Source organism: Aphelocoma coerulescens (assembly GCF_041296385.1).
Source record: "Aphelocoma coerulescens isolate FSJ_1873_10779 chromosome Z unlocalized genomic scaffold, UR_Acoe_1.0 ChrZ, whole genome shotgun sequence".
Taxonomy (NCBI): Eukaryota; Metazoa; Chordata; class Aves; order Passeriformes; family Corvidae; genus Aphelocoma; species Aphelocoma coerulescens.
In genome coordinates, this window is record NW_027184085.1 from 7,191,309 (window position 1) to 8,344,741 (window position 1,153,433).

Consider the following 1,153,433-nt stretch of genomic DNA (forward strand, 5'->3'; position numbering starts at 1 on the left):
GCCACCACACAGTGACTCAGGCCAACACAGTGGTAGCTTGAGCTATTAAACACCAACATGGGTGTCCGTCCTCTCCTCTGTACATAGTAGCCAGGTCTGTCCCACCAGATTACTGCTACAAGAAAGATTCCCTGACTGTGTTTTAGTACAAAGATGTCATGGTGGGAACTGGAAAAAAAACAGGGAGAACTTTCCTGAATAATCTTTTCCTGAATAACCTGACCAACTGTCTGAGCAGAGCTGCACAATGCAATCAAGGAAGTGTCTCTTCATCCCATGATGCCATGTGTTTTGGTTCCTAGTACACCAGACAGGCATGTTGCACACTGGTGCAGAAGTCTATGGATGTAGATTAAACAGAATTTTAGTAATCAGGGGATTTTTATATTGTTCCTCTCTTGCCCAGAGACCTGCTGTGGCTCCTGGAACAAATATCTTCTTTACATTTGTGAAAGGCGTCCCTGCCCATGGCAGGGAGATTGGAACTAGATAATATTTAAGGTCCCTTTCAACCCAAACAATCTTGTTATTTCTTATTGTCCCTCCCACCTTACCTTTGACCTGCCTATTTATATAACCAGTTCTTCAGGAGAGTCTGTTTTGTTCCATACTGACATCGAATGGACCCCCATCTCATCTGAACTGTCCAGAAATGGTAGTAGCCTGTAATCACAATAATCACCCTGAAAACAAAATACCAACATTTTTGTGGCAATGTGAGGGCTGTTTTGGATTCCTCTGGCTTTGTTCCCTACATTAATGATGCTTAGTGGCAAAACAAAAAGCTGATCATCTTACCACCATTAAACGTTATCAATGACTTTTAAACAATTGTCAGTGAACTTAAGTGCTTGTGTGAGGAATTAGTAGTCCTGGCTTAATAAATGTCTCAGGCACTGGCACACCACTTATGGGCAAAATGTCAGTGATGCCTGGCTCCAAAAGTCTCCATCTGGAGAAGCAGCCAAGCAGCACACAATGACACTGCTGTCTGAGCCACCCTCCTCACTCCCGCCCAGGAGCCACAGCTCACTTCACCACTCAGCCAGTCTACTGTCTAATCCAGCCTTCTCTCCTCCCCCATTCCTACTAGTGGTATTCCCCTGGTTGCCTCATACCCCACCCAAAATATTCCATGCGCATCCTTCCTAACACCTATCCCATTTTCTCCTTTTTCTTCCATCAGATAATGCACTGCACTGTGCATCTAGAACAAAAAAGATCTACAGAAACAGTATGATGCGGTCAAGGAACACATCATGCCCAGCTGCAGTCCTGGAAGAAAAGCTGTGTCTCTTTGTGGGTTCCTCAGCACAAGGAGTTACTGGAGAGGGTCCAGCAGAGGCCATAAAGATCTGGAGCATAAGGAATCTGGAGCCTCACTCTTATGAGAAGAGATGGGAGAGCTGGGCCAGTTTAGTCCAGAGAAGAGAACACTGGGAGGGGATCTCATGAGTGTGTATAAGTATCTCAAAGGCAGGTGTCAAAGGATGGTGCCAGACTCTTTTCAGTGGTGCCCAGTGACAGGACGAGGAGCAGTGGTCATAAATTAAGACACAAAAGGTTTCACCTCACCATGAGGAAAATCTTCTTTCCACTGAGGGTGGCAGAGCACTGAAAAAGCTGCCCGGGGCGGTCATGGAGTCTCTCTCTCTGGAGACATTCACACCCCACCTGGATGTGTTCCTGGATGTATCACCTGCTCCAGGTGACTCTGCCTTGGCAAGGAGTTGAACTGGGTGATGTCCAGAGGTCCCTTCCAACCCCAACACTTCTGTGATTCTGTGAAATAGAAACCAGTGTGAGCTTATGACAAAATCTGTGACCCAGCATAAAAAGATAATGATGTCACTAAAAACGATGCCAATATATTAGATTATTCACATTTGTGTGCCCCTTCCAAGCTCTGGAAAGGTAAATAAGTGTTGTTATGTCTATTTTACCTGTGAAACTTCAGTTTAGAAAGGTTACTTTGTCCAGATTTATAAAAGATGCTTTATGGAAGAATAGAAACATTAATTCAGTTCTTTTTACATCTTGATCACTGCTCCTTATTTCCTCTCTCACTGTGATTTCCAGTCTCTAAATTTTCATTAATTCCTAGGAGGTAAGATTTTTTGTGAGAAAAAAAAAGAGCTGTGTCTTTACTGGCTGCATGAGGAACACGGTTTAATCAAATGATTTTCAAAACAAATCCCAAATGCCTTCCAGAGACTTATTACCTTCCCTATGGTCTTATTTCTGAGTATTTAACTCAGGAAAAAAAAAATCCCCTCATTTGCTCCTCTCACCAGTCTCTTCAGTTCTTGCCCCATGCTGCCCCTTCTGCTTGGACCACATCCCTGAAACTGTTCTATTGTCCCTTAACTAACTACCCATACAAACATCTGCATTACCCCCAAGGAACAAAATTTCCTTCCTTATAAGCTCAGCAAGAAATAAAACCCAAATCTGAACAAAAACAATGGCCCTTTCCTACTGTGATGTGTGAAATACTTTCCTGAGGCTGGTATCAACTCTCTCAGTTTAAGTGAAGCTCATTTGCAGTCACTTGCCTATTCATAGTGGTTGGGTAGAGAGCAGAGCCAGGGCTGCCTGTCACCAAGATGAATAGACAGATGGCACAGACAAAAGTGGTCACATTTGGTCCGAGCCAGGGGTGCCATTTTTAAGGTCAGGTCTTCATCTTGTAGTGGTCAGGAGGAGGCCTGTGATGATGATGATGACAGTACATTTGGAATGATACTGCTATTTGTTTATCATGGCTTTTGCACAGGAGGTACCAATTTTAGCAAACACAGGAGGAAAGCAATTGAGTTAGCCCTGCAGCAGCATCTGAGGATCTTATCTGCATGGATGCCTCTCTTTTTACCCACTGCATATCAGAATTTAGGTACAGAAACAAAAGCTGTTTTCTGTCCTGGGGCAACAGTGAGTACTTCCTAGACCTTGCTGAATTTCTTCCCATCTCTTGTTGGAAAGAACTAGCCATAACTTCATCAGAGATTTACTTACCAGTTTGAACCACACATTAATCAGAATGGCTGGATCCTTCACTGGTGCTTATCCCCGTGTCATGGATCTATGAACATGGATTTATGTGGAAGTTTTCCACTGATCTCAAATGGCTGGTCATAGTTTTCCCTTGTTAAACTGAACACATCGCAAAAATGGCTTCCTCCCTCTTCTTCCCCACCTGCATCCCTGTGTAGACAGATGCTAGACCACAAAAATATTCTTCAGTCAGTGAAAGTAGATGTAGGTTCTCAAAACACAAACATGATGTGTCAGTTTACCTTTAGTCAAGACTCTAAGTATAAACAAATCCTGAATATCTCCAGCAAGTGCAAAGACCAGAATATAATTAGATTTTACTTTACCAACAACCCTAGAAGAGGGCATTGATGTCTAATGCATTTTCCTCATTAATTGGAGACTAAAATTTGACCTGAACTAGAAAAAGCCTATTTATTTACAAGCTGGAGACATGCTTTAAATAGGAAATTAAAGCAGATAGCCGTATAATCTTATAAGAATAAATGAGGAGGAAGACTGATAAAAAAAACAAAGAAAAATAAAATTTCTTGCAGCTGTGTTTCACATATGACCTCTTCAGAATGTGATTAAGAAATAAAAACAAACAAACAAGAATCTTCCTTCTGGTATATGTAATGTACTTATGAATAAAGAGTAGTTTGGATTAGTGCTATGTTAACCCACTGCAAAACATGGATCTCTCTATATTTTTTAATGTTAGAAATCAAGTTCTGCAATGTGATGGCGGGAAAAGAGTCTCTTTCCAGGATGGGAAGTAATTCAGGATATGGCACTTCTGACATGATCCTGGTGTTCTGACAGCATAGAGTTGGAGTCTGGAAATAGGCAAAATGTTGTATATATATACTTTACAGCACCGGGTAAGGAAGGGAAAATAAAACCTACTGCCTCTCCCTCTTTGTGTGGTGCATATCCATCCCAAGGACTTGTTTTGGTGGACAGGTACCTACAGTCTCTCTGTCTGACTGTTAGGACCAGAAAAGGAACACCTGCCTGCCCAGCTAACCTCTTACTCTTCCAGGGATCACTTCTGGAGTTCATTGGAAGTGAAATAAAAGCAAGAATATATTTAGTGTCTTTACAGATGATCTGGAATTAATTTCCTTGCTCTTCTGCAGACACAAAGCGTAAACTTTACAGTGGGCTGAGTCTATCTCTGCCTCCTTCATGCAGAGCAGCAAAATGCATTTTCTATCTTCTATCACAGGTCCATTCCCTTAGGCTGTGAGCTGCTTTCCATGAGAACTCCCTTTACCTGCGCCATACTCTCTGTAGCCCCAGTAGGTACACACCACCAAAAACTTGGAGTGACAGAATTGTCAATTCCCAATTTGTTAGAGGTTGCGTTTCCTTCTCTTCATCCCTCCTTTCTGGTGAATGGCTTCTGTCAGTGATCTCCACAACAGATCTCTGTTCTTGGGCTGCTCTGGGCAGCACAACAGCTTCTCCAAGGCAGGCTGAGACCCTCTGGTTATGTGTTGTCACGACAATGTGAGAAACAACTCGAGGAGGCCATTGCCCCTGCCCCAGCTGCTAAGGGAAGGATGGTGTCACCAGTGAGGTCAGCCTCACTTGATGCCTGGTGGCACTCGTCCCCATGTGCATCTTGGCTACCACCTCCTGGTGGGAAAGTGTTTTTATATGGAGCAAAAACCACTTCCTGGGGAGAGCATTATTGTCTCCTTGGAGAGAGTCCAGTACCGGAGGAGGCGGCAGTTTATCAGTTCTGTCCTCACCACTCCACTCAAAGTGTCTATGCCGTCAGGGGGATTGATGGAGTTGGGAAAGCCCCCAAAACCATATAACTTGACATTAAAGAGAGGCTGTGAAGCTCTCACAACCAAGAGCACCTTTCAGGGAGACATGCAGAGAAAACTGCTCTGTCTCTTTGGTGGATGACTTTTATCGTGAAGCTGCACAAAGCCATTACTAAGAAAGGCACAAATTTGCTGGAGCTGGTAGGGGGGAGGAAAGGGGAAAGAACCAACAACAATAAAAATAAGACACATGCTGCTCTCTTTTCTCTTCAGAGGCTTTGGGAGAATCTCCTGAGGACCAGAGGCAGCTGCAGAGATGTCGTAAGGAGGGAATAGTGCACACAACCCACCTGTAATTTGACACAGCGTGAGCACTGCAGTGGACAGGACTCCTGGGGTAGCACTACACATGCCACCCCAATTAATTTGCCTGGATAATACCTCTAAGAGTCCCTATGTTACAAATCAGTTTATTCTGTCAGACTTATTCTGGCAGACAGTAAGGAGTGAGGGCAGCAGGGACCTCATGGCAGCTCAGCAAGTGACTTTCAACATGGACTCTGAAATCATAAGCAGAGGCTGATACTTGGTGAGGTTGGTGGTGCTGTGTCTGGCTTGCTATGCATGTAAGAGCTCTCAGGCTGCCCAGGTGTATCCACACAGGAGTTCTGGCACTTCAGCAGGTGGATCTTGTGGCTTTTTGCAGCACCCTGCACCATGGGCAGCCTCACATGGAGACACTCACTGTCAATAACATTGTGGTGCAGTGGTGTAGGTGAGAAAGGGAGACGAGAGGATCTTTTTTTTTTTTCCTTAACTTACTGCATAAATAGAATCAAGGAAAATATAATGTAATATAAATAAAAACAAATGGCTCAGTCAACTCATCTTTAATGCTTTGCTGCGTGACATCTATTTTGTCTAATGGAATACGACTTTCATACACCAACTGGATATTTAACCTTGGCCAAAAGTTATGATGTACATTACAATACACTTTTATTATGTTACAATCTATTGTTGTTGTTTTTTTAATCTATTGCTAGGCCCCTAACAGTATGTCTGTGTCGATGAAACCCATCTGTCAAAAGCACAGTAGGGACATTATTATGTAAATGTAGTTGGGTCTTCCTTTTGTGGAATTGGGGGCAGGAATTTAATATACTGTCCTAATATTCCAGCCAGAGGGGAAAAATATTTATGAAAAAATCTTCTTTTTTTTTTTTCTTTAAGTGAGGAAAAAAAGTCTAGCTGAATTTGGCTTTTAAAAAGTCAGATCTTTCTCTTCACCCTTCCCAGGAAGATCTTTAGAGCTAATGATACAGTTTCTAATAAAAAATAAAATAAAATACATGAGAGACTTTTTAAGTGCACCAGGAGACAGATAGGTCATTAATATCAGCACTGCTATCTTTTCTATATTACACTCATATTTCAATAACCTACATTTTGGGGTTATTCTTTTTTTTTTTTTTTTTTTTTTTCTTTTTTAACAGGTGCCATTTTGGATTATTTCTTTATTAGGGTTTGTTATAATATATGCACAAAGGTATGTAGATTTCTAGGAGAGGCGTGGGTGAGGAGGAGATTATTTATTACAGTTCTTAAATATCAGCCAAAATCCATCCATCTAAATTGTCTTGCCCTAGACGCGTTCTGCCATTATTTGTAAAATTAAGACATTTGTCCCTGCTCAGAAAAGGGGCTAAAATTGAAATAGCCACTGTAGGAAATGGAATATCTACACAGCCCTCCCCTGGGCAAGCTCCCAACCTGAGGAACAGGCTCCAGGAGGTTTGTCCCAATGTGATGCATGAAATGAAGTGTATGTAGCTCTCTAAATCCAGATTACCAGCTGATTTCCTCCTCTAAATTCAAAGGCACCATCTGTTGAAATCACGACAGCCTCCACTATGAGGATCTCTGAGGTGGGAAAGTGTTGTCATCTCCTTCTCTGCAGATGGGGTGCTGAGGAGCAGAACAGCTGAGTGTGTGTTTGCACAAAATTAAGGTATATTCACAGCATAAGGAAAGGCACACGCATGCTGGCTGCGTTTCCTTAGCACAGGTAATGGAAACAAGGAGCATATGACAACGGAAGGGTTATCATGGACAACAAGTATTTATGGCCCACTCACAGTCTGGATCATCCTTTGGCTCCTGAGACTTGCCTCCTGTTCAGTGAGTTTTGGTGAAGGCTCCTCCTGTTTGGGAATCCTTTCTAATTTCTTTGCAAGGGAAACTGTGAGAACAGCCCAATTTGGTTGAGAGACCTTACCAAAGCACACAGACAGCACTGTGAGACAGGAGGCTTCTAAGGAATTAGTAGCCAGCACCAATAATGAGGCTGTGCATGCCCCACAGGAGTTAACCAGCAATTTAAATGTCTAATTCCAAGACCAAAACCAAAAAAGGCATGACTTCATGATATCTTTCTTGTGCCGTTTCCTTGCTTGATAAAAAAGCTTTTAAAGTATGCTGTAAAAAAACATTTTTTTGGTGGATTCACACAGGCATGGGAAAGACCAAATTTTTATCATCCATGGTAGACTCAAGCCCTCAGCTACCACCTAAGACAAAAGCACCCTTATTCCCAGGCAAGCTCCAGGAGATGACATTCATCCCTCGTCCCAGATGGGCCACTGCACAAAAAGGAGTGTAACAAACGCAAATGATGACAGTACCTACAACTATTTTTGGCAGAAAATGGACAACATTTAACTTTGGACACACATCTCTCTGTACAGAGCTTTTGAGCTCTTGGTAGAATCCTGTTTGCTAATATAAAGTGCCACAGGATGTCCACATGTATTCCTAGACTTGACGAGGTCCTGGGGATGCTAAACCATTGAGTGCTTGTTTCACATCTAAGTCATGTTCAATAAACATCCTAAAGCATTTGACAAATTCTTCCGCTAGAAAAAGCTCTCTTTTATCCAGAAGTACAGAAAAGAAAGTGTTCACACAGGAATACAGTAACTTTTCAATCCTCAGTCTTTTTGAAGTGATTTGAAGCAAAATCTTTTCCTTTCCTGAAGTCTGGACTAAGGTAACCGGAGATAGGTGGGATGCCTGGTGTCCATGGTGGAAATATTCTGTACCCTAAAGACTGAGAAAATCATTGTCAAAAATGGAAACCTTTCACTACACTGTAGATTTTTCCCCTGTTTATTAAGTTGTTGTGGGGGCAGGGATTTTATCTCAATATTTGCGTATTATGGTACACAGAAACACCCAAATAATTATGTTTGTCTGGCTGGGCCCAGGTCTCAGATCTTGAGTCTTTTTCTCATTTGAAACACATTATGTTGAAGCAGAGCCCCTGTGTGAGGGACTGTGTCTGACAGTGAGCACCGAGGTTCCGGTTTAGACTGACGAGCTCCTAGAATCACCAAGAGGTTTGTGTTGGAAGGACCCTTAAAAATGTCATGTAGTCCAACCACACGCCAGCAAGATGTTGCCTATGAAGCAACCTTTCAAAGCATTTTCAGCCTGTCCTTTCTCCTCCATGCTGCTGCTGCGTGTCCTCCTCTTTGCCAAGGGAAGGTGAAGCTCGGTGCTCAATGAGGATAAACATAATGACTGGGCTTAATTGGGCAGCATACAGTGGAGACAAACACAGTGACTTTTCCTCATCCATAACTAAGTCTCACTGCACTCAGCCACTAACATGCTGAACCTGATCAGCAGAGCTAATTTTCATTAGCTAATTGAGCAGACTCACAGCATTCTCCAGCTCCTACTGCTCCCAGCTGCCTGCTGAAGGAGGTGCACTGAGTGCAGGTCCCATCTCAGAAAGGTCAGCTCAGGGGGAGCTGTCTCAAGAGAGGAAAGATAACCAGTGTTGTTCCTTTTGCATGCCTTCCCCTCCTGCTTTCCACAGACACCTGCTTCTTCAGATATTTCTTAATTTAAAGTTTAATCAATTTTTCTTTTAACATCTAAGCCCTTATGCGACATTATATCTCTAAAGACTAAAATCCAGATCTATAGATATCTCCAAGTCTAAAAATACTTATCCACTGTTAGTCCAAAATGTTAAATACCTATTAATTCCCCTTCAGGGCTAGGTATTAAACCAGGCTGTAGAGATGCATTGTGTGAAGGAGGATGTGAAACACTGTCTCGTACCACTCATGGCACAGCACAAGGCAGGAAGATAAAGTGTACTATTTAGTAGTTGGAAGAATCTGAACACTGGCTTGTGAATTTTTTAGAACTCCAAGCTAATTGGCTAGGACCCATTTGGCAGGCTACAGTGGAAGAAATGGCAAGGATGACAGGATCTGCTTAGTACTACTGAAGCTGGTAAGAAAAATGGATTACATGCTGGACTTTGTGGTTTTGCTTTGTAGATTTCTTTTTTTTCTTAATTTTTTTTTTACAAATTTTTGAAAATAAAGATCTGAAAAGTTTTTATTCAGAATGTCACCTAGGTGTTTCATAGGAGTCACAGGTTCCACAGGTTTTGTGAGATTTTTAGTGTGTTCATTCCCCTTAATTGGCTGAATTGTCTGGTTAAACTACATTTCCCATTGCACCCCAGAGCTTCTACATGCTATGAGAGTAGATATGAAGGCAAACAGTCCAAGAGCCAGATCTGTGAATTAAGATATTTGTGTTTGCTCATAAGTGGGGGGGGAAGGAGAGGTGGAGGGATAGTTGTTCCACAAAATTATTATTAGTGAAAGAAAATTCAATGTTTTATTTACAAAAAAGACTTTTTTTGCAAAATATTACATTGTGATACTGCATTAATAATGGTCATTTACTATTATTATTACTACTATTATTATTATTGTTATGTATATATATGTATTGCATATGTGTATTTTTATATGTATACTACTTTTTCTAAACCATTAGCAAACAGCAGTTTTCTGCTGCTCCTGCATCTCAGGTGGGAGATCTTATGGAAGACAATAGAGATCTAGTGAAAAAAATTACTTGGCTTCCCATCTAAACTTTTCTGTGGGTGTTTTCTCCACCTAAGTGCCTTTTTCTTGTCAAAGTGTCCTCATCCACAGGCTGGAATGTGGTACTGTCATGAGGAGCCCAGGGGTGCCTCAGCAGCAGCAATCAGCAAGGAGGGGTGGCAGGGAGGCTTTACCCTACAGTTTGTGAACTTTCCCAGACTGTGGAGGGTGCCTTGAACACTTCTGTGTTTACATGTGAAAGGATGGTGCTGCCTCAATCTGGGGAGAGGGGGCAGCTGCTCTGGGCTGGCAGCAGGTAAGTGGCAGATTGGGAGGCAGTCGGGGGAAGGAGCCCATCTCCAGTAGTCCTGCCTTCCGTGCCTTTGTAGATTTTTCCATACCTGAGTGAGCTGCAGCAGGCAGCCGCTGCTGGGTGTCCCAAAAGCCTCCTGTCAGAGCACATCTTGATGACCACATCCTCACATCTTTTAAGCACTTCTGAGGCACACAGGCCATAAGGAGGTGGTACGGGGACAGCGCTAGAAGCAGACACCAGCTTTCATAAGGTCAGCGCTGCTCCGTGATTGGCAGGGCGGCAGCTTCTGATCAATAACTGCAAGGGGTTATTGATCCAGCCACCAATCTGAACTCTTAATTACTGATATTAAATGTCAGAAACTTTCAGAGTTTAAGCCACATGACTGTAATCTCTTATTCCAGAAGCTCTGTGGTGGCAAGCTCTCATCAAATTTTGTGTGGCAAGGGTGTGCTCTCAGCTCAGCTGCTGAACACTGGGAATGATGTGGCTGCCTTTGGTATGGCTGCTCTCGGCTTGCTCGGTGGGAGGGAGGTTGCTGTCTGGCCCATTGCATCTTTCTCCTGCATATCATTCAAAACTAAAGGAGAATAAAAAAGAAGAGCCCTTCTCTCCCTCTAGCAGAAACTGGAGTCCTCAACCCACTGAAATCCTTGCTTTGAGTACCTCAGAAGGCCAGGAGCTGAAGCTTTCCTTGTTAGCCCATATTAATATAGGCCTGTATAAAGAGAAACACAGCAGGTGAACATTTCATAGATATATATTTTTCTTATCTATGTACTACAAACTTTTTGTGCGGAAAGGAAAATAAGTCATCCTCATACTTTTTATCTACGGGTACATGTCTGTTTGCATGAGTTAAATGCACACAAGTGCTCTGGGGATACCTGCTACAATCTCTAACAACTCCTTAATTGTCATTCTGATACTTAGTAAAAGTTTGAGTCTCTTTCCTGATCCTATAATATCTTGCTCACTATGTCCAGTACTCTCATTTGTTACCTTTGTAGAATCATAGATCCATTTGGGCTGGAAAAGACCTTTCAGAACAATCCCAACTGAAAATCCAGCACTGCCAAGCACATCCCAGCACAGTGTCTCTGTAATTAGGGATTTTCTCCCCCTTTTTAATTACTTTGCATTTATCAGCATTGAATTTCACCTGCCATTTTTTTTCCCTATCATTCAGCATCATAAGATCAGTGCTTCTAGCTGTCAGATTTATTTTAGGTTCCGTGGATATCTCAATCCCATCAACAGATTTTTTTGTCCCTGCTGCAACAGAAAGGATCCCTGTGGGACTCCTTTGGTCACCTGCCTCCAATAAAATTTGGCCATTTATTACTGCACTACACGCCTACTTCTTTAAGCAGTTATTAACCCAAGAAAAGCATTTCCTATTTCTTCCTGCAGTACCCTGGTTTCTTTACAAGCCATTGGTAAGAGACTTTTCAAAAATCCAAGTGTGCTTTTATCCATCCATATGCTTACTGACTCTTTAAAAGCACTGTAATAAATTTTGTAAGGGATAACTACCTCCTATAAACGTTGTGTTGCCTCTTTCACATTACGTTATATCCATCTACTTGCCTGCCAGTTCTGTTCTTGATTATAGTTCCTTCCAATTAGCTTGATACTGTGGCACACTTGCTGGTTTGCAGTTCCCCATTTCTTAAACTGAAAAAAAAAATCCCTGATAAAAAGGTTTCCTCTTTAGCAAGAACTAATAATCAAATTAAAGATGACCATGGAGTACTCTTGATTGCTAATAACACTTGTGAGTTTAGAAGGAGGAGTTATTTCAAGTTACTGAGCATAACTTCATTTTATTTAAAATTTTTCAGGCTATTCATAATCTGAAGAAATCATTAAAGGTAGAAACTAAATCTTAATATCTGTCTCTCTGGATGGTGAATCAGGGTTGATTCCCTTCATTTAGTCTCTTGAACTGGGTTGTTTATCATGTCATAATTAAAGAAAAAAAAAAGGAAAAATTGATGATTTTTTGCTATGATCATTTCATTCCCAGAAAAAGGGAATTACACTAAAAGGAGAGCAATCCACAAACAGTGGTTACCTCTGTCTCCTGCCTATTTATTTATAAAGGGTTTTTGAAAGATATTACACCTTGGAGGGTCAGCTGATTCTTGAGGGAACCGAGTACTCTATTATAAAAATTAGTAGCAAGCAAGTAATACTGTATCACAGGTAATTAAAAAAATTTATAGATGGGCAAAATGCATTAAAGGGTTGGGGTATCCTATTCGGTGTATCATGGAGAACCTAAACAATCTATAAATGGGCAAATGTAACTAATCTTAAATAAATCCTATGAAACCAAAGAAAGCCTTTAAGTCAGTTAATCAAAAGAAGCCAGTCAAGCAGTTGTCTTGAGGTAGGTGAATCAATGAATATCAAGAACCTTAAATCTGTATTAAATCCCATTACTTATCTTTGTTTACCAAATTTTAGCCTCAGTGCCCTCTCCAGGAATATATATTCCAAAAAAGAAGTTAAAACCCCTCAGCCTGGCATGGCAATAGCACTTCCACATCCTGTTCAAAAAGAATCTAAATTAAGTTCTGTGGCAAAACTTTCCAGTTGCACATCACCTCTTCAAATGTCACCTCAGTGATGTCATCACATGGTAGGAATAACGCTGAGTTATTGAATACTGCTGTTTTATTTTGAGTTGTACTATCTTTTGTTCTCAGTCCTTCTTCTTAGGCCTCTGGTTGCTGAAAACTCCCAGGAGTGAACTGGAAAAGCTCTTGGCCATACTATAAAGCTGAGCAGTAGGAGAGCTGCCTCTTTATTTCAGAGGATTTTATAACCTTCTCTCTTACTTTAGGCAGGGGAAAATGTGCATCTCTTTCAGGTTTCACTGGATTCAAAATCAGCTCTTTTCATCTGCTCCTTAACACCTCCATGGCTTTAGAAACATAGCTCAGGACTATGTAGTCAATTTAATACGTATGTAGGACACTTCTAACTGGCTTTTGTATGTATGTGTATCTGGAAAGGATGACTCAGAGTTCCTTTCAAGGCAAGGTTTTAATTTTTTTGCATTTATTGAGCACTTAGTTACATGAGGCTCAGTACAAGCTGAAATTCTGCTTCAAGTAAATTGCAGTTAACTTCCCTTTTATAAAAGAATAAGAGAACACTCTAACACTTCTCATAAAAGTCTTTTAAGACTTTGTTTTCAAGAGGGCTTTCCAAATTGAATGACCATGAAAAAATATTGCTGTTTACCTTATTAACCTGTGTGGACAAGCTTGAGCTCTTTTTTTGTCCTTTGATTTCCCATTTGGTAAGGAAGGCTATAGCTATATCACCAGTTGCAGGCAAGAACAATGGTTCAACTTTTCTGCTAAATTGGTTAGAACATGTAAGGATTTGTGTAAAACACACTAAGCCTAAATGAATAAGCAGAACCAGGAAGGAACACTACGTTCTCTTCAGTAGAGCAGACTTCTGCTCTGCCCGAACAATGGGCAAAACAAGCTCTCTCCTTTTTCAGCCTAATCTTCAGCATAGATATACCTTAATTAGTACATCCAGTACTAAACAACAAATACGTAGTCTTACTGAAATACTAATCTGATATTGTACACACTACAGAACAGGACACAGTCTTATATTTGAAAGGTTTCCTGATAATAACCAGTCGTTTCACAAGTGCACTTCTTCTCTGTCCATGAGGCCGAGTAAGGTTTCTATAAGATTTGTAAGCAAAGGTAAGGCAAGTTTTTATGGTCCTAAGTTGTTTGCCTCCCAAAACCACGTACTGAACAGTCTCTCATTTCTCTGGGAGAAATAAATAAGCCTTTAAACGCTGTTAAATAAAGACAAAGTCTATGCAAGTTAGGTGTTTAAGGTATCTGGACCCAATGTCCCCTTGGAAAGAACCCTATGAAGATACACACCTTTTCTTATTGACCTGCAGGAAAGTTCATCTCACTTGTCTTCAACAGTGTGGATTTAGCATCTCACTGGATTGGTCAGTTAAGATGTCCCCTGTGTCAGACAGGCAGCTGCAGGAGATTGTGCTTTGGTTGGCTTCATGTCATGTGTCAAAGAAATGACATATGTCACAAGGGATGAACACATCCTGTATTCACTACAGGGGGAGCCTGTGAGGCTAGTTTAGATTAGACTTCTTTCTCTTAGGTAAAATTAATCACAATTTTATTTTACAATAACTGCCTCAGTTACTGTTAAAGGTTAGGCTCATATCATGTACAAACTAAAATGTAATATTTATAGACATATGTCTCAGAAGAATTTTACTATTTCATGGTTATCAGGAGATCAAAACAAAGAAGCATCTATAAGAATAAGAGAAAATACATTTACTATAGAAGTAATTGCCTTCTCCTCTAAAGCGTTTTTGAGTTATAAATATACGCTTCTGAAGGTTCAAAAGTTTAGAGCATTTTTAGAAGAAAACATGTTCAATAAGAAATCATCAGGAAGAGTTGATTTTATTTCAACAAGAAGTTTTTTTTAGACTGTAGAATGAGAGTTGTTTATGATATATTCTGTTAACATATCCCTACATTACTCTTTGCTCTTTACGTTTTTGAAAGTCAGGATTCTTTCTAAAGCATATTTTATAAAAATCTGTTTTTGCGAGATTATGATAATGTCTCTACCAGCTGGATGTCTAGTACAAGGAGTCTTGTTCTTTGAGGAGACATTCATGTTAGTAGCTTGATTCTTGACCAAATGGCTCCTGGTTTTTACAACTGCATTGCATTTGCAACTTCATAATTATGGGCTTTTATTTAATATTCTATACAAAGTAAAAAATATAGTGCTTATATCAATTCGAGTTTAAGCTCTAGTTTAAATCTACTAAAAAGATGTTAATGATTTTCTTTTTGAAAGTGGTTTTTTTTCCATAAGTGCTATAAAATATTCAATGTTTATAAATATATTGCCAAGAATAGCTGAAGACAGTGAAAGCTAAAACATGTTATAATTATACGAGCTGATTTTCAGACTTCATATAATACTGGCTGTTCTATAGCCTGTGGTATTATCCTCCTTTAACATGTACAGCTGATTCCTGGATGAAAGAAATAGGATCAGAATGGACTATTTTTAATTAGCCTGCATATTTGAATAGCCTAAATATTTTAGTAAAATACACACCCAGATACTTTTAAACCTATTTTAAACATACGAGATTTAAAACAATTACAAAGCTATCTTAAAATTTTCTGGCAAGCTACTAACCACCCAGAGTAAATTCTGCTAATAATATGTTCCAGTGCTATCTACAGGTACTCAAGGATCAGCACTGATTGCACACCCCTTTTAGAATTCTGCTCTCCTTTGGGGAAGTGCTACAGAAATAAACCAATGTCTCCCAGAGTATAAGATCTAGTCATTTTACTTATTTAGATATCTATTCAAAAACAAGGAAAAAATTACATTTTTTGTTTTCTGACATTTGAAAATTTTCATGCATTCTCCCTTTGGATGAAATTAAACATATAGTAAAAGGAATAGAATAGCTTGGAGATCTAAAGGTGATGATTTTCTTCATGGGTATAAAGATGGAACAGAGTAGCTACAGGAGAGGAAGAATACTAAAACTTTGTGTTTCTTTGTTTGTATGTATAAAGAAGACTGCTATTTCAAAAAGTCAAATGCCTTTTTTTTTTTTTTAATGTTTTTAAAGTCTGACTCAAAAATAGAGCCACCAGTGCATATGGGAACTAAAACAGATATGCCACCAATAATGATATTCCTAGAAATACCTTTTCCTCTTGTATATGTGTACCTGATGTTATCTGAAGCATTTGAAAATGTGTTTGTGTACACCAGCACTATAATAGGATTTTGTGAATTGTTCTTATCTAAGCGTTATATATGCATCCAGAGGGAAAACTTTACTTTAACCACGTACATTATCAGAAAATAACAATCTGGGGCATAAGCATCCCAAGTGTGCACCTTTTTCATGATGTCAAACAAAGCAAACAATACACATATTTTCCCATTATTTTATGTTTGATTTTTTTTCATTATTATTATTATGTTAAGCCAACTGTGTTGGATTTGTAAATGGGCTGTGACTGTTACTCTATAACATCTGCTTATCCAAACAAGTCTTTCCTGATAATGGTGCCCAGCAATGCAGGCCAGGAAGTGGCAGTGGGAAACAAAGGGTATGTCTCTGACAGTGGCCACAGGTTTCACCTTGGGCTGATTTACATGAGTGCAATAAGCAATTCAACACAAAAGAGTTGTTTTCAAAAAGCTATTTCCAACAGGAGAGCATGAACACAATCCCCCAAGCTATCCAGAAATTAAGATCAGGGAGGCAATGGTTGTTTCTGTTAGAAGTCACGTTCCTGTGAGAACAATGCACTGGAAACTAGAAGAAACAGACATCAGCAATGCATGTAGGCAAAGGTAGCAAACATTCTTCCTATCTTTGTTATGTACAAGAAACTTGTTTTCTTTAACTTCAGCACTTCTTCACTGCAGTGTTATGTGTATATTCCCAGCAGTAGAAGACAAGCTGAGCAAGTTTTCATCAAAAGAAAGTTTGCAGGGCTGCAGTGCAAAGGAAAGAAAAATTGATCTAACTACTACGATGAGAGAAAACCACATTTTTTGCAGAGTTTATGGATAGACAGTTACCATTTTCTTAGTGACAATATCTGTGTTAATCGGTTTTGCATCTGAACTTGGAATAGAGGCAAAGCAGATTTATTAGAGTCAACCCTTTAAGTGAGTGACTTCTGTGAGTTCCAGTAACCAGATGCTAGAATTTTCTTAATCCAGATGGTGACCAAAAAGAGATATAGAGAGGTGTGGATGATCAAAAGTGGAAAAGATTCCATCAAGATCATGATAAATATTACTTTTCACTTAACACTCTTGCTACACAAAATCTTACGCTTGACTTGAACTGCAGCTGTCAGAGCCTCACTGTGGCATTTCTTTTCATTAGTTGTAGGGGTAAGTTTTCCACTTTTCAAACACAGGGCAGGTTGAACCCTTCTTCAACCCAACAGGTAAATTTAGTGTTAGAAGTAAAACAAATATAAGGTTCTCCATGTTCAGTAAAGCATCTTTTTTTTTTTCCAGACATCCGAAGCAAGGAAAGTAGAGATTCCACATCACACTTTCAAGAAGTACCTATTTCACTGCATGATACGAGTGTTTGTACTCCCTCATTCTTTACACTCATGAAAATTAACAAGATTCACGGAAGCTTCAGTGGTGAAAGCCATACATTTTCCAGACCGAATGACTTCCTACTTTAGTCTCTTAGTCGGTGTGGCTGTAACTGATATTTTACTTTTTGGATAGTCTTTCAGATTTCACTTGGCATGGTAAGTTCCTGGTAAACTCGCAACATTACCACAGCAGTTCCCATGCAAAAGTCCTCACTTAGTAGAAAATGCTTAATATTCCTCCTCTCCCTTGGCAGTGAAACATTTGGGAACCACCATAAAGCAGCTGTGCATGGGCTGTTAAGAAGTAATTTGACACCTTTACACCATGCAGAAACAGGAGTAATTGGAGCCTGGTTTTTCAAGCTCCCATGATGTCTCAGTCCTGAGGTTGGGAAAAAAATATGCAGGTAATTTCTTACTTTTCATTTCTTGCTTTTTCTTGAAGGGGAACTTTTAGGTTGTAGGTACTGACCACATCTGCCTGTCCAAACGAGGAGTTAAAACTTTTATGGTGCTATCCAGAATTTAAATTCTTTGTATGTGATTAGATGGACTGCAGTCGAACAGCCCTCAAAACATGATGATGGCATGAATCACTGGCTCTAGAGAGTAGAACCACCTTGAGAGCTTCCAATGCATGTTAATAAGTCTCCTGGAGTCTGTAAGGCAGTTTGGCTACCACAGGTTTTGATTCCATGACCCACATTCATAGCACGGCAGCACCAATGTCTCTGTCCATTGACTTCAGCAACACTGCTTTCCCAAGTAATTGTTATCCAAGCTGAATAAAACCTGAAGAGTGTGATCAGTGGTTTGTGGAGCTACTAAGTGCTTTGCAGTGGAGTTTTAATATAGCTAAGACAAATGATGTAACAAAGATATCTATTTATATTTAAAAGTGATACTGTAAATAGTTAGGATTCCATTTAATGCATTGCAAAGTTAGGTAACATGATAAACTACCTGATAACAGTCAGGCTTTAAAATCCATTAAGTGTGTTTGAATATTGCATCCTAAATGTCCATCACTATTACAGGATTTTATGTGAAAGTACAAATATATAGGGCTTAAAAAAATCTACACTGAATAAAAAGACAGTAATAAAATAGAAGCTTACTGAGTTTCTTCTTCGACTATTCTTTCTTCTTCCTTTTAATTTGACACTTTATTAAAAGTCCAGAGCTCAGAATTTCAACCCCTGGTTAATCACCACTTAATCATTTGGCATAAGTTAAAGACACATCTCTGCAGCAATGGTTTTCTCCCTGTAACACTCTCCTGATTAAGCATCAGGCATTGCTGCCTTTTCCCAAACATATCTCTAATTTAGATGTGGTCAATCCACCTTCTAAAATACTGCCAAGTGTACATACTATAGATGCTAAAAAAAATTACATGAAAATATGTGTCATCCTTGGAACAGATGCCACCCTAAACTGTGCTGCAAGCTCCAGAGAAAGGATACAGGAATGGACTGTGAGTAATTCAGTGTTTTATCACGCTCACATATCTAAAAGCCTAAACTTTAGGGAGCTTCTTTGTACTAGGATCCATCTGGTGACTAAGCTGGACAAACTGGGAAGCTGTGTGAGACTGTGTGATGTTTCAAAATTGCGCAATTACACCTTGGAGTAATTGTTCACAGATACCTATTTGGTGCTGACCACAAATAATAATAGATGGGTGTCAGGAATTATGTTTCCCCACAGCACTGCAGAAGTAGGGCTGGAACCAGTTTTCCTTCCACCTAACTTTTGTTGCCTTCTCTGCACGGCACTTCTCCCTCCTGTGAAGTGCAGAATTAATTTCAGCAGCGATATGGGATCAGGAATGTAGGAAATCTTTGAGCCAAGATGGATGCTTGACATAATGAGTCGTACAGCGACACCATGGAATTTGTCAACTGTGATCATCACCAGGGCGCTGAGAGTTTGGGATATTTTCTGTAAACACACACATCTTTATTTTTCCATGTGTTTTGCAAACCCGTATGGTGGAAGGCTTTTCACACTTTTAGCCTGCAGACTTTTATTGAGTGTGGAAGCAGAGTTTATAAATAGGACTTCTCTTTTTTCTTTTAATGCCATTTAGATCTCATTTTTAGCAGAGTTTATAAACAAGCTACATTTGTTCTTTTTATTGGCTCAAGAGAACAGCTGTCTATCAAGCATTCCTGTTTACATGATCTCCTTTGGTAAGCCATGCTTAGAGACCTTCTGTGGGTTATCAGTAGCTGTTATATAAATAACAGCATATTGGATGAAATCTGTGATATTATTTCATGTGCATTTTCTTCCCTTACACTGAAGTTCTCTTGTAGGCAGTGGCCCAGAACCAGATCCATTCACCTCTGAAATGTCTCCAAAGTCTTTACAGGCCCTGTGTTAGATGCTGGCAGACAATGCCCCAGGGTTGCACAGATCATATGCTGGCTATCTGTAGAGGACTGCATTTCAGCCATGATGAATTAAGTGATTTCTTTCCTCAAAAAGCAGGAGATGTTTGACAGAAAAGCTAAAAACACAGTGCCAAAGTGGGAGGTCTGTGCTGTCAAGAGGTGTCAAACTGACAGAACTGGAGACCTAAACCTTCTGTTCCCCTACAGCGAAAAACAGATTTCGAACCACGTCACATACTAGAAGCACTGGCAATGGAAGCATTCATGTATGTTAGCCACGATATAGAGGCACCAGATGTAGAGACGTGAGATTTTAGTTGCCATCTCAATTCCAGTCTCAACTTTAGAGATCTAGAATTTAGTTCCCCAGAACTTTGTCCAATACTGCACCTTTTATTTCCATAACACTCTCCAACGCTTATCCCCAGTGCTCATTCAAATACAAGATTTTGGATCCAAAGTGGTTGAAGATTCTATTTTTCATTGCCCAAACATTCCCCAATTATACAAGTTAAGTAAAACTTTCAGCAAATGTTTAACTCCATCTTTTAGAAGCAGTAAATGTTCAAATTCCTAAAGGGCACAGCCCAACTTAAGCATATGTTTAACCAGCATCCTGACTCAGTTGTTGCCCTGCATGTGGGGGCTCAGTGAAAAATAAAAAAAGAAATCCTAATTGTAATCCTGACTTTGGGCCAGGATTTTATTGAAATATTTATAAATAAAGACACGGTGGTATTTAATTATTTAAGAAACAAACTGGTTGTGGAAATTTCACAGAGATGTAAGGTCCTTGGACTTGTGCAAGAGATAAACTTGGCCCACTTTCCTGTGACTAATATATACAGTACAGAAAGAGAGAAAGGGGAAGGAAAAGCCATTTTCTTTCGCAACAGGAACATACGACATTAAGGAAACCGAAAACTACATTTCTAAAATTGTTTCCATTTCAGAGTTCTTCTGCCTATGGAGAATCAATACGCCAGAAGAGCATAGCCTTAAACATTAATACTACAGCATAAAATTTGTTTTTGATGGATTGATAGGCACATTTTCTTAAGGCCAAGAAATAATGAATACAACCTTTTTTTCCAGATAGTCTATCTTTATCCTCTCCCTGCACAGAGGATGTAGAGAATAATATGGTACCACTTGCCTGTATATAGAAACATCTGTTACCAGGCACCAAGAGGTTTCACTGCGATGCATGTCCTCAACCCCATATATCCAATTGTAACGGCAAGGGGAAATCAGAATACAGGAAAATGCTGTTGTTTGCTCTGCTTCAGCTTTAGAAAGCCAGTCAATCAAGAAAATCTTGGCTGATGTGATGGTGGCTAATAATTCCCAGGGGATTTTACTCTGCCCTAACTACACAGTCCCTAAGCAGGCTGAGCTTAAAAGCAAATCCATGTACACCCTGATTTCAACACGTAGTTTTACATCATGTCACACTTGCTTTTCTTTCTGAATCAGCAATAACTAGCAAGTGCTTCCCTAGTAATTCTGATCTTACATATGGACAGAGTAAAAATAATAACTTAGGTATTGTCCTGACATTTGGTGATTCTTTGCAGGGAGGAAGCATGGGCCCGCATTTGTGGGGCATCTCTAAATTCCTACGGCTCCAAGAGATGCTTCCAAGATCACTGGGTATGCAGTTGAATTTCAAATTGTGTGTCTTTCACTGTCAGACACATTTTTATTCACTTTTACACTTACAGAAGAGGCAATTCTGATTCCATAAATCCCCTCTTTTTCTTGGTGTCTCTTTCCCACTTAACAATGATGTATTTGATACCCAAAGTCAAATCTGAGCATCCTTCAGAGGAAGAAGAAACCGCTGGACCCAAGTAAAAAGAGTTTTTTGCAAGGTTGTTTTCCTATTCAAATATATTTGTACAGAGGAGGGTGGTAGTGTGGAAAAAGCAATTCTGCTCTCTTTTGGGTAAGTCAAATAGGAAAAAGACATGATGTTAGGACATTATCATATGTAGTTTTACTCTGTCATGACACAGTTTAGGCAGAATTCAGGGAAAAGGCTGACCTTTCATTGAATGTCACCTTGTAACAACTCAGAGTTAAGTCTAATCATATTTTTAAATAAGGGTAGGGAAGAGTATTCTTAAGTCTGCCTCAGTGGAAGACCATGGGGGCTCTTCAGCATCCTTAGTTTTATCCAGCTGCTCTGACAAAGGCAAAATCAGCGGAAGAAAAATAAAATGGAAGGAAAAAGCCTTAAAACGAAAGTTAAAGTCAGTGTAACAGTTCAGTTAGAAATCAGAATTGTGCGAAGTCCAGAGCAACTTTTCCATCCTCTGAGATTCTTGGCAGCTTATCTAGTATCTCCCAGGATTTCTGCTTGCAAGAACAGAGCATAATATTGTAGTCATTGATTGCATTTTATTATTGTACTCTGAGTGCTGTCTGAGGGACTGCATTAGTGGAGCAGACAATGGAACCTGACTCACCCAAAACTTGTAATTGTCTTGGATGAGGCTAAAGATACCACCACAAAACTGTTTGTGCTATGTTACTGCTGAAAAACCCCAGGCCTTTGGCAAACTCTGGAGCACTGTCTTGTGCTTGGAACAGAGAAGGAACTTACCCTTAAGTCCCAAAAGAGCTTACGAAGTAAAGCTTCCTTAAGAAGACTACAAGCTAAAACTTAATGCTGCAGTATTATGTGTTGCTTCGCAATAATATCAGCATTTGCACATTGTAATATGACTTAGGGATACGTTATTGATTTTCTTTCCTAACCACCCAGTAATCAGCATCTTGGCTAAGGTTCCTCTATCCTTCCAAGTCACTGTACCGCCATAGAACCGATCCTTTCCTATTTCTTTTTAGATTGTTGCAGACCCCAGCCTGTGCCAGGTGCTTCCCAAAGAACAAAGCTTAGGAAGTAGCTTTGAGATCTATGTAAAAACTCATTATAGTGATATTTTTTTCCTTCTTCTTTATATTGAACTGCACCTTTCAACTAATGAATTCAGCAGAGTTAGCAACTTACACCAAAAATTGGTCCTTTGTTAAACTTTTCCAAGCTTTCTTTTCTCCCCGCTTTGCATGGAGGGAGATACAGGTTCATCGGTTGGTTGTTTGATGAAATTCTCTTAATTCTTTTTTGCTTTTCTTTTTCCTCAAGAATAAACAGATGGCTTTGTAGCTAAAAATATTATATAACACACCTCTGGTCAAAGTCTTCTGAAGCATATATGTTCTTATTTATTTTTCTCTGCAACCATAAATGTCTCAAATACTTTACAGAAATCATACCTGACTCTTCACCTGAAATGAGGAATGAGATTTTTAGTAGATTTCTTTGTAGTCCTTCCCACTCCTATCGATTTTGATAGAAGTTTGGAAACTCACAACTAAAATGTCTCCTACTGTAAACTCCTCCTTTTGAGCCCTTTGTGGACATATCTTTTAGCTAAATGGCTATTTATGTTTTGCTTTCAATCTGTCTCAGACCAAAGAATTTATCGTCATTTGTTCATTTTCCTTGCAGCCCATAATGCGTTTTCTGTATCCTGGTTTTGTCTGGGATAACCTGGTTTCAGATGGGACAACCCCATAGGCCCATCAGACATTGAAATGCAGATACTCCAAGTGGACTTTCTTGTGACCTTGGAAATTAACTGAAAAGTAGATTATTACCTTCTTCCTTCTTAGCCAAAAACACACAGGCGCAGAGTACATTTGAATTGGTAATTCTTAACAGCCAAGTGCATTCCTACTGGGAGCCAGTTAGTGTGGATGGAGTTAAAGCAAGAGAGAAGTTTCTGCTTTGGAAACCCCAAGATCTCACATACCTATACATGCAGTCATTTATTAATTTACTTATTTATTATTGTATTTCTAAGAATCTTTGCACGCACATGAATTTCATATGATGGGAAATGTTAATCTTACGTTAAAGAAAATGGCTGGAAAGCTTTTCATCTAGCTTCTGCAACCAGGATTTATTCTATGACCTTTAATAAATCAATTCTGGATGTGTCAGTTTTCCCACTGGTTAGATTTTGATTAATAATGACCCTTAATACAATTTCTGCAGTTCAGAATAGGGTGATGAAAGTGAAGGCCCAGTCCTGACAACTTTTACTTCATCAGGTAGCACTTACTCCTGAGAATGGTTTTATGAACCTCAGTAGAAACTGCTCAGCTGAGAAGTTTACATGAATAAGTATGACTTGTTTAATATCTGTCAACTTTTTTCAATTTTTGAAGTTTAATGTGGCATTTAAGTGAAAATTGTTTTTTCTTTATGAAGGTCTTTTTTTAGCCCATCAGGCCTTATGACAACCCAGATAATTTAGCACCCTTTTTGATGATGGAAGAGCTGTGATAGTTTGATGCCACTTGGCTACAGTTTAGGTATTTTTTATTTGGAGGTGGGGTGGGGAAGAACTTGTTGTCTATGTGTAATTTTTGCCAGCATGGGTTTACACCTTCAGACAAAGGATCAAGTTGACTGATGATATTCCCATCCAAGGTAGACAGCAAAACTCTTTCCAAAATCTAGCTGCTATGCAGTTATACACATGCAAAATGACTCATTCTTTATTGCAGCGGCATCCAAGATTGTTACAACAGATATGACAGTGCCCAAAACAAAGGATGCACTCCAAATCAATTTACTGGTGAGGGAAAAAATGGCAGAAATTAGAAGTCTAAGAAAGATTCTTACCATCTCCTGGCTATATTCAGGATTTCAGAAGGTCTTCATTTTCATAACAGGACGCCAACACTTTATTCTTTAACATCTGAACAATGATAAAACTCAGAAATTGTGATACACTTCTCTGTTTCAAAAAATACATGTTTCAACAGCTTTATCAAAATGCATAGCAGAGGAATTTTGATGTAGGTTCTTCCCACAGCTTCAGGACACCTTCTGTGAATGGCTCTATAGGCGTTTCAGGGAAAACTCTTTGCTTACTAGTGGGACAATCTGTTTTTCTCTGTCTTTGCATAGACATTGGAATCTGTATTAGGTGTGATGTAGTGATGAGTCAAGTTATGAGTCTCAAGCTTTTAATTTAATAAACTCACAGTGCTAATTGTGCTCACAAAATTATTCAGAAATTCTGTAATTTTTATTTTGCAGGACTAAACCCATTATTTCAGTGCAGTTTTCAGCTGGGCCTAGAAGGTGATAACTACCATGATTCTTTTTCTTTTTTTTTTAATTTCAAAAAATCAATATTATAGTCATTTTCCACCCTTTCTGTTACCTCTCCAGATTTTCAATTACTTTTCCAAAGTATTTTTCTTGGATAAAATTAAACCAATTACTGCTGATCTTGACAAATAATGACACATGCCCTATGAACTAGTAGCCCTTTCTGTGCTCTGAAAGCAGTGCTTCATGAAGAAAAGGTGTTTATTTCTTCTTTTAATACTTCTTTTGCCAGAAAATAGTAGACTTAACTACCATGCTTCTTGATATACCAGAAATTTCTTCTGCTGAACTTCCAGTATTACTTTCTATCAGGTTGTGCCCATTATTAGTAGATTATGCTACTAGATACTTTTAATTTTTACAAAATTTGTAAATTAGTTCCCCTAAAATTCGTCACCAAGCAAAGATCTTGAGCACCTTCTTAACTTAAATCATATAAATGCATTACCAGGCAGGACCCTGGGGACAGGATGGGACCTCAGCCCATGGCCTGAGATGTTGCAGTACAAGAACTATTTACACATTGAGTCATAATGGAGGAAATTAATTCCCTGCCTCCAGAAAGGGACAAGTTATGTTATTTCCTTTCTGTATTTTCAAACCAAAATACAACTTAATTTTTTTTAAAAATTGCTTTGGTCATTTCAAAGAAGTTAAGGGAAAAGAAAAAATTGGTCTTCTGTTTCTCTCCAAGGTTTTTTGGGGGTTTTCTTCAGTGACAAAAAGAAAAAAATCTTTTTGGGTCTATCAGCCAAGTGAAAAATCAATTAGTTACACGGGTCTGGCTATTTGTTAGGATTAGCTATCAGGCAATGCATGTTTTTTGTTATTTTTTCCCCACAGTAGGACATATCATGGAACACAATAGCATTGAATTTTTGTTTACATCTTTACTGACAAAGTAGCATTTTCAGCACCATTCTTCAAGGTGCAGACAAAAAAAATGTAATAAAAGAGAAGGAGGAGAAGCAACTCCATCTGTATTTTAAAAGGTATGTATAGCTTTTGGGGAAAAAAAAAAAAAAAAGTGATTTAAAGATAATCCTAGAATGTTCAACACTCATTCTTTTTACATGAAATCCCAAAGTGAAACTCCATTTGACCCTCTCATTTAGCAAGAGTCTGCTTGGCCACCATCAAATTGAACTTCTCACACCTTAACTGGACTTGCTTTGTTTGTCTTTCCCTGATAAGAAGATATTTAGAGGCTAAAGAATATCCTACTGACTTCAGACTGGACTTGCACGAACATTCTGTATGATCTTTTTCTGTCCCTCTTTTTCCAGTAGCTACAAATTCCTTCTCAAAACCTCTTTTTGTCCTGGAATATTTCTACATTGCGACCTATTAAGCATCTTAGTGTCAATCTGCTCAAATAACCACAAAACACGTAATTAATCCCAGTTAGGTACATGAGTTTGCCAGGTGAAGAGGTAATAACAGGGGGGCAAACCATCAGCTGCTATGAAGCAGTCCAGCTCCGCTGGGTTCGGCATAACAATTTCTTGTTGTAACAGAGAAGACCACAGTACAAAATCTTCTCAGCTGGGAGACACTCAGTAACAGGCACCTGAGAATGAAATGCATATTTAAGAGTAGACTGAGGAAGGCAGCTTACAGGCAAAGGATCAGATAAAAAAAAAAAAAATTAAAAAAAGTCATCTCTCTGCTGCCACCTGAGCTGTTCACTATGGAAGAATAACAACTGATGCACAGGGAAGTTGCCAAGGAATACAAGGAAGCACAACTTCTTGTGTGCTGCCTTGGACTAGTTAATATTCATCAGCAAAGGTCAAGGCCTTAAACAGAAAGGTTATTTCAGGTAATTGTATGGAATAACAAGAATCAGTACAGCCCAGAAGTGCTGAACTTGGAATTCAAGGGTCGAGGTTTCCTGAAATTTCACATGTGACTGGATGTTCAGATGCTGGATTGTTTTCTAATTACTACAAATCTTGTGAGGTTTTTAAGCTGTGCACATAATCTGCATTTCTGAAAAACACAGTTATTAGTTACCAGAAACCCAATGTATTATTAATTTATTTAATGCTGATGGACTGAATTGTGTAAGGGGTAAAGACAGTCAAGAAGCAGTGATTGGCAGGAATAAACCGGTTTCACTGAATGGGGACAGGGAGGATTTTATTCAAGGAAATGGCAGTGAAACCTATCCTAATAAATAACCAGGCTGAGTTGACTCAAGCACTTATAATGCCAGTGTCTGTGATAAGCAATGGAAACATTAATATAAAATGCTTCACCATAAGCGAATACGGTAGAGTTCAGAATGATATATTGCAGCACAGCCATCCCTAGCATGGCATGCTTTTAAAGTGATGCTTATAATCATTTTTATTTTGGTAACAATAGGGGAAAAAGAAAGAACAGAACAGCAAAAATTGTTATCTGCTAAAAAGGAACTGCAATAGCAAAATTTCCTGATAAGAACCTACATAAGGATTTAGCCACAGTGAGAGACTGTGCTCAGATACAAATGCAGTAACTAGGAACGTGGTTGTAGCTTGTTCATTTCTAATCCTAGCTGTATGTTACAGTCAGATGGTGAAAGCAGTCATTTCATGAAATAACTGAAATTTTCAGATATTTCATGAAATGACCAGCATTATGGCTGTTCTACTACACTCTTAGACTGTTTCACTCCATCATTAAATTAAATGACTGGTGTTATTGTGAAAGTCACATTGGTGGGATTTTTATCACTTATATTTAGGGACCTGAACCTAGATGTACAGGTCAATTTAGGCTCTCAGAGTCATTGAAGAAAAGGTGGCATGTCCAGCTGGTAACCCAGCTGATCTAATTTAGCCACCTGGTTTTGGATTAAATAAAACATCCTTTTGCATATACTAGTACTTTCACTTAATTATAAAAGAAGTCAAATGTGATAGGTTTGAACAAAGATGCTTACCCATTGGTTGATCTTTGTGACTCCTATTCACTGTGTTGCTTAATACTATAAATGCTCACAACTGCTGTGAAAAGTATTTCTGTTATGACACACTCTTAGAGATTCACTTTTTACACCCTGTGCTCTTTGCCACAGGATATCTGATTGCACTGGATCCATTTGCTCCCTCTTTGTAGCTTACATTTCCCTTTCCCAGGGAAATGTGGGCTACAGGATAGAATTAGTATTATATTCAGGGGCTTTTTTTTGTTTTCTTTTGATCAGAACAAATAACATGACACATCTTTCTTTACCCAGTCTGGGACATTTATTAAACCTCTCCACAGTCACGGCTTTCCTACAGTCCCTAGACTTAAAAATTTGCCCCTGTTGTGACAGTCAAATTCTAGTGACAGATGAGCATGTTAAATGCCTTTACTGCCTTGAAGAAATTCTGTCTCATATTCCTAGTAAATGCAGCATTTTTTGGTCCTTCCCCTTGCAGGCCAGAAAAGACTAAGAGCCTGTCTTTCTAACTGCTTCCCTGGGAAGTGAAAAGTTCTATCTTCAGACAGCCATGATGAAGTGGTACCATTCATGGGGAAGACAATATTAGTTGAAGTATGGATGTGGTGAATGTCCGTGAAGTTATATGACAGGTTCACTCTTTTCTAATGAGAATCTGAGTGGAGCCAAGGGATTCTGCACATCAGATTGGAAATGTCCAATAGGGTTCTGATAGAACTGATTGGCTGGAAACTACATCTCAAAGCAAGTTTCCCGGCTGTGGATGCACAGTAGGGGAGGTGCAGTTCTGGGGTTTTCTGGGCCCTAGAAGGAGGGAAAAGCAAGCACCTGCAACACAAAGGAGAGCCTGATTCTCCAAGAGACTTACCAGATTTCCTGAAACTGTTAAAAAAGCTGTCCTTATCCCAGGGAAAAGGCTAATTGAAATGAATAGGGGTTTAAGTTTTGCATGAGGTCAAAGACTACCTGCCAGTTTGAGTCTCTCAGTCTAGGTTGGAATATGGTAGGGTAAATATTAGTTCCTAATTCATCTGCATATAAAACCCAGAGCACGTCACAAGGCACTGACCTTCACATCTGTTCACACAACTGGGTGCTCTGAATTCCTTAGAAGAAGGTTTTTTTTTAGTATGTACTCTTATAAGTTCTTTTGGTTATGGGGTATTCCACAGAAGAACAGTTGAGAAGGTAAGCAGGATTCAGTTGTTGAGATCTACTGCACTTCCTGCGTACAACTTCACCACAAATTCATACTCCAGAAGAGAGCGGGGAAGACTTATAATGGGGTAACGAGAGACAAAATGAGACATGTCACAAGTCTTAAATGGAAACTGGACAGTGAGATCTGGGAAATACTGGTCACAGAGGGGTAATATTTCTTACTTACCATACATCATGCTGTTTTATCAGATACAGGTTGTTATCATGAATATGTGCAGCCACCTCAGAACATTTTTGATCTGCTGAAATGCGTGTTCATGTCAGCAAATGTTATACAAGCAGTAGAGCTTGATAGTTGTGTATCCCACTGAACCCACTGCCCACTAGAAGGTACAAAACCAGCTCAAAGTCATCTGACAGAAGTCAAGTATTTCTGAGACAAATACTTTATGCTCTTTCCTGGTCATGGCCCCATAAATCCTAGAGGTTTCCCCTTTCCACATCAAAAATTTAAAAAGAAATTGCCTTCTGATTTGTGTCCTTTTTTTCTTTTACAGTCTGCCTTGAGAGATAAATGATCAGTTGAAACATCCTTTACAGACTTCATGGCTATCAAAGAGTAGAGAGACTTGTCCTGAACTTTTGTAAAGCTAGACATTTCAGAAAAGCTGAAATGTTGGACAAGAAATGGGAATGTAATCAGACAAGAAACATAAATTTTCTTCCTAGGGTTGCTGCTATGGAAATGAGAAACATTAGTGATTTCGGCTGGCTTTTGCTCTTTTCGTATGTCATCTAGATATTTCAAAAAAATGTTTGCCTTCCAAGTCTGTTTTTTACACTTGAGTTTTCTGGATTTTTTTTTTTTTTTAAAGGCTCAACTAAGTTATTTACAAATTAGCTCATTTAAGGATAAAACTGTAATTCACAGCACTTGTTTTTTATTTATTTAATGCAATATTTTGAGCTTCCTGAGAGGCAGATTTGTTGCATTTATTTTGCGTTTTTTTAGGTTAAAAGTTTGGGGTTTTTTCATCTTATTTATTTGACTAGGACTTTAATTTTATTTTGATATGGACAGATTTCAAACATACGAGTTTATGCTTATTTCTACAGTTATTATGGTTTTCAGTAAACATATACAGTTAGGCCTTTGAGTCACTACCCATGAGGCCAGATAACCTGATTTCTGAGCTCCAGCTTCACATATTTAAGATCAAGGAATCATAGAGTAATTTCAGTTGTAAGGAGCACCTGAAGGGTCAGGATGGCTCAAAGCTGGGCCAATTTAAAAGTCATACCATTTGACATAGGCCCTTGTCAGCCAAGTTTTGAGTGTCTCCAGGAATGGGTATTTCACCTCTTGTCTGGGCTTCTGCTTTAATGTTTGACCACCCTGATCGTATGGTGGTTTTTTTCCCTAATTTCTAATCAGAATTCCACTCTCTGTAACCTGTGTCCATTGCCTCCTGTCCTTTACATGTCTACCTTCCAAAAGAGCCTGGCTCACTTCCTCTTTAACATCCTAACTCATATTTAATGACATTTACTTACTCTGCTTTTCTGAAGACTGAGTAAGCCCAGCTCCCTCAATTTCTTTTTTGTATTTCTTACGGTCTGGACATCTCGCACCATGCAGATGCCTGTCAGAGAAACTTGAGTATCTTGAAGATGCAGGGGACATGTAGCACTACTCCAGGTTTGGTTTCACTAGTGCTGAATGGAACGTAATAATCACTTCCTTCAGCCTCCCGTCAAAGGTCTCGCTACTGTGTCCCAGTCTGTGGTTAGCCATTACCTCTGCAAGGATGCATTGTGGCTCATGCTCAACTCAGTGTCCACCAGGGCCCCCCCAAGTTCTTCTCTGCACAGCTGTTTCCAAGGCCAGCTGGTGGGACAGGGCAGAAGCTCTTGACCAGCATAAAACAACTCCAGTCTTGACCACATTCAGTGGCTCCACACAGCACCTGAAACTGTGGCACTCCAGAAACACCCTGCAAAGGAAATGGCTGCACCTCTTTCAGCCTGATGAGCAGTTGTAGTGGTTTGGTTCAAAATATCCATCACTTACTTATTTTGCTTCTGTGAGGTAAGAATTAGGAGAAAGCAAAGCAGGCACAAAACCTAAAAGAATATAAAGAAGTTTATTAACAGACCTAAAAGAAGGAAAGAAAAAATCAGACTAAACCTTCAGAACACTTCTCCTCCCCCCACCTTTCTCCCTTCTCCCACTGACAATGTAAAAAGACAACCCATGAGATTTTCAGTTTACCACTTCTATAACAATCTTTTTTTCAGTTCACTTAGGGAGAAGAGTCATCTCCACAAGAAGAGACATCTCCACAAGAAACCATTCTCTCATGGCTTCAGTATCACAATGCGACAGCTGCCCGGGTTTGTTCTCTTCTCACATGTGAAAGTCCCTTCCCTCGATTTACAGGTTTTCCCACAAATGTTTTTGAGGGTCCAATCTGTAGCTACTGGGGTACCATTTTAAGGACGAGCCGTTCAGAAGCAAAGGTTCTCTTCACTCATCTCTGGGAGCATCTTCAGCTCCAGGAACAGAGGCCCTCCTCCTCCCCTGGGAGCAAAAGGGTCCTCATCACTTTCATCTGTAGGAACAGAGGTCTTCTCCTTCCCTGGGAGCAAGGGTCCTCATCAAATTACAGCTACTGTCATTTGCTTATTTCAACACAAGTATTTTTGCTCACAATTGCAGTTTGAACGCTCCACCTCCCATGCTTTCATGAAATTACAGCGGGTACTCTGATGTATCACAGTCCATCACCACCATAGCTTCATAACAGAACTTCAGCTTCTAAGCTTGAAGCATGTCCTCTTTCTCCTCCCTCAGGGTTTCAGCTCTTCCTTCTTTACTGACTTTGGTGTCTCTTTTTTTTCACATGCCTTCACCTTCCCTCTTCCTCTGACTCAGGAGGGGATTGATGTCTGCAGGCTTCATCTGTTTTGGAGGAAACTTACATCACTAAAAAAGTGTTAATCTCACCCAGGCCGTGCAGCTGGAGTTCACTTATCGCTGTTGGCCACACGATCTTTGCCAGGCAGGGCAGCTTCAGCTGAATCTTTGGCCGCACTGGAGGGAGGGATGGGGAGCCGGGCCGCGCTGCCTGCACGGAGCAGGGCTGTGGGGGGGCTGCGGATGGAACAGGGCCGCCCCACAGCCGACCCGGCCGGGCCGCGCTCGGCCACCTGCAGGCCCCCCGCCCCACCCCGCCACCTGTCCGAAAGCCAGAAAACAAGAGAGCTTTCCCGGGCTCTGTTTGTTCTTAAATGTGGATCACAGAGGCCTGTCAAGCTTCTTAAGTGGCTTAAAAATTTGCCAATATTCAAACTAGCCAGTTGATAGGTTCTGTTAGGTCATAGAAGAAGCTGTAAGCACCTCTCTGCAAGAGAATCACTTCCGTGGCTATGCTAAATCATGACAGCAATGCACATGCCAAGACAAAGCAGTGGATAGTGCATTCCTTCAAGGTACAGCTGCTTCAGAGTGAAATGAACTGAGGCTGACAGTTTTCTTCATAAGAATTCAAAGTTTTAATACCAAGCTTCACTCACAATGGTAGAGAGAGAGATTCATCGAACTGAGATTGTGAGAATGAATTGTCTGAAAATAAACTGAAAATGGGGCAAAACAGTTGGGCATTTCTAGATGGTAATGAGATGCAATTATATATCTGAACTAAACAAATGTATCACATAGCAATTGTTTTTAAACTATTAGAAATTGCTCAAGACAGTGAGTGTGTCTGCTCATTTGTCCCAAGCTCACAAAAACCTCAGATCTCCTCAACTGGTAGAAGAATAAAGCTTCTCTAGTGGGTAGTTAAATATTGCTGACTAATAATTCCAAAGGCAGGTTATAATAATTTAATGATTAGTGAATGTGGGTGTAATCTTGCTAATTTTCAAGTAACCCAGAAGTTACATGGTAACACTTCCTGCAACCGAATACGTGACTTCCAGAACTGATACAAAACCAAAATGAATCACTGGAAATCTTTAAAACATGAGATAAGGATCTTATATGCTTCTTGCCAAAGCTTATAGTCTAAATAACATTTTAAATTAGGGGACAAGATTGTTTAATCTCCACCTAGAGTCAACAAAGAGGGATGTGACCCTCTCCAGAGGGATATCGTGAATTGCTGAATGATAGTCACAGTATGTCCAGTGAGATGGCAAGAGTGGGTGACAGAGCCTGTAATTAAGACATATCATTCATATGCAGTAGTATCAGACAAAGAACAATCTTCTCTCCTATTGGTGGCAGAAACAGGACATATTTAGTATGTTTTATGACTTCATCTGGTCATAAATAAAGAATCATAGAATGTTTTGGGTTGGGAGGGACCTGTAAAGGTCATCTTATCCAAAACCCTGCAGTGAGCAGGGACATCTTCATCTGGATCATTTTGTTCAGAGCCATCTCCAGCTTGACCTTGAATGTTTCTAGGGATGAGGCATTGACCAGGTCTTTGGGTAACTCGTGGCAGTGTTTTACTGCTCATGGTAAATATCTTCTTTCTTATATCTAAACTAAATCTTACCCTCTTAGTTTAAAACTACGACCCTTTCGCCCTTTTGCTGTAGGTCCTGCTGATAAGTCTGTCCCCATCTTTCTTATAAGCTTCTTTGAGTACTGTAAGGCTGCTCAACGCAGAATCTTCTCTTTTCCAGGCTGACCAATCCCAACTCAATCAGTCTTTACTCTTATGAGAGGTGGTCCCACCCTCCAATCATCTGTGTGGTCTCCTCTGAAGCCGTTCCAATATGTCCATGTCCTTCCTGTGCTGGGGTTATAAATTGACAAATTGCATAAAATTAAGTTTTAGAGAAGAAGATTGATTTAATTTACAGTTTAATTTAAACTAATATAGGAAGATTTCTTAGGGTATTGTAACATCCCTTTTCAGTATTGGCAGAACAAAAACTTGGTATTTGTGTTCCAATATGATTTTTATAATATGATAACATTTTGTCTTAGATGCTGACAGGATTTTAGTGACTTAACTAGAGGTAGAACTTCATTATTTTGTTAAAGAAAAATTTCTGAGATATTATTTTTTGCTAATGCACTTTTTTGGTGTATTTTATACAATTCAGAAAAAAAAATAACTTCATCAACTCAGAAATTGTTGATGAAATGAAATTTGCTTCTTTTTCACACCTCTGGGTTATTTATTACACTATTCTTCATTCAACATCTGGTACTTATTTTCAGTTGAAACTTTCATTGTTGCGATGGTTGATTACTCATACCAATTATTGCTGCTCTTCTGGTTGTACTCTATTTGAAAGAATAGGCACAGCAAGCAAATGCATTATTACCTATTATGACATTTATTATGATTATTAATATGTGTAGGGAATATATGCAGAGTATTATTCATATGGTAGTTAGACAGTTCCACACTCTTGATATTTGCGATCTTTGATATCAGGCTATAACAGTTTCCCCATTTTATATATTAGAGATGGAAGGAAATAATAATTAAAAATCTTGCCCACGGTTAAGGAGAGAAAATGAGTTGGAGCAGGGACTCACAGTCTTCTGGTTTTAATTGCTTCTAGAACAATATGTTTCACTGTATTATTGAGACCAAACAGAACTAAAAGTGATAGATGAAAAAAGTCCCAGTGGTAGGTATCTGGCTTACTTCTGCAGCCATATCACCAAAATGGATTGATTTTCACATCAACAGAGTCAGTTTAGAAAACATTTGTCTGAAATCCAGGAAGGCTGAATGCATCCATAAATGCAGAATATCCAGTTCTCAGACAAGTCAACAGGGGCTTTCCAAAAAATTATTTTGGGTCGGAGGTTTGGTAGGTTTGTTTCTCTTCAACTAAACTGAAGTTGTTGACTCTGAGGGTAATGAAAGAGACTTGCCAGTATTGAAGATGAGGGAAAGACTGTGTAACCTGCATAGTTTTCAGAAAATCTTCTCATATTTTCATAATAATCTGGAATCCACATTACCACAATGAAAGCACGGTGGATTGATGGACTAATCTTGCCATTATATGTTAAATATTGCACTGAAGTAAGGAGTACATGCAACTGGTGCCAAAAGAAGGGCATAGAACTCTCAGAGCGTAAGAAAGACAAGTGCCTCCAGTATGTAATTAATTCCATACATTTTAGGCTCCTTTTTGGTCATTTGAAAGTGCTCTGTCATTCTCCTTAATGGAAGACTGGGTCTAACTTAAAAGGTTAAGTTAGGAGAAAGGAATCCTGCTCTACAGGTTAGTTCTGGTCAGGTCATCAGTGGTAAAAGAAATGAAGTCTTGGAGCTGGGTGAAATTAAGTTTAAGGGCAACAAAGACATCAAAGACCAGATATCTAATATATATAGAACACACTAGGTGTAGTAAACTGGGATGTAACATGGGGGTGCAAACAAGGAAGAAAGAGCAAGGAGTATAAGGATGTTAGAAAATATAAAAATAGCCCATGCCAATTTCCCCAAAAAGGAGTAATAATGAAGAAAATCAATTAACATCTCATTTTTCCCATTTGTGAATTTGGAACACTGATGGCCAGATCCAAATGTTCCCTTGCTTGAGCAAGATGTGTGGTAGAGGATCCAGAGGGACAGTGGAAGGGTGACCATAATGTTCATGAAAGGGATAGGTACCATTGTGTATGTAACAATGATAACTGCTTTGTTATAGTGCTGAGACCTTTTTCTGGGCACAGATATTCTTTATTTTCTTTTCCTGTAATAAATAAATCTGAACCAGTAACACTTGTCTGGCTTTGCCATTAAGATTTCATTTTTATTAATAATAAGTTCTTGACTTCATGTATTCACTGCATTTCCCTTTAGCACAAAACAAGATTTTAAGTGTAATAAAAAGCTTAAAGTTTTAACAGACAAACAAGTTCCCATTTGACTAGCTTTCATAAAGCAGCTTCAAGAAGCAGCTAGGACAAACAGTTATGCTTGTTTTTGTCTCATCTCATTTTTATTTCTTTGTGGAATTTGCTGCTAGCGAGCAAAAAGAGTTTCTGATCATAGTCAGTTACTCTGAAAAATATATTTTATTACTTTCAAAAAACCCCACTTAAATGAAGGGAATTATAAAATCATTTTTACAGGAGTCTTTGGATAATAAATTGTCAAGTCTTAAATATCATCAGATTCTTTCATCTGAGTTTATCTTGTCGAGATGGATCAGAATGCTGTAATCAATCACTCAGCCATAAAATGGCTTCATCATACATGTGCATTCTCTTCAAAATCAAGTTGTAACATTTACACATAATAACTTACTGGTTGCAAGGTTAGTCCGAGCCTGTGTTCAATATTATCTGACATTTTATTGGCTACTACACAAACTTTTGCCTAATACAGTCATTTTACTTAGAAATTTAATTGAAAGGTTGCCTGTAACAAAGCACTTTTTTAATGTAGGAAGAGTAATGTAAAACTACTTGATGCATGGGAGGAAGAAGGGAGACAGTAAAATGTGGGAGAAAATGAAGAAGAAAAAGAAAACACTCATTCTAATGAGAAATGGAGTTTGAAGAGGAAGTTTCATAAGGATGAATTCATTCCCTAAGGGAGCTTAGTCTGCATTTGGTGCCTGGATCAGCACACCTTCATAGATGAAAAGTATAAATCACACAGTTATGTGATGGATGATGTTTATTTAGAACAAGGCTTGTTAAAGAGGTGCTTAGCAGGGAATGGGCGTCTTCTTTCAAGGAACGAGGTCTTGGTGCAGGCATTTAGAGAGCAGAGAAAGGAAGGCAGGAAGGCATGGGCTTGTAGGGGAAAACACCAGCAGAGGATAAAAAAGGGCCATCCTCAGTTTGTGACAATCTGGACTTTGTCAGAGGAATATGACAGATGAAAAAAGGCCTCTACTGGGGGTTTCAGGCAGGCAATGGATGTTTACATGTGAAACTTACAGTGGTCTATTTCATTTCAGAGGAATGAGGCTTTACAAAAGGTGAAATAAAAGCCTGCTTAAAAACTAATTGATGTATGGGATGATGAACATGCAAGAGGCAACAATAAAAATAGAAATATAATATTAACCAAACCCTATGTTTTCTCATGTAGGTGTCATTTTTTTTTCTTTCTTCCCATATCTTAGAGGCCTGTAACTCTGTTGAAGAAAACATTATTAAGTCTTATTTTTAGAAAGCTTTTTCTATCTCTTCCCAGCTACACCTCTAGCACAGAAGGGAGTCACACTCACTTCCCTGTTCTGAAAAACAAAAAAAAACCCAAAATAACCCCCAAAAAATTATTTTTTTTAATTCACCTTATATCTGACATTGAATAAATATGCTAATACAAGTACATGATAGCAAAGTGTATTGGAAAACAAACTAAAGAATGAGTAAGTGTGGAAAATATTATTGAAGCTGGATCTGTGGCCCCTAGATTTATGTATAAGCACTTAACATAGAATAACAGTAAAATTTAAAAACAAACAAACCAACAAACAACAAAACTTCTAGAAGTGCTTTATCCTCATTATTGTTTAGTAGAAAGTTCCTGAATAATACTACTATTCCCTCAGGAGGTGATAATTTATAAAATAAAAATTCATAACATATGAATGTCTTATGACAGCTGTTGAATGCTGATAGAGCTGTGTTGGAATCTAAGACTGGGTTCCATTAGAAAAGGTTGTTTTCTCTTTGGTCATTGTTTCTCTCAATTTTTTCCATTCGTTGGTTATGGGGATTGCCAGGATCCCACTGTGCCTCTTCACATGGAAGGGAAGATGAAAACTTGGGAGCTATTGGATCTTCAGTTCCTGAATACTTTGGCCCCTCCTCACCTTGCTACATATCGAAGTGGCTTCCCATTTCAAATGTGTAGGATAAGAGAAACACAAAACTTGTGGAGCCTCTGTACAGCCACCCTCCCAGGAGCTTGCAGTGTTCATACCTTCAGGATGGCTCTTCTGGTGGGTTTCCTGAAGACCGTGACATTTTTTATTTTACACAAAGAATTTGAAATGTGAGGTTCTCCTTCAGTTCATAACAAAGTCAGCTATTCTGAAATATCAAAGCCCTTTGTGAATTGGAATGACCTTTCCCTGGTTAGCTCCTGCCCTTTAGCCATGGGTGTTGCTGGTTGCTCGAAATTCACATACATGGCCACTTTTTGCAAAAAAAGGCTGTGAGAGGGCAAACTTTCTCCAAAAGGTCTTTAACTTAAAAAAGTCAACCCAAGGCATGAAAAAAAGAGAACCAGTTCTGCAGGCTATTCACCTCTTGGCCTCTTTACTGAAATTGCCAACAAGGAGAGGAGCTGCGATGAAGACTATTCATTTATCTCTGAAAATAATGTTGAATATCTGTCACTGCTTTGGGAAATGATTGACCTGATAATGATAGGTTTTATATCAGCAGGTCCTCGAGTGCCATTCTCAAAGTCACTATATGGGGTTTGAAAATTGACTTCTTAATGGTGACGGTCCTGTGAAACAGAAAGGAATTGCATTGCAGATGAATTTTCTGATGCAAGTGCATTGTCTTTTCTCGACCCAGATTGATGCCCATGCAAAAAGTATGTTGCCCAGAGCAAAACTTAAGGGAATTACAGTGCAATGGCATTACACTGAGCCATATACCTTTAATGTCATACAATAATTTAGTCTTAAACTTTTTCTTATGAGGGTGAAATGGTTCTCACTTAAAAAAAAAAAAAAACCAAATATACTTACAGGAGAGTTATATTTGAATTTGAGTATATAGTTTAGCCTTAAGAAAAAAATATCTTCATTTGCCTCTTGTTTTTAAGGTTCATTAGAGTTAAAGTTTCCTTCCAGAGAAGCATCTCACAAAGGTCAGTAGAAACTATTGGGGATTAAGGATGGAATTTTCAAAAGTAATTACTGCTGGCCTAAGTCTGATCTCACTGGTTTCAATGAACTACCGTTAACTTTATTGTGAATAGAGGTAGTCAAATGTCAGGAGCTTTTTGGAAATCCAGTATGACTGATGTGTCATTCACTTGACAGTGAGACAAGAGTAGAGTACAGGACCCTCAAAGTGGATTCTCTCTCTCTTTTCTATGAAGTGTGGATATTAATTTCTTGGAAACATACAAATGCTATCATAAAAAACAAATATGCAAATATAGAAAGAGGAAAAAAAACATAGTGAATGAAATTGAATGGCTGGGAGAAAAGGGGTTAACAAGGACAAATATAGATAAAAGTAAACAAATACAAATCCAATGAGATATTGCTTTGGAAAATTGCTACCTAATTTATTTCCTCATTAGCATTTTTGAAACTTAACTAGGCCCAATTTCCCAGTAAACAAGAAAAATGAATTGCAGATCCCAACTCTGTTTATGTTCAATTTCTATGCTGTGTTTTGTTCCCCCTGAATTAAAGAAAAAAATCTGTCTTGTTTGCTCTTGAATTAATATTATAATCAATGCAACTTTCCATGGTGTTTGCAGTTTGTCACTACTATTTATTAGATACAGTATGTTAACACCCAAAGAATAACCAACAGAGGTGTTTCGTTGTGATAGGCAAGACTGAAACACTACCCATTCCCAACTTTGCCTATTTAAATGATTCATTTTTAATGAGTAAAGAAGGGAACACTTTTAGGGGAAGGAGAGAAGAATACACAAAACACACAAGTTAAGAAAATAATATTTTGATTTGTAATCTTCAAATTATTCTTACCATTTCAGGCAACTTTGAGGAATAGCTGCTTTCCAGCAATTTTCTAAGGAGATTGAGTACTTACAGAAGGAAAAATTAGCAAATGGTAAAAGTTAGATTTTCAATCCATGCACTAGGTTGGCAGTTGTGCAGTTGTCTTTGCACAGTGAGCCAGGACAAGGAATGGCTGCACCTTTATGCAACAGGAAGAAAGAACCCACTCAGCAATCCTAACTGGAAAAGTAAAGCTGCGCTCTCTACACTGAATCATAGAATGTCAAAATCATAGAATAGCCAGGGTTAGAATTGACCTTAAAGATCATCTTGTTCCAACCTTACCAGTGTTCTTTCCAATCAGGTTGCTCAGAGCCCCACCCAGCCTGTCCTTGAACACTTCCAGGGGTGGGGCATCCACAACTTCTCTGGGCAACCTGTCCCAGTGCTTCATCACCATCACAGGGAAGAATTTCTTCCTAATATATAAACTAAACCTCCTCTCTTTCAGTCTGAAGCCATTCCCCCTCAGCCTATCAGTACATACCCTTGTAAAAAATTCCTCTCCATCTTTCTTGTAGACTCTCTTGGAAGATGGAAGGCTGCAATTAGGTCACTCTGAAGTCTTTTCTATTCCAGGCTGAACAATCCCAACTCTCTCAGCCTTTCCTCATAACATATCCTGGGTTTTTTTCAGATCAGTCATATATATTTTTTTATTTATCTGGATACTTCACTTACGGACTACCAGATACAAACTGAAGTTTGTACAGCGAAGATGACCCTTCAATAGTTAAGACAGTACGTGAGTAGGAACCTGTTCTTAAACAGGTGCTGGAATCTATCATGCTTGCTTTATGTTGTAGCTTTAGGTCACAGTTCAGCATAGGTGAGTGTGTATGCGTGCATCCAACTTAGTAAATTAAAGCATATTGTCCAATTAAATAAGCTACATCAGCTTCTGATGCACAAAACCTGGTCTTTTTAGCATCAAATCTTAGGGCTGAAATTCATCTAGGCTGCAAAAAATTCTCAATATGTGTTCTCTGATAGCTGTGGATGTTGCCTAGGATAACTGCACATGGGTGCCTTAGCACCTAGTGCATGACAGCATGGCACTGTTCTAGAGAGAAGGTTGTGTGTTAAATTGGTCTGGACTTCTGTGTGTGTTTGGCTTGTTTGCTTTAGCCCAACATACATTCCCTCTCCTGTACAGGTAATCTGTTTCTCCTGTCATGATATATTTTTTCTCCAATCAAATCCACTAGACTACACTTACTATAGGCGCTGCAAAAATATGTTTCTTGTAGAAAAAAAAAATCAAAATAGTTTCATAATCCTTTGCTGAACTGTTGCACATGAAATGTAAAGCAATTCATTTCCATAACAATGAATTTTACTAAATGTAAATGGAATTCTATTCCAAGTATTTCAAAGCAAATATGGGGGGAGGGGGGGTTGAGTTGTTTTTTGGAGTTTTTTTCTTGGTTTTTTTTTGGCATAACACAAACAGTTATCCTCCCAAATATAGCAAGTCTGCTTACAAACTCTCATCCCCCATATGATTCACTTACACTGGCATTAGCCTGTCTAGAGACTTTCATCCAAACATGTAAAAACACTGAAAAATATCAGGTAATGACTTATAATTGCTACTTCTGATGGACTATGGATTTTGTATGATTAATTTTGTTCCTTCTTACCAACCTCACATCTTTATTAGGACACTTTTGTTGCATTTTTTTTCAGGCTCCAAATTCTGTGGAATAGAAATTGTGTCATTTGATTTATTTTTACAGCATCTAACATAATGTGATACTAAATACATCTGTATATAATCAGTGCTGTATCAGTGTTAATAATAAATAATAAAATCCCTCTAAGATTGTTATTCATTGCTCAGTTAAAGAAACATTGAAATAAGTAGGAAACTGCCCTAGGCTCCTATCAAATCAAGGGCAGAAACAACCTTCCAAACCAAAGCAGACTAAGATTGAGACTCACTTTCAAGGCATGACAAAATGACGTGTTTCTCTAAAAGCACTATTAAAGGATTGACATCATCTGCCATGAGTATCCAAGGGTGAGCTTCACTGCGGACCACCTCAGCTGACTTAAAATTTAGGCACATAATTTTCCTGTACAGAAAAGGGTGAGGAATACCCACCTCCCAAAACAAAGTCCTCCCAGCTCTCTCTCCTTGCTGGCTCCAGAGGGAACCACGACAGCTCAGAAATTCCCAGACATTCATGAGCTCACTTGCAGGTACTGACATCTGATGATCCAAGGCATCCAGGCTGGGCTGGTGGACAGCACGCAGAACATTCCAGGTGCCTCCTGTCCTGCAATATGAACCTCGTGCTCAGGATCCTTTTCCAGGGAGAGCCAATGTATTCTGGTGAATAATCAAGCTCTGCCTGAAGTAGGCACGGCATTTAATCAGAGGAATCCCTCTGAGGAGTCACACAATTTTAGCAACTGGAGTTCAGAAAACCAGCTCTTATGTAGACACTTACCCTGCAGTTAACTAAAATTAGGTGAAATGAATCCCAAATTCATAATTTTTAAATAGCTATAGTTATATTAAATGCAAATGAGCCACTGAGCTGGGATCTGCAGTAATTTCTGATCAAAGATTCTGGAGTTGGGCTGAAAGATGATGGCTGCTAAAGTTCAGGAACAAGCTATAAGAGGAAACTGGGGACCTCACACAGGACTTAAAATGGTGCAAGACAGACACTTCCAATAGACTTGCCTCAAATCTATCTGAAGGAAGGTATTTGGGGAGTATAAAACCTTAATGCTAGCACCAGGATTATGAGAAGAGGACTGGCTGATATTTTGCATACTTCTGTCTTTTTTGAGAACTGTGTATCAGATTTCACCCTTGAAAATGGTTTAGTTGTAGAAGGAACTCTTTGTACTTAAAAATCAGATATGCTCCCTGCACCAAAGAGCATAAGGCAGAGATCTAGATCAAGAAATACTGAAAGAGATTATTTTTAAAGAAGACTGAGAGAGACTGTCAGGCTGACAGGCCCTTGAATGTGTTCCATCCGTATGGAATAGACTATTTAGCAGCAAAAAATATAATATGCATACGCAAGAAAAAAAAAACGTACATAACTAAATGACATAATGAGGAGCATTAAGAAGAGCCATGATGCCATTCTGAATGCTAGACTGATGCAATCAAATGAAGTGGAGAAGAAGACAGCATGTGCGTCAAGGAAGAAAGATTCTGCTTTAGGCCAGTTGCCTATCAGCAAAAATATATTTTCAGTTAATACTGGATGAAAAAAATAAGTAAACACTGTTCACAATCAATTTAAAAATTTGGGAGTGGGTTTATTTTCTACAGTTTGCCTGTAAGCCTAATCAAGATAAAAAAGTTCAGTGTACACTTGCAGGTATGGGTTTCAGCAAATTGAAAATGAAAAAAAAAAAAAAAACCAAAAGAAAAATCCCAATTAAAAAAACAAACCACAAAAAAAAAAAATCCAATCAAACAACAACAACAAAAAAACCACCAAGAAAAAAACCCCACAAAACAATAAAATAATGAGCATTTCTGGAAAACCAAAAATAAAAATTGGAGGTCATTTTCATTCCAAAAGATGTGTGGGGTTTTGTTCATGTTTTCAAATAAAACTTTCCCAAAATTCCTAAGCACAAGAAATGGTGACTACTTGTAAGTGACCCAGATTTGTGATTTCAACAGAAACAATGAGTACTCCTGACTTCCTCCTGTATTACTCACTCTGACTATGAATATCTTGAAAAGGAGCATCTTTCAAGAAAGCCACAAAAACTACAGGTGTAGTTGTCTTTCTCATGTAAAGCACTGTGACACTTTCTGACTTTAGTGTAATTATGACAATCAACATCAGTGGAAGATTTGGCTAAACTGGATCTGAAGTATTTCTGTCTGGTAATCCAACGTTGTGACTGTCTTTCTGTGCATGTAAGGTTAAACAGCTTTGTGCTAAAAAGGATCACCAGAGGCTCTGACACCTAGTCCAAATCTGGAGAACCAAATATTTGAATGCCTGGCCTACTGGAGACGTCTGTTGCTGCTGTTCAACATCAGTAAAGTAGTTGCCTGTAACTGCAAAACCAACTAAAGGCTCACCTTTGGGTTACAGAGGAAATACACATCTATAGATGAATGTCTACGAATATTCCCAAGATGCAGACAGCAGGGAACATGCAATAACTACTACACTTGGCCCCATGTACTGCTGTGACTGCTGCTATACAAACTTAAAAAAGGCGAATGAGAAGTGAAGTCATAAGAACAGATGTAGCAGGAAAAAAAAAAAAAAGACATTTCACAAGCCTTAATTGCAGTTAAAAATATTTCTGTCCTTCCTGAGTGAAGAATTTCTGCATCACTAAGATATAATTTTAGTCTTCTTATACCTACACTAACAGAACAGCAGTTCCTGACTATCTAAAGGTAGCAGAAGCCATGTTTTCCTAATCCTGGGGTTGTTTTTTCCCCCAACAAATGCAGTTGAAATAATAACAAAGCAGCCTCATTCCACCTCTACAGCCCAGCAGCAAATATAAATCCATCAGGGTGACAATAGGATTAAACTGTGGGCACTGCTTGCTTGTTAGTCTTCTCCCTTAAATAACTTCCATGTGAGATGGGAAATTAATGTTGCAATAAGTTGGTTCCTGTTGTGGCCCCAACAATAGAGCCAGCAATCCTCTTACTGTGGAGCATTACTTTTGCCTGTATGTCAGCTGGCTAAACTGTTCAGTCACCTTTTGTCTCCATAGGAGTACAATGTGCTTGTTGATTTGCCAAGTCCCAAATCCTATATTTAATACAATGCCTTGGTGTAATTTGAAAAATAAAAGTATGACTCTCCCTGAATACCATTAAGAAAATTGAAGGGGAGGGGAGAAAAACAGGGGCACAAGCTCGCATATAGATATTTTCACATTCACACCCCAGACAAAGATTCAAGCTGTGTCTTCAGGTGGAAAGAGGAATAGATAAAAGAAAATGTATTAATTGGACCACCTCAGGACCAGGTCTTAAGTTATCATGGCTCATCTTCTTCCACTGCTTTTTCCTTGCTTTAATGCAAGGCCATTTATTTGCTGCAGAGCTACATCAGCTCTGAAGGCCACTGGAGAAAGAGGACAGAGCCAAGCCTATTTTTTTTCCTAACTAAACAGATATTCCTACACCTAAACCCAGCTGTATTGGGTTTTGTTTGTTCCTTGCTGTTGAATCCAAGCCTGGGTACATCCAACATATTTAAGTCTATGACTAAGGACTGTCTAGCCTAAGTCTTCATGAGGAAAAGGGCCACACTGCCTCAGCAGTTTGGAGTCTCTCTCTGCACTCCTACCTTAGATGCCTTAAGCTGGGCAGAGCATTTCAGAGCCACAGTCATTGCCATTTAAAGCTGTTCGAAACACTGCTGTCAGAATGCCTGCCTGGTGAGGAAAATTTTATTTTTCAAAATGCCTAAAAAAGTATTGTTTTCAAGAAAATTTCACGTGAGGAGGAAAACAAATGAAACACAGTGACGGTGACAAACTGTACTGTGGCAAAAGCTTCCACATGGGATATTTCTTTTAAAATTTCAAAATAGCTTAGAAAAAAATCATTGGTTTAGTGCATTAAAAAAAATCATATAGTTTTACTGTGAATTAAATGCTCTGAATTTAGTACAGCAAGGTATTTGGACTGACTCACCTCCCTTTTTTCCCTCCAGGGAATTTTATTTTGAAGCAAGATGTTTGTATGTTTGTTGTCAAGGAGTTTTTTTGTATTTTATGAATGAACAAATGAAAATCATGGGGTTAGACTTTCCCATCATACAGGGAAATCTCTGTGTCCTCTCCCCCCAGGTCTCCCACCATCTCACCACTTTTCAGTAGAAAATTAATCTGTGCCCTCAGTTTGCCTCCCATGGGGCAAAAGTAATGCTCAGAACTGTCCCAGCACACAAAAAGGAGGAGGGAGGGCATTTTCAGCTGTAAAACTGTGGGCATAATTTGTGTTCCAATACACTCCTTGAAAACTCACTGCCCAGAACTGGGCATGCTATTGCTCACACAGGTGACAAAAATTCTCCTGAATTTACGGTCAGGATACAGAAGGAGACAGATGAGAAAAGAGCAGGGCAGGTAGGCAAGGCAGGAGCAAGGGTACAAGAGAAAAGAGTCACGCTTCAGCTGGAAAATGGTGAGCTTTTATTTCTGATTGCATGACCAGCAGAGTTACACATCCTACATACTCATCTGAGGCCATCCCTTCAAGTTAGACCTCATGGGACAGGAGGGAATCTTGGGCTGTCTCTGCCCCATGCTAAAGGTAAATAGGTGAGTACCACAATCAATTTACTTTAATGAGAGAAACAGATGCATGCAATTTATTATACTGAGGGATGACGAATGCAAGCAGCATTGCCGTGGTTTAAACACAATTCAGCCCCACACAGCCACTCATTCACTACCTGACCGTGGTGGGATGGGGAGAGAATCAGAAGTGAAGGAACACATGGGTTTTTCATGAGGACAGTTTAACAGGTGAAAGAAATCCATGCTCACAAGCAAAGCTAAACAAGGAATGTTTCCAGCACTTCCCATCAGCAGGCAGGTGCTGAACAATCCCCAGGAAAACAGGGGATCCATCACACACAACAGTGACTTGGGAGGACAAGTGCTATCACTCCAAACTCCCCACACACACTTTCTTCTTCTCTCAGTTTTGTATGCTGAGAATGATACCTACAATAATATCCCTGTGATCATCTGGGGTCAGCTGTCTTGCCTCTGTCCCCTCCCAATTCCCTGTGCACCCACTCATTGCTGAGATGAGATGAGATGAGAAGGAAAGTGCTTGACTCTCTGCAAGCCCTGCTCAGCAATAATGACAGCATCTCTGTATTATCAACACTGTTTCAGCAAAAATCCAATACACAGCCCCATGGTAGATCCTTGAGAAGGAAATTAACTCTACTCCAGATAAAACCATCACTTGCATGAATTTCCACCCAAAACACAGGAGACAATTCCCAATGAGAATAAACAGAGGGTCTCTGGAGCAGAGCTGCATTCTCAAAGTGACTTTATAAAAGCTTTCTCCTCATTCCAGTCTTCTCCCCCACTCAGCAGCCTCCTTGAGATCTCATGTATCATTGTTTTGTGCACACCGCTTTCCATGAGATGAGTTTAATAGCATTATAAAAGTCACATTGTGCACAAATTGGGAACTTCAGTGCCTCAGTAACTGCTCTGATGCATACACACTTGCAAAGTTTTCAAAGCAGAAATGTTGAAGGCACTTCAAGGCACAAAAACATCCTTGGGTAAATTACTTCCTATTAGTATGTCACATATATCTTATATATGACTCTGGTTTCATGAAGTGACAGCCGCACTTGACAATAAAACTTTGCACTCTTTTTTATTTATATTTTTCCTGATTTTTTTTATTTCTTCCAAGTATATAATGTCTGATGCTAAACCACTTATCTTCCTGCTACCAGTGAGACCAGCACTGCTTACTTTGCTTACCAATAAGCTAGAGCATTTCCACCCCACACCTCTCCCTGAAATATCAAGCCATTCTAATCACTGCTGGTTAAGTCAGACAAGAGGAGGAAGCATGGATAGTTTTAAAAGGTGGGTAGGGTGTAAGTCCTGTGACCCATTTAACATTAACGGGTAAAAACATGAAAGAAAAGCTGAGTATCTTAAAAAGAGATGTTTCCTTGTCTGGATAAATTCCACCTTCGATCACAGAATATCACCCTTTTTTCAGTATCTTGAAGGTATATAGCAAGAACAAAAAGTACCAAGCCTTCTCTCTCACCTATAAAAAAGGAAAATAGAGGCATAGCTTCTACCCACAGGAATGCCCCAAACTGTCTGCAACCATAGGAATCCCCCAAATTGTCTGCAACCCTCCCCCTTTCCAGATAGTGATTCCAGAGTGAGTAATTTGGTTCTCAATTTTTTAATGAAGAATCTGATCTCCTTTTTTTGTTGTTGTGTTTTATGCTTCCACATAATGGGACACTGAAATTGAAAAATCAGTTTAAGTTCAGGTTTACAATCTATTTCACTTCCTCATTTCCAATTACAATTTTGGAATATTTTGTTGTTTGCGTTTAAGGCATCATATGGAGATATTTAACACTTCCTATCTAGTAGGTTAAGTGACAGTTTTAACGGACTGTTAGGAAAGTTTAGAAATACATAAAAACTAGGAAAAAATAACTCCAATTTTCTACTTTTCTGCCCCATACACCTTATGCATCACTTTGAAACAGAGAAATGACATCTCCTTTACAAGTTCTGATCATTTTGATAGCCCATGTTTAATTTCCTCTAGAGTATATTTCTGAAATTTTATGGCTGAGAGAAAGATGGAGTAGATATAGCTAAATTACAGAAAATAGAAGTGTATTAAACCTACATATTAATCCTCAACTAAATTTACAGTGTCCATTTAACTGAGCTATGAACTCTGTGTTTACAACTATGGGAAATGTTTCCTAAATAGTTCTCTTTCCATTTAAATTCCTAAAAGTGGTCACATCTGGCCAGAGCAAAGTAGGGGAGGGGAAGCTCAGTAATTAATAAGTTATTTGAAAATTCAGTTGAAAAATCTTATCTTTCAGACCTTCCAAAAAACAATCAAATTTGAATCTAGGATTGAACTTCATGATTATGTTCACTTGAAAATGTACTTTTTCTGTAAAATCCTGTAATTTAGTCCACATTAAAAAACTTACACTAATTCATAGGAATCCTAAAAAAAAAAAAAAAAAACCAAATAAAAAGCAGTCACCACATCAATACCATCATAAGGAGTAACTGCAGGGAGATTTATTTTAGACACACATTCTCCATGATTATGCTGGCTGAAAAATATATTATTTATAGAATGACATTTTATATTTTAAAATACGAAAAAAACATGAAGATCATTACTACTCCTTCAAATAAAGAATTCTATTTAGAATTAATGAGTTATGGTGGTTTTAACTATTAGTTTATTTTATTTTTAGGTTTTTTCTTCTTTTTTTTTTTTTTAATCTTAGGAAGCAGACAGCTATTCAACCCCAGATCTTGACCTGTTGGATTTTTATTTTTTCAACATTATATGACATCATAAATCATATATAAAGCAAATATCTGAAGCATAAATCTCCCATTAGACATACTAGACAATGTAATTTCCTTCATTTAAGCTTCAAAGATTTAATCATGACTCTTTACCTGAATTTTAGTTCTGATTTAGGTAGTGGCTGTCTAAATAAATCTCCCACAAATTGTTGGGAAAATCTTCGTTTGAAGGAGGTAGAAAAACAGGGAAAGAAGATAAGGAGTAGTGAAAGAAAAAAAGGAAGGAATTCGGAAGGAGGGAAGGAATTTGGAAGGAAGGAATTCGGAAGGAATTCGGAAGGAATTCGGAAGGAAGGAATTCGGAAGGAATTCGGAAGGAAGGAAGGAAGGAAGGAAGAAGGAAGGAAGGAATTCGGAAAGAAGAAATTCGGAAGGAAGGAATTTGGAAGGAATTTGGAAGGAATTCGGAAGGAATTCGGAAGGAAGGAATTCAGAAGGAAGGAATTCGGAAGGAAGAAAGGAATTCAGAAGGAATTTGGAAGGAAGGAAGGAAGGAATTCAGAAGGAAGGAATTCGGAAGGAAGAAAGGAATTCAGAAGGAATTTGGAAGGAAGGAAGGAAGGAATTCAGAAGGAAGGAAGGAAGGAAGGAATTTGGAAGGAAGGAAGGAAGGAAGGAAGGAAGGAATTCGGAAGGAAGGAAGGAATTCGGAAGGAAGGAATTCGGAAGGAAGGAATTCGGAAGGAAGGAATTCGGAAGGAAGGAATTCGGAAGGAAGGAAGGAAGGAAGGAAGGAAGGAAGGAAGGAAGGAAGGAAGGAAGGAATTCGGAAGGAAGGAAGGAATTCGGAAGGAAGGAAGGAATTCGGAAGGAATTCGGAAGGAAGGAATTCGGAAGGAATTCGGAAGGAATTTGGAAGGAATTCGGAAGGAAGGAAGGAAGGAAGGAAGGAAGGAAGGAAGGAAGGAAGGAAGGAAGGAAGGAAGGAAGGAAGGAAGGAAGGAATTCGGAAGGAAGGAAGGAAGGAAAGAATCTCAGAGTCCAGGCTGAATCCAGGGGGATTGCAGTGGACTATAAAGCTAAACCTCATCAGAGAAAGCTTTATTCCCGAAGGGAGTTGCACTGAGAGGGAATAATTGACTACAGAACAGAAAGAACCGATTCATATTCTTTGAAGTCAAATCAAATTCCTCATCCTGAAAACTTCCTTTCACAGATTAAGGGCCAAGTTTTCTTCTGCATTCTGTGAAGCACAATAAATTAGACTGCTATGAGTGAGACGAAAACCCATCTACAGGCATTTGATTCTTAGATCAAGGAAGCAGAATATTTTTGTATGCACTGATTATTCTGCTCAGCATTTCACTGTAGGAAATCTCTATATGACAATTCCTAATCTCTGTTTTCAGCATATTTAATCTTATATTCTTAAAAAAGCGTTTTTGCCCATTCCAGTAACACCTCGAGGAATGTGGCCACCAGGGTTAGTTAGGTCCTGGTCATTCTTACTCCGTCTTCTGATAAGAAAATTGTAATTTTTTTAAATTACTCTTTTATATCAAGGCAGTGTGAGCTGTCTCTAGGACCAGCAGAAGGAATGCAGAAGTGCACTTGACACCCAGAGTGGAAAGCATTATGATTTATACAATGGCTCTTTCTTATTTCAGAAAAACTGAGGACAGTTCCTTCTTTCACAAGAAGTCTTTGCACTAATAGGCTCAGGGTGTTTATCAGTCACAGGTTTGCCTTTCCATAATCTATAAAGTGAGGTTCAAGACTCTGAGCTTGATGTATGAAAGCAGAGTAAGGAAGAGAGGACATAAATGTTTTCCTTCTGGGAGCAAAGGGTAGATGGGATGGTGGTGGTAACCTTTCTTTAGGAGCACAGATAGGTACATATAGATGATAATTATCAAAAAGCAGTTGGTTATATATTCTTGAAACAAGGCAAATTCTTACCCACTTTTAACCTTGTACAATTTCCTGCACTGGGCTCCACTGAGCCTCCAATGGTACAGGACCTCTTAGGGGAAAGCTCTCCATTCAAGCACGTCAGAATCTGGGCCAACACACCACAAGGAAAGAAAGGGGAGACAGCTGTCTTGAGTAAAGCCAGAACAACATTACCAAGCTCTGGTCTTTGGGAAATTCAGTCCTCTTCCTACTGTTTGTGTGGCCTTTGATGATACAGGTTCACCTTTGCAAAAGACATTTTGCGGCAGACAGTTCAGATCGCTGTCCTTTAAATCCAGACATTACAACCAGCTGGAAGTCTGCAATGACCTCTTCCATGGCAGAGCAGAATAAATCAGTGACAAAGTGCTAGAATCATTGCAAGAACAAAAGAGATCCCTCCCTCCTGGAGCCTGTATCTTAACCTCTTTAGATGAGATTCTTGTTACCTCACATGATCCTCTGAAAGTTAGACATCTAAGTCTAAGGTAGCCATTTATGATTCCTTAAGAGTCAACTGAAAGAAACACAAACCTCCAAAAGGGCAGTTCACCTCATCCTAAAATAGCCCTTGGGAATGAGTCAGCAGTACTGCCCTCTGCATTACCCATATCTGTCCTCTGACTATAATGGATGGTGAGGGCAGTCCATACCTGTAAACTTCAGACTGAATTTATGTATGAGGACTCACACTTTCTTTAGGGTATTCCAGATTTCATTCCTGCAGAATCAAACACAGGAAACTATGAAGTCCACATATTCAAGTCTTGCCTCTTATAAGTACTTGGATAGGTAACATAATCACAATATGAGTTGAGGACTGATTTGAATGGAGAAAAGACTTATGTTGGTCACCTTAGTTATTATGGAAAAAATGTAGTAAACATAAAGCAATAATATCAATCTCACTTTTATGTCCACACACACACACACAAAGAAAAGGAAACAAGGTAAATTTGGTCTCAATTTACGTAGATGGATAATAAGACTTTCAATTATTGTTGCATTATTTGTTAGTATGTGGATGAAAGATTAGGTGACAATATGCAAAATATATTTTCTGCATATTATAATATTTAGTAATGTCATTTGATTTTTTATATGTTTCATTAAATTGTTTTGTGGCTTTATTATCTACCCAGATGCACAGCTCAGAAATACAATTATTCAGATTTAGAAGCAATAAAATTTGGCATGCATTTACTTGTATTCAGAATTCCTGCACGCTAAAGAGAAATTACTGCATTCTCCCAACATAGCTCGGTTCTCATGCCTTTGCTGAACCATTCATTAGAAGGAGCACATTACAGAAAATACACCATTTATGTTAAGAAACCCTCTGATAACAGATGTATTTGTACAAAGCAAATATTTCAATATATCATAGCCTTTTGATCATGACTATAATAGAAGCAAAACCTATACACATTTTCTGTAATGCATATCTCCGTTATATGATTATTGGGGGGGGGGGGGAGGGAAATGAGTGTTATAGATTATATGTTGTAAGAAAAGGCACCTGCAGACAGAGGTTGACAGTCCTTTGAAAACATTATTGAATACGATACAAATTGTTCCATTTTATAATAAATGTTTTGAGGTTGCATTAAAAGGCATGTCTCCTAGCTGAAGCACAGGGAGATTTCCTATAGACAAGTCATTCCAGCTTTGTTTTGCCTCCGCTATGTTTCATAAATCAAGCACTCAAATATACGACACAATGTCCTGAAGTCGTCCCCTGTCCCCTGTAGTTGCGACTGAGTCTGTTCCTGATGGATAGCAGGGTAGGGAGTAAGTCAGCAGTCGTGTCCTAGCAGGGGAGGTTTCAGCAGTGGTGTCTGCTGTGCTCTGTGAGGCTGCACACAGCACCTTGGAGCCCTGCTTGGACCTCAAGTGATGATGCTGGGTAGAAGCACCCCAGAAGCTTTAGTGTGCATTTTTTGTAGAAGCATCCAAGATGCACACTGTCTGTAGTACAGACCTGCTGGGCTGAAATGAGCTGTAACTGCTTATCAATATACAAGTAAATACGGTTGAAGGGAAGGTGATACTGCTCGGTGTTCCTTCCACTGTACCTTCCAGCAGGAATTGTAATTCCACCACCAAGTAAGTGCTTTCTTTCACCATTGTGTTGCTTCTCACACCACCTCCACAAAAAGAGCATCCCCTGGCAGAAGAGCACTAATGAACTTCCATTTGCTGCCCAGGAGTAAATGGGAGGATGTTCAACCCCAGGATGTTCTCTCCATTCTGACAGTCCCGGGTAAGGAACACTGCCTGGTCTCTGTTCACTCTCAGTGTCAGTGCCATTCTGAGGCAATAGTTTGCATTTTAGGGAGTCCCCCAGGGCACTGCCATGTGCTACACTGGGGAGCCCCAGGTCTTTAGTCCTTCTTTTGTGCTATCAGAACTGTACCATAATTGGTGTTGCTGTAGATGGATACCTTGAAGTTTCATGTCTCTCATGAACTCAGCTGTCTCCCATTTCTGCCCACCCATCACACAGGCAAACTTTATCTTGTAAGCCTGTGTAAGAGAAGAGACAAGGACAATCTGAGCAGCTGTGATTTAAGATTTGGATAACCGAGGCACAACATGGGGCAATTGCCAAGGGGCCAATCCCTAGTGATGTAGGAGATTTATGGACTACCAGAAACTGTGCCTTTTTTTCTATTATTTCCTTCTAAAAGCAGCAATATTGGTCTGAATATCTCTGCTCTGCAAAAGACACAGATCTCGTCCTCTTCTTTTTCTGCTGGAATTATTAAAATGTAGAATAGCATTTTATTTTTTAAATTAATAACTTCTGCTTCAATGTCTCTGATTAGGGTATAAGAGCTTTATTACATGAATGAAATCAGTATAATCTTTTTTGCCTAAATTTACACACATAATACAGATAACTTTAGTTCCCATTTCTGCAGAGGTATAGAATTTTTATTCTTTTATCCTAATGGATGGAATTTCAGGCAATTATGTTGTTTATATTTTAGAGACCAAACTATTTTTTTATGTTAATTTCAAATAACTCTCTTGACTTCAACAGAGTTACACTGGATTTACACTACTATAAATGGTAGTACATGTTGGTCCTTAAATGACTATGGGGAGTTTGGATTACCCAATGGATTTGGCAAACCACACTCAATAATTTTGCTAAAAATGTCTTTATTCCTGGGGTCATTTAATATTTATGCACTTGTTTCTAAAGAGTACAATGATTTATTATGAACCAACACTTGCACAATAAGCTATAATAAAACAGCTATTTAGGTTTGCTTGTGTTTACCACAAAATCAGTTCAAGGCATCTGAGAATTTTCTTTGGTTAAAATAAAGTATATCCAATATAATGGAGAAATTTGACTTGATGTAACTCACAGGCTTGTAGGACAGACAGCAAACTGCCCTGGTTTGACAGATGACAGTGGATATTCTTTGCCCACCACATTTTCCCCTCTTAGGGCTTCCCTGTTCCCATTCTCCCTCCAAATACACCCAATTTCAAAAGATAATGTAAGTCTTACCAACAGTGAAGAAGCAGCAATCTCTTTCTGTGTTTCTTGGCACATAGCTGAGTTATTTAACTTGAGGGGTAATGTTCTGGGAGTTTCTAAATTGTAAGACAAACAGATGGCTGTCATTTATGTATGGTTTTCAATTTGTACATTATAATCTTTCCATTATTATTTGGAAAAAAAGTCTGAACAGCTTACAGCTTCTTCAAACCATGAATCACCTCTTTCAAGATCTTGGCAGTTTCCTTGGACATTGCCTCAAGGGAGAAGAAGCCTTGCTCTTCATGCATGAGTTGACCCTACACTGAGGTCATTGAACATTCTCCACTTACACTGGATAACTGAGTGAGGGCTAAATGAGACTCTTGACAGGGTCAGGGTCAGTGAACAGAAAGGTTTAGAAATTATATTTTATTTTAATTTAATTTACCTTATTTTAAAGACTCAGAATCTAAATTCTGTAGACTCAGAAAAATACCATGTTGATGACTGACATTTAAACCAAAGGCAAAAATCTAAGAGATCCCAGATTTTCAATCTCTTTTCCTTCTGTCGAATGGTGCTTTTTAGTAACCACAGATGCCTTTGATTTAATTTTTCACTGTTCTATCCACCCTATTTTGTTGTCCATCAAGAAAGAAACGTTAGTCATCACTCTGACAACAACAGAAAAAAATTGGCTAAAATAGAGGTCTGATATATATCAGCTGCTTTTATTCTTGTTGCAAGTCAAAAGAATACAATTCCCACAATTTGCTTAGACTCATAAAGTATCATGCTCAGAGATACAGCTGGGGCTTTCAAAGCCACATCACAGCACAAGCAAGCCCTGTCATTGCCACAAGAGGAGAAACATTGCTCGAATCGTCAGCACCCACATTATGTATACCCACTTCCTTCCCTTTGACGACATCAATGAGATCAAAACAGGTTTAGCTTTCAGAAAGTGCTGTGGCTCAGTCATAGGTGTTCGGGACAGAGAGAAGTTGTGGGGAGGAACTCTCCACCTTCAGGCTATGCAGTAAGGTCACCAAAGCATTGCATCATCCTCTCTTCCAAGTTTTCTGCTTTCCACAATGTCACACAAGCAAAAGATGCTTCATTTATCAGAAATGCTTGCTATGTGGCAATTGTCACATCCTTGGGGAAAAGAAAAGAAAGAAAAGAAAAAAAAAAATAAACAACCTAGAGGACTGGAACAATTTTGGAAATCCATGAAGAGAGAAAGAGAAGTTCTCAGGACACAGGTGAACTTTGTGGCCATTGCAACTATCAGGAAACAAAGCTTCTTGTTAAAAAGGAGGCTAAAAAGAAAAGATTATGTAGTCTAATTGCCATGACACTGCTCAAGGGAGTAAAGGACAAATGGGGATAGTGGGGAGAAGGAAATACCTCCCACTCACAGGTGTTTCCAAACTGCACAAAAATGAAATGTGTCCTGTCATCCTTAAAGAGAAAAATAAGACTGAAAACAGGGAAAAGAAAGGTTAGGGTTCATGCAAAATATTTTCTGTTTAATGAGTTAGAACTTTGGCATGTGCTTCTACAAATGCCATAAATCTCTGCATATCCATGAGGCATCATTTCCCCACTCTGGTGTTTCAATTGGTTTCAACCCCTGACCCAGCTCCCTACAAACAAGCCACACTGTGGACAGCAGAGAGGTCTGCAGACCTAGTTGTGATGGCTCTGTCATGAGACACTAGAACTCCAAAACTGATGGCTTTGGGCAGCCTCAAACAATTGAGAGCATGAAAACAAATACGCAATTTAATCTGATGTGTTTAAGTCAATTGTGTAAGTCATTGCTAGTCATTCTGCTGCAAAAAAAAGGGAAATTGCACAGTTGACCAATCTAGAAAACCGACCACCAGTCTAACTATCCACACCAGTGACAGGCAGAGAAGCCACCTGGATGTTAATGTGATCAAGTCTCAGTAAAGAACTGCAGACAGAACACATTCATTTACAACAGCCCAGCCATAAGTTGCTTGAAGTGTGAAAGGCAGCATGTACTTATTTAGTAAGAGGCAACTACTTTCCACTTTGACCATAAACCACATGTACCCATCTCATGACTTCCTATCGTCATGCTGGAAATACATATTTTTGGTTCTGATATGATTTGCGAGGTAAAACTAAACTCTGCAGACAGCTAAAACTTCAGTCCCTGTCTCTGGAGCATCTGCTGGAAGTGTGAAGGAACACAGCGCAGAGGTTTCCTCTCAGCTTATTCTTTGATTTAAGACAAACAAAATGCCTGAAAAAAATCATACTGTACTTGCTAAACAACAACTCTGAAAGAGAAACTGCAGATGTTGGGAAGTAAAAAGTAATATCCCAGCCCTGGTGAGATAACACCAGGGTGACCAAGCTGACTGTGCTGCCTGGTGACAAGCATGTAGGGTAAAAGTAACTTGTCCAGACCATCTCCATTTGTCCTACATCATGGCTGCACCCAGACATTGCAACTAATTCTGGGAATCCACTAGGGCCAGCTAAGAATTGAAAAGCCTAACAAAAAGTTAAAAGATGTATTAAAAACAAACGAACAAAACAACAAACAGCTAGACAAATATAAATTGACATTTAAGAAGTTGTCAAGACTTGCTATACATGCCACAAATATAAGTCCAGTCCAAGTCAAAAAAATCCAATGTCAATGACTGAGGGAGAATGTTGGGGTTCCTCCCCCCTGGCGTGGGGTCCGGGGGGAGGGGACCCTGGAGTACAGGCAGGGCCTAGGGGGTTTCCCTACTCCCTGGTCAATCCCATTCCCCATTGGTTGTTTTGTGTTCCCCTGCCCGGGGGAGGACCCTGGTGGTCCCTTGATTGCTCAGTTCTTCAGCAGTCCCCCAGCCATGTGGCTGGAAAATAAACATCTCTAAAATATCTATCAAGAATCGGCTCCTATTTCTTTCCACAGGCCTCGCTGTCTAATGCATGTTGCAGGACTCCCCACTGCAATGGGAGAAAAAACAAAAAGGCTCTCTGGAGCAAAGCTGACATAGGTCTGATTATGCTGACAGAGGAAAATAAAGTACTTGTTCTAGAATATTATTCTAACTTCCCTGAGAGCTTACTAGGAGCCATTACGGCTAAACAGGTAATCAGATATGCCAAATCTATTTTTGCTAAATATAGTACACCTGCGATCAAAAAGTCTGACAGTGGGCTACAGTTTTGTAATTTACTGATGGGAATTAGATATATTAAACAGTAAAGAGGCCCCAAGCATCCATCCTGTGGTTTAATGAAGTTGTCTCCTTAGAACCATAGAATCATATAATTGTTTATATTGAAAAAACACCTTTAAGGACATGGAGTCCAATCATTAACCCAGCACAGTCACATCCACCACAAAACCATGTTCCTAACAGCCACAGCTACATGCCTTTTAAATAGTTACAAGATGACACAACCACATGCCTGGGCAGCCTATTCCAAATCTTAACCACCCTTTCCATTAAGAAATTTTTCCTAATATCCAATCTAAACTTCCCCTGGCACGGATTGAAGCTGTTTCCTCTTATCTTGTTGCTGTGACTTGGTAGGAGAGAATAAACACCACTTCTTTTTAGGTACTTTCAGAGAGCAGTAAGTTCTCCTTTTCTCCAGACTAAACAACCCCAGGTCTCTCCACTGCCCCACATCAGATTTATGCTCCGGATCCTTTCCCAGCCTTTCTCTGGAGACCCTCCAGCACCTCAATATCTTTCTTTTTGTGAGGAGCCAAGCCTCTTAAGCAGGACATTCTTCCCTCCAGAAGCCCCAAGTGTCAGTGTTGCTAACCCCATCCTCCTTACTTCTCCAAGAATCAAAACCTCTATTATTCCATGATTGCTATGACTGGGGCAGCCTCTGACCATCACATCACTGACCAGCTGTAGCTGCCTGACCAACCCAGTGGCCTTTGATGATGGGTGACTACATCAGTGGACAAGGGAAGGGATATAGATGTCATTCATCTGGACTTCTTTAAAGCCTTTGACATGGTGGCCCTGAACATCTTTTTCTCCAAATTGAGATGGATTCAACAAGTGAACTGCTAGATGGATATGGAATTGGTTGAATGGTTGTCCCGTTGCCCCAAGATGAGCTCAAAGCTTTGGCTCAGTCCCAGAGATTTGACATTGCCAGTTTAAGTGAAACCTGGTAAGACTGGAGTGCCCGGTTGGGTGGTTACAGGTGCTTCCGGGGGAGATAGGGCAGGAGAGGTGGAGGGGTGGTACTGCACGGAACGGAAGGAGCTCACAGCTGGCCACAGCACAGTTGAGAGCCTCTGAGTAAGTGGCCAGGGACAAACAGATAATGCAGATGCCATAGTGGGAGTCTGCTACAGGCCTCCCAGCCAGGATGATGTCCGTGGGATCCTCGGGAGGTTTAACAAGGCCAAGTGCAAGGTGTCCCTCTACTCTGCTCTGGTGACACCCCACCTGGAGTACTGCCTCCAGCTCTGGCCAAGCTGGGCAAGTGGGAGGTGTCCCTGCTCATGGCAAGGAGATTGGAACTGGGGGGTTTTTAACATCCCTTCCAAACCAGTCCGTTCTGTGACCCCATTATCACCCACCAGTCCTAGCTGTTACCTGCCTTGGCCTTCCCCTTGATCCCTACCCATAAATTATCAGCTATCATTAAGGTCTAGACAGTTAAAACACTCCCTAAACATACATGGCTGCCCCACCACCTCTCCTTCCTTGCCTTCCAAAGAGCTTAAAGCCATCCATTGCAGCACGCCAGTGGTTCAAGAAGCCAAACCATGTGTCTTCCTGTTTATTCCCTCATTATTCCTGGCAGGAAGGATAGAGGAGCACACTGTTTGTGCTCCTGTTCCCTTAGCCACTCATACCAAGGCCCTGAAGTCTCTCCTGGTAGCCATCGGATTTCCTGTTGTAACTTCATGAGTGCCCACTGGGAAAATTAACAGTGAATAATGATCTAAGGGCCCTACCAGAGCTGGGCTTTCTCTTTGTGTTAACTGGGCCTAAGGGCAGCAGCAGCATTCCCTACGGAATGGGCCTGGTCTGTAGTCATGGACACACCAGCTCTGCTGGGCAGGAGTTCAGCCCATTCCCTCTGCCCCTTCAGTCACTGTGTTCAGTCAGGTGCAGAGAGGATAGGGATACGTGTCATGTCTGTCAGTCTGTCAGGCCTGTCTCAGGGAAGGCAGGGCTCAATTCCAGTCTGTCTCACATTCCCTAACACTTCTCAAACTACTCCTCTCCTCCTGGAGCATTGTCACTAAACACAGGAGCTTCTCTGCCTGGATGCCCTCCCACTGGCATGAGACCAGGACTTACCCTGCAGCTGGCCCTGGGTGTTCCCCCAGAGCTCTGCCTGGGTGACTGCCTCAGTCATGGCTTTCTGCCCTGCGGACACCACTGCTCCCTGGTAGAGCTGGCAGGGCTTCAGTGCCCTTCTTGCATGCCATTCTCCAGGAACTGCCACCCAAACTTCCAAGCCATGCCCTGATGGCTCTGTCTTGCCCTCTTTTCCCACCTTGCTGGTGTCACTTCTGGCTGCAAGCCTCTACAGAGGCTTGGCTACCATTGCCACTGGCCCCACCTGGGTCCTGTCATCCAAAGTCAGGTGATCTGTGGGCTTCCAGCAGCTGTCCCAGCTCCTCCTGAGCTTCCTCCAATTCTGGAAGCTCTGTTGTGCACTGACCAGGGTGCTCTGCTGCCAATCCTGCCAGGACCAGAGCTGCTCACCTCAGCAACCTCAGGAAGACTGAGCAGGAGACATGTGCAGACAAAATGGACAGGGCACAGAGGCAAAATAAAAGGGACATTTTGCCAAAGAAACCATCAAACAAGCACCAAAGAGCAAAGCAAGGAAAACCCAAAAAGATAGCTGTCCCAGGACAGCTGGATCTGGTACTTCAGAGCAGCAATGGCACTGGTTAAAGAAGTCAGTCCTGGCAAAAATCACAGGAGTGAACAAGCACAGATTCTAAGTACTGATGAAAGTCCCAGTACCACTGATATCTCAGGAGAAACTCAGTAATTTAAGCAACTAGAGAGGCCTAAATTAATTTTAAATTTAAAATTTTAATTTAAAAATAAAGAAAATGTGATGTTTGCAAATATATGTAACAGGATGTCATTTGCCTACATACTATAAAGTAGGTTTTGTTTGTTTTTTTCCTTTTGCCTAGGACAGTAAAGCAGAACAAATGTTGAGAACTGCACCTTTCAATGGCAAACACAGGCATTGATTTATACCACCTTAGACACTTAACATCAGAATCAAAATCTAAGCGAGTAAAACAAGATCCATTTCTCTCTCATGGAGAAAAACAGACACCTTCATAGGATGCTTTTCCACACCTCAAGACAGGAATCTAAACTGGGAAAGGTTTTCTCTCTCTCTGTTCCTCTGTCTCCCCATGAACTATACAGGGAACGCAGATGGAAAGTCAGGCTTAAGTGTCTTACTGTGTGACATTTAGAATCAGGGGCACTGAATCCTGTACTCAGCCTCAAGGATGATGCTTTACTAACAGTATCCCTAGTAGACAGCTGTTTTCCATGACCTTTTCAGTGACCTTAGGCCAGGCCTTCAATAAGAAAGCTTTTTATCACTTCACCAAGGACTCCTACATGCTACAGGAGTCTGCTCTATCACCCTTTTGCAACATTGGATCGATTTTCCTGAGAGTCTCTACTACAGTTAGTTTCAAGGTCCCAAGTTAATTTTCTTGCTATTTTCATTTCCACACCCCTTGGAGTCCTCCTTTGCAGCAAACCAAAACCCAGGGAACAAACCCAGGGACAGGACATCTGCATTTCCCTTGGGTTTCATCTGTTCCCTCATGCATGGGGCTATTGGCTACAACTCTGTGCATATAAGATCAGATTGCTTTGCATAGTGTCTACCTCAGCATTAGCACTCGGGTCTGCAGCTTTCCGTGTCCTCCGAAATGCAAACAACCAGGGCACTCTCAAAAGGCAGCTGGGTGGCTGCTGGGGCTGGAGGTAATGCCTGGGCTTCTGCGTCCCATTTTGAATCTAGCCCATGGTAGATAGCAAACAAGCATTGCTACCATCTGATGGTTGCTTGGGGAAGTGAGTTTTGATGCTGCAAACGTTCGTCTCGGAAAAACCACCACTCCCGGTTGCATCAAGGAGCACTGTGCTGGCAGCTTCCTGGCTTGCAACAGGAAAGATTCACAGACTTATGTTTTATTTTGAGCTCCTCTCACATAACTCTGAGGAAAACAGGCAGCATAGATGAGTAGAACTGAAAATTGAAGTCTTTTATGTAATGAAATACTCATGTGAAGGATGGAGGTGTATTTTTAACTTAGTCAGATATTTTGCTCCCGGGGAATTTAAAAAAAACCCATTATATTAAAAAGTTGTTTTATTAACAAAGTGAAAGGGTAATTATTTTCATAATACACCTTAATTGCGGGGGGGGGGGGGGGGGGGAAGAAGGAGGAAAAGCACTGAAAGGGCTCTTTTATTTCTTTTAAAAAGCTTTTTTAAAAAATTGCCTTCCTTTTCAGTGTACGGATAGATCAGAGATTACTTTACATTCTTGCTTTGACAGCATATCCTACATAGTGGGAAACTGAGGCACTGAGATATTAAAGGTTAAAATCACAGATACTCTATGAAAATGGCCAGTACCTGACCTTACAGTGTGGTCCACTTTGTACTCCCTTCTGCACGTTCAAAATTCAGTTGTGGTGAATTCACCTGTCACTGAAGACTCAGCATTTTCATCAATTAAGATAACTGCCCTTCTTGCATATATTGTCTACCCACAGTGGTTTTTGCCCCCAGCATAGCATCCATCCTCAGACCCTTCTTGCCTTTTTGTCCCACATCCCAATAATTCTTAATTAGATGCATCAACTGTCCTGTCCATTTTCCCTCCTTTCCTTCTCATCAGGACCTAATTCCAATTTATTTTTCATTACTTCTCCTCCTTTTTCCTGCCATATATATTTCTTGTCCTGAGCTGTTTCCAACATTCTCAAGACAGATTTCTCTTTTTCATATGTGCAGCAAGCAATTTCCTGATCTTTTCCTGCAAGACTCACTCAAGAAGAGGAGAAAGGATGTATACCAAGGAAAGCACAGGAGAGTCATTGCATTCAGGTACTGAAATGCTGAGTTTCACAGCCCACCACCCAAACTGCAATTGGAGCTGAAATTGAATTTAGTGGCTGAAATTTAAAATATCTCAAAGAGCTCAATGTGCTTGTCGGTTTTAGAGGCCTGTACATCAGTCAAGTGCTGGTCACAACAAGTGACCCACTCACATCTTGAATCTTTACTGCAGCTTATCAGAGCTTTAGAACTTAATTAACAAAACACTACCAGAAATCTGTAGTAGATATGCAATATATCTTTCTCTAGTCTTTTTATCTGAAAAAAAAAACCTAGTGATTTTGGGCTTTTTGAGGGTTGGATGGGTTTAATTTTTTTGGTTTTGCTTGTTTGTTTGTTTGTTTTTTTGGGTGGGGGGAGCTGAGTTTGCTGGTTGGTTTTCATTGGTTTTTGTTTTTCTTTTGCTTGGTTGCTTTTTTTTTTTTGGACAAGCAAATACCCAAGATGTCAAGAGCTGTAGGGAACTGGATTTAGGGCCAAATAATGTGTCATGAACCTTAGGAAGAAACGGGAAAACCACAGCTGCTTATCTGAGAGAAAATGGCCTATTTTTTCGAGGTGACAAGACCCAACAACATCTAATGAATCCATTATCTGAACTATTATCTGCTTTACAAAATGCCAAACTCTCCACTTAAGGAATAATTACAGTTGCAAATTGCCATCGTTTGCATAGTTTACAAATCACACAGTTTAAAAATCTTACCTATTGAAAGCACTGAGTCTTCCACATTGCCCACAAAATAGACAAATTCACAAGTCATATAAGTTATCAAGAAATGGACATTTAAAGTGGTGCTGTGCTAAGAAACCAATTTTTATATTTATTTTTCATCCTGATTTTGGTATCTAAGTATACCCTGCAAAATAAGAAATGCGTACAGTATAAATTCTTGGTAAAATTAATATGTATGGAAAATCTCATTTGAGGTAAACTGGCATGTATTTTTTATACATATTATGATTTACTCCTGGAGCAAATGCATTTGTTTATGAGTTAAACAGTAAAAGGCTTTTGTGTACCTAGATCTTTGTGCATCATCTGAACAGTGTCAGTTCTTCAGAGTTTGCTACAGAGCAGTTGTTCTTTCCATAATGGTGCTTATGCATCTTATCATTTGTTTAGTACAGTTATGCAGTTTTAAATTCTTTTCTCCCTATGAGGTCTGGAAATCTCCTTCTCCATCTTAAAGTGAGAGAAAGCTTAGCCAAGAGAAAGCTTAATGATTTAGCCACAGTCATACAGGTAGCAAAAAGGCAGCTGAACAGGGTTTTCTGCGTAATCTGCAGTGAGGACAATACTTGCTCTCACTCCATAAGTCCTAGAAATAAAGTATTAGCCCCCTGGCAGGGCTCACCATTTTTCAGGGTAGTCCTCACTTACTGGGTGGCATAGCATGGAGTCTTAGATGGAAAAACTGCAGTCACTGTGCTGAAACCTACAGTTATTACACAGACAAAAGCAGAGCTCCTGAAATCCTTGCACCTGATAGTACCAGAGCTACAGTGCCATAGCACCTTCTCTAAACTGCTGTCAGAGGGCAAAGGGTGAGATGCAGAGTTACAGGCAACCAGGGCCAAATACAAAATAATTTCTATTTACATTGTTGTATGAGACAAGAATTAACACCAACAACAAAAACCCTACTGCAAAAAGAACAGAATGGAATACTATGGACATAAATATGGTGTTACATGGATAAGCTACACCTGTCCTCCAAACGAAAAGTTGAAGAACTGGGCTACTTTGTCCGAAAACACGGGTGGCAAAATAATGGTTTTTCAGTTCAAGAGCTGCCAAGGCAAGTGTGATGAATTATTTTTCAGAAGCACCACAACCAAGAAAAGAAGGCATGGACTTAAATTACAGCAAAGATTTAAAGTAGACACCAGTAATATATTCTCCTGATATGGAATAGTTAAGTATCTGAGTAAACTGTTTGGGAAGCTTGTAACATCTCCATTTCTGGCGGTTCTTTAAAACATAATGCCAGGCTTTAAACAGGCATAAAATCAGCCTTAGAAGGACAAAGGAATAGATTACTTCATGATTCTACATTCTAACCCCGAGTTATCTGTCACGTCGCGCTCAAAGAGAAGCCTGGAGGTTTAGCTGTTCCTCACCTGAGGGAGCTATTTCTGAGCAGTGTGTGAGGGCACGCAGGTGGAGGTGAAGAAGAAGAGAGAAGGGACTCCTCGTATAGAATCCCACCCACCTTTAGGGAATCCCCAATTTGGACATATATTTCTCTCCGCTGCAGCAAGAGTTTAAGAGGGCTGCACCCTACTTCACCCCCAGCAGCAGGAAAATGAAAAACTTAAAATATACCACCCCGGGAACCCCACAAAAAATTTGAGACTCACCACACAAAAATAGGTCCCGGGAATGAAAACCTGCTGCCGAAGTCCTCCACCAAAGGTCTCGAGCTGAGACTGTTGACTCCTGGAGCACCACTGACCAAAAAGCAGTGTGCTGCAACAGGAGGGAAGCGGCTTTCCCAAGGCACGTGTCCTGGGTGTTTCTGAGCTGCTGTACGTAGGTCAGGGAATCCTCCTAGAAGAGTCCCTATCCCTGTTTGGGTGCCATTTATCATGTCACGTGCTAGCTCAAAGAGAAGACTGGAGGTCTTCTCTTTGAGCTAGCAAAGAGAAGCCAACTGGTTTATGGTGGCTTCTCACAAGAAGTCCAGAAAGGAACGAGCTCCTCACCCAAGGGAGCTGTCTCTGAGTAGGGTGTGAGGGCATGCAGGTGGAGACGAGGAAGCAGAGAGAAGGGACTCCTGGAACAGGTTCCACACAGAAGGCTTATTCAGGTGAAAGGGTAGGGACAAAGAGCCGAGGGTCTGAGGGTTTCCAGGGACTTTATAGTGGGGATAGGAAAGGCAGGGATAAGGGATACAGCCAATAGGATACAGGATAGGAGGCGGGGTTGAGAGCAAGGGAACCAATGAGATTGACACATAGGAGGGACTAAGGGAAGGAGCCAGTGGGGTGTCGAGTATTGCAGAACTTTCTAGAACTTATACATATTAACTTGAGGGAAATGAATATGCATACACTTATACCTAAAATAGGGAGGGGAAAATAAGGACCAATCATACAAAAATATGTAAGCTGTGGAACTGGGGGATTATGGGCTCTCACCCTAACCAAGAGCAGGGCATTAAGCTTTGGTGCCTGACCACCACAGTTTGGTGTCGGTTGATCCTCAGGGGTCAGGGTGGCCGCAGCCACTTGCACCGCCACATCTCCCCCTTTTTTTTGTTTTAAAACCGACTAGGTCGCTGCAGAAATAAGAAAGTTTTTTAAAGCAACTTAAAACAAATATGATAAGGAAGAAAATTAATATAAACCAAATAATGGATTTAATAATAGAAGCCCCCCACCCTGATAACCCAAAGTTTGAAAATAAACTGTCCATCCAGTCCTTTGTCTCCTGTTGGATCTTATGCAACTGGTCTCAGATCTCCTGGAGGGAGGCGTGGATCGACTGCCCATTTGATGACAAATCAAAGCAGCACAGCCCCTCATGGTCTTGGCACCCATGGCCATGTGACAATAAACAGAGGTCAATGGCGGTGGTTTGTCTGGCAATGTCTTCATCTTCAAGGAGGCCAGCCAATGTTTGGGATGTTGAATGGACGTGCCTTTCAAGCCAGCGCCCAGTATTTTCAATACTCCCAGGTACTTTCACTGCCACTACCCAAGGCAGGGAGAGGGAGTTTGTTGTTTCCTTTTTGTGTAGCCAACTAATGATTTCAAGATCACAATTTGGATCGGATTGTTGGGTGGTCAGTTCTGTTTCGTTCTGCCAATTGAAAATTTGAGATTTGTTCAGTACGAGCACGGACACACGACCCAGTGTGCATGCCTCTCCTTGAATATGAGAGGGGATTTCTGCCCACACTTGGTCCCCACAAATGAGGAGATTGCCCAGCTGGAGCCTAATGGATTTATCCATGGACACGGACAGTGTTCTGGTGGTATGATTGCACCAGTGTTCAGAGTGATATTCAATACGAGATGGTCTAATAATGATATTGACTCGTCTAGCCCCCTGGTAATAGAAATTAATGCAATAGGGGGCTGGAGAGAACCCCAGCAGCACCAGTTCCTGGGGCTCCTCTGGTGTATGTGGACAAGTCCTTGTCCACACGTCCCACTGGTCCAGCGGGCTAGGTGGGGGTGGCTTCCTCTTAGGAGCAGGATAGATGGATGGGGCAGGAGGAATCCCAACCAGACAGGCCGAAAGGCGGTTGTCCATGTCTGCCATCGGGAGGCACAGATGGTCCGATTTTGATGCTTTGGCCAGGGTGACCCAGATGTTTCTTCGGGGCCGCAGCGCGATCCACACCAAAGCTGGTATCAGCATCCAGGAGATCACGAAGTTCAAGAGCAGCAGGAGCAGAAAGTAACAGGACAGGCTGGACATGGTGGGCACAAGGTGTTTGGGGTACCTTCTCGGAGAAACATATAAGCTTAACATTTCTAAAGTGTATAACAAAGGAAAATCAAGAAACCCATAAAACCAGAAAAACCCGACTTTCCAAAATCCTCCCATAGGTTCCCCCCTTTCTATAAAATGTTCAACTAAAAAATAGGGTAGGGTAGAAGGGACCAGGGAAATGCAGAAACTTGAGGATCTGTGGCCTCGTCATCAACAGGGCATCTTTTCCTTCTCCATGCAGCCATGGCGACATTTTTGGGCTCGCTGTTGGCTGAAGGGCTTTGATGTTTGCTGGGGCTGGCTTCGACTACCTTGGCTGGTATATATGGTTTTACCCACTTCTTGGGGATCCAGCAGGGCCCTACTGGGATGATGATGCAGGCATATCCCTGTCCCCAAGTTATTAAGTCAAAAGGTCCCTGTACCTCTTTAGTTTCTGGGTCCCAGACGAGCACAGGTGCCTTCTCCTTTAGTTTGGCTTGGGTTTCATTGGAGAAGTGCCTCAGGACAGGCAGATCGGGCTCCTCGAATGAACCGTTGAGAAAGTTCATGGTGAAAAGGGCTTGGTTCAGTCTTATGAGGGGTGTGCTCACCTCAAAGCCTCCCTTCTGCTTCTCAAGGAGTCCTTTTAGTGTCTGGTGAGTCCTCTCAATGGTCGCCTGTCCTGTTGGAGAGTGTAGGATGCTATAGTGGTTTGGTCTAAAATACTCATTACTGTTTATCTTCTGTGAGATAAGAATTAGGAGAAATGCAAAGCAGGCACCAAACTTGAAAGAATATAAAGAAGTTTATTAACAGACCTAAAAGAAGAAAAAAAAAATCATGCCACACCTTCAGAACACTTCTCCTCCCCCTCACCTTTCTCCCTTCTGCCATTGACATTGTAAAAGACAACCCTTGAGATGTTCAGTCTGTTTACCACTTCCATAATAACCTTGTTCAGTCCATTTAGGAAGAGGAGTCTCTCTTGCCCATGCTATGAAAACATTATCACAATGAGCCAGCCACCCGGGTTGGTTCTCTGCTCGCAGTGTGAGTCCCTTCCCCCTGACTTGCAGCTTTTCCCACAACTGCTTTCGAGGGTCCACTCCTGAATTACTGGGGTACAATTTTAAGGTTGAGCCATTCAGAAACAAAAGTTCTCTTCACCCATCTCTAGGAGCATTTCATCTCTAAGAACAGAGGCCCTCCTCCTTCCCTGGGAGCAAAGGGTCCTCCTCATCTTCATCTCTAGGACTATCTCTGGGAGCATCTTCAGGAACTGAGGTTTTCTCCTTTTCCATTTGGAGCAAAAGTCCTCATCGTTTCCATCTCTCCCTGTTCAAATTTCTCATGAAATTACAGCTGCTTCAGAATCTGCCTATCTCAGCACAGGTGCTTTTTGCTCACCAGTACAAGTTGAACGCTCCACCCCCCATGCCTTCATGAAATTACAACGGGTACTCTGATACATCATAGCTTTACAACAGAATTTCAGCTTTAAGCATCTCCTCTTTCTTCTCCCTCAGGTTTTCAGCTCTTCATAGCACTAAAAGGGTTAATTTCACCTAGGCCTTGCAGCTGGAATTTTGATTATTGCTGTTGATCACATGGTCTCTGCTGGACAGTGGTGCAACTTCAGCTGAATCTTGGCCGCACTGGAGAGGGGGAGCTGGGCTGCTCTGGCTGCCCACAGCCTCAGACCCTTAGACCCTTGGCTCTTCGTCCCTACCCTTTCACCTGAATAAACCTTCTGTGTGGAACCTGTTCCAGGAGTCCCTTCTCTCTGCTTCCTCATCTCCACCTGCATGCCCTCACACCCTACTCAGAGACAGCTCCCTTGGGTGAGGAGCTCGTTCCTTTCTGGCCTTTTTGCCTGAAGCCGCCATAAGCCAGTCGAGTCACAGCTAGACCTCCAGGCTTCTCTTTGAGCTAGCATGCGACGTGACTGTTATCTTCCATGTCTTACTAACCAGAGTCGACTCTTGTTTCTTCTTAAACAGAAACTCTCTGTAACATACAGAACCAGGAGACAAGCATATGATCTAGTAAACTGAAGACCTAATTTGGAAAATATTCATGAGATTTCGAGGCTAGGATATTTGAGGCAAAAATAGAACCATTCTCTTCAATGATTTATAAGATTGCTTTAGAGAGACAGGGTAGAACATGCACAGTGATGTAGTGAGTGAAAACAAAAGTAATTGTTAACATGTTGCATTTTGAAGAGTAGTGGCACCATTTGCCCTCCTGAATTTTGTATCAGTACTTCCATGAGCTCTCCTGATCAGCGCAGATGTGACTTTGGTAGGCCTGGGAAAGACATGACCTCGGTTATTCCCTTGACCTAGAAATGTCAGGGTTAATCTGTTCTTCCAATTTATATCTAGGTTGCCTGCCCTCCTTCCTGGGAGTGTTTCAAGACAAACACTGAGCAACCGTTCAAAACTCTCAGCTGCTGTCTTATCCTCTATTTGACAACTCATGAGTTTTTTATAAATGTAAGTCTTACTTTGATTTTTGCCTGCTGCATCAAGCCCCTCAAATTAAGGGTTACTATTTCATGAGACTAAAATAGCCTCACAGGGCCTATGTCTCCAGTAGCACAGCACAAACAAAATGGTAACTCTCTTCCACTTGCTTAATAGTAGAAATAAAGTTGCCTGGGCAATTGTCACTGTAAGATAATTATGAACTACCAGGAAATACAACTAGATGATGCCTCACTCTACCTAAACCAGTTTAAAAAGCTTGTTTTGTTTTTTTTTTACCTTAAACTACTGGTCTGAATTTCCACCTAAGTGGCTTCTCTGTCACCTGTACTGTAATTTGGTAGTATCCCAAGTGAGAACACATGTCTCTGGAAGTCACTGCCAGGTGTTTTGAAAATAACTGGAACCATCTGAATATTCAGATAACTAGCAGTTAAATTTCTTCAGTGTAGATGAACAGAAAGAACCTCTGCGAAGTCTGAAACTTTGCTAAAAGGCCTTCAGCTTTTTGGAAGAACATAGGGCCAGCAGTAATATGTGTGAACACCTCTACTATAGCTCCCAGCAACTTTACAAATAGCCATAAAATCCCTGTTTCAAGTCTGGGATTGAAACAGGTCTTCCGTCAAATGTTGTTTCCACTGGTTTGAAAAGCAAGGCTGGAAGAACATGATTTCTGCTGGTCCTGTCCCCTAGCATTTCACATATTTTTTATTGAGCCTATTTTCTCTACAAAAATCTATGACTTTCTAAGAGTCAGAATAGGCAAAAAATGCACCTATTAGAGCGTTTCAAATAATTCTTGGTAACGGCTAGAAAGGAATGGATTACTGGGGGATGTTTAGTTGCTTTGTTGTACATGCTAAATCTCAGTGCCAGTTGTGATGCTGCAGCACTCAGCCTCATGTCTTTGTCTCATATTCTTCTTCAGAGATCACTTAGCTGAATTGCCCCTTTAACCTTCCTTATCTTTACCGGAATTTTCTCCCTTGCCCTACGTGAGTCCTGCCATAGAATCCAGAACCTCAGATGGATCAGGTACTTTGGAAACCCTGTCTCCTTCTCCCCCACTGCTCTCAGACATCTGGCTTTGGCCAACAGTTCTCCACCATTGAGTTCCATCTCATCTCATTCTACAGCCTTGTAACACATCAAACATTATTTATTCATTTCACTGTTGTGGTAGGGTTAGGCCTAGAGAAGAACTTCAGTGAGGTGTATGAACAATGTAGGAGAGATTCTGTTGCTGAAAAATTTATAGTCAAAAGAATCAAATAGTGAAGGAAACACAGTATTTTTGTCATATTTTTCTGAGGTTGAGTGGGAACATCAAACTATTGCCTTCTGTTCACACAAGAAATCTCTGATGTTTTAAAATACACTGCTTCCCTGCCTAGACTACAAAATCACCTTCCATTTCATCAAGGTTTTGTATTATGCAAATGTGAGAAGACACTCATATTTTAGAAGTTCCGATTCGTTCCCAACCTTCAACTTTAAACAGATTTATTTGTTGGGTGGTTTGGTTTGTTTTTTTTTTTTTTTTTTCCACTTTCCAAAATTGCTTGCTTTGATTTCATGTTGTTAAAAATAAAATCTGTGATCACCTTCACATAAAATTTTGTCTGTGCTCCTAATTTGGCTGTTTTCTCTGTGCTTTGGCCACTAGAGGGTAGCACAAACAGCCTCCTGGAGCGAAGGTCCAAGGACCCCCAGGAAGACCAGGGGGGACAGGAGAGGTGGAGCAGGGTGGTGAAGCAGCAGCAAGGGGCTGTGGACAGAGCTCCTTGCCTCTGCTTAACTCAGCAGTGAAGTCACCCCTGGACCAGCTGGATCTAGACATGGATGAACTTTCCCATTAACCAAGCCTAGGTATGGCTTTGGAGAGATAAAGAAGGGTATTTATGCATATATGTTAATGATTTGAGGGAGAGGTTGGTTTTGTTTTAACAAGACTCTGTTTGTGTTTAACCCTTTGGGCAGCATTCATATGGATCTGACTGAGGGTGCACGAGACACTAATTGTGATATTTACAGGAACAAACTGGATAAACTCAACAGTGGTAGAATTAATGAGTGCAATACTGGAAAAAAAAAGTAACCAAAAGACATTAAAGAAGTGGGAATAGCGATAGCATGCCTCTGTAAATTCACGTGTACAGTAGGCAGGATTCTCTGAATTGTTTAGAAATTTTGCTCCCACAAATCACCCTTTGGCTTTTAAGTCTCATCACAACCTCCTGACTTTGCCTTGAGAAATTTTTATATTTCAATCCAAAGTTTTCACAGGATGAAAGGTTTACTAGCCTACATACCCCAAGCCTGAAGCATAGCCCAAGACTGAGAAGAAAGACGGGAGACAGAAGCTCTGAGAGAGAGTAAATGTCATGTGGAGATACTAAGAAACAGGTCAAACCTGGTGTAAAAATTTTCTCCCTCCTAATGAAAATGAAAAGCAATAAAATGCAATATCAATCTAGGATTCTGTGCACCTTGGCTGTCCAGATCAGAAAAGAGGGTGAAGAAGCCAAGTCAAAGAGAGTGAAAACACAACTGTTGTGTATACTGACCTCCAGGTAGCCTGTAAACTTTAACTGCTGTACAGAAATGCAAAATGCAGCAGCAAAAAACTTTAGGAATGATCCAGTACAAAACATGATGCAACAGCTGAGCAAGGCCTATTATAAAGCAATTTTCATAAAGTCTCTACAGTAGGCAGTTGCAAAAAGAAAAGGGATAAGAACAACAGACGGAAAAATTATATAACAGGTTGTAGATCATCAGTGTTTTTTTTTTCCTTCTCAGCAGCAATGAATCTTCTAGTAAAATCAGCAGAAAAGCAGTGTATGGGTCCACTGATGGCAGGAATAAAGCAGACCCAGGGGAAAGCCTAAATGGACAATAATTGCAGGTTATTATATACTGTGCTACAGTACAGTGGAAAGCTGGTCAGCTATTAGCAAGTTTGGAAGGAATAATCAAGAGGACGGAGAAGAGAGTTTATAATCTTTCACATTCAGCAAGTCAGAGGCAGGTCTCCAGAGCTGAGAGATGGGAAAAGAAACCAGCATTGTGATGCACCAGGGTTGCATCTCCACTGCTGAGGAAGGAATTTGTCAGAGCTTCTAAATATGATTTTTTAAACCCCTGTGGCCTGCAAAGATGTAATTTAGCTGGGTTTCCTAGGCTGGGTGCAGAAGTGTCCTAGGCCGATGGAGATAGCACCTCAGGAAAGGAATTCAGTCATTTATTAAGGCTGTAGGCATTTATTTACCTATGTTAAACACTTTGTCAAAATTCAGTTTTTTCAACATAGACATCCACTGTCACAGGAAGAGCAGTGGGACATCCACTCTGTCCTGGGAGTCCAGTGTCATTATCTATCTGCCCCAAGCACGTGTCTTAGCTTTTGTAGGGCATTTGAGAGATCACTGGATACCAGTGTTCAGACAACTGCAGCCCCTCCCCAGGTACATGGTGTTGGGAATCCAATGGAAAATGATAAGCAGCTCTTGATCCACCTGCAGACGTCCTTCCTTCTCCCTCTAATTTATATATCCTTGAATAACCAAACTTCTTGGTTTACTCAGAAGGGTGTCACAGCTAAGTGGGATGAGTCTGGACCTGAGTGCCTCCCAGTCCTCAATGTATTTATCCTACCAACGTTCCTGTGAAGGAAAGAGATGCTATAATTCCTCCCTGACATATGGGCAACAGAAACAGTCATGCAGAGAGTTTGTGCTCAAGAAGGAAATTGAGTCTCCAGCTCCTAGTTTGTAGCTGTTGAATTGTTCCCTCTTATGTTTTTAGAACTGATTGCCTGCCCAACAGGCAAAGGTTTAAAAACAATATTACTATTAATTAGATTCTGCTGCATTCATTTAGTTTAACACTGTAGATTATTTATAGCTTTTTTTTTTTAATGCACCTTTGTCAAGTCCTTAGTTTTTCTTTGACATATCTCAATTCAGTTATGGCATTAGGAAAAAAGAAAAGGGAGACAAGAGCCCAACTTTTCTGCTGATTATTTCAACTCCCACTACACAGCAGATGACTGAGAAATCCTAAAGATGAGTCAGAGGGTGAAATAGGAAGTGTGGAGAGATTGTTTTAAATTAATGGATGTGCTGAAAAAATATTGGAAAAAAAACCAACTAAAAAGCAAAACAAAAAAAAAAGAAAACCCAAACCAAACAAAAGAAAGGTATTCACATTTCTAGAGAAGTTGTCTTTAAAGGTTTTCTAAGTCAGTAAAGGCATCAGTGTGTCTTCATATCAAAGAGAAAATAAATGTTGGAAAATATACTTTTCTTGATTAATTTTAGTCAAAGATTGGAGAAAGAATTAAATCACTGAAGTGTAATGCAAGAGAAATTTGCATTGTAAGGTATCACAACTCGTTTTTAACTATGGTATTGCCACTAATGCAAGCTTAGAATAATAGTTAGCTGTGACTCTGCAAGGGAAACCCAAGTGGCTCAGGAAATGGAATGAGTCAATATAAGACCTCTTTCCTTTTCCGTTTCATTCCACTTACCAAGGAGGGCTTTGCTGAGGCCATGAAGGATATTGTGATCTTGCAGATGCCTTCCTTCAAATGAGATATCAAATCAAGTCCTGACTGCTGATACAGAGCCTGTCCTATCCAAAGTTCAAAAGCAATAATCACAGTTACTCTCCATGTACTGATCCTGCATTATCAGTCAAGAAGTTTTTCCTTGACTCCCAGATCTAAAACTTTGCCTGGTTGCTAGCTGCTGTTAAACAAGCACTGTTCTTTACAATCTCTGTCCTCTTAGGACCACAATTTTGCATCTCATCTGTGAAAGCCATTGCAGTACACTTCTGGGCTATTGGTTCAACACAGAGAACTATGGGGCGGATTTTCCAAGGGATATGAAATGTGAAAGTTGGTGTTTTACATACAAAATTCAAACATTTCAAGACATGTCTTTTAGACAATCAGAAGTAATAGTTTAGTAAAAAAACATTAGCCCAGACTCAAATACACATAAGAGTGGATGAGAAATACTGTTATTCACGGGAAATAAGGATACACTGTGTGGATTGCCAAAATGTTCTTTGCCAGGAAAGTGCTTTTCATCAGTGAGTACCTGGAAGATTCTGTGAGAGACTAGAAAGTGGGCAACTATAGAAATGCACTGCTGCCAGCTGTGGGAGAAGTGGAGGGGTTTGTTGGCTATGTAGCGTGATGTTATAAAGCAAAATCTTGGAGATCTTGCTCCCACATGATTGCTTGCAGCATGGCTTGGGTGGAATCATTTAGCCTACCTGGCCTCTGAGGAGAATCCCTGAGATATTTTGCATGGATGTTGATTCCAAGTCTTCCTTCAGATCTGCTTTGTCACATGCTGTGAGTTTTTGAATTATCCATTCCAAAGAGGACAGGAGCACCTTTGCCTTTGCCTTCTACTGCATTCAAAGGAGTTTTGCTTTTGTGTGGGCTGATAAAATAAGCTGATAAAAAGACTAGATAACTAGATTAGGGCAAATAGGATATAACTGATAATGACAGTGAGTGAGAAGGCTGGCAACTAGGCAAAGATAATAGGATTTATTGGGGAAATCAAACGTGAATTGAAATGTTTTTTGGCTACCAAATGAGTTAAAACAATAAAACAAGGGACACCAAACTAGACCTTAAGAAAACCAAACTCCTGGGTCCAGTATAACGGAAGAGAGGAGAAAGAGAACAAATGACTGTTAACAGAGAAAAAAGAAAGCAATCATACAAAAACCAACTCACACCTTAGCAGGAGAGCAGGAGGATGAGATGAAATGATGAATGCTGAGCAGGAAAGGGAGTGGAGCAAATCCTCTTGCTTGGGTTTGAGGCCAGGCTGTGGGAAACAGGTAAATAACATATTGTTTAAACGTGAACTAGCCATGATTGATTATCTGCATTTTTTCTTGACCTCAGTCATGCTAAGAGACATGTATGAGAATATTGTTCATGTATTTGTTTAATGAGAAACACAAAGAATAAAATCTAATTTCCTTCTTCTCTGCATCTTGCAGGTCACCTGAGTCCATCCATTAGAGAGCAAGAACAGTTGTTTTCAGGTTCCTCAGCACACGGGGAAGATGGCAGGCTGCAACATGTGCTTTGTATGCTTGCCTTTTTTTAGGTGGAGAAAAGTCTGTTCCCTTGTAGACTGTTTTACACAGGTGAGTATGGCTCGGTTTTGTCTTCCAGAGGTGCAATATGTGATGTTGGCACTGGTTTTGCAGTGAGAATTAATTAAGTATAAGAATAAGGTGAGTTAGATTAATTTTATTAATCCAGCCATATTGTTAAGGTAAACAAAACAAAACAAAAACCTAACAATAAATACTTCCTTACCCATCAGATTTCTCCATGGTCTTCTTCAAGCTCTTGTAACTGAGTTTTTTGGGGTTTGGGCTTTGGTGGCTGACCTGTGTGGTTTTTTCCTGTTTCACCTGTTGGTCTAATATAACTTCCTTTGCTTCTAGTGTTACAGGGAAGACCACGAAACTGGAATCCAAAATGAGTCACCACATACATTTAGAGGGATGTTTTTCATAGGCTGGGGGTGGTGGGCATAGGATCACAGCCAGGAGACGAACAGTGATATTCCAAGTGTGAGAATTTGACCTTAAAAAAGACAATGGTTTTATATTGTTTCCTTGAAAGACTATGTGGGGGGGAGTGAGGTAAGGGAGAAATAAAGCCATTTCCATTTTAGAGCTCATGAAACATAAAACAAAGTGGCCCACAGCCACCTCAGAGATCAGAACCAAGGAGTCAGTCCAAATCATCAGACTCCAGGTGTGAGAAAGCAAACAATATTGCCTTGTCCTTTTATTGAGACTGCTTCTCTGGCTTCTCTCACCAGTGCTAAACACATAAGGAGAAGAATAACAAAGATTCTAAGTGGAGAGAAATAATGAAGACTTGTGATGTTTTGTTCAGTTGCAGCAATCTCACATGTTTATTAATAGAAGGTCGCCATGTGTAAATATATAATTTTGGCTGGATATGGGCAGCATCTCTTTAATTATCTGAAGAAAGAGGGTATTCATTATGTAGATAGTAAAGGAACATCATTCAGCAGAAAAGCAACAGAAAATTTCAAGCAAAGGAAAGCATGAACTGATATTTTTCCCTGTCTCTTGCTTGTCATTATGAGTCATCTCTACAGAGTCTCTCTGTGTTTGTGTAAGCGTGCATATATTTTTACACATAAAACCGTAATATCTGTATGACTTATATAAAATCATGTGTGTGCTTCCTTGGTAACTCTGAAGGCAGGCAGGAGCTGGAAATTCTGGAAAAAAAAAAAAAGTTAAATGAATGTAGAGCTGACCTGGCTCAGTGTGCAGTGACTGAGGGTAAAATAGAATTTGGTGTTACAAATTGAACTTCCTTTCATAGCTAATGTGTCCTAAAGTGCTTTACATACAGTACAATGAGGGTGATGCCAGGAGTAGAGGCAAACACAGAAGTCATTGTAGGCACAAAAATAGCTCACATGTAGCCTTCTATATTAGAATCTGTTTCAGCAGGAGAATGGTCTTGGGAACATTATTAACTCTATATTCTTCTGTTTCCTTATTGCCAAGGAATGTTGAACTTCTCCTTGGACAACCTCTGAGAGGATGGCTGCAAGAGCATCACAGTTTCCATTCTCTTTAAAAAACCCTGGCATTATCATTTCCAAGTACTCACATTTCACAGCGCAGTTATGACTGTACTGGTCTTTTCTTCATTTTCTTCCATCTTGGACCTTGTCTGATTGAGTGTGTACTGGATATCAGACTGTTGTTCAATCAGATGACTGGATAAGGGCCAACAACAGCATTATACTCAGCCCTTTCCATTCATTGTATGCATTGAGTCATGTTGCAAAAGAGTGTTTCATCATTGCTAAGATTCCCAGGAATCTCAGTCTACCATCATGCAAATTATCTCCCAGGAAATTATTGTGTCCAAAGGAACTGCTGTTTGTCATATGGTATTTATGTACCATAGTCACCATTCTTATGTGCATTCACGGACCACTTACAAACTTGGAACTGAAATTCTCCCACCTACTTTCAGGAATTCACTCAAGCTAGTGACTAGTTGTGAGTCTTTCTGTGTCACGCTCTGTGTTTATTGAATCGATAAAAGCATCTCCACCAGCCAATTTTGATTAGTCAGGAATAAAATGGCATCTGGAGATTCAGTTGGATGTTCACCTCCTGTTGTCTGGGGTCTTGTGTGGGCAAAAATCTAAATTCCTCACTTTTGAAAAAACAGAGTGTCTCTTCATTACTGTCTGTTAACTCAGATCAAATGGAAAGCTGGAGGTCAGCACAGATAGATGATGTCCCTACTGTGAGCAGCATTAAAGTCAGGAATGAGATTCCATCCTTATCATTCACATCCTTCACTTCTAGCACAATGTAAACTTTGTATCAGAACTTTTGAAAGTCTACTGAGTGCTTTAGGGTTCAGTTTAAGCCAACATGTTTAAAAACTGTATCCAAACTGATGACCAAATACTTATTTATTTTTTTCATTTTATTAAATCACCTTTGTTCTAACTCCCTGATTGCTCAGACCGGGGAGGCTCTGAAAAACCATACAATTCCCATCCAGACTGCATGTCTCACATTTCTTTGCATGGAAACCATGGCACGGGAGCCTTGATTCAGTCCTGAAACTCATCCTTATATGAGCTCAGGGACACAAAAACACTGTTGGGTCTACAAGATGTTCTGTGCTCAGTTAAGTTTGGGAACTAATACTGCTCAGCCTGACTCCAACTCACGTCTAAATCAGTTCATAGCAGTGTCTTCCAGTTTACACAAGCTTAAGTGCAAGAAGAACATGGTCCTACTAATGTCACAACAGTACTTAAAACCACTGAAAGCTGTATGTGGAGAAATGTGTCAGAATACTAAGGTCAATATTAGGGTGCACATTGAGATTGTTCAGCTGATGTATTGATTTATCAGAAGGCTCATTTCTCTCCCAAGCCCACCTGACTTTATTGAGTTCTATATTAGAATCCGTGATTTTCAAACCTTCAATACATTCTATGGCAAGTATAGCAAAATCAATGAGGTATGATGACTGGGGATGATTTGGTATTTAATCTGCTGCTGACCAAGATGACTGCTTTGAAAGAAAGGAAAGGGGATATGGCAGCCAAAAGAGTTCTTTGAAATGCATACTTATACATTTGATGCATATATTTGGGAGGTAATAATAAAGAATTTTTTGCAGCTTTCAACCCTAAGAAACACTTGAGATGAGTTTTAGTGCTTTGAAATTGAGGGGCATGGTGGGGGTCCATACAGTGTCTTTGAGTCTTATGTGCTTAGGCAGAGGTTTCGACCCCACAGTTCTTATTTTCATTTTAAAAAGTAGAACAAAGGATTTGAACAGCAGCAAGGTTTCTTATTTAATTGTTTGGCATGAAAGAGCAGATCCTTACCTGATATGGACTAAGACATTTTATACCAATCATTTAAACAGAACTCACATTTGCATAAAAGAGCTCTTCCTTTTAGATGGAAAAGCTGTGGGGTTTTTTGGGATGGGCTGTGAAATCCAGTCTAAATTTTCTGTAAAGTTTGGGAGGCGTAGATATAGAGGAAACTGTTGTCCTTTGGGCAGCCACACTTGCTCCCTTGGGAAGCAAATTTCCTGTAGAACACAGACACCAAATCTATATCCTACATCTTCAGTTAAACACAAAATACTGTGGGTTCTGAAATCCAGACCAGCCCACTTTATGTAATGGAAACTCACAAGCAACCAGCAGGGCTTTTGTCATAATTTGACCCCTTGAGGTGACTGTGGAAGACAACCAAGCTTTCAGGCTCCAACCGCCTGATTGGAGTACATGTCAGTAGGACAAGCTTCCCCAGGCCTGAGGTTCACAGGCTATATGGAGTTACAGAAATTCAACTGATTCAGCTGTGTGGATGCAAAAAAAGATCACCTAGAGATAGATAATCCCTTTGCTGAAAATGTTCAATTTCAGAACAAGTGAACCCCAAAGACACGGAATGTGTTATTATGTGCAGGGTTCTAATCTCATTACATAATGTTTATCAGCCATGTAAATTTATTGAAAGTAGCCAATTTTTCCCATAGCCTGATCCTGGCTCTTCAAGGGATCAGAATTCTCTCTCACAGGCATTACTAAGAAAGCCTCTCTCCCCACTGATTTCATAGGCAAGAGTAATAATACACGTGGCTGGCATTTGCTGTATATCTCTGATAAAAGCCTGGTATAACCTCGCCCTTATGTCCCATTCTGTGGAGTCTTGGTTCTGTTCAAGTTGCACTGCAAGCGAGGAGACACCATGCTCTCCTTTGGCCAGTTAGTTGGACACTTCCTACAGTTAAACCCAAGAAAAAATACAGTATTTCCTTTCCTCTGCACAGACTGGGAAGACGACCAGGCCTTTTCTATTCAAAATCAATTGCCCCTGGAAAGCAAGGGCTGATTCTGTCAGTGTGGGACCTAGCAGGGCTCTCCTCAGTCTCTTCTTAGTGCTTCTCTGGCTGTTTGCCAGCACATAGAAGCAGAACTCCTGGACAGAAACTCTCCCGTTTTGCCTCTGAGTCTCCAGCTAATCCTGCTTTGGATACCTGTGTTTCATTTGACTTGTTCCATGTGCTTAGATGACTTGCTGTTTATTCTGATAACAGACCTTCCAACCAGTCCAGTGAGTGGAAGTTTAAACTAATATTTAAGCTTGCCCCATTATTTCACACAAAAAAAAGCTGGCTTTCAACTGTGTGTGAAGCTGGTGCTGGCGTATCCAAAGTTTTAATGTCAAAATACACATGGAAATACATGTGCAAACTTCTCTGCTCATCTTCTGCCCTTTTTTGTTGTACGTAAATTCACAAAGGTCATGATATCTTTACACTCGTTCCATCATTTCCTGTCACAACGTAATAGGTGGTAGTGATAGAAGGTTTCCATGAGGAGCCACTGTAGATGGAGCTGGAACATTTTGTTCAGACTCTTAGATTAATTCAGAGCAATGGAATTATGGCAAGGTTCAGAGGCCTGTTACTCCATTACAGACTCTGGAAGTGCCTATGTGTTTTTTGCCATTTCTCCCCATGCATGACCTCTTTGATTTTATGCTTTTACCCCTCCAGGCTCTTGCATCTAGTTTCCTTAAGTGTTGTTCAGACCTTCCTCAAAAGACCTCAGTAGCCTCACCTACCCAGTTCTTTTCTGATAAACTCTGCATTTTTTTATCCCAATAAATATCCTCACCAAGACTTTACTAGTTCTTCCAGGAAATGTAGTTTTTTTACCTTCTTCTGCCTCCACTGTGACTTCCCCCCTGCATTTCCTCTCAATTTCCCCTCTCTACCTCCCTTTCCCAGTCCCTCTTTTGACCTTCTTTAAGCATTTTTCTCATCTGCTGCCTCCTAGAGATCTGGCACTTCTGCTTTCTGAATTATAATCTACCATTTCCTCTTCAGCTAAAGGTCTGGAGAGATGAACAGCCCTCAATAACACCTATCTTTTAGCATGAACTGCAGATGTAACTGGGGCTCCTAAATTAAATGGATACATGCGGAAAGCACAAAGGATGAAAAATTGTCTGTTCTAATTTCAGGCCCAGAGCAACCCACCAGCTGGAAATACAGGAAAAGACCTCTTCACCCTCTTATTTCAGTCAATGGAACAAACAGAGTCTGAATCTTTGTATTATGCTGTCACTTGTACTACAACTATTACTTTCAGATCACGGGGAGGTACATGAAACATGCAGTTTTCCTGAGATGCTGGAAGGCTGTCTGAGAGAAAACCAGCATCCAGGTGGAAAAGTCAATTTGAAGTGACCAAGACCCTACACTTTTCTAGAGAATGCTCACTTGAGTGCACACACAGCAGACAGAAGACCTCTTGTATTTGTTCCACAAGCTTATCAATGTGGGCTTGGCCCCACAGTTAACCAGAACCATGAGTGTTCTCTCCACTGCTCTTGAAGCCATGGACAGTTTGAATACCCTGCCTATTTCCTTTACTGTCTCCACCTGCATGTCTGGCCTTCAAAAGACAGCTCACTGTACAGGTGATTTACTATTCTGGACAGAAACAGACAAAAAAGAAATAATCAATAGGAGTTTAAAAAGATGTAAGAACAGATCTACATTTTATTACATTCATAAATTCTAGGACGGATTTATAAATTTGACCATTAAGGAAACTGAGCATATTTGCAACACCAGTAACAAATAATGCAGGTAGAGATATCATCTATCAGACAGTAAACAACTGATATATTTGTAGGTATGTAGACAAACAGAAAGGGAGTGAAATAGACAGAGAGACTGGCAGAGAGAGGAAAACAAATCTTTAAGGGCTCTGTGAAATTCTAGCAGAAAACTGATGAGGAGTATTTTTGCACATTTGGCTGTAGAGTACCCTTCTTCTCTGTCTACAGTATTTCTACACGTGTGCATGTGTGGATGCACACCTAAATGGACTCACAAAAAACACACATACACAGAGACACACGCACACACACACACACACACACATGCTGTCAGCACTTCATCATCTGCCATGCATCTGTGTTAGAATGAGGCACGTGAAATCAGCAGCATTAATGCTGGACCCTGACTGTCATTCCCTCTGGGCACTTGGAGAATAAAATAGGAGCAGGAGTGGGTTTTATAAAACAAGTATTCACTCATGCAAACAAATACAGCATTGAGACTGTGCCTACAACATGTGTTGTTCAAAGCAAGGCTGGGCATAGCTTCAGAAGTAAAACGTGCCACAGGATGTCAGGGCGTTCTGAATCTGAGCTCTGACTTTGCCATTTTTTTCCTCTGAGGCTGTAAAGGTCCATGTGAAAAGGAACCAGTGATTTCAGATACTAACGTCACACACCTAATCTCCACGCTTCATTCTCTCTAAAGTTCAGCAAGCAGCTGGGTGCCCAAATATGAATTAGCTGCTTAAAGTCTTTTTTCAGAGTTAGGCCTGATTTTCAAGAGTACACACTGGCTGTGACTACAACACTGGGAGGACAGCACTCTCCAAAAGCTGGCTTAAAATCCATCTTTAACCTTGTTAAATTGAGTTAAAGTCCCCAAATCCCAAACTGGATATTAAAAAAAAAAAAAAAAAAAAAGAGTTTTGTTGTTTTTTTTTTTTCTTGCACACAAGCCCTAATTAAAAGAAAATTATTCTGGTTGCAAAGACAAGCACTTAAATATTAAGAGCTCCAAGAATTGAGGTTACTTGCACAACCTGGATTTTCCTTTGTTGTACAGATGCATTCTAATTCAGACTTTAATTACATGATCATGCACAGAGTAGATGGCATGTGTAGTGCTGTTTGTTGACTGTAGAGGACTGAGGGACTCTGCCTTACATTTCAAGTACACAGAAGAGTGGACTCTTAGGGGGAAATATTCTGTCGGGCAAGACCTCCTGTTCTTTAAGTCATCCCCATCTCCGATCCACCCCTTCTCACTCTGTATTTCTTTTCCCTGTTCCAGTCCTGTATCCAATTTCACTTTTTGGCTCTTTCTCGATTTGTCTCTTTTATCTTGCCTCAGTCTTTCAGTGCCTTACCCCTTAGTTTACCAGTCCCAGAGATTTCAGATCCTCTGTGCTTTACCAGAGGTTTTTTTTTCTGATGTTTTCTTGTATCACATATTGTATATTAACCTCTCTCTTTTCCCTATTTTTGTGCCACAGATGGTTGCCCTTAGAATTATGTCCCCTCCCATTTCTCTCCATTTTCCCATATTCTTCCTACTGAGAAGCAGACTGCTGTGTCTCAGCACAACCCTTCCTCCAAAGCTCTCTGTGGCTAACTGGGTCAATACAAATAAATAACAGGAGAATTCTTTAACCCTGGGTCCAAGTGGCATGGCACCAACTATCCATATGGCTAAATGCTCTTTTCCATTAAAAAAACCCCATGTTATCCTTATCTGTAGCACCTATTGAAAACACCACATTGGTCTGTGATCACCTCCAAGCTGCACCCAGAAGGTACCTGGGAGGCAGGTAAGGACCAAACCTGTCTAAGACTGTGCGAAGATTAAGGAAATTAATACTTTTCTTAAACTTGTACTCTGAACCTGGTCATTCATTTCCTGGTACACATACTATCTTTGAATCTGAATCTCAGCCTATTTCCCATTTGAGTCTTTTCCGAATCCAACCCAATGATACTCCAATCTCCTTGTCTTTCCAAATTACCTGAATTTCCCCACAGCTGTTTCTCTTTAGTTTAGTGCTCCAGTCTCACTGTTGGATCTCCCTGTCAGCCCCTGAAAGCAAAGGGAAGACACACTCCCTACTTTTGTTTCAGGTATCCAGACTTCATTTTTTCCTCGCCTGTCCTGGCCCCGAGCTGCAATGACAGGAATAACTCTTGTCTACTGTAGCAAGCCCGGTGAGAGCCGAGTCACTGGGGAATCTGGTTTTGGAAATCTGCATCTCTAGTGAGCGTCCGAGAAATGCCATTCTCCCCAGGCTTTTAATTGGCCACTTTGGGGCAGATTTTCCCAGAGATGGCAAAAAAACTTGAGAAAGAGCTTCACCTCCTGACAGCTTTTAGTATCATGCTGTAAAGCATGGGGACAGGAGAGCTTTACAAAGCATCTCGTTTTACTCAAATCAAACCAACCCAGTTCTCCTATGGGTTGTTCTCAGGGACTGACAAATATATCCCCAGACAAAATTTTTGAGAAATAATTAAAGAATCTGAACTGAATGCTGGTGCCCAACTTAGAGTTTCAGCCCAAAAACGTGCAGTTTATCAAAGCTGAACAGGATTTTAGTAGACTGAGGCAACCTTTGTGATTGGTGGTGCTACCAGATCCTATTAAAGTGAAATCTCCCTTCCTCACAGGGGCGCTGTAAGCATTAATTTGTTAATGACTGCACAATGACTTGATGATGGAAAGGACTGTATTAACATGAAGCATTATTGTCCCTACAATATAGGCTTGCCTGCTTTCATTACTCATTAGGTACAGGGACATACCTATTATGAAAAGGGATGTGAAGATAATAAACTTGATACTCTTTTCAAAGGACTAATCCAACATGTTTACAGTGTGTGCAGCACAGGCAATAGGAATATTCTGGAGAGCTCTGTTTAAATGGCAGAATCCATTGTGTGGAATGTAATGATGTGCATGTATGTGTCTGCACAAATCCTGTGTCTAAACATACGTGCAAACATGTGCATGCACACTCTCTTCTACTTTTCTGCCTGCTGTTAACCATGGGTTTCTTTGCAGCCCTCCCTCTGCTGCTTCAAACTCACCAGTGCTCCTTTAATAACAAACTGCCTCCATAAACAAACACTTTTGTTTTATAACAATGATACCTTTTTTTGCCTACAATCCTGTGCTAAGCTTCTTTGGATACAAATAATTTTTCATTTCTCTCCTCAATCAACCTTCTTGATTCTAAGACAGAGGAAAAAAAAGAAACAAACCAAAACAAAACCAAAAAAATCCCACCAACCCACACTGACTTATGCATTAAATCAGGGACCAATTTTGCAAATGTTCACATGGGTAATCCTTCTTCAGATGAATAATCCCTCTGACCACAGCAGAGTGATTAACAACAATGCAGATTAAGGTTTTCAGGATCGGGCCCATGCCCTGATGCTTGGATTCTCCCCCAAAGTTTAGTGGATAATGTCCCTCTTCTTTTGTTAGATATTATTAGAGGCCCACATGCAGCTCTCAATTATTTCATTTGATTACGTAGTTAATATGCCCTGATCCTGTCAGCACTCCCCGCAAAGCCTAACAAGCTGAAGTAAACAATTCCAGCAGAGTTAGAAGACTTGGCAGGATTGGGCCCTTTAATAGCAGCTGTGAACTGTGTCTGATTTGTGATCAGAATGTCTTTGCTATTAACAGTCTCATGTTTCATTTAGAAATAGTCTTAATAAAAAAAGAGAGCAGAAAATCTGTGAGTATATGAGCTGATATAGCTAACTAGATCTAAAGAAGGAGAAATTGCTATTTAAAAACAAAAGTCACATGTATTTTTATTTCTTTGGAGCAAAAGTTTCGTGCTACTTAGCTTATCTATTTAAAAATAAAATTCACATATATTGCCTATTTATTTGGAACAAAACTTGCCTGCAATTCTTTTTACATCATACAGTGACTGACGGTTTTGTGTGCTATGGGTCCAGGGGTTTGAAGTTCAGCAGAAGAATCCCCCTCCAGCAACCTTTCGGCCTATTCCTGCCTTTCTTCTTTACTTGCTCGTTTCCTGGAGAATGAAGACAGTCAGGACTGATGTATCGCTGTGTCCCCCTTGCCTGCACCACACGGTGTTCATTAAAAACTTGCTGCTAGCAAGGGCCTGATCCAGCCCTCTTGGAAGTCATTGGAAAGTTGTCTATTGACGTCATGGGGATGAGGAGCATACTAATGCATGCAAGTACCTTTACTAATGCGGCCAGTCCTGTTAACAACACCGAAGTTGTTCACAGGATTAACAGCAATCAATCAAGCCCTTTGAAAGGCACATTAAAAGCCAAAGCCTGGTCGGCAAGGCCTTTCTCACAGGAGGTGTGTATATACCTGTGGCTAGTCCTGCCCGTTTCGGTGCCTTTTTCCAGTCATGCTGATTTGGGGTAACATTCCTTCTGAGGAGGTAAAAACTGATGGCCATCTACACCCAAAATAAATGATGTTTGTGTTCTTAAAAAAAAAAAAAAATAAAAAAAAAATAAAAAAGACACACTAACCAGAGTGAGAAGCAGGAGAAAATAGGGCTGCAAGTAGTTGTGGGAGGGGGCTGCTTTTTCCCTGCAAGTACAAGGAAAAAAAAAAAAAAAAAACAAACCCGAAGTGCTTTATTTTGGTCCCAAGCAGATAAATAATTTTTACTCTCCTGGAGAAACTGAAGCCTGTTACAAAAGACCTTATCCTTACAAAATTCCTGTGGACTTCTTCTGGATTGCAGAACTGGACCCACTGTGATTACACTGGGAACATTTCTCGCTGGGGAGCTGTTCAGAAAAGCTGGTTTATAGATAACAATTTCACTCCTGCTTTGCCTGTATCTGTTTAAAATCTGCTACAGCCCCTTGTACATGTGTAAAGGTGCTTATGGGGTATAGCTTATTTCCACCCACAGCAGCAGCTGTGTTCATCTTGGAGCCCTTGTAGCAATATTTGTGTCCGTATTATTTCATCCTGCCACCCCTCACAGCTGTGCCTGTGCACCAGGGGGCTGTACTTGAACAGCATCCATTTCTAAATGACTATACTTACGGCTCTGTGAAAACGGGGCGTGGACCAGCTTAAAGTTTTAAAAAATAGAGATTGTTATAAAAGGGACACCCGCACTGAGCAGCAAAATGACTCTTTTTACTGCCCTGTTCCTTTTAATTGGCTTTCATTTGGGATAAGCTGTGATTGCAGGCAGAGTGGCCTGCTCGTGGACAAGGTGTTAACAGAGCTATCCCTGGGATGGATCAGTGCCGGGTGGTGGACATTCCTTCTTTAAAAAAAAATGGGTTTAGGTCTTCTTTCAATGAGTCCTCCTAGTTCTATCACGGGTGTGGTTTTAGGGATCAGAAAGAGCGGATATTAGGATTTGTAAGGGGCGGGGGGGAGGGCTGAAAGATTTTGTTTCATGCGGGTTTTGTTGTTGTTGTCATTCTTTTAACACAGTCCAAGGCACAAGGCAGGATTTGAAAACAGGTGAGTCACGGGGCTGGGAATTTGGGAGTGGGGCTGTCTGAGGGTTTTACCCTCCCCGCAGCTCCTGGGCTGTCAGATCTCCGTGTCTGTAGCCTTTAAATGTTGTAGGAGGGTGCCCAGGAAGGGAAGACGGGCAGACCACCCCCCACACCCCCCCGGCTTGGACCCCAGCACACGGCACGCCTGGTCAGACGGCAGACAATGCGCGCCGCCTGCCACCAGCCCGGCACCAGGCGGCTGACAGCCGCTGCTACCCATCAGCGCCCGGAGATATTTAAAGAGCCGTAAAAGGCTGCGAAGGCTGCCGGGGGCTTCGCACGGGTGTCGCCCCCAGGTGCGGGCCCCCGGAGGGTGGGATAGGGAGGCTCCTCGGGGCCGGCCCCGTCCCGCCCCCGCCCGCAGCGCTCCCCTCGCCGGGATCGGCGGTGGCCCCGGGGAGGGGCGCAGTCCTGCTCCCCCCCGATCCACCCCCGCTCCTCTGCTGGCAGGACACGGGAGCACTTTCAGACACAGGAGTAGTTGGAATAGCCGAGCCACCTGCAATGGGGTGATTTTCTTTTTTTAAGCTTTTTTTTTTTTTTTTTTAAAGGGAGGCGGAGGGGACGGGGGACGGGGGAGGGGTGAGGGGGGGGATTTGGCAGGACACTGCCTTCCTTCTCTGTTATTAAAACAAAAGCCAAATAAAGTGGAAAGGCTGTTAAGCTTGTTCCTTTCTTTTGTTTGTTCGCTTGTTTGTTTGTTTTTAAAACAGAAATAAAAACCAAATCCCGGTCAGTAAAGCAGGCAGGAAGGTTGAAATTTTAAACTAATAACCTCTTTTCTCCGCGGCTGCCCCTTCCGTCGGCAGTCACACGTGTTACCTGCGCTCCCGGGGGACGGGCGGCAGGGGAGGGGGGGGAGGGTCCCGCTCCCAGCGCGCTCCCCCTTCCCCAACTCCCCGGGGCTGCCGCCGCCTCCGCCGCGGGGATCAGCCGGCGGCGCCGGGAACAATGGCCGGGGGCCCCGCGGGGCCGGGGGCGGCGGGGGCGCGGCGGGGGCCGCGGACACCCCCGGGGCAAGCGGGGAGGGCCGGGCGCCGAGCGGCTGCAGCCCGGCCGGGAGGCGAGCGGGGGTTCAGGCCAGGTAACTCGCGGGCTGCTTCGAGCTCGCCTGGTGGTGTTTCTCCGAGCTTCATTCCCGCACAGCTTGCACGGGAAGCGGGAGAACACGAGAAAAGGGAAAGGGGGGGGGAAAAAAACAACCAGGGGAAAATTGCTCTGAGCGCACGCAGAGCCTTGTTTTGTTGCTGTCCGGATTACTGTTATTATTATTTGGGGGACAAGGGGGAGTTGTGTCCTTAATCCGAGGCTCCCTGCCCTCCCCACCCCCAGATGCTATGAAAGAAGAGCTGATTTCGTCTCCACCATACAGTACACTTTGTCTAGAGAGCATTGTTCGGACAAGCAACTCCCGATCACTGATGACTACAAAATACGATTTATGTTTCCATCAGAGACAGACAGAATATCCTGATGGCTTGAAAGTCGGGCAAGAAAATCTTACCTAATCAATCCCTTTCCAATAGACACACTCGCATACACACACACACACACACACACGCACAGCCGGTAGAGGAGATAACGCCCGCACTGACTGTACATAAAATAAATATCGGCAGCACGAAAATTAACGACAGCAATTTCGATATTTTTTGTCTCTCTCCAAAGCTCTACAATAATATAGTTTGCGCTTTCCTAGTTTGATGTCATCAGTAACATAATTTATATATATATATATATATAAAAGAGCTTAAAGAGCATGCATTTTTTTTTAGATGCAACATGAACAGATATAGTAAAGAGAGCTTGTAACATCACAATCACAACAACAACAGCAAAAGCAACCTCTGAGCCGGGGGGTTCATCCGTATCTGAATTGCTTTTTATTATCATTTGCGAAATTATAATAAGAGTAAATAATAAGTAAGAGACATCATCATAAGAGAAAGAAGTCAGAACACCTTGGGTTTGGGGTTTTTTCCCTCTCAAATAAAAAGGTAGATTTCCCGATGATCACTGAAATTATAACGACAGCGATTGATCGGAGGGCTTGCAAAGGAAAAGGAAAAAAAAAATCATCATCATTGGTCCTAAAAACGCAACCGTTCCCCTTTGCTCACTTGGCACAATAGAAATTGACTGTCTCTCAAAGAGCCATGCGCCTAGTGCTATTTATAGCCAGGGGCTGTGTTGGAAGATACCATTAAGCTTCTGCCGGGCAGACAGACAGGGGGGTGGTTGGATGGGAGGAGGGGGTTTAGCCAGAGTAGAGGCAAAAGCAATCCCCCACCCCTAGCCTCCCTTCCCCGTACACACACACATCCACACACTCACACCCCACCCCCTAGTCTGGCTGGGAATTTGAACCGATCCAGCCTGTTTAAACGGAAAGGACACAGATCTTCAATGTAAAAAAAAAATCAGATCAGACCCAGAGAGAGAGAGAGAGAGAGAGAGAGAGAGAGAGACAGAGAGGGAGGAGTGTGTGTGTGTGTGAGTGTGTGTGTGTGTGTGTGTGAAAGAGGGAGAGGGAGCGAGAGAGCGAGAGAGAGGGAGAGAGAGAGGGAGAGAGAGGGAGGGAGAGAGAAAAGAAGAGGGGGAAAAAAAGGAAAGAAGATTTTCTCTATGTATATAAAGATGGCCACGTTAGCAAACGGACAACCAGACAATACCAGCCTGAGTAGCAATCACAGCAACCCCAGCACCAACGGGCATATGAACGGATTAAACCATAGTCCCGGAAACCCATCCACCATCCCAATGAAGGACCACGATGCCATTAAGCTCTTTATTGGGCAGATCCCCCGTAACCTGGACGAGAAAGACCTCAAACCGCTCTTCGAGGAGTTCGGGAAGATCTATGAACTGACGGTGCTGAAGGACAGGTTCACTGGCATGCACAAAGGTGAGTTACCTCCTGAACTTTCCCGGGAGAGATCGGAAGAGAAAGGCAGGCTCCTTCTCCCTCCGTGGCTCTCTCTTTCTCTCTCTCTTTCCTTTCGATTTCATTTCATTTTATTTCATTTTTGGTTGGCCCGGGGGCGGAGGCGGCAGGCTGGGGGGGCAGGGAAAGAAATAATAGACCCATCCTGGGAAGAGAAGAGCGAGAGTCAGGGCAGGGAGTCAGCTCCGTTTGGCTTATTTATTAGTATTTTTATTTCTTTCCCCGCTTTTTTGAGGGGTGAGAGACAGCTCCCGGGGAGCGCCGGGCGAGCGGCGGCGCGGGCGCGGGGCCGGCGGCAGCTGTCCGCGGTGCTGAAGCGGGAGCGGGTGCTCTGTATTTACCTTCGGGAGCCGCTCATCGTCAGCCCAGGGGTGTGTGTGTCCGTCTGTCTGTCCCTGGGTTTGCTGGCAACCCCCTATTTTACAACTGTTCTGTATCTGGCACCGGCGGCTTTCTTTTTCTTTTTCTTTTCTTTCTTTATTTTTCTTTTTTTAATCTTTTTTTTTTTGACAATTTTTATTTTTACTGCTGTCACAATTATTATTTGTAGTCCTCTACAAAACAAGAAGTGGAGGAGAGTGAGTTGCTCCGGGGGGCTATTTCATTTTAGTTCTATTCAACACGGGAACAGGGATATAAACAACAATAAAGAAGCCCATCTCAAGCGGGGCAGGGGTGTGTGCACAAAATCACGATATGTGTGAGTGTGTGGGAGAAGGCAAGACAGAAGGGACAGGTGGCAGCTTAGTTCCAGAGGGAAGAAGTCCCTGACCAGGCAGATTCCAAGCACTACTTTAATGTGCCCAAAGTCCATGCCGGGAACTTTTTAGGTTTTCTCTAAAGGTAGTGGAGATGTACTCCTCACACGATGCCTCACTTGCTCCATCTCTGCCCGCTCATTTCCCTGCTCATCTTAGGCTGTCTGGAGGTGCCTCTCAGATTAGATGGTGCTCCGTTTTGGGGGTGGGGGAGGGTGTGTGTAGTGGGGGAGAGATGCTCAGCTCCTCGGGTAGGAAAGTAGGACTCGCAGGGAGAAGTTGAAGGTAATTTGCATGGTAGCCCCGCTTAGGAGTAGGAGAGAAGCAGGAGATATATGAGCCGCCTTATTAACTCAGATTCTGTATACGTGTGTGTGTGTCTATGTGTGTGTTTATATTTATTTTTAAAAAAGAAAAGGGAAAAGAAAAAGACTGGGTTGGAAGTGATTGGGGTGTGACTCCAGATTTAGTGCAGGAGGAGAAAGCGTTTTGCATGGGGCCACGGGGAGAGTGGAAGTTGTATCTTTTACAGGACAGCTTCAGTACCAGTGTCTAGTCCGGTTTGGTGGACTCCTGGCAGTGACAGTCACCGGTAATGGCATTACTGGCTTCCTAGCTTTCCAGATGCCTTGGCGAGTTGTAAATCTTGAACTTAACGGCATGTTTAGCAGGCATCTCTTCCCCCTTCCCACTCACTCCCCTCCTTGCTTCCACTCTCAGGAAACGCGAATGAAAATATACCCTGACAGTGCAAAGTGCCAGTTTTACACAGGCTAGGGAAAATGTTCAGGGCTCAGGGACTAGGGACTCAGTCCAAGTTATAGGATATTTCTTCCATCCTTTCTTGCCGGTCGCTTCAAACACCCTTCTCATTTTTAAAATGATCAGTGTAGCTCTTTCGAACCTTGCTTTCTTTTCAGACTGGCTTCCTAGAAGCCACATCAAGGTCTGATTGGCATCACTTAAACATGACATCTGTACTATAATAATTATTAATAATAGCAATAAAAATAATAGTAAGAAGTGCAGGGAAGGAAAGGTCCTGGGAGATTTTGTCTAATAGTGAGAGTAGACACTGAGCTCGTGTGTGTGCATGTGTTTGCAAAAAATTACCTAAGGTTTCTGTAAAAGAAAAATAACAGCAGTAAAAGCTACACTGAAGAGAATCACTCAACACAGTGTAGAGGAAATCTTTGAGCTAACACTTCGATGAAGTATTTTTTTTGTACTGGGAGTTTACTGTGATTTGTTGATGAGATTTTATTCTTTTGTTATGTTTTATCTTAAACTGGAAATTAGTCAATCTATGCACTAACTTTAATTTCTATTTCAGAGATTTGAGTTCTCCCTCTTTAAGTTCAGTTTTGCTTTTACTGTATGACTGTATTCACAGAGACAAACTCAGGAAGGGGGAGAGAGAGAGAGAGAGAGAGAGGGAGAGAGAGAGAGAGAGGGGGAGAGAGAGACAGAGAGAAGAGAGAGAGAGGGATCATTTATCTTGCTTGGATGTGTTTAACACATATCCCTGAATTAAGCAAGATACTAACTTCATTTCCCTTCATTTCATTTCTGTTGTAAAGCTGCAACCTAGGAAAAAAGCCAGGTGGGGAATCTTGTCACCTCATCAAACCAAATTGCATGAGTTCATCTCAAAACAGTCATTTTTAACCTGCTATAAGTTTTGGACTTTGGAAAGAAAATTTATGATGATGATTGTTATTTTGCAGGCTAGGGTTTGAGCGAAGCTTCAGTAGACACCGAGTTGCCAGAATTTTAGAGATCGGTTTTATTTAGTACATCCAAGAAGAGTTTGAACTCCTTTCTAGCGATGCCGCTGATTTATTAGCTAATCCTGATAAAAATATGCCTCTGGCTACCTGGAAAAAAATTACTTTCTTGCCAGTAGTGATTAATTACTATTAAGTCAAAAAGGGTGATGGGGCTTTGAAGGATGAGGGTTGTGTTTGCCTTTTTGTTTTTATTATTTTATTAATTTTATTTCATTTTTAATCTATTTTTTTCTCTTTTCCCTTCTCTAAATGCAGTCATGTGAAGCATTGTATTCACTCAGATGTCCTTATTTTGGCTTTGCTTTGCAGGCATAGGTGAAGAATTGCATAAAGATAGTCCAACTTGGCTCACAGGGGTAGGTTGGCAATACAAAACCCCAAGATGCTTTCCATAAGAGATGCATAATGCTTATACATTAATTGATCCATCACTCTCAGTTGATTTCATTCCTAATTCAGAGGATGAGGCTGTGGCAGGGGTATACCCTGAAGGGTTAATAGTAGGCTGTAGTTTATTTAAGTGTACGGAGAGCAAACCTTGGGTGTGGAGGGGAGAAGGTGGGATTGTTCTGGGAGGAGGGAAGAGACAGGAATTAGCTTAAAGTAAAAAACCGGCAACCAGAGTAATTTCAGGTGTAAATCCATTGAAATGAGATCAAAGGATGTGTATTCTTGAAAATGTTATGAAGATATCCAATTGCGGTGCCCCTGCATAGCAGGAGGAAATTGAAAATTAAGAACCTAAAGTACATTACTATGCCCTCCTCCGAGAAAAACTATCACAAAAGGAGAGTGAAGTCCCAGGTTCTCTCACCAGCATCTCTGGCTGATACCAGTACAGATACCAGCAAAGAGGCAGGGGATTATGATTCTCTTACAGATACACAAAGAGAGAAAGGGTATGGGGGAAGCAGCATGTGGGGGAAGGCGGGAAAGGCTTGCCAGATCCCCGAGAAAACAAGCTTTCATGGCACGAGCGTAGCTGCTGCATATTTCCCCCATCCTCACTTCTCTCCACACGGGGCAGGAACAGGCTCCTGCTCTGGTACTTTGCTGTAGGGTTGGGAAGAGGCTGTGTGCTGAGATCCACGGGTAGAAATCTACCGGGGCTGAGCTGACCCACCCACACGCTCACAAATACACTCACACACATGCACGGAGTTAACTAATCACACTTTAACAATTTAGCAAGATATTCATTCATAACTTCCCCCCATCTTATCTAGCAGTGGAGTATGCTTAAAGGCTGAGTTACTGGGAGATATAAAGGTTAGTGCTCTCAGGACAGCCATATTATAATGCATTATCTTTGAAGTCATTTAAGGCCAATTTAAGTGGTATTTAGTATAATATTTATGAATTAATGTAATCTAAATATAGGACTGTCCCCATAGGTTTAAACAGCCTTTTCTACTGAAGCTTGCTTGTACCCACGGCCTGGGAAATGTTTTAATTTAAAACACCCAGGTCTCCATAATATTCTATTTAGGAAGTCAGAAGAAATCAGCATTCCACACTTAACTGAGATTTACTGAAACACATGCGGGCAAATGCACTTAAAGTGTGGAGATAGTGTGCACTGGGAAAGCAGGAGTCTTGTATAGACTTGAGACCAACAACACTCTTCAAACCCTTATTTAGGGGCGGAAAAAGCAGAAACCCCCCAAAACCTCCTTGAAATCCACCGCTGCAGTCCCATGATTAGGGTGTTTTTCCTACCTGACCCGAACCTCACTCTATAAGTATTCAATGCAGATAGAAAAACACAGTATGAAGAGAATAGTTTAGTTCTTTCACAGCTTTACCTTCTGAAAAGTATAAATAATTTTAAAATTTAAGACACCTCTGGGGTAGGGAAACAAGGCTTCCATTCATTGTATTCTGTTCTGTTTGATTACAAAGATAGATGATAGAAAAATTAGAACCTTGTTAAGTTTAAGGATGTTTATGAAGGTTGTGGATATGTCAGAAATTCAAAGGCGTGATGAAAATGAGCATTCAATTAAGATGATGTATTTATTTATATGTAGAAATGTATAGGTTTGTGTGTATGTATACATACAGAAAAAGAGATGTATACACATTCATGTGTATAGCCTTTGGGAAATGGAAATTTAGTTGAAAAGAAGCACAACGCAATACAGGTGCTGAATAAACTCCTCCATAATTGAAACATAAGACTTGCCTGGCTGAAAGCAACACATACAGCATTTAGTATGGTAGTAAACCAAACAAGTTTTAGGGAGGTAAATGCGCAAATAAACTGGAATAAAACAGAGGAGACTTTATGCCTTAGGTCTAAAGAACAACCCCTTAAAACAATCACAATGCAATTGGATAGCTTGATGGAAGAGAGGAAAAAAGCAACCCCCTCTACATTAAAATCTCCTGTACAGATGAGCGTCTATGTGTTTTGGTAATGTCAAACAGATAGCCCAGATTGCTTCATAAATTAGAAGGATATATGTTAACTCTTTTTTTTCAGGGGTCTGGGCATGGATTCTGGTTTCTAAAAGCAGCTGCAGCCAGTTATGATGCTGTTGTTACAGTTGTGTCAGCATTTCCAATACAAACTCCAATTTTCTGGGATCTCTTGCTTGCCTGTCAAGTTTTGCACTGAAAGCTGTTCCTCAGCTAGTCCCACTATTATATGAACTAATCATCCTTACAAGATGGATTTGTTTAAAAGTTACATTAATGCAGAAAATAGAAAGAAATTAAAGTTTGTGTGTCCACAGCTTTTGTTTCTTCTTTTACGTTTCTCCAGGTTAGACTTACGTTTCCTACACTTTTACAGGTTACGATTACTTCTGTCTCTCAATATCTACATATACTGGTGCCTTTGGGCATTTTATGAAATAAAAAAGGGTACTTATTATTTTCTTTAAAAAAAAAACTAATTAGCAACAACAACCAAATTTCATAGTATTTACTTGTCCCTACCAAGGTTTTAATTAAGGGGTGTATCAGAAACTCATTCATTTCTGCAAAAAAACAATAGGAACAGGGGACTGTTTGGTTTAGTTTTATGTATTTTTTTTCCTGTATTGAGCCAGAAAAGATCCGAAATTTCAGCACTGAAGTAGAGGGAAAAATTGAGGATCCTTGTCACCTTGCATGAAAAGCGTGGTTCATCTGGTCCTGGATCCCGCATCGGCTAGTGGCCAGTGCCACCGACAGGGCTTTCTTTAGCAGAGGATTCAAACTGCACAGCATAATAAAAGCCAGACAGCTGATGGAGTAGTCTTTTGAAGGAGATTGTCAGAAACTACCTGGAAATTTTGTCTGGATAAAGAGTGAGCGAGATTGCGGAAAGTGTCTTGTGCTCAACCAAAAAGCGTACTGTACCAGTCAGGGAGGGCAGGCAGAGAACTCTCTGTTCATGGTGGTCAAGAGCAAGGGACAGATGGGGTTGAATGATGAAGGAGGGTCTCCTCCAGCCCTAAGAGCTGGAAGTATGCAGCCACATTTTTCAGCAAGACATCAGGGTGTTTTTTTATCATGCATACCCTGTGCGCATGCATACCAGCCGCACTGACCCGACAGACCATAACGACACTAAAGGAGCTGTTACTGTCCCTCCCGTCAATCAAGTGTGAACCGAGGCGGGTTTATGCGACAGGCAGTAATGGTTCCAAGGGAGAAAAAGTGGGGAAGATGATCTAGGCTGTCGGACCGCTTACCTGCATTTAAAATAGAGAGAAAGCATCAGAAACCCAAAGACCCATGTAGGTGTTGGCTATAGCCTCAAAGTAATATTCCAAAAAAGCAGGGGGCTGCAGAGCTCAATGTGACCTGTCCATCAAGTACTGTGTGGTTCCTGCCCCATAAGAGTTTGCACTAAGCAGGTGAGGTGTTAAAGGAACTAAGCTGAATCATTAATCCCTGCGTCACCTTTACTTCGGGAGCAAAGGCCTGTTGCCTCCTTGCTGGGCAGAACTCAGTGAGGTTTCTGCCATCACTTCGGTGGCTTCACATTTGGAAATCCTGCTGCAGGTTTGCATTTACTGAGTGTTTCAGATTCCCTTTAAAATTCTGGATTATGGGTTTACATAGCAAACCTCAACACTTGCAGCTAATGCTACTAATTTCTGCAAATGCTGGCTTGTGCCTTAACTTAGCTTTACTTCTGTAAGTGAAACTAAAACTAAAACAAATGTGAGGAACTGACAAAAGCCTGATCTTTGCCACATTTCTCACTCACTTAAACATTCCACCGATGCTTGTATGACTGTTGCCAGGGTTTGTCATGGTGGACTGACCCTTATGCATTAAAATCTGCTGTAGAAAAAGGGAAAAGTATAAACCATGGTGAGTAAAAGTTATGGTTTTCTATCACCATTGCTCCATTTACTGAGTTGGGGTATATATTACAATTGTCTCTCTTTCCCTCTACCTCTGGGAGAGCCATCATCACATTTTGGGGATCTCAGGATCTACTGAGTCACTTTGTCTGCACTGCATCTCTTGGTGTGGTCTGGAGTCAGGATGTTACCACAGAGATTGCATTTGTTTGCTTTTTTCACAGTGAGCCACAGCCTGAATGCACATACAGGTGAATGCAGCTTTTAATGTGCATTCATTATATCCAACTGACATCCCCTTGAAGGAAGAGAGGGCTTATTATTGTCGCTCCTTAAAATAAAGATGGATGAGAGCTCTAAACCTCTCAAATAAAGTGCCTGACCATATGTAGTAGCTAAAAATAAATCATATACGGCCATCTATTCCATGTAAATGAATGGCAAGACATATAGATATAGACATTGTGTTAAGTTTGTCAAGCAGAAGCAGCCAAAAATATTGATCAAGGCAAGGGGGAAAAATTGATAATGAACTGGACTCCAAGAAGACTTTAATTGACAGTGACTTCTATGAACCAGCTTTGGACAGTATATATAAACTGACCACGATGTAACTTTATTGCAATGCACTCTCCTGTAATTAATTGTCACCTTTGTTAAGACTGGCTACAGATCAAAGGTTTAAAGATACTTAACAGATTCTTAGTAACAAACCCTTCAGATGCATTAGAAATATCCGACAGCTCAGCCAATGAGGCATGCAGATTTCGATCTACCTCACCCTTATCTGTTTATTTCTCCCTCCTTTGTTGAACACGGAAAGTCATTGTTTAACATTAGCTATTTAGTAGATGACTTTGTTGGCAATTTTGATGCCTCCAGGGACATATGGTTGTGGTGACGGGGACCTTCACTGTAAGGTCTTTCAAAGTATTTTGCCAACAGAAAGTTGCATATGGTTTGGTAGACCAAGGTGTAGTGCAGACTCAATTTGCAGTGCAGAATATTCTTACCCCTTTATGTGTCTGAGCTGTTTAATTTCCTTATTTAAACCCCTGAAAACATGAAAAGAATGTAAGAACCTTAAAAAAACATACACAAAAGTGTAGTTGAGAACGAACTTTTATATGAAAACTGTGTATGCAGTGAGATACAGGTGTACCTGACATGTTTGTATATCACACACATGCAACTGTTTATTTTATGTGCATGTTAATGAAAACATACATTCAGTACAGACAGGATAATATAGGTCTCTAAATAATTCCTTTCTGAAAGACAGTGTAGAGAACACACTCTTATGTGAAAGTGGCAGGTGACTTAACAGGGTATTCCTGGAATTTTATGCAGAGTTTAATATGATACTTAACCATTTGCTCATTATCCTATTTTAATGATACAGTCACAATTAATTAATCTCTGGTTTATTTCTACATTGTGTCTGAGTCTCCAAAATATTTTAGAGGCTACCAGGCTGCCTTCCCTATGCACTGGGGCAGATAACTCTGGACATGAAGCTTCTTCAAACAGAATAAAAACGGAGCTTTGCAGACAGAGTTGGTCTGATGAGATCTGACTGCATATTTGGCCTGTTTCTAATTCAAATGCCTGTGTATATACTACACAGGGACTGTGTACGCATGCATGTACGGAAAGGACAGACTTACATTTGCACATAGTTCCTCTCCTTCCCAGTCCCTAAGGATAGATTCGCATCACATAATATGCATCACTCACTGCAAACGCACACAAATATCTTTGTCGGACTCGGTAGCTTCTTGCAGGTAGAGTATAAAGCAGCATCAGCCTAATAATATCCCTATAAAACAGCTCTTCCTTCCTAGGATCGAGAGGGATGAAGGTTGTCAGAAGATCAAAAGATATATCACAGTGTGCTTGTAGAAATCCCCTGATTATGTTTCCTCTCTATAATGCTCTAATTCACTATTTGATCAATTGTAAAAGGGCCAATGCTTTAGGAGAGAAAAAAAAGTATTAGGTTACTAGATGCTTCAGGGTGAGTGAAAATCACACCTAAAATTATATGTAGCAATACAGTAATAAGCTTATCAATACTTCTTTAAGGAATCTGACAGCCCTATACGAGAGATTCAGTTCTGTGAGCAAAGGTCACAATGCAGGTATTGCTTATTAAGACTATCGATAGCCTAGTTGACCAATCTAACCAGAGACTGTGTAATGTACCTGCTGTTAACAGGCGGGGAGGAGAACTATGAAGAATTTACAGAATTGCCCACATGTAATATTAATAATATTGATTGATTCTAATAATATAATAAGGTAAAGACACATTTCTTTGAAATAGTGCGTGGAAGCAGAGCGAGAGTGAGATACATTTGCCGAGCAGATTGAATTGGTTTGCACCTCTCTGAAAGTTAACAGAGAGAAAATTCTGTTTTCTTGCCTATGATCTGTTTCTTGCCCATTTTTTCACCCATTTCAGACAGAAACAAGATTTGTTTTTCTCTATGATTGGGTCTTGGCCCGGCAGGTGCACAAAAGCCAGGGACCTGAGAAACTTCTTTTAGCGAGGAGCATTTTGGTCAACAACTTCAGCCCTCCTCAAAATAGGATTAATCCTAGAGAGCTCTTTTTCAACATAGAATTGCAATGAAAGTATTTCTTCTTTTTTTTTTTTGCCCACACCTTTATCAGCATTTAAGGGATGGGGGGAAAAACATGGTGGAAATAACGTATGTCCTACACTGTGTAAAATTTAAATTGACAAGAAAGGACTTTGCAGCGCAGCCACACACCTGCTCCAAAGGCTGCTGAAGTCCAGGAAAACTCTACCTTGCCTGCAACAGTGTTTGGATTGGGCCTGAAGTTACGGGCAGTTCTGTGAGATGCCGCTGGTTGAAGCAGGAGCGGCCGATAACACGCGATGTGACTGACTTAAGGTGGTTACTCACCTAAGCCCAGACACACAGACCTGGCTCCATCCGAATTTCTTAACTACTCCCTCTGCAACAATAAGCTGCCTTATCTAGGTAAGCTAGTTCACTGCTTCTGCTATACCATTCAGCTTCAACCATCTCATTCCAGTGTCCGTATGGTGGTTTCAAGAAGGTTTACATTTCATTACGCCTTTTTTTTTTTTTTTTTTTTCAGTTTACAGGGCAAGTGTTTTTCTTTTGTGAGCATTTAATTGGTTTTAAACGTGATTTATTTGATCATATTCCACCTTCAATAATACATGGATGAGGATGCAATTTTTCACCCTCTTTTATAAAGATATATTGTTTCTCAATTATGCTATTCTGTGGGATTTGTTCTGTTTTGTGCATTCAGAGGGAGCTTGCTCATTTTTTTACTTTGTTTTCCTTCTTCCTATCTTCTTTTTATTATTATTTATATGGATTTTTTTTTTCTTTTTAGAAAAAGAAATCTCATTCAAGATACTGGCAATAAATGAGAAAAGTAGGAGTGGAAGTGAGGAATGGGCAAGACAACCAACAAAAATCCTTTGGCAAAGCCTTTAAAAGCATACCATTGCTTCATGTTTATTTGCAAGAGGGGATACAGCCAATTTTGATACAAAAAAAAAAAAGAGTATCTTAGAAATTATTTAACTCCAAGTTTAGTCATTGACAGAGAAAGGAAAAAAAAGAAGTGAGTCAACCCGTAGGAACACTGGCAGAAAATGCACCTAAAGATTTCACAGCAGACAAGGTTACTAGAGTGGTGTTGGTTTCTACATTCTGCTAGGGATTTGGAAAAGTTAACAGCAAATTAAACAAACAAATAAGTAAACAAGAAACACAAGCACTGCCATTCCTTCTGAATTATTTGTAATAGCTAATACACCTCAGAGCTGCTCCGTTTAAATTGCTGCCTGTGCCTGCAGCTTCATTCAAAGGAAGGGCATTATCTGGTGGGTGAGGGCGGGCGGTGAGGATGCCTAGGTTCTAATCACAGCGTGGATAATTACTCACCAACACTCTCTGATGGAGTCACTTAAGCTCGGTGCCTTCAGGCCTGAACTGAAACCTGTTGAATCAATGGAAAGATTCCCATTGGCTCTAGTGAGCTATTGATCTTTCATTTCCCCAACTGCAATATTAGGCTAGCTGGAATTTATTTTTTTTATTCTTTTTTTTTTTTTTTTGAGGGAGAAGGTAATGGCATAAATTTGGCATTTACTTATTTCTGTGTAAAGTTTTGGTGTATCTCTGATGGTAAATGTATTACATCAGAGCCCCTTTCAGTGTAGATCCGGAAAACATGCTTTCAAAAAACACTCTGTGGGGGCATGGAAAATTAGCTTTGCTCATTTCACTTGTAAATGCATATTTGTCCCTGCTTTGCTAGGAAAGGGTCAATGACAATTTTACCAGTTTTCTTTGTGTGAGTAGGATTCAGCCTTTGTAATTTCTCTGTCTGCAGGAATGTCATCATTCACTGATTCAGGATCTTGATTTATATTTTTTTTTCCTTCTTTTAGTGAATCACATACATACTCTTCATTGTTATGGCAACTGAGGGAGCTGCAAAGCAAGGATTTGATGAAGGGCTGCATCCCACCTTTCTCCTTTAAGGGCCTGATCCAAACCTAATGTTTGCAACACAGTTTGGATCAAACTGAAGGTATCTGCCTTCACAGGGTCAGTAAAAAGAGCAAGTTCCCTCTAGACAAGTGTACTCCTGCCCTCAGTACAGGCAGATGGAATTGGCAGTCGTCACCCATTTGCCGAGCACCGACCCAACACTCTCTGAAGTCAATAGTTAGACTCTGACCCAGCCTCACAAACAACAGACAGACACTGTGTGAATCTTTAAACAGGGATGTGAATATCCCTGACTTTGTCAGAACAAGGGAGTCCAGAAGGGAGTTTTCATTGCTGATACCCAAGGTGTAGGTTGTGGAGGTTAAACAACATCCCAGTGTCCTTAGTTATCTGGCCACAAAAAATTTAATTTAGTAATGTTTTCATCAGAGAGGACAGTTTCAGGTGATCTCCTATAGGAAAAGTCTGGCAAACAAATGAAGCAGGCTTCCTGCTTTTTTTAAAATTATTTATGTTGTAGTTTTAGTTCGTTCATCAATAGCAATGTATGTGGGATTCTTTTGTTTGTTTGGGGTCTTTTCTGGTGTCCCCATCCCATCTCTGCTCATGTCTTTTATGAAATAAATGAAGGATCCGGAGTGTGCATGCAGTTATGTGTGTGTGTGTAGAGTCGATTATCTAACCCCTAGTCTATTTGAAATCATCACAGTGCACTCAAGTCAATGATATTCTGTCAAAGGTGGAGAGGAAGCGTGCGTGCAGTGTAAGTGCGTGAACGCGATGCTGTTTGATTGCCTGAAATCCAACTAAGTCTCAGTTTCAAAGGCCTGGAGGCAGCAGAGAAAGTATTTGTTTGTTTAATTATTTATATATTTACTCAGCTTTACTGACAGTGTTTGCAGATGGGGAAAAAAAAATTGAGGAAGGAATGTTGGGTTCTTCTTTGGAGGGGAACATGCGTTATAGCCTCAATCTGTTCTCCCATATAATGGCTGTTTTGTGCTCATTGATCATTTGTTACTGACCAGCTCATTGAAAAAGTTCAAAAAGGTGTTGGTAGAATTAGATTTCACGAGTTTATTCGTAAAATGAGTTGCACAGTAGGTGTGTCATTCCCCTGTCTTTTCCGCTGCACCGATCCAGGGACAGGACTTCTGGCAGCAGCTTCTTAATTCAAGAAGAAATAGCGGAGCCACCAGCAAACTAGATGACTCTTGCTGTGACAAAAGATACAGGTCCAACTGCTGGGCTATCAGCTCACTTCCCCAGCTCGGGCCTCTATCCTTGGCCTCTGCTTTTGCTCTTCAAGTGCAGCACCCAGGCTTTCACTGGCTGGGCTTGCATCCAGGACCAGCTCTTCATCCTGGCTTCCCAGCCTTCCTTGCCTGGTTGCAGGTACAGGTGTGGGTGTGTAGACCACAGGCTTAGATCTGCTCTGGGATCAGGATCCTTCCCCAGGTGCCACTCCAGGCTTGCTGCCCATTCCCACTTATCAGCTTACTGTGCCCATGAGTTGTTTATTTTCCATAGACAAGCTACAGATCTGTTTCCCCAGCTCTCACCATTGCTGTTCACATTCCTCTTCCCTTGGTTCAGCTCTGCACAGACATTCTGCCCTCACGCTGTCCCTTGCAGAAAGCACTTCACCGGTTCCTGCCGCGAGCCACCACTTGGATCCTCTCAGACCACGCTAGCTGTCTCTCCTCTCCTTTCTCATCTCCTTCCCTAGCAAGTTTTGGGAAATGGAAGCCATGCTGTCCATATTTTCAGAAAGCAAAACAGCCATGGGTAGTAGCAGAAAGACCCACACTCACGAAGTATGCATGAACACAGACACACCAACAGACGCATTTCTGTACATAAACTACTGAGAGAGTAAACATAAAAAGTTGTTGTTTTTTTTTTTTCCTTTTGAGGTTCAAAACTCAGTATCCTCTTTAAATTTAAAGATTTAAAAAAAAAGAACTAATGCAGTAAACCTGTAATTTCACCAAGGCAATTGCACCTTTTTATTTTTTAACATTTCTTTTTTCATTAAATCAGCAGCTTGTTTCTCACACCTGAACAAAGATCCTGCATACATTTCCCTTTGAATTCTTAAAATTGTGATCTTATTCTTAATTATCCCTGGCAGTCCATTCTAGGACTATACTTCAGCATCTTGCAAAAATATTTTTCCCTGCTGTTTTGAAACATAACTACCCTTCACTTCCAGAACCTCTCTCTAGCAATCCCAGATAATTGCGAGAAGGCAAAATAAGCATTTGATGTGGTGTTGCATCAGAGTCCTCTTCATTCAGAGGTAGGTAGGAAGGAGCCTATTTCTAGCCCAGTCCTCTTACTAACCTTCTGTATCCTACCTGATCCTGTTCCTGGACCTTGTTCTTCCTTAGTTTGCTGTGTGTAAAGAGGAATTTATGATATCCAGCTTTGCAAAGAGCTTTGTGTGTATTTAAGGCAGAAGTCATGCTGTAGCTTTAGCAGTGATGGTCTAAGGTTATAAATGAGACCACATTTGTAAGGAGAGGTAATATCTTTTATTAGTCCAGCTGATATAGCTGGGGAAAAAAAAGACAGACTTCCTTGTGTGCCTGAAAGCTTGTCTATTTTTTTCCAACTGTATCACTTGGTCTAATAAAAGATATTACCTCTCCCAGCAAGGCTTGTCTCATTTGAGGTGTAAAGCATGTAGGCTGGTAATTTAGGCCTGGTTTTTGTGTGTGTTGAGGGATTAGACTTTTCCTCACCTAGGTGGATAGGGAAAAAGCACCCCGGGTTGGTGTCCCTGTCTCTCACTTTCTGTGATCAGCGGCGGTGGTCATCTCACAGGCATTGAGAGGTGCAGAGAAGCTCTGACAGCCCCTGTTTTCTGATCCTGGAGATGTCCTTCCTTTTTTACTGTTCTGCTCCCTTCCAATGCACCACATGCCCTCTCCTCACCCCTGTGACTGTGATGTATTTATAAAATTGCTGCGTGTATGTGTGTGTGCGTATGTGTGTGGGCAACCACACAAACATCCCCAAGCTGCCGAGCAAGCTGATGAGCATTTTCTAATGTATTTAGCAAGTAATAATGCAAACCACAGGCAAAAAGTACGACAAGGAGAACAGGTAAAATGCTTAAGCCCGGGAAGACATTGGAAGGAAGGGTTTATTTCCGTACCTGTAAATAAATTACAGCCCCCTCCATGGCTGGGAGAAGCATTTTGGTGGGTTTCTTTTTTTTGTTTGTTTGTTTTTTTGTTTGATTTCATAAAGTATATCTGAAAATACTGAGCAGCAGAAAAGAATCCAGAAGCAGATAGCAGGTTTTCAGACACAGCAAAATCTGACTCGTACGCATAAGGCAGCAGTAGTCAGAGGACAGCTATTACTTATGCTTGGCTTTACTACCAGGGAAAGCGTCGGATCATCTATTCAGATCAGGATAGTCAGCTATGCCAAAGGTTTAATCAAATATTAAACATGGTCAGTAAAATTAAACCAACGTTAGATGTGCAGGAGTTCTGTTCCTTTTCAAGTAAGCACTCTGAGAGGGGAAAGTTCTCTCCTGTCTCTCTCTGATGGAGACCTTTTGCAGCTGGAGGGATTCTTTTTTCAGACAGGGATCCACATGGGTGTATGTCTGGATAAATAGATGTGCATGTGGATCTTCGAATGCATGTCTCTTACCCTATCAAGTAAACACTGACTTGATTTTTCCCCACAAGTTCATATATTTCTCACTCAGATAATTTCCTGTATGCTGTTAACTGTTCATCCCATCCATTTCTCTGTCCATCTGTCCCTTTCCAAACACAACGTTTTCTCTCTTGCACTCCCTCTCATCATCTCTTCAACAGAGTTAGAAAGGTACGTGCATGTAGATATGTGTATGTGTGTATTTGCAAACCCATTCAGGTAAATGTGCGTGTCTGGCTGCTTATTGATAAATAATACACTTACAAAGCCACATCTGCCTCCTTCTTCTGTACATTTGGGCTGTATTTACACCCTCCAGCTCTTATTTATTCTGACTGAGGACAGTCAAAGGTAGAACATTTTGCAGGGAGTTATGGTTTACAATGTTACCTCTCCCTTCTATTATTCATTCTCTCTGATTTTTATCTAATCTCTCTTTGATTGTCCTGGTGCAGCTTAAGAGACAAAGTGAATTTTTATTGCATCATCAATATAATCTCCAGCTAATCAGCATCTGTGTGCATTACCATGCCCCCTTTGGCTTTTCATCTGTGTCCATAAATAATAAGAATAAGGGCCGGTTTTTGTGTGCGTGCGTGTGTTTGTGTGTTGGTATCAGGAAGAGAGTCACAGCTGCACTTTTTCATTTCAGCCAGCTTGTTTTAGCAACATTGGACCCAGCTTTCTGCAGATTGTCTTGACTATTGCCCAGATTAATTTCCTGGTGCCTAATGCTTAAATCATGGAAACAATTAAAGCGGATGAATCCATACGCATCTTCTCGCAGCAACTGAACTTTGCTGTTAATTGTATACACATTTCCGTGGCATTGCAGGCAACATGCCCAGTGCCAGTGGAGTGTAAGGTAGTCAACATATCCCCCTACATGGGTATTTAACCTCAAAATTTTTAGTGCACACTTGCCACTCTTTCTTGGGTAGGAGGATAGTACATCACATGTCTTTGAACAGGAAGCTCGGAGACCAGATTTTTGGCTTTTGATTGCTGATATTTTTCCACAGCTTGCTGTGTAGCTCTTAGCCTGCCACTCAGGTCCACAAATTTTGCAGAGTTGAGCTCCTATACATTTTCTTCTCCTCCCTTCCCAGCTCTGGAAGAACAATGAGAATAATACCTCCCCATAAAGTAAGACTTCTGCTGTACTTTGAAATTCTCATCCCCTGTACAGATGCATTGTGAATTTTAAACAGAATCACTCTGCTTTCTCTTTAAAATACCCTGATTTGGCAGAGCAAGGCAGTGGCAGTGCCTCTCTGTTAAGCAGGCAGATTTCAGATTGGCTTCCCAGTGGCTTAGGGTGATACTCGCATCCGATACACAAACTGTAACACTTCTGTCCCGTTCTGAAGTGCCAGAATCAGTCCTTTCCAAGTTGTCCAAGACTCATCACAAGCACCGTGCGAGGGTTCGATTAAATGTGACAAAATCTTCAATTAAAAAAGGCACATACATTTATGGAAAAAATTTAGACTGATACATTAAACAGCAGCGAACCCTTTGGGAAAGAGTATGGCTCTCTTCCAGATGTAATGTAGTTATGGTATAGAGCTGTCCATCCAGCAAAGTGTGTGCTTAATTCACATTGTGGAAAGCCTCCCAGAACGCAATAGGTTCTTAAAGTTGAGCAGGTGCTTAAATGCTTTGCTGGATCTGTGGAAATCTGTAGTTCAGATGAAATAATTAAGCGTAGGGGTGTTACAGAAGCCAAGTGAAAAGCATAATTCTGTGACTCAGAAATAACACTCCTTCATAGCTGTGACAGAACAGTGAAATAATGAAAGAAACACTGTGTACCTTGAACACCTTGCAGGGTGGATCAGGCTGAGACCACCTCTATATTTCAAAATATTTCCTTTCTGAATTCTTTCTTCACGGACAGATTCTGATTAGATTTGGCTTGGGAATGGGATTTGCTTCGAGCAAACAGAAACACAGAATATTTTCAGTTCTCATCTTCTGTTTTCTTTTTTTATAGCAAATCCTTTTCCCTGGCCCCTCCAGTTCCACTCCCTGTTTTGACAAACCAGCTCATTTATCAGATGGGAAAAGAGGATGGGGGGAATAGGAATATTTTTGGTTGCTTCTGTTTTGCATGATATAATCCCCCTCTCCACTTAGCACCTCCGTAAATAGGAGCTCCAATCTGAAATTGGTCACAGTTTATCGAACTCAGGATGAGACCAGATTGGGTCCTGAGTCTCTGTCAACCATGTAATAAAGAAAACAGAGTTTTACACTTCAGACAGATAAATCTGACACTTCATGTAATGTCTTCTGATTTTCCTGGATCTTTTATTCTTTTCTATTTTTTTCCTTTTTTTTAAAATTTCAAATATTTATTTGAATGTGTACTACTAGGTCTCTCTTTATTGTTTCACTATTTACTTATGCTTCCTTCCACCTTTTTACACTCTTTCTTGCCCAGCTTCCCCAAACCCAGTGGCTAAATCCCTTGGGCAGGTATGAAACCACAATAATTCCTGGATAAAAATCTACCTTGAAAGATGAAGAGCATCCCCCATTTGGAGCTGGAAGCCATGAAAAAGAACACATCACTTATCTGAATTTGCTGTTCATCCAAGCACTGTTTATGGAGATTTACAGTTCCTTGCCTGTGCAAAGAGCTCTATTGCATGGTGTCTGCTGGAGGATTTTAGGTGGCGGTATTAGCTGCGGTATTAAAAATGCATCGGAAGGCACGGGGTGGGAGATTAGTTGGATAGAAGGACCCATGAATGAAGGGTTAATTGCATTCAAAGAGGCCATCGTATGGAGCAGAAGAGGCAATAGGTTTCTTTTCTTTAAAATTTACTAAATAGCTGGAAACACGGTTTAATGAATTTTAATGGGATCTTTCTGAATCCTATGCATATTGCATCTGCTGACTGTAGGAAGTCAAAGTATTGTTGAAAGGGAGGGTATTGCCCTACTTTAGGTTTCACAGTTCTGTATTTAAAAAAAAATATTCTGCAACAAGCACTTTATTCAATATTTTTTTTTCTCCTTATTTAATTCCTGCCCCCCCCCATTACAAGTGGAAAAGACTTTCAGAATCTGTGAGCCCTCAATACCATAGATTATTCTACTGTTATGTAACATGTGCTTTACATTTATTGAGCCATCTTGTGCTGTCAAGATAAAGGAGGCCTTAGTATTTTCCTTGCTTATGAACCATCGATGAAGACGTGGTGATGAATTCTCCTCTTGGTTACATCCATGTAAATCTAGAGGAACTGACTCTCGTGATTTTCTTCTGGGATTACTGTGATATAAATGGGACTGAGATTTGGCCCAGTCTGGTGGGAGAAAGAAAGAAGGGAAAGAGTTGGTGTTCACTTTCTCCCTTCCAAGTGTGTATGGGCTGGGCTGGGATCTCACTGCACAATTCATTTCCATGGAAGCTCCAGCAGAGGCAGCAGAAAAAACAATCTATTCGACTTCGATGCCATGCAAACCAGATACCCATTCACACTTTAGAGAGAGCGGGTTTAAAGGAAGCTTTTTCCTAAGGGAAACTGAGGCAAGGCATGCAGTGCATTTGTTTCAGAGCAGTTATGTGGATCCAGCACATATTTTTTACATCTATCTTCACTATGTTGAGGTTTCCCATTGCCTTGGTAACTTGAATTTTCTCTGTCGCTCTTCCTCAAAATGCCAGGCACCCTCTCAGCTGATAGGATAAGTCTGCCCTATTTTTTATTAACCTGGGGCCCAGTTCTCCTTTGGGGTGCAGAAAGAATTGCTGAGACCCTCAGGAAAGAAGCTTTGTGGTTCCCTTGAAGCCAGCAGGAACTGACAGGGCTTGACATGTTACAGGATTGTGTTTAGGTCTGTGGAAGGAGAAAACGGCACTGTTTTAACTGCAGCAGCAAGATCAGGATGACAAAACTTCTGTGTTACAAACATTGTAGTATCTACATAGAAATGGTTACACTTGCATATAAGTACACAGACATACACACAAATATAGAAAATGTGAAAGGAAAGTAAAAGCAGGCTGGCATTAGGCATTTTTAAACCAATATGACCGTGGCCACTCCACTGGGATAATATTTTCCGTGACCACTTGGTGTTACACTGGCTCTGCAGATCCAGAGGGTGTCCCAGTACAGGAACCAGGGCTTCCTAAGAGCAGAGAAAACCTTAGATCTGGATTTGGAGTGAGACTTTCCAGACTGAGAACAGCAGGAGGACTTTGCACCCAGACTTTTTTAAGGAAGAAAGACAGGAATTTAAGCACTCTTCTGCAGGACTCCAGACAGTACATCTTCCCAGAATGGCACTGGTGTTGCTCTTCCCCCTTGTTTCCCAACCCTCCCTCATGTGTTTCAGATCTTTCTCTGCTTACAAGCAGGTAATGTGATGCCTGCTTTAATGGCACAGATAAGTTAGCCATGCAACTCGGAGAGCCAGCCCTAAACCACCTATCCTCCTCCCTTTGATCTGGAATCAAAACAAAAGACGCCGGCATCAAAACGATCCTTTGCCAGGTAATGGTTACTTTGTGCGCGCTGCCTTAATTCAGCTGCAAGGAGCTCTCATCTCTTTGTATCCTGCCCAGATCTGTGCTCGTCTTAATACTTTATCAATGTGCCAGCAAGCTGCTTCTATCGTGGATACAGCTGTGCAGAAGCTGTCAGCGTTTTTAAGTAAAGCATTAAACAATACTTTGGGAGACAGCAAATTGTTATTTCCTTACCCCTCCTCCAATTCTTCCCTCTTCCCCTCCCTCGCCAAGCCCAAATGATGAAGCCCTTATTTTTATGTCAGCTTCGTGCTCAAATTATACAACCCAAATGCATTTTCTATCCCCCCCCACCGCCCCAATGGGACACATTCTCTCTCTAAGGGGTGGAGAAAGAGAGGCACAGGAGTCCTTCTGAGGAGCTGCAGACTAAATGACGCTCATGAGCAAGCAGGCTATTTCGGTGGCTCATTCCCCCTCTGTTCCAGGTGAGCTGCTGGAGTGAACCCAGAAAAGCCACCCACCTCACCCAGGTCCTTCCGCAGGCATGGCCTGTGTTTCACAGCCCTTTCTAGACCTTTAACACACGGTGTTGTTGAGAGCTGAGAGTTAGGAGACATAGTTGTTTTGTTTTTTTCCTAGCTCAGCTGTTGGTTTACTCTGTAGACGCTGAGCTAGTAATTTCTAGAGAAAAATTAAAACTGTCTGTCACTTTTTTTAGTGCCTACTTGTTTTGTATGCTTGTTACGTACATGCTTTGGGGAAGGGGGGTCCCTAGCACAATTGGTGTTTCAAGCTGGACGCTGTAAATTTGAGATTGGTTTAAAAATCTCAAGATACTTAACTTGTTGGCATTGCCTTTCTGATTCTTGCTTTACAAAAATGGATAAATAAAATTTCCCTATAAAAACTTTGAGATTTTCCAAAAAGTTAGCAATTGACAGTCACTTGAAGTATCAGGAATCAGACCTTGTTGGACTTGCACATACTGTGTAAACAGATATTTCCTAACAGAAATACTTTGCCAGATTCTTGCTTAAGGGAATCCAGCTTGTTTGGGTGCATAATAATCAAGCCACCCCAATTTCTTTTTTTTTTTTTTTTCTTTTTTTTTTTCCCTTTTCTCCAGAGAGGGGCAGTTCTGAGGCACCAGTACCCGAGAACAAAGTTTACTCCTCCTATGCCGCCTTCGCCACTGACCCTCTCCCAACAAGTCAGGTCGAATTTGATACAGGCAGGACCAAGGTCAGGCTGGCTTGACTCTGGCTGTCTCTTCCACACACCAGATACAATGCTGCCACTTTGTGGTTCCTTCCTATCTGTTCTGCTGCACACACTCACCCAGAGCTCTCATCCTGCCAGAGCGCATCCCAGCTTTCTCTCCAGGGAGGACTAGTGACACTCCAACTTTAACACTGCCTGGTCAGGGATGCCATCCAGCCCCACCGGCCTCCACAATAGCCTGAGACCAAAAAAAAGACCCCTCTGACAGTGGTCATCTATTACAAGCCCCTTGTGCACTCCCATAGCTTGTCTTGCATGGCAGCTAGTGCTTCTAGCCAAGACCCTCTGAGCTGGAAGGGAGGGTGTAGGTATGCCAAACTTAATTTCTCAGACAGACACCACCTGTTTTACTCTCCTCTCCAGATCCTTACAGAGGTGGCTGATGATTTTGGTGCAAGAAAAATGCACTTAGGCCACTCTTTTCCTAAAAATCTTTTCTCTTTTTTGTCTGTCAGGTTCTTGATCCTCTTTATTTTTTCTACCATTCCTTTTTTCTTATTTCCTTCCCTCCTTTGAGGAAAAGAAGAACATATGCACACAAAAACACGGCAGGACAGGAAATTAAACCTTTGCACAAAGATGATTTGGTAAGATGATGTCTTTTCACTTGTTTGTTTTGCACTGATTATTTTTTATAGGGGAGAAAGGAAAGAGTGAGAGCAAAAAGATGTGACAAGGAAGGTGACTAAGTAGAGGAAAGAAAGTCCTTTAATTTATTTGGAGAGTTCAGACATTGGCTGTTACTTTTTCCCTATACACATGAGAAAACCAAAAGAGCTTTAAGCCCACCAGCAACACTCACATGAATGAAACGCCAGGTGGAACTGCTCCCATTTTCCTGGATATGATAAGGATAATGGCTTCCTCCTGGCGAGATTCTCCCCACATCATCCTGGTTAAGCAAGTCTTAGCTGTATTGCGACACCACTTAGGCATTCCAAGGCTCATTTTAATTTAACAAATTAATCCATTGCTTTGTACCGGAAGGTTGTTTCAAAATAAGGCCATAGTAGTTCCTTCAAATCTCTCTTGCTATTTTAGGAGAATATGAACATTACAGCCAGAAAGCACTGGATGTCTCTGGCTCCCTGTTCATCCTCAGTGCTCCACAGACAGCATGGTTTGCCTCCATGCAGTGAATCCTCAGAGAGGATCTGCCCCTTGGAGATACTGAAATCCAAAGAGCAGGAGGGAACTGCCACAAGTTCAGAAATTTGCACTTCAAAAAAATGGAAGTATATCAAAGATAGTTGCTATTTCTGAGGAAGATGTGCCCCAGACAGGAAGATGCCAGTGCTTATCCATGGAAGTGGCTTACGCTTCCTGGAAACATGTTCAAGTGTGATAAGAAACAGCTGTGACAGAGTCCCAGCAAACCCCAACCTTCAACTGCAGGCTGGGAATTTCCCCACACCTCCTGTGCAGGGCAGAGTAGCCCAAGGGAATGAGAACAGAGAAAACTCTCCTGCCCCGTCCGTCCCTGGCGGCTGTTATCAAAGGATACACCGGCAGTCCTCTGCCACACACCCGACGGTGTATCTGCCACAAGGTTTAAACTGTTGCTTATTCACACACCCTACAAACCCAGAAAACACTGTGTTCTCTGTGGTTGCTTCATTCTGTGTTCCCACTGGCAGGAAGGACCCCCACTACCTGCTCTTACCAGGGGAGAGGGACAGCTTTAGGGTGCAGAGCGCTATTAGAGAAACAAACCTGGGGAGGAGCAGACAGAGGTGGTATAAAGGAGTGGTTCAGTAGCCAGAGGAGTGGAACATGACTCTCATCTCAGGGTACCTTTTTAAAATTGGGATACTTGTAAATCTGACCGAAACAAGAGGCACCAGGACAGCATTTTTGGGGTGTTTTGCTGTTTCAAGACCTAAGTGCTTATATGTGCATCCTTTGTCTGGGGCAAAGTTCTGTGACTCAGTTTCCTGGACTGAAAAGTAAGCAAGGCAATAACCCCATGTCCAGGAGAGCAGGATACAAAGCCTAGTTCACACCTGTAAAATAATTGAGATGTTTTGAGGAAGGGTCAGTAGAAGGGCTGAATAATTGAAAAGGCCACAGGAGATCAATGCACAGCAAAATACATGGTGTTTGCTGATAATTTTCAAAGCACAAGAGAACATTAACAAATAGACTGTAATATTAAGGTCCTTAGATTTTTTTCTTTCAGTTTAGCTCTCAGCATGTGTTGGGGGTTTGGGTTGGGTTTTTTTAGCAATTGTAATCACATTTGTATAATACTTTTTCAGCAACAGCTGAGATAAAGAGCGCACTGTGCTAGACGTGTACAGGAATTTACAGACCTGCCATATTCCAAATGGACACAAACAAGCACACATCCAGTAGGAGAAAAGAAGCACCAGATCATGATCAAACATGTTTGGTTCCTAACCCTGAGTTGCACTGAGATTAAGACTCAGATCCTTAAAGACACTTAGAGCCCAACTCCCATTGAAATAAATGGGTGTTAGATACCTAAATAGCTTTATGGATCTGAGCATAAATAACTTATCCAAGGGCAGAGCAGCAATCTACAGCTGGGTTGGGAATTAAACACAGATTATACAAGTCCCAGTCTGATTTCTTAATCACAAAATCATCTTTCCTCTCCATATTTTGTGCAATAAATCCCCAGCATTCACATCACAACATGGATACACAATCTCCACCCCATCAAATCACTGGAAACCTGCAGTGACAAAAATAGTTTTCCTCAAACCGAGCCCAGCTACAGACACACACCAGTACACTTCTTCCGTGCTTGGGGTTGGCTTCTGCTCTTCTTTACACCATAGAAACTTCCATGGTCTTCAGAGTTTCCTCCCTAGGTTTGCACCCAGGTGACAGAGCAGAATCCAACCCCAGCACTACAAGTTCAAACATTTTTCACCCAGCTCTAGGGAGGGGATAGATGAGACAAACTGAACTTTCTGAAAAGATCAATATGGAACATCTCTTTCAATTACTCTCCAAGGCACTAAGCCTGTGAATTCGGTTATGATGCATTTATAAATCTTTCCAGGAGGGGCTGTCTGACATTCTCCTCTTCCACCTTTACTTCCTGAAAATAATTCCCTGTTGCCTGGGATGGGCTGGCAGGGCAATGCTACTCAGGGAAGGATCAGGCTTGAGTTTCTCAGAAACAGGACAGATGGGGACCATTTCCATCTCCCTTCCCTAGACACTAAAATTCACATAATTAGAGAGGCAGATACAGAACAACACGAGGGGCCAGGTACAAACCTTCTGACAGCCACTGCAAAGTCACTGGGACCAGAAGATGTTGCACAGGTTGAATGTGTGTGTTACACTCTCCAAAAAGATCACAGCCCTGATGGATTACTGGCGTGGATGCAATTATATAGGGGAGTGGGGTGGGGGAGCCCTTATGCCGATATAGTTCCTTTGATTCACAGAACAGGTTTAAAGCCTACCCAAAAAATTATGCTGAAGGTGTTGATTTAAGTTCAGTCATCTCCTACCAGCCTGCTGGCTCTAATACTGCAGGGTTGAAGTGAGGATTTGGAGCATGCAGGGAGAGTTTTCTAGACGACCATGAGTCACTACACCGTGGCTATGCTTTTCTGTGCACTTACCTGCCAGGACAACAGGAAACCTGCCAGTTAAAAGAGCATCAGGATCACTTGAGATGCAATCTGTGTCCCTAATTCTCCCTCTCCAAAAATTCTTGCTTAAGATCAGGCTGTCTGAAGTTTTATTTTGTGTTCTGTCTTGGTGCCTGGTTAGGACTTTCTCTAGAGGCATTAGCTGAAAGGCAGTAACAGGCTCAGGCAGCCAGGGCTGCAAGCGTTTAATACATATAAGCTATTTAGACATTGCTTCAACAAGGCTGCAGGATTAATGCATATTAATTCCCATCTTTCAAATCCAACTCCAGACCAGGCCTAATGACAGTACTGCTGGCCAAACTGTCTCCTCTCCTGTGTGGGTGTTTCCTCCTTAGAGGGTGCAGTGAGGCAGCTTTTGGGGTGCACACAGGATGAGCCTGTCTTTCCACTTAGGGTGTAATAAAATCCACATGATGGTGCATAGAGAGGAAAGAGATGCAGGGCAGTTTAGCCTCCTCTCTGCATTAAATGCACCCACCTGCTTCAAGTGGCATGGTCACACCTTGGGGTTGCCTTGACTCTGGGCATGAGTCTGTCACCTCTGCTGGGGCTGAGAGCCCCACTGCTGGGTGCTGCACAGATGGGGGACAAAGAGAACCTCCAGCCTCAAGGTGCTGGCATGCCATGCAGGGGACAGGAGACAGCAGATGGATACCCGCAGACAGGGGAAGTGTGAGTAGGTGCTGAGATGTTTTTCAGCAGCATGGCTGGCAGCCATCCCACCACCCTGCAGCTTTGGGTTCCCGGGCAAGAGCCAGGGGTGAGAAGGGGCTCAGCAGCAGCTGGTCTTTGGCTAATTCACCCAGAAAATGTGACAGCCATCCTGGGATGTCGCCCACCAGGTCCCTTCTTGCCCTTCCCGTTCTTCTTTACCGCAACTTGAGAAATGCCAGGAGGGAGATATGTCCTTGGGTCTTGCCTGCTCTGACTGCAGCACTGGGGTGATTCCTGGCCTGAAAAGGTCCCCTTTGCTGTTATATCTTCACTTAGTAGAGACATCTGCAGCCCTTCACCCTGCTTTTAAGGAATCAGGAGTTGCAGATGTGGGTAGGGAATAAGGGGGAGCTGGCTGCAAAAGAAAGGCTGCAAGTACAGCTGGGGAAAATGTTCTCCTCCATTTCTTTCCTTTGAGATGACCGAACCCTCAGCAGCTACAAGGGTCAATCTCTTGATCTTTCACTCACTGGGGAGGGTGAGACTTGTGAGGATAGCCAGGAGGGACTTTTAGGGGCCAGTGTGACATCTTTTGCCCACCAAGCCTGTGAAAGCCGTGGCAGTCCAGAAGATGCCCTCCCTGCTGCCAGGTGGGAATAACACTGCAGGGCAGCAGCGGGGAAAGTGCTTCAGGAGCAGCTGCAGATTACGGCGAGTAAAACTGTCCATAACCTGATCCCAACTGCAGGATTGGGCTGCAGGGAGGTTGAAAAGGACCTGCCATCCTCGGTGACAGCATTCGGTGTAAGTGCCAGCCTTATTTTAACCCAGTTGATGCTGTTAATGAGCGGATGTAAAGGCACCAAGGAAAATTTGCATGCAGTGACTGCGCAAGGATTGAATCTTTCGGAGTGAAATTTCTAGTGTGAGACAGACTTGGTAGATGTTATGAAGAATTAATATTTATAGACCATCTTAGCTGGGAATTTCTACACAGAGGTACATTTGCATTCTTGGAAAAGAACTTTTTATGAACTTTTTTTTTTCTTTATTACTAAATAGAAATAACTTGTTGATCTACGGCGTATAATTTGAAAGCGTGATTACTGTCACATTTACAGATAATTGAGCAAAGTGCATATAATAGATATATATTTTACATTGTAGTGGTTTCATTATCTAGAAAAAACAGGGAACATGCACATGACTACATTAAAGATTTAGGGCTCTATCCTGCCCCATTTAAGTCAACAGGAGTTTGTCACTGATTTTAATGGAAGTTAGATAGGGGCTTACAAGCCGAGGTAATGCAGCTGCTAAGGAACAAATATTGACACGAGTGGGTCAATATATTGGTGTCTTTTAAGTGCTAAAATTGTACTTTGAGATACCTATTGCAATTCTTTTTTTTTTTTTTTTGCATATTCATTGTAGCTGCAGTGCAGCCATCCTGCTGCTAAAGAGCAGGACATGGTGGGTACCAGTATTCATTGTGTAGTAGTGACACCTTCAGGTTACTACCAAAACCAGTCCCCTCTGTGCAAGGCACTGCACACACATGTGAGGAGAAAGAAATCTTTAGTGAGAGATTTGGTGACTTGACCAAGGACGTGGGGCACATTAGTGACAGAGGGTGCAGTGAAAGCCAGGGACTGCAGCTCCAGGGAGAAATCAGAACTGCACACACTTAATCAAGTCTTGCTTGGAAGGTTTGGGATATATTTCACCTGTGGGGATAAAAAAAAAATTAAAAAAGAAGACAAAAGAAGTTTGGGTTAAGCTTGAAAGTTAATTTGCTATTTTTCTATGAAAAAAACCCCAAACCCTGAGGTATTTTTTTTTTTAACACATCTATGTTGGGACATCTTTTATACTTTTCATAAAATATAATAACAAAACCAGGTCACAATCATTTAAGAAAAAAAAATTATTTCCACAGATAAACTTTTTTTTTAGGTATTGAAAAAAGTTTTGAATTTATCCTTTTTATGTCCTGCTTGAAACAACTTGCCAAATTTCCTCCAAATCTGTGAACAGATTTCCTTCTTGCTAAGCTATTTTTCCTCTACAAATATCAGCTGACAAAAAAAACTGTGCAAGTCTAGTCATCAAGCTAACAGTCTGCTCTCAGTCTCTTCAAACTAAGCAAACAGTATACAAAATAGAAAAGAAATTAGGAAAGAGCCAAAGAGACCAGAACAAAAGCAAAAAGGATTTATTCTCTTAAAGCATCAGCCTGGAGTACGGGGATATTACTCTAAGATGCACAAGAACCACTAGAAACAGCCACCTCCATATGAACAGAAAGAGTGCTGTACTCTGCCTCCATCTAATACGTGAGATTTATAAGTGCTTCAGCTCCCCAGAGGCACTCAGGCATATTGCTATATATAGGACTGTTCCCAGATTACAGAATGCCTTCCCTTGACTGTAGCATTTTCAGTCCACAGGGATTTTTTTGCTTCTTTTTATTTTCTTTTAAAACCAGCTCACTCCAAGCTGCTTCTCTTTGTTTGCTCCACCACCAGTGTTAATCATTGCATGGAAACGGGTTCAATGTCCGGTTCAAAAGCAATCCTAGGCAAATATAGATAAACAGCCTCTCCCAGGAAGCGACAATATTTGTGCGGCACATAATGTGGACAATAGATTTGTTTTCTGAATGAGTTAGATGGAAAATCAGTTAGGGCTCTGCCTCACATTGAGCTGTGCCTCCACTGAGGCCAGGGCTGGGGGCTGTGGATACTGTGCTCGAGGCTGGTGAAGGTCCACAGGGTAACCAGAACCACCCATGGGTTGGGGCATGCTGCCTGCATTCCATCCACACCAGACCCATGGAGGATGCTATTCTGTCCCTGCTCACACTCAGGCTTTTTAGCTCAGGAAGTCTTTGCTTTAATCTGGAGCATGCACAGGGACAGCAACCCTCACCCTTGCAGGAACAGTGAAGAGGGGAATTGGACTGTGACAGCTGCTGTTCTCACATAGGATGTGATTTTACATGGTTTTGGGGAAGACATGGACAGATCCTGCTAGGGTGCTGAGTTCCCTCTGTGCAGAGCTGATTTCTCTCTCTCTTTGACCTATAGGGAAATTATTCTCTTTGCCCTCCTTCACTCTGAAACTGGTGTGTGATTTCATACATCTCTGCTTCTGCAATCACTGGCCCCTCCTCCATTTCTTACCCTTTTTTTTTTATGCTTTCCTTCCCTGTCATTATTTTTGTCCAACAGCTATTTGTTCAGTAATCTCCCCCAAGAGATTAGCACACTAATAGGCAGTCAACAAAACAAGAAAGAAAGAAAGACACAGTACTTAAAGGATGAATACTTGGGAGAGAGCATCAGTCTTTTGATGTCCTGATTCCAGTCGGGTTTATTTGCTATATATATGTCTATAATAACTATACATCTTCGTACAGCTGTCCTACTGCTGAAACGGAGATTTCTGACTGCCTGGCAAACCTTATGTCTCTCCTTCACTTGCAGAGAGGAGGAAAACGATGGCATTCCCAGTACCCAAAGGGGTACCCTGGCACAGAGCAACTCACATATTCAGGGCAGCAGGGCGGCTTAGCTGCAGAGTCAGTCCACCTTACACACGATTTCCTGCCCTCTGTAGCAGCAGCCCATGTCCTGAAAACATCTCCACACCTTTCACTTTAACCCCATGGTTGTTCCTGTCCCTGTTTGAGGAATCCGTGCCTCCTGATGGGGCGCAACCAGGGTTCCATCTCTAAATGCAGATGCTGGATTTCGCTCAGTCATGGCTGACGAGAAGAATATCACCCGATCTTTGGTGACCCTGCTACGCTGAGTGGATAATAGCCAGGCATTTAATACAGACACAGAAAAAGGCAGGGGCACTCAGGAGGGAAAAGATGGCTGCAACTGCGTCACATTCTGCAGCATGGTCTGACAAAAGCTGCAAGGACACTTTTCAAAGAAAGTTTGGTTTTTCAGGCATGCTCCATCTTTGGTGGTTGCTCTTGCTTTGTTTTTCCTCAGACAAATTCTTCTTTTAAACTGGCAGTGAAGACTTACTTAGGACTGCATTAGGGCCTCTTGAAAACGCCCTGGAAATTGATACCACACACTTGGGCGATTTTATTTTTTTTAACAGATTGGTAGGCATTCTTTTAATTTCCCCCTTGTGATTTTATACAGAACACTTTTTCAGGCAGATCTTTTTGCACCCCTCCAAAGCAGTCAATGAAACCATTTACATGCATACAATTAAGCACAAGGGAGGGGGGGGGAAGCAGGAAAAAGCTACAGCTACAACAGCCTAATAATTTCATCTGAAAAAATCCTCCAGACATCCAATATTGTAAAGCAACAAGTCCTTTTGAGCAGAATTTTAAAAAATTATGCATGCCTCTTACAATAATTTTGCATACCAACAAATCTGGGAACATATGAAAGCTAGTAATTTCAAAGCTGGAGTAATGCCATACATTCTGCCCCCAATTTGCCCCTGATCCTGCACAGTTGAGGATGGTGGGAGCTTTATTATTGACTTTGTTGAGCATATGATGAAGTAGGTGATGTGGTGCAGCCTTCCTCAAGGCAAATGAACTGCACAGGTGTAGCAGAATTTGCCCCCACATTTCTGATAATATGTAACATAAAACCCCCCACTTAACACAATCCAATACCCAGAAATCAGAGAGGGGCAACAGGGGGACCTGTATCTGGGGAGTGACAGTGTAAGAAGCTGGATCAGCAGGAATAAATCTCAAATCTTCAAAGTAATATAGGTATCTTCGGTATCCAACAATCCTCGGCCTCCTCCCAAAAGATCAGAGCAACACAGTTATACCCTGTGATTCCCAGTGTACACAGAAGAGGGAGTTACTATTAGAGTATGGAAGGCCACGAAGTTGTTACTTTTGATTTCAAAGAAAACAAACTGAAGTTTTAAGGTTAACAGGGCTTTATTTTCAGCTCTGATGCATTCAAAAGTATGGAAGAGATCATCCAAAATTATAATGCTGGACTGAAAATCTCTAGACAAAATACATTCAATCATTTTAGCTCAAAACAGTGCATTCTGAGGTTCATAATTGTTGTTTTGCAATATTTCAATCTATAAGATTCAGATTTTCTCAGTTAACACACAGGCTGAAAAATGTACATTAAAAAAAAAAAAGTTGAGATTCTCATATATTCTCACACATTCTGGAGCTGATTGTAAGGAAGCAGAGCAAAGCACACCAGACTTGGAGGAACTAGAAGAGAGAGCAAAACCAAAAAAAGAACAGGAATATTTTTCTTTGAGTATGCACATGGTGCATTTAGTTATTTTCAGGGTCAGATCTCAAAATTATCCTTTAAATTTTGCTTTGCTTGCTATTCATTCCCATTCATCTTCTCCTGGAGTCCAGTGAACACGGATGTCAGATTTATAAACAAAGTTGACACCTTTGAGGGTTGCTTAGAAAACCATTTCAGCATTAAGGGTATAATGGGAAAAATAAATAAAAAGAAATGAAAGACACTGCTTCCTTAAGAATGTAAGTACAGCCCCCCGACTCAGACATATGGAGCTCACAACGCCATTCTGCCACCAGCAGGGGCCATAAACACGAGCCCAGAGAAAACGAAGAACAGGGCAAGTGTATGCAACACCTCCCTCAGACATTCTCCCAGGCTCTCACCATTTTCAGCCCAAGGGATTTCCAAAGCCTGATGCTGCTCACTTCTTTCTGCAGTGAGCCATAATGAGCTATTTCATCATCATGCAGCTCCAACCCACTACTCTTGAAGGCCTCGTACCACAGGTGCATGATATATTCCATCTATGTCTGTGCATCTGGTCAGTAGAGAGAAGAAAAGTAATTCAGAGGGCACAACAAAACCTTGAGCAGAGTCTTCTAGAAGCACCTGAGAGGAAATACCAGTCAAGAAACCTGCCTGGAGAAGGCAAGGTTTGCCTTTTAGGACTGGCATTTTAGGAATATATACCACTAATATAAGAAAAAGACCTATCATATAATTCCTTGGAGAAACAGTACGTCTGGAACCAGATCAAATGTCTGCAAAAAAGCTGAATACATGTAAAATTCACTCCCATTTAATGTTTCACTCCAAGCTTCAGGGTCAGCTAGACTAGAATTAAAGTCTATCCAATCTTCCAGATGAGCCTGAAGTTTGAGAGAAACAGGAAGGACTTTTGTTTTTGTGACAGTAATCTGTAGATGAAACACTGGTGAGCTTTTCACTTGGAACCAACTACCAGTGCCCAAAAAAACTTGAAAAAGTGTGACTTGGGAGAACAGAAAAGGTTATATTCTGTTCCTATTTTTATCATGCCTTTACAACATTTCCCAAATGAAAGGTTGGGGTAATAAAAGTGGTGACCAAATTTACCAGCACTTTTGTAACAAAACCCTTAGACTATTCAACATCCTACAAGGAAAAATTAATTTCTATCATCACCTTACACAAAATGCTGGTTTAAAAGTTTAGTTCCCACTTTGTGCCTCTGAACAATACAATAACATCCTCTTGTGTTTTCTGGCCCAGGCCAACATCGAAGTCAGCAGTACAAAATTAAGGAGTGCTTTGGATTTCTATTCAAACCACTCTGTATTCCAAACCCAAGCCTTGGCCTCCCCTCATCCCAGGTACACATTTGCATCCTTTAAATGATCTTGTTTATTCTCTGTGTTGGAATACAGTTATCTGAATATTAATTATGGTTTTAGTGAAGTTCATCGGTTGAGTGCAGGAATTGAGAATTCTTCCTTCGGTTGCAGCCACCTGCTTAGATTTCTGTGTTTATCTGCTTCACTGAGTTTAAATCAGTTTCTGTAAGTGAAAGTCTGTTGCTTTGAGCAGATGTTAATGCTCAGAAATAGTGTACAGTCTGCCATTAGCATATGTAGCATAACGCTAATAAATAGAGGCATGTACCACCCTTGAAGGTGATTCTGATTTCAATAGAGAAATCTTCCCCCCCATCCTGCCAGCCTCTTTCCTTAGGGAAGCCTCCGGCACATACAGCTGTTAAAAGTGAGGGATCTTCCTCCCACCCCTGGAAAGACCTTAGCAAATGGTCCATTCTGTTTATGCTACATTTGGATGATTAATGATATTGTATAGTGTAACTAAATTGTACTGCTATTATCATCAGGTCACTGCTGACAATTAGATATATCATCTCTGGGGTTCATATACAGATAACAATTTTAACTATGTGGATAAGTAAAGGTTTGATGGTGTCCTAATGTTAATGCAAATATTACCACATATTGGAAATCAGTAATGCACCGCATACGGGGATCGCGTTACACAGCGGTGGCCGTCGGGTATCTGGAGCTGGTGAGATGGTTGCAGCAGTGGTTTCCTCCTTTATCCACCTTGTTAATTTTTGTCCCTTCCCTAAGGATTTGGAACAATCCATCTGTAAAACATGACAACCGTTTAGGCTCTAAGGGACCCAGCAGCTTTCAAGCAAAGCTGTAATCAAACTGATTTGGGATGTCTTGGGTTTTGGGAGGGGGGAGGTTCAATTACCTCGGTGCTCTCCTGGCTCCCTGCTCAATGCAGGGCTTAGAGGTCCAGTACCAAAGCAGAGTCACTGGAAGAAAAGTTGTTGTTTGACCATGGCCAGCTTAGCCACGAGAATGAGAAAATCTGAGAAAATCAGGTCCTGAAAGGATCTTCATGTTTTGTCTCAAGAACAGATCAGTGCTCCTAATCCTGACAGCTGCAAGTAACCATTTGAGAGAGAGGTCGTATTAAGTCAAGATGAAAAATTTGAGAAAGGACTTATTGCAGAAATGCAACATTACAGCTCCTGGCTAAAGCTGAAAGTATATTGGAAAGGTTTGGAGGAGCAAGAATTCAAAATGAGCAAAGCCTCTGCCCCTTTTACTATTCATCCATCAATAACTGGCACATGTCATGTTAGGGCACAGATAGAAATTAATTTTCTCACTAATATTAAGAAACTTTATTGCACCAACCCTTATCTTCATAAATCCTGATATATACCAAGAGCAAAGAACACGGAAGTCACTGCAATAATATCAGCAGAAAACTGGAGCATGATAAAAATCAGCTTTACAGGCCTTGCATTTCCATGAGTCTAATTCCCATTTCATAGGGAGGAAAACATAGCAATCTGCACTCAAAAAGAGAAGAGAATCACTGGATCAGAGCCCACAACTGATTTATACTCACAATTTCCTTCTGAGATAGCAGCAGCGGATGTGAAAAGCAAAGAGTACCAATAATTCTGTTCTCCTCCCGGCATGAGAAGGGAAAGATTTTCCTAAACTCAAGAAATTACTGGAGTCAGATTCATTGGACAGTGGTTATTCTTAAGTGGTTTGAGCTACCCACTTCCATCATTTCAGGTGGGTGATATATCCCATTATCCACAGAGGAAGACATTAAAAAGGAGAAAGTTTTTGCACAGAAATAAAGATACAAGCTGAGTTCACACTTCAGTGATTATTGGACACCTTGTCTAATTAAATAATGGGGTTAAAATTTAAAAAATAAAAGCAAAAAACAAAACCAAAGAAGAAACAATTAAAAATGCAAGACAATGGTTGCTCATCTTCTTAGAGAGCTGAGTTCATGCTGCAGGAGCATATCGTCTGTTGGTAAATTTGTACAGATACCCAGAAATTGACAAAACAGGAAAAAAAACCCAAACAAAGCAGATCCCAGAGCACCCAGGGTTGTGCAATAGGAAAAGAGAGATGGTGGCAAGTAGATACTAACTCCCTACTAATCACAGATCAGAGCATCATTTCACTTGACATCCTGCACCTCTTGGGCAAGGGATTCATCTTGAAAAGGGTGTTAGGGTCTCTGGGCAGAGGTACGCAATTTCTGTGGGTCTCAGAGCAAAAAGGCAAACTGCCCCCTCTGCTCCAAGCACACCTCTGCTGTAAAATCAGTCTGCTCAACAATTTAAGAGGGAGAAAATAAGGAATGAATGGTATCAATTCATTTTTATTCCATTGATGTTCCCTTGCCCACTATTTGCACTTATTGATCTGCAACTAAGGGAGAAGGCCAGAAACAGTAAAGGATAAAGGCAAACCCAAAAAGTGCTGCAGTTCTAGAAGCTGGAGGGCAGAGGAGAGACAAGGAAGAAGAGCAGCAAGAGAAAGGGAGAACAGAGAAAGGAAGAGAGAATTAGAGACAGAGCAAACAAGATTAAGTTTCATCTGACTTATTGGATGTACACTTGGAAAGCAAAAGGCAGAGAGTGAGGGCAGGGGGAGAGAACATGAACTGCAGCAAGTTCTGTCCTGAGGCTCCATGCAATGGTTTTGTCAGAGACTCTCCGAGGCTGGTGCCACTTCGCATGATGTGTAGCTTTAATGAAACAAGGAGGGGGGCAGGCAGGAGGGAAGGGAAAAAGAAAAAGTGACTGAGACTCTCTGTCTCTTGCTCGGTCTCTGTTCCAGAGACCTATTGGCCATAACTCTTGCAGGGCAAATAACAAGCATTCCCCATCCAAATGTAAGCACATTGGCACTTAATCCTATTTTATAAAGGTTATAGTTTTACATAAATCACTCCCTGTAAATGCACTTTAGTCATCCTCCTCATGTTAAGTTTCCCTTTAAGCCTAACTAGGCAAGGAGGATTTCTCCCACTGGCCCTCTGGACATGACGCCACCAAGATTGAACTATGCTCTCCATCTTTAATATCCCTGGAGGGATTCGTCTGTAATGATGTCAGGGGCTAAGCATATTCCCTTGCCAGGGCGGGGGAATTAAATCTGTCCTTCCCCTGTCTCACTCTGGCCCAGCACAGCTAAAAACAAGTTGTTTGGAGAGCAGAGAAAGCTGGTGATGTTTCACTTTTGATGCCTTGCTCTCCATGCAGGTTCGTTAATGTCTACTAAAGGGTGAGCTTAGTAGCCTTTTCTTCAGTGATTTCACTATCAGTCATCCCATTAATGAAGTTTATAACAGTCACTGAGACCTCTCCTCTCTATCATATCATGTTGAATTTGCCCAGTGATTTTCAGGGTTACATTGGAAGGACAGACTGAAAGTCAGAGCCAGGCCTAGGTAGGCAGACAGCAGAGTGCTTGAAAAAAAACACATTTCACTAAGAAATCAGCTTAAAAGTGCCACTGACATAAATGCTGCCAGTCATCTTTTGCGTGTTCTCATACAGACGCATCCCTGATGAGGAAGGCACACTCCAGCTCCTGCACATTTTCCTAATGAGTTCTGTGTTTGTTTCATAGCAGGGTACACAGGCTGTTGAATCATCAAGTACTCAGGGAAACTTCATGAGCCTAGACCAAGTTAGGTACAATAATTTTAGCAACCTCAGAGCAGAAGTACACTACTCCAGCTGCTGCCTTTATTTTTTTAATAAAAAGTTAGTTAGTCCAGCAGGATGAAGTGTTCTGCCACAGACACGGAGCTTCATGTGGCCAAAATAGAACTTGAATTATTTCAGTTAACATAGTTGAGCCATCTCTGTGGTCTCTCACTAAGGCACCTTTAATTTAAATCTCTCCTCTCTACTCAGATACCCATTTTCATAGCAATTCTTCCAGTTCAGTCAGTCAGATTTTTGACCTAGTCAAGTTTTCTGAGGTTGAATAGATTTTCAGAAGTCATTGGAGTGAAGTAGGGGAGAGTCAGAGACAGTAACAGCACCATCAGTAGCCTTGTCTTCTGAAAACCAATCTAAAAATACACCCTCTTTCCAAGGAGAGAAGATAGGTAAGTAACATTAGCTGGCAGGAAGGTTGCCCCTCAAGCTGTCTTTATCCCTCTCCACAGATGAGTTCCTGGTAATCTGCAAGGACACCCTGAATTTCTGGTGAGCAATCCAGAAACCTTTTTCAGTTTTCCACTAGCACAGACTTTATCTAGCCTTTGTGTTTAAGAAATGATTCATGAGGTCCAGGTTTAAATGAGTGTCTCTGTCTAGCATTAGAAAAGAAGCTGATGCAACAGGAAGCAGCTCTTTTGTTCTTTCTGGCCTTACATCAGGCAAGAGACAGTTTATGTGACTTCCAGTCAACCGATGCAAAGCCACGAGTCATTGAACTAAATTCCCAGTGTCTGATTCAGAACACGACTGTAAATAGATGACGCTCCACTGAAATCATTGTTTAACTCTCCCCACCAACTCTTTGACTCTTCACAGCAACTCTGATTCTAGCTCCAAATTAACATTAACAGCACATAATCCGTCTTAACAGAAAACTAAGGACAGATAGGAGATGAAAAGCTTGAACTCCTCTGCAGAGAGCAATCTCACACCTATGAAATCCTTAAGCCCTCTATGTCAGCCTCAGCCTTAAATGACTGTATAAGCCTAAACAGGAATGAATTTCACCCACAAACAACATGAAGAAAAATTCTACTTGCCAGTCAGTGACGATTCGAGCATTAGCAAATTCACAGGAAGTTCAAAGCTGCCTAGTTCTGTCACCAGCTTTGCACAGCTGGGAGAAACTCCATTTCCTTGCAATAGTAATGACATTCTACTACAAGAGTAAGAATAAATTTGTTTTCTATCAGACAACCAACAGAAATAATTCATAAGTTTGCCTTATGCAATATGGTTGCGTTTGGAAAGCTCAGCTGCAATCAGTGCCCCACAGTGCAAGGTGCTGTTCATTCTTTAACAAAAACACAAGCCAAAAGAAACAGAAGAGAGGAAGTCATACACTCAAGGCCGTGCAGCAACTCAGCAGCCAAGGGAAAAAATGAACTTAAGGTTTTTGACCACCAGCCCAGTGTTCCTTATGCTGCACCATTCTCTGTGCCATCAGTGAGGTCAGAAAGAGTTTTATATTTACGCACTTTACACCATCATCGTGCAAGAGCCCCTTACAGCCTATATCCTTATTTTGCCCCTAGAAGGTAAAAGCTGCTTCTGTTCCCAGTTACATAAGAGAAATTGAGATATAGGAAAAAGCTGGAGCTACAGCCATAAATAAATAAATAAATAAATAAATAAACACTTCTAGACCATAATTTGTGGTGCTTATGTCCCAACCTCAAAGGCCCTGCTCAGTTTCTACTCAACCCCAAAAGCACCTATTCCATCAGCATAAATACTGCTTCTCTAACGAATCCATACCTTGGAACAGGGCCCAGATCTGAGGTCTCCTCTGAGTCGCATAAATGCCCTTACCAGAGCATCATTTTCTCAAATCTCTGGTCCAGAATTAAGACAGAAGAAGCAGCAAAACATTTTTATCTCCTCCTATTGCAGCATCCAAAGCACCACCTTGATTCTTTTCAGTGCACACTGTTTGTTTTGGGAACAGTAGTAGCTGTCACGTCAAATCCCTGCCATGTGCTTGGTGGGGCACTCACTCACCTGCACTGGTCCAGAGAGCCACCATCCAGCACCAGCATCCCCCAGCTGTGCTCAGCACACCCAGATCAGCTGCCTGAGATCCCCAACCAAAACCTCTCTCTCTCGACACAAATATACAAGACAAATATTTATCTGAAATGTTTAGGGCACTGGGTTTTCTGAGGATTTTCTGTTAAAATCTCCTTGGCACTAAAAACCAGGCTAGGTCACGGAAACACAAAGCTTCTAGTTTCTCTAACAGTTGACGGAAAAAAAAACAACATTGCTTTTTTGCAGAGGAAAACCAGCTGGGGCCAAGGACAAAGAATCAAGTTGCTGTTTTCTAAAACATTGATTTGAACCTGCCTTACACTTAAAGCAAAACAGAAAGACAATAAATCCTAAGAAAGAATCAGCAAAAAACCCAAAGATATCAAAACTTACAGAGTTCTATAGTAAATCTAAACTGCTCACATTAAAGTCTTCCTGCTGAAACATCCTAGGAGGACTTTTCTCCTCAAGGGGATGCCAGAGTCACCAAGGTTATCTTATCCCCCTCCTGCAAACATCTTTGGAAAGTATCACAGCTGGAAGGCTGACGTAGATTTGAGACAGACACACACGCTGGACTGCTCATGCAAGAGACCCCACGCAGTTACAGTGACAGTCACACCTGCTCCAGCTTTGCATTTGCAAGTCCCAGACTGCATCTGAACAACGTGGAATTGCTGCCATTTTCTGCTCCCCTGTTTGGCTGCACAGAGCCACAACACAGGGCAGAGCAGCATATATGCTGTTCGGAAAACAAACCAACAAACACACAATGTCATCAGTGAAAGCAGGAGATTCTTCAGCACTACTGAAAGGTGAGTGACAAGAGAGTCTTCTTGTTTTGAAAGCACCACGACAACATTGGTGGTTCTCTCAGCTGCCACCACAGCAACCTCTGAACAGGGAATATCAATTTTATGCAGTCACAAAATAAACAACAGGTTTAGAAGACACTGTCCACATGCTGTCAACAGATATTTCATGTCTGTGCTCCTTAACACCTTCATATGCCTTTCCATTACATAATTCCTCTAGTGCAGGTGTACCCAAACCTTTGAGTTAATGGTTTTCTTTTTGCTTGCTTGCTTGCTTATTTTTTTTTTCTCTCTTACTGTTTCTTATTCTCCTGGCAACCCCACTTCATTTCTGGGAAAGTATCAGACAGGCAATTGATGTCTTAGCCCTTTCTATTGTTTCCCCTAAACCCCACCAAATTAGTTCCTGAAAATTGCTCTTCTTGTTCTTAGGATTACCTAGAGAATGTGCAACAATACCGGATTAGGACAAAAAGGGGTTCTTTTGCATAGTTTGGAGAGGGGATACACTTTTTTTTGCTCAGAAAGGAAGATGGACTTTGGCAGGCTCCTCTGCAAAGCTCTGCTCCTGTTCCTGACAGCTCTCCAGGCTGAAGTGATTTCACATGGAGGCAGGAGCTCCTTGAAAGATCAGACCTGGTTCCCACTCACTACATTTGTCATGCAGGTTCCAGCTGCTACAAACTCACATTACTTTGCCAAAGTCAATAAAGCAGCAGCGCAAGTGTTAGCTGTAAAGCCATTTTCTTGTTTCTTTAACTTTTTCCTTTTTAGAGCTATTCTGTGTGAATTAATGGTCCATCCACAGAGAGGGTGATGTAGAGCTGCATCTAAAATGTTTACATAGCAGATTTGTTGAAATCCCTTTGAAGGTATACACCTGACTCTAGTTTTGAATTGAGTTCCTTAGTCACAAAAAAGGAAGTACTTCCTTGTTTCTTCATTTATGAGCATAAGTTCATATGCTGCCCACCTAGGATGTGGTAGTCTAACTCTTTTCTTTCAGGAAGAATAGAAATGGAACTTGGCAAGTTGGAGCTATAGGGTAGTAACTCCTTCACTGCTAAGGAATGTATAAGCTCTGAAATTCACTTTCAACAGAAGCAAACACCACATCAGAGAAGTTAGGAAGTGGGAAAAGTATTTGGTATTCTACAGGCAGTTGTGTTTAAAAAAGCTTAGCTCCTGAGGTACCCCCTTCCTGTCCACAACCCTTTACATAACCCTTTACATTTCTCTCTACATAAGAAGTTAGGAGGGGTTTTATACAACTGTACCAAAAAAAATTTTTGCAGCAAGCCCTCCTTAAAAGCTTAACTGACTTGCTTGCCCTTTGAGTCTTTCTTAGTTTTGTCACTACTGAACAATCTATTTGTATTTCATGGGCGGAGTTATCAAAACCCAATTAGGAAAAAATACCAAAATGAAACAAAACCAGAAGAAACCTCAAAACCTTTTCACTAAGTTATTTTATTAAAAATAATAGCAATCATAGCAAATGCTCCTGAGAACACTTAAAAATAGTCTTTCCAATACTTATTAATTGTTTATATTTAATTTCCCCTGAAGACACTTGGAAAAGCAATTTACTCAAGAAGTAGGAGGATACAAGTTCAGGACAGCACCAGAAGCATCACATAATAGCATCTAAACAAGTCCCAATGTCCTCTCTTTTTATCATTTCCTTCCCACAAGCTGTATCTTGTCAAGGTTTCCCCTCTACGAGAGCACTTTCCAGCCTACCTTTTGGAGGGATGACTTCTTAACACAAGGGGTAGAAGCATAGCAAAGGCCCTAAAGAGTCTATTTTCCAGTAGGTAGCAGACCGCTAAATTGCTCTGTTTCATATTGGGAGTATCCTTATTTCTTGTTTGTGAGCTTTGCGTTGGACCGTGTCTCCTCAAACAAACCTAGTTATGCCTTCGCCCCCCACTTAAAGGCTAGTACTTATGTTTTTCTTTCCTAGATGATCATTGTTCTCCTGAAAATTGTTCCAACCTGTCCCCCTAAAAAATCATCTCTAAGCAGAGGGTTGTTTTTTTTTGTTTTTGGTTGTTGTTTTCTGAAAGCTATGGATAGACCCAGTCTTGCACAGTTCCTTGGAAGTAATTCTCGTTAATACAATATGTTTAATCCCAGTCTCAAGAAGACTTTGATGTGTAGGCTTAGGAGATGCTCAGGATGGGATCTGTCCATTAAGAAGGGCTTGCCTGGGACAATGAGTTTGTGCATTAGGGCCTAGAGCTGTTAGTTTAAACACAAGTAATAAGATGAGGCTATTCCTGGATGTATGGCCATATATAGCACCACCTGTGCCGGCTTATGTGTTTCCCTGTGCAACTGTCTTACTCCTAAATCCCTATGCCACATTTCTGCACTGTTCTGGGACGCTGTTTTATCCCTCTAGGATGTTAATAAACCTCACTGGCAAGGAAGAAAGCATTAGTCTTTGATGGGTAGGTAGATTAAATATGCACGCATAATAGTAAATATTTATTTAGGTACCTGAGCTATTCTGATTAATGGCTGCATTTTTCTTTTAAACGATTTGAGTACTTTTTAATGGCAATTAATTAGTATTTATGGCATGATTATTTAATTTATTTCACTCTTCTGCTGCTAGTACTGTCAGGGAAGCTGGAAACTCCAGGTTTTTACAGTTTTTTCAGGTTGGTAAATATTAGAGTTTGCTTCTGTCTTCTGTGTGCCTGGGGATGCACAAACCAGCATGTCTCTGCTCTATTTCCTGGCACTTATTTACCAGCAGCAGAACTACCATCCAGGGAAATAGGACTCTGATCCTGCAAGCACTTCATGAAGTTTTTTAACTTTAAGTACACAAATAAACTTGTTGTGGTCAGCAGTGGCACAAGGATTACATGCATAAGTTTCCAGAACTGGGACCTCTAGGTCTCTCTAGTGACCTGCTTAGCTTGCAGTAATAACAGGGCAGCTCTCAAAGGACTATGCACATAGATACCCGGTGCCATAATCTGGCTTTGTAGGTCCAATGTAAGTAGTGGCAATATGATTTATTTTTGGCCCTGATTGCTTGAAGTTCAAGGAAAATAAATGAGGGTTTCAAGAAAAAGAACAAAAAAGCCCTTCTGTATCAGGGGTGTGCACTGCAGAAGCTATGAGCAAAGAGGGCATAGCAATATGTGTCTCCTTTCTCTGGGCTGTCAGGTGAGCTGTGAGGGCTGCAGGTATCCATCTCTTGCTCCTGTCATCATTGTATGGGGACCTTGTCTTGACTGAACCTGGGAAGAATCTCCAGTGTTAACCTCACAAAAAACTACTGACTTCAAAAAACATTATAATTTCTTCTTTGGGTGAAGCCCTAGAAGTTGTACGGGCTTTGCTGTTGGTCACTTAAGCAGTTTGAGTTCTCCCTTGGCTTGATGCATGCTTTGGAAGTTGGATTTCTTTTTTTTTTTTCTGAGGCATGTGGGTTTGTAAATGAGACCAATACTGTATTAAGTCAAAACTTTTTTGAGTGCCCAGTTCTATTCCAGATTTTTCTGAGACAATTTCAGAGATGCAGGGCTTCTGAGCTGATCTGGATACAGAAACTGCTGGAAGGCTTGAGAAAACATTGTCTCCCTACAAAGACTAAGGAGAGGATCAGCACCTGGCCTGGATCAGGCAGAGTTGGAGGCTACCAACAGGGGATAAGTTGATGGGAGAGGTCCTAATGAAGCAGAGGGTGAGACAATTAGTGCCAAGGGATAAATCTTACACAGACGGTTCTCTTATTCGCTCATCCCCTACACTCTCCTCCCTCGACAGCCCTGAGTCAAGGCAAAGCAAACAGATGGGGAAAAATACAATTAGTTGCAGAGACACCAGAAATCCAAACAATATTCCATCACAGGTTCTAGGCCAGCACACTAATTTATCGAGTGCGCAGTGCCATTGGAAGTGGCCCGGTGTGCTAACTCGGCAATAGATCATGATAAAAAATGTAAGTGATCAGTTATCGCCAGGTTAATGCGCTTTACTATGCAGTTCTGCTAGCTCAACAGAAACATCATTACATAATGATAATGATGCTCTGCAAACAGAAGCTGGAGGAGGGGGAGGAGGGAATGAGACTTCAGGCTCCAGGATTTTGCAGAAATTCCTGGCCAAAAAGGGCTGGATTTCCAATTCATTTAAAAATAAATATAGGAAACGGAAGAGAGTCAAGTCTCAAAAAGCAAAGATGTTCAGGAATCATTAGTTCAAAGTAATGAATGCTCTTTTTTTACAGTTCATCTGCCTGATTAGGAGTGTTGATAACCATGAAATTCACCAGATATTTGCTATTGTTTCATTTCTCAAGAGCTGACAGGGCTGTTCAGATCTGGATGCACTTTGCTGATAATGTGGATGAATCAAAAAACTGCCTTCCCACCTGGCACATGGGCTTTTGCAAGCTTGAAAGGGAGACTGGAGAGAGGAGGCAGGAGGAAGGGAGAGGAAGCACAAATCACTCTCAGTGCCTGGGACATGGATGCAGAGAGAGTGGGACAAGTGGGAGAGGCTGAGCTGGGCAGGGTAATAGGAATGGGGAGAAAGGCAAAAATAAAGCACAGCAGCGTGGTACTGGTGGACTGTATGTGAAGTGAGCTGAGGGAGTACACACAGACAGTGCCCTGGGTGAGGAGTCCCCTGAGAGTGAGAAGAAGTACGTGTGTGATGGAAAGAGAGCACTCTGCCTGCTCTGAAGGCGTGGTGTAGTGAGTGACATGGGTGATACTTGTGACACAGCCATGATTTCGGGGGATGGGAGTGTGAGAAATCGCTGCACTAGCAGGGGCAAAGAGGGAAATTCTCCTGCCTTTGATACCTCATTGGATCCTGGGCGCAGGACAGAGACCTGGTCTCTCATAAGCTTCACTGCTTTACCCCCATCTTGCTCTGCATCTTCTGGGTGTGACATGTTTGTCTCTGATGCTGTGGAAAGCTCTTGCAGTTGGTGTGCTTGCCTGGGTATTTTTAGCAGATACTTTGCATTATAAATCCTGCTGGCTTTAACATTGCTGGGTAGACTTGGTATAATTTACCTTTGGTTTAGCAAGAAATAGGAGCTGACTCAGGGATTAAGGTGTGTCAAGTCAACACAAATAAAAAATAATGCAGGGGAGGATTAGTCAGAGATGAATGCAACACGGGAGCTGAGTGTTAATTGTGGGAACAGTGCAGGAAAAGAATAAATAAAACCTCCTTTATTTACCCCCTACTTCTCTGCCGACACAGCCTGTCTTGGGGTCAGTATTGACATCCTGTTGACATGACTCTAGTTTGCAGAGGTTGCATCCCTTCCTGTGGAACTCGTTGTCTTTATAGCCCAGGTTTTGGAGTTGCACCTTTTAGAGTAGGAAGTTCCTGCTTGGCCTCCTACACAGCAGGCAGGGTGGCAGCCCTCAGCCACATCTCGTGGCTTGCAGCTGCTGTGTGATGTGGCTGTGAGCAGAGGCTGGCTGCTGACAGGATGAATTGGGAGATGCCTGCTTTGACACAGATTTCATTCTCTGGCAGAAGGATTTCCCTTGCAGGCTCCAAACAACCATACTGGGAAGTGGAAATTTCTGAAGCATTAAAACTCTGCATGCAAACCCGTTGTGGGAGGGAGGATGCTGCTGAGTAAAGCTAGCTGCTATTAAATACAGGGTCCTGTGACTTTGGTGAAAGGTGAGGGGTGATTTGGCAACATTGAAAAGTCCATGGAAAAACGTGCTGGTCTTCCCTGGCCATTCTCTATTTCTTTTTTGAAAATAAAAGACCCTGAAGGTTTCAGGACCTGAACAAATTATAAAACTTCTGTCTTCCCTGAAGGTCAGGGGTCCTATTCTTTCCAAACTGCTGGGGTTCGTTTTTGCCATATGGTAATGGCTCAGCATTGAATCCTTCAATGACTGTAGGGTAAACTACCTTCCATTATTATTCTCATTCAGCACAACTGTCCATACACACATATGGACTCTACAGTGAAGCCTTTATCACAGGCTTCTGGCTTATCTGTTGCCCTGCTCATATTCCACATTTCATGGCCAGCATTAGGCTGTGACCAGAAGACAAAAGAAGTAAAAATGGCTCAGTGTTCTTTGATCTTTTTGTTCCTGTTCTACCTGTGCCCTGCCCTTGCCAGAAATAAATGGTTATAACAGACCTCGAAACAATAAATTTCATTGCCTTGGGTTGGTTTCTTATGAATTATTGTCCTCATTGAAAATCTCCTTATATTTCCTTTCAATTCTTTTTCTACAAGAATATGCGAGGACTAATTTGGAAGGAGAGGGTGAGATCTGTTGCATGTGTACACGGACATGTACACACTCTCTCTAAAAGTAGTGTAAAATTTGTGATTAATTGTTTAGATCAGTTATGCTTCAAATTCCTAATCAAAAATAGATGGTTTCTTTGCTGGTCACACCAATTTCACAGCACCCACACCTCTTCTCCCAGAATTCCTGACGCTGTTGTCTGGCAGCATCCTCTGATAAGGATTGATGGAGGTAGGAGAAGGCTGAGGGCTCCAAAATGCATAAAAGTCAGCATAGGACAGTTGGTTTGGATCTCTTTCCCTGCCAGTGCTGTGGCCCAGGAGTGACATCCTCTCACACTGCATGTGCAAAGTCCCACCAAGCAACAGGCTGAAAACTCAAATCTTGCTGCCAGCCTTCTGAACTCCTGCGAATACAGGAGCATGACGTGCACATACCAGGTGATGTGATGGAGCGAGCATCCGTGGGTTGGGGTTGTGTGAATATTGGACTGGAACAGGCAGGGTGCTACTCCAAAATACTGCCTTCACCAGGTCTGGGCTTCTAAACCCTCTGTGGGAGTGGGGTGGCACTGCACAGTCTGAGGTAGACTCACAGGGTTAAGGACAGCTGGCATCCTGTCTATTAAGTCATTTAATCTTTCTCCTGGGCTAGATACAACCCTCCTGTGTTGAATCACCACCTTTCTGGTAGTATCTGTGAGCCTAAGGGAAGACATTTCTAAGATTCTTTAAGAGAGCACATTTTTTAAAATTTGTTTTCTGTAAGGAGTGCAGAGAAAGAGTAGAAACACTTGAAATTTTTCCCCACCTTGGTGTCATGAAGAGGAGACAGGAAGGAGGGATAATGCTGGTACCAATGGAATATGAAGCCCCTATCATTGTACTCGAGGACCAAGCCAATGAAAATCTCAGTTATACAAAATGTTTTATATCTGATCTTTCACTGTAAATGTCATATAAAGAAAGGATCTCTCTGATATTTCAAGGAGCAGCAAAGTCTGTGATGACATGCTGGTATCAAGATTTGCATATTTATTATAGATAAGCTGTCAAAATGTATGTTGTCAATTTCACCTTATACTCAGAATTTAATGATGCACATAAAGGACAGAAAATCTTTAATATTAATATTAATATGATTTTAGATTATAAGACTTCATTGTGGATATCAATCACCTAACCCTTAAGGACATGCCACTCAACTTGATAGAGTTTATAGAAAATTAATGTGATCCATTCTGTATGATCTATTGCAGGGTGGGGGGCTCAGGGGGTGGTAAGAGGGGTGGGAGGGGGGGTGGCCATTCTGAGTTTGCATTACTTTCTTGGGTATGTTCAGCCCTTTGAGTAGATTAACTCTGCCTGACCTGGGACTCGATTGCTGTCTTTCTTTTCGAGTGCTGTTGAGGAGCTGTGCAACCTGTAACCTGAGGGAGAGTTTGCAGCTCTGCTGATGGCCCCGTGTTGGGTCAGTGCCTGCATAAGGAGCTTGTATTTCATCAGCAAGAGGTGCTCTTGGAGAAATATTTCACTTCCACTCTCTACTTAATATCTTTAGAGGGGATGGGTATTACAGCTTCCAAGAATCTAAAGGGGAAGGGAACACAGGAAAGGAGTCGAGAAGGCAAGCTACTCCTAAGATTGATGTCCCTGGATGGGAGCTATAAGAAGAGTGTTGAGGTTGACAGGTTTCTTAAACTTGATTGTACCAATATTCCGGTAAAATCACCCTGATATTTAGAGAATGGCTTTGAAAAGCAGTTACAAGCCTTGGTTGAGGTTATTTTTGGTATCTTCTTTCTCATGTTAGAAAAGATTAATTCATTTAAGGCATTACTAAATCAACATTTTTGCCCCTTCATTTCATGGGCAGTAGCTTCCAGATAGAATTCAGAGAGGAATTTGGAGGTTTAGATCTTTTACTGCAGTATCTGCTGCTGTGGTTCGTTACCTACTGCAGCTCCAGTCACTCTCAGATGCAGGACCCTTAAGAGAAGACAAAACTTGGACCAGGCTGCAACAACTAAACCTGTTTTCCTTCGAGGAGCAGGGAGTGAACAAGACCACTGCCAGCTCTCCCTAACAACTCTTGTATGACAAGATGAAATATTTTTTGTGTGAACAGAATTAGGATCAAGCTCAGTCACAGGTGGGGAAAAATCTAAATACCATAGCAATGGTGATCCTCCTTGTGTGCAGCTCTGCTGTCCTGTCCTTCCTTTGCAAGCCTTGTGTTGCTGGTTCAGGGCTTTCATCACAAGTACACACAACACATGGGTGTAGCCTTATTTTAAATTGCTAGTGATGCTGAAGCATGTCTGATTATTTCCCCAACCCTCATCTCCCTTGACATTGGTTCCCAGGGAGGAGAGTGTTAAGATTGCTGATAAAACCATGCCTTCAGCTTGCTGTGGTGTTTCTGGGTCAATTTTTCTATGGGCCAAGAAGAAGTCATCCAACTTTAGAAATCATCTGTTTTGTTTCAGTCCTATTTTGAATTAAGTAGCTGACACTAGTTGTATTTGGGACTTTAGGGAGCAAAACACCTTTTGTGTTATCTCCTAAGCTGTGAGTTCTGAGGGACACTTAAATTTGTGGGGAGAACCTGGGCTCTGACACCACAGTGGGATGGGGGAGAAGGAACTGGAAACCACCTTGCTAATAATATTTCCACCAGCAGTGAATCATAATGTGAAAGTTCAAGCATGAAATGAAGCCAACATGAACCTGTTTCCTTTATCCACTTCATAATACCTGCAGAAAACAGGTAGGGGAGCTCTTATATTTGGCACGTGAAGGTACCATGGAGCACTGGCAACACGGACTGGATCGATGTAGTTAGTCACTGCTGGGGTTTATACACATACATGCTCCTCTTATCTCTGAAAAAGACAGTATGCACAGGCTCAATAAATCAAAAAAAAAAAAAAAAAAAAGGCATGTGGGAATAAGAAGGGGGACAAAAAAGGCCTGAAATATCTGTAGCAGCTTTAAAAACACCTTTCCTTCATCATGGTTTTTAATGGAGCTGAGTTCCTACAGATCTTGTGTTAGCAACTTGGTTTCTGTCCCATATTCGGGTGGGGAAGGAGAGATTACATTGCATCTTGATTGTATAAATTAATGGGTGAACACCCTGCACATGTTTTCTCATCTTAAATAGTACCAAAGATTCACTAGTACAACTTTCTCTGCATGCTGGCAAAATGCTGAATTGGGAGATCTTTCTCAACATGTTTATGCCTCTAGAGCAACTGTGAAAATGATAAATTCCAAAATCTGTCCTATTTTGACTGCTTTTTATCTCCTTTTTTTTTTTCTTCTTCTCCTTCTTCTCCCCCCTGCCCCCCTCCCCAGCTCTCTTCTTCTGCTTGCATATTTAGGACACTTACTCATCTGTGCAACTGTCTCATCTATTTCCTGTAGGCCTCCTGCATAGTAGTATAAGCAATGAAATAACCTAATCAGCCGAACACGTGTGCTCTTTCTTGCCTTGTGCATTTTCTCCTGGTTGTATCTGTTTATCTCCGTGTCTCCAATATCTGCTTTTATCTATTAGTATGTCTTCTTTCCCATGTTTTATCCATTAATACCTCTTGTTCAGCTGAGGATAAACTCAGTAATAATTGCACTATAAAATGAAGAGTACACTACATGTCTCGTATTGCTCAGGGGTCTGTTAATTGGAATTTATAAAGTTCAATAAACAGTAATCCAATAAGACCTTAAACTCTTATTCATTTATCTTAGAGGTAATATCCAGGCTGCCAGCAGCAAGCTGGAAGTGGCTGAGCCACAAGCCTTGGTCACAGGTGCAGAATGGATTTGTCTTTTTACATCTCTGTAGCAGGTACCTGCAACTGTGAGTGTCCCAGCATGCATGTCACTCCCAACAGTGGGAGATGTTTTCCCCTGTATGGGAGACTTTGGAGGAATGTGGCAATAATCAACTCATGCAAAGCAGAAAGTAATATGTTTTTCCCTTATGTCATGGCCTGTCTAGAAGATCCAGCTAGAGATACTCAGTCCTGTGACTGGGTGGTTTTCCTTTTTTTTTTTCCAGCTGGACACTACTAATTTAGAGCTAATTTAAAAGACTGTTCCCCCCCCCACCCCTTTGAATTCTGCCTTTTGAACTTTAGCCCTGTACCAGAGGTGAGAGCAGAGGTGCTCTGCTCTCCTCCTTCCCTCTGGCCTAAAGCACTGCTTATGAATCACACTGGACACCACAGGCTCATTTTCAACACAGCCTATGTTTTAATGGAGGGCGAGAGCATGAAGCAGCGCTGTGATAATTTCCAGTGCAGTGCAGAGAGATCTGTGCATACAAGTACTACGTTTTCTGCAGTCCACTGCAGTGGCAACCAGCAGTGGAGTCCACAAGACATAGATCAGGTCCTGCCCCTCCAGCAGTCCGGGAAAGCAATGCAGGTATGGGTGAGACAGGGTCATGTTTTGAGGTCTCTTGTTGACTAGCACAGGGCCGATTGAATAGCCCTGCATTTGGCTATGCAACCTATTAAGTGTTCTGTAATGCAATCTCTGCAGATGTTGTACCAAATATATCTCGGTGATAATGCAACTTAAATAGCAATGTATTGACTGGACAGACTAAACAGATAACATGATACCTGATTACTGGATCAGTTTGGGAGTAAAAAGCAGTAGAACCTGAAAGTGATTTACATGCCTTTTGAAGAGTGCTACAACTGTGTGTATGCGCCTAGCTTAAAAAAAAAAAGGTGTAAAAAATTTGTCAAACAATAGACTTTCTGTCTATTTTCAGTCTTTTTAACCCTATAATAAATTTGGGGCTTTAAACTGAGTTTGATAAAGCTAAATATATTGCTTAGAAACCATCTTTGAAAACAGCATTTCAGTATCTCAGTTTCCCAGGAAGCCCCACAGAAACCTCTCTTGCATGCAGCAGTGGTTTTGCTCCTGTTAAGTAGTTGCTGTAGATCTGAGAGGAGATGTCTGGACTGCGTCCCAGTCCCTGGACTGGGTTTTACACAGCTGAGCTGAGGGTCTCACTGTTTTCTAACTCTTTGCACCTTGAAGGAAGACACCCTGTCAGCCCCTCACAAGCAAAACACGATGAATACTGTTGGCTCCTCTTATCAGAAGTGCCCATAGTGCTTCTGCATTTTACTTGGATGCTCAAAAAGTAGTTTGATCTTGGCTCTATGGCCTTTTTACCTCTGCTCCCAGAGGCTGGAGTGTCCCTGGAGGTTTTTTACTGATACCTACTCATATCCTGCCATCTGATATGAGCACCCTGCTAAGATTTTGAAGCAATGATATTATGGCAGCAGTTTCTACATCATTGCCTATGCACTGGTTTCTACATCACTGCCTATCTTTGCAGCATGATGTAGTTGGAAGTTTCCTATCTCAAAGTGACTAGGCAAATGTTCAGATAACTCCACTCGAGTGTTTTGCTTTTTTTTTTAATCTAAGGTTGCTGCTTTGGAGTCAGCATATCTTTGAGATGCGGATAGCAGAGGTTAAGAGAGTATACTAGGAAGAGAGCATACATATTTGTCCTGTTCTTGTGCTTTTTCACTTAATAGCCATTACTGACCACTGCCAGAGACGGGGTACTGGGATAAATAGGTATTGGGCCTGACCCAGCAGGCTGTGGTTACAAACAGCCCTCCTGAGACCCTTCTCTCAGCATTCACTGGCTGCATAAATAGCTTTGAACCATCACAGTCTGTTCCGAGAGCCTAAGCCATGTATCTAAAGTGAAGTAGAAGGAATCTCTGTCTCCAGGTCTACTCTTGTTGAGTAAAAACTAAAACCATAATTGTGAATGACAAATACTCTCCAAACCCCAGAAGTGATGTTGGGCAAGGCAGTATATTTGCTTTGCCCCCTTTCGGTGATGCAAAGCTGTTTACTGAAGAAAACTGAATGAGTATAAACCCTTAGTTCATCAGTGGGGCAACTGCAACAATATATTTGATCCTTTCATACTTCACTGTTGTAACAGCTTAATATTAGAGTTTAGAACAACATACGTCCCTGTTTTGAGAGTATTCACTTTTTTTAGAACTGTAGAAAAAAACACAAGCTCTGTAGTAAGGGGAGGAAAAGGACCTCAATTTTAGCAGCTTTGGTACAAAAATAGACAAAAATCCTACCCTTGATTCAAAGCTTCAAAAGTGTAAAGTGAAGGCTCGTTATGACCTGTTCTGTCAAATGAAGTACAGTGGTTGTTCAGAGGTAATACCCTCATATATTATCATGCTTAAAAACAGGCAATGTCATAAACTTTTTGAAGCACCTAACATACTACAGAAGCTGTGCAGGCTGGTAAAGTCACTAGTTAACATCTCTAAATCACATAAAGCTGGAAGTGCCATATTCTTTCCTGATGTGTTCAAGGTGACCTGCCATTCTCACTATAAACTAGACTTTTAATTTATTTTTTATTTAAGAAGGGAAATGCATCCACTCCGGGGTGGTGGGTAACAGCTTTTAAACCGTGCTGGGGCACTGTTCCTTAGGTGGTAGCTAAGGACGTGTGGCCTCACCACAATAAAGAACTGAAGACTTTGGTGGTGACCATGACCCCAATATTGACATATTTCTCAGTAATAGAGGCGGGTGCCTTTGTTTCCTCATTCATTCATAACCATGATGCATTTGTTTAGCCTAAACCAAGGCAAGCCCATGGTGCCTTCCTACAGTCTGTACAGGAGCAGCAACAGAATGTTACTTTTTTGAGGGGGGCAATAGGATTTGTAAAGACAGTGAAAGTGCTGGCCTCCAGTGGGTTCCAAATCTTTCCTCAAAGGAGGGAAGAGATGTTCAAATCTCTGTAGCTTATTTTTAAATATGTTCTGAAAGTTAGACTTGCAGTGCTCTATATAGGAACCAAAGCATGCAGCCTGGCTTCCAGAGATACCAAACACACAGAAGATCCCACCAAAAATCAGTGGTGGCATCTTTGTGCTCAGAAGCTCTGAAATAATACCTTCAGAGAGAGTGCTAATTTCTTCCTCCCATAATATGTTATGGCAAGATATACCTAGACCAGGACCATATGGAGCTCAGTGTTTTGAACAGGAGCTTCTGTCTTGTTTGATTTACTCTCGCCGTGGTGTGGTTTGCACCAATCCATCCCTCAAACCCTCCTCCCTCTCTAAATCGCAGTACTGCTTCACTGACCATGTCAAAGGTTCACTTTGCTCCTGTAAAAGTCTCTTCCAGCCTGGTTAATGTCACTTAACGTTTGGCTGCAGTGTTTGTTTTGAATCAGATTAATTAGGTTTCCCATGACTGGTGTGTTAAGAGCTTCTTGATTCATGTGTTCTGAATATTGTCTCTGGACGTGTTTTGTGGACAGTCTTTAGAAATGTTTGTGCTGTGGTGATGTTTGTTGCTAATTGCTGTGATTTGTTGAGACATGGAACAGTTGACTGATATCACTGTTAGCAAGGGCAGGCAGAAAAATAGATTTTATTCTGAGGTCAGAAAAAAGTAGGAAACAAATTCATTGCAAGTTCTAATGAAATTGTCTCTGTGTAGCAAATAATCACTTTGAAAAGCATCTAAACAAAAGAAACATTTTGAAACCCAAACAAAAGTCAGTTATGTTTTGGAAATAATAAACAAACTTACCAAAGAAGCACATCTGTTCCCTGCAGCTATGTTAATGGTGAAAGGTGCCTCTAAGCACCTACTAAAACAGGGGTGTCCAGTACTTGACACTGTTATTGTTTTCCAAGCTCCCTCCCAAAAATGAATTGTCAGCAAGTTTAAGTACAACATCCTTTCTAGAAACTCCAGTGACTCCTAATGACTTCTAAAACTGTGTAGCTAAAGATGCAGATTATGGCTGCCATCTCTCCTAAACTGAAATGAACCTGCAAGAAGTTGCCTATTGCCTCTCCTTCTAGGAATGCCTTCCCTTAAAGATGCTGAGTGGTTTTAGTAGCAACTTTGCCTTATACTGATCAGATGGTCAAAAATGTGTCCAAAGCTGAGGTTTATCTCCAAAAATATGTTTATCAGTGAGAGGAATCTGGTTCTCTGGTAGGTTTTCTCTCCATGGATCAGTAATCTCCTTAATATCTAAAAGCCAGTGGCTTCTGATTGAAGGTTTGGGATATAATCTTGGTTATACGAAGACAGTATGGTGGGAAAAGTGTTGTTTATGAAGCACTGGGATAAAGAGTGAGGCTGTCTTCCAAATACCAAGAAAAACAAACCTATTATATTCCAGCTGCTGATAGTCACAGGGAATATGTTCATAATATAACAGATACAGACATGGAGTTGGATATCCAAAGAGTCCAGAATTTCAATTTAGAAGATTACTATGCATTAGTAGCTTTCTAATTTTGGTCATATTGTTGTCTTCTTGATGTATGTAAATTTGATAGTGTGCATCGTTCACACTCTCTGCTTGCCCATGGCTTCTGCCAGGGTGGTCAGAGTGACAGACTGCCATGACGTTCTAGGATAGATGCTATTGTGGAATTAGTGCTTTTCTAACCTGTCAGCAATTCCTGGGGTTCCTGGTCTTGGCATCTTGACTAAGTTCTGTCTTTTTTACTGTAAAAATATTACCTTTGTTCAGAGATGTGTGCATACACCATCCATTGTCTGGAGACTGTTTTGTCAGAACTGTGTTGTTTGAGGGCTGTTCAATTTTGAGCAAGCCAGAATTGTTTTATAGGTGTCCCTTCTCACAATATGAAAGAGGCTTTTCTCCTCCCTTTGGTTGGAAGAACACAAAATGTTTGATGTTTCGGCACTTTCATACCAGATACAGAGAAAGAGAAGAAATCATAGAATAACAGAATATTTTGAGTTGGGAGGAACATTTAAAGTTCATCTATTCTAGTAGCTCTGCAATGAGCAGGGACTTCTTCAACTGGTTCAGCTTGCTCAGAGACCTGTCCAACCCTATCTCATATGTTTGCAGGGAGGAGGGACCTTCCACCTCTTTAAAAAAGATTTTTAAAAACTTTTTCCTTATGCCTCATCTAAATCTTCCCTTGTTTAGTTTGAAACCATGACCCCTTGCCCTACTGCAATAGGCCCTACAAGTTTATCTCCATCTTTCTTATAGGCCCCCTTCAAGTACTGAAAGGCCATAATAAAGTCTGGAAAGCCATAATCCTGCCCTTTCCTTGAATATATATTTTTTTACATACTCTAAAAGTTAGGCTAGCTTCACAATTTACCATAACTGTTCTTCCTCCTCCTTCTACACGTTCCCTATAATGCCATCAGGTACATATGGCCACTGCTCAGATAAGGGCTGTTACACTGGAACCTAGTGCTTTGTGATTTTTTTTTCTCTGGAAGAAATTCGAATGGCAGGATTTGCAAATGTGCTGGGAATGTAGGGCCAGCCCCCTTTCCCTTGCCTTTGCCGCACACCTGCATGAGACTTACCCTACCAGAACCCAGATAATCTGCAACTCAAACATCTTCTCTAGATCTGAAACAAATTGTGCTGGCTGTTTGCCATGCAGTGAAATCACACAGTTTTTCATTACACTCTCAGAAGCCTTAATTAGTGAATAAGGCAGCTGTATGCTCTCAAAAATACATCTATCAGTACAAACTGCTGCCTGATGGTCCAAAATAAAACATGCCAACATTTCTTTCATGCTTTCTCTTCTCTTAGAGCTCATGGGCAGGTAATTGGGGAGACAGGGACCACTGATGATTTTGTTACCTTTGTTATTTATGTTCATCCCCAATTAAGAAGAAGAGACAAAACGCATCTTTAAATTGTCTGATTATCTGTCTATGTATGGAATTACATTCCTTTCTGTCTCGTCTAGGTGTTCAACTGGTACCTTGTAACTCCTGATTTTGTGGGCCCTGCATGCTTAGAGGAAAAGTTCTCTGATCTTCACCCATTAGTTCCACATTGCTGTTTGTCAGCATAGAGAAAAAAGAATGCTTGTTTTGACATATCTTAAAGAGAGAAAGGCTCTTACCTGTCTTAGGGAATGACCAGAATCCACTGTTTTTCTAAAAAGGGACAAGAATTTTATTAAAAAAATTATCTTCAAATGGCTCTAAGTATTTTTGTTGAATAAATTGGCCCTGGGGACATGCATAGGTGAAGTTTCTTTGCCTGCAACTTTTTCTGGAATTTCTTATTCATTTTTACAGAAAACTTAGAAATGAGCTTGTAGAGATTTTTTTTTACTAGCATGGCAGATAAATAGCTCCCATCACCCAGTTCCAAAGTATTTCTAATAGAAGACTTCCACCAGCTTTGAACTGGAGCTGCTGAAGCATCGTTGGGGTTTTATGCTCTCGAGTTTCCAGTGCGGAAGTGAAATTAAATGCTTGTTTTAGAGGGGGAGAGGAAAACCCACCTGCCACCTAGAAAGATTTTGGTGAAGATGGGACCTGAACCCACACCTTTCACATCAGCAGGCGGCTGGCGTTGATGTCACAAATGATTGGCACAACTTCAAGGAGGAAGAGGGTTGGTTTAGGGTGGTGTCAAGGGAATACAAACCCACATTGATTCCTCTCATCTCCCTGAGCTAGGAAACTGTCTAATGATGCAAACTTGCAGAAAGTCACAGAAAACCCAAGAGAAAGGTATGGAAATGGTACAACTGTTTCAAAATTTTATATAAAGAACAGGAAGGGTGGTGAGACACCAGTCCCATTGCATTTTGTCTTGTTTGTACTGTTTTCCATAGTGGTTGTTGAAACATACTGCTTGAGAGGCAGGGGGAGAAAACTCTTTTTTCTGAGTCAGGGGTTCATGTGTGGGGGAACAATGGAGTCTGATCCTTCTGCCTGTCTACATCTAAAATGTACTTGTCCACTGCCTTTCTTTCTCCCACTTGAACTCTCAGAAGATCCAAGTACCTCTGCTTCACTTCTCATCCAGATCACTTCTGAACCTTCTTCAACAAAATTCTAGTACAAGTCTTGGTCTCCTGTGTCTGTCTCAATACCAGATTCAAGTGTGAATCAGAGATTCTTCTGGACAATCTCTGGGTCTTCTGCAGAAGACTCAAGGATCGACATATGAGTCTCACTAGCCTCAGCTGGTGGAATGTCTCTTAGCTAGCTTAGACCTCAGGTTTTCTGCTCCTTTGGGAGATTTGTAGTTGGAAAAATTTTGCTGAAAAAGTGCTACTAAAAAAGGAAAGATCAGCCTTTTTAATTTCTTAACCAGTATTAAGTGTGTACCCCTAGCAACTTCTGACTCACAGTTGCAGATCCTGGGAAATCTAACATTTTTTGCAGTACAGTGCAGATAGAAAGATATCAAGTGACTTTAGGTGAACAAAACATATCAAACGAGACTAGATTTAGACTTAATTTCCCCTCCCTCACCCCCTTAAATTTTCATATTTCTGATTTTTGGACTGTATTGTGGGGTTTTAGCTGTGGTTAGGATAAGAACAAAGAGCTTTGGTAGTCAACAGGACTCATAAATAGAAGACACTGTTACTTGTAAAGCTTTTACCATTGAATTAAATAGCGAAACAAATTCTTCACATCTGAACTTCCCAAAAAAGATAATATTTAACCTTTACATTAAAAAACACAATTTCTCATAAAATCATAGTCCAAGCTGAATTTTATCATTCAGCAAACAGTTGGAAGGCAAACAAGCAAAAGTTGCTTCCCAAAAAAAATGAAAGTGTCCCTCAGCAAACTGGTAACATCTCCCTGATGATATGTTCTTACTCAGAGGTCTTCAGTGGTGCTGGGAGGAGATATGCAAGTAGACTTTTCAGACTTCTATTTTGCCTGCACATTTGACCCTCCTCGTGCCTGAAAAAGAGGTAATATATAAAATCAGGGTTATTCGTGATGGCAGTAATACCATTAACTGCTGCCTTAATAGCCTGCAGGAAATGAGTGGGAGTATGTCTCTTACTATTTATGGTGAGCAGAGGGACACCATGAAGAAGCCTTTGACAGCTCCAGCGGTTTCTGTGGTTCGTGTTGTCCATAGTGTGTTTATCTGACCTCAAAATGCACTTTGGCTGGGGCAAGAGATGAAGGTAACGTGTTGCCTTCTGCAAAGGGGGGATTGTGGGAGGGGGCAGCTGGACAGGGAGCTGACCCTGAGGAAGGTGGATTCCTTACACAGCTTTGTTACCCCTCTCCTGGTTAAATTTGGCCAAGTCACTTCATATTTCTCCAACTATCTGTCTTCTCATTAGCAAATGGAATAAAGATGCTGACCTTATGTGCTTTGAGACCTACTCAGGTAAGATAATTTCTAAGACCATGGTGGGATTAACATGGTAGGTTGAGAGCTTTACCCTTTTCTGGGTAAATAGGATGCAGTTCTCTCAGGCTGTCAATCCAGTAGCTGTCACTTGTCAGAAGCACTAAATTCAGATGCAAAATGTATAATTACAGACAAAGTTAAATGTACCAGGGTCAAAAGAAGGGGGTGGTGGGAAAACGAGATAAGTTGTTTATGTGGAGAGGGAAGGTATGCATGTGGGGGGAAGTGTTTGCTGAACTTCATAGACCACATCTTCTGAAGGATGGAATCGCGTTGTGTGAAGGTTCCAACTGCTAGTTTCTGGCAAAAAAGCATTAGCTGCAGGAGAAGCAAAACCATACATCATGGAGCAGTACTTTCTGCAAATTTTTTTTGAAACACACATTTGTAAACACATCTAAAATTAGAGTTCAGCATCAGAACAATGAGTACTAGCTCTTCATATTCTTTGCTCTCAAATTTTGATATTTTTTTCCCCTCTCCAGATCATAATATAAGTAGTGCATGTGTATATAATTTATTTATATTTTTAAAAGGAACTTTCTATATTTCCATCTGTTCCAATTAGACTGAATGGAACAGCTTTTGTAAGTAAATGGAGAGAGGGGGAGGAAGAGAAGGGAGTAAAAAGAACAAAAAGGCTTAAAACACAAACCTTGAATGGAAAAAGATAAAACATTTGTTGCTTAGCACCAAGATGAAAAATATCTTAAAAAATCAGGAAGCAAAATTCTTATTCCTCCCCCTCCATCTTCCTTTCTCCCTTAAAGAACTTCCAGCGACTTGCAAGGAATATGGATTGAGAGACTTGAGGACACAGGGTCACATAGGACCTGGACATAGAATTGCTCCTGTGGCAGATGGCTTTTCCTAAATAGAGAATGTCTTTGGAGTCAGAACAGACCCAACATCACCTCTGCAGGTTTTTAGTAAGTTTATACAATCCAAGGAGAGGGAAGATCTTGGTCATCTTGGACAACAAGATCTCCAGAATCCCCTCCCAGTATCAGCAATTCTATCAGTCAAGATGGTCATCAACGTGCACACTGTTACAATACAGTTTAAACCCATAAAAAGCAAAGCAAGCTGAGTCTCTGTGAGTAAACCGGAAGGAACTTAGAAGGTTCAAAATATTCCCAGAAACAAGATTTAAACCAAATGAGGTTAGATGTTGATGCCAAAAAATTGATGTATTTTATTTAATAGTAAAAGAGGCAAAGAGAAGGAAAGAGAAAAGAAAGAAAGAAAGAAAGAAAGAAAGAAAGAAAGAAAGAAAGAAAGAAAGAAAGAAAGAAAGAAAGAAAGAAAGAAAGAAAGAAAGAAAGAAAGAAAGAAAGAAAGAAAGAAAGAAAGAAAGAAAGAAAGAAAGAAAGAAAGAAAGAAAGAAAGAAAGAAAGAAAGAAAGAAAGAAAGAAAGAAAGAAAGAAAGAAAGAAAGAAAGAAAGAAAGAAAGAAAGAAAGAAAGAAAGAAAGAAAGAAAGAAAGAAAGAAAGAAAGAAAGAAAGAAAGAAAGAAAGAAAGAAAGAAAGAAAGAAAGAAAGAAAGAAAGAAAGAAAGAAAGAAAGAAAGAAAGAAAGAAAGAAAGAAAGAAAGAAAGAAGGAAAGAAGGAAGGAAGGAATTCGGTAGGAATTCAGAAGGAAGGAATTTGGAAGGAATTCGGTAGGAATTTGGAAGGAAGGAATTTGGAAGGAAGGAAGGAATTTGGAAGGAATTCGGAAGGAAGGAAGGAAGGAATTCGGAAGGAAGGAATTCGGAAGGAAGGAAGGAATTCGGAAGGAAGGAATTCGGAAGGAATTCGGAAGGAAGGAAGGAAGGAATTCGGAAGGAAGGAAGGAAGGAATTCGGAAGGAAGGAATTCGGAAGGAAGGAAGGAAGGAATTCGGAAGGAATTCGGAAGGAAGGAAGGAAGGAAGGAAGGAAGGAAGGAAGGAAGGAAGGAAGGAAGGAAGGAAGGAAGGAAGGAAGGAAGGGAGGGAGGGAGGGAGGAAGGAAGGAAGGAAGGAAGGAAGGAAGGAAGGAAGGAATTCGGAAGGAAGGAAGGAAGGAAGGAAGGAAGGGAGGGAGGAAGGAAGGAAGGAAGGAAGGGAGGAAGGGAAAGAAAAAAACAAAGAAAAAGAAAGAAAGAAAAAGAAAGAAAGAAGTGTGCATGGGGGGTGTGGGGACAGGGAGAGGTGACAGGGGTTAGGTGGAAGCACATCACCCATCCAAGGGTCCCAACAATGTCTTGTTGCTCCCCTCCATCTGGTCTGCCGGTAGTGAGGGTCCCCCGTCGCCGCCATGACCACCACCACATACCACGCCACACCACCACGCGCCACGCGCCACGCGCCACGCGCCACCACACACCACACACCACACACCGAAGAGTGCAGAATCCCGTGGATTAATACACACTTCGGGCCAGGTGGGAACGCCAACGCGTCTCCCCTTGCAGGGGCTTGCTTGACACTGTCCCTTGCAACTCTCAGGGTCTGCTGCATCATCTCTGGTGCAGAGTCTGGGGACCCATTCTGGGGGCCCCTGTGATGGGCCATGTCACCGCCTCCTGCTGTGGATGAGCTTTCCCCCGCCCCAGTGAGCACCCCTCAGCCGGGCTCCTCTGCACAGTTGGAGGATGGGCAGTCACTGCACCTCTGACCAGAGGCTTTTCCAAGATACCCAGAGCCTCTCCTCCCTCCCGCCCTTTGGTTTGAGGGTCTGTTTGAGCCTGGCAGCTGATAGCCCTGAGGCTGTGGTCTCCAGCTTGGAGGTGTTAAGCCTGTGCTCTGTGAATGTTCTCAGCCCTGAGTTGTTACTTTATCTTATCTTCATCAGTGAGCGGTGTAAGGCCTCAGTCAGGGCCCCATCCAGGGTGCAGGATTCTTCTCTACAGCTTTTATAATACAGTTTTTAAAGTCCTTTAAGAAAATGTTTAAGCCATAGACTATAATATTTCAGTCTCTGACTCACAATTCCTTGGTTTTGAGAGGGTGTAGTTTTGATTTCTGTCCTGGTGACTTGGCCTGTGGAAATTCTCTGCCAGGAACTCTAATGTATGGTAAAGCATTTAAAACTCAGTTAGTCCGGTTGGCTTGTTAAGCAATGATAAGAACAGGACAAAAGTACTCTGAAAGAATGTTTTGCTACCTTTTTCTTCTGCTTGGTTTTGGTTATTTTGTAGTTTTTGTATGTTTGGTTGGTTGGTTGGTTGGTTTGGTTTTTGTTTGGGTTTTTTTCTCTGAATTGAATGCTTTTCAGTACTTCTGATTAAAAACTTGTACTTATTTGTCTCCTGGCTTTTTGGCTGCTTTGTACCTCCACTTCTGGATGAACTGAGGTTCCTAGAGCTGGTAGAATCTTCTCTGAATTTGTCCTTCTTCAACATTTGTTTGAGGGTCTCAGCAGAAAGCTGAGATATGAGCAAGGGTGGAAGCCGTTTCTCTCCTGGGACCCTGCTTTGAAGTGTGGCACTTGGAAGGTCCATCCATGTTAGATCCTTCCCTCAACCAAGTGGGAAACCCAACCAGGCTGCCTAAGCCCTTTCCGCTCCAGAAGAGTGAACAGGCCTTCTTTAATGTCTGGAAGTCATATGGAGAAGGGAACCCATGCAGTTTTTAGGTTCATAACCCCCTCCTTCCTCTTCCTTCTCTTCCCATGTCAGTGTTTTGTTGCTATGGAGACAGTGATTACTCTGGGAGATTTCTAGACTCTACTGAAGCTCCCATCAGTCTCACCTCCCACCTGGGGAGCTTCTGACATTGAGTTAAAGGTCAAGTCCTCATGTAAATGTTTTCCTTTCCAAAATGAAATATTTTACCTATTTTGGGTGACTGTGGTGGCAGCACAGAAAACAGTTTGTCAAATCACTTACAAAGCCAGAGCTGGGACACTTAAATTCTATTCCCATCAGGTACATGGGAGTATGGGTGGAAATCAACAGCCTCATAATTCATATTTAAGTCCAAGTTGAATGCTTGATTTTTCCTTACCTAATATTGCACATGTGCTTTGCCATTCCCTTCCATCCCCCTCCTTCCAGCTTTTCTGAGCTTCTTGTTCTCATTAATTTGTTGTTTGCTCTCCTGCCTACACGTAAAAGCTGGGATGAAATCATTTTTATTGACGTTAGTCATAAGCTGACACAGTCCTAGAAAGGATCCCCTGGGTCACTGAGTCTGCCCCCCTGCTATTGCAGCAGGCAACCACATAATTTAATTCCTTTCATAAACTACCTGTTAAAAGCCAGAATAATCCCTTTTTAAGTGACTGTGAGGGAGGTGGGGGAGGGAAAAAAAGCCCTCATCCCCTGGTGTTTCTTGCATAGAGGGCAAAGAAATTGAGATGTGTTGTTAGAGCACTTAGAATAAGAAGCAGGAAGATGTGGCTCTCTTGGTTTCTTTTCCCCAATTAACCCATGCAGTCATCTGCTTGGAGATGTTACCCATGTGTGTCAGATTCAGACATCAGTGAAATGATGGTGCTGATACACTAGTCCTCTCTGAAGAGAAGGACAGTGTAGCAGTTTCAGATGCTGCACTGAGATTCATGTGACTGAGTTCTGCTTCTGTCTTTGTCCTGGAGTCTTACTAAGCAACTCCAGACAAACAATTTCCTTGACAAGGTCTTCACTGTCGATCCATCCATGCTGCAGATCACTTGCAGCTTTCCAGAGATGCCAAGGCAGGAGGAGGAGTGTTTGTGATGGCTCCTCCAGAAGGAGTAGCTCTGCTGAGCAGTCCTCCATCCAAGCTGTGCCTGTGCTCTGCGCCGCTGGCACGAGTGACACGGAGGTCAACTGTGCTCTTGTCAGAGGCAGACTGGAAAGCAGCAAGTGTAATTTATGGAGGCTTGGCATGCAGTTAAGTGTAAAGTGATGGAAAGTGTGGTGGATCACTGCACTGGTGCACTTGACTTGTGCATCAGGCACATATCTATGCAAGTTCACGTTCAGTTCAAAGACAGTCCTGAAAGCATAAAAAATGGCAGCACTCCCAGCTACAGCATTGTCAGTGTCAGAGGATGCCATGGGGTTTTGCTCTTGATACCTTTCTGAGCTTCTCAGCAAAGCACACAACTGTAATTAGTTGACAAGCTGGCTGTGAGGAAACTCTGGGCTTTTATAATATCCTTGTGTTTCACTGACACCTTTGATCCTGAAGTGCTTTGCAAAACTCTGCATGTGTACAGAGGAGACCTTTAGCTTTGGCATTGACAATCAGCCACTGCTGGGGTGATTTGCAGCAGGTGGTAAACAAACAGCAGCTGCAGCTGCAGTGGGTGCTGGAGAAAGAAGGAGTAATGCACTGAAGTGCTTGAGGAGTTTTGGGCAGGCAACTTGGGTGAGGTTGAGAACAGGCCTCAGTGAATGCCATTAGCTCAGAAAAAAAAATTGAAGGGGCTTTCAAAGTATGGTAGTGCATTGTTTCTAAACCAATGTGTTGAGCTAGGAAGCTTGCAATGGGGGAAATTAATTCTGGAGGATCAAGTGTACTTGGCAATTTTCTTTGAAAGAGGGACTCAAAGAACAGAGGGCTTTTTTTAACAGCTAAAACTCAGGATACAGGCTAGGCTCAGCCAGTGAAGTTGAGCTGATGGAGAAAACAACATCCTGCAAGCAGATCAAAGCTGGACTATATAGACAGCAACTTTAGCATTGGTTGAGTATAAAATGTACAGGACTGGACCCCCAAAAGGATATCTATTTAAGTAGACTGATTTTTACAGTGAGACAAGTGCCAGATTTGCTGTCTCTTTTAGCCTCCTCATTGTGGGACTGTTTGCCCTGGAACATAGGGACTTTCAGAATGGTTGTGAGCAGGTCATACCCCTGTCCACATCTACAAAGCCACACGTTGTATCTATTTGTTCTGCTCACAAGTAGATGCTGCAATACAATGTGAAAGAGAATGCAAATGTCTGTCTTAAAGTGATAATGTGGTCTGGCCTACTGGTAACCTGCTATTAAGTTTTGTTGCCTAAGGTCAGAGCTTGCTAGTCCAGTCAAGTAGGTGTCATGCTTAGCAGTCAGGGACAAATGATGACCTCAAGCTGTCTGTCTTTCTCCCTGGTTTTTGAAGACCTTTGATCTGTCAAGGTAGGACATGGGTGCAGTAACTACTGATTTGTATGCCCACAACCTCAACCACTTGTGTGATTTTCAGTGAGTTTTCCAGTCACCACCGCACCTTGGTTTCCCCATTTAGCAAGTGAAATGCTTGTACCAGCAAGCACAGAGCACCAGCATGCTCTGAGGAAAGGAAGAGGACCTTAGATATGTCTCCATTGACTTGTGTCATTGATGGAGAGTATTCTTTAGTTCAGCTGGGGAGGCAGGAAGATGAATTTAACCCCTGGAGTTTTAGCCACAGCATTAGTTAAAAAGCCTGAGCAGTGCTGCTGAGGAGTAATGCTGCATCTTGATGTGTGAATCTAACACTTAGGGGCAGTGGGCATTGAGGTAGATTGCAACTTGCCCAGATTTAGAGGATGTAATCAGCAGCATTTCCGGCTTGGAGATTTTGGGTTCCCAGAGCTGCACTCTGAAACCTTGGTCTCTCCCAAACCACAATGTAAAGTCATTGGACTGGACACAATATTAAACTTTCCTGCTTCACAAACCGTGATCTTCTCTGTGGTGTGTAGCCACAGTGCAGCACAGCAGCAGGCTGCTGTGTAGTAAATTCATTGTGTATTGTGCAAGGGACCATTAGTTAGCTTATTATTAATACATGTGTGGGCTTTAATATACTGGTACTGTATCTGTCAGCATCTCTACCAGGTTTGCTTTTGTCCTTTGTGTTTTCCCAAAACAAGCTTATACAATTAGTTTCTTCTTGTTTCCTAAATTATTTTTGCTGTTCCTAATTATTTCACACTCCATATAAAAGAATTATTGGGGTGGGTAATGGGAGGCAAGGGATCACCTCGCCATTGCACTGCAGGCAATGTGACGTTAAGGCAATTTGGATTTGTTTTTGTACTTGTTTATGTTTGGCTGCTTAAGAAATAGGAGGTATTTGGGATCTGACTTTGGAGGTTAGGGTGTGACTTTCCAGTAGAGGAAAAGAGGTCTATCAGGTTGGCCTTTATGCCCAAGTAAAATGTTTGCTGAAATAGACTAAATCACTGTCAATTCATTCAGAGAATAGTGTTCTTGCCTGAACATGCAGATTTATTGGTTATTTCCCTGATTTCTATTCCTCTATAGACAATCCTTCTTTCTTCCCATCCTTAGATACATTTAAGTAGCATCTCCAAACATCCATAACTATTTACATCATGGCCAGAAGACAGGATTCTGTTGAAGATTGTCTTCCCAGTTTCAAGCAGATAGTGGAGAAGAAATGTGTGAGAAGGGTGTGAGTAGAATGAAGTTTACAGCTGGGCAGTTAAAACACATTTACATTTCTGATTGCTGAGAAAGCAAGCTCCTTAAATACTGGTTGACTGAGTGTGTACAGGCCAAATATCACTTATTTCTTAAATATCAATTAAACAGCTATCTCAGTTAGGATTAGAATGCAGACCAGCAATGGAGAGAGCCTGGAGAGATTGTGTACGGAGTGTGCTGCTGACTTGGAGACAGTGCCTCTTGCCCGTCCAGGATAGTGATCCATGTCCCTCACAAAGCATACCTGTGCTTGAAAATTTCGACCAGAACTGGAGTAGCAGCTGCGCTGTCCAAAGCTCTAGGGTAAACAGGGCCTCGAGTATGCTCACTGCCAAGTCATGCTTGGATTGCGGTGGTTAAATGCTCAAACACCATCTGCTTATATACTTTTGCTGCCTTCCACAGAGCAACACCCCTGCTAACGTTTGCTTTCTGGTAGAGATGAAGCATGTTTGCCTGTTCTTCCCAGGTTGAACTAGAGCAAACACATCCATTTATTTTCCAACACAAAGTTCCCTGCTTAAAATTTGAGGGGTTCTTTCCTCAAAGGACCCTTCCCTTCCAGTGATCACATCCTGCCTTCCTCCAGCCTAACCTAATGCAGCAAGACCTTTGAAAAAATGTAGTTAAATGGGAGGTGGGTTCTGAACTGGGGCTCATGAAGAGATGGGGATGAAACTAAACAGCAGGAAACACTGTGGGGAATATTATAGAGGTCAGGGAGAACATACTAATTAAATCTGATAAATATGTTTCTCATGGGGAAAAAAAAGCACGGCAGTTTGTTGGTTGGGGATTTTTTGTTACTGTTGTTGGTTGGTTTTTGTTTATTTGTTGTTGGGGTTTTCTTTGTTTGTTGGCTTGGTTTGGTTTTTTTCTTTTTGTATGGTGAGTGGGGAGGTCTTGAAAATGGGAAGCGTCGTTTACCTAATTATTTATTCCACAACTGAAGGCTATGAACAACAGTTGTCCATTAGCAGGGGGTGGTCTGGGCTAGGTGGCAGGGCCCTTCCACTGCAAATATCACTAAAATTTTCATATCCTCAATGTGAATGAGTCCTTGCTATGGGGGAAGGGAATGCCACTGGAAAAACAGGGGTGTAAGCAGCCAAAACCTCTCTAAATGGAATATTTGTTAGTTTTCCATGAGACACTAGTGGGTTTTTAAGCTCTTCCAAGCTTTGAACAAATTAAGACTGAGTGTAAAGTGTAGATATATTTATATTTGTTCCATCTCTTTTGGGTAAGTTGAGGATCTAGAGGAAGACTCATCAATTCAATGCATGTTCCATTAGAAACTTCTTGGGATTAGATCAGGTTAATGAAAGGAATAAATAGGGCTTTGACATGTTGTTTGGTTTTACAGGACTGTATTGTTTTATGATGTTTTATGAGAAGCACTTATACTACTCTTCAGTAGAGAGATTATTGCACCTTTTATAAAAAGTAAAAGAAAACCCACTTCTCTTTCTTTTTCTCTCTGTTGCTAAGTAGATGCTATGTTTGTTTGTAGTCGTCATTTCCCAGCAGAAATGCTGCGTTCTGGAGCACTGCCTAGAAATGGCTTCAGAGCACAGATTTCACAAGCAAAAGTGGTGGTGTGGTGGGAGGCTCCCAAATCATGAACACCCAAAAAAATCTTGGAGTAAGTAAGTTGTCTTGAAGAGAAGATGAATGAGCACAGTCCCAGATGAGTACACCCAAAGTCCACAAAAGCCCACTTGGGCTCCATTCTGAAATATTGGTCTTGTAACACTTTTTTTAGAATGTTTCTTTAGAAGTCTAATATCTCAACAAATAATTGAAAACATTATTCTGACACCAAACCTCTGGCTGTGCAGAGAACATCTGAGGTGATGTCAGTGTTCAATTTGAATAGGTTAAGCTCAAGCTCTGAAAGTTTATAACGCCTACATTCAGAGCTGGTCCTTTAGTCTTTCAGCACCCTGGTTAAAATGGGACAGTTGATCTTTTGATTTGCTTTAAGGGTTTGGAGATTGTCATGCCAAATCAACAGGGAGCACTTGTTAAGCTGCTTTGTCTCTGACTTCACACTATTCTGTTAGGGTTTTAATCTTTTCTGTAGGATTTTAAACAAAAACACAGTAAAAGTGTAAAACTGCATCCTAAGCTCCATCCTGTCTTGCTGCTTTACTCTCCAGCTCAGCTGCTACATCCCAGTTTTCATATAGGGTGACATCATTATTCTAAATAGTGCCATTTCCACTTTTAATATCCTCTCCCTTCCCCTATGATGACAATCCCTAAGCACTTGGTTTAACTTTCTAACTCTTCCAGCACTATGGAGATGCACTGCAGTTACTATCCCCTTGAAGATGGGAGGCAGAGCTAAAGAAAGAAAGCAGTGTGCTCAGATCCACACACAGCTTGGGGGATGTGCAGACTTGAACAGGGTCCTCTTGTAACCTTGGCTTTGTAGGAGGCTCTAGGTTGTACTTGCAGACCATCACTGGTTTTGTGATATGGACAAATGTCTGTTAGACCAGTGTGACCCACTTATGCATGTAACCTAATGAAGCTTTGAGTACAGACCTTTCCTCAGAGGCATAAGGCCAATGCACTCACCTATGAAGTCTCTTCTCATTCACCTTTAATATTTTGGTGTTAATGGATCATGCTAAAAAGGATTAGGCATTTCAATTTACATTCTGCTGCTTTCTGCATTTAACATTCTAGCTGTAAGTGATGAATTATTGACTATTTAAATGTGACTACAAACAGTCTGAAAGAGAAGGCCTGCTTTACCATTTGTAATGCTGAATTCATACGGCACAGGTGAAGGTGTCCCTTCCTTTTTTTAGTTACCCATCGGTGGCCTGCCTTCCTGGCTTTCACCTGCTGTCCCAGTAGCCCAGGCTGGTGTCCTGTCTGGTGTTCAACAGCCCAAGAAGAGGCCCCAGGGTTAAATATTGTTAAGCATGTGAAATTTAACCTATATTATTGATATTGGGTTCAGACCAAAGTGTCTGCAAAGTGGCTTAAAAGGAAGAGTTCATTATAGAATAAAGCACTTTGGCAGAAGACCAAATCCACATGCCCTTAAAATTGCTCTTGATTCCCCCCTTCATATTTAAATGTACATAATTACAGAATCGGCCACTGTTCAGAAACCAAGATCTGTCCTTTGAAAATAAGTCAGAAGAGATCTAGAAGCAAGATGGGGTAGCATCACTTAAAACTTGAAGCGCAGTCTCCTGAACAGCTGTAGCAATGCACTGAGGCTGAGGGATCAGTGTTTTTCTGGGCCTGAAATAGTTTTATTATGGCACAGAGTATACCTATGAAAGCAACAGTGAGTGCAGAGGCTTCAGGAAAGAGTTTTTACAGACTGCAGTGAGGTTTCAGATTTCCCCATGAGAAATGAAAGATTCATCCTTACCTTGCTCCCTGCAAATCTCCTGCAAGTCAGCTGTCCTTGGCCACCTCAGAGCTTAGGAGTGAATCATGCAGCTCCAAGGTGGAAACAAGATACTTGTTTCTACCCTTGTATGTTGGATTTCTTTGGGGTGGGAAGGGATTCAAGAGACCCGGCACTGGTTTCTAGGTTATTCATTCCAAGGAAAAGTAGAACTTCTTGATAAATGTCCAGTTCTTACTTGTAGATGATAACGGTGGAGGAACGTGGAAGTCTTCTCTTGTTGTGGATATGTATTGTGTCTAACATGTGATAGATGTGATAGTTTTTGTAACTTTGACATGAGTAGTAGGTCTGTGGCAAGTTTCTTCAGCTGGAGATGGGTAGAGAAGAGGGACAACCTCTCAAGCAATCAGATTGAGAAAGTTCTAACCTCTTTTCTATCAAGACACTTTAATTTTTTTTCCATTTCTCAGTTCTGCTTCCATAATTGCTCTGTAGGCTCTGCACCATGAAGGACTGTCCATATCTGGAAAGCAGCCCCCAAGGGGAAACCAACAAAACTCCAATTCACATGTGAAAACAGAAGTGCTTCTATAAATTAGGCTGTAGAAACCCCCAGATAAAAGTGAGAGACAGGCATGTATTGGTGGTGTAGGCAAGATTTTACCCTTGAATGTATCTAGCCACTTGAAAATAAAACAACTTTCCCAGAGCAGTTAGTCAGAAGAGTACAAAATGGGTAGGTATTTGGTGAACTCTAAACAAACTCAGCCTTGTCTGATCTCTTTTTCACATGTGTGCGTGAGAAACACAAACTCCTGGTTAGAGGAGAAGGTGGAGTTAACACAACCATACCTCATCAGATAGCAGTTGGCACCAAGCATGGAACTTCTGGCTCCTCTTTCTGTCATAATTATGATCTGAATCTTCCATCAGCTACAGGAAGTTTTTAATTTTTTTTAATTTATTATTTTTTTAAAATTTCTTTTTATTATTAGAAGGCACTACTTTATTTCTAAGTATTACTGTTTTGGTACAATACTGTGTATCCTTGTTTCTCCATGAATTTCTATGCCTGGAGTGTCTATGCATATAAATCCACAGGCACGCAATATTGCATGGTACTGTCAATAATATTTATGCAGATTTGTTCAGGGCCTTTTGTAAAGGAGAACAATACACTTAGAGCTTCTCTTGTGCTTTAAAACCTGATATAGGAAGTTAGAAAAGTGTTGACAGAGTTTTGAAACAACTCTATTCCATCTCTGGCAAGGTTTCTTTCAAGTTAAAGGAATCATCTCCAGTGAAGGCTAATAATGTTTCTTGAAACTCACTTCAATCAGGTGTTCTACACACAACAAAATACAGTGGAGTATTTGAGAAAATGCACTTTTATGTTCAGATTTCATTAACGTTTTAACCTACCATTTTGAAGTGGTGGAGGACCACCTGAAATCAGTGAACATATTGTACTAGTTACTAAACAAAATGAATTCTGAAATATTGGTAAACGGAAGAGACAGTGAAGAACTAGTCAGAGACATTGCTCAAAGTGTAAAGTGATATGAGAGTGCGTATTGAAACATAAATAGCAGAAACTGCTCCCATTGCTGCATGTTTGTGTTTATTCCCAACTGTAACAAGCAGCAGTTAAAAATGAAGGTGAGAATTATCTATGTGAATGCACTTTTTTCCAAGAAGAGGAATTGGATCTTCTGGAGGAGGAACATTATTAATTTCAAGAGACATACTGAAAGAAATTACTCAGCTGTGCAAATTTCCCTTTATTTTCTTGTTTTTAGTTTTGTTTTTTTTGGTTGTTTTTTTTTTTTAATGTATGTTCTTTTGGTAATCGAGGTCTTATTTAAAGAATTTTTACAGCTGTGAGAAAGGACAAATGACAGACCTTCAAATCGTTTTGGGCCTTTCAGACTATGAAGTGTGATGTCTTAGCATATGGCTAGAGGAAGAGGGTCTGAATGTGCTCTGGAAAATAATTTTCCACAAGCAATTGCCAACTCTGCAAAAGAATTTCCTGAACAGAGACTGAAAAGACGCTTCTGATTCCACTCAGGGTGTTCTCTTTAATGGAAATGTCTAACTTGCTGCAGTAAACCTTGAAGTCCCCATGAAAAATTCATGGAGGAGAGGAAAAAAAGCTGAAGGACTTGCATAGTGCTGCAAGAAGAGGCTGGCACTGAGGCTAGGTGACATGAGAAGTCCTGCGGCTCTGCCAGGTGGTGCCCTGGAAATAGAGAGGAGTCCAACTCCCGTCATGCTCATGAGCACCGCTGAGCTGGGAGAGAGGTACTGCAGATGAACCCAACCACACCTTGTAATTTAACTGCTTTCCCTCTCTTTTAGCCTTGCTTTCTATCTTGGGGAAGTCCAGCCATGAGTAGAACTCTGGCAGTGGATGTGAATAGCTTCTTCTCCCTTTGGAAGGAATATGTACCAAAGTAGTTCCTAGCCTCCAAACACATACAGTCCTTGTGCCTGGGAAAGAAAACTGTCTTGCTTCTCTTCTGGGCAAAATCTCTGTTCTGGATTCAGTTCAGTTCATTCAGTGTGAACTTAGTGAATTGAATTCCGTTCATTCAGTGTGAATCCAATTCAGATTATTTCACTCCTGGTGTGAATGGAAGAAAGACCTTTCTAGTGTGGAATATGACAGGCAGTCGTTGAATTTGGCTGTCCTTGTCCTTATGAGGAGTGACTATAACTTGTTCTTTCCTGAGAGATGGAGACTTCAAAGCGAACTAATGATGCTTCAAGGCCCACTGGGTAATGGCAGGCAAATGGCAATAAGGCAGTAAAATTGCTGTAGTAGCAATTTGAGCAGTATAACCCTTGTCATAGAGAATTTGCTTACAAAATTAAATCTAAATAAAATAAACATAATTGTCAGAGGAGGTGTGGAGTGAGATTTGAAAGTAAGTTTAAAATAAGTAAAATATTTGCATTCCTTCTTCATTTACAGGCAGTTGTGGGGCCTGCGTTGGGCTTGTTTGGCAACAACATGTTTGGTGTGGACAATGACATCCAGAAAAGGAGAAAAGTTTTCTATGTGGTGTTATGGCACATAAGAAGTTAAGAATATCCCAGAGGTCCAGTGATTGACATCATCAAATGCACTTACTGTTCCAAAGCTCTTGTCTGTCTCAGGCCTATTTGGCATCAGAGGCAAAGGTCAGAGAGAAATTAATCTGCTGTAAATGAAACTAAATGGATTTCAGGGTGCTGTTTGTGACAAGAGTAAGTGGTGGAAGACTTCAGCATCCAAAAGGCTGCAATTTAGACCTTGCTGGTGAACTGGGTCATTCATCTTTCCCATGCAAAATGAGGTGAACCTAATCTTTCCAACAAAATAAGGATAACAAGCAAGATGGGTGTTTTTAGCAGTTTAACCCCAGGGCAGCTACTATCTAAATAACTAACTATTAATGTGCCTCTCCTGGCCCTTATCAAAAGGAATAAAAAGAATAATGCTCATATGAAAATAGAAAATAGTTAATTGCAGTCATGCTAGATATCTCAGCTCTAACTCAACCCCTGGTAATATGTTCCTTGTTCTCTAAAATTAGTGATGCTTGAGTGGCAATTATATCTGATGGGTACTCTGGACTGGTTCTGGGTGACAAAAAAATTCTGATCCTGCTCCCAGATGGGTGATTTTGGGTGAGGAAATGTTTCTGCCATAGCATTATGGGACTTGGTGCAGGGATCCCTCAACTCTTTGGCCATTGACTGGGGTCATACCCTGCTTGATTCATTCCTCCTGGAGTTCTGAGTGCTTCTTATTCACTCTCTCCCTCCAGTATTTTATTTAGTCCTCTGAATAACAATCAAGACACATTGATTTAAGAAAAATCTTTGTGTTGAACCTATCTGAATGTGGTCCCAGGTATGCATGTGCCTCTTAACACGAAGGAAGTACTGATTCTGGTTGAGATTTCTAGGTATTAGAAGGTATAAATAATCTCCTCTTGAAATGAAGTGAAATAAATGGGTGTACTTGTAGGGGAGCTAGCTTTCTATTGAGAAATGTATAATGATCCCAGCTTCTGAGGCATCTGAGCCAAAATGTGTGTGTATATAAATGAATGTATATCTCAGTGCTTAGGTCCCAGAGTGATGGATGCTTTGGGAGAAGATAAAGTAGCCAGAGAGGTATGAATAAATGTCTCACCAGTGCCTATCAATAGGCAGCGACTGCTGCTGACATGCTGTGTCTCAGTGGGCAAACTGTAAGGGCTTTAAGTAAAAACAATTATTGAATGTATGATGTCTAAGTCTATTAGTTGTATACTATTATTGACTGACGTTAGATTAAAAAGCATGTCCTTATTACTCCCTCCTGTCATTAACTTGCCAGAAAAGGTCAGTCAAGAAGTGTATTATTACTAAATTGTAGACTCACACATTTGTAGCTGCAGCAGGAATAAAGCCATGGAGGACTAGAGCCAAACTTTGGTCAGTCCCAGAGCCTAGTTTTGTTCTCACTCCCCACACTATAACAGGGCCAACTGCTCCCCATCCAGATAATCTGTCGCTTTGTCTATATTCTGTGCTGAAAACAAGCGGATTTGTCTTACTGTAGCTTTTCCCCAAATGCCTCAGGGTACCTCTGCACTGTGTAAGGAACCTGGATCTAAGCCTGCATTCGAGTTCCAACCTGCTGGCCATCAATGCAAGGCATGTGCAATCCCATGGTGTGCTTGATCTAAGGGACAGAGGGAAAAGAGACGGAAAAAAGGCTTTGTGCTCAAAGTATGTATTTATGAGTGTCATGGACAGACCAGTCTGCTGTGTTCAGCCTCTCTTTCTGTTATTTAATGTTTCCTGCAGCCATGGTGGTAGATCCACACCAAACAGTGGAGAAGATGCTGCCAAATCCTTCCTGAAAGAGCCCGACATCTGCTGCTGCAAAGCAGATGGGATCTGTAAGCAACCTGTCCTAAATCAACTCTCTGTCAGTAGACATCAGGAATCAAAGCCTCAAGCCAGAACATGGAAGGGTGGATAGCGGGCAGGAAAGGAATTGCCCATCAACCTTTTTGCTGACCTAAGCATTATAAGGGCAAGTACATAGTTTCAGTGGCAGAGCATCCTTGCATCTCCACTAATTTCAGCGGTAGTTAGTCTGAAATGCCTGAACTTAAGTGCATGAACTCCTTTCTCAGAAATAGCATTGAGCTAAATAGAATGCCACTTTGCAGTGACTTCAATATTTTGTAAGTCTTTACTTTTGGTTTAGTGTCATTGACATAAAATTGCAAGATTGGGGGTGGATTGGACTCCACTTATTCCTTTTCCAGAGATTTCTTAGAATGATCCTTCAGCTGCTCGAAACTTAACACTAAGATTTCAGAACAAATCAAGTTCAGAGGTGAAAACAGAAATTATTCTTTGTCTACAAGGTGGACTCACAGATGCAGCAGTAGGTTACTGACACAGACAGAGAAACAACTTGCACAAAAATGAAGCTTTGTTTTGAGATTTTTTGGTCCCTTTGCCTCTTTCCTTGGACAGAAAGATTCATCACAGTCTTTTGATTTAGAACAAAGCTCCTTACAAACACCAAATTTGTGACTTTTCTTTCAGGAATAATGCCACTGTTTTGGCCTTGCACCTTCTTCCCTCTCTTTCCCAAGTAACCTCCTTGAAATCATCTGGGTTAGTGTATGTTTTTATTCTTGGACTGTTGCATGCCTAAGGGAATTGAGTCACAAATGGCTTGTGTTCACAAAATTGGTGGAATAAAGCCCAAGCTTTAAAGATGCAGCTTGGCAGCTTTTAAAAGGGCATAAGTAAAGGCATAAAACATTGGGTGAAGTTTCCAGAGTGATTTGAGAAAGCAATTCCTAAGTGAGTTTGAGAATTTAAAGAAGATTCTGACATTCATTTTTTGTCTCATAAAGATACAGAATGATGAGCCATTACACATACATTTAAACATCTTTAAGCGTGCTTCAGAATATATGTTATTCTGTTCCTGCAAGAATGAGGAGGGTGTGTGTGTGTGATTCCAGAACAGGCTCATCTTTAAAGTAAAACTCGGGAATGTCATGTGGCAGAAGTAAGAGGGAGTTAGGAAAAGAGTTTGACATTGTAGTGGGAGGGAAGGAAGGAGCTATTTGCTCTTTGTGGAGGAGTTCAAAGGTTCAAGAACTGTTTAGGCATTTGAAAATATCAGTCCTGTTCCACAGACCAAAATCAGGGAGATGTGGCTAATCTGTTGACTGAGAGCTGGTCGTGGATACTGAAAGTGAGCTGGAGGACAGGTTTTACAGAGGAACCCATTTCTGTTTCTTAACATGTAAAACGAAAGCAAGAGGGACAAGGTGTGCAGACATTAATGTTTGCTGCAGGATTATCCTGACTCCTTTACATCCATCGTACTCTCTGCACTTCTCTCCAACATATCTGTATCCCTTTAGGTCTCAAATCTTCTCTTCCTGGCAACTTCAGAAAAAGTTAAGTTTTTGAAGCTAATCTTAAGGATTTTTATCTCTTTTAAATATCCTATCTCTAGTCTGCTGTGTTTCAGAAGTGTCACACCAAATCCTGAAGCTAAGAGTGAGAACACCAAGCTCTGCATAATGCAGGTGCCCAGGAGAGCAGTAGGCAGGCTGGTTGCTATAACAGCTTGTAGCTGTAGAACATCTTCCATTTCAGAAAAGATCCCAAATCTCTTTATGGACTCAGTTGAGAGAAGGTAAAATGCACTATGGACAAGTTGGGAAAAGCTGAAAGAGGCAAAATACTGGATTTAACTTGGTATCTAGGATAAACAGTCCTGACCTACTAAGTACTCTGTATGTATAGATGAGAAAGGTAGTCAGAGTTCAGCTTTTTTCCAGACATTCTTCCAACATCTATGAAATAGGGATAACAATTTCTCTCTTTTCAGTGGCACTGGTACAGAAGAGGAATCATGCAATGTGGCTAGAAAACATTACATCTTAGGAAGTTTAATACACTGTACTCATCAGCTATTGTGTTTCTGTATAGCATACAGTTTCATTAGGTGAAGGCTGAGATGAGACTCGACACCCTGGACTGTGTCTGTGCAGCCTGTTTTTCTTTTAGAAATGGTAGACATGGGGAGGTTCTTCCCTTTGGCTTTAACAGCCACAACTGAAGTGATCTGATTTGAGAAACATGGATGGGAGATGTTGTTGGAGTGGTCAGCCATAAACCCACTGTGAACTGTGTGGTGAGTCTCTGACACCCTTAAGATCTCTCAAGACCCTAGAGGTACTTGCTCTATATTCTTATCAGAAAATAATTTCCCTTGCAGTGTGAAACTGCTTTGCATATCAAGACTGATCTTTCCTGGGAACTTTATCTGTTATCTTAAGGAAAAAATAGTGGCTAATATCAGGACTGCTGTTGGGGTAATCCTGGGACAGCTTTAACTTTGCAGAAATGTACCATAAGGCTTCTTTATTGAAAAAGGAGGAGTAGTTATATTCTAAATCTTCTTCACCTGCCACTCTAATATTTAATAAGATTCAGACTTAAGCAATTTATATTGCACTATGATTCCAAAATGTAGATTCTTCTTTTTTTCTGGAGGTTTCTAGGAAAGGATTGGACAAAAAATGCTAAATGCTTTACGTATGCCATGCATTTTGGTAGCTGGTTGGATGAGCTGACCTCACACGTTCCATTTCATAGTAATTGGTGTGAATTGACAGTTCTGTGATTCACCTGAAACTGCTAGGTAGCCAAGAGTGCTGCTCTCAGTATTCAGAGTTGAATAGAAAATATGGTTTGCATGACTAATATTCTTATCTAGACCTTTTGCAACAAAACTTACAAATTCATGGACTGATTTTTATTAAATATCAGAATGGTTTCCTGTGTATATGTTTGTTTATCAAAGTAATCGAGTACTTTGCCCAAGTTTCCAATAGAAACAATCTTTCCTTTCTTCCCCCCACCTTTATTTCAATTACAAATGTCTAAGTTCCTCATTTCCCACCATCTAGAAAGATTTCTAGGGGCTTTTTCTTGTTCTTTTTTTTCTCTCTTTTTTTCTTGCATTACCAGTAGTAGATGTTCCCTTTCAATGTAAGTTGAAATGTATGATCTTTGGAAAAAAGGACGCCAGTCCTGTTTTAGAATCGGGTGGTCTCTGAGACGCCTGGTAAATCACTGCACTGCAGAGGAGGATTTAGGTTGACAGGATGCAGCCTGGAACACAGGACTGGGGGGAAATCCTGGCTCATCAGGATCCGTTCCCTACTACTGCAGACAACCACATCACATAATCCCTTTCATAAGTTTATCGAGCCTCATCTTTAAACTAATTAGGTCGTTTGCTCTCACTATCCTTGTTGGAAAGCAGTTCCAGAGCATCGCTCCTCTGATGGTTAGAAACCTTTTTCTAATTCCCAAATCAAATTTATTCATGGTCAATTTATACTTATTTGTCCTTGTGCAACATTGTCCTTTATTTTAAATGCTACTTTTCTCCTTGATATTTACTGTGGGGATGTAGCTAGCAATCCTATCTATGTGGAGTTTTTTTCCATTTTTCCAGCCAAACAGAACAAGCTCTTATTTCTTGCATAATACAGGAATTTGGTAACATCTCTCTGGCTCCAGGTTTTGTATTCCACCTCTTGGAGTACATGTATGGGGAATGGTACACCCCCCTTCATGCTGAGGCTTCCCAACAGCCTCGTTAATGGCAGTGGTACCATTTTCCTGATTTTTGAACACCCTTCTTGACGCATGCCTTGTTTCTTACTACTGGAAACAGCATTAGAGCAACACACTGAGATAATACACTCTCCTTTCCTTTTCACACCTGAAGAAAGGGACGTAATCATACCTTAAGCAAACAGTTTGGAACACGGACACTCCTGGATGTGCATTTCAAAGTGTCACAACATGTCCTGTCACACGAGGCTTACCTCCTCTACCGCCTTTCCAAGCGCTCTCCAAATCTGCAAAGACCTACACATGAATCTTGAATGCTGACCAAAACCAGGACAAACAGCAGCTGCAAGCAGCTCTGTCTTTGTCCTTCCATTCACAACGCGATACACAGCACAAAACCATGTGTAAGGAGAAAGACCGGTGTCGCGTAGTCCTTCCTGGTGTGGGACGTGAGCTGCAAGTAAAGCCTTCACAAGTGGAGTTCTTCTGGGGACACAAAGTTCCATGAGTTTGCAGGAATCATAGCCAAAGGGGCAGTGATATGGCTGCAGGGCATCCGCTCAAAAACTGTGAAAGTCTTAGACATGGAAATGCAGAGCGGATGAAAGACTTTGTGGATACCTGGCTGTACTCCACGGAGGGCAAAGACAAGAGGTAGAGTAACACAGCCATTAGCTAGTCCAGCGTGTCAGCGGGTTGTCGCTGAGGAGGGTTTTTCAGCAGTCGGACAGACCTGACCATGAGCCATCAAAGGTCGTGTTAACACACTGTGACGTTAAATCGCGTGAGCGGTTGATGCTAAATTTTATCTGTTTAGCTCTCAAGCTTAGTAAGGCAACTTCAAGCTGCAGCATGCATCCACAAAACATGTCCTCATCATCTTTGGGCATGGAATTCTTGCGGCATGAATCCTGGTGAGAAGCAATTCTGAAATCTTTTTGTGGAGAGACCAGAGGGAAAAAAGTACTGAACAATTAGAGTCTGAGTGGCGTGAGGAAGGGTTGTATGCCTGTCAGGGGTTGGGAGGAAGATGTGGGCCTCTCAGAGACATCCAGCACCTGGGCTGCCTAATAATAAATAGCTGGATAAAAAGTTTCTGGTTTTGCCGCTTTTGTCCCTTTCCTAAGGTAAGAATTCCTGCTGCCTTAGTTGTAACATAACATTCTGCATATCCTGATAAACCTAATCTGTTGCAATTAAATCATATGGTGATGGTATCACACATTTCAATTCAGATGGAGAATTACTCCAGTTATATTGGAGAAAGTGGCTGCATGGACTTATTTTGATGAGGATGCTGATCTGTTGGGATCTGTACAAGAGTGGGATAAAGACTGTCCGGTGAGAGAAGCTAAAGTACAAGTAAAGGAAAAATAGTGTGCAATCATATAACTGACATCTTCTATAAAGCATACATATATTAATATAGTTTTGCTATAAGCTGCTGTTTCCTGGCTTCTAATTTCCATTTATAAAAAATTACCTCAAAATCTTGTATTTTCACTTTTGAAAATGTAAGAACCTTACAGAGATTTTATAGTCCTTGGCCAGGGGAGGCTGGGATGAGGTGAAAGGAGTATATGTAAGCTTTCTTTTTTTCTGGGGTCAGAGAAATTCGAATAGCATTCCTGTGGGTATTATCCCATTATCATGCAGAATGTATTATCATGAGAAATTTGGTTTATCAGCAGAGGTAGATTAGAGAAGAAATTCTGTGATAAATTAGTTCCCTATTGAGCAATGTTGTTTTACAGGAACCAAAATATTTGAGAAATGCTTCACCTCAAAGTTTCTGCCAGCTGATGTACTTGGATCTTGAATACTTGGGTCTGTAAATGGGTTGGTAAGATACTGGGAGCCCTGTAGGACAATTCTAAATCTATAACCTCTTGATTCACCTTTTGGACTGCTCAATAAAATCAGATTATTGGTGGAAGTAGGCTTTTATAATGAATGTTTTTAAGATGGAAGGTTACTAGGCAGGGGTCTACTACTTTTCCTGGAAAACTTACGCATTATAAATCATAAGAAAACCTGCAAAACAAACAAGCAAGCACCCTTAAATCTGTTTACAGGGAAAAAGAAAAAAAAAAAAAAACAAAAAAACAAAAAACCAACACAAATGGAAATACTAAAACACAACAAATGGCTGTGGAAAATGAGAGATTCGGTTTCATCAAGTGATTACTGAATATGCAGAGATCACATTTGGACCAGAAGTCCCTGAGCCACAAGGCTGAAATCTGAGAAGAATACCCAGAGGAGGCATGATGCACATCCTCTGCCTATAATCTTTTCAGTGTATCTGCTTCTGGCCACCATTGGAGAGAGGATATTGACTGAGGTGGACTTTGTCTGATCTAGTACCATCATCCTTATATAATGTTCTAGTCCAATACTTTTGAAGGCAAAAGTAGTTGTTTGGGATTTTTAAACTCATTAAAGTCTACTCTCCTACATTCTGACATCAGCAGGGATTCTCCAGTGAGTTTTAGCCTCCCAGAGATGCTCAGCAGCTGGCTCACTATTTTTAGCTTTCCTGATAGAAAAAAAATAGTAAAATGTAACCACGTCTTTGATGTGTGTCTGCTTTCAGGCATCCACTATCCACTGATTCATTGACTGGTAACAGGGAAAGTTTTGGTAGGTCATTGTATTCATGAGGTAGCCTAGAAAGTTTCTTTCATCCATCTTTTAATGTCTTGGTCAAAATGGCTTCCAACAGTCTCTTTTGAGGAGACTGCTCTGCAGTCTGAATACTTCCCCACTGTGAACTCTTTGCTGGTACTGTGTTGGTACAGACATGTCTTTCTGTTCATTTCTGCCCTCAAACTTCTCAATCTATATTAAATCGGTGGCTAAATAAATACCAAGAAAGATGTCATATTAAACTTTTATTTAAAAACAATATCTAGTAAAATTATAAAAGATCGTGTGTGTGTGTGAGAGAGAGAGATTGATTCTCAGTTTTTTCCCTCATTATACTACTCAGAAAAACTTGGTGACTGGCTGGCTGCTCAGCTCTGTCCAACCCGTTGAAAATTACTTGCAATTGCCCAGCTGACCATGGATGGAATTGTGTTTTAATGCAAATTTTATCACAGTCAGTTCACATTCTTTTTTGTTTTTACCGGGAAAGGCTATTGAAACTGTTTTCTTAAAAAATGGGCTATTTCTTGGGTTAGAAAATATGTTAAACTTCTGGATAGAATCATTAAAGTTAGAAATAGGGAGAAGGAGGAAAATCGAGGCTCTCTGAATGCATTTGCTCTTGGATCAGTATTAGCTTTTGTTTATGGTTTCAAGTCACTTAAGTAATAAAAGTTCCATGAAGGACTGATTTGCTCTAATGGCTGGGAGAGACAGTTAGTAATGTTTACTTTTACCTTCTGTAGGGTCATAAACTTCCATCTTATAGCTTGCAATTGTCCTAAATGGCATAAGAATCTGTGGTTGTGATTCTGTTCCAGGGATGCAAGAATTTCTCTCTCCTTATGCCTCTTAGCAGATTAAGGAGACAAAAACCTTACAGAACAGTCAGATGGAACAGTGACAAAGAAAGGTGTTGGAAAATTACTGAGTTAAAAGTTTGCATTGAGAAGCACCCTCTGCCCTTCCATGTTTATTTAACACTTCTGCTTTTTGCCTCCCTGCCTTTTCTCCATCTCTGCCTCCAACACACACAGACATAGACATTTTCAATCACGCTTAAGAGATTATTCCACTATTTCCCTTGAACTTGTATGATCTGGAAAACCCTAGGTTATGTGGTCATGCACTAAACTAATGCAAATAAATGCCAATAAAAATTAAATTAAATATATTTCCAACTAGCAAATTATTTATGCGCAAAAGCCACTCTGAGGCTGTTCAGGAGGAACAAACAGTTAGGAAACATTCTTAAAGCTCAGGCTAAATGTTCTGATGTTGAATTTCCTGTTGTTACTACCAGTTATTGCTCCCTGGTATCACCACAAACAACTTTTCTCCAATCTTTGTGCTTATACCTTCAAAACTTGCAGCCAGTTATCACATATCCCCTTGAGTCATCATTTACCCAAATTATACACATTTAGTTAATCTTCTCTCCTAAGTCAGTCCTTCCAGTCCATTACAAATTTCTCTAACTCACCTCTGAAATTCATCTTTTCTTTTCTTTTTTTTTTTTTCCTTCCATGTGTTTCTGAACACTTTTAGGTGATTAGAGCTGACAGGATCATTTTAGATGTGGGTTTTCAATTGACACCAGAGGAAGAAGGTGTCTTTGATCTGGAGGAGGCATACACACTATTATATGTGATATTGTCCACTGTCATTTGAAAATGTCTTTTGACAGTACTGTCTTTCAGCTTCATTTTCCTGTTGAGCACTTGCCTCTGTGGCTATTTGTTACCTGCATTTCCAGAGCTGAACCATGCAAGGTTCTAGGCATGGCTAATCCTGTCCAGCAGGGATTCAGATGACCAACCGTGGTATTAAGGAGCTCAGCACCCTCTAGGATCTGTTGCAACTTATTCCCCATTCTTCTTGATGTGTGAAGTCTTCTTTGCTGTGCTGTTTAAATTTAATATCAGAACTCCTGCTTTCCTAGATAGTTCTTCTACAACTGACATTTATCATGCACGTTCCTCCTGGCAGCCCTCAGAGTTTTGTGGTCTACACTGTTCATCATCTAATAGGAGTTCAGTTCTCAACGCAAAAAAATTTCTGCTATAAGCTGTTTCAAATGTTTGACTGAAACAATTTACTATATACTCAGCGTTCACTAATTTTTAAGTTGATCAACAAAAAATGTGATCAAAATATGTCTCTGATGGTTGATTACTGCACACTTTTCCTTCTGTTCTCTACAGAAATTGTACCTGTCAGGAAATTGTACCTCCTTTACTTCAGCCTGACAAGAACCGTTTTAAAACCCAGTGCACTGAAGCTTTGTAAATTGCACAGATCTTGTTTTAATTAAATTCACTGTTTCTTTTTCAGTTCAAAGATTACATCCTTATACCTTTTGTAAAAATCTGAAGTTTTAGGCTTAAATTCACTCCATTTGTTTTAAACTTGTTACCCAGGAACTTAGTCCCACAGTAGCAGATGGGAAAATACACCTGGATACAAGGGACAATAATGTTTTCCCAGTTTGCTGTTTTGAGATAATGTACTGGGAATGTAATGTATTTGTGAGTCTGCATAAGAATGTGTCCATGCTCAAGAAAAATGGACTGATAGGCCTTCATAGCTCTAGGTAGAGTCTTGGGAGATTTTTGGGTTCAAGTTTGACTTTTACTACAAACTCTTTGTGTGGCTTTGAAAAGGTGGTTAAATCTTCTTTCAGTCTCTGCTTGCCTTGTCTAGTTCCTAAGTACCTTATGCATGAGCCAGGCTCTTAAAGGAAGATTGTACCATGCAGTGATGGCTTAGCTTAGAAGTTTTTGCCAGAGAGGCAGTGGAGGCCCTTGCCCTTGGCACAAACCTTGCTTCCTTTGTGTTATAATTGATTGATAGGGCCTTTGAGAAGCCCTTTCCATCTTTCTCCTGCCATGCTCCCAGAGCACCTCATTTCACCTTCCTTTCTCTCTCATGCACGCACACAGATTATGCCTCATGGTTCTCAGCCCTGAGTAGATAGAGGTCTGTTGGTTAAGAAGATTACTTCATCACTGGCATCTTGCAGAAGAACTGGATCCTACTTCATACCATTCCGCTACCTATACTTAAAGAACAAGCTAAATTGATAAAGAATAAGGAGAAAGATATAGGTGATAAGAGACAACACTTATTTGCTCCCAACATCTCTTAGAGGATAGAAGAAGCTATTCAAAGTCAAAACATATGGAAAACAGCATCTGGTTATGGGAGCTTGGATGTTAATTGTTCTGACAGCTGAAATTTGTCTCCAGAAATCTCACGAAGCCAGCTGGTATTGTAGAGTTTTCTCTGGCTCATATTGTGACTCTTACAAGTTTCTGTAGACTTCTAGTCTCAGGGTGATCATCTTGTAGGAGCAGCTGCTGCCTAAAGATTTTCATTTCTATATCAGCTGGAATCAGGAAATACATTCTTTGTGGGTTTGGGTTAGCTTTTGTAACATAAAAAACCTAAGGTGGCTTTGGATGCTCTTCCCTGAATTCCAACTCAACAAAACCTTGTGGAACTTAGTAAAGAGGTTCTAATGTTGTCCTGTTTATAGTTCTTGTGTACATGGTGTGGAGAAAAATTCGGTAACTATGAGTAGTAAGGTTGCTTTTGAGAGGTGTTCTGAGGTTCCATTTTGAATCTGAATTTCCTTAATCAGAAAAATGTGGGCTGGAAAACTCAGTAAAAGCAATAACTCTAGAGAGATAATTACAAGAGTTTGTTTCTGAATGGGCTAGGAGTTATCTAATAATAGCTCTTTTCTGCAGTTGTTTTAGTGCCTTTTGCTTTCAACCTTGAGCTGGAAATGTCAGAAATCTATATTGACACTTGTGCCCTGTCAGAGAGAATAAAGAATATGAGGTTGTTTAGAGAGCATACGAGTCTGTATTTAGAACAAGCTACTTACATGTTTCTGAGACAAAAGCATAAATAACTAATCATTTGATGATGCTATCAACAAGATGTTTTCTGCATGGCCCTGACATTTTTTTAAGGGTGAAAATACCAACTTTTCTTATGCAAAACTACAAACACATTTCCCGCACATAGACTTGATGTTATTTTCCAAGAAATGTCTGTTCCTTACCCCTGTGAAATATAATGAGCAGTAAAAGAAAAAAAAAAGGAAAAAAGAAAACAACCCAAACTCACTCTATATAAATGTAGAAAAGAAAGGCTTGGACAAAGCTGTAAGTAGCAGAGCAGTCTAATTAGTTTAGAGATGGTTTTGCTTTAGATTTATTTTGCTAAGATTCAAGGTATTCAAAGTGATTGTTGTTAACAGTAGCATAACCTCTGGAGACTAGTTGAGCATTCTTGAAGAAGTCTCCCCAAAAGAAGTGAATCCAAAAATCAAAACAAAATGAAAAAGAGGAAAAGTTTCTGAAACAGGGAATGTTTTAGAAAATCCACTGAGTTATTCATATGCTGCTAACAATAGAAAGAACTCAAAAGGCAGGACCCAGAACAGCAGGTACAGAGTCTAATTAATGCACGTACTCTAAGGAGGTTTAACCCATAATATTCTGAATGTAAGTGGTACTGTTTCAACAGCAGGATTGTTTCCAGCTATATACCTGACTTTCACTAGTGAATCACAAGATACAAAAAAATCCCAACTTCTATATTTTTTCTTGCAAACAAGAAATCTTGAAGATTTCAAGCTATTTTTTTTTCCTGAGGCTGCAATGTAAAATGGGTAACATAATTATGTTGGATTTTTCTTTGAAGTAATAGGTAGGTTGAAGTGAGTCAAGCTTAGAGATTATCAGGATTTTAACTCAAACTTGATGTATCCTTATGGAGTAGAAGCTGGAACCTACTTATTCTCATTCTCACTTGAGTGATCTCTAGAGCTTGTTCATGATTTTCTCATCAGTGACAGAGTTCTGAAACACTGGGAACACTTGCTTGGTCCAGAAAACCACTTGATTATCATTTTCACTTTAATGTTTTTCTTTTTATATTTTAAAATCAAAAGTGTGACCTAATTGTTTGATGAATATGGCCTGAAGGCATACACCTCTCCTTACAACATGAAGTCCAAAGGTATTAGGCAACAAATGAGAAATTGAAGGGAGGCTGGTCTGTTTAAATGTAAGTTTTCTACTGTAACTCAAAGCATTAAATATTTGCAGGCTTTATTACACACACCAGCACTCTCTGTGGTAGACAACTATCTTAACCAGTAATCTAAATTCTGATTTCTTTAATGAGGAGTCTATTCATTGGCCATTTCTTGTGTGTATGGAAATTAGACACCTGTTCTGGGGAGAAAATGCTCTGGGTAGTTAGAATTGCAGAAACTTGACCAGTGAGTCTTCTGTTGACTTGGACTGGGATGATCAAAATTATCTCAGAAGTTTCAGGATGAGATTTAAAGCTGAAACATTGGCAGTTGAGAGAGAACAAGACCTGGTACATGCTATGTCAAATCAATGGTTCATTCTGCACCTTGAGTGTACCAGTCAGCAAAGGATTGTTCAAAGAAACTTTGCAAGGAACTTTCAGGACCCCAGGAAAAAAAAACATCTATGTGTGAATCAGAGCCAGAAACTGTTCCTCCATCCTGGGGAAGAAAGTTTGACAGATCAAAAGCTTTCCAGTTTTGCAGTGGTGTGGAGCGAGGTAACTGGGGTGTTACTCAAAAAATAGACATGAAGCCTTGGGGGTCTGCCAGTGACAATGTGCTCTCCCGTGTCAAATCTCTGCACTCAAGACCCTGTTTGCCTGATCCAGATTACAGCCCAGACTACTGGCAGTCCTGGAATAAATTACTCTTGCTGTAGGCTCTTGTCAGAAATGGTATCATGGGGCTGGGAAACTTGGTGAACTATTTCATTAAAAATTTCTATGAGAAATTCTGACTTTTAAAAACTGATGCCCTCATTAAAAAACTACTAGTTATCAAAAATCAGGATGAAACCATTGCCTGTGTTGTTGAAATGCTCTCATATGCCGACAGATGCTCAAGTCTCTGCTGTCTGCCTGGACACTGCTAAATATAATTAAACACTGCTGAGTACTGACTCTGATTTGGACTGTGAATATCAATGTCTCATTTTGAACTATCATAAATGCATTTTAAGCAAGCTAATATTCTGTAAATATGGTTAACTTCTGCATTTGCATATTTGGCCTCTTAATTTATTTTTTACTATTGGTTCATGGGTGTCTATGAGTGGGTCTTCTGTATGATTTTAACACACAGAACCCTATCAAGTTATCTATAGCAGGAATATTACAGCATCATAATAGTTAATGGAAAATAGCATAAGAGGAAAAAGAAAATTAGCATTCCACACAGCAGGGCATTTCGGATGTTAATCTGCCTTGCAATATAATTGACAGGGAAGCTGATATCTGGGAAGATTTTTATTCCTATCTTTTTCTCTAAACAGTTAGTGTTCAGTTGTTGTGCAGCAGGGGAGATGGAGAAAAAGAAAGTTCTAGCCAAGTGAATGTTCTTTACCAGCAAAGATGTTAACTTTTGTCAGAAGGTAGTTAATCACTGAGAGAGAAACAGATGAAGAAATTGGATAAAACATTTCCAGTTCCAAAAGTCTTTATTGATTGTGTCTCCCTCAAGAAAATTCAGCTCAATCTTTGAAACCCTCAAGTGATTAAACCTTGGGCAGTCCACTGTAGACAGAGCAAATGAGAATTGTTTCAAAACCAGACATGTAGAGCTAGGATACTTAAAGCGAAAAAAGATTTCTTTTTCACTTTGAAATCGTAGCTGGGAGACGTAACCTGAGACGTTGATTTTAAGGCAAGAGTTTTCTTAAGAACCATGATCTTTCTCTATATAACAGATCTCAGAATTTAGAAGCAATGAACTTTTTTATTTCCAGAGAAGGAGCTCTCTTAAAACACAAACCAGGAGACTGGAAAATGGGGCACAGATCTCTGGTCCACCACAGATAACTTGTATATCTTGGTCTAATTTTTTCAAAGGTAATTAAGGCACAGAGAAACTGAGGCATCACTAAATGTGATGCTTAGACCTGTGACCAGTTGAGAGCTCCTATTTTTTTACCAGTGATGTGAGCTTTTTGCTCTCAAATCAGCTCCTCTAGAAGACTGTTGCTCCTCTTAAGTTGGAGCATGACCACTAGCCCGTGACCCAAGGTATGCAGCATTACTAGAGCCTCCTCCATTTTCAGTATACAGCCTGAAGCTCTTGTAGAGCTGTGCTTGGGTTGCAGTTTGCTTGCTGAAAGTCCATTGTGGTCTGCTGGAGCAAAGAGCTTGATTTCTCTGCTTTGGAGTTTTAGGGTGTGAGGTACAGTAAAGATGGTAGTGGAAAAGGTCCCACAGTAGTAGACACCGTGAGCTGATCCGTGTTCTTTCTTCTGTTACAGAACACCATCTTGTTCATTAGTTCATGTGCTGTGCAGAATTCTAACATAAAACAGCACAGGAAGGCTAGTTAAGGAAATCCTTTCTGCTAGCTAATATATTTGTAACCAAAAGCAAGAAGGTATTTGACTCCAAGAAGAAAAACCAACAAAAACCTGACAGCCTTGTGAAAGTTTTATCTTTTTTTGGGCAACGATTCTGATTTTAGTTACACTCACAAGTATTGGAAGGGCTGTAGTTTCAGAAGTTATCACCTGTCAGCTGAGCTGTGATAACTCGTTGAGTGCATACGCTACAGTCACAAAAGTTTGTGAATCAAAAATTGGCTTAGATCACTCGAGCCAGCCTTCTCAATGCCTAGGGTTATCCCAAGTGTTCTGGAGTATTGTGGCTGAGATGAGCAACTGAGCCAAGGATTCTTCCAAGAGAGGCAATGGATTATGATTCAAATCATCAGTGTAATTTCACCACTGTGTTCCAACTCCCCTAGCATGGACAGGGTCTGTCAGACCAAGGCGCCAAGCCGCGTCCAACCTGGCCTTGAACACTTCCAAAGCTAAGGCATCAACAACTTCTTTGGGCAACCTGTTACAGTGCCTCATCACCTTCACACTAAAAAATTTCTTCCTAATATCTGATCCAAATCTACCCTCTTCAAGTTTTAAGCCATCTTCTTCCTTGTTCTATCATTTCATGGCCATGTAAAAGGTTCCTCTCCAACCTTCTTGCAGCTCCTTAGGTTAGCTGTCCCCAGAGCTGTCTTTTCTCCAAGCTGAACAAGCTCAACTCTCTCAACTTTTCTCCACAAGAGAGGTGCCCCAAGCCCTCTAATCATCTTTATGTTCTCCTCTGGACTCTCTCCAACAGCTCCCTATCCTTCTTAGTTTCATGACTCCAGAGATGAAAGCAGTACTCCAAGTGCGCTCTCACAAGAGTGATCTAGAGGGGAAAATCAGCTCCCTCAACCTGCTGGCCACAGTCCTTTTTCTGCAGCCCAGGACACAGTTGGCTTTCTGGGCTGTCAGTGTGCATTGCTGACATCAAACAACATTTCCAAGTCCTTCTCGGCAGGGCTTCTCTCAATGCATTCTCTGCCCAGTCTGTATTTGTGCTTAGGTTAGTCCCAAAATGGATAAAAGACTTTGCACTTGGTCTGGTTGGATTTCACAAGTTTTGCACAGGGCCACCTCTCAGCCTGTCAAGATCCCTCTGGATGTAATCCCTTCCCTCTGGAGTGTCAACTGCACCACAAACCAAGTTTCTTGTTGGTAAACCTGTTGAAGGCGCACTCAAACCCAGTACCCATGTTGCCAGCAAAAACGTTTAACAGCAACAGTCCAAATATCAGATCCTGAGGAGCAGGAACACCACTTGTCATTGTTCTCCACTTGGACATTGAGCCATTGGCAGCAAACCTTTGAGCGTGGCCCTCCAGCCAATTCCACTGACCCATCCCTGAAATCCATTTTAGAGAAAAGGATGTTGTGTGAGATGGTGCCATATGCTTTGTACAAATCCAGGTAGATGGTGTCAGTTGCTTTTTCCTTTTCCACCAGTGCTGCAACCCTGTTGTAGAAAACCACAAGTTTGTTAGGCACCATTTGCCATTTGTGAAGCTGTGTTGACTGTCACCCAGCACATCCTGATTTTCCATGTAGCATGTTGTCCAGGAGGGTCTGCTCCATGATCTTGCCCAACATGGCCTGCAGCTCCCTGAGGGTATCTGTTTTAAAAATAGGGAATTTTTTCCTCTTTTCCTCTTTTCCAGACAGTAGGTACTTTGCCAGTCTGTCAATCCCAAATACGAAGGACAGTGGCTTAACTACTTCACCTGCCTGTTCCCTCTGGACCCATGGATTCATCTCGTCAGGTTCCATGGACTTGTGCATCTTCGGGTTCCTTAGATGGTCTCAAACCTGATCTTCTGCTAAAGTGGGTTGTTCTTCATTCTGCCAGTCCCTGCCTTTGCCTTCTTCAACTCAAGCTGTGTGACTGGCTCTGAGTTTTCAGAATCATTGTGTTCAGTTCACAGTGTGTCTCCTGATAGTTTTGCCTCCTAGGCTTCTGCAAAATCTTCTGGAGACTTACTGTGGAGTTGAAGTTGTCGTAACCACAATCATTATCCATCTGTATCTCATACAATTATTATTTACACTATTGAATTCTCTGGAGATAAAATTAAAATAGATCTTTTGTAATTTTTTTTCCATCTTAAACTTTTGTTTTTGTTTCCCACCATCTCTTTAACAATCCTGTTTCCCAGGAGACAACTTGGTATGTCCTCATGCTTCCAAGAGACTGCAGTTCAATAGGTTAGAGTTAATTGGCAGGTGGGAGTTTCCAGATGTTTACGTGCTTGCCCAAAAAGCTGTCCACTGGTAGTAAATGAACAGCTGGAAAGATGCGATCCAAACAAAGCATCTTTTAGTTGATTGCCATATGTCTGGAATGCATAGCATGTTTGAGAGAAATGGAATTGAAATTAGGAACAGTTTGGAGTGAGTCCTTCATTATCAATAATTAGTCAATTAGAATTTTTGTTCCAATTCAGATATAATTCACAAGCACTGTACTGACTCAGTCATTACCACCCATAGAAGTGGAGGACAGAAAAAATGCATTGCCCTCACACTATCTTTACTTAAGAGATGTGTTGAGAAATGTTCATTATACTGCTGAGAGTGGACAATTAAAAGGGGATGGATGGTGCAAATGATTTGTAATGGAATATGAAGCCTTTCACCAAGAAATCCTGCTCACATCTGGACCAAACAGTTGATGGCAAGTGAGCAGTTAAGTGGAGCTACTTAAGAGTTTGCTATGAAAAACTTTTAATTTTTTTCTCAGTGAAATAAGTGGTTCTGTACACAATCATAAGGTTCAGCAGGGAAAATTGATTGTTCTGAAATTGAGTTCCATCTGGCAAATCGAAATGAAAAAAAAAAAACAAGCAAACCAAAACACAATTTTTTTTTGCCATTTTCTTTTCTCTGCAAAAAACCCAACATAGCTAATCATATGACATTATTTCAAGATTCAGTGGTTTAGGGTGCTGTACTCCATAGTGTTGAGTGTTCAACATAGTGTCCTGTGTTCTCCAGGAAGGAAGAGCCCTTTGGAGGGGTCATATAGAGGCACATGGAAAGAGGTAGCCTTGGAAAAGTAACACCTGAAAGAGGTTTTACAGTTTTCATCCATTAAACACCATAGTACAAAGTAGAGATCAATTTTGATGTTTTAGGGAGGCAGGAGGGGTGGTGCAAGAAAGAGTACTGCCTTTTATCCTAATGCACAAGGAGATGAAATATAGAAATTCTTGCAGGATGGAATAATGGATACGTATCATCTTATAAGAGGCCGCATGTTTTTGAAAAATACTATTTTAGCTGACGGCTAATGCTGCATATGTGCCTTACAGAGCAATCTTGTGGTAAGGAAAGGGAAGACAAAAAAAAAAACCTGAACTGTCCTTTTCAAGTTCAGGTTTGAGGCCTGCTCTGAACAGGAATCTCTATTTCATTTGGCCACTGCTGGGATGGAACTTCTTAGTGTCTCTAAGCAACTATGTCTTATTTAAAATAAATGAGATTTTTTTTTCATAAATATATTACTTTTTGCCCAACACATGTGGGCTAGATTGTAATTTGTGTGCATGATATATGAATGAAAAGGGAAAAAGAAACACTTCCACAGAGCATTTTTTTTGTCCCTGGAAAACAGGAGGGTTTTTTTTGTCTGATCATATGAGAGAGTAGTTTTATTTTCCACTTCAAAATCTTTTTTGTCCGTAACACTGTGTTTGGTATGTCAGGGATAATTCGATTCATTCTAAGTACTGTTTTGGGGAGTTTGGCACTTCTACCACTTTTTACAACAGATTTGGAGAGGACTTAATGGAGGTTTCTCCCTGGTGAGAACTTGCCTCCACACACACACTTATTGTGGATCTTGGATGGAAAATTTGCACCTTCAGAGAAGAGTCGTCTTCTGCCTACTCTGCCTGAATTACAGTCATAGTACAGTAGGAGCTGCAGGACATTGTTACCCTGAACTGTCATCATGGCAATCACAATGAGGAGAAAAATATAGCTATCATTATGAGAGCTTTACACTGCATAGTTTATCTCTATAACAGTGTGCTATGATGTGCCTAATTAGACTGTATCAGCTGCTCCACGTCTGCTACTAAAGGGAGACTTTCTTATTGTGTCTAGTAAACAGAGAGCTCTCAGCCTGTGATTTAGCACTGAAATTAAATTTAAGCATGGTTTCCCATTTGATTGTCAGGCTATGGGTGACTTTTAAGGATCCTTTTCAATCCATTAATTCTGCTAGCTGTAAACTCTCTGCCATGATTTCTTCCTCTTCTTTGGTAGATACAGACTAACTGAAACTCATCCATTTAAAGTTAGAGGGGAACAAATCAAAATAATTCCAAGTACGCAAACTTTTGATGATGTTCAGTCTCCTGTTTTGATTGTCACCTTCTGCTTCTGAGTCTCAATTATGGAGACACAATAAATTGGCTTGAATAAGACCTCCAGAAAGTAACACAGGATAAGAGATAGTGAAAAAATTGCTCTTTTTCTTCTTTTTCATGCCATATCATAGTTTCATTGTGAGAGGGGTAAAGTGACTTTCACAAGACAATCCTTGAGAAAAAAATGCATATTTATAAAAAAAAAAAACTATTTTATTTGCTATATTAATCTATTAAAAGCATGTAAAAATAAAAGTGTGTATTTCTTCAGTAATACTATCTAAGGAAATAATTTGGAAAAAATAGTGAACATTGCATGGACAAAATGCTCACAGTGGCTATCAAAGTTGTAAAAAAGTTTACAGCTTACTGTTTACTCACCTGTTACGTACTTTATATATGCTTGGGGAGAGGGTGGGTGGGTCAAGATGAGGTTATGGGACATGTTTGTTTCTTAGGTAGTCTCTCTGTACTTGTGCTGCTCTTGAAAGACACTCTCAGTTTGAGGCACATGCTGCCTGAACCTTGAAATCTATGATACCTCCATTTCAAGGAGCTGGAGACATTCTGTAGTAATTTCAGAGGAAATGTCTTCTGCATAACAAGCACCTTTTTTTTTGCTGCAGGAACTGGCAGGTTTTCAGTATACTGCAGTAAGAAGAAATAATTTGATCACATCAGACGCACAACTGATATTGCAACATCAACCAGTTTTACCAGAAGGGAAGCATGGAGGTGGGGAAAGAAGGAAAAGCAGGACTCTACCTTGACAGGGCTTTAGCCTTTGTAGTGGATAAGACAACTTTTTGAAAGAATCAAAGATATAACCCATTGGTGTATCCCTGAAGTTCAAATGATTTGTGGGCCAGGGATGTTTTGGAGTGGTTGTTTGGGCTTTGGCATGATTGTGTGGCATGATATATGACTGGAAGCCAGTGAGTCCTTGCAGCAGCCGATGCAGGGTCGTGCCTTTCTGGTGTGATGCAAAAAGAGCAGCGAGTTTTTGGTGCAGGTCAGGCTAAACAATAGAAATATTCCTCTGCAGTAGGAAGTTCCAAGTCCTTGTATGCCCTTTTCTTAAAGTACTTGGTACAAAAGAAAGACATGAGACCTTTCAGCATATGGCAGCACTTGTTCCCAGTGCTGCTGCTGGAGCAGGACTGGGATCTCATGCCCCACCTTGCCACCATGTGGAACCTTTGCGATCCTTAATCCTGTGCAGCCTTCTGTATCTGACACTTAAGCATGTGTTGAAGGAAAAATAAGCACTCACAGGTACACTGTTGCTCACTTTCCACCAGGGCTCAGAGGAAGCTATGATAGCTTCATTTCTTGACTCTTTACTAGTGACATACTAAGGAGGGAATTTTATGATTGATTTACTGGGAACGGGATGATGACAGAAAAGTGGTTTGCTCTATGTCTCAATTTCAGGAGGATCTTCTCTGAAATACCAGTGTTACTGAGGTTTTTCTTTTTCTTTGCAGGCTGTGCCTTCCTAACATACTGCGAAAGGGAGTCTGCTCTAAAGGCCCAGAGTGCACTGCATGAACAGAAGACACTGCCAGGGGTGAGTCCAGACTGATAACTTTTTTTTTTCCTTTTAAATCCAAAATGGGTTACATATGGTGTTCTCATCTCAGATTTGGAAGTATAAAGTCTCCATTTTTTTGGATGATTCACTATTTGCATTGTGATAATAAAATCAAGACACCACCAACCCACCCAAACGGTTTCCATGCACAAAACTAAAAACTTTTCACCCTTGTGGGAAGTCAGGAAAACAGTAATCAGCTGGTTGTGGACTGGGTTCTACCAGTCTTACCTAGCTGAGGATGTGCTTTAGGATTCTGACCACAACAACGAAATGTTAGAAGTCCTCACCATGTGCTTCCTCTCACTGTTTTTCTTCTCTGAAGCAAGTTTTGGCAGCAAGAAATCAAGAAACAGATCACATTATTGAGTTATCACAGAATGAAAACATATTCCTGATGACAAAGTGGTTTGACTCAGTTACTTTAGTATTCAAGCAGCTGTAGCAGATTGGAAAGGCGGTGAGACAAGGAGAAAAGAGAGAGAGGAAAGACGCACATGAGATAATGAGGAAAATTATTCACATGAGCAAGATCTAAGGTTCAGACAACACAAGCAGAACTAAAAATAGAATCAGCATTATGTGGGGAAGACCTGCCCTGCTGGATGGGTTTCTAGTTAAGCAGTTACCCAGAGGAGGGGGAGACGCTGTTTAGATTCAGCCAGAGTAAGGTGGATTGGGAACAGCCAACTGCTCCTGTAGCTGGAATGGGGCCAGTTTTACAATGACCTGGAGTCAGTGACCACTTAACTAAGACCGGGCTTCTGAAGGTTCCAGGTTGCATCTAAACTGAGAGGAAATCTATCTAAAAATGTGTCTTTATTAGCTGGTGTTGGGTGATTGATTCCTGTGTTGCTTAACCTACCTTTCCACAGATCTAAGACACATCCCTTGCTCTGTGTTCTGAGGAAAGTGTTGGTTCTGCTCTGCCTGTTTCCATCATCCTGGGTCTATTTACCTATCTCTAAGCCACCTTGCCAGTATGGAGATGCCCACGCACTTGCTCATCTACATCTATCTTTGCTTAAAAGGCCATACCTTATGCAAATATATACATACTTCATTCCCTAAAAATATTTCTGTCAGCTGACAACTCCCTCTGAATTATTTTTTTTTCTAGAATCTCCTTAGCAGCAGATTGAAAGTAACTTCAGTCCTGTGGGGGGTTTAACTTTTTCTGCCCCCTCCCCCTTCCAATGTTTTCTTTTTGCTTCTCTCTTTCCTGAATGATAAAACTGGATGTAAAAAGAATGAGGATATGTTGAGTAAGGGTGTTTCAGGTAACATTTTAACTGATTTTTTTCTGAAATATGCTAGAAATAAAACATCTATTTATCAAAACTAGATATGTGATGAATAGGGTGTTTTGTATTTAAAAAAGACTAATTGAAATTCCAGATTTTCCACTGAGACTGTTTGTTCTTCTCTTTGGGAGCCAGACCATTCACTTGCACATGGAATTCTATCTTCTCTATGAGGTTAAAAATCTCATCCTGTAATTGTATGATGGTGTTATCTTCAAGAAGACAGTGGGTCAGTGAAATTTAGGACTCAGAGTTGGAGAGGGAGGGCAAGTGATGATTTAAGATTTTATTTTTTTTTCCAAGTTCTTTCCAAGTCCACCATTCTGAATCTCAACTTCTGTTTTAGAGACTTCAAACCACGAAACTCTTAAAGTCAAAACTGTTTTCTTGGACAGTGGCAAAATTCAACCAGTGTTTGATCTAGGATCAAGACTTCCTTCAAAGGCTGCACTGACTCATTCTAGACTACAGGGAAACAATTTCTTCTTTGTTTTGTGTAATTTCTGTTACATATACTCCAAACTGGACACACTGGCTCTAGAAGCTCTAGAAGGCTTTTTTTTTTTCCCTTTTACAATTTCGGGAGACATATCAGGATCTGATTCAACTGGGAACAGTGAATCCTCTTTCTAAAAGAGCAGCCAGGTTTCTTAGAGTTCTGAACACTGATTTTCCCATTCCTTTCCTTTCCTGTTCTACTTGTCTCAGGACAAAGGTTTACTTTCCACCAGCAAACCCTCTGCAGGCAGCTTTCTGCCAAGTTTCTGAACTCATCCTCTGAATGATGTCACTGTAGTTTATTTAAGGAAACCAGTTTTGTCTCTTGATAAACTATCATGCCTGGATACTGTTTTATGGTTCCTATCTGAGTAGAAGAGAATTATTTATGACTTACCTGACTGTTCTTGATAACATGCACCAAAAATATCAACCATAGTTCATCACCATAAAATAAGAAGCATTTTTAAGGTCAGGGGTCTAAGTCTTCATTCATATAATTTCACAAATGACACGTATATAACATCTTCTCTTGACACTCCACTGTCTGTGACACAAACAGCGTGACTGAGGAGGCATCAAAAGCAATTAACAGGCACGATACAGGAAAAAATAAATAGTACTAGACTAAGCCATTCTTTCCCATTCCCCAGTAAACTGCACATTTTCCTGCTCTCGCAATATTGCTGTTTATGTTCTTTTTATTATAAAACACAGAACTGCCTAATTTTTAATATTATGCACATGAATGTTAATGTATGGAAATGGTGAGGCATGCAGAGGTTTTGTCCAGATTCAGATGCCTTGCCTCTCAGCTATGTATCACTTTGTTTTTAGTGGAGTGGCTACATGCACATATTTTACAGTAATTACTTTCTGGATGTGCTTTGTAAGATGACAGAAATATGTTTCACATATTTCTATGTTATATGTAGGACATAAACTCATCTTGTGGAATAATCAAAAGACTTCCAAGCAGGTATGTGTTGATTAATAAAGTCTTTACGGCACTTTGTTTTTGGGTGGGAAGGAATCATGATAGATATTTTGAAGCAAGTAGAATGGAATGTAAAACATAAAACTATCAGTTGGATCCTCTTCATCTGAATGAGTAAATTAGGTTCTTTTGGAGAGTTTGGAATTGTTTTGCCTGAAATGGAAGGTTAATGTAGCAGAGTGCATATGTATGTGTAAAGAGCACTTTGTGATTGTTGGACAATTCAAATTCTAGTGTTTACTTGTGATTGTTTATTTTACATATAATAGAGTGGCTGGATGATGAAGTATATTAGTTCTTTAATAATTTATAGAAATGCTTTGATGTTGCAGTAATTACATTAAAGGTCACATATCAAAGGTAATTTGGTTGAGCAGCTGTGATGGTTTCTCAGAAGCAATCAATATTGCTGTCCATGGCGCTGATTTCACCAAGGGGACTGCCAGATTAAAGGAGGCTTATTACCAGACAGACAGACACGGGGGAAATCAAGAACAGATTGGAGAGATGCACTATTCTTTTTCCTCACCTATAATTAACACTGTTCACCATAATCTGTGCTAATCCTTCATAGTGGGAAACCACCTTTTTTTTTCCTTTTTTTTTTTACATAGCATTATAAAAAGTGAATGAAGGCAAGGAAGAGTAATTTGGGGGAGCAGGAGAGAGAAAGTAGAGAAAGTAAAAGTTGATTCACCCCTGGGATATCTGATGCTGATATACCCCGCAATGATAAAATGCAAAATCAAAAATACAGGCCATGATCCTGAGGAAAGCAAGGCAAGGGGGAAAAAGTGATCTAGACAATGACAGTGCAACGTATGGGAGAATTATCTGCCTGTAGATTTTGTATAATATTATCTATTTGCCCCACAAAGCTCCACAGGAAATGAAATCGGGGAAATAAAATTATGTTTTAAGTGTAGTCATTTTGATTACAAATTATAGTGAAGCGAACATTTTCTCCCCTTTCTTTTTTCTTTCTGAAGTGAATGGCAGAGGATAATGCTGAGAAATGTAATTACGCTATCAAGATCTACTTTTATTTATAGCACAAATAAACTGAGCTCTTGTATGATAAGCACAGCAGCATTTTTCTTCCCCTAGTTCTTTGTGGCTCTCTCAGGCAACGGGAGTGAACAGTCCATGTATACGTGGTTGGAGGCACTGTCTCTTTGCATAACGTTAAAACCTTCCTGTAAGTCTTGCAAAGAATAACTATGAAATTAAGTATGTACGAAACTGTTAACCTCAGCAATCTGCAGGGCTTGTTCAGTCTGGGAAATAGGCTGGGTTTTCTTACTGTGTCTCTTCGTCTTGAAAGAGACAGTGGTACTACTGGTATGTTAAATTTCTCAGTGCGTAACATAATTAGTTTTCTCCCTAACTGTTCTGATATTCTTTGTCTCTTCTTGCCATCTAGAAAAAATGCATTCTGTTTTATTCATCATATGCAAAAATATGCATCTTTAACATTAGAAGACAGGTGAGCTCATAAAACTCAGATTAAACCCATTTTTTAAAGAAGCAAAAAACCCCTATCTAACTACAGTTGCCCACAGTTAAAAAAAAAAAAAAAAAAAAAAAAAGGTTTTTCCAGCATTATTGGCCATACCTGACTTAAATTCGTACATATATGTAAGGAAAGATATTTGAGCACAGGAGAGAGGAGGGCGGGTATCTTGCAAGGTCTCGCCTCTCTTAAATCCTTGTAATAAGGCTTAAATGAGACATAAGTGTCATGTGGACTTCAGAAGTCCTGCACATATAGCATCGATTTCACTGTTTAAGCAGACCTTGAAATTTTACTGTCTTCTTATCTTTTTCTTTCTTGTGTTTCAAAGCTTTTTCCAAAAGCCTGTTAGAAAACCATTAAACCACATATCACACTGCATGCTGTGTTGTGCCAAAAATGGTATTATATTCCCACAACTTCCCATTTCAAAACTTTTTCTCTACTGATGTAAATTGCAATTTGGTCAGCAGTGGTAGGCTGGATGGGTTCCATTGATTAAAGTAGCCTGCTGAACACACAGCCTGCTCACCATGCCCTTTAGATTTTGAAAGAAAACACATTTAATTGTTCCCTTAGGAGAAACATGTCTGTTTTCTGAAGTTAAAAATGAAGATGAAAAGGAATAAAACCAGATTTGAGGTAAGAGACTTGGAAAAAAACAATAAAGAAAAACAAAAAAGAAAAAAACCCAGTCCTTCAGAAATTCTCCAGAAATTCTCTGTTTAAATCTTTGGACGTCAATGTCATGCTTAAAGAGATTTTTTTTTTTTTTTTTTTAAACTCCTTGTTTCTTCCTTCAGAGTGACCAGCCAGTAAAAGGACTTTTGGATCTTGCTTTGGGTAAAGCAGGGGAGAGGAGAGAAAGAGGAAGCTATATGCACTTTCGATTTGCTAAAAACGCCTGTAGTTTGACAGTGCTGTTCTGTTCACCAGATGAGATGAAACACCTGGGTCCTATCTGCTTGGTAAACATTAAAGTTCCATTTCACTAGTTAAAGATTGGCTTCTGTATCCCTATAAGGCAGCCTCTAGAATACAAAGTAAACTCCCTCTCTGCTACCCAGTCCAAAGAGCTTTGCAGAGAAAGAACACAGTGCCAGCATCCTGACAGAACCAGTGTGTTGGATGCATACTGTTATCTCAGCTGAGACTGGTGTATTCATCACCTTTGTGGTGGCTAACCAAGCTCAGCCTGAGATGTAAAATGGGAAAAAGGCTCCTCAGTAGTGCCTGAGATTTGGTGGCAATTGAAAAATGATGTGCAAAAAATTAAATTATAAAGGTACAGTTGTCTTGTCTTTTTAATTTGACACCTTCTAGATCTCAAAGGATGATTTCCAAGTTATTCAACAAAAGCTTTTGCTGGACCTTCATTTGCTTTATGTGTTATTCAATGACAACTTTTCTCTCTGACGTGTCTGCCATAGGAGGATCAATCTAATTTTATGTACAACTGTAAAGATGAATGATAAGTAGAAAGGATTCAGGCAAGTACAAGCTGAATAAATTATAAAGGGCAAATGATGACAGGACTGGGGGTCCCAAGAGACAGTGATATGATAACAGAAACTAAAGACGAATTTATGATGGATGTAGTTAGCATGTACTGAGGCTGTTAATTCTTCAGGGTAGTTTTACAACTTCTTGTGATTGGAGCAATCAAAGTATTTCATTTTAAAGAGATGCTGTATATTTTCGCTTGTCTGTTCTGCATATTTGTATGTACGTCCTCATTTACATGCATAGCAGTAAACTCCCATAGGCTAGTCGAGCTTACCTCCCATCAAAGGACCCCTGTTCTCCAAACCATAATGCCACTGTTTATGCATAAATAAATAGATAATGTGTAATGATTTGAGGGCAAAGCTGGATATCAGGGAAAAAAAAAAGTTTCCATTTTCATAGAACATGGCAATCAAATTTTTTTAAACCCTGCAAGTAGCTGAGCACCTCCAGCTACCTTCAAAGCCAAGCCTAGGGATTGAGTTAGCTCACAGATCCCTGATGAAAAATTATATATAACAAGTTTCAGGTAGGTCAAATTTTGGGCTTAAGCTGCTTTAGGAGCAGCTGATGCAGCATCATAAAGTTAGAAGCAAATCTGATCTCAGAGCAGTTCTTGATTGCATTTCATTCATACTCTTATTTCTAACTCTTGTTCCTTATTATTAAGGATATTTGCATGAAAATGATCTTTTTTCCTTCCTCTGAAGGGTTGTCTCTTGTCTGTGAGTAATGCTTACTCTGGCCTACATTTGTGAATACCATGGGCTGGATTCTGACTTCATTTACACAAGTGTAAATCAGCAATGATCTGATTGAGGTCAAGGGATTTATATGGCGTAGGAAAGAGCAGACTCAGCTATATTTGTCACTGCTGAAATGATGTCATCGTGAAAAGTACCATAGCTCTAAATGGGGAAACATATTTTTACCAAGAATCTTTACATGCGAATACGTGATCTCACAAAACACTGAGCATCCCTGACACCTGCTGGGCCATTCCATAGCTCCCATGGCCTTTTTGCTAGAGAGAGGTCCCAGCTCCAAACTGTAGGAATTAAAGATGGTTGGTGTCTTGGTGTTTCAACAGCGTTAGCTGTTAGATACTGATCTATCCTAAGCGTTTGGATTGCCAGTTGCATCACCCTACTGATTCAGCAGTGATGGGATACACCCAGGAATAACTCGCAAGCAGTAAACCTTCATTCCTCATCCCATGTTCCCAGTCACAGAGAGACAGAGGAAAAGAGCAGGCACCCTTTACCTTTTCGTTTTTTCAGTCACGTGGATGATTGTGCGTGACATTATGTAGCCCAGGAGTCATCGTTCATAGGCTAACCTTTCCCATATTTGCACTACAAAGTATGTGGTGCTTGTGATCTGCAAGGCCAGTGTAAGTTCCTAGTAAAGCACTTAGTAGAATATCCTGTATAGTTATGTGATTTGGATTTCTCCCTGGGGTAATATGCCCACCTGTATTATAGCTTTACCAGCTGTACTACCCATAGCCTACCCTGGTGCAAGCTGTCTGCCCAATGTTTTTCATGCTGTGTATACACCCCTTAAAACCCTTCAGATATTCAGTGACAATGAGTTTTTTGTTTTTTTTTTTTTTTTTAAATACAAAGGTTGAAGACCATGCACAAGAGGGATGGATCAGATATGTATGTCTGCCACCAAAATCATTATCTCTGAAACTCACAGGCCTGTGTCTTGATCTAATTTAATTTGAATAGTCTATATAATAACAACAATGAAAACATTAAACCATGGACTTGGATGTTGTGGAGCAACTGCATTCCATGCCTGTAATTCGTGGTGGGCAATCCTACAATAAGGACTTGAATCTTGCCTGAAACATTATTTCTGGTAGTGCTACTTATGCTATGTAGGTTAAGAACATCTATGCTTGTTGAAAACATTTCAGTTGCAGAGTAGACAGGCTGCCAGCCTTACCATGTGAAATCCATCCACTGGCTGCAGATCTTTTAAGAAAAGCTGTGTTTCCTGCGTTAAATAGTCTAAGAGCATGATTCGTGCATTAGACTTAAAACTGCTCTTTAAGTTAAGAACACCTTTTAAAGAACTATCTGAGCTGGAATGCTTTCGGGAGTGACAGAAACTGTCCCGTCTCTCCACTTACGGATAACTTCTGATAGAACTTGACATGATGTAACCCATTTAGCTCCCGTGTTTCCCTTCTGCTGCGCTCTGTCTCTGGCAGGGAGAAAGTGGTGAGGAGCGACTGACCATGAGATTGCACTATCAGTTGAGGCGAGCAGGTATCTGAAGTGACTTTGCTCTGTTGAGTAGCTGCAGTGAGAGACTTACAGTGGCACCGCATGTATGAGTTGCTGCGCTTGGCAGGTTCCCAGCAATGTCAAATCTCTCTGATTAGTTTCTGTAAGTACAAGGACAAAATTAAGCTTAACCTATTTTTCAAAGAAGAAATGTGCATTTCCCATTTTTCTCTTTAATGGGAACTTCTTATATCTTGTGTCCCATACTTTTTCCTCCCCTCCCCTTCCCACCATGTCACTCCTTTAAAAAGAAAAGCTTCTTAAAGTAAAATTTCTTGTAAAAACATGTGCCTTCAAATTTCTTTGATTTCTGTAACATTTTTGACCTTGATATGCATTCATTTTCAGCACCAAATGAATCCTATGGTGCTAGAATGAAGTTGTTCTCTTACTTTCCCCTTAGGTATGGTAAACTACAATCCTAAAATCCTCTGCTACTTTCTAGTGCATATTTTCTTTGACATATTGCAAAAAATGAGTGTTTTGATCACTGCCTTTGTAGGCAGGTTTTGGCAGAGCAAGTTTTGTCCAGCTATAACTAATCCATTCCAAGCTCAGTTTGTTCCTTCAAACAGATGGAGAAAATTTATTTTTCTCTTGTTCTTAGAATGGCTCGTAATTTCTATGCTACTATGTTGACTTTGCACGGTAAATATGTAACTGATAAGACATGCTGGCGTGAGTTTCTGATTTCATTTACAGCTTTGATCAGTGGAAGAGCACTTTGTTTTCAAGGTGGTAAAACTGGAATCAGTTTTTCTTGGTCTTTTTATTTATGGCTAGCTTTCTGTCAAGATCTTCCCTGGTAAACATTTGAGATGTTGCTTCTGTCTTTCAGGTCATTTTGTAGTGTCCTTTCTCAATGAAGTCACACTAATGTCTCCTGTCTGGCCAAGCATCATTTTCTCCTTTTCTCCTACATCCCATCTCATCCTGCACGTCTGTCCTTGCCATTTCTTATCTCCTTTGTAGATTTGCTGGAAACATTACCCTGTGTTCCCGTAATGCCTGCTTGGTGAAATGAGTTGAGATTACAGCTGCTGAAGAGGAACACCGTGCTTCCCAACTACTTCTGCCTGGGAGAGCACATATTTTCTCCAGACAAAAGGAGAGACTCAGCTTAGTGAATGTTTCCACATTTTGTGGCACCACACGTATACAGATTTCAGAGCTGGCTTGTCCTAAATCTGATGTCTCTTGAAATTATGAGGCTTAGTGTGTATGAGCTTTTCAGTGTATATTCATGTTGCCCAAGAGAAACAAGGCAGCCAGGAGAGAGTTGTACATGCTGCGTTCTCTTGTCTGTTCTTCCTCAGAGCAACTGGGGAATGCCTGGGGATTGATTTCTGTGTCTGTGCTTGTCCTGCACAGGGAAAGGGGGTGGAGCGCACAGGGGGTGAACCATTCGAAGCTTTCAGGGTTTTGTTGGTAGCAGCCTGCTGCTCCCACCTTGTTATTTTTTCTACCACTGTATTTTCACATTGCTTGACATGACTCACACTTTCACCTGGGCTGGTAGAGGCTAAGACACTCCTGGGAAAGTTGGGCATGTGTTGCTAGCATTCAACAAGCACAGAACTTCTGACAGGAGCCTGAGAAAATGCTGATATTTGAAGGCTTTGTATGGCTTTTTTTGGAAGTACAGGCTCTACAAATGTGGATACACTACAAAGAGTACAGATGTGACTCCCTTCAAAGACAGCGTCTCATGTCCCAGTGGAGGTCCCAAATTTATGAATATTGATATGTGTTTCTCTTTCATTTTTAGTCTATTAAGCCTTAAACCTTTTTCACCAGTTCTCTGAACCCAACCTGCAACAGCACAATGATAATGCCTCTAAAGTGATCTTGTCCAAACTAATTTCATTGTCCTTGTTGAGCAAAGTGCAACAATTAAGCAGACAGCACAAATGGGTCCAGATAAATTGAATATTTACAATTATTTCAGTTTGGATAATCTAATGTGATATTCATTGTTCAGCTAAGAATTATGTTTCCAGTGAGGAGGAGCTGTCAACCAGTACTCTTGTTGGCTGGATGTAAATTCAGAGTAACTCCATGGGCTCTTGCAGAGTTTAATCTTCTTTACATCAGTGCAGCTCAAATGAGAATCTCATCCTCTTTCCATACATGCCCTATAAAGCTGAGTCCCTTCAGCTGCGCTTGCACTTTAGAAATACAGCCAGGAGAGCTGGAAGGTCTTTTTTTCCCTTTTTTTTTTTTTTTTTTTTCTCCTGGGCTGGGGTTGTATTGTTGAACTCTCTCACTTTAGGGAATCCAGCTTTTTCTGAGCATCTCTTCCCTTCCAACACTGAAATACTGACTGAAAACTTGAGTTACCATCCAGATCTGGCATTGCTGCTGACTTTCTGAATAGCACTGCAATCAGATCTCCTCATTACCAGTGTCTCACTTCCTTGTATTAACACCTTGTGTCTGTGCCCTGCCTTTCCACTGATCCCAGCTGAAAACTCGTAACAATCCCAGTCGAAAGGCAAGGGATTTATACCAGCATATCTATGCTAAAAGGAAGATTGCCGCTACTTTCTGCTTCATTTCTTTGCAGGATACATTGCTTCTCATTCCCTCCTCCCAGTCCCCCCCTCTGCTCAAGCAGAGCACACTGTGTTGCTGGGCAATTTTCACCAACTTAATCACATTTGGGCCCAGTGTTTTTCCTGCAGACCCTGGAGTGTGCAATGCTTAGGCCTTGGTTATTAGTTTACACAATAAATGAAGCCCATTAGAAGAGGATAATCAGGGCTTGGAGAAGGCCACCTCACTCGTTATCTGAGGAGGTTATGTTAAGCCTCTGTAGTTATTAATCATACTTTCCTATGCAGATAGCTGAAGATTAAGAGTCACATTTATCCTCTTTGCTCCTCATTCTTTCGCACTGATGTGCAAACGCTCTTTATAATCGTTGTTATTATGGTTATTCATAGCCCATCCAGTCAGCCAGAACTGCTCCTGAGATGTTGCTTGAAGTCTTGCACCTATCCGTGGTGGCCTGATGATACAGATCAGAGCCACTGGAGGTCTCTCCATTTGAAACTCGGAAAACATCCTTGAGAGTCCTAGAAAGTCTCTGCTAGCTGTTATTGAATTGCAGTATCTTGTCCAGAGGCCAAGAGAATTCTGAACAGAAGCCGACACCCTTATAAGAGCCAAGTTTAACAGCAACCCTCTTGATTTCACTTGCTTTGCTCTTTAATACCATCTCTAACCTTGAACTTTGACTAAGATGATATGCTACCTTGTGGCTTTTTGAAATCTAGCCTAATGCCCTTTTAATCGAAGTGAATGGTCCTTTTTCCCTACTTCATTTTTAAGCACTTAAATCAACTTGGATAAAATCAGAGCTGTACCAAGCGGACTCAACATTGTTAAAAAGGAGAAAAAAAAAAAAAGTTTAAAAATGAAAGCTATTACTCCATCACAGAATTTTTTTTCCCTTAGAAATACGTTTGGGTTTTTGTCACTCTCTTTCTGATATCCTGTGCACACATGCACACACACTCACATACACACACAAAACAACTCCCCAGAAAAACTTGTTTAAAACCCAAGTGGTTGGAGCATTTTCTCCAATGACTCTACTCATGAAGCACTTGCTTCAATAAGATTAAATTTAAGACAGCAGTTAACAATTAACACCATTCAGCATTTAGAGCTTGCACAACCATCCAGTCATAGATCACATCAACGTACAACTACTTCCAACTGCTTGCACACCTATTTCTTTCCTTTGTGACCCCTACCAGTTTTACAGAAGCTGTCCTCCAAACTTTTTCTTGTTCCACTTAAAGAAAACTGTTTTTCTGTGAGTGGGCTTAGTTTCTGAAGCAGTAGCCATGTCCGTGACACACAGAAATCCTAAAGCAGCGAGACCATAGTATTAATCATGCAAATTTAAAATCACCCATTTGTCCAGTTTCTAAAACCTGGATTTGCTCTTTGAACCTGGAATGTGAGTTGCCATATATGTTTTTCCATCCTAAAATTATTTCTCAACCTGTGAGGAAAGGCTAATTTCCAGAATGAACACTTCATAACATTTCTCCTTTGACTGAAGGATATAAAACTCCAAACCCTGATTTCTCCATAAGAAGTCCATCTCTTCCCCAAATGCTCTGCTTATATACCAATTTTGCACATCTAGAGGAAATCAGCACTGCTGTATTGACTTAGAGGTCCACTAGCTTCTCTCATCTCATGATCTGGCTTCTCCTTTTTTCCCTTTTTTTTTCTTTTGTATTTTTGTCTTCATGAGGTGCTTGATAATGCGTAAGACCCTTGCTAGGGCCTTATGTTTTGTTTTTTTTTCTGGTTGGCTTCGGGTTTCGGGAGAGGCTTGTTTGTTTGTGGGGTGGATTTTTTATTATTATATATATATGTTGGGGTTTTTTAAATGAAAGTATTTTCTCTAGAAAATGTCAATTCGAGACCTTTTCATTTGAGGGATCATAGTGGATTTGGTCATGCATTTATGTGAGACTGAGTTTTGGATCTGATAGAAAATTCTTGCTTAAATGAAAAGGCCAGAAAAGCAGAAATCAACCCAAACAGGCAGGCATGACATTTGCTTGACATACGTAGCTTCCCTGATACAAATCCCTGCATTACCTAATTCAAACTAAGAAGTGAACAGACTCTGGCTTTTCTCTGCCCTCCTCAGCTAAATTTCCTACTCACCTGATCCTTGGCTATTTGAAGATATTTGCGTAGGTGCTTCCTTTATTTTCTCCTCTTCGCCCTCTATTTTTACAGAAATTGCTAAGTAATTTTCTAGAAATGCTAAGGATGTTTTTGAGTGCATGAATATTTTGGTAAGGGTCGTTGAGGGACAACACCAGACCTGGTTGATTTTAAGCTGAATATATAGGTTATTGACTTGCAGTGATGAGAGGGGACCAGGCACACAGACGAGGTTTGCTGCACATGACCTCAGGTTTCACTAAGATGTCAGCAGTTCCTCAGGTGTCTCTGGTCTCCTTTGTCCTCCATGAGGTGGGAAAGTGAAGCTGTGAGAAAGTGAAGAGAGAAAATACCTATGATAAAGAGAAGTTTTAAGGGTTGAACCAGAACCAGGGTTTCCAAACTCTAGATTCAATAACTGCCTACGTAACAGAAGTCAACAAATGCACCTTTGCCTTGATATCCTACCTACAAAAGGGAGCTAATTAACCTTCCCCCAGTGTTATCTCTTTGATTAGCAGACATTTAGAGTCCTCCAAAGGATTTTTCCTTTCATATGCATCTGTATTTGTGTACAGTGCTTAGCAGTGACAGCTCCTGCTTTTGACTACGGTGTCCTAGACACTCCTGTGATGCTGACAAAGGATGATGACTGTTGGGAGGGAAAAGCTTTCCTCCAATAAAAGTCGATGGCTCAGGATGATTCTTGCCTTTCAGAAGGGGGTTGCCCTTCTCTTTCTCTTCCATTTCTCATGATTGACTTGAAAATAAATAAGGAAGGAATGACATTCTTGCTATTGCATTATTTTTATATATTTTTTTTTAAAGAAAGGAGAATTTCCCTTAGACTCATGCTGTACTTTTTCATACTGTATTTGACATCTTTAATAAAATTTGGGTCAGATACAGTTGTCGATAAAAAGAGGCATCCTACAAACAGCCCTGTGCTTGCATTAGGGTCATGTCAAGAATAATAGAGACTATTGTCACTGCAGCGAACCTCTGCATCGTATTAAGTATTCCTCACTTCTCTCCTCTCTGCTTCTCTCCAAGACATAATACAAGATGCCTATCATGTTCCACCACATCTCACCAAAGGGCATGGAAAGGGGAGATGGCTAGCAGGCAGCAAAACTTCTCCAAGTTGCTCCAGCATCAATGAGCACAGAGAAAAGTGGAGCATCCACTGTCTTGTGTGATCATATGTCTCCTCTCCACTTTTGTGGGTGAGAATTGCAGGGAAAAGGGGAATTTCAGGTACTTCTTTTGTCAAGGGGAATTTCAGGTACTTCTTGTTATTCTTAAGCAGAGGGGGTATGTTGGGTTGTTTCTCTTTTGTGTGAATGAATAGTATGCTGTGGACAGATGAGGGAACCACACATTGGCATATGAAAGAAATGATCCTAGGAAACTTCCCTTCAGTGTTTTTTGCTTAAGGTCTCCCATGCTGCTTACTTGTGCACAAACTTCAGACACTTGTATGTAAAAAATCTTCTATCTGCTTTGTCTTAGCAATGAGATTTCTTGCTACAGCTCTACACTGTCCACCAGCACCAGAAAAATTCATGTGCGATCACAGACCTGCACCCACCTTTGACCTGTTCACATCCAGAGATGGCCCTTGGCCTTAAGTGCTTCATACATCTTGCCCTAATAGTTCTGGAGCAGCACCCACAGCACTGTGGTGGCTCAGGAGTACCTTTGTATAACCATCTTTTTGTTTATCAGCACATTTGTGGTGGTCAAGAATATTTTCAACACTGAGCCTCAGTCAAACCTCTTCCAATGCTAGTGAGACAATGTGAAACAAGGAGGGGAGACTGATTTCATTTCACTCATACCTCATAACAGACTTAGAAGACAAGTCATGTAGGCAAAGGAATTATTTGCTCTGAATTTAATGCCCAAAGTTGCTCTGTTGTGCTTTGGCTGGACCTTTTCTGTTCCGGAATAGGGTCTTCTGGAGTAAACAGTGAAATCTAATTTTGCCCAGAAGTGCAACACCCAGCTCTCCTCTGTACAAACCCACTTTCACTTGACCAATACCTCAATAATTCAGTGTTACCTGTTTTGGCACCTCACAACTGCACTTTCCCTCACTTTCTGTCTCTCCTTCACCTTCTTTTTCCAAAGCCTAGTGACATCCTTTGCTATACTTTAGATGCTAGCATAGATCAAAGTCCTCTCAGGATCAAACAATGTGCTGCATACAATCCTTACAGTTACAAACAAGGTCTTTCACTGACAGAAACACGTTTCTGTGCTGAATTTTCAGCAGCCCATCAGACTTGATTCAAGGGTAGCTTTTGATTTCACAAGGAAACCTCCACTGCCCTTCCCCCCAGTTCTTCAGACAGAGGGGGAGGGGAAAAAAACCCACTCAGTTTACCTGGAAGAAAAGGGAGAAGGGCTTTCTTGAAACTTTGGAGAGAGATTTAATATTCCAGTGCTGTATGCTTTATTTGTTGTATCAAGTAGCAGACAGAAACCTTTAATGAAGGATGAATGTGTCTTATGTAAAAAGCAAGAAAGAGGACTGAGACACTTGCCTGAGTGTTTCTTACATAATTCTGATGGTATTTTTTTAATATCTTGTGGTCCTCACTTCCCAGTAAGGTTCTTCCTGTGCAAATATCCCTTCAATACAACCTCTGATGTTTGAAGTGACATGTGGGTCCAGAGCATGTTTTGAAAGTTGGCTAAATGGCTTTCAATACAGGATACTAGTTACTATGGGCAAATATTTCCTATGAGTCCTGTCTTTGTACAGCTTCAAGAAAACCTTCAAAGAAGATGAAGTGAAAATATAAGTATTAATGTACAGTTTTCTGACTAGCTTTTATCTTTTGTATTGTATCTCTTGGGGCTTCTGAAAAGCTTTCTAAAAATTTAAGTGACGTAGATGCTGTAAATTGAATACAAATACTAATTTTGTAAATCCCATTTGCAGAGGTTCACTTCAGTCTCCAGTACTCCGAGAACACTCTTTGCTGCACAACTCAGGTTTTTGTTGTGTTTTATTTTTTGGACCATTTGGTAAAAATCCCCTTTAAATTATTTTCAAAAGACAATTTTGATTGGACCTTGGAAAAAAATCCCAACAACATATTTTCTTTGCCACTTTCTATACAGTCAGAAAAATGGACAAGTAAGGAATGTAAACAGTAAGTAATACCCCTCTCCACATTAATGGAAGAAAAATCTATATTTTTTGCTAGGGAAAATAATTGCTGATTAATATTTCTGAACAAATAATCCTCGTACTCCATAATTCACATTCTATTATTAAATAATCAATCAGTATAAAGCTCTTTTTAATAATTAAGTTCAGGAATGTTACTGTTTACTCATAGTGTTACTGGGTTTGGAACTGTTCTGGTTCATCCTGAATCACAGAGATGGAAAAAAGCACTTATTTATAAGTGGCATGATGAAACATATTGCCTTCAAGAAGAAAATTAGAAATCCTCCCTTGATGCCCACTTCATCAGGGTCTGTTTATTTGCTGGTAGAGTCTTAGTTTCATTCCTAGCTGGTATTTCTTCTCTAATTTTGAACATGCACTCTTCTTAGGGTACAAGTAGCTGGCTCACAGGTCCTCAGAAGATGTGAAAAATGTAGATGATAGGCTCTGAAAAACTGTTTGTCAGGAAGCAAGAACACGAACCCACATCAGCTTGTGATTACCCATTATGGGATCACACACTTGCTGGCTTGCCTCAATGGCCTCTCTTCTGGAGTGCATGCAGGGTAAATAGCTGTTAATTTCTTTGCTACATAGAGAGCATTTTCTGTCTTGTCTGAAGAGAGGAGGTGCTGGTTTCCCCCTGAAGAGTTTCTTTGTTTATTGGTTTGGATGAGACAATCAGGAAAGAAAGTCCTCTATCACCGCAGTGTGCCTTTCTCTCCCATGATCAACTCCTTCAAATTCTTTCCTCACAAAGTAAAGTAATGTCCAAGTTTCTTTCCTAAGAAATATCCCTCTGGGTCATTACAGACAGCTGATGTGGTAACTCAGAGTAATTCAGATGCATGTGCAGCATCACAGACTAAAAAAAATCAGCAAAATAATTATGAATTCACAAATTGGAGTGACAGTTCAAACCTCCACAAGGAATGAAATGGTTACACAAAACAAATCATAATGTGTATGTGTGCACTTTAATATGAGGAAATGTGAGTAATACATGGGAAGCATAGAGAAAATTGATGTGGACTCCAACAGGTTCATTGAAAATCTAAAAAAATTTTCAAATCCATTCCAAATGTGGCTCTCCACATCTGGATTGTATTTTCACCTCCTTGCCTACCTTCAAAGAAATAAATTCAGAAGGAAACCTAGGAAAACAGTTTTATGGGAAATATGGTATGGTTAAATGGATTTAAAATTTTACCTTTTTTGAAAGGAATGCATTCATAGTTTTTCAGATTCTCTATGAAAATGAGCATTGTAGAAACCTCCTTCAAAAGTACACTGAAGCAATTCCATGCAATGAAAACAGCTTCATTTAAATGAAAATACTGATGTATTCTCATTAAGATTTAAATTTAAGAAAGATCACCAAAATAATGATCTTGAAGGGATTTAAAAGAAGAGAGGACCCTTGCTAAACTGGAAAGCACCAAGAGGGGCTGAAACAACTCTCAGTGAGGAAGGGGAAGACATTAACAGGAAGAGATTGGTAACACCCTATTACATTAAGCTCTCTAGATGAGGACCCAGACTGTGTGGACCAGCTCAGCCCTCAAAGGGCTAGAGCAGGAGGCATTGACAATTTTTCTCTACACCTTTATTCATTACCACAGGCAAGTCTTTCCAGGCCAAAACCTGCTCTGCACAACTGAATCTTTCTTACCAGTTGCCAATTTCCATGCTGAAGCTCAGGGTGCTGGGCTGGGTGAGCTATTCCATAATGCTTGGCTCTTTGGGCATTCAGCCAGGCCTTCAGGTGATCCAGGGCTACAATATCTGTGCCCACATTGGGTACCAGTGCTGTGATCTGAGGGACTGCTTCTCTCTGTGGTAGGCAGGGAGCAGCAGGCACGTGTTGGAGCCTGTGGGATCTACTACAGAAGGATGAGACATCCAGTAGCATATGGCCTGTGTGTGCACGTCACATTCCTGCTCGTGCTGACTCACCGGTGCCTCCGCAACCCGCGCTCACGTGTCTGCAAGAGGTTGCCTCTCTGTGTGGTGAAGCCCCACTGGTGTTTATTTGATGTCATCCTGGGAGTCCACAGTTGTGTGGGAAAACTAGAGGCTTTCTGAAGTTGGAATTAAAGCACAGTTTTACTATTCCAAAGGGAAGACAATGAGGAGGCTCTTCAGGCTTTGTCTGTTGCTGGTTTTGATCTCTCTCTGCGAATTAGTCAATTACAAATGACTCATTTCAGTGCAGAGAACCCAAGTTAGTACTGGGGGAAGGGGATGAAGTCGATTGGATTTTCTGTCAGTATGTGGGTAGGTTTTTCTTATATATGTATTCAGTATCTGTTTTGTTCTGCTCTCAGTTAGAACCAGTGAAAAATCTTCATCTGGATTCCCAGAAAGCAGAGCCAAGTCAAGGACACCATAAACCCCTCTTTTCATGTGAGCTATCCATTATGCCCATTCCCAGTATGTGTGGGAGGAGGTGGAACAGGGCTTAGTAAGCTGATGGTAGAGCTCTTTTATTTCCAAGGATGTTGTTTTTCTTATACTGGGAAGCTGGTGGGAGTTGTGCAGTGAGTAGGTGAATACAATTCTCAGAGGCTGGCTTGGTAGTGGCAGACGTGCAAGTTAAACTGGAAAATGCAGTCATGTGATTTGACTTTCAGATTAAGCTAAAGTGGGAGCAATATTCTGGTATCTCAGTGTTTTTGTGTGAGCTCACTGATCTCAGCCTCTTTATCCAGATGTTAACCCTTCCCTACCTCAAAAAATCTCTCCCTGGGATTTGGTATTTTGGGTTAGCTGTAGGCATCCTTACAGACATCCAAGGCCATCCTGCAGTTTCCTAAGTGTATTCTTACAGTCTTTTCCCCATGGTTCCTTGACCTATTTATAATGTAGGGAGACCTGATGCACAATCCTGCATGGTGTGGGCAGTTGTCCTCAAGGAAAGCAGAGTGGACAGGGTGAAGGAGATTATCACCCATTTGCAGTCTCACCTGAATATTCCCAAACTGTCAATCTGCACAAGCAGCTGGGTGGTTGAAGTTATTTGAATTCCTGATTTGTACAAACCTGATTAATCTGAGCCTGAAACTAAGATTACTTCCTCCCTGTAGTGCAGAGAGATGCCCAGGTGACTGTGGCACTGCTCTCATGAGCTGGGTAGGTCTTTGTAGCTCATCTGTAGCCTGACTGGCTAGAAGCTGCTCACCTTAGGTACCACATATACCAAGATAAGCTTTCACTATTCATTAGAGCAGTCATTAACACTTTGAACTCTAGTTCCCACACCTAATAGCTCACCTTGACAGATGACATGGTTTCTTTTGTCAATGGTCGTCTGTAAGTCCCAGGGGGCCTTCTGTGGGGAGGGAAAAGCAGGGAGAAACGTGGACATAGTATTTATTTCAAGCACCTCTACATAGGATGGTGTATATCTGGACAGGAAAGATTCAAGCCAGACTTTCAGGAAAGCAATCCATGGGAGATGGAAATAAAGCACTGGGACTTCAGCATTTCTTCTGGTGCTTGGCAACATAAGGCTGACCATTCTTGTTCTGAAGTAAAGAGAAATGGAAAACCTATCCACTAATTTGGTTCCCAGCGATCCTGGGAGGAAATGCCAACCACAGGCTGGGACTTGAGATTTCAAATTTGTTCCCAAATTAACTATTAGAAATATAGATTATATTGGGCAAATTACTTTGCCTCTCTGAGACTTGGGCTTTCACCCATAAAATGAAGACAAAGCTCTTGAACCCTTTTGCAAAATGGCATAAAAAGATCACGTTTTTATTGCCCAGTCACCTGCTCCCCCTGCACAGGAGAAATCTCATTTTTTTCCTTAACCATTTCACTATTGTCAGATGCTGGCAAGAACTGCTAAAACACCAACTGTTTTCCCACCTCTTGGCTTTTAAAAACTGTAAGCCCTTAAAATAAATTTGAAAAACACCAACCAAGCAAAAACCTGAATTTATCATCACCTGGTGGGTCTGGATAGGGCTATTCATGAGAACAATCCAAAGGCTTTCACCTTGACTTCCCAACATAGTTTGATGTGATTTTAATCTGATTATTAGACTCTCGATACATCTTGCAAGCTTGTAAAAGATTCATTGCTGGCAGAAACATTTTCGTTACTGGGGAAACTTTTTGTTGTTGTTGATGTATGTGTTGCCTGCCATAAATACTCATCCAAGAGCCAAAGGTCATTTGGTAGCTGCTTAGCAGCTTCACTTTCTGAAATGAAACTTGAGTGTGTTGGATCTGCAGCAGAAAGTCGGGGGTGTAAAATAGACGAGGGAAGAGCTGTTCCGTAGCATTGAAGCAGCCAGATTACTTTCCAGCTTTTTTGTTTGGTTTGGTTTTTTGGTTTGGTTTTTTTTGTGTTTGTTTTGTTTGTTTTGTTTTATTTTGAGGTTGAGTTTTCTTGGTTTTTACTTTGTTCTATATTATTCTTCTTAATGTTCAAGTTACAGTGCAAAATGCAAAAGAGATAGTCTTGCTAACCAAACCTTGTATTTATTTACAGGGTTTATTTACAGGGCTTCATAGTACAGCCCGTGGCATTAAGGGATGCACTCCCAATGCCATGACCTTCTCCTGTGCTAGCCCAGGGGATTTATCTGCAGAGCAGCAGATGCAAATTTGGGCTTGTTTTCTAGGCTAACCAGAACAATTTGGTAACCAAGGGCAGTGGGTAATCAAGCCTTGAGTTAGAAATTTCATTATGTGTACAGAAACAAGACTGAAGAAAAAACTGAGAGTCTGGCTTATTCTTGGTGTGCAACCTAAATGCACCGTGAACAACAAAAAAAAATCAGTTTAGCCCCATGTCCATTCAGTTCTCAGTTTACTTCTGTAAAGTCTACTTTTGTAGGTTCCAATTTCTGCTAGGGCTTGCAATATCTTTAAAAAACCTCTGTGACCCACATGACACAGCACATCAGATTAGGTGATACAGCAGCAAGTGTTCAGTCCAAACTTAATTTATTTTGTTTGGGGCACCACCTTATATCTCTGTAGCTCTCTGAACTAGCCTCACGTAGGGTCTTGTTTCTGAATCTTCAACAGTCCTGATTTGGTGTCAATACTGAGGCAAAAATATTGGCATTGTTGTAGCCAGAAGACCTGTTTGTTTCTGGTGCTTGAATGGTATTCACTGCAACTCTTTCTATTAGATATGTGTGTGTGTGTGTGTGTGTGTGTGTGTGTGTGTATAAACAAAAACCAAAACCAGAAAAGCCTTAAAATTGTCATGGAAAGCAGGTTTTCACCAAACATTTTTGAGAATTTAGCAGTTTTGGTCATGTAAAATGGGTGCCATCCACAGCAGTGGCAGAACTGCCAGAATAATAGCAGCTCCTGTCTGCAGGACCAACACCTATCATCTACCAGCAGAGAGGAGCAACTGGCCTGTGATGAGGAGCTACCTGTGTGCAGGACCTGAAGTGCAGTTAAGTTCACTGTTAAAATGTAGGCTGCATCCTTGCTTATTTAAAAAACAAGACACTGACAAATTCAATGAGCAGAGATAATGGAAAAATTAGCAGACAAAAGTTATTCTCCTGGAAAGCACTGAAATGTTTTCTGAAACAATATTGCTTTCAGCATATTTCTTACTGGGATGGTATCTCAGATTCAGAACATTAGTTTGACCAAAAACTTCCCTTTATCCTGTTTTGATGACATGTGGGGTTACAAACCAGTAAGTAAATCTACTCTGAAACTGGTAAAAAATTCTCCTCTAATTTGCATCTAATCACTGGATAATATGCAGTGACATTTCTCTTCTTAAAATATCAGTTCTCTCTTCACAGGAGTGAAATAAATTCTATAGCCTTGAAGTGTGCATTAAATGGAGTAATGTTTTTCTGGCCAACCATGGTGGTACTTTGTGATCATGGTTATATTTCACCCTTCCTAACTTCAGCCTAATGAAGGTAAAATATTTGGTTTTCTTCTTACAGCCATTGCAGAGTAGTAGTTGAGTGTGGCCAGTCATCCCATCTTTTCTTTTGCCTTAATGGAGAGTGACATGAGGCTAAGGCTGCCCGAGTGATGTTAGGGAAAACTGCTCTGACAGCATGGCTCGTGAATTAATCCCCTGGTCCCAGGCAAATCAGTAGCCAGGTCTCCAAAATGAAGCTAGTCAGAAAGTGGTTTTCATCCTATTAGCCCCCATGCTTAGAAGATTTAGCATTATGCAGCTTGTTATAAGCTCTTCACTGTCTTTATTAAACTATTTATCTGAGGTAACTTCATATTTTCTTTTAGGATAAACTGGAGATAATGCAATGTGCTTGTTTTAATTTGCAAGGTTAACTGATCTAATTATCTGTGTGTGTTTATTTAAATCCTTTTGAGCACTAGGCCCTTGCAGGTGGCTGCTTTGTTTTCCACCAACAGGAAATCTTTTAAAATGAGATGATATAGCTCAGTGGGTCTTCTTGTATAAAGGATTTTCTAATAATGTATGAATTTATTAAAGACAAATAGAAGGCTTATTTACATTAAACAAATTCACAAGGAACTAGTTTTTCCTCAACTGGGAAGAAAAAATGACACCTACTTCTTTTCCTACATTTAAGGATTATACATTTTCTACAAAGATATTGGGCATCAGTATTTTGGGTGAGGCCTTTGGCAGACATTTCCATTCTCATATCAGGCAAGTTTTTCAGTGTTTGTGAGTCAATGTGCTTGCAAAGTCTTTGAATTCTGAAGATTTGGAGACTTCAGTGGTGCAGAAAGCAGCACCACGGTTCTAAACTTCTGCTTCAGGTTGAATGAGTGCAACCTATATGCTCAGTAATTTAAAGAGAAGAAACATGCTCCTACAGATGTCTAGATAATATTTCAGCAAAATTTAAAGGAGGGGAATATTTTTTTTCTCTTGCATTCCTTATGCTCATAGCCATATCCTCTTCTAGCCACATGGCCACCTGAAACCTAGGTGTTCTACTCCCAAATGCTGATTTACTATTTGCTTTATCTAGTGATGGAGTTAAGCTACAAACAGTGCCATCTGGGGAAGCTTGTCAGCAGAGGTGCTGCATGAATGTGGCCAGACTGCCCCAAACCAGAGAGGGCTCTGCCCTGGCATTCCCTAATCAGGGATTACCTTGAATAGAGCCACCTTGTGCCAGCCTGCTCCTTATGTTGTACAGTCACCAAGGTCCCCAGGTTTTGCAGGACCAGTAGATTTCTTTTGTTTGTGCTGCAGAAGGCTTTCTCCTAGTAACTGTTCATCGACTCTGAATACTCCCATATTAATGAATTACCATGTTCCTCCTATCAGCTCACAAAGCCACCTTTGATAAACAGACTCATTTGCTCTCTTTCCTGACCAAGCATTAGCTTAGTGGCCCAGCACATCCATCTTATCTTTTGGGAGCTTTGTTCGCTATAGCAGAGCCGATATCTTGCTTCAGTTAAGCACCTGCCAGTGATAAACAGAGGAGAGACAGGTGCTAATCTCCCTGGGCCTGCCACTCCCCAGGGAAAGAGCCCATTTGGTCATAGACATGAATCGCTGATGGATCATTCTACTGATGACACATCTCACCATAAAGGGAATTGGCTGAAGCCCTTTCTCGATTTTGGGTGTTTTTAAATCTTGGCTGGCTGGGGCACTGCAGAATGTGCTGCAGTGAACAGTCATGTTTTGGCTAGCATGTAAAACAGCACTGGTTTCAGACAGAGTTTTGTATGAGGAAGGTCTTACTTTTGCTGATCCTGCTTATGCTCCAGCCGGTCTTTTATAGGCTGTCAAAACACAGAGCCAAGCCTTTCCTTGGATTATATGTGGCCTTTACTTGAGCAGAGCCTGCACTAAGTGAGCAAAATCTAAATAAGGCTGTCAAGGCTTTGACCTAGAGTATTTACTCACACGAGTCCCAGTGAGAATTGCAGACTTTATACATCGGTGCAAATGTAAGCGTTTCAGCGCATTCTCCTGTGCTCTGACAAAGTTAATTGTCTAATCTTGACACCAAGTGCCCTGTACTTTTTAAAGTGCTTTATGCACGAGACTAATTATGTGCTGTTAATTTGGCTGCTAGCAGCTTTCTGCTTTTAACATCCATTTGATTTGGGAACCTTACAGGGTGGAATTTGCATGTAACTAGTGCAAGGGCTGTGAACTGGATGCTGAAAGACAAAGGCAGCATATACTTGTGGAGCCCTCAGAAAGAGGAGGAAAGTCCTGATTCCTTTGTCCTGGTGTCCAGAAATGCTAGGATGCATGATCCACAAGTACACTGCACAGACAAATTTTGCCAGTGTATATATACTCTTTTCATGTAGATAGAGTGTACAAGGAGCATTAACATTTTTCATAACTATGTTCAAGAGCAAGAAGAAAGAACTTAGGTTACAATGGCAGGGCAGGGAGTCGTAGGTTAGTACAGGCTAGTTCCATCAGCATACTTAAAATATCAGTTGTCTCTACTGCATTGGAAGCATCTTTAAACTTAGTAGTATCTTGGCATTCAAGCTTTGAAATAAGACAGACTTGTGAGTTATTTAAATTCTTGAGGACATGCTAGTCTGTCATAGCTAAAGGTGTCAAAATTTGAGCAAAGCCCTTGCACAATTTCTGGAAATGTTCAGCCCTATTTTTCAACCTTCTAGTTTTCATCAGCTCTTCCAGTGCCTGCAAACTGAAAGAGAGAAAAGCAGACTGTGCTATTTGTTCTGCCTCTAGAAAGTGCTGTGGAAAGCTAATCAACTTTGTACCACAGGACATTTACTGCACTGTGTTCCCAAAGTAGTTTCTCAATGGTATAATGAAGCAATGGCAGGGCACTTACAAAATTGCATAAATTAAAAAAAAAAAAAAAAAGTGGGGGAGGCAAGCCATTGTGGGAATCAGATTAATATGACAGCAATTTGTAGGTGTTTGGGGAGGGGGATGGTCTGAGCTCCTACTGTGTTACAATCATGTTTCTCATGTCATTTCTATCTGAAATGAAACATGATGCCAAAGATCTTAAGACAACGTTGAATTAATACAATGCTTCAGGAGTGGAGAAAGTTGGTTGTTCGGATGTTTCTGCTTCAAAAGTTTGAGTAGATCAGAGCATCTGTAACTGGTTTGGATTATGAGCCACATAAATATATATTAAGTTTCTGCCAGGGCAGTCTCTGATTTGTAGTTTGGGAACCGGCAGACTGCAGGTTGTCCCATCAGGTCACACTGATGGGATGTTTAATTTTGGGTTTGGGAATGATGAAACATTGATCTTGGGTTTCCAGCTGAAGTTCCCTGGGACTCTAAGCTCAGCTCCAAAGCCAGCGTTGATCTCAGCATGAGGTAGCTCTGAGGCAGCTGGTCTTTGTTATCAACCTCAGACCTTCAGACTGCAGGCCAAGACCTTTCTGAAACCCAAAGCAACCAAAAGGAAGCTGACTACTCTGAGAAGAAAATGGTATAACAAGTTTCTTAGGAGCTCCTCTGACATTATAGGCCTGATTCTGAAGAGGGTCTGTGACTGGAGTCTCTGAAATGACTGCTCTTTATATGGCAATTTCCCATCTGGTATAGAAATCAGGCTGTCAACAGACCTATTTTGATTAGAACAATAAAAAAAAAAAGAAGAAATCCAGGTGTCGTTAGTAAGGCATTAGGATCCCAAATTTTGGTTTAAATCTAGAGGCTGGGAGGTGAATATTTTTTCCCCTGAGATATTATAATGTCTTAAGGCTAAAAAGTTATCACCACATACATATGAACACTTTCGAGCCCATAGGTGCATTTTACCTGAGCAGGGGGATAAAATAAACACCAAAGTTGATGGATGCAGAGCCAGTGAGTTTTTTTTAAAGGAGCAGGTGTTGCATGAAGCTGGAAAGCAACAAAATAAGGGGACTTGGTTTCTGAAGGCAGCTGGGCTGGGCAGGAGAAAAGCAAAAGCACTGGGGCAGCTGGTAACCTGTGTTAAGAGGAAGAATAAAGAGGAGTCTCTGTTGAGGACAGGGGAGAGTGAGCCTGCTCAAGCCAAGTGGGAGGCAGCAGGAGGAGAAAAGTTCACTGCCTGCTTAATTGCAGGGGGTGCCACAGTCCCACTGTGTACACAAAACCCTGTCAATAGCACTGAGGTGCCAGCCTGTTAATTAATGATTTACTTACACTGACCCTTAACCCTGAGGCAAATAAGGGGGATTTGTTTTGCTTCTATTAACTCCTCAGCTTGCTGAGCAGAAGCCCTGTAGTCACCAGAATCACACTGCCACACAGGAGCTACGTGTCCTTTATCGTGCAAGGATCCAGCTTGTGACAGAGGGGAGGGACTTTTCATAGGGCTCAGTAAAAGAACAGGGGGCTCTGGGCCTCCTTTTCCCCATTCTCATCCTAAAAGTGCATATTGTTGTGGGTGGTGGTAAGGGAAATATGCATACCAGCCTCTTCAGAACCGGATGTGATTTCCTAGTGGTATAAATGGAAATATAAGTCCCAGTACCTCTTCAGGGACATCTGCTGTAATTATCACAGTCAGTTTGACCGAATGGCTCCCAGCAGAGCCCGGGGGTCTGACCTGTGACTGGTGTCAAAGCCAGATTTCTGACACAGCACTGTCTTCCTGCATGACCACGGCCAAGCCTCAAGCCCACACCAAGATTCAGGTCTCCATCTCCAATGCCACAGGAAATGAAGATCTGAGAAAGCACTGGGAAAGCAGAAGGAGCAGCAATGATCTCTCCTTCCCCTGAGTAGTAGGAGGATAAATACATTTCAGAATGTAAAGAGATTGATACTATGGAAATAGGAACTCTATAAGTTACTTAGTTCACACACGTGCAACTCCCCGAGGGTGTAACTAGGGTTGTTCTGGTTTTTTAGTATTATTGCTTCAGGCATTACACCTGAAAATGCCAGATGTACTTAAATCAAGTGTGATGGTGTCACTGCATAGTAATAGTGTTTTATCAGGGGGATGAACTAGTCTACTTTCTCTCTCAAGAGTGTTTGGAAGAGTATGATGCAGAGTGGATTGGAAGGCAGATGGGTTCCTCTCTACTGGAGAATTACATTTTTATTAAAGTAGCTGGTTGTTGCTTCAGTGGAGGGCCAGTGGCGGCTGCTGTGATCAATAGAACTGTGCTTTTTATGTAAGATTTACTCTTGCTTGTCCCAGTTTTGCCAAGAATGTTCAGCTTGCAATCGATAACAAGCTGTGATGACAAAGTAGCTAGTTTCAATTGAATTTGATATAATTAAAAATGTTAAAAAACTATTGTCTCTTCCACCTTTTTTTAGAGAAAAGCTTTTCAATGAGAAACTTTGGTGCTGTCCTAGTAACCCAACAGAGTGAGAATAACCAACCATCTGTCTCAGCCTTGCCAATGCTTGTCTAGGATTATCATGGCTGAATCCAGCATCTTGTAGCACTGTGCTTAGACTGGGTTGTGGCTGCAATTTCCCAGGACCTGGTACATCCCAAGTACTGACTTGTGCAGCAGCTTCCCAGCACTGCTCAATTTTCCTTCCCAGAAGAAAAAAGTATTTTATTTTCAAATGTAAAATATTTCTAGAAAAGAGAGGGAAAATAAAAATCCCTCCTTGATTTCAGATGTTCTTCCCCTGTTCATACAGATTTTGTAGCTGAAACTTACTTCCTATAAGTTTTAAAAATACTCTATAAACTAAAAGAGGTGCCCATCGGTAAGGGGAGAAGATTCCTGATGGTGGGCTGTGATTTGATACCAGCTTCCAAAGTAATGTTAGTTGATACTGCTCTTACCTCTGGAATCAGGCTCCTTTTGGCCCTTTGGTATTAAGAGTCCGATTTGTAATTAGAAGAATGACATTATGATAACTTTAAGCTCTGGAAGGTAACTGTTGCCATGTATCTCATAATTTTCCATTTCCAAAGTCAGAACACATTAAGTAAATATCCCTCTTGTGCCCAGAATGGGTGATTATCTTCTGTTCTGACTTGAAGAAACCCTGATGCAGGGACTAACTTGCTCCAAATTTTGGAGGGCAGCCACTTCTTCTGACTCTGACTGGAGCACAATTGCATTTACCGGGCTTGTCTTGCACATTTCAGCGTGTTTAATTTCCTAATAAGTTCTTCTTCTTGGGCAGGGGAGTGAAATGACTTCTTACTCTTCCAGGAAGTCCAATCGTCCCTGGCTCAGGTGGTTCAGGTCAGAGTGACACAACATGGGGGGGATCCCAGCAGCAACTTTCTGCAGCAAAATAAATGGTTGCTGAATTTAATTCAGCTGGGAAGTGTTCTGAGCTGTAGATTTGACTTTTCCTCTCCAATCTGCAGAATTGTTTCTGCATTTAAAGAACCTGATATATGTTAGGGAAAGCAGAATAGAAACTTAGAAATCAAATTCCAGCTGTTGTGGGATTTTGGTTGAGTTTCGTGTTCTACTTGTTGGCGGGTTTTTTGCTTTGTTCCACATCCTGCTTTAAAGCATCCTTGCACCTAAAATGTTCCCATCAGCAGAAACAGGTATTTTAACATCACAGCCAGGCAGAGAAAGAGATGTGTGGCTGCAGAACTGCCTAATCCTTTCCCCTAGGTGAGTATGTTGGGTTAACTATCTCCTCAGAGCAGGTGGTCCCTCCTCTGAGAGCTTCCCAATGAGGGGTTGCAACAGCAGAATAACATGAAGGGGAAGGGGATGAAATACACAAAGGTCCAAACCATCTTGCTACCTGCAGTGTGTACAGGAGAACACTTTCTTTAGATGGACTTAGAGGTGGATGGAGCTGAAGTCTGACAAATGAGCTCGGAGACCCTGCTCTGTGCTTGGAGCAGGGGGAAGGCAGGATGAAGTGACTGTAGACCAGGCTGACAGACGGACTTTGTGCTGGTTGCTAGGCAAAGGAAACTCCTGCCTGAGCCAGCAATCCCCAACCTCTCCTGAGGAGCACCAGAGCTGGAGACGAAGGTTGCTGCTATTCCAGTGCCAAGGAACACTTTCTTTTGTTAAGAGCACGGTCCTGCTTTATTTCTTTCCCCTCCAGCTGCTGGGCATCAGTGGCAAACTTAACTCTGCCATGGGTGGGGAGAATTCTTCGCTGTGCCCTGCTTCACGTCTTTTGTTTTGTTCTGTAATAATTTCATAACCTCAGCAACAAACTTCTCCCCCTCCTCCCTCCTTATTCCCCCTCTCTCCTCCTCCCCTTACTCCAATGGTTTATGAGTTTTGTGCACTGTGGCCTATTAAGGTTCAGTTCCCAGCCAGTAAAAATGAGGAATTGGTTCCTGCCATTCCACGCAAGGAGTTTTAATGCACTCGGTCTCCTGGAAGCCTAAATGCAATAGTTTTGTATCGGTGATAGTTGTGTAACATAAAGCCTTAATAAAGGTTTATAAGGGAAGGGATATGAAATGGAGCGTATGGAGTTCAGCTGTCTGTGGCTCTGCTGGGGAGTTAAACCAGGGAGAATGTGTTTCTAGAAGAGCTGGGGGTCAGTGATGTGTTCAAACACCCACTGCTGTGACCCCCCAACCTTGTGTTGCAGCATTGCCTCCTCCCCAAGACAACAAACTCCCCAGCCTCTGAACCCTGCATGGAAACTGTGAAAAACTGGCCTGGAGAGACATGGTTGAGTCTGAGCTGTGGGTCCCCAGGGAGAACTCCTGTGTGTCTCATCTGCTGTCCTCTGCTGCCCATTTCTCCAGAATCCTTGGAGAAGCACTACCCTCCACAAGTTCTCCCCAAACTTGTGTGTGCAGGGAAGGTGCCTGTATGTAGAGGTAGCAGCTAGACAGGCACTATCTCTCTATACAACTTACTCAACTTTGGGCTGAAAACTCGGATTTTGCTTCCACTTCATCTTTTGCTTGATCTTTTTGAAGCGATCCTTGAAAAGCAGCTTGTTGTCACCTCCTTTTGCTGTCACCTCCATTTGCTGTCTCACCTTTTTGGGTTGTAAGCTCTTCAAGATGCTGTCTGTCCCTGTGCAGTGCCTAGCACAATCTTTCTTCAGTGGTCAGTGAGGCATCTAACACACATATTTAATATTTAATAGTCTTGTGGGACTCAGATGGGAAATACAGAACCAGTCTCATACCTACCCCTCGTCTTTTCCTCAGTTTCAGGAGTGGTGGCACATGCAGTTACAATTAGCCTGCCCCATCAATTGATAAAACACAAGCTTTTTATGAGCTTTCCCATCAAAAGTCTTGAAAGTAGGTACATGGGAATGCATTTAGTAGGGTTTGAGGGGTGCCCTTTAGCTGCCTTATGGTATGTAAACATGAAGGTATTTTTTGTGGCTTTGTTCTTTAGCAAAGCAGCAAATCTTTTCCTCTTCATTTTACTGAAATGCCTCATAAACATGAGCTTTTAAAGGGATAGGGATGGCAGGTTTTTGACATATAAGGAGTTTAATTTTTTCCCTCCCAGATCTTTGAAGAAATGGAAGCAGAAACATGAGAATATATTTCCTTCTCAGTCGGTCTTGTCTTCTCAATATTTTAAATTTTAAGTTTCCAGAAGTCTTAATGAGGGTGGAGAAGGCACTAAATTTTATTTTGCTGTTGTTGCTATTTTCTGTGTTCTGATCTCTAAACCCCATCTCATTCCTAGTCACCTCAAATTCAGATCTCTGTACGGTTACTATTTTTATGAAAAGGACTTGAAAGACACACATAAAATTTTGACAACTTTGGAGAAATTTTGTTATCTGATCCTAAGGTTTGTTTCTTATTTCTTCAAAATTGCTCTTGCAATCATTTCACAACTTCAGAAATTTAAATTCAGATCTAATTACCATTGTCAATTTTTAAAATACACATTTTCAGGCTTAGATTTCAAAACCAATGTTTAAATATGTGTATGGTGTTTTTGTTTTGTTTGTTTTTTTGTTTTAATAGGGTGGACAAAATAAATATGTGAAAATGGTACATAAGGGATCAGTGATCTGGTTCTTAATATTGCAAGAAAAATGCAGGAAGAGTTTAAGACAGCGAACTGTCCTAAGTGATTAGAAATGGTGCTTCTGTAAGGTGTAAATTCCCTATAAATGTATTAAAGGATATTAACCATAAAGCCTAAAAATGATGGATGAATATTGCAATGAACTTTTTCATTGCTGATCAGGTTAATAGATGGGGTGAAGAAGAAGGCTAGTATGAGGCCTTCTAAAGGTCCTCAGGAGTTATTGCAGAGGACAAAAAGCAGAGAGATGAAATAGAGAAAGTAGATATGGATAATAACTGTGCTTCTGAACAGGTGCAGTTTTCTCCTGTGCAACAGAGGTGACAGAGTAATAGCAAGTGATAACTAAATTGGTGTTTCAGTAATTGCAAAGTCTTGGTCCATGCCTTAGCATCCTGCTGCTGTCCTTGGGTTACTCTGATGAGAGGACAAAGTAGTCTTAATTGAATATACTTGTCTAATGATCCAACCCACAAAAAGAACATGGTGTTTTTAGAATGCTGATAGGCCGCCTCACATACTGCTCACCTGCAACCAGCATAGGACAGCTGTAGCTCACTTAGTTTTGTCTCTGGAGCCGTCTTAAATGACACAATTTTCTGTACTGTGTTTATCACTATGAAAGTTGATGTCTAAAAAAATTTCAACCATTCATTGACTGATTTTCTCTGATGGATATGTTTCTTTGTCTTGACATAAACAATGTTTCCAGGGACATCATACCACAGATTGGTGTGGGGTACCCATTGAAAGGATGGTGACCTTAATATCATGCCCAAGTTCACTTCCACTCCTTCAGAAAATTTCCTGTTCAGCCTAGACTAAAGCACTTTGAATTACACTCAAAAGAGTATTTGGGATAGGTGACTCATATTGAAATCAACATGGATCCATTGCAGATACCAGCTCAGGTTCTCTCTTTACTTCGTTTCCATGTATGTAAAATGGTGAGAGTGACAGCCTCTACCTCACAGAGCAGGAGTTTAATTTAATACTGAGAGCAGCTCAAACGCTCTGGTGATGGGAAGGCACACAAGCACCAAGTTGCAAATGGTTCAGACTAAAATGCCAGCAGGAAGAACAACATCAGCATTGGAAGTAAGTCATCAGGGTATCTGCAAAGGGGAAAAAAAAAAAAAGTGCTTGAAAGAATCCCCTGAACAAATTAAATCTTGAGGCCTAAAGACAAAGGGAGAGAGAATTAATTTTTCTACAGATATGAAATGTTCTGAATCAGATAAGTCTTGTCATTAGAAAAGGCACTAAGCAGCAAATGTCTGGATAATACCGCCAGCTCCAAGCTTCTCTTGGAACCTCTAAATACATTAAATCCATAAAACTAAATGAAAGCAGCTGCAGTTTTATAGAAATAAAAGGCTCTCATATTAAAAAGCTAAGAGCTTATGAAATGAAAGAAAAAAATAATAATAAAATTAAAGTGGGGGAGGTGGAGAGAGAGAGGAGTGAAAGATAGAAACATAGGTTCCTCAGAAAGGTTGATGCAAAAAGCTCTAAGTTAATATGTGAGAATCCTTCAGAGACAAAATAACATACATCCAGTGCTCTGTATAAAAGAATAATAATTTTTTTAAAAATATTTTTTGGCTTTAAAGATAGGTTTTAGTGTAAAAATGCCATTTTGCAATAAAACTATTTAGAGCATTGTGCCCTCTGAAATTTTGGGGAAGGCCCAGAGGGTTTATCCCTTTTCTCATTTCTGCTTCAGTTTTCTGAACTGAAGCATTTTGACTTTCCACTTTGAAATGCTATTCTTCCACCTTTTTAAGTTACAGAAAAAAGATAAATCTTTTTGTCCCCCTCTTCTTTTTCCTTAAACGCATCAGTGCATAGACACAGCCAAGCACATTTTGTGAGAAATTCTGCTGTTTCTTCTCTTTGTGGGAAACAAGGTTTCTGTCCAGCAGTAATTCCTTGTGTCTTATGCATCCTTGAGGTTCTGAGAAAAGAATGAAACTGGAGGTGGGGGAATAGTGCGTGCAAAAATAACTTTCATTTGTATGCAAATTTGCTTTCATTAGGATTTTCAGTTCTTCTTTCTTAGATGTATTACAGCAGTGTTTGGAGGCCTGCTGTACAAACACATGAATTCTGCATTGTTAACATCCCTTTGTGCAAGAGCTGTTGAGCCACATCTCCGTGATTTAAGCAGAGCTGCCACTTGTTGTGTCTTGGCTTTTGCAGAGCTGTTAAAGGAGATTCATCTTGCCCAGTCTACAGCACTTGAAAGTCAACTGTCCATGCATGATTGGGCTGTCTTAGACCCATTTTATAGCCAGGAAAGGGACAGGAACCTTCAGAGACACATTGACCTCTGTCTGTTGGTCTGCATTGCCCATAAAAGAAGTCTAGGTTGAATAACTCGAACTTGGAGTTCAGATCACTGAATCCCACTCTGTGATTCCTGAACTTGCTGGAACCACTCTCACCAGATGGATGCTTTCTGCTGAAGTTGTGCACCACAGGACTGCTATTTTGCCAGCCATTGAGGAAAACGTGTGTGGGCCAGATGGATTAAAGTAGCCTTGATGTGTGGTGATTTAAGTATGCCTTCTCCTGTTTGGCTTGTTTTTTTCAGGTTTTAAGACATGGAAAGGCTGAAGAGGGGGAAGCTATTTGAACACCCTATTCATAGGAATAATTATTTTCTAAGGCATTTGAGGGGAAACAAAGAATTGATTCCCACAAAGAGAAAGGCAAAAGCTGAGACAAGGAGACATCAACAAATACATATTACACCAGCTGCCCTTAAGTAGAGTATAGACTCATAGTTAGAACTGCCCTAAGTTCCCTTCCTGACTGTGTCACTGGTTTGATACAAGATGATGGGTGAAATGGGTAACATCCTTCCCCATTAGTCATCTTATCTGAATAAAAGAAACAAAAGTTCAGATGTTACACTGACGATTTCATGTACCAGACTTATCGGCATTAATGAGGCCTTATAAATGTTAAAAAATAATGATGATAACGCTTTGAAATCTTAACTGGATGCTAGTTCTCAGCAAAACAAAATATTTTAAGTGCCATTATCCTTTAAACTCCTGTACCATTTTGCTTTTTGCTTCGTTCTGATGTGTCAAGCCTGTGGAGCAATATTCTTTCCTACTCCTCTGTCCTCGGCAGGAAGACACAAAGGCCAGGGAAAGTTGTGTGATTTATTCTAATTTTCCTTAGAACCTCTCTCTTGGTATGTTGAAACTCCAAGAGGGCAAACGCTCCCATCCAGGAAGGCAAAGCTTGTCAGATGTTACCATGACAACCTGAGTGTAATTAAGGCCCGTTTCAGCTGCTAACAGCTGTGTGCATTTTATCTGTCTTGAAGATTTTATATATACACACACACACACACACACACACACATAGATAAATATATATCTACAATGCGAGTTTACTGTGATGATATCTGCATCTATCTAGCTGTACATAAACCCACACCTAAATTGCTGCCCCTGTGCACTTCCATATTAATTGAGCTGAATAAAGAAATTTGAAAAGATCTTGCTGTTCTTAAGGATGCTGAAGCACCAGAGTTTCTCTATTGCCTTTCCTTTTACAACCACCCATCTGTAATGAAGTGTGGAAAAAAAAATATTCATAGCCAAGAAAAAGAAACCCTGCTCTAGGGTTAGAGTTTCCAGCATCTTTTCAGGTTATTGATAGAGACTGTAATTTTTGTTCCTATTAAGGAGTAAATAGGAGCTGTTTCCTAGAGTTAAGTGTCTCCTGCAAATGCAACAGGTTCTGAAATGAGTCACTTAACCTTTAGGCAACTCTTCCTGTCTTCCTACAGGAAGCCACACTCACGTGCATTGCTTCTGCACTCAGAATGGTAAGTGTGTGCTGCGCCGTGCCTCGACACTGTGCTCCTCGGAGTGCGGTGTCTCCGGGCTGGGTGTGGACCCTCTGCATCCCAGAGCAGTCAGTGCTGCTCTGACTGCGTCCTTGGGGCAGTGGACACCAGAGGTCAGGAGCTGCTGCAGGCAGTCCCCTTGATGCCTTGACATGGCTACCTGAAAACAGAGGCTAGGCAAGATTAAGAGACTAAAAACAGGTATTTATTTGAAGGGCCTTCAAAGACACATGCTGGGCAGCCAAAAGCCTCCAAGGGGCTCCACACAAGACAGACCCTGGGTCACAAGTTCTTCACACTTTTAAAAGTTTGGTCCATTTGCATGTCAGGGTTAATTCTCTAATTATAATTTCAGGTAATGATGTCATTACCCCAAGTTTGCTCCTCCTGTAGGAGGCTTTAGTTTACATATTCTGGGGCCTCGGATAACAAGGTGTCCTTGAGTTCAAACCCAGAGAGGGTTTGTTATGTCTAACCAGCATGAGAGAAGTATCTAACAGGCTGTATGAAGTTTCACATTAAGCAGTACAGGATTTGAAAAATATAGAAGTTAAAGCCTAAGGCATCACTCTCACTGGAGAGGGAATGGGAGCAGCAGGAATGGATACTCGGACACTCAAAAATAGGTGCCAGACTGATGTCCCTCAGTAGCCAACAGGGACAAGAACCTTTTGAGAGCTACCTACAGCAGGTATGTTCACTGTCACCCACGAGACCACCCTCCTGAGCTCACTGGCTTTTCCTGCCTGTGCAAGAGGCTGCATTGGGCCTACTTGGATGACGTGAAGACCTTTCATTGTGTCACAGTGGGTTACAGAATTGTCACCTAATAAACAGTGGTTCAGTTGGTTGTGTTGAAGGTAAACGTGTCTGCTGTGAGTGTGGCTCTTGAAGAATGTGGGGTTTTGTGAGATGCCACACGTAACTTGTCTGAGGCTGTGAATATATTAGACTCCCACACAAGTTTAGATACACATCTTTCCAGCAGAGGAGTTTAACTCTTCATGGAGCCCATAGGGATACAGTAAAGCATAGGGAACTTCATAAATAATAAAGTTCTTCTCTAGTATCTGTATAAATTGCCAGAGATGACACCAGTTTCAGCGGGAAGTGATGGTCAAGGGCCCAAGTAAACCATTTGTGGGAAAAGAAAAAAGAAAAGATGAGGAGGTAAAAACGTGAAGAACTGTTTTTGGGAAAGATGATTCATAGAGTAAATACAGTGTAATGAAGGCAACAATATTATTTAAAAGACAAGCTCTGGACATATTTTCTAAGACCTAGATGTTTTGTTGTTGTTTTTTTTAATGTCCTCTAGGTTTGCACCTGCTGTAAACCATACAAATGTGGATGTCCAGACTGTGTTTGGCTGGCCTTTGGGTTTTGTTTTGCTTTTTTTTTTAATTATAATAATCTGAGCTGGTGAATACAGCTGTGTTCTCCTGCTCTTTGCCTTTGCATGTGTGAAATTATAAGTGCCAAGGGATCCTGTGAACTTTCTGGTTTGGGAAGGAATCTCATTGGGATCTGCATTTTGGGAATGCAGAATTTCCCCTGAGTAAGTGAATGGGGTTATGTCCCTGCATGCTTTTTGCCCGGGGGACAAGGTAGAGGGAGGCTGCAGGCAGAGAAGCCAGCAGTGTGTGATTATATCCAGAAGGTCATGTGTCAAAGGCACAGTTCTCAGAGGTCAGGTAAGTCTCTGCAGCTCTGTTTTGAGTGCCCAGCTGCAGAAAGGCAAGTGATCTGGCATCACTTTCCCCGAAATTCTTTGACTCAATCCCACACTCCCTTCTGGTCTCTTTGCTCATAGTGTTCCTGTTTCCACTGCAAGAGATTGTGTCAGGACATTTAATTTTTTTTTTCTTTTTCCATAGGAGGTGATTGCATAGAAGGAGTTAGGTGGTTGGATGAAGAGACGCTTAAAAATCCCCTGAGAATGTGTTTCACATGTGTGTGATGCCCACAGGTGTGTGCAACTTGGAATGTGCTCAGGCTTGGATACAATAATGGCCACGTCCTAGGTACAGGTGTCCTGCACTGGGCACTGGTAAGGGTTTAGCTACAGCTGCAAGATAAAGTGGGAGTGGTGTGCTACAAGTTAGCCTGAATCCAGAGGATTTAGAACAACTTGAATGCCAGGCTGTACCTTTAGCAGTGGTCTAAATGATTCCTCAGAGGAAAAAATACATTCAGTATTTTGTGGTATTTATGTGAGGGAAGTCCTGCTCAGGGAGAGGCGTGAGTTTAAGGTTTTAAACAAAATAAATGAAATTTCATGAAGACATTGAAAGGGGGAAAAAAAGTTGGAATGGTGGGAAGATTGGGGTGACAGGGAGTAGGAGACCTTTGCAGAGTAGGGAGCTCTTTGTTAGAGGAATTTGTATTGGTTTTGATTTGAAGAATTCTGTGAATGATCAAAACATATTCTCCCTCCACCTGCACCCGATCTCTTTCCCCAGAAAATCCCCACCAAACCAAACAGAAACTGATTATGAAGACTTATTACTGCAGTCCTAGGCCTAGGGTAGGTACATCACCGTGTCCCGCAGCCATAGGGAGGAGGAGGAGAGAAGATCCAGCAGGCAGGAATTGTGCAGCAAGATTGAATTATTTAATTATTTTACAAACTCTTTTATAGACTTTTTTCTTCATAGCCTAATTGGACAAAGGACCAGCCACCCCTTGGGGCTGATTGGCTAAAATCCTAAAGCATCCATTGTCAAAATATTTTTCCACTATACCATAAACGAGACTTTCAAGGTTGCAGGTGGCTTGGTTGTTTACATTCCCTGCTACCTCTTCTGTGAGAGAGAAAAGTCTCTCATGGACTTAGAAAATAGCAAGAAAATCCTTGCTAGCATCATTTTTGTATCCACACAGACTGTTCATTTTTGCTGAAATAATTCCAAACTCTGGATGTCAAAGAATGATTTTCAGGTCCAACTCTTACACATGAATAGCTCCAGCACCTAATTTCAAGTTGGCATATGCTTTATCAGACTGGAAAATCCATCTCTGAATGGAAGCGGAAGAAATAATAAACTGGTAATTGGGATAATACGATACCAAGATTAGCTTCCTTCAGAGCTGCAATGCCTCAAGTAATTTTCTTGGGACTGTGATATACCCAGTTATATCCAAGATTATTTTGTCTTGGTATATATATATATATATATATATATATATATATATATATACTTAAATCCCCCACTGATGTTTTATAGCTGGGTAGCCATTTTGTGAAGTGCAAAGTGAATATGCTCAGGGGAAAACATCAGCATCACTACTTTTTGTGTGCCAGTTTTGGGTTTGTGCTGCCCTTTTCCTACCCCACGAGAGATGACGCCATGAGGAAAGTGTTTCACCGGCAGTTTGTATGGAGAGATGGAGGAAGGTGAGGATGGGATGTGCAAGGGATGGAGAGGTCAAATATTTACAGAACTAGGTCACATTTTCCAAGCTCAACTTCTGGATAGCAATCACAAAGAAAAAACTCATTCCTTCAGAAACCAAGATGTGCCCTGAATAAGGAGGAGTCAGTAAGAAAATGAAAAACACTCTTATCACACAGTCAAAGGATCTACTTGGAGCAGGGAGATTCAACAGTTTAAATGTGCCTTTGGACTGTAAATAGACCCAAACCCCTATCTACCAGTCAAACAGACTCCAGTCCTTTTTAACATAAGATTTGCTTTAATTACAAAAGCATATTACCATTTATCACAGCACTCTAATCCCTAACCATACACCTCCTTAGCCTCTCTTATCCAGTAACTTTACTTAGCCTACCCTAACTGATATAAATCTACATCTACACATCAAACATATTCATGAACCTCTGTCAAAAAAAAAAAAAAGCAAACACCCCCTTCCCCCTCAAGTGCAGGATTAAGCCAGTAGAGGTGTGCCTGTGCTAAGTCTGGCTTTGCTTCTGCTGAAGCTGTAGCTCACCAGAGGTGCCTCCATCCCACAAAGAGGGACAAAATCCCTGCCAGTCTTGCACGCTAGCCCATAAATCCCTTTTTTTCAGTGTGTAGGTGTTTGGTGTCACGGTGCTTTACGCATCTCCTCAGTTGCTGCCGAATCTGCCTGAGGTCTGTGGCGATGGATCAGGGTTTTGATGTTGGTTTGCCTGTCTGTACACTTCGCTAATTAGAATAACAAAACTGGTAGCAAATCTTCAGGCATCAGCCATGCATTGCATCAATTAAAAACATCAAAAAACAAAGTCTCTCCTGGTTCCTCTCCTTTCCACTTGATCTCTTACTCCATGGGATGATGCAACTGTTTCCCTAAGTCCTTCTCCTAATTACTGTGTTCCTTCTTTTCTCTGTGAGCTTTCTTGCAGCCCCAATTCTCTTCTGACATTTTATTTGCTTGCCCTTTCTTTTGCTGCTAGGGGACACCACTACTCTAATAGGGGAAAACAAGCATTTACCGAGCTTACATACTCTAGCAGAAATGTTAGCATATGATTTTTAACTAAATTTTTCTTCTCATTCAATTTGAAGCTCACTTTTAAAATTTTCTTTAAAGCACCAATTTTTTCAGCATTTCTTCCAAAGGATAGATAAGTATTGTTATCTCAATTGCATGTGGGGTATTCAAGATGCACAAGTTTGAATTAGATGAGCTCATATGTTCTATTGGATAGATTCTAAGCCACTGAGCAGGTAGGTTGATACCTTAAGATACTGACAAAACATGATTGTATGGAATTTAGATAAAACACCCTGAACATTAATTTTGACAGAGCTTGGGTTTCCAACCCTTCACATTTAAACTCACTTTTCATGTTTAACTGATGCAGGATTATAAAAGACTTGGAGGAAGACGGAGACACTGCCCTAAATTTTTTCTTAGGCAGTTTAGTATGTACAAAACAAAGCAAAGAGAGATGCCTCACTCTATAGATAATTCTTTGTGCAGAGTCTGAAGAATGAGATCATGGTATAGAGGCTACTTCTGCACTGATGTAATTTCCTTATAGGCTTCTAATATAATTGTTTATTTTTCTTAGAATAATGTAAAAATAGAAAGAGTGCACTGAATATTTCAAGTGATCCATAAATCATTCTGGGGCTATTTTGGTCTTGTCATCTCACTTTGTCCAGCTTGAATTATATTGTGACACGTGGTGGAAAATAAACACTGCTCAGTGGAATTCAACAGCCAGTGTGCAGGCATGAATGTAATCCCACACACACACAGATATTAGATGTCCCAAAATTCAGACCATCAATATTTTACCTTCTTTTCCCTCCTATTTAATCTTTCTTTTGTTTTTGATTTTGTGTATGAGTTTTTACTCTTGTCAATGAAAACTAGGATGGAAAATCTCATGACAGAGGCCAGTGCCTCCCCATCATCTTCTCCCTTTTGCTGACTCAGGCAGTTGAGAGAAGCATCTCAAATACAGGAATGTTTCTGAGCCTGAACTCTCAGCCTTTCATGCCTCACTTTTCAGTCTCCTTGCTCTGCTTTCACAGTATTTGTTTGCTTGGCATCACAATAAAACCTACCTTCAATGGGAGTTCTTTTGAAATCTCCCTATCCAACCACAGCAATGCCCCTCTTTCCCTTTCCTCCTCACTCCTCCTACTTCCTTTCCCTTCTCAGTCTCTTCATCTGTGAATACTCAGAGCTGCTGTTGGGGGAGTGACTTGTACCAGGGCAAACTGCATTTAATTCAAGTCACTCCTTACACCTACAGAGCTGCCTTCCTGCTGTTCAGCATATGTTATGCATCCCCTCTCCGTGCCTGGTCCGTCCGCCTTGGCAATTTAATTCAAGTTTCACAGCATCATGCTTAGAGTCTCCAGTTTGCTCTCAAGTGTCAGCCAAGATGGCTGCTGTCATATTCACTTAAACATCCCATGTAGATGAGCCCTTTGTATGACAGGAGAAGTGATTTGGTGAGTCAAAACCAGCACAAACCAGGAGACACAGCATCTCCTATTGCTAGCTGAGCTATCCTGATATTTCTGACCAGACTTCACATGCCACAAAGGACTGACTGCAACCACACTTTCCTGACGAGCTTCTTCTTAATTAATTATTTCTCTTCAAAGAATTTGGGGGGAGTTGACATATTGATCCAGGTTACTTGCACTCAGCCCAAAAGTAGACATCTGTTTTGAAAATTTTGGAGAATGCTTTATTAAAAAAAATTGGAAGCAAAACAAAAGCCCCAAAAGAGTGCAGGCCTTATAAACAAAGCACCAGGGACCAGAAAAGGCAAAAAGTGAGTAGTGTTAGTGCATCTGACAACGTGAAACAGGATGCCTGTTCTTGCATCCTTTGGTTAAATCAACTCAAAGTTACTGTCTAGGAGGAGGATAAAAGAAGGGGGGAGTGGAGGAGATAGAGGATAAAGGTGGATGGGGAACAGGGGGAAAGAAAGAAAAGAAAAATCAATCGAAGCTGAGTGAGATTTTGTTTGCCAAGTTTCCAGCTGCTGCTCAGAGTGAATTTTTATGGCCAAGTTATAAACCTTTGAAAATAGGAGTTTCTAATGGAAATGCTGACAGACCCTTTATATGGTGACATTAACACTGGCCGCTCTGCAATTGTCCTTGCCTTCTTTTATTTATTTTCCTCTCTTTGTCCTTAAGGTCCTATCACACTTACAGTGATCCTGGTGAAGAAACAAAGAGAGAGAGGTCAAAATCCCTTAGAAACAGGAACTCTTTGTAAGCTGATGAAGCAGGTTGGGGAAGGGCGATTTCACTCTGTGGGGACAGAAATGCTTCAAGTTATTGTACCCTCTTGTGATGCAAAGTAGTGTTCAATCTCTCAATATATATTGTTTTATCTGTCTTCTTTTTATTCCTACTCTCAGTAGCTAAATGTCTTGTGAATGGTGTTCCTCGCCACAGCCAATTAATAAGGTAAATCATTAAGCTAATAACAAAAGTGAGCTTGAGAGTAAAAGGAAAAAAAAAGGGAATTGTACGCTGTGTTTTCCTTTTGGTATTTTGTGTGTGTTTCAAATATTCAGGTCTCTTTCTCAGCTGAAATGAAAGTGGTCTTGTAGGGGAAAATCAGTCTTTCCTACCCACTTATTGAGAACCTTGTTTATATTCTTACAGGCTTTTGATTTACTTGAGAAAGTTTAAATTTCCTTGTGTCTGAATGGCCTTAAAATGAGTCTCAAGCTGTATTTCTGAAGGAAGCAGTCACCTCTGGGTTGCTGAAAAGAAAATGGTCAGGAATACGACCTCTTCCATGTTTGCTGCCACAAGCTTTTCCTTCACTTGTGCAGGCTGGGATGTGGAGCATCCAGTGACCTGCAGAAAACAGGCTCTGTGTGGAGCCAGAAAAAGGGTTAACAACTCTGAGGGCACTTGGGGACTCTGCAAAAGATGTGAAACTCTCCTGAAGGAAAGGGAGGAGGGGATGTGCAAGGAGGGAAATGAGGACATCAGCCTTAGCCCTCTCATTTCCTTCTGCAGCCCCTTTGACTTGCCAGACAAAAAAGAAAAGTGTCTGCATCACCTGAGATTTAGCTTAGTCTTATCATTCTTGGAGACATAAAGCATAAAGAAGGTCTTTAATTAGAGATGAGAAAAAAAAATGTCTCTGATCTTTCAAATCCTGTTACTCACCATTTCTGGGCCTTGCTGATTCGACTTTCCATCAGCAAGCTCTTGTGTGCACCAGTGCCCTGGTGGCTGTGAGGAAGTGGGATGTCACATTTGTTAGGAGAGGTTTCTTATAAACTGTCCTGCTTGCAAAGGCACCTCCTGCCATGGTAGGTGGGTCCCAGGCTGGTCCCAGAGTGAGAGAGGCAAGTGCTGGGTCGCAGGATGAGCACATGTAGCACCTCTAAGCATCCTCAGAGAGCAAAGGTGATGGCACCGTCTCCCAAGAGATGACGGATCCTCCTCTCCAGCGAGGCACCCTGTTTGCCTCTCTAAAATCTGTGTGTCTGTACTTCAAGGTTTGTGCCCTGACTGGAGCCATATGCACCTGTGGAGCATTTGGCCATCATTGGGTTTAATAGATCTCAGTCATGCCTCCCTGCACGCCCCAGAAGGTGGAAGTCAAATACATGCCGCATGCTTCAGTGCTCTTCAAACACATGCTTAGCATCTTAACTTTATTTCTTGGTTTCCATTTTGATGGTACACAAAGGGTTTGATGTTTTCATTGTTATACACAGTAGCTTAATTTTTTTCCTTGTAGCCTCTGGGCTGTTGCACCACTGTTATGAGATTCCTCCTAGGAACAGCAGGGCAGAAATGTTCTTTATTATGTGCTTGAATTTAACTTTTTTTCCCTCTCCTCCATTCACTCCCCCCACAGTTTCGTTTGCTTCTCTGGTTTTAATTAGCCTTGCTTTTCCAATTAACATCCTGGTCTGCTGCAGTGAGGCCAAAGGAGGGAACCAGAAAGGCATGGCAAGAACCCCCTTTTCTGAGAAAGACTCGTGGCTGAGGCTTGGAGACTGAATTTTCCCAAGGTGGAGCTGCATTGACTGATTCTTAATAAAAGGAGAATTTGGGGCCCAGCGGCACTGTGGGTTTGTAACAGGCATTGTTCCTTGAAAATATTAAGCTCAGTAGGAAGCACGTTCCCCCTTGGCCTCTTCTAGTCTCAGGTAGTGATATGGAAACTATCATCACATTTGAACCCCTTGCAACCTGTCCCTAGGTGGTAATGCTTTATGAATACCACTGAGCAAGCAAAAAGAAGAAAGGAAACAGGAAAATAAAAGATTAAAAGCAAAACCTTTTGGCTTGTCCCCCAGCACAATCATCTTGGTATTTTCAATAAACTAAAACAAAACAAAACAAAAAATTTGGGGCTGAGCAAATCCCTTAATTGGGACTTAAAGGTTTTTTCAGACATTTGCCAGAAGTGTCAGACTGCTGTCAGTGCATCACCTAATGTGATACTTTTATCCTCTCTAGCTTGGCCCTTGCTTTGGATTGAGTGAGTCTGGATTTACCTCCCTGATTTTCCTTCTCCTGCACATGTCCAGCAGAGGGTGGGGCATGGGCATTGTTGCAGTGTGGTCCCCTTGTCCAGCAGGTGTTCCACTGGTCCCAGACCTCCCATAATGGTCCATCCTTCCATAAAGGGTCACAGCATGTGAGAGCCAGGGAAAAAGGGACCTGGATCAGCCTCGTTCCCTGGGGTGCAGTGTAGGGAGAGATGGTGATGGTGAACTCCTGACAGTGATGCTCTGTCCAGCCTTCCTTTCTCTGTCTAGGCTGTGTTCCCTGGCTGGGGACTGATCTGCAGTCACAGAGCCCTTGATCCTAGTGTGCCTTAGCAGGAATCAAAGCCTTCCAGGAAAGAATTGTAGGCACAAATGATATACATGCATATTTGTACTTAGATTGGGTATGTTTGCATGACATTTCTAGATAAATATCATCTTGTAAGAATATCCCTTTCTAGAGAATAACTTTGGTCGGATACAGCCAATATCTACTTATTGGCACAACCAAAGTTCGAAAAATGGCTTTGATCAGGACAGAGAATCTACTTAAATAAGAACAAATTAACATTCTAGAGAACACTTTTCTACTGGTATTCTTGAACAGACCAAACTATCAGAGCTTTAATTTTTTCTCTCTGTCCCTCTTCCTGTCTCTGCTCATTTTTCTAGCTGTGATCATGCATCCTTAATTCCATTCAGATTTCTTTCCTTTGAGAAGATGGTATTAAATTAATAGCTTTGCTGGAAATACAAAAAAAGAATGTAGCCAATATGTAAAGTACCTGGAGATTTATCACTTTGCTGAAGAAATTAATAATTACAACAATATGAATCTCATTGCTTTGCCCAGCCCACCAAAAAATTAACAAGTCTCTTCCCCTCTAGAGATAAAAATCTTATTTAGATCTGTCAGGAATATACTTTTGTAGCCTTTGCAATATCATTGTCAGAGTGGGGAGAGGGGGAGGGGAAAAGGATTCTATGTAATATAATGGATTTTAAATCTAAATATTTGATCACATCATTCTCTGCTGAGATTTTATTTTTCTTTATCTTACTTCTAACATTTTATTTTACCCTCTTCCCACTAGGATGGTCTAGCTTTAGTCACACTTCCAAAACAGCTCTTTGTTAGACCCTGGATTCAGCCCTGGAAGGGTTATTATTAATAGTGATGTTTCTCAGTAAACTTGCCTCCCAAGGTTGCTCTAGCCAAGATTGTTTAGAAAACTCCACTGGGATACTTGTAAGGGACACCTTGGGTCTAATGTACTAGCATTTAATGGACAAATCTATTTAGGTCCCTGTGTTAATATAAAACGGTTTTGTTAGTTGTGAAGCAGGCACAAAGCACTACTAATAACAGCTGTGAAACAGAGCTAATTTGAGCATCAGTGGCCACCTGAATACTGGAAATTCAGGGCACTCTCAAAGCCTCTCTGTTCTTGATGAGTAAAATTGGATTGATGAAAATTTCATTATTAAACCAGAAATGCTTACCTCCCGTGGAATATATTTTTCACTTCTTTGAAAGCAAAAATTACATTTTGCTTGAGAGAAGAGCACAATTTGACAGCTAGGGGAAGTTTATTCCCTGCTTTTCCATTACTTGTTTTGGAAGGTTGATCCCAGGCTGGACTTGTAATTCAAAAGGATTTGGAGTCTGTGCTAATGTGATAATGGCAATATTGGTGCTATTAATATTGTGTTTCACTCTGCCTTGTCCTGCCAGGTTGTAGTTTTAGGACCACTCAGACTTGTCTCCTGTTCTGTGGGGAGGAGATGTCAGCCAGATGATCTCCCTAGCCCAGGGTGATACTTATTTTCCCTGGTAAAGTGCTGCAGTAACCAGGGCTGCCACAGGAGTGGGGAGTCAATGGAGATTTCTGAGTAAAGAGAGGTGTTTTGTAGCTTCAGCATTGCAGGTCCTAGAGTGGGACGAAATTGTCTCAAATTCCAGCCAGGTACCCAGTTTGCCTTGGTGTGACAGAGAGAAAGGAGGTTACTGGGGGCAGGGAGGAAGAGGCAAAGAGAGACACCAAACCATGACACAGCTACTTCCTTCCTATCCCCAGTTTCCCTTCATCTGGCTCTTTTTGAAATCACATTTTCCACAGCAGGTCACAAAAGTGCTCTTTCTGTCTGTCCTTTTCTTGCCACGCTGAATAATACAGTGGTTCTAGGTTTCCTTCTTGCATGACTGAATCCTCACATGCTTGGTTCTGGTTTAGAATCTGGCCTAACAACCAATTTGTGCTCACTGTGGGAGGGGAAGTAATGACTCTATTTGGAGAAAGAGTGAGGGAAAGAAACAGAGGGCATTTTTTCTGAAATATTTCTGAAAGGAACCTTGTGGAAGGCATAAAGTTACAGATGATTTAGCATTTTTTCTCTGGGACAACTGGGTGGAGGAAAGTTTTTGGACAGCAGGGAACTAGTGGCACGTGATGCTGTGCAGGTGTTGGATAGCAACACAGCAAGAAACAACACGAGAAGCAAAAGGTCAGTTGGCCAGAGCATCTCCTGTGTGTGCACCGCTGTGCTTTTAAAAGATGCATTGCTTTGTTTTTTGTTTCTGGGGCTTGTGGTGGATAATACCAACAGTTTTTGTGCTGCCTTGGTATCCTGTGTGCACCAGTGTAGCTCATTCCTGCCATGACCCTGTGAATATCACTTTCAGTGGCACAGATCCGTCCTGTTGCTCTTGACTCTGCGATGCCATGCAGGCTCTCCTGTAACTGACAGGTGCATTTCTCAGGGGACTTATTTGTCAACCTGGAATTCCCCTTCCTCTGCTTTAGCAAAAACCTGTCGACACGATTAGCATGGGGACTGCTGATTCACCAAGTGGGAAACAAGAGGAGATTGTTTATTTGCTAATGTCAGACGTCAGTTCAAGGTAATCTCTGACCCTTGGTCAGGCCTCAGGAAATGAAGCTAAGTGATACCTTGGCCAGTTTACTTTGACAGAAGAAGCAAAAAATTATTATAAACTATATAGAGATTAAAAAAAAAATATAGAAAAATCCCTCCACCTAGGAACATTTGGCAGCAAGGAATCCCCAGCATATTGGCTCTTGGAAAGTATCTTCATCCATCTTTGTGACTTTTTACTTTAAAAAACTAACTTAATCCTAACCTAATTCCCTTCAATTTTCAAGGAGAGTTGGAAGAGGATATAGAAAAAAAAAAAAAAATACACCAAAACAATGGAAAGCCTAAGTGCTAACAGATGGGTAAAAAGTATGTATAAATTACATTGCCAAAAGACCTTACTGATGGAAAGTTGGTATCTCCCTAATAAAATGATATGAAAGGTGTTTAATTTGTGGGATAAATTAATGGTTGACAGCATGAAAAATCCATACTGTATACAGTATCCACCAACCCTCTCCTCTGTTGGATTTCATATACCATCTTGATAATGAACAAAAGTATTCTGGGCTTTTAACAGTGGCTAATACTAAGATTTTACAGAGCTGATTATATTTTTCATGATGCCTGCTCTTTACATAAACTGGATGAGACTGGATATATTTTTCAGTCTGAGCCAGAAGATGACTGAAGCATCTCCCTAAAACCCCTCTGATTTTAAATTGTAGCCCAAAGTAGGGTCTTAATCAGTCATTGGTGCAAATGACTGGTGAGCAGCTGCCAGCCTGATCCTAACCTCACTGATGTTAGCAGGAATCCTTAGCACCATGTGAATGGTCCATGAAAGCAAGTAGCCTGAGATTTTCCTTCCAACTTAAAACTCACACAAAGGGACTAGGAAAAAACATCTCAGGGTCAGTTTTCAGTGGAGGACAGTGTTATTTTCTTAAAAAGTGTTACTCACAATTCGTTTTTTGTGTCTCTGGCCATTCACATACACTCCTTTCTCACTGCCTTCCTATGATACCCATGAATTTGCAGTCCCTAAATGGGAGCTCGGTCATGAGAACAGAATCCCCCACCACAGGTGGGAATAGAAGAAGTCTTGGGCAGACACACAGTGGCGGAATTTGAGATAAATGAATCCTTGTCTGCTACAGTTCCCTCTTAAATATCCTTACTAGCATCCTGGTGAGATGAGTCTCCATTCCTGGTCTGATGATAGAAACAGATGATCTTTTAATAGTTCCAGTGGTAGGAATGCTGTTCCCTCATCTTCCGATGAGGAGTTTAGAAACCGACAGGTAATTAGCAGGAGCAGCTGTTCATATGAATAGGCCTATGTCCAGCTTTCCCCTCTTCAACTGTTATGCTCTGTGGAAACAAGGAAAAATGATATATCAGTGCAAGGGCAACTTCATTTCATGTTCTTTTTCATCTCCTCCATCATTTACAGCAGTTCCAACAATACTGCTGTGGTAGCAGGTACCACTTAAAGCTGAGACCTGCAAAAGAATGAGACCCTTGACATTTGTGTTAATGGATGCAGTATTTATCCTTTTTGTTATACTATGTGGCACCTAAGAGGTTTTTTTTAATCTATTTCTTGAAATTTACAAAATATCAGTTTTCAAGGGTGGTTTTGTTCAGAAAATGCTACTAAGTGGGTGAAAACAATCTGTTGCATAGACAGCTTCAAATAGAAGAAGATAAAAAGTAAATTTTTTAGAGTTCTTTGGGGGGATTTTCTGCTTTGTTGTGTTCTATGTCAACATTTTGTGAGGCGGGTGGGAAAGAAAAGAAATACACTAGAGGCTTCAGTATGAATTAAGACGTGCTTTCCAAATCATTAAAGGGAACTGTTAATATTCACAGACACTTCCAGGGGTCAGTTCAGCCTACCTAGGATCTGAATTGCCATCTGGCTATGCCAATCTCTGCTCATTCAATACATAGTGAACTTAGGGACTAGACTCCTAATACCAAGATGCTGTTTCCAATTTTGTATTAATATTCTACTCAGATGTGGAAGATTGTACTTCCATTAGAATCATCTAATTCAGAGGGTGGTTTTTTTTAAATGTGAGCTGTTGCCTTGTCAAAAGGAGTTCTGCTGGTGATGTAGTAATTCAGATTGTAAAGTTATGCATCAATAATTGCTTGTTGGGCTCAGTGAGAGGCAGGACCCTGCAGGGTTAAGTGTCTCATGAATGTGCAGAGATGAGCTTTGCCTTTGGGAGTTTTCCAGTGTGGGGAAGGAGTGGGGAGGGGTGGCAGAGAAATGGGGTAGAGGAAGTCTTGTTCACCAGCAGCCAGCAGTACAACTGTGAAGAGAACTGGTGGTTCAGCCTTGTGCCTTTGACTGCTGGTCCCTGATTCTCTCCAGCTGAGGTGTCAAGTTAGGAGCTAATCTCCTTCAGCTCACTCTGCAGTCAATGAAATCTCTTGAAGCGTTTCTGAAGGACAGGTTACTTAAGAGCTTGAAGTTAATGAGATAAATTGAACAATTGGTGCCCCTTTAAGTTGCTGTCACTTCTGCCCATTGAAATCTCCAATGTGCATTTGGTATGGCAGCATGACAAACCCTAAGCAATGGTAATGATGACTTCAGCCTCTCCAACACCAGTTAGCCAATATAATATGAAAGTGTTAGTAGTATAGGTTGTATTTTTGGTTAGATATGCTATTTCTCTAGCTGGGAGAAGTGCTCCATGCAGAGCCCCATCAATAGCTCTGGAAACTATACTCAGTGTTGCTAATTGGATCCTCTGCATTTTCTAAATTGAGGGAGAAATGCTGGAGCTGAGAAAGAGGCTGGAGCACCTCTTCTCTCTATTCACTCTTCAGCACTTCTGCAGCTGCAACCATTGTTTTTCCAAGTAATTTCCAGGAACCCAGACAAAGGAGATTACATGATCGCTACAGTGGCCTCTCTGAAGAGACAGTGTGATTAAATGTGTTGATTAGAAATTTGCTGCACATGTCTGATAGCAGTGGCATGGATCAAAAAGTCAGCCATAGGTGAAAAAAAAGCTGCCTTTTAAGAAGAACTGTGAGTACAGTGCTGTCAAATACTTACAAGAGTATAGCATAACTAACAAGTGAGCAGTGAGTTGAAAAGTTTTCCAGGTAAGTCATTTACCATATAAAAAACACATGTATGAACTTAGATGTTCTGTGTCTACCCTGTGCATAGACATTGTGGTAGCCACAGCCTACTCTGCTTCTGACTACAGATACTCAAGTACATCATCCCTCCTAGCCCTGAGCAAGTGGTTTTGACCTTCATCTCTTCTGCCCCACCTGGCAGGATGTCACTCTGGCACACTGTAAGGTAGCTTAGTTTCCCCTTGAAGAGGAAAGTCTTTTTTACACTAAAGTGTATCTTCAGGGTTTCATGCTGCCTGCTGCAGGAACATGGCTTATGTGGGACAGAGAACTGAGATGAAGAATGCAGGGTTCCTGTAGAACCTGCAGAACACAAGAATTAGATGTCCAACACAGGAAAGCTTCTTCCTTCTTCAGCATTTAAGGAATGGCAGAGTAGAGAAGACTGGCTGGTGCATGTTTGCTCTTACAAAGCACAATGCTTTGTGTGTTTTCCAAAATTTGTAAAATCTAGAAACAGGTGCATATTTTCAAAGGTCTCATTGGCAAGAGCTGAGACTATTCATGTTGCTTAGGCATTGTGATCTGTTGTGCTTGTGGTACTGTGAGCATTCAATAATGCTATTCAATGTCTATTCTGGTGTTTTGGGTGTTTTTTAAAATATGTAGACAAAATCTACAGCAGCATGGGGAGGAGAATGTTTTATACATAATATAATTTTTTGGCATTGTCTCATTTTTTCCTTCTTGTTTGTCGTCTCCTGATTTTGCACCTTGGACTCAAATTTCAAGGTGCTGAGGCGTTGCAAGTGTTTTTGCATGGTGGGGTTCCAGAATGATCCAGAGGGGTGTGCAAGCTAACATATGATGCACATTAAATTTCCTCATATAATTTACAGGTTTTACAGAAAACCTGGGATGAAACCAAGATTTCAAACCTGATTTTCCTGTGTCGCAGTGATTTAAGAGCATAGTTGGACATTTTAGTTAATTTTTTTAGCTTATCAAGTGTATGTGGGCTTAAGTAATTAGGGTTAGATTTTATAGCCATTTTGGAGAATAAGAAGATGTGAAATGTGATACTAGGATGTTTATCTCTCCAGAATATTGCACTTTTTTTGGCCCTAGGAGGCCTCTGTTTCAAGAGAAACTTTGCCATTCAGCTACCTGTGAATAAAAGATTCTTCTCTAGGTCACCAGAGCAGACCATGAGCTTTTGAACTAGAACAGACTAAGTTTGGTCCCTTTGGCCACTGAATAATTGAGCAGACAGGAGATGTCACAGAAAGTGACAAAACAAAACTTTTGAGGCTGCTGTCATTTTTGTTACACTGCACAGGGAAACAGCGTTTTACTTGAAGAGTTTTATAGAGAGAAGAGAGGAACAGAATTTTTTATTTCTCCACATGCTCCTTAGCAACAGTACTTTTTGCTTCCAGTTTGGTGCCACACCTGTAGGCTCAATCCCTCCTCAGTGTGACCCCACTGAAACCGGGGATGAAGCTGCCCTCCAAAAGATAAGCTCCGTTCGTCATGGCAATGTGACAGTGAGTGTGGCACTTTGAACTCACTGTGTATGGCCAGAGGCTCTTCTGCCTTGAAAGGAGCTGGATTTCCATCTCAGGCATACAGAGATATTTTTCATCCTAGACAGGACTCAGCCCTCCTTGCGTTAGTGATGCCATGACTTTTCCTGTTGCTCTGTGTCTGCACTCCTGGCACTGCTTCCTGGTGCTTCACAGACAAGGGCAGAAGAGCCATGGTTATGTACAATGCTGACACTGGTTGCAAATGAGGCTCAAGAGCTTCAGAAGTGTTTAGAGAGTGTGCCAGACCTAGAAGATCAGTGTGTGCAATAACAAAAGGAATCAATAAATACACAAGAGTGTGTATAGGAGTCAGAAGACTACAGTGTCAGGATTCAGGAGCTGCCAATGTATGCAGCTTAACCAGCTGACCAGTGTAACCAGTTATTTTGTTTTAAACTGTCATCCATTTTTCTTACTCATATTTTTAATATATTTGCTTTCTATATTTTTCATTTTTTAAAACAAGTGAGTAAAATGAGAGTAAATATTATTATAGTGTAGAGGTCAAGAAGCTACATCTTTGAAATCACCACAATACCTTTTGATTCTCTTAAGCTTGGGTTTCTGAGAACATGAGTCTTAAACATTTTTACTGTAGCTCTATTTTTCATTCTTGCTTTTTTTCAGTCTGTTGAAGTGACTAGCCAAGTCCCTCTCCCTCTCTCTCTCTGTCTCTTTTCCTCTCTCTCCCGCCTTTTCTGGAATAAGCCCTCTCAAATGTATTCATTTCCCACAAACCTAATAAAAATAAGGCTGTGGATAGAGGAGGGAAAGCCTGATTCCCACTGAGGGAAAAACCTTAGTTAAGATTAAGCACATTACTTTGACAGTAGAGAATCCAAACTGGGAGGAAGCCTGGAAAAAATTAATGTTCAGTAGTTCCACCATTTGTGCACCTACATGCAGATTTCCTGGCTATCTGCTCCTTCAGAAAGGTAATATTAGATAAGTAAACAATTTTAAAAAATTTTAAAAAGGTATAAGAATAAGAACTGTATCCTAATTTTTAACAAAATGTCACTCTTTTCACCTGGATGACCAGTCTGGCTTAGCTATTATCACAAGCCAATTCTAAACCAGGAATTTTATGTAAGCACTTATACTAGGGCAAATCACTGCACCTTTCGTCAAACCTCCCTGGGGCCCATGGGATGGAGAGCAGCAACAAGCAATTTACTGGCACAGAAAAATACTGTTGGAACTGCATATGAAATTCTTTCCTTCTTTTTAAACAAATGGGGATTGGTGTCACTGACCTGAGAGTGCTGCAGAAGTGGTTCCCATGGGAGCTGACCCTGCGATGGGGTGTGGCAGGTGTGAGAGCAGCACCCAGCAGTTCTGCACAGAGCTGTGGGACAGGAGCCCACCCAAGGGTGAGGGACTTTTGGAGACCCTCAAAAGGGTCAAACTTGTACATGTAACTTGAGCACAGTCCAGTGAGGTCCCATCCACCCAAAATGTCCTTCTCAACCTACCCCCATCCAAACAAATTAGCTTTTCTGTAGGATCTGCTGGGTCCTTTTGCACCCCAAACCTTCACAGAGAGCAGATCTGATGATCTGACCTGAGTGGAAGATACCCTTCACTGCTGCTGCAGTAGGCTGCCAGGATATTCCTGCCATCAACAGAGCCATCCATCCAATCCTTACTGGTAAATTGGAGCACAGATCACATGCTTTTTCAGGCTAATGATGATATAAAGGAGTACAGCCAATTGCCACTGCAGCAGCTCCAGGCAAGCACAACCTCTACTATTCAAACAAGAGGGAGGAAGGAAGCTTCCAAAATGCACCTAGTCTTTGCCCATCATGAATGATCTTTCTCCTCCTGGCTTCAGGCTTCCTTGGTAATATCAGAGCCAAGTGCTGCTGCCATTGAGACTTGGTAAACCTGGTGTAGCACAGCTCAGTTTTCACTTCATTATGTTTGACTCTCACAGGTATGGTCAAAGATGGGAAAAGAGATCATGTTATTCTGAAAGTCTGTGTCCCTCAGCTGTCTGCCCAAGCAATGTGGCACCAGCCTGCCTGGCAGGGAAGATGGTGCAGGATTTTGTGATGGGTTGAGAGAGACAATATATCATGAATTCAAGTCTGCCTTGTGCTTCTGTGTAAGCAAATGGGAGCTTTGCCTCTAATTTTGTGGAGAGCAGAAGCAGGGCCCTGGTCAACAGAAAATAAATCTTTTAAACAGAAGGGAGTAAAATGTGAAGACGGATTTCTTTTTATCAAAGTTAAAAAGTACTTACTACTTGGAGGAAAAGTATTTGTCTGAATTATGGCACTGAAAGTCAACTTTTCAAAGAGCTCTCTAAATAGATTTGTGCTTTCCTTTCAAAAGTTCACTTCTGAAAGTTAAGAAATCCCGAATAAGCATTAAAATTTATTTACAAAGTTATAGGTGTGAATATGAAGCATAAAATGAATATTTAACATATAAGAGCTCTTGCTTAATATGTGATTGATGTTGTATAATATCTTAATATACATATTGTATAATATATTAATATATATAATTGATTCATTTTTTTATTATCCCTGTCATAATGATCATTGCTTATTTCCCACTGAAATCTGTTTCTGATGGTTAGTTCTAAGCAGATAATTTTTCTGCGATTAACATCATTGGACATCTCATTACAGACAATCAAAGATTTTGATCCTAAATACTTTTTGATAATTAATCTGATGTTTTATTGAGTGTTTTTGGCAACATGATAGATTCAGGAGACAAATTCTGCATTGTATGACACCATGAAAAACTTGGACTAAATAACTTATCACAAAGAATATTTACCATTTGGAAAAAAAAAAAACAGGTATATTTAGAGTAAAGTCTCTCTAACTGGTTCTTCTGTAATGTGCAATTTAAGATTGACATGCCATCTAATCTATAACAGTGGATTACAGCACTTTCCTTACTGCTGCATTCAAATATTGAGCCTAGTTTGAAGTATTGATTCAGCTGTCTTCAGCCACTAGAAATATGACAGTTTATACCAGCTATCTGGTTAGTAATGTCTCCATAAAGTGATACATTTGAAAAATACATGCTTAAAAATAATACTTTAATTTTTGCTTGCTTCTTAAAAAGACCATCATGGTTGTCATTAAATGAAAATAAAATGCTCTAGTTCTAAAGGACAAGGTTTATAATTTTTTTTACTACAGTCGATCAGGTCAGATGTGCAGCCCTTGTGCAGCTGATACTCCTTTTACAACCAATGTTGTGGACATCTTCATTTTATTTTTATTTTTAAACCATTTTGCTCAAGGAAGCTTTGCATAATTGGACATTTATTCCATCAGTGTGCTGGTTCAGATATGAGCTCTCACATAGGAGGGGCTGGTCTGTTTAAAAGCTCCTGTGTGTCAAAGCAGGGGAGAGAAATAGAACTGTTAGGAATTATTCATAGAGCCACAGCAAGCTTTCAAGGCAAAAAAAAAAAAAAAAAAAAAAATCCTGCCTTAATTTTTGCACTGTGAGGTGGAGGCCAAGCTGACCTTCCCACCCAAAGGCACTCTGCCTGCTCATGGCTCACTTCTTCTGTAGTCCTTCTGGCATCATGTCTTTCTTCAAGCTTCCCTCCATCCCACCTCACAGAAGATAACTCAGAGACTGAGGGACAGAGACACCACTGAAGGGAAAATCTCCTGGGGGTGACACTATGCTAATACCAAATAAATAACAAAATTAAACCCAAACCTGTTAGTGGGTAGGTCACACAGACAACCCTTTTAAGACAACTTCTTGATGCTGGAGGGAAAAGAATATGAATCAACAGGCAGGACAGAGACTGTGGGTCTGCTGAATGACTCATTCTGGGAGTGAATTGTCTTCATTAGCATAGTGTCACCCATTTATTTTCCTCTGTGGAAGGAAAGGGCTTCAGTTTCCTCTCTTCCTCACATGACCTTCTTCAAAGTTATTGTAGAAAACCACTTGGAGATCCAGCACCAGCTCTGTTGCTTTCCTCCTTTTTTCCTTCTTTTTTTTTTTAGTGTGACAAAAAAAGCTATTTGAAACCAAAATCTTTGTAGGCTGCTTACTCTCTATTCTATTTAATTTTCTATATCAGGGCTACATTATGACATTCTAATCAGGTTCCCACATCACACCCATCGCTACTGAAGTGACTTTTATTTATTGTTTCTTCCTTTCTCTCTTGTGCCCTCCTTCATTAGAAGGACATTGTGGCTATCTGGGAAATGAAATGACTCACTCAGTGAGAAATCCATTTGTATCATACAGGAAGGGCAAAACAGATTTGCTCAGTTGCTTGCAGAATGTGAGGGCAAACCTTCTTGGTGGTTTTCCAGTGCCTTTTCCTGTGTTCTGAGCCTGGGAAGCAAATAATTTTGAAATTGCTTTTTCTAACTTGGTTTGGGTGTTTTCTCTCATGTCTTTAGGAGGTTACTTACTAGAAAAGGAATAGAGGGAGAGAGAGGAAGGAAAGGGGTTGGTGATAGAAGGGTAGGGTGTAGCCTTGAACAGAGTCTGGTAAGGTTATCCAGCATATCTTCCTCATTCCAAAGAGGGATGAACTGTTCTTTTCTGTAGAATTTGTACAGGAGGTTTTGAATTCTGTGGAGCTGAATTTCTGGTCTGATTATTATCTAATCCCAACATGTGAGATTAAAATTGATAGTTCTAAAGCTGAGAAATACATACGTGAGGAATGAAGCTTTTAGCTGTATTGATCAAACTACCAGTTTTATATGAGAATTAGTTGGTATTTAATCTATCTAGCAGCATATATCAAAATTACAACCTAAGGTTTTTAATACTTACAAAAAAAATTGGGAGGGGAGGCTTGGGGAGATATAAATCAATGGGATAAACTGTAATTAGCTTTTTTTCTGATAGATTATAGTTCCTTCCCCGAACGAGAACTCAGTACAGTCACTATATATATTTAAATTGCATTAACTATCCTAAGAGCTGTAAAATACCTGGAGCATGGGAGATGTCTAATATAATAAAGAAAATAGTAAGTAACAATATATAACTAGGAGCTAGTGTTGAATTTTTATGGGTCATGTTGTTTATAGGCTTATAACTGTGCTCCTGGCTGGAGCATGCACTAAAGAATACCTAACTAAGAATCAAGGAAAATACTCTGCCAGAAGATTTGCATGAGTCCTTTTCTTTCATAAACTCTATGTATTAACCATGTTCAAATACAGTAGCCTGCTCATGGAATGTTAGGTTAAAAAAAGCAAAAAAAGTATAGAAAACTTTTGTCAAAAGATACTTTGTGTTTGTTTAAATATCTTTCAGTATCAAGTGTAAAAGATTAGAGAGAATTACTTAAATTAAAAAAAAAAAAAAAAAACGCAGCAAAATAACCCTAAAAAATAACCTGTTAACATTCCAGAAACATTGGATTTAATTTTTTTTTACTATTCTGCATGACTTGCAAGTTCTTAGAGCTGAGATTTTTTTGTAGTAGAACCTGAATTTTACTGGCAACTGACATTGTGTCCAAAGAGAACACAAACACAGACCTGGAGAATCAAGTTTTGAAGAAACCTTTTGGCATTAATCAAGCTGACATCTTTAGGATGTTTTTTTCATACACTTTCTCCACCACTAACATTTTCAAGGCTGTGCTCAATCACCTCCAGCACACATGCTCAGTAGTTTTATAACTGGTGGTTGACTTATCAAGTTGTCCCTCCTCTTCATTGCCACTTTTATTTGGCTTCAGATCCTGAAATCCTGGTTCTCCAGTTCAAAGTGACTTTGTCAGAGTATCTGTATGTGACTTGGACTTACACTTGGGCCTATCTGAGGTGCATTTAGCAACAACTCTTTAAACCTTGGTACAGTCATAAAACCTTCCAAGAATATTGCAGTTAGCTCATCACCTTCTAATGGATGTCTTGTACAGCCCTGAAGCAAAGAAAACTCACATACTGTTCTGAAATACACCTTGGATTTGCTGTGCTTCTGGTCATCAAACATTAACACCAAATGTTTGCAATCAGACTGCCTATTGTAGAGACAGGAGTTCTTTGAATATAGAGAAGCACATTGTTCTGGGATGATGGTAGGCACTATCCCCCATAGGAGAGATCCTACTTTCAGTGACATGCTATCTTATTTCTATTTTACAGCTGCTCTGCAGAAAAAAAAAAAAAAAAAGATGCTGTGTTTCAGTGTAACTCTGGGCATTTGGTTGTTGGTTTTCATCATGGTAAAGTTTTCTTTACCCCCACTGCTGTTTTCTTTTCTTATGACAACGCATCTATCAAGGATTTTTAGGCTAATTTAGGGATCTGCCTGCTTACATGTTTATTATGAGTCTCAATCAAGCCATCAAATCTTCTTCAAAAGTACAGAAAGACTGGAAATACTTAGGATGTAATGAAAGTAAGAAGCTTTATGACCATAAAGGAGAAGGGAATAGTGGGTGGCAGATGAGAATAGTCAGAGAGAAGTTTACATCTCTGTTCTTTCCTTACGGTCCAATGGATAGAATTTTAATTCCTCAAAGACCTGAGTCAACTCTGTTGAATTCCCTGGCTGCAGTAGACAACCTACATGACTTTAGAAGTTACTTAGCTTGTCTATGGCTCAGTTCCCCTTCCTGCTTACTTGCTTTTAGGCAGCACATTGCTGATAGCAAGATACTCATAATTAGTGTCAGGGTAATAGATAGGAGTTGAACAGATGATCTGAGAGTGGTGACTTACCTCAGGGCCATACGCCAAGCCCTGGCTACTGCAGGAATAAAGCCAAGTCCTGTAAAGGTTGGTGGCTTCCTAGTGAGACTTTCTGCTTTCTGTGCCATGCTGACTGACAGGAGAAAGGGGCCACACTGCTTGGCGTGCTTCAGGATTTGATAGATTATGTACACATACCACTACAATCAATTTAAAATATTTCTTGCTGTTGCTATCACTTGGATCTTGATGCAGCAGTGGGTGAAGGCACTGAATATAAACACAGGATGAAGCATGATGGGCAAGAATATCTGATCTGAAAACTGACCTTGGTCTTGGAGGCTAATCCAGTTTGGTGCTCAGTGTGCTCATCTCCCCACCAGCTTCACCAGAATATGAACAAGCTGTACACCTTGAAGGATCAGCCTCCTTTAGTACGTATTTTAGCCTTTGGCAATGCATTAATTAAATGAGGATAATGCTTACTTTCCCCTTGAGGATATTGTGAGGCTTGGTGTAGAGAGATATTTTGAGCCCTTCTCATGAAAGACACTGCACAGAGTAAATGCCAAGCGTTATGCACCTCTTGAGAATCAAAAGGTCACCCACTGAAGACCAGGCTAAATTCCCATTGATTTTTATGAGAACTCTGGGTGGAGCGAGAAAAACAATCCCCAGGGCATGGACTGATCCTTCTGGCCTACTCAGAGCTGGGATCATGTAAGCTTTGATACTTTCTGGAATTAAATAATTTACTTCTTTCTTAATTTCATCATCCTTAATTTAGCCTATCTTGAAGAGTAGCAATAGGTCAGTTGGATGGGGGGTAAGGAAGCCACATGGAACAAGTGAGGAGGAATTAATTAGGTATGCTGCTGGCAATGTGCTGCTACCCTCTGTGGAAGTCACAATGCTTAGAGCTATGGAACTACCAGGGAATGAAAAATAAAATAAAAGGCTTTAGATTTACGATTCCCACTCTTATGTGTTCTTGCCATCGTTCATATGGATTAGGACTTAAGTTCAAACATTCCCTGTAGAAATGAGGGTTTGCTGACTTAGAGCAAACAGCATTAGGAATACAGGTTAGGCAAACCCAGAGACATTCAGGTTGATCTTAAGTTTCAGCTGGAGTCGGTCTGAAGTGCTATGTTTATATTTTTTTTTTTACTCTGGTGAGGCAATATTCATAGGATAAACAGAAATTGTGGAATCTATATTGGTCAGAGTGCTTCAATGCTGTTTTGGGGGAAAAAATTAAACTAGACCTAACACTCGAATATTTTTACAATTCCTCTTCCTTGTTTGTTTCTGTTTCTAGCTTCTTCCACTACCTGTCCTTTCTACCGTTTCTGGGTTATTTCTGAGTCACCCTGGGCAGCATTAATGTTGAGAAGTTCAGGTGTACCAGAGAGACAAATTGCTTCAATCTGAATAAGAGGAGGAAAGTGATATCTTGGTATCCAGCACTGTGGCAGTGCACAGAGGTCAAGAACCAAGGCATCTCTATACAAATTAGACTTTATACAAACATAGTCTGTGGCACAAAAGCTTTAAAAGTAACATTCATCAGATGAGGGAAAATAAAATAATTAAATATAAGGTTAGAGGTAGGAGCAGGAAAAAAATTAAGAATGACAGACAAACACAATTTTGGCCTCTGTCTTATGGAAGTCAGGCAGATGTGCTTCCATGGAGGTTGATAACTCCTCTGTTCAGAGAGTTTACAACTGTCACAGGGAACAGCAAGTTTCAATAAATAGGAAAAGAGCTGCAGAAAGCTATTGTGATGTGGAACTGCCCAGCAAAGATGTTAAGCACAAGGGTTCTTCAGGACTGTTGTGCTGTCTCAGTCTACAGAAGCTGTGAAGATTATATTAGACAAGCATCCCTAAACTACTGCATATTAATATCTCCTTCTGGATCATCAGATCTTTTGGGACTCCTCACAGCTCTGATAACTAGCTTAAGAAACAGCAACACTGATTTGAGACCTGAACTTTGAAAAAGAGAGAGAAGGAAATATTATGTCCCTTGTAATAACTTTTTCAGCTGGTCTGGAACGCAAGTTCAGATTTAAAAGCATGTAACAGTTGAAAATGTGACTCTTAGCCTACTTGCACAGTTCAATTCTCTTTCTTGTCTGGGGCCATGGCTGTCCCCAGGGCTGTTTGATTTCGTTCTGCTTGATCCTGAGCACCAATTCCCTATTTTCCATAAATCCAAAAGATGGAGGAACAGATCATAATGAAGGTGAATCCCATGTTCCAGGAAGCTAAAGGGCTAGAAGGGATCATGAATTGTAAAACCTCTCTCTAGTTATCCCACTGGTGAAGTGACTTCTCCTTTCCACTTCTCAACCTCCCTAGCACCCATTCTGACCATGAATTTTGGGCCTGTACCAGCCTATGTTACAGATACCAAATCAGAATGCTCATTTCTTTGTCTCTGCATCAGGCAAAACATTCAGTGGTGTCATTAAACAAGGAGCCTCTTTCTACAGCATCCCTCCTCTGGAAAGAGCCTTCTGATTTCTGCTTTGGGGAATGCATTAATGATGCCGATAGGGAACTCTCTTGCAGGTTGTTTCTTGCAGCGTACGAGGATTTTACTCTATCAAAGGGTTTCTGGCTGTCTCTTAGGGCCCAGGCAGCATTGCTGCTCTAATTCCTGGGCCTGGTTTTCATTTAGCTTTTTATTACTTCTACCCTGGTGTGACTCCACTGACCTGCAGAGGCTTTTCTCTGATTCATGCTAAAATAGCAATCTATAGTTCACTCAGAGATCCTGAATTCACTCTTTCCAATCCTTCTTCACCATTTCAGTCACAATGGCCAGATGATGATCTTCATTTCATCAACACTTGCCTGAAAAATAACTGTTTGTGTGCACCTGTTGAATGTGTTTAGGGACAAGCCACCTTGGAGCCTATCGGTGTGAAAGGGGTCAGATGTCACCACTGAGCAGCTCTGGTTGTAAAGGGTCATACATAAACTTTCAGGTGTGCTCTGTTTCCAATTTACCTCCCTCAGATGCAAAATCTTTCCTCTGGGGTCTGTGTTTAAAAACCTGTTCTATAAAAGAAAGGTGAAAGGGTGACATTTGCATATGTGCAAAAGCACCTGGTGTTGGGTGAGAATCTTGATGGAGCAAAGATGTCAGTTTTAATCAATTCCTCTTTTGTACAAGACTGCTGAAAATTCTCTTACCTGACACAACAAAACCCAAATTTTCCAGCAATGCTGTTTGATATGAGGAGTTCCATTCCAAGCGCTTATTTGCTCAGAAGCTGATTTATAAGTTGTGAGACCTGATGCCTAATCCCACATTCAAAGTGCTGTCACACATGTCAGGTTATTGGAACTCTGTGCCTCAGTTTCCCCAGTTATAAAAGAGGAATAGCTACCATTTTCCTATGCAAAATACATTGAGGATTAGGCAAATTACATAAAAGAAAACACCTGAAATCCAAACGCTGTTAATAGGAGCTTATTCTCCATATGGCTTCAAACTCTCAGAAGCCAATTCAAAGTAGTAGTGTGTGTGTATGTGTGTGTGTGTGTGTGTGTGTGTGTGTGTGTGTGTTAAGAAGGGAAGTAGTAAGAGCATTATGAAAAGATGAGCAGGCTTAAGGTAACTTTACCTGAAAAGCTGTCGTCAGCATAAGGGGTGGCTTGAATTGAGTGACAGAAGTATGTGTGTGTTTATTTGTAGAAGTAAATGTAAAACATCTGTTGGACCCGTGTATTCAAACCTCCTGGGAGAAGCTTTGAAGCTATATACCTCTGTGTCTGTGCAGTTCCTTTCTCCAGGTTGGTAACTAAAGATGAAAAGAAATCAAAATATGCCTAAAACAATCTCATGTGCCGATCTGGATGTGGTGTTTCAGGCTTGTTCAGATAGTAAGACTTATTTATGGTTTATTTTGTCACCAACGATCTCCAGTACAAACCGCGGCCTTTTATTGTACGTTTGGTTCTTGTTATATCCAAGGTAATTAGACAGCAGATCCAGGTATTGAACACACATTCCTTCACTAGCTATCTAAAATTAAAGGTAATCATAAAGACATTAAGGAACACATCAAGATTTCCTTTATTACGACATTAATAAGACATTATGCATCGCACCCCATTTGATTAGCATATGGTGCCTCAGAGCAAATCAGTTAACACTGATGCATCTATTAAAGTGTCCAAGCAATATTCCACATCTCCTAAGTGATGCACAATAAATACACTGCTGTGTGGCTGCCCTCACCCAGCCTCTGCCAGCCTGACACAGCTCTAAATCTCCTGTGGTGAGCCGGATACGCTGCAGGTGCAACCCTGGGATGTCACCACAGGGCTTGGAGGGCCCTTGCCAGAAAGAGAGAAGGAATTTAAGGGCACTTTTTAAGCCTTTGTAACCCAGCTAAGCTTGTTTTAAGAGCAAGCTTGTTTTAAATTGTGAGTTTTGTGAGTAAGGCTTTCGTCCCTCCGAGACACTGCTGTTAAATTACCTGGTTCCACTGCATCCCAATAGCCCTGTGAGCACAGATCCCCCATGAAGTTAGTGTTGTAGCCTGCCTCTGCAACTGTGCAAGTGAACCAGTTTCAAAACATTCCTCCTGTCCTTGGTTAGGGAATTACTGCAGAATCAGTAGTGCATGTATTGTCCTGATCTGTGGTGCAGTCAGTAAAGACTGGAATAAATACATTAATTTTAGGATTTGACAGATTTGAGTATTGCCTTGTGACTCAGTGGTCAGGTTTCCATCTCAGATTTGGACTCACCTCTCCTGCTCTCACAGTATAATTCTTATTGCCTAATTCTGTCCCTTTACATTTTAAATTATACTTTTATTTAGAATTTATTTCTCTCTTCTGCAAGTCAGAATTTCTATTATTAATCCTGTGTAATATTAGAGACATCCAGGAAGAACTATGAAAAATTCAATTTACTTTTAAAAACTTATATTATTACAGTAAAAAAAGAAACAAGAATACTACTCATCTTAAAGGTCAACATATTTAATTATATTTAACACATCTAATGACATTTAAGAAACAGACTAAAGACTGGTTTGGATTTTGGGTTTTGTTTTTTCATAAATTCAACCACAATTCACAGCAAATTCTGTTGGATTGCGTCACATAACTGTGAGATTAAAACAAACAGTAAAAATATTATCCCTTTTTTCCAGGATGAGAAAACCGCATCACAGGATAAGTTGCATGACATAACAGAGTAACAGTAATAGCCTGGATATTAAATACATAGCCTTGTTTGCCCTAGATAAAGTCCCTGTGCATTTGTTTCTAGAGATTGTCTCTTACTGAGCAGCCTCTATTGTTCAGATATTCTGCCTGCAAGACTTTTGTCACTTACTCAGTATAGTAGGAGCTAAACACTTGAAACATTTTCTCTCTTACTACAACTTTCAGGCACTTCAGGAACATAAAGGACCATTTTCAAGTGTGGCGCATCCTATTTCTTTAAAAGAACAAGTCAAAATCTCTGATGTGCTTTTGAACTTCGCAAAATTCATACTGAGCTTTCTTTTCTTGATGACTGTTATACTGTGACAAGTTGGGGGAAGGTTGTCTGAGGTCAGCTGAATCAGACAGGAGAAAGCAAAACTCTTCCTTGTCTAGTCTGTAGAGAGAGGATCACCCCAATAAGAGAATTAGCCATGTGCAACCACTGGGCTCTTCTGCTATGAGCTGACAACTGCCTGTCTTCCTCAAAATTAGATTCTGCAATTTTTTTTTTTTTTTTTTAGAGCAATAATAACCTTTCCTGCTTCGCTAACATGAATGATTTTTTTTCTATTTTTAGTTTTTAAAATAAAATCCCTATTGGCAAACAAGAAATATTATCCAGGAAAAGTTCAGTAAACTGTGAACGCTGCAAATGCTGCAGATACCCAAGAGCTTAGAGGCCAGAGCCAAATGGGGAAGAAAGAGGAATGTGAGAGTGGAGAACAGAGGAAGGAAGAGTAGGTACTTCAGTTTGATGAGAATCATCTGAGTTTCTCTTGATGTCCCTGCAGTTCTGCCTTCCACTGGTGTCTTTCATCTGTGAAGCCCCAAGTCACGCCACTCACACACTCCTGGAATTGTGGGCATGTAGCAAAGTTTTTAGAGCAGCAGCAGCCCCAGTGTGTGGCACATGGTGTACATGCATTTTTCTTGAACCCAGTCTATAAATGCACATACTCAGATGCACATGCAGGAAGCCTATTCTGGGGTTTAACAAACACCTTGTTTTTTTACAACATAAGCTCGTGTATAGTTTGAAGAAAGGTGGAAAAGAGAAAATATCCTTTTTTTCTTTTTTTTTATAGAAAGCTGTAAACTGTAAGGTATTTATTCAAGAGACAAGAGCTGTTCCCAAGAGCTATTCCAGTTGCTTTTAGAGCTCTCTCTGTGTTTCTCTTTGTGTGGAAGAATTTTAATATTTGTCCCCTTCTTTTTACTTTTAAATCTAGTGTAAGTGGATCTGTGACAGTTTGAACTCTCTGCTAACATTTTCCCTTATTGAAAGGGCTGCAGGAAGATAGGATAAAATTTAGAGGCATGGGTCATAGTTTTGATAAAACACATTTCAAGAATTGCTGCTACAGGAATGCTACAGCTGAGATTTTCACAGCTAGTAAAATGTAATCTCAAATGTTTTTGCTTGCTTTGCCCAATAAGAAATTCATCAAAATGGGGTTAGATCCTAATTTAAAAAGCTAAAAAAGATGATTGTTAGAAGTGAGTACAAGATGGTGTTATTTCCCCACATCACTCATCCTCCCGTAACATCTTTAACATAAGATCAAGTGAGGCCTCTCAGTTACCCATTCCTCTCCACTGCTGCCACAGCACCGCCCTTGGAAAAGCTGAGAATTAATTCACTCAGGCTCTTCAAGAATTTTTTTCCTCTGCGGGTCACAAACATTCAAGTCTAAAGATGTTTGCACCTATTGGTTTTTCCCTGATGGTGCCATGCACAACCACCCTGTGAAGCAGCAGTACCCACCTTATTTCCCATGTCCATTTAAACATCCAGGGGCTCTTCTGATGAGGCTGTTCATATTTGTGTGTAACTTCTCCAGCTACAGAGGCTCCAGTGCCACCAGGTTTGCAAAATGCATGCTGATGGTGGGCAACAGTAGCCAAGGCTTTAGCTGCAGAGCGGTTTATTGTACAGGATCTGAGCTTGAACCTCTGATTCTTTGCTCTGGCACTGATTTCTCTGAAACTATGAATGATTTGTTTTACCTTTGAATCCTCCTTTCTCTGAATCACAGTGCTAACCTGCTTTGAGGTTTAATCAAGGAAACTGTGCAAGTGCCAGATACAGTATAAAAGCAAGAGGCAATTATTAGAAGTGGGCTTTGACTTTTTAAAGGTAGGATAACAGATGCTGGGTAATAAATCTCATTAACGATGATAGGGAAATTGTCTTACTTTTGAACTCTCACGGTGCTTGTTTCCTAAGTTTTGTTACTGCTTAATACTTATTCTGGTTTCACTGTTTGTTTTCCAAAAGTGCTGAAAACAATTAGATGACACAATGAGCTATTATTTCCCTAGGGTGTCCTAGCACTTTCAGATCTGTGTTTATGTTTAGGAATTATTGAAGCATATTGTTTTGATATGGCTTTAAGCAAAATGATTAGCTTTCAGATCTAACGAACGCTGAGATTTGAAATCTGTTGAGCAAAGTTGCAGTGTTTTTAAAAAGAGTGTTGCAGTTTGAAATTTGTATGAGATATCTCAGTGACCTAACACATTTGTGTATATGTATGCGCGCTTGTCTACTGACAAAAATTATTGACTTAATAGGTTCTGATTTTTCTCCCTCAATTTGGAAAGGGAAAAACATATCTCTTGTTTGGTCATGATGGGAAATCTGCTTCCTGTCCACTTATATCACCAGCTCTGAATGTGGAGCTGCAAATCCAGCCTGGACTTGATTGCTCTCAGAAGTGTTTCTGCAGTTAAGAAGCTGCTGTGTAGCACTTGGTTCCACATGAGGAGAATCAGATGTGCTTTAGGATTTACTTTGCTCTGCTACTGAATGTGCCTCAATTCTGCAAGTTCAAAATGGTGATGCATTTAAAGTTAGCTGTTGCACTTGACTCACCCACTGCTCTTGGATGATTTCTGTCTGGCAACAAGCAAAGGCACAGGAAATAAAGATCTGTTTGGGTGATTATTTGTCTTGGGATGATGGGCAAACATTCATATTGAGATTTAAGAAGAAAAACAGAGTATAAAACTCTTGCTTGAGTAGGAGACAAAAGTGTCAGTGATAAATTAAGCCTCTACCTCAGTTTTCCTTTCCTACACAATTAGGAGTTTCATAGAAATGCCTCATGGCATGCTTGAAAGAGAGAAGACATTTCTGTACAAGAGAGAAATATCCTTACTCAGGGTCATGAGAAATACTAATCATCAGAAATACTAAAAGTCAAGTGAAACAGAGGTCTGAGAGAATTTGTTTTGTTTTAAAAAAGAGATGTTGTTCTTGTAGAGAGAAAACTGTGATAAATAGACATGCAGGTGGTGTACTTGTGTAGTCCTGGGCTTGTTGGAGATGCTGACCCACCCAGACATGGGCACATCTATCTATCAGGCAGCTCCTCTCCACAAAGTGTCCTGTGCTGATTCCCTGACTCATATTGTAAAGAGAGAGGGAGACCAGCCTCGTGCTTAGGATTTTATGATGGAGCGTAAATCAGGTCTGCCTGTACTTGACCAAGGTTGAAACCCACAGTCCTGCATGGTAATTAGATTTTTAAAAGATTTTTTTTCCCTCTGGTTTATTTATATAGCAGTAATTACCTCCAGCACACAGTCGGAGTGACTGCTTGTCTTTCATGACCATACTTTTACCCTTTCATTTGACTGTCCTGTGCTTTTGTGGCTAATATAGAGCTTCATTCATTATCCCCGAGCCCCTTCCCCTGCCAGCCCTTGCACAGTGGCACAGCGGGGAGCACAAGGTTATTCTGTGGCAGCTTGAGTGGACATGAAGAGCGGAGCAGAGACGTGTCCCTCAGCACTGAGCCTGCAAGACTGCTCCCGCACTTTCCCCAGAGGCATGGCATTCCTAGGGGGAACAGGGCTGGTCTGGGGGCTGTGAGCCCATGGACCCTCTTGCTGATATTGCTGGTGATTCTCCCATCCCTGGCTCTTTCTGGTGTAACTTACCAGTTGTGCAGAAATGCTCCTTCATTAACGTCTCATTTTCCAACTCTCCCTATCATAGAATCGTTAAGGTTGGAAAAGACCTTTAGGATCATCCGGTCCAACCAGCACTGCCTGGCCCACCACTAATCCATGTCCCCAGGTGCCACATCTACATGTCTTTTAAATCTCTACAGGAATACCAGAATGGTGACTCCACCATTGCCCTAGGCAGCCTGCTCCAGTGCTTGACAACATTCTCAATGAAGAATCTTTCCTAATATCCAATCTAAACCTCCTCTGGTGCATATATGTCTCTCTTTGCCTCTTTTCTCCTTCCATCTCTTCCCACCTTCCTTTCCTGTGAAGTATCTTTTGAACTGGTTCCTGGGTTTGAGAGGAATTTGACAGCACTTGTTTTATTACTTTTAAAAGTTATTTAGTTCTTACTCTTCTCATCTTAATATGAGAGAAGGACCATCAATTAACTTCCTGCAGAAGAAACAAACCCTCATTGTGTTAGCCTGGCTCCTGACAGGACCTGTGGCCCCTGGAGAGAGGAGCACAGGCAAGAGCAGGTTTGCTGGTAGGACTCATGATCCCATGGGGGACCCAAGCTGGAGCAGCCTGTTCCTGAAGGCGTGACTATGCTGGGAGTGTTTGTGAAGGACTGCAACCCATGGGAAGGACCACGCTGGAGCACTTCATTCAGAACTGCCTTCTGTGGCAGGGTCTCCACGCTGGAGCCAGGGGAGGAAGGAGCAACAAAGACAGCATGTGGCAAACTGACCACAGCCCCCATTTCTCATCCTCCTGTGCCACTGTGTTTGAGAAAATCGGGACTGAAGTTGATCCTGGGAAGGATGGAGGGGTGGGAAAAAGGTGTTTTAAGATTTGTTTTAATTTCTCCTTTTCCCACTGATTTGGTTGGTAATAAATTAAACTAATTTCGCCAAGTCAAATCCATTTTTCCTGAGACAGTAACTGGTGAGTGATTTCTCCCTGTCCTCATCTGGACCCATGATCCTTTCATTATATTTTCTCTCTGCTGTCCAGCTGAGGAGGGGAGTGAAAGAGCTTTGGTGGGCACCTGATGTCCAGCCAGGATCAACCCACTATGGCCCAACTTCTATTTGGCTGCAGTCAGGATTCCCATGTGAGCCAATTTTCATGAAGTCCTCCAAGGATCTTAAAACCAGATCTATTCTGGTGTTAGATGTAGGAAGGACTGAGGTGGATGCCTGTTACAGCTCTGTGTGGCCATGCTCAGCAACACAGGCTGCAGAGGGACACTGTCTTCTCTCTGGAGGCTCCCAAGAGCTCTGGGTGTTCCCAGTTATTATTGCTTAATGCACAACAGTTTGCTCCTGGACCAGCAGAAATGTGGGGTTTCCAGGGGATATCTTTATAGCAGTTGTCAGAAGGCTTGAAGTAGAATGGCTATGAAATGGAGCATTTTCAGTACTCGAGGGAGAAGGAGCTTGCTTAGCCACACGAGGTGGTGATGTTGCCATCAGACCAGTGCAGTCAGTCAAACAAATGCAACTCCCTTTACAGTGTGAAGAAAAATAGGTTTTAAAAGCATCACCAGCCTCCCCAAAAGCAAACAATGTTGGTGAGTCAATAAATGATGGAGTTCATAAAGTGCCATTTACTTCCCCCTCCGTCTGCAGCAGTAAATTCAGATCAGACTTTCAGTAGCTGTCTGGCCTCACAGGGGTCTTGATTTCTTTTTGAAAACCATGGATGACAGTTACTTCTCTTCTCCAAGTTGTCAAGAAGGATCTGATATGACTGTCAGAGGCACAGTGTACGTGATGTAAGCAGCGTTTCTGTTTCCACCTCACAATTGTAAATGTAGCTGCTAACATCTGAATTCAACTCATTTCTAATGATTATAGTAACACTGAGCTGGCTTTCTCTTTCTGTGGAAATTTTCACCATTTGCCAAGTATCCTGACACCATCTTGAGTGAGCAGGATCTGTCTGTAGATATTACATGGGTCCTAGCTTCTGGTAGAGGAGGTCAGTGGGAAGGAGGAAAGACGCTGGATGTTCGCGTTTAGGGGGAAGGAGGCAGAGAGAGCTCAGATAGAAGGTGTTGGTGTTACCGTCCAGGCCTTTAATCTTCAAACGTACTGACTAGTTGCCACCAAATCTTGGTGTCATGGGCTCAGCTGCTTCAAAACCATCACAACAGCCCACCTGGATCTCTCAAGCATTGTTAAATGTGTGTCTCTACAGTACTCAGAGCTTGGGAGGAACCAGGTCTAGCACCACGGGATCACAGAAGTGTTTTGGTTTGAAGGAACATTAAAGATCATCTCTCTAAAATCCCCTGCTGTGGACAGGGGCACCTTCCACCAGATGAGCTTGCTCAGAGACCCACCCATCCTGGCCTTGAATATTTTCAGAGGTGGGGCATCTATTCTCTGGACAACCTGTGCCAGTGCCTCACCACTCGCACAAAAAGGAATAGTTTTGCTATCTTTCAGATTAAAGCCATTCGCTCTTGTCCTGTCACTAAATGCCCATTTAAAAAGTCACTCCAGCTTTCTTGTAAACCCCCTCTACGTTCTGAAAGGCCACAATAAAGTCACCTTAAAGCCTTCTGTTGTCCAGGCTAAGCATCCCCACCTCTCTCAGACTCTCTTCATAGGAGAGGAGCTCCACCTCTCCGATCATCTTTGTGGCCTTCTCTGATCACATTCCAACAGGTCCATGCCCTCCCTATGCTGGGGACCCCAGAGCTGGACACAGTGCTCCAGGTGGAGTCTCACCAGAGCAAGGTAGAAAGTTCCTTTGTCTTACTTGGACTTCTCTCCTTCGCACCCTTTCACACCTGCTTGTGCATGGCGCAGTAGAGATCAAGCTGGGTTGAGCAGCAATACACCATTTCTAACCATGGTACCACAGTCAGATTATCTGAAGAGCAGATGCATGGCTCTCAGCACACAACAGGCCTGCCCCAAAACTACTTTGTGATAGTGATTAAATGCAGTGCTGGGGTTTTTTGTTTTATTTTGGTTTTCAGAGTACCAAAAGTGTGCACAATTTGAGTTCCTGGTGTTATTTTTTTACCCGCTGTGAGATAGCGCCTCACATTACCATCCTTCTGCAAAAAGCCATTTTTAACAACTGCAGGTCAGGAGTCTGTTTTTCCTTCCCAGCTTCAGCCCACAGGGATTTTCATGATAACATTTAGTTTCAGAGCTGCGTGCTCTATGGAAAAATGTGATTCAACAGCTGCCCTTCCTTAACTGTGTCCTTAAAGTAGAAGGAAACCTTTCATAAAGCCAGGGATGTAGGGGAACAGGTTTGTATGTGTGTGGATGGGTTTAAATGTGTATATATAGGGATCACCCATATGAAGGAAATTTTGCTCTGTCTCCTCAGATGACTTCTGATTTCAAAGCACTGTACAAATCTTGGTCTCTGGTCGTTTTGCTGCGGAGAAAATCTGCAGGCAGTGAGGACAAGCAGTAACACTTTGGTAGCTGGAAACAAGCTTGGTCGGGGTGTAGGTGAGGAGGGAGAGAAGCACATCCTATTCTGCACAAGAGTGGAGGTCATTCCCACATCCCGGGAAACTTTCACCCGTTTCAGTGTCAGGGTGTTTTGTGGTCCCTGCTCTGGCAGGGCTACATAAGTGTGAAAGGACTGAGGATGGAAAGCAGCTCCATATGCTGAGGTAGTGCCCAAGTGATGCAACCTGGGCTGTCACTCATCTAGTTTTCTTTGTCTCCTTGTTCTCACAGTCCAAATGTGTGATATCCCTCTTTTGTTTGGTTGTCAGGGTTGTTTTGTTTGATTGTTTAGTTTCATTGTTGTTTTTTTTTTTTTTTTCCCCTAGTTTCTTTCTTCCCACAGATTCTCCTTGTAAGTGTTGTTTTCTTAAAGCTAATCCTCCATCTGCCCCCTTAGGAAGGAGTTTGACCCTTTTCACCCACAGACTCAACTTCCCGCCGTCATTTGGTATGTGAGTGCATTTTAGGGTTCGTTTTCGTTATCATTAGTGTCCTGAAATGACCTACACGCATAAGCTGCTTTGCATTCCTGAAAGCTGGAGTGGAGTAATGCCTGGTTGGCTCCTCTCGGGCTGGGTGGGAGCTCTGTGACGGATCACAGCTCAGCTCCTCGCCTCCCTCTCTGCCCTTCACCCACCCGCCTGCACCCTGGGGAGCCCACACAGAGCCGCCTTCCCCTGTCACCCCACAGCTGATTGAAAACCTTGCTCTGTGGATTAAGACACAAAAGTCCTAAGTGAATTAAATTGCTCAGTCTCAGCTCTTTCCTTCGATGAGAGATTTCGGAGAACAAAAGCCTCTGTAGGTTTTTTTTTCACATGGTTCAGCACAATTGGGGCATCTTGCTCTGAACAAAAGATGTGAAACTGAAAGGAAATTGCAGGGCTGGTTGTTGGACCCTGTCCTCCACCCTCCCCTCCCTGCTCTGCACCAAGTGCAAAGAGCTGAGATGTTCAAGTCATGCACATGGTGTGGATCAGGTGGGAGTCCTCCCCCCTGCACCTTGGCCTGAATGTACTGAGGGTCCAGAACTGCCCTGGCCCCAAGGGTATATTCCCTGATACGGTCACTGGAATTAAAGACGGATGATTTTCACATCATTCCTGCCCTGACAACATTAATCTGATGTGGCTTTCACAGCTTTAGTTGCAAATCCAATCACTTGATGGATGGGAATGTTTACCCACCCCAAATCTCAACTTTCCTGCCTTCCCCGCCTCCTAGCTAGTGTCAGCCAAGTCAGCAAGATCTCTGTCTATAAAATATACCAAGCAAGCTGCAACTTTGCAGTCTTACTGGGATTTATGGACAGGCTTAAATGATAGAGGATATTTTTTGTTTTGTTTTGTTTTTGTCCTTTTAGGCTTTTATAAACAAACGTTTTCCATGAGTAGCTTTGTTTTCCTGAGGTGCACGTCAACCCAGCTCAGCTGATGCAGAGACCTTGCCCGTCTTTCACAGCCACCTTAATTGCAATGAGTATTGTGGCAAACTGAGAGATGAATTTCAGTTTGTGGAGCATGGAATGAAATTCTTGCAAATTACTTTTAAGACTTAAATCTCCTTTTCTTTGTCAAACCAAGAGAGAATTGGAATATTGAAGAATATTGAGACAGGTGTGGGGGGAAAATTGGAACAAAACAACAAGAAATTGACAAAAAAAGCAACCAGATCTCAATCTTTTTTGTCTGTAATAGGACTGTAGAGGGTTGAGCATTATTTCTTTTACTATTGGCCTCCTCATGTGACTATCTCAAATACACTCTTTCTCTGACCAAGTCAAGCAATGCAATGTGTATTGTATTTGTATTTGAATGTCAATCCATGTCCCACCTTGTGTGACTGCACCATGTGTGGGGGAGAAATATTAGTTTTGACTGTATCAGAAGATTGATGCCACACAGGGTAATTAATCAAGGCTTTTTAAACCTCTCTTAGTAGACAGAATGGGTCATTTTGTAAAGACTGGTCCCATTTTCTAACAATTAGAAGGACTTGGTGCCATTCTCCCTCTGCTATCTCACCGTTATCCATAAAGCATTGGCTTTTCAATGCATTAGTATCCTCTCTATAATCTCTCTCTGCTCCCCTCTCTGACTTTCCTTGAAAGGACAATGTCAAGATAAAAATCAAATATTTACTCTTGTGGGTGTAGACAAATCCTTTCTGTGTTACTTATAACGCCTCAGATTATGAAATCGGACATGATTTCAATCCTCTAATTGACCTGTCATCATTTAGGCTATTTACTTTAGTTCTTGTGGTGCTCACAGCTTGGACAGTGAGTTCAAAGAAGGATGGAGGAAGAGAGATTTTATTCTTAAATTGGATGCCTTTAGTCCTTTTATGGCAGTACAAACCTTTACATCAGGTGATAACACTGAGGGGAGCAGCCTGACATTAGCTGTGAGTAAGCACGGTGTACAATCACCTCTCTAAAAATGTTATTTTGCTTCTCTGGTCTCTCATTAAAGAACTACAAAGCATAATTTGAGGAAATTTTTCATGTAAGTGCTATCCTGGAAAACCTGGCTATTAAGGTTTTGTATTGACCCTCAATGTACACTGTACTGAGAGAAATGCAGTTTGGTAGTAAGGGTGTGAGTCATATGCCCTGAAAGCTTCATTTGAGGGAGCAGTAAAGTCAATTGGAAGATGTCTGTTGATTTCAGCGTTATCTTCCTGGCTTTGTATGTACTGACCTATGCTACCCGGGTAATTCTGATAATCCAGAGGATGCCAGGGTGTCATTACTCAGTCCCTCTGTGATAGATATTGGAAGGCACTTCATTTTCAGCCATCACTGCTGAAGGATGGCCTTATGTCAATGTGCTTCAAAGGTCTGATACAGAAACTAACAATTTTTCTATGTTCTGCAAACCAATTTCTCAGTAAACATACACAAGTCCCTTTGAGAGGTCTTGGCTTAGGTTTAACACCAGATCACTTTTCATTGTCTTGAAACTTAATCACTTCTGCTGAAACTTTTTTGGTGAGGGACTGAGAAGGGCAGAATGAAGGAGAAAAAGAAAACCCTTTAACCTTTCCAAAGGGTTGGGATGTGAGAGGCACTCTCCTATCTAAGAAAACCAGCAAGTTTCAGCAGGCATATTGGTGCTTGGTGACCATTCACATCACCTTATCGCACTCTCTGAAGACAGTGCTGTGGAATGATGAACATGAATAGGTTCAAGCTTTCTGACGGATCCAAGAACACTCATGGGATGCTGGAACCTTCTCTTTCCTTAGGGCAAGACCTTACTGCTTGTTGGAGTGGACAGGATGCTACATGTTCATCCTTCACTCGTACAACAGTGAGTGTTTTGGTCAACACGAAGGGCCTCTCGATTGTCACCCTGAGGTGACACAGTATGATTGGGAGAACCAGGAATGCAGCTACAGGTGCATCTTGCCTGTGTCAGTCAGAAATGAGCTGCTATACTGTAGGAGGATTTGAGATAAAAAAATACTCCTGGCCTGGATCTTGCCTTCTTCTGTCACCATAGACATGAAGTTTAAGCACAGCTTAGTGCCTAATTACAATAGATTTCATTAACAATAACTGTTAAAATGGTTGTTTTTACTTTCTGCCAAATGGCCATTGAGAGGTAGGCTGCGCTCTGCCCATGACAAAGAGTAAGTTAATGACTGTCATTTCAGTTGCTTGTAATAGATACTGGCAAGATTTTAGCATGGTCCTTTTTCTTCCTAGTGCCTTTTCTCAAAGGCAGTAGGATGACAAAATTCAGATATGACCATCACTGCCCATGGCAGTAAATCCGTGATGGAGCCTTGATTACAGTCCATCTCTTCAAATTTGTTGCCTGGTTCTCTAGCTAGCTGACAGACAGAGTGGTATTAGCTGCAAGTGTGAGATCAGATGGTGTGGGTTATTACTTGTATCTTTGCTTCTGCCCTGATTTGTGGCCTTGATTGGGTCCATGATCTTGTCTGTTCCTGTATCTCACCATTGGAAGATAAAATCTGCCTTCTACATGTTTTAATGTTTTATTCTAGCAAGCTTTATATCCCAGTGACCAAACACATCAAACCATTTAAAAGTCCACTCCTGAGACCACGATGGTGGGAACACAAGGAGCTTTTGAGGGAAGAGTTTTTATTTGTCTGTCTTTTTAACCAGTGTCTTTCACAAATCAAGTCATTACCCAACTAGTTTACTCCTTGGCAATTTGAGTACCAAGCTGGTGTGTCAAAAGGGGAGCTTTCCAATGGAAAGTCACACAAATAACAGGAAAAAAGTGGCTTTTGTCAAATGAATTTCTGAAATGGAAAGCATCATTCTGTTTCAATATGAGTGCTCAGGGACGGTAAAGATACGAGGAGAGGAAACAGAGTTAAAAATTGCAATCAGTGTGTAGTGGGCACGGTCAGCTGAAGAGTTAAGTGACAGAGCCTTCTTCACTCATATGAATTAATAATTGATTCAGTAACAAATCACTAATGTTGCAGTAGTCATGGTGAATAAGATAATAAATGTGTCCTGTCCAGGGAATGCAATGTTGTTAGAATTCAGCTGAAATTATTCATAAATGTGCTACTTTTCCTCATCTCCAACTACTGCTAGTTTAGCTTTTCTTTTTAATCTTCCTAAGCTGTCACATTAGATGGTGGAGCTAGTCACATTCTATATACAGTGGGATATTAAGGAGAACTGTGGAGACATTATGTCAAATTTCGATAGATAATAGACACAAATTGAGAAACAAAGTGCCTCCATGCCTTTCTGTGCTCCTCGTCTAGCTTAATAAATAAATAAAATAGAAGGCCAAAGGCTATTTAATAGCTTTTGCATGTGACCCCTGCAGATTTTCTGCCCCCTCCCTCTTCTTCTGCTTGCAGAAGGAGCTCCAAGGACTTCTGTAGCCCTTTGGTGAGCTGTGCAGTCTCCTGACTGAAGAGGCTCCAGGGTACCTGGCATTTGACCTGCAGAGAAGATTCACAGCCTCTACACACCAGTCTGAAACACCACCACCAGGTCTTTATGTACATGAACCAGTCTTCAGCAGGGCAGCTGGGTGTCCTGGGTGACAGGAAACAAGAAATGGCTTGTAGTGGTATTTGGAACATGAGGAAAAAGGTGTTACGGCTGGAGAATCACTCAGTGAGCAATTAAAGAGAAGGTGAGGCAGATGGAGCAAGCCTGCAAAAGATGAGAAATGCTTAAGAGTGTCATAGCTTAGATGATGTGAACAACAAAATTTCTCTAGTTTATCAGGGAAAACTACACCAAGGACTAACACCTGTGAAAGCAAGCCAGACAAAAATGATAAGTAAGGTATGCTTTTCTTTTTGGTAATCAATGAGTGTAATTGAACTTTGTCATAACTTAAAATGGGTGAATTTTCATTGCTTGAAGTTTTCAAATCGGCATTTGGATTCCTTCCTAGAAAAGATGCTTTAGCCAAGGGCAAGGTGTTCAGTAAGTGAGTGGAAATTGTGGTGCATCATGTTAACGAGGTGAGATTAGAGAAATCTGGCCTTAAACTCTTTGAACACAATCTTTAAATACATCTGGAAAATGGCAACAGTATGGAACAAAAAACATCAATGTAAATATGAAGAATGCTGGAGAAACTATCAGCATGTTTGAAGAGGGCAAGTAAGAAAGACAGGAAACAGTTCAGAACTGAGGGCTAACGGCAAGCAGTCTAGAAGTAAGGACAAGGTAATTTTCAGGACAACAGAGGGGCAAGCGGTAGAACATAGGGAATCTCATTTTAAAAGTGAGGAAAACATGGGGAATTCACATGCCTACAATATTTAGGGCTAGTTTGGATTGCAGTGGACAGCTTTGTGGGAATATAGGTCAGGAAGTCTTCAGTCCCGCTCTGTTCATATTCTTGGTACACAGACAAGCACATCCCTCTGAGCCAGACAGAAGACTATGTTGGAATCAAAGACCAGAGACATCGCCAGAGGATTGCTGAGTACTCTTGGAATATTGAGTTGAGAAAGAGAGTGGAGCACAGGAGAAATCAGCAAGCCCTTTGGAAAGTGATCTCAGCTCTCCCTAGTTTGATAGGCATGCTTTGCTCATCTAGAGCAATTCCATACAAAGCTTGTTGCAAATTCACCTTGCTGTACTCTCCCCAGATATTAGCAATTTTGACTTTCACCTCCTGTTAAGATGTAGTTTCCACCAGGAGATTCTTGCTATAGTGCAGCAGCACAGCAACCCATTTCTGTCTGGAGGCGCAGCAGCCAGAGCAGGTTTATCCATACAGCCTGTGATTCCCCAAGCTGGATGCCAGCCAAGATGACGTTGTCAGATCACTTGTTTTCAAAAAAAAACCAAAAAACACTGCCATGGGGGCCACAGTGATCACACAACAAGAGGACCTCCCACCTCTGCCTCCCCATCCGCAGCTCCCTGGGTGCTACCAGGGAACAATAAAGCCCAGCAGAAACGAGCATCACTCCTCCTGTAATCACACAGGATAAGACACGCTGTCTCTGCCTCCCCCCCAGGTTACCTAACCCTTCGTGGTGGCAGGAGCTGTATGTGCCTCTCAGGGAATGATGTCAGAGCGAGGCGTAGGGGGGCTGGGGTTGTGCCACATGGCGAGTCACATGCAGTGTAGCTGTCTTCACATCCTCCTCCAAAAGGCTCCGTGTTTACTCGAGCTCTGCAGCACACTACTCCTCTGTACAAGTGAAAAGCAGCTCGCTGGGATGCTCGGGGCTCGGGCACCAGGGTTCACACGTGTGTGTGCACGTGTCTGTGGAGGGGCATGGATGTCTGTGTGTGCAGAGAGACAGGGCTCTCCTCCTCCCTCACTGCTTTAGTATCAGATTAGGGACATGCTCTCCCCTTGAGGCTATGAGGTTCCTTTAAGTGAAGCCTGAGCTCTTCTCCACGCAGCAAGAGGGACAAAAAAAGTGAGAATGGGGTTGGAGGGAAGTGGACAGGACCAGAGTCCTTGGCTGGCTGTTTGCCCTGTCCGTTCGTCCTCCCTCCACTTCTACATTCCCTCTTCCTCCTGCCACCCGGCCCTCCCCCTCCCTCCATACACATACACTCCTTTTATTCTCAGTAAGTTATTAAAAATGTAGACATCACTGGCTCCCAGGGTCAATATGTTGTTTTTAAATTTAAACATGAATTTCCATTTCATTGAGCCTTCAGGCCTAATGAGATGTGCTTTGACAGGAGCAGCTAGCTGGAAAAGGCATGATTGAGGGGCGAGCCAATAATATTAACTCACAGCAGAGTGTGCACACACAGCGCTGGAGCCACGAGCCTTGATTCGCTCCTATCCAGGGCTCCAGCTACAGCAGGCAAGGATTTCTGCTGCAGGCCCTGCAGTGAAATGTCAAATGCATTTAACCATCTGTGAGCTCTGCTTGTTCATGCTGGCCCAAGTTGGACAGCCTGAATGGAGTTTCTTTCAGCTGGGATGACAGACGGGGCCAGGAGGGCTCTAGAAGTTGGGCTTGTCTGTTTAAAGGGCATCAGCTAAAACAAAGGGAAGAGCTGTGGAGAAGGCACTGGGATGGGACTCAGAAGATGTAGACTTCTGCTGGCTTAGTGTGTGACTGGGATGGATCACTCTGCCTTTCAAGGAGGATCAGGAAGGAGTGTTTGCATATGCTGGTTGGAGGTCCCTCCTTTCCACGGACAGGTGGTGGAAAGTGCCTCATTCTCCCTAGGAAAAGCTTCCAGTTCACAAACTTGGTGATATTTCCTGTGGAGAACATGATTTTTCCAATGCAGTCTGTATAAAGCACATGTGGGAGTCTCTGTCAGGATTGCACTCTGGGAAGAGACAGCAACGCTAACCCCATTTCCACAGGGAAAACCTACTCTCATTTATAAGGTGGCCCACCTTACTAGCATGTTCTGAGTGCTAAGGGACTGTAGGGTCCTCAGCCTGGCTCTGTCACCAAATAAATTTGTCACCAGAACTGACATTTTCCCATATTTCTGAAAGATGGCTCATTTGAGAATACCCATTAGAGACAGAACCTCTTACCCAGCTCCAAGCCCCACGTTTTGATATTCTGAAGGTGTGTAAGACCACATATGTGTCAGAACAGCAAGGCAGGCTTGAAAACACAGTGAGAATTCATGTAAAAAAAGAGAGGTCTGATTTTTCCAGCTTTCTAGCAGAAAATATATCGGTTGGAAAGAGTGAGCAAAGGACATCATAAATGAAGAAGGGAATTATTTGTAAATTGTCTCCAAATTAGGATTAGCACAAATGTTTTATCGGAGCTGTGTTTGAGAGAAATTAGGTATTTGACCTTTCCAGTTTTTTATGAAAAGACTTTTTCCTCACCCTCTGAAAATAATGATTTAGCATTGCTAAATTAAAAGGGGAAGCAGTGAAGAAAATCAAGTTTTGGAAAAAATAAATAGTTTTGATTTTCAATGCAAAATTGATGCTTGCCATAGACTCAGTACAATTAAAATGCTACTTTTTCAACCTTTCTGTTTCTCTATCTGAGCATATAGAGAAGTCCGTTTCCCAGCCAGACCTATTCCAGACCCCTGTTGACTCAAATCACTTAGGAGGTTTCTGTCAGGTGTGATTTGTAGGACTTCCTAGGTTTTGTTGACCCAGACTTAAAATTGGGAACAGTCTTTCTTGTGGTACCTTATTGGGTTTGATCCTGCTGAAATCCACCATGGCAGATGCTGATCTGTGTGTGTCTGTGGTTATAAAATATGAAGGAGAAATACAGCACGATATTAAATGAAAAGTAAATCAGAGTAATAATTAATAATAAAGGCTGCTGAATATTCTGAATCTTTGAAAAGGGTTGCTTTCTTCCCCCCTGAATCCAGTGAGCACTCACTCGTATGAATAACATTACATGCATGAGTAATCCTTTTGAACTCAATGAAACCCAAGTTAAGTATGTGCAGGAGACCCACACAGGATGGGGACCAGGAGCTTTAGCACTGAGCTGAGGGAAGCTGTAGCATTATGTTTGTACTGTTGCTTAATTGCAAAGCAGATGTAAATAGTAGGTCTCTCCAGTTCTACTCTGTTTGGGCTTGGCTGGAAGAGATTCCCTCTTGGTGCCTCAACCTTTCTGGACTCATGCATTTCTGGCCTTTAAAATGTGATATTTAGCTTTCAGAAAGCAAATAACAACCATTGTGCACTTTTTTGCACCTTTCTCCTGAGGGTCTTCCAAAGCACTTTTGACAACATTAACTGTTGAGACCTGACAACTCCTCTGTTGAGGGACAGCATTTTGGATTTGCCATTCCTCCTTCTCCCCCTCTCTGAGTCTGCATATATTTTTCACTTGCATGATGATATTTGGACCTTCCATAAAGCTTCTCCTGCTAGACACATGTTTATATAAGAAACTGAGTTTCCATTTCACATCTTTTCTAGGAATAAATTTCTAACCTCTACACACTTCAAATTAAGGAAAAATGTAACTTATAATAATCTTACATTTTGAGGGAAGCAGTTCAATATGTCTTAATATTTGGTTTTGAGAGTCCTGGGTGCTCAATTCTGATTTTATAGAGAACTATATACATAAAGGTGAAGTCTAATTTAGAGCACTGTGCCTGGTATCATATAAATCATCAGTGTTAGGAGCAAGAATAAGAAACACAGAGTACCAAATCCCTTGCTTTATGTCCTGGCTGACACTTGTAGTAGGAGAGACAAGTGCAGCAGCTGAGATGGTGTGAGGATTTGCTGCCTTAACATACAGAATGTTTTCCATAAGCTGAGTTTCATGAGTCAGCATTTCAGAGAGCAATAACTTACAGTAATAAACAGGGAAAGAACACCAAGTTTGTGTGGGTAAATTTGGTTCTAAAATGAGTGATGTACTTCGTGGTAATCAGGTACAGTTGTGATTTGAACCCCTTAAAGCCTGTGAAATATGTTCTCTGTTGGATGATTCCAGCTTTTTTGGTTTTTCCCCCCATCTTTTATTTTCAGTTTTGTTTTTTTTTTTTCTTTCTTCCTCTCCTTCTCTTTAGCTTTAGCTGTCCTTAAGGGCAGGTATCTCAGTGGGGTATTGTGCATTGCCACTACAGAAAAAGGGAATAAAGAGTGAGGCATGGAGAGGAAGAATACAAATTTCCCAATTCACTATTGATTTTTGTGATTTGCAGAGGGAAGCTGCTGTGGCTTCTATATGGAGGCTGTAGGTGGGGAAGATGGGGAAAATGATAAAGCAGATTCAGGAACAGCGGTTCCATGTAAATTTTTACCCATCTCTGTCTTTCTGCTCAGTGGAATCTTGGAGCGGATTCAGGCTTTTCATGTTCACAGAGAATTGGAAGCTTAGATCTCTGACCTTTTTAAAATCCATTTTGAGTCTCATCTTTCAGAGATTTAAACAAAAGATTTTGACCTAAAGGGCCATTGTTTTACACTTTCTGATAGAGGGGATAAGAAAGACTAAGAGGAAGGAGGGGAGAAACAGAGATTATCTGAAGCAGGACCTGCTGATTCAGGTGGTAATTTTGCAAGTGGGAGAAATAGAGAGAAACCTGTGAAGGATGCAAGTTGCTGCTTTAAACCTGTAGCAGGAAATGCGGCAAGAACCTTTGGGGCACAAACAGAGTCACTGTTGGGATAATACAGTTTTCCCTACTATAGTCAGGCTCCATGTTAGAGGAAAAGGACACTCCTGATTCTTTACTGTCATCATAATCAACTGCTTTTATTGCTTTTATACTTAGACCCTGAAGAAATGTTTCAGACAGCGGAACTTCAGAGAGGGAGAAGATGTGGGATCCAGCCACTGGGCATGGTGGGAACTGAGACCTCTCACTATCTTGGCTTGAAATCTTCAATCTTGATGCTGATTTTCTTTTTTTTCTTGCAGTCCTTTCAATGAAAAGATATCCATCCCAAGCCTTCTTTTTCCTTCTCCCTCATTTTTCTCTAAAATACTCCTGTTTCTGTTTGGAGATTTTGTGGTATGTTTTGGAAAACACACAGGATTAAATTCTTCATACCTCTTCTATTTCTTACTGACCCACCCAAATATTTGCCCACTCAAAGAATTAAAAATGGGAATATGTTAGTAGGGAATTCCTCATAGTTAGGAACTTTGGAAGCGGATCTGTCCTTTCCCTACTCACTCTGGGAGGACTTTTGTGATACAGAACTGTGCTACCACTGGAGTTCCATCTCTGTTCTTCATCTTCAGAAGAAACATCAGTGGGTATAGAGAGAGGAGGCATCTGACACAGCAGACACAAAAGAGAGAGGAAGGATTTGCTCCCTGTTGAGAAAGGGGCTCACCCCAGTCTTCAGAAAAGGCTAGAGCAAAGCTCTGCCCCCTCTCACTCCTGCTTGCCCAGCTGCAGTATGCTGTACAGATGCAAGGACATTCAGTAAACATTCAGACTGGTTCCAGCTGTAGAGTGTTCTGTTGGAAAGAATGGATTGAAGCAAACTTCATTTTGCCAGGATTTGAGCTGGTTTTGGTCTTGTTTCCAAAGAAAACAGAGCCTGTTCATTCACACAGCCCACCCACATCTGTCCACCTGAATTTGTGCTACCCCTGTTTCCATCTACACTCCCCCAAGATATTTTTAACCTGTCAGTTGGTTTCAACCACATCGAAAATATCCTGAAACTCTTGATGATAATTGTGGTCTCAGTGGTTGTGTAAAAATTGGCAGAGAAAAGGGATACCAGTGCATTTCCCTTCTGAGGAGGTGGTGGCCAGAGTCCACCCAGGGCAGAAGCTCCAGTCTGCAGCCAGGTAGCAGCCAGTGCTGCTGGAATGTGTCACACCCTGCATGAGCCACAGAGCTCACAGGCTTCTGGACAAAGTGGAACTTAAGGGGGAGGCTGGCTTATCGAGATGGGAGAGCACGGGAGGCCTAAGATACAAATCTGTAGCAAGCCAAGCTTCATTAGCTTGGCTTCATACTTTGAGAAAGCAATTATTATTTCTGAAGCTTTCACAGTGTAAGGAGGATGTGCTGCTTAGCTTAGAAAAATGCCATGTCCTTGGAAAATACCTGTATCATTGAAAGATCCAGGGTATGTACAGTCTGCCCTGAGTGCACAGAGACAAAGAGAGGAGAAATTAGCTAGGCAACATTGGGGTAGCTTAGAGTGGAGGCATTAAGATCTAAGTATGAGGTGGAAGCTTTTCTGTTGAAAAGAAGAAGTCCTTCCCACGCAATAGGCAAAATGTTGAACCGATAGTTTCAGGGCATTGTGAAGATCAAGAGGTATTCCTGGAGTGGATGGTTTGCATAATTAAATAAATAAGAACATTAGGCAAATTTGGTTTAGGAAAATTTCCAGAGAAGGCATCTATGGTGACTCTCAGGTATGGTTACCCATGCAACCAATTTTTGAGAAATTTCTGTAATTGCTGATTTCCTGAGGATAAGAGGCTCTGGCTAGGGGGGATTGACTTGTATTCTTTCTATTTCTTCATCCCCAAACATGTCCTAATTACTAGCTGAAATAGGTGCTGGACTTGAAGAGTCATTAGCTGGGTCTAGCCCTACTGTATGCATTATTTCATCCTCATTTGTTTGGTATTCTGACTACTATTAAGGGAAGGATTGAAGTTTGAAACAGAATTCATTGGGAAGGAGCCATGGACAGATTGACAAAGCTGCTGTGGGATGAGGAACTGGTAATTGTAGGCAGATTTATGATGACCTTTATAAGCGGGCATTGGAACCTTCAATTCAAGGAGGAAGCCATTAACCCTTTTGCAGATATTAAAAATAATGTCATGGGGTATTTTAAGTATGCAAAATTTTTCCTCCTGATGACACACTTTCCTTTGGGCCTGATCTGAAGAGCTGTGCATTCTCCCAGGGGCTAAGCTTCAAATAACAGAGAAGCATGCAGGGAAAGAAACTACTTTCACACTTCATAAAAGCAGGACAACTTTCCACCAGGCAGCCAGCAAGCAGTGTCCCTGTAGGACCTGTAAAGGTGTGTTTAAAACAAAAGTGAGGCAGGTTAAGAGAAGACTGCAGTGATTACCTGGGGGCCAAGTGTTCCCTGTGTATAATAATCTGATTATTGCAACAGTGACATCAACAGTTTCATTGATTTAGGCTGTCTGTGGTTCCACACAGTTATTTCTTTGTGAAAACAAGAAAAATCTGGTAATACAATTTTCTCACATTATAAAATATTTCACTACTCCAAAGTTATCTGAAATATTAATGTTTTGCGAAAATGTGAAGCATTTTGCTTAAGAAAGGCAACTTGATGAGAACAGTAGCAGATTTCCTTAGAATTTGATGGCAATTGTAGTCTTCAATGTGTTGATGCTGCTAAGATTCTGAGGAGAGAGTGGAAATTGTTACTTCCCCAACATGTGAGTGGGGACACTGAGGAAATGAGAGTTGAAAAGACCTCTTGAAAGAAATCTGTGGTGAACTTTTGGGGGGGAAAAAAGCATTTTCGCTGAGTTTAGAGTCTCCTATATCAGTGTTGTGGCAAAATATAATTCTGTTTTCAAATTCAAGACAAAATTATTTTTATGAGCACTCAGTGGGAGTGTCTTATAACTTGCTGCACAGTGATGAGGAACTACCAAGTAACTGATCAGCAATATCCTGAGAGGCTTTGCATGACTAACAGGAAAGGTATCAACAGTTTTGTCATCTCTGCAGAATGGTGGTCACAGCTCCCTGTAAGCTTTGAACTGATGCCTCTCTTGAAGTCCGGTGTTCCCAGCCCACAGCTTTTCCAAGCATCATTTGAAGTCAGGATGACTTTTGTTCCTGTGGCACTGCATGCTTCATCCTACCCTTCAGAACACAGTACTGGTCTGAAAAGTGCAGATATTGCCTGGAAAAGATAAAGAAAGGATAATAAAACCTGTTCCAGGCAGCATTGACTGTATGACCTTATATGAACAGGTTTTTTTCCTTATTTCCAGGATAAATGTACCTGTTATGAGGGTCTGTTGGTCAGATGTCTGATAGGAGGAATCGACTCTGGCTCCTCTCCATTGCTGTTCTGAGCAAAAGCATCACTGTAATGAACCTGGTGTTCAGCATCCAGGGGACAAAAAGTGCACTCTGCCCTTGCAGGCAGGAGCAGGAGGGATGATTTTCCCCACTAAGGTTTTGGAATATGGAGAGGTGCTTTACCCCAGGGTGGCTGATCAGTCAGTAGGATATCTTTTCTTCCGTAGCCACCCACAGAGGTGGTGGGGGAAAAGGAGAGAACAGTAGAGAATAAACCTCTTCCAGCTTCTTTTCCTTTCCTTTCTCTCCCCTGTTCCTTTGATGTAGCTGCTGGGACATGTACACAGGAACAGTGAAAGGCCCAGGCACAGAGGGGACTGCCCAGAACTCCCCCAGAGCATGTCAGAGGAGCAGTACAAACACGGTGTGTCCATGGTGAGCAGGATGTTCCAGAAACACTGTGGTGCTGGGACAGAACAGGTCTTTCCAACAGCTCTTTTTCTGGCGTGTAAATGAAAATAGGGCTGGTAGTGTGGGACACTGAAATCTGAAACAGGAACATATCATGAACACAAAATGAAAGCAAATGACAGTACTTTTATCTATTTGTCTTCATTTCAGTGGATTCTCCCTTCACCCATTCCCACCCGCCTCCCATCCCTTTTTATTGGGTGAATAGCAGTTTTTGAACAATCTGATAGTAGTTGCTAGCTCAGCTTCTTTGCTTTTGAGCTGTATTTATTACTCATTTCCTGATTTCTTACAAAAGAGTTCTGCTGCCTTTGAGATTTGCAGAGGGGTCTCTTTTCTGCAAGGAAAGGAAGAAGAAACACAGGGAAGACTTTGCTCAAATCTGGCAGTGGAAAGAGCTTCCCCTCACCTTGTTGCTCTCACTGACCTTTTTTCCAACACTCATGCAAATTAAAATAAGTTTTTTTCTGTCTATCCATCCCCTTCTCACTCTATATATCAGCTTCACATTGCAGATAATCAATATCAAGAAAATCCTAATACAGTGCACTTGTTGCTAGGGATCTGGAAATTGTGTCTCTGTTCAGCTGCAAGGCAGGGCCAGATGTATCTAATTGATGCATAATTATAACCTATTTGGTCTTCCAAACTGCTGCTGCTGAAGCTTATCTGACCTTAAGAAGGACTGGCTTCAGCTTCTGCAGCTGCCACCTCAGGAATGCCTCGCCCAGACCCACAGTCTCTCTGGCTTGGGCTAATAGACATTAACCTTATTGCTCTGGGTTTTGTTTCCAATTCATGACACGTCTGTTTTTGACAGCTGGCCGGCCCTGAGAGGACCTGGATGTGCCCATTAGTGGAGCAAGGCCTGGGACTCAAGGGAGCACAGTGCACAGTGGGTTCTCCTCTGGCTGTTGTAGAGGGGAGGCTTTTCACCACCACCACACAAATGCAGCTCCCACATGGGAATTTTGGGGACTGCAGCTAAGGAGGGCAGCAGTGAAAATGTGTGGGAACTTCAGCTCTAAAGAGTAGTGTGAACTGTGGGTGCAAGTCCATGGTGGCACCTGGGCAGAAGCTTATGGGCCCAAGGAGACACCTGGCCATCCTGATCAGCGGGAAATTCAACCTAACTGCAGAAACAAACCTTCTCCTTGTCCTGTGACACATGCATCTGAATGTATTTGAACCCCTAAACTGTCCACATGTAAGCCAAGTAGGAATAGAGGGAGGCATGGAAACACAGGTCATTCATTTAACTTTCACCCTGCCCTCTCCAATATGTTTGATTTACCTCTAAAACGTTTGATTTACCTCTAAAACATTCTCTGGAGGGAAGATCTGCCTGTTTATGTGCAAAATTGCTAAATTCCAAGGATGGTAAATGGCTTAATATTATCACACGGTGACTGAAACATGAAAGAACCCAGGTGACTTGACTTCTCCAACTCCTTATGATTTTCACCCTGTTCTCTCCCTTTTTGCAAAGTGGTTGTGAACTAAAGTGCGTGGGAGCTGCTGCACTTTATACTCACTGAATACAGCTTTTAAATTTGGGCTGGTAGACCTTTCTCTTGAGTACCTGCAATTTACAGTCCCTCCTCTCCACATTTAATTGTGTTTGTAAATAATCAGTATATCTTTGGGTGGAAAAATAAAAGTGCAAAGGATCTGTTACAGGCTAGATTTGTAAACTAAATCTTTTTTCTGCAAAAAGGAGATAAAGAGGAGGAGCCCTTTGGTAGTTTATTTCCTGCACAATTAAAAAGCTCTCATACTGCTGTAAATAAAACTCCAGTAACCATAGTCAGCTGGCACCATGTGGAAATCACTGATTTTCAGGCTGAACAAAACTGTCCTTTTGTACACCTCTGCCATTTGTTGGCACTGAGCCGAAACAGTTTGTGTGTGTGGAGAGGCAGCTGGCTGTTTGCTCTGCGCCTTGCCTGTGTAGCACCCAACGCAGAGATTTTCTGACTCAAAAAGAATATTTTGAGGACGTTGCAGTGGTGAAAATACATAATTATGTGTTGGGTGGTAGGTCATTACTGCGCTGACTGCATTTGTTCCTTAAGCAGCCTGAGAGAAGCCAGTATATCCCAATAGCTAAGAAAGGATTTGCACGCGTGGCTGAGGATCTCAGTGCTTTATCTGCTCTAGTGAACCAAGCCTGCAGCTCCCTAAAATGAAGAGAAATGCAGTCACTCAGGACCTTTTCCTTTGTCACTGAGTTGCACAGTCCTGGACCAGAAGGGTATTTAAGTGGAGAAGGGAGAGACAGAGCCCAGGTGTGGTTGTTCCCTAAGATAGCTTGCTCCTTAGTTCCTATTCCTAGCACTAGATCACATTTTCTTTTTGGGGTTTTTTTTTGGGAGGTGTTTTTTGTTTGGTTCTGTTTTAGTTTGGTTGGGTTTTTTTGGGTTTGGTTCGGTTTTTTTGTTGTTGTTGTTGTTGTTTTTTAGTGACTGTGAGGAAAAAAATCCATGACTGGTATAAGACCAGGAGAGGCTTATTTTCACGTGAAGTTTCAGAGTGCCATTTCCTGTCACCTGAATATCCTGATGGAGGAACCAGCCTCCAGGACACCTCCACCTGCCCCACGGGCTATGCAGAGATCCTTGCACAGTGTCAGTAGCAAGTCTGTAGTACAACAGAAAGTGGCTTTATCCCATTTTTTTTCCATTTTGGCATCTTCTCACCAGTAAGATGTGCGCAAATTGAAGGAAGTTCAGACAAGAGCCACAAAAATGATGAAGGGCCTGTGAGATGTTGACTTACGAGGAGAGATTAAAAAGAATCAAATATGTGTAGCTTGGCTACGGGATGACTGGGGGTTGGGGGGAGGAAGGGAGTGTGATATTTATCTCCATGTACATACAAGGATGTAAATTCCAAGCCAGGAGATGAACTGCTTATGATAGTACAAAAGAAGATTTATTAGAAGTTGTAGTAGGAAATTAAGCAAAGGAAATTTTCAGCTGAATATCAGGAGAATTTTGTTAAGGGTATGATAACGATGATAAATATTTATATAGCATTTTAATAGTGAGAAGGGGAGAAAATGGCACAACGATTCCTGCATCCAGTGTTTCAAGGCAATAGGGAAGGGTCACTTTTTTTTCCACCATGTACTGCTATTTGATAAAATCCTTAGTGCAGAGAAGGAAAAGTTTTCCCTCCAATATGTGAAGCCGAGATGGCTAAAATCCTTGTCTAACCATAAATGGCTTTGGAACTCTGGCAGTAGTAACTTGGAGAGATCTTGATCATTTTGCCTGGTCAAGTGGTGTGTAAGCCAGTAGTTGGTCAGCTATTGCTGATATTTCTGAAGACAAACAGATTGGTTGAACTTTTTCCTGGGTAGCTCCAGCAGAAGATGTGGCTGTCATCTCATGTCAGGGACTTATATTCAGAATAGCATTGGAAAACATGCCATTTACTTGGTAAATAATCTCAGCCTTCCAGCCTGTGATCACTTCATTTCACTTCACAGCTCTGTATTAGTGCTTTCTGAACGTAACAGGAATTTTCCAGCACCAGCCCAAGGAAAGATATCTTCTTAGTAGGGTGGTGGAAAGCCAGCTCTTGAGGTCCTGGAGGCAGGAATACCAGAATGTGCTTTGCAAGGGACAGTGCCATACAAATCTGGAGAGAGCGTGTAGGATGGAAAGCAGCAGCGTCTTCTGTGTTTCATATCAATTACAGCGACCCCCATCTGATGCCCCTCAAACCCGTGCTGGTGTCATTCTCCTGACTTTGTCAAGCAAAGGGAAATCCCAAAGACCTTCCGAGCCTTTTCAGAGAAAGATTTCACACAATTCAAGGCAAAAGCAGAGTGGGTTTCTTTTTTTTTTTTTTTTTTTTCTTCCTAGTGCAGTGTTCAGTGTCTGGGACACAAAAAAAAGGTATTGTCAGATGTGTAAATGCAAATTTAATGAGCGCGTAAAAAAACCCTTTCAAATCAATGCAAAAATATTCCACAGTGGAGTCATTTTGATTAAAAAAAAAAAGGGGGGGGAGGAGGAGGTTGCCTGAAATAAGCAAAATTTCAAGCTAATGGGAATCTCATTCATTATTTAATCCACTCCTTATCTGAAATGTACAAAAAATGGAATCTAATATGGCGTATGTATGTTGTTGTCTTAGCGAAAAGACAGGGGCAAAGGCCTGCAATTTCACTTAATATATTAAATCCTACTGCAGGCTTTGAGCCAGATTAATAACTCTAGCGAGCTAGAAAATCCCAATATATATTTTTCTAGCTCCATGCATGATGCGGCTTGATTCATAAGCAGCTCTACTGCTGGGCTTTATTAAATACAAATAAAATATCTCTTCTATTGCAAAAGCCCACAAGGTGACAGAAAGAGGAGAAGCAACTGTCCTTGCTAGTTAAAATGTATTTTCTTTGGCTTCCTACTCCTTAACTCAGCCCCCAAGTCCCAGGTCCCTAGAATATTTATACAGTCATAACCCTGTGCATAGAATCCAGAGGGATAGACTGAAAGGAAAGAATTTGTTCCCGATCACTGGGGCATGCTTGTGCAAAAGACCCTGCAGCATTCCTACCCTCAAGTGGACACGACTCAGTTTAATGTCCGCTCAGGAGAAGAGTTTCAGCAGCCCAGCACGCTTCCTCACAGTCTGGGACAGCTGGTTTGGGGATGATTTAAGAGTGTTCCCCAAAGACTCGCTGGCAGCTCTGCCACAAAACCTGGGTTGGTGCTGTGTTTGCCAGGTGGCATGTTTGAATCCCCAGCTTGGAAAGCAAGAATGGTGTCAGGGGGCTCAAAATCACCAGGCTGGTTTAAAAATCATCAGATTAAAACTGTAAAATATATAGGAGAAATACTATTTAATTTTAAGGTTGCCTTTTTAGGGTTGCCTTTCCATGTACATGCAGTGGTAGTAAAACAAAGGATTTAGGAGAAAAATAGAAAATCAAAGTTACGTGAACATCATAGTCCTCCCTATAATTTGCAGCACTAGTTTGGGAAATCAAACCTTTTTTGGACAACACTGAAACACATGCTGTATGCATAGCTCAACATGCACTTGCATATCCTGAAAAGAGAAATATTTACTCATGTACAGCCTTGATCTAAACCTGGGCTTCTGTGGGCGCAATATTCAAGGCTGAGTTCTTGGGGTCTATACTGGAGTGAGTGGACAGGGCTTCCCAGAGAGTAGAACTGGATCCCATTGCAGCCCTTTGCTTTGATATCTTACAAGGCCTTAAAAAAACCACATGAATATGCCTTGGGTTTAACGGTGGTAATCCCTGCATGGGACACCAGCAAAAATCTGGGAACACCAAATTTTCCATGGGTGTAGACCTGCCGAAGTAGATACAGTACAAATATGTAGAAGCCAGAGCCTTTTCTGGAAAGGTTAATGTGGAAGTGGGCAGAAAGATGGAGAAAGTATGGAGAAAGATATTACCTGTTCTGAAGTGGGCAGAGCTGGCCTGATACAGACCAGGGGAGAGGATACCTGCAAATGCACTTTGGGGGAGCATGATATCTTCTTCTTAAAGGGCTTATTTGAGCCATCACTTATTCTTTCTAAAATAAACAGAAGAATAAGATCTTATTTAATTTATTCCTCTGGAGAAAATGGAGCTTTCAGTGTACTGGAACAGGATAAAATAACTTCTCCAATGTAATTTCACAACTTTTTTTTTTTTCTTTTTTTTAAATCATAGATGACCAAAGGGGTTTGTTTCATTTTAATTAAAGGAAGAAGAAAAATGGAGACTTTAGTTAGTGCTGCAGGTTTTCAGATATCTGGCAGTGAAATACGAAAGTAGTGGTTTTTATTGCTGCAGTTGTTTTTAAGGTGGGATATTAGTGTAAAGATATTTTTAAATCCACATTAGTAACTTGATGGATTTTTCCGCTCACTCCTGGCACAGACCCAAGGATTCCAGTCCTGACTGCACTGAACTGATGGAAGTGGTGTCCAAAGGGACCAAGGACAAGGGCATGGCTCAGGAGGAGGGACGGATTTCCGTCTGTTTCTGTGAGGTGTGTGTCATGCTTCTGGTTGGGGGCTGAAACTGCTCTGGTGTCACTGCAGCATCTCTGCTGTGCTGTGAGCAACAGTGGGCGGATAACCTGAAGAAATTTGAGGCTGGCAAAGGCTACTCTTGTTGTACTTCACAGCTGGGCCAGTCCTCAGGACTGCTGCTGTTGTTGGTTTGTTATAGCATACATTGCAATGGGCGCAGGAGGTCCTATTTGAAGGTAAAAGGACTACTAAGTGCTTACCACATGCAAAATGAAAAGATGGTCCTTGACCTGAACTGCTCAGAGATGTGAACGCCTGAGAGAGGCCACAGCAAACAGATGGAGGGAGAGCAAGGTAATATAGAGCGGATTATGATTTGGTTGGGAAGTTGCAGTGATAGCACACTGGCTGCCTCGTGGGTGTTGAGTGGTTTGGAAGTGTCACTGCAAAGGTGAGTTTCAAGGAGGGATGACGAGGCGGACTCTGTAGTAGATGCCTCTGATGTTGGCAGGACTTTCACATCCCTGGTACACAAAGGTCTCTGGACAGTAGAAACAGCTGACATAGCTTTGGGGTTAAGCCAACACTATCATGCTGTTAGGATGTTTATCTGAACCAACCGTCGCAAAAGGCTCTCCCATGCCTACCTCAATATTAAGGACTCAAAGGATTTTGAGGACAGAGCACATCATTTATCCTGACCTTCTGGATGTAGTAGAGGCCACGGGATTACAGTGATTCCTGCACCAGGCCCCAGTCACTTGGGCTGAATCACACAGCTCTCTCAGAAAGGCGTGCAAGCCTAGCAGAGAGCCTTGAAGGGAGATGGTGCCTCACTTTTAGAGGACCTGTGTACGTGTTTGCACAGCATGTGAAATATAGCAAGCATATATTTGTGTATTTTTTTTTTTTTTTGAATGTTAAATGGGCTTAAGGGCCTTTCTGAAAAGCTCAGGGATTTTGAGCACAATTGTGTTCTGCAGAGGCAGCAACTGTAGGCTAATTTGAAAAATTCACACTGGACACTGGGCTGAGATGTGCCCTTTAAATGATGGTCAGTGACCCAGGAAGAATTTCCTGAGCGCAGGAGGACCTCAGCGGAATTGTTTCATGTCTGCAAGTGTGTGGCTAAGCAGTTTAAATGGAAATAGTACTAAGGGCATATTGTTTTCCTTTGGCTTGCATTTAAAGTGCTTATCCTGTGCTTCAAATGCTCATGATTTTACACGAACTTAAATTCAGCATAAACATTTTCAAACTTTAGAAATAGAAAGTCAGTAATATTACAAATCCATATTTTAATTTATGGGTTATTTTTTTTTCCCTCTCTTTGCCACAAATGCCATGTTACCTCTTCTTTTTTCATTTCCTTTTTATAGTCAGCACCAGTCAAAGGGTCCACTGATGATCAAGTTGGCTATGACCATAAGAAATGAGATTTTAGAGGAACAGAATTCAGGAGATGGGCTTTGTCTGCACCACAGAGTTGCTTTAGAAGCCCTGAGTGGAACATGAAAACATGAAAAGGAGGAGTTAAGGAGAAGAGTGGTATTTGGTTTCACAAATTGATTAGGTATCTTGTCTATATATATGATAGTGAATGAGAGAGAACATGTTTTGTTCTGGGAACAGTGTGGAACATTAATCATTGCTGATTATTTTTTGGCACTCTAAATGGAAATGGAAAATAAAAAATTACTGTAAATTACAGGGAAATTTAAAATTTCCACAGAAATGATGGCATGAGCCCCATGTTGTTGTCAACATTCTTCTAAACTTCCCCCATCCATTACAACCCCTTTTCTCTGCTGAGATCATGTCTGTCTACTTTGTAAGCTCTCAGTATACAGTCCAAAACCACAGTTTCAGGCCCTGCTAAGAAATTGTGTTAGCACTAGGACAGAAAATTGATTGGTCCGTTTTCTCTGTTCCAACTTAAGAGAAGAGTGAAGCAGTAAATAGTGTTAATGCTGAAAAGTGAATTAGATTTCTAACACTGTTTCTGCTTTAATAGTTTTTTCCATTTGCTAATAGCCCAGATAATAGCAACTGCCCTTCAATAACATATGTTGTTTTGTTTGTATCTTTCTTCTGACAGCATCTTTTTAGAGCAACATGTTACAGCTCATTCATGAAATAGTTATCAATTCTGTCCTTGTTTGTTTCTCCAGGCAAGCTAAGTATGTCCTTGTTAACACTGGCTGTCGGGCATTGTGTACCTGCAGGCTGTGCTTAGCTCCCTCCTTTTAAGGGTCTCTCAGTCAATTAAAATTGCAGATACAAATTTCAGGTGCTTTGGAATAGAGCTTTCAAACTCAAATGCCAATTTTGCACTTTGTTGGAAAGCAGAGCAGCACGAATAGGTGGTGATGTCTGCTCTGGGCTGGAGCAGGAGTGTCCCCTGAACACCAAGGATGCTGAGCCAGATTGGATTATTTTGGTATCACCTTTTCCAAACCTCCTATCTTACTTGTCTCAAATTCCTCCTTAAGCATACTTTTACCAGTCATGCTGTTCTTGTCAATTCCAGCTTTCTTGTCTAGTCATTGCTGTATCCAAACACTTTCCAAAAGTGCCCAGATCAGGAGGGCTATTATGTCACCTGTGGCTAATATTCTTTGTCATCATCTCCCCAGCAGAGCTAGTGGGGCAGTGTTCTGGTAGGGTGTCTTTTGTTTCTGTCTCTGGAACCCATGTGCTGCTCCATGTGAACATTTGAGGGAGCAAGTTAAATTTGCTATAAGAAATTGATGTGTCCAGAGTGCTCCTTCATTCCTGTGTTTGTTCTGAAATACTATATTTGTCTTGAAAATTATGGTTCCCGGTTAAGTAACGCATATGGAGAGTAGTCTGTCGAGCTTTCAAAGCCTGTCAAATACAGGCCATAATGTACAGCACTAGGACACTTCCACATGAATAGTCTGTGCCTTTGAGGTGTTCACCACGTGTCCTTTGATGATTAAGTGACAATTTGTGATTTTGTATTGCCTAGCAAATTCCTTTCCTTTCACTGTACCAGACTTCTCAACCCACCCCATTCTGTTTTGTCCCAGCATTTCAATGACTAAATTATTAAGAAACTAGGGCAGAGACCATTTGGTTTGGGATGTCCATTCAGTAGTTTTCCCAAGTATTTAATCTCAGATTGGTGACTGTAAAGCTACAGTAATTTGTAATTGCAATTACTGAGTGATGACAGTTAAATGGTATGTAATAAGAGCCTTTTAGCTACATACTGAGTTTTATCCTAGTTTATCACTGACATTTCTTTCAAAGAAAAAATCTCACAGAGTTTTAGTTTTGTAGATATAGTCAGCTAGAGCAGAAATGTTTGCAGAGGAGTGCTACTCAGTTGGTTCTGTCATACTATCCTTGGCAAAATGCATGTTTAATTACAAAATGTTATTTTAATTTATTTGATAGTTCAAAGATCTACGATTTTTTTTCATTTCTTAACTTGGAATTGCTATTTATTTGGATCTCAGAAAAATATATCTACCTTTTTTTGCTAAATTAAATATCCTGGTTTGATTTTGTATCTTTAAAAAAGAAACTGACGAAATTGGCATGGAAGAATTATTTAATTAGTGTGTTCTCAAATCCATTTGAATAGCCAAATTCCTTGTTCTGCAACAGTGTGCAAAGCCTGTACCTAATCCCTGGGTGAGAAAACTCACAATTATCTAGGTGGAAAGGTTCCCTTGCCACACATCTCTGGGAAGCACTCCTTTCCCCTTCTCCAGGGGAGCTAGCAGAGCTTGGCAAGAAGAGGAGCTTGGGAAAAAGTTTCTGGGGTCCAAGTGGAATGTTTGATAAATTACTGGCCAGCGTATTATTTGTTGCACTGTGATTGTGATTAGTCCAGACATCACCCTGTTTTTTTCTGAGGTTATTTCTTTGAGATTAAGAAAAGCATAATGGTGTGATAGAGTTGAAGTTTATAAGGAAAGAGGTTAGAACATTCATTAAACTTTTCTGTATTTATCTCACTTTTCTTGCAAGACAATTTCTTTTAAAACCAAAGCCAGATACTTGAATGAAAAATGACCCATCTCCTTAGCTCTCCTATCCACCACTTTTCATGAAAATTGACCTCTCCATTAGATCAACTAATCAGTGGAGCATAACTGAGGTTTAATGGTCATCAAAGAGAAAACCAATTTAGTTTCAGCTGCTTTGACAGGAGTGCATCTGCAGGACTTTGGGCAGACTGATCAGTTGGGTTTTTTTTCTGGTTGTTGTGCCAAGTCTTTGCTAAATTTCAGGCAATGATCTCTCACAACTGTCCCTTTACTTTGTGCTTTGTGCTAAAAATAAGTTACTGGGTATTTCACAAGAGGCACTGTCAAAGCCTGGACTTACATGTATGAATGAGGGCTACCATGTCACACTCCTGTGGCAAGGATAAGGGTTCCAACCTTTCTTCAAAGTGCAGGAAGTCCTGCATTTCTTTTCAAGTGCCAAGGCATCACCTACAGTAATCGCACAATTTTCTCCAAATATTTTCTTATGGATATATAATCCACTTTCATTAAAGAGTAAGTTCTAGAGTTAAATAAGGTGTTTCACATTCAGTAATTATTTTATTTATTTATTTATTTATTATTTTTTTAGCTAACTCTGCTTTTTGGTTCCTTCCTGTGAAATTGATCTTTGCTAACTGGATCCATTCTTCTCTGAGTGCGAGATCTGCAGTAGTATGTTAGAGGGAGTTGGTTGGTTGCTTTCTTTTTTGGTAGAGCAGAGTTAAAAACTTAGATGCAAACCCAAGAAGATGGTTTGGGAATCTCCAGACTGGCATGATATGGGTAGATCCAGCTAATTCAGATTGCATTTTCCCATGGGATTTAGTCCAGCATTCCTCATGAGTAATCTGAATATAACCTAACCTGCATCTCTACCCCAGTGTAAGGCATCACTGCAAATTACTTCTTAATTCACATTAGCCTCAATTCATAAGGGTTCCTAGTTGGTTTTCTTTCTTGTTCCTTCTACTGTAGCACCTCTTTCAATTTCCCAAAATATTCTACAACTTCATCGGCTTTGGGAGAGTGTACAGATTTAAAAAATAAAATAAAAACTTTTTACAACTCATTTGGCCCCTAGAGTAAACATACTTCCCATTCTTTTTCCACGGATGTTTGTGTCTCTCCAGACTCTGATCCAGAGGAACTCATTGCTATACAATTACAGTCAACGAGAATAATTTTTATAGGCTTTAAACACAGAAAAGAAGAGAAAAATGCATATAGAAACTAGTAAATAAAAAAAAAGGGAAACATTTTAAGACAGGGTAATGCAAAGCTTTCAAAAGCATGAATTAAACCAACCTTTCAGTGATTAGGCATTAGGATGAAAGTTTCCATGGGAACATATTATCTCATCAGTCTCTACTTCAGTGTTCCTTGTGTCCTCGATTGAAACAGCTGGAACTAGCTAAATTATGCCATTTTGTTTGTTCTCAATTGTATGAAACCTTTTTCTTTCTGTGTTTCAACTGCAACACCAAAAAGTCAGTGTCTCTTTTTCTCTTCCTCCTTCTTTCTTGGCCAACGAATCTTTAATTATTTATACAAGTGGAATATCTCCAAGAGAAGCGAGGGAGAGAAAAAGAGAGGGAGTAAAATGAAGAGAAATTGTTTTAGCTTTGCTGGTGTGGAGTTGATCCCAGTCTTGAAATAAATATCAGCCTTTTTGGACTTGATTATTTACCAGTTAGGAAAAAAAAAAAAAGAGAGAGAGAAAAATCATGAACCTCTGATAAATAATTCAGGCTCCTCCATCTGTGAAAATGTTGGATTTGGCCTAATTTTTCTTATAAACAAAGACCATCATCTGCTCCAGAAAATAAAATCTGCAAAATTCAGGTTCTGAAGGGGCACTTTTTCCCTGCCAAGATCTGATATATTTTTTCCCACACACATGCAATTAAAAAATCCAAACCAGGAAATTATAAGAGAAAATCAGGCAAGCTATCTTTCATCCCTATTCTGGTAAAATGTCAGTCACTTGGGGCTATGTTGTTGAAACACAGGTCAACAAGAAAGGAGCTGTTAGTTTTGCCACGTTGTGCTATTCAGTGCCTAAACCCCTTTGCCAGCATACGTTAGATACCTGATGCTGATCTGGGAAGGAGACTCTTTCATCAAGGACTTAGATGGAGCTTGAAGGACTAGAAGTAACTTTAGCCTGTATCCTGTGCTCCACAGAATGGGTATCTATTTCAAATTTACAACAGTTTTAGTAAAACAGCTTCAGTAATTCTGCCCCTCCCAGGATTCTATTTCTTAGAACTCTAGAGATATGTCTGGGTGCAAATATATGTTATTATTTGCAGGTCACCTGAAGTTAATGAATTCATAGAGACCAGCTGCAGCACTGAGTGGTTTCTGAGACCTCAGCATTCAGAGGTTTCAGGTGGTAAAGGGGATTAGAAGAGCCTGAGGTTCAGGGATCTCATCATGGGTCAGTCCATAACCAAGAAATTGGTCATCTTCTGTCTTCTACACCTAAAGTAAAAGTTGGAGTGCAATGGCATGCAGTTGATTTCTCCAGGTTTTGAGAGAGCTAAGTGCACAAGGGTGGGCAGACATCAGGGGAAAGGCCTGTGGGAAGCTGGATTTGGGAATGGAAGGAAGGTATGCCAGGCTGCAGAATTTGATATATAGTCTATAAAATAGCGTTCTGAACTAAATCTACAGACTTCAGAAAGAGAAGAAAGTTGCAAGGAAGGGAGCCTGGATCCACATCTTAGAAAAATTCAGCAAGAAAAAATGGTTGAGGGAACTCTGAGAGGCCTCGAGTAGAAAATGCAGCATGATGCTGGTAAACACATCAGCCCCATGGCAAATTCTTCTTTGCATTTGGCTTCTTCCTTTGATTTTACAGAGGTTCACAGGAAAAAACACACCCACAGAACTATACCAAGCCAAATTTGATCACAGCTTGTTTGGCAATTATTATATTCATGTATGCGTGAAATTTCTGATAGGAACTTCTCAGGGAGACTTTGTGGCTAAATTATCATCATTTCTCTCCTAAAACTTTAAAAATGTTAATGAGGGTTGGTGCAAAAACCTGTAAATTTAAAATTAGATTAGTCCAATAGAAATTACCTGAAAGTGAGTTCCCTATGATAAGCAAACCAGAAATCTTGTGAGAGCAGAATGTCAGTTTTCCCTCAAGAGTGGGGGTGGTGAACTCAGTTCTGCAACATCATAATCAAACCCAACTATCTGGCCCTGTCAGACAGGTGGGATATTTATCTACCTGCCACACGTACATGTGTTTCTACTCAACAGTAAACATGAGTGACATAGAGGAAGAATCTATCATAAAATGTTTAGGGAAAAGAAAAAAAATAAACAAATCCAAACCAATGACTTTAATGTTTCTCTTCTAGATTCAAATAAAATATATATATATATATCTAAAAGCCACCTTGTGAAATGAAATTTAAATAGATGTGGACACTTGGACTACATCCAGCTTGCTGGACAGTGCTCACAAGGCTGTGTTGAGCTGTGACATTACTTTAGAGAGGAAAAAACAATGCATTTTACCATTTCTGAAATGCTTTTGATGCCTTTATGAAGTGGCATTTGCAGTATGGGGTGGGCAGAAACAGTGATATCCAAAGGTCAGGGAGCATTTCCACGGCTGCTGAAGTTAGATAGATAAAGTGGCTGTGGCTGAGCACCACAGTGCCCAAAGCCGTGTGCCTGTCCTGAGACTCACCCCAAGGAGCAATGGCTGGGCTGGGCAGGACAAAGAGAAGCCAAGAAGTGGAGATAGGAAAGGATAAGCAGGATTCTTTGGTGGTGTTCAGCCGGGCTGCAGTTTCCACAGCTCTCCCCAGGCAGCAGGTTAGCCTCTGCACTCCCCTCCTGCTCCATGGAGGTGCAGTGAGCACTGTCTGGCGTCGCTGTACCATGAGAGCAAAGTGTTTATATCATGTGGGTTAGAGCAACAAACCTGATCGAATTCCCCAAAGGGAACTGCCCTTTCTGAGGCTTTCAACAATCTGTTGGGAAGATATTTTTTCCCTTTGTCTTTCCTTCCTATATTCCTCACAATCTGAGCAGTATTTTAAAGAGCACTGCACAGACTGCAGAGAAAAGAGGAGAGGCTTTTCTCAGGGTGCCCCTTCCACCAGAGCAGAGCAGACACTACACTTGTTTCTTTGGTGGGCTGAGAGGAACGGATGGAGACCTGCCTTTCTCCTTCCCTTGCCGACCCAGACTTGGTCATGCAGGGAAGAAAGAAAATGAAACTCGCTTTTGGGATCGGGGGAGGGAGATGGGAATAACTCCTCTTCACCATTATTTCCAGCCCAAGATTAGCTAATTTCTGAGCAATGACGCTCCATTAGGCTTTGGGGAATTGGCTGTCCAGCCCTACACTGCCAGAAAATCAGTCCTTTCACAACGATCAACCTATTTTTAATTCATCAGCAGCCAAATCCTGGGGAACAGCTCTGTGAACGCATCTATATGTGTGTGTGAGACAGTTATGAAAGACCTGTCTTTGACCTCCTCACTTTCAGCAGAAGGTTATTGTCTTAAATAGCACATCCAGCTCACAATTCCCTTTGATCCTCTGAAACTTCAGCTCAGCCACCTGATATAATTTTCATCCCCCTCTCCAACTCCTTGCAATCCCTCCTCCCTATCCACCTCCCCCCAAACATTCAAAGACATTATAGCAGGAACTAATTTTGTCTGGACTATTATTAGATCATGAGATCAGGGCAACATAGAGGTCGTAAAATGTTTCATTCTCTCAGAATGGCCATCGTGCCCCTATCAGGTACCATAACGTTAGGTTTGCTTATTGTGCAGATTGCTTGAGTTGCAAATTGCACATTATCCAGCTTAAACACCTGGCATTTACATTCATTATAACCCTGACACCCCCCCTTTATGGCCTCCCGTGAGGGTCTTCCAATTGGTCAGAAGCACAAATGAATGTTTTATGATTATGATGAATAATGTGAGGGGCTATGGAGGGAAAAAAAAAAAAGGAAAAAGAAGAGAAAGGAAAAACAAGAATGAGATGTAGGCAAAGGAAGGGCCTTATAAAGCACTTTGGCGATGCAGAGCTTTTTGTCAAAGGTGTATAGTAATCCCTGTACCTGGAAAAGGACTGGATGCAGCTGAATAGAGCTAAAGCAGAAGAAAAGTAGCTTTCAGGAAGGGATAAAGATGTGTCTTCATTGAAAGAATGTTGAAGGTGTTGGCATCTTGGCACTAAACAAAGAGTTAGAGGGAGGGGGTTGTTCCTTGTTTCTCAGTGATTTCAGGCCAGTACCTGCACATATTTCCATGCCTCAGTTTCCCCTTAAGCATACATCAGGAGTGGATTTAGCAGCCACTTCTCCTCCTCTTCTTCTCCCCTCCTGTCTCAGGGCTTTGAACTGAAACAATCCCTTCCCCAGCCCTTCCAGACTTCATGCTTTCCCTGAGAAGAGATACTTGGAGACTTGCTGGTAACTGGAGCCAGGTCTAGATGCAGTTTTAAGATGTGTGACTATTACATCCAAATCAAGAGCTATTCTTCCAGTGTTTTCCTGCCTCATTTGCTGGCATGAGGAAGGGTCATAGCTTTGAATTAGGAAGCTGCAAACTAAATGTATGAAGCCATTTACTGCACTACTTCTTGGGTATTTGGCTTTTTATTGGCTCCTTCGTTTCTGCTGTCAGTGGCTGCTGGGCCAACTCTATCTCAGGAAGTCACACTGCCTTTTGAACCTGGGTGTTATATTTTCTATTTTATTTCTCAGACAAGACCTAGTTCCACTACTCTAATGCTGTTATGCCTCAAGATTGTTTTTCAAGGGGTAGCAGAAGGTGGACAGAGTTTATCTCTTGCTTCTGAGGCCATCTTCATAGCTGAGGAGCTTTGACTATAGCTTGTTTTTTTTCCAGGAAAGTTGTAGCTATTTTGTGATTGACTTCAGTGGGGCCAGAACTTCAGAGCTTATTTCCTAGACTGTGGTCAGACAGAAAAGTTGGAAAAAACAGTCTCTCTCTTGTGGGACTTTCATAGCCTAACAAGAGCCTGGAAATTGCCTCTGGGTTTGCTAGTGCCATGTCTTCCCTCAGGAGGCACACAGAGATCATTCCAGGGTGCTCCAAGCAAGGAGGAAGGAAAAAAAAAAAAACCAAAACAGAAAAAAAAACCCAAAACAAAACAAAAAGTCTAAATGAGACTCCATGTCTCCAGAGATTTTTTCTGTGGCTTAAATGATTTTAATTAATAAATAAATAAATGGGATTGAAAGTTGCCCGGGAGAGAGACTGAGGTTCTGAGATATTTTTAACCCCTCACTCCTCCCCCCTGATGTTGTTTTGCTTCATCTCTGAGAGGGATCTGCTGGTTGCTGGGTGCTGTTTTTTGCATCTCAGTCTGGACTAATGAGACTTTCGTGTGACGGAAAGCTCAGAGCAAGGGCAAAGATAGATTTGACTATTGTGTTCAGGGCTTGTGTGCATTGTAGGGTACCAGCTGGGCAAGGGAGGATGATTTTAAGGGCTGGTTTTGTTACAGCCTCACAATTTAGAAACAATCAAGCAGCTACTGATAATGAGAGTTTTTAAATGCAGTCTTGGGGTCTGCACAAAACTGAACTGGTCGAATAGCAAATTGCTCTGTGTTGCTTTCTCTCACATTGTTTGTGATAGTTCACTTATTCATGATCTGCACTGAGCTCAGGGAAACCACATGTCCAGCCTAAATCCATACAGAAAAAGCAAGTCAGATTTCTAAGACCCAAGAAGAAAAGACAGGAATATTTGCCAAAGACTAGCATGACATTTAGGCTGGAGAGAAAAGACACTGCTGGAAAGCCTTCTGCCTGACCTCTTTGCAGAGAGCAAGGCTAGAACAAAAGGATAGATGCGGGCTGCTGTCCCTTACAATGGACACATATCTGTCTGTAGTTTTGCAGTCTGTGTGGTTCATAACCTAAGATCTCTCTCACTAAAACATAAATCTTTCTTGGTAGCAGTGGAGGATTCGTGTCCTTAACAGAAACAGAAGTGGGCTCTAGCCCAGAAGGTGATTGAATCAACAAGGAAGGCCAGTGCCCAGTCTTATAGGGTTGTTATCATACTGCAGCCTTCAAATCTATGTATTCTTTAATTTTTCAAAATAGCCCTTTAATTGAGTTTTCAGCCGTTGATGAAAACTACAGGCATAATGAGACCAAGTCTTCAGTACTCTTGACATATCAGTTTCCTATGGCAAAGTCCTACAACACTCAATAGGAATGAAATCATCAGGATTTTATAGAAACAACTCTGAGAGGGCATATAATCCATTTGATAATGTTTTGATCTTACAGATAGATAGCTCTGGATGTTTCGATACATCCTAAAGATTTTTTTAGGATCATATTCAATTCAACCCTATAGATGTGTGGACATCCAGGTTTCCTCTCTCCTATATCTGTAGACAGCATGGATATCTGTTATATACAAAATAGCTACGTGACAAAAATCAGTCCAGGGGAGAACAGTGCTTTGTGTGTCATCAGCTACTTGAAAATCACACTTGTGTAGTTTACTCTTGATAGAACTTCTTGATCAAACATACTGTCTATTCCTACCTCCATTTTTGGTGTTACAGAACAAATGCTAAAATCCACTTACAGGGTAAGTACAGAATAAACCAAATTTCTTCCCAACTTTGTTCCCATGCTGTTGACTTTTGCCTGGAAGCATGAGGGTTATTTTTCTAGCATTTCTTATCCAAGACAGTGCAACTGTGGATGTTCTCATTATGCATATAAATTTCTAATCCTATTTGGAATTACGGTAAGGTCTTGGCTTTTGTGGAAACTTGTGGCAATTTTTTGCACAGGATAATTATGCAGTGTAGTTAAAAAATAAATAAAAATCTTTTGTCAGCTTCAGATTCATTCCCCCTTTCAGCTTGCTGAGACTCTCCCTCAAACTGGTAATATATGCATATATATTTTATGCAGGGTTTTCGCAGAAAGACTGCTGATCATGATAATGGTTTCTTGGAAGAATGAGGATTGTGCTTTCTGATGTCACAAATTTCTTTCTAGGCACCTGTTTCTTCATATTTTGGGAACATGTGTTTGCCTGAATATCCTTGCCACATTAAAAAAAAAAAATTAGGTTTAGTTACACATTCAGTTTAGGTAACAGTATCCCAGAGTTACAGGTGATTAAATTGTTAATCACAGAGTTAAAGGGGAAAAAAAAAGGATTTAAAAGAATATGCAAAAGGGTTGATGCTGCTGGGCAGTGTATCTGGGAACACGATGGATCTTCCATCAGTAGCGGATGTTCACATGAACACTGGATTGTGTTTTAAGATGAGACAAAATAGAGGGACATGATGCAGACACTGTAGTGTAAGATCCTATGAGAATGCTTTTTATATGACGTCAGACTAAAAACAACGTCTCCTTATATTCCTAGTGCCTTAATGTAGAAGAAATATTTTTGCTTATTATTTTTAATTAATTTAACCTTAATTCCAATTGTTGAGCCATTTTTTTCCCAGTCATTACTGGCTTGCAAATCTTTTGGTTGGTTAGAGTTTTTTTGGTCATATAACATTATTTTAAATTAAAGTGTTGCAGAAGATGTTGTTCAGAATATATTCTCCTTGAACTGAGTAGGATGTTATCAGATTTTAAGTTTTCTATAGGAAATGAGTCAATAAACCTGATGCCACAAAATAGAAAGTAAGATCGTTTCAGGGGGAGTTTTCACTATTCTTATAGGACTTGAGAAACTGGGTATGAGTCTCTCTTGAGTGTTATGATGTAGCTCAAAATATTTAGGGATGGCTGATAGTTTCCTGTTAAATTCTAACGTGTTGAGAAATGAGAGAAAGATGGAGCCTGTGGAAGGAAGTGGAGTTCTTTTTACCCTTAGTGATTTATGCCAGCTGACGTCTTCAATTATAATTCAAATTTGCAATTTCCTCTTAATTGTTTTATAGAATCATTATCTTCAGACTACCTTTTTCATGGCTACATGTAGGGCAATCCTCTGACTCCAAATCTCTCTTTAAAGTTTGCCCTTTCTCAGCTGTACTCCTCCCTAACTTTATCTGATTCCTGCTGTGGTATCTGAAGGGGCTGGCATTGTGGGAAGCTACAGGAACAGTACAAAGTTGCCACTCATAAAACGATTTTCAAACATGAGAAACATAGCATTCAATTTTCCTGTCCAGAGCTGCATCCTTAAGTTGGCATTGATAAATCAGCTCTTTATTTGGTGTCACAGAAGCCAAGTCCAAGAAGATTTCCTGATGCTTCTGGAACTCTCCCTCTCCATCTGTGTGGTGGATAGACCTCCTCCTGCTGTGAACCACAAAAGGGCTGCACCACAGATGCTGGGGACTGGCACCAACCTGGTGATGGAAACCAGCTCAAGCTGCTGGGACTAGGACACTTTACACCAGCTGAGGGTCAGCAGGGAGTGGAGCACCTTTTTGGGACTTGCATTTTGGACACATTCAGCTCTTTTCTCCCAGAATTTCTTAGCATCCCCTTATTTCCTCCTCCCCTCCAAAAGAAATTTTTAAAATCCCAAACTACCAGAGTGATGGTCTGCCTCACCCTGTCCTCCTCCTCCTCCTTGCCCAACTAGATCATGCTGTGAGTCTGCAGAAGTTTAGCAATAATTAGTGCCAACTTCTAGCTGCTCACTGCTTGCTGGGAATCCGGGTTGTCAGCTCTGCCTGTCACAGGGCTGTGAGGAAATGAAGCATTGGGAGGCACAGAGATGTGGGAAGGAGGAGGAGAGATGTCCCCGCGCTACAAAGCACATTGCTATTAAAGTGTCAGTTTTTTGGTTTACTGTTGCAGTTTGTGTGAAGAGTTTATGGATCAGCAGATAACAGTAATTATCACAGAGACTTTTCTGCTAAAGTCTAATCTAACCTTTTATAGTTTTGTACCACAGGGCATCCTTCTCCTCACTCCTCCCCCCCACCCTTATTTTTTAAGAGCTTATTGGGTGATTTTATTATTTTATTTTTATTTTTTATGGCCTTTAAATCATCAAAGTTGACATCAGACACCTTCACACAAAAAAAGGATGCATAGATTAATTGAATGAGAGGGAGGATGGTAAGGTTTTATTAATAATACCAATCTAGAGAGTTTATTGTAGCAAAACCCAGGAACAGATTAACTGCATTAGAAGAAAAGGGAGGGGGGAGTAAGGAAGAGTGAAAAAAACTCAGAAATGTTAGTCAAGGTGAGATGCTGTCCTCAAATTTAAAGCACCTGAAAATTTATTGAATAACATTCAAGCCTTGCAAATACTGGTCCCAAGCTGGAATCAAAGGTAATACCTTTGCTCTCAGTTGGGGAACAGAATGGGAAGGTTTATCCAGAAAATGTCAGAGTGAAGAAAAATTGAAAAAAAGTAAAAATCATCACCAAAATTGTTAGAAAGAATAGAAAAAGTACCACAAGGCAACTTTTTAACAGTTGTTTTTTTATTAAAAAAAAAAAAATCTTTGGGATAGTGTTGTAAACCTTGTTGGAGTGTCTTGTGCTTTTCTTTTGCTGAAACACAATTTTTCAATGAAAATATCTGAAACGCTTGTAAAACATGGTGTGTCAGTTTAACGGACAAAGATTTTCATTATTTTTATTTCTGCCTCCAAAGACTTTGCTGTGCAAGCATTACAAAGAGGTCCTGATGGAGTTAAACTCTCACTTTATATTACTTTTTCCCCCTCTCTCTCTCACCACTCCCACTTCTCCAGAAGAACACAAAAGGAAAGAAGTATCTCTGGAAACTAATAATGCAGGAGAGTAGGGGTGCATTTTGCTTTCTTCACCTTTTGTGTTTTCCTTTGAAACACTTCAGAAATGTTAACACAGGATTTTATTTCATTTGTTCACTATTTCATAATATGGTAAAAATCATCCTAAAAAGGAGTATTTATTTCTGCTTGCTTGAGTATATGTTTTTGACAAGCTCCTGGCTCACAATTGCGATGTGGTGTTTTGGAGCCAACATGCCAACAATCAGAGCCCCAGTTCAGTAAGCATTGTTCAGACACCTAGGAGGAGCTGAGAACTGCCCCAAAGAGCTTTCACATTCAACAGGGAAGTCTGGAAATACTACATTTTGAGGTGGAAGGTTGACGCACAATGGGCAAGACACCAGGTCAAGTTGATGCTTGCAGCATGAATGAGACTGACCATCTTAAAAATGGTCATGCCAAAGATGCTCAGTGAGCAGCATGATCCACCGCTGTCTGAAATGCTTCAGATCTCAGAGAAAATCACTGCCAAGCTCTGTCAGTTCTTTGTCAGGACCCTTGACTTTCTGGTCTTTTGTCAAACCTCCACATTTAGTTTAATTTTTGATCACATTTCTAAACAGGCAGTTGATGATGATTAGGGTGAATGGTGTTGGATTGGAGCAATATCTTTTGCATGCAAGGTGTTAAGCTCTTCCATTGATGTATAAGTTTTCTTCCTGTGATGCTGCCAGCACAGACTTAGGCTGGGGGCAGCTACTTACTATTTCAGTGGGGAAAAGGAGAAATAACCCAAAATGGGATGCACAGTCATTGACCCCTTGTATGAAGAAGCAATTGTTAATGAATTACACAGAGGGAACTAAGAAAGAAATACTAAAACACCCTTGAGAGTTAAATTGTTTCATGTTTAAGGTACCAGCCTGAGATTTGGGAGATCTAGTCCCTCTTTATCACAGTCCCTCCTTTACCTTTGTACTTGGTTTCTATTTATAAAATGAGGGGATGTTTCAGCATGGACATACTTGGATTTTAATACCCTAAAAAGCAAGGTTTCCCTGGACAGAGTAACTCCATACAGCAACTCAGGGAGCTTCTCTAAGTTCTGAGTTTTCTCTTGTCTCCATGCTGGACAGGTAGGATTACAGGTCTCCAAACTGTTCTGTTGAGGTACAAAGTACCAACTGAAGTGTATTTTCCTGCAGGGATATCAAGGAACAGTCATGAGAAGGGAATGCCAGGGCAAGCTATAGTCTCTGGAAGACCATGTGGGGGAAAAAACCTCTTTTAATTTATTTATTGTTAAAGAAATATAACGGCATTGGGCAGCAGTCAATTTTCAGGATATAAAACATGCCGGGGGGATGTGGAGGGTGTTTTCATTCCTGCCTGAGGAGTCATGTGGGTAGGTACAGCCTTGGTGCAGAAACCCATCACTGGTGCAAACACATCCTGCTCAGCATCTAAATGATGGGAAATGTCCTCAGTGTACATGTCTTCCCCTGGTGCTCAGCACAGGAATGAACTCCCCTTGGAGGAACATTAGACGACTAAGTGTAGCATATTCCTGGATGCCAGGCACTTCACTTTTTCTCTCCTGTTTTTCTCCTGCTGTTCATCAAAATAGAAAAAAACAAAACAAAACAAAACAAAACAAAACAAAACTGAAAAAAAAATAAAAACCACAACAAAACCAAAAACAACCACATAAAAAAAATCTCTCAAATTTTCACCTTCTTCCATAAAGTACGTGAGTCCAGCCTTTTTCATCCTAAAATGACAGAGGAATGGCAGGAACAGTGAACATGAAATGTAACAGTTCACTTAGCAGGAGAGCAGGCTCCTGGTGTTCGAGGTCTCTGAGAAGCCTCTGTCAAATGGCAGATGTGGCACTGGTGATCAGGCTTTGCTCTTGCTGGATTTAGCACAGTCAGAGGATTTGGACTGTTCTAGTCAACTGTGAAAACAAAGTTTCCTTTTTCTGTTTTGTTCTAAATCTGAGGAGAGAGAAAAATAAAATGCCCGTCTTCCAGATACACTGAAGGGCAGTTTTATTTATGTCATAGTGGGAAATATTTTCATCTTGCAGATCCTTCTCTGGATGCCTCAAATTTTGACATTATTTTTATAATCTCTGTCCCTTTTTTTGCCCCTCGGCAATATTGACTATTGTTTATCTCAGCCCTTCCTCAGTCACCTGAATATATGTTTCAAAGATTGAATTTCTTCCCCAGAAGTAGCTCTATTCTATTTTCTCTGAAAACTGGGAGGAAATTGCTTCCAAGAGGGTATATGGCAGCTTGGATTGCAAAGGCTACCAGCATCTTCTTTCTCAAGCTCCACAATACGTAGCCAGAGATGCCATTATTGCTACTGGACTTTTCATTTCTGAAATTAACCATGTAACCAGAGGCAGTAGCTCATTTCATGGCTTTGCTGGGAGGCGAAGGAACCAGGGACAGATATCCAGGCATTTTTACTTTGGCTGCAAATTAATTTCAGCTCTTGCTCTGGAGTTTGCAGCTGGCCTTTGGCATCTGGAATAGCATTTGCTGAGGAGTATCCAGCACAAATTAAGGACTCAAATTTTTTTCCTTGTACATTCTCTTTGCAGGAGTATTTTTTACTCTCAGAGAATGCAAAGGAAGGGAGGGAGGGTGACTTCTCAGACCTCTTGGCACTTCCAGCAAAGCCACTTGCAAGCCTTTTAGCTCCATGCAGTAGCCTTTTGGGGCTACAGACTTTTAATCTCCTTTTAGAATTGGGGACAACAGAGCTGTCTAGAGGTGATATCAGAGACATGACATAAACACTTTTGTGTATGGTTTGACACAGGGCACACAAAGGCCTTAGGTTTGATGATTGCAGGTCTCGGAAGATCTATGGAGGTGTTTGAGTTTAAGCACTCTGGTTTTGAAAGTTTTGCCCTATGAGATTTGACAAAAGTGGTGCTGCCAGGCTGGTGATGGGACCAGACACAAAACCTAGGAGTCTGACTCTCCAGATGCCTCCCTCAGACATCAGCTGCATTCCCTCTCTCCTGCTATGGTACAATCATTATGCAGCCTACAGGGCTATGGAAAAGTGCAGAGATTTTCTGCTGAACACGGCTAAGAGAAATTACATCTTGGGAAATCAAGTAGATTAAGCCAGTCTCCCCCCCCCCCCCCCCCCTTTTAGACATCATGATATCTGCTAACAACAAAATCACTATGTTGTTTTTTTTTTTTTTTTTTTCCCAGGGAAATTTGTTTCTTTGATGATTAAGATGGGACAATAGAAAAATGAGTGAAACTAAATGTGGGGGAAGAAAACCTGAGAATTTGAAGGCTTTGCCCCAGAAATATTTTTAAATAAAAAAAAACATGACCAGAAGTTCCACATCAGTTCTGTTTCCCACTGCTCTGAGGAATCTGTGATCTCAGCTGTTAAATGTTAAAGGCAGGGAGTTGTCAGCCCCATAGTATGCATCTGCCCCCTCATTGTCAACTCTCTTCTCTAACCAGTGCAGGAAGCCATGCAGCATCTTTCTGGGCAGGAGGGAGCATAATAATCTATACATAAACATAGTGGTTCAGGAACTCCCCTCTGCAGTGGCATTTAGGAGCTGGAAGCCCCTTTAAATACCAGTGCCTCTGAGGACCATTCAGTCTGCAAACAGCAGACAAACTAGTTAACTCTGGGCTTTGTGTTCTCAGGCATTCCATTTAACACCCTCCTCTACACCTGCAGCAGCCAGAGCACTGAGAAATGGTCACCTTCACCCTGCTGCTTCTGCCACTGCTCACACCCCATCATCCCTCCTAAGCCTGGCATGAACTTAGCCACAGTGGCCAAAAGCTGGTAGGTTTCTCCAAGACTGTTCGTTTTACTGACCCCAGAGCGAATTCATTCTGGCATTGTTGCCTCATACAGGGGCAGACTCCAGGCTTCCCAGCTGATACACCCCATAGGTTTTGTCTGAGCTCAGCCTTCTGCCACCATCTCCACTAGTCCCCCCTGGAAATTTCCACTGAGAAACAGAGAATTCTTGCTGTTAATATTATTGGTGCCAAGAGTCTGGTTAATTCCTTCTGGCTGCTGGTCCCTACTTCAGTTTGAAGAACACTGGAAAATAGTATAGAATCTGTGAGTGTCCTGGAAAAGAACAGGCCTGTTACAGTTTAGTTAGATAAACAAAGTTATTTGAATCCTTTTCCACCAGCCTAAAACTTCCTGGAGACAGATTTCATTAAAAGGGGGGAAAAAAATAATTCTTGTTTGTGTCTTTCAAGTGTCTTTTTGCAACAATAGTACACTGGGGGAAAAGGCTTTTCCATCACTCCACACCTCTTGATTAGTTTGGATTATCAATACATCCTGATTATCTACATGGAATTGCTTCAAGAATTATCAGAGGTGACATTAAATTGATTAATCTCGTAAAGCTTTTCTTGCAATTAGATTCATCCTATTTCCAATTACCTAAGCACTTGCTTGGTATTTTCTGTGGTGGAAGAGGAATCACTGAGATGTTCCTGTGTGCTGGGTGCACTTTTTCCCCCTTTGCAGAGGAGTTTATCTCAGAAATAGAAAATCACAATTCAGTGCTGTGTTTCCAACAGTGAGAGGTCACTGCTTCCAGACCTTTCAATGAGAGGGGCAGAGTTGAAAAAAATACCAGCTCCAAGTCAAAGTTGTAGAACACAGTCAAAGTTATCTTTTGACAAATCCAATTTCCCTATGGTCTTTTTGGTAATTTCCCCTTGGAAAATGCACCGGTCTCCAGGCTTTCTGGTACACTGTCTTGAAGATGGTCACTGCTGCTTCACACCAGAGATGTTCTGTATTTGACTTGCTGGTTTATGATGCAGGAGCTTTCTGGCTGCTCCCAGGACAGTGATTCTATGTGAACCACCCTTTTCTGACTCTGCCATGCCATCCATAAAACATGGGCAACAACATTCCCAATGTTTCCATGCTTTAATCTGGTCCCTCTTGACAGTAAGTTCTTTGACTTCGGAGGAGCTATACTGATTTACGCCAGCAGAAAGTCTGCCTTGGAAAGTTTTTGACGTGTTTTCCATCTCTGTGGGTGAAGAACACACTAAGTTTCCCTGAAATTAAAGGTGAGGGTGACTGGTTGGCTGTGTAAGAGCAGAGTTCTTGTGAAATGCCCTTCTCAAAAGGAGGAGAGCAAGCTGTTTTGCCTCAACCCCATGCTGTGTGTCTCGTGTACAAAACAGGACCTGATAGAGTGAGATGCTTATCAGCTGCAGTAAGAGAAGAGGAAGAGCAGTGTAAGCAGTAGGAGGGAATCTTCACAACAGCTTAAAAGGAAACACATTTGAAATATAATGAAAGGTCTCATTGGGCTGTAAAAAAATAGAGAAAGGGAGAGGAAACAGCAACCAACCCTGCTGTTGTATTGTCTTGTTAACAGTGTGTCACCAAATTTAGCAGAAGGAAGCTTCTCCCACACATCTCCCCTCACACAACTGCAACTGTCACAACCTCCCGAGCTCTGAAGCACAGCTTTGATCCTGTGCAGCTCTGCCCCAGTTCTGCAGCACACAGAAAAGAGAAGAAAGGGGAATCACCTAGCAGATTTTCTGGGGGAATGAAGAACACCGTTGCCAAGACAGGGTTAATTGCCATGACAACAGCACTTCCCCAGCATCTTTCCAGTCTCTGTCAGAAGGGCCCCCCTCCTCGTGTCCTCCTCCCCTCGCTGCATGTGTTGTGTTAATCTAATTTGTTCAGCTCAGTGGCTAAACAAATAACTGCAAACCTGGTGCTCATTCAGATGCATGGCAAGAGGGGGCAGCTCTCCGAAATGATATTTACTTGGTTATCTGATAATACACAAGTTGTATAAGAAAGGACAAGGCCTGGGAAGGGAGCAGACGGAGAGCAAGGTGAGATAAAAGTGAAGGGGCTCCTTAAGTGCCGACTGATTTGTGACTGTGTCCTGCTGCGGTTGGGCAGATTGCACAGAGCAAAGTTGGTCACTGGAGCATGATGTGGAAAGGCTGTAGAGGAAATCTGCTTCCAAGGATTTCCACTGAAGTCCCAGCAGCAACTGACAAAACTGGTAGAGAAAAAGAGAAAGGTTTTCTGGAATCACTGGGTCCCAGAACAGCTCTCAGAACAAAATCTGTTGTAGTCAAGACCTGGGCCTCTTTGTAAGATATCTGATCCAAAGTGTTTTGCCTTTTCAGTTTATTTCCTTGTTTAGTAATTACACTTGTGTCTGTGAAACCTGATTCCCTCCTTCTATGGGATTTTTGAGTTCTCAGAAACCCTCAGGAATGCTCAGTCTTCCACAACTATGTCTTTTGGTTGGCCTAAAATGTGAGAATTGTCCATGAATGGAAAAGTTTCTTCTGAAAAAGTGTTCTTTGCCTTGATTTGCAGAGATTGAGTCTTAGATTTAGCTCAGAAAATCAGGAGTGAGCTGCTGGTTCCCAGCCTACATATGGCTCAAACAGTCTGTGACTATGTGCATCACTTCTAAAGCATTACTGTTGCCTTTTGGATACAGCAGATCGCTCCTAAGAAGCAAAGCAGAGATGCACATGGAGGTGCAGGGCATAGAATTGGGCACCTACATGCAAAAGTTGTCTTGCACATTGCTGAGTGCCTTGAGCATCTGTTTCCAGATTGGAGGGTGCAGGCAGATCTTCACCTCTCAAAGTCTCTTCTATGTACTTATTTGAAGCAAGACTTTTGCCAGTGTACATGAATTTCCACATAGATTCCCTAGAACCAGTTTTATTTCCAACCAGACTACGGAGCCATATTGGTAACCAGCCCATCCTCAGATTTCAAATTATTTTCCTGGTATGTTTGTGCTCCCTGGATGCAGGGCAATCTGAGGGACACGGAGCAAAACCCTAAGAGTCGCCTACACTGCAACCTCTGCATCAGCTACCTGCACTTTCTATGCATCTGTTTCTCCTGCTAGCATTTCCTGCTTGGCTGTTATGCTCAGGGTGTGCATTCACTGGGGTCCCAAAATGTGTTGCAGCACAGTTTTATGTATTATTAGCATTAAATAGCAGACTACTGCTGCAAAATGCTAAATATGTTTTGTTTTCCTTAGCTTCACTAAGCTGAAGGAACACCTATTAGCTCAGGTCTGTTCAGACCTGTAAGCAAGGGCTTTCTTAATTTAAGATGAATTCTTCTCCAGTTAAAAATTATTGCTTGTTAGAAACACTGCACATGCACATAAGATTCAATGTCTCTCTTAGGGCTAACATGTCCACACTGTTACAGTAGTCTTAAATTTTAACAACAAGATCATCCGTTCCATCACTTTTGAAGGAAATTAAAAAGATGAAAAACTTTTGGCCTTGGAATGGTTGTTTTTTCAGTGCTTATGGTTTGTTTTTTTTTATCTGCCAGAATTACAGCAGTGCTCTCTGAGATCCTAGTTTGTTTAGAGGTGGCTCTGATTTTGGGGACAAGAACCCTGAGATGATACTTCAGGAGTCCTCCTTTCCTCCTCCCAGCATTTTCAGGTTGTTTTTCAATCTCTCCTCTTTTTGTATTTCTCCAATTATGAGAAATTTGGGGAAGATACAAAAACTTCTCTGCAAACCTCCTGCTCCCCTTCCTTCTTTGGAGCATGGGATTTTCCATCTCTGGCTTCATATAGAGAGTGGTGACCAAAACATTAACATGCTAATCTCAGAGCCCTAGGCCATTTTCCTCACTGTTGCTAAAGAACACAGCCCTACTGGCTGTGCCCTGAAGCTCTTATAGCAACGAGCTGAATTTTGATACTCTCTCCTTCTCTTGCCCTTTTTTTTTTTTTCCCCTGCCTTATTTTATAATTATATTTATTTGAAATTGAATTTTAAAGGTTCAGTCCCCAAAGCAGTGAGATGTAATTTCTGGTGGATATTAAAACTGTATAAAACTGCTCATATATCCCCTCATGAAGAACAGCTGGTACTCAGAGCGGAGGAGAGAGAAAGAAACTGACTCTACCCTTCTTGCCAGCTATGCAAAAAACCAATAATAATAAATAAAAACTTATTATTTTCCCTTGAAAAAAAAAACAAAAAAGCCTGAAGTTACATGAGGCATAAAATTTTGCATGTAGATTATAAACAGATATTCAAACATATAGTTTAAAGTGTTGCCATTGAATTCAGTACCATGATACTGCCTTGTGCTGGTGGAAGGTCTAGCATGGAACAGCTCAAGCTGTTCCTGTCTGAGAGTGCAGGCTAAGGGACAGCCATGGGGCCCCAATGCATTTTGTACAGTGGAATTCAAGACCACATTTCTGTCCAGGGTCCAGATTGTGAAGCCTGTATTTTTAGTTGATCTCTTTCTCAAAGAAGCATTGAAACACAAGGATGCCAATAAAACTGTCTTGTGCTAACCTGTGCGGAGATGACAATAAGGCCTAGGGTTTACACAGCGATGCAGACACAAAATAGAAAAGAACATGAAATACTGGGATAGAGATAAATCAGTGGTGGTGTTCATTTGATCTAACTGTAGGTCCATTCAGTGTAGGCTTCTATTTCTCAGTTCCCTTCATAGTTAATGGAGAGGTAGGAAAGACAGATGGCAAGTTTTAGGGCATGACTCGTGTTGGCCTTGAGCGGATACCTGTGTTTAGTTGGATAAATTGCACTCCGGACTGGTGGGGCTCTTGGTTTCCTCCCCAGTGGCTGTGAGGAGAGCCATGGCTGAGACCTGCACAGGCTGTGCACTCTTGTTGCTGACAGGTAATTACATTGGCTGATACAGCCAGTGACCTGCTCAGTGTTTCGGTGGCAGAGACAAGAAAGGAACTCAGGTCCCTTGAATTTGAATTCTGTGTTCATCCTTCACCTCCTTCAACAATGGGGAAATTGTTTTTCTGGTTTGGAGTAGTGGTTATGCTGTAGATTTTTCCTATACGGATGCATAGTTTTGGATTTTTTTCCCCATTACTATTGCTTTCCGACTAAATTAATGAGATTCAATTTTCACTGAGAAAGAAACAGAAAAACAAAAGTGGCCTCAGTGGCCAAATACCCCCTTAGGGTAAGGGCTGAAACATCTCCATTGGCCCTTCTGGGCCACAGGGCCATGGACATGACTTGGAAAGGACAGATTCCCAGAGGGCTGTGCAGAGGGCTACTCACCTGATCAATAATTCATTAGGTACAATTTGTAAATAACTGAGTGGAAAACATCCTTTCTTTTCTTCTAATCATTCCAACTAATCTGCTGATCCAGAGAACAGGCAGGTTGACAGCAAATGTTATCTCACACTCTAAATGTAGGAGGAAGAGGTCAGGCTTCTTTTTGAAGTCTCACCTCATAGACTTTGGATGCATTTTGGTCCAGGTGGTGCTACTTGAGCCACTTGTTTGGCTCCAACCACAGCTTGATCTCCTTGAAAAAGTGCTCCCAAATCACTGACAATCTCACTTTTTTTTTTTCTTTTTTTTTCTTTTTTTTTTTTAATCTCAGCTCTTTGCCCTTGTACAGAGGCCTGTGAAAATATCATATTCTACCCAGTGCAGCTATGGGTGAGGTATTAACTGGTGGAAAATTCAAAGATAGCAATGGAACAGCCTGTAGTGTAGTGGATAAGGGTATACTCAGTCCCCAGTCCACTCTACAGCCATAGTCACATCTCTCAACTCCGGTTTCACCTTTTCCTTTGCCTCATCTATTTTGACTATATGTTCTCGGATGGAATAGCGCAGTTACCACTCCATCACGATATTGAAAACACAGTCTGCCCCATATTACCCAGGAATAGTAGGAGTCCCTTCCTCCTCCACATATGCATGCATTTCCTGCTGAAAATGTCAATATTCTGCAGAAACCCGTCTGTTTTCAGACCAGTCTTGTAAGATTTCATTACGGCAGGACAAAAGACAGAAGGAAAAAGGAACTTTTTGGCTTTCCAGCCAACATGTTCTAGAAGGAATGTAAGGGTGAGAATTTTGTAGCTCAGTGTTGAAAGCAAATGCTCAGCTTTTTGACTTTAAGCTGATGGTCTCAACTTAGACCAGAGGAGAGTAGTAGGTTCTGAATGAGAAGCTCTTTCTTACATTTATGTGGTTCCACAGAAACTCCATAACAGAGAACCTGTTTGGCATGTCAGTTTTGTGGCCCAGCAGTGCTACTCTTTGCCCTGTCTTACAAGAAGGGTGATGATTTAATTTGTGTGTGGTAGTGTCTCTCTAACCTGACCCAGAATTGCAGGATCATTTAGGTTAGAAAAGACCTTTAAGATAGAGTTCAACCATTAGCACAGCTCTTCCAGATCCACCACAAAACCATGTCCCTAAGCGCCATCACGGCCATAAAGAGCTGCCTGTGGCATGCTTTGCCTGTTCCTAGGCCCCTGGGTGAGCTGTTTTCCTCCTCCACCATTTAAGTCACAATAGAAGATGCAAGGCAGTGTGAAACCTCATGTCTCACCCTCTGCTACCAAACAGTAAGACTGAGCAGTGTACAGTGTACTTGTATTTAAATATCTGTGTGTTTCCCTACACATGAGCAAGAGTACAGTGACACAGATAAGGCATCATTTGCCCTTTGGATTCCGGTCACCTGACCTTCTCTTCTACAAGATTGATCTAGAAACACCTAATAATATTTAATTAGAAATGCACGGGAGAAATTTTTATCATCAACAATGATACAAAAATATCAACTTGCTTTTTTATTCCCTTTGTTTTCTTGGAGAAGTTAAACTGTAAATTAATACCGATTAAGGTTTTCTGAGAAATCTTGCTGTGATGCAGATCTTGCAGTGACCTAAAGAAGTTCACACTGGTTTGAATTCTGCAGCCCCTGGTAGAAAATGTTTAATTACCTTTATTTTGCCAAAAGCAGAGCTGTTTATCCTGCAGTTCTTGGAGATCTCTTGTACTCCCTCTGGTGGCTCATCTACTACGATGTGAAAGGAAGGGAAAAGAAAAGTTGTTTACTCAGTGCTTTACATCTGGGCACTGTTTGTGCTGCCGCTGTGGTTTGCATTAATCTCTCTTAGTATTTCCTAGGACTGTGTCATCCTCTCTCTGCCTAGGGCTTCTCAGTGAAAACTCAGTGAGGGTGCGATGGGCTCGAGGTATTTTAATGCCTGGTTAGTGGAAATAACCAACATAATCCTCAATTCCCCACGGCATTAAAAATAAAGAAATAAATGTCACCATGCACATGAATGCCCAGATGTTTGCATCAGTGCCTGGGGAAATCTGGATAGCAAACCCGTAAGGCAGGACTCAGGTTACTCCTGCACTACCCAATCTCTTACGGCCCTTTTTCACAGTGAGGCATTCCTGTGGTTTGGACCCCAAACGAAGAGCATTACCCATGTACTCAGAGAATCTTGGAATTCATCCTGATATTATACAGATAAATATAATTTAATTTTGTTTTGTTGAAAGGAACTTTCTGTATGGAAACTAAACACACCAGTGTTATTTGCAGCACAGCTGTTTTGCTTTGCTTGATACTTTTCCTTCCTAGTTTTTAAGTCAGCTCTTTTTTGTTGTTTTGTTTTTGTTGTTTTTGCTATTGTTGTCCTGGTTCATTGGTTTTGTGGTTGTTTTTGTTTTTGTTTTTCTCCTTCTGGCTGGTTTCACATGAAACTGGGTGCAGTTTTCTGTCAAACCCATCCTGTGTTGTGCATCTGAGCTCAGATATCGGTGAGTCTGGCTTGAACCTGGACACCAAATCAGTGCATCCAGAGAGATATTAAAATATTCTGGTGATAACTTCTCTTTAGTTCCATGAATGCCAGTTCAGTCTTATCCATGATAGGAGCCTTTACACATCTCAGAAACTAGGATAAGTTTTCCTGGTGCAGACACAGATGCAACAGTAAATCTGTTCACAGTACAGAGACAGCCAAAAACTCCCTATATGGGCTCAGTGAGACATCAAGCTGGCTGGAGTAGCTTCATTTGCATCATGGCGAGGATCAGGGATCTTCTGCTTGTAGCATTGCCCACGGAATTCTCCAGCACAAACCAAGCTTTTTCCATGTGCCCACTCAAGCTGAGCCTCAGGGATGATATTTGTTTAAATGTCTAAAAGACAGATATTCACATCTGAGATTATTATCTCCACCCCTTCTGTGGTCAGTGGAGGGAATGAACAGCCTCTATGTCCTTAAAATAATCCTACTAAGCACTTGGGTCCAGTGACAATCCATTCAAAATGATTTATCTGTAATGGGATGAGTATCTCAAATTCAGATATCAAAGGTTTAGATGTCAAGAGCAAAGTACATCAGAAGGGCACAATACTTGTATTTAAGACAAAAATTGACTTTTCCCTTCTGGTTCAGGATGAAGTGGAAAGTGTAAAATACATTTTTCATGAAATCTGCTCTATATGGCCAGAATTTAGTGTTATGTGATGCATCCTCAAATAAGAGCATGAGCTGGTAAAACAACAAGTGTTCAGGGACAACACTGAGAAGGAAGAGATCTGCTGAGAATGTGGCTTCCTTGATGGTCCACTTAGCATGTCTGTGACCATACCATAAGTGCTGAGAAAGGATGGCAACCTGCTATAAAGGACTGTCATACCCTATGGGACTTGGGTCCAGGCCCAAGAGTAACTCACCCAGTAAGTGACACTTGCAGCACTTTGCATTAGTGCTATAAAAGAGGTCAGATTGGGCAGGTAAGTACCTATATGTATTTCTTTGAAATAAGTATTTATAGGTATGGATTGTGCACATTGTGACATGTATACAAGTCCATCTGACCCAAGTAAACTATAATATATTTTGTTACAGTAGTACAAAAATTGTTGGGGTTTTTCTTGTTTGTTTATACTTTTCCAAAAGCAGCGAAATAAGCACTCTACAAGTGAGGTTCACATATATGTTAAGTGATCCCTTTTCAGATCAAAACTGGGCACAGAACTTTGTGGAAAGTACTGAGAGACACAGCAATGCCTGGACTGACTTTGCAGTCCAGGTGCTGCAGCTTTTTTTCATTTTTTTACCAAAAATACTGGTTTTCTTCATTAACAAAGCTTCTGAAATAGTTATTCATTAATGTACTTTGGCTTAATTTTGTAAAAGTCAGTGCCATTGCACTGATTTGTACCATCTAATAATCAGTCTACTGCCCACACAGATGATGTCTCCTCATGGACCTGATCTTAAGTTCCTGAAGATAAAGGGATGACTTCAGGGTACTGAGAAGCAGGCCCTCATTAAGGTACAGCTCATGATCAGCAGAGCTGGAAATACCCAACTGTGACTTCACAGGAGCAGGAGAATCACTGGGAAGAGGGTTGAGGTTCGTACTCTCGGTTACTGGCACTGGTCATCTGGTGCCCCTTTCTGCTATCACAGCAAACTCTAGAGCTGGGTGTCTCCTCTCAGGGGCAATAACCTCACTCTGGGCCAGGGAAAGAATGCTGGAGGGAGGATGGACAGGCAAGCCCATGTTTGTAATCTCTAGACAGAGAAATGCATGTCAAAGTGTTGGAGTGAGATGGAAATGGGGCTTGCAGCAGCTCCTGGTCACTGGCCAGTAGGTAGGTTACAAATGGCCTGTGCAGCACACTGTTTGCCACCCACAAGGCTCCCTCCCTCACAGCAGGAGTACCAGGGAACAAAAGTGGCTGCCTGTACCAAATATCTATGTAACAATCACACAGGTATATGGAAATGCCAAAATTGCCCAGGCAGATGCAATCCCTGGGAGCAGGCCTGGGGAGCAGAGGAGAGCCACCCTCTCCGCCCCACTGTCTGCTACAAGGCAGACCTTGTGTGGTTAATTTTAAAGCACCTGCTGCCTTCAGAGACGGAAATGTGAGGGGATTACTTTTTTCCCATTTTCGTTTGCTCTTTGGTTTCTCTTGAAGGCATTGAAAAAGGTTTGCCTTGATAGTCACTGTCAAGGCATTCCCAATGATTTCCCCCATGGCACATGCCAGTTGTCTTTACCTACCTGTCTATTAGCACAATGCAGGGAATCCTTTTGGTGTCTGGGGCTAAATCAAGAATAAAGAGCCCAGTCTTTTCCTGTGTGGTTATCAGACAATAGATGGTGGGCAAAATACCTCTGTTTGCACAGGGTTCTGTTTGTTCTGCTGAGTGAGGGATACAGAGGACACTTACTCATTCTGGGAATTACTGACTTAAATTCTGCTACCAGGGATTCAAAATGATAATCCAGATGGTCCATTCTGGCTTGAAACACAACACCCAGGACCCATAGCTTTAGGACATTAGAGATGTTAGGTCACAGCATACAGTCTCGAAGACTCTTAAGATCGTTCTTTATGAGATTTTCTTTGTATGGTTTTGCATCCTTTCTTAAAGTGCTTAAAACGCTCCCTCTCTCCCTTTTTTTTTTTTTTAGTCACCAAAAGGCTTATATCTTCCCCAGTCTGGTCAGATCTTCCTGGAAATACTTGTCAGTCTTTTAACAGATCTGACTCAATTACAAATCTTTAAGAAACGCCCCCAAAGTGAGATGGTCATGGCCTTAAGCTATCTTGCATGCATTTCATTACACTTCCTATCATGGAGAGAATTTCAGGGGTCTCTAGATACTTAGGATGAGCATCAGCACTGATTCAGGAATGCAAATAATGTGGGATATTTCTAAGTATTTAATTGAGTCTTTGCGGAACTGTTGATGTGTATCCCATATTCTTCCCAAAGCAGACTTCACCTGCTGCAGCCAAACTTCTTGTCCCTCTGAGCTGTGTTTGTGTGCCAAGAACCACACGTCATAGAGTATCTCAGGTAGCTCAGGTAAATGGAAACTCTGGGTGTGATCCAACCCCTGGAAGTGAAACTCACTCCTCTCAGTTTTGAAGAGGAGGGAATTTACATGTGAGCAAGGCTTTCAGGCTCGCAAGGTTAAAGAACCTGTCCATGGTCTGGTTTTGTTTTTTAACAGATATGTGAGAGCTCAGAAAAGTAGTTTTGAAAGATTTCCACTGGTTCATTTCTTCCCAAAGCCAGAAACTCAGATGGAAAAGAGGTGTAGGTAGAGGCGCACCCTCATAGTCAGGAGCATGAAGTCACAGAATGTGAACCTTGACTTGCATATGAGCTGTGTCACCTCAAGGGATGAAGAGAAAGTTTAGCTCAAGACAGACAGTTTTTCAGTTTTCAAAGCCCATTCCAGGGAATCTTGGGAGAAAGAAATTTTCCTGTGACATACCTTGCAAGGCACCAGGAGCTAGAGGCCTCCTGTGTGCCTCTGCGCAGAAGAGGGCAAAGGAAAGGTTTATTGGGTGTTTGGATCTCTGTTCCTGAAGGACATCGCCATAACTCAGCTCCTCTTCCCTGTGCAGCTCTGTCACTCTGTACATGCAGATAGAAGCCTCTTAATTCACTGCATGCCATTCTCTCCCTTTTTCTGGTGCAAACATATGTGCATTTACATGCTCTGCTTTCCTGCATCCTCCTCTCAGCCCCTGCCCTCTCTCCCACCCACACGCTATAAAAATCTGCCAGGGATCCAGTTAGTAAAAGGTGAATTTTTCCTGCCATCTGGGTGTTCGGTGGCACAGATTCTCTTGGCCTGCCTACACACACTCGCGGGCGCGATACATCCTCCTCTTTCCCCTTCCTCTTTCTCTCCCCCTCCCACGAGCTGGCAGTAAAAACAAAAGGGAAATCTTCAAAACCACAATGTCAGCTGCCTGTGTCAGAGTGGGTTGAGAGGACGGATCACAGCGCACTCATCTCCCAGTAGGCAAAGGGGACTGTATTTCAATAAATTTGCATACTACAGAAGACTTCGTAAGAGATTGCTTTGGGGATCTCTCTGTCGAGTTGCTTTGGGGACGCCAAGCCCTTGACTTGCTCAGGAAGGGTTTGATGCCACCTGCTCTAAAACTCTCATGTTCTCCATATCCTTTTCATTTCAATACCAGTGTCCATTGTTTGTTTCACAGCATAGTTTTGTTTTCTCCCAGTTTGACGAAAGGCTGTATATTTGTAGATCTAGAAATGCTGGCTCTGCTCTCAAGGAAGACCAATGCTAGCTTTCCTCTGGTTAGCTCCTGTACACACCTTGCTCCTGACCTTCTTGGGTCTCACTTTAAAACCGTGACCTGTCTTGAGTGGAGCACTCAACCTCTCTGCCTTTCTTTAATCTTTGGCTTCTCTTCTGAATAAATCCAATGGAGATATTCTAATTTAGGAGAGCAATCTGTGAAAAATATAAGGTGTCACTGAAAACAGCATTTATGTGTTCATCTCACTTTTCTTCAGCATTATGTATAATTTTTTCCTGTGAAAAGATAATATTGAAACACTTTTTGCAACTGGCTGTTCAGTACAGATTACATCTTTTTGTTTAGAAGAGAAGAAGAAATTTTCCTTAGACATCCCCGCATTTAAACATTTCTGAATTGCATATTTCCACAAAGCATGTGTAGCTGTTGCCCTTTTTTTTTTTAATTGGCTTCAAGACAAGTGGCAGCTGTAGAAATAGCAAAATTTCCTGTGTTTTTTGAATCCTTGTATGCTTCATGAAAGTTTGCTTCCACGAGGAGCTTAGCTGGACTGATCATGGACCCAAAACCCATCCCAGAACCATGCAAAACACAGGGACTGCCTTCCATGTGGTTGTTGCTGTTGCTTATTGTAGGGGTTTGGTGTCATTCCCAGACTTACTGGGGTGATCACCTCCAGGCAGCAGAGGGAAGACCATGACTACACAGTCTGCTGTAGCGTAACTCACTTCTATGCTTAAGATAACCCTTCTCCATATTCCAATGAGCTCAGACTGATGTCACAGAAAAGCTGTCCTACCGTACTCCAAGCACATGAAGATATTCTCACCTAGAGGCTGGAATTTAGAGCTGGGAGTAGAAGGTAGGTTTGAGGAGCATAACGAGAAAGGAGCTAGTCAACATTTCATACACCCTCAGCTGACATGAAAGAAATGGCTTCAAACTCCCTCTTAGGCATGAGCTTTCTGCGTGACAAGGCAATTAGCCTCCCTGTGGCTCCGTTCCCAGTCTATGCAGTCAGGATACAGCACACAGCAGAGCAGCAAAACACAAGTGCAGGGAATGCTGGTGAGATGTGGCATGGGAAAGGGGATGGAGGCATTGACGAGAAGGGATAAAACAGGATTGGGTGGCAAACCACACCTGAAACCACATCCAAACAGAAGTAGCAAGTTGCTGCTTAGGTGTTTGCATGGCCCTGGAAGTGCACCATGTATTTATGGAAGGGCAAGGCCTGGAGCAAGAGGCTCTGAACCAGTTCATTTTAACAGTTCTTGTCAGAGGAGCATTCATTTAATGCAGAGAGGGAACAGCTGTGCAGCTGTGTTTAGAGAGAAACGCCATAATCTATTACGGGGCTTGGGCCACCATTGATCAATATGGCAAAGTCAATAATAGTTTTTGATTCCAGCATATTAGGCTGACTGTCAGACTCATGTTTATTAGAAGTTTTTACAAATAAGTCAGGCTCGAAGGAAAGAGAATATGTGTCAAAACTCCAGGTGGAAGGCTGATTTTTATTTTTTTCCCCATCAGGGTTATCATAGAATGATAGAATAGTTTAGATTGTAAGGGACCTAACAGATCATCTGGTTCCAACACCCTGCCATGCTGCACAGCTTTTTAAGGAGGGGAAAAAAAGCCCCACCTTTCCATATACAGAATGAAATTCAAATAAAATCTATTAAATTTGAGTTTTCAGTTAAGGAGGATGAGGATTATCTGAGGTTTAAACTTGTAATGACCAAAGCCTCATATCTATTTTTTTCTCCTGAAACTTCCAGTTCTGTGAATAAGTCAATTCCATTAGTACCTCAAACTCTGCTTGAAAAGAAAGACATACAAACCCAAAGTACTTTAGGCATTCCACATGGCATCAAAGAAATGTTATAACTATAACATGAATTTATTTTAAATGTCCAGAAAACGTGATGACTGTTATATAAATAATAATATAACTGAAACACTACAGTATGTTTTAAAAGAAGAAATTTAGAATAATTTTTAGATCCATCAAATATGTTTCTACCTCTTATGCTTAAAACAATGAATTTAGAATATTTTGACAGAAAAAAATATTTTTAAATTACCAAAGGTAGAAATACTTCAGTTATTTCAGATATTATATTGACAGGGGAAAGTGGAAGTACCAAAGTAAAAATACAAAGCTGCTTGAATTTAATCTCCTCTATCTTTTTTAATCAAGTATGTCCCAAAACACTTCCTGGGAGTTAGGCAACCACAGTACAGAGACAGTGTATTAAAGAGAAAGGGGAATTAAAAGGTATAAGGAAAGGAAAGAAAAAAGCTATAATAGAAACTAATTGGAACAGACAAGAAAAAAGAGAGGGTTTGCCTGATGTCTGGAAATATACAACACAGAAACAAGGTCTGAACATAGCAGTGACAAGATTGTTTTAAAAACACACACAAGAGATCTCTGTCCTGGATGAAACTAGGGTGATAGGAGCTCACAGAGGCAAGTGAGATTCGTGTGACTGGTGGAGAAGTACACACAGCAGCATTTTGATTTTTAGTTCTTTTTTATTAATAATCAATGGAGGTCAGCAAAATTAAACCTCTCCACTAAAAGAGAAAGGCTGAACGAACAAAGAGGTGAACAAACCTGTTGGGGAGTAAGTAAGACTGTGTGTCAGAGCTCAGCCTTAAAGCAATATGTAAGAAGAGCTACTTGTGTCCTTATCTGAGTCTCCTCTGAGATGTTAGTGCAGCCATTGCATTTTAAAATTTGATGGATTTCTGTGGTCCTTATCTTCTTTGTTCTCCTGGTTCTTTGCCCTTCTGCTTTCCCTTGATCACTGCTTAGGATCAGTTTTTTGTAGCGCTACTTGGGCAGGGTGTGTTGGCCGCCTTGCTAGTCAATGACCCAGCAAGAGTGGTACAAGGACATTACATGGAGAGGAGTTTTTCAAGAGATGCTGGATGAACAGGTTTATCATAATTAATGAACTTGCAGAGAAGAGAGCCTTGAAATCTTCCTGCTCCAGTCCTTCAGCGTGTAATTTGCTAGGTTCATATATCTTGGTAGCTTCGTGCGTTTTGGTAAGAGCTGGTGGGTGTGGGGCTGAAATAGCATCCCAGAGAAAAACAGGCTCTCACTTGCATGCTGGTGGTGGTTTTAGTCAATGGAATAAAACTGTTTGGAGTAATATTAGAAAGCTGTTCATTCTTAAGAGAGAGAACGGTTTTCACCAGTACACATCTGCAATGCCTGACTTCCTGGTGGATTTCTGTAACTTTTTATTGCAAACCTTCTGAAAGTTTGAGAAACAAAAACCTGGGAAGTTTCTAAACTGCTGATTTCAGACTCAAGAGTACAGCCAGGGGAAAGATCACTCTGTAATTGCCATGGTTTTTATACACTTTCCCCAAACATCTGTTACAGGTCACTGTCAGGAACAGGTTATTTTGTTACAGACTTTTAGTCTGACCCAGAATGACAGTTTTTACGTTCTGATTAATAGCTTTAATCCAACATCTCCCACAACTCCCATAAATCCTCTTACCTCTTCTTTGGCTCTTACCTACCAGAACCCCACGAGTTGGATCACTACAAAGAAAATGCTTCTTTCCCTTGCAGCAGAATCCAGCTTTAAATCCAACCCAGTCTACCAAGTTTATCATTCATTTTTCTTTAAGCCTTGCCTTATCTGCTGTTATTCCCCCTCTTGGATCCAGAGCATTATCTGAAAGGATAGATGGTTGAAACCTAGTGGAAGGGCCAAGATGGTGATCATTCCATCAGCAGAGGAGCACAGAGAGGTTTGCATAACACCACAGTACACTGAGTTTTTATTCCCATGTTGTCATCATAGCATTATCTAACAGAGGATAATTTCCTTTTTTTTTTTTTTTTTTTTAGAAAACAATGAAACATTCTTTTTCAGCCTGCCAAACACGTAACACATGTACCAAAAACAGGAACAAGAACATGTTCATAACCTTACAATGCTTACAAGAGTACCACACATATTTTCATATTGGAATAAAAGTTATGTGTGCATCCAAGGCTTATTGCTGTACCTCTACCAGGATGTTTTGAAGTATGTATCTTGTGGACATAAAACTGTTTTCTGTGACACTGATGAGGCAAAATGGCTCTGTGCATTTTATTTTCTTGTGACTCAGAATTGTTCTCTCCATTTGCTGTACATACATGAACTCAAAGCCAGATCCTTCCTGTTAGTCTTTCCAAATGTTTAACAGGACGAGTGTAGGCTCCACACTGTGATGTAAAACGTGATCTGTCACTTCTATTGGTCTTGTTTTAGTTGCAATTCTTTTCTATCCAATACTTTAGTAGAAAGAAGAAATATGAAGTTTTTGATGGTTTTTCCATGATGCTGATGTGTTTGATTGGTATGTGTTCATATGACCTTTCTTCTTCTCCCCAAGTTCTACAGCCATCTACACACAGAACGGCCTTTCTGTGCGTTTAGTGTGACCGAGTCTCTGTTTAAGGTCCCCAACTACTAGCCTACAGGCAAGGATGAGAGAGAGAGAGAGAGAGTCCTTCTTTGTGGTAACTAACTCTTTATATAATGAGCCCTTTGCAAATTCTCCTTGCATACTTACCGACACCCCCGCAGTTACTTAAATGGGCATTATTGGTCACTAGGTCTCAAGGTCATTCAACAGAATGGGGTTGTTAAAAATAGGAATGAGGGTTCAAGGCACAGGGTCAAGAGAGATTAATTGAAAAATCTTCTGCAGGCCTGACATCATCTGTGGGATGGCAGTGCCCAGACACCTCCAGCTGCTGTTGCGTTTCTTGCGAATGTAAATGAATGGCTTCCTTTGTGGCACTGGGGTGGTTTCCAGGCTGGATTGTTCATTTTATTATGTTCCTTGCCTTTCATTTTACTTTTTTTCCTACAGCACATCTTCTTAAGCAATCTTTTCCTCGGTGCCTTCTAGTCTTCCTTCACACCTTGTCCCCAGCTTTAACCTTTGAACTCTTTGGACAGATCCAATTAAATGTGAAGTTATGGACAGCTTTGGAGAATCAGGTTCCAAAATGAAGGAAATGTTGTTTCTTTTGCTATCCAGCTTTGAGAAAGGGGTGCCTTAGTAGACTAGAGAATGCCCACCATTGCTGACACATGAAAAAATATTTCACAAGTCAAAGTGCATTACTTCCCTTACAGACAGAATTGCTTGCCTTTGGAGATGGGTGGGTGAAGCTTGTCTTTATACTAGGTAAGAAATCAAAAGTTATTGCCTAAAATGGTCTGTAAATCTACTTCCTCCATCAGCACACATTCCTATTCTAAGCCTCTGAGCTATTCCAGATCATGGCAAGGGGTGAGCCTTGAGGGGAGTTTCCACAGGTCACTAAGATCTCACATTCAGGAACTAACCACGAACCCAGTCATGGAAAGTCTAGATGCTTTGAGGAGAGTGCCTTCTGCAGGGTGTCAGAACCTGGGATTCATTGATAAATGTGTATAATGAATACACATCTGACCTAACTGCCTAAACTCTGTACACAGTCAGTGGAGAGAAATAGGCAATTCCAGAGAGTGATTCTCCTGACATCTACATTTGAATTAAATGGATCGTCCTCTAGAATTGACTATTTCTCATGGGTTGTGAAGGTGAACTAGATGACTATCTCAGATGTAAATGCCAGTACTGTAGATGACTAAATCTGTACCAATGAGTCTACTCCCAGTGTTCTGATGAAGATATGCCAGTCCTGAATTGCTTCTGGCTGTTTATGCTATAGAGAAGCCTGGTATCAGGGCCTGCATGCCAGGAGAAAATCCCCTCCCAGTGCTGGGGTTTTTTTTTAAAGGAACAAGACAAGCAAAAGAACATCCCTTTTCAACAAATGAGACTGAAGTTATGTACCTTTCCCCCTGTGACTTTGAAATTTTGGTACAGAATTGGTAGTAAGGCTGAAGCATCTTCAATCTTATTCCAGTACCTTAATCTCAAAATTAACTGTCTTCAGAACATGTTCTTTTCAGAGTTTGAAGTCAGAATCATTTAAATTTGAGGTTTCTCATAGAGCTGAACAGATTTTAGACCACGAAGATTCTAAGAGATGTTGGATTTATTCCCTCCTCTGGTCAGAGAAGTACTTTACCAGGGCAGAAGTCGCACTGCAAATGCCAAGTTCACATCTAATTAGGGTAGTGTGCTCAATCTGCGAGTCACAACTTTTATCAGTCACCTCCTCCTGCTCCGATCTGCTGTGGAGGATCACTTCTTTCTCTCTCTCTTTCTTCTTTAAAGGAAAAAATATTATTAGGCTTTGAGGGCTTAAAACTGTTGCTGCCTGCACATCTCTAAAAATAATATAAATCAGTGCCGAGGGACCACTTGTATTTTGGCTGCATGAGGAACTTAAACAGCAAAAGAAAAAGGGGAAAACTCATCAGTGCGTAGATTTCAAAAACTAGGATGCTGTGTCTGCAGCCTTTCAGAAAGTTCAGAAACCCATTAAAAACTTTATTTTTTATTTTCTTTCCTTTGGCTTTTTCTCTCTGGTAAGTTATTCAGCCTTAACACTGTTCTCATTCACACTTTTAACAAGGCTTGTAATACAGCAAACAGGATCATCTCAATCTGACTGCTCCTCTAGAAATAGGTATGAGGCAATTGCAGAAAGAGAGATGCAAGGTTTTAATTCTTCTTTGGCCCCTGATTTCACACTTATAGCTCACAATCTCAGATATAGACAGCAGTGGTAACACCAGCCAGCAGTAGGTGCAGGAGGGATAAGCTGTGATACCAGCATGTAAAGAGGAATACCAGAAAGGCAGGTTCAGTGGTAGAGAGGCAGAAGGAAGTAAGCCAGCATCACCAGGACATGGAGAGTTAAACAGAGGTCCATTTGTTTCACATTTGACCTCTTCAACTTCTTGCATTTTATCCATAGCTGATGTGGCCTTTGAAATTCACCTGGAAGAGCTGAAAGGCTCTTCCAGGCATCTTCTTTATAGATTCATTTGTAAACACACATTTAAAAATTTCACGCTGTTAATGATTCCCTTGATAAGCTGCTTGCTGAGGCAGCAGAGGATATTTAATGAATTTGAAATACCCCTCTATCCAACTCCATCCTCTTCCTCAGATGAAATATCGGCATTCAGGATCAGATCTGACCCATGATCTGGGTCTATCAGAGACAACTGTTGAGCCGAGTTCTCCCCTGTTGCCATACCAACTGAAGCAGAGGAATGAATATTCTTAACATGAACCCGTCCATCTAGCTGTTAAAGCACAGAAGATATTCTTTCACACATAAACTTGAGACGGAGAAACAGTGATAAAAGCTAAATGATTCTTGGAGGCTACATAGCCAAAAACCAGAAGGATCAAGAGCTATACTAAGGTTGTCCCAGCTCCCTGCCCTGTCTCCTACCTACAAGACAGACTTAACTGACTGGATTTAGAGATCAAAGCCACTCACAGAGCTTCTTAGGGCTGTCTTAGCCACACTTCTTGAATATCTTTTCTTATGGTTCCTTGAACATCCCCCCTTCGTCCCTTTTTTTATTCAAATGCACCGACTGTAAATCTGTTTAAGTAACATGATAATGACCAAAGGAATGGTTATGATGTCACTAAAATGAGCTATATATAATCAACCTGGTGTATTATTGGGAGCAGACAAGACAAGGAGATGGGAGAAAAGAGAGGGAGGAAAAGTGCTTGGAGTTAAATACCAATGTTTATTAACTACCTTCTCAGAGGTGCTCCTTGAAAGCTAACTGATCTGTTCCCTCGCAGTTCTTTTGCCCCTTCACTGTCTATTGCTGATGTATAAGAAGTTTAATTTTGATAGCAGAAGTATTCCCCCCACACTCCCTTTGGTTTGCACTAGACTGTCTGATCTGTTTCACTGACATAGCACAATGGAGATGCTGCTAAGAGATATTAAAGTCAGGTATTATCAGCTCGGTAGCGTAATATTATTTCAATCTCATCCTCAATAGATTGTCTGCATAGTGACATGCTGCCAAGATGAAATGAATGAATGAACTTGGAGAGGTTCATTGCATGGTAAGCACAGGAAATGAAATAAACAAAGGGCAGAGAAATCCAATGTTAAGGAGGAATAGGCACATGGATATGGTTGCCTTCACCGTTCTGCTAGAAATTGACCTAGTGATGGCACAGGGTTAGACTTGTGCCTGGAGGGCACACGGCAGGAGTTTAAATCCTTCTTGAACAGTGGAAATGGTCTGGTCTGGTTATGTGGATGAATTAATGAGAGAAAATTAATAACCCCGATCCTGCTGTAAACTATTACTTGAAAGATCTGAGTTTGGTTCAAGGGAAACAAAACCCAATGAAACCCTAGACACAACCCTCCAAGTACTGCAGGATTGTCCCAAATACCAAATCATCAGTGTTTAAAGGTGGGATATTATTGAATGTGCTAAGCTAATATGTGGGAGCTAAAAGTGGGTTTATGCCACAATCTTTCTTCATTCCTTGGACAATTCATGTAACCCATTTTTCCTTTTTTCCTCATATCACTATCTGTCCCTTGGAGTTAAACCCCAGTTCCTTCCCTTGTGAGACTGATATTTCTTAGCATTTGCCAGACATTTCCAAATACTATAGGGGAGTATATTTTTATACACATAGGCAGGGTCTGACTAAATGATGGGATCAGACCCTCAGAGAGGGGCAGTTGTTGGTGAGGCATGGACTAATCAGCTCAGCAGAAGAGTGGTCATGATAATTTTGTTATCTCAACCTGTTCACTGAAAAAATTATATAGTACTGCCATGGAGATCCCTAAGCAGCTCTGACTTAATCTAAAATTATAAATCTGGCTTCAAGGGGAAGGAACACAGTCTGTGTCTGTCCTTGAACTTTTGAACTCAGCTGATTTTGGATAAATTAAGCAGTGGAGGTAAAAAGACTCAGATGCATTCTGCTTTAATATGAATTTTGGAAACAGGTAAAATGGTGAGCAAAAGGCACTACCACTGCTTCCACTGAAGAAACAGCTAATTGATGTTGTCCTTTATTAGACATCAGAGAATCCAGTCACAAGCAAGCCATTGGCAAACAGTCCTCATTAATTTCACAAAGTCTGAAATAACTTGTTCCTATTTAGGAACTAGGTTAAAATATTGAGGAAGCATCTTCCAGCTCTATCAGTAAGCTGAAGTACACTACTGAAAATTAACAGCATTAACAAATCAACCCTTTGCTAAAGACCAGCATAGACAACTGATTTTTTGGGTCTCTAGGCAGCACCTCAAGATTGGCTTTGCATATGTACTTGATTGTGCATTGTGATGGATTTAGGCTGATTCTCACTTCAGAGTGTTTCCAACCTTCCCTCTGCCTGTCCCACACTTCATGCCTCTCAGCACAGTTCTCAGAGCCCACAAGAGAGAGTTGTCCATGGTTCAGATCGCTGAATTCAGCCGAGACCAATGCAAGCCACACCCATTTCCCTTGTTCTCACAGTCCACTCTGTGCACTTGCTCTCCTCAGTTGGAAACGCTCATCTATCTGCACACCCTAGACTTGCTTCTTCAACTAAAACCTGGCAGGATTAACACCTTAAAGATGCATCTAGTGGAACCTGCACCCAGAGAAATGCCAGTTGCTGCTTTATCCACTTCAGGCAGGAAAGTCAGCCAAGAAAGGAGCCACTTACCCGATTCGGACTTGATGAGCTGCTCTATAAGTTTCAGACAAGAATGCCTTACTCTTGTAACTCATCCAAAACAAAGTAAACAAACACCACAGAAAGCGTTTGACTCCACACACTTTTTACACCTGGGTTCTGTTCCAAAAAGTTGGATTCATATTTTCATTTTGTCATAGCTGTACAACCAGTGAATATCTGAGACTGCATCCCAGGCCCCATGAGAAACTAGTAGCTACTTCTCTTCCATTTGATGGATGGAGATGAACCAGAGACAGAAACAAAGCTACTTGTGCTCTGTAGCATGATGATGGTTCTGAGTCACAAGAATCTGAGGCTGCAAAAGGAACAGGTAGATGTAAAATTTTCTTTCATCCTACAGCAACTTCCTTCAGCTGCTTTCCAATTGAATGTGCTTAGACAAAAATATGAGCAGAGTCTGAAGATAGCTAGAGGATCTATGAGAATTATCTATGGGACACCACAGTCCCACATGAGTGTTTCTCCCCTTCCTTGTCACCTCTTCTTCTGTTTCTATGGCAGTTCAGTTTTGCTTCTAAGAGCCCAGTGTGGACTGCAATGAAAGAGTTCTACCCAGTGACAGATTTTTAAGGATTTAACATATTTTAATGACTATTTAGAGTAATATTAAGATCGCTCATATTTATTGTCCTCAAGGAAAAGGGTGGGGTAGGTAATCCACTCAAGTGAGAGAGATTGAGTGCTGCCCAGTGCTCACTGCATTTGTCTAGGTGGTAGGAAAGCCTTTTACCTGCTCTTTTCTTCCTTTGCTGAAGAAGGATTTGAATCTCTGCCTTCAGTCTTCCTAAATGAGTCCCCCAATGACAGAGCTTTCATGCCTGCACCCCCATTCCCCACAAATGTTTCATTATGTATAAAAGATAAAACTGTTCCCACTGTAAGGACTGACAGGTTAAGGTACATAGGATGTTAAAGCCTCAGGCAAAAGTTTCTGTCTTGTCTGCTTGAACCCAGGGATCTCATGTGAGTACCTAAACTGTCTGTCTCTTCAAGGTCTCCCTGACTGCCATCCATTTATTCTGGAATGAATAAAAGCAAACTACACATCAGACATCAAATACAAAAATCCCAGGGGATTTAAAAACAAAACAATACCTGACTGATTTTAGACATTTTCTTCTCTGTGTTATGGAAGGGGGGGGGGGGGGGGGAGGAGGGGCTGTTTGTGTTTTAATCAATCCTATTGACAGAAAATTAAAACTGTTGTTGAATTCTGTAGCAAAGACTTTAAAATGCATGCACATATTTTGCCTTACAGAATACACACTGACTTTAATAATTTATCTCTCTAGAATTGTTTTTATTTATGTTAAACTCTTCAAAGTTTGAAAGGACTTTTTCTCAAATCAAATGGTGCTAACTCTTTTAAGTTTTATAGATATTTCCCATACAGTTAAAGGACAGATTTCAGGGATTTGAACCTCTCAAGTCTGTGGAGACTTGCCAATGGGAGCTATTTTTGTCCTACTAGAGCTGGTCCGAAATAAGAAGGACTAGAATGAAACTCTGTGACTTTGTTCATTTTTGTTGCCTGCTGCATTATTGATGCAGGGATGGAAAAGAGTAAGGAGTGGTGAGTTAAACAGGGACATATCAGTTGGTTCTGGTCTCTTACAACCTGTCTTTCTGTCTAGGACTTTCAGCATCAGTCACACACTTTCAAAGAGTTTTAGAGATCTATTCAAGGACGCCCTACCACTGGATAATTAAAAAAAAACCAACCCACCACTATTCAGCACTTTTAGTAGACTTCTGGAGTCACAGTACTTCTAGGAAGTCATTGGATAAATCAAATTATGTTTCATCTTGCAGACGAAGCAAATACATATTTTCATGCTGACACAACCAGTTACGATTGGTGATCTGCTGGTGCCTAAAGTACCACCTCTTTCTCCAGAGTGAGAAATCTTCTTGGGTTTGGGAACCTCAGACAAGAAAGTGATTGCAAATACCTTGCCCTTGATCCCAGTAAGGTGAGATAAGGTCCAAATAACTGACCTGGGAAAACTGAGAATCATTACTTGGGGCTGTACAGAAACATGGGAGATTCCCACATTTTACAGGGCTCAAAGAATTGAAATTCACTTCATATTTGAAAGAAAATATCAGAGGAAAAACAAACAAACACACAAAAACCAGAAACCCCTCCAAAGTAACTTCTCAAAAAAAAACTTTCTTGGCAAGGTGAGTGGGACGTTGGTAAGCTGGATGAGGGTGGTTTGAAGAAGAGTCTGCTGCCAGTTGTTGATTGTCTGATGGAGCTGATGGGAACATTGGCTGAGCCTCTGCCCTCGTTGTGTTCATTAGCATTCACACCATTCACTGGCCACCCCCTTGCACCAAAGACATTTTCTGAGGTTGCTAATTTTCATGAAAGCAAGTGGGGTCACTTTCCACCTTTTTTCCTCATCTCGACAAGGCTTGTCCCCTAGAGAGCTGAGAAGAAAGGAGCTTTCTTGTTGTCATCTGTGCAATTATCAGCTTTGAACACGATGGCAATTTGTTGTTGTTGTTGATTTCCTTTGTTATGCAAATGTACCAGCTCATTCTCTGAGTGCTTTTTTCCCCCACACAGCATAAAAAGGAATATTACACATTTAATTTCATGTTATCATTTGTTTCCCTCTGAGATTTCCTACAGCCATTTTTTGGTCTTCTTCAGGCTAGTGGGAGCTAAGCAGTGGCATTTTGAATTCTGACTTTGTCACTTCTATTTACTTTTTATCATAAAGGGGTATTGTCAATAGGTCTTATGTGGCACCTATAAAACCCATTTAGGAATTTAAATCTCCACTAAAACACAGAATTTATGCTTCCTTTTATGATTTATGAGTAGAAGCCTAAATTCTGCTTTTAATAGTCTACCCATTTATATTCAAAGCAATCAGCTTACATGCTGCACGAGCCTTAAAGTTGTTAGTGCACAACTAAAGAGAATAAAAGCAGGAGGATGTAGACAGAGGCCTAAGCCAGGAAGTTCAGAATAGAATTCAAATTAGGACTTCTCCAGGGCTTTAAGATGCTGCATCTCTCTGACACTTATTATGGTTCAACTCCTCTATGCATCCTGTATTTCACCCTTTGGGAAGAAAAACAATATTTGAAATCAAGAAGCAGGATATCTTTTTTTTTTGATCACATAACCAAACATCAACTGGTTCACTTGCAAGTATAAGTCACTCAAGAAGTTGAATGCTTCTCTGACTCAATTGTTCAAAACTTACCAGTCCATGCAGTGAAGGTGGTAAGTGGTCAAAACCAGACTTTTTAATGCTAGCTGGCCTTATCCATTTTCAGACAAACTTAATGGTTGTAATATTCAATTCTTTTTTTAAATCAAAGTGAGTAATAACACTGGTAAGACTTGTCTGTAATAATGCTTAGAATAAATGAAAGAGACTGATGAGTACTTAGGTGTTTTCAAGTTTTTTGATTAATTGAATTTCTTTCCTCTGAATTTTGAGAAAGAGTAAGTGGAACAGGACAAAGCTCTTACCTCGTCTGGCCAATTACTGGTAATTTGTACCTATCAATAACTGCAGATTCATATCTCTTGATTTACATATTTGGAAGGCTATTTGTTGGATGTCAGTTTAATTTGTCTTCCTTTTGATCTCACTGGAATAAATCTAAAAGTCTTCAGATAAATGAATGACTCTGGAGTACCACTATCATAACAAAAATTATAATGTGTCTAAGACATGCATAAAATAACCCATACCTCTTCAGGGTTAAAGTATTAACCCAAATTTTTCCTACAACCTGACATCTTTTGCTCTCATGTTATCGTCATTGCATGCAGAGGCAATCTCAGAAATCGTACATCAAAAATGGGACTCAGAAGTTATCTATTTATGACAGAATACCGTTTGATGATGAACTCTGTTGCAAATGATTTTATGCCTGGTGGGTTTTAAAGGAGTTCTCACAGATCATTATTGAGGTTCTGAGGAATGAATATGAGAGAGGATGCATCAAAACGTGGCCAGTTTAAAAATATCTTCTACTATACGTATTCGTGCTGTCTATTGATGAGCATTGTAGTGTGCATAGCAAGCTTTATCTTCACTGTAGATTTAGCAACATGCTATGCTGGAGCTGAAATAGGTTTCTTGGTGCAACTGTGGTACATCCAGACAGCATACATAACAGTCTGGTCTGTCTCCCAGTCTGAAGTATGAAAACGAGAAGTATGTAGCAAGATAGTCCCTTAAGTTCCTTTTAAATCCTCTGAATTTCAGGCCATTCCAAGGAAATATTCAAAAACTGCATGTGGAATGTCATTCAACCAGTCAGGTTCCCTCGTGCTGTTTACCAGTTAACTGCAAGATATTGTTTGTGTTTTGTTCTTAAGAGAGACCATCAAAGTCTATGGTGAAATTAACCTGTTGTTTTATTCACTGCCTTTTATGCCTTTGTTTAAGGCAAATTTGGTTTTGGGTTGGTTTTTTTTCTGTCTTCTTGAGAAGACATGTGGAACTCAGCATTTTACATATGTATTTTCATACAGAACTTCTAGTGAATGTGGACCACAAGAGGCTTTCAGGTATTCTCCTTCCTCAGGCATGGTGATGGTGTACATACCAGGTGAATGAGGCTTACATTTCTGGAGAGACAGATGCAAGACACAGAGGGAGCACAGTGGACAGTCTAAATCCTTAAGAGCAGCCCAAAATTAAGTTTCCTCTTAAAAAAAAAGGGTAATGAGGAGTCCACCTGTAATTTGGCTAGCACAAGCTCAGAGCATTTCTTGAACAGATCCTAACTTACTTTGTCCACTGCTCTGCAGACCCCAGTCAGGCTCTTCTCCATACCTGCAATGGAACAAGGATGTGGCTCACTCCTTCCAGGACTCACAAAGCCTTAGATGAGGTTAGAATTTTACCCATTTCTCATTCCCAGTCACGTGCTGGGCACCAAAAATACGTCATAACTTCTACCCTCTTTTTAGAAAGAAGAATTTTCTAACAGCACAGTGTAGCAGGTTGGGTTTGTAACCGGGCAGAAACACCAATTTAGTGTAGTGGTTTGGCCCAAAGTACTCATTACTGTTTATCTTCTGTGAGATAAGAATTAGGAGAAACGCAAAGCAGGCAGCAAACTTGAAAGAATATAAAGAAGTTTATTAACAGACTTAAAAAAAGGAAAAATAAATTATACCACCTTCAGAACTCTCCTCCTCCCCCCACCTTCCTCTCTTCTCCCACTGACAATGTAAAAAGACAACCCTTAAGATGTTCTGTCTGTTTAGCACTTCCATAATAACCTTGTTCAGTCCATTTAGGAAGAGAAGTCTCTTCTTGCTCCTGCTATGAAAACAGTATCACAACGAGACAGCCGCCCACTTCCAAATATTGTTCAGTCCATTTAGGAAGAGGAGTCTCTCTGCTTGCATGTGAGTCCCTTCCCCTGACTTGCAGCTTTTCAAGGTCACACACAGATAGCAATTGGTTTTCCCGCAACTGCTTTCGAGGGTCCACTCTTGAAGGTTTTTGGGGTACAATTTTAAGGTTGAGCCGTTCAGAAACAAAAAACAGAGGCTCTTCTCCTTCCCTGGGAGCAAAGGGTCTTCCTCATCCTGATTGCTAGGACTATCTCTGGGAGCATCTCTAGGAACTGAGGTTTTCTCCTTTCCCATTTGGAGCAAAAGTCCTCATCTGGTCCATCTCTCCCTGTCCAAACTTCTCATGAAATTACAGCTGCGGCAGCATCTGCCTATCTCAGCGCAGGTGCTTTTGCTTACGAGTTGAACACTCCACCCCCCACATCTTCATGAAATTACAACGGGATACTCTGATATATCATAGCTTCACAACAGAATTTCAGCTTTAAGCATCTCCTCTTTCTCTTCCCTCAGGTTTTCAGCTCTTCCGAGCCGCTCTGGCTGCCCACAGCCCTGCTGGGGGGGTCATCCTGGAGCCGTGGCCCGGCCCGGCCTGGCCCAAGCAGGGCCTGGCTGGGCCCACTGGGCCCCGCTCAGGCCCCGCAGCCACCTGTCCCAGCGCTGGAAACGAGAGAGAGCTTGGGGGGGAGTTTGTCTATTCTTAAGTGTGGATCACAGAGGCAGTCACAACTTTAAGTGGCTTAAAGAATTGTCCATATTCAAACTGGCCAGCTGATAGGTTCTGTCAGGTCATAGAGGAGCTGTAAGCACCCCTTAGCAAGGACATCACCTCCAGGACTATGCTTGCTAACCTATGGCACACAGTCAGGACTTCCCTGGTGAGTCTCTGCTTTAGATCTATATGCTCTGTCTTCCAACTATGAGTGCTATGGTAAAATGTCTTCACAAAGGACAAACTATTTCTATAGCACCAGTCAGTATCATTTAGACTCCAGTACCCTTGCTGACCAGGTTTATAAAAATGTCATCTACATCCCAAACTCTTGGAGCAGAAGAAGCAGCTGCCTCTGTGAACAGCCATTTTTTTTCTTATATTATGCTCAGAGTGATAAACTCTAAATGATAAACTAAAGGCCAAACTCTTTTGAAATATTCATGCTACTGGCCCACCTGGGGTATAAAATATCCAGAAGGTAAATAATGAGCTAAGTTTTCACAAAATATATCCCCAGCCAGAATGGGTCACACTGACTTCTTCTAAATTCCCAGAAAAGTAAGTCCCTTAAACTTACTCCTGCCTTGGATAATGATGTGTTTGCAGGAACAGATGATTTCACTCAGTGTCGTAGGAGATTGCAGATCTTTGACCCTGGAGATATAATATTTTAGAGACATATAACCATGAAATATTTTCTCTATCAGTCTTCACTAAGCAGGTTCTTTAGCATGGTGCTGAGCTTGGCCTTATATTCCCTAATTTTCATTACAGCTATTCAGCTCGGAGTAAACTCTTGATCAACCATTGCTTACATGGTTTTTTTTCAGAACTGGCCTGCCATAGAATAGGCCATGGACATCATGTCTACTATTAAACTAGTACATAGATGTAAGAAAAATAATAAATGACCAATTGTTCCTGAATCCGAGGGTTGAGTCTTCACCAGAGATCCTAGTCAAGGTGAGAAAACAAAACCAGACCCTATCTGCAAACTATTCCTTTTGTACTCCCACAGCTCATCCTATTGGTCTGCGTTTTACAGACATACTGTCTGTGAACTAGTCCTTTAAAAACTGGCTGATATTGTCCTTCCACACATCTTCTGTGGTAGCAGATTCCAGAGATTCACCACTTACTGCATAAAAAAGCTTTTCATTTTGTCAGTTTTAAACAAACCTAACACTACTTTCATTGTTTCCTTACTTTTTTATTGCATGATGTGCTGAACAACATTTCCACATTCAGCTGAGCCAATGCTTTCATCTTTTGTAAATATTTATGGTATCACATCTCAGATTCCTGCACTGTCCCAGTCTTTCAATTTCCCTTCAAGAGTCAGCCACCCCATCACCCTGATCATAATACTTACCCTTCATTTTACCTTCCTTAACTTCAGTATGTCTGTCTTGAGCTGTGTAAGCCAAAAAAGCATAGAAACGCAAGATGTGATTTCACAGTACCTTTTAGATACAAAAAAATATGTATCCTATCTTGCTATCAACACCTTCACGATGGTGCCCAGCATCTCACTGGCTTCTTCAGCTGCCACTGCAACTTGAGTCAAAGATTTCAGACACCTGATAACATGAAGCCAAGATTTCTTACCTGAACTATAATTGCCAGTTTCACCTTCAGCTTTATGAACTTTCAGTGACTGTTTAGGGTTTTTTTTTTTTTCTTACTTGCCTTGGTTTAGATTTATCCACATTAGAATTTATTTGCCAACCATTTGTATGCTTTTATGAGATCTGTCTGCAGCTCCTTGTTAACAGAAAAGTGATTATCGTATCTACAAACTTGGATATTCGTCTCATTATTTTTTCTCCAGGTCACGGACAAATATGTTGAATACAATTGCTTCCAGGACCAACCCCTATTGACTTCTGTCTTGAAAAGTCTCTTCTCTTTAATATTCCTTGCCTTTCATCCATGCATTTACAGTCTCCTTGCTAGAACTTCAGCAAGTTCTTGAGGTGGGGTTTCCCTTTACAGAAGCCATGCTGCTCAACCGAAAATATAGTTCATGTACTGTATGATTTTATTGTTTATTATAGACTCTGTCATATTTCAAGGGATGGAAGTCAGACTCACCAGTCTGCAGTTCCCAAGATTTTCCCTGGAGTCCTATACACTCTGAGTGAGGTCAGTCTTTGATTAGAAGTTATAGCCTGTCAGTATTGGTTTTGATAGCTGGGTTAGGAATCTCCTCCCATGGACTTTCTTAGACAGTTAACCCCCGAAGCAGAGCAAGAAAAAATATGCTCCCACTCGAAGAAAACTGACATTTCATTCTCCCCCAATTTTTTTTTGAATGAGTGAAATTAAAAGCTAACACTGATTTTATCATTAAAATAGAGTGAAACCAATGCAGCTTTGTGCTGTGCAAAAGGTAGGGGGAGGGACACAACAAAAAATATACAAAAAGTCCTTTCTCTAACTACAGGAGAACATCATGTAAGAATTTGCTCACGGGGTGGTTTTTTTGGCTTTGTAGAATAAGGATGTCATTTCTTATTCTGTTTCTGCTTTAGAAATAGCATATCTAGGACTTTCAGAATCTTAACACAAATACTATCTCTGTAATAAGAAGATGTGAAATATGAATGAGTCTTTTCAACTGATTACTACTACAGGGATGAAGAGCTAGGACAGTCCAGCAAGACAGAGATATACCAGTCCTTTGCTAAGTATCTCATTTTGCTGATTCAAATGTCTCTGTAGTCAGGGTTGTTTGAACAGAATCAAATTTACTTGTAATGAGCCATATAGTGATTCTCTTGTCTTTTTTTTTCCCTCTTTTTTTTTTCCTCTTGTCTTCACATTAATTTCTGCAAAATAGCACATCTGATTTTGTAACGCGCTAAGCAACTGTTTCTCAATTACACCAAATTTTACTGCTCCTCAGTTGACTTTTAAAGACATGGCAACTTCAATATTATCAAAGGTTCTCCTCATAATAAAGTCTACAGTAATTCTTCACCAGTTTCATAAAACTTTCAGTTTTATGAAACTAGTGAATTACTCCATGAATACTTGAGTAAGTAATACTTTCTACCAAATTCTTATAGTTGTTTCTAGAACATCATAGATCCATGGCAATGAAATCCAAATTGCTCACAATGGTAAACTGATAATCACTGCACACATCTACATTCTTTTTTCTAAGTTTTTTCTTTGTAACTCATCTTTTTTTAATGTATGATTTTGAAGGAGTGCTACAACTAGCAAGAAGTGGTGCATATATCTTTGGACTTGAACAGAGCAGTAGTGGGATGTGGGAGGTCCAAGGAGAGGAATGATAAGAACTATTTTTTTAATGAATTATTAAAATTAAAAAAAAAAAAAGTGATATTTTTTCTTTCTTTTGGTTTTCCTGTAACGTGTGTCCTTTCCAAAGCAGCTGTTTTGGGTTTCTTCTTTTGATAGACCCTCTCTGTCCATCTGTCACTCAGTGTGTGCCTTCTCCAGACAGCTCATTCCAGTTTCTAAATCTCTCTTTGTCTTGCCCTCAACCCCCTGTCATGATATTTCCATATGTATGAAGGACACAACTTTATTCCTATAGTTTCTCTCTTTCTTGTGTGTTTTGAGAATCTGGACTGGGAACTTTATTTCTTGCTGAGGGGCTTCATAGCACCATGAGATGTTTATATATGAGCCAAGACTCTTACACTCAAATACTTGAGAAATGTGTATGTGAGGAAAGATGGGAGAAAATCCAATATGGTCACAACCTAGAAAGAAAATGTCATCACACATGAAGATATCTCAACACGTCCTTTATTCATTGTCGAGGTCAGTAGAGGTAATGGATATTATATATTTAAGTTTCTGTGCATGAGAGGCTGTAGAGAGTGATGTCCCAGTTCCTGCAGCAGGTAGACAATCCACATGGAATACTCTGTACATATAGGAACTCTTTCATGATTTAACAATGACCATCAGTGGCAACACTCACAGATGACTTTCTTCTCTCTCCATCAGGTATCTCTATCCTGAGAAAAATGAGCTTTCTCCTGAAAGCCAAAGTGTGAGATGTGTTACTTATAGACAGGGTTGTCTTGCACCTTTGAATTTCCTGTTTAAGCTGGAAGGAAACATTGCCAGCAACCCCAGCAACGTATGCTAATAATTTTTCAGAGCCACCCACCTTCAAACCTTACACTTCCCTTCTGCTTTTCCCAATATTAAAGTGCTTTCCTATGATAAAACGAAGGGGTAAAAGAACAAGGCATTCTTATTATCTCCAGCAGTATGATGACCTGTTTGTTGACATTGAGGATCAAGGCAATGTGCTCTGGGCTGCAGAATCTTCCCAAACACCAACAGCCATTCATCATCTGTCCTGTGGCAGAAGCACTGGCATGAATCTCCACAGCTGGCTGAATGTGGTGGCGTACTCAGTTCTGCTGGGTCTTAAATTGGTTTTCAACACATCTTTGTGAATCATGGGCAACTGGAGAATCAAAAGTTTCTGTTGAAAACACCAAGGTGAAGAAACTACATAATTTTTGTTTATTTATTGGAGGACTAAATTCAGCTGAGACCCACATACTCTAAATTACAGCCTGAGACATGTTTGGAAATAGTTTACCTTACCTTTCTCATGGCCTCTTCCCTTTCTGGGACTAAAAGGGACTTGGTGACCAATGTCAGTACCTGTGCTGCTGTAGGCGGAAATTAAAATCCTGTGAAGCTGCCACAGTGAAAGATGTTTGTCAGTGAAAATACAGTATAAGAATACAGGTTTTTGCTGTTCCTGGACACATAACCCACTCAGCTGTCACAGGAGTAACCAATGCAACGGAGTGAAATTCATCTCCCTCAGCATAAGCCGAATAATGAGAGAGCAGATTCCTGTGAATTCTTTACGTTAAGAATTAGGTATGACCTCTCAGAGCTCAGATGGTGCTCTCAGTGCAGCTGAGTTCACATGGATTTCAGTGTTAAGACAATTCCTAGAATATGACAGGAATTTCCACCATCACAGCCTGGCTTCTGACATTCCCTGCGGATGTCTGTCAACTCCCTCTATAGCCACACAGGCTCTATTTCGGACCTTTGCAGTGATGACAGTGCTGATGACCATTTTGACCTTTCTTAAGTTATTCATTCCTCCTTTCAGAGTTCCTTTTCCCTCGTTTTCTGTAGTGGTTGCTCTTTTGGTTTAATTATATTAATGTTGTGCAGTGCATTGATTGCCTAGAGATGGGTCCTTTAGAGAACAGTACAAGAACAAAAGTTTGGAGCAAATCCTTTGTTGTAGAAATAGATACAAAATCCCAAACTTTGCCCTGAGGAACTGTCAGTGTGACAATTTTCACTTCCCCTACAGCTCGTGAAGAAGGTGTCTTTTTGATGCAGCTGATGGCTAGAGGAACTGTGATCTTCATGCACATTTTCTCTGCCAAATACATGATTGAGGCAGTCCTTACAGCCGAAAAGACAGTGTGGTTTATAAGCACTGCAGTGAGGGAGGTGATCAGGAAGTGACAACAGTGGACCTTTCTTAAGTTCCTCTCTGACTTGTCAAAATACAAGGGAAGGAATGAGATGCAATTATGTCTGAGCCTTGACTAACATAGACTGAGAAGATAGTAACACCTCCAAGCAATTTTAGTTGCTTGGTTTTCACCACTGAGATGGAGACCCATTTAGGGTGAAGTTTCTGAGGAGATTTTCAGCATTTTGAGCTCCTCATCAAACTGAAAGCAATGTGAAAGCAGTGAATTCCAATTCCTTTAGTGGTCTGGTGCTTGGATTCAAAGCATAGACAAAAGAGGCAAAAATCCCAAAAAACTGCTTGCAGTGGAGGGCAAGAGGGGAGGTTGTGAAGTCATCACAAGTAAAGAGGTCACTAGTAAAAAGCTGAATATGGAAGTGCTTGTTGTGAGTGTGAAGAAAAGGCCGCAAGGGATCATCTTTAATCTAAGACTTTTTCTTCTTTTTTGATCCAACCCTAGATCTCCCTGCTCTACGCCCCTACTTACTGCTTGAAATTTCTCGTGGAAAGCCACTTCCTTGGCTGCAGTAACATCATACCAGCACAGCAGAGGAAAAAAGGATGAGAGGGAAGGAAGACTAAAGATAGACATTTTCTATCCCCTCTCTTCCCTCAGCTCGATATTCCTAGAAGTATTAATTAAGGTCCAGCAATAGTTACACTAGGGCTTATGTAAGACAGCCTCAGAGAAGTCAAAAGAATATTGCCCTTTTGTAGCATAAAAACACAGTGATACTGCACAATACATGCAGGTTTTTTAGGAGTTCAGGTCTTTTCTTCAGCTATGAACTTTTTCTGGGAAAGGCAGAGGTATACAGAAAACATTACTAGGTGGAGTTTGTGGAAAATAGGGACTCTCAGTCTCCTCTGACTCATGTCCTACCCCTGTGAAAAGAAGAGGGTAAATGATAAAAGTGTAATGATGAACAACTTGGGTTGGAGTATAAGGGATGGGGAGTAGAATGAAACCTTCTGTTAATTTGAGGAAACGTTGCAAGTCCTTACCTAGTGAAGTTCCCATTTACTTCACTGACTACACCACGTGTCTCCCAGTATTAGAATTTTAGATATTCAGAGACACTTTCAAGGCTTAAAACAACCTTCTTCATGTGGGAAAAACTGTATGACAACTTAAAGCATTCTCATGCACCCTGAGAGTGCCCCAATGTTTTCTGACAGCTGACAAACTAAAAAGGACGAGGCTGTCAAATGCAAAGAATGGGTCCCCTCCTTTTGGCTTCTGTCCCTCTGGTCTATTCAATTAGGATTGATCAAGCTGTGTCAAAGGTCCCTCTTCTGTTTCAGTGGCCACCAAGAGCTTTCATGATGAGTAATGATAGTCTATCCTTAAAAAAAAAAAAAAAGGAGAAGAAACAGAAAGGATAATACAAGCATTTATTTTTTCCTTTCTTTCTTCTATCCTTATGTTCCAATTAGGCACATTACCTTTACGGTGCACTAAATGAATTTAATGTAATTGTCATTGTTCAATGATACACCAGAGCCTTCTGCCTTCCAACATTTGCCTCTCAAGCAGAAATCACCACTTACTCAAGCAAAATAAGATTTAATCATAGTTTGGTGAAAGACAAAGTGGGAGATAAATGTTTTTCTTCCTCTGAAAAATATCTAAAAGATTTGAATTCAAATATGGATAGCAAAGTCAAACTGGGTAACACTGCTGATAAGAAACTTATACATTTCTTGCATATCTTGCATAAGTTAAGAACTGTTGAGCTGTTCCATCTCTGGTACTAGAATTGAGGAAATGACCCAATCTTCCTCCATCAGTTCCCATAGCTGTTTGTATTTATCCTAAATTTTTTTCTGGTATTTTGTTTCTTTAATACTAATATTCAGGTACCATTTACATTTGAAGGTATATGCCATATTTTTTGGGGGGGTTTATATGTTAAGTTCTTGGCCCATGGCTGCCATTTCAAAAATTTTTTATCTGTCAACCCTAAAATTGGGTATGATTTGAAAGAGATATTTCCCAAATCTTAAATTAGACCAGCACCAGAAAGACAGAATGATCTGTGCCAAACAGTTTAGATGAAGGTGAACAGAGTATAAATTTATGATGATAATTCTTATTATTGCAATAGCAATATAAAAATTGCATCCATCTCATTATCCTAGAAACTAGACAAGGACTGCCAAAGGCTCCCATCAAACATCACTTATGTACAGGATATAAGCCTCTATTCTTGCTAAAAATCCTTTATTTATTTCTAAGGGTTAATTTTCTCTTAAAGCTAAAATATATAAAAGAAAGGAATGGGAAGATCTTAAGAGATTTGAAAATCAAATAAAGCCTGAGAGCCAAAATCTGTTAGAGTAACACAGGTCTAGGGATTTTCCTTTCAAGTTCACACAGAACTTCCTGATTTTCACAACCCTAATCATATCTAGTATAAAATCTTTGGAAATTTCTACTTGGTCTTAAGAACAAATTATTTGCCAGAGCATATGAGTGAGTTCTAGTCACAACATGCCAGAAGTTGATCATGGTTGAGTATCACTGTTCTAAATACTCCTGATCCAGTGTTTCCCACACATAAACTATTCCCTAGGACTGAACCTACCAGTGAATTTCTTAGTGTGGTCATGTTAAAACATTAGTGACAAAAATTTTATGAAATTCAGTTTTTTGTTTTCATTTCACAGAGGGTTATGGCTTCTTCTGTTGGTTAAGTTTTTTTCCTACTCTGACCTGAAAGCAGAATCACTCATTTATTGCCAGAAAGTTTTATCAGATTTACCAGTCTTTGTCTAATACTTAATAGCTTTCCAAAAGGAGTAAAACTGGGGGACTTCCCATCTTCCAGTAAAACTCAGTGGCCATTACCTTTCTGTCTTTCCTTGAAGCTGTTGAAAATATGTTCCTAGATGGAAAAAATATCCACTAATGTCAGAAGCATAAATGAAATTTAAATATTGAGGTTGTGCAGTATTCTGACTCTGTAACAACACAACACTACATTTATCCTGATCCCTTGTGCTGAAGGATCCTAAACCATGATGCAAATACGGTAACATTAGCCCTCACAGCCTTGAAGCATCAACTATCATAATTGTTCAGCCCATGAGGAAGTGAGGCAGACACAGACTGAATTAATCCAGGTTCAATGACAGTCAGAAACGGTCCTGACAATTTTGATAATCAAAGGCTACAGGGATCACATGCAGAGCTGCCCTGGGAAGGTGAGGGGAAGTGACAACTACCTAATTACTTACGCAGATCATCACTTTAATCACTTATTGTATATTTTACTGAACCCCAGAAGTCATAAGAACCATCACTGGTGAGCAGATGCCATAACTGTGCATACCAAAGACCCTCTCACAGAGCTTGCAGTCTAAATCACTGGCTACTGATACTGAAATGTAGCTCACTGGCATTAAAAAGAAATCACAAATTCCAAGCTAATAAGATTTTCTGCCATTATTAACATTAACTCCTCATGGAAACAGAACTGCCAGCCCCACCAGCAGGAGCTGAGGAGGTGGTGTTGCAAGACAAGCAGGTTTTGGAGCAGCGAAAAGTCATGGAGCAAGGGAAAAGAGGAGGAGGAGAAGATGGTGTCAGAGAGGTCCATCTTAAAAAGAAAAAAGTGGGGAACAACATGTCCAAATGCACAAACAGATGAGGAGTGGGAGGGGAAGCAAAGACAGAGGGGAAGGAGTTGAGCCCAATTATATGATCACAAACAATATTTTTGCCACTGAAGAAGTCACCACCACCCTGGTGAGACACAGCAGCCAGCCAGCCATACCATTATCACACAGCAGTAAAAGGTCTGAGCTGAAGGCACGTGTAAAACCCTGTGATGGTGACTCAATACATAATGCACTGACTTCTTGGCTCATGACCTTGTGGCCAGCCCTCAGAAAGAAGAAAATATGCAGTAATAAAAGACTCTTCAATCTAAGGGAATAAGCATTTCAAGAAAAAAGACCAGAAGCTGAAATTAGATAAATGGATTTTTTCTTTTTTAAGCAGTGGGTATAATTGCGTATTGAAAAACAAGTGGTGTATTTTAAAATACTTTCTTCAAAAAGAGTACAGAGATCTTTTGGAAGACAAATTTCAACTTAAAAAGTCATTGCACTTAATAAAGATCTAATTGGGAAAATCAGTGCCCAGTTATATGTAGAGGGTCAGACAAAAACAGTGATGGAGGACTGTTGGCATTGGTGTTATGCCTGGCAATGAAGGAGGCCTGGAATGACACCAGCTGGTCTGTGCTGCCATGTTTCAAGCAAATTTGGCAAGAGGCACATGAAAAATTTTCAGTTTTAGTTCAAGGATCTAGAGGTCTTCAGAAGCAAATGCACTTCTGAATGAACACATTTACTTTCTGGAAACATAACTACAGTGTTTTGGTCAGGGTCCTTTTGGAAGGGTGTGGGAAGAGCAGCAGGCTTTATCAACAGACCAACATTTGTAAAACATATATCCACACAAATTGGCAATTACAGCAGAGACATCCTATCTGAAGGTTTAAGTTGCATTTATGTCTCTGTTACATGGTTGTCTAGAAAGATTGATTTCTAGCTACAGCCAGTATTGTGGAGTAACTCTAGGGTTCACTTTGCCCAAATAAATAAGTAAGTAAATAAATAAATAAATAAATATTGCTTACTGGCTCTTATGGCAGCTAACACTTCTTGGCTAGGCTTAGCTTTCCATTTCTGTATGTCATGGATCCACACTCTAAATAATGTCAAATGTGTCTAAAATATACATCAGAAAACTGTAGATCTGTTAAGATTTCTAATCTTTACTCATAAGAATCAACTTTTCATTGCACACAGAGAAACCAATTCCCATTTCCTCTCCCTCCAGAAATTAGACTGTACAGTGGAAAGGCTCCAAGTCGCTGCTGTTTAATGGCAAATTGGCTTGGGGCACCAGCAGTACTAGTCCTAAAATCATTAAGTGAGCTGCCACCAATACATCTTTCACAGTCAAGCTGCAGATAAATGGATGGTGAGATTGTCAAAGATGGAATTCAAAGTTACTGATGAGTTCTATCCTTATCTTCTGGGGTTTTTTTTAATAATATTATTTAATATTATTTTCTTCAAGGGCAATGTATTTTTTTCCAGGTAGAAAATAAAGGGTTGTGATAGGAGAAAACAGAGAATAATTTTCCTCTCTAAAACAATCAACTTTTCTCCCTACTCCTCTTTCTCCAAGACCAAACTCCATTAGCTGTTTGCTTTGATAGGAAGGGGTAAGACTTGTAAAAGCTTCTGAGATGAAGAGAAAGGAGCCCTGAGAGGAAGAAAAATGTTTTTGTTGAGGGAAGGGCAGCATGGCAGAGGAATTTTTGGCTCCAGCTATATTGATCCTGAGACAAAGGTACCCCTCAGAATTCCCAGGTTACAAATGAATTTGTCTTTCCCCATACTTGTATCCCGTTAATCGAAATAAGCTCTCTCCTTGAATCACAACTTTGCTTCTGCTGCAGGTCAGTAAAAAACACTGACTGAAGGCTGGGAAAAAATCCCTTCCAAGGGAGGTGTGGCATGATCTCACTTCTCCTCAGCTGCTGTGGATCACAGTCCAAGTGAGAAAGATGAGCAGATTTTTGAATGGGTGGTACACGAACTGATGAGTCTCTGTATCTCTGGTGGCATGGTCTGATGACCATAGCTGTTAGAGGGTTTTCATGCAGATTGTGAAATCACATTAAAGGGTGTCTGCTGCCTGGAAGAGGTTGTTTCCTACCAGATACACAGTGGAATGGAAGAGAGACATTCAGGGAAAGCATTGCTGTGGATGCCTTTCCCATCTTCCTATGGAACTAAGCTAGGTTTTCTCCTTACTAAAGAGGCCCAGAAAGATATATAAAAACAATTACCTGTATTTTTAAGATATCATCAACTTTAGGATGTAATTAATGTTCTTCAATTCATTCAATTGAATGTTTCAATTCAAATGTTCTTGAATTATAGATCACTGTTTAATGATAAGAATGTTGCCTTATATGACTAGTTTAGAGGTTAGGCTTAAAATCTGAATAGTTTAGATAAGACACTCTTCCCTGTCTTCTTTGGATCTTGTAAACCAGGAAACCAGCCTCCTCAGCTTGTTTCCCCCTGGGTGGTTCATAGGAAGACAGTCATTGGTGATTTCATACGAAAAATATCTGTACCTTCAGCATTTTGTTACTCAGTGGGGGAATTTCATGGCCAAACATATGGGTGAAACTGTGCTATGCATGAGTCACAGGCGTGGAAGATAAATATCTGAGACTGTCAACAGAGTGGTCATTTCATGTCCTTACAGATATAAACTCCCACCATAGTTAAAGTCATTGCCTGTATAGAAACACTGCTTATTGGCAGGAAGCACGTGGAAATCTGAGTCATTTTACAGACTCCTGACATATGTAGGGACCATGAGGGATAGCAGAGTTGTAATAGATGATCTTCCTCCAGCACAAGACATTTTTTATACCATGCACTGCATATCACAGGTTCTCAGTATCACCCAGAAATGCTTGAAGGTGATTTGTTTGAAAGGTTTTCTTATTTACTGCAGCAAAAAGTTTTTCTTCTCTAAGCTCCAGTATATTTCTGACCCAAACTGTTCCAAAGAGGTATCCAGAGTCTCAGGAATATTATGTTAAACTGTTAAAAGGCTTTTTGCATAATCTTTTGTTATAAGCCTTTGGGATATTTAATATTTACTCCACAGATTTATTCTGTTTTGCTTTATTGTCAATGGTTAGAATGGATAATATTAAGGTCTTTTCCAACCTAAATGATTCTATGATTGCGTTTTAATACTGCCCTTATGATTAATTGCAAAAAGACATTATTAGAGTGCAGATTCACCCCTTTCTTCCTTAGTCAACTCTACCAGTGTGAGGGAAACAAGTGATCCTTCTTTTACAAGAAGATAAAATTATGATAAATGTAATATAAGGAATAATTGAATTAGTGTCATAACAGCAGCATAGACTTCAATTAGAAAAAAATATTTCCATTGTGATAAAGTTCTGGCCATAAATTTCAGAAATCATACATTTTTGTAGCCTTATATTTCTTTGCTCAGGAAATGTCTGTCACTGAGAACCTGAGGATGACTGTAGAAATGAAAGGGTTCTTTCAAAGAAGAGAAAAAGGGGAGGAAAAGAAGCCTGTCCTGTAAATGAGATAAGTTTTCAGAAATCAAGTTAAAAGGTAAAAGGTTCTTGGCTCCCCAAGCATGAGACTGTTAAGGTGTTTAGTTTAACAAAGCAAAATGTGACTCCATAGCTCTGTCTTACCTGTAAACGTTTTCTCCCATTAGGAGGAAGAGGACAGAGACTAACAAAATTTGAAGGAACCTGATAGTGTAACATCTGAACTTGTTTAGATCATTGCTTAAAACGGAATAGAGTGGTGGGTATGGATTTGTGCTGAAGGTTATCAGTATCAGGTAGTGCACTTTTCAGCAAGATCCTCATTATTATATAGTTTTATCTGAGAAGTAAAAAAGGGAATGAGCTTTTCTGATGGCAACATGGTGTTCTACACATAAACCAAAATCCCTAAGAGTTTGGTAAAGAGTGGACTTAGCTGCAGAGAACAAATATGATGTCTAATGGAGCCTTAAAAAAAATTTTGCAAGTCTGTGTGTGCACATACGTGTGCATTTTGGGACCAGATGGTCCCAGTGGTCAATTACAGTGTTAGCTGTTCATGGAAAAATAATTTTAGTCAAAGATGGCTGATTTGAGTGACAAGAAAAAAAAGACAGAAAACAAGACATTTCCATGCTGTTGATGTTTCATTTTCTGGCACATACTGAAGTACGTTTACAAACAGGAGAACAGCTCAAGTTTCTTCAGGCAGTAGCCAAGTCCATAGCTACTATGATGGGCGGAGTATTTCACAAAATTACTCAAAAGAGTTGTTTCCCTTGTCTTACATATTCTCTTCTCAATTTCGTTCCCTAAAAAAAAAGCAAAAACAACAGCAACAAAAAAATTATTTGTGATTTTTCAGTCCTGTTTCACCATGATAGTAATTATTTATATAACGCTGTCACTTTCAGCTGGCAGATATGGAACTGATACTCTGGGTAGTTTACTGAGAGAGGACCTGGAATGACTGTGCCCCCTTTATATCATGGCATTGCCACCATACAAACACACCACACAGCCCTGGCATTGCTAGAAATAAGTGTCGCTAGTGCCTCTTATTAGTGTTTATTATCATAACTGCTCATTGTATTGCCCATTATGTTAATGAATTAGAACAACAGACCTAAATGTTTGTTGTTGTATAAAGCTCATTAGTCTCTGAGAAGAACTCAATGCAACATGAAGGTTGAGGAGCTGGGTAGCAGGAATATTACCAATTAAGTCCTATATGAACACACAATTAGGTAGGATGACATGCTTGATTTACGTTGCTTTATGGCTAAGCTGGATAAACAGAGTATCGCTGAAGACGAGAAACCTGCTCCCCCTTTGCTCATCCCCACCCTGCTGGAACCTATTCTAATGTTTCCAGTGGGAGCTCAGCACACAAGAACGGCTGGGCAAGGTTATTGGTGCCATCCTGAAGCAAATTTAACTCTCTCTGCCAAGCTAAAAGGGTGGGGGCAGTGTGTGTTCCTGTTGTGGCACTTGTAAATTTAGTTGCTCGCCCCTCTCTCACCAATGTTTGGTCTTCATGGGGTGTCTTTCCTCAGTACCTCAAGCCTGCAGTGACTGTCAGTTTACAAATGACTTTATACCATGTCATACGTCTTCAAATAGAGCGCTGGACTTAATTTAGATTTCTCCATCGGCCCTTGCCTTCTCTGAGAACACACACAAGTATTTATTATGCAGCACATGATGCAGAATACACCATTGTACATCACACATGCATACATTGTACTTCAACATGCTGCATCGGTTGTGATTCTTGTGAAGCATCACTCTTCCTTAACTTTCTCTTCCCTAACTATGTATTTGCGTCGTTATTTACATTTATCACAACTGAGGGGAGATGCAATTGAAAGGCACTTTCAGAAGTTGTCACCTCCAGCTTCTCAACCATAAATTGTTACCTCCCAATTGAGACTTGGTAACTGATCATATGAGCACTCCTAATTGTTTCAGAGCAAGGTGAAACTTCAATAATGAATTAAACTATGGAATCAGCAACCATTAAACAGCAACATGTTGATTTTTTTTTTTTTTTTTTTTTTTCAGTGTAAGGCATTTTATTTCCAAAATTGGAGGTTACATGTACAGGTAGAAACCCAACGGGATCCAAGAGACAGCTAGTGAAAGACACAGGCAGCTGATCAGCAGTATCTTGTTCCGTGTGAGGCACCTGTCTCTCACAAATGTGTCTTTCAAAAAGCCACGTCTCCCCAGTCTTCTGGCTTATTCTGTGCTGTCTTTGGCACCTGCACAATCAGTTGTTGACCTCTGTTTTCAATGACGGTGGCTTGGCACTGAAATAAAGCCAGAGAGACGGTGAGGTATAACTGAGAGACATTTTATGATGCTGTTTCTTACTGCCTGAAATGCTGCACATGGACAGTCTAAATCATGGAGCTGTACAGAGAGCTTGAGTTTGCATCACTTTTTCTAACTGTTCTGAGCAAATATGGTGTTGCTGCATACTAGGACATTTGTTGTGTGAGTATCTAGTGACTCAGAAATCAAGTTTAGTCTTAGTGTTATATTGACTAGAACAATATAAATGTGCTGTAAGTCAGCTTCAGTATGACAGTAGGGAACTAGACACCTTTTGCCCCTTACTGTTCCTGTGTGTGCAATACTAGTGCACCATTTGCTGTTTCAGCTGTGCAGCAGGCTTTTGCATCCTGTCCTTTTGTTAATACTGGCATAGAGGAGTCAAAGTCCTCTCCTGTTCTAAATTGTTGATGAACATTACATACCCCTCTTAGTCTTTTCCTTTATTCATCATGAAGAAATGTGAAACTTTCACCATTGCATTGCCTTAAAGTTCTGTCATTTCTGATGAAAAAACACATAATAACTACAAACTTGGACTCAACAATGGGTAACGGAGTCTGCTTTAGAAACAAAGGTAGCAATCAGCTTGGAACTGAAATGAATGCTTAGGAAGAGACCTGAGAGGCACGAAATGTCAGTTTTGAATGGAAGGGAGAAGGGACTGTTAAGGACTGTTAAGGACTGTTAAGATCAGAAGTATCATTGGAAACACACACCCAAACAAACCAACAAATCCCCACAAAAACCAAAACCAGCCCCTTAAAGGGAGCAGAGAGGAGGTGACCTGCAGTTATGGAAAGAGTTGAAAGGAAACAGTGACAGGTAGCTCTGATATGTTCAGAAAGTCTCTTTCGGGATCTTTCATGGTGCTAGCCTCAAGGCACAGGAGGAGGACCCGACAGGAGGCAGCTGTACATCTGTACAGCCTTCACTTGACACCAAGAGAATTTCTGGACAGATTTCTGAAGAAGATTTTGCTGCTGTCCCAACTTTTTCTTTCCTAAATATCCTACCCAAGCATGTACTTTTTGATGAATGGTTTGAGGTCATTAGTTTTTGGAGACTGGTGTTCGAAACAGGCTGCTTTTCTTCCAGACAGACACATTCAGGTTATCTTAGCCCCATCCTGAAGGACCTATGTTTAACACTGTGATTATCTAGCTGTCTTCTCTCCTGCAGTCCTCCTGGAGCTTTGTCAAAACTGCAATGTGGTGTGCATTGTTAGGAGTAGAGGCAGCTTCAGAGCTCTCCATTAGAACCTTCCTGCCCACTTTACTCCAACCAGGCTGCCCCAGTAGACTGTGCTAGTCACTTTAATCTGGATTCAAACAAGTAATGCATGATTGCAGGTTTCCTAAAAGTGTGAAATATCCCAAGGTTCCTTGAACTTTCTTCCATTTTACAAAAGAGCTTTTGCATGCAAGAAGGCAGAAATGGAGACACTGTTCTCTGATACTTCACACAAAACTGTAATGAAAGGTGAGAGGAATGGTTATCAGCAGGAATGAAAAAGGAACTAATTTTTATTTATTTATTTTATTTTCCATCTCCACCAAGTCCTTGCTGGAAGGATTGTTCCAATCTTCTCCTGTAGATGCTAGATCAAATGTCCTATTCCACCTGCCTGCATTGGTTTCCCTTGATTGAATGCACTGAGGGTGAGAAACCTCTAATGTGGGTTGGTGAAAGTGGAGCTGGCACTCCACAGCAATGGGATAAAGCTGGCAGGTCTGATTTTTCAAACTTGGCATGAGAACATCATTCCACTTTGTCTCATTTTTAACCTTCCTTTTCAAAGAAGGGGAAAAAGCAAAAAGTTAGGGGTAAAGATTCTTAAGGGCTGATTCTGAACAGCGATCTTCCCAAGCATAATGTCTATAGAGGTCATTCACTGTCAGACATTTTAAAAATCAGAATTTTTCATCTACACTGTTGTGTGCAGATAAAGGAGGAAAACTTAAAAAAATAAAATTTAAAAAAAATTTATTCTCCCCCACCCCTGATGCTTTTGAAAGATACCACTCTGTGCCTCTGTAAAGGGGCATGAATTTACCATCATCTTTGTTTCCAGGCATAATTCCTGAAAAACTTTTTGAACCAGGATTCTATGAGTAGCACAGTTTTGTCGTCTTTCCTTAATTTGTTAGTTGTTTGATGCTTTTGCAAAACTTAGGTCTTACTTTTTTGTCATGCTAAGAAACAGTCCTAAACCAATAGCTGTTCCATGACCCTGCTGAGGGACCTGTCCCCAGTTTTCTGGGACAACCGCTCTAAGGAAGACATGACTGGAATGTTTGCAAAGTCTGGTTAATATCATAGTAGGAACAAGATAATCACTGCCACGTGCTTCCTAAAAGTTTGATGTGAAAGAAGAGTGAATGAAAAAGGGTGCCAAAAGAGTTCCAGATATTAAAACTGCTGCTGCAGACTTTGAAGTCTAGGCTTTCCTGTTTTCTGGAGATCAGGATAATTTGAGGTAGAGGTGGATCCCAGAGGGACTTGTGGCTTAGTCTCAATTTATCTAGCTTTGACAATGACTTGAGAAACTTATACTGGTTTCCTAATAACCAAAGTCTGTTAAAGGTGGGAAGGGGCTATTTTCCAGATGGAATACAACCACTTAATATTTGAATTGTTAATTTTTCCTCCACTGGCTACAGTAATTGCTCATGATGGCTGTACTCTAAGCTTTAGTATGTTAGTTAAATACATGGAAGGGTCTGGGCCACTGTGTCCCACCAAATCACTCTTGAACCTAGATGGATTTTACCCTGATTGTAATTCAGAACCAAGACCATTTCCAAATCACAAACCTGTACAAACTACATGGCAATGCATAAGGTGTAATTTCTGAGCTGAGCTGAGCAGCAGGATCTTCTGTGGTATCCACCAGTGAGGTGAGAATACCTTTTAGTCATGGGACAAATTCACTGGTGGTGAAGTAGAACAGCTCAGGAAGGAAAGGTCGTCTTCTTCAAAACCAAACTAATGGCGAACAAACTCACTGCCTTAATGCATACCGATTATAAGGAAATCAGGATGGGTAATTAACTCCTCTCTCAAGTGTTTGTACAGTTCACTTTCCCTCTGCTGCATTTCCTGAGCACTCCTGGTGCTAAGCTCTGAAGACGTTGAATAATGACTTAGACCACTGAGTTAAAAGTTTATTTTCTTAAAGGATCTGTTCTCCCATTCAATCCATTTCACACATTGCCCTCCACCAAGCAGAACAATAAAATGAACTATAATCATAAATCCACGGGTGTTTTGAGGTAGCCCATTCATAGTTTCTCAGACTAACAATATGAGTCAGCCTGCAGCACTGGGGGAGATGTTAAATTTACGTTGTTAAATTTTCACTCTTACCTCTATGGTTTCTCTAAATCCTCCACTCTCTATTTAATACTGCCTGCTAATCTGTTTTCTGTTTATTTTTTAAAAGCAGGCCTTCTGCCTCCTACACCATTCAGCATCCCGCCCACCTCCCCTCCCCCTCTGACTTTCCCAGAGCAAACAGAGCATTCAGATCGAACCAGATTGACAGGTGTGTGACAGATGGACGGACAGAAAACTGGATCGGTCCAAACTCCTTGGCACTTGAAAAATTGACAACACAACCAAAGCAGCGTAACGGGGAGAGATAGATTGGCAAATGGAATAAATGGTCCCCGGAAAGTTTGCGATTAATCTTTGCCCTGTCAAGTAATGGCCTGATAATGCAGGAATTTAATGGGAACTACTTCTGCTAGTTCAGAGGCATCCATTAGTGTGGAGTAAAGCAGGAGACAGTAGTAGGCATTGTTCTTTTTCATAGCCTTTGCAAATGAGAGGATATTATTAAAATTGTACCATTGGTACCCCAGCTCCACTCTCCTAAATGACAAGTCCACACCTTTCGACTCTTCTGTTCTTAAGGGGTGACACTCGTGAGTTTGGAGCTCCCTTCTGGGAAATATCCCATTTTATTTGACCTGTTATATGCTTCTCCTCTCCAGCGTGAACTCCAAGCTACCTAATGAAGTTGAGACTGGAAGAGAGAGATTGTGTTAACCAAAAGGTGTATACTTTTCAGAAAGCAGCTTGTTCTAAGCACTGTCTTGAAAAAGTAGGTCTTCCTACTGTCATGCATCATTTGGCTCTGCCTCAGTTTCCCTATGTATAATAAGGGTGTCCCCCAGCAACAGGGCACCGTGGAGTATTCTGCTAGGCAAGTCCAGAAGGAAAAATCTGTGTCCAAACAAATGCTGGAGTTGTATCTAAGTTGTGTCTCACATGCTATTGGTGTTGGTTTGTGGCACGCTAGCTTAAGGATAGGTCCGATTAAGGTGAGAAGACATCTATCCTACTATCCCGTTTATAAAACACTTACAGTGACTGGGGACATAACACAAGAGTAGGCAATAACATTTCCACTGAAATGGATGTTGTAAAGACATCCTGTTCTGAAGTGATTTGGCTCAGTAGATACTAATTGGCCTGTGAATCTGTTTGGTTTGTCCTTCTGAACTTTTCTGAACTTTGTTGGTTGCCTCAGCATCTCCTGCAACAAGTGATTTAATTCTGTAACACTTCAGGGGGAAAAGAATAGCTTTTACTTTCAATGTGCTTGTCTGCTTACTTCATTAGCTTCAAGTATTCAGAGCAGGTGGTAGCACTTTTGTCTTTAGCCCTTCAATTCCAGGCAGGGGCTTATTCCACAAGACGTCAAGAGGGGAGGGAAGGAATTGTTGGGCAAAGGATCCCAAGAAAAGAGCAGGCACATGTGCTGCATTGGTGGAGCGGTGTTTACTCTCCAAGAAGCCTGGTACAGACTGAGATACCCCAGGCCTCACTGATATGAATAACTGAGTCACCTTCACTTTGGCAAGGAGGGGACTGGCTGGGGAGTGAGAGGGGAGCCCAAGTGCTCAGTCACATCAGTGCAGCTGTAGCACTGGGGGAGGGAGGATGCAGGGGGGCGGAAGAAGCTCATTATGACTGATAAATAGAGGGCTCCTGTTGTCAGCAATGTCATTGTGTTCACCTTTTTTTTTACAGTCCCCTCTTTCCAGCTGTGTAATTAATTAATGGATTGGAAGTGCTTAGTTTCCAGTGATCTACAGGTTGACCTTGCACCTTCCCCTGCCTGTCTGTGATTGTTGTCAGGAGGTCCAGCTCTCACCAAAGACGCCTCCCTCTCTAACCATCTCTGCATCGGCCCCCATGGTAGCAATAGCTGATCCTGTGCTTTCCTCCCCTTGCTTATTTTCCTAGTTCTAAGGAAAAGAAAGCAGCAACCCTCTTTTTTGCTGGAATTTTGGCATTGACTTTGCACTAGGATAAACATTGGCACAAGGTGCAGGTCCTCATGAGCCAAAGGGTAGGATTAAGAAAACAGGCATTTTAGTTCCTGGAAGGAGGGATGATCATATCAATGGATTTCGGACTGCCCAAAATAATGCATGCAATCCAGACTAGATTTTCTGGTTCTTCTGCAGCCAGTGATGAGAAAGCTACCTCTACTCTCACACCCACTGTAGGTAACTAGCTCAGAATAGGATAAATCTCTTCCAAGAGAGATGTTTTCCTCATTTAGGCTAGGAGAACTATAGAGGGTAAGGTAGATATTTTGTGTTCAAGGTAGCTAAAATTAGGCAAGATGTGTTCCATCCTCATTATCTCTGCTTGGTACTTATAAATGAGATGAGTAGATCCATTTCTTCACCTCTCATTTATATCTTTAAGAATAAGTGTAAAGTAAAGGCATACAATGTTACAAGAGTTTACCAGAAAATTACAGTTGTTAATAGGACTGAAGAACTTGTACCAACACAGACCCCATGGCTTCAGTCCATAACAGAACTCTTATTTTACAGTATGTGAATAAAATACCGTGAGCTTTACAATCAACACCATGAATGAAAGTCTGGGTAAATATACTTGGTGACCTCACTGGCAAATCTGCCTGACAATTTCACAAAACAGACTCAGGCTATTGATCAAGTTGGCTGGAAGGGATCTTTTCACCTCAGGGTCTCTGGACTACATTTGACTTAGGGCAGTCAAGAGCAAAAGTGGCTGTTATCAAATGATAGGAGCAAGCTGAAGGTCACAGCGTAGTCTCTAGAGAAATAAGTCCAGGGAATGGAGATCTCAATCAATTTAAGTTATACTAGGGATGACTGACTAGGTTCACATCACAAAACCAGTCTTCTCTTGGTTTTAAGACTGAATGCAAAAGAACACAGTTATTTAATCTTCCAGTTTGGCATAAGATTGGAAGAAGGTCTGAAAGACCATTAGAGAATCTGCCAGTCTATTGCTTCATCATTTCAGTTTCTCCGTAAAAGCAATTTTTTTTAAACTAAACATTTCCCAACACTGGCAGTCTAAAACTTTCAGCTACCTTAATAAAGTATAATAACTAATTCAAGACTCTATTCCCCAGCCTTGCCTTCTCCAAGAAGAAATACACCACACATAGGAGCAGGATTACCTAAGCAAGTTGCAGGAATGTGCCCATAAGTACTGGGTCAACCACTTTATTACTCTAGTGTACAGCTCGTATGATTACTCATAGGCTTTGTCACTTATTTACTCACCTAAGCAAAACCCCACCTTTCCTAAGAGCTTTACTGACTCCGACCAAAACTCCACTTTGTCCAGCAGCTTCGCCTCCACTGACTGTAAGTAAATGTTCAGATAAAGAGGAAGGCAAAAACATTTTACAAAGTACTGTCATCACCCTTGCAGCAAGTTCAGGCTCAGGCATTTTCTGAGGTGAGCCCTTTGCAGTTAGAAAGATTGGGTGGATTATTTTTTTCCTTGAATTCTCCATGGCTTTTGGATTTATGCAGGTATTTCATACCTGTACCTAAGAGCAAGTTAATTCATAAGTCTAAGTACTATACAATCAACTCCCTTTCTATATTTTTGAGCCTATTACATGCTAATTCTGCTACAAACAAATTTCAGACACTAATTTTTTAAGGAAGGTTTTCCTTCTCTTCTTTCTTTTTCTCCTTAGAGAAATGGTCTTCCCTTCCCTTCCCTTCCCTTCCCTTCCCTTCCCTTCCCTTCCCTTCCCTTCCCTTCCCTTCCCTTCCCACCCCTCAAGGTATGAACTACAGGAAAACCAGACTCAGAAGAAAACCAGGCCACAGAAAACACAAATCAGCCCGCAGGAGAGAACAATCAGAACTCCAAAGCCACTTTCTGAGAGCAATTTTATTATAGTGCTGCCTTCTTTGCAGCTATGGGATTTGGGGAAAAGCATCTGGCAATGGGTTCTCTTATACACTCTCCATTCTCTCTCTTAACTGTTCTCTGCATCTGAGTTAGATGGTGTTTGTGTTTCTCCTCTTCAAATGTGCATCAGCATTTCAAATGAAACTTTGGACCACCGCCGTGGCAGCCTTTTAAAAGGATACAGCACGAGATTCCTCTGTCTCCTCTCCTCCGCTGGAGAGCAAAGGCAAACCAGAAGAGGGATATTAATGTGCAAATTAGCGCAACCTGACTGGCTCCAGATTGCTACTTAGAATTTGCATATTAATAAATGTTTTTGTGACAGCATTTAGCAGATCAAGAAGGGCAGAGATTTAAAAAAGTCAACAAGATTTTTAAGCTTTTCCTTTATATTCCCTTCTCCTCACACTCGCAGCCTCCTGTATATATCTATATCTCCTTATACCATATCCATATGTGCTTAGGTTGCATATCTATTGGTCAATGCATGTAAATCTGCCCAGCTCTTGACAGATGTGAGATTTGCAGAACTGCCCTGTGTGAAGTTGGAGAAACAGTTCTGTGCTGGAAGGAGAGCAGGCAGCTTTGCCTCTGTGTGTATTTGAATGAGTGTGTTTTATACACATGCACACAGAGTTAGAAAGATAGATGTAAGAACTGGACAGTCTCCCTCCCCCACCCCCCTTTCAAATCTTTTTCCAACAGGCATTTTTATCCCATTCAGCTGAATAAATTGGGACTCTTGAAACTGTGATCTTGACAGATGTGAGCTTTTTTTCTGAGCTGCATTGGAAAAAGATAGATAACGAAAACCTCCAGGGCATTTGGGCTTAGTGGAGCCAGTGAAAAGGGTTATTTCCAAGCGTGCTGAATAATGCATCCCTCTGAATTCCTTAGTTCTCTCTTTCTGTCCTCCTTTCTGTCTTTCACTCTCTCTTCCTTTAAATGCTTTGTGGATGAAATGTTGAATGCCCTCCCAGAGTTCTTCCACCACCACAGGAAAGTTGTGATCAAAATCTTACCAAGCAATGGGCCTTTAAAGTGTCTCCTGCAAGTAGTCTGGGGGTCAGAATAAGAAGGGGAGAAAATGAACAGATAAATAAACAGAGCAAGTTACACGTACATAACTGGTGCATTAAAGATATATTTCCCAATTTCAGCTAATTAGTTGTCACATCAGTCTTAAGCAGAGAAACTGGCTGATAGCCAGACTATTTTTTTTTGGTTTTTTTCAGAAATCTCTGTGTCAAGAACATACGTTCAAAGAGACTCTCATCCCTATTAGATTTGTCTTCCTGGCTTATTTTTGTTTCTCTATGGCATGTTTATCAAAACAAGAAACAACTTGAAATTATCTCATTGTCAACTCTTTTCTTTGTTCTCCTGAACTTTCTTTATCCTTTCTTAGTTGGAGCTTGAATTCTGTGCTAGTTGGTCAAGGCAGGATTACAGTTTGGAGCGAGGAGAAACCCAGCTTCAGACTGAGCTGAATTGAAATGTACAATTTCTGTATGAAACAAAGGAAAAAATGTAAGCTCTTTCAGAATAGATGTGAAATGCTTTGTTCTTGCCTTGCTTCATACAAGGCAGATGTTGGAAAGTTGTGTAATTATTGTTTGGGTTTTTTTTTTCTTAATTGCCCCTATTTTGGGACTTTTTTTTCAAACACATTTTGAAAAGAAAAGCCCAATTTCCAAGCACAAAGGTTTTGTTTTTTTCCTTTGGCATTTCCACCATGAAGCACTTTGTCTCTGACTGCATTGAAATGCAGTGTTTTGACATTTTGCTATGTGGATGTCGGGCTAAGTGTCTTGCCTGAAACCACAGAGGGAATTAAGACCACATCTCTTGAGCTTTTGGTTAGCCCTTAACCACTGGACCATCTTTCCTCCTAGCAACCCTTAGGAATTTTTGAGCAAAAGTGAGCCCATGGACAACAACATGGAGAGGGACACGTCCCTTTATCAGAGGCTCATGAGCAGAGACGACCCCAAGCGATTTGTGGAGAGGAGAGGGGTAGGCACGCACCCCCTGTGCTGGAGCTGGCATCATCTGTCTTTTTGCTATGCCTTCACTATAAAAACAAAGATTTAAGAGAAGCACAACAATGGCACACACACCCTTGGGCCACACATCAGTGAGTTTGCTGGCAAGAGCAAAGCTGCCGTGTCTCTGCAATGTTTTTGTCAGGATTATCTGACTCCCAGTCAAGGTGCAAACAAACCTGAGGTCTTCTGTCAATAGTGGCGTGTGAGCTGAGAATCTCAATGTCTTCCGAAAGAAAGTTTGGGAGATCTTCCAGAAAAAAAAAATAAAAGAAATATGTGTAGGGAAGGAAGCTAGGTTTTTACACCAACAGTTAGAAAGTCACTAGGAGAGTTATAGTGAAGTCAAGACAACGTGAGAGTATCTCTCAATGTGTCTTTTCTAGTATTTTATTTGGCTTGGTTTTTAACATCTCAAGTAGCCTTCACTGCTTCTCTCAGGAGCCTAGTGCACCATCTCATTTCCATGAGTCTTCCTGCATTTTACCCTCTCGTGGTGTCACACCATTACTCCTTGCAATACACCATCATTGGTGTAAATTACTTCAGAACATCCGGGTTCTGGTTCTGGTACTGGTTCTGGATCTGGGTCTGGTTCTGAATGGCATTTTTGTGGTGATTCTCAGTCATCCTAGTGCTGTTCTCCTCCAGCCCAACATGCCTCTACACCTATCTGAAAACCAGTTACATGTACCCACCTCCTGAGAGATGAGAAAATTGGATACCATGCATCCATACTAAGCCTGTGACACAACTGCAGGTTCAGATGACAGCCAATGACAGCCCTGAGTTCATTGACCCTAAGTCTATTTATTTGACCCAAACAGAATTCACACATTAACCGTACCAACTTATCCCCTCCTTATTTCCTGGTTTTTACTTTATCCTAGTTTCTACCTCCCTTTCTAGTTTTTCCCCTTTCCACAGTATCCTGAGGCATTTTGTTCCAGCTGCCCTTCATCAGCCCATCATCTACAGCAGCCCATAACAACAAAAAATTTTCAGAGCAAAGTCTTTACTCTTCACACAGTCTTTTGCCTTGGGTGGGGAAGGCAGAAAAGAGAAGGCACAAAACACCTCTGACAGACATCAGTTATGTTGCTTTATTTATGGCTGGAAGGCAGCTAAGGGTTGATGATGTAAGTAACATCTTTGTGCAGCAGAAGGAGTGGGGCCCAGTTTTCCATATTATCAAATCTCCCTCCCTTCTCTCATCACATCCTTTCTGTAGAGTCCCCTATGTCTAATATAAAGAAGTGAATGTACTTCAGTTTTCTCTCAAAAGAGGTTTACAAAGCTTTCCTTCACTCAGCTGTCTAGTCTCATAAACATCCATGAAAAGTAATGTCTTTTTTTTTGTCTTGAAGAATTTTCTTTCTCTCACTCTGTCAAATTTGGTTAAAATTGCTCAGCTGCTATAAGATATATTGGCAGAGAAAGAATGGGACAAGGAGATCAGTAATAAACATAGCACGGGTCCGTAAATCCTGTTTCCTTAGGAAAATTGGGTAAAACAGGATGTCCAGGATTCAGCCTGGTCCTGTGGTGGGCTTGATCACTGCCTCTACTGATTCCTTGTGTGGAGAGCAAGTGTCAGAGCTTTCCCTTGGAAGCAATCATTGTAACTGGGTGTGTTGGGCAGGTTGCAGAGGGCAACAGCACAAGGTACTGTAGCCTTTCTCTTCAGGTCCTTTTATGAAGTCATAACATTTCAGATGCCCTGAAATATATGCCTCTACGTCCTGAAATATACAGTATTTCAGTATGTCCTGAAAAGCTGCATAAGCTTTCTCTTCCCACTTTTCCTACTTCACTTCCCCCTCTTTCTGTCTTCTTCCATCCTCAGTCAGCCTCTTTCTCGCTCCTCTCTGGTGTTCGTCAATAAATATTCAATTAATGCTTTCCTATGATATAGATCTATGGGTGCCAGATAAGAACATCTTCACAGGATGAATGGTGCTGCTAAGTCTGGAGGCTAATTCTATGCAGATGCAGAAAGTCTGCTGGAAGTGACTTTACAAAATGGAGTGTTCAAGCAACCCTGTTTTATTTTTTAATGTAGATGAGAATTTAAAAGCCTGTGTTTTCTACAATTAATTTTATGTACTATTCTTTTCAATTATTTATGTTCCCTGAATGATAAATGGGCTGGCGGAGAGGAAAAAGGAGACTCAAGGTAGTGGGAATCTGTAGAAAGAATCCTTTTTCCTCATTAGTTATTTATTTATTTTAGACTGGAATAGCAGCCCAGATGATAATTAAGAGAATGTGGGCCCTACATCAACAGGTGATAGGAGATCAGTTTATCACCTAGCAAGGCTCAGAGGAAAAAGACCAGAACAGAGGACAGAGGTTTAGTCATAATTTTGCAACAGATTTATTTAATGCACTTTGCCAAATCCCTTAACTTCCCCACTTGCGAATAGGAGGAGATGGTTGTTTTTGCAAAATAGAAATGGATAGCACAAGTAAGCACAAATTCTGTAGCTGATGAAGAAGCAAAACTTTCATGGATTCAGGGTGATTTTTCTTGCATATATCAGTGTTGATCCTGAGCCCAGGTGAAAGCTGCATTCATTAAAGTCATGTTCATCCAAAGCCAGAAGAGTAACCCAGAGGTAGCTTTTGGCTTTGGAAGCGGGAGAGAAGTGTTACAGAATGAATCCATAGTTTCTCTGGGCAACTTGTGCCAGTGCCTCACCACCCCCACCACAGAGGATTTCTTCCTAATATCTAATTTAAATCTACCCTCGTTCAACTTAAAGCCATTGCTCTTCGTGCTATCTCTACAAGTCCTTGTGAAAAGTCTCTCTCCATCTTTCTTGTAGTCCCTTTAGGTATTGGAAGATGCTATAAGGTCTCCCTGGACTCTTCTCATCTCCAGGCTGAACAACCTGAATTCTCTCAGCCTGTCTTCTCAGGACAGGTGCTCGAGCCCTCTGGGTCAACTTGGTGACTCTCCTCTGGATTTGCTCCAACAGATCCACATCTTTATCAGGTTGGGGGCCCCAGCACTGGGCAAAATACTCCATTTATTTTATTTTATATTTTATGCCTTCATGCAAGCTCTTGGCATAGCACTTACACAGAAATACAAACATGCTGAGCAGAATAGCCTTCCTCAATAACGCAAATGCCTGCTCGAATCCGTGGGCGTTTGAAACCTCTGGAGAGAGAGCCTCACCCTCTCTGGTTTCCAGTCCATTTCCGAGGGTTTTGGAGAAGTAACAGGATGGCATTTGGGGCCTTTGAGAAATTGATTCTAAAGATGTAAGGGGATTGTTTTAGAGCAAAAGGGAGGAGACCCCATTAAAATAGCACTGGAATGGAAAGGAAGGTGAACAAATGGAGATGTGTTAGGCTGAGCGTTGTTTGAAGTGAGACATTTTCCTTGAGATATTGATTGGGTTTTTATGCCATTCTTAACCTAAATCAGATCCTTAAAAACAAACAAAAGAAACCGCTAGTGAAAAGAAAATTAAAACCAATGAACAACAACAACAACAAAAATATATGTAAAGGGTTATTTTAAGGACTGAGAAGAAGGGCCAGGATTTTCCTTCCGCACATTCTGCTTCCCTAAAATAGTAGTGCTTGCTTGTAAGAGAGACATCTTGGCAGTAATGTATATTATTTTCTTTCAAGTTCATTTATAAGGTTAAAATCAGAAGGTTTGTGAGTTTTGGATGGATTTTTTTTCTCTTTTCTAAATTTATTTCAGCATAAAAGAGTTGAGTTGGAAGGAAAACAATGGAGGTAAAAATTACACACTGGAAAAAACTAGGGATGGAGCCACTTGAAAAATTGCCAACTTACAGAGACAAATTCATACTAATTTTAGAAATTTCAAACACTTTCACAAATGTATTTTTATTCACAACCATCTCATTGTGCTTTCATGTTTCTTTAAGAAAGCAGGGCAAGATGGGGGTGCAAGGATAGTAGATCAGAGTAGAGACCTTCTCTCAGTTTGAGAAAAATAAGGTAAGCAGTTTGGTCAATTTTATAGAGATTAGAGTTTATGAAAGTCACAATTAGAAAAATCAGCTATCAATTGAGAACTATATTGTAAATATAAGCTACCTAGTCCTTTACAGGGTGTCCACAGGGACATCTGGAGTAATCTCTTCCACCATGAGCTTCAGAGATGACTGAAACTACAGCCTTTGATATACTAGAACAGTTCCTTCAGGAAAAAAAGACAGGAAGGAGTAGTAACAAAAAAAAAAAAAAAAAGAGATCCATCAGACTTATAGCATAAATGTTTGTCTTTGTCATAGAGGCTGTTAGATTAGTTCAGCTTCCATAATCTATTTAATTATTGTCTTTAATGGGACAGCCATTAAGTGAACTAGTTACTTTCTGTAAACATAATGAGAAGTATCTGCATTTTTTGCACCAGCCTGACACCTTCTGAACCAAAATTGTGTACTCATCTCAGTGACATTCCACTCTTACTAGAGGAGATGTTGTTATGAGATGGAGAATGGGAACGATTTCACCATTCTATCTGTTCCACTACTGAGCTCCATTAGCAGTGGAAGATAACAGCTGGAGAGAAGCTGGAGTCTTTGCCCTAATTTTCTCTTCTTTGAGTCTATTGCGCCACTGTCAGTGCAATTTGTGAGTTCTGTGTTGAGGAACACTCAGAAGGTAGGGATTAAGCTAAAGCTGTGGGTTCATTTTTCCAGTGGCAAACAAGATGTGTTAACGAAGCACTATTTCCCTGCTGGTGCCTGTGGCTGAAGAGGCACCTATTCCACTGATACAGTCAAAGATATCATGTGGTTTGGAGATTCTGATACAGTCAAAGATATCATGTGGTTTGGAGATTCTGTTATTTTATAGTGAAATAATAATTAGTCAGGGTGAACAATTACAAAGAGAAAGCTGGGAAATATAACCAATTTCTGAATTAATAGCCAAATCCATAAAGCACCTTTGAAACACTCTTTTTTTTTTTCCTCAGAGCTGCTTTTTAAATAAATATTTTGAACATTAAGGGAGGGGAGACTCTAGATCTCAGCAGAACCTGGACCTGACCTAAATTCCAATACACCACTACATTTACTTATGACTTGTTGCAGTTGTTTTTTTACTTCTTTCCAAGTGTTCTTTCTTCTTGTCTCTGTTCTTTTCTTTTTCTGCAGACTTTTTCCTATTTATTGTGATCCTAGAATGAGAAGGGATCTGAAAGTTTTCAACTCCTAGGAAGGGTTTTGACCCAGTGGTTGCTAGGTGATTAGATGTTTTGATGATGGATAGTCATATAAACCGATAGCAAAAGCAGTATCCAAAATACAGCACAAGCAAGTGTGAAAATATGTGGGTGATGAGCCTCTAATTTTACACTCTTCATCTCTCCACATGAGGCTGTGAGTTTACAGCTTGCGTGGATACTATCTAGATGCCTGTTGTATGAGGATGAGAGGTACTGGAAAAAGGTAAGACTGTTTTCAAAAATAAATCCATAAACTCCCCTTAGCTACCAGTTACAGCAAGAAAGCAACCATTAGGGCTCCCAAAGAGGGTGGAGAAAATTGGAGAAAACAAACTGTTCAAAATGATGCCCCATCCCCCAAAGTGGCTTCAAACGTGCTGGTAGAAAACAAGTTTCCAGAAATAAGCCTCCTTTTTTTTCTTCCCCCCTACCCCCCACGTGTGATTTGTTCATCCTAATTCACCATTTGGGAAGCAGGAAGACATGAGGCAGAAGGAGCACTACAATGCCAGCCTGCTATTTCTTGCTGAGTAGCAACAGGCTGCAGAGTGGACATACAGCTTTTTCTGGATGTGGCAAAAGGTTTCTTTCAGCCCCTAATTTGCAGTGTCAGAGTAACCCATTATCAAGACGATTAAATTTAAAGAGACTGCAGTAAATGCTAGCATACAGAAGACATCAAGCATCATTAAAATGTAATTGGAAGCAAAGCTTAATGAGGTAAAAGGAAAAAATTACCCAGAATCCTATAGGGTTTTCTGCCCCCCCCTCCTCCTTTGCTTGCTTTGCCTGAGCCAGCAACTACTGTATTGAAAATTATAACATGCGAGCTGCATTATTATTTGCTGTTCTTGCAGCAGCTAAAGAGACAAGATGCTTTAGTGTAGCTTTGCAATGGGTGTATAAAGTTATATTCACTGTAATTTTAGACTAAAGGCGGGAATGCTTTTGCTTTCTCAAAGTCTAAAATTTCTGGTAGGAGCAAAACTAATCTGGTTTTACTCATCTAGGGCAGACAATAATGGCCAAATGGAAGCATGTGCCTACAGTTTTGTACTGACCTGTAGACAGCAGTGGGTTTTGAAGCAGCATGATTCCATCTTTCCTGAGGACAGCAGGGACGAGGAGACAGGGGAGCAGAGAAATCGAAAAGGCTCGAGAGGGGAGCAGCAGCCATTGTACCTGGCAGCCAGAATGAAACTGCAGTGCCTCTGGTAGGGATGTGGATAGTAAATGTAATGTTTGTATAGGAGGTAATAGCTCAATAAGGCAGTGGGCTGTTTTCCCAGGTCCTTAAAGGCTACCTGCTACAAAGCATCTGCAGTTCAGCTGGTACCATTGTGATATGTGCTGGTAGAGCTCTCTGGAGAGAGAGTTGTTCCATTCATCTCTGTCTTGCAGCAAGGCTGAGGCCCAGCCTGGTCTTTGTAAAGGCTGAGTTGGTGTGAGTCCAGATGGGGGCTCTTTTTGGTTTGGTTGTTTTTGAATTTTTTTTTTTTTTTTTTTTTTTTTTTTTTTGTAAATTTCTTTTTTTTTTTTTCTTTTCTCCCCAAGACATCAAGTCAACACATTTTGTATTTTTTTTCTGGAAGAGGAAACAGACTGGCTCAGTTGGCTGGATATCACTATCTGGGCTTGAGTTAGTGGTTGTTCTCCTTGTACACAGCTGCATATTTCCTGGAAGCATCACCATTTCAACTCAAGGCCCATACAGAAGTAGGTTAACAATACAAATATTTTTTCCAAAGCATCTGATCCAGCTAGGGTGCCAAGACCTGGCCCTTAAACTAGCCAGATATATTAGTCTTAGTTGGATCCGATCATTTTATCATTTTTGTTTTGATGTCCTTTAAATCAAAACTCTATGGTCTCCAATGGTGACTCTAGAAGTGAATTTTTGTACCTTTGTTAGAGAACAGAAAACTTGACTTCTGGAGAAAGCTACCTGAGCTGCAAATAGAGCCCCAAGCCTGCAGTGTGTGTGGCAGCTCAGTCCTACCCAACACCATCCCCGGTTTCATTTACAAAAATTCATACCCAGCTTTGTGCATTAGTTTTTTAAAAAGATTTCCAAAAGGTGCAAAGTGACCCCAGAGCTTGGGAGTGATTTCCAAGCAATGTCTGCACCAGAGGGGGCTCTGAGGTACAAATGGCTGAGCTCATTTGGAGCCAGGAGATGTGTCCACACAGCAGCAAACCCAGATGTCCCATCTCCTTATCCAGAACTGGCATTTGCACCAGATTCCGCTGTCCTCTTCCAGACAATCAAAAAACTGGCCTTGAAAGTTTTAGTACCCAAGCCTTCTCTGAAAATTATGCCCTTCAACTTTTGTCTTTCCTTTTTTTGCTGTTCCTATTCTCTGTCATGTCTCTTTTAGTTTAAGTCCTCCAGGGAAAAGACCGTGTTCCTTATTAGGAGCTCATACAATGTATAAAACAGCAGGGCTCTATCTTTTGTTCTCTAGGATCAAGCAAACAACCTGAAGAAAGGAATTTTGTCAAAACATGTCAACAGAAGCTTGACTGAGAAGCACATCTCACTACAGTAAAGGTGGTGTGCCTGATACAAAAAATTACAAATGAATCACTGCTTGTTTTTGTTGAATAAGAGCCTCTTGCTTCCTTGCAACGTCACTTTTTTTAAAATTGCAGATACAGTGTCAACTTAATTCAATATGGGGAATGATTAGCAGAGTATAACCTGCAACAACCGCACAGGTAGAGCACTCTTAAGGATCTTAGCTGGGCTGCGCTTAAATAGAGGTCGAGTATTTGAATAAGCTTCAGATTAAATTTTCCCTTCATTTTCTAAGTTGTTCTTATCAGCCAGCTATTTTACGCTGCCTAAAAATGTAAATCTTCAAGTCTCCAGCTGCTCAAACAAGACCTTTCACTGACACAGTGTTGTCTTTAGATTGAAAAAAATGCATAGTTGCAGGAAGCTGGTCATTGAATTTTTCATTTTCCTTGCTTTACTAAAAGAATATTTGCCTTATCATATGTAAGTAGAGGGGAAGAAAATAAAAATATATATTGCTACATGGTTTTTTTTTAATAGTGAATACAAATTTTTTCGTATCACAAAACCTTTTGAGTAAGATCTCCAAATGTTCTTTTCTTCAGTGAACATATGTGAAGTGCCATTGCCCTTTTTAGCCCCAAACGTATGTCTATGAGAGACTGAGTCAAGCTTTCTGCTATCTGACCTTTCTGTGACAGTATCTTCTAAATAATTACAGGGGGGTAGGGGAAAGTTAGAGCAATCATCCATTTCATAGTATGCCAAAGAACAAAAAAGGAAATAGCTTGATTTTTTGCTGTATTTTGGCCACACCCTTCACGAGGTTGAGATTGTGAGGCCAACACTTATAAGGTTTGAGGTTTGGATAATTTGGATTTGGACAATATTAAAAAGTAAAAAGAGGATGAGTTGACATCTTCACTGCCTGCAAAGGGCTCTCTGTTTTCAACAGAATTTTAAGATATTGTGTGTCTGCAAGTTGAATGCACTTTTGCTGAATATAATTGAAGATAGTCTCTCCTTTTTAATACAAATTAGATCCAATGGATCTCTACAAATAATACAGCAAAGTTCTGTGTCTCAGTGTGCTGATTATTTTTACACGTCATGCTTAGCTTTGTAGGGCAATCCTCACTCTACTACGCTTCTTGCTAAAAATAGGAATATTGTGTACTAGAAAACTGTAGCTAATTTTTTTCCATCAAAAATGTGTTTGACTTTTTAAAGGGAGAAGTTGATGGATGGAGCTGAAGGTTTGTTGCCTTTTCAGGAGCAGCTGACACATTTTAGGAGATTTCAGCTACTTATTTCATGTCAATTTTCAAAACTTTCATTAGAAAGAGGAATGGAGGGAAAAAGAGAACATAATTTTTGATCAACCTATGTGGCAGGGAAATAAGCACTAAATTTAACTACATAGGCATAAATTATTATAGGTTTCCATGTGGTATTATAACAGAGATACCTAAGTGCTGTCAGTTTTGGACAGAGTCTGCAAAATTATTTGGTTTCATTTTGGTAACATTTTAAAGTTTTATAGGGTGAAACTCCAGATTTCAATTTCAATCCCTATGTACCATGGGAACACTCGGAGGGTGAAATCATTTTACTCCTGGAATTCAGAACCGGAGGTTTTGCTGCAGTTCGAAAGCACTTTGAGATATCTTGGGATTTTCATTTTACCAGCATAGTCCTTAATACAGATTAACCATTGTACACTTATGATTTCACACTGGCAACAGTGAGCTTTATACCACCCAGTTATAGATAATGTCTCAGCCCTTAACAGTGGCCTATCAAAACTGAAGTTGTATAGTAATACCTGGGGCTCTGGGTAAACCATTTAGAAATATTTAGAGGAAAGATCAGAGGTGAAGGAGGCAAAGGAGGATAACAGTTAGGAATCACTCTTGTCTTCCCTTCCCCTCTACCCCAAAAAAAAAAAAAAAAAAAAAAAAAAAAAAAAAAAAAAAAAAAAAGATAAAAACCTCTGTATACACATTATCATAGAAATAGATTGCCCTGCAGCTGCTCCACTCCAGATATATTAACAGCTCTGGGATTCAAGAAACCATTGTACAAGCATAAGCTTAAAGCCATCAGAGTGACCGCAATGGACTTTTTCATTAACAACAGGATCACAGAGGAAGGATTTACTCAGGCGGAACAATTAAAAAGCATGGGGCTGCAATAAAAGGGAATGAGACTTCAACTCTTTCTCTGCCTCTGTCTTTAGGACTCTTTCTTCCTTTCTGTCTCTCTCTTTTTTCCTCCTTCTCTCTTTCATGTTTTTGTTCTAATCCAGGGCTCCCAATGGCCTGGCATTACATCTTCCCTTGAATTAGCATTCCCATTCCCCCGAGAGGGCTGCTGTGGTGATGACTAAGGGAAGGGGTGATAAATGTTAACAGAAACACTTTTGCAGAGTGCTGATTTTTCTGTTTGTAAAGCATACACCTGCACAAAAGATGCCGAGTGAGAGAAAATAACTCCATCTCGATGGGAGACAAGCGCACCCGGAGACACACACTTACTTAACATACATTACAGGGATGCCCTGTAGTAGTATCACACTGGGACTTGTATGGCAGAGCAGGAAAGGGGAGAGAGGAGGAGAGGTGCAGGGTAGAGAGGATGTTTGCTTTGGGGTTAAGAGTATAGATCATGTTTTATATCACTGGCACACAGCCCCATCACCCCTTCCTTTCATGACCTTTTGTGCATCCCTCTTGCTTGGTGTGTCACTTTGTCAGTACCAGTGCGGTTCATGAAGTGGGGGTGGACAGCTGGGGCTGAGGGAATTTGAGTCCCTGAATATCAGCCACACTCTAATGATGTACCTTTTCAGGGCAGTTCAGTTCGTCTCTGAATCCCCACATTTTTACACGTGGAATCTAAAGGGTAGTAGGGAGCCCATAGGTGATAAATTAGAAGATGGGGTGGTTCCAGTGCCTGTGGTGTCTATATATGGGGATTAAGATGAGCAAACTAGAACCTTGTCCCACCTGAAACTCCACTCCACTCCTGCCCCACACCATGAGCCATAACACAGAGATGTATCAGTACACCTTCCATCACACCACCTGAGAAGAAAGAAAGGAGAATGGGATAGTGACCTCACACTGGGGTGTGCTCATCTTCAAGAAGCTAGAAGTGCATAAGCTGTAACTTCTTAAATAAATATAGTAGATTCTGCTTTGGTGTTGGAATAAAAATGATAAATATGAGCAACACATCCACATTTGATGAATTGCAGGGCTAAATGTTCTCATGCATATGTCTGAACCACTTCCTGAGTCACCCATTCTTGGCAACATCTACTTTTGGGCTCTCTATTATTCATGGCCATACTGTATTTGCAGCATTTTTAGCTGAATGGACAAAGCAAGGCTATGGACATTTTCTGGGAGAAAGGTCAGTGCACTCCCCATACTGTAGATTCAGAAAAGAGTAAAAAACTTGTTCAGGCCAGTGGTGGATGCGCAGAAACTTAGGAGAGGTATAGTTTGCTTGTGGTTATAACTATTACAAGGATTTAGTCTAAAGATATTACATTACAAGGACCTACTAATCTGCCACAAATTTTGGATTAGTTTGGAAGCCTGTGTCAAATTTTTTTATGATAGTGATGAACTTTGGTCTTTTTCTGGAGTTACCATTGTAAACTATTATATTATAGAATTGGGGGAAATATCGATTAATTTTTCTTCTGAGTCACCTACCTTAAGAACGAACTGTGGAGATGGTTTTACTAATTAACAGATTGCAAAATTAGGAAAGGCAAAATCTTTCCTTCATTAGCAGAACCTCTTCTGGGTTTACTTTTTCACTGCTCTCAGACAGAGTTGGAGATGATGTGTACAACCTGATTCTGGTGACTTTTTATGAGGCAGAGACTCAGCTTCTCGATATCTTTGTACATGTCTAGGAAGGAAGGAAGGAAGGATTTTTAATCTGTTTCCATCTCACACCATCAGGCTGGTTCTTCACCAACAATGGACATGAGGTAGTAAGGAGAGGACAGGACAACAAAGACCCAATCTCCTGCTACCTAGCAAGGCAGGCTCATCACTCAGTTGGGTTGAACAGTCCAAAGTTACAGTGAGTGCTCTGACCCTTCTTTATATGAAAAGTTGAGATGCAAGAGCAAATTCAGAGCAAGAACTTGTTCATTGAATGGTTCCAGCCAGCAAATTTGCTTTAAGATCCTTAATGGCTAGGCATAGCACATTCCTTCAGAGGCTCTTGGAGAAAGTTGTATGGGCAGGTGCGTGAAAGAACTTGGGTATGTATGAGGAGTCCTTGGGCTTTCTAGGAGTCCTAAGAAGAGAAGCCAGGGTTCCAGTCTCTGGGCTTCAAACTGCAGGTCATGCTGTTGTGAGATGTTGGTAAAGACATGTAAAGAGATGAGACCCCGCTCAGAAGGAGCTTCAATCTTTGACAAATAGCAAGCACTTTGAGCCAGAAAAGCCACTGACTTCATCCAGAGAGGGGAGGGGAAGAAAGGCAAAGGCAATGTTTAATTAGGAAGCTAATTTCATGACATCATGCCTCCTGGCCTTTATTCCATTAATGAAGCTGAAAGTAGGCCACAAACTACAGGGATTTATTCTTCCCTATTGGGACCATGTTATATCTGTCTGTCTGCTTGCATGGAAAATGCAACATCATTCCCAGTTGTTAACTTATTCCATAAACATTCACCATTCACTCTTCTCTTCCTGTACTCTCATTTGTACTGCATGCCTAATGCCCTGTATAAATTGCCTCTCTCTGTATACTAATGTGGACATCTTTTTATTTTTTCTTATTATATTTTCTTAGAGCAATGGGCATAGGAAGAGTGGAAACAGCCACCTCTGAGGATTTAGCTGTGGGCTAAGCTCAGAGTATAAGGGCTGTCTCCCAAGATACTGAGAGGTGCTGAAATAGAAATTGTGAGATGGGAGAGCAAAGAATTAATGTTGGTTTTACCTGTACCGTGGGATGAATACTGAGGATCTGATAACTCAGCCCTTATGTGCAGGGGGAAGAGGGGGAAGAGGACACTGAAAATTAGCTGGAAGCATGCTTAGGATAGTGCAGATTAAAATGCCTCCAGACCTGGCCCATGCCCTGACTCCAGGCTCCTGGTGTTTTATGATAACGAATCTGTAGCAGTGCCTGTCTCCCCCTCTCCCCGGCGTCTGCTGCTCCCCACAGACAAGGCAGTGGAGCAGAAGGCATGTCTACTCCATGCTGCTACAGCTCACAGCCCGGGGTCCTAACGCAACATGCAACAGATGCCAGGTCTGGTTCCTGCTGGAGCCATCCTCTGTCAAGACATTGGGAAAGGAAGCGTCTTCAGCCCTTCTGCCGTCACTGCTGAGGCACTTAGCTGGGTTAGAGGGGAGCGGTGTCTGAAGTCAGCCCCATATCAATCACCACAGCTCCAAAGACAGGACAGCGAAGGACATGTTTTGGTAATATCAGTAAATAGCTCCAATGGCGAGCTGCCACAGGGAGGGGCAATGTCATCCCCTGCCCTCATCTGCATGTTTATGCTCTCTCTGCTGCACCAGAGTAGCACTCATCAGGCTTGAGGGTTTTATCACAATCATAGAATCAGAGAATATCCGGAGTTGGAAGGGGCCCACAAGGTTCATTGATTCCAGCTCCTGAAGAGTTGCTGAGGTGAACCAGCTCATGCAGCTGACCAGGTCTGGTGTGGGACCCGGGTGGTGTCAGACAAGCACCAGTGCCACCCTGAGAAAAGGGTAGAAAAAATGTTTGGCTGTTGCTGCCAAGAAGTGCTGTCCCATGGATCTACATTGATACTGAAGTCTTGTATATCTTTCCCAGACTGCACAGAAGCCAGAGTGAAGGCTGGGAAGGTAAGTAAAGGCTGTCATGAGAATACAGCATCTCAGCACGGAAAATTGTGACTTACACCTAAAAAAATGCAGTCTCTTAGCTCAGGCATGTACCCATCCTCTGTGTCTGAACAGTATCAGCACACATTACACCAAGCCACTCCACAGGCCTGCTCAGCAATCAGCTGGGTATATTCATAGATGTTAAAGCCCTGAGGACTACTGCGATAATCTGCTTTGACCTACATAACATGGGCTGGAGAAATTCACCCAGTATTTCCTGGAGTGAAAGGAATTGTTCTTCCCAGAGTGATTTCATTCAAAGTAGGACTCAGTTGATTGTCAGTGTCTGTGTGTGCTTGTGTTTAGCTATGCATTATGTTGTGTCTCTTTTTAATTCTTTCTCCATCTCCCATTAGTGGCCTTTTCCCTTCTTCTGAATGTTTAAGCCCTTGAGGATTTAACAGCATTCAGAGGATTGAAAATTCAGAGTTGTGAGCATGACAACTGGAAATATCACCACTAAAATGTGTTTAGTTCACCCCGGAAGACAGGGCCATAACAGCGTGTGTCATTCTCTGACCAACCGCAGTGAAAAGCTGTGATTCAAATTTCAGATCTGCACCCACAATAATGGTTGAATAAACACTTTTGTTTGGTGCTTGACTGCTTAGGGACACCAGGAAACACTGATGAAGTCAGCACTGATGCTCTGTGTCATGGATTCCCTGTATGCAGTGAAAAGGGACAGTCTCAGCACAGTCAGAGCAGTCACATCTTGTCACAAGTTTCCTTTATGGTTGGCATTTATGTGTCCAAAGCTGAGCAATTTTCTCTATTTGCCCTGCTCTGATTGTGGGATCAGCTGTCTCACACCTCCATGCAGGATGCAATCCAGTGGCCCAGATTTGGGAAAGCTCTGTGTTTTCTAAGCGGGCAGGCACCAAGGGATGTATCTGGTCTGTGATGAAAAATATTTCACTTTGTCCAGGCTCTGTCCGCAGAGGTTGTATGAGTGATGTCTGCTGATTGTACTTGATGTTTATGTAGAGAAGACTTCCTCCTTTGCAAGGATTACATTGCCTTGGGAGATTATGAGCTGGGTGCAGCCATCCCTTTCTAAGGGATAGGTAGAAGGGCTGGTTTCTCCATGCCAAAATATCCCTGTGCATTGTCTACTCTTTTAGGAAAGTCCTCTTTAAGCTTTAGCATAGAGCTCTAGTCTTCTTCCTTTCACAAAATCTAAGCTACTTTTTGACTTATGCTCAAAACTGTCCTTCATGTAGGTACTGCCCTGCTGCTTCCTGGACCAAGTAAATTTACAGCACAGTGCTGTTGCTTCTCCCTTTTCCTTGGGCTTTCTTCTATCAGATGGAAGTGTCTGATGTAGTCCACTGAGTGGCACTGGAAGTCCCAGAGCAGGAAAGATGACCTTGAGCTGTGTAGGGCTTCTAGTGACAGCTCTTAGGCTGAGTAATCCTTTTTACCTGGTCCCTACCTCATATCAACACTGACGTGTAGGTCCTTCCTCTCCACATAGCCCTAGGGCCCCCCATCCACAAGCAGGTGAAGAAGTCATCTGGTATCTCACATGCATCTCTCTCCAGTCTCCTTATAGCCATTCATCCCACGGCAGATCCCCAACACTGACTGTCTTTGCCTTCCCATCCCCATCTCCAAGCTCTGAGCAGCCATCTCCTGCCCTGCTCCTGCCTCTGGGTGAGAACAGTGAGCACTGGGAATCAGCCTGGTCCCTCCTGCTCAGCAATGCAGAGTGTTACGACGGGGTCAACCAGCCTGACCCTTGCGTGTTGTTTTATAAATACATCCTCCAGTCACCAGGTCAGCCGCATAAAGACTTCTTTCTGAAATATGGGAACCTGACAAGTGCTTAGCAGACGGCCCGACATCCTGAATCCGGTCTCTGTGAGATTCTCCTCTCAGCAGCGCCGGCACATGCTGTTCTGATGGTGCAGTGCCAAGTGACTTCTGGGTCAGTGCTGATCTTTGGAAATAAGTCTCAGTGGGGGATTGATGACAGAGTTCTTCTGACCTGAGGGAAATCGGTAGGAGGAAGGCACCAGACGTGGAGTTGGTCTGCAGGAGGGCGTGGGGGGGGGGGAAGGGGCGGGCAGAGGGGAAGGGGGGATGGAAGGCTGGCGACTTGAATATTAAATCCTCTTGAGCCAGGGACCATGGTGAGGCAGCCGAGCCTTTAGCTCCCTTCCTCACGGGCTGTTTTCCAGGGAAGGAAAACAGCTTTAATCTGTTAGAAAAATCCCAATTTGTGTTTGAAAGCATATGTTTGCACTGGGAATCCAGCAAACGGCACTGCAGTGCTTAACTAGTAGGTCAATGCTGTGGACTGGGAATTCAGCTCTGCCTTCAGTGTGGAGAGTTTATCTACACAGATCTGAGCTGCCGGGGTGGTACTGAGGAGCAGCATTTGCACAAGGAAGGCCTGGAGGATGCTGGCTCTCCAAAAGGCTAACCCAGACCCACCTTTGCTCTGAAAGCTGATGGGGTTTGTGGGACCTGTCCTGTCCTTCGCTGCTTTTACTGAGGAACTGGGACCCCCCTTCTGCCTGGTCTGAGGACACTGGCTAGACTCAGCTCTGGCATTAAAGAGTTGTTGGCTGAACAGGTGAAAGGGAGGCAGCCCTTTGGCAATATTAGCAGCCATGACCTCAGGCAGGAGCCTAAACTCCCTCCTCCCAAAACTACAAAGAGCGTGTAGTAGTCTCAGGTGTCATTTCGTTACAACAGGTCTGGCTCTTGCACACCATTTGTTGTTGAAAACCAGTAGTGTCCTCAGGAGAAAATAGCACACAACAGCCCCTGGGATGGCACCCTCTGTGTAAATGCTGCGGTCACGGTGTGCAGAGTAAATTCATTCTTCACCCCACTGCTGCTCCCCTGCCCCTGGCATTGTTTCTGAAGAATTTCCTACAAACTGCAGCAATACCTCACCTTGGTTTCTCATTTGAATCAGCAGGGCTCTACAAATGGTTTCTCCAAATGGAGAAGCAAGAAAAGGAAGGGTTTAAGCTAAGATGTGAATTATGTTGGGCCAACCTACCGCACAGCCTCCCTGTTGACCTTATTGTTTGTTTTCAGCCAGGCTCGTTTTGATTTAGTCACTTAGGGACAGCCTCATTTGTGACAATGAGCAAATGTTTACATTGGGTATTTTTATCAAGCTGGCAGAACCTAGTTTAAAAAAAAACAACCTGAATAATCTGAATTATCTCATTGTATCTTTGCTCCCAAAAGAAAACTCTGAAGTTACGATTTCCCCCCACATCCTATGTGAGAACACTGCAACACTGTACAGGGAAGCACAATAGAATAGTAACTCTTTATTACTCCTCTCTTCTCAAAATTATCCCTAACTTTGTCCCATAATACCATCCTTTATATTTAAAAGTGTGAGTACAGGAACAGATTCTCAGCATTTCCGTAAAAATTATATAGACAGGTACAATCTGCTGCAGGCAAGACAAGGAACATGTTATTCTCTCATTCTTTATTTGATTTGTCCAGCTATTTCTCAGCATGAGATGAGACAAGGCAGGAGTTTCCTTCATCTCTCATAGTAAGCAAGCATACATCAAATAAGGAAGAGTTTGTAGCCATCTCCAGCTTTTCCTCTCTTGAGCACTCCCCAAGAATCTGTTGGGGGAAGGGTTCTGGGGGAAACATCACCCACTGGAAGAGGGAGATTTGCACTGTGGTTTGGTTGCTTCTGCAAAGCAGAAAGCAGAACATCAGAGCTGGAATAAGATACTATGGCTGAAATCTAAAGTGGTGCTGCTGCATCTCCCTTGGGACGGGCTCTCTGCAGAGATCAGGGAAGTTTTGCTACTGTGGGACACTTAGAAGCCAAAATTGTAGCTTAGGCTTCAGGTAATTGATGAGTTCACATTCAGGATACTAAATCTCCTTAATTGCGTGGTGAGTTTTAAGGAGTTTAGGCCAAGTCCCATGATATCATGGGAATACGTTAGCTGACAGCGAGGGACAGAGGATTAATCCCAAGTCTTGAAGGCCTGGTGGTGTCTACTTCCAAATTTATTAGTCAGACTTGGAGTTACTTGTTCTTGGCATTAGGAAAGGTGCACTGAGACATAATCAGCTTCTTCTCACTCCGTCCCATAATGGGAGAACAAGGGGTGACTTGGTGAAATTAATGGCTGGTAAATTTAGAATAAATAAAAAGAACCACTATGCTATGTGCCAGTCCCCTGTGGGATTTACAGCCACAGGAGGTCATCGAGACAAATACTGTGGCTGTATTATTAAAACAGGCTAGATAATTTTATTACCATTAATAACATTTACAGTTATGTAAGCTGAGATAATGAGGCTAATCAAATCTCATGCTTCAGGGCATAAACTGATTGCCTGCAGGGGTCAGGAAGAAGTTTCTTTTTCCCCACATGCAGCACTGCACAATTGGCTAAGTGCTGTGTCTGGGGGGGACACCAGCACGCTGGCTGTCAGTGGAGTGGGTGACTAAAGCCAGCATCATGGCACTCTCCCCATCCACGCTTTGCTGCCATCTCTTCTTCCTCCATGTGCTCCCTCTGCTTTGGTTCTGACCCCATCTCCTGGTGTGCTTCTCCTCCTCACTGCCTGAGCACCCTCTGCGTTCTCACTCTGTGCCCCAGGTTCCTCTCACTGCCTCCACCTCCCTCTTCCCATGCTATCTGCACTTTCCCACCTCCTGCACCACCCACACCTTGCCTCTGCACCCTGCCACGAGCTCCAGCATGCTGGCTGGGAGCCCAGGCTAATAAGCCTGGCTCAATTTGTCTGACCCTGTCCAAAGCTGACCCTCTGTGGAACAAGAAAATATGTTTGTGTGGGGTCTGGGGCTCATGGTACAGGTTATGAACCTGTGATACTTCCTGCAGTTTCTTTGCAGATTTATTTTAATGACTTAGTGCATTCCCTGGTAACACTCAACATCCTCTGCTGAAAAGTTTTTTGTAAGCAACCTGACAAAAGTGACGGCATGTTTTTCTGAATGTCCAGAAAAAAAGCATCTCTCCCTTGGTGCACAGACTGAGTCTGAGGAGAAAGGAGAGGTGATAAGTAGACAGGAAAGTGCTTTTGGATATCTCTTCTGGGGGGCAGGTGAAAATAGTCGTGTCATTGTTATTTTGGGTGAGATGGGGAAAGGAGAAGCAAGGGAGAAAGTGTCATTTAAGTCACATGCAGTGTTTTGGATCTGCAGTGATTACTCATGCAGATATCTGTGCTGGCGTCTGACAGGCAGATGAACGGGCTCTGGGCTTGCAGAGTTGTGAGCAGAGGAGGTCAGACTCCAGGTGAAGAGGTTTGAGGTGTTCACTGCAGTTATTAATTTGGCCAAAGCAGCTCTGTACCTGATAGCCCCAGGGGCAATTTTCCCTCCCCTGTTGCAGCCAGAGAGGGGCATGGGGGAATCAAGGGCTGGATCTGACTGCATCCAAAGCTGCCTCTTCAGCATGATGGTCCAAATTCTTCAGCTGCCCAACACCACAAGTAGCTGTCAGGCCCATCTTCTCAAAAATTCAGTGACAGTCACTTGATCCTCTGATTTCCACTTCAACTGTATAAACAGGCCAGATGAACACTTGAAAGGCTGCTAGGAAAGGACTTTATTAAAGTAAGTTTTCTCCTGCTGCAAGAGTTCAAATTACTCCAGGGCATACACAGAGCTGTGAGCAGAGCTGATGTACACTTGCTCTTCTCAGTCAGAGTGGTGATACATTTTCCTCTATAAGCATCCTTCCCAATTAACTCAATTTGGTGGGACAGACGCCCCATGTTAAATACCCTGCTCAGATTTTGTCCCTGAAAGTACACGTGAGATTGCAGTGAAAAGCAGGTTTTCCTCCTCTCTCATGGCTCACCCCCTCACCTCCAGGATCTGTGTTCACCTCCAACAAATTGGGAAGATACAGGCTTTGTTGAACCCTGTTCTTGATGCAGCAGAACAACCTGAAGTGTGCACTTTGAAGGGGTCTCTAATATAGGCACAACATGGGGGTGACCTCATCATTGAGAAAATCCCTTACTGAACCACTATTTATTGATGTAGACAGGTGCAGAATGCACCTTTCAATACCCCTTTCTAGCTGAATGCACTGAAAATTACTAGTGCTTCATGTAACTCCACTGGGGGCCACTGAGATTTCAGTTTTGCAATTAGATGCTATAACAGATATGTATAAAAATATATTATGGAGTTGGGTTTTTTTTTCCCCTTCCTTCTCTTTGATTAATCATTCTTCCCTTAGATATCTCTTGCTCTCCTGCCTCCACTGCATCCACAGCACATTGCCCTCATGTCTGCTTTCACTTGGTCATCTCCCAGGAGGGGTGCTGCCAGTCCCAAAAATGTGAATTCCAGGAATCATTTGGACTGGCACTGTAGGTGTGAGAGACTTTCTCCTGCAAGTGAATGATTGTCCCAGGCATTGTTATCACTCACCTGGTAGCATCCTTTTCTTCTTCTTGTTCACATATATCCTTGGGATAGAGACTGTTCTGATAGCTGGTATACCTTGGAGGATTTTGTAGAACATTACCCCGTGAGAAAAACTATTTGATTTCGTAGCTAAGGTTTACTGATTAACAGAAATATGAGGTTTAGTCTTGGTGCAGTGGAGCTAATTCTTAAATATTTTAAAACCAAGTTTGCTTGTAAAAGGCCTTGATTTAAATTTATGGCCCACTTTCACACATAAAATGGTGGATATGGGATTTTAACACCAAAAATTGGGCTGAAAAGCAGGAGGGTTTGCTTTAGAATTAGAAATTTAGAGAGAGCTGGACAGGAAGGTCCTCTCTTAAATAAAAAAAAAAAAAAAAAATAAATAAAAACTTAAGAACATTGTTTCACAGAGCAGGGGCAGACTAGAGACTCACTATAAGCAGCAGTAGCAGCAGTTGCCCCACTAGGTAGACAACCCCTAGGTAGACAGCCTAAATTGCTCTTCACAACAATGGTGTTTACTCCAATTTTCAGCTCCACTGGTGCAAATACACCAGAGGTTGCACTGTTACAGCTATCCTGGTGGCTGCTGAACACACAACCTCTTATCCTCCCCAGGATGGAAAATACTCTTCCCATCCAATCCCACCAAAAGCTCTTTTTCCTGCTAAACTATGTTCTAAGAAGTTCACTGGAAGATTAAATACCTCCTTCTGCTATCGCCTTCCCCTCTTTATATTTTTATCACTCTGGATGGCCCAACCTTTCCCTCTTAAAGCTTTGCTCAGTGGTAATATAAAACCCAGACAAAAGCGCAGAAGCACCGAAGACAGCAGCCAAGTTAGAATTTAGGTTGCGTCCTCTGAGCTCCTTTTTGGAATACTGCAGGCTTAATTTGTTGTTTGAGCATCTCCCATATTTATAATAATACCCTCTATTAAACAACATGCCGTTAGCCATAATTTCCCGTGTGATTTACATATTTATTATTTTTATTTTTATATATACAGGGGGTGATTTTGTCTCTCAGAATCTACTGCTCTCAGATGGCTGTGGTTGTTGCATTATTATTTTTTTTCCATCCCTTACCAAATGATCAGAGACAGATTGCAGGGGATTTTTGCTATTTTTTTTTTATAGGGTGCCCTGGCTAAAGAAGGGTTGAGTGAAAATGGGTGCAATGCAGTAAACCTGGAATTGACACAAGGAACCCAGAAGGTCTGCTAGGTTCTTGCCTCATTAAGAACTCCATATCTGCTCACTGACTAACCTTGCAAATGAGTTCATGCTCAGTAAAGGAAATTGATTACTTTCCATTGCAATTAACATCTGGTCCTGGGTCAGATCATTAGGATAATTTGTTATAGAAAAAACCAAAGAAGCTAGCTACAGGGTAATAAAGTTTCTTCTGGACCCAATTAAAGATGCATTCTCTGGTTATTTTGCGGGACATCAGCCATCTCTTGGGGGTATTACCAGGGAGAAGGAAGCATACAGAGTGGACAATAGGTGGTGGAATGCCATATATGAGAAAGAGATATCAGGGGAATCATTTACTCCTGCCTCTAGGAAATGCTCCCATTTGCAGTCTGAGTTTCAGAAATGATGTATGACATCTATTTGGTGAAGAATGCAGGGCTGAAGGGTTAGTAGGGACTGTGAATCTCTAGGGATTCTACTCAGAGAAGGCTATGTTCCAGTTTCGGACAGGTTCATAGATAAAAATAAAAAAAAATCTCTTTTTTAATTTCACATCCGTTTGCTCTGAGACTCATAAAGATGTTGGCTTTCACCAGCAGAGTTTTCCCAATTTGAAACAAAACTCTGAATCTTGCCCAAGAACTAATAGAAGGTTTTCTTGGATCAGAGACCTACTTTTTTTTTACGTGTATATATATCAAAAATCTCAGAAATCTCTAAACATATAGCAGCCAAATTTCAGCCCCATGAGTTGATCAAGTTAAAAAAAAAAAAAAAAAAAGCAAACACCACCACCTAGAGAAACGTAGTTTCCAATCATTTTCCTTGCAACAACAGGTTCGCATGGCTCCAGGGAAAACATTTTGGGAGCCATGCTGCAGTTAGTAATGGAAACAATGCTGTTCATATTCATAGCAGCAAATGCTCTTGGAACAGACCTGTTGGTGTCTGTGACTTCCTGGTGTTTCTTACTCTTCTTGCTGTGGCCACTTAGATTCATGGTTACAGGGAGCCTCAAAAAATAGGTTTTCTGTAGCACAAACACCATCCCCTACCACTGAGAAAAAGGAGAATCTTCATTAGCAGCAGAATGGATAAATAATATTGTTCTAATCGTATATCTGTAACTGGGAAATGGCACATCAGAGTTGGGAGGGAAATGGGGATTTTTTTTCCCCTGGAGAAGAGTTTTTGATATTCCTTTTATTTAATATTTTTGTTCCAGTTGTGATGAAAAGTGAAATTGGGAAAATGTGGCAAATAAACATTTTCAAAAATCAGATAGGATCAGGTGAATATATTTTAAAATCATGAGTTTAAACTGTTTAGTTTTCTTTTCATCATACTATAAATGAACTTGAGTTCATACTATGAACTAAACTGTAGTTTAGTTACGAACAACAGGTTCAAAGCAAAAAGTAATTTTGTAGTGACATTCACCCAATATGTCCTGTTTTACAATTATTGAATAATTATTAATTTCAAATTATAGAAGAGAGGGATATTATTTTGTTGACATTTTTACTTTCTTTTCAATTTTCTCTGCAAAAGTTAAGGGATTTTCTTTTTAGGCAGACTTTTCTTGCAAGTATTTTCAGTTCTTTCTGACCAACAAAACACCAAAATGTTGGAAGGAAAAATCAGAACATAATTACCCAATGAGAGAATATAATATTGAGGTATAAGACTTTACTATATGCCACTCTTTTTATTTAGTTAGTTGTCCTAAGAAATACTCAAACTCTCAACCATAAAAAAAGAACCAATCTTCAAATTTTTTTTATTTTTTTTATTTTTTCTTTCTGAAAATTTGAGCCAGAGGTTGCTGATGGTTACAACAGTTTGGGTTGATCTCATAGGAGGGAGCAGATCCTGGCTGAGTGCTTAGGTAGGACTCAAGTGATGCATAGACTTCATGATGGCTCTGTGCAGGAGATGTAAATATCGGACTCCAGTGGCTTTGAAGCATCTTGCTGATAATTCATATGGCTACAGATCTATAAACCTGCTGGTTCTCAGGCACCTTTGCCACAGCTATCCATGTTAATGGGAATGGGAAATGAAGCATATATTTTTCTAGTAATGGATAAACATCAGGAGGTCCAGGGAGTTTGAATTCTTATTAGAGAAGACTACTCTACTTGTAAAAAGCCCTTCCAACTCTGGAACAATTTAGACCTAGATCACTGAAATCTGTATAGGTGGTACCTGTTTTTTTAATGGGTTGGGTCCCCAGTTTCAAAGCCTCTGAAAGCTAGAAGAAGCTGGCAGTTTTAAGACCTGGCTCTGGAACTCAGTAATACAGTCTGACATCAGCTACTGTCCTGATTACCTTGTATTTCATGGTTTGTGCTAATATCAGTCTAAGCCTGTGGTCGTTAATGATGAGACCTCAGTCTCAACACAGTGGAATAGACTAATAGAAGTATTTTTTCAAGCACAGTAGATGCCCAAGTTATTTATTTAAAGACATTTGGCATTGGGCCAATCTAGGCTGGGATTCATCTTAGCAAGTGTAGACACCACATTACCTACATGTCTAAACAACCTCTGTGTTCCACAGAGAGAATTAGCACTTGCAATATGATTTCCATACTAAAGCAGACATCCTGGAAGGCGCCTGCTTTCCTCTATTTCCTCTAATGTCACCAGCACAGCAAAAAAAGTTAACACATGGTAAAAAGGTCAAGTTGAATGCTATCCAAAAAGAGTGGTCTACCTACAATTTATCTTCATGTGACCCAAGGCTGATTTAGATTCTGTGGGTAGGTAAACAGGCCAGTGACTGAATTTTACACCACAGTTCATCTCACTCCGCAGTGGACACTCACATTTCATCATGTGAACAAGCTGAAGAGATTTCCACTGGTTAAAGGAGAAGCCTAGACATCTTCCAGGTACGTAAAGTTGAGTGACAGGAATGCTACCCAAGATCACAGACTCATAGAGTGATCTAGACTGGAAGGAAACTTAAAGATCATCTCATTCCAACCCCTTTGCCATGGGCAGGGACACCTTCTTCTAGACCAGGTTGTTCATCCAGCCTGGTTTTGATTGCTTCCAGAGATGGCACGTCCGCAACTTCTCTGGGCAACCTCTTTCAGTGTCCCATTACTCTACTAGTGAAAAATTTCTTCCTAATATCTAGTCTAAACCTGCTCTCTATCAGTTTGAAGCCATTCCACCTTGTCCTGTCAATCAAGGCCTTGTCAAAACCCCTCTCCAGGTCTCTTGTAGGTTCCCCTTAGGTACTGGAAGGTTCTATAGGTTCTCCCTGTAAACCTTCTGGTCCCTGGGGTGACCAGTCCCAAATCTCAATCTGTCTTCACAGGAGAGATGTTCCATTCTGATCATCTTTGTACCTTTCTCTGGACTTGCTCCATCAGGTTCACATCCTCTGGTAATTAAAAATCTTGGCTAATTTCAGCAGAAAGGGAGCTAGGTTGCACTTAAATCCCCCACCAGAAGGAGGGGTGGGTGAACTGTCTGTTTCAGAGGGATTTGAACTTGGGTGGGCTATGGAGGCTTGTAAATGAGCTTAGAACAGTTTTATCGCTATCTTGGTAATTCCTCAATAAATAAAATTAATGAGTTCTGTTGTCATCCACATCCCCACTGAAGAGGATTCAGATCCTCCTATCTCTGAAGCCACTCAAGGAGTCTTGCTCCTCATCTGCTTCCTGATGATATTTTCTTTTAAAGAAAGGTCCATTTAATATGTTCCTCCCCAAAAAGTATTTGCAATTAATTCTTATCAAGGGCAACAGCTGATTTGTAAGATTACTTCTAAATTGGTAATTAATTAACCTATTACCAAAGGAGGGAGGGGTGCTCTGATTGTCAAGAGGTTAGAGCTGATAAGTGATGAATGGTTGGGTTATATCAGGACCTTGGCTCCCCTCTCTGATCACTTTGGATGTTACCTAACCATGCATTATATTTGAACATGAATCACAGCTCCTCAGTCTTTGTATTTCCTAAGCCAAAGCTTGACACACAGAACTATGGGTAGATCTCATTTATTATTGCTTAATTAAAGGCTCAATGCACAAAGAGACGCCTCTTGCTTCACTTTAGCTAGCCAGCAAGATCATAATTGTACTGATGTCGAGGCCAGCTTTCTAAGTAGCTATTGGAAGACACAGTGAGGAAGATCTGAGCTATTCTGTGGGGAATTCTAGACAACAAAAGTTACATTCATAATTTTTAATTAAGAAATTACTTTTTTTTTCCCCTACCGGGCTGCAACATTGATTCCTTCTCATTCCTCTCATGGTTCCACACTGGAGCATTACAAGTCGCAAGGAATAATGAGGGTTTTTTTCTTGGTTTTAATTTTTTGTGATTAGGCAAATATGTTAAAATCTTTGCATTGACCCAATGCATAGCCCTGCTAGTATAACAGCTGCATGTTGTTTCAGCACATTAAAATAAATATTTCAGTTTACCTTTGATATAGTCTTACAGTTTTCAGCACATTAAAATAAATATTTCAGTTTACCTTTGATATAGTCTTACAGTTTTCAGGTTTAAATATTTTTAGCTAGTCAGTAGAGAGCTGTTTATAATATAAAAAAATTTAAAATAGCAGGTTTATGCAACTCAACTTTAAAACATCTGCAAAAAAAAAATTCCAATTCTTCTACTTTTTGTATGCTTTTTAGTAAAAATAATTTTCTCTGGGTGAAGTAGGTTCAAAGCAGTATTTTATGTAGCCTCACGTTGCTTTCTGAAAGAAATTCCATAGGTTTGCAAGGTGACAGACAATGTGTAAGGATGAAAACTATCAAACTGCATTTTTTTTTTGGCAGAATCTTTCTCTTCCAAGGTGGTGTAAGAGTTAGATAATGTATGACCCATCCTTAAGGGGAGTGTGCCAGAGCTGAGTTGGAAATGAAAAAAAATTTTTTTTGACTTAACAAACTCAACCTGGCAATGTTATGAGAGAGAGAGAGAGAGAGAGAGAGAATAAAATATGGAAAGCCCAGATGGCATTACAGTCACTTTTCCTGACTGTGAGTGTGTTTTAAGGAATTGTCCTGCACTCTGGGATGCCGTAAATCGAACTTGATATAATGCTGCACTGCTCAGCTGCCGTCTGAAAACTTGCATCCTTGGCTTTTTCAGTGGTGGGGCCTGGGGTTTGGTTTTGTTTTCATCACAGAGAAATAGGAGAACTTTGCATGTGAGATGGGAAGAAGGCAGGCAAGAAACATCTTCTCTTTCCTTCCCCCCACTCTACTGTGCTCCCCAGTTAGCAAGATAATCTCTGTTACATGCAAATTATGATAAGCCAGTCACTGATGAGGAAGGCAAGCACAGGATAGAGGTTTGACAAACAGTAAGCAAGCCTAACTTCATGGAAATCAAGATGAAAGCTGCTTTCAAATTTAGAAGTTCTTCTCTTCTGCTGACCAGCCATTCCCATGTGAGGCCCTGTACAGCAGTGCCACGCAGGCAGGCTCTGCTCAGCCAGACAGACCAGGCCGGCAGGAAAGGTGTCTGTTCCCTGCAAGCACAGTTGGAGAGCAGCCTCATGATCCCAGAGACTTCCAGCATTCCCCCGCTGTCTGTCCCTGATGGCTGTGTTTTTGTTTAGTAGCCACTACAGGCAAACTTACTGCCTGGGGTGTGGACCTGTCCACAGCTCAGGAAACTACTGGGAGAAAACAATGGCAATTTCCTGCATCCTTGGATTTCTTACCTGCTCCTGACCACAGGAAAGGTTCTCACCAGCTGCAAACAACTCTCCAGCCCATCAAAGCTTTTTCCTTAGATTCAAACTTGTAGAAATATGCTTCTTTCTGTGTGGGGGTGTGTACATATACTAGTGGATGAATGTGGATGTACATGCAGTCACAACTCTGTACACTTATACATACAAACGCTGCCATGATCCAATTAGTGAAAGATGCCCCTGCCCAAATTAAGGTGCAAATGAGAACACACACCAAAGTAAATTATACGGATTTTATTTAACAATAAGTGTGAGGTAGAGAGATAGAAGGAAATAGAACAGAGGAGGGGGTGAGGAGGGAGAGAGAGAGAGAGAAGGCAGAAAATAGTCACCCCCCATGGACTGATCAACATCCCCCTAGTCATTCTTCACCATGAACTTCTTGATGGTGGGGATCCTGGAGTTGTTTTTTCTGGGGATACCAGCTTTACAAGGTCTAAATTCCAAGTATCCTTAGGGTGGTCGCAGATGCTGTTCCCATAATTGGGGGTGATATGGGAATGAGCCACTGCTTCCTTTCCCACAGTTTGCCACAGAAGGAATCATTGTCCAGTGTGTTAGCCATCACGTGCTAAGCAGATCTTGCGTCCACCAGGCCTGGAATTAACACCTTCCTGTCACAAATTCCCCCTTCCTGTACTCACCTCAAGTTCCCCCTGTGGCTGTCTTATGGCAACTTCATTCTGTGACCTTGTCAGTATTTGAGACAGGCAGTTGTACTCTTAAAGTCCTTACAAATTCACACACACACACACAGACACACACACACATATATATATGTAGTTTCATGATTTCTGTTTTACTACCCAAAGTCAAGACATCAAGAGAAATATGTACTTAAAATGAACAAATTAAGGTAGTCCTTGAAACGAAAAATGAAGGGTGTCTGTGAGACAGTAATTCGTGTTGAGACACAAAACAGGAGTCCTAGTGAATGTCTTATAAAAGTAATGATAGTAGTAATAATAATAATAATTATTATTATAATTATAATTATAATAATGGAAGGGAAATTAGTTGACTACCTGGAGTTGTATCTGCACCAGTGCAGAGGTCTCCACCAGATGTAGAAGTGTTTTTGGAGAGGTGAATCCCTGCACAGTCTCTCAGGGTGCACATAGTCAGTCTTGCATATCACTGTGCTAATTTACAAATCCTAGAGGATTTGCTCCAAATTTTCGCCAACCCATCTCCTCTGCAAACAAGGCCCATGGTTCTGTGTGCTTGCTGTTGTATTCAGTGCTGTAGAACAACCCAACACCAGCTGTGTTGGCAGATTTTAAAGGTGTGCTTCTTGGGATAGTGCACTGGAAGTGTAAGCACGTATTTTAATTTTTTAAATTTTTTTTTTTAGTTTATAAAAGTCTCTTAACTTATTTCCTCCTATGGAATCTACAAGGATTTTTGATATTATTATTATTGTTATTATTATTATTTCTCAAGTCAGTTTTCAGGAACACTAAGCCTTAAGAAACGTTTTTTATGTGAACCAGAAGAGGCCAGTGGGCCACAGGTGAAAAAAACACTGACCAACTCTCATGGATAACACCTGTCAGCAATAAGCTCTACACAGCCACTTATGCACTCACAAAACCCAGCAGGGTGGAGGAGAGGATCAAAAGAGTAAAAGTGAGAAAACTTGTGGTTTGAGATAAAGAAAATTTAATCAAACAAACAAAACAAAACAAAAACAAACAAAAACCCCAAAACAAGCAATGTCCCCAATAATTAAAAAAAAAAAAAAAAAAAAAAAAAATTTCTGTTATTTCTCACCACTAGCCTTTTGATGTTCAGCCATGCAAGTCCCCCATCCAGCCTTCCCCACAGTTTATATACTGGGCATGACAACCTGTGGTATGGATAAACCCTGTGGCCAGTTGGGGTCAGCTCTCCTGGCCATGCCCCCTCCCACTTTCTCGCACCTGCTTGCTGGCAGAGCTTGGGACATTGAAAGGTCCTTGATCAGAGTGAGCACTAGTAAGAAACAGCTGAAACATCGGTGTGTTATCAACATTATTTTCATACTAAATCCAAGGGGAAACTCTATATCAACCACAAGGAAGAAAATTAACTCTACCCCAGCTGAGAGCAGGACACCAGCTTTCTCTGGAAAGACTTTCCTGTGTAGACAAGCCCTAAGGAAAAAGTATTTTCAGTTTCTGGTAGCATCTCTGCAATATCACTGCATTGCCTTTAACCAAAACTTAGCAAAGCTAACTTCATCACCAACTGCCTCTAAAAAACGGTACAATCACAAAAGATTACTTGTCTACATGCAAGTGAGCTTTCAATTAGGAGATATTTTCTGTTTGATGGATTTTTTGGTAAGTTGCCACGCATTCAAAAACCTGCTGAAAATTCTGCTAGCTCTTCCAGAAGCATTCCTAGTGTAGTGCAGGAGTACAACAGCCTTTGGTTTTCAAGGGTGGCTGCCCAGGGTTCCCCAGCAGTACACTGTACACTGACCTAGTACCCTGATTTAGTTTTAGTCAAAATACTAAGCTTTTTTGCAAGTCCAGTGTACTTAAACTGTGCCTGTGGTTACCAACATGAGCTCTGTTTCATTTTCTGGAACTTGGGATAACTAACTTTATGATAGTGATGTTGAGTAGCCATTAATTCTCATTTCCTTCAGCTATTCCTCAACTCCAGCTTATGAGTTCTTCAATAAAAATCTCCCAAAGTTACCTTGGCGACTCATACATTTGCCAAGCTGACAGATTTATGACAGTTACATATATAAATATTTATATGCTGCGGCAATGCAATTTTTAAAGGCAGATATATACACTCTCACTGAGACTTTCGAACAAGGCAAAACGCACTCGAACAATGTGACATAATCACATGCAAGTCAGTGTGTATCTGTACGTGCCTGAACACACAGACACACACACACCAGTGATCATACAGACTTTCTGACAAGCATGTAGGCTTTGTACTCAAAGACCTTTCGGTGAGCCAGAGAGTGCTGGTAGATGTGTGGCTGTAACACACATCCCAGACACCAGAATATAACCTCCTACCCTACTGCACATTGCTGGACAGAGCAGCACAGGAACACACCTCCCACAGGAACTCCATGCTGTTTGTAGACTTAAATTTGGCTTCTACCTAGCAGCACATTCACTACTTCCCAGTATAGTTGAATATAGGACACCAAGGGATCTCCTGCCCAACAAAGCCAGCTTCAACTGTTTATACAAGGCCATGCTCATGTAAGGCATATATCTGGTAGTAAGTATAGAAGAATCATCACTGGAAATAATTCTCTTTAATTTTGCCCCATCACACATTCATGTACCTTCTTTTTAGACCTGACTGAATCTTTTTGAGTTGCATTGCCCTAGGCTGGTGACCAGAGCAAATCCTTAGCCTATAAATTCTGATGATGAGTTCAGCTGTTTTATTGTCTGGCAGAATAGATACAGATGATACAAAGTCCAAAGTTTAAAAAAAAAAAAAAAAAAGAGGAGGTAGCTAAATAGAGAGGAGTCATTTATATGTAAACGACTCAGCAATTTACAGAATAAGCCAGGGGTCTTTTATTTTTGTAAGACTGAGGGGAAGCACAATCAGCATCACGTTAACCTGATGTACTCTGAAGGTACCATTTTACTCGCTCCATCTTCCCTTTCTTTGTCTGAAAGTCTAAATATAAAGTCACGTCCCCCCTCCTTCTCTTGCTTTAAAAATAGAACTGAGATGAAGTCTTCCTCCTCCCCTGCTTTTGATGGGGAAATCTCAGTGGCTGTTTAGATTTTGCTTGTACATTAATAAAACATTACAGGGAAGTAGTAGGAGAGAGAGAAAAAATCTTTCCTGTGACATCAAAATGCCTTTCTATTCTGCTGTTGCCACTTGAATTCACTGCCGCTTCTTCTAATCTCCAAAACTTTGGCTTAGTGTGAAATGTGCACATAGAGAGAGGTTATATATGTGCATATATTTTTGGAGGTGTTGTGTCTCCCAATGCCTTGGATGCACACTGAGTGGTGTGACAAAGGATCCAAGAGAGCTTTTGCTCATATAAGTTCTCCTCTTGCCACATCTGTGGACATTCGAGCAAAAAAAGGTGGCAGGTTCCTAATTAAAATCCCAGCCCTGGAGATTTTCCTTGTTTATGGCAGACTCACAAATTTGAGCAATACCTGTCAGGGTAGGTTCTGATTTTGCATGCTTTAAAGAGGGACGCTTGAGGTGAAAGGAGAAAACATAAACCACCACAGAGAAAAGAGAACGTGAGATTCTGAGAAGCAATGGGAATTTGAGCCAAGAGAGAAGTCAGGACAATCAGTGACTTTAGAACACTCATATTGGGTGCCCAAAGTTGCAATCAAAACCTCAAAAACCAACTCTCTTGGCCTCATCTTCCCATCTGCAATCTCAGAAGCAGGCTTCTGTAACGCAGTTATCTACCATGCCTTTCATTCTGTGGGCATGAGTAGTGTTGGTAAAATTACTGCTTACTATTCTAACTCCTGATGGCTAGCAAAGAACCATGGAAGTCTGACTGCAAATTTAGCTGCCTGGGTAATCCTCAACCTAAGCCAAATCACATGGGATAAGAATTAGACAGTACTGACCTTATATATTTGTGCCATTTTGTTCTCACCTGCATGTATCTTTGCAGAATTTACAACACTTCCAAATATCATGGGCAAAACTGTTCTTGCTAGATAATAAAAAATTTTGTGATATTTGCGGCTTGCTTTTTTTGTTGTTTTGTTGGGGGTTCTTTAGCATTCAGGCCATCAGGTACGCAAAGTCCTCTCCTCATTCTCAGACTTTTGAAGGTCTGAGGTTCATTCACCAGGCTTCCAACTTGTTTCCCAGTTCTGCAGCCACAGCTTTCCTTAGGATCTGATCCAAATCCCTTTAATCCCAAGGAAAAGCCTCAATAGGCATGGTTTGTACACTCCATGCAGACATCTAAAAAAGTTCTCCAGTTTTTCTTCCTTACTTGTATAACACTGGGAAATATAATACTGTATCTCTTCTTTCACTTTTTCCTTTCCTTTTTTTTATTTAAGGGAAACTTTTTTCATCGCTTACCTTTGCCATTACTTCAGTATTACACAATGTGTGTATACATTATATATATATATATATATATACTTATGCACATTTTAAATTTTTTTCTGCATGTATTTATATATATATATATATATGCCTATATATGTGTATTGTCACAGATATATAGTTCAGCTACTAACTTCTACTGGCTTCTTGGCAAAGAACAGTTTTAAAAGTTTAATTCTACTTCACATTAAATATGGAGCCTCAACAAAGCTGAAAGTCTTACCAGAGTCTTCAAATCTAGGAACAGGGCCATGTTTGAATGGTTTGTTGGAAGTCATGATTAGGAATGTTCCCATCTTAAATCACTTTCTAGGAATTAAAAATGATCATGCACTGTAAATGCCCATTGTGCTTTTGAGGTTTGGAAATTAAGGAAGTACAATAAATTTACTGAATGGGGTCTACTATTTCTTGTCTTATTTTCTTCAGGGTAGTTAATCTTAAAATATACTGCCACGTTTGCTGAATCTGTTTGTGTGTGTGTGTGTGTGTATAGCCATTTTGAAGTAGGAACAGAAGTACAGAGAATCCTTTAGGAATTTACTGTAAGTCAGTAATGGATTTTGCTTGTTTTCAGGCCTGGTTTTAAAATGTCTTGTAAAAAAATAATATCCCCAATGCATATTGTGCAGGAATTAATGTGGAACTGGAGCAAAATTACTCTGCCTCTTAGGCATTAAAAAATCCCACTGACACTAGGTTCAAAACATGGCAAAAATGTGTTTCTCCCTCCTTCTTTCCCTCTAATACTTTAGCAACTCAGTATAATTCTTCATTATTGTGTTGTTTGATATATAGGAAAGGCGACCTTGAACGTTGAATAAGTGCTTCTAGTACAGCTGTTAAGATATGTGATCTGCAAAGCATAATATTACATAAGCCTGATAAAGCAGAATGTTTTTAAGCCATTAGACAAAGCAGGTTTTGTAGTGACAAGGGTTTAACTCAGTGGTGTACCACTGAGTTTATACTGGTTTAACACCATCACCCATATAAGGAAAATCCATAGATAAACCTCATCTTTGCAGCTGGACAAGTTTTTTACCTTTGAAGGTTTTATTTTTTTTCCCTTTTATCATGGCATGGTTGCATTAAAAAAATAAGCATTCCATACTTGTAAAAAACACATTTATCAGAGGATAGAAACTAAGAAAATCATCTTAATATATATATGTATGTTAAGGAAGGGACCCTGATCCTAGCTGGCACTGCTCAAATGGAGCTTGGACCAAATCACCCCTTTCCATATAAAGGGCCTCTGGAATTTTGCAGCCCTTAGGGCTGAACTGTACCATTTTAAGGACTCCTATGATGAATTCAGGGATCAGTCCACTGTTTATTCACACAGTCTAAGCTTGCCGTGACCTACCAGTGTAGGTGCAATTGAAGAACAAGGGCTTTGGATACAATTTCTTGGAAAATCCTTTCAGTCACTGGGTTTTGTTGTTGTCCTTCGTCTCAGGAGATTTAGACTCTGTTCTTTCTTGGTTACTGATTTACAGTGAAACCCCATGGAAGATACCTCCTCTTCTCTGCTTTACTTTTTCCATCCACAGAGCCTGGCTTTGAGATGAACTGAGGAAAAGTTTAGGGTATAATTATTTCAATGGGGCCACTCAAGGTTAATTTTGCTTGAACGGGACCCTGTCGAAACTTGTCAAAATAGGACTCTTGTCACCAAAAAGACCCATGGAAGAGGACCCCCTTCTATATATTCTGTTTTCTTCACACAGGAAAAATTCATTTCCTAGAAATATTGTAATTGAGTTAAGCAAACACAGCAGCCACTTTGTGGTTCTGTGGGAGATGGTGTTTAGAGTGGGAGGATGACTAGAGGATATAAGATTAAGCTAAGCAAGGGAAAATTAAGACTGAACATCAGGAGAAATATTTTTCCAGTATTAAGGCCTGAGAGGCTCTGACTGCAATTTCATAATCCAAGGGAAGGAGTGGGGGCTTCATGGTGTATCTGAATGACAAAGCATAGCAGAAAATATGTTTCTGCTTCTATTTACTGGACTCCCAAGTACACTGTGATCTGGTCTGGCTTGAATTACACAGTCTAATTAAAACAGACCCTTATTTAATGGGCTAGAGACAAAGAACGTTTAGGTACACAAGTGCTGGTGTAAGCTTTGCATGCAGTTGCATTAATTTGCCTGCCCAGTTACAAGAGTTCTGTGTAGAAATTGGTTAATTGCACCAATTGAATCGCTGATTGGGCATAATACCCTGCACAATAGCCTTATTTGCATATGCATTGATACAGGCTTGCATGTATAGTTATGTGTGCAACGGTGCTCATATTTTGTATATATAAGAGTGCATATAAATTGCTTGAAAATCTGTCCCTGTAGATCTCTTCCATCTCTACTTTAGATCATTTTTGTTTGCTAAGCAATAGATCATCCCACTCTGATACGAAAATGCATCAGCTTAGAGAGTGAATATCAATTAAATGGGTAAATAAAATGCTGCCAAAGGTGTATTTTTGTATTTTATCTACAAAATCCTTTTTTGCAGTTCTCAAAACTAAAATTCTGGATTATTTTGGGGCCCTTTTCTGGCTGTGAAAGCCAGATTTTTCTTTCAGTAATTTATTTATTAGCCCCCTTGCACATAGATTTATTAACTATAAACCTGATTGAATTCCATAAAAGGCATGCCAATGATATTCCCACTAAATTCCATAGGATATGGGTTTAATTGGAATCAAGGCCTCATAGTATTGGGAGCTATCAAGCTGCTAATATGCTCCTCAAGGCTAGGATCTGTTTTGAGGCAGTTATATTGCCCAGTAAATACCTTTGCTTTGATTTTTTTCTTAGATAGGGCAACCAAGTCACAGAATGCAAAGGTCACCTAAAATTCTATTAAGGAAACCACACGTCCTGGTGAACTAGATCTTTGTTCACTAGTGAGTCTCTTAGCACTCTTTGCCCTCTCCTGTCTCCAAACATCAGCCAGTTGGCCTGCTCAGTCTCTTCTCTTCAGCTTTTCGCAGGCTTTAGAAAGTAATGAGCCCTCCTGTGGGTCTCTTTTGTTGTGCCTCATTCTTCTCTGGCAAAGTAACACATGTTGTCCAAGAAAAAGAAACGGGAAGAGCTTTCTCAAACCTTTAACTTAACCAGTAAGGGCTACAGGATGAACTAACAGAGATTATTGGAATGTTCACCTGTTCACTTTCCTTTCTGATTCGGAGCACACACAGGGATTTGGGAGAGTTCTGAAGAAAACAGTTTTCTGGGGAAAGCAGAGTTTCAGACAAGTGATTCCAAAATGTTTGGTATTATGTGTGAGCTTTAGTCTCAGCACAAAAATTGAAGGCCCTGGTTCTTGTTTTTTTTCCATATTCCCATATTTAGGAAAGTGACCCTGAAGAAGCAGGAGTATAGGAAGCTGGGATTAGGCCAGAGGATGCCTGGGCAAGTCTAGAGAAACATTCCTTTGCTTGCAGCTTCGGTTCTGCTTTCCATACCTCCATCAGGAGGTGTATGAGGAGCTTCATGACCATACTACATTCCTCCTTCTATTGGAGGTGTGATGTATTTCTTAGTCAGGAATTTCCACCCTTTGTAAAACTGTTTCAGACTTCTAGAGTGGGTCAATAGGATTGTCAGCAGTTGGACGTGATGGACTAACTTCAGTAAAACAAGACTGCAGTCCTTACAAGTAGAATGATATCATGTAAAGGGCCTGATGCTTTTACAAAGAATACATTAATCTGAACTTTAAAATACAAAACAGTTTGCAGAGCAATTTCCAAGCAATGAGTGTCCCAGAATAGCTAAAAATTGTCACACGTCAGGTGAATGAAATATCAGCTCCCTAAAGATGGGGGCAGTGAGAAAGTGCAGCATCCTTAACAGATTAAACATAAATTGAGCTTCAGAATCTCCAGGTGTAGTCCCATTTTTGCAGGGAAAATTAAAATTCAAGCATGATTTGAAGGGAATCTGTGATGCAGAATATAAGAGAACCTCTGCTGTTTAGAGAATGAGTCGATGTTAGGAGGCACCCTCACCAGCAGAGAATACCAGTCAGTGTTTTGTAAATAAACAAGAGAAAATAAGGACAGAGTAAACTGGTGCCCAGCCTTTAGAACACGCTTAAAGCAAAGAAAGTTCTTTAAATTAAAAACTGAGATCCAGGGGCTGTGGGGAAAGAGTACCTGTGTAAGCACTGGTATCACCAAAAAAGAAAAGAAGCACTGACCATTTTCTTTTCATTGGAATTGATGTGTCTAAGGCAGGTGACACCATTTTCCAATACATTTTGTTATGCTCCCTGTCATGAAATACAAGTCAACTCCAGCACTGGCCCTCTGTCCTGTAAAAAGTCAACTCCTGTCATCCAAGAGCATGTCTTTGAATAATGAATCCTGAAAACAGCCAAGAATTCATAGCAAAGCCTATCTAGCTTTCCCAGATGTCAGGCTTCCAGGTTCAGATTTAGTCAAGACTTTTGAGAAGCTCAGGTAAAGAAATAGGAAGCAGAAAGCTTCATTATTATTGCTTGTTGTGGCTAGAGGTAGAGAGAACTAGTCATCTAGCAGCAGAAAATTGACAGCTTTTCAAATCCCCTCTAAAAAATTGAAGGTGCTTTGCAGGATTTTTTTGTTCATTCCAGTGTTGTCTTCTCTGTTACTCTGTGTGTATTTTGCTATTTCCACTTTGGATGGTGCTATAGTAATAGGAATGATTATTCTTGGAGGCCAAACCTTCAGACAACAGCAAAGTAGGGGAAACATTTCCATCAAGAAAACAGGAAAAAGGAAACACCTTCATCTCCCAAGATAATGCCATACATGATGAATGCATCTCTTGATCACATTAAAGTGTTTAATTCATGTAAAATTACAAAGGCATGAAAATGAGCAGGAGTCCTTTTGAAGTCAAGACAGTTTAAGTCATCTTGGTGGTCATTTCTCAGGGAGGCAACTGAGTTTATTAATAATGAAGCTGAGAACCTAGGGAAAGCTCTTTTTGTGGGTGGCTTTTTTCTTTTAATTTTTTTTTCATTTCTTGGAAGAAACAACCTAAACCACTTGGAGTATGGAGTATTCTGGCACCTAGAAACACTGGCATCCCTTGAAATAGCCATAAAATTCGTATCTGCTCAAATAAATTTTTCTCACAGTCATCTCCTCTAATCACCAAGATAATTTGCTCTCAGCCTACATCACTCTTGCATCTCAGGTCATCATTCAGGAGATTGAAACCCTACTATGGTCCACAAGTTTCCACATAGCCTTTACCCACTGACAGCAGCAGTAGCCATATATCAAAAGTGTGGGACTATTCCAAATTCTTGGGTATTTTCTGAGAAAAAAATTGTGGCAATAGTATGATGTGAGTGTCTGAGACATCAGAGACTTCCTGAAATCTTTGTCTGTGGCCTGCATGGCTGCAGAAGGAAGGTTTTAGTTCATCTTGGCACAAGTGGTGACAAGGTGAGATTTGCATTAAAAGAGAAAGCATTCAGTATGAGAGATAACAGTGCAGAGTATTTTGTTTAAAGACATAAAAAGTAAGCAGGAAGAAGTAATCACCGAAAGGAGGACTCAAACGCAGTTTTGTGACATGAGCAGCAGAGGTCCAGCAGCTAAATGAATGAAGCTTTTCCTCTGGAAGTCTTTAGTGTCACTCAGCAGACTCCATTGGTAAAGTAGAAAATTGATGGATATATTTAGAAATAACTCAATGACTTCAGTGCCTAAGTTTGCGACAGACCACTCCAGAGTTTCATTATAGAGCTAGGAAGAAATTGCAGGAGTTCTTGGTCCCATACTCTCCCTTTCCCCCATATTAAAAATCTTTAATCTTTCCACACTAAAGAAAAAATACCACCTGGGATGAGACCCATCTGTCCCAAACTTGAAGGCCAAAAGAGAGACATCAAAGTCTGGACAAGTTATGCTAAACTCTCTTCATGGACAGTGGAGAGAAATAGTCCTCTCCTGAGAGTGTTTCATCACATCCCGAGATACACATCTCAATTAACTCAACTATGTGTTTCCAGGGCTTGCTTGTTTCTTTCCATTGACTACCAACATAAAGTCCTGACAGTCTGAATGCAGATGTCTTAGTGAAAGTGAAATTCCTGTGATCTTGCACCCACCTGAGAAGTCCCCAAAATTTGACCCCTTCAGATACTATGTTTTTAGTCATTTTAGTGTTCTCCACCAACCACTCATCCCAAATAGTATCAGCATTTATGTTTCAAAATGGCATTTAAGTGAGATAACCTATATATATATGTAAGACAAATCATATTCAAAAAGTGTCTCACCCACCAACACAGTATTTCTGAGGAGTCTGAGCAGCAGATGTCCTTAGATGGAAGTTTACACTGGACATTTAGGTGAAGCTATTTCTAATTTCTCTGTGTGTGTGTGTACATCTGTAATAGCACATATGACAATGAGGTGTGTACGGGAAGAATGGGTGAACTTTACCATTTCATCCAAGCATTGTGTGCTACAGTAAATATCAGAGATAATGATATTGACTTTAAGGTATTGCAGCTTCAAATGTCAGTTCTACTCTATCTAACACTCCGTTGGATTTGATTTACATCTCTTCCTCCCACATCAAAAGCTGCAAAAAGGAGCATGTTGACAAGAAGGACTTGACACCAACACACTTTGTCTCTGTTTTCTGCCTCTTCTTTTGACAATTTTCATACTGTAGATTTTTGACCAGGGCTGAAGAACTAACTCCACAGCCCTTTTTTTCCAATGCTTTAATTCTGATTATAAATAACTGTGCTTCAGGCTCAGGGGTAAATCAAATGGATGAAATATCATCAGCCTCGAAAGTGAGTTCTCTTGCCAGAGGTGCTGCAGCTGAATCAAAAGGTCAACGAAGTATTAGTGACAGTTTGAACAGAAATTAAACTAGTCCCAAAAACCAAAGAGCTCATAAGAATAACATTTAAACAGCATTTCTTGGTCCTTTACAGGCATTAACTACGAAATCCTCACTGCACCCTGGTGACATAATAAGAAATATGATGAGGGTACTGATACTGAAGATTCAGTTGCAAAGTGCAACCAAATCTGCATCCTATAATTGAGTTGAAATACTATATTTTTGGTCCTTAGAAATTGTAAAATATTGACTTAAAGTGGGCAGGAAACAGATTTTTCATCCAGCAAGAACTTTGCTTCTCCCTGAGCCTAGATAAGAGAAACTTTGAAGCAGCTAATTTGCAGGAAGGAGACAGCACAGAAAGAACCCAAGTGCTTGATTCAGTGCGGGTATTTTGCTTTAATAGTCCTGAAGTGCTTAATTTTCTTTTCAGGACCTTGGTTTTATTCTATCTTTTAGAGGAGTGTTGCAGCATATCATTCACCGTGTAGGATCAAGTAAAGTTTACTAAGGAGGCCGGTTCAACGGGGGTCACTTTTCCAAAGACCCTGCAGAGAACTCCCCTAGTTATGATTTTAACTTACTAAATGCATTAGGTCACTTTACTGTAAAACCTTTTCTTTCAGCTTTTCCTTCTAACACTCTTACCCTTCCACTGTATGGTAAAGCTTTTCCATTTTAAGTATTTTGTGGTTATAGGAAAAAGAAATTACCCTGATAATCTCTGTGGTTTTCAGTACAGGAAGAATTACCCTAACTGGTAGAGGTGGAGACATCTCCTCTATATCGCATGGATGAAGGTACTGAAAGACTGTGTTTTTCTTAAGGGATGATTAAAAGGACAAGAAATAAATACACAAACTTGAAGGGGAAAGTTGCCAATGAAGGAAGGAATTATTTAAGATGGTCCATGGGGATATAACTAAGAATAATGGGATACAATTAGGCAAAGAAAAACTCGCAATAAAGAATAAAACACTTACTGTCACTGAAGTATATCAAGCCATGTTCTCCCAAAGGAAAGGGTAGAAAATCCAAAGTTGACAAGACCTCAAGGCACATTGAGAAAACAGGGAAACATACGCAGGAACATTCAGACACTGGCAATAGAAATGGCTGGATGACCTACAAAAAAATAGGTCTTTTTCTTACTCCTGGTCCTGGCAATTACTGTCCTATAAATCTAACTTCTCTCCCCATTAAAATAATGGAATATACAGACAGAGAAAATATCATGAAACTTCTAGAGGACAATGGGATCGTGAGCCGTAAGGAAGATGGGGTTGAGAATTAATAACATCAGTGTAAAGACAAAGCAGCGGGAAGGTTATGTGATAAGATTTTAGTAATAAGTTTGATAGAGTACATCTGAAAATCTTGAACCCAAAAGGTCATTTAGACGCCTAAGATACCACCTCTTCCTTGTTAAGACTGTCTGTGGGAAAAGGTGATGATAAACAGCAGAGTTTCTAATGATGGAGACTGGTTTGAAAGTACATTGCCGTGCCTTTTCCCTTGTGGTGTCTTCATTCCTGATGCAGAAAAGAACCAGCAAGATAATGATGCTTCTTACTAACTGGAAGTTAATCTTAGTCCTAAATGTCTGTCATGGCAGAGAAATGTTTCCAAGGGATGTACCCAGATTTGCAATACTATTTGTTTGAGGGAATGATATTTCAAAATTGTTCATTCTTAGGCTTCTCACACTTTGAATTATTCTAGACAATGCTAGTCAGAGATGGTGGTAATATCCTTCTGTAATTTAGAGGAACACTGTTTTTCATATTATTATTTTGTGGTCTTCTTTTTTTTTTTTCTATTAGAAAAAAATTATGCACAAAGAGGTCATTTCTCTTAAATATACTGAGGTTCTTATAGCTGAAAACAGACAGTCTGACTTTCAGGGCCCTAAAAGACTTTCGAGATCCCCTTATATCATTACAATGGTGCTCACTGGTATGTGGGTAAATAAAGAAGTCCAGGTGAGATTTCTCTGACTGTTCATTACAAATCTGAATGGTTGAAACCTCTACCCAGCTGTCCAGACTGGTCGGATGGGTGGAATTTTCAGGTTTTTTTCTTTGACTATAAAATAGAAGATTAGTTCAAATACAGATATAGAGGAATGAAGGTAGGTGAGTTGACTTGCAGTCTTGTAACCAAGTCCAGTGAATCATCTGCTTGCTTTTTTAGTTCTTCCAGAGCAATATCTACAACCTGCAGAGAACGCCTTTAGATGCCCAGTATTACCATTTAGTTTTGTCATGGGGCTTTTCTTCAAGGCAACTGTATTTCTAAACATGGCATATCACACCATACCATTATATTTTTTCACAGCTTCCTTTAGACAGAGTTCTGGTTTTAGGTATTGTTCTGTAGGATAAAGGAAGTTCTTGTAGTTAGATTCTCAGTCTGGCTGTTCCCTGTCTCCTTCCACCTTCATGACCCAGAGTTTTTATGGTGTCTGGTAGATAACTAGATCAGTACAGGCCACCAATGACTCATGTAACCTTGAGAGGGCCCTGCTGCAAAGAGCCTTCAGTCCTTCCAAAGTTGGTTTTTCAGATCACAAACTCCTTAGAGGAGAACCTGGTCTTCCCTACTTACTCTTCTGCCGGTTGGATTCTCATCATATCTGGGACCTGGATGCATCTTGTGCCCAAGGTGTAGCTGAAACATCACTGAGAAGCAAAGCTGCATTCCTACTCTTCTGCCATGGCTCCTGCTCCTGATTCCACATGGATCAGCAGGGAGCATGTTTTAATCTGAGCAGACATTTTTTGCTTTGCTGTGCCACTCTCCAAGACTAGCCACTTCCCGGCCTTGGTGGTCTGTGCTGGATTCAATCTGAAAGGTCAGCCGGAGAGGGGAGGCCAGATGGCCGCAGAGACCCAGCATGTCGGAACACTGTGTTTAATTACACACAAATTTACTGCAGCATGTCAGGAGGGAGACAGGGAGCTTGTCCCATGGAAAGGTCAGGCATTGTGTGGTGCCTTTACCTAAATTACACTAGGAGGAATGGAAGTGAGACCCTGACCTTGTATAATGAATGTACAGCCAGACCCCAGTGGGCACAGTGCATTCAAGTGTTCAGTTCTTGCTTTCCCAGATAAAGCAAAAATAATTTTTTTTCCATACTGACTAAGATGCCCTAGATTTTCCTTTTCTCAAGAAGTGATAGTATTTCAGGCTACAGGACACTACATATATTAAGATTTAAAAAAAAAAACAGGGCATTTTTTGGTCATGGAAAACCATCTAAATATGATATGGACATCTGAAAGAAGTTGGGAAACCAAAGTCCAACAAGGAATTTAAGTAATCAGATGCAAAAATTTCTTCTTTTAGGGTAATTTGATGGGGTCACTTCTCTTTGAATTTTAAATTTTCCAACCTTACTATCTGAAAATCTCCCATTTTACTTTTTTTTTTAATTCTTTTCATGGTAGAAAAATCTGAAAAAGGAACAGACTATGTTTTTAACTTATGCACTTATTTAGCCTGGTTTAGTGTTCGTTGGTTTACTTGTTTCTGAAGCAGGAGAAGATGGAATGAGGGAGGCAGGAGAGTTTCTCTGGCTGTTACTACTGATCTGAATCTCAGTGGCATCCAGTGGTCACCATCAAGATGAAGATCCCACTTTGCCAAGTGATCTGTGTGTATTTGATCAAGTACAGTCCCCACTGAAAAACAGTCCAATTCCAAGTAAATGTAACTAGGATTAAGACAGGGAATAAATGAAGAAAGGGGGAGAAAGTTGTTTCCCAGGATTATGGTTGGTAAGTGACAAGCTGGAAGGGAACTTTTTTGTCCTGATTTCCAGTCTAGTTCTAGTCTTAACACAGGCTTATTCAAAGACATGAATATGATGTAAAACTTACTTGGGGAAGGTGCCGATTAGAAATTCTTGTAGGTAACTCGCAGTGGTTAGGTTTCAAATTACATTAAGAGCTTGACATGATTTAACTGCTTCTGCAACTAACCAAATCTGATGGAGCCTATAGATTTCCTTTTCCTTGGAATGAAAAATCATAGACTGATCTCATTTTATTCAAAGCAGTTGTTCTACTAGTGCCTTAAACAATGAGTTTTATATCATTATTTGTCAGTTAGGCCTCCTGGGATATTCCTTTAGTTTCCTTAAATGAGAAATGAAGCACAGATAGCAGTGGTGACACTTACTAGTGCCATATTTCTGTATCCTACCATCTTACTGGTACTTAACTCTGCAGAAGAAGTAAGTGACCTGTCATTTATAAATTAAAGTATTCAGGACCAAGAATTTATTTCTATGTTTTTGAACTTACACATTCTGTGAACAAATGTTAAGAACTTAGGTAACTCTATAAAGAGATGTGGCAGTATGAGAAGGTAAAATTGCACAAAAAGTTAGAATGTATTGCACAGTAAGGGAAAATAAAACAAATAGCAGTAAATAAATAAATAGATAAAAGCCAATAGATGGGGACTATATATCCATAGAAAGCTCTCAATAAGCACCATGACACAGATCAGGGACTGTCAAAGCTGGAACTTCAAGAATTTTGGTTGCTTTGAAATTACAGCAGTACATTTTTGGGGTACAGTTCTGCATTAGCTGAAGGTTGGACTATGAGACTCCGTAAAATGGATCTGTTTCTTTTTGTTGGGATTACTTCCAATTCTGTGTATTTGATTTTGATTAGTTTTATGGGGGTTTACCACTTTCCTGACCCTCATATTTTAAGAGGCCTGCGAGATTTTCAACAACTCAATTCAATAGGGTTGCATGTCAACTCTGTAAGAGAAAGTATGTTTTCCATGTAACCACAGAAAGGACACGTCCTATGGTGCTGGCTTATGAACAAGACAGACGTGTGTTATGGGGTTGTGAAGTGTTGTCTAAACATGTAGAGGGTAGGATGACAGTTTAAAGGCCTCTTTATCAAGGATTATGTGTTTATATAATGGACAGATAGCTCCAGCACCGTTCAGTTTTTAATGTCCAGATTCATTCCACTTGACAGAGGAGTCTGATATTCTTGGAGGTTGCTTCAGATCCTGGACTGCAAAGCTACCTGGAGAGGCCTAAATCTCACCATCTCTCTCCATTTTTGATGAAGTCAAAAGGTGGAAAACCAGTCAAACCTCTTCATTTTTCAAATACCCTCTGCCTAACACAACGGTGTCGTTGCTGGGCATCTGAACATGTCCACACCATTAAGTGTTCTGGTTAGTCATGGAAATGCTATTCCTCTAATTTATAGAGTTGGGGGGGGGGGGGGGGGAGATGGCAATGGAATAGGGAGGGATTGGACCACAAATGTTGAGACAGTGCCAGGCATCCAGTACCGTGAGTTTTGCGCATCCGTGTCTGTACACCAGCAAAATACGCGCCAGTGGGGCAGACATGGGTCACAGAACTCAGCTTCATTGATGTAAGAAGATAAGAAAATAAATTCTTTTACAATATTACTTTCAATAGTCAATATGAAGTTCATTTCATCTAGCTCGACAGCCCGTGGGTTAGATGTATGGAAGAAGTCATCAACAGAGAGGAGCGGTTTTGTGACATTCCTAAGGCCTCGTTCACTTATGAGATCCATATGTCCTCCTTCATCTACCACTGCAGGCACTGTACGCTAGAAAGACTATTTCTGTCCTGAAATTAAACAGAGTTTTATTCCACCCCCCTTCTATAAGCACAGAATCATAGAGTGATTTGGGTTGGAAAGGACCTTAAAAATCATGTCGTTCCAACCCCCCTGCCACAGGCAGGGGTGTTACCCACTACACCAGGTTGCTGAACTTCTCAACTTTTGTTATCTCAGTGATTGCACTGATCACTCACAGCCCTTCTTATTCTATTCCAATCTCTAATCAGAAGCAGTCCTTATACTTTCTTACATGACTGAGGTCACAAGTTTGAGCTAGTGGCAATCTGAATACATCACCTCCTGCAAGGCTGCCTGGGAGGTCTGTCAGTCTGTCACACACTTATGCAGTGGTGGTGAGAACTGCCTTAGAGACATGTCAGTCCTAAATCCAGCTTGCAACAGGTGTAAATACAGCCAAGCCCTTTGCCTCTTTTCTGGGACTGGCACACTGGGATAAAGAAAGGGAGGAACAGATCACAGGTTCCTAATACCACTTGGCCATTACATTATGAAAGTTAAAAAAAAAACAAAGCAAAACCAAAAAATCCAAAGCCAAGAAAATAAAGCACAGAAACAACAAAACCACAGACATGTTCATAAAATGCTTCTCCAGCACAGTCAAAGCTGAATTTAATATTGAGACCTTTTTTTTTCTTCTTTTCCTCTTAAACTGAAACCTCCAATAATTGCCTAGTGTTCCTAGGAATGTAAATTACTCTTTTTGGTCTCTATGTGGGAAGCAAGGAGATGAATGGGAGTCTAAATTGGTTTTGCTTCCTGTTCCCTGTAGTGGTTGCAGGATTAGTCCACTGTGCCTCTTTGCCCTTCCATTTCCTTGAAGACATGGGAAAACCTTCATTTTGCCAGGAGTTACTTACTCATTAAAATGAATCAAACAAGCCAGATTGTAGCAGGCATTTGAAAACCTGCTATCTGTCAAGAATTTTAAATTTAAAATTAACATTGAGTCCTCCTTTAAGACAAAAACCTTGACCTTAAGTTGCGTAGTGATTGGCAAGCACCCCCCATCCCCTGACTCGATTAACATTTAAATGCCATTTTGTGCGAATATGAGTAGCGCCTTTGGAACAAACAAATTACTAATGTCTTCCTGCAGGAAAGGAGCATCAGAAGTGTCTTATTAATTTGATGTCTAATTGAAAATCCTTTCCTTGTTCTGGAGAGGTCTATGTGGCCTAGGAGAAAAAGACATGTGGTCGTTTCGGCCCCTATAGATGATATCTCCATTAGCTTCTGAGCATGCTCTGCAGTGGGACAAAGAGGAATACAGGGGAAAAGTTGTCTTGTATGAGGAAATGTATGTTTTGTGTTTGATTGTTCTGGGAATGAGCAATAAGGAAGAACTTACATCCCGTAGTACAGCACTGAACTGCTGTACCAAAGAAGAAAGAAGGCTATTGAGAAATCCAAGGTTTTCAAGCAAATGAACAAAAAATATCAAAGCTGGAAGCCAAACTCAGTTAGGGTGTTGGTGTTTCAGATGAACACTTAGCAGCCCTAACCACTATTCACACCACATGCTCAGCTCATCTGTGTTTGTTGGATCTCACACATCTCTTTGTAGCCCATGCAGGTTAGAGTCTAAATAGAATCACAGAACTACGAGGGTTTGAAAATACTCCCAAAGACTATAAAGTCCAACCTTTGACCAAGGTACCACAGTTCCCACTAAACCATATCATGAAGTGCCATGTCTACTCATTTTTGGAACACTTCCAGGGATGGTCACTCTATGACTTTTCTGATGAGCCTGTTCCAAGTTATCCAATATGTACACCTTCTTGGTGAGTACACATTAGAGGTCCCCCCATCCTACATCACCCACAGAAAAGTTTCACACCAAATTTGCAGATTAGCCTACCAGGGATGTGCTCCTGTTTTGCATTTCAGCAAAATATCTGAGGCCTCTGCTGTTGGCAGGGGAAAGTATAGAAGGGAATGCTTCACCAGCCAGCACATTTATCTGCCAGCACTAATTGTGCAAATGGGGAAAAATTTGTAAGATGCAAAGGTGCCGCTCAGAGAACAGCAGAATTTGCTGCTATATCAGATAAATAAATATGCATATGCAAATTAGAAATGGGCTGCTTTTTCTTTTTTTTTTTTCCTAGGATAATGCCCGCCATCTCCTTCAAATTATGTCAATTTGACATTGTAAATTTGCAAGGTACACACAGGAATCCTGATACACCAAGCCTAGCACTCGTTCTGTTTCGAGTGTTTTTTCCCCCCATCTCATTAACTCTGTCAGTTAATTCTTGTTCAGCCACTTTGCCATATTCTATATTTAAATTTTGAATAAGAAAAGATGAGATTTTATTTAATTACTCCCTTGTCACACCTTTTCTTACTAGAACTCCCATTACAGTCTGTCTATACACACATGCTACGCATCATCTCTAGCTACAGAGATTTATTTTTTTTAACCTACGCTTGAGCTAATCAGCATGGTCTTCTGTTGTGGTCGGTAGAGAGAAGTGCACTCTCTTATGATGTGATTCCCCTCATCCTAATGTTGAAATCTAAAGTCAGTCAAATGAATTGTGTCCCAAAAGCACACATTTCTCTTTGTTGATTATAGAGAATATCAAATGTGACTCACTCAGATGAAGTAATCTGTGTTCAGTGACCACATCTGTCTGGATAAGCTTAAATTCACTCCATCCTCCTGGAGGAGAAATGTTCTTGAGGAACCAAACCTAAAATATCATCTCCTACTCCTCAGCAGTACTCATTACAGAGCTGTGATATCCATGATGTCAAAGATTCCTGTGTGCTTGGAAATTAGTGAAGGTGGAATTGCATCCATATGTGAAAAAAAAAACATGCAGACATTTCCTAGGTACTACCCTGGCTTCTGCTTTACCAAAATGGGATGGAGATGTTTTGCTTGAGCTTGCCCTCATCTTGTAAAGATATCAATCAGCTTGTGTGGTGACAACACGATCATCATTTTAGCATTCAAGTCCCCACCTCCTGCCAGTTCAAGGATGCTTTTTTCCAAAGAATATTTAATCTCCAGCTATCTTATTCATGGCTTTAAGTAGTATTGTGATGAAAAGCTCCTCCTGACCTAAGTGTTATGCAAAAGGCTCAGAAGAAATATGTTCTTACAAGATTTTTAGCTCAGTCAGATTGAAACACTTATTTTTGTACAAATAGTGTATCACAGCTTCACAGGTGTTCAGGCTTTCAAGCTTATATTTTTCTTCCCATGTTAAAAAAATAGTAATAAACAAAGAAAACATGAACTATATATCGATCTGTGTCCTGCTGGACCATGTGATGTTAAAGTACAGTTAGAGTTCATCTGCCTGTTTTCAGTATATGAATTACTCTTAGTTACAAGTGCTGAAGTAAATGCTGATATTTGAGCACTTTGGGGATAGATCTGTCAGCATTTCTACTGTTTTCTTGAAATCTTAGGCTTGTTTGTCTGACACAGGAGTGATAAATCAGTGCACAGAGTGCAGGTGACCTGGTCAAAGGTGTGTGGTTAATGCAGTTAATCGCCTGTTCTGCTCTTCATCACGAGGTTGTGTAATTTATAAGATCACTGCTCTAAAACCATTGAAATCACGCATGCCATGCCATTGGTGCTATAGACCCACAAAATGTGGGTAGCAGAATTTATGAAAGGTATTCCTATAAAGCTGGGTTTTTAAAAGCTGGATATACATAGTATAGATTACTGTGCTAAAGGGTATTGACTCAGTCTTTTAAGTAAAATATAAATATAAAGGGGTCTCTAAGAGGGATGATTTGGAATAAAAGGGGAATTGCGTGGTGAGGCTTACAGTGTGTAAATATCTTATAACATGGCTGCGGACAGCCATATTCAGAAGATACCCACAATCTCAACACTCCAGTAAAAAAAGAGCTGGGAGGATGGATCAGGTGATGCAGAATGCAATTTTGCAAATTGTTTTCTGTTATGTATTTCCTCTAGATCTGTCTGAGTGAGTATTCAAGATCCTAAATAAAAGGGCTTTCTTTATTTCCCGGGGTGGTTACAACCTAATATACTTTCATTTACGAAAATTCTCCTTGGCATCTATGTCTTTCATTTTTCTTCCTGTATTTGTGTGTAACTCTATCAGCAGATTATCTGTTCAAAACTGATGGCATTTTGGAACCCAGGACAGCATTTTCGCCTGTAGCTTGGTCAGCCAGTAGTAAAAAGCTCTGGAACAGATCACTGGCTTCCTTTAAGATTTTACCTTTCATCAGTTTCCAAAGGAAAGTGAGAGTAGGCCAGAAGTCTGAGTGGGAAGTATCTTTATGCACTTGGACACTGTAACTTCATCTGTCAGTGGAATAGCCCATTTTGAAGAATTGCCAGTATATGGGGAACAGCAGAAGAAAACACAAAGTAAATCAGAAAACAGAACACACTGTTCTTTCACTCTCTTTTCAAGAAAAATGTATTTTTTGCCCACAAAATTTGGTAGTTTTATTAAGAATTCCTTTTCAAAAACTGGAGAAAGCATGATCTCAATATTATCTTCTCTGTAACTGTAAAGTTTCTAAAAAATCTTTAAGTTATGTTTACTTCATTTTTATGAAGTTTCTTTCACAGAGAGAAACCTGATGGGAAAAAGAATCTTAAACTTTCAAGAAAATAAGGAGGCTCCTGTGTTTCTTCAGGTTTAATAAAAAATAAATAAACATACTACAGTTCCTATCACATCTATTAGCATTGTGATGGCTGGTTGTTTTTAGAAATAACAGAAATTGCTAAGTTTTCATAGAACATGAAAATAAAGTAGTGGTGTATGCTGTGAAATAGAGGGCAGAAATCTGGGTGGGCACGTATCTGCAGTGGGAAGAGGATGAAAAATCAGGGAGGGGTTTTGAAATGAGTTTGCTTTTATTCAATCACTTGCCCAGGATCTTTCCTAGTGCTTCAGAAAGCTTTCAATAAAAAACAAATAAAATGCATAATAAAATACAGACTCACAAGAAAAATTCAAATGACCATCCCAGTACAAGCCCATAAATAAAAGATTCAGCTAGCGAGACACTCACAAAATACATTTTCAAAAGGCTTTTAAACTGATTAAGGAAGTTGACTTCATGTATATTGATACTGGAGGGTAAATTTCCTACAAAGTGCAGGCAGGCAAGGCTTGGTATACAGAGGGTAACCCAGGATGCAGTTTTGTAAGGCTGTAAAACCAGCCCTCCCAACAGGTTGTTCTTAGAAGTAGACTGTCATTAAATCTTAAGGAAAGATTTAGGTATGTGTTCTTCTTCTTTCTTCCTCCTCTATCTATTTTAATTTCAAAAACTTTTACAATCCTCAGTGTAATAGCTCATCTATCTGCAAAATAAATAGAATTTATTCTGTTCAGCTGAATCATGCAATAATGTAATCAGGAAAGAGTCATAGGCTAACACACACAAAACTTGATCACATTAACTTCATTTTTTTAGAAAACCTAGCTCTACTTACTAAAAAGGACTCTAGCAATCATTTAAATCTACAGTTGTGTCCAAGAACCAAAGATTTTATTCTGCCCTGGCTTTAAATCTATCTCCTGTTTTAAAGAAGATTGATTAGACATTTTAAGATCCCTTAAAATGAAAATGTTGCATTTTAAATGAAGAATAAGGACAGCAATAGAGTATTTCTAGATATTGCTACCCAAAAGTGTCACAATACCGCCAAAATAATCTATTCATAACTCCAGTATAAAAGTGCTACTTGTATATACAGGTGGGGAGGGTTTAGGTAAGATGTCAGTCTCTATCTTTGTCCTCTTGGTTGAATTCTTGCTCCCGTCCCATCTGATCTTGCTGTGGTGACAAGTTGGAGCTCCATGTTATTAAAAGTCATGTTTTTGGCAGCTGCTTGGCTGCATGATAAGGTGAGGTTGTCTTGCTCTCCCTGTTTATCACCGGTCCAGCATGCAGGATGAATGTGGCAATGCAGTGAAGACTGCTGACTACACACATGCTGCATCTCAAGAACCCTCTGAACTGAAAATGATTGGAGTTAAGGAGGTTATTCAGGGTAAATATAATCTTTCTTACCTATTTTTGCCCTGTGCTCCAGCTCTGATGAGAGGAATTTTAGCTGGATGGACCTATTGTATGATCCAATAGAAGTGGCCTTATTCCTCGAAAATATCTAGTATCGTGGCTCTCCTGTGATAGGAGCATGGCATCCATCACCACAGGAAATGAGCCGAAGGGAAACCTCAGAACACCTCATGTCAAATACACACACAGAGCAGAGCTGCACACTCCAGGTACGTCCAGGATGGCTGAATGCCCAAAATAAATTGCCTAAGTCCTGTAATCCAATGTGTTGGAATAATATGGTAGAAACAGACGTATTCTGGAGACATGATAGCCCTTCAAAAACTCTTTTTTACATCCTCATTCACTTACCGGCTTTTTGGTTTATTTTTTGCTATGTGATGTAGCACACAAGGCACTTGCAACCCAAAGAACTCAAAATATGAAATAAGACAGGCACAGAGTAAAGAATTTAAGCACAGGAAGATTAAATGACTTGCCCACAAGCATCTCAGGAGTCTGTAGCAGAGCCATGGACTAACCCCTCTTTTCCAGCCCTACCTCTTGCTTCAGTCTATCACTTGCTTTGTTTTCTTGTTTTTATCTGGCCTTTCTTTCCCTGAGGGAAGAGAAATTTCCCAACTCACTGGATCATTTTGTCAAGGGAGATAGATAACTTTCCAGTTCCTCCCTCTCCCCACCCTCTTCCCCCCATTAGCCAATCCAATTATAGAAAATCAAATATCTTGCTAGTGCTGGCCAAATTCAATTACACAGGTACTTCTGGGTAAATTTTGGCAGTGAATAGTTTGCTCGCTTTACCCAGACTTTTCTCTTTAATAAAATGCTCCCAGTTAGCCAATATATCTTGTTATAAAATAAAACAAAACCCCGCATATACATGCAACCATAGATAAGCAGAGACATGTTCTTCAGATGCTTTCTGGGTACAGATTTTCAGGTATCTCCCAGGACCTCTATACCACTCTGGATCTGAACTGTTAAATCCTGTCTACCTCCTCATGATTAAATGGCAGGATGGGAAGTCCTGCCTTCCAGAAGCTGGAGCTCAGCAGGCAAATACTAAGACTTCATCTATTCAAAATATGTTCCCCTTTCACTAGAAAATAAAAAAACCCAAACATTTCATGTACAAGTACATTTTTTTAAATAAAGTGTTTCATTTGAAAGCTCTAATTTTTTATTAAAGAATGTCAGAGCAACACCAGGTGGAAGTTCAAATGACTCATATTCTTATTTATCTCTGTAGGTTTAACTCCATCTCTAAGTTGCATTGCTTGTCTCCTCTGCTTTAAAAGGGGCAATTCATTGCCAGACATGAAGTCTGCCTGGGGATCACTATTCAGAGAGGAAAAAGGAGATCTGGCAACTACCCCTTAGCTCATTGGAACAAACTTTTATCACAATATTTGGGCTCTTCTGTAAAAATTCTGCAAGGCAAAAAAAACCAAAACAGCTGTTTACCTCAGGAAGCAAATTGCTGTTAGTAAGGTTTTACAGGTGACCAAATTAACACTTGCATAAGACTATAAAAAAGTGAACCAACCAAAAAAGTATTGCCTCAAAGAAGAGTACCTCACACTCTTAATTCTTTAGGGATCCCCAGACCAATACTAAAACCTCTACAAACACTTCAAGGTTCTGTGAAATGTGAACATTGGCCAAAATAACCAAACCTTAACTGCATGGCCATTATAAGATATTGCCTAAAAGGTATTTCATTGTGCTTTTAAACTTTTTGAAGCTTCCTGTGGAGAAATACTACAAATATTTCCTCCCTCTGTCCTGTTGTTGTGTTCTTGACCTTATCCAACTCATCCAGCAAAATGAGACAGTGGACTGGCATTTGGAATGAGTCAGAGCTGATGTATCTCCTTTTTCTCTTGGATAACACCTCTTCTTCCTCTCAGTAAAACCTTGTATTATTCAAATGGGGTGTAAAGACAGTGGACCAGCCAAGAAACATGCACTTAAGATGTCTGAAATACAGAATGCTAAACATGTCCCCTGGATCCCTTCCAAGCTGGTTTAGTTACAAGACTTGTTTCATAAAGGAAATGGGTGTTAAGTGTGAAAAGTGAAAATACATGGAAGGGTATTTTTCAGGCAGCTTTACTGATCACAGCCAGATAACAAAAAACTGGTCATCTCTGGTTTCAGTAATTCTTCTGAGGTAATTCTTCTTCCTTTTTTGTTTTAAGACGAGGAGAGCTGCGGTGAGCTTTTAGACAAATTTCTCAGTCCTGCCCAAGGAAAACCTAAAATTCAGTTAAAAAAAAAAAAAAGAAAGAAAGAAAGAAAGAAAGAAAGAAAGAAAGAAAGAAAGAAAGAAAGAAAGAAAGAAAGAAAGAAAGAAAGAAAGAAAGAAAGAAAGAAAGAAAGAAAGAAAGAAAGAAAGAAAGAAAGAAAGAAAGAAAGAAAGAAAGAAAGAAAGAAAGAAAGAAAGAAAGAGAAAGAAAGAAAGAAAGAAAAAGAAAGAAAGAAAGAAAGAAAGAAAGAAAGAAAGAAAGAAAGAGAGAAAGAAAGAAAGAAAGAAAGAGAGAAAGAAAGAAAGAAAGAAAGAAAGAAAGAAAGAGAAAGAAAGAAAGAAAGAAAGAAAGAAAGAAAGAAAGAAAGAAAGAAAGAAAGAAAGAAAGAAAGAAATTACTGTTTGAGACCAAAATTTTGACAGTTTAGGAGGAGGAGGGGAAGGCGAGAATGGGATTAGACTTATATTAGGTAGCAAGAACATCCAGATTTAGTATTGTGAGGATTAAAAAAAAAAAATCCCAGAGCTTCAGAGTGGATAAAAGCTTTCTTGCATCAGTGCCTAAACCAACTTCTAATTAATGGGGTTTAGGAAGACATTGTCCTTATGAGTATGTTATCCCCATAGCTGCCCACTGAAGGGTGCCCTGTCTGTTGCAGAGAAGCAGATGGTATTGACCACTGTCTGAGACAGGCTATTGAACTAAGACTGACTGTTGGTCTGGTCCTCTAAGTCTGTGCTTTTTTAATCTAATCTCATCTAATCTAATCCTAATGCATTTTTCTTGTGTGTCTCAAAACCTCCCAGGTATATACATAAAATCTTTTTTAATAAGCTCTTCAATTCCAATTGAAAGTGGCCTTCTGGTTTGAGATAGCCTCCCACCTTATCCATCCAGCTATGAAATCTTCACTCCAAACAGTGATGTCCTCCACTGCAGGTACAACATTTTCATCCAGAACAAACAGCTGTCCAGTGTAAGGATCAGTTGTAAACACTTTGATTTCAGAGGAAACCCTCCTGGGAGCTGGCAGCCATAAGGGCTTGATTTGCCCAGGAAAGGTGCAGGGTGACACACAAACAAGTTTCAGAGTCAAGATGAGCCGTCTGTGATGAGCTGTGTGAGGACACTGCTGACTATAGATGAGCATTCATTCCGTGGACACAAGATGTAGAGGATTGTCTGTGACTTGTGCACCTGGATATAAATCATGCCATGACTTTTTTTTCTCCCACCAGTCAAACAGTCAGTGTTTTGAAGAAGACTTTGTCATATTTAATAGCGCTGTCAACCTTGCAGCTTTGCTGGCCTGTTAATAAGAAATTCCAAAATGACACTATTAACTACTGTTCTCCCGGAGCTGATCAAAGCCAGCCACTACACTGTCTCATTGAGGAGGGGTGAAAGCCTTCATGGTGCAAAAATTATAAGCTCAATTCACCCCCAGGGTAACTTCAATATATTTGGGAAGCCAGTCTGCCACCTGCCTTGACAGCAACAGTTACAGGGGAAGGAATTTTAACCCTTCTGGGCTGAAGCGGATGTTGAGGCAAACACAGGTTGAAATCTTCTCAAAGTAAATCATTTATATTCTATATATTGCTGGTGCTTTTTCTTTTTTTTTTTTTTTTTTCTGGGTGCCTTCTCAGTGTGAAGATAAACAGAGCTGGCAGGAAATATCCTCTCAAAACAGAGAAAGAAAAGCCTTAAGGAACTTGATAGATAAAATTGCACTTATATTTCTCCTCTCTGTTGAGAGATTTATCCTGCAATAAAAGTTATGGCAGAAGCTCAGACAGACAAGTCCAGGCTAATGCCAAACTCCTGCCTGAACCACTGAATGATCTGCATGGTCAGAATCCACTCTCCAGTATGTGAGAAATGACTGCCCTAACAGATGACTTAGTTTTAATATTTACTTTCAATGAGTTGTAGCAATGAGTTGGTGGGTGTTTTCCCTGTGCATACAGTCAGTTTCCATTGTGTTTTGGTGTGCAGTTTCACCCTCTTAAGCAGGTCATGGTCCAATAGAGAAAAAAAGAAAAATAAAAAAATTCCTTTCTGTCCAGATGGTCCAAAATAGCAACTCACAGGTGGTTGGAGTCAAAAAGGTTAAGGCTGTTGATTTTGTTAATCCATTCACTCTCAAACAGAGATTCCTCTCCTTCAAACTCTTATATTTCAGTCCTTCGATGCAGGTAATTTGACCTTACATGGGGGACAAAAATGTCCGTTGAAAGATAAAGATGTTTTCAGAGTCATAGGCACGTGAACAACTGATTTTAACTTCTATGGGGTCTTCCCTGATGCCAGCTTTAATTTTTATTCATCACGGTGTTGACTTGGTTAATTGTGCATTGAAAACAGTACCGTTTGCACCATTAACATTGGGCTGATCTATTCTATCAACAGAGGAACACAGCCCAAATGGATGCAAAACGCCTTGCAGCTGAAACTTGTCATGTGAGATCTGATTCCAAAAGACATTACCCAGAGTTCTGAAGAAAAAAAGGTGTGAAAAAGAAAAGAATATTTTTCCCCCCTTTGCAAAAACACAAAGCAACCCACAATGCCAATAATAAGAAGAAAAAGGGTAGAGAGTGGAATTTTGCTAACATTCAGATAATTCAACAAATGTTTGATACAACATTCACTGAAGTCAGCAGGATTGTTTCCATTCCCTCCCTTGTCCAATTGCAGCATCATTAGCCACATTACTTCTAACTGTTGGGCATCTACATCTAATGTTGCCCTCTCAATTGCAGCAAATAAAAATAGAAAATTAGAGAACTCAGCTTTCCATATCAGCACCTGAGGAAGGGGACTGAGCGAAATTTCCAGCCAATTACCTTCATGGCCAGATGCACAAGGTTTTGATCACCTTTCCTTCAGTTTGGGAAGCATTATTTGCTGTACAGCATTTTCCAGGTGATGTTGTAAATGATAGACCCTCATAGGCAAGGCACGTGGTGTATGGATGTTTTTCCTGAAGTTGCAGTCTCTGCATTTCCCATCTTTTTGCCACTTCACATTTGCAACATTAACATTGCATTAACACAGGGATGGGGTGTTTAATATGGGTGTGCAGTTGTTTGCAAATCAGTTTGCAAAGCACTTTGGGATCCTCTGGATGAAGGGTACTATATAAGTGTCAGTCATTATTACTATCATTAGTATCATTATTATCATTAAAAGTTCACAAGGAGACAAACAGCCACATCAGAATAACGCTGGGGGTAGATTTTTCAAAGCCACAATGGAGATTTGAGCTGGGTGTGAGAGCCATGAATGCACAGTTAACAGCAGTTCTAATGGATTACCCAGCAAGGAGAGCTTTGGACTTGTGAAAGGAAGGGTATTTTCAGAGCTACAACTCCTACAAGTCCTTAAAGCAACACAACTAGGTAACACCAGGGAATTTCAGCTTCTTTTCCTGATGGGAAACATGATTCTTATTGGGATGTGTAGTGGAGAATGTTGGGGGAATTGATGGGAGGAAGATTTGCGGGAGCCCTGTAAGGTGGCAGCTGCAGGGGGGTTTGCAGCAGCTTCTGACTATGTAGCATGATATGCATATTTCAGAATAGTGGTAGAGAAGCTCACCTTCTCCATAACTCTGTGCAAATTCATCTTGGGACAAAACTTTTAATCTAGATAGGTGAGAAAAGGAAACCAAGAAGGAGTCTCTCTGGCATTTTGAGAGCTGGAATATGTGGCAGAAGAGACAACCGTTTTCTGGGCTTTCAGAAAGAGGTTATATACATAATCACCATATATTACTAATTTCTGTGTTAGCATCTCCTGTCCTCACCACTGTTCTCCTAGAGGTTATTGCTCTTCTCATCTCTACAAACAAAAATCCTTGTTTGGATGAACTTTAAATTAAATCCGTTTCTGGGGACATTCTTACTTAAGACTGGGGGGCTTAGTGGTGTGGATTTTTGAGGGTTCAATTTTTTTGTTTGTTTTGATACTTATTATTTTGCCAATTGATCATTTATCAAACATTTAAATTGAGACATTTCTGAGCATTCTTCAGTGGAAGGATATGTGTTGAGGAACCATGCCCCAAGTTATGTATAGAAATATATCCCTGGATTGTGAGTACATCTATAGATGGCACAGGTTCTGCTTTTAATATTGCAATTTCATATCACTGTCTTTATTTTTTCTTGGGAAGGCTAGAAGCCAAGTGTTTGGCTCAAATCAGACATGACATTTTAAAACATAATTATAAAGTAATTGACTGAAAGCAGAAGTTACTGTTAGCAGGTTACATGGCTGAAGTGGAAAGGGCCATAAAGTCTATCTCATGACTTAATGGTATTACCAGAACTGAATCTGGTATATCAGAATGCGGTTTTGACAACACCAACAGAAACAGCTACTGTCCTAACCATATGTGTTAGTATTCAGGCACCTACTTCCGAACAAAAGTAACCCTCTATCTGGATTTTAAAACACTTAATTTTAGTCTAGTTTCTTAAGAAACAGAATTTATGCAATCAGCCTCTTTGTGTTCCTGTCCATCTGTTCCTCCTCCTCAGGAACTGTGCAGCCACTGAAATTTGACTGATCTGTGGCATATTTGGGGTCCCCAGTTAAGTCTTGGAGTTTGAAGTGGAGCTAAAGCAGCATGAAGTGAGCTGAAGTGGAGGTGGAGTGAAGCAGCATGAAATTTGGCCCTTCTGAGTGGCTTGGCTTGCTTCTTAGTTTAAAGGACAGACAGCTCATGTTATATTCTATGTAATAATGAAAAGCTAGATGCTACAAATATCCCACTGCTTTGCTGGGCAGGAGCATCCCAGACTACATTCCTCATAGCCTACACTACAGGATGACAATTTGGGGTAAATGGGACCTGTGGCATGAGCCACATGGTAGTAAATCAAGTCTAAATTGATGGCATACACCCATTTCCTCAGTTTACCAGGAAATTCCTGTCACTTTCACTAAATCAGGAGACATTAAGACCCATATGGATACCATACAGTCAGAAGAAAAGGAAAGAACAAAGCAACCTTTATTCATGTTATTTTTGTGATAATCCACCTGTCCACACTATTATTGTCTTGTAATTAGGGTGAAAGACACTTGAGACAGAAATTCTCTTTTCTTTGTTTTCTTTATGGTCCTGATTATAAGCGGGTTTTGATTCACGTCTGCCTCTTTATGTGTTCTTTTGATTAAAATAATTTAGATTTTTTTAAAACTAGGCTCAATTAACCCTCTGTCTCTTAGTTTTCCAACCCTTATGATAGAGCTAATAAATATGTCCCACTTACAGAACTGCTATTCTATTCAAAATTAACATTTTTTTCAACTGATTTACAGAGAAAAACCTTTGCAAGTGCAAAGTAATTATTGAACACGCATTTATAGATGTATGATGACAGACACCTGGTCAGGAGAATCCAGTTGCAAATCTTAAGCACAACTATTTAGCACTAGCAAACTTCTCTAGTAAGGTTTGTGGATTAAGGGACCAAAAGCGATTTGGATTTGGAATGGATCAAGTCCCTCCAAGGTTTCTATTGGCCATGTATTTCCAAAATAATCCCACTATCATCACAGTGTTTTCATGTTCAGCTTGAAAAACAACATCTGATTTCTCATCTCTTCAAAGATTCCTTGACTGCTAAGTTGTTGATTACAATTCAGATGTTAATTGAGGAACTGGAGGATGAGTGTGGGGGTTTTTTTGCAGTGGAATATTTTTGCTGGAGAAATGAGGTGGCAAAGGATGTTTTTGACAAATAGATGCCAATTTAATGCTGCTACGTACACTATTCCTACTCTCCCCTGCAGGGGCTTCCTTTTGCAGTCCCACAATGTGCTAGTTTCCAGAGGCTATGCCTCTGATTATCTCAAAGTTGACAGCATTTCAAACAGTCAGCAACCTTGTTTTAAACGAAGCTGTGGTGATTGGTTGAAAAAGACAGCCTGAAGGCCTCCTGATCCAGGAAGCCACTTACACATATGACATCTTCTCCATACCCTTACTTCTTCAGATCCACTCAATACCAGTTTCTACCATGATAGTGCCCTCGGGAAATCAAACAATTAATAATGGCTGAGAAAAATGCAAAGTTAATTGATGCTTGTTCTATTATTCAATGAAAATTGTGGTTGCCCATGATAGATCTGCAATAGTATTTCTCTTCCTGTGTCTTCCCTTTTGGCACTGCTAAGTCTTTGGGTCAGAGAAAGTGATTCTCATATGTATTTGTTAAGTTTCTGGTCTAAATTAACACTTCTGTTGGGAACACAAGAATTTTCTCCCAAATGTATAATTATTTTTTTTCTTCATATCTTGAACATGCCTTGTAGAAAATTAAAGTTGATTTAAAGATTTTAAGACTCAGAGAGTTGACTCAATCAAAATAAACCATACTGTAATTTTAGACTTAGTTTGTCTAATGTGATATTCTGTGTTGTCTTTACTTCCTAGACTAAAATGCCCCCTGCCATCAGATATTTTTTCTTCTGGTAGATAATAATAAAGGGCAAAAAAAAATTCCTAACTTTCCTTTGCAGAAGTTACCTATATAGCATCCCTGAATCTATTTCTGAAAAAAGTTTCACGGCCTCCACTCTTTTTTTTTAACTCTTCCAGAGCCTTCACATTTTAGCACTATTCAGTTTGTAAAATGGGCAGTTGGAAAAAGCATTGTTTTGATTTAACACCCTCACTAAAGCCCTATGGATAAGTCACATTTGTCTCCTTTTCCTCATTAAGCCTTTGCTCCTGGAACTCACAATCCTTTTGGTCCAGGAAATCAGAGAGGGAATTTGCCATGCTGGCAGTACAGCCTGAATTCTTCATGTGTGTTGTTGCTGTTGTGTTCTGGATATACATATATATATATATATATATATATATATATATATAGGTATCTATATATATAGAGAGAGATAGATATATATACATATACACACTCTTGCTTTCTTCCTGTTATTGTTGTGAGACCGCATTTGGGGAAAGGAGGGAAGGTGAATGCAGGACCTTCAGGAAGAAAGGAGCATTTGAAGGAGTGGAACGTGGAGACAGGATGTTCCAAGCATAACAGGAACATAAAAAGGAATGAAACATCATTTTGGACAAGCAGAAAAGGGGAGAGGAGACAAAAATGTTGAGTCGTTGGCAAGCACTAAATCAAAGAGGGGGGCCTTGAAGTCAAGGGCAATGCCTTCCATTATATCAATACAATTAATGGCATCCTTTTCAGTTATTTGCATTAACAGCAAAGTTAATGCCGGCAAAGATCAATGCTGAGATTAGTGATGTCCAAATCAACATGCTTTTAAGCAAATTATTTCCACTGTCTGAGTCCCTCTCCTAGTTAGTAGCATGAATCTTTGGTGGTGTCTGCAGCTCCATCAGTAGATGCCTCTTAAGGGCTGCTGTCTCTTAAATATAGTCCTCCTAACATTAGTACCACTTGCACAGTAAGCAGGAATATCAGGTCAATAGATCCACTCAGTGTGGATGCCCTGTACATCAGCAACAATGGCCAGAAGCAAAATGTTCCTTTTGCATTAGTGATTAATATTACTATTATTATTGAGAATATTTTAATTTCCTTTTCTCTTTGATTGTCTCTCACACAATCTGATTATTGTGTTTATTCCTTCTAAAAAAATGAGCCTGTTGTCCTGGAACATTAAACCCAAACAAATAAATCACACCAAATCCCATGAACCATCTCTACCCATGTTGCAAAGGCAAAGTAATCAGGCAGCTGTGGTCAGTAGCAGTTCCATAATGTGATGACAATGTTCTTACTCCCAACAGGAGGCTTGTGAGCTTAAGACTTTCAAAAGCAGATTCAAAAAGATGCCTTTGGGTGGGAGCTGGTGGGAATAAAGCTAAATCTGTGTATCTCAAAGTACCCCAAAAACCTCTTAAGGAAAATACCCTTGACAGCAGTGACCCAAAATATTCTGCATTATTACTCAGTCTTGAGTACTCGGCTGAGTGTTGTTCCCTGTTCAGCTATTCCTGTATCGTCTTCTCTGCCTTTGGGCCCTCATATGGAACTTAGAAGTTCTCCAGCTTTGGTTCTGCCCCTACAAACATTTATCCTTGACAGACACGGAGTGCCTTGGCACCCTGAACATGCACGATAGCCAGTGACAGTGCTCTCTGCAGCTCCGCCGAGACACACCCACAGTACTCGATGTAGCTGCTGGCAACTCTGGGCTGCAAAGATTTTGGAGAGGCCTGATCAAAGTAATTTAGACAGCGTTTTTCTACTGAAAAATCATGTTTTTTAAAAAAATGCCTTTTTTTTTTTTTTTTCCCCAAGAGAAATCATCAGGGAAGTCTCCTAGATTCAGGCTTGAATTTCTTTTGAAAATTAGTGACAGTGAGAGACAGAGAACTCTGGAATAGCAGGCTTTCAGGAAGTTATCCAAAAAATTCCTTTTTTGCTGATCAGTCAGTTATTCTCTAGAATTTCCTTCTCTTTTTTTTTTTAATCATTACAATAAATCTGTGTACTTTGTGAGTCAAATTTTCAGTTTGCTAACAAGTTACAAAATTTGAGAGGATTGTATAAGAAACATCTTTTTAAATACCATTCTGTTGGAAGACATGATTTCAAATTAATCTTAAGTGCGGACCGTTGGCAAGACAGTTTTGCTGGTAATAATAGAACAAGGTTTTGATGATATACCAAAGATATGAAAAATATACCCAGAGCCCTAAGACTATATATGAATGGAGCACTAGAGGTATCAGTAACAGTGGTATCAGTACATTTTCTGATGGCTGGATAGGAAGGTGGACCATGATGGGCAATATCTTTGGCTATCAGTTAGTATAGGATAAACATTTCACAAAGAAATATTTGTTACAATTAAATACTGTGGTTTTGGCACCTTGAAGAACTGTATGACCTACTTGGATTCTAATTTCTTTTAATTTCTAGAGATCCTGTCACCTCCCTCACAAAACAGCAATGTCTTCCCCCCTACACATGGTGTTTTGTGACACTAAGACATAGTGTCAGATAAGCAGAGTGCTTTCTTGCAACCCTTTTCCTTCCTGATAGCCCCCAGCCCTTGCTAGGCTATTAAGGAAAGCCAGAGGAAGGTGAAGGGAACGTCTTTGGGCCCTGGTTTAATTCAGAGCACCTGCTGTCTTCCTAGGTGCCAGAATTGTATAGCCTTGTTGGGAGCCAGGATGTAATAGCTGTGCCTGATAAATAGCAGCACTAAACGTGCTACAGCAAAGGTTTTCTGTACTATAATAATTGTAGGCGCTGACTTGGTGCAATATATCTTTGCCAGCGTGTAGTGACAGAATAAATAGCTGTTTTTAACTATAGGATCAGGAAAAGCTAATGCAGTGATTGAGGGAAAGTATCCAGCTAAATGTAGTCTGTCTTTGTTGTGCCGTCCTTCCAGCCTGGCTTTACCCATGCTGAGGGGGGGATGGAGGGACTCCAGCCTCGCTGGCATCCACTGCTCCTCCTGCACCCCGCAGGGCTGGTTCACACCCAGGGTGCATTGTCAGGGTGGTGTCTGCCCCTGTGATGGCTCCTGAGCAAAGAGAATGAGGAGGCAGAGAGGAGGCAGAAAGGAGGCTGAGAAACCGAACATTCCTGGAAGCTGTTGGAGGAGAAAAAAATCAAGGTCGTGAGTTCACAGTCTTTGCAATCTGGTCAGTCTTTGTTGGCCAGGAGAAAATTAATGTGAGTCCAGCCCAATTCCTGGCAGGATTTCCCTCACACAGAAGGGTGCCAGAATGGTTGGTCACCATGTTGACAGTCCTGCAGGGACCAGGATTGAGAGGGGGCTGGTATCTAAGCTAATGTCAACTATTTTTTCCTGCCCATACCTGGGATATATTATCTTGCTCAGGTGGTTGTAGGATATTTCACACAGTCACTTTCTTCCCTGCTGTGGTTTTTTTTTTGGAAATAAAATAAGCACTATACCAAAGAAGAGCTGTCATTGATGCCATGCTTCCAGGCAACAGCTATCCGGAAAAAAAATCAGACTTTGCGAAGTGTTGTCAGGGAAGAGAATCCCTTGTGGAAGATCTGCTTGGGGTATAAGAGATAAATATTTTCCTTCTTGGGTTCTGCAGTTTCATGTAAATCGATTTCTTATGAAAGATTAAGGTACAATAGGAGTAACTAGCAAGGGCCCTTTGGAGCATGGGCAAGCACAGAAGGGAGAGGCCTTGCTCCAGCTTGACTGTCACTGCTGCTGGCAGGAGGTCAAAGAAGGTGAAGCCTTTTGCTTCCATCCAGGGGCTGACCCAAGATGAGGGTTCCCTCCCACCCTTTCCAGGGCAGTGTTGCATTTGCTCTGCCCTGCTTTGCAGACTATTTTTCCTTCCATTTATCTTTTCTGTGGCTTTGCCTGCTCTTGCTGCTTGTGCTGAGAGTACACTTTGCATAATTTATCTCTTTCCTAATGAGGAGATGAAGTCCTGGCTGCAGCTAATGGCACTGAATTAGCTCACCTGCAGTCTGAGCACTGGATCTCATTTACCAAACCTGCTCTGAGTGTCTGCAAGCTCCTGCCTGCCTTTGAGGTACACACCTTGGAGATGTGGCTAGATGGTCAAGAGAGTGTTCAGGGGGGAAGAGTTTTTAGTCAGCTGAGACTAAGGTGTTTGAATGTTAAGTTGATCCTTCTGCTACAGTGAATGCCATACTCTCCTGAGTCTGTCTTGAGTGGTCACCAGGGACGAGTAGACCCAGAAAGAAAAGGTCTGCTTGAACATCAGATCTGGTAATCACTGTACCTGCATCCTTTTCATGCACACAAGCACTGTGTTTCAGGCAGGTCAAGGAAGCCTGCACATTGCTAGAGCTTTAATTGGTTCTAGTGATTTGTAAATGTGTTTCTCCTACAGCAAGGAAAAAGAAGTAAACAAAAAACAAAATTTCATTGAGGAGAGATTGGGTTTTGGAACTTTAAAAAAAAAACCCAAACCAAAACAAACCCAAATGAACCAATCTAAAAGGCAACCAAATCCTTCCAGCAGCATTTCCTCTGTAAGGCATCAAAACCTATGGATGATTGTAGGAACATTTTAAAGGTAGGAAATGAATCCATGTAAAACTTGGTGACCATCATCTTATTCAAGAAGTCAAAGTTTCATGAATTTGGTAAAAGAGTGCAGGAATCCTTGGAATTTTCAGGATATTTAAAATGCGGTTCTTGATTCTTGGCTATGAATTCCATCCTTATACTCTGTCTGTGGGGCAAGGGGTAGCAAATAGAATACAATTCCGTGTTCATGCTGCATACATCAGTCTAAAGTAAATTCCATGGCAGTCTTATAGGGCTTTTTATGTAAGAGCAAGTGTAGAATCCTGTTGAGCCAAACTAGAGATTCACAGACTAGCAGAATATCTGACTGTGGCAAGTGGCACACACTCGGGCAAAAGGTACCAAAAAGAAAGTAGCCTGACAGTGACGGCACTCTTTCATTAAACAGCTGTATTTTGGGCAGTGCTGTCACGCCTGTAAAGTATCCTCATCATCCCACACAAAAATTAGGAGTATTGACTAAACTTGTTCCACAAGCAGCAGAGAGAAAGTGACATCACAGGAAGATAGGAACTATCTTACCCGAAGACATGTAACTTTTCCTGGCCAAAATCATCTGATGCTTTAACTGAAACTTCCTCATAACTGAGCCAAATTTTTTTCTGAGTGAAGTGTTTTAATACTGTTGTCATACCTGTACTAACTTTTTTCTTCTGCACTCTAAGAAGGAACAATTCTTTCAACTGTTTCTTGTGGGCAATGTTTTCTCAGCCTCTAACTCATGCTCCTCTGAATTCACTGATCAATCCACACATTTCTTCAAGGAGACTGCCAAACCTTGGTTCAGCTGGGGCTTTTTCAGTACAAAAGGGTGTAAAAACTGTTCATCTTTTTTCTGCCATAGTCTAGTTTTAGCCACTTGAGTTAGGAGGCATAGTGAACAGTGTTAATGCACTGCCCTGTGCTAAAGACTGCATCAGTGCCACTAGAGGATATTAAATATTTCATGGTTTGTTCTTGTTTCTTTTCTCATCATACTGTACAATTTCAGCATCTTGTGCCGCCTAGAAGAGGTTGCTTTAGATAATAATGACTGGCTAATGTAAGGCAGAAAAACTCTTGGATCATTCTTGTGGTCTCTTCTGGCCCTAAATTTTTGAATCTTCTGTTGTATTTGCTTGTGTTTCTAATCCATTCTAATCCATATGCATCCACGTGTGTGATGAATGTTAATGTAGATAACTACCTGTACAATTATCCTTATAACAATCATTACACATGTTTTTGTGGTTGCACTTACACAAAAATCCGTGTGTCTGGGTATGTGAAAAACATCCATAGAGACAACACTCGGAAGCACCCAAGTGTTTTCCAATCCAAGGATTAGGGGATGGGTTTGGCCTGGCTGTTTCTGTTACAGGAGGGAAAGAATGGAACTGGGGGCAGATCCTTGAAAAAACTGATCTTCCTCTTTACCTTTGCAGTCCTCGAAGAGTGATGGATGTAGAATTAGTGGATCATTTTTCCAGCACACCCAAATTGTCCCTAGATGAGAGCAGGCAGGTGGAGGGGCAGAGCCATTTAGCTGCCCCTAGCAATGTTCTTCTCTGGGCAAGCAACCAGGTTTCTGGCCAGAGCCATCCCTGCATACACCTGCAAGTGTTTAGATAGGAATTTCATCGCACCATATCAGTGAAAACCATCCTCCAGGACAAACATGTGCAGGAGAGCAGCAGTCCCAAAAGCAGCCTAAATACCAGGAAAATTGCCAGACCCTGCTGCACGCTAGACATATGCTGAAAGCATCTCTAGACCATGACGAGATCCATGAATCCCTGGGCTTCATTTTCTTCCAGCCCCCTGTTCATATTCATGAGTTCAGTGGCTTTCAAGATAGGTTTTGTTCCATCTTCTGTCCTCCTTTCCAAGGCAAGAGAACCACAGGCACTCTGAATTCACAGACTTCTGTGTATTCTTGAGTTAGAAAGAAATTGTTGGAAAATGGAAATCACTTGTGATTCTGGATGTCTCTCTGTTTGATTGATTTTTTTTTTGGATTCCCTATCACCACTTCTACCCTGCTAGTCTCCCCCTCCTCCCTGCCTTTTGGGAGCAAAATCTCTAAGCATGGAGACAAAAATTGTACTGGAAATCAGCAACTGGGTACTTGCTCTGTAAATTTCAAATGCTGATGCATTTCTGTGTTAGCCAAAAATAGCAACGAAACCAACAATAACAACAAAAACAACAACAAAATGTTTAATGCAAATCACTTGCCACTGACTCTTTTCCAAAACAGAAACATTTACTCTATAGTGCAGTGCAGCTGGCTGCTGGCCCCCTGTGGAGATTTCTGACTAAGGTACCATTTAGAAACAATTTGGCTGATCCATCTTATGTATTTTTGGCAGATCTTTTCCCTCATTCCTTCTTTACTAAGAAATTACGACAGATGAGCCTCAGCTACAGATATCATTTGCTAGATTCTCCTAGAGGATTATTTTAAACCTAGACCACCTGTAGATGTCCTATTCATCCTTTGGACACCTGTCCCAAGATCAGACAACTTGTGGCAACCCTATCTGTAAACTCCAGAGCACTTCCTCTGGGATTCTCCAATACTGGTAAAATCCAGGTCCTGCTGAATTCAGTGGCAAAGCTGTGGCAACACTTTGTGCCCAAACCCTGTTCATCCACATGATGATTCTCAAATTATGGAGATGCCCATTGAATCATTTGTTTATCGATTCATCCCATCTTCATAGAGACTTTCTTCTCATCAAACTTTATTCAGTATTTCTAACTGGGGTCAGTATTAAGTTTAACTCAGGTTGCAATTCAGTCCCTTGGCAATTTGACCAATGGCTCAAGAAGAGCCATTATTTTGTGAGGTAACACCAGAAGAAGCCTAACACAACTAATTTAGGCGTCTTGCCTTAAGAAAACTGTGGTTAAATTCAAATCCTTCGGAAAACATAAGGCTGTGTCCAACACTCTCCATAGCCTCTCCAGCTGCCCATTTTTGTGCTGTCTCTATCTGTACCTTCATAATACTCAGGTGAAAAAAGTGTTCATCTATTGTGACCTTCATGTAGTCACTTAATCTCAGTGCTAGAGTTCCTGTAACTTTCCATCCTTTCCTATCCATCATCTCTGCTTACACTGTGGAGTCTTTAGGCAGCTTAAGCTTCCTGGTAGCACTAAAATATAAATCATAAATTATATTAAGGTCATCTCTCCTCTCCAATATTGTATTTAAACAAAACATATATGGTTTTTCAGCTGCTTTTCAACCATTGTTATCTTACCCTTTTCAGGCTAAAATGAGAGCTCTTACTGGATTACATTCAACACACATAAAATTTAGGTGTCTGCAAGTAAGGTGCTGAGGTTAATCTGGTCATCTAGATGTTTCTATAGACAATGAAGGAAAAGGACCATCACAGAATAGAGTTTTTCTTGTATATTATGAAACTATGACTAAGAACAAAAGAAAGCTTTCTTTGGAGATATGTGCATCTCTTTATTTGTTCATGGAAGAAGTTGGAATGATTAGGTTAAACTAAATACTGCACTGTTAAAATTCCAATTGACAGAGATTAAATGAATCATATGCTAAATACACACACTTCTTACTGTGTCTGTTTTATCCAGTGCCCTGGATAAGCATGACATTTCTGCTTCTATATTTTCTGATTCAGACCCATTTTTCTTATTGATCGTCTTTTCTTTCCCTTACAAGCACAGGACAGCATTGTTGGAAGTATCATTTTTTAAACAGGTGCTGTCGTAGCAGACCCTAAGACACAAAATGCAGCTCTAAAGGTGTCATGTAAGGCTGGAAATGCCTGTGATTGTGCAATCATGAAACATTTCTTCTCATCCCGAGTTTACCATACATTTCAGTTTTGGTGACAGCCCAAAATTTCTCTGTGCTAACTTTCCTATTAAATGAAAACAGCCCACTTACGCATCTCTGTTTCCCCCTCAAAGATATTTTTGTTGACATGTTTGAAACTTTGAGATTACATTGATCTTTCTGAAGGTTGAGAAATTAGCACGTTTTACCAAAGTCACTCTAAGGATATCTGCTATTTTTACTTCATTTCACACATCATGTGGTGATTCTTGAAGGTGTAGTCTATGACATATAGTGACATGATTATGCAAAGATTGCCAAATATGTTTTAGACAAAGATTCATTACCAAGAAGCTCGAGTAACCTTCCATGATAGACAGTAAGATAAAATATTTCAAAGATTTTGTTTTAAAATAATTAGATTTTAGAGGTGGCTGCCTATATATTATACACATAGAATTTTGCACACAATTCTTTCAATGAACTCAAAAAGAAGAAGTGCATTGTCCAAAACCCACTGACATTAAAGAGAAGCTCTCTGACTTGAAACTTACCTGCCTCGACAAGAATGAACTCAGACATGCTAATTTAACATTTTACTGTTCTGTTTTCTTTCTTTGATTATCTCATGTGATCTTTCTCTCTCATATTCTAGTTTAAAAAGTACAGTCTTATAAGATTTACAATGATGGATTTTTTTGTTTTTCTTCTTCTGTTAACTTATTGTCTGGCTATAAACTCATGATAAATTTCAGACCTAAAATGTGCCAAAGTCTACAAACCCAGTGGATCACCACATGGGATGAATAAAAAGCAGAGCTGCTATTTGTCTGCCCTTGGAGCTAATTAGTAACTGCAGCTCATATCTCCCTTATACCTTGGATATTCAGACATGAGCAGAAGATGGTTACATTTCAGTGTGTCTACTTATGTCTCACTTATTATTAATTTCTCTCTAAGATGTTTCTCATTGCTCCAAACTGTAGATCAAAGTGATTCAGATGTTATCTGGATCCTCCTAAATTCCAGGTAGCAATATGGGAAGGGTTAGCTGCATACCCATACAGGACTGACCTCCTGCCTCTCAGCAGGGCAAACATGCATCTTTACCAGCTCAGCTTGAGTTGATCCTGCCTTCTAGTGAGGGAAACCGAGCTTTGGAGCTCCCTTCCAGCCCTGTTGTCTCTGATTTCCTTCAGGGAAAAGGAAGCTCTCCAAAGCAATTTAGGGTGGGGTCTCTGGAGAATGAAGTATACTTTCTGCAAAGGGCAAAGCAAGGAAGAACTCATTCTGCTAAAGTTATTCAATGCTATCCCCTGCCAACATTTACTTAATTATCTTTCTGTTCTATAATGGCAATTGAGTTACGGCTCTTTCCTGGAACTTCTATATCCTTCCCTAGTGAATGTGTTTGTGTGTGTGTTTTAAAGAAGAATAAATTGAGTCCAATCAGTTGTGCTTTGCCCGAGGCAGAATTTATGATGGCCTCATTGGAGAAAGAAGCCATGAGGCAGGACAGGACAGTACTGCTGCTATATTTTAGCTGTTAAATATGCATCATAAACTGAATGCTCTTCTCTCCATACTCTTCAAAAATCTGTCTCAGGGATATTGTTGCCTCTTGTCAGGATCGTGCACTGCCTAAATGTTTCATTCCTCTGTACTTGCTCAGCTCCTCCAAATTACTTCAGACCTTGTGGTCTGCATTCACCCAGACCTCAGGCACACAGATTGGATGTTTCAACTCCATCCCCTCGCTGCAGAGTCAGTTCGATGTCCATATAAAAAAGAAGGGTGATCCCCTGCACAGCACATTTGCCTGGTGAACTGAAGGCATCATTTTCTCTATTATCCACTTTCTCCGGTGTTAGTTTGGAGAAGACAGCTGGATGGGAATCTTCTCAGCTAATTTTAGTGCTAGTGAAAGGGAAGGTTCTCAATCGAGGTTACTATTCATAGCTCTCTATCGTCAATAGGGAGACACAGGCACCTTTGCAAGCCTTTGGATGACGCCTCTTGCAGCACAGAACGATTCACTGCATGGGGCACCTGACTCCCTGTTGATGATTCTGCAAGTGGAGATGCCTAGAACAAACCTGGTGTCTGAGCTTTTCTGGTTAGATTTTAGTGAGCTGAATCTATCACTCAGTTGCGTACCTGACAGATGAGAATGGGCTGACTTCTCTGGAGATGTTTGAAGGATATGTGCACTCCAAGTTGTTGCTCAGATGGTATTTCAGTGAGGCCACAGTAGATACTGAGGATTTGTACCTTTTACTTCTCCAAGAGCTTTTCCCAAGATCTCCTAGTTAATATTACAAGTAGCATCAAAGTCAGTTTACTCCTCACTTTCATAGCCTACACTGATATAATTACAGAAACACTGCTCCTACAACAACTCTAAGAAAGCCACCAGCCATCAGCTGTGTGCAGGAGTAACAGCATAAAAGAACAAAAACTATAATCACTTTCCTTGCAGGAGATTTTTGAAAATTAGAATGCATGGGAACCCTAAATTTCAAGTTTTAGAGGGTTCTACTAGAGCTAACTTTTCGAGATACTTTTCACATATTATTGTTAATGCTTCTCTGCTGCATGAGGAGACTCCAGGCTGAAATAAAGGTCTGCTGTGCTGCCCTTTATCAGAAGACAATGCATTCATGGCAATATAATGTAAATAAAGAAAGAAAAGATGAAATATTTTGTCAGTTACTGGTCGTGTGATCAGGAAAAAAAATGGCACTTAAAGAAACACTTGACAGCATTCCTCCAACTCCCTAGTAATGAATAGTTTCCAGTTCCCAAACAAGAACAGACAGAGTGTAACTGAACATAGGCCCAAGGTGCCTTTGCACTAATCCTTATGTCCTAGGGTTATTTGGCTTTAGTTTTATTTAGTGTCAAGTTTTACTTCTATAAAGAGAAAAGAGGGGAAAAAAAAAGAAAATAAAAAAGGTAGAGCTGATGAATTTCCCCTCTTCCTATGGAATGAAGTGCCAGTACCTGTTGAGCTGCATCTTCATCGCTGCCTTGGGGGTATTTGATTTCATGAATCTGATTAAATTATTCTGCTTTCAGTATTTCTTTAATATTGCTTTATAAAATATACTCCTAGTGGCTTCAGTAGTAAGAGCACTTGCTGTACTTTCTTTAAAGCTTGCACTGCCCCTCATGAGACTGGTGGGAAGAGCCCTTATTAAAGAGTTCAGTCATAAAAGCTTCTTCCTCTAGAAGTGCTTTGAAACAACTGAAACACACACATACTTTTTCACTATGATTATAGAGGCACCCATATTAATGCCTTTCAGTGTACTATATGGACATCTCTGATTTAATTGGTAGAAAACCTCCTTCTGCAGAAATTTCAGAACATTGTCATCTGATCAAAGTCACTAACTGATGGGACACCATTTCTCCCCCCCCCCAGTGGTGAATACCTGGAATTTGTTCTGTGGCAAAATGTTGCATTTTTATATCATGGGGGTTTCTGAGGCTCTGACCTTATGTAGGTTAAGGCACTGCATGAACATTCAGTGAGGGACTGTCCTGGTGGCAAGGGGTGCATAGACCTCATGAGAAGCATGGATAAAATCAAAGTGGATGGAAAACAATGGAGAGAGGGGATTAAGTGAGGCCAAAGTGAGTGCCAAAGGAAGGGCAGAGCTGAGGGAAAAACCCTTCCTCTCCCCCACTTGCCTAGTACTGCTGTACTGTTACTGGTTAAAGATCCTTTTCAAATAGGAAATTGTCTGTCCTGTTGCTGTTCTGTGCCCCTTGATCTGCTGTCAGTTCTGGCCATAGGGACTAAGGACACTGGGCCTTCAAAACCACGTAAGAGTACTAGGAGCAAAAGTTCCAAGGCAAGTCTTCAAAGCCGAAAGTGAGGAACCCAGCTCTTCTCTTTTCTGTGCATTACCCATAGAACACATAAAGCGTGAACAAAATATTATATAATATACTGCTCACAGAATATATACCAATGTACTGAAGAGACCGGCTCTTGATCAGTCTCTATCTCCTCAGTCTGATCACATGCTCATAGAAATTTCTATTTTTTATATCACTTGGATGCATGCAGTGTGATGTGCAGGGAAACACGGCCCTGTCTTCTACCTGGTTCTTAACTGGGAAATTATCCATCTTATTGCTGCTGATGAAAGCCCTTTATTGCTATTAAATGTCTGCAAATAACACCTAAATTGCATTGCTTCTCTGAGGCACTTATTATATACCTATATAAATGTATATAATAATTGTTAGGAGCAACTCACGCATCTACTGCTGGTTTGCAAGATAAATGACATTAATCAATAGGATGCCTACAGAACTTTTGGTGAGTCATTTGTTATGTTAATTGAACCACTTAAAGTAAACTGTCAATGAACAGAGATTTTTGACAGCTGAGATGAGACGTGGGGCTAATTAGTCAGTTGCTATTCAAAAAAAAAAAAAAAAAAAAAAGTCCCAGTTTTAATAATGTAATGTTTAAGAGAGAAGATAATGTTAATCATCTGACCAGACCTCTCTCCCAGAGGATATAGTAGCAAAAGGCATAGCCCGTCACAAAAATCAAGTTTCTCTTGGAAGCAAACAAAACAAATGGCTGGCTGTGCAGAGATGACAACCTTTGCAAGAGAGCTGATGTGTCCCATAGGTTACAGAGAACTTTTTAATTAATACACAAAAGCCCAACTTCTGCTCTAAATTACCTGTGTCCTTTTAGATCAATCCCCTTGTTTTCGCTCAAAGTATTTTGCATTCATGCTGGCAGCAATGAGATCATTGGGTCTGACTGCGAGGCTTAGTCCTAACCTACAAATCAAATGGATTGATCAGATACACACACAGTCTAGAAGGCATGAGCAGCATTTTGGCAGCCCTTTGGAGCCAGGCTGTAGAGGATGTAACCGCATGAAGTTGCAACTGAGAGCACAGGAGAAACTTCAAAATGTTGCATCTCTCTTTCTGTGATAGTTTCCAGAGTTTGTAAATTCCTCCATTGTTTTTCAGTGCTGCCACTATCACTCTTGAGGTTGAGGAAGCCACAGCAGCAGAAGGCTTTGGAAAAGAAGTGTTTTGGTCTTAGAGCACAACAGAAACTTTCTAATTCTAACAGATGTAGAAATACTTTGAAAGAAATTACTGTTCCTTACGTCCCCAACTGCTGTATGGGATAAATAGTTAATCTTGATTCCACTGAGGGCATGCCAGAACGCCTGTTGCCTTAAACAACAGGACTGGGACTTACAGCTGGTAGTACATCCCGCCCTGAGGTGGACACAATTCTGTAGCAGATGAACTGTGACTCTGGCACTGTAGCAAGTGTCAGTAGCAATCACCAGTTAACCAACTTACCACTAAAACTCTCTCTTTTATGTTTGCTGAAAAAGTAGTGAAGATAATTTACCTTTAATTGCAAATTTCTGTTCTTAATGACAACCATCAAGGTTGTGTGGAATCAGAGCTGTCTCGTTTGCTCAGTACAAGCATTGCAAGGAAAATAAAATAACCTAGACAGCCAGTCATCTTAAATGTTGCCACTCAAATTTTCCTTAAAATAATATGATAAAATAAAGGCAAACTCTTGAATGTGTTGAGGAAAAAAAGCATTTCCATTGCTACTGGGTCTTAATTTCTGTTAGAAGCAAGTGCAAGCCAGAAATTTCAATCTCGATTTCTTTCTGGTTTTATAACTGTTCTTGGAAATTACTAGACTTCACAAAGCGCATTTGGAAGAAAATTGATTTTCGTAGTTTTAAATTTTCAGGCTTTTAAAGTTAACTGTATGGTACAGGTACCTGAAGTTAATACATAACAGTAACCAAAGGAAAAGTATTCAAAGCAGCTTTTCACAGTACTAAGTAACAAGAAACTAGTTAATGTATCACATAAAATGTCAGCAATACTGTAGAATGGTCAGGTCTCTCTGTCTTTTAGTCTACTGGTGTATATGCCCCTATGCCTCTACCATGAAAGTTCCTATATTATTATGTGCCATAGCAATATTGAAAAGCTAAAGACATTGTCTCTGTGGGTTGGCTGTTGCCATTTTTCTGTCACTCTGGCATTCCCCTTGAACACATTCACACACACACGCATGCATGTCATTCGACAGATTTTGACTAAGATACAATGAACTGCATTTCCAGGAGCAGTAGGAACAACACCCGTCTTTAGCATCTTCGCAGGCTGACCTGTAATCCAGTGAAATAGATGTCACAAATGTCACAAATTAGGAACTGGAGTTTTCACAAGCCCAGAGTGTTGAGATGGTTTTTGCTGCTGCTTGTAGATAGAGGTAGGGTGACACAGACCTCACCATGAGGGAATGTTCAGCTTTCTCCAAGGCAATTCAGCTTAAGCAAGCATGAAGCACAAGCCTCGTCACCCAAACCTCCAGACCTACTTAATCTGACAGGTCTGAAATAGATCAAAGCCTATGAGCTCTTTCCTTTCTCTCTGCTTTCTAGTGTTCTGGCATTTAGTGTCTTGCTCTGTCTGGAGCACCGTCTGATTGGAGTGGGTGATGCCCTGTGAATTGAAGGGTTAGTGAGGGCTGAGAAACGTGAAGTGGACATGGCAAGTCTTCGGATTGAGTTAGCAAACGGAACAATCTGTGAGGTAAGGGAAATCAAAAAAAAAAAAGTGATGGTTTCAGAAGCACTGAAGCCTTTGCCTCAAGCTGAGACCAGCTTGCTCCTTTCCCCTCTGTGTCAAAGTTAAAGAGATGAGAAACCACTGTAGGATGGGTCTCTTGCAGGCACTTAGATACAGGCTCAAAATCTGTTCTGGGTCCAGCTGATTCATTGAGTATATCCTGTGCTGTAGCTCATTCAGAGCTCAGGCATGGCCTTCAATTGCTTAGGACAGGTTTCTTGCCCAGAACCCAGCTGATTTCTTGAGGACCTTTCAAATTCAATTTTACATGATTCTGTGCAGGAAGATTTATCTCAGTCAGGGACTCTTCAACATTCCCCTTTTAATCAACAGAAGATACAAATCTTTCAGGGCCTCCTCTGGCCATTTGTCTCTGGTTTTAGGAACATACATTTTTAGCTTTTGACATCTGCATTGTGCTTTCCCAAATGACAGCTATTGGAAGAAGGAAGGAAAAAATTTCTTTGTTTTAATCTCTCCTTACATCCTTGCTCTATGCTATGGCAGCTTCCTGTTTTATTGGTTATCAAGAAATTTGTTGGTTTAAGGAGTGCTCAAATTTCAGACTTTTTCTTTTCCATCTAAAGAAGAAAACACACACATTTTGATGCAGGATTTTGATTCAGAGAATTACTAATTTTCATTTTAAAAAAAGAGTCTATTTGGCTGATTCTTGTTCACAACTGCAAACCCTGACTCTCCTCTACAGTTTGTTTCCTTGCTTTTCCACTAATGCTGAGCGACTTTGAAAGAGATTCATGAATACAGTGGTCTGGGAAATAGGAAACCCAGGGCAGAAGGCAGAGGTGTTCATGTGTGGAGTAGGAAATGAGATTTCCTTCACCTTTACCGAGTATAAGGATTTTAAATCCAAACATTGGCATCTATATGTGTTGAGAGGATACTGCCTAAGAATAATCTTCTAGAAAACTCCAAATACTTCTTCAACTGAAATCTAGACTTATAATGTATGCATCAGAGGTCAGGCTATGCCTTGAAATCTGGGTGGGCTTGAAATCTGAAGTAGCCTTAATCTCATTAATGACCTCACCCCTCCCAAATTTTGCTGAGAAAAAAGAAAAAAAAATGGGTGTGAAAAAAGATCCAACTTTACAGCCTTGACCTATTTCTAATCCTGTTCTGATTGCTATTTACTGGGCTCCTTTCCAAACATACTGTTTACTTTAGGGCTGATTTTTCTCCATCCAGATTAAAATTCCAGTGAGTTTCCCTCATTCCTTTAGACTGTAACCCCAAATGGGCCATGGTATTTTATTCAGAATATAGTAGCTGGATAATGATGCTCTCAGCAACTCGCCGAAACCAGGCAGTTTGTATATGAGGAGCTCGTATGCCCACAGAAGCACACAGGAGCTCATGCATATGGCCCTGCAAATTGCCTCATGCACACACACACGCAGACAAATGCGCTCCATGAACATGCCCACGGTTCCTTCTACGCTATGCACATATGGACTAAACAATTACACTCACCTATGAGCCTGTCACAAGGCAACAGAAATGCCAGCTGCCTTTGAAGTTTCCCGAAGAGCAGGAAAACGAGTCAACAGTGCTGGCCAACATCACATCATTAATCATCTATTAGCCGAGGTTGTGTGCTCCTGTCACCTGTCACTTTGTAATGCATGCAAATCACTCCAAGAGTAACATTTTCAGCCTGACATTTCCAGGGCCAGAGCTGGGATCAGCCTGCTCTTTGTATTCAAGATTAAAAGGAAGTGGAGAAACAAGTGGTGAGATTGCTGGAAGGAGACAGGGAGAACGAGAGAAATAAGAAAGGTAATGAAAAATTGGTCAGGAGAGATGAGTTTAAAAATAGAAAGCTAAAATTGTGAGGTTTTTGCATATGACCAGGAACTATGCAGTTTAAAAACATACCTCTGCTCTCTAGCTCTTAAAGAAAGTGAACCATAAAGATGACACTATTTTCCTGATAAACTGTGTAGAAAGGGAGAATCATTTCTGTATTTTTTTTCTTTATTTGTATCTTACAAATTTGAAATCTGATCTAGCTTTAGAAATCTCTATCTGAACTGCTTGCTATAAGTTCCCATTACAGTCAATGTATGGAAATAAGATATTTTTAATACAATTCCCCAATCTCTCTATTAGATACATATGTTAGGAAGAAATAAATTGCTGAAGTGCATGGAAATGTCTAATTCTCTTGTTAGTCTAGCAAGGGAGCTGAGAGTGACTAGGTGAGATATACACGAGTACTGTAGGTATCTATGTTTACTGAGTTGAAGCTCAACCCTATTGATTTTTAACTCAGTTTGATTTCTGATGATTCAGAAGAGACAGAAAGGGTCATACCAAACCAACTTCCTCTATTATTTTTGTCATGACTCTTGAAAAGGTAGGATAATATAAACTCCTCATATCCTAGATCTGACCAACCTAAAAATGCCACATTAAGTCTTGAATATCTTTATTATGCACTATGTTCATTAACCAGAAACCTTTTCAGTAAATTAGTGTTGCATGAACAGCTTCTCCAGAAAGACCCACTCTTCTACTTACAAACTCCCCCTGCCATAGTGAAGACATCTTAAATTCTTTTTGGAAAGGTTATACCTGAACAAAGGTCAGTGCTACAGCAGTCTCTGCAACAGACTGTGAAGAGAAAAAGATGATTTTGGGGTTAAATAAATCTCAATGTTAAATAAATACCTGAGATAAATCAGATGGAGATGTCTCGTAGTTCAGGTAGAGGTGTTCAGGATTGTATCTCCAGATAGACAAAAGTTCCCACCTTCATATCTGTCTTTCATAAGACACTTATGTCAGCTTTCTCTCCAACCCCCTCCTTCCTTGTTATCATTCCTTTCCTTTTCATTATTTTCACTGCTTCTTCATTTGGCCCACTTTGGCAATATATGTCTGTCTTTTTCCCTGTCCATCCTTATATGGATGAACGTGTTAAAGAAAGTCATCCTCACGTGGATGAACATTGCTTCAGTGTGACCACAGGACAACCTCTGACTGAAAAAATATAAGGAGTCGCAGTCATTTCTGCTGTGGCTCCCCTCTGGCAGGGATGGTGGTGCTCTCTGCCATACCATTGCCCCAGAAAGGCAGACACTGATTAATCCTGCATATACTGGTGGGGAAGCAGTTCTGGGAAACCAGAATAAGGCATCAGCAGTCCTCACCAAGATTCAGTTACCTGTTCCCTGTCTTTGTCTTCTGAGGAAAAGGAGTACAGAAATTTTCTTTCCCATTTAAACCCTACATTTTCTTTCTTTTCTTTGTTGAGGTAAATCAGCTTTATTCTTAATTCCTTCGCTGGGTGTGAAAGGATATACCTTTCTGAAGGGAACAGCAGGGAAACATCTCATCTGTGGAGTCTAAATTAGGGTGCGACACTCCAAGCATGGAGGGGCAATATCCTCAGCTAGCCCACAGGATATGTATTTGCAGGAGATTTTGAGGCTTATTTCTTTGGATAGATAAACTGCAGATCATGATGGCAATTAATCATGGACTCATGGATGAGTACATCTGGAAGGGACCTCAAGAGGTCATCTCATCCATCCCCCAGCACGGAGGCAGGATAAATGTGCACAGACCATCCCTGACAGATGTGTGTCTGCTTCTCTCTGCTTCCACTCTGGATGCTTGCACACCATTATCCATCTAGAGAAGAAGCAGATTTAAAGTTATGAGGAGAAGCAAAAAATATCACTTTTTAAGCCTGAAGATTTCCCCCTTAGTGTCTCTTGGGGCCTGAATCCACTTTTTGGCAATAGGAAGATCCAATCCTCACTGTAAAATCTTATGAAGGGGAGGAGGTGTGAGCAATTTGCTCGTTTTGTAACCCAGGTTCTTTTCCAAGATGTAAGACCTTTTTGATTGCTAGTTCAGTAGAAAAGCTCAAAATTAAATCTTATCTGGATGTGTGCATGTGAAAAAAAAAAAGAGAGAGAAAAGGAGGAGGAGGAGGAAAAATTAAGTAAAAGAAAAGTGAAGAGAAAGAGACAGAAGGGACGGAAAAAGATAGAATGTGTAAGACAAAAGGGAAAACAGAGAGAGGGACAGGGACTGATTTGAATGGAAGAATGAAGAAACAGGAGGAACAGAGGACATACAGGCTGAAGTGAGTGTAGAGAGATGCTGGTTTTTAAGCTGGCCATTTCTAAGAGAGAGATCAGAAAGACTTTTTGTTGTTGTTGTCCTTAAGTGACTTCTCCCACTGGCTAACATCTCATTTTATGGTAGGTAAATAAGCCTGCCTAATTGGTCCCTTGTTCAAGAATGGGAATATAGAGCTGAGCCTGCTCCTTCTAAAGTGGGATCTTGTCCAATTTACGGTCTTAGCAGATGTGATCTCTTCAGGGTTCCACTGTAATGATAAATTGAAACATTTGAATGCTGCGTTCCCAGGTCTGGGCATCCAGCTTTGAGAGTGGGGAGAGAGGATCTGATCAACTTTCCTTCTGAAATGACAAATTGTGGTTTCCAGAAACATGACTTAGTCCCATTTGCAAGCCTAACAGTTGCAGAGGCCAAGAGTGGTCTGGGTGAAGAAGGATGCACCAAGGTCACTTGAGTCTGAAGGACTCTGGTCTGGGAGAAAAGATCTCCTTTGACAAGGAAAGTCAGGAAGTGCACCTTGACTCAGAAGCACTTTAAATTAAGGTGACACTTACAAACACTTTATTAATAATTAATAAGTGATTAATGAAAATTACTTTTTAGCTGATAAATTGCTTGAAGACACATTAGAGCATGTTTCAGAAAGACGTGGATAAATATTTTTATGCATTCTCATTTATAAATGCTTAGTAATGGGCTCTCAACTTTCAGGTGTCTCGGCGTCATTTATCCCCATCATCCTGGTGGCATGCTATAGAGACATCTTATAATCATTTATTTTCAAAATTTGTTCCTATTAATCATGTATTAATTATTATTAAGAAAACATTTGTGCACACTTCTCTTAATCTGAATTCTTACTTGACTGGTTTTCCTAGAAGTGTGGAGGAACACCCAGCTTGCACAGCTCATCACGTACTCCAGAGCCAGGCCGGTATAAAATGATAGTTCATGAGACCACCTCAGCTTACTCCAGCTAAGGACTGAGTCTAGGCTGCTCTGCCCTTCCTTTACTTTTCCCTGAGGAGCAAGGGGAGAATCTACAAGGATGCATGGGCATGGCTACCAGTGCTAAACAGCTCTGCCGTCTCTGTAGTGTCTGGGCATTACAGGATGGGAACTCAATGCTGAAATCCATCCTCCTGTGCACAGACCAGTGTGTTTTCCTCCTATCTGGTGGGTGGCAAACCAAAGCACAGATGCACAGAAATACAGATCTCGGAAGTTTTTTAGGCACCTATGGAAATTAATGAGCTTGCAGCTGAAAATGGCTAATGACTTATCTGCAGCTCAGTCCCATGCTGGTTCTTCACCTACTGGGCTGTTCTGCTGCAAGGTCAGGACTGGTCTGTCAGTGAAGTGTGTACAGAAAGAGGGAGGAGATGGGCTGTGTAAATTCTTTACATCGGGCTTTGACTGAACCTGTTCCTCCATAAAAGTTAGAGCAGCATGAAGGCTACTGTTATTTATACCAGCCTTAAGGACTGAAACGACATAGGGATACCTAAGCCAGTTGTGAGGATGACTGTAAAATTATCCTTAAATCACTCAATGAGTTTCCAGAGCCAGACTGATGATTTCACTAACTAGCAATAGAGCAGTAGACAGGACTACCTAACCGATGATTTTTTGATGAGTTTAAGCCAATGGCTCTTAGCCTGAGCTCAGAGCCCCTTGCCTTTTAGACTCCTCAATATCAGCCTGAGAGATGGGAGACTAAAGGAGTAACTTGTTAAGACCAAGTACTGGAGACAATATTTTCACCATACCTTGATCTTCCAATCAGCAAAGGGCTGGAGAATCTCTTCTCTGTCCTACATGGACCAGGTAAATCACTAATAGAAGCTGTCTTAGCTTAGAACTTTCTTCAAATAAGGATCTCAATTTATTCACTATGCATTTAATGGTGAGAGAAGTCAATATTGAAAAACACTTTCACTTTTCCAAGAAAGATTTTTTTCAGAAACACGCATTCCTTGGAAAATGAAAAAACAGCAGAACCTATTTCCTTGCAGTTTCTTGTGATTACTTTCTCTCATGTCTGTCAACCTGCAAATGAAACCTCCTGCACCAACTGGTTCAAAGTTATTGAGGGAAAAGAGAGAGGGATGTAAATAGACATTAAGATATAGAATAATCACAAAATCCCTCATTTCTTTAGGAAACCAAACTAAAAATAATTTGAAAATTAAATCAAAGTTTCCAGTGTCTTTCCCTGGTGCCTAAGCACAGCTCTGAGACAACAGACCATTGTGCAGGACACAATAGCCCTGTGACTCCCGAATTGAATTTGTTCTGCCTGTTCATGGCCAGTTTGCACTCAATTTTTATGCCTGTTGCATAGAAGAATCATTTTTCACAGACAATGATTTCTCCATGAGCCACTGTGGAATATGCACAGTGCAGTGACTTGCTGAATTCATAATTACCAATGCTCCTACTGGAAACACACAACTGCAAAAGTTATGCTCTTCCAGGCAGAGAACACAAACAATTTATCTGCCTGCCTAGGTTCTCGTATTCCCTGTGCCAGGCTGTGGAGTGCCTCTTGATCATTACTTGACCTACTGTCTCAAAAACTTTGGAAAATCAGAAAATTACTAACTTGGTGGCCAGTTGTGGGGAATTAGGGACAGGACAAGCGGACTAGGTGGACCTAGGAATTGAACTAAGGTCTAAAACCTAGTACCCATCCTGGCAGCTAAACTCCTTCTCTGATCAAAATCATCCACTACAGCAGGGTATTGAACATTTTGCCTTGATGACAAATGTCTTCCACTTGTCTGTAGTCCAAGAAATGTCCCTCCCATGCACCCTTGTGAATAGCTCTTAAAAAAAAATAGTCAGTACATACTCAAAAAATAATTCAGAGACGGCATATGTATGAGACAAAAAAAATAAATCTCAGAAAGTCTCTCAGTCCTTTTCTCAACTCCTCTGCTGTGGCTGATTTCTAAAATATCAGTAATACCTATAACACCAGTATTAAAGGACACTGTGTTGCCTAGAAGGTAGAGGAAAAATATAAGAAGAGGCAAATCTGCATTCTGTTCCCATTTTTTTTCCACTGGGGGTGCTGCATGGCTTGTGTTATTCACTTTCCCTCTGCCTACCTGTAAAATTAAAGTAATTTGGGGAAATTTGCTGAAAACTACTTCCCACAGAAGGTGTGTAAGGCCTATGTGTTTTTAATCACACCCATCTGGAGCTGTTATGAAAGGATGAGGGAAGGGCGGGTGCACACAGATAAGGAAATGCACGTGGTGCATACACGTGGGGAGCTTGGGAGGCACAGGAGTCTGGGATTTGTCTCAGTGCAGGAGCTGCAAGAAGCAAGAGTGGATCATCAGGCAAGAGGGAGAGATTTAAATGCCTCTGGTAGTCACACAGGTCAGTCAGACCACTGCTGCTGACACCGTGAGCCCTCCCGTAGAGTAGCCATCACATATTCCCACTCCAGGCAAACACTGGAAGTGCCTGGTCTGAACTCCCTCCTTTTTATCAGGGCTGACATGTGCTCCAGTCCAACATCACCTGAGTGCCAGAGGCTGGAAAAACCCTTGCATTCTTTATAAGATGCTCTGGGGGTAGCTAGCAGTATGTCATGTCTTCGCAGGTATTATGAGAAAAGAAGCAGAGACACAGGTGATTACAAATAGATTCAGAGATATAACTTTCCATCCAATTCCATCAGCCCCATCTCTCTTTAATATTTAGCTATTTCTCAATAAACTAAATTGACAGCAGAGTCTCTCCTGCTGAGTATTTAAAATATATGTGTATACATTATATACAGATTGCTCCTTATTTCTTTCCCTCCTTATATCATTAAACTGGTGTTGTGTCTGCTGCTCAGTAAATGTGTAAATGGCAGCTTCTCTTACCGATAGTGGAAAAGTTTGAATAGTGTGGCTTTTCCGTAGATGAGGGAAGGGAGAGGGAAGAGGAGGACTGTCTGCATGTCTACTGGGTGATGAGTGCGTGGTTGCAGGTGTTAAAGCAGAAACTATTTCCTCAGAGTCTTGGTGGTATGTTCTTTGACAGCCTCCTACACCCATGAAAATGTTTATGTGTTTAAATTCTTCTTTAGGACCCTAATCTTCTTTCCTTATATCGGGCATAAAATATCTAAAGTTAGGGACCTTTATGTCTTTTCAGATCACTCAAGTTTCTCCCTTCCCATCATATTAATTTCTATGCATGGGGTCTTATCATGGATCAGGGGTACATAACTGCCTGAGGAGCACACAAATGTATAAAAGGACGTGTGATTGTTCTGCTGAGGCACATCACAAGAGCAACATCCTGTGCACAGCATCTTTACTGGCCAACACAGGAGCTCCTCCAAGCCAGGAGCTGGGCTAGGAGATACATCAGCTTGCAGGCTGATGTGAGATGTCTGTGGCATCTCACACAGAGACACAGCCCAAAGTCCACAGTAGGTCAGTCTGTGACAGAGCACACAGATACACTGAGCAGGAAAGGGTTTGGGGCACTTCAGTGTACAGGCAAAATGTGGTATGCAACAGGAGAGCACCCACTGCAAGTGAGACAGATGAGTCACCTGGGCAGGGACTGAGAGCAGATTTGTCCAGCCTTTGGGGAAAAAGGCATGTGTCTACTTCATAAAAACTGCAGGACACTCCCGAATCAAGGGGATGTTGCCTATACTTCTGAGATGCTGTAATTCCACGTGTGTAGCTACCCACATGTGTATCAAATGGAGAGAAAACAACATACAGACAAGGTCTTCCCAAATAATTAAGTCCACAATAAGCTATCAATCAATACAGAAAATCATACCTGTTCAGCCTCCTTGGGAGAGACATACCCAAGACCCATCTGTTCAATGATCTAAAAGTGAATGCTTGGAAGAAGCATTTAAGAAACAAATGTAGCATGGAGTGACGCCTCCCTGCATTAACCCACTCCAAGGTTCTGGCAAACACAAAACCACAGTGTGTCCAAAACCTCTTCTGTTTAAGGAATACCAGAAAGTAAAATGTTTTCTTGTGAGGTCATCAAGAAACACTACTCATACCTTCTAATCTTCATAGCATTTGTTGTTTAACCTTTGAGCATGGACTAAAATTTGTTTTTAAAGTAGGCTTGATTCGCCTGTGCAAGTATATGCTTAGAGTCATGATAGAGCTTCTCAGCTTCTACTAAAGCCTGTGATTGCTAAAGAAAGTGGTGTGAATTCAGGTGACAGGAAGAGGTTTCGCATAGACAGGTGCTCTAAAGGGATGCTGAAGAAGCCACTCTGTCCTGGGGCCAGATTCTGAGACTGGAGTGACATGCATTTCATCTGCACTCTTATCTTGTATTTCTGATTCCAGGAAGCTTTCCTAATATTCCACCTTTGCCTGTTCATTATAGTAGCTCTGGTTATAATTAAACTCTTCTTTTCAACAAGATACCAAATCCAGCCTGCGAAAACTGTTCATCAACAATTTCCATCTGTGTTAGCAAAGATTTCCATTCACTTGTCTCCTGCCTCACCCCACCCCCTATAAACACGTCTTTGGGAAGCCTTCAGTATGCTCACAGGGAGTCTTCATCTTCCTGGGTAGATGTAATTTTAGCCTCATGGCAGCTGAGAACCATGAATATGGAAGGAGCAGTGCTTGTTTCTGGGACTGCTGTGGAGGCAGAAGCCTGATGATGGTCAGAGAAGGGCTGTGTGCCAGGTGGCCTCACAGATTAACCCTTTCACATGCTCTGTCACAAGGTGTCTGCAAAGCCTTTCTGACCAAGCAGCCTCTGGCACTGCTCTACTGAAGTCTGTTTATTTGCTAAAGGCAAAGCTGTGGGGCAGCCTCACTGGCAGTAGTTTTCCAGGCATGGACTGCCTGGTTGCACTTAGGAAGGTATCCAGGGATGCTGGCTGCCCTTTTCCCTCAAAGCCAAATGTGCTCGTCCTTGTGCTAGCATTGTCCATTATGCAGTTGGCAGTAGTGCTCCCAAAGGCTTGCAGTGAAACACTTGATCCTCAGGTGGAGATAAACAACCCCAGCAGAATAATTCCACTGACTTCAACAGGGCTGTGTCATTCCATGCCAGATGAGCAACTACATCAGGAGATCTTAGAGTCACTTGAGAGGATGGGAAATCGCAAATTCTTAATTCTGTCTGAATAGTTCATTGACCTGAGAGGGTGACTGGATGTCATTGTCTCCAGAGTCAGGATATTTACCCATTTCCAGGGATAAGCAGTACTGTTTGTGTCAGGACAGTGCATCACGGTGTAGTGTCACCCACTGTAAGAGGTGTGGTGTCCCTGCTTTCACTAGGGTGTGTCAGGCACTCAGAGATGTGTTAGTACGTTGTGGGAGTCACACTCAGTGCCCACCCAGCCTGTACATGCACACCCCTGTTTCAGTGTTTCTCCCCAGAAAGGGAGTATCCCTCTAGAGGAGGGGTAATAAGGAGAGAAAGAAATATAAGTCCATGTAAATCAATTGTGCTTCTACTTCCATTGCCAAGTAGGGCAGGCATAATTTGCCTTTCTCCTAACAGACTGCAATTCACTGCCTTTAGAAGAAATTTTTGCACTGTTTTCAGAAATTTCTTAAGGTTTTCTTGGATCTAGTTATAACTTTGGCCCCCGGAAGGCTCATTGGCAAAGAGTTCCTCCAGTAAAATATACATGGCATAAATAAGCAATAATTCTTTGATTTCAAATATAGTTTAACTTCTTCTATATTACAATAAATGACCCTTAACTGTCTGTTTAAAAATCCTTTTGACATTTCATTTATGTTTTTTATATAAATCGATTTGGCTTCCACTCTGTTTTGTCATTTCTGCTGGGCTATCTAGACAATTTCATCTCCCCCATCCTATAGAAACTATGCTTTCCCTCTGATCTTTAAAGCCATCTTTTTCTCTGCCCTTTAGAGTTTTACTTTACTCTTTTTCTATCTTTCTGGTGAATTCTGTGCACTATTATAGGAGAGAGATTCAAACTCATTTAAGGATCATGACTTTGGAATATAATTTTGTTGCCTTTCTAATTCTGTTAAAGGACTCTGCGCTCGTAGTTCACCTTCCAAAAGGAGGGGGGGAAATGGCAAAAAATTATATGGGTTTTATTTTTGTTTTCAATCAGTTATTTAAAAGGAAAAAAATAAAAAAATAAAAACAACCAAAAGCAAAAGCCACCCCAAAAATCTAACCCTAACTTCTGTCTTGGATGGATGGGTGTTTTTGCTGTCAGGATAAAGGCTGAATGCACAGCTCCAGGGCATTGTTCCAATATTTCAGTTCTTCAGCTAGGTGATACTTCTCGAGTGTTTGAACAAGAGATGCATCACGGAATGGGGGAAGGAGGGGTGGAGAGGGAAGAGTCTGTCAGCAAGAGGCCCCATGCTAATCTTCTCCTTCAAGACGGGGGCCTTTTGGAAACCTGTTTTAATATTCATGGTCTTTAGGTAAATAGTCTCTGAGTCAGGCTGTCAGTTTCTGCAAATGTGGCTGTCTTGCTGAAGCTACTGCACATTTATCAGTGAGTAAACAGTGACAGGAGTAGGGGGATTAGAGAATTAAATTAGTGTGTAACCACTCTCCTTCTCAAGTTTTTGGCATTACCTCGTGTGTGTTTTGTTCCAAGAAGTTTTTTCTAGGTTGTTTTTTTTTTTTTTAATCTCTCTCTCTCCTTCTCCCTTCCTTCCTTCACACACACCCATGTCACTTACTTACCTGAAATCTCTGAGACGTAGCTTGTTCTCCATTTTTTTTAAAATTGTGGTGGTTTTAATTTAATTTTGTATCAAAATGAGCTTTTTAAAATAGCAATGAGGTAGGTTGTAGGAAAGGATGAGGAGGCGCTTGCTGACGCTGGCCAGTTCTGTTTCCTCCCGTCCTGGTCCTTTTAAGTTTCTCTGGCTGGGTTTCCCAATCGAACAGCTCTGTTTCAGCAAGAAGAGCTGGCACTTCCCATCTGCACCAGTCTTATTTTTTCCTCCTTTCTTTCCCTTCCCTCTCCACCCCCCACAGGGCATGACATAGACTCTGCCACCTGCCTTGTACTCATCAGGTTATAAGCCAAATATGCAAGCCCCTTGGCAGCACCACGTTCCTGACATCCTTTGTTGCCATCCCCTGACACCGACACGCAGACACGCGGTGGTCACCCCTTCCCCCATCCCATCTGTGAAAGGAGGAGACACTTTACTCTCTCCTGGCAGCCGGAGCCAGACCGATCGCAGAGGATGCCAATTAGGCCTCGGAGACACTAACCAGGTCATGTCCAGCAAATTTCACACCGGCCCTTGCAGGGGTGTTGGCTCTCGTGTGGGTGCTGGTGGCTCCCCGTGGAAGCACACTCCCGGTGTTTAAGCAGCGGGAGCCCAGTTTGCTGGTGTCCTGAGGCACCGAGGGCAATTTGGGGTGTCAGCATCACAGGTAGTGCTTACATCAGTCCCACAACGTCTGCCCCTGTGTCATAGCACAAACAGAGCATATGTTGAGCATCCTCTTCTGTTTGCTGTATCAAAGCCAGTCTATTGGGAACACCGTGGACACGGCACTGACTTCCAGACTCCCTTCCCAGCTCAGAACAGAAAAAAGGTGGGAAGGAAGGAGAAAAGCAACTGCTTCCCCGTGTATCTCCTCGCCTTGTGTTAGGCTGATATCCACTGGCATGTACACTGCTACAGATGGGACAACAGTACCTTGTTGTGTATCCAGCCCACAGAGTTTGTCTTGTATGTGCGTCTGCTCGGTTCAGCCGGGTTCGCCAAGGTGGGTGGCGGGAAGCCAGTGCTGTAACTCTCCGGATTTATTATTAACACCCAGCTTGAATCAATGCAGGCTCCTTTTACAAACCTCATAGTAAGCTTTCGCAGGCACAGGTTTCTTTACTAAGCAGAAACTCTTCCCCATTCTGTGCAAGCTCTTACTTCAAATTTGGGGACTGACAATGCTGGGGCTGCTCTTGCATGCCAGTCGTTTGGACTAAACCCTGCAATAGCCCCTGCATATGGTAGTTTGTGTATGATCTGTCCTTCAGCTGTAAGGGCTGGCCCACTTTCTGTTCTGTTGGAGGGCTGGGGTGGCAGATGGGGCAGTTAAATTTGCTGCTGATGGGCAGAGGAGACTGCTGCAGGTCTCCATGGGGCTCCTGAATACTTTACAAGTGGTAGGATAGGGTGAACTACTTCATCTGCCTCCACTCGCCCTATAAATGTGAGCATTTTACAAATTGCTAGCAGACATTTCTACAGGAAAAATGTATGCATGGAATAAGGAGAACAAGGTGAAAATAAATAAGGTTGTTTTGGCATTTCTATCCCTGTGAACACCTACCAAAGTGTTAAGAGCTGTGTAACAAGCCTCTGAAACAGACAGAAATCCCATTTTGGCAAATTTGCTACTGACCATGTGGACATCCCTGTGACTTTTCCTATACTCCCTCTCCATCACCATCAACCTCCTGCAGGGCAGGTCATCACTGAGGGGGAGGAAAAGATGGTCCCACAGATGGCCTGAGTTCAGAGGGTCTGTGGGAGTGAGATAGCTCTCATTTCCAGATGTCACTGCAAGAAATAAAATAAAGTAAAGTAAAATAAAATAAGATAAAGTGTAAGCCACCAGTGAAGCCCTTTCCCTCCACACCCTCGCTTGCACACACATTACCCTGTTAATGAAAACCACCCCTGGGGGCTTTACCATTTGGAAATTCCACAGTAGATGGAGAATGCAGCTGCTGCCCCCAAGCAAGTGCCCAGGCCAAACAAATGGACCTGCTGCCATGGTGTAAAGGCCTCCAAGATGTGCATGTGCTCCCTGCCCAGGATACACCCCTCCTCGTGACACATGGCACAACTCGCTAACAGCAAACACTCATAGATGCCATCCAGCTGGGATGGGAACAGGAGCAGATGCTCCTATTAAAAAGGCTGTAAGACTCAGTGCCCCTGTGCCCTGTTCAAAGGGAAAGTCCAAAGTGGCTTGTACAAACAGAGGCTCTTCTCCTTCTGTCGCCTCCTCCTCCCCAGGGTTGAGTGCAAAAACCAGCCATCCCCAAAGATATTTCTGCTTAGTTTCATGCTTTGCAGGACATCATTTATTGTCACGGATCTTGTCTCTGTGTTTGTAATGGTTGAAGCTGCTGCCAGAACTTCCCATGCTGGAGATGTTTTTGTTTGTTTGTTTGTTTGTTTGTTTTTAATTTGGTTGTTGGATCTCTGAAACTGACCTAGCTGGGAAAGGACAGGATTATTTGGGGGGGGTGTGGGCATATCCTGCTTTTACAGGAGACCAGTCATAGATGCATAAAACTCAACTGTGGTGTAAACAAAGAACAAGAACTTTCCTGTAGTATCAGAAGCAGTACCTTTCTTCCTTGGCACAGAGAAGTGTCCTTCCCACAGGTGTTTTGGGAGAGGGGACTGAGATCAGGTGCATTGTGTGCCATCCCAGAAGACGTGTGTATTTCTCATGCGCGCCCCTGGGCTTCCTAGGGAGGGGCTGCGTCAACAAGACAGTTTCCTTGTTTCCCTGTACATTCCCATAATGGCCCTAGGGAAGAGATGCAGATTCCCAAAGCTCCAGATCTCCCAAGTGAATATGGTCTCAGAAAGTTTGTTTTCTTCTCGTTAATGACCAGCCTTAACACTGGGAAAGAATGAGGCTGTGGGATGCCCTGTGAGCTAGGATTGAACTGTGCCCTCATAAAGGGCCTGAAGGTGCATACAGCAATCCTCCCTGTGAAATTCTTTCTTCATATCTGGGTGGAAAAGCAGAGTAGAAGAGGAGAGAGATAGAGCACCGCTTCCCATCCTGTGTGTGGTGTTAGCTCTTCCACACCAGTGCTTTTAGAGCAAGCAGCAAAGGAAGACTGGGAGCAATGCTCTTCTTCACAGATTCTTTGTATTTCTCTTGGAGATGGGAAGTGAAAAAATACCATTTTTGTCTTCTCTCAAAAACTTCCTCACCGTTCTTGGTTATCTCAAGGTCAACCACAACCCAGCCAGCCACCCACTAAAACAAAGCCAGAATGAAAAAGCCGGTATGTAGTGCTGCAACCTGAAAAATAGACTGGGATGGTGCTGTAGCCCAGGGATGGCTCTTAATGTGATGCATTTGAGAGAAAACAGACCTCTGGCATAACCAGCAATATGATTAAGGGGTTTCTTTGCTTCCAGTAATGCAATATTCCAGCCTAACACATGCAGGATTAATCAGCCTCTTCCTGTAGACTGGGAGCAGGACATGTGTAAGAAGTTACAGCCCTCGTTTAAACCCAACTGCAGAGGATTTTGCGGGGCTTTTGCTCGTTCTTCTCATCTGCAAAATGCCACTTTGGTGGTTTATGTCAGTCGTAACAGCACCACATAATGTTTTCTGAGCCCAGCTGGCCCTTATTTAGAGATCAGGAGGTAATGAAGGCACAGTGGAATGATATCGATGCGGCTGCTGAAAATTTTCAGGGCTGGATTGCAATTTGCTGGAGTGGGGGCCCCGGGGAGGGGACAACGGTATGTTAACCCTTTCCATCTCATCGTCCTCCTCCTCCTAGCCAGACTCCAGCCCCTAGCAGTCAGAGTAAGCTAGTGAGAAGCCTGTTTGTGATATTTCACGGAGACTGTAAGGGACGCCTTGACTTTTGGCTTGTCTCTCTTTTGCCACACGGACTCAAGGCCGGTTTCTAGGAGATACCCCCGGTGCGGGGACGAAACTTGCTGGGTGCACACAGCCAGCTCGGTGTGCCTTCAGTCCTTCCTTAACTTCCTGGGATTTTTGAATGAGAAAGATGACCACTCTTGGAAAACAATGACTCCAGCTCCTCGAGTCGATTGGATTAGCAGGAGCGATTGGATTAGCGGCTAATGAGTAGTTGTCACTCGAGCTGATGCTACCTCGCCACATTACTAAGCCAGCATCAGCTGCCCTCTGCACAACTTCCCTGGTTTAAGCTCCATTTACATCCTAAAGCACAGTTTAAGCAAGACTAGTAATTTCTGAGGTGCAGAAGGGGTAAATGTGGGTGCAAAACTCGGTGCAACTCCAGAGGGGTGCAGAAGACTGTACAGAACCGTGGGCTGAGTGAAATCCTTAGGAAGAAAAGGTAAAGCAGCACATGCCATTGCATTTTTCTGGGTATTGGACATTAATATGTTGGGAAGGAAACCATGTAATACACAGGAACTAGCACATTTCCTGCAGTTCTGGGGTTTGGGGATTCCTTTGGATTTTTTTTTATTGGATTTCTCAAAAGCTGCCTAACCTTGTCTTTCCTGTAATTCAGCTCATTGTGATGGTGATTCAATTGAAAAAAAAAAAAAAAAAGAAATCTTTCCTCTAGCTAAAGGGGGGAATCAGCAGGTTGTGTGTGAGTTGTCAGAAGCCAAGCACACGAGCTCACAATTCACACACATCGTCCTCTCTGGTACAAGCACCTAAATCTGGTAATTAGCATGACAGATAAGATTAGGGGGAACTGTTGGGTAGACATAGTCGGCAGTTTTTTTCGCTGCTGTAACTTTTTGCTCTTTCCACACTTCTGCAGCTTTTTTTTTTTCACAGTTTCAATATATTTTTCACTCTGCCTGATTCTTCACTGTGCTAGTTCTTATTCTTTTACCTCCTTCCCCCACACACTCTCTGCTCTTTTGTTCACTGCTTCTCTTAATCAGAACATGAGCTCAATAGCTTTAGAGATTGAGTTGAAATGTTAAAACCATGATATTTAGTGGCTTCGGAATAAATAAAGAAATTGTCCCCACCTCTCCAACTCATTAGCTGGTCTGGTAGATTTTCGTATCATAACAAGCCACAAAGTTTTTTTCCCAGCATCATTTTGAGTGACTATTTACTAGGAAAAAAATGCTGATTTTCTTTTATTGTTTCTGTGCTGTCTCACCCATAGAACTGAAACTCCCATTATGTTCTTCCTCATGTAAAAGCTGTATAGAGAAACTTGGATCTGTAGGTGTCTGGTTGCCAAAGGAGAGATAACAAGGCAGGCAAATGGAGAGAGATTCCATCAGCTTCCAGAAAAAACCCAAGAAACTGTCCTCTCATTTCCTTTCTGAAATGAAAGACTACAGCTATAGCAAAGCATCTTGCAAGGCAAACAGGTGGCCAATGTGTTGGCTGGACCAAAAAGGAGCGTAGGAAGTGTTGCAAGCCTGGTTATAATTATTTCCTTGCTCTTTCCTGCTTACAGTGTTTCACTTACGTATGGTCTAGTTTTCCAAGCCTCCCTCTACCTGCTCAGCCTTGCACATTTATTTGGACCTAGGATGCAGAGTGTGATAACACAATCCTACTTACCAACACACGGTCTCTACAAACTGCAGGAACTGCTCCATGGGGATTTGGGTGCCCAGTTTTGTCATCTTGTGACACTAATCTCTACCCCTACTTGCTAAATTAAAGGGGGGAAAAAAAGGCACGTTTCAGTCATCTCTTTTCCTTATCAGATTCGTGCACAAATTCCATGTTTGTGTGATTGCCCTGTTGAGGAAGAGGCCTTTGGTGCAAAGTGATAAGAGTTTGTCCCATATTAAGGGAGAGCAAGGGAGGCAAGATAAGGTCAGGAAGGGGAACTAAACATAAATACCACGGTTACTGTTTCTGAAGCACTATTTGCCCAGATTAATACAATTTGTGAAATGACAATCCCTGCGGTGGCTTTGTCCCAGCAAACGTTTGCTTTTCGGATTAAGCCTCATTTGATTTTATTTTCTACTTCCTTCTCCAAGAGCCCTGCGCCCACCTCCGAATCCTGCTGACAGACACAGGGACTCTTTGTGCTGTTTCTTCCTCACTGAAGTGGAACAGGGAGAATTGCATTTCTTTGCTTTTCCTCATGCTGCCCTGGAAGAGAAGAGCAGATGGAGGGGGCTGGGGCCGACCTTTTCTCACACAGATATCAGTGGCCTTTATGGTCCTTTCTAGTTTGTGGAAATTTGAAGAAAAGACCCTCACACCTATTGATTCTTTTTTCTATATACTTGTACATACATATATATACACCACATATATGTATTTAAATGAAACACATCTATGAAAGATGACTATGTACATATAAACACATTTTAATCTCAGTGTGACAGAGTGAGACATGGGAATTTCTTCTTATAATGCAGAAGTCCAAATGAGTTCTTTGAAACTGTAAAAATACTCCTCCTCTCACCAGTCACTGTCCTTTTAAAATCTGTCTTTACTTCTCCCTTCCCTATATAAATTTCTAGCTTGGTCATACCCATTCTTGTGAAATAAATTTATCCCTCCCATCCGTCCCCAGACCTTTTCTTCTGCTTCATCTTTTGGGTGTCGCAATAGTGACACACCACTTAAGATCAGTCCTTATCCCCTTATTCTTATCTCATTCCCCTGACTAGTTAGATTCATCTTAGCTCCACCAGGCTACCTTACTTTTAGGCTGGAAGCCACAGAGCAGTTGTTAGTCAGAGGATCACAGAAGATGATGGGGAAAGAAAAGCAGGGAGCACAGCCCTGGTGAGGCTGTGCTGCTTGGTATGAGTCAGAGGGGTGGAGGTAATTAATAATACTTATAATCCTTCCCCAGGTAGACCTTTTTTGTCTAGGAGGGACTTCAGGGACATTCATCCCCCTCACCTTGGCTTTACCCGTGCCTGGAGGCTGATGCCGCTTCCCTGCTGCCAGCCCCGTTTTGCAGGGCTGTCTAAGGGAGGGCATCATGCTGCTGTGTCAGCGAGGCCCCGAACCTCTGCCCCAGTGAGGCTGCTGGAAGCTGGCATCCAGGGCACAGGGCTTGGAGGCAGGGGGAGAGGAGAGAGCTGGGCAGTGATTTATGCCCCATTAACTCCCCTCTCCCTGCAGTGAGGGTTTACATAAGAGGGCATGGCGTGTGCCCGGGTAGGATGGGCAGGACATCTGGACTCCTCTGCCTCTAGAATGTTATTGTTTTGAACAATGTAACCAGGTAAATGCCTTGATAGACTAGACCACATCGCCAAGATAGCATTACTAATTTGATTATGTCACTGTGACATTATTAACCCACTCAACCATCCTTTAGATGCTTCGCTGCATCCTGAACTTGCGCTGCTTTTCCTTCCCAGTGACAGGCTAAGGGTTCTTTCTCCCTAATCTATTGTTCTACATGACTACTACTTTACACAATAATTTCTCATAATACTCAGCTTTCCTAAGAGCTAGCAAGCTCCCTGGCTTTTTCTTTTATATTTCTGCCTGTCTGCTTCTTTCTGTCTTTCTCTGCCTGTCTAATCATACTCTCTTCTATAATAATTTCATAAAATATTTCTTCCTTATTTTGTAACCATATGCATAGGGTATGTTCTTGAAGAATAGCCCAACCTCTTTCTCACTCTTCTCTAAAAAAATAAATCTCTGAATGTATTTTGCATGAAATCAGCATTGGATAAAAGGCAAATGCATTAACTTTCCCACTCAAAGGTGTGCTCTCTAATCTCTGAGCTGTGGAGATATACCCTTGTCATTCCCCTTTCTTCTGCTCTATATATTCTTTCTGTCTTTTCTCACCAATTTCACAGTATTAGGAGGCAGAGGGTTCAGCTCTCTCTCCTCTCTCACAGTGTAGCTGATAGCCTGGTGGAAAGGAACTTTTCCCAAGAGTAGAGCCAAGGAAGAGACTCAGCAGATATCTCCCATATGAGGGTGATCATCTCACTCTTGTAAATGTCTCGGCTCTTTCAGCATGAAGCAGATGATACCCTACCAGAAAGGTCTCCCCATACTGTGTATAGCAAAAGGATAGACACTAAAGGGAAGGCTCTCAGGCAGCCTGCATCTGCAGCCTCAATAATTGTGTTGTGCCTATGTCTGCTCTCTCCTCGGGTGTACGCTGTGCTCTGGTGCAGCGTCTGAAAGCCATGGTGTACGCACACAAGTGAGCGTCACTCAAGCTAGTGAGACTCAAATGCATTTTTAAGTCTGTGCTAAATCAGGACCTCAGAGTGTTCCTGGGAGGGGATTTCTTCTCTAAGGCGTTGTGCAGAGCTGTCTCTTCGTATCACATGAATAACCGGGATATTGGGCTCTTAGTGCTAGAGATGCCTTCCTCTTTTAGTTATGCCGAGGAATCATTTCACTGGAACCTCAGCTCCCCAGACGTCTCCCTTTTGCTCTGTTTCTCTACATCACATCTGTGTTTTGCAGCAGCAGCAACACTCTAGCCATAGCAGTAGCACCACAGGGGCTGGGATTCCACATAAGAACCTGGATTCTCCCACATTTGGGGTGAGTGTGTCAGAGAGCAAACAACTCACTCCATTTGCAGTAGTTCCCTACAGCTCTTTGCATTGTAGTTTGTTCTTCTACTGCCTTGCACTATGTTTTCCCTGCGTTTGAGTATTGGTTTTCCCTTGTCCATCCTGTGTTAACCCTCTGGTGCCTTTGTGTCCTTGTGCCCATGGCAGGAGATCTCTGTGTCTTTCCCTTAATGGGACATGGACGAACTCCAAGGGCTCAATGTCGGCTCTCATGAACCTTTCCAAAAACCAGTCTCTTGGAAGCTAGTTCCACTCTACCTCTCTCATCCAGGCAAAATCAGCTCACTGAACTGACAGAAATTACCAGGACCAGTGGGGGGAAAACTAAAAAGAGGTTAGCTTTTTGCAGGCTAACAGGTTGAATCATATTTGTGTCTTAAAAACACCAAAACTGGTTTAGATGAGGGCAGCAGGATCCCAAGGGAGCATCTTGGTGAGGGACAGGGACTGGCCTTACCAAGGCAGGAATTTGAAACCCAGGAGCAGCTACCCTGCACAGGTGCACTCCAAAACAGAGGGGTTCAGGCACGAAAAAAAATCAAAGGAACAACTCTGTGGTACAGACTGCAATAAAAAATAGCACCTCAGTACACCAAAAGCCTCACCCTTGTGCACTTTTCTGCCTTTAAGCTTTTGGGAGCTTTATGTTTAAGGAAATGCAGAGCTGAAATGAGCCCTGACTGGAGCACAATGCAAATACGAAACAATGATGAGTAATATTAAAATTAAGCTGGACAAAGCACTGAGAGAGTAATCCATAAGGGAATAATCTCTCATCAATTCCTTGGAGCCCCAATGCGGCAACTTATTAGCTCTTTTATAGCTGGGGGAAAAAAAAATGAAAAGAAAAGGGAAAAAAAAATCTAAGATTCCCTTAGCCAATTTGACTACGAAGTAATTTAATAATAGTAACAATTATAAACATAGTGGTAGGAGTAATAAAAATAATAATACTAAGATGACTTCTAAGAAAAAGGAAAACTGTTTCTTTACACGCTCCTTCAAATAGTACTGCTTGTAAAACAGCAACATTTGTACCACTGCATCTCTTTGTTCACCAGCTGCCACAAAGTAAAGTACCTGCCCTCACTGACCATAAGAAAAAGAAAGGAAACACTGGAGTGGTCTGTCGATTACAGCTTTTATTTTGAATAGCTGATTTCTCAAGCATGTGCAGCCTGAGCTCTGTCTCATTTGCAGGATACTCTGAGGAATCAGCCCTAATGCATTCAGTGACCTGGCCCGTAACAATGCACGATCTGAAATAAAGGGGACTTTTTATTATTTACAAAAACAAGCTAGTCTGTGTCAGGTATTGGTGAGCAGCTGTTCCTGCAGGTGCTGCACTCTCTGCTGAGCTGCAAGGAAAGTCAGCAAAGGGGTTTGATTTCTTTTTATCCCTGTTTTTCCCCCTCAACACTGGCAATTGCTGCAGGATCAGGCTGAATGTTACCGGTTCCCCCTCCCCACTCTCCGTGCTGCAGTGGGCTGTGACTGCCCAAAACCAGCTGTATGTGCCCTCCACCATGTCCCTGCATGCGTAAATCACACGCTCCACAGAAACACGAAACACGGGAGTACTGCTGCACACACGCTCCCTGCTACTCCACAGAGCCCAGCCAGCACGGCTGTGTCCAGGATGGACACACAGGCACAGTTTGCCTGAATGATTAACACCCCACCACAGCACAGGCACACTCGGCTTCTTGCCACCGGGCCCACGAGCCACCAGAGAGGCTCACAGCGCGCTGTGAGAGCTACAGAGCTTTCCACGGCACAACAAAAATGGTACACTCTGCACCTACAACCATTCCCCAGGATCATTTCCCACTGGAGTTGTTTGCTGTTTTGCAGAGAGGCGGCCACAATAAAGCCACAGCACCTCACCCTGCACATGTGTGTTTCAGCCACGTAACCTCTGGGTGTTGGTGTGAGCTGTGTGTGTGCACACTGCCCACACAGCACACACCCCATGCACTGCCTCGCTTCCCTGTTCCTTCAGCCCATCAGGCCCACAACCTGTCTTCACATACTTACACCTTTAGCGCACACTGTGGTCAAACAGGGAGCTTATGTCACAGCCACAGAGCCAAGGGACAGCAGGCTGATCTGCCACACACCCCCCAAAAAGAACAGCACAAATATGAGCACATGCACCTGTGAATAAGGGGGGGGAAAGGGCTAAAAAAAGCAGCACACTAATAGGAAAATAACACTAGCAAAGGCTAGCTGAAGAGGCATGTGCTCTCCTTTCCTTCCTGAAGGGCTTTCATTTGAAATCTTGGAAATGTTAATAAGAGTTAACCAGGTGAGACCGTCAACAGAAGGGATCGTGGCTGTGTTGGAGGCTGCTAGAAACACCTGTCCCCTCTTACAACGAGCACTGCTCCCTGCTCCTCATCCTTCCTCCGCCGGCGAGGGGTAAAGTAGATTCCAGTGCAGAATTCTCGTTTAATTGCTCTATAATGCCATCTTGTGGCTTCTTCACTCATGAAGCCGGTTTTTTGTTACATTTCCCCCAAACGAGGTGATTACCCTGTAAAGACCAGGATAGACAGGGAAAGAGGGAAAGGGAAAAGCAAAAGGAGCAACTTATGAGAATCTACCCATGAGTCAGGGGCATGAATGGGTGATACTACAATTTTAATTTTGAATGGACTCAGCTGATACTCTGAAATCACCTGCATCCAGTAAACCTCGACAGACTTTAGCTAAACAGTTTTCCCAGCACTTGGAGTACCAGGTTATATGTGAAAAAATACATTATTATTATTTATTTAGTAGAAGGCCAAGCTCAGATAATTCAGGTCCTTAATTTGATGGAAGTGTAGAGAGATCCCATTTCCTATGAAAACCTGGTGTTTGAATTATCTCATTTGTGGCAGGAATGATGCTAGCATGGGGCTTTCAGAACAGGTGGAGACAGAAAGTAACCATGATCAGAGCATGCTGGTCACTATTGTGAAAGATGAAAGATGTGTAGGGGAATCTGCAGGAAATCTGAAATGCTGGACAAGCCAGGCAGCTCACACAGATTCCTTTGTTAAAGCTAGATACACAGCAGAGTGAGGAAAAAATGTGAGTAAGGAAGAAAATACAATTAGAAATTACATCACTTAGCCGTTGGCTTCAGGATCTGCTCACCCAAGTGATGATGCCAAACTCTGAACAAAAGCACTCGGCTATAGGGTCAAGCTTAGAGTAATTGGAATTTTTGTACCAGGGGTCCTCCATGAGTGATTGTGGTGTTTTCTGAATTGAGGTAAAGATTCCTCAAAAATACAGTTCTCAAGCTGTTTGAAAAATTCACCCTTCAGAACTAGAATCTTGTTCAACACAGAGACACCAAGAGCAGAATACATGGGCCAGATCTGAGATGCTGCCTCGCCCTGAAAATAAAAAACCCAAACACTACTTTCATAAGTGGGATTTAATTCTGCCAAATCCCAGTGAAAGCAGGCAAGCAGGACTTCATCCTGGGTGGGAGAAGGTACCAATACCTTTGTGATCGTGTGTGTTGGCTCCCTTTATGGCTCAGTTAACTGGTACCTGTGCTGGGATGGGATCCACTGCTGTCTGCACTCGGGATCCAAACTGTACCAGAGGTCCTGGTGCTTTTTTGTAAAAACAGTCACTGTGGTTTTGCTAAAAAGAGCCACTCAGAACACAAAAGGTTCTGAATCTTTCTTGTGCATCACCTACCACTGTTTCCTATTAGTTTTGGCAAGTGAAGCCTCTCATAAGCAATAGTGGTTTTTTTATGAGATTTGAGGCAGTGATGGTAGCAGGAATCACCATGTGGAAAGTTGGCTTTACTCATGGGGAAAGGAGTTTTGGAAGGTGATATTTGAGACAAATTAGAGGAAAAGAGTATAAAGAGAACCGTCACTCTTGAATAAGTGTCTGCTTCTTCCTTATTTAAACAAAACCCTTGACTCACCTCTGTTCATTACAGAAATATTGGATAAAAATAGATTAATTAAGACAGAAGAGAAATGCTGTCATCTTTAGGCTTTAAATTCAAATTAACAGGGAAGATGCAGTTCTTCACTACCCCAGTGTGAACTGAGAATTGCTGTTTTGGTTTCAAAGGGAAGTAGCTGTATTTTATAGCAGTAGTTGCAAGCAGTTTCTATCAAGGAAGTTTGGGGTTTTTTTACCAGATTGTTGCAAGACTTGTCCCATTTGACCTGAAGTGGACTCCTTGTATCATCTCATTCAATTATATCCTTTTGTGTCAGGTAACCTTCATGCAAGTGTTCTAAAACTCTTAGGGTTCTGTTGTTGATTATTTTTTCTTTACTCTTTTTTTTTTTTTTTTTTTAAATTCATCTCCGCTAACTTTAACCACCTACAGTATAAATGTCTCTGTCTCAGTTACCTTGGGCTCCCACAACACGGGGAGAAAAATAGGTGCTTCTGGATTGTGATTCATCTGGTCTATTTTGGATGCCTCATTAGGGTAGATGATTCATAAGCGATGCTTCATTCTCTCCATTGAATAGAAGGGGCCTGGCTCTGTTATAGGCATCTGCATTTGTTCAGATCACTCCCATTCTTTGTTCTGGTTTGGAAGGCTCTTCCACACCTCCATCTCCTCTTCATTTCTAGACTAAATTTACTCACAGACAGTCCAACCCCATCAGTTTAAACAGAGACTCCCTCACTTTGAGCAGCCAAGGAGCTCCAGTTTGCCGTCAGCCTTTGTCAGCCTTGGGTCAGGCCAAGGGAGAAATGTTATCAAGATCTTGGGAGAGGCAATGGCCAAGGACAGATGTAATTCCCTGTATGCTACATGTCCATATAACCTCATGGAATCTTTATTGCTCAGATTAGATGTTTTGCTAAAAAAAATCCCCACAAGGTTGGGGACATCATCTGCTGCGTCTAAACAGGGATAAAGTACGATGAACTGAAACGTTAACCTCAGCACACAGGTTTTTTTAGAGAGTTTTGTTTTCTCATTGGGTGCAAACCTGTCTTTCCCTAGCAAACTCCCAGTGAATTACCTATGAACCAGCCAAAAAGCCTATTCACCACCTGTACCTAACCACATGAGCAGGGAGTTTGGCATCTCTCCAGTGAGAACAAACATTGAGGACAAAATCATTTATAGGGTAGCTCTAGTCAGAGCTGTCTTGGCCTCTTGTTTGCAACTGAGAGATTATACAGTGTTGAAACCAAACACAGGCTGGGAAGTAATAGGCCTTGTTATCAGCAGCAGCAGAAGAAAGGGTTTTGTTGTTGTTGGGTTGGGGTTTTTTTAAAGTGTTTTTCTCATGTAGACCTTACTATGGGATTTATTGGGAACCTGCTCAATCCTTCAAATTAAACGCAAGATAAACCAAAACGCTGTTCAAATGGAATAGAATAAAATAAAATACTACCCATGAAATAGTCTGACTATATTTTAGTATTTCTTTTCATTCCAAACCAGGCCCAGTATCACAGCCCAACAGACTGGAGCTGCCTGGTGCAACCACAGTAACTATAAATGCTCCAGTGCACCGGCTTTTAAATGCTCCTTTACAAGGTGGAAGATGGGGCAGCTCTCTGTGCTTTATCTAATCCTTCTCCCTGCGGTGTGCCTGCCAGCAGCAACACTCGTTGTTAGTAAATGTGAGAGTGATTTTGTCCTCTTATGCACCTTGTCCATGAGGTCCTAGTAAAGGCAATCAAACTCCTGCCTTTGCTGCAGCAAACTTACCAGGCAAAAATGTACCTTTGTTTCTGGCCAGTTTTTGTAGTCAGAGAAGGGAGAACTGTGTAGAAGCACTGCTTGGGACATGAAGTTTCTGGAAATTTTGTTCCACACTTTTCTTGACTGTCTTAGGGTGGTTGGTCCTGCTACCTACCTAGAGGTGCATAGGTTTTATTTTTTTAGCCTACATGCTGCTTGCTTTTATGTCTACTTCAGTTTTCGCAGCTCCAGCATCAGCTGTCATTGCCCACCTTGCTGACCTCCCCTGTGGTCAATCCATTCACTGAAACGAGTCCTGCATTGTAAGCTGTGCATTACTGCACTGAAATTCCACGTTTCAGCTGTGATCCCTTCTTTTCTGCAGGGAGTAGAGTGAAAAGGGAGGGAATCCATGAGTGAAACAACATGTGTAAAGAATTTTTGCTGAATTTTTCCACTGTGGGATAAGAAATGCAGAGAGGAAAGTGTATTGCTGAGTCCTGCCCTATGTGTTGGCATCCTGCTGCATTCTCAGAGAGTTTTGGACTTGGGAGTAGGACTATAGGCTCAGCTTAGAGGTCCAATCTGGTTAGTCAGCAGTCAGCCTTGAGGAGTGACAGAGGACAGCACATCTTTTGGGTGGGTCTGGCTGCAGCAGCAGGGTACCAGGTACATTTTCATGGTAGGCTGCTGGCAGGATCACCAGTAAGTCTGGTGAAGTGGAACTGATCATGGTTTGGTTCACCCAAACAAGGTGAGCAAGTAGGATGGTTTAGCCCAATTTTAAGGACATATCTTTTGTCACTCTTAGCACAGGACACATTATCTTTGCAAACCCCCACTTGCAGCAGGGATGTGGCAGAGTTGCTGGATGTCCTAAGAGAAAGCACCTCTTGAGGGACTGATATGAATAATAAAGACACAGACCCTGCAAAGGGTCTATCCTGACGGTGTTTTTATTTTTGAGACTCCTCTAGAAGTGCAGGATGTTCCCTTCATACCCTGAAGAGCACTGACTGCTTCACTGCCTCCTTCTTTCCTCTTAAATTTGTTCTCCTCCCCACTTACTGCATTTAGCATCCCGTGAAGTAGGCACTCCAGCACTGCCAGCGAAATAAACTGCCTGCCACCTGCCTACCTATCTGCAAGTCCGTTTTTTTCCCTTCTCCTGGCTGTAAATATGTTGGTCAGAACCAGAGCTGGCCCCTACCGTCTGCATCAGGCTGTATTTCAGCATTGCCCAGGCTTTTTGCAGCAAGAGCTTCTGACTTAGGGCTGAGAAGAACAATAACAGCTGAGCTCCAGAGGAAGGAACATGAATCAGGATATTAGTTATTCCTCTGCTTTTCTGGAACCCAGGGCGTGAAGAAAGATACCTGCTTTCTTTCAGATGAATCCCACCTTCACAGTGTAAGCTAATGAGGTGCAATTTTACAGCTCAAGATGAACAAAGAATCTGGAACTGTTGTTTGCCTGCATGTACAAATGGTGGCAGGTGCTAAGCAGCTCTGTAAGAATCTCACCCATCAGGGCAAACCATGAGAAAAATAGAGTAAGGAACCAAGGTGTGCTTTTTTCCTCTGAGTGTCTCTGTCTGTAGGTGATTTCCCAAACCAGAACTCCTCAAAACTTCTGCACTGCTTTGAGCCAGAATGATTTCAACGGGCCACCTGCTGCTGAAGCAGACGTCCCTGCCTGGGCTCTGCTGTGGGGGACTTCACTCACTCAGTAGACTAAAAAACAAAAACCTCTCCAGCAGGTTAATGGGAGGACCAGAGCAGGGACACACTTATGTGCTTACAAGCCACAGAGGAAGCACGAGATTTATTGATCCATGCTCCAAATCAGGGACAGAGCACTAGTGAGGGACACAGGATCCAGGGTTATACAGGGTTATACAGGTGTACCCTGTAAAGTACCACAGTGAAATGGTGAACTGCCTCCTTTTACAGTGGCTGAAGAACAAGCAAGTAATGGATTTGGCCTCCCTCAGCTTCTCTCCTGAAGGTCACTGTGCCCACAATCCATACTCTCCCAAGCATGGGACACTCTCCTTCAGGCCTGATTACACAGACTGAATTCCCCTCAGACAAAAGTGGGAAGGTGACCTGCTTTGTAGCAGCCTCAAAAAATGGGAATCATTTTGTACCAGTAAGACACCACCTGAGACTGAAGCCTTAGCAGAGATACTAATATTGGGTCAGGCTGAGCTCAGTTTCATCCTGGTCCATTGTGGGGACAGCAGAAATTCTGCAGGAATATTACAATAGTTTGTCTGAGGCCTTTTTGAGATGAGATGAGTTGAAATGAGATGACAGGGAGTGATCTTGTAAGAAGGCAGGGGTGAAATCTGAAACACAGAGCTGTGGGTCTGCATGATTGCAGAACTTGGTGCTGGTACAAGGCACTTGTGCTTGTCTGTGGGACTAGCTCTGCTCCTAAGTACTCACAGCTGGTGTCAGGCTGGCTAGCACTTTTCTGTGTGCATTATGTAATTCTTCTTATTTCCTTTTCCCCTCATGGTTCCATTTCTTCTTTTCCTCATTCTTGTCTTCTTCCTTTCTCCCTTTTTTCCTTCTTACCTTCTCTCCTTTTTCTCCTCCTTTTGGTTGATTCTCCTCCATTCCTTCATTCATTTTTCCCTCTCTTCTCTCATTTAATTGTTTAGAGCAAATTTTCAATCTATAAACCCATTACAGCAAAGAGACTTCGCTGAGGCAGCCTCTGAGCCTGCAGATGTGGTGGGTCCTGGATTCCAATAACAGAACTTATTTGGAAAAAAACATTATCTGTAATGTGGAAATGGTTTGGCTTGAGGCTAAAATTTATCATCATTACCCTAATATCATCTCAAGCCTCAGCTCTGGCAGCAGCTAAAGAAAACACCAAGGCTTAATTCAGTCAGTGCAAGGAAAGAGAGACAGAGGATGGAAAATATGATTTATGATGGAAATCAATGCAATCATAATACTTTATGCTTGTAAAATTGGGCTGTTCCAACAGTGCTCACAGATTGTGTAGGCAGCTCTCCACCAAAAAACTCATGGCAAGATAGAATGCAGTAGTATGATGGTACAGCTGGCACCAAGGGATAATATTCAAGGTTTGGGGTGTGAATGGGAACAGGTTTTGTTTTGCTGGGGGTTTGTTTTCCCTCCTTCCTTCTCCAGGGATCAGGCAGTTTCACTCAGCTGAGGTCTATCTCTGCAGGACAATAGATGCTGTCCTGCAGCTCCCAGAGGATGGAGGAAGGGGGAAAGGGAAGGGAAGGATGACAATCTGGAATATGAAAGGAACGCTGACTAGTTTTCCAAGTAAATGGCAAGATCTGGCAGGAGCAGTATCCCCAGTGTAAAAGTGAAAGCAACAACGTGACTCATTCCTCTGCAGTGCGGAGTACCTCTAAGAGACCAGCTGAAGTATATTTACAAAAATTTGAATCAGGCTGTTCACCTCAGCTAAAGACAGACAAAAGTGATGAAGTCTGAGAGGTCTGTTTCTAAAGCAGAAAACTAAAAAGCATCTGAACTTTCAAATTTGATCAAATCATGACTCCTTTCATCCCATAAATAAAATAAAAGTTGCAGAGATCACGGCAAATTGCTGATGTAAAGTTGGGTTAGCTCATATGTAGTGTAAAGAACATGAGTTTTCAAAATGCTATATGCAATTTCCCTGGACAATTCTCGAAGGAGGTTCTGCACTTTGGTTATAAGGGTGGGAATATACCCTTGCAGCATTGCCTGTCCCTGCAGAAGCAGGAAAGCTTAGCACCCCCAGCAGCCAGAACAAGGGAATACAGTTATTCTTAAGGAATGCAAAGAAAAATGTTCATATATTTATATAATTTCATCAAAGGTGAAATACATGGTATCCAATATACAATGGGCAATTCAAAGCAAACTCTGTCCAAAAGATGGTCAAAAGAGGGCACTTGCATTATTCTTTTTCAGTGGAAAATATATTTCCAAACAAACCTGTCTTTAGTAAGGTGCTCTTGAAATTATTTTGATATTTCCTGATATCTCAAAAAAGCTGCCTCTAAAAGTTGAAAAAAAAAGTGGGGGATTCTTCCTTAAAAATAATCAAAACTTCCACATATCAATTTATGATTCCTCCCTCTTCCTCTCACTCTCCTCAGGCAGAGTAGATGCATACAGCGACTTAGATCTATAGCCTCTACAGAGGAATACATTGCAATGTGGAGTTGTGAGCACCACACTTACACAGAAAGAGGGGACATGCTGGAGCACACCACCCACTGCACACCAGAAAATCCAGACAAGGTCGGGACTCGCAGTATAAACCATTAGGAAGACAGGCTTCCTTGTCTTCAGAGCTCACAGGCAGTTTTTTTGTAAATGCTGTAGCCAGCCCAAGGCAACCTCCCTGTCCCTTTCCAGGTCTCAGTAACTTCATGGGAGTTACACAGTGGCCAACAACATTGAACCAGCTTGTACAGGCAAGAGAAAATTGAGAGGAAATGCTGCTTAGGGTGACTCCATACCTGAACTTTCATGAGCCATGCTGAGGAGTACCTGGTGTCACAGGGAGCTCCAGAAATATGCAGCTGCAGGCAGGTTTGCATTCCCAGAAGGATCATCACAATGAAAAGACCATCACTGCACAAAAGTAATACAGTTCACCTTCCACTTCCAGGGCCAGAGCTAGGGTTACCAAGGAATTTGCCTTATGCTGACAGGGACATCTCCATCTGTAACTTTAAATGCTTAAAGCTTTCAAGCACTGTGCTCTTTGCAGGAATGGATAAAGAAAGAAAAGTACAAAGGAGCCTTTAGTCTACTCTTCCCCATCTCATCCACTTCCACAAGGACATTGACAGAAGAGCCTCTATGGTGCCAGAGAACTTGTGTCCCTCTCTGATCTGAGCTTTTCAAATGAAACCAAGAGGAGGCTGCTTTTTAGCAGACATTATGTCTTACTCTTTTGGATATCCTGTTACATCCCATCAGTATCTGGCTGTCAGGTCTGTCACCCTCTAGCCCCCAGCCCACTAGCTAGTCCTCTTTTCCTTTTCGCCTCCCCTGCATCCATAGCTTTCCACCAGTACCCCACACAACCACGCACACAGAGTACACACACCTGTTTCCCAGAGATCTGTTTGTGAAGCAGGTTGTTGTCTGATGGCCTAATTTCCCCTATGGATTAACAAATAACTCTACCACCTTCTGTAATTCTATCACATTGTCCCCACACTCTTTCTTGCTTCTGGAAAAGTTTGACAGCAGTAGCAAGGGATTGGAGAGCAAAAGGTCCACTGAATGAAACCGAATTAAAAGTCTTGAACACCTGCAGTGTCAGTGTTGGACAGCCATCTGTCCCTCATTTGAGAGCACCGTTACTGTCTGCCATACCTAATGTTGCTTGTCCCAGACAAATGTTAGGATGCTGCCTGGACTAAGTTGATGTACAGGGCTTTGCTTTGCAAATCTGTCCTTTATTTTAAAGACAGAAATGTCTTCTACTTTGTCTTCTGGTACGTTACTGAGATCAGAAGAGTCACATTACTATACATTAACTCTTTTTGCTGTTCAGGAATGTTACCTCAAAACAAACCTTCTTTTTTAACTCATACCATTTTCTATCTGCACACTGCCTGAAGTACAGAAACACCCAGACCAGGTACAAGAGTATTTTCTCTTCACAAATACAGATATAGACACATATATATCGACATATAAAATGATTTAAAATATGCTAGACTTATGCATATGCATACCCTCACACATGCACACACATGCTTCACATGCATAAGTAATGAAATTTTTCATCAGACCAATGTGCTGGGAGCACAAAAGATCAGGAAAAAGCTTGTTTGATGCTAAATTCTTGAGCATACTGTCCATCCAAGAATAGAAGAAATAGGTCTTTAAGGACCTGATAGGTCTGAACATTTTGTCCTCTAACAAAATCAGTTTAGCAAGAGAAAACCTTCAAGGGCCTTTAGAAGAAGAACAGAGGGAGGACATAATTTTCATTTTCTAGTATATTCCTAATTTAAAGGAAAACTGATTATCCATCTCCTCCCAGACTTATTTTTCTGTATGTCAGTTGAATTGGCAGAAGAATCACAGTTTTTGTGTAGGAGACAGAAAAACAGATTCTATTTGATCATGTGCTTGAGAACTGTCCTCTGCTACTTGAGCTAATAATGTTTCCTTGTCTGTGATGATATTGAAACCAAGAGATCTCAAAAACCAGGAGAAATGGCTGTCACCAAGTCATCTGCAAATACAGTAGGGCCTTTGCTGTAAACTAGAAAAGGCATGTTGCAAACCAAAATTTACTAGTAGTCATTGTTTCTTTCTTCCGAGGACTTACTGTACTTCTACAATCTTGTCCAGACATCCATCAGACTCAGAGTAGGAGTAAGTGGGGAAGTTTCACCATCTTTGCCATGTAAAAAGTCAAACTATGTAGATCCAGTCAATTTGACAAGTCAGTGGCATTGAGTCAAACCACATCCTTAGTAAATAAATACCCACGTCACACAACCATCACTATGTTCAGCATTTAAGTGTGAATCTTGTTTACTTCTAAGCACCGTGGTTAAGATTGAAGGTTCAGAGAAGCTGTTACATCTTTACATCCTTGGAAATTGATGTTCAGTCATGGCAGAAAGGGGAGGAACATGAAGACCTCATTGGTTAATCGAGAACCCGAGATTTTGTCAGTTCAACATTTTTCTCTACTGAAGTCATGGAAATAGAGATTTGAATGGTTAACATTTCGTTTTCCATCAGTTCAGTTACATATAAATTAGTTTCAGAGCAGGTCAGGTGTGGTGATCAGTAAGGTGCTTTTTGCTACCACCACTACTCTCACAGGGATCTCCAGGGGAGGAAGAAACAGCGTCAACATGGCTGAGCAAAGAGGGGCGTGGCAGTGTTCAGAGAAGACTTTCTCAGGAGGGGGTGTTTGGATTTTTGTTGGTATAGGCAGGAAGCTTAAGATGTTATCTGCAGGCTAAAATGTGTGCCATTTTAAACACACTGCTCTTAATAAATACCGACAGCAAATCAGGACAAGAACAGACGCAAGTTGTTTCAGGCGACTTCTGTCAAGTGAACAGTAATGCACCAGGATTAGTGGCAATCCTCTCCATATTGAAGAGAGCAAGTTGCCTGCAGATGAAGTGCTCCAGGCATTGCAGTGGGTTTATCAAGGGGTCCTTGATATTCTGGAGCAGACGTGCAGGCTGCAACATTAACAGTAGCTTTTCAATTCAGCCATCTCCTGCTGAAAACTGGGTGGCAGTAGTGGTGGGAGTGGGAGGCGGATGTTTTAATTCCAGGTGTATCCTAAAGAACCCACATCCCAGTGGTTCCCAGACTGCTGCCTTTCCCCCCAGTGATGTTGCTAATGCAACCAGACTTGCTCTTAATAACTAAAATGTCAAAAGCACGGTATTGGCAGGGCAACAGTTTGAGCCAGTGAACCATTAACTTCCATCCCATTGTGTGCAATCAAAGTCAGGGTTCGCTGGGGCTCAAAAAGGCAATGGCAACTAGCCCCAGTGTCACCATCCTCCCTTATATCAGGTGTCCCTCGAAAATGCCAGCCCAGAGGACAACCTTTTCTGGTATGATTTTATTAAATGGGTGCTAATATCTAAGGCATATTTTTCTTCTCTCCACACTGAGAAAGGGAGTAGGAGCATGGGTTAGCTCTTTATATATGAAGAAGACACCTCTTGCGTATTCCTGAATAAGGATCTCTTTGGACTGACAGTGTTGAAGTACTACCAGGCCTATTCTTCCTCTACCTTTCAGCAGCTTTATGCCATCCTGCTATCTTAAGACTGCCTAAAACCTAGAATTAACAAATTTTATTTAGTTACCATGAGGGAACCCTCATAACAGAGCCAGCTGTGTTGTTTTACTAATAACACCATCAAGGCTGGTTTCCAGAAGAATCTATCTGATCACTGGCATCTGGTTTGAATTACTTTGTACATTAGCACTGAGAGCTGACTCAGTCTCTGGGCACCTCAAAGGTCTCTTTCAGGCACAGATTGGTTTGCTTGCTAGATCCTTGTCCACAGCTGAGCATCTAAATTTGTATTTCCAATCCAATTTAAAGGAAGCATCCAGAGAAAAATCTGTCCCTGTAAGACCCCTAGACTGGAAAATACTGAAAAGACAGGAAATTAAGATAAAAGCAGCATCTCACATTCCATGGAAACCATTTCTAAAAAACCTGTCACCACTTCTGGGATTTAGCTGTGCAGAACTTTTTGCTCAGAGTTTTAAAAGAGGTAATTAACAAAATACATATTATGGTCTCTTTGAAGCTGCATGGTGGGGTCTCGCTCTAATAACTTTTGCTGCAGAGCTCCCGTCTAGACCCACCTCCATCTTAGGAAACATAAGTAAAGGGAATCCAGTTTGGAAGTCCTCCCTAAATGAGATTCTAGCACAGAAGAAGGGTTTACATAAACTTGGAAGTTTTTCCTCTGCTCATTCTGAGTTTGCAGCTAACAGGAACTCTTCGTGCCCTTTTTTTTTAACCCCCTTTTTTTTGCCTCATTAGCCTTCTAGCAAAAATGCTGTGTTACACATGATTGTGAAAGGGTCTGTATCCTGCATGCACTTTTTATGCAGTATATAAAACAGCTTAATCAGACACCACACCAAAAGGAGCATACAGACACACACACAGAGTGAGAGACAGCAGGCACACCTGAGACTAAAGTGCATCCTGTTCATAAAGGGAGATATAGTGCTGATGGCATTTCACACTGAGGTATCCAGGGACCATCACATGGCTTGATGAGACCAAGGAAGCTCAATAGACTTTCCAAACCTAATTAGTACTTAATGATCTGGAGAGGCACGGATGTCCATCACCTCTGCTTCAGCCCCTCTGTTCTTCCTCAAATTCTTAATTAACCTTTAAGGAGATGATGTGCTGATGAGTTTCCTAGGATATTGCATTGATTTTTTTTCACATGTGCACACATACACACTTGTGCACACGCTCAGCCACACCACACATACCAGCTCACATATTAAGAAAGCTCTGGTACAGTTTCTCAGCTCCAATGCACTCCACACAAGGGCTCTGCTGATCAGTGTTTATTAATGAAGCACTGCCTCGAAAATTGTTAATTGATGGCAATGTACAGAACATTGTCTGGAATTTAACCTTATTCATCATTTAAGTATGTGGGAAACTAGAGCGTGGTGTTAATTAATAGTGTAAGAACAAAGTTGGATCGTTCTGCTGTGGATTTGAAAAACAAAATCGTAAGTGCAAAGAGAGGGAGAAAAAAAGCTGTGATTAAATATAAAACCAGAGCAAAAAACTGAGAGAAAATGGAGCCAAAACCAGTGTCATATTCAAGATGACTCACTTTAGGCTGATAATGAAATAAAAATTTTCTTGTGAGCTTATGTAATTTTTTACTGTTGTGTCATATTTAATCAACTCTGAGTTTTAACAAGCTAAGTAGAGGGTGGGGGGAAGCTACTACCAATGAAGTGAAAACCGATTAATAAGTTTTGAAAAGTTAATAGACAAATTTTCAGATTAAAGAAAAAAAAAAAAAAAAGAAAAGAGTCAATGTTGGTAGCTGAATTCACCAGGGGGAAAATGACAAATGGAGAATGCCTTACTTCAAGTTCACTTAATAACAATCTAAATATATGGTGATAATGTAGTGTGCAATGCTAACAGCTGCACTCTTCCAGGCTTGTCTAGATGTTTTCAACGGCTGTTTGTTCTCCAAGTCATATGCTTGATAAATGAAAACCTATCTAGCCAGATATTCATTTAAATGACTTATTACCATGGGGTCAACACACTGTGGTTTGAGTGTGACATTGCCTTCCACTGGACTGTTGCCCTTGCTGAGCTAGGGCATTCAAACCACTTGAGTTTGGGCTCAACATTCCAGTGTACAGCCTTCAGCCTTTTGTATTTGGGTAAGTGGACCACAGTTATGGACCAGTCTGCTGGTCCATGCAGGAATTTCTCTGCCACAAAGACATTTGGCTTGCCCCATTTCATACCCAATGAAAAGGATAACAGGGGGACAGCATGGACATTCCTGGCTGTGCTGAAAAGTCATGGTACTGTGCTCTTATAGACTAAAGCCCAGTTTCTGCCTGTGATCACACAAAAAAGCCCATGAAGAGCAGGGGCTGAAGCCTAGCATTTCCTTGGACCCATCTTCTTCTGCAGTTTCTGTGTTTACATCAGCTCAGGGTCTTAACCCTTAAAGAGATATTTCAGTGACTCCTAGGTTTGAAAATGTGGAGGATGGTGTGAACATGTGGTGTGCTCCCCACTCCAGAAATGCTGTCATGTAAAGAGAGATGATGGTCTGAGGAAAGAGAGGAAATGAAAGACAAAAAAAATGCCATATCAAGGAAAAAGTAAAAGTACTGCCAGATTTTCCTGATTTTCACGGAAATGTTCTTCAGGGGTTAGTTCAGTCCTTTCCTTACAGTTTAAAAAAAAAAAAACATGTTATTTTGAAACAATGATAAATCTCATCACTTATTTTTTTATTTCCAAAGCTCTTTTCTCCTTTTTTTTTTTTTTTTTTTCTAGAAAGTATTCTGGTTGTTGACCAAATTTCTGACTTATTCAGATCCCCCTAAAACTTAACTTTCAATTGACTTTTCTGTTTATTTGGAGCATATTTCTTAATTTCTGTTTGGGAAGATAAGGCATGAAATGATGAAATGTGGAGCTATACAAAGGTTGTTTTATCTTAAGGCTCCAAATCAGGAGTAGTTTTGCCTGTGCTGTTCCTTGAGCCTGTAACCCTTGAGCCATTTGGCTATTGTGGTGATGGGGCTGGATAAGCACATAAAGCCTGGAAGAGAATGGGAAATGGATGGTGAGGAATGTGGAGCACAGATGAGGGCAGTGCAGAGCATCAGGGACCATGGAGGATGTCAGTGGCTACCAGATGCCATGAGAAGGCAGAGATCTTGTTTTGCCCAGATCTCCAAAGATGAGAAGAGAGGTCCTGGCATTGCATGTGCAATTCGAATTAAGCTCAGATTTCCTCTATGTAATTAGTGACTGTTCGTGTGCAGCACACTCTAATGGTTGGTAGTGGGAAGGTATCCAAAGGACATGGAAAGCTTCAGAGGTATCTGGACTTTGTCAGAAGCAGGATGGTGTTTTGCAGAAAGTACAAGAGAACATTTCCTGTTCTGCACATCATGACCCCTAGATGAGGTCTGATTGTCCTGATATCACTCTACTTTGTGCCTTCCCTGAAAGCTGATTCAGTCTTTATTCCCTCTTCTCTCACCACATGCCTGGGGGCATAAAGGACACCCCCCCCACCCACACTACTCATGTACACTGACATGTAAGTCATGCAAAACAAGTCATATAAGAGCAAATACCCCATCTCTCAGCCAAGAAATACCTGGTGAGGATGGTAAGAGTGGTTTCCTATTAGTGGCTGTTAAGTGAACTGTTTAAAAGTCAGGTGGCTTAATTGTTCATGTGAAAGCAAAAAGCAAACAAATATCCTATAGACCAAGCTCATTTTACTTCCTATCTTATGGAGAACCTTTACTACAGAACCTGGCAGCAACTGGGCAAGAAGACAGAAGCTATTTTCTGCATCTTTCACTATTTATTTTCTTCTTACTGAGAAGAAAGCTTTTTTTCTAGCCTGTAAAATTTTGTTAAGATGAGCAATGAGAGGAAAAATATGCTGCCTAAATCTAGGACAATAGCTGACTAGTTAAAAAGAACAATGGTCTTATATTTAGGAAGACTGCTCAATGGCAGACCAGAGCAGAGTTTAGTTCTAGAAAATCAAATAAATAAACGAATAAATACATAAAGTAAAGGGAAAAAAAACCCACCTCCTCACTCTCCAGAATCTCAGTGTTTTTAGAGAGTCAGGTGTGGCCATCTAGATCACCAAAGGCAAGCCAAAGTTGGCAGCTTATTGACTGTGTTCTTAGCAATGCTTACAGCCAGCCCTGGACATTAGAATCTGTTTAACTGAGAAAAATAAACATGTTAATCATGATCCTGGGGATTAGCTTGTAGTCTGCTTGAAAATCATTGCATCATTTTTGGCCACCAGAGTTAGTCTTTATCAGAGCTGGTTCCACGCAGAGATTAGGAAGCAGCAGGGCTCTCCAAAGTGTACCCAGCTCACTCCCAGGGGCTTTTGGGGTCAGTGATGAAGTACCTTGCAAACAAGCTCCTGGCAGGTGTTTCTCAAAGAGGCCCCTCCTGATCTAGCAGGGAGAGTGTTAAATTGTGGATTGCTGCACTTGGTTCAGTTCCTTTCTTCACCCCTGTGAGGGACATTAATCGGCAGGGCTCTGTTTGTTCCCTACTCTTCTCCTGATATCAACTATGTAGGGTATTTCATTTTTTGCATCAATATTTGTTTCTTGTATTTGACACTTTTCTCTTGGCAAGGGGAAGGTATGACCTTGGTGGGAATTTGTTTCTGGGGCAAAAGAGCAAATCAGAACTAAATCACTCTTACCCCCAGCATCAGTCAACCATCAGAAAAACCCTGCAGAAGAGAGTGCTCAGCATGTGCCAGGAGCTAGAAGAGCTGGAGGGTGGTGAGGCACTGGCACAGGCTGCCCAGAGAAGCTGAGCTTGGCCCATCCCTGGAAGTGTTCAAGGCCTGCTTGGAGGCTCTGAGCAACACAGTCTTCTGGTAGGCGTCCCTGCCCACAGCAAGGATGTTGGAACGAAATTATCCTTAATGTTCCCTCCAGCCCAAACCATTCTACAATTCTGTGATTCTAAAATGCACAGTGGGATATTCATTGCCATCTTAACCTGCTTCCTACTTGTCCCAGTTAATTCTTCACTTTCTACCTTGGGTGAGCAGGAAGTAACTTTTGATTCCATGACTAGGTGAACTACCAATGACGGCATCAACATTCTGCTTTCACTGGCTTGAGTAGGGACCACATTTTTACATGGCACAAGGTCAGAATCCATTCTCAAGTAACTTGAAGAGAGCACTTAGTCTTGGAAAGACAGAACACTGAAGGCTTTGTCACCTAGACCTAAGGAAGCTGTGCACAGTGGGGATGAGAGTGGAATCATGAGGCAGATGATTGCAGCTCCTGTCGTGTTTTGCTAAAAAATATGCTTTAATCAGATAGCACCGGTGGTGGTGAGCGTGGTGCTACCTGTTTTGTGCACAGTAGTATGCACTCAGCTGTCTGGGAGACATTCACATACTAGTTTGAGTATCTCACTTCTCTCTAGCAGGTGCTTGTTATGAAATAGGAATTTTTCCACACATTATAGTTAGTTTTGATAGAACACTGTCATCCCCAAAAGACATTCTCTCCATCCTTCCTATTCCTTGGCGTCTCTTCCAATGACTAAACTTCTGCATGCCTATTGGCAAACAGCCTCAGCATCCCATTGTATTACTTGAATGACACTATAATAAAAGAAAAAAAATTGGAAAAAAATACCCAAATCTGACCGGGGAATCTTTAGAGAACTTTTCTCAATCCTTCTGCCTTGACATGTAGTGTATTGATTTCATTCCTTTTCTCCTCCTGTCATTGCTGTGCCTGCTTCCTCCTATCTCCTTCATTCCCTCCCCACTCATCCCTACAGGTATAAATAACCCAAAAAACACGTAGCTATGTCTGTAACACAGCTATGCTGTGTCAGTCTCTGCTGTGCCTGTTTCCCCATCTGCTGCCTCCTTGCCCCACGCTGCACATCCAATACACGTTCTCATCATGCTGAGTTGAATAAGTTGGATGCTCGCGTTTGAAATTAGGCAAAAGCTGAAGCCCTCTGCTGAATCTGAGACCTAGGTCGTGACACTGATGGTGAACAGGCAATTGTGCCTTTACAGAGGGGGACCAGAATCCATTTCACAATGCAAATGCTGAGTATTAATGAGTGTAATAGACACAGGTGTGAAAGTCATTGAAACAGCAATGTCCAGTGCTGGCCGTCAATGCAGAAAGAGGTCTCTGCTTGATCTTCCTCTGACCAGGCTAAAGGCTGCTGCGTTGCATGAGCCTGAAATGCACATTGATTCAATTTCCCATCTCTATCCTGGAGTTCCTTAGGAAATGGAACATTTGCTGAAAAGAAATAAAGCAATCATTACAAATGCTAGTCATTAATGGTGTGAACCTTCATATTCACCTGCCAAGACATTGGTAGCGACTCAGCAGTGTTGTTCCCTGAGCACTGACTGTTGGGTTTTAATTACATTGTTCTATTAGAGCTGTTCAAATCAACCATTTGAGAGCTGTCTGGCTGCTGTAGTAAAAAAAATAATAATAATTTGACCTTGACATCCTCTTCCTTCCCTTTGTCCTAGTACTCTTTGGAGGCAATCATTCATACAGTATATATCTTGTATATAGTCTGTCAGTCTTCCTCCTGCAGTTCTTGTGAGATCACAGTAGCTTTTCTGGGTGTTCAAGCTCCTTTATACTGTCACTGACTTTACTCAGCACCTAAGTACTGATATTTCTGTGGGTCCTTTATAAATGTTCTCATGCTGATGTTTCCTACCATGGCTCTACACCTGTGAGAACTGGACCACTGTGTTACCTTCTTCATACTTTACTACTCTGACTATATATGTCTTTGTTAAAATTTAGAGTCTGTCTGCTCTCCCATCTACTTGCGTGCAATAAAGTCCCCTAGTTGTCAAATGCAAAAACGTTCCAAAATGTCAAAGCTAGACCACCTGTGTATCTCCCTTATTATCAGAATATGTCTACTTTTCCCCATTCCATTCCTAAGCCAGGCTAATGAAAGGCAGATGGACAGGTTTTTAGAAGTCAAAAGACAAGTTCATGCTGGTCTCTCATGGCAGACCTCCCTGAGAAGTTACTGTCTTCATCTCAGCTGACATCATCTTGACAGTTAATGAGAGTGTCTAAGTTCTGAAAATGAAATGAAGATTTGAGTGCACTGATCCCCAAGCCCCAAAAGATGGTTTTATAAGTAGTGGCCAATTCTGTTACCAGTTCTGCAAGATACTGCAGCTGGAAATTGAGTTTAAGCATAGAAACAGCTTATTGCAACATTATCTCTTAACAAGGGTTTAAACGCCACATCAGAAGCAACACAAATAGAGAGAAACTAGGTCTGCAGTAAAAATACAAACAATTTCATTTATGCTCCCTTTCCTCATCAAAAAAAAATAAGTTGACAAAAACAATTATATGAGGTCCTTAAAATTTATCCATGGAATATTTTGATTCCATGGACAAATAATAAGCGAATGCATAAATATTTATTTATACTTTAAAAGGCCACCATGCTGTGAATAGCAATTTGGGTAACTGATGCTTATATCTTCTTCCATACGCCATAATCCTAAATTAGACTCCATGGATATGGTACATGTAATAGTCTCTAGTCTCAGTGGAAAAAGAGAGTTCATCATGGGAACTTTTGCCTACAAAGTATCCTGAGAGGCTTTGTACGTCTGGGGAAGCCATCTCACAGCAGAGTACGATGGCAGCATAGGAAATGAAAATACACTTCCTCTGGCAGAATCTCCAGACTGAAGTCTTTGGGGTGTTTGGGATATGAAGGGGGAAAAAAAAAAGATTCTCCATAGACACCTCATTTGTTCCATGAAAAAAACATAGAGCTCAAACACTAAATTTCTCTGAAGAAACACCTTGATTTCACACTAAGTGGTGATTAAGACCCAAGAGGAGAGGCTTTCTCCAGAATGCAGCCACCCACTTGGCCCCCAGATTTCTCTAGCCAAAGAAGTGCTATGAGGAATAAGATCATCACGACCTTGTGGAGGAGTCTCAATGAGATCCTTGTGATCATCCTGCTTGGCTCCAAGTCATATGCAGGAGCAATATCTTCCAGTTTCTTTCACAGCCACACTGCCAAGGACAGTCAGGGAGACCACAAGGAAAATGAGCATTTCGTATAACTGCTGCCGGTGTCCAATATTCATACATGGCACCCCTTGTCACCAGAATGGTCATCTATTTTGTCATTTGTTACCAACACAAATTTAATTCTGGGTAGTGCCCCTGAGGGGAGGAAAAAAACCAAAACCCACCACAAAAATAACCTATGCATCTCCCTTTACTATCTCTTTAGTTATCCTATCCCCTGCTTCTGCAAGAGACCTGCCGTTAGCAAATTCCCAAGTCACTCATTTATTTTCAGGGCTGTACTGTGAAGCCTCATTCTTCAAACATAACAAATCCAACAGCTTCATGAGTTGAACTATTGTGGATTTTTCCCTGTGACTGCAAATGGGAACGGTCTGTACAAATAAAAGCCCAGATCTCTCCGCTATTACAAGTAAAATAGTCTGGGTGAAATATCTGCTGAGGAATATATTTTATGTGTTTTCTTTAACTGTCCATCCAAAAAGTGCTGAGTGATGGTCGGGTGCTGTTAGGAGGCACTGATAATGGCCTTACATTTATAAAGTACCATCCATCCAGATGGGCTCCCAAAGTACTTTATAAACTTTACTAACTGGTTGTTCCAGCTCCACACATCACCTTATATCTATCCATCTGTTCACAGCTATAGCCTTACACAGAGCACTTCTCACCACTAAAGGGTGTAGCTGATGTTTTAAGAGCTCACATCAGTAACAACTCCATGGCTTATCCCTGCTTCTCTTCCATAGCTCTGTTGACTTCAGCACGAATTAAAACTAGGGATCAGAATATGAAGCTGCTCAGGAATCAGGTCAAAAAGAGATGAGGTGATTTTCGCATAGTAAAGCAGAGTAAGGCACCTCATTGCCAGCAGCTGCTTAGATGTTAAAAGTTTACACAGATGTTTGGGGAAGCTCACAGGTTCATGGAAAATCTTGATTCCACATCCACCTCTGCCACAGAGATATGCAATGGCTCTGGGGACATTACTGTCAGCAGACTTAGACCCTCCTTATGCCACAGCTGAGTTTGGGGTGTCTGTGTAAGTCTTCCTATAACAATGCCCACACAGATGACCCAGAAGCTGGGACATGCCCAACTGGACATCATCAGGGGATGTTGGCTCTGTAATCTTTCACGGGCTTATTGAAAGAAATTTGCTCAGATTTTTATTGCTCTTTACTATCTGCATTTCTCTGAAGTCCTGAGTTAAAGCTACAATTGCACCACCAAGACAGAAATGGAATTCGGTATTTGGGGCTACCAGTTTGCAGTTAAAATACCTAACCGGGGGATAGTGAAGGTAAAGCCACTATAAAGGGAGAAGAAGGCAGTGAGGGGTGTGCTGTGAGCCCCAGGGGACTGCTCCCCTCCCCAGGTGAAAGGGGAAAGTTTTACGCAGTGCTTCCTCTTCCCAGAATTTTTTTAAATAAGGAGCACGTATGTCTCTTTACACAGCCCTTTGACAGTTCTGTTCACATTTGGTTGGGGTTTAGATCAAAATTAGATTCTGTTAAATTCCAGCTTGCATTTGGCTATAGGAGGCATTTAGATCAGCCAGCCTCTGCTCTCCTGAAATATACCCAAAGATCCGACATGATCGTGACTGATTAGGCTATGATATCTTTTTTCTTTTTAGTCCAGAGGATATGTTCAGACAACAATCTACATTTGTGGGAAATGAGGATCCATCCAGCACCCTGTAAAAAATCTAAACTAAAAGATTAATTGTTAGCCATGATTACCATATTATTTATGGTTATTGTGTGATGTTGAGACTATGTTTGGAACAGATGGGAATCCAATTAGCTTAGTTCTGCCTTTGTCCGTTGGATGAGACATTAATTTCAGGGCCACTCTCCACCTTGTCTGAATAGCTACGGGAAAAGAAATATGCTCACGGAACTTCATGTTTTTGAGACTGTTTGTCATATATTTTGTTTTCTCATGAAAGGGCACTACTGGCTGCTAAGCAACAGAATAGCTGTGTTTACATGTACATTTATCTATATATATGCACATACATACGCAGACACAGGGAGTTGTTTACTCAAGGACAAGAGTCCTCAACAGACTGGTTTTCAACTGAGAGTAATTCTATTAATTAGGGCTGCCGATACCATCCCCCTTCTGCTTCCCCCACCTTACCCTCCTTTTCTTTCCTCTGTTGCAACTATTACTATTTTTAATTAACGTGCCAAAATGTTCACTTCTAACTATAACAAGAAAAGAGAAAGACAAAAGGGCAGAAGCAAGGAGAGGAGCTCTGGAGAGAAAGACAATTTGTTTGACTAACCCTTTCAGAAAAAGACAGGCTTGTCAATGATTTCTCTTCAGGATGGTATCCCATAACCAGGGGAGGGAGCAGAAAAGCTTTTTAATGGGGCTTTTCTCCCAGCCAGGAATAATCATGCCTACAGAGAAGTCTTAAAGCAGCCTTCTGCTTGGGGGCAGCTCTCTTACACATCTCAGTGGTATTTCTTTTTTTCCTTTTTAACTCTTTTCCTTTTTTCCTCTCCTCCTTTTTTTCCCCCTATTTTTTAAGGTGTTATGAATTCTTAGTCTAGGAATTATCTCTCAATCCATCTATATTTTTTGTGCTGTATTGATCATTAGGTTATTTCTCCACCACAAATCCCTATCCCTGGATTTTAAATGTTACAACATTTGATGTAATTCCCACACTTCGAAACTGATATCCAGACACCAAAGTAAATATTTAGGGTTCAAAGTTGCCTCTCTGTTCTTCATCTTTGAAACAGTTTGTGATTAATTGAATACCCGTGAAAGGGGAAAGTGATTAAGATGTTCATTGCAGAAAAACAGGTATAAAAGATAATACTGCGATTGAGATATAAACACAGCATCAGCACTAGAAAAAGGGTTGATTGAAATTGGGCATGTATGGGTATGAAACACGGCTTTTCATATGCAATAAACTCTATAAAATGCATGCCTTTATTGCTGCTGTTTTATTTAAGTTGAAGCATCTGGGCATTGATGAAATACCAGGGGAGGTGAGTTCAGGAAAGAAAATCAGCTTTTAACTAAAAGAATAATGTCTTTGCATTTACTAATTTTATCATTCTTTATGGATAATAATAATAATCTAGATGTTTGCCAGAAACTGGAAAAAATAGTTTGCTCATTTTAGGTTTTTTGTTGAATCTTTCTCTTCCAAAGCCTCCTCCTTGTCCCTTCCCAAAATATGTGTGAGAAATTAAAAGCATCAGAATTTGGTGTGTTATGAGCCCCATCCCTTCCAATTCTGAGGACATGTGAGTTTTTAAAGCCTCCAGCTGGCATCTACCAGCCTTTCAAGACAAGCTGTGGATCTGGAGCCCACCACTCCAGAGGTCCCTGATTCAAACTCAGTGGCTTTGTCAAGAGGGCGGTGACTACTTTTGCGAGCACACAAATTGGCAGTTTTCTGAACCACTGTGCTCAGAAATCCTTGACTCCTATTCATATGCGTCAGGCAGTGTCTCTCATTTCAAATTACATGGGCTTATTTGACTTTCAAATGAGAAAACTAAGTATCGTGAACAGATGAAGAGATAATCAAAACATCTTTGTTCAGGTTTTTGGAAACTGGTTTTGAAAACTGAAACTCCTGAGCCATTCTGCCAGTTCTCACAATATTTTTATCATTAAAACAACAACAACAACAACAACATTTGCTAATAGGTTTCCTAAATCTCCTGCCTTTAGAGGCATGTGAATTGGTGCTGATTCACCTTAATAATGATTAAACGTAACTTATGTTTCTATCAACCCATATTTGTAGGAAAGCTTGAACAACATTTACTTTCAAATGAAGAAGAATTCAGAATCTGAGCTATTTCTAAGCCAAGCCTCAGTGCTGACAACAGTATTGCAGGAGCCACCCTTGCTCTGAAAGCACTGGCGTAAAATCAAATGTAGTATAAAAAGAGCAGAAACACATGATAGTGAAAAACCTTCCTGGATCAGCAACTTTGATCCCTTACCACTGCATGGACTTGTCAAGGTTCATCTTGAACATTATCTTGTATCTTGCTTCTCACTTTTTGAGCTAGGCTAGGATTGCTTATTGTTGATGACAGATAATCCTAACTTCTAGGCTAAATATATTCATAGCTGATTGGTCTGTTTCCTCATCCCAAAGAATTTATAGTAATGACTGGCTAACTGTTAATTCAATTATTCTTTGTTATTATTCTTAACTATAAGTTGCATTTTCTCTCCCTTTTTGCATATTTGAATTGTTATCTATACATATTCACTCCCCAGGCTGTTTTGGTGAGTTGTGATTGATCAGCAAAATCATATGGTGAATGTGTTTCATTTTCCCAATTCAATAAGCGGACACATCTCTGTGTGAAAATGGAGTACTCATCTTCCTTTAATATTTGAATATATGTCTTGGAAATTTGGGGTATTCTTGAATTCATTGCTATAGAGAACAACCATTTGACTGTTCACAGAAAGTGCACAAAATAGGTAAACAAAATGTTATAAGCAGTTCAGTCCTGTCCCCTGAAAAGGGAATTTACCTTCTCACATGGCTCTTGATGTGTTACCTTCTAGAAATGACTGCATTTCAGCAATGCCTCACACAAATTTCTTATGAATTCAGTTTACTGTAAAGTACCACAGGACATTTTGGGATGTCATTGTGGGTGCAGTTTGGTTCTGTCTAGACTGGTATTTTTTAAACAGACACCAGGGAACAGAACATCCACAAGATAATAGTATTTCATATGGATGGGTGGATGCTGTTGAGATGAGAAGGTCTAACAACATTTTCTAAGGGATTTCAGGGTCTTTGCCAGGCAATTCCACAACTTCAGGCCTTGTTTGCTTATGTTTTGGTTTAATTATCTGGAGTGAAAGGACATCTTTGCTTTGTATTTGAACAGCGACACATCACCTGCCCTCTCTAACCCCAGCTAACAGCATTATCTCCTCAGGTCAAGTGAGAAAGGCCAGTGCTCTTGTTGCTGTGGGTGACAGGTTCAAACCCTTATAATCATCCATGACAGCACTTGTTATACTTTTTTTTGAGAGTTTTTCAACCTCTCTCTTTCAGCTCCTTTACACCGCAAGTCTTTGGTTCTTAGCTTTCATTTGACATCATTTCCCTTATCCTTCATCAGAGGTCTTACATTTCAATGTTTTTATGAGTTGACCAGTTTTCCTTCAGGATTTAACTCATATGCTTGTGGTCAAACTTTCAAAGCCATGGGGTTAATCTGGATTTGGAGTAAAACCAGAAGCATGTTACAGTCCAGCGTGAGCACACACAGATCTCTGCTGCTTGGCCTCTTTTTCTCCAGCCAGCGAGCTGGAGACACACAAACACAAATGCACACACCCCCAGGGCACAGCCATATCCTGTTCCTTCAGCTCTATCTTCAGCATTATCAAAATTAACAAGTAGCCACGTTAATCCTGCTCACTCATCACAAAGCTCTCTTGTTCCTGCAGATCTGGATCCACAGCTATTGGCTTCTTATCTTGGAGGCGAAGTAAGTAAAAGAAAGGCAAAGGAAAAAAAAAAGACATCTTTCTACTCTTGCATAAGCTCCAGACCAACCTTCTTGTTATTGATAAGTGGCTTAAAGTGCTGTTTGGAAATGAAAAAGTCACACTGATAAGATAACCTCTGGCCTTGGAAATTCCTGGCAAATTACCGTGCATCTCTGACTGGACAGAGTTCCTCTTACTTTCGGCTTAGACTGGGGCAAGCTGACACCCTGGATCACAGAGTGAGGTACCCCAGGGTAATCCTTTGTACTACTCACTAGTAGTGTTTTATTAATTGATACTGGGCCTTCTCCCCAGGTTTTTCTCCTGCCATCACTTCTGGGTTTTGTTTTGACTGGGGTTTGCTCTTCCAAGAGCAGAGAGAGGCATAAAATGTGAGATTTGACATTTCCTAGCCAGGGAAGAAAGGACATTTCAGGCAGCTGTGCTGGCTGCACTGGTACCTGGTCCGAGCTGCTGCATGGAGAGACACCAGGGAGGATGTCAGTACAGAGCAGACAGGTGATGCTGTAGGGTATGAGAGCAGTGGAGAAATGGCAGCTTTGGTGAAGGCTCTTCCCAGGATAGGGTGACAGCATGGTCCTCTTGGGAATGAATGTGATGCAATCTTCCTGTGGAAAGTGAAGTTGCACTACATGAATTAAGCCTGCTGCTTTGCAGTGGGTGAGGAGATTTTGTCGCCTGTGCCACAACTCCGTAGTTTTTCTCAGGAGGTAGTGTGTTGCATTATTGTTGTTCCTGCTGCTGTTGTTTTAATCTTTCACGGGAGATTATATAAAACAGCCTCTCCATGAACCAGAACACATCTCTGGGGAATATGATGACAGCATCCATATCTTAAAAAGCCATAAAGTAGAGACGCACTGTGGAAAGTAGTCGTTCCCAGTAATAAGTGCAGTATGACATCCAGGAAAGATACCCTATTGTGACAAGTCTGAACACTAGTGCAAATCTGGAGAAAAGTAAATTTAAAACCACAGATGTTGCCATGCTTGTTATTTTAAAGGGTTTTCCTTCCCTAAATTACTCCTGCAGCCAGAACAAAGCCCTTTAACCCTTGGCAGACCATAGCCATTTCCTGATGCTCCCCAGCTGTGAATGTTAACATTGATTCCTCTTGAAGCTTGCATCACAGCCATCCACCCTTAAAATAGCAGCTTCCCTGCATTTTGCAGGACTCATATTTTGGTATACTCCAGCCCATGTGGACCCTGACCTTGATGGGTGAACAAGCTGATAAAGGGTTTTCTTCTTCCCTGATCTCACGCAGAGATTAATTTCTGGACTATATATAGTAGATGTGAGGCCCAATAACAGGCTTGTTTCAGGCCTTGCAGGAGCTGAGGCAGGAGAGGATAACCAGAATTCCCAGTCACAGAGGGACAGAAACAGCCTTCAACTTTATGTATGCAAAGTGTGCTGCACCCCAGAGCAGGACACTCATTAGCTGCTGCTGTATTTGTACATGGAGGTACAATCCTGCTGCATCACCCATGCTGCAGCCCACAAGATGGAGTGGGACAGAGTTTCCTTGCTGTGCTACTCCACTAATCTGCTAGGACAATTCAGGCCACTGAGCTTTAACTACCTTGGGCCACACTTTCAGAGCTGAAATGCCACCTATATCCCTGCAGCTAGTTAGTGAAAGAACAAGAGACTTCCAAGCATGATTGAGACCTTGCCTGAGCAAGGTGACGTGCAGGGTCTGGTTTAGAGCAAGTGAATGGAAAGCCCTGGGCACAGTGCGGGTCAGCCTTTCCAAATATGATGCTGTGTGCCTCAGTTTCCCCTCTCTGATCAGTGTGCAAATTATGCCAGCAGCCGCTGCCCTCAGCTAGGTTTTATTAATGAACTCCAGGACCAATAAGTCAATAGATCCTGGAGAAGTGTCAGTATTACAACCATCCACGACAAGGGAAAGCACATTCCCAAGCAGGGACAGTGTGGAAGGCCTAATGAACATTAAGCAGAGCACTTGTTCTGCACTGGCTTTGTCGCTGCTGGGCAGCCTTGTCCTGACAGAGCTCCTGTCCAACCAGGGACGTACATCCATTCATCATTAGTCCTAATGCAAGCTTGGGAGTTTTAAAGCCAGGGCTAAATCAGACCATCTTAATTTGCAGGCTTAATGCATTGCATATTATCCATATCCTTCCTATGGGATTTATCTTGATTAAGTGCTAATTTGTAACTGGTGGTATACCCAATGAAGTGACTGATGAGAAGGGTGCCTGGGTTGAGAGTCTGTGTTTTGGCAGCAGTGCAGACTGGGGATGGAAACTGCTGTTCCCACTGCAGACACTCAGGCAGGCAGCACATTTTATGCACATCCCCATCAGCCTCATAGGCAAAGTGTCCAGAAGGGTTTAGCTTGGGTTATTCTTCAGCTGTGATGGAAGCCAGAGGTCTGCAGTGAGAGAGAGGACCAGTCCTGCAAAGGTTTTTGGCCTGAGCTGTTGTATAGCTCTGTGTAGGCAGAACAGCACAGGTCAGAACAGCTGGAGATGCTTCCAAGTGCAGGCAGCTGTTCACACACCCTGGCTTACACATCTCTGGTTGCCTACTGGGCTCTTCCTGACTGTGCCCACAGCTGAGCTGCCTGCCCCATCCCCTGCAGTGACACCCACCCAGACCCTACCTGTCTCACTGCTTCCATTCTGTGACCACCAAGAAACAGCTGGAGTAAAATGTTGAGTGGATGAGACCATTTTAGACATGATCACAGTCCTGATTTGACCACAGAAAGCTGGCAGAGCCTAACAGAAACATTACAAAGTCTCCTTGAGATGGGCAGAGCTTTTCCAAGGAGCTAGGAAGCTCCTATTTCAGGATAGTTTTACTTTGTTGACCTTCATTTTGGAATCAGAAACAAACCTTCCACCTTCACCAGACACACCAAATTTCAGATCAATCTACATCAGCATGTAAATTTTACAGGGTTTGAGGAGAAGTGACCTTTAAGCAGAAATGGGTTCTCAACTTTTGCTATCACAGCGCTGGCATTTCACTAAAATAAAAGCCTTTATTTCAGCTGGCACTTTGGTATCTGAAACTGTGTCTGATTCTGTAACCACCTGCCCCTCCCCCAAATCATAAATACACACTGAATATATGCCTTAAATAAGTCATATACACAGAAACACACATACAGAATTCAGGTCAGGCTGTTTCATAGTCCTATTTTACAGAAGAGTGAAATGAAACTTCACTCAAATTTCTCTGATGTGGTAATAGTACACCCAAGGAAGGCATCCAAAAGTCTTAATTTATGTTTTTTGCTGTACAAAGGTGTTCTCAAATAGCATTTCTCCTTTTGGTTGTTTTTTTCTAATGCCAAAAATAGTGGACAGTTTCTCAGCTGATGGGTACTGCTTCCTTTTACTTGAGTAACTAATGACAGCAGTTGAGGAGGAAGGGGGGCTTTGTGTAAAAAGAAGTTAATTAATTTCAGGGGTTTTAATCTCTTTTCTTTTGTACCAAACTATAAAACAAAAATTCTTCGGGAGCCAGAACATGTACCTCCAGTAATCGAAAGAGAGGCAAGGATCTGACTAATAGATATTACGTTCCATTATATGGTCTTGAAGTCAATAAACATTAGGTTACCTTCATGCAGTGAAAAAAGACCAGATTTATTAAAAAATCTTATCTGGAGGGTTTGCATTTCAATAGGATGTGAATTTGCATATTTTAACAATAACCTCCCATCATTCTGTCTGATCTGTGCTCAGTTGGCCATACAGATCACTTTATCTTGAATAGATTATCACCGGTTTAATAAACCCTTCATAATATGCAGGTATAACAATGGTACTTCATTGGATAAAGAAGGTATTAAAGTTCTTTTTCTGGAAATAGGGGTGGCCCAGCTAGTGATTAACTTTATACCTCTGTACATCCCTGTGCTGAATACCGATTGAAGGAGAGTATTCCCATTATTCACATTCAAAATGGACCAGCTCTTCAGAGCTCCTGTTAACTCCTCCTTGCCCATGGCAGCTGTGCAGATGGGGGAGTTAAAACAGCCAAGGCTGCCGGGGATGTTATCTCCAGCAGTGGCCACTACCTGGAACATCAGGAAAAGCCAACACTCTTCCCCCAGGCTGAGTCTCTCACATGTGCAGGGTGATCAGTGCCAAGATGTCTCATGAAGGAGGCACCATCTCAGTGCTAGATGGAAGCAGGGTCAATGTACTGCTCAGCAAAGGGCCAAAAAGGCTTCTAGGCAAAAAATCTTAGATAACCTGTTTTCGGTGAAAAAGCATCATTATTCTTCCTTGTCTCCTCTCACAGACTTTTGCTTATTGACCACTTCAACTGTCCACACAGAAGTTCATTTTCCACTGGTTGCCCTTTACAAGGGATGAGTCCATCCCACAGCTCCCGTGTCCTGGCTTGTCATCTCTGGTTGGTTGGGAGCAGCATCTCAGACCCTCAGTAGGAGCACCAAGGAGTCTCTGCCAAACCACAGGGCTGGCTTTTGCCTCCTGCAGTTTCCACAGAGTCAGACTATTATTTACATATGCCTGCAGTTCCAGGCTCCTGCCCATCTTTCTCATGAGACACAGGGCAGAGCATCAGTACCAGTTCAGCAACGACAGGGGCAAATATAATTTTCATGTTGTCCTGAAATTTTTGATTTCTTCATTTTTGTTTCTTTGTTGACGTTTGCACCCTGACTTGAAAAAAAACCTGATACCCTCTTTCTCCTGGGTACCCAGTACGAAGCAGGCAGCTGTGAGTGTTAACTGTCCACACACACAGCTTAGACAACCTGCAGGCTACTGTGGCATTAAGCCTGAGCTTGTAGACCTTAATGAGAGATAATGTTTGCTCAGGACCAGCTCTGTGGTCATGCAGCCTTGGGATCTGAGCTGCCTCACATCTGACCAGCTGGGAGCAGAGGAATAATGAATTTAGGGGCTGAGTGTGCATGCCTGTATGAGAAATAGAGAGTATGTCACACACGCATTCCCCAAGACATTCCTGAGAGCAACTAGAACTTTTCACACTCTCTCCCTCCCCTGTTTTCTTTTTCTCTGCTCAAGCTGTGTTCGTGCTTGCTTTTCCAAAGCTCCCATCAGGAGCTTTTTGCTTCACAAGAGCCAACATGCCGTTGTGCTGCCTGACAGTGGGAGCACAGCAAGGCTAGTGAATAATGGAAAGTTATTGACCTATAATAACCTGGCATTATTGACCATAAATGATTTAGTTAAAGCACATACACACACGCACACACCATCTCACGTGAAGGAGCTGAATTTTGAATTTCCTTTGTTCAGCACTGGCTCAATGGAGCTTGTCACAGGGGCATTTTGGCCTGGCATGAAATTAATGTTAATCAAAACATCTCTCAGGATCCTCTGAATAAGATTCTTGTGGGGAACAAGCACAATACCTGGATCCAAAAGCAGGTTGACCCAAGTCTTTACTTGAGGCTCCATGAGAGCACAAACCTTTCATGAACTTCAGCAGAGTTCACAGATTTTAAGGCTGAAGAGGACAATTTTCATCAAGCAGCTTGACCCCTGCCATAAGGCAGTCTAGAGACTAACAACTACCCGGACCAATAACCTGCCACCAAACCAGAGCACAACATTTAGGGAGAAGGAAAAACATCCACTTTTGATGTCAGACTTCCCAATTTCCTATTATTTTTTCTTTCTGCTGAGCCAGCTGTTCCCCTCCAAAGTGCTGACATCAGGTCCTTTGGAGCCACAAAGTGTTGGTCGCCCTTCTGGAAAGCATGCTCAGGGCTCACGGCTGGCCTCAGGTGCCCCCCTGGATCCAAAATGTCAGGCACCACCCCCCACCTGCCCTGATGAAACCCCAACACCTTGCTGTGCCTGAATGGAGGCCTGTGGAAGGGCAGCTATCTGAGCTGCTGAGCTTGGCTGGGTCACATAAAGAGGTGAGCGAGTACCTGTGTAGCTGAACCAGATTTCTGAATGAGGTATAACTTCAGCTACTGGCACAATTGCCATATGCCCTCCTAAGATGTCTGCATTTGTGTCAGCATCTGAATTTTTTTGCCCAGGCGTTATTATGGAAAGTTTTTGCCCAGCTTTTGGCAGGTGAAACTTTGCAGCTTGGACCTGTCCCTGATAATCTATCAGTGCTCTACGAACAGCCATAAAGCTGTGTGAGTGTTGTTTTTTTATGCACAAAATAGCCATGCTCACTGTGCCTGGATTCCTTGTTTTCTCAGGGTCAGACAGATGAAAGAAAGGATTGCTTTGGTTTCATATTTGCCTGACTGGGTGCTCTTGAGAGATGATGCAAGAACAAAATTTTAACTCTCGATGGCGCTGACCCATGATACAAAGCAGGTATAATTGGCATTTACAGCACAGAAAAGTGTCAGGATGCAGGGATTCTTTCCCTTGCTTTTCCAAGATCAAGACAATTTTTTCTACTGACTCCAGCAGGCAGTGGAAGCACCTGCAGTCGCTCCCGCAGTCCAAAATCACTGCAGACAGGCAATCACTGGAGTCAGAGGTGCGATCCAGTCTGTGTACCAAAGTAACTAACTTTTGAGTACATTTTAAGTACCTAATGAAGCAGGCTTCCCGGAGTAAAGCCTTAATTTCTCCATCTAGGAAATTGGGTTTGCATAATTTAGTTGTTTAAATTTAGGCAGCCAAGAGCTCCCTCTGGAGGTCTCCAAGCAGCCCGTTCCTCTGAATGGGCACGGCCAGCCACTTGCTTCAGAAAGGCACTTTCAGGATGTATCTGTCATTTCAGCACAAGCTAAGACTTTCCATCCAGGCTCTCTCCCAGATTTTCCAATTTTTCCTCCAGCACTAGAGCTAAGCTAGGGGACAAGGCCAGCTGGGAAGAAACAACCGAATTTCCCCCTGAAGTCAGGCAAGGCACATGATATCCTAGGGTAGGTCTCCTTGTCACCGAGAGCAGTGGCAGAAGCACAGTGCCTTATCTGTATGTGCACACCATCACACACTTGTGCATACACCTGAGACCAGCCCAGAATACCTGACTGTAGCAGGATGCAACACCAGCCCACAACTCTTTCAAGGGGGTCAGAGGATGGGGGTGCTGACCTCCTCATTCCTTCATGGAATGAAGCTGCGTCAGGGGAAGTTCAGCCTGAACATTGGAAAAAGGTTCTTCACTGAGTGAGTGTCTGGTCACTGGGACAGGCTCAAAAGAGCACCAAGCCTCTCATAGTTAATGGAGCATCCAAAAAAATGCTCCAAATCATACAGATGAGTGTTAGGTACGCTACAATGATCATCACAGGTCCCTTACAACTCGGGATTTTCCATGATTCCATGGCTTTCAGCTCTGTCCTTCCTTCCTCTCTGTATAACAGACTGTTATACCAGCATTATCTGTGCCTTGATACCTTGGATTCATGGAGCTTCTAACAAATATAAATTCCCCTTAGCACACACCCCATTTAATCAAAACCTTGCTGGTTTAAGCAGTCTGTTTTATTAAATTACCAACCTATGAAGCCATTAACTCAATTAGAAGCAGCAGTTCTGTAGTCTTGAACAACCAAGGGGTAATATTGCAGTGGTAGACGTTATGCAGGTATAGCACGTTATAATAACAGTGAGAGCTCATATAGCATCTTAAAACTTTACAATTTTGTAGGAATAATATCTAATTAATCCTCACAATGGGCCCTGAAGGCACAGATTACTGTCTAACCCCTTTTTCTGTGGAGGAAACTTAGTGGGAAAGGAGATGATATGTAATAGACTTTAGAAAAGAGTAAAAGGCCATATCTTTCCACAGTCTTCATTCACAGAAGGCTCCCCAAATTGCTGCTTTCCTTCTGAGCAAATCAACACCAAGTGACCCTTATCTCCCTTTCTTGTCTCCATATTGTAATGTGTAATGGGCTGAGTTAATTTTAAAAAATATGGGGTTTTATTTTGGAAGGCGTAGGGGTAGGAGTGTAAAAGTAAATAACACCAACATATTACTAAAAGCTAATATTACTATTAAAAGTAAATCATATAGAAATTGAGATGATGAATAGGAAAAGGAACTGGACTTGATTTGAATTTGAAAAAGAAAGTGACAGATTTAGGATCAGATCTGCTTTTAGCAAAATTCTGAGAGGAGAGGAACAGCTTAAAACAGTGAAAATCAAACAATGTTTCTAATAATTAACATTGCCAACTGTAAAGATGCATCAGTCATACATTATCTCAAGCAATCCTGTGTGGTATTATAAATAAGAGAATTTTTATTTTCACATATTTGTTTTCTTTAAGCTATACTTCGAGCGTTAAGGATTTTCTTTTATTCTGGAATTAAAATTTTTTGTTAAAAAGTTGCTCAGGTCCAGAAGTTGAGGATTTAAGGAAAGAACCATATGTCAAGAGACTGATGGTAAAGCCCCAAAAGCTAGAAGCTCTGGCACTGCTTGTAAGCAGGGCTAGATCAGGGTTACCTTTAAATGCAGAGAGGTTTCATTATACCCTTACTCAAAGAATTAATGAGTAGTTTATTTAAAGTAGATGATTAAAAAAAAAAGCCCTGTGATTGTTCTCAGTGGTGATGGCTCCATTTTATCTCCTTTCTTATTTACACCATGTAGCACCCAATTCACACTGCAGAGAGAGAAAGTACAATCTGGCCCAAATTTTCAAATATGCTCAGCACCCAGTGGACCAAAATCTTTTAATTATCTGTCTCTGCATTTGAGAACATCCTGCTTTTGAAACAGAAGGCTCCTTAAGTAGTGTGATTTCTTGCTCGGTTTCCCCCTCTGCATTTTTTTTACTCTCAGCATCACGTCTCCAGACTATCTCTGTGCTGTGATTTCGGACAGATCCTGCTAGGAAGCAGCAAGGCTTCTCCTCCTCGGAGGTGATTCAGACATGTCAGTGTTGCTTAGGCTTGCTACCCATGTACTCAGGAGCATCAAAGCCTGGGAGCTCAGACATACACGCTGCAAAAGGTTAATGGCCACAGCCGCCAGAAAGTTTATAGCTGAACTTCTTGTGTGTTTGGCCAACTCTCCCTCTTCAGTCAAGGGCCACACCACACGCAGGGGAAGGAAGGAGAAGGGTGCAGCTTGATGCTGTTCCCAGTGAGGCCTCTCTGCTTTGCCTCTTCCAATTTAATCCAAGATGAACATTCTATGTGAGCAAGTGAGGGGGTCAAGCTTGCAAGCAAGTGGGAAGAAAACGGGGGTCATGAGGAAGGGAGAAAATAACTTTAAATAACTTGGAGCTATCGGCTGTGATGCCAGAGGTGGCATGCTGCTTCCGGCCACTAACACATGTGGACAGGTGAACCTTTACACAAAATCAATCATCATATTTATTCTAATTGTATCGTAATAGTCCCCCAGGAGCTCAGTTCAAATGAGCTTGACATTATTAAAATTTTAATGCCCAGTTTTCATAGCTGAATGAATATTTAAAGGGTATGTCCCAGGCTTAAGTTATGATGATGAAGAAATTAATGGAATGTCTTGTTTAATGCTTTGGTACATGTTGATGCAGAAAAAAAAAAAAAAAAAAGAAAAAGAAAAAAGTGGTTGTTCAAGGCAGAAAAGAAAGAAAGGCAATGTTTAGTCATAATTAGAGAGGAAAGCATCAGTGATGCATTAGTATCAGACACCAGTTTTGTTGGATAGCTCTCAGCAGAGGGGCAATATTTATCATTAAGGAGGGGGGAGGTCAGGGTGCGGTCAGGGACCAGAAGTGAAGCAGCTCCACATGAATGACAGATCAGAAACGAATCCCTGAGAGTCTCTGACCACATCCCTACATAGTGGAATGAGCTTGCTAGCCTCTGTTGGCTGGAATAGACAGAGAAAATCACCTTTGTTACCCAACCAGGGTGTTTGTTTATTTTAAGTACCCAGATCAACTTTGAAGGATGGCATAATTAATCAGCAAGACTCATCAGTCTGGTAATTACGTTACAGATAATTGTCTAAACATAGGACCAGATGATACCAGTTATACATAGATGGGAGTGAGAGGTAACTCCTTTTGCACTGGAGGGCCTGATATAGGCTGAAACTGGTACAGAGAATTGCACTGACAGTGAGGGTCTGAAATCTGGAATGATTGGGGGGTTTAATTTCATTGATTGTTTTGGGGTTTTTTTCAAGCTTTCCATCCTTTTCCCAATTCAAGAAATATTTGGGAATCTATAGATCTTTGTTTTTTTATATTTTGAAGCCTCTACTAAAATTTGGAAGGTTCCAGCTTGTGCTTATTCATTTACTGTTAGAAACTGAGGACTAACTTGAGCAGCTGGATGGGCTTAAAATCACACCCTGTATACATTTCCTAGCTGTGAAGAAGGGAAGAAGAAAAAGTTAACATTCTAAGTCCCTTCACAGAAGATTTTCTCTAAAGGGGTACTATCAAGATTAAGATAATCTTATTCTTTCTCTGAATCTTTCCTTGTTTGTTTTCTTTTTTGTAAAATTATTTTTTATTTCCCTTTTGCCAGCTCGGGAGCTGCAGCCCTGATCCAGTGCACAGCTAAGGGGGCTTATCATCAGAGCAAAGTGCTCACGCATCTAATTTGAGGTGTGATTTCAAACCAGCTTAGGCAAATCAGTGGATAAGGTGGCATGGCCACTGGGCATTCTTATGCTCAAATGGAACTTGTTTCAGGTTGCCTAAAAAAATTAGACTTTATTTGTTTGTTAATACAACTGTAAGGAAAGCACAACCATAGCACCTGCATACTGCAGGGATACACCTTGGGAAGGAGGCTCTTGTGCTTCAGAAATGCCAGAGCATCCACTCGGAATAGGTGTAGGTCTGGGCTTCCTGACACTCAGGACTGAGGTGAGGGACTGGCCTCTGTTACGCTGCAGCAAGCAGGAGACTTCAACCTTTCAAAAAAGGGAAATTAGGGTAGGAGGAAGTAAGTGAACACGCTAACCTTGAAAGCAGGACCAGTGGTGGTGGGGGAACAACTCTTTCTGGCTCAGGATGGATCTAGCCCAGTACCCAGGAAAACCCTGCTTGCAATCTTAACCCAGTGACAGCCTCTTTCACTACCTGGGGAGGCTGTGTTTAAAGTCATGCTTTGAAGCTACCTGCACATTTAGATCTGTGAGAGAGCCTGTATTTCATGGTCCTGGCAGTGGGTGAAAGCAGCTAGTTAATTTACACAGCTTACTCAGTTGTTTGTTAAACGGCAGTGCTGTGGAAAGCATTTCTCCATAGGCAAAAGGGCTGGCCGTGGTTCTTATCTTTGTGGCCAGGCATACAAAGCTACAAGCACAGAAGGTCTAATCTTCTTGGATGGACAGTGGCCAAGGTCTTTTTGCACTCAAAGCACTGAAGTCAATGGAGCTTGGCCTTGCCTACAGTCTGTAGAGTAAAGCCAAGCAACCATTAGTGGCAAAGGCAACGTTTGGGTCTTGCTTCAGAAGAAGAGATAAAGCCCAGAGAGTGAAGAGCACAGCAGGAAAGTTCCAATAGCCAGAGGTCATGAGCTCAGGACAAGGGAGAGACAAGAGCAGATGTTCATCTCTTAGTGAGGGAACAAGGGTTATGTCTACATTGCCTTCAGGGATACATCTGTCTCTCTGACCTGACTGCTGCCCTGCTCATGTCTGTGCTGAGGAGTCCCCTGGGCTCTGTGTGACCATGATGTGCCCCACATGCAGAGAACACCCCACTTGCCCAACAGACAGCAGCAGAATAGCACTAAGAGCACCTATGGGACTGCTGAAATGTGAGGTCTGAGCTGGGCAGTGCAGGAAGACAGAGATCCACAACCAAAAACACCTGAGCTGAGCACGCACATCAAAACTGATCCAGGACACTCAGCACATGTTCTCATCACTCATTAAATACTGCAGTGCCTCACACATGCATTTAGCCATCAGCAGGGTGGGGATCAGTGCTTGTTAGTGTAAGGCTGTCTTTGTTGTATCTATATGGGCTACCTTCATAGGCTAGGGGAAATGGAATGCTCAGCCTGGAAGAAAGGAGGCTCAGGGGAGACCTTGTCACTCTCTCAAACTACCTGGGCGGAGGTTATTGCCAGGTGGGGGTGTCTTCTTCCAGATGACGAGTGACAGGACAAGAGGAAACGGTCTAAGCTGTGCTGGGGGAGGTTGAAGTCGGATATTAGGAAATATTTCTACACCAAAAGGGTGGTCAATAACTGCACCAGGCTGCCAAGGGAAGTGATGGAATAGTCATCCCTGGAAGCAGTCAAAAAACTTGTAGATGGAACTTTTGGAGTCATGGTTTAGTGGTGGACCTGCCAGCATATTATTAACAGCTGGACTTGGTGATCCTAGACATCTTCTCCAACATTAATAACTCTATCATTTTATGGCTATGCTGTTCTGCCTTGAAGGAGTTTGGGATCACAGTGTCTAGGCTGAAATTTAGTAGTAATAGAGTAGTAGTAGAGAATGTAGTAGTCTGTTTCTACTCAATGCATGCTAAGCTGGCTAATAGAAAAAGTTAGGGATAGAGAAGAATGATTTTCTATAAAAGGTGTATGGACACATTTTATAGAAAAAGTTAGGGATAGAGAAGAATGATTTTCTATAAAAGGTGTATGGACACATTTTAAAATTGGATGTAAATTATCTTGAAATAAACTCAAGAGGGAAATGAGAAGAAAGATGGAAGAACTTTTGTGGAAGAACATTTGCCTACTGATACTAGGGAAGAATGCAGGAAAGGACAGCAAAAAACTGACTTAGTTTTATATTAGAATTTGGTGTGTTTATGATTTTTCACATTGTATCACATTGTATCATGGTATCAGCAGGGAATGAGATCTAATGAGCAGCATGTCCATTCAGGAGTTATACCTCTGCTGTCAGGATACACGTAAAAATAGACCCTTTTATATAGCTTAGCCTGACCAGAGGGCCAGTCCTGGGACTCTTGACAGGCTTGAGTGCACTCACTACATGTTCAGAGACTCCTCGCTCATGTAATGGGTCTGGGGCTACAGACACATTTTCAAAAGTCATCATCCACAAGACACCCTTCTTTTCCAGGAAAGAAAGGTAAAGTGCAGGACCAAAGTAAGATACATGAGTGCAATAAATTCCTGTCTGGGTCATTAGGGCATCACCTTCTGTCCTTAGTCACCAAGGTAGTGTGGAAGCACAGCCTAGTGAGTGAAAATTGACCTATTGAACACCACTTCTACAGTGTGACTGCCCAAAACTTTAAGGGAGTCTCCTGCTGTCTCTTTCACATGCAGAATTTCATATAAAACAATATTTCTAAGATATAAATACTAAAAAAAAAAAAAAAAAAAAAAAGTCCTGTCTCTCTCATTTTGGAAATGAGGTTTTGTTACAAGCATCCTGTGTTTTGTCCTCAAACCTTCTGAAGACTAAGTTCTCCTTTACCACCCTTTACCCCACTTCATTTAAAACCAGAGATGCCATAAGGTTGAACACTACATGCTCAGCTACCCTAGGAAAAAACCAAATGATTTGTTGTATTGGAAAGGCTCTATTTGCCTATTGACAAGATTAGCAGTTTCTTCAAACTCAAGCCCAAACTGTTCTGTGAGGAAGTTCTATATTTGAAGCCACAGGCTCGTGCACTTGACTGTGAACTGAACTGAAGCCCCTCTAGGGACTTCAGATGAACCCTCTAGGTTCATCTGTACACAGGAGAAAAGGAGAAAGGTGAATCAATAGTTAGACAGATGGATTATAATATGTTTTATATGATATATAGAAAATACTCTCAGAGAGCAGGGATGGCCGTAGCAATCACTCTCAGGGGTAGGCACCAGAGCATTGACTGATTTGTAAAGGTCAGAACCTTCAATGGGTTTTCTTTATATTTCACACATTGCCATTTCAGGTCTTCTCCTCTGTTTGTGTACATACCTATGGACACGTCTCAACAGGCAGGGAAGATGGTGGTGGGGAGGAATTAAGAGTCCTTTAGCCAGATGAGGTTTAGGATAGTCATTTCAGAGGGAATGCATTACTAGTGAGGAAAACCAATGTTATCTGGGGGGTTTTTTTAACAAAATTTCTAAAATACTTCCTCTCCTTACTCTTTCATTACTCCAACATTGTATCAATTCGTAGTGCCCACAGTAAATGTGGTTAATGTGTAATTATACATCAACCCATGCAAACATAGCACTTACCTCTAGTCCCATGGGAACAAGTTTTTGCTCTACGCATTACAGCTCAAACAGCAAATACAGGAGGTTGGTTGTGTAGCTAACCTGTGGTGAGAAACCTTCCTGTTTCTGCAGCATTTGGAGAAATTTCCCTGAGCTGAGAACCTGAGCCCTAACTTTTTTTTTTTTTTTGCTTCAGAGAAAGGAGATTGTTTTGGATTCACACTTATGGCTATCTAGTTTAGATCACTGTAATTCAATTATGTCACTCAGAATCAGGTACAGAGTGATTTACTTGAACTTTGCAATTACACATACACAATGCAATTGTAGGTGATTTTCTTGGCTTTTCCAACTTTGACACTAATATACTTTGCATTTCCTTAGGGCCCTCTATCAGGGCAGATTTTGTTCAATGCTTTAAAAATTATGACCCACTCCTACAAACACATTCCTGCCAATACCTTTGCTCACATGAATAGTTGTATTGAATTCAGAGGAATTACTATTGTGCACATGGCAGATTCAAAAAAACACTCATAGCAGATTCAGTTGGCAGAAGTGGTAAAATGAAATTCCTCTTAGTGTTTTGGGAAGAGGTTTTAAACAGAAAAAGACCTATTTTCTGAAAATTTCATAGCAGTTATTAAAATATTCCTACCTCCAATTAACATCTGAGCTATGTCATGAGATCATCAAGAACTGCATATTATTTTTAGGGAGGAAGTTGTTCTGGGATGGGATTTTTTTTTTCCATGAGGCTAACCAGCAACTACAGAGATGCAGGAGTGCCCAATAAGCATTTGCTGAGACCTCCCAGCTCACATCCTTCATGATTATGTCACAGCTGTGTTTCATCACTGATTTAGGGGGCTGATGCCTGAACAATACCAAACACAACAGAACATCAGTGCACAAGAGTTTGTTATTTCCCATTGTATCTGTCCACATAATTTAGGCATAGAAATGACTGGATGTTTGTTTGTTTGTTTGTTTGTTTGTTTGTTTAACACCAGAATTTAGATACTTTTTTTCATCAGCCACCTTCATAGTACATTATGATATCTTCATCTTTATTATATAGAAGAAAAAGCTGAGAAAGAGGCAAATGTAATGATGTGTCCAAAATTATCCAGAAAGCCAGAGTAGAGCTGGAAACAGGCCTTGACAGATGTTAGCACCTCTACTTTTTTACACTCTTTGGGAACTTCCAGAAACATGTGCAGCATGGTTTTTGATACAAACCAAAGCACCCAATATGTCCTCCAGGAGTATTCAATTTTTTTAAGATCTCTAAGGAGGGAGGAAAGAGCATTATTTTTATTTAGATGATCACCAGGATAATCTTCAATGGTCCTATAGAACATACAAGCTCCAGAATAACCTTTTGTCTCCTGAAGTGACGTCATCCTTAAGCACAACCAGCAGATTATCTCCAACACTATTCTCTTCTTGGTCATGATCTTCCTAACCATTAGTGGCATTTAATTCATCTTCAGTAATCTCCTCATCTTTTCCCTTTTTCTTCCTGTCTCAGAGCACATTTCAAGCTATTCAGGATAATCGCCATATTCATGGGGGTTTTTTTCCATGTCTTCTTTTTTTTTCATCTCTGTATTTTTCCATTCTCAACTAGAGTTTTAGATCTACTTAGAAGCGCAAGGTATATTGATGATCAATGAAAAAGTGGTGAGGCAAGAAGGAAAAGGGTAGTAGGAACAGTGAGAGGAAGAAAGATGGAGACAGTGAGAAATCAGCTGTCTCTGCTTCCTACTCTTCTTTCCCAGGTGATCCTTCTACCTGCTCTAAATTAATATCAAAGCCAGAGGGAGCAGAAAAGGGTTGGTGGGGGGAAAAACGACAACCTTAGGAAAAGAAAAATCATGATGCAGAAAAGCGTCTGTCCCCTGTCTAATTCCTGCAGTGGCCTGTAGCTGATGGTGCTGAGAAAAATACAGCAGCAAGCTCTGACATTTCATTTCTGTGGAGAATTGAAAAAGGGCTTGCTATAATTCATCGCTTCTTGTAACTCAAACCCTTTTTGACAGGGGTACCTGCGCTGTCTTTTAACAGTGGCACCACCGTGGCTGTAATTGGACATGAAAAATGATGTTGTGTTTCTACTTGCTGGGAGAATTGGGGTGGGGGTAGGTGGGGCAGTGGCAATTTGGTGTGAGATGGTGACATCTGGCATAATTTGGATGCATTGGTTTTAGGCAAAAAAAAAGAAGGACAGCCCAAAATGAAGGATATGAAACATAACAAGTACAATCACCTTGACTAAGTTGTGCAACAGTGATAGTAAAGGTGGTATTCAGCAGAGAAGAGCATGCAAAGAATCACAGGAAAATGAGAAGTGTGATGCCCATAAAGTTCTAACTCCATCATCAACATAAATATTTATGGCATTTGGAAGAAAAGGACACACAACCTCTCTTCCTGAAATAGGCCTAGTCACAGCTGCAGTGGTATTTCTTCCCAGTACAGATGGGGAACCTGAGCCACAGGCTTTTCCTGACTCCACACTGGGACAAAGATGTGAATAAAACCCTGGTGTCCCGTTCCCTTGCCACCTCTTTGAAAACTTATATGCGCTTATATATGTATCCAGAAATCTAAATTCAATTACTTGGCTCTTGCGTAAATCTTTGTGCCTCAGTGGTCCTCAGCATATCTTTGCTACAAAATTGCTGCTGAGTGATGCACTTCAAAGTAAATTTTTTGGCCTAATGGGACTCTGAGTCATGAATGAGGATAAACATTTTCCTGATTTATAATGGTTTTAAAACTATAGAGCACTCTGGTACCATAAAGTTAGACATCTTCACATTATGCAGAGAATAAAAAATTTTAGTCAGGACCTAAAGTATGGTAGAGAAGCTAAAGAGGAGATAAACACTTTTGGGACTAACTAATGGTAAAACAGTTTACTGCTTTCCCAGTGGCACCCCAACAGGGATAACATAGAACGAGGAAGCATGATCATATTTCAAAGGAGAGCACAAAGAGCACTCATGGGCAGAAGAAAGGACCACCGAATGGGCAGGAGTGTAGCAAGCACGTCCTAGAGGAAAGCCTAACAGTACACTCACTCCATCTGCCAGTTCAAATGCTGGGTCAGCATGCCTAGGTCTTTTCCCATGTTGCCAAATCCCTTTTGAAGCTTTCTAGTGATAGGGTTCAATAGCACCTTGCAGCCACACTTGTAGTTCTGATGATCCCAGGTGGATTTCCTGATGGCATTAATCAGATTTGCTATCTGGCAAATACTCTTTCTCCTGTCACACTCTCCACCACGGGTCCACCAAGACAGGACAGATATTAAAGATGTCCACATCAGTATTTCCCCAAACACTTTTCAGAAGGATGCATTTTGGAGTATAAACTTTGGTTTTGTTCCACTTAACTTGATGGTAATTTCCAGATAAAGAATAAACAGGGAATTTGAATCTCTGAATTCCCTTCTCCCCAAGAAGGTATTTCCCCGGACTGGGGAAGCTACATTGTTCTCCCATTTAATTTCTCCACTTAGCCTTCTTCTGGTCCCCATGACAGGTCCTTGCTCCCAGAGTGTCTCTGTAAAAAAAAAAAAAAAAATTCCATAGACAGAGAAAGAAAACTTAATTATTTTCCTCTCAGCGTTTCTCCCTATAATTGGTGTCTTTCATGTCAAGATGATCTCAATTTGTATTATGGGCTCCGTTCAGGCAGCACTTTCTCTTTGGTCTATAAAGAAATTGTCAAGTGTATAAATCATAGTGTACATTAAATTATACTAGCCTTTTACTTATTAATTTCCCCAGTTTTTTCTTCCTCTGTTGGATGCTCATTCCCTCACTGTTTTTTTTAGGCATTGACTTCTTTTCCTCACTCCTCAATCTCAAAAAAAAAAAAATCTCAAACCAAACCAAACTAAAACCAAAACAAATCAAAACAAAACAAAACAAAAAAAAAACAACCGAAGCCCAAACAAATATTTGTCTCCTTTAATTTTTGCCAAAGGGTCTGATAATGTCCTCTGCCTTGTGCAAACTGACTTCATCCAGCTCAAAAAGAAGGAAGAGCTCTGTCTAGTTTTTCTAAAGTCTGGATCCAAAAGTTACTTGAGTTCAGCAGAAATTTTCATTTTTCATTTTAGCATGCTTCAGATCAGTGCCTGTGTTGGTAGATTTATGGGATATTCTGCATCTCAAGGCTGTGTCCTTTTGGACTCCAGACTTTGCCTCTCAAGGCTGTATTCTGCACACCTCCTATAAATTCCTAGCTACTGTGATTTTCTCTCTTACCTACTGCTTAGGATGCAGGTTCTGGCTGTTGTGTAATGAGCACCAGGCACCTCTGACCACCTTCCTCTGACCATAGGAGTTAGATCAGCCATAGGGTCCACATTAGGAACACATAATATGTCACAAGAGTGCAAGTGTTAAAAGTAACCAGGTCTCAAGTCAGACATTGGTACGTGGCTGGTGCCAACACCAACTAGCTGCAAACACAGTCACAGCGGCTGAGCAGCTGAGGGAAGTAACTGGGTAATTTGGTTTCATTGTCCTGCACATGAGAAGCAAGATGGGGTTCATCTCACCTAAGTCTAAATGCATAGATGACCTTCATGATCAGTAGAGAGGAACAAGCACTGTAAAAGAACATGTTTTCATCTGAAACATCAAGCTTAAGAGTGGCTTGAAGTTACACTTTCTATACATTTGGAGTTATATGACATCAGTTACTCTCCTCACCTGTGTGATGTCAGATCTTTGAATGTGTGTAACAGCTAGCTGCTCTCACGTGGGTACAGGAGCCCTGTGGCAGGATGTCTGTCCTGCTGCTGTTTCATACATGGTTCTGCCCTGCTAATATCTTGTAGAACCTTGCAGAATTTGAGGACCAGGTCTTTGCAGTGGCAGAAGCAAGGGCTGATACAAGGTTTATCTAGGTTCTTTGTTGGTTTTAGCACTTCAGGTGTCTGGATTTTTTGGATAATACAGGCATAGAGGAGAGCAGAAACTGCTCAGTAGCATCTGTAGCCATTGATCCTTCTCTTCCAGAGTGTAAACCTAACTGCAGTCAGTTTATGGATAAGTACATTTTCCTCTAGAGACAACAATACAGCATGATCTGCTAGGCTCTTCATCATCTTAACCTTCTTGTCAGCCAGCTTGATAACTTGTTATTACTAAATATGTGTGCAGAGCAATTAGAATAAATCTAAGTTATTATGAACCACTTTCAAAAAAAAAAAAAAGGGGGAAAATTAGGAAAAAAAAAAGGAAAAGAAAACTAATGGCCTTGCTGCCCAACTGAGATTAGCTACAAATAAGGGATGGATAGTATTCCCTGAAGGCATCCTGTGACATTCATCAGCCAATTTGTGGTCTGACTTTATTGCAAAGACATATGTTGGGAGATTCCTATTGCCTTCTGACCTCCTGCTCCTTGTGATGGTTGTTTGAACTTGTACTTTCTTTGTTGGTTGACAAATCAAAAAGATATTTTCATTCTGCTCAGAGGTGGTCACACACAGAAAGATATTTTCAGTAGTCCATCTGCACAGTGTATTGATTTCTTTATGTGACAAGGAGTATGAGGCAGGGAAGTGCTTTCAGATCAAATCCTTGGTTCTGATCAAATCTGCATCTCTGGCTATTGACAGGAGGGGAATATCCTCATCCCTGTTCTTCAGACACCCACATCACGTTAGGCACTGCCTGTGAAGAACATTGTGAGCAGCTGTTGCCCTCTCTCCTGGGAGTGAGCAGCTCTGGGGATAGTGATGGTCCCCAATGATTTTGTTGAGTGAGGAAGGGATAATTCGAATAACAGGAAACCTATTCACAGCACAGCAGCAAGGTTTTTATCCTTACTTATATTGTGATATGAGAAAGGAAAAAGATATCTGAAAATGGAACAGAAGGAACATCTGGTCCTCTACTCCCAGGAAATTCTCAGTGTCCAATACTCCTGCAGCATGTGGACAAATTAGATCCAAATCCCTCTCCCCAAGTTTGAAATGGAGGCTGCTATGTTACACATGGCTATCCTACTGAGCTAGCAGTAGAAGTGGAATTAGCTTTTCTACCTCCTTTTCATCATGCCAATCTCAAGAAATTTTTGCAATTTAAGTTTCAGCAATCCTGATGTTCTGACAAAGCATTTTTGCTCTCATGCACCAGTGTTTCCAGAGGAAACTATTAGAAATTTTAGAAGTTATGTTCCAAATTTCATGACCTATGTGACATGAGTCAGATCCCTCTCCCAATGTGATTCAACGAAGCCACTGTCAGGTAAGAGGAGTGACACTGATTTATTTACCTCGGACCAAGCAGCAGCCTGCACTCCAAGCTTTGTTTACTAATTGCTTTTTTCCCCCCTTGTGGAGTAAAATCTGGTGCTAATTATGACGTGCGGTAAAGAAGCAAAGCAAACCTCTGTATATGAATGTCTGACTCCCCCATTAATTACTTGTCTTTGTTCTTCCTTACAGATGAACAGACCGATCCAGGTGAAGCCAGCGGACAGCGAAAGCCGAGGAGGTAGTTGACTGCATTGCTTTCAGCCACAGTGCTAAATATAATTGTTGTCTCTGGCTTCTCTCAGGCAATGTGCTGATCAATTAGTAACATAATCACTGCCAAAGAAATTCCCTCCGCAGCAAAGATTCTCTTTATTAAATCTCCTTTACTTCGTCTCACTTTCCTCATATTCAATTATTATTTGATTTTAAAAGGCAGGCAGGTGCCAGCGATTGCCTGAGAAACAAATAACTGCCTCGTTAAGAAGTGAAGCATCAGGCACTGACTTAACAAAGTTTAACAGCAGTGGACAGCAATGGGGGTTTTTTCAGACCTATGTCAGGCTGAGCTGTAGAGGTGTTTAATTTGGTTAGGATAAAGCAAATATTTTATGGTTTCTCTAACCATGTTGTTTCTGCTTGCACTGAAGCAACTCTGCTTTTGGAAAAAGCAAATTCTGAGCTGGCAGTTTTCTGCACCTCTATCAGCTTATCTGGATAAACCTGTTGGAGAAACTGAAGACTTCTCTCAGACCCAGGGAGATATTCAGGATTTGCACAGGTGTAGCTGAAATCAGGAGCTGGTCTTTTGCTTTTCCATTCCACACAGTGGATTTGGAAGGCTTTGTTAAGTGATTGTTCAATAGATCACCAGTGATGAGGTGTTTCCTGTAAAAGGTTTTTTACCTGAACTGATGTGGTGATACTTCACCGTACTCTTCTAATAGGAGCCTGTTTGTCAGATCAAACACACAGCTCACTGAGAGAGTGTGAGATGGTCTGTTATGCTGGATAAATTACCATCCTGCTATTTTTTTCTTGTATCTGTACATTTATATATATATACACACATATATATAATGACATGTTCTCTTCCTCTCTATCCCTATCTCTCTGGGAAAAGAATAGAGAGTTTTTTCCTCATCTTTTCAGTAAAAACCTCTAGTACTTATGTATCAGATAAATGTGGGAGTAGATTTTGTCATTTAGTAATGATGTGGCTCTTAGATGTCTGAAAACTCTTCAATTTCCAACATAAATATAAACTCTTCTTCATTTGTATTGGCATTAGTGGAAATCTCCAGCACCAACTACTTAAAAGGAGTAAAATGCCTCACAGACAAAAGGCACCATGTTCTCCTTTCACTTGAAAGCTGTGGGTTTCGGGGAATATGGCTGCATCAGTATGAGGCTGAAACTCTCCAGTGACTCAAGTCATTGGAAGACTTTGTACGTTGCTTGTAGTTAAAGAGTTGGTGTTATGGGGCACTGAAACCACAGATTGAGAGAGGCTCTGTAAGGAATGGCTGTGGTACCCTGTAATTGCAGAACAGGAGAGCTGAGTGCTGGAAAAACACCAGAAATCTCAGGGATAAATATTGCACTTTCAGAGCCTCGAAAAAGAAAATCTGGGGGAATTTGGTTAATACAGGGCAGAAATTATCTGATGGGATCTGGCAAGTTCTGCTATCAAGGGCCAGGGCACATTTCTGACTTGCAACAAAGGCATGTCACATCCTACAGTATTGTCCGGTGTTTTTTAACAGAACCAGGTCAATTTCCTCCCCTTTCCCTCCCTGTCTGATGATCTGGCTCCGTGTCTGAGTAGGATTGGGTAAGCCATGGGCAGTTGTCAATGCCAATCTCCTAGGGGAAAACAGAAAGGCTCAGCTGCCTGGGCAAATGAGGGGACATTATGCACATTCCAGTGGAGATCGTGCCGACAGCGAGAGTGAAGGGAGGGCCTTTTGTCTATTTAATTAGACATACCAAAAAATAATAATTAGGCTGGCCAATTTGCTTAGTGCGCCTACAGGGTATGTAGCTCCCAATCATTCTTTTTTTTTTTTTTTTTTTTAATGCAAATCAGTAATAGAGAACACATGCCTGGCTTTCTGGGAAGGATTTTCAAACTCCTTTGCTAAGAGCAGCTGCTTTCAGGAGCAGTGGTTTGAACTGCAAAGGGCTCCAGTGGCAGTTTGATTCCACACTATCCATCACACCAGTGGCCCCCTCCCCATTGTATTTTAGCTAATTATCTCCCCATCTCGCACAAGCCTCATCTTTTCCCATCCAGTCTGCTCCCATATTTCTTCTGTCAGTGGTGATCATAATGCAGAGGCCAAGCGGGTGCGCTCATCATTGGTGTGAAAGACACGTTGTCCTAATTCCCCACTGACAAGCTGCTTCTGGGCTGGTGATGTTTCAGGACGGCATGACTCAAGGGCAACCATGGGAGAAAAGAACAATTGGCACCCAAGGGAGGCATTGTATGAAAAGTTACGTTCTTCAAGAGCCCACCGGTTAGAGCAGGCACAACAAACAGAATGCTAAAAAGGAGGCCATGTACCTTAGGAGGACATCAAAAGACTTCATTAGGGCTGCAAGATAAAGGTCAGCTTCAACAACAAAGAAACTTAAGTTGCAGCTTATTATACCCTGTCCATATACTGGGATGGGACATGGGGGAAGAGGAGGGCTTGGAAGATGGGGCAGCTCTTCCACACAGCACAAGTCTTTGGCCCACCAAAGTCCACACTCTGAATACACATCCTGGATCATGGGGAATTCTGGTGCTAGGCCACAGTGTTAATGAAAAAATGCAGGGCTCTCTGCAACTGCAGTTTGCAAGGAGGTTGTTACTGAAGAAGATGAGCAGTATTCTTGAGGAGGGGAGATTGTGTTTTCTTTAGGGACAAATACTTGCATTTTTCTAAAGCATGAATCTTTGAATCTTCTAGCAGCTTCTTCCACAACTGAAAGGTGATGAGAGTCACAAATTTATTCTCTCCCTCAACCAGATTCAGCTCAGCTTTTCCAGTTGTTCTGGACTCTGGATTTTTTTGGTCTTTAACCCTACCTGTGTCCTAATTCTCAGTTGAACTGAAAGTGAGTGTTAGCATTTAGTGTGCATGAACAAGAATTTAGACCATCTAAGTTTGGGAAAGTGTTCAATATGTTGTTTGGCACAAATTACACTCAACCCATCAAAATGGATATGCTGAGTGCCCCTTATTAGTTTTGCTGGGTTTATTATTTTGTTTGTTAATCTCCAAATTGGACTAGGTGCAAGACAAAGCATGAAAACCTTTTCAGCAAAAACTGGCATTATTTACATTTGCCTAATCTCACGGGAAACAGAAATGAATGTGTCCTCGACATATTTCTCTAGGGAAATAGTCTAAATTAATCGAAAAATATTGCATTTTACATTCCTGCCTGTTTGTTGCATGTATGCGCATAGTCAAGGTACAAAATGTTCTATAGGAACTCCTTCTACAAAATGCTTCATGAAGCTTCAAATACCTGATCAGAAGGTCAGAGTCCTTTGAGATTTTATGGAGACTTTAACACTAATGGGATAGAATATGATAGAAAGGGAACAAGCCAGTGTTTGGTTCTGAAAAACCAGAGTAAGTCCAGCTCTATAAAGAATTTCTTTAAAACTCTTAAACTGGTTTTATTTTGGCCAAATTTTACCTTGACTATATGGAAACTACTTTGCCAGAGATTAGTTAGTCCAATATAGTTTTGGGGATGTAAGTTATAACTCCACATCAAAATTTTGAACATAAAAAATCCCAATTAAACTGCTAGAACTTGTTATTATTTTCATCTTGGTGGAGGTGATTTTCCTTGGTTCCTTGTCTGATATTAAGCTCTAAAAATATCCTATAGATATCCATCACTTAAAGTTTCTCGAACTTGGAGAAAGATTTCAAATCTGTTTTGTGGTTTGGGGCAAAAGTTTGGAGCCATTTCTTATTTCATCCACAATATCTCCAGCTCTCACTAGGCAACTCTCACTGCAGCTGGCAGGGTTAACCTATGATAAACGCAGCCCTGAGGTCCCACTACATTGTACAGGCAGTAATATTTTTTAAAAGGAAAGGACTCTCCTGCTGCTCCAGTTGCAGTCCGTTAGTGATGCTTCGATGCTGCACTACTCCCACATTCCTCTCAAAGGACAGGGGAAGGTCCGTGAAGGAACACATGCAAAGATGTACACAGTGTGCTACCCCAGCTCAGTGTAAATGTCACTACCAAAAAGTGTTTCACGGTGGTTTTGGGGTCCTCCAGCATTTTATGGAAGAGAAACAGAAGGCTCCCGGACTAAAGAAAGGAAAAGTAGAAAGTGGTTTAGAGTTGAAAGGGTGCAGTGTCCTGAAGAGAGGGTGTAAAGAGGTTTACAAGAGAGGCTGTGGTGCATCATATTGCAGTGTTTTCTGCATGCAAGAAATCTGCTAAAGTTTCTGTCTGTGCTTTCAAGCAGATTATCTTTTTGTGCCTGTCTGAGGGCGGCATGTGCTGTGCCATTTTCTGCTTTTTGGCAGATGGAAGGCTTGGACTTCGTATTTCAACTGACTTACAGCATTTTTCTGCCTGTTACTTGATGTGCAGAGTCTGAAACTATCTGTTTGGTCATGGTTTATTCCAGATTCAGAGCAAAATGTTCAAGAACTGAATTACAGTTAATAGCAAAACAGTGTGCCTTGCTCATGCACAATGATCTGCTTCTTTTTATATCCTTCCATTGGCTTAGTAATGATGATAGGGTCAGAATGGCCTCTCCACATATTCTAACCCCCATTTTCATTTGGAACAAAAGCCTGGGTCTGATTCTTACTTAATCCAGGTGATTTCTAACTTGCTAGCTCTCTGCTGCAGATGGCAGGGTAATCTGTCCAAGGTCCCAGTAACTATTTGTTATTTAGTTGTTTTCTACTTAACTGATCAGAATTACACAGGTTGTGCAGATGGCCAAAACCTCTCAGGAAGCTTCCCATCCAGGTACAAGCCAGATCTAGGTCTATTTACGTGCTTCAGGCAAGCAAGACTGGTTATCTTCATCTTAGTTTGGCTTCACACTAGTATAACAATGCCACATGGAATGATTTCCTTCCTCCTTGGAAGCCCTTTGTAAAGGGTAGGTTAGTTGCTCAGACCTTTAGACCAGAGAAGTTTGAAGAAATTTAAGGATAAGAAAGGAGAGGGCAATCATGACAGAGCTCAGCATCTTCTCTTCTGCCTTGCTGAAGGTTTGACTGTGCCTGTGCAAGAAGTCCTGAAGTCTGGGGCTATGCATGTGTCAGAGTTGTACCTTTGCAGCTCTCATCTCTTCCTTATTTCTGACCCACATCTATTGCCTGTAACATCAAGCTCTTTGGAAGACACTTTACTGTTTCCAATCTCTTGCCTTAAAAGACTTCCCACCCAAGAGGTTGGAGAGCAGGCTAAGGGAATGTCCTCTTCCAAGGTGGTAATCCATACAACCCAGCTTTATGTGGCCTGCCACATCTTTTTCTTCAACTCTCTCATGGTTTTTTTCTTTTATGTTCTACACACCCATTCAGCAGGAGTAAGCAGGTGGCTCTGCCCAAATATTTAGGGGAGAAGAGAACATCCTCCCTTCTCAGAGCTGAGGGAAAGATCTCAATGAACACATTTCTATTAACTCTTTCAACCTCACAATGAGTGCAGTATGGTTTACATTGATCTTTTATAGCTCAGGTAGAGAACAGCACAGACAAGGACTTGCAAAGGTCATGCCACACACGAATCCCAGTCTTCACTGAAAATGTTTCACTGGAGATGCAGACTACTAGTTGTACAGCAACATTTCCAAACTGCATGAAATCTGGACTCGAGACCTCTGGAAAAATAATTTTCCACACCCAGGGTATCACATTCCCCTTTCTTTCCCTCAGCGTTCACAACTTAGTGTTAAGAGAATCTCTCTGCCCTCTTGTCAACTCTTGCAGTTTGAAAGGAGATTTTCAGCTCCATGTCAAATCCTCTTCCTAAGTGTCATACATCTCCTCTTCCAGAGATTTGTCCCAAACCTGATCAGCTGGTTTTGACTTTTCTTTCAGAAGGCATTTAAAAAAAATCCTCCCACATCCAAATCTAAATATTTTTTCTCTATTAATTATATATCAAATATTACCCACTGGTGCTGAATTGCAGTATATCTGTGTGGAGGGTAAAGAGAAGAAATGACTGGTTAAAAATAACCTAATACTCTGTTAAAAAGTCTGTCAGGAGTGGAGATGAGCTCATGAATCAACAGGGGAAAAAAAGAAAAGGAAAAAGCAAGAACTTAGGCAAAGATCTTAATATTAAAGTGGGAGGCATCTTGCTTGCCTCTGAGGCTGGGGAAGTGTCAGGACCAGCAACAAACCTTGGTATCATTGTCAGAGGTTCCTGAGGAATGGCTGTAGGAGATGCTGCAGTATTGGGAGAGATGTCAATGCCTTGAAGCCTGTTTGCCTGTCTTGTCAAGGGCTGGGGAAAGAGCAGGGCCCAGGACCACAAGAGCCACTTAAGATATGCCACAACCTTGAGCACCGGTCTGGGAACCTGTCCATTGGATTTTATTTCAGGTCTGAACATCTCTTCAAATTTGTAACGTTTTTCCTTCAGCCCTAAGATAAACCTGATCTAGAAACAGCATTTTAGTAGTCATGGAAATCTTGTCTTTCTAGCTGTAGCTGGTTGTGGGACTGCTTACAATCAATGGGAATTCAAAATCTCTTGGTTTATTGTGGACTTTCAGCACTATGTGACCCTACTGACAGCTTACACTCTGTTGTCCTCTGTTGTCAGAAAGCTGTATTTTCAAGCAGAGAGAATGTACCAGCATGCAAATGGATCAGTTAAATCAAAGTGGCCCTGGATGACCCCATTCATGCTCTCCACTCTCTGGTAAAACTTAATTCTGGGTGAGAAAAAGGGCTTCAGCAGATCTTCATGTGTAGTGTTTTATATTTGATGACTCTGCTGAAGGCTGATGTGCTCCATTCCATAGTCAAATGCTGAAAGAATATAAGGGACATCAAACTTTTGTTCACATCTGCCCTTCCCATGGTGATTGAAATCGATGGAAGTGTGCCCATCAATAGGAACTGGAAAAGATCCACAGGACATTGTGTTCTAGCACATGTCCTAAGGACAACCTTTTAAAATCAAGTATTAGGGGAATAAAAGGAAAAAAAGAACCAAAAACCAAAAACCACATTGCACATTTTTCATAAAGCGTCTGTAACCTAACAATGTACTGACAAGAAGGAGGAGAGAGAGGCTGGGGAGCTTATCTCCTCGAGGTTTTGATATCGGTTCTGTTTCTTGCTACCTTTGATCAATTATGTAGCTTTGATTGCATTCTCCTTCACACCCTTCCTTTATTGTCTGCTTAGGCTGTGATATGCTTTTTTTTGCTTATTTCTTGTAGATAGCTCCTTTGGCATTCATGCACAGGCTGTCAGTGTCAAAGGGTTAAGGCACCAATGAAAGCCTGTAGCTGTACACAGGAGGATGTGTACAGGGCCAAAAATCAGCTGCAGCGGGTGATGGAGGGTCCTCATACTGCAGAGTGATATTTGGAGCTTTCTTCCATAACAGGGAAAAAATGGGAGAAGCGGTGGGAGGAGAAGAGTGGAGGAAATAAAAAATATAATCCTATAAAAAAATCCTACCTTTGTAAATGCAGTTCAGCCTCCTAGGTGAACTTGGGGACACATAACAATCCCAGTATCTTTTTCTTAATGTAAAGGTTGCTTGTCAATGGGGTTTTATATGGCATTAATAATACATTTATATATACGCTCCACAATTAATTGCAAAGCATTTATGGCACTGAACAGTTAGAATGCATTATGATAATCACTCCTCGTGCATTGACTTTATTGTAAAGGTTTTGCTGATCACTGTAATTGGCTTGTTATTACACAGGAATATAATAACACCTCTCTGTATAGTAGTTTATAGCACATCAATAGCAAATGCATTCCCTTTATTGGAAGCAATGTGCATTTTATTAGAATACAGCTGAATAAGTGCAATCTGTGTAGACAAATGAAGTTTCTAATGACCTGTCTCACAAAAGAGTCGAAATAACAAGTCATTTATTATGTATTTTTTTCCACTGATGAATTTCTAGTTACGGTTACACAGGCATTTCTTTAAAATAAGTAAGGCATGTTTTGCTGTTCTTTAGAAGAAACATTTGGGGGAAAATTAATATATGGGCCATTTTTCTGCCCATGTTGAATAAAGTGAGGGTGACTGATGCTTATACCTTAGAGATTTCATTTGCTTGTTGAAATTTTCCAAGCTTCTTCCTTGAGTATTTGGTCTGACATTCACAAAGAATCAAAATGTTTTTACACTGAGTCCAAATCCAGCTCTTGGAGAAGTGCTGTTCTAACAACCCCTAGGCAGTCACCAACATGTTAGATATGAGGGGCTTGTGCTGTCCTAACTCCTGTCATATGGGTTCTTTTACGTTATTTTAAAGAGGCATGTTTCATAGTTAGCAACAAAAAACCTAAGAAGGTACCCAGAGCTTTTTTCCTGCCTGCCACCATTACCCTAGGTCTGAATTTCACATCTTTCTGGGAACTTAGAGTGGCATGAATCTGGCATACAATGTGATTAATGTGCATTTGTTTATCCAACTATCCCCAAGTGTGATCAATGTCAGTCAAGTACCTAAACACTTCTGAAATCCTGAATCTGGGTAAACAAGATTGTTGTTTTCAGACCTGGTATGGTTACACTGCTGTCCATGGTACAAACTGAGTCCAGTGCTCAGCACATAAAGATGGTGAGTGGTGGCTTTTTGGATGAAATCAGTTGATTGGAGGGTGGTGCTAATAATGCCAAGGTTGTGGGTTTTATCCCCATATAGGCCATCCACTTAAGAGTTGGACTTTTAGGTCCCTTCCAACTCAGAACATTCTGTTATTCTGATATGTGCTATGTGCCTGCTTCTTCTCAACTGTCACTTGTTTATTGCAGACTTGCAAATACCCTTGACTCTAGAGTAATTTAGGGTCTTTTCTGGAAAGCAGGAGCTAGGAAATGTCTGCACCATGGGCAGTACCCTCAGCTGTTGGCACGCAGACTGGCTCAACCCAGTTTTGATGAAGACTGAACTCTCTTTGAGTGCGAGTTTCAGTGAGGAGGGTTTTGCCTCTTGCCTGCTGAGATCCCAGATTAGAGTATCACAGCTTGCAAGAAGTTTCAAGACTCCGTAAATACTGTAGGTCAAGAAAACTTTTCTTCATGACATACACAGAATTTTCCAATTGCTATATATATTTTGCAGTATGTACATGAAATCAGCTTGGGAGGCAGAAAATCACTCTATGTAAATAATTTAGCTCTCTGAGTAAACTGTATTTAATGCTTTTACCCAGAATCTGAACCTCTTAGAAGCCTGAGATTTAGGGACAGAAGAAATTTTAAATAGAGATACTATGCCACTGTTCCTAGAATGTTATTTCAAGCAGAATTCACTTTTTCTACCTTTATCACAAAAGTATTAAGCATATAGTCTAAGTAAGTCATCTAGTCTCCTCCTATGGACAGTGGAGAGAGAGAGGTGCTTCCAACTATGATTCATCCTGTCCTAGGACAGGTGGGATAAATGGTTCTTCCAAGTTTCCCTTCTTTCTCTCTTTACTGAATCAGGAACGAACCCATGGCAATTAACTTAGATTTAGATATCTCACTTTTAGACACCTAAAGAGAGGTAAGATGAATCACAACTTTCACCTTTTCAGGCCACAGTTTTCTATCTGTATCATATGAAGGATGATACTTGATTTTTCTGAAACCCTAGGCAAGATCTATGAATAAAAATTGCTATATAAAAACTATGGACTGTAGAAGTTGGGGGTTTGTCCTAAAAATAAAAGTCATCTTTCTCCATTAAAGTGTTTCCTTCACAATACCAGGAGAATAGTAGGAGGGGTTGCATCCCTATCAGCCTGAGCAATAGAGGTAATCCGATCAGTTTTAATTCCTCTTTAAAGTCAATTTCCATTTTCATTTATGTATTTTGGTTTGCTACCACTCACATTCTCAGGACAGAAAGGGAACCAAAAAAACTCCCAAAACCTTAAAATTAAAAGTCGTGTGTAGCATCAGTGTCTTTAAAATGTCTTTTCATAATTAAAAAAATATTTTTATCTTTAAAACCAGCTTGCTTTGGAATCTGTGATAGAAAATGAATATGGCCCCTTGTAATATCATTTGTAGAGAGGTAATTTTCAAGGCAGCACTGCACTGAAACATTTTCCCCCAGGGAGGATAAACAGTTGGCTTCAATTAGTGAGGGACTGTTTCCTTTCTTTTCAATTTTAAGGACAGTCTTGCAGCCTGATCCTGCACAGAGGAAAAGAAAGCTCTACACAGGGCAATAGACTGCAGCTTGGAAGACTGAGGCTTAAATTCTTGCCTTGCCACAGATATTCTCCTCGACCTTCAGGAGGTTACTTAGGATCAGGCTATTATTTTCACTCCATTTCTATCTGGTGACTATTATTACCTTTGACTGTCTGAATATACACGTAAAATTGGCCGAACATCTTGCTCTGACTCCAGCTTCCTTCTATAAAATAATATTGGTGCTGCAAGGATACATGCATTAAAGATTATTAGGTGCTCAGGTTCTCTAATCATTAGTTCCACAGAAATAACTTGGTTAGATAAATAGAGGTGTTCAAAAGTGTCAAATGTGTTTCACTGCTCAAATCTCACATAAAGTCAATGGGCCTTGGGTGTCTAAATATTCCCTTTGAAAATCTCCCCAAATAATGATGTTCTTCCAAATAGTTGGAGCCAGCTTTGTGGGGCTGATTCCTTACATTTTTACAGTGGAATCAGCTTGATCTTTTTCCCATAGGAGAAGCTGCCTACGAATGCTTGTGGAAAGTGAGGAGGACATGTTCTATGCCAGGGCAGATTTGTTTCATAAAACAAGCTGCCCAATGGACAGGACTGGAAGAGTGTTAAAAATAAGGGGAAAGTAACTTAAATATCTTAGGACTGGCCATAGGGAATGTAGCATCAAACCTGGAATGAAGGAACTGATAGTTAGTAAAATACTTCCTGCCCATGAACTGCCATTTGAATAGTAATTAATTCCCAAAAATCTTTATTTTATCCATCTCTGGAGTCACTGATGAATGGCCAGATCCATTGATTATAAACCACAAAATACTAACACTTCCAAGCAGACAGCCAAATAACGTGAAATTATATTGCCACAATGTAAGGTATATTGGATGTGTTGCTTTCTTGTTGGGTTTTTTTTTCCCAAAATGACTATGACTATTATTATTGTTATGAATAGCTAATGAAAAAGAGAAGTGGAAGAATGGGACAGAACCACAGGCAAGGGGGAATGAAGACTGTGTGTGTGTAATGACTTTAGAGATTGGGCTAAACCAACACAGTCTCTCCACTCCCTAGATCAGAAACCTAATTATTTATTATCTTTCTTGCAGCAGTGCCTGGAAGAGCAGCCAGGAACCATCACACCAGGTTCACTGTACAACACAGAACAGACAGAGGTCATCTTTTCCTTGAAAGATTAGTCTCTAAAGAGGACCAGAGGCAGTGTCTGGATACAGAGCCGTCATATAGTGTCTTCCCAGGAGTGACAAAAAGCTTGTGTTGGCTTGCACAGCTGGGTGTGAAGGTCAGAGGCTGTAGAGTTAGAGTTTGCCCGGGGCAAGAAAGCAGTAGGATGGCCTTCAAGCAAGGCTTGCTTGGGTGACACACCTTCTGATGCAAACAAGTGGCATCCTGAATGACATACACAAGTTTAAGCCAATATCACGGCCTCTTTCTTGACAAGAACCATTCTCCTACGCTCCCACACCTCAGGGTTGGTGAATATGATCACACCTAAGGCCAAACAGCTGCCTTTGGTGTACAAGTCAGCTAGGAATAAAAAACTGAGGTTTAGCAGATACCTGAGGGACATAACAAGGAGCCTATTATGTCACCATGCCACTCCCTACAGAGGACGCAGGTCTGTGGGTACCGTGGTAGAAACAAGGGAGCAAAGATATAGATGTCCCTAAATACCAACTGTATCTTTAGAGAGAGCCCTTCAAAGGGACCAAGGCCACTTAAAACAAAACAGATGTCAAAAATCATGTCTCACAACAGAAATTCAAATCCAGTATCTGCAATGAACTGAATTTACCCCTGTCTCTCCTTAATCTCAGTGTGTGATCCCACACTCTTGCCTGGTATTACAGGCAATGGGATTTTTATTAGAGCCTCTAATGTTCCCTTTTTGAAGTTTGGACTTTGAGAGGAAAGGCCAAAACACTGGAGCAGTAGCCATTCTTCTGGTGTTTCTGTCTAGATAAAAGGGAAATGAACAGGGTTTAGATCTAGATGGAATCGATAGCTCTCATTTAACCTCTTGCATAAACTGACCGTAAAATTTCACCCAGATGGTCTGTGCTGAGACTTCTGGCTTGTATTTGACTGAAGAATAAAGAAATTTAGCCAGAGAATGACTCTTTTGAGGCTTCAGTACAACTTTCATATCAAACAGGTTGGAACTGCAGAGATGAACCTTCTAAAAAGCTTTTAATAGTTTTTCAAATCAGTTCAATTAGTAAGGATACATTTTGGTGATCAATTACATATAACAAGTAGAGACATTAGGATATATTTTTTCATCAAGTACCTAAATACATATGCCTTCCCCAGTTTCCCCCACAAAAAAAAGCAAGGGGTAATCTTTTCCTGGGGCAAAATTTTCCAGATTTTTCTAAAGAGACCCTTGAAAAGACACAACAGGGTAATTCTCCTAAAACTGAATGAGTAGAACTATTCATGTCTGTGGACAACGAAGTTCATTCAGAAAAATAAAAGGGAAGTCTCCTGGAAAGCAGATATTCCCATGCAGAGGAAGCAATCTGCATTACTCCTCCTACGTGGTCCCAGTGCCGTCATTTCCTTCTTGCCACATTTCCATACCAACACAAATGTTTCTCCTTCTTCAGTTTCTATCTTTCTAGTCTGACCATGTGCCAAAGAGGTGAGATATGTCCAGTGCTTTTCAGAAAGTTATGCTGCCCCCAACTCAAAAGAAATATCTCATCTGCCTTAGCCATTGACCACACAAATGGTTGTTATTGCATGTCCACGGACATCGTGGAGTGACAGAATTTCCATGGGCAACTAATCAGGAGAGAGAAACCCTCCATTTTGCAGACACTAGTAACATGGTGACCTTTAACAACACCGCAAGCTTTCACTCGCTCTTTAAAGTATTATATCCATCCTTAGGGAGAAAAACTTGTAGCTAAGGATTGAAATCAGAAGTGGATCATAATGCTGGCTGTGCTATTCAATTGCCCTGCTGTATTTAGGATCCATTTATTTCTAGCTAGTTTGTTGTTTTGGGTTTTTTTTATTCTGTCTCGAATCTAAAAAAAGAAGTGACCTGGCTGGCAGTGACATGTGATTAATAGATTGCACCTTTAGAAAAAGTTAGCAGAAGGAGATTAGCATTGCAGCCTATTATTTATTAATTAAATGCAGACACCCTATTTATACCAATGCTGATGACATTAGTTCACGTCCATGCTCTGGGACTGCATTATCCATCCGGTCTCCCAGCATAGTAATGATTGTTATTAAGCCGGTAGATGTTGCTGGGCTCCTTCTGTCACTTGCTTCTGTTATCAGCAGGAAAGGACAGCCAAGAAGTTAAAGATTCAACCTGAACATTTTGTTCAACTGCCTGCTCTGTCTCTAACAGCCTGAGTTACCTTGGCCATATCTCTGGGCTCCTTTGGGACATCACTGCTTGCTTTTTACATCTGTACCTCCCTGTAGCTCAGTGTGCAGTGAAGATTAAGCATGCAAGGCAGTATGCTGTGTGAGACCTTTCCCTTTGCCTACAGGAGAAAGAATTACATTAGTGGGCATATAGGTACCTGCTGCTGCTGTTTCAGTCAGCAGAATGGGAAAGAGTTATCACAAGTGTTGTTATTTAGCAGTGCCAGGGTAGAATATTATACGTGACACGATTCTTGTTTGATAAACTTGTCCTCCTGCCTACAAAGTGTTCAAAGGAAAGTTCTGAAGCCAATCCAGCCCTAAGGTTTCCATTATTCCTAGCAGCTGTTTTCAAGATCCTGCTACTAAATGCAGGAAAAACAACAAATGGGTTGCAGGACTCTTCCTGATCCCATCTCAGGGGGATGCCGTGGGCTGCTCTGTCACGCATTAGGCATGGGACAAGCAGATTGCTACAAAACTGTCCTCTCCTGCACCTTGAAAAAGAGAAAGTCGTGGTGGTGCAGGACACACTCCTGCTGGTTTTATATCAGGAAATAGCTCTTGACTGCCTCATAAACAAATGCGTGGCCTTTGGTTGGACCCATTTTGGTTGCATGAACCAGCAGAGACAAAAGATCATATATGTTTTGCCTTCAGAGTAAAGATGGGAATCCAGGGAACCCTCACATTCATCAGTTGGTACCCTTGAAAAACTGCAGTTTGGGTATCCATAATCCAAATTATCAGTTACTCCTGCAGAAGCATGTCATAAATGCTTAGATTTGGTAGTTTCTTGACAAGCTGTGATGCGCACTCTCTCTTGTGACTGTGTCTGGCTCTTTTTCCACACACTGAAGGACAAGTTAGATGCATGAACTAGTCTCCCAGCAGTGTTTTCTACATGTAAGTAACTGCTTTCTCTGTCAGCAGGACAGTCTGCAACCAAGGCAAGCAGTCTGGTCACGAATGGAGGTAAAGTTTTGTCTCTACTCTGGGAAAATTCCTAAGTCTACAGAGGTACAAAGACAAGTTTTGAAACCAGGGTGTACTCATTAAATTAAACTATTTAGTATTTGGTTCAAAACCCACTCAGAATCAGACTTCTGGAGTCTGACTAGGCTTTGAACCAACACCACTCTGGAAGTGTTCCTCCAGAACAGTCTGAGGACCTGAGCCTTAGGTATCCTCTCACCATCATTTTGGTGTTTGCTTATTTGAATTTTCAACAGCTATCATGTTCCCTCACTGAAAGCTGAGCACTGTAACAGCCAATAATTAAAAGTGAATATTGAAGAGTCTTTCAGCATTATCTACACCATGATACAATCTGAACACATGCAAAAGACATTAAAAGATGAATGAAGAGAGTGAATGGGCTGATTTATCCTGGACTGTTTCTCACAGTGTGAAGTCTGCCTTTCACAGCCTGATGAAGTGCAGAGACAGTTAGTGGATTTGCTACCAGGAAGGGCACACATTCATTTCCCTTCCTGCAAATGTATTTAGAGCTGAAATTGAGCATAGGAAAAGTTAGAGCCAAAAAAGCAACCACTGAAAATGCAAACTATAGTTTATTTTGGCAAGTTGGTGTTAAAAAGAATAAGTTGAGGACAGTGGAAACTGGCATAGAAATTTTGCAGAAGGGTTTCTCCCTCTGCGTGCATGCTTCCAACTGGTTGGACTATTTCTTTTCTTTTTTTCTGCCCTGCATTTCCTGTAGCTTCCCACAGTTAGGCATTGCTTCCTATGGACATTTCTTAAATACTATACCAGTTGTGAACACACCCACTGCTAACCTTAGACAAAAAGAGAGTTGGATGCAAAGTGAAACTGCAGTTCCTTCCCACCCCCATTGCTGTAGCAGTAGCATAAAGCAACTCATCTTTATCCAGATAGTGAAGAAGGGCAGAAAGATGGATTTAAAATGGATGCTGCTCTGCTGGATGATGTAGATAATATTAGCACTTCTGCATCTCTGTCAGTGACTCTCAAAGCCTCCTTCAGATGTAATCAGCTTCTTCACCTTGCTCAGTGTATGAATAAGGAAACTGAGGAACTGTGACTAATGTGGTTGGGAACAGCACATCACTACACAGCTTGGAGCTGAAGTCAGGTCTTCTAAATCCTGTTCAGTGCCCTACTTATATCTGGTCTTCTTCATTCATTTTGTCCTCCTTCCTTGCCTCGGTTTGCATGACTCTTCTGCCTCTTGTAAATGTTCTGGAAAGTGAATCAGAGGGCATAGGAGTGCATAAGGGCAGGGAGTTTGCAGGGGAGTTCCCTGTGGGCCCATCTTGTCAGCAACATAGCACCTACCCGTGTGCATCTTCCTGTGGATGGGGAACACCGTGCTGCTGGCATTGCAGGAAAGAAAGGAAAAGGTGGTGCTATAATGCTGGGGAGCATGTAGCCCCATTCCTGACCTCCCTGCATCCTCTGTGCTGTAGGAATTCATCATCACTCTCCTGTCAGTTATATTATCTCCTGCGTGCAGCCGTGCAAACATGCAGCATAACATGTACAAATATCTGGTCACAAAAGGCTCAGCAACAGCTCTGACCAAATAAAATCCCCCAAACAGAGAGTGAGTTTAGATATTGTCCTTTTAAATCTCTTTTGAAGGTTTGAATTTTTTCCCCCCTTTTATGTAAATCTGTTCTACCTACACCACCCAAATGCCAGGAAGTCTTAGAACAGTAAATACCCCTGCAGCACAAACAAAAATCGTGCTTCAGAGAAATTGTTCAGCTTCTCAAAGCCACAGTCTTGCCCTTTAAAATGAAGGACATGCTTCTGAAAAGCTCTCCTTCTTTTCCAGACCTTTGTTTTCCACACGTTTGCAGCTGTACCACCTTTGCCAGTGATGGTATCACAGCTTCTCAAGTTCAGCAAGGACACTCAGCCCAGGGAGATATTAAAGTGATGTCTTAAAACTTCAGAAAGTGTTTTGCCATTGAGTTGATATTAAAGCAACATCTTCAGAAGGCAGTATGAAGCAATTTGCTGTAAGTTATCCAGTCTATTGGCTAGGACCAATAAAATTCCTGCTCCTTCTTGCCAAAGGAAGTCAGACTTGTACAGTCAAGCTGTTTGTATGTGCATGTCTGGGCCCATCTATCAGTCAATCTGTCAAGGGTTCCTTCTCTGAGCTTTGAACCCACTGGGTAATTTAACCTATCGCTGATGGGGTGGAAGAGGTCCCAAAGCTACTGTGTTCCTATAAATTTCATGAAAATAGGCAGCCAAGCAGAGCAGAGGGTTCTCATTAGTGTTCATAAGCCCATCTTTTATTAGACATCAATGAACTCATGGGGGTAGGGATACTGGAAGAAGGTTTACACATTTGGCTGCCCATGAAGCAACTTGTTTCAGTGTGTGAGCTCTGATACCCTGTCAAGAGGCCTCCTGTAGTAACAGCTTCTTGGTTTTAACAGGATGTCAGACAGATTTCTTAGCTCCTTTCTGCTGATTTCAACAATGCTTCACACAGCAGAAAAGTCAGCCTGCTGGTTGCATTTCCCTTCTCTCCTCAGCCAAAGCCACTGGGGAGAGTTTCTGCACAATGTTTAACAAGTAGCACAACATCAGAGGTGGCTGCTTTTCAGTGAGGAGCACCTGAAGGAAATAAGAAAAACAGTACAGTCTTTTGAATTTTTTCTGTCTATCATCATAAAAAGTCATACTCAAACTTAAACAGGTATCTGTTACTCAATCATATCTTCAGGTTATCCAGAACAGACTTCAGGATTAAGAAAGGTGTGAGAACAAACCTTAATTTCATTTAACATTCTCCAGACTGTCTCGACTCCTCTTTCAAACCCTTTTGCATTAGTAGTGTTGATTTTTTTTTCTTTGTTCTGTAGAATAAAGAAATCTGAGCTGTTGCTCAAAGCATCTAGGTTTAAAACAGGAAAGCACACTCTGACGCAGACCTCAAAAGCTCTAGATGTGTGGCAGTGCATGTAGCAACAGGAGAGATGGCTCTTCAGCTTTAGTTCTGAAATCCCCGTGCTTTCCTGGGTGGATGTCAAATCTCTGGCCATTACCCAAGCATACCTGTGGACAGAGGTATGTAGATGGAAGTGCTCACAGTATACAGTGTAATGTACTACAAACTATGAGTCTTTTGGAGTAGATTTGACATTTAAAAAACATATACATATATATGTATATGTATATATATATGTATATATAAACCTTTTTGGCAAGAACAGCATTGAATATTAACTGGAATATACCCCCAGCTGGTACCAGTCATATGGAAACCTATGTTTCAAAGAAAGATAACTCAAAATTAATGTCATGTCAGAGTTACTGCTTTGTATGAGCAACAGAAAATGCTTTGTCCTATTATTTCTGTAGATCAAGATTTTTTACGTGTGTACTTATGTTATTTGTTCTCATTGTAGCATTCTGGATAAAAGAAAAGTCAGTTTAATTCCTCCTTTTAAAGAAAATCACACTAATTTGAATATGTGGATTGCACATAACTAGGTACTCTGTGGGCTGTGTGTGCACATGCATTGTTCAGGTCCTATGTCTTTTTAGATTTTTTTTAAAAGTTAGTGGAAATTTTACAGAAAAAATATTGGGTTTATTTTCAATTTGTCAAAGTATTGGATTTTTTTTTTCCTTAGACTTCATTTACATATTCTTACTGATGGAAGTACAATATATTATTTTCTTTCTTTCTTACCTTCTTTATTTCTTTTGGTTTTGGCTTTCATCCTTTCTTCCTTCTTTCACCTGCCTGCCTGCGTCTCTCTTAGGTAATATCACCATAATTTCTAGAAGCTATAACAAGCAGGCAAAAGAATAGGACCAGCCTTTCTTCTTTTTAAATGGTGGTGACTAAGCAGTAACTCTACATAAGTTCTTAAAAGTCAGTTTGATTTACTGTGGGGTACATTAGAGCAGGCTCTGGCATACATTATCCTGCCAGAGAAGTTGTTTATATGTATGGAAGACCAATAGGATGAAGCTGAAAAAAAAGCTGGTTTCTGTCCCTTCAGAATGAATCGAAGTAGAAAAAAGGAGAAGAGAGGAGACGGGGAGTGAGGAGGAGACAATTCCACCAGGAGGGCATTTCTGCTGGCAAAGATTCTGCCCAGTGCTCTGTCCTGATGTGGACCACCCTCTCAATAGCTGGATGTGTGCCAAGTGATGAACCAGGCTAGAGAGCAGCTTGGCAGCAGGAGATGCTGCCAACATGGCAACAATGCAGAAGCTGAGATTTATTTTCTGAAGGGAGGCCCCTTTCTGGGACCATTGTTCACCCCAGCCTTTACAATTTAATTATTTGGCCCTAGTAATGTTGTCTTCCTCACGTGAAACATCAAGCTAGGAATCACATGAGGAATGCCTGTCTCAGGTGTCTCTAGTACTTCCTGAAGAAACAAGTCAAGAGGAGGACACAGGCTGGCAGAGTTACTTCCAGTTATCTAAACCTTTTGAATATTACTTTTAGCTTAGCCTCACTGTGGGGAGGATGACCTGGGAGCAATGTCCCAGCCAAGCAGGATCAGATTTTAGCCTTTCCTATGTAGCATCACAGCCAACACAAGGGGTAATCACCTGTTCACTCAGCTGATGTTAAAACAGTAATATTACTTGTCTCTGATACACCATGAAGGTAATGTCCACCACTGTGGCTGTCCACGAGCATTAATGTCCACCCCTGTGAGACACTCTGTGGTAAAGGGACATAAATGCATCAGATACAGCAGATGAAGTCCCTACACCATCCAGTACCTGGAAGGGCTCTCTGGAATAAAAGAGAGAAAAAAAAAGCCTGGGGCCTTGGGAAATTTTTGTAGACCTCCTTTGCATATTTCATGCAAGTTCCTCTTCCCAGTTCCCAATCTTACAGTGAGTCTTTGAACACACCACTGAGCCAGGAAACCAGGGGCAATACCACGATGACCACATTCCCTCAGGTCATGCTTGGCTGTACCTGTTCTGATGTCGGATTGAGAACAAAATTTTTTTTAGTGGGAATACTTATTTCCCAAGCCTAAATTATCCTTGGTGGTTTTGGGACTAGATTTCTACAGGTCATGCTTTAGTACAGTCTTAGCCCTCAATAAATTTTATTCAGATTGCCTGAAGAACTTCTAATAGTTCTTATTTTTCACTCCTGGCAGAAGACCTGCAGAAGGTTTGTTCTCTAACTCAAGTGCTGAAGTCCTGGCTTGAAGCCCCAGACCCTACATACTCCTCCATGGTGACCTATAACAGTTATCTTTGAAGATGAATGTTATACTCATTTCTAGGTCTCTTGTTTCATTAAGGATGAAATTCAGCTGGGACTTGGAAAAAATTGTTTTACTCACTTGGCTTTTGTTGTGTTTGCTCAGACTTACTCATAAGGCATGGAATCAGTGAGCACTTTGTATCTGGGATGGGCAACATTCCTTGATTTGGACAACTTTTTGTCTTCTGGTGGTGTAAGCAATGAGTTAGACAGATAAAGAAATTTCTTAAAGAAATTTCTAGGAGTCAGCTACCCTAGTGAAAAACTTTATTTCCTTATTTTTGAAGGTTAAATGCCTAGTTCTCTCCCTCCTCCAAATTGTTCAATTTCTATAATCCACTAGAAAAATGTTCCATCTGTGTGGGCTGAGGATTTGTCTCTCTTGCCAGGATCAGGCTTTCATTTTAATATTCTTTTTAATTTTTCTCATGGGCAAGGATGGAAAACAAACCTGAAGGTCTCACCTGACACCCAGTACAGATCATGTTAACACTACTGTGACTATCAGTGAGCCTGCAAAATTTTACAGAATGTCTGGGTGCACACATGCCTGTTGGAGTTGAAAGGACAATCCTGGGCAACTTTGATCTTGTTATTGATAAAATGCAGTAAACTATTATTACTGAGGTGGAACCCTCTCAGCTGTCAGAGAAGTTGCTATTACAGAGCTTGCTAAGAATTAATATCTATGTGTGTGTGTGAGTGTGTATGAAGGTGAATAATAATAACCACTTTAGCCAGGTGTTCTTTTCAATCCTTTCCTTTATGTCAGCTGTAGGTTTTAATATTTTTTTTTTCCCCTTCAGGGGATATTTAAATATGTTAGCTAAAAAGAAGTAAAGCAAATGCAAAACCAAATATTACTTGAAAACAGCATTCACTCCCAATGGGTTGCTGTGCAAGGAATTTACCTAGCTCTTCTGTGTGTCTTCAATTATTATTATTTTGTAGAATTTAAACAGGGACATTTGCTCCAAGAAAAATAATATCAAAGAGGATTCTCTCACTCTGCTGCTCATAAGAAATGTCTTTATCCTCATTTCCTCCAAGGGGGAAAAAAGGGTCTGAGAGCCCATCTGAGTTTGGATGAATCTGGATGAACAGATTGAATGCTTTCTCCTTCCATTCTCCTATGCTCATTTCCCTTCTTCCCTTCCCACACACTTAGCTACTGCAATACATAACAAAAACCCATTGAAAGTGTGACTCTGGGATTCAGGCCACACTCATTCCTGAACCCAGCTTAATCATGCTGAGGGAATATCATCAGGTCTGTGTATCTCCATTCTCTGGAGGTTTTCCTCCCTCTACACCCCCATGGCCAATTTATTTTTGTTTGAAACAAAACAGCTACCAGAGAACTGTTTTACAGCAGTGTGAATTCCAGTTTTGCCTCTGTGGTTCATCAGAAGTTGCATGCCAGATCTGGAAATGTCAACTGGACACAAAAACAAAACCCATGGGCAAAACAGAGAGTGCTGGTCCACATATGATTGCTGAGCAGAGGGTTAACCCACGCCCCAAGGAGCCATCTGGTGAATGCTCTACACGGAGAATGTTTGTTTCCGCCCCTTCCCAAATAAATTTTACTTTTTCCAGTATGGGAGTTAATCAGTCTGAGAGAGAGGCATTAGTCAATGAAACAGCTTTCTGAAGAAATCCTCATTGTTCAAGACATTTAAAAATTGGCTGGACAATGAACTGCTTGAATACAGGGATTCATTTTGCTCTGTCCAGGGAGCTGAGTAAGTGTGCGGGATAGAAGAATTAATAAGTGTTTTCTGTCAGTAATTGCTGTAATTCTGAGAAAGAAAATGGGGTGAGAGCACTGCAGCAGGAGAGCCAAGAGACCCCAGGACAGGAGGGGTTAACACTTGTCATTCTTAATCGTACACTTACAGCCTTGTGACAGAGGACTGTGCCGGGCACAAACACAGACAGCTCACCCAAATCCATTTTCCCCACTGGCACCATCTCTTTATGACTTATTGTGTTAATTAGCTCGCCTGCTCCGTTCCACAGCGGAGCTAAACGTGCAGTGATTGCCACCGGAGGGAGAGGGGATTCTGTGCCCAGCACCAGCGACTTTGCTGTTCTGCACAAGAGTGGCTTTCAACGAGGCAGTTTTCCAGTCATCCCCAGGGGAGCAGAGTCTGTACAGCTGGCAAACAGGAGGGTCCTCCCCTTCCCTCTGGTTTTCTGAGACTCTTCCTGGGGCTTGCTGGTCTCCACTGGAGCCTGGGGAGCTGCAGTCCAGTCTCGGAATTTGTCCCTGCAACCACCTGGGCTCTGATTCCCGAGAGATCAGCTTCAGACTGATGTGCTACAGGCCTGGAGGGAGGGGATTGTTTCTTTGTTTAGTTTTAAAGTAAAGCTAATGTCATGAAAATCAATGTTTCCTCATTAAAATAAAAACAAAATATCTTTTTTTCCCAACACTCTTTTTCAAAAAAGAAAAAATAAAGCATTTCAGGCTCAGCCGAACTGAGTCCTATCCTAAGGAGGGAGGATTGTCAGCTTAGTACAGGAATAAGTGTGGCTCAAGGGAAGGAGTGTCCCAGCCAGAGGATTGAAGGTTGTTATACAAATTAATGTGGTAATTACAGTATCATCTGGAGAAAGCAACTGTGACTGTGTCCCTGTTCTGCTAAGTACTGTAAGCACTGTAATAGAAGAGAAGTCCTGGCATGGTTATAATCTCAGCAGACAATTCAAAAAAAAAAAAAAAAGTCCTTTATTACTGTGTCATAGATAAGAAACCAAGGCCCAGAGACATTTTAAAGATATTATAGTCACCAAGTCACCATCACCCCTGGTGTCATTTTCGCTATACTATGTGCAAGACTAAATTGAAATTCTTGACAGGGGAAAGAGACATCCACAAATGTTAGGAGTCAAAGCCATTTTCATTTAAAAATTAAAATTTCTTCCAAATTGCTTTTTCTTTCAAGTTTCCTAATAATGACTCAAAAGGATAAGAAAAGCTCTTCCTTCTTCATTACTCCTTTGTTTTGGAGAGAAGGAATTTTATCTTGAATTTCAGAAGAAAGAATAGATAGAAAGGATTTTTTCTAAACACAAACACAAATCTAATGGAAAAAGAAAAAATCAGGGCTAAGAACAGACCCCCAAAATCATATTTTTTTGGCTAATGAAATACATGCCTTGGTTAGGTCCAAACATGTCCCTCTAAAACCTCTGCCTAAGAGTAATTTGCAAAAGGTCACATAAAGAGGCTTTAGCAGAGAAGCTTTGCTTAAAGTCTATTTTAATAAAGGAAATAATGTTAATAACATATCAAGTGAGCAGTCATAAACACGTGCTAGTAGCAAGACAAAAAGTGTAAGTATGAGAGAAAGTGGAGGATCAAAAGCAGCTTCTGCCCAGGCTAAAACAACCCTATTACAAACAAAAAGGACATTAGGCAGAGATTATTAAAAAATAGTCCATTGTTCAGTAATAGCAAACATTTCACACCTCACAAGGCAGAAGCAATAAATCCCATTGATTCCTCTGAGACAATTCACAATTAAATGCTGATTTGCAAATAAATAAATAAATAAATAAATAAAGCCAGAATTCATTGTGGCACCTTGCACCACCAAATCAAAGCAATTGGAGTGGAATTGAGAATAATTACCAGATGTGTTGCTTTGTGCTCAAAACGGCATCCATTATTTACTACTACCAGTGATGTTCCTTATTTATTCCTCCTGACGGTCTAATGACTATTGCCATTCAGCGTTCTTTTATTTAATCATCAACATCCAAAAAAAGAAGTATCTTTTTTCTCTCTCTGTTTTTCTTTTTTTCTTTTGGAAGCAGCAGGAAGGGAGAATTTTTCTAAACCCCAGCAATAGCAAATTGCTCTGGAGGAATACATCATTTTTTTCAGATTGGCCTGTAATATAATTATGTGCATTGCCTTCAATTTATTGGACTTTTACAGATGTGCAATCCAAATGGATGTTACTTTAACTCCTCGAGTAATGAGTATTTGTTTTTTCCTTGCCTATTTCTCATCTTTTCTATGGAGGGTATTTCTGGATGAAAATTGACTGGCGGTCATAAGCATTAAGAGAGTCTGAAGCTCCCCAGGGGCACCCAGTGCAGTCATAAAGTTGTAGTATATGTAGCCATGCACACACAGAAAGAAAAGTGTTCACAGGTGAAGAGACTCTGGGGACAAGGATTTTCTTTTTTCTTTATTCTTCTATTTGTTTCAAACCCATTTGCAGGCAGGGTGCCTTCCAGGCTCATTCTAGGTAAGGACAAAGGGAAAATATTCCTTGAGGAATGAAGAATTGACAGGTAGATATTAGCAGACAATTAAATAATCTGGCCCTCCACATTCTATGTCCATAAAAGGTCATTTCATGAGTTTCCCCACACTTTTTCTAGGATGTATTTGCACGGATCTCTCTACTGAGATAGAGAAGGATGTCTGAAGGAATAGGTGAACATGTACTGAGTTGTCTCAGCTGCAGGCTGTACTAGAAAACATCCCTCTTCCATTGCCATCTCATCATTTCCAGAGGTAAAACTTTTGGGACACCTCTTTTCCCTCCACAGTTTACAGATTGAACATTATTTCTTTAATTTTTCCTCTCTTTTTGGCTGTTCAGAATGGATCCTAATGATTATATAGGGGTTGGCATACTTTCAGGCTCTCGTACACATTTCAAGCAAATCCCATTTTAAATGTAGAGTTTTTATCACTGTTAAGACATCTCCAGGGAGTTCCCCAGCAGAAGAAAGTCCTGGTAGGTCTGGCTCCACATGGGCACACAAGGAAAACTTTTCTTCCTTCATTTTAAATGTTATCTGGCATGTTCTCCCCACTCCAGTCACTGCACTTCCACCATAAGGCAAGTATGACCGCAACACCCCTGCAAAAGGGTTCACCCTCTATCACTGTAAAAGGGTTAGAGTAAACTGGAAGCCAGGAAATATTGGAGAAAGACACGAAGTTGCAGAAAATAATGGTACTCCTACCACTTCCAGTTTTCTTCTGGGAATCCTGACGGTGAAAAGAGTATGAAATTTTGTAGGGATTACAGAAGGCATCACAGAAAAGCTAACACTTGAGCAGCAGTGCTACTATGTCCCTCCTAATGTCCAAATTCTTCACAATGGGATCTGTGAAGAACCAGGAGTGAAGACCACAGGATCTGTGCCCTTTGGTGGTCCGCTGCACCTGTAAAAGGTTATGGAAGCAGGGCAGTCACTGTCTAAGAAATGTACAACAAATTTCAGTTTACACACACCCACACACATACAGATTCCTGAATGACTCAAAATTTCCTGTCAGTTGGGTACTCTCAGTGAAGACAGACATCACTGCTCCTTGTTCCGTGCCTTTAATCTTCCGTTTTGCTCATTCTGCTCTTTAATCTTCAGACGACTTCTGACAGTAATTGTGGATGTCCCTGGATAGCTCAGTAATAAATATATCCTGAATAAACACGCCTGTCAGACTCTATTTAGCCTAGAGCATCAAGTTTATGACCTCATGAAAGAGAATCTTTCTTAAGTTCTCTAAACAACTCTCAAAGTTAATCTCTACTTGTTCTAATAATTAACTATTTTTGCTGTTTCCCTCAAGAATTAAGGATAACACCCTGAAAATTACATGGGTCCCAAACTTTGGACCACAGACATAATCTCTGCGTCCAAGTCTTAATGCCTGGATCATTGCATTCTGCCACTTCAAATCTGCCCTTTGGGAAGACCAATAGCCACAGAACAACATTGCAGGATACTGTTAATAGAAGTACACTTCTCCCCTCAAAGATTGCTCTTGCAGGAGCATGGAGGACAAGCTCTTTTTCTGTATTCACCTTTGAGCATAGTACATCTGCTGTGAGAGTTTCACAGAGTAAAGAAGTGGAGTTGGAGAGGGGTTTCTTTCATTGTTAATTATTTGTGCTTCTGGTCTAGTGACCCAAACTATATTTAGCTCCCCATCAAAACCAAAACCTGAAAATTAAATGGACTGGAATGGAAAGGTGGTCTCTGTGTCACTCTCTGGATTCTGTTCCACAAGATGCAATCTTCCTCGATTTCCAAAACCAATTTTCTCCCATCATCTTATGAAAGTAGAGGTCATCCTGTGAAATGTGATAGCTCACCAGTTTTTATAAAGGAATGTGCCCTTCCCCACGAAAGCAGGGTTCATTAAATCATGCAGCTGATCAGATTGCTGAAGCCTTGATTGGCCGGCAGCCAGGGTGAAGAAATCCATGGGGAAGAGGCACATGGCACCATCCAAATAGGCTGGACCTGAACTAGGGAATTTTAATCACACTGCTGTAAAGAGGACTCTCAAAGAAGGGCAGTACAGGAGCTTTATTGACTTTTAGGGTCAACAGAAGATGAGAAATAATCATTCAGTCACATCAGAGTTCCACAGTTAGTGTTTATTCCCAGGCACCGCTTTACTGCTAATCAGAGTTTGAAAATAATTCACAACCCACCTCTGCCCTTGTTGCACACCTTCTCTCCACAGTGTCCATATAGAAGCTGGCAAAAAGCTGTTTGGAGCTGGCACCAAAAGATAGTTGCTTCTGGAGCAGGGCATAGCAAGGATGAGAAACTCTTCCTGCAGGACAGAAACCCAGTAAATTTTGAAAGCAGGTCCCTGATCTAAGACAAACTTCAGACAAAATGATGCCTTGGACTAGCAGATGGGACAAAAATCCTTGTGTGTGATGGGTACAACATGAAAAAGTGCACAGGAACAAGTGAGATTAGGAAGGTATAGCTTATGTTTGAACTGGACATGGGGGTTATATGTCCCAAATGTTAGATGATTTAGAGTGAATGTTATCTTAAGGAGTTTGTTTTCCCCCCAAATTTCATGTGGAATGAAAATGGACTGGATTTAAGCAATACTCTAATTTCATTTACAAGGTGTTCAAATAAAATGCAGAGTCGTGGCTGGTGACTACCTAGTTGCCAAGTTTGAACCAAAAACCAAGAGTTTCTCTGTCTGGGATTTGCAAGGCCTGGATAACCTGCACCTGTGAAAGGATAAAGAAAGCAAAAGAAAGTGTCCCAGTATTCATCACAGCTGCCTGGGGCTCTGAAGACAAAATATGCTGGGGATTTTCTTTATATCAGCCAGGAAGAGGGGAGTTAGCAGGGCATTCTCTACTCAGTCACCCATTCCTCAGGCTTGAGGGCTTTGCGTAGCTCAGATGAGCAACCCTGCTTCTGTCTTTAGCCCCAGAACTAAGTTTTGTAGGGAAACTATTGCATACACTATTAATGCTTTGGGGTTTTGCCACTGCTAGAAGACATTTTCCATTGATTTTGTGGGAAATGTGTTTGTGCAGGTCCTCTGAAAATCAAACTGTTAACATTTGAAAATATGGATGGTGTTATCATCTAATATCTATAAACAGCCAATGTGTTGTTTTGCATCCATCCATTTTTACAAGTGGGAAACTGAGGCACAGAAAGGCATATAGGACTTAGACTTAAGGTGTAGCACCAAAAGATAAGAGTCTCTGATGGCTGGTAAGAGCTGACAAATGGTCCTGTTCAACTAAGTTGAAAACTGCAAATGCGGGGCAGCTGACCCTTCATTCATGGGAATCAGCACATCCCTACTCTAGGGTGAGCATTCAAAGGCCAAATGCCTTGCTCACCAGCTGCTGTCTGAGAAGTTTTTCAGCTCTTTGGAGAATATTGATATTGATTGTGGAAAACAGGAGTTAATCTGGAGAGACAGACAAGCACACATAAATAAAGTGCATTTGAGTTTAAAGAAAAAAGTTAGCGTCATGCCATTGAACTATTGACAAGGCTGTCACAAATATCATCTTGTCTCAGTGTAAATAAACAAGCTTAGTGCTGTTATTTTAGAATAAAAGGCTGGAATAGGTTTTGTATTGACTTTCTAATACCCACTCAAGAGTTGGAAGAAGAAAATTAAAGATAATAAAGTAAAAAGTGCAAACCATAAAAGCGGAGACAGCTGGTGCATAGTAAACTGAGAATCTGAGTCGTCTTCAGTTCAGGAAACCAATTGTGTAACTCAGTAAAGGTCAGCAGCAGAGATAAGAAGTTGAGCTTGTCAGTGAATTCCCTTCTATATTTGGAAGGATGACAACTGCAGGGTGATACAATCTTAGTCTGCTCTGATTCAAAGACTGGTCCTGTGTCCTACCCTTTCTGCATGCACTTGAGAGCTGGGTGGTGGTCCTGGGCCCTGCCACATTCGTTTGAAGTTGACCTGCTCTTGGGTAGCTTATCCAATCCACTGGGCAACAGTGACAGTGTAAACTGTAATACCATCCTAACTCTATTCGGTGACAGGGATGTTTATAACTTTCTACAACAGAATCAGGTGTGATCCCAAGCTTTCTGCTGTGGTAGCCTGTTAACCACTGGACTCTGCCTAGCAGGCTGCAGCTCCCTGTGAGCACAGCGGGGGTTTCCTAGGGCCGTGCGACCAGTCCCATCCCAGAGCCCATTTTGGACAGCCCCGCGAGCTGGCTCCGGCACCCAGCAGCGTTACAACGCAGTGGTGATAAAAGAGGTAGAGAAGGGTCTTCCATGAGGGTGGTAAGATGGCTTTATTCACATCTTGTCCCAGCGCCCTTGGAAGCAGAGAAGGAGACCTCGTGGTCTGGGCACAGTGTAGTTTTTGTCAGGGGCCCAAGGGCAGTCCCTGGGGGGGGGGGGGGGGGGGTTGGGGTACAGGAGCCAATAGGGAGGAACCGAGGGAGTGGCCAATGCTAGGGCAGGGAGCAAGAGGAACATGGCATCACAGAATCAGGGGGTTAACGGGCTGCCACATCTCACCCTTTTTCAATTTAAATTGAAAAGGGAAGGGCTTCATTTTTATACAGTATAAAAATGGAAAAATAATGCAAAATAATTGCATTAAAAATGGTGATGCAGCTGGTTGTTGTCTTTGGAGATCGGTGCTGGCTGGGTTCTCACACAGCAGTTGCTTTAGTAGCTTCTTCTGCTGGGGCTGCTTGGATGGCGTCTTTTTGGTTGCTACTTGCTGCTTTCGGTCCAGTGGGCATGGTGAACGGGGAAGGGGGGTGCTGCACTGCTCTTTCCACTCTGCATTTGCCTTTCTTACAAAAACATGCACGGATGCCACTTGGTATCTTTTTTGGAGCTCATCCCTCTGTGTCTTGGTTAAATTCAGGCCTCTTTCTGGGTAAGGCTTGTTCCTAGAATAACGTCATCATCTTTATCAGGTTCTCCTTAGAGCTTCTTTTATTTTCCAAGCTTCTGTGACGCTTTTGTGGACTTTCTCACTTCCTTCTTTCATCTGAAGTGATGGAGGATAGAAGGATTTAGAAAGAGGAGAGGACTGAAAGGAGAAATCTGATCTCCTTAGTCCAGTAGCCCTCTCAGGAAGGACAACTCTTTTGTCCTTTGTCTCATCTCAGCATGCTTTGGGCAAATTATGAATGAAATGTTAGAGCTGCAGGCCCAAGATGCTCCTTTGAGGGATGGCAAATCGTGTGTACGAGCCCACACTTTCCATTTGGCAAGTAATGTCTTGCTAAATGAGTGAAGTTAAAGGTGAATAAGTGGTGATAGTTGGAGGGGTAAAAAGAGATTGCATAAGGGGCTGACAAGATGATGAAGATTTTGAACGATGGTGAATTTGATAAAGATGACAATATGAGGAAGAACTTCTTTATTACAAAGCGCAGCTGAGGAAGATATTAACACTAATGAACAGAGGCTGCTGCTCCAAGGACATAAAAGCCATCTCTGCCTAAACATCCTTCATCCAAGTGACCAAGGGATGACCAAGGCTTTCCATGACCATGACTGCTATGCATGATTTTGAATCAAATCAAAACATCCTCTAGATCTGAAGTATTTCAGACCTCAGGTTCTGCCTTGCTCAGCTCCATAAGTTTTCCATAATGTTGCCTCATAACATCCAGCATATCAAACTCATACAATTAGAGGTATAATGGCCCATGAGTTGTTGAATACATGCAAAGCATTCATGTATTCATTTACTTTGAATCATATTGGTTACTGTGTCCAAATAATGCCATTTAAATAGGTTTCTTTGACATTCTTTCCCCAATCCCTTTGAGACGGAGAGTCAAAGGAGTCCCTGAGGCAGGGAGGAATTATTTGTTTTGTTTTCTATTTCAAGGGAGAAAATTTGGATGGAAAACTCAGAAAATCCAGATCTATGTAGAAGCTGCAACTCCTTAGTCAGAAAAGAGATGGAGCTGCAATTGTATGGATAAGCTCTGGTCTCTTGTACTGGGAGTATAAAGCAAAGGGCTGACACAAATAGCAACAACACTTCCAACTTTTGCACTTCTTCCTTGGAGGTTTGAAGGCCAGAGTAGCCTTTGACACTTCTGCCTGGCCTCACACACAGTGCTGAATTTCAGATAGTGACTCTTGCATCTGTCCCATAGTGTATGGCTCAGCTAGAGGTATCTAATTGCCTTGAAAAGTCTCATAGCAAGGGAGAGGTTTCCCAGTCCCTAGTCTCAATAGTTAATTATCCTCACTGGATAATTATGCTCACTAATTCTCTTCAGTGACAACAAGGTGGCTATAGGGGTTTTTTCCTACTGAATTTAGTTTCTCTGAGCCTCACCTTTGTTAAATTGGAAGTAATAAACAAAGGGCCAGATCATCCCCTGATGTAAATTAACAGCACTGAGCACAAAAACACCTTTCTTACCTGTTTCGAAACAGCCCTTGCAGTGTGAATTTAATTGCCTTCCTGGACTTTCCAACTCCTATTTAAATCTGTTTGGTTTGGGGTTAGAGTCCTTTGGAAATCCTGCCTGTGTCACTGTACTTTTGGTGGGCAGGATAAAAAGTCCTGAACATGACATTGCATGTGAAATGATGCAAGCCCACTGTCTCTGCAGCATTGTTCTTACAAGCATGTATCATATCAATAAAAGATTATCCGAGTTTGGGAATGAAAAAATAAAAATTGAGAAGATGATTGGGAATCATTCACAGCAGGTCATTCTGGTTGGACGGCAATCAACTTGCCAGGCTTGATAAGATAGGTATTTGAGGGAGTATTGATCTCAGATATTTTCTCTTTTTAATTTCATTTTTTGTATTTGTTTATACTTAACATTTAATAAGGTCCTTGCATCTTGCCTGCTGGTTACATGCAGCCTCTGGCTTGTGTATTTGTTGCTCCGTGAAAATTTTGTAAAATTTCTGCATCTTTTGGGCCAGCCTCCATTTCTGTATGGCAGGTAAGGGCTTAGCTCCCCTTTTCCTCCCTCTGTTCAGTTTGTGTTGGGATGATTAATTAAACCCCAGTTTAATTCACAAGACCAGTGCAATTCCCTCGCTACATTGTCACTCTGAAAGATTTTTGCATTGGGGATCATGCCTTGGTACTGTGGTTTCTCTGCCTTTTTGTGCATGTGTGAGGTCAGCACCACCATTTGCCTTCTGTTGGCAATTCCAGGTGCTCCCTCCAAGTGGTTTGCAGGTCCCAAGCAATGTATTCAACCTGATAAGGTGCACTAGTTCTTGATCTGCAGATTCTGCCAGGCTAGAGAAGATGAGAGGAGAAACAAGGCACAGAGGTGGAAATGACTTTTCCAAGGTCATACTGCTGACCATGTCAGAGCCTGCCTAGACCCCAGTGCTCTCAGTCACTCTCTAGTGAGTTATCTCCAGCACCAGAAAACCTCTCCAGGGTGATTTAAAAGGGTGTGATTTTAACCAAGCTCAAGGCCCAGCCGTCTCATGAATCTTCTCCCAACGACTGGCATGCACATAATTCATCTCGTTTTTCAGGCTTTTGTGACTAATACAAGAGCTGTTCACCCTAACCTGCCTGTATGATTCATCTGTGTTTTCTATGGCTTTTGTTTCTCAAACTGTAACTCTCAAGTGCAAGGGGTAAAAACAAAATTAAAGAGTGATATCTGACAGCAGATGGAGATTTGATAATATGAAGAGTAAAGGTTTTTCCTGGATCTTGTTCCAACTTGTACCAGTGTTGAAGATGGTTACTTGGACCAAAAATAACAAAAACACTGAAGTGAGAACTCAGATCTGAACGTTTTTTTGCTGGCTTTATATCCAGGATTTCAGGTATTGTGCTGGAATAGATTCAGTGAATCATAGAACTGGTTTGGGTCAGAAAAAATTAAAATCATTGAGTCCAACTGTTAATCCAGCACTGCCAATTCCACCACTACACCATGTCCCTGAGCACTGCACTTACACATCTTTTAAATACCTCCAGGTATGGTGACTCCAGAACTTTCCTGGGCTTTTTCTTTTATGTGAAAAAAATTCTTCCTTCCTGATGTCCAACTGAACCTCCCCTTCCCCAGCTCTGTTGCATCCTCTGCACACTCTCCAGTACCCCAAATAATGAGAAGAGGCAGACAGTTCAATTCCACTGTGAGTTAAACTGTGTTTCATTTGCAGATTTGGGATCTGTTCACAGTAAGGCACTCCAGGTCAGATAGAAACAAGGTAGTCCAAAGGAAGGACTGACTTAGAGCTGTACCTCCTTCTCTACCTGATTTTTGGTTTTTCATCACATGCAATCCTTGAATGTGTTTAAAATTTCCCTGTCACCTTCCTCCCTCAGCCAAATAAATCACCACTTTCTTTGTTTATTTAATCAGCTTGATAGGATGATTAAAAGTTAAAATATATGAGGAGTCTATTCTGCTTAAAAGTTCTGGGATTTTTTGTTTCAACCCTGTTTTCATAAGGTTTTGGCTTAAAGGAATGCAATGGCACCAGCATGAATTTAAATGTTTCCCTTTTTTTAAGAGATGCCCATGAACACTGCTTTTTTTCATTGTTGTTGTTATTATTATTACTATTATTGTTATTATTATTATTATTATTACTACTATTATTATCCAAAGAAGGTCAGTTTGGTTTTGAATCAACTGTTTCACTCTACAGGAAAGTCAAACTCTGATCAGGCTGAATGCTGAGCTGTAGGAAAACACAATTTAAACACTCAGTGACTTTTCTTATTACGAAGTCCAAAGCTGTCCACTCCAAATAGGAACAGTGAGCTCAGTTTTGCTATCCTCCACCAGCTGCCCTTTCCAATAATGACTCCATGACTGGTAGTTAGCAGAAGGAATTTTATTTAGGACTCATGTTTTGATAAGATTTAAGACTATTTTAAAAAAACTACCCAGATTTCCCAAATGACAGGCTAAGTAGGTGGTTCACCAGCTCCAAAGCACAGATCTAAAGCAATACACATTTTCAGAGAAACTGCACAACGTAAGCCCTTGAGGGACAGGCTCAAGTAAAACGAAATGGGGTTTGCAAATTCATTGAAATTAGGTGAAGCATTCGAGAACCATCACCATTTAAAGATATTGATGAGCCCTTGTCTGTACGTGCAAGTCCATAGCACTAATCATGCACACAGACAGGAACAGACTGCTGTTTTCAAACAAGATTTGCTGAGGGTTGTTGGGCAGTTTGGAAGATGTGTTGTTGTAGGTGGTGCTGCATATATTGAGGTAAAGGTGCAGGTATGGCTCTCCCTACACCCTATACCTACAGTGCATCTCTCTCACCCCTCAGGCAGCCCTGTTTGCAGCTGAGACTGACCAGCTCCTGGGACTTCAGTCAGTCCTGGCAACTTCCTGTGCCGGGGTTAAAATACCAGTCTGAATCCAGGCTCTCCAGAGCAAGTCACGCCCCTCTTCTTCCTGCCCATGCCTCAGCTTCCTGAACTATGCAAAGTACAAGAGACACATATTGATCTGTCTGGTAGAGTTGTCACAAGAGAGAGGAAAATATTTGCAGGCTAAAATTAATAAAAAGTCCCATTGGATTTCATTTACTTTTGGGTATGTGGGAAGTCCAGACCAGTTGTTATGTTCAGAGTTTTCAATCCCAGCATGAAACTCTTGACTCCTTCCTCTCCCATCATTAAGGTCTGATCCTGACACTTTTTACTAGCAAGAGTAAACACTGCCCTTTGAAACTGTCACAATGATTGACATGTAAAAACTCCACGTTACATAGAGTATTGGGAGTGAATAAAGATTTCAGGCTCAGCTTTACAAAGGCTGCAGTAAAGATGGCTCAGTGAGAGGTGTCTGCTCCCATCCCTCAACCCCTGACTGCCCCATAGTGCAGATCTGCATCCTCAGCACTGGTGTCCTTCCGATAAAGTGTTGGCCAGAGCTCCCTTGTCCTACCTGTCTCTGGTGGCTGCTGCTCAATAAGAGCTTAAAAAGATCCCAGTGTAACTTTCCCAGAAGAGATGTCACCTCAATGTCTTTGCCAAACTCCCCTCTTGTGCTAACACAAGGCCCAAATGTGAGCTGAGCTTATGACTTCCAGGGTTTATCTGTGCCAGGGCAGATTGTGTCCTTGGTTTACTGGCTCTGCAGGAACAAGCCTCCTCCTCACGACCACTGTCACCAAACACCACTGCATGCAGTGTCTGAGTGGTGATCCATGAGATGAAACTCACTCTGAAAGTCAGGGGCTCTCTGACACCCATTTGAGTATCCTCTGCATTGAGATGTTGCCTGATTACAAACTCTGGACTTGTCCCCATGAACAATAAAAAAAAAAGGTGTACTGGGGATATTTACAAGGTAACTCAGCATTGGCCTGAACCCTAACCCTTCCCTCTGTGACTTCTGTGTGCTGCATTTGTGCCATCCTATTTTTCTCACTGTTTCACTCACATAGCTCTTCCTCAACATGGCTGAGCTCTGGAGCAGAAAGAAAAGATAAGGGAGACCCCAAGCTCATTTCTCCCCTTCACCATGCAGCACTGGTATTGCCTATCACTACTGGAGATATCACTACTAAATTTGCACCTTTATAGTCCTGCTTTGGTGTAGCAGCTCTCTGCTACTGGTAAAATGCAGGAGGGAATCTTAAAGGTTGTCACCGATTCCCCTATTCTTTCCCAAATTCTAATATCTCCTCCCTCCTCCTCCTCCCTCCTCCCTCAGTCAAGGGGAAGGGTGAACCGCAGCAGTTGGCTGTTCATTCACAGATTAACTGCTCCAGCTCTCTGCCTTATTACTATTCATATTCGTTTCCCCATCCCATCAGGCAGTAATCCAGTAAAATATGTCAGCTGGTTAGCAGAATCATCTGGGAAAAGTTGGGAGACCCTTAACAGACTTCCCCTTCCCATTGCCAGCCCCCTGCTACTAATTCAAACAGTCCCCAAAGCACTGGGGGTTTATTTTAGTTTCCTTTCAGTTCGTCTGTTTTCTTGGTTTTGTTGGTGGTGTGCGTTTTTTGGTTTTATTTTTCTTTTTTTCCTCCTGGACCCAGCTGCATCTCTGCAAATTCGATCTCCAAAATGGAAGCTTGGCTGAGCTGGAAGCTGTCAGCACCGATGGTTAGTAGCTGGCTGCCGCCACTTGCCAGGGAAGGGGAAAGATGAGTCCCTAGGCATCAAGGCAGCATGAAAAGTGACTACATCTAAATACTTCAGCACATGATTTCTTTCCCATTACTTTGATTCAAATCTCCCTTAATCCTCAGCTGCGTTAATGCAGTTAGTAGGTTATGAGTGCCGCATGTGGATGCCACTGGATTTGAGTCCTTCACACAATTGGTTGGTAAATAATTTAGTACCAGTTTCGTCTGGAACAGAACCTGAAAATAGCCAGGCTGCTTATAGCTCCTGCTTTCTCTCTTCCCACTTTTGTCCCCTTCACAAGCACTGGGGGGGGTTGTTTGTGCAAGCACAGCCTGGCAGAGACTGCCATTTTACATGTCACAGCTTCCTCCTGTCCCTGCTCGTCAGAATCTCTCTTAATTTATTTTCTAGAAGAGAGGGGAGGGGAAGAGTGGGTTCAGGCCAGAGAGCTGGAGCTACAGACAAAAAGCAACTGAACATTCTTGCCTTGGAGTCTGCCAACAGTAAGAATTTACCCAAATTTCTGCTACCAACCTCAGTTTTTCTTTACATCTGGTGCTTTTAAAATAGGGGTATATTCATTTATTTGAGATTCCTGTACTTCTTAAACTCAGTTTTAGGTCAACATGGCAAAGGCAGACAGAAAATGGTAATAACAATGAAGGAATTTATGAGTTTAGGAAAAAGTCCTGGATGAGCAAGGAAACAAGAATCTCACTGAAATGGCCAGGCAATCTGGGATGGACCAAATTCAAGTGTTTTGATTCTTCCTTGGGCCATAATAATATCCCTGATCATGTCCCTCATCCCATTTCATTTCTTGCCACACTTTGTCTTCTTACCTGCTACTGACCACAGTGCACCACGCTATGTACTGTATGCTGCTTCTTCATACCAGACACCACTCTCCTCATCCACACGGGACTGAGCTTCACCCAGCAGACATGGAGCAGACTCTAAATCCCTGCTGCTCATCATTGTTCAACTGAGGTTCTTCTTGATCTGAACCATGGAGCATTTTCCCTCTCCTAACCCTACTTACAAAGACAGGAGATGGCCTCATAGCTGTTTTAGTGAGATCCTCTTGATTGATATCTATGGAAGCCCTGGGGACAACAGAAGAAACCATGAACAAACTTTGCCATTGAATGTTCTCCTAAAGAGAGGCAAACCAGTTGCATATAGAAGCTGATGGGTGAAATATTTAATTTTGTTTCATTCAGGAGATCGTACTAGATGAAAAATGCCCAGATTCTTGACTTTCTGGTGGCTGTTAATGTTGCTGGGATCTCTCTCAATCACTGAGTCCAACCAACATGGAGGACCTCGTGTCACTGAAGCCTAAACCACGACCACTTTAATCCTAAAACAGGTATTTAGGGCGACAGACCAATGCATGCTTGTTCACACACCCTCATACATCCCCAAAAGCAGGCTGGGGGCCATGCTCCGTCCCTCAGACACCAACTGTCTTAGCACACTGCATTTTGGTCAGTCTGCCTGCCCAGCTGCAAATAAACTTTTTAGCTAGATCCCAGACTGGTCACCCTCACACCAGATGTTTTTTGGAATCTCTTTGAATTTTATAGCTGCTTGTGAGCCCCCACCTCCCCACCGTAACCCCTATACATGGCTTTCCAAACACCTATTATAGGACTCTGCATCGGCATATGAAGTTATCAGGGTTTTGTCTGTGAAGTATTAGCTCTTAATACAAGGATTTAATTATATATCACAGCCACAGAAAGAAAAGAAGCTGCTTATGCCCTGCACTGCCCCAATGTTGCATTGTGGTGCATCAGGGTTGTCACTTGCTCTTGCCTGCTTTGTTGTCCTGCTTTGCCTCTTTCCTGCTGCAGTTTCTTTCACCCGAGCAGTCTGGGTCATTTTGCAGACTCTGCAGTTGAGCTGCCCATGCTCAGTGAGGTGCAACACTCTTTCATAGCAGGGAGGACCAAGGCACAAAGAATTTAAGGTCAGAAAGTTCATCCTCAGGTGCTTAAAGGCAGTACATTTCTTCAGTATTTAGGGAGCAGAGGGATGACCTGCTTGCCAGAGGTGGTATCACTTCATGTTTGGAGATGGTACCTCTGCATCTTTGCACATCCAGTCAGCTCCGACATGAGCAATGGTTGCTTAGCAACTTTGAGATGATGGCCAACTATTTTGATGTCTGAGTAAGGATTCAGACATATAATTTCAGGGACCCACATTTGAGAACCCTGGTATAGGTGAGAGGATGAAAGTCACATGCAGAGATGGAGGCTGAGCAGTAAGGGCAGAGCCAAGCTTGCTTCTCAACACCCATTTCAATCAGGAGCAACCACTTGCTTCCTCTCTAGAGGTGTTTTGGACCTTTGGTGTTAGGAATCGCCCTTTCTGTCTTGGCATGGCTAAAACTGACTCCTGGGAATGGAGTATTTGTGGAAATGGGTGAGGTGAGGGTTTGCAGTGGCTTTCCACCCTAAGTGTCCTCAGCCAAAGCTGGCATCCTCACCGATGGCTGCGGTGACAAGGGGGTGTAGGGGTGGTGGGGCACTGAGCTGCTCGTGGGAGTCACCAGCTTGACTCACAGACCCTTTTTGAGGGTCACACTTTTGCCCAGTCTGCAAAATGGGAATAGTGATGCTTCAACCACCTTTGCCAAGAGCTTTGAGAGGCTTGTTTCCCTCCTACAAATGCTACGCAAGATCTAAATAGCAGTGTTATTTCTAGTGTGTTATCCTGATAGCGTGAGAGGCATAAACAAGATCCGCATTTGCTGATGGTGACTCACTGTGAGCCTTTGAGGGCTGTGTGGAAGGGCTTGCTCCGATGTTTTTGCTGCACTGAGATAGATTATTGATTCTCTTTATCTGGTGTTCGTCTTACAAACCCAAGGTGATGAGCATCCTGTTAGTTTCAAGAGCACTGGTGCTATTTTTCTACTGCTTCAAGGGACACAGAATATGATCCAAGTACCCTCAGATGAGCAAAAAAAACCAGGTCAACCTGGTTCACATCAATTAAACTGCCAACTCCAAGGGAAGGCTGAAAAGTAAGACTGGATAACAAAAGCAGACCTTGTCCAGCAAGAGGATTGGTAATTTTCCATTAAATTGTATTTTGCTTGGCTTGGGTTGGCTTCTGTTGTTACTAAGTTTGCTACAAAATGCCAGATCATTGAAAACAGTGTCTTTCATCTGGGGAAAAAAAAAAATCCAGAGAAAAATCTCAGAAAATTGTCAAAATGTTGTATTTTGACATTGCTGCCAAATAAAAAAAAAAGTGCTCTTTCCCATTACAATAGAATTTGTTATTTTAGAAACATAATCTTATTCCCAGGTAATTAATACAAGAAAATGTGTGGAATCTAACAGATTTGTATATACAGCTGTCAAGATACAAAAATAAGGATTTGGCTTTAACACAATAGGTATTTCGCTGTTCTTCTCAATCCATAGCAGAAAAAGGTCTCTCCAGCAGCAGCTGCAACATCAACATTCCTTTCTTTGCCGCAAACCCTCCAGCCAAAAAATGCTAGATGCAAAATTTACCACATTCTTTACAAAAAGCCTTTCTTGGCTCTCTCCCTCACCCCACCTTCTGCCTTTCTTGAAAGCCATAAATATGAAGAGGCCAGCTGAAGTTAACTGCAAAATACCCACTTGCAAACAGGTGTAACAAAAGAGTGAGTCTGAAATGAATGTTCTTCAGAAAAGAGAGGGAGAGAGGAGGTGGGGTGGGAGGCGGGAAGTGGGGAAAGGGGAAAAAAATAAAACCACTACATGATTGAAGGCCTTATGAATGTAAATGGTTTGACAGAAAGGGTTTAGCAGCCCTGGGTAGAAGATTGCACTTGCTGTTTCAAGGCCCTTATTTTCAAAATCGCAGCACTGGATCCCTTTCAAAGCTGGTCCCTGTGTTTGCTTTTTCAATCAGTGAATATCAAGTTGTCTTTTTTTTTTTTTTTTTTTTTTTTTTTTTTTTTTTTTTTTTATTCTTTGCACTCAGACGTGCCAGGCTTAAATGAAACCTCAGAAAGAGAGAGAATACGAGCTGTGTTCTGGACCTTTGAAAGAGCTCATCCCTGCTGCCTTTACTGCTACTTATTTATGAATCTCTCATCTCCCCCTCCCAATCCCCCCTTCGTCACCAACCTCCATCTCTTGTTTTCCTGCAGCAAATCCCACCTTCCCCTTTGGATGTTTTTTACTTTTCTTTTTCCTCTACATTTATCTATATATTTTATACCCAGTAAGTCAATCAGTTTCAAATTATTGGTCCCTGAGACAGATGTTTGGTGAGTCATTTAGCTGCACGAAGTTCTTTAGACGGCTTGCTCTTCCACCTCCTGTTCATTTAAAGCATCTTTTGAGGCTGATTTTTCCTTTTCAAAATGTCTTTAACTGCCGAACGTTTGCTCCCACCGGGCAGTCTAATGATGTTGGACACAATATGTGTGAACATCTCTTTAGAGGCCATCTCCCCTAGGCTACATTCTTGCCTATAAAATCATTGTTTATTTAGTCCTTAGGCCTAGGAACCATCTGCAGTCCCCATGGCTCCTGTTGTTTTTAAAGTCCTATTAAGTTTCTGCACTTCTCCTCAGAGCATTATTTTATTTCTAAATAACCACAGACAACTTCTTGTCAATGCGGCTTCTGCCAGGCAAATTAGAGATGACAGTTTCATTCTTCTGACTATGGTGAGCTCTCATCTGATGTTATTTAATGTGAAAAACAACTGTTATATAGAGAGTGATTTAAAAACAATGAGAAAAAAATAATAAGAATAATAATAATAATTTTAAAAGAGAAGATGGAGAGGGTGGCCCAGAGACTCTGGGTTAAGATGCTCAGAAAGCTTTTGCCAGTCAGGAGAATATAAGGGATTGGAAGGCTCTATATAATGGTTATAACAAAAGAGAATCAATGAGTGCTGACTTGATGTCATTTTCAATCTTTCTTTTCCTGACTGGAACTGAAAACATTTTTGTTTGGTTTGGTAGGGTTTATTTTTGCTTTCCCTCCTTGCTGTCTTTGCCCACCTCACATTCCCCTCCTCTGATGAGTAAGCACTCAAAGCCCAGGACAGTAGCTGAGCCCTGTCCCCCAAGGGGGAGCCCATCCTGCTCAGCCACGCCTGGCCTCACCATCCAAGAGCTGAGAGCTGGCAGCAGGGACACCAAAATCCACCCCCTTGGTTGAGCAGCATCTCAGAAGCCGGATGTTCTCAGCATCAAGAGGCAGCTTCCTGTTGCAAATCCCTCTGTGTAGGACTTTTTTGGTATGTCTTAGTAGAGGTGATGCCTTTTCCTGGTCTTAAAATCAAGAATCTAACATGGTTAGAAGGGAAAAAGGGATTTTTATCTTGGTATTTATTTTAAGGATCCTTAGGTGCACCACATCCAGGTCAAATACACCGAAATGCACACCCCAGTGCACACCCCACAGAAGATCTGGTATAACATTATAGGTTTTACTAATTAGCATATCTATCAAAGATTCCCTAACGAGAGGCTCAATTGTGCCCCCTTCCCCAAGGAGCCTTTCCCTGGATGGTTCTATCTTAGTTTACAGAATATGTTCTGGAGAGGACCTTGGGGTCTGGGGCACACTGATCCCTAGCTACGAAGCTTCTAAAATGTTGAGTCTCTCAGCTTGACAAACAAGTCCAAGAATGTAGGCAAAAAGCACTAAGAGTACAGAAGTTACAAAAAGTTATAAAAGGGGTATAGAAGAAACGGCAAAAAATCATCATGGCATCAGAGGTACTTTACTTAAACAGCTCTGGCTAAAAAAAAGCTGAAGCCACTACAATGACATTGATGCCAGGAGAGGGACGGCTGAGCAGCTACCCCTGCTCTAGCCACAGACTTCCTCTGCAGGCAGGTGAACCAACGTAACTCATGCCCACACTTCTAGAAATATTCTTCTCCCTAAAGCCAGATGGCATCATCCATTTTTTCTACTGGGAATGGTTCCTGGCTCGTGGTACACCCCAAACCATGCCCAGGTATTAACTGTGAGTGCTAGCTGGTCAGGGCTGGCAGTGTGCCAGTCCACATCAGTAACAAAACAATAGGGACGACAAGGGAAAAACACCTGAGCCCAAACTGCCTCCTTGGACAACGCGATGACCATGGTGCTTTGACCTCCCTCAGCTTACAAAAAACAAGCTGCTGGCTCTGGCTTCATGCTGACTGCTGCTGATAAAAGTGTAATCAGGGAGAAAGTGAAAAATCGGTAAGAAAAAGAGGTTAACCTGTGTGATGTCTGTGAACCAGCCAGCATCTTACTGCATCAGTTTTGCCACCTGCTGATCAGCGGTGATAGTTGGGCAGGAAGGCTGCATTCAGTTGTGTTAACAAGGCTCTTCAAGATATGCAGGGAGAGGACTGTAAACGGAAATAGTTTGGAGGGGCCAATGTGTTTTGGGAGAACGCCTCACTGCAGTAATGTTGTGGCTCTGCAGTCAAACATTCAGATGTCAGGGAAGGAGGTTAAGGTGGCTTCTGTCATCTTGACACTACCTTCTCCTGAATGTGCAGCATAAGACTGTCAGCCTAACCCTCACTTGGTAGAAGTCGAGTAACTCCACTGAAGTTTTAAAAAATCTGAAATTATATTGCATTATTCTAGCAAAGAAACAGCACATTACAGTACTGAGAAAATAGGCTGACATCAATGGATCTATGCAGATTGACACCAGATGAACAGCTGCCTTTTACAGCAATCACTGGCTGGTTTTCCAGATAGTATGATATCACTTCAGGTGAGTGTTTCTGCAAACCTTAGCTGTTGCCATGCTCTACAACCCATTTGTCTCCTTGAATGCTCACACTGGTTTTGCGTTGTCAGAGCAGTCTACACTATCCTTATCAAGTTAGAAGGTTTATCTTCTCACTGTGGCTTGTATTCTAATCACCTGGGCACCTACATCCAGTCTGAATTTGCTTTTGAAACAGCAGGATAGCCTTACGGAGGTACAATTCAGGGGGATATGGCAATTCCATTACTGTGAAGCTCATTTACTGCATACTTGGGTGGTCTATATACTTTAGTAAATTTTCACTGTTTATCCTGCAGCTGTGAATAATCTCCTGAGTGTGGTTCTGTTCCAAATAGTTTTTCATCCCATCCTCAGCACCAGCATGCTAGAGCCTTCCAGTCACGCATTAAGCAATATGACCAGTTTCTCTCCAGTGAGCCTCTTCCAACATTTTCTTCTTAGGGGGACAAATTTAGGTACACGATCACTTTTGTTCCATTGGTTTTATTTCTGAAGTCTGTCTCAATGTCTGCTCCTGGAGCGTACAGTAGAGAAGGCAAGATGAGGAAATGTCCCTAGTTCTACAGCTAAAAGATATCTGCAGTCTATGATGGATATGTTTTTTTGTGAGACCTGCTTCTGCAAAGCCCCTGAGAAACTTTTGGGCTGTTTCTGATCTGACACTGTCATTCAGTGTCTCTTAGTCCAGTGGGAAGTTGTTCTTCACATAGCTCCAGGTGAATATGCAGGATATTTGGAGAAGTGAAATTAATACAGGCTAAGGAACGCCACAATGGGGCTCTCCTCCAGAGCTCCACAGAAGAATTGGGGACTTCTGGCCCAAGGGATCAGGCTCACAAAAAGTTGGTCATTCCACAGGAAGAGAAAATGGAGTGGAGACAATATGCACCTCCATCTCCACTCTTTGTTCCTTCATTCCAAAGGTGTAGGAACACTTTGCAGGAACAGAGTGGGCTCAGTAAAACTGAGGTGTGCTAACACTGAGTTCTTCCCTCACCAACAGCCTCATCAAATAGCCCTGACAAGTCTCTTAAGTCCTGCTAGAATTTGTGAATTGTGGAAGTTTGTTTGGGACTGAGATAGTCACCCATGGCTCCTTTAAATTCAGCAGAGAGGAAAAGTTATTCCAGGTGGCGATTCATCTCCTTGAAAAAAAGACAGGGCAACTGACTTCTGGAAGAACCTGTGTCACTCTACAGAGCTGTGGGTCACAAGCTGTGGCTTGGAGATGAAGGGCTGAATCTCAGCTGTGGCCCCTTTTGTGGGATCTACAACCCGGAGAGCAGAACCCAGAGTTCTACCTCGGGCAAGGTTTAAGAAGAGAAATTCTGTAGGGAGGAAAGGGGTACATCGTCATCCTGGAAGGAGCTGTGGAGAGGATGAATTAGTGTATCTCCATCCAAAAGAGCTGAGGTATGTTTGAGGATGGGGAGGGACTGTTGTGGTGAGTAGTTGAGTCCATCTATCCCACTGCACAGTCAAACAATGGATGTGTCCTTCTCCAGACACCAGTGATGTCGCCCCACAGGATATCCAGCTGTTCCTTTTATATAAGAAGAGGAGAGGGGGGAAAAGGAGGGAAATGGGAAGTGAGGAAAATTATTTTGAGCCATTACAATTGAACCCAGACAGTATTTGGATGTGACTGCAACTAAAATGGAAGGTCTTTTAGATGTAGAAAAGAAATCCTGGCTCTTAGAGTCCGTGGAGAATGCAGTATTCAGTAACCACAGAGGCAGCCATACATTATAAATACATCTGTAACTACTGAGATAGGTGTGAAAATGTAATTAACTGGAAACCTACTGAGTTTAAATGGACTTTTAGTTGTTTCAGGGGTTTTTTTTCCTTCTTCTTTAGCCCTTCCTCCTCCCATTCTAAAGTTAAGTTTAGACTTGTGGGTCCTCTAACTCCCACTGGCACAGTGTAATTTAGCAAAGGTTGTTCCAGCCGAATTTGAAATTAATAATTTCAAATAGGCAAATCAATGATATTTAAAAGCTCCCTCCTGTGTGTTTGTACAATCTGCACAGGTATAAAAGCTAATCACATCTTGCTGGGGAAGAACATTTGTTATCGGTTTTAAGTAGAGCTTGGCAGTTTGGCGGGATCAAACACCATGTTTCTTTCCAAAGTGTGTGTGTGCCTCTGTAATTTAATATTTCTCATTAACTTAGTGCTGGGAAAAGGTGTCAATGCCGACAGGGAGAGGCCAGACATCCCCATGAGAGACCATTTATTTTGTGTCACCATGAGATCTGCAAATAGAAGGAAGGGGGCATAGAAGGGATCACGTAGGATCAGAAACAGGAGGTTAAAAAATAAAGTTTCTGAGGATATTGCTTTTTTGGACAATGAAGGGCTAGGTTTGGCTCACCTAGAAGACATTCAGGAGGATGCCAAAACACAGGCTTCCTTCAAATATCTCTGCAAATGCCATATTAGTTCAGGTCCAGCACTACTTGTTGTCCTTTGTCATGATCATAGCACTTTCAAATATCACACACCTCATGAAAAAATACCAGAAAAAATTGCAGACTCTACATTTTTCATAACAGCATTTCTTTCTAACACCAGTAATTTGCTTTTACTGCCCACCTGGAAATAAGATATTGTAAAACCACTCCCCACATTTTCTCTATTTAGTATAATTTTGAATGTTATTACTATCTGAAAATCAGAGAATCAGAGAATCAGAGAATCATAAAATGGTTTGGGTTGGAAAGGACCTTAAAGATCATCTAGTTATGAATAGTACCCCCTTTCTAAGTCCTCAAAGACCTTCAGCTGCAATAATTTCTTGCAGCAAGGAGTTCCATAGGTCAACTCTAGAGAAGACAAAATATATGCTATTTCTATGCCAACTCCAATGTATAATTTATTTTCTGGATTAGTATTTTGCCTGTGCTTCTACATGAAAAGATCCTATTCAGCCCAGTGCTGTCTCATACGGAGAAGAAAAGCCAGCTGGCTGTGCTGAAATACTCTTTCAAAAAGTTCCAAGAAGGAGGAAGAGTCTCACATTTGTATTCTCCTTGCAACATCTCTTAATAATTTAATTCCCATTAGAAGTGCCTGTGTTGTAAGGGGGAAAGATTTATAGAGAGATTTCACTCCAGGTTGGGTTTTTGTCTTTCTGTGTTTTCTTGGCATTTATCATGCATGTTTTAATTTGGATCTGAGTCTTGCTACCATCTGGTCATTATTGCAAAGAAATATTCATTTTCTCTGAGTGACATGGGCTTCATTCATCATGGAACTAGCTGATTGCCCCTCGTTTTTTTTTCCTATTACTTGGAATGAAGTCTGAAGATACTTAGCACCAGACACAGCAGTAGTCAATAAAGTTTGCAAAGCTAGAAGCAGCTGGTAACTGGGCATAGGAAAATTAGGAGACACTTTTTAGGCTCTGATTCTTCCCCTCGTTCCCATACGTCATGCATGGGAAGTGCAGCATTAGAGGCCAAGGCAGCCTTGCAAAGGACGGGAAATGAACTGATGACTCCATTCCCCTTCTACTATTGAACTGTGAAGTGCTGTCACCATCAGAGTGAAACCTGGAGGTTTTTGCTGTCACCTAAACACAGGGAAGACAAAAAGGAGACAATTTACCCCAGAGGAATGTTGCAACAGCTACGCTCTGTTTCTCTCACAAAAGGAAAATACTTCCAAGAGTGACAGCCTCAGAAGCAGTGCAAGTTCTTCATGGAAAGGTCTCAAAAGCCGTAACTCAAGCTTTGAAGGGAAATTAGATATGATCACTTTTAGGCTCCTACCATGCAAGAGCCTTCCTTGGATGCCTGTCACTGCAGATAATGGGTACAGGAACTGGGGAGAAAACAGAGGGACTCTTAACTAGTTTTAGGGTTATTTGCCATGTGCAGTGAACCACAACCACATCTGCTCATCCTTTGCAAATAAATTGCTTGTGACTGTTCTTTCCCTTTTCCAGTACTTCCCACATCCTGTTGTGTAGATCCCTGGACTAAGCCTTCTTTTGTTCTTGTTGTTGGCAAACACTTCTGTGTAGCAGTTACTGCAAAGAGTGAGGCTGCATGTGTGATGGGGAGGGCTGTGCTTTGGTGTCTGCACGCTGTGAAAGCCAGGCGTCCATCAGGGGGTTGGACTGGGCAGCCTGAAGGACTGACATCCTTCAGCATCATCATTTATGTACCTCTCCAAATCGGGTAGAGCTAAAAAAGGGCCAGCCAGGGGCAGATGGCAACTTGGGATCAGTCAGGAGCAGAGACAGATGGCAACGTGTGACCAGTTGGAAGACAAGTTATTGCATGAGATTAACTGGAAATGGATGGGAATTGTAAAATGGGACTGGTTGGGAGTGTAATTCTGTACAGTCATTTGCAAAGAGCTGAAAATTAGACCACTGTCCTAGCTCCCCTGGCAGTCTTGGACGTACTTATGTTTCCAAACAGTGCAGAACCACACAGATCTGCAGAAAGCAAAGTGATCTCCCAGGGATAAGATCTGGCCAACATGATCTCACTACGACCTCTGGATTTGGACCTAGAGATTAGCTTCTCTTTTGGAGAGAACAGGTCCACTGGTAGCAGGCATTGCAGTTTAGTGTTCATCAACAGTTGTCACTGTGCCCAAGGAAATATGTTTAACAGTTTTTGGACACACAGCACATTCTGTTGCACCATGTCGAGGGTGGTTTCAAATGGAGCAGCCAACAACTGGAGAAGGTGATAGAACAGCTTGCTTCAATTTGGACCATCTGTGACAGTGAGATTTTGGGGTTATGAATACTCAGCCTTCCTCCAACCTAGCAAGGCAGAGAGAGAGAGAGAAAGAAAGTGGGAACATCTGTGAATTTGCTGGAGGGTAAAACCAAGCTGCCTATTGGGTAGAGCATCATCATAAACACTGAAATGACCAGGAAAAAAAAACTGTTCTCAATCAAAATTAATTTTTACTCTTCCTAATAGGTGGCTTGTTTGGAGGTTTTGCTCCTGCTCAAAGTGATTTGAAGTTGGTCAGGTCCCATTACTCCTAGTGAAATCTGTTATGATGTATTCTAACACAGGCAGGAGGCTAAGCAGAGTATTTATTCATTTATTTGACATCAAAGAAGAAGAGCAACAGAATCATCCAGCAGTAAGGGTAGATGGGTAGGAAAGAACAGGGGCGAGAGAGGCAATAAAAATAGAAGGCAGTCCAGATGTTGACTGCACACTAAAATACTGCCTTTCCTCTCTACTGATAGCACCGAATGTTATTTTGTTTTTTTGGAATTCATTTTCTGAAAGTGTCTGCATGAGGAACATCTGCTCCCTCAAATCCAGACCTACAATTTGAATAAATTATCAATATCTGGCAGAGCCCGTTATTAATGGCTAGAGTTTTATAAGATTCTCCAGTATAATAATAGCAAAACTAGTGGCTGGCATTCCTCCCAGAGGGACTCTTATTTGTCCCATTTTATTCTGTTCTGTTTTCTTTTCTTTTCTCTTTTACTCTCTGAATCTGAGAGTCATCAGTTGATTTTTACCGTAGAGCTTGGCTCAAAAAAAAGAGGGAAGAAAAGGAGAAAAGCCATTAATATCCTATAAATCAAAAAGAAAAATGACATCCTCAGATACAAAAGACTCCCTTGAGTGTTTTGTTATTATTACCTGTACAAGGTTGGACATGTGGTTTCAGAAACATCTTCTTCCATCAGGATTCATCAGGTAGTAAGGTTTCTCACTTCCATGCAAGAGATGAGTTTTATTAACTTCCTCTTCAGCATATACCCTGTTAATTAATGATGCAGAGCACCTTTGAGGTACTCTAATGTAGGCCGTTTATCAAAAAGTGCAACTGCATAGAAGAAGGACTATGTTCCTTCAATATGATAAATCCAAGCGCGTGCTTGGGTGTTCTACATCTCTCTTTTAAGTACAGCCACTCCTTATAATTGCAGGGTTTGACTTTCATTGCAAGTTCTGAAAAATCGCCTTCTGGCAGAGAGGTCCTCCCATGCACATGCGGATGGCCACGCACCAGGAAAAAACTCATCACTTCCTTCCCACAGTCAGCAAAGCACTAAACCCATGGGGAGACCATGCAGCCTAATTTTTGGGGCCACTCTGTGGAGCCCGTGGCAAAAGTCATTTGTCTGTGAGTCTTCTTTGTCGGTGGGGACGAAAGAGAATCCAGCAGGGTACCTGCATGGAATCTCTGCCCTCTGCTGTCCCCTAGAAATAGCTTCTACTTCTTTGCTCTGTTTGTTCCCCGGAGTTTAGCACTGGGAGATGCCTGTTATGAGCCGTAGTGCAGGGTCAGGACCTGCACTACGGTTCAGGTAGTGTGCCACTGAAGTCATCATTGCATGTCTGAGCTCTTGGCAGGATTAAACCAATTCTTCCCAACTGTCTGCAGAGAGGATGGAGATATTTGGCCCATAGATATGCCCATTGCAAAAAGGACAGAAAAGCAGACTTCAAGGTGCTTTGGATTAAGTCCTAATGCAAACGTCATCATATAAGAAAAAGAAAAATATAGAAGATAATATAATCATGTCAGCAAATACATGGAGCCTCCAGAGAACTCCACAGGTTGCCCTTTGTCACTATGATTTGCTTAAAAAGGCTGGTGTTAACCCAAACACGAGGAAAGGCAGATTTCACAGGAGTCTTCCTCATGTGTGGGTTCTGAAAACAGACCTGAATCAAGCAGCACCCTGTTTCCAACAGATCCCACTGACAGCAGAGAATGACTCTGAATGGTTGTGTAGGTCCTACAGGTGTGGATAAACTGATGAGACTGGCAACGCATCCCCAAGTACCCAGAGGGCCAGGGAGTCATCAGGACACAGGCACAGTCCTGGAGAGGGGAGTCACTAGGGCAGATTCTGCACAGTATCCCTCTCTACACTGGTAGGCAGAGCTTTGGGGTGTCTCTTGGGATTCCACATGCCAATATTTTCATGTAAAATGCTCCTTTAGCCAAACAGTGGTGGTCCCAAAACCCACCCCTGAGGAATGCCACCCAACACTGCTCTTCAACTGGGCACCGAAAAGACTCAAGTCGTTTAGTGCAACCATACAGCCAATTCCTAATTCACTGAGTGGTCCATCTGTCAAACCCATGGCTCTGCAGTCTAGACAATGAGGTTCTGTGGGTCATTGTCAAATGCTTTGCACAAATCCAGGTAGATTATGTCAGTCACTCTTCCCTTATCCACCAGGGCTCTCATCCAGCTGTAGAAGGCCATGAAGTACGTCAGGCACAATTTACCTTTAGTGAAGCCATGGTGGCTGTCACCTATCACCTCATTATTTTCCATGTGCCTTAGCATAGTTTCCAGGAGTATCTGCTCCATGATCTTTCTGGACACAGAGATAAGCCTTCCTTTTTTTACCTTTTTATTCCAGTCACTGGGAATTTTACCAGGCTGCCACAACTTCTCAAAAATGATGCACGGCGTCTTAGCTACTTTGCCTACTGGTTCTCTCAGGACCCACAGATGCACCTCATCAGGTTCCATGGACTTGTGCATCATCAGGTTCCTTAGATGGTCTCAACTTGCACTTATCCATGCACAAGCTCCTAAGATAACCCTGTCCTTAGGACAAGTCAGCTGGTTTTCACCCAAAATTGGTCCCTGTGAGCAGAGTCAGTCCTGAACACATGAGCTGCTGTGCTGCCTCAGTGAAAAGCTACATCTCATGCAGGGATGGTGAAGATGAATTAGTTAATTATGTAAAGTGCTTTGGAGATGAAAAGTGACATCTGAGTGCCAAGTATTACTATTAATAACAAAACATATACCACCTACCAGGTATTATTTCTTCTTTTCCCCATAAAAGATATAGTTCTGAAGTTCAGATTGCACCAGCAAAAGTCAGAAGGAAAGCATAAGATTTTCAGCAAAGTATTTCAGTCTAAGCAATCCAGAATTCAGAGGAGCCCATTTTCTTAGGTTCTGCCTGTATTACCGCCTCTGTACTGTGCTATGCCAGTGCCAATATGAAATCCTAACAGATCACAAGTCCTGCACAAAAATCTGCCCTTCCTTATTCTGGTGTTTTGTGCAGACATATGAAGCACTTTGTTCAAATTCAAGGAAAACATCTCTGTAAGATTTACAATACAGTCAATTCCTCCTCTCTTACATCTCTTACATACCTACTTAAATTAAAGCATGGGTTTTAGGCTTGAGAAATCTGGGTGCCAGATTCTTGGTGAAGCCCCAGTTTTACTGAGAGCCAGAGGGAATGGGAAGGAGAGGGAGTGGAGAAATTTTCTCTGAAAATTCAACCTCACATAAAATTCCAGATTGTGGCATATGAAATGAGAAAAAAAGATTGCAAAATAGGAAATTTTGTATGTACCAAGCAGGATATAAACTACATTTCAGACTTGTGTTGGTATTTAAACCTGTTTGGTATGTTCTTGCTGGGTCACTTAAAAACTGGGCCTCGGTGGCAAAAGCAGCAGGTCATTATTGATTTTAGTCTATTACAATGTTTCAAAATAAAGATTCCAATAGTGTTTTGTGAGACAGCAATTAAGTTACAAACTCTGCTGTAGCAATGTGTCTTATTAAAAAAAAGTTCATATATGGCAACCAATGCCAATATTAATTAAACAACTCCAAACACTGCAGTGTGTTTCTGCAGGGGGGAAGGAGTTTTCTTTTCATGTGCCATACAGCCAGCCAAATGTAAGATATTTTGAGAATGAAGCAATTTGTTGAATACACATCTTTGTCCTCTCCCCCTCCTTTTCCTCTCCCTCCTTGCACAAAATTTGAAGGCATTCATGTAAAATGGCTCTTAAGAATTTCACACACAGTTTTATTTATGGTAAATTTATTATAATAAGGATGTTCTCTGTCATTGTCTGAGAGATTTATTTATTGTATCACACTTTTGAAACTGCTGATATTGATTGTTTCAAGAGTTTGCCTTAAAGGAAGAGGGGGAGAAAAATAACAACAAAAAAAGCCTCACGAATGAAAAGAAATGGCCATGTTGCTATCAATTATTTCATAATGAGATATGAGGAGAGAATTTTAAACATTATCTCTAGCAATACAGTTGAACAAACAATATATTTACTGGAAATTATACTCCGATGATGAATGGCTTGTTTTAAAATAGAGGCTCCTCTAATGGGGGCCTTTCAGAGAAGCAGTGACACACAGTCCAACTCACAATTATTATTGCATTTTAATCGAAACTGAATTCCGTATGTCTGCCAGAGAGTGAGAAGAGTGAATCCCATTTGCAAATATCTCTGTCCTGATGATCTCTAAACAATAACAAATTCTATGCTGTCCAAAAATATTTTAGTGATAACTCCATTTGCCAGTAATTCATCCTTTTCCTCCTGCTACAACCCCCCTTTAGCTTTCTTTCTCAGTGTCCAGGTACATTTTCAACTGCAAAGATTCAAAAAAAAAAAAGCTTTTCCCACCACCACCAAATGAGTGCACCCTTCCCCCGCCACCACCTCATCTTATGTAGAATAGGGAATTGAATATTACTCACTGCAGTTTCTAGCTATGACAGACAGTAATTTACCATTTTATTGTGATTCAGTGCTTTGGACAGAGGCACACATTGCCTGTCATGCTGTGTTCATCACCGACTGTAGAGACAAGCATTGCTTGTCAAATAGTAGAGCCCTTATAATGAGGACACCTAGGTGTAACATAAAAGATTCACAGGCAAAAGGACTTCTTATGGAGGGCTTAAAGCCTCTAAAGCAGTATGAGCTAGTTAGATAACACACAAACTTTAGAAGTGCTACAGACAGATATTTCCCCGTTACATCTATTAGGCATACCGAAAACGTTATCAACAGAACAATATGTAAACCTTTGTGCAAAGTAGGCAGAGCAATCTATTTGCATTATCTCACCACCCTGTAGAAGGGATGAAAGAGGAGGGGGTGTGTGTGTGAGTGTGGGACATGCAAACAAAACCGCACAACCTAACCAGGTGTGTGCAAGGGAAAGCAAAAACCTCTAACTTTCACCGAAGCTGTTGGATGGTCACTAATGAGATTTCCAATGATTTTCGTTTGTCTTCATTTCTACCAAGGTTGACTCTGCATGGCATTTTTTTCATAAAGCGAGAGGTAAGGTGGGCCAGCAGGTTATAGCACGCACGTCACGCCGTAAGCAGCTGTCAGGGGGCAGAACACTGACACTTGAGATTGGATTAATCCTCCATCAAACCTAATCGGAAATAATGGACTGGATCCTCAGCTGGGGTAAATGGACACAAACCCAGTGTTTTTTAGTGAGGCTGTCCTCTTTCATGTCTGTCATGGAGCTGCATGACCCGTGTGTGACTCTCCGCCTGTCATTGCCCACATGGCTCCCAAGGTTGGAGCTGGTCCCCTGAAGTTGCATCCCTTTGGCATGTCAGCACCTTCTTGGTCAGGTAGGAAAAGGTCTGCACAAAACTTGACAATGATGAGGCACTTGAACAGGTTGTACAGAGAAGCTGCTCCATCCTTGGAAGTGTTCAAGGATGGGTTGGATGGGGCTTGAAGCAACCTGGGACAGTGGAAGGTTTCCCTGACCATGGCAGGTAGGTTGAAACAAGATGATTTTTATGATCCGTTCCTACTGATGCCTTAGGAAAGACATCAGTACGTAAAGCATTCTGTGATTCTATGAATGTTTGCAGAGCGTGTAGGTGGTACCTTGTCTCCTCTGCCAGTCTCAATGTGACTCAGGCCCAGGGTTTGCTCGTTTGCTCAGAATTGCAGAAAGTTTTGTCAATAGGACAGAGCAGAGACCTCACAAGGGTCCTGAGAGCTGAGTGTAAAGCCAGAGCTACACTTGTCTTCAGACACTTGGCCCTGGTGTGTGCTCGAAACCACCTCTGAAGAGCAGCAAGCTCTTCACAGACCGAGGCCCTCGGTGGGTACAATTGCCTCTTGCTTTTTATCCCTCCCTCCCACCCCAGTCTAAGTGGCCTTTGTTAGCTTCAGATTGTGAAGCATTCTTTGAGTGTACACTTCCAGGGGTGAGCAGAGCCATATCTGCATAAGGGGTCCTGTGTGAAGACCATACACTTGTCTGCGTGGGAGAAGACAGGGTGAGAGGTTCATGAGCCATCTTTTCCAGACAGGTTTTCCTCAGGTTACCCCAAAACTGAAAAGCATGTTAATAAACCTATGTCAGATTTCCTTTGGCCAAAGGGACAATGCCTTTCCTCAGCAGTCCTTCCCTTGGATACCCACCCCATGGGAGATGGGAGTTTTCTCCTCTCTCATCCAGGTCCCCTCCCTTTCCTGGGGCAAGGAGACGGAAAAAACAAAGCTGGATGCAAATGCTGCTGGGTGGAAGTTGCACCATGTGCTTTTATATTTTCTTTGCACAGTAATGTGAGCACATAAGTTCATCAGTGCATTATTATATGCACATTTTCAGTCTTAGATGTTGTGTTACAGAAATCTGCCTCCACACACAGTTCAGCATCTCATTTTCAGGCAAGGTTATGTTTTCCTTTAAGGGTAGTTAGAAACACAACCAATTTTAGGTAGTAATACTAATTTAGGAAAGTGCATGTTCTAATAAAGGTAGTTTAAATGTATTTAGAGGCTGAGGAGTGCTTGAACTTTAATATTGCCAGTTTCAGATAACATTTGAATATTAGTGAAGCTAAACTGATTGATTGAATTACTTTAGGGAAGGGTGAGACACAAATGCAACATTTTAGTTAGTCTTATTACATTTTAATTTAGCTTAAGGGAAATTGTAACTGCTTGAAGATTGGATATTAGAATGCCCAGGTAAATTTTTGCAAGATTTTGCTTTATCACTACGTGCATATGTCACATGCTGACATTCATTCTCTAATGCTCTTTCCCATCTTTTGTCCCACTTCTCCTAAAAAAGAAAACAATATGTGAAATTGAAAAATGGTGCTCACTGAGGGGTTTAGAGACATTTGAAATTTGGAATATATTTTAAAGGTCAATTTCAGCAGTAATTATGTTATAATGGTGAAGCTTTTAGAGAATGCGAAACGCAAGATTAATATGTTGCCAGATAAAAAGTGGCAGAAGACTCTATCTTGTGAGTGTGTGTGTGTGAGTACGTGTGTGTATGTCGCACGTGTTGAGCCTTACAGGCTCCACCAACACACTAGGGCAGCTTTCCCAAGCACAAGGAACACCACCACACTTTGTACAGAGAGGAATTAGCGGTTTAATTAGATAAAGTGAAATGTTCTGGTTTACAGTGAGTATGTATGTAAATCTCAGGTGGGTGCTTTAACTGCATGATAATCTATGCAGCTTTATATTTTGTCAGGTGCTCTATTGGCTCATTGTGTGCTCCTTGTTGCCTCATAACCTAATGTGCCTTAGTGTACTTGATCAAAAAAAGAAACCTCTGAGTCATGACAATGCCAAACATCACATGAGTTTTCAGCTCTACTAGAGTTGTGTAAGAAGTTTCAGATCCTCTGATGGAAATTACTTCATAAAACATGGTGAGGACTTAGTCAATGTAGCCGACAAACTTATTTGTTACAAACCCCTCTCTGCTGGATGCAATCCTACCACCCCAGGAATGGCATTATCCTGAAAACTCCGTCCTGGCTTTTCACTGCTCTGGATTGGCACTTTCATCCCAACAAAGTTTTTCAGTCCTCTGGCTTCTCTTTGGAAATCCAAGCCTGAGAGCACATTTCTGAGATGAGCTAAAGGGGTGTATTAAAGCCTGAACACAGAAGGGAGTGTTCATGCTGTTTAGCTGTAGCTATGTGAAGAAAATCCTGTGAAATATAGAGGCCTCTTTGTATCTATTCATTGTATAGAACTAGGATTCCTATTCCTTTTATTTTTAAGCATTTAAAAGTCAGGAGAAGAGGTCTGAGCTGGTTTTCTTTTAGGACCAGTAAAGAAAAATTGGCAGGCAATGAATGTGTACCCAACCAAGTTGGGTGGGTTCTAGGTGTTCTAGGTGAATATCCAGGTTTTTGCTGCTCTCCTCTCACTGCATAGGGAGGCTAAGTGACAAGCTCAGGGTAGGCATCTAACACTTAGGCACTTAATCCTTAGATGAACCTCATCTATTCACTCCATTTGTATTTAAATTAGGTGCCTAAAGACCCCAGGAAGACAGTAAACTCCCATCTCTCCAGTGACCAAGTGAATACGAAGGCAGAGCCCCCACAGCACGAGCTGTGATTGCTGTGGAAACTGCGAGGCACCTGGCCACTGCAGCAAGGCAAAGTAAAACAATAAAACAGAACATGATGTATAATGAGAGAACTAGTCATTTCCCAAAGCACATCATAAATAGTATATTTACAACATTAATTAAATGTCTGCAACTAAAATTATTTATAATAGAGATGTGAGAACTCAATAGACTATTAGTGAAGTCAACTTGTTTCATTCCAGAAGGACTGGACAAAGACTTATTACACTGTATATGAAAGTCTTAAAGAGTCGCTGGCTTAGAAAAGTTTCTTTCCAAGATGTCTTCATAAAAATAATGAATGTGTTATAGAGCATAGCTTATGAGAGAAAGCCTAGTTTGTCTTGACTCCTCTCTGACATATTTCCCATATAAACAAGGAGAAAAAAATACATACTTGTATCCTAATGAAATAATAGCGTACAGTTTTAAAGAGAGCCCCAGAAAACCTACACACTGGTATTTGTTGTCTTTGAGTATCTCCACAGTGTGTAAAGCAAGGACCAACTGAAGGCCAACAGGTTGCTGTCTTCTGGTCAACAGTGCCTACATCTCTACCTGTGAATAAAACAGGATGCTGGCATCCACCCTGCCCTACAGTTTCCCACACTGATGAACCATTAGCACATCCCTTGACAGCTTTGGCTTGTGTCCAAGCTGACCACGGGTCCCTACATGAAGGCACACATCATTCCAAGGACCATTCCCAAAAGCTATGTGAATTAATTTCTGCCAGGTTTGTTTCCCTCCACCCTGATCTGCCCTCCACTGTGTTTCCACAGGCTCTGCATGTTTATGGGTGCTGATACATCCTCCTGCCACACCTCAGGATTTTAGCACATCCACTCATTTCCAGGCTTTGCAAACACTGCTCTGTTATGTGGGGTTTCTTTCCTGTGACTCTGAGCAGAGCCCACACAAATTAACAGGCCTGTTTACTGTGGGTGTGGTCGGAATATATCAGCTGGCCATAGTGCTAGAGAATCATCCCTGGACTTGTTTTATTTAGACATGAAGACATGCCTCTGCTGCTTTTAGGAGGGAAGGGTCAGTTTCCAGCAGCAGAAAATCCATATCTTTGATCATTGATACGCTTTTCTGTTCCTTCTCCAACTGTGGTCTTGAGCCTGGAGGCTCAAGAGCCAGTTACTGAGAGCTGGTCAGGTCTTTCCCTTTTCATACACCAGCATTTACTCACTGGACCAGCCAACAAATGACATGGGAAAGAAAGAGGAGATGTAAGGCCTGTTATTATCACCGCTTGTTTTCATGATTTGGATACCTTTCATGAGGCTGTGAACACCTACCAGCCAGCTAAAATTAAAAATATAGTGGGTAACTACCAAACTCCATTATTATTACATTTAATTTTGACTTTCCTTTCCTCTTCTCCTTCCTCCTCCCTCCTTTCTGTGTTTCCACTGAGGTGACTGTACCCACTTCTTGTTTCTTCCTTGTTCTCAAAGTTATGCACTATGAAGATTTCTTTTCACTCAATACACTGAAGGGTAAATAAATCAGAAGAAAGCAAGTCCCTCTATCCTCCTCAAGGAACATCCTCCTGAAACTTCTGCTGGTCCTCTTCGTTGCTATTGTCCGCTTAATAAACATCGTAGCAAGGCAGTGTCTCTTTGTCATCTCCCTTCAGATTCCAAGACTGTTATGCATTAAAGGTCTGGAGCCACAGGGTGTGCCAAAAGCTGGGTCATATGTTTTGCTATGATGTTTCCACTATTTCAGCTCTGTCTAGAAAGGGCAAATGGTCAATCATCTTCCTGAGAGTTAATGGAGCATTTCTGCAGCAAGAGGAAAAAGTGAAAAAGTTTAAAAAGAGTGGCTTATTATCTCAGTCAGCCAAAATTCACCTAGCCTGTCACCTACCTAGAAGTCTTCATTTTCTTTTCTTTATTCTTCCAGATTTTTCTTCCTTTGCTTTCTTTCACTTTTTAAGCTTTCCTTTAGTTCTGTTGCTTCAGTTTCAGACACACACCCCTGTTCAGTTCTCCAATTATAATATTTTGAACTTTAACATTAAAACCAGGATACCTGTCTAACATCTCTCCTGTATGCTTCTAAGCTCTTTGCAGACAGTAATTAACTGAATCTGACAACAATTCTGAAAGTTTAGGTGATTGGAGGCACAGAGTGCCTGAGTGTTCAGATGCTTAATTAGTAGCAGAGAGAGGAAGGGAGCCCAAGAGTCCTGACTCCTCATTCCTTGATTTGACCATCTGATGTTGTCTCACACAAAGGACAGGAAAATATGGATCAGATTATCTCTGTCCCCATCCCTCTGCATCTTATTCTAATTACTTGTCCATATTTAATCAACTTTATCAATGCCAGATACCCCACCAATCTGCTCTGGGTAATGCTCTGTGATACTCTGATTACTCTGTAATACTCTGTCTTCTGGTCCTAACCTTTCCCTTGAGATTTTCCCCCTCACCTGCTGTAGCACCAGAGCAGTTATTAATGATATTGAAGGATCACGTCCAGCTACCTCAACCAGTGAGTCCAGCCAAAGAACTTAATACTTTTCCTTTCTCCATCAGCAGGGATATAGAATCATATAATCATGGAACCACAGAATAATTTGGGTGAAAAGGGACCTTTAAAATTATCTAATCTAACACCACTGCAATGACCAGGGACATCTTCAGCTAGATCTGGCTGTTCAGAGCCTAGTCCAACCTGACATAGAACGTTTCCTAGGAGGTGGTTTGCTGAGCATTGCAGGACTTTTTACTTGTGGTGAGGTTTACAAGCACAACTGGGCTGATTTTTCCCCCAACATGTGCCCAAAGTTTACACCTTTCCTTAACCACTGCTAAGTACACTCCTTTATCATTCATCCTGACAAGTTTAAATTTGTCTCTGACTTCAGGGAGGGACAATATGTTAAGACAAGTAATATATACATCCCTTCCCCATCTATCCCACTCCAGACTTTGCTTTCTAGACTAAGCTCTTGTACTCCCTTTTGTGTACTTGGGAAGGACTGGGGGCCCAGACAGAGGGATGGGGAGATGCTGCTGCCATGATGGGAAGAGCACACGACTGTGGGCTCAAGATATTCTTCACATCTCCACAAAGACACATTTCAAATTACCTTGCCCACAGTTGCAAAGGGAGCTGAGGCAGAGTTTGTGACTGTTTCCCTGCTACTGTTTCTCGATGTGTCTCATTACTGATGGGGCCAACCTTCACCTGCCCTATTCAGGTATTTGGGTACAGCTGGGGGCAGCCAATCCTCGCACATACAGAATCCACCTGCCTCAGTCTCTGCACTGTTTCTAGTGTTCATCATCCTGCCCCATGCTGCCATCTCCCTGACTAATTAATAAGTGAGTCATCTTCTCCTGTGGCCTCAAAATGCATTCAAGCTGTCAGTGGGACATTTATTTATTTATTTTGTTGTGGTTAAAGGCCTACTCTCCTAAACAAGGAAAGGATAAATAAAATCAACTCAGACAAGGTTATTTCACATTCCTAATTTCCAACACTATTTTTTTCTTTTTTTGCTAAGGTCCCACGATGCTTGTTCGTGTTTTTCCCCTTTCCCTCTCCCACCTGCTAACAAAAAAACAAAATACATTTTCGAATCAAGATAAAGCCATCAAAGAACTAACTAAACATGATTAGAAAGGACCTCTCCTTAATGGGAAAAAAATCATGATTTAGACCTGGCTGCTTTCCAAATATCCCTGTGCAATCAACCAAAGAAACACATTTTAGAAAACAGAATTGTAAAAGTAACTTTGAAGAATCGGTTGCCATGGAAACAGATCTGTAAATACTTAACTGCAAACATTAAGTGACACAGTGATATTCCAGAGCTCAGGATGCTTTAAAAGGATGGCAAATTTCACCCAGCTCTTTAAATAATCAACTCGGCTGTGCTTTGATTTTTCTTCTTTTTTTTCCTTCTCCTTTCTTTTTTTCACACTATTCAGTGCAATCGCATCCCTGTTCTCAGGCATGTGTGATAATGGAAATGCCAGAACTATTTTATAAAAGAGAGTCCTGATCTTTTATAACATGGAAGCAGAGAGGGAGGATGCAGCACCAAATACAGAGTCAGAGCAACCTGTGGAGTCTGAAAATATAGCTCAAATTCATTCTGTTTCCCTATAACTGCAGGGTCAGAAGAAAGCGTGATTGATTGTGGCTTTTCACTGCAAGAAAAACCGCAAACGACCGGCAATTTCTTGTCATCTGCCAGGGAAGAATCAGATGCAAGGAAATAAAAGGGTTATGGGCAATTTTAATTTAAACAAGTGGGCACATTTATGTTGTGCCCTAGCCTTAAATCTTGGTTCAGAGTTAACTCACTTCTAGGTTCCCCAGTACATTTCAAGACCCAGCTCCTGTTGAATTCAGTGGAGTAAGAGTTCCCTGATTCCCTGGGGAGTCAGGGCCCCTCTTCTTTCTATTCATGGAACATCCATGCCCCACATACTTATCTGGTCCAGCCAAGCAGGTGACTTCATGTGAAACCTCAGGTGTTTGAGGGGCAAAAACCTCTCTCCCTGCTAAGGTCAGAAGAGCCAACAGCATTGGTGTTTCCTCCTAGGAGAACAGTGAGGGGCAGCTGCTGATAGACCTTTCCCTGGCTGCAGGCACTGATTGTGGAAGACTTTTGCAAGCCTGCTTTCCCAAGATTTTGAATGGTTGAATTTTCAGACATACTTCAAAAGGTCTACATGTTCTCCCCAGCCTCAGGAAAGGTGAGGTGGGTCATCAGAACCACAGTGTGAACGACATCTTTAAGGATGACCATGACCCAGTACGTGATGATAGGGTGAACTGTAGTTATACACCTAGTCCCATCAGATGCCTCTTGATGGCTTTGTTCATCTGTTCAAAGTTTTGGCAATATAGGTTTTGCTGCAGGTTTAAATCCTAACATAGGCAGGTTAATTTAACTTGTAGAATCTTTTGGGCAAGGTGATTCCTCTTTGGCTTCTGACAGACTGTGCTCAGAGCCTCCCTATGCTGCTAAAATAGCATATGGCTTTTCCAGAGTAAGGGACTAGGAGAGAGGAGAGGATATTTTCCCACTACAACTCTGCTGTTGGCAAGCATTCGGATTTGAACCAGAGATCCTCACTGCTGAGCAACAGCCTGTGAGTATCTGCAAACACGGGCTTAGCTGTTGCTTTAGGAGGACCTTTAATAACCTGCTTGTTTTCATCGTTCTGGTTGGGTTTGAGGTTTTCTCTTCCCCGTGGGCTGGCTGTGTTATCCTACTGAAAGCTGAGCGGTATTATCCTTTAAGCTGATTTTTCTGCCCAGCTTAGGAAAAGAAGGGACAGGCAGAGGAAGGAAAAAACATAGAGGCCAAGGATGCAAGAAAAAAACAGGAGGGGACAGAGAAAAGCAGTTTGAAAGGAGCCCTGATCTTCAGAGTGATCACCTTTTCCTTACACATTTTATTTGCTGGAAGTCTGTACAACTGTAAGAAATTCGTCTATTCCCTGTGTAGTCTGGGGGTTACTAAAATGGGCAGTGAAACATAGATAGAGGGATAAACCTAGATATAGAGAATTTGGCAATCAATTTATATATATAGATGTATAATTTTTTTTTTTTAAGAGGTGCCTTTATCTCATATAGCTGAAAAGTTCCCACCTGGATCTCTCCCCTGCACAGCTTGCCTATCTCTGTATCTCACATATATGCCATCTGTCTGGGAACCTCTGAGAGAAACCTGTGTGATCTTTGTAGAAGGAAAGTGAGGAAAAGCACATTTTCCTTTGCCTTTCTCCACTCCCTCCTGCTCCCTCCTCTGGATGCATGCTTCAAGGAGATGTGTGCATGTCAGGCAGAACTCAGCCCAGGGCAGGGAGAGGAGAGGTGGCTCTCATTTGCAAAATCTGCAGTGTTTTCATCCTTGGCATGGTGGTGATGGGGTGGGGGAGAGGAAGGGGGTATGGCATGTCACTTCACTTTATCACTGCCTGGGCTCTCGCCTTGTCATTCGGCACTTGCCATGAATCTAAAGAGAGTTTGGCCTTAATAACTTCACACAAGTACTGCATTGCCAGTGACTTTAGAGACGGGTGACAGCAAGCAAGGAATTATAATGAATTGCTGCAAATGCCTTCTTCACACAAATTACAGTTATTTTCTTCAGAGCCTGCAAGCCTTCCAACATCAGGATTTTGGTTCAGAAGATAGGGTAGGGTGTTTTTCTGTATAGGGAGACAGATATACATTTTGCCATCACGCTTGGACCCCTTCACCTCTTTCTTCCCCTACTGCCTCCCTGGGGGTTTTTTCTGGTTGGTTGGTTTCAGATTTTTTTTTCTCTCATGCAGTCAGAAAACTGATTTTCCCACTGAAAGCAGTACAGTGCTCACAAGTCACCCTGTACTTTAAGAGAGAGTGGAAAGAAGTTTGGCCCTTGTGGTGACTGCAACAATTTAATTTGGGGTTAACATCTTTCCTTGACACCTCAGTTGTCTAGATTGGACTGTGAAGGTCCCCTTCTCCACTGAGGGCCATGTCACCCTGGCTGTTTGCCCATCCTGATAGGTGTGCCTTGCTGAAGATGCTCTCAAACAACACTCCTGCCTTCATTAAGGCAGCTATTTTGGTCTCAGTAAGGAGGGCTACTGTTCCTGCAAGCTTTGCTTGGCTGTTCAGCACCCAAAGTGCCCATGACTGGTTCAGGCTGACTGTCACTGTTGCCCATAAGTACATTTAGCTTTGTTAGGATGTGATGCATTCAGGTTCTGACTGTTGAAGGAAAGAGGGTAAATATCACCCAGATACAGCATGACTTATTTTAGACTGGGGTTAATGGCCAGTAAATGGCCAGTACATGGCTCATAACCATTTTTCATTTCCCCATCAGTCTCCATCCTTTCCTTTAACAGATATTTTTAGCAGTAGTGAAGTGATACAGTCCTTGGCATTTCTAAGAAATTGTCTGCACAGACAGGTAAATTGCCCTAAAATCTCCTGGGTGCTAACACATAGCCAAACCCTCCATCTTTAATGCTCATCCTGGAGACGTCTTTGCTAGAGTTCAGACCACAGCTATCCCTGTGCTGAGGACAGAAGATTGTCTTCTTTTGTTGCCCTCTGTGCTGAATGGATGACTGGAGGTGGCATTGTCTTCTCTGTGCATGGGTTCAGGTGATTTCAGTGGTGGTCTGCAGAGAGCAGAGGATACATGCCACACAGAATCAAGAACAGCCTCCCTTAAGGTGCAAAAATAGAAGTATCAGGCAGTCACTTTTGGCAGCTCTGCAAAGGTCACTTCTGTTCTGCAAGAGCATCTTCCAAAATCACTAGAGTAAATGGGAAGATTTATTCTCCCTGCCCTGCTTTTTGTTACAAACTGGGAACACAAGCTAGTTTCTCCACATAAGTCAGAAGTGTAACTCTAAGTGCACTTTAACCTCATCAACTTTAGGTATTTAAAAGATTCTCTAAGGAGTTTTGATTGAGAGCACAGGTCAGCTGAACTCTGTACAGTTCAGGCAGCTTTTCACTCTCTCTCAGCATAATCATCGATACAACGAGGCCTTGCTTCAGCTGTTCAGTTCCTAGATTGGTTTTAAAAAACATTATTTGTGCTATTGTCCATGTTACTTGTTGAGTTAGCAGCTGTCATATGTCAGGATCAACTGAGGGATGATAATGCGTGGCAGAAATATTTCAATTATACATGGAGCTATTCTTAAGCATTTAAAAGAAGGGGATGTCTGTCATCCAAGCCCATGTTATTCTGGAGGTGCACACCTCCTGCTGCTGCATCTCAGGTGAATTCAGGACAGGTATTTGATCTTCTGTTTTCACTGGAAATGGGTTATATTTTGTGAGGGGTGTTTTGGGAGCAGAGGAAGTACTCTGAGAAACAGGGTACTGAAGAGCAATATTATTAAAGAGTGAGCTATTTCAGTGCAGGCTCTGGGAGCAACATGCTTGCCTTTTCCCTAATCCAGTGTGTCTTTGAGTCACTGCTGACTTGGTTACTGGCAGGGAGAGTCTGTTGCTGCTGGCTCTGCGGTGTCAATACAGTTAAAGGGACACTGCCAACATGCTCTACCTCCTCAGGAACAAAATGTGAATTACAAGTAGTTTCAGGTGCTGTGTTTGCCCTTGAGTATCCTTTGCTGATTTCTGTTGTCTCACAAACATGTTTTGAAATGCCTTTCCTTCCCTTGCTGCAATGTGAAAGCCCAATGACGGACTGTCAGTCACCGAGGGAGTGTTGCAAAGTCCGTTCCTGGTGGAAGGGTGATAGTTTCACTTTGTCAGTCTCCCTGTAAGAAATAGTGTGGGATGATAGTACCCTGCGTCATGCACCTTGTCAATAAATTTATCAATTAAGTTTCAAGGCTAGGAAGACATCCCCAGGTAGCATCAGCACCTGCTTTTATGGAGTGTTTCCACACATCCACTGCTGGCCTTTGTCAGAGATAGGACATGCTGCCTGGATCCACAGGCTCTCCTTGTGCAGCCATTTCCAGGTTATATAGTATGGCATGTTTATTTCTTTACAGTTATGTCAAAAACTGAGACAGGTTCTTTAGTGCTCAGATCACAATTTAATTGGGCAGGGCTAGCAGTTAAGAAAATCTATATTTAACTTGGAGGTGACTAAATATTACTGGTGCCATCTCACAGGTATCTGACATTGCAGTTACTTTTGTCCATGGCTCTAAAATCAGGAAAGAACCTGCAACAGCCTTGTACTAGTGTAATCACACTGGATGGAAGTGTGGCCACATGGTCTGAAGTTATCCAGCTATCAAAGCTTATGAGTTGCCATCCACCTTTTAGGCTCCTTGTGGCTTCTTCTGCCTGCATGGGTGGCAGATCTAAGGACACCTATTTGATGAGTTACATCAGGTCAACTGAAAGAGGACAATTAAATATGTATGGCACGAAAATCTCTAATATAGGAGCTGTGCATTAAACACTGTGGTGTTAATATGTCCAGATGAGGTGTGAGCACACAGTCAAATTACATCAGTGAAACAGCTAGCTCTGCTACAGTCTTCAAGTTTTAACATTAGTTTTATGTAGAAGAATAGAAAATAGATTTTCTGCAACTGGGCATTAATCCCAGAATCTTTCTGAACCCTAGGTTGAGTCTGAAACTTTTTGAAACACAGTTAAAGCATCAAAAACATCAAAGACATTTGAAGTAGCAGTATCTAAGATCAGCACTTTATTTCATGTGCCCGAAGCTTTTGTGATCCTTTAGCTGGTGCCATGTACCTGCATAACGTTTAACCACGGCCTTACTTAAAATAGTTAAACCAAACACTAATATTCCTTTAAGAGGGCAACAGATTCCACCTTATTTTAAAACTTCTGAGTGAACTAAGCAAAAGTGGAAATGTCCTCATAGCCTTCTGCCTTTCTCTAACAAAATGAACCCAAATAGGAAAGCTGACTTAAGCAATTACAGTTTTGTCAACATTTGGTTTTGTTCTGGACTGGAATGAAGAGGCAGAATATCAAAACCCATCTTGGCACCAGGAGTTCTGGAAACACTGAAACTTTTTTAGTCTGACATCTTTGATTGAAGAAAAACATTTAGACTTTCCTCAAATTGAAATTCAATTTCCAAGCAGCCAGACCTGAGCTGTCGCGGAGCCTCAGGCAAAGGCTGTGGATGGGGGACACCGTGGGATTTGTAGCGTGGCAGGGGAGCCCAGCCCTGTGAAGGATGGGGATGTAAGACAGATAAACTATTGCTCTCACAAGAAATGGCTTTCACAATTATTTGAATTGTGGGAAGATCCCACTTTCATCAGAAGTCCTTCAATTACCTTTTTTCAAACAACAGATAATTATCCCCATTTAAAGGAGAAAATGATACGTGGCTTTAGCAGAGAAAAGGGGACATTTGACCTAAAACACATTCTTGAAAGGTAGAATTAATGTTCTGTGCATTAATTTTGAAGGGGAAGGAAAAAAACTATGAAAGAATCCAAAACAAAAACACATCCCTCTCCTCTCCCCCCACCAACACACACAAATGGTTTATTTGATGTGATGTTTGTGATGTCAGTGAGTTTGACCAGTGTTCTTCATTAAGAATCTACTAGTCTACTGGATTTTGAGACATTTATGGCAGGGATCATGACTTATTTTCTGTTGCATAATTTATGATTATTACTAATTAAATGCAATAATAGTAATGAATGCAGTCCTCAGGCTTGAGGAAACTCGGTGACTTGAGAAATTCAGGTTGCTTTTTTAAGTAGGATTTTCTCAAAAACAAAAACAAAACAAAACAAAAAAACCAACACAAAAAAAAAGGAAATTTTGAATATTTTTTACAAAGTGAGAGGCTTCAGAGCTGAAGATGTACATCATGTACAATTACGTGTCCTGAATGCATTAGTTCAGGAGAAGGGAAAGAGTTGTATGTCATGTCTGTGAGGCTCCTGATTCTAGCAAAAGAGCAGTAGTTGCAAGTGAATTACAGCAGCTCTCTCATTTCTTTGTAGAGAAATGTTCTCTATGCTTCTTTTAATTCCTTCCCTATTTCTTTTTCATTTGCTATTTCCAATAAGTGGAAGTGGTTAGAAAACCTGTCATGGTGACTTTTAGCTGTGCATTCTCCTCTTCTACCTTCTCCTTCTTAGGTCAGCCAGGATTACACCACCACACATCCAGGTTGGTGGTGATGGTGGTGTTAGTGGTGATAGGAAGTTTCGTGAGAAGGAAGAAAGATGGTGAAATATTTCATTTAGTGAACTCTACCTCATTCCTCTAGTACCTTGGAGAAGGAGAAAAAAAAAAAAGACTGTATTAAGGGGTTTTGAGGAAATGGGAAAGGAAATGGCAAAAAGCTGGGTGGAATGGAAAACATTTTCAGGAACACAGATGTGTGGAAATGCAGATTTGTGAAAGACACTGAGAGGTGTCTGGGTGTTTTGAGAGAGACAGATGCATGAGATCAGCTTTCTCTCCATCTTCTTCTCCCACTGTTCTGCTGAGGTCCCATCATCAGTGAGGAATGGAGAAAGATAAGACTGTTGTGTGGAGGGCAGAGCAGGGATGCTCAGTCCTTGGTGGGAGTCAGGCAGAGGAAATGCTTGGTCAGCTTAGCTTTGAATGAGGGAGAGAGAAGCCAAGAAGCAGAGAGAGGAGGAGAGACAATCTTGGATGTTTTGTTAATTTAAAAGTGCACAGCAGACCCTGTAGTTGATGTCACCAATATGAATTTCAGGCCTTTTCTTCTCAGAGAGGATCAGGGAAGGAAGCAAGAAAGGCAGAGGTGACCTTCAGCCTTTCCCTCCCTAAAGGGCAGAAGGAAAGGGCTGTCAGATGCAAAGAGGTCAGAGGAGCTCTGGCTGTTACCACCCACCACTGGGAGAAAGGCTCATCCCTGCTTGTGTTTTGAACAACACAAAGAGATCTTGATGGAAAGAAAACTTACTACTTACCTTGCTATAATGAATTTTAAATGCCTTTATTTACCAGCATTTGCAATATCTTTCTGCTGGTATCAAGACATCAACAGCTAAAGATAAAGGAATCTTTCAACTGATGGTGCACGGAGTCAGGAAATAATTTTCCTACTCTCTCTGTTTAGTTTTGCATAATTGACCCTGTGAATTATGAGGGTGAAATGGGGAGAACCCCATCTTCCAAGGCAGCAAGCACTACCTGGTAGAAGACAAAGACCAATGCTATAAAGTCCAGTGCAGCAAATTCTGTTGTCTCTTTTGTATTTCACCTGGAGAGACATCTACCAAAACCCAAAATGTTTAATGCTAAAGTAGATAAGTCTACTGCTCTTTGCCATGGTTTATCTCATCCTTGACTAGAGTGAAATCTGAGCAGTGGTGTAAATCCAAATTCCTTTTCTTCAGAACACTTGCTGACAAATTGGACAAGAAATTAACTGAACAGATAAGTTTTATTTCTAGGCACTTTTATATGCCGAAGTGCTGTGAAACATACCGAGCTGTCTCGTTCCTTGTCCCCCCTCCCCCCACCCCTGTTTTCTAAAGATAGTTCAACTAGGTTCAGTTTATTACAGAATAGTTGGGGTTGGAAATGATCTCTGGAGTTCATCTAGGTCAGCACCAGGAGGGGTTGGAGGTATTTTTGATTTATGAGATAAACTGCCAGAACAAAGAGGAGCTAGCTACACTCAGCTGCTTTTATTTTTGGCTAGTAAAGAGCAGGTTTCCTTGTCATTTATCCCACACTTCACTTAGAAAAGTAAAGCACTGGCTTTACTAAAAAGTTTCTGGCTCCTGTTAAACATGGGATCCTAAAAGCCAGTGGCAGGCAGCAATGGAATATTTCTTCAGATACTGAAGTATATCATTTTTCAAACAAAGGGTAGAGGGCTCAGAGAGAAAGTTTAGGTATGGTGTGCAGGAGCTCTTATCTGAATGCTCAGTCCTCATTTTGGCATTGGCTGAGATACAAGAAGATGCACATTTTAGTAGTTAGTAAAATCTGCTCCCAGAGATGATGACCCCAGCTTCCCAAACCTTTCCCACTTTTAGGAATGCAGCTAGGTCCTTCACTGGAGGCAGCTGTTACCACAACCACATCTTCTGTAGCTGTATGATCTTTCCCAAACCCACCTGTGGGGCTCAAAGAGATCCTGGACTCCCTTTGTCTTCCTCGGCAGTCTGATGGTGTCCCCTAGACTTCCTCATATTAAGCTTTTGTCTTTGACACCCTTGGGATCCTGAAAAGACCCTGAAACCAGTTCTATGCTTCCCCATCAGTGTTGTTTTCACCGGGCATATGAATTCCCTAACTATGGTACAATCAACAAGAGGAAATGACAAAAATCTTGGCATTTTACAGGAAAATGCTCCAAAACATTTCATGGTTTCACAACTGTGCCAATGTACAAATGTTCAAAAGTGATGAATAAGACCCCCAGAAAATCATAACAGTGATCAGCTTAAAAACATTTTCTTTTCTTAGTGGTTACATTTGTGGCTTCTTATCACTTCTCTTGTAATTTTCAAGTCTTCAGGGCTCAGGACTTGGTTCATATTTTCAAGCCTTTGTTGTTCACAGCAATTCATGTCTGGAAAGGTATTTATTTTTTAACTGAAAACCTGTGATTTGTACACATAACTGCAGAACTCTGAGAGGAGTCATGGATCAACGCAAAATACTCTGACACTCAAAGCAGTTGCTGGAGTTGGTAATATGGATTCATTACCACTGTTGTAGTGGCTTCTTTGAAACTAGTAAGTATGGTTTTAAGGATGTTAGAAATTCAAGAAGAAAAAAAAAATCTTGATAAAAGAAGCCAGTAGCAAATAGCTGGTCTGCTATGACAAAGATGGTTCTTAAACTGTGTAAGGGTTTGTGGGAAATTATTTTTCATGAGGTGTGTGCTAGTGATCTCTTTGATGCTTGCATCCCTGAGGAGAATATGTACATCTTCTAAAGTGTTCCTGGAGATATTCCCTGTGAATTCATGCAAGAATTCACAAAGTTTAGCATCAATTTTCTTTAGCTCTAAGCAACCTCTCAGATGTATTTCTCTTGCATTCTAAGTATAAAAGGCAGTGGCCACTCAGTGAACCTGGAAGGTGGGGGTCTTGGATATATATATTTTTTTACCCTTTACTGCAAAAGAGAAGGGTTTCCTCATGTAAAAGGGACCAAAGAAGCTGAGGAAGATAAGACAAAACCTGAGCAATGTGCAGCAAAGATGCCTCTGAGAGGACCCAGTGGTTTAAGAAAGACCCTTTGAATGATCAATTCCCTTATGTTGTTCATTGATTTTCTCCTGGTTTTCCCTTATCTTTCCTTTCCTGTTGATATCTCTTTAATTGATTCCTGATTACAGATTACACCAGTTACAAACTGTTATTTGTCAAACAATGGAGCCAGGCTTCTCTCTGCAGCTCAGGAAAACTCGTGAAGCTTTTGATATTTTTAGAAGGTTCAAACTGAACAAACTGTAGAGAACATAAGATGATCTGGTGGTAATTGGCAAGGAAGGAATCTGTATAGACTCTTTTTCAAGCAACTACCTTGTTTACACTCCCAGGCCTTTATAGTGCTAGGAAATCCTGTATCCTGCAAGAATTACAATGCAGTAGAATCTGCAACTGAGTTCAAAATGTGCTTCTCGGACTCATTATCAACTTCAGCTCTGTTTGCAATGCTTAGCATATAAATTATTTAAATTAAACTAACTACATAAATTATTCAAGTTTCTTTCCCCCCCTTATCTTTAACAGGCACTGCAGAAGTTCAGTGCTAGTGGTGTCACACTTCACTGCCAATCAGATAGGAGTGTTGAAGGTATCTCACAATATTGGCAGTGCCTAAATGACCATGAGCCTCTTAGGAGGCACCGACCAAAAGCTGAATGATAGCGACTCTGGAACAACCCACCCAGTGATGGGCAGCATTCTGCTCGCCAGTGTAAACAAGGAGGGAGTTACAAAGGGAATCACAGGAGGGATGGTTGTTTTGGAATAGGTACAATCTGGTCCTGTTAAATTCTTTCTGCTTTGCCTTTGTGTGTGTCCAGGCCTTGTTGCTCCTGCCGTGGGGAACCTGAGGTTATCAACAGCCATGCTGTGAGCAAACCTAGCACAGTGTTAAGGGCTTTCACCCTTATGAAACATTATCTTGACTTGGATCCCTTATCCCTGGTGAAGTTCTTACAAGCATCAAAGTATTGTGGTCTTGATCTCTTTGGTCACCTCCTTTCCTGTCATCTGCTGTATTACCTTCATGGCCATAGTCCACAGTGGCTAGCAGGAAGCTCTGACTTGAAGACATGTGCAAGCTGATGTTTCTTTAGGGCCTCAGCCAGTCCTCTCTTTAGGTGTTTCACGTAGACAGGTACAGCTCCCAGCTCCAGGAGGGCAATAAACTGTAGAGACTGCTTTAGAGGGAGGGCTGTCACGGGCTGGTTTGTAGGCAGCCATCAGGGAGAGGCAGCAATCAAGTGTAATTATAATAGGAAACATGAACAGAGCCCTTAGTTTCAGTGGACTCTGTCTCAATTGCTCGTTATACGCAGGTCTTTTCTTTCCTGTTTTGTTCTTGCTATTTTCTTAATTCCACATTTCAAACATGATTTAAGAAAGCAGCCTCCACCATGTCCCCTGATTTTGCTCTGATTGATTTGTAAATCTGCGAGGACATGGTTGAGTTAGATTTCTGAGTGTGTCCAGACAGTGTGATACATCACAGCTGTGGGGTTTGTGGGGGCCATATTTCAGCTGTAGGGAAACAAATAAATTCTTTTGCTCATCACAGTCCCCATGGACCATCCATGGGATGGTTCAATACAGGCCTAAATAATAGAAGACAAAATCCAAGATATTGATGACTACCTGTTTAGTCTTGAGTTAGTGTAGCTATCAAGGACTGATATCAATCCAGGCTGGGAAGGAGTAAGACAGATAAACTTATAATAAATATATAAATCATTTGAAGGATGTAAGGATGGGCATGGCACAATCCTTGTTGAAGGGAGAGGGCAGTACAGATCATACAGGAGTGGGACGTGATGTAAAGAGCTATCTGCTGAGACATGTGATGAAGTATCAGAGCAGCATCCCCTTCTTGGCACAGCTTGAGCATCCCTACAGACCAGGCAGCAGAGCCACAGAGTAAGGGTATGACCTTTTTGCCACATCGGAGAATTTGAACCTGCTAGAAAGGCAGGCTCAAGGCTCAAATGATATGAGTGTGATGGAGAACACACTGCCACCCTTGTGACTTGACAGTGACGCTCACAATACTCAGTGCTTTCCAATTACCCACAGCTCTCACAAGTATTTGTGCACGTAACAGCCTGATTTTCTTTGAAGTAAAAAGAGTAAAAGATTACATCTTGATCACAAGTTCTGGAGAACTGATGTCAAACCTGAACCCTAGAGCCCAGAAAGCAAAAAGAAAACAAAATTACCCAGAGAAATCATTGGAAAACAAAGCAGAACAAGAACCATTTTAATCCATCCTCATGATTCCAGGGCAAGCAAGAAGAACATACTCTCCCATCTCATTTTTCAGCAGTTTGGGGTTGCTGAAATACAAGCAGGTGAGAGATATGTCGTATTCATTAAAGATGGATGTGGCACACTTCTTTCTTTTTAGGCCACCAAGAGATGACATTCTGTGTGTGGTGATAACTAAGAGGATAAGATGGTGTTTCTATTGGTTTCGTGCTTGCCTGTATTGGAGTAGAAAGACGAAATCACCCTGGAGATACTGTATTTACTTCCCTTTACTTATTTACTTTGGTTCTTTTATTTCACTTTAGGGGACTAGGCTGGAATTGACATTTCTTTCTCTTCAGCAGCAGCTTCCTCTCTCAATGCGGAGTCTCTGGGCACTGAGTTAAGCCAGACAGTGGAATGGACCTGCTGTAAATAGTGTTGATAAATTGGGTAGATAACACAGCGTGGCCTGGTTTACCCCAGTGCACAGAGTAATAAAAAGGAGCTTCCGCCTCAGAAAGGTCATGGTATTGACAAGGGGAACGATTGTGGGAATGGCAGTTTTGAGACGCCAGTCGCTTAAGTCACTTTTCCACAGGAGATGCTGAAGGCCTTTTCCTCACTGCCCTCACCCCTGAGGGCGTTTGATTTAGTGGTACTGGGAAGTCTGTGAAGCTGAGGATCCCTGGTGCCAAAGAGAACTGAGCTGCAAGGCTCCCCAAACATCTCATTATCCAGCTAATCCCAAAATGACCAACTATGAGGGGACTTTTCCAACTTGACCAAAATGGGGTAAACCCCACAGGGCTGGCCCAGGTGTCTTTAGATGCTTTTTCACCACATCCTGTGGAGCCACAAGGTCTTAATGAGAGACAAATCAGTCACAAGTGCAGTGGTTTCATGTGATAATTACAAAAATGGTCCTATTTTTTATCCTGTGCTTGCATTTCACGCACAGGAGAGAAGTATAATAGCCAGCAGAGGACCCACCTAACAGAATCACTGAAACATAATTTTGGAGGCACTAGAACACTTGCGGGTCACAGACACTGAGCAGAATTTGGGTCAGGTGTGCCTGGCACGATGGAGATCAGCCAAAGAAATAGCTCCAATGGATAATTAGAAGTCTCAGACCACTCTGAGGAAACCTACACCCAAAAAATCTGGTCCTCAAAAAATCTGCCTTCCTCTTGGAGCAGTCAAAGCAAATGTTGAGTATTCTAAGGCACCAAATCAGAGATGATAGAACAGAGAATACAGTGGGGTTGACATGCATCCACAAATAACAGCAAATTGAATAATCTCTAAGGTCTTGCCTAGACTTGCAGTCCTCTTCATGTCACAGCACTTTTAAATAGCTTTCCAATTAATATACACAATATCAGGACTGGAAATTCAGGTCTAACAAGGTCTCATTAAAAAGCAAGCATACAGCAAGCATACAGCCCACCAGCTGAATTCCATGGACCATGCCAATTGGCACTAGGATGTGATATGATTATATAATAGCAGCCATTCTGTGTCACATCGAAGGTCCTTGTAGTCCAACAACCTTCCCTGACATTGGCCAGCAAAGCATGCTTAAAAAACAAAATTGAGGGCAGGGTGCTTGTTACAATGATTTTTGCCCCACTTACTCTTCCTCTAGAGGAAGAGTTTTGCACTCCAGAGCTTATGGGATTCCTAAATCAAACTTGTACATAAAGCACTTTTCAATGAGAAAGTATCCACAAAGTGAAGGCATTTGCTCCATGGGGGGGAAAAACATTTGTTCTCCCCAAAGAAGTAAAATGTATGACAAAGTATTGATTCTATCATTTTATTTCAAGAGTGGTATATTAGGAAAGGGAGTGCTTCCACAGTAGAGTGAGTTTCTTAGCTCTATCATGTGTCTTGCTGTCCTAATGGTATTATAACTGATGTGGTTTTCTGAATGGGAGGAGCAATGGTTTTGGTCACTTTCTCTGTCTTTTGACTCTTTACTTACTACAATAGTGGCTTAATAGTAATTTCCAACAGCACTCATGGCCTACTCCCAGCTAAATGTTGAACTCTTGTGAGTTTTTTATAAATGAGAATGAGGTTTTGGGGACATTTTATTTTGCATTAAGAATTGGCCCACAACGAGGACCAGAGTTTGATGTATCATCAATTTGTGTCACTTACTACCATTCCAAATTCAAAGTGACAAGGATTTGGAAACCTCACTAGATGCGGAACTGTGGCGAAACGGCCGAGTTTGGCGAGAGTGGGAAATTTGTAATGCCTTGAGAAGGGGACAGTAAACTGGCTCAGGGGAAGCTTAGGCAAAGCCCAAAGGATGCCCTATGCAAAGGCAATCTAATGATTTAATACCCCTGTTCCTGGAGAGTGCAGTCATCAAGCCCAGGATGGCAATCCTTGCTTTGGCCACACAGCACAGTCTTCCAGGGAGCCAAGATCAGCTCATTAGACTGCAAGATCTGTGCTCCTTGCAAGAAGCTGGTCGCCATCCAGTTTTGACAGTCTCAGCCAGCCTGTGCCATCTGTCTGGGACAGCTCCCCAAACACACAGGAAAGCCCTTCTCAGAGCTCCAGCCACACAGAGGCAATATTTCAGAGGGCTGGAACAGTGGTCACTGTCAAGTGCAGTAGCTTTTGGCCCCAGTGGCCACTTTGTCACAGATGTTGCTGAGGTCTGTTGTAATTTCCGGGCACTTCTGGAAGGCACAAAATTATTCAGTAATCACAAAATTAGAGCAGAAGTGGAAAACTAAAATTGGTAAGCACCCACCTAATGATTAATATTCTCCCTCTCCCCTACCTCTCACTGCAAACCTCCCTCTCTATTGGCAGAATGACCTGGACCTGGGTTCCTGTGAAGTGAAGTTAGTTTGCTTTAGTCTTGCAGGAGGCTCTGGGCTCTGAGTGATGAGGGAAGCGAGATAATAGGGCCCTCAGCAGCTCACCCTCACCTTAGCCTCGTCCATGGGCACATGTGGGCTAATGCATTCGGCTCCTATTGCTAAGCAAGTCGGGGTTATAAACATGATTTTCATAATTGGGTTTTAACATACATAGAAACCATCCAGCAGCGATGATAGCTTTGCACCAGAAGAGCCTTAAGACAGAGAACAGCTTCTCTGAAGTGTTAAGAATCCAGCATATTTATCTTAATAAGTTTTATTACAGCCTGCCAGTTTAAACCTAATGACTAATTTATCGTATAAAATACCAGCAATATATTTTTTGGTTTTGCTAATTAATTATCTCAAACAAAGGTGATATTTATAAAACTGTCCAGAAATGCTATGTGCATTAAAATTGCCTTGCAGCAGGAGATGAAATTATTACTAATATGGGATCAAATTATTACTGTATTGACTTAGTTATTTTATTACCTCATAATGGATTTCTTCATTATTTTCCCCGGGATTGTAGCATTCATGATTGCATTAAAGTCTGTTAATCTATGCAAATATCATTAGGAGCTACTAATAACCATGGCAACTTTCTTCAATTTCAAGGAATGTGGTAAGTACTCCCAACGCATTGTTATGTTCTGTTAGTGTGATGGGATTAACTCAGCCCCCAAGTCCTTAGGACAGTGGGTGGGCAGCAGATCCCTGTGAGCCTTTCTTCCTTTACAGGTAGATGAAGTGGAAGGTGGGAATTTGTTCTTCTGCTTAAGAGGTGGCACAGTTTTCAGCTCCACCACTGCAACCCTGCCTGATGTCCACCAAGTCACCTGTTAGTTTGGAAAAGGGCCATGCCATATAAATTTCCTCTGTATTTGCTGCTGTCTATGCTCAAAAACAATAGCCCACCCCATGGCCCCACATTTTAAAACTGCAGTGAGAATCAGATATTTTCTAATGCTCAGGTCATGGGGTGGTGGCTTTTCTACATGCAGGACGAGGCAGAAGCAAATAAGGAAGGTGAATTTTCAACACTGGGCACAGCTTTTGAGTGTCTCTTGTGTGATCTAGTGCCTTCACACTGATGTTTCAGAGGCGCTCAATGAACCATTTTCAAGAGGACTGAGGTTGCTGCAGAGCTGTGAGTGTATCAGTGTTTGTATCGACCACTTCAAAAAAATGCGGACAAATATTAAGCCTTGAATGTTTCCCTTTTCAACACCTCTGAAAACTGAAAGATGCATGCATGAGTAGAATGATAGGTAAGGGAAAATACACAGCTGCTGAATGGTATAACTATTTATCTCTATTACCTATTAGTCTAATTTCACATTTCCCATGCTTAGATAATGAGGTTACAGACACCTTTGTAGAAATGCACACAAAATTAAATAGAGGAAAATCAGGTTAAATTGGATCACCGAGTGACAAGGATGGAATTTCATCTCCTTACCCATATCTGTCTGTCTGACTACCTCTCTCTCTAAATAATCTAGATCCATAGGTTATATGCAAGCAAGACAATCCCAACAGCAACTTTCCGGCAGTGATTTCCAACTGATCAGTGCTGCATCATTCTTGCAATATTAGGGCTTACATCGGGCTCTCCTGTCATTTCTGAATGGCACCTGAAGCCTCCTCTTTGAATTGTCCTTAGACTGAAATCAGTTTAGGTCCAATTATAAGAGCTACTGAACTCTGGGTGCCCTTGTTTTGCTCCATCAGCATGTGCACCACAACTGAGAGGAAGACAGGCTTTGAAAATGTTAAAGGCTTCAGTTTTTGACACAAAAGCTGCATTCTGAACTATAAACAAGCAAAACAGACTTGAGATGTTGGTGAGCAATCCCACAGCCCCAGGGATTCACAGGAATCCTGTCTTCTCCCTTAACAGTAACAAGAGTCTCACTCCCAAAAATCTCAAAAAAAAAAAAAAAAAAAAAGACAGCCCAAAACCACTGCTGTGGTGTCAGAGCAAAGTGGTGTTGGATTAGGCATTTGCACCTCTGTAAATGAATTAACAAAATGTGGTTGTTTTATGTTTGGCTGTCAATCTGCGTTTGGCTCATAGGGGATAATTTTTACTCAGAATGTGTTAAAAAGTAATTCTGTAGATGGAAGCAGTCTTGGACCCCGTGAAACTCTCAGCTTTTTTGCTGATGAGCTGACCTTATTTTGTTAAATAAAAAAAGAGACCCAAAACAGCATTCAGGAAGGGAAAAAGCAGGGTGAATCCAGGGAAAACAAACAAATGAAAAAAGAAACTGTAAAACCCCCTCACGAAACAAAGCATAAAAACCCCACCACATTATTTTTTCTGTATTCTTTTTTTTTTTTTTTTTTTTTTTTTTTTTTTTTTTTTTTTTTAAGAAGAAGTGTAGCTATTCTTCATGATGAGAGGTAAAAATAAAGGGAAAAGCAAGCACAGAAGAAATGCAGGCATTAAATTAGATGGATTGGTTGAAGCTGTTATGCATTAATTGCATTTCAGGATCAGCTGGGCCCCCTCTTCACCAGGCAGCAGAGCCCCAGTCTGCTGGGGGGCTGAACAAAAGACGGTAACAAAGCAGCATTAAGGGTCCTATCAAGGGTCTCTCTGCTGGTTTCCTTTCACAGCCTGTTGCAGAATACAAGCTCATTAATTCTTTGAGCTTAGACAGATTCTGTCAGAAAGGACTCTTTTCAAAACCGCTGAACAAACCTTCCAACTTGAACTGCTTGGGAGTTTTGGGACTGGAAACACAGGGAGTTGGTCTGCTTGGGTTGTTCCCCACACAAAGGTCCTAACTTGGCAAAATTCTCAGGTCAGCCCAGCTAAGGCGTTACAATAGATTTAGGTGTGACGAGACAGATATGGTAGGAGGATACACATCTGCCTAGTGCTGCCCAAAGCATTAATTTAGGAGCTGTGTCCCACCAGAGTAGTTTGGCCCTCCCGTGCTCAGCATTCCTTTTAGGCCAGGCAGGGAGTGCAGTGGTTTAACTTAAAACAGAGGGTGTAAAAGCATGTGCTTTGGACAGATGTGAAAATGGGAGGCAAGGTTTTCTCCTTATTGCTTAAATCAGGGGGTTTTGGGAGTGTCTGTCATTGGCTCTGAGTGGTGGATAGCTGCTAATAAAAGGTTTGATCTCAGTCTGACTGGGTGGCTTTAATGTAATTTGGAACTTAGAAAAAGTCTTTATTCCAGCGGTGATCCCAGTGCTGTCATCTTGAGCCCATCTCAAATAGCAGTGGGGGGATATAATTACGTGGTGTAAATCAGGATGGCACTGATTGTGCTGATTTACACCATCTGAGGACCTGGCTTAGCTGTGTTATGGCAGTGAGCTGCACTGCCTAACCTCCCTGAATTCCCTGCATGGATTCTACACATCACTTAACTTCAGGCAAGACTTTCTCACATTGTCTGAATGCTAATTGCACTTCTGTGCTGCAGTTTATATTAAAATTAATATATAATTCCAAAAAAATAGAGATAATTGAAGTGACCCAAAATATAACCCCTTTCCTTATTTCTTAAGCACTTGAGTTTTAGCACAAATCTCTTTTACTGCAGGGGCTTATGTTGTGCCGTCAGCAAATGCAAAGAGCAATTAAACATTTAACATGATCACAAGGAGAAGAGGAAAGCTGCTGTTTAAATGCATCAAGGAAAAAAAAAAAGCCTAAGAAAACAGCCTCTTGGGTCTAATGTAAGACAGAAAAAAATGCACTAGGGTCGGTTCAATTCAAGAGCTTTGTTTATTAGGGATCTAGTATATTATTTTTAAATTTAAAATTCCTACTTTGCTGAGCTCCTTAGAAGGAATTTCAAACAATCCTGTGCCACAGAGATGCCAGGTTGAAGCAAATGCTTTCTGGAGGGTAAGCGTTATGATTTTCACCTTCTCTTTGTTGTCCTTAGTTGGGAGGGTTACCTGGAGCTTGGAGAATATCTGCTTCTGGAAAGAGCTGCACTGCGTTTCCTCAAAAGAAGAAAAGAAACAACAGACTTCAAAACTCTGCATCCCTACTGACACTCCTCATTTTTCTGTTTCACACATTTTCCTGTTCTGCTAAAAGCACGTAATCTAACCTATGAGTCATCTTGGTCAGTGCTGCTGCCTATACCCAAAGTATTAATAAGAGGAATTAGTCCTGTTTGTCAGTCTGTCTGTGAATGAGAGATGTGGGATTAAGTCGCTAGATGATATTTGTTTTCTGTAGCTTATAGAGAATGTTTATTCAGTTGCCATAAGGACGTCGGGGTCATGCAGCCTGATGTGCAGCTCGAGCAGGCAACCGCAGTGTGCAGCCCCGTTTGTAGGGGAGTCGAGTCCCTATCAGGGAAAGCAGCCCTGGCTTGACATTCTGCCTGTCTGAGGGGCCTGCGTTAAAAATGCCCTTGGAGCCTGTTTCCCCAGTACCAAGGCATGCACAGCAACACGTGCTCAAAAAGGCCTCCCTCCTGTTGAGGGGTGGATGGGGAGAGCAATAAGTGATGGGACTTCAGGGCTGCTGGCAGCCTGACAGCATCCTAACAAAGATACAGAGGAATTTTGGGGGCCTTAATTTGATAGGATTTGCCAGGTCTTTTCATGGGATGCTACTGTTTTCAATTAAGTGCTTTTCAGGACAGTCTTCTCCATCCTGGTGGGTGGCTTAGAGAAGGGGGCCAATGCAAGAAAGTCCGACAAACAGGTAGTCAGGTTGCTCATCAGTTCTATGGGGTACCAGGGTATGAGCTGCAGAGATAATCTTTTCAGAAGAGTCTGACACAAGGAGATTCTGAAATGGAGTGCTGGTCACCAGGAAAGCCACCAGGTCCCCAGAGCAGACTTTCCCCAAAGTTTAAAACAGTGGGAGACCAGTGAGCTGAACCCATTTCCCTACATTTTAGGAGGGCATCTGAAAGCCAGAAAATGGAATTTATTTTTTCCTGCTCTGAGATTTTTAAGAGTTTAGGATTTAGAGGGCATTTTTTGTTCTTTTTCATGGAAGCAGCTTAAAAAGTTTTTAGGTTGAATTCAGAAAATGTGGGAAAACTACTCAAATATCAACTGCTTTCTGCCTGCAAAAGCATTTCAGCTCTTGGATTAACACCTAGACTCAGGCATGCCTGTGACACAGAGAGGCTCTATATTTGTCAATCTCAATTTTTTCTGGGATTGCAATATCAGACACAAAGCAACATTTTCTCTAGTAGATTGTGCCACTAATACAATAAGGGTCTAATATATTAATGAATAAGGATCTATAATATGCTAATATTTCTGCATCACATTAATATTCTATTAGACTAATGTATTATTATGCTAATAAGTCTATTAAAAATGCAAAATATAATTATACGTTCTGTATGGCTCCACTGTTGAAATCTGATTCCTGCCCTAGACACACTTGTGTATGTATTTCTAGAAATTGTATTACCTGCTGTGCAAAGTTAGTTTGATCTACAACTGATGTCTTTCATCACGCACCCCAAGCAGCTGAGACAGGATTTCATACCCCCAAACCCATTAACAGGTGAAACAGATTAAGTGCTTCAGCAGGTCTGCATTTCAGCTGTGGGGGAGACAGGCTGACAGCCATGCTTTACATGCGCCTCACTCTCTCTTGCTTTAGAGCCTGGAATTCACCTTTCCTTTCACGGAGCAGCTGATTGAGAGGGGACCCTCCTCTGGGTGGATGTGTTGTGCCAGAAGAGGGTAACACATCTAAATCCCGGCAAGCCAATACCCTAGGCAAGGGTGCTGAGACCCGCTGAAAGTGATCCCTTTCTCCGTGGTGTTTTCTTTAGCCACGTTTAGGCAGCTCCCTGTTCAGTGTGCTGTTTGTATAGTTTGTTCTTTAATGCCTAATTTCCCCCGACACCGTCAAAGGAGCCTAAGCCACAGGCAGAGCAGGCTGTGACTTCCCCTGGACAGCTAGTTCCCAACACTAGGCACTGCATGTCTGTTTTCCCCCTAGTCCCAGCCCTGGCTATGCTCCTGCTCTTCTATCACTGTTGAGAGAGAATTTTCAGAGTGCCTCCCACTCTCCATAAATATATCCACACTCCTGCTCACTCCTGAATAATGGCATTTGGAGGAGAGGTCTCCTGCAGTTCTTTCTACCACAGCTAAATGTTCACTTGATTGCTTTTAGATGGGCCAATTAAGAATGAAAAGGGAAAGTGAACAGCATGGTTTTGTTTTGTTTTAAAAATGTCATGTTTGCCAAGTTTATTAAGCAGGAGCTTAGAACGAATATTGAATTTTCAAAGACTGGCTCTGATAAAGTTTGGAAAAAGAAAATGGAAGGACATGTCCTTCCCCTTGTCCCTGTCAGGATAACTCGATGCACTGTATCAATGTCTGCATCTTGTGGCACCAGCCATTTAATGGGTGTTACAACAGACATCTTTAATGAAAGAACAGGTTTTCTGTTACCTGTCTGAAGATCTATTCACTTCCTTATTGCCACTGGAAAGAGGCAGAGGATTGAATGGAGAAGGATTCTGAGTAAGAGAAATCCTTTCTAATGAGGAGGAAAGAAGCTATATAGGTAGAACTGGTGGTCTGGGGAGTCTGAGGCTCTCTGTTGCTGGAGGCCAGTTAAAAATGGAAGAAATGTATCTGTCAGTAATAACACACTTGAAGGTGGTTCTGCATTGTGCCAGTTGAGCAGGGAGCTTCTCCAGGTTCCTGCCAAACCTTTGCTCTGGTTCTGGCCCTTCTTTCATGGGCAGCAGACCCAAGGCTTTCTGAAGACCCTCACAGCTCTCAGGGTCTGTTTGGTACCCAAAGAGCAAAGAAATTGGGATGGCATGGAACTGTCCTTAAGTGTGGAATAGGAGGAAAAGTTCATAAGCGCATCATAAGACTGGGAAGTGTGCTAAATTTCACAAGATCTAAGGCTTCCATAAGCATCTCCGTGCTTCATGCAGCCCACCTGTATAGCATTGCCTTGTGCATGAATAACTTTTTTTTGGGGTGGCTGTTCTTCAGTCACAGTAAGGATCCTGCTATCATTAACTCTGACTGGATTTCTCTGTTAGAGCAAGGGAAAGAAATCCGGGTCTGTGGAAGTGAAAATCTAACCATTTCATTACTATTTTCTATGGGCATCAAGAATTTTATATATATATATATATATTTTTATATATGCATGAGTGATAATGAACATATGTGACTCCCTACTTGAATTTGTCCTAGCACACATGGTGAATGAGTTAGGGACTCAATTACACAATATTTGGAATAGTTTTATTTTTACTGTATCATATCCCTCATCTTACTTCCAAATTTCACTATTTTCAAGACAGTAGCAGAATGATTACATACCAAGAGAAGATACACAAAGTGTAGAGTTTGCGACTCTGGTCTACAAAATAGGAAACTCATACTCAACTCTTTACACTGTCCATGCTTTCATCTTGCTGGTGGTGTTCCAGAGGTCCCCCAGCAAATTCCATTTATGTTACTGTCATTATTACCATTATTATTTTAATACATGACTTGTGCACCACCATTTGCTGTGGATTCTCCATGATGATCGTCAAGTGGTGTCAATCTGATTTTTTAACTTGAAGTTCAGTGGAGCTACACTGATTTACATGAGCTGAGACTTTAGCCCAAAGTTCCTATTGAAAGTGACAGAAAGCTTTTTGCTGGTCTATCTCTCCCTGGGAAGGATAACGCTTTTCACAGGAAAGCTGTTATTTGGTGTGTCCCCTTATGTAACAGCACTGCTGGCAAAGTAGTAGACCAAAAAACACGAGGCGAGGACACTAATACTCATGGAAAGGCTCAGGGTGCTGAAGTGACCAGCTTCTCCACAGTGCAATGCTGTGTTGTTGTCAAACAAGTCCACAGAAGGAGGATTTTATCAAAATCTGCTCTTCAGTTTCTGCAGATATCTTCAATCTACATTTGTGTGGAACAAAGGTTTAAGTATAAATTATTACTCCAGCCTTTGGTTTCACCTGAGTTAATCTGCTTAGCAAAAATCTCCCTGTCCTGCTGCCCACCTTTATTTCTGTGTCAATACATATCTAAAATATTCCTTTTTCTTCTCTAAACAGAATCAGACCAGAACTTAGCTGGTTGTCTTCCTGTTAAACTGGCATGCTTGATATTTCATAGCTTGCTTTGACCTCTAATTGGTCCATCCACAAAGGGGGATAAAACTACCCCTATGTTCTTCAGATATAATCGTAGATCTGCTGGATTCAGACATTCAGACATTCAGACAAGTTCAGGCATTTCAGGGTTGTTATTTATTGAACTATCACCATCTTTAAGAGGTTGGTGGACTAAAGAGCAAGAAAAGCCTTGCAGAGGGAGGGTTATGTTGCACACCTCTGTGTTAAAGACCAACCCAGGTGTTCCTGTGCAAGCCCCTGGAATGAGAGTTTGCTGCAGGAATACTGAGCTGCAGAAGCCTGGTAGCTCACTATCTGTGAATGTGTCTTCTCCTCTTGAGCTTGCTTTATACCAGGATTAATAAGCAAAGATTGGCCTGTACATTTTACACAGATTGCAATTCCCTCTCTATACAATGCTTCTCCTTTTGACTGAGTAGTTTCTTTTCCCCTCACACTTTTTCCATTTTTCTCTCTCTTGATCTCACTTTTCTGCAGTCTGAATGCAGGCATGTGTAAAAAATTGGGGTGAGAGGATTTGGTCTCTAGGCAAAGAAAACACCAGAGGTTAATTAAAAACAAAAGGAAGCATAACAAGCAATTCCCTCTCTCTCCTACTGTCTCCCCACACGGACCCTTCAAGCCCAGGGTTTCATGCAGGAGTGGAGTTAGCCAGGACCAGGATGGAGGCAAGAGCCCTGGAGGAGGAAAAGGGTTTGCAATCTTTGAACAGAAGTAAAGGTAGGGGACGACCACCCCATCAGTGTAATCCCAGTGGCAATTTCATCTAGGCCTGTTGTTTCTTAATGAGTTTTTTTCATCTTTAATTTGACGTGTCTTGTTTCCCAAAGGAGAGCTAAGAGAGCAAGGGGAAGGGGAAACACCACAGTAAGGTAGAGAGTGAAATCTTTGACAATATTTCTTTTTTATATGTTTCTTTCTCTTTTAACTGATAGCTAAAATGTCTTTTTAATATATTTCTCTGTCCTTTTACTAATGTATATAGCAGAAATTTAGTTTTGGAAATATCAAATGAAATAAAGAAATTAAGACAGCAGATTGCAAAGGTTTGATACAGTGTCCAAAATTTAGGAGAAAAATAAATCCTTCCTTCCTTCTTTCCTTCCTTCCTTCCTTCCTTCCTTCCGAATTCCGAATTCCGAATTCCGAATTCCTTCCTTCCGAATTCCTTCCTTCCTTCCGAATTCCGAATTCCGAATTCCTTCCTTCCGAATTCCTTCCTTCCTTCCTTAAATTTCTCAGAGCTAGGAAGCTCAGCAAGAACAGAAACCTATCTTGGTTTTCTGGGTTATATCTCTTGGATCACATCTAACTGGTTAGAGCAAGCCATAATAGTATTTAAAGGGAAAAGTCATGGAGTTCTTACAATAGGGAAAAGGAATGTCAGAGGCAGGATGAGGTAGGGGATATCCAGTCTTGCTTGCATAGCTTAAATGAGATCTGGTCCTTTTGATAAAGTGTGGGGCAACTTTCCCCCAAAGTGTTCATCACAGATTGGAGTCCAAGACAAAGTGAGGAGCAGGCTTGTCCATTTTGGTTTCTGGGGTTTCACATCTCACTTCCTCTCCCTCTTTCACTCTCTCTCACCCATACATACACAGGTAAACTTTGGATGTAATATTTTGCACATCTCCTACCACTGCATTACATCCCGCTGGCCATATCTTGACAGGCTGCATCAGTCAATAATGATGTAATATTAAAGGGTAATGACACAGCCATGCAGAGTAATGAGAGAAAGCAATTTCTCTCACTATTTATCCATTTACCAATCGATTGAATTCATCATGTCAAAAACACAGGGATAAGTCCATGAGAGGCTGACATATGTTCCTATTGTGTAGTGGTTCTGCTCAGCTGGCTGACAAAAATGTCTAAGTAAACATATTAAGTTAAATTCTGCTCAGGGTATGAAGACAAAGGGAAAAAAAGGAAACAAGTCTGGACATGAACTTGGACTTGGAGAGTGAAAAAGTATTTCTAAGAAATGAGGAGATGAAAGAAGTAAAAGAATGCAGTTTGGGTCCATTCAGCGAGCATGTGTGATGTTTCACCAGAGTAATTAATTAATACAGGTGTGTCTATTACTATAGACTCTCTCAAGACTGCAACTCCACCTTGCAATCCTTCCTCTGAGAATCTCTACAGGCTCAGAAAACATCTGAACATATGTGGTCCTAGTGATCTTCCTCCAGAGAAGATTAGGATGGACAAACTTCATTTACAATCAGGCAGAAAGTGAGACCCAGATAAATCCTTAGATTAAGCAGAACAAGAACAGGACCTGAATTCCCTCCTGGTGGTGAAACAGGGGAAGGGCTTGGATCTGCCACAAGCAAAGCTTGATGACCAGATGTGTCTGGGAAAATTACATTTGGAAAAAGCGGGAGGCAGATTTTATGTATAAGCTGGTAAGGGATTCCTGGGACTTCCAGGGAGCAGAGAGTCTTCCAGCAGTGCTGTCACTATTTTGGGTTCTTCCACCAGGCAATTTGAGGCTGATGTGACAGGACCCTTCTGCACCCATAGCTTCTGCTTCCTCTTTGGAGGCAAACTGGATGTACCTTTCTAACACAGCTGCTCATATTTGCAAGGATATTTACAAAACAGACCCTGCAAAAGTTGTATGGCTCTTGGAGCAGCCCATTAGAAAGAAAGGTGTCAAACTCTGCATCTGGCTGATTGTCATGTGATGAAGCGTTTGGCTTTACTAAACCACAGGCATCCTGCACAATCTGTGGGCAAAAAGGCAGATACACACCATATACCAAGAGCGGTCAGATGTGAGGTGCTGCCCTAAAATACTGTGCTCAAGTAACTGAGCAAGGCTGTGAGAGGAGAACAGGGTGGAGAGAGGACTTAAAATCACTGAGACTCCATCAAAGATGGGTATTCACAGGTCCTGGGCCAGGGAGGTGTGGAACTCAGGGCATGGAGAAAGGAGAGGGATAAGGATGTTGCAAAGTATTTTTTCTTTTTATTTTCTTTCTCGGAGCTGTTTATAGACATAATCCTACAACTGCAGAGCACAAATCCTACACAAGCCTGAGTGATTATTGCAGCTGGAGGCTTTGGGTGGTTTTGTAACCCCTCTACTCTGCTTCCACTGCTGAAAACCAGGAGGGAAGGGGAGCAAAGGGGGGAAAGCAAGAGGAAGGAGGAGAGCTGGGCTCCAGCAAAAATCTTGATCCAAAAGCCCAGCTATTTTCCCAGCACTTAATGCCTCATGAATGCTGTCCAAAAAGGGGAAAGAAGCACTGGCTTACGGGCTGCATCAGAAGCAGTGTGATGAATAAGTAGGGAGAGACGATTCTTCCTCTCTGCTCTTGTGAGACTCCACTTGAAGTGCTGAATCCAGCTCTGGGACCCTCAACATAGGAAAGACCTCTTAAAACAGGTCCAGAGAATGGCCACAAAGATGATCACAGTGCTGAGGCACCTCTGCTATGGAGAGAGGCTGAGACAGTTGGGGTTGTTCAATGAGAAGAGAAGGATCCAAGGTGACCTTCTAGCACCTTCTGGTAACTGAAGGGTCTAGAAAGAAACAGGAGAGTGACTTTTTACAAGAGCATGTACTGACAGGACAAGAGGTGATGTCTTTAAACTAAAAGACAACAGGTTTAGATTAGAGATTAAGAAGAAATTCTTTACTGTGAGGATGGTGAGGCATGGGCATAGGTTGCCCAGAGAAGCTGTGGATGTCCCATCCCTGGAAGTGTTCAAGGCCAGGCTGGACAGGGCTTTGTGCAACCTGGTCTAGTGGAAGGTGTCCCTCCCCTGGCACGGGGTGTAACGAGATGATCTTCAAAGTTGCTTCCTACCCAAACCATTCTGTAATTCTGTGCTTCCTCCAAAACTCCTCTTCTCTCATGATGTCCCCTGTACTGGGTGTGTAGGAAAATGAAGTGTGATGTGCTCCAGCACCAAATGCTGGTATAACGGCCCAGGTTGCTGTCAGCAGGAGCTGGCTGCAGCATTTATCTCCAGCTGTCCCAGCTCACAAGCATGCCCACCTGGCACACAGCAGCACATTTGCCTGCAGCACGGCAGAGACAGCCCAGGCTGAGACCAGCTTGTGCCTTGCCGTGCAGGGAGACAGACCAGCCTGTCAGACATAGGAAACCACAGTCAGGAGTCAAACGGTTCTTTCTAGCCTGATAGTTTCAAGCCTCAATCATGTGTATGTTTAAAAACATTTTGTTTCCATTTTTCTTTCTTTTTTTCTTTATTGAGATCCATTAATTATGGAAGAATGTGGCAATCTTTGGGACTTTCTCGCAGAGCATCCCCAGTGGCTTGACCACACAAGGGCACCTCTGCTGCTCTCTCTGTCTGCTCTGGCGGAGCTTCCAGAGGAAGGCAGGGGATATGTGAGCGGAGGGAGGGCATTTTAGTCAGTGGAGTGTGATGATTTCTTCAAGTGATGCAAATGAAGAACGCAGAAGCAGTCTTCTGCCAGCATTGCCGCATGCAGAGCATGGCTGTGCCAGTGGAGATGTGCCAGCTCAGAGAGGAGGGGACATGAGCACATCCCTGCAGTCTCCTTAGCTAAATGGGCTGCTCATGCCTTGGGACGTTTCTGTGCAGCACCTACCCAAGTGGGGCTCCTAACGGCGCACGTAATGGAAATAACTTACAATAATAAAGTAAATAGACAGTAAAGCTGTCTCCTGTAATGTTATTCTCCAGGTGAAATGAGATGCCAGAAATGAACAAACAGCCTCCAAATGATATTAAAATGTCTTTCACTTTTAATAATTTAAGGGACATACTAGTGAGAAAAATAAGGAAACTTAAAAATATAGTATTTTTCAGGCTGATGGTCTCCTCCTCAGACTCTCTCCTGTCTGATCCACTGAGGACTCATTGACATATCCTAGGCTGAAGCAGAGCATTATAATAAGTTATTGGGACAAAAAGTTTTCCTCTTTAATTTTATTTACTAAGTTTGCCTTTAGAAAAGCTGGTTTAGCTTTGGAAGTTTTTCTTCTAAAAAATAAATGTCCTTCCTCCCTCTCTCCCTCCTTCCATTCCTCATCCCTCTCTCCCATCCCTTTCTTTGTTCTTCTCCCTCCTTCTCTCCCACCCCCTCCATCCTTCCATCTCTCTTTCTCCCTCTGCCTCTTTCTCTCATTCTTTTTCCTGGTTCAAAAAGCCCTAGACTGTCTCCTTGAATGTTAAGGACAAACTGGCAATAATTTATGTTATAGCGTGATACGAAAAAAATTACATTACACTATAAATTATAATATGAAGGGTGAAATGCCAGGAAGGATGCCAAATGCGGGTGGAAGTCCCATTAGACAACAGAGTTCTATTGCCTACCACTCCCCACAGAAATCTTAGAAGGTTTACATGAAAATCTTTACTGTGAAGGGAGAGAGGCTGGAGGGGGGAGGAAGAAGAAATACAATATAAAATATAAAATATATAATCAGTCAACTGGAAGTAGGATTTTTTTTACTAATGCCCAAAAAAGAAAGGTGACTTTTTTAAAGACCTATAGAAATTTCAAATCTGGCCACCTGCGATTTTGGGGTGCTGCCTCAAGCTGGAACAGAGGCTGTGGGGAGGAGCTGTGTTGTGTGTAGTGCTGTTATCTGAGAGGCTCTAGGATTTTATTCTCCCAGACAATCCCTGTGGAAGTCACAGATGTTCCTTAGGTTTTCAGGTATCCCTGCTCATCACTGCAGGCCCAGAAGCTGTCTGAGGATGTGCCAGGGGCTGTCTGAAACCACACCATGGTTCTTCTCTGAGAACAGGACTAATCAGAGGTGAAATTAAGAAGGGCTCTTGAAGAAAAATGGCAGCAAGGAGAGATGAGAGCCGGGAGCCCATCTCTGACCTTGTGGTGAACTATTGTTCCTGGAGTCAGGTGTCTGGAGGGGAGCAGGAGACGGGTGATTCCGCACTTGTGGGTACATTCTTGTCTTAACACTCACCACTACCCAGCACCTGAGAAGATCCCAGGGACCTGTGGAGTCATCCTCATCTCCCCATGTACTGCCTGTCCCCTGATTATTATTTAATTCCTAAAAATCTTCACATGCTGCCCATTCCCCTGAATCTCAGACTGTGTCCATCTCTTCCTTAGATATGATGGCCCCAAAAATAGAAGTCGGAACAAATGAACTGCTTTGTGCAACAGGCTGCAGGTTGTAAAAACAGAGGGGACAATTTACCCCGGGGTAGAATGGCTGGTGAAGCTGTTGTTTTGTTCCTATCTCATGTCTGGTTAAAATAACTGCTTGAATCGAAACTATCACTCAAATTTTATAACACTTCAGTTTTAGTGAGGAAACTAGAGTCTGGATATCAGGTAAAGAAAGAGGACAGTTTGTTGTAAGAAAGGGGATATTTTTATGATGGACCAAGAGTAAGAAATGTCTATTTTTCTTTAAGGATAAAAGGAAGAAAAGACAAAAAAGGGAGGGGAAAAAAAAGAAAAGAACCAAAAACCATGGATTATTATTTTACTTTAAAAAAAAAAGAAAACTAAAACCATACCAAACACCCCAATCAATGGAGAGAAAAGCAGCTTTGAGTGCCTTATTGAACTGACCTACAGAAAAAGCTTCAGAGTTTCAAGCCCAAACAAGTCCCTGATAAGATGTGAAATGCAATGGAAAAATCATTTAGGGGAAACAACAGAGAAGCTGAGTTTGCTCTAGTTTTACAGGTTGGTTCAATAAAGGTTCCTGAACTCCCTTTTCTGTGTAATTCTAAGGAAGGGTCATTTAATTAATATATTTATCTGAAGGAAGAAAAAAAGTAGAGTAAGGAGGAGGGAGGAAAACAAACTTAAAACAAAGACTGTACTTCACACTGAGAGTTGCAGGTTTTGGTTGAGTTTGTCTAGCACATGAGCTCTCTGGGTACCCACAACCCTTTCTTCCACATGGTTGCTCTCTTAGCTTCAGCCTTTAATTTGGTGTATAAATTATCACAAAAATGATGGAATCCAGAGAGGAAAAACACATCCAAGCACATTTCTTACTCATGTTTCCCTTCTTTAGCTCTTTGTGATTCATTTACTGCACTTTCAACCAGCCCTCCTGGTTTTATGAGAAGTTGAAAGACAGCTCAAGCATTTTATTATCTCCCTGCCAGCCTCCAGAAGAGTATCTGGCAGTGTTCAGGATATCCCCTGCAGTGGGACTTGTGAATGTAAAACTGTGGGGCTCAGTCCTCGGCTCTGCAACATCACTCATTCCCTGCTCCTGCCTTCGCTGTGCATCCTCCTGGGCATGGCACATGTGCAAACCTCAGCACACCACAGACTCCCACACTGGGAGCACCTCCACAGCCTCTGGTGGACATACCTCAGGCTGAAGCTGTCCCGACAGCCCTTGACAGGTCTATTTCTCATGCAGGCAGAGCTGCTGAGGGGGCAATGCAGCAAAAGGGTTCATCCATCCCTAGATTTGAGAGGCGAGCCCATGTGCATCTCTCAGTGCTCAGCCTAAGGCACCGAACGGGTGAGTTTGGTGGCCAAGACCTGGTGTCTGGAGAAGACCCTGTTTAACGTGGGCATTAAAGCCTTTTCACAACTCTGTAGGTCCAGCGCTGCTTCCAAGAGACAGAAACTTTACACAGCCCCAAGCAACCTGAGGGGGTACCCTGTGAGCTGCCTAGACCACTGGTTAGGGACTGCAGTAATGCCACAACAGGAAGGTTTTGTGTGCAAGAACCGGGCAAAAACCCTTCCGCTGATGTGTGGGCCCTCTAGTGGTGCTCCCCATCTGAGAGCCATGCTGGGGAAGGCAGCAGTGCATCTGGAGCCGGGACTGGCATGTTTGCGTGCATGTCATACCCGGAGTTATTGTTGCCATCTGTGTTCCTGCAGCTTCTCCATGTTACTTTCCTATGGCTGAAAGATGGCGAGAATTTCCCCCCACCCCCTTCCTAACAACACTTTTATTAAAAGGGTGTTCTGCACAGGGGGAGAAGAAGGGTTAACAGAAAAACTTTTCAAGGTGAGACGGAAAGCTAAGCCTTCATGCTCTCGAGAAATTGAACTGTGGAGAAGTGTGGGAAAAGGCTTTCTTCCTTCCCCCGCCCCACCACAATGCGGTCTGTCTCAAAAAAAAAAAAAAAAAAAAAAAAAAAAAAAAACTGTAAGATTTTTTTTTCATGTTCTTCCAAATATCACTTCTGCTTGTCACAATATTTATAAAAACCCTCTTGCTATCTCAAGCTGCACAGCCTTTGGCTCAGGTTCCTGCTTATGCAAAACAGGGTCATAAACATGTCACTGTGTATTTGATAAATCCATCTTCCTCTTGTCATTGTCACCAAGAAGCTGAGATGACGGGAGATTACTCCGTCAAATCGCCGTAGAAACGCCTGCAGAGTTTATGAATTTTCATAGGATGTAAGTCCTCTTTAATGGGAAGTGGGGCCCAGTGAAAGCTTGCTATTTTTAAGGAAAAGTACGTGCATCTGTGTGTGTCTTCATCGGTGTGTGGGAATACACTGCATGGCCAAAATTTTACCCACCACACATTAGGAGCTGTGCCAATGCATCCCACTTGAGAACATCGTCGTGAGTTTGTGCCCATTTCCTTGTATCTACTTCTCTTGCTGTGACCCCAATTCACATTTATATTAAGGCTTCCCTAAGCCATACTGGATGTGTAAAAGAGATGTTAAATAAGTGCAAATGCCATTAGAGGGTATTTACTGATCTAACATATTTCCTGTGAGCATTTTCATTACCACATCTTGACATGCTTGTCTCTGCCCTCGCCTCCTCCTTTTTCTGCAATCTAGTGAAGAAATCAACCTATCTTCAGTGAGAATTGCCTCTGTGTCAGGGTTCAAAGGCCATCTGGGTTTCTCTTTCTGTAGCAAAACTTAAAAGCAAACACATTTCACAGTTTTCCAGACAGGAAAAATGTTCTTTTGTCACTCCTTACAAGAATAAAAAAAAAAAAAAAATGGTTGACAGTATTGTGGTCAAACTTTAGCAAAACAGGAGAAAATAGATAAATTTGGATGTTAACCTTTAAGCATGAAGTTCAGTTGAGCCAGGTGCTGAGATCTGCTGAGGACATCCTAAAACCTGGTGACACCTTCAGCAGTTCAGTGGGATTTTTTTGCAACCTTCCACTGTCATTTGTGCTGCTGCAAATAAACAGCTAATGCCCAGCCTGGGAAACTTAGAGTTAGGCCTTCTACATAGACTCTTCTTTGTGATTTAAATTTTTATTTATGACCTATGGTAATGTTTCCTATAATCCTGGGGTATTCTCTTTGCATTAAAGTTGTTTTGGCTTCATTTTCCAGCGCACCCAAGTAGTTCAACCTCCTGCTGGGATGTTGTGGCTTAAGCCGAGCCAGCAACTCATCCCCATACAGCTGCTCACTCACTCCCTGCCAGTGGGATGGAGGAGAGAATCAGAAAAGTAAAAGTGAGAAAACTCAAGGGTTTGGATAGTTTAAGAAGTAAAGCAAAAGCTGCACACAGAAATAAAGCAAAGCAAGGAATTCATCCAGTACTCCCATGGGTAGACAGGTGTTCCATCATCTCCCCAAGAGCAGGGCTGCCTCATGCAGAACATTGGCTTGGGGAGACAAACACCATCATTCCAAATGTGCCACCCTTCCTGCTTCTTCCCCCAGCTTTTTAGGAATTATCCCTGTGGTCATTTGGGATCAGCAGTTCTGGCTGTGTCCCCTCCCAACTTCTTGTGCATCCTCAGCCCCCTCGCTGGTGGAGTGGGGTGAGAAGCAGAAAGGGGCTCCATGCTCTGCAGTCCTCACACAGCAGTGACTAAAACATCCCTGTATTGTCAATGTTATCTCCAGCACAAATACAAAACACAGCCATGGTGAAGAAAGGTGACTCCACCCCAGCCAAAACAAGCTCGTGGGGAAAGAGTACGAGAGGCTTTTGAGCCAGTACCATGGGCATTAGCTACCATGGCTTAATAAAAATCTGTGTGGTACCATGGTTGCTGCAGTGCAAACCAAAGCAGAACCCTCCCCAAATTGCTGCGCACACATGAAACTGCAAGAAGAGGAGGACCTCACTGTTTCTCAGCATCCCAAGGCCTAAAGGGAGGCAATAATACACTTTTGATCCTCATGGCAGCAGTTCCTCCAGTATGCAGCCTCAGTGTGTTGGCACATTTACCCAAACAGGGGGTGAAGTAGCACCTCTGGCTCAGACTTAACCAAAGTGACCATTATTTACAATCTGTCTGCCCTGAGTTCAGTTCTCTGTGTGTGTACCCCAGTGCAGTGTCCAGGAGAGCTGGACTTCAATGGGATTTTCATCCAAGTGATCACACAGGGGCAGGGCCACCCGTGTGCTCTTTGTCAGCACCTTCAGTGAGCATTCAGTGAGCAGTTTCCCCGAGCAGTGACACCAGGGGATGATGTTACCTGTGTTGGGTCTCTGATCACACCACCTGGGCTTCTGTGACCAGTGCATTTTGCTCTCCATCACAGATTTCCTGCAAAACCCAGGAATCTTGATTGCTAGATGTAAATTGCAGTGGACACATTGGATGAAATCTCTTCCCTGGTATCTTAGGACAGTGCTGTGAATTTCAGCAGCCATCAAAGTGTTTTAGAGATTATGCACTCTGAACTGCATTACCAAGTCATTAGCAAACAGAGTAAAACTTAGAGGAAAAGAATGACAATCTGGCAAAACATTACCAGATACTATAATTCCATATATTTTCTAGAAGCATCTGACCACTTTATGCTTTTCATTTGGTGAGAAAGCATACAGCATAAGGAAGTCTAATAAAAGCAGGAATACAGCCTTGGTCTGGTTATTTAAAAATTAATTTTCTGCATTACAATGAAGGGATTCTGTCTTATTGTTTTGCAAGCAAACAGCAGCTTATTCTTCTGAAACTTAGCATTCTTACTTTTGGAGGAGGAAAGAAATTTTCAGAGAATTTACAAGAGAAACCTGTTCATTAGATTATAAGTTAAAATTAATTAAAAATTGGATTTTCTAAGATATGTATCATCTGTGCTCACACTCTCTTCATCCAAATGATGTCAATAAGAGAATAGCTCAGACTTCAAACTTTCTGTATAGTTGCAGTTAATTGAATTCTTATGCTTGGGGTATTTTTGAAGAAATTAGGAAGTAATTAGACTATGCTATTAACCATTGTATAGAATTGATCTGATGATATAGCCAACAAACAGGCCAAGGTCAACAGCTTATTCAGCTCTTAAGCTTGATGTGTTCTCCAAGATGATGCTCCATTCCTTCCTCTGTCATGGACTTGCTTGCTGGGGTTCTGCTGGCTGTACTGGGAGTTATGAATTTGGGGGGGGATTAAATCTATCTTCTGCCATACAAAACATGCCAGGTTGGGCAGCTGTGCTTGAGACAATTTATATGGCTTTGCACCTCACTAGGCAGCACTGCTTCACCTCCTTAACTCTGCCCACAGCAGGGTATCCCACAGCAGGGTATCCCAAAGCCCCTCTGGGCAGCTCTGAAACAGGTTCCCACTCAAAGAACTAAACCAAGTAGGTGACTCCCAACCCATAAACAAACTGTGTGAGTGAAAAGGAATGTCCCAGGCCTTCACCCGCCTCTGACACACGTTACCCAGCTATTAAAAGGGCATCCAAAAAGTAAATGCTAAATTCAGCAGTACAGTTTGGCTCCTTGCATGGCTGTAGCTCTGAGCAGCAGTTACAAATCCAGTTTAACAGGCCAGTGCTCTGACTCTTTGCATTGATTCAGCACACCGGTGGATTTGTTCTTAAAGAATGAAGTCAAAACTCCCTTTGGCTTTGCCAAGGTCTGGCTTTCACCCTGCAGAGCTACAAATCAATAGAAGCAATGGAAGGCAGAACTCACTGTAAATGCCTCTGAAGGGGGAGGTATGGAAAATGCAATTACCCAGAGAAGGAAATAACAAGACAAGCTTTTATTTATTTGCCCTTTTTTTCCCCCTCTTCTTTCCTCTCTTGGTGAAGAGTACTATTGCAGGAATAATGAAAAAAATGCATTTTGAACATTTTATAATTCTTCTAAGCTGAATGTAAGAAATTTACTTACAGACAGAAATACAAAGATGCAGATGTGTGGAAACATAATATTTTTCACTCTGTTCAGAAATAGTATTATTAGAAAAACTTGTGTATCTGTAAAAACTGTCACAATGTGGAATTAGAAGAACATGACTCAATTACTCCATGGTGCCACTGATAACCAAGCATCAGTGTTAGCAGTGTTAGTAGTGGGTATAGCACAGTACTTATCTTCAGGGGCCTTAAAAATTAATTGCTACCAGGATTGTGATGGCACCCCTTTAAGAATATTAATGTAAAGTTTCATACAAGAACATATACAGCATATATTCTGGTGCATATACTCTTAACCTTTAAAATAATTTCAGTAGGGATCTTGGCTCCCCAGGTGCTGTTCTGCTTTGCCTTTTTACACACATTGCAATGAGCTGCTTTGGTATCGTTGCTCCTCATCCAGGGGTAGCCCTTCTTTGGTCCCTCTGGAAAAGGAAGGAGCACAGAAGATGGTTTTCTATACATGCATAGCTCCGTTCCTGTGTTTAAAATGCAGCTACCTCTGGGGTTAAACACGACAGCATTTTAACAACTTTCAGTTGTGAAGGATAGCTTCTGCAAGTCAAACTGATTGAGGGCTATCTGACAAGGGGAAGGGGGAAGCAAACACCATGAATTATAGATGGCAATCTGTCTATTTTACCATTACATACCCACAGTAGGAGCAGATTCATTCCTCTTGCACCTCCCATTGTGCAGTCATCCCCATTGTACATTCATTTCCATTGTTTCTCCTTCCATGTATTGTACATTCAGACCCTGTCTCAACTGTACATTCAAGCTCCGTGGCAGGAGATCCATCCATGGGCTCAGCTGTTTCACAAACAGATCTAATAGCTGTAGTGTGCTCAGATGAGCATGATGGGTAATAGCAGAGCAGATTGAACTATATTGTCCCAGGAGTTCATATATTTTTATACACTCGTAGGGTACACATCATCTTGCTATGACAATGAGGCTAAGTCAAGCATCTCGGGATGCAATAAAGCAGATTACAATACCGTTCTTTCACTCATTTTCACTACACTTCCCCTCCCACTTTCTTTTAACAATGCCAGGCTACTTTACACACAATCCCGAAATCACGGCTTGCTCTGTGTTCTCCTCCTTCCCCCCCAAAAATACTTGGCTCTTATTCCTCCTGAAACAGTCTTCCATGGAGATGAAACTAAGAATTTCTGAGATATCGAAGAAAGTTAAGGACATGAATTTCAGCAGAAAAACTGCTAGTAATTCAGGCCGAAAAATGGCAAGGTCAATAATTTTTTCCCTTCCCAAGCCATGTCACATTATTAAGTTAAATAAAGCTGACAAAGGAAGTGATATTCAAATAGCCAGTGTTCTCATTTACTGCATTATTATTACCATACACCTTTCTCATGCAGACATGCTAGGCAATTAAGAGCCCAATTAGCCCCACAGACACAGGCAAAGAGCTCCCCAGCATCTCAGTGTGAGCTATGGATGTTCTTTCAGAGGGTGAAGGTGTGGCTCCAGATGGGTTTGAATCACAAACTTAGCCAAAAGCTGGTGAACATTTGTATCCTCTTCCCAATTTGTGCCCATGAACCTGAATGACAGCTGCATTCATCTCTTGTCACTGATGCTCTGTCCAGCTTGTCCACTTCCAGTTTGGGCAGGGTAACACTCTGCGCTTACATGCATGAAGCCTGTAAATTGGCCCATGATTTTCCTTGCTGGCTCCCACTGTAGAATTCCTGATCCTACACACTCAAAATCAGGAATCAAGCTTTAGTGAAGCACAAAAATTGCTTAAATTCTTGAGATGCTTTCTAACAGACACGTGAGGCATTCTTTGACTTTGCATCATGTCTGGCCTTATATGTTCATTTTTTTTCATTCCCTCAAGAGCTGAGAGGTGGGGTGAGAGGCAGATCCAGTGACTTGGGTTCTTCAAAATGTAATGCAAAAATAAGTATATAATGGTCTCTTTATGACAGGATTGAGGTGCCAGTGTAAAAAAATTGGCTAAACAAGATAACATTTATGATAAGGTAAAATTTACTCATGCCAACCACACACTGTAAAATGGCAAAGTCCAAGAAATCTGAAATCCTTTGTTCACACAGCTGCTCCAGTACTACAGACCCAGAAAAGCAGGATAAACAAACTTTTGTCTGTAACCACGTAGATATGGCTGATCCTGTCTTCTCACAAGAAAAATGAGCTCTTTCTGGGTGCCTTCAAGCCCAACAGTTGTGACAGTCTGTGAACTCAATTCCACTTTGTATTCAGATAGTTCTTCCCACCTTGAAATATCCCACTGAGTGCAGCAAACCATATATGAGGAAACACATCTTCCCAACACTGACATCCGTCCGTCCCGAGGTAGCCACAAGCATCTATCTTAATGACCCACAACACCACCAGACAACAAATATCAGAGAGAGAGTCTGAGATGATGGGCTGGTGTAAAATGAGCCAGAGCAGGCTCTGTATAGATTTACACCACTGGAAAGTCGGAGCCAGGGACAGAAAATCATTACTACATGCTTTGGAAAGTAAATGTGTACCTTGGAAGGCCAAATACTGGATTGGAACTGGAGATTAATTGTGGCATAGATGGGGCATTAGGAAATGTATCGTGAGGTACAATCGTCCTTAATGATATTGAGCCCTCTCACAAGGTGCTGTGAAGCTTCATGAGGTTGTATCAGCAAGAGGTTCAGAGATGCTCCACAAGCAGGAGCCATGGGAGTACAACCCAGAAAGGACACTGCCTTCATCTTCAGGGCCATAGTAACAAAGGAAGAAAAAGATAAATCTTAAAAGGATGGAGAAATAGGCTAGTGTGACAAGATGGCTGTGATTTCCCCTTTCTTTTCTACCTTCTCTTTACTCCATCTCTCATTTTCTGCTTCTGAACCCAATGGGACAAACACAAAAGTATCAAGTCCCCTGTTACATCTCTCTTTTCCTCCCTTTATTAAAAGGAGGGCTTTGTTGTAATAAAACATATATAAAATCTATAGCTAGAAATTAAACCCTATCCAGATTCAGGAGAACTCAGGGTCAAAGCTGAGACAGAACTTAGCAAATTTAATTCAAAGAAGTTTTGCCAAAATCTTATAAATGTGTCTCCAAAGTGACAGAAACTTCCCAAAATCAGGTTTTGTGAGACTTCTACAGGATGCAGGGCAAGTGGATAAAAATAAACAGACCACATTTGTAACACTCACTGTGGACTACGAGTGCTTCTTTATCCCAACTACCAGTCAATAAGGTCAAATATGTCAATAAAGCCAATAGAGCCAATAAAGAAGTCAAATGCAAAGATTTGAGACAGATAAAAGCAAATATTTTTCAATATAATTTCCCTCTCCTTCCCCCCTTCTAGTGAGTCCTCCCCACATGTTATTATGGTTTATTTCATTAGCAATAAGAGATACATTGGAGTTCTGGGGAAAAAAAAAAAACAAACCAAACCAACAACAATCTTGATTTATTTAGTGGCAAATTCAGTATATCTCCAAGACCTGCATTCCCTAATCCCTTGTGCCTCACACAACTAAGACAGGCTCAGATCCCAGCCCCTGGTCAGAGCTGCCTTCGTAACACTCTGCACACCAGTTCTATGACCCCATTGCTGCACCCCACAAGCCTCCCTGTGACCAGGCTGAGTCTATCTTACTGACATCAAGGTATTTAGGCTCCTTGTATATATTGAACATGGATTTCCATTTGGTCTGATGTGCCTGAGATGGATGTGCTGGCTGCACTTCTTCAATATTCTCCTCTGATTGTTAATGTTTCTGTTCCAACACAGAAGTACAAGTTATTCTATTTTATTTTATTTTTTTCTTTTTTTTTAAGGCCATCTGACTTCATTTTCTAGATCAGATGTGACAGGTAGGGACTGCATCATGGTTTTACAACCCCTCATTTTCTCACTCGTTGTGCTGCTGGATGTTTAGTTGGGCTGGAGCAGAGGCAGCACCAAATATACCCAAACCCCACAGTTCCTCTAAGGAAAGAGCCCAGCTTTTTCCAAATCTATTTCCAGGCATCCAGTAAGAAACTATATAGTGCATGTTAACCAGGTTTTGGGAAGGAGAGAAGATACAGTAAAGAAATAGGAAAGTGGACTGCAAGATACAGGGGAGTCACAGTGGGCTGTTAGCAGGGAAGATATGGTTATCTTTAAACTTTCATGTCTCGCTGTCCTGTTATCATTACCACATGATGCAATCTTAAAACATATATCTACTCTAGCAAGTTAAACCAGCCAAGGTCCATTTTCTGGCCCACAGGACAAGAGATATAGCACAGCTTTTATCCAGTTGTCAAAAATCTCTTCCACTCAGAACAGAGCGAGTGAAACAAGATTACCTCCTGGAAAGGATGCCTGGCTCATAACAATCTGCATGGCCCCAGCACAGTGCCTGGGTCTATGCCTTCTTTTGGTTTAGCTGATAGATAGACACAAAGTCCAAGACTAAGCCTTTGTGCCCATTTCAAGATTTGGGAAAGAAGAAAAAGCACATTCAACTACTTTTCACGTTGGCAAACTCCATTCCAACTCCTATCCCGGTATCTAGCTGTAAACTCAAGAAAACCCCAAACTTCATATGAGAACAGTTCCAAGAGGATGAAATTGTCATGGAAGGAAAGGATTCATGTTGTGCTTCAATTTTGATTATTAAAAGAAGAGAAGAGCCTAATTCATATCCAGATAGAGATTTTAAATCTCCACCTACAGGTATCCTGGGCTTTATGTTTCTTCCTGTTACAAAGAATTGAGAGCAGAATGGGATTGCAGCCCAGAAATATGCATATCTAGTGAAGATCAGAGATGTTTGATCCTGAAAAATGTCTTTTATAACAATCACCCTGTAAAAAAAAAGCCACTGTATGTGAACATCACGCTGTGTCTTGCTCCTGTGCAGGAGAGTGTTAGAAAAAGGGCAGATGCCTGCAAATCTGTCAATGGGCAGAAAAGAATGTATGGTAGTGAGGGGCTGGGGTAAGAGTAAATTCAGAACAAGGGAAAATATTATTCTGGTAAAAGCAGTTCAGGTAGAGGACTAATGTGTGAGGGAATGGAAGATCTTGGCTGCACAAGACAGTAGATTCTCAGCTGGCAGCTGGTCATCATGTCAACACAAATCCTGCCACTGCAGGGAAGTGATGTGCTCAGGTGAGTAGCACCTGACCCTGCAACCCCTGGATTCTGCCCAAGCCACTCCCAGGTGCTGGATCTTTGCATCCTTGTGAAGCTGTCCATTTCCAAAAAAAAAAATGCAGACTTCACTACAAGGAGAAAAAAATGGAGCCTGAGTGCCATTCATAGGATGTATGGCAGCATTCTGTAATACATCAGTCCTACTTATAACATAATAGCTGTATAACTCATACAAGGCTCTGGCTGATGTGAGGCATGGAGGTCTACATTCCACAGGGGAGGAATAAGCAACGCAGTTACATACCCTGTAGCTGGGTAAGATTACAACACAAGCAGCAAGTTTTCCAGGCCTTAAATGCTGGAGGGAAGTACAAGACATAGGAAGAGTTTGATCTCTGATTCTTATGGAAGTTAGAGCAGTTTCATTGCAGAGCTGCAGCAATTCTCTGCGAATCTCTCTGTGTATGTGTGTGTGGTCAGCAGTAATTTTTAGTTGCCTTAGCAGTGAAAGTAAGGAATGAATCGGTGATGGGAATTAAATTTGCCTTCTTATTCTCTCAAGAGGTGATGCCATCAGTGTCAGTGAATGGAGTGGTGAAATGAGACACATCCTCAGATGAGGAAAATTGCTACAGCTCAGATGAAGTAAAGGGAGCTGTGCTCCTTTATACTAGTCGAGTATATATTAGAGAACAAAAATATGAGGAAATCTTTATTGTTACAGACCAGGTTTCTTTAAGGAATTAGAGAGCTCTGGACTTGCAGGATGACAGCTCTTTGTCATTGCTCAGTTCACATGGTTAGCCATAGCAGGGTGACCAACTTCAGGTCAGTCACAAAACATGCACCGTCTGAATCCAGACCTTGATTTTTAATTTCTTCTGTAAAACCTCAATTCAAAGCTTTGGTCTTACAGTATGGCAGGTGATGAACATCACAAGAAGCTACACGTAAACTTTTAAAATGCTTCAGCCTTTTAGGAAAAGCAACATTTTTTTAGAGGCTCAGTATCAGACCTCAGTAATTCATGCATTTTAAACCCAGTAGAAAATGGTGTGACAATCTAAGCTAGACTGCTACATGAAACAGGCCTTCAGACTTCTCTGAAATATTTTCCCATTTCAAGTCCAAGCTCTATTGTCAAAGTAAAATGTGTAATTTAGAAAAATACCCAATCCCATTTTAAAGTAGATAGTGACAAGTTATCTTCTATAGTCCTTGGTAAAGGCTTCTAAGAGTTAATTACTCTAAAAAGGGGCAACTTCTTTCTTCTTTACGTGTCAGACTTTGTCTTCTAGGATTTGGCTTTTTCTACCTCCCCAACTGCTAAAATAAAGGCCCCTGTATTCCCATATTTCTGTTCCACAGAAAGTGATTAAATAAATGCTTAATTTTCATTTTGTGGAGCTAACTGGCACCTTTAGTCTCTCCAGATAAAACCGGATTATGACAGATGTATGTAAAACTGAGTGTCTCAGGGAAGATGAACAGAGAATAGTCATTCACTGCTTCTCCCAGTGTAACAGCTGGGGGACATCGAAAAGAATTATCAGCCAGCATGCTTAAAATGGATCCAGGGAAATTCATTTTTGATGGGACCCAGTCAGGTGGTGTAACTTTTCTTCACAGAACATAGAAATAGTCCCAAAAAGTCATTAGATGTCTTCCCCTTGCCCCGTTTTCTTCCCTTGCCCCATACATGTGTTCCTGCCAGTCCCACATCAGTGCTGCACGTGCCTCCATTTATCTGTAGATTTAGATGAGTTGTGGGTCAGGTCCAAGCCTCAAACTGGGAAATGCTTTAATAATAGATAATGAAAAAAAAGGGTAAGTATCTTTAACAGGATTAGTTCTAGCATTTTCCAAGTGTTCAAAGTAGTACAAATAGCAATGGAGAGAGGCTCCTCTCCATGCTCAAAATTTCATGGCTCAGGTCCAGCCCCCAAGATCTGAGTAGAGGTTCCAGCATCAGTGGGAAGTTTGAGGTACTGAGTAGGAAGTGAGAATTATGTGCCTTCATGGACATGAGCTGCAGAGCCTGTCCACAAAGATAATGCTCATGAATTTTCTTCTACAGCACAAGGCTGCCCCTGAGGATCCCCACAGGCAGCCAGGATCTGTGCACTGGGAAGCAGGTGTGAGTACACCTGCATTGCAGCTGGCCAGAGTGAACATGCACAAGAGGAGAAGAATTACTCTTATCACTCTCCATTCCCAGCCTGGATCATGGGGAGGGTGGATTAGAGCAACAGAGGTTAAAAAATAGAATGCCTACACTGGAATTAAGCCATAAGGTCTGACTGGACAGGGAGAGGAAGAGGGGGGTATGGATAATTGCACCCGTAGGGCAATTAGAGTTACAAGGAGCAGTGGAGCTACACTTCAGTCCCAAGAGTGTGATTAATTGGCACTAACAACCCCTCTGGAGTTGCTTTATTGCTATTATGAAGACAAGTCTTTATTTTTTATTTTATTACTTTTTATTTATAAATGAAATATTTAAGTGCATGACTTTGATCGCCAGGATCTGCTAGTTAGTGCTGGCTTCAGCCACAAGGTGCCAAGATTAAAGATTCATCAAAGGCAAAGGATTAACCCACCCTGCTGGAATTCCAAGTAGCTAGTCAGGAAGAGGATGCTGCATTAAAGCCCTGAGAAGTCCCTCTTTGCTTAGCTTGTTCTCTAGGGCTGTGGATTTGGAGTCTCCCCCTTCCCTCAATCCCTGCTTAGTCCATATGCCCTTTTATACCTGTAAATTGCCTGGGAGGAAGAGGATAATGCCAACATTAAAAAACACAAATACTCTGCTAACATGGAGTATTCTCCTTTTAAAAAGAAGCGGTTGCAAAGGTGGCATCTCTAATATCTTGGATTGGGACACAACCTCCTCTATCTCAGTGTCTTATGGAGAAAGGGCTCGGATGAATCTGGGACTGGTGGTCTTTCCAAGAGCAGCCAGAAAGGAGACAGCAGAAACACAATCATCTCTCTTTAGGAAGAATCACCACACATCCACACTTTCCCCTACAGACTTTCTTTGTTTCTGTGTAGAAAGAGAATCTGAGGCTGCTGTACATTTGTCTGAGATCTCTGGTGCTTTTTTTTTGGGCTTGGTCTGTGACATGGTCACACCAATTGCTGGATCAATGCTGAGGTGAACAGCAAAGCTCTACAGCAGTCCATGACAGAGGAATGGCCACCTGTTTAGCAGTCTAAATCTATTTTAAATCCTTCTTCCTATCATAGGACTGATGGTTTAGAGGACATGCATTTACATGCCAAGACTAATAAAATAGACTGCTAATTTTTTAGTTCTTCTTTTTATTCTCAGGCCTATTAAAGTGGAATCACTATTAGAAGAGTGCGTCTTATGACTTTTGGAAGTCCAAACCTTGCCAGGGTCTTAAGTTGCAATCTGAAATTATTCTTCTTCCTTTAAATATCCAGCTGGTAAGTCCAAGCAAACACTAAATTGTTCCAACAACAGCCCCCACCCCAGAAGGGCCCATTGGAAAGCAGAGATTTGTAAGCATCCACTCCCTTGCAACAGGGCTCTGCAAACCAGTTAGCTCACTGTTCATTTAAGGGGATCTGTCAACAGGTGAAACAAATGGGGCAGGAGAGAATCTGCCTTGGACACACACGAGTTCATCCCAATAATCTTGGTCTGTCTGACTAGTGCCTGCCTATCCTCCTGCACTGCTGGGGCTCATTCCAGGAGAGGATAAATACATCTACTTCTTTGTTCTCACATGACAGTGGTCATTTCTTTTCTTTTTCCTTTCTTTTTCCTTTCTTTTTCTTTTCTTTTCTTTTCTTTTTTCTTTTCTTTTCTTTTCTTTTCTTTTCTTTTCTTTTCTTTTCTTTTCTTTTCTTTTCTTTTCTTTTCTTTTTTTTTCTTTTTCTTTTCTTTTCTTTTTCTTTTCTTTTCTTTTCTTTTCTTTTCTTTTCTTTTCTTTTCTTTTCTTTTCTTTTCTTTTCTTTTCTTTTCTTTTCTTTTCTTTTCTTTTCTTTTCTTTTCTTTTCTTTTCTTTTCTTTTTTTTTCTTTTCTTTTCTTTTTTCTTTTCTTTTTTCTTTTCTTTCCTTGTCTTGTCTTGTCTTGTCTTTTTTTTTCCTCTCCTTTCTCCTTTCTCCTTTCTCCTTTCTCCTTTCTCCTTTCTCCTTTCTCCTTTCTCCTTTCTCCTTTCTCCTTTCTCCTTTCTCCTTTCTCCTTTCTTCTTTCTCCTTTTTCTCCTTTCTCCTTTCTCCTTTTTCTCCTTTCTCCTTTCTCCTTTCTCCTTTCTCCTTTCTCCTTTCTCCTTTCTCCTTTCTCCTTTCTCCTTTCTCCTTTCTCCTTTCTCCTTTCTCCTTTCTCCTTTCTCCTTTCTCCTTTCTCCTTTCTCCTTTCTCCTTTCTCCTTTCTCCTTTCTCCTTTCTCCTTTCCTTTCCTTTCCTTTCCTTTCCTTTCCTTTCCTTTCCTTTCCTTTCCTTTCCTTTCCTTTCCTTTCCTTTCCTTTCCTTTCCTTTCCTTTCCTTTCCTTTCCTTTCCTTTCCTTTCCTTTCCTTTCCTTTCCTTTCCTCTCTCCTCTCTCCTCTCTCCTCCCTCCTCTTTCCTCTTTCCTCTTTCCTCTTTCATTTCTCCTTTCTCCTTTCTTCCTTTTTTTCTCCTTTGTCTCTCCTCTCCTCTCCTCTCCTCTCCTCTCCTCTCCTCTCCTCTCCTCTCCTCTCCTCTCCTCTCCTCTCCTCTCCTCTCCTCTCCTCTCCTCTCCTCTCCTCTCCTCTCCTCTCCTCTCCTCTCCTCTCCTCTCCTCTCCTCTCCTCTCCTCTCCTCTCCTCTCCTCTCCTCTCCTCTCCTCTCCTCTCCTCTCCTCTCCTCTCCTCTCCTCTCCTCTCCTCTCCTCTCCTCTCCTCTCCTCTCCTCTCCTCTCCTCTCCTCTCCTCTCCTCTCCTCTCCTCTCCTCTCCTCTCCTCTCCTCTCCTCTCCTCTCCTCTCCTCTCCTCTCCTCTCCTCTCCTCTCCTCTCCTCTCCTCTCCTCTCCTCTCCTCTCCTCTCCTCTCCTCTCCTCTCCTCTCCTCTCCTCTCCTCTCCTCTCCTCTCCTCTCCTCTCCTCTCCTCTCCTCTCCTCCCTTTTTACTGCCAAAATAAAGTAATTGGTAGGCTTTGGGAAGCTTTGAAATTTCTCTGGCATCTGGTTAGATAAGGTTTCCTTCTCTGTTATGCTTCCCATCTCTCTTCTATGGTGTAGCTAAGGAGCCCAGCAATCTGCCTTCCCTGCCAGATACCATCATTCAATTGGAAATACTATTGTTTTCTTTAGGCAGATGGTTAGATCCTTTGATCCCTTCACTAAACTCATTAGAAAACCTGGCCTCAGATCAAACCTTGAAAAGAAGAAAAATTCAGAGGGAAAAATAAATACCATGGTGATGAAGGTGGTGTGTAAGATGCTGGATAGAACAGAATAGAAGAACTTATTTTCTCTCTGCCTTTGAACCAGGGTTTTTTACTCTCTGCGGTCTGCAACTGTTTCTAATACTAATCAGATCACACTGGTCTTTGTACACATGCACACACACACATACATACACATTCCTGTTTGTGCTTGTGTGTGCAGAAGTAACCAAAGGCATCTCCACTTCCTTTAGTCCATGTGTGGGCTATAAGAGCCATGTGGGACTGGCTGCACTGGACCATGTACTCCTCTGGTACACCTTGGTGTATGTTGATAAGGGCTCTGCATATTTCTCATTTTGAAAATAAAGGGTATTTTCAGTGATTTGGGCCATAAGAAGTAGGATGAATCGCAGCCAAGTGACAGCTGACATGGCCTCTGTGCTTATCAACCTGAGTCCAATCCTTCTACACCTGGCAGTGCAGAGTGGGCACAAAGAGAGTGCCCAGCCATGAGTTATCAGAATAGCTCGGTGCCCTTCCCTTGTGTGGAGACAGATTTATTGTGTTGTGCAGAGAAAAGGTCCCAGGTGTGTATTTGAGAGAGGAGGATGGAAACAGGGGGAGGTCTAGCAGAACAATTCTGCTCTTCCTTTCGTCTGTTGGAACAGACATCCAAGGATCCCCCATAAAACAGGACCACTGTGAGGTGACAGTAATGCCCAACAGAATAAAGGGACACAGTGAGGTCAAAGCAGCAGGTGTGGCAACACAGCATACTTTGAACATAGCCCATTGGCACAAAGAGAGGTGGATTTGTATGACTTTTGGATTGGAGCTATGTGAGAGGAGTGATCTCCACACCTTCTCTTTTCTGCTGAAGTAGGGAGGGAAATATGAAGGAATTTCCTCAGATCTTCTAAGAGCAAACGAAACCCCCCCTCCTAGAGGCAGTCGGTGGCTATCTGTATGGCTCTCCACCTCCCAGGCTGAATTAAGAGGTGCTGGACACCCACAGATCCCAACAGTGGGGGCACAGGCACATCATTTATCCAAAATACCAACATAGTGGGTTTTTCTCTGTAGCACAGGACTGGAGTCAAATACTGTGACTGGACGTTTTTTTATTTTATTTTTTAATGGATTGTATAATTTTATGACTGTCAAGATGAACAAATAATTTGCAATGAATAATTTATCCAACAGATTTTGATTCTTTTGCAGCTTACTGAATATCCATGAGCAGACCTCGATTTCAGCTGGCTTATTTATTGTTTGAATTTATTTGACATGTTCCCCTTTCTTTTTTTTTTTTTTCCAAAAACACTATCAAGTAATCAAAGACAGCTCCTGAAAAAGTTTGATCGTCTGCAGTTGAAAGTAGTTGTAGCAGCCATGAATCAGGGAGTGGACAGTCCAAAGTGTAGAAATTTCACTTGAGAAACTCAGATTTAATTCTCAGACCTTTCACAGACTTCCAAAGTGACCTTGAGATAGAAAGTTGGGAACAATGTTGCTACTAAAAGGCTGTCCCTAAGTGACTAATCCAAGGGAGAGGGAGGAACACAAGAATGACCAGACCAGTGCAGCACATCTGTCTTGCCTGACATTTTACCTTTGACTATGGCCAAGACTACGTGTCTAAGAAAAAATGTAAAATCAGGGCAAGCAGCGAGTGATTCTTCCCTAAAGCATTTATCCCACCTCCCTCAATTTGTAGTTCAAAAGACCGCTGAGACAAAGGTGATGTTTTTCTGTTTGGTAGCCCTCGATGGATTTTTGTTTCACATTAGGGGCAAGACTGGGGAGGACATAGATTGCTGGTGTAAACTGTGTCTTATTTTCTCACAGACTACCTGGGTTACCTTGATCCAGTCAATTAAGATGAGATTCATTTACCTTAACTATCTGTTTAAAAGAAAACTACCCTGATGAGTACCCTCATGAGTACTGATGAGTACCCTGTGAGCTACCCTGATAGCTAAAGGTGGGGATATGTTCACGTGCTGTGGTTAGGGAGCCACCACAAACCCTTGAGAATGGTTGGTGACTGTCTGGGAGCATCAGGGTGCCTGCAGAGCTCCACTCATTACAACAGGGAAGATGCTCCCCTCCTCCAGAGATTTTGATTATCCTTGTGTCAGGGGTACACAACAAGTAAGTGGAACAAACAAGCCAGGCGAGATAACAAACTGAACAATGCTGGGAGGGAACTGAATCCAGGATTATGTCTGGCTTTGCCCATGAGAGGCAGCGGTGTTTTGAAGGCACTGAAGCAAAAGGTAGATTTTAATTCAGGTTCTTTCCATACACAGACTCTCTGCTGAGATGAAGGAGGTATTTTAATCCCCTGGGAGCAGATCTATCAAATTGGCTGGATGGCTCCCTCTGTCACAAACAGCATATTTTATGCAATGTACCCACACTATGCTCAGTTATGGTAAATCAGCTTTTCCTTCTCTGATGTTGTGTGCTGTTTTGCATAGTTGGGTGGAGGGAAGGTGGAAGGAATGACCCAGGTGGACAGAGATGTAAAATGCTTTCTTGTCCAAGAGACAGAAAGAACTGCTTGTGAACAGGTGGGACTGAATAACGCTTGATGTTACATATCTACGCTGGCTGTTCAGGGTGGCCCTGAGAGCTCAAGACCAGGAAATCACCCTCTGTGCAGATAATGAGCCTGCAAGAATGGCCCAAGGTGTGTCAAGTGTACTCCACTCCCTCTGCACAAGATTTCACATGCCCAGGGACTCCTGGAGGGCCAATGTGCTACCAGGCAGGCCCAAACAGACTCTCCACAGGCAGGCAGTCCGCGGGAGATGGAGTGTGCCACGTCTCCTGCTGCTCCAGATTGTGCCCTTTCAGAGTAATGTAGATGTAGCCACTGAGGTCCTGCCAAGAGACAGCCCTCACCTGCTGGGCAGCTGTACATGAGATCGGCAGCGCCTTCCAAAGAGCTTCTGCACTGCCCAGTCTGCCCTTGCTCCATCTGGGAGGACTTGCTATGAACCCTCTCCCTGGGAGCAGGATCAGGGCAGCACAGGGTGCTCTTGGGAGAGAAAATGGCCCCGCAGCCCTCAAAGCACAAAATCCTCTCATTTAGCAGTCTGTTTTCACTAGGCTGATCCTCCCTTCTGTGGAAGGAGGAGGGAAATAGCAGATTTTATTTCTATCTTGGGTCAGAAGGCCTGGGGGGTTCTTGAGGAGTAAATGGCAGGGTGGAAGTACTGGCCATTGCTTTCTGTCCCTTCTCTGCTGACAACATGGGAGACTCTCTGCACCACAGCCATAGCTGAAGTTCTCCAGTCTGAGTCTTGCTTCCAGACTCACAGCAGGCTCAGCTGAGATCACAGATGCCAAACTCGCTGTGTTTTCTTCTGTCTTCCCTCATCTTTCAGGAATCCCATTTAGCTTTCTTTTAAGATCTCAACAGGTTAGAGTACCTCAGGTGCTCTTGGCACCTCCCTTTGCACCCTTCTTCTCCCTGGACCATATCAGGTCTCTCTGCTTATCCTTCTTCTTATGTATTTCTGTCTGTAAGGAGTACAGCTATGCTCAGTGACCACCAAATCATCCCTCCAGAACAAGAAGGTGCTTTTCTTCCAGGCTGATGTATTTGTTTTGGAGGTTGTCTTGATTCAGGTGAAAGTGTTTGCACCCTGAATCTATCAGCTACTCAGAGTCGCTCAAATTACTTTCAAAAAGTAATTTGTCGCTGATTCCCACATCCAAAAACTTATTGTCAATCTCGTGTTCTTGGTGACCGTCGCAGTAAAAGATAGTCACATATCCAAAATTAGAACCCGGCTGTTGCAAGCTCTGGGGAAATAAACCTGAGGTGCAAATGAAAGAGAGGTGTTTAGTGACAAATATAGTTCAGTTTCCAGTGCTCACTTTGATGGCTTGCTAGAAAGCAGTCTCCAAACTTTCTGGCCCTTCAGCAGCACTTCTAAGCGAGTTATGCATTGCAAGTGACATCCTATGGGTTTCCCCCCACTGCGTTCAGATTAAAGACATGGTCCCATTGGCCTGTGAACGATGTCCAGGAGGCAGCAGATACCAGGGGTATCATACACAGAGGTATGATCATATGTCTGTAACAGGACTCAAGGGCATTTTCTTCCAATTCAGTTTGGGCAAGGTTCATCTTCCTTGACTTAGGTGTCCTAAAAGACAGATATCTAACTTGGGTTAGTCATTCCAGGCTTTTCCTATAATAAATACAGAAGAATAGGTGTTTCCAGAGGTAATTTCATGGCAGCCAAAAACAAATGCATAAGAAATGCCAGATGCATTGCCCTCAAGAGGTGTTTATATATCCAAAATAAAAATAAAGGAACCTTATGATGACCAGCTTAGACATCCAACTTTTAGACATCCTTAGCTGGAGAAGATGGATCCCACATTCTACTGGGAAGCTCAGTTGTCCAAATAAAAGCAATTCAAGGCAAAATGTTGCTTTCAACATTTTTCCCAGTGCAAAGGATACTAAGAAGAAATTATGCCAATTTCTTTTTTAAGAACTGAAATATATATATATATATATAATGTTTGAATTGGCTTCGGTTGTTGAAGGAAGCATAGACTACTGCACTAGAAATGTGCTAGAAATGCGCTAGAAATGTGCTAGAAATGTGCTAGAAATGTGTGAAATGCAGGCAAAGCTGTAGGGAAGCAGAGAAGAAAGGGTTATCATAGAAAGGGCAAAATAAGTAAAATGTTAATATCGTAGCAAAGCATTGTGGTGTTCACATGGTTAGGGAGATTAGACTCATGAGCCTGAGCTAAGAAACAGTTCTTTCTTGTTTCTCAGATTTATTCTTAGAAGAGAAGTTTAGGAAAAAATACTCCACCTTGACCCCAATTCAGAAAAGGAAAAAAAAACATTGAAATTTCTAAAGCTTACCTCGTTCTTAATTTTCCTGATTTTCTTTGAAAATTACCTGTGTTCACACATGGAAGCAGAAAAAACTGCCTTATAGGACATTTCTGGATAAAGAGCTGAGGTGAGCACAGATAGATGATGTGTATTATGCCTTCTACTAGTGATACAAATTTTCAATTAAAGCAGGGTCTTTTTGACAGCATAAGATTAAGACGTTTTTCTCAATATCACATTTATTTTCTGGAGGAAGGGAAATGTCTCTCTAACAGCATTTAGGCACTTTGCCGGAAATAAACTTCTCCATTAAAAGGCTGGATTTTGATTGAAAAAACATGAGTGAAAATGGCAAAAACCTGCACACGGAGTCTGAGCTGAGGGGCTTGCAGCAGCAAACTGCAGAGCTGCAGCAGTGTAGACCCAAGGTCCCTCACTTACGCTGAGCTTGCCATGCTGACGTGCTGGAGGCATTTAAATATATCACAGAGGCTTCTGTGATATATTTAAATATATCACAGAGATTCTTCTTTCATCTTAAAACCTAGTAGGTCGTTACTGCTCATTCTGACATCAGTGCTGGGAGGAGGCAAAATGAAAACCCTGTTCAAGGGCAGTGCCCAGCTCTCTCTGCCACAGCCAAAATCCGGCTCTGTCTGTCCTCTCAGAAAGGATCCTCCTTGTCATGTAAAAATCACAGCTTTTTTAATCTATCCATGGCATTTACACTGCCATAGCCAACCGTGGCAGGGATCAGTCATTGATAGTACTGATCTGCTTAACCTCTCTGACAATGCAGAGCAGAGACATGAGCCAGTTCCAAAAATAAAGATGGTTCTCACTGAAAGTGAAGCAGTTAAATTTGCAGGGTGAGAAGAATACGGGCTGAAAAGCAGAGCAGACCTGGCCATTGAGAAATCATCCAGGTTGTCATAGGCTGTCTGTTCTTTTGCAGGTGACGAAGGTTTTTGACTTTATCCAATGTACTGACCCAAACCTACTGTTTAATTTGCCCCAGAGGAAGCCCCGCTCCCTGCAGCCCTAATCCCAGGGCTGCCCATTTCTTCAACCAGCCCATGTTCAACAGGCAAGCAAGGACCCATAGCATTTGGGAGGGAACCAAAGCAGCTTTGAGGCTAAGCAGGATATATGTGAGCCCACTTAAAGAGCAGCAGGAAACTCTACCACATACTGACCCCTTAAAAATGTTCCCAGAGCCAAAACTGCCCTTGGTTTCTTCTTACTGATCAGAAAAAGTGCTTTTCTCAGACAGGGCAGTTTTGTCAGCCTCACAAGAAAGCCACCCTTCCTCTGGGTTGTCCCTTACTTGCACACTGAAAGAAACATGATATTTATGTTTCCAAAAATGTGGAAGTATGTACATGTATGTACCTTGCACAGTATCATCTCCCCTGAATAGGAAGAAGCTTAAGATTGGCCTTGTTCCAAATCATGTTGAACACGCCACCTGGAAGGAACAGAGACATCTGGAAAATCATTCCACAATCTCTGAGGAAATTACAGGAGAAATACTGGATGATTGGAAGAACAGCCCTTTGTGGGATTCTTACTTTATCAGCCAATTTCACTTAATTTTTTTTTTCATAAGTAGCATATGTTCAGAACTTTAACAAGAAATCTTTGAGTTCTGGGGTGTTTTTTTATTTGTTTATTTAATTTTCCTCATAAATGAAAAAAAGTTTTAGAAATTTCAGAGGTGGCAGGGCAGAGGGTGAGGAAAACAGAAAAGAAAAAAAAAAAAGAGAGAGACAAGAACTATCTGATAATTCACACTTTAGGACTTTAGGGTGCAACAGTGGGGAGGTTCACTCCCTTGCCTGGAATGTGGTGCAGATTAAATGAGCCCACAAGAAGCTGTAGCATGCCTGGACTGCTGCAGTTCTAGCTGCAGAAGGAAGAATCACTGGTTAGTGCTTCCCAAAGTCCTCCATCAGACAAGCAGGGCTGTTTAAAAAAACAGCAGAGTTATCTCTGGTAAGAATGAAGGTCTAGGTAAAGCTGAGATTTTGTGTGCCCATGCAAAACATGGACTGTGGTGTGCTCTGGGTATGGGGGAATGAGGCGGAGAGCACACCTCCACGAGTTGTCCTTCTCACCCATGTGCAGTGCCTCTGATGCAGAGCTGCTCTATCCTCATGTTTGTAATCCCCCTTTAGACATGTTGATTTTACTCAATAAAGAAACCAAACAAGGAAGAGAGATAGAGCACACAACCCACCAAAATTCGCATAATACTCACCTACTTAAAGCACCTAAGCACTTCATCCTAAATATCTCTAATGGAATTAGGTATCCTCTCTGTTAAAGATATTGCTAAAGATAGATGTGCTATCCCTTCTCAGTGACTTAGTTAAATACAGGGAATTGCATGGTATTTACTTTAAATGCCCCCTGGAGATAATAGGTAAACTGTACTCTTCCCATTGCTATTGTAAGGTGAACAGCAGAGAAAGCATTAGCTGAGGTCATGTAGATACTTGGGGAAACCAAGACATGTAAGAAAATCACAGGCAACTCCACTTCAGCCTTAAATTCATTCTGCACTTAGCAGGAATACTTACAATTTGTACACTGTGCCTATGCAGCTCACCTCAAGATTTAACTAAAATTCCAGTGTCTGCTGTTACTGGTTGACTCACGGTGCTGTTCTTGTTTGTGTGTATTTGCTCCAGTAACCTGAATAAATTTCTCACATGAAGTTCATGCTATACCTCAATATCTGCAGTTGAAATCCCACTCAGGGGCAAGGAGTCTAGATCTTTCCACTGGTAATAGAGACAGTTTGCATGGTTGAATTTAGCTTCATTCCAAATTTTCAGGTATTTGCTGCCAGATGAAATGAATTTCAGAGGTTCTCTGAAATCCAAAGAGTTTGGATTTCTCTTTAAAACCAATTAGGATGAGGGAAAAACTCCCTTTAGGGTCTACATCTAAACCCTCAGCAAAATCAAGCTTCAGTTTCCTTATCCAAGTTGTCCATCACTTACACAAACATGTCCTCAAGCCTTAACCGTGTTCATAGCACAGCTAAGGAACCAGGAGCCATATCCACCCCCAGGACTTTTAGGGGATGCATTTGTACCAGCAGCAAGCACAGGCACCTACTCCAAGAGAAGAGAGGATCCATCCCTTGGTCTGCAGCTCTGCTCCTTGCGTTTCTTGCAAAGTCTGAAACCTGGCAGAGCAGTGTGTAGGTTGGGACAAACACTAATCCCTGCGTGCCACACAGCTGCCAACACATGGCCTTGGAGGGGGGAGTCTGCCATGCAGAGCTAGGGAATGGTGGTAGGACTAAGTACTCTGGACAAGTAAAACACATTAGGGTCCTAACTCTGCCATAGAATTCAAGAGAAGCATGGGAAAGGATGCTAGCTGAACAACTCATCCGAAGGAAAGCTTCCTCAGTGCACAGGGACCAGTCCAGTGCCATGGGTGTGAGACCATTTAAGCTCACATTGGCCACTGAGGTACACACTCCTTTTGACAGAGCTCTTTTCTCCCTTCTCTCTTCCTTGACTTTATCATTCAGTTCCTTGCGAAATAACGTGAAAGCATCTGCTATCTCTTTCATTTAATTTGTAAATACACTCCCAAAGGGCTGGCAGAGCACATGTGTCAGTCCTTGCTTCCAAAGGCAAGGAATGCAGGCTCCTGCCCTCACAGGACATGCCCTCCATCCTCGCAGGAGCCTGCTCACCATATATCAGCTGGAAAGACGTTTAAAAACGGGTTTGGGTGATTTCTGCACATACCTAGTGTGTGGAGGTGGTCGAGGGGAGGTGGGGAACTGTAGACATGCCTCAGATGCCCCCTGCATAGCTGGACACAGAGGATAACAGACACCTCCACAGGGCTCAAATGTGTGATGTCAGATGTATTTGGCCCAACAAGCTGTTATGTTTTCTATGAACTACAGTCATATCTGTCTTTTAGACAAAAGTAAGAAAAAAACCCCACCCTTCTGCTCTTATTAGCTTTCATGCTAAAGATCACTAAATATGAGAGAAGGGAAAAGACAAAATTTGGGAGTACATCAGCACTTACTCAGATGTATTAGCTAAAGCAAGGAGGGTCGTTGCAATCCCTTTGCCATATTATTACTTGAGATAGTCCTTGGACTGCAGCTCAGTCATTTACAGAGTCCTTGAGACCGCAAACTTGTCACCACAGCTTATGTGGTCGTTCTTCCCCACAGCAGACTGTTAGAGGCCTCAAGGTTTCACGCATGATTGTTATGATTACTATAAATTATCTTTTTATTGCACATTGAATCCTCAGGCACTGAGCACCTACAAAATCATGTTTCTTTCAGCAGCAGGTGCAGGCTTTCAGTTCCTGAACACCCTCATACGGCTGAGAAGACAGCTGAGACAGCCATCTGGAGACTCGGGAAGCAGCGTACCTGGTTCTCTAGCTCCTCAGCTCTCTCACTGTCTTCATGCCTGACAGAAACAAGTCTTTCCTCTGCCTGGCAGCACACAGACTTCATGGGTGACGTGGCTTATTCTGCTGGGTGCATTCCCCACCCGAAATCCAGAGACAGGATCTTACACACACACACTGCACCGACCAAAAATGGAGCCAGAAGTCTGGTTTCCCATTCTTTGACAAGTAAACACTTGGAAAATGTGCTTCTTTCTTTGGAAATCGGTATAGACTGATAGCTAAATAGTCGGTTAGCTCTTGATCATTTTTCCTGGCTGTAATCATATTTAACTGAGGGTATGAAGTGCCCATGGGACATTTTGAAAGAACCATGTTAATCCCCTACTGACAATGTTGTAACATGTTTCATGTCATCTTGCTGTGTTTGGTGTGCTCTGGGATTAATCTTCATTCCTCAACCCTAGCACAAAGCAGGTGACTGAGGCACAGAAGAGTGGGCAATGTGCCCAAGCTGAGCCAGCAGGAAGGTGGCTGAGCCAGTTTTAAAAGTCAGGAGTTCAAACTTGGTCCAGCACTTTGGCTCCCTAAGCTCTCACCTGTTTCTTTCAGTCTCTGACCTGTCTGCCAGTCCCACCAAAGCTAGAAGCACAGCTGGGGTGGGAGGAAGCTCTCCAGGCAGAGGTATATTTGCTCCCCTCTCCCTTCTTGCACCTGGAAAATGTATTGCACTGAATAGACCGACAAAATCAGCACCTTTATAGACAGGCCTCCATACCAAGAGAGATTTCATCCTTGCCTGCTGCTTTAGATTGGGCTGATTGGCAAAGGTGGGTAAATCCCTACCCTTTGTTTAACAAGATGGGAAAATGATGGAAGGCAAGAAACGCCCACAGCCCTCCCAGGTACAAACGCTCAGGCTGCTTCAAGCCCTTTCAAGTGGTTTTGTCTCCAGCGATTTGCACTTTCCTGCCTCCCACCCCTTCCGCACATTCCCCTTCCCGCTCCCAACTCTGTCTTGCCAAGTTCTTCCAGCGCTGTTATTATTTGTGAAGCGTGAGGAGAGTTATGACAAGGGAGGGATGTCATTAAACCACGCCGGGAGGAGATGTCAGCCGCCATGCAAACATCTTCCTGACACTCCACTTTCAAACGATTTCAGAAACTGCACTCAGATGATTTCAGGTTGGGTAGGCCTGTCAACTTGGATGGACGACACGCGTTGCTTTGGTGCCAGAGACAGCTCCGGAGCCTCTCTGCCGGCTGTTGCACACACGCGTACACAGCCCCGTCCCCACACACACAGCTGCACATCATTATTTTTATGCCACTCCAAGACAGATATCCTTGAATGCCGCTGGAAGCGTCAAACTTTCACTGCAAGAGAAAGCTTTAGCATTTAGAGGGTTCTTGTGTGATGCAAATGAACCAGAAAGGTAGGAAGGCATCCCAAATGCCACTCAATGCATTTATAAAAAGATAAGGTGACTTTGTCCTACCCTACCATATCACTTCATTACCAAGTGTCAGCAAAGAGCCTGGCAGCTCGATTGGTTGATGAAATCACATGACCCAAGTGTTATCTTGCAAAAACACATGAAATTACTAAGCTTGAACAGCAAAGGAGTATAAATATCCCTACATTTTATTCCCATCAACCAATAAAAGACTATGTATCTCTTTATTACCTTTCATTTTTTCCTCACATTGGGGGAAAAAAAACAAATTCCCCATCTAATTTATAATTCAAGATATTTTGCTATCTAATATATTTATATTATTTTCTTCAATATCTAATTGAAGTGCTTTGTTTATGCATTATTCATTTGATCTTTGTTTTCCATCCTTATTGTTAACTTCCAATGCAATTTTAATGGGCTCATGGTCAGAGATCAGGGTGGCAGACACTTTGATGCTGTGTTCACTCACTGACAAAAGGGCAGGAAGAAAATGTGAGCTAGGAAGACTTTAAAGCCATCATTTCTGATCCAGATCTGAGCTGTGTCGTGCTGGTACGTGCCTAATTTTCATGGGGGCAAATTTCCTGGCTTTGCTCTGGTAGTCATGTAGGTGTTTGGGTGTCACACTACCAGCAAGCAAGAAGAAAAATGTAATTGCTTGAGCTTCTGCAGAAGTGGACATTAGCCAGTGCCTGCTGAGGTCTGTGGAAATAACGCATTCTGCTGCTCTTCAACTTTTCAATGCCTCTGCTGAATTGCTCACACAAGTAAACAGAGGTGAAGGTGATGGATGTGGAGTGTTAGACAGGAAAATGGGTTGGTGTTCAAGACTTTCTAGTACCTAGGGTGGTGCTGCACAATCAGGAGTGCACACTAGACTCAAGCAACACACTGCTCTGTAGACTGTGATTCAACCATTGGACAGTACAGTCTGCCTTGTGTCTGACCAGGTACCAGGTATGGCCTTTTAATTCAAGACATTGGAGTTTCAGATGGGTCTCCACCTCATGAATGTCTCCTGGTCACAAATTTTGTTATTCAGTCATTCATTGAACTCACAGTTAAGCTGTCTTCCACAGGCAAAAATTCAGCAGTTCTCTTTTAGCTAAAATATTGCAGCACAGCCCCACTGAGATATGAAAGAGTCAGGTTCACTGCTCACTCCAGACAAAATATCACTTTCATTTTAACTCTTTTTTTCTCAGCTGATCTCAACAAAGACATTTTGCAGTAGACAAAGAGTTAACAACAGTGTAGGAAATACAATTCAGCCTAGGAAAATAACTTATGGATTTTCTTGGCATTTCTCGATATCAGCACAGCTGTAGCACTGTCTCACCCCTGAACAAATATTCTTGGCCAAGACACGGGCTCTCACAGCCCAGTAAAGGGCTTCTGTAGGAAGGAGTGCACGCAGCAAACAATGCTAACCTGAGTTTACAACTGCTGCCCACTGAAAGTTGGCATGGACGGGTAGTGGAAGTATTAAGTGATAGAAGACATAGAGCATTGAAAGTGACAGGCAGCAGATGTAAATAGAGGTAATTTTGTGCAATAACCCACCAAATTCCATTTTAATGAACTTAGCTCTCCAGTCTCCACAAGACAAGACATTACTAAACAAGAGAGAATGAGAGGGAGGTCCAACAATAGTGTCATGAAGACAGAGGCTGCTAAAAATTTGCAGCAGCAATCCCGCAGAGCGCAGATTCCTGGGAGTAAATCCACCAGCCAGCTTCAGTTTGCACCCGCGACAGGAACGGCAGTGGCACCAAGGATGCCTAAGGAAGAATCTGTACTCACAGGATGATGGAAGGAAAGACATGAGGAGTATATTATTCATTGCACATTCCAACAAGAAACCTGGCAGCAGATGGTGGAAATAAGGAAGATTTGTGGGATCGATGTTTGACGGACCAGTGTGCCTTTGACTTCCTTCTTTCCTTTGTTTTGCACATTTATTCCTCTTGAATTAACTCATGGAAGAGGAACAGATGCCATCAGGATTGAAAACAGCATTTTCAGTAGCTTGAAACTAGTGCTTGAATGGAGGATGTCAGCATTTCCTCTGAATTGTACAAATCAGTGGCATTGTAACAGGGCCATTGTTTATAGATTTTTTTTTATTAGAGATTCTTAAGGTCAGTTGCTGACAAATGTTTTTCAGAAATATTGGGGACCATTTTAGGAATTCTCTCTCATCTAACGATACATCATTTTCAAAAGCTGGAAATAAAATCTGCCAGGTGTTTTGGATTTTCACACTGAAATAAATCTCCATGTTTTCTGGAGCAGAAATTCCTGACTTTGATTCCCTTTCCCTCATGTTTGACTGACAACCATTGACACACAGTTGTGAATGAAGAGTTGCTGTCTATCTGAACTCAATGGCCTCAGACTTTCCCCTAGATAATTCATGTTATTCAAATGATCAGAAATCTATAAATCTCAGAACAGAAAAGTGCAGAAATGGCATCTTCATTATTCTTCTGTTTCTTTTTTCTCATCAAGGATATAAGAGTCAGTTTTTCATATGTAGCTGCTGTTTCAGATTCAACATTCTCATCCTCAAAGTTTGAAATTCCTTCACGTTGGTCTTTGCCTGTGGTTAGAAGAGATGACCATCTTTGTTAGAAAATATTCTTGTACAAAATGCATCAAATTCAAATAAAATATCCTCATACCAACTCTTCCTACCTACTTTAGAACCACGCTGGCAAGTTTATTTCTGAACAGAGGAAAGAAGCATAGTATAGCTGATGGGCTTACCATAGGGGAAAAGGGAAACAAAATGAAAACATCAGTGAAAATGTTACCCTTGCCTGTAGAAAATGTAATTTTAACACATCTTCTATCTGTTGTAAAATCAACTCCTTTAATAAGGCCACATTGTTCCAAAACCTAGTCAGCACTGGAAATTAAATTGCCTATCTCGAAGTAGTTTTGATGGGGAATTTTCATCCTGCTCTGAAACAGCAAGTGTGGTGAGATAGCTGTCCCAGTCAAGCCCCTGGTTGTACTTGGTAATACTTAAAAGCTGTTAATGGCAATGCAAAACAGTCCTATGCTTGCCTGTGTAAAAGTGCAAAAATCACCAGAGGCTTCATGTGTGAAAAGGAATTTCTCCTCCCTTTCCCCATGTATCTGGTCCTTTCTCAGTGTTCAAAAGAATTTGAGTGCATGGTGGGGAAATATCTTTCTAGCATGAGAGAAGGAGTAAAGGGGGGAACAAAAAGAGACAGAAAAGGAAAAGAAAATTCTACTTGATTAGCTTCTTAGCATCAGTTGGCCGTGACAACTCTTTGAATATGGATGAAGTCTACAAGAGGGATCATCTGCCAGCAGTAGTTGTTACCAAGGAAGTAAGTGATGCTGGAGGTCAGAGGGCACCTGTCTCGCCAGCTAATGAAAGAATTGTGGGAGACAGAGCTTTTCTAGCTGATTAGTATAAGGGCTGTAATTCCTGTCCTTCCCACCCCCACACCTTCTCTGCTCTCTCTTTTAAAATGATACCAAGGCTATTGTTGTTATTGTAAGTGGGATGTGAAAAAGATCGTCCTAGGAAGAGCTTTGACTCTCTTAAGTGATATTTTGGCCAACAGCTTTTGCCAATATCATCATCCCACACAGATTCTGGGAGAGAAAAGCAACTCTTTTCTGTAATCTCTGCCAGACTTTTTTCCCAATCATGCTGGGAGCTGAAAGTCATCCTTGATTTTCAAGAGGGAGAAATGCAGTTGTTGGAAGCGACTGATTAAGCAGGAATGTATATATGGGGGTGGGAGTGCTGGAAGAAATAACTCAGGAATGTTTTATCTGTAAGGGCAACAAAGAAAAAAAGATTTTTGATAATCTCAGGCTATTGCTTCAACCCACTTTTTTCACCCAATTTACTGCAGAGATAACCTAAATAATGATATAGTTAGTCCTCCTTTTAGGTGTCCTGAGAACTCCATCCTCACCCTTCCAAAAATCCCACAGCACAAACAGACCTTTGAGCAGAACCATGGACACAGACCAAACCTGGCAATTTGAGGATAAAGTATCTGCAAGTCTGATTTGAAAGCAGATTTAGGCATGCAGCATTGTACACTAACCAGTGCATTTCAAACACAGGGAGGCAGAACATATAAAGAAAAACGTGCAGAAAAGAAAACAGACCCAGGAGTTTTAGGGATCACTCTGTTTTCCAAGGCAAGGCATAAACCAGAGCCTTCTCATTTCCAGGCAGAAGGTTCCTCTGGTTATCTCAGTCTCTGTCACTCTCTGGCTCAAACTTTCCCTTACCTGCAAATTTGTTACGGAAGCTCATCCTTTCATGGCATAAATCAGTAAGTTTCAGGACAGCTTTGGTGATTTCAGGAGCAAATTATTTGGCCCATGCATTTCACAGACAGACCAAAGATCTTGCTTGACCTCTCTAAAGAAGTGCTGGTCTGATCCTCCTATTTATTTATCAAGTAAATGCCTGTCAGTGAATTTAAGATGTTGTCAGAGGGTATGAATCTACACACAGGTCTTCCATAGCCAGGATCAGGTTTCACATAGTTTAATTAATGCTGAAGATAAGGCATTTTCCCTTCCACTAGCAGAGGAAAGAGAGAAGGTGTCTGAAACTTCTTCATTGTTGAGCTATCACTCAAAAACTTTGCTTCACCATCAATCGATACCATGCAATTGGGAAAAGATGGATATAGTGAGGCAGCTACTCCCATGATAACACCCAAACATGGATAGTTATTCGAGGCTGCAGTGAAAGACACATCTATACCAAGGCACTGTGATTGAAGTGTCCTACTGCAGATCACTGTGAAAAGTACAGAGAAATGCCTAAAAACCCCTTTCCCTAACCAAGGTCCTCCAAAAGTTTTCACTCCTGTTCTGTTGAGGTGGATATAAGTTAATTTTCAGGTGTAATATCTTATCAGCTCACACTTTCAAAGGTATTTACCAGCAGAATTTACTGAAAGAATTTATACTCCATTGGTGTGAAAGTCTTAATTTGCCTCCTGATGAAAACAAAATCTGGGTCATGTTTATAGATTGCATTTTTAAGTGGAATTTATCTTTTGTATACAAATGTATATATATATATATGTAGTTTATCTCTTTTGAGCGTGTTTTCTTATGTAAGTGTGGGTGGTAGGAAGAAGAGAAGCTGTTTATATCTCACTTGACAATTTTCTATGCATTTTCAAGTCTTGATAATATTAAAAGAATGAAGATGAGTTCAGCAGAGATGGGACACAGCTAATAGTGTTTCCTCTACAGAGTGAGTATCCGCAATTGCAAATAAATTGTGCACGATTGTGCACATTTGGTGACTCTGCCCATAGGCATTCAATCTGAAATTAGAAGTATTTACTTTCATGTGCTGTTGCACAGCCAGCTTTAGGGAAACCATGGCCCTGTTAGGTTCTGCATAATCCTGTTAGCATCCTGAACAGCTTTAAGGAACAAACTCACTTTTAAACTAGTTGGTCAGGTTTAATGTTCCCTAAATTTACCCACATCTAAGACATCTAATTAAAATGCAGATCCTTCCAAGGATCCTCCCAAGTCAGTCAAGACTTGCAATATAGAAAATGGAGAGAAAAGTGCTTTTTAAAGGGAAGTGTGATGTGGCTGAAAGCAGATTACCATATTATGAGCAGAGTTGTGCCCTCGACTTTGCAGAGCAGATCCCTGTTAACTACCGAAGAAAGACAAGGATGATTACCTCAAATAGAGGCAAGTCTTGTAGTAAACACTTAAATTTCTCCAAATGGATCCCACCCTTTCAAAAGCAATTAGTCTGCATATTACTGAAGTTAATATTTCGTTTTCTTTTCAGACACAGTGAAAATGCTATTCCAGATTGCAAGTGAGGAAGGATTTTGGACAAATACTTTATTCACTGGGAAAAAAAAAGTTAAGCACTGAACGGAAATATATGCATGCTCCTATCAAATAATAAGATACCACAATCCGTTTACTTGATTGAAAATGTGAAAAAATTTGCTGATGAGGTGTTTTTTTAAACAAAGCTATTTCTTTTCCTTTTTCTCAATTTCCTTTATTGATCTGCTTGCTTTTAATGAAAAGGGAACAAAACATAACAAAATCAAAAGTTGTTACATTTTGGGTCAGGAGAGACATTCTTGTAAACTGGAAATATATTTTTTAAATTATTTTGTTGATATGCATTTTGGACAGTGAAGTAAACAGTATTTAGACACATCTCAGTCCATGTGTATGGCTGCCAGCACCTACCCACAGACCTCGGAAAGAGCTGCCTAGGGCAGCCTTTAAGGATAGTGAAGGTCAAGGGTCTGTGAGGTCTGGGAAGTCAGCATCAAACACATATAATAGATATTATATTTAGACTGGATATTAGGAAAAATGTCTTCATTGAAAGAGTGATCAGGCATTGGAAAAACCAGCCCAGGGCAGTGGTATAATACTATCCTTGGAAGTGTTCAAAGGGGGTGTGGATGTGGCCCTTGGGGGATAGAGTTTCATGGTGCTGGGCTAACAGGCTGGATGATCCGAGAGGTCTTTTCCAACCTAAATGATTCTACGATCCTATAGGGATCCTATGTTCATTTATACAGATATCAATGAAAGGAAAAGTCACTCCCTGGGCAGTTTTAGCTATCAGTTTCCTTCCCCATAGGAAGACGCAGTTTGCCACAGCAGATGGGACCAGTGGTCGATCCTGTCAGGTACAGTGCCTCCAGCAGTGGTCTGTGCCTGGTGCATCTGAAGCCCTCCCTCCCGGCAGCACCTGGCCACATGCATGGTGCTGGACAGAAAGGACAAATTCCTCCTCAGGCCCTGCAGCGCTGACCTGCTGTACTACTGACACACACAAAGACAAATGTTCTATCCAAATCTTGGGCTGTTGCAGGTCAGCTTTGCACCTGAAGAGTCAAGACAGCCCCCTGGGTTATGTCTGGGCACAACACATGCATTAAGTCAGAGAGTTCCAGGGACAAAAGGCATCTGTGGGGACTGAAATGTGGCCTGCAGGAAAGGCCTGCAGCAGAGGGCAGCCCAGGCCCAGGACATCTCCCTCCACCATGGCCTGATCGTCGTTCCTAGTAGGAGAGCTTGACATGGAGGATGAGCCTAACCTTGATTTAGATTGTCTAAGGCACCATCTCTCTGCTTTAGATTTTAGGACGATTGACATACCTGGGTACTTCCAGTTGTTTTCAGCAAATGAATCCCCCCTCTATGCACTTACCTGATTCTGAAGAGAAAAAAGTCCAGGGACCCCTGTAGACATCAGACAGAGCACAGGAGAGGGAAAGGAGATGGACCATGTGCTCAGTCCTGCCCAGACCCTCAGAACCCAGTACTAGGCCCAGCTGTGGCAGGCTGGGAGCACGCATTTGTCTTGGATATTCATTATGAAAGCCTTTTTAGGAACCCCTGAATCTTGTGAGGAATGGGAACAGCCAGGGGAGGGTTTGAAGAAGAGAATCATGGAATCTCCTGAGTTGGAAGGGACCCACAAGGATCATGGAGTCCAACTTCTCTCCCTGCACAGGACAGAGGAAGGAGATTGGAGATTCAGATCTGCTAGGTGAGGAAGAAGGATGAGTATATTAGGAAATGCTTTCTTGGTCATTTTATCAGAGACTTAAATCAGTGAAGTTTCCTGAAAAAATTTTAAAAGGTATTTAAATAAAAGAAGAAAGGAAAGCTTGCCATTCAGCAGTTCAGCTCCAGATCTCCATAACACTTTCAAATGAAAGCATTACCACAGAGCACATTTTATTCCCAGAGACACTCTTGAGCTTGAGCAGAGGGGATTTGCATCTGTAAAAAGGACGGAGAGAAGGAGACAGCAAGGCTTAGCCTTTGTATCCTGCACCAGAGCTGGAGGAGGGGAAAGCCCAAGGAAGGAGGTGTTTGACCCTCACCTGGTTAGCAAAGAGATTGGAGACAAAAACATTTTCCTCCAACAGGCCCACCTCTTTTTTTGTTCCCCCAACTCCAGGGGAGAAATCAGAGCTGCAATCTCCTGTTGTCAGGGGCTAATACATAAATAAATAAAGGCCCAGATAAGATAACAACAGCCACAACAACAACAAAACATGTAGCAGCATCAGGGGCAGGAAGGATCAGCATCTGCTTTAATTAAAAATCTGCCTTCATTGATTTTTTTTTAAAAGAACACATTTGTAGGGATATGAAGAAAATGCTTCCACTCCATCTTAGTTCAATGAGTAGTGTACGTCCGCTGTTAGCTACAAATAAGCCTTTGATCATTTTACTGCTGTCTGTAAAAAAATAATTTTCCTGTGTATTTTCCTTTTTTTTTCCCTTTAAATTGGGAGCTTAAAGAGGGGAGTGGCAATAGACAGATCAACTTGGGAAACCTCCGAATGAGGGTGGGGGAGAGAGCAAAGAGAGGAGAAATGAGAATAAATACACAAAGCAGCATCTAGCAAGGAGGGATCAGATTGCCAGAGCCCAGGGGCTGAAACAACTAACTGTACCAGCCTCAGCTCAGAAAACTAAAAATACTGTGCCTGCTGCTCCAAGCTGCCTGCTCCCCTCTGCAAACATAACAATTAGAAGCATGTTGGTGTATTAAAATTGACAAAAAGCATGCATTTCGGCCCAAATTTAACTGGAGTGCTTCCTTGTGCTCACTCTCAGAGGACAACTGAGGGATGAGGGAGAAGGCAGTGTGGAAAATGCTGGTCCATGTGGAGGTGGGACATGGGGGACAGTTTTCATTGCCAGAGATGGCACTAAGCAGTGCAAAGCCTAACATGTGAAGATGGAGGTGGGCGGCAGAGAGCTGCCCTCCTTCCCAGGGAGAGAGCCTTGGTGGATGCAGTGTTTGCCTCTGCTGCCAACTTGAGCAGTATTTGTATGGAAATCACTCATGTTTCCCGCTGTAAAATGAGCTTAAGACCACTTTGCCTGCCTCCCAGGGCTTCCTGAGGGTAAGCAGATTAAAGGTTTGGAAGCGTGTGGGCACCACAGCAGTGGGGAGCAGAGGCCAGCGTGGCACAGCCAGGGCTTGGGGGGATGCAGAGTTGATTGCAGCCGCCAGGATTGGGTCCTGCTGCCTTCCTGTGTCACATAAGTGTGAAAAGCCATTGCAGGTGGTGGCACTAAAGCAAAGTAGGCTCATTGCCTGGTCAACAAGGGATTTTAATGCAGCTTCTATCCACCTCCCTCCTCTTGCCCCAGCAACAGCAGTGGGCTTAGCACGATGGGGCTCTCTGCTGCTTTGTGCAAAATCCCTCCCCATCCTCCTGACAGCATCAGTGACCTGTCCTAGGGCTGGCCATGCTCCCTTATGCTAAGGGGAGAGTGGAAAAAAAGTCAGTTTTTCCTAAAGCACTGAGAATTCTGGAGCTGGCCTTGGTGGGAAGGCAAGGGGATCAGTTAGGAGGCAGGAGGGAACAAAGTGGGGCTTCTCTGCTGGGAACTGTGTGGTGGCACAAACTGCTCCAAGATCCCAGTGAGTAGATGTGTCCTTTTGGCTGTGGGTGTCTTTTTGCACGGTCTCTGAGAGATATTTTTCCATGGTTGTACATCATCACTACCATCACCCCACGACTTTCCAAGGCTTTGGGAGGTGCACAGAGTAGACATGGTGTGTCACCACACAGTTGCAGCTTCCTACCTTTAATCTATGTGCCTCAGAGCTCAGTTTCTTCCAGTGATTCCTGCCGAGGAGAGGAGCAGGAAGGTTTTTCTGTCCCCAGGGGCACTGTGGCATGGGACATACATCACAGGGTCAGAGCACTGGATCTTGCTCCTCTGTGGCCTCACCTCTGGTAGATCCCATTCATAGGCAGCAGTGACAGCGTGAGGGGTCCCTGCATGTGCATGTGTACCCACTGCATTAATACATATGTATGTGTATTTTTACATATCAGTTCTATAGGGCTCAGCAACATCAAAAGGAACCTGGATAATCAGAGCAGAAGATATAAAAGATCAAACAGAATATCTTTTAAACAGATCTGAGAAGCTTAATTTTCATCCAATGTTACTGCAGGAGCTTTTCCTTCTTTTTTTTTTCTCCCTCTCTCCATTTTTTTTCCCACTTCCATGAGTTTCTTTGATCTGTTTTGATGTCTTTTTCAGCTCCTCTTTCAAAAAAACTCTTTTAAAACCTTTTTTTTTTCTTTTCCTTTCCCCGAAAGTCATGGAGGCTTCTAAGAGCAAGAAACTAGCTACATGCAGCATCTCCCCACACACTTTCCTCCCCACAATGCACATGCACTCCACAGTCCCTGTTCTGCTCAGAAACCTCTGACTCCAGGGCAGAGGGATGAAATTAAAACTGCACTGAGTAAAATGTTATTTCCTTCATGTCAAGGGTTTTCAACTCGGTCACTTTTGAGTCTTGTTCAGGGTTTGAATTGGACTACATTTGTGGCAAAAGCTGTTCCCTCAGTTGTATACCTAGCAAAAGGCCAACTTCACAGAGAGAAACCCGGCAGGCTTCATTTCAGACCTGTGCTATCAGTTCACATCGACAAGGATGTGAGTGTAGGGTCAGGTCACCTGAGTTTTCTCTTTGATTTCATTGAGGCCTGGGCAAAGTTACTTAAGTTTTCAGCCTAACTACTGAAGAAATTACTAAATTCTGCAAATCTTCAATGCCTATAGGCAACAAGGAAAGATTAAATTTCACCCATGGATGAAAGCCACCGGAGAGGAAATGCTCTATGGCACATTTTTCACTCTGGTTAAAGGCACACCAGAACATCTCCTCTTAGTTCTCCCAGGTGGTGTGAGGTCTGGTGTCCCTTCAGCATCCTGCAGTACCGAGCTGCCACACACATCATTGCCCTGTGCCATGCTCAGATGTACCACCTCAACCTTGACACCCTGGCATTGCATCCCAGCAGTTCACAGGTCACCTGGCCACATGTGGGGCAGCTGACACTCCCCATATGCTCCCAACAGCCTCAACTCTCCCAGCTGCCTATCCCATTCCTCTTTCTGTAGCAGACACATTTTCAAAAAGCACTTCTCCAGTGAAAGGAGCACTCACCAGCACTTCAGAGCAGGCTCTCCACAGCAGGCACCAAGCACAGGCAAAAGCTAAACAATATCAGTTGAGTGAAGTCAGGTGAATATATGTGGCAGGGCACTGTGGGGGATGGCTGTCTGCTGGGCACAGAGCAGATAAAGCCAAAACTCTTTTTACGCTAGCCTTAAGCAGGCTGCAAGCAACTTCTCAGGATGCCAAGGCTCACATTCCTGCATTAAGGCTCTCCCTCCCTCAACAGCTAGTGCCAGAGCAGTAGGAATGCTGGTCCTGTTCTTCTAATTAATATGATTTCGATCTCTCAGAGTGTCCTCAGAGCCCAGATAAAACGTAGAAAGTGTAAATACTGTACAGAGACACACAGACTCACAAGACTGCCTCGTCTTTTAAGCCGAGTTAGCCTTTCTTGCAGCAAGCAGATGAGCTCAGAGGAATGGAAAAAAAAAGCCTGAACTATTACAGCAGAAGTTTTGTGTGAAACCAAAACTGCCCTGCAGATTGGAAATCTATTTTCAGTCATTCTAGTTCTTTCCAAAATACTAATAATAATAATTGAAGTTCTGAGGCTTTTCAAGTAATTTTTATCCACCAGCCTCCTCTGAAGTACAAAGCCAGCTCATGCCTGTCAGGCCAGCTGGGCTGAGCTCAATCCGAGACACAGGGTGCCAGAAATTTAATCCTGAATTTCCCAAATCTAATCGAAATGGCACAAGCCGTGATTAATAATTCACTACTTTATTACTGATACGATGCCTCGGACTATCACAGCGTCTGAATAATTGATTTGCCAAGAGGGGCGACATGTCCTTTCCTAAAGCAGAGAAAGTTTGACCAAAGAGTTGCTGTGTAAAGCTGGCTAAATGTTTTTAAATAGTTTGAGACTAGATCTCTGACATTCACTTGGTGTCTAAGGACAAGCTGGGAAGAGGCAGACGGGAGGTTTTATACCATCCTCCACAGTACAGAGAAGTCTGTACACTGTCTAGAAGCAAAGGGAAAGAAAGGTGAGAAAAGACTGGAAGAGAAGGAAATTAAGTTACCAGAAGAAATAATCCTTATCCTACAAACTATGCATAGTATGACTATTAGCTGCCTTTAGCTTTGATTCATTAGGTCTGTGTCCCCTTTCTCCCACATTGACCTCTGCTTTGACTAATGATGGTTTGGATCCATTGAGTCTAAGGGATGGTGAATATCCATAAAAGAGCTGAGCAAAATTTGGAGAAACACAGCCAGACTTTGTTTTTTCTCATCCTGGAAGGCTGACAAAAATCTGGATGACAGTCCTACTGTGCCTTAGGATTAGAGGTAAATTTGGGCTAGAAATGGTGTTCCAAAGTTCTCCAGAACTGACAGCCCTATATCTGGGCCTTGAAAACCCCTAGAGTCAGTATTTCAGTTTGAACTTCAAAATTTTCCATCAAAACTGGACCTCAATTTTCCCTTTTGTAAAATAGACATATTGAGCTCTGGTCCACTGTTTTCCACATATTCCTGCGGATGGACAAGAACTCGGAGTACTTTAAACCACTGCTATCTTCTTGACTGGCGTGGCATGGTGACCATACCATGCAAGTAGAATTCTGAAGAATCAGAGACCTTGGTGAGGGAAAACTGAGGCCATGCACTTAAAAAAGTTATGATTTGTACTGTTTATCTCCTGCCATATATGCAAGGTGACAGGTCTACTAGATAGCAATCCCATCTACATACAGTTTTGTTGAAATTTTCAGAGCGAATTGTAGCCTCTGGCACTTTCAGGGAGCAAAACACAACAAAATAAAGCATTTTAACTGCTAGCTGAAAAAGCAGTCCTCTGCCTTTTTTCTTCTCCTCTTTATTTTAATACAGAATTTTGTACTTATAAAACAAGTCACCTACTGAGTTAGTAGCAAAGGGGTTAACATAATTGGGGCTGTTTTCTCCCCCTCTCCACTTTGCCTTTCGTAGTTAAATCAAAAGCAAGTGGTACTGCCTTATTACTATCATTGTGCTGAGATATTGCATTAAAGGAGTTTAGGGTTTCAAATTGAATGTCAAATATAATATCACAGTGGAAACTTGAAGTGCACAGCTGAGCTGCTCAGCTCCAGAGGGTTAGCGCCGCCCGCCCGCCTGCCCAATAGCACTGCGAGCCACTGATCTCCATTTCAGCCCACTGAGCTATCTTCATATGCTCACCACAACTTGCAGGCAGGAGAAGGGGGCCCTGATGGATGTCAGGCAGCTGCAGATGGAGAGAAAGAGAGTTCAGTGTAACGAATTGATTGCTGGGGAATTGATTGGAGTTTTGTATTGCCTCAGCTGTAGCAGCCGATCATAACTAATCAACCCTTTGTCACTTCAGACTGGAGCAGCGTCATGCATGGACCAGGGACGGGGAGAATGTCTTTCATTTTCCTTGGTAGAAAAGTTCCTTGTTGGAAAAGAACCATGGCCATTGCCATATGATTTTTCTACCTCAGTGCTTAGAAGCTGAGTAGTTTCAGGTTTGGAGTCATTTTCTAGGGACATAGACACAATATTGCCAATGCTTTCCTCTACTTCCCCCCCCGTCCCCCCCACTTTCTTGGTCTGATTTATCCTTTTTTCTGCAGGGAACATTAATGAAGTATTCTGTATGATGGAAAAAATGCATAGTACCACATACAAGCTTAATACTGGAAACATGTTTTTATCCTCTTGTTAATGTGAACTAAAGTGTATTAAATTAAATCACTGAGAAAAGCAGATTAGACCTATTCACAGTTTGGAGGAATCCATATGTAGCTTGGAGAACAAATTCCCATTGAAGCAAATTTTCATTCAGTGCAATGAGTTGTCACAGTAATGAGTTCTTGGGGTAAATACTTTATTCTGGTACCTTTTCTTAAGTGCTTGGAGGACTGCCAGTGTTGTTCATCTTTCCAGCCTCACTGGCATCACTGCAGTTATGTCCTACTTATACCAAAACTAGAGCTGTTTAAAAAACTGACCTGACACCACAAAATTGTCTTTCAAGTGCTGTGAAAATCTTAGACTTAACCTATGTTTTTAGTCTGCTGAAATAATTTGAAAGCGCCCTGGAAATCTTGTTAATAGTCTTTGTGCATGATCAGTTTAAGGATCAAAACTCTCTTCTCATCCTCCTTCTTTCCCTACTTTCCTTATAAACCCTCCCTGAGCATAGCCCCTGTAGGACTAGAAGGTACCTCACTTTCTGATTCCCTGAGATGACTCCTGAGATGTCAGGCCCAGTCTCAAGCTGGCATCTCAGACTGCCCAGAGGGACTGGTTTACCATTTAGTGTGGGTAGGAGCTCATTAGCTACTTGTCCTGATAGCTGAGACAGGTAATACAGGGCACACCCCACCCACCACATCATTCCGAAATCATTCCATGAACAAAAACACAACAAAAACATGTGCTGTGCCTGTGTGTCTTTTGCAGACAGGACAAGGGAGGCTTCATCTCTCCAAATTCACTGTTCAGCAAAGAAGTTATGTGTGTCCATGCAGCTCTCTGCTCTGCAGGGAACTGTGACACATTCTGGACTTACCACATATGTAAACACACTCACAGCTGTAGGACAGGCTTCAAGTCACCTATGTGTGTCAGTGCTTTGCTGGACAGGAATGCATCAAGCCACGCTCCTCTATGGAGGAAGCATTGCTAATTCCCAAAGAGTACTTTTGCAGTTGGCATCATCTTTTGATTACAAAAATATCTACAAGCAATTATGAAAATAAAGTCCACTCATCACATGAATTGTGGTATACGCACTGTTGACCCATTGCAAATTAAAAGAGAATTTTGTCAATGTAAATGTCTGAAAGATATAAACCATCCCCAAAGCAAGTGGAAATGTATAGATAGAAGTATAGACCAAATCTGCTAAGAGTGAGAACACCTCACGCAGGAAAGTCTTGGATCAACTCCACAAGTATGATACAGCTTTTTCCCTTTCATTACTCCACCTCCTTGGAGTACAATGAAGAAAGATGGTAACTTTGGTTGATGCTGTGTCTTTGTGTTTGTTTACCATGTTGCACATTGTATTGTAAAAGATTAAAAAGAAAAAGAAACCTAAAAACCTGCAGGGTTAAGTTAGAATTTTATAGCCCAGTTGGGAAATAACATGGCAGGAGCAGCAGGCTCATCCTACAGATGTGTTATATTTTGTGACAAACCCTGGTGCATGCAGAACATCCATCAATCATTGAGATAATTTTCCATCTCATCAATTATGCAAATTAAACCAGAAAAACTATGTTCAAATAACGGTAAGGGCCTGACATAAACCCAGGAAAGCAAGGCAGTTTGGAGAGAAGGTTGAAATCCTACCTTCCCTCTGCCCTGCCATGCACTGGTGTTTCAGGTGACAGGCTGCACATGACCGCCATGGCACAAAGCAGTCTTTTTGTTCCTGCCAGGAGCTCCAGTATCAGCAAACCATGCCATGGCTGCTAACAGGAGCCTGAGGGACAGACCTTTGGAGTCCTTTGGCTGATATTCAATATCCATTCTTTCCAGGCTGAATAAGGCCAGGACCCACCTAAGGTGACTGTGAGGGTGTTCCATGGCCTTTAGCACCATGGGCCTGAATACTGTGATGCTGATGGACTGGCTATGATCCACGCACTGGGTGTGGGAAGTCAGAGGGTGGAGGGAGAAGCCATAGCTCTCAGTGGCTGGGTTTATCTCCCATCTCCCAAAGAAGTGCCAGCAGGAAGAAACTCCTCCTACTACGATGGTCCTGCACCTCTCACAGGACTTAATCCTACTTTTCTAGTTTTTCTCTAATATGACATGACTTAATGAACAGAGCCACACCTGGAGAGAGGAAATGCATTCCTTTTGAAAGAGTGGCATGGGGCTCACGTGGGTGGCAGACGCTGCCCATGTGCAGATATTGTCATTCTCCCAGCAGATCTTCCTCAAAGGCAGAGCAGCATAGTGCGAGTTAAATACCGCAGAGCTCAAAGCTCAAAGTGACAAGAATGACAGTGGATAAGACATTTGTTAGCTTTTCAGGGCTTTGGAGCAATCTTGCAATCAAAACTGCTGTCTTCTCATTGATGCCGTGTTGTCACCACGAAGCCTTGAGGAACTGCAAACATCAATGCAGATAACATAAAGCAACTGCTCAGTCATGGAAAAAGGAGCACTCTCCAATATGCTGATTACTTATTACTATTATTATTGTTGTATAATAATAATAACAATAACAATAGTAATAATAACCACCTGCACAGTGCTGGGCTTCATCTTCTTCTGTTTTGTTTACTTCAAAATCAAGGCAGTGATTCCTTTGACTGAGTATGTGTATCTGCAGGGTATACATCTGTACCAGAGCAAACTCTCTTGGCTGCCTCTGATGTCAACAGGGAGTTAGGCAATATGGTCAGTGGAGTCTGATTAAGATTTATTTCAGCTCAAAGTAAGTCCCCATCATTCAGTCACAAGAATTTTATCCTGCATAGTACTGACTGTATTGATGAGATCTCAGTTTCTGTCAGGGCATCTGGACACCATTTGGACAATGTCTCAAATATTCACACCTACACTATAAAACCTGCTGTTAGCTGGGATCCATTTCATAATTGTTCCAGGTCTGAAGCATCTAGTTTTACACACTCCCAGAGTTACCTAATAATACAGAGAGGGCAAGTCAGTGATTGTGGTATCCCTTTGTTTCTGCAGCACCCTGCTCTTGGAACTTTCTTCCAGTTTCCAGAGAACTTACTACTTTTCATCAACAATAGATTGATGCCTTCTCAGCTGGTATACAGACCAGTTTTTCTACAAGAGGAGTCAAATAAAAATGTGCAGAGAAGTAAATGCTATCCAGTCAAAAAGAAAAGATTTGAAGACAGAAGAAAAAAAAATGTAATTCCCTTGCCAAAGGACAAAATGCTTTTTAATTCCAAGTGCAAGCATCGTAAGACAAAAAACTCATTAAAAAAAAAAAAAAACTATCTATTTAGCTAGCTAACTAGCTATCAGAAAACTTGGAAAAAAATACAGACAATCAAAAAGATTACTTTTTCCAGTGCACCCACACCACGAAACTTTTTTTGCCTTCCAAAATATTACTAGTGAAGCTGTTTGGCAGTTTTTTTCCTCCTGCACCTCCATTTCTGATCACAAATGCATTGCTTGTACTCCCCGTTGGTTACACTCCACATTTGATATGCGACCACCAGCTCTTAAATGTAAGTGAAGAACTATACTCCACTGATTTGTGTCAGTGAAGCTGTGTTTGGGAGATAATTGTTCACTGGGTTTATTTATTACAGTCACTCTCACAGGATCTGCATCACAGTATGGTCACAGCATGTCTCTGGAAATAACGCAAAATGAATTGTATAAATAAATCGGGTACATTAACTCAACATGAGCTTTGCAGGAGCAATATAGTCAATAGAACATATTAGTAAAAGTGACAGGACATTATATATTCAATGATACATGCTAACGAAGGTAGCAAGAAGCATTTATTCCGTAAAGCATACAAATATCATGTAGGGACAGAGGAAGTTTGAGTCACATCCAATTAAAATGGCTTATTTCTGGCAGGTCAGCTGCACTTGACAGATGTCCTCCTATACAGCAGCACCTTGCAATGATCTTTGTACCCAGCCCAACTCATCTCTCATTAGCAAGACATTTCATTACCAGCCTGTGGGACCATCCTCTCAGCATTGCTGATTTCTGTCTGCCCAGCAGAAATGCTGCCGAAGCCAAGAGCATCCTGTAGGTGACTGTCTAGCCAGAGAGGGAACTTGGCACTCAGTAAAGCCCACCTACTCGAGAGGCACCTGAGGCACTTGCAGCCACATTTCCTGAATACTACTCTCTGCACTCTTTTCTGAGAAGGTAGTTGAACAACTTGTAAGATTTTTTTTTTTTTTACCTATTTCTCACTTTTCATCCCTCCTTCACCTACTTTTTACCTCATAAAAACCTCCTAGCAGGGTTCTGATACCTGTTTTTCTTTGTGGAGAATATCAGCTGAGAGTAAGATCTTCTGTGCTGACTGGAGAGCATGGGAATAAGAATAGGAAAATATTACAGTGTTCTGCTTCTCCCGCTGGGAAACAATCCCTCTACTTTATGTAACTCTATCCAGTTATGTAAAGAGTTACCACAGGAAAAAAGGGAAACTTCTCAAGCATTTGTCTGTCAGGTAGAGGAACACATTACCTCTGCAGTTACTTATGACTGTGCTCAAAAATACAAGCATACTTAGGTAGTTCTTTGCATCTACAGGACTTATTCAAAGAATTCAGTTTTGGGAGAGCTGCCAGTGACCACAGTAGCACCCCCACATTCACCAGCAAATTAAATAAGAAAAGAGCCGATTTGTGCATTGGTTTTGCCAGAATGCTGGAGGGTCCGTATAGTTTAGCTAGTAGACCATAAAAAGTACTTAGCAATTATTTCATTCTCTTTCTTCATACTCAGCTTGATTCTCTCAGCCACAGGTTTTAATTAGACAAAAACTTTGCTTTGACTGTTTTCAGCCCATGAAAATTTTGTAGAAGTAGAACAGAAGTGATTATTGACTCAATGAAGGAATGGCTGGTTTTAGACTAAAGGAGCTATGTGTGTGTCCATATATGTACTAATATAGCAGACACAACTCAGATGGAAATAAAAGCATCAGAAGCATCCTGCTGTAGCTCCAGCCTACCAGGAACAAGTATAATTTTATGTTATTTTAAAAAAATATACAAATTATATAGTACATATATTGTATATTATATATTATATATTATATATTATATATTATATATTATATATTATATATTATATATTATATATTATATATTTATTATATATGTATAGTATGGTTTACTGTCTCTATCTCCCATTCCTTCCCTTTTCTTGTACCTATCATTTCTTTTAAGGAGTGGTTAACACTTGATCCCCAAACTGGTGAGCAAAGGTAAGATTTCAAGGATTACATTTCCATTGTTACCTAATGTATACCATAGTATTAAGCCCAGGGGAATCTTTATCCCTTCAATTAGTGAATGGCTCAGTGAGGCACTTTTTAGGTAGCTGCCCATTACTGACATTCCCAGTTTGGCATCCCTGTTGCCTCCAACACTCTTCACTCACACATCCACTTTGGCCAAAGCCAGAGGCATCTGCCTTTTAGCTCACCAGTAAGGGAGAAAGTTGTTTCTTATTTCTATGTCCTCTGAACCAAATGATACCCACATCACCACAAACCCCTTTAGCTAATGAAAGCCTTCCAAGAGCCACTGCTGCTGGTGAAATCGACCTGTGATTTATGTTCATTAACATCATGAACATTACTGTGAAATTTTTCACCCTGGCACTGTCTTTTTCAAGCAATAAAAAATTAATGACTTCCACCAAAAACTCTTCTGTCACAGCAACAGGAAAGCCATTTTCTGAAAATGTGGTTACTCTGCCTCAGCTTGGAGCAGAAGTCAATGGGTGCAGCTCTCTAGATTTATAAACATTTCTTAGAATTAATTTATCTGTGAAGTCTAACATCTTCAATGTAGTTGTACCTGTCAGATACAAATGATTCAGCTATGCAAGATGAAATCCCAATATGTCGATATGATCTACTGTAGAAACAGGTTCTTTTTCTTTCCCCTTTTTCCAATATTAGATAACTAACTCTCCATCCAGACATAAAGAAACAAAAGAAACCACATAATATAAACAATAACATTCAAAGGCAATATTTAATAGAACTCTGACCAATGGGGTGAGAAAGTCTTAGGAAAGCAATGCTGTTTTTCAGTATCTCAGCTCTGCATGCTTTTCCAGACACCCATAAAGGTCCTCATTGTCGTGGCGATGTTCGTATCTCTCTGGCCCAAACTGAGATGGGTTCACCCTGGGGTTCCGTCCCTTTGTGACATTTCTCACTTGTTTTTTTTTTCCCTTTTTTGGTTTTGCTTTGTTGGGGTTTTTTTCACGGTACAGCTGTGTTAACTGGAGGACTATAGCACATATGATTTGCTCTTACAGAGCTTTTTTATTAATTCACAGCAGCAAAGTTAAGATCTCATATTCCAATTTGTAGGAGGTAATCTTCAGAAATGAAATTTGCTGAAAGTTCATTTTGTATCCCTCTTATGTCAGATGTAAGAAGGAGATGGAGCACCTTGCAACTTCTGTAAGAGCCTAAGATTAGAAGGAAAAGATACTGCTCATATTTCTATTTCATTTTCATTTGGTCCAGGCTTTGAGGTCAGTTTGTCTTCTATCATTCCATAAACACATCAGCAGTGAACAACACAGCAGTAAAAAGATTTTGAAAAAGCTGCCCCCAGATTTTAGCATCTCCGTGGTAAATATGTGGCATATGCAGAACAAAGGTGCAGCTGTGGTATTATTCACTGTGTAGATTGTCCTCTAATAATAAAATATTAGGAATAATAAAATATTAGGCCAAATATTAGGCCAAAATATTAGGCCAAAATAAAAGGAGTGTAACTGAACACACAAGACAGATAAAGGCATAGCAAAAGTTTTCAAGGAAAGATATTTATCACTTCAAGCAGTAAAGTCATGACAACTTTATATCAACGGGAGGGGGCAAATATGTGGCACTCTTGTGAGCATCAAATAAATTGCAATTAAGAGAAGGCTGAAAATAAAGAAAACCTTAGAGACCATGACAACTATGAGATTCTCTTTTGATGGAGGAATTATGGTCCTTCCAGTGAAGTGGCAGAGGCTCTTCAGATTATGTTGCCTAATTTGAAATTGGATTGGACAAAGTAGCTAATTTCCAGTAACAACAAACTATGCTGAAACTTAGGTGAGGGAAGTTATTCTAGTGGGCTTTGGGAACAGAAGGAGGGAAGAGTCTACTGTGATGATCAAAGAGTTCTAGTTTGGGCATCACTGTGCAGCAAATTGTTCATTAAAACAGTCACTACTTCTGTCTAATTATTATACTTAAAACATTTCTGAGCACCAACAAGAAAAATTCCTTTTAGCAGCATTAGCCTAGCTTTGTCCTTCACATTTTTCACCCCAGCCACCTACAGTGGAAAGTGAACTTTGATCTCAGTACCTACATGATCCATCTGCAAATAGCCCTTCTTGCTCAGTCTCAGCCCTAACATAATCACATCCTGTCCGAGGAAAGTCTGGTGCCACTACCAGCCCAACACTTAATGTTCAAATAAGGAGGAAAGTGAGGGGAAGAACACAAGAACACATGGCTAGTGAAGTAGAGGTGGTGGTGGTAGTAGTAGTAGTAGTAGTAGTAGTAGTAGTAGTAGTAGTAGTAGTAGTAGTAGGAAGAAGAAGAAGAAGAAGAAGAAGAAGAAGAAGAAGAAGAAGAAGAAGAAGAAGAAGAAGAAGAAGAAGAAGAAGAAGAAGAAGAAGAAGAAGAAGAAGAAGAAGAAGAAGGAGAAGAAGAAGAAGGAGAAGAAGAAGAAGGAGAAGAAGAAGAAGAAGAAGAAGAAGAAGAAGAAGAAGAAGAAGAAGAAGAAGAAGAAGAAGAAGAAGAAGTCACTTCCCTTACAGATTATGATTTTACGATCAAAATGAACATTATAAACATTCAATCATTAAAGTTGCACAGGCTTTGATAACCTGTGTTCTCAGGACTTGAATTCTGGACTGCTTATTACTAACACTATTAATAATACTGCTTTGCATTAGAGCAACAAATAGAGATCTTAAGCAGGGCCTGGAGGCCTCTTTCACTACATCTCACAAACATATAGACTTAAAACAATTATTAGTTTCAGACCTATAGCTTTACGAGGTTTGGGTGGGATTTATCTCACCTTTCACTATCTAAAAGCAGGGATCACAAGGTTGCAAAATGAGCATGAGTGTCCTAGTTAGCAGCAGACAAGCTGTGTTTCTGCCAGCCACAACTTACTGGGCTTCTGCAAGGAAATAAGCACGTGGGTTAAGGATATCCAGGGACTGAGATAATATGCTGTTACAGGTCTTTAAGTGTTGTAAATCCTTGAAATGAAGCAGTCTGATTTGTGTGCATGTACTTGAAATGGTTTGTGTGTCCATCTGCACACAGAGAGAAACGTATATACAGATACCTGGGTATTTTATATGAGTCATTCCTATATTGCCATTCCTTAATGGATGCTATTTGCTTCTTTTGAAACCATCCCTGACTAGCATATCAATCCATATTATGTAGACATTATTGAAACAGGCATAACAAGGAGCAATGACTTGAATCCTAAAAAGGAAACATTTAGCTTAGACATTAGTTAAAAAAAAAATCTTAATGATAAGGCCAATTAGGCACCAGAATGAGGCACTGGAGGTGTTTTCAGAGGAGGTTAAAAAAAGGACTGACATCAGGGGTGAGGAAGAAAATTATGCTTGTAATAGAAGTGTTTCAGATAGATAGATAGACAGACGTTTGTGTGTCTGCACATGTACATATATATAATATATATATGTAAGATGCACAAACATCATTGTGCACTTTGTATAGGTGTTTACACATATATACACAGATGTGTATAAATGAATTGGCCCACTGAATATTTGTAAAAGGTGACCTAAAAAATCAGGTAATGCAGAAGGTTTTATTTGTCTGCTAATCTGACTGTTCAAGATCTTTTTTAAACCTTATAAAAAGCAAAATTTATGGAATTGGAACGAAATATGGTGAAGCAGCACCTTTACCTCTTGGTTCCCAAGCAATGACTTCTTCAGTGGTTAATGATGTCTGTAAGTCACTCTGAGTCCAAATCTACCAACAGCCCTAGTTTAACCTTTAGTAGCTGTCCACATCAATGCTGCAAGCCCTGCTTGGTTGTTATCGCTGTTATTTGATTCACAAGCCCAGTTCCCCTTTGTGCTTGCCCTCTTCAAAAATGGGGTTTTCTTCTGTTCTCTTCTTTCTTTCTTCTATCTGGGGTAGAGGAAAGTACAGACAGAGAAACATTTCCTCTCCGGTTTAGGAGTTCTCACTGGATGCATAGCTAAGGAAGAGTGATGAAGCACACCACTCTTACCTGACTTTACAGTAAAAAGCAACTTTCATATAGATTTTGTGTATCTGTAAAGATCGCCACCCATTGGGCCCAAGGATTTTTGGTCTTTAGGAAACAATTTTGCAATCTTGGCCTTTTTAGTGATATCAAGATGGGTAAAAAAAGTTTGGTGAGGTATGAAGGAAGTGCTTTTGTGCACCTGCTTCTGCACAACTTCCATCTGAAAATACCCAAATGGAACTTACTACTATTCATTCTGCTTCCAGCTCAGCTTCAAGGCTCAGGTTATTGAGCAAATCTTCCCTGGCCTAGCCAAGTCTGTATGCACATGCTTCACTTCAGGGCTAGAGTAAATCCTGTGGATTTCCAAGGAATAGTAATCAAAGCTGGTAACAAAAAGCAAAAAGTGGTGTGCCCCAGGCCACAGAAATTTGTGTCAGAGCCAGAGCTAATTCCAAACTTCCCAAATCCCAAATATTGCCGTAACTGCTGGGAAACACATGTAGTGCTACAGGAAAGGGCCATGCTGTTTGACTGTGACCAATACTGACTATGTCCAAAAATCCCAGTCTGTGATAGCACAGGGGGAAGGAGGAGGAAGAAAGTCCTGCTCACTCTCAATCAATCCCTTTCCCTGAAAATGAGATGGAAGGTGTAGATGTTCATAGCATTCCTAGACATCTCTCCGAAACAGCCATCCCTTCCATACCAGGAGAATCTGACGCCCAGCACTACATCACTCTGATTTTCTTAGAAAAGGAGAGCAAAAAAAAAAATCTGGATGGCAGCCTCTGGCACCCAACTCTTCATATTTCTCTCACTTACTCTTCCCATCTCTCTTCTTTTTATTTCTTTTGGACTGTAAGTTTCATTCCAGCTGGAAACCACCAAAATATATCTGTTGGATATGCACAGGAAAAGCCACCATTGTGGAACAAAAAGACATGGAGAAAAAAAGACATACCTTTGGGCTCTGCCAAGCTAAACACTGGGGCTGTTTGTGTGTGTGTGTGTGCAAAGAGAACAAGCATAAACATGTGCATGTATCCACAGGTGCCATTTAATTCTCCAAAGCAGAAACAAACAGGCTCCAAATTTCCCTTCCCTGTTGTGGGGAAGGCTGAGAACACCCAGCCCCAGCACACTGGTGTCCTCCACCAACATATCTGATGAGCAGTAAGAGAGTGTCTGCTCTGCACCAGTTTCCACATTTTCCACCAGGTTACCAGTACCCTGAGCTTCCCTGCACTGAGGCAGCCTGAGAACCTGGGAGATCCTTGTATCCTTAACTGTCACATTTGTCTAATTAATTAGAAATGTGATGGAAAATATTCTTTTAGAGATTATAAAAGTGCCTCTGAAAGATACATTCTTCCTTGCAGAGTTTGTTTGGGCTGGTGTAGATCCAGCCCAGCTATCCTGAAATCGCAGTGGTGCTTCAGCTTTACACATCAGCAGCACATGGTTGTGTCATGGGAAATGAAATTTAAATAGTGTATGGGTGGTGCAGGAAACACATAGAAAGGATGGATTTGGTCAGATTGACAGGTTTGTCTCTGACTGCTTACCTGTAATACCTGGACAATAGATTTATTTCAGAGGGAATCTGTGGGACACCACATTTTCTGCAATTCCCCGACAGGAGCTGGACAGTTCTATGTATTTATGAGTAATGGTGAGGGAGACAAGCAACTTTGGAGAAGTGTAAAAGCTTGGAGCAGAGGTCTGATACAGATTTGCATGGTGAGACTAGTGTATGGTTCCCTCCTACAAACAATATTTCTGCCCAGCTTGCCAGACATGACCTCTGCTGCAGCCACTCTCTATCCCACAGGAGATCAGCTTTGGCAATATACTTCTGTTTTTCTTTCTCCAAAAATCACATAGTGAAAAACCCACATGAAACCACCGTGAAGGCTGCAAAATTGCCCAGTGCTTCACTATGCAGGCAGTGGTTCACCTCACAGTCTTTCTTTTCAGCACAAAGTGAGACTTCTCACTCACCCAAATATGAAATGCCCAAAAAGATTTTTTCCTCCCCTCCCCACTGATTTGGGTTTCTGTGGACCCAAAAGAGAAACACTTCTCTCTGACAGAGCTTTGCACTAATTAATTGCACCCCACTGCCCAACAGAGTAGTCCTTCAGGTGCAGACCTGTTCTCCCTAAGGGAGATTAATAGGCAAACCCTGCTTCAGTTGGGCTCTTTAATCTGGCTTCCTTTCCCTCTGTCTTTAATGTTATTTTCTGTAATAGATGTTTTGAATTATCTGGGAGCTTGGTAAATTAGATTCATTTCTAGTGTCATTTAAAATAACCAAATAAATGTGCTGAGCACTGTTTAAGAAAGACCATGTCTTCCCAATCTCTGACAGGGATAAAGTCTATGAAACTCAGCTGAGCCGATGTCTTAGTTAATGACAGAGCTGGGGTTTCTAGATACAGATTTTTTCAAATAATGATTATGATATCCTATATTTGCCTAGTCCTTTCCACTCCAGTATTCCCCATAGCACATCCCAAGTGTCTCGTCAACCCCCAAAGCACAGATTTTTTATTCATATTCAGATAAATCTTTCTTCTCTGCCATTAGCTTTTGCTTGAGTTAAGACTTCAAGCCATGCTCCTATGTACACTCTAGTTTTGCTTTATATGGTACTCAGAGGCAATTTCCTGTGGGATGTAATACATCAGCTGCTCCAGCAAGGGAAAGCCACATATCTGCCCAGGGGTCTGCTGTCCAGCTGCTATAAGTCAATGGAGATGCTCCACTGGGCAGAAAAGGAATCCCTTCTACACTGTGCTAGAAACAAGGCAGGGAAGCCTTTACAGCCTGCATAGTAAGGGCTTTTTGTGTCACTTTTTTTCTCCTGGCCAACAAGCCACCTGCCTAGCAGACCTGCCAAAAGGCCTGAGGGGGATTTATGTAATTCAATTTGGACAGTATCTTCCACCTTGGCTTGAGTTGGTAGGAAAACTTTCACAGTTTTGATTAATTTTTTCCTCTCTCAAAAGCTTGCCTTCCAATTAGACATTGCAGAAATATTCTTGCAGAAGTTCTTGAAATGGCAAGCTTGTCTTGTTTTTTGATCATCCTGCACACAGCCTAAGAAACAGTGTCAGTATTTCCCTCTCCCTCAGCCAGCTTAGGACCCTTTGTTTAAGGGCAAGTGTCCTCCGAGGAGAGAATGCAAAGCCCAGGAAGACTGATGAGCAGCACTCGGCTGTTTGCAGAGCAGTGTCGGGCATCAATAGGCTCTGCAAGGGGGAATGGGCAAGAGCAGTGCCAAAAGACACCTGTTCCCTATCTGTCTCCAATGTCTCACACCTCTACCTCCTGCTTTCACTCCTCTCTCACTAAAACCCCTTTTTTAACACAAATTAATTGCTCCTGCAGAAACCACTGATAAAAACAGTTAGTTGACCCCAGCATGCAAATCAGCTTCACTGGGGTGGAAAGGGAATGAAAAAATAAAAGCCTCAAAAGGTTGATCTTACACAGGGCATTTTAGCAAGTCCCCAGGACAGTTGCTTTTTTGGTGCATTCCTGTCACACTTAGGGCCTGCGCCAAATTGGAAAGAAGGGCAGGCTGTACTTTATCCACATCTGCACAGTGAACTGGCAAGGATGTGACACCTTGGGTAGAAGAACAAAATTAAATTCAGTTTTTTGTCTTCCTCTGGCTATCCTCACTCTCACAGAAAAGGAAACCCTGTGACAGGTCCAATAGAAAAGCATCCCCACATCTTTGTTAGGATGGGCATCCTCTTCTGGAAATATTCCCCTGCAAGGCCCTGTCCATCGGCCAAATAAGTGATGTCACTTTGTCTGTCCTGCTCCTGGTTTCTTAAGGGCCAATACAGCTACAAACACTTCCTGCTGTCATGTCACCTCAAATTGTCACCCTCCTCATCTCAGAAATGCAAATCACTGCAAACCCAAGTGCTGACCTGTCATTCCCGTGATATACTGGGGAGCAAATGATATGGACATCTGCATTCTTGTCTGCTGCCACCTCTGCCACAGTTTCCTGCAGAGGAAAAAAAACCCACAGATCTCTTGTTTATAGCCCTTCTTATAGCCCTCCTTTCAACCTGGAGCTTGGGCGAATCTGGAGCCTCTCAGAAGCTCTGTGTTTACTAACCGAACTGAGCAAACTTTAGAGGGAATAAAAAGGGTCATGCAGGATTTCAGGAGCCTCTCCACACCTTAACTGACCCACTGTACCTTGGATCCCGGGTTTTGATGTAGCTTTGCTCACACAACCAAGCAGTTTAGTCTCAGATTCAAAATTTGAGCATTTTTGGGGGTATGAGAAACAGTAGAGGAACTTAAATACACAGAAAGGTAGACCCTTGCGTGAATAAAACTAGCTTACCGCTAATGAAATAATACTTCTGAATGCCTGTGCTTGCCCTAGGTTTCCTTCGTGCTGCTGGGAATATGCAACATATTAGTTATGTTCTCATTAGTGTAGCTCTGAGATGTGTTTGTGTTCTCCATTTAGCTCTGTCTTTTTTATCAGGTTCTCTGTATCTCCACACTCACGCTGAGCAGGCTCAAACTCCTCATTGCTGGGTAGGAATGAGGGAGAGAAATTACAACTGCCTTTTGTAGGAACATGGCTGTCCTCATCAGGAACCCCCATGCTGGGGTTGTGAATGAAAGGACTGGCTATATGCTCCACTTGAATATGACTTTGCCCTCCTCTGCTCTTTCCCATGTGCTGACGGGGTTCTCTCTCCATGGGCTTTGAAAGCTGGAGTTTGGAGTTAGGGGACAAGTGTTACAAGTAGATATATGCCAAAAGCTAAGGAATGCCTTTTTTTTTTCAGGTTTTTTGGGTTTGTTTTTTTGTTTTTGGTTTTGGTTTTGGTTTTTTTTGAAAGGAAGTTTGGGTTGGAAACACAGCAATGTTTGTTTCTAATTCAGGGCCCAACAGAAGTGCCAGAGTCTAGTTTCTCCAAGACATAGCCTGACACTTCTGATCTGTTTACATCTCATCAGCAGAGCGGTGTTAAATCCGGCCAAGGCAGAACAGGGAGTGCTCCAGGGGGAGAAATATTGCTGCTGTAGAAATCAGAGTTGGTCAATGACTGTACAGCACTTCCCCAGCACCCTTCTCCGGAACATTTCTGGGTTGTAAAATAGAAGTCCTGGGTAGTGCTTTAAAAACTCCTTTTTTTCATATTCTTTATGAGCTGTACTCCAGCTTAGGCTATTGTGTTTTGCCAATTGTATGTGCAATGCTATTCAATATTTTTCTTTATTTTCCTGCAAAAACATAGCGAACTATAATGCCTCTTTGTGTATCCCCTGATGCCCTGCCATAGAAGCACCTCATTTTGCAAGAGGGGGTAAAACAGCTCCTCTGAGTAAGGAGCCACAGCCTGAAGGAAAGAAAAGAAAGGGACTGCCTCAACCCATGTAGTTTGTGAACACAGCTGTGAAGAAGTCCTGCACCTCAGAAACCCTGCAAGCTTGATCCATGTAAAGAATATGTGCATCTGTCTCCACTAAACATTTTGAGGTTTGGGAGTTTATTCCTGCTCCAAAAGTAGTTGGTAACACAACCATGCAGGCAGCCTGCATGCCACCCAGGACAGAGCATAAAGCTAAAAACATGGGGAAAGGGAGAGGCCAGCACTTGAGGTCTGCAGGAGGACAGAGTGGCCCGTTTCCTTCCCTTTTCCAAGCTCTTGGCATTCTCATCTATGCCATCCTCAATTTGCCTGTTGTAATCCTCAGATCAGCTTCTGTGGGTGTTCCAGTTTTTCCTTCATAGTTAAAAAAAACCCAAACAAACAGTGGGAAATAATGCCCAAGAGTTAAGTTCTTAATGCAGGAGTGGCAGGAGGATTGTCCCAGCTTTCTGAGTACTATGGAAGAAAAAACCCCTATGAAGCTTAAACTTCTGTCTTTCCAGCATCAAGGTGGCAAATGCAAGGTCTAAGCATTTATTTATCAAAATCACTGTAGATATTTTCTTCACTGGGAGGCTCAGTACTTTAGGCTGAAATCATCCATCACAACCAGGGAAAAGGAAAAAAAAAGTCTTTTCACCTTCATGGATTTGCCCCCCCCCCTTCAACTCACCCTATTCATGCTTAAATGGGTAGAAATTCATCTTTTTCTTCAAAGATCCAGCTGGCTGCAACACCCTATGTGCTTAAACAAGCTGCCTGCATTGGAAGCATTTTTCAGGCTCTCTGTCTCTCTCTGTCTCCCCCTCCCCAGCCCCCTGGGTCCTGATTGACATCTCATCTCATTTTTATATTTGGCACCTCAAAAAAAAGAAAAAAAAAAAGCTTAAAAGAATAGCCCCTATCTGTAAAAGCAAAGCAACTTTTCTCAAAGACAGAACAGGCTTCTCACTAGGAGTGTTCACACTCCCCAGTAAATGCTCTTTGCTACCAGCCTCGGCAAGGTGGACTGTGTGCGTGTATGTGTGTGTAGCTAACCTTGCACACAACGTGTGTATGTTTGCATCTTGTGTAATGTTTAATTCTGACTTTCATGAAAGCTGATATTGAAAAGCAAACACGCAGCAAGTGGCATGACTGGCTCCTCTGTGGCTCTGAGAGTGGGACGTTTCTCTTATGGCAACAGCTTCGATAAAGCTGCCAGCAGCTTCTCCTGTAATGTCCATTAATGTACTTGCGTCCTTAAAGCAAGAGGTTTTGGGACAGTTCACCCCAAATATGCTCAGACTGTGTGTCAAACCCACTCTGAACTGGAAAGCATGAGTTTTTCTCAGTTCACTTCATCCAGAGAGTGAGCAGAAACCTCTGAGGGATGTGGGTTTATGCTGACAAGCCTGAGGATGTGATGGGACCACTGAGGCTTCAGCTGTCTCTGTGGGGAGGGTAAGGCAGAGCAATGCCCCTGTTTTCACTTCAGCAGCCATGAAACAGAGCCTGTAGCCTTGATTGGTTATGAAAGGTGATTGCATCCACATTTATTGCACTAGGAGGGAAATTATTACTCAGTAAGGGAAAAAGTGGGAAAAAAAAAAGGATTGACATCCTTCTCCCAGGGAACATGGGCTGTGCATTCAAAAATGAGGCCATGGCAAAGCATCTCTATTCCTACCTTTCCCCATGTGTGCTTCTGTTTTGGAGGGTTAGTCAGCCTGGGCTGGGATTGCCTTCTTCATGTTTGTTTAGGTCCTCGAGAAAGGAGTCCTGAAAGCCTTATAGCTCTCACAACAAATAAGTTCTTCCTTATGGATCTGGGACCAGCTGGGTTTTTAAAACTCTGAATGGAGCAGAGAGATTTTGATCCCACAGATCCACATAAACAAGTGTTTTATCTCTTCTGCCATTCCCCATCCACTACTTGTAAAAGAGGTACTGAAGTTGGAATAGTGATATTGAGACATGCTGGCCTTTCTCATGCTGACAGAAGTTCCCTGTATCGTCCCTTCATTCCTTTATAGCGTGTAGCTCTGAGTCTGATGAGCTATTAACATGTCAGCAGAGACAGACAAATCAGACTGTCTGAATCAAATGGCATTACTCTGCAAGACATGACAAAGCAACAACAAATGCAACTTCTCTGTCTTTGATCTCAGATGATTACAAACAATGAAGCTTCCAACTTGGTAGAAAGCAGTTTTCGTAGCTCCAGTGAAACAGCTCAGTGCCTAATTCCTTGGCAGAACCTACAGCCTATAACCATAAGCATGTGGCTGTTACAGATAACATGGCACTTCTGGGAAAGCTGCAATAGTTTATGCATTTTCCAGAGCCAAATTCCAATTTGAAAGGTCCATTATGCCTATCTGCACATCCATTCAGCCTCACACAACCACAGCAACTGGCTACAAAATCTTACCTTGCATCCTTCCCTAAACACTTGGTTATGATGGGGCAGAGTATTGCCACAACTCCCGCAGAAGGAGATGAGTTTTGAGGCCAGAGTGATTAATCCTGAGAGAACAGGGCATCCACTGCATAGACAGCAAAGCAACCTACAGCTTTTGGGGATAGAGACACCTTCTCTGCTTCTTCACTTTCCTCCAATGCAGTTATGCACAAATTCATGTGATTCCAGGTACCCAGATGGGGAACATCACATGAGATGGAGCTACCTTTCCTAACAAGGATGGGCTGACTCTCCTACCAAGGAGAGGAGGTGGAACCTCAGACATCCATATACTAATCGTTATCAAATGTCTATCTTTTAATGGGGCATTTCAAGGGATTTTGCACTTTTCTTTGAGGCATTGATCTCTGCTGGATATATAATAATACTGGATCAGAAAGCCTGAAAGTCTTTGTGGCTTTTTTTTACATCTCCTTATTTCTGCTAAAATGATATGAATCCCCTGAACATTAGAGAGTGTTCTCTAGAGTGAGTTTTCTCTTTTTTTAAATTTTTAAAAAATTATTTATTTTCATTTCAAGCCAACCCAAAACGTACTTTTTGCATAAAATATACATTTGTGGTTAATGTGGTGGCTATTTAACCAGTTTGTGCTCTTATGGAATTCAGGTCAAATTTTATTAAATATTACTTTGAAACAAGAAGTTGCCAACAGTTGTGCTTTGATACAGGATCAAATATTTGCTCCAAGAAGGGCAATATTTTTGGTTACGATTTTTAAGTGTTCCTTGTTCCAAAATCACACGATTTAAATTTTGACACAAAATTCTCCTCTCCATTGAATGTAGTAATGGACCAAAAATAACCCCACAAATTCTCAGCCAGCCATGTGCCATATGTCCTCGGGTTTGCTTATCTCACTAATTTGCATATCTTGCATATCTTACTCTTGCTGTAGGATGATTACTGAGAGGCAGTCGGGTCCAACTTCACGATGTTCTCAGACCCAGATTTTCTCCCACATTTGAACATTCTGGTAAACCATGTCCACTGAGGTGTACTGGCTATTTCGCATGAAGGTGTGAGGCTATATATGCAGCAATCATGGTGAACGCTTCACAATAACTCACTTTAATAACCCAATATTAGGGTGTAATTTTCGGCTGGTGTAATTCTTCGCATAGCCTTTAAGTATGAAAAATTTCCACCTATTCAAATCAGCTGAAGATCTTGAGCCTGAATCTGGTTTAACTGCTTGGTCATTAAATTAGGAGCTTTCCAACCGCGATGCGATTGTATATGCAGTACTAATGCCTATTCACTCATATAGGCCACCCGAGATCGCTGACTTCAAAAGGCTCCTCATGCAAACAGCACTGTGAAATGTCCAAATTGCTCTCTGTAAATTCTGCAAACTGAGAGCAAGTGTCTTTGTTAAGTCCACGAGGAAGTGCACGAAAATCCTATTTGCTGACGTGCAAAGGCTTTGTAAGGCAGAGCCCCCAGCCTGAAATCGCTTGATTTGTGGATCCTTGCGATTAAGTTGAACTGAATGACATGCAAAGCTGGCAATTGAGATAAAGAATCACTCCAGGCTAAGGAAGGGAGGCAGCTAAAATCTGAAAACAAAGGATGTTAATCTCACGCTCATCATCTTTAAACAGGGCACGTTAAAGGAGCAGGTAAGGCTCAGCCGATGCCTTCAGATTACTGGATGGGATGTTGTCTTTTGTCTTGGCAAACCTAATTTTGATCTAGCTGCTGACAATTCTCCCCCCTTTACTTTCCTCCCCCACTTCCATCCCCTCAGGCGGAACATCTCATCCCAGTGGAGCCTCAGCTCCACTCCTCGGCTCACAGGCAGGAGAGAAATCCTATCCACATCACGGAAAGTTTTCTCACAGTTCCCAGCCTCCCCCAGGAGTGCGGTTTCTTTGTCCCTCTGCCCCTTTGCCTGCCTGGACTCCGGGGGGTCCTGCCCAGACAGCATGTTGCAGACAAACATGACACCTTGCTGTAGGACATGTGGCTAATCTGTCTGTCAAAACCCAGAGACAGCCGCACAAAAACAAAGACATTTGTCCAAAGTAGATGTGCACAGCCTGGAGCTGAATCCCATTCCCAGAGTTAGGTGAGACACTTATTTCTGACAGCCAGAGACCTGGAACTGTGCTGAAGACTTGTACTTCAGCATCCCTAGCCCAGGACCCGGGATCTCAGGGTGTAGCACTTAGCGCAGCTTGTCACAGGTGGTCCCACACGTCTGCGAACAACAAGTATTGTCCTTGTGCAAATTACCGCCATGGTAGGCTCTGGCAGCATCCAGCCACAGCAGGCTAGTGGGCAAAGGGAGATGCATTTAAACAGTATTGGAAACATTAGAAACATTCCAGCACTGCAGGTTAAAAACTGCTCCAAGATTGCAAGTTCGGCATTTTAGGGATCAGTGGGAGATTTCTCTGGAGATTAAGAGCAATTGAAAAGATCGACTTCCTCTCTATAGAGAAGTTCTAATAAGGCTGAAAATGAAATGCTGTCTCCCTCAGCCTTCCTGGCAGACAAGATCCAACGTGGACCCCTGTTGTTTCAATAATTCAAACTTCAGCTTTAGCCAGCCAAATAGGTCTGAAATTCACCTGTGAAAGTTCATGAGGCTAAGTGGGATTCAGAACAAACTCCTCTTGTTTCCAAACTCATGTATAATGCAGTGAGGAACCTTGCTCAAAGCTAAGCTTTGGCTTGCTGTTATATTTACGATGCTCCACAAAAAAGATCAGGAGGCAAACAGATAACACCATGTCAGAGGCAGCGGAGTGGGAGGGGAAGGAAAGAGCACAGCCACCAGCTTGTGATAAACTGACATTCATCTGTAGCTGGGCAGCAGCTGAACCTGACTCTTCTCCCTTCTCAACTTGAGATTGAAGCATTGCCCAGACACAGAGAACAAAACAGACAAGGCAAGCACCAAAGGAAGGAAGAAGCAACACCATGAGGAGGGTCATTCCATTAGCCAGTTGTAAGAGGAAACTGAAGCTGAGCACAAGCATTGCAAGCCTATCGCTTTTGTTTCCACAGACACAAAGATGTGTCCAAGTCAAGCTGTCCATCTGTCAGTGCTGTCAGTCTGCCGGAGCATCCCAGGCTGGCTCCACCGTTGCCCAGTTACCCTGATGCCTTGAGGTGACCACCTAAAACAGAGACTAGACAAGAATAAGAGAATAAAAGGAGGTATTTATTTGAAGGTCCTTCAAAGGTACACCCTGGGCAGCCAAAAGGCTACACCCAAGATGGACCCTGGGTCACAGGTTCTTCACACTTTTATGAGTTTGGTTCATTTGCATATCAGGGTTAATTCACCAATTAGAACTTCAGTTAATGATGTCATTACCCCAAATCTGCCCCCCCGCCCCCCCCCTCTTCTTTAGGCTTTAGTTTACATATTTTGGGGCCTGGTGTCCTTGAAGAGCAAACCTAGAGAGGGTTTGTTATATCTAACCAGAATGAGAAAACAGCAGCTAACAGGCCACACAAAACTTCAGAGTTACTCACTAAGCAGTACAAGATTTAAAAAATACACAAGTTAAAACCTAAAGCATCGACCCCTGGAAGAACACATTTGCCAGTGCGCCCACAGAGCACCACGGCCAGAGGGTGTTGGGCTGGCAGTGCCCCTGGATCCCTGACAAGGTGGAAATTTTAGTTTCAGCAGGGTCGGTTTCACCAAGAGTTATTCAGATAGCTCAACGTGTACCACACTGGTTTTCTGCCACAAACCCCATGTAGTAGACTGGAAGCAGGTCCCATCTAAATTCACTTCCCTGTTGGCTCACCCTGTTTGTTTGTAAACCCTATCCCCAGACCATAAATAGATTTCTGGAATCCTACAGCTGTTGCCCAGACAGAATAGACATATATGTTTTAGGTAGCGGGTATTAAGTAAGCTAAATCCATGACAGAGTGTTAAGAATCAGCTTTTTACATCTACTTAAGTTATCATTGTTTCACTGAGGAAATACATAAAGTGGTTATATCTAATCATGAATTCCAGTGCTGATCTGAGATATTTTCTCTTTCCTTCCTTCCCTTCTCTCTTTAATTACCTCACTGATGTGCTAAGATGTTTGTTGTTGTTGTTTTTTTTTATTTCAAGTATTTGATTTTTTTTGCAGTTTTCTGGGACTGGAGTAACTGAAGTGCAATGTAATTCATTTGAAAGAGTAAATATTTAACTACTAAATGGCACCTTTTTTCCTAGATCCCCATGTTCTTTCCAGCTTTATTCATACTATATAGAATACTATACTCTCTCTATGTTATACCTTATATATGCTGGTCAGTATATTCATTTATATATGTTATCTTTCTTGCTATATTTATTTAAAGATGCTTAGGAGCTGGAGTTTATCCAAAGGAGGGCAATGAAGCTGGTGAAGGGTCTGAAGCACAAGTCGGATAAGGAGCAGCTGAGCATGCTGGGGGTGCTTAGTCTGGAGAAAAGGAGGCTCAAGGGGGACATTGACAACACCCTGAAAGGAGGATGTAGCCAGGTGGGGGTTGGTCTCCTCTTCTAGACAACAAGGGACAGGATGAAAGGAAATGGGCTCAAGTTGCTCCACGGAAGGTTTAGATTGGATATTAGGGGGAAAAAAGGGTGGGCAGGCATTGGAACAGGCTGTGAAAGACATGGTGGAATCATCATCCCTGGAAATGTTAAAAAGAAATATGGATATGGTTCTTAGAAACATGGTTTTGTGGTGACTTTGCTGTGCTGGGTTAATGGGTGGACTCCATAATGTTACAGGTCTTTTCCAACCCTAACAATTCTACGATATTCATCTTGGAAGTACAAAATGACATTCAAAGAAGATAAATATTACAAAATTGTCTCTGAAAATGTTAGACAATACCAATATTAGGCCAACCCACGCAAATTTAATTCTTCTCAATTGTATTGCTATTTCATTATTTCACTACTCACTTCTTGATCTGACAATTACATTGGGTTTTTTGAGAGCTACTAAAACTGAGAGTGCAAAAGCCAAAGCTGGAGTAAATAGACTTGGTGTGTTCACTCAAGAGCACAGGCATCTTAGGTCATGATGGACACCCTTTCCCAAATAAAACAGAAATTACTCTTTAAAACAGCAACCACTGCTGTTCTGGGGACCGTGATCAGCTGCATGGGCTCTGGGTTATGTTTGCCTCCTTTGCACCAGGCTGTCCTTTGCTGCTTTGGCTGGGTGTTTTGAATGCTGACCATATTTACAGCTTTGTTAAGTGTATCAGGGAATGAAAATGAAAAATTATTCTTCAAAATATATAGGTGCTACAAGCTGAGGACATTCTGCAGAATTAATTTTGGTGTAAACTTGTGAGAAGTAGGAATATTGCATTTATGTTTCTTGATGAAACTCTTTTTCCTGCAACATTTTGCTGCATTACAGTTAATGGAATTTATGAGAACAGCTTGTGATTCTCCGAAACTACCTGGTGCGGTCATTTCAGCCAGCACAATGTGAATTATGCAATAAGCCATCACTTTAATTAAAACAAATTGCATTTACTGTATCAGTCCATACTATAAATCATCCCCTAGGGCCCCTCTTCAAGGTTTGTGCTTGGCCTATTCTTGAGAAATGTTGACAGCAGCCTCCATTACCAAAAATATTTTTGAGCATTTTGTTCTAATATCCTTCTCTAGGATCCAGCTTTTGAGCTCACTGCCCTGACATACAAAACAAATTTTACCCAAAAAGCAAGGCAGAAATCATGTGAAAAAGCAGAATATCTCATTTTCCCTTCCTCTTCTGGTCTGCAGCATGCACTTCAGTAGACTGTGGCAATGGAATATGAAGTTTATTAACTGAAATAATAATAATAATAAAAGCCAAAAAAGGAAGGCTGCAGATTAATTGTTTTCATCCTAAGTTAGGAGTCACATGGGATACCTCACACTCCCTACTATAATTAGACTGAACAACAAGGCAACCAGATTATTAGTCCTTTGTGTATCTCCAGTTTAATAAAGAGAATTACTATTGGGTATTTATATTCATTTGAGCTCAATGCAGCTTAAAATGCAGTGCTAAATACAGCATATCATACTGCAGGATGAAGTAACTCACCTTTTAAGGAGAAAACATCATCTTCTTTGTGACCTCTGATGAGGGGGCAAGGGTTTTTGCTTCATTCAGTTTGGATCAGGCATGCTGAGATCATTCAGCACTACCTAATGTTTAAGTGAGTGTTTCCTTGAGAGCTTGTTCAGGTTTCCTTGTTTTGCAAATTAAAATAAAGTAGTTAAGTTCTTTACCCAAAAGGGCTACAGTTAAGAGTTCCCTGAATTAGAATTTTAGACTCAGTGGTGATTTCTGCATTTAGCCATATAAGAGAGAGGCTTTTGCAAGTCTGAAGGAGATGCTGTTTAAGACCTCTCCAAGTTAAAACGCACAGAGGGGTCCCAACAGAAGGCTAATGCAAATTTAAAAATTTCAAGCAAGATTTTGCAACCCCTTTTGCAGGAGTTGCTTAACTCTCATTAATTTGGTGGATCTTGTATGTGGAGCTGCTTGGTAAAATTTATGAGGAAAGTGAACCATTTATATCTAACACCAGTAACTTTGAATTTGCTGAAACCTCATGATGAACAACTGGGTCATTGAACATAAAATAAGACCCTAGAGCCTGATTGGAAAGCCATTAAAGCCAATGGAAAGGGATTCACTGGCTGGAGCCAACACTGGAGAAGATCCACAGAGAATAATCTAAACCAAATCTGTCTTCATATTTATTTTCCTCTTGATATATATCTAAAAGAAGCCCAGGTAGATTTGCAGCAGCCTTAATATATACCTGTTTGTTGTGAAGATTATTTCACTTTACATCAAAGCAGGTGTCCGTCTCCTCCAGCAGCCTCATGCTGTTGTTGTTCAGGTCTTCAGCTGAAAGCCTCTGTCACACAAACAAGCAAATATATCCCAGATAACAGATTTAAGCATTGAGAAGGAAAGAAGACAGTACTTATTTTCTTTCCCTGAAAAGTAGATACAATTGGAAGCAGCATATGCCCAGAATGTGACTCCTGCTCTTCAGCCAAAAAAAAGTCTGAAAATAATTGGCATCAATAAGCATTATCAAGGACCATCTGGAACACACATGTACCGAAAAGTGAGCAAATACCTTCAGAGCAGTGGATAAATACCTTAGTTGCATTTCTCATATATTTATTGTATGGAAAAGACTGTTTGGCTTATGAATTCAAAAGGCATTTATTGATGCTGTAGTAAGGGCCCACTGCACAAAGCTCAGGAAGCTCAAAATGCTGAAGCCAGCAAAAAAAAGTCCTTCAACCTCCAATAAACATAAGTACATTTTTCCATCTCTTACTATTAGGCTTGCACTGTATCTAAGTGGTTTACAATTTCTCATTGTCTTTACTTTTTTTTGCCTAAATTTAATGATAATAAAGTGGTGTCTCTTGGACCCTGTGGTCACCTCATTTTTTTGTGTTACAGGATGTTCAAAGTACATGCCTACATTTTCTTTTTAATGATCAAAAGAGTTGGTTTGGTTGGTTTGGGTTTTTTTCCCTGAAGTTTTGATAGCTCCAAAAGAGCTGTGGAGATTATCCTCCAACTTTCTAAATAAATTCACTGCTGGCCTGTTAATAAGAAAGCATAAGAAAACTTCAACCCTCAAAGGTAATTTTGGGGGAAAGTTATAAACCACTGAAAACAGCAGCTTATAATGAAAGTGTCATCTCAGCCATAAAAGGTACCTCAATGCTCTGAACAGGCACTGTAAAACATGATTGAAAGGGAGTTTAGAGATATTGCTAATGGCCCCGACATAAGGAGTGTGGCTATAAAAGATGAAAAGATGCATGGCTAAAACTGCCCACCACAAGTCTTTGAAGAGCATCTGACTACCCAGGCATGCCAGAGACAGCGATTGCTGATGGACCTGGTCATGCAAATCTGCTCAGACAGAGACACCTTCAAACATCTCATGCTTTACTTCCTCTGAAAGTGACGCAGTTGTTCAGCAGCGACAAAGCTCACGTCCCTGGGCTCATCCTGGGGGCACTGGGTGGCATCTGGAGGGTGGGGATGGCCAGCAGTAGGGCTGGACTGTGACACTCAGCCAATAACATGGCCCATGGTTGTAAAATTCCAGTGTCTCATCAATCAGCTTTCCGGGTTTCAGCAGCTTTGTACAGTTTTCATGAAATTGTGTCATTTTGGTTGGAATAGAAGTCTGGAGAACATGCAGGAGTCTAGCCTCCTGCTCATAGCAGGAAAATTTCAAAGTTAGTTTTGAAGTAGTTCTGCTGTTCCTATTTAAGCCAGGTGATATAAAGTGTAATTAATATGTGCAAAATACTTCTGCAGACTGAAAGTCATTTAATGGACTTTCAGAGTTTGTGTTTGGCCATGCTTATTTTGCGACATGGTCCTTATGATATCTTTAGTGAAATGGGTGCTGGTCTTTGCTGAGATTCAGTCAGAAGGACTGTTTGGTTAAATTTATCCTACCCTTCAGGGAGCAAATTCTGAGTAGGAGCTATATTTTGAATATCTGTAGGTCAAGGTTATGCATGACCATGACTATGCATTTTATTCAGGCCATTTCAAAAAATGGATTGTAAGGCAAAATGGGTTGAAGGCTATGTGGTAGAATTATTTTCTTTTTCAATCACTGGTCAGCAGATGAAATAATAACAATAAGGAGTTTGCCTTGGGGGAAACTTACTTCAATGCTACCTTTCTGCCTGAGACCCCTCTGTTTCTCATTCTTACTAACTCCATGTTAGAGATATGAAAAACAATGTATGCATCTAAAAGTCTGTGTCATGGTTTGACCCTGGATAGACAGCAGGTGCTAACAAAGCCACTCTACCATTCCAGTCCTCATCTGAGCAGGAGAGAGAAAAAATATGACAACAGGCTCCTGGGTTGAATAAGGATGGGTGGAGATAACTGATCAATTACCAATACAGGCAAAACAGACTAAACTCAGGGAAATTTATTTTAATTTATTAACAATCAAATCACAAGGAGGTAATGATAAATGAAAGTCAAATCTTAAAACAACTTCACCCCACCCCTCCTTTCATCCTCGGCTTAACTTCGCTCCCTATTTCTAACTGTGGTCAGTTCATTGCATGTTGTCTCTGCTGCTTCTTCCCCCGTGGGGATTGGACTCCTCTCACTCTTCCCCTGCTCCATTGTGGGGTCACAGGCACAGGAGGCAGTTCTCCATGAACTGCTCCAGTGTGGATCCCCTCCCCAGGGTCAGTCCTTCAGGAACAGACTGTCCCACCATGGATGTCTCCCATGGGGTCAGTCCTTCAGGAACAGGCTGCTCCGCTATGGGAGCCCAGTCCTGCCAGGTTCCTGCTCCAGCATAGGCTTCCCACAGAGTCACAATCTCCTTTGGACATCCCCCTGCTCCAGCCTGGGCTCCTCCAGGGGTTCCAGGTGGATCTCTGCTCCCCTGTGCCCTCCCTGGGCTGCAGGGGCACAGCTGCCTTGCCATGGGCTGCTCCAGGGGCTGCAGGGGAATCTGAGCTCCAGAGCCTGGAGCAGCTCCTGCCCCTCCTTCTGCACTGCCCTGGGCATCTGCAGGGCTGTTCTTCGCACACATTCTCACTCTTTTCCTCCAGCTACTGTTGTGCAGCAGTTTTCCCCCCTTTCCTCTTAAACACTTTATGCCTGAGGTGTTACCACAGGGGCCCAGTGTTGACCACTGGCAGGTCCATCTTGGAGCTGCCTGATACTGGCTCTGGCAAGGGCTCTTCTGGCACCTTATCACAGAAAGTAACCCTGCAGCCCCCCACTACCAAAACCTTGTTACTCAAACCAAATACGGCCTGACTTTGCAAAACCCTTCCTATATAAAAGCTGCCCAAACTTGAAAATGTGGAGAATTTTCTAAAGTCTTCAAATGTTGACAAGTATATTTCTGAATACATTCCGTAATATTATCAGAGGATCAAAGCTCCAGACATTTTCTTGGTGTTTATTAGCAATTTCAAGGACTCAGAAAATATAAGTCACACCTAAAGATGTCGTGAGGTTTTACTCGTTTAATAATAGAGTTTAGGTTCCTTTATTTGTCTCCTGCTGAGCCTTTAGCTTGAACTTGGGTCACTTTCAAACTTTGGTACACTCCTGAGGTCTAGAAAACCAGGGATTTATTGAACAAGAAAGAAAAAAAATCTCAAGTGTGCACATGACAGCAGAGGGCAAGGCCTCAAACAGCTTGAGATTGCTGTAAAAATCCTGATGGGTTTCTAAGCCCTATCATTGTCACAAGTCTCTAGCAGGCACTACTCCTTGTAGCCAGTTATGTTCCTCGTGGGAGGCTGCAGAGCACACAGCCTTTCCCCAGGGCCAAGAGGTGAGTGTCTCAGGCAAGATGTTAGCTTGACTTTTTTTAGAACAATTTCATATGAATTCTTCAAAGACAAAAGGAAATAGGAGAATAGCTAAATGTAAAAGTAATTCTCTTTATTTTTCGAATTATTTTGGAGCTTACCCTTCCTCCTCAACTCTGTAGTTAGCATCTCTTTCTCTTCCTCTCTCTTCTGGGCTAGGATGGTGTTTAATGTTGAAGACGATCCATCCTGTTTCCCTCCAGCCTAGAGAGGGAGATGGAGGAGCAGGGCCAGGAGAAGACTCTTGTTCAGTAACAAGAGCACCTCTGAAAAGCTGTCGAAGTGGTTTCATTCCTTAGGTCATGGAGTGCTTCTCAGGTTGTGCTGGGTGCTTCTGTGAGACTGTCCAGGACGCAAGGATACCCGAAAGCTGAATATTCCAGGTCTGAGCATGACCACCATGGGGTGCTCGGGCATCATCTTTTGCTCTCTCTCCTATCTCCCACCTCTTACAGCAGCAGGAGGTGCTTGGGAGCCAAATCAGCTTCTGCCCAGTTCCACACCAAGAGATCTGATGTACCTGGGCTGGGAAAGGATAATTGGGAGATGCTACTTTCCTGCAGCCTTGGGAGACTGCCTTCCACTGCTGTGGGGTCACCTCCTCCCCAGCCCCAGGACTAAACTGCTCACAGAGCTGACCTTATGACCACAACAGCCATGCTCCTACCTGCACTGTGTCACCCCGATTGCCTGGGTAGGGTGACATGGAATTGAGAAGCACTCTGCCTCTCCGAGCTCTCTTTCTCTCGGCAATGCCCTTCACCCCTTGGTGTCATCCTCATGTCCTGCCTGGAGAACAGGAGTTTGTGAGTATATAACTCTTTACAGAATCACAGAATCATCAAGGTTGGAAAAAACCTCTTAGATCACCTAGTCCAACAACTAACCCAGCACCACTGTGTTCACCTTTAAACCATGTCCCCAAATGCCACATCCACACGCCTTTTGAACAGTTCTAGAGATGGTGATTCCACCACTGCCCTGGACAGCCTGTTTCAATGCCTGACCATCATTTCAGTCAAGAATTTTTCCAATACCCAATCTAAACTTCTCCTGGTGCAGCTTGAGCCTGATTTTCTCTTTCCCTGTCACTTGTCATCTGGGAGAAGAGGCTGATGCTCACTTGGCTGCACCATCCTGTCAGGTAGTTGTAGAGAGTGAGAAGGTCCCCCCTGAGTCTCCTTTTCTCCACACTGAGCCCCTCCAACTTCCTTTAGATGCTCCTCATCAGACTGGTGCTCTAGACCCCTCACAAACTCTGTTCCTCTCTCTGAATGCACCCCACCAACTCAGTGTCTTTCTGGTCCTGAGGGGACCAAAACTGAGGCCAGGTGTGCCTTGTGTCAGTATGGCCAGTGAGACGAGGTGGTTATGCACTTTGGGCACACTCTGTGCTCCTCCCCATCAGACAAGGAGGGTAGCAGGACACTGACTGCTGGTACTTGGGGAGACTCAGGAGAAACAGGCAGCTCAGTGCAACTCTTTTTTTCTCTGTGTTAAGACTCAAAAGGAAACCCACGCGTCCTTTTTGTAAACCTCCTCTGCAAACCCACGTGTCTCTCTAATTGAAACAGGGCAGGGTCTGAAACCATAGGAGTCCACAGCTGCTATTTCTATTGTGCATGTCTGAGTCAAGGTGAAGAGAAAAGTCAGCAAAATATCCCACAGGGTGAATCCTCCATGTGCCAAGAAAGCTGACTCTACATTAAAGGTGAGAGCCAGAGCTTGCAAAGCAGTGATGGCCTGGGAAGACAGAGGCCTTGATTCCTTCCAGCAGCCTCCAAGTGTTATTCCCATTAACATTGGCACTAGCCATCACCCTGAATACCCCATGCACCAAAAGACGAGTGAAAGTGAGCAGGAGGGAGGAAGGTGATAAAGTTATCAAGCTGTAGGCAAGGCTCTGGCCTCTAAGGACTGGCAGGGACCGTGTCGTTCAGAGAAACAGCCTGGGATGTGTTTTAAGAGTAGATTGGAGATGCTCAGGATAAGGGTAGGTTTGCTGATCTTGCACAGGCTTCATCTTCAGTCAGCCTTCAGTTCACAGTGCCAGAAAACCAGGGCTGTGACTTTTTCTTCTCCTTTACCTTCATTACCAGGGGAAGAAAATGTGGCACAAAAACACCTGAGATGGCAAAGCTTCTTACATTATCTTCCCACAGGTGACAAATTTCAGCACTTGGTGAGTGTTGCTAACCCTGTGGTGCACAAAACACCTGTCCTGACTGCCATCAGGGTCAAAAGCACTTTCAGGCCCCCATGAGCCTGAAACAAAATATATCTTAAAGAACACAGCACACAGTCAGACTGTGCCATGGGGACACAGGAGGGAGTATCACTTCTGCACTGGACCTCTGCCCTGGTGTTGAAAGAGTAGCATTTAGATAAAACACAAAGTTGCAGACAGGGTGGTTTGTTTCTGCCACAAACAAGTCTGCAGACCACAGAGAAATCAAAAGTATCCATGTTACCAAAGATCCAACCTCTTTTCAGAGCAGTGCAGCCTTTCTGCAGAAACTTTAGCAATTGATGCAGAATCGACAAGTGAGTCATTCCTCCTTCCATCTTTTTTTTCCTCTTCCTCCCACCTTGGCACCAAAGTGCACTAAGAAAACAAGACGTCAGGAAGATGTCTTCTGGATCATTGCTGCTCCTCGAGCATCTTGTCTGCCTTCAGGCTCTGGTGTCAAGTAGTGATCAGCCTCTTTCCTCCAGCCCTGAAGTAGCAGTTTTCAGACGTGACCTTCCACCCCTTCACAGCTCCCTGTGTCTCTGAAATGTCCAGAGGTCAGCCCCTCGCTGCCTCCACAAGGAGACCTGTTTTGGAGATTCCAGCCTCACATCAGCCCCACCTCATGTCCCTGTCATCTCCCATCATGTTACCAAACTGAAGGGGATACCAGGAGTTTAGATGGTGTCCTCCCCTGTGACATGGACTCATCATTTCACTATTTGTTGGGGAATGGCAGCTGTGCACTGCTCATGGAAAGGTAGCCTTGACTGACTAGCTAAAAATTGGAGGTGACCTAGCTGTACAACTTACTGCTCAGGAACAATGTGACAAACTTCATCTTTCTTCACTGCCAGCCTCTAAGGTTAGATAGGGCCACTACCTGTCATAGTGGGGAGGAGAGAGACAGCTCTATGGATGTGTCTGTCGGTGTGTGTGGAGGGGGGAAAGGAGGGGTATGCTCTTATTCTTTCCTTCCTACTTCATTATATTGATTTTCAGTGGCTTGAATGCTTGGAATGCAATAAGGGAGCAATTCCCTTCTATGCCGGCTAGTAAACATTGCCTGTAACTTTATTCTGGGTCAGGAAAGTCAGCACTTAAAATTAAAAGTGGTTCCAGAGGAGGAAAGCCATATTTTAGGAAATTCCAGCCAGGGGTTCCTTGTTACTGTACTTCATTTTAAAATCCAGTGTCGTGTCATGTCGTGTCATATATGCCTTTAAAAAAGCATTTAACTGATATATATTCTCATCTGCTCTTTACTTGCAATATTTCAAGCAGAAAATATTTTGTAAAAATTAGTTCCCTGGCTGTCTAAATTTACAGCAGAGGCCACAGACTATAAAGTGGAAGGGGCTGAAATTAAGCCCAGGGGAGAGAGAAGTGCACTAGAGAGAAAGGCTCATATGCCAGGTGCTTAAACACATCCATAGTTTAAATCCTGTGCCATCTCACCAAAGCCAGTGGAGCTGCTCTTGTATTTAAGACTAACCTGCCTTAAGTTCTGGGACATAATCTCTAAAAGAATGTGTGTAATGCTGGGGTACAGGCTGTGATGCCCATAAGCTGCTCTGGGTCTAAGGTACAACCAGCTGTGGGAGTTCCTTTTTTTTCTATGCAAAGCTTCTGTGCTCAGGTCTTGGAAAGCCAAAAGGTTTCCCTAAGGCAGGAAAACGCATGTCCTGGACAATCAGATTGAGGAATGGGTGCCCTTGCTGACACATCGCTCCCAGATGTGAATCCAAGCCAGGATCTGTGTGCTTAGGATGAGTGTTTTTGCTAGTGAAGTTCCACCCAGCAGAGGCTCATTTCTTCAGTGCTGGGAATTTCAGCTGGAAAGCTTCCTTCGTATGGATCAGGCACTTGCAGAAAGCATTTCACATGTACTTAGGCAGCAGCACTGAAAACATGGTGCTCTACTTTTTAGTTGGATAGACAGGCACAGTAAAAGCAGGGAGCTGTTGGAAAACGCCCAGTGTAGGAAGCAGGACCCCAGTGTGGGGTGCTACCCTATGGGGTGCCACGTGCTTTGTCAAAGCAAGCACCCCCAGAGCTCCATTTGCATTCTGTCCTTCTGCAAAAGAGTCCCTACAAATCCCCTGCCCACTCTGCTGTGTATCCACGGGCCCAGCAGCAGGGCTGTCACCACTTTGTCAGGTCTAGGGATGTCTGCGGCTGGAAACCCCGCTGGGGAGATGAAGGAAGCCTGGACAGTTTACGAGATGGCAGGAGGCAAAGTACATCTACCTGGCCCTGAACTCTGATGCACGGTCTCCCTTGCTCCCCACTTGACAGGTACAAACAGTGACAAGCCCTGTCACCTGCTACCTGATGCAACCATTCCGAAAGCTGGGAAAGCCAGACGTGCTGTTAACAACTCCAGCTTCCCCACAGAAAGCCCCAGAGACTAACGACAAGGAACTGCCTTGACTCAGGCCAAATGCACTTGTGTTAGGAAACCTCCACAGCTGGCTCTCTGGGTGGAACAGCCCCGATGAAAGGACACCAGCAAGGCAAGCAGACAAAGGGAGAGACAGGGTGCTGATATTTCACCCCAGCTCTCCTCCTTGTCCCTTCTCTTCCTACGAGAGGAGAAACCCCTGGCTGTAAGATCCTCAGCTCTGGGAGTGACATGAGCTGCTGCAATTCCTTGTAGCACCCCTGTCCATGACTCCCTGCTCACTGATTTTCATGCTTTTTCCCTGGTCAGTCTCCTAACCACAGCCAAGACTCCTAGAAGCACAGATACCAGCACAAGGGGATCATCTGAGCGCCTTGCTGACATCTCAGTTTCCTGCAGCTTCCTTTCTTTTGGTACCCAAATTCCTATTTCCTGATGGTAAATCACAACCTGGATTTTAAGGGCTAGAAAAAGTTGAGTAGTGCCTTTCAGAGGAGACAAAATCTGTAGATTTGGAAATCTTTGCCATCAGCAAAAATCGTCCTAAATTTCCTAGATTTTGTGATTCCAAACGATTCTGACAGAGCATCTACTTTCAAGATGCATTTTTCAGGATGCTGCTGTTATCCAAGTCTCCATCTAAGCAGTCATGCAACAAGCATCACTTTCAAACAACGGTCTATTGATTACTTGCTTTGTTAACAATGATGCTATTCCCTGGAGAAGTTTATTACTCTTGCTTTTTATTATTTTGTGCCTTATGATTTGGTCATTAATGGGTACACTTGCATTTCATTTCACTGTGACTGACTTTCCTGTGAGGAATCCTCAGTGCAGTCCAAGAACCTCCATGAATAAATGTTTACTGTCAGGAGATATGAGTGTGTTGCAGGGCTCAATGGATGTTTTCATCCTGATGGTGCAGCAGTAAATCAATTAAAAACATGATTGATTGCAAAATTGTGGTTAAGTTGCTTTTGCTTTGGGATTTCACATGACCTAAGTTAGTCAGTATAAATCTAACAATGTATTACTCATGCAGTGATCATCTTGCTGGTATCTACAGTGAGAACTGCTGTGCACACAGATAAGGCAAGAGCAAGGGCCAAACCTGGCCCTGGCATATCCTGCAGCTCTACTCCTGCACAGAGCACAGAGCCTTGTCCCACTGGTGATTTAACTCCTTTTGGCAACATTTGACTAGAATTCCCTTTACCAGAGGATAAAATAAATCGAAAGGGCTCTTGAAAGGGCTCTCTACACAGATACGTTCATTCAGATTACGGTATAGTGTACATTTAGCAAAGAATAGCTTTTCTTAATTAATTCCCTGTCTAGCTGCTTTTTTTTCAGTCAGACTACTGTAGCCCAAATTAGATTAATCGACTTTGGATATTCTTGCTAACAATAACTTTCTCTTATTAAGCATTATTAATATTAGTTCTTAGAAACTGATGATTCTGGAATAACTCCCCTCATTTAGTTATATTCCAAAATCTCCAGTGGCATACGATGGCCAGTGTGCTCTGACTTGAGCAGAAGTCCCCCACACTCCCTGTTTAAAGCATTTGCCAAGAGCACTGGGTTGTGTCTGCTGAGCAGAGGTTATAGTTTCTGTTTTAAAATCAGTTTCGAAATATTCTGTCTTAATTTTCGGCAGTAAAGTAAACCTCTTGGTACGAAGACCATATCCAGAAGCCACCGTTCAGCGCAGAGTGCTGCAAGGGAGATGTAGTGCAAAGAACCAGAGAGACTGAAAAGGCACAAGCTCAAAACAAAAATTGCATCCCTGTCTCCCACATGCCCATCCAGGGCTTCGTCCAAACCCCAGGAATGTAGATTTAAGTCCTTCTGTGGGCTCTGAATGCAGACCACAGAACTGCTGCCTCTCCATGTGTGTGCAAGCCTGCAGATAGGGGCAGAGGAGCGATCTGCATGACTGTGTGCTCAAACAGAGATTTACAGAGACAGTGTGCATAAATCTAGATAATTTATACGGTGCTACAAATACAAACAGCAACGGGCACCCTTCACAAATTCACATACACAAATGTACCTCCAGTGTGAATAATGCAGTGACAAAGTGAGCTGCCTTTGTGTGGACATCATTGGTATCAGCAGTTAGGAATAATAGTTGTCTAATTGTAGTCTTTCATTGTGTGCTGTGTCAAAGCGTGGGCGAGTAATTGCAACCATCAAAATCCTTTCAGAGTGTGTGCAAAGCCCCGACCCCCATCACCTGCTATCAAGCCTATCTGATCCACCACACACATGCACTCACTGGGCAGATGAATTAGCTAGATAGGCTGTTCTATTATTATTACTATTATTATTATTATTATTGTTATTATTATTGTTATTATTATTATTATTTTCTCTTTTGTTTTGTGTTTTTCTTCCCTCAAGGTTGTATCTGACTCATGAAGGGGGTTTAGATTTTTTTAATTATTATTGCTATTCTTATTTTTTTGGGGTGGGTGTGTGCGTGTGCAAGTGAGAGAGAGAGAGAGACAGATCGCTTTTTGGGTGAGATAATATAGATGACAGACATCGACAATTATACAAAATAATATGGTTACCAGCAACCAAAAAAAAAAAAAATTGATTCTCATGGGCTGCTGAGTGTTACAATTTGAATGTCTTTCTATTAAAATCCTTGTAATAGACAGAGGGAGAAAGCAGGGAGGAGGGAGAGAGAAAGAGGGAGAGAGAAAGCAGATCTTTTTCAAATATTACTCATACGATGGAGCACAAGATATTTTCAGAATACAAGTGGGACTGATTTCCATTAACATAATCCCATTTCCAGTATTTTTTTATTAATATAAACATCTTGGCTCTGGGAATGCCTCCTGGATCATTTATACCTGCTGTATTTTGCATTGGGTTTAGAGGAAAATCAAGGAAACCACTAAAAATATATAGATAGATAGATATAAAAATTGAGCCTATTTGTTATATTCATTCTGAATTGCCATCTGTGCAATACCTGAGTGGAGAAGCAGATTTGATTATCAAATACAATTAAGGCCTGGTTTTGTCCATGTGGAGCACCATGTAAGTGCATATTGTAAATATCTGTATAGAAGACAGGAACACCACAATCGTGCACTACACAATCTGTCTTGCTGCTGGAGAGGACTTGCAGTGATTTTCTCTGGTTCAGTCTGCTGCAGCAAGGAATCCATCTCAGTGCTGTAACAACTATTGCAGAGACCACATCTTGTTCAGGTAGCACACAGTTTCATGGGTGGATACCCACTTTAAACTTTTAGAGGCTCGCAGCTCTGGGTTTTCAGGTATCTGCCTTTGTGTGATAGATCATATCTATTTACTAATTCTATCTGGTACCTTCAGAGACTCAGCAGGATATGTCCTTTGTGCTGCAAGTATCTTCTGTTGCATAAGGACGTGTGTAGTTTCCATGGCTGGCAAACACATGTGTGTGCACTTGAATTTCTGCAAAAGACAATTTAGAGGTCTGTAATTAAACTCTCCAAGGAAGCAGGAGAAGCCTATTTTTGTGCAAAATTCAAGTAAAAGGGAATTTTGTAGAATAGTAGAATCATTTAGGTTGGAACAAAACTTTAAGATCATCAGGTCCAGCAATATTTACAAAATGTGTAAAAAGTTCAATGAAGAAAAGTCCTCATTGTGAATTTCCTCAGACTGTGGGTGAGGGCCTCAAGGAGAAGAGATGTAACTTGTTATTTAGATCACTTAAAATGAGGATAGGAAATATATTTGTGAATGTTCAGTGGGGAGATGTGCCATGTTGTCAGAGGCGCACAAACCCTGATTACTCTAACTCATCTCCACAGTGTTGTCTGACACTACTGCCCTCATTCTGCACATTTTGAATTTGCTTCTGTCTTTGAATGAAACAAATTCAGATGTACCAAAATACATACATTTTTTACGGCCTCAAAGCAGTCAGAAATGGTGATTGTGTTGAAGAGAAGATACTGCAAAATCCTTGGCTGGAAATGTTATAGATTGTAGATTTTTCTCAGTATTGCTAGTGCAGAGGTCACTATTTGTCAGACAGCAGAACACAGGTCTGGAAATAAGAAGGGCTTATTCCTATTGGTCTCATTCTTGCTGTAATATTTGGGGCAAGTCATTTGGGGGTGGAGTATGTTCATCTACAGCACCTTCCATCTTAGGAAGCTTAGGTGTTTATTCTCAGCTGTTCATTTGAGATACATTCAGCAATCGATAAAGAAGAAAAGATGCTTTCCAATACAGTCATTCATTCACTTCTAAAACTGGGGAGGATTAATCACTTTGTGGAAGTTCACTTCTATCTACCCATATTTTCTGCAGAGTGAGGCCAGCTCATCTTTAAGTAAATTCCTAGATGGCAAAACTCAGAGAAGAATACCTCTCTTAAATACCTATTCCTCTCCAAGTTGGAGAAATTCCACTCAACAGAAATGTTGGATTCAAAGACCTATAACTAGTTCTTTCCTATCTATAAATGCTTAGAATTTTGCACCCTAACACAAGGAATGGATTCATCTCTTCTGGTAGAGTTTCATAATGATCTTGTAGTAAGGACTTGTTTCTTCATTATAATGGTTCTGAAGGGTTAACTGGACTAAACCTTCATCTTAACAAAGTTGTAAATGCTTCTTTTCTTAATCAAAGAGAACTGTTACCAATTTCCAGTTCTATTACCCACTGTGCTTTGCCAGCAACATTTGGCCTGGATATATTGAAACATTGTGCTAGAAAGCAACTTTCCTAAATACTTATTATCCACATGATAATTAGTCCTGACTGAGGTAATTTTTCAGGCAAAAATGCTAATTTTCCACGATTCCTACTCTGGAGACAAAAGTAGAGGATTCAGTAAATTTTTTATTGGAGAGGTTTTGGAGTTCCAGGATGGGCTTTGTGCAGTAGCAAGTGCTCCAGTATGTAATCCACACTGATGGCACAGGTCACCTGTGCTGCTGAGTTATCCTGATGTTTGTGCTCATGGGTGTTCAAGAGGGAAGAGTGATGATGTCAGTCCAACCATATTTTAAAGGTCATTGGTGCAGAACAAAAATTATGCATGAAAACTTGACATTTTCTGCTAAATGGAATTCTTGTTTCCCACCTCACCCTAATTAAGATAGCTCTGAGAAATGCTTGTCATGGGGAGGGACTCTACATTTTACAAAGACCATCTAGAGGCACGCTCAGGTCCAAACTTTTTACAATGCAAGATTAGTAAAGGAGACGAAAATCAGAAAACAGAGTTGAGAAAACTGTAAGTTTCACAGGAAGAGGAGAAGTGCTTTCAACACACACGTGGTCGCAGTGTTGCCAAAGTCAAACGTGAGCACAGGGGGACCAGTTTTGGAAAAATTTCAGGGAACTGAGATGGGATTGCAGCTCTCTTTAAGGAGTTCCTACCATGAATAAAGGGCCAGCATGGGAAAAACCAGTGAGACACTTGTCCGCAAAATTCAATTACTGGCTGATAGAGGATGTTATCACAGGATAACCAAAGATGAGAGCTGGCATTCCAAAAGCAAATTAGAGATGTGAGGTAGGGGGGCAATAGGCGGTGAGGAGCCTTTCAGAGGTCCCTCTATGGACATTGAACCATAACAGCCACTCATCAGCACTATAAAACTACCAGGAGCAGTATCCCCAGGCTGGGAAAGACTCTTCTTGGCAAGCTTGTGCACCACACCATGCCATCCGATAGAGCCCATCTTATTGAAAACTGAATCCCTTTGAGTTCCCTGGAACAGCAGCAGCTGGAGGGGAAATAACAGTAAAATTCAATGGCCATAATAAAACGCATTAGCCATCTGAACACTCATTTCAATCAAATAATGCAGCCTATTCATATTTAAACAGGAAATATTGTTTAATGTTTATGATAATGATCAAATCAAATTTTAAAAATTAAACACGAAATTAAACATTTAAGTGAGGTTCCAACATTGGGCACTTGGGACACCACTTCCAACCCACAGCTGATGGTTGCAATCAGCAGGGTCTACCCCTTACCTCTGCTTAGTGCAGTTCCTTGAGGAAGATGGTAGAAGAAGGCTTTGGTGTCACTCAAATGACCACAGTTGGTGCAGGGTGGCTGATTTTGAGTTGATTGTTCCAGTTTCCCCTTGCATCCATTATGCTTTCCATGACAGCAACACTTAATGGTTGTTGAGGGGGAAGTGGAAATTGCAAAAGAAAAGTCCTTTCATCTGGAAGAAGCTAAATGGGACTTGTTTTTCATCCAAGTGGAAGGCAGTTATGTTCCTACTGAAGTATTTTGGACTTTTAACTTTTTCCTGAAGAGAACAGGCAGAAGAGAGGTTACAGAGGTTTTTTTAAAGCACTAGTGAAACAGAAGTAGAAAATGACACTGTGAAAAAGCAAGTTCTCAGATGTACATAATGGTCATAGGAGGCAAAAATGCAAAATAACACCTTGTTGCTCTTTAAATACTGTTCCTTTGGGGTAGAGCACAGCAGCTTTTACACACCAGTAACGCACAGTCTTTTCTGTAGTGGCAGTAACTGTTGCAGAGCTACAGATTTCAAAAAATAGTATGTTGCTTTATACCAGTGGAGTCATGATCCCAGCTGATTAATTTAAGGTTTTGACAGCACTGTCGAAGTTTGTGTCTAATGAAGACCTTGGAGTGATGGCTAGCAGTTAGGGTATTGCTTTTAGACCATATCTTGTGCTACAGTAAACTCAGAGCCAGGAAACAACTTTCTCCCACATGAAATCTGTAGTGATTTTATTGATACTAAGCCTAGCAGGTTTTTTTCCCAGCTCTCTCCACTTGAAGTCAGCAGAAAAGCAAAGTTTGAAACTAAAAAGTATTGAAAGAAACTCATTGTCTCTAATATTCCCATGCATTCAGCCATGGACCTTATCTGTGCTGTGAGCCTGTGCAGCAATGTTAACCTTTTGCTCTTATAGTTGCATCTTTCAAGGGAGTATATCCTCAGTGTAAATTAATATCAAATTAATATGAATTAATACCAAACCAGCAAAGCTTTGGACTACCAGTGAACTGCATGTTATTCCTTAGAGTAGAAAAAAAAAATCATCACAAAAGGCAGACTCAATCTGTCAATCCCCATTCTTATGGCAATGCTTGCCCAGATTTATTATGGAAGGAGCATGCACAGAAATTTCCGTACTGTGAAAAAATAAATAAAACGACTGAATAAATTATCTGGAAAAGTACAGCAAAACAGAAAGATTTATCTTAACCTGTGTCTATTGCTCTCATCCCTGTACCATGCACTTTAAATTGGATTGGTATCCTATAAGAGACTGTCAAGGATTCCATTTGTTCTGCTTGACATACAGATGTACAATTGGTAAAACTGCATCTTATCTTAGTAATTGTCTACAGTGCTAAGGCTGTACCTAGTTATTGACTTCAAAAGTCAGGTTTTGTCTGTGCAGTTCCCTGATCCAACATCAGTCCAACCACCCCGAGCTCTATCTGCTCATCTTTCAGCTCACCTTCCTGTGTTAAAACACCTTTCTTTTTGCAATAGCTACTTCTCAGCTTTCTGTAATCAATCAAGACCAGAGTGTGGGGGTAGAGAAGTGAATAGCTTAGTTCCCTGGTTTTGGTAGCATCCTTGTGTATCTAAAAAAAGTCATTGAGAGCTGGTGCTTAAGAACTTAGTGAATATTTTGAGGGCTTTTAAAGCAAGAAAGGTTTTTCTAGAGATCTGTTTTTGGAGGGAGTTGTTACCTAGCTGTAGTGAAATTTCTGTTTATTAAAAGAATCATAGAGTTTAGTGATCACAAAGAGAAATTTCTGTCTGTCTGATGGTCTTTTAAGTACATTTTGTTACAAATCCAGATGAGCAGGTTGACACTGTAATGGTTCAACAATTTTTTTTCAAACCTGCAGTAACCTTTCCTTTTCACGGTCACATGCTGCAAATAGACCCACGTGTAAAACAGAGCACTTTGTTCTTACACAACGAAAGAATCCCTTTAAATCTAGTTATTTGTTTTCCACTTCCAGCTGGAAAGTGCTTTGACTTTTGGGTTTACATTTTAAAAAAATGAATAACCCCCAGATTTTTTTTGGAACCCCATATTTCTATGATTTTTGTGTATTCTGAATGCTGGGCATTTTATCTGCAACTATTCTTCATGGAAACATTTAAAGCAACTGCTGGGAGAAAAAGGTTAAAAAGAAAACCTTCTTTTCTTCCAATTCTCCCCCCCCCCCTCAATAAACAGTAGTGCCATCCTGGGAACCAGTCTTGCTTGAATCCCAGCAGTGTGGATTCACTTTTTCCAAGGAAAACAGGAAAAAGTATAGAACAACTATAGTCAGCCAGACCAACAGTTATTCTGACACATATCCCATCTCCTAGCCTAGTCAGTCATAAAGCAGAGGGAAAATTGCAAAAGCAATATTCTTTCCTGGTTTCCTGCAGTTGGCAGCTCAGGGATTTCCGGAGTCAGAGGTACATTCTTTGTATCAGTAGTTTTCAATGGATTTTTCTTCCATGAGTTGTCCTACTGTTTTTGAGTTCACATGGATATTTAGACTCTGGTTTTGCATCACTGGCATTTCTCATTGTTTGAGCAAGACTGTTTGTCTCTGGAGAAGGCAGAAGTTAGTCAAAGAACCTCAAGAATGACAACTTGTACAATCATGAAACAAAGCACTGAAGTCTCTTTTCACTTCCCCAAATGCTGTCAGCCAAAGGATAGATGTAGCTAGCATGGCAGTTTCAGAGAGAAAACCCTGGCTGCACAGGGGGATGAAGTTTACCAGGTGTCATCACTAAAGGTAGAATTCCAAACCTGTGGTGCTTTGTAGGAGAGCTGCAAACTGCAGGAGTTCAGCCGCTGTTGTACAGCCCTGCAGCAGGGAAATACCTCCAAGGCCAGTTTGGGTGGAAGCACAGGCGAACTGGTTCCACCTTCCAGAGTTAAAGCCATCTCCAGTCATAAGTGAGAGCCATGAGACAAAGAGCACCAGGTTTTCAGAAGGTCCTGTGGCACCTTTGCCATATGCCAAGAGTCCAGAAACAACTGGTATTCAACAGCTGGCAAGAAATGCCAGTTCTAGGGATGGCAGGCTGTGCCTATGTCACCCAAACAGCATTCCAGCTCACAGTGAGGTAATCCCTCTGCTCTTAAGAAAAGGTGCATAGTTGTCACGGCTTTTTGGGGAGATGAGGTGCGTTTTCAGCCCTGTTTCTCTTCCCTTGTTCAGTTTTCAGGCTTCTCTACACAAGCAGTATTTGCAATAAAATGGAATGATGTAAGGTAGTTGGAAGGATCACACGTAAACAAAGACAGTAATCAAATTAGGATGCAGGTCTGGGGTTGTCTGTTACACCAAGAGCTATGTTTGAGTGTTAGCTTTGCTCTGAGCCTCCTTTCTGAGAAATCTTTATTTCAGGACTTCACAGGAAATGCAATATGGCTTTTGTTGTCTGTGAATTTTTTTGCATTATACTTTTTTTTATTCTTTGATCCCTTTATGGACTCCCCAGGTGCCTATAACAAGGTGGCAATTAATAGGGATATGCACAGTGGAACAATCTCCCCTTTATAAATAAATCCATGCAGATATGGCAATCTACCTCAGGGTATCTTTCAAACTTGGGGAAAAAAATGTCAGGGAACAAATCACGTGATGCTTCAGACAGTTTGTGGACATTGGTCTCTGTCTTTGGAGGCTCCTCTCATTTTTCTTTCTCTCTTCTGTCTTACCCTCTCACCTCAATCGACTTTCATAAAGATAAGTGAGTATAACTGGTATGAGCTGTCTTCAGGGATCCTTTGTGATGCCCAGTACTTGAGGCCCATCCCCAGAGGAGTGGTGTGTGAGGGGGAGCTCAGGGACATGTCCTGCTTTCAGATGTCTCCACACACCTGCTGCTGGCCTCAGCTGGGAGCTCCCTGCAGGCACAGCTGAGCAGTGGATTTGAAACTAAGCCTCTACTAAAATAAAATAGAAAACATGACATCTTTGGAAAACAGAGAGCCTGGGACTGCAAACAGTAAGAGTGCGGCATGATGCAGACCCAAGGCAGGATTTGGCTTTGAACGACACTCACAATCCTGTGTCCTCTGGGCTTGCCGCCCACATAGCTGATTTCCTCAGCCAAGATTTTGCAGGAAAGGAGGACATATCCTAACCTTCACAGTAAAGCTGAGTGTCTTCTCAGTCAGGCTTAGATGCCCAGGAGGAAATGTAGGCAGAGAGGTTCTACTCCACTGACTCACCCAAGTAGGGTCAAGTGTCTGTATAGGGACAAGGGTGACCACAGACCTCTGCAGAAGTGACCTTGGGGAACATCTGACATCCAGCTGTCTCTAAGCTGTAGGGGAGATGCCTTCCTGGATTGAAGTGGGAACTGTCTGTGGCCTTTGACATCAGCCTAAAATGCTCCTGTGATGACCCTCACCAGATCAAATTACTGTCTCTGTAGCTTGGGGGGATGCTTTTTTATCTTGTTCTCTGTCACATCAGAAAAGAGAATATTAAAACATTCTAATGGAGGCTGAGCTACCATTACTAGGCGAAACTGGTGAGGTCTAATACCATTTGACACGAATATACCGGGAAGAGTCTGAAAGAGTATGAACCTACAGGATTCCCAGACAGGCACCCAGACCCAGCACATTTTTGAAAGGACAAAGCTGGGATCTTACTGGGTAAAAATACCTTTCAAAATCCCAGGGCAGTAGGACAAAATGTTACAAAATATATAAATATAGATCACTTTCACCAAAAATAAAAATCAAGACACACTGTTGAAGCAGACTGCCATTAAAAAAGGTACCACACAGAGACGGGCTCCACGTAAAGAACAAATCCAAACAGAATAAAATTGAATGGAATGACACTAAGGAATCTAGTTTAGATGAAAACAGTAAATACTTTCCACTTTAAATGCTTTCAAAATGCATGACTCACCCTGTGAAAGACCTTCATTACTTTAAGGAGAAAGAGGACTACCAGGTGCCCCTGCAGATGCCCCTCAGCTCTGACAGCCCGAGTGCCTCCTCCATGCACAGGCGTTACCCCTGACTACTGCCTGTGCTTGCCATATGTCGTCCCTTTTTTGTTCACTGCCATTTACATGCTGGCAGGTTGACTTTTTAACAAGGTAAGAGTAGGCTGAAGATTTCAGGTGTGGGCACTTGAGAGACCCTCCCCTTCACGGCAGGCTCAGCTTCCTCAGTTTTAGCTCAGGCTGACATTATATCAAACTGTGCCTCTCCCCGGTGGGGATAACCACAGTTTATTTACAAGATACAACAGGAATGTCACACTAAATGAAGACGAAAGATGTGCAGGAAGCGTGATTGCTGCCTGTGCCTTCTTAGGAACTGCTTATTAAGGAAATCGTCCTTTTAAGCAGCAAAGAGCCGCCAGAACTGGCCATGTTCAATACTGGGGCAGGATCTGACTTGCTCACCAACACCATCGATAACATTCCTCCCGTGGTAATGATGCAGATGCTAATGAGCGTATTAATAATAAATAACACTGTGTGCATTTATCATGTCCCTGATTCGAAGGGTGGGAAATGCTTTACCAACTAGACAGTGTGAAGTCCCAGAGCAGCTCTTTTCTCTGTGTGGAGCCTATTGCTACCCTAAGCAAAGGGACTTTTGTCATCTGGGTTAGCAAAGAGAAGTGGCAGTGGAACCACTGGATTCCAGTCACTACGGTGCTGCTGATTCATGGTGTGAACTTGGGGGAGTTATTTTAGTGCTCTGAGTCTCAAGTTAACCATCTGTAAAATCAAGATAATTATATTTACAGTGCTTATTTCATAGAGCTGCTGTGAAGATTAATTAATGCATATATATTTACAAAGTGCTTTGAGATCTTCAGGTGAAACCTGCTGCATATGTGCAAAATATTAATTCTCTAAAATACCTTGAAACCTCAGGAGCTGCAGTGTCTTGCCAGATATCACGACATTTTATAGTGCTTTTGTTCATTGTCTAAGGAAGTTGTTTTGCAGGTAGCAGTAATATATTGTGTTAGTGGTGTGATACTTTGAAAATAATAGGTTTTTCCCATTCCTTTTGACTTGTTCTTCTATCATGCACCATGTGCAAGCAGATTATGGGTTCATCAAACAGTAATTTTAGGTCATTATTAGGAAACATATTTTGATTCTCTTTTTTTTTTTTAACACCTCTGTAGATCGCATCACAAAGAAAATCCCTGTGTTTATTTTATACTGGCCATTCAAGCTGTGTTGGTTGTTTGTGATCAGTCAGATAAGCTACAATGCACGTGATCCAGAAAGAAGATATGTAGAGACACAGTGAGGGACTGAGGATTATGTGTGTTTATTTTATGTGCTATGCTCAGGACTGTTCTCTCCTAAATTTAGCCATCTGAATATTAATGGTTAAGTCAAAAGTAGTTGTTTGAAGTTGCTTCATTGGAAAGAGGTGGGCACTGGCTCAGAGCACCTTGCCTGACCCTTCTTAGGTAACAAAAATCAGTGCAGCTGACCGAATGTAGGTGTCCACTCCAGGGTAAATGGAGCAGTGCACTGAGTTCCCCTGGCTGTACAACAATCCCTCCACTGGATCTGGCAACCGAAAAGGCCAGATTATCTTTAGGTAAAAAATGTGGATATTTTAACCTGCAATTTAAATCTCACCTCAGAAGGATGGCTTCATTAAGAGGATGAATACTGAATTGTTTGATGCAGGCAGATATGCTGAGAGTGTCACATTTCTTACAGTTAAACAACGATGGCTTCTGCAGTGCTGAGTAGTCTGTAAGCATCTCAGTGTTTGTAAATCAACTTAAAAGAACAGCAGGTTTTGATAACATGAAACTCACATGCACTCACCAGTTCTTCTCTCTGCCTATTTCAGCTGTTCCAGGATCATGCATGTTAGTCATATTGTGTCTAAGGTTCTCAAACTGTGGTATTTCCACCTCCTTTATTTTAAAGCAATTTTTCAGTTTTAGGAATTCAAAGCCAAGAAGCTACTCAGTGGAAGATTTCTCCTTAATTTCTCTCTCTGACATGCAGTCAAAGCCCCATGAATCACAAAATTCAATTCTTCCACCTCTCCATGCTTATATATATGTCTCCAGATAGCTGCCACATCCAAAATACACACTAGTTTTCTCCCTAATTTTTGTCCATTCTAGTCATCTTTGAAAAAGTTTTGTATCCCAGATCTATAAGAGAGTGAAAAGGATATTTGCACATGCTCACCTGTATACAGAAAAGTCAGAGCATTCAACCAAGGAAGCAAACAGGTAATGACTGTTTAAGCATCTTCACATACTTTCCCTGATTCAGTGGACTTCTACTATTTAGCACCAGCTGACCATCTGCCTTAATATGCACATGCACACACAGACCTACATATGTATGTTTAGATAGATAGAGATATATGGATTTACACTGGTGTCTGGAGAGAAGACTTCCTTTGATTTTCTCTGGACATGTGATCTTCCTTAAGGCAGTTGTCATTCTACATTAATTTGTCTTGCTCTGCCTCAGCTCACTCTTTTTTGTCTTAAATGCCATATTAGAAAATGTTTACAAGCCCCCTGCCTCCTTTGTGATACCCACAATCCACCTGGCTACCTAGGGAAGCATGCTGTGATCCTTCCTGACACATGTCAGCAAACATCTCATCAGGGGCTCAGCTGTGTCACCCCCGATGATACTGCGCAGCAAGATCAGTCGTGGGCTACATTACACCCAATCCTGCCCCCAGGGGAGGTGGGAAGGACTATGCTAATTGGTTCTGACCCTCCAAGATCACGGAGGGAAATCGCCTTCACCCGGTGCAGCAACGGGACAGATCTGTTCAGTTGAAACCACGTTGCTGCAGCGCGCGCAAACCCCTCCAGTGCCTCTACAAGATGGCAGAAGCCTTTGCCCGTGTGCCTGTGGTGAGATGATGTGGCACAACAGTTACATGAGCAGCTCACCTGAAACTATTTCCAATAAATAAAGGAGGGTCTTCCCATTCACAGCATTCACGTACTTCCCAGCCTGGCTGTGGGGTTATAAAAGCATGTGTTTGGACCCTGCTGCATAGGTGTTGCTTCAGTGCTCTTCAAGAACCCCCCAAAAGCCCTGGGGTTTCTCTGCAGGCATCCTAGGAAACAGGGGGCTGTCTATGAAATTAAGGAAAAACAGAGAAAATCAGTACATTTCAAAATACCCTGCCCATTCTTTACTTTCTTGAAAGAAGAGAGGTTTTCTAGTTTATTAGAATCATAGAATGTTTTAGGTTGGAATGGGCCTTAAAGATCGTCTAGTGCAACTCCACTGCCCTGAGCAGGGACAGCTTCCACTACACCAGGTTGCTCTAAGCCCTGTCCAACCTGGCCTTGAGCACTGCCAGGGGTGGGACATCCACAAGATCTCTGGGCCACCTGTGCCAGTGTCTCAACATCCTCACAGCAGAGAATTTCTTCCTAATACTTTCTTAATAGAAGGTGACACCTATTTTGCACAGCCAACAGAGTACTAGATTTAGGGAGACCCAGGAGTTCCTTCTGTTGCCCAGGACTTGCCTTCAGCCCTGCAGAGCCCTACCCTGAGTCAGTGGACCAACACACAAAAAAGGAGGATGAAAGAACCAGCTGTTCTCTGACCTGGCTCTGTATGTCCACATCATCAGACACAGACTTCTTCATTTCTCTTGCCACTGTACCAAAAGAGAAATGTAGGACTGAGAGGTGCAATCATTCCCCCATCACATTCATTCTTTTCTTTTTCCCTTTCTTGCTCTCTTTCTTACCAGTACTCCTTCTCCTGCTTAAATTACACCTTACTACCTTCTCTGCTTTTGTGCATCTCCTGCCAAATGACGTCCACAGGTTGTGGCTTTACATTTCCCTGGCATGCAGATATTGCTGTCTTGTCCTTTGCTGGGCGTGAACCCTGGAGTCATCACCTCCAAAGAATCAGATGACAGACCCATTTTCAGATCATGTGTGCTTAGTTAGGTTGCAGAAGCATCTCAGAGGGGAAATAAATGTGTGCAATTATGTGAAATAGTTAGAGCAACACTGGATAAAGAAAACAGAAATTGAATTTGGTAGCCTGTTTTCAATCAAGCTTTCAGAAGCACCAGGTGCTCTAGTAGAAGCAGAAGGCAGTTTTAAGATAGCCTTACACCAAACCAGTTCCTTGCCAGTTTTCCTGAATTAGACATTGGCTTTCATCCTGTGTGATAGATATTTTGTCTCTTCCCAAGTCCCAGAAACAGCCAGTCCTTGTGGAACAAAATCTAGCACTGAAAACTCCTTTGCACTTCGTGCCAAGGCAAACAACTTGTTCTGCAACGCAGGGCAGGGAAAGTAGGGGGTCGGAATTAGGTTAGGCATTAAAGTTAGGACCTCAATAGGGGGAGATTTTTTGGGTCACTGTTGGTTTGGGTTTTTCTAATTTGGTTATCCAAGGGGTGCTGAGTAGGTGGTGCCAGATTTTACTCAAATTGCTTATGTCTAAATGCACACACACACAAGTACACACTCTCAAGCACGGGAAAACGGGTGTTTCAGTGTGGGGGCAGGGGAGGGGGCGGGAGAGTGGAGCTGTCAGGACGATGTCATGGCAAAGGCATCCCATCAGCTAGAGGGGGAGATTTTCTGGGCCTTGGTTTGAGAAGCAGACAGATGACTGACAGGGGTTAAAAGCTTCCTGCTTTCTTTCCCACATTGCCTCCTTGATGGTAAAGAGTTCACTGTCCCTCACACAGAAGGTGCTCTGCGATTTCAAAGCATTTTGCAGGAAATACTGTACAGACTATAAAAAGCTATTGTAGCCCATGGCAGAGAAGCCCAGCTGAGCCTAATTCCCCATATCCTTAACTCATCAGCCTCTGATCATAATTCAGGTTCAGTGTCCTAGAGTACCATTAAATAAAAAAATGCACACAAAAAATCCCAATTAGTACATTTCCTGATGGTGAGAGATGTCAGACTGTGCATCCTGGGCATAGCAGTTCTCTGCTTAGTCATGAGACAGGCAGGGTAAGCTACCCCACAGTCTTCTGCAGGCCTGACCCAGAGGACCTGAAACCAAAGGGTAGAGAGGAGCAAGGGCTCCTCCACTCTTGAATCTTCCAGCTGCCTGTCCGAGGCTGTCACAGGTGACATGGTCAGTTGTGACACTGAAGGCATCATCATCCACTCTCATAAGGAACAGAGCACACACCACCTCCAACACTGGCAGCAAGGAAGGGAAATATGTTAATGGTGCAGGTTATCAAGGGAAATTAGGGGAGGGATATACAAATGAAAAGAAAGACCAACGTGACGCTCCTGAAGGTCATTATTGGAGAGAGTGAAAAAAGGGGTGACACTTGAGACAGTGAAAAAAGCAGTGACACTCGGCTCTGAGTGATCAAAATTACAGAAAAAGAATAATAAAAAGCACCTGAGACTTGCTGCACAGCCCAAGAAAGTTTGTTACTCAACTATTCCTGAAATAGACCACATTGTTCATAGGCTACTTTGCAAATTCCCTAGTGGGAAATTAATTGTCTGCCTTGCATTTAACCAGTTCCCTCTCCCATAGAGGTCTGGGCTCGCTCCATCTATTCCTCGTTTTATCTTTATTTAATGAGCAGGAGATAGGACCCATGGCCTTATTGTCCAGCACCATTTTCCTTAGAAGAGATTGCATCAAACTTTCTAGACTAAGACACAGCAAACCTCACAGATTTCACAGACATGAGAGAATATGACCTCTGAAAGGTCTCTGGTTCATTGAGCTTGAAGATGAGACATCATCGTGACACTTGCGCTGTAAACACCTAAATAGATGAGATCTCAGCTCAAAAATCACACCTCTGAGCTTCATTCTTTAAATATTTCTATGCCTGAAAATAATTATGCCAGACAACTATCACAAAAACAACTCCTTAGCCAGGAGACAGTCAAATGGGCAGGAGTAAATCAGTGACCATGACTTCTTAGATCTCAAGACGAGTTTTGAGGTTCCTGCCTGGTGGTTACATTACCTATTCCTATCTCCAGGTGAGGCTGAGGTGGTTAATTTGTGGCTAAAGATGTCTTTTCCAGGGGAATGCAGCCCAACGGCACATGGCTTAATGTAGACTGACCCACTGAATGTGTTTAAATGGGTCTCTCTTGACTACAGCATATTAGACCCATTTTTTTCACTTAGCAAAACCAAACATCCAGTTAGTACAGCAAAACCAGGAAATTAATAAACATTATATTTCTGTGCTTTTCTTCTACCAGTACATTCAATTACTTCTTCCTAATAAACAAGATCCATTCATGATCAACAGGTCTCAGGACTGATTTTATTTTTATTTTTTATTTTTATCATCAAGGAGAACTGGCTTTGTTGTTAACCTTTCCATTTATCTAAAATGCCCTGGATTTCATATTCAATTTTTATGCTCCCTGTTTCTGATTGTTTTCTTGAAATGGGAAATTCAAGGACTTTGATAAATGGATTGAAAGGTTGCCTTATTTCTCTGTCACTTCTGACTTTGCATCCTCTGCAAAATGCTGTTTTACAAATCATAAAGCTGGGGATTGCAACAAGTATTCATCAGAGTATGGCAGGGAAGGCTGCAGGGGCAGAACAGATTAGATAGACCTAGTGAGGGACTAGAAGCAGGAGCTGGTGGGAAACAGGAGCTGAAATTAGGACAAACTGGCATAGGCGGGCTGTCTCTGTCGTCTCTTTGGTGGTGGTATCCATGGGCTGAAACCAGTTTTACACTGCTGTGGTCTGTGGCAGTCTGGGAGCCATGGAAAAGAAGGGACTTCAGTGGGTTTGTGAAAATCTGTTGAAGAATTCATTTTCCTATTTGGGACTAATTTACGCTCTTTTTATAGTAACTCCAGTTGAAATAGTGCTGATACAGGTATGTGTCAGACTGTGAGAGAGACTGATAGTTATCCATCGCTGCACAAATTGTCACCTAAACTGCAAATGGCAACACTTGTCTCACCCACCCACCCCTCACCTCCCTAAGCAGGATCACCATTGCTGGGGTATTCCATACCTCTCTGAATGAGGCATTGCAAATAAGTGACTTCCTCAGAACAGCTTTTTTTGAATTGAGTCACACCTAATAAGCACCTAGTGCCAGAACTTTCCCCATTCAAGATACCAGTATACTCAAATAGCAGCCCCCTCCAAAGAGGCAAACTCAGGCCTTAAGTAACTGCAGAATGAGAAATCTTAGGCACTAAATAGGTTATTTCTCTCCTGCATGAGCTGAAATTGGGTTTCTGTCCCTCCTGCATCATTGCAGTCATTGCACTTGAGCTGATACCAGGAGCACCTGGAGATCTCTCCTAATACCACCGTGAGTGGTCACTTCATGGTGGAGTTGGTCAATAAGAAACATCCCTGTGCCATTGCACAGAAGAGCTCTCTGCAAGGCAAACACCTGGGACTGCTGGGTCTCCTACTGTTCCATTCCGGTGCTCAGCTAGAGGCCCCAGAGCCCCTCAGTCCCCTTTCCACCTTCTGAGCCCCCCAAGCTCCACTGCAAAGGGCATCCCATAGGGAATGCTGAGCCAAGAGGTGACTGAACCCACAGCACTTCACAAGGAGCTGCCTCCTCACAGGAACATGACCACCCCTCAGCACCCGCGCGAACGCAGCCAGTGGTGAGAGCTCCAAGACCTTTCAGATGATTCAAATGTGTGATTGTCACACTTGTCCCTTCACACACTGCTGTCAGGGCAGCCAGGACCCATGTTCCTTCTGGCTCTGTGCTTTTCACTCCCTTTCTTTGTGTTACTATGGCAAGTGAGGAAAATGTTCAACTCCCAGCTCTGAGTCATTGCCGCCCTCTCAAAAAATAGTCATGTCCTGAGCTGCTCTTTCCCAGGAGCTGCCAAGCCCATCCCAGTATTCACCCCAGCTTCTTAGGTGGCTACAGACTACAGCTTGTAGCAGGAATCATTAACACTATTAATAACCCCTTTTTAACATGAGACCTTTTCAAACTGCAGGACCCAAAAGCACTTGACGCATTTCACTACCTACGTGTTGCAAATCCACACCCTCCTAGGAATTTCACAGCCATCACTGATGCAGGCTGAGCTCCTTGCACCTGCAGAGCAACATCACAGACAGACCTCAGGCTGTCCTGCCCCAATCTCATAAATGCGTCACCATACAAAAGAACAAGGGGCCCTCTGCAGCATAACAGCTCCCCACCGTGCTTTGATGTACCACCAAACAACTCCACTTCTGAGCATTCCTGTTCACCAGGGCACCGTGAGTGGTGTGCAGGCTTCCATGTTCCTGGATCATTTCTCCCAGAAGCAAAATACTGGAGCTGCTCAGCTCAGACCAGCAGGCTTACTATGCAGGCTAACACTGCATCCAAAGATTCAAGGAAGCCAGAGTGCAATCCCTTTAAGAGCATGAGTAGCTTCTGGAGCAATGACTTCCTGTCATAGCAATGTCTAGTCTGTTTGTTATTCCATCCATCCATCCATCCATCCATCCATCCATCCATCCATCCATCCATCCTTCCATCCACACAGTCACCATTATTTTCACTATAGGTGAGCACCTACATTTCCATGGAAAGGGCAATGCACATTTGTTCATCAATGGTTGTCTCATCTCACTTTGATTTATTTAGAAGGCGGGCCTATTCTTTTTTGCTTGCTTTCACTTTGGATGCCACAGCCATGGCTGACTTACTTAAGCATCTCTGACCTTTACTGCCTGTGACCATTTCCCACCAAATACCTCCTCTGAAAGGGTTTGATTTTAAAAAGAGACCATTTGCCATAGGGAACCGTGAATTTCTTTGCCTTCGCATTCCCACTTGTGTGCTGGGGAGAGGCAATGTTGGGAGGACTGCTGTGCCATACCCTGGGGTTTGAGAGCAGGGTCTGGCCTGCATCAGGGTGAGACTGATTGTAAGGAAGGAATGGAAGAAAAGGGGAGATAGAGACGCAAGAAACCGCGTCACTTCCACAACTGCTACTGCTCAGGAGAAAGGAGCAAAAGAAATATATATCTGCTTGCCTATTAATTTAAATCTAGACACAGGAAGAAGTCAACGAACTGTAATTTATGAGCTGTCAAAGCCTGAAAAATTCCTTTTGACACTGTATTTTCAGTTATTACATGCTTTCCTGCAAGACGACAGCGTAATTCTGTAGGAAGTCTTCTAGTGAACAGCACAATGGCAGAGGGCAGTGGGGGCTTTCTTATTATCTTTTCTTCCCCCTTTCATTGTCTCTCCCCACTCCTTTCAATCATCCCCCCTTTCCTACCTTTTTGCTTGCCCAAACAGCAGCGAGGAAGCAAATCAGCAGCAGTCCCCATCCTGCCAGCCCTTCAACACCTCCAAGGCAGTGCTCAGTGCTGAGCTGGATCCGGTATCATGCAGAGATTTCTGAGGACTCACAGGGTGATGGCAGTGGAGATGAGGCAATGACCACAACTCCATCACAGACAAAGCAAATATACTCTCTCACACTCCCTTTGGCATTTCAAACACTTCAGCTGGTTTCCCTCTGCCCGTGCTAGGCACCCACCACTCTTGCTGGCACTCCTTTGGTTGTGTCCCTCTCACTTGTATCAGCGTCGACTGACAAGTGCCAGATTCCTCAGATGCCCAGAAGTTGGCAGCACTGACTGCCTGGCTCCCTGCTTCTCCATAAAGTGAGCCTGGACAGTGTAGAGTCCTGCCAGGATCCTGGGTCACACATGTTCCCCTGGGGAAGAGCAGTTTCTTCTCCTTTCCAAGCCCTCCTGAGGTTTGCTTCTTGGAAGGAAGTGCTAGGATCTTGGGATGGGCATGCCATCACACCCCTGGACCGCACAAGAACCAGAGGGTGGGGTGGCATTTTGGTGGTAGTGTCTCCTGGAGGATAAGGCTTGAAAGAGCCACCTGTCCATGGGCATTTGTCCACATCTCCTTCAAGTTTTGGGGACACACAAGTTTGGAAGGTGATGACAGTAGCACCTTTGCCCAATGTCAGTTGATGGAGGAACTCAAGCTAACATCAAATGAAGCTTGACCTGAAAATATTTCTTTCTCCTGAATCCAACGTGAAGTTCCCTTGGCATCCAGCTCATTTCCTTATCACTTGGGGACAGGAGTGGGGGAGGCTTTCACAACAAATGTCATTTATCCCTGTATTTCCAAATCTTCCTTTCCTTTACACACACAATTGCTTTTTAATTTGAGTTGCTGGTGGTAGCACTAAGGTTGTCTTTTTTGCTTTATTTTTTTATTCCCAGCTTTGGTTTCTCACTTGCAGCTCAGAAAACCCTTTTAAGGTCTATTCTCTGTGATAGGCACTTCGCCTCCTATTTAGAGAATCACTCCCACACGCTGCACGCAGCCATATGCAAACAGGCAGACATACGATTTTTCTGGGTGAACTGAACTACAAATCTTGTGCTTTAATATAATTTAGGCAGCCTGTGCAAAGCTCTCTGAAGTCAGGATTATGGACTAGTCTTCTGAAAAATGCTGTAGAAAAGACCAGAGAAAAGGACCATGCTTTCTGCAGGGTTGTGCTGCAAGGGAAGTGCTCACAATTCCCAGAGTCTATTCCAGGTTGTGTGTCATTTAACTTCACTGGGTCTCAGTCACCGCAAGCCTGAATCAGGGCCAACCCCACCACCTACTATTACTTGGGCAGTGTTTGAATGATTGTGTGAGACCCTTGTTAAGTCTCTGCTGTCATTGCTGTGGTAGCATGTTCTTTCAGAATTGAGTATCAAAACAACCAAGGCCAAAATTCTCCTGGACTGCAGGTAGAGAGATGAAAATAAACGAAAAAAAAGAGGTTTGCCCAGAACTACTCTCACATCTAACAGCAAAAACGGGAGATAAAAGGCTGTCTCTTGAATGTAAGGTGAATCCTTAGGGAGCTGGGGACAAACTGTTGTATCGTACTCATGAGCGGGTTATTGATGGGCAAACTTTCAGTGTTTTTGTTAAAATTCAGGAAAGCCTGCATCAAATCCTTCAAGCTGCTCCTCTCTGGGTCCTAGTTCCACTTAGACAAGGTGTGAGCTACTACCTGAAAAAAAAAGACAGGTGCAGTAGCTATCTGTAAGACCAAGGACCACCAAACCACCCAGGGCTAGATCTTTGTCAGTCTGGGACAACATGGCTGGAACAGGTCAAATATGAGACAGGGCAAGCCAATAGTTAAAAGGTGAAGGAGACAAAGCAGGGTTCAATGCATGTTCCCTGACATCTTTTGGTTAACATTACATATGCTAAATAAATGTCATCCCTGCTGGGACCTGGGCTTTGTTTCCAGCTCAGAGAAGTGTTCAGGGAAGCTGAATGATAAGAACCCTATTGCCTTTACATTGCTTCACTGTGCAGGGAAGTCTCTGAGTGCATACAATACAATTGCTTTTGCTCCCAGGAAAAAAGATGTTGAGGTGGGAAAAGGAAAGAACTGTCCTGTGTTTCCCTTTGCATGAAACACTCATAGGAATTATGACTTTGGTTTCCTTCATTTGATGGTCTCTCCAGCTCTCACAGTCTCTGTGGGAGTAGCTTGTAGCGGGTATTTAATCCCAGGTTCCTGCAGACATAATAGTGGCAAGAATACAATGAAGAAGAACAGGGTCCTTCTTAGGATAGTTCAGTCACTGTATTTGCAAAGATAACATCTACACCCACATAGCAAACACAACCTGACCATGAACCAGCCATTTAAAATAAGCTGCAATAACCAAGAGGGAAGAACAGAAATAACTGGGGTCTGTGCCCAACTTTTATAGCAATATCTGGAGAAAGGAAAATACAGTATTCCTTAAATACTATTGTTAGAGAATGGTGCTGCAGCAGAGGTGAAGTCCTGCTGCTCATGCTGGGAGAAGGAACAATGCCAGAGGCAAGGGAAGGAAAGAGAGGGGCTATGTGTCTTTGAGATCCTATCTTCCCCATGGCAAAACTGACTGATTGAGTTTTCCTTATCAGTATAAGTTATCTTGAGCTGCAAAGGTTCTCTAGAATTGGAACTTCCTTGTAGTTCTTGCTGAGCACAGTGTTCAAGAGGGTGGACATTAAATGGATTAAGAAGTGGGTAATGGACAAATCTCAAAATGCAGTTGTCAAAGAGAAAGAATGATAGAGTGAGGGTATTTGTAGCAGGGTTCTGCACGGATCAGTAGCCAGCTCTGACGCTAGTCAGCATTGTCATGAATGATGTGGAATTAAATATCCCGGCTGATAAAATCTGGGGATAACACAAAATGGAAAATTGTTAGGACAGAGCTCTGATACAGAGTCATCTAAGTCACTTAGGTCACTCTGAATGAGCTTCGGCTGGCTAAGACATTATGTGCGTGTTCCTGCAGAGCCAAACCTAAGTTGACTCAGGGAGGAATAAGGCTACAAAATAGGCTTAAAGAATGAGGGGTTATATTTCATAAGACAGCAACCTAGAAAGTACCTAGGCAATGACCTAGAAAAGTGGTTAGCATGGCTGAGGAAGACCATGTTATCTCCCAGCATGGTGATGGGCAAAACCATCTAGTGGGACCTCTTGCTATATAAACAAGGAACCTGGAGGACAAAGATGATTTTTTAGTAGGTGGCACTGGTGGAGATAGTACTCCAGAAAACTCATCCGAGCTTGGCATTCATCTTTTTAAAACTGCAATAGTTTTTTTAAAAACCTGTCTAAATGAAACACATGCCTTGAAAAGTTGTGCTCATCCTTGCCTGAGAGAGCTCTAAGAGACTTGGGCCTTTATGGAAGTATCTTTTCTGGGAAAATAGCCTATATACTAAAGAGTACTTTAATCACCTGGAGAGAGGCTGCACTTTTCTCCAAAACTTTTCTAATTTGAACACCATGCCAAACACATTAAAGCGAGAAGTCAGAGACAGGCTCTTGTCACAAGAGGATGCACATCAAAGCAAACTATGATGCTGTCGGTAGCTCTGCCTGTTGTCCTTGTAGCAAGTGTTGGCCCCTCACCAGGACACACATTTTAGCCAAAACACAGCCTATGGGGATGGCTGCTGGGCAGCAGCAGAATGGCTTCAGCACAGTGGTTCAGCCCGCTGGGGCAGCTCTGTGGGCATCTCTGGTATGGAGAGGGAGAGACCAGACCCCTACAAATCCCTTTTCAACAATCAGGCGTGTGAGCCTCTGACTAGCCTGGGGTTAAGGGGGTTTGGAGAGAAAAGAGGAGTTTTCGTCTACTATATTTTTCCCTGTGCAATGCCCATCTTTGCTTCCTGACTGATGCTGCAGATCACTGAAGAGGGTCTTTAGCATGGGGAGTGTGCCGAGCCCAGGCACTGGCTCTCTGTGTCAGTGTTATCGCTCGCTGTCACATTTCGAAAGAGGAAGCGAGTCTGTGCCATGCACGCAGAGAACAAAGCCCTCACCAAGCCGAGTGAGAGTTACAACTTGTCAGCACGTCTCTCAGCCTGCCGAGGGCCAAACATGAAACACAAAAAAGGCCTGAAATGAGGGGAAAAGGGAAAATAATAGCACAGTGAGCTCTCAAGCTCAGAAAAGGCTTGCTATAAAACAGCACCTTCGCTCTCTGCCTCTCTCTGTTTCTCTGAGTCCTGGCTACTGATGAAGGGAAGAGATGACTCCCCTTAGCACAGTTACAGTACTGTTGCAGTAATAGGGACCAGAGCCAGGTTCAGATCTGGCTTGCACTGCCCTGCTTTCTCCACACACCCCAAAAAGCATTGTTAGCCAAAAAGCGTTATTAGCAATGATGGAATCTGAGGTGGAGAGAACCTGCGGAGGGTCATTTTTGACTATATGGACAGTAAAGCTGTAGTGGCTAGAAACACCTTTCTGAGACTTGGACTTTACCCTGAATTAGTCAATTAATTTCTTCTGTTACTGACATTGAGTAGGAATGGGATAACCATTTTTCATATGTGCTGATCTTGCCTTAGCTGTGTTGGTGGGACAAATAATCCTGTCATTGTGTGGTGTATGTCTGTAATGTTGATTTGTACCTACTTAAGATCTTGTTTCAGGAAGCTTTCTAGATTTATGCTGACTAATCGTTTGGTCCAGGTGTATAATTTTCTGTTTCAAACACTTTTGACATGGATAATATGCCATGGCAAGAGAAAGACAATAGTATGGGCAGCACTGTGCAGGGGTAAGCTGAAAGACCAACTTCAGTGCACTTCTGTGAAAAAACAGAGATGCATCTATAAAAAGTGAGTGGAGAAAATTGACTGAAAACAGGAGACAAACTTCATATGGACTCAGTCCTATACTGCCAGTTGTTGTTGATATAGTTGGTAGTATATGCATCCTTCAGGCTCTCCGGTCTAATTAAAATAAGATGAAGCAGAGCACTGTCAATAGAAAATTACTTGACAAATATTTGTCTTGCTCCCATCATGGCACTGTGCTGCATCTCCTACTTCTGATGCCCATCGTGGTAAGACTCACCTGCTGTTAAGAAAAACATCATCCAGTTCAACCCCCTTGCCACAGGCAGGGACATCTTCAACCAGACAAAGTTGTTTAAAGCCCAATCCAACCTGGCCTTGAACACCTGAGTCCTCTGTGTAGACAGAGAGATGCCCCTTCTCTTGCAGGTGTATTGTCCTCAGCTCTTCCCTTTTGCTCTGCTTCATGGGTTCCCCAGCACAGGGTTTCAGGTATGAGCTCAGGAGTGGCACATGTAAGATCAAGGTGTGGTTTAAATCCAGGATTTTATCTAACTCCTGGTGAGCAAGGCAACAAACTCATTAATCCTGAAGCAAAACATAAGGACAATAATGGTCCTTCAAATAGTTCAAGACCACACAGCTATGTTACTTTTACAGAAGCAGAGCCCTCATTCAGTCAGAGTTATTAGGTAGTGTTGGGCTGAGCTGAGAAGGATTTAAAAAGCCTGATGGAAAGGAGAAACTCAGTAAGGAGACAAACAAGGCAGAATTTGGTCCTGAGCACTCCCACCTTCCTGCATGCTAGAGAAGATGGCGGAGAAAAGATTTGCAGGTGCAAGCTACTAGTATGTCATAGGCATCCTCTACAACCAACCTGTTTGCTGTGATTTCAGACCACAGCAGCCAAGATCAGAGCTGTGGCACTGTCCCCACAGGCTCCCCAGGCAAGGGCTGTCTAAAGTGTGAATGGAGAGGTGCTGTGCCTTTTCCTGACCAAGCTCACCTCTGAGACCTGCCTGTCCACAGCACTGCCAGCAGCACCACTGCCTGCACTAAACTGCCTCTGCAGCGGGAGGCTGTTTATGAACTAATTTTTTACTGCTGGCATAGCACCCGGCTCATTCTCACCTTTCTTAAAGGTTAACCTCATTTCCTTCTATTAGTTGGTTTTAGCGAATGCCATTCGGCACGGCAGTTAAAGAGCTCTGTCAGCGGATGGAAATGACAGTGGCATTTAAAGCCAGTCGGAGTTGAGAGCTGGGGGGGTGGGAAGGTGGGTGGAAGAAATAATCTTCAATAAAATGTTTGTAGGGAGATGCTAAGTGACATCACAGGAGCCTTGCTTTCCCCAAGAGGAGAAATCTTTGGCTCAGTGTGCTCATTGGGATGGGTCTCCCTGAGTTTGAAACCAGCCCAAATGCAGGGAGACAAAGTGACTGGAGGACTCCAGAAAGGGTTCTGGACATCCCACCTCTATGGATAACTTCTTTCTGGGTCCAGCTGGCCTTGCTTAGTGACAAGTGTGTGCTGAATATTATTGTCACTGAAGGAAAGTTCCTCTATGAGTGTGTTGATTATAAATTCTACTGCAAGCCCTGCCTGGCATTTCAGGCCACCCTGTCTGATCCCAATTTTACTGCATTCCCTCACTGCTCTGCAGTGCTGTTTCAAAACCTGGGGTGAGACCTGCAGGAAGGACTTCTACTCAGAGGAAGGGTGAGTTTTGCCTGTGCAGGAGATTTCACAGGAGGTTTGTTTTCTTTTCCTTATTGCAACAGAATGGTGAAAGGAGTGAGAAAGCAGGCTGAATCTGGGAAATACACACAGACTACCAAACCCTGGCACAGAAAAGGTGTGATGGGCATCATCCAGGCTCTTGCTGTCCTTCTGCTCTGTCCTCACCAGATCTCTCCTGGCATGGGTGTAATACATCGTTCTGCATCAGGGAGAATCTGCAGAACCCAGCAGTGGCAGGGACATCTGAGCAGTGTTTCAGCAAATCAAGAGTCTGATCCAAAGCCTGCAAGGCTCCGTGGCACTCTTTTTCATTAACTCCAATAAGCTTCAGCTCTAACCCTGAATCCCCGATGTTTATTTCAAGCACTGGTGTAACATCACTGAAATATAATGTTCCTCCTCAGACGCACCTTAGGGTAACAGTCTAAAAGAGTACGTGCATAAGTCAAGCCAGATCCTGCTGCTGGGTGGCATCCTAAAGCAGACCCATTCATTTCCTGGGTCATTTGTCGAGCTGTCCAAAGCATTTCAAAGGAACAGTTGTCTAGCCCAACGTGCGGTTTTACAACAGGAAAAGCATTCCCCTGGAACAGGTTCATTTCAATGAGATTTTTGCCAGGGGACATCTTTTTTTTTAAATTAATGCATTGAGCTCTCTTTTCAGGAGGTACAAATCTATCATTTTAACAGGATCTTTTTGATTTAATTTTGTTTCAAGTCTGTATTGTATTGAACCGCTAGCTTCCGTTTTGAGTTAGACCAAAGGTTTGTCTAGTCCAGCATCCTCTGTTCCAACAGTGCCCATTAGAAACTGTAGGAACAGGGCTTTTATAAAGAGTGATCCTCCCCCTAATACCCTCTGGCTTCCAGCAGACAGAGGTTTAGTGACTAAGATAGATTTTGCATCTGGATATTCATGTTTTATAGCACTGAGTGGACATAACCACCACTAATCTGTCTCATTTGCCTTGGAGCTAATTTATGACTTTTGCGTTCAGCAACATCCCATGACAGAAATGTCTTTTATTTATTCATATGGTGTGTGAAAATATACTTTCTTTTGTCTGGCTGAAAACCACAGACATTCTGCTTTATATATTTTATGTTTTGAGGTTATTAAGACAAAGGCTTTTTATTCCTCTGAGACAATACCCTGTAACATTTCACAACTGAAGAATTTCCATTTCACAAGAACTTTGGCCTCTCCAATTCAAAGTGGAAGCACATTTTTTGAGACATCAGTATTTTTTACATAAAAAAAAATCCATTTTTCATCCAGTTTCAGTCATTTCATTATATCAGTGTAACTGAGGGTGACAGCAGAAAAAATAATAATAGCAACAAAAAAAACCCAAATACCTACCAACAATAACAAAAAGCCTACTTGGGCACCCTGGGAAGAACTGGCAAGAATGAATTAAAGTTTCACAATAGCAGCTTCTTCCTGCCACCTGGGCTAGGAGAGTAACAAGGACAGGTTGGGAGGATCAGACACCTCAGCCTAATCACACTGGCACCACGTCATGTGCCTCCTTGTTGTTCAGCTGCCCATCAGACAGGCATGTTCTATATAGAAGCAGAGTCCAGTTCTTACCTTCATTTTTATCAGTAAAATCCTCCAAATGGCACTTCCACCTACAGAGAGTGGAGCTGGTTTAACAGCTGGTTTAACAAAAGTTATGCCATCCTTTTAGGTGATCTGCCTTGTGGGGAGAAAGTCACTATCAGGGTGTGCTAGCAGTCAGTGGAATGTCTGAAGGATTAACGGGGTGGATCCTTTTGGGGTTCAGATCTTGTACCATTCACCTTCAACTGGCCATATGCACTGCATGCCCACCTCCACTGCTCACATCCATAAGCAGATCCTTGCAGGATTTCACCTCTTGCTCCATAAAGCAGGGTGAAATTAGTTTTTTCCCCCCAATCTTCTTATTTTTCTGCTTACAGTTATAGGCAAGACTGTCTCTTTACATGCTCATATACACAGCCTCGCAAACTCCACTTTTGATTTTAACTAAGGATTCCAGGTACAGCATCAAACAAATAATGCACAAAACTTCTGGTGAAATACAGCTTCATAACTGAAGTGAACATTAGGCTAAGAGCTGTATAAAGTAGGAAAGGTGTTATTGAGACCTATGAGACGTGCTTCTTGGATTCCTTTATTATTGTTTTCTTTTGCGTTTTCTTCATTTTCTTTGTTTGTAGATGAGGGGATGGAGAGGAAAAAAAGCCAGCAAGTTTATAAAAGCAATAGAGAAGGGAGTTGAGGCATTTTGTGGAGATCTTTAATGACATTCTGTATAATTTGAAAGTGGGGAGAAAAGGGGGGAGAGAAAAAGGGAATTAGCAAAAAAACTGGCAAAAGAAAAGTGGAATGTGGAGAGAAGCGTGTGGATGAATTTTAATGCAATCAGAAAGCTGTAATAATGGTAATAAAGGAATATATTCAGACGTCAAGAGAGGGAGAAGGGAACAGGACCCGCGACACCAGAATTTAAATTAGACATAGGCGTATAATTCTCTTTTCTTCCCCCCTCCTTTCTTCAAATGAAGAAAATGGAATTTTTAAGCACAGCAAAGGAGGGATTAACAATTGGCAGGTTTTCAGCCCTTTGTCTTTTGGCGAATCCCATTTAATCACCGTCTTTAATATTAAGGAGGCTGTGGCCGTGCAGGGCTGTCTCAGGCTTGGGGGAAAAGGGATGATATACAGAGGAAAAGAGAGATAACACTTAGGTTCAGGCAATTGTGAGGAAGTGTTTCAATTACCTCCACTGAAGTCTTTAAAAACTGAAGTTTAATTTGATCTGAAATGTCGTCCCAGCTCCTGCAAGAAAAAATATGTCCTTCCCACCCCCCTTCCTGCCCATGCCTATGCTGTTTCAATAGTTCTCAGTGCTCAAGGCTGGAGTACTACCACAGGTTAATGTCTTGGCCTTCTAGGCTTCTGGAAAGGGTTTCAAAGCCTTGACTGGTCATCAGTGAGATGGGTTTAGGAACTGAAACTTATTTTCCTGACATGCTAGTCTTGACACCACTGACCCTGAGGAGTTTGTCAAGAAGCTTCTAAGCTTTGCTCTGAATGAGTGTGAAAACCAAAAGGCCCTTCAGGCTCAGCCTCAACCTTGTGTGGCCACAGAGTGAAAAGGGGATGTTACACATAGGAATTAAGATCTGTTAAATTCCCCAGAACCAAAGGCAGCAGGAGTTGTATTCAAATCTGAGCTGCCTCTGAAAGATGAGTGCAAAAGCATGATTCAGTGTTCACTTGAGGTGTCATTTGATAGTACAAGACAGTCTTCTCCTTCATCTTCTTCAGGAAATCTGTCAAACTGGGCCAGGATAATATTTGTGACTTCATAGGAGGAAGGATCCTAAAGAGTCATGCAAATTCCTGCAAAGTTTAGTCATAGCACCACTGGACACATTCACTCTTCCATGCTGGGTCTCCTTAGGTGCCTTCTTCCATGAACATTTCCAGGGCTGTTCCTGGGAAGTGGGAACTCTAAGAACAGGCTGCTAATATCTATGGAAAGAAGTCTGATTTTTTTTTTTTCATGATTGGTAGGTTGATTTGAATTCAGATATTCTTCCTGCTGTGTCAAGATTGTGAAAAGAAAGTGTGTTTTTGGGCTATAGGTTGAGTTTAGAAAGACCAGATTTTTACTCCCAAGTCTTTTCCTAAAAAATATTGCCTCAGGAGCAATTCTCAAAAATATTCCAGTTGTATGTTTCAGATAAAGACTAAACTTGGAAGAATTATGAGCTGCCAGGCACAGTTCAGAAGCAGAGGCTTTGTGCTTTGCCTGGCATGGGGTTTTAGACTTCTCTTACCAACAGCTTTCCTAAGCCAGGGCTACAAATAAAATGGATCTTTGCAAGTTGTTTTCCCGACTCAATATCAAACACCATAAAACCTGTCATTTAAGATCTGCACAGGGAATAGCATCTCTTGGCAATGGACAGTTGTGATAGGGCTGTTCAGCAAGTCAGAACTACAGATATTTGTCTTGGGGTTATAATATTCGCAGCTGTACAAGAAGAGTCTGCTGTTAGAATCATTCAGGCTGTGTCTTCATGGCAGGGTTTGCTTGGCCTGAGGCCAAAGTTTTGTCCGTACCCTACGTGCACAGAGGAAGCCTGAGTGTGTTTTCATCTGCACTGCCCAGATGAGGCTCTTGGTTTATGGCTGGGTTTCACTTCAGTGCAGGTACACAGCTGGTGTTCCCACAGCACCACAGGCCAGTCAAACCCAAACAACACCCACCCTTCTGCTCTGAACCCTCTTCTCCATCTCCTTCCATTTTTCATCATAGCTCTGCATTTTTTCCATCTTGCTCATACACTTGCTTTTCCAGACAATTTCTGCACATGGTTTAGCTACTGATGTACATCAAGGATTTCTTCCCCGTAAAGCAGGTCTTTGCTCAGGAGGGTAGAACTGTAATATAGACTAGGATGCTGAAAGTAGAGAATAAACCCAGTTGTGTTTAATTAAAAAACGCAATCTAAGACATTGGGTTCAACATCTGGCAACAAGTTAATTTTCTTTCCAGTTTCTCATAGGGCCGACAGCAGCCAACATCTGTGTTCTCTTGGACACATGCACCTTGATCACCATGACACTGTCTTTAGGAGTCACACCACTGCAGGACATGAAAATCTCTCCCTGCAAGATAACTCCAAAATTTAGTCACTGTAATTTACAAAAGCAATCCTTTATTGAGGACTAAATCCTACCTTGACTTACCCCTGCTGTCTTGCATGAAAAGGAGTTGGGAAAGCTCCAGCCACTTAAATCTGATAGAAACCATTGTAGGGTTCAGCCACAGATCTGATCCCCAGCCTGCCAGGAACCTTTCATTACTACTGCCAGACCTGCTTGTGCTCCTGGAGTGTGGCAAACCTCACCAATGCCCAGTTTTGTTGGAAACACCAATTAGTCTTTTTGCTGGTGGGGAAACTGAGGCTGCCTTTTTCACAGGGTAATTTATGTAGCCCATATTTCCACTGAGGCCGCTGTCCTTGGCAGAGATGTATCGTATGTATTTAATAACAGTAACTGCACAGTCATCCATCTCTTTGGTACCAGGAATAGCAATTCACTCTAGGAGAAAAGTGGTTTTGTCTTCCACAATTTCCAAAGCACAGCTTGAGATGGGACCCAGGAGTCCCAAAAAACAGTCTGAAATGTACAGAAAACAGCTTTGGACGAGCTCTTGAACATCCTCATGGGTCCACTCTTCCATAACTAGATCAGGAATGATTTCCACTCTTTCCCAAGGCAAGATATAGGTTCTATCTATTGAAAATAGTTTGTGGCATGTTCAAAACAAGCAGAAGGAAGAGGTTCCTAACTCAGTGTGTGCTTAAGCTGCAGAATGTCTTGCTGCAGGATGTGCTGGATGCTTGCAAGAGCACATGGGTTCAAAAGTCCACTGAACAATTACATCAAAGAAAGACACTTCAGAAACTACTAGATATGAAAAAAAAAAACCAAAACCAACACTGCAGACTCCAGAATTCCCTGAATTGTAGAGCACTGAATTCTAGGAGAATGTTTGGGGGGATTAACAGAATTCCCTGTTCTTTTACTCTTCCCTAGACATCCACAACTGGCTGTTGCCAGAGACAGCAAACAGAGTCAGACCCTCTGTCTTTTGTTCAGCTGTTCTTTCACTCTGTTTACAGGATCCATGTCCAAGTCAAGGCTCAGAGTGCAGCCAAGCAATTAAGTAAGAGAAATCCTTCAAACTAAGTTTTTGACATGCAACAGTGGAGAGTAACGCACCTGTGGGATGAAGCTTCCTTCTCTGCGCAGGAGAATTATGCTCCTACACCTGGGCTTATATTCATTTGCGCTTGTCCCCAACACACAGCTGTTCAGATTAGCTGTTATTCTCTCTAGCCCGGGTGTCTCAAAGCCTCCGTCTCCAGCAGTTGGAGACCAGCAGCTGTGCAATCATATCTGCTAACATACGGGATATAAAGGATCTGTTAAGTAAAACCAAACCAGGGAGAGCAGAGGGGGAGAGATAAGTACAAAGAAATCAGTCCTGTTAAGATGCGATTAGGGATGCCCCACAACACCCAGCTGCAAGGAAGAGGTGAACTCAGCAAACATTTTAAAGCCTACAGCAGAATTAGCCCCTTGAGGGTGTTGTTTGATATGGGGAGGATGAGGGGAAGGGGCCAAATAGGAGCTGCTGCAGGTGGAAGGAGAGTTTATTTGCTATTGTTTGGAGTTAAGTAGCAGTGTGTTTCTGTCATTTCAAGAGAGGGTTGGGCTTTTGAATCTTGTTGGGTTTTTCCCCCCATCCTAATTTTTGAAACACCCCTATTTTACAAGGTTCATGTATTTTCCAGCAAGGTACCATGGAGAAGATAATTAGCTAATTTACAATTAGCTACAACAGAATTCATAATCACTTCCCCTGTTGAAAGGGTGGTAATCATCATCACGTAGCCGTAGGACTGCTGTGAAAATGGCAATAGGAGTGTGAAGCCCAGGCCCTGGGAAATGCCCTCCTTTTAGCCTATTGATCACCTGATTAGCAGAGGTTAAGGGGAGTGGTGGAGCACTCTGGCTTGAGACAGCGACAGGTTTGAGCTTGCAGATTTAAGTTCACAGCTCAAACCAAACTTTCATAATGTTCAGGGCATCTGCAGCTCACCCTTCTGTTCTCTAGCTCCTTCTTTCTTCTTTGACCGGTAGAGGATTCCTTGGTCATGACTGTCTGAAAGAAACCCAGGTTTATAGCTCTTTTTCACCACTGTGACTTTGGCATATTCCTGATCCCCTTGCTTGGGCTTGGGAGTTTTGGTGGTTGAAAGGCCGGACATGAGAACCAATGGGCTCTTGCAGCCCAGAAACCAGCCCTGTCCTGGACTGCATCAAAAGAAATTTGAGGGAGGTGATTCTGCCCCTCTGTTCTGTTTTCATGAGGCTCCCCACGGAGTGCTACATCCAGCTCTGGAGCCCCCACCATATGAAGGGTATGGACCAGTTGTAGAGTATCCAGAGGAGGCCACAGAGATGATCAGGAGGCTGGAGCACTTCTGCTATGAAGACAGGCTGAGAGAATTGGGATTTTTCAGCCTGGAGAAAACTCCAGGCAGACTTTACTGGGGCCTTTCAATACTTTAGGGTACCAATAAGAGAGGTGGGGACAGACTTCTGAATATAACCAATAGGACAAGGGCTCCTGTTTTTCAAACAAAAGAGAGCAGATTCACACCAGAAAAAGGAATACTTTTTTTACCAAGAAAGTGGTGCAACACTGAAATAGGTTGCCCAGGGGGGTGGTAGATTCTTCATTCCTGGAAACTTTCAAGATCCTGTTGGACAAGGCTCTGAGCAACCTGCCCTAGTTGAGGATGTGCCTGCTCACTGCCAGGGGCTTGGAGCAAATGACCTTTAAAGGTCCCTTGCAACCCAAACCATTCTGTGATTCCATGCGAGTATGTGAGCATCTCAGTGCTATCTCCTCTTCCTTCTCTGCCAAGGATGAATCAGGAGAGTGGGCAAGCAAGATCAGCTCTGCTTCTTGCATCCTCTCTGGTAAATGTGCCACTTGGTCCTATGCACTGGCTGTTCTTACCCACACCTGCATGGAAAACTTCTCTAGGCTGCTTGTTTGTTGTGTTGTGGTGCCAAGGAGATAAGCTTAAAGGCCTTCCCAATGCCAGGACCAAGGCATTGCAGCTGCTCCCGCTCTGCGTGTGCAAGCCACGTTTGGGAAGGAGGGGAAGAGCAGCAGGGACAAGTAATTATTAGCTACGTAAATTAGCCTGGGAGACAGAGATGGTAAATCTGTCCCTCTTTATTTCCAAGGCCTTGGAAGCCATGTTCTAGATGGTAAAGCCGGTTTGCGCTTTCCCAATACAAGGATTCAACCTCTTTGTTTTGCATGAGGAATAGGAGAACACAAGTGTATTTATATACTCTTATCTAAATGTACCCCCACGCACACACATACATTAGCGAGTGCTATCCGGATAAATACAATCCTGTGTCATGTCTCCCTGCGAGTGACCCTAATTTTCCCCCAGTCCCTCCACAACTGCTGTGATTCTTGTTCTTGTCCTCTTGCTCCACAGAGGGTCAAACATCCTGCATCTCATTGTCCCTTCTGTCTCTTTAATTAGTGCCCGTCCTCCCCCTTCTCCCCCTCACTCCAGTGTCCCCCCTTCCCATCTCCTCTCAGCACTTGGTTTGCAGCGCTCTATTATTTCACCTTTCACGTGTGCCGTCTCCTTCGCCCGGGCCCATCTGACACCTCTGCCTTACACTTATCATGGAAACATAACATTTAAATACAAATAGAACAGGGAATAATTTAACCCCTATTTGCACTGGGGAAAGTGCCGAGGCTGTGTATAAACACTGCAGGGAGGTCTATAGACACTGTATATTTATCTGACAAGTTGCATTTCTTCACCACGCTGCCTTGCAGCCAGCTTTTGCTGACAGGAACAAGCCTCCATCGCTGGCAGAGTGGCCAGGAAGAGGGAAGCCTGGTTCCACGGGGATATTGGAAATGTCACCAAGGGGACACCTCTGAGAACTCTGATTTGCCAGTGCTGTAGTCCTTCTCTCCCTTCCTGTCCTCCTGTGAGGATCTCAGGGTGCCGCCTTCTGTAATTTTTTTATGGCAAAATGGGGTAGACCTACGAGGACCTTAATTTCCAATATTTTCAGAGTGCACTAGCAAAAAACTCCTTGGCTCTCCTGTGTGCCACCACACACAAAGATATCCACCCATTGGTTGGATATCCACCCGTTGGTTGGATATTTCCATGGCAAAGCGGGCATGACGGACTCAGCTTGTGGAAAAAGACTGATAATGGGGGTACAATAATGAAGCAAGACAAAAATGTGAGGAGAAGAGGCTCACATAGATGCCATGTTCAGTTGCAACACTTCAGGGCAGTTTCACTGCTCATGGTGCTGCTGGTTTTAAGGCTGTGGGGTGTCCTCACTAACATTCAGTATTCAGGTGAGATAGAAACTGAAATTGTCACTTGGGACAGTGTAATAGACAGAAATTTGGACAGGTTGTATCTTACAAAAGCAAAGGGAAGACGCTCAGATATGAACCAATACTTGATGCACGGCCATGTGTGGCCTTAAGGAGGATACACGGAATCACACCTGTTCTTAGACAGGCTGAATAAGCTCGCTGTCCTCATTCTCCCCACAGGGAGGAGATGGAGGATGCTCCTCCTGGCTGCACATCTCCATTGAGCAAGGCTGTGTGGTACTGCGAGGTACAACTCCCTCTCCATGGCAACAGGCCAGTTTAGGCCGGAGCACAAGCTTATGCCACAGCTCATGTTGGGGATGTCCCAGATCATGGGCTCATGCCTGGCCTCTTTTTGTCCTTCTCTTCTGCCCTGGACAGTGGTATTTCCGCTCTCCTTGACTGTGTATTCCCTTTGCCCTGGGACCCAAAGCTGGAAGGTTTTTAGGAAGCCCGGTCTGAAGGTTTTTCACCACATAATCCCACAGTCTGAAATGGCAGTGAGCACTGAACGATGGTGGAGATGGGGGACTGAGTCTGCCCAGTGCTTTGAAATTCAGGTGTGGTTCCTGAGACACATAGAGTTGGAACAATGTCTCACTGAAAGAGGAGGAAGCATGGGACTCAGGATGGTGATATGAGTGGACTGTGGTTGGTAGAGACGGACCATACAGGCAGGCAGAGCTTAGGGACAGCATCATCTAGGACTGCTCCTAGGAATGCAGCCTAGAACTCTGATCTTTGTAGGATGTAGTGTCCTCAAGTCTCACTAGAGGACCCTGGAAACATCTGGTGAGCAGCATCAGTGGTGTGCACACATGCTCAAGAGACACCTTGATGATACCAGTGCATCCCCTCTTCATTTTATTCTTGCAACCTCTTGGCCTTATTTAGATATATTTACAAATCAGAAGTAGTTGTCTTGGTCCATGGCAAGCCTGGGATGTGGAAGAGCAGTGGATGATGATGCCCAGAAGAGGCTCATAAAAGACCATCAGAGGATAAACTCCTTAGCCAAGGCCTGGAACATGTGGAATGGTCCCTTCTGCTGGACTCTTCCCTCTCTCTTTCTACTCAGGATTTGTGAGGGGTGTTGTTAAAACACAGTGTTGAGTCCCTTGAAAGAGCTGCGATGTGAGAGGCAAATGCAGCACTTTGTTATAGAAACTATGGAAAGTAAAAATACCTGTTAAATTGACTCATTTTTTATCAGTCTAGTCTGTGATTGTGTAGAGTTCTGAGATGGCAGATATAACAAATGATTCCCCTGACAGGGTGCTGTTTTTCAGAAGAGAGACAGGATGCTGATTTAGATGGGGTTGGTGGTAATGTCCAAGCAGTGGCTGTCCGTGGGGTTCCATCTCCCCTGGACCAGCAGCTCCTGGGGAAGGAGATGCTCACCTTTGACAGAGCCCGTTCCTGATGGTCTGATGACCATCTCGTGGGCAGCTCAACAAAACACCACATCATCTGCCTGCCAGTACAGTACCAGTGTACTGCAAAGATGCAGGGTGGGGGGAAGTCAAAATAATAATTTGAGTGGTTCCTAAAACACCTGGTTTTAGCTTTGCGAAAACTAGACCAGACAAGGCAGTTTCAGGCCAGTTCCACACTAGAGAGTTTTGCTGACAGAGGAGGGATGTGATTTTTTTTTTTTTAAATCATACATTTATATTAGCAAAAAGTCTGGTGAAAAGAGTTACACAGCTATAGAAGTGCTTTGGCTGATGCAGCTTATTTGAAACAGGGGAAGCTGTATAAAGTAGAATATAACACTCCTCTGTTGTGCTGGAATAATTTACCAGACACAGAGTTTCTAGGCAAAACCTTTTGCCATCCATGTTCCTACTTCTTTCTGGCTGATCTGCCCCCTTCCTAAAATACCTTGCAGGACAGCTGGTCCCATTTGCTAGGTGGGTCCCATTTTCTTCCAATATCTGTAAAACCTTTGGACTTTGGACTGGACTCTTTTCCTAAGGCTCTGTCACGCTCGAGACTGAAAGATACCCCAGAGACCACACAGTGAACTTCAGTAGCTGCCTCTTTAAGGCTTGTACCTCACATCTTGGAGTCTCTTTCGCAGGACACTTTGGCCATTGGGAAAACAAACCTTTCACATGTCCAAATCGCCTTCTCGTGAGGTGGGAACAACCTAACCTACAAGTTACATGGTGTTAGGTAGGGCTTTGTGTACCACTACAATCTGAACTTTGTGTTGCCAGCAAACACCTCGAAACACCTCTCTGCTTAATCAATTCCATCATAAAGCAGGAATATTTCTTGCTTTAACAGGTCTATCAAAAAGCTATTTCTGTTCTTCTCACTGAACAGAAGTGCATCTGTATCTCCCTAAACCTATTTTTCCTACCAGTTCAGCAGCCTAGCTGAAGGCAACATAACTCCTGCTTTTCTGTGGGCCGTATACTTTTTGTTGTCGTGGATAACTCGACTGCAGGGTTGAAAGCTCCTAATATCCTCATTCAATAGCCACTCCATGAAAAATTATTCACATCCAAGGCTGTAAAGTAATTTGCCAATGTGCAGGTGCATCTTGGAGGGGGGAATTTTGATCAAACACTGGTTGAAGCAGAACAGATTGCCTACACCAGCAATTTCTCGGTGAACAAAAGTGACATGAATTGCCCAATTAGTCAGCCAGAAAAGGGTTATTGCAAACCCATGTTTTGTTCAGCTTTAGGTTAACCTGTACATTAAAAAAATAAATTAAATAAAAAATAAAATTATTTAGATATTTACATATATTTATTCAAATTAGTTACATCTGCTCTGTAACGTGCTCTGAAAAAACCCTCTTGGTTCACACATTTACATAGTGTTTAATGAATCATAAATAAGACATTTATGAATCATGTGCAAATGGCCTGTTTACATACACGATGTAAACTATGTAAATTTCCTTTTTTTCTTGGTGTAATGGTAGTAGTGTCTGAACAGAAACCTGATGGAGAGGCATCACTCAGCCCCCTCTGAGATCTTTCTGACAATCATTAGTTTGTTTTCACCAATATTTTCTGAAGGTGTCTCATGAAGATCCCCAAACTTGGTATAAGTCCAAGTATAAATCATAGAATCATTTGGGTTGGAAGGGACCCTGAAGATTATCTAGTTCCAATCCCTGCTCTGCTCTCACTCCAAGAAGCCCATGTCCTTGCTGTGCTGGGACCCCAGAGCTGGATGCCGTGCTCCAGGTGGGTCTCAGCAGAGCAGAGCAGAGGGGCAGAATCCCCTCCCTCCCCTGCTGCCCACGGGGCTCTGGATGCAGCCCAGGACACATTTGGTTCTCTGGGCTGTGAGTGCACAGTGCTAGGTCCCACTGAGCATCCTTGTTCAAAATACAATTATCTACTAGCAGAAAACATCCTGCTTTGGCATGAAATACCACCTGCCTGAGCTATCTCAGATATTAGCAAACACATAAGTTAACTTTATGTTTCAAAAAACAAGTTTCAAAAACTTTGGGCTTATTTCAAATGAACCTTATAAATATATTAAAAATCTCATCCAAACTTGCAGATATGTGTCTCTGAGTGGGCATGAACGACAAATCTCCAGTTTACAGGCTGTGACTTCCGTTATATCCTGATTTTAAAAAGCTTATGTTAAACATTTTTTTCCTGCAACTTATTTAGTATTGTGAGGGCTACTAATTTATGTTATTTTTCATTTGGAGTTGGTTCCTACACGCTATATTTATCCACATTCCTCTTGGATTGCAGTCTGAGCAATGTTGTCATTTCAGTCACTGAAAACTGACTGCAAAAAACTGATCAGAAGGAGATGATTTGGAAGACTTTGGTGCCTAGATTTTAAGAGGCAGACAAAGATTTTATATATAACCAAACCATTTTTGTTTGTTGTTTGGTGGTTTGGGTTTTTTAAAAATTTGCTGGATTATTTTCAAGTACTCATGGGAAGTCAGAGGCTGTTAAGGTTTTTGAGCCAGACACCTGAAAAGACTAACAGCTTCTGAGATGTGTCACCTCAGTGAAGTCACCACTTGTTTCGCATGTGATACTGAGCCGTCTTGGCTTTCACATCCCTCCTGAAATATGGTAAGCATCTCTTTATTTTGTTCCAGAAGACAGAAAACTCTTTGTGGGCATGCTCAATAAGCAGCAATCAGAAGATGATGTGCGCAGGCTATTCGAGGCGTTTGGCAACATTGAGGAGTGCACAATCCTTCGGGGACCCGATGGCAACAGCAAAGGTAAGGGATGGCTTCTGTTGAGCTAGACCCCAGTCTTCATGTGTATATCACTTTCTGGTGTGACAAAAGTATCACACAGCCCCCAGAACAGCATCTCTTACTTTAGGAGGGGTCACATTTTCGCTCTGCTGGTCACTCTCTGCTTCTGCATGAGAGGAAAAAGCTGATCGCATTTTAAAACACACGTCTCCAATGGGCTGTGTCTCACCAACACCTGTTATTGCTTGGGCAGAGCCTCCTCTCTGAACAGGGCCTTTACATTCACTCAAGATGTGCTGTCCTTGCCCCACTGAACAGGACAATTCTTTCTTTGAAAAAAGCCAAGATTGGTACTTCACACCTTGACTCACTGGCTCCATCATCAACTCTGCTTATCTCTCACCCACCAGCCCCAGGTCTTTCCCTTCTTCACCTGATTTCTGCATGGAGTCCTACCAGCCAGTGATCACAGCTGCAAGGGTACAGGTGCCAGTTTAAATATCATACTCATTACACATTTACTGTTTGAAACACGCAAATGCTTCATTGCAAAACTGGGTGTCTTTCCCCCTTCTGCCACTTTTTGTTATTTGGATAGCACAAAAGATCTTCTGCTACAGCCCAGGCGTGAGAATGAGGCTTCTCTCTTGTGCAGGAAGGTCATATTTTTCTCCATCAGTCTCTAGACAAAGTAACTTCAGCCTGAATAGGAAACCCTCTCCTCTTGGCAGTATAATGTGTCCTTTAAATATTAATCTGCATATAATATAGCATAAACTGTGTTGGCACATGCAACACCAGAGAAGAGGCCAGTCCTGCTGACACAGTTCTTATCTCACTGGATATTTTGACAAGTGACAACATCAACCAGTGCATTTTTGCAACAGGGAGGCAAAAAATCTAAATCACGGTGATGCACTGGAGAAAAATATTGCTATTCCATAAAATCACTGGTGGCCAAAAAAAATACTTCACACCAGCCTCATAGCTGTTCAATACACATCAGCACAGCTCAGCCTTCCTGATATAAATGGCTGAAAAAAGGCTGTGGGCACCTTTCTTCAATTGTGCAGTTACTTTATTTCCATAACACCCAAAGACAGGGGCTGCCCCACAGGGAAGCAGTAGGCTAGGATGTCCTAGAGGAGATGCAATCATCGTAACAGCAGACAGTTAAGCACATCATTCACTGAACAAATCAGCAAATTGGGGAAAAGCAAAAAAAAGTCTGTCTACTTCCAGCTGGAATGAAATCTAATGACAAAGGAGTTAAATAGAGTAATAATAAAGGCAATAAAGTCTGAGTTCTGTAAGAAGCAAATTCCAGAGGAGATCCAACCCACAGACTTGTCTTCATACTTGCTCTATCTCTTTTTTTTTTTTTTTGTTCTAAAACAATTTCATTATGAGACAGAGTCTGAGTGGCAGCTCCATATTGCTAACCAGTTTAATTATTAGTGCTAGCAGGCTGCAGTCTCAGGCTGACGTTTCACTGAGCTGTTCAGGATCAATACTAAGCCTTGACAGAGTTAATATTACCAGCTTCCATTTGCTGGTGCTATTTACTGAGAATGTGAAGCTCCTAATTTACACACACACGGTTTCGTGCATGCACACACGCACACAGAGCAGTCAATCCAATGGAAAACTTAAGGCTAGTGCCCTTATCTTAGGAGACAGTCAGGCAAGCCACAACTCCCACAAAGTTATTGCCAGTCTGTAATGGTTTCCATCTGCTAGAAACCCATATGTGACACACATTGCTTGTGAGCTACTTATTTTGGGTAAAACTCATAAGGCTTAAATTCTATGTAAGTTGAGATTTAAGCAGATTGTCTAAATTCCAGATAGCAGTCAGATCCCATACACTTAAATCCTACCCAGCCCACCAGGTATCCCTGTGGTGAGCCTCTATACCCTTCCAGTAGCTCAGTGCAAGCACTGCTCTCAGAAGCTGGGTTGCAGCTTCCCAGTTTTATCCCATCACAGTCCAGTCTTAGCCAAAAAGCTGCCTGAGACTTTTCTGAAGCCGTGGTTGCTCTTCTGAGCCATGGAGCATGGCCTTCAGGGTCCGCAAAAATACCTCCTGCATGAGTCACAGCACTAGGAACAGTGGCTGGAGCATGTAATCAAGTGGCAGAAGAGCTGGGACTGAGGAATGTCTCAGCCTGAATGGAAATGCAGCACCAGTCTTTCCTGGGAGAGGATGGAGTGATTCTGCATCCCTCCAGGTAAAGCTCACCAGTGCTCAACCAGGAGTGTAGGAGTTCTCAGGTGAGGGAGCTGAAGTGGATCCAGAAGGACCCACAGAGTCTTCATCGCTGCTGCTCTCTGTGCAGCTATTCTTTTTCCCTTTTTTATTTTTTTCCCATTCAGCAGTCTGCCTCAATAACTCAGAAAGTAAAAATTTCCAACAGCATCCTCTGCAAGAGGGCCCTTACCACGCTCTGCAATTTTAATCCTAGGGCCTGATTCTGCAGTCTCCTCCAAGCTGACAAAACAGTCAGGGCAGTCCTTCCAGCTCCAGTCTGGAAGCAAAGGAACAAGAAAAACTAAAGCACATGTATCACCCTGTTACTCAGCAGAGTTTATATCTCAGTGTGTATCAAAATCCCTTCAACACTCCAGAGTTTCTCCTGTTGAAATTGTTCTGAGAAGAGTGACATGACTCATGTCCTCGGCTCATCAGTTCCTAGAGGCAGTTCTGGTGACAATGGGAAGGGAGATTATGTGCACTTTTGGTGTTGTGTACAGAAGCCATCCCATTGAATGCACAAACAAAAAGGACAAAATGTTGGGATCTCTACTATTGCCTTGCCATGTACACCAGCAAAAGCTGAGTTTTCACTTGTCCTGCTACCTCAAAACCTACAGGAAGCAGTTAATAAGAAGCAGTAGGAGGGATCCTATTAGCATCCTGGGCATTAAACAAGATAAATGCCTGCTATTCCCTCCATTCCCACCTTTATCCAGCTCCACTGATCCATCAGGATCCTCAGTACAGGGGTGAATTTCACCTGAAAAGAGTGAAGCCTTCAACATGACAGCAACGCAGCAGCCAAAAATCCTACTCTAAATGAAATTGGTGACTGGAACTGGAAAGCTTTTGTATATTTGCTAATCAGCATCTTCTTTTTAGAGGCAGAAAGTACAAAAGAATCTCTGCAAATAATTAAACACCCTAATTCTGGATTATCTCTGATTAATGAAGAGGAAGACGTGGTATCTCAGGAGCCCGGGAATGCTGGGCTGGGATTATGTCATAATTGATCCCTGTTGTTTCCAGCCTGAGTTTATCTAGCTCATTTTCTTGTGATTGTCTCCTCTCGGCTCCTTATAAATTAGATCCAACTATTAGCAATAACCATTGGGCCTTTCCTGAAATACATCCTGAGCAGAGTGCTGAGAGGGCGATGCAAAATGAACAGCTCTTAAGTGTAAGATATTTTTTATATGTATATTATTTTTAGAAGGGGGTATCACGCCTTTCTTCAATCTCACTTCTATCAGCCTGCAGTGATGCTTTTAGGGACCTTTGGGGTTCATTCTTCTAGTTTGCGAGTTGTATTGCTCCATTTTTCACCCTTCACTGTACAGATCCAAAAGGGTGTGAAGACCTTCTAAAGATGCTGTAAAGGGGCTGAAGGAGAGCCATCCCACTGTCAGGACTGGCATCCCCAGAGCTGCGACGTGCACTTCTTCAGGGAAACTGAGAGGGCCTTGCAAATTGATTAAAAGCTCAAAAGTCTTTGGTAGTAATAGAAGGGGATGGAAGCCAAAAATTCTCAGATCTCTCCCAATCTGTTCCAAAAACCGCCTTAGCATATGGAAATTATCCTTCCTCTCTCTGAGTCAGTTTGCTTGTAGCTGGGAGTGTTGGCAATACTTTCCCCCACCCTAGAAGTGCATGTAACCCTTTGAAGTGTTGATCACTTCTGCACTCCAGCACATATCCATAAATGCACCTTTCTGCCCTAAAACCTTACGTAAGAGTTCGGTGTGAGATTCCCCACACAGCAATACAGGCCAGAGTAACACTGCCCACATTTCTCTAATGTCCAGAAGAGAACACCTACACAAGCACTGACTTTGCAGCTATGAAAAACTAAGATTCAAGTTTTAGTGGTGGCAGATGATAATCAACACATGGGTACCTCTCCCACCCCTGCTACTTCACCAGAAGGTGTCTCATGCTTTGCCAGACCAAAGTGGCTTGGAGCCAAGACAAGCTCTGGGCAGTCTGTCACGGAGCTCTACCAGGCAGTGATATGAAAAGGTACCTCCTGGATTTGGAGTAACTTGAATGCCTTCTGTACGATTGTTGTGTGGTTGCTTTTATCAAGTATGTGTAGCTTTCCAACAACTTACACATGCTTCCATACTGTTTCTCATAACCACAGAGGGAGGAACACTCAGCATTAAGTCTAATACAATTAAAAGAAACAGATGTTCCACCCAATAAATTGAAAGATTTGTGCAAGATTCTGCCAAGGAAAGCTGTGGAGGTCAAAACATGGGTAGATTCAAGATGTACTTGCTAAGTTTTTGTCTGTCAGTGCTTATTACAAGCAGTGTGGGAATTCTGGAAGCAGCTTAGCCTTAAGAGGTCCTCAGTCTGCTGATGACTGGACTCTGGAAAGGACCAGGACACGCTTTTTTGTTATGCTTTTTTCAAAACCATATTTATTGGTCAGTTCTGAGGACAGGATACTAAGCTAGATAGACTTTCATGGTACCCATGCAAACTTTCTTACGCTCTTCTTTTTCCTCTTCCAGGGTGTGCATTTGTGAAATACTCTTCACATGCAGAGGCTCAAGCTGCCATCAATGCCTTGCATGGCAGCCAGACAATGCCGGTGAGTAGCTCTGTAACATGGACAAGTGAGGACTGGGCTAGCTCTGGCTGCCCTGTGGCCTGATTGAGGGGGAGAAATGATTTATCTGTGCTCTGAAACTCATCATCCAGGAAGGCCTAGAGCCTTGGGTGTGCTTAACTCATCAGTGAAAAGGCTGGGATGACATTGTCATTCCTCACAGGCACAGAACCCCAACGGGTGCTGTGTTTTGTCACCAGCAGTTTTGATGACCTGAAAAAAAGACGTATGGTTCACACATGCCAAAAACTTTGGGTCAGACTCGCCATTAGTGCAGCCTTTCAAGTTTCAGAGGGATAAATCAAGTAGAAACTTGTGTCGAAGGGTTTCTTCATTGTCTCTCTTCAAAGAGTCCCTGCCCCTATGCAAAGGATAAGGAACTTTTTGCCAGCATTCAGCAGAGGGAAGCATGCTCACATAGTGGTAGTAGGAGCTAGAGACAAATCACACAGTGATGGGCACCTTTCACTGTTACTACAAAACCACCAACCTAGGCATAAGTGTGGTCCCCTATATCTGCCCTTTGAAAGTGTTTCAGACCAATTACTGGATCTTCCAGGAAACATCTGAGGGATCATTTCACTGGCAAAAATTTCTAGTCATATGGGGTTTCAAGACTGATTGCTCAAGAAAACAGAAATGGGGTTGTATTTTCTATGCAGATAGATATTTGTACACCATCATGAGACAGAGAAGAATGTGAGGCATTCCACTGTCAGTAGGAGAAGAAAATCTGGTACAACTTGTTTTGGTTTATTATAATAGTGTATTATTTTTATTACTAATTATTCACAGTGTAAATCATGGAAGGCTAAGAAGCATGCTGACAACTTGGAAAGGATACAAGAAAGCTCAATTAAAAATATTTGAGAGTGTAAAATCTCCCTTTCAGTAAGAGACTCTAATGTAAATTCATGAATTTATCCAAATAAGTTTAAAGTGGGCCCGACAGATTTTCTCTAGATCTTTGCAGGGATGAAAATGGAAAATTCCTTACAAGCAAAATGGTTTCTAAAACTAGCAAACCATCAAGATCTCCTTTTTTGGAACCGCATCTTAGACAAATCAGTTTAAAAATGGTACTTGTTTACCCGTGACGCTACCCAAAAAAAGTCTCCTCAGAGATGGGGTCTCCACTTTTTTAAGTACTTAAATACTTTTAAGAGTCTCTTCCTAAAAGGCTCCTTCTGATAAAACCAGATGTTGGGCTTGATGCTGACATCCCATACTGATATATTATGAACATCTTTCCTGATACAGGTTAAAGAGGTACTTCTAATGACTTTCTTTCAAACTTTGACCCAAAGCGATAGTGTCTATAAGCTGACATCAGAAATTTCAATTCAATAGGGATTGTGGCACCACAGAAAGGTTTAATAAAAAGTCAGTGCTCATCCCAAAAATCCTGCAAACTCCTGTGACAAAGGTGAGACGAAGACATGAGAGAACAGAAAAAACCCAAGGAGAGTTGAAGATTTTACCTAGATCTAGTATACCCAAAATATCACCATTCTTCCCCAGCCCCTTCTCTTCCTCCTTTCAGAACCCTGTGGATAACAAAAACGTACTCATCTCACAACCACCTGGAAAAAACTTGTGTCTCCATCCTGCCAGTACCACCTGAGCTTAGGATATAAAAAAACACCCGAGAATTTGGCCATTTCATGGGTCAGTTTTGTGGGACCATTTGTCCTCTTGCCTTATCTGACTCAAACACCTGTTAAGAAATATTCTTTAATAACCAGACCTGGGCATCTGAAAAAGCACCACAATTTTACCAATACTAGATGCCCATTCCAGAGTCAGAATCAAGTTTCCACAGCTTCACAAGCTTCCATGGATTGGCTGAACGAATTACTTTCCTCCTCTTCAGTATGAGCTAAGTTCCATGGCATCCCCGTGTGTCTCCCATGAGATGTAAGCAGGTGCAACCCTGCTACCACATCTTTGCAGATCCGTGAGGACCTGCAGAGTGACCAACACTCAGTAAGGCAGGAAGCACAACAGGTTTTTCCCACAGTGGCTCAAAATTTCTAAGGCTCTTCGAATGAGATAGGCCAAATCCTGCCAGGATCTCTGTGCCCATTCTCGTTTTCATGGTACTTCGGGATGTGCGGCGTCATTCAGGACTCACTTGGATGTTCACAGGGAAATGCAGCCACCTCGTGGTGAGATGCAGGTGCAGCCCATCGTCCTTGGGAAGGAGGGGGGCATTGCTGCCATATTCCTTCGGCCCCCTTCCACTCCTCTCGCCGCTAGGACTGGCCTCATTTGTCCGGTTGCAGCGCCAACTCTACGTTGTTCCTGTGGTTCAGCCAATTTCAGCATCTCTTGGTTTGTCCTCGTGTACCACCAACAGGGTATCCATCACCATTCTCGTCAGGTCTCAAGCCGTTCATTCCTGCGGCAGACTCCTGTTTCTCCACAGCTGTCAGGATTATTGCTCTACTGTGACTTCCTGTTCACACAACATATGTTGCCTAATAGTTTCAATAGGAAAGTTTCTTTTATGAAAGTTCTCTTCTTTCTTATTTTTTTTTAATTAACCTTACCTTGGACAAGTGCCTGACCACCAGCCATTACAATCCCATTTCTCTATGCAAGGCACTTGTTTCTCCTAAGGGTCCACCAAGTCTAAAGCTTTCCAATATTTACACAATCCATTTCCTCTAGAAATAAGCTACCCAAAATCCCCTATTTTGAGCAGGCGCAAAGTTCCTTCTATACCTACCTGTCAAGAGAGCTTCCTTTTTGTCTTTTTAGATCATATTTTCTACCAGATCATCAGCTTTATGTGAGTGTTTTACTGGATCTCTATATCATCCTTTATAAGAGATCGTAATTTTTACGTACTTTTGCTTGTATTCATAATATATTTATAACAATTATATATCCTGTACTTTTAGCTTTGATTACCCCATCCCCTCCTGTCTCTGTTTCCCATCCATATGGGGATGTAAACAGGTCTCCTTGTATCATTCTCTTCCCTTCCTCATCCAAGCCTTGTCCCTAACAGCCTTATCCACCAACACAAATTCAGCTGCTATTGCTGTAGTGACAGCTTGCAGATCTAACTTATCTGCTTCAGGACTGACTCCTGTCCAAACCAAAATCTTGGTCTGTCTTTCCAGCATCTTCTGGTGGATGTTTAGCTGTCAGAACAAGCTCAATATGTATAAAACAGAGCTCTTGAACTTTTCTACCCAAAACCTGTCTTTTCTCTCCTCCACCTCCGTTCTCAATCACTGTGGACAATATTATCATCCTACCTATCAGTCATGCTCCTTCATAGGCATCATCTTCAGCTTGGTTCTCTCCTTTTCCCCATATCTTCATATCTGGGCAACAGCCAAATGTTGAAGAGTCATTCTGCAGAACACATCCTACAAATCTAAGACATGGCCTTGTCCATCCACCCACACAGAACAAACTCTTCTCCACAATTCATAGAACTATCATAGAATGGTTTGGGTTGAAAGGGACCTTAAAGATCATCTACATGTCCACTAGCATGAGTAGAGACACTTTGAACTGGCTTGCTCAAGGCCTTGTCCAGCCAGGCCTTGGTCACTGCCAGGGATGGAGCATCCGCAGCTTCTCTGGGCCACCTGTTCCACTGCCTCACCACCCTCACAGTAACAAATTTTCTCCTAATAGCTGACCTAAGCCTGCCCTTTTTCAGTCTAAAGCCATTCACCCTTGTGCTGTCACTACAGACCTTTGTCAAAAGCAAGTGTGCTTTTTAGCTAGTTTTAGGCATCAGTTTGCTATGGTCCTCCAGCTCCAAAATAGTGATTCTTCATCCAGAGTGAAACTTAGAGTGAAAAAAGGACCAGTACTGCTTAAAAACTAAAGCTAAAGCCAGTGCATCTTAGAGTGAATACTTAACTTTACATGCAATGCAGGGAGACCTGAAAAATGTCCTGGATGTTTGTTGCCCAGATAAAGAATTTGGGATTCAGAAACCAGCCATCCTGCAGCACGGTCCCCTGACTCCTGTTCCATTAGATGTGCTGTGAACTTGCTTAACACACAAATTGTCAGCACTATGTTCATTCTACATCTTTCTTTAATTAATGATGTTTAAGGCCATTAGGACCTCCAGGCTCCTGTAAGGTGGTTTCCCTCACCACACAGACCAAATCCTGTCTTCTTTTTACTATTGAAGCCTGCAGCAGCTTGGGCAAAACACTGCATTTCTTCTGCATCCAGGCAATAGCATCCCAAGTCTATCTACAGCTGGCTGAACATCTTCCATGAAAACTATTTTTCAGATGGAATCCTTGGTTTTGTGAAAAGGGAAAATGTGAGACTTGGATACAAGCACTGAACAGACATCTGCCTTTCAGAGAAAGATTCAGCTTAGTCAAACTTTGTAGAAACAGAAGTGTTGGAATACACAACTTTGTTAACTTGGGGGCTTTCATTTCAATATTTTTCTGTGCAGCTCTTATCAACACAAATGACAAAGCCAACTTCAAATCTCTGTTCAGGAACCACCTACATTAAATTATGCAATTATTGCTCAGTTTTGTTAGATGACATATGGATTAGCTCTCTAGTTGTTGTATTTTACACTTTTTATTAATCAAGAAAATATGAATGGCATAACACCTTGAATGAGGTTGATTTTGAGCCTCTGCCTATCTTGTTTCCTGGAAGTCCACCCATAGCACAAAATTCCCAGCCAAACATAGTCAGGTGAAAGAATTGCTTTCTTTCCTTAGACAATGTAGAATCTATCCCCTCATAGGGTAAGAGATTTTTTTTTGCCATTATTAAGATAAAGGAATTTGTCACCTGTTTGGCTTATCAAGTAAGAGTGACGTTATTATGAGATTATCACTGCCCCAAGAATCATAGAATCACAGAATGGTTTGGGTAGGAAGAGACCCTAAAGATCATCTAGTTCCAACACCCTGGCATGGGCAGAGATGCCTGGCACTAAACCAGGACTTACAAGTGTCTTTGTCCTGTGCAGTGGCCTCTTTCAAACTAATGGCAAATGGGGGTTCTCATCTTCCATCTGGCATCCCACCAAGGAAACCACCCCCAGCTCACATTAATGATGGCTGCTGTTATTGCTGTGCATTCCCGTGGTGCAGCTACGACTTTGCAAAGCTCTGTGAAGCTGCCTTCAGACACAGCCCCACTGTGGAAACTGGCTGAGCAGCTGTGCTCACCCCCCACCAACACAGCAGAGGAATATTTAGGTGAATTAGGGGTGGAGGGGAAAGCAGCACAGAGTCTGCAGAAGCAGCTCTGAGCAGGTGGAGAGAAGGAGGAAAATGGGCCTTTGTGGGCACAATGAAGCTGCAGTCCGGGTGCTGTGCTCACAGAGTGGTGGGGAAACAGATTTTGCAGGAGCAGGCTGCACCAAAGTGCTGACTTGGCAGGAAGTCCCTGGGAGGAGCAGCCTGGTGGCTCCGGTGAGTGGGGGGCCACAATGCCGTAGATCAGCTGAGGTATTTTTAACAATTATTTTGATATAAACAGCTCTGAACTTGAGGAGCTCCATGTAAATGGGAAGCAGTGGGGCTTGTAATTAGATTTGTGTACACTTTCATAAATTGCTGGAAAACATCAAAGCCGTGATAGAAGGCTGTGGTGCACTTTATTTCCTTCTTCTGTTCTTCTGTTAATTGAATGGTTGATGTGTGGATAGGAAGTGTTGGCTTCGCAGAGTACTATTTACAGACCCGCTGACAGCTGCACTGTGAAAATTAACAGGAACAGAGCAGCCTCTGTCACAGCTCTTCCCATGAGGGACTTGCTTCAAATTAGATCATTTCTTTCATAGGAGAAACTTTCCTCATTGCTCCTCCCTTCTTCACAAATACGCACACACATCCAGCTGCACGCTCCCCTTCTCCCCTCAGGCTCATGGCAGCCTTTAGTGCTCAGAAGGGTTTGTCATTTCCACAAAGTTGGGGTAGTTAGGCTGCTGTTTAAAACTTGCAGCGCATTCCATTTCCAGCAAGATACATTCTTCAGGAAGACATCCAAATCTGTGAGCTGGGTGTGTGGAGCCACAGCTTCATGTTTGCAGGTCTCACATCAACTAGAACATTCTTTTCACCCTCCTAGAAACTCTAGTAGACATCCTCTCAGACTACTACTGTTGGAAATGTGATTACTGTTGTTCCTAGAGGAAATTGCTGTGTGCTAAACACCATAAAAACCTCTGACAGGACAGTTCCTACACTCAGCAGTTTACTAACTACAGGCTGGGGTTAACCTGGCTGGATGAATTACTTCAAAGTGTCAGTCAAAGTATAAAACTTCAAGGTCACCTACACTTTTGTTACAGTTGATGGAGAGGGACTAGGACCTGAGAGAGACTGTCTTGAGTAGCTGAGGATTTAGAATTGGTGCCCAAAATGGCTGCAATTAGATCATGTGAATGTCTCTATAATAGACAACACACATGAGAGAAGCAAAAGAAGCAATACTAAAATGTTTGGGAGTAAACTAGTCTTTTACATAATTAATCTATATGTTTAGCCTGTTCTTAGCCAAGTGACAGCAGTTCCTTTACCTGGTTCCAGGAGAAAAGTAATAACCGGTGAACACTTGACAATCTAAATCTTAATATTTATTGACATCTGGAAAATACAGAATTAAGAACATCAAAATTGAAGCCTTCAGTTCACCACCTCACTTCCCAGAAACGTCTTCGAAACATCCTAGTTTTGAAGAGAACCATAGACAAACCCATAGTATAAACAGATAACAATTAACCAGACCACGATTCAGAGTATTAATTAACCAACAAAATTTACTCTCATTGAGATTCCAGCATGGGCTCAAGTCCTCAATTAATGAAAGCCATGTGAGAGACAGTAGAGAGTCACTGAGCCCCTCAGGCTCTCAGGGTAAATAGAATCACAGAATCATAGAAGCATCAAAGTTGGAAGAGATCTTTAAGTCCAACTATCAACCCAGGACCACCATTATAACTCCTAAACCACATTACCCAGTGCCAGACCCAGATGCCCCCTAAATACCTCCAGGGATGCTGACTCCACCAGAGCAACTTATTCCAACGCCTGACCACCCTAACAGTGATATTTTTCTAATATTTAATCTGAATCTCTCCTGTCTCCGCTTAAGGCCATTTCCTCTGGTCTTCCACTGCAAGCATAGTAGAAAAGACCCGTCCCCACCTCTCTATAACCTCCTTTCAGGTAGTTGTAGAGGGCCACGAGGTCTCCCCTTGAGCCCCCTCTTCTTGAAACTAAAATAGGAAATGGAAAATGCATTAGACTTTTCTTTTACATGACCACAGAAACATAAAGAGATTTTCAAAGGTAATCCAGGCTGAAGGTTGATGACACTCCAGCATCTAAGTGTCCGTCATGATTCATACCTGATTTTGCCTGAAAGTTAATTGCCCAAAGTCACAAAGTCTAGGGCAGAGCGAGGCAGCATCACAGCCAGTCCTGTCCAGATTAATGCAGAAGGCTGAGGCCTGGTTTTACACTATTGATGTTAGAGAAGTTGATGGATGAAACTGGAGATGTTGACTCTGACCCTTTTTTTTCCTCTTTTCTGTTGATCTTGCACTCTCTAAAGAACACACACTCCTTGCAATGTCTTTGTGTAACACAGAGGCTGGCTTGTTTAACTCAGGGCAAAACATGGCACACCCATTCCTTCTATGAAAAAATAGTAATACCTTAGGAACCCATTCATAACTCACCAGCAGCAGGCCTGGCCCTCTTTCCAGTAATGAATGATTTTTTTGAATATGCTCCTTAAACATCATCTATAAAGGTATGCTGTCCTTAAGGATGAAAAAAGCAGTGGATATGTAATACCTACATGTTAAGTTTGCAGCCACTTCTATCACCAAAGTCCAGTGACTCTTGATAGCCCATCTTTGCTTTCCTTTGGGCAGTGGGTTCTGATGGAGGGGGAATAAACCTCCATCAAGACTGCTGATTCTACAAGCTTTGGGACAGCAGCTTCCCAGTGTTGCCATCATTTCCCTTAATTCTTCCTATACAAAATAAAATTGTAAGACTGTGTTACCTGCCTCTCCCATCGTTTCATAAATTAACTCATTATCATGTTTCTGGGTCCCAGAGTAGAAATCCAGGCATCCCGGCTGCCTTACAGGGTGTGTGAATCATGCTAGCACCAAAGACGGCCTTCACTTCTCTGGTTACATCTCCAAAACCACACAGTCATCCCCCAGGACATCGACGTGACCTGTGGGACATGACAGGCATCACTGCACATCCTCCCTGGGCTCCTCTGCTCCCTCTGACCCACAGCATTCACCACCTCCAAATGGGATACAAGCAATAACTGCTTGTGAGTGACACTACTTCATTCTAGAAAAAAAGATTTAATTGGCACCTGCCCATCCCTTCAAGGGTCCAGTGGGAGATGGGCATTAAATCAGCAGGTGTGGAGGTGGCCATGGGAAAGCAGGAACAGGATCAGGCAACTGCTGAGAGTTGCCCAGATCTTGGTGATAACAGCAGCCCCTGCAATTCTTGTTCCACTCTGTCTACTCTGGGTGAGATTAGGACATGTGGGGGCTAAAATAATTCATAAGCAATGACATTTCTGGGATATCAGAGACATTGATAAGCCTCCAGCCTGGGAGACATAAAACAGTCCCTGCCTGCCAAGGGAGTTCTTGGCCTACTGGAGGTAGCTCCACTGGGCATCACCACCTTCCTCTAATAAGGATTAAAGATGTCAGCATTGTCTTTACCTCTCTGCTTGCTTTGGGGGTATTTCTTTCTTCCTCCTTTTCTCTTCATGTATCTTTTGATCTAAGCTTCATTTATATCCATGGGAACTTCCTACATAGTTAAGTAGGCTCTGGATCAGCATTAAGTCATGCTGGATGCTTCTCATTTTTTCCCATTAATTCACTCCTTCCCAGCCTTGCTCAGGTGTGTGGTCTGGATTGATAACACACATTCTTGTGAAGAAAACAGAAAGATCTTAGGAACTGATAGATTTCTATCCCTATCCAAAACATAGCATTAGGTGGTGCAGGAGTTGTTACCCAAATGGGTTTTCCAAAGCTCAAAATGAATCTTTAGAAGACAAAGATGTATTTAGATCAAAACAATGACTTTCAAAAAAGACTCTCAATTGAAGCTCACACAAATTCATGAATGCGAAGCATCCTACCAGACACCAAAGTCTCCACCTCAGATGTCCACTGGCAAGTGAAATCATGTAGAAGAACATGCTGAACTTGCCATCCCAAAATGTCTGTCTGGTTGGTGCTCACAGGAACAGTGTTTGTGAAGGTCACATGTTTCAGTCTCAGTGGGGTGGAATGCAGCAAGGGCAGATCCTTCAACGTAAACCAACTTCTTGTTTCACCAAAACCCAGGAGAGCTTCACTGAATTTACACCATTTCACATCTTCACTTGATCATCTGCTTCTCTATATGAAAGCATGGGTGATGCCTTCCTGAAAGCAGAATATTTTCTCAATTAACTATGGAATCATAGAAAAGTTTGAGTTAGAAGCGAACTTTAAAGCTCATCTGGTCCAAGCCATGGCTGGACAGTGCTTGGAGATCTTCTGTTTAAATATGCTGCAGAAATTCAAATCTTTTACTATCTCAGTTGAGCAACATGGTTTACACCACAATAGCCTGGAGTCTTGCAGCATGACAGGGATCTGGGATGCACAGTCATGTGCAGGCTGTTGGCAACACAGCGCCACGGAAATGTTTTGTGTCACATTAACAGCTGAAATGTATCTGCCCAGCTTGCCAGCCCTTCCTCAACATCTCTTTTTTTTTTCCCCAGTCATCATAAGCTGTTCATGTCCTCATACTGACCTGCCAAAGAGGTGTGGAGCTCTTGTGAGCAGAGTCCTGAAGCATCAGGAGCTCCATTCCTGGTTGAAATGCTACTTCACTTTGACAATAGTCAATTCACTTTATGACTCTGGAATAATTCCACTTCTCTTATTTTCATCCTTGTGTGTTTAACTGAATGCAAAGATCATTCATGGGGCTCTATGCTGCAGCTACCAAGGACTTCCTGAATAGTAATAATAATTATTTTAAAAATTATGCTTTTTTTTTTGGTGTAAGGATATTTTCAGGGGAAGTATATTATTTAGTTAATATGGAGCTAAACATACCTAATCTTCCAAACTACTCTTATTGGAAAGGGGAAATTTACAACATTTTCTTTTGGATTCTGGATTTTAAGTTTTTCTTCAAATAGACAAAAGAAGAATTATTTATTTCTTTCATAGTCCTAAATAACAGGAAAGAATTTCTAGTCTGTTGGTATAACAATACCTTCCTGTTGTAACCACTAAACTCTGCCTAGCAGGCTGCTGCGGCCTGAAAGCTCAGTGAGGGTTTCCCAGGGCCATGCAATTAATCGCATCCCAGAGTCCATTTTGGACAGCCCTGTGATCTGGCTCCGGCAGCCAGCAGCGTTACAACGCGGTGGATGGCAAAGAAGGTAGAGAAGGGTCTCTCATGAAGGTTTGAGATGGCTTTAAGCACACCTTGTCCCCAAAATGCTCAGAGGCAGAGAAACAGCGTGGTCTGGGTGTGGGGTGGTTTTGTCAGGGGCCCAGGGGCGGTCCCTGGGCAAGGTTGGGGTACAGGAGCAAATAGGGAGAAACCGAGGGAGTGGCCAAGGCTAGGGAGGGAACAGGGGGAGCATCCAGAATCAGGGGGTTAAAAGGCCGCCACACCTTCTGTTTCATAACGCATTAAGGAAAGTGAATGATTTTGTGAGGACTTTTATCATTCATAGACTGAGCTGAAAAATGCAGAAGTGCTTGAAGAACTCGGCTTTTAAGTTTAGGTTTTTCAGATATCTGGATTTGATTCGAGAGGCCTACAAACACCTGGGTTATATATTGAGTTCTTCCTAATTAGAACTGGGTACACTGACACCAGGACTCAATGATTCTGTTGCCCTGTGGAAAGCAATAACTTTAGCTCTGAGAGATACCTGGTAAGTAGTGTATGGGCAAATAAAGCCTAAATCAGCTTCCACTCCAAATAAATTAACAGCTCTGGAGACCTGTGAAGGGAAGTACCTGCAGCAACTCTCTCTGCTTAGACATTGCATGAAGAATCTCCTCTACTGAGGGAGCAGTATTATCAAAGGGTCCATCACTACAGTCCTGGATGAATGCTTCCTTTCCCCTCTCCATCTCTGTCACTCTCAAGTGTGTCTAAACCAGCTCTCAGGACTGTACAGTGGAAATAGCTCCTAGTGACTGCTGTCCTACTCATCTTTCAGATGAGACATGAAATTGAAGCCCTGAGTGCAGAAAAACAACATATTTCACAAGATGGGAGGGAAGTTAGTCCTGGTCTTTTGGTCACCTTCCAGCCTGGGTAATTACATTTCTGCCTAGCTGAAATTCCCACTGCTCTACAGTTTAATTGGACAGTAGTTTCTTTTTTGCTTGCCTAAAGTCCCAGGTTGGGGTCAAACCCCACTGTCTAATTCAGCAGCCCTCTTTTCAGTAGAGCTGCATAGGCATTTCCAAAAAAATCCAAATTTGTTTTCAGACTTAGGGGACATCATACCAAATGCCCTGAGATGACAGAGCCCAAAGCAAAGACATCCTCCTTTGGCTTTTGGACCTTAACATCAAGGATCCTTGTGTGGAAACATTACCCTGATTGTCTTGCTGAAGGTCAGCATCCTCCCAGCTCTGCTTTGTAGCCACAAAGGGAGTGCTAAGGCAAAATTTCTACCGCAAGCAAACCCATTTCTGTGGCGACACTTAGGAACACACCCATTGCCCAAAAGTGAAGCATCCAGCAGCACCTACTCATTTAAGCATCTTCATGTTCACGGCTGACATTTTGGAAGGTATTTTATAGGATCTGGACATTCAGGTCTCTTATACTCGAGAGCTTTAGTCACTGGAACTTTAATACAACAGACTTTTTAAAAATATTTTTGGCCCAGAACTTGTACCTGGCTCCATTTGAGCTAACAAAGATGTAAAAGTCCACCTATATGAGAGACCCTTGTGTTAAAGTACTTAAATGTATGTTTGCCTCCAGCAGGGGATTCACTAAGCTAAAAGTGAAACACAGTTTAATGACTTTGTAAAATTAGGCCCAGATTAATCAGTTTTGAAGGAAAAAGGTATCTAATCATCTGTGGGGACTAGTAACCTACTGAATCAGAGCAGATTTATACAGCTGAAAGGAAAAGGAAATATTCAGGCATATATTCTGCAAGGCTAGACCCTCACAGAACTTTTCCTAGGAATAATGTTCTATGGAGAAGCAATTGGACACCGAGACAGTAAACAGGGGCCGGAAGCAGAACAGCTCCCCTGTAATCCAAACAGAAGCAGTTAGAGACCTGCTGAGCCACTTAGATGCTCACAAGTCTATGGGACCAGATGGGATCCACCCAAAAGTGAGGAGGGAGCTGGTGGGTGAGCTCGTGAAGACACTCTCCATCATTTATCATCAGTCCTGGCTCACTGGAGAGATCCCAGGTGACTGGAGGTGGCAATGTGACAGGCGTCCGTAAGAAGGGCTGAAAGAACGGTCTAGAAAAACACAGGCCTGTCAGCCTGACCTCAGTCCCCAGCAAGATTATGGAACAGATCATCTTGAGTGTGGTCACAGGGCACCTACAGGATGGCCAGGAGATCAGGCCCAGCCAGCACAGATTTAGGAGGGGCAGGTCCTTCCCGACCAACCTGATCTCCTTTTATGATCAGATGACCCATCTGGTGGATGTGGGGAAGGCTGTGGATGTGTCTGCCTGGACTTCAGCAAAGCCTTCAACACCATCTCCCAAAACATTCTCATGGAAAAGCTTCAGCCCACAGCTTGGACAGGTGCACTCTCTTTTATCAGTTAAGAACTGACTGGATGGCCAGGCCTGGAGCGTGGTGGTAAATAGTGCCACATCCAGTTGGCAGCCAGTCCCTAGTGGTGTCCCCCAGGGGTCTGTGTTGGGCCCAGTCCTGTTTTATTGATTATCTGGATGAGGGGACTGAGTCCACCATCAGCAAATTTGCAGGTGACTCCAAGTTGTGGGGGAGTGTTGAAGGGTAGGAGTGCTCTGTAGAGGGACCTGGATAGGCTGGAGAGATGGGCTGAATCCAACAATACATGGGATCCTGGGTCCTGCACTTTGGCCACAATACCCCCCTGGAGTGCTACAGGCTGGGGACAGAGTGGCTGGACAGAGGCCAGGCAGAAACAGACCTGAGGGTGCTGGTCTACAGCCGACTGGACATGAACCAGCAGTGTGCCCAGGGGGCCAAGAAGGCCAATGGCATCCTGGCCTGTATCAGGAACAGTGTGGCCAGCAGAATCAAGGAATTCATTCTTCCTCTGTACTCGGCACTGCTTAGGCCACACCTTGAGTACTGTGTCCAGTTCTGGGCCCCCCAATTTAGGAAGGGCATTGAGATGATGGATTGTGTCCAGAAAGGGCCAGTGAAGCTGGTGAAGGGTAGCATAAGTTCTGTGAGGAATATCTGAGGAAGCTAGGGTTGTTTAGCCTGGAGGAGACTGAGGGGAAACCTCTACATCCCTCTCTACAACAGCCTGACAGGACACTGTAGCCACATGAGGGTAAGTTCCTACTCCCAGGCAATAGGATAAGAGGACACACAGTCTCAAGGTGCTCCAGGAGAGGTTAAGGTTCAACATTAGGAGGAATTTCTTCACAGAAAGGGTGATTGGGCACTGGAATGGGCTGCCCAGGGAGGTGGTGGAGTCACTGTCCCTGAAGCTGTTTAAGAAAAGACTGTATGTGGCACTCAGTGCCATGGTCTGGTTGACACAGTGGTGTTAGGTCATAGGCTGGACTCAGTGATCTCAAAGATATTTTCCATCCTAGCTGATTCTGTGATTCTGTGAACTTTCCCTGATGCTGGGCAGTAATGTTTGGACTCCTGAAAGGCTTGTACTTAATTTGTGTATACACTCCATTTTGAAGACTATATCGAATGGGAAACAGTTCCAACAACCAGGCAATAGATTTGTTTTCCTTTGCCTTTAAATGAAATATCAATGGATGGATATTTTATTTTTAGCTGAATATGAAATTTCACAAGCGACCTGTCAAGCTCCTGTTTTCAAGAATGACTTTATTTCACACGTCAAGACAGGCTGGGAAATTAGTTTTTCCCACAGAGGACTCTGATTAGGGATTACAAAGTGAGTGTGGCACAGAGTGATTTTTCCTCCATCTTTTCCCTCACCCCGCCAGCCTAGAGAGTACCTGACTGCTGACTAAGGGGAGCAATTCATTACCATGTGTGGGAGGGGGACGGGAAGCAAGATAGTCATATTAAGTAGACTTGCTGGCCCAAGAGAGAATAGGGAAAGCATAATAATACTTAGCCCTTATCATTCTTTTCATCAGTAGATATCAAAGAACCTTGAAAAAGGAGGTTGATTTGATGGGAAAAGAGATAAATTCTGACTCCAAGCAGCCTATTGCAGAGGCACCAGAAGGAATGCTCACTTTCATGATAGTCTCTTCTGCCTGTGGGTCTGCAGGGTAGAGAAATAAACAGGTCCTTTCCTCCGTAAAATGCAGAAGTACATCTCAAACTTTATTGACTTACCCAGTGTAACTCTCTTGGGGTTTGGCAAAATATGAGGTCCAGTCCAACAACCAGAGAGAGCAAGGAGATTATGTATTACTAGTAAATGACAGAGCAGACAGGACCTATTGCCTTTGTCAGCAGACAACAGCTGATTTACACCACAGTTTAACTCCTCACGGAAGCAATAAATAGCCCAGGTGAAGGGCTGCGGCATTTTTACCCTGTGGAAAATCTGGCCCATTCTGGAGCATTTCTGTTGTTTTCCAGTGGATTAGTAGAAGTCACTGGAGTAGAAAGTAGCCTTGTCCTGCTGTATATGAAAAGCAATATCTGGCTCCACTGCTACAAGTCCTGCACTGGCTGATCTGATACAGTTTACTGCCTGATTTCCTTTGGGCCACATGAAAGAGCTGCACATGAGGAACCACATACTGAAAGCATCAATCCCAAGGTCAGTCTTCAAATTCAAGAGCAGTGCAGCATCTCTACTGGCTACACATCTTTAACCGCTTACATGCACATCTCATTGCAGGGCACTCCTAAAAAAAAAATCTCTTCTTTTTCTCTTTTTTCTTTGTAGTGTGTGCTCTAGCTTGCATCTATTTGCCCATGGCCTTTCTGCCCTGTGTATATGATAACAATGTTCAAAGAGGCCTGAAGTCCTGCTGCGACAGACAACCCAGAAAAACATCTCTTAGGAGGCAATATGAGATCCCGTTGGGTCAAACAGCTGCTGTGCAGTCACTATGACTCACATCAGAAGGCAAGAACACTCCAGGGGCAAGCACTTCATGTTCAAGTTACCCATGTTTTCATGATGCCATCTACAACAATAGCTTGGTTTTCAACAGTGTGAGGCATCAGCAACTGCCTGAGGCAGTTCTCTGGCCCTGAGACTTCCAGGGCAAATAGAGATCGAAAGAAAAGGAGAAGGAAGAAGACACCAACTTACTTACACTTCTCTGTTGTGCTAACAAGAGCAGGTCACATCTTCAAAACCCATTTTGCAGAGATGAATATGTGCCCACCTTACTCAGTTTCAAAATCCTCCATCCTGCATTGTGTCCATCATGATGCAGCCCCTGCTCTGCAAATCACAACAGCAGCTCTGAACAGCCTAATCTGCTGTGGACCAGTGCCTCCCTCCAATACAGCTGCAAATAGGTTTAAATCATTAGATTCAAGTTACCAAACAGTCTCTTGGATCAGGGTTAATTAAATGAGTGTTGAAATCTAATTAAGAACTGGTCCAGGTGATAATTAGCAGGAAATGTATGCATTAAAATATTCATTTGTCGATGAGCTGCAATTAAGAGTGTGATTTGGGGAAGGATCAATATCTGCATCATGTGATCTAACGAAAAATTAAAAGCCACCCAGCCTTCAACAGAAATGCAGGGGAATTTTGGCTACAGTTTTTTTTCTCTCCTCTCCTCCACTCCCCCTTCTGTTTTGGTTTTATAATAACTGCTGAAGATTGCTCTCCATCTTTGAATGGAGCATTCATCTCTGCATCCCTTTGTTTTCCTGAAGCACTTCTCTCAAACCCTTGCTCTTCACCACATTGTGTGAGCAGGTTATAGATTTATTAGAGAGAGACTAACAGGTCAAAAAGAAAGATTCTTTGCCGATGAAAATCACTTTCTCCTAGAACAGACTGCTAATCCAAGGGAACATCGCTCATTGTGTGGTGTTAGATTGTTGGGGTCTTTTTTTAGCAGGTTAATTCCTCAAGTCTTTATTCATAACTGAGGATCTGAAGAGGCTATTGAATATGTATAGCTTAGACTTATATATATGTACATCTATAGCTGTGGTTTACTACACTCTTCCCAATTTGTAGCAGAGCAATTCTGCTTTCACCAAGGCTATTTTTTCTGGTTACATACGTAGGGGAGTGTGTAAGCCAGTTAATAAAATTTTCCTTGTGCAATCCCAGGAAATTCCACCTCTGACAGGAAGATGAGGGTCCTGCAACAGTCCAGTTCCTCTGGCATGGAGCTGGTCTTCCTGTACTGCCACAGCCAGAGGCTGAGCTGGTGATTTCCCCGCTGACTGTACTCCCACCAGTGAATACCAGTTTATCAAAACAGAAGCCATGGGAGCACAAGGATTTCGGCCACCCCTTGTCAGTCTCCTGACAGCTCACCTGCCCATCTCCCCAGGTTGGGTGCAGCCCAGTTCCTGAGGCAGCTGCCTACTGCTATCAGGACTGCAGCCAGATTGTCCCACCCCTACACCTCCTCTACCCCTGGGGAGGCCACCCTGTGGCGAATCAACCAATCGATGAAGTTTGGACTTCCTTGGAGACAGACCGAAAAACACCAATGCCTTCCTTATTAAGTAGATCTACTTCTTCCCATCTCTGCCTCCTATCAGAATACAAGGATTGCAGCTTCTATTTCCTACTGTTCATGGAGAGGAAGCTCAGGTCCATGCAGTACTATTTTGCTGCCTTAATTTAGCAGTGCTGAAGACATGCTGTTTCATGATGCCAAATACACCCTGCCCAGCATACTGACTCCCATCTCCAAGGCTGGGCAGGGATTTCTCAATGGACTTGGGGGTTTACAAGACACAGCATTGTGAAAAGGTGATCCGGTTCAGGCGTCTGGAATGAAGAGAGCTCACACATTCCGCCAAAACAAATTGGTCCACAAATCCTACCACATTCATCCAGCAAAGCCTCCTACATTTTGCTGGACTGTGCCCAGATCTTTGTCCTCTGATGAGGACAACATCCTGGGCCTGAAGGTTGAAAGAGCAAGGAGAAAAAGGCAACAACTTTTGCAGGGAAAACATAAATGGCAGCCTAGAAGCTTGAATTTTGGAGGAAACTAGGAACCAGGCTGCTGGCATTCACCCTCCACAGTCCTTTACTTCCTGATGCTCTCACCCTCATGCAAGGGTCAAAATCAACAACCCGATAGGTTGCTTGGAAAAAATAGGCACCTGGATCCCATTCTACTAAATCTGTGTTAGATGCATGGATTGATGAGCTGGTGTGCATCAGGCTCATTCCCTATGTGTCCCCTTTTGTCTCTTGTGCTGCAGGGAGCCTCTTCAAGCCTGGTGGTGAAGTTTGCAGACACGGACAAGGAGCGTACAATGAGGCGCATGCAGCAAATGGCAGGACAAATGGGCATGTTCAACCCCATGGCCATCCAGTTCGGAGCTTACGGCGCCTATGCACAGGCAGTAAGTATAGACACCGTCTCTCTGCATGTTCATGGGAGGGGGACTATCACCTAGAAATGCACAAAAACACATGGGAGTGGACAAAAAACTGCAGCAGAAGAGGAAGCGGTGGCTTATCTGTTAAACTGGTTACATGATGGGAGTAAAAATTAGCCACGACATCCAGGGTAGACTCTGGGAATCTCTAAGAGGTCTCAAAAGTGCTGTAGCAGTAACTTGTGGTCATGTGTAGACCCATGAAAATGCTTCCTATGGGGCCTAAGCCATTGCTGTCAAATAAAAGCATAACTACCCTTTGAGGATTTGGAAAAAAACAAGCCTGCTCAGTTTATCCCAGTTCTCTGCCCCATGTCACCATTCCCCTGCTGCACCTTGCAATGCCATGGATACCTCTGGAGTGACTACAGGATAAAACGGCAGCTGTTGAGAGAAAAGCTTTTAGGTTCACAAAGCATGGTAGATAGCAATAAAATGTACACATAGACATATGCCCACACAGAGTCCTGCTGCCCCGGACAGTATGATTGAAGCACACTGGGAAAAAAATCCTGTTGTGCTAACTTCAGGTATCCTGTGCACATACCAAACCTGGACCCTGAGAAGATGTGACTGTACAGGGACCTGGGCTCTTGATGATCCTCTGAAATTGATGCCTCTAGAATTACTTGTTTTCCCTGGGCTACAATTAACAAGGATCTGCAAGACAAGATCAGGCTCAGGTAACTTGGATTCTCTGCCAGATATTTTGGAGGAAGGTGGAGGTGGTCTGCAGCACAATGCTGCCCAGTGACTTTGGCTGCCTTCTCTGGCGCAGATTTTCAGGCAGTGACAGTGTATATAGGTGCTTCATCTATCTGATGGTAAAACATGGCCCTCTTGTATTCTGCTCGATTCGTGCACAGGACAGAAGTACTATTGAACACATGTTCCAGAGAAGCATCTTCCTGAATGGGAGATCCAAACTTTGCCTTACAAATGCAGAGCCAGCTCAGGAATCACCCTCTGGTGTGCCAATACTCCTCCCAGTGCACTGACCACAAGGTTTTCTTTCTTCCCTGACTTTCTTTCTCACGTTGGCACCATGTATTTCCCATCACATCCCCATGTTCTTTTTTTATTTGAAGGTCTGGAAATTTCTGTTGTTCTCTGATGGTCCTGTGTCTCACTGAACACTTGGTACAACCCAGCCTACTCCTTGTGTGAGCCATGCAGTGTTGTGAGGATGTGCTGTAGAGCTCCACAGAAGTTCCTCCTCTCCTTCCAGCTGCACCCCTTGGTGCTATTCTGGAGTTTTTATTCTCTCTCCTCCAGGAAAATTCTGGTTTCACTTCCATTTTGCTGTCTTCATTTTTATTCCTAGTCACAGTCAGTCTCTGTCTCTTCTTTTGTCCTCTGCTTCCATCCTCATGTTATAGAAGAGCTGTTCCATCCTCAGCCCACCTGTGTTCAACATTCCCCCTGGCCAGGGAAGGTTACAGGAAGAGGAAAAGGGACAGTAAATCCCAAATGAGCCCAGGTCAGTGGCCAGCAGCCTCTCAGGGGGGTGTAGCACACTTGCCCCCATGCACCAGAGGAATTAACAGGAGGCAACCCACAGACAGCTTGGAACAAATATCTGCTGAGACTGTCAGGCAGGAGAAGCAGCTTCTACAGACATTGTTACTCTACAGACATTGGCCAGGCAGCTGGAGAGATGGTAAAGACACCACTGTCCTGATGTTCTGATCCAACAACTCTTCTTGCATTATTTTTAATCTAGAGTAACTCTTCTAATTTCCAGATAAGGTTTACACTGATATGAAAGGATGTGGTCTGCATCTTTACACCACAAATATTTCCTCTGTTTCTCACCAGATAATACAGGTGCATTATGAGGATAGGTGAGGAATTAGGGCAGAAGGAAGAGTAAAAACAATTTCTGGTCTTCTTCCGTCCACTTGAAACAAATGGATATTTTTCATGTTGATTTCTGTGAAAGCAGAATTGGACCCATACTCTTTTTCTATTTTTCTGATAAATATGCTAATAAGGGGGAAAGAATAAGTTTTAGATCTTGACCCATTGGATATGACAAGCTGGTGACACCAATTACCCTAGGGACTTCAGAGCTGTCTAAATGATGGGATCACATTTCTGTGTGGCGCCTGTACACCCAGAGCGTGTTCAGATGCTGTCTCTCAATCAGCCTCCCTATCTACTCCATCTCACAGTCGCACATAAAAGGGAAGGAAGGGAGCGTCAAGGCTCTGTGACGTTCCCTCGGTCCCGATTAATCCACCTCGGACTGCTAGCTCTCAGATATCAGGGTGATTGGCACCTCACAAATGCCAGCAGGAGATGGAGGAATCGATAGGGGAGAGGGAAAGGGAGACAGCAGTTTTATTCAGCCTGAAGTCGAAGAGCTAAGGCAAGTCAAGAGGAGGGAAGGTGAAATATCAGGGGCAAGACTGTCATGATGGGTGATGCCACTGCCACCAGCAACTCTTGTGACATTGGTTGAATTGTTTGACCCCCTGATCTTGTTTCCCCATGGACAAATAAACCTGATGATCAGATTTATTTATTTATTTTCTCTTCTCCCTCAGGGACACAGCTCTGTCTTGTACTGTCTCTCCATGAGCTTTCTCAGAGTGGTATGGCAGTAACATAAGTGTAAGAACTGCCTCAGTGCTTAATAGTAATAGCACAACCATGAGACATCAGGCTCTCTGATTCGTACTTGTAGCCTGTCCTCCCAGCTATCCCCCAGCAGTCCAAACCTGACTGATGTCTCTGTGTAAGAATTCCCAAGCAATCCCATGATAGCAGTTTTTCAATAGTCTCTAATGGTCTGTCCCCATGGGGGAGGTTGCTCAACACCCTGTCGCTGCAGTTTCTTGCTGAATTTCCCCCAGAGAAGTATCTTGCACATCACTGTGGCTGGATTAGCTCCCAAAAATGTCTCAATGTACCAAGGTGGCCAGTGCAGCAGAAATCTCCAGTGTGGCTGTTTGATAGAGTGGTGGCCAGCCATGGATTTGCCAACCCAGCAAAACCACTGAGGAGAGGAGGCAAGTCCATAGAAACTTGACAGATAAGCTTTAGTGTTGCCATCAGGACAGATCTGGGCCCCAGCTCCTCTCCAAATTACCTCCCTTACAGCTCAGCAAATGGCCATGCCACAGCTCTCCCTGCTGCTGCACATTGCCACCCCCCTCAGCCTCAACTTAAACAACTTCAACCTTGATAGCAGCGATGGTTTCATATCAGCCAAGCAACCAGTCCTGGGGTTCAGCAGCCATCTGGCCTCAGACACAGAGGTAAAAAAATGAGGAAGCAAAGGGAGCTCTCCACTGTGTGTGGTTTTCTACCCCCTCCTCAAGTGCCACATTCAAGCAGACCAGACAAAGCTTGGCACCAACTCTGTGTGCTGTTTCAGTGACACAGAAAGTCACATCAGACCTACCTCACCTCTTTTGTATGCAGCTCAAGGCAAGTCAGATTTCATGGTTTCCTAAAGCTCCCAGAGCCCCTACTCTAATTTGCTTCAGGGTGGGTTTTTGATTGTTTTGGTTTTTTCTCTGCAGCAATATCTTCCCATAATCATTTAACTTCCCCTTTTATGGAGCAATTATTTATTTTGTTTCACACACGTACAGGGCACCAGCCCTTTTTGTTGTCAGGTTACTGTGGATCTACATCAGCTGGGTACTGACAGCTGTTTCTGCAGTCTGAGGCCAGGTTGAGGTATAGATCCGGACTCAGCCTGGAGAGAAGGAGAGTGATGTTACCTGGCACCACCTTTGATTTGCTGCCAGTCTAGGAAGAACCTGCAGGCACACTCTCCTCCTCAGAGCAGCACAGCACACATTCTTAGGGTGGCCAAGCCCAAAATCACAAGCAGTCTGTGAATGGTGGTAGTTTAGTCCTGGCACAAATAAGTTACAGTTCCTGCTGGTCTTCTTTCTGAGAAGAAAGGGGCAAGGAGTGTTTAGTGCCTGTCTCATGTCAGCCATGCCTCACCATGCAGAAAGGAAATGTACGCAGATCAAAAAAGGGGTAGAGAGATGGGAAAATGCAGAAGAGCAAAGCAAGAACAAAGGAAGGAGCCTTGGAAAGTGACAGATACAGTATAAATTATTTAATTTTTAAATTATTTAAGATAAGATCAAAGTCATAAATCAAGTTTGCATAAAAAATGGGGTGGGAATGTTAGCCACAGTCTTCTGGCCAAACTCCAGCCATGGGACTGATTGCATCCTGCAGCAGGGGATAGGCATAGAGTGGGTGTGTAAAAACAGACAGGCTGGGACAGAGACAACACAGGCAATGCTAACATTTGTTCTCTGGCCTGGAACAAGTCCTTTCTCAGTAAATCCCAGCTCTCCTCACTCTGAAAAAGTACAAATGGCTACTGCTCCTGAACTGCAGACAATAACTGCAACAAATCTGGGAATGTCCAGCACAGCAGAGCTCTCAGACATCATCTTAAGTGGTCTCCTTGGGAAGTTAGGGCAGCAGTGACTACCATGCTGACCACAAACCCCTGGGTACCCCCTTCTGCCTCCCTGTCCAGGTCCAGTGGAGATGAAAGGATATTTCTGCTAAAACATCTGAGGTAATGCTGACAGGAAGAATCACTTTTTCCAATATTTCTTCAATTTGTACTGTGAAATTATTTTGGAGAGATACTTTAAAAAAAAAAATCAGCTAGCCCTATCAAATCAGGAAAAAATTACTGACTATAGGCTACCTTCCAGATATAATAGTTACTACATTTAAATTACCAAAATGGGAGAGTATATTTGGTAAATACTGCCTGTTATGCAAATTATTTGTGCTGATCTGTTCCAGAAGAGGAAGCTATTTTGAGGCCATAATACTTTGTAACATGGCTAATACCTTATTTCTGACCACCAGCTCCCTGGTAATTCAGAAATAATGAACACTCAGATTTGGGCTCTACATAAAAAAAATTTTAGGTCTTTTGGGGGGGATTTTCACAGTTCTCAGAAGTTAGGAGCCCAAGCTATTCTGTGTCAGACTTTGGAAAGGCACTAAGACACATTAATCCAGTTATTGCATATTTGTTTAGGTTTTTTTAAAATTAAATTATATTTCAATTTTATTTTCAAAGCAGAAATGTCTATTTCCAAGAAAACATAAGAAGTATGAAGGACAATTCTGATCTACCAATTATCTTCTGTTTGTTTCAAGTCTTGGAAAGTATTTTTAGTTTTAAATCCCAATGGCCAGTTAGGGACAGCAGACATGAATTTGTCAATTGCATCATTTTACCAAATATGAGTCCTATTACTGCTTGATTGATTACTTTACTTACCTCTTTCTATCACAGGGATACCATGAGGATTCATTAGCTAAGTCTTTGTATAGATCATTAGGGGTGGGAAGTGTGGAATGCTGTTATTACTTATTATTATTATTATTATTATTATTATTATTATTATTATTATTACTGAAAGACAAATATGAAAAGTCAAACAAAACATTCATTGTGTGCTTCAGAGACAAAGATAGAACATAACACTGGAAAAAAAGGAGAAGGTCATCACATCATTCAGAGTAAGGCTGAAGGGCAATGATCATGCTATTTCAGAAAGAGCTCATCAGAAATAATCCCCCTTTCTCCTCTTCCCCTTCTTCAGTTTCACACACATTTCTTTTGGGGAGTGGGGAAGGCAGACTGTGCATGCTTGTCCTATTTCTAGCAGGATTTTTTTTGCTCTGAGAAAGTTCCTTCATCTCTCCATACAATTGTTCCTCCTGTAAGAAAAGGACAGTATTTCCTGCCCTTGAGTACCATTGCAACTTGAAGTGGGAAAAAGATGTGTGAGAAAAATCCTTACATGTGTCTCTATCGATCAGCCAACACTGCCACCCCTTCCCATGCTTTGGATGGCTTTTCCAGTGCCTCTCCACCTGTTTCAAGCATCAGGATGGTGACTGCAGGCTCTTATCTCTTGGGGTGCTGTCCAAGGGCAGGAACCAGTCTGGTAGCATCTCCTGGTCTCCTCAGAAGATAAATATTTGAGCAACAGAAAAGATAGCAGGAAAGAAGGAATGAATCTTTAAAATGGATGGGAAAAAGCTCTAAATACTGAGGCAAAGGTCATGCCAAGGAAGTAAGAGAAGCAAAAGGAAGTACGTCCTTTCAGCTAAGGGAGGGAAAAGCTCCTCTCCGTCCCCTTGGATCAGTCTGAGATAATAAGGCTGCTGCCTTCCTGATTAGTGCTCTGTAGCCCCAGCCCAGGCAGGGAAAATCTGCATTTCAAATGGCATATTTTAAAGTACACAATACCCAGGGGCCCTGCTGCTATTGATTTGCCTCTGGTGGGGTCACTGCCTCACTTTCTACAGCTTTATTAACTGGGACCATACACTGGGTCTCTTTCAAAGTGAAAGGAGAGTGGATGGGACATTTGTCTTCAGGAGGAGCTGGGGAAGGAGTGGGGTGACTTTCATTGGGAATGCCTTGGAGGTTTTAGAAGGAAGACTGGTGACCCTTACAGGACTTGTTCTGTAAATTTCCCTAGAGCTGCCCTGCGGCGAAGGAGGTAGGTCTGATGCTGTCAGCTTCTTTCAAGGTGATTGAGATCCCGTCCTTTCACCCTCGTGGTGCTGTTGCACTCAGTCAAGCTCTGACCATCAGCCACTGGGCTGGGTATGAGCCCCCTCTTCCTCCCCCTTAAACTTTGCCCCTGAGCGACTTCAACCAGAGTGGGAAGGGCATGAATGGGATCTGTGACCTCAGAACTGTGGCAGGAGGGTTGTCAAGGGTTGAAATTTCCAGACATTACTGGGACATGGTTGAGGTCACCTCTCCAGCCAAGGAAGCAAAGCCATTAGTTAGGGTTCAGGTGTGGAATGCTCTACTCCTTCCAGCTCCAGGCAATCCCACTTTTACCCTATGGACTAGCTCTGAAGGCTGCAGAGAGGTCTGTGTCCTCTGGGTGATGGTGTGATGGGCTCATTTCAACATGCCAGAGGGGTTCCCAAGGTCTCTAGGACATCTTGGACAGTACATCCACAGAGCACTGAGATAAAAGAAATTGGATGACTGTTCTCTGCCTGTTGTAGCAGAAGCACCTGATCTAGTTTCCCAAATCACAGGTTAGGACCTTATTTTTACTGCATTGACTTTTTAACCTCTTTGCTCCTCAAGGTCCTAATTCAGTCTCTATGGGAGTATGGCCAGTTTTAAATGACTGTTCCACTGAAATATGCAGACTCTGCACCTTCAGCACAGATCAGTAGACCAGGATAATCTAGTTCTTCTCACAAGGAGACAGAAAACACCTTCTTCTTTCTGAAGACCTGTAATGGAAGGGCATGAATGACATTACTCTGCAAAAAGGAACATGCATGTAGCTAAGGCATATTCTGCAGTCATGCACCTTCCAGTGCAAATTTATAATCCTTCCAAAGGCACAGGAAGTGACACACTGAGGTTGCCTGATTTCCAAACCAGGAGGAACACCTGCCACTGCTAACTCTGAACAGCTCAGAGATATCCATAAACAGGAGAAGTTGCATAAGCTATAATTAATGTCACAACTGACTGTCCAGCTCTGCTGAGTGCAAAGTGAAGGTTGTCTTTGGAGCAGTACAATCATTTGCACTACCATTGACAATGCAGCAACTTTTTGGATAGAGCCCTGTTTCTGAGAAGCAGAAACACAGGAGTAACACAAAAAATAAGACAAACACCTCTCTTTTAAATGGATGTGAACTAAGATCCAAAAATATCTCCTGAGGGCCAGGTAAGCAGTGGGAAATACTTCCTCTGACTATTGGTAGGTGCAGCTGAACCAATCACCTGAGACTCCACATAGAGACAATAAGGAGAAACAAAGCTGCAATTTGTCTGCCCAGAAGCATTTGGGTACAGAAAGATGAATCTTGACCTAGATTTCTCTGCCTGTTATCACATCAGCCATAATAAGTGACCAGCTCTTATGAAATTCCATCTGTATTTATTTCACTGAACCTGACAATGGGAAATGCCAAAAATATAGTTCCCAGCCTGCCCTGGAACGTGTCTGTCTCCAGTACCAGGTTGACATCTGCCAGCAGGACTGTTCATGGTGCCCACATGAACAGCCATACATCACTCTCTGTTTTGAGGTGGGTTTATGCAAGCAGGTCTGGTCATCTTTGGAGAAGCACTGGGAAAAGTCATCAAGGACCAGACTGGAACTGTCCCCAGCCCTTGAAACTCCATCAAACATCTCAGAGAGGTGTTTCTTTGGTCTCCAGAAATTCTGTAGTCACATATCTTGGCCGTCATTTCTGCAACAAGCCAGTTACATCCTCACCTGTCCCTATGTTGCCTAGAATCAAAAGAAAAAATCTTTTCCAAACAACGTTAAAGTGGCAAGACAAAAAGCAATTCTTAAGTGAGAGCTTTCAGGTGCACAAATATGGCTGTGCACATATGTGATACAGGATTTCTACAATTTTTATAAGGTTAATTAATTAGTGTATCTAGCAGGTACATCCAATAAGAGGCCAGTTGCCCCAGCTACCCACCCTTGGGTAAGCTCCTTGGGGTTGCTCCAGGGGCTTCTTTGCCCTGTGTCTTGTTATGTCTCTTAAGTTCTCATGCAAAACAGTGTCCTTGTTAGAAATTATTTTCTTGAAAGTAAGACTAAAAAGGATTTCAAGAATGTGACATAGCTACTGTTCAAAAGTGTGAGAAAGGGTAAGAAGGTGCTAGAGACTATAAAACTATGTATTAAAAATCTACAAAGCTACAAATATATGAAAAATCTATTATAAAAAAAAATTCTTTAGGCATCATCCAGGTAAAAACACTCAGAACAGAAAATGAAATGTGAGTCAGCACACCTAGTGTTGGAGTCAATACAGTGTTAAAGATGGATGGATTCCCCTTCCTCCTTCACTTCCTTGGCATACTTCCTAATATCGCCTGCTCAGTACCTCCTCTGGAGAATAAACTTAAATGATGCCTAGGTTCAAATATACTCCTTAAAGGAGAATCAACATAGTGTATAATAGAAAAGATTGTCTAATCACTCCATCAGTAATTGCAAAGAGAAAAATATCACTAATTAAAATGTAAAAGTACCTTATGCATGGTATAATAAAAAAAGGGTAATTAACAATCAAAGGGAAAGCCACCATTTTGCGACCAATCTGCATTAGGTTTCAAAAACCAATAACACTCAAATCCAGTACAGCACATTTCACCTGTAGATCTGATGATGTGTGGAGTCAGGTATCCTGTTTTACATTTTATAGCTGGAGAAATCAAGGCAAGTTTACATAACTTGTGCATGGTTATTCAGCAAGTCATTGTCAGAGCACCCTTTACTTTGGACTGTTTATGGATGGTGACAGGGAAAGTTTCAGCATTTGAATGGGTACAGTGATTTCAAGGGTTTGTTTCATTGTGTATGTGTATGAACAGCTAATTTAGCTGATATTTCAATATTAAAGCGAACAGAAGGGAACAGTCTGTTCCTTGCCATGACTTCTGAGGTCTGTTTAATTCTGAGAAGCATGTGCTTAAAGAACAGCATCAGAGGGTGATTTCCTGGTGGGAGAGAGAGTGAAATCACAGAGAGAAGCAAAACAGAGTTACTCCAATACTGGAGACAGCACAGACATGACTCACTTCAAAAATCACCACAGAAAACATTTCTCTTCTCCACTATTATCATCAAGTCACAGCTTACCAGAGGCTGGGGAATGTACAGAGTGAGGTTTCACTTTCTGCACATCTTCTTTCCCCCACACTTTCTCTAAGCATCCATCACTGGTCACTGATGAGTGGCAAACATACCCACCCTGTCTGGCTCTTTGTACAGCTCCAGGGAAGGAGACAAGAGGCAGCTTCAACCAAACTGTCTTATCCTTCACACCAGGACCATTTTAAAATCTCTCTGCAGCCATACTGTACATTAACTGCACCTGCTGTGTGCTGGGTTCTGAGTGTAACATAATGATAACAAAGTCTGGGTTTAATGAAAGAAGCATTTCCAGGATTCGTAACCATTTACCAGCCTTCTGCTCCAAAATTTTTTTAGCCCCAAATGCCTGAAAATGTAGCCTAGGTTCCTTATTTCTGACTTTTGTAGGTACCGTGAAAGAAGCAGCATTTTGACCACTTTCTAGAAAAAAATTGAGAAAGTCAACTCAGATCAATACTACAGGGAAGGGGTTTTCCCATTAGATGATATTAATCTTACTAAAGCAGGGGAGCTCCCTTCTCTTGTACAGCACTTACAGGGGTCTCTGCTTGGCAGTGTTGGAAATAGGTGGTATCATCTGGTTAGAAGTTTTGGTCATGGTTTTGCTCAGTACCCTGCAGAAGCCCCCTAGCAGCACAAGAAAAAGTAATTTTTATCACTGACAGATGGAAAAAAAATCAGGCTATCCCTAGAGAACTAGTCAAACTTCCTGCTCTGGAGAAGGATTCCCCTTTTCTTACACATGCTGGTCTCTCACCAGTAACCCCCAGGCTTTTCCAGAATTTTGATACAAGCAGTGTAAGCCACGAAACCACTCTGCTCAGGTATATAGTGTTTTGTCTGTGTAAAAGCCTTTTCTCTGCCTTTCTGACCAGAGAAGTACCAAGGAGCTGGTGGGCTGAGTCCAGGCCACAGGAAAACTCCACACTAGAGAACACATGGTGGGGTGGAGACCGTAAACACCCCAAGTTGCAAAGATGCCCTTTGCCTCCAGCGCCTGTAGTGAGAAGAATGGCCAAGCCTGGGGGGTACCGCAGGCGTGGTGTGCTGACACCCCAAAACATTGGGATGCATCCCACCATCACCGGGTGCCCTCCTGGTGCCGCTGCCACAGGCTGCCCTGCCAGTGACCGCGTGATATTTTTTCCCTGCTCTCTTTGTTCCAGCTGATGCAGCAGCAAGCGGCGATCATGGCCTCGGTGGCGCAGGGCGGATACCTGAACCCCATGGCAGCCTTTGCCGCGGCCCAGATGCAGCAGATGGCGGCTCTGAACATGAACGGCCTGGCAGCCGCCCCCATGACACCAACCTCAGGTAAGGGGACAGCGGGCTGGAGAGGGCAAAGGGCAGGGAAATCTGGCCACATCCCACAGGACGCCTGGCAGGACTAGTTAGCTCTCCGTAGCCAGGTGAGGATCAGTCTCCCCTCCCAGATGGCATCAGGGGAGGTTTGGATTGGATATTAGAAAAAGTTTCTTTCCTGAAAGGGGTGTAATATTGTAACAGAGTGCCCAGGGCAGTGAATGAGTGTCCATCCCTGGAATTATTTAAAAGGCATGTAGATGTGGGACTTAGGAACATGGCTTAGTGGTGGACTCGGCAGCGGTGGGTTAATGCTTGGACTCGATGATTTTAGAGGTCTTTTAGACCCTTAACTATACTGTGATTCTGTGACACTTCCTTCTCCATCTAATCCCATACACAACTTCTCTTTAGCTCTGAGAACCCTCCAAACGTCACAGAACATCCCACAGTGAGCTACACTGGTTTATTGGTGCATATATGTGTCCAAGGCATCAGTGCTGGTGCTGTCACAACCAGGCTGGCCCAAAGATAAACAAAACATGGTTTCTGGTGAGATGCAATATCATTAACAAGAAAAATTTTGCCTTTGGGACACATAAGCCTTTCCCCCTCTTGTGAAATAGGACAGAAGGTACTCAAGGAAGACATCTGGTGCTACCTGGGATGAGGCTGGTTGGTGAGGGGGTTCCTGGCTGCTGGAACAGAGACAGATAACTAGTGAAGGGCTGTCAGGATCTGGTTAGGCTGTAAGAAGCCCATTCTAGGAGCTGCAGTGTATGGTTCAGCAGGCAGAGAAATAAGCTGAGACAGAAACAGGACTGTCTTTCTTGGGGCTTGAAGCACAAGATTACCATTTGGTCAGGAACAAGTCAAGGAATCACCATCTCTGGTAGTCCTGGACTGACATATGGCCTAACAGCAGGGAAGTAGGGAAGCAGGAAAACTGGAGCCAAACCTTTAAAGAAGTGAGGATTTGGAAAGCTTTGCAATATACTAGAGTCTGGTAGGGATGAAGAGGACTCAAAGGTACATTCTTGAAAGGACCATTTGTAATAGAATATCACGAGGGACTGGGGGGAGAAGGGAGAGTAAGAAAGTCAGATCTCATTCCACAAGACTTTATGGAGACCCAAGGAAAAGCACTTGACTCAAAAATCTTATACTGCACATTTCAAAATATATGTTTACACAATGATAAATGTATAAACAAAAAGTCGATGGAGCTACTGCAAACCCAAATAAAAAAGTGGCTTAATTATATGTGCACCCTTTAAACCCGCTGCTGGCAAGATTATCATATTTGCATTAGCTAGATTTGTTTTGTGTTGGTGGGAGCAGAGAGAACATCAAACAAAGACTGCCTGGAATTCAAATATTGTCAGGGCCTGGAAAGCTGAATCCAGGCAGTGGTTTGCCATGGACCCACCACAAAAGAGCACAAGCTCTTACACATAAGTATATTCTTGAAAATGGTAGGTTCTGTGTCATGGGTGTGAAAACACCTGTACAACAGCCAGATTCTGTGCCTACCATGATATCCAACCATGAAAAGTATCCCAGCTCTTTTTTGGTGTAAACTTTTCCTCTTTCAGAGTCATAAAATCATTAAATAATTTAGGTTGTAAAAGACCTTTAAGTTCATCAAGCCTGACCATTAACAGCACTACCAAGACCACCACTAAACCATATCCTTCAACACCACGTCCGTGTGCCTTTAAAATACCTTCAGGGATGACAACTGCACCACTTCCCTGGGCAGCCTATTCCAGTGTTTGATAGGATGAGGGGACTATTAAACTCTCACTGTCAGAATACAGGAGAGGAAACTCATGTTTTTTACACTCTTTCCGAATCACCCATGACTGGTCATTATTGAAAATAAGATGCTGGTTTAGATGATCCCTTGATGTCTTTCATGGCAGCCAATTTTGCACTCTCCTAATGACATATTTTCAATCACAGAGCCTATTCACTTTGGTGTTATTGCAGATTTACCTTGAATGAGTAGCTTCCTTCATGAAAAATCTCTGTGGTGGGTTGTGGAAATGTCCATTGACAATTATTCCTAAGGAGAAATGTTTAGACTTTGAAATTACTCCTTGTATTACTACAACACTCACAAAGCATGTGATAAGATGCACAGAAAATGTTTCACATAATGTCTGAGCAAGCAAGCCTACAACACTAGCAGCGATTTCTGAGTAGCCAGGAGATATCTGAAGCCTAACATTAATTCTCCTGCTGGCTTTTGTTAGCATTCAGAAAGCCAAATGGAAAATGATCATTCTGCTTCATAGCAGGATTTCTAGTCATTGAAGTATATCTTTGTTCTGCCTTGGAAGGAAAATGAAATATTTCAAAGTTCTCAGGAAAAAAAAAAAAAATAGGCACTAGAAAAAGTGTTTGGAACATGGAAAGAAAAAAAAAAAAAAAAAAAAAAAAAAAAAAAAAAAAGAAGCATTTTGATCTTTCCGAAGCAAAAGAAAAATTGTGCTAGAAAAAAAGATTCTGGTAACCCAGAAGTCCTAGAGGCTTTGGAGCTATTGGCTCAGCACAGTGCCTCCATACTTCAGGTATCTTCAGCCCCCCTAATCCAGCTGGTTTCCTGTGCATCTCACCTCTAAGAGAGTGGATTCCTGGAAATATGACCATAAGTTCATTCATTCCCCATGGGAACTAGGAGCTCAGAGTTTTGGATCCAGGCAAATCTAACAGATGAGAGAGAGTATCCATCTCACCTGGCTTTAACCATACAAAACTTAGACATCTAATTTGAAATGCAGTCAATGGAGTGCAATAAGCACTCCTTGTGGGTAATTCAGACCAAGAAAACTTTAATGCTGTTTGCTGTCATTTTAACAGTCTTCCATCAAGAGTCAGGTTTATCTCACACAACAGTCCGTAACTGTGAGGCAATTAATTTGACATTTCTGAGAGCTTGGTTCAGGTTTTACATTCCTCCTTTCTTCTTTTACATTTATTGCTACAATCTGGGTGAAAAGTGGGTCTGGCAGTGGGTCTGCTATCCTGTTACCTGCAGAGAGCGGCTGGAAATGAAATTTTATTTAGGCTTCCTTCCTCCTTCATCCTCTCCCCCCCTCCCTCCCTCCTTCTCTCTCCATGTTGTAAATCTGCACCTGGTGTAGCTACAGCAAGAGATCTCAAACAAGGGATGAAATCCACAACTGGCATGCACCACCACCATTTGTTTTCCACAGTGGCATTATGCCAGTTTTACTCCAGCTACAGATCTGACCTCTCCAGGGGGGTTCTTTATAAGAAGAAAATTAAAGAATTCCAATAAATATGCCTAAACTTCCTTAGACATGCACAAAATAGCAAGCACAAATCCCTTGCTGTAATTTTAGAAAAAAAAAATATTTACATTTTCTATGCAAATAAAGGAGAGATCCAGAAAAGCAACTGAAATTTTAAGTAGCCTTTGTGATTTGCAAGCTGATGGCATATGCTAAGAGCATTGCCTTTGGACTTCAGTTGCCACTGCTGGCTCCCTGTACCTCCACAGAGGACATTTTTAAAGGCCAACACCATTTAAATAAGAAAAGGGGAAGCAGCAGCTTGTCTGCTCAGGGTATAAGAAATGAGCTGAAACACTGCCTTTTTTTTTGGGCTACTCAAATCTGAACATATTAAAACATCTCATGTATCCATAGTGGCTTTCTTAAAGCACCAACACAGATTTAAGCAGTTGTTAAAAATGTTACTGGACTAACCCATCATGGAATGCTGCTGTGGTGAAGAAAGTATCTTCAATTGGTTTAAAAGAGAGGTTACTGCAAAAATGGTGCTTTCAATCAGTAGTGTACCCTGACACAGAAAGATAATGTTGAAGATAAGACAGTTTAACTTCCCACACACACCTAGCAAGAGAAAAATATAATTTCAGGCTCATTGAAAACTCATTTTTAGTTCCTGAAATCATCCTGAACATGTTGCAAGAAGAACAGACAGTCCAGTCATTTTACACGTACATAGGAGGAGACAGTGAGGTAGCAGAGGGATTTAATTCTCTCCCCAGAAATTTAAGAATTCTCTGCCAATGGGTGACAAGATCCCACTCAGAACATAAAGACTAATTTGTTCTTCTGAACTAGCAGCATTACAGTCCCCCATAGGATGCATCTGGGAAGAAGGAAAGAAGTATGATGCCATGAAAGTAACAAATCTAGTCCAAATTTTGCCCCCATTCATTGGGAGATATCTGTTAAAACTGTATGAAGTTTGGGCCAAACAGTGACATTAAAAAAATGTATCACTGGCTACCTTTAGGCTACAAATAAACTTCACAAGTCTTTTAAGGATCCCTAGTGCGAAAGTTCAGAATGAGTTTGCACATGAAAGGTGTCTTCATGAGAGAGTGCAGACAGAGCAGTCCTGGAAATCAGTATACCCACAGAGATCCAAAGGGAATCTTGTAGGAACTGCTGTAGAAAGCTGGGGCTGACAGTTTTTGGAGGTTTTTCAAGCTTTTCTTGAGTGCTTTCTGACTACAGGAGCAGTGGCAAGCAGTCCCTTTATTTGCTTAACAGCTTGGGAGTTTTCTCATGTCTTGTTTTTTTTTGAGGGTGGTGGTCACAGCTGTTGTGTTGGCAGTTTTCTCCATGAAGTTGTTGTTTGCAGTACTCACCAGCTCTGCCCTTGTGTCCTCCCCATTTGCAGGTGGAAGCACGCCTCCTGGCATAACTGCACCAGCTGTGCCTAGCATCCCATCTCCAATTGGGGTGAATGGTTTCACTGGCCTCCCGCCGCAGGCTAATGGGCAGCCAGCTGCTGAAGCCGTCTTTGCTAATGGCATTCACCCTTATCCAGGTAAGCCAGACCAATCCTGTGCCCACAGCCTGCTCCCTCAGTCCTAGGGATACTGTCCACACCCACAGGCTTTGCCCAACAGGAGCCTGTGGCATAGGTTCAGCAGGATTATACCCCACACCACCAGGGCTCATTATAGCATTGGTGTATTGTGTCTTATGCAGCTACAGTGTTAAACGGTTCAATCTGGATGATAAACATCAAGGGCATGTTGGAGGTGGAAAAACTGTGTACTGAATATTTGAGTGCTCATCTGCTGGATAGCATGTCTGGTGAATACAGTCAGGACAACCAGCATGTTTTGCTTCAGCTGAAAATGGACATGACTTCTGAGCAGTTCATGCTGGCAGCTCCCCTCACAGTACTCCCAAGGGTCTTGCTTCTGGTTAGCCTTGAAGGAGCTGTGCTAAGCCTGTTTGCACCCAGCATTGGTATCTCCTGCTGGAATTCCCCTGCAGCCAGGTGGCTCTGGGAGGATGATCCAAAGGGTCTACATGTCTGCTGACCCAAACGGCTTCCTGTGTGCAGGGAGCAGGTGTTGATCTCCAAAATGCTCACTGCACACAAATCCTGCTGCCTTACCAGGCCTGGAGAGTGAAGCTGCATCAATACAGCCTCTGAATGGGCTCAGGGTCACCCTTTGGTGGGACACTGCAGGAGAACTGCTGCTGGGATTCACACTGTGCCCAGCTTGAAGATGCCAGCACTAAAAAAAGTGATTTTGCAAGCTCTGGCAGTCAGAGGTGAATGAGGAAGATTCAAGGATACATACCTGCCCCTGTACCTGTATTTACAAATATACATACAGTCTAAAGTTGTAATTACCAAGAACTCAGGAGTTTACCATTCCTTAATGTGTGCCTACATTTTTTCAGTGTCCTTGAGATTTGAGATAGCTCTCTCCTCCAATACACTTCCTCTAGAAAGACATTTTTTACCATTGTTGTATACATACTAATGGTAACAATCATAGCAACAAAAATTTAAGTAAATGTTACTAATTGATCCTAATCACCAGCTGGCAAAGGAGTATTATACCCTGGGGAATTGATAGATTGATCTAGTCTGTTAGGAAATCAAATACTGAGTTAGATGCTCCAGCCAAAAAGCCCAAAAAAACTCTGAGAAAAAATAATTCTTTCAATCTTAGCCAGTCCTGTAAACTCAGAAGATTCATCACCACAGGGGACTTTCTGAGCTACATAGAAAAATATCACACAACATAGAAATACCAGAATCTTTCCTAGGTATTGACAAATAATTATCCTCCTCCCAACAAACACTTTGCAAACATGTCGTTTGAGTTCAGCTCTAAGCAGAATTAAAATCAAGTGACTTACTGTACTCAAACTTAGGTATGTGTATAAGTGTTTTAGCATCTGAAGGGCTGGGGAGCTTTTGGAGTCTTATGAAAGCATCAGAAGATTGCAGGGAGCCCTTAGTATGCTCAGTGAGCTCAACCACAGCACTGAGAAAGCATTCTGTCTTTAAGGTTACATAAACATGGCCATCTGTTCTTCTGTCCATTTATTTCAGTATCTACCTGTTTGCCAGTCAATCATCTCTCTGCTTATTCATCCATTTCTATGCATGTCTGTTCCTCTTTTCCGGTTTATTTAGCTAATTTTGATGATCCATTACTGTGGGTATCACAGAAAAGATGTTCTTTCTAGGTGAATCTTAATGGCTTGAGCTTTTGTTACTATCCCCAACTATCCCCATAATCAAAGAAGCCTTTCAGTTAGGTATTTCATCCATGGTTTTGTAAAAGTCAGTGGCCTTAATCTGATTCCCTCTGAGTTTCGGAGAGACTTGCTCAGGCAGCAATTCACAGTAAGTCCCTGCACAAACACCAACAGGCTGACACACTGAAAGCTGACAGTCATCCTTGCCCCTCTTCGCTGTGGTCAGAGAGACTCCCTTCTGCCAGTAAAGCTGACATCCAAACAGCCTGAGCTGTGTAAAGTTTGGCTTTATCTCGGGGTAACTTCAGCAGTATATTTGTCTTTCTCATTGCTCAGCTTCCCCATAATGTAGTGACACCTTAAGTTATGGCAGAGGTGTAAAGGGAGCAGTGGCAGGTCAAACACTCACCTCTCATTATGCTTTTATCTGCCCCTTAAACGCTGAAAGCAAGTCCACGTAGCTTACATCATGCATTTGCTCCATGTAATCATGTTCCTTCTCATGAGCATTTATGCACTCTCCAAACCACTCCTGCTTGCCACAGGCTTTACTCAGTCCTGGAGCTTAGCAGCATAAAAAATAAAAGGATTAGACATTTATATGGGTAATGAGAACATCCACAGCCATATTAGACGGGATAAAAATGTAGATAGGACACAAAACTTCATGCTTTATGATATAAGCCAGCCACTAATTGCTTGGGGTTAGAAAGAAATTTTCATCACTGGGCAGCTTGTTCCATCATTATGGGATTTTTCTCACTCTCCTCTATTGCATCTCTTACTGCCCTGTGGTTCTGCATGGCTCTGTCTCTAAATGCAAGGGTAGAAATAAAATATTACAGCTGAGCAGGCAATTGCACTAACACTATAGAGAAGGGAAGATCATGACAGTCCCCATCCAAAGGCAGCATCTTCCAAACAACTTTCTTTTATGGCGTATCTCTCATTCTGAAAGTGGCTAAGACTGCTGCAGTATTATGTACATAATCATAGTCTTGCTATGATTATGACTCGCCACATATTGTTTAAATCCTGAATATTGCTCTCAGATACTCTTTCATACTCCACAAAAAATCCTCAAATGTGGGTTCACACCATTACGGCCTGTAGCAGAATGTTCTTTGTTGCCTGAAAACAGCAAAACAGGACAATGAACATCTCTAGAGGCATGGCATCCATATCACTCAGACCCTAATAAATTCCATTAATTGTGCAGTTTGTCTACATGTTCACTCTTCTGACCAGCCATATTATTTTTGATGCTGCATCCAAAGGACTCCAGAATACCACAGTCTTTATAAAAACAGGTCCATATTGAATAATTATATTTAGTCGGTAATTTCACTCTTTTTTCCTTCTGTCTTCCCCTGTGCTCTTTTTTTAAGATTCCCTTAGACTGGTAAAGGGATGTACATGGTATCATTTCAGTCCGACTACCAAACTATCCATGGATTTGTGGCAAAGGCCAGAGTACTTTGAACATCCCTACTCACCAGGGCTTTGATCACAGCCCCTGTCCCTGCAGGAATTAGCTTTCTCTGTTAATCTGGTCAGGCTATGGATCCATGCAGTGGCACTAGAAAACCATTCCTTGCAGGCATAACCTTTGCAAGCCAGGGTCTCACCTTCTCCAAGATCAGACAGTACATAATGCCTCAGTGCACTTTTTGCCACAGAGTGAATAACAAGGCAATAAGTATTTCCCCTTCCACTAGTCTAAGCCCCTTTGGAGATTTGACCTTTTTGTGTATTAATTCCTGCCCTTTAATCTTTCAGTTTGCAGAGCTATTGAACGTGGCAAAGTGTCACAATATATAGTGGGGACAAAGAGCTGTTGTGCCATGATCTTGTGAGTCACTTTGCTGCAGCACAAGAGCGTTTGCCATTTCCACATTAGTCATAGTAGCAGGGATTACACTCTTCTGCCAAAGATTCTTAGCCACCCAGAGCCCAGAGCCTCTCTTGTAACCCTGTGTGATGTACAGTAACAGTAGAGACCATCTGCACTGGCTTCTGCTGTGTCTCACATCATCAGAATTCTGCTCTCTGGTAACAGGTCCTGCCCTGCTGAATTGCATTGTGAGGGACTAGACAAAATTCTCACTCCAAAGATAAAGCCTCTTTGGTAAGAGAAGGGGAGGGAGACATGAGAAAATCATGAGACCAAAGGGCAGCAAACAAGAGAGAGAAGGGCTTGCCTGTCAGCCTATCAGTGAAATGAGAGAACTGGAAGAAGGAACAAAGCAGAGTTCCCGAAAAGTGAGGACTGCTCCATAATCTTCCATCCACAGATGTGCCCAGAAAGAAGTGGAAATACACCACATAGCATCTTACATCCCCCCTTATTCCTCCTGGGCCAAAGGATGTCCAGAGCCAGGGATGGGCCAGTAGTATGGCAGCTTTGTGGAGCCTTAGATGGGGAATGCTTTCACAGGTGCCGAGTTCTTCAGCTTCCTGACAGGGGGAAGCAGAGGGTCAGGCACTGATCTCTCCTCTGGTGACCAGTAACAGGGCCTGATGGAAAGGCCAGAAGTTTTGTTAGGGTAGGGTTAGGTTGAATATCAGGAAAAAGTTTTTCACCCAGAGGGTGGTTGGGCAGTGGAACAGGCTCCCTAGGAAAATGCACCAAGCCTGACAGGTTCAAGAAGCATTTGGAAAATGCTCTCAGGCACATGGTGTGACTCTTGGGGTTCCCCTGTGCAGGATTTTGATGATCCTTATGGATCCCTTCCTACTCGGGATATTCTGGGATTCCAATTCAGTGTGTTTGGTCTGGATTTAGGTTGCTGAGGAAACAAAAGCTAAGTCCCCTCAGTTCCTTGTAATCCATTAAAAGTGTGTCACCTCATTTACTATTTTCAGGCACACAGTGCTTCTGACTGCTCACCCCTTCCAGGACTGGCTCTATCTCTCCACTCTGCAGACCCAGCACAAGTTTCTCCACCACCACTCCCTTTAGCACACAGTGGGTACATCTGGGCTTGCAAGACAGCAACCTCCATATCCTCTTCAGGGTCCAGCCCTGGTGAGTCCTCTGGTGAGGACTAGCTGTCAGTACAAATGGGCAGCCAAGCCTTTATGCCCACATTTTTCCAAGTCACCACTGAGACAGGCAGTAAAGGTGTACTTCACAGGGGAATTCCTGTTTTGTAGCAACTCATGTCTTTGTAACTGAACTATGACCATCAATTCATTTTCCTTGGCTCAACAAAGAGGTACCAATTTCACCCACTGCCAGCAGAGACAGCATTCAGACTCCATCTGTAATTATTATCATTACCCAAGTTAATTTTGCAGTGGAGGAGTTGCTAGCATGCAGTCATGACAGCCTTGTCCATCAGTTTGTCAATTAAGAGCACTGCTGATGGACAGGCTGCTGCTCCAGACCAGTGAGTCCAGTGTCAGTCCTGATCATGGCATGCACCATCCAGTGGCACTGGGCAGGAGCAGGGGTTCTTCACTAGTGCAGGGAGTGGAAGAGTCTGGCTTCCCCCACCCCAGTGTCTACCCTGACATTTCAGGCCTGAAAGGTGTCAGACAAGAAGAATTTAGAGAGAAGGTAAACCAGGGAACAGAAAAATAGTGACTTGCCTGCACATGTAGAAGGTCCAGGATGAAAACCAAACTCCACAGCATTTGGTCCAGACATACACTATAGCCTAGAAATGTGCCTGGCTCAGCTGCCCTGAGGCTAAGTTCCTCACTGCAGGAAATCTCTGACTCTGTACTGTTTGTCCACCCTAAATCTCCAGGTGAGAGCTTTCCTGTTCATATTTTGTGTCAACAGTCCCAAAAATGCAACAGTGAGCACCTGAGACACATCATTATGACTCGGAAGCATTCATTTGACCCATTTGTAACCATCTGACATGTGCCATAAACTATGCTTTACTGGTAAAATAAACAAGTGGAGGAATGAACTCATTAAAAACTTGATAACAAGTTGCCATCTTCAGTTGCAGTCTAAGCCACTTTAATGATGCCATGTACTTCCAGAGACCATGCTGCAGCTGTAATGAATGAGGTTGTTTAAGACAATTGCGTGAGACTTTCCAGAGCAAAAGGGTTTTCTCCTCTGATCTGGAGGAAGGTGTAAACACAAATCAGGCTCTGTGCTGATGTTTTCAGTAGCATCCATGTGAGTTAAGACTTTGAGCTTTATTTTTAAAGATGACTTAAACTAAGCTCCCCCAAAATATGGATTTAGAGTGCCTTAAAAACTTGCAAAACCTGACCCTGACTTATGTGATTATGGCCTGCAACAAAGAGAGGGAAGTCTGGTCCTGACTTTGCTGTTGAATGGTTGTCACCTTGACTAGCCATGTCCACCTGTCTGCATTTCTGAGTTGTCTGTGTCTTTCTTGCTGTGTTACCTGGAAGCTCTTCATTGCCAGACATGTCTCCTATCATGTTTTTGCTCAGCATCCATCTCAGAAGGAACCTGATTAGGCATGGGGCTTGGAGGTGGAACTTTTAAGAAAATAATAAAGATAATCCTGGTTTCCATGATTGAACTAGATGAATGTTATAGTAGGTCCATATGCTGTCCCAAACAAACACCTACAGTAGCTGGGGATGCTACCAAGAGGGCTTTTTCCTACTAACAGGATGAAGCAGAGGACACAAAAGCCCTGGATTTCCTTGTTCTTTTGATGTGTAGGGGAAGAGACAGAAGGACAGCATGTCTTTAACTGAGTGGTGTCCACCCCTAAATGGCAAAACGAGACTATAAAACACAGGATCAGCCTCTGTTTTCTGCCAGATCAGCACATTCTTTCTGTTATTGCAGTTATTGTTGTGTCTGAATACCTAATTAATTACAACAGTAAGCGCTGGCTTCTTTAATCACAGCATCAGCTGTCCTAATCAATCTTAATAATATGGAATCTGTACTATGGCACCCATGAATTTTAATCTACATAAATTTCTTAAGACCTCTCGCAAGCTTGTTGTACGAAATGATATAATTATGGATATAGATTAGGGCTGTAGAGAGTGATTTAAATTGGATTTAAGGAGAAGGTGAATAGAGCCCTCCCACTCAGTTATTTATTTATTTTAATCCTGGCCTTCACATAGATTTTTTTTTTTTCCTATCATTATGTTATTACCCCCCCCCACTGACTGAACGGCACTGCCTCTCTTTGATTGCCCTCCTCCCTCACCCACCTTCCCAAGGGTGATAGTGGCCAAGCTGCAGCTCCTGGGAGAGGTGTGGAATACCTCCAGGACAGTGAGAGGAATGGATAGATGGGGCAGAGCTCATAATATGCTGTTTCAAACCTATACAGGAAGCATCTCTGCAAAATAGAGTGAAACAGATGGAATTGAGCATGTTAGTCACAAAATGCACAGATAATCAGAAAGTGGATTTTTTTCTCCTCTGATCTGGAGGAAGGAGTGGAGAGAATATCACATGGGAGTAAGATTACTCCTTCCACCAAAGTGAAATCACAAGGCACCTTAGGGGCTGAAAAATGTGCTAGGCTCTGCTTTTGTCTTTCAGGAGCACTGGTCTCCTCTGGTTTCAGAGAGCAGACCACTTTGGCTTTCTCCTACCTGAGCTGGGACAGGGAGGCTGTCCCATAGTCCACTGAGAACATTGGAAGGCCCCTTTTGATGGCTCAGGCAGTAACTATCATCCTTTTTCCTCACCAGCCCACTCACTTCAGTGCAGATCCTCCTGATTTACACCCCTGAATACCACAGCAGACTCCAGCCCTCTGTCCCCTACAACCATTTTCACTTGGGACACCCATATAACTGCTTGTCTTGGACAGACACTGGAGCCGGGCTACTGACACCTCAGGAAGGATTCTTTATAGAATATCACTTAAACCAATTTTATTTATTTTTAACAACAGGCTTCATTCTGCCACCTCCATCCATTCTTTCTCTGACAGAAGCTAAATGTCAGGCCCAACACTAACTGAAAGCCCCTTTAAAAAGTTGGATTTCAATCTAGAGATATATCAGGAGTAAGAAAGTTTCCTGGTGTTAATTTTAAAGCACTGGTATTTCATGCTGACTTGGGAAATCATCCTCGCTTTTTGGCATCAGGCAGAGGATTTGGAAAGTGACATTAACGGATCTACTTTCTTTGAAGGACTTGGGAGTCATTTCTTGACTTCTGCCTAATGAATAAGTGCTGCCTTCGTTAAATTTATATTTATGGCCATATAGTAGGTCATTGGCTTGTTTTATGTCTCCAGGTTTATGGAAGGTTATCTGCCATGGTCACCTTGTGGCATCTTGGCCAGGATTGTCTTGCAAAGAGACAATTGTATTTGAGCAAGATTTTTCCCGTGGAGATATGGAAATGATCAAATTAATATAGAGGAGATGTCTGGGGATAAGGCTCTTGCCCTGAGCTGCCAAATGAAGTTACTATTAGCATCTGTTTTCACAGTACACCTTTAGTTTGCCCTGGCCAGGCCAGATCCTCAGCTCCTGGAAAGCAGCAAGGCCACAGGGACTTCAGTGGGGCTGACATGATTGATGGTTGTCCTCTGGCCTCTCAGGACCCTCTCTGTTTTTTTTTTTTTTTTCCTTCCCCAGATGATCCTCAGCATTTACATTACACCACCTTTAATCTCAGAAACGTCTGTATGTTGGACATGACACCTCCATGGGTCTGGTCACAACGAAAGCTGTTTCAGATGTTCTCCCTAGGCACAATTGTACAGAGTCAGCACATCCAAGGTCTTTGGATGATGTTACAACTTAGACACCTGCTGATTCTGGTCCAAAAGCTGCTTTAAGGTGCTCTGTGATATCCACATCTCTCATCAATAGTGCTTACCAGCCCTTATACACCTATTTACCTTGTGTGCCACTGTGGGCTTGCACCCTGGCACAGACAGCACATAGAGGAGCTGAGGTGTTTTCCCAGCCCTGAATGTTTGTGTTCAACTAATATTTTCAGTTTCAAAGAAGACTGGCAAGCTGGATGGGGAAAAAGGGTGACTGAGGCAGGGTAACTCTCGCATTAATGATCTATGTGAAGGCCACCCTGTGAAGTTATGTGTATCTTATGGAGGAATAAAGCAACCTTACCTGGTGTTCTCCTGGTGCTGAGACAGAGAAATTACTCCTATCTCCCAATCACTTTGAATTTGAGCACATGGTGGGCTACAGCCAAACCTAACCCCTGTGGTAGGTTGACTCTGAATTGTGAGCTCCTTGTGTATCTGAGCCCGTAACAAATTCCTCATAGGTCATTAACATGTAAGAGGACTGTCACTTTACAGAACACAGCATGGCCACAACTTCCTCAAATGTCTAATCTGTGTCTTGAGATTTCTGGATCAATACCAGCTGTTGGTTTCATCCATGTTACATCTGGGAGCACAGGCAGTTATGCTCTTCACTAGGTCTGATTCATTTACAGGGTGAGCAGCAGCATGAAGATGTGCTCATGACTGCCCAAGATGCCTTGGCTTCCTGCCAGGGTGTCCAGCCAGCCCTGGAGTCTGTGTCCCTGCATCTTCATAGGCCGTGTTGGCCAGCATGGACACCTCCACTGTGCTGAAGTCACATCTTCATTTGCTGAGTAAACACAGTCTTCAAGCTAAGGAAGGCGAGTTCTTCAGTGAGCAGAGGTCATCACTTTTAAGAGGTGCCAAGTTAAATTCCTGCTGCTGGTGACTCACCACAACTTTTGCTTTTCCCAAATGGCCAAGGCAGGGTGTGAGACTACAAGTAAAACAGAGCCCCAAGCCAGGAGTTGCTGCCTCCCCAGAGGTGCTTTGAACTCTGCTTTTCAAGAGCATCCAGGGACAGTTGGGTCAATGTTAGGGCCCTGTGTGTTAGAACAGCTACTTTGTGTATTCTTTTCTCATGAGGAAGTGATTTCCAGATTGGAGCAAAGCTGACTGAAACCAGGGCAGAGCCTTCCCACTGGCTTGCATGTGCTATGAGCCAAGAGGAAACCCCATGCATGACCTGGGTCACAAGGCAGCCTCATGAGAAATACTCAGTTAGATATTACCCTTGGTAGAAAGTCATTAATAGTTGGGAAAATAATGAACTCTGAAAGTTTTAGTGTGGAAGGCAGAAAGGCTGCATTTCACAGCCTGTTATCCCAAACACTTTAAATAAAGTATTTGCCCAGTTCTAATATTTAAAGGTGGGCCATGATTCTCAGCATAATTTTCTTAAGCAGAATGTTTTAGTTCTGATGGTCAAAATATGGTTCCAAAGGCAGGTGAGATATCCACAGGTGGGATAAGCAGAGCAGCTCTGCAGTGAGACAGGTGGTCATATCCAGGAGCTAGACTCAGCTGTAGCTGGGAGGTTGGGCAGTTCCCACATGTGCCCAGATAAGGCAAGGAATAAAGGAAAGGACCACAGTCAGACAGGTCCTGCCTAGTGACTCCTCCTGTATCAGTGAAGTGTCAGCCACTGCTAGTTAGCAGCAGGTCAAGGGGAGAACAAGCATGCCCGAATCAGCTTCATCTGGGGAGGAATGAAATACTGTAACTGCATTTCCTGAGCAGCAGACAACTGCTTCCACTATGCAATGAAGGAAGGACAACTGCCTTTGGGTCAGAGACGGCAGATCCTCTGCTTCACTGCAGTCTGCAAAACCATAGTTACAAAGATTTGCTTCACTCACCACAGGTTCCCTCACCTTTCTCAGGAGATATCTTCTACCTGACAGGGATTGAAGGGTCTAAGTTATTATGATCCATTCTCCTAAAGGGGTGAGGGAACTGATGTATTACTCAACTTTTCATAGCTATTCAATTTTCTTGTGGAACAATACGACCAATATTCTGTTCTTCGAGGAAAACGGTTTTGAGCAGAGGTTAAAAAGAATAGACTTTAGTTGGTTTCTTCTTCAAGAAGAAAGGAGTAAGTAAAAACAATTTTTATATTTTCTGAACATTACCTCCATTATTTTCCTGGAAAAGCTACTCTTTAAAAAATGTAGTGTAGAATCTCTACTCTGCCTTCCACTGACCTCCCACAGGTTTTAATGTATTCTCCTCACACCCTTTGTAAGAAATGAAAATCCTTACAGTAAGACAGCGCTTTCCCATTTCACACATACACATATTGAGGGACTTGCCAAAAGTCAGCTAGGAAACCATTCCAGCCTAAGACTGCAATCCCACTTATTTCTTCCTGTGACTACCCCAGCCTCAAAGTCCACATGATCCAGTAATACCCATAACGAACAGGAGCTTCCAAGCCTTAGCCAGCTAATTGGGTTTGCCACCTCAAATTTGGTCGTTTCACCATTCCTCCTTGTATTTTGGGAGAAAAGTGCAAGACCTTGCAAGGTTCCGTCATGACCAATGGTGATCTTTAAAGTTAAGTTTCAAGCTGGTATTTCTATTTGTAAGAAAACACTTTATCCATGTTCCTTGGGTATGTAATACTCACGTATGACAACCTCCCCCACACTTTGCCATACAGTCAGTGTCTTTCCTTGGATAGGTGTATGGCACCAGATTTCCTTCCAAGAGGCCCCCACCTTTGCATCCTCCAAGCCTTGCCTCCAGCCACACCTCTGTGCGGGTAAGAAGGAAAAAAGGTGGGATGGATGTGGGAAAGTGGCAGTTCCCTAAGGGATCATCCTACAAGGAATAGGTTGGAGGGACTGCATAAATGTAGAACTGTGCAGTACCAATAAATACAAATTAAACTCATAACAAGAAGTGAAATATTAGGGCCAAGGTGACATTTGGACTGGAGGTTTAGCCAAGCTTTGCTTTAAATTTTTTATTGATGCAGATAAAGAAAGAGCTTATCCAACACGTTTCTCTCTTTTTTTCTCTCTATCAACCAAAGGAGAAAAAAAAAAAAATTCTTAACTAGCTTTGGTTGTATTTGAGCAAGACTTCAAAGTTTCACAAAAATAAACAGTTTTAGTGGGGAGGAATGCACACTTGTAAAGAGAGAAAATACACTTTGAAGCCAGCAAGAGACTGCATGCCTTATGCAGAGATTCACAGCATCCTCCCTGGAGCAGAGAAGTGGTGTCCCCCTCCCCTCCATGCAGCTTCTTCTCTCTCACTGGGGGCTGCCTGGCAGCAACACAGCCCCTCGAAGGGATGTGGGGATGACAGGAGCCATTGCTTTGTTCTCTTCTCCTTCCTCCTGCTATGCCCCTGTTGTTTTCTGCTCTGATTGAAAGTTTCATGTGACTGTAGCTGTCACTGAGATCTGAGTTTGCACAGCACCTAGCACAGTGTTAGTCCTGGCTTAAGATGAGGGTTCTTTGGGGTTGATTAGTGCCAAAAATCTGCATGATCAGTGCAGATCCATAATTAAAGCTTGGGAAATGAGGAGAGAGGTTTATTTGTCCTCTGCTCCAAGGTCTCACAGGGTGATGGCTGGGGGACAGACCCGTCTTAGCCATCCTGGGGGGTTCTCCGCATTCCTGTCCATAGGGCGAGTGAGCTGCTCCTCTTCAACCCTCAGCCCCTGGGTCTGCCTGTTTCATAACACATATTGATGATAAAAGATAAGGGGAGAGTGCCTATTATGTTTTAACCCCTTAATTCCTTGTCTCTCTTGTGTCTCCACAGCACAGAGCCCCACTGCAGCAGACCCCTTGCAGCAAGCCTACGCTGGAGTGCAGCAGTACGCAGGTCGTTAGTATTAACACTTTCTCCCAATAAACCTTTCTCTTCTCTTAAGCCATTACCCTCTGAACACACCTCAGGGGGCTGAGGGAAGGGAGGTTTTTACTGATACAGGAACAAGCTGGAGGCCACAGACTCCCAGATTCAATTTGCAACAACATCGAGATACCTAGGGTCTTCTCTCACTGAGGAGACAACCTCCTCCATTTCCCAGGGAAAGGCTCCCACTGACCTGCACCTCAGTGAAGCTTCATCAGCACAACCATGTCTGGTCTGCCTTAGCACAGTGAACAAGTGCAAAATCAGGCCACTGCTTTGGAGGCCACTTTCTAACATAGGTCCCCTGAGTGCTGCAGCAAAGAGGGAAGATGGGCAGCCACACCCTGCAGACCTACTGCTGCTGTGCCTGGAAGGGTATGGAATGCCTGCACCACACCCTTTCTTTTAGGGTGTGTCTGCTGGCCATGCCCCAGTTAGTCAGTGTGAGCCTTGCTTAAGAGCTATCCAGACATTTCCCCTGCTTCTCAGCAGATTTCACCACAGCGCCCCATGGGTCAGCCTCCAGTTGTGTGTCCTGTATGCTGAGCAGCTCCTTTGCAGTTGATGGACTGACACCAGCCAAAGTGACCTGGTGCAGACCACGACCCTGCTGTGTTCAGCCTCCCCTCACGAGGTGTCCATGGCCAACGTTGCGAGGAAGCTGCCACCCCAAAGTCATTATTTCCTGTGGTAACTGGAGCAATCATGGGTTCCCGCTGAGGAATGGCTATTATCTCGTGTCAGCACTGTATCTGGAAACTTAATTTAATTCTCCATGTAGGGCTTCATTTGCCGGTGTTTTAGTTATTGTCATTTATTGCTTGTGAGGTTTGATAGATGGGAAGCAACTCAACCCTTTGAGCTGTTAATTAACCCCTCAGCACACACATGGCCCCTATCCTCTTCGCTCTGGTCTTGCAGGCGACCCATACTCTGTATTTTTAGCAGCAAGGCACATCATCTACCATCTGTGGTAGTGAATGGCTCCCCTTGTTTGCTTGGTGGGGGAGCTGAGATGGAGAAAATTGTTTAATTGTGGCTCACTGTTTCTGCTGTGTTTGTGTGAGAGAGAGGAAGTCTCTATGGGCGTGAAAGAAAATGTATATCCGAGAGTGTACGTGCAACAGTGTCTATACAGCCTGTGAGCATATGAAGTGGGGAAACACACATGTGCACTGTTTTTATGAGCATGGGAGTTAATCAGGGTGCCAGAGATGACGTAGGGGAAAGGTGTGCACATGCTCTGCGCATGGCTGTCAGCATGAGCATCTCTGCACTGAGCTCGTGCCTGAAGGTGTTTTGTCTCACCAGCTGGAATGGTTGCATATCTCTGCTGGGAGTGGTCTCAGCAGAGCACCCTTTTACACTGCATGGCTGCCCTGGGTGCCACTGCTGACAGAGATGGAGGGAGGGAGGACGCTCAGGGCCCTGCGGCACCTCCTGAAGCATGACCATGGCTCTTATGCCACACCTCAGGCTCCACAAGATGGCCCTTCACAGACCCAAAACACAGGGGCAAAGCCCACGTCTAGCTTGGTGTGGTGGTTTGGAGAGAAAGCTCCTTGCTTCCCAGCACTGAAATCTGTCCTTCTTTCTTCTTTCCCTTTCTCCCCCCTGTAGCTGCTTATCCTGCTGCTTATGGCCAGATTAGCCAAGCGTTCCCACAGCCACCTCCCATGATCCCACAGCAACAGAGAGAAGGTGAGTAAAAGTGATATCCTCCTTTGTGACCCCAGCAAGCCATCCCACCTCATTGGTTTCCCTCCTCATGCACCAAGAGTGTCCATTAAACACCCAGTTGCTTTGAATCCCTGGTCCACTGGTTTTTCTGCATTTCCACATGTGGCACGATGTCACTGCCACCAACGGTACTATGGAGGAACATCCATGTGGGGAATTGCTGATGAGATCTCTTCAGTCTCCAGGGAGGAGAGCGTGCTGGTGTGCATGGGACATGGAAAGACCACCTAGCAACATAGCCATTAACGTCCAGTGGGGGCCTCTGCTCGAGACAAGCAACAAGAATGCAGATAAAAATGCAATTGTATTGGAATAAAGAGCTTTACAGGAAACAAAGCACTAGTGGCCCTTTATTAAAAGCCAGTAATGTCATTTCAGACACCTTCTATTTGGAGAACAAGGCCTTGCTGTTTAGAGTAGCTGATCTAGTCCTTTCAGCCTTTCAGCCTCCATTGATAATCTGGAAACAGCAATCAGACCTTGTAGAGCACAATCGCTATCAGGATGAGAAAAATCATACAGTAAAAGTTCCTATTTCTTTGCAATGACTATGAGAGTTGCCTGGGTAATCTACTCCACAGGACTGGATGGCTTCACAGAAGACATGAAGAGTAAGGAGAGGTGAATCTAACATTTTTGCATGTAAATGCCTTGGGAGAAAACTGTGCCATGTAATATTTCCTTTACAGTCAGTGGGGAGCAGGGGAATCCTCAGAGGAAACCCACTTGGGTGGTTCCATTCCAGTTGTCCTCCAAGGAGTCCACTGCTTCCTTTTGACAAGAAGGAGGGGACTGCTTGCCTAAGTGAGACATTAAAGTCAGGTGCTCCAGCTTAGCAACTCTCATTTTAAATAGTTACATTTTAAATTTTATCCTCTATTAGATCACTAATTCAGACGTATTCTATATTATATGTGTTATTATATGTATGTAATTACATTTAATATTTTAATACTGTGTAAGAGTCAGAATGAAATTAATCTAGATTACACTATCAAACTAAAGCATTCTGATGATCCAAAACTACTTTGGGGGAGAAATCTCATTTTGTAAGAAAATTAGAAATGTTGTCATTTCCATCTAATTTGGAATTAATTTTTTCCTATGTCAGAATTTCCTGGGGAACACAACTTCCAGCTCCTGATTAGCTCTAGTACATGTGCCTGCTGTGAGAACAGATGCACAGACCTATCGTATCATTACAGAGATGTTTCCCCCATGCTGAAGGACTTTGCTTTTTGTTACTTACTGGGGCTAGATTAAGCACAGGACAAAATGGCGAGCAGATCATTGCTCAGCAAAGCGCTGTGCCAGGAACCACCAGAAGCAGGGGAAAGATGTGGTGCACACTTTGAAGACCCTCTGCCTGAAGACCCCTGGGTTCACAAGGCGTAGTGTGTCTCTGTGGGTTAGGAGTGAGTGTCACCCAGTGGACAAGTTATAACTCTGCTCCTTCCTGTAAGCAGCAGGCATTGAGAATGAGCATGGTTGGGGGACCAGCAGCATGAGGTGAACCACCAGTCCAATGCAGGTTGCCATTCCCAGTGTCCCTCATTTTCCTGCACCGCTGAGAGCCTGTGGCTTTCTCTGCTTCTTGCTAGAGAAAAATTCTCTAAAGCACAACACTCTCCTTTAGCAGAGGGTCAAGACCTTTAAGCGTCTCTAACATTTAACCGGAAAACACAGCCAGAGGGAAGTCTAACAATAGTAATAACAATGCTCAGTGCTGAGGAGAGTACTTTAGGCTAGCAAGGATGTGCACAAACACTGATTCATTAGTGAACCAGCCCTAGCACCACCGTAACACCAGTGATCACATTGTTAATAACAATCTTAGCTCTCCACTCCTGGATCCCCACTGGATAACAAGCCCGGGACGTTTTGCTGCTGCAACATTCCTGTAGAGATGAGTCATCACTTCCACATGAGCGCTGAGACTACTGCAGCTGACAGGGCACATAGGGTGGAACAGATCCAAAACTATCAAAGCTTAAGATAAAAATCTTGATTCAGGCTATGTCAACCACACAAAACTTGGAGGTGATTTTTAAGTTTGTATGGTATCACTCATCTTGATGTAGTTTCTGAAACTCGGAAGTACAACTTTGTGGTACAAGTTTGCAGCTCTTATCTGTGCTGTGCTCAAACATACTGGGCAAGCAGATGCAGAAGAGACAAAGAAATTGCAACCTCTCAGTGTTTGCTGTAGAGGTGAGGTGTCCAGCTGACCATAGTGCTGCAGCCTGACTTCATACAACCTCATGGGACAGCCCAGTTTTAATTACTGCTGGAAATCAAGCCTCATCATAGCCTTTCCTCATGCAATTGCCTCCTGGTGCTGGGGTGCAATGATGGACAGCTGATGTCAGAACACGTATATGGAGTTCACTGATGTTGATGGGCACGCAAAGAGAGGTTGAGTCTGCAGCTGTCCCTGTGCTAAAAAACTGGCAATGAGCTCAAGTGTGAGGAGCACAGGCAGAGCAATGGCTTATCAATGGCGTAGCTCAGGTCCAACCAAGCTGAACCAACCATGTGGTTCTGTGCCCTCAGTCACAGGTTTTTCCATTATCCAGCATGGTTTGCCTGTAATCTACAGAACATCCATAAACTGTGCAGTCCTTAAAGCTCTCCTTGCCTTCTTGTCCAAATCAAGGCTAACTGTGCTTCTTGTATATAAATGAACAGAAATGCATATATGTCATAATATGTATACATGTCATAAAACCAAGAGCCGTGGCAGACATCAGTGTTGAAATGAAACTTCATTTTCTCTGATGGTGTTTCATGGGGGTTAGATTTCAAGCTGCACTACAGCCCTTTTGAAAACAAAAATAAAGCCTGTAGTAAATAATTTTATTACTGTATTTGGCCCTGAACTTCCAAGTATGATGATCCCCAATAACCCATTGAAAACTGTCCAAAACAAGAACCTTTTCCCCAGAAAGAGAGTTGGAGTCTTCAATAAGGTTTTTCCATACCAGCTGTGGTTTTTCTGTTGTTGCAGTATCCTGAGCAAGTCCCTTAGATAGAACTCACTGCATTTGTGCACTGAGAACCAACTAAGATCTTTAAAGCATTCTGAGATGAACAACAAATGGAATCATAAAATATTTTGGGTTGGAAGGGACATTAAAGACCCTCTAGTTCCAACTCCCTGCCATGGACAGGGGTACCTTCCACTGGACCAGTTTTCTCAGAGCTCCACTCCCCCCAGCCTTGAACACTGCCAGGGATGGGGCATCCACAACTTCTCTGGGCAACCTGTGCCAGTGTCTCATCACTTCCATAGTAAAGAATTTCTTCCTTATGATCTTGTCTTTGGTTTCTTAAAAATATGCATAAGTATACAACGAGACAGCCGTACACACAAACACACAGTCTTCCATGGAGTGCCCAAAGTAACCTGAATCAGGCAAAAAAAAAAAAAAAAAAAAAAAAAAAAAAAAAATAAAAGCTATGAGGGCTGAGGCAAACAGATCATGTTTTGTGAGTTCTTTACCAAGGGCTCTGACTGTGACAAGTAACTTACAGAAGAATTTAACAAAAAATCACTTGTTAAATTCTAATGGCAGAAATTTCATATGTGAAGGTGACAAAACTAATCGAACTATCCCAATTTTTTTTTTTTCTCAGAATCAAGTGGCGTTTTCAGCATCAGTAGTTAGGAAAAACCCCTCTGTAGTTGGGAACAAAGTCAGTTTGGCCTTGAATGCCTGAGTCAGTAGGGGAAGCCACTGCACAGGTTTCTCAGGCGCATTTTAGAGTGGAGTTGGTCTTTGAGAATGGTCCCTGCTTTTTCTCACCCTCCCTGGTATCTTCCTCTTGCTCTCTTAGTTGTGTGAGGAAAAGTTGATTTCAGGGTGAACTAAGGGTTTTTCTCTCCTTGAGCCCAGCCTAAAGGTGGTGCAGTTAAAGTTGTGTGCCTCCTGGTCTGCCTTATGCCTTGGTAGGTGTTTCTCAGCACACACAGGCAGAATCCCTACTCATGCACAACACATCCAAGACCCCAGGAAATGCAGCTGGTATTTTTGAAAGAATTGGCCAGTTTTACAGTGCAAACTGCTGGCTCTGGTGATGTCAGTGGGAATTTTGCCACCAACTGCAGCAAAGCCAAAATTTTACCCATTTTATTATAATGTGGATCTCAAATCCCACAGCAGAAGTGCTCTGGGGCACGTTCAGATGAAGGAATGAAATTTTCCCTGTTATTCTGGACCGTGGTCTGCTCCTGGGCAGAATTTTCTCAATTTTAACAGACACCTAAGGGGGTTAGTGTTTGTTTAACACTTTCAGACTGTTTCATATCTAGCTTATTATGCCAATAACTCTATATTGTGTGGAAATGGATGGCAGCAAGGATTGGAAAAGGGATAGTTGCTCAGTGAGAAGACTAAAGAAGAGGCAGACGGGAGGTGGGGGGAAGCTGGAAAAGCTTGGCATGAAATAGGGGAGCCTGATTATGGGCCACTGAGGTTCAAAAGTAATTTAGCTAAGCAGATGACCGGGTGCCTAATTAGTTAATTATCCCACCATACTACTATCCCCCCCATTTGGAAGAAACCCTGTTACCATCCTCATGACCTTTAGGAAATGCACAAGATGCAAAGGATCAGCTGTTCCTTCATGACAGTCCTTTTAGCAAATTAGTGGGGAAAATTGTGCTTAGCAAATATTCATTAGGGCTTCATTTTCCATTAATCCAAAAGGAAATGTGGAGAGCCTGTGACTTCAATCATGCTGAGGCCCAGGAATTTTAATGAGCTTTAAATGGGCATCTGCCAGAATCCTGACTTTGCCGTACTTCTCTTGCCAGCCGGGGGGATGAGTAATGGGTAATAAAAGGTGGGAGCATCTAGGCGAACTCCTCTCCCTAACAGGAAAGGCAAAGTTGTAATTTGCTGTGTTATGACACTGTAATTATGCCCTGATGAAGAAAACGAGAGTATTAAAAAACCCTTTCCTTCCCCACACTGTGCCCCAGACGTAAAAAGGGGAAAGTTGACTGAGTCAGGTCACAGGGTTGTAGACACATGGGCTAGAGGAAAGGAGGAAACCCTCCTTCTCTCTCACCTCTAACCCTTTTGGCAAAGGGCACACAACGTATCCCCTTCATCTCGACTCCTCTGAGTCAAGCAGACCTGGAGTTACCTGTCGAGGTCAGTGCAGAGCTGGGCAGCAGCTGGAAGTACCTTTAGAAATAAAACAATGAAAAAAACAATCCCTGTCTCATCAAACTATACTGTTTTCTGCCGTAGAACACTGCAAAGGTTTTAAATGTTGAATTTTTTTAACAAAACCACTTGGACACACCTGCCCCTTTTTGACTGTTGCTCAAGGATAGTGTGCATAAAAATAAAAGTCAGGTTGAAAAGTTACATTCTAGGCTATTTGACCAGAGGCAGGTTTGCCCCCTTCTGCCCCAAAATACAATTTCAACAGAATATTTTTTGAGGGTCTCTGCTTTAACTTCACATTCCAGCTAAAGACTCCTCTCTGGATGTTTTCCAAAGCACCCTCTGAAATCGGTAAGATTATATGTTACAGGATTGAGGCAAAAAAGCCAATCCCTCTTGTCTCATAATTTGGATTTAAATCCACCTAAAATCTCTCCTGCAGAGAGCCCTCTACAGTGGAGGACATGGCCTAACTGTCCAGATCTGGGGGGGTCTTCAGGCTGAGTCAGGCTGGGGAAATGAATGTAAAATTCTACAAAACAAGATGAGCCTGTGGGTTTGTGCGTACCTTTCTGCTTATTATCATCATCTGTGTGATGTTATTGCCATCACACAGATTCAAGAAGGATAACGGAACTTGTGCATGCAGACTCTGGGAAGAGGCAAGAGATAGTGTGGGTCACCCAAAATTCTACAGATTATATAAGATTATGAGGAACAAAGAAAATCTATGAACCATATTCTTTCATTCTTTGTGTTCTTATTCCTCCCCTCTGTTCTTTCCATGGCCACATGTGCTGGTGCATTCCTCTCTCTCTAGATTTTGTCCTGGTGTCCTGGGAAAGCTATTGAAGTTACCATAGCGTCTAGGTGACTTTTTGAGTTCCTGGTCTTCTACTTTGTCCATTCCTCCGAGAATCTACAGGCTGCTTCCTAACATGACCACTCACCAGTCAGAAAGAGAAGATGCCAAAGTAAACCTCCACCATGTGCATTCTTGTATCCTATTTCTCTTCATTCATGGGTCTTCTTTTTCTCTTGATAGGACCAGAGGGCTGTAACCTGTTTATCTACCATCTGCCCCAGGAGTTTGGGGATGCTGAGCTGATGCAGATGTTCCTGCCTTTCGGTAATGTCATCTCCTCGAAAGTGTTTGTGGATCGGGCGACAAACCAAAGTAAATGCTTTGGTGGGTAAAGATAACAAAACAATTAGATTCATCCAGGAAAGGGCTTTCTCTGAATACTTTACCTTTCAAACTGCTTTCTTTCTGCTTAAGCTTTATGATTTCTCTCAATTTACTCCTGTCAATACTTTCCCCCTTCCCTCTTTCTCTCCTGATTGTCTCATGCTCAGAGTTGTGTGCGCTGCTTAGAGGTGAAGGTTTGGCATCTCACAAGCAGCAAGGTGCTGCAGACACCGGTGGGGTCAGAAAATATCCCCCCATGTAAGGGGAGGTGGGGAGGGTGCAGAAAAGATTAAAGCACCTGGAGCAAAATGGAGGGGGCTGGGCATAGGTGAAATGATGAAATCAGCAGAGGGATCACGTTGCAGAAGGGGAATTTCTGTACCTAAGGAAAAGGAGAAACAGGTCCTGGGGTTGAAGGGAAGACAGAGCTGTGAGGGCAGCTTTCCTGCATCTGTGATGCTTTAGACTGCCAGCGGATAAGGGCTGAGCATCTGCTGAGAGCCTGGTCTTCTGGTGGCTGCTTGGTGGATACCATTCAGACATGCTCTGAGCTCACTGGACCTGAGGCAGCACCCCAGCAGATACAGATGGGCTGAGGTAACCCTGTGCCTCTGACAGGCTGTGCTAAGAGGCTGGGTTTGAAAGCTTCACCCAAATCACATAGCTCTGGCCTCACTGCTGGTTCAACCTCACCAGCTGGGGTGGAGAAGGAGCACAGCCTGAGCTGCCTGTGAGCCCCAGGCAGGGACACCCTGAGCTGCGCCCACAACGGGAGGGCTCAGCCAGCCAACAGCCATGGGGTGATGTATGTATGGGCTCTCACTGGGATACCACCATTTGCAAAGCTGGGGCTGTTAAGGGTCCCTTCTGGCAGTGTGGCAGCATGGGGACCCTGCCACATCTGATCCCATCACACCTGGTGGACAGAAGATCTCCCACAGCCATGTGCCCACCACCGGGACCTGTAATTTTTGATTCTCTGCCGTCCTGTGCCTCTTGCAGACCCTCCCTGGGAAGTGCAACAGAACAAACTATTGCTTTTCTTTTCCTGTTACTTGCAGCTAATCTGGACTCTGTCTCTCAGGCAAACTTCCAGAGTTAAGACTCATTGGAGTTTTCATTTGATTTTAAAACCACTCTCAATCTCCACACTATGCTTTCTTTCCATGCTGCCTTCCCCTTTCCCCTCCTGAACAGCCCACCTCCCAAATCTCTTACCTCATCCCTTGCTGCCCATGGTGCATGTCAGAGAATACTTCAAGAGTTTTGTGCCCGTTCTCTATGCACAGTTTCTCCTGCCCATCCACAGAGGGCCTGAACAGGCTATTTTCCCTTTTGTTTGAAGGAACCCTGACCCCTGATGAGAGGGACACAGCCCTCCCAGTCACCAGGAGTCACTGGGTTGTTACAGTCTCCAGCACAAGAGGAATGAAGGACAAAGAGTCTGGCACACAGAGGCAGTTGGCAAATTCAAATTAGAACTCAAACCTGTGAATTAGCCCCAATGAATCCAGAGCCCACCTGCTTTTTATATATAAATTATGTATCTACATAATTATATAGATATATAAAATCTCATAACAAGTTGAGCAGACCAGCAGAGTTCTAGGTGACACTGAAACGAATGCTCCAAAGAGATCCATGAATTAGAAATGGACGTTTGGCAGTGAAATTGTCATCGATATTTAGAGGAATTCTGGGCCTGGTTCTCCACATACTGAGAAGTAAATGGAGAAATGAGGTGAGAGACAAGTCCAGCAAGGAAGAATGCCTTCTGGACATCTATGAGCCTTATCCCCACTCAGTTCAAAGGCTCATGGCTACAATTGCCTCATGAGGACACTACACATACCCCATTTGTGGACAGGGTTTTGGGGCTGCTTCTGAGGTACTGTGAGATCAAGGTTGAGAGTTAAGCAAGAATTGAGGGGTCTTAGCAAAAATCTTTCTTAGCACTGAGTTACTGGTAGAAGCTAAACATCAGCTGGATGGATGAAGTGAACTCCAAAACTTATTGTGGGATATCGAAGGCTGAAATAGGAAGGTGCCCTTTGGAAGTGTCGACTCAGGCACATAGACAAGTAAAAGAAAGAATTAGAGATTGCTGGTGGATCTTAGTCACCTTATATTAGCTTCTGAGACAAAATACCCAAATCCAGTTAGTTTGGGGTCCCAGGTGTCAAGTCCCAGTTTTCTCTGGATTTCACCTAGTTTCCCAGAGCTGAGTGCCTGCTGTGACAGCTGGTCTCAGACAAATATGTTGACTATGCTTCCACATCCAAAAGGATAGAAATAGCAGAAGCACAGGTAGCCAACTGTCACAGGTAGGTTACACTGCTTTTCAAACCCTCCCCACCCTCCTGACCTTCAGATTTAAAGCAATGTAAAAATGTAAAAGGTATTAGAGGAAATCAGGCCTTTCATTTGTTTTGCTAAGTCTACTGAAGCTGGCATTTTTGTTCAGGAAATAAATCTAAATTTAAAAAAAAATTACTTTTCCTAAAGGAAAAGAAGGGATTTTATTAACTTTGAAAGTAAGAAAATTCCTTCTTTCTCCTTAAACATTTCCCAAAACTCAACATGTAAGAACATAGCATTTGCATTCTATTTCACTTTTTTTTAGTGCAGCTAGAGCTCTCCAACTGCTAGCCTGGGGGGACAATTCTGTCTGGCCCCAGAAAGATATTCCACTATTATATGACCTTTTAAAATATATCTGCTATGCAGATCCCAAATAAATTGCTGTAACAGAGTTTAGCCCCAGGTTGTCAAGAAATTGTCAAGAAGTCCTGCTTTAGACAAACTTTAAAAATTCTATGGAGAAAAATGTCACCATGTTTTTTTCCACGGGAACAGAAAAAACTTTATTTGTCACCTTTGTCTCACTATTGAACAACCTGTAAGTAGCTGGCACAAACTGAACAAGTCAGTACAACAGCATGTCAAAATAGAATTGTGGAGGGCCACGAGGATGATCGGAGGCTGGATCACCATTCCTATGAGGATTGGGCTGAGAGAATTGGGGTTGTTCAGCCTGGAGAAGGCTCCAGGGAAACCTGATAGCACCTTCCAGTATTTAAAGTGGCTGCAAGAGAGCTGAGATGGACTTTTTAGAATACCATGTTCAGATAGGACAAGGGGGAATGACTTTAAAGTGAAAAGGGAGATATAGCTTAGCTATCAAGAAAAAATTCTTGACTGTGAGGGTGATGAGGCTCTGGAACAGGTTGCCCAGAGAAGCTGTGGATGTCCCATCCCTGGAAGTGTCCAAGGCCAGGTTGGATGAAGCTGGGAGCAACCTGGCCTAGTGGAAGGAGCCCCTGAACAGGGCAAGGGTGGTTGGAACTTGATGAACTTGAAGGTGCCTTCCAATCCAAACCATTCTATGGTTTTATTCCTTACTGTTTGGCTCTGAATTCTTGCCTGCATTTTGAACACAAATTTATCTCTTTTGGCCACTACTGGCAGGATAGTGTTGGGGCAGGTACAGGAGTATTAGGAAGAAAATGAGAGCAGAAATAAGCCTTTGTCCTGGTTTCTGGAGTCCCTGAGCCTGCAGAGAACCACTAGCACCTGCACATGCTAAAGAAACCATGCTGTGGTCAGAAAGCCTTTGACATTCCCAATTTAGAGGCCACTGCCTCCTGGCTGACAAGGAGCAGCAAGGAATGCCAGCTACAGCAAACACCAATATCAGATACAAAATGTGAGGTCCTCAGAGTATGTCTGTTGTTTTCCCTAGCAAGACTGCCTGCTCTACTGTGTAAGACTGCCTGAGAAACAACCCTGACTTCTCACTGAAAAAAGTAATTTAGTCTGGGAGGCTTCTTTGCCTATGACTTTCCTTCTGCCGCACACATCCAGGCTAGACCCAAATCCTTCATTTTCTCTTATAATTTTTCAAACCTATGGCTTTTTTTTCTCCCCTGTCCCTGTACTGATACAGCTGTAACATGGCCAAATGCAGACCATCCTTCTCCTTCCCATTCACCAACACCCTGTCTATCCCCGTGGCCTGAGCCTTCATCACTGACCATATCTGCACCCCCTTGGGTTTCTCCTCAGGCACTGTCCTATCCCCTTTCTTATATTCAGACTCTTCACCGTTCTGCCCTTTTCTCTCCTCTCTCACTGGTTCTTCACTCAATGCCCAGCTCACAATTGTAGCCTCTGCCCACACACTCCTTTTGCAGCCAGCATGTTTCTCCAACTGGGCTGTGCACGTCACTTCCCAGTGAAATGGAAGGGCCGCAGCAGGACTCATTGTCTCACTCAGGGAAAAATAACACTTAGTTGGACACTCCTTGAAGACAGTGGGCTGGTCTAGGAAGACTTGCACGGAGGTAAAGTGTGCCACAGCCTGCATGTCAACATCTGCAGGAACCCAGAGCTTGTGTCTGCACAAGGCAGGGTTTACACTGGGTCTCTCACCTTCCCACTACGTGTGTGCAAGTTGTTCTGTGTGTAGGTGTGCTAAATGTCACAGGACATGGATTACATCTTTGTGCTGGTCTCAATGGTTCTGGTGATAATTCCCTCTCAGTTATGTAGACAGTTTAAATGTGAATAGTTTGTGTACAAGGCTAAAAGAGAGCTCCAGCAAAATAACACAATTAAGGCTGTTAAGGCAAGTAGGCAATGTGAGAAGGGCAGCTCTTCACCCTGCCCACACATGGCTAACTCTACCTCAGTCATAGGGTGACGCTACAACACAACCCAGGAACACTCACTCATAAGACACCTTTAAAGAAAGCATTTGAAGACATTAAGTTAGTGAAATACAGAGACAGACATATTCTAGAGAAATGTTTTAACACAGAAGAGAGAGAGAGCAAGACATGTTTGGGCAGTATTAATTAGGAAGACATGTCAGAAATTAGAAAAATGAGAACACGGATGGAGAAGCAGAGGTCAAATGGTTATTCCAAAGTGTCAAATAAGATGTAGATAAATTAAAGCTGAAGGAACTGCTTTACTGGAACACTTGGTTTGCTCCGGTCACCTCTTTCTGAGAGCAATAAGCACCTGGATCTGCCAGCTTTTTGCACACCATTGAGCAGCAGACACGGTCAGGCCAGTTCTGCTCCATGTCCCTGCTTTGTCCCCTACATGTCTCCTTGGCATGTGCCTGTTCTCCATACCCACTGGTTTAGCAGCTTCAGTTTCTCCCCATGGGACAGTGACTCCAGAAAGCTGTGAACAACCTGTCTTATTCCCAGAGAGACACTGTGGTTTCCCTCCACTCAGCTTGACACACTCTGACACCCCAGGTGTAAGCAACCCATGAGTGCCAGATGTTTTCTTCCTTTTCTGCACATTCCAGATGCACTTTCACATCGCAAAGTGTCCCACCCCTTTTTGAAATGACCCACATTAAACAAAACAAGGAGCATTCTAGCTTACAAACTGCAAGGGCTTCTTAGGTAGGACCATAGGTTTATGTGTCCTAAAGTCTTGTTTGACTCCTAGTACAACGTGAACATTGAATTTCATTCCAGATTCCTGCAGGGAGTGCATTTGAAAGTTGCTAATGGGCCACCTCATTTGGAAAAACATCCATTCTTCTCTGAAGATGCCAAAATAGAGAAAATAGCATCACTTGATGAGGGTCATAATAGTTAATTAAGTTTGCTGTTAAATAATTATATTCCCTACTAAGCTCCTCCTAGCTTATGAAAAGAAACTGGGGAGACAAAGGAGAGAGATTAAAAGTGAGAAAAGCAGTGAGGAATGAGAACTGAACACAGGAGGGGGTGAAGCTTGGGAGAAGGGCTGAGGGATGGGTAGACCTTGTATCCTGTTATTAAAAACATGCTGTGGCAGTTAAATGCTGCAGTGTGGTGGCAAAAAAGGTGGAGTGGGAGATGCAAGGCAGCAGGCAGGTTGTGATGATCTACAGAGTTTCAATCTGGAAGCTGAAATAGGAAGAGAAAAGATGCATCAAGAGAATAGGACACTGGCAAAGCTGTACAGGGCCCTGGGACCAGGGGCATTGCATATTAGGTCTAAAGTGCATTGGCAGCACTCCACAAGACATAGGAGTGGAACAAGGGACCCTGAGGTACATTAGGAAAACATTGTTCAGCACCTGCTGAAAATGTGCCTCCAATATGCCCTGCCAAATATGGCAGTTTCTCATTTAATAAAAAAATATTTAAAAAAAAAGGCAACAACTCTCCTTGGGTTCATCCAGGGAAATGAGCAGGTGCAGAAGTAAGGCGTTGTAAGGGAAGGAAATTCCAGTTGCATGTTCATAGCCCATATGGGTGATCATGGGTCAGCCTAGCTGTGCAGCTTGGGTTCCCCTTCTTGGTGCTGTACACTGACTCCTCTGCAAAAGACTTTAGGATTCATGGTTGAGGAGAGTTATTTATCAGATCAAAAGGTTTGGGGGTTTCTTTTCTGATTCTTCTTTAGGCAAACAGGAAATTCTCACCAGATAGATGCATTATTAGAAAGGACTTGAGGTATGTATCTCTCTTTGTTGCTGTTACCAGTACTATGATTAAGTTTGATTTTTTTTTTCTTTTTACTATTAACCTGATTTCAAATTTCCTAAAGAAAGTCTCTACCTGATCCTTTCTCCCTGTAGCCCATGGACTTAGGGCCTGTCCTTTGTTTTGCATGATCTAGTGGCAATTCATTTTGTTTCAGGGCCCTGGAAAATCGATTTGTCATTTCCGTATGGCTACAGCCTAGAGATCAAAGCTCAAAGAGCAATGGAAGAAGCCACTTATTTGAGTGCCTGAGTTTAGACAAAACAAAACTGATTTTCCAGACACATTAAGCATGCCTGACCCCCTGGTATGTTTCAGTTCAGATCAGCACTGGTTTGTTGTGGTCCTCCCCACTCTGAAGGACCCGGCACAGGGACAGAGCCACAGAGAGATCCATAAGGTGTGTCCAGCTCAGCTGGAAACTAATTCAAGGGGAGTAGGACACCCTCAGAGGGGTGCTTCGAGCTCTCAGAGAGAAGGGGAAGGAGGCATAGAAGTTTAATACTTGCTAGCTACTCCCTGTCATATTCCAAAGCAGCCAGGCTCTGAGATTTCAGGTCTGCAGAGTGAGGATGGAACTCTTCCAGCTGATAAGGAAAGAATTGTGTGAGTAAGAAAGAGAAGGAGCTGTTCATCAAACTCACTGTACAGCACCTCCAGCCATTGCACTTGGTTGGGGGAGGCTTTAGGGGGAGGAGGAGGAGCGGGAGAAGTATTAGGGCTGTGAGCCACTATTCATTTACAAACTATAATTAATTTGATGTTTAGATTAATTTCTGATGCACTCTCAAAGGTGCACTGAAAGCATTTTTCCTTTATTATAATGTTGATTGCTTATTGGGGAGATAAATCTAACTGTCAGTTATGCACTGACTTACCAAAACTTTCAGACCAAGCAAGCATGTATGCATAAGGAACAGCTGTTTGCAGCTCTCTAGTTAAAGGGACAGCTCTGTCTTTTCCCAATAACTCACATTAAAGAAAATCTATACATTGTACACAGGGACTTCTGCTTTCTTTTGTAGCTCAAACAATTTATTAGACAAGAATATGTTAGCAGAATCTGTCTTCTATTTATCTGGCTGTACATATGTCTATCACTATTCTATCCATCTCTCCCCACAAGTGATAAAGTCTGCCCAGAATTTTTGTTATGGGTATGTGTGTACATACCTACTCACATGCACACTTACACCATCATTTTAAATGTTCTTACTCCTGGGGTAATTAGATGGAGGAACTCATTACTGCTACTCCTTTAGTGATGTTCAAAGGGGAAGTGGTCACTATCGGACTAATAGAAATAACCAGTGTTAAGAGTTAACACCAGAGGAGGAGTTTTAGTGCTACTTTTATTCCAGTCAGAAGCTTCTGTTCAGAAGTCAGAATAATGACCCCTCCAGTAGGCAGGCCCATTTCTGAACTCAAAGTTATGGATTTGGGGAGTGTAGACTTAACACCTCCTACTCTTGTGAGACAGCAGACCCACTACAGCATTTTGTCTACCTTGGCATCTGCATTTATATTTGTTTTCCCAAGATCTCTGATGCAAGGACAATTCAAGTTGTACAATAGATGAGTCTCTATCAGTCCATCCAGCCATCCATCCACCCATATATCTATCTTCAACTTCTTTATCTGGTATCTGTACCACCCATTCAGTCTCATTCACTGCACAGGTCTGCTCTTCAGCATCTTGAAGTCTGTTGGCTAGTTACTTACTGAGCAACTGTTCAATAGATCCTCACATCTTCATGCTTGGCCCCAAGCCTTCCTTCCACACCATATTCAAACTCTGCCATGAATATGAATTTATTTTTATTTCCTCATCTGTTTTCCTAAGGCCTTTCCCAGCAGAGCATTTGAGACATTCACAGAGCTAAGTAACAGCATTTTGATGGTGTTCAAGGTGTCCTCATTTCACCAAGGGGATGATGAGGCAGAGAAAGATCTCCAAAACACTTTATTGGTCTTGGATTCCTGATCTGAGTTGCTACAAGCCTGATCAGTCTGTTTGCCTCTTTCTCTAAGAATTCAGCATAATGCAGGGCATGCTGTGTTTTTGTCTGATTCAGATGCAGGTACAGGCAGCAGCTTTTCTGCCAGTGAAATCTCAGGTCATCACCAAAGGGAAGAGGAACCAGTAAAACTTCATCTTCACTGAAAACTAGAGAGGCCTTACACATCTTCAAAAAACACTCTGCCACCATTTAACATATATTTTTAATGTTTGTGCGCCATTATCTCAATTTGGGCCATGACAATTAAGCCATGGCTGGACCTTGCTTGGGCATGACTCAGCAATGACAAGGGACAGGAACACACACTTTTGAGAGATAAGAGAATTTAATGACATAGATTCCACCCTTGGTGTACCATTGGCACTCAGAACCTGCTCTACTTTATTTAATTGTTAAAAAACAGCCTAGAGGTCTTACTAAAGAAATTCTGTGATACATTATGTACTTAGCATAACTGGGATGTCATGGCAGAAATAGGGACAAATTCCAGTTTTCCAAGGCAACATCTGGTTGTACAACTACAAAACCATCCTTTCTCTGCCTTATTTACTGTCTAAATTCCAACACTTGCAATAACAAGTCTGATACATTGCCATTTTCCTTGCCCTGTTATGTTATTCATTCTCTACAGTAATTAAAACAAGGATGCCATGAAAGAGAAAAATACAGAAATGTGTGGTTAGAAGCAATGCCTTTATGCATCTACAAAGCAATACAGAATTAAAATTTTATAGGTAACATAATTTCTTGCATTTCTAACTCGAGTGCTTCATTTTGTAACATTATCATTGTTTCAATTTATGGTTGTATATGATGTCTTCCCTTTTCAAGTAAGTAAACCTAAATCAAAATATCCCCAGATAAGATTAGCATCCTCAAATAGTATATATTGACATATTCGAAAGCTGTCATCAGGGTAACAACTTGCAGATCCCCATACAAACAGGTATAGCATTCTTAACCATTTCTGGTTTCATCTATATCAAATCCCCAAAAACAATTCAGCATCAGCTCTGCTCTCCCTAGTGTTGATCTGCCATATCACACATGTATAAGTATTTATATTATATATATATAATGTAAGATTTGCATAGGTATGTACATTATACAAGTGCCAGACATACATTTATTCAATAACGAATATAAAAACTTGCAGAGGCAGGCTATTGAAAGCAATGAAAATTGCTGAACAATTGTTTGGATTTTAGCAACCTGCTCCAATGCTTGCTGGCCTTCAAGGGGAAGAGCTTTTCCTTGTATTCAGTCTGAACCTCTGTTGTTTCAACTTATGTCCCCTGTCTCTCATTCTCCCACCATGCACCACTATGAATCATATCTCAAGTTGGAAAGGACTCAATAAAGATCACAGAGTCCAATTCCCTGCTCCTCCCAGGACTACCTAAAACTAATCCATATGATTAAGAGCATCATCCAGATGCTCCGTGAACTCTGACAGGAAACAGATTTTCTCCGTTTTGGACAACATGACCTAAAAATCTGATTGTGTTCTGACCATTTAAAGGTGAAATTAAATATTCTAAAGGTAGGTCTCTACTGACCCTTCAAAATCCTTCTCTGGAAGGGTTTTCAGAAATTGTAAAGCCTTTACCAGGTCTTTGTGCATCTTCTGACATGGCTGAAGAAGTTCCAGAAGGATAATTGTGTTGCTAGCTTTTTAAAAATTTTAAGGAGAGAAGAATTTTTGCTACTGGTTTGTTTTGGTTTTTTTTAGGGATGGCTTTTTGCCCCATCTCTTCAAATTAAGATCCCTCTCCAAACTATCAATAAACATCATGACTTTCCCAGGTCTTTAATTTTTCTGTTCAAAGGCATTTTCAAAACCATGTTTTCAGTATATAATTCTACTCCTCTTATTTCAGTAATTAAACCACAAGCTTATTTTCTAATCTTCTGTCCAAGTGTGGATCAAGAGCTCAGATGGGTCATTGGGCAGAGGCCCAAGAGCCAGTACTAGATCAAGAGGTAGTCAATCTGTGATATGATTCAGGTCCCACAGACTGAATGTTACTCTTCTGAGTTCTGATGAACTGCAGGTGGTTCTTCACTGAGATCTCCAAGATTCAGGCCTTTGAAGGCCACTAATGGTGAATGTTCTGCCGGAAGACCCACAGGAATCTATCAGCATCTCTGCTATAATATGATGGTGTTTCATTCCCATTGATGTTGTTGAAAAAAGAAGCCAGACAATCATTTTCTTGTCCTTTAGGGGTGGTTGAAAACATGGAGGTCTTACAATGACGATGGAAGTACCACAAATGTAATAGCTGGTTGGATCTGGAAATGTTATTATCCTCCAGCTTAAAATGCACATGTACAACTCTTTACTTTCTCTCCTTGCTATCCATCATAGGCCAGTGCCAGTTCACGACCTCCTGGCCTAGATATTGAGAGATTTTCTCTTTTCCTTTCCTTTTCTTTCCCAATGACTCACTGAATATGAGGAGGTTTGTTTTCCTGTTGAGTTCACTTCTCGTTTGGTTAGCTGTTTTTCACACAGTCGCCTCCATAGAAAGTAAAATATTCCTTCAAAAGTCATGGCCAAAAACTGTTCATCACCACTTCTGGCTTCTGAACAGAAACTTCCACACAAGAGAAGCTTCAGGCCTTTCTATCTCTGTTGGGTTGTCCCAAACTACCCACAATAAGATATCAGGTGTTCAGCAACCAGAAGGGAAGGGGTGGGTAGTTGTCCATCTAAGTAATGGTCAGAGGGAGCAAGATGGGAAGATTCTGTGCATTGCTGCACCAAGAATGGATCTATTTCAAAGGCTCCCTGGGACATGAGAGGACTGCTAAAAAATAGTGACCAGTACAGTTCACAGTGCACCTTCCTGACAGGATTTCGTCATTTGTTTGGGTGTTTTGGTTTTTGCATTTTGGAATTCTTTTCTTGATTAGTCCAGGAAGGAATTTCCTTACCCTATGAGATATTTCCAAGAAGAAGGTCACTTTTTATATGCTTGTTTCTTGTAGACCAAGAAGGATCCCTGGTGGTTTCAGTAGTTGCCTCATTCTTACATGGTTTCTTTACCAAAAAGTCACAAATGAAGCAGGATCCAAGAGAGAATCTGGGAGTAAAGAAATTAGATTTAGATGAGAAATGGATTGTGACATGGCTGGGGGGAGCTTCAGTAATTATTTTCATCTGGTTTATATTGGAAACTTCAACAAGACAAATGTAAAAATAGCCTTCATTTTGATTCAGTAACAATCTCAGTGCATCCTTAACTGAGCATAAGCGTTTACTTAGAACTTGTGTAAACCCTGCATTACACTCATTCTTTATTTCCAGTTTCACACTGGGGAAAAACATGTATCCTCAAAAGTTCACCTGCTTTTTTCAACCATGTGCTTTCCCCCATAAACCTTATACTGGCACACGATGACATCAGATGTTTTCAAGGAAGGCTCCAAAAACAAGTCAGGAAGAGTTCCATCCATTTCTGAGAGCAGTTAGGAAATAGCTTCAGTCCTACTCATCATTCAGAAAGAGAACAAATACTATTACTTATCTGTGGGTGATTCATCACTGGCTGTTTTTTCCTTGTGAGGAAGATCACCATCATCACCTGGACTGGAACATTATGTTTCTTATAGAAGAACCACTGTGCTTTTTGGCCACATCAGACATGTATGTATACTGGTCCAGTATGTGATTCATGGGCTCTCCAAAAAATGGTTGAAGCCTCAATCCTTCACTTCTTCCACCAATTCATTGGATGGCTTCAGCTCCTAAGAATGGGTAGTCCATAGCATCAGACAAGCAATTGCTCATCCTTTAGAAAATCTCCGTTTTAAGAAGTTTTAATCTTTACTCCATTCTTATGATGACAGATCTGTTGTGGTTTTCTCTATCAAATTTTTTACTACCTTTTTAGAAAAATTTGGTCCGGATCATGTGCCCAGATGTATATGTGAGCCAAAACCTTGGATCACAGAATCATGGAATTGTTTGGATTGGACGGGACCTTAAAGATCATCTCATTCCCCTGCCATGGGCAGGGACACCTACCACTAGACCAGGCTGCTCCCAGCCCCATCCAACCGGGCCCTGAACACTTCCAGGGATGGGGCATCCACAACTTCTCTGGGCAACCTGTGCCAGTGTCTCATCCCTCTCACAGTAAAGAATTTCTTTCATACATCTAATCTAAATTTCCCTTCTTTTAGTTTGAACCCAAATCAGCTCTGACCATGCAGTACTTTAAATTGTCAAAATTCTAGTCTAATCTTAAGTCTTACCCTTGTGCTTTCAACATGAGTCAAGACAACAATTTTCCTAGGAAAAACAATCAAACACCATACAGACAGTGAAAGAGAAGACTCTTAGGTGGAAAAGTCCTTCTTCATCTCAATGACCATATTCAGGTTCAGCATCTGTACCCCTCTGCTTTCAGAGAAGACATTGCTTCTTCTACCTGGATATCTCTCTATCTGGTGAGCATCCAACAGGCAATGCAAGAAAACAGGGAGCAACTTCTCTGCACGCTCCAGCTCATACCAATGCAATGTGGAGAGGTAGTTTTGTGCACAGGAAGACAGGAAGGTGACATAAGGAAGATACTTGTGTATTTCAAGCTACCTTCTGCACTGGGTGTTCTGACCTTTAGAGAAAGTTAATCATGCCATCTACTTTCACTCTTCATTTAATCTCCCCTTCCCATCTGTTCGGTTTCTCTCAGCTGGAAGCAAGATGAAGAACGAGTACCAGTCAGCCCTCTCAGTGGTCTGCAGCCCACACTTTGGGGCCATTTATTATAAGGCATTAACATCAATTGTCACCTCTATCATGATTGTTACTTCAATCCATCCCAGATTAGTAGGCAAGAACTGATTTTCTAAATATCTGAAATGCAAAATGATCAGACAGATATGCAGTATCAGAAGAGACTGTTCTGATCCTTTGGACTGAACTCTGAAATAACATATGCCAGATGCTTCAGCTCATGTGACAGGTTAAAACCTTCTGCTTGAGTCATAGCATCCCTTTTAGAAAATCTCTTAATCAAGGTTTCATGTGATAGGTGCTCCACCCCTATTGCTAAACAAGATGTTTCCAAAATAGTTAATTACCTTCACTATTTAAAAAAATGCAGACTTGGTGTCTTATTTCCATTTTAAATTTGTCAAATGCCTGCTTCCAGATAGAAGAAATCAGTAAGTTCTTCTTTTTGCCCCCTATTCTAAGGGACCCCATGTTTTAGTAGGTATTATTTATAGGCTATAGCCAGAAGTATGTTTAACCTTTACGTCAATAAACTGTGGTCACACTCATTACTCTTTCAGACCTAGAATTACTCTTCTACTTCTCAATAAGTATTAAAACTTATTTGTTTTGTAGAGCAATCACTAGAACTAAATGCAGAATTCCAGTAAGAAGCTTTCCTGAGCCATACTCAGAGGTAACATTACCTTGTTACTTCTAGAGGCTATTCAGCAGAGGTTAACTTCATCCCAAAACTAAGTGCTAACTCTTGGGACTTTGAGAATTTCAATACAGTCCTGAGAGCTCATCTATTTGGCTGTTATTATGACACCCATCTTCTTCTTAACAAGCACTGTTTTCTAACGAGGATTTCCTCTTTTTATGAGTGACCCACTTGCTTTTTCCTGCAGATACTTAATTTTGCATTTGATTGGATTAAAATGAACACCCTTTAACTGCATCCAGACTACGCAGTGACCCAGGTCCCTTACTTCTGTCATTATTTCATCATTTTTGTATGATTGGCCAATTTTACCAGTAATTACTTCAAATGTCTTTCAGGTAATGTTAGAGAAAGTGAATAGCACAGAGCTTCCAGCACACCGCTGAAGGAGCCTACTAGAATCTCTGCAATTTTATTTGTCACAATTGACAGGTTTTTTGGTGATGTCATTTCTGAGCTGATTTCATTTTCTGTAAAGAAGTGCTATCTCAAATACTCCAGCAAAGTTTAAATACATTTTATGATAACTTACTTTTTTCACCAGACTTGCAATTTCATGCAATCAGTTTCATTTGATAGATCCTATGTTCCATGAAACCGTGATGATTGGTACTAATTGTGTGTCTTTAAATTCTTTGTCATATTATCTCATATCAAAATTCTTATAATTTTTCTGACACTTATGAAAGTTTAACTAAGTTTATCAGGTCACCTAGTTTACACCCTTAAAAATTAATATTAGATTTTTTATTTTCCTGAAATATTTTGAAGGTTTTCTAATATTCCATAAATTTCTAAAATGAACATTAATGGTTCTGCAAATTTCTGAGCCAATTCTTTGAATATTCTGAGTTTCCAATTATCTCATCCCGCAGATGGGAAATATTTAGTAGTAGTTGTTTAGCACAGTCGTCAGTTACTGACTGTTCATACATTAAAAAAATAAATGGATGGATGGATGGATGGGATGGATAGCTGGGTAGACAGATCTCTCTTGGACATGATTAAACAGCAGTGGAAGGTTAAATAATCCAAAAAGTCATCCAACCCTATTAGACACCGGAAAACAGCTGAAGTGCTATGCCCTTGATCTGCAGACACACTCCTTTATTGAGTATTCCAGTACCCATAAATCACCTTACAATACAATACCTTCCAATGCACACATACATTATAGAGCTACTTACATACAGATTGTATCCTGAAATTCTTTACAGCACTAAAAAATTGTGAGGCAGCAGCTAGTACATTGTGTAAAGAACACAGCAAGGTAAAGACCTTGCAAAGCAATTAAAGGAAAACCTCCATCCTCTGATAAGACTAATAAACACAGAGAAAAAGAAACTGAGCAGTCGTAGGAATTAAATAGACTGAAGCAGCAGGGAAGGTCTGAGAAGTACGAGGCCAGGTCCTGACAGGGGAGACAGACAGCAGCCACTGAACTACATCCTTCCCACAGGAAGACTGCTTTGATGTGAGCACCTTATTGCTGCCTTCAGAGTAAAAAATGCCTCTCTAGATCTCACCTTTCACTGGTCAGTAACAAAGGCAAGGAAACCATGCACTAAGGGGACAGTTATGTTAATAAGCAATTGTATCAATAACTAATCAATCCTTAATTATTGACTCAGATTCTTGGAGGAAGGACAGGAAAGTCTAACCAATTACCAGTGCTTTCCGCAGGTCCCTCCATTTTAGTATTCCCAGACACATGGTGTGACTCTTGCGACTATCCTGTGTAGGGCCAGGAGCTGAACCCAATGATCCTTGTGGGTCCTTTCCAGCTCAGGATATTCTATGATTCCCTGATTCTAGTCTGGCCAAGCTCCCTACTTATGGCCTGGGTAGAAGCACTTTGGACAGAACAGAAGCAGGAGGCACGGACTTCTCCTTTGCTAATGCCTAGGCCACGTGCGTGGCATTTCTTCTCTTTCTCTCCCACAGGCTGAGGAGCAGATCCGTGGTCTTCTGTTATTCTCATTTCCCTCTAGTAAAATCAGTATGGGTTGAATGTCAAAAGGGAAAAGTTCAGAGATGCTCTCCTTAGCTAGTGACTTTTTTAACTGAAGGAACAAGAAGCACCAAGAAAGATCCCTCATGGCAGTCAGACAAATACTCTGCTAGCCAGAACTAGTAAAAAAATCTGGCCTAAAAAGAGCCAATAAGCAGCAATTTCTACTTGCTTCTGTTGCAATCTCTTGCAAAGCCTATCTCTGAGATGGCAGCAAGTGTCTGGAATATAGCTAAAAATACTCTTCTTAGTTTTAAGACAAGTATAATATTCGTTTCTTTGATGTCCCTCTTTTCCTTTCCTCTGCCTGAAGGCAACCAAGTTACATGAGTGGACCTGCTTTTAGGATCACTTGCCCCCGGTTCAGGAGTCTGGATGAAAAACTTGCATCTGGACCTCATTTGTGGTCTTGACTCCTGATTTAAGGGAAGTTCAGGATAGTTACCATGCACTGGGCTCCATCCAGAGGAAAGTTCCTGCCCAAGAGAGACAACATGTTGTCCCAACCTGGTAGCAGATTATCAAGAGGCTGTTTTGCACATTAAACACTAATTCTCCTTGCTGGATGCAAAGAGAAACAGAAAACTCGGACCAATTAAGGACCCATGGAAACGTAACAATGTGCTCATTCAGTACTGCTCTTAGTGCACAAACTAATTCATGGACATGCAGAGACAACACAAAGTTTACAAAACAGTCTTCAGATGTACTCTGAGATAGATTGTGAATTCCCTTCTTTATCATCCTGGCTGATTAAAACAGAAAAACAGCCCTTAGGTAGTATTTGTTACATAAAGACAATGGTGATCATGCTGATCATGTCATGAGAAAGGCACAAAGCTCCTTCCCCACGCCACACTACAAGGACTTTCTGTGGAAGAAAGGGGGAGAAAATAAAGCAATTCCAAAATTCTACCCCAGCTTCTGTCTGCTAATAGTTTATACAGTCCTACAGGAAAAGAGCAGGCCAGAAGAAGTAGTGAACTCCAACAACAGTACCTTTCCTGGAAGATGCTGTGCAGAATCAGAAAGATTAGATGCCCTCAGTTGCTGTCCTAGCAGCTTTCTCCGTTCTCTGCCGCTTTTGATAAATCATTTATTAGAACAGCATTTTTACATAATCCCTGGGGGGGAAGAAAAAGGAAAAAAAGAAAAAAAACCACCAATATCCCCCCCATAAAGTAGATTTATCACAAAATGCTGTCCTCCTACCAACTGTCTTCAGATCAGAACATATATTTCTCTGATTATTAATTACCTGATGAACAAAAAGAGCTTCAAGCTTTTTAACCTCTCCCTTTCTCTTTTGTCCTTCAAGCGTGTAGATGACAATGTGGGGGTGGTGTTCAAAACACAGATAGCAACTGCAGTACTGCCCTCATGTTTTGAGCCCATGAGCTCAAATATTAAAGCCATTTAGGAGCCAAGTATTTAAGCTATTTTCCCAGTACATACATTCTGTTCCTCGTCAAACATGTTTAAATTGTCATAGTAACATGAATCCTGCTGACAGAGGTGAGGAGAAACAAAGATGGTTAACTGCCAATACTATATGTAACAACAACAACAAAAGTCAAACCCGCCAGTAGGTATTTGACCTGAGAAGAGAAAGGAACATGCTGTTGTTAGCCCAACATGCCTGTCTACTGCCTATCCCTTATCCACTGTAATGTCTCAAATCTCAGGATAAGCCATAGCTTTTCTTCTCTTTGGAGTTCATCCAAATACCTTCAACAATGTGAAACACACCTACACATAAATAACACAGGAGAGCAGGAGAATTGAATGCACCAGCAACTTCTGAGCATATCAAGGCCCCTGAAAGCTAAACCAGTGAAATTAATCTAGAGTAATTAGCTACTCTGTCCCTAGAATGTTCTCACAAAGAAAATACAGTTATTGGCATTTTCCTGTCTCTTTCCACAGCTTTCGATGCCCAGTTCCTCTACCCTCAGCATCCAGCCAGTCGAGATTTTTATATTCCGTCAGTGAATATCAGAACAACTAACGAGAAAAAGATCTGGTCCAAATCTGTAGGCAACTAATACCAAAATCAGAGTACAACTCCCAGCTTCATTATCTGGTCTAAATGAAATATAGTGAGCAAATGCTCTTCTGATCTCTCTTATTAGTCCCATTTGTTAAAATGTTGTATTATTTACAGCTTTGCACAGAATGAAGAAACTGGCTTAGAATTTCATCTCAAAAGCAAAGTGATTATAAAAACTAGTATAGCTTTGTGAGCTTATCTCACAGCAAGGTTCTTGCAGAGGTACGACTATATTAGCACCCCACCACAAGGGCTTATCCCTCAAAGTTCTAGTCTTGGCAAAAGTAGAGAAATAACAGTCTTCTGTCATAGTGGGCAGAATTTCTGGAGGGGTTTGATTCACCAACTAACATCTCTTTGGGGAGTGACCCACCCAGGCACTAGACAGTTAACATTTTACCTTAAGATGTCACTCCTAACTATGGAACCAGGTAGATCCTGCAAGAGAGGTGCCTTGATTTAAGCTGGGTGCCTATCTTCACTGGCAGCCAGCACTGGTGCCTGACCAGTGATTTGAGCACAGCTAGGGGTGTCCTGATAAAAGAGAGAAATCCTGCCCTACACTCCATTGACTGCATTGGCTGGACCTCCACTGATTACTGTAGGGTCCTAAGGTGTCTTGTTCACAAATGGATGAACGTGCAGGCACAATTTAGGTGTGCACATTTAGTCAGCAGGAGGGACATCCCAACAGGACCTGTTGCAAGAGTAGAAATCAAAGTTCCCAGGCAAGGTAGGTTCTCTAAAGACGCGAGCTAAGCAACCATCCAGCTGCAGCCAACTCAGCTTTGATCGCTGTGCATATCTTAAAAAAGTAAGCATACCTGGCACTTCTCCCTAGCACTAGGGACTGCTGGCACAAAATGGCCTACACCCAAATTATCAAATCCTCTCACTTTCCAGAACATCATGGTCCATCCAAGTTAACCACTGAATACAGCCTGTCTTCTGTGCTAATACTCAGACTTTGCCCAAGAATTGTTTGGTGTTAAACACAAGTCAAAAAACCCCAGCAGTACAGATTATTAGGTTCCAGTTTCTCTGAACTTCCCTGGCAAAACTTTAGTCTACCTTTTAGGTGTAACTGATGTGTGTTGGCTGGGACTATCAGCACTCCAGATGTGATTTTTAAAAAGAAATAGGTTTCACCACATCCTATATTCAAAGATGTGAAGTATATAGACAACATATTTAAGGTCAAAGCTCAAGGAAAGCATCCCCAAGGGAATTTCCAGAAGTATTTTAAGTCTGAATGTATTTGAGTGAAACTAGGAAGTGTTTAGTTTATTCCTTTGCTGAGATGGAATCATAGAACTTTGTTGATAGATTATTCAAGTAGTCAGATGTTAACTGGTAACATCACCAGGTGCTTACTGGCTACAAAGTGATGGCAAGAGCAGATCCATTGCTATTGAATAAAACCACAGCTCATTACTCACTATAGCTCTCCAGTTTTCTCCATAGAAATTGATGATTGCTGTGGGGCTTGAGAGTACTTTTTGTCTGTTCATCTTCAGAGCTGCAGTGTTGGTACCTCCTCATCCAGGTGGTTGGCAGGAAAACTGCATGGACAGCCAGTTAACTCGGAGCCTTGGCTTCAAAAGGGGAGAACAAAGATTCCCTGTTCAGTCCATGGGCCTCCCTGTTAAAACCCCATGTGCTATACTCAGTAAACCCGTTGTATCACTTTGAGAGACTAAGACCATAAGTTTTATGTCCTGTCAGGAAGTGACATTATTAGCCAAGGTCAGGGAGCACAGTTTAATGCAGGAGTGAGAAGATGCCTCTGCATGCACAGCTCTGTGTCTTTTTCAGATGCAAGCCACCCTGTGTGACCTGTGAGTCTTTCTTCTGAGGAGGAACTAGACCAGGGAGGAGGGGCTGCTGAATGCATCCACAGCACAGCCCAAGGCTGTAAGCCAGGCCTGGTGCTGTTGTCAGGAGCAGGTGTATACCTGGCAGCAAGCACTCAGCATTAGCTTTTTGAGGGGCTCGCAAAAACCGTCTCTCATTTCAGCCTGTCTGTTGAGCAACACCAGGCTCCTAGGATTGATTTGTGCTGCCAGAGCCTTGCAGGGGTGGGTAAACAGATGGCTTTGTCTGGAGAGCAGGCTGGTCCAGGCTAGTCTCACCCAAGGTTTGTGCTCAGAAATGTTGTTGGCACGCAGGGACATTTCTGGCAAAAGTAGCAGAGGCAATGCTTGTACAGTGTGATGGCCCCCTGCCTCACTAGTGCCTCAGACCCATGGTTGCTCCAGCTACAGCCACATACAGTCTGGGCAAATGAGGCCTTTTTTTGGATCTAACATAAGAAAAAAGTTTTTAAAATACTTTTTTTAAAAAAGTAAACCCATGCCAAAAGCCCTTCCTGAAGCTGAATGCATTAGTTGCATTGCATCCTGTGTGGTTCTGACCTATATTATTTCATCAGACAGTTAGAGAACAAACTGAGACGAAAAACATCTTAGGTGACCTGTAATAAAATATTGAGTCGCTATAGTTGTTTCTAGTGCTGGATGTGCTCCATTGTTGATTGGAAGATTTGCTGGCAAAGTATGAAAATCCATAGGGAAACCATGTTAGGAAAGCACTTGTGTTCATCTCTCAACTGCAGAATCAACATGGAGTCTGCAGAAATTGCCAGTGATTAAAGCTCTTTATATTGCTTGGCTGGCCAACAATCAAACTATTCATGCCAATTAATACGATAATGGAGAATTTATTAAATTCACATTTTACTTATATTGCCATAATAAGGAAGTAGCAGTAGGTGTATCGGGTTCCCCCCATCATCAGTATTGGAAGGCAAAGAAAAGGTTATGCTGGCAAGTTAAGGAAGGCCTAGAGGTTTACCCCAGTCACAATGCAGGGAAATGGAGGAAGAGAGAATGCCTTGAGACCATGCATTACATCTGCTGACTCCCAGCTCAAAGGTGACCCAAATCTTGTGGTATCAACATTTGGATCCCTGTGCTCCACATAGTGTTCAGACTGGCACTCAGCCCAGGCAGTGTCCTGGGACACTGATCTGTAACAACCCCTCCTATCCTTTGTCCCACATTGGCAACCATCCTCTCCTCACTCTCCTGCCCACCTGCCCACCCTCCTACCTGCTCACCTCCCCCTCTCAGCGCCCTCACCCCCTTCCCCATGTTCATTCTCAGTGGTCGTTGCATGTACGTGCCTTGGCACCCTTCAGCTCGTTAAGTCCCCTGCCTTGCCTCATGTTTTGACAGGTTTTGTGAGTTTTGACAATCCTGCCAGTGCCCAAGCTGCTATCCAGGCCATGAATGGATTCCAGATTGGCATGAAGAGGCTGAAGGTGCAGCTGAAGAGGCCAAAGGATGCTAATCGTCCCTACTGAAGGGTTGTGGGAACCACTGGATACACAGCACTAGCACAGGTAACTGCATGGGGAAGGAGGTGTCAGCTACACTCGTAGCGTCTCTCTGTGTTTTAGACCCTCAAGGAGATTGAGCTCTGTGACTCTCTATCTTCTGCCTTTTTGACTCCGGCTAGAGCCACTCTGCTCAGACACACATTCACACATAAACCAGGAACTGTTTGTGTGTGTCTCTCTAGAAAAAGAGGTGGAAGGATGTTTACCAAGGGATAAGACAACTTCCTCATCCCAGGGGCATCCTGCATCTCTAGAAAGTGTTTCTGGTCACTAGAGGAGAGTCAGCAGCTGTCCTGATTCCACTTGCTCAGTGAAAGAGAGCATTTCTGGTGCTTGAAGAAAATCTGCAATTAAGAGGTGGGACTGGGCTGCAGTTTAATCCCAGGTGACTGGACTGGGACAGTGTCTGTCTCAATAGCTCTGTGTTGCAAACGTTTCAAAGCATTCTTCATTCTTCATGCGGTACAGTCTGTATCCAATTCCATCTCAGCATAATAACTTAATGTAAATATGTCTCTCTGACAACCAAATAACCCCTGATTTATTTCTTCACAAACCCAAGAAATTAATAGAAGGATCCATGTTCACTTCTTGGTCAGTTGTTTTAAACTCCTGTGTGTAGATAAAACCCAACCAAAGCCAAGGAAGCTTAGCTGGAGTGAGGACCTGGGGTCTTGTTTTCAGACTCATGTGCCACGTATTGCTGGAAAGAAGCCAGCTGGATGTTCCAAGGGAACTTCTAGTACCTGTGACAGCACCAAAAATACCAGAAGCAGCAGTTGGTTTCATTGGAATCCCAATGTATCACCAATAACAAAAATGAAGATGTTTCCAAAATCGGAAATCTTTTCCACCACTGGCTGGCTCTTCCACTAGGTAATCTTTGAGAAACAGAAATATAAACCCCTGTGTGCTTGTTTACAGAGACAGGAAGTCTCCCTATTGTTAAAACTGTTCCACACCAGAGATTCCCCAATAAACTCAGCACCTAGGGAGGCCCTAAGCAATTTGTACTCCTGAATTAGTGATAAAGAGTTTGGTTAGGTGACCTTTCTATGTCGTTTTAGCTGTAATGTCTAAGATTCTGTGATTTTTATTCAGGCCTCTTTTGACTCATCTAAGACAGGCAGGAGATCCCTATCTTCAACTTTCCCAAAGAAAAACAGAGTGTTTTAATTTTTCACTGGCATCTCAAATATCTTTGAAAAATGTATTTTTTCCAGTCTTCGGAGCAGTATCCTTTCCAGTGAGAATTCAGGAATGGGATCAAAATGCCTTTGAAAGAGGTGCTGCACTGAAGACAACATAAAGGAGATTAAGAAACTTTTCAATAAATATATTAGGTGCATATGCAAGAAACAGCTTCCATAGTGTAGAATCTCCTTTATATGTGACTATATGGAGATAACTGTCAAAGCATTTTCCCCCTTCAAAAACCTCTTTTCTTTTCCTTGCTTATGAAAAGGCCTCTTGGAAGCTTGAAACCAAAACATGTTGCCATATCCAAATGCTTTTTGCTTCATCACACTGGCTTTTTTCTGCAGGCTTTGCTGGGGGAGGGCGGGGCGTGCATGTATGCAATTGTGTTAAAGCAGGGGCTGCATTGGTCAGGGAGGTTTTCCATGACACCTGCAAAGGGATCAAGGAACACAAAGGTCTCCCTAGTTAGGCACCAAGCTGTATGTGCTAGCATAGCTGTGCTCACTGAGGTTATGCTTGTTTCTCATGGTGTTGTTAGAAGATGCAGGGCTGCAGATACCTGTGTTGTTAAAGATTCACTAGTATGAGTCCGCAGTGTTTTTTATTATTGTGGTTCATCAGGAAGTGCTCTGAGGTCTCAGCTTGTTTCCTACAAAAAGTTTACTCACTAGTAGGACTAAGATTTGTTGTTTGGGTACTTCCCCCCCCCCCCCCCCCCCCCCCCCCCCCCAGTAAATTATATTAAAAGGAATCAGCAGGTAAAATAGTAATAAAATTCCACACGTTTCTCTTAGAGCATTTTTTCCTTTCCTTCACCTGTAGTAAGCAGAGCACTCTTGAAGTGTTGCCTCTAGGTAGGAAGTCCTTTAGCCTTCCTGGCTTTTACTTTGGCTTTAGTGCTCTGCTGTCCAGAAAAATCGTTCAGTTCTTACCACCAGATCACTTCCACCCTTGGCTTAGAGGAGCCTTGTTTAGAGACCCTGTCAAAATGTATCTCAGAGGTCTTTATTCGCTTGCATACTCGCACCTTGTTGAGCCCACTGAAGGAGCTGTACCTGACTTTTAGCAGAAAGGAGTTCTCCAGGAAAAAAGTTTTATACATGTCTTTTTCCACCTAACAGAAGGAATTGCCTGAGTGTGTGTGGCCCCAGGAGGACACTGCAGGAACATTCCCCAGGGGAGGGTTTGGGTTAGCACAGGGCAAACCATGCTACAGTAGACTGTAGAGGACACTCGGTGACAGCAAGGATACCCAGAATGTCAGCAGGGCTTGAACCCAGGTCTTTCTTCAGGTCATCTGCCTCCCAGAGCTTGGGAGCATCAATACCAGCACCACAGAAGCAGGCAGGATTCTCAGTCACAGTGGCCATAGGTCAGCTTCCCACCGGGGCTGGGCAATAGTGGCCAGCACAGGGCTAAGCCCTCAGGAATAAGCCTGACTCAGAGACAGGTCATCTGCTCTTGGCTCAGCACAGTATTATTGTACCTCCACTGCTGGCTTGATTTGCAGCTTCCTTTAACTGATCGAAACACAACAACTCTGCTGTGAGTTTTATCTATCTTTACTTTGGATGCAGCTCTTCAGTGTCTTTAATTCCAATCTGAAGCATGTGCATAACCATATTGACATCAGGGCAATTACTTGTGCTTCAAGAGGATGCTCAAGAAACTTTTTAATTGGGATTTTTCCAAGGAAGGGCTTTTTTCTATTGAATTGCTTTCAAAAAATAAGTTGCCAACAACAACAACAACAAAACAAACAAACAAAAAAAAGCAGCACCCGGTTTCGTATAATCCACCAAGGTGCTTTTTTCCTAACTGAGAAAGAGCTTCACTAAATTTTAATTCTGGATGCACGATTTTTTTTTTTTAACTTATAAGTCTCCCTTTTGGGACACAAGCAGTCTAGGCCACAGTGATTTGAAGTCCTTTGTTTTCTTTGCAAAGTGCTCTAAAGTGCTGTTGAACACTGAAAGGGTCTCTGTGATGTGGCAGATAAGCCCAAAGCTTCAGCAAGGAAAGCCCTGAAGAATTTAGATGGCAAAGTGGCTGTCCCATTCTCTTTTTTCAATTAAAGAGGTGGTTGTAGTAAAAAAAAAAAATAAAAAAAAAAAAAGGAGGAAGGATGAGCTGGGAGAAAGCAAAAGAGAGGAGGATCATTTGAGGCAACTTTGCCAAAATCAATATATTCTATTACCAATCCCCCCTTAGGACTAGGAAGCAAGGACTCAGAGACACCCCATGTGTCTTTCAGATAGTGAATGCACAAAATAATTAAGAAAAAGCCAACCTGAAATCCACAGCTCCTTTAGGTGGCCATTCCTAGGAGTCCTTCAGTGGCCTGTGCTATGACAAAGTTGCAGGTGCAGCCTGCAGTGCCTGGGGCTGTGCGTGAGCCCTGGGCCCGTGGGGACTGCTGGGACAGGCAGGCATGTGAGGACAACACTGCCTGGAAAACTGCATGGCACACAGCTCTTCCAGAGCTCAGGACAGCACAGAGCAGCCCAGGAGCATCCAAAGATCAAAAAAAGGCACTGCACACACAAGAGCTGTGAAAATCCTGCCCATTCTCCTTCTCTGGCTTCATTGCAGTGACCACTCATTGGCAAAGTGATGTTTTCCATCTCAGACAGACACTCTGCTGCTGAAGTTTTATTTAAGGCTAAAGGTGCAGAGACATTTGGGTGAGACTAACCCAGACCACTGACTGGCATGAAACTGAGTGAGACAAAGTGAGTGAGAGCAAGACAAACTGAGTGAGGCAAAAGGGAAACAGAAGAGTAAAAACAAAAAGGAAAAAGATCAACAACTAGATTTTTTTAGCTGTGTTCCTGAGTAGTGACAAAACATTAAATTAATGCACTGTCCAAGCAACCTGCTTCTCCAAAACACCAGGGGAAATAACATAGGCCAAAGCTCAAATACAAAAAAACCCAGACATTTTCAGGTCCTCCTTCACTGCTTCTTAAACACAGACTATGTGGTTTATTGTAAAGTGGGTGAAATGCATGTTTTTGCAGCTGTCTCAAATAGGTGGTATTTTTACTCTGAATAAATGTCTTTCTTCTTTTTTTTCTTTTTTTTTTTTCTTTTTTTTTTTTTTTAATTGGAATGTATAGTTTACCAGACTGGAAAACTTTGCATTTTTCTCTTTTTTTTTTTTTCCATAATAAGAGAAAAAAATAAAAGCAACCCAAACTTTGTTTTAAAATAAGCATATACTATCAGCCAAAAATAAAACAAACAAGCAAAACTCCAAATAGCCACATGAGTGGAAAATTTCTGGCTTCTCTCGTCATTTCAGATGGCTTCAGTGCAAAGTCCAGTGAAAGTGTATTTTTTACTGAAATTTTTGTTGCTTATGCCTCTCAGCTAGCTCTCTATTACCTCTAGTGAGAAGCTATTCTGCAGTTGCATTGATCTCACTGTTTTCTATTAGGCTGTTCATCTTGAGATTCATCCCAAATATCCTTTTTCAAGATAAAATCCCATTTCTTGTAGTTGTGCCTCCTACAATCATGCTAACCAGCTCCTCTTCCACCTGCACAGATTATTGTTGTTTCGCTCTTTTAGTCATCACTTAGATTGTTTAGGACTTGCTTACATTATGGAAATTTGCACTAGTATAATTGCATCAAAACAGTACTCCAGCACAAGCTTTAATATGAGTGAATAAAGAGAGAAAAAAAATCAGCACAGCTTAATTTTGGAAAGTCTGTTCAGGTACTGGAAAAACATCACCTCAGCCAGTATTTTTTTCTGTTCTTTGGATTACTTTTGTTTTTCATTTCCACTGACACCTGTGATTAAATTAAGCATCCCTCACTGTGTTTGCAACCCAAACTTTGTGCTGTTGTGCTTGTACTCAGAGAATGGAAGTGAATTGTACTGGGGGAGGCTAAAACAGGACTCCTGAAGGTGTTTGCAAGACTGACAAGGAAATCCTTTTCTTCTGTCTGATAATTTTTAACCTGTCTGTCCATGTAAATTACTGATAACTTTATTATGGCAAAATTCTCATGTCTGTTCTACAAACCACAGTTTCAATACCAGAGCATGCAAAATCCCATTTGCTAATTATCTTATTCTAAGATTGGCACTCAATATAATGCACTGATGGAAAACGACAATAATTAATTACTGCATTTACTCCAAAATTACAATCAGTAATTACTGCTCTGAGACTGAATTCCATTCAGCAATATTTGGAACTTGTTCTTCCTCAAAGCAGGGCAGCTTTTCAGGAGTATTGCTGTGTTTGCATCTAAATGAGTCCATGTAGGTCACTAACAGATACGCGCTATTTGTCATGGGAGCGATAGAGCAGCACAAAGCAATACCACAACACTTCCCCTCAGTTTGGAGCAGGAATTCTTCACTAAAACCCATGTCCCCACTTTTAGAAAGATGTTAGATAATATAAATACTTCAGAATTAAATAACAGATATTAAAGCAGCCTCCCACTTCTCATCCTGCTGTGATGCTCTTGGCCCTGGCACTCTGAAGTAAACTTCTGGAGAATTGTGAGAACTTTTGCCAAAGACTCAGCCAGCAAAGAGCCTTCTGAGTTGTTCCTACTGTGAAAAGACCAGGAGCTTGTTAGGGTTGTGCCCTCTTCAAAGGCTTCCAACAGCAAAACCCCCAGAGCTGCAGGGTTGACTGGAGGGTGGTAATGTCATATTCAGCCACTTGACCAAGATTAGTGTGGGAGTTCATATGGACAATGTCACACAAATTACCTGAGTAAGTCAGATTTTAGAGCCTTTCTGAGCTCAGTGTGAGTTTCAATTGCATCAGTTACTGGGCAGCTGCAGTAACCTGAAAACAGCGGCCTTTGAAGGAACATTTTTAAAAGGTTCGTTCAGCACAGAGAATTGCTGGGCCAGTGCATGAGGGAGCTGCAACTTGACGAAAAACTGGAAAATATAAGAAAATGAAAGAGTAGGTGTTTGAAACAGCCTTGATTTGAAATGAGAGCCAAAGAGATGGAAAAACACAAGAGACATCCATAGCCAAATTTTTTGTTCAAGCAGAGCAGCAAACACTGACAGAATGAATCCCCTGCTAAATAAAATATGTACAAAACAAATGAGAGAAGGCAAAGACCCACAATGAAAGAGGATTGTGAAAATACAGGATGAGTCCTAGAAAACAAGCATAGTCATTTTTCTGCAGGACCTTCAAATAAATTACAAGTCAGCAAAATCCATTGATACTGGAACACTAGGGAGACCAGTACTCACTAGTGAGCAAACAGGAAATGGGCATGCTATCAATTTGCAAATGCTACTCAGGGAGAGAGCAAAGAAAGGTCTAGAACTTCAGAGATGTTCTCAGATGGCACCATATTTGAAGGCAGATAGAGCTGTCTTTGGTGTGTTCAGTTAATACAAACATCAGCACCATGAACATGCTTTTTTGTCCAGGTAAAGACAATGTGAACAGTGTAGGCCAAAGGCAGGGTACAGCTCTAGGTCTAAGAAGAAGGTTAAAACCTTCTTCCAGGGAAACTGGAAATTCCCAATGAAATCAGAATTACAAGTCAGCCCCAACATGTGATTCACAGGACTCAGGTCACTTGTGCAGCACTGATCAGTAAGCTGAACATGACCTGATCTTTTTGTCACTGACCTTTGAGAGCTACTGCAGAACCATGAATTGAAGCTCTGTGGGGTAGTGTTTGGCACTTACACTGTAGAGATAAAGAAAAGGGAGGCTAAAAAACTCCATGAAATTTACTCTGCAGGGGAAAACTGCTACAGGAGTTGGCAAGAATCTTAATAAGGGGTTGCAGAGTACTCCATCAATGTGAGCACCTTAAATTGATGTCCTTATGGTTTGGAAGGCATATACAATCAGCTGCACTAGAACACTGTTTCTCGTTCCCACAGTTATACCCAGTGATATATCAAATGCAATAATTGCATATTTGAATAATTCATAGGTACGGTAACTTTGGCCAGATACAAGTGAATATCAAAACTCTGGTCTCTGAAGTGTTTGATTCAGCTGTAGCAGAGAATTGAAGGTTTACGGTACAAACCCTGCTTCTCAGGTGTCTTTCATCCTGCCCTGTGACTGCAGTTATGAAAAAAAAGAGAGTTTTTATTTCAAACAGTTCATTTTTCCACTTAGCTGAGCTTCATCCAACCTTTTTGAAATATTGGGTAGAAGGCTGAGCTGGAAGGGAAGGGAGAACAGCAGTCAAGTCATTTCCCAAGCAAGAAGCAGAGTAAATGAAAACTCAGTGCTCTGTCTGGAAAAGTACTAACCACAACCATGATCAGGATAAGTTCTTGGGCAGCGCCAATCACCAGCTGCTCTGAAGCCAGTGAAGTGACACTGATTTATGGCAGCCAAGGATTCAGGCCCACTATTACTTACTTAACTCTAAATGTTCTCCTAGCAGAGATGTTTCAATTATTTGCAATTATAGAGGGAGATGCAATGTCACCATTCTGGCTGCTCAAATCTTCTTGGAGCAGAGAGACTAGGGAATGATCATGCCTACCTCCAAATATCACCATGGCTCATTTTAAAAATGCCTTTTTATGATAATGACTTGCAAACAGAAGAAAATCTCTTGCACCCATGGAAAGCTGCAGTTCCACACTCAAGTAATCCTCTTTAGAAAGCAGATTTTTGATGTTATTGAGAGATACATCCTCCCTCCCCAGCTCTTCAGATATCCCTTTTTCCTGTGTAAAACAGATCCAGCAGCTGGGCTGCCTGAAGCATCTGTTCTATGCAGAGCAATAACACTCTAAAATCCTCACAGTGACGAGATGCCTACCTTTGAGATTTCTGGCTCTATGATGTCCAGTCCTTGAAGCCAAAGGTATCTTTTGGTTTATTTGGATGTGCTGTAGACCATGGTTGTTATAGTAGACTCTTAAAAGCAGGTTGTTCCAAAAGAAAATAGGTTTTCACTACCTTGATTTCTAAGGATTTGGAAACAACTGGGACATTAAACCCATGGGCTGTACAGTCAGCTAAAAATGTGTCTTTGATGGATAAAGTTCTCTATTTTTCTCTACTCTCTTGAAGCATCTCCACTCATGAGCAGAGGTTGCATCCCATTTGCCATGATGTATGACACATGAATGCTTTCCATGCTCTTTATTTTTCTCTGTGCATTCTTCTTGCACAGTACGTATTTCTCCATCATGGCAGATGGGACACTGGGAAAGGAAACCAGGCAGGCAGCCCAATGCCAACTGTGGGAAATTGGGCTCTCACATGTCAGTTTTAAGAGATTTGGTGCTTTCAGACAGGGGTTTATTTGGGGGGTTTCTGTCTTCTGCTCTTAGGTTTCAAGGGCATTGTTTAGTACAGACCATACAGACCTTGTTACACAAAATCCCAACAGGAATTCCTACTGGCCTTGTTCCCATTACCCAAGAAGACCAGTGCAATGTAATTTAGATAAAGGTGTACAGATCCTCATCAGGAGTAAAAGAATAGCTCACTCCTGTAGAGGTATTCCTACACTTAAACCTGAATGGAGGAATTTATGTCCTTAGATGGCTTTGTTGAGGAGCATGCTAACGTGCTGTGAGTAATTAGTAAAGGCACACAGACTGGCACCATGGTTGTCTCTGGGGTCTTTCCTCTTTCAGCACAGACGCACTTCCTGAGAGTCTGACTTCTGGGACTCACCAGGGATTCCTGGAAGTGACCCCAGGATGCTGCTTAGGATTAAAATGGAAATAATTTCTTTCTTCCGAAATGCTCTAGAATAAATGAGTTGTCCTGAGGTTCACAGGTATCTGAAGAAGTGCTGGGCCTGTCCTTCAGCTGGGGAAAAAAAGTAGGCTTTAAGGGAGTGATGATGATTTGTGCCAACTAAGCACTTGCCATGGGATTTGGCCACTTGTGCTCAGGGAGCAGAAATCTTCTGCTTTTTCTCTTCTAATCTTTCAAATTGCCTCTGTAATTTTTTCCCCAAGTTGTGTGTGCTCAGTGTGTTCTGTCGATGTGAGAAGTGGTAATGTCACTCTGATAGGAGTTTTATGGTTCACAGAAGGCAGGATTTGTATTGAGATAGACAGATAGATGGATGTCTGGTGCCTGAACACAACATGTTACAGAGATTGACCCAAAATTTTCAACACTAAAATCCCAAACGATAGACCGAGGGAATCTCTGTCTGGGAGATTTCAGATGGATTTTATCTCCTTTTTTTCTGATTAATACAAGCCTTTAAAAGCATATCATCCCTGTCCCTTTGCCCAAATAATTGGAGAAGATCAGAGTAAAGAAGGATCAATAGCAAATAAGTAGTCTACATTTTCTCAGGTGTCAGTGTAAAGGAGGTCAGACACTCCATACTGGGAAGGGAAGGATACACAGTTAGGGGAGTCTGGTGTGTGTTCAGATAAGGAATGTTCATCGTAAAAAGGAAGAGGTGAATCCTGTTGCCCATGCCTCTGGTGAACTCGAGGAAGGTGGTAGTGATGCTCATGTCCCTCTGACAAGCCAGGCTCAGGGCCACACTGAGTTCTGGGCTCTCCCTGCACATGAGAGGTAAATGGAAAGGAGCAGAAATGCTGGCTGATGGGAGCAGTAGGGACACCATCCTGCCAAGTTGCCTGCAGAGCCTGGAGCTGCCTCCTAATGAAGGCAAGCGGCTGGTCACAACTGGAGGCGAGCTGTTCCCCATTTGTTTGTGCTCCTCGGAGTGGCAGGGATCTGCTCTCCATCAGAATAATCCAATTGAACAAAATGATTCATATTAGCAGGCACATCTGTCTGAGGCCAAAGCAGAACCCTGGTGTTAGTTTAATAAATGGCGTTCATTAAACTCAGCTGAAAATATAATCTGGAGAGACTGATGGGGTGAACAGAGCAAAGAATAAGCAAAAGGAGTTAGCAATTATCAGATGTCATTTGTTCTACTGGTACCATGGAATAGGAGCTTGTTTGCTGAAATCTTAATTTCATTTTGCTGAGGCAGAATCCATCAGAGAAGCTTATGCTGCAGCTATGATTCCTGTATGTCAGCCCTTGGTAGGGAAAGGGGCATTTTTCTTTCCTCCTTTTCTACCAGACAGAGCTCTGAAGGAGCACAGATCTCAGCAGAAAGCCCAAGAACAGGAAAGATGCAAGGAGCAGACTTTCCTCTGCCATGAAAAGACTGCAGAGTGAAGTTCCCTGTGCTGCAATGGAGAGAACATGGGCAGTGCTTTGGGACAGGAACTTTGGGTATTTCCAATGCAGTACAAGCCGTAAATCTTCCCTGTTCCTCTACCATTCCCCCTCCATACCAAGATGGTGTAGAAACAATCCTCATTTGACTTCAGGACCATTTTACACTCTACAGGGTAGGGGCCAGTGTTTCCACAGGCAAATGTTTCCCTCTTTTCAGATTATACAAAGGTTGGGTTCTTCTTGGTGGTTGGGTCAGGGAAACTCTTACAGCCGTGCACTGGTGGCTGTCCAAGGCAGCACAGGTGAGGAGGCACAGGCACAGGCATTGAGGTGCTGGAGGCAGCCCACACTGCCAGAGCTTAACCCTGGTGGTCTGGGGCTGCCTCCTTCAGGCCCAGCTCTCACCCTGTTCCAGGTCAGCCAGCTCAGTTATTAGGCATTAACATTCCTGACCATAAGTCTCCACATAAAACACTGAACCCAGAGGGAGTGCTCTTAAGAGGGAGAGCTGCCTTTCCCAATTCCTTTTGAGCAGCGACAAGCTTCTTGGGACTGACTTACAGAATGGTCAGCATTTGAAGATTGGCTGGACAACTTGTTCCTTGCAAGTTGCTTTGGTTTTGTTTAGTTTTAACTTGTTCCTATGGGTATTCAAATGGTCCTTGGTGTGCTCCAGGGGAAGGCAAGAAAGGATTTTGTATTTATAGACTTGCCAGAGCTATCGAGTCCCAGCCAGTTAGAAAAAAATCAAAAGAATAATGGAGGAGAAGGGAAAGCTTGACCTCATGAGCTTTCACCGTTGATTAGTTTGTTGGTGTCAGGAAGCTTTTCTTGTTCAGGGCAGGCTAACAATGAAATAACTTTTTTCCCCTACTCTTTAATCCGTCTCCTGTATTCCCAAGGGGAAGGAAGAGCCAATACCTGCCTTCCTGGAGTTTTGCTTCAGAGGAAGAAAGTGCATGGACTTGCACACCAACAGCAAGGGGCTGGTGGGTTTGGGTTTTTCCAAGATCCACCTTCTCGTTGTGCCCTTTGGCAAGAGGCTGAACGCCTTCCATTTCCCTCAAAATTGTGTAAGAATCAGTTGCAGACATGAGCTGCTCTGGCGATGGTCAGAGGTTTTTCTTGCCCTGGTGAGCACGAAGGAGGGAGGGAGAGTTGCAGGGGTGGGCAGCATTTTTCTGATATTTACCCTGGACTCCACCATGGCTATCAGGCTTCCTTCACAGCCATGGAAGTGGGTGAGCCAAGCACTGAATCCCACCTCTTGCCCACTGACATTCCTCAGTTTGGTTAATCCAAATTTGTAGGCAGAGGGAGGAGCATAAAAGGCTTAGGTTAACTTGATCCTGTCATTTGTATGAGACTGGTGAGAAACTTGCTGAATTTGCTTGGTTCAGCTCCGTAGATCAGGGAATGATAGCACTCCCAAGCCAGCACAGCTGCAGGCACAAGGGGACATGCTTCATAAGCACAGGCTATCTGAGGTGAAAATGAACCAGAAACATAAAGAACTGAGACTGATCAGACTCAACTGGATGCAAATAGAATTTGGGGTTTATTTTCAATACTCTTTTCAACGTATATTGAACTAATCTTGTGAACCAGACATCATGGGAATCAGCACATTGGTTTTCAGTGCTTTCAAAAAAAAGTGTTTTGTTTTGGATTTCTTTTTAAATTCTCAGACAAAAAGTTTTGACTATTTTTAAGCAGTGATAACGTTTGACTGATCACCTGCATTTTCCACCAAGAAAGGCTTTAAACAAAAATGTGATCCAGTTCTAAATTAGAATCATATAAATACCTCAGCTATAGCAGTGAAATGAGTCACAGACATAAGTCACATGCATAAGTGTTTTCAGAATCAAATTCTGAGACACTAAAATTTGCCGGGGGATGTGAATTCTTCAGATGGAAACCAACTCCAACTATATGGTGGAATTCTTGTCTTATCTTTCTCCAACTCAGAAAGAGTAACCATCTCCTTAGTAAAAGTATCTTCTTTTAGAAACTTCATACAGAATTTGGCTTCAAAAATTTTTGTGGGGCTTTAAACAAAAAATTATTAGTATTTAATAATTAAGAGAACTATGTAAGCTTATTGAGTCATCCTGGACTTTAATCCATTTGAAATATTTGGGGCACCAATTTCCACCTTACAGCACCTCACTGGAGGTACATCAGAGTTTTAGTGCAATTAAAATGAAGCAGGAAATATTTTTAGCTAATTGCACTGTGCACCTTGAAGGTAATTTGAAGCTGCAGGCAAAAAAATAAAATATCAGAAGGAGTAATTGAGTGTTGCAAGCTGGGAGTATGTGTTCCTGGCTGCATTCTGATTTAAAGGGGTACAGAGACCAGGAATGGAGCTGAACAGCCTTGGCAGAAGGAGAGTGAAGTCACACAGGACCAGCTTTGAGAGGGAGAACATGTTCCTGACAGGGATGTCAGGCTGGGAGAAGAGCTGAGGTCTCCTCCCTTTGCAACCCCTACAAGCACCACTCCAACACACCCTTCCTATACCTGGTTAGCAACTACAGACCAAATTGTTACCCCCCCAGCCTGGCAGGAGCTGGGGGCTCTCATGTCTTGTGGCAGGGACTGCAGCCACTGGTGGGGGATATCAGGCAACCTACTGGGAGGGCACAGGCAGCCTAATTGACCCTCCTGAGATCTACAAGCTGGACTCAATCAGGAGATCATCCTAGGGGTCTGTTGAGAAAAGGAAAAGGGGAGCAGGCATCCCTATCTAACGGTCAGCAACTAAACAGGAGAGTGTAGCACTGGTTTCATCAGCATTTTGATAAGGTCTACTCATTCTATAAAGGGAAAAAGCAGAAATGGTGGAAACTGGGCACAGAGGCTTTCTTACAGCTTCCCAATTAGACTTAGTTCTCAACCATGTACATTTTTTTAATTAAATTGTTGGTACAATGCTCAGGAGATAGAAAACTCCTTGAGGCCCCCTTGTAATAAAGAACCTTTCATTGTATGCAGAAAGGAAGCTTAATTTCCTCTCTCACCTAATATTCACCTGCAGCAAAAGTAGGGGTGAGCACTTGGTATGAGGCAGGATAAATGCTCCTCAGGGCACAGGACCCACTGGCTTGGCCATTGGGAGGGAAAGAGGTGGCATCCTTTGCTGGAAAAGTAGCCATATAACAGTCATTTGACCTTTACCATCTCGGCTTCTCAAAATTACCTGAGTTCATTGCACTGAACTTTGCCTGCAAAGCTCTTGGTTGGCAAAACAGAGCTGAGAGAGGAATAGAGCCATGGCTACATCTGCATGAGCACGTAAATTCTGGGTGTTGCTGAGGAGGGTGGACAGGGCTATGACCACTCAGACCTTACCAAGCCCTTAGTTGCTCCAAGCTGCAGCCCTGGTGGTGGACAGAGCTCCCTCCTGCACCAGCCCCCCCTAAATCTCACTCTCCCCAGCCCAGCCCTTCCTCCCACCACACACCTCCACATCTTTTTTGGGACTCCTCCACCACCCCTGTGACCCCCACCACCCTGTGTCCACCTCTTCTGCCGCTGCTTGGGGGCAGAGTGAGAAAAGGCAACACTGCTCAGGGAGCCAGTGACATTTTCTGACTGTCCAAGCTGGCTTCTCCAGGAGCAGCTGCTCCGTTGTGGTGCTTTTTCATCCGCTGCTTGAGACTAATGGCTCTAGAAAAATAGATAAATCAGAGGTGGCACAGCTATTGCTGCTTGACAATTTTTCATCAAACAAGCTGGGGGAGGAGGGGATGACCAAAAAGTGACATTTTGACCAAACTGGATGTTTCCTCAGCAAATTTTCATTCCAGTAGATTAAAAAAGAAATGCAAACAGCACAAAAAGCATAACTGTCTTGATTAAAAATGTTGGCCTTCAAAACACTAAATTCCTCTTAAAAATGGACTGGTTTTCAGACTGATTAAAAAAAGGCAAAAATTAATCTATTTCTCTGGCCACCTCCCCCACCCCAGATTTGTTTTGTTTATTAACTAAAATATTCACATGAAAGAAAGCCAAAATAATGACAATTTTCCTCTGGAAAATAATTGTCATTTTTCAACTAGCTCTTAATGTAACATAGTTAAATGAGAGCGATCCTAGTAACAACACTGCACAGCAAGTAAGTCATACAATTATTTGAAAGAAGGGCATTGCAATTTAAGAGCTAATTTTTATCATCACCTTAAATTTATAAATGGGAAAAATGAGGCAGGGTCATTGAGCATATTAAAAAAAAAAACCAAAACAGAGAAAACATTAGCATTTAAAATGCGGGACTTCCATCTCCCTGTTAGACCACACTGGCTTCTCTGTTGTGTGTGTGCAATTGTCTCTGTTGATATGTATGTATATGTAATACCTCTGTACATATACATGTGGGTCTGTTGCTGTGCATTTTCATGTATATAAAGACTCATATATACAATCTGCCTCCTTTTTAACCTTCAGATGTTAGAACTGAAGCATCTGACAAAAACATTCTTCCCCCCTCCCCACTAAAAATAGCACCCCAAGAGACCAGGTAAATGTGTTGATGTCTGGTATAAATGATCAGGCTTCTTTTAATCCCAGCATGGATGCAAAGTCCCCTTCACTGCACTGCCCTTCCCACTCTAACACATTTGGGCTCCTAATCTTGGGCTCACCATACAGCCTTAGCAGTGGTTGTCATAGGGATGGATTCTGTTTTGGAGAGCCCTGCCTCCTTTTTCCACCCCTGCCAGACACTACAGGCAGGAGCTGGGCGGGGGGGGGGGGGGGGGGGGGGCGGGTGGAATCTGTGTGGGTTGGTATCGGGGTACAGTGAAGTGGAGGACTGAGGCATAAGGAAAGCAGAGCCATCCAGCATTGGAGGAAAAAACAGAGAGGGAAATTGCTATAGAAACAGTACAAAAGGCAGGAGAGAAAAACACAGGCTGGAATTTTAATAATATTGATCAGCTTCAGAGGCAATAGCTGTGAAGATCTATCACCAGCAGCAAAAACATGTCCAGTTCCTTCCAGTAGGTGTGCATGGCCACAGGCTCCAGCAGACAGAAGGACAGGATTCTGACTGCAGTTTTGGGTACAAAGGCACACATGTGTGTGTAAATGGAGATTATTATATATTGTATAAAGGTGAAGAAGTCAGTATATGCCACGATCAGAGGCTTCAGTGTGAGCACAGGAGGCTGCCACTTTGTTGCTGGAAGAAGTGACAGCCTTTGAGTTTTTTCAGGGGGAGGTTTCTTACCTCCAAGACAAGAAAAGAGGGATAGAGATGATCAGTGGAGACTAATAAGGATTAAGGGGAGAGACACGGTAGAAACGATGTGGAACTGGAGGCAGTAGATTTCTGCAGTGGAAGAACTCACCCTGGTAGCCCACCACGATGGTGGCAGTGTTGGGACAAATTTGTGGTCCTGTGAAGGCACAGAGCAAGCTTGTACCTGTTTCTGGCTGCCTTTGCAGCTTAGGAGATATACAGTGACTGCTGCTGTGGCACTCACCAGGTAGTCAGGGACTGTTAGGCTTATGCAGCAACTTGCACACCCCTCTCAGGTCACCTACCTGCTGTAAGGGTATCATGGAATCATAGTATAGACTAGGCTGTAAAAAACCTCTAAAAGTATTGAATTCAATCATTAACCCAGCACTGACAAGTCCACCACTAAACTGTGGCTCTAAGCACCACAGCTACACCTTTTCTAAATATCTTCAGGAATGCTGACACCACAAGGCAGCCAATTCCAGTGCCCAACAAGCCTTTCAGTGAAGAAGTTTTTCCTAATATCCAATCTAAACCACCCCTATTGCAACCCAAGGCTGTTTTCTCTTGCTTTGTCACTGGTTACCTGGGGGAAGAGACTGACCCCCACCTGTCTGCAACCTCCTTTCAGAGGGAGAGTGATAAGGTCTCCCCTCAGCCTCCTACTGTGCTGAGCCCAGGGGAACACCACTACTGACCAGCCCCAGCTGGATGTCATTCCATTCACCCACACTCTTTGGGCCCAAGCATCATCCAGATCTATACCCAGGCAACAGTGCACCCATCCAAGCCACAAGCAGTCAGTTTCTTCTGGAAAATGCTGTGGGAAATGCTGTCAAAGGCTTTACTGAAGTCCACATAGACACATTCCCAGCATTTCCCTCATCAACTGAACAGATCACCTTGTCACGGAAGGGGATCATGTTGGTCAAGCAGGACCTGTCTTTCACGAACTCATGCCGACTGGACCCGATCCCCTGGTTGTTCTGCATGTGCTGCAGGATGGCACTGCGGATGATCTGCTTCATGAGCTTCCCCAGCACTGAGGTCAGGCTGACAGATGTGTAGCTCTCTAGATCCTCCTTCCAGCCCTTCTTGTGGATGGGCATCACACTGGCTAACCTACATCAACTGGCACTTCTCTGGTTAACAGGACTGCTGATAAACAACAGAGTTGCTTAGTGAGGGCCTCTGCCAGCTCCCTCAGCACCCAGTACCACAGTATGTGGTCAGTGAGTGCCTCCCACAGTGCAGAGCTTATCCTCACAGTCCAGCCAGGAACTGCTGTTAAAAGCTTTACTGCAACAGAGGTGTTTGTAGCATTAGGACTACAGTGCTGACAGCACAGGTTGCAAGGACATGACGAGATTTATGTTTGTCTAACCGTGGCTTTAACTGAGATTCATTTTCCCTGATGGTATAGACCTACACTGTAACTATCCCCTCCACAGCAAGTCAGTCAGGGTCCTCATTATAACCACGAGAGAGATACTGGGTCCTTTTGGCCATGACTCACAGTCTTATCTGAAACAGTTCCTAAGGAGGAATGATTTGGGACCTACAATCCCTGTGTGTCTCTACTAATACTGTCCTACAGTGATCTGTTCAGATGAAGATGTCTTGAATCCCATCATTAGGGCTTCAAGCCCTTATCTCTCTCCAGTGTTCAAGGAGAACAGACCCAGGCTGTTAGGCACTTAGGTGCTTCCAAGAAGAAGTTGGGCGTTTACCAGATTTATCTGACTATGGTTTGCTCAGTGGAGCAAGATCTTGGACATGGCCCTTGAGACTATCAAAGGATCTTCTCCTGTCCACTAACAAGGTAGCTGCTGCAGACCCCCGCTTTCCATTTGGTGCTTGGAACACAGACCCAAGTTATGCAGACAGGATGACCACATGTAACTCTTGTGCGAAAGAATATTTTCAGGTGGCTTTTTTTTTTTTTTTTGCTGTTTTTTTAGCCTCAGCAAGTCCTAATCCTTCATCTGTACATATAAATGTTTGTGTGTGTGTGTGTGTGTGTGTGTGCACGTGCAGGCGTGTGTTTCATCTGCAGTGTCTGAGGGTGTCTGTGGAGGACAGGCAGAGGGATGGTAGTACCACCTCCAAAGCAGTGGTCACTGACACACCAGCCCGGTCCTTCCCACTCTGCACATTAAATCTTTTCCTCAGTAAAATTACAGCAAAGGACCTCTCCCCAGATTAGTTGCCTGGATCTAGCATCCATGTGTAAACCCACTGCCCACTAAGCTGCGCTCCTGACCCTGCAGCTGGTGCTGCCCCACACTACAACCCCAGAGAGGAGACGTGTTGTTGCTACTCCCTAAGAATAGAGCAGGATATTGTTTGCTCCACCAGATCTCTCCCATTCCTGTTGCTACCTTCATCCATCCATTGAATCAAAGCTTGTTAACCCTTCCTTTTCCTGCTGGCACAGCTGAGGTAAGGAAAGAGACAGGTCTTGCTGTGATGGTGCTGACAGCTCTCCTTCCTTTCCCAGCTGCTTGTTTTCCTGTGTTATGACATGGCCAGAAAGCCCACAGGGGTAAGAGGGATGCTAGAGATCTTTTCCTCTTCCAGAAGCTGTACAGCTGACACTATTTGCTCTTGGGTACCTAGGGACACAAATGACAACAATTCTATCCTGGGCCATCTTCAAAAGGACAGTTTTCCCCATCTTGGCTTGTGAAATAACTGTAGACACAGATCTTGCATCTGCCTTGGGGGTACCAGGCTATTGTCTATGTCAAACCCCAGGAAGCTCAGGCTGACACTTTCAGATCACCAAAGGGCAAGACTTTGGGGCCAGGCCATCAAGAAGGAGTCAGCTTCAACCAAGACAGCAGCCAACACTGGGAAAAGTGTGTAGCTGAAGCCAGAGCTCAGATCAGGGGTTTAGTTCAGCATCATCTCTTGTCAGCTAAGCATAGCTGCTGTAGCCAAGAAGGCATGTTTCAGTTCACGGAAACAGTAAAGAAAGCCCAGACAAACAAACAAAAAGCTAGGGAAAGAATTTTCGCTAGCCAGTGTGCATGACTTCAGGATAAGAACTGCCAACAATATTCTTGTGACACCCCGACAGGAGGTGAAATTTCATTCGTGTGCAGTGACTTTTCAGAAATAGGCTGCAAGGAGAGATATGAGCCCTGCCAAGGGACAGAAAGGCAATACCTGAGGAACAGGGTGCATAGCTGCTGACTGAGACAAGTGTATTGTTCTGTGCAGTGATTTTTGGTGTTTACTGAGGCAAAACTCCGTGGGCCAGTAAAGGGACATTTTCCTTCATAGGAAAGGAACAGGGTGTTTCTACAGATTGTAGCAACCAGCCCCTGGCAGGTTTTATTCCTTTTCCTTTTTCTTTGTCCTTTGCTTTTTCTTTTCCTTTCTCCTTTTGTTTTTTCTTTTTTTTTTTTCTTTCATTTCTGCTTTATCTCCTTCTTTACTTTCTCTTCTCTTCTCTTCTCTTCTCTTCTCTTCTCTTCTCTTCTCTTCTCTTCTCTTCTCTTCTCTCTTCTCTCCTCTTCCTCTTCCTCTTCCTCTTCTCCTCTCCTTTTCTCTTCTATTTCTCTTATTCCTTTTGTTTTCCATTAACTTTTCAATTCAGGCCAGAGCTAAATTCCAAAGGAGTAAATGTCCTTCTTTTAATGACGCTGATTTAGGGACCATTGTATCATCCGAGTCCTCCTACAAGTCAGCATGCTTCCCACACCATACCAGCATTGCTGTTTCAGAGCCCGCCGTCCTGTGAACTGCTAAATGGACATGCAGCAACCAGCAGTAGCTGCTTTCCTTTTTGTTTTTCTTTTTTGTTGTTGTTGTTTTGGTTTGGTTTTCTATTTATTTATTCTCAGTAGCCAAAGCAGCTCTTGGCCTATTACTCCCCCACAACTTTAAACTTGGGATGTAAACCAAATCAGAGCGGTACCTGCTCCGGAGTCCATCCAAGGCAATGGAGAGGCTCCCGGAGGACTCTGGCCAGCCATCCAGTGAAGCCCAGGCGGCTGGGGGTGGTGTGGGGAAGGCCGGTGCAAACGAAAGCATTCTGGTTGGCAGTGAATGTGTTTATTTTCCAGACTCCGCAAACCGATCTGTGTCTGCGCTCATCCATTCAGTGCATGCTCTCCTCAACAGCCGCTGCATCACGCTCTGTTCCTGTTCGCTGTTGACCGTGTGTCCACATTTAAGTGTGTGTTTTATGTGTGTGTCTCTGGCTAGGCCTCCTCCATCCTTTTTTTTTTTTTTTTTTTCATTCTTCCTTACTTTCTTTTCTTCTTTTCCTTTCTTTTCTTTCTGTTCAGTTAGTTTGTTTTGCTCTCATTCTTGTTTCGTTTTCTATAGTTTAATGGCAAGTATTTTCATTAGAATTTTTTGATTGATGCTGTGTTTGTAACATTTTTTTTTAATTATTATTTTTATATATATCTTCTTTCCCCACCTTTCCCCTTTTCCACACTATATATAAATATATATATATAAAAAATCTTTTCTTCTTTTGTCATTCAATCAAATTCCAACCAAGAGCCAGTCAAATCCACCACAGTCTCGCGCTGAGCTAGGAAAAAAGTTCTCGTAATGACATGAAAGTGGAGAATACAGTTCCCCAGGCCGTAAGTTCAAATCAACTCGAAGTTGAAAGTGTGACATGATGGCGTCATGTAACAAGCTAAGAATTGGTTGCATGACATGCCGTCAAGTTTCGTGCAGGTGCCGTGATTGAAGCATTTTTCTTGGATGTTGTATCAGTTGATGATTGGCCAGTCATGATCACATGTGCCTTTTTTGACTTTGTGCTGCCACAATTTTTTGCTGTGCTCATTTTCGTTTCGTTTTTGGTGCTTGCAGTGGTTTCTTTATTTGTCGTTTGATTTCTCGTCAGCGTTTTATGCTTCTTTAGATGTCACATAGAAGGAAAAAAAAAAGATGGATTCCTAATTCTTTAGAAAAAAAATGGGATTGTTATAACTACAGATAATTTGGAAAAAAATATAGAGAGAAAAATGTGTGGTTAATTTTTTGCACTGAAAATCTTGTGATTATTTTTTTTTTCCGGAGAATTGGGGCCTTTTTCAATTGACACCTTTTTTTTTCCCCTTAGGATATTTCAAATCACTTTCTAAAAATTAAAAAAAAAAAAAAAAAAAAAAAACGGAAAAACCAAATCAAAACTAAAAAGACTAATGATAGTAATGGTAGTTTTCAAACTATAGCAATCAAAAAAAGCAACCCCAAGAAAAGCCTCATTGTATGTCTTTTCAAGAATTCCTAATTCTAAGGTGCCATATTACAGCAACTCCAGCAAAAATTAATTGCTTAGAGGGAGGGAGGGATTGAGTGGGAAAAAAACCCATCCAGATCAAAAAGCAAAATGCATCTTTTTGTTTACAACTGAAAAAGGGTCCTTGACGAGTGTTTTTTATTTTTTTATTATATTATTATTTTTGGTGTTGTAATTGTTTAGACTGCTGTGTACGGTTTGCTGTTTGTTGAACCAACAGTGTGAAAACCTGCCAGCATGGATTGATATTCCGCATGACACTTTTCCACCAGAGTGGACCTTTTGCAGTTTCTAAGTTTCTTGATGTAATAAATCACCGAGTGTATAAGAAGAACCTGCTTGCTAGAAGGAGATAAGAGCTAATCCTTAATGATTAAGCATCCTACTTAAATGTCAAGCCTAGTCGGATCATGATTATTTTTTTTAATATTTTTTTTTTTTTATTTAAGAAATGTTAGCTTTATTTTTTTAATTTTTTTTCAAAAAAAAAGTTTATTCCAACAGTCTTTTTTATTTAACCTCCTATAAATTGCCTGTTCAAAGTCTTACTTTCTGACATTCACAAAGGAGTAGATGTTACTGGCAGCTACGCCTCCACAGAAAGCTCATACACTGTCCGAGATGGCACCCCGTTAAAATACAGAACTACCCTTTTCTGATGCCTTTCACCCTACAAAAGCCTGCCAAGCAAGATTGTGATCTGGCGTTGTAAAGCAGCACTTAAAAATAATTAAAATGCCGCTGCCTTCACATACGTAGTGATACAGATTTACATAGACACGCCCTAATATTATTTTGATTTATTAATATTACTAATAGGAACAATTGTGTTTTTCTTTATCATGATCGTGACTACCTTGCTTACTTTGGGTTTGATCCGGTTCCCACTGAAGTCAAGGGGAATCCTTCTGTTGATGTTAAGTGGGAGCAGAATCAGAGCCAAGGCCTTCAAAAGCAAAACACCAAAGCGGAAGCCCCATCCTGTCCCAATTGAAGGGAGAAGAAAACATCCATTACTTTCAACAGGAGCAGGATTGGGCCAAAAAGAACAGGCTTGATTTTAATTTCATTTTCATTTTTAGGTCTTTTTTGCCCCCCCTGTCTCAAATATTACCCCCACACCTTCCCTACTTCCCCCTCCCCTTTTTGATTTAATTTGCAATGATCTTCTTCATTTTTTAGGGCAGCAGCTGAATGGGCCACATTTAGAAAAAAAAAAGTATATATATATTAAAAAAAAAGTGAACTGTTGGATTACACCTTTGACATATCAGCAAATATCAGTCAAGCTGAAGACTTCAGACCTATTCTCTCTTTGATTGTTTAGACTGTAACATTTCTTCAAGAAAAGTATCACATCTGCTGACTTCGAAGGACATGCGCTTGAAAACAAACAAACACATAAAGTAAAATCAGAGCAGGAGGAAGATCAACCGGGATTTCTGAAGAGACACTGATATCACCACAGCGGCTTTTCTTCAAACAGGAGATGCAAACCTGGATACTGGCAAAGGAGTGCCTGTTTGCCACCAAGGATGCAGTTACCATGCGAGACCCATGGTAACAGTCACTGAGCATCTTTATCTGTCATTCCTTAGCTATATAGGGACCAAAGGACAAAACTTTTTACCGCAGACTTGTAGCTGTATGTAAAATATGGAAGTTCTTTCCTTTTCTCTGAGCTGTTCCTAAAACAGTTTTTGAGAGCGATTATATGAAATATGTAAAACCTAAAAAAAAAAAAAAAAAAAAAAACCTAAAAAAAACACAAAAAAAAACCAAAAAAAAGCCACAAAAAACCAAGAAAAAAAGCCACAAAAAAAATTACAAATGCTTAAATGCTTTTAAAATGGCAAGATAATAGTTCTTTGATACTTTGGGAGGTTCTTTGGTTATACATTAATTAGAGTCTATGAAGCTTTCATATGGTTTTCTGTATACTACGCAAGGATTGCGTTGTTAAAGGCAGGTAAGATGGATATCTATGAAAAGCAAAAAAAAAGTAAATAAATAAATACATAATTAAGTACATTAAAAGGCATAGAAAAGAGAAAGGAAAGATGGTTGATATTAAATGGAAAACAAAAAGGTTTGTAAATGCTTCTAACTCTCCCCATTTAAAATCCTAATAGTTGTACAGAATTTAAAAAAAGAAAGTTTAAAATACCTATATAATAGAAAAAATTAGACAACATAAAAATAAAAAAAAAAAAACAAAAAAGCAAAAAAAAATAATACTACATAGAAGTTAGCGTTAATGCTAAAAACAAAGATGTTGTAGAACTGTAATTTTTGTAGAGTTTAGATTGAGCATAAATTCCTACTCTCTGCCAATTGCTGTTGGATGCTGTTATTTATCGAGGAGAAAAAGGAGAAAAATGGCTATTTTGGCAGCTTTTTTAACTGCAAGCATTCCAGCTATTAAAAAATAAACAAGACAAGACTCAATTCTGTAGACAATGCAAATGGGAAAAAAACAGCTGTCTTTTTATCAGACGTTAGTTCTAACTTGAACAACAAAACACAGCTAAACGCTTCATGTCTTCATGATCTGCTGTCCGCAAAATTCCCATCATCCTATGCTTCAGTAGCTTCCATATTTGCTCTAGAAACCTTCAGGGCAAGGGATTAGCCTAGTACCTTAATCTTAAAAAAGAAAAAAAAAAAAAAAAAAACAAAAAAAACCTAAAAAACCTAAAAAAAAAAACCATAAAAAGTAAACTAAAGAAACAATCTCTTTGAAGAATTTCTGAAACTGTTTACAAGGAATTTTGAAAAACAGGGGGATGTTTAAAAAAAAAAAGATGCTGGCTCTGTTTTCTGTAAATAAATTTGCATATTTTGTAGGACTTTTAATTGTAATGATAGAGAAAAAACAAGGAAAACTATTTAATGAAAGCACGATATTTATCTTTGGTAAATGACTTTAGAGCAGTTAAAAATAAGACATTGCTTTAAAAAATCTGACTCAGAAAAAACAATGAATTATTTAAGAACACATATATTTTAAAGTATATCATATTTATTATAATTTATTTTCACAGTCTTAAAACTTGATTTACATCATTCTCACACTTGTTTGCATCGATTGAGCAGTGTGATAATAGTTTTTGATTATTTATTTGGTTATACTTCTGTTATATTTCGGTTTATGCTCGTTTGTTTTTCTCAGTTTTTTTATCTCGATCTCGAACATTTTTTCTTTATTCTTTTTCCTTTTTCTTTTTTTTTCCCTTTTTTTTTTTTTTTTAATGTTAATTTTGATTACATACTGGGCCTGACCGTGCAGTCCTTACTCTTCCAAAACTCTCATGGGGATATAACGAGCATTTTGCCAGAGTAAGGACTGAAGCAAACTGAGCCCACAGCTAGGAAGTACAGATGTGTAACGCAGCTGCAGTTCCATACAACTGCTCTTTCACTCTCAATTCCCTAAAACTCCTTGTAATCTTCTGTAATTATTGAATGACGCTTTCCAGCTTAGCCCTAAATAAAGCACAGTTTAAAAAAAAAAAAAAAATAGCCGTGTTCTTTACTTCTTGATGGCTTTCCTTAATGTGTTTGCTTTGAGAACAAAATGAATCTATTTCGACTCTTTCATTAATATACATTGTTTGAGTATCAGAACAAATCCCTTTGTTATATAAAACGTATCTCATTGGATTGAATTAATGACACTGTTTCATTTAATGTCTGCTTGATATTCCAGTGTGGTTTACCTTAAACCTAGTAGGTTAGAAGATCAAATAATGGTACATACAAATTAGTGTCATTGTAGCTCCCATTTGAAGCCTGTTGTTTGATTTCACGCTCATGGTTTTTTCATGCTGATAAGTATAGAGGCCAAAGCTCGGGACATTGCTCCTTTTGCTGCTTTGGGAAAACCCTGTGAAATTCAGCAGTCTCCAGAGATGAGGCTCAATTTCTTCCTGAGCATCCCTCACATCTTGTCTTTAGAATGGTTATTGTTCTTTCCCCTGAAATGGCTGTACCAGATCAGCTGAGCTAAGGCTAGGGCTGAGATCAGGAGCCTTTGCAATTTCTCCCTGATTCTTGCAGCCACATCTGCATTTGGACAGGTTGCACAGGCTAAATCCACCTCTAAATGAGTCTAATGTGTTTGTCCATAATTTGAACTCCACAGATGGAAGGAGCTCTATTAGTAGAAACTCCTATTATTATACTATGAGTTACTTAAGTCTGTTCAGGGCAGTAGAAATAAATGAAATACAAACAAGATGATGAATACAATGAGTATTGTATTCATCAATGAACATGGTCAGTATTTGCTTTTCTTCCAAAGGTAAAGGCAAATACAGAAGAGCACACATACCAAACCCTTCCCTGCTTTTCATCAAAGATGTTCTGCAGAGGACAGAGTAGGCTAAAAATGTGGGAACTGGTCTCAGATATCTCTGAGAGAGAAAATGAGGACTAGATCTCCAGCAAGAAGAGGTTGCTATTCCAAAGGTTATTCAGCATCCTGTCCTGAGCTGCAGGGATGAACAGACAAAAGCACAACCTCTTACCTGGGCCAGGCTGAGAATTAAGTGTGGGGGAGGGCTGATGAAAATCACTAATTGAAGGAGGAAAACACCACAACAAACAGGGAAGACTCAATTTCCCAAAGCGGAATGGCAAAGGGAGAACTAAAACATGCTGCCTGATTGTCTCCCCACTTCTCAGGCCACCTTCCCCACCCTCCCCTGTGACCTTCAATCTCCCCAGAGCTCTTCCCTGTCCTCCTCGAGGTAGATGCTCTGTCTCTGTGGTGTGAGTCACATCCTGATGTATCTGCAAGAACACATCCATTTCATCCAAGCAGGATGGGCTGCACCCCTGGGGCATCCAGCTGGGAACACTTCTGGCCAATGAGATACAGCTGGGGGCTGTTGACTGATGATTGTGAGACAAGATTTGTCTTGTTTCAGGTACCCTGCAATACACAGCAAATAAAATATCCAGTGTTGGAGGGCAACCAGCTCCCAAGGGGAGACCAGAAAACACTGTTAAAGATGACTCTATGTCTTAGATCCCTAATACCCCTAAAAATGTTTCACTTTACAGAGACGCCTTTGGGGTAACTGGATTGGGGAATCTGGATGTGAGGACAAGCAAGGACAACCAGTGACAAAAGAGAGACCATGCCTGGTCCTGACCTTTCTCCCAGGACATCCCCATGCATTACACTGCGAGCTCAAAAAGTGGTCAAATCTCTGAGTTCAGCCCCCAGTGAACAGAGAGGCCCCACAAGGGGCCTCCATTTACACTGGAGGTTCATTTACACTGGAGGTTCATTTACACTGGTGTGCTGGGGAAAAAAAGCACTGCTGTCACCACGCTGCTGGCTAAACCAAGGGATGGATACTTGCTATACTCAGCTCTCTGGTTGTGGTAGAGGCACAGACTAGAACAGAGTGGGCTGAAGCACAAATGTAGACATGAACTTATGCCTGGTTAAAACACCCTTCTCCAGGGTGTACAGACACGCCAGCCTTGATTTAAGTGCTTGTATCAGAGAGATTCCATGCTTCTCTCCAGAAGTTCATCCATTTACACTGCGGGTGCTGCAAAGCAAAACAAATTGCAGCACAAGCCTGCTCAGCATGGGGCCGTGTTGCTGGGGCAGGCAATTAACCAAGGAAACATCCCATCTGAAACAATGAAAATTAAGAGAGAGCCCAGGTCTACCCGAAAGCCTGTAGCTGCATGTTTGTGTGCATCAGCACACAGAACACTGTATTACAGAGGTTCAAAAGCCATTGCATGTTTGATGCTGGCTCCTCTCTCTAATCTGTAGCTGCTAAATCACATTACATGAAACTAAAGGGTTTTTTAAAGCTCAAACATTCATCTTTCACCAATATGCTCCTTGGTACCACCGTGATTATAATAAACTGCAATCCCATCCCCATGAGTAGTTGAAAGTTGAAGGCAACATCTGGTACAAGAACAGGGTACAGTTTGCTGTCATTGTTTGTGGAGTCCCATGGAGACACCTCAACCAAAAATCACATTTTCATACCCCTAAGAAAGCAATTCATTCCCTTCTGGGGTCGCTTTTCCATATCAGCATTTCTTGACATAGCTACTGAGCCACTCTCCCCTTGCACGCACAGGGTGAAATGATTCCTCTCCCCACCTCCATCCCATCCCCACTCCAGGCAGATGTCCATTAGAAAACGTTCTTTTAGTAAAGGATGATAGGGACTTTGAACAAGGCTGCAGAGCTATGCCTGTTTTCGCTCTGTATAACAAATGTTAAAATGACATTTTGAAATGTCCTTGCAAAGCAAGGTGAGGACTTTTCCACCTCCAATATTTCAGTTTCCACCAGCACATTTCTCCCAGTCCCAAATATGACCTGGGGGCAATGACTGTCCTATAGGCCTAGAACCATGCAAGGTGTTTGTGGTTCCAGGAATACCTCACACATCACATGGGGATTGGCAGGTGGGGATACTCATCACCGGGTGCTTCAGTGCAACACTGTGCAAGACTGTGCTCTGCACCACTTGGAAGCTGCTGATGCTCTTCCTTAGTAATGTCCCCCAGCAAAGCTTGTTTGAAATGGCCTGACTTGTCCTGCAACTCCAGAGACAATGAAATGGGGACAGGCTGCAAACTCAAGGCAGCCAACTGTTGAGTCTGAAAATGTCTTTTGGAATAGCACTGCTGTCTATTGCTTGTTGAGGAAATCAGTTCTTAAAACAGGTTTCAATACCACAGCCTCTCTCTCACTACAGTAAACACTCACTTTAAAGCAAACACATCCCCAAAAACACTCAGAAGGTTTCAAATCAGAGCCCTTGTGTTTCATTTGTTAAGGGTGTGAGGTCACTCTGGTGTCTCATAGAACCATGGAATTGTTTGAGTTGGGAGGAACCTTTAAAGGTCCTCTAGTCCAACCCTCCTTGCAGTGAGCAGGGATATCTCCAGCTGGATCAGGTTGCTCAGAACCTCATGCCTTTGCACACTTGCCTTCACCATTGTGAAAGCTGCTGTGAAAGCCCGCACAACCTGAAACCGTCCCCACATAGCCACTAAGGAACCTGTGTAACATCAGCGCTGGTAAACACACAACAAATTCTGGTAGGAAGAAATACCCTGAAAGCAAACACCCTCTCACCATGGCACTCATCAGTCATCCTGAATTCTGGGTCTCAATCTGGTAAGTTCTGAACTTGGTGGCATGGACCACCTCAAGCAAGTACAGACTGGGGAAAGTGTTTGCTTGCACAGGTACAGGTAAGCACATGCCCTCCACCTGTAAACAGCAGCCTTGCAGGGTGCAGTGCATCCACATGAGACACAAGAAGAGCAGGTTCAGATTCCTTCCCATCCAGATGAAGTCTGCCCCCTGAGACTCCAGTGACACAGAAGATAGCCCTGATTATAAAACAGTAGGTGAGTCCAGGGAGGTATTCACAACTCCTCTCGTTGATCTGCCTTGTCTTGTTTAGAAAGGTGGAAGGAGAAATGGAATCAGGGAGTGAGTGACTCCATAACCTCTCCTAGGAGACCCAGGGTCCTAACACCACTCCTGAATATGATATACATCATACAGGACACCAGCTCTCACCTTGGTACTCCTTAGTCTGCTCCTTGTGGCATTTTCTTGGGGTGCAATCATTGGAGGGCTGCAGATACTGCTTTCAGCACTCAGAAAGAAGAGATACAAACATGCTGGTTTGCAGTCAGGTGGTGAGTGGGTGGGTTAACTCTCCCCAGTGGGGAGCCACAGCATGATATCCCAAAAATGGGTGCGTGTTCCCCACCCCCCCCCCCCCGGAGAGGGAGAGGCCCTAAACTTCTCCTCACCCTTTGAGGCAGATCGGATCACATATTTTATTTTCTTCCATACACAGCACAGAGAATGCAATCGCCTAATTCAGTGTGGTGAGTCCTACCAGATAGCAAAACACCCACAAATTAGCCATCATGACTGTGATGCCTCCTTTGTGAGTCCCTCCTACAGAGGGTAAGAGAGACGATTCCGCTTCAGCGAGCTACAGAACACTCTCCAAAACTGGAACGGTTGTCAGAAGGCATATTGTACACAGATCCTCCTACCAACTCCTACAAGAAAAGATTACCTTCTTTCAGCTAGAACAAAGAGCTATTAAGTGAGACAATGGGCCTAGCAGCATTGGTGAACCATCTGTCATCAAGCGTTAGACATTAGCAATGTCTTTTTCAAGCCAAGCCAATAGAAGCCCCCAGACACTGTTACAATGGCACACAAGCACAGATGAAAAGTGTCAGCCCAACTTATACGTGTTTTAACTCCTTCCATTTGGTCTGTTTTCTTACTGCTGCTTCCTGTAGCAACCCCAGAGCATGCAGGACCACACAGACTTCTCACAATAACCATCAAACTGCACTTTGCACCACATTTCAGACAAGTGCGGCAGAGTTTGCTCTGGGGTGCAGGCTGGTTTGGTTTGAGGCAACAAGGAGACTGATATGAGACACTTTCCCCTCTAGACCCAGCTCTCTTACCCCCAAGGGACAGCTATCCAGAACACCTCTAACTGTGCTCCAGAACCCAAATACCAAGGAAGGTCCTGAGTCCCTGTTCATAACTCTGACAGCTGATAAGCAGCAAGCAGCCAAGTGTAGGATAAGAAAAGAAACATAAGATTTAGACTGAGACACACAGAAGACTGAGGAGACCAGGCTGGCCCTATGTGTGGGAACAGTTATCAGGCTCCTCTGCCCAGTATAAGCATCCCACTCAGTCAAAAATCCTGTTCTGTTCTGGGTTGTACAGAACAACCCAAGCCCAAACTGGATAAAGAGCTAGAGAGCTACGTGGCTCTGCAGATTAAGCTCTGTAGTTTAAGCAGGAGTTGTCCTGTGTCTGGCTTAGTTTACACCTTCAGTTTCCAGCCCAAAAGCTTGACCTTAAAGCTTTACTAGGTAAATATTTTCTCTGCTTGATTACCAAGCTTTTGCAGTGCTGGGAGGTAGCTGAGTTTGAGTGAAATACTGGACATTTAAGGTGTTTTATTTTTTCTAGAAGTAAGGAATCCACATAAAGCAACACATTTGCCTGAAAGACTTACAGTTCAAATCCAGTTTAATCAGAAACTGGGAATTTTTCCTTCCATGGAGGGATGGATACAACCAGATGCTAAATTTTAGGACAGGTTTTCATGCATCAGATTTAAAGGAACATTCCCTCCCCACAAAACACAAATGGTGAATAACAGCAGGCAGAGCAGCTCTGCAGCTGGGGTGAGAGGACAAACTTGGCCTGAGTGGCCTCTTCCCAGGTCATGTGAAATCTTTGGTGGTCCTGGATCAGAGGGGTCCCTATCACTGCTCATGAGCCCAGATGGTGCTTTTTTCTTGCACTTTCAGCTGGAGACTCAGGAAATGCATATGTCACTTCCCAGTGGTTGGTCCTCCAGGGCCTGAGCACGCAGAGCCACCTCGCCTGTCCCACAGGTGACAGGTGGATGGTCATGGCCAAGCATTACACCTGCCTAAATTAGGAAACAGCTTCTGTGCAGATGGAAACCAGTAAATCTCATCTGGAAGGTAGTGGCTGAGAGAAGCCAAGTGAAGCGGGAAGTGAAACAGATTAGCCATGGATTGTACTCACCATTTGAAACAGCCTCAGAGAGTTCACATGTGGTCAGGCTCTGCATGCAGGAGAGAAGTGCTGGTGTTTCTGTGCACCCTGAGCTGAGCAGCAGCAACTCCCAGTCAACAGGCTTGAGGTGTGTTAAGGCCGAGAGACCACAGGTTCACAGGAAAGCAGGATTTGTGGGGCATCAATCCAGCTTCTCCCACTCTCTGGAAATGTAAATTCAAAGACAAATATAGAACAGGGACAAAACTGGAATTCAAGCCAGGGGACAGTTATTGGTCAGCATCACATGGCAAGAACAGAAATTATATGGAATGGAGACTTTGAGATCTTCAGCCGTTTCGCTTCATGACTGAACTGTACAATGTGGCTGGTATGGAGACTGAGTGGGTGTGAGGGTGGCATGCAGCACTGCACGTGCTAAACAGATCACAAGGGTCTTATATGACCTGCCTTGGTCACTGTGAAGTGGCGCAATTTTCATGGTAACTGGAAATACATATGAAGAGGGACCACTGCTCCACAAATTTTTCCTGTGGCTGGTCCTTTGTAAAGCTCCTCCCATGTCTTTCCAAGTAGGGTTGTCAGAAGCATTCAGCAATGGCCTCTTTCTGCAGCAAAATAAGTTAATAGGAACATTTACAACTGTTTTCAGTGAGCACCTTACAAAAGTCAACAAGAAACTGCAATATTAGTGTGTCAAAGGAGCCAGAATATCCTGTCCCAACATGCCCATCTTTTACCCAATAAAATCCACGACTGGTGTGACAAGCTGTAATAGACAAACAGCTATGATCTGTCATTCTTCTGTGTGAAAAACACCTTTAGCCCCTTGCCTTATCAGACCTAAAGTCATTTCTTTGGCAATAAGATCAACAGAAACCTCTGAATTTTTCTTCCAACAGTTAAATTATTTATGAGCTTTGAAAATAATCCCACTTTGTCTTCTAACCCTAGTTTTGCATATATACATGTCGACCCCTGTGAATTCTTCAGCTAAAATATGCATTCATTACAAAAGCATTTCAGGGTATTTTTTTCTTTCCTCTTTATCTACTTGTTTGAATATGTTGTAAACTTGATTAATGTTGCCTTCTAATCTCTTTCTTTCTAGAGAGAACACCTGGAGCTCCTTTAACCTGCCTCAAATAAAAAATAAAACCCAAGAGACAAACAACCCAAGTGGCAATGTCACACTTCCACAACCCTTTCCTTTCCCTGGCCATCCATTCCTTCTCTTCCAAGAGGGTGGACACATGAGCAAAACTTGTGTCAATGAACCTACAGGGCCGTGGGTTTCTCCTAAAGCCCCCTTCCTTATGCTCTTAGTAACCTGCTTAGTTTCAAGCCTCTTTCAGATTGGAATAGTTTGGGGAGATTTATGACAGCAATTCTTCTGGTTCCTTTCACAATGTGTTTTCCACTATTCTCATCTATTGCTCTGCCTACATGCATCATTTATTTAATACCAGTCACTAGCAACATTAAGCTTTTTTCCTTTGCCTTTTTCTTTTTTTTTTTTTTTTTTTTTTTTTTTTTGAGGACATTTTCCCCTGTACCTGGAGAAATCATGCAGGTAAATAACATCTGAGCCAACAGCCTTGGACCTGCCTTTTCTGCCTTCATCCAAAGCTTTCCATGGGTATCAATCATCCCCGAACTAGGATTCTTCTCATTTTAATTATGCTAATATCGCCATAATTTCATTCTCGTTAACAGCAATTGAGTTTCAGTCTCTGCAGATGGTGAAGCTGGACAGTTACCAAGCCACATGCCATCTTGAGAGGAGGTTATGGACCAGTGCTTAGCCTGTGGCAGTGCTGCTCAGCACCGTTTCTGGGTTGCATCAATTCACTTTACCCATTTATGAAATGACATATGCCTTTGCCTCATACTGGTTTTGAGATTTACAAAGGACACTTCTAAAAATGCAGAGACCATTGCCCATCTAGCTCATTCTTGTTACAGTACAACCCTGCCTGCTTTGACAATTTCAGATGAAGGCTAGAGAGGAATTACACTATTAATTTAAAGTGGCTACAGAGGACAGACACTTTTCACAAGGAACCTCAGGAGAAGACAAAGGAGAACAAGTACACGTTGCACTGGGAAAAGTTTCTTCTGAACATAAGAAAGACATATTTTACAGTGAAAACTATCAACCACTGGAACAACCTCCCCAGTAATGTGGTAGAGTGCCCATCACTGAGGTTTTCAAGATGCCCTTGTATTGCACTGGGGTCTAGGTAATCTCATCTAAGATCCCTTTCCCATGAAAATTTGGACCACATGAGCTTTCTAGGTCCCTTCCAACATGGGATGTTACATGATTCTGTGGTCCTGTGGTTGCTGTAGGTGTGCACAGATGCATATGTTGCCATGATACACACCAACCCTCTGACCCTCCCCAGAAGAGCAGGTATAGACTCCAAATCATGGCAGTGCTGATGGGAAGGACCTCTGTGGTTTTCTCATCCAGCCTCCTCCTGAAATTAGGTTGGGCCTTGAGTATATCCCTTGTTATTCTCATGAAATAAAGCTAAAGCTATTAAAGGCTACACAGGTAAATTTGTATGACCACAGTCATACCTATGCTGTGGGACAGGCACCCAATGCAGCCCCTCTCCTCACCCTTTTCCAGCCTGACAGATGAACCAGGGTTTGTTGCATCCCCTTTCTGGACTGGGTTTCTCTTCCAGGAAAACCAGTGTGGGTAGGGTGAGTGGTGAGCACAAAAACAAGAACCCAAAGAAATATTGGTGTACGCAGAGGGACCAGGACTTCCATGCACCTTATGAGGAACTACTCTTCCCCCACACAGCAGCTCCCATTCCACCCAGTGGAGAATAGGTGGTTCCCAGAGGTACCCGGGATAACCCATCACTGGCTGTCCTCGCCAGGCCAAGTCCACCTGTACCATCTGTGAGCTACTTACACTTTCCAGGCACAATCCCAAGTACAACTCAGCTCTAAGCTAAGGGAACTTCCACTGCTCCTTGGCTGACAAGCAGAGCAAACTTCAGCTTAAACCTGGCTACAGGTCAGAAATCAATACAGCATAAACCAAACTGCACCAGTTCTGCAGGAAGGGCCTGACATTGTGACCAAAAGTGCGATGAATGATTTTACATGGATTTGATGTTTGTGTTGTTTGGGGTTTTTTTATCTGAGTACAGAGTCTGGTAAGGCAGATAGAAATTATGATGGACTGTTGCAGATTTCTGGTCTGGAGAATATATTAAAATCTCTTCGGGAGATGATATCTGACCAGGTTCTTATGGAACTGTTGCCTCCTCCTACTCTATATGACAGCTGACCTCCCTGATAATCAAAGTACGACACAGATGGCAGCTGCACAGCTGAGGTAAACATGAAATGGTCTCTGTGACAGCCCAGAAGAGTCATTGTTTTCCCATCCCTAAATCAGATGGCAATCTAGGATCCCAGCCAGACCTATCTTCCCCCAAGCATTAAAAGCACACAAGGAATGAAAAGACACTGTAGTCGAAAGGGTGAGAAACAGTTTCACTAAGATTTTGTGTTGCAGGAGGTCTTCAGATACTTTTAAGATACACTTTTAATCCATGGCAAGGACTTTGATTTTCTTTAATTACTTCATATATTGGTGAGGTATTAATTAAAACATGAGAGAGAGTCACCTTTTAGGGGCAAAAGGTTTTGAATTCTTCTTGCTGACCAGCATGACAACAGTATTTATGCTGATGGCCAAAAAGGACATTTCTGACTCTAGTTCCATTTCCAGAAAACCTCATGGTGCATTATTTGAATCGGCACACGTCGCCAGGGGTTGAATAAGACAGTTTCTCCACACTCCACAACGGAGTACCGACACTTACTAAATTATGCTGTTAAATACTGTAGTATGGCTATAAAAGACAATGAAGGCCCGTGGAAAGATGCCAGCCCCTTTCTGAGAGAGAGAGCACTTTTTGGAACCCTGCCTGTGGCCCGTAATTTTCACTTCCTCCTACGACAGTCTGAAGTGACATGAAAGGACTTGTAAAGTCAAGTCCAGGAGGATGGTGGGGATTTGAAGGAGTAAAGATAAAGTTAGAATGTTGATGGTAGCATTTGACCAACTTGAACTTTGCCAGGAAAGAAGGAAGGAGCCAACTCTCCCACACATCTCCATAGCAGACCACACTGGAAAAAAAAATTCCAGCCTGAAAAATCCACATTTTTCAGCCCAGATGGGGCCAAAATATTGAAAACATGTAAACTTTTAATGGAGAAAACTGCTCAATCAAAAGCAGCAAAACTTGACAGAAAAGTTGCTAGCTAGCAAGATATTTCAGTATTTCATGGGAAATGGCCCTTGGTGAAGGAAAAGAACAAATGGCAGAGGATGGGAGGATGGAAGAATGGCTTACACAAACTGAGTCTTGTCAGGTACTGCAGCACTTCACATGGACCTTGACATGTACAACCAATAATGAAGTCCTTTAAGTCCAGCAAGCTCAAAATTAAATACCTTTTCTTACTAGTGATTACAAAGGAGTTGAAGGATAGAGAAGGACTCAAGATGGACCTCTGTGAAAAATATTTCATCAGGAAAGATTTGTCCTTCTCCAGTGGTCATAATATGACTTGTCACACTCTGTGTGCCTAAAACCCTTTACTGCAGGAACACAGACAAAATGGTGTTGCACACAAAGCTTAAAAACAACACTGAGGAACAACAACAAAAACAAAACCAGTGCATTCCAACTATTCGGGTCAACCCAGTGATGGCGCCTGACAAACAATGCACACAATATTTTGCCCTCCTGTTTGCTACCACAGTTCTACAGAGGATGGTTAGTTCATTAGAGGAAGGCTCAATCAGAGGAATATAACAATGAGGTGGAGATGGGTGAGCCAAATTCCACAGGAATTTTAGTCTTTTATGTTGACACATATCTTCATATATTTCTTATATCCCCACACCTATAAATTTATACACAAATCCAGCCAATCACTCAGCCTAAAAGGTGTGTCCTTAGTTGTCTTACATGTAAGCCATCATGGTCAAAACTGGAGAGCAGCAGAATTTTCTTAGCAGCAGTGTTTGAACAGAGAGAGACTTGGATTTACCCAAAACACCCTGTATTCATTTTCTGGGCTGGGCGTTCACTGGAGGTGATTCTTTGTTACACATTGTCTCTGGAACAGACCGAGCTTGAGGCATGATTTTTGAATTCATTAAAAATTCAGAACAACTCTGGTGGCTGCAGAAAACCTTCACATGGTTCCTAGGGATAACTGTCAGCAAAGCTCAGAGGTACCTTATTCCACACAACCTAGTCCTTAAAACTCTGTCCAGCCCGGGCATATGTGGACAGTGATTGCCAGAAGTACTTCTTAGGGAAAGGATTTGAAAGGAGCTGTTAAGCCCAGCGATACAGGGCAGCCTGGAGAGCTCCTGCCCAGCCCCTCCTGCCACCATGAGGGAGGGAAAGAGTGTTAGAAAGTGCTTTGCCTAAATGCCAGGATGTCTGACACCGTCACAAAACACACACGTAGTGCACAAGGGAACACCACCAGCTTCCAGAGAGTGAGGGGACCTGAAATGCAGGAAACAGCATGAAGGAAAATGTTAAGCCTTGTCACCCAAAATAAAGTTTACGTCAAAGAAAATCCCCTGTACCAACAGCATAGGAGTCGCTTTCCTTCCCCCCCACCCTTCGCTGTTTTCTCATCTCCACTGCAATTTTGGAGCAAAATTCTCAGTGCAGTTGGTCACAGCGGTTCAGCTGGGGACAGGGATGAGTATCAGGGGAGGAACAAAACACACAGAAGGGTCCCTTTTACATTTTCAGAGACACAGACTGTATTTTCCCCTTTCCCTCGGGCTCTGTCACTTCACTTTCAACTCCCACAAGTAGCGCTTGGAGAGCAAAGAAAGTGGGGGAGAGGTGTGAGAAAGCTGAGCTGTTCGCCTGGAGGAGAACAGGGATTCAGGCACTGGCAGATGAGCTCTACAAATACTGCCATGGTGTCCTCAGGTCCTGCCACGTGCTCCTGCCTCCTCAGCCCCTGCCACGGGCACCCTCACACGTCAGGGGGGATGGAGGGGCGTATGGAGCCCTGACCAAGGAAAATTGATGAGATGCTAGACTCCCAGAGACAGGCAAAGGTTTCCCCCTCTGCTGCAGGAATGAAAGGTTGGTAATAAACTGTGGGGATAAATGGCAGCACCTTCCCTCACTGCTCGTGTCTGCTCCCTGAGCAGGTGTTGGACCATGGCAAGGAGGGCAGAAGAAGGGATTTAGTGAACAGCCATGGCCTCTGTGACAGCAGGCATCAAAAACACTCCCCTACGCCAGCTGTCTTCAGACAGGACTGTTCTTGGTCCATGGTTTCCCTGGCTGCAAGATGTCATTTGTTTCTCTACCTCATACTTCCCAACCCAACAAATTCCTTTTCAAGCAAAAGTCTTTCCTCCACCTCCTCCTCCCCATTATAAATATATGAGGGGGAAAAAACAACAACAACAACAAGAACTACCAAAAAACAAAACAAAACAAAACAAAAAAAACAGCAACCATACAACCAAGCCTTGACATAAATCCTTTTGGCTCAGGTTTTTTGACAAATACTAGTGTTTCTTTATCCTTCACATTTCACTCCAACAACTCTGAGTAAGAGTTTCTATCAAAGCTCAGCTCTTGAGTCTTCTCCATGAAGCACCTTGGGAGAAGTCACTGTGTTGAAGCTGGGCAGGGGAACTCTTCCTCTGCCTGTGGAGAGTGGATAAGACATGGAGTGGGCATGTGCCCAGGACACTGCAGCATGGTCTGTCTGTAGATATTCTGTTTTATTTCATTGCAGGCATCACTTCAAGCATTGTTATAGTGGAAATGATCCCATCTAGCTGCCAATACCACCATCTGAGCTTGAGATCATCACTGTGGGTCAGCAGAGCTGTAGTCATCAGAACTGACTGCATCATCAGATTGCATGCACAAAATCTGTGACAAAGACCAGAACCAAGGTCCAAACCCCAAACCTTCGCTTCCTTCTTGAGTGCTGCAGCCATGAGGCTGCTCCTTTCTGCTCTTCTTGGCTGCAGACCGAGATGCAACATTGAACTGTCCACCTGACCTGAGCCTTTCCCAGAGGATTTGATACCAAGGTGTGTGAAACTGCATCCAAGTGCTTCCCTCCCAATGCCAGAGCTGGCAGAAAAGCAGAGGGGAGTCAGAACACGTAAGCATACAGAGAGGAAAGGAGGTCTTTGCTCCTGGCACTGGGGACTTACCAGAGTTGCTGAGAGTTCAAGTGGATCCAGCCAACAGTTTTGGATCCCCTGCTGAGGTTCAGACCAGGCTTACAGACCTCACCTTCACAGAAGAAGGAAGCAGGGGGATAGTTTTGCTGGATCTCACCTGTACCTAAGTTCTAGGCAGTGAATGAAGGAAAAACCTAAATTCCTGTCCAGCCAGTGGGGCAGAACAGCTCCATTTCAAGGCTTCAGAGAAACAACTTCTACTGAAATTGTCAGATAGAGTCTTGAAAAAAATAACCCTCTCTGATGTCTGGCTAGCAAACGCCACTGCCCCCTCCAGGGCACCAGCTACCTAAAATACAGATGCAAGTCTGGTGCCTAAGCCAAGCACACCTGCTAATGCTCAACTTTCGTATTTTAACCTCAAGAGAAGCTCCTGTTATGGTGAAATATATGGGGCAGCAGACCATGGCAGCAGAGCTAAAGCCCATAGATCATGGAGTTAAATATTCTAGTGTGGGCTGAAAGTGAGAGCACACAGTTTCAGCTCATGTGTTGGTTGAAGTTATGAGCACGCGAGAAAAGGGGATTTATAATGAGAATGGCAATTCAACCTCAATTATAGTGCACGACTGTCTGCACACTATAAACTGAAGGTTTAATAATGAGGCAAGAAGGCTGAAGGAGAGAATTTCATTGTGTCTGTTTCACAGCCTGGAATTCTTACTAAATTCATCAGATTACGTGAGTTCTCCTGACAACTGTAGCAGTATAACTAATTTTAAAGGGGTTTATTGTATATTCAGACTGCAACAGAAGATACGGGCAGAGAAAACCTCACAGCGAAAGAGAACTCCAGATTGAGGACTATAATGTATATGAGATTTGAAAGAAGTAAGTGCTAAAAGATGTAGACAGCAGTTTTTCAGGGTCCTTAACCTTGATGAATAAATGAATAAAATCCCTTAAAAAATTGCAGTGTTTCTTTCAAGTGGTTTCCAGCATGTTAATGATCAAGAGAAGCTGAGAAAATTGCTGGGAAAGGAGATGACTTTCCTCAATATGCTTTTACCACAGAGACTATGAGAGAGACATGAATTGTAAGCAAATAATACGCAAAATATGACAGAGAGAGAAGAAGAGAGTCTCTTTATCTGTCCATAATGCATTTGCATACAGATGTGTTGACTGCAAGACTTTGTGATGCTGCCAAATCAAAGCTTTAATGGAGAGTTGGAGCCTTCCAGTTCTTCCATATCCAGGTACTTAGGACTCTCCTGTGTTGTGTTTACCTGACTACACCAAAAGAAAGAGAAAAGTACCGAATTTGAAAAGGGACACAGAGAATACACAAAGGCTTTATCCACCACCATAAGGCTTTATCCACCACCATCCCACTCACCGTATACAACACCCCTCCAGCTAATAATGAATGACAAAGGGAAATGAGTTGCCCACCCCTCTAATTTCTATCACCAAAGTCTCCTAAGTATTGAAAAAAAATTTAAAGGCACACCAGGCAAATGCAGTACAGAAAAGGGGCATCTCCTCACCTTCTGCCAGAGAGGAAGGGAATGTCTTTTTGGTGTCCTGGCATGGCCTTGCCCAAGGGAACTGGTGGAAGGCGCAACTAAGACAGGGAGCATCAGGCACTAAAGGGCAACTTGTCTGCTAAAAAGTATTCCAGATTTAAAAAGCCATAAAATGGCAAGTGAGAAAGGGGTGCTGAAGGATAAAATTTTGAAGGGATCATCTCTAGCAAGGTTTTTCACCCCTCTATTTTACTGTCTGACAGTCCTTGAAGACAATGCTCTTGCCTCTCCCTGTCTTTGAACTCTCCCCAGCACCACCATCACCCACACACCCCTTTTCTCTCCTGGCCCCACCAACCTCCAGGTAATAATGCAGCTGATTAGATCTTTCATCATTTTTATTGTTATCCACCCGCAGATTAATAAAACAGCGCTCCGGCTGTTTCTGGCTGACCACATTCCCTAATTTATCATAAAGGCTTAGCCTGAAACACTTCTGTCTGACATGTGGGGAGAGCTTCAGCCCCTCCCAGCTCAGCACAGCTGCGGGAGAGCTGTGGTCCGCAGCAATACCCGTATTCTCACCTCACAGAGCAGAAGTTAACGCGCCACAGCCGAGCTGCTAAAGCAAAATTACCAGAGATTGGTACCAGAGTCACAGAGGTGGAAAAATGGGGAGTTAACTCCAGCTCACTGGAGCACACAGCTTCATATCTGTACTGTCTCTTAATATGAGGGAATATGCTCTTAAAGCACTCCAAATTTTCTGTTTAAAGACAATAATTGCAAGGGTGACTTAACATGGCCTTAGGGACCATCCTGTAAGAATTGGAAGACTTGATCCCTTAAAAGTCAAGCTGGAGGGATGATGAAACTGTCATTGGAGTTCCTACATATGCTCACCTTCTCCTTCTTGTCCCCTCTCTTCCCATCCTCTGCCATATCCCTTCCGTTCCCACTTTGCCTTTCTCCTTTCCAGGGTACTGGTTTAAACTCAGAAGAAATGCAAAACTCAAATGTCTTGCAGTCCAAAGGAGGATTTGAGCCCACACACTCAAAAACAATCCCCTCAAAATCTCACAGAGCTCTATGAAACTAATGACCTCATTCATTTACTTGGAGCACATGACTGGCTAAGTGAAGGTGAGTTCATTTTTGAGTGGCCAGTGTTACACTGGGAGCAGCTGTGACCTACTCACTGTTCTACAACCCCAAGAAATAAAAAAGTGAAGAACTTCTGTCTGGCAGGCATTTCTGTAGGACTTTTCCTGTTTTAAACTGAACAACATAGAGAATTTTCAAATTACCAAAAGGGGAAAGAAAACCAAAATGGTGAAAAACTTTTTGTTAAAGAAAAACGTAGAAAAATTCTGCAGAACTGGTACTGATTTATATAACAATTCCATTTAATGGAAAAAAGTAATTTTTCTGGTGAGAAATATTTTCAGGGGATACATTTCAGTTGTGGCTGTCAGCTGTTACTTGCCTTTCAATCACTGACTAAGCCAAAGCAATCCTTGGCTTCAGAGCTGGGGTCTCATTTTGGGAAGAGCTGAGTGTAACAAGTAGTGGGGTGAAGGTGCAATAACGAGATCACACAGATACAACAGTCACCACGAGAGAACAGCCCTAGGGCAGAGCATGTGTGAAAACAGCTGCCTCCCAGCCAGGTATGCCCTGTCTGACTCCCTGCAGGCACTCAGAGATGTCCAACACAGTCTCTTCTACCAGACCTTAAGAAAACATTCATCTGAAAAAGAGCCTCAGACCTTTCAAGGTAGTGCAGTGACAGTGAGGTAGGTAAGGATGGAGCAGGAAACAGGCAGATAGGATATGAACTGCCTCCTCCTCAAAAACACTTGTCCACCTGGCTTACACAGATCTGTGGTAAAGACAAGCATCCTTATCCCCTGCAATGCCAAACCATGGAGAACTGGCAGGATTGCTGGTCTCACAGGGAAAAGGTGTGAGCTGAGAACACACAGGAAAAGCCCAGAGCTGCCAGTCCCTTGCAATGAAAAACACCTTACCTATTCTGGTATCCAAAATATTCTCCTCACTTGGATCAGTTTCTGCTGCTGTATATTTCTTTCTTCTTGCTTTCATTTTCTGCTACTCCTTTTTCTTCTCTTCATTTTCAATTGAGCCACCCAAAGTTTCTGTGAGCTGAAGAATCAAGATTGATTTGCCTTGACTCAGGGCCAAGTCCCTTTGTGTGTGTCTCTTCGCGTGTGTGTGTGTGTGTGTGTCTGTGTCTGTGTCTGTGTCTGTGTCTGTGTGTGTTTGTCTCTCTTTGTGTTATGAGAATCCTGGGCTTACCAGGGCCTGTGAAGGGATAATACTCATGAACATCAGGGGCAGCTCAGAGGACACACTTCCTCCATACCTTTCTTCACAAAACACACAGGAGCTTAAGAACTTTGAGATTTCTTTCTCCTCTACCTAAACCTTCTTCAAAGGAGTTAAAAGTTAGCATTAGAGGGGCACCAACCAGCTGAATGGCACATGAAGTACAATCCCATTAACGCTCCCACCTTTGAGAAGCCAGACCTTGGTGACACACATCCCCTCCTCCTTCTGCCTGATAGTTCATGCATGCTGCCTGATCTACTCCAGTCCTGGGTTCTCTTATATCCCGTGTCAGCTTCACCTCTTTCTCCCTTCCTCCCTCCAAAACCTGAGACAGAAAACAGCATTTAAAAAGACTATCAGGAGCTGGTTTTTGGAACAGAGACCTAAGCAACAAGTCCCTCATAAACAAGTGATGCTTTGCCCAACCAAGTCCAAAGGAAACCCTGACAAAGTCAGGCTAAAATGGAGCAAGTGCAGGTTTGCTTAGCTTCTGCAGCCCAGGGAGGACATGGGGCTAATTCACAGCTCCCAGCCCAGCTCTGCAGTGACAGATGCTGCCTGGAACTGAAGGAGAAATGATGATGCAGGGCCGTTCCCTTCGAGATGCCGTTCTGTCACCATGGAGGCAGACAGCGTGCTCTCAACAAGTTTATCTGCAAAGTAACATGAAAATTCCTCACAGCAGGAGAGATTTGACAGGACGTGCCTAGCACAGCTTTATAAAAAGGTTTCTTCAAATGCTTCCAAATCCCATGGATCTTTTTCTTGCTTTATCATCCTTTTCAACATCCTTCTTTCTCTTGCTTTTTCTTTTTTTTAGCGCCTTCACAAGGCATGTTTATCAACATCAAAGCACATTCTCCTACAGCTCAGTTTTTTTCCTTCTGAATCCACTCCTGCAAACTCTAAACTACTATTTCTCTCCACATCCAGTAACTTCACCAGGAGCAGAACTTGCGTCTGTGCACAAAATCTTTTTCAAAGTCTGGGCAGTATTGACATACTAACACAGGGACTGAGATCCCTTACTCATAGGTGAATTCCTCCGAGACAGAGCATTTGTATTTGATACTCCTGCAGACTCCACTGTGCCTAAGCTAAATTTTGATGGCTACCTCATCTCTGAATTTCTCCTACCTCCCATGCTGAACCAGAGGTGGAAGCTGCATTATATTCAGAGGCTGCATTCAGGATGTTCAGCTCAGACAAACAAGTGCTTTGCTCTGCTGGTGTCACCAGAGAGATGTCGAAGGCTTGGTCCTGTGGCCACCACACCGTGCTGCAGGCAGCCTGGGCTCAGGCAATTAATTGTCAAGTCCTTTCAGACTAGTTGCCTGGGCACAGCTCAGCCAGCCTGTCCACATGACAGGGCAGTGCTGAAGGTGCTGCAACCTGGCGTTTGCTCCCCATGCAGCCCCCAGGTCCCCTCAGGTGACAGATACTCTAGGAATAGGTATCTACACAGCTGATGTGAAGGAAAATTTGGACCCAAGACTAGGTCTAAGCCTCTAGCCCCACACCCTCAAAGCTGTTAAAACTTCTCCCTGATTTCTTCCATTTTAAGGAAGAGCTCAGCCATGTTCTGTCAAGTTCTAGAAGCATGAGTGTATCTGCATGGCATAGGTAGGAAAGTTTTCAAGGCCCAGACTGGTCTGCAGCTGTGTTCCAGGCAAGACTACCTCATACAGGTCTGCTTTCATTAAAAACACCAAGGCAAATCCCACAGGATCTTTAAAATCCAGACCTGGATCAGCTGGTAATCCCCACCTAGCAGAGCCTTACATCTCTTCTTCTCAGCAGTGCCAATGCATGGGGGCAGGCTGGGCACAGGGGCAGCTTCAGAGAGGTCTTCTCCACCTTTTGGAAAATTTCATTTGGCAACTGGCCGTGGGAAAGATAGAAACTGAGTTAAAGGATATGTAGTCACTCTCCTCAGTGCATAAAGGGCTGTGTGTGTTGGGGTGGGGATGGGAGAAGGTGAAAGGGTAGTTGGAAGCGTGAAGTTTGAAGGTGAAAAAAGTCTTTATATCTGGATTAGTGGAGTCCTGGGGCCTTCAAAAATAGTTAAAATTCCCTTTTTTGAGTAATGGAGAAGTAGTTTGCATTGATCTTAAGAATTTGCTTATAGTTTTCCCTGGAGTTCAATGTACTGGGGAGTGCAAAGCTGACACAGCTCAAAAGTTTTATGAACCTCAGGTAACAGCGTGAAAGGAAATTTTAATAAATATTACATTTATTTAAATTTAATTTCTTTCCTTGTTAATAATAAAAGCCAACCTTGGTCTTCTGGGCTTTTCTCATATGCCTGCTTAATACAGCAGTGAAATCGTGGAATTATTTATATTTTAACTTCATTTTCAGTAAATCGTCAATCATTCACCTTTCAAAAGCATTAAATTCAGAGACGAACAGCAGGGGAGAGGGAGACTGAAAAATAAATATTGACTTTCAGGGGTTTGTTTTGGGTTTTTTTAAACACAGGGTAAGAAATAGAAGCTGTTGTGGATGATGAGTAAAAGCACAGAAAAAGTAAAATATATTTGTGCCTATAGATTTCTCCCCATCATAGTCCTGCAACTCTATTTCTGTTTTGTTTGCAGGAAGCTACAGCAGTACCTACGGGCAGTGGCCCTTGTTGGCTTAAAGAGGCTCTTGGCTGAAAATTTTGGGTCTGCTTATCATTGAGTAAATGGTCTTCCACAGACAGGACACCCACTACTAGCCATAGACACTGCTATTGTCAGCAGCAGCAGAGATCCCCAGGAAAACCCAAGAAAAGAGGCATGACAGAATTGAGAAACCCACCAGGATCGCAATATAGTGACACTTGTGCCATGTGAAGATGCCACAGCTTCTTCCTTTCAAGTTCAGTAGCTCAATCAATGCCTAAGATAATGACAGCCTCTTGCTACTGGTCTCTCCTGTCCTCTGAGACAGAAGGACTACAGCCAGCTGCCCCCTCAGGTGCTCTAGAAGCCTTCTGTAGGGCTCTTGCTGTTCTGTGAGTGATGGCATCTCTTAACTCCCCACGTAAAATCCACCCTCTCTACCAAACTCACCTGCTATTCCTCCCCCTAAACCACCTGAAATCCCAGCCTGTGCAGGCTGAAACGCATCAAGAGGGGCTAAACATGGCCTGGCAGATATGTGGAGAGCAGGCAAAGGCCATTCATCACGTGTTGTGCTCATGACCCCCTCAGGGGACATTCAAGTCAGAGCCAAAGACCACAGCAAGGGGAGGACAGCCCTCTATCTCAGGCTTCACAGCACCCCAGTGAGCCACCTGAAAGACTGGGTTCAACTTCAGCTACACAGCCTTGCTTCAAAGGCCCCCGCAGGTGAAATCTCTTCCAAGACCTTTGGCAATTTGCTCCTAGAGATAATGACCAACACAACAAGTGCCTGGATCTCTGCTCTTGTGTATTTGTGTTTGGCTTGTGGGCACTGGTCTGTCTTGTGCCTTTCTTTCTCTCTGAGGTTTAAGAGTCCTCTGCAGCAGGTGCACACACACAGCAGGCTGCCACTCAAGCTTGCTGATGAGCTGAACAAATTGCTCTCTTGGAAGCATTTTCTCCAGCCCAGATTTGTGTGGGTTTCTGCATCCTCTCCAATTTCTTGTTTTCCTTAACAGAGCACATGTCCCCACACTGGAGATGGGCTTCTGTTGTCCGACCCCTTCCAAAGGTAAAACTAGTCCCATCCTTTCACCAGCCTCCTTCAAGCTGATATCAGCTAGTCCCACCACCATACTGAAAGTACAGGTTCAGATGAAGGACCTCCCTTTAGGACCTCTTAATCTCCTTTAGAGTCATTGCCTTCCAGAGGCACTCCGCACACTGGGACTGGACAGCTGGAAAGCAGCTTGGCAGAGAAGGACCTGGGGGTCCTGGTGAACACCAAGCTGACTACGAGCCATCAATGTGCCCCTGCCACAAACAGGGCCAACAGGGCTGCATTAGGCTGATCACTGCCAGCAGATGGAGGGAGAAGATCCTTCTCCTCTACTCGGCACAGGTGAGACAGGCCTGGAGTGCTGTGTCCAGCTCTGGGCCCCCAGTACCAGACAGTGAACAGTGTATTGGAACAAGTCCCACAAAGAGCCACAAAAACAATGAATGAATTGGGGCATCTGATGTGTGAGGAAAGACTGAGAGCTGCACTGGCCAGTGTGTTGAAGAGAAGGGGATCTTAAGAGGATATTATCAGTAAGTATAAATATCTGGTGGGTGCAAGTAAAGAAGATAGATTCAGAGTCTTCTCAGTGGTGCCAGGGAAAGGTCAAGAAGCACAAACTGAAATACAGGAAATTCCATTTAAATGCAAGAAAAAGCTCTTTTAACTGTGATCATGCTAAAACACTGCAACAAATTTCTAGAGAGGTTGTAGAGTCTCCATCTTTGGACATATTCAAAACACAACTGGATGTGGTCCTGAGCAACCTGCTCTGGCTGCCCCTACTCTGAGCAGAAGGGGTTGGAGTAGATGATCCCCAGAGGTGCCTTCCAACCTCAGCTGCTCTGTGATACTGAATACTGATGTTCACCAGTCCATACTTCCATCTGTCCTCCTGGTTCCTATTCTCTCTCCCAGTTTGATGCTGTGAAAATGTATGTTCTACATGCCTGGACTGCTGATGTCCTTTACACACATCCTCAAGCCATATTAATCACTCCTCCAAACTTTAGGTTATCTGTACAATTTAGCCAGCAGCGTTGTTTTTATGTATTTCCAGACCATTGATGGAAACATTAATTTGCATCTAAGTTATGACTGCCTTCTCAGGAATGCCATAGGAAGGTGCTCATTAAACAGATTTCCTGCTCATAATTTCTGTCCAAGATCTGTCAACCACCCATTGCTCAATCTATCAAATATCAGCACATAAAAGAAACAGATTTCCAGTCCATATAGTCTTTATATCCTATTTCTCTCCATTTAACAGCAACAGAGAGCTAGGAAATGACTGCAAGAACTGCAACACATCTACACCCCCACAAATTCTCCACACTTCTGGCAGCTGGATGTTTAGGAGCAGTAATGGCAACCAAACTACTGGGTCCTACAGTCAGCAGTGGACCTCAATTACTCTACTTCTTTTTAAGTTGTTTGCTTGTAGTTGTTCACTGTCACAATGAATTCCCTAACAGGACTGTATGCCCCAAGACAAACAACTTCCCCTTTTTTGTTTTAAACTTTTATGTGATATTTTCACTGGATGTTCTCTCCTCTCTGCCCCATGGGAAGCAGTGAGTCATTTTGCCTTCTTCATGTGATCAGTAGCACTCAAGATTTCTCAGCCTTCCATTCAGGCCACCTTGCTGAGACTTGTCAGCCTATTGTGTGACATATTTCCAGGGAAGACATTCTATCATTCCAACTCCTTCCTTGGAGCTCGTGCTAGATCTCTGCAATAGCCAGGTGGGGTTTTGTCCTTTGCTGCCATCACACCACACCGGCTTTGCAGCTCCCGATGGCCTGAAACCACCCCTGTCCAGGTTGCATCCAGATGGGACAACACATTTTCTTAGGAAGCAGGACAAAAACCTCTCTGGTTCACAAGGAAACAGAGGCTGGAGCCTTTACAAGCTTCTGCCCTTTGCACAAAAAGCATTCTCCTTCCCTGCTGCCCTCCCCAGGCAGGCAGGCAGGCAGGCAGCAGCTCACCATGCAAGCAAGCAAGCAAAAGGGGAAACGAAAATTAAGCAGAGGTTAAGGGAATAGGAGAAGAAAAACAGATGACCCCCGGAGTCTGGGGCTGAGCAGCACGAGCAGTCGGAGCCCCTGGAAGCCAGCTCATCCATGCACACTGCCCTTGCTGCCTCCCCGTTCCCAGGAGGGGGCCTAATAAATTTTACAAAAGAGCAAACAGCTGAAAAATGCTCGTATTTAAAAATATATTGAGAGAATTTGCATGTTGTTCCCTTTTGTGTGAGGATGGCATTTATACACCCGGCGTTTCAGCAGCACCGCATCTCCGAGCACTTTACATAGCAATTAATTACACACTGGTAGTGGAGTGACTGTCTACAGGCAAACTCATCAGCCATTATCCACTCAGCAACATCCAGAGTACAGCTGTGAACATTTGCATTAGCCGAAAGTCATCCTGGCTGCCATTAGCAGGGTGCAGGGTGTCAGCGAGGGTGAGAGGGGTTGGCTCACCCCCACTCCTTCCCAAAAAGCCTTTGACAGCCGCCGTCACAGCTTTCACAGTCAAACTTGTGACCCTTCCCTCGTTTAACCCCAAGTTTGGACCAGAGAGATGCCATCAGCTTACAGCACACTGCAGTCCAGATCCTGCACCAAAATGCCAGCTTCTCCTACAAGATGGGAAACACTCTTGGTAGGGAGACTTCTGAGATAGCACATAAGAGTGTAGTCACGAAATCTATGGAGTGGATGGCTTTATAGTATGAACTTTGTCCACAGCAGTCACAGTTTCTATTTAATTTCCTTCATGAAACCTCTGTGCCCCAGGATTACTTTCAGCACTCCCCAGGTCTCTCTATAAAGAGGTCTGGAAAGACACTGTAGATCTGAAAGATCAATGTCTGATAACTGCTGTGGCCTCAATGCTGTTCTGAAGTACTTTGCAATGCCAGATTCTCTCCTGAGTCCCCTTTGCCTCTGTTTTACCCACAGCATGGCAAAAGCATGTGTGGCACCACAACCAGGAGATCAGAGGAAACCTGTGGGCAAAGAAGATCCCAGCAGTGCACTGACCTTCAGAGGGGACATGAGGACAGGAGACCAAGCAGCAGAACTCACAGAACCCAAAGATATTCTAGCTAAAGCATTAAAATAAACTCCTATACTACATCTTTACCACCTGAACAGACAGTTGTGAAGATGTCCCTGGACATTAGAACTTGATCTTCTGTATTGTAAGTTGTTAAAACACTACCTGGCATGTTTTTGGCACAATCCAGCTAGGATGCTCCCAAATGATGCCTAGACACAGCCTGGGAATTAGCACAGACTAGTGCCCATTCTCAGTAGTCAATTTGGATGCAATCCCCCTTTTTTGGAGGGTGAGAGAATTCAATAGTACAGATGCAGGATATCCTGTGCCAGCTGGCCTCTGCACAAGAGAGCAGACCTAGCTACAGTTAATTTACAGGTATAGATGCAGCCTCAGAGACCTGGACAACATCCAGGCAATGATTGCACCCTCCTCCTTTCAATTTCACCAGCCTGAATTGCAAAAGAAAGCCACAATGCTTCTAATCTTTAATTGCTGCTGTGGACCACTGAAATGGTTCTGTCTTTTGATCCTGGATAAGGTGATCTTTGAATTTCTGAAAGTTAGAGTGTATGAAGTCTTTGGAGCTCCTTTGAAGGGCCACATGAGATACAACTGCAGCACAAACCACTAGGGTCTCTTCTTTCTATCTGGCTTGTGTTTCATGTGTGCTAAAATATTCAAAACAATTATTCATTTTGTGAGGCTGGTGTGTCTTTCTTGCTGAGCCCACCAAGCCAGCTCTGATCTCCATGAGGCCAGAGAGAGCAAACCACCAGAGTCATTATTGCCATGCAGCAGGTAACAAATCTCAGCCAAGAAGGAGACATAAGAGCCACCTAAAAACCTGCATAGCACAAACCTCTTTCCAGTTTGTGCTTTATAAGAACACAAGTTGGGTGGATCAGGAAGATCTAATGGACTTGGGAAGATAAATATGGTCTTACAGAAGATGACTTAGGTGTGCAAATCCAGCTCTCCAGCTTGGGGTTTCCTCTCACTAAAACTCCAATAAACCAGGATTCTGGCTGGATTGGACCATTGCCTGAAGGCAAAACAGGTCTCTCTGCTCAACCTGCCTACCCACTCCACAGCCTGAATTTGCTATCCAGGGTTGCAGGACCTGGCACTAGAGGTGAGCAGACATGGTCTCTTCCCGACCCTTTTGCAAAGAAGAGAACTGAATCAACGTTTCAGTGTCTGGAGAGGGGAGAAATTCTTCCAAGTAACTGGTTTACAGCAAAACCACAAAGTCTTTGGAAACCGAATAAGATAATCTCTCTGGGGTTTCCTTTATCTTGTTTTTGCTGCCGGATTTCTAGCACTTCCTTGGGGTATGGACACACACATTTTAATGAACTTCTGGGAGATGGGGTGCTTATCCCACTCTTTGATGTAGGCTGGATCTCATTCTGAGCTTGCCTCCTATCAAGTTTATCTGCCTTTAATGACTCACTTGTTTCCTGTGAGACTTCCCAATTTCTTTCCCAAACACATCCCAAACCCCAAACTCCTTGGCAATCCACAGAAAATGCCACCTGGCTTTTGAGGTTTCAGTGGTGTGTCACTGTTCAGAGACTTCAACACAGGCAGTGAAAAAAGTCAGGAAATTGAGAAGGATATACCTGAAGAGAGAGAAATGGGAACAGTAAAGGCCACAGCTCTCTGTGCTCAGATGTCCATGCAGACTTCCCCTGGGCCAGAAAACACCATGCTTGGCTTGGGGTGTTCACTTCCCTTGGGCTCCTGGAAGACTCTGTAGCCAAAGCAACTTTTTTTCATATTAGCACTATGGGGACTTTTATTTTTTTTGTGCACTTTTTCTCCATCCCACGGCTGTAGGAAAGTGTGCCTGATCCCCTGGCCCTTACCTGCTGCTGGTATCCCTCTCCACAGCTGTCTCCCAGACAGAGGAGCAGAGCAGAAACTGCCTTTTCTGGGATGCACAGCCACATTCTGGGAAGCAGAGCTGCAAACCACCTGGCAGTTTCACAGATTCCACTAGAGACCATTTCAGAGAAGCCACTGAGCTTGATAATGCTGATTTACATAGTGGTGCAGCTTCCCCTCACCGTGGGAATTGCTGGGTGGCATTCCCTGGCCTCCACAATGCCGGAGGTCAGGCTGCTGATCAGAGCAGTCCCATCTGGCCTGAAAATCTATAAATTCAGATCTGGATGAAATTGGGCAATTTTGGATTTGGATAAGCATTCATGAATTTAAATGAATAAATAATAATATAATAATAAATCATTCATCTCGCTGTCTAGCGTGCAAGTCCCCTCGAAGACCTGCAGTTCAGAAGCAGCCAAAGTTTGACTACCTCTGCAATTAGAGCCAATGAATTTCAAATGAGGGGGAGGGAGGGGTAAAAAAAGCAGCAGAAAAGAAACGTTTGGGGGGACCACTTATTCAAAGTGACTTCCCCCTCCCTGCAGCCCATACAAGGACTGGGCGCTTACAAACTCACCCCACTGCTGTCTCTGGGTAGTGGCACTGGTGAGAGCTTCCATCTCCCACTACCTGTACTCAAGACAAGTAGGATCCATCAATCCAGTGAGTTCCAGATCTGCTATGTTAATGTAAAATTTACACTCCTCACTTCTGGCTCACTGGGCTAGGTTCAAGACTCCCTGGTTCAATTCCAGGCAACCAAGCTGGGCAAGTACATTTCCTCTTGGTTGGTTATTATGGAAAAGAGCTTTGGGCAAGAGCAATGCTATGCTCTGCTCCAGGTCAGGCTCTCTCCCATGAGAGGTAAATCCATGGGCAGTCACCATGATGGAGAGGAGACAACAGGCTGGGCTGCACTTCTGATGGGCAATCTCAGTTCCTGACCTCTCTTATCCAGAGCTGTCTCCTCATTCCTACTGAGGGGCCTTTGCCAGCCACTTGCTGTAAGAAAATTCCTAGCACTGTTCTATCCTTCTTCTCTTCACCTTTCCCACTGTTATATCCCCTTGAACCACCCCCAAACCAATTCTCTCCTGATTCTCCCTGGTGAGTTTCTGCCCTCCCCAAACCTTTGTGTTTAATTTCTTCTCTAAACCAGCCCTTGCAGCTTCCCCCAGCTCAGCCTCCTTCACTCATTTCATTAACATGCTGTTTACTTCTGCTTGTAGATCATTAGCAGCAATATTAAACAACTGGCAGCCTGCCCAGGAGGCTGCGATCTCCGGGGTTGATGACTTGTTTTATTTTCCCTCCCTGAGAGAGCTGCAAAAGCATCAGAGTTGGGTGGACATGGAAAGACCCGAGCCAGGAGCAGAGATGAGAGAGGCGGCCGTCTTGCCTTTCCTGGTAAATCTTCCACTCTGCTTTGCCTTTAAATTCCTCACATATGGAGGTCCTTCTCTCATGGGCATGCTTCTGATACCTTTATATGGACCATTTTCTTGAAATAAGCCTTTGCCATCCTTCCTCCCCTTAAAACCCCTTGGTTTGGAATCATGAGTCCACATCTGGGACTGAATTTTAGATCAATCTCCTTTCAGGCCCCTTATATCACAAATTCCTTCTGTTTTCCTACCGAAAGATGAGACAACAAACTTACTGACTAATTTCAGCCTGTCATCTTACCTGCTCTGGCACAGACAGTTAACTCCTTACAGGAGAACTCACCTCCATGACTCAGACTCTTGAGGTTCTCGTGTGCATCCCTCATAAAATACTTCTAAGGAACTTCTCAGAGATGTGGGAAAAGTTTACATCCAACTCAGGAACACAGAAAATCTTAACCCAGACCAGGTATGAAATGAGCCCAAGGCAATCTATGAAGCCAGGAGGAAGCTCAGACCAGGGCAAAGGGGCTTTGGTTCCTTGCAACAGCTATTCTGTAGTGAACAGAGCAGAGAACTGGCTGCACATTTTCATTAAATATTCATCCATTTTCTCTTTAATATGATTTTTTTTTTCCTGCCAGGGAAAGCTGAAGGGAAGGAAGTGTGAAAGGGATTTGGCACATTCAAAATCTTCCAATATCTGGCAAAAATGTCAACAGAAATGTCACTTGAAAATTCTAATTCAGACGATTTTGACTGATCTCTGATCATATTTCCAGTGCCTCCACAGTGGCCCCTTGGGCTGTTGGCCATCTCCTCTTTGGACACCTAGACTCCCCTGTCCACACGGGACTTGCAGGGACCCACTGTTGAACCCACTCAGCCCCTGTCAGCACTGTAACAATTTCCACTGCTGGTACAGGGACATCCTCAGAACATGCTCCTTCTTTGCTCCTTTTTTGCTCCTTCTTTTGTCCAGATCAGGCTGTTGTCAGCCATCACCACAAAAGCCTGGAAAACTGCCTCTAGATTCCTCACACAAGGCACGTTTACACCAGTTTGTTCCTGTTCTAGCACTTCCACAAAGCATTTTCCTCCACTCTGACCACAGGGGAATCTTTGGGGAATCACTGGGTCCTCTCTTGGCTCCAGTTAGCTGGGCTAAGGAAACCAAACCCTTTAGACCCTCTCTGCCTGAAGTAAAGTGACTCTTCTTCTAACCCATGGTCAGCAGATCCTGCCATTGGGAACTGACATAGTGAATTTGAGTAAAAAGCCTCCTTTCTGTTCACGGACTTCCCTCCCACGATGTGCTGCTATTTCAGACAGGTTTGATAGTGTTTTTTACTCAAAGGCCTTCCATCAAAGGCCACTCATGTGGGGCACAGACTTTTTTGTAGTGTTTCAGGCATTCCTTGTGATTTCGCTCTCTCTCCACCTTGCTGCCTGTCTTCCCTACACCTACCTGGCCAAAGGCATCACACACTGCTCCAGAGGTGTGCTCCTGTGCCTATCCCTCTATGGACACAGTCTGCTGCATCCCCACTTTCAGGAGTGTGCAGCAGAGCTGTGTGACAGATAGAAGCTGCATTTGCTCTGCACCCCCAGGCGCCTAATGTCCTCACGTGGCCTTTTATCTCTGCTTCCCTGCCCACTTGTATTCACATTATTCCCAAGCCAAACATCAAGCTATAATTCCCTGCTTGTCTTTCCAGCCTCCCCAAATCTTTTTGTTTTACTTCCACTGTCCAAACCAGCCCCTCTAGCTCCTCCCAGTTTAGCTTCACCCACACATTTCATTAACATGTTGTTTATTCCCACTTCTAGATGATTAGCGAAGACATTAAATGACTGGCAGCATGCCCAGAGAGGCCATTACCTTTGGGGTTGATGACTTGTTTTATGCACCTCTCAGAGTGGTGAGAGCAGCAAAGCTGGGCAGGTCTGGAAGGTCCTGAGCAGCACAGGGAAGATCCAGAGGAAGCTCCACATCTCCATGTTTCCAGTGTTCTGGTGTTCTCTGCTTTCCCCCCACCACCATGTGGAGCCACCATGTGCCCTGGGACAGCCCCAAGCAGGGACCTTTTGAGTGGGAGCAAGAAGACATGAAGTAGAGAGTTGGTAGGGAACATGGCTCTTTGTCAGGGATTTTTCTGCTATGCAAAACTGGGGGAAAAGGAGGGTGGCAACTAAACAAAAGCATGCAGGACATCCTCTGGCAATGCCACACAGTGTCCTTACCACCTGTAAGGGGTGGGGGACTATGTGACACCATGGTGTTTCTAAACACATTAAAATGCCACATTTCAGAGCATGTTTTAACTCTGACTGAGGTGGAAATGGTTCTTTTGAGGAAATACCCACTGAGCACCAGTGTCTCAGCGGTCTCAGTGGGGTATTGGGTAAAATCCCTTTGCAGACCCTCTCTCAGCCTTTACGAGCCCAAGTTTCAGCAGGGCCAAAAGCTGCCACATACACACTGTGGAGGGGAGGGTTTTACCAGGCTCCTGGTGGGACAACTGTGAAAGCTGACACCTGCCTTGACCCCTGACAAGCTGCAGCCTCAGATCTCTGTTTCCCCTTCTCCAGTGGGAAAAACACTTGCCCTTGGAAAAGGTCCCCTTGCCAACAGAGTGCCCACCACCAAAAACCCTGCAAAAGGAAACTTACACCTGGGCAACACGTTTCCTGATGGTCACTTCACCTGCTTCTGTGGTCTTTGGAGATTCTCAGCCTGCCAGATTAGTCTGGACAGTCAGTGGAATGCCTCAGAGCAATGATTTTGCTAAGCAGCTCCAAGTGTAACAGTGGTTCCAGACCAGAGCACGTCCCCACATGAGTAGTCACATTTTCACCAGCCAGGCTGCTTTCAGAGCTAGGAAGGTGCTAGTCACCCTTACAGAAAGGCACTCTCTTTTGGGGCTTTTAGAAATACAGATCTTACCTGCCTTCTACACTCCTTTAAAGAACAAGATGCAAAGCGATTTCTTCCCCAATGAATAAAATCACTGAATTGAGAAAGGAAATGTACCAGGTGGCTCCCACTCTTTCCCACCTTTAAAAAAAAAAAGGAAGAAGAAGAAAAGAAAGTAAGAAAAAAGGCTTTGAGCTGTTCTTCAAAGGCTGTCTGATTTGCTTTGAATAATATAAAATGATGATGGAGGGAAAAAAGAGAATATTAAACTCAAGGCTGTAAAAGCTCTGTGCTCAGGCTGAGCCACTGAAAAAGATCCGTGTACACTTTTCATGAAATAACCACAGTGATCCCCCCTTGTCTCTGTAACAGCTGGGGGATCAGCAGCCATGCAAACCTGGGCCCAAACACAGCCTGGGGAGCAAAAGCTGGGGTGCTTCCTCCCTCGAGATGTTTCCCCCTTCGAGATGTTTCCCCCCTGGAGACATCCAAATGCCCCGCACCTCACTGCACGTTTCTCCACCAGACTCCCCTGTGTGCCCCTGTCCTGGGGCAGAGCTCCCAGAGATGGGAGGCAGGAAAGCAGGAAAGGAGGGACACGCAGAAAGAGAGGGGAAAATGAACAAAAAAGTATTTTCTTCTGAGCTCCCCCGAGAAAATTAGTGTGAAGCTGGAAGGAGCTGATTGCTGTCAAGGCCTGCCAGAGCCCAGATAGCCAGCTGCAGTCCCCAGGCACAAATGTGATAATAGCCAACAAGCTAAAATCATTAACAGTAACGATTGCCTCTGGAAAGACCCCAACACCTAGGAGGAAAAACCAGTGACAGGAGAGGGAGGAAAAAAAAAAATTAAAAGGGAGCAATTGTTATTTCCTCTTAGCATTTCTGCACTCTGTTTTCCATAACCCTCTGATCCCAATAAAGACTGCCTCACCTAGTAATGGCTCAGTCTAGCTTTCCCCAGCTGGACTCCAGTGGTCATTTCTTCTCCCTTTATTTGCTGGTGGGAGAGCAGAGGGAATGAGGGTGAGGGAGGAGAGGCAAATACTTGGTGAAAATAGCCATCACCTTTAGCTGGCTCTTATGGATGTTAACTACTTAAAAAAAGGGATCTTTATAGCTTTGGCTGGATGAGCCAAGCCCATGTGATGAACATCTGGGGTGTCCCCACAGCCGATGGCACGTGACACAGAGGGAGGGAAAAGATCCGTTTCTCCAGCAGATCTCTAAAGTAGAGGCAAAAGGAGTACGGGAGTGGTCTGTTCTGGGATCAGTCTGGAACAACTTCTTCAACAACAGCTTGGAGAAAGGATGAGACTGCAAGTGGTGCCAGAATTAAGGGACTGCTCTGAGCTATGCTCAAAGAGAGATTTGGGATGGATATAAGAAAAAGATTCTTCCCCATGAAGACAGCTTCCCAAGACAGCTTATCCATCCCAGAGCCTATGGCACGCCCATTCCTAGAGGTTTACAAGAACCATCAGAATAAAGCCCTGAGCAATCTGGTCCAGTCTCAGAGCTGGCCCTGCCTTTAGGAGGGTGCACCAGAGACCTCCTGAGGTCACTGCCAACCTGAATTATCTTGTGATCCAAATCAGACACTGATGTCTCTGCTCTCTGGTCACACAGCCATCTTCACCATCCTTGTTCAGTGAGCACATCTCTGCCTACTCCAGCATCCTGATACTCCTGGGAATGGCTCTTTCCTCTGAAGAATTTTCTGTGACAACCAGAATTGGGAAGCAGGCCATAGTGAGTCTGTGTGCTCTGTGTCAAAACGAAACATTTTCAGCTAAGCTCCTTGACTGCAAGTCCCCTTAAATCTTTAGCAATTCCCATTCTGCAAACCTCAGAAAATTTCTTCTTGCTTCCCAACTCCTTACCCTGTCCAGGCTTTCTCTTTTTCTAACCTCATCTCAAAGCAAACTCCAAGTGAGCAGCCTTTGGTCAATCAGCTGTTTCTGCAAGGAAGGAAAATATCAGCTTTTAAAAATAAAAACACAGACTTTGGCTCCGGTTTTATTTGTGAGAACATTGGATTCATGCATAGGATTTCATGCTTTATCTTGGTACAGCCTCTTGTACCCCATCCAGGGGTAGGCAATGGGAAGCAGGAAAAGTATGAGTTTGCCCCTGAAGTATTTGGCCCAGAGCACACCTTACCCAGGACAGTGCTAATATTAGAAGGAGAGGAGTACATTCACCCTAAAAATCCCCCGTTTAATGCAAGGCTACATTTACCATGTCCCTTTGGACTCATTTGCCTTTTTGCAAACAATTCTCTGCAGAGCTGTGGCTGGCATTCAGGAAAGAGCAATGAAGTGGAGCACCAGGAGCTTTTTGCACCAGTCAGTGAGCCCATTGCTAAGCTGCTTTGTGCAGAAGTTGTAGAAATCACATCCCATGCTGATGCTCACCTTCTTGGGGAGCTGGCGGGGAGGACCATGTTCCTTTCCAAAGATTGTCAGGGCTCAGAGAAGCATTTAGCAAAGCCACACTGAACCTGCTCAGATGCAGCTGGAGTTTGTAAAATAGGGAGCTCTCCTTCCAAAATTAATTCCTGGTTTTGGATTTCTCTGATGTAAAGAGTTTAATTTTCCAGCTCAGAAAACTCTGCACTGTTCCTTTAGTGAAGGGATAGGAAGGTCCCCTGCCTCCCTGCTCAGGACCAGCAAAAACACCAATTCTCAGGCTGTTCCTGGGAGATTTCCTCCTGCCCCTCATCTCACCCACAGGATATCCTCACGTCCTTCAGTTCCAGGCTCAGTGTTGTGGTGGGAGAACATTGCACCAGTCCAACAGCACTGACCCAGGAGAGGCTGCATGATCCTCAGGGTTGTGTGAGAGCAGGCAGCGACCTGTGGGGTTTGTTCAAGTTCCCCCAGCACCTGCTAAATGACCTCTAGCAAATCACTCTGGATGACCAGCACATCACACTGTCCTTAGCACCCCCAGCCCCTCAAGGAGCTTGCCAGTGCAGCACACACCACTCAGGGATTTCAGAGACCCTGCCAGACCCCACCATTCACATGGGTCCACAGTGGCCTTGGCATGTCTCACCTTGGCTGCCCTAGCTCTCCAAAGGACCACAAAGGCTGGCCCACACCTCGTCCTGGCATTTTTTAGGACGTACTTAGGTAGTTCTTCTGCAAGTCTGGTGTCTTACACTGCCTGTTGGGTTATTGATCAGGAGACATGCAAGTGGGTTTTGGGGTGGCAGTGTGGGAATCTGCCCTTCCCCTGCTGGACTTTACACTGAGGCCCACTGGAACATTCATGCCACAGGTGGACCTTGAGCTCCGAGCCATGGGATGCTCCTCAGACAGCCCACTCGAGAATTTAACAGCTTTATTTGGATATGCAGAAAATCCCATATGAATACACACTGGCACAAAGTTTGAAGGAACAATTTCATGAGCTTCCCCTACTCTCACTACACTCTGAACCCCTCTGCTGCAGAAAAGTGAGTTGGCCAGTTCTCCTCTTGAAAAGAAATGCCCACGGATACTTAGAGAGTGTCTCCAAATACTGAGAGTAAATCGTGTCAGATCCCCAGCTGGAAGAAAACAGAAGGCAGGGAAAGAAAAAGATAAAAGTAAACAGAAAACTTCTTATACCCTGAAATGGGAACTAAAAGGTGGAGAAATCCCACATGAAGGACTCCATTCAGAAATCTTGGCAGAGTTTCAGACATCAGACTTCACAGCCAAGTAACTGATGGCAGAGATAAGAAAAAGAAACTGTCAGAAGTGTACATAGTGCACACATCACCTTGGTGTCTAATTAGCTAAAGGAGTCTGAGTCTTTACTCAAAAGTAAAATTTTTCCCAATGTACACAAAAGCTGATTAAACTTTAACCCCTCCCCATAAATTAACAAAGAAGAGACCCCAGTCAAAGTGATATGGTACAAAACCTGGTCAGACAACAAAAGTTTTGGACCTCTTATCTCCTGTTTACCTTCTCTATTGAGATTTCCCATCCTTGATGAAAGACTTGCAATTTTGATTTTTTTTAAGGAGTATGTCTGTTGCTAAACCTCTGAAAGCTCCATGGCATCACTGGACTCTGAACAGACCAAGACTGATTGTCTCTTTTTTTAGAGCAATCTGCATCTTAGACATCTTCTGTCCCCTCACAGAACACCTGGGAAGGTGGATATTCCCAGTGTGATCACATCCAGTCTTAACATCCCAGGTTTTGTCTACACTAGGTCATTCAGTGTGAATAAAGTATATGAAAAAAGGACTGGTCACACCACACCAGGAGCTTCACAGGCACGTTCATTTAATGTCAAAGAGGTCTCTCATCTCTTTTGGTTAATTGAAGGGGTCTTACTTCAACTTATCTTAATTCTGAGTGTTGAAACAGAGTCCTGATTCAGTTTAATTAATCCCTTTTAAAAATGAATTTGAGTTAATTCTCCCACAGGTCTCAAAGCAGAGAGGTGCCCAGAAATCACTATGTGGCTTAATGTTTAGAATGAGATGGAACTCTTTCTGGGTGAACTACTAAACCCCACCTGAAGATTTCATTTTCCTTATTACTGGAGATTGGAGGAAATGTTTTAATTCAGAAAGCAATTATGGGCAGTGCTGCCATGCCCATGGTTTGATCATAAGTTTGATGAAGTGGAAAGGTCACAGCTCTTGGAGTCAAGTGCTAGGACGATATTCCCATGTGCCACATAAGTTTATAACTGAAAAAACATTGAAAAAAAGCTTTGAAGCGTAATAATAAAAGCAAAAACAAGACCTCAAATGCATTAGTATTTTTCCAAATCATGCATTTTTTTCATACTCGTGGTTGGCAGTGTAACATCCAACAGCATCTGCAAAACACTAAGTACTATTTGAACAGACTAAATGCTTAGGAAGGGAGCCAGAAAAATGTTCATAGCAAAATTTACCAGCCCTTAAATTTAATTACAAATCCAGAACTAAAACTGTGTTCAATGAAAATTTCACTGTGGTGAGTGCAGTAGAGATGGGCCTGAGCCAAGAGGGAGCAAAGAAGCAAATCCAGAGCTTAGGGGCCTGGACATTGTTCTGAACTTCACAACTGTGGAACAGGGATGAAAGACCTGGACCTGAGCACCATTCAGTTTGGGGAATTCAAAACCTCTGTCAATCACCACGGGTAGCCAAAGAGTATTTTCAGAGCCAGGGGATGCGGGAGCCCTGCCTGCAGCACCTCCCTTCCTCCCTCCCAGGGGTGTCTCCTCCAGCTCCAATGGGGATTGCCAGGGACTCTGCAAATTTGAAATCCAGCAGTACCACATGCACAGAGTGGGCAGACAAGTGAGATCTGGCACACACCAATAAATCCATACTGACTAACTTTTTTGAAGCAGTCCTGGCCAGCAAAAAATCTGGCTTTTCCCATCTCTTTCTTTTTCCATCTTTCCAGTACCTGCCCACCTTCCACCCAGTGGTCAAGTCCATAAGGTTTTCAGTGACTCTGAGGAGGAGACTGGGGTTTTTTCATTTCTCCCTCCACCAGATCTCTTGGAGGTTTGGCTGCCCAGTGTCTCTGTCCAGGGAAGTTGAAAGAAAAAAATGAAAAAGCAGAAGTTGGCCCCTGTGCCCATGGCAGCTGATGAGCCTCAGCTGTGGATAACACCAGGCACTGGTCATGTGCAGCCCCGTGGTGCAGAAATTCTGTCTCACAGGATAAATGCTCTGGTAGCTCTGCAACATTGTCTACACTTATTAAGTGAAATCACTGCCTGTTTTCTGCAGCATTAAAAGTGAGCTGGAGTACAATATATTTATTGATCTCTACTAAACACACCCTGGGCCTCCCTCCAGCTTCCTCTCTCCTGTTTATTCAAGCAGAGCTCAAAGCACACACACACACCTGCATCCCCAGGACAGGCTGTGCCCTATCTATGGAACAGGGGACCCAAAACTGCTGCCCCAGCCTCTGTGTTTCACCTCTCAGCAGTGGTGCACACACACACACAGGGGAGTTGAACTCACCAGGAAGGAGAGGGAGAGATGAGCTGGTGAAGGGGCCACTGGGCAGGCAGGACACAGCTACTGGAACTGGCAGGAGAAAGCAACGGGTGCTGGACTCCTGGGATTAAAAGGAGAAGCACAGATGAGGAGGAGGCTGATGGAGGTATCTCCACAGCTTTCCCTGGGCTGGATATCAGGAGGAGCAAGAGTCCTGCAGCAGGAACAGATGCCAGAAAGGACACTAGAGCACTGGGGTGGAAGGGACACAGCCGAGAAGCCCAGGCTCAGGCACAGCCCATAAGGCAGTGAATCCCACTTTGTTACTGCTCCTTGACACCCTGGGGACCCACGGCAGAGAAATGAGCCCCTGGATTTATCCCCCTTTTCCAATTAGCCTCATTTCCCCTCCTCCTCTCCCTCCGCCCTGCTGGAATCAATCCTTGTCCTGGCATTTTAAAGGGCAATGTGCACGTTTTATGGCTGTCCCCTATAAAACCATTCTACATGATAACACATCCAGCCCTTTATTAGGGACGTTTGGCAAGTTTATTGGCCAGACATTTTTCTGCACTGACAGATGAGGTCCTGCCATCACTTCTCTGAGCACGAGAGGCCCTCTCCCTTCCCCTCCTCCCCTTTCCCAAGATGTCCAACCCCGTGATGCCAGCAGCCCACAGACATCCTCAGTGCACCATCGGCCCTCCCCAGGCAGCCGAAGTCCTCAGTGTCCTACATCTCACCTGCAGCCAGGTGAGGATCAGCAGCAGGGCCACCCCCGGGAACTAGGAGCATTTAATAACCTCTGCTACAGCCACACCCACCAAAGACCCATTTACCCTTCATAGCCAGGGAAATGCTCTTCCCTCCCAGCACAGGCATCCAGAGGGGCAGATTTTCACATCATGACAGGTCAACTCCTCACTTCCCTACAGCAAGGCTGTGCCTTGAGGAGCTGGAAGGTTTTTAGGTATCTTGGGGGGTAACTGCTCTCATTAGATACTAGAAAACCAACTGGCCTTTTTAGTTTTGGGCACTGTGATGCTTTGCCCCAGTCAACCCCGATCACAAGGTCATCATAAACATGAGACCTCATCCCTGCAGCACTCCATAATGAGATGAAGCTGGGACACAAGTTCAGCAGATGTTATGTGGGGCACAGGGGCTCTGCTTCCCAAAAAAGCCAGAACTGCACTGCCAGAGTGGGTTTGTCTCAGCCCTCGGATGCTGACGCCACCGAGGCTGTGTCTGCGCCAGCTCCTCCTCCCTGTGAAGCTGGGAGGACTTGATGTAAAGCCAGCTGCAAGTTTTATTGTCCTGTGCTCACAGCTGTCCATGTGTGTAAGAGTGAGCAAAAGGGTCAGCGGGGGTTTAATGGAGGGTCAGGGATTAAGAACAGAGACTGAAATTTATCTGAGTGCTTACCCAGTGCTTCCTCGCTGCACTCCAGGGCCACTGGCCACCGCTGAGGGGTCTGCTCCCCACATGCCAGCACAGCCAGAGGGGATGGGTCCCTGGGAAAACAGAGCAAGCAAACCTCTGGCTCAGGTCACATCCCAGTCCGGCAGCTCCTGGGCAGTCACCCTCCCAGGTCAGACAGTCCTTGCCACCTTTCAGGTGCTTTGATGGCACGTTGCACATTAAAATGGGAAGCAAATACAAGGCCATGCTGTGATTCCCACCCTGCAGGGAGCCTCCCAAGAAGCTGCGGGTTTCAGTCACTGATCTTGACCCGTTGCTGCTGTTTAACCCTCAGCAGGGCCACCAGGAGCAGTGGTGGGTTCCCTGCACCTTCCAGCCCCCCTGCCCCATGTTGGTTCACATGTCACATTCCCAGGCTGTGTTATTCTTAAGTGCTGTAAATCTCTCACTATTATTCTCCCACTTGATATAGTGAGCTGTGTCATTTTGAAAGGAAATACATAACAGTATATTAAAGAAATCATGGATCTCCTCATTCATGTTTAAAACAAATTTATTACAATGTAAGAAACCCTGAATAGCATGAATTTATTATAATGATTTAAGGCTCCTGGCACTTGAGTTAAAAATGTCTCTCAATAAATAACTTTCCCTTGAAAACACAGCAAATTAATATAGTTTACCATTTCCAAAGTTATATAAATCCAAGAGGCTTAAATCAACAGTACACTGGATAAGATTACTGTTGCTCAGCCAGACACTGGTATCGCAGCTCAGAAGGATGGAAAAAAGTGGTGAAAAATGAATGGCTTTTTTTTCTTCCTTTTTTTTGGTCACCTTTCTCTCCTTTCCACCACCCTAGGCTATGTCTGCTCTGTGAAAGTCAGACTAATGTGAAACAGATGACAGCAGCTGTGGCCTTTGCACACAGGTATCATTAAAACAGAGCGGCTACTCCGCCACCAGACTCAACAAGCACCGCTCTGATATTTCCCCAAAGTGCCTCCAACACACACAGCCCCGTTGCTTTCCATAGCAGTGTTTTAATTTGACTGCAACCCAGGAGCTGAGATGTCTCCAGCTTGGCTGCCTCCAATCCTGCTGCAGTCTTCCAAGTCTAAAGCCAGCCTGAGGCTCTAAAAAACTGCCTGGACTCTCACCCTGGCCCCCGTACAGGAATACGTGTGCATGAGGTAGGAAGGGTAGTGAAACACCACATGTGGCTGTAGCCATCAGTGGGACTGGCAGGTTTTTGCCTGGCCCAGAACTTGCCCTAAGAGCTGTCTTGGAGCTCAGCAGCTGTTGGAGACAACAGCAAGAGCACATCTGTGTGTCCTGGGGAGGAGTGGATTTGCTCAGCTGCGTGCACAGCTGGGTGCCAGCTCACAGAGAAAAATTCTCACATTTTTTCCCTCCCCATGGACCTTCTTTCTCCACAGGCCACCCTGCAGCAGGAAGAGCTCAGCATCATCAGCTGAACAATGAGGCAGCCCTTCCCAGGCAGCCCTTCCCTCAGCAAGGTCTTCTATGGCTTTTTACTTTATGAAAGCCTAATTTTTTTCCTTTTACTGTCAGCACGTCAATTTTTTTCCACAACATGGGTGATGACTACTTTTTTAAACAAAGTACAGTACTGGTGACATTCTGACAGTGTCAATACAGCCAGAGTACACCCACCTGAGCATTTCAACACGGGAAGTTAGGGCTGTTAAGAGTCAGATTGACAGCCTCGGTAAATTCAAGTCCTCTGTTCAGCAGACAACACGGAGTTATTAGAAGCAGACAAGGCTTTCAGGTCATCCAGTCCATCTCCCACCCCACCTTTTAATTGTCTCTCTCACCCATGCTATAAATATCTGACTCTTCTCATCTTGTTTCCTCATTATGTCAATTATAGCAGTCCCTGATCATTTTTATTACTCCTCACTGAGATCTCTCCAATCTGCCAGTAAACTCTCTGGTAATGAGATTCCTGTGCTAAAGGCATGAGTGCAAATAGAGGGGCACCAGCTCCACTGACAAGGAGCCATTTCCTCTGCAATTCAGAGATGTCATCGCCTCCTCACCTGCAGCTCAAAAGTCTTCTCCTCTGTTTTTGTTGCTATCACTGCCTTGTGCTTTGTTCACTCTTCCCCTTCTGAGAGTTTGTGTTGTCTGGGTCTCCCCCATCCCATCAAGAATGTGTCTGGCAGATTGTTTTCAAGGCGTTTGAGTTCACAGGTACTGCACCCACAAGTTCATGCTCCATCCCAAATTGAGTCACACAATCCTTTTCTTTCCTGCTTGGTATTCCTACTTCACATTCTTCTTTCCTCATCAACTCTTCTAAATTCAGCAGGGTCTCCTGGTTTCACTTCTTACAGAATTTCTGCTTCAAGAAACAGAACCATGATCTGAAGTGCAACCAGATCAGGTACCCAGCCCCCCCCCAAAAAAAAGGCTTCTGAAAGTGGCAGAAAGGAATCGCTGTGCAGAAATGAGGCCACACTGTCACCATTTCACATCAGCAGCACTGGAACTGGGTATCCTGCTCTACCGTAAGCCCTTCAAGATGCATTAATGCTAGAGAAAGTTCAGAAACAGGCCCTCCAAATCATCCAGGGGCTGGAAAAGACATTAGGACACAAGGCATAAAGGATGCCATCTCAACAAAGAGAAGGCTGGACCAGGAGTTTATCACTGCCTTTGGAGTACTCACAGTCTGGCAATATGGCAACTTTGTAATCCTGTTTCCAGAGGCACAACAAAGTCCAGTGGCTGGAAATTCAAGGTAGATAACCTCAGCCTCAAAATAAGGCAGTTTTGTAGCAGCAAGAATAATTGCATGCTGAAAGATTTTGACAAGGCACTTTTAAATAAATTTCACTGCAACTTCCTCACAGCCAACTCTAATTCAAGAATGAACTAGATTTTGTGTCTGTGAATCCATCTTGTCCTTTCCTTCATTATCAGGTCTAGCAGAAGAGAGGAGTTCCCACACTCTTCTTAATGCTCACAATGCTCAACACTTTGTGTTTGGGCAAGTGCTTTAATCAAACCCATGCTTCAAGGTTTTACCATAGTTGCCAGTAAGCAGCCAAGAAAAATAACTTTTTCAGCTTTTCACTTTCCTCTTGTCTGTAGACAGGAGACCAGAAAGAATGAACTCAGACTGGTTATTCAATGTTCTGAGTGAAAATTATTTTGTTTTACATATTCAGGATGACTCCTGAATTAAGGAAACTAGGCTCTCACTGCAGCTCATGGATTAGTTTGTCTCCTAGGACCACCTGGGCATCTCTCACCTCACGTATGTCACGTATGTCACCTCTCAGTGACATCTGAGTGTATCCAGTTTAGCTCCCCAATGCCTGAAATGACTCCTTCAAGCCTCAAAATACATGAAGTTTGAGAGCTTCAGCTTCTGTTCAATAGGAATGTCTGGCCCATATGCTTCTGCTCTTAGAGATTACCATTCACAAATTGGTGGTGGATACCTCCAGCGCCTTCTGCTTTGGGCACTAATATAAGTCACAGCCCCTCTGAGATGTGGAACTAAACACAGTTCAGCACAGAATCCACAGCATGCTGTGGAGGGAGGCAAAGCGGCTTCCCCAGAGCTGGGAAACAAATCCAGTTCCCCCCCAGCCCATCCTTTTCCTGCAGTTGGGATGCCCTTCCACCCGTTAACAAATGTGGGAGTCTTCAAGCATCAACATTGCCCAGGCCAAGCTGGGTTTCTTGCTCTTTTTAAGATGAATTCTGTCTTCAAACACCCTTGTCAGGGATCACCATGAAGCTCTGCTACACAGCCACGCCAGAGATGCTCATGGTAGTTGTCTCTCAGCTACATGAAGTCACAATATTTTAAAACACTTATTGTTGCTGTGAGTAGACAAGCCTTCAAATGACGCAGAGAGCAGCTCTAGATCGGGAGAGGCATTTCCCAGAGGAAAGCCACCCAGTCAGAGCAGACTTCCTTGCTTCTGCTGGTTTAAATCACCTCATTCAATATTCTGTGTTGTCTTATGTAGCATGTAGTTATGTAAATTTATAAATCATACACTAATTAGCACACAATTTCATAAATTTAGTAGCAGTGAAAAAGGAGGTTTCTAACTAACCAGGCTGTGCTCTCTCCCCCACAGATGGTACAAATTCAAACACAGCCTGGAGGTCGTATTTGAGAAAATCTCTGCTCCAACTTTTAGTTTAACCCCAGGCTCACGTGCACTTTCAAGGACTGTCTTTTGGATATCTCAGGCTCAATCTCTCTGAAGTGCAGCTAAGACCCTTTCTCTCCTTCCTTAATACCAAACCTCCATAGCTCATTGGATCACTGCAAATTTTATTTGTTTATTCTGATTCTTGCTATATCCAGTCTCACATTCTTCAGTCACCTAAGCCACCATCCCTTGCTAGCAATTAAATTCAGTCCATGCCCTGGGTTATACCCGGGTTCTGCACAATTGCTCTCCATGTGCTCTGGCCTCTCTGTCCAGCTGCTCTAAAGGTGAGAGGCTAAAGGTAGGTCAAGGTAATTTCCATCTTTCCCTCATTTGCCAAGCATCTCTTGGACAGTAGCTCCCCAAATGCAGAAACATTATTTGGAAAACGGTGTGGAGTCATAAGGCTCTTGTGGAAACCAGTGTTTGAAGACATTTCTCACTTCTCCTTTGCCAGCTTACTATAGTTTAACTCATCCCTGCCGTCTGGCTCACTCCCACTTCATCTCGACCTTTGGTCATCCTTTGGTACAGTTCTCTGCCTTGCATCTTTGTCCTTTCTTGCCTTCATCTCCATCCTTTCTTCCTTACACTTTAATTCACTTTTTCGTCCCAAAGCATGGTGCTGGCTTTCCAATTCTCTTCTCCTTTGTATTTTGAGACCTCTCCCCTACCTCATGCTCCAAAGGAGGCCTTGCTCCTTCTCAGAGCAAGACCCATGTCCTGGAGAGGAAGAGAAGGCTTAAGACAAGTTTTTCATGTATCTTAGCAAACTGGGGACTCACAACATATATGATGTGATGATGTGGGAAGTGGAACACATTGTCAATGGCAGTATTGACATCTGAGCTGGACAAAAATCAGAAGATAAGCCAAATAAAAGTCTGGAAGAATAAATTAAACCCCCAGATAATTTATTAGTTTAAGAACTCACATACACATATAAATACGTGCTCAAGATGGGATTCAACAGCAAGACTGGAGAGGCTAAAAATGAAAAGGGTGTGATTATTACAGGTCTGTGATGTGCAAGGTGCACAAAAGCAGAAACTACAAAAGCAGGCAGCAAGTGTGTGTGCACGAACCACATGGGAAGGACACAAACTGACGGTGTGGGTAGGAGGCTCAGCAGCAGTCATGTTACTGCACAAAGCCTCATGTAAAACACAGCCTGATGTGTAGCTGAAGGATATTCACTCGGAATATTCCCTCTGGACAAACCGTCCGAGGCTGGACCAACTCCCCAGCAGCAGCTCCCAATATAGAAGCTCAAACTTAAAAGGACACTGTCACGTCATCGCTTTTGCTAGTTTAAGTTTTGCATTTCCTCTACTGTTTTAACAGATGGAAAACAATTCCCCTCCCAGTACCAACTACTGATTTTGTCCTTTCCTATTTGACAATCATTGATTTTTTTTTCTAAGGCTATAAATGTTTTAATAACTTCAACTTTGTAGTGCCTCATGGCAAAATATTTTTGCTTGCACTGACTGCTAAACACTATTCCTAATGTACTGCTGATAACTAGAGCAAGAGCCAGCATTATAAAAAATTATTTTCCACAGGGTCTACGGAATTAATAGCTTTTGTTTCTTTTGTCCACATCTCATAGAGAATTAAAGCATACAGCTCTTCACCCATCAGGCATTTCAACCATCTTTACACTAGAAAACTTTGCTTCACAAAAGTGTGTCCCCCATGTAGGTCTGACTGACGGACAGCACCTTGAGCATAGAGCCCACAACCCTGACAATGTCCTTTTAAAAAGAGCTACAACCAAAACATACAATTCAAGCCAAAAGTCACCTTCAGAATTAGAATTTTTTATGGACTAAGTGATCATAAGGAATCCTAAAGCAGTTAAATATTGGCACCCACAAAGGAATCAAAGAACAGAATGCTCCCACGGAGTGTTCTCAACTGGGTACACAAAGGCACCTTTCAAGAAATATACATGTATTTTTTGCTGTTTTGAAAGGTCAGTTAGCATTTATTAGAAAAGGCAATTAAAGTTTCAGTCAAACTGGAAAAGAGACAAGAAGCAATTGGACTGGTATCAGAGAACTATTTCTCTATAAATGCCAACACTTAAAACACCAACAAAGCTAAAAAAAAAAAGCCATAAAACAACCCGAAACCCTATGATCTATGTGACAGTTATCCCCAAGTTTCCTGCTGGTCTTTGTACATTTTTCTCTTCTTTCTCCTCCTTTTTCCTGCCCTCTTTAAGCAGCAGACTACTCAGCCAACAGAATGAGAAAACTTATGTCCCACCTGCTCTGCTTGGGCCAGGGTACTGAATTCATCTTTGGGGCTCTTAGCAGAAACCTGAGCCTTCACAGGCTCAGGGAGTAGAACAAGAGGGACATTGAACAGCAGATGGACATATTCCAAAAAACCTAACACTTCACTAAAAGCAGGACAGACCATGCAAGGACTTTCCACAGTAGTAACTTTCTGGTCCAGCAATGCTGCTTCCCTCCTTTAAACTCCTCCAAGCAGCTTTTAAAATTCAGCTGAGATGCACAGAAAGGATATCACCTAATTTGTGATTAAGACTGGGCCTGAATGAAGCAGCCCAGAGTAACCTGAGGTTCTTCTTCCCCTTCACTCTCCTTTTGTTTCACTGACAGAGGAGCACAGTGCTGCCAGGGGCTGTGGTGCTCTCATCTGAGATCCACCTTGCAGAGCATCACACACTGCACAGGAGCAGTGCAGGGAGGCAGGCAGCAGCCGTACCCCAAGCATCGGTACAGCAACTCAACCCAGCTATTAAGATAAGCACGGTTGCCTAAAGAGACTGTCTGAAAAGCAGTACTGGCCCATGAAGTGGTGTTTGGGAACAAATGGCCTAGAACTTGCCTGTACTGGATCAATTCTACCTTTCCCTCGCTGCAATTTTACTGTGCAAAATGAATATTTTAGTCTCATATTTCTAGGAACACATGCCGGTGGCTACTGTTACAATAAAATATGAACACTGCATTGTGGAGAAAATGACCATTAATCCTGTAATGTGCAGTCATTTTTACCAATTCGGCACATTTCTTTAAATAACCAAGTACATGCAGTAGATGGAAATGCATTTAAATAAACTGAAATAGATACAACATGAATAATTAAAGCTGGCAGGAAAGTGTGCATTGCGAGCTGCTAGTGGAAATAATTACTGATTTGTCTTATTTACAATGGAACCTGGATGCAGGATCAAAATAGTGCAAGTTAGTGAATATGTCTTAAGACTGCTCTTATACTAGCACTAGTGTGTATTTCATCTTGAAAAGTACATCAAATAGGTTTTGGATCTCTACAATGTCTGACTCTGTTCTATTTCAGGGCTACGTTACCCAGCACATAAACTCTGTCAAAGAGCACTGATTTAAAGAGGAATATAATTCAAACCTGTGCCTAGTACATCAACCTGCAACATCAACTATTAACATTATCAGACACTGTAGAGTTGAGTTTACGATATATCCCCTAAAAACTCAGTGTGTTAAATATCAGAATGTTGAAGGAAAAAGTAGATCATAAAATCAGTGAAGAAGTACTAAAGTGCTTGTACCTTTATAATATGCCAGGTTTTAAACAGACTTGTTTAATTAGAAAATAATCTACTTTGAACATGCTGGTTCTTGAATGTTAGGCAGTTCTTGCAAACTGCTTTAGAGGCAAAAAAATCAATAATGAAATATACTTCCGATATAAGGCTGGCAAAACTGTGACTTCAATCTATTAGAAAATGTTGTAGATTAAAAAAAATGCTATTTTAAATTGATTACTTGGCACATGAAAGGTTTAGGAAAAAAAGTTAACAATTCCTGATTGGCCTACCCCAACAATATACTTGCATCATGATTACTAAATCCAAAATGAAACTGGATGCTAATTAGCTATGTTTTAGAAGAGGGAAAACAAGCAGTGATCACTCGAAGAATTTAAGAGTGGCTGTAGACCAAGGAGTTGTGTCAAATGAAGAAGATCTCCTCGAGGAGCCGGCTCTCCTCCAGCTCATCTGCTCTGCTCCTGGGGCTGCAGGGGGTCTGGCACCAAGATGACGACAGCCTGTGGCTCGCATAGCAGGGCGTGTGCGCGTTGTTCCTGTCACAAGGTTCTCGGCAGAGGTGTCCCGGGGCTGATATTGGGTTCATAGCTTCCACCAGGTCAAGGAGAGACGCTTCGTACCTACAGAAACACAGCGAGAAAACGCAGCTCCATTAAAGATCGCAGCACCATGCAGGAATTGAATCCAGTTTTCCTGCCTCCATAAACCAGACTAGACCTAGATTTGTCTGACAGGGGCCACCGGCACAGAACGAATTTTGCTGTATGGACTCCACGACTGCTGTATGTCAATAATGACAACACAGAGGTACTGAAAAAGAAGCAAGCAAAGCATGGGTGCTCAGGCTATTTTAGGCTGTTTCATCAGCTTTTCCATTTCAGGTGTGTAATGTCTTAGGTGCACTCTGGAGACTGAACACAGACCTCAAAGAGATGACAGCAAAATGCACCAAACAGGTACAAGGCAGACCCACGCTAGTAATAGTAAAGTGACTTATGCTGCACGTTTGGTTTTTTTTGAATAGACCTCTACACTTGATTTAGTTTCTTGGGGATTTGAAAACAGCAGGAGACTTTATTATTATTTCCACAAACTACATGTGCTTCCTGTAAATCTCCGCGTACTATATGGAGTCTGTCTGGTGGAAGCACTGAAGGAATAGAATCTAAGCAAGGTAATACAAAATCAACACTTGAGGCACCAAGAGAAAAGGTAAAGGTGCTAAGCATCATTCAGACTGTCCTTTAAGTGCAAGTGCAGACGTGGGGGAAGGTTGCAAGCCAATATTATCTGGTAATGCGCACTGAATAATGGCAGGTACTTCAGACAGGGACTCTCTATTAATATTCACAGGAGACAAGACCTGATCTAAATACCAGCACAGGATTGATCAGTACAATATATTTCTTCCTGTCCAATTTTAAATGTCTTAAACAATACCATTTCCACTGCTTCCCCACGGAGACTGTTCTCCAGTGATCTCTCAGTGATATATGTAAGAGATATCGCTCCAGAGTTTTACCCAAAAGTCCCCTTTGTTCCATGCTGTTGTTAGCACCAACCTACCTGATGTTCCCAATCCTGAAGTAATTCACACATTCAAAGATTTTCATGCACAAAACATTATTCACATTGTTCACCCAAACGAAACTATCAGCACAGGTGATTGGATCCATAGGGTACCTCTCTTGTAAGCAAAAAGAGTTCATCCATAGCATGAGGAAACATCTCAAGCTCTTCTCTGCTTTGAGAAGAGCCTCTGATTCTTCTTTCATGACTGTAGGAACCTAGAAAGACTAAGCAACTATGACAGCTGGGGGAGGTTTCTCAACTCAGATGGGATGAAAAATTCTTAAGAATGTCTACAACAGTTTATGGATGTGAGAGATTAGTAGTGGCCAATTTACGCCTAAAGGCAGACCCCCACCTGTGCTGTCCAACAGCCTTGTGCAGCAGCAGCAGGTAAAAGGTTTGCCTTCTGTGAACTAGCCATACCATAGAAAACACCCTTCTTTATCTCCACAAGTAAGTGCTACATCCCATCCGTCACCAGAACATTGTCACAGAATCATTTAGACTGGAAAAGACCTCCAAGGCCATCGAGTCCAACCTTTGACTGGTCATTGCCCTGCCAACCAGACCAGAGCACCGAGTGCCACGTTCAGTCATTTCTTGGAAACCACCAGGGATGGTGACTCCACCACCTTCGTGGGAAGCCCATTCCAGTGCCTGACATGACAAGTTACTTTGTCCATGACAAAGTAACTCATTGTTGTGTCTGAGACACGGAACTACTCCCTCAGCTCAAAGGAGTTAGCAGTGGTACTGATGGGTTAATACTGATGGTAATGGTGACTACTGAAGTTATGCTATAAAAACTTTTATTTCCTTCAATCTTTATTGTTTCTTCCAATCTGATGGTCAGCACTGTTTCTAATACAGTCTGACTTGACCTTATTGCCTCATAGGGCTCTCTCCTCTGTTTGACTACAGACTGTTATTTTCCTACAAATGTGCTAGCTTGAATCTCACTCACAATCAGAAAGCCAATTTGCAAATTTCTTTTCCACATTTTAAGCTTGTCTACATGTCTTTCTATTATCTGTCTAAGTAGCAAAAAATGAGTGACTCAGAATGAAAAAACACAACTTTTGGTTCAATTGGATCTTGTTCGTGGCTAACCTTAAGCAAATGTAATGTCTTTCAGTTACCCAAACCAAAAAGTTCAGAAGGACATGGAGTTTTGCATAGCCAAACCAGATCATTTTAGAAAAATATGTTGTTTGTACTAGCATTCAGAAAGTACCCTTTAAAAACTCCTTAAAAATATCTAAAGATAACATAAAATGGAATATGCTGCACTGATAGCAAGAACTAGCACACAGATACATGAGACTTTTCACATGGAGAAAGTTTAGGATTAGACTCTATACAGATACACACATACGGTTTGAACCCCAAAGAAACCCAGTTAACATATACACTGCTTTCATTAGCCACACCTAAAACTTCTTTTTAGATTAATCTAGTCTAGCATACAAATGCTTATCTCCTCTGACGGTAGTGCTATCATAAAATTTCAATTTCTCCAGCAGCCATATTCAATCACAGATTAAGCAGGGGAAACCAAACCAGCCACTGCATTTACAGCAAATGTGCAGGCCCTAGATTTAAGCAGTACCTTCGAGTTCATTTCTTCTGCAAGTTTATCTAAGTTTTACAGCATTTCTGCTATCAGGAAGGCTAAATGATTTGGCAGATTACAAGCGCAGCAAATAGCAAAGATTATGTAAAAGACCAGGTGTTGTAAATCAGTCTATTTGACACCACAGTCATATATGCAATAAAGTGAATGAACTCTGCTAACAGAGCGCTATCTGATAAAGAGAATGCTCCTTGCAGGTATTTAGTGTTTAATCCCAGGATAATGATTTGCCCTGGTTTGTCTAAGTAACATCAGACAGCATCTGGCTGGAGGCAACAGAGTAGACCTAGAATGGTTTGAAACTTGCAAAGAATTTTCTCACCATTTATTTGTATCATAATATTTAAAGAGACACAGTCAGAATGGTCAAATCCTGAAATGCAACTTCCTCTAAAACCAGGGTATGTATCCTTCACATGACTTGAATAACAACATAAGTAAAAACAGGCTTCATTATTATTATTACTGATATAACACTTAATAGCTTCAGTGAAGTCAAAGCTACAGGACCAGCCACCCAAGAGTCAGAACATTTCAAACAGGAAAACTGATTTGGCAAACTTGGCTTGTGATAGTGAATGATCTTTACAAGCAAACCAATGGCCAAGGGTCCCCTTTTACTGTTCCTGCTTACCGAGGAGAAAAAAATCCCAAACATTCTGCAGAAGTTTGCTTACACACATTTTCTTGGATAGGTTTTGCCCTCCCAACAGAAGGAAGACAGCATGGGCAACTGTCCCTTTAGGGATGGTGATAATTCAGGCTGTCCTCACTTTTTTGGTAGATTTGCCAGTGTTCTGGATGGTCAACGAGCAAGGGGAGAGTAACCCAGGTTCTTGTTAATGCATTCCTTGGAGTGGATTAGAATGAAATGGGTTAAAATATACTCAGGCTCAGTGGGAATTCCCAGGTACCTCCCCTGAGTGGGGGGGGAGCTTTCATTCCTCTGGTGGAAGGCCCCAGAAATTAGTCTGGGGACACTTTGGGGGTCTTTGATAGTTTATGATCCCTTCTCAGCCACCTCTCAGTTGAGCTGATAATGCCCCATCTTATCTTCCCTGGGGGTAAGGGGGCAGTTTAACAACTGAGGGAGTTATATAAGGAAGAGCAATTAGCATAGCAAGAAGCACCATCTCGCCTTGCAGGAGCCAGACTGTGATAGTTCACCTCCTCTGTCTCATGCAGACTAGCATGTACACACCCAAAAACTCATCTCCTCCCTCGAGGGATGCCAACCTGGCCTCCTAAGAACACCCTGGCACCTCCACAAACAGGCAAATGTTTTGAATCATTAATCATTAATAGTCCAGTCTCTCACAGCATCTCGGCAACAAACTGGAAAATAATCTCTTTTTTTGACACTTCCCCCATGTATACTTTTTCATCTAACTTCAATGAGCTTGAAAGTCTGCATGTTTCATCATGGGAGAAGAAAATTTGTAAGGTCTACAAGTTTGGATTAGAAGCCTAACTATTTAGACAGATAAAGTTTGTGAAAGTAATCTTATAAAGTCTCCAAAAAATTCATCAGGAGAGGCAACACTAAGAATTAGTGTACAAAGCAGAAGGAAGGCAGGGCCATGGGCAAGAGGATAGAGATGAGAGCAGGGAGACCAGGCCAAGGTAAGCTTTGAAACTTCTTTCAATGAAGAAGTTTCACTTTTGCTTTTATTGTAGAATATAAAACTCCAAATACAGCTCAAGAGAGCAGCACAGAAATGCCCAATCTGAGAAGTTGGTGCCACTGGGATCAAGCTGGTACAGCTGGGTCAGAGAAGAACTGGTGAGGCATTGCACAGTGCTGTGACAGCATTCCCTTCACATCCTCTGTACTACTAAAACAGGCTGCTAGAAATTTGTCTCCTCAGCCACTAAAAAACCCTTTTGGAAATTGTATTAGAAACTCTCAGCATTGGCCCTTAATTAAAGAAGTATGTAGTAGAGTTTATAAATTCTTAATGTAAAAAGAGTTTTGTAGTCTATCACTAAGATAACAGGAAGCATCATAAACCATTATGATTCAAAACAGATCATTAAGCATTCACATTTTAAAAACGAAAACAAAAATATACACAAGATGGCACAGACCCAAGTCCCTCTTTCCACAGTGTTTCTTTTTCACTGCTCGTGCAGCAGGAACACAGCTCTCTGAACATCTACAGGTGCATCTTACTTTGTCCCATGTTTCCAAACTGAAAGGGAAGGAAGGCTTTCACTTTTTTTTGATGAACATACAAATATGGCTGATACTCTGGGAACCATAAGACCGCTTATGCCCAGGATGGTTAGTGAGAAATGACCTGAAACCACTTGGTATTCCTTCTGATAAAACCTACAGGGCAATCAGAGCTCAGACAGCCCCTCAATGTACAGTACCAAAAAAATGGTCAGATTATGCAAGAGTGATGCAGAGAACTCATAACTATGTAGGATATTAGAAAGAACAGTGCTCTTGAAGGTAACCACAAAGCTTACTTGCCTCAATTGGCTGAACAGTGGTGTTTATTTATTTAGACATTTGGGATATGCCAATGGATTTTTAATGTTTGTCTATTTCCCACTGCTGGTAAAATATATTTCTTACACGCTGTCCAATTTTTAAATTACACTATTGTATTTTCATATCATGCAATCCCATTTAGCTAATAATATCATTTGTTCCTTCCTGAAAAAAAGCAGCACAACTTCAACAAGTTTGATATTTGGAGGAGCGGGAATCTCCTTATGAGGCAAAATAACTAAACTTATTAGAGTCATAAATACTCTGGCAGTAAAATATGTATATATTTCTTTAAACAAGCATTGTCAGATATTATTTGATCACTATATTTAGAGACATCTTTTCATTTACATGCTCTGAAAATTTATTCTTCAACCATAAACATGTATAAAACACATGGAATGTCTCTTTGCAAGGTGATGGCATTTCAACAAAGCATACTGGCAATACAGTTTTGTAGCTGTATGGGCTTACTTTATTTAACTGTATATACCAGAGGAAATAAAAAGGTTTATTTTTATACTACTGCTTGTATTTTCAACATAAAGTTCAAAGTGATTTACTAATGTTACATGAATTGCCTTTGAATTACGGTACAGTATTGTGCCTAAGTACAAAGCCTAACACTATTTTGTATTCATAAAACACCACCTGCCCCTGAGCACTTTACAAATGCTAAATACAGCTAAAAACACATTCAAGGGGTAGGAAACAGACCCATTTTACAGAAAATTAAACAGTTTATTGTTATGATAGAGCAAATATCAAATCGCTGTTTGACTGGAACAAACAGGGCAAATAAAAGCAGAGAAAAAACAGATGCATGTAAGAAGTGGCCTGGGCAGTCAAAGTACCTGAAATCTAAAGACACCATACTAGTGATACATCCTGGGGTTATCTGGAAGAAACAGCTAATCACCCACACCCAAGCTAACCCAAGCTCTACTGGTGAATGGAAGAACTCAACCCAAATTAAAGGATCCTAAATACTTTCTACCATCTTTATTCTGGCATACAAAATTAGAGCATAATGTAATTTTGATAAGAGATTATCTCCATAGCTTGTCCTTTCAACATCCATGTATCAACCCACTGTCCATAAATTTGCCTAATTGTTTTTTCAACCTGCAGCTTCCACAGCATCCTGTGACAGCAAGCTCAGGAAGTTCACTGCTATTGACAGACATACTTTTGTTTTCTGTTTTAACATCTTGCTAGTGTTGCCAAATGTTTTTTTTAAGGATTGACTGCAGTAAGTCTCTTTCACGTGGTGGAATCTGGTAAAAAACAGTTGCACATTCAACTTATCCACCACCTTCACAGTTTTGCACCCCTGATAATTTCCTCAGCCTTTTCCTATCCAAAGTCACAGCTTCTTGGTGTCTCCTTAAATGGCAACTACTTTATCTTGCTGATCAAATGAATTGTTTTGAGTACCATTCATAGCACCCACCACACCTTTCTTGAGAGGCAAAGACCAACTGGAATTAAAACATGGGTGCAACAAGACCTATGTATCCACAAGCTGTTGACAAATTCCGGAAAGCTTTGAACTCCACAAACCCTAACCACCTCCTCTGAGTTCAATATCATGTAGGCATGGTGTTGATGACTCTTCCTCAGATAAATTACAGTTTCACTCCCTCAGTTTTGATGTCTTTTTGAAGTTGTTTGCTACTGACATATCATTGGACTACCTGAAAGAATTAGTATCACACACAAATTTATCAGGTCACAATTTATCAGGAGATTTTGCTGTTCACTTCTCATTCCAGGTCACTGATGAAGAACCAGCCCAGTGGATTTCTGGGGGATCCCTCTGCTAACTCTAAAAAATGAACATTAAGTCACTTTGCTTGCTATCATTTAACCACCAGTAAATCCCTAGAAGGAACTGTCCTCCAATCCTACAGAAACTTGATTTCTTTAACAACTTTTGTGTGGAACCTTGGCAAAAGCCTTTTGAAAATCCATAGGCCTGAGCTGATACCTCAGATTCTTTCTTCCCCACTCCCTGCTCTGTGAGAATAATCCAAGTTTTAACCAGCAGGATATTTGGCCCAGGAAACCTGAGATGAATATGTCAATGAACATTAGAGGCTGGTTGGGTAGGAAATGAAAGCTGAGAAAGAGAAGCTGACTGCAGTCATTCCACCCCCCCTCCCAAAGGCCACGCATCAAGATAAGGGGGCTTAAGGGAGCTTCTCTTAAGGTGAACCGCACCTTCAGTGACCAAAACACACCCTGGGGGGGATATTCCCACGTACTGAATGTCAAGACACCAAAACAGAAGAAAAACCAACACAGTGAAGGGCAATCCATGAGACTGAAACACCAAGAGAAGAAAAAAGATTAAATTGAGAATGAGGGAAAGGGACTGTGACAGCCTGAGATTCTCATTTTACTTTCAAGCAGGCTGGAACTCAGAGCAGATACTTCACTGTGGGATACAGGAGGAGGCAAATTTAAGAGTGCTATATATGTATTTCAACCAACTCCAGGTGCAGACATGCTCTTCACCTGCAACAGGTCTGTATCTTCCAAAAGCATTTCAGAGTTTCTTAATTCTTAGAGAAAAAGATCAGACTGCAGAATATTTCAAAGCAATTAAAAAAAGATCTGACCCTTTTATTTAAAATATATCATACAATGTAAAACAGAATATATTTATACAGTGTCCTCAGCAAGAGCCTCCTGGAGTGCTGTAAAACCCACACCCACGTAATAGAGAGCTTACACTATCAGAGACTTTTAGAGAGCTCTCCGAGGCAGTATTCAGAGAATCATAACCTAGAGAAGGAAAATACTTATTAGATCATCCAGCCCTCTCCCTGCTGACAGAACTGCTCCCTACAGTGTGCTTCCTCACATTTGTTGCTAACAATCAGCCTCTCGCTACTCTCCATGGGAAGCCATTCCACAGCCAAATATATCTCATGCTATCATTACCATTATTACTTATTTATGGACCACGGTATAACCTAAAGGGCCTTGATCAGGATCAGGGGGACCAACTCTAGTACCACTTGTAAGAGCACTCCTCTCTCCAAAAGAGCACACAGTCAAAAGAGGTAAGTCAAAGCCCAGTGGGAAACATATAACATACCATTAAGGAGAACAGAATAGCATGAGAAGTGCCACTAATGTTCCATGAATTTTTGCTTCAGAGTTTGGTGGGAGGGAAAGGTATGTGTCACGCATAAGAACATGTTTCTGACAGTCACCTAGAGATAAACAAAGAGGATTTTCTTCCTCCAAACTTCACCCCACTAGTTGTGGTTAAAGATCTGGCATGGTACTGAGAAATTCGTCTTCTTTTTTTGGTGCAAATACACTGTAAGTATTTAAAAAATGTTACACTTTTCTGTTCTGCTTTTTCTGTTCTGCTCCAGTCTCAGTCAACATTTATCTGAGCCACACGTATTTTAATCTTCTCTCATAAATCAATACCTCCAGCATTGCAACAGATTTTGCCACTCTCCTTCCATCTTTGACAATTTTTTTCCACTAAGCAATCACCCAGAAATAAGCACCATATCCCCTGGAGGGGCTACACAGAAGCAGAGAGGAGATCAACTCCCTCCAGCACTCACGCAATGCTTGTCTGTGCACAGTCAGCCTTTCTGCTGCTGGTTCCTTGCTCCACAGATCCTCCTTTACCTGTAGGTCTTGCAGAGCAGTGAATTCAATGCCTCATTTTCTGGGGTTACTAACAATTATCACCAAATCTTGTGGAAAGCAGCATCAGACATTACAGCCATTGCTCAGGAGAATTTGGAGAGAAGCAGAGGAACTGAGTATCACACCTTTGCTAACTGAAATGTGCTGTGCTTGGCAGCATTTTGGGATGAGCCTCCCTCCCCAGCATGGTAAACAGTAGTAAAGAGCAAAAGAGGACTTGGACTTGAAAGAGGCTGAGGACCCTGGTTTGTCCCGGGCCTTTTGCATACCAAGCAGTGCCAGTGCTCTAAAGGACACCAGATCCAGCAACAGCATTTCAAAAAACTTGTGCCCTAAGGCAGGGCTGATAAAGAGATATTTCCCCCCCCCCCCCCAGTTTTCACCCTGGCTTCACCTGTGATAGCATCCAAGCAGCTCTCATTACTGAAACAGGAGTTACTGCTGCTCTCATTCCTCCTTGGTACACAAGCAGGACTTTTTCACTTATCTGCTCATCAGAGACCAACACCTGCTTTCCTCACCTTTCCACACTCCCATCTCAATGCTCCCAATCTTCAGTTATCCTACCTCTTTGCTCCTGGTTACTCAGCCTTTGTTATTTCCCCACTGGACTCAGACCCTGCTGCCGTGTTACCAACACATCAAATACAATTGAAAGTGCTGCTTCATTGTTTTTGTCTCTGTGTGTTTTTAGTAGCTAAATAATAACTAACTAACTGAAGACCAAGAATAAGAAATACCACAGATCATTTCCTTTAAGGTATGGCTGCAGGCTGCAGCTGAATTGGCATAACTGAGGTTGTAATAATTCTGGAAGGGGGAGGGTGAACAATGACATGAATGCTGGGAAGTAAAGAAACCTTTTAAATCAGATCTGCCAGTGATAGAAGAATAATTTAGAATGAAGTTTTTGTACAAAAGAGAGAAATTACAGAACCAGGGAACTACCACAGAGTTTAACAACCACCTTCTGCAATCACTCTGTTTGTATTGTCCTTCTCTCCCCTCCCACACACCCGTTTCTGTGTCATCAAGTCTGAAAGCTCTTCAGATCAGAAAATGAACCTTGGTGTATGTACAGCACCTGGGGCCCTGATTCTGCTGTGATATTACATAATAACTCTGCACTTCAGAGCACGCTTAGCTTTTATTCCCTTTAAGCACTCTGTCATCACAGCATATCTTCAGCAAGATCTTCAACCTTTATTGTTCTGGGCCAAAACTAAGCTGTCATCATCTTTTCTGCCATACTTCATCCCCCTACATCTCCTGCCTTAACAGCCTTTCTTTTCAATTTTTTACTCTTACAAGTTTGTCCCCAAGCATCCTTCCCCTCAAAGCAAACTCTAATTCAACGAATCATCTTCAAAATTGTGCCTTTTCTTTTATAATGTACTAAAGTCTCTGACAAAGGGCTGCATATGTAAGTCACGGTAAAATCCTGTACCTCCTCTCTGCCAGTCTCAGTGTTTCTCATTAAGTTTTGATTTCTTTTCCCCTTTTCATTGCTTCTTCCTACCATGCTTTAAGCAGAGCTGGGACTACCTCTCCCTAGAACTTTGGGTATTAAATAACTATGGAAAAATTTGAAGGGGCATGGCTTAGGGGAAAAAGAACCCCACCACATACAGCTTGCAAAGTCTATCACCATTTACATGGATTAGCAACCTGTCTTTTTCGCAAGCTCAGTCCAAATTCCCAGCCTGCCAGATAATAAATCAACTTTTTCCTTCAGTTGTACAGTCATTGGGAGATGTGCATAGTTTTAGGTCAAGCATTTATAACCATTTTATGATTCCAAAGTTTCTTACCTTGTCATTTAGTTACTGAACTGTGAGCTTTCATTGACTTTCTAACCATTGTGGCAAGAACTGCAAGTAGCTGTGCAAGATTTAAAACCTCACTGAGCAGAGGAACAAAATCAGACTGCAGTAATTTTAAGTATATATTGGGGTGGAATCATGACCCTATGGAAGCCAATGGAAGTTCTGCCACCATTTCACTAGGGTTAGCTTTCTTCCCTGCCATTTCTTGTGCTGGGGTGAATAAGTATTGCAAGCTCTCTATTTTACACCCTGGAAATAAGATGGCTCAGAATGCTTGGAAATAGTTTATTTTACCATTCTATTTTGCTTGTTTGTTTTTTTTTTTCTCCCTATCCTGGTAAAATATTTTATATACAGTCAATTGCTGTACCTAAACAGCAATTCTTCTTGTGGTTCTGCATGATCCTTCCTCTCCTGCTTGTCAGCTTAATTTCTTCTGCTGTGGCATGGAGTGTGTAATAGCAAATCTAGTACTCAAATTCTTCTGTTTCTTAATTATCTCTGCCCTGTCAGCTATATCAGGGAAAACAAGCTGGCATTAGACAATTCAGATACAAGTAAACATCAAGTTGTGATAATACAGAGTCCTGCATTACTGTCATTATGGAAAAAGCTGTTTCAGGGAGGCTTAAAAAATTAAATAAGCCCAGCACTTCTAAATGGCCAAAAACCTAAGGATATCTAAATTATTCTTCAATATCTTAATCATCCTGGAGAATCATGATCTTAGATAATGGTCATTTTAAATGAAAGGTTTGCTGCTCTGCACAGTTACTACTTCCTTTCTAATTGTGAATTAAAGTGTAATTTAGGGTGGCTGTATGCCAACTGGACTAGAAAAATTTAGACAGTAACTGTGGTTGAAAGATGGGGGGAAGCAGTTAGATTTCTTTAAGTAATAGAAAATCACTCACCAAGTTGTACTTTAAAACAAAACACTAGAGCTTTAACTTGACAAACTGACTTGAATTAAACCACAGAAAAAAGTGCTTGCACTGTAAATCTTACAGGGCAAAAGTGATGGTAGGTTATCATTCTGTTTATTAGCATGCACTTTGGAGAGTTCAGGGCAAGTATGGATACGCATTCATTCCATTTTATGCCGCACATTACTGAAAACACATTCCTCATAAATAATTCATAAATGCATTGTCTGAAATTTCAGATTCCAAAAATACAACACCGTTTTCAACTTTATCGTTTCTTGGTTTTCAAAACAGAAACAGACAATTGGATGGATGGGCTTCACAAACCTGATAAGAACCCATCAGTCAGAATTATACTCCAGAGGTAAATGCAAACATCTCCCAGCCTCTGATTCCTGGAAGCAAGGCCGTGATGATAGACCCAGTGCTTGAGTTAGCAGCCCCTTGGTAGGGAAGAGGGAGAAAAAGGGAAAGGGCAGAAGTAACCACACAGTGAGGTGTGATAGAGAGCTAGTAAGTTGAAATTGGGTAGAAATCCAGAGGAATTTAAATTTAAGATATATTAACAGTCAAAATATAAAGACTGAATACAGCTTGTCTAGCAAGAAGCCCATTTTTCAGACCAGACTGCACTATAAACTTGAGCTCTGCTTGCTGTTATCAGCTTTTAATTGGTATTGCTTTGTTTATGACATAGTAGCTGCCATCATCTTATGCTAGCATGGGAGAGGTGAATAGGTTCTTGCAGTTCATTTGAAGTCTTATTCCTGCAGGGCGCAGAGTGACCACAACACGCACAGAAGAAACTGAAGTATGCTTCATAGGCTAGAGTGCTTATATACCTGTGATCTTGCTGACATTATATATGCAGCTTATACTCAGTTGCTTTTTTATCTTCATACCATGCTCAGAAGCCTGACATCAGATAGCAACTGCTTTTCAGCTAGATTTGCATTCATTTGCTCTGTTCTGCTCACCTCCCAGTGACAGGCACACACAATTTTGGGTACCTTACCTAGAGAAACCTTTGGTGCCCAGCTCCTAACAGAACAACAGCCCATGATCTCCCTATGCACCAGCTCTTTGTATGAACTCATTCCCTCCAATTTGCCTAAGAACAAACATTGCAACTGAGCTCAAATACTTGGCATCCCAATGCACTGACTGCTTGGGTACAGACCATATGTGAAAAAACAACGCTCTCATAAAAATTGTATTCCAGTACCCAACTGCTGTAAAACTTCCCACTCGGTGCTCCAGTGTGGAAAGACTGGACTATCTGTCACTCTGTTCATTTCCAGGTGTGCTGAACTCTCTGGGGTAATATTTAAATCAGCTGAGATTTCATACATCAAAGATGAGGATACATAATTCAAGAGGAGCCACTGAGATAAAACAGTAGCTGTAAAAAATACGGCGTGGTGGTAGTGCCTGGTTTAGCATGTCAAAGAGGGGGCACTGCTGGCGAGGAGCCGCACGCCGCCGGCGCCGGAGCAGGTCGTGTGGCAGAGCAGGCACAGCCGCTGTAAGCTTCACAGGAACACAGCCACCGAGCAGGTCTGACACTGTGCAAGTACCAGGTTGTAAGGCACCCTACAGGAAAAAACAGCTGTGAGGCACAGAGCACGAGGCACTCAGGCCTCGTGTCCCTTGGCTATAGTCATCACACGCTAACAACCTCTTTCAAAAACTTTACACAGGTGGTAGGTGTCCCACCGAGATAAATTACCTACTTTCAGCTGCTGAACAGATGGGCAGGGAAGTGAAATTTTAGTTTGTTCATTCCCAGCAGTAACTAGCAAAGATGATCTCGGCTGCTGCAGGATTACTTTTCGATAACCACACACCTGTGAACAGTCCATGATTCCGTTAGAAACTACATAAGGTCATTAATACACTACAAAATAAGGCAGGGCACTTAACAACTCAAGAAACTGATGCTAAGTCTCTCATTCCCATACTCTTCAGAATATAGGCTGAGAGAAGCCAGAAAGTGTATAGAGAGGGACCTCAACAGGCAGGAGAAACGGGTTCACAAGCATCTCACAACATGCAACAGCAGGAAATGCCTGGTCCTGTAGTTGGGGAGGAATAACCCCAGGCACCAGCACATGGCAGGTTTGATGGGCTGGAAGGCAGCTTTGCAGAGAGGGACCAGGATACTTGCTGTCCTGGTACACAAACACCCTGAACAGAAGCCAGCAAAGGCCAGAACTGCTGGAAGGTTGAGGGAGTTGATCCTCCTTCTCAACTCAGCACTGGTGGGACACAGCTGGACTGCTGTGTCCTGTACATGTCTCCAGTATAAGACACATGGACCCAATGAAGATGATTAAGGCTTCAGCGTATCTGACACAAAAGTAAAATGTGAGAAAGTTGGGACTGTTCAACATGGAGCAAATGCAGCTCAAAGGTGATCTCACCAATGGGTATAAATACTTGATATTGGGAGGAAAGAAAATGGAGCCAGGCTCTTCTCTGGAGTGCCCAGTGAAAGGACAAGAGGTAACCGGCACAAATTGAAATACAAGAAATTCCATTCAAATGGAAGTAAAAACGTTTTCTTGCTATGTAGGTGGTTGAACATTGGCACAGACTGCCCAGAGAGGTTGTTCATCAACACAGACCAAAAGGGCAAAAACTGACTACCAAGGGCTGGACACTGACCTACCCCCCATGCAGTGCAGGCATGATACAGACAGGGAAGCTTAAAACACCAATGCCTGCAAACCAGGAATCTCCAGAAACCAATCCAAACATTAACCAAGGAGTTCTGCCCAGAAAAGCTTGCAACTCATGAAAACCAGGATTATGGGAAACCTGAAGATATATTTAAACAAGGGTTTTCCCTCCCTTTCCCACATGCTCCACCAAATTCACATGGAAGTTGATCAGAGCAGTAGCCCCAACATCATACCCATTTTTTTCTTTTTTAATAAGATGGTAATAGGCACACTGTAAAAAACTTAACGAAAAATAGTTTGTGTATCTGCCCTTTAAGCTTGCAAATATTTCCCTGGCAGAAGTCCTGAGTTAACTTTACAGCAAGATCTCTCAAAGGAAACAGAACTTTAAAAAAAAAAAAAACAACACCAAACTCAAAAAAAAATACACTACAAAATGAATGTGACCCAGGGACTTACCCTTCTATGCAACAACACGAACAGAGTGCACAGAGACAGTGAAGTCCGCAGGGCGTGAAATTAAAATTTTCACACAGATACAATGAAGTAATGATACAATGTTACAACCTTGGCACAAAAATCTTCTGGTTTGAGTAAAGTCAATGTCATGTGATGTTACGGTTTGTGCACTGGTAGAAAGGGTCTGCTGCTAAAAAGTTCATAACAAAAGAGAAGAAGCAAAAGCAAGAAAATTGTACAGCTAATTACAATAGACCTGTACATTCTAGTGATCCAGACATCCCTTAAGGTGCTCATCACAGTCGAATCTGGCTGTCAGTGCAGGCTGAGTTAAGAAAACACACTTTTCTTTCATGTCTAGAAATCTAGATGCTGAGAGGCCATTAGGAGATAAGAAAAAGACTGGAAAGGAAGGGGGAGGGAGAGAACAACTCTCTTATGAGGTCAGTTTGTTGCCTACAAACGAGGTAGATATACAGGTTCAAAATTCCAAGCATATGGATAAGAACAGGGATGCACAGAGCAATTAACAGAGTCAAGCAGAAGCTGGGATGAGCAGCAGCTGGAGCACTGTTAAAGTCCTTCTAGGAATTGCTTCACCTGTTACAGTAAAAAGAAAAGGCAGTGCTGGAAGAACACTGGCTCCTCACCAAGGACAAGGTCATCAGAACAAGAAAGGAGCTTGAAAAATTCTGGGCAGAACCAGGCACAGGGGCACAGACACTTTAGAAGACTGTGCCACATCAGACACCTGCAAAGCAAGCAACCTTCGTACTGCAGATCCAGCAACACAGTCCCACAGGAAATCACCAGATAATCTGCAGGAAGCAGGAAACATTTTATTTCTAAGAGTATGGAAAAGTCTCTCATAAATCATAAAGTTGCTTGTACATTAGGATGTTTCACAGAGACCCAACAGACTGACAGACATGCATGTATTCCATAAAATATATTTACACGTCTGAACTATGGTGGGGGAAGAATCGGAATTCAGTAATCCTGCTCATCTCAAACCACTATTTTGTGATCACAGACACAGAAGTTAACACATGTAAGAACTATTGGCAATGAATTTCCAGTAACCCTTCTGGAAATGTAACAGAGAAAGTGAGTCTAACAGTGCAAAAGTCATTCCTTACAAGGCATGTTTCTCATCCTACTGATCCAAGACGGTACACACAGAGAAACATATAGCCAAATGTGACTTAATAAAAACTTCAAGTCTTCAGCTTATTAATTTTTTTTAAATTTTTCTCATTTCATTCCAGTGATTTCATTAGGTTAGACTTCTTCATCTTTATTATAAAATAATCAGAACTGAAATGTTTCAATAAACCCAATTTCTGTTTTAAGTAGTAAAAGATGATTCAACGCAGATGAAGCAAAAACGAAAGTTAAAAGTACAATGGCATTAGAGGCTTTGAGAATATACTTTAAAAGCTGTTAAATACACAAATTATATATTAGTAATCCAAAATGTCTTTGATTGTTTCTTGCAGAAAAAAAAAAGAACTGTATCAACAATTTTTTTCTTTAGAATAATAGAACAGTTTGGGTCAGAAGGGACTTTTAAGGGTCATCTAGTCGAATCCCCTGTAATAAGCAGGGACATCTTAAACTAGGTAATTTTCACTATGTTCTCCACCTGTATGGAACAAAGCAAAATATTTCAAAACTTACAGGTGGGAAGAAACAAACATGAAAAACAACACTTAAATCACCACAATTAAAAGAGAGACAGCTAACTTAGTACAGGGTAGAAACAAATATAAATTCTTTTCAGTAAAAGGTTTAGTTCTCCATCATATTTCCAAATGATTTCCCTCCCAACACACACAGACTAAAAGAATTTTTTTTTTTCCCCCTCAGATGGAAAGTACCATCCCAAAACAGATAAAAATTACCGTACATGGCCCCAGACTACTGGGGAGCTAGAAACATGTTGCATTTAGAAATTTAAATGTTAAATATAATCAGGATCTACAATTAAATAAATGGTGAAAAAAAACACTAAGATACTGTTTTCCTAAACGTTTATGTAAACGTTGAAGAGATAGCTTCAGTGCTCTAGTCACAGCCCATCACAAAGCCAAACTTAACAATGATCAATAGCACGTGTTTTTGAAAAGGAAATGTGGCCTAGGAAGAAAAAAGTCACACCTGCAGTAAAAACTGGTGCACTCAGCTTGAACAAAGATCTGTAACCAAAGACTACAACATCACCTTTGTTTCCTTCAACTCTATACCTGAAAGCTAAAGGCATCTTACATGATTCAGGGTTCCCCAAAGTTAAGCTTACAAAATAAAAACATATTCAGTTCAGCAGTTCCAAGTTCAATATTCTTTACACTGAAACATCACCATTACTTTCCCTGAACAAATGTGGACGATACCTTGGCGCTTTCATTACCCTATCCAGGAAAAATCAGGGCCCAAACCTTCTGTTATTATGTCCTATTGAATTAATGACAGATATGCAACATTGTATGATTGAGACATAAGCCCATATATTGGATTTTTCCCAATCAGAAACATCTTCACAAGGATGATAAGAGACAATATTTATTTGAAAACAGATAGCTATTTAAAAATCATCATTATAATCCATATATTAAAGATGACTTTAAAAAGCTGTATAAATTAGAGAAAATGACAATAACAATCTTGAAATACGTGGAGTTAAGAAACACAATAATGATAAAAGGTTAGGACACGAGCTCACTGCTGGTTTCTGTCTTCATTTATATCCTCTGAATGTGCCATCTCACAACTCCGCCTGATGCCCGCCAGTTTTTCCAGTAGACAAGACAATGAAGAATTGTTCCCTACTCATTTTCTGCAGGTCTTTTGATTTTATTAAATTCTAACAGTATCCTAAACTTAGCCACCTCTTTTCCAAGCTGAAGAGTCCTAGTTGTGCTGTTCATTCCGTAAAAGCTGTCACACATCTGGGAGCCATCCACTGCACTGCCCAGATGTGACAACCAATACACAGTAACCATTACTGAGCAAAAATTTGCTAGAGCAGTCTTTCACTTCAGAAGTGGAAACAATATAAAAATGAGAAAGCTTGTTAAAAATAATAGTCATACTAGGGGTCCAAAAATGGAGATTCAACCTATGGAGGAAGACTTCAGATGGATGAAAAGGAACCTTACCAGTTTAAGTGAAACCTGTCATCTAGTAAGGTCTAAATAAAGAAAATAGAACAAACAAATTGCTAGTTCAAGGAAAGAAAAAAAATACCACAAACCCACAAAACCAAACCCCACAAAGAATTCCAGCCAAAGACTTAAAGGTTATTCTGCTGAAAGCATCAGGTCCAATAACAAATCCTGGTTTTAAGTATATAAAACATACAAAGTTTAAGTTAAAGCTAGGAGGAAATGAAGTTACAAAGAACAGGATGATAAAGCCACAGCAGAAAAGCTCAATGAGATGAACATACAGTCACCATGTGGGAACTTAATGAAGTTTCGGAAGTTACAGAAGACACAGTGAAAGACCTGTTTTAAGCTGAAATGTCCTGCAAATAAATTGCAGAACAAATCTGCATGAATTAACAATAATGAATTGCTGGGATCAGCTGGTACTCACTCAGAGTTCTGAAGGAGCTCAGGTATGAAACAGCTGAACTATTAACTCTAGCATGTAACTAAGCGCCTAAAACTGCTTCAGTTCTGGGTAAATGCAGGTTTGTTTGGGTTTTTTTTAAGTGGTCTGGAAAGATGCAGAAATCTACAAATAAAGAGGTCTAATGTTTCTAACAGCCAGATTGATAAAAATTATAATAAAGAATCAATAAACTTGACATATTGGCAGAGACTTTATATTAAGTCTTCATTCACTGGGGACCTCTACAAGATTCGTAAGATTATTATGCCTCTAATAAAAGGAAAATACAGTTTATATAGTCTATCTGGAGTTCCAAAAGCCCTCCAGCAAACCTATTACCAAAGACTTAAATGTTGACATAAACTAAGAGAAAAATCCATTAATGGGTAGATACTGGTTAAAACTCAGGAAATTAAGAGAAAACATTAAAACTGGCCTGTTATAAAGTGGCCAGAGAGGTCACCAGTGGAGCCTCACAGAAATTTGTTAGGGCCTGAACTCTTTAATGCATTCACAAGTGGCCTAGAGAAAGAACAAATAAGGAAGAGACTTTTGCTGATGATACCATGCTATTCATGGTCGCTCAAAGAAAAACTTGATGTCTTTATTGAGGCAGAAAACTAGAATATCACAAGGCTTAAAAAAGTACATTAAAAACTGGAAATGGGGCAACTCAGACACTATAAAGCACTGGTTACTGTCCTTAAGTGACAGAGAGGCAGGAATTTATTTTTGAAGCAGGCAACTCATCAGCTGGAAATAACTCATGAAATAACTGAAAAGACAGAGCTGTGTCTGCCTGCTGAGACCATCTCCTGGTGCACGGCACTTCTGACTGGTAGGAATGGGACAGGACTGGTGCAAGGCCCTGCTCAGACCTAAAATCACTGCAGTACCACAGTCACCGGTGTTCGAGTGACAGGGTGTCACCAGGTCACAACCATTCAAAACAGGACTCTGCAAAGCAGCCAAACTTCCATCACCACAGTTTTTATTGAACATGTTACCACATCACAAGCTCATGTGCTGCTGAAACAGATGCTGCATGTTCACACTCCCTCTCCCAGAGTGGAGGGCTTTATATCTTTTATGCCTAAGCCCTTTGATTTATAGTGCAAGCATTAAAAGTATATTAATAATCAGGGCAGTGACCATGCAGCACATAGGTTAACCCTGCATTTGCCTCCAATCCATAATGAAAATATGAATGACAAACAACTTATTTTTAGTTCAACATATCCAGCTACAAGAGGAGTAAGGTGTCAGTGCATGTTACTCCAGGCTTATTTTGCAGCTCACGGGATAACAGGTATCACCAAAAGGATATTTAGCTGGTTCTAAAATAAATCATAAAAGGAACTGAGGGTAACTAGCTCAGTTGTCTCAAGATAAGCAAGACAAATTCCACCCTAACTACACCATCATCACAGTTAAACACCATTATTGCATGGATCAACCAAGCACTGAGACATGCTGTGGCAAGACCTTGCCCTAAGGAGTTGACAGCCTGAAAGGCCCAGGAAAGTGAAGGAGAGAAGAAAAAGGGAATTTACTAACACATGAGCAATATGGTGGAAGGATGGCAGAGACATCTTTTGGGATATAGGCTTCTTAAAGTAATATGCAATTATCCTGCATATATTATTCATCAATTCCTCCCATCTCAAAAATAAAACAAACCTCCAAAAAAACAAGAGGATATGCCTCTGAAAGATGAGAAGAGAAATTACTACAGTACTAGGAACAGAACAGTTGCTTAGAGAACCATGAAGACAGGAATCAAGACTAATCTTACCTTGCCAAGCCCTGTAGAAATTGCCATCACAGTAATTCTAAAAAAGCTTTTAAAAGTACAAGGCAGAACACTTCAAGCTATCAGTGCAGGAAAAAGAGACAGTAAAATAATTTTTTTGACAAAGGAGTAGAGGAAATACAGAGGAACCTGAAAATATTTTGAGCCTGTTTTCATTGCTGTGATTACAAATACAAACAAGAATCACATCCAATGAACTAACATTCTCTTAAGATTTAACATGGTATTTGAGAAACTGCAAATGCATGTGGGGAAAAATTGTAAAAAACAGCAATTAAAATAACAAAGAAAATGATGCAAAGAGTTAAGTCAGTTTCATAACATGATTTGTACTCTATTTTCCATTGCTTATTATTACTTTCAAACTACAATCAAGTTATTGCCATACCACTGAATGATGGAAACCTTGCCAACTACTTCAAAACTGACACGTTTTCTGTTGCACTGAGCATTCCCAGAAGACATTTCCCCTCATTTTAATACAAAATCCTGTCAGATCCATAGAGCTGAAAAAAAAAAAAGTGTAAAGGATATGTAGCTGTAATAGACCTCCCCCAACTAGTCAAGTTTGGAATAAAAGACGATCAAAAAAGACTCAAAGATCCAGTGCTAGATTAATGCAAATATCTGCTTGTCTGCAAGTGTACTTTTTGATTAAACTGGCATACATCAAGTACAATTAGAAGGGTTATTTATAACTAAGAAATACATAATTCTGCATTTTAATGAGGGTGACAATTACAGCCAACAGTTGGTAATTAACATTAATCCTTTTGCACTGTGAATCAGAATTTCCCAATATGATTTTCATTGTCAGCAATGGACACACAGAAACTGTTATTGCAAAGTAGCTATTAGGTAGGCTTCTTTGACACAAATAGGTGTTCCTGTTACACACAGTAAAGAAAGAAGCCAATGATGTGTTAAATTTGATAACCTCAGATGTAAATACAGAATGTCACTTCAAAATTTACTTGATGTCTACAACACAAAATATAATCAAGGCTTATCATTTTCATGGCTGAACCCAATTCCAGGTTTCCCAAGAGCCAGGCTTCACAGGTGAAATCTGATTTCAACACAAGCTTGAAATCTCCCATTGTTAAATTTGGTTTAGATCCCAGCCCTGGGTTCACATCTGCATTTTCCCCACGAGACTTCAAAGCTTTCAGTGGCTGTAACCAAGCAGAGCAGATAAGGAGGAGCATTTGCCCAGGCTGTATCAGTTTCCAAAGCAGAGCTCTCAAGCAAGTACCAAAGACAAGAAGAATCACCACTGAAGGATTTGCAACTGTGGCAAAACCTTCTTGCAAATTCTTTCCCTAAGCAGGTTATCGATAAAATTTTGGTTCTCAAACCCACTGAATTTTAAATCCCAATCTTCCCAAATTGCTCTAACTTATTGCTATTCACTAAGTAAAATTTTCTCTGTACATAAGTTCCATGTCTATAACAAATGCTGAACTTACTAAACACTTCTGTTTCTGATATCTGTAATCCTCAAAGAGATTATTTAGATTTGCTGCGTGGGTCCTTCCAAAAGAGAAAGTATTTCAAAACTAGCCTCTCAGCTGTTGCCTTTGCAGCCAGAAGCAATAGAAAACTCTTTTCATACTGGTCTTTAATAGGAAAAGAGACCTGGTCCAAATCCTATCTGAGGCACAAGATCACAATGCAGCCAGTAAATGAAGCCTCTAGAAGAGTGCAGAGGTTTTCACCATCTGGGTCAGGCAACTGGAGGGGATCAGTGTCAGATATAAGTAAATGAGAAGGTAGAAAAGGAGAACTCTGAGCCATAAGCCAAGAAACCTACAATGCACTTCTTACAAAGAGCTGTAAAATTCACATTTATTTTGTAAGTATGAGATAGATGGGTTATTTCTACATACAGAGGTGCCCAACTAAAATCAAGATAAGTGATATTAATGTCCTATGGTCAGTATTATTGAACCTCGAAAGCAATAAAGTATGAGTCGATAAATATTACATTTGCAACATAGTTAACATTCTTCTACTGTCTCTGGCACTTATTACACATTGTAACCGCAAGTCTACAATACATTATTCATATTTGGGGTGTCACTGAGTGATGGATTGCTGTAAGAGAGGCTGTCCTTTAAATAAATCAACAAATAAAAATGCAAATGTTAACATTTTCAGCCACAACTTTTTCCATCTTGAATGGGGAATGAAAATTTCACATTATATCGACAGCCAGCAGAGAGAACAATTAACAACCTACACTCTGAATAAGAGAGATTAATTTGCCAACGTCTGGTTTTATCACTTGCATATGGAACTACATTGGACTTTTTGCACTGCTGGCTTTCTCGGGGAGTAGGCAAAACTAGCGTCTCCTACAACATTCAGAAACTAACTCACCACCCCACTCCAACCACACTTTTAATCTCTTTAAAAGTTCCATAGTTAAATCTAGAATGAAAGTTTTCTGCTCCTTCTGAATCCTGAGTGGTGTCTGATCCTAAGTGCAAAAAAGCAGTTCTATTTCTTTGGCAGTGCTTGCTTAGACTCTGAAGTATAAAGAACTTCAGAGACCATCTTAAGTTGGTATCCATATTTAAGCATCCCAAACGCAAAGATGTGAAAATCAACCACCACATAAGTAAGACAAAAGCTTGAATCTCATCCCTGTCCTTTTTCCTAACAATCAGCACAACAGATTTACGCTAGACTATTCCAGTGTGCATTATTAAGTATACAGTTCTGCACATTATATTTTACATCAGATATTAATTTGCTTAAAAGTCCCTGAATACCCATTCACCTGAGATGTGCTGGGCAACTGGGTAAATAGTTTTGTTTTTAAAATGTCCCTAAACACAAATTTACACAATACAATCTGTTTATAAGAACTCCAACAGGCCACTGTAGTCTAACAGATAATAATACAGCTCAAATACAGCATTCATATTGCAAGAACTTCTAAATCACTTCTTTTAATGGCTACAAGAAACTCCTCTCCAAGACAATGCACTCAGCAAGTATGAAAGCTTTGATTTGAAACTGCAACCAAAAAACCACAGACTAAATGCTGAAATCCCAGACTATCACACAGTCCCTTAATTCACCTAACTGTTTTTAAATTCCCTTTGTCCAAAATGAAAAATACTGCAGGAGAGATATCTGTTTCCATGGTGAGCAGAACAAACTTTACCTGTGTGTTTTTAAATGCTCAATTTCTGCAGTGTTATAGGACTTACTGTGCCAAACTCAACACTACGTGGGGAGAGCCTGACAATTGCAACAGGGCTGTAATCAAATTAAATGGTATTTCAGAATGTACAATTTACAGATTCCTTTTTTTCCCCAAAAATAGCTGAATACTTTAATTTAGAGCAGTTTCACTTCTGTATGAAACACAACATTTGTTTTGCTGAAATCAGTACCTGATTATAGCTAAGATGTAGTTTATGTAAAAACTTCTTCACTACTAAATGAAAGCATAAATATGCCACTACTTCCCCTGTCCAGCTCTCCTTCAGTTCACCAGAAACACAGACTCTCTCTTCTAAGCAAACACCAGTTATGAAAAAATGTACCTGATCACCAAAAAGGTAACATTTAACACAATCAGAGTAACCATCCTTCAGGAACAAACCTACTCTTACAAATTTGCCCGGCCCCAATCATGCCTGTGATATTTTTTCCCAAATATAATGGCTTTGGTCTAGATAAATAAGCACATGGAGTAGAAAAGTTTTCCAGACCTGCTGTGAATGTAATTTTAAGGGCCTCATGCAGGTGTAGACACTTGGCTTAAGAACACTGGATAACCAAACTTGCAGTGTTTGGCCGTGTTATGGAAGGCAGCAACAGGCATGCACAGAAGCCTGACAGGCAAACAAATCCACACTATTAGCCCATCTCCAGAGGCCAGACAAGGAAATGCTGGGGTTTTCTTTTTCTTTCAGAGATATAACTGAAATCACCTTGTGCACACTCGTTTTGCAGGTCTGGTCCTTTTGCAGGTCTAGCACTAAGGCTCTCAAGGTTTACATCTACTTTCTAGGGACTCTTATTTCTTGTTCATGACATGATTCATTCCAAGACAGAGAAGAAAGTAGGACTGCAGCAATTCTTTCTCAAGCAGGAGGTAGCTGTAACACACTGAAGCCTCCAGTTGAGCCCTGCCAAGGCAGGCTATCACGCCAACACATCTTCTACCTGCCATGCCTGCTTACCCAGCCAGCCCTTCCCAGAAGCTGTGCTAGCACCCTGATGCCTCTCGCTGCCAGGGAGCTTCTGTCGCTTTCCAACACCTTCTCTCTGGCAGGCTTTCCACTGCTGCTGCTGCCGGGTGCCAGGGTTTGTGCTAGTTAAAGCTGGCACAAACACGAGTTGAATCTAGTCCTATAAATTTAAATAGTCAAAAGTAATTAGGTTTACACGTACTGCTGAATAAATAAATTTGCTCTTAGGCTAGGGCTTTGTGTTGCAAGTTTCAGATCCGTGCCAACTGTTGTGGTTAAGCTGTTAACCCCCCCAAATCACAGATCATAATGAACATGCTGACAAACCCTTACTTTAGTGGCACAAAAGCAGCAATAATTCTCAATATTGATTAATTTAGTTAGTTAAACCTGCAGTCTAAGCTTATAACCATTCAGTGATAAATTGAGACTGACCTGCTGCCCAAGCAGGTTTTTTGATGAAGGATAGAATCAGCTTTAGGTCTCCCCAGAAATACTTGTCCATTTACCATTTTCAATTACAGAAGGCCAGGAGTAAGGGAAAGCACAACATGGCTGTTTAACCTAGTCAATTATACCTACAGCACCAATGGTGAAAAAGAAAGGGAAGAATGGGAGAAAGTGCCTAGAAATACAGGATTTTTCATCAACTGGTAAAATAATACTTTAAGGATGACAGCTAATCAGACTCTTTTTACTGATCGCTTTACCTGATATGATTTCTAACAGCATATTTCAACAAATATTTTACTCCCCTCTGTGGAAAAGAATAGACCATCAATCCTCTTGAATAAAATTTCTTTTTCTGAGCAGTCATCATATGATGTGCATAATTATATCTACTCCTCAGTGTTTGAATGGAATCTCAACTTAGCACTATTAGACACTATCAGGCAGTATCTCTACACACACTTTATCTGCTATGACTGCCTTGCAAAGGTAACCATTGCTTCTAAGAGAAATGCTTAGGCAATCTTGTGGTTTCTGTTAGTTTAAACATACAGCTACTTGTGGGAAACAGCCCAATCTAAGTCAGTTCTTAAATCCTCCAAGAATTATCATCCTTTCCATCAGAAGAGAAAAAAAAAGTGTTTCCATAGCAAGTAAGTACAAATTTGTCAATATTGATAGCAGTTTCTCACCTATTATATATCGCAAGTTCTCTCAGAAGATAGAAATAAACTGCCAGCTGCTGCCAAGAATACAGGGATGATATCAAGCATACATTTTCCAAGTCCACTGGGCCAAGAGAAGATTAAATCTGACTCTAGCCCTCTCATCCTCCAAGAAACATTTAACTCTTCTCATGAACGATTGCACATTCCTGTTACGCCACTGCACTGTTATCTAACTAGCGGTATAAAACACTCCAAGTTCATATTTCAATCTGCTTGTATTTTGTTGCTTAACTAAAGATTTTATTATGAGAAAATGTGGGATATGATAAAGAAAAGCAGGGATTGTACACTGTTCTTCTAGGCATTTACCACTAGAAATGTAATCCTGCCTAAAGAAGGCAAGTTGTTTTCAGACTCATAAGTATAACAACAATGTTGCTTTCAGTTTTTTTCATTGGAACAGAAGTGATAATGCTGCTTTTCCAGTGCATTTAGTGCAGATATATAGTATAATCAGGAATTGCTGACTTAATGTGATTTTGTTGCTTGTCATTAAACATAAAATAACTCTCACACAAAAGATTTTAAAAGAAATGCCATTTGATAAAAATGGGGGTGGGGGAGGAGGCAGGCAAATGCAGAGGGATTAAAATCTTCAAGTGGATGTAAAACCTAATGGGGTTAACACTGTCCATTCAAATTATGTACAAAGGTGTAAATAATGTGTCAGGACTTGCAACATAAAATACTTTCTGCTCAAAATCTAAGTAAAATTAATATGTTAGAACTTGGCATATTCTTGCTTTTCTTATTCTAACATGCAACTTAAGGCTTACTATAAATGTCAAAAGGATATGGTAGGTTTTAGTTTATATTATTCGGCTTGCGCTAGTATGAAACATCACAGAAATTTAGTCACTTCTCTGCATCTAGGAGAATTTGATGGTTGTGTTTGCAGAATCTTAAACCAGAGATTACCCAGCAGCTTACCGTGAAGGGTCATGCTGAATCGGTGATATGGCCGTGGTTGCAAGCGCTTTGCTGCTGCCCATCAACCCAGGAGATATGGCTGCATCTTTCCTAGGTCCTGAAGTTGTCCCTGTGGAATGAAGTGAAGATAAGCCAGGCATCAGGAGCTAGCGATTTTGGAATAGATGTTTCTCAGTTCTGCATTATTACAGAACATTGGGATGAAAAACTGAAACAGTTTTTGAGTGACAAATACAGATAGAGAAATTACAAAGAGCTCATCAGTCGACAGTACTAGGGACAGCATCCATTTCAGGACCATGCAGAATCAAATCTGTAGAATAAGACACACTCTACAGCCTCCATCTTACTGCCCAGAGTTTGACAGAGTTGCACTGTTATAATTTCTTAAGTGGCCCACAGGATTCAGCTTGTTTCACAGATGCAGTTCTCATTATGTGCTATAAAACATTCGTTCTCCAAGTGTAAATATCACTATAACAGTATTTTTGTTCAAATAAAATAAAACTGATAGTCCATTCCTTCTTCCCACCTCCAAATAGCTCCTGAATTACAAAATAATCTAGATTTACAGGTAAAGTTTGGAGGTCATGTAGTTCAATCCTCCATTCAAACAGCATCAACAGCTTTCAGGCACTTGTCACATTAGGTGCTGAATGTCACCACTGATAGAACCTCTCTGGGCAACTCCTCTGGTCCCACTGTTTGACCACCCTCATAGTGAAAAATGTTTTCTGTATAGCTAATCAGAATTTTCTGAGTTGTGACTTTTCCCTGTTGTCTCTTGAGCAGCTGATGATGACTTCCAAGAAGCCTCATTCCCTCTTCCCTATACCCTCTCCTAAGGCAGCTGAAGCAAGAAGGAAGATCCATGATGAATGATCTCTTCTTAAGGCTGAATGAACTCAGCTTTCTTAGCCTCTCCCAGTTCCTATGCTTCAGCCCCATTGTTGTCCTGGCTGCCTCTGCCAGAGTTCCTACAGCTTGTACTGTTGTCCGTGCACTGTGGAGTCCCAGCCTGGACACACTGCTTACGGACACAGTCTCACAGAGCTGACTGGGGGGGGAAGTGTCATTTCAGTACTCTGATGACCACAATTGTGCAATTATGGACCAGGAAGAGGTTCTATTAGTCCATCACAAAGGCGCACCACTGACTCATTGCTGTTCAGCAGGACATCCCGTTCTTTTCTGGCAAAACTGCTTTCAGGATTGTCCTGCCACAGGAGATCAGTTCAACCCAGTTGAAGGAACTGGCATTTGCCTTTCCTGAACCTAAACAGGGTTCTGTCAAACCATTTTCTCAACCTGTTAAGGTCCCTTGAATACTGTGCCCTGTTCTCCAGCACACTGACTGCTTCCCCAAGCCTGAAAACTTGCTGAAGGTGCCCAGGCTGTTGATGTTATGCAGCTAACCACTATGAACTGGCTGCCAGCTGGACTGAAGACAACCCTTGAAGGCTGCTGGTCCAGCCAACTTTTCACTTGCTCACCTGATAACTGAGTTTCATTGATCAGATTTAGTAAGACAAATAGCATACAGGTAAACAAGTGGTAAAGGGCAATAGGAAAATTTGGAGCTATCTGATCTACCAAAAACAGCCTGTGGATCGGGGCTTTTTTAAGCTACCCTAATTAGTTGTGTGCAACCAACATCACTTAACTAAAGAGTTATTATAGGGAAAACAAATATCAGCAAAAATTGCAGTCAAACCAGTGTTTATCTCTTTATGTAACCCTATGATGACCAAATATTTCTCGGCTCTGTGAACACTAGCATTATCTCTCAGCCATGCTGAAACCTGAAGCAACACAAAGTTGTAATTCCAGCTTCAGTGCAAAATTTACAGATGTCCAAGGAATTATTTAAAACACTGCATTGATCTAAGAGTTATGCAAATATATACAATTTAGTAAACTCACACATTTTAAGATGCATTTTAGGGAGGCTAACAAAAAATGGGTTATCACCCTTTTAGAATGAACTGTGCTTCAGTACAGTGCAGTGAAAAAATCTTGCCTAAGAAAGAGTTAATTTCAGTGAGGGAAGTCTTGGAAATATCATGGGGATATATGCTGATTGTGTGTCCCTGGTAACTTGATAGTGTGCCAACCCATGATGAGAAGAGTGGGTATGCATATAAAGACTGGAAGCCTCTTGCTTAAGAGTTCTGACTTCACGAACGAATAGGAGATATTTAGAAACCACTTCACGTGACAGTGGAATGAGGCAGCTGGATTTTAAGAAACTAATACCGAAGTAATAAAAACCTTGTTAAGATGGGAGAAAATATTCAATTGTTAATTCAAGAAAGGACTGGCACACCGTCAACATACTACATCCACAGAAAACGAGATGTATTTCTGTGAAGAAAGACAATATATGGACTCAGAAGTGGCCAACACAGCCTCAAGGGGACTGTTCAAAGACCCAAGTTTGAAAGTATTACCAGAGCTAGAAACAGAAAACAAGAAAAGGAACTCAGCAGGAATTTACTGAGGCTGTTAGGTTGCGCAGACATAAAGCAGGAGCATCAAGAAACCCCGAATAAGTGTATATCTAAAAAAAAAAAAAAATTTGAAAAACAAATCTTGGAAAAAACATGCAAGTCTTTTGAGGGAAAAGAAACACTCAGGAACAAGCAAATATATAGAGATGATTAAATCAATGATATTTCCATAAATGTCCAAGCTACTACTAATTTTAAAATATATTATGAGAAAAAAATCAAGGAAGGGAAAATCGGCAAGTAGAGGATAATGAAGACCCTGTTGATGTATAATACCTGCCTACATAAAGCTGATGAAAAGAAACTACCAGGGGAAAAAAAAAGATACAAAGTCTTTAGTCTGAAGGATATATATTTCAGGGCTAAGGGGAATTAGTTAATGAATTTATGAAGCGACTGGTAATTATTTATGAAAAGTCATAGAGAACTGGGGTGATACAAATGACAGCAAATTAATTAGATTGCAGGTGTTAGAAGACAGTATGAGACTGGAGACATTGCAGATGATCTAGAGAAGCAAGAAACGTTTAAAAAAATAGACACATTTACCCCTGGAAAAGACAAAAAGCTCTTGCATAGTATGGTAATTTAAATCCTGACACCAATGGAAAGAACCTGGAGCAGCAAAGAATCACAAAAAAAAAACCTAGACATGAGCTTGCAAGGCAAGCTACCCCTAAAGCAATTATAAATGCCTCCGAAATGGTAATGTGACGAATACTATTTTCAATTTGGCTAACTTGGTACAAGAATGATTTAAAGTAGATAAAGATTCATTTGAGAAAACTCAAACAGCCATATATTTCTGCTTGAAAAACAGACAACTAAAACACTATGAAATGGGGAAATACAGCAGTCTCTATTTTAAAAGTGTAAACACTAAGAATGAAGAAATATGGTTGAGGCTGGTTCAAGCAGCAATGGAATGAAAATAAGCAATGGGAAATCTAGGTTGATAATCATAAAAGAAATCTTTATGGCTTGAATAATAGTAATATTCATAAGACTTAACATTTATATAGTACTTCACATCTTCAAAGCACTTCACTAATATTAACTAATTGCTCTATTCAATTGTAGGGAAGAGTCTTCCCTCAAGGGAAGAAGTTCGAGATCCTGAATCCCTAAGAAGCTACATTAGAAAAACTACTGAAAAACAAACACTATTTAGAGAAATCAGCCCCTGGAAAAGTACAGGGCTAAAATGAGCTAAAATCATTTGCCTTCTCTGGCATTTTCTTTCACACATGGAAAGGAAACTATGAATGCTATACAACATCATGGAGATATTATGTCCAACAAGAAGAAATAAAGGGAAAAATAGTTCTTTCATTTCAATGCAGAGATGTTTCAGAAAGGGTTCATAAAGAAGAATACTTTAAACAGAAATGTAAAGAATTGCCCAATACTGCACAGTGCAATGGATGTAAGTTTCCCAGCCCCACAGCAAAATTTTCCAGAGGAGAAACGAAGAGAAACACACATTTCTGTATTCCAGTGCTTTTTAACTAGACAAGTTGTTAGATTTTAGTACACATTGACATAGCTGGTGGTGCCACCAATAAAAACAATTTACTGCTGAAAGGATCTAAGACTTCAGGATTGCTTCAAATGCTTAAAGTTTTGCTGGTAAAACTAGAAAAGTCTGACTACCAAGACACAAACACCTGCTAAAAGCACAGGAATAAAAACTAAGGAGCAAGCAGAAACAGAAGACAAAAAAGCAACAGTGAGGGAATAAAAATTGATTGCCTAAGTTGATCCAGTGAATTTCTACCCTGGAAAGAGAGCAGAAGTGACCCTTTCCACTCCAGGAGGTGAAGGGACCACATTATCAATGCTCTTCTCCCCATTACTTACCACCATCAGGGAGAAAGAAGAAGTGGATTTCTTAGGAAATCACCCTTTCCAAACCCACTGTTGTCACAGCAAGTGAGCAGTCCTGTAGGCAGGAAAGCCTTCCACCAGTCCAGGATGGGGACAGCTTTCTGATTAATAATTTTAAACCTGATAAAAGTGCCTATGTTGCTCTGCAGGAACACTACTACTGATACAGCCACCATTCCCGGTGGGACAGCAAGGTAACACAGTGCCCAAAGGCCCCACATCAGCACTGGCACTGCACTAAGGTGTGCTCGGATAGAGTCACCATCCTGGAGAACATATAATTTAAATAGACCAGACTGATACAGGCATGAAAAAAAATAAACCTCTGTAGCAATAGGTCAGCATCTGATGGTTGAGAAGTTTTCAGCTGAACATTTTTCTGTACACAGCACTGCTGTGTTCCAACCAAAAGGCCACCTTCAGGTATGTGGCAAATGACATCGAGTTTCATGCCTCAAGATATCATCTTGTGGGCTTCATTTCCCTTTCTCATATTGCATTGAACCAGAAATCCCAGGTCAGCAGCAGATGGGAATACCCAGCAAAATCAAGGACAGAGCCAGCTAAGTCCAGGCTATCCAGAATTAAAAACCTTGACATTGTGTCCCAGTGATCCCCTAAGATGGAAAAAACACTTTACAGGTATGTGTGTGTGCTTGCTAAAGGCGTCCAAATATATAACAGAAGGAAGCCAATTAAAAAGGTACTAAATACAGAAGACTTCAACTTCAGTGATTAGTGCTAGGTAATTTGCCTTGTGATAAACAACTATTCAAATCAGTAATAGACCTGAGGTTGTTCCACAGCTTGAAAGCATTCCTCTGAACTTTATCTGCTATCACAGCAAGTGCCAATGTTTATAAGTCAAATTTTGCCATGCAGCTCTACACCATAAAAGCCAGCAATCCCAGTAACTGCTTGCAAAAGATGCCCACATCTTCAGAGATCATGCTGACCACTACAATCACTAAACCAGCATAGATGCAGCTCAGTTGCTATGTGCAATAGCCAGATGCAGCTTGTGACTTCTCATCAGTTCTACAAAATAAAATGAATGAATGAATGAAGAAGAGACCAGCTTGGATATTTTCCCCTGAATCTATAGAAAATAAATTACTTTTTGGGGACTATCCCCATCCAAGGAACAAAACCCATCATCCAGTTGTGAAAAATCCTAGTTTTATCACTACAGCATAGAGAAGGAGGGGGGCAGAAGGCAGAGGAAAAGAGAAGAAAAAAAATGATAGCTGAAAAAAACCATAAAAGAAAACCATCAGTGAAAATTGCCCCTGAAACTTTGCAGAATTGTAACGGCTTTCTCTTGCTTAAATTGATTGGTGTAGCAATGTTATAAAATGACTATTAGGATTCATTGTGCACAACAGAAAGTGTGAAATGTCAGCAGACTATACAGCAAAAGTAATGGGTCCTGAACCCCTGTTAGTCAAAAATGATTTTGTTTCAAATTAGAAATTGATTTTTTTGGACACAAGCCCTTTACAGGCTTCCAACTTTTGTAGCTGTGCCTTGGAAGAGATTAACCTCAGCCACTGTTTGGGTCCAGGCTGATGATACCCTTTTGAAAGTTTCTTCACAGGGACTGCTTTTTAATGTTGGTACGGTCTTAACCAATAACACAAGTTATTTGTTCCTTTGAGAACTGCACCACATTTCTTCTCATTTTGCCGTTTTCTTTATTTTTATGCTGACATATACGGCAAACTGGCTGACAAGTTAAAATAAAAAAACAAAAAAAAAAGCTAGTTCATAATTGAACCAAGGATTATGTTCAACGCTAAGCAGTGAAACATCCAAGCTGCTTTTGTTCCCAACCTTTCTCTTCCTAAGAGAGAAAAGATTGCTTCTCTGCTCCTTAAGTGGAGGCACTAAGCTAAGGGCAGGATAGGTTCTAGCAGTACAGACATCCCTGTGTGGCAAAATAGCAGGTTGTGATGGTGAAGTCATCACTCAAGGAGGAAAAGAATGCAAAGATTACACTTAAAGAGCAAACCCCACTGCAATTATTCTCATTGCCTTTTGGGAAAGTTAAAAAATAAATCATCGAAGGAGCTTTCTTAGATTAAGGGCTATTTTTTTCTTTCATCAGGAACAGCAGACAAGATCACTATTTGTTATTTTAAATATTTTTTATTGTTTTAAATGGAGCTACCACCTTCTCTTATGTTATTTTAAACACCTGCAAAAGCTCTTCCTTTAATTGTGCATTTTACTGATATCCTTTTGAACACAGCAGCACACTCACAGCCCTGCAATACAGTATGCTTCCCCTTACCTTTCCTGGAGTTGGTGCCGTCCCTCTTGGTCTGCATTATAGGGGTTTGCCCATCATCCACGTTTGCACCAAAGCCAACCATTTTCTTCCCTGAACTGCTCCCACGACTGCTCCCTGGTTTTCTGGAGTTTTTGCTCACTGGAGGTGTCCTCAATAAATAATCTTCACGTTTCAACACCGGGACACTGGGAGGAAAGAAAGATCATGCTGTTACATGATGCACTCAGCCCATTAACATTGCACCCAGCTCTCTACCCTACTTTTACTCTCCAGAAGCACAAACATCATGCTGCTGGTTGAGCTCTTGTTGAATCCATTTATAATTTCTGAAAGCGGGATGCCTAAGGCTTGAAGAGTTACCAATCCACTTTATCAGGAGTCTTTGATTATCAGCAGCCAGCAGCACTCTGACAACTGTATTTGGAGTTTTGTGGCATTGGGCACATTCCTTAAAAGCATTAGGTCCTGGATTTCTTGAGTGGTTAGGACAGGACCAGTGGGATGAAGACATGCAAAGTACTTTGTCCAGCACAATGGGCCAAAACTGGAAAAAAGAGAAGTTTAAAAAATGCTCACTTCGCTAGAATGAGGAAACAGAGAAGATTATCTGAAGATCACGTGAAGAGAAATCCGAAATTTTAGTTTGCAAAAGGAAAGCAGATTATAGAATCACAGAATTATTTTTATTGGAAAGGACCTTTTAAATCATCTGAGTACAATTGCCAAGACCACCACAAAAACACATCCCCAAGTGCCACATCTACATGTTTTTTAAAAGCCTCCACGGATGGTGAGAAGCTGATTCAAGAAGCAAATGGATGAGAGGAGACAAAGTGAGATGAATGAACAGAGGTACTTTTAAAGAGGATAGAGAATGCATGAGCAAACTGGTGGGAGAGCATCTGATGCAGAAGTGCAGCACCTCAAGTAAAGTAAGAAAAGAGAAAGTTAACTAGAATCATTATAATTCAAGATGAACTTCACACAAGAACATAAACACTGCATGGATAGAGGCAGGAGGCAAATCTGGTGATGGGGAGCAGTTGACCTCAACTCTGCAGACACAGGCATCTCAAAATGTTCTGGGTGGACGAGAGGCTATGAAGACCCACATTTCTCTCAGTAAAGAAGAAGAATTGAAAGAATTTGAAAGCAGTAAACCTACTGCTTTCAAATTCTGCTCTCTGGGAAGTAACTACTGCTTTAAATGACAATTCTCAACATATGTAAGTTGTTAGTCCCTGTCATTAAAAGCCCCTTTATAAAAGAAATTAAAAATATTTAAAAGTATCTTTGTATTATCCACATGAAATAATACAATTTATCCCAAGATTATATTCATCTACTTGCAATCATGGAAGTGACAAACAGCTTTCCTAAGTTATCAGAAGATTAAACAAATCTTAACAGCTGGACTCAATGATCCTAGAGGTCTTTTCCAACTGAAACCATTCTATACTTCTGTGATAAATCTTTTTACTGTTTAAGCACCAATTTTACATTGGCAACCCAAAGAGTGTCACTGAGATTGTATTAGTTAGGATACAGCTTCATGGAGGCTGAATCACAGGAATCTTTTACCTAAAAGCTTGCACTACTAAAGTTGCTGTAGATCTGAGGGAAAAGTAGGAAATGATAGCTAAATTAAAAGTTTCACATCAATGTGCTGTAAAAGACATTGTTTAATAGGGCCCACTGAGCCTGTTGGACAATTAGTATTACTCCTGCATTATTAATGCAGAACAGTATATAATGGCTTATGACCTATAATAACTGACTGAAGTGTTGGATATAACTTCTCCAAATAACCTCCGTTTAGGGCTTCTAAACTGTGTGACCACTAATAATATTGCGAAGTGTTTTTTAAATTTATGGTCGACTAAATTATTATCTTATTTGAATTATATGAAATTATTAACCTACTAATTCCTGCAACCCCAAGAGCAACAAGAGGCAGTTTTGGATCCAAGCAACTGCTTAAAGAGTCTTAAAGGTGTAATACTTGACCACATTTCTCTGACAAAACAGGACCTGATATTCCATTTGCCTGTACTTGGATGATTAACAGCATTTAAAAAAACAGTGAGGTTGTCATTATTTGGATGGTTTTTTGAGTTGTTTAAAGCACTTTTGATTACAGCCTACAGGCCTCAGGTGAAGACAGTGACCTTTGGCTTGCAGATACAGAGGTGATTACTCGACTGGCTCTTCTTCTGAATGCAGTATCTTCTACATGGTGCAGTTGCCTCTAGAATACTGAGTTCTGTTTTAAATAATGCAGTGGCAGCGGCAGACACCAAGAAGAAGCTACATAAGCTAAGGTATAACGAATAACAAAAGTAAGTGTATTTGCATTTATAATCGCAATAAACAATTAGTTAGAGCATTATTGTTTAGTATTTAATAGAAGACAGCTCATGCTAAAGTTTTGCTCAAGTAAGGATAGAGTCTCAAATCTTAAAACGGCACTTAATCTGAAAGGTGTGCAGACCAAGGAGGGAAAGGGATAATGCAGAGAGATAAAAAAAAAAAATCAGTAATTAACTATCTACCACAATTAAACAAAGAAAACATAAGGAAAATCTGTTTCTGAACATAATTACTCATTCACCTCTGGAATAATTAGTAAAACGAATGATGTGACTGATCCAACCTGGAAATTTAAACTCAACATATGGTCCAAAGGAATCAGCTATTTATATCTGGAGAGATTTAGCAGCAAAAGAGGTTCTTCTCTATTTTCAAATCCAACTACCTATTGTGTCACTCAAAGGCACCATGGTTAGTAGGACTTCCTGCAGGGCACCACAATATCCAATGAATTTTCATGGCACTCCTTGAAAGTACACAACAGAGAAGACTTTCTAAATAAAGACCTTATTAACCTAGCTACCCTACACCAAGGCAGGAGATGTAGTGTCACCAAAAAAGAAGCGAGTCTCAACACTGCTGCCTCATTATGAATATCCAAGTACACCATCACCAAAGGAAAACACACCTTGAACATTCCTTCCATCCTGTCTGAGCCTCGTATCGCGATACCCCTGCTGAGCATGAATGGCAAATTTTAAATGTCATTCAGGACCCATTGAATGCTGCTAGTATTTGCATTCCTTAAAAAGTAGAAAAACATTAACCTTTTGTTTTATTGAATTAAAATGCCATGGAAATGCTGATGTAGTCTTCAGAGACTGAAATACTTTTACAAAGAAGAATAGCTGTCATTTATTAGACACAAAGAACAATTACTTGATAGGATGCTTTCTGACAAAAAGCAGATTGGTATTCTCATCATAGAAAAGGCATTGTAAAAAAACCCGGCACAGACCTCTGAGACTTGAATAATTTAAAGCTGCATTTGGTGCAATTTGAATTTTTCTTTAGGGAGGCAAAGTTAAATACCTTTAATTTGTTCTAATTATTTCAAATTTGCAAGTTAATTATGGCTGATCATTAAATAACAAAAAGGACTATCGTCTCCATAGAGTTTTACCTCCTACCCTCTGCATTACTTAAGCTAGATTTTAGTATGCATGAATTAACTTTCTAAATAATCACACGGTTTGACTAAATGGCTCAGTAAAATGAGCTCTGATCCTCAGAATAAGCATTAATGGACATTAGAAAGGCTATTGGGACCCATGTTACTTACATTATAAGTATTTTTAATGGGGTCTTATTTACTAATCTTTATGTACTGTTCAAGTTAGGGCACCATATAGATACATTATTCTACTTTAATAGAGGAAAGTCAGTTCTTCAAGATACTAAAATAAATGTCCACTTAGAGCCAAGTAAATTCATTTGTAAACTAATGCAGGAAAACTCCGATAGAATATAACTTGTTTTAGCTGCTGATCCTGATGAATCAATCCAACGTAATGGCAGCCTTGGTCTGCAAATGGAGTTTTGCAGATCTGTTGAATCGCTAAGCAACCCAAGCAGCTCTTGCCAGAGCCGTGCTTACTATCAGCATGTGATCTACCTCGCCCACGAGGTATCCTCTCTTCCCGGCTCCACATCCAGAGCACGGCTGACTGGGTTCCCAGTCTTTGATCCCAGATTTGGATGCTCACCTTTCACTGAACTCTGATCTTTCCGTGCATTTTTCAGTGCGGATCAGTGGCATTCAGAGAATAAGACTATGGTATAACTACTCAGAAACCCAAAACGTGAGGCAATTCATGCCTCCAGTATGTATGTTCAACAGATGGCTGCCTTAATGGTACCCTACTGCACTCTGCTGAGGCAAGGGCTTGCGAGTTTAACCATTATCAAACTAACAGATTGCCGTGGTAGGTTAGCTCCAAAAGCAAACATGTTGGAATGTTATTTTCCTGTTCTGTAATTTCTGTTTTAAAAATAAAATAATTAACAGTTCATGTGTGCAATCTGCTGCAATTATATCAGGCCAAGAATGCATAACACTTAATGATGCAAAACTGGTGATAAGTAGACAACCCAAGCAATACGTTTTTGTAGCTGGAACCCAAATTGCCATTTCAGATACAGTTTGACAAACAGGCTGAAAATTGCTTCCTCCCCTGCCACTTTGGCTGGGAGCTTTTTCGAGCCAGATCAGCTTCCAGAGTCAGCTCAGTATAAAGCAGCAGCACTACAAGCGCTGGGACAAAGGATAAGATGTCAGGATCTTCTTTCCAGCAGGGGTCCAAATTTATATCAGTTCACATCAAGCTTGTTATCAAACAGCACTTTTGAAAACCACCCGTTCCAAAGCGGGGCTGCTTGGGAGGTTGTTTGTCTGCATAGAAAAGAAAAAAAAATATTTGGAGGGAGAAAAGAAGCACTGTAGGCTTTGGATGCATGGATCTGAAAATAAATAGCAGTGGTCTACTGAACAACCACAACTTTTCTGGTCGCCTCAAGTGGAGCTGAGGAGAAACACATCAGAATGTATGAGCCAGCAGAGCAGCACATGGGAAAGAGAAGGGAGATTGGTCTACTTGCTACTGCTTTGTGCAGGATGTACAAATCCACAGGGCAGCTGAGCAGGGCTGGAAGGGAGGTAAGAGAGCTGCAGGTGAGGAGGAGAAGCACAGTGTGAACTTCAGGGCAACCTCTCATCCCTGGATGCCATCACCCTTCCTTTCCTCCCCAGAAAACCAATCTGTTCACACCAGCTGATCAACAACCTTAAAACCACACTCTTAAAAAATCTAAAGCCTATCAAACTGAAACTAGAGCACTAGAGAAAAAGAAAAAGGCTTAGCATTTTTTCTTCCCTTTAAGAAGCAGGAAAAGTCCTATTCTAATACAGACATTGCAGACCATATTCAAGCCCAGAGTGAGATTTCACGGGCCAATTACGAAACCTGGCATTTTGAGGCTTATGTTAGATGCATCAGCATATGTTAATGGCACTGCTAGTATCCAGTGAATGTCAATACGGAGCAGCTGCTTTCCTTTCTAGAAAGCATGTGCATTTGAGACCACAGAATCGGAGAATAGTTTTGGTTAGAAGGGACCTTTTAAAGGTCACCTGCTCCAATCCCCTTGCAATGCGCAGGGACATCTTCAACTACAACAGACTGTTCAGAGCCTATCCAAAGTGACCTTGAATGTCTCCAGAGATGGGGCATCCACGACCATTCTGGGCAACCAGTACCAAGTGTTTCACCACTCTCACAGTGAAACATTTCTTCATCATATCTAACTCGAATCTGTCCATTAAATTGAAAAGCATGACCACTTGTCCTATCGCTTCAGACCTTGTTCTAAAGTCTGTCCCCATCTTTCTGAAAAGACCACTTTAACCACTGAAAAGGTGCAGTCAAGGTTTCCCAGCACCTCCTCTCCTCCCACTGTCTTCAGGACCATGTCCATCTCCCTCACACATTTTTTAGGCAAAAGGGAAGAAGGCAGGGACAGGTAGGGAAACACTTCAACAGTCAGTGAGAGTTCTGGAACTGAAATACAAATATTATCAAATCTGCTTGTAATAAAAGGATTTTTCATCACAGAAAATAGACAGTGATTGCCTACAATCTACATGTTATTATGCAGACAACATATTGCTGAGCTGTCATGCAGTGATTTCATCTCTTACAGCACTCTTCAAGCTCAATGCCCTTGAATCCAGTAATGCCCATGGCTGTATCAGGTTTCTCTGTTGTTTTTTGGTTTTTTTCCACCCCTGTTGAGCTCTATCTCTTGAAGCTACTGCATTTGGTCTACTTTTCTGTCATCTTGGAGGAGCTATACCAGTACCTACGCTAAAATTTTTTCTGTATCTGAAGCTGTACCAGGGTACAGCAATCCATAGCACAGCTTCCCCAGACCACTCTTTCAGAGACCAGTTCCTTCCCCATTCCCTCAGTGGCTGGTGCTCAGATATTTAATTCCACCAGCAGGAATTGAGGCCACGTATACTCTTAATTAGCAATGACCTATTAGATCATACCAGTCATAGGTGAAACCCTAGCCCCACTGAATCAGTCAGAACACGGTCTTTATCTTCAGTAAAGTCAGGACTTCACTTAATATACATGGTTAGAGGTCCATTTGTAACAAGTATTAAGCTAAATTTAACCTAGAATTATATTCATGCCTTCCCTTTGAAGCCCTCTCCTTCCTCTGGTTTAAGTTCACTACATTTCAACTCCCTACCAGCACCTTTCAAACATATCTGAGTTTTCCCAAAAAACAGCAAAATTATAGCTGTGATTACTTTTCTATCTCTTTTCTGAATTCAAAGAAAATTATAGCATAAAGGTTTTCAGACAGTCACAGAGAAATGGCCACAGGAAACAGACTGGGCAAGCTTTAGCAGGGCAAAATGCTCTGACTGTGTGTTTGGCCTTTCTTATAGAGCAAAGCAGAGCAGCTGTCGTTCCAGCAAACTCTGCTGTCAGCCTCCACAAAAGAAGTCATGTAAATGTCAAGTCACAGGTACAAAAACAATCCTTCCAAACAGTGTCCGTATACCTGAAAAGCCTGCCTGGCTGACACCAGTCAAAGCACCACGAGGAATGATGCAAAACCCTGTTTAGGACAAAGTTTTTGAACTAAATCTAAACTTCTTTGGTACATCAGGCAGCATCACTCTCTCCTTCAGAAGGAGAATCACATGCTCTTCAGCAAAGTGAATGCCAGTCTTAGTGCCTTATCCAGCATCACTAGCATTTGGCTGAGAGCCAGCCCCAATCACAAGATACCCATCGAAATGCCATATGCAAGCTATCTCCTGAACAAACATGCCCCAAATTGGATTGCAATTTGGCTGTGATAGAAGAACAACACATCATCTCTTCTCAACTTGGCTCGTCCAGAACAAAAGGCTTCACAGTAGATGGGCTGCATTTCAAAACAGGCCGTGGCAGAGGTGGGTCTGGGTGTGCAGGTAACCACCTCATGTTTTCCTTTGCTAAGACTATCAGTACACAAGCACTCTCTCCTCTATAGAAGTTTCCAGACAGGCTGATAGGTGTTGATAAGAGCAGCTTTCAATGAATGAGCAGCAATTGCAAAAGCCCTTTTTCTGATCATGGATCACATCATGGAGCAATCAATTGCTAAGGGTAAGTGACTATACAGCAGAGGTGGGACACAATGAGAGCTGAATAGTAGATGCTCACAGGGTTTTCATTTCTGAAGAAATTCCTAATTAGAGCAACAGCTATTTAAGATTGCACTTTTTTTTTTGTGCGGGGATTAAGAGTTATACATGCACAGAAAATCTGCAGTTTTGGAGGATCAGAACAGTTAAAAAAGATGTAACAACTACTGTTGCTTCTGTTCCTTGAAAAAGTTACACTTGATTGATGCTAAGTTTCAAAACTCAAGATACCAGTAGGATAAATTTTCATTCCTGGTTTCTAAGTGAGGAAATGAAGGAACAAAGTTTCTTCTCACACCAACAGCAATGAAAATTGATAACCACTAAACTAGGCAAAATCACCTAAGGATCCTGAGGTGACTTTCTGGGTCACTGACAGCTCCCCTGATATCAGGGAACATGTCCCAGGGAAAGACTTCCATAAATGAATCAAATTCCATAACAAACACAATTAGAATTTTTATACTGTCTATTCTTCTGAGGCTGCAGAATCTGATTTCTCTAACCAGGAACTATTACCACTGAAAACAACACAGCAGCACCCTTGCAGGACCCATCTCTTTCCATTAAATTTCTGTCCTCTTATTCTAATCACCTTTATCTGTATCACAGGATGATCAAATTACGCATGTTAAGCCAGGTTACTACAGGTTTTCAGGGTTATAGATCTGTTAGTGTCAAAGTCTTACAAATCTTGGGACAAGTGAATCTGGAAGCTGCAGTGCTTTTCTTATTCCAAAAAGCCATTTGGCTCCTCTGCCAAAAACAAACCTGACATAGGTTTTGATTTTTGCTTTATAATGATAAAACCAATCTTGTTAGAATTTTGCCATGTCTGTAACTACAAATGTACATGGCATCCCAAATACTCTCATACTACAGCATCTTTTAAAATGGTGTCATACACTATCCCATATCAGTTAGAAACACCCTTCATGACGCATCTTCACACTTCATTGGCCATTTCTCCATGATTAAATCACATCTGTGGGACATGGTCACTCTATGATTAAAGAGTATATTAATGATTTACCACTACACTAGTACTCATCCATATTATATTGCTTAGTAAAATGAAAACACTGAGATTGTTTATTGATCTGCTTTAAAAAAAATCCTTTAGCCTGAAATGAAGTAAATAGAGAAGTTGAGACTTTGGACTTTACTTTGATTAGTAGATTACCATGCCCAACAGATGCAGATTTGACAAGATAGCTGTTGGTAAAGATTTAAAATAACAATTTTAGCCACTTCAGTTGCCTTAAATTCACTGAAGTTACGTATTTCACAGAGCATGCTTGATGGCTAGTGACTGAAAAATCAAGTATTTATTGCAAGAGCAATATAGACTTAGATGCCTAAATAATGGCATACAACTATAAAACCCATGGCCTGGGCCCCACAGAAAAACCAACACACTAAAGATTTCCTTTCAGTGCATATATTTTATGTGAATTTGACAGCACCACCAAATATTGACTCAACCAGGATGTTTATGGAACAGATTTAAGATGTTTTTGCACTCGTATTTAGAAAATATTCAGATAGAATAGAATTGAAACCAGACAGAAACCACTGCCTCACTAAAAGGCACATACCACTGAGATATGTATTGGCATTGCTCTGATGTCCAGCATCAAGAGAAAGAACAAAGGGAAGAGATCCTGGCACAAGGCTGTTTGCTGTGAAGCTTTGGGCTCTGGTCTGCCAGTTCCCAGCCTCTGGAAACCCTTTTAGTCCAGATATAAGTGATTTTTGCCATCTTAGAGCTACCACTATTGATTTTTGGGCAGGAAAGTCTACCTTTGCATAAGTTTGTTACAACCTGGTGTAAACGCCTGTCCAGAGCAGATGCCACAAGTGCCATTCTGACACCATGATGTGGATTCAGGGGTTTGCATTATTTGTGCTGCCAAACCACCTCAGCCTTACTGAGTCCACAGCTGGTATATAAACTTAAACTATCTCTCAGAGACATTGTTTGCTCAAAAAGGATGCAAAGATGTAAATGGAGATTAAGGGAACACAGAATTAAAAAGAAAAGAAGGATTAACTATGCATTGATCAAACAGAAGGGCATGTAGTTATACAAAGAGGTGAAGCCTGGCACTATTGACAGAAGACTGAAGACACTGCAAATTGCTTTGTTTCAAACTCTTGTGCATGCTAGAAGCCCCATGAAAATGTTTCTACAAAGAAGAGCTGATGACTTGTCACTGCGGTTGGGTTCTAATGCTTTTCTCCCCAGGTCATCAATGAAATCTTTTGAGCACAGTGTAGATCTTAGGTGTATTTACCAGGTAGAGACCATCTTTGTGATTAGCATGAAGAAACACATTAGTTTGAAACTCACCAAATTAGGATTGAGGGTAGGAAGGGGAAGAAAACACTCTAAAAAAGCTTAGGCCAAAAAAAAAGAAAAAAGAAAAAAAAAAGCTCAAACTGATAAATGCAAAACAAGAAAGACATTGTCAGAACAGAGAGATGGAGGCAGAAATCACCATGACATGACCCAGTGGTTCCAAAAGACAGAAAGAATTAGGGAATGTAGTAGGAGCACATGGCCGAAAGTTAATCCCACACAACAAAACTCTGAGTGCCACATAACAGAAGGAGTAAAGAAGAGATGGTGGCAGAGAAAATAAAATAAGAAACAGCTTTTCACAGACAACAGGAACCTGAAGGTGAGTTTAAGAGAAGCAAAGGAGACAAGATCTGAATAAGCAGCTAAGACATCCATTTGGAAAATTTATTTTGAAGTAGGTGCATGAATACTGAGCAGTGAAAGAAGACTTCAGAGTAGTCAAGGTGCAAGAAGAAGGACTAGAGCAAGGGGTGCTGTTTTAGCTGTTGACACACCAAAAGGATATTTTGGCTGTGAGGGAGAAGGAAGCTGCAATAGCTGTCAGTAGCCCAGATGAGTGCAGAGAAGAAGAGTGACCCCAAGGTTATGAGTCTGAGTGGCAGGGAGGATGTGGCATTATCAAAATCAGAAGTGAAGAGAGATTCAGTATAAAAAAGTAAGGAGTTCTGTTTCAGCCAGATTAGGAATGATCTGAAGGCAAAACAACTGGGATTATGTGTCAGGGAGGCAGTCAGATATGCAAGACTAGACAGAACAGAGCAGAGGGTTTAAGAGTTATTGGCAGAGAGATGATAGCCAAATCCGTGTAACAGGATGTTGTCATCCAGTGGGTACAGAAATCTCCAGTCAAATCAAGGAGTGACTAAATCCCTTCCCTGCCACCTCACAGAGGTTCCTACCTAGTTTCAAATGAAATTATCTAAAATAGTGCTGCAAAAACATGCATAAAAAAACCTGACTTTCCATAAAATCTAAAGATCATACCGTTTCTAAAACTAGGGCAACCACTAAATGAAAGTTAACCCGAACAATAACTTTAGCTAAACTTCAGGTCACATGCATTTAATATAATGAGATGAGGAATATGAAAAGGCCATTCATAATGGAATTCATCGAGTTAGGAATGCCATGCTTAGCTGCCTTATAACATATAATTAATGATCCTATAAAAATCCAGCAGTACGAACTCTCCCGGCTGCCCGCAGAACTGTTCTTTATGCTGGGTAGGGCAAGCAAGCATCTGCTTCCACAAATACTGCCCTTTGAGAAGCTCAAAAGCTTTTTTTCCCCTGTTCCATCAGGGACCACAGTGCCATTTCCATGACACGCTGAGCTTTGAACCATTACCCAAATCAGACTATAGCATTTGGCAACCCAGTACACATCTGTCATGATAGACTGGTTATTGGTCAAATGTTAAAGAAAAAGTCATTAACTCTCTTCCATTGCTTCTAATACCCCACCTTCCTCCAGATTATTTATAATCCCCACTAAACCCACCCTCTGTTTATAGTCTTCTAACACAACAGTGAAATATATACTGTCTGGAGATCTGTCTTGCCTTATACTACTCCCAACCATTCGGTACAACAAAAGACGTCCTCTCTCCATCAAAAGGCCTGATCCCTCCTGAAGCATTGATGCTCGCATTCAAGGTTAAAGGATTAAGGCCTGAAGCACTGAGTACCAGAGGAAATGAAGCCAAATATCAAAAGAAACACAAAAATCAATCCTCTTCACCGCAGGAGCAGTGTGAAGAACAAATCAGCTGGGCTGAATCTAAAATTTTCTCTGTGTGGCTCTCAAAAATTAGCACTTTTAAAAATATAATGGGTAGTTTTGCAAAGCCTCAGCACCCGTGCAAAGCCACGGAGTTCAACTCTATACATCAGTATGGTCTGGGAAGTTTTATGTCAGAATAATTCAGTGGCAAATATACAAAGTCCACTTCAGAGAGAGCAAGAGCTGGGAAGTGAGTGAGAGCATGTGTGCTGTTATCTTTATATATAGTCTGCAAATCTCCAAGTGGGAGAACCTAATATTTACTAAAGTTTGCCTTTTGCTTCAATTCTCTGTGTGCTGAAGTGCAGCCAAGGTCACAGGAGGGGTGGTGGAGTGGGTTTTAGCTTAATGCAGTTGTGATCATGGGCAAAACAGCAGGGTACAGAGGATTTCTTGCATAACTTTGTAATACCAATAGCTTTTGTTCTTAGTCCTGCCCCATCAGTTCTGATATAAGCTTTTAAATGGCATGAAAGTTGTGCGGGTGGGTTTAAAATTTCCTGATTTAAAACCCTTTCCAGAACATTTTGTTTTGTAAGGTTTTTCTTAACTTTTCCAACTGATAAGTTTCTGGGACATATGAATGTCTAGGTTAAACATAATATTCTCTTCATCCAAGATTACACATAAAAATAAAGAGCAACAAAATGGTCTGTCTGAAAAAGTAATCCACTCCAATTTATAAAAATAGAATTCAGGTTTTCAAAATTCAATTCAGGCAGTAAATTAACAGTGTCTACATTCTCCCATAAAGGAGGCATCTGCAAATGACTAGCAAAAATGTCTCTCACTGTCTGCAAGTGTTGGCAAGGAACAAACTCCTTCAGGAGATGCATGCATTTCAATATTTCAACCCAAATAAAAAATTCTCCAAGCATTTTTAGTTTTGGTGTGGGATATTACCGAACCAAACCCATGCAGAACACTGGCAGGAAATGCAAGTTTTGTGAAAATACCAAAGCACTTGTGTTTTGACAAGCCTGTTTTCACCAACTGCCCTCCTAAGCTTAGCAGTGTTTCTAACACCTGAGTGTCCGTGCTTTTTGAAGACCTCACCTACAGGGTGAGGGTATCTGCCTACAGAAACTACTTATGGCATTTCCTGCTTACATCTTATACCTCCAGCCTCTCAGTAGGCTTCCTGCTCAAGGTTACTTTGGACTGCAATGGGAATGATGTAATACTGCTGTGTGCAGCAGACGTGATCATGAGAACAGAATCAGCATAATTCAGGTAAATGTTAGATAGGCAGCTTGAAATCACTGTTGCAGTCGAAAGTAAACCTGAAAATTAGATTAGTGAAGGAACCAGGTCAGCAGAAATGAACTCCTCTCTCTCCAGTCCGATAAGGATCACTGCCTACCCTAACAAAAAAACCCCAACATTAAATGCATGCATAGGTATATGTAAAAAATTGCCACACACTCCCCTTTATGCTTTTAGTAACTACATCAGAACAAAAACCTTCACCCTGTGCAAAATCCTACTACCTTCAGAGTCTGCACGTGGCACTAATGAAGCAAAAATGTGTGTCTGACTGTACTCTCCCATACGTCACAGCAGACTCCAGCAGCCATCTGTTGGAAGGATGCTGTGCCTATATATAGCCAGACACCACCACGAGAGAAAGAAAAACTCATATCTGCACCTAATTCAGCGTGTGCACTATTGGCAGATCTGCAAGTACTTTTTTTTTTACCGGCCAAACAAGCGTTCGCTCCACAAATATCCTATCTAAAAATGATACAAACTTCCATGTAAAATTATCTGGAACAAGAAAGTAACTTGGTTGTTAAAAGAGGCACTAACAGGTGGGTAAGCAGCTTCCAGATACACAGATTTTATGGGCCATTTGCAACCACAGTTGATTTCATCCCAATTTAATGTGCCAGTCTGCCAAAACAGCAAATAGAAAAAAAATAAAAAATCCCAACAAACTATTCAGTATGTTCCTAAAAGTTGGTCAAGTCCTTTACAGACACACCTAGAGAGACCAAGGACAACTCAGAGATGACTCGAAGCCTGGGAGTCTTGGACAATGAGCCAGTTGCAGCTCTGGTGACAGCTTCTCTCTCAGAGGCTCAGGTCCTGGACACACCTCAGGACCTGGGAGGTGACACACTGGAATGAAGAACTGAGAAGAAAACTCCTTATAGGAAACAAATGGTGCTACCATTGTTTTTCAATTCTCTTCTCCTCAAAGACAGGAGTAATGGGGCCAGCAAAAGTCAGGTCAGAAGTGGCAGAGCTGTGCAATTGCATAAGATTTTTATTTTATATTTAAATTATTTGGAGGGAGGAACTGTGTGAACAAACCTGGATATGCCTGGGACAGCAGGGGGAGCTGCGAGTCTGCGTTCCTCTGCAGGTCTGTTTAATTGCATTGAATATTTGGACAAAAGCACGTAAGTGTGCTTGCACATCACCACAGAAAGATGCCTGCATGTCTAACAAGCCTCAGAAAAGAGTTCATAACAAAGCATTAAACAAGGAGCAACAGATAATTGTCACCTTCTCTCACTAGATAATAAAAATAGTTACACCATAAACATAAAAATCTTTTAAAAGACCCCTGACAGCACTCCCTCCTGGAACTATCACCATAGCAATAAGCATCCAAGTACAGGGGAAGCACTGCTGAATCCTGTGTTTGATATTTTCAAGTAACTAAAAATACAAACTGGCAAAAATACACACGGGTGATGTAGAATGAGGCACACAAACATAAAGAGCCTTCAACGAAATTAAAGGTGGCAAATTCCACCTGCAAATCTTTAATACACCAGGAAAGAATCCTTTCACCAGGTAGCACACATTGAAAGAGTGCCTGCAGATAACTGTAAACACAACTGATAGCTGCTGTATCCAACAATTCCTATTTAGAACGCTTTGCACGGGTTTGTGTAGAGGCTCAGTGGCAGAATCGTGTGAAATCTGAGGAAAAGATGCCCGTTAGAAAGAAGGCAGTAAAAAGCCACACTGGCAGAGCCATATAGGAAACCTAAGACTCAGAAAAACAGGGAACCTCAAATGTTAAGATTTAGGCACACAGCAGCACTCTGGAGAGGGGTGCTTGCAAAGTAGAAAACTGTGTCTCCTCTAGCTGATGCCATTAAATACAGCTTATTTCCATGCCATTCAGATCCAAAGTTAAGATTAAATGAAGGAGGAAAGAGTTTTAAAATTCCTTTCCCAGATGCAGATGTCAGGAGCACACACAAAAGCAGGTGCTGGGTGTATTGATCCTACTGAATACGCATGGAGTGGGTACTTGAGCATGTATCAAGCATCTGCGTCTGGGAGATGGAAAGCACTTTGTAAAAGGCTGTTTTATGCTAAACAAATGCATCAGGTTATGTTTTTATTTTGAATATTTTAAAGCATCTTGCACACTGGGGCAGACTTGAAAAGAAATTATACAGACAACTTGCCATTAATTGCACAAGCTACCATCTCCATAGCTGCAAATTGGCTGTGGGCTCACTAAGGAGCACTCCAAGCTACTGAAAACCGTCCTCAATAAAACCTGCTCTGACTGCTGCACCTTAGAGAAATGGAGATCCTGCATCTGAAGGTGGTTCAGGTCCCACATGCTGGCCCAGCTGCAAGTAGGCAAAGGGACAGGCACATTTCTTCTCAACGTGAGGGAAAGGACAAATCCAACACTGCAAATTCATACCAAATAGGCTGAAACGGACAATGCTTGCTGACAAGGACAACAAAAATACCTTAATATCCCACGTAGAAGAGAAAACGAAACAGGCAGCCCTTTGAAAATCTGGCTATAATTTGTAGTAGCCCCTGAGATCGAAGTTTTCATTTTCACTAACAGACTGTGAGGAAAATCTGTATCAGAAATCAAACTCTGTACTGTATTTGCTTGTGGAATCTTTTTTGCTTTCTTCAATGAGGGAAAAAAATAATCCCTACAGGAGATGACAAGATGCCTTTTAAACTGCATACCTCATTTCTGACTACAATTACCTTTCAATAGTCTGGCACAGCTGCATGCTCCTATTTGCTTTTTTTTTCATTAAGGGTTCCTCTATTATTTGTACCCATCCTACAGCATTTATGCCTGGCAGTGATGCACATTCCCTTGTCTACAATTCTTCCCACAGATAGTAGAGGATAAATTGCAATTAGATTTTTGTAATTGTAGATAATTAACTCAAAATGAGCTGTTAATTATATAAAAAACAATGTTTTTCAGTTCTTGATTATATTATTTATTTTACTTCTCACTACAGCAAATTTCATATTTTAAAGGTATTTCACCAATTCATTTAAAATACCAGGATATTTTTAAGCTATGTTTTGCTTATTTGAAGACTGAAACCAAGTTCTATGCTGTAAGATTTGCTAGAAGAGCTCTCATGTATGAACTGGAAGTCCAAGGGCTGATTTTCCATTAGCACTCTGCGGGCATTTGCCGTAACAAGAACTGTTTGATAGGTCAATTTAAAAGCAGACACCACCATCACAAGGAAAAAAAAAAAATAAGAAGGAAAAGGAAACAAAGCCCCACACCATGGGAAAACAAACAAACAAACAAAAAAACAACAAACCAAAAAATAAAACAAACCAAAAAATAAAAGGCAGGGAAAAAAAAAACCACCAAAAGAGACAGTTAAAAAAAGGATATATGTCTACCAGCTCTTTCTCTTTTCTAAGACCCAGCCACACACTTACACACTCTCCCTCTCTGTACTGAAGAAAACATCACTTACATATTCAAATGCATAAAAGAGACAAATGGACTTGTCTTCCACAGCCTCTTAAAGCCCTACATTAGAGTAAATTATTTAGGGACCATTCATCTGGTAACCTTTGCGAAACTGAAGATGGCATATAGGAAGAAAAACTTCCAAGTGTTTTGCTGCCAAACTTTGTAACCAGCTGGCATGGCACCTTGAGACTGCTCAAACACAAAATAACTTTGAAAAATTACAGTAAATTAAACCAGGGGAATGAAGAGAGGGTGGGGAACCTTTTGAAGTCTGGGACTCTCATTTTGTTAACAGCACAGGTTTTCCTCATTTTCCCTGTTAGGATATGTAGATATTTGCACGTTTTTGGTAAACTATTGCCAAGAAGCCCTACAGATGTTCTAGGTTACATTTTTCCTCCAAGGGGCTTAATGCTACTCCATCTTAAACATGTCATGACTCTCCATCTTTTTTGTTACAGTGATAATACTTTGATCACTTCAGTTTTTATGAAAATGAAAGAAAAAAGCATCAGAATACAATAAAGATATGCCAGTAATTCACAGCAGCCAAGCACCTGGTTAGCAGTGAAGTATTCCAAGGAAACTAACAACTCCGGTTATTCTGGAGAAAAAAAGACTTATCCTCTTTTAGTGAAAAAGGATCTCAAAAAGAAAAATAAAATTAGTACAACAAAGTTAAAAAGTAAGAAAAAAGAAAGTATTGGAACTTTGGTTTATAAAAGAATTATCAGTTCTTCCAGTATTCTCAGAACAAAAAAGTTTATTATTTTGAGGTATTGTCTTGTCTCTAAAGAACGAGTCATTGAAAGCACAGCAGCTCATCTTGCCCACCATTCTTTGGTCAAAAGAACACCTATAGTTACAGCACAGAACAAGAAGCTGTCACTTTCTGAGAAAAGGAGAAAACTCTGCCAAATCCACAGTTTTTATTTGTTGCTTTTCTAATAAGCCTGAATCTCCTTCCAGTGTTAACTTGAATGAGACAGGGTAGGACAGAAGGAAAGTACAATAGTGTACTGATTGAAGTTTTAAATAGCAAGCAGGATGGAGATAAAGAGCTAAATATTGGCTTGACTGCTTCCAGTTATTTCAGTGGTGGTTTGCTCTGATCACACTGAAGCAGAGGTGCAATGCAGAGGTATTTAAAAAACAAGTAACTGTCACCAACCATGGAAGATCTATCTGAGACTTAAAGGATAATGTATTATTTATATCAAGTCCACCTAAAGACTAAAGAGACATCCTAATCTTAATTTAAAAAGTAACAAGCAGCACCTAGAACAAAGAACTAAAACTAACATTTTGTGAAAACTCCATTTTGCACTGGGCTAAGAGGTGGCACACAAACCCTGAAGCCTCTTCAGGAAGTCAGCCGCTAAACTTTGAGTAATAACAGGTCAGCATAACTATTGAGTTGACTCATAAAACACAGCAGTCAATGAATTTTACCCTTCCTGCAGAAAAAAGCTCTTAATCTGAAACAAACACATGAACAAATACACTTGGCAGGCAACAGCACACTGTCAAGAAGATATACCGACCCTGTGAAGCACTTAGAAGTGAAGAGAGAAATTACCTTAACCCCATGCTGCTGCCGTTCATCATCAGAGCAAGTTCTCCGGGTGCTTCAGCAATGGGCACATCTTCTGAGCCAGGTACATGGCCTCTAATCCTGGAAAAAGACGAGTTAATTGGTTCTGCAGCTGGTCAAATCATCACACCAGGAACTTGACACTCAAAGGTGATGTAAGTTGTCTACAAATGGGGCACTTACACACGTTAAATGCAGAAGCTTTCACAATTGTCTTCACACTTTCAAATACACTTTTGTATTGGAAGGCTGGTTTAGGCCCAGTGTCTTTGCTTCTAAGGGTTATCAGTGGGAAACAGAAAAGTTTCATCCACAGATTACAGCACCGGAGCTCAAAGGCACCATGAGTAATATACATAGAAGAGAATTTGTTTAAGATGGTTATGTGTCCTCAAACTATGGGCCCACAAATGATGCTCCATTTTCAACAGATCACTCCACCTTCTCCCTTCTCTCCAACAAAGACAGAAAAGTCTAGATAGAGGTATTTTGTTTTCATTTGACTAAAATTCCTGTTTCCAAGCTTTGCTGTTACTGGCCTGCTCCAGTGAGGCTTGAACCAGGAGGAGCCACTGAACTACCCCTTGGCCTGCACATAAACACAATTTTTGATAGCTGAGCAACTATTTCACATAGAGAGAAACTGCAAACTGTACGTACTATGGTCACATAAGGCTAAATAGGGAAATGCGGAAAATTAAAAGCAGTTATGATGCAGTGTAGCAAAAATAAAAAGGGATCAATTCACACTTTTGCTAAAAGATTAGAAAAGTTAATAGCCAATAATTGCAAATGGTCAAACCTCTTATTTGTCATTCAATGACAATGGACCTTAACCAGCACTCCACACAGGCAGAAGGACAGACAAAAATAAACACTAGCTGGAAAAGGATTTTTTTGGTATTGTTTTTTATACTGTCATGATGTTCTAACTCTGTTAGAATCTCCTGACAATGAAGCAAAGGGTATTTGAGCTTAGCTAAACAAATTTTTATTGTTAGCAGTATATAAAATTACCCTGTTACCAAGTGCAAAAGTGAATTATATATCTGGAACTGAAACAGAACTGTGATGCCTAACAGATTTACCTCTAGATATCAAACATTTAATTCTAAAGATACCAAAATATTTTTAAGAGAAACACATTATATTCTAGTTGTTTTCTCAGAGAGAATATGGCAAATCTGACTTCACATGCACCTCTGAAAAGAGATCACAAAAAGTCCTCAGATTGATCATACATGATTTTTTTCATAGAATTCTTTTTAGATAACTAAAGCTCTGTAAATCATAAATTTTTTTTCAGAAATAAAAATAGCTAAAATAGATACAACGATACTAACAACCACATCGTTACAGGTATTTGAGGTGCATTTTTTTCTGGACTTACGCTTTCAAACCTGAAAAATTTCCATTAGAAAAAAAAATCTGCCAAAAAACTTAGTTTGTGTGTCCTTCATATCTACTTGTTTTTCATTAGAGGGATGCATGCATAGAATTAAGGTATTTGATGATTAAGATCCATCTGTTCCTACTTAATTCTCACCTGAAGTCATAATCCTTTGTTAGAGACCTCAGCCATTTTCAACACACAGAGTTGTGATTCCCTCTTAAGACAGGCACTTTTAAAGCCATATAAACACATTCTCTTCAATGTAAACAACAATCCAAGAAGACAAACAAAATACCACCTAGATTACAGTACTCTCTTTTACAGTTTGAAAAGTAACTGAGGGGCTGAAATCAAGAAGGGAAAGTGATGTATTCCTCCATGGCAGTTACAGTACACGATGTAGGAAGTGGGTCATCTAAGGCACACCCTCATGGGATGCTGTCAGTAGCTGCCATATTAAAACAGTATAGAAATATCCATCCCTGTGAAACTCTCCTACCGCCTCTTCTAAAAGACTGCAGATTTTTCCCTATCGTTTTATCTTTCTAATGCTGAAATGCTACTACTCAACTGAGTTACAGTGGCTAATTTAACCTGCTCCCATTCACTGTTTCTCTCACCTTAGTAACATCATACCAAAAAAACAGTTGTTCCCTCTTTCTCAAAGACTCCATTTACATTGTCAGAAAAGCATTACCTTCTGCAACAAACTCACAGGCCTCTCAAGCCACATCTCACATTTCTATGGCTGCTCCATTTCCCTTCAAATTGTAAGCACGTATTGTGCCTCAGTCTTACCATTCTCCCTTTTCACTAACGTCCCTGGAAAGCAAATGTCCTTGCTACACAGTGCTCCCTTCCTCTTCCTTAAATGTATGGGGGAAAAACATATATTCCATATGTAAAAAAATATATATACACACATACATATGTGTGCGTAGGTGGGTGGGTGTATATATATATATACGTAATGATCTCCATCTTTCCTGTAAAACACACTCCTCCCAGTCCCAACCTAGGAGGTGCAACACTTCAAAACCGACCTTTCCAAGGAAAGAAGGGAGAATGCCACATCTATGTCATCCACGCTCACGCTGGCCTCTTGACAAATGTCTGTATTCCTTTCAAGTGCCTGCACTAAGATCAACCTCTCATTTTCTTCTACTGCTTCTCTTTTCCTACCTAGTCTTTTAGCAGTGCTTTTCTTCTGCCTTTCTTTCTACCACATACTGTTTTCCTCTGCTGCTTTCCACAGCTGTCGTGCTGCTTCCCAACAGTATACACTAACATACTAAAAAGTCTCCTCTCCTCTGAATCATTGCTAGAAATTGTGCCACAAGCCTTGCCTGTCTTGTTTAACTCTATCTATTGTTGCCTTGGTTCTATTCCACCACTTAAATCAATTATTGCCCATGTGCTCATTAGAAATTTTAGATTTTTTTTTAAATTGTAAGTCTCAAAATCACCTGTTATAATCCATACGGGACTGGTGCAGTTGCTGTTGTTTTAGGAGCAGTTTTGCTTCTTGCTTAGTTAGTAAATGTTGGAGTCGTTCCTTTTCAATTTCCAGCTCCAATTTTTGCAGAAGCAGCTTCTGCCTTCTTTCTTCATACAGCCTTCTAGCCAACTCTGTTTCCTTAGGCCCCGAGTCTGTGATGTGATTCAGCCCAGAACCTCGACAGTGCCTGGAATGATCACAGGTTTTGTGAACTGTCCCAGAGTGTTTTCTAAGTACCTGGCTGACACAGCAGCTCTCTTCCATGCTCCCTGAGCTCCCCACATGCCGCCAGGCACAGCCATGTCTCACTTGCTGAGGGCATGTGTTCTGAAATTCACTTGCTCTCTGGTCCATCTCCTGAGCTTGCTTTACATGGTGAGGGCTCCTCTGCTTGGCCGGGGAAATCACGTTGTTGCACTTTCTGTGCAAATCATTTTCCATTGGATACTCCTTCAGATGCTCCTGATGGTTGTAACGCATTTCAGTCCTGTAATCGTGGTTATTCCTGCAAGGCTGAGACAACACGACACGGGCTGGGCTTCCAGCCTTCAGTGTTCCACTGTTCTTATGAAGAGTCCAAGGTCCCCCAACACCCAAGAAGGAGCTGTCCAGCCCCAAAGAAGGCTGTTGGCACAAGCTCTTCTTACTCGATACCTGCAATAGGAGAAACAATTTCCTGTAAATCACTAAAATTCATCTTTGTTCACCAATTTCCCTTGGTAAACGTGCTCTTTTTGAAACAGAGCTGCTAGTCCATCTTGACGGACATACAGCTAAACCAAACAAAATGTTTACCAGAACACAGACACAAATCTGCTATCAAATTTATGTTTCATTCCATTTACACAAGTATAGTAAATGTAAAACTGCTGTCTGCAGGATCCTCAGCATAAAATGAGTCACTTCAGAGTATCAAGTAGTTGTGAGCATCTAGGGTTACATAAAATCAACTTGAAGAGTGGCAAAAAACATTAAATGTTAAGGTTTGAAAATGTTTAATTTTGAATACCGAGCCAAAAAATCCATTCAGCCACTATAAATACTCTTTGATTGGCTATTACACAGCAGGAGATTTGATGTAAAACATTTCACCTTGCACTGAATGGGATATTACTTACCGCTGGAAATTTGATGAGAGTTTTTGAAATATCTTTACAGAAACACAGATAAAAACCCAACTACTTTCTGTAAAAAATGGTTGTACATCAAAAGCTGTCATTTAAATACAAAACATGTTTAAATACAGCTGTAAACGTAAGTGATTTTTCAATTAAGCTGGGCAAGTGATTATAGTCTGATAAAACTCTGAAAAAAGCAAGCAACTGTAATTCACATTTGTCAACCCAGTACAAGCAAATTCTAGTGGTTTTGTTATGGTCATGGATATTATGTAATAGACATCACAATCCTAGTTACATCCTGGAGTATCTTTGCACTAAGGTTCATCTAGGCAGCTAAGTATTTGAGCTTTTATGCACATCACAACAGCAGTGTATCAGGCACATGCATTTCTTTTGCTAGAACTGTGCATTAATTTCAATAACAAACTGAATTTAAGCTCCTCCAGCCTTTGGGACCTTCCACAAAGATATGGGGCTTTTTAATTATGGAAGCCAGATTTGTTAAAGATAGCAAAACCACTGCAGTCTAAGTGGTTTAGCAGGGAAATTTGGACTCCACTGAAGAAAAAAAAAAAGTATTATTTGCCCTCTGGCAATGCTTACAAGAGATAGGTATTGTGCACATAGACTGCCAGCCAGCCAGCCAGACCCAAAATACTCGAATTTAGGGATGCAAGCAAGCGTCCAGCAATGATTAGAAGAGAGATAAAATACAAATCTATGCAGCATTTACATGTATAATTTAGATTCTTTTTTTAATAAATAAACAAAATACCAAATATACTCAGCTGCCCTTCAAGACAACCAATTACAAGTTTCTTATAGACTTCACAGAATGTAAATTAATGTGGATTAGCACCTGAATACTGATATTTTATTATTTCCAGTTTCGTGCATACAAATATATCCTCTCTGCCATGTGATTGAAAGTCAAGGATGTCATGTTTTGCCCCAAAGGGCCCAGTGAGTTGGAGGCATTTGCATTAATGTCAGTGCTAAATGTCTGAGGAAAGTCTGGTGTTTGAACTGGGTGAAAAGTGCAGGACACTAAATATTTTAAAGTCATAGGGGGCTGGCAGGGCAACTGAGCAGAAATGCAACATGCTGCCAAAAAGATGGAGTTTTGTTATTTATTATTTGTAGCATGCCATCCTTGTTGGCAATATTTTCTAGAGAAATAAAGGCTACAGAGCCCTTTTAATCTAAATTAGACAATACAGAAAAGGATGATGCAGTCTCTCATTTCGCACATCACCTGCTTCTGGTTATAGAGCATTTAGGGCACCTACAGGAAGAGGCTTTCAAGGTGGAGGGTTTCCCAGTCCCCAGGGACAGCAGAAGTTCTCAGACCTACAGGCATTCTTAGAGCATCCTATCTGGGCTGGCAGTGTAGGGTGGTCTGCAAAAAGCAAACACCTGTCCTTCTGAAGCCCATAAATAGTAGTCAAAAAGAACACACCAGAAAAAAAGGAAACTCAAAAGATGAAATGTATGAAAATACCTTTATTTTAGCAGTTTACCGACTGAAGAGACAAGAGAATGTTAAGAAATCTAAGTACATGAATGAATATGTTACAAAATAATCATCAGGTTTAAGAATAAAGGTCCACATTGCAAATTAACTTCATGGCTGAGACTCTATTAAGAGTCCCTGAAGGCCCTAAAAGAGAGGTACCAGTTAGCATTTGTTGACCTTGGCCACCATTAAGTCTGCCCTGATGGTCTCAGAAATGGCATTGACATTTAAAGACTTCATAACAAGGCAGAGAAACTTTAATGTTATTTCACAGTTACAATATGTTTGCAGGGGGGAAAGTTCTCATTAATGTCATTGAATATGAGTGGGATTTTTTTATTCCTTTAGAAGGAGGGAGGTCATGTTAGGCAGAAGACTGAGTTCCAACATACCTTTGCTGGCTACTCAGTACTTTGCAGGGTCTAACCCCCAAAGAAAAATTAACTATTGGGAGTCAGAAACTAGTCAACAAATTTTTTAGTAATTTGTGGGCTTTCTGCTAAAGCCTTAATTGAAAATACAGCTGTATGGTAGATGTTACAGGGAAAATGGACTGGCTTTTACACGTATGAGGGCTCAGAAGAGACTGGTACATGGCATGACAGATCTGTAAGATGCAGGCTAGGTGAAGTGGAAAAGTAGAGAAAAGAAATATTCCAAAGACCCACCTACTACTGTGAGTCTAAAGACACACAAGCATAAGGAATCAGGTGGTTTTACAAGATGAGTTTAAGAAAGATATTGCCTATGGGATACATGGAAACCATGACGGACCATGATGGAACAGCTGTGCTTTCTCCTCCATGGAGCTCTTCCAGGCTTGCTGTGCCGTATTTAAAGATACAAGTTCCTTTAACTGAGGCTTAAACAAACTCAGACTGCTCCTTGCAACATAAGCAGTTAATAAGACTTGATCTGATGTGAAACTCTTGTGAAAAAAGCAGATACTAAAAATGGTTTTAATAATCTTTAGAAGGATTTAAAGAGGGAGACACGTGTGGAGGTCTACAAAGTCTTTACTGCAACCCCAGTAATTTTTGCTCAGGGATTCAGCGCAGAGCTTAAACAAACATCCAGTCCTTAAAACTTCCTACGAACAGACAAACAGTGCACCAGTTTTATGCAGGCAGCATTATGATCTCTGCAAATTGTTCTTAAATGCAACTTGTGTGCTTTGCAGTTCTAACTCACAGGGCTGGCAGAGGAAGCACAGTTACAGACTGACTCCAGCACAAAGGGCTTTGTACTGCAAGGGATGAACTAGTAACTGGGCAAATCTTTACAATCTCAGCACAGGCAAGGTCCTGACAGATTTTACTGCATGTACGAACATGTTTAAGAAACAGCCCAAAATCATTACCTTGAGATGTCCTGCATTCTGAGGGGCAAAAATTGGGGTCCCAGCAAAATACATTGCAGAGCAAAATTGCTAGAGATGTTAACAGCATTAGGAGTTCAGTTCATAGCACCTGGGTTTGTAGCTTTTAGCTGAAATATGTTTGAATACAAAAAAAAGAGACAATTAAGTAAAATCATTCTCAGTTATATCTTGAGGAAATTTCTCTAATCTGGATTTTCAGCTCAGGGGTTTCTTTTGGTGGGGTAGAAACAGTGGAAGGAACACACTGATTCAGAACTAGTCCATTGTGCTGACCTAAGTGGGGACTCTGAAGGAAACCAAGGAGAATGACCGAAAGTAGCAACCAGAGGAGAAATACAGAGATTAAAATATTTGTAAAGATTTTTAAAGATGAAGCAGAGGCTACCATACACAGAAACACCTTAAAGAGCACCAAGGGCACATACTCTTCACCAGTGTAGTTGTTCTTTGGGCATGGTCAGCAAAATTTATTAGGAAAAATTTGTTCACTGAAAGCATTGCCAAGCTCTGGCACAGGCAGTGGCAGAGTCACCAGCCCTGGAGGTATTTAAGAGACACACAGAGCTTTAGTGGTGGGCTTGGCAGTGCTGGGTTAATGATTGGACTCAGAGGTGGTTTCCAACCTAAACAATTCTGTGATTCCATCAGTGACCCAGCTGACACCCTCACTAGGGTATATAACCTAAACCTGGAATTCAGTCACCACTCTGCATTGTTGATACACGGGTCTCATCTGAATAAAGCCTGGCTTTGGGTTTCAGGTCTATCGATGGTATAAGCACTTGCTTTTGTCAGCAAAATGAGGAGGATGTATTATAAATAAGCTCAGATAGAATATTGGGGCAACAGAAATGTTGTTTTTAAGAACAATTACATCAAATTACAGGACTATGTGAAGTACATTACTAGTGATTAAGGAACTGTTCTTTCCAAGATTCTGTAAGAATTTATCAGGGAGAATGAAAACGGGTAAAGATTTTAAAATATATTAGTAGATTCTACTGAAGTGTATAATTTTTTCTATTTAAATCACATAATCCTTTGTTAAAATCTGTAACACAAATAACCCAATATCAGTTATTACAAAATGCCATGTAACAGTACAACAACTGTCTCTGTCACTACCTAAGATAAATACAGTAGATAACTCCTAAGGTAAGCCGACCATTTTTCAAGCAAGAAACAAAGCACTACTTTCTGTAGAAATTATGTATAGCTATGATTGCCATATTCTACTGAATAAAACAAGTGGTCTCAAATGAAAGGTAATGTGAATGACAGTCACCAACCTGTATTTTTCCTGTAAAAATCTACTGAACTCAACATACTGAACAGGCGCAGCTAAAAAAAAAGTAATACCACATTACAAAAAAGTGAATCTATAGCTGCTAGATGATAGCAGAGGAACACCTCCTATGTTTGTGCTGCCTTCAGTATTTTTTCTCCTCTTTGTTAAGAGGGTTTGCGCTTGGCATGCCAGGTGCACAAAAAACCTGCATTCAAAGTAGCATGTGAGCATTTGCTGGCACTCAGCTTTAAGTGTATATTTTGCATTCATAAACATGCCACCCTTCTTCTCCAGCTACCCAAACACTGTAGATAATCTCTAACAAAGGCTCCCATTTCAGATCAGCAGACTGGTTTTACACTGCCTGATACGGCAGTTAATAATACAGTGCTCCAAGAAAACTAAAGTGAGGTGTCCGTGTGTTGAGTCTTGGAAGTCACTGTGAGCAAAGTGTCCATTAAGCCCCACAGCACCCACACACAGCAGTGCAATACCTAGCCACTAAATTTAAGCAAACATATTTGCTTTTCGAAACAAAACTGTATCATTCCTGTTTGCACTATAGAAAAGTGCCACTACACTAATCTTGACAGCACCAGGTCCAACTATTAAGATTCAATGTGCTGTGAACATTATAAAAATAATAAAAAAAAAAAATCCCAATCTTCTGACTTCAATTTTTTACTTCTGCCCTTTATTTTACTGAAGAATCAGTAGTTCAAGACCTAGATAAATATTTCAAAAACTATACTATTTGTGAGCAGAGCAGGTCACTACCATTTCCCAGTGCATTTGGAGTTCATGTGAAATAAGGGCAGAAGAGTGATGAGCTGCATTTTTAACATGGGCATATACAGAATAGTTGTCTAGCTGATAGAGAATGTGTAATGCAACATCTGCACCGTACGCTTGCCAAAGCCCATCCCAAATAAATGTAGTGCATTCTCCCTAGTGCAATTAACTCTTGTACTCTGGCAGGTTGTGCTAGAAGATCATCAAGGTAGATTACCTTCCAGCATATGAACTAAATACTTACAGGTGTTATATCATCAGTTATTACTTACAAACTTCTGCATTTAACAAGACATCCAGGCAAATGAATGATCTAATTTATGAATTATTTATAAGAATTTCACAGCATGCTCCTGGCGTCATCCATGGCCTTTTCCAGGTCATATGACACCAATTAGAGCTGAATTTTAAATTATTCAATAACCTGAACTCTCTTGTCATTTAACATATAGATATCAATGCAGTAAACAAGTTAAGTCTAATGGGCCCTGGAGGTTTGCGTTCCTCCACCCATCAGCAGCAGAGGCTGTATGCTACCACTGGAATAGAAAATAATAGAATGCAGCAGTCAAAAACATTTGCAAGGTTTTAATAAGTTATTTTGCCTCCCTTAGGGATTTTAGTATAACTTACAAGCCTTGAATCTAAAACATATTAAAGTCCTTAGCTATGTGCTTTTAAAACAAAATTAGGACATAGCAAAAGAGCAAGTCTGACACTAACCCTAATTTAGGCCCTTAATTTGAAATGTAGTGGAAATTATGGAGTAAGCAAGATTTACTATGCACAACTCATTACCTTCAGGCTCTCCAACAGTAGAGCCAAAAATAGCCCCTCTCCCAACACAGATACACCTGCCTATAAAGATAAGGCTACACAGATGGAAATGAAAATGTTAATTTAACAGCTATCAGTTGACAGGTTTATCTCATATTCCTCACCATTTGGGTGGCAAAAAGACTTCCACCATTCTTCTGTCCCAAAAGCACTGGAGAAACCAGTGATCTGGAAACCCATCAGGATTTGGTTACTGTCTTCAAGACATAACACTTCAGAGAGGTTTAAGGTTGCACCACATCATAAAAAAAAAAAAGGTGAATGTAAATGTAACTGCCTCCAAAGTACAGATGTAATAAAAGACATTTAAAACCATGGTTTTCCATGATGACTACCAGAAAAACAAGAAGATACCACAACAAAGATGATTAAAAGAACAGCACTATTAGATATTTGATTCTGCCTCAGTGTGAAGTCTGCAGGAAATCTATGGCAAGCATGCCACGGCCTGGCTCCAAATTTCATGAGCCTGTGAGCATGACCCCCTATCTACTGCTGATCCACCCTGAGAAGGCCAAGTCATATGGCAGAAAACTTCTGAGACTGGGTGTGCTCAGTACAAGCCTAAACTCTGCCTAGCACCAACAGGCTTATTTTTATAGTACCTGTGCCTCAGCTTTCTGAAGGCTACTAAACTAAACCCCAAACCCACTCCTCCAGATGGTCACTTGCAGAACCCTGTCTTGGAGGACCCAGCAACCCCACTCATCTGCACACGCATTTCCTTTGCTCGCTGCTTTGCAAGGATTAAAAAGTTTCCTGAGATCTATCCAACAGCAAGAGGAAAAGATAGAAAGGAGATGCTCAGCTTATCCATTTTAACACTAGCAAGAAGTTCTCTAGCTACTGCTGTCAAGATAAATGCCAAAAAAATGATGTTGAGAAAACATCATGCCAAATAAGTAAAAACACACCTATCCAAAATGTCTAGCCAGATTAGCAAGAATAAGGATTTAGATAAAGAACACAACATTGGATTTTCTGCTCCATGACCTTATCATAGGAGGGTGCTGCAACAGAGTTCTCTGGGGCTTTTTAAACTTTTTAAACTTTTTAAGAAAAATAGCAGGGAAGAGGAAAAAAGACAACTGCCTAATCTCTCAGCACACATTTTAAGAACATACAAAAATAGCTATAAGGGATTTTATTTTGGTTGGCAGCCAGATTTAGCTTCATTCCGACACTGGGCAGCATTTGATTATTTCACATTAAGGGTAGTAACATGTTGAACGATAAGAGGGAAGTTCATATTGGTTTTCATTAAACAGTAATATCCACCATGTATTTGGTTCTTCAAGGTAACTTCTTCGAAGTTATTTTAAAAAGCAAACAGTTTTCCACTTGGAATCGCAAGTTTAGCGTATCACAGGCTACACATGTTCCCAGCTATTGCCAGTCTCTTTAGAATTCAATGAACATTTGCTCCAAAGTCATGCTTTCATAGCTCCAGACACAAGACAAAAGGGCAAATATACTGTGACCCTTCTAAATAGCCCAGATTACTGTGATCAAACAGAAGCCAGATACTTATGTGGATAAGACGGTGCAGAGTTTGATGTGTGAAGATTACTGCAGAAGTAGACATTGAATCAGCATTTGCCAACATGCACCTCACCATGGCAGCCAATATCACCTTTCCCCTGTATTTCCAGTAGGGATAATTCTGGAACCCACTGGCCAGGGATGAATTGTAAGCAACAGCCACTGTTCACTCAGGACAACTACAGAAAGTTTTACTTCCTTCAGGTGTCTCCTGCAGCATCCCTGGGGTATGGATGAAAGTTTTGAAATACTTTTGCTGCACAAAGAAAGGAATAGATGACATTTAGGAATTAAAAGCATGTTCAGAAGTAGGGACAGTGCTTTGAGGAAAAGAAGGAAAAAAAACCCCACAAAACAACCAGAAAGTTATTTAAATAATAAAGAAATCCCATGCAAGCAAAAGCAGAAAATCTTTTGATTTTAAGAGTGGAAAGGTGTGCCCAAGCGAGTGCATTCTGTCAGGAGTGTCCTTGCACTAAGAGCTAGGCAGCATTTAGATTCTGCTAATGATCCCATCTCTGGGAAATAATTCATAAAAAGTAAACAGTAATTTTCATATGCCTGCCCTTTTGATCTTACATTTGTAGGGAGTATCCTGAGGCTAGCTGTGGGCACCCTCGTGGCTCTGGCTGATTGACCTCTAATCTGCCCCTCAAGTAACGATCATGCCAAGGAATGACAACAAGAGTTGCAGACATTTCAGTGCAATCCCATTAAAGACAGGCTGACTCACTTCATCTTGTCAAAGAGGAAGTTTCACACAAGAAATAAAAGCTTTTTAAAAGGACTCTTTTATTTTGTAATGATGCTATTCTTCAGAACAAAGACTGGAACAAGACTAATGCACCGGGTCCTGACTGCTACAGAGCTTTACATTAACTGGCCAAATGCTGATGCAAGACACAGCTACGTGGTAAATAGTCTTGGTAGCAGAAAATTAAGAGCATCTTCCAAAAGAATCAAGTCAGAACCCTGGTACTTGACCTCTCCACATTTCAAAAAAGTTCATATACCATTTAGAAAACAGCAAGTTGTCTAACTGACTGCTCACAGTCTCATTAGCCACATAGGCTGTGAGCTTTGAGATCCCAGCCTGTGTGGTTTTACCCCATGCTAACTCCTAGTCAACACAAGAGGGGTCCTCATGTCTCTCTCACTGGTATGAGGCTAAGAGAGGAAACTGCCAGTCTGAAGCAGCTGACATCCAGAAACTTGCTGTGATGTGGAAACTTGCTATCATGCCAAGGTGATTAAATTACCAAGAACAACATACTAAAATAAGGGAGTGAAGAAACTACAAATTAACCTGCTGGAATCCAAAGAAGTGGGAGCACAGACTATTTCCTGTATTAGAGTTATACTGAAAAACCATGCATGCTCCCAACACGCTGAAGGGTACAATGCAACAGAGAGATAAATGAACCAATAGAAAGGAAGCATGGGTTGCCACCAAAGTGCTTAGAACGCTAAGCCCTCTCCAAATGGTGGCACAACCCTGTCATGGGTAGATATATCATGCTTCCTCTTCCTGCTTCAGTTTTTCCATAATTCATATCCCTGCTCTTGTCAGATTCTCCTCCCTTAGCAAGAAGTCAACATCTTAGATTACAGTTATGTAAGAAGAGCACTCTGCAAATTGAAAGAATGTGAACTTTTTTGACTAAGAACATACGCAGCTGGAAGTTTTGCGCAAAAATAGAACCAGCCCTGTAGAAGTTCCACCTAAGCATGATATCTCCATAATCTGTTACCTAATCTGACAGTCTCTGCATTGGACACATGTCCCTGAGACCTCTGAGCAACACAGGCAAATGATCTCACAGGAGTCTGAAAGGCTCAGCTTGCTGAACATAATTCAGCAAATTCAAAGTTCTCTTGGCATACTGGCTGTGATTTCAGTGAGAGATTAAATGTCTTCTCTTTGGCATGCTTGCAGTATCTCAAACAGGTACATAAATTAACTAATGAAAGACTGCATGCAAAGTTGAATCAAGGAATAGGAACAGCCATGGAGCAAGTAGCAATCTCTCATTCCCGGGGTAAGCCAGCTGTTGCCTTTTGAAGCTCACCATGAAGATGCTGACTCCACAACATTCCCACCACACTTGAACCACTGCATTGGATGTCCCAGCAGATATTCCATGTATGGCTGAGGCTACTTAAGAGCTGAGGGCATTCTGCAGTGGGTTTAGTACTGTTGGAAGTAGCAACCACTGACAGAGGGAAACAACCTCTGATATATCAAGCTACAAAGATCAACTTCCTCTTGACCTATGGAAATGGATCTTTTACAGTCCTGTGTAACACCATAAAGTATAGCAACATTGTCACAGCTATTATTTGCATAAAGCGGTGCTAGATGTGTTGTACAGCAGTTTGACAGTCCAGCCTGATGGGTCTCAGCTGCAGAATATTGATATAAAGGCTCTTCTATAGTAACCATAGGCCATTAGGTTGTCTGAATGGACATCCATCACTACCAGCTTGTGTGAAGAAGAACATTAAGTTAAAAAGGCATGAACAGGAATAAATTGAAAGGCCCTTCACTACTCCAGGGCAGCAGTGACTTTGTGAGGCAATTGCCTTCATTCTGGGGCACTGCAGTCTGGACAGAGAGACCAAGTAAAACCCACACACAGGTTTATTAAAGTGAGCTCAGCTTCATAAGGCTCTCGAAGTCTCAGCAATTGCATGAGCCAGAGAAAAGGACATCCTTGCACAAAGCTGGGCCTTGGTCATAAGCACACAAAAATATGTGAAATAATTAAATATGTGATCACAGTCTCACATTAATAGTTAGCAAAACATTGTGCCCTGCTTACAAGCTGTCAGACAGGGACGTGGAAGCACAGTTTGCAGCTGTGAACCCCTAAGAACTACAGTCTTTTCAAGCTGCAGAGGTGGACCTTCCTTTCAATAGAGAACCATTACTTTGTTGTATTGTGCCAATTTAAGAGCTCTGTTGTGATAAGCAGGCACTCATGCCTCTTTTGTGCCATTTCCAACATGTTTATATACATGTTTAACAGACAGGCATACAAAAAAAGAAAAATATCTTTCCCACATTAACGTAGCAGATACATAAGACAACCGAAATTTGACCTTAGTTATTCTCAAGTAGGGAACCAATTTTTGATGGGAATTTTTTTTCCCCAGGGTAAAGCACAGAAGTTTGTGTTTTTATATTTTACCTTTGCTCTGGTTTCTCTTTCCCCACTTTGTGAACTCAATCTGTACAGTAAGTCTGCACAAATGCTGAAAGCAGAAACAGCCCATGATGCAGAAAGCAGAGACAGGTCACGATGACAAAAGGTATAAATTTTTGAAGTTCTGACAAAATTCTAATGCAAAGTTGAACACTCTATCTGGGTTCCCAGGCCACTTCTTTGGATAGAGTTAGTTAATAAATGTATTCTGATTACCAGGCTTAAGCCTTTCTTATTCCATCTGAAAGAGCAGCACTTCAGCTCTCCTCCTTAAACTCTGGATTCAACAAAGAATAGTAACACTTTGAGGCTGAATATTTCTAAAACCACTCAGTGCCAACTTTAACGGGAGCAAAATTAGGTCAACAGTAAAATTCACTCCCTCCAGGAACAGAGTTTGAACCATCCAGTTGAGCAGACAAGAAATTCTCACCGCATGTTTCCATATCTGTAAAGTTCCTTGGGATTTGTAAATAGTAAAAAAAAAAAATTAAAAAAAAATCCAAATATTGTCGTAGAGCAGAAAGCTCTAGCCTACCGGAGAAGTAAAAAAAAGAGATTGAGCCTCCCTCATAGTTACATATTAAATAAGTACATCTTTTGAAGTGTCACAAACTTGATGGGGGAGAAGACAAAGTCACAAGTATTCAGAAGAACTGAGTTGGAGGGGAAAAAGGAAGAAGAGAAAAGAGTAAAGAAGAAACCCAAATCACATTGGTTCAGTCAGGTATTTAAAATGAGTTTTCTTTAATTAGCTGAACTGTAATGCAAATTAAAACTGAATTTCTTGTTCATAGTATATTCATTGGAGGGGAGGGGATGCAGCTGGCTATTTCCAGAGCAGTTCAAGCTAAAACAGACTCAGTTCTGCAGGACTGAACAGGAGCCAGTTTCCGTCCTTCTCAAAAAGACCAAAAAGCGACTTGGCAGCAGAGACTCTTGACTGCAAGCTCCATCTCAGAAATACTTATGAAGCACGACAAACCTGTGGCAATTGTGACTGAACTCATTAAAATCACTACAGATTATTTAAAGTCTTCATGCCTGACATTCAAGTCCTTTATTATGCTTTAAATGCCCGGGAAAATAAGCTGTAGACACAGGGTAGAAATGAGGGCTTTAATACCACAGTGGATCGCTAAGTGATGAGTAAAAGGAGTTTGGTCCCACACTCTATTTTTGTCATGAAATGTTAAACTGGATTGATTATAGAATTTCCTCTTGTTTTTGAAATCTTTTGCTTTCTGATGGCAGAACGGTTGATGATACAAATGCCCAAGCCCAGCTTTCAGTCTGGATAATGACCAGAAGCAAAGTAATCAGATCTCTTGGATCAGTGTCTGTCTCATGATATGAGATAAGATTAATAGTTTCATGCTGATTTGCCATTTCCTAGAGTAGTGTTAAATTACAAATTTACAGGGGGGTGGGAGGGAATGTGTACCGTATGAAACTCTCAGAAAAGGGCAAAACCAAAGAACAGTTATCATAAGATAAAACCATAAAACAATCACAGCCCTTGGGGGACCAGAAGCTCTGTGCAGCCTCTCATGTGTCAGATCATCACAGGGTGCCTGGTTATTTCATGATAAGATTATCTAATGTTAATCTCACCACTAGAATTGCCTGCAATAAAAATGTTACCAACTTTCTAATTTTAATTACTGGGTTCCCAAAGATAACTACTTCAATTCTGTTCGGAAAAAAAAAAAAAACAACAAAAACACTCCCCATGCTTTCTTTGAAGCTGGGAATACTTCAAATACCAAAATTGTGGATTTGATGATTTTCCATGTCTTTATTTCTGTGATTATTAACTCCTCTCTTCCCTTCTACTTTCACCCAGTCATCCTGACACAGGACATTAAGAGCTTACAGGATAACATCATTTCTTCCATTTTGTTTCATTTCGCAAACTACATCAAAAAAAGAGACATATACCTCAAAAGAAGAACAGAATGCACCTATACATAGGCATTCTTGAAATAATGCAGAAGGGGAAATTTTTCCTAACCAAAAATTGCAAATGTGATGACCTTAGAATTAGCTAGCAGAAGTGGCAACCCTGACTGTAACAACTCCAACAGCAGAAGCACATGAGCTAATTCCCTGGAGAGGATTTCTGTGGAGCAATGTCTTCAGAATCCACCACTAACTTACTGAAGAGACAATCTCAGGGGTGTTACATCAACTGGTATTACAACACACACACACACACACCCCCTTTCCCTGCATTGTAATTCTTATACCTGTAAAGCTTTTATAGGAAATATCCCCCTCCCACTACCCTGATGCACAGTGGCAAATGATTGCAGAGCCATGCAAGCCATTTGCTGTCACAGGACTTCAAACTGCAGACAAGAACTTACAAAAGGAGATAGGGTGCAAAAACCCTCTAGGAAATTAGGTTTTGGGGACAGTGGGGTGCCTCACACAAAGGAACACAAAGGAAGTGCAATATCAAATAGGAGGGAACAAAAAACAAGTGTAAGGACTCAGACAAATTCAAGAACCTCCCACTGTATCAACTTAATCTGGTCCAAAACCACATTGTCACCAGGGACCCTGGTTAACTCATTAATAGTCCACAGTTTGGGTCTGATTCTACATTTTTCATCAAACCTTATTATTACCAAATTAAGGTCTTCATGCTATAACAAAATAAGTTTTTCACAAGAGCTGCAGTTATTTGGTAAAACCAAGCAACTATGTCCTAATCACACTGCCTTTGGATACTATTCTACTATTGTAATTTTCTGTAGATGAAACTAGATAAGAACAGATGAAGCAATTTAAAGAATAGATTTGTCATTTTACTCACTGGTATGATACAATTTGCTAATATATCAGTTATTTTATATATGCATACATAATGTACTGTCTGCATTTTCCTTGTGCTTTTAGCATAAAAATGGTTAGAGAAAAATCTAGATGTGTATTTCTCCTGAGTTCACCAGTTCCTGCTGTTTGTTTCTCACCTGAAGTCATAATCCTGTCTTTGACATCATAATCATTTGCACCGCCACCAATTGAGATGTCACAAATGGAAGATTATGGCCAGGTGGGGAATAAGCAGCAGGAGCAGTTGAACTCTTAAGAAACAAAAATCTTGTTTTCATGCAAATGTCCTTCATAATAGAGAACAAAAGAACAAAGGGAGAAAACTACAATGGAGAGAAAAATACTAGAAGCCAGATTGTTTCTAAATACATGATCTCCCTGAAGTTCCCTCTGAGGAGTCAGCTGCCGATTAACAACCACACAAATCATTACAAAAATAAAACAAAACTTGACATCTGATAATTGCACTCCCCCCACTGCCCCTACTACACATATACACAGTTTTCCGTTTAACATGAAATCAGCAGAAATACAAGGCGCTTTGAGAGAACTTGTAACCTTTAGAGGTATTTATATATTCCTGGCAGTAACTAAGCACTCTTCTCCTTGTTCTATAGATGACGACACTGAGGTCAAAGAATACACAGGACCTCTCTCAGTCACAAATAGATTGCTGAAGACATTAGGTACTAGAAAATTCAGAGCTGAAGAGGCACAAATTCTGGAGGAACAAAAAACCCATAGCTCCAGTTGCAGTCCAACAGGAGGCTGATGCAGAATGGCTATTCTAGTTTACCAGTTCCAAAGAGTAAAAATAATTACGAACAATTTTTATATTTTTAAAAAAATCATTCATAAATTAATCTGTCTGATATTGATAGCTAGAATCAATCTGAATGCCAATATAAAGTCACTGGGAAAAAAAATTAAATCAAAACTGCAATCCAGATCCGAAACAATAGTAACTTTATATGTAAAGAGAAATCCAATCAGCTACACCGATACTCACTTTTTAAGGTTGCTGCAAAAACATCTACCAGGAACCTGCTTCCATTTCTAGTTTCTTCTTTTATTCAGGTTTAGTTAAGCAGTGCTAAACTGGAAAATGCTTAAATTGCCATGTTCTTGGCACTGCTGCTATACCCTTATCAAGAAAATCAGTGTTTCTCCACCAGCCTAATTAAAAAATACAAGAAATTCATTTCTGAAAAAGGGGGGGAAAAAAGCACTGCTTCACATACTTGTGTTCTGCCTAACTATTGCTTGTGATGATGTTGAATGTATGCCATTAAATGTGACAGCATAGATAGCCTACAGCTCAAACAATTCCATCATCTGCCTGTATTCTATTCCCACACAGTCATCTGGACATATCCTGTCCAGATCTTGTCACAGCACAGCAGATGTGGCAGGTCAGTAGAGCAGGGTAGGAATCTCAGCATGAAAACTGTGCCTTCTCTCCTCCTACTTTCCAATCTCCAATTTGTGGTGCTGAAGTATCAGGACTGTTTCAAGTTCATTTGAGTTGTCCAAATAGCCTGCCTGTAAATAAAAGTGCCATGGCCTGCCTCTAAATAAAAGTGCCATTTGACAAAGGAGTTAATTCAGTAGAAAAAACTTTTTGACTTTGCCACTAATCACTTTGTATTTTAGAACTAACGCAGTCTTTCCTCCAAATCTGAGCAGAGTACAAGCAGGACTGTGAACAGCATTCCAGCTTTTAGGCACTATCAAGCATGAGAGCAGACTGCTAAAAACACAGAATCGTCTGGGTATCTGTACAAGACAATTGCACTTGAAAAAAATCTAAGTAGTATATAAGAAATCTATCCATGACTTCTAGTAAAGGAGTTGCTGAGTAAGATCACTTAGGATTTTACACTTGATGAACAAAACTCTAACTATCCTAACTTGATTTTAAACAAACTGTTAATTGTTCTCAAGTTGTATTAAACTTTAAAATCTGCTGGGTTTTTTTGAGATCTCAAAAGAAGTTTGGCTGTCCAGAACCTTATTAATTTTCCCAGGCTTATCAGTCTAGTTTAACAAAAAATAGTAAACCTACCTAGAAATGTTATCCCACATTTGCTTTTACACCTATACTGTATTTTTTAAAATGGAAGCCATATTCATCCACAGTATTTCTGATCATCTTTAAACCTGTCGCTTTAAGAGTCCAGATGGGAAAAGAATCTTTTGCTACTGTACAAATGTACGTATTATGTGTTAACAAGGCTCAAATTCTATATTCAGAAAGCAGGTATGGATATTTATGAATAACTCAAAGAAAACTGCTTTACTGAAAATACATTTAAATTCCTCCCTTCATTTTTCATAAAGGATGATGGGTAGTTTGTTACACTAATAATCACTTGGAACACACAAAGGGATGTTTAACTGTGTTCCTGTATCTTACTGGTGGCAGTTACCATGCTGACAAAACTTTTTCTATTCATACCAAAAAGACACAGACATACAAGAACATGGTGAAGTTAAGAGCAGGTGTTTTTACCTTACCTGTACTGAAGCTTCTGATTTAATGGGAAAATGGATACTTTTAACTTGCCCTTTTCTAAAAATTTACAAACCTGTACTGAAAGCAAAAGTTCAATCATCTTGGAAAGCATAACACTGTGTTCCAATTGAATCTTTACTTCTTGGTGGAGGGAACCGAGCATGGAATACATTCTACACTAAATATACATCCAAACCCTGTATTTCCATAACACCTTTGTAAGGTGAGCAGCACCTGTGCTGAGAACTGCCTACTGAGAATTCCAAGACTCAGCCTTACGATAACATATGGCAGCAATGGATAATGGACACTCTAGGAAGTGGCGGAAGAAAAATGCCAGTTAAAATATTTTAACACTACGGAGGCAACAAGCCTTTCAGAATGAAAAAAATCTCCCCTTAGAAACAAATCAAACAACTACAGTGTACTTTTTTCAAGGCAAAAAGAACAAAGGATGCAAAACCATGCATTTGAAACCAAGGACTGAAGGCCAGTCCAGCCACACAGCTGCATAGTCTGTAAGTAGCAGCATTTCATTCCTAGAGGCCATTGGTGTCTGCTGTTAAAGTGAAAAAGTCTGGTAGGTAACAGTATAACTGATGTGCCTCCCAGCCAAAAATCCTTACTGTCATAAAACTGAGTGCTAAGCAGAGCTTTAAATAAAGTTTGGAAGGGAAATGTTCTCAAACGTTAGCCTGTGATTTCTGAAATTAGAGGTCAACTCTATTACCCCTTGATGCTTGACTTCTGAAATTCCTTAAAATATGGCACTTGCTTCCCATTTTCAGGAACGCACCTCATGCAGTCAAGCATATGGAGTCAATAAAGGTGTCTCTTCATCTGCCATCCGAAGCTTTATTTTTCTCACTTATAAATTGCAACTGGTTTTAGTAATAGCAACCCCTGCACATATTTGAAATGCACTTCCATTTTCCACATTGCAGAGCTATATGGCTTAGTAAATACATGCAATTTAGGTTCAAAACCATAGCTCCAGGCACTACATATTGAGAATTTCGTATTACTGAAAATTAATGCCTTTTTTGCATATGCTTGAGCAATAAATTAAAAAGCTATGTCTTATATGTATCAATTGGGATTTTCTTAGCCTTCATTTTTAAAAAGAATCATGCATACGGAGTTGCATTTCAGTTTCTTCTCTGGGCTTTTAATAAGAGAATATGAATTTATTTCAATTCATCAAAAGCAACTAACTAGAACTCTAGGAGTCCTGTATTTTGTACTGAAATTTGTAGGTGTTCAACTGCATCAGTATCAACCTCTGAATTCAATTCTCCAACTGAAAAAAAAAATGGCACCTGTGTATACAGCACTCATGGCAGTACCGAAGTAGAATAATCAAAGTAATAGTCATAATTTCTTTCAGTACAGAAAACTGCAGTTCCCATATCAGAGTTGAGAAGAAAATAAATGAGATTATGATAATTGCTGGAAAGGGGGCACCAGGACTAAATAATCCTTTGCTGCTGTTCTCTGCTGGAGAGCCCTATTTCCTCCTGAAATCTCCATTCTCCCATGTACATGGAGCAGAGACAGAGCCATGGGCATTACTGAATGTGTATCGAAGGTGCATGAGAAGTAGGGCAAAGAGTCTTGCTCTCTGCTTGCTAACACAACCTCACTTCTTACATGGCTTTCTTTTTCTTACCCCAGGCTGACCAGTGACCAAGGTGTAAATGCTAGGGACTTTTCAAATTAAGGCTACAGTAGAAGTGGCCAAAGAGATGGCCAAGGAAGGGCTAACAACTGTTGGTCCTTACTCTTCCTCCCCTCAATACAGAAGGGAGAGCCTGGAGCCAATTTAACCTAGATGGCTGGAATGCCAGGCCACAGACCTGTGTGACAGAAAGCTTAATCATGAAATCAGCAAGCTATGTCAAAAAACACTTGAAACAAACATCTCACACAGAACTCATTTGGGAAAAGCCTTTCATTTTTGCTATACATAAACCATAAAGAAGACAGAATTGGAAATAAACCTTTTCTTCTTCTGTGTCTTACTTGCTTTACTCAGAATATGCCTCTGCTCTAAATTCAGATTTAAACTTGGGGACATCATGCTTCAGAAAGTAAAACTAATGTGGAAAAGATGAAAAAGAACTTTCAACATGCAATCTAATACACATTTTACCTCCCAAGTATAGATGGAAGAATCAATTCAATAAAACAATGGTAAGAGGAATCTGTTAGCTTATTTCCCTGTGAATCTTAAGAGTTCACATGCATTATTAGGAATTATACCATGTGATTTCACAAATTCCACTAATTTTAAAATGTATTATTTCATAAAACCTACAAAAATAATTACATAAATTGGAAGAATTTGAAAAGAAGTATCACCTTCCACTTCACAAGAGCAATGAGCTAGGCTGCTTGCTTATAAAAGAGAGATCTAGAAAATTATAAACATTTTCATTACCACAACTCACCAATATTTGAAAGGAGCATATACAACTTCTACACAAGTCAAGTTCAAACTAAAGTTCGGGGATTTGTTTGTCGGGGTTTTTTAAACCTTCATTCTACAAAACCCATAGCAATGTATTTTGCTTGTATTTTTCCAGCAGTGGGATCTCCCTGGAACTGGAGAGATGCCAAACCCCTCCATTACCACAAGGCTTGATATCAGCAATGGAAGCCTTTCCAGAGTCACTTTTTGAAGGTAACTTTCAAAGTCTTTCCTACATTACAAATATACTAAATGCACCAAAACATAATTTTCTCTAAACAAAATGGTATTCATCAAATCTTCAACCTATTATCCCACATTCTCTTTTGGAGCAGACATGTCGATAGAACAGCATCGTCAATCAATCCGATAGATTTTGAGTGTATCCGCAATGAATCTACTCTGCAATAAATTGGCTTTACTCATTTAAAAACTCCTATCTTAATGTTAGGAGAAGAAAAATTACTATTTTGATCTACTCCTCCTCCCCTTAAAGCACCTTGGGCAAGGGCTAAGCATTAAAAAGAAAAATAACCAACAGCTGTATTACAGCAATAAAGCCTAAATAAAAATGACTGATCAATCCAGAGAAGAAAATATAAAAGACATCATTCTATATAAAATACACACAAAGATTTTAACTCAAAAGTTTTCAACTGTGTCAAATGTGTTATAGTAATTAAACAAGCAGACAGGGTGCCAAAGCTGTAGGTAGTTAGAACACCCACGTTTACCCCCTTTTAAATCTTTCTGTAGTTTACTGAAGCATTTAAACTTGTATCCTTTCCCAAACACTGTTCTATTAAGGTACTTAGCAAGAGTACCACAGGCAATGATGACCTATAAACCTGTATGTGGATTTCTCTGCTAGTATCTACAGCACCACAAGAAGAGAGACAGGATTCTCTCCTCTCTCCTTGTATTAGGCAGGAATTTGCAATTCCTTTTCCAAAATGATTCCCATTGCACTTCCTCCTCAATGCGTGTTGCACTTACTTCTCTCGGATGAATCCCAGCTATGTTGTACTGCATCTCAGACTCCTATCAGCTCACCTTAAAAGATTGTTTTCCTTCATGAAATGGTAGGGCCTGAAAATACATAATTCACTATAATTTCATCAAATGGCACTGAGCAATTGCTTAGCTCAAATTACAAAGAAAGAAGAAGGTTCACCAGAAGGCAGCTTCTGCTGCCCATATAAAATACATTTCTGACATTTGAGCAACACGGTGGTTTGGAAAGGTGCTAAGGAGCTGAGTGCTCCCACCTTTCAACAATTTCAAAGAGTCAAGAACACTCAGAATCAGCAGTATTAGTTCAAGCCCATGTCAAATCACTTTATCTGAACATATATCTAAATATGTAAAGTAATCTACAGATATAAATGAAAACTGCACAGAACAGAATTAAGAGGGCCAGTTTCCCATGGCAGAGGATCACCTGCAAGGGAGTAGCAAATCACCCTTCCAAGAGTTAACGAAGAAGTCCGTCCAAAGAATCCCAAGGCAGTATTCCTTTATAACTGAAGGCACACAAATCTATTTCAAAATTTCTGATACTGTAGGATCACCCTAAAAAGTTTCCCCAAAGTAACTTTTAGACTGTAGCTATCATTCTGCTCAAATCAATTCTCTTCAATGCATTGCACTACGGAAGACTGCCTGAGATACAGCTGGCATCAATGACAGCACCATGAAAACTGAAAAATTACCTCTAAAAGGGTTTCAGAAGAAAATGCTCAACACTGTATTTCATATCACAGAGCCTGAAACAGAGCATGTTGTTTATAATGCTTTCTCAAAGTACTACCATTAAAAAAAAATTAAGTTGTATTAAGATACAGACAACAATTTAAAACACCAGTGATCCAGTTAAAGGACAAACACTTAAAAAGAAAAACATAATGCACTAATAGGTTAATACCAAATAATAGGCAACAGTTATACAGGTTACTAAAAATGGGTGTGAAGTGATGAAATGGGAAATAATGGCTATGAAAATGCCTTGTGATAGCAAACCACAAAAGAAGCCTCCCATGGGAAGCAATGGAAACCAACTTTCATGCTATTTAGGCTGGACAAAAATGTTTAAAAGAAGATCTGGAAGGACAAAAATCCTACAGTGGGAGTAGGGAGTTGAAGATGGAAATTTTGGTTACACACATAGATGGAGAATGCAAGGATAAGGTAAATTACCAAAAGTGAAACTGGAAATTTGAGAGAAGCCCATATCACTCTAGGTGGGAGGGGGACAGAGAAGGAAAGGCTGGAGAAGTTCTTTGTCCCTAATGTTTCTGATATTTACATCATTTTTCCAATTCAATGAAAGCAAGCAACAATCTCCAAGTAGAATTAACAAGCACACAGAAAGGCAATAAATATGGATTTAAAGTGGAACATCTAATAAGAAAAGAAAGTCTTTCTCTTTTCTGCAAATGGAGGATAATGACAATTTAAATAAAAAAACCCATAGCAAACCATATTCATAATATACGGTTTCTGCAGGCTACAAAAATCATTGCGAGGTGCTGTATACTGCAGAGTTTTATGACATTTTTTGGCTGAGTTGATGATTAGGAGATTACATAAGCTGTTTATTACTTGCTGCAGCCTATGGAGCGCAAAAAAATGAACTGGTCATTTAATTTACACTAAATTTCTCCCAGATAGCAGGAAAAAAGCAAAGCAACTCACTGAAGACAGAGCAAGCATTAAAATGCTGCAACTGAGAAAACAGCACAATTTTCCAATATCACATTGTACAGAGAAGAGAAGTAGTTTGGTAAAAGACAATTAGTATAAAAAAGCTCTTGAACTCTGGACCCATGGATTAATGCCTAGCAACAGAGATGAGTGCATGTGCATTCACTTGCACGCGTGCATGAGCATAATGGTTGTGGATGGACCAGGGAAGAGCTCAAGAATGACATGGGGCAAGGGAGGAAAAGAACAGCAATTCGGTCATGTTTCCCCAAAGTCTGAACTAGAACTAATCAAAATGAATTCATCTGAATGTCTGTGATGGCCAAGAATTTAGTCACACACAGTCTGGCTGTCCAAATGAATGGTGAGGAAAGGGCTCACATCAATCAGCTTCATCTGAGAAGACTGGCACAACTTCAATAGGGATTGACAGAGTTCAGTGTCTGCCAGAGTGATGAGCCAAGCACCAAGCTGAAAACGTTCTGACTATTCATAATGACATTGCAGTCTAGGGCCTTTGATTAATTAATTCAGGAACTAAAGCGTTGAGTTACTGTAAGAATATTTGAGGTAGCTGTTTCTCCCCCTTTACTGTATATGAAATCCCACTGCTCTGCACTTGGGGCTGCATTGGTGCCATTACTGGAATGCCTTTGACTGCTGCTATGCTGGGTCTAATGTACACTCCAGTTCCTCCCCTCCCTCAAACAATTTACTTTCCTGCAAAATAAATAAAGCCTTGCAAATGCTCAGTGCCTTGCCTTTGAGAGATTTTGCTAAATGAGCCTTCTTCGAGCCACAAAAGAAACATTTGTCTTAATTGTTACTAATAATGTTATCTTTCAGCCCTCTCTGAAAATCTCTGACCAACAGCAGGGCCCTCGCCAGGCACTGCTAAAAATTTCGCTAGGTAGCATTACACATGCAGGCAATTAACAGCTTAAAAAAAGAAGGTTGATCATTTTATTGCATTATTGTTCAGACAGAAGAAAATTCATTTTCATTAAGATAAGACCTTTCTACTCATTCTCAGCCCTAAATCCGGTTAGACGAAGGCAAGGTGTCTGCTATATTAATGTATTCCAGTTAAACACAATTGGGTAACGCAAATAGGAAACTTGAACAAGTTGTATTGAAGTTAGGGGGTGCTGCTACACTTTCTTGGGCATGCAGTCAGTCACACCAACTGTGTTTAATGGAAACCTGGAAGGATGAAAGACATTATACTGAAGTCAGATTGAAAAAAATCCCCGTACTCATCTCTCCCCAACCTAAATAATCTCACCAATATTGCCCATGTATCTGAACAGAGTAACCCATACAGACTCAGTCTACAGCTGCCCTTTCTTTCTTTCCAGTGTGTATCACTTTTCTGCTTAGCAATGGTGCTCTCTTTAGCATGATATTTCCCTAAAGCATCCATCTGCACTGAAAAATATTTTAAAGGGAAGCAACAAGCTTGACATAAAGATTAGGAGTGAGATCCCAGAAAAACAACAACAAGGAAAAAAAAACAAGGATTAAAGTTGGGAAAGGTTATTAATTGATCTTATTTCTCTAGCATTCACTTTGCATCCAGTGTGCATTTATTTTATGAAACTCCATTTGTTCAAAAATAATACTTGCGTGCCTTTTGCTGGAACAAAGTCAACCATCAATAAGACTGTGGCCCATGTAAATGATGAATTAGCTAGAGTATTATATGTGGTGCTTTAACAAGAAAGTGAAGAGGCATTTCCTTAGTTTTCATGCCCATTTAAGCAATCTTTTTGTTCTAGAGTAAGTCTCACCTGGCAGAAGACCATTAAGCTATAAAGCACAGAGGATTCACAATGCAGTAGCATGAAGGGCCCTTACAGGCCACATACAACAAACCCCTAATGGAAATACACCTGGTAACAGTGGATGCAGTAAACTCATCAGATTCACAAACTACACCCTTCTCCAAATTACAAACCACCTGTAAGGGACACACAAAGACTAATCCAAAAGCTGTATTTATACGCTTGTGGCTGTTCATAGCTTTCAGTTTAGATTCAGCTTTCAATTTAGATTCAAAACTCCAGTTTGGCTACTGTAGCAAATAAAATATTCCATATAAAGACTATTTTCTCCTTCTTAGCACTAGGAAATATGACCTTTAGGACATTTTGGCTTAGTTCAAGTCATTTGGCTGCATTTCTCCCTTCCCTTGTTCCATTTCAATAGAAGATTATATAATTCAACTTCATCTGTAAAGCCCAGGGTAGCCTATAGGTAGAGAACAAGGTACTGATCTGTTATAAAGCAGCAGTTGATAAACAATTTTTTACTTCTTCTTAACTTTTAAACAAGTCCTTTGCAGTAGTTTCTTGTACGAAATAAGATTTGTCATGCCAGGACCTATTTCTGAAAATCAACTGAAAAAATCAACTATAAGGAGAGCAACAGTTACTTTAAAGCTGAAGGACATGTACAAGACACTCAGGGAAACAGAAAGTCTGCTAATTTGAACTGAATTACTGAGATCCAGAGTCTCAGTGAAATGAGACTATCAGTGACTAAAGCAAAGCCATCCCACCAAAAATGTCTACACATAAACCTGTACTCATTTTGTTTTGGTCATATATAAGGTGACATCTTCCATTTCACTGCTAACAGCTAACATGGAGAAGGGACTTTTAAATTTCCTCCTTCCTTCCATCCTGTTGTCACTGTTGTGCATTTCGGCCTCCCTGGCCCTTGGCACAGTCACCTCTATGAAAGCCACAGAAGTATTGCAAATTGACTAACAAGATTAGCAAATCCACGCTTGACTTGTTCAATAAGGTGTTGATGCATGCAGATATATTTGCCGAAATTACTTCATCCAGGAGCCATCAAATCTCGCTGGAGCCCCTTCTATTTTCGGTCCCTAATCCCTAAACCTTTCTAACCTGCATATAAGACAAAAAAAAAAGGGGAGCTGAAAAGGAAGGCGAGGAGATAATGATGCCCTCCGCGAAGGCAGCCGATCAGGAGTGCCTCCCCCAGCCCCTGCACATACAGTCAGTGCCAGCTGTAGGCCAATTAAACCCAGCCGCTCGCAGGTGTTCACAGAAATGACTAACACAAAAGAAATTCGCACTTCAGAACTGCAATATTTAAAAGCTTTGAGGTGGAACCAAGAAAGATAAAAGCCCAAATTAAGTTTATTGCCACCTTGTGCTTCACTCTAATGCAGGTTTTGAACAGGGCCTCCCATTGGTATTAAAACTTGGATGAACATCTGCATTTAAAATACAGGAAACTGAGCACGTGAAGTGCTTTTAAAACGCCAGTTGCCATAGTAGATGGGGGCTTTCGTATATGTTCATTTATTATTATAGTTGTACAGCAATATGGTAAAATATATTTGCCAAGTGGGCAATACAAGCTCGACTCTAAGTCAACATAATATGCTAGATTGCTTAGATTTTCATAAATATTTTTGGTGCTTATTTTCCCTAAACATAACTCTCATTTCCCAAAATAACAATTTCTTTAATTTTTAATGAGAACAAAACCATGGCAAGATCTTATCATGCTCTCTTATGTTCAGATTAAAAACCACAAGAGGGGAGAAAAAGGAAAAGAGAGGCAGCCCCCTGACAACTCTCCATGTTCTCTTAAGTGGTCGAGTGACAGGAACTATCCGATAAGTGAATTCTTTTCCTCTCTCTACAGAGCAGCAGGCAAAGTATCTGTAAAATGAATTTCTCTTTGTGGTCCTATACCAAAAATAAGTATACAAATTAACATCCAAATGTCTTTAATTCCCATGATATGTCTATTAAACAGCACTTCTCCATAAGGCTGTTTAGCTATCCAAACAGCAGCCTAAAATTATTATCTCTATAAGCTTTCCATAGCTTATCACTCAGTTCCTATGAAAAGCCATTAATTTTGGCCTCTCTCTATCTTGGTCTCGCAGGAAATATTCTGCAAAGGGATGTAATAAAAATGTGATTTCTGCCATCATTTCATTAAAATTCCCTGTTAAATTTCTATCTGAACAGTGTACATAATATAAAAAAAACTCAAGGCTCTTATTAATGGTGCTGTTCCTTATGATATGGACTTTAAAAAATAATGAAGACCATTTCTTACTTGTAAGAATATTGTTCATTTTTCATTCCTATTAAAATTTAATCTGGAAGTTGTTTAAAAATGTTTAAGTTTCATTACATTTCAACATCTTAAGAAGGGGAAAGAGCAAGCAAGTTCGTGAGCAGGAATGCTGTCCCTCATCTGCCTCTTCCACTGATATCTAAACAGTAAATCACTCAAGCCATCCATGACTCAAGATACCCATCTGTAACACTTTACTACTTACCCATCTCACTAAAGCACTGGGAGGTGACGTTTGCTAAAGACCTTCAGCTCCATGGGTGGAGTATGACAGAGGAGCAAACTGCTTCCTCCACAGTATCGCTGAAGTTTTGGGAGAGGATTTTTGGAGGTTTTTGTTGGGGTTTTTGGTGTGGGTTATTTTGTTTTGATTTGATTTTTGGTGGGTAGTGGATATTTCTGGAGGATTTAAGCAATCTGAAATCAATGCAAAAAATTGTAGGCAATACACAATGAAAAACACATTAAAAATCGGCAAGTGTTCAATATGGGAGCATTCCTAGCAAACACACTGCTGAGATGCAACCCCAAATTGCCTTTCAGAAATTGGAGAATCAACTTGGGTAGAATGTTAGTCTGGTTCTCAAAAGTGGAAACCAGGCAGCTTTTCCCCACAGCAACACTGGGGTTACTTCACATTTTTAAGAGTTTCCTAGAAGGAATGAGAGGTCTGACTTTCACTGGTCTTCCCTCTGCTTCCTTACTTGTAAATACTCAGTGGTGTAAGACAGTTACACCCACCTGAGTCGCTGTGCTGCAAGGGCACATCCCTGCACTCCTTGCCATTCAACTCAACCGGCTTAAGTCAAGAGAACGAGACATTGTTCTGCGGCAAAGCTGAGTTAAATGAAGTGACAGTAACCCACCAAGAAAACTAAAATTAAACTATCAGAACTAGGGCATGCATCTCTTTACAAACACTGTGCTTAAGCACTTTCTACAATCAGGTCTTTTATTCAGGGGTTTAATTTTAGACATCTAAGTATAAAAATTCTGGCCCATACACTTAATGGAAGCGTGAGATTGCCAAGCTGAGAATGTTAAATCTAATTTTAGTTTTTCTTTGCGCACTTGTTTTTTCACACAATTTCTGCAACTGAATAGGAAAATATCTGTGATATTTTCTGGACTGTATTCACAATACTCAATTTAGGCGTTGCATGTGCTGTAGTTATAAAGCCTACTCCAGTGAGTTGGAGCTTTTCATTATTGACAGTGAAACCAAAATTTCATTCTAAGCAATCAAAGTATTTTCTCGGGAATTTTTTTAGTTCTAAAAAGATTCCTATTAAAATTAATACTAATACATTGTGATCTGCACACACTCTAAATAAGAAACTAAAAGTTCACTGAAACTCTTCCTTTTAGATCTCTTTGTGCAACTATCACCTAGTTATTGTGCTACAGGCAAATTTTTGAATTTTCTTCCTTACACAGATAGGCTCATAACAGGGATATATTGATTTAAGCTAGTTTCATTACTACTAATGCTCTGCTAAATTTTAAAGACAATGCAATATTGAACAGAATAATGTGTTCTATTAATAAGCATGCTATTGAAATACCGAGCAGATTTATTGCATTTGGATGTTCAAATAAACACTAAGATCATTTTATATATGTCATCTCCTGCCTAAAAAGATGACTGAAATGGGATTTGATTTAAAAAACAATAATAAAAGCAACAAAAAGTTGTTTGAATAATTAACCAATGGATTTTAATCAAAAAGAATATTCTCTATCAGACACGTGTGGGCCTTGTTTAAAGCAGTACTTATTCCTTATTCACACAGATAAAAAGGACCTCTAAATGCACTGGCTGTAGCTAAAGTTTGAGGAAAGAAGTTTAAAAGGAGATTTAAGGTCTGTTTTGTAAATGAAATAAAGCAAAGATGGCAAAACTTTAAGTTCACACTGCACAGCGCTTGGCTCTTGCACACATACTTAAGCTGGCTCAGGAACCAGAAGTTAAGTATCCATGTCAGTGCAGTATCTGCTTGAGCCTGCTAATTAAGCTTGCTGAGAAGAACTAATTACTGATGCAGCTCTACTGCTTCTGGGAGCTGAGCTAATACCACTATGTGGTACAACATATCAGCCTGTTCAGGGGGCACCTGACCAAAGCAGGGCACAACCATGCCCTCCAGTAATTCATTTCTGATAACAAACAACAAATAAAGATCCTGTTTCTTCACCGGTGACCCAGCATGTGATCCCCCACAGGCCCTCTCCTCCGTGCCTCATCTGCCACATACGGAGAATGCTCCTGCAAGACTGCCTGATCAGAGAAGGACTTACTGAAAGACAGGAAAATAAGCACCTTCTGAGCACTAGCGTAACTGCAGCCAAGGGTTTGCACACACTGGAATCTTCTTCATTAACTCTGCTACAAAGCATCCTCATTTCCTGCATTCTTGATTGCCACAAATATTGTACTAAGTGCTCAGGTTAAAAGAGAATGCTTTAAGCCATTTTCCAGCACAAATTTGAACTGCCATAAAACATTCGCTTCCTATCTTGCTCTAACAGTTCTCCAAAAGAATATTGCTAAAACTACATGGGAATCCAAGCTGAGGGGGAAAAAGGCAAGACTGTAATCAGAATAGCAAGCCCCGCTAGGGCTAACAACAGCTGGTTATTGCTGGTTACTACTGCTAGAAGATAACAGTAAGGCAGGCACAGAGCACCACTGTGCTCCCAGCAAGCATAGGGCAATATGCTCTGTGGACATCCTTGTCTCTCCATCTCTGCTACCACCACTACATATTTTTCTTTCATTTCTCTGTTGCTTGCACCCCAAACCATAAACTGGACAGGACAGGAACTCTGTCTTATTTACATGTGCAGCACCTGCCTAAATGACTCCAAGACTGATGATTGTGACCCCTCCATTTTCCAGCACCTCTGCAGTGACACAAATAAAGCAGACAATCTGAATTTTGTTTCTAGTTTACTGCAGCAGTTCACAAAACCTGACAGCTCCCTTGGCTGTCAGTACCTATTTCCAGGCTAAGGACCCTGTTGCCCAGAACACCACCCGACTGCCCAGTAAAGAGGCCATACACAGGTATGAGCATCAAGCTGTGCTTCTGCAAAATTGCAGCATGGGCCAGAAATCTGTATCTTCCTTTAATATTCATGCTATCCCTAATAGAATGGAGCTTGATCTTTGAAACACTAACACAATACAAACAACCACACTAATTTTTTACAACCCACCATTTCTGCTTGCACACGCTGCATGGCCTACAAAAGGTTATGCATATAAAATTGTTAGGTTACAGTTATTATCTTGTTAGAAAGAACATTTTAAGAGCATTTGAGGAATGAAAGGACTTTTTTTTTATTAATATTTCAGTAAAACTACAAGTGTGCAGTACTTGCTTCTGATGTATGAAAAACTAATTTCAATTCAGTAATGCAGCATAACTGCAACACCAAATCCCAACATGCCTCCAAAATCTTAAAGATATAAAACTGGGCCACAGTCAGACCTTAACCCAATCTTCACTAGTTCAGCAGAGATCTTCCACTGCCTAAGCAAGCTCTCTAATCACGGCTATGAACAAACTTCAGCCTGTCAGATATTAAATCTTTTTAATCCCAATACTGATTAAGTGTATTTTAAAATGTTCCCAACAATTATTGTCATTACAGAGGACCTCTTACTGACCTGTGCTGCATACTTTCTACTGCTCCTCCAATCATTTTATTCCCTACCCACATTGTCTCTACAGCTTACCACAAATGTATAAAAGCCTTTTTTTAATTAAATGATCTCATCTTTGATGGGCAGCTGAACTTGGCAAACTGAAGACACCTGCTGTGTAGCAAATGCACATATTTACCCTTACTTACAGAATAAGTGACAGAGTTTCTTCCAAGTTTGAGAGAAATATCAACTCTGGATATCCACAAAGCCCTCTTACCAACACTACATGCACTTACAGATATTCTTCACAATACCTATGTTAGAAGATTACCCTCTCAAGAAACAATAACCTGGATGTATTCTCCTGGAAATATCTACTGAAAAAGCATTATCATAGTTCACAAGTATCAACAGAGCATGGCTACGTCACCTCCCTGTTCTTCCACCTGAATACATCTCCCTGTTCCTACCCTTTGTCTTTTTCTCATTCTGGTCTTATATTCCCATTTCACCCATTTACTGTTAATCTCCAGATAATAACTTCTGTAACAAACAAGTTACAATGCGTGCTTTAGGTAAACATTACGTGAATGTCAGAAGTCTTCTGATTATCTTCAATCATTCTTAATCTATATTGGCTTACCAAGTAAAGTGTTTGTTGACTACTATGAGCCCTCTTCTCAATTATGTCCTAAAACAAGCTTTAAAAACTAAGTTCATAAAAGAAATGAGGATTAAGCACCTGAGGTCTCACTAACATACAGTCTTCAGCTAGTCATTCAAGATCCTTCCATGCATTCTTCTTCAAAGGGTACACCCCTTTCAACTGACATGCTTCAAGATTACTTCCCCTGCCCCTAACCTTTTTAAATAACTGACTGGAACAATGATGAAATGAACTTTACCAAGTGCTCGCTGGTCATTAGCTCACTACCTAGTCAGCACCTGTACCTGGTGCTAACCCTTTGATTTCCATTAACAGGCACAGTTCAGGCACAATACTGCACCCTCAGTTTAATTAGATGTGAAAACCCATGCATCACCTGGTGTTCTGACCAATGTGTCACCTTACTTCTGACCAAAATGAGACACAGTGCTCAAAAGCAGCAACCTGAGGAGTCTAATAACCCTGCTGGCATTTAAATGGTTTGCCATTTTGCATGAACACTTCTTACAGCTATTTTATATCTCAAAACCAGAAAAGGGATTACAGACGTGATTCACCACTCTTACCCCAGCCCAACTGTTCTTATTTCAATACAGGACTTTGGTGCAAAGGGGGTAATGCCATTATGAATCTTGACAGTGCTTTGTTCTTGTGGTTTTCAAGCACAGAACTTGAAAAGCTTTACAAGTGCTGGTGGGAAGCACTGTTGACCTCACTGTACAAATAGTGAGCTTAGGCACAGAAAGCTGAAGTAATTATCCAAAGGTCACAGAGTGAATCAGTAGCAGATGCAGGACAAGGAGCCACTTACATTCACTCCCAAATTCCACCCCCCCTTACTGCAATGAAGTTATAAGTGTAAATCAATAACTGAGGTCACCAAAAACTTTCTGCATGCAGACTGCAGTGAAGTCACCCTCAGAGAAAGCAATGACAAAAGGGAAGGTGTTTAATGAATTTTTCAATGGTCCTTACATAAGGATACAACAATTCAGGAGGAGGTGAGAAGACGCTCACTCAGGAAGCCCTGTAACAAGGCTGCAGTGACAAATCATTACTTCCAAAACACTGTGCAAGGAAATGTAATGCTGTCGTCTTCCAAATGCTGGGTTATAAAACCTTCCACACATACAATATTTAAAACCGTGAATTACACCTGAGAATGTATCCAAACATCTAACAGTATCAAGTCATGCTAATGGTTATCTGTTTATAGGTCAGAAGGGCAGTAAATTATTGTAAGGAAAGTAGTAAAGCCACATTGTATCCAGTTGTGCTGTTTAACAGGTGATAGTGAAAAGTAGGTGATGCATGGAAACTTCAAGTTTTTATAGCTCCTGCCTCAATCTATATTCACTTATATAAAGATGTCACATTTTTAAACATTTAAAAGTCAAATTGTCTGGAGAACAGATTCATATAAAATTTATTTTCAGAAACTGATATTTAGCCTACTGCTGTAAGAGTTGATTGCTCTTATGTATAAGCTTTATTCAAGTTTCTACAGGTTTGAAAATACAAAGACTGACATTTCAGATCCCATACTCAAGTGTGTCATTAACCAGAAACTGAAATGGGAACATTTCCACTTTCTCAGAAATACTCAGTTTGTTAGGGTGATAACTGCATTAACTGTTTTTGAGTTTTTGTGAAGCTACTAAATATGACTCTATTTCAACACAGACAGGAAGGGGGAGTCACAATGGCAAAAGAAAAATCCTGAATTGGTTCCTTACCCAGCACAATATGCCCTGAGAATTAAATAGTTTCAAAGCTCTGCCAAAATAGATATTTGTAAGTGGCTAATGGCAGAAATGTTTTATTCTGTTTATGTCAAAGACACGTTTGTCAGGCGCTGGACAGCCAGACAAATCAGGGTCTAATTAGTTCAGTCAATTCCCTCAGTTTTATCCTTTCAGTCTACACTGAGTTATTAAAGCATCAGAAATAAAATGCTACTGAGACAGCAATAAGGGAAATAAGATGTCAGAACTCTATTAACAATGGCATTTTCAGGAAGCAATGTAAATAGAAAATCAAATTTATGCAAGAAATATATATCAGTAAGTAATACTTAATTTAATCATGCTGCATTTATCTTCAAAGCAGCTTTCATATCCAACTGATTTTAAAAAAATGCTTCAACACATCAACATTGTGACTTCTTTGGAACAGTGACCATCATTCAGATTCAAATTCAGATGCATACCTAATACAAGAGGATATTGGTCCCCAATCCAAATAGTACAGTTATACAAATAACAGTATGTGAGTAATAATTTATTCCACCCTCGACATTTAGCCAGCTCAGAAAGAACGTGTGACAGTTAAGCAGTTGCAAGATAAAAAGAACCGGAAAATGCCACATTCAACTGAAATGACAGGAAATATTTAGGTAGACAGAATGTAATAAATTTGGCAGACTTATGGGAGTTTAATTGCCCCTTTGTGAAAAGAGATAAATACATGTAAAAACTGTAACTGTGAGGACCAGTTTCTGGGAGGAACAGCTTTCTGTTAGAGGTGTCTAAATCTTCATGACTTCAATACGACCATCAGAGAAAGGAAATTTTCCAAACCCACAGTGGTGATGGTTGTGCTGACAGCAGCACCTCCCAGGTCTGTGCCTGGCTCTGTGCAGGCACCAAGGGAACAGTGGCCTCCTGTTCCCAGAGGGTTGTTCACATGTACCCACAACTTACTGGCCTTGCACCAGTTCACACCTGCTAGCACACACAGTGAGATCTTCCCTACTTCAAACAGCATCTGCCATCCAAATAACTGAGCCTTATGTGCTCACAGATGCCCCCAGGATAAACTTTTTTTCTGCCCCCTTCCACTGTGAAATAGTGCATCTTACAGTGATGGATGGCAACTTCCACTTTAGCTCTTACTCAGGTCAACCTGTCTATCAAACCATGATATGTAACGATTCTTCACTAACACAGAGAGAAAAGAAAATTGGTGATTACACCCAAAGTAAGAAGAGGTTTCTCCTAGGCTTTTGATAATTTAAAAAATGACCAGCCCTCCCCTTTACAGTGTTTCTGACATTTCAAAGTGTTTTCGCAATATCCTTAAACTTTTTATTTAGTGTTTATTTTAACAGAACCACTAATCTCTTAATTCAATCTTTTAACTTGCTTCTATTAGGTTAAAAGTGAGTCATGAAGATCCCTAATTTTGCCAGGTCTGTTTGGCAGCCTGCTATCTGGAATTTGTTCCCATACAGAAGTGCAGACTTATGGATCCAACAGGTTGAAGACAAATCAAAAGGAATACTTAAAATACTTACTAATTTTAAGAGAAGGGATTAGTTCAACATGTAAACAGCCTTAATAATATTTCTGAAAATCAAGCCAGACCAGAAAAAAAAATGGTTCTCCTTACTACTTAGGGTTGTCCACTTTATGTGCAGTGTTCATTATCTTAATGATTATGCCATCTAATCATTCATGAAAAAAGTAAACAGAATATCCTGATATTTAATAAAAAATAATAAGGACTTCAGAAAGAAGACGCCCAGATTCATCTAAACTGAATCACCTGCTGGATTTGAGTAACTTTCAGCAGGTGTTCCACACTTTCACTCTTGCCATGTACACAGGGACCCAAGAGTGACTGACATTGCTGTTACTCATCATTACAAAGAAGGAATCAGGGAGTAACTTTCCAATACGTACATGTCCACCAAGTTACACAGCTTGACTGACAAAGCACTGAAAGGGAAAAGCTGCAAGTTTTCAAATACTTTTTATAAAGCAAATCTGTAGTCCTCTAAATTTATTTCTTTTTAAATAAGCACACTATTACAACCACAGTGTTTTCAGTAAACTGTTATATTATAATTAATCCTTAAATAAACTGATTATAAGAATGCATAGGGACTAATAAGGACTCCAGTGTTTTCTTCTTGTATTTTACTCACAGAAGCACATACGCTCCCATTTCAGATGATGTGATTCTTTTTACCTCTGATGAATAAACACGTCCATGAAATGGATCATACCATACGTATCTGCCTTGTATCACACAGCATTGGAGGGAGGAGTTTTCCCCATGTTGAGTACTTGCTAACTGAGCTCTCCTTACATTATCTTACAACTAGACCTACAATTCAACTTTGCATTTACACAGCATTTTAAATTCACTGAGCTTAGATTCTCTAACAAACATTGGGCATCATCTCCTATTTAAAGGGCCACAAACTAATCCAGAAAGCAATTAAATAACTTGATGGCAATACAGCAACAGAACAGAATTAGATCCCAATTCATCTGCTTGCCAGCCCTCACCTACCTGGTAGACCACAGTAGCAGTCCCAGCTGCACACTTGCATGCAGAATTCTCATAGTCAGCACAAGTAATGAAAAATATTAATCAAAACTTCTCATGTCCCATTAATGATATTCCCATGGAAAAAAATGAAAAACAATGGCCTAAATATTTAAAGACCTTTTTAAATGTGTTTCCGAGCTCTCATTTCTGCAAGTAAAAAGGACTACCTCCAGACCTACTCCTGGCTCTGATTTTACCTGAACCTTTGGAATCTATAGTAAGGGCATAAGATAATGTTTCAAAAGGCTGACATCAGCTGATTAACCAGAATGTTCAAGTTATAAATAAATAAATTAATTAATCTGGGACTTATTTCTGTGTTAAGATTTAGAAAAAGTAGAAAATACTGTAGTCACACAACCAGAGAGGGTATTTTATTCAGAGCTTGCTACATGCATATCAGTTCAAGTGGGAATGCTGAACTTGTGCTGATGTTTCAGCCATAGGTTTGTGTCTTCAATGGGTGCTAAATATGGGTTTGCTAAAAACGAGGTTACTTACAAGTCAGTCTGTGTATTCATTCACGTGATGTTTGCACATGCACCCACATACACAGAACAGGAGGCTTTTTGTATTGGCGACGCTGGTCAGAAGCAAGTCCTTCCCACATGTCTGCTGATACCAGAACACCACTGTGCATCCCTGGTCCTCTATCCCTCCCAACCTCAAGATCTCCAGGGACCTCAAGGAAGTGTGCTCACACCTAATGCAAAAGTTACAGCTAAAAATAACCATTCTGTCTCCTTCGACCCCATGCCTAAATGTACACACTCATTACAAGGGACACTCTCAAATACACCAAAACCACAGATGACAAGGAGTCCCAGAGTGCCTAGCTGAACAAGTTCTGAAGGGTAAGTATTCAAAAAGAAGCCACATTAAGTGTGGAATGCTGCGCTTTATATGAGCAACATATGGATCTCAGGAAAAAAATGGTCTCCACAGCTGTCACTTAACATCCAAAAGAGTGACTTCAGTTGCTCACAGGCAACTACCTTTGCAGTCTTGTGCTCTCACTTAATGAGACAAACTCTCCATTAAAATTTTCAGTCTCATTTTCTGTGACCATGAACTTGAATGGTTCCTGACTAAAATGATGTTCTCAATATGACTGTGAATAAAAGCTTTTCTGCTGAGGTTCAAAAGTGAAAGCCTGCAAGAGTAGGTCCTTGACCTAGTCACAGAAGGGAGCAAGGTTCTCAGAAGCAAACAACCCTTTAGGTTGGAAAAGACACCTAAAGATCATGAAGTCCAACCATTAATCCAGCACTGTCATGCTCACCACTAAACCATGTCCCCAGCTGCCACATCTACACATCTTCTGTATGCTTGCAGGATATAGAAGTGACTCCACGACTTCCCTGGGCAGGTTGTTCTAATGATTGACCCCTCTTTCGGTGAAGAAATTTTTTCTCATATCCAACTTAAATCTCTCCTGGCACAACTTGAGGTCATTTCCTCTTGTCCAGTCCCTTGTTACTTGGGAGAAGAGACTGACCCACACCTGGCTACACCCTCTTTTCAGGTCACTGCAGCATGTGAGAAGGTCCCCCAAGTCTCCTTTTCTCCAGTCTGAATACCACCAGCTCCCTCAGCTGCTCCTCATAGGACTTGTGCTCCAGACCCTTCCCTTCTCTGGACATGCTCCAGCACCTCTGTGTCCTTCTTGCTGTGAGGAAACAAAACTGAACCCAAGATTTGAGGTGTGGCCTCACCAGTGCCCCCAGCACAGGGGGATGGGCACTGCCCTGGTCCTGCTGGCCGCACTACTGCTGACACAAGCCTGGTGCCATTGGCCTTCTTGCCCACCTGGCCACACTCCAGATCATGTTCAGCCCCTGAAAACCAGCACCTCCAGGTCCTTTCCCACTCAGCAGCTTTCCAGCCATTCTATCCCAGCCTGGAGCTGCAGGAGGTTGTTCTGACCCAAGGGCTGGTACTTGGCCTTGTTGAACCTCACACACTTGGCCTTGGCCCACGGATCCGGCCTGTCCTGATCCGTCTGCAGAGCCTTCCTGCCCTCCACCCACCCAGCCTGGTGTTCTTCTCAAACTGACTGAAGGAGCTCTTGATTCCCTCTTTCAGATCATCAATAAAGATAACAAACAGGGCTAGTCCCAGTACTGAGCCCTGGGGAACACCACTAGTGACCAGCCCCAGCTGGTTGTAATTCCATTCACCAACACTCTTTGGGCCAGGCTATCCAGCTATTTTTTTTCACTAGTCACCAGTGCACTCATCCAAGCTATGAACAGCCAGTTTCTCCAGGAGAATGTTGCAGAAGACAGGGTCAAAAGCTTTACTAAATTCCAGGTAGACACCATCTCCAGCCTAATCCAAGCAGGTCTTCTTTGTGAAAATTCCTTGATGGGGTTCCTCCCCCCTGCCATGGGGTCCTGGGAGAAGGGACCCTGGGCTAGAGGCATGGCCGAGGCACAGGGTCTCCCTGCTCCCTGGTCACATGTACCCTAATCCTGCTCCCCATTGGTTATTTTGTGTTCCCCTGCCCAGGGAGGACCCTGGTTGTCCTGTGATTCCGAAGTCTTTTTGGCAGACCCCTGGCCATGTGGCTGGAAAACAAAGATCTCTGAAACTTCTATCAAAAATCGCTCCCTATTTCTTTCCATGGGCCTCGCTGCCTATGGATGTTGCAGGAGATCCCACTGCAACAATTCCTCTGAAGTTTTAAAGCAGAGACATTCATCAGATGCATCGTACGACTAAGGTACTGATGGTCAAGACTCAGCTCCAGAGAGTAAGAGGAGTTTTTGAAATTACACACCAGAAAACAGAAGACATCCATTTTGGTCTGCTCCACTCAATAGAATTGCTACCATTTATGGAGAACAGATGGGGAAAGATTTAACATGGAATTAAATGCATCTATTAAAGATTAATGAGAAATTACTTTATTTCAAGGCAGAGACCAACTTCAAGGTAATCCAGACTTCCAAGAGAGGTCAGAGGACATCATTTGCTTTCCTGCACTCTAAATCTTAGTAAGTAACTCAGTCAGCCTGAGAGCCCATGCAGATGTGTGGGTAGCTTTGAATACTTTGGTTTCAGATTGACCATTTTCTTGCATAGACAGGAGAAACTCATGTACCCCTTTTTCTGTTGACAGTACTATGAAACATCTTTGCCATATGATGGCTCTGAATGTCTACATGATCTGTTTCTACCCACGTTTCAAAATCTGAAATTATACAAGCACAGTTTCAAAATGAAGAGCAATGTGTATTACTGTAAGTCAAAGAGAGACATGGCAGACATTTTCTGGCACTTGCCATAAATAGACGGCAACCAAAAATTGTTATGCAATGATATTTAATGCATTCACTGGATCAGAGACAGGTAAACATGCTGCTGTTAACCAAAAATCACATGCAATATGTATGCAGACTTGCAGTAAATGCTGTGGATGCATGGTCTGTGCTGATGCCACCTCACCAGTTACATTCTGCTTATATAAGGAGATAAGTCCAACTGTCTCAAGATCTTAAGAAATTTGTCCTATTGTGGGTAAAAATCCCAGAAGGAGAGACTCCTTAGAAACTTCAAATGGCAAACTGTGCATCAGAAAAACTTTAAGTTTGAACTTTTTGCAGCTCAAAATGAAAGACTCAAGCTAAATCTTAGGGTATTCAGAACTAACTCGAAGAGATATTTCTGCAGGCAATCATCCTGGTACAGACAGATAACGAATTCCCACCTTCTTAGCTGAAAGAAAATTACACCCTCGGCTCTCATGAAAAATCTTTCTGCCATACAAAGACCAACCTTTAGTGCCCTGAACTGATAATCACCTGGCTTTCATTAAATAAAGACACTTCTAATTAAACACCCTGATCAACACACAAAAATGTGTGCTTTGCAGGCAAGAGATGGCAAGCAATTTATCTTTCAATATAGTAATCGCTTATATCACACTATCTGTAATCTACAGTGATGAATAAAGGTATTTAGATTATGAAATCCTAGATGAGCTACAGACTATAGTCATTTCAACAGCAAGAAATGACAACTCTAACTGTCTGCATGTTCAGAAATAGGATTCCAACTGTTGGACTGGCCCAGAAGCATTTTCACTTTTTACCAAAATACGTTCTCATGGAATGATCTCCCTCTTGAAGGGTGGGTGACGAGAGAATATACAACAGTCACAGAAAAATTCAAGTTGGATGGGTACTGTGGTAGTTATCTGATCTACACCTCACCAAAACAAGGCAAGCTTCAAAGTATATTAGGTTCCTGGTTCAATTGGGCTTTGAAAGCTGCCAGGAACGATTTTCCTGAAGTTCAGGAAGGTAATGTTAATGACAATATAAAAGACATGCCACACTTGGAGGAATCAGACACGTCTAGGAACTGGGAACTGGTGAATTGAGGATGTAAGTACATGAGAAACTGATTTTCAAGAGTCTCAAGTTTTGAAAAAGGCTAAATACTGCTGAATCAAAGGGCATGTGCACAGGTCAAATGGACTATACAACAGCAGTGCCAGCATATCGCTAGGCAGCTACACTCCTAATGACTGCCAGGTAAACAGCAACTTCACAAAGTGATGGATAGAACAGAAGTTTCCTTCCTCAAGGCCTGTAGCATAATACAAAATCTTTGACAGCAAGTGCATTCGTATGCAGCCTTGAATCCACTGAAGAAAGCCCCACTCCCGCTTCAAAGTGAGAGGATGCTGGTGAGTATGGCCACAATGCATTCTCCTAAGAGCCACTACAAGTAAGACTGGAGAAATTGCAATATCAGATCTAAGAGTTTGCAAAGTGCTTCTCAAGGACAGGAAGTTCTGCTGCAAATTTAAATGCTCATATAAATCCAGAGGTGATGTTTCACAAGTATAACAGTATCATCAGAAGCCTACAAAGCCAAGAGGATGTTTTGATCTTGGAGAATGGAAAGAAAGGCACTATCTTCTTTCCAGATTTATCCCCCAACAGAAAAATATACACCAGACACGACAGTTCACCCAAGGAAAGATTTCCACAGGAGGGACAGTTTTTAAAGCTAAATGGATAAAACTGAGAGAGGCATATTCAAAGAAACAAAAGGAAAATCAAAATATCTTAAGGAGACTAAAGACAAGGCTGATTAAAGACTGTAGAACAAAGAGATGGTGAACTGGCACCAATCTCAGTTAAGCAGTGAACTGAGTGAGTTGAGAGTGAAGTGCTTATCACTAGGAACACAGTGTCATTCACATCAAGAAAATAGACAGGGTGAGCCAAACGGTTCTACTCTGGCACACATTCCAGGGGATTGAGTGTGGGCGGAATTCTGTTGTGCATGCTAGCAACACACAGGTATTGCAATACTGGTATTTCCTTTTTGCTTAAATATTATATCCATCTGCATTACTGTTCCGTGTTAAAATTTTTTAGAAAAGACAGGTAAATGAATTATGACCTAGTATCTTAGAGGTAAAAGGGAAAAAACCATTATTTTTCTTCATGTAATTATAGGGTAGTCTAGTCCAGACCACCCTATGTTTGAAATATCACTGCTAATCACTTTGAACACCCATGAAAAAGCACCCGAAATCTGACATTCTCAGTAAAAAAACCAGAAAGAATGAGGATAAAAACATTATCTCATTTTTACAGATAACAGAGGCACACAGAGATCAGAGGATTTGCAGAAAGTAACACAGGTAAGGCAAGGCTATTCCTGACAGTTACTCATGCTAAAACTGTCTCTGTTGGCCTTGCAAAATTATTCCAATACCCTTGAGTCCCTACTCAAATTAGTTCTTTATTTATTATCCCAGTTTTCAAGTATCTTTCAGATGGGCTCATCCATTGTTCCCATACAGCTGGGTAAACAGACAAAGTCAATTCTATCATGCAGGTTTACCTTATAGCATTCAAAACCCTTTGCATGTGTGGGATTTTTTTTTTCTTTAAGCAAGCTAAGAATGTTTTTAAAGGTGACCTGTGCTGGAAAAAAAAATGGAACTGGGGAAGTTTAGGGACAGAAAGGCTTCTGAAGATTGGTGTGTTTCAATATCTTTGTCAAAGAAAAAAAAATTAATAAATCAAATAAGTAACGTTTGAAGTTTTAATATGGAATCATCCTTATTAAGGCAAAAAAAAAAAGGACACGAATCTTAGTTGCCAATGTGAAAAAAAAGCAAGGCAAATGGCTTTTTTCAGATTTTACTGTGAAGTGATACAACTGCATTCAACAATTTTTAAGAAGTGATTCAAGAGAAATAGCAACATTAAAAAAAAAAAAAAAGTTAAAAAAAAAAAGCTGTCCCAAAATTCAATTTTGTTAGGATTTTACAATACATCCAAAGCAGACCATGTCTTTCAGGATGCATGCATGGTGCTTAGCATTGAACAGTACCTTCCTTGTTCCTGATGAAGGCCACTGGCAGACCCCCCAAAAGAGGAGGCAGACATCGGAACACAGAGGGAGAGGGGAAATGATACACCATTGAAAATAAATTCTTGATATTCCCTTCCATCTATAATCCCACTCCATATCCATGCTTTTTCTACACAAGGAAGAACTGAAGCCTCACACACACACACACACACACACACAATAATCTTTGTGAATCGAGGGAATTGGCAGATGTGTTGGTAATCTTCCACAAATAAGAAACAAACTCTGCCAGCTGTACTTGTAAATTCAAAGATTAACATTAATAAGCAGTGCCGAGACTACAGGTATTATCCTTCCTTAAGGTGATAGAGTTCAAGAACCCCAGTTCTGCAGAAACTTATCTGCCTGTCCAACTTCAGAGCCTCAAGTCCTAGCCTACACCGCAAAACATCTACAGATTCATCAGCCAGAACTTGCCAAAGCAAACTGGATTCTTGCCACTGTTTGAGATGGCAGTGAAGTAGCAAGTATATAAACTAGGTCGGACATGATTACCTAGAACAAGGGCAATTTTCTTTACATGTCTGTGTAAAGCTTCTGAAAATTGCAAAGACTGAACATTTGGGCATTGCAGAGAGTATATCCAAAAATCATTTTTGATAGAAAAGTTTAACTACATTTTAATATGAATTATATTTTCTATTAACAGCAAGGCAGAAGCCTATTTTGCAGTAAAGCTGTTCCTTTACTGAAGTGCTATCTCTCTGAATCTGAGTCAACTTTAGTGACCACTTTAATATTCACTTTACAATTAATGCTTCTTTTTATGGGTTGGTAGAAGGTAAACCAATTTCAGTTCGGCTTCTAGGTATTGAATTTATTATAAAAAGTTATGTACTTAAAACTCCTATAATGAAACCAGAGGCATCATGAGATATTAACCTAGAGTTAATGCTGAGAAGGCCAGTTTGAATAATTCAATTCATGTCACCTTAAGTATCTTTTCAAATGGAATTAACTTTATCTCACAAAAAACGGAAGTTCCATGTTCCACTTACTGATTATTGACTCCATGAGAGTTCTGACTTAAATCATCTTACCACCATCTTCCCAGCAATTTTATTTCACTACTACCAGGATGCTTCTTCACATTTTGAGGGCTGACTTTCCTTATAAAGAAGCAATATTAGCTAAGAGAAAAACATGGTTTCAGAGTTACTGCTATCGTTAGGTGATACTAAAACAGACAAAAATAAAAGTCCACACCAAAGCATCAGCACTAGTTCAGTACAGCTACAAACCAGGGCTGCATTTCAGCCACATGCACACAGCTACTGCAGTAGTTTACATTCTATAGAACTCCACCTCTTTTTACAACGATGCCATCGATGTTTGGTACTGCTGCAGTTCTCTTTACTTGTTAATTGTCTTATCCTGACAGAAAACCTGGCACTTAAACACTGAAAGGAGATGTTTTCAAATACCTATCTAAGCCCAGGGGAAAGTGGCAGCTCATGATCAGCATTACGGCAGGGTAAGAATGAGGGAGACAGGCACGTGAAAAGCAGAAGCAGGAGGTGTTAAGATATAGGTGTAGCTCTAGAAATTACTCCAAACAAGTAAGAAAAAGAGGGGAACACGAACAGAAACAAGAAAGAACAGCTCAAAATAGGCAGAACAAAGAAGTGCTTCATTACAGATTACAACTGTGCAGTCCAAGGTTTCTGCAAGACACGGGAAAATCGGAACAGCATCGTACATGGAAATACAGAGACCCCAGTAAGATCAGCAGTGTCCTGAAACAGGAAACATTGATTATGTCTCCTAGACAGTTCTATGAGGACAAAACTACGTAGCAAGCTAGTTGTCTTTCTTTAAACCCAGACAAATCCAGGATTTCCTCAACTCAGACAAAAACGAGCAAGGAAAATATTTCAAATGCATCTGGATTCAAACAAAACTCAGGAAGACTTTCATTAGCCTAATATTTCAGTAAGGTGGCTATTGTAAAAGTCCACCTTAAAACAGAAAGGGAGAGCACAAAAGCTTCAGCGGGGCAATAAGAACTGGCATGGGCAGCAGTCGGAACAGCAGGAAAGTGTTCTGGATCTGTCCTCTCCCAATTCTTTCCTCTCAAAAATCCCTCCCTGCTGTGTTTCCCCTGGGACAGACCCCATCCAGGCAGACAGAACAATGCCAGCCTGAACTACTGTGTTAAGACAACACTGAAATAGAACAAAGACACCCATCAGGACAGTGAGAGCTCACAGTTCAGGTATTAAAAGATGTTTGAAAATAACAGGTAAGTCCATCAAGAAGCAGCCCAGTGACCTTTCTTGGGTTTTGAAAGCTATCCCATGAAGGAGTGCGTGAGGGAAAGACCGGACAGAGTGGTGCAGTCTTGCTCATCTCTCCACAGTTTCTGAGCTGTGAGGAGAAACAGCACGAAGTGCTTGTTTGGGTGAAAAATGGTAACCATTTATAGAGCCAAATGAAAAGAACGAGAAAATTAAAGAGGAAGGCTAGAAACATCAGAAACATTTTGCATGCTACAAGAAAAAACAGTTGAAGCATGTTTTGACAGATTTTTATCTATACCTACAAAGCTTTGCACACAACAAGAGGACCAGGGTAATTTCAGACTTGCTAGGCTGGAGCTGTAGAGTATGTAACCATAAATGAAATTTCAAGGCAAACCTTGATATAATATCTGAATTTGCATTTGTAGACAAAAGTACCTTAAGTATAGAGAAAAGAAATAACGGAATCAAAGATGAGCTTGATAAAACTTTACACATTAAACCAGAAAACAAGTTTAAAGAATTCCCTTTGTATATACTGATAGAGTGATTAGGAAGATAGAAGAATAAGAGGAGATGAACGTGGATTGTTGAACTGATTTGACAGTCAGGGGGCTAAAGGTTTCCTATTATCTGCTTCCATGCTTTTGTCCTGTAGATGTGATGACACTGGATCCCTCAATACAAAGGTCTAACCTAGTATAGGATAAATGTATTTGAAGCTGAAAGACTAGAGATGAAACACTCAGGGCAAAACCTGAAGGAAGGATTGGCATCACCCAAAACACAGCTGCCACAGTGCTGTTGGACTACATGGACTCCTCTGGACTATTTTCCATGGAGATCCCCAGCAAACTGCATACCATACAAGCAACAACACAGACATCACCCATTCTGGGAGAAGGATACTCTTGTTTTGAACTCAATGCCATCACAAAAATGAATGGCAGATATAAACGCAAAAGAATGGAAATGAAATGTTTATAAAAGATTAAAAGCCTGACAACCAGCTCAATGTCTAACAATGTTGGACAAAAAAAAAAAAAAAAAAGCTAAGAAAACCCTAAAAAAGCCACATCATCAGGACAGAAAAAAACCACTCCTGATGACAATGAAGTCAGGGTATTACTACCTGCTTCCTGAAGAGAATCAAAAGACTCTTTCCTGCACAGTCTCCAGTCTCCTGAGAAGCAGGATCTGCTGTATAATTCTCACAGCAGGGAACCACTGAGATGCCAGAATCAGGCCTCCTTTTGGATACTCTGTGCTGATGACTTTACTTCTAGCCCTGTTATAAATAAGCCTTTAAGACTGTTCCAGCAGAAGAGAGGATCAAGGGCATAACCTCTACAAAAAGGCATGGTCTTAATGTAAGATGGATTCTGGAGATCTGCAGATGGAAGCTGCTACCAGCAAACAGCAAGCAAGAACATGGGGTAGAGCACTTGCATAGGCAGTCTTCTCTTCCAGGGTATGATCTGCCATCAGCAGGGATGCAAACGAAGCACCTACCTACCAGAAAAAAATCTCAAGCAACCATGTTCTCGAGGTTTTGGGCACCTACATCAGAGAAACATTTTACCACTTAATTTAACACGTATGCCCTAGCCAACGTTTTCTGGTTTTAACTGCATATAGAACTATAGGTCTTCTATAAATAGCTCAAATCAGATGAGCTGTTTTACAGACTTGAGAAAGCTTTTATTGACCAAATACATCATCTGTAATACAGCCCTTTTCAATCATCAAAAGCCACAATGTGAAAGGCTGTATCTTCAGTGACTGCAATTATTTTCCTGTTTAAGTAACGGAACAGAAAACAGAAGAGCATCTTAACTTTTTCCTTGGCAAAGGTGTGGGTTCCCATGATTCTTACTCCATTACAACATGGTCAATTAACTTCACCTATTTTATTGACCCAAAAGTTGTGGGGTTTTTTTTGTTTGTTTTCCTGCAATCCGTGTATTAAGAGAAGGACTCATGGGAAACCAATCACAAAATAGGATTCAATACTTTATGATGCAAGATAATACACTTACACCAACAAAAAGATGTTTTGACTAAGTCATTTAAAGAAAAAAAGGAGATGGCAAAAGAGAGCTTACCTTCTGCTCCTTTTCCTTGGCAGCACTGAGCTCAGAAAGGGAGTGTGATAGCTTTTCTTGCTGCTCAGCCAGGTACTTCTGATAGAGGCTCAAAAGTTCTTGGCATTCTCTATACTGCTGCTGCAGAGGTGAGACATCAGAAGTTAAGGGAAAAAACACTCTTTAGCAAACAGTTATAGCCAAATATATACCAACTTACTCTGTGTAAATCTGATTTAGATCCATAACAGTTCAATTTAAAAACAGATACCGTGTGTTTGAGTAGTGCCTAATGATGATAAATCTGCTTAGAGATGAATGTTCAAGTACAACCTTCTTTCTACTCAGAGTAGAAAAAGAAGAATTGCACCAAATTCTTTTATCATCGGAAAAGGGACAGCAGCAGGAGGCAGGTGATGACATTGTTTCAGCTGGAACAACTACAAGCCTCTGATTCATATTCAGCAAAGCCAGCCATTACAAGTGTTTATTTATAAATAAATAAATAGCCAGCCAAGTAAGTAAATAGTCCATTTTTAAGCACAGACATCGATTCACAAGCCCACATACCCAAATCTAATCTCTTTGCTTGAGCACCAATGGCTCAAAACCCCACAGTCACAGATGCAGTGCTACAGGCCTTTTACAGACCAGCAATAATTTTTGGACAGTAATCTGGAGAAGCAGCAACTTTGGTGTTTGCAAGGATATTAGCAACAGTGTCCTGCCTTGCTTGCAGCATTGAAATTCCAACAGGAGATAAATCTGCTCTTCACCTGTCATTGTGTAATTCCCTCCCTTGCTCATGTAGCATGGTAAACCATTTATGTTCCCTCTCTCCCCCCTCACTTTTAATTATGCATGCAGATGGGATAAGGGCTCGCTGTCCAAAGAGATTACTCTGAATAAATACTTTAATAACAAGTCACTGCAATTAAGGTAGGGAACAAAAACTTCTTCAATCTATAAAATGGTGTTGAGTTACAGATTTCCTTAACATTTTTATGATCTAATCATTGCTTCTGGGCAAATTCATGTTGCAATCACTTTTGCCAATCATGGCTGCATAAATAACTCACTGCTTTGTTATTCCCTGTTATGACCCTAAGGGTTTTTTTTTTGGTTCCGTTTTGTTGCCTTCCCTTCCCTCCCCCTTCCACCCCCCCTTCTTCTTATTCTTTTCCAGGAGGGGTGGCCTTGCCAGGGCTTCATTTTTGTTGTTGTTTGGTTGGTTTTCTTTCCTTTAAATAAAAGGCTACCGAGAGAATAAGCAAAACATTTTAGGAAGGAATGGAAGGTTAATAAACCCCAATGTTGAAATCAATCATGAGAGCTCTCATAACACCTTTGCTAAGCACCTGGAAATATGGGAGGGTACAAACAATGGTCTTAACAAGCTAATTGCATTCCAGAGCCAGCCTGCCTGAAGCCAGAGCTGTTTTACATTTCAGTTCATTTCGTCAGAGAGCACCAAAAGGCTGAAGTGATTTGTGGTGGTCTCAGGAGTCTCTGCCAGCTATGATGTATATAAAAGGAATTTTTTATTCCAGTTGTAACCAGAGGCAGTAATGTTTATAGTAGGTGAACATATTAGCCTGGACGCAGGGCATGAATTTTACTTTAGCAAAAGCCAGTTCATTTATACAGCCTAAGAGTTAAATGTCGGTATTTGAAGACAAATTATAGGGAAATTCATTTAAACCCATGTTATGTGGCAGAATATAAAAACGGACAGTCCTATCTATCTTTATCAATTTTTTACAGCCCTCTTAATTCACTTTGCTTCCAGCAACCCCTTCCCCACAAAACAGATTTTGCCCTCTCCTCCCTCCAGCTAGCACACTGCTGGCACCAGGAATGAGTACCCTGAACAGCCTTGGGGCACACAAGTGATGGCCAGGCAGCCACCCTCACTCTTGCCACAGTGTTAGTATCAGTCCTACTGGAAAGCCAGGCAAGACTGCCCCTCACTCCCAAGCACCATTATAAAGATGCCCCATTTGTGCTTCACAGACTGCAGAGCCGTCACTGTACACACAATGCCACCACTCCTGCATGTGACTGCCAAATTCATTTAAAACACGACAAGCAAAATTAACATCAGCAAAGTATGCAAGCAAATCCTGATTGTCCAAGGGCCAGTTATGTGGTCATGAGTGAGAAGGGCAATAGCTCGCAAGCTTGAGTGGCAGATGCCCCTGAAATTCTTGTGAAATTTGGTCAGCCACAGTAAAACTTGGTGTATTATAAGATTAAAACCTTGTTCATTCACACAATCGCTCTACATTAAGTAAAGTATTGTTACAGCCACCAGAATCTAAGAGTTTAAAGCCCTGCTTTGCTTACTAAGTAAACATGAAGCTTCAAATATGAAAAAAGAATTCATTTGTTAAGACACATGCAGAATAACTGAAAGTATAGCAATTCTCAAAAATGTGCTGGTACATTTACTGCAGAATGTGTTCTTAAGAAAAAAAAAAAAGAAAGCCTTAATATTAGACCTTACTATCTCATTCTATTGAATTTTTTGCTAAAAGCAGCAAGATGATCTCTTTTTTTTCTCCTACAAATTAGCCGGGCAATACACAACACTGCCACAAAAACATTTAAGTCATTCAGATATAACAAGGTCATGCATCTACTAAGGCAATACAGTCTTTGGACAAATATATACATTATGATAAATATTTTCTAATCTGCTTTAAAAAAAATGTTGTAAGTTTGAAAAAACAGTATTGGGTAAGTCCTATAAATTTGCATTCCAAAAAAAGTAATACACCTAAATGCACACATTAGGTAATTCTTCATGTGTTCAGGAGCACAAATATTGGATTTGCGAGATGCTAGTTACCTGGGAGAAGTGGTACTTGGCATTTCACTGAACAGTAGTTTTATGTCCAGGAAATATGCATTTGAATGCATTAGAGTAATACTTTTTATGCAGTTTATTAGTTAAGTATTAAGGTTGTATGTGGAGGGGGGGAACAAAAAAAAAAAAAAAATCAAAATTAGAAATGCGAAGGTTAGGATTTCAACAGCCACATTTACGTGCCATACTGCAAATACTACATATTTTATAGAATAAATTAGTTAATTTTTTCACTGAATGTAAGTCAAAGAACTAAGAGCTCATTTGTGGCTCTTAAGAGATAATAACCTCAGTGGAGATGGTTGGCTTTGAGAACAGGGGCTGCCAGCACACAGTGGTGACATGCTTACAGAAGCCAGGGATGGATATCCAGGGAGCCAGACAAAGAGCTTTTCCTTCGGGGTGAAGCTTCACAAGAAGGTAAAACCAACCTCATGTTCAACTGCTTCCAAAGATACTCTCCCACTCGCTCCTTCCACCCACACCAACTCTGCAGCCACCCCAGACCCCTCACTCTGGGCCTGAGCAAACTGACCCAGCAAGGGAAAGGGATGGCCAGGCACAAGATCCAGCATGAGGCAAGCAGAGGGAGTGGGAGTTGGGAGCAGAGGACACCTCTTCCATCAAGAGGCACCAGGGAGTGTTTGTCCATCTTGTAAAGTCTCAACCCTACCCTTCCTTCAGTTCCACTGTTAATCCTCAGGCTTTAAGGCTCCATGGCTACATCAAGTACTCACAGCTTACTCCTCGCTGAAATACTGCCAGCCTCCCATAGGCTGAGGTAAAACAAACAGCTACAGTTCCTGCTTCCTCAGAAACTGGGAGGGAAAGGGCCAGTCTCTAGCACACCCATTGACCTCCTGCACTGTTCCCACTCCACTGTTTCCACTCCCACTTTGAATATAAGTGAATATACAATTAAAATCTGAAATGTTTTAGTGTAGAGCATCCAGCATCTACCTAAGAAGCTCTTGAATTCTACACATCAGCGTCCACATCCTTCTGCAAGCAACGTTCATGCTACAGCAATTCAAACAACTGCTGGTCTCTTCAGGTCCAGGTTTCCAAATGAAGCCAACACCAGGCTACTACATGAGGACTATTTACCAAAATTCTGCTTTTCTTGTATCACTTTTTGTAAGAGGGAAAAAGACAACTGGGCCCAAAGACAGAGAATCTTCTCCTTAGAAAGACTTCTTTGGGGGCCTTTATCATTTAAGAAGAAATGTTTAGTTTTATCTCACTTTATTTAAAAAATACATAAATTTAAAGCAGCTTCTGATCACAGCAAACTGAGGCTGGAAAAAACTTTTCTAGAAGCTACTAGCAAGGGAAGAGAACACAGCTAATGAGATTCTTTGCAATCAATCTAGTAACAAAGGCCCTTCTGTATTTTCAGAGTGTTTGTGAGAACTCACCACCTAGTGACACTTTCCTCACTGGTTTGCCAAGAGCATTTTCGGGTCAGGCAGTAGCTCTATTGTTCCGTTTTTACACATGGGAAAACTGTGTCACAGGGAGTCTTTGGGCATATCTGAGCACACAGGTGCAGCCCAGCAGCCCCACACTCCAGAAGCCAGCTCCAAGACACAGGTCTTGCAGCTGCAGGGTAAGTTAGCACAGCTCAGGCACAGCACTAACAGATTAGATTCATCTTGCACCTGATTAGCTCAGAGTACGAGTTTGCCTGCATTCACCCATGCAGAAAAGCCCTAACAGACCTCCCAAGCATCAAACAAGATGCCCAGTGATGACTCATTCCTGTAGTCCCTGACTGTAGCTTCAGCTTGGACTCTCACTCAGGGCTGCATTCTCTGATCCACGGCCAGAAGAGAACACAGGAGATGAATCTCATCTTCAGCCACAAGATGCTGCAGTCCCATCAGTCCCCATATCCAATGGAAGATTCTCTAGAGGCTCAGAGCTATTACAGAGATATGCAAAGATGAATAAAGCAATCAAAGGAAAGAAAAAGTCAAACGCACACAAATTGGATTGGAATTTAAATCAGACAGCATTAACTGGAACTTTGTGGTAGAGATACAAGAAACTTTCAGTGATGTGATGAAGAAAGTTTTTTGGGATCTGCAACCATGACCCAGTAGCCACAAAACACTGGTCTTTTTAAATTTCTGCTTAAGGACATGCATCTAGAAACCTGACTAGTTATCATCACGTTGGCAGTTTCAGCAAAGACTTAACTCTCTTCACTACCTCAGGTAGTCCCTTGAAGACAAATGCTGTGATAAAAACTAGACAAGGAAGGAGATGCTGAGGAAATGTCACTGACAGTGGGCTGATGAAGCTACACTGAGCACTGAGATGTCTTTGGTCTCCCAAGAAAAATCTACTCAGATAAATTGCAGTCAGAACTGAGCTTGTCTGCATGCTCTCCAAGCAGGTGCGTGTGCCAGACCCATTCAAGGAGCCATGCACAGTCCCAGCAGCACAGCATCAAGCACCACGTGCCTGCTTTAACTTACCTTGCTTTGATGTTTTTGTGGGGTTTGTTTGGGGTTTAGAGTTTTTTGGCAGCAACAGCAACACTACACCACTTCCAGAATGCAGCTGGCCTGTGCTTGGCACTTGAAGAATGTCACAGCAAGCTCACAGCTGTTTAACAGACACGCCACTGCATCCATAACTTTGGCACCATGTACTACAACATTTCACTGTACAGTTACTCAGTAGCCCAAAAACTACTTTAAAGAATGCTGCAAAAGTAAGAAAGCATTTCATCAAACTCAGGCAAAGGCCAAGACCCATGTAGCTGGGTCCCCAAACTATGCTATCCCTGTAGCTACAACTAAGAATCAAGCTACATCTAAACACTCATAGTACAAGGGAACCTAATTATAGTCTGCAGAGCCCCAAACACCCACAACAAATTCCACTACAAGTGTGCTCAGCTTGAAGGGACCCACATTTTTTTTTCATGCATCACCCAAGCATGTATTTTTCACAGTATTTTGACACATGAAGCAATGGGGTTCATTTTCTGCCTTAATATTTTGCATATCAATAGGAGAGAGATACTGTGCCTTTTGGGAAAGAAGCAATATGTATGTCATTCTGATTTCCACCTGCAGGCTTTTTTCTTCCTAACCAAAGAAAGGATTAAAATAATGCAGCTTCAACTACTTACATATGAAAAGTCATATGAATAAAAATAAACTGCTGGTATTAATGAATTAACATCTAAAAGGAACACTTTAAAATATAAACTAAGATATTCTAAGCTCTTTCCTTTAGCATTTAACAATTACATACTTCATTGGAAGCTGACCCACATTTGATTTTAAACTACTGCTTGTGTTTAATACATACAGTCCTGTGCTTTGACAATCTCTTCTCAGAAGAACAACAGGACTACATTTTGGAAATCAGACTATCCAGGCACGGATCAAAGTCAACCCTAACATGTTTCTTCTGCCTTTAAAATTAAGAGAAATAAAATGAGTGGTTTGACTCTATGTGAATCATTGTTCTGAGAAAGGGTAGAGACTAGTAACTTCTATGAAGGTTTATTATCTAAACTCTGAAGTTGCTGCAAAGACTGAAGGTAATAAAATGTTTTATGAACAACTTCACTTCGCTCGTTCTTATATAACTGAGTTTATGTGGACTCCCTGGCACAGTGATGCTAAGAACCTGTAGGGAACTTTCTGCACATCCACTTTTCGATGTATTAAAGAAATCATCTGGTGAGAGTCTGAACCTTATGAGCCTTCAATTCAAAACACAATTTCCTTCTGATCCAAATGCCTTAGGAAGCACAATTCTGAAAACACTATAAAGAAGCAAGTCACATACAATAAGATTGGAGTGATCTCCAATCTGAAGCCCAGCAGTTACATTTTAATTTACACTTGAATATTTTAATGTTATCCAGTCAGTAAATTAACTCAAGATGCAAGAATAAAAAGGGAAGATGCATAGGGAAAAGGTCATAAGGTCCACAAAAGTTAAGAACTTCACTCCTGTTTGAAGCATCAGCATTATGTTGTTGAATGCCACAGCTCTCATATAAAGGAATTGCTTAATACATTCCCATTCTGTTTGAAGGGAAATTAAATTTACATTCTTTGGGAATATGGTATTGTAATTAGTTCATGACTTGATTACACTTTGAAGTGAGCTGAGACTGCATATGGTGCATACAAATTAGTTAAGTTATGGCTACCTACCTACAGAAGAGCTACTGAGTTAAGAAAGTTAGGGACAAAGCCAGGGCAGTCCTTTGGAGCTTTCACAAAGCACACGTAAAACATCAAATTCAAATCTAGTCTCTGGACTCACAGATGTCAGGTGTGAACAGAAATAAAAAACACAGTGTCCTAAAAAGCTGAAGAGTTGTTTTCAAAAAATAATCTTTCCATTTCCACCTATAGCACTTGTAGAGACACTGTTAAAACTGATCCTGAAGAAAAAGCAGTAAAGAAAAAACTTCCTACCCTGGTTAAATTCACCAGTATGATTTATCCAAATACTTGGAATTTTGTAATTTCTTTTATAGACAGCCTAAGTTTTATATCATCTACCAAGATGCTCTGCTCCACACAGATGATGAAATTCCCAAGTTCGCTTTAACACTCTGGAAAATATTGAGATGCACAATACAAATATAGTGCATCTAAAATTGGCCAAAGAAAAAGATAGCCCGTATGATTTGATGAGAGCAAGGAAAGCATTTAAACCTAAAACTAATTCCCAATATAGCAGATGAACTCAGAGAAGTCTCTAGCATACTTTCAAAATGCAAAAGCAGTTTAGGGTAGGGGATTTGATCCTACGTATTGAAAATCCTTTCCACAGGATATGCCAATCAAACTGGACAGCTTATCTGCCATGTTCTCTGGTTCAAAGGTGGGTAAGGACAAAAATATCACACGCCATCGTATGCCAGCAGATGTGCCTGGATCGATAAATGCAAATACCATCTCAGAGCTCACATTTTCTATTCCAAGTGGAAAGCACATCTCCAGCCTTACCTTCATTAATACAAACAAAAGAATACTTACCAGCAAAGAAAAAAAATAAAACAAAGATTTATTTTACAGCCTGGCTCTGCTAACAACTTTCTTTTACTGAAAAGGAAGGAAGAACATGACATACAAAAGACAAATTATGCCACTACATATACAGGCAAAACCATGCATTTTAATAATAATGAACATAAGGGATCTGATGAGAGATAAGCTAAAAACCTGAATACACAAAATACAGACCGCACAGATCATCATAACAAGATACAGGTCCTGGCATGGGCCATGAAAATTTTTACTTTTAGCTGAAGAACTGCTATGGCAGGAGATTTTTCTCACTGGCAAGAAGGAATTTGTCAGAACATACTTGCTCCTTTCAGGGGAGCTCTGCCAACAACTATAGTGACTTTCAGAATTTAAAGACTTCCTTTGGCATTTGCTTAAACGGCACAGCTACCCAGACTCTTCCAGTGGAAACTGCGAAGGAACTTGTTACTTATGTATTTGTCTACCCACCAGTAAATGTACCATACATTTTTTATGGAAGAAAGGAGCCTGGAGATTCAGACATACACAATTTCTGTGCGAAACAGTCCCAGCACCTGAGAACAACTCCACACATTTCATCATGTACAAGAGAAAATAATCACAACCTGCGCTATGTGAGAACACGAAGCCAAAAGGAGGCATTGTACCTACCACCATCCCACACAAAACCGGCGCTATTTTTCCTTCTACATATTTAGAGCGCAAAATTAAACAAATAAAAGGAACATTGCATAATTTAGCTTTCATTTTCTATCAAATTGCTCATAATTGTAACCATAAAATGATAATACGGTGCCATATGTGCATCTGCAGAGCCGGCAGCGGCACTGACCGGTCCCGGCCGCGCCAAACGTGGGGCTGTGCCGCCACCGTGTGCCCGCTCCGGGTATTGCCGCTCCCGGCGGCGCGCCCGGGCGAACGCTCGGTTCACTTTCTTACAGAAAGGAGATCGAACGCATCGCTTTGAAACGTGAAAATCCGCCGTGCAGTCCGCCTGCCACTGTTCTTCCTCAAATTACACTCTCCCCCATCCGCAGAGGCAGTCGCGGCTTTACGTGACATACCAGTCACTGGGAACACTTGCTGATTTAGTTGCAGGCCTTTGTGAGAATTAAAAAAAATCTTTCACAGTAGCCACCGTCACCGTTTACACAAAGCCATTTGTCATCTCAGTACTACTCGATATTAAAACAGACATGTTCCTTACTCTAATTTGACAATGGGGCTCCTGGCAGAAGCCTGAGGAGAGATAAGGTGGGAATTGAGGTATCTGAGAAAGGATGCTCCAGCCTCTTATGTTTAGACACAGTAAGAGGAGTAATTTAACAGGATAAATGTGAGCTCGGAGTCAGATGCATGGAGGAAAGGGGATGAAGAGGCAAAAGAGAAACGGAATGTAAAAGCTGAACTTACTGAGAGCAGAGCTACACCACCTCCATCTCAATTAAAGAACATGCATATTAAATCAAAAAGGTGTCTGCTTTGCAGGGAATGAGAATGTAAGATCATAAAAACATCAACTCGTTTTATAACTAAGCGAATCAGGTTTGGTCTTGGTTACTATCAGAATGGGGATCACCTGAGAATACACACTGGTGTCTGTCTTGTTGCTTCCTTGCAGGAAACAATCAATCATCACTCTTAATTTTATATATTTGGTGTCTCTCACCGAACCTTTGCCTTACCCTCAAACACGAATAATGCTGATGGAGAAAAGCAGTCTCTCCTTCAGCCCAGCTCCCACCACCTTCAGAATGACAAAATCCTTGTCTGGGTCCTTACTGGAAAGGAAACCTGGCTGCTAGGGGAAGTTTTTGTTTGCTGCCTCCTAACGTGGTTGCCTCTCTGTATCTTCCACAGTGGGCATCAGGCTTGGGTATTTAAACTTCCTTATTTCCTTCTTTTAAACTAGAACATAATCAGACAGCACCATGCATATTGTAATCTGACTATTGGCAAATGGTGCAAGAGACAAGATGAAAATCTGTAAATGCTGCTGGACAAAAATAGAAAAAAAAATAAATACCAGTGAGCCAAGAAACCTTGCCCTTCTTATGGAACTGTCTTCAGTGCTATAGCTATAACAGCACCAAACGTAAAAATCACTGATCATTCTAGATAATTTTTTTTTCCTTTAAAACTATTGCTATTTTGACAGTCTTTCTAACCCTGTTGGAACACAATCTGTTTGCATGGTGTAGATGAGAGAAACACAGTACTCCTTTTCCTAAGACACAGCTGAGGTCAAAACAGACTCCATACCAGCACACTAGTATTAAGTGAGGCGTCCACAAGCCCAAAAAAGGGAAAATATTCCATGATGGAGTGCTGGAAAGATCTTTCCCACCATGTGCTGTACACATTTCTGATAAGTACTTCAAAATGACAAAGGCCTCAGAAAGTTGGTCCTTTCTTGTGAAATCTGGCTTTAAACATGCCAAACTGAGAAGCACTGGTTTCACTGAACTGAGGCCAGTGAAGGAAAGATTTAATAACAGCCTCATTGTAAGGTTCATTGTTGTAGGACTATTTAATATACAAGATTAACACATCTTATCTCCCACTTTCACTCAAACCTATTATACCCCTCATTAATACATGCACATTTCTACATCATTTACAGCACTCAGGTCTCAAACAGTATTGCCTGAAACTGGGTGTGTTCTGCAGCTCTTCCTGGTGATAGGCTCAAAACCAAGCCTCACAACTCAAAATTAGAGACACGGGTAGGTAAACAGGGCTGTCTAAAACTGGGAGAAATTTAAAATAAAAATCATTTGTTTTGCCAACACTCTGGATTTCATTTCTTTATTTCAGTTCCCTCACACCCAGACCATTCACATAAGACGGGAAACTTCTGCCTTCTCAACCTGATGAATAGGTATCCTTTCCTCCTGAAAGTTTGAGATGCAGAAATAGGTAGTGACCCATAGCTTGTCAGATTAAGAGGCATTTTAAAAGTCTTCAGATCTGGATGATCAGAGAAGAGGTAAGGTAAGAACAGTACAACACTTCCCCAGGTTACATTCCTCTTTGTCCACAGATGCACGAGGGCAGACCAGAACAATGTACCTTAAAATTGTATGAAGGGGAGGGAAAAATAGCCACCTTTATGTTCTCAGTACACCAAAAAGGGTTGGCCCCTATTCTTGCACAAACTGTTATGAGCTTGCAAGCATATCAGGACAGAGAAAATGCACTTGCCCAGCAACTGAGCAGATTCAGGTGTTTACAAGCCCTAGTTCCCCTAAGCTGTGGAACTGGCTCTCCACACGAGGCTGCAAATGTTTATAGGGACTCACCTAAACAAGTTCCCAAAAACAACACCACCACCATCCACTGTTATCAAACACAGAGAAACATTCTGACTGCAGTTTTTAATACAGGTTTCCAGACATTGTGAGACATTGGGGAGCAGGTATTAGTGTTTGCTTATCCTGACCTTACACTTTGCCACATGCTTGTGGCCACTGACAGTATTTTAACACTGGACTTTAACACAATACAGATGTTTTATGTTCTCATCATACTACAGTTAATAAGTTAAACATATTAAAACATTTTAAGAACACTGAAGATACCTCTTCTGCAACCATCTGAGGAGAATTGCTACCCCTTCTACATTGTTAGAAAGCATGTTTAAAAAATTCCCTTTCCCTCACATTTTCTGAAGCTACCCTATGATACCAAAAAAGTTTTCAAATCAAGTGGTTAACACTTATTGAAGAGAAAGAAAATTAATGACCTGGAATGATTCTCCTGGGAAGTACTGATAGCAAAGACTTAACTTCCATGGGCCGAATGTACAGCTCCTGGGATTTTTTCTACTGTTCTTGGAGATAAAGATGTTTACTCTGGCTGGGTTATTTCATATCAGAAAATGCATCTTGCTGGGATAGGCCAGGGTGACACTGAACCATTCACGCTGAACTTCGAGCTTTTAGGAACTGTACATGCTTTCAGGTAAAAACAGTCATGAGGTTTTGGAAATTGCTACCTCCTGCAAGAAAAAACACTCATCCCTAAATCCTCACATTTAATACCACTAAAAATTAGCTGACATCCTGAAGGTCTTCTTGGCCTCTTACAAGGAGCACACCAAGGTATCCAGCTGATGTGTATGAACCAAGGAAGTCTAAGGGATTGGTGGGGAAGAGAGAAAACCTCTTCTCCATAGCTATGACTTTTTTTCCCTCACACTATAGTTCTCCATTCATCTTCGAGAAATACTGCTAGGTGTTAGCCTTGAGGGTATCAGTGCTGGAGCGCTGTTACTCCTGAAGACAGGAACTCCTGAATCTAAACTCAAAAGTGTTCATCAGAAGAAAAAATAGCTGAAAAGAGTTTGCATAAAGACAGTTACTGGCAGGAAGAAAATGATACTTTCAGATATCCTCCTTTCACAGGATTAATATTTGAGTAAGCAAATAGTTCTCTGGCAAATTCTTTACTTATTGTAATGCAGTCAGAATCACAGTGAGATGACTCCATGCATACAGCCACTGCTGATAATGCAGGGATCACCACGGATGCCTAGAAGAGCTTAGTCAACTCAGGAACGGAACAGGCCTTCTTGTAAAATACATTCTCGTGGTTAAAATAAATTTCTGAGCCATCAAACTAAATATAATAAAAGGAAATAGGAAAAAGATATCAAACACTGAAAGGTTTTATAAAACAGGGGCCTAGAAAAATCAGAGAAATTAGGGGTATCTTCCAGACCAACAGGTGATCAAGGTAACCTGCACACCAACTTATATGGGAATGCCTATTTCCTGCCAACAAGCAGGAAAGGATAATTAGTGTATGTGAATACCTTGCAAGGGCACAAAAGCCCTGAACATTTAATCAGATTTTCTCACTGATAAATACCATGGAGACTGTGGAGGAGTAATAGCCCCCAAAGAATTCACTTCTTTAGTGCAGGATTAATTTAGAAGCCAAAACTGCAGCAGAACTGCTAGGTACCTCTCCTTAATTTCAACAGATCAAGGAAACATCCATACCTTTTCCATCTCAAATGGAAACTTACTCCTCTACTAAACAGCCAGAAACCTTCACCATTGCAGTATCTCACCAGCTCACAGGTCTTAACAGACTGATTGTCATCATCCCTGTATGTTCACTCTGCAGGGAAGGTCACATCTGGTATGGGGGAAGCCGAGCTACAGACAAGGTATGTGATTTACAGTACTTCACAAAAGTTAAGAGAACCCACATGTATCAGACCCAAGAGTGCTTCCACAAGAGCCTGCAGTACCATTCTGTCAGCACCATTCTCTGAACTGTTGCACTCCACGCTGCTGATGTGGCTTTCTGGGCAGCCTCCCCAACAGTCCAATCCCTAGCTAAACCATGAAAAAGGCACGTGTACTTTCCTCATTTTTCAAGTTTTCCTGAGTAAGACACTTCATCTAGCCTTGCCTTCCCCTCCCAAGGATTAAGGTGAGAAAGAACTGAAGCAAAATAGGGACAAAAATTAAAGCAGTAACTGTACCATAACACATCTGCCTCTGAAGCAAGAAGGAACAGACAGCACCAAAACGTCTTCAGATCTGACAGGTTGCTCTGCTACTAGCAGGTGAGACATGTCACTCCATGACAAGTATTAGAAATAAAGGAGCTTAATGCAACTTCTAGTGTTTTATGTGATTTCTCTCTATCGTGCAACAGGAGACGACAAGCAGTTCTAACAAAACATGGGGAGATTTTTCTCCTCTGAGCTGCAAAGCTTTAAAATTAGCACTTTGTGTATGCTTGTTCTTTTAATGTCTGCATTTATTAAGGAGCAAAACAACCATGCATCTGAAATGCCAGAGAAATATGGATCCATAAATAATGCCACATTCCTATTCACACCTAATCTAAATATTTATGTAGTAATTTACCAGCAAAAGATGCAAACTATTCTTTAAATGCTACATTGTATTAAAGGTTAACCACATGACATGTTTTACTATAAGGCTTTGAATTATGTTTAACACAAATTTTTCTTTTCAGTGAAAGTTCTGCTGTTGAAATGGATGGACAGGGACAAGGAGTTTTAGTCACCTCTCAGAGATGAATGCTGAAGTTCGGACTCCTTCAGTATTTTTTCAGTCTACATAGCCATAGGCCATGCAACTCAGCAGCATACTGATTGGGAGATGAAGAGCCACCTTCTTCACAACTTGAAGAGCTAGAAATAGCTCTATTAGTGGGGCTAGATGCTTACAGCAGGCCTGTTGATGCAGAGTTTCACTGAGATACGCAGCCTCTACAGGGGGAATCAGCGCCAAATCAAAAGGGCTGTGCACACACCCCCCAAGGGAAATGTTAAATGGAGTAGCAGAACTGCCCCCAATACAAGCACATGCCCTCAGATTTCATAGCTGCTAGATGAAGTCTCACCTCAACAGTGAGTTCTCTGCCCAGTACCTTACACAGGAATTCATGATCCACTCCTCACTCAGTCCTACAAAACCCAGCTTCTTTCACTTCATGTCCTGCTACAGTCATCATCACATATTTATGGCCATAACTGTTCCTTTTGGTTCCTCCTTCAGCTCTCACCTTCATGCCTTCTGTTCCTAAAACCTTTCATATTTGAGATAGTTTCCAACTTATCTTCTATTTCCTCTCTTACACAAGGCTTTCTTTAGAAATATTACTTTGCTGACTTCACTTCCAATTCTCTTGATCTCTACGTGATCTTCCACACAGAACACTTTCTTCATGTCATCACTTTCCTCAGATGCAAGACCTTTGAAGCTCACTACAGACTCAGCCATGCAGGAACTGATACAAAGATTTTCCTGTGTTTTCCTTTTCCACGAACAGAGTCCCTTCCATTTACACTACACTGAGAGATCCACTCCTGTGTAACTTTTTGAGCCTATAATGTGCCAGTTTGCAAGGCTGTAAAATAGAGGGGTAAAAAACCCCCCACACTTAAACTTAAGTAGTGTTCTAGGAGCTAAGTATCTTCCAGCTTGTAGTATAGGAAGAAAATGAACACTACTGCCAATATGCTACTTCCTAGACTGAAATTCTTGTGAGAAGAGAAATCCCCAGCTCTAAGCACAAGGTATTCACAAATAAACATTACAACCCATTTTAAATGTCCGACTTCTTCACATTTCCTTTGTGACTGTTAAAGCAGATACCTCTAACTCAGTAGCAGGAAAGGCTCACTTTTTCCAGATAGAGCTAATCAGGCAGAACAACATGAGATCTAGTAATGTTCCCTGCTGCAGCAAGAGATGAAGTGCAGACTTATTGACAGAATCTGCATTTTTGGTCTCATTTGTTCTGCCTGAATAAGCTTACAAATCTGAGGCAACATTTTCAGGCACTGGCATTTTGAACACCAGTGGTCTCTGGGACTATCCTCTTTCTGCACCTCACTGTACTTAGATCAAAGAAACCTTGGCAAGAAAAACAGAGGAAGTCGGAAACATAAATGTTCATTCTTAAGTTGCAGTAAAATCTTTCATTTCAATGATATACAAAAGTACTTGGAATGTATTACAGCTGATAAATGCAGAAATGAGGTATAGAATACTACTGAAAATAGACCTTATTTGTATGCACGCCATACAAATATGTTAAAATACGTAGTTAAATATGCTGTTGGAGTTAAGTAGCTTTCATAGAAGAGAATCATTGCAATTATCAGTGGTAATAGCAAATCCTCTCTGATACAGATGTTTACTTCCTGTTCCAAGAACTAGGGCAGGAAACAGCCATGTTAAAAATATTTGTCTAGCACCAGCCATAGTGCTCCTATTTGTTACAGCTAAGTGTACAACCTGTAACAAAAATAGATAGTTTTTTCTTCCTCCCCCTCCAGCATAACTTAATATATTTAAAACCTTCAGTCAACAACCAAATGCCTGCTATCGTATTTTGGTACAAGCTGTCTCTAACTACAGTCCTATCTCTTCAGTTAACAACTGGAACACAGAATTAGTCATCTCTAGGAAACAGATAGCATTAGCTTTTCATCACAAAAAGCTCAATTAAAGCCCATTTGAGAGAAGCTGAGCCACTTCTTTACTGCATTTTTTCCTTTCCCTGCCTCTTGATAGCTAGGCTGAACCTAAATATCGTTAACTGCTGTGAAGGCTAATACACAAAGCCTAAGTACAGACCTGACTATGGCAAGTGCATCTCTCAGTTCTGATGCACAGGGGGAAAAAAAAGAAGTCATCCACATACAGGCACAGTTTCTTCCCAATGCCCACATGTTTACTTCTTGCCAATTTCTTTTGTAAAATGGTAGAGGTGTAACTGTCTATTCAATTTTTTAAATTTCACTGTGTGCCTTCTGTTTCTAAGAACACGGCAAATACTGTCTCTACACTATATCTCTAGTACTTAGAATGCAAAACACTTTATGACACTTCTAGCTCTGGGAGAAAAGAAAATGAAGCATGAAATAAGAAATATACTAGCAGAACAATATTCATTGACACTGGTAAATCTGTATACTGCTGCATTGGGAAAGTATTAGTATTTGGGGTTTTAGGCTTTTTTTTTTAGTATGTTTGCCCAGCTTGTCTTATGTCATTGGTATGTCTGTCCTTGCAGCTTTTCCATGTAACATGCAACCGAGATGCCAAATTCATCAAATTATGTTCAAATGCAACAGATTTATATATTCTCATTTAAATGGCAAATATTTTTTAAGCTCAACTATGTAATTATCCTAACAGTTCTTCATAAATCCCCCCCCGCCCCAAAAAAACATGATCATATTTGTTGAAGAGTCTGAGGCCAAACACAGAACTAGAAATCTTTTCTCTCCTAGCTAGAGTCTAGAACTAGTGATAATATTATCTTTCCTAGCAAGGGTCAAGACAACAGACTCACAAACAACAAAGCCATGAACATGGAACAAAACACATAAAAAAATATCTTGACTGACCAAAAACTGATTTTGGTTGAAAAAAGTTTTTATAAATTATTCTTTGTTTCTTGTAGCTTGTACTGAAATTGAACAAAAATGGCACCAAAAAGAAAAAGAAAAATCATATTCTTCAAGTCCATTATGTACCAGCAATATTGTATTTAATGTGCACTAATTTGGTCAGCGTTGTGCTGATATTGGATAATGTGTCCTTACACTGTGTTTAATATCCAAAACCTAAAATTCCTGCAGAAATATACACAGGCAGGGACGGAACTCTAAAACTGGTCACATTTAACAAGTAAGAGTCAGGCAACCAATAACTGGAAGAAAATGCTTTGCAAAACCAGAATAAGTGCTCTTCAGAGAAGACTTCTGAACCTCAGTCCCAAAAGAGGAGTGATGAAAATACAGCATATCCTGGTCTGGTGTGTAGCAGGAAAGGTATGGGAGCCTCCACACTACCACATCAGAAGCTGTACAGAGACTGGCACTTCTGCAGCAGGTATCCAAAGCAGAAGCAGATTTATATATGTCGGACTAATCAGTAATAAAATGGATCCTGAGTCACCTAGTGCCTCATGCCAGAAAGTCAAATAGTCTGAAAACCACAACTAGCCTTCCTTTGGGAAAGTAACTGGTACAACCCCCTTCAGATGCCACTTGCACTGCTGCCACCTTCCTCACAGCTCAGGGAATATATCCCACTTATTCTACTTTTAATGGAAAAACCTTCCATATACTGTAGAAAGGTACAAGATAGATCAGCACTTCTTTGGGTGAACTAGCTAGAAATTTGGCTGAAGTCATTATAGCTAACTGACAAAGGCTTAAATCTTTTACTACTGATTTACTTGAATTATACATCAGACTCACACTAATGTAATAAGCAACTTGGAATATGCAGCCCTGATTTACCAGGGATTCTCTCATGAGGAATTATTAAAAGTAAAGAAGGTACAAACTAAGTGACAAAAAAGCAAAGATAAATGTTACAGCACTCACTACCACCAGGCCCAGTGCAATACTGACTATGTCAAAGCTACAGCATTGCATATTTACAATGCGAACACGTAACAAACATGTAAAAATTACTTCATGTATCTCCTCTTTTTTATTTTCTTCCAATGTCTTGAGGAAGGATCATTCCCACCTGCAGTTTCACCTCTCTTCAAATCTACCTGGACTCTTTTTTGAGGGGAGAAGTTGGTATTTCATGGTTTCTAAACCATTCTCAAAGCCTACCACTTTGTTCTCAACGTATTTTCAAAGAACAAAAGGAACTACCCCAACTACCTCATACATACAAAAAACCCACTCATAATTATAACTGTACAACATGGAACACCAAAATAATTTTCTCATATTTTGCAATCAATTTAGTTATAGACCACCACAAACAGATGATAGCTTTTTTATTCTGCTTCCTCAAGGCAGGAGGGATGCAAAACTGCCAGGGAAGGCAGCAAAAACAAAAGATGACTTTCAACATCCAGAGTAAAACATGCAATGTAGCTAATGCTTTTTTATTTTCATCCCAAAAAACTGAGGGGGTCTTAGTTACAAGAGACAGGACTGGGGAAAAAAAAAAAAAGGTGCTTAATGTATTCTTTGCATTAAGGATAATATAAATTTGGTACAAGTGTCTTGTATTTCCTGCTACATAAATGAAGTCATTGACTAAGCACCCTAAAATAATCTCATGCCACAAACACCACACACTACTCATCACAGCTGAGATGCTGACATTTGCTGCAGGGCTGGTACTGCTGCACTGAACTTAGGCACATAATCCACCTCTTTTATAATTTAACTAGAATCTATTCTAGTCTGTAGAAGAACTACAATCTTAACTGCAGAATATGTATATTTTTCCCTTGATTGCGTCTACTTGTTCTTTCAAGGGCATTCCCATTAGGAACAAACACTTCTCCATCCTCTCTCCCCCTTAAAGCAGAGTGAAAATAATCCTATCAAGGGAAACTTATTACTGTTTCCAAATTGCGCCTGGCTCTCAGCAGGCACACTCTCCAGGCAACAGTTTTGCCGCTACATTATAACTAATTTTTTTTTTTTTTTTCCGGATGACATTTTGTACTGTAAGTAGGTAGAGGAAAGACAGATATATGTGGTTTGGGATAAGAAAGAACCTTCTTGAGCCGAGCAAAAAAGCAGTGTCTCCCCTCATTCTGCACCCTCCTGCAAAGAAATTTTGTTCTCGCTCCTCAGAACAATTTCTTAGCACGTTGCACCATGGCCAAAACCAGACCCTTTCACAAATTAACACTGCAAGAGACGGATGAAACCTGCAGTTTGTTCAAATTTTGAGCTCCTGGCTGCAGGGGATAATGAAGAAATAAAAGGAAAGAGGGGAAGAAGGAGAACAAAAGAAAGCCCAAAGCCATCATTTGATTCCCGGTACCTGGACACGGCACTCGCTGTCCAACGCTGCCACCTGGTGGCCGCTGGGAGCGGCGACACAGCTCCGGCTCCGAAAAACGCGGCTCAGGAGCGACACCCACACTGTCCCCTTCCACAGCCACCAACTCCTGGACCATCACTCCGGAAACAGAAAATCCCCTCTCCGGTTCCTGTTCTTTCTGTGTTTATGGCTTTCTGTAGTCTTTCCAAATAGAGTCACCAGAACACTTTAAATAAACTGTTCCCACTAAGGAAAAAAAAAACCCCCAACCTCAAACCAAGACATATTCAACAGAATTAAATGTAGTGCACTTCATTTTTAGTGAGTAGATAAAGAGCAATTTTAAAATTAATTCCAGCTAAATCCACTAAAGGCTGCTTCAAGATCAATTAACAAAAAAGCCTCCAAGTCACAGGCATTCTTCCAGACAAAGGGAAACTTACCTAAATACATACCAAGGAATGTATGGGTAATTTCTAGCTTTTTAAAGGGAACACAGACAAACACACAAGTCTTACTGACAGAGCCACATGAAATTTGCAGGATGAGCCAACTATCTGAATCAAGAGAAAAAGCTTCATACCTAACCAGTTCTTCTGAGTAAAATAATCGAGGGAAATAGATACTTCTTTGGGAACAGGACAAAAGAGAACACAAGAATTGTACAGTAACAACACAGAGCCATGCACGTCAGAACACCGCTTCAAAACCGGATTGAAGAGAGGTCAGGAGATAGATCCCAGCCTTTAATCTGCAAATGTAAGAACAGCAACTCTCAACCTACCTAAAGGAAAGGTGATACGCTGCCATTCTCTCTCCCAGTAACCCCTACAGCCCAGCTCCTCCTTGGGAGACTCTCAGCTTAAGAGCATGTTCAGCTGAGAGATATTATTTAGCCACATCACGCTCACTTGGACATTACACCGTTCTGTATTTCACAGCCTCCCAAAGGCATTTAACCAGCCACATCAATGTCCTTTCCCACCACATGCCCTTATGCTCCTAACCCGAATAATGTACTTGCTCCTCACCACACCTCCCCATGCACCAGGGAGGATCCCCCACCCCACACAAAGGCATTTCTGAACAGCTGGACCATTCCTCTCGATTCCAGAACCCAGGCATGCAACCCTCCCAGATTCACAGCACCCATACCCTTTCCTGCTCATGGAAATGAGAAACAGATGCCTACAAAACCCACAGCAGGTTAATATTTTAGGAAAATATACTACAGGTTTGATATGAAACAAGGGTTTTTCTAAAAGGCAGCAAAGCAGCATCCCAGGCTACTCTCCAGACGATGCATAGCTCCAACTTCCCACTTTTTGCACACCACCTTTTCATGTCAAATACAACACAGTTATATGGCAGTTGCTTAAAAATCCTTTTGGCCAACAGGGAGTACCACTTTAGTCCGAAGAAGTAGTAAGAACTACACCATAGCTGAAGTATCAAATTTTAAAAAATACTGATGCAGTCAGCTCTATAAGCACAAAGATTGTCAGGAATGACAAAGCTCTGAAGCCACAAAATCCTCTTCGAAGCTTGGCTCCAAGCAACTATCACTTCTTAAGTTTCAACTATTCTAGATTACAATTTTAAGCGAAAGGGCCTGGCAAGCCTGAAGCACTTGGAATAAAATAAATAAATAAATTAACTAACTAAAAATTGAGACCCTGTGATTTAGCACCAGCGACAAAAATTAAAAGTAAGATGACTTATGTCAGGCTTATTTCTTCAACTGTATGAGGAAAGACTTTGCAAAGCACATGCAGATTCTTCTAAATAATCTAAATACTGCCACTACAAATGGCCATACTGGTGCAGCTCAGGCCTTTCTAATTCTGATTTCTTTTCCTTCTGACTAGCAAGTATCATTAAGCTGATTTTGACATTTCTTCTTGTAATTCTCCAACAACAGACTGACCTTGGTCACTGAAAGTCTTCCTTTGGTTAAGTAAAACAGAACACCTTTTCCTCATGAACTTGCTGCATCCTTAAATACAGCACACAGTCCCTGCATCCTCATTCTGGTGCCTCTTTGTTTCCAAAAATGTCACAAGTCAGGAGGACAATCAAAATCAAATCACTTTTCCCTCAGCAGGTCTCCGTAACACATTCAGCTTGCTGTGTTTTCTGTTGTTTTAAATCTGTAATGTCCTCTTCAATTTGTAAATTTTTAATTGGAACCACAAGACATGCAATTGTTCTCCCATTTCTGTAACTCTTGGGAACCTCATACCACTGTCATCTTGTTATTGAGCATTTTACTCCATAGGCTCTGCCAGTTTGATTGCAACTGTTTTCACCACCTTTTTTTTTGTCACTATATTCACATTTCTACCTTCCTATGCACATTTTTACTAGAAAGTAAGACTCAGGTAAACTTTCATCACTGTCCACTACCTGTATCACTCCAGCTAAGTATCTACTGCCTTAGAAATTCAGATGCAGAACAGAAAGATTGTACCTGCTCCAAATAATTCACACTTGAACATAATCTTCGCAGAAAAACTTTGCACCTTATTTCTTTCCTCATCATGATCATAAAACAACTGCTGAAGTTTGTATTTTCTCTGAATGAGATTCCCCAAACATATCCTGAATTCAGTCAGCTATAGGAATTCATTATTTTAGTTCGATCTAATGCTCAATCTTGATTGTGTCTGTGTCTCAGCTGTCCTTTCTTGGCTTCTCCATCTCTCCCTATCACTTCAGTGCTTTATTTCTCTACCTTGCTACCACAATGTTTTTGGCCTTTACTCCCAGTTGTTCTCTGGACTTCAAAGAGGACCTGTATCTGCTTTCAAAGATGCTCTGCATAGGCATTAACATCAGCTTGCCCTCCTCATTAATGTTTACCCTACAATCTCATCTATTAAGTTTCCATTTTTAATTATCTTGATTTGCAAGATATTTGGATGGGAAATATCCTAGTAAAAACACCTTAAACACAAGTGCCTAACACAAAAGCAAAAATACAGCTCCAAGCAAGTCACATCTGAAGCAGACAAATTGAGGCTGCGAAAGTAAAACACCAGCACTTCGAGATAAGTTTTGGGTGAAACAAGGCACTAGACCAGAGATCTCCAGCGTGCCATGTTCAGCACGGCTCACACGGCTGCAATAAGCAGCAAGCAGTGCTCCAGCAGAATATTCCAATCGGCTTTCAAAATAAATCTCAAGTAGGGGGTGTAATAATCAAGTTGGTAAACTCAATTTGAACATGAAACGTATTGATTTCTTCTGTGGCTAATCACCATCATGATTCTAAATTATAAAGATCAGAAATTCTCTTCTCCCTGAATGCATACAGTAAATTGCAAACCAACAACAGCCCACAGAGCTGTAATTGCTATCCTGACAGGATAAAAACGCCTACTCATCCTATTGTTTTTGTGAGTCCGTCTCCTCTCTACCCTTTTTTCCTCTGCCTTTTATTTTATCTATTTTTTCACCACAAATGTGAACTTCGGGGATATAAAAACAAAGAGCTTTTTCCAGATGTTTCCACAGAGCACAGTACTTTGTTCGATGCCCCACAAATCTGCCCTTTCCTGCAGTAACACACTGCACGTTCTTAGCTCAGTCACAGACTCACAGAATGGTTTGGGTTAGAAGGGGACCTCAAGGTCAAGAAGCAGGCATGGACTGTAGGGGGATGTGGAGACCACCAAATACCCTGAAGCCTCCAGCCCATTTCTGGAAGGGTCTGGGAGAGTGGACTGCACACAGTAACTAAATTACATAGAAAGGGAGAAATTTACCTCCAGTGCACAGAAACTCATCCATAAAAAGGTACCCCCACAAAGCCCAGGTGTGTGTGCACCCCAGACCCTGCACACCCCATCAGCTGCATCAGCAATGGAGCCAGGATTGGTGATCTCTCTCTCTCTCTCTCTTTTTCTTCCTTTCTTTCTCCCCCTCTTTAAATCGCATCTCTCTCCCTCTCTCTTCCCTTTCACCTCACCCCCTTATCCTAAACCCACTGCCATGAGCTTATAGGAGGCCAAGGACTAACATACCAATTTCCATGCCAAGTGTGTAATTTATTAATATAACTTTGTGATTGTCTGCAGACCCTCTGACTTCTGTTGTTCCTTTCAACCATGAGCATCTACAAATCTTGGGTGCTCCCTTCCCCTTAAGGGTGGGACATCTCTCATAATGTGATATGAAAGGAAATTCAAACTCAGACTTGCAATATCTACCATAAACATCATTAACCACTTTGGGGTATTTTGTCACATTTCTGTCCAAAGATTTCACTTTCAGTATGTTCAATAACCCTGAAGGTCTTAGAATTTAAGAGCCGGAAATGATTAACACTTTTGACACCAGTAATACATACTTACTATGCAACTTGGATTATTTTCCACAACTGTATTACTCTGTGTTTTTGCTGAATTTAATATTGCCACATTATTATCTACTTCTACTCCCTTGGTTCCCAAAAGAGGAAATCTGTTTCATAAGGGTAATGCCTCATGGGGTTAATGTTTGCATTATCTGATGTAGAAAAACATGGATAATCTTAACTGTGTCTGACTAGACACCCATGAAAAAAAAGCCTTACACATCTTTGTTGGGATTACTGTAATACAAAGCTGAACCCTGTTTGAAGACAGTATCTCTGAGTAAAGTACAGAACGGTCCCAACCTCAGGGTGGGATGAACAGCAGAGTCTTCTTTTTTGATTTCTACAAGATATCATTACCCAAAGCAATAATGTTGAAGCTGTTCATTCTGAAAAGAATCTGCCACCTTCAGAGATCAGAACACACAATATGGGCAATTAAGCTTTAACTGAAATTTGGCTCAAAGTAAGCATGGATGCAAATTAATGTATGGCAGTCTGGAGCTTACTTGAAGGTCCTGAACTATGACCTTCATCTTTAATAATTAGACAAAGAATCATAAAGATCACTCTCTGGTAAAGAACTGTCTTGAAAATTACAGGACGAACAAGTTTTAAATATCATACCATCACTTATTTTCTTAAAAATCATCTGCAAAGAGAAGGCAATGATGGAAAGTATGGAATGTCTTTTGGAAGAGGGGTAAGATACTACTCGGTGTTTACTCTCAACATTTACCACAAGAGAGCTTACATCACCCTGTATTAACCTCAAAACTAATATGTAAGCATAACTGACTACTTTAAACAAAACCAAACGCAGCTCATTTGAACAGAACATCCTGCCTCTAGCATACAGCACAGCATTCTTGTGCAATCAGAGTAGATTATAACTTTGACAAAAGAACTGTACTTTTAACCAGGGCAACAGAAGCATTTTTCCCCCCAGGTGATCCCTCTCCACTGGTGCTTTACCGATTCTGTAAGACTAGCCTACACAGAAAGGCTGAGGGCACAGTAGCTGTCCACTCTCCTGCACCTCTCACTGCTCAGAGAACAATCTTTCATCCTCATCCTTCCCACTCTTTGCATATTCAGCCACATATTCCCTTCCAAAACAAGGCTGGTTGTAACTTTAGCAACTTCAAAGTCTTAAGTAAGAAGATACAGCTTAGGCATTAAAAACCAGAGGGTTGCTGCTACTTGAAAGGAGTCTGTTGGATGCCATTGTCCCCTGCATTTGCACAGATGAGCTGCTAATGAGAGAATTCAGGCATCTTTTCATTTGAACTTTAAAATGTCCTCAAAAAGCTCCAATTCTGAGCCAGAAATTTCATCCTCATGGGCTTAAGCAAAAACAAAGAAGAATTCATTTGCATTCTCTACACAAACGACTTTTAGCCAGCAGAAGGCCTTTCCCTGACTTCAAGGAAAGAGGACTATTACTCAGATCACTCTTTATCCACAGCTGTCTGCCTGCTCATGTGGGGGCCACACCAACTTAATAATTCTAAAGTGTTGATATTGTAAAGATATCCTGCTGATAATTTGTGTTCAGTTTTAAAAGAGAATTCACATTTCCCATACCTTTCACTGTTTACATACCCCAAAACCACTACATCTCTCCATCTGCCAAACTGGGGCTTCTGCATTTTAGAAGTGCTCCATTAGATCCCTAAAATTTAGATCTTCTGTTAGGCCTGGATCTCACCAGGCTGCATGTCTGTCTGCCCAGTGGTAGTTCCCCTCTGAGAGGTAAGTAAGATAAAAAAGTGCCCTAGCATCTTTATCAATTCTCCCACTACATAATTCCAGCTCAAACAGAAATCTGTGCACATCCCACCAACCATGCAGGCTGGGTCACAAACCTCACCAAGTCGCAAGCAAGTCTTTTCTTTCCCTCCCTGAACAGGAGGGAAGGGAGCAATGTTTCCTAATCATTGCAAAGATACAAAAATTGTACATACAAAGAAAAATTACAAAAGCATACTCCAAATATTTTGAAGAAGTGTATATTGTTCCAGAAAAGTCTTTGGACATGGTCTGTATGCAGCTTCCTCATACAGACTGCCACTAATCAACAAAAAAACCCTCTTAACAGAGAGAACAAAAATGTAATGATTAAAACAAAAAGAAAGGTTGCTCTTAGATACTCTGCAGTAACTTAATTTAAGAAAAGTTATCAAAGATCTTTAGACAGAAACCAGAAAAGATATCAGTCAGGTTCCCCTGTGCTTTAAAATTACTCTGCCTGGAAAAGGAAAGTTTCAACATACAAGTATTAAGATATTTTCTCTGATGTAAATCCCTCCACCTACTCAAGGACCATGTTGCCAAAGGTGACAGATACCATATTGTACTTACTGTATTGCCACTAGACAATAAATTAAGTTTGCAATATAAAGTTGTTCAAGAACAAGATAAAATATCAGCAGCCACACATCCAAACAGATACTTAACATGGAAATGGCAAAAGCCACTGCTTCAATTTACACCACTTGATTTTGTAGAAACCCTAAAGCTGTCTAAGGAATTAATGTCCGTGTGCAGACAAATGGAAAATGCCTAAATGTTCCAGGAGGAGATTAAGGCTGAGTCTGAAATGAAAATAAAGGAAGACAAAAGCAGCAGTAACTTGAAAGAACCATTGTCAGATAGGTTCTTGCAAGTAGCAAAATGATACAGTTTGACATAAGCAGTTACCACATCTTTAGGAAAGGGACTTCAAAAACAATATGGGATGGGAAATTTGAAGTTCCCTTTCTTTGTGAGCAAAAGGGTATTTTTACACACTACTGCAGGCTGTCCTAATTGGCAAAGGAACTCATCTTCACATGTTTTTGAATGAAGTCCTAGTCCTTCTGCCTTCAGTAAAGGCAAGTTTTCTCATGGAGTTTTACTGTGAAAGCTTGGAAATATTAAGACCAAAAAAAAAAAAAAAAATCAACGGAAAACACAAGTGCCAGAATAAAGACATCTGAATTTTAAACACAGTTCTACTACAACCTTCCTTTAATATGTTGAATGAATTCTCAAATTTCTACTTCATTTTCTTCATTTTTATGAAGATGAGATGGCAGCAATACATTTTAACTCATAGAATGAGGACAGAATTATGAGCATTTGCAAACCACTCTGATCTCCCTGAACAAAAGGACCTAGATTAGCACAACACATTATATCAGTCCTTAGAACAAGCTGATTTTAAGTGAGCACCAGCATTATGTAAATTAGTTACAAGAAAGAAATTAGAAGAAGATTCAAATACAGTCAAAAGGTTTGAGTAAATATAAAGTTTAATACAGATACCTACCCATTGGCTCCATATACATTTTCTGTTTGCACACACAAAATAGAAGTTACTGCATTTCCTAATTATATTGCAAAAGAAGATGACCATTCCATGAAGTTCCAACTACATTATTTCAATTCAGTAACCCTATATGTTCTCATAAAGCCTGAAATATTTATAGAGACACATGTACAGATCACCTTTCTAATTTTATAAATACTGAAAGAAAAAAAAACCATGATGCATACAAATCCAAGTTTCATGCTACTCTTAGAATTGACCGAAAAGTACAAAAACCACCCGAAATTTCCCATTACCTCTACAACACTATCCCTCTTCCTTGAAAACGTAAGTGTAATTTTGCAATTAACAAAACACATCATAGTTTCCCAGTTCATGAGAGTTCTACACAATGCAATTACAAGCTGAACAGTTCTTAGAATTGCCAAAGTTTCTGTACTCTCAAAGTAGACTGCATAGTGCTATGCCCAGAAAGTAAAGTATTCCTCAGGTTGTTTTTATGGTTTGTCCTCTGAAAAAGGAAGAGGTTCCATAGGAAAGAATATAAAATGCTAGGTACAGCTTAATATCCATAATTTCATGTTTATGCATGCTTATCTAGATCACAAAAATAAAGTGATAGCAAAAAATAAATCAATTTGACCTGCATAACCAGGGCATAGCTGAGAAAAATTCTATTTTCAGGATGGTCCCATGGAAATTATTAAAACTACTTCCAGAAATTAAAGATGTGTGAAGGTGCCTTTCTAGGATGACAAGCCTAGAATTATTGCCTAGACAAGCAATAATGACAAGCCTAGAATTATAGTTTTAGAACAGAAATTCTTCTATATTCTCAAGCATTTCTGTGAGATACACTAAAGTGGTCTCTTTCAAGACACTGAATACCTTCTCTGTGTCTCCTATGACAACAATGTAAAGGTTGTCAACTTCACTAAAATATATCAAAACCTAAGGCAAAATAAATGCAAACATTTTAATCCACCATTAAGGTTCACAAGAAGAAAGTAACAAGCAGCAAGGCATGTAAAAATTCAGAGTTCAGTACAAACATTACTCCAGTCATACCACATATTCTGTATGACAACACAATTCACTACAACCAGTAAAATAAAACCATGTATAACTGAAAAAGGAAACACATCAAAAATCTACAATGAACTTATTAACATTACATATGCAAAAAGCTCGCTAAAAGCTGCTGTAAAATTCTTAGACTGGATTCATTAACAACCCCCCCAAACTTGGGGTATTTTGGTTCCTGTTACTGCATGTTAAGGTGAACAAGCAACAACTCGTGCTCCTTCTCACATCTCTCATTAACTGTAATTAACATATCCATACTTCACGTATCCTGTCCCAAACTGTCATGTGTTCTCTTAAATGGAATTTCAACTGCTAGGGCCTCTAATGGAAGTCACGGCAACCTGGGAAACATTAACCATAGTTTTTCTCCTGTCCTTTTTTCCTTTATGTTCAGGAGACTGGCTGGCTCCTTAAATTAGGAACTTGACTTAAACAAGGAGATGCATGCATTGAAGCAGCATAAATAGAGGCCATCTCCATTTCTGTGCATGTGCCATAGCCATAACTGAATGCAGCACTCTTCCAGAGGGCACAGAAATCTTTTGAATGCCACCAAAAACCATGCAAGTCAAACTTTTGCACTGTTTAACAGGAACATCCGCAAATATCCTTCAGACTGGCACTTAAGGGAAACCTAAAATGCTAACTTGAAATGTGGCGCTTCTTTTTCCCCAACTGAAAACTCGAGCAATGTGTGTCCGTCCTCATACATTCACTCCCACTTACTTATCTCTACAGTCTCTTCCCTTCCCACCACAAAACCCAAAGTTCCATTTGCAATCCACAGGCATTCAAGACCAGGAATTCATGAGGCTGGCTACCAGAGAAAGGGGGCCTTTAAAGGAAGATAAAGCTACATTTGGCTTAACAGCTCCTCAGCACATGACTGCTGGTTACACCTTCCCATCATGAAGTGCTAATACAATGCAAATAAAAATATACACACCCCTGCAACCCGACAATATTTGGTTCACACATGCACATAACTAAACAGAAACAAGTTACTAGAACTTCTGTCACAAGATTGTCTTCTAAAATAATAACATCAGTCTCCAACGTTTAATATGGTAGTCCTGTAATACAACTTGAAACAGATCCTTACACATCTATTAACAAGGGAATAGAAGTCTCTTCTATGCCTATAATGTTTATTATAGGATCTCAGTTCTGGTCAAACAAAACCTTTAGACAGAATTTTTTGCCTAATCAGGAAAAGACAAACCTATTTTGCTTATGAAGGACAGATCTGGCATTTGAATGCACTTCTGTACTACAAGCATGGAAGCTAGAGAAATATAAAATAGTATGAGAACTGCATTACATTCACATAAAGGGTACTTTAATAATTCAAGGTTTATTTGGAGGTTTGTTTGCAACTGTAGGAAAGGTCAGACCTTATATGAATAAGGTATTAAGGTTTGCACATAAAGTCTAAGGTAAGGATAAGTAAAAAGGCTTGTTTACCATGCAGTTGCTCAGTGCTGTAGAGAGCTAACATTTTTAAAACCAATGCAGCGATAACAGAATGGATTACTGAAAAGATTCTGCATAGAGATCAGCACACATGCATCAAGAGTTCAACTGAAAAACACAAAATTCGTTAACACAGATTGTGAGAAGGAAGTTTATTGTTTGAAGAGCTGTGTGGCTTTGAATTACACTTAACTTTCTTATTTTAAATTTCTCATTGCTTTTCCTTGCACTTCTTGGAGTTAACACTTTACAAGACAGACTTCCATGCTTTTGCACTAAACACTTCTCACACTGTTTAGAGGCAGTCAGATACAACAAATTGTTAAGTTTGGACCTGGCCTGTGCTGTTCAAAAAATAAGTCATTACACCAACAAGCATCTACTTTGGACATCCATAACTGGATGCAGAGACAGCTATATCCAAGAGGATACAGAAATGCATATATACTGCTGCTCTGGCACTGCTAGCTAAGTATTTGAACACATACCTGTGCATATTCAAATACACACGTTTTCATGTTGAATAAGCTCAAACCAACTCTTACCAAAACACTCCCTCAAAGAAGACAGTGGGACACCAAAAATACTCAGAGCCTAGCAGGAGCAGAAACAAGGATATCACTTACTAGTAGCCAACAGGAGACAAAAATATTCCACAGTTGCAGAGAACACAAAAAGCATGTTTCAGGAAAAGCAAACGTCAGGCTCATACAGAAATGCTTCCACATCACCTACCCTACCCTGGAAGAAAAGCAAACACAGAAATTTCTAAGCTTGAGGAATATTTATTTCTGTTCTTCTAACCCAAGCTCCACTGATCAAACTCACAGAAGCCTTAATAGCATAAAAGTAATTTAATTTCATTCAATCCTTTTTGCTTCTTGATCTAAAAACAGAAACAACCACTTCTCCTGAAAACCCCTGCACCCCCTCCATATCATCCCCTCAAGTGTCTCCTGATAGGAATGACAGCACTGTAAGCTAGCAGAAGGGACCACAGCACAGACTGCATCAGGCACATCAGCTGCAGGTAGGGACACCTTGACCATCTGCAGCATCTCTACCCCTCTTTCACATGTGAGGTAGGAGCAGAGGAGCCCCACACTGGCTCAGACAACGGCCAGGCTGCAGAACAGGTGCCTTCCGAACAGAGTCACATCAACACAAATGCAGCACAGGGCAGGCATCATCTGTGCAAGCTGCACATCCATCAGGAAGGATTTAACCAGTCTGCACCTACTTTAGTAAGAAGCTGCAATTATTTTATCCTATGGCTTCCTTTACTTACTCGCACTTTCACATCATCATGATTTTGTTCTGCAGTTTAAACATGATTCATACCCTCAATTTAACTTTGATTCATAGTTTCTAATAACATCAGTCCATTGTCCTAACACTGCAAGGGGATATTAAACAAGCCTAGATGGTCTGGGGAATTTGCCCACCAACATTAAACACAAAATAATTGGTCTCCATAATATTGTTTTAGATAACAGTTTCAGATAAACAAAGTGTAACTGCAATGTGCTTGCTCTAAACGAAGAAAATAAAAAATAAATTCAACAAATGTTGGACAATATTGCAAAACCTTGTATTATTAAAACGCATATATAGCTTATTCCAAAGAACTGGTACCCAATTTCAAATGATATAAGAGCAGAAAAACAATCACAAATAAAAATTTTGAATTTTAAGAGTGGGTACTGCCCACAGCTCAATGTGAAGCTCTATTGTCTTTGTCCAGACTCTATCACCTTGCTTACTAGCTGCAAAATGTCACCCTCAGGAGTTTAGGTTAAATTGTCGGTGTTTTGGAAATGTATCTGGTAATAACACACACGCACGCACACACACACATCGATATATATTAAAAAATAAAATTAAACTATGCCTAATAGGTACCTAAGTTGCTTTGAACCCTTATTAATGATACACTTCTCTGTAGAGCAGAGAACACCCTAAAAATGAAGTGTTGAGCAGACGGCTTTTTTTAAAGTGTGATTTAAATATGTGGCACATGCATGACATGTGCCTTTCCTTGATTTTCCAGACACTAATTGTTAAATAAGACTTCTGAAGTACGCATAAATGCATGGAATTCAATAATCAGTCAAGTATTTAGACACAAAAGAGAAGTCAGCAGAATTTTATGGATAGACAAAAATTAACTTACCAAAACTGGAGTACATTCTGTGCTAAAAACATAGTCAGCACTACAAAAAAAATGTTAGAATAATACAAGTGCTTGTGCACATACACTGAGACACAAAGGAAATTGTTTCCATTTCACACATAAAAGCATAAATATCCTTTAGAATTGTACCATTTCCCTTATAAAATCTAAGTATTAATAGGCAAATTTTTTTATCAGAACTGCTTTTTCCCATTTAATAGGAGATCTACCTCTGTCCCAGCAGCCTGATACTTCCTTTTTACTGTCTGTATGGAATATTCAGCTCCCTTTCATCCACCTCTCTATCTTGTGTTTTCCAGTCCTTTTTCTTTGCCAGTGCTCCTTATTCCAAGCACTCTCCCCAGCACAGTGTCATCAATATTTTTTGAATATACATTCCTGCACACACTGATTCCAAATACAGCAAGCATACATACTCCATACTTGCATATATATCATTAGGAGACTTCTAGGACCTTATCCTGTCAAACCATATTAAAGTGACATTTTTAAGGCTGACATTCCATTTTCTCTAAGCTTGTTTTGAGCAGACATTTAGCAGAAACCTCCCCCCATTCAGGATTTTAATCAAGAGAGAAAATTAAGAAAAAGTTAAGTCTGCTATCTAGGAAAAAGATCTATTAGGTCTTGTCTGGGCTAGAGAAATGTATTCTTCTAAGAATCAATTTAGTCTTTGCAATGCACTTGTAAAATGTCACACGTTCACACACAGAAAGCATTGCAGATTCTGTTAAAACTAGTTTCATTAACTCTAAATGCTATTTCAGTCGGGCTGAATTAATGGGAGCTAAGTTAAAGGTTCACTGGCATTGTAGTTAATGCTGATCAAAGAGCCTACCCATCACTTTCCCCACAATATACTCAAGGCCCTTTGAAATCTGCCCAACTTCACCATCTCTGACACCCCTGCCACAAATCTGTGGGATGGGTACCCAAACCGCAATGCATTTCACAAAGCACAACTGAGGACAGAGGAAACCTGCGACAGCTTGAAAAGCTTATCAGCAGTGGACACTGCAGAGCTTAATTTGCTGAGTGAGAAACAATTCAAATTTCTAGACAAAGGCTTACAGCTATGGTAAAGCCTCCAAATCAGAATGAAAATCTAAACTTAAATTCAGGCTATCTGTACAAAGAACTAGGAGCCAGAGAGAAAGACAGATAGTGATCCATCCTCTGCTGGAAAAGAAAAGGATGCCTAAAGATCTCTTTCCCTTTTTTTTTTTCTAATATATGCTGTTAACATAACACTAACCTTTCGTCAAAATCACTTTTCAAACAGAAGAAGAAAAGCAACACGCTGAATTTTAAGAAAATCCTCTCCTTTTTCACTGAAGACAGTATTTTCATTTTGCATCAGGTGTTTGCTTTCTTGTAGAAGTTTTCTTTTATCACAAATTGTCATGTTTTTCTCATTATAAAAAAAAAAAAACATAATGATTTTTTTTTCAGCAGTAGCTGAAAGTCTGATAGGATGACTGATTCAGTATTGATACACTATGCATGCTGCAATGACAGACTGACATAGTTTCAAAAAACAAATAAATCACTTCCATTATGTCAGAGCACAATCATCAGAACAGCAGGATCACAACATGAGTCTCTTACTATGTCATGAAAGAACATAAAACCAAAACATGGCATCTTTGAATTTGTTTGAAATACATTTTAGTGAAACAAAATTGCACTTCAAAGTATTAACAATGCCTGCAAAATAGAAATTTAAAATGTTGATCAGCTCTAAATGAAAAAAAAAATGTTGCCTGTCTTTAATTTTCAATGCCTGTTTAAGAACAACTACTATATAAGCCAAAAGGCTGGTGGAAGAGATTTCTATTCCTAATCTAAGAAATAACTGAAAAAGAAAGAATAAAATATATAACATACTAGAAGTTGTTTTCTTTTCTACACAAGATCCATCATAATAAAATGTTAGGATCAATTAACAACAATTTCCTAGCACTGCACCAAGGCTGTCTAACCACTATAAATTCTGTTGTAATATTTGCATATAACAGTTTATTCACCAAACCATTGTCTGTTCAAGGCTATAAAAACTGTGGGAGACTCCTTTTGTAAATGAATCTTAATCAAAATTTGTTTTGAGCATTGTTGTATTTTCTAAGAGTCCTAATGCATCCTTTTCACAGAGCAGGGCATATAGCATTCAACATTCTGCAGGATAAACTACAGCAAAATTGACATTGTGGCAATAAAGGCTGCATCTCTATTAAAACTTACAGAACAAGGAGCCAACTGAGTTTTAAGTAAGACAAAGCACCACGTAGCTGTACTAGGAGTCTCATGTCTGTCAGCAAGTCTGTTCCCAGCTGACCAGGGTTCTGACAGATGATTTGGTATGCAAGTTCATTACTGAATCTGTCCCTACTCTGTACCTTTCATACTGGAGTTCTGTCAGGCCAATGAAAACCTGACAAACATCCTGCAGTGCGACACCATCCCTCTACGTAATGTGCGTTCAGTGCAGCTTAACGTACAAAAATGTTACAGTGAGTTATTCTCCTTTTATCAGACACTTATCTTGGCACTAGGCTTAATACGACATTTGATTCTCAAATTGGCTTTGTAAACACAAAACTGTTATGTCCACAGTCCATAACAAAAAAAGTGTTTTGATGATGATTGTTCTGATATAAAAGTTTACAAGCATTGAAGAACTACTGTCCATTACCCAGATGACTTTCGAAGACTCACTCTGCTTGAGATAAAATTGACATCAAAGAACCCTAATTCCAAAGATAAACAACAAACTTTAACAAATTCAGGGGAAATGTATGTAATACAATAAACTAGTACTTACTAACTCAGTTTCTCAATTCTTTTTAAATTCATTACTACATAACTGATAAAAAATGGGAGATGAGCAGGAAAATGAAGAAATACTGCATGCATTCCCATAGATTTATAGCTGAGTCTCCTCAGGAGAGAACAATTCCATGTGCTTCACTCACAATTTGTGTTGTGACTGACTACTGCACTCCTTTCTGGGACATGCCCCACAGTACAGACACACAAGGCACTCCCTGAACACATCAGTGGCAGGCCCACCCAAAGCACTGGATCACAGATGCCACTGGGATTAAGGTGAGCAAGGCAAATGCTGCCATGGGTGAGAGGCAGGATTTAGCAAACTGGCCTCCAGCACATCTCTCCAAGGAGTTCACCGCAGCTTGGACTGCATAGACAGCACATGGGTCATCACTTATCTTTATTACTTAGGAAGGATATCAGAAAGTCCCAGAGATAATATATCCACAAGCACGATGTTGTCAGAATGTCTGGAGTAGAAACTCCAAGATATCATCCCTAGTTCTCTTTGTGTGATGTGACAGCATTAATTGCAGTCCACAAGGGAGAGAAATGCTTGTCCTCCATGCAGCTGCCCAAAGAAACTCTACAAAGCCTTGTGCTTCACACTATTATGTGCTTCCCCTTGAAACTTCCTGCCCCCTCCTACATCCATACTCCTCCTGACTAAAAACGATCTTCGGTGACAAGCAGACATGAAAAAATAATGTTGAATTCCAAAATATACAAAATATGACACAAAGTAACACAAACTGAATCAACCTACAGCCAATACACAACACAACCCTTTCAAAATAAACAGCATTGGAAAATAAATCCACATTAAGGAACACACTTCTAAGACAGTTAAACTAATTATCTTCTAGGAAAATTTGGAGAATATACCATACTATTTTCCTGAGCAGAAAGTCTCTTTCCTAGGCAATGAAGTTTCACATCATCTAGCAAGGAGATCCAAAGAGTGAAAAAGAGTTTATGTATAATCTCATATACTTTTCATGAGCCTTATAAACTTCTGGCAGATTTAGTAATCTTCCATAAGTCTCCAGATTTCACAAGTCCTACTAAAATAAAATTCTTGACATTGAAAGAAAAAGGAAGTAGAAGAACACCTTAAGCAATGCCGTATTGACAGAGGGGAGAGTGAGGGGAAAAAAACACTTATTACAGCTCACAAACACATTTTGGGTTGCTCTTGAGGCCAAAAGATGTAAAAGAGACAAAATACCACTGATTCAGCACAACCACAGTAATTTCATGTCAAAACTATGAACTGCAGTGCAAAGCTCCTGCAATTCAAGTTACCCACACTTTACCTAATTTCAAGGACCAGCAGAAAGTTATCCATTCAGTAAGATATTAATAGCAGAGCTTTCCTTTCATATGTTTTGTATGAAATATGAGATAAGAATCTATTTTAGTGCCTACAAAGAGCAACATACATGGCAATGGCAAAAAGCTGCATATCATCCAAAAGAGGGACAGATGAAGACAAAGATGGAGCCCAAATAAACACCCAAGGACAGCACTTAGCAACTCTGAATTAATAATCAGTTGTCCTGTAATTTCTTTCAGAATTATTTCAGCCATGTTTATTTCCTCACACACAGAGAAAACTCACAACATGAAAAGCAAGTAAAATATAAATCTGTTGCAGATGAAAATCCCAAACCTCTGATTATTTTATTATTTGTATTTAAAAGGGAAAAATCATAATGCTGGGAAGTAAATCCTGCCTTTACTGTGGACAGCACCATTCACAGTTCTGAGACACCACTAGCTACACAGTTAATGTAAATCCAGCTACATGATGCCTTTTCTCTGAAAATTTAAATCATTCACAACAGCCCAATGGCCTTGAGCAACAAGCAAAAGAATACCCACAGTTATGTCCCTGACTGATGATAAAGCAAGACTGAACAGGATTCTTAACGAGAAGAACAAAAAGACACCTTTGCCATGGGGGAAGTCAAGAGGCCTGCTTAAAGTCACACTGTAATTTGTCTGCTCAGTCATCTCAGTCACTTTAGAGGACCAACCTTTAATCATAACATACACGTGCATTTAAGTTTGACCTTTGGGGACTTTCTGTAAAACCAACGAGAAGTTTTTCTATAGCTTTGCAAAGATGAACTTCATCAAGACAACTTCTATATGCAAGAAAAAGCAAACAAATCCCAATTAATCCACATTGCTGTTCTGACTTTGCCAAGCTTTCTGACCTTTCAGTCACACAATCCTTCTCAGCCTTGTTCCATTTGACTCAGATTTCCAGCCCGTTCTAATCCACAAGCCAAGACTTCCCATCATTCATACAACAAGTGAAACTTCTCTCACTTTGTCCTCTTTTCCCTTTGAGAGAGGGAATGCCTATTGCTCTAATCGCTTCTACATAAACATGAAATAGAGGAAGATCTATTTAAGCAAAACACTGGCACAAGAACAAGCATGTTTAAGCTAGCTGTGACTGTGTCTAGCCTGGAAATTAAGAGGTGTCAAAAAAAACCCATCAGAAGCTCTTCTAAAACACTCATCCTTAAAACATGGCACAGAGGAGAAAACTAACAAATGAACCAAGGCAGATATTTACAGCTTAGGAACAGAAATATGTTAAGAGGATTGTTTGAAAGAGCCAGAAGGTTCCTGATACTCATCTGCTCCCTGCAGATGAGCCAGGAGAATCTCTGATGCATTCACTGCCTGGTCAGAACAATGCAATTATACTGTTGTTAAAATCTTTGGATTGTCCTGTGGTTGTTTCCAGAAAGACAAGCGTAATATACTAACATGAACCTTTCCAACATAAGAGAAGTTCAATATAAACAGTTAATTAAAATCAACTGGGATTCACAAGTTGTGTGTGCATCAGAGCAGATGTACCCAGGAAATACCAGATGGCTTTCTGGGGAAACCACAAGCCTTTCTGGGCTACCAAATCTAGCCCCACACTACCAGAGACAATACCAGGCAATCCTTTCCATAATCAAATCTGGTCATTAAGGTAAGTTCATTTTACTGGCTCCCATAACTTCTCTCTGCAGATAATTAGAAACATATTTTTCATTTTTAATTTCCCTCTTTTCATAGGAAAAAATTTATGCAATAGATTTATTAGCAGGTTAAAGCAAAGAGCAATGGCAAGTTAAATACGGTTATTTGCACTGAAACAGAGCAATAAGGCCTCACCAGATTTGTCCAGTTACCTGAAGTGACAGCTGGACATTAAAAGCTGTGCTCACTTGAGTCTTATTCTGCACCATTAAGAGATGATGAGTAACATCTTTAAAATCATCTAAGGATCTTTCATCAATGTGTCCAGCAATATTTATAGAAACCAAAAACTTCTCCCTGAAGATAATGAAATATGAAGAAATCCACTCTGGAAGAGTTAATGTATTATAAAGGCTGTTAAATGCTTTGCTTGCATTTTTATATGATTACTAAAATTCTACTCTCTGAAGAAACTACTTGAAAGCAACACACTTACTTCAGTATTCTGTTCTCTGGATGTAAACAAAATTAGACCTGCCACTCTTTGTGACCATAATACATTTTCTCTACCACTTCTTTTATTTTTGCATTTTGAAATAAGCCATCCTCCTCTTGGTTCTTCCTACACAATTTCAAAGTGTCACAGCTTAATGTGAACAAACATGCCGAGAATAACCTCTACAAGAAGATTACTAAATGCCCAAATTGCACTCTAAAAATTCAGTTACAGGACTTCAGAAGACAGCAAGGGGCCACTTTATGGTCAAATTCCAAGCTGAGTTTACAGAACTACTGGGGGGTGGGAGGGGGGAAGCATCATTTTTACTAACAAGGACTTAAAATATGCAGAAGTCAAATGACAAACCTTGACATTGGCATTTTCACATTTCCAAACAGTAACACCAAGTAATTCAGATGGCAAACATGCAGCTTCATGTATCAAAACATGTGCCCATCCATGAGAAATGAAATTGTACAGCAGTAAGAAAAAGCCTGGCTGACTGCAAACTGCTGAAACATTGCTAAATCAATCATATTTGAACCTTCCTCGAGGTAGATGCACATCCAGAAGCCAAGAAGAGTCTTGGCCTGGCTACTAAATTTAAGCATAATCATGACTTGGTGGTTTAAAATCACGGATTAGGATGCCATTACAGCAGCATGCCAACTACTCCCTCACTGCACCTGCCCTGGCACCCAGGCAAGACCCAGACACTGTAAACAATGCCGCACTTTGGTCTCCTGGTTCACTCAGCCAGGGCGTTTTGAGAAAGTTTTGATAGCCACAATTGTTTTATTCGATTTTATTCTCACTACTTGGAATATACATCCTTCAGCTGACTCATTTTTTAAATCACTTCAGTACTTAAACTGTCACACTTGATGCATAATCTGACACCACAGAGTCATAGTTTGAATATTTCAGTTCTATTACTTTTAATTCTGTACCAGTTAATCATATTTTATTTAAAGGTAAAATGTTAATCTTCTGATGTTAAAAATCATCATACGTTACCTTTTTATGGCCACATATTAAAATAAGGATACTTGCCAATTACCTAGAGTCTTCTTTTCAGGATTTAAATGAGACATTGACAAGAGGTCAGCTCAGACTCTCTGCAGTACAACAGTCTGCTCTGAATGCCAGAGGTGCTCTCTTTAAATTTCCCAATACTTCACAGCTGAAATTAGCACAGCTCACCCGTTTGCTACTCTACATTGGTGCATCTGTATTTTATTCCTGAGTAAAAGGTGTACCAAAAAAGCATCTGGCTCCAAATTGTTTGCTATAAAATGGCTGCATGCCCTATTGCAAGCTCAAAACTCTGATAGGAACCCTTCAAAAATCCTACAGTTCTTTCTGAGACAATATCATCAAAATTTTTATTGTTGTTTTAATATTGCTACTTCTCCTGACTAAAAACACATCTCTACACACACCATCAGAATGAGGTTTTAGACTGCAAGCATTTCCCAGCAGGGGATTTTGTCTCCATACCTGTCTGCAAAGCAACTAGCAAATTGTTAATCATCTATAATTAAAGACACCACAAGCCCAGAACCCATCAGAGTACATCTCCAGTTTGCTCACATGGCCCTTTATGCATAAAATACACCTTTTCATTCCACTCCATGTACCTTTTTCTACTTGGGTGCCTCCTTCCAACCTCTTCTAAGACATGACAAAGACAGGTATTCTTTAATGTGTATTTTTATGTATAAAACAATGAAAATGGCAAACCTGTGTAATATACTTCTCTCAGTCTTTTCCTTGACCTTAAAATTCTTGGTTCTATTTAAAATTTTCACAGTGTGTCCATGAAATGCCATAACTGAGCAACATGCATACATTTAACCTTCATGTCACACAAAGGCCAGCAAGAAGTACTACAAACTTTTAAATAGGTGAGTAGGAGAGAAAACAGCAGAATTGCCCGACGCCACATCTGGTAAGTCAGGGAAAAGCAGAGAACTGGGCTGGAGAGCCACTGGATTTCCAGGCTCATTCACATGGATCATGTCTGGCTCATAAGCAACACACTCTGTATTTCAATAGTTACGTTTTCCTGTGACCTCAACTGCATACTGCAGGTTGCACTCACCTGCTCTACCTTCAGCACTCTACTTGCAATGGTAAGGAAGGCATCCTGAGATAAAGTTCATACAGAACCAGATGCAACATATTTATTTCATTTTCAAATGGAAGAAAAGCAGGGTGGTTTTGGTGGTGATGCTGATTATACTTATTTTTATTCCATCATATCCACATTCAAACCTACAATTACTGGCAGTGTTGCTCAGGGTTTTGATGCTCTGCTTTCAGTGCTGATTTCAGTACAAGTATCAAAGTTCTTAGGTATTTTTTTTTAAGAAGTCAACACTGTTCGTACAACAACTACCATCCATACTTAGCTAGCAAGAGCTCATATACCTCTGCCTGTCTGCAAAATGAAAAAAATATTTTAAGTGTAAAACTAAAAACCTGACAATGTACAACTCAAAATGCACTTCTGCTGACAGAGTCTAGCAGGTGAAACTGCTCCCTCCCTAAACCTTTACAGTGATGCTCTGCTGCCAGGAAATCCATGGATCACTGTCTGACCAGGCAGCTTGCTCTGTGAGGCTCCATGCCTTACACAGGTGGCAAGCTCAAGGCTACAATTTTTATTTTAACATAATTGCCCTGAATTTTAGAAGACTCTTCCTCCTTCAGGCAGAGGACAGTCTCTCACCATTCACAATGAAGGTATCTGTTATTACAACATTCGGAAGTGACTAACGGGGGTGAAAGCTAAGTTTCTTTTCTTACAGATTCTTTAGAATGAAACAAACTATATCTAAAATGTGCAGATATGCTTTTTTATTTCTTTTGCAGTTCAGGGGAGGGGGGAGGGAAAAGCATCACTGATTTGTATATTAAAGTGCAAGCATCTGTCCTACTGATGACATTCTAGGGAAGCACATTAGCATAAAATTTAACGATGTCAAATAAGTGGATGTGAAATAGGGACTGCGTAAAGACACTATTTCCAAGCCTGACAGAAACATCACTGTTTAGAAATGCAAATGATACCATTATGTTCAATAATTATATGAAAATATGAACAGTTCAGCATGTTTTCCAGCCCTGATGGCGGTTAATGGGATGTACGCTTATGTAAATAACTACTATTAAAGCTAATGCTGAAAAAAACTAATAAATTCATACTAAAGCAACTGATTTAGTACGCTTTTAAACCCCAGCAGTGCTCACTTATTAGAAAGGAGTGCATTCTTATGTTTAGAACTCATTACTGTTACAAGTCACTGCAACTCCATCAATTACCATGCATTAATGAAAATGGGACACATACAAAAAAAAATTATTGCCTCTCAGCAGTTTTCTTTAAAGACAAAATATAGGGGTATTACCATCACTGGGCCTTGAGGGGAACTTATCAGCAACATAATCCTTATTACTACAACTGTACTCCCTGTGCTATAAACCCTGGGGTATTTTTTGTCCCAAGAAGGGGATGACATTTTATGCAAATCTCTTGCCATAAGTGCAGTGAAAGTGACCATATTGCCATCAGTAAAAGCTTACCATTTCTACAGTTAAAAATGCATTCAAATAAACACATTCATACTAGGACCTGAACTGAAAACTGTGAATGTGAAATGAAAAATTACAACTCCTGAAACTAGACTAAAGAAGGTGTAATGCCAACAGAAGTAAGGATAAAAGGTATACGTAAAAGTCTTCAGTGAAATTCCTGTATCCGGATAATTCCACCCAGTTTTACACTTACACTTTTAATAACCTCCTAGAGAGCCATGGAATTAAGACTTTAAGGATGCTATTCATTCCTCTTTGGATGTTCTCTCCAATTCCTCAACATTACTCCAAATTCTCAGCCCTGGTTAAACATCACAACTCATAGGGGAAACAAAACCCAGAGTGCTATTATAGTAATGAATTCCTAAAGAAATTAAAAGCTGAGATTTACTGAATGTCTATAACTCTACAACTAACCCACTTTCATTTTCTAAGTAGTCTGTGGAAATGAGATATTAGTGTAACATCCACTAGATCCTAAGAAGTTTAGCAAGGCTAAAAATGCATTTATATTAGTTTGCATTGACTGGCAGTTTAAAATTAAGGATGGATTTGAGCAACCTCACAAGAGACTACGGACAAAGAACTGATGGCAAACAGAAAAGATTAATGTAGGACAGTTACCTGTCCAGTCTCAACTACTGTAAAACAAGATGGCACTTTGCTATGGGGAGACAGACTTGTAATTCTCAACTACAAAAGCACTGTCACTAAGGACCATGAAATCCCACATCAGCAGAAAGGGGTTAAGGAACAGATGCAGTTTTCATCATGGCTGAAGAGAGACGAAGTTCCTACAGGCCAATGTCCACTGTAAAAGCCAATGTTAAATTAATGCTATGCTTAAGTGCAATGCACTCCCCACAGCACAAGGCAAAAATAAAGCCTATCCCAGCCTGAAAAATTTCCAATCTAAAAGCAGGCAGCAAAACAAGGCTTTCAGAGGGCCAGCAGCTCACAGAATACAACAGCAAACACATGATGACAGTCACTGTGACAAATGTTTGATGGGAGAGAGATGGAATAAAAAAAACCCACAAAACTATCTGATTGCTTTCACTAAATCTCTGTTGAAAGAGAGGTATGAAGTGTTTTGCTATCTAGACCATTAAAACTATTTCATGAGTGAAGGCCACTCTAAAAACAGTAAGACAAATTTGCTACTGATTAATAATAAAGCCATTCATTTTATTCTTCAAATCTAAAGTAATTACAAGCCAGAGCATGGCAAATGGATTTAGAAGAAGCCATTACGTCAGAAGAATCCTTTAAAGAAGAACAGTAATTTAAAAGACTGAACTGAATAATGAACTCTCCTGAACAACAATTATTATGAGATTGATTTATTGAAAGTGTATTTAATTATGCAAGAAATGTTCAAACTTTCCAAAATAGTGCAGGAAGACAGAGAAACCAATAGCAGAGTCAGCCCTACGTCCTCATTATAGTTGAGAAGCTGAAGCAGATGGAGAATTCATTTAGTTTAGAAGGATAAAGTACATCAATTTCTCTGAATCCACATTTCTAGTCAATTTGTTACAGTACCAGCTTCAACAATTAATGATCTCATTTTCCCATTTGTGCCTCCTTTTAAAAGATCTCAGTCTTTGTTTTCAAATGAGCCAAATGTCATAAAGAAAAAATTTAACTCCAACATCACTTTGAAAGCTCACATGCCTAAAGCCAAATGTTTCAGCAATAACCACAGAACCAGGGGTAAAATTCAGCCAGGTAAGTAGCCTGGTCAGTACAAGTATCTGGAAAAAGCAGGAAGATCTGTCTTTCACCTGAGTCACTTAAACTGACCAGCCTGACTCCTACAGAGAATTTTTTTTACTTGAACTGTTTCACTTCTTTTTTCTTAAAATACCTGATATTGATATATGAGATTGCCATGGCTGAATGTGCATTTCCAATGACAGGTGTCTCCTGTTCAGTTTAGACAGGGGCATCCCATCACCATATCCAGTTCTGACATGCCCACCACACAGTTAATATAGATGATACCATAAATCTGTGCTTCAGATACTCAGAGCTAGGAGACATGCTGTCTGGGAACCATATAGCTAACCCATGGCTAACAACAATCTGCCAGAGCGGAACTCCAGATCTTACTGAGTTTCAAAATCATCAAGTCTCTAGTACCAGGTAGAGATCATCACAGGGTAAAAACATTATGAAACGTGGGAGATGAGAGAATGCTACTGGCCCTCAACACTCACCTCAGGGAAACTCCAGAATTCTATACAAGAGCTGTTGGGTGGGAACATCTCTTCAGTCAGACACATACAGAACACCATTCCACCTTTGGTATAAAACACAGAGCAAATCTGCATCTCCCATTCCACAGCTGTATTTCTATGCCAACAGTACAATCTCATGGACAATCCTGCATCACTGAATGCAGAGTTTGAGGGCAAAAAGCCTGTCCAGCTCACTACAGAGGCGCTTGTTGACTGCTTAGACGCTGCCTGCTGATTCTGGGTATTTTCATAACATGGGCGGTGTGGTTAGATTGGGCTCTAAGGAACTAACTGGGATTAAGCACAGAAAGCTTCAAATGGATCTCCAGCCATTGATCCATTTGAACACTCAACATTACAGTATGTTTCACCTTGCTTTAGTTTAAAAGTTCATGAAAAATTCAAAATATCTTATTTACCCAATAGTCCTTGACTGATTCTTCTACATTTAAGTTTGTAAATACATACATTATTTAACCAATACTGCAGTTACAGAATAGCATATAAATATTCAGGGACTTTTAATAAGTGCAGCTTTTTTTCCATAGACCACAATGGTTGCTTAGAAACATTTACTAGTAGGATACCTGAAATAACAGTAAGAGAAACACCTTCAAAGAGTGAAGTAGTTGGATAAAATGGAAGAAAGGAGCAAAATACTAATTTTTCATTCTCCTCACACACCTTCAAACAAATTATGATGCACAAGAAGATATATAGTATGCATTCACATATGAAAAATAGAAAGGGAAAAAACATAAAATGATAAGCTGAGGGAGCCAAGTTAAGAAATAAAAGGAAAATAATGACGGTCATTTCAGACCCTCAGTTCATAACTTGTCAGAAACTATACCATCAGGAACAGACTTAGCCAAAGTTAATCTCCAAAATTGTTACTGAGTTTTAAATAAATAGCCTGACTTTCAAAAGCACAAGCTTCCTGCAAATGGCAAATTTGCCTCTATACAGAAATTTTCTTCTTGCTTGCTTTTTTTTTTTTGGAAGGGAGTGGCAGGGGCAGGGGGCACATCAAGGCAGGGACCCATTTTCACATATAGATGGCTTAACTCCAGTGTTAATGTCCACATCCCACCTCCCCCTGACACTGCGCTGTCATTTTGAGTGCAGACTGTCCCCTTGCCAACAGCAGCATCTGGGAGGCACACACACATGAATCTGCCACGCAGGACACTGGGACCACACATCCCACAAAACATGTAGCCACAGCCTTTCCGTGCAAGACCACCTTTGTTCCCTCACCTGTGACAACAACTTGGTGAGTCCAATTAAAAAAGGAAAGGAAGCAGAATACCTGATATTTTCAGAAGATCAAATTTAACATCATAGGGAAAATAAGGCAGCAAGTAAATTCTTTACTCTGATACCTCTTTTTCTACCATTTTGTTCTTTGCATTAAGCAAGTCAGTAACTCTTTTTCTTCTGAAAAATACTACTAATTTTACATTAACACAGTAAGATAGGAAAAGGAGAAAATATGTAAGTGGCTCTAATTTATGTATGCAAGACTAATGTAATGAACAGTACTATGGCAAAACTAAAAGCATTTTATTAAAGTCTCTAGATAATGCTTATAAAGCTCATTATTCTTCCAGCAAATTAATATTCTATGTCTCACTAACACTATAAGCAAATGAACTGTTTTAGTTAAACTAATATTCATGTTAACTGCATGCAAAACCAACTAATTAAGTAGTTCTGTAATATTAAGGACATATGTAAACAGAGTCTGTGATCAATTTTAAGACTAACCAAGTAAATCATACAGGATCTGTAGTGTGAATTTGGCTGGGTCTTCAGCAAGCCCGTCTACTGGAAGGTGTCCCTGTCCAGGGGTTGGACCTAGATGATATTTCAGGGTCAAACTATTTTGTAAGTCTATGTTCAGTCCGAAAATAATTCCAACAAAAAGCTTAAGCAACCCAGCTTAAGTTTATATCCTAAATATAAACTAAAACAGCAATTTAATACAACAGATTAGTTTAAATCTACAAAAAGAAAAAAAGTTTGTAATAAACAGAATCTCTTCTTCCCTTTATTTGCCTATTCTTTGACTACATAATAATAATTTAAGCAGTGCTTAGAATTCAATAACCAATTTTTAAATTATTTTAAAAGAAGTTTCCACTTCACCTATTAATAAATCTTCACAGAAATGTTAAGGCTACTTTTTCGTCTTCCTTTATGCAGCACCATCAAATTTACATGAAAAAAAATCCCTAATGGTGATAACAAGAAAAGCTAAAGACCACAACATAATTTCTTTGAGCTACAAAATATCAGTAGTATTTGTTTCTTAATAATCCCATCACAACTTTTTTCCTAAGACATATATCTTGACAGTATTGGGGCATCTTACAAAGGATATTTTCCTGATTGTTAAATTAAATTATATTTGGGACCTAAATTAATAACAGATGCCTGAAAATATGTCAGGGAAAAAAAAAGTCACAAGGTTTTCTATTAGCAGCTCCTAGCTAAAGTGGAAAAAGAAGCAGCACAAGTAGTCTAAGTGCATAACATGGCACACACTGGTCATCCCTGACTGTAAAAATGCAAATGAAATAACACAAATAAGAACAAGGAAGTTGCGAGTCACACACTCCAAAGCCAATGCCAGAATTTAGACTGCCACTAAAAGCAGTTTAGTCACCATACAGCAGCAAAGAGAACACAAATACCAAGAGTGGATGCTGTAGAAGACACCAAAGGAGGTTACACATGGCAATTCTTCTCACATGAGGTTATTCCCAAATTCTGTTACAAAAGTTCTGAGAGTGCTCAAATACCCTGAACAGACACATCCCTGCCTGTATCAGCTGTCTTAAAACTGTCTGACTGATCCTAGGTCACCTGCCACCATCCTGGCTTTTATTAACCCTCACTGCTTATCCCAAACATTTCTGAACCCATCAGTCACAGGCTTTTGTTGCTTTCACATCAATCATGTCCAGCCCAACCTCCTTTTCCAAATCCTTCCTTCCAGACAGGTTCTAGATCTCACTTTTCCAATACACACTCCATTTACGTTTTTCCCCTTTATTTTTTTACATAAACTTCACTTTCAGAAAGTGATTTTTTTTCCCCACACTTTCTCATCTTTGTAGTTGTAAGATGCTTTCACTGTGGAGGGCATCAAGAGTGGGAGCAGCTGTTACTGGATTATCCAGTTCACCCCAGTTGGGCAAATTTTAGTAAAAACAGCAAGAGATGTCATCCCAGCATGCATACCTTAACACCACATCTCCTAAGAACAGCAGCAGTTCTTAGGAGTTCTTTCCAGTTTATTATAAGCAAAAGAGTTTATTATAAGCAAAACAAAGTTTTGATCCTCTCTTGGTTTTGGAACACTTTTGTCTGAAACACTTTGGACGAAGTTTCTTTTGAAGTAAGTCTGAAGTGTAAATGTCATGAGACCAAGCCAAGCCAAAATATCTACTTTTGACCAAATTATAAAATGATAGGCTTAAATACCGCTTTAGGAAGAAGGTGTAGACCAGCTGACTACTTGAATCCCTAATTTTCCTTAATTCTGTGAGACTAATTATTTGGCAACCCTGACAACAGGCTGGACTATTTATGGTTGACAGCATGCTCATCACTGTTGTTCTCCATTAACAGCATGCCCTAGTACCAAGTACTCAATTTTCAAAGTTTCAACTGCTAAGGAAGGGTAGAATTGACTTCTAAATCTGCATGAATTTTTATATTATAAATATAGTTTTTATATATATTTATTTGTATTTTTATTATATATTATAATTATTATTTTTATATAATATATATTATACATATATTATATATATTTTATATATATTTTACTTATATATATAATACCCAGACAGCACTGAGAAGTTCAAAAGCAAATGTGAGCTTGGGCTGCAGACAGAAACTGTTCTTTAAATACTGCTAAGTTACTCAAAGTTTTGTAGTGAGATCATTGCATACCACACATTTCTCTACTCCCAAAGCTTCTGTCATAATACATCAGCAACGAATTTGAATAGAGGGGATCCTCACAGCTTCTCAGGGGGAAAAAAAACAACCACAACAAAATAAGGATGGATTTTCCTCAAAGTTGGGATTTCAAGCACCAAACAATACTTCTCCTCCAAGAGTCTCAAGGAAAAAAAAAAACAAAACAACAAATACATGTTGCTGAAAAAAACCCAACACAATCCCTTACCAATTTGAAACTAAACCCTTGCCAATTTGAAATTGCACTTTGCTGGATTGCTGCAGCTGTATCAGAAGCACCAATTTATTACTGCAGGGTAGTTTTAAATACTGCAGTAAAGAAAGTAATCTTTTAGAGGACAAATTAGCTATGCAGAGGGAAAAACAAAGGTAAAATTGATTTTAACAGACTTGAAGATTTTTTTCTTATGGAATTATATCCCTGATATCTTATTTGCAAGTGGACACTACAGTCCAGAAGAACTTAAAGAATTTCAAGTTGCTGTATTACTTGAAACAGCCATAATCTGTATTCAGCATCAGCAAGTAATTTCTACTATTCCTTGTCTCCACAACAAGCTTTAAAAAATTAAGTGATCAGAATTACGCTGAAGATCTTGAATCATTCATGTATGATAGGCAAGTATTGCAGTAGTTAAAATTACATTGTTTTAAATTATAACCTTGTTTTATATATCTAGGTTTTACAGAGTTTTATGAAGTGTAAAATTGCATGCATTAACCTTCTGCCATATCTACCAGACTTCTGGAAAAGTATTCATGCTTGTGAAATCTATTTCTGGTAAAGAAAAAAATAAAGGGAAAAAACCCCCAACAATAAAACAAGCACACGTGTCTACTTTCCAGTAGCCAAATAAACTTTGTATGAATTAGTGAAAGCTTTGTGTGGATAAATTACAAAAAAATCGGGAACATGCATCCCACCCACATTCATGAGCTCACTGAATACACAAGCTCTAATACACAACAAAATACTGGCTCCAGTGAAATCAATGTCAAAGAGCTGTTGTCACACCTAATGGCTCTTGAAATACCTCAGATCTAGTATTTTCCAGTAACTGTTCATGGCCAGCTAAATTTGTTGATAAATATATTATTTAGTACAAAGAGACAAAATTCTTCCTAAAAAATTAAGTCCCATTGGGCTACCAGGGATGTTCTAGGTCATCAGGGGCAATGCCCTGCTGAGAGAGACCACACATCACTGAATGCCTTTCCTAAGCCAAGCAAGTTCCATCATAAGGAAAGCACTGTTTTGGTTAAGCCTCTCAGTGCTAAACTGTGAAATTGGATTGCCTGAATTTTCAAGAACCCTCCTCTAAATTCATGTTTAAGTTTCTGAATTATCAGTTTCAGCACTGGCCCAGAGCTTGAACAGCCTCTTTCTGTCACTAACTTCATTTTTAACTTGAACATGGGATGGCTCAGGACTGAAAATAGTACTGCATACTGGGCTCCATCTTGCTTTTTAAAACAGCATTACTACCCTGCCTATTGGAAATGCAGCTCCCAATGAATCACACACTATTTGCTTTTGCTGCAGTTGTAGCCCTGTGTCTTCCCTATCCCACTGTAGCCAACCCTTAGCCCGCTGAGAAATTTAACAACAAAGCACCAATATCAGAGATTTGGAAGAGATATGAATAAGAGAATTTTGTAAAGATGTGTCACACAACAGAAAGAAAAACTGCAATTCCTGCAATAGTGACCTCGCATGTGATATTCCAGGACTGGGACTACGGATATGCAGCTTAAAGAAATGCAAGTCACAGACTGCAAGAAAAGAGAAACTGCTAACTGTTTTTATAAACAAACAAACCAACCCTACACCAAACAAAAAGTCTAGGCTCGCTAAACTTCCTAGTACATCTATTTAGTTCATATGCATTTAGTGTAGATTCTCTTTCTCTGGACATGGAGAGAAATGGAATATCATGCAAGTCTTAGACCTAAATTACGGCCACCTAACAGAATTAATTAAGAAGAAATAAAAATCTATAATCATATTTTAATGTGTAAATTCCTTATTGTCATTTCTTGTTGACAAATATCTATTTCATAGCAAAACAACATCATAGGAACAGCTGGATGGCAGTTTTAAGCTCAAATGAACCAGTGTCACATGCTGACAAGTCATCTCTCTGATTGCTTTTGAATGGCAGCACATGAGATTTATTCTATGCCATATAGAATTATAGAACAATTATTTCACTTTTTATTTCAGTGAGCCATTGCACATATTTTTAAAGGATATCTTCCCTTTCCTTGATGATAAGTTCATTCTGCTCCTCTAGCTGTCTGATCTTCTTCTCAAACGACTCCTGTTCAGCTTTCAGCCGCTCTTCTGTCACTTCTTTTTCTTCACTTACCCTGAAAAGAATTTGAGAAAAATAAAATATATGCCCATTACCACAGTGCCTGACTTCCAACTCCTCCGCCACTTTGCAGGTAAATGGATAACATCCTCTCCACCCTTAAGCACGTTAGTTCCTCACGATGTTTATTCTAATATATTACACAGGAAGATGTGTAGACTTTATGCAGTACATCTCTTTTTTTTCCAAAAATACTGGTCTCAGTAGAGCACAAGCACATTAATGGGCAGCATGGAAGAACAAAGTAAGGACCTGAACCCCCACAATTGGGTTTTTCCAGTTCAATTCCCTCCAGCCATAATGAAAATTCACTGGGATACTTACAAACTTACAACATGAAGACAGAAAACTCACATGGGAGAGCTTAGCTAACATGACAGGAGGAAAATTCTGGAAAACTTTTCTGTTTCTTAATCTATAAACTAATCCTTTCACCTTTACTGGTCAAATACAAGTCCAGGAAAGAATCATTTTTCTTATTAGCTTTCTCCAAACAAAACAGTTTGTCCTTTTCTGAGGATTTTCAAATATCAAGCTGCAGGAGTAAATTTTCCTTTCTGTCTGGGGCATGGCACCCTGTATCTTGCTGCTCAGTGTAAATAATTGGATCAAGATTAAAAGATGACAATGTGAGAAAGGCTTACAATGATCATTTATTCTGCACCTTAAGAGCAGGCTGTAAAAACAATTATTCTGGTATCACGTAGGCAAGAAGATCATTATGCACAGATGATCCTGTAACTATGCTAGAAAACCTGGCTTGGAAATCATGGTTCTATAAAAGCTCCACAAAAATATTAAGTAATGAGCTTAGACTAATAAATATTATTGCTCTGCACTTAGGTGATTTCTGCTGCTGAAGGCTCTTAAAGTTCAGTCTTTTATGATGATGAAACAGCTGCCACTACACAGGTGACAGGAGACCAAAGCAATACAACTTTTAGAAAACTCCAATTTTAACTTCTTTAAGTGGAATAATCTTACAGGAAGAGGAAAGAGGAGGGGAAAAAAAGAAATATATATATATATATAAATATATATAAAAGTATTAGACTAAGCCTTCCACTCATCCCATCAGACTCATATTCTCAACAGAATGTTTCATTCAAGGACTGAGCCATGCATTTGATACCATGGTTTCCCTTAAGAGGGCACACATTTGTTTTGATCTTCCAGTGGAAAAGTCATAAATACCACAACTGGGTCACTCCCCTGGGATGAACTACAGACAAGCAGTATTCCCCAACTCCAAGATCAACCCACAGCCCTTCCCACATCAGCTCAAGCAGACTGCATGAAGTTGGAAAGAAAAATACTGAAACTCACACTTTTTCCTCAACAAATACCATATAATCAAATTCTTTAAATTAGGCCAGTTTGAAAGCTTGGATCAAACTATTAATTGTAAAGTTTCTAAAATACAGGAAAAAAAAGATGCATTGTGATGCATAGTGTAAAAGCATTCTAAAAGTCAAATGTGCAGGGTCTCACTTACAACCTTGGGCCTGGCCTGGGAAAGTGTGATGAGTTCAACCTGTTCCCTAGGCCCCTTCCCCTCCATTCACAGGCTGTCAAAAAGGTTGTGCACGCAGCATTAAAGAAACGTGGTAAAGAGAACCACATGTATCAACTCTGGACCCACAACAACACCTCTGCATTCCTTAGCTAAGCAGGCAACAAACTTTTGAGGAACATCCATTACACATCCTTGCAGTAACAGCCACAGTACATTTGCCACAGGCTGCAGACAGAGGCTTTCATATCTTACCATGGCCCATTTGTTTCCTCTGAGTCCAGAGCAACCACCTAAATGACTATAGCATGTATGACCTTCCTTCACATAATCAGTGAAGGATGCAAAAACAAAAAAAAAATCAATTAGAAAACCACAGTGAAAACTGCAATGACCATACGGATCAAAGACAGTAAGGGAACAAGCAGGGCAGGGAACTGGAAAGGGAGAACAAGTACCATCTCCAAGATGCTATGGAAGGAAGGAACCTTGCTCAGCAACTTGAAGGAGTGATGCTGCATGAGAAAAAGGTTTGGGGTAACAAACACTGGGCTATGCTGGCACCCAACAGCACTAAAGTTGAACAACAGTATAAGAAAAAAAGAGTATGAAAGGACAGAACACTAGAGAAATCAGACTAAACCTAGCAGGCTTTACTCATCTCTAGATTCTGTGATTTGTTGCTTGTATCAGTGTGCACCACATTCACGTGCTGTGTTTGTATTTAACACAGATCACAGCAAGCTGTCACACTCCCAGACACATGAATATATTGTGCCACATATCTTGTGCAGTAAATGACTGAGAACAGTAAGTGATCTTAGAAGAAATGTGGCAGTATGTGTTTATGTATCACAAAGCAGGAGACAGCCCATAAAGGGCACGAGAAATACAAAAGACGGTTACTCACAGGAGGTGGCAAAAGGAAGTTAGAGAAAAAGAATACAAGAATGTCATCAGATTATGCTGGATTTATGTCACTTCCTATAAATAGCTCAGTGAGAGGTTTTTTATATACTTATTTCTTTGCCTTCTGGCAGTAAAGAACATATGATTTTTAGCAGAACTATGGAGGGCTTCACTGATGCTGCACAAAAACATTGCAAGGCTCATATAATGCTCCTCAAAAGTATTTTCACCCTCTGTTCACCCACTTGGGTCAGAAAAGAGCAGCGAAAGAATGAAGGCACAACTACAAAGGGCACAACTGCTCCACTGAGCAACATGCTGGTGTCCAGCTCCATTGTTCTTGCTCCCAGGATCAAACAGAGGACTGACAGCTGAGAGCAAAGACAATGAATCAGTGGAACTATTCCTTCCATTTAGTGTCTGCAACTTTTTCTTGCATGCAATTCACATTCACCTACCTTGTGCCACAGGACATGCACCATCTTTGTTCAAGATTTGTTTTAAATCTAACAGTTCAAAGCCTATGTAATTCTAGATTCATTTAAATAAATATTTTATTTTAAAGGCACCTCTTTAGGAAAATAAAAACTCATCATACAAATATATTGACAAAAAGCCCTCCTGGGACATCAGCCTTAGGGTTAAAATTAATTCCTATTTCACCAGTTCCAATTATTATTGTATGGTCCCAAGTCCACTGCTGATACTAGCATTTCTGCCTGATGTAAAGAAGGAATTGATCAAGGCGTTTGCTGATGACACTGACTCATTCCACTGAGTAAGCAGGACTCATGCTCTCCAGGTGGAATTTTTGAAGCACTGCACAAGTCAACAGCACTTCAACTTTTATTTGTTTAATGAAAAACTGACATGTACAAAAAGACTGATGGTAATACTCTGATCAGCACTACACTAGGGACAGAACTCAGCCCTTTCTGACTGAAAGCAGAGTTGAGAAAACAAATTAAAGACAATGTCTTCTATTTTTTAAAATCTTAAAAAATGAGCTTTCACCAAGAGAAATATGAAGTGCATTAAGGACATTGCGGCTCAGCTAGTTAAGACAGAAGACAAACTAAACTAGAGATATAGACACTGAAAACTTCACTGATCAGTCCTACACTCCTTGGGAACATTAATCTTTTCATAAACGCCAGTCTGGTATTAGTCTGCCAACTGGCCAGCAAAGATGAGAATAGTTTGGTGGCCATTCCTGAAAACTACAAGTTTTAAATTCCAAGCAAAGAATGGCATCTGGAACATGCCCACCCCGGGAGGGGGAGAGGGGGGGGAAAAGTAAATCAAGCAAGGGCCAAGATAAGGCCATCATGCAAAGCCCAGAACACACAGATGTCATGGAACGAAACCAGGTATTCCAACTGAAGAAGCACTCCAAAGAGACAGAAACAGAATTTTTGTCCAAGGATCAGCATTCACAAATTTGATAAATTTTACTCAAGTATCATGTGCCATTTGTACACATTAGAAAAAAATAACAAAAAAAAGCTGTGGGCCCCAAACCTAATTGAAATTGCTACACAATGGATAAATTTTATGATATGCAACCAGAAAAATACAAAACTAGATTTCACAGCATGAATTTATAGCTACAAATGACTTTTTAAGCACAGAAGGTAAGTGTGATTGGTGATACAATAATCCTGGGCATGCTTTACCTATCAACACAAAGTAATTTCCAGACAAGCTTAGGGATATCTCATTTGCAGACTCACTGCCTGACCAATTAAGAAAACTGCAGCACAAAATTGCTTCTAAAGTAACACGCAAAAAAAGAGAAAATATTTTGATGTTAAAGCCAGGTAACAATTTGGTTAAATATGAAGTATCTTCAGGAGAGAAGGCAACCCAAGAGGTCAAACACACAAGATTTGTAATACAAACCACAGGCAAGTTTTCCTTCAAAGATCTTAAGAACTGTAAGAAAAAACAGATATACAGATACACACTATAATAGCTTTACTGAAACCTCTGCAATGGTTTCCAGTTCTGTAACCAAATTAACATTCTGTTTTGATGGCCATTTTCGCAGTTTGTTAGAAAATTTCAATTTTAGTTTATCAATTTCAACGTCATATCAAAGACAGTAGAAAAGACTAGTATCCCAAACTGCTAGCACCCTACAAAGAGTTTAGGAATCCAAGGAGAGAAGCATTTTGTCAAAAAGGGATAAAGGGCTGCCTGAAGGCTGTTCTAGTAGCTGCCAGCTACTAGAGTAAAGTCATTCTGGGCATGCCTGTGATCTTGACCAGAAAAACACTAATATAATAGCAAACACCATCTTGTCTCTCATTTGGAAAGGGAAATCACTCCCTCCCATGGGTGCATAAGGGCATTATGATACCTTTCTACCTAAATTGCTTTTGAAGATTTGTTTGCAAACACAACAGGAAGCCAGCTTTCTCCATGTTTATCTTATTCAAAGAAAGAAAGAATGCAAAATAGTTCGATACCAATTTTCGCCACTAAAAACAAAAATTAAACTTTCATGAACCATTCTACATCACTTAGTCAATGCCTCTGCTCACTCAAAAGGCAAATTTCATATGTGAGCTGTACAGGCATCTGTGATCAGGGGGAGAAGTATTTCTGATGTACCTTCCATACTAGGGGCCCCGAAGTCACAGAACTACGGCTATGTATCAGTTAGGAATGAAGTGAATGCTTGCAAGCACACACACATTCACTCTCTCTGCTAAGGCGTTATGATCCTCTTCATTCAGTCAAACGCCAAGACAGAGAGAGTTCTCAAAATCTGCATATCACTTGAAGTATTTCACTCTAGAAAACTTCATAATCATTCTTAAGTGTGGTGTCTAGCAAGTCCTTAATGTTCAACAGTCAACTGGCTACGTCCCAGTGGGCCCTGCACTGCTCCTTCTCAGAAGAAGCTGATGTGTCCTGACACTGGCAGCGACTACGAGCACAAGAACCTTTCTGTGTCTTCACCATGTCACTGCTCATTTCATTACATAAGCTGATGACTGCTTCAGGAGCAGCCTGCAGGAATAAAAGCTCAGAGAAAGTCTTCTTTGCCTCTTTTGAAAGGACTTTGCTCATAGGGAGAGATAAAATTTGCTCTAACTGTGCCACCTTCACCACCAAGCCAGGAGGACCTTACTGAAAACATGAAGGTGCCACGCTGGTTGTCTTTGAAAATAATGACTGATCACACTCAAGAGTCCCCCATTTACTCACAAAGCACTTGGTATTCATGGGCATGACTCATTCTTCTCAGAAATTCCTCTACAAAAGCAATTTTAAAAGACTCTGCTGACACAATAAATTAAAAAGCTCAAATTTGCAACATTCGAGTGTTTTAAACTTTGGCTCCTGTCTCCCATTCTCATTTCACCTTAAAAGGATACATTCAAAGAAAGGCAAGATAATGGTTAGATTTACAGGTGGCAGCACAGATCAAAAACTACGATTATTTAGCCCAGAAAGGAGGATTGGAAAGGATACGGCTGAGTCCTTTCTTTGGACCCCATCTCAAAATCCAATTCCATAAAATTCTGAACAGCTAAGGTAATGTCAGCCACTGGAATCCCCAGCAGCAGATCTTTACAGCCCAGAAACTATTTTTTTTTTCAGAGAAAATGATATTAATGTAGCCAGCATCAGAATTTACTCATACCAAGAGAAAGTCTGACACTTCAGCAAATTAACAAATGCACTGGCACACACATCCTCAATGTTCAAAAGTGCAGTGGGAATGAGAGTTGGAAGAAGAGAAGTAGAAAATAGGAAGAGGAAGAAAAGTACAAGAGAGCTCACTCCTTCAGCAGTCACAGAAGTTGGGGAAAGACCACTACCCTGAACTGCTCAAGCAAGACCTGGCTAAAATTCAAGCCCCAGGAATCAATCGTATTTTGCAACAGCTTTCCACACAAACAGAATTTTACCACTTTACAAGAGCCTTCACACAACTACTTACTGACCAATCTATTTCTTTTCACCATCCTGCAACAAATGTGCACAAATTAGCCTCAACTACCATTCATAAATTGTAGCAAAATAAGGAACAGTGAGGTATAGTCCAAGTGAAACCTTTATTATTCCAAGTATTTACTGCAGGACAGTGTTTCTGCAGAACTTTCAGCATTCTGCTGTTCCTTTTTCTTCTCCAAAGTAGCAAAGAATGTTCTACTGCTTGTAAAAACTCTCTATCATTGCACAACTAAGAATGAAAATTATGGAGAGTTTTAAAAAAGTGACGAGGTGAGCGGAATTAAAGTTCAACTTCCCTATTACTCTGCAAAGGACTTTTAATTACATCCAATAAAAATATGATTAGGTTTAAAAATAAAAGAGAACTAAGTATAAAATAATAGTGTTCCACTAATTTTACTTTTCAAAATTAATGTTGCTGCACCTTCTATTTTTCTTCAAAGAAATGTCAGGCAGAAATATCAAACTGTCCTCAGGGAAAAATCACAGCATCTGAGATTTAAGAAGAATCTCATGCTCGAATGAATTAGTGTACTACTATTCACTAGGGAGCAGTGTATTATGAGGAACAATGTAATAAAAGGCTTTTTTTAATATTAGAATATACCTCTATATATCAACAGTGGCAACAGTGTCCGAATAGCTCCAACATCTGACAATTTGTAACCAGGCTTCCCACCAATCTACTTTTTATGACAGTCTTAACTATACATTTTCTAACACAAGGCATGATAAAATAGAGTTGCAAGCATGAAGAACTTCAGAAATTACTAAAATACTGTATGGCAAGAAATCCTATATTAGTACAAATTATTAGCAGGTAAAATGGTTCGCTGCATAAGGATAATCAGAGAGAAAATATTCCTTGCTGCACCAGAGAGTTATTGCATGACCTTGAGCAAGTAAGTTAATTTCCCTAATTTTCCAAATTTTCCTATGTAAAATGAAAAAGGACAGTAATGCTTGCCAGTTATTGCACAGACATAAGGGATCTATGTCAGAAATCATTTCCTTATTACCAGAGAACCTACATTTTGTTCTAGAAAAATTTTTCCTTTAAGAAGTCTAAGTATGTACACTAACTTTTAGCCCAAAGGACCTGGGATCATCTCACAAAACCTTTCCCACTGATGTGGCAAAGCCTGCCAAAGGCCCATGTGCTCCTCCTCATTTTTACAGCCACTCTGTAAGAAACGGATTTCCAGAGATTCTGAGGTGTTAGAGACAAAGAGTAGGACAAAAATCTCCTCACTCTAATTCAACCTCTTTTTCATACCCTTTACCTTTGGGAATGTAACTAGCACTGGAAGGAAACTTAGAAAAAGACATGCCAAAGATGAGAAACTTGCACTATTTCTGCCTCTCCTTTCAAGGAATAGGTAGAACCTGGAGAAATTAAGGGTAGCAAGAAGAAGTTTGGCTAGGTAAGTAAAAATTACACAGGCAAATCATTATCAACATGTTTCAGCCACAAGATCAGCAATGCACCTTTAATGTGGCCTTCCATTTAAAAGCTCACCCCTGACAAATAACAATCACTACAAAGTTTCATAGCAACAAAGTCTGTCATTTCCAAAAGCAGAATGTGTTTATTTATAGCACTTGATACACACAACAAACATAATCCTAGCCCTATCATTAGGTTATTACAGATGAATTACTGCTAGTCACAAAACTTTGGCCTTTGTCTTAAATATATATTTAGGGGCTGAGGAAGCAAGGAAAAACCAACCAGGCTGCTTCATACCTCTTCCAGAAAGAAAAATTGCCTTGTGCAAATATTCAGGTTTTTAATGCAGTTCTACATTGCTTGATGTTAATTAGAGAAATTACTCTCTTTAAACTTAATGCATTTTCAGGTGATGCTTCTTCTTACCTGGCAAGTTCTTTAATTAAGTTTGCAATGCGTCTCTTGTCCTCAGGACACAAATCCTTTAAAGAAGCACTCTTCATTCCCCCTTCATTAGTGCCCTGAAAATTTAAAGTTACATTTTAGAAAGTACTGTTTAAAAGAAAACAAATATTTCATAAGCTATTAAAAACATTTCAAGACCTAATAATTAGAAGCTGAAAGTAGATCAATTCCAACTGGAAATAAAATTCATATTTTTTAAAACGTAAGTACATTTCAGTGAAACAAATTACCAAATTGTGAAGAATTATTTTAAGAGATTTGTAATTCAAATGCAAGCTGCTAGCTTCAATACTAAAACATGCTGAGTAAAGTTTTAAGACATGCACCACTCCTTCATTCATACTAGATAAAGAGAAGTAGATCCTCATGACTTGGAAATCTAGTGCAGCAATATCCAAATCCAACTCTGAACTTTATCATATTAGGATCATAACACAGGGAGTAAAAAAAACTAGAACATGCTGCCTTAGCATTTATGGCCAAAGCATACAAAACCGCAAAATATTGTTAGCAGACAGCATGTCCCTTATTTAATCTTGGTAATACACAGAAAAGCACGCACACCTTCACACGTGGCTACTGTTTGGTTTTAATGGCTTATTTGCCACTTTAGTAAGTAATATTCATCAAAAGAGAGCTGTAGCAGGCCTGAGCACTTCAGATCTTCCACGCATTCCCGGGAATGCAGAGAGAACCGCTGCACTTGCTAAGTGTGCCCACCAGAGGACACTCTACTGCCCGGCATTCCATACTTCGGCTGCTTCCAAGCAGGAACGGTTCCAAACCGGTTTTATTCACCACAGTTCCTGCGATCGGGTGTTCAGTTCTTCAGTGCTAGTGGTAAGCACGAAATACGAACCCCAAGATAAAAGCACCAGTAAGAGCCATGATGTTCTGTCCAAGATTTTGGCAAGTTTCAGTATTTCCACTCAATCTGAAAGAGTTTCAGTTTATACTTTTACAAACCTCCCCAAGTGCATGCAGTGCTTAATATCAGATAAAAGAATGCCACCAGATGCCCTGAAGTTTGGCCAAGTCCACACAGTAGTGCACAAAAGAATATAAAGCCAACACTGGACTTCTCTCCTCTCAGTAACAGCAGCTGATCTACACACACCAGAGAGGAAGTGACCCCTTTCCTTCTTAGCTAATTGCTTCTTAAACAGTGTCTTAAAAACAATTAAAGAAAAATGTCCACTACTAAAAGAAGTGATGTTTTCATACAGACTCATGTCATACTCGCCTGACCCTTCAGTACACTCTTCAGTGTATTTTCCTCAAGGGTGAAGGGAAAGGAATTTCACAAGGCAAATTTCAGTACTTTTCAAGGGGCATTTGATTTCACAGTTTCCTTCCCAAACATATGCCACTTACAAATGAAGAGAGAGCGTCTAATTTGACTGAATTCAACTAAACGTATGGTTGAAGGAATTTCATTTCCCATGCTAAAAATGTGTGACTTTTTTTTTTTTAGCAGACGGATGATGGAACTTCTTTAAGAAAAATGGAAAGTTACAGTTCTCAAAAAAGAGAATGAAGCTGGATCACATTAAGTGAAGGAGACGGCAACAGAAGGTGTCTAAACATACTACCCAAAACGATGTACATACTGTCAGACAAACCTCTGTGGGTTGAAGAGGAAAATCAGTTTTTCTATCACCCATAGCTATGCATAGATGGTACACACAATAAATTCTCAGAGGCAGACTTGTATCATAACACACATCAAAATGAAGCTGTTGAATAATGCACAGCAACAGCTCAACCATCAAAAGAAGAGGACAAAGGAGGTAGAGGCCAAGACTCTTTTGTTTCCTCTTCCCAGATTTCTGTCCTTTCTATACAGTTCAGGATAGAACACAGTTTTGGAACTCAGTATTGAGAAGATACTCTCCACATCTTGGAAGGTGACAATCTGCTTGACAAAATCATACAGAATCACAGAAAGGACCACAGCAGCTCCCCTACTCCAGCCTAGAGCATTTTACTCAGAATTAGTCCAGGCCAGGCTGGATGAGACTATGCGCAGCCTGCACTACTGGAAGGTGTCCCAGCCCATGGCAGGAGTGTTGGACTGGATGATCTTTAGGGTCCCATCCAACTCAAACTATTCTGAATCTGTGCCAAAGCAAAGTCATCAGTTCTCCCTATACACGCACACAACGCTTTGCAGAAAGTAAGTTGTGTTGTTGATGAAAATTCCATGCAAAAGAAGTTCTTCTTCAATAACAAGTAAAAACATTTGTTCTGTTTGTTTCAAGTAATTCAAAGCTTATCTTCAGAGTACAAAGCTCCCAGGAGGACTTAGCAAGGTAAGCAAAAAACCAGAAGGTTTAAAAAGACAAAACCAAAACATAGCTTTGAACGCATTTTGCTGTCAATAATACAAAAGCACGAGTCACCAATTAAGATTTCACATATCGGGCATTATATTTTTAAAAAAAGTACACCAAAACCCATTTCTACAATGGCTTTCACAAAAAAGGAGTAAAAAAAACTCTCTAGACAACAAGTAATGCAATCAATGCACCATTCAACAAAACAGATTTTAATGTGACATATGAAGGCATCTGTGAGGCAGCAGGCTTGTAGATACTTATGAAGAGATGCTTCTACATAAAGACTCTGCATAATGGGGGCTATTTGTGGAATTTATCTGCATGCCACTTAACAGCATCATTTGCAAAGCAGAGGTACATACCAGCCTCTAAAAGCAAGTACTGATCAACAGAGAAAGGGAAATTGTACAAGTCCAGGAAAAGGACTAAAAATTAATACTAGTTTAATAACTAGTCATGTGTCACGCTGAAGGATTTGAAGGATAATGACACGATCAAAGCAACAAGAACTGAGTAACCTGCCTTCACATCAGAGTTCTGAATGTACATGTGAGGCACACAGCACTTACTCAGCACACAGACGGCACAGAAGGACATCTTAGCTCAGATGAAGAACAAGATTTAACTGCATGATAATAAAACAGCAATGCAGAAGTACTCAAAGGTTTTAGATCCTGCCTGCAAGTGGGAGGATGACAAACGCTAGTGATTGACAGGCTGGCCCAAGATGACTGCTAGGTAAGAGACTTAACAGTACTCAAATGACTTACACAGTCATTGTACTACACAAACCATGTTAGAAAAATGGCATGTCTCAACAGATTTCTGAACATCACAGCATCTATCACAACACAGAATAACCTTCCAAAGGAATCCCCGCTGCTTTGAAATTTCTAATGCAAGAAACTGTAGGAAAAACATCACCTAGTGTCACAGGAGGAGACCAGACAATTCAAAGCAGCTGACATCAACTGACAAAGCTACTTCTATTACTAAAATGCATTTTGAACTCTTACTATTAAAAACAAAATGTGCTTTTACCCTTCTAACATGAGCAGGCTCAGCAAAAAGGTCTCTAAAATGAATTTTCACTCGTGTTTTTTATAAATGAGATTACTAGAGCACTGAAAATGAATAAACTGAACATAACTTCTTGCATGTTTAGCTAGTAAAATTAGACACTACCCAGGGCTACATGCACTGTCTCTGCACAAATACACACCACATGGAAATATAAATAATCTTTTACATGGCCCCACTTACACACCACTTACATAAATTAGCACATTCAGCCTTTGTTCTCTTTAGGTGATAATTTCTGCTAGAGAGCGATGTAGAGCAGGCAAAAAGTGTAAGAGACCGTAAAAATAACAGTACTCTAAAACTGTTTAAAAGTTATCAATCTAAGATTTTTCAGCCATTTTTCCTACTATGGGCACTCTTAAGAGTAAGAAAAATTTGCCTTTACTGACCTGCTGCCCTGTCAGACCTCCTGTACCTCTATCAGGATCCATGGAAACAGAAGCAACAGCTACAGGCACCTTCAGTTCAGTTTGACCTGTTTGATATTTTGGCAAACACCTTGTTCTTAAATTTCTTTTTGTAGACACTCCTGTAAATGAAAGAAAGCAGAACATGCAGATTATAAAGTGAAAAGGGGCCCTACTCTGCCTTGTATAACCAGACTTCCACAAAGAAATCCTTGCCGTAGAAGCTCTTTTTTTTTGAAAAGAATAAGCACCTCATGAATATGTCTGCAGTTCCCCCCAGCCTCTCACTCCATACAAAATTTCATTAAGAGGAATACATCAGCAGAAAAAGAGGTGCATGGCACTGAAGCACACCCAGCCACAATGAACATTTCGTAAATTCTGAAATGCACATTATGTCTTCAGACTTCATTTTTTCAATGAAAAAAAATCTGTGTTTGATTTAAGATGCAAAAGCATAAAATTGAGCTTCTGCTTTGATACCCAAAGACAGTAAGGAACCAACCAGCAGTAAAGCTGTTAAAAGTAACACTCATATAATAAAATACCATTTTTTCTGTTACACAGCCAACCTACTGATGCTCAGGCTGTTTGTTCCTTTCAGGACCAGGCATATGAGTGAGGCAACACTGCAGTGCACACTCCACAGATCATTTGTCAAACACTTCCTGCCATAATTAGAATTAGATCACCACTACAAACGGTAAGAACATGAAAGCACTGAAAATCCTGATGCTGCAATTACAAAGTACCAACACTGACCCTAACATTAAAATCTCCTGGGCCAGATTAAAGCCCATAGCTTCTTGGTACTGCCTCAAGGGTTGAATTTTGTCTGTTCAGAAGTGCAAAAAGTTTTGAACAAAAAATATTAACTTCATACTAGCAGACAGATAGATTACATGTATTTGGGTAATGAATTTCAAAAGTGTACCAGCAATTCAAGCAAAAGAACTAAATTATAAGCTGTATCATCTCCATGCTCGTACACAAGGGAAAACAATGTTCCTGAAATCCTCTTCCACAGAAGGGGAAGACAACTTCCCAGAGTGAATCAATTTCCATCATTTAGGATCACTGCTTTCTTTCCAGGGAACAGAGAAAAACAATCCAACATCTCCTGGCTTAAAAATCTCTGCATGTGTTTTGTAGCTCAACAGAGATGTTTGGCCAGTACTTTCGAAGGGTATCCACGCCACCTCAAACCCAGACAGTACAATTCCTCAAAACTTACAACTACTGAATGACACACACACAACTTCAGTCTAGAGTTAACCATCCCCAGATATCTTTTCAGGACCTGGTGTCACTTGAAGAGCTGCATTTGAAAACAATTAAGAGAATTCTGAAGGGGAACTAAGAACTCTCATCTTTTCCCCAGCAATATACACAAGCATGCACTCAGTAAATCAAGGTCAAAAGAACTAATAAAAAAAAAATTGCTTTATCTGTACACAATGAATCTTTATTTCAATTGATACCTTCAAAATTTACAAGAGACCTGAACACCTCTAATGCTTCAACATTCCTTGGAGACCACATTAAAAATTCAGCTTGCCTTATAAGTTGGATAAAGTCATGCTGTACCTGCAACAGAAACAACTCCCCTGGAACTATTCATCTTATACAGTATGCTTATCTAAGTAGCAGAGCATAAATCCTCTCCATCATATATGTCCCATTACAACTTATGGTGACTCTCTACCTTACACACACTTACATACACAAACCACATACCTGAAAAGACATGGCAAATTTTATCTTCCACAGGAAGAAACCTTTTTTTATGTCTATTAGAAGGTCATACCTGAAACAGATACCAGTGGATCTTCTTCATCAGAAGCTGCATGTGGCTTTGTCAAAGGAAATAAAAAGAGAGCAAGCTTGGCTCTTTAAACTGTAAAAAGAAGTATTTAGTCTCTTAAGTTTACACAGCTGTTGATAAGAAAACAAACTGTCAACACTTTGGGAGCAAGAAAAGCAAGGAAAACTTGGTTAGAAAAAAAAACATCACCAGAGATTGGTAAAACAAAAGGCCTTACTCCTTCTTCACTGTGCATTAACCTTCAGCCTGTAAAGATTATCTTAGAGGTCACCTTTGCAACAGATCCCAGGGACGAGCCCCAGTTACAAGAGCAATTACAAGAGCAATTAAGATAATGAACTAATAATATTTATTTAAATTTAAACAGTTTATCAGTATATAGGGAACATCTTGATGTGTAGGGCAGGCAAATTCTGAAACAGTGTTTATTGATATTGCAATGAGATACATTTTAGGTGATACATTCTAAGAAACATAAATGCAGATAAATGCAAAATATTTCAAAGGAAGTTGGTTATTCCCATCTGATCATCACATGATGAGTAATACATAAAAGCCTGAGGACTGATTTTCTTTAAGAAGTTTCAAGAACGTTCAAATATCCCAGAGGTTTAACTATTAAATTACCTGATTGCAGAAAACACTTAAAAATTAGAGGCAACAGGGCACCATATTATCTTGTGCTATGTTAGAAGTAACTGAACTTGAATCCCTGCCTCTTAGAAGCCACTAAAAATAGGACTCAATAGAATTCAGGGAAGGGTGTAAACCATATTGTCTTCCTTAAAGAAGCAGTTTCATTTAGCTGAACGTAAAGATTTATTCCCACATAAATAACTAACATACTTCTTGCACCTTAACCCCAGCCAGCAACTCCGTACCACACAGCCACTCCCTGTCAACTCCCTGCCCCCAGAGAGAAACAGTAAACCTCCTGGGTAGAGATAAGAAAAGTTTAACAACTGAAACAAAATAACGTAAAGGGAAGAGGGAGAGAGGCTTAAAACCCAAAAGAAACAGGTGACGCACAGTAGAGCTGCTCATTGACCAATGCCCAGCCCTTCCCCCAGCAGGAACTGGGAGCTCCCAGCCAACAATCCCCAGTTGACTGGACATGATGTTCTGCTACGGAATCTCCTTTTGGCCAGTTTGGGTCAGCTCTCCTGGACATGATCCCTCCCAGCTTCTTTTGTATCTGTTTGCTGGCAGAGCATGGGTCACCCAAGTCCATGGTTTTGGGTAAGCACTGCTGAGCAATATCCAAAACATCAGCGTGTTATCAGCATTATCTTCATGATAAATTCAAAACACAGCATACCAAGTACAAGGAAGAAAATTAACTCTATTCCAGCTGAAACCAGGGCAATACTAAAGTGGAAAACAAAAGCACAGGACACAAAATTCTCCTCCACTATTTTTTGTTTATACCCCTTTACTTTCCTCAACCTTCTATGGTTGGCCAATTAATTCAATTATCTAATTTCTGTACTGTTAACAGATAAATGCATTTAAGGTTTTGCATCTGCATTCATACAATAAAGTAAAATTGGGAAAATATTTCAATAACCCTATACAAACTCTTGCCTTAACTACAATTTGATTCTGATAACACCATCTCAAAAATTTAATTTAGCAAATTACCACACAGTGGAGAAAATTGGGAAAACTCTAGGAGCTTCCTCCTGTGGACACCAACTTCAGTCAACGCCCACAGTCCATCACACAACTGGTACTTGTCACACTGGAAGGGCTTGATCACAGGCTCACTTATGAACTTGTCAATGCACTTTATCACTTGTAAACAATTATCACTCACCAGCCTCACATCAGTTTAAAAACACATTCAGTGAGTACTGCTGTCAAAGCCAGCTCTCTCTACAAACACTGAGAGCATTTCTGTTCTCACTTGTGAGCTGCAGACTGCAATCTCCAGCTGCCAAAACACACTGTGGGGGCATAGCACGAACCAGGCAAGGAAGCTGAACAAACTCTATGAGGAAGGGACTGTGCGTACTCTCTTTTCAAAAGCACCAAGGTGGATCAAAAGTCCGAGTCTGGATCACAGCCCAGCTGTGTCAGCACAACCACAACAGCAAACTGCAGGGTACTGAGAAGTGTATGTTCAGCTCACACTGCTTCAGGAAACAACAAACTTCAGCACAGGCAGTTCCTACTAACTGACATATGGTTAATCTGCATGTCAACACATGGCTGTAGGAAATAAAAAGATTTGCCTAAACAACATTCTGCTTTTAGAGTGTGCCTCTGGTATTGCCAGCTGTTGTGGATAGATTCCTAGTAGCAGGATGCAAAGATTAGTCAAGGCTGTTGCTGTTACTCCCCCCAGCTACCAGGACCACTCTCCTGGTGAAGCTTTTCAGCCCAGTGTATTAGAATACCTCAAAGTTAGAGCAGGTTACATCAATCAGCTGGCCTGAAAATCACAGTGACTCAGAGGCTGATTCATAAGCAGGTCCAATGTCTTTGCCTCGGAGTAACAGACTGGGAACAGCACCAGCATCAACCTTTTAACATTAGTCCACTGCCACATGTCTCTCGATTGCCAGTAAGGCAAGCGTAGTGTTATAAACCTTGTACCACCGCAGCTAAAGTTCAGTGCAACAGCAGAGAGAGGCACTGGAGAAACTCAACACCTGGGTAGAGCTCACCTACACAACCTGCTTTGCTGAGCTGAGTCTATTCAACAATTATGGAGAAAACTTCAGTTTTCCAAACCTTTTATACCAATCTGCCAAATTCCCCACCCACTCCTCTTTTTCTGAAAGCATATATTACCATTATTTTTAAATTGTTCCATGTGCTTTTCTAAGAATTTAAACTTTTCCAAGGTCAGAGGCAACACTGCCTATTCACCAAAACATGTGGAATAGAAATGGTCATCAGGAAGAACTTCATTCCTTGGAATATCATGATACATGAGGCTACTGCTGGCCTCAATAAACCATACTTAAGTCATGGGAAACAACCTGTTACCCAGTAGTTAACTGATAAAAACGTCAACTGTCAATATAAATGCATCAACACTTCCCCAACTGAGAAGAGTAGTGACAACAAATCTGATATGTGGCCACGCACCTTCATTCCATTCGCAGCACGGAAAAAGTTGCAGACCATCTTTTTTACTTTACACAGATGGGAAATCACAATGATGTGCTCCCTAAACAGGCCATGGGATGGTTGGTCCATTTCACTTGCACATTGTCCCAGTGGGTGTGCAGTCAAATATAAATAAAGGAGCACATACACATACTCTTCTTCCCAATCACTTCCAGGTGATACTGAGATCCCGCTCTCAGTCTGACTAACAGCCAACACCTCAAACCCCTCACAGCTGGAGCTAAACTGTCAGCGCCTGTATTTCCACCAGGCCAGACAGTTCTACCCCGATGACTTCAAGTCACCAAGCTTCCAACTCAGCCACACAAGCCCACATACCAACACCAGCTCTTGAGCCACACAAGCTCATCTCACTCTAACCAGGTTTGTACAGGCTGAGCTCCCAACACCACAGCCACCACCCACTCCATTTACGTGTCCAGCCGCAGGTAGTCTCCCACAATGGGAGCCTGCAGGTCCTCTGCAGATTAGGCCACCCGAGCCTCACCCTCATCCCTCAAAGACAGAGCCCTGCAAGTTCCACACAGGTTCACCCAAAATGTTGTGCTTGTAGTCAAGCTTACGTGCCAGTCACAAAAGACACATCTCTTCCCTGCTCAGCCTCTAGCCTCATTTTCAGAGAATCACAGAATCAATGAGGTTGGAAAAGACCTCTGAGATGATCGAGTCCAACCTATGACTGAACACCACCGTGCCAAACACTGAATGCCAGGTCCAGTCTTTCCCTAAACACCGCCAGGGACAGTGACTCCATCACCACCCCGGGCAGTCCATTCCAAATCCCAATCACATTTTGTGTGAAGAAATTCCTCCTAATGTCCAATCTGAACTTCTCCTGGAGAAGCTTAGAACTGCGTCCTCTTATCCTGTCACTCCGGAGAAGAGCCCAATCCCCACCCGGCTACAACCAACCTCCTGTCAGGTAGTTGTAGAGTGCGATAGGGTCACCCCTGAGCCTGCTTTTCTCCAGGCTGCACAACCTCATTCTCTCTACTGGTTCCCTTACAAGTTCCCGTAAGCTGAATGCAGTTTCCCCCTTTTCTATATATTTACTTGCCCCGGGATTTCCGAGCTGTCTCACAGTAAAGAGGACTTAGACCCTCCCTTCTCTCCCAGATCACTTTTGCTTTGAAACCCCTCGTACCCCCTACACACAGGCACATACCCAACTCCTCTCCCCAGGCCAAGTCCCCCACCCTCGCCAGCGGAGCCCCCACATAGCCCTGTGCCACGGCCACAGAACCCCACCCGACCTACAGCCCCGCATCGAATCCACGCCAAACCTCCCGACAGGCCGCCCCGCAGATCCCTGGCGGCCGTTCCCGCCGCTGTCCCCTCACACCGAGTCCCAGGCAAGGATACAGCCCCGGCCCCAGCGAACGCCTCCATCGGCACCGGCGGCCGCCGCCGCCATCTTGAAACAGCCGCCACTCCCTGCATACCCCAGCCGCCCCCCGGGCGCTCACCGCCCATTGGCTGCCTGCGCCGGAGGCACACGGAGGGGTGCGAGGCATGCCGGGAATCGTGGTCCTCTAAAAGCCGGCCGCCGCCATAGGGTGATCGGGGCACTGCCCGGAAGAACTACTGCTCCCACAGCACCCCGCGGCTACGGGGCAGCAGGAAGGACAGAAAAGCATTGTTCTTTGCTGGGCTGGGCAAAGGCAGGAGGGTCCCGCGGAGGATGGAGGACAAACCCCCCACCGGCATCAAGCCCTACCTGGACAAGCTCACCCTGGGCGTCACAAGGATATTGGGTGAGTGGCGTTGAGCTATAGCCCCACGGGGCCGGGGGCAGGCCGGGGGCGGGGGTAGCCACCCGGTGTGAATCGCGTTGCTGAGCAGTCTCTGCACACAGACACATCCTTGTTTCTGGAAGCAACGGCAGGAATCCCGAATCTCTCGACTTGAGAGTTTCATAAGCATCAGAGGAGGAGGAGGTGGTGTTTTATGCAAAATCATGGAATCATTTAGTGTTACGAGGTGGGAAGAGACCGCAAAGATCATCCACTCCCAACCCTGCTGCCATGGGCAGGGACACCTCCCACTAGACCCGATTGCTCAAGGCCTTATCCAGCCTGGCCTTGAACATTACCGGGGAGGGACATCCCCAACTTCTCTGGGCAAACCTGCCAGTGTCTCACCACCTTCAAAGTAAAGATTTTCTTCTAATACCCAACCCAAATTTCCCCTTTTTCAATTTGTACCCTTTACTCCTTGTCCTACTACAGCTCCTAATGAAGAGTTCCTCTCCGGCCTCCCTGTAGGCCTCTTTCAGATACTGGAAGGCTTCTATGAGGTCTCCATACAATCTTCATGTGTAAATTGTGCCTAAATTTGATCTTTTGTGGTAGCGTGGGATCAGCAGGGAGTGTGCCCCGTGAAGGGGAGTTCAGCATGGTGCAGTGTTCTGGTAGAAGGCCAATTTGTGAATCTCCTTGGGATCAGATCCCCATGAATAGGTTCTGTGCAGCTAATTCCCACACTGTGAGACTTGTTCCGCAAAATGCCCCGCTTGCCATTTCCAGGTTTTGCTCAGATCTTGAGCCTTCTTCCATCCCCTCAGCTCCCTTTGAAGTTCAGCAGGACTGAAAGGCATCCAAAGGAAGGATTCTCAGACAAAACTTTATTTGTATCAGTGGAATCACAAGGATTTGTGCAAGTATTTGCATGTGGAAAGGATTTCAGCACTAGACCTTTCATACCTCAGCAGCACAGAGCACAGGACTACCCTATTTGTAAGGCTGGAAAGCCGTACATCTCTCCTAAACCATGTGTGCAACAAGGTTAGAAATTGCTGTCCTGGAATTTCTTGCTGGGAATTTTAGAGCCAAAAGTGAGCTCTGTAATTACCTCACTCTGACGCTTTATTGCAGGACAGTGAGTTTCACCTGGTAACCTCAGTGTATCTATAGTTGCACGTGGGTTTGGATAGATGCTCAGACAGATGAGATTAAAAGATCAGGGCTAAATTCTTTCTCTGGGCTTCAGTGAGGACAGGATTTCACCCTCAATCTTTGATCAGTGTTGTCATACTGACTTATTATTTGACTTCTTGAGGAGGGGTGGGTGGATTTTTTCTTCTGTTTGTTTGTTTTGTTAGTTGTAAGGTCAGGATAACATTATCAGTCTATGAGTGAAACTGATGATCATCATCAGGGCAAAAGCTTCTTTGAAGTAGCTCTTTTTAAAAAATGACTAGCTCTGCCCACATTTTCACCACCCTCAGGTGTGTGAGATCTGTGAGATGTGAACTGTGTCCAAATGTAGTGTTGCCATGTAGACTGTTTTGGGTAGGTGCAAGACATGGCAGTGCAGGTATGGCTCTGAAAGTCCTGTAACATCCCGACCAGATGGAAGGTGTTTCCTGGTTTGTGTTTTCTTCTTTTTCTCTCTGTCTCTGATAACTTGTATTGTGCAATACAGCAAAGTCCATCATAATTGGGAAACATTACAGTCTGTTCAGTGCTTGTTTCTTTCAAATAACAAAGGGTATCTCATTCAGAACAATGCTTTGCTCAGTAGTTAGTAGTACTCAAAACTATCTTACTTTAAATCTTTTAGAAAGTCTTACGAAGTCACTTGGCATTTTCCACCTACCATAAAGTAAAATCAGACATTGTTTTGTTGGTTTGGCTTTTTTTTTTTTTTTTTAACTTTAGTCTCTGTGGTAGTCCCTCCAAGGAGGGATATTTCTCACAAGCAATGTGGAGGCTATAACTTGAGGGGGAAAAGGGAGAGATCTTTCCTATTGCCAGTATGATTCATTTTGCTGAAGTTCTGTGAGTAATAGAATATTCCAGAAAGATTTATTATTCATAACTAAGTCAGAATGGAAGGTGTTAGCTCTTCTGGACTGCCCAGGGCAGAACCATACTTAACTGTCAGCACTCTCTATTAGATAAGAACATAACTATTCAGACATTTGAAAAATATGCTGAGAGTTTAGCCAACTTATAGGCAGTGTTAGTAGTACTGTAAAGACTGAAAATCCTGTGGTTTCCTGCTTCAGCCTTGTGTCCCACCATTACATTGACTCTTTCTGATTAATACTGCAAAGTGGTTTTGGAAGCTTCCAGATGAAACATCCTGAAAATAGGGCAGAGTTTACTATGATCTTGATTCAGAGTAATTAATAAGGTGGAGTCACCTGAAGTAGTTAAGCTTTATCATGTGTCTAGGTGCCACCAGAGTGGCTTCATTTCTTCCATCTGGAAGAAAAAGCAACTCATGGCAAAGTTAACCCTAAATGTTCAGTGGAGCGCCCTTCCATACCTATGCACACCTGTTAAACATGGTCTTCAGTTTACCCACAGGATATCTTTAATATAACATTCGGGCTTTTAAGATGGAATTTCTCTTTCTTTTGATCTTGGATTTGGTTCAGACCTCTTTAGAAGTTGCATTTCTCTCATTCCTAGACATCTTCTTTGACTGCTATGATACTTAATCTTCTGTCATCCCAGCCCAGCTGTTGTGCATGATGAATTAAATATTCCTGATGTTTTCTTTGATCACAGAAATAACAATTACTCTGTTATTATAATCTCCTCAACTTGTCATAAGGTTTGCACAGCTTAGATGGAAAAGAACAGTTAGGTTATTGATTCCACTCTCTTGTTCAGACAGCTTATATGTGAGCAAGAGACAGATCGCCCTGCCTTGGACCCACCTACCAGAAGTGAAATTTGGTGAAACATCAGAGTCTTCTGTATGTTGGGAGTCCCCCTTGGCCAGACAAATTTACCTATGTGACCAACTATGATTTTTTTTTTAATGTCTTTGACTTGGAGTTTGTTTTTCTGATGCCATGTTTTATCTTTTCAATTATGTGACCAAAGTACCAATCAGTATTTCCAACTGAAGTGGAGTTTAGGCTTCCAGAAACTGAGTGCCACTCTTCCACCAACAGAACAGGCAAGGACAATGCTACTGATAGAATTAAAAGCCTGGCATTGGAGATTAAAAACAAACCAAAGCTTTCTAGTGCCTGCTTTTCCTGTCTGGTGCACTGTGTATGTTTTACCAGAAAGCAATTATAATGTGTGCGACTGCTTTAGGGGCCAATACTTTCACAGCAGAGCCAGTCTTGAAAGCCCTGCATAATTATCAGTTCTAGTCCATGGCCCTGTCTGCTGGGCTTGCAGTTCCCACAACAAGTTAGTAGTCTTTCTGGACTTGATCCAAAGAGAATTATCTCTGTGGAAATTATTTCAGTTGGCTGTGGATGAAGAAAAACATTATAAAATAGTAAGTATAAGGGAGTCTGTTTTACCATCACACACCTGAAAGCACCATGTGGATTAGTATCTCACGTTTATATAGCATTCTTTCCCATAAAATATTCAGATTATTTTTATGGATTACAAGCTCAATGCTCATAACAAATTTTCGTATGTCCAGCTGGGGTTCCAGAGAGCTGATGTTTGGTCCTGCAGGTCCCTTTGGCAGGATCAGGTTCTCTCTGTGCAAACTCACTAAATCCAGAGCTGAAGTGTGCCTGTCCTTGTGGAATAAGGGTGCTAGCAGTTCACAGCAGCACTGCACTACATCTTGTCCCAAGCTGAGGATATCCCACCCAACAGAAACTACAGGGCATGCTTACAAAGAAAGATTCATCCCCCTGTAAGAGTTTTCCTCAGAACCCATCACAGATTTTTTTTTTTTCCATGAAACCTCTGCAAAAGATCAGACCTTAAAGACGAATTGTCTGTGTTTATACCATAGAATCATAGAATAGTTTGAGTTGGAAAGGACCTTAAAGATCATGTAGTTCTAACCCCTCCCACCCTGGGGGGGAATGCCACCCACTAAATCACTGTATGTGTAGATACATCATGATATGTGCATATGTATGTATAAAAAATGCAAAGGATAACATTTTGTGCAACACTAGACATCCTCATGCCAAGACATGCTGAGTAGAGTTACAGGCAAAAGAAAGTGACTGCTCAGTCACCAGCACAATGCTTGCAGTCATTAATGCCTTTTCCCTGGCTGTCACTCAGATTAATTTGCAAAATTGTCTGTCTCACAGTGTTGGTGTCACCCGTGCCAGCTGCAAACATGTTCCTCTTTTCCTTTCAGAGACTTCTCCAGGAGTTGCTGAAGTGACATTTGTGGAAAAAGAGCCAGCTGAACGCCACACAATCGTTTCTTGGGAGCAAGTGAGTATTTTCCTGATAAGACTGCAATGAGGTCAGTCTGAATGTTCAGCAGCCCATGGAGAATGTCAAATGCAATGGCAACCTTGTGTTTGTTTATGATACAGCTTGTTACCAAGTTCGATGTACAGTGCAGCCTAAACAGTGGTGTTGGTGGTGGTGTTGGTTTTTTCTTTATCAGGTATCACTCTATTAGGCCATCAGGTGCACCTGATCTGTTAGAGAAACATCGTGAGCATGGGTACATTGAGGATGACAGCTCTGAAAAGAAACCACATAACTGTAGTAGGCAGCTACAGTGGTGACTCAGGGGGGAACAAACATTTTTCTGACTCAGGTCTGAAAACATTTTCCAACTCCCTTTCAAACAAAATAAAGCAGTGCTTTATTATACATGGCCATTAAAGGTAAAGGCGTCAAGGCAGCAAATAACACTGACCTACCCGGTTTGTTCCAGTTATCTGTTTCTCTTTTTAGTCTCAGCCATTCGCTTCAATTTCTCATATCCCTTTCTTTCACCTCCTCTTTGGCTACCCAGCCTAATCTTTTGGCCAGGGCATGTCCTGATGCCTCTACAAGACTATGAAGAACACACGCTCCCTTCACTCTGCATTATCCGACCTTAATGCATCTGTGTGATCAGAGGGCTCCTGAAAACTGTCGTGTGACTCTTGTGGGCAGAGGTGGCATTTTCACTCCCCTTTTGGAATATACGTATTTTCTTCATTAATCCCATGGCCATGGTGGAATAAGTGTTTGGTAGGTGTCACTCGTGTAGGAATGGGACAGTAGAAGCTCTCTGGCCTTTGGAAAGGGACATCGCAAGAGGATGGAGTTGAGTGAATCATCCTCCCTCTGCTCAAACCCTAGCTTTGGCCTAAAGCAAATGCTCCCAGCAACTGCTCTTGCTACCACTGCATAAAATAGCTTCCCGTTTGACACCTTGCAATTTACTGTTTTTCCTAAACAGTGAGGAAAAGTTTTGCACTAGTTTTGGTGATGCCCTATTCCAATTAGTGACATTTATCAAGAATTCATCTGTCCATGTTGGAACGTATGTGATGTAAACCTGTGTGTTAGTTACTGAAACTTGTGCAGTAGCCAGCAATTGTGGTCAGGGAGAAATGTCTTGTTTTTCAGGTTTGTGTAAACTGATTTCTGATTTCCTGTAGCTGTTGTTCAGGTGTTGGGTTAACTGGGCTGGAAAGTTTGAGGCACCATGACTGTGAGCCAGCTCAGGTCTGGGAACAGAGTGGTATTTGCTCATTCTTCTGTTGAATATAGAGGACTGCTTTTCCTGGACACAGTGCTCATTCCTCTCATTTTCAGTGCTGCTTCTCCTCTAAACTAAAATGGGTTTATTTCAAAACCGAGCTATTGTAAAGCCAAACAAATGCTATAGCCAAAGCACTTCACTCGAGAGAAGCCAAAACAAAATTTCAGTTCCCACTCCCCCCTGCCCAGCAATGGACTAAGTCAGTTGTGGAAGTAAATGTGGAAAATTAAGTGAGTACAGTTGAGCTGGACGTCTGATAGTGAAGGACTTGGCTGTCTATTTCTTTGGTTTTGGTTCCAGTTGCATTGACAAATTAAAGCTCCCTTCTCAAATTTAAAGGTAACTGATACGTTTTCTTTTTTTTTTTTTTTGTCCCATGAGCTCTGGGGATGAAGTCTAAATCTAACCCAATCTTCACAATTGCAGGAGAAAATGTCCTGCCATGATGATTAAGTGCAATGCGCTCAACAATTCATGAAGCCTTCTAGGATGAACTTGAACCTCATTTTTCCTCAAACTTACCTTTCTTGAATTTGAATAAAGTGTTTGTTTTTATCGGGGTTTTGGCCACTAGATGGCAATACTTACGCACATAATCATTTCTCCATAGTTGGGATTTTTAACAAGATTTTGTCAGAGTATGTATTTTTAACTTCCCTCTACATTCTTGGTTATGAAAGTATTTGCAGGACTTCTTCTGTGATGTAGGAAAAACTGGTGAAACTGTTCCCAAAAATTACATTATTCTTCCCCCAACAACTTCTATCTGTATTGAGACTCACCAAATAAAAGCTTTATTCTTTAGATGATTTTTTAATGGAATCAATTTTACCAGTGCTATTTCAGTTTGGCAAGGGAAAGGTTTTTTTACTGAGGAAAAAAATCCAAGTGTTCAGAAGCTCTTAAAAGAAAATCAACCTTTTTAAAATTATAAATTATTAATTAACATACTTTATTCATGCTGGCAATATGCAATTTTTGTTTTCATCAGCCATGTTTTCTAAATTGTGCTCTGCTATGTTTGTGCTACTACATACCTGGATACTATGGTGTTTTAAAATCTTACCTTTAAATCTTAAAGATTTTTTAAAAACTCTTTAAAATCTTAAGCTTGTTTAATGTCCCTTAGATGCTATGAAGCTTTGCAGGGGAAACTGAGCTTTGTGACAGGAGTTAGTGCAGTAAGACAGTAGGAAAGCAGAAGAGATTTTTCCCCAAGGCAGAAAGAGCTGTTAAGTGTAACACTTCAGGAAATCAAGCTTGAAATCACTCATGAAGAATTTATTGGAAATCAGCACACTCACAAAAATATTTAAGATAAATGATTGCCAAGTGTATTTACATGGGTAAAGCATCACTTCCCTAAAAATTGTAAGCAGTTCAATATATTTTAATAAAACCAGATAGTCTTTCAATGTTTCCTCATATATAAACCTACTCAGATGTTACCTCTTCCCCAAGAAAGAGAGACAAGCAATAGACGAGGGAGTAGAGACAGAGTTAACTGGTCACCAGAAAACCAGTGCTAATAACTGTATATCATCCTATGAACCCTTTCCCACTGCTAAAATGAGGTTGGCAATGGCCCTACTCCCCCACACATGCAGTTTTTAGAAATAGGTGTTACACTAAAATACTGGTAGGAGGCACTCTGGTGCAGTGCCTGAATCACATTTTCTGTTTTGCCTCAACCAGAACAAAAACTAGTCGCTCACATCATTGCTTTGGTTTTCAAAAAATAGCAAATTACATTTTGTTAGAGGGACACAGAGGTACCTGAGGCTATTTTCTCATGTCCTTCTCACTTGTTACTTGAGAGAAAAGCCTGATCCACACGTGTCTTTTCAGGTATTTTCAGTACCTTTCTCGTGGTAGTGAGTAGGTCTCCCTGAACCTCCTCTTCTCCAATCTGAATACCACCAGCTCCCTCAGCTGCTCCTCATAGGACTTGTGCTCCAGACCCTTCCCTTCTCTGGACATGCTCCAGCACCTCTGTGTCCTTCTTGCTGTGAGGAAACAAAACTGAACCCAAGATTTGAGGTGTGGCCTCACCAGTGCCCCCAGCACAGGGGGATGGGCACTGCCCTGGTCCTGCTGGCCACACTACTGCTGACACAAGCCTGGTGCCATTGGCCTTCTTGCCCACCTGGCCACACTCCAGATCATGTTCAGCCCCTGAAAACCAGCACCTCCAGGTCCTTTCCCACTCAGCAGCTTTCCAGCCATTCTATCCCAGCCTGGAGCTGCAGGAGGTTGTTGTGACCCAAGGGCAGGACCCGATACTTGGCCTTGTTGAACCTCACACACTTGGCCTTGGCCCACGGATTCGGCCTGTCCTGATCCCTCTGCAGAGCCTTCCTGCCCTCCAGCCACCTAACCTAATGTTGTTCTCAAACTGACTGAGGGAACTCTTGCTTCCCTCTTTCAGATCATCAATAAAAGTAACAGGGCTGGCCCTAGTACAGAGAGCCCTGGGGAACACCCCTAGTGACCGGCCCCAGCTGGATGTAATTCCATCCACCAGCACTCTTTGGGCAGGGCTATCAGTTTCAGCAAGCAGTGCACCCATCTAAGCCATGAACAGCCAATTTCTCAAGGAAAATGTTGTGGGAGATGGTGTCAAAGGCTTTACTGATGTCTGGGCAGACAGCTCCAGCCTTTCCCTCATCCACTAAGAGAGTCACCTTGTTATAGAAGGAGATCGGGTCACGTAGTTATGCCTTTCACAAACCCATGCTGTCTGGGCCTGATCACCTGGATCTCCTGTATGTGCCATGTGATGGCATTCAAGATGATCTTCATGAGCTTCCCCAGCACTGAGGTGAGGCTGATAGGCCTGTAGTTTCCTGGTTCCTCATTCAAACCCTTCTTACACACTCCTGAGCTGCTCCCTCTCTACTGTGTACTGTTTCTGGCACACATTTGGAATGTCATCCTCCTTGCTTCTAGCGCATCTCTTTTTGACTCCAAGTATGCATGCAGGGTGCTCATCTTCACCAGTCCTTCTTGGCATCCTTCTTGTCCTCCCTTAGCATTAGCCAAGCCTGCTATCCCTGATCCCCATGAGCACAGGATCTACCCACCTTGAGCTTGCCTTGTGGCTCTGACTGTGGGAGTGATGGGGAAGTGGATCCAGCAGGGCCAGCACCTGAGGAAAGCTGTGTTCTTCAAGCTGCATAATGGGGAACAGGCTGGAGGACTTTTGGGAAGTATACAGTGTTCCTTACAGAGTGTTCCCTCTCTTGTTAAGCTTTATAATATATTGAAAACTGTCTGCACAACAGTATTCTCAAGAGAACTTTTAGGTCCTATTCTCTGCAGCAGGGGCGATCAAGTCTACTCCAGCCCCAGAAAATCAAGGTGATCTCTTGGGAGTCCTGTGGCTCAGATTTATTAAAGGTGCAACAAGAACATCTCAGTATCTTACATAAATTAACATTAGCATTCACTGGCAGCTAAGGCAAGCCAGCCATGAAACTGCAGGACATTAGGGAGAGAGAAAGGTGGCTCCTGATGCCTGATACTTGGAAGCCCTGAGAATGCCTTCCTTCTCTCCCAGAAGTCGAATAAAACTCATTCATTTTTTTAGAGAAGTCTCTCTAGAGCTATATGTTTTGATTGCTTTCTGTTTCTTTAGTATATTTCTTGAGAGGCATTGTTTCAACAGTGCTTCAAGTGAATTGCCATATGTCAGGATTTTTTGCTTTGGACCCAGTTCTAATCAGGTTCTGGCAGCAAAACTAGCCTGGTTTTAATATTTTTTCTCTGTACTCAATGGACTGTGCTTTCTTGGGAGACTATTTGGAGATATTACAGAGAACAAGCAAAAGGAATAGACCTCATGCACCATATTGGGCGCTTGGGATACTTTATTTTATGAGCTGATGAGTGTAACCAGATGACTGGAATGAAAACAGCTGCTTGCCAAGACTGTGGTTAAGCCAATTCTGTCATGTTATTTAGGAGTAGTGTATTTTATGGGGCTAGAGATCACAACCCTGAGAACTACCAGCTGAGCAAGAGGAATACATAGTTTGACAAGCCATTTTTAATACATAGTGGCTTGTTTCTCTGACTGCTGTTAGAAGATTACTGTTCTGATGTCATATGGTCATGTGACTAAGCACAGTATGACTGATCAATCAGTCAGATGAGAGAGATGGGTGTTAATGAAGCTTTCTATTTACAGCCATTTTCCTATAGACCCCAGACCTGCTCTGATACTGCATTTTCTACCCATATATTTTGCACCATAGTTTGGAAACTCATACAGAGGGACATGGTTAAGAGAATTCTGAAATAAATTGGAAGAGCAGCCGTCTGCAGAAATACTCACATGTTGATGTTTTTCAAAAGGAAGATTCAGAGCAGAAAACCTGTTCAGATGTGATTTTTCCCTTGTTTTAGTCAACTGTATTTGCTAAATTGGTCTGTGCCTGAGTTATAGCAGTATTTATCTGGATATTACAGTGGAAGTTTTAAAATCTTAGATTTTGTCATCACAGTGGATCTGGTTCTCCTGCTTGGAGAAGAACACCCACCGAAGCCAGGAGATCCACTCACATACATGTTTTTACTGCTGCAATACGTTAGTTAAAATTGGGAGATTTGAAATGTATTGAAAGTCTTATGTAAACTTTTTGTACTCTTCTGAGGCTTTGTAGAAGGTCTGTCATACTTTTCTTTCTTCATAGTTTTAGCCATAGTCACTGTGCTTACAGCTACAGCTTGAAACTGGAAGTGATGAAAGCACAGCATGAAATTATAAATACTTAGGACTGAGGAGAACCCACAGAAGAAGGTGTGTTTGTTAAAGGCATTTGAAGAACTTCAGATATGTCTGTGTGGTTTAGTAATCACCTTAAACTTACCACCAGGTCCTCAGCCATCAGCAGGATCTTGTTGAAGAACAGTAAATTCTTCTCAAAGCAGTGTCTACAGTTTCAGGTTATCTGCTTTAAGACCTGTGAACCCTGAAGATTTTCCCTGCCTGGGTTAGGAAAGCTCTGTGCTGGTGACCAGGCTGCTCGATGAGGCAAGTAAAGTGACCTGCCCTATTGCAAGCTGCAAAGCCATTCGTGTCTGGGACTCGTCAGTAGCAGTCAGTCAACATTAATGGGTGGGCTCAGAAAGTATGTTAACAAGCACAAGGTTGTGGGCAGGTTAGGGGTCCTACATAGTGTGTATACTCCAGCTGAGGGAACAGAGACTGCAACAACCCAAAGAAAGTGGCTGTGAATAGGCAGAAAGGCTGCTCTGGTCCTAGGGGAGGGAGGGCATGTGGACGGGATGAGACCAGCACTTTCCCTTGCTCAGCCAGCAGCTGATGACTATAGGCCAGCATTGCAGCTAGACACACAGCTGGCAGGTTGCTCTTGCTGGATAGATACATTGAGGCAATATCAGGAAAGATAATTGAGTATATGCAAGTTGAAGATGTCAGGGAGAATCAGATAAGCTTCTCTTGAGATGTTAAAAAAATGTCCCAAGTGAAGCAGAGATACTTGAACTGCATGTGCATCTTCCTTTTCCTTAGCTAGTGGTTACTAGAATATTCTGTCTTTATTAAATGAAACTTTTCCACAAGGAGAGTGGTGCAGCCCTCAGATAAATCAACATGCACAGATTGTGGAACCTTCATCCTCAGACCCTCTCCTGAGTTTTGAGGTCTGATTTTTTTGGAGGCTTGAGTGTGACTATTTTAAATTTGAATTCACTGGAGTCAATTTGGTTTTTTCTCTAAAACAGTTACAAACAGACCAACAGGTAACTCCTTTAGTCATGCTTGTTGCTTGGCTTATTAAAACTGGCAGGCTTCCATCCTATTTAATTGTGTGTACTTGACACTTCAGCAAGAACACAGGGTCATTGGTTTACAGCCAGTCCTGTTCCCAGCAGTGGGGTCTAGAAGTGCCTATAGCTCTTTGGGCTTCATTTTGTTCTGAGGAATAAGCCTTTATCCTTCCTTCCTTTTATTTGCTGCTTAGCTGAAGAGTAAGTTAAGAAAGACTCCTTCCACAACCAAGACAGGTATAGGAGAAGTGTTCTGGTTCCGAGAAACTGGAGCTCACTGGGGGTGCTTCTTTCACTGCTGGCTCAGAAGGAAGCAGGCTTAGGAGCCCCAGCCATGCACTGAAGTTTGGAGGGATGAAGCCAGATCAGCAGGTTTGTGAGTCTGGCTTTGCATATGTTTGCACACATAGTTTTTGTTAAGTGGCACGTCAAATCTGCTTGAGTATGTGCAGCTTTTGAGTCCATGCTTCTTTCACCTACTTGGAACTGAAATCCCTCAGAAGAAGAGAGTCATTGTGCTAATATTGTGCATGCTTCAGTGGAACAGGTAAGTTTAGTCTGATTTCACTTAAAGCAAAACCCTACTCTTGTATATATGAAAAAGCTGATTGCTCTGATTTATGTGAGCTTGGAGTGGCTGCTAATCTCAGAAGTAATACGGTGTCTCAGCTGGGGAACAATTCTGTAATAATTTTGTGATGACTAGCTGCTTGCTCACTGTGAAATTTTCCCAAGCTACCTTTGTTAAGACTAATAGAGTCCCAAGAAATACACAGTTCTCTCTCAAGGCTGTAGACTGAGATATTTGAGCCAATTTGAGTCACCCTGGAGTTAAGAAAAAAACTTGGTGGCACTTTTTTCTGTACCAATTTTCAGATGTTCTTAGGTTTTGAGGCATGTTTTGCTTTTTCCCATAACACTTTGGTTATGATTTGCAGAAAAACTCCTGTGTATTACCAGAGGATTTGAAGAACTTCTATCTGATGACTGATGGCTTCCAGATGACCTGGAGTGTGAAGACCGATGGTGGGTCCCCGTGTTCCTCTCCACTGACAACACCAATTCATTGCAGCCGGTCCATCCTTTGCAGAACCTCTTTAATTTCAAACTTACTTTCTGCACAATTGATACACATCTCTCAGGGCAAAATCTATTGCTTCTGTGTTCTGGGCTCCCACAGAAGAGGTGCATACACTGAACACTGGCAAAAAACTAATTATTCATGCCATAAATACTGTTCTGTAATACACTGACCATCTGTTGACACTCAGATTTAGGTGTGTCATTTAAACCTCATACCTTAACTCCCTCTGTAGTTCATGTAGAGAGAAACAGCTGTAGCTCATTATCCCATGATAAACTGGTAGGAAGAGTCACCCTCTGATAATGCTTCTTTCTCATTAAAATGTGTAGGTACATGTTGGAGCCTGATTCTGCCTTCCACCAGTTAAAGTCCAAGCTTCGTTTTCCATCCTTGTTTGGCAAAAATCAGGTAGCTTGTTCACTCTGCTGCTGTTATCCTGGCTCTCATTGCCTTCAGGCAGGTTTCTCAAGTAGGGCTGTGGACACTGCTCACTTCTGGAGATGGGTGTCAAATACAGGGTCCCTCAGGAAGGGAAATGACATTTCAGAGACAGTTGACATCAGTGCTGTAGCACCTGCAGTGACTCCTGTCATGTTTCAAGCAGGATTTGTTGTGTTGTGAGCTCTAAAGAGTCTTATTTTCAGGGCTCACAAGTGCTCAGAGACCAAGGCTGCTGGTACAACTGTCTTATCTGAGCAAACATCCAGCAGTGTCTTCTGAGACCCATCACACTGGGACATGGCTGAACAGGGTGCTTGCTGCCTTGATGTCTGGTAACAGTCTGAGTCCTCAGAAACAGGGACAAGTGACAAGTCTTCAAGTGTTCTTTTAGGAACACCCACATGTTGATGCACTGATAAAATCCTCTGTGGAACTGGCAACCAAGAGGATGTACCCTGAGCAGGTACATGGAGTAGAAGACAAGCTTCCCAGTAAGCTGTGCATGTGTGGGGTGGTTTCTGATAGGAAGGGCAGGAGCAGGGAAAAGAGCTTTGAGGAAGAGGCTGTAGCTGAAATCCTGTAGCCAGGATTTTTAATTTTTCACGGGACTGAGCTAACAGCTGCAGCACAGTCTTGGCCAGCAGTGTAATTCTCATATCTTTACATCTCTGAGATGGTGTTGTATCACATCTAAGTGCAAGTCGGTGTTTGAAAAAGCCTCATTTTGCTCCTGTAGTGTCTTACTTAAGTGTCCAGGTCTGCTGGGTATAACCGTCTCTTCACGCCACAGAGGTTTATGTCTGGAGGAAAAGAAATACCTCCCATGCTTTCCTGATGCTGGATGTGATTAATGATCAGCCTTGTTGCAGATACCCCAATGCCCCTGGGCTCCATGGTGATTAACAGTGTCTCGAAGCTGTGCCGGCTTGGGGGTTCCTCTATGTACACTCTGCCTAATGCTCCAACTCTCGCTGACCTTGAAGATGACACAGATGACGAAGGTAAGGCACTGTTAACAGGCTAGAAAAGCTGCTCTGCCTCATCCCTTTTGTTCTTTTAATGTTAGGATATAGCACAAGATACATGGGCCAAAACACCTTCCACCAGACCAAGTTGCTCAGATCGCCATCCAACATTCAAGTGTTCATAACCTTGAACACTTCCAGGGTTGGGACATCCACAACTTTTCTGGGCAATCTGTGCCAGTGCCTCATGACCCTCACAGTAAAGAATTATTTCCTAATATCTGATGTAAATCTACCCTCTTTCAGTGTGAAGCCATTGCCCCATGTCCTGTCACTATGTGTCTTTTTAAAAAGTCTCTCTCCTTCTTTCTTAAAGGCTCCCTTCCACATACTGGAAGGCCAAAATTAAGTCACCCTGAAGCCTTCTCTTTTCCAGGCTGAACAAACCCAATTCTCTCAGCACCTCAGCTATCCCCCATGGCAGGGGAATTAGAACAAGATGATCTGTAATGTCCCTTCCATTCTACAATACAGCAACAGAAAAGGTCATTCCAGGTAGATGGGAATTACTTTGTCTAGCAACCTGGTCTGGAGAAGGGTGTCCCTGTCCGTGTTAGGGCAGTTGGAACAAGATGATCTTCAAAGTCCATTTCCAGCCCAAACCATTCTGTGATTCTGTGACTGTCTCCTGGGCTGGATCTATTATGTAGTCCCCTACAGCCTTGGCAGGTAGATCTGTATGCTGTGAATGTCATGGGGCTTAGTGTTATTTGCATCCTCTTTTAACAGCCTGTCAGCCTTCCTGTTCTGCCTCTTCCCTATTTAAACTTTCACCTGAGCCTTGCTCCAGTGATTCAGCTTCCAAAGTCTTTGTGTGCTTATGGTGTTACATGAACAAAAGATAATGGGTTTTGTTTTGGTAGTGAAAAGACAGCTGGAATCGGAAAAGTAACTGGTACGTGCATATAACTATGAGGTTACCCTGGAAAATGTGTGTTCCAGGCTGCCTGAAAATGCTGGGAATGCTGCTATTTGGAGAAAATAAAAAAGAAAAAAAAAAGCCCAGTCATTTTGTCAGAGCTCTTACAATCCAGCTGGAAAAATCAAGAGGATAATAACACAGCCAGGTGTCACACCGATTTCTTAAAAGAATGCTCTTTGATTTCAGTCTTGTCTCTGCATCTCTATAAGCTCTTCTAGCTTCTAAATGTGGCTGAAAGTATTTCTGCACATTCCAGTTTGGCTGCTCCTGATCTTCTAGCCATTGTAATGAAATGCACCAAATTCTGCTTCTATTTAGTGGCTTAAACCTTCATTGATGCATTTATAAGGTACACTGAAAAAACTACCTCATAGAAGTTCTCATCCTGACTTTCATGGAAAATTCTTCTGAAGAGTACGGCTTTTATGTCCCACTTCTTCCCCATCAGCTTTAGGTTTCAAAATTGCATTCTGCAAGAACTTGCAACTACACAGTCCCAAAATTATTTTGTAGAAATGCTCATTGGTGGTTGAGGGTCACAGGTTGAATAAGAGTCAACGTGGTTGTTGAGAAGGATGCTGATGTCACACTGGAATGTATGGAGAAATACATGTCTGCAATTTCATTAATGTCTTGCCCCAAGAGAAAAAGAATAATTTTTTTCTCCCTGTCCTCCTTAGAAAAAAATAAATTAGGACAAAAAAACAACCGGTATGTATAACAGAGGTAATGGGCTTCAGTTGTAGCAGGGAAGATTCTGGATCCATGAGGAAAACTTATAAATAATAAGTGATGGGTTTGGATTGTTTGCCTATAGAGACTGTGCCTTCTCTAACAGTAGAGAACTTTAAGAAAATATTAGACAAACCTCAGGAGTGACATCTGTAAAACTTGTCTTGCTTAATGCCAGGGAGAAAGCCAGCTAGTCTATTTTCAGCCATCTGATTTTGACTCTGTGGTTTGTTTTCCTAACAGAAATGAATATTTTTCTCAGGTTTTTTTGGGGTTGTTCTTTTTTTTTTTGGTTTTTTTTTTACTTGGTTTTATTTTAAACACAGGGAACTTAATTATTTCCAAGGAGTATAAATGTAATGGTTTGATTCAGTTCTTCCTCAGCTGATTTATTAATAAGTATAAAACAGATTGACTCTTTGCAACGGAGTCACAGTCAGTTTTCCAGACATGTTTCATGATTTTTTTTTCCTTGGTTTCAGGTAATGGAGACAAACCAGAGAAGCCGCACTTTGATTCTCGTAGTCTTATCTTTGAATTAGACCCATGCAATGGGAATGGGAAAGTCTGTCTTGTTTATAAGCATGCTGAACCAGGTAAGACTGAAGAAAGTAAAGTTAGCTATCTCTTGTTGTGGGCTGTATCTGGAGGCCACACATGGAGAGTTACCCTGTATGTCTATCTTCTTTGCAATTTGTAGGTGAAACTTTTACCGGGATGTCCTGTCTCCACTGAAGTCAGGAGTCAAACCTTAACTAGATCCAACATTTTCACTCCTTTTAGTGTTGGAGTCTGAGTTATAACTTATGATTTCTGCATGCATAGGAACAGGGAAGTATTCACATGTGACCTACAGACAATTGTGTTGAAATTAATACAGACTTCCACTAATCTGTCTCTGGTTGCTTGCATGTCTCGGAACAAAGCCATGACATTTTGATGAGAAAGGGTGTAACTCTGCTTAGAAACAAAGTGTAGATGATAAAAAAAGCTGAGACAGAATTAGACTGGTTCTTCCACCTTGTGCATGGATGCACAGCCTCCAGGCACTAACTAGGTCAAAATGTGGCAGGAAGGGTTAATGGCAGGGTGAGAAATGGGAGCTGAGCTGTTTCTTCTGACAGATACAGAGATAACTGTTATCAGTGAGTGACTAGTGAAACACCCAAGGCACTCGTAAAATAGTTGTCATCTGACACAGTGCACAGGTCACTCGATGTATGTGTGTTTACTGTGCAAGGGTTTGCACTTGCAATACACAGGTTCTTAAGAAAAATCTTGGGTTGTTATCTTGTGTCTTTCATTGGGTGTGACTGCAAATGCCATGGCAGGAAGTTCTTGTCCTCTTGCCTTCCAGTGTTAGTGATGTCAGTGCATGGATAACCTGGGGAAAGGGAGCATTGGTTACAGGTGTCAATGTCAACACAGGGGCAGTCTGTTTAAAGGACAGTGTTTAGCATCTCACTCTCCCAAGAAAATAACTTCTTTTTATGCTACAAAGGATGTCACCACCAGAGAACTATTTGATCACTGGAGAAAGATTTTGCAAAATGTGTTTTTGTTGGCAGCACACACTCCCATGACTTCCAGACTCTGGACTCTATTCAGTAATCCAGATGACTGACAATAGAGTTAGTTGCTTTTTACTTTGTGGGGCAGATAAATGTTTGCCATAATTGTACTTTGAACATATACTCCAAAGTTGCTGATGTCCAAGAATGTTCCATGTAGCGTGTCACTCCCAGGTTGTGAAGGAACAGCATTGTATTCATTGTCCAGCACACAGCTAGACAAATACCTCATGCGGTGGGTGAACACCAGCTGATGGGTAGGACATAAAGGGTTATAGTAAATGGGGCCACATCAGGCTGTCAGCTGGTCACTGGTGGGGTTCTGCAGGGCTCCATCTTGGGCCCAGTGCTCTGCAGTGTCTTTATAAACAACTTGGACACAGGACTGTAATGGATATTAAGTTTGTCCATTATTCTAAATTGGGAGGAGCTGATATCTCCCTCGAAGGCCCTGCAAAGAGACCTCAACAAATTAGAGAGCTGTGCAACCACCAACCGTATGAAGTTTGACAAAGACAAGGGCTGGATTCTGTACCTGGGCTGGGGCAACCCTGGATGTACGTAAAACAGCCATTGTGATATGTTGTGTCTCCCACCTGACAGTGGCCAGGGGTTAATCTTATCACTGCAAAGCAACAGTGTAATTTGTGCTTGTTTTATTCTAGTGGTCTCCCCAGACACAGAGATCTGGTTCCTGGACAGGGCTCTGTATTGGCATTTCCTCACCAAAACCTTCACAGCTTACTACCGCCTGCTCATCACCCACCTGGGTCTCCCACAGTGGCAGTATGCCTTCACCAGCTATGGAGTCAGCCCCCAGGCCAAGGTAGGACAGCAGCCTCCAGCTTGTCAATATTTTGCGTAAGTATAGGCTGGAAAAACATCTTCCCACCTTTTGGCAAGCAGTCCCTAGGTTCAAGGGGACCTCCCTGGTGACCTATGGAAGGGATCACAAGTTTTTTCCCTGTAACTTGTTAACAGTCATTTGCTTCACAGTAATTTGAATTCACTAATATTGTGTTAATCCTGCTTTTCTCAAGGCAGTTGGGCCTTGATAAAAATTATGCCCAGAAAAGGTCAATTTAAAGTCCTAAAGGTAGTTACAGAAGACCTTTACATAAAGCCTTATGACCATTCCAGTCACTTATTACTAAAAATACTATTCTGCCATGCCAAAATCCTGCTATTAGAGGCTTCTGCTCTTTTTCTGTTTGACTGGGCCTTCAGCCCTATCCCTGCCTCCAGGCTGTGAGAGGTCAGGGAAGGGAGCTGATGGTCCTACTGAACACAGCACAGTGTCAGAGCACCTTGGCAGGGCCTGTTGGGACTCAGTGAGTGTCCTGCACTTCACCCAGACATGACAGCTCTCTTACCAGCATGGCATTCCCTGGTCCTGTGTGCACATCAGAATTACTAAAATCACTCCTGACTTCCCATCAAATAGTGGCTCTAGAATTTGGTTCATTTCATTCCTGATGCCTTCCCTGTTACACTGCACTGTACTTTATCAGTCAAGGCTGTGTACGTGCACTGTGCTCTGCCTTTCTGCAACTTACCTGCTATAAGTATTTTGTTATGTTCAGTATATTTGCAAACCTTAAGAGGAATCATTTGTATAGTCCCTAAACATGTGCAGCCCCTGTTGGTTAAAATCCTCCTACTTCATTAGCCATTATCATTTTTAAAGGTTTTCAAGGGGGTGTATTAAAGCTGTTTTCCACTAAGCAGTATGTTAGTAGATTGCTATCTACATTTCAGTATTGATGTTCTCTTCATCTTGTTCAACATTTTGCTGATGTGATTGCACTGTGATTTGGAATACCATAACTCCTACAGTTTTATTTCCTGACTTTGTCAATGGAGAAATGATACAAAAAAAACCCCAAATCATTGTAATTGCTTCTAGATAGAAGCAGAAAGAGTAAGACAACAAACACAATTTTTTTTTCTGTAAAGAGTTAAAAAAATTCATTATTTTATGTGTGAAGAGAGGGAGGAAGGTTACATTTTGAGAAATTCAACTAGTTGGTTTTCAGTTTATAAGTACATTTAAATTCCAAGGGTTTTTAATCTTTTTTGCTTATCTGAATCTAAATAAATGTGGTTTAGTTTCATCCCATCCTTTTGCTTTTCCTCCTGTGGTTTAAATCAGGAATCGCTCCTGATAGGAGTTACACTGCAGGAAAGGTGGTGTTAGGTTTGTGTCTGGTTCTCCTCTTCCCTGTCTGGAATGCAGTTCCAGGACTGGGGCTGTAGGCATGCCTTGTGTATCCTTATCACGCACTCTTCCAAGTCCTGTAAACTGCAAACTGGTAAGTGGCATAGGATTAAAATCATGTCTTGGGGAAGATGGGGAGCAAGGTGGAATTGTCTAACTGCAGTTTGAATTTTAACTTGTGTTCCCCACCATCCTTCCTTTCAGCAATGGTTTAACATGTATAAACCCATAACCATCAACACAGCACTCCTGACTGAAGAAGCTGATTCCTTTGTGAACAAGCTGGACCCCAATAAAGTGTTTAAAAGCAAGAACAAAACTCCAGTGCTCAAGAAGAAACCACCTTCACAGCCACCAGGCTCCCAAAAGAGTCACATGAGCATGACCTCTGCCAAGACATCCTCACTAGCTGGGAATTCTTCAAGGAAGTGAGCCCACCAGATCTGACCCTGGACAACATGTGCAATAAGCTTTGATGTTTTCTGCTGCAGAGTCTCAGTGGTTCAGACCAAGTTCCTTGTGCATGAATAGATGTGCCCATGGAAAACATATTGCAGCACTTGCATGAAATATAGCAGCCATGTGGATGTAGTTCCTGGAGACTCTTAAAAAAAACCCTTGAGACATTGATTTTATTCCCTTCTGCTACTTGCAGCACATACTTTTCCAAGGGCATAAAGAAGCCTTTGATGTCGCTGCTCCATAAGGAAGCTTCTGTTCCTGTACAACTGCAGCAGTGAAATGAAAGCAAATGTAATTCACTGTAACTTGAACAGACCCATGCTGAAGTAGAGGGTGTGAAGATATTTCTGCCATGTCCTTTGAAAGAAAACTGTCCTGACCTTGCATGCTGTGGGAGCAGGCTGGAACCCACTGGACAGAGAAGTAGCTTTCACTCCAGATAGAATCAAACTGTGCACTTCCCTGTGCTCCTTCCAGCTTCTGCTCTGAGATTCATGGTAAAATGAGACTTGGGACTTCTATGCCTCTGCATTTGCTTAGCCACCTGCTCTGCAGCCCAGACCACTTTTTGGCCTTTGTGCTGTATCTTTTCATATGGTGACATGATTTGCAATAATCGTGAAGCCAGAAGCTGCAAGATCCCTTGTTGCCTCCCTTTTGTGGGAACTGCTGAGCACAGAGTCAATGGTGTTGGGTCCCATCAGCCAGGAGGACCCCTTGGTTTGTCACACATTCATTGCAAAGCTGACCATTGAAACAGCCTTTGACACTTTTCAGTTAGGCAGGATCTCACCAGGGGCCACTGAGATCCTACAGTTTTAGAAACTCCTGATGCTGTTTTCTATACTGTACGTTTTCAGGTTAGAACTGCACTTTAACTCATTCACTGCTGGTTTTCAGTTACAGCTGATTGTTTCCATTACTTTTCTATGCTATTCTGTCTTCCAAATATGCTGGAATCATGGTAGCACCCAACATACTTTGTGCCTAAATACAGATATCAAAATCACTGTTTTCAAATAAGCATTGACTATTTAAACAGCATCATCTTTAATTTTTGAAATGACCACATAATTACACAAGACAAGCCTACCTCACAGAGATGTTGTGAGGCTTTCATGAGTATTTGTATGGCCTTCAGAAATATGATATGAAGCTATCCTGTAAATGCTTAATAATATTTTAATAAATATTTGAATATTTTCCTTCAGAGTGATTGGGTATTTGAAGATGCTTTGGGGAACACATGGACGTGGGAGGCAAAGGATGTGTGGCAAGAGCAGTGTGCAGGACAGATTGTTCGGGGTGTTTCTTCAATGCAGTGGAGAATCTTTCACTGAGAAGGGATGGGTTACAGTGCTTTTAGCTAATCCCTCTTGAGCTACTCAGAAATTCCCAGTTTATTTCACACAGGCCAAAAGACTGAGCTGTGTGACAGCTGTTCCACTTCTGTCCTGCAGTCACTGTACAAAATCTCTGCAGCCAGCAGCCCCTGCTCAGGAATATTTTGCTGGCTTCCAGCACTGCCCAGGGCCTACATTCAAATGCAGTTGCTGCATTGCCTGGCAGCCACTCTCTGCCACCCTCAGATGACAAGAAATGCTCTAATGCAGCCTCTCAAGCCCATGTGCATCTTGAGACAGCTCAAGATCTGTTGTAGCTGCTCCACTGATATAAAGTCAGCTCTAATGAGAAAGCACACGTCAGTACCTCCCACCCAACCCCACCCCATACCATAGCAACCCATCAGCTATCCTTTTAATATTGGGATGGGAATGATAATTAAAGCCAGTAAATGCCCTGGAATTCTGTGCAGTAGAGATGTTCTGTCACTTCCTGCTCTTGGAGATCTCTGTGTTTATTCATGGCACCCAGCCCTGGAACTGCAGTTATGTGCTTGACATACATACCATACTTGCTTAAGCACTTTCTAGAAAAGTTGACTCTTGTCACCCTCCTGGGAACAGGCAGCTTCCGATACTGTTCTGCTTTGAATCCAGTGACACCTCAAACCTGTAAGGCTGTTGCAGGCCCACTTCCTCGTTCAGATGGAGGTAGCAGAATTCCTGCAGCAGCAGGGCAGTCTCTTACATTTCTCATGCATTCAGAGTAGAAAAAAAAGTTTTTAAAAAGTGTGTTGTGGGGGTGGGAGTATTCAGGTTTTTGGAGACGCAGAAGTTGTCTGAATTCTTTCCTGTGGTGGTAGTTGGTGTAGCTCAAGTCAAGAGCGTCAGTAACACACATGGTTCTTTGATGCCAGCATGTTCCAGAACTGTGGCAGGATTCAGGAGACCCTGTAGTTTAGTTTACTAATTTTTCAAATGTTTCCTGAATGTTCAGATCAAAAAATAACCAAAAGAAAACAAGTATGAGAAAAACCCAAACAACCCAACAGGTTTATGTTTCTATTTTAGACTGTCCTTGTTCTTCTCTCTCTTCTGTGCTCTGCCAAACTAGGTGTTTGTCAAGGTGACAGATATACAAATGAAAGCCTAGGCCCCCAGTCCATCACTGTAGTATCTACATCTTACCAAAGTATATTTCAGATGAAAATTTCTGTGTTAATTAAATTAATCATGTTGGTTCTGCCACTGTTGATGCCATGTATTTTGATTTAAATGAATATATATGTATCTGGAGATTTGTAGCTCTGCTTTGCTTTTCTTCAGAATACAATGATTGTGGATTGAGTTTTGTTTTATCTTTTTTTTTTTTTTTTTTTTTGTAGATTTTTATACAGAGTGGTTGAATAATTTCTTAGGTCACAGTCAGGTCTAGCCCTGCGCAGGTCTGCCCAATATCTCAGATACCAAGTTTGTCCATTTAAGCAGAGAAGGTTTACTGAAATCTAGTCCCTCGTCTATCCACCTTCATGGTGGATAAACAGATGTGCCCTTCACATGTGTTATCAAAGCACGTGGCCGTCACAGTTTGGAAGTCTCTGTGCCTGCCTCTTCTTTCTTATTTTCAGTTTCATGGTCAGGTTCATTGTGAAAATCAATGCAGGCTTTGTAGATGAAAACACCAGCAAGACATCCCAGAATTGGAGCTGTGACTGGGACCCACCACCAGGAATGGTCAGCCCTGAAATGAAACACAGAAGAGGCAGCTGGTGAGCCAGACTGGAACCACTGCCCTGCCATTACATCGTGCTGGGGGCACGAGTGAGCTGTGTGAGCAGAGGAGTCTGTCCCACTCCAGGCACTAAGCCTACAATTGGCTTAGACAAATTCACTGTCCTCTCACGTGATTGCTGGAGGGAATGTCATTTTCCCCATCAGCGTGGAAAGGTGGCTCCACACTGCAGGTTTCTTTTCTCCAAAAGAAATGGGCTGTGTGGTCTTGATGAGTGGGACTCTCAGACACACAAAGGCATTCTGCCTCCCTGTTTCCAATCACATCTGCAACTCCTCTACAGAGTTCTCAAATACATTTTCTGGAAATTTAAGGAAAATGGGTGTCCAGGACAGGAGACTCTGGTAATGATCTCACCATAAGAAAATCCATAACACAACACCATCTTACTAGATAGAGGAAGGTAGGGTTTCATCTCCAAATTCAGACTCCAAATTTAGGAGACCTGTTCAGCAATGCACCTTCATTCAGTGAGCTGCATTCTGGCTCTCTGGTCACTGCAAAAACCAGCTGGATCTCCAGTGAACAGGCAGACAGTTTGGTGCCCAAACAGATATCTGAGTGCCAAGGCGTGGAATCCCGTGCAGGAGAATTAGGGTACTCCAAATTTTGTGTACATAATGCACAGGGCTCCTCACACTCTGCAGTGATATCATCACTTGGTCCAAAGAAATAGGCTGCATGATACATTTAATCTCTTGCTTATCTCCTCTCCTGGCAAGCTGAACAGTGTAAGAGCAGAACAGGTCACTTACGTGAAGACGTCCATTCCCCAGCCAGCCATTGCCGTGAAGATCCTGGGGGGCAAGTCCCTGGAGGGGTTTATGGCATAGCCTGTGTTCAGCCCCATTCCCAGACCAATGCCCAGGACCAGCATACCCGAGAGCATGGGCTGAGCACCTTTCAAGGCTGCATTGTTTTTCTCATCATGGATGACTAGAACGCCCAGGATCAGCATAACCGTTGCTGTAAACTGCAGGAACAGAAAAGGGAGAAGAACCGGTCAGGAGAGAGAATGGGAACGGTTGAAAGGTCCTGCTCAGCAAAGAGGGAGAGACTTCCCAGAATGAAAGAGGAAATGAGATTCACGGTCCGGTCAAGGCAGGAAGGACCCAACTATTACTCCCTCCTCACAGGTGGACTGAAGAAAATTCTCTCAGCAAAAACATCACCTTTGCTGAGGTTTTCTCAGCAAAAAGCATCATTGCCAAGACCAATACAAACTTCTCAGCAATGTCCTCTCTCTCCATCTTTCAAGTCAGGGAAATTGGTTATTTTAAGTACATTCTGTCTAATAGAAGCAGAGCCATAACAAACTGCTCACGAGACAAATCTGATCCTCCCTAGAGAAAGTGATGTTCTATACAGCCTGTATGCAGATACCAGATTCTCACCTGGGAAACTGAATTTCCCATCAGTGACTACATAGCTGGCATTTGTAGATTTGCAGTGCTTGGGACACCAAGAAGCATAGTTTTGATAGAGGTGATGACACCTGTATCTTCCTGTTTCAGAAAATGCAGCTGGAGAGATGTGGACTGCTTGCACAGACACCAGCAAAACCAGAAACTGCAGCTTTTGTCAAGGCATTGTCACTCTTATTTGCTTTCTTGGGCATCAAGGACACTTCATGGTCCACAGGAGGCTGAGGGGATCCACTTCCCACCTCTAGGGTCTTCCACTCCCACTATCCTTTTCATCATGCCCAGGCAGGAGTTTTGTCAGCTCAGAGTCAAAATCACAGACTTCCAGATTTGCGTTGGAAGTGAATCTTCCTTCCCTGGTGTCTCAGTGCCCCACATCCCCTGAAGCATCCCTTTCCTATTTCTGGGCATCTGTGCTGTAAGCTGGGAATCCACTGCACAGTCTAAATGGGTCTGTTCAAACATAGAGGCTCAATCCAGGCTGTGCTCATGTGAGAAAGCAGCTCTTTCCCAGGCTCTCCATGCTGGGGAGGGACACCCAGCACAGCTGCCAAGGAGCATGGAGTGGGTGTAGAATCCAAATAGGGATTCAGCGCAGAACCCAGAGGAGATGGCTGGTGATACAGCTCAGCTTCTCACTTCCCACTGCTTGTGCTGCATGCAGGGAAGGTGTCTGGAGAGGCCCTGGACCAAGCTATGGAGCAGCCTTCAGGTATTACCCTTTAGGCGCAGCCCTTTAGGCTTGTCCCGCCACCAAGATGCCTCGGATCTTACCTTTCAGGCACCTGCCTGGATGCTGGGCTCCCTGGGGAAGAGGTTGTGGTTGTGTCTGTGCATGTAGGGCTCTGGGGACCCTGTAGCAGCCTTGCAGCAGCACCTTTTACCACCCACCTTCTCCTAGCACACCACAGCCATTCCCACTGACCTCTGTGAAGAAGGCTCCCTGCAAGGATACACTGGGAGCGGGGTAAGTGGAAAAGATCATCGCTGTGGCAGTTGGTCCCGACACTGTAAGGTTTCCTTGGGTGTAGTCATAAATAGCATCTAGGAGAAGTGGGAATTACGGAAGTTAGCACAGCGTTCATCCCACAGGACACACACACACAAGTCCACCTGTTGCAGCCAGCACAGACATCAGGTAGAAGGGAGGCAATGGAAGACGTGATGGAGGTGACACACTCCTCGCAGGGCATGAACTCACCAATATCTGTTACCCACACACTTTGATCTGCAGTCGCTTCCTTACACCTACCAACTCCCTGTCCCTGCTCCAGGAGCCTGGGGTAGCCTGGATGGTCTGCAGGCAGTGGAGGCCTCCAACCCTCTGCCCCTCAGAGACTTGAGACATGCTAGAGACAGTGGGTGGTGGGTCCTCTGCTCACAGCTCAAAACCCCTGATGGCTGCAAACCTGTGTTCCACAGACCAGCAGAGTCCCCCCAGAGCTCCAGCAGCACCTAATACATGGTAGCTCATGTAAATAAAGCTCCTGCAGACCTGGAAACAAAATGCTGACAAAATGCAGCTACTGCCCTTCTGCTGAAGACAGGTTTTGGAAAGTGGGAATGCCCTGAGTAAAAGGAGCTGTGTTCTCCAGGAATTGTGTATCCTTCCCAGAGGTATATCTGGGACCTGCTCTGAACTTGAGCTGTGAAGTCTGTCCCACAAGCCAGGAGCTTGCCCTTCTCACCCAGAAATCATGCTAGGTACTGTAAAAGGACATATTTTTGGAAAGACTGTGAGCTGAATGAAATTATACCTACAGCAACCTCTGTGATAAAAGACACGACCCTACCATAGTAGAGGGCAAAGACGGTGGCTGCTGCCATAAAGGAGCCCAGGAACTGGCCGGCTATATAAGCTGCAAGCTTTGTCCAGGAGAGGTTTCCTAAAACCCATTGGGTAATGGTGATGGCAGCATTCAGATGAGCTCCTGCAAATCACAGAAAAAAAGAGGCCTCAACACTGGTGCAGCTGTTTTGGAACATGTGACATGGTGGATGCCCCATCCCTGGAAACAGTCATGGCCAGGTTGGACAGGGCTCTGAGCAACCTGCTGCAGTTGAAGATGTCCCTGCTCATTGCAGGGCAGTTGGACTGGATGAACTTGAAAGGTCTCTTCCAACCCAAAATATTCTGAGGTTCTATGCCCCATGCCCCACAGTAATCACCCAGACACTGACCCCGAACAGCAAGACTCTCTCAGGTCAGGGTCTTACTCTAGCACAGACACAAAATGAGCCTTTCTCTCTCAACAGCTGAATCATGCAGGTCAAAGAGCTCCTAGCTAGTCTTCTAAAAATTCTGTAGACCACAGGCTGCCTCCAGAGAGTGGGTCATCTCACCTGTCAGACATACCTCTCTTGGGATGGCATGAGTTTCCCTATAAGTTTCTCAAGGGGCTTCTCCCTACTGAGCTTAAAAAGAGCCCATACCTCAGCACTTTTTATGTGGCTACTGGTAGATGAGGACCTGTGTTTTGATGGAACACTTTCTGTCAAGGAGGTTGGTATCACAATAGTGCTTTTGAAGACTAAATGGATGCAGGTCTGGTGCCCTCAGTGCAAATCACGTGTTCTCCAGGCCTCCTATCCCCAGGAGTCTAAAAGAAATTTTTTTTTTCCTGCCTAGGTATAAACTTTGGGGGCCAGCAAATGTTCCAGCCTTCATGACCATCTTCTACTCCAAAAGGGGTAAGATGCAGACACCCATCATTTCATCAAAGTGCAGGACAGAGTGAAGTGAAAGTGCATGTACCACCTGCTGCAGTCCAACAACCACAACTGGAATGGGGGTAGATCCCTTCTTTGATCCTCTGCTCTTATGTGGGTATGGCCAGCCATTTCAGAGATCACAAAAAGCATCTTGTGACACAGATGAAGCCAAATTACTGTCTCAGGAAGGTCTGAAGTTTGCTTTGTAACCATGCTATTGCTGACTGAACTGAGATCCCTTCTGCACTGCCCTCTCTCCTCAACAAATCAGCTCGTTCTCAAAAGTCACTTGGGACTGCAGGACCTGCTTTCCTCAGTCTGCCTTCCCCAGGATGTTTCCACCAGCTCCAAAAAGGACAAGAAAATCAAGAGCTGACTGCTCCTAACTGCTCACATGGAAAAATTTTCCTTTCCAAGCCAGCCCCAAATTTGGACCTCTGTCTGCTCCAACAGTTCAAGAGCAAGGAGTTGCTTTAATTTTCTGCCTATTAGAGCCCTTAATGTCTTCTCTTGGTGGAAATGAATGCAGAAATTGCAGAAGGCAAAGCTAATGCTCCTGTCATGTGGGGGATGCCACCCCGTGGCCCCAAAACACCACTTCCCACGTTCATGTGGGGCATCTGTGCATGGGTGTGTGTGATAAGGAGAAAATTTGCATACCATTCCTTTTGCAACATCAGCAGTAAGCTCTCCTTTGCAATAAATTATTTACTTCTCCATGGGTCGTATCAGCAGCACGTTTTGGGAGCTCCCTGTCTGCTTGGGCCATGCTGGCATGGGCCAAATGGGGGAGTTGCTGAAACCTGGCTCTCCTGGCCACAACAGAAGGGAGTGGCCAATTCTCCTCAACTCTCCCTGTCCCACTTGCCCTGTCACAGCTCAGAACACAAGTTTGGGGTCAGTATTCTGTACATATGTTGGGCATGCCTGGCTTCTCCTGCTTTTCTTGCCTGGGTGCTCTAGGACTGCTTTTTTTTTTTTGTGAAGGCACTGCCCCCCTCCACACCCCACTCCTCCTGTCCCCAACGCACGTGGCCTTTATGGGACATGGATATGCCCCATGCCTGAGTGTGCTGCTCACCAGATACTCCTCTAGCCGCATAGATGCCCATGGTAACACCAATGCCAAATGCCATATTGATGCTCAGATACTGACCGGTGTTTCCTTTTCCTAATACCACTTGTGCCACAGAGGACAAGCCAAAAACCTGTGTAAAAAGAAAGAGAGAAAAGAGTGTTAAAAGTGTTCTTGTTGCTGTGGTAGACTGAGCTCCTTTGCTACTTTTTCTGCAAAAATAATGAGCTCCAAAAGACAGGAAGTCTCTAAAGTGACCATGGTCTGAAGACAAAGAACAACCTTACCCTGCAAAAATTGAAGTGATGTCTGAGACTGGTGCCCATCAAACCAAACTAGGCACTCTCATTATGGTTGGGTATGGAGATACAAACCCCAAACACTCACACCAAGAGCTGGGGCTCCATGGGGGTCATTCACACAGCCACACTGCAGATGCCTCAGCCTGAAACCAGGGACATGAACCAGAGGAGCATCACTGTGGACCACCAGGAGACAACATCCAAGACAGATGGAAGGAGGGAGTGCAAATTCTTACTGTCCTTCTTTTCCTGGTGTGCAATTTATTGACTAAAAATGTAGTTTGGGCAGCATACAGCTGTTTGCAAAACTCAGCACTAATTTTGGTAACATTCCAGTGAAAGAAAGGAAATTCTGGTTTAACTTTTCCATTAAACACATATATTTTCAGTTTGGAAACAGCCAAAGTTTCAATATTTTTTTAGTGACTAAAGGAGAATCAGAGAAAAAAACTAAAAGTAAACACTCTCCAGCAGGAAAACATATATTCAAGACATTGCTCTGTCCTGAAAGAGGGAATTCTATTTCATGCTTTTGATGTGGTAAGAGTGGAAAAATCAGTTCTTTGCGTGCTCTTACACCAAAGTCTGGAGAAGGACAAGGCATTTCTTCAGGTTTCTGCCTAAAAAACCACTGAGGGTTTGGAAAGTTTATCCTGTTACTTGGACTGCACTGATGTTTATCCAAGGTGACATGTCTTTCAAAGACAAGAAAGTCAGTACGTTTCCAGCATATAAACTTCTGCTTTGGCTTGTACTGTTTAACTGTGATCTTTTCTGGCTACTCCGCCTGCATCCAAATTTTATCTCATGTGTCTGCTTCCCCTCATTGCTTACAGACATCACCCAAATCCCCTGTTCTCCAGACATGCTGCTCTTCTTATCTCTCTTGTAGACACAGACCACACTCTGCGCTCTGCGCAAAGCTACAGCCCCCACAGTGTGAGCCCTTCTCAGTCTGCCTCAGCAAAAGCCCCCAGAAACAGTTTGTGATGTCCCCCTAACATCTGCAAATTACACAAATTCTGTATATGCATCTCTGATTTTTCCAAAGCCAGACCCAAGAGACAACAAATGTGTAAGGTGCAGGTATTGCAGGAGAGCACACAGGTGCAGAGAGAGCAGTGCAGGGCAGGAGACATGACTGAGCATAAACAGCATTATCCTGAAAAAAAAACCATGATAGGCCACAGAATCTGTTTTTCAGCACAGATCCAAACCTCTGGTTTTTTCCTGCATCCTCACAGTCCCAAAACATTTATTTTAATTCCTTCTTCCCTAGGCCTTGTGCTGCTTAGTCCTGCTGCCGGGTTCCTCTTACCAACGCTTCCTGTCCATTAAACTGAGAGGCCCTGGGGTGAGTGTTGTGGTCCAAATAACAGCCATTCAGGCATCCTGGAGATGCATCCAGCACATTGCCTGTTGCACTGAGGGCCAAGGCGCTGCTGAAGAGTTGGGTGCTGTATGCTTTGTTCTGATGCTGGATGTTGCCTGTCTTCAGCCCATGTGCAGTGCCCTCCTCTTCTCTCTTCCCTCTCATGGATCAGTGATGGAAGAGCCAGTGTGAGCAGCAGGCTGCAAAATCTGCCTTGAACTGTCAGAGTGCAGAGTAAAGTCTCCACCTCATACTGCGTCCCTGGCAGGACAACCCTGAAGTTGTCCTTTGTCACCTGGGAACTTCTACCACCAAATAACAGAGAATGAAAAAAGCAAAATGGTTTGCTGAGCTGCTGCATACGAGTCACAGATGTCTGTACTCTGCACAGACACTGAGGTGTGGCACTCTGGGTGCAAAACTACCTGGGAGTGTAATTCAAAGAGCTAGATGTGCAAAATGATGAGATAGAAAGCAACCATGCTCTGCACAGGCAGTTGTTGCCCTTGGAAATGAGAGCCTTTCGTGGTACAGAAAGCTGTGTCAGAAGGTCCCTATGCTTACACAAATCTTAACTTCTTCCTCTGTAAATCTCCAAGTACTAGTTATTTGGGTTATGCCCAGCCTTTGCATGCCAGCCTCTGTTCAGTCTCAGCAGAGGCTAAGTCCTGATGTAGCAAATTTGCACAGACAGATAGTGGGCCTTCTCAGAGGGAGGATCTCATTCTGCCATGTTGATCCAACACTCAAAGTCTCTGGTCTCAGTGGGTACTTCACCCCCACCAGGGATCAATCCTGACTGCAAAACCTTCCTAGTCCTCTACCCAAACACTTCTGAAGCAGGCCAGGAACTCCAACCCACTTAATTATTTCTTTGTGAAACAGATCCCTCAGGCAAGGGGGCCGTTTATGTATGATTTACATAAGCACAGGGGCAGTTTATGTACGATTTACATAAGCACTATTCGACTGGCAGCAAGAAAATCAAAAGTGAAATCCTGGCATGCTTCACACCCTGTAATTGCATTTCCTAATGCTGGGTTGTGGTTCTGGAGAATTTCTCTGGAAAGTTCATTACCCTGGCAACCCCAAGAGGAAGACAGATGAATGCTGTTTTCGTTTCACAGCTGACAGTGATAGAAGAGTCAGGGTCTGCTTTCCAGGGTCTGCTCCCCAGCTACACCACACCTCTGGAACAGCAGGAAGAAAAGCCTCAATTCACTCTCTGGGATCTTTCAGGGGGTGTGACACAATCATTTTAGACACTGATCTTTGACTTCATTCCCAAACGCTTCCTCAATTTTCTCCTAGAAGAAAACTGAAAGAGCAAGATGTCCAGAGAAGGGCAGTGGAGCTGGGGAAGGGTCAGGAGCACAGGTTTGATAAGGAGCAGCTGCAGGACCTGGGGATGTTCAGCCTGGAGAAGAGGAGGCTTAGGGAGGTCCTGATCACTCTCTCCAGCTCCTTGACAGGAGGGTGTAGTGAGGGGAGGGGTGGCCTCTTCTCCCAAGTAACAAGTGACAGGACAAAAGGAAATGGCCTCAAATTGTGCCAGGGGAGGATTAGATTTGAGGAAAAATCTGTTCACCAACAGGGTTGTCAAGCATTGGAACAGGCTGCCCAGGGAAGTGGTGTTTTTTACAGATATTACATATATATAACACCTTGGAGGTGTCTAAAAGACATGTAGATGTGGCACTTAGGGACATGCTTTAGACGGTGGCCTTGACAGTGCTGGGTTAATTGTTGAACTCTTAAAGGTCTTTCCCAACAGAAATGATTCATCTACTTCACTCTCTCCCAGCGCTCACCTCCCTTTCCCTGCATTACTTTTGTGCTCCAGAAGGTTTTTGGCACATGGTCTGCCTGCCAGGAAACTGCCATCCCACCAAAGCAGAGGGGTGAGCAGTAGCAACCAACCACTGAGCAACCCTGAGGATGTGCTAGGAAACCACTGACCTTACAAATTGCTGCCTTAATTGGTCGCACACACACACACACGCACAGACTCCTCCTTACCATGAGGATGAATGTTCCCAGTGCTTCTGCCAGCAGCTCCCTCATGGTACAGTTACGAATCTTGATCGCCTTCTTAGTCTTCTCCAACATTGTCCTCCCCACCTCCATACAGCTGACTCGCTGCTCCTGTTGTGACGGCACACTTCATTGCGCTGAGCCAAGTTACCCTTTGAAACTTGGCACCCTCTCTTCACCCCCAGACACCTTCTCTCCTTTGGTTAACCATGAACAAGCCAATAAAGCAGCCGCTAGCTTCAGAGTCTTTCCCCGCTTCCCTCCCCCCCATATGTCATCCTATAAAAGCTGTATGGTGGGAATGCAATATTTCTGTCATGAGGCATTGGTGATACTGTCCCTCTGCCCAGGAGCAGCCTAACCCCAGAACAGTGGAGCTGTCAGTAGCCTTGATACACTCCTAAAGCCTGTCTTTCTCCTTAGCCTTTTCTACAGGAACTGAACAGGAATTTGGGCTCTGCTCTGCATTGTAACCCATTGACTGGTGGTTTGATGCCAGTTTTTTTAAACAGGTGGGGTTGGGACCATTTGCCTGTGCAGGACTATTTGGATGCCTCTTCTGCAGTGATGATGCTCTGCTGTCTGCAGCTGGGAAGAGCACAATGCATTGTTTCAGGTCAAATATTTGCTCTTGTTGAATGCACCTGTGTCTGCAGATGCCGTCACACTCGCAAAGAGCCTTCCTACCAGCCACCCCATCTGTCCTCTCATGTAGGGCAAGGAGAAGCCAACCTCAGCAATGGTCTCAAGAGACCTTCCATCTCACCTGGCTGCCAGAGCAGAACCATTGCTGCCCTGATTCCTCCTCCATCTCCAGATTCCCTCTGTCTATCTCCCTGCTCACCAGGTGCTCTTATCTCTCCACAATGAAAAGGTTTTAGCACCTTTGGTTAATCATGGAAAAACATATCCGCTGAACACTCAAGACCTTTTCCCTTGAGCATTTTCTGGTTCTTTGCTGGTTTTCTTCGCCTTCCTCTCAACCTGCTGCAGCTTCTCTGTGGCCCTGGAGGGGACAGCTCTGCAGAAGCGTCAGCAGCTGCCCCAATGAGGACATGGTGCTCTGCTCATGCTGCCCCTGGCTTTGCCTTCCTCTCCTCTACTGCGTGGCAAAAGTTCATGAGCTTTTCTTTCACCCACAGGGAACTCAGTAGCTGTATGGAAGAACCTGGGAAGCTGATTCTCCTCTCTTCTCCATAGATGATTGTATGTCTTGTGGCAGGGAGAGTTTTATGGACCGGGATAATCCCTCCTCCAGTGACAGATTAGCTACTGACCTCAGTGAACGCCTGGCTAAATATGCAGTAAATTACTGCCCTGTCTCTGATACTAAGGATCATTTAATTATGATGGATGATAATCATGTTGCTCGCAGGGTGTTTCTACAGCATATTTCTAGGTGGGAAGGTTTTTGTCCTGTGAGTCTGCAAGCTATGCTGCGGCACAGAATAAACCTTTCTAGGCCACTTTGTTCTCTGCCATGCAAATGTTTATTGGTGGAGCACAAACATGGGTCCTGGAAAACCAGGTTGGGATGGTGACAAGACCCTCAAGTTTCTTCTGCACATGGTGATTTCCAGCTGACTTTATATGTCACCTGAGATCCTTGCATCGCCACATACAGGAGATCGCACAGCCTTTCTCAGATGGGCAAGGTATCAGTGGGTCGGTAACACCCACAACTGGACCTACAACTTTGTTTTTCACTCCTAGATCTCAGGAAGCCTTCCAAGTGGATTCCTTCCCTGTGGGCAAACAGTGAAGCTGCTGTGTATCTGATGGGCTTTGTCTCCTGCATTCAGGCATTAATTGTAGGCATCTCAAAATTCTGATTCGGGCTGAAAAACGGATAGGTACTTTCTGGGAACACCGGATTCCCATAGACTTGCAGTCTTCTCAGGGAAAAATGCAATCCCAGTTTGCAATAGAAATCTTTGGTTTGGTGATAATATTTGTGGCATAATTTCCAATTTTACCACCAAATTCTGTAAAACTCCAGCATTGGAGTTGGAGCTTGTCCTCTCATACAGGTCATTCCACAAGATGGCACTGAGACATTAATTTCTCCCTTTAAGGTGTTCAGAAGGACTCCTCTGTTGGCTGCTGAAAATGTGAGAATCCTTTAATTCTGGGGTTCTGCTGGCCATTTTTAGACTTGCTAGTGTTCAAGGAAACCATCACCTTTCCGTGGGTCATGTGCACCAGAGCACCTCTGCTCTGCGAGTACACAAACCCAAAGTGTGTGAGCCTGTGCCTGAGTTTATAATCAGCAGAGAAAAACAGGCAGCTCCAAAGGGCAATTCTTCTCCACCTAAAATAAGCATCTGAGGCCTGACCTATGAGTCATGCTAGATACTGGCACTTTCCCTCCGGTGTTTGCACAGGGACATGGAGTGAAGGGCTCCAACATGCACCCCCATGACCGCCAGGTGGGCTGGACTGCCCCTTCTCTCTGCATCCAGATGTGGTGATCTTGAGCAAGTGAGAGCCATGTGAGTCAGCCAAGGGCTGGATTGCAAATATCTGCTGGTTTCCCAACAGCAACCTGCTCGTACTTGCTCGGTTTCACTTACCCGCAGGGCTGACGAGGATCTCCGGGGTCACTAAATACAGTCCCCTACTGACACAGGCAGCCACACCACATCTGCCCTTTGGTCACCTGGCCACTCTCCATTGTAGTGGTAGACAATTGTTGCCCAACTCCTCCTGTTGGGCCCTGTTACCAGAATTTGCTGCTCTGAAGATTAGACAATTTCCTCTAATTTTAAGCCAAATTCTCAAAGCCATTTGTCCATGTGCAGCATTAGCCCGTCACAGTCATGAGTTAACTTATTTCTTGCAGGTGCTATCACCTAAAGTGTTCCTATGAGCTTTGTTAGAAGAGCATTGGCTGCTCATGCTTAGCTCCACACCACCTCTTGATGTTCGCCTTGATTCCCTCACAGGTTGAAACTTCACTCAGCATTGGCCCTATGATGATTTTGCCATGTTTTCCACTGCACATTAAGCAGCCACCTGCTAAAAAAACCCACTTTCCCCCTCAAGACAGGTGTGCTTTCAGCACTAGTCACAAACGTCTCAGTTTGGAAAGGAAAGTTTTGGCACAGTCAAGGCCCGCTAACAGTCCTGGTGTTGATAACCATGGTAATGAAGAACCAGGAGAACAATGCCCCTAGGTCCTGCCAGAGCAGCCCTGGGAAGAACAAGTACCCAGGCACCCCAGGGCATTCTGCTAGGACTAATTTCTCTGACTCTGTTTGACAGTGCACATGCTTCCTCTGCACCCAGGAGCTCATTTATCTATTTATTGGGCTAATCAGCGGGTGGACCTTTGCCACTCCATTTGTTTCAGCCCTGCTGGTGGAGCGTTTGCTCCCCAGAGGCCAAGAGCATGAGCAGACAGCTGAGCAGAGGAGCTGTGCACCACAGGCAAGAACAGCTTGTTCCTCAATCAGACCAAATGAACACAGCACCAAAATATCTCCAGTGCCCTTCAGGAGACAAGACCTAGCCAGAGAGATCATAACAGCACTGGTATGACCTTCGCTGTCCAGGACAGACCTGTTTGACATACCCTGGAACACCTGCTCCCTGTAGTCTCACATTCCACATTCATGGTCTGCTCGTTCTCCTCTTTATGGATGGCAGGTACCAAGCAAGTCTCACACACCCCACGTGTCTTTGACCAGATGTCTTTGCTCTCTGTACTGTCATCCCACTCTCCATTCCCAGGATAACAGCCTCCACAGCCTTTCAGCTCACCCATTGTCCCTTGCCCTGAAGCCAGCCAAAGGTTCATCACCTGCACATGCTGCTCTTCCGTGTGATCAGGCTTGCTCCAGTCATACTGGCCAGAAGGATGACGTGAAGGGACATAAGAGGGAGGTGGAGCGACATGCGGAGGGATGTGGCGGTTCATTGGTGGGGTCCTGCCTTGGGCATGGTGCTGCATTGCCCCAGGCTGCTACAGCTACTGGGCTGCTACAACTACAGGGCTGCTCAGATGGAGGTAAACCATGAGGTGATGCTGCTGGCAGGAGCAGAATTACTTGACTTTGTTTGTCTTTAGGGGCAGAGCAGGGCTCTGTGTGACGGGGTTGCCAGGGGTGGCCCTGGCCTCATTGTTGGGCAACAGAGTGGAACCCTCCTGGTAACCAGGAACCCATCCACCCCATGCTGGGCCACACTCCTCCTGCCCTTGTCTGACTTAATCAGACAGAATGAAGTCATTCTTATATGGAGGAAAGAGTAATGGTTTTTGAGGCACCCACCAGCTTTGATCTGTGAAAAGCCTTGGAGAGTCTCCCTCACCCACAAATATTTAACAGAGAGTGAAATGGAAGCGCAGGAGTAGATCAGGTCATAGAACCATAGAATGTTAAGGATTTGCAGGGACCTTAAAGAACATCCAGTCGCAATCCACCCTTGCCATGGGCAGGGACATCTCCCACTAGACCACATTGCTCAAGACCCCATCTAACCTGGCCTTGAACATTGACAGGGATAGGGCATCCACAGCTTCCCTGGGCAACCTTTTCCAGTATCTTACCACCTTCACAGTAAAGTATTTCTTCCTAATATCTAGCTTACATTTCCCCTCTTTCAATTTGTACCTTGTCCTATCAGTACAGTTCCTGACAAAAGGTCCCCCTCTGGCTTGCCTATGGGCCCCTTCGGGTACTGGAAGGTTCCTATGAGGTCTCCACACAACCTTCTCTTGTCCAACCCTCTCAGCCTGTCTTTGTAGGGAAGGTGCTCCAGTCTTCTGATCAACTTTGTGGTCCCCTCTGGACTTTCTCTAGCAGTTCCATGTCCTTCTTATGTTTGGGGCACCAGAACTGTAAGCAGCAGAGGTCCCACAAGGCACCCATGGGATTTCCAACAAGGTCATGCTGGCTCCTCATCTGCCATCATCCTTCATTTCCATGAGCACCTTGTTCTCCTCACCTGCTCAGGGATGTGCTCCCACCATACCCCTGTGAGAGAACATCTGCCTGCCTGTGCTGGGACCCTGCCATGGGTCTGCCCAGGCCCAGGCAGAGAGCAGCAGGCTCTGTGAGTTCAAGTGCTCTCACTGAGCCTTCAGCCATGTGCTCAGGTCTGCTTTCAATCCACAGATAAAGTGAAAGCTGGGGAAACTACAGAGCTCACAGTACATCATCACCCTGGAGATAAGAGTAGCCAGGCTTTCTCCTAGGGGAGCACAAACACCCACATTCTGAAAGGAGATATTAAAGGGGAAAGGCTGCAGCCTGGGGGAGGAGACGCTGGGTCAGGTAAAAGAGGTTTTGAAATTGCAGAGCATGGTGATGCCAGCACACTGCTCTGAACACTTCCCCACCTCTGACTGTAGCCAGAGACAGCACAGCATGGCTGTGTCTCCCTGGCCAGTTTCCAGTAAGTCATCTCTTCCCCAGGCACTCCAGTCCAGGATGGTCTGAAAGACACACCCACCCAACATCCACCTGAGCAGCACGAAAAAGTTTGTGTTGACATTCACAAAGAGCCACACAGCCATGCCTGCACCCGCTGCTGCTGAGCAAGCAGAGCAAGGCTGAGCCAGTAGTACTTCACGCAGTCCTTCACAGCCACCAGGTGCTTAAGGGTGTACTGCATCCATACATCCCACTCATATAAGTTACACCTGTAAACCTTTCAAGAGATGGTGCTAAACCCGTAGGCAGACCATAGAGTCACAGAACCATGGAACCTTTTGGCTTGAAAGGGCCTTAAAACTACCTCGTTCCAACCCCCTGCCGCAGGCAGGGATACCATCCACTATACCAGGTTGCTCAAATCCCCATCCAACCTGGCCTTGAACAATTCCAGGGATGACACAGCCACAGCTTCTCTGGGCAGTTTGTGCCAGGGCCTTATGACCCTCACAGAATTTATTCTTAATAGCTAATCTAAACCTGCCCTCCTTCAGTTTAAGGCCATTGCCTTCTGTCCTATCACTTCAGGCCCCTGTAAAAAGTCCATCTTTGCTGCTGTCTGTTATCCACATGTTTTGTGGGATGAGGAACCTGGTGACACTAATCATTGTCTATATGTGTAATCATTGCCTATATGTGTAATCAGTGATTTACCCAGCTATCTCCTCCAGAACACGACTGTGCTCTCCCATATCACACCTGCTAGGGAGTGTCTGAAGACCATATAGCATCTGGTATGACTCACTCTGGTGCTGAGCAGTGCCTGCCCTGTGGGATTTGTCTCTCCACAGGGGAGGGAAAGGCTGGGATGTAGATGGCTGGGTTGGCTTTCCCAGTGTCAGCCCACCCCAGCCAGAGGGCTGCCGCCGGTGCGGACGTGAAGGCATCCAAAGGAAACCCCGATAAGCTCCCAGTATCTCAGCTGTGGGGAGATGCCACAGATTCCTTTCAGGCATGCACACAAATCCCCTCAGACACTGCCCAGCCTCTCCTCGAGCACCAAGGAGCCCCACAGGCATTTCAGTGGGAGTAGATGTTTCCTCCATCATCAGTTAGACCTCACCACCCTCATGATCCCCCAACCCCCTTTGCCTCTTGTGCTGTTTCAAGACAGAGAAAAGAGAGGCCAGGTGTGGATCTGGAGATGTCTCCCTGGTCATTCCCATTCTTTCAGTTCCTGCATGTAAAGACATTGACCCAGAGGATCTCAGAGAAGCTGAAAATCCATCTGTTGATGGGCCCTGAAAACGAGCCAGTTTTCCTAGCTCATGTAGTTTCCTGGCACAAGTCCTGGATGACACAAGTGGCAGCTTCATGAATTGTCCCATATTAAGCACAGCACTGACATGCAGTTTATTTCCCTAAGCACAGGACACTGCATATCAGTCACCACTGACAGTGCAGATATCCCTAACCCATGGCAATTACTAAATTTTGTCACTGTCTTTATTGTCCCTATGTTTGTTTTTACACAGACACTCAAACGTACACATCCCTATCAGCCATTTCCGAGTGAGGAAGTAACTGTTACACACCACCTTCTGAATTTTGACTTCATAGGAACCTCATTATCCAATCAAATGAACAATGTATAATCTTATGAGAATGGCAGAGGATCTGTGCCTCACTCCCAACATGAACCCTTACAGCGGTCAGGAACCACCCTAGGGTGTATTTGCACAGGACCTGATGTGATGGGCCTCTGACCACAACACAGCCATGAAGTGCAAACCACAACAGATCTACGAAGCTATGAGTAGCAATTTGGCACCTCAAATGCTCATGCATTTCCAAACTGCAGCATTAGGCACAGCAAGTGCCTACAGGAGCAGCCAGTGAAGACTCTGCTGGGAAATATGTGACTGCTGCAATGACTTTGCTCAGAATAAGCTCACACTGCTGTTCATGCACTAGGCTATGTAATGAATGTCTAAAAGCCCTTGACACAGGATGCTGAAGGTGCTAAAAAGACATCTAAAGATAGTTAGACAAATTCATGAAGGTAAAAATCCACCCATGGCTATTAAACATGGACAGCCCTGTAACACAAGTGGTCCCTGACCCGTGAATCACTGGAGATTGTAAAATAATTTTGGGGAAGTACATTTGTTCTGTTCACACACTCTTCTCACATCACACTCTCCTCACATCACACTCTCATGGATCTTCTTCATGGGTCCAACGCATCTCAGTGACCACTACCTAACTGACTGTGCTGTCCAGTGGAATGGGATGCTCACCACTTCAGTACTTAAGTCATGCAACAGAAGACTAGCAGAGTTTACTAGCTGCTGTTCTTGAATTGCTCAGATCTGAGATGACATGAAAATGGTAAAAATATATTCTCAGCTCTACTGTTCACCAGTGTGACACCTGAGCATCCACTCCTCCCTACCCATTTTCCTATCCCCAGGGGGTGGCCCAAAAACCTTGTTCAGAAGCAGCCTGTGGTGGGCAGAGGAGACATTTGCACCTGCACGCAGCAGATTACACGATCCTTGCTAAAAGACCTCTCCCAGCTGAGTGCCAGAAGTGCCATCAGTTGCTGGGTCACCTTTCTCAGTACTCTTTTCTCCACTGTGCAGTGCAGATAGTGACCTCTTCCAGCCCCAAGACAGCCAAGGACATCCACTTCACCACTGGTGAGGTCAGTGGTCAGAAGGGCAAGTGGGAGCGTCTTTCAAATCCACAACAGGTCAAGCCAGCAGAGCAACTCCTCAGCTCACCAGAGCACTTATTATAATGCCTACAGCAATGCAGCAATTCAATGGTGTTTAGATACAGTAAAAGCTTTAGAAGAGGGATATCTATTGCACTGTGGTAGAGCTTTCTTTCTTTTTCCCTCCAGGAGCTGAGGAGGCCACATCACATGCGTCATCTAAAAGCAGACATGAAGCAAAAGGCACTTGAAAACTCACCATGGGGAACGTTCATGCTTAGGGCAGTAAATATCTGACTTTGTCTTGTTCATCTCATATTTTATGGCCTTTGCTGTTTGTACAGTGCTTCATGGGAGAAGGCGAGCTAGCAGAGCAGAGCCTGCTCACCGCTCACCTCCCTTGTGCAAGCACCATCTCCCCTCCTGCGCTTTCTCTTCTGCTCAGTTCCATGGCAGTTTTGGATGCCACACCACCACACTGCAGTCACACAATGCTGTCAGCAAGGGCCTGGGGGAGAAAAACACTGCCAGAGCCCTGGGAGCATTGCAGAACCCCTGGCCACACTCCCTCCTCTGTGCCCAGGGTGAGAACTTGCTCCCTCCTCCCTCCTGGTCAGTCCAGTCCCTGATCCATGTGGGAGCTGCAGCGTAGCAAGGAATAGGAGCATCAGAGCAGGGTCTCACTCTCTTGCAAGTGCCATGGGGCTTGGCATGGGCCATCCTGGAAATTTAGGACATGAACAAGATCCTTTGGACTCACAGGACCTCTTTTAAAGCCTGCATGGGCAATTCCCTTAGAAGCAGCAAAGGGGAAATTTTACAACCAGCAATTGTGTGGGGCACAGCACGTTTGTTGGAGACACAGGGTGGTACGGGGGAACACAGATGTCTGGCTCCGCCATTATCTCCTTGGGCTGCAGCTGGACTCTCAAAGCATGTGTTTGTTCAGGAGTTTTGGATAAGTTCTTGTTAGTTGTTATTTCTGTCATACAATTGCCCCATATTTTTTGGACTCTGACTTGTTTGGAAGCACTGCCAAAATAATCCATCACAATGCCTTGTACCCATAGGCAATAGTCTGATGGGAGACATCATACCCTGATCAACATCTGCATAGAGCAAGATATGATCCACGAGTGACATAAACATGTTATGTTCTAGGTTGTCAGCACTGAGGGAAAAAACATGTTCATAATTTGCATCTGGGGATTCACACTTGCTAACAAGATAGGAAGATTGGTAACAGAGAAACTGAGATTAATGAATCGTGATCATCTTTAAGTTCTCAACAGACTGACCCTAATCCATAACCCAGGGTCGAAATCTACATTATTCTGAGTTTTATATTAGCTAACTCAACACCCATCTACTTATTAAAATGAAGATAGGTCCTGAAAAAAGCAGTCCTGATGCCTTAAATTTCTTCCTGCCGTTGACAACCCAGAACTGGGAAGAAAACTGCAAATCCCACCAGTTTCAGCTGGTGGTTGACTTGGATGACCACAGATATGTAAGGAAAACGGTGCTCCCATGCCCAGTGTCCCACCCAACCTGTCTGCAAGGAGTTCATCCCTCACAGATGCTGTCACCAGTTGCTGCAGCACTCAGAGGTTTAATCAGAGGTTTCTCTTTCAAGCACTGACCTGTCCTGCCAGATCAGGCCTGCTCAGCTTTCAGCACATGATAGGATCGTAAGCCAAAGCAAACGTAAGCAAAGGATAGAAACAGGGGATAGAGATCTCGAATATGCAATTACACACATAATGATGCTATGTTATGCACAAAGGTGCGTGAAATATGTTTAAGAGAAAAAAAATCTGCATAGATAGGAGAGTTGCTCATAGTCCAGGATATTATCAGATCTGGGAAAATGCCATGTGAATGAGTCACTGGAGCATCAGTCAATGGCTGCTTACAGAAAATGCCACAAAATTGTCTGTGGTAGTCCCTCTCCTGCACTTGTGTTTCCTTTTTGTGGTTTCTATAAATGATTGATTTAAACATGCTATGGGCCACTCTCTTGCATTATAGCTATCTGCCCCACTACCTTGCTCCAGTCCAATCCCTCCTCAGTTTCAGTAAAACATATTTTAATGAAGTATCTTTTTCAGGTGATGATTGGAGACCAAACAAAGGCCCTTTGGAAAAATGTTTTGCATATTCCTGCCAGAACTGCTCTCCAACCAACGTGCCAGCATGGTTGTGTTGTAGCCTTATGCCAAGGAGGGACACCAAATGTGACTGATCCAGCAAGTTCATGTATGCCCCATTTCTTCAGGAGCTGCTGTTCACTACCTCAGTTCCTCAGCATTTAGCACCTGAAAAATTCAAAAGCTGGAAATCTGCAGATCAAGGCTCTGTCACGGAAGGCTTGTAAATCAGAAATGGTGCCTTCAGCCCCAGCCTGAAGCCAACAGCCAGACTGCAGAGATCCCACAGCTCTGGTGTCATCCTCCACACAGCAATTTTGGCTGGATTTCTACTGCAGGATGGGTCCCTGCTCTGAGCCCTGCCCTGGGCTGGCCTCAGACTGGCAATGACCTTCACAGCAGGACAGCTTTTGGCTTAGCTCCCATTCCAACCACCCCAAATAGGCAGGGGTAAAACCAGAGGAATCAGCAGGGGAAAGAAGGGGGGAAACAAGAGGGGCTGTCTGAGGAAAAACTGGGAAACAGGGGCCCCTGTGGCCAGAGTCACTGTGGTACTGTTTGTGCAGCAGAACTAGGGGAGACAGAAGCCCAGGACCACATGTGGTGGCACCCAGACCCTCTGCTCTTTGCTGGGAAGTGCAAGTCATGACAGACTGTTTTTGCTCTGAGTCTTCCCTCAGCAGGAGGGGTGGGGAGGATCAACAGGGAAAGGTGCTTCCACTTTGGGTGATAGAGGTCAGGTAATGTCTCTTTTGCTGTCCCTCAGGGCCCAAACTTGCTCTTTCCACCATTACAGCTTGTATTTGGGGCAGTCCAGGACAGAACCCACCCTTGCACAGGTGCTAGGAACAGACAGTCCTCCCCACACCTGAGCTCTGCCCTGGGAGAGGCAGGAAGGGCAGGTCTGTTCTCACACACTTCACACAGCAACGTCTCACCACACTGCAGGTACCCTCCTCCATCAGCACAAAGGGCTTCTGCCTGGGGTAGCAGGGAAGAACAGCTCCTGGCCAAGCTCCTTGCTCCAGGATCTACTTCATGATTCCAGAGAGTAATGTTTGGCATCAGCATGCCTTCACATTCTGTTTATTTACCAGGAAGCTGCTTTGATGACTTTAAAGGACTGTGTGACAGCCACTTTTCCACACAGATGTGGACATGGGGAATGTAAGTGCCAACCTGTCTGGCCTTAACCCTTGTGCCATGGGGACTTGACCACTGTCTCAGTCATCCTGACCCTCCATGCCTTACTGTCAACTGGGCCACACCTCCTTAGCCTTGTGTCCTGTCATGTCTGGTCCCAGCCCAGGACCTGTTTCATGTACGTCTGACACCAGCTGGGAAGCCAGACTGTGTCCAGAGGCAAAAATGTGGTCAAGATTTCATGTTTACAAGATTTCATGGCTGCAAAGACCACCTCACTGTTTATGAGGCAGAAGCAGTCTGCTGGCAGTAGGAAACATGTAAACAAGTTTGTCTGAAAGTGTTTTGGTGTTATTTGCACAGATTTCCTGGATATTTTGCATTTGAGTCTGATCCATAGAAAGAATCACACAAAATGTGCTTACACACCCAAAGGAGTGCAGTGAAGGAGCAGTATCTCTATGGCTCAGGTACTTTTACCTGCCTGAATAATAAATACATCCTTCTCTCTACAGCTCTAGAATCATAGAAATATTTAGGTTGGAAAAGACCTCTAAGATCATCGTGTCCAACTGTTAACCCAGCATTGCCATGCTCAGCACTAAACCATGTCTGCAAGTGCCACATCTATATATTTTTTTGAACAGTTCCAGAGATGGTGACTTCACCCCTTCCCCTTGAAGTGCTGCTGCATGATTCCATGATTCCCACTAAGGGTGGCCTCCAGCGTCCAGGTAAATGCCAGTTCAGATTTCAATGAACCCTGCTCAGGTCAGTTGGGGGAATTTGTAAGCGCAAAAAGTACCATGTCTATCTCCAGCTGAAACATAGATTTAGAAGAAACATAAAGATTTTAGTTATAGGCTAGCTGTGTTGAGATTAGTGGGAATAGGAAAGAATTTGGGCCCAGTGAGAGTTAATTAAAATAGTTAGGAGAGCTGGACTTGAAATGGGTTTTAAGATGTTAGTAACTGATTACCAAATAACTGATGATCTGTCATTTGCATGTTTGCTTAGCTGTGCTTAGAACAAGGACTAGAAACATTGATAAGTTGGTGTAGGGAACAAGGACAATTACCAATTTCCTCCCTTTGTGGGAACCCGTCCAAAAGTCATGCAAGAAGAAACTTACAGGTCACTAAAGTAATTAGGATTGTTAAAGTTCAGAGAAGCAAAAAGGTCAAAATGAGGAAGGTGAGTTACTTCATCTTTCTTGGGACCACTGACCCAATTCAAGACCACTGACTCCATTCAGGACACACACTAAGCATGCTTAATGGCATTTAAGCTCATTTCCATACGAAGCGGAGAATGGGAGGTGTTAAGGTTATGAATATACATTGGTATTTTGGATATTCATAATTTTTGTAAATACAAAGTGTTGTGTTTGCTTGTATCAGGGCCCTGTGTCTTAGGGAGCTATCCCACGCAGTGCCTGGCACTAAATAAAACATGCACTTTCTAACTCTAAACTGTTAGAGAGTTTTTGTCCATCTCAGTTGGATATCGATATTAGATCGATAGTCATATTTTGATAAATCACAGCCTCAAGCCTTGCACAGCTGATGAGCAGTGCCACTCACCTTGCTTTGAGTTTGCACTAGCTTCTGTCTATGATTAGGAAAGGAAAATCAACCCCTCATGTCGTGTGGGATTGTCCAGGAAATTAATCCATGCTGGGGTCCCGCAGAACTCTCTCTTAGTCTTGCCACCAAGTCCCCATGCTTTAATCCTTGGAACACTTGGAGACTTGGATGTGCCAGGACCTTCTCTATCTGTCCACCAGTTGAATGACGTATAGACAGTACTCACAAGCTGAGCGAACCCCATGTTTTCCAACTTCAGTCCCATTTTGTCACAGTGAAAGTCACATCCTCTACTTCCTATTCACCAGCAATTCATCAAAATAAGTATCACAGCTGTGCATATTTTCAGGCCATTTCTGAGTGTCATGAGATGTTCATGAAATTAATCTGGTTGGGATGAAATAATTCATTAGAGGGTTGACCAGAAGACTCCCGGACAGGCCCATGACCTTCTCAGGTGGTGATGACTGAACAGGAGAGGTCAGTACTTTCCCCTGGCTGGCCAAGGGAGAACCACAGTACAGAGGGTACTGGAGAGAGATTTGGACACCCGCTCCTGAACCCAGTCTGTGTCCTTCAGACAAACCTCTTGATGACCAGGAGAGGAGAGCATTCTGGAGAGTTCCTCTTGCCTGTTGGGCATGCTCTTGTGCCTCCTCAAGCTGTCTTCAGGAGGTCTTCAGGGAGGTTTGCTCGTTTTGTCAATCCTGGTGTTGTCAAACTCTGTCATCAACCACTACTCATTGTAATGAACTCTCCCCTCCTGTTGCTGAGCAAACCACAGAGAGCCAAGGATTAGTTCAAATGAGGTCACCTACACTCATAAAGTTTGAGGCCAGCACCTCCAAACCTGACTTGTTCTTCCCAAGTCAGAAAACACCACTACCATTCACTGCTGCTCCCACCTGGAGTGAGCAATGTGCAGCAAGGAAAGGAGCCTTCCTTTCCCCTCTCTGAGCCATCATTCTTTAAAAAAAAATCAGTTCTTGGATAAGCCTGGACTATGGTAGGCTCCCTCTGAATCCTGAGCTGCTACAAGCTGCCACCACATTCCCATAGAGCAGCAAATCAGCTCCACTCCCTGTTCACAAAGATCGTGGTAGCAGGAGACCAAACTGTCTAAAAGAGCCTGTGGCTTCAGGAACAAGTCAGGATCAAGGCTGCCCTTGGTGTTTCCTTCCTGAGCACTAATGAACTCTATCCTCCTCTGTAGGAGGAGGAGTCTGTGTGGGGGCAGCCACACTCTGTGGTGCAAAATTTCCCCACAACTAAAAGCCATCAGAAGTCTCCCTGCTTCTTGATGGACCTCCACGAGCTGAAAAAAAGAGCTCTACGTGTGTGTCTGCACGTGTGCCTCTGTGAAAAAGCAAGGGAGAGACTGACTTGCTGCAATGAGCATTTCAAACAAAACAATATAATTACACATACTTTTCTCCCATGAGCAGGATGGGAACTAAACATGTAACATCTGTTGCTTAATGCATTCCTAGATAGCACACAGATATTATGTTGATAAGCACCACTTAAGAACCGAGATAGCAAAGAACAGAAAGTAATGATTGTAGTTACATAAAGAATAGGTCAGATCTTAGTGCGACTTTAAAGCAACCTGGTTTCCACCCCTCCATTTATCATAATGAGAGTAATGCATGTAGCAGTGAAGAATTTTAATAGCATTTGAGAGGCAATAATAGCTTCAGAAAGATTACTTTCATTACATGGCTGTACAGCTGTCCCTGCAGAGGGCCACATCACACACCATTTAAATCCTGAATTGAAAAAATATCCTTTGAAAATGAAATGCCTGCATGGATGATCTTGTGCTTCTTGAGGATCTAGACAAGATCAAAATTCACACCTGTTTCAGATCTCTGGCCTTCACCACAGCACAGCTTATACGTGAAAGGCATGACCAAAACTAAGAGGTACCCACCCCATGCTTCCCACAGGTTGGCCTCTTCCACTGAACCATGACAGTGCCTCCCATGCTGGGCTCGTCCCTTATTCCCAGCTCCAAGAGGTGGCAGCAGCAGCCCTGCCTTCGGGAAGCCACTCCGTGAGGGACTGACATCGTCCCCCGCCCTTGGAACGGGAGAAGGACTGACACCCTGGGGAAAAGCAAGTGCCCACCCACCCACTCAGACAACCTCAGCATCTCTAAGCTGACCACCAGCTGCAGTAGGCCGAGCTCTGTAGACAACCATAACATAAGGCACAGGACAGTGTATTAAGAAAGCATAACAATTTTTTTGCATCTCGCTAATTTTTTCATGTTAAAGAAGAGGGGGAAAACTTCTTCTGGGATTGAAAGGAGCCCTGAGTTTCTCCTTGTCATTCCCAAGGGAAGCTCGACTGCTTTGCCCATTGCAAAAACCTTTGCAGAAATATCACCTGCATTGACTGTCTCCAGCCACCTCAGAGACTAAAGGTTGAAACCAAAGTCACACATGTCAGTAAAAGAACAAAGAAAAGAGGAACAAATATGGTCCTTCTCTCAGATATAGTACAACCTCAACAGAACTAACATACAATGGGAAAAAGAACGAAGAGAGCCAGGAGCAGACAAAAGCTCCTTGCATCCGGGGACAAAAAAAAAATTGCACCAGTTCTCATCCCACTGCAGAGGTAAGACTTTTAACTGAGTTCATCAACAATGGTGTGTCACTAAGCAGGGTCCTGTCACCCCTGCACATGATGGCTTCTTGTGTTTGGGGGTTTCCTCCTGCACCCACAGGATGCAAAAATATCTGGAGTCTGTATCTATCAAAGCACTGATATAGCCCAGTAAATATAATTCTTGAAATTGTTGGTGAAAGACACAAGCTTTGGCATCTTAGGATGTCTCCAGGCTTATCTTGACCTGTGCTGGTGTTAGTTTACATTTACAATTGCCAGTGGTCAAATAACTTCAGTATAACCTGTTCTGGCTTTATCTCTGTATTACCATATAGGGTAAAATGGCAAGCATAGGTAGTCACTGCATAACAAGAAATAGCCCTTTATGTTAATTGAGGCTGGGCAAAGCTGCTGTGCAACTTTTAAACTTTACCTGGAAACTGCTAAGAAGGAGAGAGATTGTAATGAGAAAAAAATATTAAAATAGCCCCAAGCAGACTGCAGGCCTGAGGAGGAAGAGACCACTACCACAAATTTTGTGCTTCTCCTGGTGACAACTCAGGACACTGATGACTCACAGAGACAAGCCACCACCTCTCTGCTTGAGGAGGCAAGGTTCAGGGACATCAGAAGGTGAGGATAGCACTGGAGAGGTGGATTAGGTATTGCAATTTTTCTTTGTACAGTTCTAAGAGCATTATTACTAATAAGGATTTTTCTGTATTAATCTGGATTGTAAGTGTTAGTATCATTGCAACTGGACTATTAATAAACTTATTATGTCCTGATTAAGTTAAGATTTTAATAAAACTTTTGGCTCTGTATGAATATGATGTATTCATCTTGGACATAACAATATTTTAAGCATAGCATGACAGAAGCAGTCAGAAATCCAAGACTCACTGCCAGGCACTAGCAGAGCAGAGCCTCTCCAGACAGTGACTTCAAAGACATGAGTGAACCCTGCACAAACCTTTTCCCTCAAAACCTACCCTGCCTGGTTTAACTGTTTGAGGATGGCCAGGACAACTGTTGCTCTCACAACAAGAGTTGAAGCTATTTGAGGTGCTTCTGCTGGGAATTTTCAAACAAATTTTTTAAACAAGTATCAAGTATCACCTACCCCTGGCTTGTGCCTACATGGTAGGCTACCCCCATCTCTTGTTCTTCTGAACTGTCAGTTCAGCCCTTCATTTATCCAAACTGATCTTTCCCACAAACTTGCATCTCTCAAAGATCTGTGAGCTGAAATTACAAATGAGAGTGGGATCACTTATACCCAAGGCAGTTCAGAGGCTGAATGTCTTTGACCCACCTACAATTGGTTTGGGTTTAGAGTCCTCCCGTGAGAAAGTAATTCTGACCGGAGAACTCCATCTGAGGCTAGAAACACATTTCCAACAAGAGCCACATCTTGGAAATGAAGAGAGAAACATGCTTCTCACTGCCATCTTCATTATGTTATCCTCTAATGTTTTCTGACCAATCTCTGCTCCAACTTTGCAACCTCCCTGTCTGTGCAAGGGGCAGATTGAGAATCACTGAAAGCAGCTGAAAAGTCCCAAAACTGTCATAGAAATTCTCATCTCACTGCACCACACAGCCATAGGCAGAGACCACAGTGACATACCACCTATGCAAGAAGCCCAGCTAATAAGGAGTAATAGAGACCAAGAGAAGCCTGAACTGATGCTTGTTAGAAGCTGCAGAGGCTTGAATGGATATGGATTTTATTGTCAAGCTGACCCAGAAAAGCTACTTAGTTTAAATTTTCCTATGCCAAACTTCAGCTGAAATAAATTTTTACCTAAGGAAAGTGTTCATTCTGAGAGCATTTCACTTAAAGATAGGAAAGTGTAGTGTGGGAATATGAAGCTTTTCAACTACTCAGGCTTTAAATAAAGAATAATGTCAGCCTTCTTCTCCACTTTTCATGAGCTGGCTCCTCACTATTTGGACAGTAGAGTGTTCTTCACTGAGATAAGCTCACAACAGCCAACCGAGTGTTTTCTCATAAGACATTATCTAGAATGAAAAGTGTCGCCTGGGATGGAGTTTATTATTTCAGATTTTTGGGGGGTTTCTTCTCATGACTTACAGTCACCTCTACCATCTGTAACAGTCTCCAAAGTCTGTCCTGATTTCCCAGGAACAAAGACAAAACAATTCCAGCCTCTCTTTTCTAAAAGGGGCTGAGGGGAATGGGAATATGGGGAACGAAAAGTTGGAGAGCTAGCTTTGTTAGAGGCTAGCCACAGTCAGACTGCAAGGAAATTGACTACTTTTCCATGTAGCAACCATATTAGTCAAGACGCAAAGACTCACAGGTTTCTACCTATTTTCACACATCAAATGTAAAACCTAAACTTTTAAAAAACCAAACTTGTAATAAAACTGAAACTTGGCCAAAAAATACTCTGCCCCCAACAGATGAATCAGGCTTTGACAGATTCCAAGGTCTTTCCCAGTCACAATAGTACATTGCAACATGAGAAAATCATTTGCAGGTTTTCTGGAAATACCTCCTCATCCTTACCACATATCCTAGCAAGAAGTCCCAGACGAAGAGACTCTTTCAGTCAGCAGCTGTGTCCAAACCTGTGTTATTTGATTAAGCTGAGGGCTGTGCAAAGCAGCCAGCAACACAAGACTCTTTGCAGGAAGAGATGACTCACATGCTTTACTGGCTACAACAGAGAGAACTGTATGTCCCCTTCCCACTGGATGTACTGTCCTCTCGCCTTTACATCCTGCTCACGACTCCCACCAGTCTAATCCACAGCGACCAAGAGACCTGAGGATTGCAAGGAAGATTCACTTGTTGTGCAGGGAATACAGCCACATGCCTTCTGCTGGAACACTGCACCTCAGAGGGAAGTAAGTGGAACCTCCCAAGGGTGTGCAGCAGCATCTGGGCAAACACAAATGAAGCAAATAAAGGAAAATAATTTTGCTGCTGCCCAGTATCCAGAGCTGGAGCAGATTTCTCAAACACATCAATTGCCATTCAGGCACAAAAGAAGCAGACAGATATTCAAAGTAGCTCTGCATCCAATGCCAAGAAGGGTCACAAGGCTGGCCTTTCAAAAGGTGTCCACTGTCCTCTTTAATGCTCAGCTCTCAGTTTGCAGCGCATGTGGGTAAGCAGTGATTCCAATGGGAGTCAGAGACAACAGCAAAAGGAAGTGGGGCATCACTATGGAGGGGACATTTACCGCCCTTCTGTGGAAGCCAGCTTCCTCCCCTGCCCCTACTCTTCTTGTAAATCCATTACAGGTCCTGCCAAGCAGCAGCTTCTCCACTTTCATGTCTTTTCCCTCTGGCCTGTAACAGCTCTTGGCATGGCACTGCCTGTGCCAAACGCAGCATCCAAGAATCCAGTGCTGATGTAGCTGCTAAAGACATGAGAATTATGTTTGGAAATGATGAAGAAGAGAAAATTATTCCTGTGGGGAAAAGACACTGTTAAAAATAAGTTGTTCTATGACCAACGGAGTTAATAAGGTGACCTTTCCTCCAGTTCTCTTTCCAATCTCCTCCACCCTGATACTGCAGCTGCTTCCAGAATCTGCTACCAGTTTGGCTGGAGATTTGGGTCCTGCGCTATGGCTGGCTTGGAGCAGTATCTGAATTGCTTCATTACCCAGGACATAAGTGCTCCTTGGTCAGCAGCATGTATATTGTGCAGAACTCTGCCTCTGGCTCGTGTGGAATGAGCAGGGAGCAGCAGTAACACGGATCTTTCTGCTCTATCCAGCTGCCAGTTTTCACAAAACTGTAAGCAAATTAAAATCTTGGGCACCTCTTACTAGATGAAAAATATGGTAGAAATCATACTTTTGGGGACATAGTGGGAAAAAAGGAAACAAATAGAGTAAAAAAAAGTACATGCAACACCTTGTTTCCCTAGGTAATTAGGTTTGAAAATACTACAAATGACACTACTGTGAACTTTACACACCAATTTAGTACAGGATAACCTGCAGTATCAATTAGGGATACAGTGGAAGTGTGAGGTCATGCTTGCTGCAACCTGTAAAAGATCTTCTGATCTCATTAAAGTCACTTTCAAGCTAATTTTGAGCAATTGTCAGAAAGGCCAGAGAGGGAAAGGGAAAAAGAAAAAAGAAATGCAGTAATAGAACCTAGGCTGAAAGACCACCTCTAACTGTTAAACTGTGCCTGCTCCTAAAAAGGAAAGGGACACTGCCAGGAGAAATTAAAGTCCCCTCGCTCATGAGTGACTCAGTGGGCACTGGGCTGGGTAATTTATCTGCAGGAGGGGCCAAGAGATTGCATCCCCACCAGAGGTGTTGTGTGACCCCATCAAAAGGCCACCCTGTTTCCCGGGAATTCTGGTTTTCCTGGCCAACAATTTTCTGGAGAAGCTCCAGAGAAAAACAGTTGCAACTTGCAGCACTGCAAAAGAGTGCAATATCTGCCGATTTCTGAGGTTCCTCCATCTCTTTTTTTCTGGGATACTATGGTTTTTCCTGAAACTGTGGGACCTTTATCTTTGAAAAGCAGCTCTGAAGTGCTGGAAGAGGAGATAGCCAAAATCATGTTAGAAAGCCCCACCCTCTGCATCTGCTGCAGTTACCAGTTTTTGCCATGTCTTTTGCTGTGTTGATCCACAGCACAATCAGGAAAAGCAGAATAAGAATAGGGAAGAAACCTTTAGCACTCTTAGCACGTAGCATCAAGCATGTGCCAAGTCCACATCAGAAAATATTCTCCCTGACAGGCTGATTTTTTTGTTTCAAATTTTGAGGGTTTTTTCAGATTTTATCATGTATTTGCCCCGCTAGTGATTTTTTTCCAGTTATTTCACTCATTTTCACTTCTGTCACAGCCTGTCTACGTAACAGCTAAGAGATGAATAGCCCAGTTTAAAGCATCAAAGTTCAATTTATATTTTTGAATTTTCTCATGTTTTGATGAAGAAATTGAGCTGTTATTGAAACCCAAAAGCCAAAAATGCAGAGGAAAAAGGTGACTCTGGTGCCAGCTTCTGTCTTCCTAAAGAATCCTTCTTGAGAAAGGTGTACTCCTTGTTACAGGATGGGAAACTGAGATATGAACCTTCCCACGGAGCTGCCAACAGTAAGAAAAGCATCCTTTCAGGAAGAAAAAGAAAATCTCTTTTTGTCTTTGTTGTCTCCCTCTGAGGTTTCCTGCCCGTTATTTCCCCATGATGAGCTGCCAGCCAGCTCTCATTTTAACCAGAAAACCTAAGCCAGCATAAACGCTTGGATTTAAAACCAGCCTTCCTTGCTCTGACTCTTTTCTGTGGGTTGTGTCGAGGCATCAGAGAAAAGCTGACCTGGTGTGGGTTTAGAGGTTTTGTGGCAGTGCAGCTCAGCCAGGGAGGGTTTGCTCCTGAGCTGGGACTTGGGCAGAGGAATTTCTAGATGCAGGGGAAGGAAGAGCCTGTGCCAGAAGTAGCTGCAGGGCTCCAGTACATTGCACAGACCACCAGGCAGACACCGTCTTCCTCTAAATATCCAAAAAGGGTGTGTGAGCAGTTCCTCATGTGCTGCAGATGGGCTGCGGAGAGAGGAACTGCCACAACCAGCGCAGATGGAGGCATGGGAGAGCGTGGATGTGTACAGGGAATGTGCGTCATAGAGTCTAGTAACTTCTGATCCCCCACCAGTCCTTCCCCTTCTCCTGCTCAGGACTGTCCTAAACAGCTTGAAAGTCTCCCTCTGCACAGTCTGAGGCACCATACTTGCTGTTTAACTAGTCATGAAGCACCAAGATTTCTTCATGGAGAAAGACATATGCCACATGCACAGCTTGGATTTGGTCCAGACTGTCTGGATTTTCTGCAGGGGCTGAATATCAGCCATGAAAATGCAAACAGGGAGTTTCCACAGCTGCCTGTCACAGCTTACACCTCAACCTTTCCCACCAGGCAAGGGGAACAGAGTCCACAGGCAGGAGTTTCTGCACAAAAGTGGAAGGAAGAGAAGCTGGAAATGGGGAATGATACTGGTAAATTACTTGATAACACTTGAATAGTGTTGGTCAGTGACCAGGTCTACTTGTCTACAGTAGAAGTAGACACGGCACTCCACTACATGGTTTAGTGGGTGTGGTGATGTTCAGTTCAAAGGTTGGACTTGATGGTCTTGAAGGGCTTTTCCAGCCTTAATGAATCTGTCATTTATAATTCTATGGCTTTTATATTTCCCACAGGTCCTTAGTGTCCTAAGCACCATGTGCATTCAGTCTGGGGCCATTCTTGGCTCATGGTGCTTGTTAGCAGTTTTGGCAGCTTATAGCAACTCTAGCACGTAAGTGGCATTATGATCATCACTTCCTGTAATCTGAAGGATCTCGTAACACTATAATTAATTTCTTACAGTGCTCCTTTTGCAAACAATATGCATTTATGCAAAGAATAACAACTTCATCTCCCCTTTTAGGAAAAAAACAGTTTCCCATGCTCATGTCTGCAAATTTCTTGAGTGAACCATAGAGGTTTGAGAGCACAAGACAGATAAATGAAGCTACAGCTACAGTCTTAGACCAAGGAGACTGAATCACACTTCTCAAAAATTTCCATCCAGCGAAACTGTGTGTCAGACCACTGTCACTGTATGCAAGTACTCAGTCATGGACTCTGCAACACAATAAAGAAAAAGAAGGAGGGAATTGAACTAATTAAAACATCTTAAACCCATCCTTTTACAGACACATTGTGTGGGAACTTAATCACTTACGAAAAACCTGACGTCTTAAGCATACCTTGAGCCTCTCACTGATCCTGTAGCTCAGCATCCTGCAACACTACCTGCTACAACACCCATCTCTCCAGAGCTCCTGCACTGAATCCAACTTTCCCATCAGACTTTCTGCACAGGCTGTGACAAGCTACTTCCCATATTGCATCACCCTCTTTGAATCCAACTGTGAGATGGATCCTCCTCATCTGGGCACTACAAGAGGCTTTGTAGTTTCCTGGAGTTGTAACCTCACAGGTCCCTTCAGCCTGCACAGAGCCCAATACCTGCAACCAGCTTCTCCTTTGGAAATCATCTGCCAATAGTTTTCAGGTTTTCTCTAGCAGGGCACACCATACCAGGAGTTCTTCAGCAGAATCCTGTTTGGAAAGAGTGCTGTGATCTGATATTCCCTACCAGATTCTTCTGAGGATAAAATCTGAATCCATCACTGTGCAACACAAGTTTCTGGGCAGGATGCTCAAGATTTTATTCCCTGGACATGAAACCTGACATGAGGTGTGACCATGGGAGGCAGTGAACTGTGGAAAGAAACCTTCCCTTCCTTCTATCTGTGACATCTGAAAACCAAACAACTGTGCCTGCAGTGGCAGCATCCTAATATCAAGCCACCTGTACATCAGCTCTTGCCCTAGTAATTGGTCAGCCTTACAAGTACAGTTGCTTGGAGTGATTTATGAGGTGATTTCAAGTTAGGTTCAGGGGTAAGTTTTGGTTTCATTCACTCATACATAAGAGGACTCAGTGATCCTAGAGGTCTTTTCCAACCTAAACAATTCTCTGATCCTAAGACAGTCTGCCACAGTTCAGGTATGTATAGGAAGGGAGAGGTGCTTCTTCCATGTGTCAGCAATAGAGGTGGGTACTAAATGCTGTTCTTCACAATTGCAAACCAGAGAAGGGAAAATACTGTGAAAATTTGGGAACAGCACATTTTCATGCAGTAGAGGTGTCCAAGGAGTTAGGAGGTGAGACCACGTAGGCTTTGACACAAGGTTATCATAATCCTGACCTGTGGAGCATTTGGTCTCTGTGCTACACAACTTTAAGATAAAATACATTCTCCAGGGAAAATACATCATCATCGGGCTGGGATCCTTCCCACCCAACACTTTGTGTCTGGGGAAGAGATGCCTCTGCCAGTGGTGCATCTCACAGCGCAAATGGGAATGTACAGTTTAATTAGAAGCTGATCTCCAAGAGCAGTACTGATGCAACCATCCCAGCAATTCAATACATGTTCAGGTGCAGACAATTACATTTTGCAGAAGTTCAGATTTGGTCAGATGGCTCAAGACCCAACTATCCTTTCCCAAAAGAGGTGGAAGAAATTATGTCTCTGGTATGCAGCAGGACACATGTTCCTGTCTGCAATAAAGCCTGCTTGTTCACTCCCCGTTTGTCTTCACTCTGCCTTTGAAGAAGTGTGAGCCCCAAAATACCCACTGAACCTGCTAGCCAAGCGTACTGGAAAAACTTCCTTATGGGAAACATAGTCATTATGTTTTTAAAAAAACTTTTTTAAAAAATTTAAAAAAGGAAACAATTTTGCATTCTTCTGCAGATACAACCCCAGGCCAAGCTCAGGCCAGGCTCTGGTCAGATAAACCAGGTCCTGGTGTCATGAGCTCTGGCTGTGAAAATGCTGGGGGCAGGAATACTTCCCAAAATGTGAGAAAATAAGAGAAAAACCATTCCCAGCCAGGTATGCTGGGAAAAAGGAGCCAAGGGGTTTTAGTATCTGATAAGAACTGCCTTGCATGCTACATGGCTGCACAGAGATGCAGCCCCTTCTCCCTAACTTCTCCTGCTCTGCTCCTTTCCAGTCCACCCACAGAGCTCAGGACTGTGTCCACCAAATGACAGCTCAAATCCCTACCTTCTCTCCCTACAGAATCACCAGCCTGTTGAGCAAAACTCCTGCATGTCCATCTCCCTGTTTCAGATCTCCTACAGGTTTTCTGTCTGCCACCAGGCTTTCTGGCTGGCTCAGCATTTTGGGAAAAAACCAAAACTTCAGAGGAGAGAGAGGGAATGGCAGGACATGGTCAATTTTCCACTGACTGGGAAACAAAGACAGTGGTCTGAGCCCTCTTGGCTATACAAAGGAGGAGATCAAGGCTGTTGTTGACATGGTGGGTACTGAGGGTGAGGAAGGCAGCTTTAACCATGCAGAGCCGTGAGTGTCTGTGTCTCTGGTGGCTAAAGTATCTGCAAGATCTAAGGGAGGCTCTGGTATTTACATGTCTGCATGTGCACGTCTGTGTGGGAGTAGGGTTTGTATATATTATAAGGAGAAGCTGCAGATGGAAACAACCCAGTTTGGTATCTAAGGCCTTTTTCAGAGCCCATTAAAATCCGCAGGAGTAATTCCTCACAGTGATGGGTTTTGGCCACGTCTCTCCTTGCCCCACCCCAACATGCCCATGACCTCAAGGGCTGCTGCTTGCTGCATAGCCTCAATTAAACCCTGTGAGCAGTGGGGCTTCCCGTGTTCCCCAGAGTGGCTGCTTCACAGGGGTCTCTGGACATGCCCGCAGCTCTGCTGTCACACCCTGCAGATACTGAGAGGCAAGTGTTGTTCATTCATCACTCCTTGCTCAAGATACCAAGATGCCATTGTTTGATTTGGTTTGGTAAATTGGCGTCACCAGGGACATACTGAACACACTTCAGCATCATCTCCCTCCTCAGAAGTCAGATTTGAGACCAGGAAGGCTCACCATCCTATCACCTTCCTCCAGTCTATCACATTTCTCCCAGCTCTGCCTGAACTGTCTTTAACCTGTCTGCATTCATTTCTGAAAGGTATTCATTCTAAATTTCAGACATAAAAGCTGATGAACCCTTTGGTCTAATGGCTGCATTCTGTGCACAGTGATGGTGTTGCTTTGTCTCCCTTGGTTTTGTCAGGTTATTGTTGCACCCCATGTATAGAAGAGCCCTTTAAGATCTTATCACTTCCACATAAGTGTGGTAATAGCCTGTAACAAGGAACATCTCTGCCTTTCTTTTTAGTGAAATCAGAGGTTTTTGTTCCTGAAGACTTTCATTATAAGGCATTTTATTTCATGTTTTCCATTTGTAACAGCATTTTAAAATGTGGATGCTGGAATAGGACCAAGCACAAGGGTAAAGTCATAGAGACGCAGGATTGTTTCCACTCGTCACTCCATCATTTATGCAGTCACAGATTGCAACAGCTTTGTTTGCCACAACACTGAGTTAGAGGTCAAAATTAAGCTGCTTCTCCTTTCTGCACCACAAACCCTTGTCAGAAATATTGCTGTCTGCTCTCCACCTTGTCCTCCCTGAAATACTTCCCCAGCACCATGGCTCTCTGGATGTGTATCACCCAAGTCTTGACCAGGCTGAACAGATCCATTCAGCTTTTCCATTCTGATAACATCACAGGTCGGAGTGGAATGAACAGAAAGAGAAAGGTTGAGCCATTGAAGCGGATCGAGATCTGCCATGGGGGTGCCATGGACAGTAATGTAATGTAATGTTCCGCATGAGCATGCAGGAGATGTGTTCAGGGATAATGTACTTACACAGATAAAGAATTTTTTTAATTCCAGGATGTTATCAGATCTGGAAAAATGCTGAAGGAGTGGGTCGTTGCAGTATCAGTGTATTGCTACTCCACAAAGAGGGAGCTGTGTTCCTTCTCTAACGTCGATGCTGTAATTGTACAGCCTCTGCAAATAATTAACTGAGTCTAACCAGACTCTTTCCCTGCATTAAATCTGTATTATCAGTTCACTCCCCACCCCAAAAAATTAATTTTCACTCTCAAACCCACACCCCTTTATTATAATAGATAACATGAAATTTTATCCCAAATAATTTGGAGGGAATACTAGGAAGAAAGGAGTTTCAGTCTGCTTGGGAGGAAGTGAAATTCTGGGGAGATAAAAACTACAAGAACATTCAGTCCCCTTGCCGCAAGTTATAAGCTGATCACATATACATTCATGCATGCACATGTAGGCGTAGTCATCTCGCTACTGCCACGTTATGGTCTGGTTTCAGCAGCCAAGGCTTTCCTAGCAGTGAATTAGGAGATGAAATTGCATTGCTTGATCCTGGGAACTCCATGCCCAAAACACTGCACTGTGAGCTGGCGCTATTAGGAGCAGACACAACCATGAACTTTGCTTAACAGTCCTGTAGTCTGCTTCAGAAGTGGGCCATTCATCTGGGAACAGACACAGGAAGATGTTGAAGTTTGCTAACACCCCTCCTTCACTGTACACCCCAGCATTTCCCAGAGCTCCCACCACTCCATCCTTAAGCCCACAGCAGGTACTACCTCCCAGGTATGGCAGTGCTGCCTGATGAGGTGTTTTTCTTCAGTGTTTTTTTGTGATACAAACTCAAGGATACCCATGAGGCAAGGGGTAGCTGGGGCAGAACAGCCAGGGGGTGGCGAATGTAGAAGTGGGGAGGCTACACAAGGTGTGGGTGTAGTTCAGCCAACAGAAGAGAAACAGGCATTGAGCTGAAGCTTCCCATTAGTTGGACTCCCAGCAGTCTGTCACCATGGAAAGCTATCTATTTTGTGAAATTAGATGTTCCCAACATAAGCATTTATTCCAGATAATCATGAAACTTAAAACTAAATTGGAGAGTGTCTGGCAAGGCAAGAAGAACAGCCATGAGGAGAAATTCTCCTGCCAGAAGCAGGTTGCTTATTGCAGTAACTTATCTCTGAAGCAAATGCTATTTCACAGCTGCCTAGGGGCCACAAGCAGCCCTCTGAGCTGAGGGACTCCTCCTACTTGGACAAATAGGATACAAGGGATGGAAAAAGGGGCAAGTGACCTTTCTACTCAGAGTGAACCTCCCAAGAACTCATCTCCAGTCCTTTTCAGAGCATGGAAAAGTGGCTTTGTAAGTTGCCGCTTATACTGAGATAGTGGATGTAGAATCTAGGGCTGCCTTGAGAGCTCCCACTTCCTGTGCAGGGTCTGAAGACCTCACACAATCTCATGTGGTCCCAGTGTGGATAAAGCAGTGAGAGAATGCAACACAAAACCAACCACAATTGAACTGATGAAGCTTTAAATGAGATTATATAAAGAAGGAAACAAAAGAAGTGTAAGTGCTGTCTTTATTCTGTGAAAATATAAAAGAAGAGCTAATCAGAAAACAAAATCCCCATACAGAAGAAGCTACAGCAAACAGGACTAAGTTGCACACCACTGCTGGAGTTTGCTGTGGGTTTTGCTCAACCCAGCACTACTGAGAGTCAGAAAAGTACCTTCTCCAAGATGAATCCTGACAGGACAGGAAGGACAGCTGTGCGTGGAGAGGCAACCCCAGCAAGCACCACACTGTGCAAAGCAGAAGCTGGTCTGCATTGGAACCGTTTCAACTTTATGTCCATCATCCCCAGGCTGTTTTTTCCATCTCCTACCATACTGCATTCAGAAATGGTGGTGCAGCCCTTCATGGCAGCTTTCAGAGACAGTCCACCTATGCAGGGGAAATACAAGAAATACATGCCATGCCTCAGGGGATCCAATCCCCAGCATTATTCCCACCCTGGCCTGTGCAGTCCCCATTTCCAATCCAAGAACTGCCCATTTGTTACATCCAGTTGGTTCCAAACCCGCCAGCCCTGTCTGTTCCCATCCCCTGAAAAAAGGTGAGGAAACAGCAAGGCCATCTTTGTTGACTTCAAATACAAACAGTTTAAGGTTTGTCTTCTTTCTTTCTGCTGAATAAAGATGACTTTCAAAACTTCTAAGTATTTAAATTTAAAAAGTGAAAATGTCTTAAGTAGTTATCTTTCTCATGTTAAAAGATTCTTCTGCCCAAACTTTGGCTTCCTAAAGAGACCGGGGCTGTGTAACAGTACTCCAGGTATTCATTGTCTCCTCTCTCTGACCCTCTCATGACATTCGAACTGGATGACTTTCTCTCAGTCAGATTTGACATGGAGTTGAGAAGTCTCAAAGACAATACAGCCTGAGCCATTTATTAAGAGGAATTCATTCTCAAAGGCTTTATAGGATTTTAGCCAAACCAAGAGAGAAACCTACTGACAGGCCCACTGAAACCTGAACTTGTCCTTTGCCACCACTGGAGCATTTCCCAGAGGAGGAGACCTGAGCAGGTGCTGAGTGCCTAACTCCCCATTCAGATATTCTTGCTCCTGTTGCTTGCTTTTGCTAATGCTGCTCATGTTTCTCTGCTGTGCAGGTTATGGAGGTCTGGAATACTTTGTCAGGCAATTTTATCTCAAATACAAATAACGTGTAAAGGTACTTCATTAGCTCCTCACCTTCCTGTGCTGCCCTACACTGCTGCTTCCTCTGCACAGTTTATCACACTGCACAGGCCTTTTCCACTCACAGGGGCTGATCAATCAAGTCAAGACAAGTTAGGAGCATTTTTTATTTCAGTGGTACACTGAATTAATTTTGCCACTCTTTTCCATTGCTGTGACTAAGAAAATTCCTGTTTTCCTTCATGTTGTCTCTGTGAAACATGATCTAATTTAGGGTTTGGACAGCACATTAATAAAGTCTACAGCAAGGACCTTCAGGCATCACATCATCACCTAGCAATGTTATCAACTCAAAGGAACTTCATCCATAACCATATAGAAGATAATTGTTTTTCAATCTGCTTCTACAGCTGGTGTTGCTGCCCTTTATTTCCATGGGTTTTTTCCTGCCTGGTGGAACACAGATGTGACTGTCATGAAAGGTGGAAGTCTTTTACCTGTAGCAGGGGCAGAAACGAGAGTGACCAGGAAAATTGCTGTCTACTTTCCTGTCTCTAATTACAGGATCTGAGGTGGGAAAAAGATTTCTGAAGGAGCTGTGCAAAGGCTGGACTTCATGGGGAGGGACATGTCCCTGGCTTTCCTCATGCAGAAGTGCCACTGCAACAGTGTCTTGTCCCCAGTGGCTGGTATTACCCCATGGGAAAGCCAGTGTTTCTACAAAGCTCCATCTGAACCTCCACTGAGCTGGCAACTGGCTTAGATCCAGATTCACCCTCATACATTCTAGCTAGGGCCAGCAGGTTCAGGGCCTTGGTCAGGCTTGTTACACACCTGTGTACCAGATTGCCCCAGGAAACCAGTTCCACTCTTGGTCTCAGTTATGCCATGCTGTGAGGAATTCCAGCAATTATTCATGCATGATAGGGCAGAAGGAAGGAAAAACAAAGCCTGCCCTTTGATCATCTTGAAATTTTCAGTTTTCAACTTCAAGTTCCTTGTCTCTTCCTCTCTTTCTATTTCACATCTTTTGCCCATTTTTATGTCAGCAGTGCTTTATCTTAGACTAGTTTCACCCATTTTACCAAGAAGAAGAAAAACGGCCCCAAATAAAAGGCAGTTACCAGCATTCATTAACCCAGCAAGGTCAACACATTGGTCTTCAGATCCAGTGCAGTTTACGACTTCATTACCGCACTGAAAGGAGTCCACGCTGTAGCAGGCAGGACACTGGTATCCATTGGGCACGTCGTTATCTGGTGGCACTGGAATGAAAGACGTGGGCTGTAGCTGGTTTCAATGAGGGAACGAGGGGAATAACCCAGGTGATGGCTAAGCCTGGAAGGCATAACCTTGGGATGGATCAGCCAGAGAGGGGATGGGCTATGAGGAAAAAAAAAGAGCTTACATGACACAGAGGTGGTCCGACACTCATCGCCCGTGCAGCAAACCAAGTGGCTCTTTGCTTTCACCTTCCCATAGTTCACGGTGACAGGGCCAAGGTGGCAGATGTGGGCTGGCAGGCAGGACTTGATGGATGAAGAGATGGCCATCCCCCCTGTCATGAAGTAGAAGGCAGTGCCAAGTTGTTCAACACAAAGTAACTCCCTTCCCCTCCTGCTAGTTCCTGTACCAACTTCTAGGCAGCTGTCCCAGGGCCTGAGAGGGACCCTAAACTCCCTGAGAAGCATCACCAGTGAGTCAGGACACCCCCTGCAGAGATTATGGTGTGACTCATGCCTCTGACCCACAGCACAGGCTTGCTCAGCCTGTGTATGGTCTGCAGAGCGCATAGTCCATCACAGCCACAAGTATCTTGACACAGGCAAGCCTGGTCTACCCCATCAGCCAAGACCAAGAGGTGTAAAGGGGAGCAGAAGAGCTAAATTGAGTCTGCTGAGGTGCTTGAAGGATGAAGGGAGGATGCACTAGCAGAAGAAGACAGGCACTGGAGCTGCCAACAACAAAGCTGGTAGGATATGAGCCAGCCTCCAGCCTTAAAGGCAGCAATCACATCACTAAGGTTGAGCAACTACCGAGGCCATGCCTCTAACACAACTGAGTGTCCTGCTGTGTCAAGACTCAGCACCAGCTTTGACTTATCAACCACGGGGACATGGTTACTGATTGACAATGTCTCCTGTGAGGACAAGCTGAGAGAGTTGGGGTTGTTCAGCCTGGAGAAGAGCAGGCTCCAAGGTGACCTTATAGCAACTTCCAGTGCCTAAAGGGGTTCCAAGAGAGCTGGAGAGGGGCTTTTGACAAGGACGTGGACTAATAGGACTAGAGGGAATGGCTTCAGACTGAAAGAGGGTAGATTAAGATTACATTAAGAAGAAATTCTTGACAATGAGGGTGGTGAGACACTGAAACAAGTTGCCAGGGGAAGCTGTGGATGTCTCCCATCTCTGGCAGTGTTCAAGGCCAGGCTGGATGGGGCTCTGAGCAACTTGTTCTAGTGGAATGTCTCCCTGCCCAGGGCAGGGGGATTGAAAATAGATGATCTTCAAGGTTTCTTCCAACCTAAACTGATTGATGATGATGGTTACAATGATATAGTGATAGCTCAGCCCTGGTGGCATGGCATGGTTCCATGGTGTCCCCATCCCTGCTCAAGGATGGGCATACTTCTCTCTCCACAAATCATCAGTGCACCCCCAGTACTAGAGTCAGTAGTTTAGTGTAGGTCATGGTTCAGCCTCTCAGCCTCTTGACTCAACTATTCACCTTAGCCAGAATTAAAAGCCAATGTCTTCTCCCACTATGAGGCTTTGGTCCTTCCCTCCACAACTAAGAATCAAACCCTCCCAGCAGAAAACTGCTTCTCAAAATAGAGGAATAAAGAGCTTTTCTTGTCCCAGACTATACTGATCTCTGGGTCCTCTGTCAGTAAAAGGAAAATGAACAGACTATCCAAGGATGGACCATACTACCAGTGACAGAAGTGGGGAGAGAGAAAAGTGCCCCAGCCAGCCTCACTCTGAAAGCCCCACTGGCACACATAGAGGATGTCTTACCTATTAGGACCTCATGCAGAATAATGCCACAGGTGTCTTCAGCACCAGTGCAGGTTTTCATGGGGCCAGAGCAGCTTTTTCCCATGCTGTGACAAATCTCACACTGGAGGCAGGTCCCTGGGGAGAAGAGGACACATTCCTGAGCAGCAGTCATAAGGGATCTCACTTCCCCTTTTGCTGATGTTTGATTTCAGCACTGATCAGCACTTTTCACATTTCTCTTCTCTTATTTTTCCTATTTCATTGTGCAATCTGTGTTAGGGTTTTCCTGGACTTGCTGATGGCAGCAGCCCTACAAATCCCTTCATCCTGGCAGGCACTCAGGTGTCCCTGAATTCACAGACCCCAAATTCTCTCTTTGCAGTGAACAAGGGCACCTCAGTGGCTGGGGAATAAGAGCTGCCAGCAGGTCCTGACTGTACTCTGTACAAACCGGAGACTCCCTTTGTAAGCATTATCTCTTTGTATATCTCTTTGTGGGCATTAGGGGAAACCACTTCACCAGATACCTGCTGGAATACTTTAAGCAGACCAGAATATCAGATGGCCAGCAGGAAACACTTAGAAAGGAATAGCAAGTATTTCAACAGAAGACAAACAGTATCTCTTCCATGACACACACCCACAAGGGTCCAGCATGTAGATTAACAGGTCCAGGACATGTGTCACTTCCCTAAACCCAGGTGCCAACCAAGACACCTTGCAGTGGCTGTGGCATCTACTTGGAGTGGCCGGTGTGACCCAAGACCTCCAAGTCAGCTGCGCTTTTCTAGAGCAGAACTGAAGGACAGTTGAATTGACATTATGTCTAAACTGTCACCCAACCCTGGACATGAGTGAAATAAATGAGCCTGGAGATTGATTCAGCTGACCAAAAGTCTGGCTGCCTCAGAGTAACCTGAATCACTCTGATGACTGTCCTGGCTGCACCACCCGTGAGCACCACAGAAAACCAGACTGCAGGCTCGCGTTGTAAATGCCAACACCCTCATCAGCACATGGGCACGTTGGCCCATAGGACCAAAGACCCCCGAGACTGGTCACCTGCTCCCCTCTGCAGTGCAAATCTGCCAAGATGGATTATGGCTCAGATGGCAACAATAGCCTCACACACAAAGCATCCCATTCCCAGCCTCTTCCATGTCTCATAACCCCGCAGGTCCCAGTGGAAAACTCACCTGGGTCCAGGAAAGCCAGGAGGAAGCTGAGTCCAAGAGATACTCTCATGCTGTGGGATGTAAGCACAGGGAGCTGCCAAGTCTTGCCCAACACAGCACTGTGTGCCACAAGGGCTTTATAAACTGGAAGGAAAGGGGATGTTTTGGGGAAGTGGAGGTTGGGGAAGTTCTCTGAAGAATATATATACTGCTGAGCACTAACACCAGTGTTTGCTTTTTCTTTTAAAATGCAGGTTTTGCCTTTCTCTTCACACCAGTGCTGCTGTTTGTCTTTCCTCTGTTCAGAGTGAGCAGCCCATGGTGTAAGACCGGCTTTCCTGGTGGTATCAGGCATGTCTCTGGTGCAGACTTTGAGCATTGTTCAGCCTCTGCCATCCATATGAATGATGGAGAATAAACCATTTGAAAAGCCCTGTTGTGTTGTCACTGTTAGGCCCAAAGAAGCAAAGTATAGCAAGGACCAGCCGGGAAATTCCCTTGTGGCTGAGTTTTTCATGGCTGGTTTCCCATCTCATCATTCCCATGACAGCATCAGGAGCTCTCATGCCCAGAGTACAGCAGGAAAGCAGGCAGTGTCAGAGCAGTGAGCTTCCTCTCCAAGCTACAGTGCAGCTTCAATTTGCAAAATGACTGCCAAGGCACAACTTGGAGCAGGCTCAGTCAAGGATTCTTGGGGTTGAGTATGTCAGAACAGCAATGCCAGTACTCCAGCATTTGGGTTTTGATAAACACTTGGAAGTTGATAAGAAAGCATCCTACTGTCCTTCTGGGCTTTAAATTAAATGAAGTCAGCAAAAAGAAAGCATTGATGTGGCTCTGAGACAGCCTGGTCACAGATTAAGTAAGGTTATAGCATGTTTTCCATGCCCTGGCATCTCATGATGGGCTAATGACAAGCAGCAGTGACCAATTTGCCATTGGCCCACAGGTTCCCAGTCCCATGTGCAGGTTTTATCAGGATGTGCTGCCTGATTGAAACCATACCCTACCCAAGAGATATCCTCTTGTCCTGCACCATACTGGACACAGACCCTCCAGGACTTTTCCTGCATTGACAGCCAGGAAGAACTGAAGTGCCCACAAGCCCCCTTCCCATTTGAGACTAACCTCTTCAAAGGACAGTGGTCTTTTGAGATTTACCAGTATATTGAGTAGTCCAGTGGGACCACTTCTTAGCTAAGTGCTAAGAGAATGGGAATCACACTGGATGAGGGCTTTAGTCCCCCATTGTCCATAAAGCTGATATCACAAGGAAACAAGGGAGAGTTATATCTTCACCCTGAAATTCTTTTTCAGGTTAGAAATAGTCTCATGCCACAGTAGATATGTTAAATGAAATCAAAGTCCTGACTGCAGCCTGTTCAGGATTAAAATTAGTTTCTTATAGGTCTTAAACCTCAGACAGAATAAAACCATGTCCCCAGGCAGTTTGGGGTACCTAGGTTGGGGTGATTCTGCCATTTGGCTACATATGGGACTGCAGACACAGATAGGGAGATGAGATGATGTGACTCTCTCTGGTGATTTTAATTTCATGCCCTTTCATTTAAGATGATTACTGAAGTAATCATCTTAAGCCTGGGGGACTTTCCCTGAACAACATGACTACACTAGTCTCACTGAATTATATAGAACTCACCTGTTTCCCACCTCTCATGGAGGGAGGGTGTGAAGCTCCTTTCATGTGCTTTTTTAGAGATGAAACCAAGCATAGCAAGGAGAAGGCACAATCTGCCGCAATAAGAGACCTGGAAAAGAAGATTTATTAGAGAAGGTGAAAACAGTAAAGGTGCTCAGGGGACACCCATCATACATGTCTACAGAAAAAAAGGGCTGGATAGGAAAAAGTGACATAGGGGGCTTACATTAGGCATTGGGGGAATTTTCAAACAGTGACAACAGTGAAGCTGATTGCCTGGGAAGGTGTGGATCCTCCATCCTGGGTGGCTTGGGAAAACAAACTAGACCAGTACTTATTAGGGAGTTATTTAACTTGATAGGATCGTGCTCCAGGGCTGAGAGATGGATTAGATGCTCTCTCTCAAGATTCTCTCTAAATTGATTCTTATATTTTAATTTCATGGTGTGCATGAAATGCCTGTCTTCTGCAGAGTATTCACATTTCCAGAAGGCGAGAAGGATGATAATACAGCAGTCACACTCTTCAGGAAGGTGAGACAGAGGCTGGGGAGGTCAGAGAAATCTATGAGAGGAGAAAAGTTAAAAATCCAACCCTGAAAATAGTATTGGTAGGAAGGGGAGATGAAAAGGGATATGATCAAAAAGAAGATGATGCTACCATGCTATGTGATGATCAGCAGAAGAAAAACATCCATCTAGGTTAGAGCATCTACAAAAATATATGTGAATTTGTCCTGCAGAATTATAGCAGAAAATTCCAGTGGGTTTCATAAAATCCAAGAATTGTTTAGGTTGGAAAAGACCTTTAATATCATTGAGTCCAACCATCAACCCAATACTGCCAAGCCCACCAATAAACCATGTCCCTAAGTGAAATATTTACGTATCTTTCAAATACCTCCAGGCATGGTGACACCACAACTTCCCTGGGCAGCCTCTTCCAGTGCTTGACAACCCTGTGAAAAAATTTTCTTAATATCCAATATAAATCTCTCATGGCACAACCTAATTTCTCCCATTCCAAGAGCCCAAACATAAAGGTATGTTTTCAAAGCATGAAAATAATATATCAGATTTACATCACAGCTGAAGATCCCAGGTCAGAAAGCTCTGAAAAAGAAAGAAAAATGGCAAAAATGTGACAAAGAAAGTAAAGGTTAGAAAGGAATGAGGTGCACAGTTCTGGTAGGAGATACTGGAAGAAAGCCTTGTGCAGTCCTAACTGGCATTGAAAGGGAGGATTCCTAACACAGAATCATAATGACGGCTTTAAAAAAGCAGAAGTGAGATCAGAGCTAAGGATAAATCCTCTGATGGTGAGATCAGCTGCGGCCAAGAGGAGCACCCTCTTCCTGTGATGAAACCCTTGAGGAGGAACCAGAAGGACAGGATGTGTCTGGGTGAGGGGCAAATCCAACAGATCCCTGGAACCAGGCAAGCGCACTGTGGCTGCCAGCCCTCATCCCTCACAGTCACTGCAGCACTGTGGCAAGGGCTCCCCTCCCAGCAGCCGGAAGCCAGCAAAGCAAAACTTTCTGCAATGGCACACAAATTGGAGGTCAGGATGGAGCCCTGTACACAGGGTCATTGTAAGGCCTGGGTGCTCAGCTGCCGTCCAAAAGAGTCACCCATCATACTGGCAGGCACAGCAGGGCTGTCACCCCCCGCCCACATTATCAGGACACAGCTCTTGAAAAAGACTGGAGGGACCATTCCATCCAAAATAGCCATTTTAACCACAATGTGTCTCTTTTTCTTCTTATCTTTAGAAGACAGTCCTAACTTGCCAGCCTCATGGGCTAACATTTGGGCTACGCTAAGATGGGGCTGTCTGTGGCTTCGGGACCTTGTATGTCCCCAAGAGCTCTAACACCTCCAGTGAAAGAACAAGTCTAACAGTGTCCCAAAAGCCCAGGCACAGCTTCTGTGTGAGCACTAGAGCAAAGGTGTCTCTTTACCTCCCTTTAAGCACGATGCAAGAAGACAGAGCCACAACGTGTTGTGACATTTCAACGGTGAAGTCATCCACCGCCCATAAAAAAAGCTATAGAAGAAGAATCAAACCCACCCATTTTCTGAGCTGATTCCCTGTTCTCCACAGTAGAGATTGGCAAAACCTGCCAGTCTGGTTAACCAGGCAAGGAAACATAAGACAGCAATTCTAACGACTCCATGAAAGGATTAGTGTACCTGTCCCAAAGGGTGAGAGCAAGAAGAGTCTCACCATGTGCTGGCTGACTATAGGCTGAGGAAGTTTCCACAGAATCACAGAATGGTTTGGGTTAAAAGGGTTCCAGTCCCCTCTCACAGACAGGGACATCTTCCACTAGACCAGGTCAATTTTATGGTCATTTGTATTAGCTGTGATTGCACAAATTAATAAACCAGTCAGGTGGTGGCAGGTCAGTATAAATCTAAATGCCGCTCCTCATGAGGAGCTTCCCAAGGCACCCTCTCGCTGTGTTCCCTCCAGTGCTTCACCAAATAAGTCCAGGCTGGAAAGGAGGGGATTTTATTGCCGATCCACACCCACTGCTGATGTAGGGTCAATACTTGAAACTGGACCTGGCAAGGGAAAGCTGGAGGCACCCAGGTGGTTCAAGGGAGCAAAGCCACACCTATGGCTTCATGGGAGTCACAGAACCAAGGGTTTGTCAGCAAGGAAGTAACATGTCTTCCACATGTCTGGAAGAGCAGCATTCCTGTAATAGGGTGCCAATTGTCACACATTAATTTTCCACATGGACTTTACAGGCACAGCTTCTGTGCAAGCACTAGAGTAAAGGTGTCTCCTTACCTCTCCTTAAGCATGATGCAGGAAGACAGAGCCACAATGTGTTGCAACATTTAAATGGTAAAGTCATCCACAGCCCATAAAAAAAGCTACAGAAGAAGAATCAAACCCACCCATCAATCAAACCCAGACAGGGATTCCCTCCCTCTTCCAGCCAGTGCCAGGTCTGCCTTACCCAGTAACGCCCTTCAGGGTTCAGTTTCCAGCCAGGTCAGTCCCTTAAGGTGAGAGCTCCTGTTGGCAAAGAATTTGTGAACCAGGGAAGAGAAGCTGAAGGCTAAAGATAGTATGAATGTAATACCATAAAACTGCTGCTTAAAATGCTTTATTCTGTGGCTAAAAAGATGGTCGCTAATATGTTATTGCACCTGTGCAGCAACACTCTTAAGAAAATACACAGAATCAAATTACTGAATACTATCAAATCATGAAACTTCATCCTTCAAGAGATCAGGACATTTAAAGGAGTGCAAGGGACATTTTCTTTTACCTTTGACACTACACCATTTATGCCTTTAACATTAAGGAATTGTTGGCACCCTGGCCAGTAATTACTTTTTCAGCTGGAATAATTGCCAGGGAATCCAACTGCTTTTCAAGCATCCTGAAGGAAGATAGATTTGCGCACTCGTTAGTGTGTTCAACGAGCTTCCTGTTCCGGCATGAGTCATCAGCAATGCCATCTTTGAGCATTCAAGAAAACAGCACCTGTTTAATCCATTGGTGGATGATGTAGAAAGTACGTCCTTATTAGACATTCACAGCCCTTATTAGACATTCATATTTCAAACTCCTCTTCAGTGAAGTGCTCCAGTGTGCAACTTTACCAGCAGCAGAGCTCATTTGCTAGGAGTGCTCCAGGCTGGCAGCTGAGGCAGACCACTTTACCAGTTGTAGCTGGTACATTAAGACACAGATAATGCTGCCATGGTCTGGTATTGAAAACACCCAATGAATACCTTAGATGAAACCTTTTAATACAATATTAATATCCACACATTGTATTTATTGTTCGCAGCAGTGGTTAGGACTCTCGGAATAGAAATTCAGTGTTTCAGGAATCATGTCTATGTGGGCTCTCAAGCAACTTGGGTCTGCTCTTGTCCCTTGAAAAAGTGGCCTGACCCCAACCCCTGCAAACTTGATTTAATGTGTTTAGATGGCTTTATTTTTTCCTGCCTTCCTCAAGAAAACTTTTCCCTCCCATATAGCTGGAGCTGATGATGAAGGTCCCAAGTCCTGGGAAGTACAAGTGGCAGCCTTCTGCTTCACACTGGAATTTGTGAAGGAATTAGTGAAAACAGTGGGAATCTATTAACTTCTTTTAAAAGCCTAATTTTGTGGGGGGAAAAAAGGAGCCAGCTGAAGACAACCTGGTGATGAGGCATTGATAGACTGCAGGTGCTAAGCTGAGCTGGGGGATTTTGTATGACAAAGATCCATTCAGCCACTCATCTACTCCTTCCCTTTGGCTATCCACGGCACCCATCTGCACACCTCTGGCATGGAAAGCCTCCTTAAAACAGGCTGTGTACTTGGAAACAGGAAAATTGAATTGGCAAAGGGATTAATTTTTGCCCTTGATTGCATTTATTCTGAAAAATATCACTCTATCAGTTTTCCACCCTCTCTTCGTCTTCGGTCAATTACTAACCCAGTCCCACTGAGAGGAAACAAGATTTTATCATGAAAAACAGCAGTAACAGGTGAGTAAGACCTGCCTTGGAAATGGACAGATGCAGCCAAATCAAGAAAAAGAAAAATAAATTGTTACCACTAGGCTTGAGACAAAAGGCTGTGCTGTGGCTACAAACTCTCCACATGGTGGGAAGTATTTGAAAGCAGGCATTTATTTGAACCTTTACAGAGATGCAGCCTGTCTGTTTATACTGGAGATCTTTGTAGTGTGAAGATCCAGACAACCTCATTTACACTTTTTATTAAGCTGAAGTGATTTGGAACGGACTGAACCCTCCTTACACATTTTGGCATCCCATCTCTGAGTAGTATGATGTTACTTCATTGATGCCATCCTTTTCTGTTGCATAATTTTTCCTGTGTATGCACACATCATTTCCAGTGAACCCAGGTGTTATGTGCTTTGCAGTACCAGTTCCTGTCTCCTCTTTCCAGGCCTTTCTTGTGAAGCATAACACATCGCATAAGGAAGAACCCAGAAAGCCATGCCCTGCAGCACCAGGAGATATAATCCCAGCTTTCCAAATGATGCTCATCTTTCCCATCCCTTTCCAGTCCAACATTATTCATTGGGTGATAAGCATCACAAAATAGAAGTATTCCCAAATGGCTGTGGCATATAGCACCAAGAAGATCATGTTTGCTTAAAGCCTGCATTGGTCTGGGTATTTTTTAATCATCAGTCACTTTCAGAAAGCAAAATCTGTTGTTGGGTTTGTCTGTTTTACTGTTAGGGTGGTGAGGCACTGGAACAGGTTGTCCAGAGAAGTTGTGGATGCCCCATGCCTGCAAGTGTTCAAGGCCAGACTGTATGGAGCTCTGAGCAACCTGGTCTAGTGGAAGATGTCCCTGCCCATGGCAGGGGAGTTGGAATGAGATGATCTCTAAGGTCCTTTCCAACCCAAACAGCAAACATCAGATAAATATCCAGAAACAGCAAACAGTAAATGGCAGGGGTTGAGGTCCAAGCAAAACTCCAGAGCACTCAGCACCGAGGGGCCTGGAGTAGCTCAGCACCAGCTGGAAGAGCTCATGACACAGTGCCATGTGGAGACATGGGATCAGGTCCCATGAGCAGGCTGGGTATGGGGTACCGTGCTGGTCTCCAGGATCCGGAGCAAAAGGAGATGTCCTGTGTGGCATGGAGGTGCTCACATTGCTACATCCCATCTGGTTGCACCAGTGGCTGGGGAGCTCTGAAACCAGTGGCAGCCACTGTTGGCCAGTGTCCAGAGATGTGTATGCCACAAGACAAATGACCTTTGTATTGCTTGTCCTCAGATGGACAGATTGGAAAGAAGGTAGAAAGTGCCAAGTCACCTGAGTGACCTTGAAAGGGATAATCAAACTTTTCCATGACTTGCACTTCAAATCCTGTCATTCTTGGGCCTTTCATTACAAGAAAGACATTGAGATGCTAGAGTGTGTCCAGAGAAGGGAGCAGAGAAGGGAAGGGTCTGGAGCACAAGTTTGACGAGGAGCAGCTGAGAGAGCTGGGGTTGTTTAGTCTGGAGAAAAGGGGGCTCAGGGCTTCCTTATCCCTCTCTACAGCTCCCTGACAGGAGGATGTTGCCAGGTTGGGTCAGCCTCTTCTGCCAAGAAACAAGTGACAGGACAAGGAGAAATTGCCTCAAGTCATGCCAGGAGAGGTTTAGATTAGATACAGGGAAATTTTTTTGCAATGAAAAGGGTTGTAAAGCCCTGGAACAGGCTGCCCAGGGAAGCTGTGAAGCCAGCATATATGGAAGTGTTAAAAAACATGTGGATGTAGCATGTGAGGGCATGGTTAGGTGGTGAACATGTGGTGGTGGTGGGTTGACAGTTGGAACTGGTGATCTTGGAGGTCTTTTCCAACCTTTACAAGTCTTTCTATGGTTCTATGTCATGCGCTTACCTACTCATCCCAAAAGAATGTGGACCAGAATTTCTCACTCACTAACAAACATCTTGATTGTGGGGATAAAAAACATTCTGGCAAGGAGCTCTCTCAAGCATAAGGTATGATAATGAATACATTTTCACAGATAGGCCCTCACTCGGCTACACCAACCTAAAGATCACTGGTTTCAGCAAGTCAGGAGATTAGGCTACAGATACCCTGGACTATATGCAATCAAAATTTTACAACAGGAATATCCCCAATAAAAAGTTTCTTAACAGTGACATATATGCAAACAAAATCCCCCCAAATGTGGTCTTTAATCAGTCTGCCCTGTTTCTTCAAACCTGGCATGTTACAAATATACCTGATAGGGGTGATATACTGGCAAATGGCTGGTGCTTGTGTGTCTTTTAGGCCCCAAGCAATCATCTGGGAAACAACAAGATTTTAATGAGCCTGTCCCAGAGACATTAGGTTTTATGGAAACAGATTAAAAGAATTTTACATAACAACTTAATCATGCAGTATAATGAGAAAATAAAAAATAATGCCATACAGATAAGACATGGGAAATTCCAGCCCCAGTGATATGAAATGTATGGAAATGATAATCAGGAGGATACAGAATGAAAATGAAAACAAATGTAAAGAAGAAAGGCAGATATTTAAAACAGGGATTATAAGATTATTAAATACTAGGGCAGTTACATATAAGAGCAAAATCCCTAATGTAATATTTTTCAATAAATTTTTTGTCATCTTTATTTTTTAATTTTTGCATGAACATAGAGGGAAAGGTTAAGGAGTACAGCCAGGTTCCAGATCTCTGCATTGTCTTAAGGAGAACTTCAGATTGTCTGTATTTCAATATGAAGAATGCCTAAATTACATTCACTGGTTATGTGGAAAACCCCATTATGAGGGTCACCTCACTCTAGATTGCAGGGCAAAAAAGGTTGCAAATAAAGATGAAAATTAAGGTGAGCTGGGGCTTTGAGAAAAACACACTGTTCTTATCACATATCCCAAGACCAAACAGAGAAATAAATCAAGCATAGACTGCACATCCCACCATTGGGATCTGGACTTCCAAACCCTGTCAGTTTTGTGGGTGAAGATCAGTTTTGAGGCACATAGTGTTGAAGACAGTATGGGACCCCAAGCAGAATTGTTGATGTAGGGCTCTGTCTTGGGGTGACTTTGTGATGTGTGTCCCTGTCTTGGTTTGAAAGACAGGTGTCTGCTAAGGAAAGCCTCCCTTGGAATGGCAGATGCGACCACCCTTCCATCTGAGTTATTATAATTTTGAAATCAAGGGGCTTTTAGGCAAAGATATGGGAAATGGGAATAACAGTTCTTTACTATTATATATCTATATGTGTATAACCAGTCAAACAAACAACAGTAACTCTGGCAGTAACAGCAAACAATCCCAAACCCAGTCCCGGCCTTCTCGGCTGTCAGGCCCTTTCCCCTCGGGTGCAGTTCCGCTCGCAGCCGGCAGGGGCGCTGGCGGCTCCCGGTGAGCAGGGCAGGTGCGATGGTTCCCCCGCGGCTGCAGGGGGCGCTCCGGAGCGAGCTCGGGGAGCACGCGGCACCGGTGCCCTGGGATCCCGGGAAGGGATGGAACAAAGAAGCTTCACAAACCCCTGGGCAGCTGATCCCGGTGTCCGGCCGGACCCTCAGGAACATCAGGCTGGAATGGCAGGCTGGAACGGCAGGGACAAGCACAAATTCCAGGTGGCAGACAAGATGTATCCAAACTGCAGAGCTGCGGTGGGAACCTCCCAGAGGTCTGGGCAGGCAGGGCGAGCACGGCTACAACGCAGCGAAGGCTCGAAGCAACGGCGGGGGCAGGGCGGCCACGGCCCAGCTCCCAGTGGGGCAGGGAAGGCGGGCTTGGGATCCTGGAGTTTCTCTGGCAGAAGGAAAAAGCAGCCGAAGAAGCAGCCTCCCTCTCTGTCCAAACGCCGGGGACCAACTGTCCACACACCCAGGTGAAACAAAAGAGTAGCCGGATGCACCCCATCTTAGTGGCTAGGTCTTTTGGTTTTTTTTGAAGTACCCAGCAATTTGTCCCCCTAGCAACACGTATGGGGGAAATTCCTTTAACAGAAAAAAAGCCAGGAGAGCTCCTAAAACCCCAACAATCCCCTATCGCTGCCCCATGCCCAGGAATTAATTTTGTGCCTTTCTGTGCCTTTAAACTGAGCCTGAGAGAGGGAAGGAAAACCTGAACAAAACCTCTTCAAAGCAGTTTGCAGCTTGTTCAGGGTCACACAGAGACAGAGACTTTTTTTTCAGCTGCGGCAGTGGGGCGAGATTGGGGAAGGCACCTGGCTTGCTTTCTGCCAGTTTTTCAGCTCCTCTTTCTTTCTCTGGAAAGAAACAGAGAGTTGAACTTTTGTTTTTCCTGGGACTTTGTTTTTTCTTTTTTTTCCCTCTGCTGGACTGTTTCAACATCAGAATACATCAGGAGGAATTTTCAACGAGGCCTTGGCCCTGGAGGTGGGCCCACCACCCCATCCCAGCTCCAAGGAGGGGGAGAGAGAGATCTACAGAAGGACTCTGAAATTTTCCTGGGTTTCTCTCAGCAGAGCGAGAGGTTTTATTATTTAGCATCATTATCCTTTTCCTGTGTGTTTGTTAAATGAATAGTTTTTTACCTCTTTCACTTTCCTTTGAGGAATTTTTTTTTTTTTCCCAAACCTGGTGGGGGAGGGATGGTTGTGACCTGCCCTCTCTCAGAGGATATATTTCCAAATTTGGCCAAACAGGAACAGGTTCAAATCTGTTGAACGTTGCCTTTGAAAGGCCATGTGAAGCTCCTCCTAGGGGTTTGCTGCAGTTCCTGTGTCAAGCCTCACAGCCACACAAGGATTTTTCAGATACTGTGGAGCATTTCAAACGGTGCCTAAATGCATTTGATTGCCCAAACTGCAGTCTTAGCCTGCAAGTTCAACTCACCTGAGGAGCTCAGGCTTTGCATTATCCCTACAATTTTCCCCATATCAGGTGATCCAAAGCTATAAAGCCCACAGATTCATGAGCTGTTCTGATTGTGCTTTGCATGACACAATCTCTCGGGAAATATAACTGCAACAGATCCAGTTATGTCAGCACTGTGTGTATGCCTAGAAAGAGGCAACACCAGGTCCTAAATTCCTTAGTGAAGAGACCTAAACTCAGGTGTGGTGGTGCATCCCACTGGCTTTTCCAGGCCGTGCTGCCATCTGAGGAATGCTCGTTAGACCTCAGCCATGACAAATAGCACCTGGGCTCAGCTCTTCTTGAGCTTCTTAGAAACAGACTGCTCCCAGGAACTGCTGCTGTCTAACGAGCAACTGCTTTCTTTATGAACAGCCTTGGAAATTATTTTTCTTCCCTGAATAGCAGAACGTCCCTGTTCTCACACTTTCAGAAGAAGTGCCGACCCAAACCATGGCCAGGATGAAACATAGTTATGACTAAAGTCCACTTTCTTGTGGCCCTGTAAACAGCAGTCCAAAATGAGCTTGGAGCTCTCCTGGGCCCCAGCAGACTGCAACCAGCAACCTCCCTCTGAGTGGGGCCTCTCAGAGCCAGCAAAATCTTATGTTTGCCGTACTCAGAGAATCGCTGGACAACAACGAATCCTAGGCCAACACCCCTACTCCTCAGGGCCCAACCCATGGCCTGTGGGGGAGAGGCAAAGACATCCAAAGTGAGTATTTCCCTACCTCAAGGGGAATTTTTCACATGTACATTGCTTGCACTGGCTCTTTCTGTCTGTGTGCATGCATGTGCACATGTGCTATAGCAAATCTGGGAGAAATACTGTTCTCTTAGTTGTTTAAGTACCTTAATATCTAAGTTAGGCCTGTACATAAGATTAAGTAATAAGCTATAAGCTAAGTTAAAAGCTGCCTAGTGTTGTTCTTTTGCTAAATTGCTAAGTTTAACTTTGAAGTTATAAGTTAGGTTTAATGTTGTTAAGAGTTATTCCTCTGTTAAATTGTTACGGTTAAATTCTAAGTTAAGGTATGAGTTAAGGTTAACTTATAAGTTAAGCTTAAGTACTATTAAGGTTGAGTGCTGTTAAGCTTTTAGGCCATATTCCTTTTTATCTTTGCCCTCGCTATCCTTTTTTCACACACACCTACACACACACACACACACACACACACACACACACACACATATAGAGAGAGAGTTCTCAGCTCATTTCTGGTTTGATTGGCTGGATTTTGTTTGGTTTTGTCCTTGCTTGTTTTTCCTTGGTGTGCTTTAACTGTCCAGTAAGTAGCAGAGTGAATCTTGACAATGAACTTTGTCGTGCTGTCGCTTAATATTAAAACTGGTTTTTACTGATACCCTGGCTGGTAATTTTTTAAGTGATTTTGATGCCTTGATGGGGCTACCTAAATACAGAGGCTAGACAAAATTAAGAGAATAAAAGTGGGTATATTTATTGAAGGGCCTTCAAGGTACACTTTGGGCAGTCAGAGCCGCAGGGCTACAGCCAAAATGGACAACGGCTCATTAGTTTTCCATACTATTATAAGTTTGGTCCATTTGCATATCAGGGTTAATCCTCCAATTACAATTGCAAGTAATGAAGTCATTACCCCAAATTTGTTCCCCCCTTAAGCCACTTTGTTTATGTATTTCAGGACCTGAGACAGTAAGGTGTCCATGAGTTTCAGGCCTAGAGAGGATTTGTTTCGTCTGACCAGAATGGGAGAACAGCAGCTAACAGGCTATATGGAGTTTTAGAGTTACACACCAAAGCATTACAGGATATGAAAATATAAAAGCTAAAATCCTAAGGCATCAATTTCAAACACTCATTTGTAACAACAAGTAAGCTAAGTGACTTCCTCATGGTCTCTTGGACAGCATAAGTACCCTTCCAAAAGTGACCCTGCCAAAACCTGCTGCTTGTACATGCATCACTCATTCCCCATGACAATCCCATCGTGGTGACAACCCCGTGTGGTAAGGTTGTAGACAGTCAGAAGTCTCACCAACTCTGAAAGCAATGTGCAGGTGAGGCAAGACACAGTATCATATGGAGGTAGCTCCAGCTGCTCTGATCTCTTGTTGTACTACCTGTTGCTAAGGGAATAGCTTTTGTGCTTCACATGGGTTTGCAACCATCAAGACCTGCAATTTATGAGGCAGAAAATCACTGTGGGGATACACGTCTTGACCTGCCTTTTGTCTGTGCCAAGGAATAGATTTTTTCCGCCATACTGGCCTGTCAGAGAGGAATTGTTCTTTGGTATGGAGCTGGGGAAGCAGAAGGCTATTGCCCTCCACTAGGAGTCCAAGGGGCTCCTAGAGCCAGGAAAAGAAGCTGTAGCCATACGAAGCAAAGCTGTGGTGCAGCATAAGTTGACGCTGCTGACAGAAATGTATTCCAAGGATTAATTCTGATCTGGCAGGCTTTGTTCTGGATCAGATCCAGCACAAGCTGTACTGTGCTGTCTCTAGGTCAAATTAGGTGTCATCTGACTGCACTAAGCCCTCATAGTATCTCATCGTGGCAGTTAAGCCAAGATCACATCTTCCCTCTCCTGTATTGTCTGCTCTGTGTGTTCTCCTCCTTCTCCTTCTGTTTCCTCCTCCTTCTTCTCCCTTGTGCCACTGCCAGTGCTCTTGTGCTCCCCTGGAAAGGCAGTTCATGGAGCAGATCAGACAGTCACCCAGCAATGAAATGGGAAACGTGGTCAGGCCATGCAGCCAAGCTGGCACGGACAGAAAGGACAAGGTTGCAGCTGTCCACATTTAGCTTGGCTGACACTGGCAGGGAACCACACACCAACTTTGTGCACGCGCTCAGTCTGGCACGTAGAAAAACATATCTGTTGCCTAAAGTCTGTGTTATGAATCTTGGCTAATTGAATTTAAATTTATTCAGGACTCAAACCCTGTTTTGATTCAAATCTGTGTTGTAACATGACCCAGAAGTACACAGACCTGGTATGGAGGGTTAGGGAAGAACAACCCCCTCCTTCAGTCATGCAGTTCCTGGCTTTTTTTCTGGGACCTCTTGTAGAATCTCAGGTTCATCTTCAGGGATGTGGGCACACCTCCATCATGGATTGAACAACTCAGTAAACCTCCTGCAAAGGAAGCTAAGAAATTAATTCCTCACCACATGGGGCTCAACTGACATCACTCAATACTTATGACATCCCCATTCCAGGAATGATCTGGTGACTCCCATTTCTTAAACCTTCCTTTGCCCCAGGCTGTCCAGAGTTTGGATTTCTATACATTCAAAGCTAACATCGTGACACTTGATCTTGTTACCAGTAACACCACGGTATTGGTGTGAATGTCAGCCTGGGCTGACATTCACATCAACAGGGCAAAGGCTCTTTCTTCTTTTGCTCTGCACTTTGGGCCCATCATGTCATGGCCAAAGAAAACTGCTTGTTCCTCTTTTGGACTGCAGACAGAGGTTCCACGAGAGGGATGAAAAAAGTCTGTATAAACCAAATTCAGGATTAAAAAAGAGTAATCCTGGACAATAGGCCAGTGCCTGCTTATCCAAAATGCCTTTGGCCCAAAAGGAATTGGCTGTCTAATTAATGTCAGCAGAATTAGCGTGTGCATGGTTTGTATGTGGTCTCTGCCAAGGTTACAGTTGGCAGGAACAGACTTTGCCAAGAGCAGCCTGCTGGCAAAGCCCCATATTTTCCACTGCCTACAAGCATATTTTTCTTCATTTCAGATACTTTCCTCCACCTGTAGTCTGCTCCTGCCAGTTCAAAAGCCCCCACCCAGGGGGCACATTAACCCCTTCAGAGTCAGCCTCAAGAGCTGAGTCCCTTATGCAATATTTAACCAGCACTCTAAGCCAGGGATGGTTTTCATCCCCATTTCGGCCTGGAGCATGGATGCAAGACACAACTAGCCCAGAACTTTAACAAGATGTCACCAAGATGAATAATTACTACCAAGTTGTGTGATTACTTAACATTTTATATATATAACTGGATGAAATGAGGTCTCTCTCCTGTCTTCTTTCTGCTTTGTCCAATCTCCCCAATTATCTTCATCTACTGAAGCCAAGATCCTTTCAATGCCTCCAGCTTGCCAGAGAGAGCTGCCCCAGCATGCTGTTTGAATTATAACACACCCTCTAAAAAAGTCTCTGGCTCAGAATTCACCTAAGTGAGAAGATCCCTTAAGTACATAACAAGGAAACCACAGCTGGATGAGTAATTGATTCCATTCTGATTGAAACAGAAAAATCTAGTTGGGTCCTACTCTCAGTTTGTTCCTTCTCTACTTGCACAGACTGCAGCAGGTCTGTTTTCAGGGCTCAGAGATTAATTGAAGGCTCTGGGATAACTTCCCTGCTGAGGTCGGCTGGCTCAGGGACACCACCTGGGATTCACAAGCAGCTGTTCTCTTACTGTTAACAGAGAGTTGGGAGAGGGAATCCCAGGACTGCACAGATGGAAAGGACATGGGGAGTTGGAAATAGATGATCTTTAAAGTCTCTTTCAATCCAAAAAAATCCATGATTCTATGATGGGAGAGAGACTGCTGACAAGATAAGGTAGTGACAGGAAAACAGGGACTGACTTCAAACTAAAAGAGGAAAGGTTTAGATCAGATATTAAGAGAAAATTCTTTATTGTGAGGGTGGTGAGACACTGGAACAGGTTGCTCAGAGAAGTTGTGGATGTCCCACTCCTCAGGTGTTTAAGGCCAGGTTGGATAGGGCTCTAAGCAATCTGGTCTAGTGGAAGATGTCCCTGGTCACAGCAGGCAGATTTGACCAAGATGACCTTTAAGTTCCATTCCAACCCAAACAATTCTATGATTCTGTGATTCTTCTTCTTGGGGCCTTATCTGAAGGGCTGTTTTGCAGTGGGGTGATGCTCAGACACTCAAAACTTGACTGTAAAATGTACAGTTGCGATTAGCCCCAAGACACAAAATTTTTGGAAAGGAAGGGAAATTCCTGACATCTAGAGGAAAACCCCTGGGAGCCAGGTGCCTCCCAGGACAGCTGGAAACAGAAGGATCTCAGCACAGCAAGGAAGTTGAGATCTCCAGGTTTTCATTCAGGAGAGGAATTGTAGTGGTGCAATTTTTTACAACAAAGATAAATGGAAGTACGCTGCATCCCTCTGTGCCTCTGTGCAGCACTGAGTAACAAAAAACAAGGATGGTCACCTGATATGGAGAAACTGTTTCTTGTCCTGCCTTGACCTGCCTGGGGCTGTAGGATCTCTGACAAGTTTTTCACTAGGTGCACATGTAACACCTGCCCTGGAGGAACCTGGAGCCCAGCAAACTTGTCAATCTGCTAAGGAGACTAATAAATTTAGCAGATATAATCCCAAAGAACACGGAGCAGAGAAGGAAGCTTCTGCCAGGACAGGAAACTTTTCTTCTTCTTCTTCTTCTTCAGCAAAGCCAACCAATTTCAGTTTGCCTCATGTGCGGGGAGGAAGGACTGTACAAGGTCATGCAACAGAGGAGCAAGTGTCAGCTTAGCCATGTCTAAACCAGACAGGTCTTCTTGTCCCTGTGACATGCCTATCTCCAGCTGTCCTAGCAATATGTCTGTTTTTCCTCTGCAGATGACATGTTTGAATACTGGACACAATGGACACAGGATATAAATGGTGTCGGCTCTGAATGTACAGTGTACACCAACAGCCACATTACAAGAGTTGTATGCTCACAGTACTGCTGCCCTCCTGCCACTAGTGGCAAGTAGGACGCCTTCCTTTTCCACAGGAGGGACAGAAAGCACATGGAAACAAAGGTCCGTGCACCCTATAATACCTACTGACAAGGTTTGAAGAAAACATGAGGTTTGTTAAGAGTTTTGCAGAAAGAATTGTCGCACCCCTCATGCCACAATCCCCAGTATAATCCTTCATGACATCACCCTTCTAGAAGAAGCACAACCCAAGATGTCTTTCCATATGTTCAGGCTGGTGGAGCTGAAAGTGGGAAATTGGCTCAGGACTTCCCGAGGCAAGGGAGGAGGGCTTCCCCCTAACATTGATTCTCAATGTATTTTCATCTCTGTTTCTTAATGTGCTTTTGTGCACTCTTGATTCCCACCAGTCATCCACCCCAGGGCAATCATTTGAGTGTTGCCACTCTATTAAATGTGAATTGAATTAGGCAGGAGGCAATTATCTCTGTTGGAACTTTCCCAGGGTATCAGAGCTGAGATCCTCAGCAATATCTGATGAGATATTTACAGACCACAAGTAATGCAGTCATTATTTAAAATTATGGTGTTTCCCACACTGCTCCTTAATACGTTTTTGGGACACTGGGCTTCAGAGTAAGTCAGAGAAAGAAGTTAAATCACACCTCTCTTATCACAAAGCAATAGAGTTTTCCTTTGAGATCTCTTTGAGTGCAGGTCTGCTGCTACAGCCTTTTTATTCTCAGATGGCTGGAAAACAGTCCTTTGACATGAGCCATGTTTTGTGTGCAAATTGAACACTGACACTGTTGAGTCCATGGGAAAGGTCCATCATCAGTGCAGGTACTGATGATGGATATTCCTGCCCTACCCTGACCTGTGATATCTTACCATATTCGTAGAATCACAGAATATTCCGAGTTGGAAGGCACCCATAAGGATCATCAAGCCCAACTCCTATTGTCAATGTCAGACTGATTACAGGACAAAGATGTGCTCCCATTGCAAACTGAGCAAACCACAGATTGGGCTATATCAGGACTTTTGTGGCAAGCAGAGCAAGGGAGTTACGACTTCCAGTGCTGGGTCCCCAGTTTAACAGGGCTATCAAGAAACTGGAGAAGGAGCAGAGAAGGACTACCAAGACTAGGAGACAGAGCACATGTCCTAAAAGTCTAGGTAGCTGGAATAGGTTAGTCTGGTGAACAGGAGTCTGAAGGGGAGATCTAACGGGAGCCAAACAATAGTTGAACTACAGCAGTGGAGCTGTTCTCAGCAGGGGCACGTCATATAAGAAGGAGTAACAAAATGAACTCTGGGAGGTCCACAGTGGACTTGAGGAAAAACTTTTTAGCTGGTGTTGCAAAAGCGTAACAAAAGGTCCAACACTGGATGCAGAAAGTCAATGACCTATAGGTCGAGTCACATCAAAAGAGCCAGTGGGATTCACAAATCACACGATTTATTAAATGCAGCACCTCAGGGTTTTGTGGTTTGCCAGAGATAATGCAGTACGTGCAGAGTAGTTACATACAGCACCAACAATACGATTGCAGTCACAAGCTTGATATCTCGTGTCTACACTCACATAGCTGAGGACACAAGGCTTACCAAAAGGTGTCCCTTCCAGGGAGGGTGAAGGGAACAAATCTGCCAACCTATCCCTGCAATTTCATGTCCAGTCCTCATCTCCTGGTTAAATGCAACATTGGGGTACCTTTTATACATTGTTAACCATTATTGTGCAAAGGGCTGTGGTTGGGACTGTGGTCAAATCTTCCATTCTTTGTGGGCACGTTGTACAGAATATTTCTTGATAGGAGATGTACTTGGCATTTGGATATGGGGTGGGAGAACAAGACCTGGCAGCCTATGCCTCACTCCATGATCCCCTGCATCAATGCCGTGGTGACACAAACCACAAGACCTCCATCTGTTTTCCATGCTTCCACCTGCAGGCTTCATGGCCTATTGAGCTTTGCATTTTCTACACTATTTTACACTTAAAACAGCTGGGATGGATGACTATCTCTGGGTCTGATTACCAGAGTTATCTCCATACTCAGAGCTTTCTGGGACACAGGTAAATCAAAGCCATGTAAAGTGGCCAGCCTGGTAAAGTGTTGGGGATAGCCCAGCTAGTCAGAGCAGCAGACTGAAGTGCAGATCTCTGAAGATGTCTTGAGACAAAGCTTCTGGGGTACAGCCTTCCCATCAGCTTTGCTGACTTTCTGTGTGGGCACAGAGGCATTCAGTGAATTATTTTAGTTGAAAAATAAACCAGAAAAGTACAATCTGTTTCAGGCAGACACATTCTAGAAGTTCCTATGCCAGCCTGGGAGCTGTGATGAGTGGTCAGTGGCAGACTATCTGAGCTGCCACCACTACCAACAAAATGTGTACAGGACCACTGACAATCTAAGATAACCTCTGCTTCATAGTAATTTATATTTTGGGACTAACACAGCTTGCTGGCTGCCTAACTGAGGCAGACTCATGCCCATGTTGCATACAAATGAAAGATTGCAGCCCACAAAATGCAGGTCGGGGACCAGTCGTGGCCAAATCATTCTTGATTTACTGGTTGTCAGTCCCAGTTCCGAGCTTGTTATGAGCCCCATGTGCAAGTGCATGTAGGAGAACAGAAGTCCCACCTCATCTTATGATAACAGTTCCATGTAAGTAAATTCACAGGCAACAGACTGCCTCCTAATCACATCAATTATGAAAGAGCTTGTTTGTGGGGAGAAGAGCCAAGATTTGAATCTGAACGGAATTTTACACTGAGTTTCAGTACAAAAGGAAGATAAATATTGAAATGTGCATTTGCTTCCATGAAGAAAAATTTATGGCTAAGTAGCTTCTCTAAGAAAAGCATGACAGGACAGGTAGAGAAATAGTCCTGGGCTGGCTGTGTGCTGCGCAGTAAGAGAGGTGATGCAGGCCAGCCCTAAGATGACTGATAGAAAATGTGCTTTTCTCTTATTTGTCTCTTCTTCCAGCACACTAAGCTCTTCTGGTTGGTTTGTTATCACATACAAATTCTTTGTTTAGTTTTGTTTAGCTTGAGTGACATTGCAGTTCTTGAGAATCAACGGCCAGTGGGTGTGATAATGCTCTCTCGTGCTCATGATGTTGCAGTACTCCAGGAAACAGAAGGGTTATGACCTGTACATCACTCACCTGCATGGATCACACTGGGGGCAGGTAATGGAGAGAGCATTTCCAGGAAAAGGTTTTTCCAGTAAAGTTCTTTGCAGTGCAGCAGGACAATGGGGAGAGTTTCTGAGTTCCCCTATGAAGGCTGTACTGTGAGTCCTACAGTGACCTGCAGTGACTTTGGCTCCCTCTGGGAGATTGTCAAGGTACAAAATGTGTGTTTCTGGTCTCACACTCTTCCTCAGTTTAAGCCAGTTCCTCTTCTTTTTCCCTCCTTTTGAATAATAGCATTGCCTAACCCAGGAATAGTGGATAATTTTTAAGGGTTGTGGGTTCATGGCCAAAGAGTTGGTTACAAATATCTATACAGATGGGACAGACTGAGAACACCCAATCATTGCAGCTCACCACAATTTCCTAAGTTGTAATATCTTGGTTGCTTCTGTTCGTGCACGTAGTCGAGAATGTACCAAGAGGGAAGGGAAAATCAGCAAATCCAAATTCTCATCATGTCCCACATCTGCTACCTGACCAAAACCATAAGCCAACAGCAGCAAAGCTGCACTATGCAGTGTTAATAATGGCTCTAGAAATATTTTTCCAAGCTGGAAAATTCCCAAAGAACAAATGTCTGAGTAGGGCAGGAGGAACAAAAGTCAGTGGAGAGCAAATGGTGCCTCACAAGTTCGCCTTTGCGTGACAGCACCTGTTCTGACTTTACTTTCAAGGAAATTGACAAGGATCAAGCCGAGGATGCAGCACAAAGTTGGAAGGATTCATGAGACACTGGGTTGATGGGGTGCTATATCACCAAGATGTGTGAGCACTTCCTTCAATTGGTCAAGTCCTGTATAGGATTCCATCAGTGGTAACCACAAAGGGATTCGGTCCCAATCCAGGTAGTCCAGGTATCCTGTATTGCCTGCTGGTTTTCAAATGTGTGCTTTAATCTTTTATCCCATGCTCATCATTCTTGAGGGAATTTTCCTTGTCCCTCACCTTCTGACACCCTCTCTGTGTTCAAACCATCATTTTTCAGGCAGATCCTTAGAGTCTCGCTTCCTTCTTCTGCCCCCCTGCCTCTTCATCCAGCTGTTGTTCTTGTCTGCTATCAACTATAACCACTATGAGTTAGGCATGTGTCCTCAAGTGAGGCACAGGGGAGTGAGTCCATACCCACAATTAGGTCACTTTTCTCTATTATGGCAACAAAGAGGAGGAGGTGGGGAAGCAATACATAAGCAGTATAAAACTATTCTAGGAAAACAGGCTCTGGAGGAATCCCAAAGCCTCCTTGGTCGTAGGGCCAACATCTAACAGTCACTGCTTTTATTTAACTTGCTTTTCAGCCAAATATGGCTTTCTTAGGAAATGGCAAGCCTTTGAAAAATGCTTAACTACTCCCACATCTCTGGGATGTGGGATCTCAGTGCAGAGGGAGTTGGGTGATGCTCTCCAGGGACAGTCTCTGGGATGTGGGATCTCAGTGCAGAGGGAGTTGGGTGATGCTCGCCAGGGACGATCCCTCTAGGGAAACCATAATCTCCTGCTGGCTTGCAGTTCAGGCCCTTACAGCCCCCTACAAAACCATGCTGGGAGGACAAGCCCTGCCTCAAACACCGACAAGGCTGGGAGACACATCATCAGTCATCTCATAGCTGTCTCTAATCCTGAGTCTGTATGTCACATTTATTTTCTATGAGACCCTGGAACCATAGCAACTGACAGATAAAAGATGGTGAGAGCCAGAGCTAAACCTGCTCTTATAGGAAAGGCAAAGAATAAGAAGAGAGATCAGGTAAGAAAAAACGGAAAAAAAATGAAGGGGAAGGGGAGGATAGTGCTGAGGAATATATTTAAAACAGGCAGCTAGGTGTGCAAGCTGCAGGTTGAGCTCCGGAGAGCAGGAGCCAGAGGCTGAGCCCCAGGCAAGAGGAGGTGAACTGCTACTCCTTTGCATAGCAAAGGGCACAGGGACCTGCAGCCTGGGCAGGGAACTGGGCATTCAGAGACACACTAGGAGCCAATGATTCCAGGCTTTCCCCACACTTAGACTGTAGGGTATAAAAGCACAGGGATTTCTCTTTTGGGGTTCCTCATCAGAGGCACCAGCTTGACCTGTTATTCTGTTATTGCACCATGATCAAATTATTTTAAGGATCAAGATGTCTGAAGCTCTGCTTCTGTGGGAAACCTGCAGTCAAGCCAATAAGGAAACCCAGTCTGACTGTGTGAATCTGGGGCATGTAGCTGAGAAGGGGCCTCAGCTCAGGGAGTGCAAGTGTGATGGCCAGAGTGGCTCCTGGATGGCCAGGCAGGGAAGTTTTGTTAACAGTAGTTGTCACCTTACATCAGAAAAATAGAACAGACTATTTTTGTTGGAAGGCACCTACAGCAATCATCAACTTGTTCATGGTGCACTCAACTCCTGCATCCAGATTGTTGACAGATATATTGAACTGGTCCTTGAATTGACCCCTGAGGAAAACCACTGGTGACTGATTGCCAGCCAGATGTGGCCCCATTCATTTACACCCTTTGAGCCCTTCCTTTAGACAGTTCTTCACCTCGCGCACCATGAACCTGCTCATCCCACAGCTGGACACTTCTGAGGGACAGTATCAAAAGTCTTCCTAAAATCCAGAAGAACTACATCTACTTGGTGGGTCACCTTATCATAGAAGGATATCAAATTAGTTAAACAGGACATTCCCTTGGTGAACCCCTGTGGTCTGTGCCTGATGATTTCATTTTTCTTTAAAATCTTCACTGAACCATGGCCACAGCAACTAACTATAGGCATTGTTGTGTTACCCCTTCCAGACCATGACTGCTTCTTGTTACAGAGTTTAAAAGCCTTGTGGCCAAATTACCCTTTGAGCTGTGGGTTTGTGGGACACAAAAAAACCCTAGAGCAGGAAATCACAGGTTTCATGCCTTGGGCAGAAAGACTGAACACCCTGGAGTTGCATCCAGGAATGGGAAAAGAAGTGTGGAATAAAAAAACCACTTCCCTCATAAAAGTATTTTTCTGTTATAAATGCAGCTGAGAAACAGAAGTGGTTTATGCTCCTGACTTTTATATCCTGGCAACTGCAGTGCCGTAATACTTTCCATGCATTAGTGTAAATAGGTTCTAAATTAAAGGTTTTCATTACCCCAGCTGCACTCACACCACTGGGAGAACAAACCCAGGAGAGCAGCCGATACACTCTGCAACTCCAAGCCCCTCAGATAAGCATCACAGCAGGGCTTGGATAAAGAGCCAGCCCTGGAAGAAAATTACCTTCCTTCCCCACTCTGGGGCTTTGAGTTCACTTTAACCTCCCCAAAGAGCTGGCCCCTTCCTGGCAGGATCTCTGCAGCGCCCTGATGACTTGATTGTGTTTGCCTCATATCTGGAGAGAATCCATGTGATTCACCCACAGTTCCTCCGGGGCCTTGCAGCTTTGATCCTTGTCCTCATTGCTCATTTTTGTTTTCTCACAAGAGAGAAAATAACAAAGATGACTGACAACACACAAGATGAGGAATCTGGTCCATGGTCACCAAGTGCCAAGGGTACAGGTCCAGGAATTTAGCAGGACTGGCTGGTGGGCAGTGGGTACGATGCTGTGCTGGGATCTTACACCACCCAACTTCCATGAGCCAACTCTGCTCCCTGGAACAGCACACATTTGCCCTGAAAACCAGAGAAACCAATGTAATTGCCTTCCTAGAAATGAGTAAGAGCACAGAATGACAGACATTTTATCAGTTGACTTACAGCAATGAGTCAAGGTTTGGTGTTTGGGCCTGGTTTGCCCAATGACACCCGTAACAGCCAGAAGTCTTTAGTCTCTTTTTACCTTTTCCTTTTTTTTTTTTTTTTAGTAGCTATATTTCCACACATGGGAAAATAGCAAGAACTGAGCTTCAGCAGTCAGCAGCTGAATATGGAGGGGACTGTGTCTAACCAAAAGGGACTTTTATGCAGAACAACCTGCTTAGCCAAAACAGGCCTTCCTCTCCGAAAAGCACAGTCACCTTTGCTGATTCCATTTTAAACTAGAGAAATTTTCAAAACAAAGTTTGTTTTCCAAGTTAAAAAGAAATTGAAAATAATTTACATATGTATCTATCTCGGCTCTAGGATCCTGTTATCACAGGTGACTGCTTCCCTTCCTCCATTCCTTGGAGACTGTCATAGTTTAATTGTCATGCTTACTAATGTCCCCTCAACAGGGTCAATAATACTATTTCATTTCTCTATCCAGACAGAGACATTTATGGAATCGGTAGGAATTCTTCACTCCTGCTGTATTGGCCCTTCTCCCATTTTTGCCCACAATGGGCCAAGTAGTTCAAAGGTATCAGGGGAAGAGAGAGATGCAGGCAATGCATGCACTCACCCTCTTGCACACCCCCTACTGCAGGATCACATAGACCTGGTCTCCTGGAGAAACCAGACAGAAGTGGGTAATCATCTCATTGTATGTCTCCAAGAGTAAAATTATCCCCTGCAGGAGAGAAGACGTCTTGTGTGGGTAGATTTCCCTGCCTGCAGAGCACACATATGCTAAAAACAAAAGAAGAAGAGTATCATGTGAGCTCTGGATCCAAGGCAGAGGTGAAGCTTGTTTTGAAGATGAGAGCTTGTTTGCACACAGATCACTCTGGAAGATTTTTCCTGGGTTTCCTTTGAAGAAGCTAAACAAAACCTCATAGGAAAAAATAGTGAGAATTTTCTGCTTATCTATATGGGGTACCGCTGATGAGACAGGGTACAGCCAAGAGCTAGTCTGCAATACAAACTTTCCCCGAGAGACACCACTCTGCCACCTTCATGGGATATTTGTGATGCCATAAGGGAGAAAAATGGGAAACCAAAGCTACTAGCAAGGACATACACCATGAAAGAAGACCCAGACACACTCTTCAATCATTTCTTTGTTCATGCTTCCTCCTGTCTTTGAAGTGGATTTTCTAAGGGATGTACTTCATGATGCTCCCAAATATGCACAAGGTAAAGAGAGTAAGGAAGCAAAAAGAGATTAAACATGTTAAAGGAGAAGCCTCTGCCTGAGCATTGTCACACCTTTCAAGGTGTGACACACAATGCACACACATCACCTGAGACTTTTAACTGCTGGAACTCGAGTCCCACTCCAGTTAGACATATATAAGCAAAAAGGGTTAAAGATAAAAGGAAATATGCCCAGTGGTGCCAAATGACACCACCTGAAATACAGATACATGATAAACAGCCTGGGGACAAAGTCTTAATTAAAGTATTTTTCTGAAAATCAAAACTGAACCTAAAAGGGAGGGGCCATATGCTGTCTTATTGTATTCTTATTTTGCTGTCCAAGTGCTAGGAAAACTGGATACGCCATTCTGACATCAAACAAGTAACGTATAGCCAAGCCAATTGACTGATGACAAAATCGGGAAAACCAACAAAGAATGAAAGGGGATCTTACTCTACTCCTAATACTGTTGATTCTGGTGAAAACTACAGCATGGCTAAGTAGAAAACTAAAAAGAAAGAATGATACAAAGTGGTGGAAAAGTGATAAATTTGAAAAGAAGAAATCTACAAAAAGTATACAGGGTTCAAGTTCCAAATTCTTGAGGAATCTGAAGAAGGGACTCTCATTTTTTGTTGTGAATCAGATAAGGCACATGATCCTACTGTGACAGAGGTAGTAAAAAACATTAGACCTTATTGTTCCAATCATACTAGTTGTTAATTTCAGGTGTTATGTGGAAGTTAACAGTGAATTTGGCAGAATACAAACTACTTCACCTTGTGAAAAATGGACTCAATACCATCTACAGTCCCTCTCCCCACCGCGATGAATCCGACTTCCACTCTGCTAATAAGAGAGGAGCTGACCCCCCAGATATGTGAAATATGCTCTTAAACACATAGGGACAATAGGTATTACTTAATCCCTCACAGTCACTGAAACAGGTAGAACTGATGAGACAAGTTGGTATTTCTACAGTCAAACTGACCTGTTCACCATTCCTACACTCATCCTCTGTGGGATGGTGAGCATGGCTGTAGGAGCAAACCTTTGCCCTCTCGAGATGAACAAAAAGAGATGCAGCTGGTTCTGTAGGGGCAGGATTGAGACTCTCAAATACTATATGTGCTGATGTACTTATGCACAAATTGAACGTAACCACAAGTGACTCAAGGAATTTGGAACACCCAGTGTGGTCCTCTCTGTTTGCATTAGGGACTAACCAATGGCTTGTGTCTAATACATACCTTCAGTGGGAAAAATCAGGGAAAGAGACCAGCAGTCCACTGCAGATAACTGCTTTTGCTGTTGCAATGCTCTATCAATAGTCCAAGGCAACGTTTCACTTGGCTTTAGCTGCATCCAAGTTCACTTCATTACTGATAGTCTCCTTGTACATAAAATCATGGAGAATAATTACACAGTTTGAAAGGTTTCATGAACTGTGTTCAGCATGTGAGCAGGAATGCTTAATAAAAACCAAGGGAGGACTGTTGAGAGATATTAGTTGTTTAGCTGAAATAAGTAAATTTCAAATAGAATGAGTCACAGAGTTATAGTGTTGTGTGATTTAGTATGTTGTTTGCTTAGCTTTACTTGCTTGGCATGAGTAGCTGGATTTGCTGAAGCCGTAGTCTGCAAGCTGTGGACTTTCACCTAGATAAGTCTGTGGCTAAGAGTAAAGTTTCGTAGTAATTTTCCCAGTAGCTGGTACAGTGATGTGTTTTGCCTTTAGTATAAGAAGAACACTGATGACACACTGATGTTTTGGTTGTTGCTAAGTAGTGTTTATCCTAAACCCAGGACGTTTTTAGTTTCCAATGTTCTGCTAGCAGGCAGGTACATTAGAAGCACAAACCAGGGTGTCACCTGGAAGAGATCTGGTCCCACACTTATGTGGTGTCCCAGGCAAGGCGATGGCATGGTACATGTGGAGCAAAGGCTGGAACAGGCAGGCACCAGGAGATGGGTACTCACCTGACTCTGTCCCTCCTTCTACCTCCACCATGGAAAAGTCCCTGATCAACTCTGCCCAGTGAAATCCATATGGAGGTGGACTTCAACAGGAGGGGAAGAAGATGGAGGACGGAAGGATTTAAACAGATTTTCCCAAGGTTTGGCTGAAATGTCTGAGTGATTGCACTGGCTGGGAGGTGAGGAAACACTGAGGACCCTCTCAGAGAGGAAGGTCCAGGCACAGTGGGAAGGGAAGCCTGGTCAAGGTCCAAGGTGGAGGAACTGAGCTGGGAGGGTATGTGGGACAGCACACAGGCTGTGTCCCTGAACTACTGCCATGGCTCTTTCTTCCATTGACCATCTCCTGGCTTAAATTTCTTAAGGAAAGAGCTCCATTCCCACATGTTTAGGGCATAGGTGACCATAAAGCTGTGTTACCTTGGCTCAGGAAAAGGCTCTCATTACCCCTGCTCCCTTTGTATGTTACTTTCCTCCCAGGGGCTGACAGAGCTGCAAATGTTTCCTCCTCAAAAATGAAAGGAAGAAGCCATGAAGAGGCCAGGCCTTGAAGGGAAATAATAAACAAACCCATGACAGCATCACCTCTTTGATAAAATGCTGGGAAGATTTTTTGAAAGCTCGTCAGAGAAATGTGGCTGGCTGCTAGCCTGGAGCAAGAGCTTCCAGATTCCTTGTGCCCCCAAATTCACAGCTTGCTTTATCAAGGCTGGTCCTTGCCCCCTGCCTCCATCACTCACAAGTATAAATGGTGCTGGGGGTAGGCTCTGCTAGGACTCAGGGGGGAGGAGAGCAGAGGGAATAGCACTGAAGAGGAGGAAGAGTGCCTTAATGAAAGAGGAACAGGACAAAACCTGGAAGACAAATTAATCTAAGAGACACCAAAATGCAGAAGAGGCACATAAAAGGGCTGAGTGGAGAAAAGGTCATGGGAAGGGAAAATACCAAGCCAGTTAACCAAAATGATTGAATAGCAAATGCTGTGCACAGGCTGTCTCCTTCAGTGCACGACATTATCTTCAGCGTGCACCTTCTCCCTGCCTGCCCAGGGGCAAGGTGGTGCTGCTATCTCTCTCTCTCTCTCTCTATTTTAAAGACACCCAAAGGCCCGTGCCCAGACCAGCAAAGGGTCTCAGGCGTGGGAAAGCTCTGTGTCGCCGTTCCTTGCTTCCAGACACCTGGCATTCACACTGCAGGAGACACACAAGTGCCCTTTGGCGCAAACAGGGAGATCCACCCTTCCCAAAACCAGTTCCTGTCTCCTGAGACCAAGGGCAGTCCTTGAGATTTTCCATCCTGTGTTATTATTCCCTTGGTTATACACACAAAATATAATTTTTTCCCCTGGTTCTACAGTTCAGGATAGACCCAAGAGCCCTGGTTTTAAGTTAATGGTTTCATTCTGGCCACTCTCATTGAGCGTGGAATTCAAGATTTAAAAATCACTGAACTGAAATCAAGCAGAACTATTGCTGCTATCATCCCTTCAGGATCATGGTCTTTCTTGCTTTTCTGCTTTTTGTCACAAGGTTTTTCCTGCTAGTAATCCCAGTCCCAAAAGCAGGGAGGGTGGAAGACCACATTACCCATGCCTTGCACTGCTGGTAGTCAGGGATCACACAGCCCTTCACAGCCCTACTTAGCTGATGAAACTCAGAAAGATTGATACAAAGGCCAGCTTCTTCTGGCCAGGGATCCTGGTTGTGGAGTTTTCCTCACTGCAGGTATTGCACAATCCTGCGCAGTGCACAGTAGGATAACCCTGCTGGAGCAGAGACATTGGACCAGATAACCGAGCCAGTGGTCCCTTCCAGCTTTACTCATCTTGGACTCAGTGATCCTCCAAATGTGCTGGAGCAGCAGCATTTCTGCTCCTAGAGTTCAGGGAGTAGCTGAGATGGGATTTATTGGATTGCGGCTCTCCTGTGGACCTATATGTCTGTCCCACTGGCTCAGAGGAAGTTTATCAGCTTCAGTTTATGGCTTCTCCTCTCCCATCATTGTCTTTCCTCCTGGAAGGCCAATAGAGCTCTAAATATTTCCTGAGTGAGCACAAAGTAAATGAAAGGACTCAGAGAGGCAACTATTTGCCTGAAGATTACCTAAAGCAATGCGGCAAGAGAGGGAAAGCAAAGTTAAAGGGCAACAGAAACTCTGTCCTTCTGTGCTGGGTGGAGTTCAGAGGTTCCAAGAGAGCCCAGAAGGTTTAAGTGAAAATGCAATTTTTTCAGGGTCTAAGCTGGCACCAGTCAAATCACAAAATACAGCTATTACAAGTTGTCCCCATGACTCATACCTGAGAGCTAATGTTATCCAGATATTAGCCTTCAGCATTAATGCTCTGGGGTTTGAGGCTCCAGTCCAGGAACAGGGTAGAGTCTTAATAAGAGCCTGTCATGTGAAATTACATGTTTGTGTGACTGACACTTGAGAGTGCTCAGTTCAGATAGGACAAGGAAGCTAGTATATCTCTTTGACTCAAACTACATTTCTTTTAACTCCAGTATCTCAGGCTGAGCCTTAGCTGCTGTGTCTGGCAGGGAACATCCACCTGGGACCATTTACCACTGATAGCAGCCAGAAACCTCACATCTGGGGTGTTCCCTGACAGGTTCTTCAGGAAGGTGTTACTGTACTCCCAAGTACAATTTAAAACAGTTGAAGATCTCCTGGGACAAGCTAAACCTGCCCGGCAGGAAAGTTGTCTTCTGGTGAGAAAATTAGAAAAAAAGAAGTATTAATTATGAGACAGCATTAGTGCTTCTCCTTGGGATAGTGAAAGAGATTGCCTCTCCCCATATAAACCAACAAACTCCTTTTGGTTACTATGTAAATGCAGTGTTACTCCAGCTCCTCCAGAGAGCTGGTTTCAATGAAGTCTGTCACAAACCAAACCAAGAGTGTTTGGAAGCTCAAAAGACACATCACCCATGTGGTTTTTGCTGCACCCTGTTGAAGCATTCCTAAGGAGGGTACAGAGGTGCAAGCGGCTGTTGTTGGAGAGTGTGTGCAGGGGCAGGCAGATATTTCATCTGTTCCCTGTGCCACTCCTATGCCTCTATGGAAATGGGTGCACTACCAGAAAGGCAGTGGAACTATGGAGATTTGTTGAGTTTCTGCCTCTGCCCAGGCCATAGTTTCCACGGGGGAATTCCACTGCACTTCAGTGATCTCCAGGACTTGACCCAGTTGCACACACATAGGACTCTCAAAGATACCTGCATGAGGTTTGGACACGTGACATGGGGCTTGCAGGAGACCTCAGCCACTCTGGAGTGGCAACTAGAACCAGGTAGGATGACCCAGGGCATCTCAAATGTTTTGTGACCCCTGCACCCAGTTGAGCCCATAGTCAGCACAGTCAATGAAGCAATTCAGTTCTCCTTTCCAGGTGGACTCAGGGAAAGTTCTTGTTGTCACTTGCCAGTCAGAGCAGAGTCAAGGGCTCCCAGACTTCTCTCTGGGAAGAGGCTGCTGCTCTTTGTCCCTCTTGCACTGTGCTTGTCTTATGCTGCAGAGTTCAGATCGTTTCTGCACCTGCCCCCTCAGATGGGTTTTCCAACAGCCTTACACAGTCATCCTTACACCCTCAGGTCCCCGGAAACAACACAAAAATCTTCTCAGTGTTCCACTATTCTTGTCTGGAGTCTGGAGACACCATCATCTTTCCCTTCTGTCTGGAAGGACAATATCATCCCAGGAACATTGATCCCAGTGGCATGTTTCTCAAGTTCAGCTGTTCATCAGGGTAGGCACAGGACTGGGTTGCAGTGTCTGATGTCTGTTCAGCACTTGGAGTGCATGAACTATGAAGGCAGCAGACATAGAGAGCTCTGGCAATGTGTCACTTTGTGGCCCTGTTGCTCAGAGATAGAGGAGACTCTCTTATCTCGTGTTTCCACCAGGGACAGAGTGATTAATTTAAAGAGCTAGTGGCATTACAGACACTGAGAAGTGGGTAAATGCAGAATGTCACAAATTAGGTGAGAGTATGTCCTGTCCACAGATATATAGCTACTCTATACGTGGTACTTTTCAAGAAGTAAAAGGGTTTTTAGGATGACAAGACCTGACCAGAGCCTCAGCTATCCTATCCCACACTATTCTTGGACATTACATCCACACCACATATGATGAATGTTACAGGACTCAGGGACATGTTTTCCCTCCTGAAGGTGGTTAGATGGGAGCCCACTGGCAGTTTTAATGTCTAATGAGTTATACTTGGGTCTCACACCTTATATCCAGATTGCAGATTTTTGGCTCTCAGCAGAGTAACACATGAAGGGGACCAAGCCACATCCCAATACCCAAGTAACTGTTGTGGGAATGCATGGCACTGGCCGTGAGCAAGCAGGGGTAGTAGGTAAGATCTTTTTAGCTGTCCTGCAGGCAGGAGAAAGGTCTCACCCCATACTCCAAGCCCTCGGTGCAGGGTGGTTACCTGCATTCAAAGGGAGCCTGTTCCCTCTTATGCCACCAGCTGCAAAGCCAGGTGTCACACAGCCAAGCAGATCCTGTGAGACAGCTGGTCTGGGCCAGACTCATGGACTGAGATGCAGATGAGCTGTGTGGGTGCTTTAATGGCAAGATTTTATGCAAGCAAGAAAAAGTAGTCAAAGACACTTTCATTTGAGACAAAGTGTAGAGGAGTAATGGACATTTTAGAGAAAGTTTCTCAGATCCCAAAAGGTTTCATTCAGCTGGTTCCAGGCCAGCAGCAGAAATTAGTAGAATGCAAGCAGATATCCTGGGAAGGAGGGAGAGCAGATTTGGTAGATGGAAACAAGACAAATTCCCTGAAAAGGGCCAAGGCAATTGGTGATCCCGCAGCCAACAAAACCACCATCTCAGGCAGCATCTATGTTACATTTTCAGAGGTCTATCCTAGTTAGAAATCTTCAGCCTGAGAGCTTGCTCTCCTTGTTGTCTTCCCCCCATTTATTTATTTTCTCTTCTTCACCAAAGAGTGGGTGATGGGGAGAAGGCAAAACAACAAGCAGATGATCTGTCAATGTTCATCTGCTTTGGGCACATGTGGAAACCTGCCCTGGTACAGCCCCACCAGGCCTACCTGAAGGTGTTCAGCAAATGCAACCAGCTCCTGCATCCCCAGCACCCACCACTGTCAAATGGAGAGGTGAAAGTCTGTTTGGGATGGAAGGGATGCACAAAGGGAGACTGTGCAATTCTCCCATCCACACTGCAGTGCCAAGCAGCCTTTGATTCATGCTCTCACAAGGCAAAACAGAGCAGGGTTTGGAAGAAATCAGCACTGCTGCTGCCGTTTTACAGATGGAAGAGAGCAAACAGAACTGGAAGAGCTTCCCAAGATATACCAAAAATATCAAAGCACCTGCAGCAAAAAGCTTAGACCAGACAAGAACCTAGAGGAATTGAACACATGGCCACTTTCATCTTGCCTCTTAAATGTCATAGGTTTTAAGGTCAGAAGGGACAAATCCTGTCAATTTGACCTCCTGTAATGGAGAGGTCTGGGAATTTCCTCCAGCAGGACTTGTGGTTTGCAGTTTAACTGAAAGACCTTTTTGCAAGACAGCCAGTCTTAATTTGAAAACCTCACACAATAGAGAATCCACAACAGCTTTTAACACTTTGTTCCAACAACAAATTACTCTCCCTGTCAAGCATGAATAGTTTAAATTTTAGATTTATTTCTTCCTACAAAGCATATTTCAATAGCTTGACAGCTGGAGTTCATCTGACCTAAAACCCGGATGACTATTTTGGCCAGATGAGTCTTACCTCTCCAGTGAGGCACTACAGGGTGATTCATTGCCTTTGAAATTTAGGTATGGATGAAAAAAAAAAAAGAAAAATGTTTGAATTTGCATGGGTCTGCCAGGTGAACAACACCCAGAAGGTCTCTCAAGGCAGCTAAATTGAAAACAAGCAGAATCACAACTCATAGCAATTTTAAGGGTGTCTGCTGCCAGGGAAGACAGCTTTCCCTCTCCACACTTTAGTAACACCTCTAGAGCTCTTGAAATCTTGTGTCTCAAACTGTGCTGTGCACTGTCCTCCTTACACGGCTAGCAAAGAGCAAAGACACAATCATGTCTCCTATGGACCAGACCCTTCTGGAGGCTGTGTTCCCCACAGCTCCCCATCCACTGATGCAGGCAATGCCTGCCCCTTTTCTCATGTTGATGGATCTATTCAGCAGTGCTTGGTGCTTCTCCAGAAGCAAAGCCAAAACTTAACACAGTGGTTAGGACAGAAAAGTTAACCTGAAACTCATATGAAATTTTACTGCCATTTTAATAAGGGTAATAACACACCACTGAGGCATGAGTAAGGCAGGAATATAGAAAAAGTATATGATATGTAACAACAACAACAAAAACCACAAAACAAACAAACAAAGGGGAAAAAAAACAAACAAACCAGAACACACACTACACCTTGAATCAAAAGTCTTAAGATCTGCAGCAAGAATCTTCATGTATTGATCGAGCCAGTTGAAGATACAAAGCGGTGGAAGAGTAGAAAAAAAAGACTACAGTCCTGAAGAGAAATGAGAATTGAATTCTGCAGCTATGTTAGTTGGTCCCAGCAATATACAAGGCTGCTACATAGAGTTTGAGAGATAAACTTTCGTGTTAGAAACGGAAAAAACAATGTGCTGTCTGCACATAGAGCAAATCAAACAAACCTGGGAAATTTCTTCCCAAAAGTCATTTGATTCCTAGCTGGTGAATTGCAGGAAACCACATTCATCCATACCTCACTGAATTGTTCAGTACAGCACCATGTGGGAAGTGAGGAGTTATTTTAAGGCAGCACAATCAATACAGGAAAAATACAGCAGTACACACACCAGCCAAAGAGCAACAAGAATTTTATTTATAGGGAAACTGCTCATCTAATTCTGTGAGCACTGTGTTCACGTCTGTAGCACTTTTCATTGCCTGGCATAGCTAAAAAAAAAAAAAGGTGACTCAGGTAATATGCTAGATGGGGCTGAAGGCAGTAGATGAAGGCAGGGTAGGATTGCACATTCAGAACTATGTTAAGTGAGAGACTAGTAAGGGAAATTAAATTGTACAAAGGATGAAGGACAAATACTTACCCAGTGGTTCTTTTGCCTTAAGAATAAGATGCCTGACAGCAGGACACTCTCACTCCCAGCCCATACCTTGGTCACTATACTGTGTACAGCTACTCCATCTCCTCCCACATGCCCCAAAATCATGCCCCAAAAGGGAAAGGAATAAAACACCAACAGAGCGTGTAGATGGACTGCCTGAAAGGGTTAATTCCCCTGTGCTCAGGCTAGAGAGGAAAAGGGCTTGAGGAAGCTATTGCTATAGATGACTTCCTTTTCATGGTGAAGTTTGCTGACAGCTGCTTAAAAATACAACCAACACTAGCATTTTACAGTGTAGGTATTGACATTTTATTTTTTTAAAAAGGAAAAAAAAAAGAATACATCCTTTTAGTGGCTGGAAGTGTGTACAAAGTTACATTTTTCAATGAATTTGTGCATTAAAGAAACAGGCTTTGAACAAGTTTCTCTAATGCACGGGATTTACAAATTCTTTCACAACCAATAATAATTTTTTTCAAAATACTTGGTAATAATATGGCATTGGGAGAGCCAGAGATCCCCTGAGATACCAGTACTGCTAGTACAGGAGGTGCCTGACCTCAGTCCCTCAGCCATGAGTACCAGGGATATCCCAGTTATTCTGCAAGGTAGAAAAGGAGGTGCTCCAAAAAGCACAATGCCGTATTCCAAGACCACCCCAGGAAAATCCAATAATATCTCAAAGCTGACAGCAGTTCCCACACATCTCTAAATTAACTCATCCCAACCTTGGTATTTAGTAACAGCTTTAAGGAGTATATTTATATATAAATCTACTAAAAAAAACAAACAAACCCCAACAACACCATTGAAAAATTTACACAAACACACGCAACTTAAGCAACACTGCGTTTCCAGTGGATCTTGGCTATTAGTTGCTTGCAGTTTATATACAAAGCTGATTAATTAGAAAGGCTGCCTCAGGAAGCCAAGCTTTCTGTCTAGGTTAGCCCCTGGTTAGAATAAGGATTTCCTATGTGTGATCTTCTAGGAGTTAGCAATATTAAAATTTTTGGTTTTAACACCAGGGTGCACTTGTTTGTAAACATTTTGTCTTAATATTGAATGAAAATCCGATGCATTCTTACTCTATGGACTGACATTATGGAATTCTAGGAATTCATAGGAGATATAAAAGTTTGGCCAATAAAAATCCTTTAGACAAGTTAATTCCTGGTGTCAAGGTACTGGCTTTAGAGCAACATCAAGCACAATTTGATCCACAGCAGAATCACAGGCAAATTTCCTCCAGGACGTAGGAGTTTCCAATCCATGACAGCAAAACAATTTCAGTTTTGCATGATCCCCATTCTACAGATTGGAATACAGGTTTGAAGGGAAGCAGTTTGCCAAGGTCACAAGCAATGTCAGCAACATAGCTCAAAAAAGCTCAGATTCCTGAACACCTGATTAGTGTTGGACAACAATGCCCACTTCTCTCCTGACTCCTACAGTCCTCAATCCCCTTCTACTAAGAAAAGATTACATGATACTGCATTTGGAGGAAGGCTCACAGGGAAATGTCAAAAGCAAATGTGTCAGGGATATAAAAAAAAGGAAAAAAAATTACTAGAATATCTCAAGGCAGGTAAAAAACTTCCTGTTGTTCTTGAAGCTCTTAACTTCTCCTTTTTGCCAGCAGCAGTCCTGAGTAATGAATACCTGCCAGATCTGGGTGGCAGCTTCCTCAGACCCTCTCCTTGTGCTTCACATTAGCCAGCTTGACTGTTTCCTGCTCAGAGGCAGGTGGAGAAGGCTCATCGTGACATCCAATCATCAGCTGATAAACAATCACTCCCGCAACTGCGCCAAGGAAAGGAGCAACAACTGGAACCCACCACCAGTGGGACGGCTTACCAATCCTGGAAAATGAAAAGAAAGTGCACAAGGTAAGAACTGCTGCCTAAGCATTAGGATATTTGCACTTGGATCTGGAGCAATGCAAGATCTGACCCTCTCCAGCCATCTCCACTCACTTGGACAAGACAATGCCACGTGCACATCTGCAGAGCTTCCAAGGCAGACGTTGCCATGCACACACACTTGTAAGTCCCAGTGACAAGCAATTCAGAACAGCTACTTTCAGGACTTTCAAGACTGTCTCTCCACCAAGAAAGGTGAGAAGCATCTGCAGTGTCTACACTAGGCACCTTCAATTCCCTCCCACTGCTTGCAGGAAAGCAACCCTTGGTAACAGGGCTCTCTTAATTGTCTCAAAAAAGAACAAACTTTCCATTTTCTACCATTAAAAAATCATGAAATGCTCGTGTTCAAGGTGCAACTGAAATTCTCATGGATGCTCCCAGATTTCCTTTTTGATAGCAAAGCTATGTCATTTGCTCTCACCACTGGAAGCTGCTCGGCTTCTACGATTTCTTAAGAAGTCAAAGAGCAGAGACTGTCTTTTAGCAACATTTAGACAATCCAAAAATACCTCATGGCTGCCAAGACTCTTTAGTGCCAGAGCTACCATCTATTTGGACTCCTAATTTTTTTTTCCCTTGATGCACAAGGTTTTTATCATCAAGCACTTACCGGAACACCTCAGTGCCCCAGCCAGCAATGGCTGTGAAGAGACGAGGCCCGAAGTCCCTGGCGGGGTTGACAGCATAGCCAGAGTTGAAGCCCATGGAGGTTCCAATAACGAGGACAACAAAGCCCACTGTGAAAGCCTCCAGCCCAGTGGGGACGGGGTTGTTGTAGGGATCAACAATAGCCAAGACACAAACAATCAGGGAGGCAGTACCAATGAACTGGAGAGGGATGGGGAAGAAAAACACAAATTTAATCTAGATTGGTCTTCTAACCAAGTTATTTAACTCCTCTGGGATGTAATTCTCTTAACAGGAAGAGGTGCACCAAGTCATCCCATGACATTATCAGACCACAGCAGCCATGGGAATAAGAGTGGACCATGCTCCTCTCTTGAGATTATGGGAACCCATAATCTCAATCAAGATTGCACCTTTTTCCCTACTCCCAGAAGAGCTATGAATAGCTGTTTAGGCAGCCAGAAAATCTGGGAACATCATCTTCCCATCTGCCACGGCTGGGTAGAAGCTGTCCCTTTTGTTGTTGATGGCAACTTTAAGAGACAGTCACATTCAACAGCAACCACCACCCCACACCCAACTGACCTCTGGATTGTGCCACAACCACAGTAGCAGAGTGAGAGGAAGAGCCATCATTCCTCACACTCAGGACTACGAGCAAATGGCATTCTTTTCTTTGGTGTCCTGACCAGTGTTGTATCACTTGTTAATGCCTTAGCACAAGCCTTCTGGCTGTAAGGTCCTTTCTGGCCCTGTTCTTCCTCTATGGGCCAGTGAGATACCTGTGTCAACTCCAAAACACCTTTCTGGATATCTTATCTTTAAATTGCAATTCATTTTCTAACTAAAGGCGAGGCCCAGAACCACCCAAAAGATTCCTCTTCAAATGGACTTTCATCCTCCCAGTACCCTCTTACCTGGTCAAAGAAGCCATTCACAACATTCAGATGCTCAGATGGGTAGGTGGCAAAGATACCAGCAGTGCCATTCGGTCCTAGTACACTGAGACGGTTATTGTCAAAAGCCCAAATGGCATCTAGAGGTAGGGAAGGAGGAAAAAAAAACATTTTCTGTAGAGAAAACACTCATTTGGAAAACTTAGGGCATCATCCACCACAGTTTTTTACCAGTCAGGCTCAGAGGCAGGTGGCATTAGTCCCTGTTCCTAACAATTATTATTTGCCAGGCATGAGGAAGGAGAGCCACAAAGCAAACACTAAGGTGACTCCAACTCTCTCCCAAAGGTAACAAAATGCCTCTCGTATCAGTCTTGGTGTGAAGACATGACATAGTGATATGGATCAGCAAACAGGATTTGGGCTGCTCTTTCACTTTTCTTAGTTTCAACTCGCAAGGTTGTCTTTAGAGCAACCATCACCTTGCCTACCACTGTGTAGAAGCTGGATAACTAACTTAGGAGGGTCTGTATTCCCTTCATGGTGAGTGGAGACAAAACCAGACACCTCTGAATGCAGTTTTTCCATGAGTTAGGTAGTTAATATGGGGTTAAATCCTTTCTGAAGAGGAGGCTTCAGTCCACTAACTGGAAAGGTAATTGGTGTTGAACTGTAACCATATTTACTGAGAGGAAGGTAGGTCTCCTTGCTTCTTCCTAAAGTGAAAAGCACCCCTGCTAGTGCTGGGGTGGCAGCTTCCTCCCTCCAGCTGGAAATAACCGTGACCCAGATGTTCCACTCAGCTACAGGGAACATCACTCCTATTGCCAGAAACAGACATTGGGAGGCAAAGTCTGAGTCCAAATGTCACACCTGATATTAAAGGAAGAGCAAGGGCCAGCACAAAGATTCAGTTCTTGCCTACTGAGCATCTCCCTACGATGATGAAAAACACACAGGAGGAATAGAGGCAGGAGGAACTGGCTTTCTAGGATGCTTTCCAAGGTATGGAATCACTCTGATAAAAGTAAAATCTGCTAAAAGTCATGTTATCAGAAAGCTAACACAAGACAATGCATAAGACATCACAGTGAAGACTTCATTTTTTTTAAGCCAAGAACGAGAAATGGTTCTCGAACAGTGAACAGATATAAAATCTCCATCACTGCTAGTGTTTCATTGACTTTTCTGGAAGACCAATAGATACAAAAGGGGCCATCCAGAGGTCCAGTGGTCATTACTCAAGGGCAGAGTAGACTGCACTTGCACTTTGACAATGTTGGTTAGCCTTCAGATTGCTTTGAGGAGGCTTGAACCCATCATCCTGAGAATAGGAAAGTCATCCCAGAAACACAGTAAGGAGGTTTCTTGGATCTCTGCTCTGCAAAAAAGTGCTCCTCTCTGATCTGGAAACCTCCCTCCCTTTAGTGAGTCACAAACACAGTAGTCTCACTTCAAAAAACACACAAAGTTTCCACACTTACCATAGTACAGACCAAAGACTATGCCAGATCCAAGGAAAGCCCCCAGGGTTTGTGCAAGAGCATAAATTGGTAGCTTGATCCAGGGCTCACGGGCCAATAAACACATGGCAAAAGTGACGGCTGGGTTCAGGTGTCCACCTGCAGAGAGGTGGGTGGTTAGTGTACTTTTACAGGTAGAATTTAGGTCCCAGAGTTGTGCCAAGGGACACTAGCTTCCATACCAGTGCTACACAGAAAAAGTAGGCCTACACAACAATTGACACAAGTGAAACTCAGCCTACATGGAGCCACACGTACCTGATACCTGTCCTGCAATCAAAATGCCAAGTGTTACAGCGAAGCCAAAGGCCAGGTTGACTGTCAGGAAACCTCCATGAGTCCCTCTGCTGAGCACAATCTGTGCAACAGAGCCACAGCCAAAGAGCTAGGAGGAAAAAAAAGAGATTGAAATTACCCTCTCTGCTTCACATCAGGGCCAGTTGCTGACAAATGCCTCCACTTACACCTTCATGTACCCTAATATTCCACTCACAACTCAAAGCCTTCACTGTTTCAATCTTTAGTTAAAGTATCCAGGCATTATCTGTAGGGATGGGAGGGAAGAAGACAGGGCACAGACAAATCTATCTCCTGGCAGGATGGACTGAAAACAGAGGCAAAATTAAAAGCAAGATGGATCTACAGAAGTCTGGAATTCTTTGTCCAAACATCTAATTTTAAGATGGCAGGTGAGAAGGATCAGGCAGATAGCATCCTGGTCTGAGGTATTCACAGTACAACTATTCTAATAAGGGATCTGGGTACCTTTGTGTTAAAAAGGGTAATAATTGTTTGACACAGTAGCACAGAGATTGGTAGGGAACAATTTTGTTAATGCCTGGAAATACAGTCATGACTGAAGAAGGCCACATTCAGCCTGACATTCATGGAGTTCTCTTTTCAGGCTCCTTAAAGTCCACATTTAAGAGAGGTCATCAGCAAAGCCAGTCTTGGCCTTCTGTCCAAGATCGGGGTGCACCAAACCAAACACTCTGGCAGACAAAAGCTGTTTATTTTGGGTGATAAAAGTGTTTCCTCATAGCTAAGGGAGATCTTGCTTAAAGATGTTTGCTCCAATTGGATAATCCTTCTCTTCCCAGCTGCATCCAAATGCCATCATTCCTATGCTCACCCTTAACAACTCAAACCAGTTTCCCCTGGCAACTCAGGTCATCAGTCATCCAGCTGCAGGCTTTCTATCTTGGCAAGTCTTTCCACTATCCACCATGTAACTTAAAGAGCCCTAAACCTGATCATCTGTATGTTTGTATCCCCCACTGGCTCCACCTGAATGGACCCCTGGTGTATTATCACTTGGAGTTACCACATTGGCAGGTACTGAGAGGATCCTTAAACTAGGACAGAGATTACAGGTCACTCATGAGATGCTCAAATCTAGGGATCAAGGCTTGACTTATTTCTTCTGACCACATACTCATAACTACACCCCCACAAAGACTTTCTGCTTCCATGAACTCCATCATCCCAGAATTACTCAATTGCCACAGAGGCGGTATCCACTCCTACAGGATAAACCACCAAATAGGCACCAAGGTAGCAGGGTTTGCTGTCTTCACTTCTTCAGCCAGCACTGGACATGCCCATTGAGCAACACACAATCCAAATCAGAGGCAAAGACAAAACACATGTAACTCATCCCCTCCCATTCCCTTGAGAACTGAAGAATTGCTAACAAAGCAAAAGGTGCACTCAGTCTGCTTGGAAAGGAGCAGCCAAGTAGGCTGCAGGCTGATTCATGAGGTGGACACTCTGTACATAGGTGCCTCTTGACAAGGAACCAGGTGCCCAACACAAGGACCTTGTGTAAAAACAACAAAGGAACCTGTTGAACTCGTTGGTGAGTGAGGAACAGCCAGCACCGCTCTCTACTGGGTGCAGTCAGAACAGCCCCTTCAGTGTCCTCACTAAGCTGGGAAACCATGGCAGAGGAGACTCCAAGACAAAGGCAGAAAAGATGAATTGTTTATTGGCAGCAAACAGAACCAGCTATGCCAAACCACCAAGGGAAGCATAGCTCCAACTGAGCAAATAAGTACAAGCAATGACCAGGGTGAATCTGGTTTTTCCCTTTCCCCAGACAAGCCCCAGCATGCTTTGGAGAGATTTCGGAGAGACCATGGTGTTTGCCTCTCAAAAGCCACAGCACATCAGTCTGACCAGGGAGGGGACAAGCCCACAAAACCTGAGTTTGGCGGAGTTTAGCCCGGGTGACCCCTAGTGATGAAGGTATTTGTGTTATTTACTCTGTAAGAACTGGCAGTTCTGCAGGTGGATGGTGGTTGGCTCGTTGTCCACATACCTTTTGGTTGCAGAAACCACAGAGTAAAGTTTTCCCACCTCCACCTCCCTGATCACCCACAAAGGTCTTCCCTTAAGCTGAAGGAATGCCAGGTCTGCCATTTCTCAAGAGGTTATCTCAAGAGGTCATTCCCCATCCTCCTCTCCTCCGTCCCACACCTGGCAGTAGCTCTCCAGCTTTTCCTCAGAAGGGAGTCTATGGGCCATGCAAAAACACCCCGGAGCCACTCCACAGGAGCACTACAACTGCTTATCAGATGAGCCGTGAGCACTGTTTGGCTTAATTCAGCGTAACAGTAGAAAACTTAACCCTCAGCAGATAAAAAGAGTGCAGTGATACTTAGGGACAGGTTTGAACTTCGATATGCATGTGTTCAATTCCATCCTGCACCAGTGGAGTCCACTAAACACAAAAATACAGTGTCATGCATGACATCCTTCCATGGCATTTGACTTTTAGGAACCAGTTCAAGTTATGCTCACCCAGGCTTTTGTGGCAAGTACCTTGATGCTACACAGTTTTGCTGTAGTAGTAGCTATTACAGTTTTTAATCACATCACTTTCACTTCTACTCTCTTTGCAAGTTTTCCTGACAATTCCTTTTCCCAGGTCAGATGAGACCAGAGAACCCCAGCTTTCATTTTGTAGGTCTTGTTTGTCCACTGCTCACAGAGAACTGTTCATGAACATCTAGTTTGGGAAAGGCAAGGAAGGTCAAATAAAAGCAATTCAGCATTTTTCCCAGTCTTTTTAAGTCCATGCAATGTATTTCAGAGTTCTTAGGCAATATTGTACTGCTATGGTCGGGGACAGTGGTGCACACTGAAGGGGAAGATGACACCACATTCTTTTGATTTTAATAACCTGCCTTAACCAGGTTTGGTTTTGTGGTTTTGTTTTTCATTTGCATTCATTGGCTTTTTGGTTTGCTTTTTGTTTTGTTTGGCTTTGGTTGGGGGCAGGAGGGGATAGGGGTGCTGTATTTTGGTTTTGTTTTTGTGTAATAAACCACTTCTGGAAGAATACCCAGCCAAGAGAAACCCAGATTAGCACCTCACCTGGCAGTAGGTGCAGCAGTCAACTGTTAAACACCCATGATTCAGTAGCCAAGTTCAAAAGTGGTTTTAAAGTGCTAATAAAATGCTTCCAATAAAGCATCACTCCGATGTATTAAACATACTCTCCAAGGAATTGAGGTCAATGCACCTATTAACCAGGTTAATGGAAGTCTGCTCCCTAATTTCATCTTACTGACTCTAGCAAATCTGATGGCTTTCCCTGCCGAAAGGGAGGCTTCTTACTGCTCATGGGGTGATTCAATTCCTTGCACTGTGAAAAAGAACTAAATCCTTGTTCTGCAGGAACCGGTTCAAGAGTGGCGGGGTTGACAAACTCCAGATGGGAGAAGATCCACTCCCTGTACAAAGGGGGCACCAGCCAGAAGCAGCAGCAAAAAACAGAAAAGGAAGCATGCTGCAGGGGATCCTTCACACTCAGGAAACCTTGAGCTCCCTGTGCCCAGGGCATGTTTGGAGACTGAGCAGGTGGCTTTGTCTCTCAAGATGAAAACACCCTGTCTCAATGTCTGAACGCATGAAAGACCAGGAGCCAGTAAGGGCTGGGTGGAATGAACCTAGGAGGATAAAGAAGTTGCAATAGCTCATGAAGAACCAAAGGCTACCAAAGGCAGCCTATTTAGGCAGACCTTGTGGAAAACAGCTTCATACGTGAGCTCAGGAGGAAGGTGGTGCCCAGAACTCTCTGCACAAGAGATAGGTTTCTTTCCTTTCTTGCCTCTTCTTTTCTTTGCCTGTGCTTTTTTACACCTTCCAGTGCGACACAAAAGGCCTGCGTGCATTTGCTCTTGGACTTCAGACAGACTGATCTCTAAATGTAGATGGGCAAGTTTTGTTGGCATAGACCTGGAGGAGTGCAATTACCTGAATTACAACTCTTCTGCCAGCAAATAAACCAGGGATCAGGCAAGAAGCCTGCTGTAAATCTATCCTAATCACCCTGGGGTGGATGGGAAAGACTGGTCAGCCCTTGATGTCCTCTGGTTAGTGGGGAAGATGCTGGAAAGGCAGTCAAACCATGAGTCTGCTTTGAAGACAAGACCTGGAGATACTGATGGACGATTTTAAATTTTGGACACACAAAGGGTGCCACTCTTCACAGGGAGTAAGGCAGGGAGCAAGGGCAGCATGCAGAGATCTTCCTGAACATCACAGCTCATGTGGCAGGATGGCCTTCATCAGCCAAAAAGACAATGAGAGAAGCACTATCCTTCATGCTTTTCCTCAAAGCATCTCTCAAACAACCAGGCTGGTCATCATTCTCAATTTGCAAAGCAAGGAGAAACCTTAGACCCCACAGCCCAGTTTTTTGTCCAGCACAGCTGGAGGCAGCCCATACAGAAGCAGCAGGGAAGGGCAGCAGCAGATGGTCTGTTATGTTACAGATCTTTATGCACCACCCACTGAACCAGAGCCAAGGCAGGGCTGTGGGGCTGGAGAGATGAGAGATTCTAAAGAAAACTGTGCCCCACATACATCACATGCTACAAAAAATGCTGCACAAAGCTGGAGACATGAGCCTCTTTCAGCTCAGGAAACCTGAACAACCTTCAGCAGAGGAGTTGAGCATTAGGGAGGAAATTCACTGGTTCAGGTGGTTCACACATACAAGGAAGGAAAAATACCTATTCTGATGTCTCTACTATTGTTCAGATTAAGAGGTTGTAGCTGTTAGAAAGACCAGTACAACTGGTGGAAGTTTGGTCACAAGATTGGGCATTCCTGGGGCAAGTTCCCTTCCCACCAAGGGAAAGTCTTGGTGCCTGAACTGTCCTGTTTGTAGGAAGGAGAAAAGTACTGCTCCTGGAGAGAGACAGCAAGAAGGGACAGTTTTGGACAATCAGTGAAGAGCTTCAACCTATTCTGGTGGAACGGTCGAGGGAATGCAGCAGCACTGCCACATCCCATGTCCCTGCACCCAGCAGCACAGACCCTTTGCAAGGAAGAATCAGCAGCATTCAACATGCTTACAGCAAGGATTTCCACTCCCTTTTACAGCCTAGCAAAGCATTAACAAAGAAAAGAAATTTTAAACAAAATTAAATATACATACATAAAATAAAATTACATTTTCCAAATGTGACAAGCTGAGTTTAAGCAAACAACCCCAAATCAAACAGCAACTGTGGGAACTACTGTGCTGCCCCAGATAGTTGTGGAAAGTTACCATCTAGCCACAAAGTCAAGGCAGCACCAATTGAAAAGCAATTAGGAATTGTTTTGTTCTTTGTGCCTCTACAGCAGTGAATCACAGCGAGTTCCACTCAGAAATCAGTCATAAGCAGCACCTTATTTCTCCTGCAAATGTAAAAGACAAACAGAGCCAGCTTTGGTACTTACTGCAGAGCAAGGCAAACAAACCGAGCCTTAAGAGAGGCACAGAGACCCACCATGGAAATCTGTCTTTAGTGGGTTGCTACAGTAATAACACAAACAGCAAGGGACTGGGAAAATGCCTTCAGCGTTTGTAGTGCTTAACAATTGCCAGCAAGCAGTGCTTTCAACATAAGTATAAAGTTCAAGCCTAATGTGCCACTCAGAAAGTGAAATTTGAAGAGGGAAAACACCAATTTAAGTATCAAAGGAAAAGAATGTAGAATCAGCATTACTATTTTTGCAACAATAGAGACACTACCCACAGACTAAATAAAAGTTGTGCAAGGTGCTCTACGCAGCAAAAGTGGCTTGCAAGTAGGCAGCGACTCATCCTGGCACTCTTCAGGGCTTGGCTACCTTAGCTGGATTATTTTTATCTTAAAAAAAGAGGCACTATTCTAAGAGTCCTTTCCAGCCCAAACCATTCTATGATTCTACCTTTACAATGTGTTAAAAAAAAATGAGATAAATAAAATCAAGCACTAGGTTCATTCTTACAGGCAGCAAGACTATGCAGAGGTCTACAACAGCTTTTGTCTAGAAGAGTTTGAGAGAGCTGCAGTCATTATGCAAGTAAAAGGGAGGAGGGAAGAAACTGAAGTGGTGCCAATATCCACAGTGGGACAAGTTTTACATTACACAGTGAAATTTAAAGTAAGCTGCAAACTTTAAACAGTCTCCCTCCCTTGGGGCTCAGGAAGTTGATTTCAGTGTGAACAATATCATACCTTAAATTCGTCCCTGATAGTGTTCTGTTCAAACATATTTGTGTTTAGTCAACTCCATCTCCCATGAAGAAAATTTCATGGATTCAGATCTTTCCTCAGACATTTTACTATGTGAAGCCCATAACAGATATTTACTGGAGTACAATACATCTAAATGTACATACACACAGCTCAACCCGCTGGCAGGGTGGACAGCAGGGACTTTTGCAAGGTACAAAATGACAATTTCTCTCCTGGGAGAGAATCCAATTCAAACAATTGTCCAGGCCAGCTGAAAGGGGAAGGAATTTGCCTTCAAGACCCTTTCTATTTCACGTAGGTGATATAATAAAAAGATGAAAAGGAATCAGGGTGGCAGTAAAGAAAAAACTGCAAGTTTCCCTTCATTAAGAAGACTACATTGAGACAGCATGAAGCTGGAAAGGGATTGAATAGATTGGATATTTCAAGCTTGCAGTCCTGGAACCCATTTCCCTCTTGTGTAGCTGGTTTTGGACTTCTGACCATGCGAGAGCATTCACTGAGTTTGGGACTTTCCCTTTTCTCCCACAAGCCCACCCCACCTCCTCCCACGTGGACACAGAATGCCCACAGCACTCTACCCACTGCAGAGTTGCTGCAGGAGATCCTAAGGAAGTTTGCAAGTCCTACAAGATGGAGTTGAGTGTGCCACTAAAACCACGGTGAGGGCTCTACCTGTAAACTTAGACACACACGCACACTAAAACAGAGCAGGTTTGATGCTCCTGAGGACAAGGTATGTGCTGCCCACTTCTGCCAATGCAGCATCCAGCATGGCTGATGGGTGCCCATTAACACTGTCATTTTGGAGGCTGCTTATGATTTTGGACCAAACCCTTCCTCAAGCTCTGAGCAGATCCCAATTCCTCTCTGCCTGGAGAGGCAAGGCTGTAAGGAAAAGTAGTTGCTGTTGTGCCAACTGTTACAGTCAGAGAATGGACTAATGGGGTTTGGATCATGAGCCTTTCTGAAAGCTCAGATCCACGTGGCTAAAGGCTTGTCTTGTTTCTCAGCAATATTAGCTTCACTATCAGGAGGCATTAATCCACCTTACAAGATTTACCTTGTTTCAATCCTGAGACTAACAGCAGCGACATCAATGATTCATGGACAGCAATCTTCTAACTGTTAATCGTTTTCCTATCACCTTCTACCCACCTTAATTCCAAACAACCCTTCCTGGAAAAATCAACAGGACTTGTTTGGAAATCACCAAAGCTGGGTCACTCTGACAATAAAGCCATTGCACTGTGCAAAGCTGCTTTCTTTTAAGAGTGGTAGCATTTTACACAGTTTTAGCAGAGTCCCCTAAGCTGCTATACAAGATTCAGAAATCCTCTCTTCATCATCATCAAAAAAAAAAAATCTTATTTATTAAAGCATAAAATTGTGTCAGTCTTTTTGTGTTGTTCCCCAGGTACACATGTAGGTTCATGAAGCCTTATTCTGCCTTCAACTCCACCAACCCTTAGATTTCTCTCCAAAAACTTCAGTTATGAGTTACAAAGAGGTGAAAACCCACAGTCACCCCACTGAAACCTCCAGGATTGCTCTGGATTTACACCACCTCAAAGGAACTTGAACCTGCAGATATCCACTGTGCGAACACCGACTCATTTCTCCATCAATATCTATGCACCAAACCCATGGCCAACTGGACAGTCCTGTGTTTTCAGATGCAGATGCTCTAAGCTAGATATCCCTGTCACAGTTTTTCTACACCAGTATTTACTCCCCACAGCTCATACACAGCTGTCCTAGCTGTTCACATCTGCTTTTAACTTCAAAGCCAAGTTCCAGCCGCTCAAAACATTTGCAATCTAAGGCACTCAGACACACATTTATCCCCTATATTCCACCCCTTTGGAAACTGAGCACTGAAACAGGCAGAAGAGTTTTATCTACTTTGACCACTGAAAAACACACTGACTGATAGCGAGCACCAGGTCTCAGCTGGCTGTCAGCACGAGCTACCACGGGATCGTGCAGCCCCACTGACAAACCCTGGGGAATCAACGGCTGACAGCAAAAGGACACTGCAACAATTTAAATTCTAGCTACTTCTTTGTTATGGGATGCACAGGAAAAGCAAAGTGAGGTGGAAAAAAAAAAGCTCTCATTTCCTCGGGTGATAACACTTGCAGTACTTCAGAGCCAGGAAAATACTCCAGGGCAGACAGAAAGAAAGTTTTGCATGATCTCTAGCAAAACACTTGCTGCTTACACAGAGATGATTTGGTCCCTGCACTTCACAGATACACAGAATCTCCCATATACCCAACAAGCTCTTCAGAACCCACTCTTTGTGAGAAACCCCAAAATCCACCCTTAAGAAATCTGCATGAATATTTTTTCCTGTGCACAGGGACTGTCCTCTAGACCCATCGCAGAAGGCTGCACCAGATCTGGGCTCATTCCCAATACAAACCCTGGCAGCAACACAGTCCTTTCACCAGGACAATTTCCCCCGAACCCATGGGTTAGAGAGCATCCCCACACCACAGCCCCCAACTCACCACCAGGATCAGCGTCCCCAGGCACTCAGCCAGTGCTTGCCGCACTAATTTGTTTCTGATCCTCAGGTGCTCCTCGATGGTAGAAAGAATGTCCTTTTGCCGCCCCATCGCAGTAGAGGTGCTCCTCAAGAGGTGTCAGGAAAAAGCAGCAGCTGACAAAGCCTCAGCAAAGTTTCTTCTCCAGCACAGCTGCCTTTGCTTATAAATAAGTTCATCGATGCCTGACACACCTCCTGGGTAACCACACCCCTTCTACCCGCTCTTCAAATCCAACTTTTTTTTTCCTGCTTTTCAGCATGAGACAGCGTGGGTGTTTTTTTTTCATTTTCCTTATTGCTTGCATAGGTGAGCAAAAGATTCAGGAGCCTCATAAGAAGAAGGAATTAAATGTGCCCTGCTGAAGCCACTGCTGTTTTCATCACCACCTAAAAAATAGGGCCATATCTGCCCTTCTCCAGCTTCAGCTAAGTGCATAGACTGAGCAGTGCCTTACCCATTTGTGTGAGCATTCAGATTTTCTTCCCTCCCAAGCTCTTGCAGGATGGCAAAGTGATGTGTGCTCCTGTGCTAATTCAGAGGCTGTAGGTGCTTTGACAGCAAAACTGGGAGGCAGAAGGGTTTGAACCCCTACAGCTGAGTCCAAGGCTCCTCTGAGCTCCAGCAGTTTCCCAGCTGAAGCTGGTACCATGAACAAGACCAAACCTCTTTCCATGGAAATCTATATTCAGGTCCAAACTCTTTTGTGTCATTACAATTGTCTCACCCTCACAGAGCTTTGGGAGAGCCCTTGCAGCCCCATCCCCCTGAAAGCTGTAAAGAAAACACATGAGACCCCCAGTGCAGAGCCAATCCCCATCACAGAACCTCAGTGAGGAGCCCACAGACACTGAGTCACAAAGGGAACAACTTGCTGTCTTTTCATCATTAGTATCATCCTGTATCACTCTGGGACTATTCCACAAGATGTCCTGGATGAAAACAGTCCCAGTCTGTACCATCTGAGGTGAAGACTGCTAACAGGACATGTGCAACTCATGGCATCTGGTTTTTGTTAAGTGAGTAGTAAAAATTCCCTGGGTTCCTTGACTCACCAGGGCTTGATACAGAGTAGCAGGGCTGAATTTTCTAGGACTGAAAGGGACCCCTTTCCTTGATTTGTTCCCCCGCCTTCTCTGCAAAGCCACATATGCCCAGCTTTTCCTCTTCCCCTTATTTAACCATCAACTTTCCTGTGGAAAAACCAGAGCTTTTTAGTACAGTGGTGAATGGGCCTTTATTTTGTACAGAAACTGCAGCCAACATGAGAAGCAGTCAGGAATGTGGCTAAGAAAGCAGTAACGTGTGAGGAATCAAATACAGGGAAACACTCAAGTCCAAACATAATTACAGGGGCAGGAAACTTTATTTTGTGCTCAAGCCCAGTCCAGGACTGCCAGCATCAATGGGGTCCTCTGAGCTACAGCGAGTGCTCCATCAGTCCCATGCCTGCTTGCTGTGACTGGGGTTTGCAAACCAGTGCTCAGGACGCCCATTTTCAACCTTCTCTCCGTATCTCTCCCATCACATCTTGCAGTGCATCACCAGAGCCATGGAGGCTCCTCACTTCCTCCTGCACTCCCCTCTCCTTTTTATTCTTCCCTGTCCTTTCACTCTGTTGCTCTGTCAAAGCTATCACAGCCAGAAATTAGGTTGTGTGTTGGATTTTTTACCCTTTTGGCAGTTCCCAAGCTAAAACACGTGGCCAACGATGTGTAGACTCTGTGTTCTGTGGTGTAGTTTTATTGAGATTTATTTAGGCTAGTTTGCATTCCTTCCCAGGTGGTGAGAACAGGGATGTCAGACCAGAGAGAAAGGTGAGATGCAAAAAGCATGGAGGGTTGTGATTTTCTCCAAGCAGGTAGGAACATTTCTCCTGTCTGTAGCATCTGAGGCCCTCTGTTACAAGTTGAGGATACAGGCATTTCCTCAAAACTGGTGAAGGGAAAGGAGATGTCGAGGTTCCAAGGTTGATGATATGTCTTGGTTTTGGCTGGAATAATTAATTTCCTTCTTACTAGTGATTTGGATTCAGTATGAGAATAATGTTGATAACCCACTGATGTTTCAGCTGTTGCTCAGCAGTGCTTACCCTAAATATCAAGGACTGCTCAGTTTCCCATGCTCTGCCACTGAGCAGGAGGGAGCATGGCCAGAAGAGCTGACCCAAACTGCCCAAAGGGTTATTCCATACCATAGAACATCATGCCCAGTGCATAAACTGGGGGGAATTCACCAGCAGCAGGTGATCACTGCTGGGAAACAGTCTGGGCATCTGTCAGTGGATGGTGAGCAATTGTGTTGTTTATCACATGCCCTTCTTGGGTTTTATTGTCTGTCTTTCTCTTCTTCGTTGTCATTAGTATTACTAGTAGTAGTATATTTTATTTTGTTTCAATTATTAAACTATTCTTATCTCAACCCACAAGTTTTACATTTTTTTACCATTGTCTTCCCTGTTGGGGGTGAGCAGGGGGCAGTGTGTGGTACTTAGTTGCTGGCTGGGGTTGAACCACGACATGGTAAAAGATGGTGATAAGACCAGCATCAAAGCTGGTGCTTGGGGAAGTCTAGACAGAGGCAAGCCTGAGGAGCTGGGGTGGGGTGGGTGCCTTGACACCAGCTCTTTGCCTGAGTCACTGCCTGACCCCAAGCAAATCCTTCACCTTTCCACACCCCAGCTTCTCCGTCAGTAAATTGGAGAGTGATATCAGATTCCCCTCTTGGGGCGTTGTGAGGGTGAATCACTGCAGCCCAAGATCCAGTGACTTAAAATGAGCAATAGGGACTTATGAAATTGCTTTCCCAACAGGCAGCCATGTTATTATCTAGGAAGGAGCTTGGGGAAAGGACAGTGACGCAACGCTAGAAGAAGCAGGACATCCTTTCAGAAGCAATAACTAATCAGAGTGTGGGCAAGGGCTGAAAGATCCCAATGCTGGAGCTTCTCTGTGCCAATACAGGAGTTGCCGTGCCACATCAATATGCTGGACTTAGGAACACATGATCTAAGGACAAATCAATTAAAGATGTGCTTGAGCAGCAATAGATTTCCAAGCAAGCCCATCTCCTGCAATAACTGGTGCACAGGGTACTTGTACCCATTCTGGTGGTTACAATAAATCTGCAGGATGATAGAAGTAAACAAGGTAGGATGTAGCAGTTAAGAATAATGAGACAGGACCTCAGAGCTGCTGGGCTCTCCTAGAGTTGGGTGGACATGGAAAGACGTCCATGCCTTTAGTGTTGCCTAGCATGAACATCCAAAGAAGCTCTTTCACAGCACAAAGCCTCAACAAAAGGAAATTTCCAGAACTCTGTCACAAAAAAACTCGTGCTTGACTTCCTGATGGTTGTGCCAGAGCTACTGCAGTGCAAGCAAGGGATTTCTCTTGTCAATCAAAGCATGTTTCAAATATCAGGTATTAAGGTACTTAGAACGAATTACTCCTATCCATCTGTACCGTGACAAAAATCAAGGCAATGAAACACTCTGGTTTATGGAATCTGCTGGTTGCCTAGAGGAAACTCCAAGAGAAAAGGAAATTCAACTCAGCAGTGAAGTCAGAGACAACATTGTTATGTTGTGGTCCTGCCATAAACCTCAACGTTTTCTTCCAGTATCTTCTGGGACCGACAAATACAGCCGTACCTTGGAATTATCCAGAATTGGAACCTATGCCTTTTGATCCTGGTCCAACAGGATCACTTCTCTATGACGTTTGTCACTTTCTCATTCCCTTCCTTTCTCTCCAGCAGAACCGTGCAATGTGCCACAAGAAACTCACTGTGTGCTTGGGCTGTTATTTCTAGACATGATCCAAAACTAACACCCAGGTTCCAAATGTGCTGTTTGTGTTTCAACCTTGCCACTTGGCTCTGTCCCTCATCGCTCCATGCCAGGGAAAAGATACAGGTGAAATTGTAAAGGAAGAACTAATTCCTGTCTTGTCCCATTCAGCTGTTTTCCTACTAGCTGTAGTGGCACAAAATAAATTCAGACTCATAAACTCCTTGGCTTCTGCAGAGTCCTGAATCACCCCCCAGCAATGCAATTTTTCCTATTAAAATCCAAGTTTAACAAGGTAACAAGACTTTTTCTTAAGTAAATGAATGGATAAACCCGGACTGGTGGGTTCCACAGCTTGTCCAAGCCAAATTTATTCACTCATCCCAGGAGGGATGGTGCAATCCAATAGGGAGAAAAGTGTGAATCACTGAAATCTGTAATGAGTCACTCATTGCATTGATGGCAGGGTCACCTGGTGCAAAAGCCATTATGCCAAGAGAGGTCACTGTGTCAAGGCATAGCAGGATTCATCCTTGTGAAATCTCCCTTTGGAAGATACCTGTGACCATCTCCTTCCCCTGATCTACTTGACAGAGCAGTATAGTGACATGTTCATTAGATTTCATTAAAAATAAAAATTATAGCTTGCCTAGCAAGGCTGGATAGGAAGTGAGTGGGTAGGAAGTTTATAAGCTTTCTAAGCCATTCTAGCTGGAGGGTTAAGCACAGAGATTTCAACATCCTGCCTTGAATCTCCAGATTTGCAGAGCCAGGTGTTTTTTTCACATCTGGGTCTGCTTAGCCCTCCAAGCTGAGTTAGAAAAATGAAGAAATTCCTCCAGGAAAGAATGATAACCTACACAGCAGAGTTGTTTATGACACCTGGTTTTGGAGACACTTAAGATGAAACTGCAATCCTGATTTAGGTTCCTGAGACCCGGCAAACTGGGTTTGGACTTGAATTACTATATAGTACAGAGAAAAATATTTTAAATTCCATTAAATAGCTCTTCATGAAGTCCACTGATTGGGACCAAGGGAAGGAAAGGGTGTCCTGAGATGAGTCTATGCCTCATATCCTTCAGAAGTACCTCATAGGTATGGATCCCCCAGAGCTATATTGGACATGGACCTACAACCTGTGCCACTGGAGACTCCTTGTCATGACTAGTTCCCTCCTCACCCTGAAGCTTGTGCTAATTTACAGGAATAAACAACGTACATCACATGCCATTCCTGCCATTTTCCGCTCTCAGTGGTTGCATGCCAGAATAACTACTCCACACTGGAAAAGCACCAATTGCTCCAGAAGAAAGCTTTTTAATAACACATCTGAAGGGAAAGCTATTACAAACAGCTCTCCTGAAACAGGGTTTCTCTCATAAACTTCTCAGGGCTTCTCTCATAAACTGCTCTGTGTAGACAGTCGTTCTTCTGAGACCTGCAGAGCCAGTCCTGACTTGGAGACACTGCTGCTGTTGTGCCCACAGCAGGAGAGTTCAAAGACCCCGAAGGCAGAAGACACAGAAATGGTGTGAAACTCTACCAGCCCAAAGTGTGAGTCAGGAGCAATGACAAGAACTTTCCCTACCAGGTGAGGACATGTCCCAGAATGGAAAGTGTGCCTGCTCTCCAACCTAACCACAACTAGAGGTGTTCTTCAGCATAGAAACAATCACTTTAAGAGCAGAAGAACCCACCTAGATGTAATTTTAGACATGTATTCCATGAGATCACTTTAGGAGCGTCTCTTTGTCAGGCTACAAAGGAAGACTTAAGCAATTATCCCAGGTGGAGATAGCTACACGTAACTGGTGTAACCCACCCCAGTTTCTAAGGGGGTGTAGACCTGCAAGATGCAAAGATGTTTCTACCACAGGTGGGATGAGGTATTTGCAATAGGATCAGGAAAGCTTTAAAACTATTCCACAATTCACATCAGGGGGTGCCTCTGCAATGCCACACAAATTCCAGGTCACCTTTGTTCAAGAAAGGTGAACTGAAAGTGGAAAAGGTGCAAAAGAATGTCAGAACAATAAACGGGTGAATGGAGTCTCACCATTCCAGTATGGGTCAGAAGTGCTCAAATAAAGTAACGCAGTGAACCCAAAACCATGCTGGGACATAGTGCTGTCAGTAGGTACATCAGGAAGAAGAAGAAGTGTTTGTGTTGGCACAGTTTCAACTAGGGATGAACCAGCTGTTGATAATTTTAGGGTAGAGAGTAGAAACCATAGAAGCATGGATATTCAGTATTTTCCAATTCAAGTAACATGTTTTTCTTTCCCAGGAGATGCAAAGGCAGGAAGTATGAGGGTTAAATCTGAAAGGACGCGTGGTGTTCCTCTTTTTCCCCAATTTCTGTACCCTGACATAATTCTGTACCCCCAAACCTCACTTGGGTCTCTCATGGTCCCTGCAGGGGATTTCCTTCTAACCTGCACCCTCAGAGAAGAGAACTGGGCTCCTGAACTGAAAAAGCACCTTCGGAGCAAACTACACATTCTCCCTCTTGTGTCTTCAAGGCTGTTGAAGGACTGTAACTATCAGTTCACCTGGACGCTCCCTAAATCCACCTCTGCAAAAGCAAAGTGAGCTTGTCTACACTTGCTTCAAACAAGAACAGAGTCTGCTGTCCTCTTTGGGATATTCTTTCCTTCAGCTGATTTTAAACCAGCCTGAATCCTGGGGAAATTTCCATACTGACCTATTTTTTTTTTTTTTCCCCTGGGTAGTTTTAAGTATTAAACATCATCCTTTAGCAAACAGGCATTAAGGAACTGCATTGTAATGGGCATTTCTGAGATTCCATAATGAAACAGGGATTTGGCATGGACAAGCCACCTGAGACGAGTGCCTGCGGGTGTGGAGATAACAGGGCTGTAAACAGAAGGGCTGGGCTGGGCTGTGCAGTGGATGCAACACCCAAAGTCTGAGGAGACACGAGCAGGCACCCACCTCCTCATCCACCAGAAGAGTCCCTCTCCCAAAGAAAAGAATAATGTCCTTTAACTGGCAGCTCCTTCACAGACATCAGCAGGCATGGGACATGAGCTGGTTTGAGGCAATAGCTTTTAAACTGGTTCTGGAGTCTTCAAGGAAGTCTTGATCTCATGGGAGGGGAAAAGCGGAGAACTTGAAAGCCGTTGTGGTGAGAGCCACTCTTTTTCCCTCACTCCCCAAGCATGAGTTACAATGGTTGACAGACACTGTGGCTGACCTGGAACACCCCAAGAGTAAAGACCCAACATTTCCTTATGAAAATGTCCTGACCTCTTTTTCTTGGCCTGACCAGAAGGAATTAAAGTGGGGATTTACACACTGAAAAGCCCAAGAAGAGTCAGCAAGCAGATTCCAAATCAGGATCCAGGAGATATTCAGAATTTCAGTCCTAAACTAGGAGCACTGAAACAGGGCTAATCTTGTGCCTTGGAATACATCCTTTAGTTCCTGTGTGTGGACACAGGAAGTCCAAGCCCCAGTTTGTTTCATGGCTCAGGGGTGGGTGGTTTTTGATCTTGAGAAGCCCAGAGTCGAGTCAAAGTAGTTTGTGGAAGCAGGGAGCAGCACATGGCAGAGGCAATCCCACCCCAGACAGGCAGTCCAGGACCTCCCTGTACCACTTATATCCAAGGGCAGGGCTGGGTGTTGAGAACAGCCAGGCCAGCAGCCACAGGATCTGCCTGTCCTGGCACAGGATGGGAGGCCAAGCATGAGAAGCTGGCAAACGAGAACAGATGCTTTAGCTTGAGCCACCAGTGCATTTGGAGCCAGTGCTGGCAGCAGCTTCCAGTCCCAGCCACCTCCTCCTGGGGTCAGACATTCTTTATCCCTTAGGCAGGGAAACCCCCAGCCCTGTCAGCTGCCAGCACCCAGTCAGAGCAGCATGAGGCCTGAAAGGAGCACCAGGTGGAGGCAAGCACTGGGTGTTCTGAAGGGACAAGTAGGAGATCCTCTCCCTCCACCACGGAGAGCTGTTGTGTCTCTGTGTCCTTCTGGGATGCAGAGGCAATTGGTTGCCATTGTCCTTGCGGCCCATATCTCCCAGAAAATCCCAACAGTGGAGTCCCATTCCCACCACAGCTCTTGTTCACTTCCAGACGTGAACAAGAAGAAGGAGTAATGGGAAGGTGGCAAGAGCAGCAGTCAGCCAGGGAGCTCAAAAAACACAGAGAGGAGATCACCCCTCCCTAGGCTGCCAGAGGCCCCAGATCTTCCCATCACAGGCACTTTGTTGCACCAGGTTTGCAGGGTGGCAGGAGCAGGGCAATACTGCCAAGGCACCAAAATGCTCATGCTGGAGCAAGGTGTCTTGCCACACACCCCACTTGGGAAATCATTTCCCAGAAAAAACTGTCCATGAAAATCTGTTGTGTGTGACTGGGGCTTCCTAGGAGAGAGCTCTGGATCCTCTGGGGACAGACTCTCTTGCTTTACCTGTTAACCTACACACTGATACACCCATTCTTCAGCTCCAGGGTGGGAGTATTGAACCCTCCAGCCTGCTATGGGAGGTGCAGGTGACGGATCTCTGGTGTGCCCCATTTCCTGAGCCTGCCACTCAGACATCGCACCCACCACTTTCTGCAGGAAGCCCAGAGACCTGAATCAGACATGAGTTGGGCAACTGGAGTCAGCAAATTGGATACCTATTACTGAAAAGCAAGATAAGATCTCTTACACTCATCCTGCTTGTGGCTTGGGGAGGATCTATTGCAGGCACCCAGCTGGGGCATCCGCTCAGCCTTGCAAAACCCTTACAAAGAGGCACCAACCCTGGTTCCACACATGCTCTCCCACCCTTCCCATGATGAATACACTCAGCTGGCAGAAATGACAATGCACAGAGTGAGGGAGTGGGGCTTGGCATGGCTGTCGTGTTCATTCATTCTTCCCCCCAGCACATCAAGTCAGCGATGACAAGGGAAGGGTAAAAAAGCTAGGGAAAACCTGGTGGGATATCCCAGTGTGGACCACTGAAGAGGAATAAAGCATGCCAGTCATTTGTGGCAGGTTTCTGTAAGGGATGTGCCAGGAATACTTGGTCCCAGTGGCTGCCACAGAAATCACAGGAAGTCTGAACTTGAGGCTATTATTAACCTATATAGGAAACTTCTTGCCTTGCTTGTCATCTAGGAGAGCAAAGGTGTGTGTGAGGGGAAGAAGAGGCAGCAGTCTTCCTCAGGCGGGGTTTGACATCCCGGCACTTCTGAGATTCCCAAGACGCAGGAGCTATGCCTCCCACTCTCCCACTGCTGGAATAGGTGGCTCCACAGCAGGAAGCAGAGCACCGTGCATGTCTTCCACTGGGCATCCCTGATACCCTGTGGAAATAGCACTGAGGTGCAAGGGTGGTGGCTGAGCTCAGCAGGCCCCCAAGCATGAGCTGTCCAGTCTGCTCATGCAGAGAGCTAGCAATAGTTGCTGGGTTTTCAGCCAAGGGACGTGGGCTCTGAGCAGCCCACAAGGATCCAGACCCAGAGCATGAAAGAGGGCAAAGCTGTGGCAAAGGGAATTGCCTTGGTGGTGGTGTGACCTGCTTCTGGGATTACAGCCCTTTGCTGCAGCATCTCATATTGTTCCCAGGATTGGTCACAGCAGTTAATCCTGCTCCTTCATAAACAGACCCAAACCCTTTGCTCTTTTCAGTGAAGTGACAGGTCTTCAGCAGTGTGTACTCATTACAAATGATGCTGCCCAAGCTCTAGAGGCAAGGTACCCCTCAGATCAGGCATATCATTCAGAAAAATATCAAATGGGAGATCAAGACACATGTCCTATCCCTTACACCAGTCCTTTACAGCAGCGGTGTCCCAGAAGGGAGGTACATCCTCTTGGGCTAAACAACCTGGTGGGTTACATCAATCTGGACCACAGCAAGCCTGAGAGCCAGGGCAAATTGCTGGTAATAACTCTTCCCAAAGCCTCATATTGAGAAAGGTATTAACTTCTGCTCTCTGAAACAGAGTTTCGTCAGTCTGGGAGGAACACTGCTCCCTCAACACCAGCCCCAATGGTTTTCTATTTGTTTCCACTTACTGTAAGGTGCTTCAGAGAGGTTTCTGGAATGTACAGTGCCCTTAGGATGACTCTGGGCCATGAAACTCTAAACCAGCTTGTGGACCTCTGTGGTAAAGAATCACAACTGTTATTATTACTTCCCGCTGCTGGAGCTGTTGAACTCAGGTCACTGCTCTGTCTTTCATCACTGTTGTTTTTGCCGCTTGGTAAACAGGCAACTTTCCATCCAATTTCTGGGACAATGCATCCTGTAATGGATGGGCCCCAAGCTAACACCTCAAGGTTATTGCTAATTTGGGTAACAACAAATGCCAGGATAAATCTTCCATGCAAGTAAACTGAGGTATCTTCAGCTTTCAGCAGTAGAGAATTTAGCCCCTAAAACTTGATTGCCCTGGGTGCTGGGATGTTCCCCTGCTTGCATTCTGCACCATTGATCTGTGAGCAACACCACAGGTGGTTTCAGACATGTTTGGGCTCTGCCCTAGCATGTGTAAGAGCCTTGGCCACTGCCTGGGATTATACTGGGGTTATTGCCTCCTTTCACATCAAAGAAGATGAAGGAAAGCAGAGATACATGTGTACCAAAGCTGGCTACAAACTTGAGCTCCAATAATATTCAAAGACCCCTGCTCAGGAGTCTGCATGAACATAAGATGCATTTCTTAGTGTTGGATGACCAACCATAATGATGTTCTGGCTCTGCATTCCCATCTCTCACTGGGACTGCCAAATCCACCAGCATCTAATTGCAAGAGTTGGGCAGCCCTGCAATGTGCCTGGCCACATGAACCAGTTTTTGAAAGGCCATGGCAATGGAAATGTTTTCACTGAAATATGAATGACCAGCTCACTTAAGACATTGCTTATGTAGTGGATAGAGAGGGGAGGGGAGGGGAGGGGAGGGGAGGGGAGGGGAGGGGAGGGGAGGGGAGGGGAGGGGAGGGGAGGGGAGGGGAGGGGAGGGGAGGGGAGGGGAGGGGAGGGGAGGGGAGGGGGAGGAAACTCATGGCAGCAGATCAACAAGACAGGAATATCTCCACGCAGCCCTGATGAGTATGAGTCTGTAGGGTTTCAGGTGTTTTTGCACTTTTGAAAGATGTTTAAAAGTTAAAGACAGTGAAGACAGCACCAGGAAATTCACCTGAGGGCTAAAGCAAATAACACTTTGCAGGGAGAAACTGAGAGTTCAGCATGTTCAGCCTTTCAGAGAGAAGATGGAGAGGCAGCTTGATTATAGGGTACGATACAACTGTGAGGAGAAAAATACAAGCTCTTTAATTTCCAGGAGAAAGGCATGTCAAGACAAATGGGTTTTAACCTTGAGCCAGGCAAATACAAACAAGAAGCCCAGGCATGGGGATTTGCTCTTACCCAGTGCACAGCTGGCTCTCCTGTGGGCTGGGGGCTCAGCATGGGGGTGTCCCTTGGGAGAGGGAAGATACCAAAACAAAGAGCTGGAATATGTTTCTGGCTGTTCCCTGACTTCAGGTGCTGCTACTTTAGAGCATGCTCCATCAAGTCCCCCTTTAAAAGAGCATACACTTGAGGGGAAGGGGAAAAACGCGAGCAGAAGTGATTTACTAGCCTGAGGCTCACCGGGCCAAGCCTGTGCTACACTAGTCATGTAGCACGGCATCCTTGAGCTCCAGGGATCCGGAGCCAAGCCAGAATAATTAATTGTGCAACACCTTTATGACTGGGAAACCTGCCTCCTGTCCCTTTATATAATGGCAGTGCCCAGGGGCAAGTCATCTCTTGCTGATTGCAGAGCTGCGTGGCACGGAAGAGGGTCCCAAGGTGGGGGAGAGTTCCTGCCACAAGGCAGGGCAGGGACAACTCCTGCTGCCCCTGCGAGAAGGGCAGGATGCATTTGCAGAGCCATGCACTGGGATGGGTGACACTCCTCTGATCCCACAAGGGAATGAGAAATGTGCTTTAATACCTTATACAAGCCCAAAGCAAGAATTTCAACCAACCCAGCAGGTCTAGCTGATTTTCCTCTTTATCCTCTCTGTTGCAGGCTCCTACAGTCATCTTCCATTCATCCTCCCTTCCCCCTTCACACCATGCGTGTGTCATGGGACACAGACTGCCCGCACCAGGAGGATGCAGCCCCACAAACACGCTCCCACACGCTGCCCCAGGCACAGCCGCTGCCCAGCGCCGGCACGGACGCACCCAGCACGCACGTCATGCCAGGCACTGCCCTCCTCCTCCACTGCCTGGTGCAGGGCTACCGGCCCCCAAGCTCTGAGTGGGCAGGGGCAGGGCAGGAGCACAGCCCAGGGCTGGGCAGGGAGCAGTGGGTGTCCTGCCTGCGGCGCTGGGAGCTGAGCTGTGCCTGCACCACCAGGGTGGCACTGGGATGCGCTGGGTTCTCCTGTGCTGTGGTGTTTAGCCTGACTGCCACAGACAGATGAGGGACCTGTCTCAAACCAAGCACATTTGGGCAAAGGGGCCAGGGGTGTTTTTGTCTGTGAGGCCCAAACATCTGCCTGCGCAAGTTCCTCTGCTGTGCCTCACTGGCACAGCTGCCAGCACAGCCTGTTGCTCTGCTCCCAAGCTTGCCCAGAGCATTGCCAAACTGGCACTGCTGGGGGTTGAATGCTTTCTCACTTTCTGTTTACCTCAATTATTTATTTCAAGCACTTCCAGAAGTAGGCTAGTAACAAATTTATGCTTTCACCCATCTTAAAAATCATCGTTTTAATGGTCCTGGTGGCTCTGCCTTGTGTCTGGGACTAGAGAGATGGCTGGGAGACAGACATGCAAGTAGGAAAGTGCTTTGGCCCACTGGTGAAAATTTCCAGTGTGGTCCAAGTGCAGATCAGGTGGCCTCAGCAGAGACTTGGCAAATTTTTGCTGACAAAACTTCTCAGAAATTTTGGAAGTCATTCACCTCTTATCTGAAATTTCTGCAGCTCCTAGAGAGGACAAGATCACTCACCACATCTTCTCCACAGCAGAAATGGATCTGTTTCCTCATGCTCACAGAAGCACAGGAGCCCAGAATGGGTAAGGCTGGAAGGGACCACAGTCCAGGGTCATATGGTCCAACCTCCCTGTTCAAGCAGCATCACCTCATACTGGTGGTTTCTGATGGCCCCATGGCAGAAGGGGGGTACCAGAAGTGAAAGCCAGGGACTGACAACATCCCCTGACCATGCTTTTCTCTGTGAGATGGTGTCTGGGTAGAAGGAGGGTTATCTGGAAGGTAACAAGGCCAGATTGGGGTGGAGGGGGAAGGTACATTAAATGAACACTAGTCATAACAGAACTGGGAACGTGGAGGGAAGCTCTGGTGTTTAGAGGTGAAGACAAGGCATGGAGATGGAAAGAAAAGGGTTTGGGGTAGTGTTTGGGGTATGATGCCATGGGAAGCCGTTCTTGGAGAGACCACCTCATGGTTCCCCAGAGAGAAACCAAGGCAGACAGAAAGGTGGTGGAACCCAGAGCTGGCTGGACCTGGTGACAGGGACTGCCAGCCTGTGGAGGGCATGGGAAGAGACAGGAGATGAATGAGAGAGTCACAGAGAGACCTAATATCAGAGACACAGCATTTGCAACAGGGAACGGGGAGGAGGCATGCATGGAGCTGATAAGGAGTCAGGAAAAGCAGCAGAGGGACTGGGGCCAGTGAGTTGTGTGCAGAGGCGATTTAAACAAGAGCTTGAACTGCAAGTTAAGAGAGCAGATAAAGGGCCTGAGGTTAAGAGAGGGAGAGGGGGAATGTCTCTGCAGACAGGCAAAGAAAAACAGAACTAACTTAGGGCTGAAGGGGCTGTGACCCTTGAACCAGGCAGGAGAACATTGAGAAGAGCAAAAAGACTGGGGTGGACAGGAGGAGATGCTCAAAAAAAAAATTAATCCAGGGAAATGAGCATGTATCAACCATTACGAGTTCTGCCATGAGACCCAAAAGATCTATGAGTCTCACCCTGTCCTCTGCTGTCAGCAAATACCCATATAAAACCTTCAGGCAAAACATGTTTCAATTCCACTTCATAAAGAGACCAGGGCCTCCCACCAACTGGTCACCCTGGACTCCCTCTGTTCTGGCTGGTGGAAGGGGAGGGGCTGTAATGAATAATGAGAACTGAGTAAGACTCGGCTTTTGATCAGTTGGGTGGCTTTTTTCAACCACAGAGAACTGCTCCAGATATATCCATTAAAAGAATCATGTTAAAGCTTTTAAGTCCGGCCCTCCACCAAGAAAAGCCAGCCTGAAGTTCACCCACACAGCCTTGGATGTAAAAACCCTGAGTTTACACATGATTCTGTAGTCTCCACTATATCTCCATTGGGGTGTACGACAGGCAGAGCTCACCTGATGAACAGATCTTGCATCTTCTGTTTCCCTCCTGCTGCTCCTCACCTGTCTTCAAACACCTCAATTCCACTCCAAAGGACAACATCATGACCTCAGTTTTCCCAGGTCTGTCACAGCCCCTCCAGCTGGAGAAGCTCCTCCAAGTCCCGTCACTGATTGGGGGGGGGAGCATGAGTAGGAGGCATCACCCCCTCTTCAGCTGAGCACAGAAGAGAATCTTATAGGTCCCTCATTTGATCTCCCCACGTCCATTGTATCAGAGGACCCAGTGCTGCACATTTAAGCCCAGCTTATCTCGACATCCAGCACTGACCACTGACAGTGCAGAGCAGCAACATAAAGAGATGCTAACTCAGCCCCCTTGGAGGAGGTCAGTCACATACATCACTGAGGTCACATAAAACACCTGAAGAAGAAGACAGAGCCTGACCACAGCAGGTAGGTTCCCTGGCACATGCCTCTGTCTGGTTGGGACCACCAAGATGCTTGAAAAGAGAGCACATCTACCCAGGTCTTGTGGGTGCTCAGCTACAAAGTGTGGGGACACTCAGCTATCCTTGATCTCCTCACAGTATTGTCATGTAGGCCTGCTCTGACTGGGAAAGACATAAACACAAGCAACTAATTAAATCCAATCGCTTGGCATTATAGGAAACTTGGACCATGACTGAAGATCTTGGGATAACAGTGTCTGACTTAGTTTTAAATCCTGCTTGTGATACTGATTTCTACAGAGCCAGCATTGGGGTGAGAAGCATACTAGAGGGGAGACCCAGTATGCAGTGAGCCTTAGGGATGATAACAGGGGGTCTGAGAGCTCTGAAAGAAACAGTAGATCCTGCAGTGACCCTGTTCCTACTGCACAGCTGTGGCAGATAGAGATCTTTTCCAAAGTTCCTATATAACTTGGGCCTGAAAGTGGGAGGTAAACACAGGAACTGGAAGCAACAGAGTGCTTAGACTCTTTTACCCAGAGAATAGTAAAGATTTTTCAGAGGGTGCTCAGATTAATTTCTTCAGTTCTGGGCATCGAGCTACCTGTCTAGAGAAAGACTTGCATGTAGTGAAACATGTGCTGGGCATGAACTGCCAACACAGGCCATAAAACTGGACATTTGGGGCATGATTCAGTTATCCAAAACAAGGAGGTCTTGAGGTGCTGTGAGGTACCTAAACCAGTCAGCAGATCTGACATGAAACCTTCAGGAGACCCTTGTCCTTCCAAAAGTCATCTGGAGGTCAGGAGGAGCATCCAGGTCATTTAGAATCAAGCTCCTGATGTGAGATGCTGGTGTGAGTTTGGAAACCCACACAATGTCTAGACACATCTCCCTTTACCCAAATGCTTTGATCTATGTCTGGTCCTCTGGCTGGCCAAGAGTGTTTTTGCAAGGGCTTTATAACCTAATAATACTGGATGGTTTGGTAAACGTTTTCTGGGCAACTGAAAAAATGTCTCTAAGATATCAGACCAGGTGCAGAAACGGGTCTATGTCAGGGTCTCCTCCCCCATGTAGTCCTGGCAGAGGGGCCCTGAGGGCACAGACACACGGGGTTTCCCTGCCCCTGGTCAGCCTCGTTCCCATGGGTTGGTTTGTGTTTTCCCTGCGCGGGCAAGGACCCTGAGTCCAGACTGTGAGAGTTCCTGGGCAGAGCCCCGGCCATGTGGCTGGAGAAATAAACATCTCTGAAACATCTATCAAGAATCTGTCCATATATATTTCTTTTCCACGGGACTCCTGTTTTGATAAAGGCGTTACAGTATCCCCGCTGTAACAAAATGGTGGAGAATTGTGAGCAGAACGATCCCCGATCCCTAAGTGACTGATTTGTGTGAGTAAACCCTAGAAACTTTGGATTCCTCTTCTTGGTTTTGTTTCGCTATTCCATATCTAAACTATGGAGGAACTGTGGGAAGACTCTTGGCTTTCAGAGCCGCATATGGACATTTATCTTAAACTTAAAATGATTCTTGAACAACGATTTGTAAATTTTAGCTTGATTCAAGCTCAAAAAGAACTGAAACACTTCCTGGCATGGTTGTTTAAGAACTTTTTCTATGTTTCTTGGGGTTTAATTCTTACCAAGGAGTTTTGGAACACCACTTGGACACAGTTAATTTTTGAGTCAAAATACATGCCGATGGAAGAATATTTTCGCGAATATTATTTAATAACCGAGACTGTTGAGCAATGTCAGCTGTGTCCTGGTGAAGGGAAGCCTGGCTCAGGGACCGTGCGACCCCGGCCACGTGCACCGAGTGCTCTGCGAGCAGCAGCAAGGCAGTTCCCGCGCACGGGCGGAGCCACGCGAGCTGCAGTGTCGGAGGCGGAACGAGGTGCGGCGGGAGCGGCGCGGCCCGGCAGTGCCCGCCCGGCCCCGCGCAGTGCGTGGTGGAGCGAGCCCGTGAGCGCCCGAACGAGAGGGGCGGCGCACGGCTGGTGGCGGTGGCGGTGGAGCGGAGCCGTGCCCAGCCGAAACACGCACTGGAGGAGGGCGCGAGGGGGTCATTGCTCAGGGGCCTGAGATGCAGCGCCTGGCAGCAGCAGCGAAGCTGCGACCAGAGGAGGCAATGCACGGAGAACGGAGCGGCCCGGCCCAGCCCGCGCGGCCCCAAACATGACCCCGGGAAGAGCACGCAGGCACGAGCAGCCCCAACAATTCCAACATGGGAGCGACCGAAAGAGAGAGCAAAGACACAGCGAGACAGAAAACAGCAGCCACTTGGAAAAAGGAAAAGATCATAGTAGCTAAGATCTTAGGGATAGTGAAATGGTATAATGTTAAACAAAATTATGGTTTTATTACAAGGTGTGACAACTAGCAAGACATATTCGTGCATAGAACTGGTATTAAAAAGAATAACCCTGAAAAATGCATCCCAAGCTTGGGAGATGGAGAGGTGGTAGAATTCAAAATTATACAAGGTAGAAAAGGGTTACAAGCATTGCAGGTCACTGGGCCTGATGGTGTTCCTGTGAAAGGCAGTATATATGCAAAAAATCGTAGTCATGTTAGACAATATCTCCATTGTAAGCCCCCCCTACAGTCTCCCTTTCCTAATCCCACCTTTCCCTTTTATCCTATGTCCTATTACCCCCAGTGTATTCCCAATCCATTTTTCCATCCATGGTTTCCCTCACAAAACCGTATCTTTGCCAATTGTTTCCCCAAAAATCCCTTTCCAATGCCGAGTGGGGGATGAAAAGGGGGAGGGAACAAATTAAACCCTCTCCTGCCTCAGTTTCCCCACAAAGCATGCTCAGAGAGTCCTGTCTCCCTTCTGTCAGCCCTAAGGTGTTCCACAGAATCTGTTTGGACATTTAAAGACTCAGAGGGTGGCTTGTTTTGTTTTGAAGCTGTTCTTGTTATGTTTATCCAGTTGTTTTCAATGTTAAGTTTTACATCTCTTTTATTAAAAATAAAGGGGTGAAATGTCGGGGTCTCCCCACCCCCCCCCCCCCTTCCCCCCATGTAGCCCTGGGAGAGGGGCCCTGGGGGGGAGGCACGGGGTTTCCCTGCCCCTGGTCAGCCTCGTTCCCCATTGGTTGTTTTGTGTTCCCCTGCGCGGGCAGGGACCCTCAGGTCCTGTGATTGAGGAGTTCCTGAGCAGAGCCCCGGCCATGCGGCTGGAGAAATAAACATCTCTGAAACATCTATCAAGTATCTGTCCACATATATATTTCTTTTCCATGGGACTCCTGGTTTGATATAGGCATGTTACAGTAACCCCGCTGTAACAGGTCTAGACCCACTCCACTGCTCTGGCTCTGTTAGATGCCCATGTCACCTGTTGCATTGGAGTCTTAGTGATTAGCAAAGTATCAAACAGCAGCAAAAGCAGGAAGAGCCAAGGCAGTGGACGGGCACAACCTGTGAGGAATCAAGGTCTTGATTAATCCCGTGGGACTCTGTCCTGAACATCTAGGATTTTGCCCTCTGCATTTTAGCCCAAATTTTGCCATTGGTGTCTTCAAAATGAGGCTGCAGCAAACCTTAGCTTTGAGAAGTGCCAAGGCATTGCAAACCCTTCTGACAGATGTTAGACCTGCCTGATCCTGGTATTTCTTTCCGCCTCAGTTTTCCCTTCTGCACAATAAAACCTTATCTACCTCATGTGGGCTATGCAATGATGACTAATTAATGTTAATGAAGTGTTTTCAGATCATCCAATTCAAGGACATACATAATTGCAAAATATTAATTACTGTTTATTTATTACCATGAAGCCAATACCAGAACCAGCTGCTTGTCTTCCTCAGCCATGACTCAGAAGGAGGATGATGGCTGATCAAGATAGAGGTACAGAGTCCAGTTAAGCCTGTACAGTGACACACATGTATGTCTGTGTGTGTGTGTGTGTACATGTGCAAAGGCACCTGACACAGCAGGGACCAGGCCAAAGCAGGCCATACTCATGGCTAAGCCATGCAAGCTGAAAGTTCATGGAGATGAGCAAGAACTCACCTTGCCAAAGACCCAGATGGGAAAACGGATGTCTAGCAATGATTCACGTGTTTGAAAATGATGTTCATGAGAGACCATGTGTCACAGAGAATTAGAAGAGCCAAAGCTCTTCTAAAAAAGCTGTCATGAATTACTGTGAATGATTTAAAAAATTGCTGTGCTTGAAAACCTCATTGTCAAAGATCCCAAACCCTGCTTGAGTGGCAAAAGAGAAAGAGGCAGGGAGAGCAACATCCAGGGATGGAGAGCTTGACAGAAAAATGGAGAGGTAGCTGAGCTCAATGTTTTGTCACATTTCATCAAACCCTTGCAGGATGATAGAAATGGGTTTTGGGTTGAGCTTTGAATGAGCTGGTGGTCAGAGGACTGGAGCAGGATGAGTATTCCACAAACAAGAGCTACATAGGTGATATCCTCTGATTAACAGTTCAGGGCTGACCGTGCTGATGAAGCAAAAGGGGTTGATTCTATTGGAAAAGCAACAATTCCAGCTAACCTCCAGTAGACAGGCTTAGGAAGGACCCTGAAGAGTGGTGAGAAGCTCTGATTTTGGTGCAGCTTGCTGAGGTCTCAGAGGAGGGGTGAAGGGCTCTGTGGAACTGTGCTTTGCAAGGTGCAGTGGGGAAGAGAGGAGGGGAAAACATAGAGGAGCATAGAAGTTTGGGAAAATGAGAGCAGAGTTTGGGTTTGGGAAATCCATGCCAGGGATGATGAAGAACTTAACATTACAAAGTTTTTCAGGCATTTTCAGTTGTCTTCAAATTACCATCCAACCTCAGAGGACCTACCAAATCTCTTAGGCATTCTAGTATCCTTAAACATCTCAAATTGCACCCTAGCATTTCCATTGACATGCAAAATTGAGGGCTTAAAAGGGTGACCTGAAAGCCCGTAGTTGTGTCTCCTGCTTGGCCACTTGCAGAGCTCCAGGAGCCTCTGGGCCATGGTGACTTTCTCTGCAGGTCAGTCCAGAGCCAGGTGTATCCACTGTCAGCAACCAGAACAGCTCTACCACTCACATACCCATGGAAATGCACACAGGGGAACTGGATGCACTTCCCTAAATGGGTCCTTAGAACAACAAGAATGGTTATGAGCTACAAAAGCAGGATCCACAAGTTCAAGCCCATTTGCTTTCAGGGGTCTTTAGATAACATAAGTGACTATGACATACAAGTCCAAGAAGGTTATGCAAGTCGATGCTGCTCAGTGAGGTGAAAGATGGGGCAGCTGATGTGCCATGGGACCAGATACAGAGCAGGAATATGTATAGGTCACTGGCAGCAGCCAGCAGCTCCCTTCACATGGAGAAGTATCAGCAGGACAAAGTTGGCTTATGCCCATGTCCACGGGGTCCTCAAGCTGCTCCCTCTCTGCCAGCCAGAGCCCAAAATCAAACAAGCTTAATCTAAAATGTGCAATGATGCAATGTCCTCCACACGTCCTCCAGATCAAAGCCAGAGGACTCCCTAGAGCCCCCATTTTGGGATCTGGAGATGTAATGCAGCAGTCCTGTATTTCATCCACCATTCACCAGGGCAGAGAACCAGACTGAAAGCAACCATCAAACGTTTTTGCTGCTGATTTATGACTTCTGCCTAACTCCTCTAACAAGAGAGATGTATAGCAAGCAGCTCCCATCAGAAAATCACTGCTGTTCTCTGAGACACAGTGGCATAATGATCATTCCTCTCCAATCCTGGTGTCATGATCTAGCTCCTGATTACATCCTCACTTGGAATAAAGAAGTCTAGCCTAAGAAAATACACTTAAGCTTCAGGGTGTCTCTGAGATATGATCAGTCTGGAAGGCCCAAGTCTGATGGGGAAGTCTCCTCCTTATTTTGCAGATGAAAGTTCAGAGCAGTCAGAGTACTTGCCCAAAGCTATTCAGAGAGTCAGGAGCTCAAATGCCTTTTGTCTGACACCTGAGCCACCACACTGATAACTTTGAGTGTATTATATCCATTCTGCTCTTCATTAATTGCTTCCCAATGACTCCTGGCTATGGTGGAGTCAGTTTGTGCAGCCTGAACATCACGGCATGTTCTGCCGCTTTCTGAGTGCTCTCAGGAGCACTCTTTGCTCTTGGTAGCAACATCTCTTTTAGGAGCAATATCCTTCCTAGTGCTTTCAATCATCCCTTTGAGGTTCTGCTAAGGCTCTTGCATTGTCAGGATTCCATTGACTTCAACCATTCAGAGAGAACAAACAAGTTAAATATAGGCTTATTTTTCAGAAGTGAAAAATGATTTTACAGCGCTTTCTGTTCCCATCCCTCAAGCTCCTGGAACCATGTATTTCCAAAAGATCTCCAACAACCAACTTTTAAACACTTAAAAACCACGTCTGGATCCAGATCTACAAAAATGAACCACATTTATTGGGTTGCCTTCTTACAAAAAACAGCTACTTATCTTTGTGATAAGTGCATTTAACAGTTTTGACTAAAAATTTAAGTCTTAACAAGCAGACTTTATTACTGCAGCCTCTTAACAGAGCTGTTTCATAGCCATGAATTAATGTGGGTCATGTCCACATTGTAACACTAGCTTGATCATTAGACCTAAACCAACAGATTTAATGGCTTCAGAATAAATAGGACTAAACTGCTAGCTAGAAATAAATGGATTAAAATGTAGGTGTTGTGCCTCACTCTAGACCTGGAGTCTGATTGTATGCTGTCTCTTCTGCCTGGAGGTCCTGTGAGAAGACATACCAGTACCCATAAACACTCCTGACTCAGGGTGTTGAACTTGAGATTATGTCAGGGATCTTTAAAGGCAGGAACTTTCCTGTCCCTGATGAATGGAGAGTCAAAAAGTATATTTCAGACATCCAATCTGTCTTTTATTGTCCAAAAAGAAGCATAAATAAATAAATGATGAGTCACAGCATCTTCCTGTTTATGCATCTTTAGCCAAGAGGAGGTAGATTTCCATCTGAGCAACTCCACCCCATCTGCATCTATTGTCTTATTTGTCCTAGCTCCCACACTCACCACTTTTACACTCTCTCACACTTTCTGCAGCATTGTAACTCCTTCCTTGGCCCTATGTGTGTGGAAAAACTGACCTCTCTTCATAGCAGAGAAGCCGAACACCCACAATTGCCCTCGCAAGGGCACCCACCAGAAACAAGGTCTCACCAGTGCTACAGATTCAGTCCTAATAGGGGACCTACTTTTAGCATTTCTCTGTTCCCCAAAACAGATCTGCTCATGTGGCAAAACAGACCTAGGCACATTTTGTCAAAAGACATCTGCAAACTGTCCTAGACTCTTTCATAAGCTGGAATCTTGCAAAAATCTGAAGCCCTCGTGACATGGATCTCTGCTCTACCTGGTTTCATGCCACAGTGAAAGTTGTAAGGCAGATGCATGCCACAGTGAGGAAAGGAGAAAGGAAATGCAAGTGGGCTTGTGAAGGTGAGGCCACTTAATCCTCATCTTCCACCATCTATCAGATCCCACATCTTCCTCCTCTCTGAGATTCCTACTGGCTCTGACCAAGACTTCACATTGGAAGATGCTTTTGTGCGAGAAGGGACAGGACTAACAGCTGCACTCAGGGCACCAGGTAGAAACACCCCCTTGTGCAGGTTGGAGGAGGCCACAGCAGAAAAGATAGTGTGGGGGGTTTTATTCCCAGTTCCAACTGAACTGTCCTCCAACAGCCCTCCCACCACACTTGTACTACTGGATCCTGTGTAGCAGTAATGGAATACGGACAGTGGTTTCCAAAGAGAAGATTTGAAACATGGTTCATAGATTTCAACAAAAGGAATAATCAGCAAACATGGGGAATTGTCCTTAGGGAGAAAAATCTAAATCAGTAATGCAAGTGAAAGACAGCCTATGTGCTACCAGAGGACATTGTGGATGTGTTTACTCATCACAAGAGACCAATTAGTGCATCGGAAGGCATTAATGCCAATCAACTAATGTAATAATTGACTATATGCAAAAGACTAATTCATTTCAAATGTGATAAAAAGAGTTTGCTTAACCCAGCAACGAAGGTGTTTAAACTCACCCATTTAATTTCACAACCAGGACAAGCTCAAACAGATGAAGCGAGTCAGTTACTATGTTTCATCTGACAGGTAATAATTTCTGATGATATGTTGACTTAATTCTCTTGCAATCACATGAACATGCCCTTAATTAAGCACACAAAGGCAATCTGTCCTGATGAGCAGGGTAGAGAGGAAGTACAGTGAGAGATGACAGTGACAGCAGACACCAGCTGGTGACATGGGAATCAGAAAGGAATTTTATAACAAATGGAAATGCTGTCCTATGAGTAACGATGATCATGACAGTAAGGGCAGAGAAGGCAAGGATAAACTCAGATAGACTGAAGTACCTGCAAGAGTTAGGAATTAGTGGGATATATGAGGGGCTCTATAGAAGAGGTTCTTGAATTACATAGGAAGTAAGTGGAAGATGAAGAAATGCAGGGCTACTCTTAGCAGGAAATGAGAACACATAGCAAGTGATCCCGGGTGCACAAGGAAGAGTGTGGCCAGTGGTCAAGAGAGTTGATCTTCTCCCTCTACTATGGCATGGTGAGGCCACATCTCAAGTGCTCTGTTCACTTCTGGGCTTCCCAGTTCAAGAAAGACATGGAACTACTGGAGAGGAGTCCAGCGGAGGGCTACAAAGATGGTGAGGGGACTGAAGCACCTCTCTTCTTATGAGGAAAGGCTGAGGCAGCTGGACCTGTTTAGCCTGAAGAAAGTGTTAACATCTCTCAATGTTTACAAATATCTTAAGGAAAGGTGTCAGAGTATGAGGGCAGACTCTTTCCAGTGTTGGGATGAGTGTGTGACTGAGTGAAAGCTGGTATATCCCATACCGTGCTCCAGATGTAGGAAAAGGTTAAACTGGGATGTATTACCAACAACAGAAAAGGTTAATAAGGGCTGGGAGAAGAGTCCAGAATGGGATAACACAAGTTGAATCCCAGTGGGCAGAATTTAATAAATCAGGGGTACTTAAGGAAGCAGTCAGAGACACTTCAAACCCATTAGTAATTATCTTTGAGAACTCTTGGCATTCCCATAGGGCAGATGAAGGGTAAACACAGTATCTTTAAAAAGCAGGCCCAGGAGGAAACCAGAAATCCCAGCTCAGTCAAGCCACCTTCTGTACCGGGAAAGACCCCTGCCCTCCCTGTAGACTGATCCGTTTGTAAGTGCTGGGAACATAATGAGGTGATTGGTGCAGGTAAGATGGATTTATCGAGGAGAAAACACATCAAATCAAACCTGTTTCCTGTCAGATAATCTTGTGGTATGGGAGGAGGCAGGAAATGAAGTACCACTCTTGCATTCTCCAGCATGAAATCCTAACACAAAATCAGCAGAGTACAGCTGCAGTTCTGGTTAAAAGAGATTTGCTATGGGAAACTGTCTTCTGCAAAATGCACTCTCAAATACAGGAACATCTCAAAAGGATTGGGCATCATTTTGGTCTGTACTTTTACTGATTCCCAGGCAGAAAAAGAAAGGAACCTTACAGTGAGTCTGGGAGGGCTCCAGAGAACAGACTCAGGTAGAATATAAATGACTTTATTAAAGCAAACTAAAAGTCTGTAGTGCCCAGGGAAAAAGGGTGGCTTTCATGTGGATGGCAAGGACAGGAGAGCCAGAATTGGGTCATGTGAAGCAGTTATTTTGCTTTTTCCATTGCTTGTAGAGCTGGAGCTGGAGTCCATTGTCCAGGTAACCTTACAAGCCAGAGGGAGTCAGGACAGGAGAAGGGTTGGAGGTTTCTAGTGGAGAGTTTTGGTGTGAGTTGCAACCTGGCACAGCTCCCAGCTGGAAGAAACCCAGCATGAAGACCACAAGCACTGCACACAGCAGGAACCAGGGGGCAGAATAGGGGCATCCATGTAAGCCTGAGAGAATGAGGGTCTTGGAGGAATCACCATGGTGTCGGTGCCAGGATTTGCAGTGTCCCAGCTCCAGCATGTGCTGGTAAGACTGACCCCTGTTCCTAAGCCCAGCCCAAGGTTTCATGCCCACATTCTTTGGGGTCTTTGTAAGCTTAGGGGAAAACAGCACTGTCTGTGAGAGGCCTTTGCTTGGGTTTTCCCTACACAGACCTGGGCTTCATGGTTTCCTCCAGTCAATACCCATCTATAGCATGGGCCTTTCTCCCAGTGCTTGGGCAAAATAAACCCAAGGGGTGCAAGGCACTGCCTGGGAACAGAAAGATGCATGTGTTCAACAGCAGGGGCTGATGGAAAACCCACAGGTGCAAGACAAGTAGGGTAAAGGTAAACCCCCTCAGTCCAGTTCCCTGACTAATGCCCGGGGTGACACAATGCAGGTGAGTCAGCAAGGAGGGAGGGATGCAGCACCCCTCTGCTCGAGCTCCCCACAGGGTCCCTGGCCCCCTTGCCACCCCCTAGTTCTGCTGCCAAACCTTTCTGGGCACACCTGGCACCCAGGGACAGACTGCCTGCATGTATTTACCCCCTCCCCAGCACAGTGTCACCTGTGCTCAGTCACTCTGCACCTAAGGGACCCCACCAACTCATGAGACGAAAGCATTATTCATCAGCACCTGGGAGAAAGGGAAGCTGATGTTTACTTTCACAAGGAATTTATTTTTTTACACCATTCCCTGCCTCAGGGGATGCTTCTGCAGCTGGCACTGAGTAGGATAAGCCAGGACCATGACAAAGGAATCACATCTTCTTAAATCTGAAGGATCCTTTCCCAGGCACCAGTCATGTTGGGCTGCTGCCACAATAGTTTGAAGGGATTCAGGTGGGCACGCCGCTGAGGAATGGATTCACATCAACATTTAGAGTCAAGCCTAATGTCATCTGTCCACAACTTGAGCCACGTGAGCCAGCCAACACTTCTCCACTTGTTTTACATAGCCTGCACCCAAGCTGCTCCCCCATGCCACTTACTGGTACAGCAGAGGTCTTTGGAGATGGGTTCATCTTTCAGCAAAGCCCTCTCAGCCACAACAGGGCCCTCAGCACAGAGCTATACAGTTTGCTCTGCCCCTGCTCATGAGGTGGAAGCAGTCAGTATCTCATCTCCACAACTCCCCATTCTCCCCCCAGGCTGCAGGCAGAGCATGTGGGACCTTCTTTCCTCACATTGCCTAAAAGCAGATAGGTTTTGTCGCTAACCTGGAAGAGAAAAATCATCCCAACCCACCCAGTTAGCATGGCTGCTGGAATCTCTCTCAAGTACTGAGCTAATCAGACCCACCCTAACTTTTTCCCTGTTCTCCTTGCCCAGCCCAACATCTCTTTCCACATCCTGCACAGAGGCAGGACTTGGTGCTGCCAGCCCCAAAGTCCCCAACAAACTGCTTAGGGACACACATACACACACACACACACACTCCACCAACACGCTCACACCCACACCCACCCCTCCAATGCCTCCTGCAGAGAGACCCCTCCAATGTTCACGCTTCCCAGGGAATCCACAGCACCTCATCTCCAGCTCAGTCCTACAGTGAGTGGCTCAATGACATTCCCTGAGAACTCCCACCTCCACTGCACTGGGTCCACCAGGACCTGACACTTCCCGGCTCTCCGGTGCTAAGACCTGCTCTGGCTGATCCTCTTGAGACCAGTCTGTGCCCAGCTCAGAGGTACACACAAACTGGGGCACTGCTGGGAAAGGGTTAAAGCCCCAGCCCTTGCATATTGGTGGGGAATTTTGGAAACCACAAGGGATTCAAGCTGCTTTGTAACAGGGTGTACAAGTAAACCCAAAGAACCACAGGCAGTTTGCTGTGTGGTTTAGGAAGCTCTCAGCTAATTGCTACCTCCCATCTGAGGCGGTGCTGGACTGTGTAGTAATTTAGATGCAAAACAAGATCAAGACATTCACCTGAACTCGATCAAGCCAGAAAAGAGAATTTACCTGCAACTTATAAACCTGCTTTACAGAGGAGGTTGTAAAACCAGAGACCCTTTGGTCCAAAAGGCAAGGAAACAATTAATATGTTCTTATGGGAAAGCAACTCCTACACGTACAAGACATCAGATTTAGTGTAGACCCAACATGTACGTGAGGAAAGCAAGCTTTGTGAGGTATTTCTGTTATTGAATGAGATGTTATTGTGCAAGAAATACTATATAGCTTGTTGGCTGGGAGCAAAGATGTAGGAAGGTGTTATTAGAGCCATTACAGACATTTGATATGTCATAAAAACACAAGCCTAGGTTCTGCTTGAGAAAGATGCTGGTTTGAGAAATATGCTGCTTAGAGAAAGGCAGCAGTGTAAATACTGACAAAAGGCACTGCAGATTTTGAGAAGTATGGAAAGTATGTTCCTACGGAGGCATTTTCTATCCCCCAAGCATCTCAAGCTGATAGATGTCTGAAAAAGTTTCTATGGATGTTGGTTATCTTTCTGATTCAAGACTCTAACTAGCCTAGATTATTCCTTAACTGAGTGTGATGACAAAACTCTTTGAAGAAGTTTAGTGTGAATTTTCTTCACCTTTTACAAACCTTTGTGCAATTACTCCTTCACTCCTTTTTTTACATAAATCTGGTTTATGTTGCACATGCCGAACTCCCATATTGTTAGCATGGCAACTCAAAAAATAGAGAGTATATGCAAGAATCAGGAAATATTTGTTTGGCAGCACATAGACAAGCTCCTTAGAAAATTCAGAAAGACCAGAAGGATATTAGGAAGAAAAAGATGGTGGGATATTTAAAAAGAAATTAAGTGTCAAGACTTACTTTAAGGATTAATATAATTAAAAAGACAACTTTCACGCTGGAGGACTTTATGAACATAGCAATGTTTGTCCAGTTTATCTGAAATGAAATCTTCACTTCTGCAAGTCTTTGAATAATCTAAAATGGCATCTCACCGGTTGAAATTCATTCACATAATTTCTCTACTATAAAAAAAAAAAAAAAAAAAAAAAAAAAAAAAAAGAGAGAGAAGCAAAAATAGTTTTTCTAAGACCAGAAGAATCCACAAAGCTATAAGCTGAAAATTTCAACAAGTGAACTCCACAAGGACACTGACTCATTGCAAGGACACAGAGGTAACACAAACAGCCTGCTTCAGATCCAGACAAGTATCAAATAATTGCACTTTCTTTCTTATTTAGGTCTTTGAAAAGATCATTCAAAACCTCTGAACTGAACATGTAAATGTGTCCTCTATCCTCATCCCTCAGCACTCATCACACCCTCTCTGTAAACAACCTCAGCAAGACAAATAACTGAAATGAAAGAGTTTATCACATAGCACAATTCCCAGACTCAGCAAAGTTTCAGCAAAATGACATATCAGAGGCTTCTGTGTTCTGGGTGGGACAAAGCATTTAAAACACTACCCATAAGTCAGACTGTCACCTTCATAGATGTTAATGGATTTTTTAAACATTCTTGTTAATTCAGCATATCCCTGTTAATCTCATGATTGCAACATTTTCCTCAAGATGAAATACAAACAAAATTTCAATGAGAAAGTACCCCAGTAGGATTTGGTTGTGATTTACCTAACTAGTGAGATCTCAAGACAAGTCTTTAGATGACTTCTTCTGAATAATAGGCTTAGAGGACTTCTTTGATTTCACAGAGCTTATTAATATCACCTGTGCTTGTCCATTCAGCCTGTGAGTTTTATCCTTGACATGCCATAAGGACTCTCCAACAAGGAAATGGTGAAGTCTCCTGTCTGCTACTGATACTTGCAGCTCTTCTACTAATTTGGGCAAAACGGTGAGCCCACTTAGAGCTGTAATCCCTGCAAGGCCTTTCTGCAAAGGGGTTGCAGATAGCATGAAATACACTTCACTGCCTGCTTACTTTAACATCCTAAAAAATACCCTTGTCCTGAAAAACCCTGGGCAAAACCATCCAGGAAACCCTCTGGAGTGGAAAGCCCATCCCCATAAACCATAGTTAAAAGACAGTATGTTAGGAAAAACAAGGCAGCACATGTCAGTGCCTCGAGTGGTGCCCACACTGGGGTGAGATTCTGGAAGCTAAAGTGGGTCAGTGAGTTATTGCATTCCAGAGACAATGGGTGCCCCACTTCTAAACTGTGCCCTGAATTACCAAAGCCTTTTGACACATCAGTCCAGGATTTCAGAGACAAGAAGATTTTAAAACTGCAAATGAACTGCAATTAATGGAACTGGAATAGAGCCAAAATAGCAAGACAAAAGAAAGCCCCTGCCCTTGCACCAAAATTACAGAGAACCTGAATCCACCCAGGTGAAGTGCAAGTGTCTCACCTCACCTGGATCATCCTCATTAAATCCCTGTCCTCAAAACACTTTCCAGCTCCATCATCTCTTCCACTCTTTCTCCTACCTTTCAGTGAGACCTCTCAGAAGCATGGCCTCTCTAAAAAAGCTACACATACTGTAGGACTTTATCCAGTTCCCAAACATATTCTATGATTTTGTGATTCAGTGATCTCTCCTTGCTAGCAAATAGAGGTATTGTAGTGAGTAACTGCAGCTTTTGCTTTCTTCAAGCCACAGCAAGTATTTTTAGAGGAATTAGATCCTTGTCAAACAACAGCAGTAGCATCACAGCCAAGCTTCCTGGAATTATCTTTTGTCTTGCAGCTACCAAAGCTAAAATTCAAGACAGTGCAGATTAGCAGAGAGGTGGATGACATTCAGGATGTTTGTCAGCATTGTGAAAAGTTAGGATCAAATCTGAGGCCACTGTATTTACCTCCCAGAATCAACATGCCAGGCTTGTGATGCAGAATCGTGGAAAAATGGAGATGGGGAAGTCTGCCTAGCAATTCATTGATACCTGAGGCTGGATTAGTGGATTAGTATTGCTCAATATACTTTTACTAATCCAGTAAAGGAAATGAGCAGTAAGGTGACAACCAGTTCATTGCTCACCCCCTTCTCAGCTGTATTTATGAATATATTAAATAGCAATGACCATAAATTAACACTAGTTAGTTACACAATCATAGAGAACTGGGATGCAAAGTGACCTGGGGAGAGCCAAGAAGGGGTCAGGCCTATCCTTGTGATTACAGAGAGATGTTTATCTAGCCTGTTCTTTGAGATTCCCGCACTGGGAATTTCAAGCCTGCCCAGATCACACATTTCAGCACCTAGAGATCCCACTATCCCTAGGATGTCCTCCATTGTCATTGCTACAATGCACTCTCCTAACTTTCTACCTCTCTAGCAGAGAGAACAAGTTCTTCCTTCTATTTTATGCATTTAAAAGTTGGCATTGGGCCCCTTTCACTCTTCTCTGTGAAACAGGAGTGGTTCGTTTTCTCTCACTTCAGTGTTGGGCCCTAAGTTCTTCTGCAAGGACAGACCTTTTTAAAGATATCGGTAAACAGTCCTAAAGCATATAGGAACTTGCTTTTCTTAGTCACCTCTTCCAGACCATGCACAAACAGAACAGAAGACAATAGGCCACAGTCTGAAAAATCCCTGCTCTAGACCAAACAACCCTGGTCCCATCCATGGATCATGTTCCCTCACCCTCCAGTTACATCTGTTGCATTCCTCTGAACCCTCTCCCACTGGTACACAGCCTTCCTGAAGGGCAGTGCCAGAGCTGGTCATATTACTGCCATGTGGGCATGATCCACACTAAAAATTCGTTGGAACTATTTCATGTGTCCTGCAAACAATGCCGTTGTTTATACATCCCAGGGATGACTAAATTTTCCTTTCTTTTTTGCAACACCATGACTCTGTTGACTTATGGTCAGCTGATAACTGCTACAGCCACCTGCAAAGCCCTTTCTATACAGCTGCTGCCTCCCCAGATGTCTGCCTCTCCCTTGTTTGTACAAAGGACTATTCCTGCATCCAAGGCCGAAACCTGCACCATCTTCCTTGAAATAAATCCCTTCTCTCTCGTCAGAGCTAACAAATACAGTGAGCAAAGAGCTGATGGGGCTGGGCACATCACAGTCAGCAAGGAGGGACAGCACGTGGTCTATAACACTGGAAAATAAAACTCCATAATGCCAGCTGAAAAAGAAAATATTTTAATTATTCAAAAAAGGCTTAGTTCAGCCTCTCTGCTGTGATACCTGGCCACCCTAGTAGTCAACTCCCTGGCAGCATCTGTTCCATCAGTGATCAGACACATTGTTCATTTTTTGATTAAACCTCTGCTTCCAGGTGGGAATTTATTCCAACACCTCCTGGTTCCTTGTTGGTGTTCTGCAAGACACAGCCCAAAGAGCACATCTCTCATAACAGTCTGGCCAGCTGATGGTGGGATTGCAATGCTAGCACCATGCAGCTCTGGTTACCATGGGTGAAAAAGAAAGTTCAGGTAGGGATTCCCAGAAGCAAAAGTGAAAAGTGTGGCTTCCCCAGTTCCAGAGCCGTACCCAGCACAAGCTGCCTCCCCACAAAAGCCTCCTCATGACACAGCACCCACTTGCACATCACACTTCACCTGTGGAGGGAAGTGAACCTGTGAGCTCCCAGCAAGGTGGAGCTTTAATATCTACCTGGGGCTTTACCCCTCAGCTGCCTGGAAGGTGAGGTGGATAAAACAGGTCATGGCATCTCTCAACCACATTGACCAGGAAACCCATCAGAGTCATCCTGGCCTTTCATACTCACTTCAGCCAAAGCTGAAATTCAAAGCAAAATAGCAGCAAGAAACAGGAGGATGGATGAAAGGGAAGTCAGGAATTTTCCATAATATGTATCTTTTTTTTATCAAAAGGATAAAGTCTGGAGAGTTTTGACTTAATAATTTTACTCTGAAATACTCCATGGACTAGAGGTGTGAGAGGTGTCTCAGGTAGGGTGGCCTTACATATCCTGCTCCCCAGGAAGACCAGGGCACCCCACCTCTACAGGTGATGAGAACAAGCCAAGCAGATCCATGGTAACACCTATCTCTTATAAATTGTCCTCTTTAATTTCTCTTCACTCTAAAGAAAATTTTAACAGGCATCAAGCATCTCAGGTAGCTCAGATCACAGATAAAGGAAGGGTCCATCAGGTTTTCTGCATATCATCTTCCCTTCGTATCAGGATCTCCTAATCACTACAACCTCCCTCACTAATTAGACCTCAAATGACAGGCTGAGACAGTTGGGGCTGTTCGGTGTAGAGGAGAGAAGGCTCTGGGGAGACCTTATAGCACCTGCCAGTGCCTAAAGAGGCTTCAAGAGAGCTGGAGAGGGATTTTTTACAAGGACATGGATAAAAAGGGCAAGGGGGAATGGATATAAACTGACAGATGGCAGGTTTAGACGAAATAATAGGAATTCTTGTCTGTGAGAGTGGTTGGGAACATGCACCAGTTGCCCAGAGAAGCTGTGGATTCTCCATCCCTGGAAGTGTTCAAGGCCAGGCTAGGTAGACCTTTGAGCAGCCTGGTCTAGTGGAAGGTATCCTTTTAAGGTCTCTTCCAACCCAAACCATTCTATGATTCTATGACTGAGGAGTGAGTACTTTAGCACCCAAAAGCCCTACAGCTTTCCCTGCTGCAGTTTATCATGCAGGACACTGTTCACACACCTGGCAGTGCAGTCAGCCTCCCAGCTCATACACAAACCAGGTATCAGGTTCTCTTGCCATTGTGAAATACTTGTAGTTAAAAGGTACACAAAAGACTGTAAAATCCAAAATTTCTCCACATGCACAGCTTCTGTAGCACAAAAGAGCATTTGCAAGGGCCCCAGAGCTCAGTGAGGTGGATGGGGCAGCCCCACGTCACCAGGCTATGCAAATCATGACAGACCACAGCCATGCTTGCACCACGTCCCCAGCAATCTCAGCAAGAAGAACTGAACCTGTCCCTTAACAGGAGGGGAGGAGGGCTGGAGAGGACTGATGAGAGTACCTGTAAGGCCCTGGGATGCTGCATCATCCCTGTTTGACCATCTGCTGGGAGAACTCATGCAGTGGCCACACAATGAGCCAGCAGTGCCACTGAGCCAGAGCGAGAGGGCCTCACAGATATTTTTCTTTCTTTTGGCATCTGCAGTGGCTGTTTCCAGCCCATTAGCTGTTCTGTCACTGCCTAGGTGTGGATGCTTCCACTCCTGGGGCACAGATGAGGCCCCACTGATGGATTAACCACCTCAATAGGCAACATGAATGGCAGGCTTGATTTGTGCACTGAGCTGACAGAAGGAATTGGATTTTAATCTCATGCTGATATGGGTCATATCCTCAGCTCACAGCCTGAATCACATCCTCACCTCACATTCCTGACCCACCTTGTAGCACAATCCAGTCCCATTGGCAAGGAAATGGTGAGGGCTAATTCAAGCACATCAGAGAGAGCAAAGGAGGAGCTGTGCCTGAGAGTCCCATTATAACTGGTGGAATACTGGTGCAGCTGAGCCCTCTTTAAACCCGGCCCACAGAAGGAAAAGTTTAAGCCCTGCCTTCTTTTTTTTTTAAGGAGTTTGGAGAGATCTTTTTGGACATGGACATGGACAAAGAGCCATCGAACCACAGCTGCATGCATTTGCTTTCCTGGCCCCCTAAAAACACAGCCTCCCAGAAACAGCAAACCTATCCATATAACAGGAACCAGGTCTGGTCCTTGATTTGGTAAGTGCCCTGCAAATAAATTACATAATAAACCTCTGATTACATAAAGTGCATTGCACAATGCATTATATAAATCTCAGGTCATGGCCTAATCAACCACCACTCAGCTCTCTTACATCAAGAAAAATTAATCTGAGGAGCAGCAAGCAAAGGGGAGGAAGAAGTGAATGCTCTCCCTCTCTTAAGACGGAGTGTGGTATGCAT

The 1,153,433-nt window shown here is 42.0% G+C and overlaps 6 protein-coding genes and 5 long non-coding RNA genes across 46 annotated transcripts; 3 read left to right on the forward strand and 8 right to left on the reverse strand.

Annotated features, from left to right (window-relative positions):
- Positions 1–54,890: 54,890 nt before the first annotated feature.
- Positions 54,891–65,117, reverse strand: LOC138103566 (uncharacterized). Its single transcript, XR_011147757.1, has 3 exons — positions 65,007–65,117; positions 64,662–64,869; positions 54,891–55,317 (listed from the first exon to the last, which is right to left on the reverse strand). It is a non-coding gene; the product is annotated as an uncharacterized lncRNA (long non-coding RNA).
- Positions 65,118–89,600: 24,483 nt separating this feature from the next.
- CELF4 (CUGBP Elav-like family member 4) lies at positions 89,601–768,218 on the forward strand. 30 transcript variants are annotated; one of them, XM_069001341.1, is made up of 13 exons: positions 89,601–89,880; positions 182,122–182,204; positions 486,465–486,516; positions 523,309–523,335; positions 687,816–687,941; positions 692,697–692,776; positions 710,406–710,549; positions 721,429–721,576; positions 726,248–726,397; positions 738,624–738,689; positions 740,340–740,420; positions 746,682–746,825; positions 768,091–768,218. In XM_069001341.1, exons 1-13 carry the CDS (start codon positions 89,601–89,603, stop codon positions 768,216–768,218), a joined length of 1,509 nt encoding a protein of 502 aa, XP_068857442.1. The 30 variants fall into 30 exon arrangements, with proteins under 30 accessions (XP_068857442.1, XP_068857449.1, XP_068857450.1 ...); XM_069001348.1 differs by having other exon boundaries at positions 746,682–746,765; XM_069001349.1 differs by having other exon boundaries at positions 738,624–738,686; positions 746,682–746,765.
- LOC138102954 (uncharacterized) lies at positions 476,474–480,766 on the reverse strand. The gene is made up of 3 exons (XR_011147625.1): positions 480,645–480,766; positions 480,008–480,088; positions 476,474–476,744 (listed from the first exon to the last, which is right to left on the reverse strand). It is a non-coding gene; the product is annotated as an uncharacterized lncRNA (long non-coding RNA).
- Positions 563,199–565,808, forward strand: LOC138103480 (uncharacterized). Its single transcript, XR_011147733.1, has 3 exons — positions 563,199–563,883; positions 564,054–564,189; positions 564,402–565,808. It is a non-coding gene; the product is annotated as an uncharacterized lncRNA (long non-coding RNA).
- On the reverse strand, positions 648,569–658,931 carry LOC138103215 (uncharacterized). Of its 2 annotated transcripts, XR_011147676.1 has the most exons (4): positions 658,756–658,931; positions 653,838–654,121; positions 653,458–653,581; positions 648,569–651,284 (listed from the first exon to the last, which is right to left on the reverse strand). It is a non-coding gene; the product is annotated as an uncharacterized lncRNA (long non-coding RNA). The 2 variants fall into 2 exon arrangements; XR_011147675.1 differs by lacking the exon at positions 648,569–651,284 and having other exon boundaries at positions 652,728–653,581.
- LOC138103214 (uncharacterized) lies at positions 699,413–708,478 on the reverse strand. Its single transcript, XR_011147674.1, has 3 exons — positions 708,308–708,478; positions 701,523–702,239; positions 699,413–701,008 (listed from the first exon to the last, which is right to left on the reverse strand). It is a non-coding gene; the product is annotated as an uncharacterized lncRNA (long non-coding RNA).
- A 67,022-nt stretch (positions 768,219–835,240) lies between the features above and the next one.
- Positions 835,241–1,007,029, reverse strand: KIAA1328 (KIAA1328 ortholog). 2 transcript variants are annotated; one of them, XM_069001894.1, is made up of 11 exons: positions 1,006,940–1,007,029; positions 1,002,422–1,002,457; positions 1,000,597–1,000,736; positions 996,747–996,841; positions 988,359–988,474; positions 938,331–938,458; positions 892,552–893,237; positions 889,678–889,773; positions 871,647–871,831; positions 864,957–865,065; positions 835,241–838,548 (listed from the first exon to the last, which is right to left on the reverse strand). In XM_069001894.1, exons 1-11 carry the CDS (start codon positions 1,006,989–1,006,991, stop codon positions 838,332–838,334), a joined length of 1,860 nt encoding a protein of 619 aa, XP_068857995.1. In that variant the 5' UTR covers positions 1,006,992–1,007,029; the 3' UTR covers positions 835,241–838,331. The 2 variants fall into 2 exon arrangements, with proteins under 2 accessions (XP_068857995.1, XP_068857994.1); XM_069001893.1 differs by having other exon boundaries at positions 1,002,352–1,002,457; positions 1,006,940–1,007,002.
- Positions 1,007,030–1,007,166: 137 nt separating this feature from the next.
- Positions 1,007,167–1,028,472, forward strand: TPGS2 (tubulin polyglutamylase complex subunit 2). 2 transcript variants are annotated; one of them, XM_069001059.1, is made up of 8 exons: positions 1,007,167–1,007,331; positions 1,011,662–1,011,745; positions 1,018,605–1,018,681; positions 1,019,746–1,019,833; positions 1,021,202–1,021,333; positions 1,023,494–1,023,607; positions 1,025,248–1,025,408; positions 1,027,005–1,028,472. In XM_069001059.1, the coding sequence occupies exons 1-8, from the start codon at positions 1,007,259–1,007,261 to the stop codon at positions 1,027,230–1,027,232; spliced, it is 957 nt and encodes a 318-aa protein (XP_068857160.1). In that variant the 5' UTR covers positions 1,007,167–1,007,258; the 3' UTR covers positions 1,027,233–1,028,472. The 2 variants fall into 2 exon arrangements, with proteins under 2 accessions (XP_068857160.1, XP_068857159.1); XM_069001058.1 differs by lacking the exon at positions 1,018,605–1,018,681 and having other exon boundaries at positions 1,007,169–1,007,331; positions 1,011,662–1,011,741.
- On the reverse strand, positions 1,025,417–1,039,430 carry LOC138103075 (aquaporin-7-like). Of its 4 annotated transcripts, XR_011147653.1 has the most exons (7): positions 1,039,302–1,039,430; positions 1,035,615–1,035,741; positions 1,033,615–1,033,752; positions 1,032,747–1,032,865; positions 1,031,153–1,031,370; positions 1,029,173–1,030,346; positions 1,025,417–1,026,891 (listed from the first exon to the last, which is right to left on the reverse strand). XR_011147653.1 is itself a non-coding variant. In XM_069001061.1 (6 exons), exons 1-6 carry the CDS (start codon positions 1,039,407–1,039,409, stop codon positions 1,030,187–1,030,189), a joined length of 795 nt encoding a protein of 264 aa, XP_068857162.1. In that variant the 5' UTR covers positions 1,039,410–1,039,430; the 3' UTR covers positions 1,028,294–1,030,186. The 4 variants fall into 4 exon arrangements, 3 of the variants coding, with proteins under 3 accessions (XP_068857162.1, XP_068857161.1, XP_068857163.1); XM_069001061.1 differs by lacking the exon at positions 1,025,417–1,026,891 and having other exon boundaries at positions 1,028,294–1,030,346; positions 1,035,690–1,035,741; XM_069001060.1 differs by lacking the exon at positions 1,025,417–1,026,891 and having other exon boundaries at positions 1,028,294–1,030,346.
- A 27,322-nt stretch (positions 1,039,431–1,066,752) lies between these two features.
- On the reverse strand, positions 1,066,753–1,072,227 carry LOC138103175 (phospholipase A2 inhibitor NAI-like). The gene is made up of 5 exons (XM_069001252.1): positions 1,072,088–1,072,227; positions 1,070,910–1,071,026; positions 1,069,301–1,069,450; positions 1,069,017–1,069,157; positions 1,066,753–1,067,135 (listed from the first exon to the last, which is right to left on the reverse strand). Exons 1-5 carry the CDS (start codon positions 1,072,134–1,072,136, stop codon positions 1,066,909–1,066,911), a joined length of 684 nt encoding a protein of 227 aa, XP_068857353.1. The 5' UTR covers positions 1,072,137–1,072,227; the 3' UTR covers positions 1,066,753–1,066,908.
- Positions 1,072,228–1,106,317: 34,090 nt separating this feature from the next.
- On the reverse strand, positions 1,106,318–1,120,229 carry LOC138103206 (aquaporin-3-like). Its single transcript, XM_069001332.1, has 6 exons — positions 1,120,041–1,120,229; positions 1,111,262–1,111,388; positions 1,110,965–1,111,102; positions 1,109,502–1,109,620; positions 1,108,568–1,108,785; positions 1,106,318–1,107,894 (listed from the first exon to the last, which is right to left on the reverse strand). The coding sequence occupies exons 1-6, from the start codon at positions 1,120,146–1,120,148 to the stop codon at positions 1,107,720–1,107,722; spliced, it is 885 nt and encodes a 294-aa protein (XP_068857433.1). The 5' UTR covers positions 1,120,149–1,120,229; the 3' UTR covers positions 1,106,318–1,107,719.
- Between the last annotated feature and the right edge of the window lie 33,204 nt (positions 1,120,230–1,153,433).

Coding starts and splice junctions, on each gene's coding strand:
- CELF4 (XM_069001339.1), top strand. CDS start 89,601: ATGTATATAAAGATGGCCACGTTAGCAAACGGACAACCAGACAATACC. Junction 738,690..740,339: donor AGTGCAGCAGTACGCAGGTC/GTTAGTATTAAC, acceptor TCCCCCCTGTAG/CTGCTTATCCTGCTGCTTAT. Junction 740,421..746,681: donor CCCACAGCAACAGAGAGAAG/GTGAGTAAAAGT, acceptor TTCTCTTGATAG/GACCAGAGGGCTGTAACCTG.
- KIAA1328 (XM_069001894.1), bottom strand. CDS start 1,006,991: ATGGCGGCGGCGGCCGCCGGTGCCGATGGAGGCGTTCGCTGGGGCCGG. Junction 1,000,737..1,002,421: donor TCCACTGGTATCTGTTTCAG/GTATGACCTTCT, acceptor TTTCATTTACAG/GAGTGTCTACAAAAAGAAAT. Junction 838,549..864,956: donor ATTCAGCATGACCCTTCACG/GTAAGCTGCTGG, acceptor GTGTTTCTGTAG/GTACGAAGCGTCTCTCCTTG.
- TPGS2 (XM_069001059.1), top strand. CDS start 1,007,259: ATGGAGGACAAACCCCCCACCGGCATCAAGCCCTACCTGGACAAGCTC. Junction 1,018,682..1,019,745: donor ACCCTCTCCTGAGTTTTGAG/GTCTGATTTTTT, acceptor TATGATTTGCAG/AAAAACTCCTGTGTATTACC. Junction 1,025,409..1,027,004: donor GAGTCAGCCCCCAGGCCAAG/GTAGGACAGCAG, acceptor CCTTCCTTTCAG/CAATGGTTTAACATGTATAA.
- LOC138103075 (XM_069001060.1), bottom strand. CDS start 1,039,409: ATGGAGGTGGGGAGGACAATGTTGGAGAAGACTAAGAAGGCGATCAAG. Junction 1,033,753..1,035,614: donor TGCGGCTAGAGGAGTATCTG/GTGAGCAGCACA, acceptor TGTGATTTGCAG/GAGCTCATCTGAATGCTGCC. Junction 1,030,347..1,031,152: donor TGGGGAATGGACGTCTTCAC/GTAAGTGACCTG, acceptor GTTTCATTTCAG/GGCTGACCATTCCTGGTGGT.
- LOC138103175 (XM_069001252.1), bottom strand. CDS start 1,072,136: ATGAGAGTATCTCTTGGACTCAGCTTCCTCCTGGCTTTCCTGGACCCA. Junction 1,071,027..1,072,087: donor CCTGGCTTTCCTGGACCCAG/GTGAGTTTTCCA, acceptor TCTTCTCCCCAG/GGACCTGCCTCCAGTGTGAG. Junction 1,069,158..1,069,300: donor TCGGACCACCTCTGTGTCAT/GTAAGCTCTTTT, acceptor CTTTCATTCCAG/TGCCACCAGATAACGACGTG.
- LOC138103206 (XM_069001332.1), bottom strand. CDS start 1,120,148: ATGGGGCGGCAAAAGGACATTCTTTCTACCATCGAGGAGCACCTGAGG. Junction 1,109,621..1,110,964: donor AGTCTTTGGTCTGTACTATG/GTAAGTGTGGAA, acceptor CCCTACCTCTAG/ATGCCATTTGGGCTTTTGAC. Junction 1,108,786..1,109,501: donor TGAATGGCTTCTTTGACCAG/GTAAGAGGGTAC, acceptor ATCCCTCTCCAG/TTCATTGGTACTGCCTCCCT.